Source organism: Tenrec ecaudatus, chromosome 17 (assembly GCF_050624435.1).
Source record: "Tenrec ecaudatus isolate mTenEca1 chromosome 17, mTenEca1.hap1, whole genome shotgun sequence".
Classification (NCBI taxonomy): domain Eukaryota; kingdom Metazoa; phylum Chordata; class Mammalia; order Afrosoricida; family Tenrecidae; genus Tenrec; species Tenrec ecaudatus.
In genome coordinates, this window is record NC_134546.1 from 57,947,510 (window position 1) to 59,059,629 (window position 1,112,120).

Sequence of the window (1,112,120 nt, forward strand, 5' to 3'; positions counted from 1 at the left end):
AACATGGAACCCTCACTGCCTGTCCATGAGGGTGATGCTGGGTCGGGGCTGTGACCTACATCCTGTGCACCAAGATCATGGGGAGAGCCTCTTCTGCACCTACGACACAACAATGGAAGGAGTCCCCGAGTGGGGCACAGTTCATAGGCTCAGCTGCTAGCCCAAATGAAAGGTTAGAGGTTCAAATCCAACCCGAGGTGCCTCAGAAGAAAGGCCTGGCTCTCTGCTTCCAGAAGGTGCCACAGTGTCAGCCAGACCCCCGCGAGCCCGTTGACTCGCCCACAAGCAGCATCCTCCCGTGAGGGATGCTGGGTGAGACACGGCACACAGAGGCGGACAAGGCTGACCTTCCAACCAGTTTATTGAATTTTCACAATAATAAAAATAAATTAGTCATACATAAAAATAGTTATCTTTTTATTTTTGCTGAAGAGCAAACAGACTGTATTCACTCATATAATTCACCCCCTGAAATAGTCATTTAACACGACAGTGAGGGTGGCGCAGCGGAGCTGATGGAGTGGGGGAAGGCTCCTTGCTCTCGGCCATGGGGGTCACAGGTCAACCCAGAGACCGGCCGCAGCAGTGCCCAGCGGGAACCCAGCAGGGCGGGCCGGACGGCAGCCCCTGCCTCGCCCACAGCACCCCCGCACCTCCACACAACCTTCTGCTGGTGATTCTGATAAAGGAGGTCAAACAAAGAGAGAAACAGCCCCTCCGGTTTCTTTCTCCAGGGACCTGGTGGTTGGTGCAGCAGGGATGTGCTTGTTGATGAACCGGAAGGTCTGAGGTTCAAACCCACCAGTGACTCCGCAGGAGGAAGACTGACTAGAAACTAGAAAACTAGAAACTAGAAAAACCCACAGCCACTGAGTCCATTCCAACGCCGGGCCATGCCCTGCAGGGCTTCTGAGGCGGCCAGGCTTCGTGGAGCAGCCAGCCTCAACGTATTCCCTTAGAGCAGGGGGTGGTTTTGAACCGCTGGCCTGATGGTTAGCAGTCCAAAGCTTACCTGGCATCCTCACCGGCGTACAACCTAGAAAACCATGTGGGCAGCCCTGCGCTGTTGGAATCGGCTTGATGGCATGTGCCAACGTTTCCTTCTCCCAGTGCCGAGGGGCGAGAAGAAAGCAGAGTGTTATGACAAATTCTACAATTTAAGATGGAGAAAGGTCGCCACTCAGGCGGGGCCGAGCCAGGCATTCTGGCAGGCTGGAAAGCCCCGGAAAAAATAATAATTAAAAAAGCCCTAATCATTTATATTGACCGCTCTTTAGTTACCATTCTAAGGAGTATCAGTAATACTAAATAACAGCAGCTGTGGGTTTAGGATAAGCCATCATTCTGTAGTGACATTCCAGGATTAGTATGATCAAATGCTTTTACAGAAAGGTGGATCACGCGTGTAAATAAATACCTATTAGTTTCCTTTACAACAAACGCCTTCTAAGAACAGAACGGTGTTCACGGACGGACTCATTCTGCCGCTAGAGTTCAGAATGCGTATTCCCTATAAACATCTTGTATTTACAACGAATAAAATAATAAGTTATAACAAAGTATATCCTTCTGAAGGGTAGGGAGCTGGGTAGGCACGGGACTGGAGTTCCTGTAGGTAATGAGATGCCTCCCTCACTGAGGCAGCGCTCCCCCCCTGTGGTCTCTGACACAGCATGATGGATGCTGCCCACTGGAACCAGGAACGTGGGACGGTTGGGGGCCCCTTCAGTCTGCAGGGAGAGAGAAGCCATGATCCTGAAGGAGCCCCGCAGTGCCCCTGGTGGCGGGCACCGTTAATGGGCTTGGTGGCTGTTGTGGCTTGACTTGGGTCCCCCCAAAGTGTGCACTTTGTGGGTGCTAACCCCCCTACCTGTGGTTGTGATTCCATTTGGGATTTTTCTTTTGTGGGGTGTGTGTTGGTGGAGCGGTATTTGCCGTGGGGTGTGTTTTAAGTCAATCCCTGGAGATGGAAAAAAATCAGATGAAGCTAACACACCCCAAGAAACAGAAGTCAAAGAGAGACGAAGACCTTTCCAGGGGCCACACCCAGAGTGGTCCTCCTCCTGGAGCCAGGCCCTGAATGTGGGCAGGAGCCTAGCCTCCTAACCCGTGAGAGAAGACACTTCTGCTGTGAGACACTTGTATTTTTGCGACAGCAGCGCCAAGGCACGGCGGCACCCTAGCAACCCCTGAAAGGTCTTTGGGTTTAACGTGGGCGCGAGTGGCTGGTGGAGGATTGTGGGCACCAGAGTGGCAGTGGTGCCTGCCATACATGGGGTTGACAAGGCTTGCAGCCGGCTTGACTGCCACTGGCTTTTGGTTTCAAAGTGTCCCTCAAAGCCCAAACCAAACTCAATGATGTCGAGTCGATGCTGACGCGTAATGACCCTATAGGACAGGGCAGAACTGCCCCTGTGTGTTTCTGAGACTCTGAAACTTTTTTTTTAATTTAAATTTTTATGTTTTTTAATCGACTGTGAATCTTTATGGGAGTGGAAAGCCTAATTTTTTCCCCTCGAGGGGCAGCTGGAAGTTTAGAACTGTTGACCAGGACTCCTCCAGGTACCCCTAAGTAGGGCAAATGATTAACACTCTTGGCTGCTAACGGGAAAGGTTGAACGTTTAAATCCACCAAGAGGCACCTCAGACAGCAGCCTGCTGATGTACTTCTGAAAAATCAGTGCCGTTAGACTCTACAAATCTGCTCTGACACACAGGGGAGATCCACGAGTTATAATGGGCACACGCTGAGCACGTTGAGAACCCCAAATCCAAGCCCACTGCCACCGACCTAGCCACCTTACGGAGCGTTTCGGAGCCCGGAGCTCTTTATGGGAGCAGGCAGCCTCCCTTTCTCCTGCTGGTGGGTTACAAGCCCCGGCTTCGGGTGTGCAGGCCAGCGCTTGGCCTTCAGGGGCTTCTTTGAAACGAAGTCAATGACACAGATGCAAGGAAGCAAAGAAAATAAAATCCAGTAACTAGGGGCCAGAGATGTGAGGCGAGGGGGTAGAGGGAGGGTGGAGACCAGGCTCCCGTGGGTTTGACCATCAGCTTGCCGGCAGCCACCATCGAGCCAGCTTGTTTTCAGGTGCACTGCCCTCCCCCCACCCCCTACCCCCACTCCACGGCTAGGCTTTGAATTAGTCTCTGGTGAGAGCGGGCAGTGGACTTGACGTCTCTGGTCTCTTTCTGCCCAGTCCTCATGGGGTCCCGGGCCTCTGCCAGCAGGGTTACGGGAGAACTGGGAGTGGTGGGGCTGCTTATGGGAGATGCTGGCCCAGGGACTCGAGGAAGAGAAGCTGGAAGAGCCAAGGTGGCAACCTGAGCGTGTAGACGTGGCTGCAGCTGTTTGTCTACTCACATAGTACATCTTCAGGTTCATGAGCTCATGGGAGAGACTCCAAGAATCTAGGCCTGGGTGGCTCAGTGGTGGAATTCTTGCCGTCCATGCAGGAGACCTGGGCTTGACTCCTGGCCAGTGAACCTCATGCACAGTGACCATTCACCCGTCATCGGAGGCTTGTGCCTTGCTAAGATGTCAAACAGGTTTAACTGGAGCTTCCCAACTCAGACAGACTAGGAAGAGAGGCCTGGTGATCAACTGCTGAAAAGCAGCCCCTGAAAACCAGTGGAGCACAATAATCTGATCTGAACCTGCTTATGGCCTTGGCCCAGGGCCATTCCACTGTGCCCGGGGGCACCATGAGCTGAGGGCCCACTCAGGGTCATTTGTGAGAATAATAAGACTTTCTTCACATGGGATAATGCCCAGGGACCACGACACTGAATAATACATTTCCCGTGAATGGGCAGTTTGTTTCACCTCTGTTGTTGCCAGGTGCTGTCAGGTGGGCTCATCAGCATGGCCGTTACAGAATGAGAAGGTCCCCAGTTCTGCTTCGTCCTCACAGGCGCTGCCTTGTCAGATCCCAGGGCTGTGGCCACCCTGTCGCACCACCACCTCGAGGGCTTCTTCCTCGTTTCCTGACCCTCTCCTTCACAAAGCACGGTGCGCTTCTCCAAGGACGGGTCTCTCCTCATAACATGTCCAAAATACGTGAGCGGCAGTCTCCCCATCTCTTCTCAGGTGCATCGGGGCTGCCTTTCTTCCAAGATGGATTTGCCTGCTCTTCTGGCGGCCCGTGAAGTATTCCCTACTCTTGGCCAACACCATAATGCGATGACATCGCTTCCTCGATCTTCCTCATTCCGTGTCCATCACCTGGCTTGGGTCAGGTGCCTTTTAGTCGTCTAGCCTTCAAAGTGATGTCTTGGCTTTAAAAGCTTTTGTTTTTTAAATGTTTAAATCCTGACAGAGTTGCCCAATGGAGTTCTTGCCTGCAGCTTCCACGGGTAAAAGAAACCCTTGACCACGTTAACATTTTCTTCACTGACTCTGTGCGGACTTGATCTTTATGCTGAGGTGCAATCCCCACTGAAGGCTGTTGTCTTTGATCTTGATCAGCGAGTGCTTCAAGCCCTCGTGTATATGAGGGGGCTGCACAAAGTTTGAGGAAAAATGGAACGGAAAGATAACAGAACAGCAAGGAAATGGAATCTCCCCACAAGCATTTACACATACATGGACACACACATATTGGGGAGGGGGGCTCCAAGAGTTCCTGGAGCAATCCCATTATCTTTCCATTCCATTTCCCTCAGACTCTGCAAAGCCCCATTGCATACAGGGCCACTGAGAGTCAGACTGCGCGGCAGTGGGTTTGATTTGGGGGGTTGTGTACATAAGGACACACACATCCAAAAAAGGTTCTTTGCCACCCAGTCGGTGCCAACTCCTGGTGACTCCAGAGGACAGGGGAGAGCTGCTCCTGTGAGGGTCTGAGACGGTCATGCCTTGTGAGAACAGAAAGCCTCACCTTCCTCCCATCTACATACATATGTGTGTGTAAAGATACTTATGGGTGTAAAGTATATAAAAATACATATATGTTTATATTTATTCTTTTAATGGATTTTTCAGCTGGCCCCCTTCTCAGTATGTCCTTCTGTCCTGAGACTTCTGGAACTAGAGTTGGTGAAGCGAATGACAGAAGGCTGTGCCGCTGTGCCCACAAGGGTCCGCCCGGCTCCTCTCAGGCAGCCGCATTCTAGGGGGGTGGGCAGGGCCCAAAGGGTGGTGATGGAGCAGACACAAGACCGTGAGCCACATGCAGAAATCAAAGTGGAAGGAGCAAAGGGGTTTCCTAGGTGGGTGGGCTTGGCTCCCCACTGGGCCACCCCTGGGAGAAGGCATGGGGGGCACAGTGCCTGGGATACATGGGTGCCTGGGCCAGAGGGACCCTGCTGTATCGAGGGAGGCAAAGATCCCGTGGGGCTGGGACAGAATTCCTGGCAATCACTTTGTTACAAGGCCCCGTGGCTTTGTGTCATGGGGCAGTTCCTTGAGGACGGAGCGTAACTCAACCTGAAGCAGGGCCTGTGATTTGGCTTGGTAACTCTGAGAAGGTGAAGTAGAACAAGCAGCTGAAGGCTGGGGAGGGGGATCGGACCACTCGGGGGACCCCAGAGTCAAAGAGCCGTCTCTCCTCCTCCCAGCCTCTGTGCACAGTGGACCAAGCCCCTGGGCAGGCTGCTGCTGGGTCCTGGTGGAGGGGCCATGGAGTGCAGGAGGGCAGTTCTCTGGACTTCTACTGTCGGGTGACTGGCTGGGGAACTCACTGAGCACACCTCAGGTGACCCCCTGGCAGAGCAGTGGCCTCTGTTAAGTTTGCTTCCTTGTCAGTAAAATGGGAGTCATGACTCACCCCTGCCTCTCTGGCTCTCCAGGCGCTGCTGCAGGGAACATGCCCCAGACCAAACTCACTGGCTAGGAATCCACGCTGACTCCTGCCGGGCAGAGAATTGCCCCTGGGGGCTTCCAGAACTGCAATACTTTAAGCAGTCGACAGTCTCATCTTGCTGGTGGTTTTGAACTGCTGACCTGGTGCTTAGGAGCTCAACTTCCACCCACTATGCCACCGGGGCTCGTTTTGGGGGAAAGCATAGAGGGGCTCCCAAACGTTTGTGGGGAAAATTGAATGAAAAGATAGTGGAATCTTTCCACCAAGGTTTTTTGAATACCCTTCGTAACACCTGCTGAACAATCAAGCACTGACCTGGCGGGACTAAGTCAAGGTGAGCTAGTCAGCCATCTGGCAGGGAAGCAGACCAGTCTTTGACAATGGAAGCAGGCATAGTGGGGCGGAGGTAACAGGGCTGCAAAGATCAGTGAGGCTCCGGGGTGGGGGCGCAGCCTAGGGCACGGTGCTGCTAGGGCCCCTGGAGGGTCGGCCAAGGAGGCAACGCCCCGCAGGTGATCCAAGGGCCACCGGGGCAGTGTGGCTGGGACTGCACGCCCCGCCCATTGCCTGGGTTTCCATGATCACCTCTTGGCGGCCGGCGCGAGGTCTCCCCGAGACAGCACATCAGTCCGTGGGGATGCCCGCAGGGCCAGCACTGGCCTTTGAGCAGCCCGTGTTGAGAGCTCCTAAGAGCCAGGGGTTACACTTTACTGAAGGCAGGGTGGTGGTGACTAGTGAGGCTTGGGGGTGTCCCGGGCCAGGCAGCGCCTGGTGGGGCCACGACGTGCCAGTGCTACTGCGCACAGCTCCGGGCAGGCACGGCGGGCGGCGCGGCGCTGCCCGGGGTTATCTGCCGCCCAGGTACCCCGGGTGCCTGTTGGCCACGCGAGTGCAGGAGGCACAGCAGGCGGTCTTGTAGTAGTTGTAGACGCACAGCCGCGCTTGGACCACCACGTTGCAGTTGTAGTACTTGTCCTGACAGTTTTCATCTGCAGCAGGAGAGAACAGAAGACTGAGCACAAGCCTGGCCTAAGGGCAAGAACAGGTGGTCGCGCGGCGCCTGTTCATCGCGCCTCGGCTGTTTGCTGCGTGTGCAACTGGTTCATGAGCTCGGCTGCTAACGGAAAGGAGGTTCGCGCCCACCCAGAGGTGCCGTGGAAGAAATGCCTGGCGATCGGCTTCTAGACACCAGCCACGGAGCGCAGTTCGACAACGACCCGCTTACTTGCTGCGAGTCAAAGACAAGTCAAGGCAACTGCCTTTCCACCTGCTTGGTGACCTGCGGGAGCCCTGGTTACGCACTGGGCTGCCACCCACAAGACCGCACCGAGGGCGAAAGACGGGGCTTTCTGCTCCGGTAAGCGCTTCCATTCTGGGAACCCCAGAGGGGCACACTCTCAGGAGTCGGTGAGAGTTCGATTCCTGTGCATGTTGTCGGGAGTCGATTCTGACTGTAGGGACTCCAGGTGGCACTTGAAGAGAAGCACCCTGTCAGGTTTGCTTGGCTATCATGTTTACTGAAGGAGACCACCCGGACTTGCCCCTGCTGCACTGATATTGAAGTGTGAACACCTTGTATCACCCAGGAGCCTTGAGTGCGGTGCTAGGAGCTTCCATTTAATTTGCTTTTAAAAATTCAAATGGGATTCAGTTTGGAAAATAATGCACACTTTAAGAAATGAGTAATTGATTATTGACATGCTGGAGTTTCCAGAGCTCACTGGGATGTCTCTGCCCCTGTCTTCTCACCTCCCCAGAGGGGCCAAGGCCTGCATTTGATGTTTGCCCTCCCCAGGCAGGCCTTGATGTCTGAAGTACACATGATCGTATCCCAAAGCTTCATAGCTCAATGTGCGATTTAAGCTTCCAAACAACAACAACCCTCCAGATGATACTGTGTATACTCCTCAGCAGCTTGCTCAACATTGAGTTTACATGATTCACCCCTGTCTGATGAATGCGCTAGGCAATTCACTTTCATTACCGAATAGGATCCCGTTTATAAACACGTTGCACAACTTATCCGTCAACATTCCCGTTGATAGACATTGTAAGTTGTTTCCAGTGCTCTTTTGCTATTGCAAACAATGCGCCTTTCTGATGGGTGTAAACATTGCTTCAGCTAACACAACATCGGCCAAGTCAACATTTTCACGTTACCATTCAGTGACACCGGTTACCAATTATGTTCCCCAGTCAGCGTCACTATCTGCTGCCAACTTTCCACCCCCGTAAACAGGAACGCAGCGTTTCCCAAACAACTCGCCCCGGCCTTCCTGCCTTGGCGACGACCATCCGATTCCATCCCTTCCTCTGCCTCCTAGAGGGGAACAATGCTGTTAACAACAACAGCCACATGCTTGCTTTCCTCCCCAAGTCTTTGTAAGCTAGCTACAGCTTGACCAGCGAGATCAGATTGCCCTTCCCAGCAGGGACAACTGACCTTTCTGTCAGTCTGAGAAGAATTCCCTCAGCCCACATGCTATCTTTTGTTGCTAACTGACTGCACCGGGCATTACCCCACAGGAGGCTGAGCACAGTGCCTGCATATTTGTCATTCAAGTTTTCTGTTCTTTGACTTTTCCTATCGTTGGTCTATTACCTCATTTTTTTACATTAAAAAAAAAAGAATCAGGGACATTTGTTGCATGGGGGAGGGGCGCTTCAAAAAGTTTGTGGAAAGATGGGATGAAAAGATAATGGGATGCTTCCACGAGCTGGGTGAAGCTCCCTCTCGCTTCCTTGGCTGGTTCCAGGTGTGAGCAGTCTGTGGTTTTTATGTCACCTGATGAACACCGGGCTTTCATTTTAGCGTAATCAACTTTGTGCTTGTCCCTTTGTGGTTTGGCCATTTCGTTTCTTGTTGAAACGATTTGGACCTACAGTGAAATAAACGAAGTCAGTAAGTATCTTTCCCCATATGTGCCTGCCAAGCTTTTAAAATGTGCTTTTCACTGCTGACTCCTATTCTGTCCGGAATTGGTAAGTGTATTGTGGTGAAAAGTAGGAATTCAGCTTTATGGTTCATTTTTTCCTATACTGATAAACAGCTGCTCCATCATCATTTGTCACGTGGTTCATCTCTGCCCCCGCTGCGTTCTCCACCATATTTGTGGGACGGTTTCCAGGCAGGCTATCTACGTTAGGCACTGCTTTCTCCTTCCCTTTGCAAAGACGTTGATATGTGGTCAGTCTCCCAACATCTTTCATCAGCACAATGGACTGAGCTGGCCTTGGATCTTTGCTGTCATTTTCATATGCAAACCAGAGTCCATGCTTCTAGGTCTGGCCGGTGCCTGTCTCTATCCCAAGCCCACACCACCTTCCTCCTGAACCAAAGCCTCTTTACACATGTACCGTCCCTGAAGGGACGGTGACAATGTACACCCCAGGTTGGTAAGAAAGGACCAGTAGGCCTGTGCTTACCTTGATTACTGGGTCATCAACACTCAGACTCCTGTCCAGAACACTCAAAGCATCCTTAGCTTTGACAGTTTTATTTTGAGGCAGTTCAAAGAATACCAAGGTTTTGCCTACATTTTCCACTTTGCTCATTGCTTGTCTTAACTGTGGTTTATATAATTGGATGTTACGCAGTTTCTCTACCCCCTACCATCTTGAAAAGGCACCATAAATTCAGCGGGAAAAAATAGGCTAAAAAAATTGCATCTCACCACATGAACAGGAAATCTCTGACAGATGCTTGCCAGAATATGGGCCCTGGTTGCAGCAGCCTCTCCTAACTTTGAAGGGCATACCAACTGCAAGGACCTGGCCATTTCTACTGTCTTTAATTACACCATCAGGGTGAGCCAAGTGGGTAACTTTTATGTATACAACTTAAAAAAAAGTTGTATTGGAATATAATGTGTGAAAAAGGTAATTGAAGTAACAATTTGGGATCCAGATTTAATTTACGTCTCAACTATGTGTACTGTTGCCAATGCAAATAAGCTAAGGGGAGTGGGTGCATTTGGCTTCATGAACCAGCCATCGTCATTTCCGTCTTCGGCCTCCTGAGAGGGCTTTTGCTTCTTATATTGATTTTCTTCTTATAAATCGAAACACCACCACCACCCAAAACCTAAAAACCCAGACAAATCAAGAGGCTTGTCTGTCTCTTCCTGTCTCACTGCTGTGGAGTGGATTCCGGTCCCCTCAGTAGGACGGAGTAGAATTGCTACCTGAGAGCTTCCAGGATGGTTACTCTTTGCAGAGCAGAGAGCCTCATCTTTTTGCCATGCAGTGGCTGGTGGGTTTGAACTCCCAATCTTCCAGTTAACACCCCCAAGGCTTACCCCACGCGCTTCCAGGGTTGCTTACATTCCAATATGGTGTGCTCAAATATTTGCTGACAATTGCCTCTCCTTTGTTCCCTTCCAACTTTGGCTACGATGTTTTAAAACAGAGAAACATGTCTTACTTGGTATGTTCTCATATACTGCATTCAGGCCTCTGGGTGTCTGGCTTACGATGTTGGTTGTCGATATAGCTCCCAACCGACCAAATCCATTGGCACTGAGTTGATTGCGGCTCACAGGAACCTTGTATAGAGTTTCTGAAGCTATCCATCTGTTTGGGAGCGACCTCATCTTTCGATAGAGGAGTGGTGGTGGGTTCGAACCCCTGACCTTGAGGTTGGTGGCTCAATACCTTGCCCCCAGCATCACCAGGGCTCCATATGCATATGTGTATGCATACATGTACACACATATTAAAACCCACTGCCAGCAAGTCAATTCTGACTCATAGCAACCCTATAGGACTGAGTAGAATGGATCCTTTGGTTTCTGCGACTGTAAATCTCGATAGGAACAGAAACCCTCATTTTTCTTCGGAGGAGCAGCTGGGGGATTTGAAGCCCTGACCTTGTAGTTAGCAGCCCAATACATAATGCACTATGTATCAGGGCACACTCAAGCACTCTTCAAATATCTGTCTGTACATTCATACTACCTACCTACCAACGTATACTATTTTAACAGCTTGGATTTCCACGTCAAGAGTCTAATTCATTAAGTGTGTATGTTTGTCTCTGGCATAAGGCAGGTCTTAGGCCCCCTTTCCCTCTTTAGAAACTTTATCAAATGCATCTGCAGTCATTGCAATACAATGGCAGCCCCTCCCCCCACCTATCTAAAATTGGACCTCTATCACGTGCAACTTGACGCTGAGTGCTGATGAGCGCGTTGGCATGTCTGCCCCTGCCTGCACCAGCACCCGATGGCTCTAGTTCTGGAGCCTCCTCTTGCTTCTCTCAGGGACCATCGAGTTGATTCCGACCCGTAGCATCCTCCTGTAAGAGTAAATTTGCGCCAGGGGGTGATCTTGGCTGTCATCTTTATAAACGGTGTTGAGGGTCAGGCATTGAGCTGCTCATGGAAAGATGGGTGGTTCAAACCCACCAGCCCCTCAATTGGGGGGGGGGGAGATGACACTATCTACCGAGTACAAGACTTGTAGTCCTGACTCTAGAAAATACTGATAGTCTCAGAAACCACACAGGGTCCTGGGGGTCAGACTAGACTTCACGGCAGTGGGTGTGGTCTGGTCATCTTCGTAAGGCAGATCACCAGACCTTTCTTCCGCTGGGCCGCTGAGTGGGTTTGCCCTGCTGACCACTGGCTGAGCAGCTGAGATGAACTTAACCCTGTGACCTACCAGGGCACCTTCTCCAGTCTTCTACATACGTCTAAAGAGAGGCTCAGGCGAGCTTCCCTCACAGGCCTTGTTGGGTCATCTTTGCCGGATTCGCTCCTTCCATCTAGAAGCGGTTGGTCTGTCTGTTCGCTCGCAGTCCCCTGTGTGTCCCACAGCCGGTTCTCTAGTGGGTCATTCTGGGACTCTGCTTTTGGCTTTGCTGACCTCGCTCCTGGGACGGGCTGCATCCCTCACGCTAATTCACCGCTGACTGCTGACACAGAGGCGGTGCTGGGTTAGAAACGACTTCTCATGCGAACAGCACAAAGGTAAAGAGGAGGCCACGGATGGAGAAGGCCGTGGAGGCCCTGGGTGGCCCAGCGCTCGACCATCAGCTGAGAGGTTGGTGGTTCGAAGACACCCAGAGGTGCCCGGGAAGGCAGGCTGGGGCATCTGCTTCTGAGCCGTCACAACGTTGATGACACCGTGGAGCACAGGCCTGCACTGTGCCCTGGGGGCTCTGGGAGCTCATCCCGGTGTGGGACAAAAGCCGATGGGCACATGCCTACATGTCCGTTGAGAGAACGATGAAGACAAGAGAGTAAGAGGGGTACAGGGACGCCGAAGCTTTCTCCTCAAGGGGCTCAGCACCTGGACTCTGGGGCCAAGCAGGGACCCCGGGGGCCCAAGCTACCTGTGAGATGCAGCGCTCACCACCGGACACGTCTGGTGTTGGCTCGGTTCATGTGGTGGGCGGCCTTGGGTCTTCTGACTGCTCTTCAGTCCGCTTCAGGGAGCGGGGGCTTCTTCATGGGAGAACCGCAGCTCCTCACTCTCAGCAGCGCCGCCCTCCAGGAACGGGGCCCTACTTCTCGGCTGCAGGTTGGGGTCTCCTGAATTGCAATGCCAAGGCTGCCTGCAGGCTCCACCCCTGGTGTAGCTGAGACCCTCCTGCTGCCATCTCCCCTCCACGGCCCGGGGGGCCAATTCGAGGCAGCGCTCCCTCTGGACACGGAGCCTCAGCGGCGCCCTCACATATCTGGATGGGCTGTTCAGCACCACCCCTGCCAATGCTTGGCTTTCTCGCCTCCTCTTGGCTCTGCTGATGCACTGTGGGGTCGGCATGGGGGGCAGGAGCAGCATCTCTGCCCCTGGTCGAGCCCCCACTGGTTGCAGCTCCAGTTCAAGGTTGAAGCATCACTACTTTAGCCTTCATGATGCTGGGCCTCTGAATGCACGATCCTTTCACTCATGTCACATTTCAGCCTGTCTCCATCAGGCCGTGTGGACGGTGATCCAAGCGCGGAGAGCCACCTTGAACGCGCACTGAGCTCCCGGACCGTATGCACGAGACCGCAGAGGGAGCTAGAAGGGTCTAGGGGTTCCACCCTGGACACCTGCACAGAGCTCAGGAGAGCCCAGACTTTTCTCCAAGAAAGAAATGCCTACTCACCAACTTCAGGGACGCAGTCCTGAGGGTTACAAGATTCTCTCTCTTCCGGCTTCAACTGAGGGTCACAGAGGTTACTTAGGGTCATGTCATCTGCCAGGCACCGAACTTCCCGGACCCGGAAGCCGCCCTGGCAGGTCTTCGAGCACTGTTGGCAGAAAAAAGGGAGTGTTAGAATTCCTGACAGTCCCTCAACTCAGCAAACTGGAGAGGACAAATCAGAAAACACCACACATGCCCCCAAAGGAGACAGAATGACACCCCTTTCCCCCCATCTACATATAACCCAGCTTCAAAAACTGTCAAATCAGGGCCAGGGGTGTCTGATAACCGACCTACTTTCATTTGTATTATTTTCAAGCACATCTAACTCTGATTTTCTTTCTTTCATACCGTTTCAGCTTGTATCTCTCAAAGATAAGTTGCACACACACACACACACACACACACACACACACACTATTATATCTTAAAGCAGCGGTTCTCAACCTGTGGGTCGCCCGATTCATAACGGTAGCAAAATGACAGTGATGAAGTAGCAACGAAAATAATTTTATGGTTGTGGGTCACCACCACATGAAGGGGTCACAGCAAGCATTTCAGGCTGCCACAGGCTCCCTTTAACGTCCAGTCCTAGAAAGGAGTTTTCTTAATGGTTCCAGGTTTTTTCAGCTTCTGACAAAAATCACTAGAGTTCAAATTTCAAATCCAAAGAGTTCCTTTTCTTCAATCTGTCAACAGGCTTAGGCAGGTGTCTTGGAATGCAAATAACCTGAGTACTCCAAAGCACTGGGTGGGGCTTATCCTTTCAGAGCCTTCTTTGCAGGCCTGTCCTAAACTCATTTAAAGATCAAATTAATGTCTTGAGGGTTAACAAGCTCTCTATTTTCATACTTCCAAATAATCATTTCTATAAATCCTCATATCCATAATAACAAGCAGAAGAAATCAGTATAAACAAAGTAGAATCAGACACTAAACTCAATTCTTAAAACAATCAAGTTCAATCCTTACTTAGTTTATCTGAATCCTTATCTAAACTATTCTATTGATACAAAATATAGGATAAGTTAGGCTTTGACAGCATCAAACCAGAGGCAGGCTTTCAGTCAACCATTTTGACCTGTCAGTATTTTTCACTGAGAAGCTCTGAGAAATTCAAGAGGCAATTTTGTCCCCTGAGCTGAAAATATACACCAATCACATTCATTTTTGCCATTTCATAGAGCAATAACCAAAGACAAAAAGCCAATAAACAAACAAACAAATTGATAAAACTTTAACTCCATATTCTCTCCAGAAAGCAACTAATAAACTGCATGGACATATCTGACCTTCAGCTAGCCAAAGAAGAAAAACTACCACGAAGGGCAGGTCAAACAAACATCTGCTTTCCATCTTCATGATTTGTTTTTCTAGGACCCTACTCTCAAGGTACCATCATGTTTTAGTCCAGGCAGACTACAGAAGCAAATCCAGGGAGACTCATGAGAAAGAACATGAGAAAGCGCTTATATAAAGAGTAATTGTACATTAAGAAAACATTCCAGCCAAGACCAGATCAAGCCCATAAGTCTGATACCAATCTATAAAGTCCTCTTCAGACTTATGAAACACATGCAATGATCCCGAAGGCAGGAAGACCACAGCCAGTGGGTAGTAAGTCTTTTGGATCCAGTGGTGGTGTAAGCATCTCAGCACTGGCAGGGTGTCTATGTTGCTCCTCCAGCTCAGGGCACTACCCTAGCTCCATATGTCTTGTCAGCTGCAGTGTCTCCCAGGGAATGAGCCTGTGTCCCGCCTCCAGTGAGCTATTTATTTCCTCAGCGCCTCCACATGAGATCATCAAGCTGCGATCTGATTGACAGGCTACACTCCACCCCTTCACTTGTGAAGTCTGAAATTGACAGCAGATTACGTAATTACCACAATCTACAATTCTGTTGTTTGCTCCCCTCGAGTGGGGTTATATATTATCATTGCTGTCAGTTCCCTTTCCCCCTCCTCTTCCTGTACCCTCAGGAAACCATTACTCCTGTTACTTTTTTTTGGTGGGGTGGGGGGCTGGTTTACCTACATTGACTTTCATGCATCGAACTATCTTAATGTTACCAATAATCATACACAAGCCCAATAAGGTTAATGAGGTAGAACTGAAACCATAATAGCCGGGGGAGGAAGTGTCAAAGAACTAGAGGATCATTATGTATTTCATCAGTGCTAAACTGCACCCTGGGTATATCATCCCTTAATTTTGGCCCTTCTGTGAGGGGCTCCCCAACAACTGTTGCTCTGTTTGAGCCCACTGTGTCGAGCATCTGGTTCTGGTCCTTTGGGAGGATCCTCTACTTGACCAAGCATGATGTATGTCCTCTTCTAGGGACTGGTCATTCCTGTTAACATGTTAACAGGAGATGAAGCCTGGCCATCCTCCCTTCTAGGGAGCCTTCTAGTCATTCTTCTCCAGAGACAGATGTGCTGGTTCTTCCAACAGGCCATGGTCCTCTCGGCAGTCTTTGCCAGCCCCACCCTTGACACGCATCTCTTTCTCCAGGCCCCAGCACTCACAGTCCAGCTTTCCCATGCGCCGAAGGCCAGCGAAGCTAGTGAGGCTCGTGACAAGCAGACATTCGTCTTCAGAGTGGCCTCTTGGTTTTGTAATACTTGAACGTGGCATTCCACAGCTTTAGCCAACAGATTATGTTGTTTGATTTCTTGGCTGCTGCTTCCGGGGGCTTGGAAGAGGATCCCAGTAAAACGACATTCTTGACAACTTCAGGACTGCCCTTTAGAAAGTTACGTGAAGTCATTAAATTGGAGGAAAACAAAAAAGCATTGTGGCTGAAGGACAGGCTAGCAACCTGTGGGAAGGGCTACAGGCTATTTCAATGGGTGACTTTAAATACTCATTTTTAGCCTTACATTTCATCTCAGACTCCAAAGAAGTGTTCCCTTATATCAACCGTCACAAAAGTCCACCGAGACCTAGAGAAGAAGTATTACTTAGAAAGCAGCGTATGTCTATGTTTGTGATATTTATTTCTAGATGGCAGGTTGACTGGTAATTGTGAAAGGTCTTTTGAAATTAATAACATTAGCAATACTCTCGCTTCAAACACCCGCACGACGCCCTCGATGGCTTGAGCTAGGTGTCCTCTAGAAGAAATCCCGGCTCCGGAAGGAATTCCAGAGTTCCACCCGCAGCCCGAGTACTGCAGGGCCCTCGCCTCCTCCTCGGCACTCTGCCACCTCAACCCTAGTTGTGGTGGGGAAAGCGGGGCAGAAGAAAGGCACAGAACCAGTGCCCAGTTGGGAACGTTCCCTGAGGGGCCTTTATTACTGACCGACAGCGGCCAGCAAACTACAGCCCGCGTAGGATTCTGAGCCACTCCCTGTTTTTGTAACTAACCTTTGCTTGGGCCACGGCCATTTCCACTCCTTACCCTGGTCGGGCTGCTGCCATGCCAGCGGGGCAGAGCTGTGTGGCTGTGGCTGAGCCGCACGGCCTGCAGTGTTCACGTGTTTACTGTCTGGAGCTTCAAAGGGAATGTTCCCGGCTAGGTAATGGCCATAATAAATAAATATCCAATAGGTAAGGCCCTTATGAAGTTCATCGAGCTGTATCAGCATCCTCTTGGGACCCGTGACATGGACTCATAAGGCCGATACCCGCCGTGCACACAAAACTACAGATGTTGGCACAATGGCTCAGTGCTCAGCTGCTAACCGAAAGGGCGGCTGTTCTAACTCACCCAGGGACTCCATGAGAGAAAGGCCCGGCCGTCCACTCCAGTAGAGGCTGTAGCCCTGAAAACCCCGGGGGACAATACTCTGTCATGTGGGGTCACTATGAGTGAGCATCAGCTTGGTGGCACACAGCTGCCGCCATCACCACCACCAGAAGATAAGGTCTTACAAACAAGGCAGCTAGCGATTTCTGGAACTTCTCCGGTGAGCGGAGTCCTTTCCAGCTGTCCCCGACCAGATGGCAAAGAGAAGGCAGCAATCTGTTCTCACATCCTCCAGGGCCAAGGTCAACAGCTGCTGCTGTCGTCAGGTCTGTCGTCAGGTGCTCCCCATGACCCCGTGTCCATGAGAAGGAAACCCCGGGCTGGCCGGCGCTGTCCTCACAGTGGTTCTGAGGTTTGAGCTGTGGTCACAGCCACTGTGTCCTTCCATCTTGCTGAGGAGCTTCCTCATTTTCACCACCCCTGCCCCTTCTCTGGGGACCGGTCTCTCCTGACAACATGTCCAGAGGACGTGAGACAGAGTCTCCCCATCCTTGCCTCTAAGGAGCATTCTGGCTGTACTTCTTCCAAGATAGGTTTGTTTCTTCTTGTGGCCGTCCGTGGGGCTTTCAACATTCGTCATCACTGACACACCAGGCAGTGTCCCGGAAGACGATGAAACAGCTTCCGAGCCCAGCACCTCCGGCTTCCCGCTGCTGCTGGTCCGCTGCTCACCTGAGTGGCTGCTACCTGTGCACCTCCTCTGCCTGGGAGCAGAGCTCTCCGTCTTTAAGCAACATTTCTTTATATGTGTCAGTCTCAGAAAGGCTTGACTCAGGACCCGGACTATCTCCAAGGATAAAAAGCAGACACGCCTCCCAGGCCCTGTCCTTCACACCTATCCCAAGGTGTGCTGGTCACAGAGGGTGGTGCCCTGAGGTGGCTTTCTGCTCTCGGCTTCAGGTTTCTTGAAAACCCACTCTTCTGTTTGAAAAAACATCATGGGACACTTTCCTCATTATTTATACCTGCTTCCACGTTTGAGCGATTACCTGTCTCCGTGGTTCTCTTTTGATTATGTGCCACCCTGTCCATTCCAAAAAAGATTTGAGCACTTAGAGACCCATAAACATTTTTTTTAAAGGAAGTGTGTTAGTCTGGGTAGACTAGAGAAACAAATCCATAGAAACTCATATGTATATAAGAGAGAGTTTTATATAAAAGGTAATTGTACATTAAGTATCCCAACCCAGTCCAGTCCAAGCCCATAAGTCCAACATTAGCCCATACATCTGACATCGATTTACAAAGTCCTCCTCAAATTCACAAAACACATGCAATGACATCGAATGCAGGAGGAAAGCCGAATCAGTGAACATGTAAGCATCTCAGCACTGGCAGGGTCTCCACACAGCTGCTCCAGCACCCAGTGCTGCATCGGGGTAAGTCCATGTGGCTTCTCCTCAGGGATTTCTCACAGGAAGTGAACCTTGCCAGCTGAAGCAGGGAACTGGCTAAGGCAGCCACAACTGGTCCAACCATCAGAAAGCAAGAGACCTGAGAACTGGAAGGACCAGGCTCACTGAGCCATTTTATCTCTCAGCCCTTCAATTAATCCCACATGTGTTTATTGGCCAGGTTGGCACACTAAACCTTAACTATCACAGGAAGGAAACTGGGCAAATAGAAAATAAAGGTAGGAAAAATAAAGTGAAGCCAAAGGTAACACAAGCACTCCCCAACCAATTTGTAAGGTATGAGAAGAGTCTCTCTTGGAGGGACACCATGACTTTGTCTCTGAGTTTTCTAGCAGCCAATGCAAAGAGGAAAGTAAGGGCCGTTCCATCATCCACAATGTCGACAGGATTAAGACAAGTCGAACACACACACACACACACACACACACACACACACACACTGACAGAACCCCCGGTCTTCAGCAGCGCCCCAAGTCTCTGCGGCCCTTAGCCCTCTGCAGTAGCATCCCTCAGAATGTGGATCTGCAGGCTCCTCATCGGAGATGCTCCTTCAAAACAAAAGGCTTCCTTTCCCACTCCAAAAGCAAATTCCTTAGCCAGACGGTGTCCCAAGTTGTTCCTTTGCCACAAGATCCCCAGCTGATTCTGGTGACCCACGGAAGCTTGAGGACCACTGCTTCCTGGCATCTACCCTCCTCCCACCGCCCCAAGCATCAGGCATCCTCAATCAAGCAGCCTGAGCCAGCGGCCCCGAAGATACCTAATGGAGGAGACTGCCATGGGTGTGGGCTCTGGGCAGGGCCCAGCGAGGCAGAGGCATGGGGCACACGCCACTTCCTCTCTGCCAAGAGCGCGGCGACTTACCATGCTCCACTCGGTGTGGAACCACGTGGCCCCACAAGACTTGAGGTGGCAGGATTGCTGGCTGGGGGGTCTCTCCAGGAAGGAGCATTCGTAGGAGTCCAGCACTTCAAAGGTGTCGGCATTCTTCCGGACACAGATCACCTCCCTCTGTTGGGTGCCGCTCCCACACTCGATGGAGCACTGGAGGACGAAGCAGGGAGAGCTGAGTGGGGTGGGGTGTGAAATAGAGACCCTCAGGGGGCTGTGCACGCGGATCCCACCACCGGGTGCTAGCGAGGCAGGACCCCAGGGAACCTGGGCAGGGCCGTTTGGGGAGGATCCCAGTCCTCCTAACAGCGTGGTCTCTGGAGGGGATCCCCTGCGCCCTCTGTGCTGAGAGGGAGATGGTTCCCCTGGGACCCCCTGTAGAAACACACCAGCCAGCTCATTTGGATGTTTCTGTCCTGTTGCCCTGAAAAATAATGAGCGAACCCTCTTGTCCAGGTGCTGGTCTCTTAGGGCAGTCCCTCCAGTGAATGATTACAGGACGAATGAATGATTATGCTTCCAGAGCCTGCACGCCGGTGGGGAGACGGTTCCTGTCATATTCATGGAATACCAACAGCTGAAGAAAAAGACCACATCCTCAAGGCCAGCCCTCCCGCTGACCATGAAGCCAACAGGAAACCTTTGACCTGGGTGGGAGACCCCAAACTGAGGCCCTCGATGCTAGTAAAGCGGCTTATTGAGGCCGAGTCTGGACTCCATCTTGACGTCTGCTAACTGATCTCACCTTCAGTGACCTTTATTCAGACACAAAGGCCTGTAACTAAGAAAATATTTCTAGATGTTGCTGAAGGGGCATTGAGTTCGTTTTAATGGTGGTCGAACTGTTTGGAGAGGGGTAGCAAGACTGGCTGTTCAACACAAACATGATAAACAATGACACTGAATTACACATGCAGAGGTTGTTGCACTGGTTGGGTACATTTTTGCCAAAATGGGAAAAAAAGGTCATGAATAACAATGAGTACGGGGATCAAGAAAATGCTGTGAAATTGAAGGCAGTAAAGATTGTAGAACACTTCTTGATATGGCTGAGCTACGGAATTACATGATAGATGGATGAAATGCCAACAAAAGTTTGAAAAAGAAAAAGAGAGAATGTGTTTCTCTTTCTGGTTGAGCCAAGAATGAAGGAAGCTATTCCTGTGTGGATCTTGACGTCATCAAGCCTAGCAGAAATTCCACCTCCAACGGGTACCTCACCAAGCTCCAACCACAGAGCTTGCACTGTGAGCTCTTATGTCCATCGCATAGATATGCCCCCTCCCTTGGGGGAGCATTTGGCTTGACTTCACGGACACAGACATGTCCCAGCCTGGGTGGCTTTCAAACCTGCGTAAATCGTTTCCACTCCCACAGAGTGTGCCCGGGTCACTGTTGGACAGAGCAGAGTCCAGTCCTGGTGGCCTGCTGGAGCTCAGGGAGGTCCCAGCCAATAATCACACGTGGGAGGTGTGAAGGATCATTTCGTCAACTTCTGGAACTATGTGCGCCCCTGTTGGCTCATAGAGGATCCTACTTAGTAGACAGTCTCACTCACTGCCATTGAGTTGATGCCAACACACCATGACCCCAGGCCGGGGTAGTTTCTGTGACGGCAACGTTAAGGGAGTAGACAGCCCCTCTTTCTCCCTGAGTAGGTAGTACCAAGTATTATTTAGTAGTAGTACCAAGTAGTATTTATCTGTAGTACCTAGTATTATTTAGTAGTGCCTAGTATTATTTAGTAGTAGGGCCCAGTATTATTTAGTAGTAGTACTGTGTGACATGTTCTGTGACTGTGGCTGTGGTTGTTCACATGTTTTTAATGTCATAAAAAATTAAAGCTGCCTTTTATATACTTTTATACACTTCAATGAGTCTGTACTTTATGAGTAGCAGATGACAATGTATATAATCAGAACTCTTCATGTTAGAATTTCTGTATGTAGGCCTATTATTATCAAGAAAAAATAGGGGAGGGTGGTGACTCCACTTACCTACACAAAGTACCCAAACCAGCGGACTGCAAATCCGTCATGTGGCGGCATTCTTCTGCCACTGCCATCAGCAGAATCTGCATCCATTCACGCCATAGTCGCAGACATGCAGAACGCAGCAGGACTTCTTCCCCCCCCCCCCCCACTTCCTTCTCTGTGAGTTTATTCATTGACTTGGTTGCTCCTGGGTCTTTGAAACCCTCTCCATCCACATCCAAGGCAACCAAACAACAGCAAAACCCAGACTCACAGTCACCAAGTCGATTCAGACTCACAGATTTGAGTGACCCTCTACAGTGGTTCTCAACCTTCATCATGCCGCGACCTTTTCATACAGTTCCTCATATTGTGGTGACCCCCAACCACAATATTTTTTTGTTTTTGTTTCTACTTATTTTTTTCTTGTTTCTACTTCATAACTGTCACTTTGTTACTGTTATGAATCAGGTAACCCCTGTGAAAGGTTTGTTCAACCCCCAAAGGGATCGCGACCCACAGGTTGAGAACCGCTGTTCAGGACAAGCTAGAACTGCCCCTATCAGTTTCAGAGACTCATGAGAGTAGTGAACCCCGTTTTTCTCCTGAGGAGTGGCTGGTGGTTTTGAACTGCTGACCTTGCGGTGAGCAACCCGACTTGTAACCCACTAAGGGGGAAATAAATGGAGAGTTGACAGAGAAGGAAAGAAATCTGAGATCCTTACAATGGGCAAATACATACAGAGTAAAGGTTAATGGTGGTCACCAGTGGCGGGGGCTGTGGGGAGGCAGAAGGCACTGGGAGTCTGGATTGTTTGGGAAGTATGGAGATTTTGTTTCTGGGGAGTGGACATTTGGCCAACGACACTGGTGGTGACTGCATCATGATGGATGTAACTGATCTCACAGATCTGAATACGTGGAAAATGTCGAATTGGCAAATGCGTTCTATTTCTGCAACAATAAAAAACTTAATAGAAACAATACCTTGGCAGAGTACCTAATGAATAAGCATTGGGCTGCTTTGGAATAGAACAAAGTTTCTGAGACTTGACACACTCCAAGGTAGGCTCAGGGTACCTGGGGGTTAGGAGAACATGCACATCTTCCTGTCACAGTGGAGTAGAGACTCTGAGGCCCAATGTCCCTGGCTCTGCTTCTCTCTGGATGGGGGTCTTGTTCTCTTGGACTGGTGTTCTCTATGCCTCAGCATGGCTGACCACTAACAGCTCCTGAGCCCACAACTTCCCAGGGAGTCTCTCCCCTTAAATTCACAGGAAAAGTCTGGACAGGCCTCTGGTTTAGCTGGGGTCACATGTCCATCTTTCGGACTGATCCCTGCAGTCAGGGTGGTGGTGTGTGTAGAATGCCAATTCTCATCCAAACCACATGGTTGGAAGGAACATTGGGTCAAGCCTTCTGGAGTCAGATAATGTTTTAGGCTTAAACATTATCGATAGATCAGCACGCTTTATTTCATTTTCTTTGGGACTCATGTCAAATTCCCAGGACAAGGACGTGCCAGCGGGATCCTTATAAATCCAGAAATCAAAACCTTGTCTACATTCACCCATCTCCTGACCCTTTTGGAAGCACAAAGGCCTCGTCCCTAATCGTAGCAGACACGTAGGCTGCCTTCTCCAGGGTTCCCACGGCTACAGCACTCCGAGCTGAGGTCGAAAGACAGCATGAGGCCAGTGAGCAAAAGAGACCCCGGATTCTGAGTCCTCAGTACAGGCACAGAGCCCCATAGCACTTGAGGGTCTTTCAGACCATGTTTGAAAACCACTGTATGGTAAGTGTTGTGCTGCTAGCTGCAAGGTTGCTGGTTCAAGCCCACCAGTCGATCCTCAGGAGAAAGTTGAGGCTAGCCGCTCCTACACAGACTGACAGCCTCAGAAATGCTATATAGGATTGCTATGAATCAGAATCGACCTGATGGTCATGGATGTAGCTTGTTTTGTTTTTGGTTTTTGCTTTGCAGGGGAGGCAAGAGAGACCTGAGCCACACTGGATCTCGGAGCCCAGCTCTGCTTCTCGTTGTTCTCTAACTTGGGGCAAGCCATTTAGCCTCTCTGCCCCTCAGTTTCCTCATCTGTAAAGTGAGCATAAGAATGCACCTCCTGGGTTTGTTCTGAAGTTTTCATGAGATACCAGTGGACTTAGGACATGGGCAACTTGAAACTAAAAAAACAAAACAAAACAAAACAAAAAGCCCACAAAAGCAAGCTCCAAACCCAATATGCTGCTGACCTTGCAGCGACTGGAGAGGACAGGGTCAAACTGCTCCTGTGAGTTTCTGAACCTGTGATTTTTTACGGGCGTAAAGGCTCCACCTTTCTCCCAAGGAGCGGCTGCTGGTTGTGAACTGCTGACCTTATGGTTAGCAGCCCAATGGATAACCACCACCAGGGCTCCTCCTCAGGCACAGGAAGTGCCTGCTAAGTATCAGTTCCCTTTGCTGCAGGCATTTGATGCCAACGGTTTCCATCTCAGTATCGATACGAAAACATGAGGGCCTTAAGCCCCAAGGAGATTTCAGAGGGGTGACGTCCTGGGCAATACCCAGAGCGATGTAGTGATGGTGTCCAGCCTTGGGTCCATGTCTCCCAACTTCAGCTCCGTGTTGCACCCTGGCTGCTCAGCCCAGGACACAGTCTCATTCTTTCTGCAGCGGGGAAGCCAGACCTTGGCCCAGCCTGTTCCTCTCCTGCCTCCACTTCTTTCAACATCTGCAGCACTTGCTAGAAAATAGCACTCTTCTCTTCGGAGAGAGGCGTGCAGGGGGCTGGACCACATGGCTTAGATTCACGGTGTGAGAATTCTGTGACGAGCTGATCTACTTTAGCAGAGGGCTCCTGCCATGCTTCAGTTCCCCAGTCTATGAGAGATGGATATTGGGTGTAACTGGTGTCCCATTGCAGTCACCCCTGAGCTTCCTGAGTGTAGGGCCTGTTTTCCTGCCAACAATGAGGCAGAAGTGTTGTTGGTTGCTGGCAAGTCTGTTCCTCTCATGAGGACCCTGTGCATGTCAGAGGGGAACAGCTTTCCAGGATTTTCCAGGCAGCGTGTCCACTGAGGGGCCCCTGGGTGGGACAGAACTGCCGGCCTTTTGGCTTCAGTACGTCAAACACGAGACCATTATTTCCCTTCTTCTCTCCTTTGTTAAAAAGAATAACCTTATTTATGTTATTTTAACGTTTGGCTTTATTTATTTACATAGGCATCACTAATGCTTTCCCCTTTGTGTGTGGAATATCACACATACGAAGGACATGTCTTCTTTGGAGCGCACAGCCCGTCTCACCAATCAGTGAGAGTACCCCATGAGAGCCCTCGGATCTGTGGTGCTTCTGCTGCTTCCCCCCCCCCCTCCCCCCCTCCGCACCCTCTGTCCCTCCCCTCCCACACCCGCTCCTGGCCTCACCAGAGCCTTTAAAGTCTTAACTTTTGGTACGAGAACCATTTTTATTTTGAAAAATCATGGTGCCATACAATGTTTGTCTTCATGAGATTGGCCAACTTGGTGGAGCATCATGTGCTCAACCTTCGTCCAGGTCTTAAGATGTTGGACAGACTCGTCCTTGTGGTTTAAGGATGCATAATCTTCCCTCGTGTGTGTGTGTGTGTGTGTGTGTGTGCGCACGCCAGTTAGCTCATGCATTCCTCTGCGGATGGGCTTTGTGATTGTTGCCATCTTTTGGCTGCTATGGAAATTGCTGCAATAAACATAGGTGTGCATACGTCCGCTCGTGTTTTGTCCTTTGTTTTCTTAGGAGATACACTAAGTAGAGCGATTGCAGGATCATAAGATACTTATATTTGCATCTGTTTAAGGAAGCTCCACCCCGAGTTTCCGTAGTGGCTGCACAATCCCACGCTCCCATCAGCGATGCATCAGCATTGCAGTCCCTCCACATCCTCTTCAGCATTTATTATTTTTTGAATTTTTCTAAGAGTGTTGGTGTGAGGTGGCATCTCACTGTTGTTTTAATTTGTATTTCTCTTAGGGCGGAGGACCGTGGACATTGCTTCGTATGATTGCTGGCTGCCGGCACGTCACCTTCAGACAATCTTTAGTAAATTGTCTTGGTTTCAATTTTGATCGGGCTTCTTGCATTTATCTTATCAGGTTTTATTAGATTTCTATAGGTTTTTGAAATTGGCCCTTTCTGTGATGTATCGTTGTCAACTATTTTTTCCCCAATCTGTGGGTTCTCTTTTCACTCCTTTGATGAAATCTTTTGATGTACATAAATGTCTTATTTTTAGAAGATACCGTCCTCTATTTTGTCTTCTGTAACATGGTATTTTTCATTATGTTGAGTCGTACATTTATGCCTGGTAGTAGGGCCCTTACGCTTGTCCCCAATTTCTTTGTTGTTGTTGATGGGTCTTTATGGTGATGGGGTTTATAACCAGGTCTTTGATCACCCTGAGTCTGTTTTTGTACATGGTGTGAGGCATGGGTCCTGTTTCACTCTTTCGCAGGTAGAGATACAATGTTTCCACCATGATTTATTGAAAAGACTATCTCTTCCCCACTTAATGTGTTTTAGTCCTTTATGGAAGGTCAGGTGTCTGCAGGTGCTGGATTGCAGTTTTGCATTCTCAATACGTCGGCTTACTTGTGTACCTTTGTACCAGCACCAGGCTGTTTTGATTACTGGGCTGTCATGGGGCTTGAAATCTGGGAGTGAAAGGCCTCCTACGCTGTTTTTGCGTTTTAATAGTGGTTTGTTTATCCCGAGTTTCTTTCTTTCCATATAAAGTTGGTGATTAGTTTTCCATTTCTTTGAAGACGTGTGCAGGGATTTGGATCAGAATTGCATTGAGTTTATAAAGTGCTTTTGGTCCTTTGGACCTATTCGTTTTATTAAGCACTTAACCATTTGTACCCGCCAGAGACTTTAAGAAGTACCCGGCATTCAACAGAACACGCCTGGAGAGAAGGGAACTCCTTCTAATGCCCCAAAGTCCTGCTTCCTTCTCTCGGTGTGCAGCATCTCATGAAAACTTCAGCACAGATTTGGGAGGTGTGTTCTTATCCTCATTTTCCAGATGAGGAAACGGAGGATCGGTGAAGGTAAATGCTTCGCCCCAGGTCAGAAAACTGATGAGAAGTAGAGCTGAGGTTGGTTGGTTACCACGTGTGTCCACCTCCATCTGATAGGAACCTTGGACTCACTTGAATGATTCTTGTATTTTCTTTACTTCCAGGTGGATCATAAAAGCATTAAGTGAAACTTGGAAAGCAATGATTTCCTGATGCTGTTTATATAACGTGTTCATATACGTTCATATCCTGCCGCCATGCACCATCTGGTTGTCCCTGCTGTTGCTACAGGATGGCTTCACACCCTACACGTTCTGCTCTCACTCCTGATGCTGTTGACAGAGATGTGTCCCCTCGGCTGGTTCTTCCTTCAACCCAAGTTCCCAGGGGCGGAGGGGCGGGGGGAGGGACTAGGTTATGGAAAACGAACATTTTAATGGTCCTTGGGCTTTCTGTTCAAAGGAGTTCAAATTGCTTTCCAAAGGGGCTGCATCGATGTATAAGGGAAAGGCAGGCATTCTTTTCCGGGTTCTGCAAAATTAAAACCAAACCAAACCTTTATCTTGTGGCTGCTGCTGAGGATGTACCCGGCAAAGCAGACACCGATCCAATAGTGTTTACATGTACAAGTCAGGGACTTCGATGACATCTTGGGGGGGTGCCACCCTCCCCACCCTCCTTTCCGGAGTTGTAACCTAGGTTCTCAGCCCGGAAGGTTCTTAGTTGCTCTTTCTACTTGCTATTCCAGTTTGATCCCCGGTAAAGAGCACAATGCTCAGGGCAGATCATTTTTGACAAGTGAAGCTAAATTTTTGTTCAGGTTTTTTAATATATATATTTTTAATAATTTTATTTAGGGGCTCATATAACTCTTATCACAATCCATACATACATCAATTGTGTAAAGCACATTTGTACATTCATTGCCCTCATCATTCTCAAAACATTTGCTTTCCACATAAGCCCCTGGTATCAGGTCCTCATTTTTCCCTCCCTCCCCACTACCCCCTTCTTCATGAACACTTGATAATTTATAAATTATTATTTTGTCATATCTTACTCTGTCTGATGACTCCCTTCACCCACTTTTCTGTTGTCCGTCCCCCAGGGAGGAGGTCACATGTAGATCCTTGTAATCAGTTTCCCTTTTCCAACCCATCCTCCTTCTACCCTCTCAGAATTGCCACTCTCACCACTGGTCCTGAAGGGATCATCCGCCCTGGATTCCCTGTGTTTCCAGTTCCTATCTGTACCAGTGTACATCCTCTGGTCTAGCCAGACTTGCAGTGTAGAATTGGGATCATAATAGCAGGGTGGGAGGAAGCCTTTAGGAACTAGAGGAAAGTGGTTTGTTTCATCGTTGCTACATCGCATCCTGGCAGGCTCGTCTCCTCTCCGAGATCCTTCTGCAAGGGGATCTCCAGTGGCTGACAAATGGGCTTTGGGTCTCCACTCCGCACTCCCCCTTCATTCACTATGATAAGATTTTTTGTTCTGATGATACCTCATACCTGATCCCTTCAACACCTCGTGATCACACAGGCTGGTGTGCTTCTTCCATGTGGGCTTTGTTGCTTCTCAACTAGATGGCCGCTTGTTTATCTTCCAGCCTTTAAGACCCCAGACACTATTTCTTTTGATAGCTGGGCACCATCAGCTTTCTTCACCACATTTGCTTATGCACCCACTTTTTCTTCAGAGATCGTATCAAGGAGGTAAGCACACAATGATATGATTTTTTATTCTTTGATGCCTGATAATTGATCCCTTCAGCACCTCATGATCATACAGGCTGGTGTGCTTCTTCCATGTGGGCTTTTTTGCTTCTGAGCTAGATGACATCTTGTTTACCTTCAAGCCTTTAAGATCCCAGACGATATATCTTTTGATAGCTGGGCACCATCAGCTTTCTTCACCAAATTTTTGTTCAGTTTTAAGAGGACTGCTGGGATTATTTTTGGTTCAAGGCTCAAGGATGATCCAGTGCAACAGGTTCATCTGCCCTTCTGAGCTCCAGACAAGGGAAAAAGACTCCCTAATGGTGCAGTGGAGAAAGCACTGGCGGCTTGACCCTCTCAGTCTGTCTACACAGAGACTCTGAGACCACTCTACTCGGGGAGTCCAAAGCGGCCGGAGGGCTAATGAGTACCTCGTTTCTACATTTAGGATTGTAACCCATTGTGAATTTGTTTTTGCATATGCTGTGAGGTATAGATGTGGTTTGCTTTTCGGTTTCATGGCCCTGGTGATTTGGACCCACAAGCTGCTCTGTGGGATAAAGAGGATGCTGCCGACTCCTATAAAGATTTAAAGGCTTGGAAACCCAAGGGGCCAGTTCTACTCTGTCCTGTAGGGTTGTATGAGTCAGAATGGACTTAGTGGCAGTGAGTTTGAGTTTTTTGGGGGGAGGGTTGTTGTTAACAATGTCGAGCTCTAGTCCATGTATCACTCTTTTCATAGGAATGTCTTCTTTGGTGAAATGTCTTTTCAGTTATTTCCTCTTCTAATGCTTGGGCCTTTTTGTGGTTAGGTTCTTGAAATGATGCCCATCTATCTATCTGACATGTAATATATTATAGTCAATCTATAATTATATATTATGTAATACATAATTATATATTGTATAAAATATAGTATATAAAATATATATTGTGTGTATGTGATTCGGTTTCTGAAAAGATTGTTGCATTGGGTAGCTTATCTTTTCATTCTTTTTGGTAAAGTCTGCTGATGAAGAGAACAATTTTAATCGAAAATCTTTTGATGCGCAAAAATTTTAAGAGGCCCTCGTTATTTATTTGTCTTTTGATGTGTGCGCTTTTATTGTGTTAGATGATCTAGTGCTGAAATCTAGGCTTGACCGTGTTGCCTCTCTTTGTTCTTCTAAGAGTTTTTTTTTCTTCTAAGAGCTTTATGTTTTTAGTTTGTGTATTTCAGTCTGTAATCCATTTTGAGTTCATTTTTTTTTCGTGTGTGGTGTGAGGCATGGATTCTGTTTAATTTCTCTTCGTGTGGAAATCCAATTTTTCCAGCACTGTTTATTGAAGAGACTCCACGGAATGTGCTAAGCACTCTGGTCACACATCAGTGACCAAAGACTGTGATTTTCCTTCTGGACTCCCAATTCTACCCCGTTCGTCTATGGTTCTTTGGCTACAGCGGCCCAGGCTTTTTTGATTTCTGTGGCTCTGTAGGATGTTTTAAAACCAGGAAGCTCTTTTCCCTTTCATTCTGGACTTCTTGCCGTCCCATACAGTGTTGGGGATTGGTTTTCAGTTTCTATAAGAAGGTACTGGGATTTTGATGAGGCCTGCATGGAACCTATAGACCCCTTTAGGTAATGTTGACCGCTTCACACTATTAATTTGGTGCAGGGTATATTCCCATTGATTTAAGTTTTCTTTAATCGCTGTTTGCCATGGTTGTCATTGTTAAACATCTCTGGGTAGAATTATTTGTAGGTGTTTTACTCTCTTAGATGTCTCCCAGTGGACAGGTTTCTCTAATTTCTCAACACCTTGTTCTCTTTTTCTCCAACTGACTTTGTTTATTGACCTTGGACTCTGCAGCTCTAGCAGAGCTAATAGCTCTAGCAGTTTGCTTGTGGCCTTTGGGATGTTTCTATATATAGGATCACATCTGCAAATATATGGATGACTTTCCTTTCCGGGTCTGTTTTGAAACCTACTTAAAAGAGGAGGGAAAATCTATACGGAGCCAGAGATCCTGACAATGTATAAAACAGGCTTGTCAGCCAGAACATCATGAGAGCTAAAGCCAAGGGACCGAGATGCCCAAGGCTGATGGTATTCATAACCGGGAAGTAAGAGGGAAGACCTTCTCCCACATTTATACAGAGGTGCCTGTTTCATTTTGGAACAGTGAGAAAAAATTAACGGATCAAATAAGCACTTATTGTAAAATCATTTGGAAGTATCTGCTCATATAATGAACATAATTAACTCTTTCTATTTCTGCGCCTACCACTGTCAAACAGTCACGAAACAGGTTTCATTAACAAGAGTGGCAGCTCTCAGGCTCAGGGTTGCGGTGAATTGGCATCGACGCGATGGCAGTGAGTTTGATTTGGGTGCTAAATACTTTATGCACACGATTTCATTTCACCTTCAAGCGATCTACTGGCATTTTATAGACAACAAGGAAACCATGCTGGACCACGAGGCTCGAGGGTTTGTTTTGTTCATCGATTGATACCCCAATAGTAGATGCTTAATAGAGGCTGCTGAGTGCACGAGGCCAAGAGGGATACATAGCCTCTTGCGGGCCCTGGTAGCCTGTGGTATTGCTAAGATTAAGACCTGGGATAGGACACCAGGCTCTGGTGACCCCTCTGAGAGACAGACAGACAGACAGACAGACAGAGAGACAGACAGATGCCACTCACCTGACTCCAGCTCCCAGCAAACCACTCCACCTTGCCAGTGCAGGGCCCATTGTCACAGGAGGTGGCCTCTGCGGGACGGTTGTTCCCACAGCCTTCCAGAGGCAGGCTGCCCACGTGGTTGGTCATGCACACCACGGAGCGAGTCCGCACTCCAGCCCCACACTCGGCTGAGCACTGCAAGACAGCAGGGGCCACGTCACTGGGGAGGCCCCAGCAGGTCCCAGATAACTTCCAAATAGGGCAGAGGATCACTCGACACCTCCTTTCTGACCAAGTCTCCCCCTAGACTTTCTGAAAGTCCCTGACATGTCTACCAGTCATTTCCCACCCCATTCCCATTATGGGGAGTCCCTGGGTGGTACCCATGCCTGGCTTCTCCTGGCTGAAGTCTACTCACAGGCACCTGAGAATAAAGGCCGGTGATCTCCTTCTGAGGAAGCAGCCACTGGAAAACCATATGGAACACGATTCTCCCGTGACACCCAGGTGTCACCATGAGTCATATCAGACTCAATAGCAATTGGTACTGGTAACGCTGGTATTGGGGGGGCCATTACGGCAGCCCCCCATGTGGGATTTTCTAGGTCAGTCTTAATTCCAAGTATCCTGACCCAGGGTGGTTATGAACACGCTTACATTTGTCCAACTGTCTATCCTGGCTTCCAAATTCATGGGCAGCCTTGTCTTAAGGGATAATGGAAGCCAATGGCAAACTCAGAAAGTTAATTTAGCCCCCACGATGCGATGCATCAGCAACTAAGAACTATGCAGGACACGGGCCTGGCCTCTTCATCTCCACAGTCAATCTTTATCTGAAAAAAGGGGCTTTTCAGAGCAGAGTCATCAAATTCTGTCTCGGGCAATGGTTCTCAACCTGTGGGTCGTGACCCCTTTGGGGGGGGGGGTCAAACGACCCTTTCACAGGGGTTGCCCGATTCATAACAGTAGCAAAATGACAGTGATGAAGTAGCCATGAAGATAATTTTATGGTTGGGAAGGGGGGGTCACCACCACATGAGGAAGGTTGAGAACCCCTGGTCTGGGGGTGGGAAGGAACTACCTGACAATCCACAGTGCTTCCGACATTAACACCAGTTGTTATTGGACAGCCTGTGACACACGTGTGACCGGGCAGGGCTGTCTGCACGGGAGTTTCAGCAGTCTGCCACCAGGTGTCCTTCCAAGTTTCATCCAGGTGGATGCCAACCTCTAACCTCTTGGTTGGCAGCTTAGCATTGTACCACTGCTGGAACCGCCCAGAACTGAATCCCACTCTTGTCTTTGGTAAAGTCTAGGTTAACAAGATGAGTGTTTGATGGTGATTCCACACCTGAGACTGGAGGGAGGCCAATCTACGGGCGAGGGCAACAGTAGGTGAGTGGTAAGCAGCAGGGACAGGGTGCATTCCCGCGACCCCATGAAAGGTGTGCGGTCTTTGCTGTAGTCTGTGGAGAACTGAAGAGAAGGGGCCTTTCCCACCCACTGCCACCTCTTGGAGCCCCCCAGTCCTCATGTAAGGACCCGCGGTTGACAATGATTCCTCTCTGGGTTGCTTATTCCAAATTCAGAAGCCAGGCGTCATGCCCGGTCCAGTGTGGGTGCCCCTGCTCCAGCCCAGTGGAATGGCCGTCCGTCCGTCTCCCCAGTCCCGGCTCCAGAGACCCGCTCACCCGCTCGCTCCAGTCGGTGAGGAACCAGCTCTTGGCACAGGGCCCCATGTCACAATTCTCGATGTCGTTGGGACGCAGCTTCATGTTGCATTCCTCATCGTCCACCACGTCCCCGATGTTGCTCACGCACTTCACGTCTCGGGTCCGCTGGCCCACGCCACAGGGCACCGAGCACTGAAACACAGCCAGCCTGCCTCAGGGGGCAGTTTTCGCTCCCAGGAAAGAGGGCTCACTGGACACGGGCACCTCGTCCTTTGTCCCCCCTCCTCACACAGGTGACTGTGGTACTGGGTCCCCGGCAGGGCTTGGAGCTGGCATGGGGAAGATCCGAAACTCAGGAAACCTCTCAACGCCTTTCACAAGCGCCTGTCTGAGTCTTACTTCCTCTGCTCCTCCGAGCCTCAGTTTGTCATCTTTAAAATGGGAGAGCAAGATGGAAAGGAGCCGGCTCAACCAGCAGCGGCTGCCTTTCTCCCCACAGACTCCAGAGGCAGGGAAGGCTCTGACACACGCCTCCCAGGGCCCACCTTGCAGTCGGCTGTGGGCAATGCCCATGAGCCTCCACTCTGCACAGCTGCTGCCCAGGAGAGCAAGGCTGCCCCTCACAGTGCAGGGACTAGGGGCAAGGCTTGGGCATCCTCGAATGTGCTTCCATTTACAAAAAAGGGAAAACATACCATTTCTTATTATATGATTCATAGCAAAGTACTCATGAATCCTTATCCACGTACGTTGGAACCCAAACCAAATGAAACCTGCTGCCTTTGAGTTGATTCTGATAGAGACTTCGTATAGGGGTTTCCGAGGCTGTACATCTCTGTCACTAGAGAGCCTCATCTCTCTCCCTCAGAGTGGCTGATGGATTTGAACCAATGACCTTGTGATGAGCAGCCAAATGCCTAGCCAACACACTGTCTGGGCTCCCCCCATGTTGGGACAGTGGTTGAAAGCCATGGGACGGGAGGGGATCTCAGTCATCTCTCTCAACTGGTATTTACTAGCCTCCCTTGGAGACTCTTTCTAACCTACTGATGTGAAGCTTAGCACTCAGCGAATGTAGCAATTTTGGGATAAGAACGGCTAAGAATGGGATGTGGGGATAAGATCCTGACTGATGCTTCAGTGAGAATTGTGACTGTCACACAAACTCCACTGGTCTCATCTTTCACACACGGGAATCTGTCTTTCTCAGAAAACCCTCGGACATCGAGCCTCACATGCCAGACATCCTGACAATGCACACATCCTGAAACTTGCTCTGAAGTAAGTTTGCCTGGAGGAGGGGGGCCTGGCAGAGAAACAGCATCCTGGTCAGTGAAAGGGGGTGGGGGCAGAGGAGGGAGTGATGCATGCGGCCGAGACTCACAAGGGGCTCCTGAGATGGGCTTTGAGGGCTGTGTAGGAGCTGACCAGAGGAGACCAGGGAGAAGGAACAGCAGTAACAAGGACAGGATAGTATGAAGGGTGTGGGCTGTTTGGAGAAGCAAGTCTGGGAGTGCAGGAAATTGTGAAATAAACATCCCTGGTGGGGTAGGGAGTGAGGGGGTGTGGTGGAGCCAGACAGGGAACCCCAGAGGTTATCTTCTCTTGTTGAGGTGGGCAACGGGAAGCACCCATGTGGCCAAGCTATGTTTTGGAGCAAGTAGCTCGAACTTTCACGCACCTACATGATCATGCACATTCACAGTCGAGTTACAGAGCAGAGTGCATCGGGGGTGGGCCCTGAGCTGCTGAACCCCCAAATGGGCTCCTTAGCGGAGGCTGCTGAGCTGTGGGCCACGCTTGAAAACCAGGGACAACAGCATGGCAAACGATGGGCCAGATGACTGTGTTGGGAGGGCAGAGCAATGGACACAAGCAAAACGGGGCTGCCCTGAACCCCAAGGCGGTGAGTTCAGGTCTCAGGGGGCGCTGGCGGGGTGTGGCAATGGGTGTGGGTGAGGGAGCCTGCATACCGAGGTCCAGTCGGTGCGGATCTGCCACTCGCTGCAGATCTTCAGCTGGCAGGTGCTGGTGGTCTCTGGCTTCTCCAGGTGCTGGCAGCGGTAGGGCTGCACCGTCAGGCTGCGGTTGGCATATACCTGGCGGCACAGGACCTGGCGGTGCTGCATGCCCAGGCCGCAGGTTTTGCTGCACTCAGACCATTCTCCGATGTCCCAGCTGGCTCAGGAAGGAGAGAGCAAGAGGGCAGGTTATCTCTGAGGAGCCGGGATCCTGCCAACGTGCGCAGAGCCATCAAACAGAGCACGGTCCCTCCCCAGTGCTTTGGCTCTTCAGGGAAAAGAACACAACAGGGTCCGTCCATGCTGACTGCTGATGAGGGGCCTGTCCAGGTGGTAGAATTATAGGGAGCGGGGAAGGTGCAAGTGATCATTCCCAGTTGGGAAACTACAACACACCCAATGACTCAACTGCTGGCCCCGTGGAACAGGAAGCAGTTGTAGACCAAAGAGCCCTTCCAGCATTCTGTAATTCTCATGAGCGACGTATGCATCCATTTCACACACCCTCCTTTGCAATAGTACTTGGTCACTCACAACAGGGGCACAGGGTCCCCGGTAGCTGGATCTGATGCCGAATGACTTGGGGGGGGTGATGCTTCGGTTCCTTTTCGGGCCCCTTCTCCTCTGTGCCGTTCAATAACCAACCCCAGGCCGCCTCTGCAAGCCTGCCCCCAACACCCCAGGCAGAGATGGTTCGGCTCCACCAGATTCTAATTCTCCGCCTGCCTTGTATTTCTTCCCAGGCGAACCGTCTACACTCTCATTTTACCGAAGGGGGCTTACTGGGAGTGGGCCGACCTGCTGAAGACCACCAGGGCCCATGCTCACCCCAGGTCACACAGCCTGCATTTTATGCAGAGACAAAGCACGGTGTTTCCCACGGAGGTGCCACTCGCTGCCATGGGGTCGATGCTGCCTCATCGCGACCCCATAGGGTGGAACTGCCCCTGTGGGCGTCTGAGACGGTCACTCTTTGCATAAGCGGAAAGCCGCCTCCTTCTCCGCGGAGCAGCTGGTGGTTTTGAACTGCTGGCCTGGAGGTTAGCAGCCCGACGAATAGCCCGCTACACCCCCAGGGCTCCCTCCCACCCAGGCTTGGACTGACCCAACGATTGGGTGAGGGAGGCAGGCAGGAAGGGCTAGGTGGAAGACAGGGTTTTTTTGAGTGTGCGGCTGCTCTGCATGACATTCCAAGCGTGGGCCCACGACGCTGCGCCAACTATGGGCTCTGGTTCAGAATAATGTGCCCGTATCGGTTCATCAGCTGTGCTGAATGGGTCCCAAGAAGACAGATGTTAATTACGGGAAAAACTATGCCAGGATAGAGGAGGTGGGGGGAGGGGCCTGAGTATCAAAGGTCTTTGTCTTTTATGTGCCATTTCCCCGCAAACCTAAAAGTGCTCAACACTGTCAGGTCTCTGACCAAAGATCCACGCAATCTCCCACTAAGGATGTTTTCATCAGCAAGGGGCGGCGGAAGCTTGGCCGCAGGGGACGTCCCCCCGAGAATGTGTCTTACAAGGCGGGGCACGGGAAGATGTTGCAGGGCTCCTCCTCAGGGGTGGGCTTCGTGCTGGGGTCACAGGAGCTGTCCGGGACCTCTTGATGAGAATTTCTGTTCACACAGCGAAAAATGGGGTACTGCGATCCTGCAATGACAAGGAGAGGGTCCCCAGAGCCGGTCGGCACATCTGAGCAACGGGCTGTCTGGGAGGACAGGCAGAGGGGGGACACAGGAGCTGCTGGCCTCCTTGAGCCACATGCTGGGGGAGCTGGGAAGGACTACAAGAGGGTAGGGAGCATCCCGACTCCCGCAACCTCCCTCTTTGATGAGCATGCTCACAGGGCCCACCCACGTCCACAGCTCAGCAGGTGAGCCCCAGCTTCTGTCCTCAGAGAGCTTGAACTCTACTGCAAGCGTGCTCTGAGCAAGACACAAACGATGCTCCCAACAATTTCAAGAGAACAAGGGGAGTCGGGGTGGTGGTGGTTGCAAGTCTCCAGGGGGTCAAGCTGGGCCCCATGGAAAGGTTTGGCTTGGGGAACTGAGTGAGCAAGCGTGTGTTTTGTGTGTGTGTGTGTGTGTTTTGGATGAAGGACCCAGCAGACTGGCTTGGGGGTGCCAGGCATGTGTATGGGACAGAGCCATCCAGCAAAGGTGAAACTGATGTGAGAAGCTTCCAGAAATGCTAGAAGAACAGCTGGTCTCCTTACCCCCTTCCACGTTCCTCTAATCAAGAAGGGATCAAAGATGTTTTAAGCATTTGCTTATATGTGGCACAGTGGATTATGTGCTGGGCTGCTAGCCTGGAGGTCAGTAGTTCAAAGCCACCAGCCCTGCCAGGGGATCAACACGAGGCTTTCTGCTCCTGTAAAGAGTTACAGTTTTGGAAACCCAAAAGGGCAGTTTTTACCCTGGCTTATGGGGTTGCTGTGAGTCAGAATTGGCCAAATGGCAGTACATTTGGTTGTGGAGTTTGGTCTGCTTCCCATGAGACCATGAGCTTCTCAGGGACAGAGCTAGTTCCTGTTCATCCCTGTAAGTAGTAAAAACCCACCCCATGGAGTCAGTTCATAACAACTCATAGCAACTCTATAGGACAGAGTAGAACCGCCTACCCAACAGGGTTTCCGAGGCTGAAGCTTATGGAAGCTGACTGCCCCATCTTCCTCCTGGGGGATTTGAACTGCTGACCTTCCAGTTAGTTAACCCACTGGGCCCTCAGGTTTCTTTCTCTCCAGTGTTACTCACTGCCATGGGGTCAATTCCCTATAGGATACAGTAGAACTGCCTCTGTGGGTTTCCGAAACTACAGATCTTTATGGAAGCAGCAAGCGGCTGATGGCTTTGAAGTGCTGACCCTGTGGTTAGAAGCTCAGTGTACAACCACTCTGTCTCCCGGGCTCGTCTTGTACAGGACCAGCAAGTGCTCAAACACGAGGACCATTGCGTGGATGGCACCGGACCAGGCAGTGTTTTCTACTGCCGTGCATTTGTCCACAGGGCCGCTGAGTCAAGATGAACTTGATGGCACCAGACAGCAAGTGGAAGCTTAAATCACAAGTGCCCCAGTTCAAAAACTATACACTAGTCTCACTGACTCAGCAAAGAGAATTATTAAGGAGAATTTTCAGTTCTTAATGAAATAAAAAGGTGACTCAACGCTAGCTTCCCTGTGCTGCCACCTGGTGGCAGCAATGATGTGTTAACTTTTATTTTTTAATAATTTTATTGGGAACTCTTAGAGCTCTTGGTCATAAATCAATTGTGTCAAGCAAATTTGCACATATGTTGCTATCATCCTTTCCAAAACATTTTCTTTCTACTTGAGCCCTTGGTACCAGCTCTTCATTTTTTCCCTCTTCCCCCTCTATGAACCTTTGATAAATTATAATTATTATTTTCATCTTACCACTGTCTCCCTTTACCCATGTTTCTGTTATCTGTAATCCTGTGTGTGTGTGTGTGTGTGGTGGGTTATGCATAGATCATTTCAATTGGTTCCCTCTTTTGCCCGGACCTCTCCCTGTCCTCATGGTAACTCTATTCCCATTACTGTTCCTGTGTTGAGAACTCTTATGCGTACCAGTACATGCTTCTGTCTAGCTGGATTTGTAAGGCAGAACTGGGGTCATGGTAGTGTGTGTGTGGGGGAAGCATTAAAGAACTAGGGGAATGTTGTATGTTTTGTCGGTGCTATACTGCACTCTGGCTAGCTCATCATTTTTTTCACCCTTCTGTGAGGCAATGCCCAATTGTCTACAGATGGGCTTCGGGTCTCCACTCCACCTCTCCCCCTCATTTGCATCATCACGATTGTTTGTTTGGGTCTTCTGATGTCTGATACCTGATCTCATTAACACCTCGTGATCACACAGGCTGGTGTGCTTCTTCCATGTGGGCTTTGTTGCTTCCCTGCTAGATGACCGCTTGTTTACTTTCAAGCCTTTAAGATTTCAGTCACTATATCTTTTAATAGCCAGGCACCATCAGGTTTCTTCACCACATTTGCTTATACACCCGCTTTGTCTTCAGCAATCGTGTTGGGAAGGTGAGCATCACAGAATGCCAGGTTATTAGAAAAAAGTGTTCTTGCATTGAGGGAGGACTTGAGTTAGAGGCCCAATGTCTGTCTGCTACCTTAATAGTTAACATAAATATATGTACACAGATATATGTCCCTATTACATATAAATATATTTACATAGGTACATGCCTTTATTTAGCTCTCTATAACTGTCCTTTGCCTCCTAGTTCTTTCCTCTGTGTCCTTTTACTTTCCTGTGGTCCTACCATCATGCTTGACCTTCATTCAGCCTTCAGTAATTTCTCTTGGCTACATTGCACTTGATGAAACCCCACCAGGCATTTTACGCCCTCATCACCATCGATTTTAGATCACTTATTGTTCCTTTGTCCCTGGGTTTGTTGGCTCCTCCCTTCCTTTCCCTGCTTGCCCCTCTGCCACGTCCCTCTGGAACCCCCGGGCCCATTGTTTTCTACTTGGGACTGCTTATCCTGCCTATCTTATACAGATAGATATGAAAAAAAGGCCTATAAACAGTTCCAGGTTTGTGTGTTGACCTTTATGAACATTTTCCAATCGCGTCTGATGAGGTCCCAAGTCCTGCCCCCAAAGTCTATTTTTGGGTTCCTCTGGGATGTCATTGCTTTGCTCCCCTTGCTGCTCTGTTGCTCTCCCTTCATTCATTCCCTCCCCCACCCCCCCGCCGGGGGTGGGTTGTAAGACCAGGCACAATTCTCTCACTATGTCGCCAATGTTGTTCCCCGGAGCACTATGGGTCAGTGAGGGGATGCCATGTCTCGTGTTGGAGTCGGCCCTACGGTCCTCTCTGTGTATTGACTGCTCCGAGCAGGAATATTGTCCTCAGGGGCTTTGCGGGCCAGGATGTGGGTCTCGTTCTCTCTCTTCTCCTCTCTTTCCTTCTTAGTTTGCACCCAACAGCAGACCCACCCCGCTCCCTAGCTGTATCTGCAGTGCTGTCTTCTGTAGTACATTTTTCTGGGGGGGGGGTTCCATGTAGCTGGGATTGTGGTGCCCCACAGTGGATGTTCATTTAGTGAGAAATGGAACTTCTATTCCAACCACCTGAAGAGTAAGAAGCTTGCTCTCTCTCTCTCTCTCTCTCCATCCCACAGTTCAGAGGGGAAACATACTACATAGTTGCCTTCCCTGTTAACATTTGTGTTTCCTGAACCTCCGACTTGCTACAATTTTCATGCTAACTCTAGGGACAACTTTTAACACAAACATCTAACGATCTCATTAGCCTTGAAAGCAAAACTGTCCCGGTGCTTCCTGAAGCAGAGCTCCTGGGGGGCACTGCGCGGAGAGCTAGTTCCTGGGAGAAACTCGACAGCTTGCAAGACCTTCCAGTTAGCAGCCCAGTGGTTAACTGCGGCCATCCTTTGTCCAAAGCAACTTTGTGGCAAACACTTACATGCAGCTGTAACTGGAAGCCGTCATTTTAAATGACATTCCAATGAAGCATCCTTATTAGCGGAGTCAAAAGCAGTGCTGAGGGTGGAAGGAAGGGTCCGCCAAGGCATCCCTGGAATTAAATCTTGTCCAGCTACATACATGGCTGCTTCCACGGAGAGGCTTTACAGGGAATCCAGCAAACGGTAAGCACACATGTTCACAGGGTGGCGTGCTGAGTTAGAAAGACGAATTAGCCTCAGCGCATGTGCGTGAGCTCCTTATCCAGCTGTTAGGGGTGAGGTGCAGATCCTAGAAGCGGCTTTCCCTCCCACACTGTGGGTCTCACTGTTCCACCTCCGAGTGTGGACCGGGAAGCCAAAGCCGCTAGTCTCTGGTCTCTTCCAGGCCCCAGCCTGTCCCGCCTTCCTCGACAACCCATTAAGCTGGCAACCAATCAGCTCAGACTGCTCCTGGAAACGGCCTCACAGTGCTCTGCTGGCATGACTTGAGTCTGGATACCCATCCACTCCATGTGTTCCTCCCGAACCTGTGACAGGCACGAGCTTCATAAGAGGGTGGGGCGGGACTCGACGTTCCATCCCCTTAGGTCAAGGGATAACAGGTCACCCTCTGGGTGCTCTGGCTTTGGCGAGGGGGACCCTGCTTGGGGCTGCTTTGGCCCATGGTCATTCCTTACTGCCCTCCACCCTTCCATGGCTTTACCGTGCCCCCGCCGGGGGCAGCCCTGCTGGAGAGCCAAGGAAATGACCACCAGGCTCCCTTTTGGATGGCGAGAAAACACCAGCACTCTCGTGACTGGCGCACTGGCGAGGGTTTCTGTCTTTCTTGGGGCAAGCCTAAATTTCAAAGGCGCAGGCCACTTAAAACGGCACCTAGGCATCGCTTCAGGGGCCAAACATGTGACTCAATTACGGGTCTAATCGGGAGCAGGCGAGCATGAGGCGGTGAGCTCATGTGCTGGCTCGGGCCCCAGGCAGGAGGGAAAGCCGGTCTGGGAGCGGGCACGTTGACAGCCGTGGCCGCAGGTGATGCTGGAGGAGAAGGATGCGGCAGGTAGTCGGTGGGAACACAGCGAGCCACACCGTGGGGATAAGACGAAGTCAGTGAGTTCAAGGAAGAGTGTAAAGGTCAGTGAGAGGTTATGGGGAAGAGAACAAAGAAGAACAAGAAAAAAAATGGGGAGTTCTAGCCTTGGAACTGCAGCAGTCAGCCCAGTCAAGGGATGAACTTGACCAGGTAGACGAGAGGTCTGGGCTGAGCATGGGTCACCACATGGTGACCATATGCTGAAGGCATCTCCAGAAAGGGACATCTGACCCCTTGAGGCTGGCTGCTCGGCTCCACTGAGGGCAGGGGTGGGAACCCCAACTCCTGGGCCGTCTACGGTTTGCAGAATCAGGACAGTCAACAAAGCAAAGCACCGGCAGCTATCACATTAGAAGTGAGCTCATGACACGTCTGACCGGCATGGCCCACGAATGATGTTACAAATATCCAAATGGCTCCCCACGCCCGACGTGGTCTGAGCTGTGACCAACCCTCAGGGGCATTGCTTTGGGCAGGAGAGCCACTGCTGTTCTCAGAGAGCTGGACTAGAGCCGGCCGGCGGGGGACTTCTTGGTCAAGGCACTTAGCAAGCCTGCCCACTTTGACCCCAGTTCGTCAGGGTCCACACTGCCCTGGGCACCTGGCACCCTGGGTGCCGGGAGCAAACGTTGAAGGAGTGAAGGAGGGGGCCCTTTGGGCTGCTGCCATTTGTCCATCTGGTTTATAACACGAGGGCGGGGGAGCAGGAAATGCATTGTTTTATTTCAGTCCTGCTTTGGCCTTAGTACGAGTGATGTTCCTCTAGGTAAACAGGGCAATGAAGACCTGCCATCGCAGGCATTTGAATGGGGCAGCTGCTCAGAGTGTGTGTGCACGCGCGTGTGCATGGGTGTGCGTGCACCTGTGGGTCCAGATATGTCAAAGGTCTAAAGTGGAGACTCCGGATGCTAAATTCCATAACTCACAATCTAAGTAACACACATATACACGTGCTCACACCTAATAATGCAAATGAGAAATACGATCCTAGGACAGTTAGCAAAACACTATGGAACGAACCTTCCTGTTTGAGTTCATTGACCCACCTTACACTGCTCCTGGAAGGTGGGTAATAAGAATCTATTTGAATATACAAGATCTACTGGGAATGTACAACACACACACACACACACACACACACACACACACACACACACACACCACCCTTACATCTTTCCCAGGAGCTCTTATATTCCCGGGTGAGAGAGTGGGGAGCATGTAGTCACCCATTTAGGAAACACGGGGTGGGGGCCTACCCGGTGCCCGTGGGAGGCCCTGTGGAGAGTGGGGAGCACACACTGCATAGGGACAGGTGCGTCAAGCGCGACGGTGCCAGACAGTGTCAAACTGCTGTGGCCACGTGTACCCGCAGGGGCAGGCCGAGGCTCTCCAGAGGCAGCGGGTCTGAAGCCACTGCTGAGCGTAAGCAAGAGCTTGCAGGCCAGGTAATGGAGAAAAGCACGGGAGGGTGTTTACAAACACTAACAAACAAACAAACAACCCCCCCAAAAAAAACCCCATAGTGTGAATTTCACAGATCAGGATGGAAGTGGGAGAAAAGAACTAAGCTTTTGGAATCAAGGGATATTTCTCCCATCACCCCCTTCCCCCTCCCCCCCCCCCACACCTGCCCTTCGTTTACATTGCTGTAACGGTTGCTGGGTAACCTCCAGTCAGTTTCAACCCATAAGCCACCCTGTGTACAAGAAAACAACACACTGCCCGTCCTGCGCCACCCTCACAGTGTCCTGTGCTGGAGCCCACGGTGGCAGCTGCAGGGTCAGTCTGCAGGGTCAGTCTGCAGGGTCAGTCAGTCCTCTACTTCAGGTCCCTCCTCGTCACCAAACATGATGTCCTTCTCCAGGGACGGGTCTCTCCTGACAACCTGTCTGAAGTGGGTAAGACGAAGTCTCCCCAATCTTTGCCTCTAAGGGGAACGCTGCCCATACGTCTTTCAAGGCGGCTTGGCTTGTCCTTTCAATATTCTTCTCCAGCACCACAATTCAAAGGCATTGATTCTTCTTAGGTCTTTCCTTATTCAATGACCAACTTTCACATGCACATGAGGAGAATACCAGGTGTACCTCAGTTCTCAAACTAATATCCTTGATTTTCTACACCCTCAAGAGGTGTCAAAGAGGTGCAGCAGATTTACCCAACTGAACAGGCCTTACGATCTCTTGACTGCTGCTTCCATGAGCATTGACTGTGGATCCAAGGAGGAAAAAATCCTTGACAACGTCCGCCTTTTCTCCAGTGACCTTGACGCTACCAACTGGTCCAGGTATGAGGATCTTGGTCTTCTTTACACTGAGCTGTAGTCCACACTGAAGGCTGCAGTCCTTGACCTTCATCAGCAAGGGCTTCAAGTCCTCCTCCCTTCCAGCCAGCAAGGTGGTGTCATCTGCAGATCACACAAACCCTCCTCCACTCCTGATGCCAAGTCTTTCTTCATACACTCCAGTTTCTGATTATTTGCTCAGCAGATGATTGGATAAGCATGGTGACAGGACATATATAACCGTGACACACATCTTTTCTGATTTTAATCCAGGCAGTATTCCTTTATTCTGCACATACAACTGCTTCTTGACTCATGTACAAGTTCCACATGAGCACAATCAAGTGTCCTGAAATTCCTATTTTTCTCAAGGTTATCCAGTTGAATGCCTTGGCTGGTATGAAATACGCAGAGCCCTGTTGCATGGCATCATGCATGGGGGAGTAGGTGGCCTCAGTGCAGTGGACAAGGGCTGCCTGGGTGGTGCAGACAGTAAAGTGCTTAGCGACTAACCAAGAGATGGTGGGTTCAAGTTCACCCAGAGGGACCTGGGAAGAAAGGCGACCCCCTATATCCTGTAGGTGGTCTGCTTCTGAGAGGTCGGGACACTGACCACCGCAGGACACAGTTCGAGGTGACACGCCTAGGGTCGCCATGTGTTGGAATGGCCCTCCAGGGCAGTGGTTTTGTGCTGTGAACACAGATCCGTGGGAGCATCATGGAGGGTGGCCTGACAAATGGCACCTGCTCTTGTCCTTGTCCCATCACATCCAGTCTGCAACATGCCGTGTCTCTGGACAGGGCTGGAATGACGGGCCCAGGGTGCCCCTGCACACGCACAATGGCAGCGAATCTCGGCCCCACCCGCGATGTAAATTCTGGGACAATTATCCTGCTTGAGTGCATCAAGGTCAGTGGACTTTCTGGACAATAAGGCTCTTTGGTCTTGAGTGTCTATGGGGATTATGCTTCATACGCTTACCTCCATCATGTCCACACTCAAGGACTTTGGCCTCCACATGTCATTACCTTGTGCTTTCTGCCTCTGTCAAGACTCAGTCTCTAGGCACCTAATGTCACAGAGCTCACAGAGCTTAGCAGAGAGCAGGGGCCCAGGTCCACATTCTGTGCACACCGTATTCAACACACACAATACAACCTCTGTAATCAGCAGCCCTGATTTCTGGAACCGGCAGAAGTCTCAGGCAGAAGGAAGTGCAACCCCTCAGCGGAATTCTAGCCCTCAACGCTACCCTCAGCAGTTTCTACGTCAAAGCTCTTAGGAAATGGTGATTTTTTTTTTTAGAAGCAACTTTGAAAGATTGTTTTTCCCCATGGGCTAATTATAGGAGCCCTAGTGGTGAAGTGGTCACATGCTGGGCTGCTAACCACAAGGTCAGCAGTTTGAAACCAGCAGACATCTCCAAGGGAGGTATTTTCTACTCCCATAAAGAGTTACGGTCTCAGAAACCCACCAGGACAGTTCTACCCTGTCCTATAGGGTCACCTCAAGCTGGCACTGACTCAATGGCAGTGAGTGAGAGAATTATGGCAGATGGAGTTTCCAAACTCTGTACCTTCAATTACAAGTCTCAAAAAACAAGCAACAACTCCAAGCCCACACTCTGGGGCATCACACCAATGAGGTTTCTCAGTGGAGCGAAACTCTGGGACGGCACAGCCTTCAGGTGTCTACAGTCCCTTCTCAGGAGGACCACTTAGCTCAGAGGCACAAACAGGACTTTACTGCGAACAGGATGCTGTCCCTACATGTTATTCTACAGCCTATGGGGGGGGATCCCTAACACCTAAGCACAGTGTGGTGGTCATGCAGATGGGCGAGCTCTCTGGGGAGCTGCGGGAAGGGCGTTGATAGGTGCCCACCCGCTCTCTGCTCTTGCAGGGAACCACGTCACCTGAGAGCATGTCCTTCTGGGGTCAGCCCACACCTGGGGACTGCGAGGTGGAGGCACAGAGCACTGGCCATTTTGGCTGGAGGAGGTACACTGTGCAGGGCGCCATCTGCTCCTCCCTGGCTCACTGCATGTGTCTGCCTGGTTCCTAATGTCCAACCTGTACCCTGAATTCCATCTGAGGCTAGTTGGTCTGGGTGGGCCTGACCCTCTGCTGTTTTAATTAGAAATTGAGGGTATTAACTTTTCGTGTCACCCACGAACCTTAGACATACCACACACCACAGCCATTGAGTTGATTGACTTACAGTGACCTGTAGTACAGAGTAGAACTGCCCCATGGAGTTTCTGAGATATTAAATCTTTATAGAGGCTGACTGCCACATTGCTCTCCCACAGAGCTGCTGGTGGGTTTGAACCCCAGGTCTTCTGATTAACAACTGGGTGTTTTAGTATTGTGCCATCAGGGCCCTTGGGCCATAGTCTCATAGCGACTCCAAGAATAAGACAAGACAAGACACTGCCTGGCCCTGCCCCATCCAGGGACAGGTCTCTCCGGAGACTGCCCACAGGTGCTCACTAAACAGGAAGGAGTGCCTAGCACCGAGAGGGAACAAAGGAGACTGGGGTCCCAGCCTGGCCTCTGTCGATTGGTGGCCCTGAGCACTGTGCACGCCACAGAGGAAGCCGGTCTTCCTCCTGCTGCCTCCGCAGCTGGGTGTGGAGCTCACCTGGGAGGACACGCGTGCTGAGACTCCTGAGGGGTGCAGGCATGTGGCCATTGTGCGGGAAGGGCGTTGGAACCGTGTTCAACAGAAGCAGCTCATGGAGGGTGAGAAATACCGATGATCCGGGGAGAACTCTGCAGTTACACTCATGTCCCCCAGGGGGGTGCAAGCAGCTAAGCCCCTACTAAGTAGAGTGGGCACCTGGGCCAGTCTGGGAAGTCTCCTGGAGGTGCTGGTGGAGGAGCCGGGGTGGGGGTGGGGTACAAGGCAAACAGATGGTGACGATGTAGAAAGGTGTTCAGGGGTTCCCGACAGTCTGGGCACGAGGAATGGCATGGGGGTGCAGGATGACACTGAGTATTTGGGTGTGGGATCAAGCAAAGTAGTGTTCCTAGAACCTAAATGGAGGGGCAGGGCCTTGTTGAAGCTCTGACTCTAGCTGACAGGGCCCCGAGAGCAGGGAAGGAGGCAGGTCTGCATCTCACGTGGTCCCTGGGAGAAATGAAGGTGAGGAGGATCCAGGCTCCACACGCTCTCAGACAGGTGAAGCTGGAGAGGGAGCTGTGTGGTGCGGCTGCTGAGATGGGGACAAGGGGACACAGGGACTCAGGGATCCAGGAGCAGGGCGTGCTTTTGCGGGGCAATAGAGCAGCGTTCACTTTGGCACATACTGCACCGGGGTATCTTTGAACTGACTGAGGCAACACAGACCGAGGCAGCGGTTGGGTCTGTGATTTGGATCTCATGGAGGAGATCAGGGCTGTGGTAGTTACATGATCTGGTATCAACTTGAGACTATTAAGAGTGAAGGGGTGGAGTTTAGCTTCTCAATCAGGTCACAGTTTGATGACCTTCTTTGGAAGTGCTACAGAGATAAATAGCTTTCTGGAGGCCAGATATAATCTCTGCCCCCTCCCTCCCCCCCCCCCCCCAGACATTCCTGTTGACAAGCCACATGGAGCTACGCTGATGGAGCCAGAGCCCTGGAGCTGGAGGAACCACGTGGAGACCCACACCAGTGCTGAGCTGCTTCTACTGTTAGGTAGCTTAGCCTAGGGAATTGGGAAGTCCATTTACGCATGCCCAGGAGAGCCAGCAAAGGACAAAGCTGGATTTTCCCGCCGGTGGGCGGAGATGGGCATTACACCTGGAGCAGCCCACCTGGGCCAAGTGACTGCAATTCAGCCAATGGGATCGACCACACCTCCCCCGGGAACCCTTAAAAAGGCAGGGACCGAGAGGGAGAGGGTCTTGCTTGGCTTGTCTGGTCGTCTTCCTGGGAGGAGAGAGATCCTTGCGTGACCCGGAGCAGTCTCTGCCAGGCCGCATGGTCAAAGGAATCCTATGGGTGCCGCGTAAAACCTGATGCTTCTTTGAACTCTCATTGAATTCACTTGGATCACGAGCCCGGCTTCGGCGTGAAATCTTTCTTGCATGGAGCCAAGAACTGAGGCTGAAATCTAGCCCGGAGAGAGAAACCTAACACTACCACCACTAGATCCACAAGACTTTCCACCCACTGGCCTGTGATCTTCGTGCATTCAGCGTCATTGTATGTGTTGTGTGAGTCTGAAGAGGAATTTATAGACTGGTATTGGACATATGGACAAATATTGGACTTGTGGACTTGATCTGGACTGGGCTGGAATGTTTTCCTATTATACCATTACTGTTTGATATAAGGCCCTTTCTTATACACATATGTGCGTCCGTGGACTTGTTAGCCTACCTAGACTAACACATGGGCCAAGAGCTGGGAGTTGAAATAATGAGACAAGAGGAGCTTTGTCCAAGGGGCAAACTGCTGAGAGATCAAGCCCATGATCCGAGGACAAACACCCCATGGGGTGCTGATTCGAGAGGCCCCAGAAAAACTAACGAACCAACCAACCAATCAAAGGCATTGAGCTGAGTGTGGCTCACGGTGAGATCACGTGCTACAGCCCAAGGCTTTGGAGGCCTGCAACTTAGCAGAAGCAGACTGCCACCCCTTTCTTCGGCAGACCGCTCAGCCAGCCAGCCAGCCAGCCTGCCTGTGACACACCGAAGGGCAGGGGAGGTCCGAGGGCTGAGAGTAGGTGCTTACAGAATTAGGTAGGGCTCCTGGGCTGGGGTTTTCTGGACTCAGGACTGGGGCTGAAGTGACAAATGTCAGAAGGTCCAGTGAGGCTGAGCCTGGGACTACCCGCTGGACTCAGCATCAGTGACTGGAGCGGTTCACGCCAAGGAATCGATTCTGACTCATACGGATCCAATAGAACCGCCCCTGTGGGATTCTGAGACTGGTACTCTTGGTGGGAGTAGAAAGCCTCCTCTCGGTGGTTTTGAGTGGCTTATCTTGAGGTTAGCAGCCCCAGGCTGGAGGGAATGGAAACTAGATTACAATGGGCTGGCAGGACCATCGGGCCACCGAGAGGGGGGGAGGCCCAGCCAGGCTCAGGGCCCCACCCAGCAGCTCACCTTTCCCGCAGGTTACTGAGCATTCCGTGGTCCCCAGCTGCTTCCAGTTGTGATCGCGGCCTCTCCGGGGGGGCAGTGGAGCTGGGGGCACCACGTTGTCTGGCCGGTGGGAGGCAAACCTATCGGGCTGCCTGACTGGAAAGGTCTGGGCCGATTCCACAGGGAATATTTCAGGTGCCTCCCCGCCCTGCACATCCTCCTTCTCCTCCTTCTTGTGTCTCTCGGCCTCTTCCCCGTCGGCCCGGCTCCGACCTTCTGGTAGCAGCTGGCCGTTGAAGGGCTCTCCTAGGGAGAAGCAAGCACAGAAGCAAGACCGTCGGACACGGAGTTCTAAAGAGGAAGCGTTTCAACATGGGGACCGGGAGACCGTTCCAATCTGCAGCAAACAAGGACACGTATGTAAAATAAACAGGCACCAGTTTCCAGGAGATTCAAAACCTTTTAAAGCCCATTTAATAGAAAGGATGATCCTCTTGGTGGGAGAAGTGGGCAAGAGAAAGGCAGCTCAGCTACCGGGCAGGCTCAGCATCACAGCGGGCCACACGCGGACAACAGCGACAGAGACTAAAACGTTTGAAACCTCCGAACTCCTCAGTCCCTTGCAGAAGGTGCGAGGAAATAGCCTCTCGCAGGTGTCCTTGTGAACTGTTCAAATGATTTTAAGGGATATGTGGGCTGCTAAGGTTAAGAGTCCAAGTCTAGCAGCTGCGCTGAGAGAGCACAGCTGACTTACTCCTCCACCGGGCCGTTCTACCCCCACCTACAGGGTTGCCGAGAGTGGAGGTGAAGCACTTGACCCCCAAACAGAGGGGCAGGGATCCAAACCCATCAGCCACTCCGTGAAAGACAAATGTGGCGATTGCAGCCTTGGGGACCCACGGGCAGCTCTGCTCTGTCCCTGGGGCTGCCATGGATTGGGATGGACCTCATGTCAATTGGTTTGGTGACTCTGGGTTTCCCACATTGTAAGTGCCACATATTTTGTCCTAGCAATTCTGCTCCTGGGACATTTATCTTACAGCTATGCTCATGCTTTTACTTAAAGCTTTCAGTATGAGGCTGACCACTGGAGCATTATTTATAAAAATAAAAAACCCGGGGAGGGACTTACATGTCCACCAGTGGTCTTGGTGAGGTTAGACTGGTCTATACATATGAATGGGATGTGACAGAAGTGGGTTTGTGAGAAGTGAAAGAAAAATCACAATTTGATTTGCACACACACACACACACACACACACACACATGATAGGAGCTTTTTTGAGATACTAATTTGTGTTTTATTCTTATCTTTGTTGTTCGTCCCGCCCTCCCCTGTCAGTCACAACAGCGAGACACACCCTTGGGTGGTCTTGCCTCCATTTTTTTGTTGGTGGGGATTGGGAGTCAATTCTGTGGAGGCAATTCTGACGCCTTGTGGCCCTGTGTGGCAGAGCTGGGCTGCCCCGGGGCTCTCTGGGGTGTCACCGCTACAGAATCTGGTGGTCAGTTCTTCCTCCCACCAAGCCACGGGTCGGTTCCAATGCTCACGTTGCGCGCTGACCTACTGTGCTACCAGAGGTCCACACACAAGACTCGTATACAGTATTCCAAAATGCCGAACTGCAAAAAACCCTAAAACCCCAACTCCTGCCATTGAGACCATGGCCCCTCACAGCGACTCCATAGGACAGGGTAGGACTGGCCTGTGACTTCCCAAGACCGCGACTCTGCACGAGAGCAGAAAGCCCTGCCTTTCTTTCTCTTGCGGAGCATCTGTGGTTTCGAACTGCGGACCTTGCAGTTAGCAGCCCAATGCACAACCACAGGTGACTAGCTCAAACGGGGCGAACAAACACTCTTCCCACTGGACGCTCAGACACATAGCAAAGTGCCCCTGGCTGTGAAATGTGGGGCTCTTCTTGGTTGACTGAGGGACAGAGGGCAGGTGCGCTAGGAGAGAGAGGGCTTGGGAGTAAGGCCGGGCTTTTACCTGGTCTCCTGTGAGGCGGCACCTGGGGGCTGATGGCATTGGTCCCCATGATGACATACTCGTAGTGGACTCCTGGGTTAGGCTGCTGGTGTATCATCTGTGGACACAAACAGAGGTTCATGTCAGTGCGGGCTGCACAGCTCGATCCTCTTTCCTGCTCCCTCCATGGCCATCCAGGCCACCCTGTGTGGGGCCAGAGGCTGGAAATCTTCGTGGGCGCAGAGAGCCTCATCCTTCTCCAGGTGGGTTGGGCCTCCGACTTGGCAGTCAGTGAGTCTAACACCTACCCGATAGCGCCACCAGGATACCTTGGGTGATCTCAGTGGCACGATTTATAGATAGTGGCACTATCTAGAAATGACCTCCGGGCGGTGCCTACATCGAATACGATTCAACCAGGGTGCACTAGAGCACTGATGAAACACACATCCTGCCTCTAGTTCCTGAATGCTTCCTCCCCCCACACCAGTTCTACCTTAAAAGTCTGGCTAGACCAGAGAACACACATTGGTACAGATAAGAATTCCTCAACACACGGAATTCAGGACCGATAAAACCCTCGGGAACAGTGGTGGGAGTAGTGATATCATGACGGTAGGGGGCTGGTGGGGGAGGGTTGCAGGAAGGGGGAGAAAGGGGGAACCCATCACAAGGTTAGATACATAGCCCCCCCCACCCCAGGGGAATGAATAACAGAAATGTGGGTAAAGAGAGACAACAGACAGTGAAATAACAACAATATAAAGGATTCATGAGGGTTGGAGGGTGGGGGAGGGAGGGGAAAAAAAGAGGAGCTGATACCAAGGGCTCAAGTAGAGAGACAATGTTTTGGATATGTTGATGGCAACATATGTACAAGTGTGCTTGATACAATTGAAATGATGGGTTGTTATAAGATTTGTAAGCGCTCCCCAATAAAATGATTAGCTAAAAAAAAGCCCTCCTCCTGACTTGTGACTCTGACTCAGTATGGTTTGCCCACAGCCCTCTCCCTTGTCAGCTCTCTGGGCCCTTCCCTGAACTCATCCAGACCCAAAGAGAGACGAAGCTAGAAAAATCTCCCTGGGCCACCGCCTCTCAGGAACCAATGAGAAAAACAAGGCAGCAGGCACGAAGCTGCAGAGGGCTCGGCAGGTCACTGAGCACTGCCCCAGACCAACAACACAACAACGCACACTCAGCTTGGCCCAGGCCAGTCCAGCCTCCCAACTGGCTATGAGGAGTCTCTGGGGGTAAAATTAGTGGTTGGAGGTTCGAGTCTGCCCAGAGGGGTGTTGGAAGAAAGGCCTGGCTACTACTTCAAAAAGCCATGCTGCCATCCTAGGCCCTGCCTTGTGAAATGGGGCGGACCTCATATAAATGACCCAAAGGCATAAGACCGTGGGCAGCTTACACCCCTGGAACCAGCACCAAGTCCACAGGGTTGGGGCATTCCTGGGGTATGCAGGGGTGTGACCTCAGACTCCTGCCGCCTACCCCTAAGTCCCTGATTCTCCTTTCACATAACCTGTTACTTGGTTGGTCTGAGGTTGGAAACCCTCCCTCTCCCCTCTCCCCCCTCCCTCAGCCTCTTAGCTCTTGCACTTGGCAACGTAGAGCAGAATCTCTTTACGAAATTATTGTTGGCTACCGTGTCCGAGACCACCCACAGTGGGCCTTTTATAACCCATGTGTTCCCTGGCTGCCATCAGAAATCTACCCAGGCCCGAACACCCACCGGGGCAACCTAGAAAAGGAACCTACACATAGATATCTGTATTTAGTTAACGCTAACCGGCTTCCTTCATAATTTCCAGCCCAGGAGCCCCTAAACCCAAGAGGAATCAGCGTGTTGCTCTCTAGGGGCAAAGCCATGACAGTGCAATGAATAATGTGCCCCAGAACCTGACACAGCACATGTCATGCTGCCGAGTGTGGCTCTGGGGATGGTAACAGTGTGCATATTTCAGAGCGAGCTCCTGCTTTTCCTATGAAAAGTTATTTTGAGCTTTTCGCTCCTGTCACCTTTTATTTCCCGATCCTTTAAGAAGACCGGCTGCTAGCGGTTTATTGTAAAAAGCAGGAGCATTTCTGGCCAACGTTGAGGCCACTTAATATTGGAGCTTCTGTCAAGGCAATCAAAGGTCTGTTTCTGCACGCAGCCCGGGGCTCCTAGTAATCTCCCGTGCTGTGAACTTGACAGGGTCAAGTTCTCGTTCCTTCGTTGGCTTTAAGAGAGTTCAAAGAGGACTGGGACTGTAAGCAGCCTTGTCTGGGTTTGGCATTGGCCTTCTTTTGTCATAAAAAGAAAACATGCCAAATTAGTGTTCGGGGGGAAGTGCCTCTGGGGGAGACGCAGTCCTCATGAAATCAAGGGTATGTTTTGCCTCTGATTTGCTTCAGCAAGTAAAATTGGTTTTACTGGGTCCATAAACTCTGAGGGTATGAAGCATCTGGTGGCGTTTAAGGTTCTGTGAGCTGGGGACCTGCAGGGTAACTGGTAAAGACCCACCCACGCATCTAAGGGGCACTTGGCAACCAGGCACTGGTGGCTCTCGGGATTTTATGAGCATGGTTTGTAGCTCATTTCTTCTAAGCACGGTCCCCATAAGCAGCCAGGTACAAAACGCAGGGGCCAGGCCAGAAGCATCCAAACTCACGTAGACATCCAAGATCTCATTGGTGGGACCTTCGGCCAAGAAGGATTCTCCGGCAGTGCTCGAAATCTCGTTGGGACGCTTGTAGGTAAACATGGTGCCTCCACCCTCATATTTTCCCGGCCGGTCAATCGCCCAGTTCCCGTTGATGATGGAGCGGCCGGAACGACTTCGCAAGGCTGTGGCAGAAAAAAAAGTGCGACAATTCCTTGGGTCCATCCTGATTGTCACCAAACATGGAAATAACCCCCTCCCCCCCCGACCAGCTGGCTCGTTCATGCATTTTTCTTCGTGGTCGACTATGTTCCAGGCACTGAACTAGGCATGGGGGTAGGACTAGACAGCTGGGCCACATCCCCTCCTGTGGAGTCACATGTTCAACCCACTCCCATGCCTCCCACCCCTGGAATTCAGCATTAAAACAAAGGGGCGAGGAAACGAATTTCTATTTTATACACCATTCTAATCTAGCTGAGAGGCTGCACACTGGCAGCCCATGAGCTGATTTTGGCCCAGAGATGAGCTTAGTTTGGCCTTCATGATGTTTTTAAAAATATAAGTGAGCCTGAATTTAAGAATTGGGAGATTTCACATTAAACTTCAGAGTTATAGCTTCTCTTCTAGAATGGACAGGCACGCTAGCGTTGGCTGTACATTCCCTCGAGGCAGCAGTCAGCTGGAGCTGAGGACTGTCCTTTATTTAAAAATTTAAATTTGACTTATTATGAATATTTTCTCTCCTTGACATATAACTAAGCGAAACAAGCATGCACAGGGCATCTTTAAGAAAATTCACGATAGCAAACATGCTTATATTTATAAACCAACCAAGTTGTTATTTCTAGATTACCCGATACCCCCTGCTGTTGAGGACTGCCCTTTCAGATGGAGCCTGCCTAGTCCAGTTTGCTCCAGTCCCCACCACTCCCTATTACTCCTCACCCCTCGAGTCTCTGTTTCCATGTATTCTCATGCATCATTACTGGTTTTCTCATATTTCAGTCTCACTGCCATCGAGTTGGGTCCAACTCACAGTGACCTTATAGGACAGGATGGAACTGCCCTGTGGGTTCGGCGTTGTAACTCTTTATGAGAGTTGACAGCCTCATCTTTCTCCCACAGAGCCGATGGTGGTTTTGAACTGCTGACCTTGTGGTTAGCAGCCCAGTGAGTAGCCCACTACTACAGAATAGGAAATGTCTTATAACTCCCTTTACTTCTAACTCTATAAACAACAACAACAACGATAAACCAAAAGGGCACGTGGGCTTCTTTGACCTGTGAGCCTCACTCACTTCTGGAACCTTCCCGGCTTCTCTGGGCATTTGAGGCTGTGACCTGTGTTAGATGTTTCCACACATGCCGTCAGAATTCATGTCCACAACGTTGCTGAGCAGTTGTAAGTATCCCCATTTTTCAGAGGGGAGGTCAGCGACATGAGGGGACATGTTCAGGTTCATCAAGCTGCTCAGGAGTGAGCTAAGAGAGGAGAAGAGGGGCGAGTGACCAGGCAGAAGGCTGGGGGGTGGGGGGGCGCGCAGGGGAAGCAAGGGCGGTCAGTATCTCGGGGCAGGCAGGTGGCCATTGAATCCTGGGGGTCTTGAAACCCACAGGCTCATGGGTGACCTGGTTGAGAAGACCTCTAATTTAGGGTCCATGTCGCACAGACACCCCATGGTTTCATAGGCATTTTCCACCCAGAATTCCCACATTGATTGTTGTGCAGCTTCTTACAGGGACTTTCGTACATCTGGGAACGAAATGAGAACAGCAGCAGGAACCTCCATTGGGTTTGACAGTGACGAATTCCTGTCTGATCACCTCACCTCTCCAACCTAAGACTACTCCTCTTTACGTTTTTAGTATGTGTCTCTAAAGGAAAGAGCCCCACCCCCACTTAGATCCAGTTCCAACAGTGTTGCTACAGTGGGTCTTTCTAGACACCAGGCCTCTTGAGGGAAAAGCGACCGGGAGGGGAGGAAGAGCCTCCTCCTGTCTGGATGGCTGGTTGCCATGACCACTGAGAAGCCACCGCAGGGGAGCTTTGATGCTTAATTACAAACCAGGTCATCTTATTGGGTGGAAAAGAAAGACCAAGGACAGAGATGGGGAAGAACATGTACAAACACATACGCTCACCTAAAAATTTGGTTGCTCGAAGGGGGAACCGATCACAGTGATCGGCATACAATCCCAGGGGGACGAACAACAGAAATGAAAAATACGACAATAAAAATAATTTATAAATTATCAAGGGTTCACGAGGGTGGGGGTGGGGATAAGAGGAGCTGATACCATGGGCTCAAGTAGAAAGAAAATGTTTTGTAATTGATGATGGCAACATATGTGGAAATGTGCTTGATACAATGGATGTATGGATTGTTTTAAGAGCTGTTAAGAGCCCCCAAATACAATGATTTATTAAAATAAAAAGAAAATGCTGTCTGCTTTCTACCAAAATCCATCCTTCTTGAGAATGTTCCCGGGGTGTCCACCTTTTCCTTGCTGTTCATTCATTCCTTGGCTGCCTCCACTCTGGCGTCTGCCTGCATCATTCCACTGAAACAATTCTCATGCGTGTCACCGAGATCGCCATGTTGCTAAATGCCATGGGCCTTTCGCAGGCCTCCTCTTGCAAAACGGCTCAGCAGCACTCGGTCCCACGGGCCGCTCCTTCCTGTTGGGAACGCTCTTCCACTGGCTGCTGGTCCACCCTATTTGGCTTGCTTTCTTCTGGCTCTCAGGCCGCCCAGCTCAGTCTTCCTTTCTGCCTCCCCTTCCTTCACCTGGCTGGTAAACATTAGTGTCCCATGACCGACTTCAGATATCATCCTCTTCCCACGGGCAAGTTCATCTGTGCCCATGGCTTCAAGTGCTACCCATCAGTGACTTCCATGTTTGTGTTTCCGGGCCAGTCTGGCCTCTGGCCCCAGACGTTCCTCATGAATTGCTTACTTAATGGGTCCACGTGGCCTTCTTATCTAAGACTGAGTTTCTCCTAGAGCTCTTCCAGTGTTTCTTATCCCAGTAAGTGGTACCAGCCTTGATGCCATCAGAAACCCAGGAATCACCCTGGACATCTCCTCCACGCCCTGTGCCCTACACCAAACCCAGCACCCAGGTCACGTTACCTCCTCCGTGTTTCTCCTCGCACCCGCTGCTGTGACCCAGGGGGAGGCGACCATCAGAGCTTACTTGGTATAATAAAAAATGAAGAAAAACCAAGCCACCCCCAGATGTCCAACCCCCCTGTAGTTCAGTGGACTCCGACTCCTGTACCATCCAGGAGGACATTTCCCTAGCCTGTCTCGGTGTCCTCCTGGCAGAAGCAGCTTGCCACTTCTCCCTCAGAGCCTCGGGGTGGGCTCGACCTGCCACCTTTTTGGTTAGAGAAGAATTGCAAGCCACTTATGCCATCTTCGGACCTTCGTCTGGACTCACTGGATCGCATTGGTCTCCCTGGGCCTTTTCTTTTCTGTAAGGTTTGATCGTTGCAGAAGGCAAACTTGATCCCTTCCTGAGGCTGAAAAGCCTTCAATTGCTTTCTTTGGTTCCAGGGACTCTGCACTCCTCAAACGTTACTGGGCTCATCTTGGGCCACTGTCCTTCTTCTCACTGTGTCACACCCCCCTCCCCTGTCCCCCCCCAAGCCCTGTGAGCTCATCGAACACACCATACTGCACCCACAATGCTATTCTCTTTGCCAGAAATTCTCTCTCAACCCAAATCTTATTTATCTTTGGGTGGCAACAGCCCCAGAGCAGTTCCCCCCCCCCCCCCCAGCCCTGCCTCCTTCATCAGATGTTGCCGGAGATGTAAGGTTGGCGTGAGTCTGCAGATTCACCCATAGGAGCACTGTCTGAGGACTGCTTCCCAGGACGTCGTAGGTGCCCAGACAGCAGAGGCCGGGTGCTTCGGCACCCTCACAGTTCCAGTGCCCCGCACAGCGCTCGTCACACAGTGAGGGCCCCGCAAACATTGGCTGAAGTAAACAATACGTGCCTGAGAAAGGCAAACCACTTGAAAGGCAAACAGGCAAAGGGGATAGGTAATTCACCGCAAGCCAAGTCCAAATAATCCACACGCAAAAGAAAAGGTGCGCAGGCTCACTTACAAGGCAAGAAACCCAAATCAAAAACAACCAAGCATATTTTGGACCCATCAGATTTGCAATCTATACATAGTCACTATTGACAGGGTACGCATGTAAATGGACCCCATTTGTTGATATTGTTAAAATGTTAACCGCTGACCCAAGCGTTCCACTTTGAGACAACCACTTGAGAGACAGGCTTCTTTAAATACACACAGGTGCTTGTAACAAGGACGTTCGCTGCAGAATGATTTTAGAGTACTGAAATGACCCAATGTCCATCGGTAGAAAATCCAAACCAAACTCACTCCCAGCCAGTGGATTCTCACTCCTGGCGACCCTATGGGACAGAGTAGAACTGCCTCTGTGGGCGTCTGAGACTGTAAACCTTCCCAGGCCCAGACAGCCTCATCTTTCTACTGGGGAGTAGCTGATGGGTTTGAACTCCTGATCTGTGGTCAGCAACTCCATGAAGAACGTACAATACCGCCAGGGCTCCCTGTCCGTCAGCAGAGGATTGATGACCAACTGTCCACACGATGGAATACTCTACGGCCCTAACAAGAATGTGAGCAGTCAATGTGGGTGTGGGAGGATCGCCACAGTACATTTTTAAGCGAAACAAATGCAGAACAGCGGGCTCGGTATGATCCCACCTTGCCTACTTTTGAATAAAAAGCACGCACACATATATCCCTGTATATGTGTGAATGCACAGGGGTGTGCGCTGTTGTTGGGTGAGATCAAGGTTCCGACCCATCGTGACCTGAGGCACAACAGCACAGAGCACTGCTCAGCCCCACAGCATCCTCACAATGGTTCCCAGGCTTGACCTCATGGATGCAACCACTGTGTCAGTTCATTTCACTGGGGGCCTTCCTCTTGTCCCCTTCAGAGATGCGTGTGAGTGGGTATATGTGTATGTGCATGCGTTTATAAAAACTGAAGGGTTAAATTCCATGATCTTTGAGCTCCATTTTCCCGCAAACATTTGGAAGGCCCCTCGTGTATAGAAATAAGCACCTATAGTTGGGTGTGTATACAAACACACGCACATACACACATACATATATACCTACTCACACACGAGTGTATGAGGAAACCCGGACTCATGCTTGACAGCTGGGTTTTATTTTGCTATTAGTTGTCAATATTCGGCATGCATTTATTTTTTGGCTTAAACGACTTCGGCCTGGCCCATCCAAATGCCTTTACAGAAAGGCAAATGAGTGTAAGAGCACACTCATTTAGAAAAGGCTTACGTTTCAGAGTCCCGCATCCCATACACATCTATTCCATCACCTTGTGCTCACTGTGGGTGACCCGCCACCTCCTCTCCCAACCAAGCGAAGAAGGTGGCTTTCGTGGAGCAGGCTGATTCCTATGTCTAGATCTTGGCTTCTTTGTTAGGCTCCTCTTAGCAACACAAAGCCCAAGCTTCTTCTTTCAGTAGCGACCCCATGTGAGGCAAACGGCTAACGGGCTTAGCTGCTGATTAAAGGGTAAGGAGGTTGGAGTCCACCTGGAGGTGCCTTGAAGGAAAGGCCTGGCGATCTAGTTCCAGCAGAGTAGCCACTGAACATACTATGGAAAATGATTCTCCTCTGACATGCACGGGAGCACCACATGTGATACCATATAGTATAATCAACTTACCATTAAAAAATTAATTAAGTAACAAAAATGTTTCTGCTGTTCTTAGACACTAGTGAGGGATGTCCTCCTGCCTGGCTGCTTTACCTTTTGGGGTCTAATTTGTGAGATGCCTTGCCAACTTGCATGGGGGCACCAACCCAACTGAGTCCCCAGACAGCTCAGCACACCTGCACACGCTACAAATGGCTTGCAGGGACTGTAACATGGTGCGATCTGGAAAATGGTATGGTGCTTCCTTGATCAGGCTGGAATAGAAATACCACATGATCCCGCGACCCGTGACTACAGGGAGGCACCTACAGGAACATGTGCACCCCCGTTCATTGCAGCTTTATTCACAAGAGGAAGTCGAAGGAACACCTGGTGAATGATAAATTATGGGACACACAGAACAGAACACTGGGCCATGTTAAAGAAGGAAGAGTCTGTCAACCATCTCGCCATGTGGATGGACTGAGGACATTAAGTGGAGTGAAATAAGTCTATCACAGAAGGATCGAATATTGTAAGAGTGCAGTGCTCTAGAAAGTGAAGGTGCCCATGGAGTGTGGGGGTGTTGATAGTGGCAGATGGGTTATGTATTGGGGTAACCACCAGCTGCTCCTCAGGAGAAAGCCAGGGGCTTCTACTCCTATAACCAGCTATAGCCCTGGAAACGCACAGGGGCAGATCTCCCCTCCCCTACGGGCACCCGATGAGTCGGCATTGACTTCATGGCAGGGAGTCAGGGATGGGAAGAGAGGGGAGGGAAGATCACGACCTAGATGATGGACACATCAACTTGGGTGAAGTCAATGGACACCAAGGGGATGATCAGCACAGCATCACTACAGAAGGAAACAAGGAGGCACACAAGAGTTACAGACAACAAAGGTAAGTGCTCCTGAACACACAACCCCACATAGCCAGTAGTAACAGGATAATCTATAAATAGATACATAGGCAGGCAGGCAAGATAGACAGGCAAAACCAACTGTATGCTCAAATAAAACAACAATTAGATACCACCTGACGCCCTCAAAGATAGCCCAATTAAAAAAATCAGAAAGCAACAAGTGTTGGAGGGGCTGTGGGGAGACAGGAACTCTCATCCACTGCTGATGGACTTGTATGTACAAGCACTATGGAAATCGATCTGGCGATATCTAAAACAGATGGAAATCGAGTTACCATATGACCCAGCAATCTCCCTACTGGAAATATACCCAGAAGAGGCAAGAAACAAACCAGACATCTGTGCTCCAATGTTCATTGAGGCACAGTTCACAACTGCAAGGAGCTGGAAGCAACCCAAATTTCCATCAACTGATGAGTGGATTAAAAAACTGTGGTATATACATACAATGGAGTATTACACATCACTAAAAAAGCAGTGATGAAAGTATGAAGCACATCGCCGCGTGGGAAGAACTGAAGGAAATTATGCTAAGTGGAGTAAGCCAAGCACAAAAGGACAACATGAGTCCACTGAGGTAAGCTCAAAAAAATGCAAAAGGGGCATAGGGGAAAACCTACTGTATACAAACATTCCTGGGGCGAGGACCAAGTAGTATGGCAGTGATCAGACCAAATCCAGGGATACATATGGCAGCCAACTAAAAAGAAATGGGGGAAAGGAAAAAAATAAAAAGGAAATGGGTAGCGGGGGAACAGGGAACTAACTCACCCAAGGGGAGGGTATTGTTTATATCTCCACAGGAAAAGCAGGACCAGAATTCAACCCGGTGCTCCAAGATGTGAATGCAACATTCTGGCATGGAGTAGGGAACCAGGGGAGAGGTCTGAGGGGCCGCCCCAATCCCAACTATGTTAACACCTGCCCCTCCCCCAGAAGAATTTATTTCAGAGGATGGCACTGAAGCTGCAGCTCAGGAAGAGAGACATGTCTGATCAGAGCACATGGGAGCAAATGAAGGGGGAGGGAGAGAGAGTGGAGCACATCCTGGCCCACCAGGCCTTGAGGATTATATTCCTGCTCAAAACAGCCAATCCACAGAGAAGACCATATGGCTGGTCCCACTATGAGACACAGAATCCCTCACTGATCCATAGCCCTACAGGGGACAACACTGGAGACACGGTGTGGAAATTGCGCCCGATCTGATCCCACCACACCGAAGCAAAACACTAAGGGTGCACAACAGAACACTAAGGGTGCACAGCAAGGGGAACAGAGCAACCAAGTCCCCAGGGAATACCAAAAATAGACTTTGGGGCAGGGTTTGGCACCCCATCAGACTCAACCAGAAAACACTCCTAAAGGCCAACAAACAGTCCTTCAACTAACTATAAGCGTTTCTCTTTTGATGTTGTTGTGTATTTTTTGCTTTGTTTCTTTTGTCATTGGCTTTTTGTTGTTGTTTTGTTTTCTTTTGTTGCTTGGTTTTACTCTGTCTTGCTTTTGTGCATGTTATTATCTCCGCAGGTCTGTCTAAATAAGATAGTCTGGATGAACACTCTGGAAGAGAAAACAATGGGACTGACAGTTCTGGGGGGGGCATGGGAGATGGGGAGGTGGGGGGAAAGGAAGTGGTGTTGACAAACCCAAGGACAAGGGAACAACAAGTGATCCAAATCAGGGGTGAGGAGGGTATAGGTAGGGCATGATCAAGGGTAATGTAACCCAGAGGAATTACTGAAACCCAAATGAAGGCTGAGCATGATAGTGGGGCAAGAGGAAAATAAAAGGAAATAGAGGAAAGAGTTAGAAGGCAAAGGGCATTTACAGAGGTCTAAATAAAGGCATACACATATGTAAATACATTTATATATGAGGATGGGGAAATAGATTTATGTGCATATATTTATAGATTTAGTATAAAGGTAGCAGATGGACATTGGGCCTCCACTCAAGTACTCCCTCAATGCAAGAATACTTTGTTCTATTAAACTGGAATTCCATGATGCTCACCTTCCCGACACGATTGCTGAAGACAAAGCAGGTGCACAAGCAAATGTGGTGAATAAAGCTGATGGAGCCCGGCTATCAAAATATACAGCATCTAGGGTTTTAAAAACTTGAAGGTAAACAAATGGCCATCTAGCTCAGAAGCTACCAAACCCACATGGAAGAAGCACACTAGCCTGTGTGATCATGAGGTGTTGAAGGGATCAGTTATTAGGCATCAAAGAACAAAAATCATATTATTGTGTGCTCATCTCCCTGATACGATCGCTGATGACAAATGGGTGCATAAGCAAATGTGGTGAAGAAAGCTGATTGTGCCCAGCTATCAAAAGATATAGCGTCTGGGGTCCTAAAGGCTTGAAGGTGAACAAGTGGCCATCTAGCTGAGAAGCAACAAAACCCACTTAGAAGAAGCACACCAGCCTGTGTGATCATGAAGTGCTGAAGGGATCAGTTATCAGGCATCAAAGAACAAAAAATCATATCATTGTGAATGAGGGGGAGTGTAGAGTGAGGACCCAAAGCCCATCTGTAGACAATTGGACATCCCATTACAGAAGGGTCTCGGGGAGGAGACAAGCCAGTCAGGGTGAAGTGTAGCAACGATTAAACATACAACTTTCCTCTAGTTCCTAAATGTTTCCTCCCCCCCACTCCCACTATCATGCTCCCAATTCTACCTTAAAAATCTGGCTAGACCAGAGGATGTACACTGGTACAGATAGGAAATGGAAACACCGGGAATCCAGGAGAGATGATCCCTTCAGGACCAGTGGTGAGAGTGGTGATACCAGGATGGTGAAGGGAGGGTGGGGTGGGAAGGGGGAACTGATTACAGGGATCTACATGTGACCTCCTGCCTGGGGACAGAGAACAGAAAAGTGGGTAAAGGGAGATGTTGGACAGTGCAAGATTTGATAAAATAATAATTTATAAATTATTAAGGGTTCATGAGGGAGGGGGTGCCAGGGAGTAAGGGGGGAAATGGGGAGCTGATGCCCGGGGGCTTAAGTGGAGAGCAACTGTTTTGAAAATGATGAGAGTAATGAATGTACAGATGTGTTTTATACAATTGATGTATGTATGATGATAAAAGTTGTATGAGCCCCCAATAAAATGACTTAAAAAACGTTAAAAAAAGAATTAAAAGTAAACAAGTAAAACGAACGTTTCACAAAACAACCTTAGAGGGCTCTGGGGTCTACATCTTCATTTTCACGGCCCTCCCAACGGAAACCTGGCACTTCCTTCTGTTGTGAATGCAAGTACTTTGCCAACGTAGCTTTAGCAACACTGTGATGTTGTCAGCACGCGAAGCCACGTGTGCAATTCATACAACACGACCGACGCTGCAGATACTTTGGCATGTTGTTAAGAAACTCATCACTGTTTTGAAATGACAAATTACTGAACTCGCCACCAGATCTCCTCTTTCAATATGTTAATACTACATTCACTTAAAAATACTTTGATTACTGTGTTTCAATATAGTTGGTTTTCTTTGTACTCTTCTACATTTCTTAAAGAAGAAAACCTTTTGATTGTGAAACAGGTAGGAATCTACACTTCGGATGACCAATTTTTATAATTAAAATTTTTGATTATTTCCTGTTATAATGAAGGAAAATTTATTTTTTCTTTTGTGGTTTACATTCTTTCTTTGAAAAGTTTTATTGGCACTCCATCCACATATAATATAATGTAATAGTTTAATCATTTCAAGAAGAGTTGTACAATCATTACCACAATCAAATTTGGAACTTTGTCTTCCTTGTACTCATTGTTATTCATGTAACTTTGTTAAAATTGTGGCAAAGATATACACAAGGAACCATTCTCCAATTCAACAACCTGCCCAGGTAAACTTCAGTGCCATTGATTATACTCTTCCTGTTGTGCAGCATTATGATGTCCTTTGCCAAGTTATTCCACCACCATTAATTCACATAAGCTCAATGCTCCCTAAGCAAAAACTCTTCCTCCTTCACCCATGGTGCTCATAGGCTGAGATGACCAACTTTAAATTCAGCAGCTTAAGAACGGATCAAGCGTCCCAGTAGCTTGCCCTGTCCCCTCCTTCGATTTCTCTTCTCCCTCTTGTAGACTAAGTACTGTCTTTCCCTTCACCCGAGTTAACACCTGTGGACCCTCTAGTCTATTGTTTCACCTCCTCAAGTGCCCCATGTAAGAAGCAAAATCTGTCTTTTGTAGTATGAAAAGCTTTGTCTTGGTTTTCCCTCTATCACAGGGATCGCATGCAATATTTATCCTTTTGCGATTGACCATGGTAATTTCACACAGCATAATGTTCTCCAGGTCCATCCCTGCCATAGGATGCTCCATCGCTTCTTCATGATTCTTTAGTGATTGGCATTCCATTTTATGGGCCTGAAAACTTCACTCTGAGGAAGAGTCAACAGATTGGCAAGGGGCCCGGGGTGAAAGGGTCCAAAGTGAAGAACCCGGATCTAGAGTTTGATGCGGTCTCAGAAATGGACTTGCATCATATGTGTGGCTGTCCTGTAAGACAAGCACGACACATACAATTGTTACTCTACAGACTGGGAAATAGCTCCAGGTCACAGACTATTACTATTATGCACAGTTCAAGACTTGAACTTTGATGACTGGCTTCCGTATTCTTCCCATTATACCATTGGTTCCCAGAGTGTGGTCAACTGGGAAGCTGATTAGACGTCTATATTTCTGTGGTCCACTCAAAGGTGGACTCAAGCAGTAACTGGGGAGAAGGGCAAGGGTCAAAGGTGGGCTCCATCAGAAACTCTGGGGTTAGGGGTTTTTTTTCTCACAAGACTTCAATGCAGGTTAACATTGGAGAATCCCTGTAATACACCTTTCATTACCTCTTATTAGTGAGTCCTGAGCCCTGGTGGTATAGTGGTTACTCATTGGGCTGCTAACCACAAGGCCAGCAGTTCAAAACCACCAGCCACTGTTCAGGAGAAAGATGAGCCTGTGTACTCGGTACAGAGTTAAAGCCTTGGAAACTCACATGGGCAGTTCTACTCTGCCCGATGGGGTCACTATGAGTCAGGACTAACTCAATGGCAGTGAGTCTGGTTTGGTTTGGATGAAGAAAGAGGCTCTGTCTGAGATGTGGGAGGAATGCTTTCCCGTCTCATATTCTAGCTTTGTCTGGACATCAAGGTAGAAGCTGAACAGAGAGAGGTGAAGAGACAAGTTCAGGGGGTTTGGGGTTTCATCTGACTACGAAGCTTCTAGTCATGCTCCCCCCAAATCCCCACCAATCTGAGAGCATTTATAACTCCCTGAGCTGACGGTCCCAGACACCCCTGCGATTCCGAGTGATCAGTAATCAATTCTAGAGGACACCTATCACCATGTGACTTTATACACAAAGCAAAAGTCATTGGGGGGTAGAACTGTGACAAATGGGGGGGGGGAGAGTGTCAAGGAGAATCTAATTCAACTCAACAAAAAACCCTGCTAAGCATTTACTATATGCAAGACACTGTGTTAGCCCACACATTGCATTGCTAAATCGGGGATGTGGTCTTTTCCATGTCCCACATGATTATACTTTCTACTCCTGTACAAAACTACAGAGCTGGAAACCCCCCTGGGGGGGCATTGCACTCTGTCCTGTAGGGTGGCTGTGAGTCAGAGTCCACTCAATGGCAGTGGGCTTGGTCTAACCCAAGGGCACTTCTACTTGGTTCTACAGGGCCACCGTGAGTCAGAGTCAATTTGAAGGCAGTGGGTTGGGTTGGGGTTTTACAAGAGCCCAGTGGGAGGAAGCTCCTGGAAGAGGTTGAAGTTCTGATGGAGCTGCTTTCTGAACACATGTGAACTTGGGATAATTAAGCTATTTCAATTGAGTTCATTTCACTGGCAGTCCCACTTAGAGTTGCTTTACAAAAGAACTTTAAAAAGTGTGCTCTGGTTTTCAATGGTGAATCTTTCAGAACAAGATGGATCAGCCTTTCTTCTAAGGCAATTCTTGGGTGGAATCAAATCTCCAACCTTCTGGTTTAGCAGCTGGGCCCATCGACCAATGCTGCCTCACAGAAGCTTCTTAAGTGGATAGCTTGAACGTTTACACTGCATTACTCTGTGTAACCAGTACCCAGAGTATTTCCAGCCTTCCAGAAGGTTCCGTCCTTTCCATTTCAGTTACAGCCCCAATCCCACCAGTAGCAAACGCTACTTGTATTCTGCCTTCTAATCCTATATCTTTGCCTGGTTTTGATCTTCATATAAATGGAATCATATAGTATACATTGTTTCATGTATATCCTGTTAGTCAATTTTGTGTCTGGGTGACTAGTCCACATGGGTGCACTGATGAACACTTGATAATTTATAAATTATTATTATTTTGTCATATCTTACACTGTCTGATGTCTTCACCCACTTCCCTATTGTCCATCCCCCCAAGGAGGAGGTTATATGTAGATCCTTGTAATCGGTTCCCCCTTTCCACCACACCTTCCCTCCACCCTCTGGTATCGCCACTGTCAGGACTGTTCCTGAAGAGGTCATCTGTCCTGGATTCCCTGTTTCCAGTGTACATCCTCTGGTCTAGTCAGATTTTTAAGGTAGAATTGGGATCATGATAGTGGGTGGGGAGAAAGTATTTAGGAACTAGAGGAAAGTTGTATGTTTCATTGTTGCTACACTTCACCCTGACTGGCTCGTCAACTCCCTGAGACCCTTCTGTAAGGGGATGTCCAGTTACCTACAGATGGGCTTTGGGTCCCCAATGTGCACTCTTCCTCATTTACAATGATTTTTTTGTTTTGGATGCCTGACACCTGATCCTTCAACACCTCATGCTCACACAGGCTGGTGTGCTTCTTCCATGTGGGCTTTGTTGCTTCTGAGCTAGATGGCCACTTGTTTACCTTCAAGCCTTTAAGACAAGGGGTCTTTATTAACCTTGAAATTCAGATAGGAAATTCTTGAAGACTTCTTACAGCCCTGCTTACATTTGGCTATTCCTGTTTAAGAATTCTAATCTCCAAGTGTCCTTCTGTTCTCCTGACTAAAGTAGTAGACACACACACAAGTGCACACACTTGTGCATGTGTGTTTGTGCTTCACACACATTTTCTTCTTAGGTAAATCGAGGCCAGTGTGATAAATGTCCAGATGCCGGTTCCTGTTAGGCAAATCCGCACACTTCTCACCCAGAGGGCATTTCCGTTTGGATTCAGGTTGGCATTTAAGGAGGTGGTCTCGGGTGCAAATGGCTGCTAACCAAAGACTGGAGGTTTGGGGTCAAAGCCCTGGAGATCTGCTTGTGAAAACATCGGCTATTGAGAACCCTATGGGGGCACGTCTCTACAGTGACCCACCTGGCATCAGTCAGCTTGAACATGGCAGCAACTGGCCAGGTAAAGACGATCAAGCTCATGACTGGGGGGCTTGGGGGTCCACTGCAGCACCTGGACTCAGGATGCTCATGTTGTGTGGAAGGTACGAGTGGGGGTACAGAGTTCAGAGAGGGGGTAGCATGTCAGCAGGGGTTTGAAGGGTGGGGAGCAGTGCACCAGGCAGAGGACAGAAGAAGCGAATCAGGATTAGGGACCGGCATGGGCCAAGGCAGAGTTTTGAGGGGGGGCACCCAAGAGGGACGGCAGATAGTGTAGGGTGATGGAGGCAGCCTTTGGGGGTACGGGAGGGGACCGAGTGCAGGATGTGAACTGAGAGCTCTGAGATATGAGGTTGGAAGGGGCTACTATGGGGAGACCAGGAAGGATTAATTGCATGATATTAATGGATTGAATTGAGTCTCCCTGCTCAAATACGTTATAAATGTTAAACCCCTATGCCTGTGGAAGTAATCCCATTTAAGAAAACAGTTTTCTTTGTTATGTTACTGCGGCTCTATCAGTGGAGGCATAGGAGCAAGAAAAGATCACAGCCAAGAAAACCCCACAAAACCCATTTCTACTTGGACCCAGGTGGAGGCACCGTGAGCCAGAAGCGACTTCATGGCACAAAGTAACAATCCCTCCCCTGGCAATCTGTCCATCTGGAGATAACCTCGGACTCTTCCTCACTGCCTTCCTCTCCCCAATCCTTAAAAACAAAACAAAATAACTGATCTCTCATAACTCAGATCCAACTGGTAGCAGTCACCCTTGACTTCCCCTTCCCCTTCCCTGGTAGCCAATCCCTCATCAGGGAACATGCCTATCATCTCCTCCTTAAAAACACTCTCTGTGCTGGCCCCTTCCCTGTCCCTTCACATCCACTGAGTCTATAAACCCTTGAGTCAACAGAAACCCACAGCGATGCACTACGTGGGTAATCTCCTCCCTAAAACACCAATGCTTCCTCCTCATAGAAGAATATCTCAGGTCACTTAGAAGAGACTATTATTTCAGAAGGCTCAAACTATTTTTTTGGGGGGGCTTGGCAGAAGTTGGCAATACATCTTTTTCTGGGGCGGGGGTGAAAGCGAGAGTGAGAGGCACAATCGATATCTACATTTGCGTTGTTTTCCAAATGGGCAGCAAAGCTAGTGGTCGCAAACTGACTCCTGCCTGATGACACCCTCGTTGTCACGGTGACTGACACATTACAGCAAGGAAGCCTTACCGAAATCTGGTCAACACACACACTGCCATGCTAGATGGTTGACATTCAAGCATGACATCAACAGAAACTTCTGAGATTCGGCACATGAGACCATGCCTCCTATGGGCTGAGAAGGCAATAGTTACAGAACAGGGGCAGTAACACAGGGAGAGAGGCTGGCAGAGGGGCACATCAGAGTGGAATGATTTCAATACAGCAACCACTGAATGCCCAAAGAGGACCTTAGGACTCACTCATTACCACCACCAGTTGCCATGGGGGTCAATCCAGACTCATCGTGACCCCTCCCCCCCATAAGCGTCTTGAGAGGACTCTGCTCCATAGGGTTTGCTATGGTTGAGTTTTCAGAAGGTGGATCACCAAGATGTTCTTCCAGGAGGCTGATGCCTGGTGAGCCCATGCTTTGCAGACGATAGGTGCCCCACAGGGTTTTCTTGGTTATACGCTTTATAGGAGGAGATGAAGCAGGCCAAGCCTTCATTCCACAGAACCGCCGAGCAGCTTCACATATCCAGCCTCTGGGTGGGTCGTGAAGTGCAGCTAGTGCCACCGCTGGTTCCAGATAAGCCAGTCATTTGACACAGAATGTAGCGAACCAAAAAGGGCCTGCAACGTGGAGATAGGTCCGGGGCTCAAGTAGAGAGAAAAATGTTCTGAAATGATGATGGCCGCATCGGGACAAGTTCCCTTGAGTAATTGATATATAGATTGTTATACTATCTGTCTGGGCTCCCAATAAAATGATCACTGAAAAAGACAGCGTAGAAAGACGCTGGAAACGCTTGGGTTCAAGACGTGGGCACAGTGGAGGCCCAGGGGAAAGAGCCCAGCTCAGACTGGACATGTGATGAGAGCCTGGGGGTGCACAGCAAACAGTGTGGACGCCTCTCTCCCTTGGTGGGAAACACCTGGGCGGCTCAGAGGAGGCGGCTCTCCTGCCTTACGTGTGACAGGCACCAAGACAATTAGCAGAAATAGACCTGTGTCTGGTCTCTGAGCCTCTGAGCCAAGTACACACAGGCCGATGTGCCCAGCTAATAAACAGTTGGGGTTCATGGTTGGCTCACCTCCATGCAGAATCTGATACTTTGATTCACCAAAGCTTTCCAAAGTTCCATCTGCAGAATGCAGAGTACAAATCCATTTCTGTGGAAGCCTTATTTCCTTTCTTTAAATCAGTGCTTTCCAAACCTGTGTTTTATGAAGTTCAAGATATTTTCATTAAGCTCGCTGGTTCCCAGAATTCTCCTCAGAGGGGTGTGGTAGTTACATACGCTGGTGCCAACTCACAACTATTAAGAGCGAAGGGGTGGAGTTTAGCCTGTCAATCAGGTTGTTGCGTGATGACTTCATTTAGAGGCGCTAAGGAGAGAAATAGCTCACTGGAGGTGGGACAGATGGACTCTCTGCTTTATATTCCTGATGACAAGACACATGGAACTACGCTAGAGATCTGGACCTGGAGGAGCCAGGTGGAGACTCATGCCAGTGCTGAGATGCTTAAACCGCCACTGGATCCACAAGACTTTCCACCCACTGGCCTGTGATATTCTGCATTCGGCGTCATTGCATGTGTTTTGTGAGTCTAATGAGGACTTTATAGATTAGTATTGTACATATGGGCTAATATCGGACTTGTGGGCTTGATCTGGACTGGGCTGGGATGTTTTCTTAATGTACGATTGCTCTTTGATATAAAGTTCTCTCTTGCACACGAGTGTCTATGAATTTGTTTCTCTAGTCCACTCAGACTAACACCTGGGTCATCGTGAACTGGGGTAGGGGGTAGGGTACGACATCTCCCTCTTTGTTTTAAATATTTAATAGACATTTCCTTAGACTGAGAGGCAGACCTCGGAGATCTCGCAGGCTCAGTTCCAGGGCGCTACCATAAAGCATGTATCGCGATGAAGTGAGTTTTCGGTTCCCAGAGCTGTGCTTACACTGCACTGTGGTCTAGTTAATAAGCAGCAGCGCGATGAAACAGCTTGAAGTATTGTGAGAATGACTAAGAGGTGACCCAGCGCCGCCCAGGGAGCACATGCGGCTGGAAAAGTGGCGTCAACAGACGTGCTCGAACCGTCAATTTGTAAAGAAGGCAGTGCCTGCGAAGTGTCATGAAGCAAAACGCACCGGAGCGAGGCGCGCCCGCACAGCAAGGCCAGAAGGTCCAGCTCAGAGCACTGCCCGACCTCTCCGGAGGGAGAGGAGGGACAAGAGGTGTGTCTACTGTTGTCAACCGTCCACAGCAGGCTGGAACCCCCCGGACTTCCACGGAGCAGCTTGATGACAGGGGGGCCTAGGTAGACCAAGGAGTGAGAGGATTTCATGAGTAAGGGGCTTCTGGGTTTGCCACTGATTTCGGTGGCCCTGCTCCAGGACCAGCCAGGCTCCGCACCAATGGGACCACGCCTGCCACGGGCCAGGGCTGCTACCCGAGGGCTGAGCACACGGGGCCCTCCCCCTGAATGCTGACGGAGAGCAGGGGGTGACTGAAGGGCCCCTTTGGAGAAAGTCCATCCAGTGCAAGGTTGAGCCACAAAACCAAAATCCAGGCCAGAGAGTGGCCACTCATTGGGCAAAGAATTCATAAATCGAATTCACAAGCCCTGCCTGTCAATCACGTGAGGTCGGAGCTCCTTGGGGTTCCTGACCTGACTGTGCCCTTGGAATTAACTATCTTTTCTGGAAACGGACAGCTTTCTAAAAGCAACATTTTGTTGTGTTTCCGGTGAGTGCTCACACTGCGGGTTAGGGGTCCCTTCCACAATTCCGACACAGGTTGCTCAACGGCGTCGGCTTAGGCGCTTCACACCCTGTCAACCTTCTCCGGATCTCTCTTCCGGTTGTTCAGTTCCCATTACTCCGGTTTTCCTGGCCTCTTGCATCTCATCTTGGTTGTCACGTAACTGTGAGCTGGTCCTGTCTCCTCCACGTGAGTTTTAAAGGAGCCCGGTATTTCTGGGGCGTTGTTAGGTGCCATTCAGTTGGTTCTGGCCCGTAGCAGCCCTGTGTACAGCAGCACGGACCCCTGCTCTGTGATCCTGGGCCATCCTCCGAATTGCTCTTACGTTTGAGCCCATTGCTGCAGCTACTGTATCAAGCCAGCCGGACAAGAGCCTTCCTCTCTGTATTTCTGGGTGCTGCTCATTAATCTTGGAGCCAATCGTCATTTAGCTAGAAGCTACCTTCGAGGTTAGCTTCCGTTCAAGGTCTGAAGAGGATCTCAGGCCATAGTTTTGGGGAGTCCTCCAATCACAAGCCATCAGTAGGTCTGCTTTTGTACAGAGGCATTTGAGGTTCTGTTCACATCCCTCCCCGCCCCCCAATCCCATCGGGGCTCATTTCTCGTGGCCTGGATGGCAATGGTTGGCAGTCGCAGCTGGCACCGCCTTAGGCCGATGAGGCTGTGCACCGTGTGGGCTGTGCTTGCCCAGTCTGACTACAAAACGAGTGGACTACTTTCTCCTTCGAATCTTTGGCTCCCTCTTTCTCTTTTGCCCTGTGGGAGCAGAGACCGAGACTCGGATCTTCAAAACCCCAGGCAGGACTCCTTAAACGTGGATGTAGAAACCAGCCTTACAAACCACATTAAGCCACTGATGGAGGTGTACCATGTGAGGAGGGTCCTCATCCTTCAAACCCAAAAACCCAAGCCCTTGAGGGGCTTGGTTACGTCTAGGAAGCATCTGTCATTAACGGGGCCCCGATGTGTTTGATCATATCTGTGGATCTATGTGTGCAGACAGTCACATCTATGCAGCGACAATCTTCCCTTCTGGCTAGCAATTCAGCGTGTCCCCCCCACTCCCCCACTTGCATGTCCTGGCTGCACTTTTAGAAGCGTCTCAGGGGGCCCTCATTGCAAATTCCCACTGCTGACATGACTTGTTGTTAGCTCCCACCTCCCCCAGCCCCCAGACACACACCCAAATAAAACAAACCACTGCCTGGTCCTGTGCTGTCCCCATGATCAGTTGTCCACCCGACCGTCAGATCCGTAGGGTTTTCTTTGACCGATTTTCCAAAACAGTACCGCGCCTTTCTTCCTCGTCTTAGTCTGGAAGCTCTGTGGCATCATCTCTCACTGCCATTGAGTCAATGCTGACTGACAGCGAGTCCTTGTGGGTTTCTGGGACTGTAAGTGTTTGTGGGAGTAGAAGGCCCAGTCTTTCTCCCTCAGAGATGCTGGTGGTTCCGAACTGCCGACCATGCTGATTGTAGCCCAGCACGAAACCACCACATGGCCAGGGCTCAGGTTGCATCACAGCCATATACAAACCTCCGCTGACAGATGCCAGGTGGCTGTGTTTCAGGGGCACTGGCTGGGAATTGAACCCGCGTCTCTCACACAGAAGAGGAGGATTTGATTACTTAACCAACTCTGCCTCCACGGACCCTCCTGCAGGTCTTAGTCTAACCTAAAAGCTACAAGAGACAATCAGTGGTACATGTGGGTGGGCAGTGGGGGCCATCTGTCCTAAGTGCCGGCAATAAGGAGGGGCATTGTCTGATGCACTGCTATTTCCAATAGATTCTGACCCACCGCGACTCAGACTGACAGAGCAGGACTGCCTCATGGGCTCTCCGAAGCAGAGCATCTTACTCCCAAGGAGAGGGTCGCAGCATTGAAACGGCTGGTCTTCTGGTTAGCACGCAGGCCCTTTACCACTGCACCCCAAGGGCTCTTTCGAATTGTCTGCAGAGGGCTTACAAAGAGCAATAAGGCAGACTACAAGCCTCCTCCTGTCTCTGGCATGTCATGGGGCCATACAGTGACAGACGTCCACCCTGACCTTCCACAGCCCGGGTCCTCTCAATGCCATTCTAAATCTTCAGGAAGTGCCTGCCTTTCCCCTAAAAATATCACATCAGGATCCTGGTGGTGTGGTGGTTACACATTGGGCTGTGAGCCGCATGGTCAGCAGTTCAAAACCACCAGCAGCTCCTCGGGAGAAAGACTGGGCTTTCTACTCCCATAAACAGTTACAGTCTCAGAAACCCACAGAGGGTCACTGTGAGTCAGTACTGATGGCAGGGAGTACGGTTTCACTTTAACCAGACTCAGGAGGGTTTCCACAACACTTCTGGAATGGGTAAGATGGAAGGAAACCTCACTACCTATGTTAGCAACAGTATGCTCCTAGAAGATGGCCTAACTTCTGTGGCAGGATTGAAAACTAGAAGGGACTGGTGTTTCAAAAGACTCCAATCATGTATTTTTGCAGGACATATCATGAGCGATTTCCCAGCACTGGAAACTCTCATGCTTGGGGGAGAAAAAGGGGCATGAAATTGTTTTCATTTGAAAGGCATTTGTTTGGGAAAATGAGGCTTTCTCCAAGCAAAATGTTAGCTTGCCTGGTTAGAAGTTAATCACAGTATTTATTGCTTAAAACCAGCTAGGAATTTTGGCTTCAATTCTTACAAGCCTATGATTCACGGGGAAATGACCTATTGGACTGAGGACCAGTGAGCTAAAGGTTGATCTGATAATGGCCTATTTCAAAAGGGCCTAAGAGATAAGAACAAAGACCCTTAGGGTATAAAAAAAATTTAACTTAAAAACAAAAATCCGAGAACATTATTATGGAGATAGGGGAATGTTTGTTATTGAGATTCACGCTACAGGAGAAAACAACTGAATAAAGAATAAAGAATAAAGCTGACTTGATGCCCAAATTAATAATGTCTCTGTTCTTTCGATATCTTTAATTTTCACATGTTGGTTTCATTAAAATGTTTGGAAGCTGAAGCCCAGGGAAAGTTGAGAAATGATGTGTTTGCTGTGTGGCTTAAGGGACACGAGGTTTGTTATTCTTAAAAGTGAACATTAGCCTGGTGGGCATCTCTCTTATACCCCTTCCTTAGGGCTGGGTACCACAGACTGATCTGTTTGGGTCTTTGGGCATCCCACTGGATTTCAGCTGCTTTCCAGGTGCACACTCGCTTGCTGCCTAACTTGACCCTTAGCTTTGAGTTTCTCCCAAAGGTGTGAGTGAGCCTTGATCTTTGCTTTCTCTCCTTCCTGTGTGACTGAAATCTTGCCTCTTGAGGCCTCAGCACATGCCCAGTCCTCCCACGTCAGCTCTGGAGATGTGAGTTCCCATGGGGACCAGGCCATTGTCTTCCACTTCATTCTTCCTGCACTTTCAGCATCGTGTCCATCCATAAGTTTTCTTTCATCCACCTCTGACCTCTTCTCTCCCTCTTCCTACCAGCTCCTCCCTGTCCTTCAAGCAACATGTCAGAGTCTACCCCACCCTTAAAAGAGAAGCGAGAATAAAAATACAAGCTACCTTGCCTCAGGCCTGGCACCCCTTCATCCCTCCCCTCTTCACCGTCAAGCTTCCTCCATAACGTTTACTCTGGCTGTCTTGCACCTGCAGAGGTCACGAGTCATGCTCATCAGTTGCCAGATCCAGCTGCCTCGATTCTCAGCATCACAATGTTGGGGCACCTTAACCCCTTTTGCTAGGATGGAGACCGCTTCCCCTTGAAGCGTTTTCATCTCCTGAGATCACGGCATTGCATCCCCGAGCTCTGCCTGTCCTGCTTAGCTACCGAGTGCTGCTAGAAATACCACGTGGGGGTGGCTGTAAAGAACAGGAGTTCATTTTCTCACAGCTTGGGAGGTTGGAAGTGCAAACCAGGGTCTTGGCCATGTCACTTTCTTTCCTATTGGTGGCCTTGGCATTCCACGGTGTGCCTAGCATCGTAGGTGGTCCTCATGCGGCCTCTCTCTTCCCTCGAATGCGTCTAGGTGTTCTGGTCATTTTATAATTCAGATATCACTGAGTTTGGGAGCCACCCTATACCATTGCCGCTCCAACCCATAACAGCCTAGTACACAACAGAACGAGACACTGCCTGGTCCTGTGCTAGTCTACGATTGCCCCTGTGTCTGAGTCCATGGATGAAGCCACTGTGTCAATCCATCTCATTGAGGATCTTCCTCTTTTTTGTTGCTCCTCTACTTTACCGAGCATGATGTCTTTCTCCAGGGACTGGTCTCTCCTGACAACATGGCCAAAGTATGTGACATGAAGTTTCACTAAGGAGCACTCTGGCCAGACTTCTTCCAAGACAGACTTGCTTGTTCTTCTGGCAGCCCATAGCACGTTCAATATTCTTCTCCAGCACCACAGTTCAAGCAAATCAATTAATCTCCAGTCTTCTATAGTCCATGTCCAACTTCCACATGCAAATGAGGCAACTGAAAATACTATGGCTTGGGTCAGGTGCACCTTAATCCTCAAAGTAACCTCGTTGCTTTTAAAAAAATCATTTTATTGGGGGCTCGTAGAACTCTTATCACAATCCATCCATCCATCCATTGTGTCAAGCACATTTGTACATTTGTTGCCATCATCATTTTCAAAACATTTGCTTTCTACTTGAGCCCTTGGTATCAGCTCCTCATTTTCCCCTCCCTCCCAGCCCCTACCCCATGAACCCTTGATAATTTATAGATTAACCTCATTGCTTTTCAACACTCTGAAGAGGTCTTGCGTAGCAGATTTTACCCGATGGAACATGTCTTTTGATCTCTTGACTGCTGCTTCCATGAGCAGTGGTTGTGGATCCCAGCAAGATGAAATTCTACACAACCTCAATCTTTGCTCCATTTATCATGATGCTACCCATTTGTCTACTTGTGAGGATTGTGGCCTTCTTTACATTGCGTTGTGATTCACACTGAAGCTGCAATCCTTGATCTTCATGAGCAAGGGCTTCAAGTCCTCACTTTCAGCAGGCAAGCTGTGTTAGCGGCATACCGCAGGTTGTTAGTAAAGCTTCCTCCAATCCTCCCGCCTCATTCTTCTTCATAGAATCCAGCTTCTCTGATTATTTGCTCAGTGTCCAGATTGAGTAGGTATGGTGAGAAGGTCCAGCCCACACGGCCACCTTTGAAAATTTTATACCATGCAGTATTATTCCTTTATTCTGTTTGCACACCTGCCTCCTGATCCAAGCACAGGTCCTGCACGCACACAATGAAGAGTTCTTCACTGATGTGATCTGGTTATTGTAGCCAAGGACATTTTTCCCAAATAAGGTCACATCTACATGTATAAGCATCAGGAATTCAACACAGATTTTTGTGGGCACATAATTCAATCTACAAAACTCTCTGATCCTGCCTCTTGCCATTTCAACCTCCTCTTCTCCAAAGGGTGCTGATGCTAACCGTCCTTGGTTGGCTTCCATTTCATCCCTTGGAAAATTCCAACCATCCTCTCTAAAGGGAAGATTCCTGGTATGGATTGAACTGCGTTCTCCAAAAGTGTGTGTTGTCAACCCTAACTTCTACACATGTGGCTATAATTCCATTTAGGAATGGGGTGCTTTGTTATATAATGAGACATGATTAGTGTGTGTGTGTGTGTGTGTGGTGTCTTGAGTCAATTTCTTTAGGGACATTAAAAAACATTAAATGCGAGCTAACCTTGGTGGCATAGTGAACTACCAGGGTCAGTAGTTCAAAATTCTCAGCCACTCCACTAGTGAAAGATGAGGCTTTCTACTCTCGTAAAGATTTACAGTCTTGGAAACCCACAGGACAGTTCTACTCTGACTACTTTGAGTAGTCACCGCATCTGAGTTAAGTTTGGGATGCTGCACCTGAGTTAAATTTAGAGCAAGCAGGATGTTGGGAGAGAGGACAACCCCCGAAGGGACAAGGAGCTTCCTCCAAAGACCATACAGAAAGGCAGTCTTTCCTTTGAGCCAGCACCAGCCATTTGGATTTCTAGTTTCTTACATTTATTGTGACAAAATACATTTTTGTTTGTTAAAGACACCCACGTGTGATGTTTCTTTTAGAGCAGCGCTAGGTCATGAAGACAGCACTCTCGTGTGTCTCTTCAGCACCAATCTCCTTTCTGAGCTCGGGGAACAGGGGCTCTATTTCCCACGCCCTCTGCATCTTCTCTTCTGTCGTTGGCACCAACCCCAGTGGAACATCTCTCACACCAAGCGCACATGTTCTGCCCCGTCGGCTTGCTCCTGTCCACAGGGTTGGGTGTGGATCTCTCCAGCTTTTCTGTTACCCCTGGAGTTGAATCAATTACAGAATCCTATCTTTCAAGTAGCCTGCAGGATCATTCCACCCGCGCAACCAGAACTTCCATGCCTCTAGGCGTCTACCTGAAGGGTGTGCTCTGTCTGGATGACCTCTTTCTTGTGTGGAGCTCACTGTAGTACAGAGAAGCTGCACTTACGTTAAGGTTTGGCTTTGAGACTGCCACGACCTCAGTGTCCTCATGTGCACAATAAGCTGATTTACACAGCTTTATGATTTTTTGAATGCATTTCCTTCTTATATTTGCCTGGGCCTAAGAAGTAGTTGCCTCTTCCTTTACAAGTGTTTTATTTTTTAAAAATTTATTTTTAATGTTCTCTTCCACCTCCCACATGAACTAGAATATTTGCCGTCCCTGAATAATGGGGAGAGGAGCCCCACTATGTAGCAGTTATGTGCTGGGCTGCTGTTCAATTACACAGTCAGCAGTTCAAAATCACTAGCTGCTCCATGGGACAAAGATGAGGCTTTCCACTCTCAAAGAGTTACAGTCTCAGAAATCCACAGGGAACAGTTGTGCCCTGTTTTCTAAGGTCGCTATGAGCTGGAATCGACTCAGTGGTAGTGAACTTTGGAATAAGATGTCTATTTCTTCCAGAGGAATTCATAACGATCATGTCTTATCTCCTCAGTTAAATAAATGGACTCCCAGCTCTTGGGGAACAGGCAAATATCTCGCTATTTTCCTTCTGTTTTAATCTCCCTGGTGTACTGCAGTGATTGAAGTGTGGGTCCCCCAACCCCCATCCAAATATGTACCTTCTTGGCTGAGCCATGATTCTCCGTGGTCTGGCAGTCATGTCATGATGTCCCGTGACAGTTAAATGATGATATTAACATCCCCATGTTGTGGGAATGTATTTAGCCAATCAGCTGTAAGGGGGCTAGGGCAGGCTGCAGAGCCTTACTCGAGAGATTGCAGGAGAACAAGGACCTGTTAGCACGAGGAAAGACGGGTCAGAGGCTGCACATGTCTTTGGTTCTGGAGGCCCTGTTCTGGGAACCTCCTAGACCCAGTGGAAGCTTGTTGCCAAGACACACGGAGATCACGAAGGAGTCTGCAGACAAGAAAGGCTTCCCTCCAGAGCCGACACAGAGAGACAGCTGTCCCCTAGACCTGGCACTTCGGACTTTGGCCTCCTAAACTGAGAGTATGGTTCTGTTTGCTCAAGCCACGTAGCTGTAGGGTGTCTATTATAGTGGCCATGGAAAACTAAGGTATGTAATAGTAAACTCAAACCAAACTCACTGCCCCTGAGAGGGTGCCAGCACTGAGGGACCCTATGTAGGGTGTCTGAGGCTGTTCAACTTCACAGGAGCAGAGAACCTCAACTTTCTCCCTCAGAGTGGTTGGTGGGTTTGAACCACTGTCCTTGAAGTTCACAGTCCAATACTGACCCGACAGTAGGCAACCATGAAATATATTGCTAGCTGGATGAATGACCCTAAGCTCCTTTCTCCGATGAAAAACTCACAATAACTGACTATAGAGACCAGAATATCTGCGGGCTGCCATCCTGACACGGGGCAGGCATAGCTCTCCTATTGTGAAAGCTGGAATATGAGTGGGTTTGTTTGGACTGTTGAATTAGTCTTGTTGTCGCCGCTGGGAGCTGCCATGGACCAAGTTCCCACTTGTGGCGTGGACCCTCTATAGGGTCCAATTTCAGACTGCTCAGTTGTGGGCGGTTTTGTTCAGAGCCACTGGCTGATTTTCAGAAGTAGAGCACCGGGTCCTAGTCCATCTTAGTCTAGAAGCTCAGCCAACATCCCTCCAGCATCATCAACACGCAGGCCTCCACTGACAGATGGGTGGTGGCTGCACTTGGTCATGGCCAAGAACTGACCCAAGGTCTCTTGCATGGAAGATGATGATGCTCCCACAATGGAACTAATGCTCCTGTTGCTGATTTAGAAGGATCTCTAAGACCTCCAGGCCACCTTACGGGGCATGTCAAGAGGCGAAGGGAGTTTTATCCACCTCTGTGGCTTTCAGGGACTCGTGTCTAGGGTAAAACGCACTCCCCAAAAAAGAGGACCTGATGCAGAGGGCTTAAGTGGAGAGCAAATGCTTTGAAAATGATGAGGGCAAAGAATGTACAGATGTGCTTTGTACAACTGATGTATGTATGGATTGTGATAAGAGTTGTGTGGGTCCCTAATAAAATGTTTAAAAACAAACAAACAAAAGAATAAATAAGCAAATAAATAAATAAATCAACAACAATGACAAAACGCACCCCCAGAGCAGTGGCCTGAGAGTACGGCAGATAACCAAGAAGGCCCTCTCACCCAGGCGTTGTTCTCCATCAACAATGTTGATGTATGAGGTCCGATCAATTCCAATGCATAGCAACCCTCGATGATAAGCTAGAAGTCCCCTGAAGGGTTTCCTAGGCTGAGATCTTTACAGGCAGAGACCACCCAACCTGGTGGGTTCCCACGGCCAGCCTAAGATTAGCAGCCGCTAATGGTGTCTAACCATCCCGCTCCCAGGGCTCCTTCCGGAGCAACGGAGATCAACGAACTGCCGCCCCAGGAATGTGGGTCTGGGTACCGCGGGTGGCTTAGTGTTTGCTAGCTGGCTGCGCAGTGAGGTGCTCCTACTGGCTCCCCTTTCTCACATAGGGCTCAGTTTGTCCTTTAATTAAAAACTGAGCAGGTGTTGGAAGGCTCCCCATTTGGGGGCTAGCTTGCCCTGGGCCTCATGACCTCGTCTGGCTCAGTTACCTTCCCAGGACACCCTTCTAGCCCATCCTGTTAGTCCCTTGACTGCCCTCCATGCCTCAGGACATCCTCACCCCCACCCTTCTGCTTTTCCTGCTCCAAAGTCTGCCCTCCCCCATACCCACTCGCCCCACCCCATGACTCTGGAGGTCATGGCTTTCGGTTTTCCTACCGCATCACTGGCACCAGAGGTGCCCAGGTGCGGCGGGGCCTGAGGGCAGGAGTGGGGAGTGCCAGAGGTCCTTGCTCTGGGTGTGCCCCTGCACCTTCCTGGGCTGCAGTTTCCCCTTCCTGAAAGGACAAAGACAGGCCTCTGAGGAGTGATGCTCAGCAGGCTTTGTGTTCTCTAGTCTCCATCCTTTGAACTTTCACCTCTAGGCATCATCAACAGCGCCATCACCCCCAACATGAGCTTCACCAAAACCTCCCAGAAGTTTGGGCAGTGGGCAGACAGTCGTGCCAAAACTGTCTATGGCCTGGTATTTGCCTCTGAGCAGCATCTGACCCAGGTAGGCCTGCTGGGAGGGGTGCAAAAGTCAGGGTGCGGCCTGGGGCGTCTCCTGGGTGAACCCGGGACTTCAGACAGTTCCACATGAGCATATGCATTTGGACCTGTTTGAAGGTCTTCCGGGTCCCTGGTGGCTCAGATGGCTTGTGCCTGATTAACTCTAATGGCAGAGTAGTTAAGTGACTGGCTGCTAACCCACCAGCAACTCAAACCCACCAGCAACTCTGTGGAAGAAAGACCTGGCTATCTGCTCCCTGGATTAGCATAGTGATTTACCAGGTGGACTGCTAACTGCAAGGTCAGCAGTTCGAACCCACCAGCTGCTCTGAGGGAGAAAGCTGAGGTTTTCCACCGTAAAGCTTTACAGTCTTGGAAACTCACAGGGGCAGTTCCACTCTGTCCTCAGGGTCACCCTAAGTTGGGAGCAACTCCATGGCAGTGAGGGTTTTTATCTGCTTCCTTAAAAACTTACAGCTTAGGGAAAAAACCCTATGAGGCAGTTCTACTCTGTCCTATAGGGTCGCTATGAGTCAGAACCAGGAGCTGGCACCCAGCAGCTCTAACTGGAATGTTTGAATCCACCCTTGGTGCCCCAGAAGATAGGTGTGGCAACTGCCATCCCATACATCCCCCTCAGAGCGACCCTTTAGGATGGAGTCAGCCGCTCCCCAGACTTTGCCAGCCCATGCACATCTTCATGGGAGCAGGCACTCATGGGTTTGCTCTGCTGACTTTGTGGTTAGCAGCCCAAAGTTTGACCTCCAGCGCCCCCAGGATGCCTTTTTAAAGATGCCAGCTAAGAACATAAGACAGAACAATTCTATTATGCCTTATGTGGGTCCGGCGTGAGACTGCATCCACTTGACGGCAATAGGTGTGGGGGCTTGCCTGGTGGAATCCCAGTTTTGTTGCCCACTTGCTCTGAGATTGGACACACCGTGCCCCTCTTTGGACCCCATCGATCAAATGAGTGCATGGGAGGGTAGGGGCTGTTTCCTCATCGCCACACTCCACCCCTGCGGCTATTTTTGTATTCCAGTTTTTTCCTAGAGCAGTTTTAAGTTTACAGAGCAATTGTACAGCGAGTACCAAACCCACGGCCGCTAAGTGAATGCAAACTCAGTGATCCTCAGAATATCCGCAACTCCTCTTAGTGGGTTTGAACTTCGGACCTTGAGATTGGCAGCCCAATGCTTGACCCACATGCCACCTTCACTCTGGATGTGGTAGTGGCTTTAAGAGTTGACCCCAGCTTCCAGCTCCTGGGCCCCTACCCTACTGAAGATCAGGCAACCATCTATCTACCCTCTTGACCTGGTGCTGGGGTCATAACCACTCACAGATTGCTTGCCTGGTGACTCAGGGCAGCACTGCCTGATTAGGAGTGATTGACTAAAATATTAAGATGGAGAACGGATGAAAGGACATCTGCTAATGGGCACAGGTCCCATCTCCCTGGTCATTTAACAGAAATGAACACATCGAAAGGGCATCATCGTTTTGCTTAGCCAATATACAAATGCTGGTCAAGGTCCACCAGCCTGTTCTCTCAGAGATCACCAGTGGGGCGGCAGCCCAGGCCATCAGTGGTCACAAAGACAGTAAGACTGTCCAGGAGCCCTGGTGGCCCCGTGAGTGAGAGCTCTGTCGCTAACTGACAGGCTGCGGGTCCAAGCAACCGGCCCAGAGACTCTGTGGGAGGAAGACCCCTTGATCTGTTTTGCATAGTCAATAAAACAGAGGTTATTGTCCTCGTTGCTACTGCGTTGGTCACGGCTCACAGCAACCCTACGCCCAACAGAACGACACACTGCCCACTTTTGTGCCGTCGTCACAATTGTCACTATGCTTGAGCTCATTTTTTTTAAACTTAAAGAGAACATTTATTAAGGGTTAAGCTGGGCAGGGACAAGGTAACTGTGGGGCCGTATCATTGGGATGAAGGCGACCACTCAACTGAGGACATCACGGTGTCCCAGGCTTGCTGAGATACAGAGCTCTTAAGAGGACACAGGAGATCTTCATGAAGCCATGGTTGGGGCCTCAATACAATCTAGGGACCCGTGGAACTCCCAAACCGGGATCAGGGGCCATGCTTGGGGCACATACTGTGTGTTAGACAGAGGAACTTACAATACTGGCCCAGGGGCTTCCCCGCGCCACTCAGGCCAAGACCCCTGATTGTTCAATCCTCAGTTCAGTGACCTCCACCAAGGACACACTCAGGTAAGCCCCGAGGTGAGGTGAGAATGTTCCTTCTTAGGCAGCTGGGGGTGGTGGAAGTTAACATTCCCAAGGTCACAGAGCTACCAAGGAGGTACCTGATCCCAAAGTTCCCTTCCTCCCGTGTGAAGGAAGAAGAGAGTAGCTGTCTTTCTCCTGGCTCCTGATGATATGTTGTGGACGCTGGTCCTAGACCTGGGGGCTGTGAGTCTCTAGTTGACTCGCAGAGAGAGAAATGAGCGGGAGGGCCAGGTGAGTGACTCTGAACTTCCCACTCCAGATCCTCCATAAATATCAGGGATCCAAATTCCCAAGGGTCCTAACAGTCAGCTGGGTCCTTCCGGCAGAAAGGAAAATCTGATCTTACCCACTGTAAATCTGACTACGGAGTTAGCAACATGCAGCCACGTAGTTCAAGCACAGCGCTCAGAAGCTAGTCTGCCTGAGTTCAAATCACTGCTTGACTATTTATCGACTCTGATTTTGGAAGACAGAGACTCAGCCAATTGACCGGGAGAGATTCATATCCATGGCCATTCCGAGGAAAGGTGATCCAACAGAATGTGGAAATGACTGAAGAATACCATTAATTCATATATAAACAGGATTTTGCCAAAGATAATTAAAAATGGTTGCAGCAGGACATGCACATGAAACTGCCCAAAATTTAAGTTGGAATCAGAAGAGAATATGGAACAAAGGAGATCACTGCAGATACCACATGGATCTTCCCTGCAAGTAGAGAACACCAGAAAGATGTTTATCTGGGTTTTATTGACTCTGCAAAAGCACTCGATTGTATCAGTTTAAGCAAATTACGGATAACATTGTCAAGAATGGCAATTTCAGAAGACTTCATTGTGAATCTGCAGAGTTTATTCAATATCTATGCTGAGCAAATAACCCGAGATGCCAGACGGCAGGAAGAAGGTAATGGCACCAGGATGGGAGGCAGAGTCATGGAGAACCTGTGAGATGCAGATGGCACAGTCTTGCTTATTGAAAGGAAGAGGACTTGCTGAGTTTGCTGCTGAAGATCAAAGACGGCAGTCTTCAGCTGGGCCGCAGCATAAAGAAAACACAGGCTTCACATCTGGATCGGGAAGCAACATCATGATCAATGAAGACGAGCTTGACGTAGGCAGGAACTTCACTTCACTTGGGTCCACAGCCATTGCTGATGAGAGCCGTGGCCAGGAAGTGCCGTGGCTGTAAGCAGACCGGCTGCGGCTGTACGAGAGCTGTCTCTTTACAGCGCGCACCAGCACAGATGCCACTTCTGAGCTTTACCTGACACATGACCTGCTATTTTCTTTCTTTTTGTTCCAATCGTTTTATTAGGGGCTCATACAGCTCTTATCACCATCCAGACATACATCCATTGTGTAAAGCGCATTTGTACATTCATTGCCCTCATCATTCTCAAAACATTTGCTCTCCACCTAAGCCCCTGGCATATTTTCAATCATCTCCTATGCATTCGAAATCTGGGCAATGCATAAGGGAGATCAAAGAAGCATCGATGGCTTTGTGTAATGGTGTTGGACAAGAATATGAAATATAGCACAGACTGCCAGAGAACAAACACATCTGTCTTGGAATAAGTGCAGCCAGAATGCTCCTTGGAAGCTTCTCACCTACTTTGGAAGTGTTATCAGGAATGACAAATCCCTGGAGAATGACATCATACTCGGAAAAGCAGAAGGTCAAAGCAAGCAGGAAGGCCGTCCATGAGCTGAATGGACACAGTGCCTGCAACAGTCGGCCCAAGCACAGCATCGTTTGTTCAAATGGCCCAGAGCCGGGCAGTGGTTCATTCTCTCCTATGTAGGGCCATTGTGAGTCAGAAACAACTTGGTGGCAGTGGACAACAACAACGATCGACTTGTCGAGGGGATTATAAGAGAGTATGTATATACTAGCACGACTCCGCGTAAGAAAACCGAAATTCACACAAGTGGCCCCATGGGTAACGTCATGCTAACTGGAGAAAAGGTTGTTGTCAAGGATTTTGTCTTGCTTGGATCCATAATCAGTACTCAGGGAAGCAGCAGTCAAGAGATCAAAAGACATGTTGCATCGGGTAGATCTGCTGCACAAGACCTCCTTAAAGGGTTGAGAAGCAAGGCTGTTACTTTGAGGACCGAGGTGTGCCTGGCCCACGCCATGGTATTTTCATGGCCTCACATGCATGTGAAAGTTGGACCCTGGAAAAGGAAGATGCAAGAGGAATGCGTGCATCTGAACTGCGGTGCTGGAGAAGAATATCGAAAGGACCACAGACTGCCAAAAGGACAAACCGACCTGGCTTTGGAAGACGTATGGCCAGCGTGCTCCTTAGAGGCAAGGCTTCTTCATCTCACATACTTTGGACATGTGGTCAGGAGGGATCAGTCCTTAGAGAAGGACATCATGCTTGGCAACGTAGAGGGGCAGCGACAAAGGGAAGACCCTCAAGGAGATGGGTGGACACAGTGGCGCAGCAATGGGCTCAGGCAGGGAAACAATTGTGAGGACGGCGCAGGACCGGGCAGGGTTTCGTTCTCCTGTGCAAAGGGTCGTTATGGGTTGGAGCCATCTTGATGGCACCTGACACCACCAACAAGCACAGTGGCTATTTTGTAATAAGTGCCCACTGTAGGCTGCATATTATTATCAAGGACCCCTGGTTGTGTAATAGCTCCACATTCGACTGCTAACTATGAAGTCAGCAGTTTGCAACCACCAGCTGCTCTGAGGGAGAAAGACGAGGCTTTCTACTTCCATAAAAAGTGCCCGTCTTGGAAACCCACAGAGGCAGTTCTAAACTGTGCTTTGAAACCGACTGTGGAAGAAGATGTGTCCTGTCACAAGCCACAGCTTTCAGAGAAAAACCAACCCATTGTTGCCAGGTCGAATCTAACTTACAGTAACCTTATGGAATGGAAGTAGAACTGCCCCATCCGGGTTCCAGGGCTGTACATCTTTAGGGAAGAAGTCTGCCACGTTTTTCTCCGGTGGAACTGCTGGTGGGTTCAATCGGTCCAGGGGAGCTTTAACCATGGCACCACCAGGGCTTTAGTGTATCCAGCAAAGGAACGGGGGAAGAGATGTCAGGAAGCATAATTGCAACAGGCAGACCTCATGATCTCTGTCATCCTTGAAACCTACTGCAGTGAAGTGGTTCAGAATAACGGGAACGTCAAAATTAGACTCACAGGTTCACTTACACCCCCCGGCTCCTGCATCAGTTTGCGTCTGGATGTTCTGGAACAGTCCTTTGTATCTATTAAAGCCCAGGTGCTTTTGTTGCCCCGCTGAGCATTTAGGTAACTTAGATGGCAAAGTGCTCCGATGGAGGCTCTGGTCACTTGAAGGAAGGAACACACCTGGGTAGCAAGTTGGTGTTTTCGGCGAATGTCCCAGCCAGCATTTTGTTGCTCCTTCTGGAGAGGTTCATATATTCTGGCCCAGCCACACCGCTGTTTTTGCTCACTTGAGGCTTGATCTTTGGGGGTCTTGAGCACCTTCCATGGAGGTGCTATGCCAAGACGTCATGTCTTTATTACCCTTGGGGAAGAGAGCGTTCAGCGAGAGGCTAACTGAGCCTACCAGCAATGGAACCCCCACGCGATGTTGGGCAGTGCTAGACAGGGGAGAGAGTGTCTGTCTCCTACACGTTAAAAAAGGTTGTGTGTGTGTGTGTGTGTGTGTAGGGAAGGGGAGGACTCTTCCCAGGACAGTGGAGGAGACAGAGGCCCGCTTGAAGCCATCATGAGTTGAGGGTCTACTTTGAGCCAGGTAGCCCATCAGGAACACATTGGCTGGGTGACTCTTTCATAAGACCCATTTCAGGGAGCAACAATTGCACTTAGAGACCTAAAGCACTTGGAGCCAGGCCATGCCGCTGGGAAAGGATAACACTGGGACCCTGCTCTGCCTGAGGCCGATGTCTGCTCTTCTACACGGTGCCCCTTCCTACCTAATCAGTTAATTCCTTAGCGGTCATGGTCTTCAGAAAGGTGGTGGTCAAGAATTGTAGAGAGGACCACAGTAGATATAGTTAGGTTAAAATGTATTATCTTGTTTTATCTCCCTTTTGATCACCCATTTGAAAGTTGTTTCAGTTTAAAAAAAAAGTTAAGGGGAAAATACACGTGGATTAAGCCTCTGCTGAGCTGGCACGCAGAGTGCATTTGGAAGAGGATTATGGTCGATGTAATTAGGTTAAAATGTAACACCTTATCACTTGCTCTCCCTTTGTAGCTATTTTTAAAAAACATTTTATTAGGGGCTCATACAACTCTTATCACAATCCATACATATACATACATCAATTGTATAAAGCACATCTGCACATTCCCTGCCCCAATCATTTTCAAAGCATTTGCTCTCCACTTAAGCCCTTTGCATCAGGTCCTCTTTTTTTCCTCTCCCTCGCCGCTCCCCCCCCCCTTTGTAGCTATTTTAAAGTTGTTCTAGCTTTTAATATTTTCTGCTTTCTCTTTGTGGTTTTTCTCTATCTTCTTTTGTTATTACTGTTAGTTTTTCTGTTGTAGTTGTTTCTTTGTTTTTGTTTGTTTATGAAATCTAGGATGGATGGATATACAGAGACAGTAACTGGGCTAATGGTTTCTAGGGGCATGGCAGGGGTGGGTTGGTGATGGTGGGAAGTGGGGGAGCTAATTTCAATGAGTACAAGAAGAAGAGTTCTAAAATGGTGGCAGTGATTAGACAATTCTTGGTATGAATAAACTATTGAAGTGTATGATATGTGGATTATGTGCCAGTAAACTGTTGGGAAAAAAAAAGAACGCTAGTTGGTAATAAAGGTAAGGGAGAGCCACGCAGTTCTACTTGCAATGACTGATAGTGGCCCTCAGAGCCCATGCTCCTTCCTCTCTGACCCCTCTCTCCCACCTGGCTCAGCAACCTTGTGCACGTCTGGACGTGGACACTGTGGCACCATCCACGGGACCGTAGCCTCGGGCCACAGAGACCCAGCTTCTCGGTGAAGGTTCCTGGTTTATGCTCAGGGATCCCAGAGAGGGACCTGCCACACTGGGACAACAGCTCCATGATGTTGTCTTCAAGAAAACGAGGCTCGTCTGGTCCTGTTGGGTGCTCTCCAGTGCGGTTCAGAGGGGAAAGATGAAGCTCTCTCTCTACTACTGTAACGGCTTAAAGGGTTGCTAGCAGTTGGATTAGACTCAATGGCAGTGAGGTGTCGTTTTTTTCGATTTCCACACAGAGAGACTGGATGTTGCATAATAGGCGTGCTCCACCCCTCCCTCCGCCCCCAGGGCTTTCTTCCTGAGTTTAGCAGCTGAGTGTTTAACTACTGGACCACCGAGTTCTTGCCGGCTCATGTAGACACATCCAAGTTCTTGCCGGCTCATATCGACACATGCAATTATCTCCCCACCACTACATTCTCACTGAATTCCTGGTTGCAAAGACAGGGGGCGAGGATGGCCCTACTGAAGGGATCATTCCAGCTGGCCTTGATGCTTAATTTAAGCAGCTTTTACTGCTTATAAAAATTACAACAAATAAGGAAATGTTTATTGGAGAAGGGCCCGAAGACTTATCCCATTTTCTGTCTCACCAGTGGGAAGCTCAAAGGAGCAGACTTAGGTTCAGTGTGGGGGACTTTTGAGCCATCAGGGAGCTGTTTGATGTTGGAGAGGCTGCCTCACGGCAAAGCCAGCTCTGTGTCTGTCTGTGTTGGGGCAGAAGGCAAAGGTGATGTCTATAGATCACTCCAGAAAGGATCCTGGACTCCGATGGGAAGCTGGAGGGCAGTCACATCTGTGAGGCGCTACCAGTCTACATTCTCATAACATCAGCAGGGAGGATGCCATTAGCCCTGTTTTATGGGTGGGGAGACCGAGGAGAGGCAAAGGGAACTGGACCAAGCCACACAGCGCATCAGCGGCAGAGCTTGGCTCCAATAAGAAAGTTGGAAGTTCAAGTCCTCTGAGCAGTGCCGTGGACTAGTGATCTGCTTCGGAAAAAGCAGCCATTGCAAAAGATCCAGAGCACAGTTCTACTTGGACAGGGAAAGGCCACTATCTGTCAGGATCTTTCTTGTAGGAGGCTGCAAGCTGGAAGGCCCCACAGGGCTTAGGGACAGAACTTTGAAGGAGTCCGGTAAGCAGCCTCGCTCTCCGGAAGACCCAGATGAATGTAGCTCTGGAGCATCTGTCCGGATTGGGAATGGAACTGGCAAAGTGAATGACCAAAAAAAAAGTCCCTTTCTTCTACCCTGTCCCCATTCCTGCCCCCGAGTTGGCAGAAGGTGATTATTCCAAGATGTTAATATTTGACTCTCAACAAACCCCCAAACAAACCTCATAGGCACTTTAATTGAGGGTCTTAAACAGGTAACTTAATAAAGGCGCGTTCTTTTGAATTATGAGGGTTTTTATTCCTTTTCCCTCCATTATTTCTGTCGTTAATCTCAACTGGGCTGGGATAGATTAATAAAGGGTTGGAAAAGTATTTACTACCTGGAAAGACTTTTTTTTTTACATATTAGCATTTTACTTTTTAGTTTTATGGATTGATTGCAATATGGACCCTTCTGCTAGAAAATTAGGACACGATTCAACATATGACCTCAGGATTACTCCATCCGGGTGTGTAAATGCACATTGTTAGGGAGACTCTGGGCCCCGGTGATGATTAATTCTGCACCAGCCCTGGTCCTCTGCGCCAGGAAAGATGCCCTTTGCAACCTTAAGGAACTATGGGGAAGTTCAAGGGGAACATGCTGGATGGGGCTTAAGACGGAATACTGGATTGTAAAGGCTTCCCACCAGCCAGTAAATCAAAATCATGTGCCAAGTGCGTTACTGTAGGCAGAACATCCAACTGTGAACTGGGGGAAATTATGAAGACATGGGAAAATATAGGTTGGCTCTTGAGGAGCTTTTAATATTGAAAGGGTAGGTAGAGGAAATTATTATGTAGCCTACATACAAACATATGTGAACAAAACAAGCATTTATAAGAAGCTATAATTGAACCCATAAGTATTCATGAAGCTGTAACTACAGGCCCAAATAGACTTAGCTTGAAACAGACTCTCAGTAAACACTGGATGAATGAATGAATAATCATAACCAGAGCAAGGCACTCTAATATTTTTGATGGATTGATAGCTCGGACAGATGTTCTGAGCGGTTTGTGTTTAGGACCGTGGCGGCATACTAGTGAAGGACGCAGCTGCTGGCTGGAAGGTCAGCCATTTGAAGCCACCCAAGCTCTTCCTGGTCAAGAAAGACCTGGTGATCCTCCGACCAAGAAACTGCAATGGGGCAGCTCGATGATGTCGCGTTGGTCACGACACAATGGAATCCAAGAGGGTGTGTTCTAGGCTGTATTCCTGCAGAGCTACTGAATGAGTTCACATGCTAACATTTCAGTTAGTGCCTGATATTTAAGTGTTGCATTAGTAGGACTCCTTGGCTGATGGCGATGACCTTGCTTTATGCTCAGAGTTGACATTGCAACCTTTCTCAGCTAAATGCTGGAAGGAGGAATGTAACAGGCCTGGCATGTGAGCTGTCCATTGCTCTGGTCACAGTTCATCTGCATGCCGGTCGACTTCCGTGAGATGTTCATAACTCTGAACCTAGCTTTCAGCCCTACCAATCATTCATCCAGAAAGCCAGTGGGCCCCAAATGACCTGTCGTCGATTTTTATTAATAAAGTTTTAGTTAGAAACCAATGGACTTTGGCTCTTTAACAATGGAGTTGAGTAATTGCAATAGAGATCCCATAGCTGGCAAAGCATAAAACATATATTATCTGTTTACTTTAGTTAATGCTAAAGATTAGTTGACAACCCTGGCTCTAAAGTAACACTGCTGGGATCTTCTCCTAACCCTACTGCTTCTTCCCCCCCAAGAAATGGAAACAATAGACATCGCTGCCATCACCACGCCCACCCCCACCCCCTCCTTCACTCTTCAGCATGCACACCCACAGAAATGGTTTCCCTCTCCAAAAACTCTGAGCTTAACAATAGGGCATCTGGGAGCAAATAGATCCCCTTTCCACTTCAAGTATTTTCTGTCTTGACAATTTCTACAGAAAGATGGACTAAGCACATGATGAAGGAAGGGTGTTCAGGCCGTCACAGAACAGAAGTGCGTGTGTACGGAAGGGCGGCTCTCCCTTTTGCTTGGTCCATCTTTGATTCAGGTTGTAGAGAGGAAAACAAATTTCCTACTTCTCCTGTGCACCCAAGTCCTTAATATTGTACAGACGACTGTCTCCAGCAGCCAATTAGAGATTACAACTGTGAATACTCATATGAGTAAAAGGTTTCATTTGAAAGAGAGATGAAAGTCAAGGTGGAAAGCTTCACACAGACGTTGATGAATTCAAGGATAAAAAACGATTTGCATTAAAATCTGAGTGTTGGTTCCGCCTTAGAGTAAACATTTTAAAAATACGGAATTCTAAGGAAGAACTACCTCATGCCTGGAGAAAGTGGTGGCATTTCCACGCACTTATGCAAGTGAACGCTGGGCAATGGATACGGAGGATGGACCAAGAGGGGATGCCTTTGAACGGTGGTGCTGGTGAAGTTGACCAGATGATGTCAGAAGAAGGAACAGATGTGTGTTGGAAGAAGTATAATCAACATTCTCCTTAGAATGAGGATGAAGAGTCTTTGTCTGATACGCTTGGGACAATTTCTGAGGAAGGACATGATGGTAAAGTGGAACACCACTCAAGTAGTGGCGACACCAATGGGCGTCACCGTAGCAGCCATTGTGAAGCAGTAGTAAAGAACTGCCTTTTGTACATAGGGTGGCTCTGAGTCAGATACAACTCAATGACTCCAAATAACACCAATAAAGAAGAAGAAAAAAGGAGAATAGTACAGTAAATCTACACCTGAAGAAGAAAATACAGCATGTTGTTATTATACATTAGGTGAGTTCTAGATGCATGCCTCTAAATACTACATTTGAACATTTCCATGAAAAGGGAGCATAAAAATTACAGATCCCATGTAACTCTTTGAAGATGAACCAGGAAAGATGATAGATTAATAATCATAGAAGGTTTAAAAATTATCAAAAAGATTTTCTTCCTTAAGGATTCTAGGGCCATCTGTTTCTTATTGGTGATTTTCCCTGGAAACTAAAGGAACAGCTAATTAGATCAGCTTTCCCAGAGCCTCTAAAAAATTGGGAAGTTGACCTAACCCAAGCCTCAGAGAGGCAGTACAAAATAAAATGACAGGCCAACCTCATTTATGAATATAAAACTTAAAAATACTAAGTACTGAGAAACGGCATTCAACAGAACATTAAAAGCATTACTGAGAAAGAGTAAGCATAGTGTATTCCAGGACCGCAAAGATGATTTAATTCTGGGAAATATTTGGGAGAAAAAAAATTAAACAGATGCCAGAATGGCATTTGAAACTCATCGTGGTAAAAAAATTTTTAAATTAAAGACAGGCTGACACAATGGAGGTGTGCATGGATTGTGATAAGAGTTGTACAAGCCCCCAATAAAATGATTAAATAAACTAAAGACACTATCTGAACCTGATAATAAATATGTAATCATGACTTCCTTTAAATATTTGTGGAACCTACATCCATCTTTCTAAATAATGAAAATTAGGGGCATTCACATTTACATAAACCAGAGACCAGTGGAGGATGTTGGCTGTTACTCATTGACCATTGCTTTAGAAATTCTGGTCAACATATAAATATCATGAAGATATAGATGCCTGGTGAGAAGGAAGTGGCAACATCACCATTATTTTTCTATGTGATATCACTAGAAAACCATAAGAATCCACTGAAAAATACTTATAATTTTAAGAAGTTCAACAAAGTGGCCAGAAGGAGACTAAGTATTTAAAAAACACCTACCTTGTCTATATACAGCTAAAAACAATTTTGAAGATAAAGTAGGAATATATTCCACTCTCCACCACTACAATAAAATCGACTAAGACCAATTCTTTTTTTTTTTCTTCTTTTACATTTTATTAGGGACTCCAACAACTCTTACCACAATCCATACATATACATACATCAATTGTATAAAGCACATCCATACATTCCCTGCCCCAATCATTCTCAAGGCATTTGCTCTCCACTTAAGCCCCTTGCATCAGGTCCTCTTTTTTTTCCCCTCCTCCCTCCCCCTTCCCCCCTCCCTCATATGCCCTTGGTAATTTATACATCGTTGTTTTGTCATATCTTGCCCTATCCGGAGTAAGACCAATTCTTACAAGAAATGGAGGACATCTACCTGGGAACTATGAACAGGTTATTGATAAGCCATTTGAAAAAATGGAGATGGGATGTTTTCATTAGGGTTTATAGATGTATAGATTTGGGCATAATTCAAGTTCAAAGCCAAGGTCAGCTCTTTGGAGAGGCTTTCCTAGATGACTTAACGCAGATGCTGCCCTCGTCGCTCTAGTCCATCCCATCGACTCTTCTGTCACCCTGTTTTAGGCTCTTCACGGCAGGTGGCTCCATCCGAAATGATCTTTTGGCTCTCGTGCCTACTGCTATCTGCCCTCTGAAGGGCAGGCATCACCAGGGCTGTGACTGAACCTTGATCATGGTGGCACGTCTAGAGCCCTGGCACATGCTAAGTGCGGCTTTAACTCACTCACATGGAAACACCTTTTTTTTTTTTGCTCAATGGTTTCAAAATTCATCTGGAATATAAACATGCTGGATTCTTTTTCTTTCTTTTTTTTAATTAAAAGATCATTTTATTGGGGGCTCTTACAGCTCTTATAACAATGCATACATCAATTGCATCGAGCATACTTATACATACGTTGCCATCATTCTTTTCTAGACATTTACTTTCTACTGAGCCCTGGGTATCAGCTCCTCTTTTTTCCCTCCCTCCCTCCCCTCCTACCCTCGTGACCCCTTGATAAATTATAAATTATTATTATTTTCCTATCTTACACTGACCACTGTTTCCCTTCCCCCATGGTTTCTGTTGTTCGTCCTCCTGGAGGGGTGTGTGTGTGTGTGTGTGTGTGTGTGTGTCTATGTGTCGATCACTGCGATTGGTTCCTGCTTCCTCCTCTCCTCTCCTCACCTTCTCCCTACCCTTTTGGTATCCCTACTCCCATCCCTGTTCTGGGATTCCGTGTGTTGTGAGGTCTTATCTCTTACCTGTACCTGTGCACAGGCTTTGGTTTAGCTTTGGGTTATTTTTCAAAGGAATCCTGAGGCCCATTGGTTAAGCACTTGGCCACCGATTGAAAGGTTGGTGGTTTGGAGCCACTAGCTGCTCTGTGGGAGAAAGCCCTGACAATAGACTTGTGTCAAGGTGACAAACTCTATGGGGCAGTTCTACTCACTCCCATGGGGTCAATAGGATTTGGGATCAATGGCATCCCAAACAACAGAGTAATTGAAAATATCATGAGCAAGAAGGATGAGGGGGAGATGTGACAACGCCAGATATTAAAGCATATAGTGGGTCCTTGGACACACGGGTGTGAGCTGTACCTGGCAATGCCTGGAGACATTAATCACCCCTGCACGCGCAGCTCTGCTCCCGTTGTGTCGCCAAGTAGAGCAGGCTCTCAAGCTCCTTGGGTGTTTTGTTGTGTGCAGTGTGATAATGTAAAGCTCAGATCACATACAACGTGCTCCTCCTGATCCCTGAAGTGCTCCCCAGAACCAGGGAAAAGCTATGGCCTTACGAGTGGAAGTTGAATTGCTTGATACATACCACAGATGGAAGCCTGCAGCGGCAGTGGCACCCCCACCCCCACCCCATGTCGAGATAAATGAACCCAGCATAAGGATCACTGTAATTAAAAAAATAATAATGAAATTTGAGCCGCCATCGATGCAACTGCACTCAGCCGCTGAACTCACTGCCATTGAGTTGATTCCGACTCAGAGCGGCTCTGGAGGACCGGGCAGAACTCCCCCTGTGGGTTTCTGAGACTGTGGAGCTGCCGGGGTTTCGAACCGCTGTCCAATGTGTAACCCATGACACCGCCAGGACACCATGCGGTACATCAGCAGGTGCAAACATGTGGTACCGTTTGTGAAATTTTTTTTAATCTCATAGGAAAATGTGTCTTTTATGTGGGTACAGTGTATATCCAGATGACACAAAGTATGATTTAATAGATGATTTTATCAATAAGGTCAACAGTGGCTAAGCTATTGGGGAGTCAAAATTCATACAGAGATTTTTGACAATGTTGGGGGTTGTCAGTGCCTCTGACCCTCACACTGCTCAAGAATCAACTATTTTTCAAAGTCACAATAATGAAAACAACACACGGAACAGGAACGATGAGATGGATCAGTGAACAGAGCAGTCCGAGGGTACGTTAGCCCATTCTAAACATTTTGATGTTAAACAGGTGAATTATTCAACAAAGTGGGCTGGAAACTTGGCTAAGCATAAGAGAAAACTAGAGATTCTCATTTATACCCTGATAAGTATCAAAAATGTTGACCACAAATTAAAAACCCCCCACAGATTTCGAGGAGTACATATTGTGTTTTTCCATTTACAGCAAATACAAACCAAGCAAGAAGTAACAGGCAAAGTGAAGCTATAGTGAACCTATGGTGCTAGATCAAGGGACTGTTAGCTTCTGGGGAGTTAGTGACAGAGAGGGCACCAGGGAGGGGCTACTGGAGTACTGACCAGAGCTCTGTGTCTTGAGTGGGTCATAGTTACACGGCTGTGTTAACCCTGTCTGATCTGTGCAGCAGTGCTCAGAGGCGCCAGGTTGGTGTAGTGACTTGTTGGGCTTCTGACCTTGCACTTACAAACCATCAGCTGCGCCGAGAGAGAACTATGGGGCTTTCTATTTCCATAAAGAGACACAGTCTCAGAAACTCACAGGGGGTTTTGCCCTGTCCCATAGGATCGCCATGAGTTGGCACCGAAGGGATGGCAGTGCGTCTGGGTCTGGCTTTCGTGCACTTTGGTTAAGTGCTGAGCTGCGAACTGCAGTGTGAGGAGTTCAAAGCCACGAGACCCTCTCCAGGAGAAAGAAGAACTGTCTCAGAAACCCTTTATGGCAGGGGTCCTCAAATGACGGCCAGCAGGCCACATGTGGCCCGCCCTGCCCCCCCCCATCCCCTGAGGACATTTATCCAGCCCGCCAAGTGTTTTTGTCCCATTTTTTTTACTTCAAAATAAGATATGTGCAGTGTGCATAGGAATTTGTTCATAGTGTTTTTTTTAACTATCGTCCGGCCCTCCAATGGTCTGAGGGACAGTGAACTGGCCCCCCTTAAAAAGTTTGAGGACCCCTGCTTTATGGGTCCATAGGAGTTGGAACCAACTCAATGGCAGTGGGCTTCGGTGCACTTTGGAACTGAGACTTTTCTTAGGTGTTTAATTCAATCAATAAAAATCTATAAAATAAATATGTCCCAGGTCATTTGACTCGAAAGCAGGCAACTCTGCTCTGTGATGAAAAGGTAAGCTTATTTCACTGCAGCCGATGAAGCAGGTCCACATAAGACCTAGTGCAGTGTGTCACATGGTGGGCTGCTCACCTCAAGGCACAGAGCTTGAGCCTCCCTGCCACTTGGTGGGAGGAAAATGAGGCTCTTTAAGGAGTTAACGCCTCGGAGCCCACAGGGGCACGTCAACTCTGTCCTATAGGGTTGCTTTGAGTCGGCATAGCCGTGCTACCCTGTTTCCCCAAAAATAAGACACTGTCTTATATTAATGTTTGCTCCCAAAGATGCGTTAGGTCTTATTTTCAGGGGATGCCTTATTTTTCCATGAAGAAGAATACGGTACACATTTATTGTTTTATTAAAAGAGACCTCACACTTCCTGTCTGCTCCGGCTGTGCTGCGGCCAACAGTGAGCTGCATGGCAGCACCCGCCGCTACGGTCCAGAGTCACGATAGCTTTTGGGGGGGGGCTTATTTTCAGGGAGGTCTTATTTTCGGGGATGCCTTATATTTCAGTGAGAGGCAAAACTGTGAGTAGGTCTTATTTTCGGGGGATGTCTTACTTTCGGGGAAACAGGGTAGCACAGACAACAGGATCTTTCCAGATCACAGCAAGAGGACGCAGCCTCTTTGGTTCCGTGCTGGATAGGAATCCTAACGAAGTGGTCCTGAAGTGAAGGCGAGAAGAGCCCACTTTAAACCTGACTTGAACGGTTACAACCTTGTCAGTTGGTCCTCCCTCTGATGCGCGTTGGACCCGATCTGATTTTCAACCTTTTCTGTAATTTTGGGGGGTTTTGTTTGTACATATTGGGGTTTATGTCGGATGTGTTATGTCACCCTTTTGAAGTTGTGCTGTATGTTTTTCGGTATATGCAACCCAGGATTGATGAAACGATAGAAAAAGCGAGTAAGGGTTTTGGGGGCGGGGGGTGGAGGGAGGGCGTCTACAGTGGTGGTGGGGGCAGGGGGGACACGGGAGTAAGTGTCAAGGAGTCCAGGGAGGAAAAGAATGTTTGGAAACTGCGTGTGGTAGCAATGGTACAGTCCTGCTTGATGGGATTGAACTATGGAATGATATGATGTATGTATTAACTCCCAATGAAAGAGCAAAACAAAAATGCTCAACAATCACCTTCTCCCATCTGCCAGCATTGATGAGGAAGGAACCTCCCTTCCAGAAGCAGGTTATAGTCTGTCTGAATTTAGAGGACAGTACCTGCCGCAGGGGACTAACACTCCCAAATCCAAACTCAGTGCCATCGAATACATTCTGACTCATTGTGACCCTCCTCCCTGTGGGTTTCAGGCGCTGTCAGTCTTTACAGGAGTAGAAAGCCTCATCTTTCGCCTGAGGAGCGGCTGGTGGTTTCTAACTCCCGGCCTTGCAATTAGAACCCATTGTGTAACCCACCTTACGAGTTGGGCTTCAATTTGTGAGGTCTGAAGTTCGAAACCACCAAGCGCTCCTTGGAAGAAAGATGGGCTTTCTACTCCTGTAAAAAGTTATAGTCTCACAATAGATGTATGTATGGGTTGTGAGAAGAGCTGCAGAGCCCCCAATAAAATGTTTTTAAAAAGAAAAAAAAGAGTTCTAGTCTTGGAAACCCACAAAGGCAGTCTACCCTGTCCTATAGGATCATTATGAGTCAGAATTGACTCGATGGTAGTAAGAGTTTGGTGTAACCCACCTCAGGTAGCTCAGGAGGGCCCAACAGCCCATCTTAGCATCTGGTCCTGATGCTTGAAACCAGACCACTGGTGTGGGTCCTATCACTTGCTTGAGTACCTGTTTCAATAGCATACTTGAGGCACGATTTCTCCAAGATGTCTTACCCTGTTTAAGAGTTACACACTCCTTTTAGAAGCCAATTTCAGAAGACATTTGCTAAGGTAGCTGGTGAATGTCCAGTGATTGACATAGACCTCCACCTTGGCCCATGGAGGGTTCTGAGACTGTAGGCTACGAGTCAAGTTGAGGTGGGTGGAGGTGGAGCAGTGTGGATGGGGCAAGAAGGTCTGCACAGGCTCAAGGGAGACGCTGTCTCTTTCTGGGGACCCGCTTTCTTTCTGCACCCCTGGCAAGTTCTTAGCACGGTGTCCTTGGGGGAAAGACAGCCTAAATTTGGACAGTGTGTCCACAAGGGGTTCACTGTGGGGTGCACAGGCATGTACTGATAAACTGCCACCAGGTAGGCTAAGTGCCAAACTGGGGAGATGGCCCAAGTCCCAGGAGAATCCAAAGGAAATGCCCACCCCCGCTCTGGATCTCCCTTTTCAGTGTCTCCCCTTTCCTGCTGCTGTCTGTGATGGGAAGGGTTCCAAATGGCAGGAAGACAGCCTATGGGAAGGTGTCTTAAGCTAGAACTTCTGTAACTGAGTTGCTAAGAGCCAAGTACCACACTGGCCACCAGGACAAATGGAGAGAAAGAGTCAAAGGAAACTGAAGGAAGGGTCTTGGGTTGAAAATGAATAATTCAATCGCACCTTAAATGAATCAACCGACAAAAAAAGGGCTCACTGCCATTGAGTCAGTGCTGACTGCATTGACTGCATAGGACAGGGGAGAATGCCCCTTGAGTTTCCACGACGGTAGGTAACTCTTTAAAGGAGTAGAAAGCCCCATCTTTCTCTTGATCAGTAGTTGTTGGTTTCGAGTGGCCGACCTTGTGGCTGGCAGCCTGATTTTATTGTTTAAACAGCACTCTGCAATAGGTGACCCCAAGCATGAGTCTTTGGGCCCACTGGCATCACAACACAAAGGCAGTGCTGTGTCCCCTCCTGTGGGGAGTCATGGCTGGTCTTAAAAGCCAGCGAGTGGCCATTTAAGATGCAATTGTTAGTATCTCCCATCCAGAGGAACGAAAAGTGGAGAAAAATCAAAGACTCCTAAGACAAATAGAGTCACGTAGCAGTGGAACCATCATCTCCACTAATCTCAGATGAGAAGAACTAGAGGGTAACCAGGGGCCATGATCAACTGCTCAGACAGGGACTGAACTGCTCAGCATGTCCTGGACAGAATGGGAGAAAAGTGTTAGAATCACAGTAAAAACCATAAAAAAGACCAAACATACTTTGGTACAGGCTGATGGAACCACTGAGACTGTGGCCTTGAAATCTGGAATTGGACTCGCCCCTGGGGACCATCTAGCAGTCAATCCATAGGTCCCAAAGAGAACAATAAAACTCATCAGGAGTGAACTTCCCAGAACAATTAAGCATACAAGACCCAAAGGGTCACGTTTTCTCCAAAACAAATCTCACAAGGGAGGAAGGGGACAGGAAGGCAGGCCGGATGGCTTGGGGGAACACAAGGAGCAAGCAGGAAATCTGCTGCTACATTGAGGGGATTGAAAGTAATGCCATGAAATGAAAGGTCCCTACGTTGTTGAATGGAAATGAATTTGGTTGGTAAAATTTCACCCCAACTACAATAAACAAACCCCAAACAACCAAAAAAGGGACCCGTAATACTTCAGCACCAAAAGGGATCTTAGTGATCACATAGAGAAAGACTTCTCAAATTTAGCACCGCCGACATTTGGGCTGAATAATTCTTTATTGGGGATTGGAGGATGCTTGGTAGCATCTCTGGTCTTTGTCCACTAGATCTATTTGTAGAACTGCCAGAATCTGTTCATCCAGTTTACCGAGGGCTCAAACGAGCCCAGTTGAAACCCACTGACACAGGGCAGTGGTCCTCTATCTTGACAGCACTAGCCATACTTGGGGGGCTGAAAACCCCCCTGATATCCAGCCTAGCCTCAGGCCAATTAAGTCCGGGTGTCTGGGCGTTGGAGCTAGGTGCTGGCTTATTTCAAAGCTCTTCCTGAGCAGCCAGAGTTTGAACCATTTAGTCTAAGAAGATAGGAAGGAACAGTTATTAAGCACCTCTGATAAGCTGCTTTACACGCTGTATCTCAAAGTCAACAGCCGTAGGTAATTGCCAACAGCTAGCCAAGGAGTGCGTGTATCTCCTAGTGTATTTGTTGGCTGCTTGCCTTTGGTGAAGAGTCTGTTCGCATCCTTTGCTCATTTTAAAATGTTGACTTTGTGGGTCTTTTTGTGGTTGAGATGAAGTTTTCTAAGAATTTTAGGGTCTAGACTTTTGTCTGATAGGTTTTTACATGCTCTATTGGAAGGAGTATACATTAGTACATCATGTCTTATCTTTCAAATTCTTCCACGGGCATTCCACTTGACATACAAAGTCTCCCCCTTGGAGTCTGTCTACCTTACAGCAGTATTTGGGTAACTACGAAAGGATATGTGCATAAGGATATTCCCTGAAACATTCCTTGTTAGCGAGGCTTTAAGTTTTCTCTACTAAGAAGTTTGCTGTTCTTCCAGAAATAATTTTCCCAGTTATTTATCCTGGGCTCCTCTTTCATGCTACAGGCTTTGAAAGATGTCTAGTGATCTTTGGATGTCCATACATATTATTCTCAGTTATCTATTGATGTTTCAGACAAAAGCAACGTGAATTCTGTCTGAGAACTCTGAATCCACGGGCCGTGCTAAGGACCAGGCGAAGCTCTAGGGGGTGTGAGAATGGGAGACGAGCCAGTAAGCGTCTCCTTTCCCCGTTCTGAGGAACCCTGGGGCAGTGTGGGTTATGTATTGGGGGGCTAACCACCGCGTCAGCCACGGGAATGGAGCCGCTGCTCAGCGGGAGAAGGACGGACCTTTCCAGCCTGGGAAACCCCCAGAGGCAGTTTTACGCTGTCCTTAGGGTCACTCTGAGTCTGAATTGTCTTGATGATGGTAGAGAGTTTGGGTTTGGAGTTTTCCCCAATTCCAGGATGAATTGTGAAGCGCAGCCTGTGACTTCCTTTACTGTCCTGGGTTGGCTAATATTATTCTCTCTGCTTTCTGTCTTCTAAATTTGCTCGAATCATTTACCCACCGATGGACTTGTACTATTTTCTTGGTGCCTATAGGATATATATGTATACACATAATACTACATATCACATATATTTAATTCCTTTAGCACGACTGCGATGGAATCTTGGGAGGAAGGGAAGAAAAGCTCATGTACTAGTCTGCTATGTGAGACCCAAACTCACAAGTACTTTTGGTAATAAATGCAAAACTGGCAATGATGTAAATATTGCCCAAAGGGATATGCTTAAATAAATGGTGTGACATCTAGTTGTGATTTAGGATTATGTCAACTAGACACTCCTGGCTAGGGGTGGAGTTAAACCTGGCAATCAAGTCACAGCCTGATGACCCCTCCTTGATGTCCTAAGCCTTTTGTGTAAGGGCAAGGTAAACAGAGACAGTCTCTCTGCCACTTAGTGTTCCTCCACACTGGGACCCGGTCTCTGCCTCCAGGGGTGGCCTCACGTGTGCTGCCTGACCCTGCGAATGGAGCCGTGCTGCCTTGCTATGTGGCCATCAACCTGGGATCCATGTAACTCTGCACTCACTGGCCTGTGGTCTCTCTGTTCCCCACTTCACCATTCCGCATCGCTGACCTGTAGCTATGGAAGCCTGACGAGGTGCTTACTATGGACAAGGGATTTGTCAGATGTAGGGATTTGAGCTGGACTGGGCTGGGCTGCCTGCTTGATATATGATTACTTCTTGATATGCAGCTCTGTCTTGTACATAGATGAGTCTCACTGGATTTATATAGATGAGTCTCACTAGACAATGAAGCCAACACATCCATTCCATGGACGTCTCTGCACTTGAAACCATCGTGCAGTAAGTCGGTCCATGTGTGCTGCAGTGGAAAGCCATCCATGGTATAGTACAAAACCAAAGGAAGCCAGTCAATTCAGTAAGTGCACAGATTCATATAAATTATATTTAATTAAACTAGAGATACATTTCAATGACTTTTTAATATTTGTATATGCACAAAGGTCTAGAGGACACACATTGAACAGTCAGTCCACCTTTGGAAACAGGAAGAAGGAATTTTATCTTTTCATTCTGTATCTTGTTCAAAATTTTTGTGGTATGGGGAATAAAAGAAATCTTTGGACATAATTATCATACTCACTGCCACTCAGTCGATTCCTTCTCATGGCGGCCCTATGGGTCAGAATAGAACTGCCATTGTGGGTCTTGAAGATTGTCCATCTTTATGGAAATAGAAAGTCTCATCTGTCTGCCTACACATATGCAAGGCATCACATTATTTAAACACCCCTCTCTTTCCCATAAAGAAAACAGCTTAACTAATAATGTAAATAAAGACTTGGAAATTATAGATGATCCAGGGTACCAGATCGTTTAAATGCTGTCCATTATAATTACTGTTAAAATTTTAAAGAAACATACACGTAAATGCTCAGGGATTGCTATTTTATTTTTAAAGGATATTAAACCCTTGAAAATCTCTTCCAAGTCTAAGCCTCGATGAGAATATAGCATCTTGGCAGGTAGGATAAGTCCTGTATAATCAATTTTTGCTCGGTATGCTTTTATGTCTGATCACTTAATGTTAAATAATAACAGCAGTAAGTTGAACTGACTGAACCAGGCCAAACATGAATATTTCAGCTGAAATAATTTTATAGTATTTTATTATTAAGAAAGAGGCTAGGAATATCACATGTCAATCATCTTCATAAAATTCAATTTAAACTATTTTTTCAAAATAGCAGAATTCAGAATAATTAAAAAAAACCCACAAACCCCCCTGAGGAGAATGCAGAGCCAACAATAAGATGAAGGGGTTCTGAATTCTCTTCCAGTAAATAACCAAAAAGATCTAGTTATCTGTATCCAACAAACAGTTTATATTTTGAAGCATGTAAACAAATAACCACCACAAACTGGAGCTCGGTTCTGCACTGGCGTTCAGTCTAAAACGGTATGAATAGATAATCCTCTCTCCTGAAATAACGCATACCACCGAGTTCCTCCCATCTAGCTCTACTCAGTGTTGTTGTGGTTAGGTGACATTAAGTTGGTTCCAAATCATAATGACCCTATCAAAAATGGAATGAAACACTGCCCGGTACCACGCTATCCTCACAGCTGTCCCTAGGTCTGAGCCCATTGTCGCAGCCGCTGTGTCAATCCATCTCATTAAGGGTCTTCTTCTTTTGTTTGCTGCTCCTTCCCCTGACCTAGCATGATGTCCTTCTCCAGGGACTGGTCCAACCTCACAACATGCCCGAACTATGTACGATGAAGTCTGGCCATCTGGTCTCTAAGGAATACCCTGGCCGTACTTCTTCCAAGAGAGATTGGTTTGTCCTTTGGGCAGTCCATTGATTCTTTTCCATCTTCTTTACTCAACATCCAACTTGCACATGCATCTGAGAGGATTGACAACACCGTGGCTTGGATCAGGTCCTCAAAGTAGCACCCTTGCTTTGATTGACCCTATGCAGCCTGCCACTTGATCTCTTGGCTGCTGCTTCCATGAGCACTGATGGTGGACCCATGCAAGATGAAATCCTCAATAACTGTAACCGTTTCTCTATTTACGTGACGTTACGTACATATGGGTCCGGTTGTCAGGGTCTTGGTCTTCTTCACATTGAGCTGAAATTTGCACGAGTACTCAAGGCTGTAGTCCTTGATCTTGATCGGCAAGTGCTTCATCAGCAAGTCCGCCTCACTCTCAGCAAGGTTGGCATTTGCAGATCTCAGGTCGTTCATAATCCTTCCTCCAAGCCCCATGCTCCATTCTTCTCCATATAATCCAGCTTCTCTGAGTAGTTGTTCAGCAAATAAGAAGCAGTAAGCTCTGTGAAGTAGCAAGTCAGTCTGTCCCCAGCTTGTGAGTAGGGCAGGGCAGGCTATGAACTTGGGCCTCTAGAGTCTAGCAGCAGAACGGGCTTGTGGACCCTTATACCAAATTAAGTCACTAAACTCAGTTAAGCTTGTTTGAGATATACATGCCTCACCTTTCTATTGCATGTTTATTTTAAAATTTCAGTGTTTTCATCATTAATCTACCATGAGGGGCAGTTCTACTCTGTCCTCTAGGGTCTCTATGAGTCAGGATTGGCTTGATGGAGTGAGTTTTTTTAAAACTCTATAATTCATAATTCTAAAAATTAGGTAATTTCAATTCCTTCCTGGAAGTAAATAGTCTAGTTTTTAACTGTGAAACTTCTTTGGAGATGAAAATATCATATATACATATGGCATGCATATACCATGGCATATGTATATGCATATGGTATATTACTATGGTACATCACAAGGAATGTCAAAAGAGTCATGAAAAATATCCATTGTCCATTCTTTTGAGGGCCCTGTGCATAGTGTGTCCATTGCTGCTGAGTGGATCTAACTCATGGGGATCCCATGTGCGCACAGTAGGCCTGCTCCATAGAGTGTTCAAAGCTTTCAGAAGCAGGTTACAAGGCTTGTCTTGTAAGACGCCTCAGGGTGGGTTCAAACCAACCATCTTTCAGCTAATAATTTTAAAAGGTTTATAAACTAAAGCGATTAACCTGTCTCACTAATGATACAAGCAAGTCTGTCTGCTTTGATGGTAATCTACTTTGCATTTTTACCAAAAGTCTAAGCCAGTTATTGGAAATACCAAGTGTGTCACAAAGAAAGGTTAATTTCAAATACATATAACCAAAGGTAATTTTGGAAAACAATAGGAAATCTGAAAAGAAAACTCTTCAACATTGCGAATTAAAAAGAAAAAACTATGATATAGATGGAATGATTTATTTCTTCCACACTGCCTATCCGGCAGAACCAACGTAAGAAAATGGCAGGATCCACTCTGGGTGCCAAGTTGCCTGTCTAGAGCACATAGCTCACCCAGTCGGAAACCACTGAAGAGGGACAACTTTTCCATTACTTGGAAAACTGAGAAGAAGCCACATATGTCTTTGAAAAATGCCCCAGTGATAGATAATGTGTAACAATGAAGTCATCAGTGGAGAGTAAAAAAAAAAGTGAGTGAGCTACATCTGCTCTCTGTGCATAAGTTTGAGTGGCCCCAGGGACAGAGCAGTCAGTGTACAGGCTTCATAGAGCAAGGGCTGGGCAGGATGAGGGAGCTGGGGACAAGAAAGAGAACAACCGTGAGCAGAGAAACACTATCCAAAGCGCCAAAGTAGACACTTGTTGTATGGTACAGGGCTTACATTTCACTAAAAGCAACTGGAGAAAGTGGAAAAAGGGGAGGAGAAGAGGGAAGGGGAGAGAGGGAGGGAGATGATGGGGAGGGGAAAGAAAAGAGGGAGAGGGAGAGAGAGGGAGGAGTGGATTAAGGAAGAGGAATGGAAAAGGAGGGAGGGAGATGATTTCCTTAGTAGCGGAAGCTCCTCTCGCTGTAGCTTATCTTTATTTCTGCTCTCCCGCCTTTTCCCACGTGATGCTACATCATATTGCTACAGATTTTATGACTTTCTCCTGCAACACCAATCTCTGAGCCTAGGAAGTTGAACTTGATGTTCCGATCACCCTCTCATTTCCTCTGGGTCCTTCCTTTCTTCCTCTGCTTGCCCTTCCTCTGCATCAGCGTGGGGATTTCTATTTCCAAAGAGCTTTTAGTAGTCTGACCAATTCCCCGGGACAAAGGAAAGGGAGCGAACATTTGTCAACCGCCCGGTAAATTCCCTGGTTCTTCCGGGTCCGGAACGCTCATTCTCCCATTCGATTCTCGTGCTGTGGTGCTGGTCAGTTCTGACTCACAGTGGCCCGTGTACAGCAGAATGAACCACTCTCTGGTGTTGCTTCCCGCGTCCTCCCCACGATGGTTAAGTTTGAGCCCATTGTGTCGCCACTGTGGCAATTCTTCTAGTGAAGGTCTTTCTCTTTTGCACGATTCTCTACCAAATATGATGTCTGTTTCCAGCGACTCGTCTGTCCTGTTAACACCCCCCTCCCTCTAAGGGGCATTCTGCCTGTACTTCTTACAAGACAGATTTGTTAGCTCTTTTCGCAGTCCATGGTCCTGCCGGCACTCTTCAAACTCAGCGACTCTTCCGCAGTCTTCCTGATTCAGTGTCCAACGTTCACCCACATACAAGGCTTGAGAACACCAGCACCACATGGAAGAAGCACACCAGCCTGTCTGACCACGAGGTGCAGAAGGGACCAGTTATCAGACATCAGAGAACTAAAAATCATATCAATGGGTGCCCACCTCCCTGATACGATCAATGAAGACAAATGTGTGCATGAGCAAATGTGGGAAAGAAAGCTGATGGTGCCCAGCTATCAAAAGATATAGCGTCTGGGGTGTTAAAGGCTCAAACATAAACAAGTGGCCATCTAGTTCAGAAGCAACAAAGCCCACATGGAAGAAACATACAAGCCTGTGTGACCACGAGCTGTCAAAGGGATCAGGTATCAAGCATCAAGGAACAAAAAATCATATCATTGTAAATGTGGGTGAGTGCAGAGTGGAGACTCAAAGCCCACTGGTAGCCAACCGGACACCCCTTGCTGAAGGGTTGTGGGAGGAGACACCCCCCCCCAATATCATGATCCCAATTCTACCTTACAAATCTGGCTAGACCAGAGGATATACATAGGTACAGATAGCAACTGGAAACACAGGGAATCCAAGACAGATGACTCCTTCAGGACCAGTGGTGAGAGTGGTGATACCTGGAGGGTGGAGAGAATGTGGGGTAGTAAGGGGGAACTGATTACAAGAATCTACGTATAGCCTCCTCCCTGGGGGATGGACAGCAGAGAAGAAGGTGGGTGGAGATGTCAGACAGTGTAACATATGACAAAATAATAATAATTTATGAATGATGAAAGGTTCATGAGGTAGGGGGGAGTGGGGAAGGAGGGGGAAAATGAGGAGCCGATATTAAGGGCTCAAGTAGAAGGCAAATGTTTTGAGAATGATGATGGCAACAAATGTACATATGTTCTTGACACAATGGATGTATGTATGGATTGTGATAAGAATTGTATGGGTCCCCAATAAAATGATTTAAAAAAAAGGGAATACCAGGGCTTGGGTCAAGCGCACCTTAGTCCACCAAGGGACATCTTTGTTCTCAATACTGTCGAGGTCTTGTGCAGCAGATTTGCCCAAAGCAACATGCTCTTTAATTTCTTCATGGCTGCTTGATTCTCAGGGCCACTTAGAAAGTCACCATTTGTATTCCCACGCTCCAGACGAAGACATGGAGGCTCTGAGAGCTGTTTCCATTCATCCATCAGAACACATCCACCCTGAGTATCAATTTCATTTTCAGAGGGACCAGCTTGAAGCTGTTTAGTGACGAGGACTTGCCACGAAAAACATACTGAAAATAACACGAAGCTAATAAAAAGTGGCCTTGTTTGCGGGGTGCATTTGAACACCATCACACCTCAAATAATCCTCAGAAGAACATTTCCAGGCTCCCAGGCAGGATTTTTATGGAGATGTGACCCCATAAGAAAGAACAAAGAAAGGAGGAAATACACAAAGTTTTTTGGGTTTTTTTGTACGATTGTAAATAACAGATAAACAACTCATTGGGAAACTCAGCTCGAGGCCATTTAAGTGGCTGTGGGGTTTGCTGGAGCAAATGTAACTGTTTTCTGCTTTCAGTGGGTTTTTCCCAGAGTCCCATCTGCCACCCCTTCCTCCTCTGGCCAATAAAACCAAATGAAGTTCATTTGGGCTGCATTTGCCGGGTGATCAGCAGAATACAGCACCCTTGGACCTGAAGATCACCTCTTTCAGGAACATGGGTTCAAAGTGGCCTTTCGACACCGATGATATTGTTCGCCATGATGGTAGCCACTGAAGCTGTCTGCAAGACACACACTGCTCACCCAGAGGCCCACTCCCTCGGGCAGCTGAGGCAGGAAAACGAGAAAGAGGACTTTTCTTTAGAGGACTAAGGAATGAAGGAAGGACCAGACAGGACCATTGGGTGTCCCTTGTCCCCGTAAACTCCAACAGAACAAAGATGGGCAGATCTACTGGCCCCTCCCATCTCAGAGAGAAACAATTAACCTGCTATTTCATAACCAAGGCATCTCTTTAAGAACAGAAACTCAAACAAACAAACAAACCAAAGGCAGGTCAATGTGTAGATGATAAAAAATATTTACTTGCAAGAAGGATATATATATATATATATCACAAACACATACATATATGTGTGTGTGATATATCTATCTATCTAAAACTTTTTCCATTGGTGACATTTCATCACTCATTTCAAGGGAGTGGGAAGGGAGTGACGGAGCAGCTGGTACTGCTGGTATACCCCAGTGGCACCTTCCCATGTCAAGGGACCTTGGGCCACTGCTGTGCCCATCTCACAATCCTGGAAGGAATAATTCACACAGAGGAGGCAGATAGTGTCCTCTGGAGAGTGACCAAACTTACCCAAATAGTTGTTGCTTTTGTGCATCTCGGTGATGTTGATTTTTGTGGCTCCCTGGGGGATCTCGACCACTCGGTGGTAGCCCAGGCTGGTGAGCGCGTGCTTGAACACACCGGACACCACCTGACAGCCAGTGTTATCGCCTCCGCACACCCCGCACTTGTCCACGACTTTGTCGGAGCCCAAGAAGTCGTCGCAGCCGATACTCTGCAGAGAGGGAAAACACACAAGACTCATGTAGCAAATGTCTGGAGCATCCTGGGGGGACGGAGGGCAGAGGGCATGCCTGATGACCTCTCGGCGGGACTTGAACCTCTGACCTTGCTCCTGCGGTCACTTAGCTCTCACAGATGGAAAAGTTCATGCTCTCAACAGATAATAACAGAGCGCCAACCCCAGCACAGCATGTTTCCCAGGGGCTCGTGAAATATACTTCAGAGGCGTAGGGCACGTAAGCCACAGCCATTGGGTTCATTCTCCCCGGGGGTTTCCCAGGCTGTCGATCTTTACTGGGGCAGCCAGTCTTATCTTTCCCTATTGGAGCAGCTGGTGGGTTTGAACTGCCAACCTTGCAGTTAGCAGTCCCATGTTTACCTAACAGCACCACCAGGGCTCCTTAGGCGTAGGGTAGGTGGGCTGTGCAAGTGATCTAAACCAGTTGGTATGGAGCCGACTCTGGCTCGTGGCAGCTCCTACGTGCCAGAGTAGAAAGAAAGCCACAGGGCTTTCAATGGCTGCTTTTCGGGAAGTCGATTCCCTGGCCTTTCTTCCAGACCCTGCCTGGGGAACTTGAATCTCCAGCGCGGCTGGTTAGCAGCCATCTGCTTAGCCATTTGTCCCACCCAGACACTCCGCAAGGAACAGTACACAAGACAAGTAAACAAGCAGAGTGCCTCGTGGGTGTAGTAAATGAGCATCGGATAGATAACACAGGGCGCAAGAATGGAGGTCGAACAGTGTGTTTACACAGGGTGGACAGGGAGCTGGTTCCTCACATCCATGCCTTGCTGGGCCCTGCTGAGTTTTCAAGTGGAGAATCTCTCGGAGTCATGCTTCTGTATTGACAATGGGTTTACGCTCATTACTCATTCTAGGTTTTTTGAAAAAGCTCTATCATCCCCTTCTTCAGTTCTGTTTCTGTTGGGATAATTCCAGTTGAATAAAGAAAAAGGGATTGATCTCTCTGGGATTCTTTTCCATTTCTGAAGCTGAGTCCACAGAGTGTAGGATCATGTTTCCTAAACCCCAAATGGAGATGCATGGCGTGAGCAGAGAGTTTTGCCGTGTTTTCAGCAGGGGCAGGGGCAGATGAAGGGAGTGGACTGCAGTTTAGACAGCGGAATCCTGGAATTACTGGATCATTGTAATGGGGTGGGTGGGACTAAGTCTTGCTATCAGAACGCCACTCTGAAACTTGAGACACGTTTTCAGAATCACAGACTGGTCTTGGAATTTTAAGAGCATGGCTCATGGGCAGAGTGGTCAGCCAACGATTCAAAGTCCACTTTTTGTTTTGTTAAACAGCCCTGTTCTGTTCAGGTGGGCCCTAGAGGTCACCTTCTACAGGCAGAGCTCCCACAGAGGGGGACCCCTTTCTCCTGCAGCCTCCCATTTGATTGACGTCTTTCTGTAAGCACTCCCCACCTACATTATTGCTTCCATATTCCCCAGTGCACATCAGTCCATCAGTCATAACTGGGCTTCCTTCACAAACAGCTTCTCTGTAAAACATTATTCCTGACCATCACAGAACGTCATCTCAATATGTTCATCCAATTAGCCTTTCAAAATGCCATGTTTGCTCCATCTTCCTCCTGCTTCACATATTCCTTGCCTCTGCCTCAAACACATTTTTCAGCAGAACAAGAAGGAAAATGTTTTCCCGTGCATGGCTTTCCCTTCTCCTCCGTGTTCGCCCTTCTTTGGAAACACAGTGATAAGAGGATTCAACTGCAGACAGAAGTAAGCAGAATGCAGAATTCATGTTCTTGCCGAGGCAAGAGTCAAACCAACCTAAGAAGTTACTCCTGATTGCTGCTTACAGGGCAGCAATGTGGGACAGAAACAATGGTCACCTCCCCGGCCTTGTCCATCTCACTCTCCTCTTCTTTCCTTTCCCATTACCCCTGGACTCAGGCTATGCCGGACTGAGCACTTTGTCAGGAAAACATTCCAGGGAAAAGGGAAAGTATTCTATGTTGATTTGTGTCTTCCAGACAGAGATTCAAGTCCTAACATTCGGTACTTGTGAATGTTACCGTATTTGGGAATCGAGTGTCTATAAATGTAATTGGTTCATTGACATGATGTGATACTGGCGTAGGGTAGGACCTCACCCGCCAGGATCTTTGTACTTTTAAGAAAAGGTGAGGAGACATGGAGGTAAAATGGATGGCATGCAACGACAGAGACGGAGATTGGTGTGATGTGCCTTGTATTAGTCTGGGTACTCTAGAGAAACAAATCCACAGAAATTCATGTATAAGAGAGTTTTATATAAAGGTTAAGTATGCATCAAGAAAACATCCCAACCTAGTGCTGCCCAAGCCCATAAGTCCAACATTAACCCATTGACCCATATGTCCAACACCCAGGGCTGCATCGGGGTAGGTCCATGTGGCTTCTCCTCAGGGATGTCTCACAGGAAGTGAGCCTTGCCAGCGGAAGCAGGGAACTGGCTAAGGCAGCTGCACCCTGATCCAACCATCACAAAGCAAGAGACCCGAGAACTCGAAAGGTGAGGCTCACTGAGCCATTTATCTCTCCGCCCTTCTATTAACTCCACATGTGTTTATCGGCCAGGTTGGCCCAATAGACTAACAACCTCACACCTGGAAATCAGGAGTGCCAAGGACTGTGCAAAACCACCAGCATTAAGGAAGAAGGCACGCAACAGGCTCTCCCTCACACCCCTTGAGAAGGAACCACCGATTTTGCGGACACCTTGGCTCTGGAGTCTTCGGAATTGTAAGAGAATAAATTCCTGTAGTTTTAAGCCACTCAGTTTGCGGTCCTTTGTTATAGCCCCCGTAAGAAGCAGCTAACAAATCCCCCCACACTCGTTGCCATTGAGCGGATTCAGACTCACAGTGCCTGTGTTGGGACCACGTCGGGTTTGGTTGCATGGGGGTTTCTAAGGCTGGAAGTAGACCATGAGGCCTCTCTTCCAAAGGTGTCTCTGGGTGTCTGGAACTGACAAACATTTGGCTCACAGCCAAGTGCTTGGTTGTTTTTCCACTATTCAGGGACTCGGGAAACATGACTACAAAGATGCAGAAAGGCCTGGAGATCCGAAAAGATGCAACATGTTCACAGAAGACCAGCAGACACACACAGTTGCTGGAGAGGGATGGAATGAACCCCCACAATCAACTGAATTTGTCAAGGGTCTTGTTTGTTAGGCTGAAGGATTTGATTTTATCCTAGGGCACCACCAACCAACAAAGGCCAGAAGAGAAGGTGGGGTATGCTCAGCTGTGTTTTTTTTCAATGATAACTTGTGCTTCACTATAGAGGGGTCCCAGGATGGGAACAACAAGCAGTCCAGTGAACGTTTCTTTCGCATACTGCGCATGTGTGTTGCTCTTATTCTTGGTGGTGTTAAAAATGAATGAGCGCTGCCGGAGAAGGCAGTCCTTGCATACATCCTCAGCCCCCGGCCCAGGTGGAATGACATCGTTACAAGGGAAGTACACAACCCTGCATAGCTCTAGACAACCACGGAGAGTCAGAACGTCATTTCCCGCTGTGAATCAGGCAGTATATTAAACACTCTGTGCAGTCTGGGGGCTGCCACACCAGATGTCCTGCATAGCACGGTTACCCCAAATGAATCTAGACATGTGGGGTGGGGTGAGGTTTGGAGTACTTCACTTCCTGCCCCCGCCAAGCAGTCCTAAGATTTGGGCGGCTGGCTTCAGTGGGGTTGTGGCCACCGGAACGGTGCCAAAGGCCGGAGTCAGTATTCTGCCTCTTCAGAGACCTCCCTGGAGTCTGAGTACCAAGCGAACCGTCCTTGGCAGCTGGGGGAAGGACTGGACCTGAATGGAGCATCTCTCTAATGGGTACCGGAGTCTCCAAGAGTCTGGGCTGCCCTGGAACTGGCCAAGCATCACATCCCAAAGGAAAGATAGTCCCCAAATGAAACCTGTGCAGGTGACGTACACTCAAGATCTGTGAGGCTGTGGGCACAGGCTGGGGTGAGGATCACTGGGTACAATGGGGTTGGGGGTGGGGGAGGTGAGGGAGAACAGCCAATTGGATTGGGTGTCCAGGTCCAGGGAGGCCATGGCTGAGGAGGTACCTCTAAACTAGGTCCAGGCCAAAGAAACAGCAAGTACAAAGGTCCTGAGACAGGGGTGACAGAAGACCCCTGTGACTGAGGCAAGGGGTACTGAGGGAACACAGTAGGATGCAGGGGGTTCCTGGGGTGGAGTGTGGTCTGAGGACCATCAGAGGGGACCGTTGGCTCTAAGCTGAGGAATGGCTGTCCCATATCAGGAAAAGGAATTCATTTATTCACTAAATAGTGATTGGGGCCAACTAAGTGTCAGGCATTGAAAATGCTCTGGTGAGCAGAACACATCTGGTCACGCCACTTGCCGTGCAGGGGTCAGGGCTCCGGGTGTTAGTAAAGAGTAAATAAATAATACATTAACATGCATACCACACTCCAACAATACATACATAAATAAGAAGTGGGGGAAAAACCCATGATAAAAAATAAATAAAATAACTACATTTCAATACCAATCGAGAGCGGCGGCGGAGGCTGTGACAGGCAAAATCATGGAACATGACGCCATCAGGAACACAGGCCGAGCTCTTCTGAGGAAGTGAGAGTGTCACCATTGACTGTCTATAAAACTTTTGTGCATTGTTTCAGCAGAAGTTTATTTTTTAAATAAAATATTCCCATAGCTATAACAACAAAACATTTCCAAAAGCCAAGCTTGTTGTTGGTGGAGGTACATAGCAACCTGGTGTACAAAGGACAAAATACTGCCTGGTCTCGGATCACCCTCACAATTGCTCTCTGTTTGAGCCAGTCAACGCAGCCACTGTGCCAATCCATCTTGTTGAAGGCCCCACTACTTTCTCGTTTTCAAGGCCCCACTACTTTACCAAGCATGAAGTCCTTCTCCCGGAATGGTCTCTCCTGATACTATGTTAAAGGCATGTGAGACGCAGTTTCACCATCTTTGCCTCGACGGAGCATTCTGGTGGCGCCTCCCAAACAGACTTGTTTGTCCTTTCGGCAGTCCACGGTACTTCAACATTCTTCGCCAACACCACACTTCAAACACACCAGTTCGTCTTCAGTCTCCCTGATTCCACCCCCAACGTTCACCTGCAGATGAGGCGATTGAAAATACCCTCGCCTGGGTCAGGAGCACTGGAGTTCTCCTAGTCACACCTTTGCTTTCCAACATTTTAAAGAGGTCTTGTGCAGCAGATTTACCCCATGCCCATGCCGTTTGACCTCTTGACAGATGTTTCCATGAGCATTGATTATGGATCCAAGCAAGATGAAGTCCTTGGCCACTGCAAGCGTTTCTCCATTTAAAGTGCTGTCACCTGCTGGTCTCGTTGTGAGGCCCAGCTTACTGTATCAACATAACTAGAAGCCTAGAGCTCGATGCCAATTTACTTTGTGAAGCTCTCGACGGACTCTGCTGTTAGGCAGGTGTCTAGTTTGAAAGACAAAACAACATGCTTCTGCCAAGCCTGACAGCCCCGGAAGACCACTGGGTCCGTGTCTACTTTGTCCTGTAGAGAAGCTGCAGAATTGGAGCTGACTTGATGACAGTCGCTTTGAACACATTTCGCTCATTTAATCTTGAGCAACCCGCGATATTTCTGGCAACTGGAGGCCACGGAGGCTTAGGGGAAAGGCGAGGGAACTTGTCCAAAGCAATGTTGTTCGTAGCAGGTAGCGCTGGGGTTTGAACATGTTCTGACTTACCACGCCTGCTGTTAGGCCCTGTGGGAAAAAACTGCCTCCATCAAGGATCAGAGGTCACCTTTACGGAAGGACTGAGTGACAGCAGGGAGGGAGGCACAAAAGCACACCCATGGACCGTGCTGTTGCAGAGGACTGGTGACTCCAGCGCTCTCTTACTTTACTGAGAGGGACCAATCCTATTGTGTCTTCCCCCTCCCGCCCCGGCTGGTTTAACACGGTACCTTCCATAAAGTTAATGAATAGATATTTCACCCGATCTTCCGATTACCTTGCTTTTGTTACAACTTTAAATTCGAAATAGTTCACCTCATAAGAAGCTGAGAGATTTTACAGTTTCCATGTAGCCTTCCCCCAGCTTCCCCTGAGGGTAATGACTTATCTAACCATAAACCCAAATTAACACAAACCAACGCAAACCAGTTGCCGCTAAGTCAACGCCGACTCACGACTCATCACATGCCAGAGTAGAACTACAACTGGGCCCCATTGGCTTTTCAGTGGCGGAGTTTTCAGATGTAGGTCTTCCTTCTGCTACATCACCACAGCATATTGCTAAAAGCCAGGGGACTTACATCGGTCGGATCCTTTTAAGTGGAGTGACCTTATTCACATGTAACCAGTTTTCATGTGTGCTCTTTTGGGGCGGGGCAAGGGGTGTGTGACCCGGTTCTGTGGGAGCCCAGTGGCATGGTGGCTATGCACTGGGCTGCTGACTGTGAGGTCAACAGTTCAAAGCCACCAGTCCATCCGCAGGAGAAAGAGGAAACTTTCTACTCCCACGAAGAGTTGCAGTCTCAGCAAGTCACAGGGAGCAGCTGTACCCCTGCCCTAGAATCTCACCACGTGTGAGTCAATGATCAGATGACAGCGGGAGAATAGAACTCTGAAATTTCATCCCATGTGCACATGGGTGGATTAATCATGCTACTCTGGAGATCTCCTCCAGACCATGGCTGTGTGATTGATTAAGTGGAACTGACGTCAGGTATCAGGAGGAGCAGTTTGGCACGATGGAACGAAGGTTGGCCTGGGAATCAGGAAGCTTGACGTCTAGTACTGCCTGGGGCCCTGACGTGCGGGGAGATGCTGGATGAGTGACTTTTCTAGGGAGCTGGCTCTGCTAACCTCGCCTCCATCATCCCCGAGCTCTCAGGGGACAGTGTCCAGCCAGGAATCTAGGTTGCATATCAGAATGCTGGTCAACGAAACTTCTGATGTGGGTACTGCGCAGTGCTGTCCCACGTCCCCCAATCCACCCACTACAGGGTCACCAAGGGACTCATGACATTTAGGATCAGTACTAGAGCTGGGCAGACTCGGATCTTGTGCTGGTTCTGCAGCCCAGTATATGAGCCCAGTGTCTTTGTGAACGGTTCTGGCCTCCGTGTGTTAACTGTGCATGGGGATATTGACAGTGTCTACCTCGCAGGACTGTCGTGAGGATTCTGGGAGGTAAGCATGACAGGTACTTAATTAACAAAACGCTGCAACAGGCTGTCCTCTCAGAAAAGGCTGGGTTTTGTTGCTGGTGTCTTCACATACTTGGTTTTTGGACGAGAGGTTGGTGGTTTGAATCCACCCAGAGGCCTCTTGCAAGTCAGACATGGTGATCTGCGTGGGTACGATCACAGCCTTGAACGCCCTGTGGAGTAGGGACTTGGTAACACGTGGGGTGGCCGTGTGTGGAAATGGAGAGCCAGTGACGGCCACCAGGGCCACACGGGGTTTCATCTGGAATCAATCCACGTTTCCGTAAATCCTACCATCGGCACAGAGCCCTGGGGGGCCGTGGTGCTGCGTTCAGCTTTCAGCAGTTGGAACCTATCAGTTGCTTCATGGTAGAAAGATGGGGGGATTTGCTTCTGTAACTATCACAGCTTTGGATACCCCCCGCCCCCACCCCACCCCCACCTCCAGCTCTACTCTGCCCCACATGGTCTTTGGGAGTCGGGCTCCACTTGATGGCAAGGAATCATGGGTCATCATATAGCCACCTGGCCCTTCCCCTCCTTCCACCACATTGTCCCTCAGCCACTCTCTTCTTCATTTGTCATGGCAACAAGAAGTGTGGAGAGTTAGACAAAGGTCAAGGTTCGCCTGTGTAGCCTCTCTTCAGTGCTTATTGCTACTGACGGCGTGAAAAGCGACAGAGGGGACATCTGCTCACTCGGTCTTTGTCTTTGCTCACCATGTACTGCAGCGCCAAGAGGCAGCTCTCGCTCACTGCTAGAACCAACAACCAGCTCGCCTTAGGAGCTGCCTGCTGATTTTTGCAACCTGTAGGAAAATGTTACTCGCTGAAAGCCATCACAGGAGAAATTGCTCAAGCATTACCTTCACTGGTGTGTCAAAATGAACCTAAATGAAATTTCCCGGGGGAAATGAGCAATCTGAATGACATAGTCGGGGGTGAATTTCATTGGGAGGAGGCCTCTGTCCATCATGGTGGGATGGGCTGGTGCCAGCCGCTCAGATAGCGGAGGCTCCGCTTCCCTGATGGGAAGCAGATGTGGCTGTGTGTGCAGTAAACACCCGAGATAAGGGTAACCTCAGCTGTGGGCATGAAGACACTGGCAGGTCTAAGTCTGCACCTTTAGAATCACCCTGTCACAGCTGTGTGGGAGAACGCTGTCATTCAAAAGATTAGTAGCAAACACCAATTTGCTTATGTCTCCGGGGAGCTCGTTTGTAGAAAGACAGATGGAAGCCAAAGCTTCTAGTCCCAACATTCTACTGAGAGAAATGCTTTGCATCTGCATACTGATCTCCCTCCAATTACTTAGGAATGCAGATCAATAACTCTTTCCTGGAGAGCAACTCAGCCAGCGATAATGTCTGACCCAGTGAGTCTCCTTCTAGGAATGTGTGCTAAGGACATCAATAAGAAACCGGATCATTCGTTTCTGAAGCGCGGAGCACGTCGCACTGTTATTAATAATAAAAAACTTGGAACTGTCCTCGGTGTCCAACACCGGGACACAGTTCAACAATACATGGAAATTCCCCAGGAAATACTGGATGGAGCGGATCCCAGGTGCTATTCTCTTTAAAGTCTTGTTGCACTTGACCATCCGACATGGGCCCTCACTGTCGATGTTCCCTAAGACAACCCTGCGTTTCGTGGTACAGCGTGGGGCATAACAAACTCTGGGCAACACTGGGATGAATGGGGATCCCAGGCTGCTTCACTGTGCTCGTGCTGAGCCTGCACATGGATCAAGGGACAGCCATTCAAACAGAACGAAGGGATAGGGTGGAGCTTAAACTTAGGAAATGCCTGCGTCATGGATGTAGCCTTTCACCACGCCGATTCAATCTGTAAGCTTAGCGAAGACTCTGAGAAGCAGGACCCATTGAAGAAGAACCGGGGGCCAGGGTTGGAGGAAGGCAGAGGACACACTTTGCTGGCTGATGGTGCGCTAGTCTGGGAGTGCTGGCTGCAGACCTCAGTCTGAATTTCAACGCGACGGAGAGAAAATGAAAATCCTCACACCTGGACCAATAAGCGACCGTGCGAAACAAAGAGTACCATGGTCAAGGGCCTCCTTCCACGTGGCGATGCAGACCACACCCATGGAAGCAGCAGTCAAGAAATCAGACACGGAGGGTACCACGGACAGCACATGAACGACTGCATTGGTCTCGGAAGAGGCGCAGCCAACATGTTCCTTCCTGGTGAAGATGCTAAGATTTTGCCTCATCTCTTTTGCACGTGTCATCTGGAGGGACTAGTCCCTAGCAGAGGATGTCATGCTTGGTAAAAGTGGAGGGCCATCGAAAAAGGAGGCCCTCCATGGGATGGGTTGGCGCAGTGGCTGCAACAATGGCCTTAAGCATAACAATTGTGAAGACGGCAGAGGGCCGGCACGTCAACTCAACGGGCCGTTGACAAGAAGCCAACCCTTACTGTGTGCCTGCAGTATTAGGGGAGACGCGAAGATCACTCACAGATGGTTCCTCTGGACGTCCGAAACCAGGGGTCAGAAAACTACAGCCCCTGCGCCGAATCTGGCCCATCACCTGTTTTTTAAGCAAAGTTGACAAAACCTTGGGAACACAGACTTGCCCATGTGTTTACTTAGTACAAAATGCTGCTTTCATGTGGCAGGGGCAAGGCTGACTAGTCACAACAGAGATAACAGGGTTGGCAAAGCCTGAAATACCTTCTGGCCTTTACAGAGACACAAAACTAAAACAAAACAAAACAGAAACAACCTGCCAAACCCCAGGCAACAACGCAAGGCTGACACAATGCAATGATTTCAATATGGCGTGGGAATGTTCAGGGGGAGGTGGGCCCAGAACCCGTGAAGCCCAAACTGAGGACATGGCTCAAGGAGATGCTTCCAAAGGCATTCCTAATGACTCTCACCTTGCAGCACCTGTCACACCTGCCCACTTGGGTTGTCTCAACATTACCAACTCTACAGCTCCAGCACAGTAGACTTCAACTTTTTTGGCTTTTTTTTTTTCAAAGCGAGAAAAGTACACTTTCCCAACCAAACTCATATAAAGCTTCACTGTAGAAAACTGCGAAAAAGCGAAATTGCTCTGGCTGAGGAGGAGCTGCCAGGCGTTGAACGCTCAGCTTCTCACCTTCCTGTCTGCGCTTCCTCCTGGCTCTAGGCCAAGGCGTTTCAGAGTCAGCACTAACGTCATTGTGAGCTGATGGTTTGCTGTTGTGAGGGTTGTTGTATTAGTCTGGGTACTTTAGAGAGTTTTATATAAAGGGTAAGTGCAAATCAAGAAAACATCTCCCAACCCAGTGCTGCCCAAGCCCACAAGTCCAACATTAACCCATCTGTCTAACACCAATCCACAAAGTCCTCCTCCATCTCACAAAACACACGCAATGATGTCGACTGCAGAAGGAAAGCCAAGTCAGTGAATGTGTAAGCATCTCAGCGCTGGCAGGGGTCTCCACACAGCTGCTCCAGCACCCAGGGCTGCATCGGGGTAGGTCCATGTGGCTTCTCCTTGGGGATGTCTTGCAGGAAGTGAGCCTTGCCAGCTGACGCGGGAAACTGGCTAAGGCAGCTGCACCCTGGTCCAACCATCAGAAAGCAAGAGACCTGAGAACTCGAAAGGCGAGGCTCACCGAGCCATTTATCTCTCCACCCTTCAATTAACTCCACATGTGTTTATCGGCCAGGTTGACACAATAAACTAATCGCCTCAGTTATCATATGTACTATAGGATATTTAGCAACATCCTGGCCTTTGTAGGCCTATTACTTCTGCTGTGACCCCTCAACCATGCCATGATAACATACAACCCCATGACCCACTGTGGTGAGTACATTCCAGGAGAACAGTTTCCATAGTCTGTAACCCTCAAGGAAGCAGACTGTCTCATCTTTCTCCCTTGAAGCTGCTGGTGGGTTCGAACCTCTGGTTTTTTTGGTTAGCAGCTCAATGCGTAGCCCACTATGCTTCAGGGCTCCTTCTTTCAAACATGGGCCCCACTAGATGCCAGCAGCACTTTCTTAGTCTACCCACTGTAGGGTGTGGAGCATCCTCCTCACGAGATGCCAGCAAGCCTCACTCAGCCGCGACAGCCCCAGGTAAGTCCAGAGGGTGTCAGCGGTCTCCTGAGGGAGTCAAACCCCTGCAGGTGGAGAGAGACTGCCGTGCTTTATTCCACTCTTCATTACGCCTAGCACACCAAGTAGTGGAGGGCAGTTTCCCAGAAAAAAATGGCAATTATTCTTCAACAGCGCAAAACATAAAAATAGTGGGAAGTTAAGAACAAAAAGAAACCAATAACAATGCAGTGGTAATTATTCCACAGAAGTGCAAAAACACCAAAAGCTAATGAGCAAAGAGGATGTAATTTTCCTGGTTTGAAACAAAGCTCTTCGTTGCCATCAAACTAAACCAGTCACCTCCTAGAATTCCCGAAGCCTCCGCTTGACTTAGCATGACCGGGTCTTACTGTCCTGGAAAGAGTACACTGCACAGCACAGGTACACGAATGGAAGAAAGAGCAGCTGGCTAAGAAATCACGAGATCAAAGTCACAGGCCCAATTTAGTCTCTGAGTTGGAGCATCTCTCAGGTCCCTTCTGGAACTAAATTGCTTCTGGGGCAAAAAAAAAAAAAAAGAAAAGGCTTTGCTTGTGTAGAACCCTGCCAGGCCGAAAGTCAGGGGGAGGGGGGGTTGTTTTACACAGACGAAATTAAATTGGAAACAGGAATCAATGGGAAACAAATTGACAATGTCATCCGTTTGGAGGAAGAAATGTTCTATGGGATAAAAGGTATTCTGGCTCCCATCATGAAGCGAATTGTGAAACTAGCGATCTGGTTTCAATCAAGCTGAAAGTTGCCACTTTTCAATACCTCATCCTGTTCCATTAGAGGATAGCACCTTACCCAGGGACTCGTCTGCTAGAGCATGTTGGCCCTCCGGTGGGATGAACTTGGATGAGACTCAACTGCAGCAGTGCTTACACATCCGAAGGAAGGAGGGCCAAGAGGGGTGCTCCACATGCTGTAAAAGAACTCCAAACTCAATGCCACGAGGACCATCTTGGGAGGATGGGGAGGGAGGGATTCCAACCGCTTAAGATGCGAACGCTGTCCTTCCTGGATCTTCGTCCCTGATAGATCGTGGCGTCGGGGTGGTGGCATGGAACACATGATGAACAGTACTTGATTATGAAAGTAAGGGATCCATATTTTGCATAGCATAGGAAAACTTTCTGGATGCCCACCTGCCTTTAACAGGGTCTCTGGTGGATTTTGATTAAGGAGAACATAATATTTCTGATCACATCTTTACAAGGCTTACGGAGAGGCCAGGGCGAGGAAAAGCCATGTGGGATGGGCTTGTTAGAGGCCGTGGGTTTGGGTGCTAAGGGCTGTGGATTAGGAGGTTTCCTGCAGAAAGGGTCAGAGAGACCCCGTCTACACGCCCTGGGGCCGAATTCTCAAAGCCAAGCCATCAGCTAAAAAGGCCCTAATGAGTTGGGTTGATGAATCCATTCCAGGATGAAGGCGACGTGCACGCTGGCCCAATAGATAGGACTTCTTAGTCATACATAGGTTGAGTTTACAGGTGTGAAGCATAACCACAACCAGAGACCCCCCCCACCCCCCGAGGTCTTTGGGTAAACCCTGTGACCAGTAGGCACGATGGAGATTCAAGCTTATGGTCTTTGCCATTTACTCGACACACAGTCGATCTGCAAACGTTCCCGTTTACTTTGTCTCTGTAAGATGCTGCCTTTGAGCTGGAACGTAGAAGCCTTCACAAAGGGCAATCACCTAAAAAATTGATCACGGGACAAGAAACAGCCTGTAGGAATGCTTGTTGAGAAACACAAGACGAAGGATGGAGTCAGGAAGACAGGCTGACCGCATATTTATTGTGCTCTAAGATGCATGCTTTTGTGATGTTAAGATATGATCTTGATTTCTCAAAATGCCTTTGTGCTGACTGTAAAAATGTGGGTGTGATAATCAGGAAACTCAGGAATGTCCAAGAAAGCACTGGCAAAGTCTCTGTACACGAATCGCAGTTTTGTGGGATAGATGTACTTTTTAGATACCACTGGGTGAACGGAGGAACGTCTGTGAGGATGGGTCTGGTGGGCAGGTGGGTGGGACACAAGGGTGAGAGAAAAGGCAGAGCAAGGTTGAGGAGGATGGGGAGGATGGCCTACTGGGATACCATTTACGATGCTTGGAGGACACATAGTAGATTGGAGATGGAAGGGACTTTGGGGACATCGAGTCACTGCTAGCTGATCATTACTCTAGGGGCAGCAGAACAAAACCCTGCCCAGTGCTGTCCCATCCTCGCCACCATTGCGATGTCTGAGCGCATTGTTACAGCCACTGTGTCAATCCATCTCCTTGAAGGTTGTAGTTTCTTTTGCTGACTGTCTACTTTATCAACCAAGATATCTTTTCCCCAGGGATTGGTCCCTCTTGTGCAAAGTATATGCGATGCAATCTCACCACGCTCGCTTCCAAGAAAGATCTGTTTGTTCTTCTGGCGGTCTATGGTATATTCAATAGTCTTTGCCAGCGCCATAATTCAAAGGCATTCGTCAGCGTTTTATCTTCCTTATTCACCGTCTAGCTTTCATATGCATATGAGGCAACTGAAAATATAGCTCAACTGCTGCTTCCATGACAGTTGATTGTGGAGCCAAGTAAAATGAAATCACAGACATCCATATTTACCACGATGTTGCTTACTGGTCCAGTTGTGAGGACTGTTGTTTTCTTTAGTTGAGGTGTAATCAAGACTGAAGGTTGCTGTCTATGATGTTCATCAGTAGTGCCTGGAGCTCTCTTCACATCCAGCAGTCAAGGTTGTGCTATTTGCATATGACAAGTTGCTCATGACCCTCCCTCTAATTCTGATGCTGTGTTTTCCAAAAAGTCCGGTTTCTCAGATTACTGGTTCAGCATCCAGGTGCAGTCAGTATGAGGGCAGGATACAACTCTGAAGCATACCACTCCTGATTTTAAACCGTGTAGGATCAACTGCTGTGGCTGAATGACCGCCTCCTGGTCCATCTACAGGTTCTGAGTGACGTGTTCTGCAAGTCCCGTTCTCTGCCAGAGTATCCGCCATTTGTTATTATTCACATGGGAGAATGCCTTTGCACAGCCAACAAAATATAAGTAAACATACAGCTGCAATTCTCCGCTGTCCGCCACGATCTAGCTGACACGAAGCAATGATATCACTTGTTCCACATCCTCTTCTGAATCCATCTTGAATTTTTGGCAGTTGCTTGTTGGTGTAATACTATAATCATTTCAAAATTACCTACAGCAAATTTGTACTTGCATGTGATATGAATAACATTTCCACATCCTTTTTTTTGTGGCTACAAATATGGATGTCTTTCTGTCAGTTGGCCAAGTAGCTGTCTTTCAATTTTTTTTTTTGCATAGATGAGTGAACACCTTCAGTGGTACATCTGTTGGATGAAGTATCTCAAAATAGTCCATCGATTCCCGAGGTCTTGTTTTTTTTCGCCAATGCCTTCAGGGCAGCTTGGACTTTTTCCTTCGATACTATTGGTTCTTGGTCAAAATCACCTCATTCTTTTTGTTTTAGTGACTGTGAATTCCTTCCACCTTAGTTTTGATGCTACTTGTGTCTCTCAATATTTTGTCTCTAGAAGCCTTAGATATTGCAGTCAGTCATGCGTTTTTTCCTTCAGTTCTGCCCAAATGAAAAACACTGAGTGTGTTCTTACTTTTTGGTTTTCAAGTTCCAGGTCTTGGTACATTTCATAATACTTTGTCTTCCTGACTTGCCTTTTTTGCAAGCTTTTTTCAGTTCCTTTGTTTCACCATTTCTTCCTTTTCCTTTCGCTACTCCATGTACAAGAGCAAGCTTTAGAGTCTCTTTTGATACATTTTGCCTTTTCTTTTTTTAAAATGACTTTTGTTTCCTTCATGTATGCTGTTCCTGATGTTATCCCACAACTCCTCTGGCACGTCATTAATGTTCAATGTGTCAAATCTACTCCCGAGATGGTTTCTAAACTCAAGTAGGATCTACTTTGGCTCTCACGGACTTGTCTTAATTTTTTGCAGCTTCAACTTGAACTTGCATAGGAGCGATTCATGGTCTGCTTTGCACTTGGCCCCCAGCCTTGTTTGACTGATGATTTTGAATTCCATGATACATTTGCACAGGTGTAGTTTGATTCCTGTATCCCTCATGCAGTGAAGTTCACATATATGCTCTTCACATGTTGTCGTTTATGCTGTTTACCAAACACATTTGCAATGAACAAGTTGCTTGTCTTACAAAATTCTATTTTTCAGCTACCGATTCTTCATTGTTTTTAACTTTTGCAACCTAACTACCAGCAGTTACCAATGAAGCTTGATTTCATGTTTGGTCGATTTCATAAGGTGATGGAAAAAACTTCCATTTCCATATCTTTGGTGTTAGTGGTTGGTGCATCAATTTGAGTAATAGGCAGATTAGCTGGATATTACCTATCACTTCTGCAGAGATTTCGAAATGCTCTTTTGGATGATGAATGTGGTATGATTCCTCTTTAATTTGTCATTGCAGGCAGAGAAGACCGCGGGGTTGTCCCCGGTAAAATGGCAATACCAGTCCCTTTCAGAACACTGAAACGACGGAGATCGAGCGTCATGAATCATTCCGGCAACTTCTATGTTTCCTACATTCATAGTCCTTATTGCACATTACAACTATGCATGGATGTTTCTAGCTGTCTCTTCTCATTTTAAGCCACGCCGTGTCAGTACATGAAGGCTCTGAGAGCTTTACTTCATTCATGTCATGACTACTTTGAGGAGGCAGCTCTTTGCTCACCTTATTTTGAATAATTCCCAACCGGAGAGGCTAATCATCTGACACTGTATCAGTGGCCCATTGCTATTCATAATATTTTCACTGGCCAATTTTGTCAGGTATCTGCCTTAGACACCTGTCTACCCTGAGTGACCCCTGCTGGCATTAGAAATACTAGTGGCATCGCTCACTGCCATTGAGTCAATACTGACTCCCAGTGACCCTATAGGACAGGGTAGAACTGTGAATTCCTGAGACTGTCACTCTTTAAGGGCGTAGAAAGCCTCTCTCTGCCACAGAGCAGCTGGTGGCTTCAAACTGCTGCCCTATCAGATCACAGCCCAACACATAACCACTCCACCATCTGCAGCATAGCTTCCCAAATCAGAGAAACGCGCGCGCGGCCACAATGTAACAATCCGACAGATGAGAGTGGCCGTGGAAGAGATGACATGTTGAATAGTGTGACAATGGTGGCAACATGGGGAGAGTGACGGAAATACTGCAGTGATCTCTGGAAGGAATGACCAATTGAACTGCAGACAGATACTCGACTGAGGGTAACAGAGTCAAGAAGACTACAAAGTACATGGCCTAGGAAGCTGTGAGACTGTAGTGTTGTCTGTTTCAGGGACAATGTTAACTAAAGGGCAGGCCTGTCACGGAGTCATCTTACCGAGAAAGTCTACTGTCACCAACCGAGAAGTTCATCAGTAGTTCATTCATTGAAGTGACTCACATTAATGGTCTCCTCTCTTTTACTGGGATGTTTCTTTAAACCCTTAATATTTTTCATTTTAGCTTTTGAAATAAGAATCTGATTTTTAAATTTTTAAAATCAAGGTTAATAGGTATTTAAAAAAATCTTCTTTTGCAGCCTTCAGTATGGATTACAACTCAATGTAAAACAAGCCAACCAACCCACCCCAAATCCTCACGAAGGAACCACCAGGTAACATATTGATAAATGGAGAGAAGATTGAAGTTGTCAAGACCTTAACGAAGCATTGAAAGACCTGGCCCAAGCCATGGTATTTTCAGTCACCTCACAGACATGTGAAAAGTGGACATGGAGCACGGCAGACTGAAGAAGAATGGATGCATTTGGATGACGGTGCTGATGAAGAATACTGTAAGTACCACAGATTGCCCAAAGAACAGACAGATGTACTGTACTGGCAAGAAGTGCAACCAGAATGCTCCTGAGAAGCCAGGATGGCAAGGCTTTGTGTTATGTCCTTTGGACGTGTTATCAGGAGAGACCATTCCCTGCAGAAGGGTATAATGCTTGGCAAAATAGCCAGGCATCAAAAAAGGGGAATGCCTTTGGCAAGATGGACTGACACTGCCTTGGTGGCATAAGCATAAGAACAACTGTGAGGGTGGTGCAGGCCTGGGCATGGTTTGTTCTATTGTACATGAGGTTGCTCTGAATCAGAACTGGCTCCTTGGCACCTAACAACAACAACAACAACAACAACAAATCCCTTTGCAATTCAATATGGACTAGCAGCACAGGCATCATCTGGGAGCTTGTTCTAATTGTACAATTGCCCAGAGTTACTGAAACCGAATCTGCATTTTTTAAAAATCATTGTACTGGGGGCTCACACACTTCTTATCACAATCCATCCATCTATCCATTGTGTCAAGCACATTTGTACATTGGTTACCATCATCATTCTCAGAACATTTGCTTTCTACTTGAGCCCTTAATATCAGCTCCTCATTTAACCCCCTTCCTCCCCACTTCCCCCTCCCTCATGAACCCTTGATAATTTATAAATTATTATTATTTTGTCATATCTTACACTGTCTGATGTCTCCCTTCATCTACTTTTCTGTTGTCCATCCCCCAGGGAGGAGGTTATATGTAGATCCTTGTAATCCCCCTTTCTACCCCACTTTCTCTCCACCCTCCCGGTATCGCCACTCTCACCACGGGTCCTGAAGGGATCATCTGTCCTGGATTCCCTGTGTTTCCAGTTCCTATCTGTACTAATGTACATCCTCTGGTCTAGCCAGATTTGTAAGGTAGAATTTGGATCATGATAGTGGGAGGAGGAAGCATTTAAGAAGTAGACGAAAGTTGTATGTTTCATCGTTGCTACCCTGCAATCTGACTGGCTCATCTCCTCCCCGCAAACCTTCAGTAAGGGGGTGTTCAGTAGCCTACAGATGGGCTTTGGGTCTCCACTCTGCACTCCCCCTCATTTACCAGAATCTGCATTTCACCAGGCCCTTTGGTGACTTTGAACACACTCAAGTTTAAGGAGCATTACTGTAGACCAGAGATTGGCAATTTTCTTCTGTAAAGAGCTGGGTGGTAGATACTTTAGACTTCGCAGGCCACAACTCTTGGACATGCCAATGGACAATAGGCAGATTGATGAGTGTGGTTGTTCTTATAAAACTTTATTCACATAACAAGTGGGGGACTGGATCTGACTCACATGCAGAATTTGGCCTGGCTGTTGTCTGCTGATTCTTGTCCTAGTTGACTCAGAGATGTTCTGAAGTGTGAGCCACGGGCTTTCTCTACATCAGTTGGTTCTAGCTGCCATGAGAATACTGTTATCCAGATTTGTAAGATAGGACTGGGGTCATGATAGTGGGGGCTGAGAGTGGGGGAGGAAGCATTAAAGAACTAGAGGAAGGTTGTATGCTTTGTTGGTGTTCTACTGCACCCTGACTGGCTAATCTCTTCCTTGTGGACCTTCTGACACGGGGTGTCCAATTGATTACTGATGGGCTTTGGGTCTCCACTCTGCTAGCCCCCTCATTCCCATTGATATGATTCTACCTTACAAATCTGGCTAGACCAGACACGTACATGGGTACAGCTAAGAGCTTACAACACAGGGAATCCAGAACAGGTAAACTCCTCAGGACCAATAAGGGGAGCAGTGATACAGAGGGAAGGGCAGCGGGGATGGATAAGGGGGAACTGATCACAATGATCGATGTATGGCCCCCCTCCCAGGGGGATGGACAACAGAAAAGTGGGTGAAAGTAGACAGCGGTTGGTGTAAGACATGAAAAAAAAAAGATAAATTATCAAGGGGACATGGGGGAGGGAAAGTGGGGGAGGGAGGGAAAAATGAGGAGCTGATACCAAGGGCTCAAGTAGAAAGAAAATGTTTTGGAAAAGATGATGACAACATATGTACAGATGTGCTTGACACAATGGATATATGTGTGGATTGTGATAAGAGCTGTAAAAGGCCCCAATAATAAAGAAAAAAAGAGAATGCAATCTCACCTCTGAAGGTCAGATCACTTCTCCACCTGTCAGGCGCTCTCTAACCCAATGAGTGGTATGCTCCGGGAATGGCTGAAGAAGAAAGGAAATATCCCAATATTTTTTGAGCCACAAGTCTTCGTCCTGGCCATGCTATGTCTTCTTTGTATGGCTGCAGACAAGGCACCCTGAGCATCTGGTTTCTTGTCTGCCCAACAGTGTAACTCACAGGTTTCACCTGACTTGGTGTTGTGTTGTGTTAGTTGCTACCGAGCCGGGCGCTGACTTGCCATGAGTCCACTGTAGAGAGTGATTGAAAAGCTAAAAGAGAGGGTTTAAGAAAGGGGTTGATAAGTCATGAAGCACCTGTTTTAGCTTTCTAGAGAGCAAGTATCTTTGAACCACAGAAACATCTCTCTCACAATTTTAAAGGTGAGAAGTCTGGATTCAGGATGTCAGGAGAGTAATTTTCTTTCCAAGTCTCTAGGACAGTGGTTCTCAACCTTCCTCATGCCTTGACCCTTTAATGCAGTTCCTCATGTGGTGGTGACCCCTACACCCATAAAATTATTTTCATTGCTACTTCATCATTGTCATTTTGCTACTGTTATGAATCGGGCGACCCCTGTGAAAGGGTCATTTGACCCCCAAAGGGGTCACGACCCACAGGTTGAGAAGCGCTGCTCTAGGAGGAGCTCTTTCCTCGTCTCTTCCAGCTTCTGGTAGAGCCCCAGGTATTCCTTGGCTTGTGACAGCATTGCCTCTGCCTCTGCCTTCAAAGTACTGCCTTGTCTACATGCCTATCTTCTCTTCCTGATCGGGCCAGCACTACCTTACTCTATCTAGCATGAGCTCATGTGAGCAACCTACCTCTTCCTGCAAAGACTGTTATTTCCAGAGAAGATCACATCCACAAATACTGGGGGTCTGAACAACAACCTATCTTTTGGGGAATACAATTCAACCCAGAGCAGCACCATACAACTCCGTATTGATCTGACTCAATTTGGGTAGCCCACACGAACCACCTACTATGCTGTAGGGTCTAGAGCTTGCCCGGGCACGACAGCCCCTTATCTCACTGCATCCTCTGTGGCAGGAGAGGAGAGATTCAGACACTGCCCAAGTTGGCTCCGTTGCAAAGTGGCATAGCTGCCACTGAGTCCCAGTTTTGTCGCTGTCAGGCAGATGAAACCCTGCCACGGCCAACACCCTTCTGGACACACAACTCCAGGAGTGAGCTGGGGATTTTGTGCTTTTCATGGGCTTCTTGAAAGCAAATTAGAAAACCATTCTTCCTTATTCTCAGGTGCAATCTGGAAGACTGAGGCTGCTGCAGTTTGGCAGATTTTGACGTTTTTTGGTCAATTTGTTCATCCTTTCTCAATCCAAAGGACACCCACGTGCCAACCCAGTCAGAACACACGGTCGCTCTTTTAGTTAAAAATGGAAAATATATCTTTATTGTTGGGTAGCTTTTCTCTGTGAGGCTTAGGGCAGGGCCGGGGTAGAGGCCAGACTAATGTACACAGACTCAGGGTCCTCAGAATCCCCATGCTGAACAGCGTGGCAGGCTTTAGGAGCCAAGGGTTTTGCTTCACAGATCAAGAAAGCAAGTCAGCAGGAGATGAAGTAATTTCTTAGAGAAAAGACTGGTAGAGAAAAGACGTCCTGTCTCAAGATTCCTTGTCACTCATTCTACTATTGTACCCTCATGTTTCTTATGAAGCTGGGTTTTCTTCTTCTTTCTCCTCCTCTTCTTCCTCCTCCTTCCTCTTCTTCTTCATATGTCCCCGTCACCCCATTAAAAAAAAACACCCTCTACCAGCTAGAATAGCCACTCATGTTAGAGAGCAAATTATCTGTGAAGTGTGGAACCCCTTTACAGTAAACACTTTGTCCTTGGGTAATGGTTCCTGAGCCTGATTCTTGAGGCCAATGAGTGGGTGCCTACTGGCCAAGAGGGATCCCCTGATGCCTGATGTTGACTAAACGTCAGGAAGCCATTGGGGGAGGCGCATAGAAAGGTCCTCCGGAGAGACACTGGCTCACTGGAACTTCTTGATTGGAAAGAGAGGACAGTCTGCTCCAAGGTACGTAAGTACACCCCAGCCCAGATGTTACATTGCCTTTATGTGTGTGTCCTTCCATCAGATTACTGGATCTAAGAGATAGAGAGGAGACTAGTAGCCCATGACCTGGTGGCTAGGATGGATGTGAAAGGGCTGCTTGGGGCATTTGGTGTTTGAACTGACCAGGGGCAGGAAGCTGAGATGTTGGGGCCTGCTGCCCTGGACTGATCACAACCTGATTGCTGTGTCTGGGTGCAAATACTTAGACAAGGTCTTTGAGTTTTGGGGAGTACAACCCTCATGTCTGAGGGTCAGCAGAAACGAAGGCAGCAATAGACAGCGGTGACTAGAGAGGGAACCGGGGTTGCTCTAAGCTTGGGGAAAGAGGAAAGAGTCAGAGAAGGGAGGGAGGAGAGAAGGGAGGAGGTGGAGGGCCAATGAGACCGTCTGTTGGAGGCTGACCTTGAATTAGAAATGTACTTGCTGTGATCTAGACCACTCCAGGGACAGCAGACTCTCCTGATCCTCCAGCTCCTGTTCCTACCTTCATGCTGTCTCATTCCCATCCCAGTGTCTATTCATCCAACTCAAGGCCCGTCTATATCACCGTCCTCCCCCAATCCTCCCCTAGTAGATCCTTAGGTCTAAATCTATTCACTGAAACAGCACCTGTTTTCTCATCTGCCTTCCCGGGACTGGACACTGTTACTTTCCTAAGCTGGGAAATGTTTGCGACTCAAGGAAAAAGCATCAAGTTCCACAGGAGATGTTCTTACCCAAACGACGAGCTTGCTCTTCGGGGCTAGAATGGCCCAGAAATTCAATAAGGATCATTTCTTCCCATTCTTTCTTCTAACTCAAGATGAATCCAATATGAATATTTATTTCACTAAGAAATAAAGACATCATGTTCCATACACGCTCAGCAGGAAGACATTTGGCTGGGATATTTAAACATGAAGCCTCCTTCATGCTTCCTTTGAAGGACGACTAAGAACAGGGTTATCTGTCAAACTCAATGCGCTCCCTAACAGTCCTTCAGGTGGCAGCCAGATGACTCATCCTCAGGCCTGCACAGAATTCCCTGGCTCATGCAACGTTAACTCCAAAGGTAGGGCACTAGCAGCGGCGCTGATGCCAACCCATGGCGGCTAAGCGGCTGCGCCGCAGCAGCGGTGCCAATGTATGTAAATATTTAAGGTCTGCACACCAGTTGGATAAACACTGAGCCTTCACCTTCTTCTTTCAACTCGGGATCCTATTCAGGCGTGTTTCACTCATGCTCCGCAGATGTGTAAGCCGCGGGAAGGCCAGCGCGGGGTTTCAGGTAATCGCTCCTGCATGTGGCTATGGAATTCAAACTCTCAAAGAGAGTGCTGTCAGCATGTCATTCCCTGGCCTCAAAATCCTTCCCAATGTCAGCTGTCACCACAACAAGCTGGTTATTTCCTCCCAGGCCGTATGCCTGGACTGGAGACCTTGACTCCAGGTGGGAAGAAGTGCCGAAGCTCAACCATCAGCTTTATCCCAGGTGTGGGGAGAACTGAGCAGAAAGGAGGGATTTTGAAAAGGATCCAGCAGTCTTATTATTTTTAGCATCCTTATGTGTCCCCCGCCCCCTGTAATTGTGGCGAAACTACACACAACAAAACACATGCCAATCCAACGACGTCCACATGTACAGTTCGGTCATGTGGATTACAGTCTGCATGCTGTTCAACCATTCTTTTTTTTGCCCCCAAAAGTTTTACTGGCACTGTCACATAGCAAACAAGCCAACAGGACAGCCATTCTTCTTCCGAATCATTCTACCATCATTAACATCCACTCAACGGCCCCTGAGCAAACACTTTGCCATGTCCTCTCTTTCCCACCCTGGGTACCTGCTAAGAATTTTCGGTTCCTATGAGGTTTCTTAAGGAGCCCTGGCGATGCTGTTGGTAAGCATTGGACTGCTGACTGCAAAGTCTGCTGTTCAAACCCATCAGCCATCCTTTGTGAGAAAGATGAGACCATCTGCTCTTACGAAGACTGGCATTGTGGGAACCCCATATAGGATTGCCATGACTTGGTATGGACACCATGGCCCTGGTTCTTATTTGCTTCCAGAGCCCTGGTGCCTTAGTAGTTCAGAAGGCTAACTGCAAAGGTTGGTGGTTCACGGTCACTAGCCGCTCTATAGGCAATGGTTTGTGGTACTCTGCTTCTGTAAAGATTCTGGCTCAGAGTGGGGGTACGGCAAGCTCTTGAGCGATCTGATCGGTTGTGTAAGTTTCTGAAGGCAAAATTGTTCATCTGAAATGTAAACTACTACTTAATTCATCACAAAAAGGGAAAACAAACAAAGCCTTGGAAAACCTATGGTTTCTATTCTGCCCTACAGGGTTACATTGAATCAGAATCAACTCACCAGCAACGGGTTTGGATTTTTGGCATACATTTGCTCATTTTACAGAAATGAGATCATACAGTATTTGTCCTTTGGTGACTAACTTAATTTGCTCAGCTTAATGTTTCCAAGATTCAACCAGGTTGTGGCATCCATTAGCCCTCATTTCCTTTTTATAGCTGAGCAGGGTCCATTCGGAGCCCTGATGGCACTGTGATCAGCAGTTCGAAACCACCAGCCACTCCATGGGAGAAAGATGAGGCTTTCTACTCCCATAAAGAGTTACAGTTTCAGAAACCTGTAGGGGTAGTTCTACCCTGTTGTATAAGAATTGTTGAGTTAGTTTATTGTGCCAACCTGGCTGACAAATACATGTGGGATAAATTGAAGGGCAGAGAGATAAATGGCTCCATGAGCCTCACCTTTTGAGTTCTCAGGTCTCTTGCTTTCTGATGGTTGGACCAGGGTGCAGCTGCCTTAGCCAGTTCCCTGCTTCAGCTGGGAGGGCTCACTTCCTCCAAGACATCCCTGAGGAGAAGCCACATGGACCTACCCCGATGCAGCCCTGGGTGCTGGAACAACCGTGTAGAGACCCCTGCCAGCTCTGAGAGTTTTACACATTCACTGACTTGGCTGTCCTCCTGCAGTCGGCATCATTGCGTGTGTTTTGTAAGATGGAGAACTTTGTGGATTGGTGTCGGACAAATGAGTTAATGTTGGACTTGTGGGCTTGGGCAGCACTGGGTTGGGATTTTTTCTTGATGAGCACTTACCCTTTATATAAAACTCTCTCTTATACATGAGTTTCTGTGGATTTGTTTCTCTAAAGTACCCAGACTAACACAATTGCTATGAGTCAGAATTGACCGGATGACAGTGATTTGGCATTTGGAGTAGTTCGTGATGAGTAAACACCACATGTTGTTTATCCAGCCATCTGTTGATAGATGGTTTTGGTTGCTTCTAAATTCTGACTATTATGAAATGAGCTGCAATGGCCAGGGAGGTGTACAGAGGCCAGCCTCTTAGCTCAGGAGCACCAAAAGAGAAGCAGGAGAAGGAAAGTGAGGTAGTTAGTTTATTGTGCCAACCTGGCCAATAAACACATGTGGGGTTAATTGAAGGGCAGAGAGATAAATGGCTCGGTGAGCCTCGCCTTTGGAGTTCTTGGGCCTCTTGTTCTCTGATGGTCGGACCAGGGTGCAGCTGCCTTAGCCAGTTCCCTGCTTCAGCTGGCAAGGCTCACTTCCTGCAAGACATCCCAAGGAGAAGCTGCATGAACCTACCCCGATGCAGCCCTGGGTGCTGGAGCAGCCGTGTGGAGACCCCTGGTATTTGTAGAGTATCAACTGGGGTGAAAGTGTTCCTTTTCTGCTTTAGTAGAAGCAGGAAAGAAGGAGGTTAAATAATTGGCCTGAGGCCACAGGGCCAACCAGCAAGATAGAGCTCAAGGCTACTGTTAGGTTCTGAGGAGTTAATTCTGATTCATAGCAACCCATGTCACAGAGAAGAATGGCCTCCTTGGATTCTCTAGGCTGCCCTCTTTATGGCCGAGGAGTCTTGGTGGTATAGTGGGTACATATTGGGCTGCTAACTGCAAGGTCTGCAGTTTGAAACCACCAGTCCCGTGTTGGGCAAAAGATGAGGTTTTATATTCCTGTAAGGATTTAGTCTCAGAAACTCACAGGGGCAGTTCTACTCTTGTCCTTAGCCTCGATGGCAGTGAGAAATCTTTATGGGAGGAGCCCTGGTGGCACTGTTGGGAAAGTGTTAGATTGCAAGCCTTAAGGTCCAAGGTTCAAACCCACTAGCTGCTCTGCAAGATAGTTAGGAGGCTATCTGCTCTCATAAAGATATACAGACTGGGAAGTTGGATCGAGGGTCATTGTGGGTCAGAATTGTTTGGATGGTAGTGAGTTCGTGATCTATGTAAGACCAGATCACCAGATCTTCGGTGGAGCCTCTGGGTGGGTTTTTACCAGGGTCTTTGAATGTATGTCTACCTGGTTCAAAAAAGGAAAGAGAAAAAGAAACAAGTACAGGGAGCTAAAGTGAAAGCCCAAGAGGTGAAGTTAAATATTGAGGCTGTGTTGGGATCGGACTGCTGGCGGTCAGCAGTTTGAGCCCATGAGCCCCATACCCAGGACAAAGATGAGGCTGTCTGTGCCCATAAAGATTTGAAGTCTCAGAAACCCCAAGGGGCAGCTCTACTCTGTCCTAGAGGGTCACACCGACCGCGAGTCAGGTTCAGTTTTGGTCAGGGGTGTGATGAAGGAGGTGAGCAGCAGACCCAAACAGGTGAGAAGCAGGAGCTAAGAAGAGCAGGAGGAGCAAGGCTGGAAGTGGAGGAGCTCTGACACACAGCGCCTCCCAAAGGAGGGGTGCAGCCTGAAGTAAGGCGGGTGGGAGCAGGTCAGAGGGAATGAAAACTGGGTGGCTTCCAAGTGACACTCTCTGATCTTTCACAGAAAGGAGTCATCCTAATAGCTAGTCTTTGCCTTCTCCTTGATGTTCACAGGAAGCGCCCAATTCCCAGAAGTTCTGAGCGCTTTGTTGGGCACTGTTTACCACGTGGTCCGAAGCCCTGGCACTCCACCTCCTGTGGACCATCTTCTCCCATTGCCACAGGGCATCTGGTGGATGTTTTACTCCACTGAGTTGCTTCCAGGGTGGGAGACTTTAACTTCTTTGGGAAAGCTTGTATTTCCTGGAGGGGCTCCCTCTTCCTTAGGCCTCCACAATGTTCTCCTTTCATGAGCAGAACAAGAACGGAAGACCGAGAGTTCCCGGCAGTCATTCCTCTGGGCTCACCCGAACTACCTTGGAAACGCTGGGAATCTCCTTTCTTGAGACTGAGCACATCAGATGGTTTGAAGGCTGTAAAAAATGGCTGCACCATTTCAATTAGTTCAATGATAAGATAATGGCCTGTGTCTTCTAAGGTAGAGAAATTTCTGGAGACTTTGAGCCAGGGAAAGATGACGAACCTAGAGCTGAACAGGTACTCCTGTAGAACATGGTAGAACACTGATTTTTGAGCTGTTAATGCCGCCTATAGGTTTCATGAATTCAACAAGTCGTTACTTCTGAGCTAAGGAGTACACTGGATTGCCGGAGAAAGTTAGCAGAAGTCTCTACTTGAACTGGGATTATTTAAAATGGAAAATCCCTATCCTCAAATAAATCGATAGGGGTGCTATCTGGTTAAGGCTGAGCTGCCAATCGCAGCTGGTAACTAGCAAACTGATTTATCAGGATGGCTGATGGCTGATCAGACCACGACGGCATCATCCGTGAGGATGATGCCTTCCTCCTTGCTGCCGGGCAAAGACAGGAGTCAGTTCACCAACAAATGGAATCAGGCTTGTTGCTTTAAGCAGGAATGTTGGGAACGGAATGCAAACCAGGATGGGATAGGGCAATGACCTTCCTGGTCATGGAGACAGAATTTGAGGTTTCCGGTAAACAGAATTTCCTTACAGTTAAAAACGTGTTAGTAAGAATTCGTCATGGTCCTTACTGTTGAAGACCACAGTTCTTTCTCTATTTTAACTAAACGCCAGGAAAATGGACGTTGTTCTATGGAACCCATTCCAACCATCGCCATCTTTGGGGGAGCAGGTCCCTAGGTCTTGCTCCCACTCCGCAGCCAGGTGGTTTCCAAGCACTAACCTTTAGGTTCTTACCCAAGGGTTCAACTGTTTGCACCACAAAAAATTAGATTCGAAACAATTCTATTTTCTAAGACATTGTTTATTCTTTTAAGAGCTCTGCTACCTCCATCTCTAGTGACAGGGAGCCAGCTCCCCACCTGCTAAGGATGCCCCCATTTTGTTCCTGAAAGGCTCGATTTTAACGTTCCTGCCTTCCGGCCACAGGAAACTACACTCCATGTGACTTCCACCAGTGCTCCGCATTCTGCCCTCCGGAGACCTTTGGACACCCATCTGTGCCGCTTTACTGAGCAGTTCTCTTTGGTTGCATGTATTCACCCTCAACACACCTTGTCCTCAATGGCAGGCCTGGCTGTCAGCATTAAGGGTGAAATTGCTCTGAGGAAAGTCAAGCCATAGATTTCCAGCCCCAACGCTACACGATTTGGAGCAACTTTACTGTAGTGCAAACATTAACATCTTTTTTAAAAAACTTCTTTTTAAAAAGATCTTATTATTTTGGTGTTTGCATTTCCTATTAAAACAGGAACTTAACAAAATAATCTTTTTATGAAACTTTTTATTCTGGCACAAAGTATTTGCCCGTTTGATTCTTTCATTTAAAAAGTGATGTAATACTATTTCAAAACAAACAAAATAAAACGAAACTCCCAGCCAAGGAGTCACTGCTGACTCCCAGCCACCCCCTAGGACAGAGCATCATTGTCCCTCTGAGTTTCCACGACTGTCACTCTTGATGGGAGCACAATATCAAGATTGATAAAATAAAATAAAAAAGTTAAAATGACTATTAGGTAGAAATAACACGGAGGTCATCAGAAATACTTGCTGTGGGAAGCACGCTTCCTGGACTGTCACCCCACTGCTCGCTCAGTGGCTGTGTTTTGGGGTGACTCTCTTATCAGTCGTAAATGAGAATAATAGTAATTGAAGAACAAAAGAAATGGACTGAGCACAGTGTCGACAACAGGGAAACCACTCGATGGAAGAGTCTGTGATCACAGGTTATTTTCAAAATCTACAACTTATCACGGGTTCATGAGGGAGGGGGAAATGAGGAGCTGAGATCCAGGGCGGAAGTCTAAAGAAAATGCTTCGGAAATGATGAAGGCAGCACACGTGCAAATGTGCTTGACACGTGGATGATTGTATAGATTGCGATAAAAGATGTCAGAGCCCCAATAAAAAGGATTTAATTAAAAATACCAGTTTGTGGTGGTTGTTAACAACAGTGTACAGGATGATCTTCGGCAGGAAGAAGAGAGAGATGCTGCCCTCCCTCCCCCCGCCAGCCATTCTGCATCACAGTGACAGTACTGGGCAGGGTAGCACTGTTCCATCGGGGTTCAAAGGCTGGAATCTTCATGGAAGTACACGCCCTCATCTTTCTCCCTCTCGGCACTTGGTGGGGTTGAACGGCCAATCTCTCGGTTAGCGGCCGATGCTTATAATCCACACCACCACCAGGGCTCATAGCACCGGCCTACAGACAGCTCCACAATGTGAAGGCTTTCTCAAGGAAGAGTGGCTAAGATGTCCTAACTACGGTCCCAGGAAACTTGTTGGGGGCAAAGATGGAGCTCACGGAGAAGGACCTATTCAGAAAGCAAAGTTATAGCGAACGCCGGCTTCCTAAGAGGGCAGTGGGGATCCGAGGCCAGAGTGTGTGTACAGTGCTTGGAACATACGGGCACTTGCAATCACAAGTGCCCTCGGTACCATTCACCGTCAGCAGACTAGCGATGCCGTCGGCTGTCTCATGGGGGGGGGGGTGTCCTCCTTGTAACTAGGACCATTGCCTCATGCCAGCCCGGTCCTGGGATATGTGACACGCTCCTGCTGTCAACTGGCTGCTGTCTGTCTACCTACAGAGACAGTGGGCCAAAATAAGACCCACTTTGCGAGGCCTGCGGCCCAGGCATCAAGCGGGCAGCCCTAGAGAAGGGGCTCGGAGACGACTTCATGGCAACAGCAGGATTTAGAAGGTGAGGAGACGGGTGCTTGCACGCCAATGAAAGAAAGACTTGTTTACAATGGAAGATTGTGATGCCAGTCTGCGTCAGTTCGCGACTTCTAATGAATCGCCAGCAAGATTTCCCATCTTTATCTATGTCACGCGGTCCTGCCTATTTTCGGTCTTTGAAGGTGTCTTTGGCCTCAGTGCGCACCGTGAAAATCAGCCAAGCAAGGGGGAATTTGAGACTGTTCCCGAGGAGCCCCTGTGCATCCGGCCACCAACCCCCCACCAGGCTTGCTAGGGCCAGCCCTCTCATTTCACCGGGCAAGACTGGAAAGTTGCCGTCATGACTGCTTTTCAGATATGCTCGATACCAATATGTTGGTGGCTAAGAAATAGTATACGTAATTTCTTTCTTTACCTGCTTCTACCAAATACAGTTGGTAATAAGTATGTTTATAAAAATCATACATTTTCCTACAAATGGAAGCTTTTTTTTGAATGAGGGGAAAAAAAGGGGGGAATCTGGATGTCTTGTGACGCTTCCCTGACTTGCCTCTTTCAGCAAACACTTAATTCGGAGCTCCCTCGACCATTCTGCTGGAGCTGGAGGAGGAGGAACCGGAGGGGGGGTGTTGGCAAAGCCACAGAAGAAAGATCACAGTCCATCATGGATTAACAACTGAAGAGTCAGTGGTTTAAAATATTTTATTTATAACAACATCATCTGACTTGTATTAAAGTGATGCCTAGATTCCTTGAGCAAGGAGTGGGCAAAACTGAACTGCAGTCTTCTCTGAGCTAGCGCATACCCCTAGCGCTTTCAAGTTAATCCCAACTCCCAGTGCCCCGTGGGACAGAGGCTGTGAATCTTTACGGACAGATGGACAGTGGGGGGTTGACTATTGACCTTGTGATTCACCATTCAATGCTTACCATTTGACACCACAAGGGCTCCGTAGCCCATATTAAGTGATACTAATTCTTCAAGGAAGTAAAATTCGGATGGCTATAATTGGACTTCCCATTCTAGTTCATAGAAACTAGAACCTTGTCAGACCCTTGAGGAGGAGAGTTTTGTCAGTTAGTGTATTTTGGTTCCCAAATGGATCATTATATTAAATGGGTCATTACATTAAACCAAAAATGACACCCTAATATGAGCATGTCAGTGCACGGGGCCTGGCCTGACTATCAGAAAAAAATAGCATCCGGGGTCTTCAAGCGTTGCCTTAAAACAAGCAGCCATCTAAGTGAGGCATCAGTTTAGTCCACATGGAAGAAGGCCAGCAGCCTGTGCGATCCAAGGATTATCAACAATACACCTCAAATCTGAAGGAGGCAACCATATCAGAGCTTGAATTGCGAACACCCAGTGTTCAGAAGGCTGGGAGGACAGTGCGAGCCTAAACCTTTGCCGGGTTTCCACGGGAGTAAGTGTGCAGGGGATGCCCTCTGACCACAGTCCAGGGTTGTGAATGGCCTTGCCCTCAGGGCATTGTAACGTTGATGATGACAGATGCGGTTGGATTAAAATGTAAACACCTCATCATTTGATCTCTTTTGGGACCCATTTTAAATTTGTTCCAGTTTTTTTTCATATTCTCCGCTTTCTTGTTGATAATGGGTTTTCTCTATTTTATTTTGTCATTGTTGCTGAACTTTTTTGTTTGTTTGCTTCTTGTTTCAAATCTTTTTCTGTATATGAAATCCAGGATATGTGAATCTATAGAGTCAGTAAATGGATGAACAGTTACCCCAATGACACAACCTGGCTTGCTGCATGTGTTAGTCTGGGTACTTTAGAGAAACAAATCTACAGAAACTCATGTCTAAGAGAGAGTTTTACATAAAGGTTAAATGTCCATCAAGAAAACATCCCAACCCAGTGCTGCCCAAGCCCACAAGTCCAACATTAACCCATTTGTCCGACACCAATCCACAAAGTCCTCCTCCATCTCACAAAACACACACTATGATGCCGACTGCAGGAGGAAAGCTGAGTCAGTGAGCATGTAAGCAGCTCAGCACTGGCAGGGGTCTCCACATGGCTGCTCCAGCACTCAGGGCTGCATCTGGGTAGGTCCATGCAGCTTCTCCTTGTGGATGTCTTTCAGGAAGTGAGCCTTGCCAGCTGAAGCAGGGAACTGGCTAAGGCAGCTGCACCCTGGTCCAACCATCAGAAAGCAAGAGACTCAAGAACTAGACAGGAAAAGGCTCACTGAACCATTTATCCCTCCGCCCTTCAATTAACCCCACATGTGTTTATCGGCAGGTTGGCACCATAAACTAACTACCTCGCTGCAAGTGAGGAAGACTTGAAGCATTTATTGATGAAGATCAAGGATGATAGCCTTCAGTATGGACAACAATTCAATGTAAAGGAACTAAAAATCTCCGTAACTGGACCAATTGGTAACATCATGATAAATGGAGAAAAGATAGAAGTTGCCAAGTATTGGGTCCACATCAACGCTCATGGAAGCAGCAGTCAAGAGATCAAAAGGTACATTGCATTAGGTAAATCGTCTGCACAGACCCCTTTAAAGTGTTGACAAGCGAGGCGGTTACTTTGAGGACTAAGATAAGCCTGACCCAAGCTATAGTATTTTCAATGGCCTCATAAGTATGTAAAAGTTGGGCATGGAATAAGGATGACTGGAGGAAAATGAGTGCATTTGAATGAGACTGCTGGTGAAGAATATTGAAAGAATCGTGGGTGGCCAAAGGAACACACAGCTCTGTCTTGGAAGACGTACAGCCAGAATGCTCCTTAGAGGCAAGGAGGCGAGACTTCACCTCACGCACTTTGGACATGTTGTCAGGAGAGACCAGTCCCCGGAGGAGAATATTGTTTTTGCGTGGTAAAGTGGAAGGGCAGAGAAACAGATGAAGGGCCTTGACGAGATGGATCGGCACAGTACCTGCAACAAAGGGCCCAAAGGATCAGAATGATTGGCACATAGGAAGCACCCAATAAGTACCAACTCCATTAGTGGTATGATTGCGATTCGTTTCAGTATCCCCTCCACCCCCACCCTCTGCTCTAAATCCCACCGCAAGAAGAGCTCTTCCCCGACAACTGGCCACCTTTGTTCAGTATGTTTTTGGTTCACGATTACTTAAAACATTGGATAAACCAGAAGATCATGTTTTCCAAGCAGTCCACAGCGCGTTTCCTTTGGAGAAAGAGAAGGATGTAAGGGACAACAGACTCGATTCTTTTCTGCTTCTCCCCACAGAGCCACGGTTAGAAATTGGTCTCCCCTCACCCCCTGCGCCTTTGACAGAGAATCATATCTTCAAGACTGTCTCCTCACACGATTCGTTTTCCCAGATAGATTTTCATTTTCTAGAGTGACTCAGAAGAAGTGTGTGTGTGTGTGTGTGTGTGTGTGTGTGTGTGTGTTGCCACTCAATAAATCTCCTACTTGGCAGAGTGTGGATGGTTTCTGTGAAAGGGCCTTTTTGTCCCCTTTTTGTCGAAGAAGCATTTTCATTAGCAGCCTGGACGTCAAGGTAAGTACCACCGGGACTCAAGGGTCACTTTGCTTTTTCTCCGACATCCAAAACATCTCCTGGAAACACAAGGTCCTGTATTCCCTGCAGTCCATTAACAGAAGGGGCAGCTGTGCAAGCTTCCACTCTGGCCTTCATTACGGGGCCCTGCACCAATGTGTCTAACACATATTTGCAGAGAAGAAGCCTTAAATAGTATCGAGTGTTTGCTACCATGAGGTGGCAGGGAAGTTTCTGACCATCCTAATGGGATCAGGCTTTTGTGTGTAAACAATGGCGAGCCAACCCCAACCCAGCTGAGAGCCATGAGAAGCGTTTTCATTCCTGGTGCTAAGGGAAAGGCTCTCTGAGAGCCACTAATAAGAACTGCAAAAAATGAACCTCCAGAGGGAGGCCTCTGTCCCAGCCAGGAGGTCCCCATGGGTGTCCGCTCATAGGTGTTGTTGGTCTTCCCCTTGAACTTCCTGCCACCCCCAGGCACCGGGGAGCATCATCTCCTTCAAGAAACCCCAGATGCTAGTTTTTCTTCAAGTCCCACCAGCCTTGCTTCAATGTGTTCTTCCCACGTCTTCCCAGGCACGAGCGGAATGATTCCCTGGGATGATGATGATGATGGTGATGATGGTGATGGTGGTGGTGGTGGTGGTGTGTATGAAGGATCCCATCTCCCAAATTGTAGGATTCTGGAGTGTGCCGCTGGACAAGCCACTGGGTTGTGGGCGTGTTCCTGTTGACCTACACACTGGGATGGCAGCCGGCAAGGACTCGAGAGTGTGGCTCACAGCCATTCCTAATTGCTGGTGGAGTGCCCTCTGGCTCACGGAGGTGCTGTGTGTCACAGAACACAATGCCGTCCACTCCTGCGCCAACATCAGGAGAGACAATGTTCTGTTGTGAGCCATGTGGTTTGCGTTGGCTCCCTGTCACACGGACATCACTAGCCCTTTCTTCCCAATCTGTTTCATCTGGAAGCGCTGCTGACACCTGTCCACCATGGGTGACCCTTCTGGAATTGGAACTGCCGGTGGCATCACGTCCAGGACCATGGCAAGCCCGACGGCACCATAAACTGACCGAGGAATGGCGGTCATTCATGTTAAGCACTTTCACGTTTAAATTCTGATCTAGAAGCTGGCAGTGTATACAGAAGACCCTGTGTTCTCAGAGGACGCATATAAACTGCCCGCTTCGCCATTGCAGCAGCCGACATGGGCCGGCTGAGAATGGCGGGCACTTGCGTGGCCCTAGTTAATCTGCATGACAGTCCACTGAGGTGGCTACTCTTAATCTTTCATTGCCAGATGACAAAGTACGAGTTTTCAAATGGGAGGGCAATCACGGCACTTTCCCTGAGGTCGATAGCTCATTAGCAGCAGAGGTAGGAGCAGCACCAGGCAGATCTGTTGTCAAATCCTACCTTTATCCATTGTGATACTCTGACTTTCCTCTCTGGTCCTTCACTTCCAACTGGTGGAGGGAATCGGACAAATATGCATACATAATTGCCAGCCTGCCAGAAATCAAACTAAGACACGCATCCTTCACTGCCACCGAGCCCATCCCCACTCATCAGGACCCTAGGACTGCCCCTGTGGGTTTCCAAATCTGTGTGAGGGTAGAAAGCCTCATCTTTCTCTGATGGAGTGGCTGGTAGTTTCAAACTGCTAACCTTGTGGGCAGCAGTCCGATGCATAACCAACCTGTACAAACAGCTGAGTCCCTTCCAGGGATCGATTTTTTTTTTGTACAAAGAAATATTATTCGTGCTTTGAAAGTCCTCATGCACCCCCCTCTGAGTCCTCTGCTCAGCCTCAGTGGTGGCGTTCTCGTGCGTGGGGCTGGTCATGCATAGACTCAACCGATTAGCAAAACTCCATAGGTGACTTCACAGTGAGAATGGGGCAAGGCGGCACACTTTCGGGGCCATACAGCAAAATATTTCTAGAACTATTTTCCTGTTGCAAATCAGCTCATGCCTGAGTTGGGGGTCGAGGCAGTTTATCCTTTAGTCACATCCCCTCGTTATGTCTATCTCCGCCCCGCCCCACCCTCCCACCAATGTCATCTTGCACACCTCATCCCCAAAGGCAAGCTGTCTGGTCAGTGACACACTAAGGAGACCTGTAACAATACCATTGTTTTAAACGAGATCTGTCATAGTCATCAGGATATTTGTTGTAGCTACAGGCTTATAGGAGAGCAAAAGGCACCTCCATTGCAATTTCCCCTGTCTCATGAATTAGCCGGTATCGCCAAGCCTCTGTGTCCTCGGGAGAAACCTTCACATGTAAGCTGTTTTCGTAGTCTTCTTATTAATATAAACACACCCAGCCCAACATGAGATGGAGCGATTAATCAGGACCAGGCCATGTTTCCAAATTACTTGCAGCACTGGCTGGGAAAACAAACCGATTTATATTTAAGCCGTAACAGGAAGAAAAATGTGCCGCCCTTCAACCCAAGACATATCAAGTATGGACAGGGGACTTCATTTGAGCAACACTTAATTAAAGTAACTTGAAAATATACAGACATTGAAAACACCACCAGGGGAAGCCAGTCAACACTTGCTGGTCGTGGGAAGGGTGGCCAAAGAAGTAGGCTCTGGGGAGGTGGCTTTTGAATTTCGTTTTGGCTAGAGACGACCCGGGGTCCTTCCATTAGAGGGACGCATGGCTCTCCTAACTTCGGAGACTGGTCAGTTGAGTGGCAGTGCAGGCCCACCTGCTGGCTGGGGGTGGGGTGGGGAAGGGGGTGGGGGTGACCAGCGACACAGAAGTTGGTTAGAGAACTATAGAGGCCCAGGCGAGAGATGATGAAAACTGGATTCAGGTCATGCCAACTGAGAGTGGGAGGAGGAGATTTCAAAAAGGCATTTCTGAAGACCAGAGAACAGGACTCTGGGATGTCTGGGTGTCAGGGACGACGAAGAAGAAATTATGGTAGCAGCTGAGATAGTAAGCTCTAGTGAGAACTGCACTCGTTGCTTTTCGTGGATGATCTCAATCAACTCTTCCATCTATGCTTTGGGATGCTTCTACCCAGTGTTCAGAAGGCAAAACTGCGGCCCAAAGAGGGGAAGAAACGTCTCAAAGATCTCTCAGCTTAGTCAGCCATGAGGTCAAGAATGGAACAGCACGTGGCTGTCTCTAAAACCTAGGCCCTTAACCACCCTATTATGATGGCAGAATTCAAAGCGATGATGACAGAGCCTGGAACCCAAACCCAGAAATCAGAAACGAAAGCATCTTATCACACTCCTTCTCCTTTTAGCATAGAACTCACGTATCACGGAAATCACTGGTGAGACACTACAAGACGCAGGCTCCGAGTGCTGAAGGGACTTACTTTCCTTCAGTTAACTGGAATCAATTGGTGATTAAGGTTTCGGGCTGCTTCCTGTCCTGGCCTATCGTTGCCTCTTTCCCTTTTCCTAAGGCCCCAAAGGCTCCATCTACTTTCCCTTTTTAAATGGTCAAGTTTGACCTCTTTTGGGTCCCTTCTCTCTCACAGTCTAGCTGAGAGATAGTCCCCAGTCTCCTTTGCTCGACTTCTGCTTCCCCTAAAAACAAGAGCCCATGTCTTCTTCAACGTAAGGGTTTTTCTATTAACCACTTAGGAGGACAAAATGTACACACAGAGAAACTTAGTAGGGTGGTTAGTTAGTTATCCTTGGTCTTTCTTTCTTTACCGACTGCCCGGCTCATGAAATTGAGGTGTCACCAGGCCCCTGCTCTCCTCTTCTTAAGAAAAAAGAAGTAAATATAAATCCTAGAGCTATAAAAGCCATCAGTGAGAAAAGAGGGACAAATTTAATGCCCCAATACAGGGCACAAACACACTATCAAGCATAAAGGAAAAAACACTTGGCAGAAGACAAATAGATGACTTGGACCTCCTAAAAATAAGACACTAAAAATAAGTGCATCAGAATGCTTCATCAGGACGATGGAGGGAACTCAGAGAAAAGGGGAAAGACTGGGGAAGGACACGTCGAACAAGGGACTAATCTCTACAGAAAACTGGAGCGCCTCTAGTGAAGAGAACAAATGATTCAACGAAAAGCTGGGCGAGTGGCACGCCCAGACAGTTCACAAAGAAGAACGCAGAGCGCCAACAACAACAACCGACAGCTAACGAAGGAACATGAATGGTCAGCAGCCATCTGAAAGATGCACATGGAAACAACCAGGGAAAACACCACCTTCCGCCAGCACCGACAGCAAGGTTAAAAGGCACACGGAAAATAACCAACAGTGAACAGGGTGTGAAGATCAGAGCCCCGATGCTCTGCTGGTGGGACGATAGACATGTGCAACCACTGTGGAAGGAGAAACAACTGGTGACAGACATCTCACTCAGCATCATGGGTTTGAGGCTCACCCATACAGCAGCGTGGATTAGGGCGTCAGCCCTTCGTATGGCTGAACAGTATTCCATTGCATCTATCCACCTCGCTAGCCAATGGGGTATCATTATATATAATATACATATAAGTATATGTTTATTAAAAATATCACTGCCATTGAGTTGATTCTGACTCATAGTAACCCCACATGACAGTATAGAATGGCCCCTGTGGGCTTCTAAGACTGTACATATTTATGAGAGTAGAAAGCCTATAATATTTCATTGCTTGCATATATAGATATATACAATGGGTTATTATTCAGTATATATATGGGGTACCCCCCCCCAACGGAATTGTGCTGGGTGAAGCAGAGCTTTCGTCATATGCATTTTTCCCCTCTAGATAATCAAGCAAATCCCTCTGAGTTAGTGCACCCAGTGGTGTCACTTGGGAAGGCTCTCTCTGTTCACAGTGAATGTTTTCATACAAGCAGTTCCATTCAAACCTTTTTGAGTTGTGTGTGTGTGTGTGTGTGTGTGTGTGAGAGAGAGAGAGAGAGAGAGAGAGAGAGAGAGAGAGAGAGAGAGAGAGAGAGAGAGAGAGAGAGAGAGAGAGATGGCCGATTTAAGAGAACAGAGAATGGCCGTGAAATTTTGCTTCCTGTTCAGGAAAAATGCCACAGAAACTGTTGTGATGTTGAACATAGCTTACAAGGACAGCGCTGTGGGAAAAACTCAAGTGCATGAGTGGTTTCTTGTTTCAAAAAAGGTGAAATGTCGATTGATGACAAACCTTGTTCTGGACATCCATCAACTTCCCAAACGGATGAAAATATCTGTCAACTCCTAGTGCATTTGGAGTTCGTTCAACCAGGTCAGACTGTTAATCAAGCTTTCTATTTAGAGATTCTGAAAAGATTGTGCAACAGTGTGCAACCAAAAAGGCCTGATTTGTTGCAGACGGGGGACTGGTTTTGCTACCACAACAATGCACCTGCTCACAAAGCCATCTCAGTGTGCAAGTTCTTTAAAAGAAATAATAATTTCATTGGGGGCTTGTACAACTCTTATCACAATCCATCCATCCATCCATCCATCCATCCATCCATCCATCCATCCATCCATCCATCCATCCATCGTGTCAAGCACATTTATACATTTGTTACCATCATCATTCTCAAAACATTTTCTTTCTACTTGAGCCCTTGGTATCAGCTCCTCGTTTTTTGCCCTCTCTCTCCCACTTTCCCTCCCTCACAACCCCTTGATAATTTATAAATTATTATTATTTTGTCATGTCTTACACTATCTGATGTCTCCCTTTACCCACTCTTCTGTTGTCCGTCCCCTAGGGAAGGGGTTATATGTAAATCATTGTGATCGGTTCCCCTTTTGTCCCCCCACCTTCCCCTTATCCTCCTGGTATTTCTACTGTCATTATTGGTGCTGAGGGGTTCACCTGTCCTGGATTCCCTGTGTTTCCATCCCTTATTTGCACCCATGTACATCGTCTGCTCTAGCTGGATTTCTAAGGTAGAATTGGGATCATGGTAGTGAGGTCTGGGGGTGGGCAGGAAGCATTAAAGAACTAGAGACAAGTGGTATGTTTTGTTGGTGCTATACTGCACCCTGACTGGCTCATCTCTTCCTTGTGACCCTTCTGTAAGGGGATGTCCAAATGTCTACAGGTGGGCTTTGTATCTCCACTCCACACTCCCCCTCATACACATTGATATGATTTTTTTGTTCTGGGTCTTTGATGCCTGATACTGATCCCATCGACACCTCGTGATCACACAGGCTGGTGTGCTTCTTCCATGAGGGTTTTGTTGCTTCTGAGCTAGATGGCTGCTTGTTTATCTTCAAGCCTTTAAGACCCCAGATGCTATATCTTTCGATAGCTGGTCCCCATCAGCTTTCTTCACCACATTTGCTTATTTTTGTCTTCAGTGATCTTTTTCAGGGAGGTGAGCATCACAGAATGCCGGGTTGTTAGAACAAAGTGTTCTCCCATTGAGGGAGTACTCGAGTTGAGGCCCAATGTCCGTCTGCTACCTTAATACTTAACATATAAATATATGTACATAGATCATGTCCCTATTGTTATATATAAAGATATTTACATATGTACATGCCTGTATTTAGACCTCTATAAATGTTATTTACCTCCTAGTTATTTTCTCTATTTCATTTTACTTTCCTCTTGTCCCACTATCATGAAAAACAAAACAAAAAACCCCAAACCCAGCATGCCTCTCCTGCCCCACACACCTTACTCACCTAACCTCATTCTGTGTGACTTCTTTTTGTTTCCATGAATGGAGAGCGACATGAAAGGACAGCGATTTGGCAATGGAGAAGAGGTGAAGAAAAAAAACCAAGGGAGCCATCCAAACAGATGAGTTTGAAAAATGTTTCCAAGAATGGAATCACAGATTTGCCAAATGTATTGAGTGTAATGGAAAGTACCTTGAAGGGGAAAAGATTGTTTTGTAAAAAAATTTAAATACATAGCTTTGAAAAAAACATCCGTGTTTATTTGGGGGGGGGTGCTCCCGTGTGTGTGTGCACGCGCGCGTGCGAAATCTATCCCAAATAAAACCCCTTCACTGTTGCCAATTCCAACTCATCGCGACCAGGTTTCAGAGGCAGCAAACCTTTGTGGCCTCATCTTTCTATTGCAGAATGATGGGTAGGTTCGAACTGTTGACCTCTTGACTAGCAGCCTGGCATGTAAACCACTGGGCCACCAGGACTCCTCTCTCTATACAGAACCTTTTGTTTGTGGATGGATACTGGTCTTCCACCCTTTGACTATTGTGAGTAATGCTGACATGGACACAGGTGTACCTGCTTCCAAGTCTTTTGATCTGCACCTAGGAGTGGGCTTGATGACTCACAGTGTCATTGTGTGCTTGGACTTTTTCAGGTACTGCCTAACTATGTTCTCCTTGCCTTTGATGTTCTCCCCTCTTTAGCCTTTGATGGAGGTCAAGACACAGCCCCTTCTTTCAGAGTTCGCTCTTGTTCAACCCTAACAGTTGCAAGTACCTAGGCTCACTTTGGAGTCTTAAAAACTACCGAGGACCAGGCGTGACCCCCAGAGTCTGACTTGACTTGGTCTGACACAGGCCTGCCTATGCTGGTCATTTCCCATTTCATGCTCTTAGGCAGTGAGGGTGGGCACCCATTCTCTGATGGAGGTCGCACAGGCCCTGCCTCAGAGGGCTCCTCTTCCAAGAGAAAGTGTCTCCACTGGGGGAGAGTTTTTCCTCCAGGGACAGTTGGAAATGGCCAGAGACCTTTTTGACCCTCGGTCACAGATGTGGAGGTGTGATACGGGCACCTAGTGGGTGGAGGCCACTCACTATTCTACAGAGCACACAGGACAGCCCCTACAGCTGTCACGGATCAGCGCTGCGCCAACCCTGAGCCACCCTGATCTAGTGGGACTGGAGAGCCACTCTGGGGTCTTCTGGGGGCCCTTTACTTCCTGGAGAGCCTAGACTACTGTCCCCTCTTTGGAAACGAAGCCACAAAGTCCCATTTGCCCTCTCACTGTGGGTGTCACGCCTGGGAAGGCGGCGAGCAGCCCTGTAGGGCCAGGCGCTGTGCTTGCGCACTATTCCACACGGTCATCCATGGGACACTCACACCTCTTTAATTATGTCAAGTTCTCAAGGAAAGCGTGACAGGGAACAAGCACGCCGAAATGGAGGGTAAAATATAAACAAATGTTCTGGCTGATGCGCCGCACATTTTTCAATCACAAAGTGTGTTTTCAGAGTGTTCTCTGCTCGGCCTAGGATGGCTCGAATTAAGGATCAAAGGCAGCTCCGTGATGAGGCGTGGAGTGGAACTCGGGCCCGATCTGACACCCCCTTCCCCTCCCTGGCAGCATCAATGTGCTCATCTGCTTGCTGAAGACCAGTGTTGGAATGGCATGCCTTGATTAAAGGAGGGTGGGTGTTTGCTAGTTTTCTTTTGGGGGTGGGACTGTGGAATGTTGGTTGATAGTGACAGATTGTAAGGAAACAGAGCAATAGTCAGCGTACAGGGACACAAGTTGGGGATTTGGAAAGTGTCAAGTGTTGGGAGGTGCAACTTGAGGCAGAGGAAGAGAGCCAGCCAACCGGGACTGGGGGCTCCTCTGAGGGCACACAGGGGGCCCAGCCAGGAGCCTCCCAAGGACACAGAGCTTCATGGGCAGGATGGGCAGGCAAATGAACTCCTGCGAGTGGAGGCTGCGGCCAGCATATTTTGAATGAGAAGGTAGCGGTGCAGGAAGACAGCTGGCACAGCTGCATACAGGACGGGGCGTAGGGAAGTGGGGGTTCAGGCTGGGTAAGGAGAAGACAAGCCTGCGATGGTTTAGGGACTCAGTGCAAAGTCCTGAGAATCCTTATCCTCTGGAGCCAAGCGTCTTCAATTTGAAAGTGCCCACGGATCGTCGCCTGGGGACCTTGCTAAGACGCAGACTCTGAGTCAGCAGCTCTAGGGCAGGGGCTGAGATGCTTCTCATTTCCAACACAGGTGACCCAGAGAGCTGGTTTTCTCAACTGGACCCACCCTTGGAGGAGTGAGGGAACCCCACGGGACAAGAGCAGGACTCTGCCCCATGAGGTTTTCGTGGCTGCAGCTTTTATGGAAGCAGACACCCAGGTCTTTCTCTCTCCGAGCTGCTCAGTACACTTGAACTGCCAACCTTCCCACTAGCAGCGCAGCATTCAACTATTGCATCACCAAGGCTCCTTGGCTCCAGAACCGGGGTCGGCAGATTACTCCTTCACAGGAGTTTGATTCATGGGTTTTCCCCGAATGAAGGCTGAACATGATGGTGGGACAAGAGGAAAGTAAAAGGGAATAGAGAAAAGAACTAGGAGGCAAAGGACATTGATAGAGGCCTAAATACAGGCATTTACATATGTAAATATATATATAACGAGGGGAACAGAACTATGTACTCATATCCATATGTTAAGAATTAAGGTTGCAGATGGACATTGGCCTCTACTCAAGTACTCCATCAACACAAGAAAACTCTGTTCTAACAATCCGGCATTCTGTGATGCTCACCTTCCCAACAAGATCGCTGAAGACAAAATGGGTGCATAAGAAATGTGGTGAAGAAAGCTGATGGTGCCTGGCTATCAAAAGATATAGCGTCTGGGGTCTTAAAGGCTTGAAGATAAACAAGCGACCATCTAGTTGAGAAGCAACAAAACCCACCTGGAAGAAGCACACAAGCCTGTGTGATCAGGAGGTGTCGATGGGATCAGGTATCAGGTATCTAAGACCCAGAACAAAATCATACCCAATGTGAATGGGGTGGGGTATGGAGTGGAGACCCAATGCCCATCTGCAGACATCCCCTCACAGGGAAGAGATGAACCAGTCAGGGTGCAGTATAGCACCAATGAAACACACAACTTTCCTTTAGTTCTTTGGTGCTTCCTTCACCCCACTATCATGACCTCAATTCTACCTTACAAATCAGATTAGATTGGAGAATGCACACTGCTACAGATAAGAGCCCCAAACACAAGGAATCCAGGACAGATAAACCCCTCAGGGCCAACAATGAGATTAGAAATACCAGGAGGATTAGAAGAGGCTGGGGGGAGAAAGGAGGAATCGATCACAAGAATCAATCTTTAACCCCCTCCAAGGGGGCGGATAACGGAAAAGTGGGTGAGGGGTGATGGAGGATGATGTAAGATACGGAAATAATAATCTATAACTTATCAAGGGTTCATGAGGGAGGACAGGTAGGGGAGGGAGGGGGAAGAAATGGGGAGCTGATATCAGGGGCTCAAGTGGGAAGATAATGCTTTGAACATGATGATGGCGGCATATGTGCAAATGTGCTTGACACACTGGATGAATGTATGGATTGTAATAAGAGATGTAGGAGCCCCCAATCAAAGTATTGATTTTTTAAAGGAGTGATTTTCACATCTTTGGAGCCCCAGGGTGCTTCAGGCAGTTAAGTGCTTGACGACTAATGGAAAGGTTGGCAGCGAGAGCCCACCCAGGGGCACCTTGGGGAGACTGCCTTGGGATTTGCTTCTAAAAGGTCCCCGGTTTGAAAACCCTGTGGACGACAGTTCTAGTCTACACACATGGGATGGTCAGGAGTCCGAATTAACAGCGGTAGTTTTGTTTGTTGCATTTTTAAAGGGATAGGAGATGGGGAGGGGGACATAGAGGATGAGAGGGAGGGAGAGAGCACGAAGAAGAGGAGGAGGAGGAAGAGGAGGAGGAGGAGGAAGAGGAGGAGGAGGAAGAGGAGGAGGAGGAAGAGGAGGAGGAAGAGGAGGAGGAAGAGGAGGAAGAGGAGGAAGAGGAGGAGGAGGAGGAAGAGGAGGAGGAAGAGGAAGAGGAGGAAGAGGAGGAAGAGGAGGAAGAGGAGGAGGAGAGAGAAGCCACATGTAACCCGCAAAGCTTACAGTATTTACTATCTGGACCCTTACAGGGAAAGATTGCCAACCCCTGCAGGAGCCACACCATCCAAATGGTAGTCACTGGCCCCATGGGGCTTTCTGAGTTAAAATTAATAAACCACAATGTTCATTTCATTTCCTTATGCTACTGCAATGAATTCTGGTGTACAAGTATCTCTGAGTCCCTGTTGAGCATCACTTGCTGACAGCTCAAGAGTGCACTCTCAACAGCAGGGTGCCGGGCACTGGTCCTGGTACACAAGGCACGGATGGTTCTGGCCCTCACAAACAAATAAAGAATCAGGACAAAGGTGGAGACGCGAACCCAACTCATAAAGACCCTGGCAGTTAGAGTAGAATGCTCCGTACGGTTTCCAAAATGACCCATCTTTACAGAGGAGACGGCCACACACCTTTCTCTGAGTTTCAACCACCAACATTTCCGTTAACAAGGAGTGCTTAACCACTGCACCACCAGGCCTCCTTCGCCAGTGATCAGAGTTACGAAGACATGAACATGTCGGGAGATAGTGAAGAATGCTTGGGGAGCTTGCATTCGCTTGCACAATCAGGAAAGGTGACATGTGAGACATGCAGAAAGCTAGAAGCAGCCATCCCGGTGAGGACTATGGAGCCGGCATCCAAGAAGAGGGACCACTGGGAAGGCTCTCGGCGTCCCTGTGCTCTTCTGTCTGAAAGCAGGCTCGATGGTGCTTGGTGCAACATGGCTCAGGCCTTCTCCCCACCCTGTCTGCTCCCCATCGGACTGGGACAGGGTCTAGAGAACTGAAGGCCATTGTCCAATTGCTGGCTGACTGGGCAGAGGGAGCAGGGCCATTACACCGTGGGTTCAGGGCACTTCTGTCCATGCATTAGGTTTCTGGCAGCGCCACGGCATTGTTTATTCATATTGAGCCAACCTGGTGACAGATTGGACGTAGAGGGTGATGGAGCGAGAAAATCAGGGGGGGTTCAAGAGCTTGGGCCAAGAACACTGTAAGTTAGATATGTAACCAATCCCCCATGAGGCCTGTTTGCTTTAGACTCTGTCGTCTAGATTCTAAAAGTGCCTTGTTTATCTTTGCATCTCAAGTGCCTGGAACAGTCTCCAGCTCTCTGTAGGCACTCAATAAATATTAATTGAAGGACGAGGTGACTGACCATATTTCTGTCAATGCCAAGCACTGTTCTCTCCATTTCCAGGGATGCCTGGCTGGTGCCTCGGAAGGACAGGCAGCAGCTGTGAGTCAAGATAGGGGCTCCCCAATGCACTTGGACATCGGTTCTCAGTCCTCTCGTATGGAGAATGGCATCATCCGGTTCAGAATCCAGATCATCAACCCCCTTCACACTCATTGTGGTTTGTAGATTAGAAGCATCAGCATCAACTGGGAGCTGGCTGCAAATACAGAATCCTAGGTGCCATCTCAGAGCTTCTGAATAGGATACTATTCAGAATAAATATGATACTATTTATTCTGCTGTTGAGAGCCCATGTGTTTCAGAACATACACCAAGCCAGGAGTTTCTATATGTACAATTTCATGACTGATGACATTCCTCTAGTTGTGGAAAACCTTCTCACCTTCCTTGTCTGAGAGGGGAGCCCAGGTGGCAGAGTGGCTGATGTGTCACGCTGCAACCCCCAAGGTCAGCAGTTTGAACCACCACTTACTCTGCAGGAGAAAGACGAGGCTTTCTACTCTGGGAAAGAGTTACAGTCCCAGAAACCCACAGGGCCAGTTCTAGCTTCTTTCCTATAGGGGGTGCTGTGAGTCAGAACGGACTTAGCAGCAGTGTGTTTCTTTTCTTTTTGCCCTGAGATGGTCCTACACCACTAGCATAAACTCACTGCCCACGAAGCCTCCTATCTAATCTTTCCAGCCAGTGTCCATTTGATTCTGGATGGAGAAGTCGCAAAAGAGCCTACGGATCAAGGCGGGCATCGTTTACTGGTTAAGCAAAACGATGGCTGAGTTTCAAGAAGGATTCAGGAAGTATTTTGGGTTTCGGGTTTAAAGGTTCTCTTAGGGTAGAGTCGCAGGGATTTATTCAGCCTTCATGGTTTCAAAGAGGTCTGGAGTCTATGAGAACGTGAAATTCTACTCTGCATTTTCCTCCCATTGATAAGGTTTCTGTGCAATCGTTGATCAAAACGTTCAGTCGTGGTAGCTGGGACCCACCCCTTCTTGCGGTCTCCTCTTCCTTCCTCTGTGGCGCCAGGTGGACAGAGACCAAGTGTTGTGCCTGAGCTGACACCTGCAAGCTCCCAGGAACAATCCACTGAAGTAGGAGGTAGAACAGAAGCACGCACATGTTATGGGGCCAGGTAACTGCATGGCCCGTGAGACCGTGGCATGAACGCTCCAAACCACGGAACCAACTATGGTGAGGCGTTTGGTTGTCCCTAAGCAGCACGAGTAGCACTCTCTTCACCGCCCACCTGCCTTGCTATAACCATCTACCACCACACAGTGTTTGCCAATTCAACATTTTTATAGATGTATACTTTATTGCTATCCGTCACAACGCTGGCTGGATAACTGTATCCTTAGCATCACCATGAACCCCTTGAATTTCTGCCTTGACCTCAGGAGCTGCTACACTTGAAAACTCCACATCAATAAACTCCTCCCCTGGTGGACTCGTGGATTGAATGGAACAATCTCTGTTCACTTTGAGACAGAATCCGCTTTCTCTCACCCTCTTGTGCAACACAGGACAAAAAGAAGGCCTCCAACCCTCTTTGTACGTCGACTCTTTAACTATAAGACAGCAGCTCTCTGCCTCTCACTACCATTCTCAGTCCAGTTTTCTTTATGGACAACCCTGCTGCAATAGGCAGTCCTCATCCGAGTAGATTTCTGGACCTTGCAGAACCTTGTCAAGCTCCTCTGAAGGCATGCTATGGGCTGTTTTATACTCACAGGTCCTTCTACAAGCGAAACGTGCCCCTTATCTAACTTAGAGCCTGGGGAATGGCTTGAGCTTCGTAAGCTCAGAATCTCACAGACAAGTTGCTCCGGGAGCACTGGCCCTTGGCTACCTGGGGAAGGTGACCAAGGCAATGAATGGACCAAGGCAAGTCAACACCAGAAGTGCAAACTACTGGCCTAGTCACGTTAGAGAAGCTCAGAGCTATTCTATGACACGCATCCATCAGCACCCGCGGCTGCCCAGGTGATTCAGACTCATGATGACCCCGGGTGGGTGCGAGCAGAACTGGGCCCCATGGGGTTGTCAGTGGCTGATTTCTTGGAAGTAAATTCTCATGACTCCTTTTTTTGAAGGGTTTCAAGCAGATTGTATACTTGGGAAAACACACACACACACACACACACACACACCCCTCTTTTATGCAAGGTCGAAGAGAGGAGTCCCTGCAGTGCTATGGTTCAGAGCGTGGCTGCTGAGACAGAGGCCAGAGGTCAGAATCCACCAGTGTCTCGCTGGTGACAGACGTGGCTGTGTGCTCCGGGAAAGATGAGCGCCTCGTTGGTTTAGTTGTACGTTAACGTGCCTACTTGGTGACTTTCAGAGAGCCGGGTGCAGGGGAGACTGGTGGCGGTGGTGGGATCCTTTGGAAACAGCGGTGGATGGTGGTGGAAAACCATAAGGGATGCCATCCCTGTCAGTGAACCCATTGCACGGAAAAATGCCAAGTGGGCAGATATGTTCTTATCTGTATTTTTGCCACATCAAAAATCCAAACCAAGCAATTAAAAAGGACTCCTGGATCCCACTCTAGCCACTACCAATCAATTTTCAGGGGGGTTGATATGCATTTTCTCTCCCCCCCTCTCTCTCTGTGTACAATATTGGCTAAGATGATCTAGTGGTATAGTAGAATGCTCCCTAGGTGTTTGGGTACACAGCTCCCCTCTGCAGACCAGCCTACTGGAGTCTTTCAGACGTACTTGAGGACGACCACATGACACCATATGAGCTGAATTCCTGGCCAATGACAACAGTTCATGGTCTTGCTTTAGTCTGAAGCAAGAAATCCAGACTAGGCTTAGGCATCATAAACGAAGAGGGCAGGTGTGAAAACAGTATTGGATTTACACATTAACACCAAAAGGGTCCAAACACAGTGTTTCAATTAAGCCACACACCAAATGCTGTCCACATCAATCATTTTCATCAAGATCTATGGCCATCACGCCGCTGCAAAGAAAGGTACTGACAGATTGATTGGATGTCTCCTGCCCTCGAGAAGTACTTTTAAAGGAAGGCTGTCCCCGCAAATGTGGCTTAAGGTGAGCAGCTATGGAACAGTAGCTAATGTGACCCCATCGCAGTGTCTGATGCTTTGTTGTAGTGGATGCTGCAGAGTGCTGGCCACATCCCCTGGGGGTTGGAGCCTCTTGCCCCAGCTGTCGGGAGTGTTGGCTGCTGGGAACTCACAGCTGAGTCCCTCTCTGGGACCTGTCATCAGAGGAGAGAAGCTGCTTTGCTAAAAAGGTCACACTCTACCCCCCGGGGAATCCAGCACCCGCCGGCTGATTAATGAAGTGGTATGAGATCCCACCCCCTGCCCCCATTGGGACAAATCTGAGTGCTCATTGCACCTCCAGAGCTCCCTGTGGGATCAGCTGACGCCTCCACTGCACCTGCCCATTCCTGTATCTGTTCCCTGCATAGGCAGCATTCCTAAGAGTTTTCCTTAATGAGCTTCTGTGAGCGTCCATGGACCACACAAGGGGGATTCTGCAGGCCAAATATCCTGGGAAGAACCAGAGTACCTGATGGAGCAGTGACTTGGCTCTGGAAAAAATACACCCAACACCTGACTCCATGGTATCAAACTTATCCCATCTGTCACAGAGTAGGTGTGACTTCCTGCTCTCCCTGCATGCGTCCTTGCATGTGCACACCAGGAATGTACACCCACATCCCATACGGCCCAGCCTGACGGCTACCTGGTGACTCCCGTGTCTCTGTACATCTCAGGAATCTTGGTGCTAATCTTTTCTGTATGTCTGTAACTTCTGTAAGTCCCATAACAGAAGCTAGCTCGACTTGCCTTTTTCTTGTCTCTTATTTCGGAATCTGACCTGTGACAGCCCCTCGGAGTTATTCCTGCTGCTGGCCCAGCAGATTCAGCTACCTCTTGTGCTCAGATCTAAATGCCTGCTTCTTGGGGAATCCCAATTTATGATATGTGTCATTAATTCAGGGCTCGTTTCACTATGGTAAAACGGACTCGCCGGCTAGATTTTAAACTCTTCCGGTAAAATCCTGGGCTTGAGCTACTTGAAGATGCCACAACCCAGAACGCAGTGTGAAGCAAACTCGATAATGACTGTTTTTCATTATTAACTTCCAACTTTCCTTAAGTCCTTCCTTTAGGGTGTGGGTTCAGGTACCAGATGACGTAGGCCTGTGTCCTGGCTCTACCAGTTACTTAGGCGAGATCGTTTAACTTGGCGAAGTCTCAGTTTCTCCATCTGCGAAATGGGATGAGTAACAGTACTAACTTCATAAGGTGGTTGCGATGATGAAAGGATATAGCCCATGCAAAGCAGTCACTGCGATGCCTGCCACACAGTAAGAATTCAGTAAGTGATTGTTACTGCTATGGCTGTTCGTTCTCCTGGCACCACTCTGAGGAGCACAGGCATCGCCTTACTCTGTCATTATCCTTAGCTGCTCGCTGGGGGTTTCCATGGCTGTTTTTTCAGTAGTCTCCCATGAATTCTTACTGAGATGCCCGGGGGTGGATTTGAACTGCCAACCTTTCAGTTTTGGTTGAGCACTTCATGGTTTGTGCCACCCAAGGGATCCCCTCAATTATTACAGTAGAAACTGGTCCTCCTGCATTTCAGTGTTTCCTTCCCTATTACTTCCTCCCCACTCCGCCCAAGGCTAATAAATTCATTTTATTAAATGATGTATCCTTTTCATTAAATCACCTCGTCCCTCATAATTCTTCAGGGACCCCTGATTACCAAGACCTTTATAAAGACTCTTCTTCATTGCCTTGGCCCATTGCTGGGCAGTTCTGCCCTTTTATCTTGGTCAATCCCAATGATGCCCACCCGAAAGCAGATGGTTAGGCTCTATCACTGAATCTTCCCCTCAATCTAAGTCCAGAGATGCTTTGGGCCTACACCTTCCTCACCCCAACTTTCTCCCACATTCCAATCCTGTCTGACCAAATGTGTCCCTACCTCAGGCTCATAATTGAGCCAGAGATCTCCCTTGAGAAGCTCCCCAGAAGACTTTTCTAGAAAAGTTGCTACTTTGAGTGTCTCCATCGATCTTTGGGTGCTTTCATATTAAAACTTACAAAAGGATGGTGGTAAAAAATAGAGTGAACCACTGAAGAAGAAAAGAAAAAGATTCAGGAAAAGAAAAATAGCGAATACACTCATAAATAATACACAAGACCCACTTCTGGGCTGTGATGAGGGAGAAGGCCATGTGGAATTTGTCTAAAAGGACTCAACTGGCCCCCAGATTTGGGGATTGATGCCTCTGAGTTATTTTTACCCGTAAAGATTCCATCTCATGAGTAATAGTTGGGATGTGGTATCAACCGCCAACAGTTCACAAATTCTTTCAAAAATCTCCTAGCAGAAAAAGTTTAATTAAGCCTGACAGAAACAATCTAACAGCTTTCATAAGTAATTGCTATTACCAAAAATAGGACCAACTTATAAACTGCATGATTTCAGAAATGATGAATCAATAAAAATGTGTACAGAAACAGTTTCTTGATTAATTCCTTCAGACTAACAAATGCATGGCACATACGATAAAGTGAGATTTCTACTGTCAATTCGGGAAACCAAGAAATCAAACCCAGCCTTCGAATAGGGCCTTTCGGATAACTGATCCCAGGTCTTGGCATCACGAACTGCTTTCTACGCAACTCTTCCAAGATCAACTGCACCACACCTCTGGCTCTTTTTTTGTGGGGAAAGTCAGGTTCAAAACTGCCTCAATTCTCAGCCATGCAAACAGCCCCAGTGAGATGTATTATAGATAAAGTGTGTCATAATCAACACAGCCCTTGATAAGTCAAGCGAAAAATCACTCATAAGTAGCTCATTGCTTCTTTTTCTGCATACAGGCTACTATACAGCAATAGAAACAAATGGCATTTGTTTATTCCTAACACAGTATCATTCTTTATTAATAAGGTAAGAACAAGGGAGGTGCACGTCTCTAGGGTGTGGGTGATGTATATTTTTGTTTTTGTTATATGGCACTGTGTGCATAGCCCATGGTTTTTGAATGTCTTACAAGAAACTGAAGGACCTTCTAAGTCATCAGTAAATAGGAAACTATCCACATTATATTTTTAGTATCCAAGCATATTTTACTATTAAAATCAGATAATCAATGTGTCGTAGATATAGTAGCTCTCAGCTCATCAGGATACTCAATAGCTGATCATACCAATGGAAATGTATCTGTGGTTACTGAATAGCTACAATATTACTCTGTCACTTCCATAAACCACTTTCTATGTTTAAAACAATCTTCTATGGGTATGGAATGAGTGCAAAAAGCAACTAACCAGATAACAGTACAGAGAGACCTTCAGGGCCATCCAAACCCACTTGTCCTCTAAGAGAATCCTCCTACCAGAGACTGCATATTTTCTATGTTAATCTTCTCCACCGGTGTCACAAGAACTGAAGTTACAAAGACCATGCACACTCATTTCTGGCCAGGTTTCCAAGGGAGTTTTCAATTTTTTTTTCTGTAGAAGATGTTAGGTTTTATTTTTATATTACATACTGACTGGGCGGCAGTGGGTTATTAGCCGAACTTCTCATGGTTTTATTATATATTGTATTTCCTAAAAACCAAAATGCCAAACCCATTGCCTTAAGTCAATTCTGTCTCCCAGGGACCCCAGAGGACACAGTGGAACTGCTTCATTGGATTTCCAAGGCAGTCAGTCTTTGTGGAAGCGGGCTGCCATTGCTACCCACCCGAGGCCAGGAGGCTCTGACCCCTCCTTTTGTATTTCACAGCAATGTACATGACCGTCAGTGGTAAGATACAACCTGACTTCCTAGATGTTAACATTAGAGGGGGAAAAACTGCATTAATGAGACCCAGTAGCTGTGGTGCTTAGTCATACATGCAAGGACATAGCTCAAGAACAAGAAATCTTAAACATGTAGAATATTACAGAAATGGACCCTAGACCTCATCTCGCCCAATACTGTCTGTTCCTATTTTTAAAAGGGTGAAATCTAAGGCCAAAGAGAGAATTTTCCCCAAATGACACACACATAGGAAGTAATGGAGGTGGAGATTGGAAAAGAGCTGATGAACTCCCAACAGGAAACCTGACCTGTTAGCTGGTGGTTAAGCTTTCTACTGCTGCACCCACCCGGAGGCTAAGCGATGTTCCACTAATAGCCATGGTCCTTAAAGCACTGGATCAGAGCTGGAGCAGGTTGAAGTTGAGGGGATGGTGTGGGCCAAGAGAAGACTGTATCTATCCACCAGAGCCTTCGCTTTTGAGGGCCTGAACCAGGACACACACATACTGCATGGGTCTAACTGTGCTATTTGGTACCATGCTCATCAAGGGGCTCACTTTAGATGAGCTACTTGGCTCAAAGAAGATGTGGCTCCAGACTCTCTTTTAGCGCCACGCTCTCCTTCAGGAAGAGGCAAAGGGCATGGATGGGTACAACGCAGGCAAGACTTGACTGTATTGCTCAGTCCAAAGCTGGCCCAATATACTTTTTCTATATGAAGGTATCATGCACGAAACACAAGTCTTTATACATCCGCCTTCTGCGTTTTGTGTCAAGGGTCATCAAAGGGAAATCAGAACAAGGCTTTGTGGTATTGACGATACGTCAGACACTGTAGTAAGTGCAGCACGTTACCACATTTCCCACATATAACCCGCCCCCACTCTCCAGGGGACTGCCAAAAGGTTGTGGGACAATTTCATTATCACTTGGTTCCATTTCCCCATACATTATAAACATAAAAAGTATGCATATGTATAATGTGCCTACGCATTGTAGGAAACTAACAGGTGAGGGAATTGCATGGTGGGCAAAACAGAAAAACAAACAAACAGAAGAAAACAAAAAACCCAAAGAATAAAATGTGTGTCATTTATGTCAAATACCTTAGTTATCTTGTGGAATTCTTAGCAACCCGAGAAGAGAGGCATTCTCAAAAAATCCAAACTCACTGTCATCGAGTCTTTCTACTCCTTATGGCGAGTAGAAAGCCTCGTCTTGCTCTTGTGGAGTGGTGGGCAGTTTTGAACGACTGCCCTTTGGGTTAGCAGTCCAACGTGCAGCCCGCTCTACCCCCAGAGCTCCTGTGGTGGGCATCACTAGCCTCGGTTCTCAGGTGAGAAAATAGAAGACCAGAGATCTTTAAGTCGCAGCCTCCGTACAAGGGCAACGGCAGGGTACTTTCTTCTTTAGACTACATTCTAGGGTGCCATATGGGTTTCTGAAGAGATGCAGGTAAATCTTAACCCTTAGACTGCTTATTCTTGATAGAGAAGATGCTGACCAGATAAGAACGAAATGAAGCTCCTATTTAAATGATCTCAGACTCTGAACCGGCTCTCAGTCAGAATTTCTAATCACGTGGCAACCTGGATCGGCTAGTGTCCTCCCACCATTTGTGTCCCTCTGGAACCAACCTCAGAACCCACCTTATTGGAGCGGGAATCTTTGCAGATAGAACTGGTTAAGGTGAGGTCTGGGTGACCACTGCATGCGTGTGGGCCCGGTATCCAATGACTGATGTCTTCATAAGAAGATCATGGGAAGACAAAGAAACACAGAGATGCAAGTCCTCCCTCAATGCAAGAACACTTTGTTCTATTAAACTGGTATTCCATGATGCTCACCTTCCCAACAGGATTACTGAAGACAAAGCAGCTGCATAAGCAAATGTGGTGAAGAAAGCTGATGGTGTCCGGCTATCAAAAGATGTAGTATCTGGGGTCTTTAAGGCGTGAAGGTAAACACACGGCCATATAGCTGAGAAGCAATAAAGCCCACGTGGAGGACGCACATCAGGCTATGTAATCACGAGGTGTCAAAGGGATCAGGTATCAGGCATCGAAGAACAAAAATTAAATCATTGTGAATGAGGGGGAGTGCAGAGTGGGGACCCAAGACCCATCTATAGGCAACTGGATATCCCCTTCCAGAAGGGTCTCAGGGAGGAGATGAGCCAGTCAAGGTGCAGTGTAGCAACAATGAAACATACAACGTTTCTCTAGACCCTAAATGCTTCCTTCCTACCCCCCCCACTATCATGATCCCAATTCTACCTTACAAATCTGGCCAGATCAGAGGATGTACACTGATACTGGTAAGAACTGGAAACACAGGGAATCCAGGGTGGATGATCCCTTCAGGACCAGTGCTGAGAGAGGCAATACTGGGTGGGTGGAGGGAGGGGGGAGAGAGGATAGGGTGGAAGGGGAAACCAATTGGAAGGACCCGTGCATAACCTCCTCCCTGGGGAATGGACAACAGAAAAGTGGGTGAAGGGAGACATCGGACAGTATAAGATATGAAAAAATAATAATTTATAAATTATCCAGGGTTCATGAGGGAGGAGATAATAAGGAGGGAGGGGGAAAAATGAGGAGTTGATACCAAGGGCTCAGTAGAAGGCAACTTTTTTGAGAATGATGATGGCAACAAATGTACAAATGTGCTTGACTTAATGGAGGTATGTAGGGATTGTGATAAGAGTTGTACAAACCCCCAGTAAAATGATTAAATATTAAAAAAGGAAAAGAGGCACAGAGATGGAGAGAAGAAGGCTATGTGAGAACAGAGGGAGAGGTTGAAGCGATGCAGCTGCAAGGGTGGGAACCAATCACGACAAACTAGGAGCGAGGCAAAAAACGGGGTCTTCCTTAGAACCTTCAGAGAGTGCAGACCCTGCTGAGAGCCTGATGGCAAACCTACTACCCTCCACAACGTAGTCAGAATAAACTTGGGCTATTTTAAGCCACCACGTTTGTGGCATGTTGTGACAGAACCCCCAGGAAACTAATCCAATGGTAACAAAATACATTGGAAACACTAAGCAAGTTGGAAACATAAACAGCATCACACAGACCGCCCTCCAGGCATAGCTAACTATTCCTACATATTAAATAAAGTTCTACCTGATGTAGCAGGAGGTTTGTACTCATTGCTAGCATGTCCGGTTTGGGGCTCCAGAGTGAATATAATTTATGAGGAGAGGTACACCTGAGTCACAAGTACCAAGAGCAAAGATCCATGCAAACTCCCATGTCTATCGTCACCAAGTGGGATCACAGATTTGTGCCGGGCAGGTAGAATATGACCAGGATGTAAGTCAATAAACAACAAGCAATTCTGGAGTCTTAGGGACAGGCTCAGGAGAACGAGAGGGCTTTCGACTCCTATAAAGGGTCATAGTTTCAGAAACCCACTGGGGCTGCCCTGTAGGATCACGATGAGCAAGAATGGACTCAACGGCAGCTATGGAGAGCCAGACTGATAAGAGAGAAAGGATAAATTGGTTAGAACATCGCTCTCCTGGTTATCCATTTTATTCGTAGACCGGGCCCTTGACTTGTCCCCTCCAAAATCAACTCCCGCAACTCTGCTGATTTTGAATACAAATCCTCCTGGATTCTCCACAGTGCATCTACCTTTCTGGCTGAAATCTTGGTCTGGCCTGTATTTGCAATTTGTAGAACCCGCAAAGACGCCGCAAGACGCCAGAATGAACACTCCACCACAGTGTGCAGGCACCATTCACTTGTCAGTGAAAACTTGAGTATTGCCAGGATGCCAACAGGTCTGACGGGTGCTTCCAGGTGAAAGCTAAGAGGAAAGGTCTTGCGCTCTACTTCTACAGTCCAGCCCTGGAGCTCCGGATCACAACGGCACCATCCACAACTGATCAAGGGGGCAGCACAGGACTGCGCAGCGATTTGCTCAGTCTTGTAGTGGTCGCCACGGTGCGGAGGGCAACGTCAAGCATGAACAGACAGCAGCTAACAAGAACCCCCCCGATTAAATTCTTACCACTAAGACCATTTTCTTTTATAAAGGAAGTGCCATTATGGATATGGACACAATTAAGGCCCCCTGGGTCCTTTCCCATCTCTCCCCCTTCCCCAGAGGCCATCTCTGAAGTTGGGGTGCAGCCCCCTCAACTCAACTTACATGTTCTGTATTTTATTTTAAACATTCCAGAATGGTAACACATTTTTAGTAGCTGTCTTTCTTCACGCCGTTACTCTGAGGGCCATCCATGTCGACACATGTGCATCTAGTTGATTCATTCTAACCGCTCGTAAGTGTGCACATGTGGAGAGCTTCGCCAGAGTACACACCTAGAAGTGGGACTGGGGGGTTTATGGTGTGCACATTTCCCATTTTACTAGAAAGGGCCCCTGTGCTTAAGGTACACTTACCAACTCGTGCTGTTTCAACCCCCCGATACAACTTTACCTCCAACACCACTGGCTATGCGAGGAGCTTGAGGAAAACTTAACTAGAGGAAAAATATGAGCATCATAATTTTCTTCAAAAGACCACTTTGGGCACATCTTGGTTTGAGATCTTTCCATGACTGAACGTGTTTCCAAGCTCTGGGCTAGGACCAGGGATGGAAAATACGGGCCCTTGTTGTTCTGAGGTGTGCGTTGATTGTTTGGGGTCTGTGAACACCAGTCCATGCCAGCCGGGCAAGGATTGGTAAATGGCTCCTTTGAGGAAAACGATAAACAGAAATAAAGAAATACCAGAGTAACTGGAAAATTGTTTTCATAATTCAATTTTGTTTTACATAACCTTGCTCCCCAAATGTTAGCAATTTAGCTGCAAGAGCTGTTAGTGTTATTGAAGCGCCATTAAACGTTGCACAGAGACGGGTCAGCAGAACTCGCGAATCGAGAAACTCTTTTATGACCATTGTTTCACCTCTGGGGGTGGCTGGTTGCATTTTGTTCCAGAACCCAAGGCCCCCGAGGCAATAACATCTGTATTTTTAAGACCAGCTTTGTGCCACACCTGCATATCAATTCCCCCTTTTTTTTTTCGACTTCTGCCTCCAAACCAAAGCCAGATGTTTGGCTACAAATTTGGTTTCCAGGGTTCGGCCGAGTATGAAAAGGGTTGCAAGACGTCACTGGTCCCACCGAACCTTTCCAAGTGATGTTAGTGGAGTCCCAGGAACGTTTGCAAGATCAAACTTCTTGGGGGAAAGGAGATGAGAGACAGAGAAAGCACAGGTGATGAGGAGTGACTGACAAAACTGGAAGGCGAATCTCCATGGTGACCCCGACCACCACAAGTCTAACTAAAATGTTCCAAGAAAGACATATGATAATTAATTCCATGCACTTCCCCATTGATTTATTTTCAGATTGTACCTAATCCTTTGCTTCAAAGGTAAAAAGCGCCTCTTAAACACCTGAAGGACAAGAGAGTAAGATTCTTGTCCTAGAACCAACTGAAGGACAAGAATGGAAGATGGGGCACTTGAAGAATTCGATGGAAAAAGAGCTCAAATTGGCGTTCTGTTAGTAGATCTATCACTGTCAGCTTCAGTTGACATGTGCCATGATATCACATGATTCCATGTGAATCAATTCCCTTGCTTATAAATTATGTTCCAGGAATTACAGACTGGTCCCTCCCTGGTGACAGGTAGGAAGTCATGTTCAACTAATGGCTAACACCTGCGGTAGGAGGACATTCCAATTCTTCTTAAAGAGCAAAACGAACAGGTTTATTGAGAAATACATACAATTAGAAACGAAGAGACACCGAGCCAAGAACATGAAAATGAGTGTTCTAACATTCGTGGGGTGAAGTGAGATTTTATACAGAAAGGTGTGCAGGGGGGCATCTAAGCACAAGCATGGTGCCAGCTCAAATGTTTTAAGATTAGCCAAATCTATATTCTAACCGATTTCCTGGACCCAAGCAAGCGAATGATTTTCTGCATCCTCTGCCTCCGTATGCTTCCTGGGGCATGCTGTGGAAGCGCTCTCCCAAGAGCAATCTGGCAAACAGCTCCTGCCAAGCATGTCTGCATAAACCCTAGCCGTGGCTCCTCCTTTGTTTGCTGGGGGTGACTCAAGCTTTACACGAAGCTACATGTTGCAGGGCTGTCAATCATAGGTTCTCTTCCGACGAGGGCAGGGAAGATGATTTAGGATAAACCAATTTTGAAGGGGTTTTTTTTCCCCTCCAAAGGAGCTTCGCTGCAGCTCTAGGCCAGTCATTTTCAAACCTACCAAGCACCCAAGTTTTGGGGTGCCTTCACACAATGTCTTGAATTCTTATGACCATGTATGGGCTGCTGGACACACATGATCCAGAATGTGGGGTGAGTGAAACCTCCAGGGATCTTTGCCACACAGGGGCCCTAGTGTGGAAAGGTTTCTTGTTAGAATGAATCCTGTCCGTGTCGAATTCAATGGGGCATCGTGGCTCTCTGAGGAGTTGAAGACCACTAAGCCCAGCCTCTTATCCAATGCAGACATCTCACCTACGGCTTTCCTGAACCGGATGCTATCCACCCTCTGATGGAACATCTCCAATGTTTTGTTTTGTATCTCCATCAGACACAGTTCTTATTTCCTAGAAAATTCTTCCTTCCCGTGGGTTGAAACTGGGCTATTACCTTTACCCATCGATCCCAGCTGAGCTCCTATTTGCCAAAGCACTGAAGGTGGCATTCTTGTCTCCTTCTGCCCACTCCCATCTGTGCTTGTCCTGGTGAAACCATGCCGGTTCTCTCAGCGGTGCTCCTTGATAGAAACTCTAGATAACAGCAGTCCTGGTTACTCTCCTTTGGGCGTATTTTAGTTTATCAGAGGACATCTTAAGACAAGCTGTTCAGAATGGACTAGAACGTGTGTGGTCGTACCAGCAAAACACAGAGGGCTATCTATGATCGCCCAGGAGCCTACATTTCACAGATCATTGTAATCTATGATTTCATCCACTTTTAAACTATCTTCCCCATACTGTTGGCTTTTATGGAAGATCAACTCTCATCTCAAGGTCATTTCCAGATGAAATGCTGATTTTTAAAATATGAGAATTTATTCTGGGTTAGTTCCCCGCAACCCCCACCCACCCAACACCATCATTTAAAGGCATTATCACAAAGCTTAGCTATCTGTGCTGTTTTTGATGGCTGTTGAGTTGAGTTCAACACAGTAACTCCATGTGACAAAGTAGACCTGTCCCATAGGGTTTCCTAGGCTGTAATCTTCATGGAACCAATCACCAGGTCTTTACCCACAAAGCTTCTGAGTGGCTTCAAACGCCCAGTCTTTCCAGAGCAGCCAAGTGCCTGTTTGCTAGGGTTCTTAGATACCCGATGCTGTTGTTGTTTTTGTTGTTAGGTACCATCAAGTCAGTTCTGATTCCTAATGAGCCTATGTACAAAAGGATGCTATCCCCACAAACATGACCATATTCGAGCCCATTGTTGCAACAACTGTGTCAATGCATGCTTTTCCCCGGCTGTCTATTTTACCAAGCATGATGGCTTTCTTTAGGGGCTGGTCCTTCTTGATGACGTGTCCAAAGTATGTGAGATAAACTCCTACCATCCTCATGTGCAAGGAGGTTTCTGCCTGTACTTTTTTCAAGACAGATTTGTCATTCTTCTGGCAGCCCATGATACATTCAATAGTCTTTTCCAAAACCATCATTCAACTGCATCCACTCTTGCTTGAGCTCTTTCTTCCCTGTCCAGCTTTCACATGCATATGAGGTCATTGAAAATACCGTGGCTCGGGTCAGGTGCAACTTGGGGGTCAAAGTGATATCTCTGCTTTTGAATATTTTAACAAGGGTTTGTGCAGATGATTTGCCCAGTGCAATATGTCATTTGATTTCTTGGCTGCGGCTTCCATTATTGTTCATTTTGGATCCAAGTAAAATAAATTCTTTGACAACTTCAATGATGTCTTTATCATGATGTTATCTATTGCTCCACTTGTGAGGATTTTTGTTTTCTTTAAGTTGAGATGTATTCCATACTGATCTTCATTGGGAAGTGTCTCAAGTCCTGCTTTGCTTTCAGCAAGCCAAGTTGTCATCTGCATATTATTAGTTATTAATGAGCCTTCCTCCAATCCCGACGCTGCATTCTTCTTCATACAGCTCAGCTTCTCAGATGATTTGTTCATTGCACAGCTTGAATGAGTGTAGGGAAAGGATCCAACCCTGACCCACACCTGTCCTGATTTTAAACCATGTGGAAGCCCCCCCCCCCGCCCATTCTGTTCCAGTGTTCTGGACTTCCTACTCTTTGCAGTGTTACCTATAATTTGTTATCAAGCACAGTAGAATGCCTTTATATCATCAACAAAACATAGGTAAACATCTTTCTGGTATTCTCTGCCTTCGGCCAGGATCCATCTAACATCGGCAGTGATATCCCTCAATCCACATCTTCTCTGAATCCACCTTTATTTTTTTAACAGTTCCTGGTTCATGTACTGCTGCAGCCATTTTTTGGGGAGTTCTATTCAGCAACATTTTACATATGTGATATTAATGACGGTGTTCAATAATTGTCACATTCAATAGGATTGCCTTTTGTTGGAATGGACACAAATATGGGTCTCTCCCATTCAGTTGACCAGGCAGCTGTCTTCTGAATCTCTCGGTGTAAATGAATGAGCAAGTCCAACTGTTGAATTCTTGAAATGGGTGCTCTGCTCATTCTTGGAGCCTTGCTGTTTTTGCCAATGCCTTCAGTGCAGCTTGGGTTTCTTTGCTCAGCACCATTGATTCTTGACCATATAGGACTAACTCCTAAAATGATGGGCTACGCACAAATTCTTAGCTCACTCTAGTTCCCCAATGTTATCCCCTTTTCACTTTGAAAATGTGGACATCTGTCCATCGCTACCCTTTGGCCTCTCATTAAGGGGCACATTTCTTTTGCGTATCTGTTCTGAACCAGACACTCCATTGGAAATGGAGACTGCAATGGGGAGTGAGATGCAGTCTCTGTCCCCAAAGAGCCCCATCCTGTGGGGAGAGCTCCCAGAGTGAAGAGCAGGTCACAGCAGCTCAGGAACAGGTGGCTGTCAGGATCCGCAGTCGCCCACACTGAAAGTGCACTTACTCCTGCAGCCTCCATTTCCCCACGATGGTGTCCAGCGAGTGGTTCTGAGATCAACTGGCACACAGATGGCATTGGCTGGAAGCACAAACTCATGTCAAGTGCATGGCAACTCCATCGTCTCACATACCCAGGGCTGCAGTCTGCCTGGTTGTTCTCAGCCGTCCTCATGTCAAGAGGAATTCCCACCAAAGAAAAAGCAACATCCATGGAAAAACAGCCCTTTGCCGACCCAGTTCTTGGGACCCTGTGAGTTGGCGTGGCCTTTCACTCTTCCTCTTTGCTCCAAAGGATGATGAAGACATGATTGGTTGTTGTTAGCTGCTAGGAAGATCAGCTATTTGAGATATCGGATCTTTGAACAACATTTTTGGGGCACCCATGATGCTGAAAATTTGGTGAGGTCAAGATGTTCGCTGAAAATGGAAAATGTCTCACCCCATGAGATCCTAAGGTCCCGAGCTATCGTATTAAGGGCAATTCTACAGTCTTTGGCCATCAAGTTCGGCACGCTCATCACAGGTTCTTTCTCCATCCATCCAGGCTGATGGACTTCCCTTTCTTGGCTTCTCTTTGAGGTGAGACAGCCCTCACCTTTCGTACAGGTATGATTCATCGACAAACGGTCGTCCCCTGTTGGCTAGCCTTTTCCAGAAATCTGTGCTACAGCTTCAATGATTTGAAAAGATGTCTACTTGAATTTTGTAAAAACAAAACAAAACAAATTGATACGAACACTGAACTCCACCCCCCACCACACACAGCATAAAAAGTATTATATTGTATAAAAGCATCATAACATGACTCAGACAAGTGTATTACTGAGATTTGGGGAAGTTGATTTCTGGGGGTTTCTTCCTAGTCTATGTGAGTCTGGAAATTCCTCTGAAACCTGCCTTACCAGAGGTAACCTTGCTGGGATTTGAGATCCCACTGGCTTAGCTTCTAGCATCAAAACAATGCATCAGTCCCCACAGGATGACAAACCGATAGACAGGTGGTGGCTAAAAGTACTCACATTCCTACATCTGAATTTAGGGGAAAGATGGCTTCCAGTCCTTGGGAGCCATCTTTCCCCTTGAAGTCTCTGACCTGGGGACCCTGTTTACCTTTCCTGAACGCAGAGAATTCGTGCATTGCCGTAATCTCATGTTCACTTTCCATTTCCATTTAAAAAGGGAACCCTGAACAAGGCCAAGGGCAGAGTGGAGAGCTATAAAACACCGGACAATTGTTTGCATTTGCAAAACTCAATCCGAACAAGTTCATCGATCTTTAAGGTAAGGCGATCCAAGCCACTCTGAGGGCCAGCCTTTTTCTGGTGGTATTTTTGGAAAGCCAGCAGCGGTTTGGTATGGAGGGTGGGGTCTTCCTACCCGCCCACCCAGGCACTGCACCACAGGCCGCCTCTGCTGCTAGGGAGACACACGGAGAGGGAAGCTCAGAGCCCAGTGGCAGCCCAGCTTCAGCCTGGCAAATGTGAACCCCTGGAGGCTCACTGTAGGAGTTCACTTCCCCTCTCTAGCTGTTGCCTCCCTCCACTTTCGAGGGAGGAGACAGTCTCCCAGTTCCCCTGCCTCTAGCTGTTGTGCTTTTCAAATATTACATTTCTTCCCTTCCGCTCACAATGTTCCCACTTCTTTGAAACCTCCCACTACAACGCTAAACAAACTTTAACTGTGCGTTCCACTGAGCATTTCTGGACGTAAGGATATACTTTAAGAAACTGCTTCTTACAAATTTCGGGTTGAGTATGTCCGTCCACCAAGTGCTGCTGTGGGGCGAGGTCTTGGTCTGCTAATTGAAAGGTTGGTGGTTCACATCCACCAGGTGCTCTGCGGGAGAATGATAGGGCTGCCTGCTTTGGTGAAGAGATACAGTCTTAGAAAACCTGTACAGGTTTGCTGTAAGTCAAGGTCAATCCCATAGCAGAGGGTTTGGGTGTTTCCCCCAAGTCAGTGATGCTCAAAAATCTAGCACAGGGTTGAGTCTGAGGTCAAGCAGGGTATGAGCACCTCTGGTGTAGGCTTACCAGATCATTCACCAGAAAACAGCCATCACCATTGCAGATGGAGCGTCCTAATACAATGCGTACATGCATATGTGGGGGCTTCCAAAAGATCTTAGAAAAATGACATGAAAAGACACTGGAATTATTTACGTGAACTTTTTAGAAGCCCCCTCATATTTCAGATCATAAAAACACACAGATCTAAAAAGAGAAGACTCTGAGCCACCAACTTCTCAGCCGGTAGTTGAGCACTTAAAGGTTTCCGCCACCCGGGGCCCCTTTACTACGCTCAAACAGGAATCAAACCCGTCTGAAACTGCCTCATGAGACGCAACTGTAGGCTTGCTTCCAAAAGACCACGGCCTTGAAAACTCTACGGAGCGGTTCTACTGGGCGCACAAGGGCTCACCGCGGGTTGGGGCTGACTTGAGAGAGCACCTCACAACGACAAGATGAGGATTTACAAAATCAAAGCCAAAGGCACTGCCATCGAGTCAATACCAACCCATGGCAACCCCATGTGTTAGAAAGCAGAATGGCTAACATAGGGCTTTCTTGCCAAGGATCTTTACTAGGTATGGAATAACCCGGTGGACAAGTGGGGAGATGTATTTGACCAGAACATGAAGGGGGGGAAAAAATCCTTTACAGACGTGTCCTCGTGTTTCCTAATTTCCAACACAGCCATGATGTCACAGGAGGACAAGGGAAGAGGTCAGTCAGAGATAACCATGATCTGTTCAGTTGACTTGAGAAATTCATAAAACCATTCAGAAAGGAAAAAAAAACATCCAGAGAAATCAATATGTCCAAAGGAGGCAACAAGCTCACTTTGCTTATTTGGTTATCCCTGACCACATTCCAGAGGCTCTGAGGTGGGACAAGTATGTAGTCGCAGGCACATCCATGGATTTCATGTGGACGATGAAGACTGGATGGGCCCACTCCAGGGCTACATGTGAGAAACAAAAGAACTCACTATCCTGTCAGTGAGGACAGAAGAATTCTCTAGAAAGACCTAGAAAATAAAGTTGTACAAATGGTAATTTTCTTAGGATGTGGTCATTAGGCAGTTACCGGTGTCGGGAGTACAGCGGTGGAATCCATGCTGGGACTTGCAATGGATAAAGTAAATGGCGGTAAGGACAGGAAGGAGATGGTCCAAATCCTTCCTAAACACGATTGGGAAGACGTGTTTGGTTTGGAGCAGATTGAAAGATCTTTAACCAAAGCAGGGCTGGTGGGTTTTGAAAAAGATATGATAGGATACCTTGTTGCTTGGTGGCAGCAAGTGGGTACAGACGCATGGTGACCGGATATAGAACAGAATGAAACATGCCCGGTCCTGGGCCATCCTCAAAATGGTTGCTATGTCTGAGGCCATTGCTGCAGTCACTGGGTCAGTCTATCTTCTTGAGGTCTTCCTCTTTTGCGCTGACCTCTAAATTACCAAGCATGAGGTGCCTCCCCAGGGACTGGTCTTTTTTTGATACCATGTCCAAAGCACGTGAGGCCAGGCTCACCACCCTCACTTCTTTTTTTTAAATTTAAATTGTATTTTATTGGGGGCTCTTACAGCTCTTATCACAATCCATACATATATCCATCTTGTCAAACACATCTGTACATGTGTTGCCATCATCTTTTTCAAAACATTTTCTTTCTACTTGAGCCCTTGGCATCAGCTCCTCTTCTCCCCCCTCCCCCACCCTCCCTTCCCCATGCCCCACTAACAGTCTGTACATTTTTTTTCATGTGTAGCACCAACTGCTGTCCCATTTAACCCACCTTTCTGCTGCCCGCCCTCCCCCCAGGGATGGGGGCCACACGTTGATCATTGTGATCGGTTGCTCCCCACTCTACCCCTACCCTTACCCTCCTAATAGTGCAGCTTCCCTTGTTGGTCCTGAGAGTTTATCTGTTCTGGATGCCCTGTATTTCGAGCTATTATCTGAAACATTGGTAAGACAGAATTGAGGTCATGGTAGCGGTTGGGGGGGGGTAGCTCTAAAGAACTAGAGGAAGGTTGTGGGTTTCATCAGTGCTCTACTGCACCCTGAATAGCTCTTCTCTTCCTTGTGGTTGTTCTGACAGGGGATGTCCAATTGACTACTGATGGGCTTTGGGTCTCCACTCTGCCCTCCGCCTCATTCCCACTGATATGCTTTTTGTTTGTTTTGTTTTGTGTCTTTGAGGCCTGATACCTGATCCCATCGCCACCTCATAATCACACAGGTTGGTGTGCTTCTTCCATGTGGGCTGTGTTGCTTCTGAGCTAGATGGCTGCTTGTTTATCTTCAAGCCTTTAAAACCCAAGATGCTATATCTTTTGATAGCCGGGCACCATCCACTTTCTTCACTACATTTGCTTATGCACCCACTTTGTGTGTCAGGGAAGATGAACATCAGAGTGCCATGTTAGTAGAACAAATTGTCCTTGTATTGGGGGAATACTTGAGTGGAGGTCCAATGTCCATCTGCTACCATAATACTTTATAAATAAATATATGTACATAGCTCTATTCCCCTGCATCCTCACTTCTAAGGAACATTCTGGCAGGACTTCTTCTAGCACAGATTTTTTCATTCGCTGGCAGTCCACAGGACTTTCAATACTCTAATTCAAATACATCCCTTTCTTCTGCAGTTTTTGAAATTCACTGTCCAGTTTTCACATGCATATGAGGTGGTTAAAAATACGATAGCTTGAGTCAGGCACCCCTTAGCCCTCAAAGTCCTTTCTCACAAACACGTTGAAGAGGTCTGATGCAGCTGGAATACCCTCGCTGATCTCGTGACTGCTGCTTTCATGAACATGGGTGATAGATTTGAGCAAGACCTTGACAACTTCGATCTTTTCTCCACTTATCATGATGGTGTCTACTTGTCTAGTCGTGACAACTTTGCTTTCTTTGGGGCAGGGGGAACACGTAGTTCGATACCACCATTCTGATGCCGTCCCAACAACAGTTTCAGGATCTGCAGGTGGCTCCTATAGTTAATGTTACAATACATATTTCTTGAATTATGAGGAGGGGGAAAGGGTCACTTATTCAGGAAATTTCTGACCTGGTCTAGAGGCAGCAAACTCCCATTCAGACCATCGATGGGTATCAATTACTCATATGCAAAGCCCAGCCGAGCTATATACCCACCTCAAAGCAAAGGAGGCATATTGGTCAGCTGAGATTTGGCCAAATTTCAACACAACCTTCCACCTAATCAGGGCTGGTTTATTTGGTACATTGGTTCTGCATGTAGTTAGCAGTTTAGATGGACGATATCCTGTGTGTGGAAAGGGAAACCTTTCACAGCGTAATTGATGTGGATTTATAAACAGGCTGAGGAGGATGTGGTTGGACCAGCTTTGCGTGGTAGATGTGGGGAGTTATGAAAACAAGAAGACCTATCTAAGGAGGTTTGGAGGGAGAGACTGTAATTCCTTTTCTATACATGGCTCCATATATATTTTCTGGCCAGAGATAAACTCTCCTCACATTGTCAAAAGTAAGAAAAGACAATGAATACTACCAACAAGTCACATTCCTATTTAGATTTTAATTCTCCAGATCAATAGTTTATAGAGCTTTTCTGAAATACAGAATTTTAAAAGATGTTAAAATGAGGAAAACAATGGATTCATGAATAGCAAGTTTATGGTTAAAACCCTCACCCATGAAGTGGGAGGTTGATTGTTTGAGCCCACTAGCCCCTCTTAGGGGAAAAGAGGAGGCTGTCTGCTTCCATAAAGACTTTCAGCCCTGGAAACCCAATGGGAGAGTTCTACACTGTCCTATGGGGTCTCTCGGGGTCAGCATCTACTCAACAGCATTGGAGTTAGTTTTCCATCAGATTTCCTTACAGGGTATCTTCCAGTCTTTCTATGCCAGTAACCATGTGAGCTCCAAGAGGGACAGGCAACGTACAGCATTTCTCACCTTTATTTGCATATGAAGCCTTTCTTGGGAATGTCCTGAGAGGACATTCCTCACCTTTATTCGCATCCTTCAAGTTCCAACAAGAATGTCTTCTCCCCCAAGGCTCCTCTGAGCTCCATAGGCTGGGTTCATCCTGGTCTCTCCTCCGAATGAATCACTCATCTGCCATTTCCACAGGATTACTTGCTAGTGGTCTGTGTCTCCTTTGGCAGACTGTGAGCTTAGCACACAGCAGGAGCTCAGAGAGCGTTCACTGATGACCAAGGAGCACAGGTGCACTTCCGCTGTGGAAGGGCTGCTGCAGGTGAGCTTGCATCATCAGTAAGAAGAGGTAGGATGGGAAGCGTAGCAGTAAAACAGAAAAGGCCGCTCTACAGTTCTTTAAGAAAAATGCCAGTACTTCACTTTTCCATGAAGCATAACCTGTGTTAATCTGTGCCTCAAATTGATTCTCTTCGTAACCCTGTAGGACACAGTAGACCTGCCCCGGACGGTGCCCAAGGCTGTAAACCTTATGGAAGCAGATTGCCTCATCTTTCCCCCAAGGAGCAGCAGGTGGTTTTGAACTGCAGACCTTTTGGGTGATAGACGAACACTTATTCTTTGCATTGCCAGGGCTCCTTAGCAAGAAACCGGTACTCCCCTAATGTCCAACCCAGGAAAAAAGCCCAACAATACTAGGAAATTAAGAGTGGAAGAATACAGAAGGGAAGCTTGATTACTACTCTTTTTTAACTGGCTACTTCTGTTGCTTTTACTGTATTTCCTGGTGGTAAAAGTGGGAGAGTGGCATAATTGAGGCGTGGCTCAAGTGTATTGACTATAAGCTTATGGTTTTTAAATCCTACATCATCGTGATTCAACAGGTATACAACAGCACTTTGAAAACTGCCAAGGCTTCTTCAAACAGTTGACTGCTAAGAGCAGAAGCCAACTCTTGTTCATTTATATAACCCTCCGCATACCCTTGTCTTCACATATGTACACACAAACATGTATGCACTTATACCAACACCTACATACACACATGGGGCTGTGTGTCATATAGACACAAGTTAACTCAACGGGTGTGTTAGTCACCTAATCTGGTGTCAATTTAAGAATTAAGAGTGTAGGGGTGGAGTCTAGGCCATCAATCTGGAGAGAGCCAATGAGACTTCTGTGTGAACATGGCCTTCTCCTGAGAATTCTGGGAAATCTGGTACTTCCTCCTTGGAGGTGAAAGACCTCTCTCTCTCTCTCTCTCTCTCTCTGGCACTTCCTGGGAGACATTGCAGAACACAATTCACATGGATGTAACCAGACCTTGGAAGCCGGAGAAGCAACAGAGAGACCCTGCCAGAGCTGAGCTGCTTACAACGCCACTGGATCCAAAGACTTTCTACCCACTGGCTTATGATCATCCTGCATTTGGCTTCATTGCATGTGTTTCGTGAGTCTGAGGAGGACTTTATAGATTGGTATCAGACATATGGGCTAATATCAGACTTATGGCTTTGGACTGGACTGGGTTGGGATGTTTTCTCAATGTTCAATTGCTCTTGTATATAAACCTCTCCCTTATATACTTATGCGTGCTTATGAATTTGTTTCTCTCATCTACCCAGACTGACACAACGGGGTCACTTCTCTACAGCCACAGCCCCGTGGGTGTCACTTCCCCTTCTTCTCTCCACTCTCCACCTCTCTCTAACTGAGGCTCCATGGGGAGTGTCTATGAGAGGAATCTTCCCGTACGTCTGCAAAGAGGTTTAAAGAGGGGGATTTTATACAGCACTGATTTGAGAGCCTATTAAATGTGTGAGTACATTAACAGTGAAACACACACACACACACACACACACACACACACACAATCACCCAAGCTTATACTTGATCATTTAGGGCAAAGAGACTTCAAAAAGTTCATGGCTCCAAAAAAATCTCATTATGATTTATTTTCCTTAGGTTTCCTATGAAAGTTTTTCCTTTATTTAAATGGGTTTTTAAATGATGAATTAGGTGGGGGTGTTGTATTTCAGGCCATCAATTCTGTCTTCACCCCCACCCTGTATTCTATGCCACCCACTCATTGGCCCTGATTTCTCTTATTCCTCTATCTTTTAATTCCATTTCCATGAACTTCCTCCTCATATTAGTAAATTACTGAAACCCGAAGGACCGGGATACTGGTTAACAGTAAGTGGAAGAGCAGCCCCAGCGTTACCTCCCTGCGGAAGCAGAACAGACTGTTTTTCCGTTTGATTCTTGCTTCCATAGTTCTGTTGGGAGAGCAATCAACTCTGCCCTGAGTAGTTCCAGGGCCTTCCTAAAAGTCCTAAGGATCATGGTGGGTCTCTACAGGGCATCCATCCTTGGGGAACAATGGGATGCGCTCTCCGAATGGCAGGGCCAGTGAACAGAAACAGTGATGGCTAATTTTATGTGTTAATGTGGCTAGGCTTGGGTGCGCCATTGTTTGTTCAAACACAGGTCTAGATATTGCTCTGAAGGTATTTACCAAGTGGTAAAAATTTAAATATGCTGACCTTAAGTCACGCAGATTTCTCTATAATGTGGGTGGACCCTATTTAATCAGTTGAAGACCTTGAGAGAGAAAAATAAAGAAAGAAAAATGAAAGTTTTCTGAGGGACAGGAATTCTGCTTCAGGATTCTATACCCACATCCCGCTGAAGCCTGTCACCTGATCTATGGATTTTGAACTTTCCCTGGTGGTATTGTGGGCTACAGGTTAGCCTGCTAACTGCAAGGTCAGCAGTTTGAAACCACCAGTCTCTCTGCAGGAGAAAACTGAGGCTTTCTACTCCCATAAAGATGGACATTCTTGGACATTCACAGGGACAGTTCTCCGCCCTAGCAGATTCAGAGTTGACTTGACGGCAGTAGGGTTTCTGAGTCTCTGTAACTGGGTGAGCCAAATTCTTCAGGATAGTTCACACACTCCGTATGCACACCTGCGTGGCGTGGTTCAGTCAGCCTTGCTTCATCCTAACCCCATGCAAAAAAGGATTTGAATCATTGTGAAACAAAAGGTGCTCACTGGCTGATTTTCAGATGTGGATTGCCAACCCATTCTTCCTAGGCCACGTTAGCCTGGGAGGTCCCCTGACACCTGTTCAGCATCCTGGCAATGTGCAAATCCCCACTGTGGGACAGGTGGTCACACAAGAAGCACATTGAGTGGGAAGGGGGGAAAGATAGCACTGAACCACTACTACAATATACCTATGCAATACATGAATAACATATTACTATACTATTCTATGTAATAGTTCAGTGGTGGTATTACACACACATGCATACTTGCATACAGACACATATATGAGTTTGTGGAAAAATTCCATTATCTTTTAGTTCCATCTGGATGCTTCCTCCCCCCAACTACCATGATCCGAATTCTACCTTGCAGGGCTGGATAGGACAGAGGCTGTACACTGGTACATATGAGGGCTGGAGGTACAGGGAATCCAGGGTGGATGATACCTTCAGGACCAAGGGTGTGAGGGACGATGCTGGGAGAGTGGAGGGTGAGTGGGTTGGAAAGGGGGAACTGATTACAAGGATCCACATGTGACCTCTTCCCTGGGAGAGGGACAGCAGAGCAGTGGGGAAGGGAGACTCCGGATAGGGCAAGATATGACAAAATAACAATGTATAAATTACCAAGGGCACATGAGGGAGGGGGGAAAGGGGAGGGAGGGGAAAAAAAAAGAGGACCTGATGCAAGGGGCTTAAGTGGAGAGCAAATGCCTTGAGAATGATTGGGGCAGGGAATGTATGGATGTGCTTTATACAATTGATGTATGTATATGTATGGATTGTGATAAGAGTTGTATGAGTCCCTAATAAAATGTAAAAAAAGAAAAGAGGAGAAAAAAATGATTAGGGCAAAGACTGTACAGATGTGCTTTATACAATTGATGTATGTATATGTATGAACTGTGATAAGAATTGTATGAGCTCCAATAAATTGTTTAAAAAAAAAGAAAACTACTCATACGTATATGTATACACACATATGCACATGTATAATCACACATATACATGCATAAGGGTAACAAAAAAGTATGGCTACAAGATCACAGAAATCTTTATTACAAAGTAAAAATGTGAAGCAATTATTTCATGACCTATCATTACTTCTGAAAGGAGTGTCTCCTTCTCTTGGACCCTTCCTTGAGGAATTCTGTGCTCTCTGATTTATACCATGTCAAAATGGCTGTTTGGGTTTCCTCGAACGACTCACATATATTCCTTTAAAATGTGCTTTGAGTGTGGGGAATACAATATAATGTGAAGGAGCAAATTCAAGATTGTAGAGTGGATGCACAAGGTTTTCCAAGGAAATTCTCCTAGGGCAGGCCCGGCTACTTGGGAAGGATGGGCAGGTACTTGTCATGATTGGGGGAAAATTTTTTTTGGCACAACTTTTCTGGTCTTTTGTCCAATGCAATATTCAACTTAAAACTTCTTCCTAAAAATCCCCATGATCACCTACCTAAGTCTTTCAAGAGCATCTATCAAGGTGACATATTTGGAATCCCCCTAAATAGTCCTCATGACCTCTGAGTCGACCTCTCTGCTTTCAATTTCACTGGCCCAGAAGATCCCATCAGAAGTCAATTTTTATAAGTTAGTTTTTCAGCATATACATTCATACAACTGGCTTGTTAAGAAGAGCCGAACAATCATCAACAATCAATTTCTAAATATTTTCTTCTTGTACCCATTATGGTTAGCTCCCCATTTCCCCTAACCTCCCCTGTCATGGTCCTAGGTAATTATTAATCAACTGCTGTCTCTATAGATGAATCTATCCTAGATTTCATGTGCAGAAAATCATACCAAACACAAATAGGAAGCAAGGAACCAATCAAACAAAGAACCCCAACAACAATGGCTGGCAATCTTGGAGAAAGCAACAGAACCAGCAGTTCTGGGGGTGGAGGTATCTTGTGGGAGGAGAAGTGGGGAAGAGGGGCAGTGAACAAACAAGGTCATGGACAGGGGAACAACTAGGGATCTAAAATTGATGGCGAGGATTGCGTTGAGTTCCTGGTGGTGGCGGAGCACCTGTAATCTAACCATGAGGAATTACTGAGAGTCAAACAAAGGGTGAACATGATAGTGGGACAGAAAGCAGATAAAAGGAAATCTAGGAAAGAACTAGGAAGCAAAATTATTTATAGAGGTATAAACATAGAGGTGTGCATATATAAATTTATTAATGCATAAAATTGGGGTATTGGCCTATGTACATATATTTATATGGCAATACACTGAGAGAGTGGACAGGCTCTGGGCATCTATTTAAGTATTCCCTCAACACAAGAATACTTTGTCCTAATAACGTGGCACTGGGTGATGCCCATTCTCCCAACACGATCACTGAAGACAAACTGGGTACATAAACAAATGTGGTGAAGATAGTAGATGATGCCCGACTATTAAAAGATATAGCTTCTGGGATCCTAAAAGCTTGAAGCCAAACAAGGGGCCATCTAACAGGGAAGCAACAAAGCTCACATGGAAGAAGCACATCAGTCTGTACATTCACATGGTGTCAAGGGGAACAGGCATTAGAAGTTCAAAGATAAACAACCTCATCGAGGTAAAGGCATGGATAATTGGACATTCCCGTGTGGAGGGGTTACATGGAGGAGAAATGCATCCAGGGGGAAATTGATTGCAAAGAAAACACAAACCACTCCTCTTGTTCTTTAATCCTTCCTCCTTCCATGATTATGATTTCAGTCCTATCTCACAATTCCTGCTAGACTGGTGTACAGACTGTGGCACATGTGAGAGCCCCCTCAGAATCAGTAATGGGAGCAATGATGCCAGGAGGCTAGGGGAAGGGAAGGAGGAAAAGGGGGGAGAGGGGGAATGGATAGCAATGACAATGATCCCCCCTTGAGGGGATGAATACCAGGGTAGTAGATGAAGGAACAGAATGGGTGGTATAAGATATGTACAAATAACAATACATAAGACACTAAGGGTTCGCAGGGGTGGCAGGGTGGGGAAGGGAGGGAGAAAAAAGAGTAGCTGATATCATAAGGCTCCAGAAGAAAGATAATGTTTAGAAATTTGGTGACTCTAACAATTGTACATGTCTACGTGATATAATGGATACATGGATTGTTATAATATATGGAAGAGTCCCCAAATAAAATGATTTATGAACAAATAAAACTAAACTGAACAAAAAAACACAATGACTGGCAAAACAGAAAAACCTCAATTGAAAACAAAACAGAAGCACTAAAAACGGAAGCAACTTTAGAAGCTGTCAAAGGGAGATCGAATGATAAGGTATTTTGATTTGGGCTTTTTTCGTGGGGCAGGGGGAGACACCCTAATGCGACTCGGGAAAGCATCCCTGGGAGAACCTGTCTGTTTCTAGAGATGTGTGTAAACACGTTTTGTTAGGAATCGATCCGTGCGTGTAAACTGGAGCCTTTGCAGCAGTATTTTTTGACTGCCCTTCTTCTTATTGGCTCCGCCTCTCTGGATAGATGGGAACCAGGGTTAAGAAAGAAACCAAGGAGAGAGATGGGAGAGGGCAGAAAGGCAGAGTCTGGAGTGGAAAGAACACAGTCCTTGGCCAAAGTGCCACTCGAGGTCTCTGCCTCTGTCACATACTCGAATTTCCTTCAAGACGTGTGAGAAACTGTCAACAAGATGGGGTGCTCCTCCATTTAATACCCATGTGCCCCTGCTCTTCTCTCTGTGAGGGAAGGAATGGGCACGACCCACTGCTGCGGAGGAATTATTCAAAGCTGTTTGCCAACAGCTTTCACCTCTTTATTGTTGCTGACAGCCTTAGAGACTCTGCCAGGGAGCCTGCCTTTAATTTGCGTTGCTTATAAAGGAGCCTCAGGGATTTCACTTTCTCTATTGACTGTGGATCCAAGCAGGACAACAATCTTGACAACTTCCACCTTTCCTCCATTTAGTATGGGATTACCTATTGGTCCAGGTGTGAGGATTCTGGCCTTCTTCACAATGAGTTGTAGTCCTCACGGAAGGCTGCAGTCCTCGATCTTCATCAGCAAGTGCTTCAAGATCTCCTTGCAAGATCAGCAAGCAAGGTTGTGTCATCTGCAGATCTCAGGTTGTTAACAAGCCTTCCTCCAATCCTGACGCCACACTCTTCATCCTCAGCTTCTCCGAGAGGATCCAACACTGGTGCGCACATTTTCTGATTTTAAGCCACGCAGTATTCCCTGGGTCCTTCTTGTGTTAGCACAACGACCTCTCGATCCACATACAAGTTCCCAACAAACACAATGAAGTGTTCTGGGATTTCCATTCTTCTCAAGTTTATCCATAGTTGGTTCTGATCCACACGGTCGCATGCCTTGGCATAGTCAATAAAACACAAGTAAACGTCTCTCTGGCACTCTCTGCTTTGAAGCAAGATCCATCTGACATCAACAATGACATCCTTTGTTCCATGTCCTCTCCTGAATCCAGCTGGAACCGGCAGCAGTCAAGAGATCAGATGAGTTGCATTAGGTAAACTGACTACCCCAAACCACTTTAGAGGACGGAAAAGCAAGAATGTTAATTTGAGGACTAAGGTACGCCGGGCCCAAGCCATGGTATTTTCAATACCATATGCATGCTGAAAGTTGGACATTGAATAAAGAAGAATCAATGCATTTGAATTACAGTGCTGGAGATGAATATTCCAAGTATCACAGACTGCTAAAAGGACAAATTGATCTGTCTTGGAAGAAGTACTGATAGAGTGCCCCTTAAGGCAAGGATGGAAAGACTTCATCTTACATATTTTAGGCTTGCCAGGAAAGACTGGTCCCGGGAGAGGGGCATCATGTTTGGTAAAATGGAAGGGAAGTGAATCAGCAGGCCCTCAAGGAGATGGATTGACATGTTGGCTTCTGCAATGGGCTCAAGCATAGGAATAATTTTGAGCATGGCACAGGACCAGGCAGTGTTTCATCTGTTGTGCATAAGGTCGCTATGGGTCGGAACTGACCACCTAACAAGTGACTGGCATACAGTAGGCACTCAACAAATGGTAGCTATGCTTGTTTTTTTCTTACACTCCTTCCGTCCGATGGAGCACAAGTGAGTGTCTTGGCCTCTTCTAGAGCAAGCACTCCAAGTGCACCGATCAGATGGCTAATCTGGCCATAAAGAGCTCAGGTGGTGCGGTGGTGAAGCACTCAGCTGCTCATGGAAAAGTTGGTAGTTCCCACACCCAACACCTCAGCAGTTCCCAGAGAGAAAAGGGCTTGTAATCTGTTCCTGTAAAGCAGAGGTCTTCAACCTGTGGGTTGCGACCCTTTTTGGGGAGGGGGGTGTCTAATGACCCTTTCACAGGGGTTGCCCAATTCATAACAGTAGCAAAATGACAGTGATGAAGTAGCAACGAAAATAATGTTATGGTTGGGAGGGTCACCACCACATGAGGAACTGTATGAAAGGGTCGCGGCATGAGGAAGGTGGAGAACCATTGCCAAGAAAATCCGCTGGGACAGTTCTCTTATGGCCGGTCAGGTCGCTGTGTGTTGGAATGGAGTCATGGCACGCAACAACACAGAGCCCAAGCAGCATCAGGAGGTGACTCTGCACCTGGCCTTAGGACAGGGGAAATGGAAGAGACAGAGGATTCCCAGGGCTGGGGCAGATCTGAGAACAGATGTATTTCATCCTTGGTGAAATGACCTCTTCTACAACTCTTCCCATTACTGCAGTGGGTCACATCCTTATTGACCAGCTTGTGCACAATCATATCTGAGGAGGCTTCAGAAAGTGTAAGGAAAACCCATCTATTATCTTTTAATTTCATTTCTCCATGAATTTCTGAAGGCCTCGCATATCTAGGTATTTATATATACACTTAAATATGTGTAACACGTATGTTACACATATGCTTATTAGTGTTAATAACCTGGATTGTGCTTTTGGTGCACCCCCCCCCTCTCCCCATGCCATGCAATAAGTCTTAAGTTCAGAAATGCCTTTAAGAACAACGGTGTTCAGCCACTGTTCAGAACAAGAAGTCTTGGTGGTGTCAACGGTTATGGGCTAACTGAAAAGTTGGCAGTTTGAATTCACCCAGTTTCTCTGTCAGGGAATGAAATGGGGTCATCTGCTCCCATAAAGATCACAGCCTAGAAACCCAATGGGGGTCATTCTGTTTGTCACCGAGGGTTGCTATGAATCAGAATAAACTTCATGGCGCCCAACAAGGAAGAAGAAGGCGAAGGGAAAACTTCATGTCATGATGGATGTCAAGCCTCCAGTGGGTTCATGGCATGTCCAGAGAGGAATTGATGTAAAATGCTGGCTGTTGAAATCGAGATGGGACGGAAGGACTTTTTTTGAAAGCCATTTGGCAGGAGGTTATGAAGAGACTTCAAATGCTCATGACCTGTGATCCTGCCATTTCAGTGATGGGCACCCATCTTAAAGGCATAATCCCAAACACGGCCCAAGGTTTAAAGAAACAAAGACGCTGATCAGAGCTGTGTTTATATTTTCACAAAATTGGAAACCACCCAAGGGCTCAGCACTAGGAGAGAGGTTAAGGAAACTACTGAACATTCATATGATGGAAGATTCTAGGTTGCTTCACCTAATGTTTACAAAGCATTTTTAATAGTCTGGTAAAGTATCTTTATAATGCTGAGGTGATGAGATTATTTTTAATACTTTTATTGTGGGCTCTTACATCTCTTATTACAATCCATATGTTCCTCCAGTGTGTCAAGCACCTTTGCACATATGCCGCCATCATCATTTTCAAAGCCTTCTCTTCACACTTGAGCCCCTGATATCAGCTACCCATTTCTTCCCCCTCCCTCCCCATCCCCCTCCCTAGCGAACACTTGATTAAGTTATAGATTATTATTTCCATATCTTACATTGTCCTCCATCATCCCTCACCCATTATTCATTCCCCTGGGAGGGGGTTCTAAATCCATCTGTTTGATTTCCCCTTTCTCCCCCCACTATCCCCTAATCCTACTGCTATCTCTAATCTCATTGTTGTCCCTGAGGAGTTCATCTATCCTGGATTCCTGTGTTGCGGGCTCTTGTCTGTAGCAGTGAGCATGCTCTGGTCTAATCCGATTTGTAAGGTGGAATTGAGGTCATGACAGTGGGGTGAAGAAAGGACCAAAGAACTAGAGGAAAGTTGTGTGTTTCATTGGTGCTATCCTGTACCCTGACTGACTCATCTCTTCCCGGAGACCCCTCTGTGAGGGGATGTCCAGTTGTCTACAGATGGGCATTGGGTCTTCAATCCATGCCCCACCCATAATTCACTTTGGGTATGGTTTTGCTCTGGGTCTTAGATTCCTGATACCCGATCCCATTGACACCTTGTGATCACACAGGCTGATGTGCTTCTTCCATGTGGGCTTTGTTGCTTCTGAGCTAGATGGCCGCTTGTTTTATCTTCAAGGCTTGAAGACCCCAGACGCTATATCTTTTGATAGCCAGGCCCCATCAGCTTTCTTCACCACATTTCTTGTGCACCCATTTTGTCTTCAGCGATCTATTGTGTCAGGAAGATGAGCATCACAGAATGCCGGATTGTTAGAACAAAGTGTTCTTGCATTAAGGGAGTACTTGAGTACACCTTCCTTACCATTGACTCCTCAGTGCTAGGCACAAAGCTTGGCTCTTGAGGGGTCAGTCAAATGAATGCGGGTCTGAGAACTACCAATGCAGCACTGTTGCTTACCACAGTTCCTTCTCAATGTCCTGGTCATTTACAAATGCCACTCATCTTTGTGTTTGCTTCTTCTTGCAGGTGAGCCATCTGCTTGGGACCATCTCCATGGATCACTTATCCCCAAGATGGCTAAGCTGCTGGTCCCTAAACATTGGAAGCGCCTACAACTTGCTGTGGTCAATGAAACATGATCTCCAATGCCACTTCCCCAGTAGGGAATCTTGAATACACATTTAGCCATCTTGGCTCTCTGGTTGGTTGTTTTTGTTATTTCTTTGTTTAGCCACTTATCAATATTTCCATGTGCATACCCTTATAAATTTCCAAATAAAACTTTCTACTGTTGTTGTTAGGTGCCATAGAATCAATCTTGACTCAGTGTCCCATGTGTCAGAGTAGGGCTGTTCCACAGAGTTTTCCAGGCTGTACTCTTTCAGGCAGCAAATTATGGTAGCAGCTCTTTGCTTATCTGCCAACCTTCCGGTTAGCAACTGAGCACTTACCCGCTGCACCACCATGGATCCTAAATATGTCCTGTTGTCTTAGAATCGCTTCTCTTCGCCTGCAGAACCATTTTTGCTGGGGCCCTGCTCGACTGTTGGTTGTCTCTACAGCTCCACCATCTCCTTTCTTTCCTCCTAATTCATCCCCCACAGCCAAGCTGTCCTCTAGCCCTGCTTTGCTCTCCCCGTTGGAATTGTTTTCTGATTCCATCTCCCAACTTTAAGGGCAACCACATTACAACAGCCTTTTGAAATCCGTTATTCCTGGGAGGTCCCATTCCTCTGAGCTGTCTAAGCCTGTCTGCATGCTGGGGTTCTTGCCCCCACATTGCATCCACCCTGCCGCAGAAGCTGAAGTGACAGGGAATACAGAATGAGTTATCGCACCACAGAAAAATGCTCTCACCCCTAAAAGGAGTCCGATTCTCGTAACAGAAACCAGCATTGTTTCTGTGGTCCCTGCCCAGATACCGTATAAAGTATTTCAGAAGAGGTTTTTTGGAGAAATTCCCTTTGTCTTTTTGCTTCCCACAAGGACCAAGGAGAGTGCTTGAGAACTGGGAAAAGTGAGAAAGACAGAGACTCCATTTTGCCCTCAGCCACTAGAGCTACTTCCTGGGCCAAGGTCACAACTGACTTCCATGTTGCTAAATCCAATGGCCCATTTTGAGTCTTCGTCCTACCTGACCTACTAGGATGTCTATCACTGCTAATCACTTCTTCCTTGAAATACTTTCTTCCATTGGCTTCTGGCCACCACACTGTCCTGGCTTACCTCTGTGTTCTCCGGTTGCTGCTTCTCAGTCTTATTTGCTAAACTCCCCACATCCTTGACTTCAAATATAGTAGTGCCTCAGGACTCAGTTCTTTGACCGTCTGCTCTAGCTACACTTAACCACTACCATAGGTAGCTTCCAAATCCATTGTGACTCATGGCAACCCCGCATGTGTCAGAGTAGGAGTACACCCCATGGGGTTCCAATGCCGGGTATTTCCAGTGTCGGTCCCTAAGTTTTTCTTCTTAGGTGCCTCAGGTAGGCTTGAATCGCAGACCTTCCATTTAAGAGGTGAGCACATTAACCATTTGCACCACGCTGTGGTTCCCATCTATACTTCCTCACTGGGTAAGCTCATCTCACCAGTCTTCTGTCTTGGGGTTCAAGATCCTATGTCCATCTCAAGCTTGAGTCTCTCCTTGAATCTCGAAGTTCTTGACCCACAGGATCTCCCATATCTCTCTCTAGTTTCCCACAAGGCATACCACACTTCATTCAAAATGCAGGGCCTGACCCTTCCATTTCAAATCTGTCCTCCCAGAGGCTCCCCAGCTCACCTCTCGGCTCCTCCATCCTTCTAATTGTTCACATCCCAAATTCTGAAGCCATCTGTGTTAGTCTGGGTAGACGAGAGAAACAAATGGATAGAAACTTGGATGTGCATAATAAATAATTTTATATACAAGAGCAGTCAAATATTGAGAAAGCATCCCGACCCAGTCTGGTCCAAGCCAATAATTTGAGATTAGCCCCTATGTCCAATATCAATCTATAAAGTCCTCTTCAGACTCATGAAACCCATTCACTGATGCCGAATGCAGGATGATCACAGGCCAGCTGGTAGAAAGTCTTTGGATCCAGTGGCATTGTAAGCATCTCAGCGCTGGCTGGGGTCTTTACGTGGCTTCTCTAGTACCCAGGTCTGCATCAGGGTAGGTCCATGTGGCTTCTCCTCAGAGCTGCCTCTCAGGAAGTGAGCAGAGAGAGAGAGAAGTGTCTCCTGCCTCCAAGGAGGAAAATAATGGACTTCCCAGATTTCTCAAGAGAAGGCCTTGCCCACACAGAGGCCTCATTGGCTGTGACCTGATTGACAGAGTAGATAGACCCCACCCCTTCAATCTTAATCCACTTGAGTTCCAAATCGATACCAGATGATGTAACTACCATGGCCATCCTGTCCTCATCTCTTTCTTCTACATCCACAGCCAATAACTCCCGCCATTCTTCCTGCAAACGACATCTAAGTTGCAGATTCTGCCCCCACCTCCACTGCGACGTTCCTCAGCTCTCATCTGGATTTGTCCACTCCTTGGCATCCTTTCTTCTGTTTGACTCCACGTCGTCTATTCTCCACACACCAGTCAGAGCGATTCACGCTGTCGGGTCAACACCCTCCAGTGGCTGTCATTTTAATTTGTGTAAAAGCCCAGGTCTTCAAATGACTTTTGAGAAACCATAACGTTTCTCCCCCAAACCAAGATACACAAGAATCAAATAATTATGCCGGGACCACAGGTATAAAGTGGGTTTGTCCCAGGCAAACAGGATACTTATTTATTCTTCCCGTAATTTTCTGCACGAGCTAGGAACCTCCTAAACTTTCTGACATCATCTCCTTTTCTCCTCTTAGTCTGGTCCAGCCACACTAGCCAAATGGCCGTTTCTTAAACATTCCAGACACGCATGCTTCTCAGGGCTTTGGGCTTGCCATGCCCTCTACCCTTTCTCCACATTGCTCACTTCCTTTAGATCTCTCAACCAAGCCACCCTCCCTGAGAGGACGTCCCTGACCATTGGCCTTCAAACTGAGAATTCCTGCTTCCTCATCCCGTGCATTTCATATCGGCCTTTCTTTTTCTCCACAGTGTTTTTTGTGCGATCATTTCTAAAGACAGTCCATTGGGTACAATGTTCTAGGTTGACAGACTTTTTTTTTTCTTTCAGCACCTTGAAGCTCTCATTTGGCTTGTATACAATTGACATTTCATGCACTGGAAACAGTCAATAATTGGCATTGAATGAGTTATTCCCATTTTCCAACCTGGACTTGCCAGAGCTTTTCTGGAGTCCCCTCGGTTTGAAAGACTCATCAAGGGTTCATGAGGGAGGGAGGAGCATGGAGGGAGAGGAAAAAATGAGGAGCTGATACCAAGGGCTCAAGTGGAAAACAAATGTTTTGAGAATGATGAGGGCAACAAATGTACAAATGCGCTTGACACAATGGATGTATGTATGGATTATGATGAGTAGTATGAGCCTCCCGCCAAAATGATTTTTTAAAATTAAATTAAAAAAAGGAAAGAAGCATCATCTAATTTGATGCAGAGAATCTGCATGGGTGGGATGTCACATCTTTCATCCAAATAGTCCAGGCCTTCCGGATAATTTCTCTTGAACCCACTCTGTCATTCACCCAAATCTATCTCTTGGCTTTGAGTGTATCTGATGTGAAATCTGAATTTGCACGGGCAAATCTGCCATGGGGAGGGCTTGCTATGAGACAGTGTGTCCATAGGAGAATGAAACATGTCATCAGAGTGGTCCGGAAACCACAGAGTGCTATGAGAAGTCATTTGATCCCCTGTGTCTTCACGCTTCACTAGCTCTTGAATCAGGCCCCGCCTTCGCAGCGGAAGGAAGGAAAGAGTACGCTTGTTGGTAGTGAGGGCTTGGGCAAGAAGTTAGCAAGACTCTTGACACTTCCCTTGTATCACCTCAAACTCCCTAGGTCCCAAATGTATTCCATCACCTCTCGTCACACGAGGCTCATTTTCTATCTTAGATCTACCCTTACCACCTTCCTGACTCTACTTCTCCAGGATGACAAACCTGGAGTTAAAAATGAATTAAACTTGGGAGTATTTAATAACGCTTCCTTATTTTTATGTGTGGTCAAGGCAAGGTTCTTTCTTCTCAACCTTGTCCAAATCCATCCTCCTGCTCCATTTTCACCACCCAAGCTTTGGACTACAGCCTACTTCACTGAGGCCTGGATGGCCATAGCTGGGCTCCCTGACTCTATTCCATTTCCACACAAATCCACTCATACACTGCCAGAAGTGGATTCCAGGAGTACCAGTCATCTCTCTAGTACATGGTGGTAGTTACATGATCTGTTGTCACTTTGAGAGGATTAAGAGTGAAGGGGTGGAGCTTAGTCTGTCAATAAGGCCATAGCTTGATGTCCTTATTTGGAGGTGCTAAGGAGATAAATAGCTCACTGGAGGCAGGTTGTAGGCTCACTCCCTGGGAGATGTTGCAGCTGACAAGACACATGGAGCTAGGCTAGTTCCCTGAGCTGAAGAAGCCACAGGGAGACTCCTGCCAGTGCTGAGATGCTTACAATGCCAATGGATCCACAAGGCTTCCCATACACTGGCTTGTGATCTTCCTGCATTCAGCATCATTTCATGTGTTTCGTGAGTCTGAAGAGGACTTTATAGATTGTTGTTGGACATATGGGCTAATGTCGGACTTATGGACTTGATCTGGACTGGGCTGTGATGTTTTCTCAATATTCAATTGCTCTTTTATATAAAGCTCTTTCTTATACACAAGTCTCCCTGGGTTTGTTTCTCTATTCTACCCGGACTGAGACATACACCATTCCCCACTGAACCAAATTAAAATCCCCCTGCCAAAGGCATGTCCATCTCTCTATTGTGGCCCCTCCTCTTTCCCTTCAGCAGTTCCTACTTGTCACAGTTACCAGTGTAAGCCTTGAAAAGTCTTCCTGTTCACTAGACTAGTTAACTATGGCAGGCTGAGCCTCTGAAGCCAGTATTCTAGCATTCTCATGCTGACTGTGGGAGGGGTCCAGAGTTGGTCTCATGATCTTCAAAGTCAGTATACTGTGTTGTATTTCTGACTCAAAACTTTATTATGTGTCTCAGGTCCCACTTGGTTCAACACTGTGTCTGTTAGGGAGCATCAATGGTTTTACAAAAAAAGTGTATATTTTCTTCTTGGCCAGAACTTTGCAGTTGACCTCATGGCTATGCCCCACTTAGCTTTGAAACTCCCAGAGATGGCATACTATAAGGGAGTGAGCATGAGCTTTGGGTTCAAATCCCAGTTTGCCTATATACCACGGCTTTATGGCATTCAGAATGTCCCTTAATCCTTTGGAGTCTCAATTATTTACACAAACACACACACGTGCACACGCCAGACCCCTTGCTGTCCAGTTGATCCCAATTCCCAGCGACCCTAGAGGGCAGAGCAGGACTGCCCCCATAGGGTTTTGAAAGTTGAAAATCTTTCTGGAAGCAGATATCATGTCATTGTCTCAGAGAGTAGCTGGTGGGTTTGAACCACCAACCTTTTGGTTAGCATTTAAATACTTACCACTTGCACTGCCAGGGCTCCATTGAGGACAGAGATTCCAGGGCATTTTTGTTAATCCCCAAAGAACCCTCACCTGCATTAGAAGTCACTCCCCACCCCCTCTACTCTTGGTCCTTGGCAACCACTTGTCTATGTTCTTGCTGACGAATTTTCCTGCATTCAGTTTAAATTACCTGTAAAACATAATGCTGATTGTAAAAAGATGGCGGCAGTGGTAGAGGGACTCTTTTGTAAAACACCTAGCTCACCACCACTTGAGATCTAAGAGGCCTTTAATCAATGAGGATGACAGCATATGGATGGATGCTTTCTTTGGGACTTCAGGTCTCCTACCGTCACTCTCGTAGCCCCAGACAACCCATGTTCTTCATCACTATCCTCTCAGCTCTTGTCTGTCTCCTACAGCCGTGCTTCCCCAAAGCCTGCCTTTAAGATTTGGCCCCAATCCCACTTCCTACATGTGTGACGTCTGTTGGTCACGCGGCTTGCTTAAGCCATTCTGAAGATTAAAAAAATAAAATCAAAACCACGACTTCAGGCTAATCAAATTCACGCTCATTCTAGATTTCACCTTGATCTATATATACATACCTTGTGATACACACACACACACACACACACATAGGTCTGTGTGTGCATACACAGCTGCTTTTTCATGATAAAGAGAAAGAGTGCGATCCTATTTTCAGGAGAGGTCCCTGAACCTACAAGCAAACGTCCGCATGGATTCTCCCACTATTCCTGCCCTTCCCGAGCTACGTAGCCTCAGCTGCTGTGAACTGGCATAGTAGTGGTGCCAGATGGTGAACTCGTCTCCCTCCCTAATGACCCACAGCTCCTTTCTCTACAGAAAGGACTCCAAGCATCTACCCTAAAACTCAACAAGGTAGACCTCGCTGAGGGTCTGTTTAGAGTGTGTCCGCACCTTCCCCACCTGGACACTGTCGCCTGCAAGCTGGCTGTGAACTGCTAGAGAAGAGCTCTGCTAGAGTCAACACCCCACTTGTATTCCTGCACACCCCATAGCTCGGTTCTCTGACATCAACAGGATATTGACCGACCTAGGAGCCAATTAAGGGTAGTGTGCCCCTACTTCCAGTGGGCACTGAGGACTGCTGATCCCCTCCCCCCAAAAGACAAATAATCCACTCATAAGATGGGCCAAGGATGTGAAAAGATATTTCATCAGAGAGGACAAAGCAAGCAGCTAGCAAACAACTGAAAAGATGCTCAGTGCCATTAGCCATCAAAGAGACATAAATCAAAGCCACAGTGAGGTACCAGCTCCTCCCCATGAGGATGGTGAGCCCAGCGGTGCTGCTGGAAACCCTCTGGAGGGTCGCTGTCAGTCTGGACCGACTTGATGGCAATAGATTTGGAGGATGGTTAAGATTAAAAAAATAAATAAAAACAACAGAAAACAGAAAATACCAAATGCTGGTGAGAATGTGGGGAAACAGGATCCCTGATCTGGTACTGGTAAGAATGCAAATTGGTACCGCCACTGTGGAAACCAGTGTGGCAGCTACTCACAACCCCCTCCCCCCCACCAATAGAGTTACCATATGGCCCAGTGGTTCTCTGCAAAAGACGTGAACGCAAAGACTCAAAACCAGACTTGCGCATCAACCTTCACTGCAGCACTATTCGCAAAACAAAGGCGGAAATACCCCAAATGCTCATCATCTGGTGAAGGGAGAAACAAAATATGTTCTATCCATGCAGTGCAATACTACTCCACCAGTCAGAGAAATGAAGTCTGGATACATGTTACAACACACCCGGGGCTGGAAGATGTCCCACTGAGTAAAACAGGTCAATCACAAAGGGACACGGATTAACTATAAAGGTGAGCAATGGCTCCTGTATGGTACTCGCCCTCATGGGAAATCATGGGTGCCCTAGTAAAGTGTGGCGAGGAAAGTAATGGTGCCCAGCTATCACCGGGCAAATGCACACTTCTGCAGGATGTGATTGAACTATGGAAAGATATTATATTATCTCATGAATTTCCAACTAACAATACATTTTAAAAAAATGAAAAGAGAGACTATACTAAAGGGAAAAAAAGCATAACCATCTTATTGAGGAATCAGCTAAGTCCACACAGAAGAAGCGCGCCAGCCTGTGCGATCCAAGTTGCGGATCATAAGATCCACACGTGGAGAATGGAATGGGACCAGAGGCTGAGTTCTAAACCCCTAGATTGTGCAAAGCTATGGAGAACAGTAATAGCCCATAATCTGTTTGTAGTGTTCCTGGGAGGGGTGGGTTTCTGAAGGCAGTAGCTGGATTGAGAATTGCTTGCTTCGGTGCATGGAAAGGGAGAGTGTGGGAAATGGAGAATCAATATAAACAGGTGGAAGAAGGGAGAAAAGATCCCAAAGTTGATTGTGACAATGATAGCATAACCCTTCTTGATATTGAATTGCACGTTAATTATAGCTTATTAAAATAAAAAATTATAAAGCAGTCTGACAAATAGCAACCCAATAAAAAGAACGAAAAGAAGAAGAAATAGCAACTATAAAGAGAGCAGCGTTTACTAATGGGTACCAGGAGAAGGAGGGAGGGCAGGTGAGGGGATTAACAATGAAAAACAGTATTAATTAAACGTAGGATTAATTATTTTAATTGGGTCCAGTCAGTTTTACAGCTGTATAGATTTGAATTCAACAAATTCAAAGCAAAAGTTGTGTCAACAAACAAGTATCCAAGAGTGGCTGCTGAGGCTGCTTACATTCGATGGGATTTGGTTTTTTAGTTGGGAGGTGGAGGTTATGGCTTCATGGAACCTTCTAGTTAACTGGCCTAACAATGTGTTTGGGCTTCTGTTCTCCTCCTTGTTCACTGCATAGTGCCTGGGGTCTTGAATGCTTACACGGGTCATCAAGGCATCAATCAACAACTGGTTTCAATTCCCCTGCAGCAACAGGGAACAAGGAGAGCCAAGACCAGGAGGAAGATGTGGGAAGTGTGGCTCACTGTCCCCTGTGCCTTGAGATCAAAAGACCGAGCGCCTGGCAACTAGTGAATATTGTGATCAAAGATTCCATACAAAAATCCTGATCCAAAAGGGGGATTGCAGAATAGAAGTTCAAGTTCTCCTAGACTCTAACCTTTCCAGACCTATGGGGTTAGATAGGCCCTTGAAACTATGACATTAAAACATTATTAAAAGATAGTATTAAAAAAAGATAGTATTTGCACCAATGAAACACACAATATTCCTCTGGTTCTTTGAGGCTTCCTCAATCCTCAGTATCATGACTCCAGTCTGCCTTTCAGTTCTGGCTAGACCAGAACACGTACACTGGTACAGGTAAGAGCTCATGCCACACGGAATCCAGGTCAGATAACTAACCCCCACAGGAACAGAAATGGAAGTAGTGATACCAGGTGGGTAGGGGAAAGGTGAGGGGAGGAGGGGAAGAAGGGGAAACTGATCACAATGATTGAAGCATAATTCCCCCAACCACCCCCCACCCTCCACCAGGGGGATGAACAACAGAAACGTGGGTGAAGGGAGACAGTGGTCGGTGTAAGATGTGAAAACAATAATAATGTATAATTTATCAAGGGGTCACAAGGGTGGGAGGTGGGATGCAGAGGAAAAAGAGGAGCTGATACCAAGGGCTCAAGTAGAAAGTAAATGTTTAGAACATGAGAGTGGCAAAATATAGACAAATATGTTTGATCCAACCGATGTAATGTTATAAGGGCTGTAAGAGCCCCAAATGAAATGATTTAAAATAAATAAATATATTTTTAAAAGGTAATCTTTCCACCTCAAACCAAAAATAACTTCTGGGGTCATCTTAAAACTGAAGAATGGTTTCCCTTAATTAGTTTAAATGTCTGCCTGGAGTATGACGCCCATTCAAGAACGAGCTATAAGGAATCAAATTGATAACAGCAACTCAAAAGGTTGCCCAAGAACCTTCGGGCAGCAGGAGTTTACGTTGACGAGGGAGGGGCAGCTCAGAAAAAGAGTGTGTGAACGATTGCCCCACTCCCAGTACGCGATTGGCGTCATTCAAGGGTCTGTGTAGAAACTTCTGAATTGGCATACGTTTTCCCGTGGACATCATCAGCAACGATAGAATAAATCAATAACGTTTTGGAAGAAGAAGAACAAAAGACCCTAGCCTCTTGGGAGTTTATTTGGGCTTGGAAACCATCTTAATGAGTTTGACATTTTTATTAGGCTCCATTTCTTCCATCAACGCCTGCTGTAATTATCATCATTTATAAAATAGCCAATAGGCAAAGGCTTGGCAGGCCCATGACTGCCTTGCAAAGTGCAGCAGCCTAGGAATGCTCATGTGGTTTTTACATGATCTTTTCTTGGAGGCACTATGGAGGCTACATGGCAATTCCCGGAGCTGGCTTAAGAGCCTATATCCTGCAATTGCCTTCCTTCCTTCCTTCCTTCCTTCCTTCCTTCCTTCCTTCCTTCCTTCCTCCCTTCGTACCTTCCTTTCTTTCTTTTTTATATGTTAGAAAGTCACTTTAATGTAATCAGAGATCACAGTGGGAAACAAGAAAGTTTCAAACTGTTAGACAGCAGGGACTAAATCTTGCTACTTCCGAATCTTCATCTGTATCAGTGTTTGAAAATTTGATACTTATAAATATTCTCTAAATTAATGAAATTAGATATGGTTGCACATTAAAAAAAATCAATTCAATGGGGGCTCGTACAACTTTTATGACAATTCATACATACATCCGTTGTGTCAAGCACATTTGTACATTTGTTGCCTTAATCGTTCTCAAAACATTTGCTTTCTACTTGAGCCCTTGATATCAGCTCCTCATTTTTACCCTTCCTTCCTCGGTCCCCCGCCCTCATGAACCCTTGATAATTTATAAATTATTATTATTTTTTCATATCTTACACTGTCCAATGTCTCTCTTCACCCACTTTTCTGTTGTCCATCCCCCAGGGAAAAGGTTATATGTAGATCCTTGTAATCAGTTCCCCCTTCCACCCAACCCTGCTCCACCCTCCCAGTATCACCACTCACACCGCCTGGATTCCCTGTGTCCCCTGTTCTTATCTGTACCAGTGTACATCCTCTGGTCTAGCCAGATTTGTAAGGCAGAATTGGGATCATGATAGTGGGGAGGGGGAGGAGGAGGAAGCATTTAAGAACTAGAGGAAAGTTGTATGTTTCATCGTTGCTACCCTGCAACCTGACTGGCTCGTCTCCTCCCTGTGACTCTAAAAATTCATATCATTGTGAATGAGGGGGAGAGTAGAGTGGAGACCCAAAGCCCATCTGTAGGCACCTGGACATCCCCTTGCAATGGTCTTTCTAGTGGTTCCTTGGGTGCCCTGGTGGTGCAATGGTTAAGCCCTCCGCTGCTACCCAAAAGGTTGGCTGGTGGACCCCAGCCAACCACTCTGCAGAACAATCTGGTTATTTGCTCTCTGAACAAAACTCTGCCCAAGGCATTCCTTTGAGGTAGCTCTCAGCTGTCACCTGGTGTCACGATGAATGGGAATGGACTAGACACCAAGAAGCTGCTGAATGTTTCCATTAGAGGCTGATTTTAAAAAGAAACAGGTCTCCCACTCTTCCCTGTAGGGAAGCAAGAGAAAGGGCTGCTTCTCCAAACAGCAGCGGTCATCACTAATGTTGTTGGGGAGGGCTTCAAAATTTGGCAGAAAAATAGAATGAAAAGGCCATGGCACCACACCAAGCCAAAACGCTAAGGGTGTGCAACAGAGCAGCAAGTCCCTGGGGGAATACAAAAAATAGACTTTGGGGCCAGGGCATGGCACCTCATTTGACTCTCCTGGAAAATACTCCTAAAGGTCAACGAACAGACCTGAAACTATAGGCTTTTCTATTTTTGTCTTTGTTTTTCTGTATTGTTGTTGTTGCTTTGTTTTGCTGTCTTGTTTTTTACTTATTGTTGTCTCTGAATGTCTTCTAGATAAGATAGGCTGGATAAACAATTCAGAGGAGAAAACAAAGGGACCAATGGTTGGGGGGAGGGGGCATGAAAGAGGAGGAAGCGGGGAATGGAAGGGGGTTGTCAATCACCCAGGGTCAAGGAAACAACAAGTGATCTAAAATTGATGGTGAGGAGGGTATAGAATGCCTGGTGAGTCTTGATCAAGGGCAATGTAACCAAGGAGAATTACAGAAACTTGAATGAAGGCCAAACATGATAGTGGGACAAGAGGAAAGCAAAGGGAAATAGAGGAAAGAACTAGGAGGCAAAGGATATTTATAGAGGTGTAAATGCAGGCATGTAAATAATATTTATATAAATATATTTATATAAATATAAATATATTTACATATAATGATAGAGACATATATTTATATGTTAAGTATTAAGGTAGCAGATGGACATTGGGCCTCTAATGAAGTACTCCCTCAACACAAGAATGCTTTGATCTAATAACCTGGCATTCTGTGATGCTCACCTTCACAACACAATCGCTGAAGACAAAGTGGGTACATAAGCAAATGTGGTGAAGAAAGCTGATGGTGCCCAGGAATCAAAGGATGCAGCGTCTGGGGTCTTGAAAACAAACAAGTGGCATCTAGCTGAGAAGCAACAAAGTCCACATGGAAGAAGCACACCAGCCCATGTGTTCATGAGGCATCGATGTTACCAGGAATCAGTCATCAAAGACCCAGAACAACAACAACAAAATCATATCATTGTGAATGAGGGGGGGGGGGTGCAGAGTGGAGACCCAAAGTCGATCTGTAGACAATTGAATATCTCCTTACAGAAGGGTCTCAGGGAGGAGATGAGCCAGTCAAGGTGCAGCATAGCATTGTTGAAACATACAACTTTCCTCTTGTTCTTTAATGCTTCCCTCCTTCCATCATGACCCCAGTTCTACCTTACAAATCCGGCTAGACCAGAGCATGTACACGGGTACAGATAAGAGCTGGAAACACAGGAAATCCAGGACAGATAAACCCCTCAGAACCAATATTGAGAGAAGTGATACCAGGAGGGTAGGAGGAAGGTGGGGGAAGAAAGAGGGTACTGATCACAATGATCTATATATAACCCCCTCCCAGAGGGCTGGACAACAGAAAAGTGGGTGAAGGGAGACATCGGTCAGTGTAAGACATGACAAAATAATAATTTATAAATTATCAAGGGCTCATGAGGGAAGGAGGAAAATAATGAGGAGCTAATACCAAGGACTCAAGTAGAGAAAAAATATTTTGAAAAAGATGATGGCAACATATGTACAAATGTGCCTGACATAATGGATGTATGTATGGATTGTGATAAGAGCTGTAAGAGCCCCCAATAAAATGATTAAAAAAGAAAAAAATTATTGGTGATACTAAATGGTTTTCAAATTTTAATTTAATGAACAATAGCTATAATTTTGTAATGTACAAAATTTTACCCATGTTTCTAATTGCTCTCTTAAAATTAACAAATAAGAATAGACTTACTGGACAAATTGAAAAAGAAAAGACAATGAATGGAATTTTTTTGGTTGTTCCTTAAATTTTTGACCTCTTCTAGTAATCTTACTTTAGCATAATGGATTAGGCAATAGTTTGTACTCTACAGTCAGATAGATCTGGGCTCAAATGTGGATACTGGGCAAGTCATTGCGTCTCACCAAACTCATGTTTGCTTATCTTTCAAATGTTCATCCTTTAATACAGGGGAGGAATGGAAATAGGGCATGCAATGTACTCAATGCTGTGTTTAGAATGTAGCGAATGATGGCCATTATTACTGTATTAAGTCATAAACATCGCCCTCATCATCATTATCATCAGACAATGCATTCATGAGTCAGTTGTGGGGTTGGAGAAAATGGTTGTCCCATCATATATATGTATATACACACATATACAAAGATATAAATATATATACACTACACATACCCACAGACACACAAACACCATTTTTTTATGTATGGGAGAAAAATGGAGCTTTCTACTCCAGTAAAGAAGTACAGTCTTGGAAACTCACAGGGGCAGTTCTACCTTGTCCTAGAGGATTGTTAGGAGTTGGTATCGACAATGGTAGTGAGTTTTCTTTGTTTGCTGTATATGTAAGGCACTGTACTGGGCACTATGGGAATTACAATGATTAAGAAGATATTCTCAATTAACAAATTAATTAATTCTTAATTCTGCCCTTAAGGATCTTACAGAAGAGTACTTGTCTTAGTCTGGGTACATTAGAGAAACAAATCCACAAAAACTCATATGTATAAAGGAGTTTTATATAAAGGGTAAGTGCACATCAAGAAAACCTCCAAATCCAGGGCTGCTCAAGCCCCCAAGTCCAACACCAATCCACAAAGTCCTCCTCCATCGCACAAAACACACACAATGAAGCCAACTACAGGAGGAAAGCCGAGTCAGTGAGTGTGTAAGCATCTCACTGCTGGCAGGGGTCTCCACACAGCTGCTCCAGCACCCAGGGCCACATAGGGGTAGGTCCATGTGGCTTCTCCTCAGGGATGTCTTGCAGGAAGTGAGTCTTCCCAGCTGAAGCAGGGAACTGGCTAAGGCAGCTGCATCCTGGTCTGACCTTCAGAGAGCAAGAGACTCAAGAACTAGAAAGGCGAGGCTCCCCATCCATTTATCTCCCTGCCCTTCAATTAACCCCACATGTTTTATCTGCCAGGTCGGCACAATAAACAACTTAATGTTTATGCATGTATTAAGATAAGATAAGGAAAGAAATTAAATGAAGTCCAAAAGAAGAGTAAACAAAGTCCCATGGGAACTCAGGAGAAATGTGTAGGAAAGTGGAATTGAGGAAAGCCTTCCTGGGAAGAAGCTCTTGGGCCAATCAATACTCAGATATGAGCAGGGAAAGACTGGGAAGGTAGATACTCCAGGGGGAGGACACAGGCTTGACACCCAGCCAGAGCTTTCTTTCTCTGGGAGAGTCATGTCTAACGCAAGATGCTGTCTAATCCACCGTGTAGACTGCAGCTAATTGGTGGCATTTTCTCAAGACCACATTGCTATAGCATCATAATTGCTGTTTTAGTTTTTAAAATGCTTTCGTTGCTAAAATCAGCTGCTCTGGAAGTGAAATGAAATCGGCTTTCACCAGATGGACTGACTCATCAGGGAAAGATGACACCAGCAGGGCCAGGGTGCATCAGAATTTGAGACGAGAGAGCCCACAGGGACACAGAGAACCCAAGTGCCGCTCGGTGAGAAGATTTGTGGCTTTGCAGTTGAAAGGGACTTCCCAGACTGCGGTCCATTGTGGGGAAAACACTGGGGCTGTATGTAGCTCGCAGTCTTTACTGCACAAAGCAACCTCCACACACAATGAGAGGAGACCAGCCTTGAATGCACCTACATTCTTCAGCATCAGTGGCTAGTCTGTCTCGGCCACTGAAAGGCACACGTAATAGTTCTTAGTTTAGAAAACACTCTTCAAGATGAACAGGTTTTATGAAGAGAATGGAGCAGATTGGCCAGGGGAATGCACACCACCAGGTTGATGGGCTGTCAGGATTCTGCAGGGGGATTTGGGTAGAGTTTCCGGTTGAAGGGCCTACACCACCGTATAAATGGCCAGAGGCTGGCTAGAACGGTGCACCGGTTGCATGAGCCTCAAATTTAGAAGCAAAAAGAAACATTATAAACTATATGGATAGGACTTGGCAGAGTAGGCAGGGCCTCCATTCCTGTCAGCTGTACATGTGACAAGGTGAATGACTAGACTGGCAGAAAATAGGCCCCACCTGTGACATCAACCACAAGATTGAGACCTTCCCCAGGATGAGCGTTGAGTTATTGCCTTGGATGGAAGAAACAGGGGACCGGGAAAAAATGGCAACTCGATAGGACTCACCCGGCTGGAGCTCCTGCTGCCAGACCAGTGTGAGAGGCCTGGAAAGGATTCAGCAAGGGCAAGGTAACTGAGAGAAATTACTGAAACCCAAATGAAGGCTGAGCATGATAGTGGAACAAGAGGAAAGTAAAAGGAAATAGAGGAAAGAACTAGGTGACAAAGGGTATTTATGGATGTCTAAATGTTGGAATGTACATATGTAAATATATTTATATAAGGTGTGGAGAAATCTATGTGCATCTATTTATAGTTTTAGTATTAAGGCAGCAGATGGACATTGGGCCTCCACTCAAACACTTACTCAATGCAAGAACATGTTGTTCTATTAAATTGGCATTCTAGGATGCACACCTTCCCCACACGATAGCTGAAGGAAAATGTGTACATAGGCAAATGTGGTGAAGAAAGCCGATGGTGCCCGGCTATCAAAAGATATAGTGTCTGCGGAGTTAAAGACTTGAAGATAAATAAGTGGCCATCTAGTTCAGAAGCAACAAAGCCCACATGGAAGAAACACACCAGCCTGTGTGACCAGGAGCTGTCAAAGAGATCAGGTATCAAGCATCAAGGAACAAAAAATCATATCATTGTAAATGTGGGTGAGTGCAGAATGGAGACTCAAAGCCCATCGGTAGCCAATCGGACACCCCCTTAATGAAGGGTTGTGGGGAGGAGATGAGCCAATCAGAGTGCAGGGTAGCAACAATGAAACATGTAACTTTCCTCTAGTCCTTAAATGCTTCCTCCCCCCAGTATTATGATCCCAGTTCTACCTTACAAATCTGGCTAGATCAGAGGATGTACAGTGGTACAAGATAGCAACTGGAAACAGGGAATCCGGGATGGATCACTCCTTCAGGACTAATGGTGAGAGTGGCAATGCCTGGAGGGTGGAAGGAATGTGGGGTAGAAAGGGGGAACTGATTACAAGAATCTACGTATAGCCTCCTCCCTGGGGGAGGGACAGCAGAGAAGAGGGCAGGGGGAGACATTGGACAGTGTAACATATGACAAAATAATAAATTATGAATGATGAAGGGTTCATGAGGTGGGGGTGTGTGGAGGGAGGGGGAAAATGATCAGCCGATATTAAGGGTTCAAGTAGAAGGCAAATGTTTTGAGAATGATGATGGCAACAAATGTACATATGTGCTCGAAACAATGGCTGTATGTATGGATTGTGATAAGAATTGTATGATCCCCCAATAAAATGATTTTAAAAAAAGAAACCACAGCAAATCAATCAATCAATCAAATACTTAACTCACAGGGACAGAGGGGTTGCACGCAAAAGAAATAGAAAATATGGCCATGATCTCAAAGTCTATACGATTTAATTTGGGAGACAAAATTGACACACATAAAATCCTTGGATCCAGTATCATTTAGGGTCTTAAAGCAGTCCTAACTGTAACTCTGAGGACCCCCAGTGGTATGATGGGCTGTTTACCAGGTGGCTGGCAGTTTAAATCCACTAGCTGCTCCTGTGGGGCAAAGATGAGGCTGTCAAGATTTATCTGGGAAATCTTAAAGAAGCAGTTCTACACTAGCCTACAGGGCTGCTATGAAGTGGAATCAACTCAAAGGCAATGGGGAAACCCTGTACAAAAGACCTGCTGGTCCAAAGGTTCAGGGCTTGGCTACTAACTGAAAGGTAAAGAGCTTGAAGCCACCAGCTTTGTAAGAGAACTCACTGCCATTGAGTTGACAGTGACACACAGAGACCTTACCCGATAGGGTAGAACTCTCTCTAAGGGTTTCTGAGACTGTAACTCTTTACAGGAATAGAGAACCATAGAGTGGCTGGTGGTTTAGAAGTGCTGACCCTGTAGTTAGCAGCCCAATGCAAAATCACTACACCACCAGCATTCCTATTTGGAGGAGAAAGACCAGGAGACCTGTTCCAGTAAAGACTACAGCCAAAAACAAAACAAAACAAACAAACAAACAAACCAAAATAAACCCACTATGCGGGAAGTTCTGCTGTTATATGGTGTTGCTACGAGATGGAATCAACTGAATGGCATACAACATCAGCAAGCAAACCCTGTATGATATTCATTCTAGGTTTTAAAACAACATCTGGCTCTTTCAGAAGCAGGATTTCCCCCTGGATCTTGCCTGAATTAAGTGTCTGGAAGGGGACTGGAATGAAAAGCAGCATTCAAGAGAAAGGGTTTACAGTGTAGCGAATGCGCATTTAAGAATTTTAAGAGATGTGTGCTTTCACTTGGGGGTTAATTATAGAAACACTGCTATGAACATTCACCTGTGCCATCTTGAAGACTATCCTCAACTCAAACAACAATGACACGGATTGCATAGATGCACCTGTGTGATCTGAGATACAGACCTGTGCGGCCGACTGGTTCTTGCCTCCAGACACTATAATCAATCAAGAGAGTTGTACAATCATCACCACATTGTCTGCATTCCTATACTCATCATCAAACACAATTTTGATTACAGTTAGCACTCCTGATTTCCCGACTCTAAATGGGAGAGGCCAGCTCAAACCTCTCCTCAACCTTCAGTCAAATACTGGCCTCTATATGAATCTCTAATTCCATGATTACATTGGTCCAGTTGTGAAGATTTTTGTTTTCTTTATATTGGCGTATAATCCACACTGGAGATTGTCCAGGTCTTCCAAATTTCTTGGCATAGTACATGCAAAAGTTGGACAATGGAGGAAGGAATACTTATGAATTGACGTATTTGAATTACGCTGTTGGAAAGAATATTGACTATACCACGGACTTCCAGGAGAATGAACACCGGTCTTGGAAGACTTACGGGCAGATACTCTTTGGAAGTGAGGATGGTGACACGGTCGTTCATGCACTTTGGATATGCTATCAGGAATGAGTCTCTGATGAAGAACATCATGGTTGAGGAAAGTAGGTCCGTGAAAAAAAGGAAGAACTTCAGCTAGATGGATTGGCACAGTGGCTGCGACAAAAGGCTCAACCATGTAACAATTGTAAGGATGGCACAGGGCCAGGTCAGGCTCTGTTCTGTTGTGCAGAGGGTCCCTATGTGTTGAAACCATTACAATAACACTTAACAACGATAACAGCAATACGATCTCTCTCTTGTGGGTCTTCTTCCTCGACTTGGTCTGTACTAAGTCACATAGCTCTCTCCCTGGGTGATTTAAATGGTTCATACTTTGGCTGGGAACTGAAAGGCTGGCAGTTCAAGTCCACCCAGAAGGACCTTGGATGAGAGGCCTCCTGATCTACTTCTAAGTTATGGATTAGAAGACAAGTGTTAACATGAGTGAAAGGGAAAGCAATCTATAAGGAGAAGGAGGTTAAGACAAAATGACAGAGGCAAGGGAAGACCTGGAAGGATTGCAAGCGATATCGGGAAAAGGCAAAGATTGGTGCATACGCAATCACCCAAAAGTGGTGATCTATGGTTAGACGCATGGACACACTTGGAGGTTCAGAAGGTATAGGATGGAGAGTGGGAGGATCCCCATAAATACACAAGGTCTGACAGTGGATATCTGTACATGTAGCTGTGTATTTGCTACAAATATATCCATGGAGGTGGCACAGCATACAGGGGGCAAAGTTAGGAAACCTACTTAGACATAACCAAACACCTAGAGGGAATAAGTCAAGGAAGCTGGGGTGCAGTACCCTAGCCTCAAGGTACACACAGGTTAATTAACAAAACATAGTTCACACAGACTGCTCTCCAGTCTACTTTTCTGAGTATTGATTGGGGTCTTCAAAGTTGATGAAGAGCCAACAAAGCTCTTACCCCATCTGGAGAAAACAAAAAGTGAGGAAAATTTAAAAAAGCATGGAAATAATCAGTCCAATGGACAATGGGCCACACAAGTGTCATTCTCTACAACTGTAACACCCGAAGAACTAGATGGTACCTGGCTAGCATTACCACCTTCTTTGAAAAGGATCAAATTAGAAGGTCCCAGAGAGAGTGGAAGAAAAATGTGGATCAGAGCTCACAATCATCAGAGACCAGGTTGGTAGAGAATGGACGAACCCCCCAAACTACGCTCTTGGCCATCCTTCAGATCAAGAACTGAAATAAAAATGAGCAACCATTTAAGATCAAGAGGCAGCACTTACCCAAGGGCAGAGGGTTATGATAGAAGTAGGAACGGAAACAGGAAACAAAGGGAGGAAGTGGAGATGGAAACAGAAGAGTTGAAACAAAATGTGCATACATTCTGGAATGTAAAACTGACGAATTGCTCTATCACCCTTCACCTAACTTACATTAAAAAGTTAAACCAAACCAAACCAAACAAACAAATCCAAAACCCAGCCATTGAATATCCTATGTGGTTCAAGTCCACTTAAGTCAGAGTAGTTTTCGAACAAGGGCTGATGATCAGCTTCTGGGAATAACCAGCCACTGATAACTTGAAGGGACCACATGCCACTCTAAGATGAAATACCTGGATCTCAATGAGTGAGAATTCACTCAATGACATCTGCTTTTCTCCTGCAGCCTGGGACTACCGCTGAAAGCCAAAGGAGCACTTTGTCCTGGTTGTTCCTGGAGCCCCGCCTGGATTGACCCGAACAAGTACGTACTAGATGCCCGAGGTAAGAACTTATTACTCTTTTTGGGCTGACAGGCATATTCTTCTAGGAGATGACTACATAGTCCTGGGGGCTCAAAAGCCTGGCATGGGGAGAGACGTTTTCCCACCCAAGGGAGGCCATGGACGGAAGAGTACCTTCTCATGTGGGACATCAGATTTGCTGAAAACCCTCCGTGTATCTCCCAATTACTCAGAAGGAAACTATGCAAGATGGAAAGTCACCAAAGCTCAGTGGTTTAACCAGGGATTCCATTCTTTCTGTTTTTTTAAAAATGTGCAATCCGGTGGCATTAACTACATTCACATTAACAACATGGTGCCCCGTCACCACTGTTTATTCTCAAAGCTTTGTAATTACTCTAAGCCGAAACTCGGACAATCAGGAGTCTGTCTCATGTTCCTCCCAGTGAGGTAGAAAGGTTGTTTTCTCTGTAAACTTATGTTTGGCGAAATGCTTTCTCTTGAAAAATCTGATTATTCTTCGGATGACTCCTTGTTAAGCTCTTTATAGTGTGAAGAGAAAGTTGGCAGGAGAAGTCCGTATTCAGAAGTGGAGGAGAACTGCGCATAGAGAGTAGATAGGGGTATGTAATCTACTTAGCAACTCTGTGCACAGTTGCAAAATACATACCAGATGCTGAAGAGGGCAACATTCACTGCAGGCAGCCTGCTTCTTCGTGAGCTGCCTGCTTGAGAAAGGAGGTGCCCAGCAGCACCAAGAACACATATCCAGGAATTTGAGAAATTTGATGCTATAATTTAGAAGAGTATTCTATGTTCCATGCTGCCCCCCCCAAAACAACAACAACAACAACAACAAACAAGATGAAAAGAACAATCTTGTTGGAACAGCAAGAAAGGGAACTACTTCAAAGCTAGACTTCCAATTGCAAGTGAAAATTTTGGGCTGAAAGAAAAAAGTGCAGTTCAGTCAACTATTTGCATTTAGCGATAGTTTGCCTCATTCACTCCAATTCCCTAACACTGGTGGCTTCAATGTTCCTGGGTTGCTTGCCTTTCCCCCCCAATCCCCTCTCTGGCTGTAAATGTTCAACAACAGCATTCTAAATCATGGGGGCTGGGGTCACCCCAGAGCCTACACATGGTAACCTTTCCACTCTCCTATGCTTCTTCTCGGCCTTATCAGGGCATCGTCCCCAAATAGGAGCCTGTATAGAAGAATAAACAATAAGAAGGTCCACCGTGCAGAAGAATATGGAAACACATCATGGTTCCATCATCCCCTCAGTGCATAGAGGATCCATACTGATTGGTGTTGAGCTGTGTCCCATCAGTTGTCAATGGCTGATTTTCCTGAAATCGATTCCCAGGGCTTTCCTCACAGGTGCTTCTGGGTAGACTTGAGCATCTAATCTTTCAATCAGTAGCCAAGGCTATTGTGTAAGTCTGGGTACTTTAGAGAAACAAATCCACAGAAACTCATATATAAGAGAGAGATTTATATAAAGGGTAAGTGCGCATCAAGAAAATATCCCAACCCAGTGCTGTCCAAGCCCACAAGTCCAATATTAACCCATTAACCCATATGTCCAACACCAATCCACAAAGTCCTCCTCCATCTCACAAAACAGACACTATGATGCCAACTGTAGGAGGAAAGCCGAGTCAGTGAATGTGTAAGCATCTCAGCGCTGGCAGGGGTCTCCACATGGCTGTTCCAGCACCCAGGGCTGCATCGGGGTAGGTCCATGTGGCCTCTTCTCAGGGATGTCTTGCAGGAAGTGAACCTTGCCAGCTGAAGCAGGGAAGTGGCTAAGGCAGCTGCATCCTGATCTGACCATCAGAAAGCAAGAGACCCCAGAACTAGAAAGGTGAGGCTCACTGAGTCATTTATCCCTCTGCCCTTCAATTAACCCCACATGTGTTTATTGGCCAGGTTGGCACAATAAATTAACTCAGCTATTAATAGTTTATATCATCCTAGGGTTGTCCCATCATGAACAGGTTGTCCAAATTGACTCTAAAGAGTTCTGAACATGAAAGTGTCAACTTAGTCTTCTTTAACCTCAGGAAACTTTAGACTTCAGAGTCCCACCTAGTGTGTTGAGCTGGAGTGATTAGATCAAACTTGACATTTTAGTTTGTCTGCATGGACCCAAGTCTCAGACTGATTCTATGAACACTCTGTAGGGCAACTCACAGTTCATGAAATGCACAAATCCTGGCAATGAGCTCTCGCAGCCACTTGTGGAAGATGTACACTTGATACATTTTATTGGGTTCAAGAAACAGATGTCCTGGAATGTGGGACCAGTTAATGATTTTTTTTTCTCTAATAAAGCCATCGGACCTCTTGCACCAGGCACAGCCCCTGAACTGCAGGTGACCCTTCCCCTGGTGCCTTTGTTGCTCTCCTTTGTTGCACTACAGCCTACTGTAGTGGTTCTCAACCTGTGGGTCGCGACCCCTTTGGGGATGAATGACCTTTTCACAGGGGTTGCCCTATTCATAACAGTAGCAAAATGACAGTGATGAAGCAGCAATGATAATAACTTGGGGGGGCTACCATCCCATGAGGAACTGTATGAAAGGGTCGTGGCATGAGGAAGGTGGAGAACCCCTGGCCTACTGCATCACTGGTTCCTTCCCCTTCCCCAATTCCTTCCCGTTCCTTCTCTGGAGCAGTAAGTTCCAAAGCTCCTGTTCGAAGTGTGATAACTGGGATGGTCAGCACCGATGTGACGAATAGCGTCATCAGACTTGGATGTAACACACCTGAAGACGGAAATCCCATGATTGGCTGGTGACTGTGATAACCACTGGCCCGGCGTTGGAATAAGGACCCCAGAAGAAGTGCAGTGGTTCTGTCCTGAGTGTGTCAACAAGAAGAAAGATAAAAAGCACAAAAAGAGGAAACACTGAGCACCCTGATGGCCTCATGGGGCCGGAACCTCCGGGTCAGGCCAGGGCTGCCTGAGGGAGTTGGTCCAATTCCGCCATCAATATCGACCATCAGGTTCTGATGGGAAATGCCTTGGGAAGACTGGGAGGCAGAACACACTCCTCACTTTGAATTTTGCACCCCCTGCAGCAGACTGGCTCTGCTAGGCCAGGGGTAGTGGACTGAAGAAAACCTCAAGATGAAGTAGGGCATTAGGGACTGCCACGTCTCCATTGTTCTCTTGCCAGAGATAAGTATTATTAATAATTGGGGGGGAAAGAGCTGTTGGATACCCATCTCCTTTTTGTACTTGGAGAAAAGAGAGCAATGCCGTAGGGACGCTATGCCTTTTTCCTGTGAGCCTACGCCCAGGAGGATGGCATTTGTGGCCAGCCACTCTCCCCGCAAACCAGACAGCAAAGCAGACACAGTCCCTGTGTCCCCTCTCAGCACAGACACAGCGAGTTCTCGGGAGACGAGCTTTTCATAAAGGGTAAACGAACACTCCTAAGAAACGAACACTTTAAGGAAATGCTGTTGGGATTTAAAGCACAAAACAAACACAGCAAAAAACCAAAAGAAGTTTGTTAGGAAAAATAGGCACAGGCAGACGGCAGTTAATGAAATTTGTCGAGACTGCATTTTTTTAAAACAAATGGAAGGTTTGTGGCAACCCTACATCGAGCAAGTCTGTGAATACCAATTTTTCCAACAGTCTAAATACACTTTGTATCTCTGTCACATTCCGGTAATTCTTACAGTATTTCAGACTGGTACACAGTGCTGCAACTGCACGCTTAATCACTGCAGCATGGTAGAAACACACTTTTATATGCACTGGGAAACCGGAATATTTGTGCGCTTCACTTTATTGCGACATCCCTTCCCTCCCCCACCAAGGTACGTGGTGGGTGGGTACTGAACTCGCAACATCTCTGAGGTATGCCTGCAGTCGTGAGACTGGGCAGAAGGATTCATGTCTTGACTTTGAGGGACAGGAGAAGCTAAAATAGTTACCAAAAGAGCTGTGCTGCCAAGGTTAATTGATATCACATGATTCACCAAGACAATGTTCTAAATCACGGGTCCTCAAATTATGGCCCGTGGGCCACATGCGGCCCGCTGAGAGCATTTATCTGGCCCGTTGGGTGTTTTTTTTTACTTCAAAATAAGATATGTGCAGTGTGCACAGGAATTTGTTCATAGTTTTTTTTAAACTGAGGGACAGTGAACTGGCCCCCTGTTTAAAAGGTTTGGGGACCCCTGTTCTAAATCCTACTTTGGTGAGTAGCAGTTGGGGTCTTAAAAGCCTATTCAAGTGGCCATTGAACTTGCGACTCTTGGTCTCTTCCTATCTAGAGCACAAAAATAGTGAAGAAGACTCATGGAAACAACTAGAACCCATGAGCTGATGGGTCAGGTGAACCTCACTTTCTATGCCCCTGAAACCAGAAGAACAAGACGGACCCCGCTACCACTACTGACTCTCCTGAAAGGAATCAATCACATAGAAGGAACTGAAGAGAGAAGAAGAAAATGTGGAACAAAACTCAAAATTATATATAAAAAAGATAACCAGGCTTATTAGTCACACAGAGACCAATAGGCCCCCAAAGACTATGACCTGTAATTACCCATCAGCCTCGGACAGAACGCACCCTAATGGGAGGTACAAGTTCCTTAGAATGATCAAGCACTTGAGATCAAAAGCCAGCATTAGCCCCAGAACAACGTTCAGAAGGCAGTAAGGGTTAAGAAAGAAACAGGCAACACAGGGAGGTAGTGGGGTATATGAAGTTACACTGTAGGGACTGTAATCAATGATATGAAACAAAATGTGTGGGAACGGTTGCTTGGAAACCAGATGGGCCTCACCCAGTTGACAATAACAAGACTTTTGAAAAGCTGTTTCATCTCTGCCAGTGACAGCAATGTGTGAAGTCATGTACAGACATGCTCAAATCTTTCCCGCCACTTATGGTGACTTTGGGCATTTCCTAGCCTCTTCAGGCCTAGCTTTTGTGGAATGAGTAGCATTGTCCCTACTAAATTTCAATGGTGGCTGTTGAACTTTAAGGTGATTGCAGTAGGGAAGGGTGGGTGGGGTGGGTGGGTGGGGCAGGGGGAGTGTTCTGATTCTACAATGGGGAGTGTCTCCCACTGAATTGCTTTCCGTCTTAAATGCACTGCAGGGCTTTTTGGAAGTGCATACACCAGGAAAGGGTGCGAATTGCTTCCTCTGGGCTAGTACTTTTCAAATTTCGCTTTTAGAACTTTTCAAAGCTCTAATGATATTGCTTCTTAAAACAAATCTCTTAAGAGTTGAGCTTCAAGCCTTGGTTCTGACTGACTGCATCCTCCCAGGTGGCAACTCCTCTGCACTGACAGACAGCGCTTCCTGCCCAGTGCACCTTCCCACGGTCACTACAGTCCCTTCAAAGAAGTATCACCGCACAGCTGCCAATCCCCGCCTGGTGAAAGAGAGCACCCCTGGCATTTGGGCAGAGTAACAACACTATACCTGATGGCCCAAACTTGTCCTTTCTGTTTTGCCAGTCACTCCCTCTGTGTCTCAGTTCCTGCCCCAGGATGGTCTGACTGCCAAATGCTTCCACTTTCCACACCCAGCTCAGATGTAACCCTTTCAGAGAGGGCGTCTCCAAAACCCTCCCCCTCAAGGGAGCGTTGGCTACTCGCTTATCTCCATTTGCAAAGTCTTTGTCTCATGTATAAAACAGTTTGTTTGCCTCTCTCTGTCTGTCTCTCTCTCTCTCTCTCTCATGCATGCGTCCAGGCCAAGATCACGTCTTGTTTTCCTTGATGTTCCCGTGCACAGCCAAGCACACTGTAGGAAGTGAGTTTGGGTGTTGGGTAAACAGAGGCAGGAGTAAAAGTGATGTCACTTTCTAAGGTGCCTGCCAACACCGGGGAAGCCATGGAGACTCCAGGGAGGAGGCTGCTGGTCTTACTAGTTTTGCCTGGGAAAGCTCTTGGGTTTCAATTCGCTTCTTCTTACTGTGATGGTCTAAGTGTGGTCGTTAGAGTTTATGCCAACTTGACGGCATTGTCCAGGCGTGGAGTCCAACCTGTGGTCTCCCATAAAAAAGGTCACATCCTCAAGGACGCATCTCCGAGCTAGGTAACACCACATGAGGAACTGTATTAAAGGGTCGCGGCATTAGGAAGTTGAGGACCACTGCTTCGACATAAAGGAGAGTGTTTATCCAAGGAAAATATTCAGAAGGGTTAGGGAAGAAGGAAAACAGGAAACACAGGGCAGAAGTGGGACACGTGGCGTTCTGTTGAGGGGAGCGTATTCAGGAGATGAAATCAAATGGGTCTGAGTGGTTGAATGCCAAGCTCATGCTCGGCTCCACATACCTTTATCACGTCACAATGTAGTTTTTAAAAAGTAAATGAAAACAAACATAAAATGAGGCAATATTGACCCCTACCTCCAAGGGCTGTTGAGACTATCACATGAGATGGTTTTCATTAAAACCCAACAAAGTGCCTCGCACCCACAGGGCCCACAAACATCTTTTTTTTCTTCTTGTCTTACAATGTTTCAACCGTGAAACCACTTCTGAACAATCCCATTCACAATGACTTGCCTGCTTCTTGTCACACACCCTTCCCTTGTTTGCTAGTTTGGGAATAGGGAGGCGGTCTGGGTTCGCAACACTTTTTGGCTAAGGAAAACATCTGGGCCTGGTCTAAACATCTCTCCCACAAAGGGGCTGACTGCAAGCATTCTTGCAGAAGGTCAAACTGGGGCGCTCTCCCTTAGCAGCTAAGCGTTGGCATCCCCTGATGCATCTCTAGCATGAACCCACCGTGGGTTCACTCTCGATGTTTAGTGTCCAATGCCGTCGGTCACAAGTGGAACATAGCTCATGCCTAAGGTGGAAGTCCAGGTGGTGATCTGCTCCCGCATGCTGTCTCGGAGATGGGAGCAAGCCGAGAGGATGGTCACAACAGTGTTCTTGCTTTGTGAGAATGAAAAGCCAGCTCCACAGTAAAAATGTGAGCAGGTGTCTGTCACATGCATTCCGGAAGAACAAAAGCAGATGTAAAAGCCAGTGCTTTGGTTGGGACTAAAGGTAGCCCAGTCCTGCTTTGAAGAGCCTGTCAAACCATGCACAGACCAGATTCACTCCTAGACAACCACACATTACTGTCTTTCGACAAGCCATTTAATTTCTCTGAACTTCAGTTTTCTGAGGTTATGATCATAAAACATGGCCCTGCTTAGTTTGTGACACTGTAACAGCAGCATGTCTGGAACGGTGTGTTTCTGTTTTGAAAATTAAACCAAACTCACTGGCATGGAGTGGATTCTGACTCAAAGTGATGCTACAGGACAGGGGAGAACTGCCCCCTGGGGATTTCTGAGATTAGAAATCCTGACAAGAGTAGAAAGCCTCATCTTTCTCTGTGGAGCAGTTGGTGGTTTTGAACTGCTAACCTTTTGGTTGGTAGGCCAATGTGTAGCCTACTATGGGACTAAGGTTCTTTTCTATGCCTCATACAAAATACAGGAAGCCTCTGGGTTAGGAGTGTCTGACTTATAATTTTCACACATAGGTCATAGCAATGAGTACAGGAAGGAAGAAGATGTTTGTCCTAAAACTGATTGTGATGAAGATAGTAAAACTCTTCTTGATGTGGTTGAACAGTTGAAGTGTATGAAATGTGAATTATACGCCAATATAATGGTTTAAAAATAATAGTTCCTAATAATAAGCAGGCATTGCTTCTCAGTGTGATTCAAACTATTACTATTATTATTATTGCCTTATAATGTTAAAGATGTTTTGGCATACTGGAAATGTTTCTTTAATTTCTTTAGGCATAAGAAGCTATTTTATATATTGTATGCAAATTCTCTGCATTACAAATGGGTTTCTTTCCTTAATCTGCCTTTCCATCGAAGTTGTACATAACTCAGAACAGAAAGATATGGTTTGTATCTCACATCAGTTAGTGGAATGTTAGGTGCCATATAAGCCAAGTATTTCGCTAAATGATGCTAGGTGTGAACCAGACCTAACTGTTATGATTTTTGTACAAATTCGGCAGAAGACAGACTTACCAGACTTCACTTCCCTTGGACCCACAATCAACACCCACAGAAGCAGCAGTCAAGAATGCGAATGACATTGCATCAGGCAGTGTTCAAGGGCAAAGACCTCTGTGCAGTGTTCAAGGGCAAAGACGTCCCTTTGAGGGTTAAGGTGCACCTGACCCAAGTCTTGTGAGAAAGACTGAAGGAGAACTGATTCCTTGATAAGTGGTATTGGCCAAGAATACTGAAAGTACCCTGGGCAGCTGGAGAACAAAAACATCTGTCTCTGAGGAAACACACCCAGAATGGTCCCAGAAACAAGGATGAGGAGACTCAGTCTCAGACCATTCCACAGAGAAGAATGACATAAGTGGTAAATTAAAGGTCCGGAGACAAAAGGAAAGCCCTCAATGTGATGGACTGACACCCAGGCTGCAAGCACAGCGTGATTGTGGGGATGGTCCAAGGCCCTGTCGTATTTCATTCTGGAGTTTGCAGGGTCACTATGAGTCAGAATGGACTCAATGGTACCGAACAACAACAACAAAATTCGATTCACCGACTGGCGATACAAACCGTACCCAATTGTTCTGATATAGGCACAACTTTGACGTAAAGATAGACTTAGTAATGGAACTCATTTGCAATAGAAAGAATGCCTGTATTATTATGACGGATATAATACCATATATACTCCAGTATAAGCCGACCCATATAGCAGCCGAGGCACCTAATTTTTCCACAAAAACTGCATAAAAACGTGCTGAAAAACTCAACTTATACACGAGTGTATACGGTATATATGATTGTATAAGAATGACCTAGTTTTCTGGGTCTTCTAGAAGATACAATGTCGCAAATCCGTCTCTGTCTAGCATTGGCCCACGATTATCCTGCAATTCCGCTCTAAACAAATGCTTTACAGACTGTCTTAAGCTTTCACACCAATACAGGGAAGGGTGTCCCAGGCACCTGAGTTCCCATCACCCAGATTTGTTTTAAAACAACAGGTGTGACCGGAAGCTCTTTTTTCACGATTGCAGCGTCTCCTCTCCTTCATCAGAGGCAACCACGATGGTTAGTGTGAATGTTATCATGCTCATGCATGTTTATACTTTTACTAACATGGACATAAGTGCCCTGGTTAAGCACTTGGCTGCCAACTAAGAGGTTGATGGGTTGAGCCCATCCAGGGACTCCGAGGGATAAAGAGCTGGCGATCTACTCCAGTAAAGATTGTCATCTAGCCAAGCATGACAGTGGGACAAGAGGAAAGTAAAAGGAAACAGGGGAAAGAACCAGGAGGCAAAGGACATTAATAGAAGTCTAAATACAGGCATGTACGAATAGAATTATGTACATATATGTATATGTTAAGTATTAAGGTAGCAGACAGACATTGAGTCTCTACTCAAGTACTCCCTCAACATAAGAACACTTTGTTCTAACAATCCGGCATTCTGTGATGCTCACCTTCCCTGACACAATCACCGAAGACAAAGCGGGTACATAAGCAAATGTGGTGAAGAAAGCTGATGGTGCCTAGCTATCAAAAGATATAGTGTCTGGGGTCTTAAAGGCTTGATGATAAATAAGCGGCCATCTAGCTGAGAAGCAACAAAGCCCACATGAAAGAAGCTCACCAGCCTGTGTCATCTTGAGGTGTCCATGGGATCAGGTATCAGGCATCTAAGACCCTTGCATTCTCCTGAGGATGGATCTTGAGGGCGCTTCCAAGTGACTGGGGATTATAAACAGCAGAGCTAGCAATGTGTGCATTTCTGGCTCTTGGTATACACAGGCAAGAGTTTCTCTGGGCAGTATGTAAATGTTTTTCCACTGTGCCCACAGTAGTAAGATATTTTAGGGTTGGTAAAACTGAAAAGAGAAAATCAGGAAAGAGGAAATATATCACTTTCAAGGGTCAACAAAGTTGCTCTGGTTGAGTGCCTCATCTGAACTTGAGGCCACGGGCAGTCAAGGCAAGAAAAGTAACATGATGAATTATCTTAAGTTTTGTTATGTGCAAGAAGGGAAAAAGTTAGGCTCATCACATTAGAAATGATCTTAGAAACTTCCTTCTGTGAAGCAGGGGTTCCCAAACTACGGCCCGCGGGCCATGTTTGGCCTGCCGAGGACATTTATCCGGCCCGCCAGGTGTTTTCCCTTTTGTTTTTTACTTCAAAATAAGATATGTGCAGTGTGCATAGGAATTTGTTCATAGTTTTTTTAAAAACTATAGTCCGACCCTCCAACGGGTCTGAGGGACAGTGAACTGGCCCCCTGTTTAAAAAGTTTGAGGACCCCTGTTTTAGGGTCTGCTGTGCACTATAATAGAGATTGTCCCTCATAATGCTATTTAAATAAAGGCAGAAGTAGTTTTCCTTTCATTTGAAAACAGGTTTTAGTTCATTTTTAATTGGTAAGAGCTGGACTGAAAATGATAGGGACATGTTTTCCGTTAAGGACCTGATGGAGCTGATGCATCCAATTGTCTGGAGCAGGATTACACGAAATATTGTGTGTTAAAAGATATTTTAACACCAACCAAAAAGGGACATAATCTCGGAATAAAAGATAAATCTTTAAGATGAATAACTAGGCTCCATACAAACCCCTCTCTAAACCAAAACAACTAATCTCATTCCCCGCCAAGTCAATCGGACTCAGAGTGAGCCTGTAGGGCAGAGCAGAGTTGCCCCTCGTGGCAGCTGTAACTTTTTACTGGAGTTAAAGAAAGCCTTGTCTTTTGCCCTTGGAGCTGCTGCTGGTTTTAAACCGCTGCCTTTTTGGTTAGCAGCCCAACGCACGATCACTTCGCCAGCAGGGCTCTACCGTGGCCTTACTTTTCCAAGTTTGCTCATTGCCAGTGACAGTTACTTCAAGGAGGGTTTGGGAACTTGTAGACTGTAAGCGCCTTGCAGGCAGGGGCTGGCCCACACCCACAGGGATGCCACGCCCTGAACATTCTTGTCCCATTGTAAACACGTACACAGCCAATCGTATATAAAAGAAACCCGTGTTACTCATCTTCGAGGGAGGGAACACTGATTAACGTTTCCTCCGGTTCACTCTCAAGGGGCCCTACAGCAAAATCCATCTTAGAGAAGATAATGAGGGAGCGTCATCTAGTGGGAAGACGGGATACTGCAGGCTTCCCAAAAGGACTCTTCCGAAAGGTACTAAGTCTACAGAAGGGCCACAGCGCTATTGTCTAGGTGTACAGGGTCCACCCATCTGGCTCAGTCAGAAGGTATTTTGGGGATCTCTAGAGAAATGGGTTGACTTGATTAGCCTCAGGCAATCAAAACAGTAAATGACAAAACCAGCTGCCTTTGTTTAAGTCTCACTCTGTGTTCATGACCTTGGCAATGTGGCTTTCTTTGCAGCCCTCCAATCAAGAGATGGGGTCTACATGCCCAGAAGGCGGAGCACATCTCTGCTAATGGACATTGCCACATGAGCAAGCCGGGGCTTGCTCGGTGGGAAGACAAGTACTGTGTGGTCCATCACCCTAGTTACCCTGGCGGGTAGCCAGCCAACTGTCAGACGTGTGAATTAGGCTATCGTAGATCAGCCAGCTGCTGGGCAACCATCTCCATAGGAATGAGCCCAGCTGAGACCAGTCAAGCTTGGCCAAGACTGGGCAGTGGTACTGGGCTTGTCGACTGGAGGATAGTCATAAATTGTGTTTTTTAATCCCCTTTCCTACTTACATTGTATCAGTCACCATGTCTAGGCGATTTCCTCTCAGCTTCCAACTTCTCTTTTGTCCACCTGTTCTTCTCTGTCAGTGCGATGGCCTCTAGTCCATCACTTTCCACCTGGGACTTGAGGCTCCGAGAGCTATAGAACCTCCCAGGCCACACGATGAATAAGCCTGGTCGCAGGGATTCAATCCCAAGTGTGACAGCCTCTTTAACTGTCCTCCGTAGCCATGTTGGCATACTTGGTTGGTGAAAGGAGACACAGAGGTCAGTTTTGGGTGCTATGGGCACATAGGAGAGCGAGGCAGCTTCCCCTACAGCTGCATGGTCCTGGATGTGTTGCTTATTAATGTTTACAAACCATATTTTGCTCATCTCCCAAAGCAGATGATAGTAATAGCTACTAACAAGCTTCCACACGAGAAAGCTCTTTGGCATGGGAGGACCCTCGGGCATGTTTGCTATTGTGCAGGCACACAGTAAGTTCTCCAACAATGGTGGGTACCTATATAAAGCCTAAGGCACAGGCTGGAACTAAGAGCTACAACTCTCCTTCAGAACCGGCCACAGCAGGGTCAGACTGGTCACTGTGTGTCTACTGGGTGCAAAGGCACTGAGGGTACAGCACTGAGCTCCGGAGTTTCTGCATTACTCTCTGGAAGACCGAGACTCTGGTTTCTCCACTTAAAACCTATCTGGACTGCAGAAATTGGCCCTGACCTCTCTAAAAGTCCTCTGAGGAGCAGTTTGGTAAAGGACTAAATGTCCTTCTTTATTCAGCAGGCATTTGATTAGTCACCTCGCTTGTTCTAGACACTCTAGTAGGTGCTGGGAAATGGGATGGAAATCAAAGGTAACTCAGGTGACACAATTAGTATTGAGTTACTAAGTGAAATCACAACTAGCGAGGCAGCAGGAAATCAATCAGAGCGTATATTGACATTTCTTATGGCTTATAATCCTCCTGAAACAGTTGATTCATACCCCATGCCTCCAGCAACACAGAGAATATGAATGGAAGACATTGTAGGAAGGGAAATTAGATTATCCTATTCCCTCAAGAGTAATTAATTTATACAGTGGATTTGAGGAAATATTTTTACATGAAAACAGTACAGTGTTTAACTTAATTCACAGGTGGCATTTGGGAGAAAAAGGGGACCATTGAACAGAGCCAAATTATGTAATTCACAAAGCAGAGATTAAAGTCTCGAAAGGTCTAGAAACATTTTCACTGGTCCGTTGGTTCCTGAATCCCAAGTGTCATTTCAAAAGCCACAGTCTAGTGTTTGCTCATGATGTTAAAACAACAACAACAACAACAACAGCAAATAGTCTATTAGGGTAAGTGGCTTTAAAATCAGCAAATCTTGTCCGGGGCATCTTCATTGTCTTTCTAATATGCCTTGTTCCTTCATGTCTTTGGTGTCGTGGTATTATTTAATACAGCCCTTCTAGCCATTGTCCTTGCAACTCCCACCCAATCAATGGGCGGGACCATGCAAACTTGGTGCAGAGGGCCCTAATGAGGGGATTGGTCAGTTTATATTCACCCCACTGGGTTTAAAATGAGCCATCTCAGAAGCAGGAATAGGGGATCTCACTAGCACCAAGAAGGAGGAGTCAGACATGGAATTTGCTCTCTGGACCCTGAGATGCCTGAAGCGGGGCCATCTCACTGCAGGGGACAGCTGTGGCACCCGTAAAGTGGAAGAAGCATGACAGACGACAGGCAGCAGCAGCACCTAGAGCCAGAGAATGAGACCGAGTGACCAGGGGAGCTGAAGGCCTTGGTGCAGGTCTCCTTGCAGCCTGGGGTACTCAAGCCCTTAATTGGGGGAGCCAAGTCGGCTGCTCCATGGGGTCAGAACGGAGTGCTTCTGAGTCAAGGCTTAGGGAGGGTGCAGTGTCCTTTGGGTACTTATTAGCGGCATTCAAAGAGCTATGTGTCATTGGCCTGAGCTGGGCAAACGAGCTGACAGGCCACGGGCCAGAGAGAAGCCTGCTTGAAGGCAGGTGAAGAAGAATCCCTCCTAGCTGGAAGAACTGTGTCCTGAGTGTTTCCGATCCTGAGTTGCAATCTGTTAACTTCCCTAGTAAACTCCAGCTGGTGAGTGCGGTCTGTGAGTTCGGTGTGGTTACTGCAGTGAGTGGTGGAAGTCAGCGGAGAAAGACGGGGTGCCCTGGGAGCCACAGTGGGTGTCATGATTGGCAGAGACATGTGGAGGGTGGAGGCATGTCTGAACGCTGTCTGCCTCATAGGAATTGGCCTTGAGTGGATGAGTTTGATTCTCCTTCCCCCTTGTGAGGTTAGAGGAGGTCCGATGTGCTTTTCACACCGTTTTTACAGAGTCTTACTGACACTTCCCCTCATGGTTTCCTGCCTGGATTCGCAGCATGTGTCAGGCAGGACTGTTGGAAGCTCTGCGTTAGTATGAAACAAAAGTCATCTTCTCTGGGCCCGAGCAGCATTGAATCCTCAATCATGAATTCTCCTTAGAACACCCCCCCCTTCCCCAAGTCTGTTGTCCCCTCTGTCATGCCCCAGTGACTTTTCTAGAATCTGGTGAGCTCAGACCTTTGTGTTTTCCTTGGTGGCTTGGTACCGGTCTTTGGGATGAGGCTGCCCTACACCTCCGTGGAGCATGGAAATCATCTAGGGCTGTGTTTCTGCAGACCTCTCCAATCACAGAGCCTGCCATGCCTGTAGGGGCGTCCTAACCACAGGCCAGAACAAACTGCAGCATACACCTGGTCATGCTGGGGTCTGTATCTTATCTTATTTGCCTTTCCTCTTCATCTGCCTTGACCAACTTTCCTGCCTCCCTATTGCTTTGTCTTCCAAGAAGTAGCTCAAACCGGTACACCACTGTGCCATGTAGCAGTATTCACAATTGACCAAAGTTAGAACTACTCACATTTCCAACAGCAGATGAATGAGTAAACCCAATGTGGTGCACATACACGCAACGGACTCATCTCCAGCCAGAGAGAGAAATGGACACAGAGCCTCTATGCGTTAACCGACTCCGCAGCATCAAATGACAACGACAAAAGAGAAGTGATGTTCTGATACATGCTGTGACCTGGCCATACCTTGGAAACATGACACTTAGTGACATATATTCTAGAAGCAACTTCTAGAAGAACGACTACTGCACCCCATTTCTCTCAGCTCTCTAGACTAAGCAGATGCATAGAGACAAACATTTCTTAGTGGCTGCCCAGGTCTGGGGGGAGAGGGGTTGGGGAATTATTGTTTAAGACAGCGGTTCTCAACCTTCCTTGTGCTGCAACCCTTGAATACAGTCCCTCATGTGGTGGTGACTCCCCAACCATAACATGATTTTCGTTGCTACTTCATCACTGCAATTTTGCTACTGTTATGCATCGGGTGACCCCTGTGAAAGGATCGTTTGACCCCCAAAGGGGTGGTGACCCACGGGTTGAGAACCGCTGGTTTAAGGGGCACTGAGTTTCTGTCTGGGGGTACTGAAGGGGTACTGGAGACAGATAGTGGTAGTCGCTGTACAACATGATGATTATAGTTAATGTCACTAAATTATATACTTAAATGTCAAATATCTTGTCCTATAGATCTCATCATTATAAACTTTTAAAAAAGGAAAGCAAAGACTGGGGACATGGGGGCTGGTGAGGATGCGGCATGTGGTATGGAGTACGCTCAAGGGTCAGCCCTTGGCAGGAGGCTTTCCCTCTGTTCCCAACCGCACATCACCTGGCAGACTTAAGACAACAAAATATCCAGAACTCGGACGGGACAGTGCTGGTTCTGTGGTAGAATTCTCGCCTGCTATGGGGAAACTCAGCTCTGATTCTGCCCAGTGCACTTCACAGGCTGCCACCGCCCCCCTGCCAGTGGAGGCTTAAGTGTTGTCTCGTTCTGGGGAGCATCCAGACTAAGACAGACTAGGAAGGAAGGAAGGCCTGATATTCTTCTAAAACTCAGACAGTGGAAACCCAGCCGGTTGCAATGGTTCATTTCCTCATGCACAGGATCCACATGAATCAGGGGCCAGCTGGACAGTGGCTGCTAACAAGAACAAGATTCGACTGAACTCAACTTTTCATGACCGGACAGGCCCTTGCAGACGTGGCTACACCACAAGGGGATGGCACCTGATATTAGGTGATCCCATTAGTAGACATGTGACGAGCCAGTGCCCCTCCATCTGTCTTTTGTTTCCTAATGCCCGGGGACCAGCTCAGTGACAGCATGCGCTCAGTCCTCTGTAAGTGGCTCCATCCAGTGACTGCCACCCTAAAGGCAGGTGCAAGGAAAGAGGTGGACACAATCCACAAGTCTGGGGCCAAGGCTACCGGTCAAGGGATGCGACTCACTCACACAATTGAATTTTCTGCTGGTAACTACTGAGGTTTTGAAGAGTACTTCATGATATGGGAAAATTGCACACTACATAATAGTGCTCTCGGTCCCCCAACTGCAAGTTCACATAAACTTCAAGGGCTGATGGTAAATAAATAACACACAAATATACTTTTACAAATCCAAAAACATCAACAGAGATTAGCTTGGTGTGGTGGGCTTTCATTTTCTTCCATCTATTTTTTCCCCTGAATTTCTCTTGTCAACCTCCTATGCCCCTTTTCTCTCCATGAGCATACATGGTTTGGGGATCAAACCAACGAACAAACTTTAGGATGGAGAGCAGTTTAGGATTGTCAGAGACCTGAAGCAAATGAAAAATGTCAACCTCCTCATTGGCTGGAAGAATGAAATCTAACTATGAGACAAAGGGTAAAGGCAAATTGCTAGATGTCCCCTTAGCTACTGAGCTAAGCTGTGGTGTGGTCCATCTCGCCACCAGACCCTCCCATCATCCCCAAGGAAGGTAGAGCCTCACAGAGGTGCTGCATCAGCTGGTGTAGAAGATCAGAATGCAGGGGAAGCGCTACTTTGTCGGCTAAAACGGAAACTTCTGATAGATTCTACTGAGGCTTTTATAGCTCCATTATGGGATGGGATTTAAATCTCATTCAGCTACTTCACCCGCTGCGGGCCTCAGAGGAGAATCCTACCTCCAAATAAGTCCTCGAAATGTGTTTTTGGAGGCAAAACGCAGACAGTTAAAACATTTAAAAAAGGCATCCCAGACATTCGGGGATTTGGTGAGGCAACCTTGCTTTAATGCTCTCAGGACATGCAAATCGCATTTTGAAATATAAGCCCTGGGATCGCTTGCTCCATTAAATGAGGAATTTTTTGGGATTTGCTAAACATTTCGGTTTTATTCAAGACAGAAGCGTTCAGGGCTGCCAGAAACAAACCTGGAGCTGAAGTCCTCGGACAGGGCTTGTCTATGGGGCTCACAGGAAACTCCCACGCAGCTCCCCAACCTCCAGGGAAGCCCCTCCACCCCAGATGCTGCCAACTTGCAAGAACCTGAGGCATGTGGACGAATCTAAGATGTGTATGTGAGCTCTTTAGTCTAGAAGGAGGTTAAAAGTGTGTGTGTGTGTGTGTGTGAGAGAGAGAGAGAGAGAGAGAGAGAGAGAGAGAGAGAGAGAAGAAAGAGGAGGAGGAGGAGGAGGAGGAGGAGAGGAAGGAGGAGAAGGAGGAGGGAGAAGGAGGAGGGAGGAGGAGGAGGGAGAAGGAGGAGGAAAAAGGAGGAGGAGGAAGAAGGAGGAGGAGCAGGGAGGAGGAGGAGGAGGAGGAGGAGGAGGAGGAGGAGGAAGAAGAAGAAGAAGAAGAAGAAGAAGAAGAAGAAGAAGAAGAAGAAGAAGAAGAAGAAGAAGAAGAAGAAGAAGAGGAGGAGGAGGAGGAGAGGCAGGCTACTTTTGCTCTGACTCTCCCTCAGAAGAGTTTGAGAAAGATCATCCTTTGGCAATAACAAAAGGTGTTATGTTATTAGTTGCTAATGTCACAGTCATCCCTGCAGGATTCTGCTGCCTCTCAGAGTTCCTTCTGGCTTCTCTTAGCCTTTAAGCTGCAGCCCACCCCGGGGACCCCAAGCAAGCTGGGCCCATGGGGAAGGTCAAACCACACACAAGGTTCAGCCCTGCCATCCTGCAGAACAACTGCTAATGTGAACATGACCAGGAGTGTCGTCTGGGAAGTCGCCAGGAGCTGCAGAAATCCCGAAACTGCATGCTGGCCCAGCCGGAAGGAATCTGCCCGTCAATTCACCCAACAGCCTTATTGCTCAGTCGAAGTCCGCGGGATGAGCCCAGAGCCACAGACAGGCAGTGCACGGCAAGCCTAGGGGTCGACACCTCGGCCTCACGCAGCCCAAGAGTCTAGAGCCAAATCCAGACAGCTCTCCCTGCAGGAGGTCGTGTAAGACGTACACCTGGAAGTCTGGATGCATGATGTGGGTTCTCCGGTTGCTCCCTACATGGCCCTTCCTTCCTCACGCAGCAGCTGTGCTTACCCGGCCGAAAGAGCAAAGTCGTTGTCATTGTATACATCCTATTCTTTGTACATAAAGCAGCTGTATGTGATGAGGTAGGAGGTTAGGGGTTCTGCTGCCAAGATTATGTGGCACGTTTTTGGACCAAAAACCCGAAAACAACCCCCGCCCCCAACTCCCTGCTATCTGGCGAGTTCTGACTCATAGCAATCCTATAGGACAGAATCGAAATGCCCCTTTGGGTTTCTGAGGCTGTAACTTAAAGGTTCCCACATTCAGTTGACCTATCATCCTGTTCAGAAAAAAAATTAGCATGCTCTGACAATGAAAAACTTTTGTACTATATTCCCCAATGCAGGATAAAGTGTAGGCATCTGCTCTTGCAGCTCCTATCCCGCTCCGCCCCCGCGGGGTTGTTCCAGCGCCTCCCAGGGGGAGGTATCATCTATTTCATGAGATGTTCCTATAAATCTTTACAGAGCAAAAAGTTTATCTCTCTCCCGTGGATTGGCTGCTGGGTTCAACCTGCTGCCCTTGTGATTCTCAGTCCCACGGGTTACCCACTGCATGACAGGGCTCCGAGCTTTGGGGCCGTGGCTGGCATGTAAGCTGTATTTAAGAGTCCAGGTGGCATAGTGCTTAAGCGCTCAGCCGCTAACCAAAAGGTTGGCAGTTCGAATCCAGCAGCCAATCCACAGGAGCAAGATAGGTGGCGCTCTGCTTCCGTAAACCTTTACCGCCGTGGAAACCCTGAGGGGCAGTTAGAGTCTGTGTGATAGGTGTGCTGAGAAGCAGGACTGACGTGATGGCCATGGGTGTAGCACCCTGAGGCAAGTGACTGTCATCTTATATTTCCTCTATATAGTCCCCCCAAATGCTCACATCCGTACCCTGCCCAAAATGAACTAGTTTAAGCATTTTTTTGACCTACAAATTCTCTATTTAGTCGTCGTTCCTTCCCCCCTGGGGCTGCTGCTGTCTTTCCGTGCAGTTGGGTCGATCTGACTCAGGGCACCCCCTTGGGTGAAACACTGCGGGGTCTGTGGTACCCTCACAATTTGTTGTTGCTGGAGCCCATGGCTGCAGCCACTGTGTCAATCCCTCTCATTGAGGGACGAGTCGAACACCAGACCCATCCCCAGCAAGACCTAAGGACAGGATTAATGACACCCGTCTGATTTCCCCATTCCGTTTATTGCTCCGAGCCTGCCTTCTCCCTGACTTCGTTTCCCACCCATGTGTGTTATCTTGTATACTATGTTCAAGATAAGAGTCTGTGTGCGGAGCTAACAGTTAAGGTCTTGATGACTGGCTCGAAAGTTGACGGCTGGAACCCACTGAGAGCTGCCCAGCAGACGGGCTGGTGATGTGCTTCTGAAAGGTGTCAGGCTGGCACACCCGATGGGGTAGTTGTATTCTACACATGGGCCACCGTGGGTCAGCATCGACTCCGTGACAGCCAACAGGACATTCAGTGCACGGCTTTTAAGGTTGGGTCACATCCTTTTTAGAATGAACGAGTCTTGATAATATCTAAGCATTGTTGATTACGGGCCAAGATAAACCAAACTCGATGACAACTCATCGCAGCCCCAAAGGCAAGGCAGAACTGTCCTTGTTGGGTTCCGAGACTGTAACTCTTTACAGGAGTGGAAAGTGTAGGCTTTTCTCCCTTGGAGAAGCCTGGGGTTTTGAACCGCTCACCTGGCGGATAGCCGCCCAATGTATAACCCGCTGTGCCACCAGAACTCCTACAAGCCAAGATACAAGAGAGAAAACACACAAGTAAAGCTTTCCCCTCTCATCCTTCCCTCTTCCCTTTCTCTTTCTAAGCTGTGGCACCTGGCTTAACATTTTCCTTGAAACATGAAGCCAAATGTCCCCAGGCCTTTGACCAGCATAGGAAGCAACAGGCACCATACATTTATCACTACCAGGCACCAGTTTACCATAGGTACTCCCAGGAAAAGATCCATTAAAAAAAGGTTTTATTGGCATATACTTTCACATATCATTCAAAAAGTGTGTGTGTGTGTGTAGGAAGGGGTTATGATGAAAAAAATCAGAAGACAAGAAGAACTTATCCAATGGTTTCCCTGGGTAAAAGTAATATATGCTCAAAGAAAACCTGTCATGTACTGTAATGACAAAAAAGAAATTCAATAAAAACCATACCGATTAGAGAGGGAAAAAGGGTTACGTTTTCCTGTGATTAAAAGGACTGCGAGCTGAAGTCTGTTAGTACTTCTCCTTTGTTTATTTTTTCTCCTGTTTTCCATTATTATCAAAATAGAGAATCCTGACTCAACAAAACAGGGGCTTATGGGATCCCACTTGGCCTTCAGGGACCCCTGTTCCTGTCACCCACGTGAGGCAGGCGTTTCCATGACAGCATCGCTGGGATGCTGGACATCCTGTTTCTGCTGCCACTTTACAAACACATGTACTTCCCTTTATCTGCAGGTCTCTACTGACTCAATGCAAACAGGGCGCACAGCAAGAACGGGGCGTTTCCTCGGGCAGTCAGGAAAGGCATTCAGAAACCAGGGAGTCCTGTGCCCACCCCCCAAAAAATCCTTAGGAAAAGCAAGAGGAGAGTCGGCAATGTGGCAGGTCCCTGTTGGGGCTCTTCTCACTTGCTAACTTGTTTTTCTATGTATTTGCATCCAACCTATCCCAATGAAAGCATATGAGGGCGCCACAGTGGTGCTGTGGCTTAGCTGTTGGACTGCTAAGAACAAGGTCAGTGGTGCAAACCCACCAGCTTCTCTGGGAAGAAAGATGAGGCTATATACCCCTATAAAGATTTACCGCCCCAGAAAAAGGCTGCCAGAGTCACTATGAGTCGGCAGTGGCTGAGTGGTTGTGGGTTTGGTTTTTTGGTGAAAGGCATATACACCAATGGAATAAAAATAACTGTACAAAGAAATTGGGGCAGAAGAGAAATAAGAGAAGGGAAAACAAGGGTAGGGTTGGGACAGGTGTTATGTACATCTGTTTCAAGCATCAAGTCCCAAACTCACTTGGCTTACTACCTCATCAGAAAAAACAAAGACCTAGCCCCTACCCCATGTGCAATGAAAAGCTTTTGTCTTCTAGCCCATCATCCAGGATAAAGTGTAGGCATCTGCTTTTGAACACCCCCCACCCCTACCCCCACCCCACCTGGATTGTTCCTGTGCCCCCAGGTGGTGGTACCACCCACATTAGGAAACACTGCTTTCAGGTCTTACTCAATAGCTCACTCAAAAAACTCACTGCCGTTGAGTCAATTCTGAGTGATAGTAACCCCACAGGGCAGGGTAGAACTGTCCCTGTGGATTTCTCAGGCTATACCTGCTCATGAGAGTAGACAGCCTCATCTTTCTCCAGTAGGGAAGCTGGTGGTTTTGAACTGATGACCTTGTGGTTTGCAGCCCCACTTGTGCCAGCAGGGCTCTTAAGAGTTGGGGAATGAAGGGGACAAAGCCATCATCGCCATCAGAGGGGAGGATTATGCTACAGAAACTCTCAGCAAACAATGGCATCATTCTGCTGGAGGCAGGAATAAAGAAGTGCCCCAGTGCCACCCTGGAACCAGTTACTGTCAGCATGTCAGCATCTCCCCGGTTTATCTAAATTGGGGATGTCGCTGTTGTTACGTGCCATTGAGTCCGTGCTAACTCACAGTGACTGTACAACAGAATCCTCACACTCTGCTCCATTTGAGCCCTTTGTTGCAGCTACTGTGTCCATCATCTCAATGAGGGTCTCCCTCTTTTCCCCTGACCCTCTACTTGACCAAAGGTGCCGTGATGGCACAGTGGGTATGTATTGGACTGCTAACCGAAAGGTTAGCAGTTCAAAAACCACCCAAAACCGCTTCATGGGAGAAGACAAAGTGTTACAGTCTCAGGAAATCAAAGGGGCAGTTCTTCCCTGTCCTGTAGGGTCGCTCTGAGCCGGCATCCACTAGATGGCAGTGAGTTTTGTGTTTTGCTTCTACTTTACCAAGCAGGATGTCCTTCCACAGGGAAGGGTCTTTCCTGATAACCGATCCGAAGCACATGAGACGAAGTCTCACTATCCTCGCTCCTAAGGTGCATTCAAGCCATACTTCTTCCAAGACACATCTGTTTATTCTTCGGCAGCCCACTGTATGCTCAATATGCTCGGCCAACACTAGCAATCAAGTGTACCTATTCTTCTCCGGTCTTCATTTTTCGTTGTCCAGCTTCACAGGTACACAGGTGACTGAAAACCCCAATGGCTTTAGTCCGGCACACCTTAGTCCTCAAATGACATATTGGCATGTGAAGAGTTTTACAAAAGCTTTAGTTGCAAAGAAAAAACGAAAAGCCAAAAACATGAGCGAATGGCTCCTCTCCTCCAGGGCTCTCCTGGGGAATAAAGGTGAATGTCTAATCCTTGGGCACTGAAGCGAGCTTAGGAAACCGAGGTGTAGCAATCCGATGTCAGCTTAAGGTGACGCCTGGGTGCTGCTGCCCACAGACTTCCCCACCCTCCAAACAGTGGGTGTGTGTATGCCTAGTTCACAATGGGTTTGCATTTTTATTTGATTAAATCCTTGCAAAGAGAAACATACACACACATAGCATTCAAATCATACACTGCTACAGAATAATAGTGCCTTCAGGGTAATTGAATTCACTACTCTGGAACCATTCTTGGATGTCAGCAAAAGAAATTTCTAAAACAAAACCAAATGAGATGCTTTGCTCGGTACCTTCAGTATGAGTTGTGACCTTACCGGGCTGGTCTCCCTCTTAGAGCTCAGGTTTTCCATAACCCAAATCAAAGAGAACTGGGTGAGATGCATTGGGTCTGTACAGTTCTGGGACACCTTCCCCTCCTGCTCCCACCCCGGGGACTCAGAGGAAGGGGTCCTCTGTGTGGCCACCGTTAGTCACTTCATCCGCTATTGCTGCGTTTGTGTTCTGAGCAGAGCGCCTCCAAGCTGCTTCGAGCAGCTAACTCCTAAGGACTCGCCCCTCTTCCCTTGTCAATAAATTACAGGGATGCTTTTCCTCTGCTTTCTTCCCTTGTAATTTATGTCCTGTGGTTTCAGAGGCACCGTCGGGGCTCAAGAAAGTCTGCCTGTTACTCCCGTCTCAAGTTCAATGGTTGTTTGCGATGAAACTTACAAGAGCCGCTCAAAAAGAAATCAAAGAGACAATGTCTTCCCTAGCCCTTCCCACACGTTCTCCAAGACCCACCTCAACCTCTGTCGCCCCTGAGAAACTCTAGCCTGTCAACATCGTTTCCTTTTCTAAATCATGTCAACCAACGGTCTCTCTGTGTTCCGTGTAATTAGCAATTTGCTATGTACTTTGCTGCATCACATGATCGAGTCGTGGGCTACGCTGGTGTAGACCATATCACATTTCCCTGACGTGGTCAACAGGCTGAGCTCTAGAATCAGACGGCTGGCTTCCAAACCCTGTTCTGCTCCCGAGACCGCGAACCTCAAGCCATCTCAAGTGGCCGTGGCTGTGTGTTATGTAATGGGCCGCTGTGATTTTTTTTTTTAACAAGGATCCCTCGTGGCACAGTGGTTAAACACTCGGCTGTTGACAGTCAGGTGGGTGATTCAAGTCTCCTCGTCATTCCATGGGAAAGATGCAGCAGTCTACCCTTGTAAAGATTCCAGCCCGGGCACCTCATGGGACAGTACAACACGGTCCCTATGAGTCAAAACAGACTTAATGGCCACACTCTGGGGAACGCGGTGATTTTCACTTGGCCAGTATCCCTTTCTCTGTGTTACTCACATTGAGGCAGGTTGAACCCACTACCCAGTTCCAGGCTTGGGCCTGGGGCTGGGACTCGACTGGCCAATCTGTTTACCTCTTTCCCTGGCTGCAGCGATTGGCTCAGGGAGAAGCCTGTCGGCCCAGTAAGAGCTGGCTCTGGGAACTTGCTCAACCTGCAGTCATACGCCTTCTTCCGGGACTAGACATTCCAAAAGGCAGAAATAGCTAAGTTGCGGCGGAAAAATTTGTTGCCCAAACTCATTTGGGAGCAAAAGGAGACCTACATGATATGACACGACAGATAATCCACATACCAACCAAACCTACTGCCATCAAGTTGATTCCAACTCATAGCAAACCTGGGGGCTTCAGAGACTCAACCGTCAGAAGCGCTGACAGCTGTTCTTTCTCTCGACAACTAACTGGTGGGTCTGGACCACCAAGCTTGCAGTTAGCTGACCAACGCTATATAATATACGCACCGAATTATACTTCTAATCTCCAAAAGTAGTTCGTATTCTGAAACACACCTGGGCCCCAAGGTTTTGTTTTTTTTAAAGCAGAGGTGAGATTCAAATAATTTAACAACTGGTTCACAGTCCAAATGACAATTTTTAGTATAAAAAAAAAACAATATACTGAGAGGTAGTTTATTATTTCAGATAGTTAATACTTAATCAAGAACAAAAAAGGAGGTTCACAAAATTAGATTATGTTTCAAGAAAGAGTTTTAAATGATTAGTGAAAAACTTATTTTAGACATTTCCCTATTGCTCCTTGATTGGCAACCTCACTTTCAATATCCTTAGTTTTCTTTTTTTACATTTTATTAGGGACTCATACAACTCTTATCACAATCCATACATCTACATACATCAATTGTATAAAGCACATCCATACATTCCCTGCCCCAATCATTCTCAAAGCATTTGCTCTCCACTTAAGCCCTTTGCATCAGGTCCTCCTTTTTTTCCCCCTCCCTCCCCGCTCCCCATTCCCTCATGTGCCCTTGGTAATTTATTCATTGTTATTTTGTCATATCTTGCCCTATCTGGAGTCTCCCTTCCCCCCCTTCTCTGCCGTCCATCCCCCAGGGAGGAGGTCACATGTGGATCCTTGTAATCAGTTCCCCCTTTCCAACCCACTCACCCTCTACTCTCCCAGCATCGTCCCTCACACCCTTGGTCCTAAAGGTATCGTCCACCCTGGATTCCCTGTGCCTCCAGCCCTCATATGCACCAGTGTACAGCCTCTGTCCTATCCAGCCCTGCAAGGTAGAATTCGGATCATGGTAGTTGGGGGGAGGAAGCATCCAGGATCTGGGGGAAAGCTGTGTTCTTCATCGGTACTACCTCGCACTCTCATTGACCCATCTCCTCTCCTGAACCCCTCTGTGAGGGGATCTCCATTGGCGACACTTGGGCCTTGGGTCAGTTTTCGTCCGAGCATCACCAGCTAGGAGCATCATCTTAAACCATCTTTGTACGGTAGGATAGGATCCCATTCCTTTAGACGATGGTCACTGTGTTTGGCAGATTAGAAACAGGTGACTTCTCTTCTCTGGACATCTTACAGTAATTGCTCTGACAATATCTCAGCGCTCTGAGCACTTCCTGGAATTGCGCAGCTCATTCAGAATATCTTGTGGGCATTTGGAGGGAAACAAATGACAGTATGTCACCCTCCGTCGTGTGGCACTTTTCCTTCTTTACGTGTTTACGGAAGCAACACACGCAAGGGAATAAGCATGTAGTTCATCAAGCGCATAACTGATTTTATGAAATGAATAGACAAATAGTACAAGCATAGTTCCGTCTAAATTTTCATACCTATGCACTGAAAGAGCTTCACTACAGGTGCTTAGAATATGCTGTTGCTCAGATGAATGGTAAAGAAGAGGAAGGAATCTAAACTTGTGATTTCCACACCGGCGGGGGAGGGGGGCAGCCACCCACCTTACAGAGAACCTTCATCACAAGTGCCATTTTAACAACCGGTTCGTTAAATTCAACAAAAAATTAGGTATCGATTCCGCCGAACCTGTTTGGACCAGCTGAAGCCCATCACTGGTTCTAAACCTCCTGACCCCATGGTATCAAGTGAGTCTTTGCTACCTGTAGTCTCAGAGTTACATTTCTGCACTGATTTTACCAGTGAGGTGCTGTTTCGTACCCACCAGGGGCTCCCAGCATTCATGGTGTGATGGCTCAATAACCACGTGCCGCGAGAACACGCCCGTGCTATGTACTCAGTGCTCTGTATCTCAGAAGATAGTTTGCCAGCCTCTAGGAGACCAGATGTTCCTTGGTGAAGCCACAAGGAGAAACCAAGGAGGGCACTCTGAGACCAGATGATGATGAGTCAGGCATCCTGGAAGTGGTAGCACATGATGGGCAGGGAGAGGGAGATGTGTTATAAAGGGACTCAGCGCCTTAGCCGAGCCCTGATGAATCATAGGTTCCCACTTTTCTGCTCCTGTTTTTGGGGATAAGGAAACAAGACAAAATTCTGGGCAATGAAAACAGGAAGACAGACGAAAAACGGATGTGCTTAAATTATAGTGTTGGTGAAAAAATAGTGAACATTCCATGAACAAGTACAACCAAAATGCTCCTTAGAAGCAAGGACGGTGAGACTTCAGCTTGCTTCCTTTGGATACCTCACCAAGACCAATCGCCAGAAGAGGTAGCACGGTTGGTAAGGTAGAGAGTTAACGAAAACGAAGGGAACTGTCCATTAGATGGATTGACCCGGCAGTGGCAACGATGGATCCAAACATACCAGTGATGGTGCAGATAGCACGGTACCAGGCGATGATTTATTCTGTCAGACCTAAGGTGGACATGAGTTGGGGTCCACCCAGTAGCATCTGATAATTCCAACAAGTTCTGTGATGTCCTGATTAGGTTCACTGATACATGTTCATCACTTACAATGGTATCTGGCACACAGTAGGTCCTTCATACATAATATGTTGAATAGTGATCAGAGAAGTCTCAGACTCAGATGGTGGATGCCTACATCTAACCATCACTCTAGGGAATGCATACTTGGGGAATCAACTCTGTACAGTTCTCTTACAAAAGATTTGAACCCATTGAATGTATCTGGTTTAATGCTGTTTCCATAAAGATTTAAGGCGACACTTTCCTGCAAGTACCCCCAGCTTTGCTCGCTCAAAGGCCCCAGACACCACAAGTAGGCCCAGTCAAGATTAGGTTGCTCCGACTTCATCCATTCTCCAACTCCGGCTTGTACCACCGTGCAGTCTTAGGCAAGCCACCTAACCGCTGAAAGATTCATTTTCCTCACAAGTAGAATTAGTGGGTTGGACCAGATGATCTCTAAAGTTCCTTCCCAAATGATTCCAAGAGGCTGGAATTCAGTACTTCACACTCCTTCTCAGTTCCAGGGAAGACAGAGTGCTGGTGCTGTCTACATCGGCGTGCCGGGTCCACCATGTAGTGGAGAAACTCCGTGACCTCCAGCCCTTGTCTTCACCCTCCGGAAGGGGTGGCCAGCTTCTACTTGGCTCCTTTTCCGTTCTTTGCTGTCCGCTCCTTTCTTCCGGGTTTAAGGCATGCCGCACATTTTCTTCCCCTGTCTCTCTCACTTGGAACCTATGACGCCATCCTATTTGGTTAAGGGATTGGGGACCACAAATTGGATTCTTGACGATAAGCCTTCCCTCTCTCGTTTCTCCACAGTAGCTCCACGGACTCTCATGAATGTTCCCACGACTCCAAGTTCCACCCTTTATTTCCTCCCGTTCCTCTTACTTCACATTCCTTTCCAGTTTGAACAACACCCTGTGTTATAGATTTGTGTCTCCCAAAAGTATATGTGGAAGTCCTGACCCCAGGCACTTGAGGACTTACTAGAGTGGGGTGGGTCCTAAACCTCATTCAGCCTTAATGATGTCATATAAGAAGGGCAGAATCGACACAGAGACTTGCACACGGGGGAAATATCATGTGAAGGCAGAGAAAGATGCACCTATAAGCCCAACAATGCCAACAATTGCAGGCAGGTATCACAAGCCGAAAGAGACCAGGGTGATGTTTTGCATTTGGACTTCTAACCTTCAGAACTGCGAGAATGTAAATTTCTGTTCTTGAAGGCCATTTCTCCATCCTTCTATCCCCTTTTCTGACACCAACCACCCTCCCCCCCCCACCCCCATGGCACACAACTTCTCTGCTGGGTTCAGTAAATTCATTTTCATAGCAGCCAGGAACTCACAGACAATACGCTCAATTATTTGGGTTTATTAGGGAAACCAACGGGTTGCAAAATCATAAGGATGCCTTTGTCTGCAGTCCTTTGTCTCACGGCCATGCTGTAAGGCACAGCTCTCTGATCCTCAGCCTCTCAGCCATGTGGTCTCTTGGCCTCTGCCTCCATGGGCCACCAGGAAATCCACCCACTGTTTTGCCTCATGGTCTCTGTGCAGCCCCTGTGCTCTGACTCATGGTTCCAAGAGGACTTTTCTGCTGTCTCAGGGTCTATGTGCCGCAGCCTCTGCCATGTCAGACAGCAACCTTTCATCCGCTCTGCTGGTGGCTCTTTTTTCTTGATGGTCACGAGTCTCTCTCTTTTCCTGCTTTGGAGACAGTTCATTTATATACCCACTGGCATGGCAGAACCGACCAATTCCCTTGATCGGTGTTCCACACACCCCACTGGCATGGTTCTGGTTCAATCATTTCGTCTTGGGAGTTACCAAGACCTGGACAGTAGAGCTATAAGTAAGTACTTTCACTTTATCGCAAGAAGTCATTTTTTTTATGAGCAAGGTTAGCTGTTGTTATCCATGAAGCATTTTCTGTGTTTATGGAACATACACTAATCGCTCAGATTCTCTGATGTGGATGTCACCCTGTTCATTTTACAGATAATAAGGAAATAGTGCTTCGAGCCCCTCAGCCTGCCTAGACACGAATGGAGAGAGAGGACTGTAGATTGAAGCTCAAGCCTGGTGAATCTCAAGCCCATGGGGCTCTCCTGCTATCCTAACACATTAATGCCATTCTCTTGCTCACTCGATGTGTAGATAGTGACCACGCTAAGATTCGTAGAATTTTAAGGTTGGAACTCACTTCAGGTTTTGTTGTACGAACGTCTAGTCAAACATAACAAATACAAGCGCATACCCAGAAGAAAGGAATGATACAGTTACACGGAAGAATGCACACACATGAAGCACATCTCTATTTATAATACAAATGTAAAATATATCTTTACAAGTTTCCATGGAACATTTGTAGAAATGGATATCTCTGGCCACCATGAATGCCTCAGTTTTGTTGTTAAGGTCGAAGCTGTGTTGTGTACAGCCTGTTCCCGAACCATCTTGCACGCATTATTTCCCACTATGCGAAACCGATGCTCTAGCCAAAGCGACAAGAAATATGATTATTTGCTATTCTTTAAACGCACCCTTAACGTTCCCACTTTAATACTTTTCTTTATTCACGCCATTCCTGTGACTTAGAACACCGGCATGAGATGTCTATGAAATTCCTAATCATTCTTCCATCCCATCACGGCTGCTACTTCCTACAGAGGATGGTTTTTACTCCTCACAAAGGATGCCACCTGTCTCAGTAGAGTAGTAGCTACACGAGGCTTGACTAACCTACTTGTTGGGGTCGACCTTTCAGAGGACATGGGGGAGCTGGCCACCTCCTCAATTCTGCAGCACTTAGCATCGAACCCGCTACACCAAAGGATCCCACGCTGATTCGGCCTATATTACTCAGTGTCACCCTGGCAAATTAAAGACTCGTGTCCTATACCCTGTAAGTCAGGATGAAGTGTAGGTACCTCCTTTTGCAGTCCCTCTCCTCCCTGCCCCGACCCCTCCAGGGAACGGTATTGCCCACTTTGGGACACACTCCAGATGTCCAAACTCACGCTGTCTAGTCAGTTCTGCCTCTCAGTGATCCTATAGGACAAACCGGAACTGCTCCTGGGGGTTTCTGAACCTGCAACTTTTTAAGGGGAATAGAAAGCCTCTTCTTTCTCCTGTGGAGTGACTGGTGGTTTCAAACTGCTGACCTTGTGGATTGCAGCCCAATGCATAGCTACTACGCTACCGGGACTCCTGTGGGAAACACTACTATACACAAAATAGCCTTCAATACATACTTGTTGAATAATAGTTGAGAGTTGCTGTGTGTATGTGTGTGTGTGTGTGTGTGTGTGTGTGTGTGTATGCGCAACTTGATGCATTGTCGTCACGGGAAAAAATTGTAGATACACAGAACTCAAGACACGTAATACAAACCGCTTGGTCTTTTACACCAATTATCTGCTTTGTTCTTTACATATGCCTGAGTTGAACTGTCGGCATTCTTTCTGTCGGTTCATAGTAACTGTCTAAGCAAAAGTAAATAAATTTACATAACTTCCTGAATCAGCGAACTCATTTTTCAAAGGTAAAAATTTAGGTTAAAAGGCATGGGTTAGGACAAAGACTAATCTAGTACGCATACCAACAGCATACTAGAAGAAAAGAGAAACGAAAAAGAACAGGCGTGGGAGCATTAGCTTCCAGATTGAGCCATATTTCTATTTATAAACGATGTGATGTTCTAGTCAGGCCCTCACTCGTTTCTTGGTGAGCAAGCTTTTGAAGAAGTGGAAAAATAATGCATTTTGAACCCCTCAGGGTATGCCGATCACAAATAACCACTTTTCCCCAATAATTGAACTGCGTGTTTCACACCACCAGCTGTTACAGAAGAAAGGCAGTGTGCCTAAGGGATGCTCAGAAGAGCTCCTTACGTTGGCATGATCTTTGTGGTTTACAGAAGTCACGCACTGACATCCTTGAACTCGGTGCCTTAGAGGTCACAGAGGCAAATACAGTCACTCTTCCCATACACCGAGACACAAAGGTCATGGAGGCAAATATGGTCATTCTTCCCGTGCACCGAGACACAAAGGTCCTAACGCGTTATGAGGCGACATGGCGAGTGTTAGCTGGGCTCCCTCGAGTTTAAAGAGAGCTCACGGCTAGGTCTTTCTCCCAAGGTTCCTCTGGACTCAAACTTCTAACCTTTCAGTTAGCAGGTGACCACCTTCACCATCTGTCCACCCCAAGACTCCCTGACCTAAGCCTGCCCCAAGCCATGATATCTTCAGTAGCCTCCAATGCACATGAAGTTGGACATTGACTATAGAAAACAGAAGCATAGTGGATGCATTTGAAGTTTCGTGGCAAGAAGCGTCTTGGAGAGGACCGTGGACTGTTAAGAGGACACACGATCTGTTCTGGGCAAAGTAAAGGCCAGATTGCTTCTTACAAGCAAAGATGGTGAGGCTTTGTCTTACATACTTTGGACATGTGGTCAGGAGAGACCGGTCCCTGGACTCTCCTGACGAAGGACATCCTGCTTGGTGAAGTGGAGGGGAAGCAGAGGACAGGAAGACCTTCAAGGGGCTAGAGAGACACAGTGGCTGTGGTCGTGGACTCAAGCCCAGGCATGATGGTGAGGACGACGCAGGACGCGGCGGTGTTTCATTCTGTTATGCAGAAGGTCGCCGTGAGTCGGAACTGGCTCGATGGCACCTAACAGCCCAAACTACAACACTTCCTAATAAATGACCTGCTCCATAAATGCTCGTTGGGAGGGAAAAAAAGAGGAGAAAAGAAGGCAGGATTCAAATATATCTCACAAAAAGGGTCAAGACTGAGCAATGGTATTTGTCTTTCTCCTTTCTCCCCAAATTCCATCCAAATGGCAGAAAAGATGCATCTGTCATAACAATAAGGAGGAAATGAGAAAGGATACCATCATCAGACAAAAACATATTCAGGAATTTCTGGATATTACATAGTTTATATTGGCAACAACCAAATAAAAATCACAGCCCAGAAAACCACCGCAACAGACGAGGGCAGAAATGGAAGATTCCAGACTCAGGAAGCGCAGGCCCCGCGAGAAAGGTCTCTGCACGAGTGGACATTGACATTACTGAGGTCCGCCATGGCCTCTCCTCACAGGCCAACAGAGCAGCTGTGGGAGATTTCAGCGTGTCTCTCTCAAATGGTGACAGATGATGCACAGACACTGATAGAGATATAGAAGATCTGGACAGCTCAATCTATCCATCTATAATCTTGATTTAATAGATATATACCAGATACATATTATCACCAACACCCCTCCCAAACAAACCAGAAAACAGCAATAACCAAACCCAGCACCTAATCCAGAGTGAACATTTTCCTCGAGGTATTTGGAATGTTGACAAAGGCAGTCCATTTAGTACGTCAACAATTAAAAAAATCAATATCACAGATACACTCTTTGACTACAAACCAATGAAGTTAAATTAATCATGTAGCATGACTTTATGACTGCTTTCCAAAAACCCTCAAGAAAATGCTAATTTATATGTTGTTTAAATGGTTTCAAAGTATACTGAAAGTTGAGAAAATTTAAATTTATCCTACAAGGCGCATAAAACTCTGGTCTAGAACAATAAAAGGTAACTATGACACAATAGTACTTATTTTCAGAAACTCAAACTGAAATATAAGAGTAAGCCAGAAGCTGATGGTGCCCACATATCAAAAGCTATAGTGTAGCCAGTCAGGGTGCAGTGTAGCAACGATGAAACATACAAGTTTCCTCTAGTTCCTAAATGCTTCCTCCCCCAACTATCATGATCCCAATTCTACCTTACAAATCTGGCTAGACCAGAGGATGTACACTAGTACAGATAGGAACTGGAAACACAGGGAATCCAGGATGGATGATCCCTTCAGGACCACTGGTGAGAGTGGTGATTCCAGGAGGATGGTGGGAGGGTAGGGTGGAAAGGGGGGACCGATTACAAGGATCTACATGTGACCTCCTCCCTGGGGGATGGACAACAGAGAAGTGGGTGAGGGCAGACGTCAGACAGTGTAAGATATGACAAAATAATTATTTATAAATTATCAACGGTTCATGAGGGAGTGGGGAGCGGGGAGAGAGGGGGAAAATGAGGAACTGATGCCAGGGGCTTACGTGGAGAGCAAATGTTTTGAGAATGATGAGGGTAACGAACGGACATATGGATTGTGATAAGTGCTGTATGAGCCCCCAATTAAATGATTAAAAAAAATAAGTCAGAAAGTGTTGCTATTTGGATTTCAGGTGATTCACGTGGGGTTCATTTCCAAATGAACAACCATCCCCAAATCGCTGGGTTCATTCCAAACAACATGTGTTTAAACGAGTTTCTGTGGCCAAACAAGTTCTTGCAGGAGTATACCTGCCTTAGTCTTGTTTGGGTGCCTTAAACATTTTCTGGTAAAACCTATGACTTCCAAGGGGCCCTGCTGGGACGGTTAAATTCAAGACAGAGGAGTAGGTTCAGGGGGATCTTCCAAGGAGATCTTTGTAGATGTGCTCAGCGTTCACAGGATGATCATGAGGTGGCATAGTACAAAGAAGTATTGTTATGAAGGATGATTAAGAAAGCTGAACACTGCACTGGTGAGAAAAAAGGCCGGAGAGTTTTGCTGAGAAACCTTTTCCCCCAATGATAATGCACCTGGTCAGAGAAAATGGTGCTGGGCAAGCTTACCATACACACTGTGTGTGTGTGTGTGTGTGTGTGTGTGTCCTGATCCTGCCCCCTTCAACTTTCTTTTCATTCCTCAAACTCAACGCAGCTTGATTCAAATCTCTCTTTAAAAAAATAATTTTATTGGGGGCTCATACAACTCTTATCACAATCCATCCATCCATCCATTGTCTAAAGCGCATTTGTACATTCGTTACCCTCATCATTCTCAAAACATTTGCTCTCCACCTAAGCCCCTGGTGTCAGGTCCTCAATTCGAATCTCTTGAGGATGCTCAAACTGATGTTTCGACATGGTATTTATCAAACAGACTGCAGGATATATGAGAGATGGAGACATCATGGTCAGGGAGAAGCTATAACTTCAAGTCAGAAACAATGGCTTCACATTTTGAGATTTGATGTTTAGTAAAGGGTGCTATGGTTTGGTAGCAATACTTTTTAACAAACCAGATCCAGTAGCAAATTTAATGTGTAAGTCACCGTTCAGAAAGACAATTCTGAGAGTGCTGAAATAGTGCCATGATAAGAAGACTATTGGTATAATACACACGATAAGTGTAGATTTAGGAGAAAACTCATGCGACCATCTTGTTGAAGGGAAAAATAAAATCAACAACCATTTCTGATTTTAAGAAAGCTTTGAAGGGAGCTGATAACCTGATAAATTTATCTCGCTGAAACATCTGGCAGGCATTAGAGTTAAGGATGAAATATGAGAAACATTCCAATTTCAGTCTGGAAGAAAAGAATGTTCGTTTTCATTGCTCGGATTCAACCCCGTATTCTGGAATTCCTAGGAGTCGCAATAAAACAAGAGGTCGAAACAAGATGGGTAGGCAATCAACACAAAGAGGCAAAACTGTCATTATTTGTTAGTTGCGGGCACAGATTCACATAAACTCCCAGACAACCCCCACCCGCCTGATGTCCATACATGTAAAGAATAGGTCCAGATGGACGGACACCCACCTTTAAGTTTCATTTATTATTGGGGAGAGGATTGAGGAGCAAGTGAGGATGAAGATGAGCTTTGGCTTTTTTCTGCTTTGCATTGCTATAGTGATTGAGTCTGTTTCTGCAGGAACATCAGGTTTCCTCACCTGAACTATAACTTAAAGTGTCAAGAGTCATATGGCCAGAAGGAGCAGAACCAAGGTGCACATCCAAGCCTGGCACCACATTCAAAAGTCTGGGTTAGTGGTAGGGAGTAGGTGGAGCACACAACAAACGAAGCCCCTGAGCAGAGTGCACAGTCTATCCTTAAAGCAAGGTGACTGACCCTTTATCTCTCTCAGCCACAAAGAGCACTCTTGAGGTCCTTATGAATGGCTGGCCCCTCTTTCCCTGTGGAGATAGAAACAATACCCTCCCCTTTCAATCCAGACTTCGACCCAGTGCTCCAAGATGTGAACGCAGCATGCCAGTGTAGAGGAGGGAACCAGTGGAGAGGACTGGGGGGGCGGCCCCAGTTCCAAATACTAAGTGGACACTTGGCCCTCCCCCCAGAAGAAGTTATTTCAAAAGACGGCATTGAATTTGCCGCTCCAGGAGAGGGACATAATCAGAGCACAGGGGAGCAGATGAAGGGGGAGGAGGACAGAGTGGAGCACAGCCTGGCCCACCAGACCTTGAGGATGATGACCCTAATTAGAGCAGCAAGTCCACAGAGAGGACCACATGGCCGGCCCCACCATGAGACATGATGCCCCCCACTGACCCATAGCTCTACAGGGGACAACATTGGAGACACAGTGTAGTAACTGCACCCGATCTGATCCTGCCACACCAAGGGAAAACACTAAGTGGGTGCAACAGAACAGCAAGGGAATGAAGCGGCGAGGTCCCCAGGGAATGCTGAAGGTGGACTTTGGGGCCAGGGCGTGGTGCCCCAACAGACTGGACTGGAAAACACCCCTAAAGGCCAGCAAACGACCCTTGAATTAACTACAAGCTTTTCTTTGTTTGTTTTTTTTTCATTGGTTTGTTGTTTTGTTGTATATTGTTGCTTGGTTTTGCTCTGTCTTGTTTTTGTGCGTGTTATTATCTCCACAGGTCTGTCTAAGTAAGATAGGCTGTATGAACAATCTGGAGGAGAAAACATCGGGACCAACAGTTCCGGGGGGACATGGGAGACGGGGAGGTGGGGGGAAAGGTAGTGGTGTTAACAAACCCAGGGACAAGAGAACAACAAGTGATCCAAATTGGTGGTGAGGAGTGGGTGGGAGGCCTGGTAGGGCATGATCAAGGGTAATGTGACAAAAAGGAATTGCCGAAACCCTGCTGGGGACTAAGCATGATAGTGGGGCAGGAGGAAAGTCAAGGGAAATAGAGGAAAGAGCTGGGAGGCAAAAGGCATTTATAGAGGTCTAGATAAAGACATGTATATATGCAAATATATTTATATGAGGATGGGGAAATAGATCTATGTGCATCTACTTATAGGTTTAGTATTAAGGTAGCAGAAGGACATTGGGCCTCCACTCAATTACTCCCTCAATGCAAGAATACTTTCTTCTATTAAATTGGCATTCTATGATGCTCATCTTCCTGACACAACTGCTGAAGACAAAGCGGGTGAATAAGCAAATGTGGTGGAGAAAGCTGATGGTGCCCGGCTATCAAAATATATAGCATCTGGGGTCTTAAAGGCTTGAAAGTAAACAAGTGGCCATCTAGCTCAGAAGCAACAAAGCCCACATGGAAGAAGCATAACAGCCTATGTGATCATGGGGTGTTGAAGGGATCAGTTATCAGGCATCAAAGAACAAAAAATTATAACATTGTGTGCTCACTTCCATGATATGATCGCTGAAGACAAAGCGGGTGAATAAGCAAATGTGGTGAAGAAAGCTGATGGTGCCCGGCTATCAAAAGAGATCGTGTCTGGGGTCTTAAAGGTTTGAAGGTAAACAAGTGGCCATCTAGCTGAGAAGCAACAAGGCCCACATGGAAGAAGCACAGCAGCCTGTGCGATCATGAGGTGTTGAAGAGATCAGGTATCAGGCATCATCAGAACAAAAAGTCTTACCATAGTGAATGAGGGGGGCAGTGCGGAGTGGAGACCCAAAGTTCATTTGTCGGCCATTGGCGATCCCCTTGCAGAGGGGTCTTGGGGAGGAGATGAGCTAGACAGGGTGTGATGTAGCAATGATGAAAAATTCAACTTTCCTCTAGTTCCTAAATGCTTCCTCTCCCTGCACTATCATGATCCCAATTCTACCTTGCAAGTCTGGCTGGACCAGAGGATGTACACTGGTACAGATAGGAACCAGAAACACATGGAATTCAGGGTGGATGATCCCTTCAGGACCAGTGGTGTGAGTGGCGATACTGGGAGTGTAAAGGGAGAGTGGGTTGGAAAGGGGGAACTGATTACAAGGATCTATGTGTGATCTCCTCCCTGGGGGACGGACAACAGAAAAGTGGGTGACATCTGACAGGGAAATATATGACAAAATAATAATTTATAAATTATTAAGGGCTCATGAGGGAGGGGAGAACGCGGAGGGTGGGTAAAAATGAGGAGCTGATGCCAGGCGCTTAAGTAGAGAGCAAATGTTTTGAGAATTATGAGGGTAACGAATGTACAAATAAGCTTTACACAATTGATGTATGTATGGAATGTGGTAAGAGTTGTATGACCCCCTAATAAAACGATTAAAAAAAAAGAATGACTGACTTTGAGCAAAACCCATCAAAAAATAATGCTATGTTCATTATCTAATTCTATTTTCTCCTTGGGAATGAATTCCAATAGTCTATACATGAGAAGATGTTGTACAAGGAGGCCGACCAAAATGCCCTATCATAAACAGACAACCTCAAGATTGTAGAGAAGGGATTTCTGGGAATTTCAAAAGTGGTCCCCTGAATCCTCTTGATGGCGAGGCCTGCTGGCACATTGCCTCTGCTGATGGAACTGTGACGTGCTGTTTCCAGAAAATGCCACGCTCTTCTCGCTCCTCTAGGTCTGTGGCTGCTTCCCCTCTACCTGGTAGGTCCTCCTCTTGCCCCACTTCAAACGGCTCCCCGTCTGTGCAGAAGAGCGAGCACAGCAGGCCTGGAGCGCTGTCCCTAGGAAGGTCAGCTTACAAGGTTGGCCCTTGCTGACATCTGGGAACCTGGATTTCGGGAAGGTTCCTTTTTGTCCCAGATGCCATGAGAGTGGCCCGCTGTGCCTACAGGATGTTTTATGCTGAACACCTGCTTCCTTTCTGGGAGTCTGGAATGCGGGTGTGTGCTAGGTAAAGGTGTCCAGGTGGCCACGCTCCATAAAAACCCTGGGAACTAAGATTATAATGAGCTTCCCTGGGAGACAAAATTCCACAAGTCCTATTATGGGGAAGGAACGAAGCACCTCGTGTGTGGGTCCACTGGGACACGCCTCTGGCAGCACTGCACCCAATCATGGGCGTGGCACCCTTTCATCGGAATACGTCACAGCTGCTGGAAAGACTGTCTGCACAAGCCTCTGAGGGAACTGTCAGACCTGAGGGTGGTCTTGGGGACTCTCCACCCATCATCCTTCAGGTCTCCATGCAATGAGGGCCTGGTTTGGGGAGCTTGGCCCAAGAAGCTAAGGAGGTCTGTACATGTTATTGCAGGTAATTCTCCCAACCACCCTTTAAAGTCGCTATGGCTGTAACCGTCATTTTGCAAAGGGACAAAAATGAGTCATGAATATTCAATGAGCAAATAAGTGCCCAGAGCATCATTTCCGTCCTAAAGGAAACCCTTCCCTGAGCGCATGTCCTTCAGTGTTAGGGAAGGCATCCTTCCCGGGCTAGCCTTCGGAGTTGTGGTTGTTAACACGTATACATGCTACCCCCACATGTGCTATGAACGACCGCTGAGGACGTCACCTGTGATCCTACTTCTTTCCACTGTTACTACATGACTGCTTTTATCATGCGTCTCGTCATGATTTTGTCCCAGATAAAGCGCGCTTACTCCACGGACTCCCAAAAGGACCAAAGCTCACGAGCAAGACCGAAGTCTCTCCCCTCTCCTCAATGTTCCTCTCCCCTTTTCCTTGGACATCCTTCTAGAGAAGGCGTGTACACATATGAGGGGGTTCGCAGAGCCGGTGGAAATCAGAATAAAAAGATAATGGGACGTTTCCACGAACGGTTTGCAGGCTCCTAGTAAGGGAACACGGCTGGCTGACATGGTGGCATTTGATACACTCTCTTCCTACACTTGCTTTTCTCACCCAGCAGCGGCCCCTGGTGCCCGTTCCACACCAGGACACTCAACACTGCACATGCTGTGCAGTACGCATATCAGGGCCCCATTCATTTGGAACACCTGGGGACCACGGTCATCGGTGCGTGTCAGATGAAAGACGCGAAATGGCTCACAGAGCACTTTGCACACTCAGAGTCCATCCGTGTGATAAACTCGGGGCACACAGAAGTGGGGTACACACATTGCCTTTAAAAATTTTCTAACCTTCTCTGCCAGTGAATTAACACACCCTAACATTCACCTCTTTTAAGCGTACAATTCGGTGCAACCATTCCTGATATCCACTTCTGAAACAGTCCCGTCACTCCCCAGAGAAACCCCATACCATCAATCGTTGAGACACATACTCCTGAATTTAATGAGTTCTGCCAATACATTTAACTTCTAGCCAAATGAAAGAGCCCCCGCCCTTTGGCCCAGCTTTCGACCTTGAGCAAAGTACATTTCACTACCGTGAACAGACCTTGTCAATTTTGGGGAACCTTTCCTTCCTCTCCCCACTCACCTTAGTATCTCAAGGTCTTAACTGAGGCCGTTAAGTCCAAGTACAGGGAGAAATTGACTCTCTCTCTCTCTCTCCTCTGCTGCATCCTGCAAAGAAGCTGGATCATGGCCCTCAAGGTCTTAACTGAGACTAAGTCCAAGTACAGGGGGAAATATCTCTCTCTCTCTCTCTCTCTCTCTCTCTCTCTCTCTCTCTCTCTCTCTCTCTCTCTCTCTCTCTCTCTCTCTCTCTCTGCAGCATCCTGCAAAGAAACTGGCTCCTGGCCCTCTCCCTGCCCTGACAAATGTATCAAACCCCCGGCCGGCCAGACTCTTCCACCCTCAGAGGTGGCTTGCAGTGTGCTCTCCTGCAGTGATCGTATTTGAATCACGGACCTCAAAGCTGTTCCTGCGGTCTTGGCGGCCCAGGTGTAATGCTCCTGCGCCCTGAAAATAAAAGCAGGCCTAGCCCTCCCCTGCACTGAAACCACACCAGGCTGTTCTGTCCTGGGGAGGACAGTGCCTGGTGCCAAGAGGGCCAGCCGCAGGACACCAGGGGAGGCTTGCTCCGCCTCGCCCCCTCCTCGTACCACCTGCCAGACCCTGTTTATCTGGAAGGACTTCAACTCCACACGAAGTGGCTCCACGACCTGCTCCCCAGGTTTTGCGGCTTGGCTCGCAGCCCCATGCTGAGACCCCAGCCAGCCCAGCACCACAAGGGGACGAGAGGAACAACTCTTTCTCCTCCTGCCTGCCTTTCCCGCCTGTATTTTTTATGAACGTCCAAAGGAAAGACAATTAAAACCTGCAGGAAAGCCGGCTGGCAGAGCAAAGGAAAGTCTCAGTGACGTTGGGACGTCGCTGCATGTTTATGAGTGAGTTTTGTAAGAAACACAGCAATAAAAAAGAAGCGCTTATAAAGGCACGCCACATTCTTCAAAGCTCTATATAAATCCCCCTCCCGCCCCAGGAGTCGGGAAGTGTGTGTGTGTGTGTGTGTGTGTGTGTGTGTGTGCACGCGTAGCCCATTCATCTTCATCTTTTCATTCTCAACAAGGAGCAAAGGCATCCGAATTGTATGCTTTCTTAGAACACAAAGCTACACACATGCAGACAGACAACACCTGTGCATACCCACCGGGGGCCTCAAAAAGGCTCATAGAAAGGTGGAATGGAAGGAAGGTGGAATTTCCCCCAGCAACTTTTAGAAGCCCCCTTGTCTCCATAAAGACAGAGACAACACATAAACACACACGCGCACACACACAACACAGAACACGCGCATACGCAGACAGTACATACACATATATAATAGCTATACAGGCAGATACACATAAACTCGGCCACACTGTGGAAGAAAGGAAGGGAGGCAGGCAGTAAGGGAGGAAGGAAGGAAGGAAGGAAGGCAGTAAGGGAGGAAGGGAAGGAGGGAGGGATGGAAGGGAAAGGGGAAACAACTGGGAAAGAAAGACCAGCTGAGGAAGGGCGACAGAAGAGGGAGGGCGCACAAAGCTCTCTAGCATGGCCGAATAGAACCAAGAAGCCGAGCCAGGCTCCCGCACTTCGGAAGGAAGGAGGGGGATGTCTGCCTTATCAAGCGCACGCGCCAAGTTCAAAGCCAGAAGCGCTGCTGCCTTCTTCTCAAGAGTGTCGTCCGAACAGCATCAAGGTTTGGGTGATCCAGTGTAATCCCCTTTCATTTTTCATCCGCTTTGCAGATTGTAAAGTGAGCCAGAGCCCGCTGCTCGCCCCTCTCCGCGTGTGACACGGGGCTTGGGGCGCACACATTCCAGAGTGGCTGTCCCCGGGAGCCAGCTGTGCGCAGGTAACTGAAGCCTGCCCTTAGTCTGGCCGTTAATAAGAGTAATTGGCACACCACTTGAGGGGCTACTGGGGCGCTGTGATTTACTCTGGATGGGGGTCTCCCCAGACCATATGTGCATGCAGCGATGATAGAAATATTTTCCATATGAGCTCTCCTCTAACACGCCTAAGTGCTCCAGGCTGAGCGAGGCAGGCCCATTTGTCATTTACTTTGCACAGTAAAAAAATCAACAGGAAAGTTGGGAACTTCGGCTACAACTAGAGGGCAATGGTCTGCTTTCAGCTCCCAGCATCAAGAACCCATTCAGTCCCCCGGGCGTCCATTCAAAACCAGAATCCTACCCCCTCTCACCCGTCCCACCATCCCCAGGCCCAAAGGACTCAGGTAATGAAAAGGACCTGGGTAATGAAAAGGCTCAAAGCATAAAACAAATGGCCCGTTGCTGCCCACCTGGGGCCCCGGGTCTATTTTGAGCAGAGTAACAACCCCACTGAAACCACAGCCGGCTGGAAGCGAGCTCACTTCAATTTGCTAAGAAAAGGGAAAGTGGTTGCATTAGGCTGTCGGAGTGGCTCATCCCTGACAGGGCTAACAAAAGGCAAGGACATGCGGCCCCTTGGGGAGAGACACTTTTCATTTGGCTTTTCAAAGAGGCAGCTGGGTCTGGGGGAAGGCTGTCTCTCCACTTCTCTGGCATCAATCTCCCGGCCTTCTCATCGGGGCAGTCAGAGATAAGGAGCAGTCCCATTTGTTGCAGGCTTATGTGCAGGTGCCGGCGAGGCTCCTGAGCACTTGCTGCTTCTCAGACTGGATCCCCATCTCTTCTATTGTCTCCAAGAGGTACCTATGAAGTTCAAACATGCTTCCAGCCAAAGTACTAGCTAAACTAATCGGAGCAAGTGGGCCTCCTTAAACAACACCTTCTTTCTTATGCCCACATCTGAGGCACACCTCTAGCCCCATTAGGCACCACCGTCCCCTTCAGACGCAACCCCCACCCCAACACCCCACTCTGCACGCACATCAAAGCAATGAAGGAGACAAATAGGGTTGCCAAGGCAGGAAAGAAAAAAAAAAACCCAAGTCTTCTAGCATGCACTTTCTGTAGGCAGCGCTGGAGAAACATTCCCAGAGGTAACGACAGGTCCTACTGGAATCTGACATGCCCACTGCTGCCTTTCTTTAGCAACACCAGAAGAAACCTGCCTGCTCCGGGCATCTGTCACCCAGGACACGCCTGGCTCCCCAGTATGGGAATTGCACCGACACCTGAGATTGAGAGCTTAGAAATCACCAGATTCTGAAAGTCTTCAACAGCCAAGGCTAAACACAAATACAAAACATTACGCCTCTTCACACACCAGAGCAAGTCATTCGCTGGACCCTCTTGGTAAATGGAAGAGGAAATCGAATGCTGACAAAAACACAACTTCTGACAAGATATTTTATTTGGCTTACCTCTCCCCCAGGTCTCGCTAACACTGCTGTTTGAACGTGGAGCAATGTTAATATCAGGTAGCTGACAAACATTATTACCCAAAGTTAGAACTAGCCTGGAAGAGAACTCCGGCTGCCAACTGCTAACAGCTAGCAGATGCACTTGGGTCTCGGGATTCCAGCCCCGGGGTTCCGCTAGGCACCGCGCTCGGTCCCTCCGCTCTCTCCCTGCACTGCCCGGTGCTGCGGGCTGAGCCTCAGCTCTGAAGAGAACTGGTAAGCTGATCTCTTCATGTAATAACTTCTCCCAGCTGGGGGAGGGGACAGGAGCCAGCTGGGAGCTGGGGGGGCTGCCTTTAACAGAAAGCAGAAAGGGGAGGGACAGAAATGATCAATGTGGAGCTCTGCATCTGGTCTCATTCATGAAACGGGCTCCAAGGTAAGCGCTCGCCGTGTGTGTGTGTGTGTGTGTGTGTGTGTGTGTGTGTGTGTGTGTCTCCACAACACAGGCAGGCAGGGGACAGGTCGGGACCTTACTAGGGTTTTTTTTTCAGGATCTGCTGCTGCTGAGCTGTGTGAGCCCAGGCAAGTTGTCAGCCCTCTCTGGGTCTTGATTTCCTCTCCAGTTGGGCTGGTGGCCTCCGAGCTGTCTTTGAGCTTTCATTTGGGGGGTACAGACATGGAGGCAGTGACAGGTTGCGTGAGCAAAGGCAGACTCAAAGGGGGAGAGAAGTCCCACGCGTGCTGTGTGCTTACACACAGATCGTGTGCACATGGATTGATGGGAAGTAGGGATGTTGCTACATCCTTGTCTCGGTGCCTCCATGGACACCTGCGTCTGGCCCTGGATTCGAGGCTTTGTTCCTGCAGACAACACAAACCCAAACAGCTAGGCTGGGACGGGGGAAGCCCAAACTAAAGTCATTGCCACTGACTCCCTGTGACTCTCTAGGGCAGGGCAGAATTGCCTTTATGGAGTTCTTAGTCTGTAATTCGTCACCATAGGAGAGAGCCTCATCTTTCTCAGATGGAGCTGCTGTTGGTTTTGAACTGACCACTGATGTGGTTAGCAGCCCATCCGGTAAACTGTTACCCCTCCCTAATACCCCCAACCCCCCGTGCTCACTGGGTTACACTATGGGCGGAGCTGGCCCAATGTACTGAAAAGCAGTCTGGTTTTGAAGAACTAAGAGCTACCTCCAGGCAGAATCATGTGGACCCCCAACGTGAGATCTGGAGGCCTGGGGAAGAGGTGGAGGGCCACCTCTTGCTCAAGCCCACCCGAGACACCACCTAAGCAGTCACCTCTTCCTGTGCAATAGCAGGGACCATAGTTTCCCAAGTGCTAGGCAGGAGGGACTTTCTATTCCAACGAAGAACGAGAACCTGGGAAATTCGCCCTGTCGGCATTGACTCGATGGTGTGAGTGAGCCACCTCCTAGACGAAGCAAGAGGAGCCATTCCAAAGTTAGTGGTGGTCACCAGAAGACAGGGTGACCTTGCGGTGCAGTGCAATCAGCCCCCCAGAGTCCTGCAATCAAGCAGCCCTCGGTTCACACCCCAGTTCTGCTCCCAACTCGCTGTGGGTCAGCGACACGGGACACTGGTGAGCCCCAGTGACCCTGTGTGTGCAATGGGGAGGAGCTATCCTTCAGGAATTCACACAATGCGCACTAACAACATGGGCTTTCTCTTTAATCTGAAATCAACATCAGCACTCGGTCCCAGAAAAGCAACTAATAACCCCTGGAGAAGAATCAGAATGTAGACATTTTCCGGCATTCGTGAGGAAACTTGAAACTTTAGTGACTTTATCATGTGCAGCCTTCCCAGAAAGATGGTTATCACCAACCATACGATGACTTACTGGGGGGGGAGCTTCTGAGTGGGCTTGGAGAACTGCGTTGCGCTGGGCTGCTAGGAAAATGGGTGATTCTAACCCACCAGCAGCTCCCCGGGACACAGATGAAGCTTTCTGTTCCCTAAGGAGTTACATTCACATAGAACATAGGCTCCCTATATTTGGAATTGACTCGATGGCAGTGTAAGGTGACCAGACGTCCAGATTTTTAACAATTTTTCCCGCATCCCGTGGCATTTTTAAAAAGTCCCGATTTTTTTTAAAAGAATGCACAACAAGCTCGGGTATACGGTTTTCGGCTGCCATCTGGGTATTTCGCCAGGATATGAGTTTTATCAGTGGTGTCCTGCTTTATCAACGTTAAAATCTGGTCAGCTAAGTAGGGCGATGGGCATTGAACTTACAACCCTCTTGGGGTAAGTTTTAAGAAGATGTGAGAGAAAGAAGGTGAGATAGTTAAAGTTTATTGTGCCAACCTGGCCGATAAACACATGTGGGGTTAAGTGAAGGGCGGAGGGATAAATGGCTCGGTGAGCCTCACCTTTCTAGTTCTCGGGTCTCTTGCTTTCTGATGGTCGGAGCAGGTACAGCTGCCTTAGCCAGTTCCCTGCTTCAACTGGCAAGGCTCTCTTCCTGCAAGACATCCCTGAGGAGAAGCCACACGGACCTACCCCGATGCAGCCCTGGGTGTTGGAACACCCGTGTGGGGACCCCTGGCAGCGCTGAGATGCTTGTATGCTCACTGACTCGGCTTTCCTCCTGCAGTCGGCATCATTGCGTTTGTTTTGTGAGATGGAGGCGGACTTTGTGGATTGGTGTCAGACACATGGGTCAATGGGTTAATGTTGGACTTGTGGGCTTGGGCAGCACTGGGTTGGGATGTGTTCTTGATGTGCACTAAACCTTTATATAAAACTCTCTCTTACACACGAGTTTCTGTGGATTTGTTTCTCTAATGTACCCAGACTAGCACAGAGGTAAGAAGATAATATCACTAGATGGAGAAAAATGAACCAAACTCCCTACCATCAAGCTGATTCCGACTCACAGTGACCATAAAAGACAGGGTAGAACTGCCCCGGTGGGCTTCTCAGACTTAAACTCTTCATGGGAGTGGAAAGCCCCAGCTCTCTCCCATGAAACCGCTGGTGGTTTTCAATTACTGACCTTGTGGTTAGCAACCCATTCGCTACTAGGGATACTAGTTAGAGAAAAGTAGGTATTAATTTCTTCTTTCCTCTTTCCTTCTCCCCTCTTCCTCTATTCTACACCTTCCTCCCGCCCCCCCACTGAGCCCCTGACCCTTGTGTTTTTAGACTTATTTAGCACTGGGCCTATTCCACTGAGCAGGGCACCATCATCTACCCAATGACGACAGACATTCAGGAATAATCTAAGAAGGCCAAAGTTCTTATTTAATTCAGAGCTCGGCAAACCCTTTCTGTAAAGGGTCAGATAGAAAATATTTTCAGCCACATGGGCTCTGTCCCAAAAATGGAACTAGTCCCTTGTTGACAAAGGCCAGTCCTGTCGTGGTTTTGTGAGCTGTCCTCAAGTTGACCCCCTGGCTCATGGCAACGCCATGCATGATGGAGCACAACACTACCTGGGCCACCGCACTGCCTTTCCTGGGACCAACAAGAGCACATAGGATGTTTGGCTGCTTTACACAAGTTGATCACCAAGGCGTTTATTCCCCTGAAGGAAGCCAAAGGCAACCCATAAATAAACGTGTTTCAATAAAACTTTATTTGCCCCCAAACAGGCAGCAGGTCAGATTTGGCTCAGAGGCTGTGATTTTCCGAGTGTTGGTTTCTACTCACTCGTCACACACTTCGGTCTGACTGTGGACCATTCTGCTCCACCGAAAGGCCTCTGGAAAGGTGGTTCATGGCCCCTGTGTCACGAAGACAAAGGATACTTTCCCAGTGTTCATTTTAACTGACCTCGCTGCAGTCTTGGCACAAATGACCTTGCCCTTCCCGTTGACCCACCCCCCTCTTTCAGAGTCCCGAACACTACGTTCTAGGGCAGCGGTTCTCAACCTGTGGGTCACGACCCCTTGGGGGGTGGTCAACCGACCCTTTCACAGGGGTCACCTAAGACCATCGGAAAACATATTTCCGATGATTTTAGTAACCAAGACAGCGCTCCTCTATCCATCTCCAGGCGGGTCCGGACACATGCAGATATGCCCACTGATGAGCACCCGGCGTGAAGAGGGTGATCTATGCATGCTACACCATGCTTCAGGACAAAATGTCATTGATTAGTCATGAGAAATAAACATTTCACAATATAGAATGACCTTGTTTTTGTGATTCATCACTGTGCTTTAGTGATGCTCACTTTGCAGCAATGAAACGACATCCTGCCTATCAGATAGCTTCATGACGATTCACAACAGGAGCAAGATGACCGCGATGAAGTAGCAACGACAATAATGTTACGGTTGGGGTCGCGGCGACATGAGGGCCCGTCTGCAAGGGTGGCGGCACGAGGGAGGTGGAGAACCACTGCTCTGGGAAGGCGCTCCAGGAGACTGATCGATACAACGGCTGCAGCAGTGGGTCAACCTCAGCAACAACTGCGAGGATGGTGCAGGCGTGCCACGGCTCGTTGGTGGTGCACAGCATCACGATGGGTCGGACTGGACTCAATGGCACCGAGCAGTAACTCCCCGTTTCCTCTGTCTCAGCCGGATAGCCTTCTTTAGAGTATTCCTGTGAGGCCAGCATCATCCTTAGCAGTTTATAGGTAGTGTCTTAGGTAGCACCACAACAGCCCGATGAGATCCAATAGCTCACTCCCAGTCACCCAGTGAAGGGATGGCAAAGCCAACCTTTGGCCCCAGAAGCCTGTGTCCAGAGCCCAGCTCCTTACCACTGCACTGCTGCTACTTCGCTGGACAGACTTTGGACTCTGCCAAAGAAGCCCAGCTTCTCACTGCCTGTGCTTGAGGTCCTGTCCTTTCTCTATCCTTTCTCCTGGGGCCCTCTCGTCATTCCACTGGCTCAGGCACACTTCACCTGTTAGCCGTCCTTCCACACTTAGCTATATGAGGGCCTATCCAGTTATTGAATTGGTACCTGTCCCATTTTCTTTATTATTCATAATTTGTATTTTATTTTTCAGTTATTATTATTTTATCCTTACCACCTTATTTTGATTTTTAAAGATTGTTTGGATGCACAGTGATAAAAACTAATACAAGGGTTTATAGGGGATGTAGGGATCTGGGGGCTCATGGGAGGGAAAGGGGATTTGGGGAGTAAATAATGAAATGGGATGGGGAGGGAGCACCAGAAGTGATTGTCATTGCACAACTCATTTAAAACATTAACTTTAACCTTGGTTTCTTTGTTTTTTTTTCCCCTAAAATTGATGTGGTAATAATTGTACAATTCTTCTTGGTATGATTGAACTACTGAATTGTATGATATGTGAATTATGTGCTAATAAGACTGTTGGAAAAAACAAAACAGGTCAGTGGTTCGAGCCGTCATCAGCTCCACTGGAGAAAGACCTGGTTCTCTGCCTCCTTCAGGATTAGAGTTGAGGAAACCCCTGGGAGGGGTGCTTTTCAGTCTCCCCACCAAACTGAGGGCAACGACTCTCTCCTCAACCTGTAAGAACCTCCAGTGCAATGCAGTAGCAGTTACATCTTCTGCCAGCTTGCGAAGGAGGGGGGGGGATGTCTAGCCTGTCTATCAAGTCACAGCTTGATGATCTCATTTGGAAGTGCAACATAGATAAATAGCTCACTGGAGGCCAGACACACTTTTTTCAGCTAGGCATTCCTGCTGACAAGCCACATGGAGTTATGCTGATGTAGCCTGAGTCCTGGAGCTGGAGGAGCCACGTGGAAACCCACACCGGTGCTGAGATGGTTCCACTACCACTGGATCCACAAGACTTTCCACCCCCTCACCTGTAATCTTCCTGCATTTGGTGTCATTGCGGGTATTGTGCGAGTCCATATGGGCTAATATTGGACTTATGGACTTGATCTGGACAGGATTGGGATGCTTTCTTAATGTACAATTGCTCTTTGATATAAATTTCTCTGTTACACACATATGAGTGTCTCTGGATTTGTTTCTCTAGTCTACCCAGAGTAATGCAAATTCTTCTCACTGGTTATGAAGGTAAACCATTAACGGAGAACATGCCCCTTCATGCCTCTGTGTTCTTACACATGAGGAACTTGATGCAAAAGATAGTCTCCTATGTGGTTTCCATCTACTTTATGATGGTAGGCGAGGTCTTTAGTTGTGAATGTTAAATGTTCCACCAGCCACTGCTCTGAAGTCAATTCCTACTCCTCATTACTCTGGAGGACAGAGTAGAACTTCCCCACAGGGTTAGGCTGTAAGTCTTTTCATTAAAAAAAATAGTTTTATGGCCATACACATCACATATCATACAAGTAAATCATTCAATCACATGAAGATTTGTGCAACCATTTCCAAAATCAATTTCAGAACATTTTCTTCTCATATACATTGTTGTTACCACCCCATTTCCCCACCAAACCTCCCCTGCCAGGCCCCTAGGTAATTATTGTATTTATTTATTTCTCCAGTTCCACAAGGATTATTTGTATAATTCGGTGTCATTGATTACACACTTTATACTGTATGGGCACTCTGATACCCTTTTCAAGTTAATCTACTACCACTGACATACGAGTACCCCAAAACACCAGAATTCCCATCACCCCCCTTCAAGCTATACATTCAACTATTTTTCTTCCTTCCTTCCTTCCTTCCTTCCTTCCTTCCTTCCTTCCTTCCTTCCTTCCTTCCTTCCTTTTACAAAACAATCTACCACCTTCAAAGTACTCTCCATGACACTTAATGCATTTGTCAAATCTGTGATTCCATTCATGAAAACATTTTTCAAACTCTTCTGTTTGGATGGCTGACAGCACCTCCCTCATTTTATTTTCCTTCACCTCTTCTACATCGTCAAATCACTGTCCTTTCGTGTCATCTTCATCCGTGGACAAAAAGAAGTCACACAGAGAGAGGCCAGGTGAGTACGGTGCATGGGACAAGAAAGGCATTCTGGTTTTTTTGCCCCAAACCAGTGCATTGAGATGGCTGCATGAGCAGGTGCATTGTTGTGTGGTGGCAAAACCAGTCCCCGGTCTGCCACAAATCAGGCCTTTTTTGTCCCATACTCTTGCGCGATCTTTTCAGAACCTCTAAACAGAACACTTGATTAACAGTCTGACCTGGTGGAATGAACTGCAAATGCACTAGGAGTTTACATTTTCATCAGTTCTGCAAGTTGACAGATGTCCAGAATCAGGTTTGTCATCAATCAACATGTCACCTTTTTCAAAACAAGAAAACCACTCATACACTTGAGTTCTCCCCATAGCATTATCCTTGTAAGCTGTGTACAACATCACAACAGTTTCTGAGGGATCTTTCCCAAGCAGGAAACAAAATTCCACAGTAGCACGTGGTTCTCTTCAATTGACCATCACAAAAAGGAGGTGCAAGTGAAACTGCTTTTACAAAAAAAAATCACTGTGATCAGAGAGAACCTTCTCAGGCTTAGATGCACTAACTCAGAGCAAATTGCCTGATGCTTGCCAAGTGGGAAAAATGGGTACTACACAAACTCTGCTGCTCAAAGCCCCCTTACATGACAACCTTTCCCCTTCACCTAAGATAACCAATGGTCAAGTTTTCTTTCTTTCTTTCTTTCTTTCTTTCTTTCTTTCTTTCTTTCTTTCTTTCTTTCTTTCTTTCCTTTTTCTTTCCTTCCATGGTTTGCCTGACATAGTATTCACATATCACACACTTCCATGGTTTAATTGCTTTTATAATGAGTTGTGTAATCTCAATCAGTTCTAGTGCTCCCCCACCCAAGGCTGTGAATCTTTACAGAAGAAGAATGCCTCCTCTTTCTTCCACGTACTGTCTGGGAGGTTCAAACTGCTGACCTTTCAGCTAGCAGCTGAGAGCTTATGAAAAAAATTGTTGGCTACCAGAGGTTGGGAGGGCGTGTAAATGACTGCCTAGAGGGTAGACAAGTATTAACCAGGATGAAGGAGAAGACAATATCCAGTAAGAGGGGAAGGCCAGCAAAAAATGATGGATACATGAGCGGACATGAGAGGAGCACAAGAATTAAATACAGATTAAAAGTGGCAGAGGTCACTAGTGTTCTATAGACAGTCCTGCAGCGCTGGTGATCTACAGGTAGACACATGGATAGATATGCAGGCTTAACAGGTATGGAAGGAAGAGTAGGAACATACTCACGGAGACACACACACACAGTTCACATATATAAATTTAACAGAGGATATTTGTATTTGTGGATCTTCCTTGGCTACAAATATATCCATGAATGTGGTGGGGCACACAGGAAGCCTGGGGCTCAGGACCATGGTTTTGGGAGAAACCGAGGTCAATCTGCGTAACATAGCCCATGAAGACAATTTTGGTGAGTAGCAGCTAGGGTCTCCAAACCTCATTGAGTGGCCATTGAAGATGGGATGATTGGTCTCTACCAGTTCAGAGAAGAGTGAAGAAAATCTGAGATAAGTTAATGGACTAATGGATCACAGGAACCTCAGTCTCCATGGCTCAGAGCCCAGATGAACTAGCTGGTGCCCAGCTGTCCCCTGCAGATGGCCCTGAAAAGGATCACACTAAAAGATCCTTGATAGAGCAGGAGAAAAACGTGGAACAAAATCGAAAGTCACAAAACAGAACTGAGTTGGCTGGTTGGATAGAGGCTGGTTGAATTCCTGAGACAATGACCTTTAGTTACCTTTCAGATCTGGGAATGAACTCACCCTCACTGCTCGATTTTCAGCCCAACAATACACAGGTATACAAGGGAAACAACCACTGAAGGGCAGCATTTATCCCCATGAAGTCCTGAAGCACTGGGAAAGGAGGAGGAAGGAAACACAGGGAGGACGTGGGATGATTGATGTTCCATTGTAGGCATTGCAATCAATGAGGTGAAACAAACTGAGTATGGATTGTTGAATGGAAAATTGATCTACTCTGTAAACCTTCACCCAAGTCACAATAAAAACATTTTTTAATTGGGATAATAAATATCTGAAGCATATTTCTTAGAAAGTATAGTTATACATTCTGTCTTAATAACAAGGAAGAGTACATTCATAGCAGATATTCTCTTAAAAGCACGCCCCCCCCCTTGCATAGAATGCTTGCCCTTTTATGAAGGAAGTAGTAAGGAGTGGCATTCTTTACTGAGGTATTTACTTTCCAGCAAAACTGTTTAAAATTATGGTTGTTTTAAAAAATAAGCTTGCACTGTGAGGAATAGGTGAGAAATGTCTTGGTCTAGAAGTCTGCTGACTATCTCGTCAGGGATCTGGCCTGGCAAGACAAAGGAAGCAGGTGTTAGCAATTATCTCTCCTTTGTGAGAACGAGGGATGCAGAGAGCAATCAGGGGCTCTCGGCTGTATTTCTAGCACTTGTACTCCAACATACACACACACATACATACACACACACAAACACACACACACACACACACACACGAAGATCATGAGAACCTGCGGTAAAGGAAGTTCTGGCCCTGGGTCTCGGAGTGTGGTCACTGGATCAACATCATCTCAGAATTTCTTAGAGTGAAAGAGCTGGGAGGCAAAGGGCATTTATAGAGGTCTAGATAAAGACATGTACATATGCAAATATATTTATATATGAGGATGGGGAAATCAATCTATGTGCATATATTTACAGGTTTAGTATTAAGGCAGCAGAAGGACATTGGGCCTCCACTCAAGTATTCCCTCAATGTAAGAAACTTTGTTCTATTAAACTGGCATCCCATGATGCTCACCTTCCGGACACAACCGCTGAAGACAAAGCGAGTGAATAAGCAAATGTGGTGAAGAAAGCTGATGGTGCCCGGCTATCAAAAGATATTGCATTTGGGGGTCTTAAAGGCTTGAAGGTAAACAAGTGGCCATCTAGCTCAGAAGCAACAAATCCCACATGGAAGAAGCACGTCAACCTGTGTGATCACGAGGTGTTAAAGGGATCAGTTATCAGGCATCAAAGAACAAAAAAATCATATCATTGTGTGCTCATCTCCATGATAAGATAGCTGAAGACAAATGGGTGCATAAGCAAATGTGGCGAAGAAAGCTGATGGTGTCCGGCTATCAAAAGATATAGCATCTGGGGTCTTAAAAGGCTTGAAGGTAAACAATCATGATCCCAATTCTACCTTGCAAGAGCAGAGGATGTACACTAGTACAGATAGGAGCTGGAAACACAGGGCATCCAAGGCGGATGATCCCTTCAGGACCAGTGGTGTGAGTGGCGATACTGGGAGGGTAAAGGGAGAGTGGGTTGGAACGGGGGAACCGATTACAAGGATCTACATGTGACCTCCTCCCTGGGGGATGGACAACAGAAAAGTGGGTGAAGGGAGATGTTGGACAGGGCAAGATATGACAAAATAATAATTTATAAGTTATCAAGGGTTCATGAGGGAGGGGGGAACCGGGAGGGAGGGGAAAAATGAGGAGCTGATGCCAGGGGCTTAGGTAGAGAGCAAATGTTTTGAGAATAATGAGGGCGATGAATGTACAAATGTGCTTTACACAATTGATGTATGTATGGATTGTGATAAGAGTTGTATGAGCCCCTAATAAAATGATTAAAAACTAAGTTAATTTAAGAAATAAATAAAAATAAAAGACAAATTCCTTTATAAAAAAAGACTGTAAATAGTTGGGCCTCAGCCAACAGTTGGTGGTGCCAATGGACCCAGTGTCACTGTCGAAGCCAAGCCCAGGAAATCTGCTTCCATGAAGGTCAGAACTCCAACAGCACACACCCAATGGAATAGTTCTATGCAGAAGCAGCCGGCTTGCTGAGCCTCTGGAATCCTCTCCGTGGCATGGGTTTGGTACCCAAGGGTCCCTGACACAGAAACTCTGGGGAAGTGGACCTGTCAATCTCGTGTTCTAACAAGCCCTCCAGGTGACCCTGCCCCCTGCTGGCACTGATACCCACTCCTCGAAGCGATCCTTCCCCGCCCAGTGAACTTTAATTCAAATTGCCCAAGTATAACATAGTATTTTAAACGCACATTTCCGTATAAAATGGATCTGTTGGATAATAAAAGAGAATAAAGCTCTAATAATAAAAAATGGAGCAACAAAAATGCCAGTATAGGAACAGACAGATCATATACTCAACTAATTAAACATGTATAAAGATATAGGGTACGATGGATGAGTCACTTCAAATCAGCAATAAAAAAGATGGAACAGGATTGGGAAGAATGGCCAACTACTTGGGAAGTAAATTCATTTATATCCCTAATTTATACCATATGCCAAAAGAAATTGCAAGTGGATCGAAGACTTTAATGCAAACACTAGGAGTATGAAAGCAGTGTTAAAAATGTTAATATTTTTACATTACTGGCGTAGGGAGGGACGATTGTGCATATAGATCTAACAAAAGCAGACATCATAAAAGATTTATAGGTCTGCCTATATATATGAATTTTTTTGCAAATCAAAACCGGCACTAACAAGATGGAAAGTATAGTAGAACATGTACTTCCTTTATTCACAATATACTTATTCAGGACTTAGCATATGCTGGGGAGCCCAGATGGTACAGTGGCTAAAGGATTAACTCCTGATGGAGAGGTCAGTGGTTTGGCCGCATGAGGCGCTCCATGGGAGACAGACCTGGCACTCCAGTCCCTTCACGATGGACAGCCTTGGAAACCCGCTGTGCTGTTCCACCCTGACCTATCAAGTCGCCTTGGGCAGAGGGTTTGGTCTGGTTATTGCACGCCAGGCCCTGAGGACCTGGTGGGCCTCGAAAGCAGACTCCATGCCTTTCTAGAGCCTTCTGTCTGTTGTTGGAAGCCAACATGAATGGAAACGAATTGCAATGTGAAACGTGGTGAGAAGCCGAGACAAGAGGTGTGTCGTTGGGAGGGAGCACCGCTTGGGCAGAAGAGCAAGAGCAGCCTTCGCGAGTATGTGAGAGGAAACAGGTATGGGTGAACAGAGAGGGTGTGAGCTTGTGGAAGTGTCAGACAGGGCTGGGAACAGAGCCAGGGGTCAGGACGAGGACGTCTATCTCTTTCCTCACGTGTATCCATTCTGAGATCATGGGCAGCAGTTAGGTGGAACCAGATTCGGATTTTGAAAAGGCCACTCTACTGTATGGAGAAAGGGCTGGAGGGAGGCAAGCAGGGACGCTGGGAGACCTGATGGAAAATTATGGAAGCAACCAAATAAGAGGGGATATGGATTGGAACTTAGATAGTAGGCAAAGAAGTGGACAGTTTCAAACCACAACCATGACAGAAAAGAATGCGTGTTAATCGTACGTAAAACCCCAACCAAAAAAGGGAAGGAATTTTAATAAGGAAAGTTTATGAATATTGTCTAACCGTAGATGAGTTACTAAATTCCCTACTGAAAATTTCCAAACAAATGAATAAAAAAGAAAAGAAACTCTATGCAAATATTTAGAAAGAAATTCTAGCCCTGGCAATATCATTTATTGATATTTTGATGTTATATTGTTTAAGACAAAAGCAGACAACATTAACGAAAGAAGAGTAATCGTCTCAGCAAAGAAGTAAGTGCTGGGACAAGAATAAAGTCGCCTTCCTACTCTCCACCGCACACAAACATTAACACAGAATGGATCGGGGACTCCGGTGGACAGGAAAATGGGCCTCCAGAGATGTCTTTGGATTAGCACTGAACACATCAAAGGGGACTTATGGAGGTTGATGGAATGACAACTGTGAGTTAGCTGGCTTCAAAAAACACTGGGATTAGTGTGGCCGGTCTTGGTAGGTCCACTGTCATCACAAGTACCCAAATGTCGAAGGAGATCAAAAAGGAGGCTGGAGTAATGAGCTGACAGGAGAACTCAGTCTCCACCGTTGACTTGGAAGAAAGAAGAGGCCCGCAAATCAAGGAATGTGGGCAGCCTCCAAACCAAAAACCAACCAAACAAAAAATTCACTGTGATCGAGTCAATCCTGACTCATAGTGACCCTACAGGACAGAGCAGAATTGCCTGTTTCACTCTTGACCGGAGTAGAATGTCTTCTCTTTCTCCCACGGAGCCGCTGACTGGTGGTTTCCAAAGGCTGACCTTTTGGTTAGCAGCCCAAGACAGAGCACACACAGTATGTCACCAGGGTGCCCCCAGCTCACAGGGGCCTCATGCCTCCATCTTCTCAGGTGCCCAACTCACAGGAAGCTGGGGGCAGAGGGCTTTTCCAGTGCCAGTCTTTCTCCTCCTCCGAGGCTGGTGGTTTCAAACTGCTGACCTTTCGGTGACCAGCCAGCTATGGGCAGCCTCCGGGAGGTGAAAAGACAAGGGAATGGATCTTCCCTTAGGCTCCCCACAAGGTGTGCAGACCTGATCAACCTTAGCCCAGCGAGAGGCATTTCAAATGTGTGACCTCCAGAGCTGTAAGATACTACATTTGGGTTGCTGTAGGTCTCTCGGTTGATGCTACCATGTTACAGCAACCAGAGGACACCAATACGGAGACCCAAATGTAAGAACTAGAACAGTAAATAATTTTAGAATGTGTACAATTATAACCAAAAGATATCCGTATAAAAGCACAATTCGCTCTCTCTCTCTTCCTCCCTCTCTCTCTTAAGCACAATACTCTCACGGAGGAACATAGGAGTAGCACTTCATGACCTTGGGGTAGGGGATGGTTTCTCAGGGGAGACACCAAAAGCACATGCAAGGAAAACACAAACACATGCGTGAGATGACAACACCCAACTAACAAATGAATGATGTCATCATACGCACAAAAGGCTACCCACAGAATGGGAGATAGTACCTGTCAGTCCTGTCTGATAGGGATATGTGCATGGACTATACAGAGGACTCATAGCATAATAATACGAAATCGATAAGCCCAAGTAAAAAATGGGCAAATGGTTCACACAGGCATTTTCCCAAAGAAGGTATGCAAATGGCCAGTAAGCACATGCAACGGAGTGTGCCACCCTTAGTTGTTAGAAAAATGCATACGCACGAGGAGGACTGTAACAGCGAAGAGAGGCACTAACGAGTGCTGGCGAAGACAGGGGAAGATCGGAGCCCTTCCACACGGCTGGCGGGAATGTGAGATGGTGCCTAGCACCTCCCCCTAAGACAAGCAAACAGAGCAGTCCAAGCACCGAACAACAACAAAAACACAACTCTCTTTTGGGTAAACATTGAAGGTGGTATCACATCATGTCGTAAAACCTTCAGTTGTTATTTTCTATTTTTTCCAAAACAGTACCAGAAAAGTAAATATAGTAAGAAAAGAACAAAATTATTTTCTATTAGGGAACCCGCCCCACCCCCCCACACAAAACCATGAAAATGAAAAAGCCCTTGAGCAGGCAGTGCATAAATGAAGAAACACAGATGGCAAAGCAAATACAGGAAAAAACCAATAGAATCTACCTAAGAACCAAACCGGTGGCACTACGGTTTAGACGTTGGACTGCTATCCACAAGGTTACCAATGTGAATCCACCCCTGGCTCCTAGGGATAGAGATGAGGCTGTCTGCTCCTGTAACAATGTGTAGTCTCAGAAACCCAGAGCTGGTAGTTCTACTGTGGTAGATCTACAATCATTTGTCAATGTGAGGACTAAGAGTGTAGGGGTGGAGTCTAACTTGTCAATCAGATCATAGCCAATGAGCCCTCTGTGTGGGCATGGCCTTCTCCTGAGAATTCTGGGAAATCTGGCACTTCCTCCTTGGAGGTGGGAGACACTTCTCTCTCTGCTCACACCCCAAGAGATATAGCAGCTGACAGGACACATGGACCTACCCTGGAGAGCCATGCAGAGACCCCTGCTAGCGCTGAGATGTTTCCAATGACACTGGATCCAAATATTTCCTACCCACTGGCCAGTGATCTTCTACATTCAGCGTCATTGCATGTGTTTCGTGAGTCTGAAGAGGACTTTATAGATTGGTATCGGACATATGGGCTAATATTGGACTTATGGACTTGATCTGAACTGGACTGGGATATTTTCACAAATTTCAATTGCTCTTGTCTATAAATCTCTTTCTTACACACATGTGTGTACGTGGATTTATTTCTCTAGTCGGCCCAGACTAACACATCTACTTTGTCCTATAGGGTGGCTATGATTTGGAATCAACTCGATGGCAGTGGGTTTGGTTTGGAGAGAAGCCCAGAAGGAGCTCTGGTGATGTAATGGGCAAGCACTCATCTACTAACCCCAAGGTTGGTGGTTCAAACCCACCAACTACTCTCTGCAAGAGAGAAAAGACTTGTTGATCTCCCGCTGTAAAGATTACAGCCTAGGACACTAGGATGCCTGTCACAAAGTGTCACCAAGAGCGGATTACAGCCTAGGGCACCAGGATGTCCGCCACCACACCATCACGAGCTGGGATTAGCACTGACCGCACACAACAGTGACATCAATCAGCCAAGTACAAAATCAAGCAGGATGCAATTTTCCCCTAATCCCTGGAAAATTACTTTGATATATGCCATGTATACCCCTTATTGGCAAAGGTTTAGGGATGTAGATGGTCTGAGCAGGTGAAGATGTACAAGCCCTTTTAAGAACCAGGCTTTTTCGGGTGAATAAGCAAATGTGGTGAAGAAAACTGATGGTGCCCGGCTATCAAAAGATATAGCGTCTGGGGTCTTAAAGGCTTGAGAGTAAACAAACGGCCATCTAGCTCAGAAGCAACAAAGCCCACATGGAAGAAGCACACCAGCCTGTATGATCACGAGGTGTTGAAGGGATCAGTTATCAGGCATCAAAGAACAAAAAATCCTATCATTGGGTGCACACCTCCATAAGATCGCTGAAGACAAATGGGTGCATAAGCAAATGTGACAAAGAAAGCTGATGGTGCCCGGCTATCAAAAGATATAGCGTCTGGGGTCTCAAAGGCTTGAAGGTAAACAAGCGGCCATCTAGCTGAGAAGCAACAAATCCCACATGGAAGAAGCACACCAGCCTGTATGATCACGAGGTGTTGAAGGGATCAGGTATAAGGCATAATCAGAACAAAAAAAAAATCTCACCATAGTGAATGGGGTGGGGGAGTGCAGAGTAGAGATCCAAAGCCCATTTGTCGGCCACTGGAGATCCCCTTGCAGAGGGGTCTAGGGGAGGAGACGAGCCAGTCAGGGTGCGATGTAGAAACGATGAAAAATACAACTTTCCTCTAGTTCCTAAATGCTTCCTTCCCTCCCACCCCCCATTACTATCATGATCCCAATTCTACCTTGCAAGTCTGACTAGACCAGAGGATGTACACTGGTACAGATAGGAACTGGAAACACAGGGAATCCAGGACGGATGATCCCTTCAGGACCAGTGGTGTGAGTGGCGATACTGAGAGGGTAGAGGAAGAGTGGGTTGGAACGAGTGAACCGATTACAAGGATCTACATGTGACTTCCTCCCTGGGGACGGACAACATAAAAGTGGGCGAAGTGAGACCTCTGACAGGGAAATATATGACAAAATAATAATTTATAAATTATCGAGGGCTCATGAGGGAGGGGGAAGGGAGAAGGGGGCGAAAAATGAGGAACTTATGCCAGGGGCTTAAGTGGAGAGCAAATGTTTTGAGAATGATGAGGGCAATGAATGTACAGATGTGCTTTGTACAATTGATGTATGTATGGATTGTGATAAGAGTTGTATGAGCCCTTAATAAAATGATTAAAAAAAAAAGAACCAGGCTTTTCAAACTTCATTGTGTACAGAAGTTCCTGGAGAGTCTTGTTGCAATGCAGAGTCTGGGGCAGGGCCTAGGAGTCTGCATTTTAATAACCTCCAGAGCTGCTGCTGCCACTTCTGGGGTCACCGTACAGTCGCAAGGCTTGCTGCAGCGTCCTCACCAAGACACAGGACTTACAACTGTTCCAGGTGCAGAAATAAGGCGCAACAGGTGAATTTCACAGAAGAGGCTTTCATATCAGTGTTTACACTAGTGCAAAATTGTAAACGAGGTTAGTGTGTTCTCAAAACAGCCTAGCAAATAATAAGCCTTACTGTATTTGTAGACTGTCATTTAATTATGTAAAATAATATGGTGTAATATTTACTAGCACAGATTGGTAATTTGCTGTTATGTGGTGGGGGGGGGGTGGGGTGGCGGAGTTACAAAAGAAGGTTGAGAGCGGATAAAACCATTTTCACGAAGAGAAAAAGGATTCGAAGACTATTCTCCAGCGTGGTCATGCTGGTGGCTTCTGTAGGTGATTTTTCATTTCCTCCTGTTTGCTAGGCTGTATTTTCCAGTCTTCTCACGGTCCATACAGACTTGAAGCTTTTGGAATAAGCACAAAGAAAGGAGTTTTCTGAATTATCTGGTTCAGATGACGGCCTTTGCCTCCGGGGTCAGACAGCTCGGTAAAAAGATCAAAAGCTCCATCTACAGATTCTTTTCTGAAACTGCAGACATCGGATCCCAAACCCACTGCCACCCAGTTGCGTCCGGTGGCCAGTGAGCCCGCAGGACAGGACAGACTCACGAGGGTTTTCAAGGGTACATCGTTGTGAGGGCAGACAGCCTCATCTTTCCTGCTGGTTGGAACTGCCATCCTCCCGGGGAGCAGCCCGATGCTTAACTCACCTGCCGCCAGGGCCCATGATTCACACTGGAAAATGCATCCCCGTGGGGGGTGCCTGGTTCAGGAAAACTAACTTTCCCAGGATCGAGGGCATCAGTTCTTGGTAATCGGGTGCTTGACAACTCTCATCGGGAAGGCGGAGAACACGGTTCCCGAGGGAAACCCCAGCTCATCCAGGTCCTCGCAAGGGTCGTGAACATCACCTCTCTTCTCGTGTTCACTTTGCTCAGGGAAATAATCATTTTTCTGCTTTTGATTTTATCTATTTCTTTAAAAAAAAACCCGGAAAGGAAAAGAACCCAGCTTGACAAGTGTTACAGGTTTGGTGTCGTCAATGGGACCCTGTGGTAGGAGAGTTTCCCAAGTGGGTGGTGGATGAAGCACTACATCAGGCCCCTCGGTGCGAGCTCAGTGTTAGCTTAATCTCGCCACTGAGGAAGGTCAGTGTCGCCTGATGTCACTACTCTCTTCCTGCCTCGGTTTCTCAGGGGACAAGGCTATGGAATAAGCATCAACGTTTCCTCTAAATGTTGCTTGGGCTCTTTGGGCTGTCGTTTCTTGGTGGTAAAATTCACCGGACAGAAAACATTCTGACTGGCTTGAAAGTACGAGTCAGTAGCACTGAGTGCATTCACAACCTTGTGTGACTAGTGCTAGTCTAGCTCCCAAACGGGCACCAGTGCAGATTAAGTTGTGGCGAAGGCACTTGTTCAATGCTCCCTAAGGCTCACACAGCTGACATGGAAGTGAGACCAAGGACCAAACACAAGCCTCTGCCTCTGTAGCCTGGACGCTTCGCCACATGCAAGAGTCTCTTTGTAATGCACCTGAGATGTATTCATTTCTCTTCAATTCTCCTGCCGCCAGCCTAGACTAAGCCACTAGCTGGCGGTCTTAGGAGGCAACAATCCAGCCGTTTACATGGTCCCTAGGAGTGCTGAGAGAGTTGTGGGCCAAGCATCAGGTTCCTAACACCAATGTTGGTGGTTCAAATCCACCAGCTGCTCCCTGGGAGAGAGAGGTGGCTGTTTGCTCCTGTAAAGATTTACTGTCTCAGAAACCCTATAGAGAAGCCCTACTCTGGTCTATGAATTGGCTCTATGGCAGTAGGAATAAGCGGTCTCCAGGTTTTCCACCCTTGCCCACCTCTGATACAACTTCCACTTCTTAGGCAGCACATCTTCAGACAAAAGTTGGACGCATACCACTCCTTGACTACCTTCAACGGTTTCTACTGTCCTTAGGATATATTCACAGGGTCTTAGCCAAGGCTTTGGGTGCCTAGGGACACCACTGACTCTCCCTCTGGTCTCTCTCTAGACCTACTTGCCTTCCTGCCTCCACCATTCATGCTCATCCTTCCGGTGCCTGTCACCCCCTCTCCCTTCCTTTGTCCAGCCAGGGAGACGGCTTGTTCTTCAGGTCTCCATTGAAATCACACTTTCCCAGAGTGGCCTTCTGATCACACAACTCAGTTAGCCCTCCTGCCCCTACTCCCTGGTTCCCACTTCATTCCCCTCAATGTACACTGGGCCTCTCCGTCTAGGCCCGTCATCACTTACAGCTACGATTTCTCACGTGTGAACAAACGCCTCCGGGAGACCAGGAAGCCCATGAAGGCAGAGCCAAGTGTGTTTTGCCCAGGGGCCTGGCACACAGTAGGTGTCGATCCATATTTATTAGGTAAACAGATGACTGAGTGAAGGCAAACACTGCCCTAATCCAAAAGTATAAATCTCATAAGTGTGAAATTTATACGTATGTATGTCTGCAGGGGTGTCTAATGCAGAGAGGGAGACTGAATGATTTTAAGGCCCGGGGCTCACATGATTCTAGAGGCTGAAAAATTACACATCTGCTGGCAAAGTGGAAACAAAGGCAAGATTTCTATATTTTGTCTGGGGCCAAAGTCCTCCTTTGGGTTCCCTTAGTTTTTTGCTCTTCCAGCCTCTGAGGATAGGCTGAGGTCCACCCCCAGTATCGAGGGTACTCTCCTTGCCTTAATGCCAACGCGCTGTGGATGATCACTGCATGTAGGAAGTACTGCCCTAGCAAAGTCTGGGGTAGTGTTTGACCAAGTAGTTGGGCACCATAAGACTCTCACTGTAATTGAGTTGATTCCGACTCACAGTGACCCCATAGGACATGGTAGAACTGGCCCTGTGGGTTTCTACTCCTTACAGTAGCAGAAAGCTTTATCTTTCTCCTGCAGAGAGGCTGGTGGTTTCGAACTACTGATCTTGTGGCTAGCAGCCCAATACATAACCCACCATACCCTAGCTATATTGACACGTAAAGCTAAACAGCTCAAGCATGGGACACGTACCCTTCATTGCATTTGTGTGATTGACGGAGCTGATGGCTGGGGAATGTGACATTCCCAGTGCCCTTTGCTGAATAAGACACAAGAGTGTCTAGACTAGTTTAACAAAATGGCAATCCAAAATAAGCCTGTTCATTTCTCCCATCTTGACTGAGTTCTCTTTCCCACCCAATACCTGAGAGTAGGGTGCTTTAATCTAATTGGAAATACAATAACAGTAGCTAATCACTCAGCCCTGCTTTCATCTGAAGCTGTTAGGCAGAAACTCAAATGGTTGTCTTGCTGACTGAAAGCCTCTTTCTGCATTTCTCATTCTATCTATCTATCTATCTATCTATCTATCTATCTATCTATCTATCTATCTATCTATCTATCAAGTCTAGCTAGTGATAGATATCTATGTTTCAGGAGAAAAATGGAGCTTTCTACTCCCATAAAGAGTTAACAGTCTTGGAAATCCACAGGGGAAGTTCTACCCTGTTGTATAGGGTCGCTATTAGTCCAGTACCCTCCAATACACTTAATATATTTGAAAAATCTGCTATTCCATTCTTGGAAACATTTTTTAAGCTCATTTGTTTGTGATGGCTGACAGCACCTCCCTAGTTTTTCTTCACCTCTTCCACAACATCAAATTGCTGTCCTTTCATGTTCCTCTTCATTCGAGGAAACAAAAATAAGTTGCACAGAGTGAGGTCGGGCGAGTAAGGTGCATGGGGCAAGAGAGGCATGCTGGTTTTTTTGCCCATAACGGGTACACTGAGATGGCTACATGAGCAAGTGCACTGTTGTGGTGGCAAAACCAGTCCCCTGCCTGCCACAAATCAGGCCTTTTGGTCCCACATTGTTGCACAATCTTTTCAGAACCTTTAAATAGAAATCTTGATTAACAGTCTGACCCGGTAGACTGAACTCCAGATGTACGATCCTCTTCACAACAAACAAACATCTTGATCTTTGGTTTCACTTTATGAGCCTTTTGGGGGAAAGATGATGGTGCCTTCCATTGGCTTGACTGATGCTTGCTTTCAGGGTCATAAGAAGAGTCCTACGTCTTGCCACCAGCAATAACCTTGGGAAAGATGTCTGGGTCCCTTCAAAGCTGTTCTTTCAAAGCGTGGTATGTGTCCAGTTGATGCTCTTTTTGCTGGTCAGACAGAACCTGAGGCATAAATTTCGCAGAGATCCTGCTCATTCCCAAAGCTCCCGTTAAAATTCACTGAACCACGCTCCAAGAGAGTGCAGATAACTTGCCCCTTTCTTCAATGGCATGGCGTCATTGGTCTTGGAGAACAAGTGCATGGATTTTTGTCCTTTCAGGAAGTTGACAGTCATCCAGAATGAGGTTTTTCATTAATCAACATTTCACCTTTTTTGAAACGAGAAAATCATGAATACACGAGTTTTTCCCATAGTGGTGTCCTTGTAAACTGTGTTCAATGTCACTACAGTTTCTGTACCATGTTTCCTGAGCAGGAAACAACATTTCACAGCTGCATGCTGTTTTCTTAAATCAGCTTTCAAAAAAAACGAGGTTCAAGAGAAACTGCTTTTATGAAAAAATTCACAGTGAGTAGAGAGAATCTTCCTAGGCAACGCCACTGGCTGCACTAACTTAGAGTGAGTTGTTCAATGCTTGATGGATGCTGGATGCTTATTTACCTAGCGGGAAGAATGCACACTATGAAAGCTCCACCTGGAGGAGCTGTTTTCCGGTTTTGTGTGTGTGTGTGTGTGTGTGTGTAATAGACCATGCAGTAAGTTTTGACGTCATTATAAAGTTGGTTTCCCGTAGGAACAAAATCTAAAATGGTGTTGCCATGGTCACATGCTGTTATAAGAGGGACCACAGCTGTCTTTCAGTGTGCTGTGCGGTGTGGCTTCTGTGTTGCTGGAAGCTGTGCCACTGGCATGTCACATACCAGCAAGGCCACTCACAGTGGAGAGGTTTCAGTGGAGCTTCCAGACGAGGCCAGTTTAGCAGAAAGACCCAGCAATCTACTTTCAATCCAATAGCTAGTCAAACGTGATGGCTCACCACAGCACTTGGTCTGATATGCTATTAGAAGATGAGTCCCTTAGGTTGGACCGGAACCAGGCAACTCCAGCAAGCCAGTGATCATGCAGATGGCACAAGACCAGACAGCGGTTTGTTCTCCTGTACACGGGGCCACCATGAGTTGGAGGTGACTCAATGGCATCTAACAACAGCATGGCAAGGAGAACATTTTTAAAGCTTACCTCCTGTTTCATTCACTGCGTCAGTTCAGGTAATACTAGAGGGAACCACAATAGCTTAGCACAGCAGAAGCTCAGTTCTTGCTTTGGTAAAGTCCAAATGGTGGGTTGCTTTGCTCTTCAGGGCCTCGTAGGGACTCAGGCTGCCACAGACTCTGCCTGCATCAACCATGGGCTTCTAAGGGCGCCCCGAGCATTGATACATGACTGGCAGAGTGGGAGGGGAGAAGATGGAGGATGACCAGGACTGGCCTACCTGGGGGCCCCAGGAGAAAATGACACACGCTTAGCAGCTAACCAATCTCTGCCACAGCACCAGGAGACCTGGTGGCACAACAGGTTAAGCACTGGACTGCTAATTTCAGGGTTGGTAGTTCAAACCCACCAGCTGCTTTGAGAGAGAAGGATGAGTCTGGCTGTTCCCATGACGACAAACAGTGTCAGGAACCCTGTGGAGCAGTTCCACTCAGGCCTACTGGGTTGCTATGAGCTGGGATCAAGTCAACACCAGTGGGTGTGGCCACAGCCTTCAAGGTGCTCTGAAGGGGAGAACACACCACTGTTGCCTGTAGTATACGTATAAATGTGTGCGTGTGCATGCGTGTGTGTGTGTGTGTGCTCATAATAAGGTGTTCACACACTCATCTCTGCCGGCAGAAACATCTGCTATACTAAGATTTTTTACCATGACCCTGCTTCATCTAGATTTAGACGAGAAACGCGATGAACTCATTCGAGAAGCATTTATCATCATCCCCATCACCCTGAGATCACCCTGGCGCTGTGATTTCAGAAACAGAAGTTGCAGTCCAGGAGGGAACTCACATTACGGGGTGCACAGAGACACGACAATGGACATTTTTAAAGTACCGGGGCTGTGCCAAGCGCTTGGCAGACATGATCTTATGCAATCGCCTCAACGATAGAAGGAAGTTTGGCATTTCCACTGTGCAGGTGAAAAGACTGAGGCTCACAGCAGTACGGTATGGTCAAGGTCGCAGTGGTTTTAAGAGGAGGACTCCTGCTCTGGGTGCAATCCACGCCCGAGTTCTTTCCACCACACCACTGCTTCCCACGAGGGAAGGGTGACCTCTGGAGTTGTCATGATGGAAGCTCCTGGCATTCGTAAGGGCTGGACGTTCAGAGGAAGGAGCCCACTCATAGCCTACCACATACATAACTGCACCCGAGCTTAAATTCTAAAGCCGTTGTGTAGACGGCTTCAGTCCACAGCAGGTGCCCTGACACCATTTGAGACTTGACAGACGTGTAGAAGCCATTTGACTTCTTTATGTTACTTTTCCAGGGCTTGCTGGTTAGTAAGCCAACAGCGTGGCTATGCGAGGGAGACCAGGCGTGGCTAAGAATTAGAATGGACTCAGTGACAGAGGGGGGTGTGTGTGCATGTGTGTGTGTGTGTGAGAGAGAGAGAGAGAGAGACTCTGTGTGTGTGTGAGAGAGAGAGAGAGACTGTGTGTGTGTGTGTGTGTGTGTGTGTGTGAGAGAGAGAGAGACTCTGTGTGTGTGTGTGTGTGTGTGTGTGTGTGTGTGTGTGTGTGTGTTCGCTTGGCATCTCAGACAGCACAGGGAGAGATATTTTGCCTTCAGGAAGAATGTGGTTGAAAGAATGCAGCAAACCCTGGGAAGGGCAGTTTCCCCTCGGGTTTATGCAAAGGACTAGGCTATTTGCCTGGGTGTGTCTTTCTGACACAATTTCCCTGGGCGTGTGGCTTACCAAAAATGATCGATCAGGCCAATGTTAACTGTGTTAAAAGTTTGGGTTCCAGTGACGATGAGCCCCAGTCCCACAATCATGATACCAAACCCCAAACATCATGTACGCAGCCAGGTGATCAAAGCTCAAGGGCCAAGCCTGGAGCCTCTGAACTCTGTAGCTATGGAGGTGATGTCCCAATCACGGTCCAGTCTCATTTCTGTAGCTCCACCTGTGGCAGTGATGAATGGACTCACCGCCAGCCCTGACCTTGTCAGTAATGAATAGCAGGGCTGTGATTCATCAGTCTATGAACTTCTGGGATGGGTGTACGCTGATGGTCTTCCTCATCCAGATGACTGGATTTTCTTTGCCCGTTTAGAGCTTAATACACGGGTCCCCACGGCACATGCACGAGTCTGGAGTGTTTCCCCAGCACCATACCCACAATGCTCAGAGCCAGCACGGAGCAAGGCTGGCCTTGACTCCTTATCGCCCATCTTGACAAGGTAGGGGTGAAAGGATGAAGGGGAATTTCCAAGTTAGCCGCCCTGATTTTCCACTTGTTGTTCCTTGCATAGTGCCTTTGGGAAGCTGGGTGTTTCCCTGAGAGCAAGAGTGTTTGAGGTAAGGTGCAGGTTTACTTAAGGCAATCTTCCGAGGCTTGCACCCAAAACATACATAGCAAATTAGTATGAGCTCAAACATGGCTAAAAATCAACAAAATTAGAACACCACCAATTAAGAAACACAGCAAAAGTTGAAGAGAATCTTGAAGAATAGGAAATACTGCCTATGAAATGTGTCTGTGTGTGCGTCACAGCCTGAAAGACTGTGAATCATAGACCACCGGTGTTCAGCCTTTTAATGTGTATCTCTATAGAGCACTTTCAAACTTTAGCTGTACATTTGAAGAGCCTTAAAATATTGAATACACAGATTGGAGACTAAAGCTCATCTGTAGGCAACTGTACATCCCCTTACAGAAGGGTCTCGGGGAGGAGATGAGCCAGTCAGGGTGCAGTGTAGCAACGATGAAACATACTACTTTCCTCTAGTTCTTAAATGTACCCTCCATTACTATCATGATCCCAATTCTACCTTACAAATCCAGGTAGACCAGAGCATGTACAATGGTACAAATAGGAACTGGAAATACAGGGAATACAGGACAGATAAACCCCTCAGAACCAATAATGAGAGTAGAGATAACAGGAGGGTAAGGGAAAGGGGTGGAGAGGGGTGGAGGACATGGGAATCGATCACAATGATCAACATATAACCCCCTTCCTGGAGGACGGACAACAGAAAAGTAGGTGAAGGGAGACGTTGGACAGTGTATGACATGCAAACATAATAATAATTTATAAATTATCAAGGGTTCATGAGGGAGGGTGGGGAGGGAGGGGAAAAACGAGGAGCTGATCCCAAGGGCTCAAGTAGAAAGAAAATGTTTTGAGAATGATGATGGCAACACACATACAAATGCGTTTGACACAATGGATGGATGGATGGATTATCATACGAGTTGTACGAGCTGGTTATGGTCAGGATTCACTTAGTCCTGAAAGTGACATCTTTGATCTGTAACATGCTGAAGACATCGCGTGCAGCAGATTGCTCAATGCACTCTGCCATTCGTCATCTGCTTTCTGCTCCATGATCACTGGCTGTGGAGCCAAGCAAGATGAAATCTTGGACCACTTCAATCTCTTCTCCATCAGTCATGATGTTGTCTCTTGGTTCACTTGTGACGATTTGGGTCATCTTTATCCTACTTTACACTGAGTTGTAATCCATCCTGAAGGCTCCAATCCTTGGTCTTCATTAGACCAATTCACTTCATGTCAATTCACTTTCAGCAAACAAGACTGCGTCAACTGGGAATTGCAGGTCAATGAGCCTCCCTCCAATCCGGATGCCACATTCTTCTTCATATAGTCCAGCTTCTTGGACGACCTGCTCAGCACACAGATTCAATAAGGAAGATGAAAGGGTACGACCCCAATGTACACCTTGGCTGAGTTTAAACCACTCAGAATTCCTGTGTTCTGTTCGAACATCTGCCTCTTGCTCCATGTACAGCTTCAACATGAGCGCAATGAAGCATTCTGGAATTCCCATTCTTCTCAGAGCTGCTCATCCTTGGTTTTAGTCCACACAGTTGAGCGACTTGGCGCAGTCAATAAAACACAAGTAAACAGTCTGACGGTATTCCCTAATTTGAACCCAGCTCCTTCTCATGTCAGCAATAACGTCCCTCATGTCACGTCCTCTTCTGCTGCAACCTTTGTTGATTTCCTGCTGCAACCTTTGTTGACTGATCTTCAAGAGAAGTTCACTTGGACATGCTATTAATGACACTGTTTGATAATTTCTGCATTCAAGGGTCCGCAAATATCTAGGTCAGCCAACCTTCGATGAGCTGGACACTAGCATGACAGTCTCAGGCTCTTATCACAATCCATCCATTGTGTCAAACACATTTGTACATTCATTGTCCTCATCATTCTCAAAACATTTGCTCTTCACCTAAGCCCCTGGCATCAGCTCATTTTCCCCTCCCTTCCTGCTCCCCCCTCCCTCATGAGCCCTTGATAATTTATAAATTATTATTTTGTCACATCTTGCCCTGTCCAATGTCTCGCTTCACCCACTTTTCTGTTGTGCATTCCCCAGGGAGAAGGTCACATGTAGATCCTTATAATCAGTTCCCCATTTCCAACCCACCTTCTCTCTTACCCTCTCAATATCGCCACTCACACCACTGGTTCTGAAGGGATCATTCTCCCCGGTTTCCCTGTGTTTCCAGTTCCTATATGTACCAATATACATCCTCTGGTCTAGCCAGATTTTAAAGGTAGAATTGGGATCATGATAGTAGGGGGTGGGCGGGGGAGGAAGCATTTAGGAACTAGAGGAAAGTTGTATTTTTCATCGTTGCTACATCGCACCCTGACTGGCTCATCTCCTCCCCAAGACCCTTCTGTAAGGGGATGTCCAGTGGCCTACAAATGGGTTTTGGATCTCCACTGTGCACTCCCTACCTCCCTTCACTATGGTAAGATTTTTTGTTCTGATGATGCCTGATACCTGATCCCTTCGACACCTCATGATCACACAGGCTGGTGTGCCCGGGCAGGGAGTCATTCTGCTAGGCATAGAGTCGCCACGAGCTGGAGGTGACTTGAAAGCAGCAAACAAGGTCAACCAGAGGTGAGGACCCATGTTGAGAGCACAAGCAAGGAACATTCTCCAACCTCCTCACAGCCACCCCACTCCTCACTTGGGGTCCTCCATGGGAGGGGCACGTCGACTGCATTCAGGAGAGGAGAGGTGTTTGCATGTTTCAATACCTGGCCACTTTCCCCTCGTGCCGACATGACGGGATGCTGTGCTTCTTGCCCTGGGACCCAGTGGACCGAGCCTCCTGTGGGTCCACCTTCCATGATCTGCTCGGTCTAGCACATCACCCGACAGTCACTGTGACAGCACCCAGTCCGGGGTGAAGCAAAACTGGAAAAGTCAATTTAGCATCCACATCAAAAACTGGCAGAAAAGCCCGAGTGCCCCTGCCAGGACATAACCTACCCCTGGCTCCGGGGATTTGTGCCACCTCATTTGAGATGTGTCCAATACAAGTCACCACATTTGCACAAGGGAGAGATCAAGCTCCCTTTCACAAATACCGTCTTTCATCCAAGCCATTAACACGCCAAGAGAGAGCCACCGCATGTTTCCAACCTGGCACTGAAGAAACGATTCCTTTGAGACACGCAACACACACCCAACTTAAAAAAAAAAAAAAAAGGCACCTAAGCTCAACTTCCTAAGAGCAAAACACCACTGCCGAGGACAGCTGTGTTTCTCTTGACTCAGCCGACCTCTCAGGGACTGTCTCCTAACAAGAAAGGGGCTTCTTAAAACTATGCTCCCTGTGCCAGTGATGGGAGATTTAAGGGAGGAAAGACTGACAGGCTCACAGAGAGCTTCGCGGGGAGCCTGAAAGCTGGCTGCAAGTTTGCAGCAAAGGGCATTCCTTTAAACCTCGGCTCATTTCTCTCAGGAAACCAGGAAGTCAAGCCCATAAACTCTGATGTTAGTGGTCCTTGAAGTTGGCAACGAACCAGAACCCAATGAAACTCAGTGGAAATAAATAGCAGTTAATGGTGGCCTTGTCCCTGGTAGGTCTCAGGGCGCTGCAAGGGATTTGCAACTGGCTGCTTGAGGTTGGTGGTTTGAATCCGCTCCGAGGTGAAGGGCTAGAGATTTGTTTCTGAGAAGATTCCGCAAAAACAAACACTGCTATCAAGTCGATTCTGACTCATAGCAACCTTACAGGCCAGAGTGGAACTACCTTTTGGGGTTGATGAGGCTAAATCCTTAGGGAACCAAAACCCTCACCTTTCTTTCTCAGAGGAGCTGGTGGTTTTGAACGGCTGATCTCGTAGATAGCAGCCCAATGCGTAGTCCACTAGGGCAGCCATTGCAGACTCCATGTAGCACTCCATGCGGTCACTATGGGTCAGGCTGCACTGGGTTTGGTCTTTCGTTCTGTTCATTTATAGGTGGAAGGGGCTGGGCTGGCACAGTGGTCAAGTGCTCCGCTTCCAACGAAAAGGCAGGCAGTGATTCAAACCAACAGGAACCAGAGGTGGTTGGGCCTGTCTCCCTAGATATTATTGTTGTGGTTAGTGGCGTGGAGCATATATAGAGGCCTTGTGCTTGACGGAAAACCGAACGCCCATGATCCCATTCAGTTCTCATGCTGTTGTTGGTGTCAGGTGTCATTTCTGATTCACAGTGACCCGTGTAGAACAGCACGAAACACCGTCTGGTGCCGCGTCCTCCCCACAATGGCTATGTTTAGCCCGTTGCTGTAGCCACGTGGCAATGCCTCTCATCCAGGGGCCTCGTCTCTGTCAAAGGCCCTCGCTACTTTACCAAGCACGATGTCCTTTTTCAGGGACAGGAGCCTCCTGATGGCGACATGTCCAAAATATATGAGATGAAGTGTCACCACGCTCACGTCTCAAGAGCATCCTGGCTATACGTCTTCCAAGAGCGAGCGATGTGTTCTTCTGGTGGTGCTCGGTCCTTTGAATATTCTCTGTCGAGAGCATAATTCAAAACGACGGCAGCCTTTGCAGTTCTGTGGGGAAGTTCCACTCTGTCCTATAGGGCCGCTATGAGTGGTTAGAAAGCACTCACTAACAATGGGTTGGTGTTATTTTTCTTTTTCTTACATGGGGGAAATTCAGACACTTCGAATGAACTAGTGATAGGTCCGTGCAAATGCTTTAAAATAGGATGATTTACTCAGTAGCAGCAATGGAGTTGAGTAGGGTTCCCATTTCCTTAGTGCAGTCAGTTCCGCCGCTATGTCCTGGGTGTCTGCAGTGTGAGAGGTGGCCCCGTGCTCCGTGCTACATTGAGGAGACCTTTGAGGGGCCTAGTCGAGAGGAGGGTGGAGAGGGCAGTGGCCGTGATGCTAAGGATTCTGTGGTCAAGCTGCAGCCCACCAGATTTCTTCTGTGGAGCTTGGACCCTGGGGTTCTACTGCAGTTCAGAGACCAGGGACATCTATCGCCCGCCTTCCCCCAGATCCCAACTAACTCTGACTTTCCAGGATGATGTAGGCCCCGGCTGCACTGGCTGGCTCCTGCTTCCTCACAGTTGGAATGGTGTACCCAGAGACTGGGGTGACGGTAGTCAGTTATTTCTAACGCACTACTTGGGAAACATCCAACTCATAAACACGCTCTTTGCATGGAGTTCTTTCTGCATGGTAAATCTGGAGAACGGGCTCTCGACCTCATGGCTCGAGTCAACCTAACCGTGGGCACCTTACAATCACCCCCTGCCCCGACGGCTCTGTTCCGATGCCTGACTCCACCACCAGCGGCAGGTTTCTATCAGGAAGTCTTGCCAAGGTCTGGAGTCCCAAACATGGATTATCACACCCATAGTCCAGTGATGGTGAGCGTCAGCTTTCATATCACACTGCCTGAAGCCCTGGGTGTCCCTGGTAAGTGACTTAACCTCTCAGTGCTTCATGCATCTCCTGTGTGAAATTCAATGATGGAGAGTACTGTCGTGAGAATTAAGTGAGGTGTTGAATGTAAAACACTTGGTGCTCAGTACATTCCAGCAGCTTATTATTATTACTGTAAAATTGATATCTCTATTTCTGTCATTGGTGCCAACTAATCTTTTCGATAAGTCCAAATCCCAAACTCTCTGCCATCGAGTCGATCCTGACTATTAGACTCTAGAGGACAGGGTAGAACTGCCCCTGAGGGTTTCCAAGACTGTAACTCTTTAAGGAGTAGAAAGTCTCATCTTTTCCCCGAGGAGTGCCTGGTGGTTTCGAACTGATAACCCTGTGGGTAGCCGCCCAACATGTAACCCAGTGGACCACCAGGGTTCCTTTTAGATAAGGCAAGGATGCTGAAGATGGACAGGTCTGGGGTTTCTGCAGACGGTGGAGAGCTGCTGCTTTGAATTGGCCTCTTTTGATACATGCAAAGGGGAGAGAAGATGGAAAAGGCAGGTCTCTGAGCGAGATAAGGTAAAAAGGGCTCTGTCCATCCTGCCCTCGCTGTGCTCATGGTTATTTCGTTGTTGTCAGGCACTGGTAAGTCTGTCCCCGACTAATGGTGACTGTCGAACCAGGGGATCAAATGGGGCCCAGTGCAGGCCACTCCCTTGATGAGTTATGAATGGGACCTTTGTGATCCACAGAGTTTTTCATTGGATGATCTTCGGAAATAGATCACCAAGCCTTTCTTCCTGCTCGACCTTAGTCCGGAAGAGCTGCTGAAACCTGTCTGGCATCATAGCATCACCCAAGCTTCCAGTGAGAGAAAGTGGCGGCCGTGCAGGAAGGAGGTGCATCCGTCGGGGATCTAACCCAGGTCTCCAGCATGGGAGGCGTGACTTGTTGAGCGCGCAGGTCATTTTTCAGCGCTCTCCGGCACTCAGCCTGCACAAGGCTTGTCTTTCTTCTCCAGGCAGACAAGCAGTCGGCCCATCAATCAGAGTTGACGTGCCAGGTGAAATGAACTTGCTACACCTCCTCTATAGAGAGCGAGTGGCTGCAGTGGAGGGGAGGGGTCGGAGGAGGAAGACCACCCCCTGGAGGACTGCCCACCAACAGTGGAAGTCAAGAAGGGGTCGTGTAAGCCTGCAGGGGTTCCTGCCAACTTCCAGGTGTCTGTGACTCTCCTGGCTGCTGGCAGGGTTCGCAGGAAACAGGGCTGGCCAGTAGAAAACTGCCCCCCCGCCACCGCTTGCGTTGCTTCCACTGTTTCCTCTGGACCCCCACTGCCCTGCTCTTCTCCCCTCTGTCTTGTCTCAGTGGTGGGGGCAGTAACCCACTGTTTCCCGGAGACCTCGTCAGGAACCTTTGTTGTTTGAGGTAATCCAGGTGAGGCAGGTTTGTGCTTTAAAACGTGGGGTAAAGGTGATCCATCAGAAAACACCTGTAGTGAGTGACCATGGACATCAGCTTAAGGGAAGCTTAGAAGAGTCCTGTCTCTGGAACCACCCCCGCCCCCACCATCAACCACACACACATATAATAAACTCAAACCAAACTCACCGCTCTGGGGTCCATTAATGTCTGAGACGATAACTCTTTACAAGAGTGGAAAGGCTTGTCCTCCTGAGGAGCGGCTCATGGTCTCAAATGGCCGACCTTGTGGTTAGCAGCATAGTATGAAACCACACCGCCACCAGGGCTCCTGTAAAACCTATTGATATTCCAAAATCCAGGAGTCTACAGCACTGATTTTAGGGGGAAACATGTCTTACTGTCAACTTTAAATTTCCTTTTTTTTTTCTTATTGATTACTCCAATTAGTTACTGAGTCCTAGCAAATTCTTTTGTGCAATATCTATTGGTCCCGTCTGCTCCACTCTACTCTCGTGGCCTCCCCCTGGTCCAGTTCACGTCCTCAGACCTGGACTGAGGCCCGAGCAGACCAGTGAGCCAGTGTCTTGTGCCATCCTCCTCCCTGGTACATGAGTATCTTTGTAGTGGGTTGAATGGTGGTCCGGTTGAATGGTGGTCCCCCAATATGTATACCCACATTATAATGCCCAGACCTGTGGATGTCATCTTTCTTGGAGAGTCTGCGCAGATGCAACCAAGTTAAGGTTCTCAAAAAGAGATGGCTCGGTATTAGGTGTGTGAGGCATACATCCAATTACAAGAGTCCTTATGCTGGGCACTCTAAGGAGAGACACAGAGAGAGGAGGCCACGTCGATACAGAGGCAGTGATGCACAGAGCCACCAGAAGCTGGAAGATGGAATTCCCCCTCGAGCCTTCAGAGGGGGCACATCCCTGCCAACACCTTCACTTTGAACTTCTGCCTTATTGATTAAAGAAGGGATTTCTTACTCTACTGTTGTTTAAGCTACCTGGTTTTCGGGGATGTGCTATGGGAATTGGTAAGGAGGTCTGGTGACACAATGGTTAAGCACTCAGCTGTGAGCCAAAAATTCAGGGGTTGAACCCACCAGGGACTTCACAGGAGTAAAGACCTGGTGATCTGTCCAGAAACGATTCCACCCTAGGAAACCCCAAGGTGGGCAAGAATGGGCATTCCAGAGCATTTCCTTGTGTTCCCCCAAAACCTGCCCGTGGATCCAGAGGCAGTTCTGTGAACACAAGGGAATGCTGCATGGTTTAAGATCCGGAAAGGTGTGCGATCAGGTTGTATCCTCTCACCATACTTACTCCATCTGCATGCTGAGCAAATAATTAGAGAAGCTGGATTACAGGAAGAAGAATGAGGCATCAGGATGGGAGAGCAGCGTATTAACAACCTGAGATGTGCAGATGACACTACCTGGCTTGTCAAAAGCAAGGAGGCCTTGAAGCACTTGCAGATGAAGATCAAAGTATGGATCACAACTCAATGTAAAGAAGACAAACATCCTCACAACACTGGGTAAGTAACATTCTGAGAAATGGAGGAATTCAATGTATAGGTTCCAGGAGGCATGAAAGTAGATGAGGATTCTGGGTTTGCTTGGCTACTTCTCTGTGCATTTCCTTCTCACACATTCATTTAGTGGAACAACAATATTTACTGGCCACATACTAAGTGACAATCACCGTACCCAGAACTGGTCCATATTTAAGCATGAAATTCTGAATATATCTCCCCCTGTGAATGAGCAAAGTGTCCACTTTCCCAAACACTAAGCCTTGAGTTATATGAACTTCTCGTTGCCCATAAATCCTGGAGCTACCTTATGCCATCCCCTAGTCTCACTCCTTTAAAAAAAAAAAAACCCTCCCTGTTTCCCATAGGTGTACTATGTATGTTCTGGACAGAAGAAACAGACAATAGGACAATTTTGCGTTGGCTTCTACTAAGGCCCTGTTGAAGACGTTAGGCTGTCAACTGAAAGGCTAGTGTTTCAAACTCACCAGTCGGCCTGTGGGGCAAAGATGAGGCTCTCTGCTTTCATAAAATTGATAGTCTCTGAAACCCTGGTGGAGGGTCATCAGGAGGAGAAGTGACTTGAGTCTCCTACAGCTTGTTGGCTGATCTGAATAAACACTAGTTATCAATGACAAGAGTAGTCAAAGGGCATTTAAAACCGAAAAGCCACGCTCACTGCCATCAAGTCGATCTGAAGGGGTTTAAAGACACCAACAAAACGTACATGGAACACACAAGATGTCATGTCAGACAAAAATGGGTGCTATGACGGAAATGCTAAATGTTCAAGCCTTTGCTCTCCATCGTCTACCTAGGTGATCCTCTACCTGATTGCCCACCTTTCCTGTGTTCCATAAGTCCATCTTATCTTGTAATTTCCTCTTCTATGAAAGGAATTTTTAAATTAGAAAAATATGAAGAGTAAAGTATTTGTCAATTCAATATTTCTCAGATGTTCAATTCAACAAAACACCCATCATTTTGAACGACCATCATCTTCTGCTCAATAAGCTCAGGAAAAAAGTCCAAAACAATGTCCTACCCTTGCCTCTCATTCTCACCATTCCATCTTGAAGCAGAGGTGGCATGATCTACACATTCGCATCAGGAGTAGGAGGAGCACATTCTTGTAATAAGAGGAGTAACCGTGTGCCAGCGATGGAAGATATGTAAGTTATGTGAAAGTGCATAAGGTAGGTACCAGACCCTGAATTTTCAAAGAATTTGTAAAACAAAGAGCCACACACTGGCCTCCCAAACAGATGGCTATGCTGGAACCATAGTACTTTTTGCAATTATGCCTTCAAACAACGAGACCTTGAGAACAGGGGACCCGTCTTTTGATGTCTGGGATCTGGAACACAGTAGCTGCTCAAGACACTTGAAAAAAGAAAGAACAAATGTCTATTAGTAATCTGGCAGGTTTCTCTAAAGAGCTCACAGGAATGTTTCAAGACAACAAAATCTGGTCCACTAGATGAGTCACAAAAAAGAAAGAAAGAAAGAAAGAAAGAAAGAAAGAAAGAAAGAAAGAAAGAAAGAAAGAAAGAAAGAAAGAAAAGCATTGCAGGGCGATGAATTAGGATACTTTCAGAAGGAAGGGCCAAGTTCAACCTGAGAGGCCATCTCCTGCTACATGTCGGTTGGTCGAGAAATTCACGCACCAGCCACGTGGTGCCATTGTCCTGGCAGTCTTGGTATTTCAAGTTGGAGGGACATAAACCCCCATCAAACTCACGGTCATTGAGTCAATTCCAAATCACAGTGACCCTGTAGGGCAGGGTAGACCTGCCCCCGTGGGTTTCTGAGGCTGTCACTCCTTATAGGAGTAGCAAACCTCATCTCTCTTGCACAGAGTGACTGGAGGCTTCCAACCAGTGACCTTGCAGACCCCAGCCCAACATGGAAACACGACGCTACCAGGGCTCCTTAGCTGCTGCTATTCCTTGTCATCAAGTCCATTGCAACTCACAGCAAGCCTGAAGGAGAGTAGAACTTCTCCAACAGGCTTTCTTGGCTGTACCTTAATGGAAGCAGATGGTCAGACTTTTTCTTCGTGGCTCTGCTGAGTGGGTTTGAACGGAGAGCAAGTCAGTTGGATGTTGAGTGCGAACCATTTGGTTCACCTGGGAACCTTAAAAAGAGCCTGGTGGTGCTGTGGGCTTGGGGTTAGGCTGCTCACTGTAAGGTCAGTGGTTCAAACTCACCAGTGGCTCCACTGGAGAGAGATGGGGTTATTTGCTCTTATAAAGAGCTTAGAAACATGACATAATAGTGTTGCGATAAGTCAGCATCGACTTGATGAAGAACGGACTTGGTTTGGTTGAGGACCTTAAGATATACAGTAGGAACTGCTTAATAAGTGTTATCTATTAATGTAATAAAAATAGATACATAATAAATTATAAAATAACAGATACACACTTACGAAGCAAGTGTCAAGCTTATGAAGTGCTACCTACTATTGCGTGTCATCTACTAAGTTTTATATATAAGCTTAATCAGTGTTATCTATTATTACAATAATAATATTACAAATATAACATTATACATATTTATACAAACATAACTAAAATATGATTTTGTTCAAATGAGACTTACATTGGACTCATCGCCACAGAATCATTAGGAAGGTTGAGAACCACTGCCTTAGAAGGATGGAGTCAACTGCCCCTCTGGGCTTCTTCACAGGAACACAAACCCTCATCTCTTCCCTGCGGGGAAACTGGTGGGTTTGTCAAAGTGCTGACTTAGCAGTTAGTGGCCCAACCGCTAACCCACAGCACCTTTGCTTATGTTCGAGCCTTCCCGAAATAGGTACCTATGAGCATTCTCGGAACCTAATTGTGGTGGGACACAAGAGCTCAGTGCACGGACCTGTTTGGATGAAATGGCTTTTTCCAGAAGCTGCCCCAGGAAGCATCTGAGCAAGGTGGAGGTGGCTGGGCCCCCTGTGTTCCACCCACAACATGGGTGCTGCAGGAAAGAGCAGAGGCATGGGGGATCCTTGGGTCAGGAACCTTCTCCTAGTGTCTGTCAGGGACTGTTTACTCACCCCCCCCCCGCCCCCGATGTCGCCTCTGTCCTCTGGATGTCATCTCCAGACTGGGCCCCACCTCCTTCACTGAGACGACTCTCCAGCCCTCTCTGACCACTCCCTGCCGCTGCAGATCAGCCCTGCACAGCTGCAAGTTTCTGAAGTCAGTGTCCCGATTTCCTATGAAAACGGGTTGATATGGCTTAGGAAAAGAACTTGGTTTCGAACCCGAAAGGTTGACAGTTCAAACCCACAAATTGCTCTGAGGGAAACAGATGTAGCAGTTTATTTCCATAAAGACGACAGGCAGGGACAGCGGCTGCTCTGTCTCTATGAGCCGGGATCGACTTGAAAGCCACAGACATGGTTTAGAGCCTGGGGACCCCTCCTTGGATCTTGAGCATTGTGGAGTCTAGAAGTAGAGTAAGTCGTCTTTCCTCCTCCGTGGTGTTTTCCAAAGCATCTCCGTCCTTCTTAAAAAAAACTCTTGCCTTTCTCAAGTTCCTGCTCTTCGGTTCCTTCCCCTTCCTGTATTGCCCCTGGGCACTGTAGACCCCAAGAAAGAGCGTGATCTTTCAAACAGTCCCTTCAGATCCTAGACTCTTCTGCTTAGAACCCTTCGGTTCTAATATTTATATATCAAGCAAACATCTCAGCCCAGTCTAGAGCAAGTCCATAAGTCGGATACTAGTCCATAAATCCCCCCAAATAAAAAAAGTTAGAACTCTTAAGACATCCGGAATGAAATCCAACCCTTCCCCCATGCCTGACCTGACTACATGGCAGAGATGGGCTTCCTGCTGCTTCTGAAACACAGGCCGCTTGCTCTCCCGCCAGGACCTTTGCACGGCTGTTTTCTCTACCTGCAACACCTGGATCATGGAGTCTGCATCCCATTCAGGTCTGAGTTCTACGCCATCTCTTCCGAAAAGCCTTCTGTCTTGGTTTCCTAGCCCATTGTGTTGAAATGCTCTACTAGATGATGGCTTTAAGAGCCAGCAATTCTTATTATTTTTGCATTCTGGAGGCTAAAAGTCCAAGTCAGTGTCCGGCCAGGTCAAGTCTTTCCTCGTTGGTAGCCCTGGCCACTCCTTAGTTCCCTGGTTTGTCAAGGAGCCTCACAAGGTATTTGTCTTTCCTGGTATGCTCTTCCTTATCTGTGAGTTTATGCTGTTCTTTACAGAACTCAGAAGTGATTAGGTTTGGGATCCACTCGACACTGGTATGACCTCAACTGATTGGCAGGCTAAATCATATTCGACTGTACAATGGAAAGGTGATTACATGACAGTAGGTTACATTACATCCACAGATATAGGGACTAGGATTCCGATACTGGTTTTTGGCATTTCAATACAGTTCAATCCCTAATACTTTCCAGGAGTCACAACAAAACAGCCTACATGTGGTAGTTACATAATTTGATGCCAACCTCCAGCTATATCATAGTGTAGGGGTGCTATTCAACCTATTGATCAGGTCACAGCCTGATGGCGACTCCTTGCAGGTGTGACTTTCTCCTAGGGTGGGTCCTGGGAACCTTCCCCCGCTCTCTGCCTGTGTGTTCCTGCTAGTGGACCACTCTGAGATCTGCCAGAGTCCCGTGATACTTCTACCACCATTGGATCCACATGACTTTGCACCCACCAGCCTGTGATATTTCTGCATCCTGCATCATTGCATGTGGCTGTGTGAATCTTAAGAGGGATTTATGGATTAGTATCAGACATATGGCCTTGATCTAGGCTGGGCTGAGATGTTTGCTTGATACATAAATATTTCTTGATAAAAAGCTCCCTCTTACACATATATGAGGGTCACTGGATTTGTTTCTCCAGTCAACCTGGCCTCACACCCTACATTCACCATCCCTTTATTGTACTACTCTTAGATCTTCTGAAATGGGCCCGCTTTGATTTCTTAACTTACTGCTTTTCTGGTTTTCCTGCTTCTAGGATATTAAGTGAGCCCCATAAGATCAGGGGTGTGGTCTTTATTGTTCACTGAGGAATTTCCTGAGCCTAGGATGGTGCCACCAATAGCCATTCGTCAAATAAACAAACAATACTGTCGGCTAAAGGAGACAAAGCTGGGTTTGAATCCAGATCTGTCACTTGCTAGTTATGTGACTCTGGGTAAGTTATTTAACCTCTCAGACTTAAATTCTTTGCAGTAAACTAAAGGGTTGGGGAGAGTCACATCGTCAGGGTTGTGGTGAGGTTGAATGAGGCTATGTCTCTCACACCTAACACACTACTTGGCTAATAATACCAGGCATGCAGTAAGAGGACAGCCTACACCTTAAACTCTAGTTGAGGTTCAAGTGACTTAAAATTGGATCCATTTCACTTTTCTGGGGGCGGGGTAGCACAGAGCTGGGTCGAAAGCAGGTCTCAGTCATCCCCACCCAAGTAGGGACTTTGAGTTTTGGCTCAAAGCCTCCCTTTGTCCCAGAATGAGACCATATCACCACATCACCTTCTTGAGAATAATCAATCCCACATTGGAGTATTTAAAACGGACAGATGAAGGATTCCAAGCACTCATAACTTCTTGTATAAATTAACAAGAGGAATGAATTTTCCACTGCCTAATTTCAGCGCATTTTGAATGGAAAAAAGGTAACACGTCTTTCCCCCACTTTTTTTTCTTTCTTAACTGCAAGACATAAGGGAAGCCGTCCACTTTGTCCCCCTAAGGAAGAGTCTGTTTTGTGCAACTAGAAACGCAGCTCTGTTCCCCAGAGCATTCTGCCTGCGTTTCTGAGAGCTCTCGGGTCCACGTCTCCTGCACTTTCCCAATTCAAGTTTTTGGATAATTAAAATAAGGAGAAGGGGTGTGTGTGTCTGGCCTGTTCTATTCTTCAACACCTACTGCCAACAGATGAATCATACATACGCATGTGAAGTACTTCCCTCCCTCTGGGGAGCCCACCCCCACCCCCTGAATATTTTCAAGTGCCAGCAGGGCTTTTAAAAATGAAATTAAAAAATTTTAACAGAAGTAGCACCACACCTTTTAGGCCAATCCAGCTATTAGCCCCGTGGTCAATGAAGACAACCAAAGATCCAAGGGAGATCTGGGCCCTGCTCCCTGGGCCTGTAGAGAAGAACCATCGGAGGGTCCCACTTGGAATGGCGGACTGAAATGGAAAGTAGGCAAAAGCAAGCCATTTGATGTGCTTACACCCCTGAGGGCGGGAAGGGTTTGAGTCGGGAACAGTTCTATCTAACTCACTGCCACCAAGTTGATTCTGTCTTACAGCGACCCTATAGGGCAGAGGAGGTCTGCCCTTTGGTGTTCTGGAGGTGGTAAATCTTTACGGAGGCAGATATACTCATTTCCGTGCCCTCCCTCCCCCCCCCCCCCACCACAGAGCAACTGATGACCTTGGACTGCCGCTGATGTTGTGGACTGAAACCCAACGTGTAAAGCAATACGCCATCAGGGCACATTAAGATCAGAACACCAGGGGGATGTCCAGTGGGCATCTGAATACCCCCTTTAGGAACTTATTGCCATTGGGTCAATTCCAACTGTGTTATAGCTGAGAGTGTCCTTTTGGTCTGAAATAACTCTCTCTCTCTGCCATTGAGTCAATGCCAACTCACAGTGACCCTTTCAGACAGGGTAGAACTGCCCCTGTGAATTTCTGAGACAGTAACTGCTGATAAGAGTAGAAAGCCCAGTCTTTCTCCCTTTGAGCAGCTGGTGATTTCAAACTGCTGACCTTGCAGATCACAGTCCAACATGTAACTACTGTGTCACTCCTGAAATAACTCTAGCTGGAGACTAATGTACAGAACACCCAAGCACTCTATAACTTTGACTTAATGAGCTTTCTGCTTGGGCCAGGTGTCCCAGCGGTACAGTGGTAAAGACCGTGACCTTGGCAATCTCTCGGGCAGTGCTCTGCGGTCCGCTAGGGTTGCTATGAGTAGGAGAAATGTCAAATGAATGTAGAAAGCCAAGAGGGAAAGGATTGAGGGCAAGAATAACACCGAGGCTAGAAGGCAAAGCCTTGGGGGAGGAGAAGGACCGTGAAATAAGATTACACCAGACAGGAAAAGGAGAGAAATGGACCGAGAAAGAAAGGAGGGAACGGGCTTAGAAGCATCAAAGAGAGAGAAGGTTTCAGGGTGGGGAACCTTTTTTTTCTGCTAAGGTCCATTTGGATTTTTATCACATCACTCCGTGTGCCATACACAATGATCCATTTAAAAATGAGCCTGCTGTGTTTGGTCAGCATTTCATGGCCTCCCCCCCTCTAATGGGATGGCTGGAACTGCTTCTCTTTGGTAAGGCATGTGATGTCAACTGCTATTGACAGTTGCTTAAGCCTTATAAGATGGTCCCCAGTCCTAGATGGTCCCCAGTCCTAGCATATTGAAGTCAGCTCATTAATCAAGTTCAAATGCTTCTATCTTGCCTTCTACCTACTTGGACAATGACCTTTGGAATAAACTGTTTCACATTTCCCCCTAAATTAATTACTATCCACACTTCTTTTTAATAATCCTATAACATATCAGTTCGTTGTTAGTGTTAGGTGCTGTCAAGTCAGTTTCAACACATAGTGACCCTATAACACAAGGAAGCATCCTCACAATTGTTCTTATGTTTGAGCCCACTGTTGCAGCCACTGCATCAATCCATCTTGTCTAGGGCTGAGTTTGAGCTAATCAACGTAGTCACATGACCAACTGTTAGGTAGATCTGTCCAATAGGGTGGCCATACTGGCTACTGCAATTGGAATGTGACTAATTCAATTGAGGAACTGAGTTTTAAATTAAATTTTAATTAATTACCCAGAGTACTGTAGGTATGAAGGGGCTTCAGAAATTCATGGGAACATGCCATATTTCAATCCCATTTTTCCGCAGATATTTTGAGGTCCTTTTGTCTATCCAAAGTAGTGAAAAGTGAGGTATGTTACACAGTGTTAATAAATCTTTTCAAAGATTGACAGCTATGTAATCAGCTTACAGTATATCAGAAAGCTATAGCTAGTATATCAAACTGGTGATTATATCAATGCGCTATTGTTTACAATGAGAAAACAACGAAGCAAGCATATTTCTTTACAGACAGACATGACATAAACGGTACTGCAAGTGGTACCTGCCTCAACAAGGCCAAGTGTAAAGATGGTTTGTACAGGGTTCTCATCTGGGAAATCCGAAACAAGACTGTGTTTTCCAAATGGATTGCAGGCAGTTCCCAGACTTACGACCTATCCAAATTACTACAACATGCACTTACAATCATTCAAGGGTTTTTTGTGTGTGTGATTTCTCTAATTTTAGAGAATGTATTAAGGTGTATCTGTCAGTTTCTAGGCTATGTTTCCAACTACCAAAGACAAATAAAGATCAGATTGGTGACGATACTGGTAATAAAATGTAATAATGAAAAATTAAAAATGAATACAATGCAGTTGTCAGAAGAGAACCCCATCGACAATCAGAGACCACCGGCATAATGCAACAAGCCATCAAGTGATTTGTTAACAGAGGCTTCAGGAGTTAGAATGAAGAGCTGTCTTTTCGATTGTTGGCCTAGAAGAGATGATTTTTTTTTTTAACGGTTGGAGGTGTAAGGCTATAAAAATCTGCCCAGAAAGCACAGGTTGAGGTGATTTCCAGCCAAACACTTGGGCTGTTGTAGAGACAGATGAGTCACTCACCAGCAACACGCCAGCTTGCCCAGTAAATAAGGGCAAATGGGGCAGAGACCTCCCCAGGGCTAGCATGTGGAGTAAATAAGGCTCGTTCCCCAGGGCTGGCATGTGGAGTAAACAAGGCTCGCTAATGCGGACGACAAACTGCAAAACACCAAAGACACACGCGTCTCTATTCAACGCCCTCATTATTTTCTTTAGCTTCACCTCCTCCTCCAGCACACCACCTGGATCCCATTTGAGTGGGTCACAGGTCTTTTATTAAGAGCACTAACCAATTGCTAAGCTTTTGGACAACCTGTTTGCTGTGGTAGAATGACCAGAGTGTTTCCACTTGGCCCCGACCCCTTCCGCGGCCCAGGATGAATACCCAATTAGGAACCCGGGGGTCTCTGACCACAGGTCTGATTTGGGTAATGAGTGTAGCATGGAACATCTTTTAAGAAGGGTAATTCCCAGGGAGGAATCTGCTGATCCTCTGAAAATGATGCTCAAGGTTTTGCCACTGTGCCCTGAAAAACAGCCAAGGCAAAAATTAACACCCACTTTCCGGTAATGGGAGCAATTCCTGGGAAAGCCACTTCCGTAAAACCCGAGGCAACCTGGAAGAGTCCGGGAGCCAAGACATAATTTATGACCTCACAAAGAACACAGAATTCGGATCCAGCAGCTAACTAGCTGCTGGGGTTTCTCCTTTCCCACACAAGCGGCATTTTAAAGAACTGACACTTGCCATTGTGAGCCTCGCTTTTGAGAGGAGTGATTTAGATAAGGGAAGATTTATAGGATGCCAGGGCTCAAGACGATGGCGAGACTGGGTTCTCTTCAATTCCTTCATCTTAGAGGTGGAGACATTGAGGCCCAAGTAAGTCGCTTGCACCGGATCACATAGCTATAGACGGTGATGCGCTGCCCTGAATCAGGACATGGGTTTACTTCTCTTTCTAGCTTTGCAACATCTTGCTACTGAATCCAAACATCCGTCAGAATATCACATTAACATTTTAAAAGGAAAGCTTCCCATTTCACACTGCAGCATCCTAAAGAGGCCGAGGCGCTGCATGGGAGATAGAGCTAGACAAATAACAAAACCACGTTGTAGCCCCAAGAGCTGATGCTTCTATAAAAGAGGCAGTAACTACCACCAGGGCCCACGTTCCAGTCCACGTGTTAAGGTGAGACTGGATACACGTTCATTCACTGTTGCTAAAAGTGCAAATTGCCAAAACTATTCGGAGAAGAAAGTTCGGCAACATGCATCAAATGCCTTATAAAGGTCCAATCCCTTTGACCTACCATTTCTGCTTCTAGAAACGTTGCCCAGAGGGAAATAAATAGATAAGTGAGCAAAGAGGTATGTGTGCCCTCCGATGAGCCTGATGAACACTAGAATTGGCAACTGCTGATGGAAGCCGTGCAGCCAGTTGTTCGGTGCCAGTGAATCAGTTCCAGTTCATTCTATTTACAGTCGAATGCAAACCGTCCCGTCCTGCACCCCCTTCACCTTGTTGCTAGCCCATGGTTGCAGCCACTGTGTCAATCCATTGCTGAGGGCCTCCCTTTATGTCCCCTCTGCTCTACTTTACCAAGCAGGAGGACCTCCTCCAGGGATTGCTCTCTCCTGACACCAGGTCCAAAGTCCAGGAGCTGAAGTCCTGCCATCCTTGACTCTACAAAGCATTCTGGCTGGATTTCTTCCCAGACAGACGGGCTTGTTCTTCACCAGAACCACCATCCCAAGGCATCCGTTCTTCTTGAGTCTTGCTTACTCAAGGTCCAGCATTCACATGTACATATGAGGTGACTGAGAATACCACAGCTTGGGTCAGGCCCACTTGGGTCTTCAAGTACTTTCAAGAGGTCTTGTGCAGCAGATTGACCCAATGCTGCTTCTATGAACACTGATTGTAGATCCAAGCAAGATGATGAAATATTGGACTACTTCAATCTTGTTTCTACTTTTTATGACATTACCTATTGGTTCAGGTGTGAGGATTTGGGTCTTCTTTACATTGAGTTGTCATTCATACTGAAGGCTGCAGTCTTTGATCTTCATCAGCAAGCACTTCAAGTCCTCCGCGCTTTCATCAAGCAAGGTTGAGCCATCTGGATGTCCAAGGTTCATAAGCCTTCCTGCAACCTCATCTGGACTTTGCAGGATTGGGACTATGGTAGTTACATAATCTGGTGTCAATAATCCAGTGAGAGGATTAAGAGTGAAGGGGTGGAGTCTAGTCTGTCAATTGGGTGATAGCCAATGAGGCCTGTGTGTGGGCATGGCCTTTTTCTGAGAATTCTGGGAAATCCTTATTTTCCTCCTTGGAGGTAGGAGACAGACTCTCTCTTTCTTCTCACTTGCTGGGAGACATCCCTGAGGAGAAGTCACATGGACCTACCCTGATACAGCCCTGGGTGCTAGAGGAGCCACGTGGAGACCCCTGCCAGCGCTGAGATGCTTCTATCACCACTGGATCCAAAGACTTTCTACCCACTGGCCTGTGATCACCCTGCATTCAACGTCATTGCATGCGTTTCGTGAGTCTGAAGAGGACTTTATAGATCAGTATCGGGCATATGGGCTAATATCAGACTTATGGATTTGATCTGGACAGGGCTGGGATATTCTCTCAACCGCTCTTAAATATAAACCTCTTTCTTATATACATTTGAGTCTCTATGCATTTGTTTCTCTAGTCTACTCAGACTAACCCAGGAACCCACTCCTCCAACCAATGGCCTCTTCTTGGAAATCCGAAGGCAAGGAGAAGGAATTCAGTCTTCCCCACCTCTCTCCCTTGTCTGGATTTTATACAAGGCTCTGTGAGGTTGTGCCAGGTAGGCAGGGCTGGGAGTATTAGGGAGCTAGGAATGACTTGGAATGTATTAGGGGCATTAATGGGTTTAGATAAAAAATAAAGTATGTCACATGGAAAAAATGATGTGCAATATGTTTTCTTGCAAGATGATAGCTGGCAGTAGCACAAACCAAACCAAACCCAATAAACCCTGGAAACCACTTAAATGCCCAACAGCAGCAGTCTGATGAAAGGACTTTGGGCATGGTCATTCTGGGAATATTATGCACTCAGGAGACCGTGTCCTCGGTTTATGGACACTAGCAAAGAGAAATGTTCACGACACGTTTATAAAAAGCACATTATTAAAACACAAAAGCACATTACACACAACAAACCTAGCATGACCCTGTTTTCCTTATGAGAAAGTATTCTTATTGACTGGCAGCTAATAGAACACATGAGAGATGTTCATCGGATCTCAGGGTCATTGTAGGTTAAAAATGTTTCTCTTTTGATATATTTCCAAATTTCTGAAATTAGTTGTTTTGATGATATTCTAAGAGAAGATGTTTTTAAAGTCTTAAAAATGCAAAGACTTACTATTCATTACTCAAGATGGATCGCCTCAAAAGAATAACCTTAATATCTCCTCCATGGGCAGGTTCCAAGACTCTGCTGGTGATCCTTATCTCCGCCCCAGCATCTGTCAACCCCCCTAATTACTCCTGCAGGTGGCTTCCGTGGAAATGGCTCTTTCCATCCATGTAAGAGCCTCATGCCCCTTCTGTCTCTGCTTCCCTCCGCCGCTCCGCCCTTCCTCGTGAGCTGAGCGAGTGTGACATAGACAAAGGGACTTTGCTTCGACATCCATTGGCCTGAGTTCCAGAAAGGGCCCTGAGATTACTTGCTGCCAAACTTCAAGCAAGTCTCCTCGCTTCTCTGACGCCACAGCTCCTTTTGTACAATTAGACGTTATACAGAATAAAATGCACAACTTCTAGGCGGACAGTTTGTGAGCTTTGGGCAAACCTTCACACTCATGTATCAACTCTCCCAACGAAAATACAGAATATTTTCCCAGCAAGCTCCCCCTCTGTCCCTTCCAGTCAAGTGCCCCAAACTGAGGCCTCCCCTTTCTGATTTTTATCATGACAATGTAGTTCCATCCGTCCTCAAACGTCACCTAAGTGGAATCCTATGGACGAAATCCTTTGTATTTGTGTCCTGTTGCTCATCATGAAGTTTCAAGGGGCCACAAGGGTGGGGAAGAGGAGGGAGACAAAAGAGGAGCTGATCCCAAGGGCTCAATGGAAAGTAAAGGTCTAGAAAAGCATGATGGAATCTATGTACGGATATGTCTGATACAATTGATGGATGGATTGTAGCAAGGGTTGGAAGAGTCCCCCATAAAATGGTCTTTTAAAAAATAATCAAGTATCAAGATTCAGTCATGACGTTCCATGTTGCTGAATATACTCAGTACATCAATATGTCACAATTGGTTTATCTAATTCTCGATGGGAAAATGATGGGGGATTGCTTCCAGTTTGGTACTATGTTGAGTAAAATCTCTATTAATACTCATGTTCAAGTTCTTTTCTTTTTCCTTCAAAGATGTGTGTGTGTGTGTGTAGGTTTTCGTGACTCTTCTGTAAACATCAGACGAGAGATGGTTCATGTCAAGAGAAAGTTCCCACCGGCTCTCCAAAGTGGCCGTGTCCCTTCACAGTCTCTCCCCCCGACCCCCCAGCAAAGGGCGAGGGTGCGGCTGCTCCCTCCCTCGCCAATGACTGGTATTGCCAGTGAAATGGCACTGCGTGAGGTCTTCATGTGCATTTTCCTGTCCCTTCATGATTTTTCAACATATTTTGGTCATTACAGGCCGCTCAAGCCCATTTGATTGGCATTGCTAGTCTTCTTATGACTGAAATTAGAAGTTGGGGATTTATTCTGGAAGTCTTTTATCCTGTGAGGGGGTTTTAAGGTTGTCTTTCCTGTGTGCCGCAAATCTTCAGCAACAGGAGTAAAGTAGATAATGCTTTGACGGCTCAGCTCAATTACAGAGCAATAAAAAACAAGCTCTGATCCATTCATATGGTGGGATTTTATGCATCAATGAAAAACAGTGATAGGTCTCTTCAACGCCTTAAGACATGGACAAAACGAGAGAACAAGATGCCTGGCAAACTCAGTCAATCTTACTAAGGTAAACACTTGATATCACCCTTGTTATAAAAAAAATGAAGAAGAACTGTGTTTAATACACCAATAGACAAGACTTGGATGGCTGTGAAGAGGCCAGGGCAGATGTGGAACAGAGATATGGGAGTAATTGGGGGCTGGAATGACAAAAAATGGAGGGTTTAACATGAAAATTTTTTTTTAATGATTGTTTCCATGGGGGTGGGGGGGTACCCTCCAGATTCCTTACCTCTCAGATAGAAATGTTGGTCTGAATGGTTAAAGAAAAAAAAAATGCCATGACAGCTGGTGACACTTTGAGAGTGCCTTTTAAAAAAAAGATAGACATCACAACCCTGCCAGTGTCAGAAACGGAAGGGGGGCAGAAAGCTGTGCAAGGACGGCAGCTCTTCAATGCACAATGCTCAGCTCAGCCTCGCCTTCCAGAATAGTCCAGGGGGTGGGGGATCCTGGAATTTGGATCCATGCTTTTTCTCAGAACCCTAACTGCTTTCCTTGTTCCTGGCACCCTGAGTGTTACGGATTGGATTGTGCCCTCAAAACATCCATGTGGCGAAGCCTAATCTCTGTACCACTGGGAATGAGAGTCTCGTTGGTGTAGGATGTGTCTGGAGTTAATCCCTTACATGAGATAAAAAGAGTAGATTAGGTGAGCGGAGGTGGGAGAAGACGCATGCCAAACCACACGAAGATCATCAAGGAGACGGGTCCTTCTCCCAGTGCCAACACAGAGAGCAAACCTTTCTACAGAGCCAACACCCTCAGTTCAGACTCCTAAGTCATGAGCAAAGATATTTGTTTGGGAGAGTCACCCCTTGTGGTATTTCGAGATAGCAAAGACACTGAGTTTGAGCTTTCTGTAACCAAGATCTATGATTTTGTTTTGTTTTTGTCCTGTGTGGTTTTTTGTTGATCTTGAATTCCATCCTTGGTGAATTCGAAGATTCTCACCTGGCCACCTGGCTCTGACTCATAATCTCTTGCGTTGATGGAAAGAGCCAAGAAGTGCTCCCCCTCTGGATGGTTGATGCGCCCTCAGGTTCTGTCCTGGGTCCAGTTTGTTCTGCTCTTGGCATGGCCCTGCTTGGCCAGGATCCACCAGACTAGGTTCCTCAGTCCCTGCCCTGGCACTGAGGTGGCCTGGTGTTTGGTGGGATATGCTGTAGATTCTGTTTCCTAGGCTAACCTGTTAGCTTGCCTTTAGCATTTAAAATCTGTATTGATTGGCTTCCTGTCACCTTTCCCTATTTAATTATTGGTGTGTGGCTTCAGAATAAATTTTCCAACAGAAAATGGGATTTACATTTCCTCTCTTATATGGAAAGATCATTGGGGAAAAAATCCTAAGGAGTTGATAGTTCAATACTATTCCACTAAGTCTGATAACGAGGAGAAAGAAGCCAGGTCCGTGTAATTTTTTTACACCTCCATATGTTAATTAATTTGTTCACACAGTATTTATTCATCACCTGCTAAATGTGAGGCGCCGCTCTTGGAATTGGTAAAATAAACAAGACTTGGACCCTAAGCGTTACACTAAAGGGCTCACTGATCAGTGAGGAAAGTTGACAGGCAAAATACTTTCCTTAAAGCACACCAAACATGAGTTCATTTGAATTCACAGCGATCCTATAGGCCAGAGTAGAACTGCTCTAGAGCAGGGGTCCTCAAACTTTTTAAACAGGGGCCAGTTCACTGTCCTTCAGACCTGTTGGAGGGCTGGACTACAGTTAAAAAAAACAAAACAACAAAACAACTATGAACAAATTCCTATGCACACTGCACACAGCTGATTTTGAAGTAAAAAACCAAAACAGGGCAAAAACACCTGGCGGGCCGGATAAATGTCCTCGGCGGACCGCATGTGGCCCAGGGGCTGTAGTTTGAGGACCCCGATCTAGAGAGTTTCCAAGACAGCAAACTTGGCAGAAGCAGACAGCTATGTCTTTCTCCCATAGATAGGTTCAAACAGTTGACCTTTTGATTCAGTGTTTAATGACTGAGTGTTTAGATTATCTTTTAATTCCACTTTTCCACAAACTTTTAAAATTCCTTCATATACAAAACATCTATCATTTTAGTCTTTAGTCTTTTGTAAGGGTGCACTGCAGTGTCGTTAATTGTATTTATAGTTGCCACATTCGATCACGCCAAAAGCAGCACGATTATCCACTTCCAAAAATTTTCCATCATCTCAAAAAAAACCTCAGTTCTCCTGAAGCAGTAAGTCTCCATTTCTCCCTACCCCCACTTCCTGGGAATCATTAATAAACTTTTTCTCTCTTGCCTATTCTGTCTCGGCATTTTGATATTTCTCTGAAAATTAGAAGCATTTAAGTCACTAAAATGCAACGTTGATCCTGGAATTTTTGGTGCCTCCGTGAGAAAGGGCTTTAGGGAATATTCTTCTGTAATAGGAGGGAGGCGAAGGGCGTGTGCTGGCTCATGCCACAATTACTGACAGAAACCATGTCCCAAGGAAGGAGAAGCCCTGGCTTGGAACTGGCCCAGGAAGGGGAAGTCTTTTCTATGTCCAATGTGGTAAGAAACGGCTCGATATCATCACCTCACGTGTCAGCTTCTTTCTTGGGTCACAGAAGTAAAGACAGAGTGACTTCCTCATTAAATTTGCTACTGTCAAGTCAATCCTGACTCTTCTCAACCCCTTAGGACAGAGAACTGCTCTATTGGGTTTGCAAGGTTGTAATCTTTACAGGTGCAATCTGCCACTCTTTTTCCCTGTGGAGCATCTGCTGGGTCTGAACCACCAACCTGACCCTGACAGCTGAGCAAATTAACTGCCCCGTCCCCCATGGCTCCTGTAGACTGCACAGTGAGGGCTAAGTCCTGAAGAAGCACTTAAAATGGGACTTGACCTTTTCTTCTAAAATTGCAAGCTAGATCTTCACACAGTGTGAACAAACAAGGGGAAAAGAGCAGCCAATCATCAACTCAACTCAACTAATCTCACCTCATCTCATCTTACCTCACCTCACCTCATCTTACCTCACCTCACCTCACCTCACCTCATCTCACCTCACCTCATCTTACCTCACCTCACCTCATCTCATCTTACCTCACCTCATCTCATCTTACCTCACCTCACTCACCTCATCTCACCTCACCTCACCTCACCTCACCTCATCTCATCTCACCTCATATCACCTCATCTCATCTCATCTCACCTCATCACATCTTACCTCACCTCATCTCATCTCACCTCACCTCATCTCACCTCACCTCACCTCACCTCAGTTCATCTCACCTCACCTCACCTCATCTCATCTCATCTTACCTCACCTCACCTCACCTCACCTCAGCTCATCTCACCTCACCTCATCTCACCTCATCACATCTTACCTCACCTCATCTCACCTCACCTCATCTCATCTTACCTCACCTCACCTCACCTCAGTTCATCTCACCTCACCTCACCTCACCTCATCTCATCTCATCTTACCTCACCTCACCTCACCTCAGTTCATCTCACCTCACCTCACCTCATCTCACCTCACCTCACCTCATCTCATCTCACCTCACCTCACCTCACCTCATCTCATCTCATCTCACCTCACCTCACCTCATCTCACCTCATCACATCTTACCTCACCTCATCTCATCTCACCTCACCTCACCTCACCTCAGTTCATTTCACCTCACCTCACCTCACCTCACCTCATCTCATCTCATCTCACCTCACCTCACCTCACCTCACCTCATCTCACCTCACCTCACCTCATCTCATCTCACCTCACCTCACCTCACCTCACCTCATCTCACCTCACCTCATCTCATCTTACCTCACCTCACCTCACCTCAGCTCAGCTCATCTCACCTCACCTCATCTCACCTCACCTCACCTCACCTCAGCTCAGCTCAGCTCATCTCACCTCACCTCATCTCATCTCATCTCATCTCATCTTACCTCACCTCACCTCACCTCATCTCATCTCATCTCACCTCACCTCACCTCACCTCATCTCACCTCACCTCACCTCACCTCACCTCACCTCATCTCACCTCATCTAATCTCATCTCATCTCATCTCATCTCATCTTACCTCACCTCACCTCACCTCACCTCACCTCACCTCATCTCATCTCATCTCATCTCATCTCACCTCACCTCACCTCATCTTACCTCACCTCACCTCAATTCAACTCAACTCTTTGCCATTGAGTCGACTCCTAGCAATCCTATAGGACTGGGTAGAACTGTGGATTATTGAGACTGTAACTCTTTAGAAGTGTAGACAGCCTCATCTTTCTCCCATATGGCTGCTGTGGATTTGAATCATAGACCTTATGCATAACCCACTGTGCTACCAAGGCTCCTTAAGCAACCATCAGGGATATGCAAAAACAACAACAACAACAACAACAAAACACAGCCACAGGATGGCTAGCAGGAAAAAGTCAGAAAATAAGTGTGGGTGAAGATGTGGAGGGTCCTCATAGAGGTGCGCAGAGCCCTGGTGAAGTGGTGGTTATGAGTTTGCAACGTGGTTTGCAAGCAGAAAGGTCAGCGGTTCAAAACCACCAGCTGCTCTGAGGGAGAAAACCAGACTGTCTACTCCCATTGACTGTTAGTCTCTGAAATTTATAGGGGGCAGTTCTAACCTGGCATACAGGGTCACTGTGAGTTGGCATCGGTTTGCAGGCACTGGGTTTTATTTTGCTTTGTCATTTCCTGGTGGGAACATACAACGATGTAGCTGCTGTAAAAAGCAATTGGCGTCTCTTTAGATGGTTACACAGAGAATTAAGTGATGACCCAGCAACTTCATTCCTAGGCATATAGCCAAGAGAACTGAAAACACATACACACTCAATTTTATCATGAATATTCATAAAAGCATTACTCACAGTAAACAAAAGTATAAACATCCCATATGTTCATCATCTGATGAATGGATGAACAAAATGTAATTCATACATACAATGGAATATTATTGGACATACAAAGGAAAGAAAAGCTGATACATGCTATAACATGGGACATGGGAACCTTGAAAACATCATACTAAGTGAAAGAAGCCAGTTGTACAATTCCATATAGATAGGAAATACTCCAAATAGGAAAATCTGTAGAGCCATAGAGTCAATTACGTATTGTGGTTGTTAGGATCCATCTAGTCAGTTCTGACCCATAGTGACCTTATGCACGACAGAACGGAACACTGCCTGGTCGTACCTCATCGTCACGATTTTCCTATCCTTGGGCCTATTGCTGTAGACGTGGTGCAATCGATCTCATTGAGGGCCTCCCTCTCTGGGGCTGCCTCTTTTCTTTACCAATCAAGATGTCCAACTCCAGGGACCAGTCTCTCCTGGCAATATGCCCAAAGTATGCAAGACAGAGTCTTGCCATCCTTGCCTCTAAGGAACACTCTGGCCATACTTCTTCCCAGACAGGTTGGTTTGTTCTTTTAGCAGTCCATGACACTTTCAATATTCGCCTCCAGCACCACAATTCAAGTACATTTCTTCTCCTTCAGTCTTCTTTATTCAATGTCCAACTTCCGCATGCATATGAGGTCACTGAAAATACCATGGCTTGAGTCAGGCACACCTTCGTCCTCAAAGTACCATCCCTGCGTTTCAATACTCTAAAGAGGCCGTGTGCAGTCAGCAGATTTACCTAATACAACCTGTCTTTTGGTCTCTTGACTGCTGTTTCCATAAATGTTGATTCCGGACCCAAGCATGACCCAAGCCTTGGCAACGTCAACCTTTTCTTCATTTTGCAGGATGTGCCGGTCCAGATGTGAGCATTTTGATCTTCTTTCCATTGAGTTGTAATCCACACTGAAGGCTGCCATTCTTGATCTTCATCAGCAAGTGCTTCAGCCCGCCACCTTGCTGAATGCAAGGAAGGTTGGGTCATCTGCATAGCTAAGGTGTTTGATGGGTCCTGATGACCCATTCTTCTTCATACAATTCAGGTTCTCTGATTTGCTCACAGATTGAATTGTATGGTGAGAGAATACAACCCTGATGCACACCTTTCTTGATTTAAACCTGCAGTGTCCTTTGTTCTGTCCCCACATCTGCTGTCTGATCCATGTGCAAGTTTCAAATGAGCCCAATCAAATGTATTGGAATTCCTATTCATCTCAAGGTTATACTTAATTTGTTATGATCCATGAAGTCCAATGACTTGGCATGGTCAATAAAACACAATTAAACATCTTTCTGATAGTCTCTGCTTTCTGCCAAGATCCACCGGACATCAACAATGATATCCTGCATTCCAAGTCCTCGTCTGAATCCTGCCCGAACCTCTGGCAGCTCCCTGCACTGTACTGCAGCAATGTACTGCTGCAACTGTTGTTGGATCATCTTCAGTAAAATTTTACTTGCATATTATATCGATGATATTGTTCTATAATTTCAGCATTCTGTTGGGTCGCTTTTCTCTGGAATGAGTAAAAATATGGCTCTCTTCCAGTCAATTGGCCAAGTAGCTGTCTTCTAAATTTCCTGGCATAGATGAGTGAGTGCTTCCAGGGCTTCATCATCTAGTTGAAATATTTTAATTGGAATTCCACCGATTCCTGGAGCCTTGTTTTTGACTGCTTTTAGGGAAGTTTGAACTTCTTCCTTCAGCACCATTGACCGGCTCTTGCTCATATGCTACCTTTTGACCCGGGAGAATGACAATTAGTTCTTTTTGGTGGGGCAACTCTGTACCCTTTCCATCTTCTCCCCACCCCCCCTTTTTAGGGGAGAGCGTGAACGCAGTCCCCCACTACCACAAATTACGCCGTCGAGTTTCCCACATTTGGGGAAATCGCAGGGGTCAGCACATCCCGAGTGCAATGGATGAGCCTCGCCCTGGGAAATCCACCTTCGTGATCATGGTGTCTCCCCTGCCAGGTAGGTGTTCTTTCCACTTCTTTGGATGCTTGCTGCACCATTCAGTATTTTGCCCACCGAAGCTTTCACTTCTGCAACTTGAGGCTTACATTTTTTCTTGAGTTCTTTCAGTTTAAGATATGTTGAATGCGTTCTTCCCTTTTGGTTTTCTAACTCTACATCTGTGCATATTTAATGATAATATTTGGCCTTGTCTTCTCAAGCTGCCCTTTGAAATGTTTGATTCAGCTCGTTGATTTCTTCATTGCTTCCATTTGCTTAAGTTACTGTAGGGTTCAGACCAGGTTTCAAAGTCTCTTCTGACATCCACTTTGATCTCCCCCCCCCCCCCCCGTCTTTATAATGATCTTTTTGCTTGCTTTGTGAATAAGGTCACCCACAGCCCATCGGGTCTTCTGTCATTAGTGTTCAAGGTGTCAAATCTACTCTTGAGGTGTTTTCGAAATTCAGGTGGGACAAACTCAAGGTTGTATTTTGGCTTTTGTGCCCTTGTTTTCGTTTTCTTCAGCTTAACCCTGAACTTACGAATGAGCAATTGATAGCCTGTTCCACAATCCGCCCCTGGCCTGGTTTTAGCTGCTGCGTGCAGTGGCTGTGGTTGTTGCCCAGTAATTAGTTGGGGGAGGGGAGAAATGGGGAGTGGCCGTTAATGAAGGTGAGCTTTCTGTTTGGGGTGATGAAAACGTTCTAAAGTTGATGGCAGTGATGTTTGTACAGTCTGGGGAACATACCAGAACCACTGACTCAGATACTTTGTATAGTACGTGAATTACATCTCCACAACGCAGAAGTTAGAATACAGTAAGACACGTCAGAATACAGAAAGCAGCAGGGACCAGACATTGAAGCCGATTAGGAAGAGGGATACTATTGCTGACGCCAGACGGACCTTGGCCCAAAGTGGAGCATGGCGGAGCGATCTTCACCTGTGTGACTCCACACAGCCATTTGCCTGTGTGGCTCTAACAGATGATAGATGGCATTATGAAGAAGGAGAGCTCCAGAACACTCAACCGAGCTCAAGTATGTCCTAGCCCTGGGCCCAGAGGCAGTGACACGTGCAAAACAAAGGGGCAGTGCGGGGTTCAAAAGTAGAAAAGGCATGTGGCTAAATGTCATTCTTTTCACCTGAAATAGTCTACATGTGTGCTGACCACGCAATCCGAAAAGACAGACTGTGAAGAAGAAAGTGGCAGCAGGGTTCTCGGAAGACACATCGAGAACTTGCTACATGCAGACGACATGACCATGATCCCTTGCCGCGTGTCCTTAAGAACGTCAAAGACTAGACTTCAGTATGGACTACACCCGGACATGAAGACATGTGAAAGTCCTCACAACCGGATAAGCAACAGGGTTATAAGGGAAGACAATACTGAATTTGTCAAGGTTTTCATTCGACTTGGATCGGTAATCAATGTCTACAGAAGCAGCAGTCAAGAAATCAAACAACCCATCACACTGGGCCAGTCTGCTACAAGAGACCTCTAGATAGTTTTAAAAAACAAAGAAGTCGTTTTGATGACTAAGGTACAACTGACGCAAGTCTCAGCGTTTTGTTTTGTTTGGGAAACGAAAGGAGAAGAGATGGATGCATTTGAATCACGGTGTTGGCAAGTGATGGTTCATACGCTATTGACTGCCCGGAGAACGGAGAAGCCAGTCTTAGAAGAAGTCCAACCAGAATTCTCCCTCGGCAAAAAACTTCACCCGAGTTATTTTGGACCTGTTACCAGAAAAGAGAAATTGCTAGACAAGGAGAACATATTGAATAAAGCAGAAATGAGAAGAGATGAAAATCCCCAATGAGCTGGGTTGACCCAAGAGCCTCCGCAGTGAACTCCGACATGCCCGCCATCATACAGATTGGCACCTTTGGGGCGGCGTTTGTTCTGCTAGCTCTACAGGAGATGGATGTGAGTTGGACCTGATGCTGCATCCGTGAACATCATCAACGAGACAGTCCTGGGATTTGCCACTGTCCAGATGAGGAGAGAGTCAGACGAAGATCAGAGACATCCTTGTAATGTAGTGTGCTTGTATGTGTTTTGGGGGTCTGTGGATCACTGCGGTGACTTTTCCCAACACCAAACTCAGCGCCATCAAGTCGATTCAGACTCAGAGGGACACTATAGAGCAGAGTTGAGCTGTCCTGATGGGTTCGGGGACCATACATGGGGGTCGAAAGTCTCATCTTTCTCCCACGGAGTGGTTGGTGGTTTCAAAGTACTGACCTTGTGGTCAGCCGCCAAGTGCATAGCCCACTGTACCATCAGGGCTCTGCCCAATGTGCTGATCACAGACACAGGTGGCTATTTAGATATAAATTCATTTGAAATGAAATACAATGTAAGGATCTAGTTCTTCGCTGACCCCAGCCACATCTCAAGTGTCTAACAGCAACACGTAAAGCTTGGTTGCCACACGGAGCAGATGAGGAATATTTCCATCATTGTGGGAAAGTTCTCCTTTGACAGCACTGTTCAGTATGGTCATGTGGCTGCTGTGGGTTCAGTAATTTGCTACCAATCCCTTTTTGCTGTGGAGAGCTGGGAGATAGAAGCACTCTTTTAAGTGTTGCTGCAGTTAAGAATCTGTGTCTGCCACGGGCAAAGAACTGGGCCCCATGCAGAACAGAGCCGCTGGCCTCTTCCTGGAAGATGCGCTGCTCGCTACAAGAGCAGGCGCTCTGTCCTGCTGACACCCTGGATGCTCCTCCGTTCTCACAAAAGAAACAGAAAGAAGGAGGAGAAGAAAAATAAAGCAGGAGAAGAATTCCAGTATTGTTTTCATGATACAGATGGAATAAGAAACAGTTGCTTAATGTTCCGAGCTGCAGGATTGAGCCCGAGGGGAATGGGAGGGAAGATAAATCAATATTTAGTAGTCGTCCTTAATCCTACGTTAAATATTAGCTTAAACTCAAAAACTCGTGGTTTTTGTGACAGCCCCGCCTTCGGCCCTCATTTCACGGGTCTTGGAGAGAAGTCATCCTTTCAGAAGCGCCGGGAAATAGCTGGACCATGTCCGCATTCGACTGTCATGCTGAATCGTGATTGTAAGTGTGGGGGTCTTGCACAAACACTGCCTGCCCGAGATGCTCTGTCTCCGTGGCACAGAACCACACATCTCCGTGGCCGTCAGCTGGCACCACGAACCAAGATGGCGGGTGAGCAAGATTAAGGGTGATTTGCCCGAGGCCTTGTGTGCTGAAGTGGGAGGAAGGGGTGTCTCTGATTTCACCGATTTACATTCACCCTCACAACTTCAGAGGAATTGGCAGTTGCTTCTCGACCTACATAAATACAGTTGGAACACACTTGGGCGGAGGATTTGCCATCTGTTCAGTTTGCCCAGCCACACCCAGGCCTTCTTCGCCCCTGGGAACACAACGAGGCTCAGCCTGCTGAGAGGCCAGAGAAGAAAGAGCCCAATAGGGCGTGTGCAGCCAAAAGCCACACACACACACACACACACACACACACACACACACACACACACACACACACCAGTACCTCCCATTGTCGAGATGGTCACAGAGAACAGATTACTCCACGTTGCATATTAGAATCCCTCTGTGTGCATTGCCCTGCCCCTGGGTCTCTAAGTAAAGCTACTTTATAAACATGGACTGAACAATCCCCCCACCCAACATCTTCTCTGTGGGGAGCGTGTATTAAATGCTAGGCTTTCCTTATCATCTGTAGAGCTACGCCCTGAGAGGTGACATAACTTGCCTTAAATCACAGGGAGCCGGGAGGAGCCCAGGTGCACTGGCATCTGAACCCCTTTGTGAAGGCTCACGATGATTGTATGGACGATTAAAAGAAATACAATCATTACACAAAGGATCTGGGAAGTTAAGCAGTTATTTAATCAAAGTTTCTGAAATGATGGATGGTTGGCAGGATCAAAGACGCCATGTGACAAAATTAAAGCAAAAGCCAACATGAAAGTATTAGGCCATGGGGTTGGGGTGGTGGTTGGGTTTTCCCACGTTTTAATGCTTTTGTGACAACACATCCAACAAATATTTGTAATGAAAGTCAATCTTACTCTGTTTGGGCTGGTAGGAGGAAGGAAAAATGACATCGAAATGCATGTGTTCACTGTATTGAGGACACCCAGGCTTTGAAAAGCCTCCCGATCCCCTTCCTCTTTATTCCCAACTTTAGTTACAGAAACAGTGCTAAGCTCAAGGTCGGCGGCTCAGACCCACCAGCTGCTGCAGGAGAGAAAGACACGGCTGTAAAGATGTACAGTCTCGGGGACCCTGTATCGGGTCAGAATGAACTTGATGGTAGTGGGTTTTAGTCATTGAAACCAAAGGCCAAGCGGGAGCCAACAGAAATGTTTGTTGAGCACCAAAGTTTCTGAAATGATTTTTGCTTGACGGGATCCACACGCAGTCCCAAGGAGCATAAGGCTGCTCCCATCTTCCTCCGTGTGCTTCTTGCCTACCACGAAGTGGTGCTATTTCCAGCTGCCTGTCTTTACCAACAAGAGGAACCCAACCAGAATTTAAATGGTTTCACTTAACTAAGTAAACCAGTTGGGTAGCATGACAGACAAATCTTCCAAGTAGATAACAGATGGGAAGCTTTTCCTAGGGAAAGTAGTTCAGACTAATAAAATTGACTACTTTCTTAAGGACAACAAGGCAGTACATTTGAACTTGTCAGTTAATTTCCTATCACATGGTTTCAAACTATAAAGGAGACAGGATGGTATCTGATGTGGTGAAAACCTCTGGTACAATATCTCAGGTTTGAGACAAACACAATCTGATTTGACCTCTAGCTCTGCCCATTATCAGTTGCTTAATGGTTAATCAAGATGCTATATGTCTTCTTTGCTCAATTGCCACCACGTAGTCGACGTGGAATAATTATTGGGTTGAGTGGTTAATTTTACCCCACTTGCAAACTAGTTTAACTCATTATTGATTCATGGAAGCTGGGGCCTGGGACGGAGACAAAAGACATCAAAACTCACAACACAGCAAACAGCATGAGCACCGCATTTAAATGGGTTCCCATTGCCTCCCACCCCCCGGACACACACCAATAGGGGCTCCATGAGAGGGGTCCAGCTAGATGATGTGCTGGTTTGTGACACAGTTAAGGAAGACGCAGCTTGGGGAATGCTCTGTTTCTATAAGAAGCGAAAAGCAAGGCCGGTTTTGGTCCTGGTGCTGAATTTAATTTTCAAGGTTGCTCACTGAAAGCCCACACTTGGTAATGGTTGGGTAAAAGGAAGGCCGGCCTTTATTCCAAGAGTACTGGCTAGACATGGAGAGACACGAGAGACACATGAAGGGTTGTCTCCTCGACATGAAATGATGTGATTGAAGTACGAGGGGGTACCCCCCAAAACTGATGCTCATTTGTTTTTTGATGTGACGGAGGTAGTGTATGTGGAGTTGGTTCCACCAGGACAGTCTGTTAATTAAGCTTTCTATTTAGAGGTTCTGATAACACTGCATAACAGTGTGCAATAAAAAGGCCTGATTTGTGGCAGACGGGGCACTGGTTTTGCCATCCTGACAATGCACCTGCTCACGCAGCCATCCCAGTGAGCCAGTTTTGGGCAAAAAGCCAGCATGGCTCTTGTCCCACATATCTTACTCATCTGACCTCACTCCATGCAAGTTCTTTTTGTTTCCTCAAATGCACAGGGACATGAAAGGACAGTGATTTGATGACGTAGTAGAGGTGAGGTTGAAAGAACGAGGGAGGTGCTGTCAGCCATCCAAACAGATGAGTTTGAAAAAGGTTTCCAAGAATGGAATCACAGATATGACAAAATGTATTAAGTGCACTGGAGAGTACTTTGAAGGTGATGAGGTTGCTTTGTAAAATAAATAAATAAATACGTAGCTTGAAAAAAATCCATTTTGGGGGGCGGTGCCCCCTCTCATGTCCCTTACTGCCTACGACATGGTCCACAAAAACAACACTTTCTTCTTCTCCTTCCCCTGCTCCTGCTCCTCCTCCCTCCCTCTCTCAGAAAGGGAACAGCATTTCATGGTTTCACCACTCCCACTCGTCGCTCAAGGACGATTCAACATGTTTGAGCTGGAAGACATGTTGGAAATTGGAAATTTTAAGGCTGTGAAATTTTCTGAAATTATTAAGCACTCCACGTGTTTTCCCATGTTGTTGTTGGTGGTGGTGGTTACCCTTGAGTCGCTTCCAATAAAAGGAAACATCACCTGGTCCCACGGCACCCGCCTCGCTGTTGTTTTTACGTGTAAGAGTTGGCAGCAACCACCGTGTCAACCCATCTTGCCCAGCAGGGCATTTCTCTCTTGCTGCCCCTCTGCTTTACCCAGCAGGATGCCCGTTTGCATAGAATTAAGAAAAATGGGAATTAAGAAAAGTGCTTCATTTCCTGTTGAGGAAAGAAGCAGAATACAAAATGGTATTTAAGATATGAAATGACACATTAAAAAAAATCAAACCTGCTGTGGTTGAGTCCACGCTGATTCTCAGTGACTTGGTAGCATGTGCATCCAACATGCATCGGCATATGAGTGACATCTATGTTCTACAGTCTACAGGGAGCCGTTATTTCACTTGTTTACTGCTCCTGTCCAGCCCCTTCACTTCCCAGGTGAGAAAACCAAGGCAGTCTTACAGGGGGAATCATTTATTTAGGAAGCATTTGATTTCCATTGTGGGGATGGAAAGCCTGACCATGATATTGGTGATGGGGTCACAATCTGATTGATGTCACCGGTGTCACAGATGTTGAACTGGCACCCGCCATGTTACCTGTATTCTTATGACACCAGTAGTGAGATAAAGCTCTTCAACCGTGCTTCGAGTTCCATGGGAAAGGCAGGGCACAGGGCTTCCTGAAGCTGTGGTAGACCAGGTGACTTCATAGTCCAACATCAAGGACAAGTTCTTCTCCCATCACGAGGGGTACAGACAGAGACTAGCAATTTTTGTCTTTGGCTTCATGGAGCTGAGCATCCGGAGAAAGGGCAGAGACAATACAAATGGGGTGGGTGACTGCAAGGGATTCCATGACTCCTCTGCTCCCCACCTCTAAAGGCTGAGACAATGGGCCAAACAGTGACCCCTGCTAAGGACACACCAGAGTGGGAGGTCTGATTGTGGATGAATGACAGACACACAGGCAGGTACAGGCCCTTCAATATCAACTCCTGAAAACCTTGTGTTCTGCAGAATCATGCCCTAGTAATAGTGGCATGTGCTTTTTTTTTGGGGGGGGGAAGGGGAATGAAGGCCCAATCACTGGGAACCCATGAAATGTGTAATCAGATGCCAGTGAGGCAGTAACTGTTTCTTTGGGATGTAACATGACAGTCCAAGCATGTAACATGGATTGCTGGCTTCGGTGCAAAGACCAGAGAGCGGAAGCACTGCGTCCAAGAGATGGTGCAGAGGCCGGGTGCTCAGTCTGCAGGGAAACCATCTAAGGGTACAGGAGGAAGTGTAGTCGGCTCAGCAGCACCCACAGGGACTGAGGGAGCCCCACCTACTGCCCTTTCTTAATTTTCTTAAAACAGATCTGAACAGGCTCCTGCCTATGTCCCGCAGGACCATGCGTGGCTAGCTACTAGAGAGTCGTTTCAGGGCGATCCCACGGACAACGGAACCAGATTCTGCTGAGCCAGAAGGCTTTTGTTGGCTGGTTTCTCAAAAGCTAGTGGCCAGGCCTTTCTTCTTAGTCTGTCTCTGTTGAACCGTTGAGCCTCAAAGCAACACACGAGGCTTCACTGACAGTCGAGTGGTGGTTTCACTGGAAGTGCACCCAGTGGGGATTGAACCTGGGTGCCCCGCATGGAAGGCAAGAATTCTACCACAGAGCCCCCGTTGCCTTCTGTGCAACTCCTTCCTTGAGCATTTTCCCTGTCTCACTTGAGCTTCTAATTCTACTGATGCCTGTCAGGTTTCCCCTGACCCCCTCCTCAAAGTCAAAGATGAATCAACCTCATTTCCGTAGAATGTGGACACAATTCTTCTTTTGACTGGTCATTTATGAATCGCCCAAGGCCACAGCAACAGGCCAGCTGAGCCTGGGACACAAACCCCAAAGAACCAGCAGAGCATCCAGCCACAGCAGAGAGAGGGCCTTTCAGGTCACCCAAGAGGAATCCAAACCAACCAAACTCGCTGCCATGGAGGGGTTGCTGACTCACAGTGACCCTGCATCTAGGACAGGTTAGAACTGCCCCCGAGTTTCTGACACTGGGACTGTTTACAGGAGTATAAAGCCCCATCTTTCTTCTGCGTAGCGGCTGGTGGTTTTGAACTGCCGACCTTCTAGATCACATCCAGACGTGTAACCACTGCTTCACCGGGGTTCAATTCTAGCAAGTGAAAGAAAACGTGCAGGGTGGCCTGGCGGGCCTGGGTCACAGTCAGGAAACAGCCACGGCTGATTCTTTTCCTCCCGCACGTCAAAACACCACTTTATCCATCGAATTAAGCAAAAAGGGATTCCACAGACTTTTTCAAATGGGCCGTTTGCGTCGCAAAACAAACAACCGAAGCTTCTGCTCTTACAAAGAAAACAACAGGCCCGTTTTCGAGCCTTCTGGGTAGTGCTCGGAGCACGTCATGAGGCTTGAGCTGAAAGCGATGAATCACTTGGGCGCTGCCAGACGCTTCACGCACTTTCAGACTGGCAGCCCTTCCCGCCTGCGAGATCAGATAACTGTGTTCTTTGGCCCGCCACTGAGATGTCCCTTACCTGCTTGGCAGTTTATTTTTCCAGCTATGGGCCTCCTCCCCTACAAACTGGAACCACGGACATTTCCTCCACTTTCCCACCACGTTTATGTTAAACTCGAACCCTCTCGATGTTTAAACGGCTGCATTCCGACCACCACGTTTCCATTTTTGCTCTTGCTATTTTAATCACAGCATTTGCCCCTGTTTGACTTGGCTGTCTCACTTTGCGCGGCCGTGTTTCTCGCGTCTTGCTCTTTTGCCGAATCTAATGTTGCATTTCAGCATTTTCACTTCCCTACTCAGCCCTCCCAAAAAGCCCGCTCATGGCAGTCTCTTTCCAGGAGTCCTCAAACTTTGGCCTGCGGGCCACATGCGGCCCGCCGAGGACATTATCGAGCCCACCAGGTGTTTTTGCCCCATTTGTTTTTCTACTTCAAAATCAGATATGTGCAGTGTGCATAGGAATTTGTTCATAGCTTTTTGATTTTAAACTATAGTTCAGCCCTCCAATGGGTCTGAGGGACAGTGAACTGGCCCCCTGTTACAAAAGTTTGAGGACCCCCTGCTTTTTTTTCAGACAGTGCTTGAGGGAGATACTCAACAAAGATCTGTACAGGGAGAGATGGCTGGTACTAAAGAGGAAGGGGGTGTTTGTGTGAACAAGGTCAATCAAACTCCAGAGTCCTGGGAACCAGTGAGAAGAACCTCGGCCCCACGTGGCATGAGCCTCCAGGACGGCAGGCAGGCTGCAAGAATGGCAACATGCTGGCCACAGGGCGGTGAGAAATGTGGTTTAAAATCAGTACCCCAGGTGGTCATCACCAGTGGTGTCGCGTGGGGGTCATTTACCTCCTAATACAACGAAAAGGATATTGCATACACCTCTATGATCTTCTTCCCCAAAGCCCTATAGCCCCTCTAAGCCAAAGGCCACAGCAACATGGCAGCTGAGCCGGGACACTGACCCCAAGGAACCAGCAGAGCATCCAGCCACAGCAGAGAGAGGGCCTCTCAGGTCACCCAAGAGGACCTGAATGAGAGCATCCTTAGATCAAGCCAACTCATTCTGAGAAATACGCTATAAACCATCTGGCCGTGCTCCTCAGAACTATCAAGGTCATGCAGAGTTATCAAGGTCATGCAAAGTAAACTGTCCAGGTCGTGAAAAGCAAACACCAAAGAGCTGTCCCAGACCAAAGGAGACGCAGCAGCTAAATGTAGCGTGGTGGCCTTGTATGGACCCTGGAACAGACAAGGGCCTTACTGGAAACACTGGTGAAATCCGAGTAAAGGCCTGGAGTTGAGCTGGAAGCTATATACAGACGTTGCCATCTCTATTTTGACAAACGGACCTTGGTGAATAATGTAAGATGTTAATGTTCTGGAAAACTGACACTGGGTGAGGGATAGACAGGCAATGTTCTGCACAGTCTTTGCAACTTTTCTATGACACAAAATCATTCCAAAATAAAGTTTATTTAAAAAAATGAATCCAGCGAGTCAGTTATTCTCAAACTCCTTGCACTTGTGGTTTTGACCACTGGCTCGCCAGAAAGGGAAAACAAAATGAAAACACAAACTTTTCTCTATCTCCTACAATTATCTGCATGACTTCAGTTTTTACCTTTTTAAAAGAGCTTCCTCGAAGGGCACTTGATTCGATGAAGACCCCCATGCATTAGCCTTTTGGCAGCTCTTTACAGCAGAGTGAGCACCCTCACTTTTAATCCTCATGGCCTTCGGGATCCTGCATACATCCATGTCTTCTCCCAGGAAGGCATTCAGAGAAACACATCCTGAGCCCTAGCCTACTCGATGTGGGTCATAACAAACCAGGGGTAACATGGGCAGAACGGGGATTCTTTAGAACCCTGCATTGTGCTCAGGCGTAACTGGTACGTAGACAAAGAGGTAATCATTGGGACAGAATTAAGGGATGCTGATTGGTTTAAATGGTTTTTTTAAAGGGGTGTGTCAGGGTTGTGTTCTTTCACTACACTTAATCTATGCGCCAAACCCCAAACCGTGCTCACTGCCGGGGAGCCAATCCCGACTCATGGCAATTGGTGCACTAAAGAAAGAATCAGAGAAGATGAACTTTATTAAGAAGAACTCGGATTCAAGATTGGAGGAAGGCTCATTAACACGTTGGATATGCAGATGCCACAGCCTTGGAGGCTGCCCACTAGGAGTCCTGGAAGCAGGTGCCTATGAAGATGGAGGGCTGCAGCCTTCAGTCTGCGTTCCAAGTCAAGGTGGAGAAAACAGCATTCCTCACAACCGGACCAATGCGCAATCGTGACAAATGGAGAAAAGAGGAACGCTGTCTAGGGATTTTATTTTACTTGGAGAATGCGGTCAAGACCCATGGAAGCAGCCGTCAAGAAGTCGGTGTGTTGCATTGGGCAAATCTGCTGCATAAGACCTCTTTAAATGATGAAGAAAAATGATCTCACTTGGAGGTCTAAGGTGTGCTTGACCCAAACCCTTATTCTATCTATCCAAACCAAACCAAACCCATTGTCGTTGACTCTATTCGAACGCACTGTGACCCTGATAAGAGAGGATAAGAACTCATAGGGTTGCCAGGGGTAACAGAAGCAGAACTGCCACACTGTTCTCCCCAGGAGCAGCTGATGGGTTCCAACTGCTGACCTTCCAGTTTAGTGCCTAAGGGCTTCACCACTGTGCTCCAGGGCTCCTTAATGGAGCCGATTCTTACCATCTGTAGAGCATCTTACCTTTACTGAATATGCAGATAATGGTTGGATTTGTTACTCTTCTTTTTTCTTTTATTAAAAAAATTTTTTAATTGGGGGCTCTTACAGCTCTTATCACAATCCATACATAGATCCATGTGTCAAGCACATCTGTACATATGTTACCATCATCCTTTCCAGAACATTTTCTTTCTACTTGAGTCCTTCCTATCAGCTCCTCATTTCTTCCCTCCCTCCCCCATGAACCCTTGATAATTTATAATTTTTTTCATGTCTTACATCGACCGCTGCCTCCCTTCCCCCTTTTCTGTTGTCCGTCCCTCTGGGTGGGGATCCATCATTGTGATCAGTTCCCCATTAGTTTCGCTTCTCCCTTTATTGGTCCTGAGGGGTTTATCTGTACTGTATTCCCTATGTTGAGAGCTCTTAGCTGTACCAGTGTACATGTTCTGCTCTAGCCAGATATGTAAGGGGTCATGATAGTGTGTGTGTGTGTGTGTGTGTGTGTGTATGTGTAAGCATTAAAGAACCAGAAGAAAGTTGTATGTTATGTCTGTGCTATATTGCACCTGGACCGGCTCATCTCTTACTTGTGGCCCTTCTAACAGGGGATGTCCAACTGTCTACTGATGGGTTTTGGGTGTCCACTCTGTCATCCCCCTCATTTACATCTATATGATTTTGTTTTGTTTTGGGTCTTTGGTGCCTGATACCTGATTCCATCGACATCTCATGATCGCACAGGCTGGTGTGCTTCCATGTGGGCTTTGTTGCTTCTCAACAAGCCTTTAAGACCCCAGATGTTATGTCCTTTGCTAGCCTGACATCATCAGCTTTCTTCACCACATTTGCTTATGCACACATTTTGTCTTCAGCGATCATGTCGGAGAAGGTGAGCATCACACAGTGCCAGGTAGAACAAAGTGTGAGTGCATTGAGGGAGTACTTGAGTGGAGGCCCAATGTCCATCTGCTGCCGTAATACTTTATAAATAATATGTACATAGATCTATTCCCCTATCATGATATATAAAGTATTTACATATGCACCTGGCTGTATTTAGACCTCTATAAATGCCTTTTGCCTCCTAGTTCTTTACTCTATTTCCTTTTACTTTCCTCCGGTCCCACTATCATGTTCAGCCTTCATTTGGGTTTTAGTAATTCCTCTCGGTTACATTGTCCTTGATGAAGCCCCCCAAGCATCCTATGCCCTCCTCCTCATCAACTTTAGATCCCTTATTGTTCCCTTGTCCCTGGGTGTGTTGGCACGCCCATTCCTTTCCCCCACCCCTCCCTCTCCCCTGTGTCCCTCCGGAGCCACCAGTCCCATTGTTCTCTCCTCCGTATTGTTCATCCCGCCTATCTTGTCCAGATTGACATGCAGAGACAACAACATGCCAAAAACAGAGCAAAGCGCAACATAGCAACAAAAGGAAACGAAACAACTAAAACAAAAAACAGAATAAACAACCTTCAACTGCTATGGCTCTCCACGCATTTCCCTTCCCACTGCTTTACTTATGTTTGGGTTCCGCGCCAAGCCCCCGAGTTTCCTTATTTCTAAGCATGCAGCGTGGTTCATTGCTGTAATAGTTAATTTCAAGTGGGAAGCTTTTTAATACATTGTCAAATTGTTCAAACCGCCTTCATCCGCGCGGATAAAGAACGGTGCACCTGCTCCTCCATGAGCCCTGCTGACTTAGCCATTGCTGTCTACCACACACATTCCCAGAAAGCCACCTAACACCCTTTCCGTTCATTTCCCCACCCTGATGTTTGATCATTGTTACATTTTGCTTTTCAAATCAGGGTGAAATTTGCCTCATGTACGATGAACCATCTTAAAGGTGTATAAGCCGGGGTGCCTTCGTCAAGCTGTGTGCAACTGCTACTTAGCTCTGGGGTGAAAATCCACACTCGCATGGTGATGAACTTCAATTCTCCTAGTTAACTTTGGAAATGTATTTTAACATTTTTTTTGTGGACCAACTTTGTCCTACAGAAAGGCATCCTGGAACAGCTGTAATGCCCCACACTCACGATCTTGCTCGACTCGTGCTCCGTTCCTTCCAGTGACTATATCGACTCTCACGGCCAGGCTACTTATTTCTGTACAGTGGGGCTCTAATTAAGGTGCAGTTCCCACAAATATTCCAGATTTTTATGAAAATATTTCTCTATGAGATCAGTATCGTGGATTAGTTTTACTTTATTCCTGAAATCAATCAATGTCAAAGGCCTCATTCTCAGTTTTATATTTAAACATGTTCCACATTCCTGGGCAGATCTTAAACACAGTTAAATAGGTATGATCTCTGCATGATGTGTTCCCACTGTGGCCATTGAAGGTATGCCACAAGTACGAAGTAAAGGGGGCTGAGATGGGAGGAAGAAGACACCGTGACACTGATGCACAGAATGGGCCCGAGGGGTCCCCAGGGTGGTGGGGAAAAGTTCCCTGAATTTTCACACTCAAATCTTCCATCACATGCTAGCTGTTCGAAGGAGATTCACAAGAGTTAATGGATTACATAGAGGGTGCTGATTGTTCCATCAACTCAGCCTCCTCTTGTTGAAATGCCCTTTCCAAAGCATCATTAATAATGACCTTGGCATCCCTTAGCCCTGGAATGTAGAGAGCCAATAGCTCATGTTGGAGCAGTTGAAAAGCCAAATTGGTGGGGGTGGGGGGTGGTAAAAGAGAGAGAGTGAAAATGAGAGAGAGAGAGAGAGAGAGACTGATGGAAAGAGAAAGAAGGAGGAGGAGTAGGAAGAGGAGGAAGAGGGAGAGGAGGAAGTAAGAATGAGTAGACGGCAGGAGAATTGGAAGTCAAACAAGCCCACTTGGGCAACCTCAAACTCTCATGCAGGAGGTGCGTGACCTCTAATCACAGAAGTTGTCAAAGGTTTCCGTTTCTTTACTGCAAAATAACGATACCAACACTTACCTCATCAGTTAGTACTGAGGGGTTTGAAACACTGAACTCCCTTACTATGTGTTCATTGTTCTCACTTCCTTCCTACTTCCTCCATGGAAGAAAAGGAAGGGAAAGAAAATCCAAAGGCTTTGGTGAGTTTTCAAAAGCAGCTTTTATCATCAACAACAATCTTATCTGAGGGAGTTTCCAAAAGTACAATGACAATAGATTACACCGATATAAAATAAATTATACCGATATAACACACATTCCTGGATTTGGTAATGAGATGGCCAAAATCCTGTGGTGAGATTAACCTGGCCACCTTGGCTAGAAACCGAGTCTGAGAGCCCAATTATGGTGGTTACTGCCAAGTCCAGGAACCAGGGGTGGTGGCAGGCAGAGGGGCAGGGGAGGGGGGATGACTACAGAGAAACCCTAAAGAAGAAGCATGCTAGGAAAGGCAACAATGGAGTGTTTATTAAATACACACACACACACACGCACACCAGAGAGACAATAACATACTGCTCTCCAATGACGGTCACTAAGCTAGGACCAGCATCCCATCATAATTCGGGTGGAAAAGTATAAACTACTCTGAAGCACACTGAACGTACTTGTCCACAGCAGGAAGGTTTTGCGGGGCTTGGATTCCACTGAGTGCTCAAATGATACCATTTTAATTAGGCGAGCAGTAATCAGCTTGCTCCAGAAGAATGCGCTCTCTCCTTCGAAAGCATGATGGATTACAGTGCTATACAGCTTATTTCCTTGGACAGAGTGCTAAAACTTAATATCGTTTTGAGCAATCTAATCCAACAGCAGGGTTTCCATGTGTTAAAAATTACTTAATCATTAAATTCAAGTGAGTATTAGATTTCTATCACCAAGCCACATTGGTTGGCTCCATGCCCCAGTGAAGACAAATACCTAAATTATTACGATGGGCCAGTCAACACCCCGTTCTCCCCAGTTAAAGAGTTGAATTGCTTTTAAATATAATTTTAATCCAAACATGTTTTAATTCCTCACTTTGAAAATTCCATCTTAATTGCCAAGTACACAGGGTTGATGATCCTGAAGCACCATTCTCCCTTATTCACCAGACATGGAATCCTTTTATTTTTAAACAATGCGATTAAAAATCCATCATGTCATTTCAACAAATGAAAACACTTTAGGGCCCTATGGTTATGTCCCAAGACTGGCAAAGATATATGTTGATAAACAGGAAGCAAAAAAAAGCCAACAGAGGCTTGGAAGACTGGTACAACCCAGTGAAGGGTGCTTGGTTATTTATACCAGGGAAAATTAGTCTTAAGAGTTTAACTGTAGAAAGAAGATAAAAGAAGAATCGGTGCAACGAACCCTGGCCATGCCATGGACCACGGGAGAGGACACAAAGAAGGCTCCGAAGAAATGCAGCCAGCACCCCTGGGAGGGATGGCGCGAGCCTGGGCTCACTTACTACTCCAAATCGGCCACCAGGCAAGAGCAGCTGTGAGCATAAGGCACTGTGCTTTGCAGAGGGCTAGCAGACATGAGAGGACCCTGTGGTAGCTACATAATCTGCTGTCAATTTGAGACTTAAGAGTGAAGGGGTGGAGCCTAGCCCACAGCTTGATGACCTCATTTGGAGGTGCCATAGCGAAAAATAGCTCATCGGAGACGGGACACACGCTCACTTCCTGTGGGACATGCTTTCTGACAAGACACATGGAGCTACACTAGGGCCCTGGAGCTGAAAGAGCCACATGGAGACCACTGCCAGCACTGAGATGCTTCTATTGCCACTGGATCCGCAAGACTTCCCACCCACTGACCTGTGATCTTCCTGCATTCAGCGTCATTGCATGTGTTGTGTGAGTCTGGAGAGGACTTTAAAGATTGGCATCAGCATTATGGGCTAATATTGGACTTATGGACTTGATCTGGAATGGGCTGGGGTGTTTTCTCAATATTCATGTGCTCTTGTATATAAACCTCTTTCTTATACACATACACACACAAAGAGTTTAACTGCATTGTAACAAAAATATTTGCAGTCTTCAAGAAATTGAGGCATTTCTTTAGCTAAAAAAAGAGAGAGAGTTTAGGTGTATCACTATATAAAGAATTCCTTGAACAAGGAAGCAAAGTGGTAAACACTACAAATACACATTACTTGGTTTTGTGGGTGAATCTATTTCTACAGACAGTGACAGTATAGGACTGGGCTCCAACTCTGTAATCGATTTATCCCTAACAGTTTTATTGGCATACAATTCACATATACAACTCAATAGTTCAGTCGCCTCAAGAAGAGCTGTACAATCACCACCACAATCCATTTCAAAGCATCCTCTTCATTCCTGTGCTCATCGTGATTAGCTCCCCATCCCCCCCAAAGGCTGTGGTGTGCAAGCAAGCAGACAGTCACATCTCCCTGCAGTGGAGCAGCTGCTGGGGTCAAACCAGAGACCTCTGGGTAGTTCTGTAATGAGGTGGTCATTCTTCATCTTGTCATCGGATGTGATCAGCTTCCAAGAGGTGTGGGTTTGTAGACATAAACCCCCCCCAAACACAAAAACCCCACACTCACTGCCATTGAGTCTATTCTGACTCACTGTGACCCGATATAGAGAAATCCATAAATGTTCATACATATAATCTGCCCATGCATCCTTCCACTTCTCCATCTTAACAGAACATTAGGAAAACCACTCACACTTCCTGATACACACTCCTGATTCAGAGGGGTAGCATTTCAGGGGTGACGGCTTATGCACCTGCTTTGTCTTCAGTGATTGTGTCGGGAAGGTGAGCATCATAGAATGCCAGTTTAATAGAACAAAGTATTCTTGCATTGAGGAAGTACTTGAGTGGAGGCCCACTGTCTACGTGCTATCTTAATACTAAACCTATAAATATATTCACATAGCTCTATTTCCCCATCTTCATATATAAATATATTTACATATGTACATGCCTTAATTTTGACCTCTATAAATGCCTTTTTGCCTCCTACCTCTTTTCTCTATTTCCTTTGACTTTCTTCTTGTCCCACTATCATGATCAGTCTTTATTTGGATTTCAGTAATTCTTGGTAACATTACCATTGATCACACCCTACCAGGCCTCCTACACCCTCCTCACCACCGATTTGAATCACTTGTTGTTCCCTTGTCCCTGGGTTTGTTAACACCACTACCTCTACCCCCACCTCCCCCTCTCCCATGTCCCCCCGGAACTGTCAGTCTCATTGTTTTCTCCTCCAGATTGTAATCCTTAATGTATTAGCTCACCCCAACAACCTTCTACCACACATCAGGTTCTAATATGAGAAATGTCTTTTGTTCTAGGACGAGGTCACATCAAGATGAGAAAGTGTCACACATACTGCCATTGTCACGGCAATCCTAGAGGACAGAGAGCTGCTCCTTTGGGGTTCCAAGACTTTCTAAATGTTTAGGGGAGGGCACAGACAGCCTCATCATTCTCCCATGAATCGACTGGTGAGTTCAAACCTGTGACCTGGCGGTTGGCAGCACCATGCACATACAGCCCACTGCACATTAGCTCAGGAAAGTACAGGTGTAACTCTGCATCCCTAAGGTATCAGTTCAACCTGGGCCAGTAACAGCTCAGAGTCACACAGAACATGTGATAGCCAAATTCATCTGTCACTTAAGAAATCAAAGGATGGTACTTAGCTAACCCATCTCTTCCTTGCAGGTATATCTGAGCTGGTGGTTTGCTGCATAAGGAGGATGGTTGTGAGCCCCAGCCCTTCCTGCTGGGTCCCAAGAGAAGGTGGCTTGGACCAGAATACGTTTTCAGTTCCAGAGCCCGAAGTTCAAATGAGCCTCTCTATTGACTATGGTACTCTGCCCTATCGGGTTTCTAAGAGTTAGAATTAACTTGCTGGCAGGGAGTGAGTGCCTGTAGGTGGTGAAAATGGCTAACTCCAAGGTCCACCAGAGGTACCTTGGAAGAAAGACCTAGTGATCTTCTGAAGAGTGAGCCACTGAAAATGAGGCCCACAGTTCCCCTGGGACACACTGGATGACAGTCGATGCAACAACCCCTGGCTTTAGGGATTTTACCAAGGCTTAAAGAAGATGCACATTTGCTTCACTCTCCTTTCCCCCATCCTGCTGCTTGGAATGTCCAGCCACTTGGGGACTCTGAGGCCACATGAATGAGCTCCACAGGCTCACGGAGACCCATTTAGAGACCTCATGGAGAAACTGAAAACAAGATGGGCAGAGTACTTGGGAGAACCCCCAGGGGCTGGAAAGATGTGTTTGTGAAATATTATATTTACTTGGACATGAAGCTTTTGGGTTTCCCCTCTCTAGCCCACAGAGGAGGATTCTAAATCAAAAATCCTCGACTACTCTGAAGACAATAACACCGACCTCACTATAATTCGTGATGGCCTCTACAGGCGTCGGTTTTCATGACTAAACAGAATGTAAGCACGTCTTGTTTGATGGGTTGGGTGTCCCCTGAAGACGGGAGAGAGATGGAAAGCAAGTTTCCTCTTCTCCCCTATCATATTTCTAACAAAGAAAAACGGCACTTTTTAGTATTTTACTTTGGCCTAGAGTGTTATTTTTGAGGGAGACTGGATTTCGGAGATCCTAAGTGAATCACAACAAGACATTCAAAGTCCATGCCTCAAAGGGGGCAAACGTGTAGTCTGGTTGATGTTGGCTTGGGACCGTCTTAGTCTCAGATCTTTGCCTTTAAGGGCAGGGCTAGGAGGGATCCCAGCAGTAGGAGAGAGGCGCTCTGATGTTGCAGTCTTAAAAACACCCAATTATTCAAGCACCCAGTAAGAGAAACAAGGTGGTGTTGTTGGTAGGTGTCAACTTGAATCGTTAGCAGTTTCTACTCTGGCAAAACTGGTGACTTAGGTCACTTGCACCATTTACTCACCCTGTGTTCCGGAGGGCAATAAATTGTTCACCTTTCCTCGGCCACCCTCCCTCCTCTCGACCAGCACTGGGCCTTGGCCAGGTCAGCTGTATCAATACTTTGGGAGGTGATTGGACTATTAAGCAGGGAGTCAGTAGAAGCCTTTCTACCAGCACTTCATCAAGGCACATAAATCACTTCTTCCGCCCTGAAAGAGAAACATGTGCCCAAAATATGCCGATTTACAAAATGTTTTCATATCTTTAGGGTATTTTATCGCTCCTGTTTCCTGTGACATAAATAGCACATAACCCTGACCCTGGGGTTATTTTATTTTTAAAATAACCAGCTGTGAAATTTCACTTGCACTGGCATACAAATCAAGAGCTTAAAATAATACATCCCGACGTAGAGTGTCTTCTGTCCTTGGGTGATGGGGCTGCCTTTGGTTTGGTAAAGCCACGCTTCTTCCTGGACCCAAACCGAACTTCAAAAAGAAAAACATCAGGTTTGCAAGTGGGCAAAGATCCAAACAATATGGCGCGTGGTGTTCATGGTGCTGATGGTCTTTCGGGGGAGAAAGCAGAAGCAGAAGCCGGAGAGATAACCTTGTGAAACACCTACTGAAACCAACCAGTTGCCCTCCAGTCAGTGCCCATGTGTGGTGGCTTCACAGATGTAAAGACAGAACTGCTCTTATGGAGTTTTGGAAGTAGAGTGCCTGGCCTTTCTTCTGAGGCACCTCTGAGTAGACTTGAACCTCCAACTTTCGATTAGCAGCCCAGCACGTTAACTGTTTGTACCACCCCAAACCAAAGCCAAGCTCACTGTCGGCACTACCACATAGAGACCCTATATTTAGGTCTGGTAGAAGTGCCCCTTTGAGTATCTGAGACTGCAGCTCTTTACAGGAGTATAAAGCCCCAAATTTGCTCCCGAGGAGTGGCTAGTGGTTTTGAACTGCTGACTTTGCTGTTAGCGGTCCAACACACAACCACTATATCACCAGGGCCATTGAGCACTTGAAATGTTTGTAAGCTATGAAACTGTTTCATTGGGAGTCTGTGTTGTCTTGGATTTGAGATGAAACTGGAGGTTCACAATGACTTGGGACCACTAACATTTAGAGCACAAGGCTTCCTGGTGTGGCTAGCTCCAGCCCAAGTTCAGGTGAAGCTATCAAAAATCCCCGCCTCCTCAACGCAGTGTCACGGGTGGGGGGGTGTCAGTGTCATGCTTAGCAGAGGCTGCTGGGTGTGTCACAGCTAAAGAGCCCCCCTCTGTGCCACAAATCCCTCACCCTGCACGTGAGGCATGGTGAAAGGCACGCTGGCTCCACTTTTGTGTGTACATGCCAACTGTGAGCCTCCCTCAGACATTTTTACTCCTGGTAACACAAGCAGCCTTGCTGCGTTTCAGGCAGGAGAAACAACCAGGCGGCCCAGAAAGATCTTGCAGCCTCCTCCAAGCCAAGATCCCCACCTGGCTTCGTAAAACTTGATTTGGAAAGTTTCATGGCTGGTAAGAGGGTTTTTTCTTGATTTTGTGTTTTGGGCGACTTTTTGCATATTACAGCAATCAATCCCTTTCGGCAGCTCTTGCCATGGTTTCCGAGAAACATTGGAAAGGCCCATCACGGAGGGCAAAGGGTGCCAAAGTGGCATGCTGCAGGGACAATGTCGGTCACACTCCATCGGTTCCTGCTACTAGGTGCCAGGAGCCTGGCACCAATTGAGGGGCTTACGCGGGAACAACGGTGAGCTTTTCCACGTGGAGGCAGATCCCGGGGTAACTTTGGACCCGAGGAAAACGGGAAAGAGGAGTCTTGCTTCTTCTCCTACCAGTGCCTTTCTGCAATCTTCTTCTCTCGGTTTCAGGGAAATGAACCCAGATGCCTAACTTTGAAAAAAGTTTTGCTTCCCCTTACAAATATTACTTTCAGGGCATCCTTTCAAAACAAGCGCTGAGACCTTAAGAACAGCCATGTTGCTTTAGACGAATGGTACACCATCCACTCTAGCTACGGACGCTGCAAACCATCACCGTTCTGAGAAGGCACCAAGCTGTTTGCATCCAAAGCCTCGAGTTTCTAACAGTCTTAACATCGAACCATGCCTCACAGATCGCCAAGAACAAACAGTCCACGAGGAGTGTGTAGGAAGACCGGGAACAGGCAATTCAAAACAAAAATGGAAGCAGCAATTATGAAAAATGTCCCATGCGTGTAGTAATCAAAGGCAGGCAAGCAGAAATAAGAGGTCAGTCTTCAACTTCCATTTGCAATGGTTCAAATTTCAAATATGTATATATGGTTCTATATATATATATATGGTTCCACATATATATGGTATATATAGCATATATGTTATAACTACTCAACTCTGCCACTGTAGCAAGAAGACAGTCATAGAAAATATATCAACCAATGGGCATGGCTGCATTCCAATAAAACTTTATTTACAAAAACACACACAGGCTGAGCTTAACCATGGACTATGGTTTGCCAACCCTTAAAGTTCAAGAGTACTTATTTAGAATGAGCAAAGAAATGGTAATAAATGAAAAACATAAGTCAACAAAATTCTACACATATGGCCCAAATCCAGAGAAATATGAGAATGCTGCAGAGTTCTCAGAAAAAAATCTATTATCATTTAATCCATTTTTTTTGTAGACAATTACAGCACGATCTTATATTTGTAACATTAAACTAATGCTGACCCATCTCTACAATGCCCATCTGGGGGAAGGATGGAGCTTTTATCCCTGTCAAGAGTTACAGGCTCTGAAGCCCACAGGGGCAGTTCTATCCTGTCCCAGGGGGTTCGCGTGAGTCGGAGGGGACTTGATGGCAGTGAGTTTGGATAATACCCATCTAGCACCTCATGTCTATTACATCCTACCTCTAAAACCACATATCTTTATGATGCTACACCTTTATCATTTCCTGCTTATAATATCTCACTTACTGGGGGCTCTTGCAGCTCTTATAACCATACGTATATACATACATCGTGTCGAGCACACGTGTACATTTGGTGCTATCATCATTTTCAAAGCATTTTCTTCCTACTTTCCCCTCTGTTCCCCACCCTCCCTCCCTCACGAACCCTTGATAATTTATAAATTGTTATTATTTGTTCATGTCTTACACTCACCAATGTCTCCCTTCACCCACTTTTCCATTGTCCATCCCCCAGGGAAGGGGGTTATATGTAGGTCCTTGTGATTGGATCCCCCTTTCAGCCCCCATCTTCCCCTTACCCTCTTGGTTACTACTCTCATTGTTGGTCCTGCGGGGTTTATCTGTCCTGGATTCCCTATGTTCCCAGCTGTGATCTGTACCCGTGTACATGCCCTAGTCTAGCCTGAATTGTAAGGTAGAATTGGGATCATGATAGTGGGGTGGGGTTGGAAGCATTAAAGAACTAGAGGAAAGTTGTCTGAATATTTCACTTCTATCATGCTTTTGTTATTTTTGTTTTAACTGAATGCTCGTTGATCCTCTCCACGTTGTCATGTGTGCAACAGAATAAGACTCGGTCTGGTGCTGCACCATCTTCCCACGCCTGCCTACGTTTGAGCCCATTGCTGCAGTCAGCATGCCGATCCTTCCCATTGAGGCGTTTCTTCTTTTCTCTGTCCCTCTACTTGACCAAGCCTTCGGTCCTTCTCTTGGGACTGGTCCTTCCTGAAAGCATAGTCCAAGGAAGTGACACCTCCTGAGAGGACAGTCATACCTAACATTCAAGAACTCGGGCAATCTTGTTCCCAGGAGCTTTACTGAGAACACTGATAGACAATGAACTGTGACTGACTGAGACATGACTGTGGAAATGAGGACAAATCGACTTGGAAGAGCTTTGAATCCACTTCAGGATAAAGCAGAGCCTCTCATAAATGGGGGTATATATTTTTTAAAAAATCAACAAACTGAAATGAAATGATGAGAAAATAATTAATAAGAATAAAAGCAGATAATTAAAAACAAACCCCAGACTTACTGCCGATGAGTTGATGCCGACTCACAGTGAAGCTACGGGGCAGAGGAGAACTGCCCCCGTGGATTTCCCAGGTTGTAAATCTTTACAGAAGTACAACTCCCTCATCTTTTTTCCCACCGAGCAACTGGTGGTTTCAAACTGCTGACGTTCTGCCAAAGGTGTAACTCACTGTGCCACCAGGGCTCCAAGAAGCAGATATTAGTGGGTCAGAAAATATGAAGGAGTAGAACAAATCGAATTAAAAGCTAGCTAACTTAATCAGGAAGAAAGGGAAGGAAGAGTAAATAAGCAAAGAATGAAATGTTATGAAGGGAAGAACAACAAAATTCAAATAAACTAAAAAAGGGTTAGAAAAGACTATTTTTGCTAAACTCAGCAAATACATGTGAGCACTTGGATGAGTGAGCAGTTTTCTAAGAAAATCTAATTTACCTAAGGAGAAATTCTAAGCCGGCCAATTTCCGTGGGGAATGAAAATGAGGAGCGCTGACACAGAGAAGGACCCTGACAAAGAAGTACTAGATCTAGCAGGTTTCAAGCTATGAAGTCCATTAGGTTTCTGTCTAGCCTCAGTGAACTGCTAGTCCCAGTATTATTTTGTCAAGTGTACAACACAATAGAGTGAAACGCCCAAGTCTTCTGATGTGAGCAATATAAAGGTGCAACAAATATCTTAAAAGTAAAGCTACAGACCATCTCCTATTACTAGAGATGCATAATGTTAAATAAAATATTGACAAGCAGGAGCCAGCACATTGTATCCTAATCAAATGAATTCTATGCTAGGAAGATAGGGGTGGTTAACATGGGTGAAGGGAGACAGCAGATGGTGTCAGAGATGAAAGTAGTAATAATTTCTAAATTACCAAGGGTTCATGAGGGTGGGAGGGTGGGAGAAGGAGGAAATAAACAAGGAGCCGACACCAAAGGACTCAAGAAGACAAGAACATGTTTTGAAAAGTATGATGGCAACACAGGTACAAAAGGGTGGGACACCATGGATAGATGGATGGGTTGGGATAAGAGCTGTCAGAGCCCCCAATAAAATGATCTATTAAAATTAACAAAAAAGAAAGAAGTGGTTAAATATGAGATGCACGGCTAACATTGACCATTGACCATGCTAAGTTTAAAGAGAAAAAGTGTAACTCAATACATTTCTTTAATGAAAATGCTCAATGATATAAGAATGCTTCCTTGATATGAGAAAACTAAGTCTACACCTGCACAAAGTTACATTGTGGCCAATAAAGAAAACCCAAAGAGGAGCTGACCCCAAGGGCTCAATGGAAAGTACATGTCTAGAAAAGAACGATGGAATAGATGTAGGAATATGTCGGATACAATGCATGTATGGATTGTAACAAGAATTGTAAGACACCCCCCCCCCAATAAAATGATTTTAAAAAAAGAAAACCAAGAAGTATCTTCACTCAGGAATGAGGCAAAGACTTCACTCGCATTTAATTTGTGGGAGAAGTACTGGCCAAAAACAATTAGAGAATAAAAAGTAACTAAATGGTTACAAATGAGGATGAGGAGGGAGTCATCACAGCCTACGGATGATAAGGGTTATATGTTTCAGACATCCAGCAGGAAAAGCAACTGCAGACGACTGAAATCATGCAAGAATTTAGGAGCATCATACAGTCCAAAACTTATACAAAATTTCAGATAATAACCAGTTGGAAGACCTGATGGAAGAAGCATTAAGTCCCATTTCTAAAAGCAATAAAAAGGATAGAATACAAATATATACATATATATTTAAGACTTGTGAAAATCGCTTATAAAAACCTGTATTTCTGAAGGCCCCGAAGAGCACTTGAACAAATGGAAACCCAGGGAAGGTTCTTGTTAAAGAAGACAAGTATCAATATTTTTGTGTACATTGAACATGATCCTACTAAAAAAGCAACGGCTTTTCTCCCTTTACAACTAAATAAAGACTGACGGGCAATGTTCTGTGCTGGACATCCGGACAATTGTGAGCAAAAGAGAAACAAGCGCCGTTCACTGTGATAGTACAAGTGTGTGTCAACTTGGCTGGGGGCCAGGATTCTCCGTAATTTGTCAGGCAAAACCCAGTAAACCCCCCACGATGCTATCTCCCAGTGTGTGTGGCACGCTCCCAATATAAATGGACACGGTGGACAAGCTTGCTCACTTTTCTCTCGGTCTGAATTCTGCATCTGGCTCATCGACTTCCAGTTCTTTGGACTTGAGCCAGTGGCTGACCTTGGGTTAACTTATTTCTACAGTCAGAGACGGCCATCTGATTGGTTAATTTTGAGGTTGTCAGTCCCTGCAGCTATGTGTGTCAGAAGATGTCCAGTGTGATATCTGACCCATGAACGTGGAACTTGCTTAGCTCTACAACTGGGCTAGCCCTTTCCTTGAGATAAACTTCTCTCTGTGTGTATACAGATTTATATACACACATATATAGACACGCGTCTCTCTCTATGCATACACGTATACACACATAAACGTATATGTGTGTATGCATATGTGTGTACATAGGTCTATTCATGTATGTATATACCCATACATACACACATACATAGATAGATATGTATACTGATGGGTGGTGGCTAAGCATGTGCTGTTCTGGTTAGGAACTGAAACGTGTACATGGAACATGAGAATTCTACATTCTCACTTCCACTGAGCAGGGGGGCTGAAACCTCGTCTCCAGGGTGTGGATGATATTTTTGCTAAGCAAAGAAGCAGAGAAAAAGTCACTTAGGTCAGTGCTTAACAAAGAAAAAGAAAAAGCAACAGACACCTTGCCTGGTTACAATGAGCTGAGTTGATGCAAAACCTCATCTTCCTTCCTGAAACCCATCGATGAGCCAAATACAGTACACCAACGCAAACCACAAAGCCAAATTCAGAAGGCAACAGGGGTCAGCGATAGAGAGGACACGCAGTCAGAAGGTCGTGCCGGCATAAAGGTAAATGTCACACAGTGGCATCACACCCTGCTCAATGCTGCAAGCGCGAGCTTTCAATGCAGCCTGACACCCACCGACGACATTACCGCAACCCGCCTACCACCCACCAACGAAACGAGCTGCACAGAGCTCGACACTAGGAACGACTGCCTGTGAGTTCCCGGGGGAGGCAAATGGTTCACACGCTCAGTTGCTCACCAGGAGGTTGGCAGTTCAACTCCATCCAGGGGTGCCTTGAAAGAAAACCATTGCAATCTATTTCCAAATATTCAGTCAATCAAAACCTTCGATAGGAAGAGCTATCAGGGGTTCAGAAAGACACAACCAAATCGATGTGAAGGGGCGTGGATGCAATAGAAACCCCAAATCCGCCGGCAAGATAAATGGGCATCCCCTCTCACAAGTGCCCCACAGAGCGGATGCCAAATGCAGGAGGAAGTATGGCACTGATGAACCACTACTTCTTCTTCTTTAAAAAAAAATTTAATTAATGAATTTATCTTTGTTGTTAAAAATATGCATAGTAATGGATACACCAATACAACATGTACAACTCTGTGACGTTGATTACATTCTTTGAGTGGTACATTTTTCATCTTCCTTTTCTAAGTTGTTTTTTCTCAATTAACATAAATTCACTCTCAATAGATGAGTTGAAACAAACTGTGTATGATCTTTTGAATGTACACATGATGACCCGCTCTGCAAACCTCCACCTAATTCACAAGAGTTTAACTATTTATCTATGTATATATCTATCTACCCATTCCTCTCTAACATTACTGGCAAAATTTTTAACGTACTTTTTAAAAGAACAGTTTCAGATTTATAGAGAAATTAAGATGATAGTAAAAAGAGTTTCTATATTTGTTACACCCATTTTTTTATTGTTAATGTTTTACATTGGTAGTATTTGTTAAAGTATGACTACTACTTCTTTAAGATTCCCTCTCCTTCCTATTGTGGTCTTTATTTGTTTTACCTCATTAATCAGGTTAGATTTGCATGTGTTCATTTGCATATTTAAGATCGCCCAATATAAGGAAGTCAAGATAGATGACCCTTCAGTGAGAGAGACAGGAGTACTAGTACTAGTACCCTGAGGGTACAGGAAGATAGAGGGGTCGGGGAGGGGAGCTGATAGCACTGATGAGTGTATAACCTCACCAGATGGGACTGACCAACTGAATTGTAAGTGAATGGATATATTGAAATGTGTAAGAAATGTCAATAAAAATAATATTTTTTTAAAAAGAACCTTATAGGGCAAGTTTTACTCAGATACACATGAGGGCACTATTGGTTGAAGTCCACTTAGCGAGGGAGCCCTGGTGGTGTAGTGTTACACACTGGGCTGCTCCCTGCAAGGTCAGTAGTTCAAAACCATCAGCTGCTCGTCAGGAGAAAGATGGGGCTTTCTGCCCCTGGAAAGAGAGTTCCAGTCTCCGAAACCCGTAAGGGCACTGCCACCCTGTCCTGTAGAGTTCCTCTGAGTCTACACGGATGCGATGGCAGTGAGTCTGGTTTTCAATTACTGTCTTCAAAGTCTTTCCACAAGAACTCCTCTTGAATCCAGGGCACAGGGGTCTCTCACGGAAAAGGATTCTGGGTGAAGGAAGCTCACAGTCCAAGACCGTTCAGCATGGGAGAGGTTACTCACAGGAGACAGTGACCGTACCCACATGGAACAAAAGAATTCACACCCGGGAAATTCAGCTAAGAGCCATCTGGAAGAGACTTTTCAGCAACAAATTCTAAGCTAGTTACAGAGAAAGAGGAAGGGATGAGACAAAACACCACCACCAGGAGTGAAAGCCTGGCATCGGTTAGGAGACAGTGGTTTCAGGGAAGGTCGGGAGGAGGTGAGGGATCCCTGCATGCCATACGCAGGAGTGGAAACTCGAAATGCAAGTGCGAGAATGATCCCTTATTGAGAGCTAATCATGTTCCAGGTGCCATCCTGACACGAACTATCTCCTGTAACTCAGACAGACACTACCCTTCGGGATAACAGAATCATTGTTCCTTTCCTATGAGTCTTACCACACTTCCTCAAGGTCACTGAACTAAGTGGTGGAACTGAAACAGTAAAAAGGGAAAACTGTAGCTAACCAAAGAAGGAAGATGTAAAGCCCAGGACTTCTTATCAACCCAGGCATCCCTGGGTGGCACAAGCGGTTAAGCTCTGGAGGTTGGCAGTTCAAACCCATCCGGGGGCTCCTAGGAAGACAGACCAGGCAATAAGCATCGGAAAGGTGGCAGCATTGAAACTTCTAGAGGCAGCTCTCCTCGGCAAACGCGGCATCTCCAAGGTTGCAATAACTCAATGGCAACTAACAAAAACATTATCTCCCAGGAGATGGCAGGAGAATAAATGATGCTTTTTTTTTTTTTAAGGAAAAAGTACATCACTTCAGTCCTGACTCTGAGCACGATTTTGAAGTGGAGAGGGTGTTCAAGGCTAAATGTAATGTAACTAGAAACTATGAATATATCCCCAAACTGAAATCACCTCTCACTCATGCAATTATTTTAGCAGGAGAGGAAATAATGACCTGACTTCAATTTGTCCAGTGAGCACGGTCTAAAAAAAGGATATTTGCCACGAGTCATTACTGCGACCGGGAAAGGGGACATTCCTGGTTAGGAACATTTGTGATCACAAAGTGGTGTTTCATGATGTAATTATTTCCACAGCCTGGAAACGGAACTTGCCATTGAGCTCAGTGGGGACTGAGCTTGACCACAAGACAAACGCCAGGCACTGTGGGTACATATGGCCATGCACTTTCTGGGAAGAACATTAACATGGCCATTAAGATAGAGGTGCCCTCCCTGGAGAGACACAGTTTAATTCTGGCCTTGAGCGGGTTCTACAGGTTGGGGTCCACCATGCCACAGAAGGAAGGAGCAGGGTCTAGGATCGCCAGGACACTGTTCCCAAAGTCCCTTTTCCTCCACCTTCTTTCTGCCCAGAGGGCAAGCGTGAGCGGTTTTCTCCTAATGATCTCAAAAGACTTTAAAGAAGCATTTGCCATTAGTTCCTCTTCTACCAGGGAAGCACACATTAATCAGTGATGCAGAATTGGATGGAGGAATGACGGGCTGAAAAATCTCCCTACAGGGCTTTTAGTTCAACCTTCTGAAGCCAGAGGTAAGGCTCCAGAGGCCTGGGGATGGGAGCCTCTGAGAACTCTATCATGTCGATGATAATCAGCTGAATAACATCAGCAATCCATAGACAAACATTGAGCCAATGGGGTTTAGAAAAAGCCAACATTAACGAGGGTAGCCGGACTGCGCTCTTTCTTCCAAACCTTGAAACATTTTTATCTTATGTGATAACGGTGCTGCCCTAACAGAAGCATGCTTAACACATTTCTTTGCTCACCGTTTAAGAGGCTCGCAGTTCACATTCCAGGTGCAGGGTCTGGGAAGGCTTTCTCTCTGTGTCGGCTCAGAGGGATGGTTCTTTTCCCTGACAATCTTCATGTGGCATCTCCACTCCCTTCATCTCTTTATCATCGCAAAAGAGATTGACTCAAGATATCCCCTACAGGACTCCTAAGCCACCAGCATACCAAAGACAGCCTATTTCCAGATGGGATTATAACCATAGCTATGAAGGGTAGGGTTAACCAAACATCTTTATTATGAGGACACGATTGAATCCACAACAGCTAACTTCTAGAAGAGCTGGGACAGTTGAATGGGGAAATGGGAGTATTTGAAGACACAGATTGGTTTAAAGGTTTAAGGTCACCAGACCAGGGAGCAATAGTCAGGAGGAGAAGATAGGATTCTATCCAGTCTGGTTCTGAGAAGATCGGGAAATGTAAGTGAATGTGCCTAGAATGCAGATTCTATCGGGCCACCTCTTTTATCTGAAACCCATGTTGGTGTTGGGTGCAGCTGAGTAGATTTTGATTCACAAGACCCTGTGACAGCGCAGAAAGGTTCCATCGAGTTTTCTTGGCTGTAATCTTTATGGAAGGAGAGATCTGCTATTTCCTTGTGAATAGAGCGTACAGATTGGAGAAACCACAAACAATAAAAAGGCTGACAAGAGGCTACCAAGAATAAAGAAGTAAACAACAAAATAGGAACTGGCCAGAATCCCAGACTGCGATAGTCTATTGTGCCAGCCTGGCCGATAAACATAAGTAGGATTAAATGAAGGGCAGAGGGATAAATGGCTCGGTGAGCCTCGCCTTGCTTGTTCTGTGCTTCAGTTTAAAGGGGAACACTACCTGCGGGATGCCTAGCCTGTGAACTGTGTCGCTGTAAGCTGAGGTCCCTTTAAGCCCACATAATTGGAATGTTCATCTCTGGAGCTGGGGACCGACAGTTGGGGACCTGCCTTACTGTTTGCTGGCTGGTTATATATAACCCAGCTCTCTCTACAGAAGGGGACTGGCAACTGGCGGCTCTCAAGCCTTAAAGGACTGCTAGTGTCTCACTGCTTTATAATTTAACTGTTAATTTCTTGTATTATCTATCTGTATATAATTTAACGGTTCATTTCTTGTATTATATATCTATCTTTATAAATATACATATAATTACTAGCAATCTGGTTTGTCTCTCTAGAGAACCCTGTCCAACACAGAGACTATCAGATTAAACCACACTTGAGGTGGCCCACCCCTTATTGGACTGAACACTCACAACCACACCTGTGGCTACACCCCTAAACTGTATCAGAATCCAGTCAAAGCCCAGAGGGGAGAGCTCCTGGCCACTGCAACGGAGCAGAGAACTCCCTCTCTCCTCGCTCTTGCTGGTGGGTCTTGCCTGTTTCTTCCTAACTTGCTATTGATATGTGTAAATACCCATTGGCGCAAACTGGTTAAAAGACTGGCTCCTACAATGTGTTATTCTTATGAAAGAACAGGGTCTAGTCGCTGCACAAAGCTTAGAGACTGAAAGGTCGCTGCCCTGGTGCATCCACTGACTGGTTCCTAAGCTCTAATCTTTGGAACTATTATCAGGTGCTCAAGGCACCTTGGCAACAATCACTGCCTGAGTTTAAACTGCCAACCTTTCTGTAAGCAGTCAACTGCTTAAGCATTGTGCCACCAGGGCTCCTTCAGAACCCCAGAATATATATCTACGCACACACACATACACACACACACACACACACACACACACACACACATATATATATATATAAAATTTTATATATAATTTTTTTGTTGTGTTTTTGGTGAAGTTTTCCTTAGTAGTTTCAGTTTCTATTCAACAATTCCATTTTTACACAGATTGTTCGGGGACTCTGGTTTACATTCTTCATAATCTGCGAGCATTCTTATTATTTCTCTTCTGGTGGTTCCATTTTCATAAATTTCATTTCCCTGCCCCTGACCGTCTTATCTTTATTTTAAAGTAATTGGTCTCATATGGATGACTTTGTGAATGAGCGCAATGGTGCTAACTTGGCTGAGCCTGTAAGACTATATGGATGGAGTGGAACCGCTCATGCAGGTCCCAGTTTGATGATGTCTTCTTGGGATGTGGGCTATTTGATATCTATCTATAAGGAGATGCTGTGGAAAACAGATTTTCTCTCTTCTCCTTCCTGCTGGCATGGATCCCGCACCTGGTTTCCTGGGATGTGGCCTGCCACATTTCCTGACTTAGATCCATTCAACTGTTTCCACATCCGTTTAACTGTCTCCCCACCTCCTGCTTCCTTGTGCTGATCCTCAGGCAGCTACACGTGCCGGGAAGGCCTCCAACTTAAAGCCATGGCCCTGAGTCAGACTGGGCTGGCCTACTGCTGGGTGTGTGGACTGCTTTCTTGATATAAACTTCTTTCTTTGTAAAACAAACAGCTTTATTGTGATACAGTTAACATATCACACAATTCATCAGTTCAATACATCACCACAGTCAACTTTGGGACATTTTATTCCCTCTTGTACCCATTGTTGTTGACTCCTCAGTTTCCCCAATGTGCCCTTCTGTGTTCCCACAGAATTATTGATCCAGCGGCTGTCTTCGTAGACCCACCCACCCTAACTTCCATATGCAGAAATTTCTTGCTGGTTATAATCTTTCTTATGTATATGAGGGGGTGCCTCCCCCCAAAACCAGATTTTTTTCTCTCAAAGCTATGTATTTAAATCTTTTTAACAAAACAACCCTACCACCTTGAAAGTACTCTCCATTACACTCAATACATTTGTCAAATCTGTGAATCCATTCTTGGAAACATTTTTCAGACTCATCTGTTTGGATGGCTGACAGCACCTCCCTCGTGGTTTTTTTTTCACCTCTTCTACATCATCAAATCACTGTCCTCTCATGTCCCTCTTCATTCACAGAAACAAAAAGAAGTCACAGAGTGAGGACAGGTGAGTGAGGTGCAGGGGGGAGGGCAAGAGAGGCGTGTGTTTTTCCCCCAAAACTGGTGTATTGAGATGGCTGCGTGAGTAGGTACATGGTTGTGGTGGCAAAACCACCACAATCTGATCTGCCACGAATCAGACTGTTTTTGTCACACACTGTTATGCAATCTTTTCCCGAACCTCTAAATAGAAATCTTGGTTAACAGTCTGACCTGGTGGAACGAACTTCAAATGCATGATCCCCCTCACATCACATCCGGGTTTTTTTTGGGGGGGGGTACCCCCTGGTCTATGTGTCCTGGTTCTGCTTCTCTAGAAAACCTAGTCTAAACACCTAGTCTCTATTTTGGGAGACAGTTTGTTATTTAGCCAAAAGGCATCATCACAAGCTAGCTTTAATGTAAGGTTTAGAGATGATCTCAGGGCAATGGTCTCGGACTCCGTTTCAGCTGCTCATCCCTCTTGCTCTTGAGTGGATTCGGGCTCAGAGTGACCACGTAGGACAGAGAATGATTACTTCATGGGCTTCCAGGCCTGTGGCCCTTTCAGAAGGAAACCGCCCTGTCTTACTCTGGTGGTGTCAGGTGTGGATTTGAACCACTAGCCTTTGGGTTAGCAACTGAGCACTTACCCAGTGTGCTACCAGAGTTCTTTCCATCACCCATAACCCCTTTTCAATGAGAATGCTGCTAAATGCTTTGGAGGGCACCTTGATCCCAGGTGTTGCTCCCCTGTGCTGTCTCACTCCCTAGTGAATTCCCAGTGGGGTTACAAACAAACCACCACCACTCCGAGTCTTAGAATCCTCACTTGCAAATTGGGGCTAGTAAATTCGCAGCTTCCTCAGCCTCCCAGAGTGGAGAGGAGTGTTACATGACACAAGGGATTCCTTAAGGGATGATGCAGAGAAGGGAAGGCTTGTGACACTGATGATGTTACCCTTGGGTTTCCTGATTGAAGCGAAAATAAGCTTCCCACCTCTGGATAATCAAGACCAGTTGCTATTGAGTCGACTCCCAATCCTGGCAGCCCCACGTGAGTCAGAGCAGAACTGAGCTACACCTGGTCTTCAAGGAATGATCTTTTGGAAGTAAATCAACGGGTCTTTTGTTCAAGTTGCTTCCGGGGATGCTTGGGCCTCGAGTCTTTTAGTTTATAGTTATACGCCGAGTCTTGGTTTCCTGACTTGCAAACTGGGGCTAATCAACTCAGAGTTCCCCCAGCCTCAGAGAGGGGAGCAGAGGGATCCCTTACGGGAAGATTCGGAGAAGAGAGGATTAGGATGTTGATGATGTTTAGTTTATAGAGGAGCATGTTACGTGCTTGCACCACCCAGGGACCCCTGGTTAGAACAAATCAGACTTGAAAGTCAGGCTCTGTGCTGTCTCAGGTGTGCACTACACCTTTCTTCTGAGATGCCTCTGGGTGCAATGGGACCTTCCAACTTTTGGTTAGCAGATGAGTGGGCGTGCTCACCATTGGACCAACCAGGGACTTCGTTTCTCAATTACTGCAGTCTGCTGCTGGGGGAAATTCAAGGGCATATTTGAGCAATGCATGCAGGATGGGCAGTTTATTAAAGCTTTGTTTTAGATGTGTGTTTTCTGAATTGCAGTATAAACTCCAAGTTTTACCATGAATTGTGGTTTCATACAACTAAAAGCCATTGCCCTAGAAAACAAGCAAGCAAGCAAACAAAAATAGTGCATGTGTAATCTTGGGTAAAATATATAATCTTCCTCAGCCTCAGTTTTCTCACATTTAAATGTGGAATAATACTGGTACCTATCTCATTGGAAATGAAATTTAGGAAGTGACCCATGGTTAGTTTAATCGTCTGAGGTTACTCAAGGAAACACCAACATGTGGGCCCTTCTGAAAGCTAATTGAGAAACATAGAGAAATTCTCTATAGATGTGCTTTATGATTAAACTATGCCGGTGAAGTCAATAAAACCTAGCAGACAGAAATTTCCAGCTAGAACCATGAGTATTTTGTAGGAAAAGTCCCCAAATGTTTCCTTTGAGGATCATTTCTCTGCCTCCATGTAGACTTCAACCCCTGAGAAAGCCCCAGTTAAGAGAAATTGTGATGCTGTTGTGTCCTCATTTGTTCCCCGCTCCCATAGTCATTGCAGTCTCACTAAATGATTGGGTGGGACCATGCAAATATGGTGCATGAACTCTCCTGTGAGGATTGGTCGGTTTTGCAAGGTTTAAAATGAACCATCTCAGAAGCAGGAACAGGGAGATCTCACTGCCATTGAAAAAGCAGAGTCCAAAGTGGAGTGGGTCCCTTGGACCCTGAGATTCCTGAGCGCTGGACCTCTCAAACCAAGAGACAGAACTGTGACACAGGAAACGTGGTGGAAAAGCAGTGACATGGTGACACAGAAAGGTATGTTTCCTGATCCGGAGGAATGAAGAAGTCGCTGCCTTTGGGCACGAGGCTTAGGGAGCAGGTTGCCTCTGGGCACTTACTCGGGGAGCGATATGTGCTAACCAACAGCAAGAGAGCTGAGCACCTTTGGGCTGGAGCTTATGGAAGAGAAGTAAGTATTCTTTGTGTATGTATTGGCAGTTCTAGAAGAGTTTTATAATATTGCCTTTGGAAAGAGGCCTTAGGGTTTAGAGGCAGAGGACCAGAGAGGTGTGTATATGGGCACAGCTGAGAAGAGGGGCTCCTGATCGAAGAACTGTATCCTAGCATTTATGATCCTGAATTGTGACCTGTTAACTTTCCTAATCAACCTGGCAATTTTGAGTGTTTATTGTCTGTGAGTTCTGTGTGGCCACTGGAAGGGTGGGTCAAATCTAACAGAGAAGGAGAATGTGCCTTGGTAAAGAAGATTAGATGACAGAGGCATGTCTGAACTCTGTCTCGCAGGAATGGGCCCTGAGCTGATAAGTGTGATTCTCCTTCCCTCTTGTGAATTCCGAGGAGGGCAGGCTCTAGATCATACCACACCACATTTCCACTAACATACACTATAGTAACCGGTGCCACAACAATACTTAGGTGCTTGGCTACTAATAAAAAAGTTGGTGTTCAGTTTGTTCTAACAATCCGGCACTCTTAGATGCTCACCTTGCCGACACGATCTCTGAAGACAAAGCGGGTACAAAAGCAAATGTGAAGAAAGCTGATGGTGCCCGGCTATCAAAAGCTATAGCGTCTGGGGTCTTAAAGGCTTGAAGATAAACAAGCAGCCATCTAGCTCAGAAGCCACAAAGCTCACATGGAAGAAGCACACCAGCCTGTGTGATCATGAGGTATCAATGAGATCAGGTATCAAGCATCAAAGACCCATCTTTCAAACTTATGAGCAAGAGCTAAGAGCACCACTGAGAGTTTTCTGGTTGTTTGCAGCATTAGTGTGGCAATAGTTGACTGATGCGCATAATTAATATACATCATTAAAGTTACTTAGGAACGTGTGGAACATAGGATAAGAGAGTTTTAAAGCGTCACGGACAATAATGGCATGGGTGTACTACCTTGAAGGCGAATGTGTAACGCAGACCACGGTTTACAAGAAGGACCTTTTGAAGCACAGAGCCATGACTGGGCCACATTGAGAAGAGACACACCTTCCTGGTGGCTTTTCCTTCAGAGAAGCTAGGAGCCAGCCAGAGGAAACTGCTCTGAGAGTAAGCCAAGGCTGGGCTCAACCCACAGGGGCCCTGCACACAGAGCAAAGCTGTCTCCTCAGGTATCCCTGGCTTCAATTTTGACAGGGGTAGTCAAAGTTATCGAGTCTTCTTTGCTGCTGGGGTAGAACGGCTGGCCTTTCCATTAGCAGTCAAGAGCCACACCACCGTGTCCCTAGGCCTCCTTATTAAGCCCTCTTTAAGGTGGACGATAAAGCAAGAATATGATATTCTCCCCTTCCATGTTTTTATTACCGAGCACACACATACAGAATTTGTAGAAAGGTATCAAGTAGAGGCACACAACGTTTTTTGGTAGCGTGGTTTGCTGGACACCTCTGAGAGAAGTCCAGTTGTGGGCAGGAAGAACTGCTGTTCTAAGTCACCCACCCTTCATTCACTGCCATCGAGTCTCTTCTGCCGACTCTTAGAGGCCTGAAGGCCAGGGTCGAACTGCCCCTGTGGGCTTCTGAGACTTTGAACTCTTCATGGGAGTGGACAGCTTGATCATCAACATGTATGGCGGTGGCGGTTGTTTGCCATCAAGCCAACTCCTTTGCAGAGCAACCTTCCAGACGGAGTCGAACTGCCCATAGGGTTTCCTAGGCTGCCAACCTGATGGGAACAGACCACCATGTCTCTGCCCAACGAACGGCTGATGCTTTCAAACTCCCGACCTTTCTTTCAGCTAGCCGCCAAGTATTGAACCTCTGTGCCCACCAGGCACCTTCAGCAAGTAAGGCACCCTGTGGCTCTAATGTGCCTATACACACAATGTACCCATACACACAATCTTTATTTAACATATAATGAACCAAAACATTAGGGGCTGTCTTTTGATCATAGGAGGTCCGTAGTGGCCATATGCATGTCACAGGGGACACGAGCCATATGGGCCTTTCCCCACACACGGGGCAGTATGGCAGAGTGTCTGACACCAGTCTTCCCTCTGCTTCCCTCACAGCTCATTAGGAAGAGGGACTATTTGCTGGTGACCAGAGATGAAAGGTTCTATCACCTCTCTGTAAGCGAATAGGTCTTTAATGGTCCCGAAACCACAGGTCTGCTTCGTGTCCCGCCAATGAAACAACTATGACCCTTGACACCAGAGACTGCACAGCTGTCCAGGCAAACAGAAGAGCCCACGGGGACGAAAAGTAGAGCTCGCCTCCCCCACCGCCAAGCCGTGTCTGAGGATCCCTGGGTGATGGTTCGTCTTTGTCCGATGTTTCCAATGACTCTCCTGTTACCCGAATGAAATGTCAGATGGGCCCTTGTTGTCCAGTTTGCATTGACTGACATTAACATTCTCGATGTCCATCTGTCCTGTCCTGAACGTGTCCACAGCTCCTGTCTCTGATGCCAAATCGTAGTCCTTTCAATCGGGTAAGCGTGCTCATCCCTGACATTAATGATATTCTTCTTATTAGTGCCTATCATTTCCTAATCGTGTTCCTGGATTTCTGGTTTTAGGAGCACCCCAGGACAAACTGCCAAGAGTCGGGGGCAGGAAAGAGTGTCCCTTTAAGTGCTGGAAATGGTCCATCTGAAACCTATAAAGGCCTTTCATGAACTCAGAGAAGATGTAAACAGCCCAGCGTGGGGATGAAATCAACTGGGCTACTTTTGTGTGCTAGTAGGGATCTAGTTTAATGTCTGAAATATCACTTAGTCTTCAGCGGCTGGAATCTTATTAACTAGCTCTGTCGCTCTGTCTTGTGAGCTGTGGAATTAATTGCAGCGCACAGTGACCCCCCCCCCCAGGAGGGAGTCGAACTGCCCCGGAGAGTTTCTTAGGTGGTCCTCTTTCCAGCAGCGGGCTCCTTGCTGGGCACACCTTCCTCCTGAGGAGAAGCTGGCCGGTGCACACTGCCAGCCCGGAGGTTAGGAGCCCGCGCTACACCCGCATGGCTCCTGTTTCTGTTCTTTAGGACAAGATCCAAGCACCAGAGTTTGTCTTGATGGCCGGTGGCGTCTGACCCAGAATCACCGAGTCCTCCCCAAGTTTCAGTTCTTTTTCAAAATGCAAGCCCTCCGTTTCCATTCTGATTGTAAATGACCACGCGGGAGTTAAACAAAGGCAACAGCTACGTTCAGAACTTCGATAGTGAGGAGATTTATAGATTTATTGGGAGTCACTATGAATGCTTGCTGTATTTCCCCCAGACTTTCTCTGCGGGCAGTGAACACACCCGTGCGTATAAATGCATTATGAGAACAAACGGGTTATGCATATATTGTAACACTTTTTCCCTCTTAATACATTTTAGGCACTATATCTGTCCACATACATAGATCTCCATCATTATGAAGGGCGTCCTGGTGGTACAGCAGTTAAGCGCTTGGCTGCTGTGTTAGGCCGGGGTGACCAGAGAAACAAATCCAGTTACACTTATTGCGAATGAGCAGCACTCTGTCCCAGGTCGGCAGGTGGTTCCACCAGGCTGAGTCTCCGAGGTGCCCTCCAGCAACCCAGCAGCACAGGGCCAGAGCTCTCTTTCTTGGGGCCTGGAACTATTTGATCCAGGTTGACAGCTCGGCTGGGCCCTATACCACCTAACCTGGGCTTGAGAGTAAGCTGGATGGGTGTTTGTGATTACGTTTTCAAGCAGCTGAGCCACACTCTCCAGTGCAGTCTTCCCGAGAGTGGGAAATACAAAAGAGAAGCAGGTCTGGCTGGGGAGGCTGGAGCCTGAGCAGGGAAGCTGAGGGAGGATGGGAGATGGGGGGTGGGGGAGAGGCAGGCAGGGGTGAGGGGCGGCGATTCTTCAGGATGAAGGTGGTGATAGCCACACGGGGCAAAGGAGAGTGAAAATAGAAGAGGCTGGGAGCACAGAGCGAAGGCGAAGACTTGCTTGAGATGAAAAGGAAGCGCTAGTTTCTATTTCTTTCTCCATAGCCTCCGGCCCGAGGCTCCCAGTGTGGCCTGCACATCCCGAAGCTGACACTTGTCACTTTAAGGTGTCCGTTGTTAGCCCCTGGCTTCCATCCTCCAAGAGCAAGCTGCCTCCAGAGTGGGCAAAGCCATTCCTCACCCATCTGAAGGCCGCACCTGCACTTTCGTTGTTTGGGGGGGAGAGGGGGGCGCCTCCTCTGGCAACATGCTGCCCGAGGCACTAGCTTCCTCTTTCTGTTCTCAGTGACATTCACCTTCACCCAAAGGAGGAGGCCGGGCTCTCTAGGAGGCAGCCTGCCACACTCTGAAAACAGCTTGTCTGGTGGGCTCCAGGCCTGGCCCCGAAGGGCAGGGAGCACCGCCTCTTCTCCATGGGCAACGCCTGGGCTCTGTTGTCTGAACGGTCCTTTGTGTGAACCACGGTCTGGAGCACAAATGATTTGCATGTTTATCTGGAGGAACTGTGAAAAACAGCCCTATGCTAGGGCCCCAATTTGCACATGCTGGATGGGGGAGGGAGATATACAGCCTAAAGACCTGTGAGTTGGGATGTCCTAGGGAGGAAGTGATGAGAAAGAACCTGCTGAAATATGGATGCCGGCCGTGGGGAGGAAGTTCTAAACCTGCCTGGTCTTACAAGGAAGGAACCAAAGGTATAGCGAGCCCCGTCCCTTTCCCCCACTTCCTGTCCTTGTACCAAGGGTCCCGATACTCGGACATAATCCATCCGGGGGAGCATCCAGGTGCATCTGGAGAAGCAAGAAAGTATCCGAGAGGCTGCAGGGAGCTTGTGGCACGTGCCACAGTCACGGTCAAGAAGAGAGGAGGATGCTGGGCGCTGTATGCGCCCATGTCTGTAAAAACAATGCAGACTGCTTCTGCACGAACTCAAGAGGCTGCCTCTGCCTGGTTGCGAGGGGAGGGGGTGTGACACTGGTGGACAAAGCCATGGAGGAGGTCAGAGGCCAGTGCACAGGCCTGCCGACAAGAACCACATGAGGAGGAAGAGTTGACATCGAGAGACTGTTCAACAGGGCCTGGCACCAGCTAAGGAGCGGGTAGGCTGCCGGTGGGGTACCTTCACCCACAACCTCATTGGCTGTGGTTCTCAGGCCTGGATGCATATTTGAATCCTCTAGGGAACTTTGGAAAGACAAAAATGACAAGATAGGCCCCTCCCCACCCCCAGATGCTCCAACTTAATTGGTTGGTGGAATGGTTAAGGGACGTACACACACTTAGCCGTTAAATGAAAGATCAGCCCTCTGGACCCAGCAGGCATCTTGCAAGAGAAAGATGTGCCGTCTGTTTGCATAAAGATCACAGGCTTAGCAACCTGGTGGAGCAGGTCTCCTCCGTCCTATCTGGTCACTACCGGTCAACTCAATAACATAGCATCCGTTTGTTCATTGTGTTTGGGGCTGGGGGGCCATGAAGATGAGGAGGCAGGAGTGGAGCATAGAGGGCCCATGCTTCTGTGTTGTACTAGTCGCTCCTTTTTTTTGTTTTTATATAATTTAATGTTAAAGCATATTTTGAATGCCATTTAATTCACCGAGAGTACATTCCGTGATTTTTTTTAAGTAAATTGACCAAATTAAGTCACCCTCATAGTACACATAAAATATTTAGAGCACTGCCATGGTCCTGCTGTGGTTCCTCATGTCCGTTAACTGTTAGTCCCTGTTCTTCCCCAGCCCACCCCACAAGCTTGCTACCTACTCCCTGTCTCCATGGCGACCCTGTGTTCCAGAGCAGACCTGCACACAGCAGAGTCCTCCGAGGCCACCATCCTTCCAGACACGGATTGCCAGGGCCCTGCCCCAAGGAACCTGCCCATCATTTCACCCTCGTGAGCCTCATTCTATCGCTATAGATTTGCTGTTTAATAGCCCCAAACCAAACACATGGCTATTGAGTCGAATCCGACTCATGGTGGCCCCAGAAGGACAGGACAGACCTGTAGCTGTGAGTTCCTGAGGTTGTAATTCTTTACAAGAATACAAAGTAGACAGAGAGTAGAAAGCCTCAACATTCTCCCAAGGAGCGGCTAGTGGTTTTGAATTGCTAACCTTCTGGTAAGCAGCCCAACATGTAACCATGTTGCCACACAGGGACATGCAATAGATGGTCTCCTACACATGGCCCTTTTCACCTAGCTTAATATGCTAGTTACTTTCTAGTGAGGGCCTTCCACCAATGGCCAGCAGCAGACACTGGGTCCGTCCATGTTCACAGACTTTCCTGGCTCTTCACTACTCCAGGCTTCCATGTCCATCCCTTTTAGCAGCTCCCCCCAAGCCATCCCCCAACCGGAGGGCAGGGTCCTTGATACCACTATCCACTCCAAGGTCAGCACAGTGGATGGGGATGCTCCTGCCTCTCCCCTTGAAGAGCTGGGCACAGTGGTGAAGCTGGCATTGTTGCAATGTCACGTGTGTGCCTGGTAGTAGAAGGGAGGTGTTTACTATGATGAGAGCAAATAAAAAATACTTCATCTACGGGGTGGTATTTGGTGGACCTAAGCCTCTGAAATGAGGACCACGCTGACCAGTAATCCAGCCCTCAAAATCCTAGCTAGGGCGTGGCTGGGAGAAAAGGCTGTGGCTCTTAAAATGATCTCGGATGAGCCCCAAAGAGACAGAGATTCCCAAAGCTGGACGCCAATCCAAAGAAAACCGGCTGCCATTGAGTTGACCCCAACTCCAGGGGACCTCATGGCATTGGAATGCCAATTGCCTTTGGAAGTAGATTTTGAGAACTTCCTTTCAGGATGCTTCTGACTTCCACTGCCACCAAGTCAATTAGCACTCTCAGGGACCTCGTAGGGCAGAGGAGACTGCTCCTTTGGGCTTTTGAGATGGTACATCTTGACAGGCGCAGACTGCCTCCTCTTTCTTCTAAGAAGCGGCTGGTGGATTGGAACCATTGACCTAGTGGCTAGCCGCCCAATGCTGAACACCTAGTGCTACTAGGGCTCCTTAAGGTACCTTTAGCTGCAATAAACCTCCATTTTTTAATTAGTAGCTGAGAGTGTTAACTGCTTATATCACCCAGGGACTTCAAAGTTAGAAATACTCAATAAAACTTGGGGAGAACATTGGGTAATGTTAGGCAGCACTAAAAACCTTAAAATGCACCATTCCAAACCAGGCTTCCCAGCGAAAATATCTGCAACGGCCCAAGTCTTCTCCCGGCCAACATTATAGAAAGCAAGCCACACTGCCCCCGTGTCCGTTTCAAAGGTTCCAGGTCCTCCCAAAGAGGCTTTCTAAAATTAGAATGTATCATTTACAACTCACGCAGTTTTGATTAAGATGACATGTGCTTTATGAGAATAACATGCAGCCAGCCTCCTGCGAAATGACCTCTCAAAGTCAAGCTCCCATTTCCACACAGGTCAGCAAGCAGCACTTCCAAATACGCATGCGTCCTCCAGAGGGAAGGGAAACTCCCCAGGGAGGGCCATTCTACGCTGCCTGCTGTGGAGCTTGGCCCATTAGGGACGCCAAGCCCCTGACCATGAAGAGCAGCAGAGAAACCTCTATCTGGGGGAGTTCTGACTGGAGCAGGAAGACAGGCTTCCAGGGTGGTGTGCACCTTGTTGAAGTGAGTTCCAGGCAGATGGGCCTTTCATAGGTGCTCGGCTTAATTAGCTGAGAATGGATTCACTCCGGATGCTGGATGGTAACTGAGGATAAACACAAGGACAGTTTCCTCTCCCGTGGATGCCACGTTGTGGTGACCTCGTGTGTGTCAGGGTTTTCGAGGGCTGGCTTTTCAGAATTAGATTGCCAGGCTTTTCTTTGGCGTTGACTCTGCCTATATCTGAACCACTGGCCTCTTGGCTATCTTTAACGATTACTGCACAGTGACAAAAAGCAGGTCATGTTTATTGACACATACATAAGCCAGGCAACATGCTAATAAGCACCTAATCATGATATGCTTATAAACACGTGATCTTGGCAACAATCTTATCCCCAAACCAACTCACTGCCATAGAGTTGTTGCTAGCTCATAGTGACCCTATAGAACAGGGCAGAGCTGCCCGCATGAATTTCTGAGGTTGGAACTCTCTATGAGAGTAGAAAGCCCCAACGTTCTCCCAAGGAGCGGCTAGTGGTTTCAAACCACAGACTTTGCGGATCGCAGCCCAATCCCACCAGGGCTCCTTTGTAAAACAAACAAACAAACAAACAAACAACAACAAACAAGCAAAGGAAAAGCAACTGCCCCGAGGTCCCTTCTGACTCATAGCCACCCTCTAGGGCAGAGTAGAACTGCCCCTTTGGGTTTTGAGGCTATAAATATTTGTGGGAGCAGAAAGCCTGGTCTCTCTCTCTGGAAGGAGCTGGTGGTATATGAACTGCTAACATTGCAGTTAGCAGTCTAACCCCCTACTCCCTACACTACCGGAGCTCCTTCTGTAAGGTGGGTGCTTTTAACTTTATCCTTCTCTGTAAAATGGGAGCAATAATAGTATCAGCATTGAAGACTAGTATAATAAAGATATTACTTCTTTCTCTATCCTATAGGACAGTGACTAACAGTATCCTTTAGCGTAGACACAATTATTAATCCACACATTTTATGGAGAAGGATGAAAGGACTTGCTTGAGGCCACCTGGTTGAAAGTGCCCAGAGATGGGATCCAGTCCCACAGTCCCTCTGAACCACTCACTACACAGACGGCCTCTCACAATCAATACTGGTTGAGTTCTCCTATTTATCCCATTTGATTGATCATGCCAGTTCTCTAAGGAAGGTTTTATTTTCCCTGCAGACAAGGAAACTGAAGAATAGTTCAAGTGAATTGTCTAAGGTCAGATAGCTAGGATTTGGCTGAGTCAGGATTTGAACCTGGGATGCCTGAGCAGAAAAATCCTTGCCTTAGCCCAGCGCTTCTCAACCTTCCTCATGCCACGACCCTCTCATACAGTTCCTCATGTTGTGGAGACCCCCAACCATAAAATTATTTTCACTGCTACTTTATTTATAACTGTAATTTTGCTACTGTTATGAATTGTAATGTAAATATCTGATATGCAGGATGTATTTTCATGGTTACAAATTGAACATAATTAAAGTATAGTGATTAATCACAAAACAACATGTAATTATATATTGTTTTCCGATGGTTTTAGGTGAGCCCTGTGAAAGGGTCGTTTGACCCCCAGGTTGAGAACTGCTGCCCTAGCCAGTTGCCCATACTGCTTGTCCTTCACACTGCAAAGGTCAATATGCGCTTGAGCAATGAAGTTCCCGCCCAGAGAGGGAGAACCAGCAGACACCACAGGATCTCACTATGCTTTCTCAGCTAGATGGCTGCCTGGTTATCTTCAAGCCTTTAAGACCCCAGATGCTATATCTTTTGGTAGCCGGGCACCATCATCTTTCTTCACCACATTTGCTTGTGCACCCGTTATCTTCAGCGATCATGCCAGGAAGGCGAGCATCTCAGACTGCCGAATTGTTAGAACAAAGTGTTCTTGTGTTGAGGTAGTACTTGAGTAGGGGGCCCACTGTCTATCTGTTTCCTTAATACTAAACCTATAAATATATGTACATAGATCTATTCCCTCGCATCATATATAAATATACTTCCATCTGTATATGCCTGTATTTAGATCTCTATAACTGCCCTTTGCTTCCTAGTTCTTTCCTCTATTTCTTTGTACTTTCTTCTTGTCCCACTATCATGTTCAGCATTCATTTGGGTTTCAGGAATTCCTCTCAGTTACATTGCCCTTGATCCAGTCCTGCCAGACCTCTTACACCCTCCTTGCCATTGATTTTTGATCACTTGTTGTTCCTGTGTTCCTGGGTTTGTTAACACCCACTTCCTTTCCCCCATCTTCCCCTCTCCCATGTCCCCCTGAAACTGTTATCTCATTTTTCTCTCTTCTGGCTTGTTTATCCCACCTGTCCCTTCCAGGTAGGCATGCAGCAATAACAATATGTACCATCACAAGACTGAGTGCAACAAAGCAACAATAGAAATTAAAACAATAGCTACAACATGGAAGAAGCACACCAGCCTACCCCAACACAATTGCTGAAGACAAAGTGGGTGCAAATGCAATGCAGTGAAGACAGCTGATGGTGCCCCACTGTCAACAGATATAGAATCTGGTGTCCTAGAGGTTGGAAGATAAACAAGGGGCCATCTAACTGAGAAACAACAAAGCCCACATGGAAGAAGCACACCAGCCTGTGAGATCCCAAGGCGTCAAAGGGACCAGGTATCAGGCATCAAAGACCAACAAATAAAAATCATAGCATTGTGAATGAGGGGGAGGTGCCGAGTGGGGACCTAAGGCCCATATGTGGAGACGAGCCAGTCAGGGTGCAGTGTAGCAATGATGAAACATACAATTTTCCTCAGTTCTTGAATGCTTCCTTTCCCCCACTATCATGATCCCACTTCTACCTTACAAACCTTGCTGAACCAGAGGATGTACACTGGTACAGATAGGAACTGGAAACACAGGGAATCCAGGACAGATGAAACTCCCAGGACCAGTTGTGAGAGTGGCACTACCAGGAGGGTGGAGGGAAGGTGATGGAGAAAGGGGGAACAGATTACAAGGATCTACATATAACCTCCTCCCTGGGGGACAGACAGTGGAGAAGTGGGTGAAGGGAGATGTCGGACGGTATAAGATTTGACAAAATAATTATAATTTATAAATTATCAATGGTTCATGGGGGAGGCAGAGGGAAAATGAGGAGCTGATACCAAGGGCTCAAGTAGAAAGCAAATGTTTTCAGAATGATGAGGGAAACAAATGTGCAAAAGTGCTTGACACAATGGATGTATGTATGGATTGTGATAAGAGTTGTATGAGCCCTCAATGAAATGATTTTTAAAAAACTATTTCATTGGGCATATCACCTCACAACTGGGCCTCGAGGTGTCTCTTGGGGTACACTGAGGGTCTATAGCCTATTTGGGTCTGACATGGTTTCCCCGGTCTACATCACCTCCTCTGTCCTTTGTTCCCTTCCTCTCCCTCATGCTTACGGCGAAGAAAGAAAGAAAAGGAGGAAGAGGAAGACATGTCCTTTGGGAAGCTGGAGGGAAAGGCGGCCCCCTGGTCCCCTGCAGGGATTCCATCCTTGGTCCCACTCTCGTTCATGCCCTAGTCAAGGGCATGGTCATGTCTTCCCCCACGGAAGTGCCAACAATAGGCATCCTCCTATTGCTCACTGTTTTAAAGCAAGTACAGAGTGACCCAAAGCATTTTTTACAGCCGCCTCCCCCCGCTTCCCCCACTGGCCCCCTCTCTATGGATACCATCCCATTTACAAATAAGAAAGCAACAAAGCAAGTTATGGGAAATAGGCCATTTGGATGAAGCTTGTCCCGACAGGGGAGATGGATGCTGAGAAAGTAACGGATGATGTTGGATTTATCTGTAGGTAGCTGAGGTTGCAAGGGTAAAGAGTCTGGGCACATACAAATCTTATATTTCAATACATGTCACCCAGATGTTAAAGAATGAGTCCAGTTGCCTTGGGGCTCATTAAATCTGAAGCCTAGGAGGCAGGCTGAGGAGGGAAATAAAGCATAAATCTATCATGTAGCGGCACAATGTAGAAAGGATTTGAAATCCCCCTAAAGGTAGCAAGAACAGCTTTTAAATCCTGCCTTTTCTCTGCCCCTGCCTACCTCTCACAGCCACCCTAATTAACTGCAGCACAAAGTGTCAAACTATAGAACGTCAGCCAAGATGCAGCAGGAGCCTGGGCTGCTGAGTTCAAGGGGGTTCATTTGTTTACTGCTATTATGTAATGACAGAGTCGGTCACACTGAACATCCTGTGGGAGACCCCATGCCAATTAATAATAATTTTTAAAAACCCTTGCTTTCTTCAAAGTGAAAAGCAAGGAGAGGTGCATACCTTTGGGAATGTAGAAACAGGCTTGCTTACTACAGGCCTTCAGGCTTTCAAAGCTAAGGTTTCCTGGCATTTAAGGCAAGAGTGGGCCCTTTGAAGCTCTCTCAAGCCACTCGCCCACCAAGAAAAAAAGTAACTTGGCGGAGGGGGGCCACACACAAGTAAAGACATGATTGAATTTGGAGAGCATTAGGTGTTCCGTTGTCACTTGCTTGGTAGGGACTATACACTGATGTCAAACGTGTATGTTCACGTTCCCCAATTAGGACAATCTAACTGGATATTCTACTCATAAATGGTCTACAAAGCAAGAGTTGGGTTGCAGGCAACACAACTCAATTCACTACCACACAGGGAACCTATAGGACAGGGTAGATCTGCCCTTATAGGTTTCTAAGACTATAACTGTTTATGAGAGTGGAAAGCCTCATCTTTCTCCCTTGGAGGAGCTGGTGGTTTTGAACTGCTGACCTTGTGGTGAGGAGCCCAGCACATAACCACGATGCCACCAAGGCAATACTGTTACGTTGAACCATAGCCCAGTGTAGTGAGTGTTTTTTGGCTGAATCCCATGACTACCGCACATAAGGAGTATACCTTCTCTCCATTAACAGGTAACTCACGATACTCGGTGGTATGAAGTGTATGATGGGTGCCCAGTATTTCCATCTACCTGCCCATTGCCTCTCTAATCTTTCACAGGAAGGCTCTTCCACAAAGAGTCCAGGGTAGGGCAGGACAGTGTGCATCTTCCCTGCAGTGGCGGATCCCATGGAAGCCATCTCTAAGGGGAAACCAGGTCTGAGCCAAGTTGGATTGTCCAAACCAAGTGTCTAAATTTACAACCTAGACAGAATGTGCAAGTCAGGAGTGTGGTTAGGTGCTGCCACATGGAATCCAGGTCTGGCAGGAGGAAAACAAGCCTCATTCTGTGCCGTCCTAACGATTGTTGTTCTGTTTGAGTCCATTGTTGAAACCATGGAGTCAAGTCAGGGTAGAGAGCCAAACAGGTAGAGGACTCATAGCTCCCAGGGATGAAGGGCAAAGACTACAGCCTTTAGCAGTATCAATTACACCTGAAGGAGAAAAAATTCCCAAAGCCCTACACAACAGAACCAATAAGCATGATCACAAGAAAAGAAGGTAACATTGAAGTTGTCAGTGATTTTATTCTACTTGGATCACTAAACTCAAAAAGTCACTGCCTTGGTGGCTTAGTGGTTACGAATTGGGCTGAGATCCGCAAGGTCAGCAGTTCAAAACCATCAGCTGCTCCTGGGAAAAAAGACAGAGCTTTCTGCTCTCAGAAACAGTAAGTAGTTACAGTCGTGGACACTCACAGGATAGGTCTACTGTGCCCCATAGGGTCACAATGAGTCGGCATTTACTCGATGGCCGTGAACCCATGGACTCAGCAGACAAGAAGTCAAACAACATACTGCACTGGACAAATCTGCTGAGAATGATCTTGCCAAAGTTTTAAAAGGCAAAGATGTCATGTTGATGACAGAGGGACACCTGACGCAAGTCATGGTTTTTTCACTCGCTTCTTATGTACGCAACTTCCAGAAATATCACAGAGAGAAAAGACTCGATGCAGTCAAACTGTGGTGTGGACTTAGAATATCGACCAACAGGGTGCACTTCCAGAGGAAGGAGCGAATCAGCGTTCGAAGGAAGACAGCCAAAATGTTCCTGAGAAGCAAAGATGGTGACCCTTTGCGGCGCTGGTGAAGAATATTGGGAGTACCGTGGACTTCTGTAAGAGCAACCGGAGCTGTCTTGGAAGAAGTACAGCCAGAGCGCCCCTCAGAAGCAAGGATGGCGAGACTTTGCCTTCCTTACTTTGGACATGTTGTCAAGAGAGACCAACCATTGGTAAAGTAGAAGGGCAGGGAAGAGGAGGAAGGCCGGCAAGGAAATGGATCTATGCAGGAGCTGCGGCAGGGGGCTCAAGCATCGGTACAGTTGTGAGGATGGTGCAGGATCGTGCGTTGTTCCATTCAGTCATGCAGAGGGCCGATGGGGGTCAGGACTGACTCTATGGTGCCTAACCAGCAAAAACAACTGGAGACACTTCATCAGGAAAGACCAGTCGCTAGACAAAGGACATCATGTTTGGTAAAGCGGTGGGTCAGGGAAAATGAGACAAATCCTCAGGGAGGTGAACTGGTGTAATGGCTGCAACAGCGGACTCACACAAACCAAGAGATCAGATGGCCCAGGACCAGGCCACGGTTCCTTCTGTTATGATACACGAGGGCTCCACGTGTCAAAGCTGGCCCAGCATCAGTGAACAACCACGATGTGTGAGGATGGGGATGCGGTGGGGGCAGGCACAAGTTTGATGGAGTTCCTAAGGTGAGTCAAGCTGACCAGGGTGGCTTGGGACAGATTCGCGCTGCAGCTTGGACAGTTGTGCAGGTACAATAAAAGGTAGTGGCGTTCCATGGGTATCTCTTGCACTGGAGTTGTCACCCACATTACGTCCTCAGATATTTGGCAGTGTGAATTATAAAAATCTGAAAGGAGAAGCGTGATAGAGCAGATGGGTGAAGTCAAACGAGGATAGTGGGATGACCCCAATTCGGTTTGAGTCATTGTGAGAAGACCTACGAGAAATGAGGTCTTCCTCGGGTCTAAAATGGCGTGCAAAGGGCTTGGCTCTGGGTCTTCTCGGTGAACAGACGCATCTTCATGACACTGTCAGTTTCTCAGCCTGACCCAGGAGTATAGCATTCAGAGAAGTCAAGCCAAGGACAGAACACCATTTCCAGTTTTCTTACATCCCCTTTCGTCCTCTGGAACAAGATATGGGGCACTACCAAGGACACCTGTCAAATATCAAGGACCCAGACGCACGGATGGATCCAGGCATTTGGCAAAGTCTCTCAGGAAATGCTCGTGGACAAGATGGAGACATGGTGACAGTATAATTCGGGTGATTCAAAGAGTGCTGATGACAGGGGGAAGGGAGGTGTCTCGTGGCCGGCCGAGTGGCCGTGTTGCTCTTCCTAACCTACTCCTCATTACGATGAGTGACTTAGCTACAAAGACAGATGGGAGACGATCAAAACTGCAGCTGGGCACAAAGCTGGGAGGATGAACTAATCTGATGCTATCACAGGATTTGAGAGCTAGAGAATATCAAAATCACGTCAGTGGATTGGAACGATGGGCATGGGTCAATGAGATGGAATTAGAGCGAGATAAATGCGCACGCTTTGATTTCCGTTCAAAAAAATCTATTGCGTGAACACAAGACTGGGATGACCCAAACCGATGCTTTGACTGGTAGTTTTAGTTGTAATTTTAGTTGCTCGCGGCCAAAAATAAGGCAAGAGTTTGAATGACTGCTACCAGAGCCAATGTAGTCCTGGGTTACATCGGTAGAAACCTAACAGCAAAATGGACTGGAAGACACAGTCTTACTCTGGCCCGCTCAGACATCGGGCACTGAAGACATACTTGTCCAGGGGACTGGGTATCGCCTTTTCAGATGGACCTTGAACCTAAGATGATAAGGGATCTGGAGACTGTTCTCAGAAGAGAAGGCTGAACAAACATGGAATGTTTAGCCTGGAAAAAGCTAAGAAGACCCACAGGAGAGCTGCTTTCAAAGATGTGAAGGCATTTCGCATTGGGTTTGCTCCAGGGTGGGCAGGGGTGTTGGGGAGAGGAGAAAAGTAAGGGTTGGTAGTCAAAGGATACACAGAGATAGAACTTAACTGACGTTGAAAATGAGCACTGTTCCAACAATCAAAGGTAGTAGCAGCAGTGAGTTGGTGTTTCTTTCTTTCTTTCCCTTATTGGAAATATTTACGCAGATGTGGAATGACAATCACGGCATTTTGTGTGTTTCTGATTCTATACCTGCACACGTCAGGAGCTGGCCTGGAGGGCCGTGCAGACCCCTCGCAACCGCAAGGCTGTAAGAGAGATGAGTCTTTGGTCCCTCTGGTCCCGTTCCCGCTGCTCCGAGTAAATTTCCAAGTGGGTTGGCTGCCAACACACAGAGCGTCCTGCCAGGCGGTCTTGGCCATGGATTTCAAAGCAGTTGCTAACAAAAGAACCTGGCCTGCGCGCCAGCATGGCAGCTCGTGAATGGCGACTTTGTGAGAGGTGGCTCCATTTTGATTTGTTTGTTTCATTTTCCTCAGTGCAAACACCGGGAAAGAAAAGAAACTTGACAACACCCATATGGCCTCAACCCGGGGAGAAGAAAACCCTGTTTGGCAATGGCGATCAAAAGTGCACTCCCAACCCGAGTCTTCTGCACTGTATTCTGGTTTCTAACACATCCCATCAGAGCCCCGAGGGCTCAGAATCTACTAGACAGCCGTGGGTTGGGTTTTATACAGGACAGGGGGAGAAAAACCTGGTGATCGACTTCTACAAGGTGATCTACTTCTACAAGACAGTCACCGAAAGCCCTGTGGATCACAGCGCCCGAGTCACACCCGATTCTGGAATGGTGCAGGACCAGGCACTGTTTCGTTCCACTGTGCACGAGCCATCCTGAGCCAAAGATCGATGCAACAGCAGCTGGACACGGTGGCAGAATATCAAGGGACACCTCTTTTAAGAGGACCAGATATAATATTGATACTGTTTAGTACTCCTATCCAATACTAATAGAACCTACTGACCCCAAGAAATAGAAGGGTCGCTGCTGTGGGGACCAGCCTGGATGAACTGGGGGCACAGGAAGCCATTCAGAAGGCACGAAGCTGGCCTTGCAGGGTTCCGTTCCTTGTACGATGAGTGATCGGGAAAGCATTTCAGGCAAAGGGAACTCTAGCTGCTTCCAGTCGTAGCTAGCTTGGTGTCAGTGGCCAGGCGCCAGCATCGTACACTGATCTTAAGGTTAAACACTACAGCTACCTCACCTGGGCTCAAGTAGGGAGCATTTGTCATTGTCACAAGGTAGCCCTTTTCTATTTTCCCTAGCAAGAGGCAGCCAATAACCGAGTGAGAGAAAGGCCAGAACTCAGACCCAAGGTCAATACTGAAAAGTATCTGATGACTTTCTACGGTGCAGGATAAATCAGCGCCCACGGAGTCAAGGGCATTACTGTCAGCTGCTAATGTGAGCTCAGGACTCATAAACCAGGCCACACGTCCACAGTGTGCAAATGCATCCACATGCCATCCTGTCCTGCTGGCCGGCAGAGGCATAATTAATACAATGTGGAATGGACACCGGCCCATTAATTTAGGGGGAAATCAGCATGGTACTCGAGCGCCTTTTAATATATCATTTCAATCTACTCCTGGGGTTATCTGGGGCCAATGGCATGCTTTAAAAATATATGAGCGGCTTGTATTTCAGCGCCCCCCCCCTACTTATCTACCTATATATTTTTGTGGCTGCTGCCAGGTGATTTATTTCTTCGATGAGCATGAGTAGGCAGAACAATTGGTCTAGCACTTCAGCCTCTTCGGGACTCCCTCGGGGATTCTCAAGGAAGGAATCTGCCATCGGTACCACCGGCTATGGCGATCATGGACTGCAGAGAGGACAGCTCTAGAGACACATGAGAGGAGGCCACAGAAATCCTGGTGGAGAGACATCAGCGAGGCTCGGCGCTTGGGTGGCCACAGGCAGAAAGGGCCCTCTCCCTCTGGGGTGCAAAAGGGAGGGATGAGCACAGTGGAAGATGAGCTTAGGTGGGGGGAGCTTGATATGGAGTAGGTGGACTTTCAGAGAGAACATTATCCCAAACAGTAAAGTTTACTGGCCCATGATGTTGTGTTGCTACATGCCATCCAGTTCACTTTCACTCACAGTGACCCCAGTTGGGTGGCCCCGTCGAGTTTTCAAGGCCATCACCTTTCCACAGGCAGACTGTCAAGTCTCTCTCCCGCGAAACCATCAAGTGGGTTCAAGTGCTTCAACATTCACCTCGCCAGAATTCACTAGTGGGCCTACACGCTTCGGTTCAGAGCTGCCCACCATGACCTAACGCTTCATAAGACCCAGGCGCTCTTCTGAAATAGCAGTGGTTATTCTCTCTTGCTGCCGATCAGCTAGCGGTGCTGGGCTTAAACAGGGGGTATTTATCATTGTCCGACCTAGCCCTCTCCCATTTTCACAAAAGAGACAATCCCCCGCCCAGTGAGCCATAAATCAGACCGTAGACTCAAGGTCAATACTGAAAAGTATGTAATTTTTGTGTAAGTAGGGGGATTATGGTAGATTCCACACCCCCTTTGGGTGTGTGTGTGTCCCTTTGAGATTTTTAAATGAAAAAGTAATAGAAAAAACTAAATCCTGCTTCAAATCTTCTGTTTTCTTGTTTGTTTGTTTCAAGAGATGCAACTGCTTGAAGCAAACTTGCAGAAGAAATTGTTTCATCTTCCCTGCACTAGGCCAGCACTTGGGTTCTGGTGGGTCACCAGCCAGAGCCTATTGATGGGTCAGACAAGACGATGAAAACCGGCCATGAATTCACACTCAGTCCACAGGAGCCCATGCATGCGGAGTCAGGAATGCAGAGAGGTACTCTCTAAAGGATACCTTTCAGTTCTTCCAAGTACAAATCACCAACTCTTTTCAATAAGAGTTTTAGCGAAAAAGATCATCTTGGACACGAACTTCTGTATAATGACAAGTTCCTACAGACAAAGTGTCAACTGAACGGCCAGCAAAATTACAGCATTTGTGACTGGGCTCTCTTAGTAGCTCATCACTCGGTGTCATTGTAAATGAATAACAGGTTCAAGTCTCCTGGTGTGTTAATCAGCTGCTTTAACAGTCAGCACAGAAAGCAAAAGGTTGCCGAAATCTCACAGCACAAGAACATAAAAGCCTGGGGTGGTTTTGCCATTAATGTCTGAAGATGAACAGAAATGATTCTATCCCCGGGATTCCTCTTTTAGAAAGCTCTGGGATGTCTCCATGCTTTCAGACATGGCACCGTCAGTTAACATTGGTCTTGAGCTCTGCAGTCCAGAGAGGATGGCTGGCACCCTATCTTGTTTGAGCTTAATGAAGAACAACCCTGAGAGGTTGAGTATTACCATGTGAGGCAACATGCATTACCATGTGAGGCAACAGGTGCGAAGAAGTCAACTAGCATCTACTGAATGCCTACCAGGTATTCCGAAGATTTCTAAGTTGCACACGCTGAGCTCAACTGCTAATGAAAAGGTGGGCAGTCCAAACTGGCATACAGCAACCTGGTAGCACAGCGCCTTGACTACGCAACTGCTAACTGAAAGGAGAGAGGTTCAAATCCAGCAGGGGGCTCCCTCGGTGGAAGAAAAGACTGAGTGATTTGTAAAGAGACCAGCCAGTACATCGGCACAGAACCTTGGCCAATGGCTGACTGCCTCAGTTTTTTTATCTGTAAAATTCGGCTCATACTTGGATCTACCCAATCAAGAGGGTCTGTGGTTGCTGGTAGGGGCTTTCAGAGTCGGTTCTGACCCACAGCGATTCTATGCACAGCAGGAGGTAACACCGCATGATCCACAATGGTTCCAAAGCCTGACCACTGATGCAGCCACTGTGTCAATCCATCCTGAGAAGAGTCTTCCTCTCTTTTGGCCGCCCCTCCTGTCTTTATCAAACGTGGCGTCCTTCTCCCAGGACCAGTTTCTCTTGCCAACATGTCCAAAGTATGTGAAACGATAGCTTTCCATCCTTGCTTCTAAGGAACACTCTGGCCTTACTTCTTCTGAAACAGGTCAGTTTGTCCTTTTCGCAGTTGATGGTACTTTCAATATTCTTATCCAGGACCACACTTCAAATATATCTATTCTTCTACAGTCTTCCTTATTCAATATCCAGCTTTCATATGTATACGATGCAACTGAGAATACCCTGGCTTGGGTCAGGCTCACCTTACTCCTCAAAGTAACATCCTTGCTCTTCAATACTCTGAAGAGGTCATATGCAGCAGATTCACCCAATGTCACACGTCTCTTGACTGCTGCTTCCACGAGCATTGATTGTGGATCCAAGCAAGACAAAATCCTGGACAACTCCAACCTTTCCTCCGTTTAAGGTGATGCTACCTATTGATCCAGTTGCGAGGATTTTGATCTTCCTTACATTGAGTTATAAGCCATACTGAAGGCTGCAATCCTTGATCTTCATCAGCATGTACTTCAATTCCTCCTCACGTCCAGCCAGCAAGGTGTGTAATCTGCATTGCTACAAAGCCTTCCTCCAACCCTGATGCCACACTCTTCTTCATATAATCCAGTTTCTCTGAGGACTTGCTCAGCACAACATACAGATTGAACAAGTATGGTGAAAGGATACAACTCTGATTCTAAACCCTGCATTAGGTCCTTGTTCTGTCCACACCACTGCTCGTGATCCATGTACACGTCTGAATGAACACAATGAAGTGTTCTGGAAGCCCCGCTCTTCTCAAGGTGCTCCACAGGTTTTTTATGGTCCACACAGTGAATGCCTTGGCACAGTCAATGAAACACAAATAAACATCTTTCTGGCATTCTCTGCTTTCAGCCAAGACCCATCTGACATCAACAATGCTGTCTTTTGTTCCATGTCCTCTTCCAGAATCCAGTTAGAATTTCTGGACGCTCCCTGCTAATGTACTAAGATAGTTTGGGGGTTGGATGAGATGATCAGGAATATGCTCAGTCAAACACCTCGCTTCTGACCACTCTCCAAGCAATCATGTTACTCCTTTTTAGTTTCTGTCTCACATCCATGCAGTTCCTTTTCCTGTCGGCAAAATAAACAACAACAACAAAATCCCTCCGAAGTGGAGGAATTATGCAGCTAAAAGAAATGCCTAAGATCGGTTTTTCAAATCTGAGGAGAAAACGAATATACCGGATGGAAGCCACACCAACTCCCAAACCAAATCCATTCTGAGTCACAGGAGCTCTCCGGGGCCCAGGGGCCAGCCCCTGTGGGTCTCCAAGCCTAGACACCTTTACAGACACAGCTGCCGCCTCGTTCTTCTGTGGAGCAACTGATTGATTCAGACCACCGGGCTTTTAGTTACCAGCTGAACAGCTTATACGAATCAATGCTTATAGGAACAGGATGCTCAGAGGAATAATTTCTAGGAATCGGATGCCTCACAGGGGCATTTTAAAGGTATTTGCCTAAGGAATCCAAGCGTCAGTCACAAGCGGAAAAGACCCTAAGACCAAGTTATCAAAGAGCGTAGCCGTTCATGTGAACCAGCGGCCATGGAGTGACTTCCAACGTCTGGCTACCCCAGGGGGGTCAGGGTAGAACTCTACTCCACAGATTTCCAGTCCTTTCTTCCACACTACCTCTGCGTGGGCTTGAACCTTCAACCTTTGGGGTCAGCAGCGGAGTACACTTAACTGTTTGTATCCCCAGGGGTTCCCCTTGCACTCAGATAAGCAAACCTGACCTAGTTGACAAAAGGCAGCTGAGAGTCCAAAGGTCAGCGGGTCAACTGGGCTGAGCTTGACCCTGGAGTCTCTGGCAGGCTCAGAAAGAAAGGAAGGTGAGCTCAGCCACAGGAGTCAGAAGTCCTCTGCTCTGTAGGCCCGAGAGACAATAAGACTTGAGAGGACTGTCGGGAAATGTGCTGCCTGGCAACTCTGTCGTTGGCACCTCCCACCTCGCTTTCAGCATCTACTTGTGTCGAATTTCTTCCCACTCTCTAAATGTTCCTATTTCCCCCTGCCTCTCAGCCCATATGGGGTTCATCTGGAATGGATTAGATCCACAGCCTTGCTTTCAAACTATGTGTCACATCACCGGCGAGAACAGTATTTTATGGCAGGCCAATTCCTTAGGTCAATGGAGTGACCCCCTCATGCTGGGCATTGATTGGGCTGATGGTATGTGGCCCCACCTGAAGGGGCAGCTACCCTGGAGGGTGGAGTGATGGTTGATTGTTCCATGAGGGGTTTCTCCCATCCATGAAGTAGCAAGATCAAGGGGTAGCTGGTGGAGATGGGGAACACTGGCACCACCACATTCACCCTCAGCCTCCCCAAAACCATGTTAACATATGATTAGCCAGCCAGTAGATTCTGATTCACAGAGACTCCATATGCATCATAGTAGAAATGCGCTCCATAGAATGGGCACGGCTGAGTTTTTGAGAAGTAGATCCATCTCCAAGCCTTTATTCCCAAGGGACTCTGAGCAGACGTGAGCCAATCGGTGGGGTAACTGCATCACCCAAGACCTCTCCACTTCAACATACAGCCTAAGTGAAACACAGTACGTGTTTCAAGGAAACAGCAACAAGACAGGCTTTTGAACACTAGCTTCCACGCAGCCTGCTGAGCCCAATCTCTGCTCCCATAGTCTTTCCTGGGCTGCCAATGCATCAACTATAAAAGCCTCCCGACCTGGGCCATTGTAGGGAATAGGGAGGCAGCAAAGGCTGAGTTTCTCCTAGCCCTCATCTCTCCCTCTCTGTGGACCTCCAGCAAGCACGCAGGGCCAGGAGAGATGCCTGAGCCCAGAACAACCAGTTAGAAATGTCCTGATGGTAGAATAGCAAGGTCTAAAGACAAGGGGCTAATGCCACAGTTTGTCCTGCGGTGGTAGCCTGCATGGTGCTGTGAAACTGGAAGCTATGTTGCCTGTATTTCAAACAACAGCAAAGCCACTCACGGTGATCAGTGAAGCTTCTAGACTAAGGGCAGATTGGCCAGAAGAAAGACTAGACTGTCCACTCCTGAGGAATTAGCCACGGATGGCAGCAGAACTTACGAATGGCAGAACTTTGTCAGATAAAGTGCTGGAAAAGTGAAAGGCATTCCATACTATGGGGAAGAACTGCCTCCTTTGGGTTGGATATGGCCAAGCTTCTGGAACTTTCCTTTGCTGATGGGTCACAACTCAAAATGAGACGAAACCGTTGCCAATCCAAATGTGGAATGCACAAAGTATGAATCTAGAAAAAATTTGAAGCCATGAAGGATGAAATAGAATGCATAAAGATAGATTTCCTACTCATTAGTGACCGGAAATAGACTGGTATTGACCATTCTAAATTGGACATTGAATGGTTTGCTGTGCTGGGAAGGACAAGTTCAAGAGTTGTGGCATCACACGCATCATCATAAGCATAACAACTAATGCAACTGTTCTTCAAATTAACACACCGACAACCAAAGTCAGTGCCGACGAAATCGAAGAATTTCATCAGCGTCCTCAGTCTGAAATAGATCCAGCATGTGCTCAAGCTGCATGGCTAGTTACTGGTTATTGGAATCCCAAAGTTGGAAGCAAAGAGGTAGAAGTAGTAGTTGGAAAATACGGCCTTGGTGATGGAAACAAAGCTGGAGATGGCATTGCGGGGTTTTGTAAGACCGGCAACTTCTTCATGACAAAATGCCTTTTGCTAGTCACATAAGTGCCAATTACACATGTGGATTTCACCAGCTGGAATGTACAAGAGTAAAACTGACTATATTCGGGAGGGAAAAGACATTGGAGAGGCTGAGTATTAGCAATCAAAAAAAGGCCAGGAGCTGACTGTGCAACAAACCATCAATTGCTCCTATGAACATTCAGGTGGTATCTGGAAAAAATTAAAACAAGTGACAAGAGCCAAGACAAGACCTTGAGCTCATCCCAACTAACATTGAGACTATCTCAAGAACAGATTTGACGCATTCAGCATCGATGACCAAAGACCAGATGCATTGTGGGGTGACCTCAAGAATTTTAACAAAGTAAGAGTCCATTTTTAAAAAATAGGAAAAAAGAAAAGATCAAAGGGGATGTCAGAAGAGACTCTTAAACTTGCTTTTGAATACAGAGTAGCTAAAGCACATGGAAGAAATGATGAAGTACAAGGACAGAGCAGACAATTTCAAAGGGCAGCTCAGCTTGAGGCCACAGTAAACACAGTCTTCTAATGAACAGTGCAAAGACCTAGAGCAAGAAGAGGGCAGAAAGGACGAATGCACTCAGCATAGCTCAAGCTGAAATAACTGAAGGAAAAATTCAAGCGTCAAGATGCAATATCAAAGGTTCTACGGGCAAGATGTTGAATGATGCAGGAAGCTTCAAATTAAGATGAGATGAGTACATGCAGTTCCCGTGCCAAAAGAACTGACTGACATTCAACCATGTCAAGAGATGTCACAGGACCAAGACCCAATGACACCGAAGGAAGAAACACACACTATACTGACGACATCAGTGAAAACCAAGGCTCCAGGAACTGGCAGATCACCGACTGAGAATAGTTCAATAAACTGATGTAGAGCTGGAGGCACACACCAGTTAGTGTCAAAAAGTTGAGCGACCTGGCCAGTTGACTGGAAGAGATCCGTATTTGTGCCCACTTCAAAGAAGGCGAAAGTGAACAGGAAGATGATAAAATAGTAGCCTTACTATCGCATGCAAGTAAAGTTTGCTGAAGATGATTCAGCCACGGTTGTAGCAGTATGTCAACAGGGGACTTCAAGAAAGTCATGCTGGACGGAGACGAGGACATGGCAGGAGGGTCATCACTGCTGATGTGAGATTGGTTTGGGCCGAAAGCAGAGAGTGCCAGAGAGACGCTTACTTGTATGTCATCGACTAGGTGAGGGCATTTGGCCATGTGGATCACAGCAAACTCTGGGGAATGCTGTGAAGAATGGGAATTCTAGAACACTCCTCCACGGTCCAGTAGGAATTCCAGAACACCTAATTTCAGTTGATCCAACTGAGCAAGGGGACACTGCATGGGTTCAAATCAGGAAAGGTGTGCATCTGGGTTCTATCCTCTCACCAACCTATGTAATCTGTATCCTGAGCAAATAATTTCAGAAGCTGGACTATATGAAAAAGAAGGGGGCATTTGGATGGAGAAGGCTGATGAACAATTTGTGATATGCAGGTGGCTTCGCCCAAGAGGATTTGAAGCACTTATTGATTAAGATCAAAGACTATATAGCCTTCAGTATGGATTAGAATTCAGTGTACATGCAGAATACAAAAATCCTCACCACTTGACTAATGGGCAGCATGATGATAAATGGAAACAAAGAATGAAGTTGTCAACGATTTCCTTTTAGTTGGCTCCACAAAGACACTGAAGGAGATATCCATCAAGAAACCAAGTGAGGCATTGCTTTGGGGACATGTGTCGCACAAGGTCTATCAAGTATTGAAGAACAAAGGTGTCACTTTGGGACTAAGAGGCACCTGACCCAAGCCATGTGATTTCTAATCGCCTCACGTGCATGTGACATTTGAACAACGAAGAAGGAAGACTGCATTTGAATGGCCAGAGGATATTGGAAGTCCACGGACAGCCAGAAGAACAGACACGTGTTGAAAGAAGTACAGTTAGAATGTTCCCTGGAGATGAAGAAGGCAAGACTTTGGCTGGCATCTCTGGGGCATCGTGCTTGGTAAAGTAGAGAGTTAGTGGACACAAGGCAGGTCCCCTAGGAAATGGGCTGAGAGCGCCAGGGCTGCCACACAGGCTTCGCACTGGTGGCTGGGAGGATGGTGCAGGACCAGGCTGTGTTTCATTTTGTTGTACGTAGGGTACGATGCATTGTCACCAACTCCCTGGCACCGAACAACAGGGAGCCCCCAGAACTCTCAAACCAACGCAGAGACGATTCATACTGACACCAGTTATTGTGAGGTGCTGGTGAATCTATTTCAACTCATGTGACCATGTAGACCTTTCCCATGGGAGCTAATCAGCTATACCCTGGACCAAGGGCTTCTCCCAAGAAGCTGCTGGGTGGGATCGAACCATCGACTTTTGGTTAGCAGTTGAGCGCTTCACCATCGAGCTCCCAGGGCTTCGTAAAGGAGTCTCAAAAGCTTTGGAACGAGAGAGAAGGCACTTACTTCTCCTGTCCTTACCCGCACCACTGAGCCGTGACACTCTTATTGATTCAGTCAATTTAACGCGGCTCAGTAACACATTCATGTGCATTTTGGTAGTCTCTGGAATGACCCTGGGGTCACGGAGAAGAAGGGTGGGAGGGGCAGGCACAAGAGAGGAGAACTGGGTTGCTTAGATCACACAGAGAAAGCAATCCTTTCAATTACCTCCCCGACCACTTAGAATGCATTTTAACGGGCAGTGCTGCTCCCTGGACAGTTTCTCTTTGAACTTCCAGACTCCCCTTTCATTGCAAGTTACCATAACACGAACCACATTTCCTTTCTCTTTCTCTCTCTCCCTCTTGTTTGCTTAAAAGGCATTAACTATAAATGAGTGCATCTTAAGAACAAGGTGCCACCGCCGGGCCTCAGTCTTCTCAGGTCCAGGAGTTCCAGGCAGGGAGAGGGGCCAGACCAGCCCTGGCTTTGCCAGTCCAGCTCCAAGACCCAACCCAGGGATGATCCCACCCTCCTTTCCAAGACTATTCAGTTACAACAATGTACAGAAACAGCCTTGTTTGAACCAAGCTCTTTTTTCTAATTTCTCTCAGCTACTTTGCTGTTGCTCCAACACCTCCAGGATCTTTACATCCTCCTCATTTTACTTCCTTACTTGTTCCCCTGTCTATGGCGGTGTTTGCTCACTGCTCGCTTCCCCTGCCCGCCCCCCACCCCCCACCCCCCAGAATTGTCAGTCCTGTTGCTTTCTCCCTGGGCTTGCTTCCCATGTCCATCATATATTGGTAGGCAAAACAACAGTAACAGAGACAAAACAAAAAGAAAACAAAAGATTGAATAAAAAGAAGAAAAACAGAAAGGGGGAACCTATTTCAAGAACCTGCATTTGACCTCCTCCCTGGGGGACAGACAACAGAAAAGTGGGGGAAGGGAGACATGGGACAGAGCAAGATATGACAAAATAATAATTTATAAATTATCAGGGGTTCATGAGGGAGGGGCAAGTGGGGAGGGAGAGGAAGATGTGGCCAGCAGTCAGTCCACTTCTGTAAAGATGACCGCCTGAGAGACCCTCTGAGGGCAGTTCAAGGCCATCCTATAGGATCACCATGAGTTGGAATTAACTCCACGGCACACAGCGTCTTCGGTTCAAAACCATCAGCCTCTCCAAGGGAGAAAGGGCTTTCTACTTCAGTAAAGTTACGGTCTGAGAAACTCATGGGGTTGGTGTGGGCCTGTCCTGTGGGGTCACGATGAGTCAGCATCCCTGGATAGCAGTGAGTTTGGTTGGTTGTCAGCAGGTGGCTGTGACGGCCCGTAGCCCAGGAAGGCAATGGTCACCACAGTGATCTTTTCCTTTACCTGCCTGTACATGAGCGCTCCCTCAGAGAATCCCAGCGACAATGCACACCCGCATCTCTCCATGTCTCATACCAAGCCTCCATGGCTCAAAAAGGCAGGCAGCTGTGGGCGTAGTGTAGCTCAGCTTGGTTTTCTAAGACACCCAAGCTCATAGATGTCATTCGATGTCAAGTTTTAAGAAGGTGACGCGGGTTATTCACATAAAACAGCTACTACTGTGTCCATTCCAACTCACAGCGAGTCTACAGGGTGGGACAGAGCTGCCCCGACAGGCTTTCAAGAGGATAAATCTTTATGGGGAGACAGCCTTGCCTTTCTTCCTTGGGAGTGGCTGGTGGGTTTCAACTGCTTACCTTGAGGTTAGTAGGGCACAGGACAAACCATTTCACCTCTGTTAGCACCTATGAGTCGCCATGACTTGGTATCAACTGGACAACAACAGGTTAGAGTTTCTTGTTGTTGTTTTTAAATGCCACTACCTGATATATTGGTCATTTGTGGTAGGCACAGGCGTCCTGGTCGTGCAGAAGGCTTATGTACCAAGCTAGTGACCACAGTGTCATTGGTGTTTTAAACGTAGCAGCCACTCTGTGGGAGCAAGACGAGACTGATTTGTCAGAATTCCATACTTTAAGGAGATGAGAAAATGTTTTGTTTTAAATTCTGATAAGGGGTTGACCTAGATGCAAACTTTTTAAACAGGGGGCCAGTTCACTGTCCCTCAGACCCATTGGAGGGCCAGACTGTAGTTTAAAAAAAAAAACTATGAACAAATTCCTATGCACACTGAACATATCTTATTTTGAATTAAAAAAACAAATGGGGCAAAAACACACAGCGGGGTGGATAAATGTCCTCTGCAGGCCGCATGTGGCCCACGGGCCATAGTTTGAGGACCTCTGGCCTAGAGACTCATCCATGCTGGAGGCTCAACACTGATCCTGTGCTGTCGAGGGAGCGGGGGCCAAGCTAGAACCTTGGGACACAAGGGAGCAGGCAGAAAGCCCTTCAAGGGCTGGGAGAAGAGCAGAGAGGAGGCGGAAGGAGAAGAGTTTCAAGTGTAGAACTCACCCAGTCCAGAGCAGAAAGAGGAGGTGGGGGCAGGCAGAAACCTCTCAAAAGCTTTGGCCCCCACACAGCTGAGGGGAGTTGTGTTCTCCTTCCCAAATGGAAGTCTGTATTTCTAAATTCTTATTTTAGAAGTTGGATTTTGATGGATTTTACTGTAAACAGTAACAGATTTTATTGTTATTTCTGCCCAGCCCTTTCTACAGCTCAGATTGGGAAATGCCTGTGCAGAATGGGGAGAGCTGATGGCCATCCCTGGTCATTGTGGCTTCCACGTCTTTGGGTTGGCGGCAGTAAGAACAGCTAACTGGTTTCGAGCAGTGTGTCAGGGAGCACACTAAGTGGTTTACGTAGAATTGAGAAGATGACTGTCTTCACTCTGTGCAGCGGTTGCCGTATCCATCTGAGCCACAGACAGACTCACCAACCTGTCCAAGGTCACACAGGAGTTAGAGGGCAGAATCTATCGAGGCTGGAACCCGCCTGCCTCAACACTCTGTACTGCCACCTAGCAGCCACGTTCACGGCACTACCGAACTCCGGTCAGTGCGTAGAACAAGAGTTTGCGTTTGGCACGAGTGGTGCTGAATGAGAATCTCTGTGTGGGCTTGGCTAGATGAAGATTTTAAGAACCGCAACCTAAGTTACGAACTCGACCCTTCTTCATGCCCGCCTTCTCCATGAGTGGGTCTCCACTCTGAACCCTCGTCTCTGTGGTGGCGATCTCAGACGCGTGGCCAATCCAGAGAGGTACTTTGGGGCCTTCTGGGGCAGCGTGGATGCTGCCCACAGGTAAGATTCGCCAATCTGTTTCCTGGCTCGCCTGCTGTGCCTACTTTGCCCTGGATGTGAAGGAGAACGAACAGAAGGCAAGAGGGTTTCTAATTAACTATGAAATGTGTTTATAGCCAGTCCCCCGTTTTCAGCACCTCTCCTATGACCCATCCACTCACCCAGCCATGCCTGAGAGCCGCTGATATTTAACTTTTCACCACCTTGGTTCAAGAGCCTGTCAATTTCTACCAGGCAGGCTTTAGTAACTTCAGTCAGCGAGCGAGTCAACCAACCAATGCAGGAGTGCCATCTAGGTGTGAGTGGAGGTAATGACAGGCCATGGTGGGCAAAGGTCATTTTTTGGGGGGGTACTTTCCTACCATCTTTCCTGAAGTTGGTGCAGAGAAAGCGTGGTAGGTGACACTAAAAACCAAACTCAAACTCACTGCCATCGAGTCAACACTGACTCATAATGACCCTATAATGCAGAGAACACCAGCCCCTATGAGGATCCTAAACTGTAACTACTTACGGGAGTAGAAAGTCCCATCTTTCTCCCTCAGAGCTGCTGGGGGTTTCGAACTGCCAACCTTTAGGATGGTAGCCCAATGCTTAACCACTAGGCCACCAGGGCCACTTAGGAGCTTGTTTAATGGCTCCAGGCAGGCCATGCTGCTGTTTGAGGGTACAAGTCCATTTCAGCCCTAGCAAATTATGCCAAACAGTATATCTCTTTTTGAAGACTTTTCTGGCGTCGGGCTATAAATAAGAAATTAAAGAGAAAACAAATTTCTATTACAGAAGACAAGATGCAGTGAAATCACTAACTACTCCAGCGAGCTGAAGGAGACAGACTTGACATAAGGACGGGCAGTTTCCAAGGCAGTCCCTGGTGCGAGGTTTCTGATTAAACTTGGGCAAGTGGCATCGCTCTGGGCCTCATGTTATCTGCGCACTGTTTTCAATGAGGATGTCGGACAACACGAGATGAGCCATTGCAGGGGGCCTGCCTTCTGGAAGCCCTGTCCTACAATTCCAGCTCGCTGTGGCCTGGGCCCAGGGTGCAAACCCTGGTGTGAGTCAGTGCCAAGGTGAGTATTGACTTCAATTTGGCTTCGGACCTTCCTGAGTGGGTTCATTCCTTTATGCCTCACCTGACCGTCCAACACACTCACAGATCTCCTACAAGTCACACTTAAGACACTCCTGCTGCTTCCGCTGGACTGTATGTCTGCATCAGCGGCCTTGCCCCATGGTGGCCATCCTGAGAAGAGAAGGGGGGGGGGCGAGCCTGAGGGGACCACGCAGAGTCTGACAAAATGGAATGATGAAGGGAACTAGTGACCTGGATGACATCACGAAACTACCGAGTTTACCTCGAAGCCACCAAGTCTCTGTTGTGCGGCTTCAAGAATCTTCTAAGTGGCTTTGGGGTTGGATTTTCTGTGACCCGTGGCCACAGGCATCCTATTACACAGGCGTTGCAGGTATCCAGAACCACCACGTCCACGGCCTGGTCAAGGGACACAAAATGAGACATTGCCGTCTACATGGAATGTATGTGGGAGAGAGGTGGCCACTCTCTCTGGGATGAGGAATACCAGTGTTCATTACGAGTATGTGATGTCTATGCAGTACAGTCTTGCCTAGTAGACAGCTATTTTTCAAGAGTTTTTTTTTTGGGGGGGGGGGGTGGAAAGCGGCATTCCAGGCAGGGCATTAAAGACAGACAATGTCCAGAGGCGTAACAAGGAGAGAGGCTCAGCCCACTGGGAGAGCTTATGTTGTTTGGGATGGCTAGGAGGTGCGCGTTAAGAAGGTGAGGTAGGAGAGGACTAGATCAGAAAGTGCACTGCACACCCTACTAGGGAGCTTAGACTTTAGCTTGTGGACATCGAGGAGAGGAGGGGGGTAGGTGCACAAAGTGGGAGAAAAACTACCCTGATTGGCATTTTAGACGAATTCCTGTGGGAGCAAAGTGAGAGCTGAGTGGAAAGAAAGTAAGAGGGAAAAGGGCAAGCAGACCGGCCGAGAGACTCCGTGTTGGTCCATTAAGCAACGACTGAACCCATGGTGTGGAGAAGGCAAAGATGGGGCAGACACGAGAGATTTTGAAATATGGAATGGACATAACTTGGCTGGGAGATGAGGATGAGGAAGACACGGGGGTCGAGTGAGTAGACGTGCTTATCACACCATCTGGGCTATCAAGAGGAGGAGCCAGACAGGAAGTGCTGTGTGACACCAGGTGAGGATGGACAGGAGTGAGTGAGTCTGGGGCTCCCGAGCGAGGCCAGAGCCCCAGAGGACGTTCATTCTCCGGGTAACTTTCTGTCTTCTGTCCAAGAGTTGAATTTATAAATTCAAAAAATAACAATAACAAGATTAGGACTTTTAACCGTGGGCAGTGAAGAGCGTATCAATTTAGGATTCTTCTGATGGATTCGCTGCGTGAGACTTTCCATTTAATTGCTTTGCATTTCTGAGTTACACAATCTTACAATTGGAAAGAGAATTTTGAGGGGATCTTGTCCAAACTTACACTCAATTCAAACATTTTGGTCCAGTTGATCCTCTGTCCACACTCTGAATATTGATCTGCCTGCCTGCCCGGTACCCCTCTGTCTAAGACTCAGTTACCAGGCACAGGACAAGACAAAGGAAAAATTGCTACTCTGGGATGAAGGATCTGATGGAGCACACTGACTATACCATGACCGTCAGAAGCAGGCCGTGCGACCTGAATGCTCCCTAGAAGCAAGGATGGCGAGCTCCGTCTAACAGACTGTGGACACGTTAGCAGGAGGAACCGGTCCCTGGAGAAGAACACCATGCTTAGAAAATTACAGGATCATGGGAGTAAAGAAGACCTTCCTTGAGATAGGTTGGCACAGTGGCTGCCAAAATGGGCAACAACGTTTGTGAGGCCAGTGCAGGGCTGGGCAGTGTCTCCGTCTGTTGTGTACAGGGCTGCAGAGAGCCTGAATGGATTCAACAACTCCTAACAACAAGGTGCGCCCTGTCACACAAAAAAGGGCACCCCCAGGTCAAAAAGTCCTATTTCTCAGGGTTTTCTTCTATACGTTGGCAAAAGGTCTAACACCTCAGAAAGTCCCTCCTCTGTCTCAGGTGCTGGCAGGTGCTGTAGCGTCGATTGTGACTCACAGCCACCCTCTGTGACAGCGTGGAGCTGCCTTATAGACTGTCATCTTTCTGGGAGCACAGGGCCAGGTCCTCCTTCCAAGGGCGGATTTGAACTGCCACCTCTCAGTTAGGAGCCAAGCGAATTGCTAATGGCACCTTAGCTAAATGCCGGCTAACAGATTTCCAGTTGAGAAACAGCCCTTACACGCTTCAGAAAGGCACACAACAGAAAGATGTCTTTGCTTCTAGGATTTGCCCGAGGCTCTTCCTTCTAAAGAAGCAAATAAAAAAGAAACATTTGTAGAGCATTTTCTTTGCGGCTTTGATTTTGAAATGACACGTCCCCTTGGAGCTTTGATTCCATCTAGAACTTAACAGTTTAAGCAGCACCTGATGAAGAATGGGACAGGGCACAGCTTCGTATATGGCCCTTTCAAAAGCACCCAAACAAAACCAATTTCACTGCCATCGAGTTGACGCCAATCCATAGTGACCCTACAGGACGGGGAGGAGCTGCCATCCCCCCCCACCCACCCACTCCCGTCGGTTTCCAGGACTGTCACGGTCTGTGAGGACACTTTCTCCTGAGAACCGACAAGTGTTCTAAATGCCGGCCTTGTGGCCAACGGCCCGATGTGCATCACTGTGGTCACAGGGCTCCTTTCAAAAAGTTGGGCGAATTCTTTTTTTTTTAAGTCGTGTGGGTCTTAAAGACTTGAAGGTAAATAAGCAGCCACTTAGCTCAGAGGTAACAAAGCTCACATGGAAGAAGCACACCAGCCTGCGTGATCACGAGGTGTCGAAAGGATCAGGTATCAGACATCAAAGAAGAAAAAAAATCATATCATTGTGTGCTCACCTTCCCGACACAATCACTGAAGACAAATGGTTGCATAAACAAATGAGGCAAAGAAAGCTGTTGGTGCCTGGCTATCAAAAGATATAGCATTTGGGGTTTCAGAGGCCATCTAGCTGAGAAGCAACAAAGCCACATGGACGAAGCACACCATCCTGTGTGATTATGAGGTGTTGAAGGGACCAAGTATCAGGCATCAAAGAACAAAAAATCATGTCATTGAGAATGAAGGGTAGTGCAGAGTGGGGACCCAAAGCCCATCTGTAGGCAACTGGACATCCCCTTATAGAAGGGTCGCCAGGAGGAGACAAGCCAGTCAGGGTGCAGTGTAGCAACAATGAAACATACAACTTTCCTCTAGTTCTTAAATGCTTCCTCTAGCTATCATGATCCCAATTCTATCTTACAAATCCAGCTAGATCACAGGATGTACACTGGTACAGATAGGAACTGGAAATACAGCGAATCCAGGACAGATGATCCCTTCAGGACCAGTGGTGAGAATGGCGATACAGGGAGGATGGAAGGAAGGTGGAGTAGAAAGGGGGAACTGGTTACAGGGATCTACATGTGGCATCCTCCCTGGGGAACAGACAACAGAAAAGTGAGTGAAGGGAGACATCGGACAGTGTAAGACATGACGAAATAAAAATTTATAAATTATCAAGGGTTCCTGAGGGAGGAGAGAGCAGGGCGGGAGGGGAAAATGAAGAGCTGATGTCAAGAACTCAAGCAGAAAGAAAATGTTTTGAGAATGATGGTGGCAACAAATGGACAAATGTGCTTGACACAATGGCTGGCTGGATGGATTGTGATAAAAGTTGTACGAGTCCCCAATAAAATGATTTAAAAATGAAATTTTAAAAAGTGGTGTGGGCTGATGCTGTTCCCAAAATGTCCAGCAGGGGGACATGGAAGTAACAACATCGTATTTAAGATCTTGGTTGTTATTTTTGCCCCTAATCTGAACATATATTTTCAAAGACGGTGTCTGTGCTTCCTCTTCAAAACGCCAGTGATATCCCTCCTCTCTCTAAAGTTTGGACTGAAGCATGGCCTCAGAAGCAACACTGGGAGCGGTGCTCGCGTGAGCATGCATTAAACAACCCAAAATAAACCCAGCGGTCAGTTCTGACCTCATAGTGACCCTTTACCGCAGGCATCCTCAAACCATGCCATGGTCAAGGAGCCTTGGTGGCACAGCGGGTTAGGCAGTTGGTTGCTACCCAAACAGCTAGTGACTGGAAGTCTCTCTAAGCCCTCGGGAGAAGGGCCTGGCGACTTGCTTCCCTGCAGACGAGTCAGAATCCGAGTCAGTGAGCTCATTCACTTCCCTGTCAATATTGCCGACAATGCGATGGGAGCGAGGCTCATTCCTCACCGGGGGCCAGGCTTCCAAGCCGACTGTCCTGCAGGTGTGGGCATATCGGTTAATGGGATCGAATGTTAGGGGCGATAAAGGGTTCCTTGATGAGACGGGCATCATGGTGGCCCACCTGGAGCCAGGCGCAACCGCATCCTTAGTGGGAGCACGGGCCACTGCTGGGGTAGACCATTTTCGTCTACCACTAGGAGCCCGGCTCGGGCAGCCACATGCAGACGTGTTTCCAAGGCTGCATGATGGGGTTTAGCTGTTATCTTCTCCGGTGTTAACGAGGCTCTAGTTTTGTGATCCTTGCTACCAGCTAAATGTAGGGCTATGTTTTTACTGTTATCTTGCAAACAGAGTCAGATCTGCACGAGCGCCGCCAGCGTGCATTTCCTGCAGCCGGCGCATTTTCTGCAGCCATCGTAAGAGGGGTTTTGGTTGGTTCTCCTGGGGAATCTACAGAGTCAACGGAATTGACTGAGTAGCACTGGCCATGAACTGACAGCCAGTGTCATTGGATCCTTTCTGTATTGTGAAACGGGAAATGCACGACACTGCACATGACAGCTGGTTTTCTGATAAGAAACGTGAAAACAGAACAGAATTTTGATCTAATTGATAATTTTATGGTTTTTTAAAAAAGAATTAATGAGCATGAACACGGGAATAGTGACTGCTTGAATATTATATTTACTTGTATTCCTTCAGTACATCAAGATTCTTGTATCGATTATTTCTGTACATCTATATTCTTGTATATTTTAGAGAATAAAATAGATGTGAGTTGTATTAAAGAAAAGAAAAAGATGGCTACCCTGTGGGCAACTCTGCTTTGCCATGTGGGGTTGCTGTGAGTTGAAGTCAGCACAGTAGCATGTTAACAATAGCAAGCATGTAATGACAAGAAGATCTCAGGCACAGGGCATGTGGGGACCCAGAATAAGGAGGAGTGCTGTCCCTGGACCCAGTTCTGCTTCCCTGAGAGGAGGCCCGGGGGAGGAAACAGGAGGAGAAGGATCTCTAGGCAGAGGCACCAGCACGTGCAAAGGCAAGGAGCAGTCCCAGAGGGGTGTGCCTAAGGGCAGCAGGGAGCTTGTGTGTCCTGTCTCCTCCCTTTGATAGCGGCAGTGGCGAAGGGTTATTCGTGGTTTATTGGGTGGTGGCAGGTGCTTCCCTGAGCCTCTGAAACGCACCTTTTCATCGACGCCTCACCACGCTGCAAGGTCAGCACCATTGCCATTCCTGCTTTCCATGCTGTCATCAGCTGCTGTGCAGTCCACCCCCAACTCCTGCCAACTTCCATGGCTGGTCTTTCAGACAGAGTGCCAGGCCTTTCTTCCAGGGCACTTCTGGGTAGATTTGAACCACAAACCTCCTGGTGAGTAGCCAATCATTTAACCACGTGTGCGACTCAGGGGCTCTTTTGCTTTTCAGAAAAAAACAAAACAAACCAATACTAAGCCCACTGCCAAGGAGTTGACTTTGACGTACAGCAGGGCTCCCACTGCTGCCAATCCTTCTGGACCCGGCGAGCCTCGTTTTCTCCCGCAGAGCGGCTGATGAGTTCGAATCTCTGACCTTGTGATGAGCAGGCCAACACTTAGCTGCCTCTGCCACCAGGGATCCTTTGCTTGTTAAGAAACCCTCCCTGAACACCAACCGACTGCCATCAAGCCAGTTCTGACTCACAGTGACCCTGGAGGCCACATGGGAACTGACCCTGCGGGTTTCCACGGCTGTGATTCTTTACCGGGACAGAAAGCCTCATCTTTCCCCTGCGGAGCAGCTTGGAGGTTTGAACTGCCCCTCTTGGGGCCGCCCACAGCCAGACTTGTCTCCGACTCCACCACCCAGGCTCCTTTAAGAAAGACCCGTTCATCTCACAACTGAGCACTAGATGGCACTATCAACCAGTTCTAGAAAACATCCCCTCGCTTTCCAGCGAAGGCACCAGGGAAACCTTACCACCGAGAAGCATTAAAGTCTCATGTTCACATATTTTATAAGAGCTGAAGCATTGCAGTAGGACACAGACTTCCACTTATAAAACACTGGACGGTCCTTTGTCTCACTCCGAAGGAAGTAAAAAAATCTATCCGAAAAATTCTAGCAGACACACAAGTTGTTTCCCCCATAAAACTACTAGCAAGATACATCAGGTACCATCGAAACACGAAGTGCTATGTTCTCTTTACATTGACACCCATCGATGCAAATATTTATATCTACACACACACACACACACACACACACACACACGCGGATAACGTACTTGAACCTCCTGCTTATGGGTGAAGGGTTTATACTGGGCTTTTGGAACAGGACTGGAATCCCCACAGTTACAGACATGCACAGAAATTCTGATATTCCTGAAAACCTCATCACCGCTCCCCCAGGGCAGGTGAACACATATCGAGGTTCTGCAGAATCAGCTCTGAGAAAATAAGGCAGAGATCCGGAAATCACATGTTGGACTCTAAGCTCTCTGAATATCCATGATGGTCTTCGGGCCTTTTACATGACAATCCTATGTGGATGGGCCTGGTGGCGCAGTGGCTATGAATGCGTGGCCAAGCAGCCAGTTAGAAACCACCAGTAGCTCAGAGGGAGAAAGATGGGGCTTTCTACTCCCGTAAGGAGTGACAGGCTCAGAAACCCACAGGGGTAGCTCTACTCTGTCCTCTGGGCATTGACTGCATACCGTGAGTTTGGGTTGGTTTGGCAGGTAGGGCAAAGCTTTTTTCTCCTGGCACCCACTCAGGGTTTGCTTAGGGGATCAGCCCCAGAATGCTACCATTACTAATAATTACTGATGCTTTGCCGAGAACTTGAAAAAAAAAAAGAAATTTTAAGTGGAAAAAATAGCAAATGTCAAGCCAGGAGAAGATGGGTTGAAAAACCTTCTGAAAGTTGATATGGATTTGATGCCAATAAAATGCGATTTGATGCCAGTAAAAATCCTGCCTCTTTCCTGAAGGAATGAAGTGGAGAAGGAGGGCCTCACGGGGCGGCTGCCCACAGGGGCAGGGACTTTGAGTACGTTCCTGTCAAATCAACTCTGGCTGGTTTTCAAAGTACTGCCTGCCAGCGCGTTAGGTTTCTATGTTTTTTCATAACTCTTCCGATTCCTCCTTTTCCTCCTCCTTTGCCTCCCAGTCCTGCATGAGACCTCGATCTGGTCTCCTGCTGGTTTCATCGAGGACGCTTGTCATGATTCCAAATCTAAAACAAACCCATTGCCACTGAGGCCAGTCCATGAGCCCAGTCCACCGAGTCCAGTCCACCGATTCCAGTCCACCCAGTCCAATCCACCGAGTCCAGTCCGACTCAGAACAACCCAGGGCAGGGCTTTGAAGACTGTCCTTCTTTTCAGTGCCAGCCAACCTCATCTGTCTCCTTTGCCCCAGCTGGTCACTTGAACTACTGATCTTGTGGTTAGCAGCCGGACGCCCACCCCCAGGGTACCCTCTCGAAGATAACGTCTGCCAAGTTGTTCCGACCATTCACGGAGGGCTCATTTTCAAATCAAGGAGAAACATTCTAAAATATGGAGTCCTGCTAAGACCCTCAAACATGACAACTTTCCAAGTAATAAACACAGAAAGGTTTCCATTCGAAGCTTCTGAGTGCCTTAGTCTGAAGGGAAGTACTGCCTTCTCTTTCCTAACTTTAAATGCCAGGCTGTTTTATTTATCTTTCAAAATGTATGGTCTGGCATTCGTGCGTGAGTAGACCTGCAGACGAATGGGTCGGAATGGAAAGTCTAGAAATAAATAAATGCATGGATACATAAGAGGGAGTGCCAAAAGAAGCAGGAGAGACGGCCTGGTCGGATGGGTGACGGTACACTGTGAAGGCACACCTCACACCACGTGCATGTACCTGTAAATGCCAAGTAGATGCGTGTAAAATGGGAATGTTTACAAGCAAGATCCTGAAAGGGGAGAATGTTTTATAGTCTCCTAAGATACAAATTCCAGAATGATAAAAGAGAGTCTTGCTGAAGTCACCATTTAAAATCTTTACAACAGCTGTGTGACAAAAAATAAACAAATATCCAGGGTGAAAGGACTAAGTCCAAGCGCTGTCTGAAGTACAGAGGGGTCCGGGGGCGGGGAGTTTAAAATAAAATAACTTTGAGATCTCTATCATAAAGACGTAATCTCTTGGTTGTAAAAAGAGCTGCTATAAATTATGGTAAAGATCATCAAAGCCATAGAAGAGTGTACAAATAATAGAAAATGACAGATCATACAGGAGGACATGTTGCAGGGCTGGGAGGAGGGCGGGGCTGGAGGCATGGGGCCCACAATCCAGGGCAACATCCTGCCTGATGCCCCTCCATGTGCCCAGGCCCTTCTCTCGCCATCCCCGTCCCCAGAGTTCTCCACCCCTTGCCCTGAAGATAAATGCGAGTGAAGACTACAAGAGATACTGGAGATTTTGTTTTTGCTTTGTTTTTCCTTCTCGGTTATCAGATTGGCAAAAACCCCTAAATAGATTGATACGCCCTCCTAAGTCACTGAGGGGGAGAGCGGTTGGCTCCCAGCACTCTGAAGAGCAGCTTGGCGCTGTCTGTTCAAATCACAAATCCGTACGTACACATTACTCACTTCTGAGGACTGTGAAATGACCCACAGATGAGGACCTTCATCCCAGCAGCGCTGATCATGGTCAAGTACAGAACCCAACTGACCCCGGGTTGGCAGTTCAACAAACTACAGCTCTAAAGGGTATTAATAGTCTTTTACTCTAGAAACTAATATGGATAATTCTCCAAGACGCAAGGTACAGAGCAGTGGGTATAACATGGTGTCATGTGTGTTGAAAGTCAGGGGGGAGCTATATCTATGAAGTTGCTTACAGTGTCATACACCACCTCCTTTAAAAGCAGAAAACCAAACCAACTGCCACCCAGTCAACGGCGACGCACAGAGACTAGAACTGCTCCCTGGGGCTTTCAGAGCTCGAACCTTTGGGAAGCAGCTGGCCAACCAAGCCTTTCTCATAAGGCACCTCTGGGTGGACTCGAACTGCCAGCCTTTGCTTTAGTAGTCAACCACCCAGCAACACAGATACAGACACTCTCTGCTTTACAGCCTAACAAGGGTTGGTGAATCGGGGGCCTGCGGGACTCAAGGGCTCATGCTTCTTGATGTTCCAGACGTATGAAGGTACCATTGATACCGAAACAGCCAGGAGAGAATGTTCCGTTGCATCTAGCACTAGGGGCCGGCGTGGACTCCATGGCGGTAGGTTTGGATGATTGGGGGCATGTATTCCGAAGATGCCCTGGTGGTGCCGTCAGTCGCTGTCGGACCGCTAAGCAAACAGCAGGCCGTGTGAGCCCATCAGCCTCTCACTCTTTGGGAGAAAGACGACAGCCTTGAAGCGCCAATCGAGCAGTTCCACTCTGTCCTACAAAGCCGACGTGAGTTGGAATCAACTGGGCACCAAAGGTTTCTTAGGGTTTATCCCATTCCATTCAAATGCCTGCCCCAAAGGGTGTGGGTTGTTTTTTATCAACTTCATATTCTTTTCATCATGTCGTTCGCCCCTGAATTTGAAGCTCGGCATGGATTACACTGATCTTTTCCCTGGTTTGCTCTCCAGTGCCTTGCCCAGGGGATGGCAGCGAGGAACCAGGATCATTCGCAGAATGAACAATTACTAACACTACTTAGGTAGTGAATTCATAATTATAGCAGCATGCATTCATTAACCAACCCAGTAGGCTTTTTTGTTAGGCAGCAAAACGAGTGACGGAAATAAGAGACACAATAGGTCATTGAAAAGAATTAAAACACGAAGTTTCTGCTGATGAGTTCAAGAGGCCTGGGAGCTGCAGAGAGGGCTCGTGTTAATATGCAGCTAACCCTATTCTTCATGTTTTCAGGAGAGGTGCCTTCACAACCAGTTTCTAACTCGTTCGTCCATTGGCGGTTTTTTTTGGCGGGGAGAACTTCTCTTGAATTTTTTTCATGTGCTTAGCCCTGAAGAACACACATGTGCATGCTATTCAGTCTCTCAGTCTTCAGTTCACACACATAGCAAAACACCTGTAAGGTCAAGTGATAGGCATTTCAGTGTCACAAGCAGAAATTACGTCTACAACGCGCTGGTGTGGGACTCCCAGAGGAAGAGGTGACACATTTCAGAGGGAGAGTGTCCCTTGGGCTTGAAATTCAAGCATATTAAAAAACCTTTTACCCCTTTTCAAGGTCGAATCGGGCAAATAAATGTCTGGCAAGTGAACGTGTGTGACTCATCATGACCCCCTTGGGCAGGGACGAGCTGCTCTGTGGGGTTCTGAGACTGTGACTCTATGGGAGCAAAGCCTCCTCTTTGTCCCACGGAGCAGTGGGGTGGTTTTGCCCATCTGACCTTGAAGTTAGCAGCCCAGCGAACTTGAGGGCAATGAGTGAGCTTCCGTGAGTCTCTGGGTTCCTTCAGTAAATGATCTTCGTCTCCGTAAAGTCCAACGCAAGAGCAGCGAGGAGCCCTGGTGACATCGTGGGTTATGCCCTTGGCTGCTGACGGCCAGGTCAAGGCGGGCTGTCCAGGCGAGGCCATGCCGTTGGAGCAGAGATTGACCATTGGAATCCACTCAAGGGCAGCCCATTTGGACAGCACCAACAGAAGCAACTGGAGCGAAATGGGCAGATAAATGAACAGGGTCTAGGTTGTTTGGTTCAGGAGAACACAATCCTCCCCCCACCCCGCTTCCATCGAGTCAACGCCACCCTTGGCGACAGGGAAGGGCTGTTCCTGTGAGTTGCTGAGACGGTGATGCTGACGGTGATGGGAGTCAATGTCAGCAATGGTTCCTGTGTGCTGTAGCATCAGTCTACTCAGACTCACTGGACCCCATGGGGCAGAGTGGACTTGCCGCATCTTCCTCCCAAGATCAGCTGCTGGGTTTGAACCTCTGACCTCTTAATTAGTAGCGAGGGCTCCCGACAGAAATTCCAAACCCAAACCAAGCTCACTGCCATCGAGCGACTTCTGACTGACAGCAGTTCTGCAGGGCAGAGTCGAAGGGCCCCGTTGGGTTTCTGAGCCTGCCCCCTCTTTCTCTTGCACACAGGTGGTGGCTCCCAACGGTGGATCTTGCTGTGATCAGGGGAACATGGACCCCATCACACTCCCGAGGTTCCTTAGTGAGAGGCCTGAAAAATCCATGCACACACACCACCACATTCCCATCCGTCCCCATACATGGTGCCTCCCTCTCCTCCTCCATTATGTCATCCGTCCCGAGTCAGGGCAATGTGTTGGATCAGAGCTCATCTTGGAACATTTGGAAACACTGACCATACATTTATTGGATACATACGAAACTGTTAGCTGTGGTGTCCCCCTTGAAGCCAAGTGGGGTCCCAGCTGGAATAGGCACTGTCAAAGCCCACAGTGAGTGTGGGTGGAGGGTGTGTGGCCAGCAAGACACCCTGTGCGGAGGTGGCCACTGACCGGGGGACGTAAATGGGGGGAGGGGGAGGAGCCTCAACACAAAGCACCATGGGAACATCCACCCCCACCCTGTCTTAGGTTCCATCATCTTCAGTTCTGAAGGGGCTCCAACATTCACAATGACCCAGAGAAGGGCCAAGACCAGGGCGAAAGGGGCCTGGGGCGGTACCAAGAATTCTCTTGGGCCTCCAAGGCCTCCGGTTCTGGGGATTTGCCCCAGGCCTGCATCTCCTTGTTGGATCTGAACTGAAGGGACATCCTGAGCCCAGCATGACACAGTCCCACGCTGGCTTCAAGGCTGATTTTATTTGCCCAAATCCAGCAGATGGAATCAACAAGCTCCTTAATTCATTCACACATTGACTTTAAGCACCTACTCAAATAGTGGGCCTTCTGCTGGGAGCACAGGCTTGGAACGGCTCCCAGTATCCGCCGGGTGGCTGGGGGTGGGGTGAGGGGGGGTCGTGAGGGAAAGAAATGCGTCCTTAGAGTGAAGTGAGGACAGAAGCACAGACAGTGCCCAGAGGGGCCCGTGGGGGGCGCCCTCAGCAGCAGTGACGCTTGACTAAGCCCGCCAACTGCACAGGCAGAGGGACAGCCCCCCAGGTGGACAGAGCACCAGGTGTGTTCCTAGAGGCCTGTAGGCTGGCCCGCTGGGTCCCAGAGCAGCCTGTTCCAGCACAGTCTGTAAGGACGGTGCCTGGGGATGCCACCCAGGAGTCAAAGGATTATGAGCCTGGACTTTCCGACAGGCCACAGGGAGCCACAGATGGATTTTCCACAAAAAAGAGGCAAGCCCTGATTTGCATTTTGGGAAGTCAGTCTGTGTTTTAGAAAGAGGCATTTGTCCATGTGGATGTCAGAGAGACTAAAGGCAGAAGAGGGGAGAGAACGTTAAAGGGTATAGGGTCCTCCCAGCATATACAAGCCAGGTCTAGTCTATTGAAAAACTCAGCTGGAGAGGCCCAGTTTTATATTTTGTAGAGTTTTTAAAAATTATTTTTAAATTATTTTATTGGGGGCTCATACAGCACTTATCACAACCCATACATCCATCATGTCAAGCACATTTGTATATTTGTTGCCCAAATAATTTTCTAAACATTTCTTTCTACTTGAGCCCTTGGTAGCAAGCAGCTCATTTTCCCCCTCCCTTCGTCACCCTCCTTCCCTCCCAAACCCTTGATAATTTTTAAATTATTATTTTTTTACGTCTTACACTGACCATTGTCTCCCACTTTTCTATTGTTACGTCTTACACTGAGCGATGTCACCCCTTTTCCTGTTGTCCATCCCCCAGGAAGGGGTCTATGTAGATCACTGTGATCCTTTCATCCTTTCTCTCCCCACCTCCCCCTCCCCCTCCTGGTATGGCTACTCTCATTATTGGTCCTGCGGGGTTTATCTGTCCTGGATTCCCTGTGTTTCCAGCTCTTATCTGTTCCTGTGTACATGCTCTGGTCTAGCTGGATTTGTAAGGTAGAATTGGGGTCATGATAGTGGGGGGTGAGGGTGGGGATGGAGGAAGCATCAAAGAAGTATCAGCAAATTCGACAGTTGTCTCAGCCACAAGCATCGGAAACAGGGACACCACAGTGAACAGCCGGGCTTCTGATCCGAATACACAGCGCGTGATCATTGATCCTTTGAAAGTCACAAAGGAAACCGAACCTCGGCCTGAGAAGCAAACGGACTTCTGATGATTTAAAGTGAAGTCCTACAGAGCCTCCAGAGCGTCCACAAAGAGGAACGCGCAGTATATAAATACCGAGGAGGGAAGGCAAAGGGGCCCTCTCACATCACAATCCTCACGAACCGGGGAGTATGTGTCCCCCAGCCTTTGACAGGCATCATCTGCAGACTGGCATGCATGCTGGCTGATTTTCGTCCATGGGTTAAGGATCCACTTCATGTCCTTTTCGGCGTCTGGTTCTTTATCAGACCAGCAGCTAAGTGACACCTGTGTGCAGCATCACGCAAACCTGCCCTCCTCCACCAGGGCAACGACCCCAGCAGGGAGCATCTCTCATCTTTCAAATTGTGGCACCTCTCGGATTTTCCCCTGGGATCCATTTGTGAACTGTAGGGTCCCTGGAGCATCCCAAGACACCTTGCCACTGCACGGGTGTCAACAGCAGCATCGCCTGGGATCTTGTTAGACATGCAGACCCGAATTCAGAGCCGATCCAGGCCTGTAGCAACCCTGCAGGACAGAGGGGAGCTGCCCTGGTGGGGTTCCCAAGGCTGCCAATCTTGGATGGAAATGAGCTGCCACACCCATTTCCTCTCAAGGAGCCCTTTGGTGTGTTGAACCACGGATCTTCTAGTTAGCAGCCGAGCAATTCAGTGCTGTGCCACCAGGCCTCCTCAGCCCCACCCCAGATCTCCTGAGTCAGAGCGCAATGCACAAGATCTCCCCCACCCCAAGTGTTCCAAATCAATGCTCGAGGGCGGCGCTTCACAAGATAACCAGAATTCCACAGATCTAACCTAGAAACCAAACCAGAACAGGTATTTGCATACAAGAGACCATGTTTTTATTACTAATAGTCAATGCCGGGATGCTCCGGTGAAGGTCAGACCCAGTCCTTGTATTGCTTCTTCACTACAGCACAACACGTGGGTACCATCTGCCTCAGTCTGAGTGATGATGTCCAGATGCAGAGGAAGCATGTCACGTGGTTAGTAACCAGTCATGTGGTCAGTAAATGGATGCAGTGGGGATTGAACCTAAGCGGTCTGATTTCACAGAAACCTTGAGAAACCATTACACTACCCTCCTTCTCCCAGCAGCATTCACTTGGGATCAGAAAGAAAATGCCAGGTGGTGGTACGGTCGGTCCTCCAGTTCTGGCTCTGTGGCATTCAGAAGCAGAGACCATGTGTACTTGGAGACCACCAAGTTCTACCTGAATTCCCTGGGGCATGATAGAGTTATCCCACTGTTAATCAAAACACTAGAAATATAGCATCATTTTAAGATTCAGTTGTTGGAAATCCAAAGTGTGACAGCCATATCCTTGGCAGTCAAAATCCCCTTGAAGCTGAATCTTCTAACTCAGGGAGGTGGTAAGCAAAGCTATTAAGGTAGGGAGCCAGGCAGGAAGCATCCTCCCTTATGATAAGCAGTGGAGCACGGGATGGGGGTCTTTTAATTCCCAGAGAAATGTAGGTATAGATCATTGCTTCCTCTGATCCCTGCAAAGCCTGCTTTGTGCTACATTGGTTGAGGGACTGCTTCTTGTCATCATGGAAAGTGCTGCTTTTTACCACACAGTTTGGGGTATTTGCCTTGCTTGCTTTTCATTGCATGTTTGAAACCGTTTGGAGGAAGCAAGCCCCACTGTTTGCTTCCGTCTCAAGTTTGCACAATAAACTTAAGTGTTTACCAAACCACCCTGGTCTCTGCTTTGGCTGAAACAGTGACAGGCAGTTCTAGACCCTTCTGCATGGCAACGGTACTACTGAGAACACTGAGGCTCAGAGGCAGGGGACGGGCAGCCCGCTGGTTTCCCCCCAAGGGCTGGAGCCTTGGAGGGCAGAAGAGGCCTGTGGTGCCCACGAACTTCCCACCGGACCCTCATCGTCTTTTCTGAGGTGTCCTACTTCTTCCGGGGCCATGCTCTTTCAAAAGACATCACACAGGTCTGCTATCTAATGACAGCTTTCTCCTTTCATCCTTAATTTTGACCCAAACTCTGAGCATATGCACCCTGCTGTCCTAAGTTATTGCCTATCCTATTTAAAACCTCCTCATTAAAAAGAAGCAGAAATCAGGCAGGGGAGGTGCTTATAAATCACACTTCAATAGCCTTAAAACTAAGCACTATGCCACATACAGTCCAAGTAGAACAGGACCTTGTAGATGGTATCGCCAAGCAGCTCTACTTTGATGAGAATCGGTCCTGCGATCTGCTAAGTACGAAGGAAGATAGAATCTTAGCCTTGGCCCTGAAGAGTCATTTGCCTGCAAAAATCTTAGCTCCATGCATAGACTGACCGAATCCAGGCCTACAGTTTCCTGGGACTGTGGAACTTGTGCCGTCTCACAGGGCAGGCCTGTTTTGAACCCAGTGGTCTTCTCTGACAGTGTTCAGCATCCCACAAGGATCTCTGAAGTCCAGCCTGTTTGCAGACTGCAGGGTGGGAGCTTCTGGAACAGACTTCAGACGCCCAAAGGGGTTGAAGGCTCTTCCTGTTGAAAGCATAACTTCTGCTATAAAAGGCAATTCACAGCTTTTGGTTGGAAGCCTGCCCCATCTGGTCGGAAGCAAGATACACTGGGCCATCCCCTTCGATGGCACCCTCACAACCACATTCATGTCTGGCTGCGGCGGCAACGCCCTTTTCAAAGCCTCCAGCTCAGAGGTACACAGCAACTCCAGAGGGAATGAGGAAACATCGCCGTCTGTCTTTGGACACATAGGTGTCCACATCAACCACTCGGTGTCTGAGATGCCGAGGGGAACATGACTGCTTCCGGAGATGACAATTCAAAACCAGAACAACAATCAGATCTGCTCACATCACCACCTTGGACCACAGAGGTGCCCATGGGGGGTGGGGGTGGGGAGGGAGGCAGCAGCCCACTCCTGGGCCAGCAAACAAAGCGGCCAGTAGGCACAGACCAAACATCTCAAGAACTGCCTCCAGACACCCGGGTCTAGAGACACTTACCTTGCACTGCCCAGACACGCAGATGGCCGTGCCGTTCAGGTCACAGGGAGTGCCGTCAATGACCGTCTCAGCTTGACGCACGTAGAAGCGGTAACCCATGGCCTGGCAGTTCAACTCACACTTCCGATTGCCCTTTACTAGAAAAACGAGCAAACAAGCAAAAGGCGAGTTAGAAGAGAGGCTGACTCTCAGCTACCGAATCCATCGGTAGACTCCTCTATCTGCTTTCATGAGTCCAAGGTCATATTACATAGAATTAATGGATTATTTTTAACGCAGTGTCTCCTTCTTGCACCGTGCGCACATGCTATGGGGAAGGAAGTATTTGCCATGTTAACTTTTGCTTTTGAGCCTGTACAATTCAGTGTCCTTGTCCCGCTAATTATGGTGTTCAACCATCACCGTTATCGATTTCCAAATCACTCTTCCAACAGCAAGAGTGAAGGCACTTTCAAGCAAGATAGGTTTCCTTATCCAAGGAAGACAGGTGGGCTGATACGCACTGATTTAGCCACCACCACAAGACAACAAAACTGTTGTGTTTTCAAAGGCAGACTGACGCTATGCTCAGCCATGCACAATGTGTTCTGGGGTCTTGCCTTGGTCTAAAAATCTGGTGACAGGATTGGATAGAACCGCCTTTTCCCTACACAACACAGAATAGCTCCGTTCCCCCGATGTGGCTGTCTGACGGCCACAGCAATGAACTGCTTTCTTTTCCAAAGCCACAGAGAAGAGTTCATAGGCAATAACACGCGGCCTCAGGGATCACACCATTCAGAAGGGACAGACGGGTCTATGTACCGCAGCTCCATCTGGGAAGTCAAGAGACCGGGTTGATTAGCGTTGGCTGCCCAAGAGAGATAAGAAGTGATCTCGGAAACCTATGGTTCCCAAAGATGGAAGCAGTCTTGAGGATGATCTAGAGCCAGATTATCATCACTTTACTGGTAAAAAAGCAACGGGCCAGTGGAAGGAAGTGACCCTTGGTGTCAAAAGTAGTCTCATCTCATTTAGCAAGACCTTGCGCTCTCCCTTCCAAGTCAAATTAGAGACTGTGGCAGTTACATAACCTCCTGTCCACTAGAACGAAGGGGTGGAGTCTAGCCTGTTAATCGGGTCGCAGCTTGACAACCTCATTTGGAGGGGAGATGGAGATAAATAGCTCATTAGAGGCCAGACCCAGTCTCTCTGCCTTCCCTTTCCTGCTGTTGAGAGACTCAGAGAGCTGCAGGAGACCCGTGCCAGCGTTGAGATGCTTCCACTGCCACAAGACTTTCTACACTGGCCTGTGATCTTCCTGCATTCAGCACCATTGCATGTGTTGCATGAGTCTAAAGAGGAGTCTATGGATTAGTATCGGACATATGGGCTAATAGCGGACTTATGGACTTGACCTAGACCAGGCTGGGATGTTTTCTCAATATACAATTGCTCTTTGATATAACGCTCTCTCTTATACATATATGAACATGACTGGATTTGTTTCTCTAATCAACCCGGACTAACACAGAGACTGTCCAACTCATTGCATCACCCCCCAAAAAAGAACCCCATTTTATTGTGATCTAATAAAGACATCATATTGTTCTACAGTTCAAGCACATCATGCAATACTGTACAGTTGCTATCACACTCAGGTTCAAAACATTCTCTTCGTTCTGGAACTCTTGACCTCAGCAACCGTTTACACTCCCCTCCCTTCAGAAACCCTTTCTCTACTTGCTGTCTCTAAAGGTTCACCAATCCTGGGTTTCATATACTGAAACACAGAAAACAAAAATTCAAGAGGTTCACCCCCACCATGACAAATACATCTGAGATAAACCCCAATATGAAAATGACAACAACAACAACTACTAAAAATGTTGAAAACCAGATCAGACCCAATGTGCATCAGGGTGGGTACCAACGGACCTGGTTTGAACCATTTAAGTCAGGTCTATCATTTTGATCTATAGTCATCTCCGCAATGCACTCTGTTTGCTAACCTGTTTCTTCTGATCCCTATAGTATGGATAGAGGGAATCACTGGAGGCTTATTACCTATGTAGAGCTCACAAATGTATTTTGGGTTTCCACTGTCATCCATAGCTTTCTGCAAACCAGAATCTCACAAGTTTGGGCTCTGATAGTATTCCCTCTTTCAGCTTTGATTATATGATCAGCTTTGATAGGATATGCAATCCTTCAGTGTGCTTCCTCCATGTGGACTTCACTGACAGCTCACTGTTTGTTTGGAAACAGGTCTTTAAGATCTAAGACACTAATTTATCCAATTGTTGGGCACCATCTAATGTCTTCACCACCCATTGCGATAGCACTGTATTCTCTCCACTCCCTTCTTGAGGGAGAGTATCAAGCAGGGCCATGATATAAAAACTAATTGTTCTTAAATAGGAGCTAGGATTTAGTGAATGCCTGAAACCTATTCGTGGGTCTAGGATTTTTTAAAATCTGCTTTTGGCTCCCTTTAGAAACCTCTTTGTTAATTTATGGTAGAGTCTAATTGATCATCTCCCTGGGGCATACAGCTCTTCCATGGCTTCCTAAGTAATACAAGTGTCAGTGTAAGGCAGCGTGCCTAGGGGGAAGGGATTTTGGATTTTCACTTCTTTAGGCTTCCTACAAGGCGTCCTGGTGGCATAAGGGTTACAAATTGGGCTGCTAACTAAAAGATCGATAGTTCAAAACCACCAGCAGAGTTTTGGGAGAGAGATGAGACTTTCTGCTCCCATAAAGAGTTACAGTCCTGAACCCCATAGAGATATTTCTTCTCTGTTCTATAGGGCACTGACTTGGCAGTGAATTTAGTTTGTTTTCTTGGGCTCCAGCACGTTTCCTACCATTGCAGATAGGTCCTCCCTCACTTCAGGTAAGGAAATCAGAGAAGTTCTGCACTGTAAATAGACGAGCTATTCTTGGAGAATGGGTAACATCTGGGCGTAGTTTCCGCATCCATTCAAACTTCACAAGTTCACTCCAAGTTTAGCATGGAAGCCCTCATTTCCCAGGCTCAAGTTCCACTTTTTGGTAGAATATATGATCTCCCTGTTCAAGAAAAGCAGCCTCATAAACGCAGCTCATAAAACTTGGACGTGCCGGGGTGCTCACCCAACACATGCTGATGAGTGAAGTGTAAATGAATTAGAAACACGTGGATTTAATGTTAGGGGTGTGTGTGCCAGGGTTCAATTAAACAAGAAGGTGTTTGCTGAAAGCAGAGTGGTGGGCGTGGAATTTGCAGCCTTGGATCGGAAGGAGGGGAGGCAGGGCCGTGCCTTGGGAGGCCAGCCGACGGCATTGTCTCTCGGTGGCACACTGTCGGCTCACAACAAAGGATCTGCCTGCCCTTGGACGCCGAACTCTGGACTAGACTCCGGTGATTACTATGTAAATGGCTTTCCCCCAGACGGCATTTTCCAGGACAAAGTTGTGGAAAATAAGATGAGGAGACTGCTTTTAAGAGCCAGAGCCTTCTCTGGAATTAAAAGAACAAAAACCAAAACATACACCACACAAACCCAACGAAAATCACACACACACATATCTATGTGTGTGTGTACATATATGTGTGTGTGCATGTGTGTGTGTGTCTAAATATATATGGATCCATCTATTTAGTGAAAATCAAGAGCAGAGGGGCAAGACTGCTTAATTCTAACTTTTCCTGTTCGGAAGGGGAAATTGTTTCAGGGGCATTCCATTATTAATGCTTAAGTGCAAAAACACCCATCTTATCAACTGTCTGATGTGCCTGAGCTTCCAGCCCACATTGCCACCGTGCAATATAAGCTTTAAAAGTTCACGCACGGAGTTCTACTAAAGTTAGTTTAACTGGAAGGCTTAATAGGTTTGGGCATTTGGATTAGAAACAGTAACCCAATGTTACTATTTTAAGAATCCCTCATATTATTGGCTCAAAGCTGCCGGCACGGTAAGCTGTCGTCGCTAGCATTGCTTAGACTTCAATCAGGTGCGGACTGGTAAGGCTCTGATGAATGGTCCTCCAACTTAGGGTGTGCACCAGAACCATCTGGAAGTCGTGTTCAGACACGGATTTTTGGAGCCTACCCTGAGATAATGAACGATCGCTAGCTCGAGAAGAACAGGGATTCCAGAAGACGTCACTGTACTCGTGGGAACCTATACACGGATCAAGAACAAAACCAGGGGACGATTTTAAAACGAGAAAGGTATGTGCCTAGGTTGCATCCTCTCACCATACTTATTCAGTCTGTATGCTAAATAGATGGATCCATATATATTTAGACACACACGCGCACACACACATATGTACACACACACATATAGATATGTGTGTATGTGATTTTTGTTGGGTTTGTGTGGTGTATGTTTTGGTTTTTGTTCTTTTAATTCCAGAGAAGGCTCTGGCTCTTAAAAGCAAAAAATTTTAAAAATCTGGATTATATAAAGAGGAACAGGGCATGTGGTTTGGAGGAAGGCTTATTAACAAGCCATGGAATGCAGATCACCTGACCTTGCTTGCTGAAAGTGAGGAGGGCTTGACGTACTTGCTAATGAAGATCAAGGAATGCAGCCTTATATATGGATTACAACTTAAAGAAAACCCCAAGTCTCACAACTAGACCAATAGGTAGCATCAAGCTAAATTGAGAAAAAAATAAAATTGTCAAATATTTTATTTTGCTTGGATCCACAATCAGTGCTCATGGAAGCATCCGTCAAAAGATCAAAAGGTACATTGCATTAGGCAAATCTTCAACACAAGGCCTTTAAAGTGTCGAAAGGCAAGGATGTTATTTGAGTACTAAGGTGGGTCTTCACCAAGCCATGGCTTTTTTAATTACCTCATATGCGTGTGATAGTTGGATACTGAGTAAGGAAGACCAAAGAAGAACCGATGCATTTGAATCGCGGTGAAGTGTGCTGAAAGTACCTGGATTTCCAAAAGGACAAACACATCTGTCTTGGAAGAAGTATAGCCAGATGCTCCTTCGAGGCAAGGATGAGGAAATCTTGCCTCATGTACGTTGGGCATATTAGCAGGAGAGACCAGTCGCTGGGAAAAGCACACCATTCTTGGTAGAGTCGAGAGGCCGTCAAAAAGATGAAGTTTCTTGACGAGATGGATCGACATAGTGGCTGCAACAATGGGTTCAAATAGAACAATCACGAAGATGATGCCGACTGCGCGGCATTTCCTCCTGTGGTGCATAGGGCTGCTCTGGGTCGGAACGGACTTGACAGCGCCTCACGGCAACTCCAAAACTGTCTGAGTCTGTAGGTCTGGAGTGGAGCCTGAGGGACAACATTTCTAACAAGCTGGTGCTGATGTTGATTTTTCCCAGGGGCTGCATTTTGAAAACCACTGGACCAGGTGATGCTCTTAGCAGAGGATGGGGAAAAGCGACCTACCCAGAAGCCAGAATACTGGGCCTGTATTGACAAAGCTGATGTTCTAAAAGAGGGCTCACTTGCTCTTCTTACTAGCCTGCTAACGAAACAAAAGGTAGTTTTTGTTTTGTTTTGTTTTTTTTGTGCATGCAAGTCAGCCACTCAAGACTAGCCTTCCCCGGGCTTGCCAAGAGGAAGCTGCTTTCTGGGGTGTCTGCTATGGTCTTTACTGTGCAAAACACAGAGGGGAAAAGGAAATTCTCTTTCCTTAGCATCTGCATTTGGATTTAATCATTTTCATTTTCAGTGACTACTTCTTATGGAAGGAGCCCATGGTACAATGTCCATGCACTTGGCTACCAAGTGAGCAGGTCATACCTACCCAGAGGCTCTGTGGAAGAAAGACTGACAATCTGCTCCACTTAGAAAGCAAATGCTTTGAGAATGAGGAGGGCAACCAATGCACAAATGTGCTTGACACAATGGATGTATGTATGGATTGCAATAAGAGTTGTACAAGCAAGCCCCAAATAAAATGATTTACATAATTTAAAAAAGACTACAGCTTTCCCATTTTCTGCAATTCTGATCTTAGCCGACAAAGGACCTCCAAAGGCTTGTGAATATGTTCCATTATCATTCCCTCTCACGGTGGAGTTGTGGTTACGCATTGGGCTGCTAACTTCTTGGTCGGCAGTTGGAAACTGGGAGAAAGATGGGATTTTCTACTCTCGTAAACAGTTACAATCTCAGCAACCCACAGGGCCAATTCTGCCCTGTCCTGTATGGTCACTATGAATCACCACTGATTTGATGTCAGTAAGGTTTGTGTGTTGGGCTTTTTTTTTTGGGGGGGGGTGGTGTCATTCATGTATGTATATATGTGTGTCTATGTGTATATGAGTATGAATGTACTTACATAAATGTGTATATTGTAGTACGTATATGTGTGTCTTTATGTTTGTGTAATATTCATGTATGCACATATATGCACTCAATTTCCAAAATTCAGCTTGAAAAATCCTATGCAGCACAGTTCTACTCTGATACAAGTGGGGAATTAATGTGATAGCACTTAGAATGTCTTTATCTTTATTTCTATCTATCTATCTATCTATCTATCTATCTATCTATCTATCTATCTATCTATCTATCTATCTATCTATCTATCTATCTCCCTATCGCGCTCTCTTACCCTAAAGGAGATGGAGGATGAATGTGGCTACAACCGTGGGCTCAAGCACGGGAACAGTCTGTGTGTTGCTCAGTGTTGCATCGATGGCGCCTCCCAACACGACAACATGTACGCACACACACACACATACACACACACACACACACATGCATCTTCATGTAGAAGCCATCCCTGGTGGCACAGTGGTTAGAGTATTCAGCTGCTAAGCAACAGATCAACGGTTCAAGCCTAGCAGCTATCTTGACAGAGAAAGATGAGGCACTCTGCTTCCACAGAAATCTGCGGCCTTGGCAACCCCATGGGGCAGTTCTACTCTGTCCTAGAGGGTCACTGGGTGAGAACTGATTCAATGGCAACGAAGCTTTTAAAAATCTATTCCCGTGTATAAATACGTACACACGGTATATGTGTATCCGTAAATGTACAAGTGTAAATACATATATCTTCCAGAGTCTGCTGGTAACAAGCTCAAACCCATAAACAATGACATGAACCACCTGTGAAGAGGTGGGAAAACTGATTACATGAATGCGTGGGCAGATGAATCAAAGTCACATGCTAGAAAACCAAGCCCTGGTTTCATCAAAAACCATCTCTTTTACACACCTAAGAATGGACACGGTGAGAAACTGGAAATAGAAGGTTTGACGGCAAGAGGAAGGTTCAGTGGCTCAGGAAAAGAGTTTTTGAAACTATGAAATATAACTCAGAATTCAAGGTAAAGTGGCATGAAATAATACTTGACTAACTGACTGACGGACTAACTAACTTTAAGACCATCTCAACTTTTGAGAGCAGCCCAGAAACAAGGAAGTGGGGAATTGCCTGTGTTTTACTCCACGTTTCTGTGCTGGGCCACTATGTTCGGATAATTCTCAGTACCTGGGGAGGCAGCAGCACCTCATCGAGTATTTCTTGACTTCATGCCCATGGCCACCTTCTCCATGTATTCCTTCACAACCTCTCAAGGGGCCCTCTGGCTTCTAGCACTGCCTTTCTATTTGTCCCCTCACCCACCACCCCACATTTTCACTTTCTTCAGAATGTGCTCATCAGCGCTTCGAATCCTGTGATGGTTAGGCTTTTGTGTCAACTTGGCCAGTTTGTCCGTTTAAGATCTAGTAATCCCCCAGGATGAGGTCTAGCATAATGTGATCACCTCCACAATGAGGTCGGCTATGAGCAGCCAATCAAAGAACGTTTCCTCGAGGGTGTGGCCGGCTGCCAATATAAATGTACGCCGTGGAAAAGGTTGCTTGCTTTTTTTCAGGTCTGGATCAGGGATCTGACTTACCAGCTTCTGGTTCTTTGGATTTGGGCCAACTTCCTGCTGCATTACCTGCCAGTCTTGAGAGCTGTCAGCAGCCTGTCATTTGACCTGCCAATCTTGGATTCCACAACCACAAGGCTGTAGGCCTCCTGCCAATCTTGGGTTAATCAGCCCCTGTAGCTATGTGAGTCAGATGAAGCCTCCAGCCTCACATCTGACCCACAAACTCAGAACTTGTCAAGACTTTGGACTTGTGTGTGTTCCAATTGTGCGATCCATTTCCTTGCTATAAACCTTTCTCTGCATATACCTACACAATCTTCACTGGATTTACTGCTCCAGGGAATCTAGCCAAAGCCAAATGGATTTCAAAGATAGTGCTCTTTACAATTGGGTCTTAATCTAACTCTGTACTCAGGTGCTCTGTTCACTCTCCTAGGAATACCCCACCAGACCATGAGTATTCTGGCCTCTGTGGCCCTCTTCCTTGTGTACAAAACCTTTGATAGGCCAACGTGCCACCACAAGCTCCACCATCATCATTGAACTACAGCTCTGTCACCCTGGAAACCTTTCATCTGTCATTGATTCAAGACGAGTGCCAGGTGCTGTGATGAGCCCAGGGGACTCTAAGGGAGGCAAGAGAGAGATGATCTCTTTTGATGAGATCAAACTCAAAATACAAAAATGAAAACAGCTGTATAAATTGCAGACTGTGAAAGGAAAGTCTCCCCAAGGAGTAGCTAATAGAGCAATTAACTCAGTGCTGGGTATCAAGAAAGGCTTTATTGGGAAGTGACTTTTGAACTAGTATCTAAAGGAGGAGCAGGAGTTAGCTCAGTGAGGAAGCGGGTGGGGAGGAAGCATCCCCAGTGTGGTAGCTGGATAATTTTATCTCAACTAGAAATTCCTGGCTAAGGGTGGAGTCAAATCTATCAATCAAGCGGTAGCTTGATACACCTCTGTGGGGGTGTGGCCTTGCATATGAAAGTAAGGAACTCTGGGAACAGCCTTCTCTCTCTCTCCCTCTCCCTCTCCCTCTCCCTCTCCCTCTCCCTCTCCCTCTCCCTCTCCCTCTCCCTCTCCCTCTCCCTCTCCCTCTCCCTCTCCCTCTCCCTCTCCCTCTCCCTCTCCCTCTCCCTCTCCCTCTCTCTCCTCCTCCTCCTCCCTCCCTCCCTCTCTCTCCCTCCCTCTCCCTCTCTCCCCTCCCCCCCTCCCCCCCTCCCCCCCTCCATTGCCTTCCTACTTGCTGGGACTCTGCTGCTGACCCTGAGGGCTGTCAGTGCCCGGCCATGTTTCCACAGACTTTGAATCCATGTGACACTACACACTCCAGCCTGTGAGAGTTGGGCTTCCCAATGTGAGTCTGAAGAGGGACTTGTGGACTAGCATCAGACATACGGACTTGAGTTGGACTGGGCTGGGATGCCTTGTTGATACATAATTACTTCTTGATATAAAGCTCTTTCTTATACATAGATGAATGGCCTGGATTTGCATCTCTAGGCACCCTGGCCTAACATGCCAAGCATTGATACCAGCTTGGGTACTGGCCTTGTGGCAGGAGGAGGCAGCTGAAGATCAGACAGCAAGGCAGGGCATGGAGTTGGGTGACCCTGGGCACATATCCCTTCTTTAAGTGCCTCATTTTCATTATTTTTGTGGGTTATGGTTACCAGATAAATATAAGATGACCACTTGCCTATGAATTTCAGATACACAACGAATCATTTTTGAGTGTAAGAGGAGCGACACTTGGTGACACAGTGAGTTAACCACATGGCCAGCAGTTTGCGCTCACCAGTTTCTCTGTGGGAGAAAGATGAGGCTTTCTGTTCCTATAAAGAATTGCAGTCTCAGAAACCCACATGGGCAGCTGGAGTTGACTTGATGGCGGTGAGTTTCTGGTATGGCTCATGCAATATTTGGGATATTTGTAATGTGAGCCACACGTATACGGAATACTTTAAGAAATGTCTTGTATGCATGGCATTCAAATTTTAGTGGGTATCCTGAATTTTTATTTGTGAAGTCTGGCTAATAGACTGGATGAAGAGAGAGAGAGAGAGAGAGAGAGAGAGAGAGAGAGAGAGAGAGATATGGATAGATAGTTTCATACATACACACTTATCAACTGTATTCTTTATCACAATGGAACTTACTACTTAACTTGCTGATATTTTTCCACCTCAGTGGTTAACTTCAGTCAGAGAACTATCAGACTGAAGGAGTCTTTATTTTCAAAAAATTTATGGAGCTACAATTAACATATCATACAATTCAATCGTTCAATCAAATCGAGAATGATTGTGCAAACTTTGCCACAATCAACCTTGGAATCCTTTTCTCCTTCATGTACCCATTGATGTTGGGTGCCCACATCCCCCTCTCCCCTTCCATGCCCCAGGCAACCATCCATATCCAGCCCTCTCTTCATAAATCTACCTATCCTGGTTTCCCTGTACAGACACACATACAGAACAAGAGTAACCCATAAACAAAGATGAGCAACCATGATCCTATAAAGCAGAGAAAGAACTTCAAACTAAGGAAAAGCAGAAAATATTAGAATTTTAGAGTGAATTCACATCAATCCAGAGGGAGAACAAATCACAAGGTGTCCTAGTCCATAAAATCTACTTCCCAATGCTCTTTGTCAGGCTTTAGGGCTGTGAACGGTCCTAGTCTATGTGCATTGGGGATTCGCCATAGACCTTAACCGTGCCTCGACCCTCCGAGTCAGAAAGCGTCCTTTGAGAAGGGAAGCAGTTGGGTCCCCCTTCTCTCTTCACAGACAAGAATGGCAGGCCCAGAAAGAGACCGTGTGCTGCTCAGAGTCATAGAGATGCCTCTTTCCTACTTCCCTGCTGGGGCTAAGACAGTGCGGAGCACATTAAAAGACAGCTTACTCAATTGCTCAATTGAAGGAACAAGCTCATTTACATGTCTGTGTACAGAGAGGGTGAACAGACACAATCCCAGACACCCAGGATCTTTCACAACAAAACAAACAGCAAGCCAGACCAGAGTGGGAGTCATTTCACATGCACAAACACGGGGCCAGACACAAAGGGCACCAGCAACGAGCTGCTCTGACCCGTTGGGCTCCAGTCTTTTCCTGGAGAGTCTACAAGAGCCCGAGAACCAAGCCTCTCTTTCCCGGTAGCTTGAGTTTATTCCTGACCGACTGGGCCAGTGTGCAAAGTGGCCATTTGGGTCCTGAGATGGAAACTGTGACCCCAGTGGGCTTGTTCGGCCAGCCTAATTTGCCCCCGTCAGACCCAAGCTATTTGCTAAGAGACTGTTGTCCTCAGTCCCTCCCTCTCTGTAGGCAGAACACGTTCTGCCCCAATCTGAGCATCCACCAGGAGGACAAGGCAGGGGAGGCCCCTCGACAACAGGAAAGCAACCCCTCCCCATTCAATGTGGACTGAATGCAGTGGGGGATCATCCCCCACCCCACCCAGCAAGCCTGGCTTTCACGCCTTCATGGGACTTTAAAAGACGCCAATCCATCCTCATCACAAGCAAATGCATGCATTTCACATCCCCAAATACAAGCACGGGCTGGACATGAGAAGTGGAGGCTCCCTTGCAGCGACGTGACAAGGGGAAGCCAGCGGCCCAGGCCTCTCTCCAAGGCGGCCCAGGGCCAAACAAAGGCCCGCGTGAGCTCATTGTGCTGAGCCCAGGTTTGGTGGTGTTTGCAGGGAAAGGATGGGCAAAGACAAAAAGGAGCAACAGAGGACGTGTACAGAGGAGGCATGACAGGCAGCCCTCTACTTGACTGTGGTACAACTTGGATGGTGGCCACTGAGTTAAATGAGATATAACCTTCCTCTCAGTCTGAGAACCAGAGTCGGTTTATAGAGCTCGCTGCTGCCAACAGTGTTACTCCTAACCAAGGGCCTTTGAAGTTCATTCCAACCAACCAACCACCCAACCAACCAGCCAGCCAACCAGCCAGTTCCCTATCAAGTTGACTATAACTCACGGCACCCTCCATGTGCCAGAGTAGCTCTGTGATCCACTGGGTTTCATGCAGCTGATTTTTTGGGAATTAAATCATCAAGCCTTTCTTCCAAAGTACCTTGGGGTGGACTAGAACTTCAAACCTTTCTGTTGGCAGCTGAGTGCGTTCACTATATGCATTCACCAGGACTCCCGAAGTCCACTGGACCCTCTGGCGCTGGGTCCATTCTCACTCACGGTGACCTTGCGTGTGGAGAGCAGAAGTGCGTTCCATGTGGCTGTAAATAAAGGCTACATATTTTGGGGGGAAGCAGATGGCCAGGACTTACTTTTGAGGCACTCCCGGGTGGGTTTGAACAGATAACTTTCTGGCTTAATACCTTGCACCCTTAGGGTCCATTAAGACGCCCAAAATGAAAGTATATTCAAAGACAGGCATTAGGAAGGTTGCTAGTTATGCATTAAGTAAAATGCCCCTGGCCTCCCCCCCAAAAAAGAAAGAAAAATGACCTAGCATCTGAGAATCTACTAAAATGTGTAACGGAAAAAGAGCATGGCGTCTGCACCCTCTACCCCGCACGGAGAGGGTGTCACCAGGCACGACCACTTCACGCCTGAGTCCCTTGATTCTCTTAGCTGTTTAAAATCTGCTTATTGCTAAGGATCAACTCCGAGAAGGCTTTATAAGCCCAGGCACTCCATAAACGCAAGCTTCCTGTCTCCTCCCCTGAAGCCAGGTGCCAGGGAAGTGGTGGAATGTCTGCCTTTGGGAGCTTTGTAAGGATCGCAGACTTCGCAAATGCCACAAGCCCTTGGTAGCCAAAAGATGAGCTAGCTGGTTGTTAGGACAATTATGCTTCTGCTCTTCAGTAGTTAATTGATATCTGGGCCTTCCCAGAATCCTCCTGTCCTTGTAACGCCCTTTGCTAATTGCAGCAGAAGCACAGCCAAGTTCAATTAAGCCTGGAGAGGGGGCAGTGAGAACTCGTCCACAGTTTGGCTGCACTTCAGGGCTCCTGGCGGCTGGATAGCCAAACGCTGGGAGCACTGTTCAGTATCTCATGATTCAATTTTCTCTCTCTCTCTCTGGTTCTTGCGCACACCTGCAAGTTTCATTAAGCTACTGGGGCCGTAGAGAGGGATGGTTTCAATCTCCGGGCTTTCTACCACCTCCTGCGTTTCTTCTGCCGTTGGGCGTTTCGAGGGGAGGCGGCATGCCGCGCTTCTTTTTTGACGCAACCAAAGTACCTACCAAACATGCCCGTTCGGCCCACATGGAAAGTGTGTGTCGGTAGACCTGGGGGCCTGGAGGGAGTCCGTCCCGCCCCGTGTCACCCCTGCACGTGGCCAGGGAACACTGGGAATACTGGCTCCTCTCCTCGTCTCCGTGCCTCGGTCACGTCATGTTGGAGCCCTGCTTTCCCGTGGAGAGGGTGAACCGTTCACCAGCTGCCGTGGGGTCGATCCTGACTCCTGGGGCCCCATCTGTGTCAGAAAGCACCCGTGCTCCGCAGGGTCTGCAGCCCCTGGGGTCTGGGAGGTGGGTTGCCTGGCCTTTTCTCAGAGGTGCTCTGGAAGGACTCAGACTTCCAGCTTCTCAGAGAGCAGGGGGATAGGAGACCCACTTAGGTAACTGTTATTACCTAAGAAACCAACCAACCCACCTGGGCTGGGGACCAGGGCCCTAGAGCAGGAGAGAATTCTCTGAGATGAAAGGATGCGATACTTCTGACGCAGTAATCCGACAGAGCCCCTCCCCTCTGCTCCTGCCTCAAAAATCAAACAAACTCGGTGCCATCGAGTTGATGCCAACTTAGGGCAAGCCTATAAGGCAGTGTAGACCTATCCTTGTGGGTTTCTGAGACGGGAACTCTTTACAGAAGTAGAAACTATGGTCCTTCTCGCACCCAGCAGCTGATGGTTTCAAACTGCTAACCTTGAGGTTAGCGGCCCTATTCATAACTACTATACCACCAGGGTTCCTCCCCTCCCACGACCTCTGGGTCAAATACTTCCCAGGGCAGAACTCTGACAAATGGGCAAGCACACCCTTAGATCAAGGACACTCAATGTCTTTTGCCTGTGGATTTAGAATGCTGGAGGTCAGAGGTCAGCTACAAGACAGAGCAGATACAGAGGAAGGCAGGGACACAAGATCCAAAATTGGGGGGTTTTTTTTAAGTCAAATTTCTCCATAACTTTCTCTGTAGTCCAGACCTCTGGCAATCGCCTCACCTATATGTCTAAGTCTTCTCTAGTCCCCTCGCCAATTTTCCTCTCCAGCCAAAGAAACAAAACAAGCAAACAGATTCATGTCTATGGAGTTGATTTCAACTCATAGGGACACGACAGGGCGGAGGAGAACTGCCCCAGTGGGCTTCTAAGGCTATCGTCGCTACAGATGCGCTACACTGTCGCATCTTTCTCCCGCGGGGTAGAAGATGGATTTGAACCACTGGCCTTTAGTTAGCAGCCAAGTACTGAATCACTGGGCTCCCAGGTCACCTCACTAGAAATAGTCACATGAAAATTAAACTAGACCACAGAACAGGCCAACCAGAGCCGCTGGTGTCAAGTCAATTCCAAGTCTCAGCAACTCTATGGGGCTCGTCCCGGGAAGCAGACGAGCAACTGGCATGCAAGTGGTCTGCAGTCCACGGTCCAGCTCCCACTAGGCTAATCCCATTGGGATTTCGATAATACAAATAGAGAGACAAATATGAGAATTTCTTGATTTGTATCTTTTTGCCTCAAAATGTAGGAGCTACTTAAGATGCATTGTTCATTTGGGGTTTATTATTTTGCCCTTAATAAATGGGATCGATACACCAGAACCCATGCAAGTGTCCCAAAGCCTGTTTTACACACACACACACACACACACACACTTCCAAAGGATCAAATTAAATACTCTAATGTAAGTCACCTTGGAAGTAAAATTCCAGTAGTCACATGATCTCTTTACAGGCCATTGCCCTATGGGACCTCGTGTTAGGATTTCTATTCTTCCCTCTTCGTTTGGAGTTGGACATAGCAAGGCAGTTCTCAATCTATGGTTCGTGACCCCTTTGGGGGTCGAACAACCCTTTCACAGGAGTCGCTCAATTCATAACAGTAGCAAATGACAGTGATGAAGTAGCAACGAAAATAACTTTATGGTTTGGGAGGTCACCACCACATGAGCAACTGTATGAAAGGGTCGTGGCATGAGGAAGGTTGAGAACCGCTGGCCTAGAGAAAACCGAACTGGAAGTTTGCCCTAGGAAGATAGACCATGCAGGCCGCCTTTGGCAACGTGGGTAATACTGACTCCAAGAGAGTGGTGTGCACGGGTTACTGTGCCCCACAGACGGGTTCCATGGGCCTGGCCATCACGGAACCAGCATGCTCTCAGACAGTGGGACCTCATAGGGCCTCCATGTAGGTTTGGGGGATATGAACGAATCACCCAATGGCGAAGGGTATGAGCTCCACAGCTGCATGGCAGGCATTTAAGAAGCCCCGGAGAATGCTTTTCTCCATCCACACTCCCCTTTCAGTCAGCACACCTGTGCTGAAGCTCCACAGTTCCAACAATACAATCCAACTCTAGCCTGGTGCCAGGGAGCCCGGTTGGCATGGTGGGTTATGACTTGCACTGCCAACCACAAGGTCAGCAGTTCAAAACTACCAGCTCCTCCAAGAGAGAAAGAGAGGGTGTTTTCTGCTCCCGTAAAGGTTTGTAGAAACCAAAGAAGTTTTGATTTGTCCTATTAGGTCACTATGAATCAGAATTGACTTGATGTCGATAGGGGGTGAGGGGACTGGTGCAGCTTGAGCCTCGAGGATCATGTTCCCCTGAATAGCTTCCTCCCTGTCCCCTCATGTGGACCAACGTCACATCCCTCTAAGCACCACGACCTCAGCTTTGGGGAAAAATAGCGGTGCCCCTCATTTATAGAGTTGGAGAAATTGAGGCCCCCACTCCCACCCCTGCCGCCGGCTCTGGGCCCTGGAATCTATCCCATAAACAGAGGCTTCCTTCTGGAAAATTCACTTCCGGAGTTGTTCATCCTTCCTTAGCATTGATTTCTCCCCAGACACTGAGCCCAATGAATGTGGCCCTCCCCCAGTGCATCCTCTGCAGTCCAGAGCCTTTGTCCTGAACTGAGCAAACAGAGGCCTTGTGAGGCTACCAGGGGGCTGACTGATGCCCCTGGCTGCTCTCAGGAGAATGACCAGAAGTGACTCTGTGCCCTGAAGAAAGCCACCAAGAAGTGAGACCTCAAGAGTTGACCAAGGGTGAGTTGACCAAGGCCAGACGGGAGATATCAGGCTGGAGCTGGGGCACCGTGGCTGAAATCCAAGTTTTGGGTTGGCTCCATCTTCGTGCAGCAAGCAACTGGGGAAGATGGTAGAGATCTCTGAGTTTGAGGAGACGCTTAGGTGGTCATGTGCTACAACATCCTGGCGACTGCGCACCACGACCTCATGGGAAGTACTGGAGGTCCAAAGCGCTTCTAGAACCCAGTCTATGGAGGAATTAGAGCCTGAAATTGAGGAGCAGGACAGGGCGCTGGTGAGGCTTCAGATGCACTTTGATTACACCCACTATGTGGTCAATGCCTGAGACTCTCACAGGGCACCACACCACTGCCACCACCAGGAAGACCACGAAGATGATGGCATTGGACATCTTCAGGACCATGAGCAAGTGGCTAAAAGAGATAGGCAGCATGTCCCGGGAGCTCCGCAACCCCCCCCCCCACACACACACCCACCCACACATAGTGCACCTGCTCCTACACTTTACCCAAGACCTGCCAGACATCCGGGCAGAGGTGAAGACAAAGGGTACCAGAGGCAATCTAGATTGAAGGTGGCAAGCCTGGGTCCAATAAATACGTGCCTGGCGAGCTTGCTGCCCGGTCTGCTCAGCTCATCGCAGATCCCTGTGAGTTTCTGCGGGCAAACGCCCTGCCCTTTCTGCCTCCGCCACAGTCCTTGCCAGACCAGGACATACTAAAGAGCCAGAGGACTCTGTACTTTCCCACATTTGTTTATGCACCCATTTTTTTCTTCAGTGACCGTGTCAGGGAAGGTGAACATCACAGAGGGCCTTGTTAGCAGAACAAACTGTTCTTGCATTGGGGGAATACTTGAGTGGAGGCCCCATGTCCATCTACTGCTGTAATACATATATATGTATGTATATATATATATATATGTATGTATATATATATATATATATTCCCGTCATTGTATATAAATGCATTTACATATAACCATGCCTGTAGTTAGACCTCTATAAATGTCCTGTGCCTCCCAGTCCTTGCCTCTATTTCATTTTACTTTCCTCCCGTCCCACTATCATGTTTGGACTTCATTTGGGTTTGGGTAATTTCTCTCGACTACACTGCCCTTGATTGAGCCCCACCCCCACCCCACCCCCAAGCATCCTATGCCCTCCTCACCATCAATTTTAGATCACGTAGTCTTCCCTTGTCCTTGGGTTTGTTGGCACCCCCTATCTTTCCCCCAAACTCCCCCTCTCCCGGATCCCTCCCTCCAGAACCATCGGTCCCATTGTTCTCTCCTCCAGATTGTTTGTCTCGCCTATCTTGTCCAGATAGACATGCGTAGACAACAATACGCCCCAAAACAAAGCAGAGCAAAACATTAAAAAGGGTGCCATATAGCACTGATGAAACACACAACCTTCCTCTGGTTCTTTAATGCTTCCTCACCCCCCACTACCATGACCCCAATTCTATCTTACAAATCTGGCTAGACCAGAACATGTATAACCAGTACAGATAAGAGCTCACAACACGTGGAATCCAGAGCAGATAAACCCCTCCAGACCAATAAGGGGAGCAGTGATACTAGGAGGGTAAGGGTTGGGGAAGGGGGGTCAAGGGGAACTGACCACAGTGATCAATGTATGGTCCCCTCCCAGAGGGATGAACAGCAGGAAAGTGGGTGAAATGAAACAGCCGTCAGTGTAAGACATAATAAACAAAATTATAAATTATCAAGGGGGCATGGGGAAGCGGGAACAATTAGGAGCTGATGCCAGGGGCTCAAGTAGAAAGACAATGTTTTGGAAAAGATGATGACAATATATGTACAGATGTGTTTGGCACAGTGGATACATTATGGATTGTGATAAGACCTATAAGAGCCCCCAATAAAGTGATTTGGGGGGGAAAAGTCAGAGGAGGAACAAAAGCAAATTGATGGCCTATTTTTAAACAAATTCAAGGGCCAATTTATGTGAAGGGAAGTAAGATAAGTTCTTGTATATCCTGAGTGCAGATTTGATTTGGAGAGAGAGATATAGAGAGAGAGAGAGAGATTGAGAATAAACCACAGAAACAGTTAGCTGGTCAAGGAAAAATAACAAATACCTCTCTTTCTCCTAGGAGAGATGAAATAACTCTGGATTGAGGGGATATAAAGGAAGAAAAATGGAGAAGACCCAGCCATCCTGGCTGGCAGGCAGCAAGAGGTCTCCTGGCCAAGGAAGGCAACCTGTGCTTGAACCAAGAGCAATATGGAAAGGGGCTTCTGGGTGGAGAAGACAATCTGTTAGATGTTTCTACTACACAGTGCTGACCAGGAGTCTGTGCTACATGCCGAGAATCCCCTCACCAGGCCATAATATTGGATACTGACCCATTACTGAATATAGATTACTACTCTGCTTTCTCTCTCTTCTTTAAAATCAAATGCATAATGCTAGCAAGTTGAGTGGAAGTAAGACTCATACAATAAGGTTAGCAAAATAAGGGTGGGATCAGGAGCCCTGCTATCTCAATGGTGAAGTGCATGGTTGTTAGTTCAAACCCACCCAGCGGCTCTGCTAGAGAAAGGCCTGAGCAGACCATTCTGGTAAAGATGACAAGCTAGAAAAACCCTGTGGAGCCTCCGTCACATGGGGTCACCATGCATTGGAATCAATGCTGTGGGCACGTAGCAACACAACCACAAAGGCAGGTAACGGAGCCACTAGAACATGGGCCAGGGAAGAAAATCCTACCACATGGGGCCAATAAGTTCAGGGTAGGGATGGGATTGCCTGTCCCTGTGTCCACCCCAGCTAGAGACCTCGATGACTCAAGAAACTCCTAAGCCTATTCTGTACATGCAAGACAGTAGGAAACGGAGGAATTGCTACCTCCAAATGGCTTCAAGATGTAGTGAAAATCAAGCAGGTTGGCTGCCTTAAAGTATGTGGCCAAAAAACAAACTTTGCAACCATCCCGGGAAATGGTGAGCAGGTTTTGAAATGAACACCGGACCTCAAACAAAGTGACAAAAGAGTCCAGGTCTCAGGGGAAACAAGTGACCTCTACATTTCTCCAGGGGGAAATCTCGAGTCTCAGGCTCCACTGTTTATCTAAATGGCCTTGCTCGCCTCCTTCCTGAGTTAGAACCGCCCTGCTGATGGAGCTTAAAAGGGATTTTTAATGCCGGGGGAGCTGTTACATTTTGGATTGTCAACAAATCAATCTAAAATCTCGTTCTATTTCTAGCATTTTGAATAACAGTGGGCTGACTCCTTCCCCCTCTGTATCAAAGTAGCATTCTCTTACTGCTCCGTGGACAACACGCTGGGGAAACAAGGCAAGCATCAGGGATGGATTCTAAGATCCAAAGCATAGAATATGTTATATTTCCTTAAAGGATCTTTGCGTGAATTTTGTGTTCTTTTGCCCCGCGTCATCAGAAGAAAGAAACAAGTGGCAGGGAAGAAACGAGTTCTAAGAAGCCATCCCCTTTCCACCTAAGATGAACACTATGGCTGACGGACGCTGCTCTAGGCCCCTGAGCTGACTCTTACGGACGCTGCTCTAGGCCCCTGAGCTGACTCTCCGGTTGGGGGGTACCACCATGTTGGGAGAGAATTGCCAAAGGGCAGCATCTCAAGCAGATCTGAAAATGCTTCTCTAACACCTGAGATCACCTAGACAACGCCCTTGTCAAAAAGACCCCTTTCCATAGCCCCTGCCCATTTTCTAAAATGTTAATGAGTTAGGCCTAGCAGCTAGCTAAGAGGGTCTAGCTATTCAGTGCTTCAAATAGGGGCCAAAGAAACATCCTGCTCAAGTCCTCCGAAGGGGGGGGGGGGTGGTGGTGAAGAAAAGCGCAGGCAAGCTTTGAAAACAACCTGACCTCCAGCCCAAGGCTACAGCTGGATTCTAGAGACCAGGAGAAAAGGCAACAAAAACCTAAGCAAGCCAAAGCCCAACAAAAACTCCTGCCTGGAAAACTTGACTCTTCCAGCAGCATTGTGATGCAAATGACATGCGCACAGAAGGCTAACAGAAAGCACTTTTTCTGCCTAAGGTTTCACAACATGCCACTTAGAGAAAACGAATGGTTTTCACCGGGTTCCTCCCAAACAGGGACATGGCTAGCTAGAGCTGCCTTCATTTCAAAACCGGAAACCTAGGATGGGGCTGAATTCTCTTTTTAAAAAGCGCCGTTTATCAAGTTTGCCAGTCTGCATATTTTAGAGGTCCAATCGGAATCCACTTGATGGCAGCGAGAATGAGCTTCTCTCCTGGAAGTAACCAGCCAGCCATCCTCATCCTGTCCTGGGAAGTCTGGGGCGGGGCCACCTGTCAATCATCTCTTTCACGTGGTAACATCTCCATCTGATGGACATTTAGATGTCTGCGCTCATGGCAGATCATGTTCAGTTTTATTATAAGCCCCGATCAGTCGCCCCCTTCTTACATGCCTCTGCTTCCTCCCCACACCTTGTTGTTAGCGCCAAATTGAGTCAGTTCAGACTCATCGTGACCCTGTACGCAAGAGAACAAAACACTGCCCAGGCCAGCACCGTCCTCTCAATTGTTCTTCTGTTTGAGTCCCTGGAGGCAGACACTGTGCCAATCCATCTGGTCAAAGGTCTTCGTCTTGTTCACTGCCCTACTACTTTACCCAGCAGGATGTCCTTCTCCGGGGACTGGTCTCTCCTGACAACATGTCCAAAGTACGTGAGATGAGTCTCACCCTCCTGGCCTCGAAGGAGCGGTTTGGCTGCCCTTCTTCCGAGACAGCCTTGTCTGTTCTTCTGGCTGTCCCTGGTGCTCCTGATCTCCCTGCCAGCACCATCATTCAAATGCACCCCTTCTTCTCCGGGCTTCCTTATTCCCTTTCCAATGTTGCTATGCGAATAAAGATCCAGGATTGCAGCCTTCAGGGTGGATGACAACTTACTGTACAGAAGATCCTAATCCTCACACCTGGACCAATAGGTAATATCAGGATAAATGGAGGAAAGATTAGAGTTGTCAAGGATTTAGTCTGGCTTGGATACACAATCAATGCGCATGGAAGCAGCAGCCAAGAGATCAAGTAATATACCGCATTGGGTAACCCTGCTGCACAAGACCATCCCGTATACACCACCTTTTACGTAAAACCTTCTCCTCCACCCCTTATTTATGATGCCCCAACAGCCATTAACCTTATGATATGTGCTGCCCATCAGACCCAGAGGAGCCATGATCCACCAGTCGCTCTGTACCAGCTGCCCTTCCAGTTGCTGCCAGGTGATTCTAACCGGAGCCAACGCTCCATGTGTCCGAACAGGGCTGTGCTTCCTCAGCTGGGTTCCAGGTGCATGTTGGCAGCCCTTTCTTCTGTGGCAACTCTGGGCAGACCACCCCTTCAACCTCTTAGATAGCCACGAGTTGCAAGAGCCTCCCCCCACCCATGCCTCCTTCAATGGGTTGCAACCCTTCACTAAATGTGCATGTTGCTTCCTGGGGAGGCCGGGGGTGCTTGCTCCCCTTGAGCTGAGACCCCTTTGAACTAGGGTTTTGTTAGGTAGCTAGAATCAGGGACCAGGGGGTGTCCCTCCCAGGCCTTCTCAGGCTCCCTAAAGGAGGCTGGGAAGAACACAAGTGACCATTAGACACCTTTGAAGACCACCAAACTGAACATGCTCAAATTCAAGCCCCCAGCCAGGTGGGAGGTATACCTAGGCCCGGGGATGTGGGGTGAGGGCCATGACATCACCCAGGTGAGCTTAACCCAGTCAATGGAGTCAACCAATACTATCACGCATGCCTCCCCAGACAGAGGCTTGAGGTAGCCTGGCTGTGTGTGGGGGGGGGGGTGGTCTCCCTTTACCCTGCTCCTGGTCAGAGGCCGGGCACAGGCCCCGCTCTGGGTCTGCTTGGGGCCCACAGCCTCTCTCTCACCCCTCTTGCTCTCTGTGCCCCTATTTTGCCACACTCTCTCTGGTTCTCAGTCTACCCGTGGGAGAGCTCTTTCCCACGTGGTTGTTCATGCCCAGCCGTGACCTTCCGCAAGGCTTCTTGGGATGTTTCCGGTCTAGCCGGTCCCCTTTGAGACTATAACACCCTGTCCTTCCCTTCATAAAAGCCCATTTGGGTTACAAAATGGGCTTCGGCGTGAATTCTTTCACCGTGCGGAGCCCAGAACCGAGGTCTTATCCACTCGAGAAACCTTGCCGTTTAAGCTGCTCACACCACACGTTCCTTTATTTGGCTGGGTCAATGTTTAAACCATGGAATACTTTGATTGCTACAGTGACCCAAACCGCAAACATCTGAGCAACAGGTGGTGCGGCTTGCCCGTTCTCTTGTGCAGTATATCCAACGCGGGCACTTTCCCCCTGTAGGCTGGTGTCCCACCTTGACTGACCACCTCTCAGTGAACAAACTCAAAATCTCAAACTCACTGCCACGGAGTTGATTCTGACTCCAAGAGACCCTGCATATAGGACAGGGGAGAGCTGCCCCTGGGGGCTCTGAGATTGTAATTCTTTACGGGAGGACAAAGACTCATCTTTCTTCCTAGGAGCACCTGGTGGTTTCCAACTGCTGACCTTGTGGTGAGCAGCCCCACATATAGCCCATTACGCCACCAGAGAAGAGTGAACAATGCAGGGCAATACAAGCATACAGGATACGGAGCCTTCCCTCAACGAACAGACCAGACCGTCTTCTCTGTCATTTGTTTCCTTATTACCGCCTAAAGCCTGAAACATTCATTTCCTCTTCTTCCTTTGGGTTTTGTTTTACATCCTGGCAATGCTTTCTTAAAAAAAATTAAAATGCAATGCTACTTGCAAATCATCTCCCTGGCATTAAACTTACAGCGTGCCCCAACAACCCTGGTGGCATTGTCGGAGAAGCATGAAACTGTTAACAGACAAGTTGACGGTTCAACCCCCCAGCTGTTCTGTGGGAGAAAGAGGAGATGACTGACTCCCATACAGATGAACAGCCTTGGAAACCCTAGAAAGGGTTGATTCCCTGGCTGTGAACTCGGGACACAATAATTCTCTCTATAATTTCAGGCCGATGCGTGTGACACACAGACACCCCCCATCTGTTGGTGGAGGCTTGTGCGTTGCTAAGATGCTGACTAGGTTTCAGCAGAGCTTCCAGAAGGAGTCAGACTAGGCAGGAAGGCCTGATAACGCACTTCTGAAAATCAGCCAGTGGAAATGCAATGGATCTGATCCACAACTGATCGTGGGCATGGGACAGAGCCAGCAGCGCTTCGTTCTACTGTGCACCGGTCACCGTGAGTTGAGGGCTGACTCAATTGCAGCAGACAGCTTCGACATAACCATTCTATAGTCGAGAGGTTCAGGGGGAGAGGCTGGCAAGGAATGAGAACTATGTTATGTCGCCCCTGCTTGGGAGGTACTGGTGGGGGGCAAATGAGGCATTAGAACACCTGACCAAGAAAGTAATAGGTAAGTCCAGGAGAGCTAGAACCCTCCTCCCTCTTGCCAGAAGAGAACGCAGAATTGTGGAGGGGGTGTAGCCCGGGTGGGCCGGTCCTTGTTCTTCATAGTCAGGAGCTAGCATGGCCCCTGAGATGGAGAAACAGATCAGCTAATGACAAGTCCCCCTTCCTTTCTCTTTCTCACCAACCTGACTCCAGAGCAGAGGCCTTAAAATGCTTTTGATCTCAACAAAGGGCTCAGAACAAGTTACCTTCCTATGCCTAGCAGGAAGAAGGAGGTGACTCAGAGCAATAAAAGATGCATTACAAAGACTGTTTCAATGGTGGTTAATATTTAAGCGTATCCCATTGAAACCAAAGGCGGACTGTGGTTGATATTTAAGCATATCCCACTGAAACCAAAGGCGGACTGGAGCAGAGCAATAGTTTGGCGCACCAGGTTCCCTGGCTGCCAGCACTGTGTATAGATCATTGCTGTGGGTGGTGTCCCCTGCCTGTCTGAGAGCCTACCTCCAGGAGGATGGAGACACTTGCCTTTCTCACTCTTGTAGCTGAGGCAAAGGTCTTCTCACATGACAGGTGGTGGATAGGTATTTGGTGGATTGGAATGGATGAACAGAGCTCATTTCTAATGGCCCCACCCAGACACTAGGCAGACACTCGCCAAACACTCGCCAGACACTAGGCAGACACTAGGCAGACACTAGGCAGACACTAGGCAGACACTAGGCAGACACTAGGCAGACACTAGGCAGACACTAGGCAGACACTAGGCAGACACTCGCCAAAGCCCTGGCCCCTCATTCTCCTGGGGCCAGGTGAGTGCACACCACCCACCCAGTGCTTTTACAACAAGGAGGGAAAGGGCGTGCCTTCCTCTACAAGGGTCAGTCACTATGAAGTTATTTGTGTTAGTCTGGGTACTTTAGAAAAACAAATCCACAGAAACTCATGTAGAAGAGAGTTCTATGTAAGGGTTAAGTGCGCATCAAGAAAACATCCCAACCCAGTGCTGCCCAAGCCCACAAGTCCAACATTAACCCATTAACCCATAGGCCCAACACAAGTCCACAAAGTCCTCCTCCATCTCACAAAACAGACACAATGATGCCAACTGGAGCAGGAAAGCCGAGTCAGTGAATGTGTAAGCATCTCAGCACTGGCAGAGGTCTCCACACGGCTGCTCCAGCACCCAGGGCTGCATCGGGGTAGGTCCATGCGGCTTCTCCTTGGGGATGTCTTTCAGGAAGTGAGCCTTGTCAGCTAAACCAGGGAACTAGCCAAGGCAGCTTCACCCTGGTGTGACCATCACAAAGCAAGAGACCCAAAAACTAGAGACGAGGCTCACAGAGCCATTTATCTCTCCGTCCTTCAATTAACCCCACATGTGTTTATTGGCCAGGTTGGCACAATAAACTAACTCAAAACACCCCTTGCCAACCTGGCACCTGTACATAATTCTTTAGCTTCACATTTGCAATTAAGTAACACTTACACCTTAATCCTATAATCCTGTGAATATGTCCCCCCACCTATGAAAGTTTGTAAGCCAACCACTTCATGCCTTTATCCCCCGATTTTGAGTATCCAATTTATATGCTGCCCACTTAGATCAACCCAGTTCTCTGCGAAGAAAATCATATTTTTTGACATGAAGAGTCTTAATTCCAGTTGGAACCTTGTAAAGTCTGCAGCCATAAGCAAAGTCAAATCTGGATAGGCCATCCATAAAGTCAGCAACAATATGCACCAGTTCACAGGCTCAACAATCTCCAGCTGGTCGGGTTCTGGTCAACTCAATATGGGCTACCTCACTCAGCCTCCAGAGGTTGCCCATTGGTCACCTTGCCTTTAGACCATGGGCTCTCACCAAAACTCAACAAGCTTAGCCCCCTTGTGCGAGGTCATGAACCTTAGATCAGTCAACCCGCTCTCATCTTTTTTTCCTTTTAAACCAGGTCCACAGGTGTCAGTGGCCAAACTCAACCCGTTTCTTTATTGCTGCATTTCTCCCACTTCCACTCAACAAGCAGATCCAGGTGGTCCCCTAGCAAGCATTTCAGCCTGTTCACAGGCTCCCTTTAACATTCAGTCCCAGAGAGGAGTTTTCTTCATGGTTCCAGATTTTTTCAATCTTATGACAAAGTCTACTGGTTCCTAAGTCCTCCACAGCACTGGGTGGGGACATATATTTTCAAAGCTTTCTTTGTAGGCATGGCCTCAACCCATCTAAAGATCAAATTTTAATAGCTGAAAGCAAGTGGGCTTATAAACTTTCTATTTTCCTACTTCCCATTTTCCCAGAAAACAACCAAGTAAACAGTGTGGCTTCATCTGACCTCTGGCTAGAAGAAGAAAAATCACCATAAGGGAGAGGTCAAATAAACATCTACTCTCCATCTTATGATTTGTTTCTCCAGTATCCCACTCCCAAGGTACCATGTGTTAGTCTGGGTACTTTAGAGAAACAAATCCACAGAAACTCATGTATAAGAGAGAGTTCCATATAAAGGTTAAATGCGCATCAAGAAAACATCCTAATCCAGTGCTGTCCAGGCCCACAAGTCCAACATTAACCCATTAAATGTTCAACATCAATCCACAAAGTCCTCCTCCATCTCACAAAACAGAGGCAATGATGCCAACTGCAGAAGGAAAGCTGAGTCAGTGAATGTGTAAACATTTCAGCACTGGCAGGGGTCTCCACAGGGCTACTCCAGCTCCCAGGGCTACATCAGGGTAGGTCCATGTGGCTTCTCCTTGGGAATGTCTTGCAGGAAATAAGCCTTGCCAGCTGAAGCAGGGAACTGGCTAAGGCAGCTGCACCCTGGTCTGACCATCAGAAAGCAAGAGACCTGAGAACTGGAAAGGCAAGACTCAGTGAGCCATTTATTCCTCTGTCCTTCAATTAACCCCACATGTGCTTATCGGTCAGGTTGGCACCATAAACTAACTACCTCAACATCCCCACTGGGGTCTTCTGTTATCACTTCAACAACACACTCCATCACTCACCTCCAGCCTCTCAACGGCCTTCCTCATCTGTCTCCCCTAATGAACTCCCTTCTCTGTGCCTGGTCTGCCGTCGTTGCAGTTGCTTAGCTTGCCAACAGGGTCCTCGTTGACTGACCCCTGCTCCTCAGGCCCTGCTTGCCATCAGCCATCCAGTCTGGCAACCCCCTCCCGCCGAGCCTCCAGCACCTCCATCCTTAATTGCAGAGCCGAGCCTCTCCTGGCTGGACCGCTGCAGCAGCTTCCTCCTTTCTCCCTCCCTTGCGTATCATGCTGCCAGGTCAGCACTCTGGCAGCATCAGTTTGAAGCAGGGCCACTTGCTTCAACTCAGAACCTTTCAGGGGGGAACCATATGGCAGAAGTCCAAGCTCCTGAGCTGGTCTGATTTTGTCAGCCTGTCAACCCAACCTGCCACTACACGAGTCTCTCCATCCAGCCCGATGGGTCTTTGTGTGGAAATCAACCATCTGTCCACATGCTGGCCTCTCTGTCGCTTTTTATAGGAGTCCTACCACCTGGAATCCCATCCTTGGACAAGGGGGCATGCTAAGGAGGCAGTCCAAACTAGAAGTTTGTGAATCCTCACCAGCCGGGCGTGGGGGAAGCGTTGGCAAATCGGAGCAAGGGATAGCATCTATTTTTTCTGAGAAGGTGCATCAGATGGTACATGCAAAGACAGATGGAAAGCCACCTGACACGGCTACAGTGGGAGAGGAAGGTAATGGACACAAGGCTTTGGTGTGAGGTCATCAACCAAGACCCAGATGGATGGCGATAGTCAGTACTGAGGACACCCGGTGCTAAGTGCTGAAGGTTAGTTGAATGAGGCAAGGAAGCAGAGATGGGAGAAGAGAGACATCAGGCGACCTGAAGATCACCTAAAAGTAGAAGCTCCGCCAAGCAAGGAGCATTCTCCAGAGACGCCTCCCTTACAGTCAGCCTCCTGAGTTTGGACTGCTTAGCAGCCTATGAATCTGTGAGGACTACATTTCTAGCTCTTAAAGTGTCCCACTGATGGCATTTTATTATCATGGCGCTAGATCACTTAAGACAGCACTTGGTACTGGAAGAATGGGGTTCTGCTGGAAGGGATGCTGCAAATGTGGAAGCAGTTTTAGACATAGGTAATGAGAAGGGACAGGAAACGTTTTCCAGTGCCTGATCGTCAAAGCCCGAGGAGCCCCGGTGGCAGAGCGGGCTGCACACGGAATTGCTAACCACAAGCTCAGAGGTTTGAACCCACCGGCTGCTCTACAAGACAAAGACGAGGCTGTCTATCCTGTGAAGATCTAACGTCCCAGGACCCTCCAGGGGTAGTTGCATTCTGCCCAAGGGGGCCATTATGAGTCAGAATCGGCTTGGTGGTTTTAAATTTTATGGAATAGTGTCAGCCTAGACGGCCTTGAGGAGACTTGGTAAAATTACGGACATTGAATAAATCCTACTGAGGGCTCAGAGGGAAGGGAGAAAGAGTCATAAAGGAAGTCTCTCTGGTCTTAGAAATACATGTGGTGCCAGCCACAGAATGCGGCTAGAAAGATTGACTTTCAAAGTGCGTCTGGTGAGATTAAAAAAAAATCATTTTATTGGGGGCTCGTACAATTCTTATCACAATCCATCCATGCATCCATCCATTGTGTCCAACACATTTGTACATTTGTTGCCATCATCATTCTCCAAACATTTGCTTTCTACTTGAGCCCTTTGCTATCAGCTCCTCATTTTCCCCCTCCCTCCCTGCTTCCCCTCCTTCATGAACCCTTAATAATTTATATAAATTATTATAATTTATAAATAAACCAATCTCCCTTCACCCACTTTTCTATTGTCCTTCCACCAGGGAGGGGGTTATATGTAGATGCTTGAAATTGGTTACCCCTTTCTACCCCACCTTCCCTACATCCTACTGGTATCGCCATTCTCACCAGTGGTCCTGAGGGGTTCATCTGTCCTGGATTCCCTGTGTTTCCAGTTCCTACCTGTACCTGTGCACATCCTCTGGTCTAGCCAGATTTGTATTGTAGAATTGGGATCATGATAGTGGAGGGGGTGAGGAGGGAGCATTAAGAACTAGAGGAAAGTTGTATGTGAGATTTTAAAAGAAAACAAGGCACATGTCTTTGGACAATGGGAGAGTAGCGCGGCAAAAAACTTATCTGAATCACGTTCAAGTCCTTGGCAGAAAGTACCACTTTTAATTGCTGAACTTGGATAACTGGCTGAGTCAAAATCGTAAAGGGTCCCCGTGGCTTCTCCCGGCTGCTTACAGTACAAGGCAAGAGGAAGGGGGTGGACTTCAAAAGGAACTGTGAAAGGCTGAAAGAGATTGGAAACATTCTGTTGCGCAAACTAAGTTCCCTTGTCCTAGAATTCTCCCCAAGGGTGTTTCCGTACAACCTTTTAAAGAAGAGATGATGTTTGTCATCGATGGCTCCACCTCTGCCACCACCCCCACAGCCACCACTGCCACACCCCCCCCACCACCACCACCATCAGCTTAGACAGAAGAAGACAGAGAAAGAACAAAGGGGAAAAACTACAGCTGTCTCTTGGAACACTGTAGGCAGGGAAGGAGCTGCAGGAGCCACATCGGTAGGCCTTGGAGTGGTTCAGAGGTCAGCGGGATGATGGGAAGGTGTACAGGAAGCAGGATCTTCTCCATCACCCAGGGCAGAACCACAGCCCCTGGGTCTCAAAAGGTTTCAGAGTTGGATCTCAAAGAACTCCATTCAGGAGAGCAGGACTGCCACTAAGTTGTGCCAGGAAGATGAGGGCACCACCCATCTTCCTCATGCCCTTGGGGCAGAAGAAAGGCTCCTGCCCGGCCCAGGCGAGTTCTCATTCATAGGGACTAGGAGAATGAGGTCTCCTGAAGCCAAGGGAACAGAAATGCTATCCCAGCAGGCCTGGAAGGGGGAGCTGTGCCCAGAGCCACGGGGCTTCCATCTAGAACTCACAAGGCATGACAGTAAGACCGAGTCTAGAGGGCAGGATTATTGCCCAGACGGTCTCAGAGAACCGAGGAGTCCTTCCAAGCTTTGAAAGCCAAGTAGTGTTCTGCTGGGTTTTGTGAAGGGCTGTGCTTGATGCCCATTATTTCTCCTTTCCCCCCATTTTCTCCCATTCGCAATGGAAACGCCTTGTAGCTCATTCTGCCATTGCACGTTGGAAACAAATGACTTCTAGTCTCGGTGTCCCAGGTTGACCTATGCAAAGGAATTTCGCTCCAGGATGAAATATGCCTGCAGATCTCACCCAATATTTGATGTAGATGAGATGTCACTCTTGGAGTTGCCGATGTGATGGTGTGGGGGTGTTTTGCATGTGAGAAGGGCATGCGTTTTGGTGGCCAAAGAGTGGCATGTTATGGAATGAGCTGTGCCCTTCCTGACCTCTATGTCCATGGTATGCTCCCATTTGGAAATGTGTCATATTTAAATTCATGAGACAGGCTTATTGTCGGTGTAGCTTGAGCCAATCTCTCTTGAGATAGGCAGACCAGAAAAAGCAGAAGCCCAAAGCAAGAACCTCATGGTCACAGGGTCAATTCCCACTCAGAGTGACCCTGTAGGGCAGAGTCGAAATGCCCCTGTGGGCTTCCAAGGTTCATCTTTCTCCTGAGGATCCACTGGGAAGGTCGAACAGATGCCCTTGTAGTTAGCAACCTAATGCTTACTCCACTATGCCATTGGGGAGTCTACTGAGCAACAAGAGACTCAAAGCAAGCCAGCAAACAGAGGTGGCGTCGCGAGAGAGCCAAGCCCTGTGGGCAAGTCCAAAGAGACAAGGACCTTCTTCCAGAGCCAACTGAGAGACAAAGCCTTTCCCTCGAGCCAGCACCCTGGAGTCAGACTTCTAGCCTCCTAAACGGTAAAACAGAAATGTCTGCTTGTTACAGCCACTTACGTATGGTATTTCTGTTAGGGCAGCACTAGGTGACTATGACAGTCGGACTCAAGCCCAGGTCTCTTACCACGCAACCACTCATGAACCCAGCCAAAATACTTCATGTACACCCCCCCCCCCACATCTGTCAGTGGAGAATTGTGAGTTGCTATGACACTGAATAGATTTCAAAGGAGCATCCAGGCTGAGCTAGACCAGGAAGAAAGGCCTGGCAACTGACTTCCAAAGCTCGGCCAGTGAAAATGCTCTACGGTGCCCAATGATCTGAGATGCCCAGATCTGGAGAGATGGTGTCGGATCGGGGAAGTCTTCCCTTCTGTCGTGGACGAGTGGGGACCTCCTTGACAGTGTACATGGATATTTTTATTCATTCAAGAAATGTACACATGTCCTCTAACTCTGGATTTCTATGTGTATTTAGGAAGGAGCAAGAAGGTAGAAAGAGTCTTGTGTACAGCCGTGGGTTCGGCAGAAATGGACTGTAAGAGACGACAGTCAGCCCTGCCTCCATCTGGAATGTTCGCTTACACCCCTGTCTGCAGACGATGATGAATGGTGTATGGTTCTAACCACTGCATCCCCTCCCAGGCCGGGCCACAATCTGTGAAGAGTCTCCTGCGTGAGTAATAGCTGTGTTTAGCAAATGGTCCTCCCGTTTATAAACTGCACTTGGGCGTTCTCTGCTGCCTGCATTTCAAGTGATTAGGCTGAGCTCATGCCTGCGCCGAACCTCTTTCTTAGAATTCCAAGTTTAAGGGTCAGGGCTATTGCTCACCCTCAAATTTCATTCCACGCTGCAGCATCTGAGGAAGCTGGAGGGAGGCCCGGAGCTCTGATGAGGTCAAGGCAGATCTTTCTAGTTAATGCATTAGAAGAACATGGGTCCTTTGCCCAGAATCATGGCTTTCAGATCTGGACATTTCAGCAAACATTTCCTTATCACATCACCTTTCTGCTGTCACCAGCTGACGACACATAGCTGGAATCTGGTGAGCCATGGTGCACTTTAGGTGAGATAAGAAAAAGCAAGTGCCCGTGCCTTCTTCATGTTTCTAATCCATCTGTCATGGATTCAACTGTGACTCCCCTCAAAATACATGTGATGATGGAACAATCTCCCCACAGAGGGGCCGCAGGGAAGGGAGGAGTCAACCAGGGTGCAAGAAAGCATCGGTGAACACATTATATTCCTTTGGTTCCTTGAGGCTTCTTCACCCCCCACTACCATGCCCCAGTGCTGCTTCTCAATTCAGACTAGACCGGAACATGTACACGGGTATAGATAAGAGATGTGAACTCACAGCACACAGAATCCAGGAACAGGAGCAGGAATAGTGATACCAGAGGGGTAAGGGGAAGAGGGCGAGTGGAAGGGAGAAAGGGGGAACAGATCGCAATGATCGATACATAACTATACATTTCTCTCCAGGGAGAAGAACAACAGAAAACACAGGGGAGAGGAGACAGCAGTTGGTGTAAGATATGAAAATATTAACAATGTACAATCAATCAAGGGGTTATGAGGGTGGGGTGGGGGAAGAGGAGCTGATAGGAAGGGCTCAATAGAAAGTAAATGTTTAGAAAAGAATGAAGCAACATGTACAAATTCACCAGATGCAAGCAATGTATGGATTGTGACAAGAGGTTTAAGAGTCCTCAATAAAATGAAAAATAAAAAGATACATGTAACAGCTTGAATGGGCCATGATTCCCAATACCATGAGGTTGTCCTCCATGGTGTGATATGATGTAAGTATCTTCCATTTTGTGATATGTTATAAATCCTACCCTCTATATGTTAATGAGGTAAGATTGGGGTGCATTCTATCTGGAGCCACCACCTTGCAAGAGGGTGTGACTCAAGTTCATTCTTCACCACGCTTATTCCAGTACTCAAGTTCTGCCTTTTCTCGGGTCGCTGCCTCCTTTTACTCATGCTTTCAGAAGAGATAAAAGGAGAGATGCCAGGGGTCCTTGTGCTGAGAACCTCCTTGACCCAGGAGATGACTGATGCCAAGTGATCGCCAAGGAAGCTGGGTGCATAGATGTACAAAGAGACAAAGACCTTCCCCCAGAGTCTACTGAAAGCGAAAACCACCTGCTAGAACTGGTGCCTTGAATTCAGACTTCTAGTCTCCCAAACTGTTAGAGACTAGATCTCTGTTACGCCCACCACTTGCAGTATTGCTGCCAAAGCAGCTGAAATAACTAAGAAACCACCTTTGACTCTACAAGAGCCCTGGCAGCATAGTGTGCTACACACTAAGGTGCTAACACAAGGCCAGCGGTTCAAAACCATTGGTCACTCTGTGGGGAAAAGGTGAGGCAGCCTGCTCGCGTAAAGATTTCAAGTCTCAGAAATCCCAACAGGGCAGTTCCACTCTGTCCTAAGAGCTGGCTATCAGTCAGAATCCATTCAATGGCAGTGGGTTTGGGTTTTTAAGTCTCCCTCCGCCAAAGCTAGCACAGTGCCTGGGACATACTGGCGGCTCAACAGCTGGAAAATGCACGAAGCTCCTCAGGCTATCGGTGCTGCAATGCACTGGAAATGAAGTCAGTGAGCCAAGTGATTTACAAAGAAGTTTAGTCTTTTCATTTGTGTCTGGGTAGTGAACGTGGTTTGAGCTCCACTACCAACTTGAAAGGATGGTGGTTCGAACCCGTGCACTGGCCCTGGGAGAAAAGCCAGACAATCTGTTTCCATAAAAACAACAGCTTAGAAAACCACTCTGCAATGCATGGAGTTGTCATGCATCAATCAATGTGACTATTGGTTGGTTGGTTGGTTGGTTGGTTGGTTGGCTTTCCCCTTCGGAGGGCTTCAGCACACAGGTCCGCATCATCATTGGAGAGCACACACAACACCCAGTCCAGGTGTAGCTGTTCCAGATGCTTCGTCGATCATCCCTGGTCTACCCTCTGACCTAGTTTGTCACTGAATTTGGTCCAACGCTTGTGAGGAGAGGGTTACCCCAGTGATTTTCCAACTGATTGCAATTGGAATATGCAGCGCTAGCATATTTTTTTACGATGATCTTTCATTCCCGGGGTCTAGCGTGCAGCATTCTGGCATGTGCAATGGTTCCTCCCAAAAATGTTCACTCGAGTAGATATGCCCACTTCCGTGGACTGTCCGTGACCCCCAGGAAGGAAAGCCAGAGGCCCACTGCACAGACAACAGACTGTCAGAAGCAGCATGGACCCTGAGAACATCTGCCTGGACCCCAGGGGCAAGGGAGTGGCAGAGCTGGGCCAAGATCTCGGGTCCCTGCCTCACCATCCGGAGTTGGAAAGCCTTAGCCCCACATCTGATGGAGCCTCCTGCCCGCCTGGGGAATGACAAAAACATAGCTGGGTTTCAGGGATGGTGGCATCTTCTATTTTGACCTTAACTATAAAAACGCCATCATCAAATTGATTCTGACTCTTGTTGACCCCACAGGTTGCACAATATGACTCTGCGTCATAGGATTTCAAAGGCTGTGACCTTTTAGAAGGAAATTTCCAGGCCTTTCTCCCTAGGCACCTCTGGGTGGGTTTTAATCTCCCACCCACCCCTTCCTTAGTCGTTGAGTGCTGAGCCACCCAAGGACTCCACCCAAGGACCCCTATTTTGGTCCTCAGCACCTTGAGCATATGTTTGAGTTGTCAGGGCTCCCTGTGTGTGAGATGCCAAGTTTGGTGTCCTGAAAGCCTGAGTTAATAGGAAGCCACAGACTCTGTCCAAGCAGAGACGCTGGCTTATACTCTCTTCAAATCCCCACAGCTCTTCTTAGCTGGTGTTGAGTCAGTCCCTGACTTACGGCAGGCAGTCCCACACCCAACAGAATGCAAGGCTGCCTGGTCCTGGCCAATCCCCGTAATCCGTTGTAGATGGAACTATTGTCACGCACAGGGTCCCACTGGCTGGCAGCCAGATGGAGACCACCACGTCTCTTCCTAGCCAATCTTAGTTTGGACGCTCCCTTGGAACCAGTTCAGCCTCATCGCAACACACGCGCCCCACTGACAGATGAGTGACAGTTCTATGTGAGGGGACTGGCCAGCAGTCGAACCCGTGTCTCCTGCATAGAAAGAAGGTAAGAAGTGTACATGGAACCAGCACAGCCCATGATATACCAGAGAGCACGAATTCAGATCACTCAGGCATTAGGCCACACAGCAAACCTTACTACCTTCTCAAGGTTAGAACTCATTCAGAGCTGTAGTTCTTTGTGATGGGGGTTGGAGGGGTGTGGGGGGGGGAGAAGCAATGAACTAGATATTAATAACGGGATAATCATTTTTATGGCTCCCTTTAGAAATAACAGACATTTTAAAGAGGAAATAAAAAACGGAAACTGTGAACTTTTCAAGAGGAATTGTTTCCAACCCGGACCCTAACACTATTTGAATGCTCTTGGATACATTCGACAATCTCTCAATGACCTCTTATTAAGGATTCAGAGAAATAACAATTCAAAGAAATTCAAAGTAACACAGGGAAGGCTCCATTTGGGAGAGACCACCGAAAGAAACCCTTCAAAGTTGATGGGCAAAAACTCATCACACGATTCTTGGATCCTTTACTCATGTTGACAAGAAAATGAGGCTAGGGAAATGGCGTTTGACTGAGACTCTCTTTGGAGAAAGCGCTGTGGGTTATTTCTCCCTCCCAAGGAGACGGGTGGGGAGGGGCTCCTTCACCAAGTAAAAAGACAGGGGTTCAAAGTGATGGTAGGTTTGTTGGGTCACCCTGCAATTAAGGGGACGTGGAGTGCTGGGTCTAATCCTGGGCTGGAAGATCTAAGAGACCAGATGCTGGAATGCCAGGGGCGAAGGAGTGGTGTCTACATGCTGTTCTACTAAGTTTGTCAGGGCCAATGATTTGCGAGGGCTTCATGTAGACAGATTGGGGCATATAAAGAAAGAGAGTCCTTCTGGGTCTATTTTCAATCCTGCCAAGGAGGATTCCATGGAAGGGTGATAGAGCCTGAACCAGGAGCTGAGGGAAGACTATCCAATCAGAAGAGCATGCCATGTGTGTGTTAACTGAAACCCCAAACAAAAGTCACTGCAATTGGGTCAACACTGACTCACAGAGGCCCCTCGGGGTTTCTGAGACTATAACTGTTTATGGAATTGAAAGCCCTGTCTGTCTTCCTTGGAGCTGCTGGTGGTCTCAAACTGCCAACCATGAGGCTCACAGCCCTCTGCATACACATGACACCACCAGGGTACCTATGGATGTTTTAGGGGATATATGATCCATGGTTCTCGGTAAGGACCTCTGAGAGACCACCAACAGCTCCCGAGAGAAGGAGTTGGCTCTGGAGATCTTCTGGGCCCACAGAAGGAAGTGATTTGGGAAAAGACTCTCCTGCCACCTTAGCTTCTTCCATGCCCTGCTGCAGGTGCCCACAGCCTTAGTGGCCAATACGAGGGGCTCAAAACTCACTAGAGTCCAACTCTTAGGGGCCCCCTAGGACTGGGTAGAACTATCGCTGTAGGTTTCCAAAACTGTAATTCTTCACAGGAGTAGAAAGCTTCATCTAGTGGAGAGGGCTGGTGGTTCTGAACTACTGACATTGTGGTTATCAGCCAGTGAGTACCTACTCTGGCCCCAGGATTCCTTAATATGAGTGAGGACACATAAAAAGGGGAGGGAGTCAGTATGCAGTGTAGCAACAATGAAACATACAAGTTTCCTCTAATTCTTAAATGCTTCCCTCCCCCGCCCCCCCATCATGATTCCCATGCTACCTTACAAATCGGACTAGACCAGAGGATGTACACTGGTAACACAGGGAATCCAGGATGGATGAACCCTTCAGGACCAGTGGTGAGAGTAGCGATGCTGGAGGGTGGAGGGAAGGCGGGGTAGAAAGCTTCAATATGTCCTCCATTTATCATGGTACTGCTGATGGTCCAGCTGTGAGACTTTATTTTCTTTATGTTTCCGTGTTGCCAATCCATACAATGTAAGCCAAGTAGCCTTTGTTTGAAGTTCTGTTTACTCTCAGCAAGCAAGGCTGGCTGTCTCATTGACAAAGTTGTCTTAACTGAGCTATTTTATAACTCGGTGAGTTGCAACAAAGAGATGGTGACACAGATGAACTTTGTAGAATGAGATGCAAATGATCTGTCCCCTCCAGAGAGGACATCTTTATCTCTACAGAAGATCCCTGTCAGCCCGCCTCCTGGTCAACCAGTGTATGCATTGGCTCCTTTGAGTCACCTGGAGCATCTTACTGGTGCCCTCATTCGTGGATGCGCTTAACGACATATTCATTTTCCATTTGAACGAGTCATGCTCTCACCGTCACTCAGTGAAGTGGTCTCCAATCAGCGTGTCCTTCACTAAGCTAAACACTCCCTGTGTTCACTCCTGTCCTTTTTCTCTGTATCCCCCTCCCCAGGCACAACAAGCACTCATGCACGTGTACACATGCCAGGAAATCAGCCTCTTCCAAAAAACCAGGAAAGAGACAACTGATCTGTCTTGGAAGAAGCATGGCCAGAGTGCTCTTTCGAGGTCAGGAACGCTCTCGTTCATCTTACATATGTTGGACGTGTTGCCAGGAGAGACCAGTCCTGATCCTGAAGGCCGTCATGCTTGGTAAAGTCGGGGGGTGAATGAGAGGAAGGTCCTCAAGGAGACGGACTGACACCGTAGCTGCAACAATGGGCTCAGGCGTACTCTGTTTCTCCAAAAATAAGACAGTGTCGTATATTAATTTTTGTTCCCAAAGATGCGCTAGGTCTTATTTTCAAGGGACGTCTTATTTTTCCATGAAGAAGAATACGGTACACATTTATTGTTCATTGTTTTATTAACAGAGACTGCACTCTTCCTGTCTGCTCTGGCTGCACTGCGGCAAACAGTGAGCTGTGCAGCGGTGCCCGCTGCTACAGTCCAGAGTTACAGTAGTTTCAGGGGGCCTTATTTTCGGGGAGGTCTTATTTTCAGGCGGATGCCTTATATTTCAGCAAGAGTCAAAACTGCAAGTAGGTCTTATTTTGGGGGATGTCTTATTTTCGGAGAAACAGGGTAGGACCGATTGTGAGGCTGGCGCAGGACAGGGCAGTGTGTTGTTCTGTTGCTATGTCTCTGAACAGACTTGATGACATCTAACAACAACAACAACAACAGAAGGGGTATACAATGTTCAATTAGACCCAGGGTTAGGAAACTATGGCCTATAGGCCAAATAGAACTTACCATCTATTTCTGTAAAAAAAAAAAAAAAAGCTTATTGGAACATGACCATATCCATTCATTTATGACACAGTCAAGTAGTTGTGACAGGGACAATGTGGCCCGAAAAGCCCAAATGTGGTACGGTGGTGTCCTCTACAGGAAGCGTTTGCAGGCTCTTGGATTCGCCACCATCCTTTTGCTCAACAGATTTTGCAGGCTTGGGAAGACGGGCAGAAGGGGCACGGAGAGACGAATGCAAGAAGGTGAGTCAGACAAAGTGGGTGAGCCGGTGTGGAGGAGAGGCAATGGAACTCAGTGCCGAGCAAGGCTGAAAAGTGCACCAAAATAGAATACCAGTGCCATGCCAAGGAAGGGACAGTTCAGAAATGAATCTGTCCACTTATGCACTCAGTGCGCTCTGTGTTTCATTGCAAAATGCTCGGCCATCCCGACGCTGGTGCACACCGTGAAGGGCTCGACGGACGTGGCGGCCGCGCCACAGGTTAGTGTTTGCTGTATGTCCCTAGTTTCATTTTCACCCTATCTAAATCAGGCAAATTAGACTCGGGTCCCATCGGGTGGGAGGGGGTGTAGAACACTTACCCGCTCTTGATTCTGAAAAGTGCCCGCTGGTAATGGCTTATTCGTTTCATACCTTGCTTTTGTTTCATTTTCATGGTTAAAAATGAAATGATTTGTTATGGTTCGAGATTCAAAACATACCCAAGAGTAAACACCAATGTATCTTCTTCCCGTTTCTGTGCCCTGGCCTTGCCTTCTGGTGGGTGCTATGCAGCCGGGGAGGAGGTTGTTCCTCTCCATGCCAAGGCGCCCCTACAGGAAGTGGCTGCAGAGAACCAGATGAACTTGACCAGCCATAATGGTTAAAGGGCATTTGCAAATTCAGGTCTTTGAGACAGGAAGGCAGTACACCTGGGTGGGCCCAATCTGGGTCAGGTGGGCTTAATTCAGCCAACGGGGTGGACCACGCCTTCAGCTGACGGTCCTAAAAAGGCTGGAACCAGGAGACTCCCCCCTTTTTTCTAAGCTGCTCCTCCGAGGTCCACAGGGCTGGGCCTCATTCTCTCTCTCCCGGCTTGTGTTCAGTTTACTGTAACTCCTGAAACTTCTTCCATCCTTTATAATAACTCACTTGGATCACAAACTAGGCTTCGGCATGAATTTTTCTCATGCAAAGCCGAGAATCCAGGTGTTTCTCATTGGAGGAATCAAACAATATCACACATTTGTCATGTTTCCTTCATTTCACTCATATTCAAGTACAAACGAGGGGGCTTCAAAGTTTGTGGGAAGTATGTATGGATTGTGATAAGAGTTTTATGAGCCCCTAATAAAATGATATTTTTTTAAAGTTTGTGGGAAAATGGGATTAAAAGGTAGTAGATTTGCCCCACCAATTTTGTTCTCTTATGGGACCATGTGCAAAATTCCATTAAAATTATCTTAAAACATCCATCTATTCTATTCATCGGTATACATTTTAAGAGGAGGAACTGGACGTAATTAAATTAATTCATCTATAAGAGGGCTTTAAAAAGTTCCTGGAGAAATTTCAATAGCTTTCCATTCCATTTTTCCACACACTTTTTGAAGCCCACTCCCCCAACCCCCACATCCCATATTAGCTTCCCACCTGAGGAAGACAGTTTATAAGTGTTTGCTGGCCTGAGACCCTATCAAAAATCAACCACATGATTTTGAATATGCCCCCTTGAGTTTGGTTTCTTCCTCTTTAAAACGAGTTGGTGAAACTAGACGACTTCTAAAGGCCATATTGGAGTTGGGTATTATGCACAAACCATTGAAAGGAGGATGCATTTGATGAAAGTACACTAGCAAAATGCACAACGGACTCAGCCCTGGGAGAGAATTAGCACCTAACCAGGAGACTATTGTATGGAACTGAAAATTGAAGCACAACACAACGGGGCCTTGAAACTTGGCAGGAGTAGAAGAGAATGGCGAAGAGGGGGAAATAGACACAGTGGTTGCAGCGAGAGTAGAGAAAGACGGCCACTATTGATTCCATCCTGGAGTTGGCCAGGACTTTCGTCTGGCTTGCCTCCACAATCAATGCTCCTAGAAGCAGCAGTCAAGAGATCCAAAGACACGGTGCATCAGTTAAATCTGCTGCACAAGAGCTCTTTATTGAATATTGAAAGCCAAGGATGTTCCTTTGAGGTCTACGATGCTCCTGACCCACGCCAGGCTATTTTCCATTGCTTCCTATGCATGGGAAGTTGGGCACTGACTGAATGAGGAAGACTGAAGAAGAACTGATCCATCTGAATGTGCTGCTGCTGAAGAATATGGAAAGAACCATAGACTGCTAAAGGGACAAACCGACCTGTCTGGGAAGAAGTACAGCCAGAACGCTCCTTAGAAGCAAGGATGGAAAGACGTCATCTTACACACTTTGGACATGTTGTGTGCTGGTCTGGGCTACTTAGAGAAACAAATCCACAGAAACTTGTGTATAAGAGAGAGTTTTATATAAAGGGTAAGTGCACATCAAGAAAACAAACCAACCCAGTGTTGCCCAAGCCCACAAGTCCAACATTAACCCATATGTTCGACACCAATACACAAAGTCCTCCATCTCACAAAACAGACGCAATGATGCCGACTGGAGCAGGAAAGCCAAGTCAGTGAATGTGTAAGCATCTCAGCACTGGCAGGAGTCTCCACAGGCTGCTCCAGCACCCAGGGCTGCATCGGGTAGGTCCACGCAGCTTCTCCTTGGGGATGTCTTGCAGGAAGTGAGCCTTGTCAGCTGAAGCAGGGAACTGGTTAAGGCAGCTGCACCCTGGTCCGACCATCACAAAGCAAGAGACCCAAGAACTAGAAAGGTGAGGCTCACCGAGTCATTTATCTCTCCGCCCTTCTATTAACCCCACATGTGTGTAATCGGCCAGGTTGGCACCATAAACTAACTGCCTCATGTTGTCAGGAGAGACCAGTTCCTGAGGAAGGAAACTGTGTTTGGTAAAGTGGAGGGCAATGACAAAGAGGAAGCTCCTTCACTTGATGGACTGACATAGTGACTGTAGCCATGGACCCAGGCATAGGCACCGTTGTGAGGGTGACACAAGACCGACAGTGTTCTGTTTTGTTTGATCCCAGGGTCACTGGGATCAGAAGTGACTTGATAGCGCTTAACAGCAACTGGCAGCTTGACTACACTGGGACTGCCAAGCTGTAAAGGAAGGCCAATCCAGTCACAGGGGGAGGACGTGGTCAAGAGAGATCCACAATCAGACACCAGCTCTTCGGACCATCCTAGTCCAGGGACCAGAGGACTGACTGAAGAAGCCCTCGGATGATGCCAGCACTTCCGTCCCCATCGACGATGGCAGCGGAGTGACCGAGCAAGAGATACCCAGCAAGAGATACCCAGCTGATTCCAGTCGGTCCTCAGAACCAAGAGAGATAACACCAAACTCTCACTTTACATCACCACGCTTTGGGGTGGTTTGGTACACATAACAGGAAGTCAAACATGTATCAGCGGACACACGATAACAGAATTGCAAGTATAGAAGATGGATTCTCATAGATTTTTTTTAAATCCAGGGAATAGACTGGTTTCAAACTGCTAACTCTGAGGCTAGCGGTCCGACGCATAACCCACCACCCTACCAGGGATCTGAAACAGCTCCTGAGCATTCTTGGGACAATAAAGAGGTTTCACTGTTAGGGCATCCCTGATGTGAGAAGTCCCCTTTGAGAACCATCAAGAGTAAGGTGACCAGATTTAAACATCGGTAAAGCAGGACACCAGCGGGACACCATTGATAAAACTCATATCCTGGTGAAATAGCCACGTGGCAGCCGAAAAACTGTATACCCTAGCTTGTCGTGCATTCGCTCCAAAAATCGGGACTTTTTAAAAACTCTGCGGGACGTGGGAAAAATTGTTAGAAATTGGGACTGTCCCGCATTCAAGAGAGACTAGGGGCAGAATTCAAGCAACAGGTCAGAGGTCACCAAGTCAGGAGGTGTGGCAGACACCTTGTGAGGGTCTCTGGCCAAAACTGACTGAGCCGTTCAGAGCTGGAACCACAGAACTAGGGAGAGAGCAGGAGGAGCGAACTAGAGAATGCGAATGGGCATCTGCCCACCCCCCCCCCCATGCCAGAGGCAGCCCGCTTTCACTCCACCATCACGTCCGAAGTCTCAGAACCTGGCCTAGGCCAGCGAGAACGCTTTCTCCCTGCTGTGCGAACTGGTAGTGTGATGGGGAACAGGAAAAACCTCAACCCCGATGATTTTACCAAGGGACATCACTCAATTATTCTCACATGGCAGAAAGGGAAAATCCATTTCTCGCCACATTTCATTTTCTCACTCCCTTCCCTTTATCCCTCCCCAATCGCAGTCTCCGCATCGCATCTGGAATGTGAGTCTGAAGTGCAGGGCCCTGCCTGGGCCGGAAAGGACTCCCGTGGTGGATTCTGCCAAGACACTTAATACAGCCCCCACCCTTATTAAAACTGCGAGCAGGAGAGTGGAGCACCCAGGGGAGGGAGGGAGAGAGAGAGAGAGAGAGAGAGAGAGAGAGAGAGAGAGAGAGAGAGAGAGAGAGAGAGAGAGAGAGAGAGAGAGAGAGAGAGAGAGAGAGAGAGACGCTCCACACAGCTAGACTGATGCCTCAAATACTTTTCCCCAAATCTAGCAGCCATGGTCCCAGCCCACGCCCTCTCTAGATGCCAGGCTTTGGGGATCCCACGGGATGACTTGCTGAAAGGCACATTGAAGACCATGTCAGTTCCCAAGCAGTAGCCAAGGAAACGCATGCCTTCAGGCTCAGCCATGCCTGTGCTGGGCGCCAAAACAGGAGACAACCACACCGCCGTGCCTGAGTCCAGAGTCCCTGCAACACAGATGTCATGCCACCAACTGCCTGCCCACACAGCATCCACCCAGTGGGGGAACTGGGGCCAAGGCGAGCAGATGGCGGGGGTAGGGGTGGGGGCTGGAAAGGAAGGCAGTTCTTTTTTGTTTTCTCCACCTGCTGGGCAGCCTCAGGCTCCCTGGGTGACTCAGGTGGGTCCGCTCCAGACGATTAGCAGAAAGTCTGGCAGTTGAAACCCCTCCGAGGCACCACCAGCAGCAGCAGCCTCACAGTGAGAAGCAAGGGACAGACTCTGGGAGGGCGGTGGTGCTTGGCCCACGTGTCAACTCCTGGGCACCTCCTACGTCCTGACATGCATTTCGTTTGTATCCCCATTTGCTGTTAACTGTTAGCTTTCGGATTTGGGGTGGGGGTGGGGGGTGAGAAAACTGGGCTGCAGCCCCTCCCTGCTGCCCCCTAGGCTGGACCAGACAACTACCCAACCTGCTAGTTCTTGATGGCTTTGTGACGTCCCAAGAAAGCCAACAGTGCTGCCATCAAGTCCACTCTGGCTCCCAGGGGGTCTGGAAGACAGAGCAGAGCCAGCTCAGGTGCTTTTCCGGGGCTGCACATCTTTCTGGGAGCAGACAGCTTCATCTTTCTGCCAAGGAGCGCCTGGTGCGTTTGAACCACCGACCTCGCAGTTGGCACTGGACTCACTGCGACAGTAGTTGGACGTGCTACAGTGCATGGAGTATGGGGCTGCTATCCACAAGGTGGGGGGTACAAACCCACCAGTCATTAACATAGGAAAAAGACGGGGCTGCCTGCTCACATAGAGATGCAGAGGTTCTACCCTGTCTGAAAGACTTGCTATGAATCAGAAGGGAATCGAGGGTTTGAGTGAAGCAGCTAAGAATTTGGGGGAGTTGAGGGCAAAGGGCGTGAGAGCAGTTTTGGGTTCCTCAGAGCTGGAATAGTGGGGCAGCCCCTCTTCGGCCTACGACATGGCTGCGGAGTTCCAGGGAGCAGATGCATTGTCCTACAGGAGGAAGGCGCCTGTCCTCAGCCTCCTCAGCCCCAGATTGCGTTACAAACACGTCCCTGTCACTAGGACACACCCTCCCGACCTCTCCTCCTTTGCCTGATGCCATTCATTTTCATTCCTTCCTCCATGCTCCTGTTCCACCAGTCCACAGCATCGTACTAAGCACCCACTCTGGAGGAAGGATCGAAGAACCTGGGTGGCCTATGGGTGACGCATCAGGCTGCTAACATACGGGCAGGAGTTCAAATCCCCCCAGCTGCTCCACAGGAGGAAGAGGAAGGGCTCGGCTCACGTACAAAGTGACAGTCTTGGAAACCCACGGGGGCAGTCCAATGCGCCCTATCGGGTCGCTATGAGTCGGAATTGACTCGCTGGCAGTGAGTTTGAGTGTTTTTTTTTGGGGGGGGGGGCAGGAGGGATGTATGATGGAAGGAGCGTTGATGGCGCAGGGATGAAAAAGATGAGGTTCTCACTCCTGTAGAGGGTCAGAGCCATGGAAACCCTCACAGGGTGGCTATGGGCCCGAACTGACCTGATGGCAGTAGACGGAATGCTCTCATCTTCTCTCCTGCCCACCTTGCCCTGGGAAGGCTGAGGGCCTCTGAAGTAGCTCTCTGCTGACACTGCTCCTCAGCCTCGGTGGAAAAGGATTTCACAATCACCCCATACGCCCTAAATCACTTACCAGCTGACTAAACGGTCAGTGGTCATGAGGGACCTAGAGGGCAGGCTGGGTGACCTACTTCCTAAAGCTCAGCCATTGAGAACCTGACTCTGAAAACACTTGGGGTTCACCAGGAGGGGTGGGGGCTGAAATTGGCTTGGTTTTCTTGTTAGGGTTCATTTAGGACAAATGGATTCTAAATCTCTGTCTTGACACAATGAAACAATTTCTTCAAGCTGGACCCTGGCCCTGCTGGCCGAAGCTTAGTCAAGCAACACCATCCTCTAAGGGGGTGGGGGGGGTGTCCTTGCTGTCCACAAACTCGGGTCTCCACGGCCCAGGCATGGATTCCCAGAGACAGAATCCCAGCTGCAGCGGGGCTGGGCCAACTGCTGGTCCCTACCTGCCACCGCCCAGGAGTCCAGGGCCAACTTCATTACCCCATGCTCCTTCACCTCCTCCTGCGGCCCCGCTGGACAGCACATCACCCAAGGAGAGCCCTTGCTGGCCTCAGAGGAAACCACCCCAAGACCAGACAGGGGAATGTACCACCACTCACTGTCACCAAGTCAATTCTGACTCACTGTGACCCCTGGGGCAGGGCAGACCTATGCCTGTGGCTTCTGAGACTGTAACTCTTTATGGGAGTTGAAAGCCTCCTCTTGCTCCCCTGGATTGGCTGGTGGTTTCAAACAGCTAACCCCCGATGCCCCCAGGAGTCTTCCTTGAGGTCCACTCTCCAGATACCTCTAATAGGAGGGTGTGTTATTCTGGGTACTTTAGAGAAACACATCCACAGAAACTCATGTATAAGAGAGAATTTTATATAAAGGTCAAGTGCACATCAAGAAAAAACACCAACCTAGTGCTGCCCAAGCCCATAAGCCCACATTAGCCCATATGTCCGACACCAATCCACAAAGTCCTCCTCCATCTCACAAAACACACACTATGATGCCAACTGCAGGAGGAAAGCTGAATCAGTGAATGTATAAGCATCTCAGCACTGGCAGGGGTCTCCACACGGCTGCTCCAGCATCCAGGGCTGCATCGGGATAGGTCCATGTGGCTTCTCCTCGGGGATGTCTTGCAGGCAGGAAGTGAGACTTGTTAGCTGAAGCAGGGAACTGGCTAAGGCAGCTGCATCCAAGTCCGATCATCACAAATCAAGAGAACCGAGAACTAGAAAGGTGAGGCTCACCAAGCCATTTATCCCTCTGCCCTTCAATTAACCCCACATGTGTTTATCGGCCAGGTTGGGATATTAAACTTTAACTGCCTCAGAGGGTGAGTATGTGCACACAAGAACTTGAAAGAGGCAAGTTTCAAACTAGCTAGAGGAAAGGGCTCAATGCTCAGCGAGTCAGTGCCTTCGGAAGCCAATGTCACATCCAGAAGATCTGCCCTCCTTGGTGCACTGGGTGCCCAAAGGCCAGGATTGCCACCCACCTTATTCTGTACGATGCATGGCTGAGCAGTCTGTGCAGTACAGGAACACCGTGATGTGAAACCGGATCTGAAGTGCACGGAAGTCCTCATATGGAGAGCTCTTACGGTGACAAACATGTCGCACAGATGAAAGATGCTAGCACAAAGCCTGGTTGATGGTTGGTACCCAGTATGTGTTCTGTGTGTTTTACAGAACGTTTGTAAACTCCCATCACACGACAACAGGATTCCCTTTAAAAAGGGCGGGGGAAATCCCCTGATGCCATGCATGCATCCATTCACCAGACCTGGGCCCAGCCACCATCCAGGCAAAAGACATGCAAAGAATAACAAGACATACTCTGTAGAAGGTGACATTTTACTGGGGAGACAAGAGGAATGGGCTCAACAAAAGTGTTCATTAAAAAAAGTGAGATTTATTACTTTGGTTCGGATTGGTGTAAGGCCTATTCTCAGGCTGGAGGGAACTTTCCAGATCATCTGGTCTCATCTCCATCTCTCAAACCTAGAGGGTCATAGTCCTGTCAGGGTCACACTGCAGGCCTATATGGTGTCTGCTGGCTCTCTTAGACTTGTGAGCCATGGCAGAAGTAGAAACAATGTTACATCTGAAGTCCAAGGGGAGACCTCATGGACCAAGTTCAGTGGCATCAACACCCTTGAAAGACATGGACTGGCATCCAGCAAATTTATGTTCCCCGACCCGTGAGTTTGCCATGCGTCGTGCCTTGAATGCTGCTACGATCGACGCTGTGCCACCTGCAAGTCCAATGCCAACAGGGTGACCCACAGTGGACAGGTTTCAGCGGAGCTTCCAGACCAAGAAGACTAGGAAGAAATGCCTGGCAACCTACTTCCCAAAACCAGCCGATGTACACCTTAAGGATCACAGCAGCATTTGGTCCGACGCGGTTGCTTTGCACCAGCTGCAGGGGCGTCGTTGAAGGAGTAGTGGGTCAACAAGACTGAGGAAACTCCTGCCTGGGAGGGAGAGGGACTGACACGGCAGCCCCAACAGTGGTGGCAAGCGTGCTGGTAGTCTTGGGGGTGGTGCCAGACTGGGCAGTGCTCAGATCTGTTGCATCTCCAGTTGCCATATACTGGATATGACCTGGCAGCAGCTGTCTACCTGTGAGTCTATTCTGAATTCAGCAAGCAGGCGTCTTCATCAGCCAATCAAATACTTCCAGAGTCACACATTGGAGGCATGGCTCCTGGGATAAAAATGAAAACGCTAGATGGGGCTTCTCAGTCCCAGTTTAACTCGGTGGTCTCACGTCACTCTGGCCACTCTCAGCTTGACACTCCCCTGCCTTGGCTCCCCTCCTGGCTCCCCAACCTGCCTCCTTGGCCTCTTTCTCAGCCTCCTTCACTGGCTCCGTTTCTCAATTCCATCTTGGTTACTGCTGCTCTCCAGGGCACCGTCCTCCGTTGCTTTCCCACTCCCGTCACCGGGCAACCTCATCCGTGTGAATGTTATCGCCTCTCCCCCATATCAGAGGAATGAAGTGCGGAGTTACAGAGAAAGGCAACAAGGGGAGAAGACAAGATTTGAATCCAGGTCTGAGCCTCAGGCCTTTGCCTTCCATGCAAAGAAGTTGGGATTTACTAATCACCCGCACAAAAGAGAAGTAATGGGAACATTAGACTCAGGACCGCGGAGTTGTCCGACTCAGAGGGCCCTTATGTAATGTTCTGGGAACTCTAAGTCATTATGGGAGTAGATCACCTCCCCTTTCTCTGGATGAGCGGCTGGTGGATTTGAACCATTAATCTTGCAGTTGGCCCACAGCACACCAGGACCCCTACTACACACTATAGGTAAAATATAATTTAAAAAAATGATTGGGGGCTCTTACAGCTCTTATCACAATCCACACCTAGATCCATTGTGTCAAATGCATCTGTACATATGCTGCCATCATCTTTTCAAAAACATTTTCCTTCTCCTTGAGCCCCTAGCACCAGCTCCTCATTTTTCACCCTCCTTCTCCCATGCCCTCTTGATAATTTATAACCTTTTTTTCATGGCTTACACTGACGACTTCCCCATCTCACTCACTTTTCTGCTGTCTGTCCCCCTGGGATGGGGCCATGCGTAGCTCACTGTGATTTGTTCTCCCTTACTCCCCCATTCCTTGTAGCGCTGCTCCCCTTATTGGTCCTGAGGGGTTTGTCTCTTCTGATGTCCTGCGTTGTAAGCTCTTAGCTGTACCAGTGTACATGTTCTGGTAAATTTTATTTTTTTCCCCAACATTTGGAGGACAAACAGGTCCTTTTGAGAATTGTTTAAAGGCATGGGCCATTCAGCCAACTGGAAACTGCTTGGGGGTGTAGTTTAAGAAACCCCAACACCTCCAAACTCACTTCCATTGAGCCTATCCTGACTCACAGCAACGCTACAAGACAGGGCAGAACTGCCCCTGTGGGCAACCAAGGTTGTAACTGTTTACAGGAGTAGAGAGCCTCATCTTTCTTTCAAGGAGTGGCTGGTAGTTTGGAACATTTGACCTTGCACTCAGCAGCCCCATACCACTTAACCACTATGCCACCAGAGCTCCCTGTAGGTGAAGCAGTACAGAGAAGGTCTGGATACAGTTTAAAAGGTTTTCTAAGCCTACTTCAGGAGCCCTAGTGGCACAATGGTTAAAGTGTTTGGCCACTAGCTGAAAAGTCAGAAGTTCAAACCCACCAGCCACGCTGTGGGAGAGAGATGTGGCAGACTGCTTCTGTACAGATTTACCCCCTTCAAAACTCTTCAGGACCTTTCTACTCTGTCCCACAGGGTCACTATGAGTCAGAATCTACTTGCTCTCAGTGGGTTTGGTTGGGTCCCCTCAGATTTTAAAACTATAAAGACATAGAAAACACACACTCTGGGGTCTTTTGTGGTCAGATGTTTTCTACATGGTTTGTACTAATATGGGTTCTTTATTATCAACAATGGCATTAGACTCAAACCAAACAATGATGTTGAATCGCATAGAGATTTAATTGTATACACACACACCACCACCACCACCACCAGTCTTCTAGAAATGATGACCCTGGAGGAGAATCCACCCACTGCCTAGAGACATTTCTGACTCACGGGGGATCCTGGGCGTGTCAGAATAGAACTGAGCTCAAGGGGGTGTCGATGCCTGAGTTTTTCAGAAGTAGACCACCAGGCCTTTCTTCTGAGGAGCCCCTGGATGGACTTGAACCTTCTAAATGCTGAGTCAACAGCCAAATACATCAGCCATTTAGATCCCCCAGGAACTCCAGAAAGGAGATTGCTTCTGCTGAAAGGTCACCTGTCTGCTATCATCAGAAGAGTCTGACCAGGTTACTGTGCTTGCTAAATGAAAGAGCACATATCCAGGGTACCTGGGACTAGCTGGTAGGTGAGCTGATGGCTTAATGAACGTTATTTACGGTAGCAGGGCCCTCCTCTCCTGTTCTTCCCACCCAACCTCAAGACAAGTCACATAAACTTTCCAGTGTCTGAAGTCTTACGAAGGTGGCATAGTGGTTGTGCATTGGGCTGTGATCCACAAGGTCAGCAGTTTGAAACGACCAGCCACGTCTTGGGAGAAAGGTGGGACTTTCTACTCCAGGAAAGAACTACCGTCTCTTGGAAACCCCCGGGGACAGTTCTCCCCTGTCCTGTGGGGTCTCTGTGAGTCGACATTGTCTCAATGGCAGTTGGTGTGGGGTTTCTTGGAGGGGTGGGGAGGTGTTCACAATTGCTGCTCCCTCCTGCTAGAAAGCCCTCCCTCAATTACGTCCACATGGAAAATTCTACCAAGGCCCAACCTAAGTGTTCCTCGACGTTCTCCCTCCCCAACACACGGTCAGAATGTATTTTTGTTTTTCTCTGGGCTCGTAAAACCCTGTTTCAATGCCCTTCTGACACTGCTACATGCTTTCCCTTTCCTCAAATGCTGCAGAGCTTCTGCATACCCAGCAGACCTCATGTGGCTGTGAACTGCCAAGGAGTTGATCCTAGACAGGCAGTGAGCTTGCGCAATGGGATCACACTGTGGGATTCACTGAGTTTTCACTGAGTAACTCTGGGACATAGACCTCCCGTTTGTTTCCTCCTCGTCTGCCTTGGTCTTGAAGTTCTGCTGAGATCTGTTCAGCGTCACGGCAGCAGGCAAGCCCCCCACTGGTAAAAACGGGTGTCAGCGGTGAACGGGGTACAGTGGCAGGAGCCCCGTCTGGGGCTTCCTCGGGGAAGGTGAGAGTTCTCCCTCCAAACTCAACTCTATCAGCTTAATTCGACGCTGTCACTCACACACTATTTCCCAGTGTTCCCAAAAGCTCTCCAAAGGTGCAAAGACACCCTAACTTTACCTGTTTTCCAAAGACCTGTGGGTTTCAACCCCATGACCCTGCGGACCCAGCCGTGTCTGCGAGTCCATGACGGGGCTGTGACTGTGTTAAATGTCCTACGATCTATCTCTGTACGAAGTCGCCGCCAAGGGAAAGAAACACATCTGCTCCTCCCAAAGAAGGCCTGGCAGCCATCAGGTCTCTGGATAAACGCAGGCTCCGTGTCTGAAGCCAGAAGTTTACCTTGTGGACCCATCATCCGACCTAAACCTGGCGGGGACTGTGTGGAACAGAAAATAGTCACACCCGCAGTGATGGTGCTGGGGGCCGCAGCTTTCTAAATGCACATTCAACATGTTCCAGTTGGGGGGGGGGGTGAAGAGAGAGAACAGGAGAGCTTTAACTTTGTTGGAATCAAGAGCCTGCCAACAGTCAATGGACGTCCCGTTTTCTTCGTCTTCTCTTGTTTCATCGACAGGCCCCCTTTGGATGAACAAGAGGACCAAAGTGCAAAGTTCAGGGTTGTCATTTATTATTAGAAGAGACTCGTCTGGGTTGGCCGCACAAATGTACTGGAACATGTTCAGAAGAACCAGGGTTGGCAGCCCTCCGTGGACAAGCCAGTGAGTGAAAGTAGTGAATTTCCTACATGCAGACCATAATAAGCAGGTGACCATGATTTGATAATCGACTTCTGATTCCATAAGGCCCCCTCAAAGGGGCCGGGGAGACAGAAGCAAGTATCCCCAGCTGGGAGACACCCTGCAGACAACAAACTAGCTGGCTTCCTTGTTGTTTCCAGTTGAGTCTGGTGGAAGATACAAACCGTCACACGAAGCAAACTCGTCGCCACCCAGTGGGCGCTGACTCAGAGACTGCACGCACCTGTCTCCACAGCGGTCTCAATGGGTGGGTGTTTTTCACCCTTTGAAGGAGAGCGCTAGGCTGGTCTTCCAAGGTTCAAGTCTGGGTGGACTTGAACTACCAACCCTGTGGCTAGGATCTGAACTTGCTGTTTGTGTCACCCAGGGACCCCTGCTTAGGAGAGAAGCCAGGAAACCCCTAGAGAAGGGGTGTCAAACTGGCAGCCCGTGGGCTGCATGCGGCCCCCGAGGTAATTTTTTGTGACCTGCAATGCTCTGAAATAAAATGAAAATAGAAAACAATTGTTACAAAGAAAAGAGCGCTCAGGGGAGATCGAGGCAATCCCATACACACAATTCCCTCCTTAACCCTGTAACTATTAAAGAGGATTATACACGTGGCCCAGAGCCTTTCCTGGGGGCCTGTGGACTTGTATCAACGCACTGACTCAGTTCCGGCGACGTTTGGAAGCAATAAGTCTGCCACTCTCAGTGTCACGTAATGTAAACAGATCCCAATAGCGAAAAGGTTAGAAAGAGCAGTCTGGGTTGTGCTGCTATGAATCATACTTAGCGACAGCGCTAGTCAACAGTGTTAGAGGGAAGCCATTGTGTGAGCAACTATTTTCGTCCATGAACTGAAATAAAACGGCATACAGATCAAGATCAACTGATAAACATCCATCTGCCTTAATGAAGACGATCTGTTCTCAGTCTTTGAATGCAGATATTGGACAATTAGTAGGAGGAAAGCGCTGGCAAGTTTCGGGTAAGAAAAATAATCATTTTAGTTTTAGAAATACATTAAAAAAAATAAATGTTTAAATAAAAGCAGTCATATAGTATTTTAATTACCCTATCCATATTTCCGAATCCTCACTTCAAAATATAAATTTAACAAATCTGTAAATGTAATGTGGCCCGCGTGAATCTTGCCTGCTGCACCAAATGGCCCGAGTGTGACCCCCTGTCGGAGAGGAACAAGCCTAGGGAAGACGGCAGAAATACGGCGGCCCAGGGCAGGCGTCCTCCGCACGTATAAGGGCAGGAGAAAGCGCACACGGGAAGCTTCCGTGGTCATTTTGCAGTAGTATGGCACGTGCTCAGTGTCTGTACAGTGAAGGAACCGAAGAACAGATGTCGGGGAGGAGCAGCGTCTCTCATAGAATCCATGCAGCTCCACAGGGTCAATCAGGACCCACAGCACATGTCTTCCCCTTGTGTTCGCTGTTGTAATCCACGTGATTCCCACTCGTGATGACACTGCACGTTACCACGTCTCACTCTCTGGGGGTGGCTGGTGGGTTGAAACTGGACATATTTTGTTTTCAGCTGAGCGTTTAATGGCTGAGCCAACCAAGGCTCCTTTGATAGGCTCTCTCTTTTAAAAGGATCCCTTTGGTAACGACACACGTATATGTAGTGTGGGTATTATTACAGCGGGGAACTCAGAAAGCTCAGCTGAGCTCGGCGCTCAGGGAGTAGCCTGGCCCTGCCCCTCACTAACTGTGTTTGTTGAGTCTGTACTCTGCCAAGGACAGACTTGAGCCAGGTGATGTCTGCAGTCTCCTGTAACACTAGTGTCCTGGGATGTATTAGCAGGCAGAGGCCATTTACCAACTAAGTGTAAATGAATGTCTACTTTCCCCCTTGCCTGATACAGCAGGCCCACCGATGGCCTCAGGGTGCTCTGCCCTCCCCTCCTCCCCCACCTTCACTGATGTTTGTCTTTCTCTTGGTTCCGTCTGTGAGTCTGCCAAGGCCTCCACTTTCCTTCCCGGCTCTCTTCCATCATTGCCTCCTACAGCCACAGAGTCAACACATTTTTTCCCTCCAAAATAAATAAACAAATAAAATCAACAAGCTGAGATATTCAGATGGAATTGCAAGGAATTCCATGTAGTCCAAGGTAGAGCATAGTTGAACGACTCACACTAGGCTATTCAAAACATATTACAGTTCCCTTTGATATGACTGAATGATTCAACTATGTGCATTAGGTGCCAATTAAAACATATTACAAAGCTACAGTAATCAAGACAGTGTGGTACTGGCCTCAGGACAGACATTTAAATCAAGCTCACTGTCCTGGAATCAATCCTGACTCATAGCCACCCAATAGGACAGAACTGCCCTGTGGGTTTCTGAGGCTGTAACTCTTCATAGGAATAGAAAGCCTCAGCCTGTCTGCTGAGGAGCAGCTGGTGGTTTCAAACTGCCAATCTTGCAGTTAGCAACTGAGTGTGTAATCCGTGGAATGGAGATGAGAGTCAGATCGGTGCCCTTGGTGACCATTCTTTCTAGGGGGTGTCTCCACGATTTTCCCTCTTTGACTAATGGTGTGACCCTCTGGTTAAGAGATTCCGACTGTATGCCTCAGTAGACAGACCCAGGCATATGAATATAAAAAGTCAGAGACTAGCAGACATGGCTCTTCAAACCCACCATCAAGAATGTCTAAGTTTTTACCCCAATCTTGTGCGAAATGATTCAAAACCACCTCATTCCAGTTCTGTTCTCTAAGATTGCTCCCCAGCAATTTTTCTTTTAAATGAAACAGTTTCTAGTGAGGACCTTTCACCCGGTGAGAACTCAGAACACCCCCCATCTTTCCTTGGGGCTCCTGCTCGCCTTCTTGAATCCCTCCCCCCCATGGACTCTGCCTCAGCGTGCTCTGTCAAGGATAAGAAACGCTCTGAAAAAACAAAGTCACAACCTTCAGATAGCAGAAAGAAGTATTTCTTATAGGGACTCAAACACAAAGCAGAAAACAAAACAAAACCAAATGAAGCCTGCCATCATCTGGCTGATTCTGACTCAGAGTAACCTTACAGGACAGAGCTGAACTGTCTGGGTTAGAAGCCACCAGCCACTCTGAGGGAGAAGAAGAGGTACGGCCTGTAAGAGGTACGGCCTCAGAAACCCGCCGGGGAGGTTTGGCTCTGTCCTGTAGGGCCTCTATGAGTGGGAATCCACTATGCGTGGGAATCCTCTATGAGTGGGAATCCACTATGAGTGGGAATCCACTATGAGTGTGAATCCACCCGATGGTGGTGAGCGGTTTTGGTGGGAACCATGCCAGAAGGCTTTGTAAATTTTCGTGGAAGCATCATTTTCTGCAGAACGGCTGGTGCATCCAATCCCCTAAGCTTTGGGTTGTCAGTCCAACACTTAATCTGCTGCACCACCAGGGCTCCTTAAAAAGAGGTGTGTGATTGCAGCTGCCCTTCCTTGTTACAATGAACAAGTGGTGCTGTTGGGGAAGCGCTGGACTGGGAACCTCAAGGTTTGTGGTTCAAACCCACAAGCCACTCTGTGGAAGAAAGAGGCAGCTGCCTTCTCCCTTAGAGATCAGCCTCAGAAACCTTACAGAGGGTCATGGTGAGTAAGAATCTATTCAGCCATGGGTTTGTCTCCATAATATCCTTGAAATGGCCACCTGTTTGAAATGGAAGACATTCAACTTGAGACTGATGTCCAGTGCTGTGCTGGGCGTTTAATTCTAAGGGGTGGGGGGGAATGAAAATGACAGTCACAAAATGTTAACAGAGTTTCTTGGCACCTTTATGTGACAGGGACGCAAGGGAAGGTCACTCAGCCGGTCAGGGGCAGCCCCAGACCCAGGATTCACGGCTCCTGCTTCCCAGCTAAGCTGCTCCACAGCCCTGCTCGGCAAGGAAAAACTGAGTTATAGGGTACTGGGCTCCCCACCAAGAGTGCGCGCTCCAGACAGAGGTGCCAGAAAGCAACGTTAACCAGACACCAGGAGCCTGTCACGTACGTGCCAGAGAGGAGGACTCTGAGATAGAGGCAGTGAGTGAATGTGGTCAAACTCAGGAACAAAACGGAGCCAGGCTGACAAGAACGAGGCTTTGGGTCACTGTTTCGGGCCTCCCGGCTCAGTTCTTTTCTTCCTCTTGTCGGGGCTCTGTGGTTTCCACCCTTGCAAAGCTGGGGCGCTTTCTCGCCAGCTGGGCAGGGGCACACAGTCTGAAGGTACCAGGGTGAAATATGGACAGAAATTTCATTATCACGCAACTCCAGCTTTATAAATAACAGCATGTTAGTGCTTCCATCAACCGACGTGCATTCCCTTAAAACGAATGGGCTGTAAACCGCTTCTTCCGACAAACAGAGAACACGGGTCGTTACCCGCCTCGCTCTGCCTCCCTTCCAAGACCAGCAGAGTATGGACCCCATATCTCGGGGCCCACCCTGATTCCGCACCTTACAGACAGAGCCCCTACTGCTGCGAAGTGAGGAACCTCCATCTCATTCCAAACGCAGGCCTGCGGAAAGTGCCTCATTGCATTTCTGTGGCACAAGCCAAAGCCCGGGTCTTGGCTGTTGGGGGCGTAAAACATGTTTTGACTCATGGTAGCCCCACTGGAGGAGTCGAACTGCCTCATCGGTTTTCATCAGTCATGTGTCGGGGACACGATCACCAAGTCTTTCACCCATGGAGCCCTGAGAAGCTACTAGGTGGATTTGAACCCCGTGTGGCCCGCTTTTACCTGCAAGAAAGCCAATGAGTGCTGAGAAGCTGGGGATGCTGCCTCTCAGGGAAGCACGGGGGCCTACGACCGAGGCGCTGGGCTCTGGGCTCGTTGGCAGGTCCTAGCAGGCAGGGGCAATGGGAGCTGCCCAGAGCCTGTCAGGAGAGCTGTCAGGAGGCTTGTGAACAGAAGAACGAAGGGGGACGAGGTGGCGTTTGAGAGGTGAACAGGTTCATGCAGTTCTGTCTTTTTCAGGGAGCAGAAACATGCCCCTTTGAAGGAAGCAGGAAAGAACTAGGCAAGAAAGAGCCAATCCTAAACATAAACACATAACAATCAAGAAAGGCAATGTGGTTTTGGGGTGCTCTTCTGAACTGGGGATAGCTGTATTCAATCTTGTCCTCTGTTCACAGTTTAAAACCACCAGCTGATCCTCGGCCGAAAGACGGAGCTTTCTACTCCCATAGAGAGTTACCGGCTCAGAAACCCACAGGGGCAGGTTTGCCCTGTCCTCCATGGTCGCTATGAGTCAGTCTCGACTCAATGGCAGTGAGTTTTGAAAGAGAGTAGCTTTGTTTTAAATGTTTTGTTTGTGCTGAAAGCGTCCAGATAAGTTAAGTAACGTGTCCACGATCTCATTGCTAAGAACACCTAGCGGAGGGTTTGAAGGCAGGGCGGCATCATTCCCGGCATCCTGGCACCTCCCTGCGGCCACGTGGGAACAGTGGAGACACAAGGTTATGCACTTGATCTGCTAACGGCAAAGAGCTACACTCAACCCTCCAGCTTCTCCGTGGAAAAAGGAGCCAGAGATTTGCTCGGGCCACAGATTTCCGCCTGGGACACCCTGAGGACAGCTGTCCTTTGTCCTTCTAGGGACGCTATGAGCAAGCACTGCCTGGACCAAGCACCGGACAGTAGTAGCCATGCTGCAGGATCCTGGAGGGGCAGGGGGACTGGAGGACACAGAATGGATCATTCAGAACATTCCGAAAAAGAGCCGATGCCTCAATTCCAGAGGGGCAGCGACAGAATGAAACATGCCTGTAAGTCTGAGAACCAACAAAGTGAACTGAATGCCATCGAGCCGATTCCCGGGATAGCAACTCTTTACGGAAAGAAAGGGAGCACCTGGTGGTCTCGACCTGCTGACCTTGAGGTTGGCAGCCCAACACAGAACCCACTACACCATCAGGGAAGCGGTGAACTTTATGGCAAAAAGGTGAGCGCCTTCCTGTTCCAGTCAAAAGTGCAGTTCCCCTGCAGAGGAGCGCAGCCGGTGGCTCTGCACTCACCCCGCAGACTCACTCCTGTCATGCCCCTGTTGCGGTGGCTCCTCTCCAGAAGGGGACGGGTGGTACTCTCTGTATGGAGTCCAGTGTGAACAGGCCCAGTCATCCTACATAGGCCAACATGGCTTTTGAAAATAGCCAACTGTCCTTTCGCACCCGCTGTGGACAAAAAGGTGGTTCTGGGAAGCATCCTTCTTAATTATCATTTTAAACGGCCATTGTCATTAGGTCTGACTCTCACCTAGAAAATATGCCCTATACAACTGCGTTCCGCTCGGCTCCGATCTCAGTAAGAGCTAAGCTATGACCAGTTTCCTGGCAGGGATGGCTCTCGGGGGCTCTCTGATGAAAGACTTATCTGGATACACACACAGTCGTGGGCAGGTGTCCGGGGGTAAAGACAAAGGACAACTGGCGGCTGCTGACACGTGAGCGATTCAGTCTCCGAGGTCCAGATCCACTGTTCAATGTGTGGTTGGCAGGGCAACACCCCATCAACCAAACCTCCTCTAAGGCTCGCCACGGAGGAATCGCCCTGCACCAACATTGCGAGGTGACTCTCGGGCACAGCCAAGTTTTAAACGCGCTCGTGTAGACCAGGAGGCCCTGTGGCTCAGGCCTGAGAATCGAGGAACTGAAGCGAATACTTGGAATTGTGGTTTCCAAGAATTACCCCAAAAAGCAGCATTTCGGCGGCTCAGCCAAGCAGGTGTGTTTCATGGTTCTCAGTTTGTCACTGCTGCCACGGGGCTGTTGCTGGCTTCCATCCAGTCAGTCCTGGCGCACGGCCCCCAGAGATGCAGCGGCACTAAGTGCTGTCCACTCCCCTGCCCTCCTTGTCACCGCTGTGTGGTTGGAGTCCCTGTCAGAGGTACCGTGACCTGGCAAGCTCCCCTCCCACCCTGGGCCGGGCACTGTGCTGCTATGATACACAGGGGGCTTATGGTTCACTTTCAAAATAGGATCAGAGGCCTTCCTGCCTAGTCTGTCTGCGGCGGAGGCACTGCTGAAGCCTCCCCTGTCAGTGAATCTCTGAGATACTCTCAGTAACGTTTTCAGCTTCCTGGCAACAGAGCAACACGGCATGGCAACACTGTAGCAAGCCGACAGGTGAGTGGGTGGTTCTGGTCCAAGGTTTCCCAAGACCGAGACCACCACAGCTCCCCATATGCTGTTCTATCTGCAGACTATAGAGCAGGGGTTATCTGGCGCCAGGGCGTTGGGAACGAGTCTTTTGGGGTGAGAGCAGTGAATAGGCTAGCAATATGTGCCCATATTTTAATGATGTATGATTACCTGGAAGCAGGTAACCAGCACAAAGGACGGCCATTGGATGGTCCTAAGGGTTGTCTGTAGAACACAAAGTTAAGCTGAAGTCAGAACAAGGGACAGTCAGGGAAGGGTTGGTATCCAATCAGAAAAAAAGAAAGAGAGAAAATAGAGAATGGAAGGAAGAAGTGTCGAATGGCGCTTCCCAACCGAACTGTTTTACACATACATTGCCCAGTAGGGTAACCACCAGTAATACGTATCTATTGAGCACCTAAAATATAGCTAGCACAGGTGGGAGATCACGTTTTCAATTTAACAAAATCTAAAGAGGCGCATGTGACTATTAGCTATCCTAGTCTTCAAGAACGCTGTCCGGGAGCACCAGTCTCTGAGTCTGCATCAGGCCAGCAGATGCCTGTTAAGAAAAGGGGTGTCAAAGGACAATAATGGAGCCCATCGGGTAAGGCAGGAGGGCCTGAACATGTAGCTGTGGGCACACAGGAAATGGAAGTCTTGCTACTATTCAAAGGACCGAGCGAGGGAGACATCTGCGTGGTGGTGGTCTAGACTCTAAATCCTAGGGATTTCAAGAGGGCTCTCCTGTTCATGGGAGGGCAGTCTATAGAAAACAGCAATAATGGTGGCAATGGGTGGCCCTAACAGTTTGCTCTCGACTACTAACTGCAAGGTTGGTGGTTCAAATCTGCCCAGTGGTACCACAGGAGAAAGGCCTGGCAATCGATCAATCGATGTCCATGAGGTTTACAGTCATCAGAAGCCCTACACAGTTCATCTCTGCAACACATGGGGGTAGCGATGGGTTGAGGGGTGGCAATGAAAACTTGATTACATCCAGGATGAGGAAGCAATGAAGTAAATGCATAAAGGAGAGTAGGAGCCAAGTTTCTTACTGTGAGAAAAGAGATGTCTATATGAAAAAGGAGAACGCAAGAATAAATTGTATAATGTTGGATTGGAATTAGAGATGAGCATGAACTCAGATTTACTACCTAGGTACAAATATGTCTACACACATTAATATACATGTACATGAGTATACACACACGCAAACATATTGTCTCTGTCTCTTGAGAGGATCAACAATAACCCAGGAGCGATAAGCACATGTACAACATGGTTTCTAAAATATCCTCCACTGAAAGGTAGCAGGGATCCAAGGAGAAGTGGTACATTGCAGGCTGGAGCTAGAAAGGTACAATGTCGGCTGGAAGCACCTTGGATGGCCACAAAAAGAGGAAATGCTGAAAGAATGTGCGGTCTTGTCAAGAATGGCGAAGGGCTCATGTGTAAGGCACTCCCTGAAACCAAATAGAGGACAGGTTGCTCAAAATAGACAACACTACGAATACATCAATATTTGTTGAGTAAAAGAGAAACCTGTGAGTCTATGCTGAAGTCAATGAATAAGTGAATGGGCAAATCAACCACAGCTACCACCTAACAGGCAGCAGTGGGAACATGCCAAGCACTCCTGTGAGATTCCTGCTCTCAATGCCAAGCTCTAATCTAATCACGAGCTTCATCAGACAGACCCAAAGGGCAGGACACTCGACGCACCAAACTGGACTGCCAAGTCCCAGAATGTCAAGGTCAGGAAAGTGAAGGCAGGACTGGGCAGCTGCTCCAGATTGGAGGAGATTGAGGAGTGAGGAATACTAAACAGAATGTACGGTTCTGAACTAGATGTTTGTTACAAGAATGGCACTGGGACAACTGTAGGAACTTGAAGGGAATATGAAGACCAAATGGTGGGGATGTGTTGGTATGAATCTCCTGATTCAATGGCTGCGCTGTGGTTATACAGGGAAATGTCTTCGCTCATAGGAAGTACGGTATGTGAGGGCGGTGATCCATCACATCAGCAACCTGCTGTCACACGGCTCACAAAATAACCAAGCATGCTTGATGATTGTGTTTGCAATTTTTCTATAGTCTTGGGATTGTTCCGGAGTAAAATAGTAAAATTTAAATGCACGTGTATATCTATTTTTGGAAAATGTGTACATCAACCACGACTGAAAAGATGAAGAAATGGAAGATGTTTACCATTTTGCCATCTGAAATTGATCAACTACGCAATCCAACACATTTATAGTTATTGGAGATTGGAATGCGAAAGTTCGAAATGAAAGAAAGGATTGGTAATTAGAAAGCATGGCTTTGGTCTCAAATAAAGCTAGAACTCATCAGATAGAATAGACAGGAATAAAATCATCTACCTCCTTGGAAATAGGCTACCTATTGCTCAAATGAAAGTTCAAGTTGAAGCTGAAGAAAATGGAAACAATTCGATGAGAACCAAAGTACAATCTCAGATATATCCATCTAATTTCAGAGACCATCTCAAGAAAAGATCTGACACATCAAACACTCATGACCCAAAACCAGATGAGTTGTGAGATGACATGAAAAACATCACACACAAAGAGCGAAGACGTCATTAAAAAGACAGGAAACAAAGATAAGACTAAAATAGATGTCGGAAGACACTGAACATACTGTTGAACATAGAGCGGCTCAATCAAATGGATGGAATGATGAAGTAAGAGAGTGGAACAGAAAACTTCAAGGAATATGGTTGGAGAAAGCAAAGTATTAGAACAAGAGTTGTAAAGATGTGAAGTTAGAAACCAAGGGAGGAAGAAAAAAAAAAGCCCAAAACAAAAACAAAGCTCAGCATTTCTCAAGATGGAGGAAGTGAGGCAGAAACCATGCCCTGAGTTGAAATATTGTAAGACTCTTTGGGGAAAATATTCAAGGGTGCAGAAAGCATTAAGAGAAGATGGCAGCAATAAACAGAGTCATGTGCTCAAAATAACTAGTTAACAATGTCAAGAGGCAACATATGATCAGGAATCCTTGGGATTGAAGAAATAAGTTCAAGCTATACTGAAGGCATGAGCCGGAAACAAGCCTCCAGGAATCGATGGAAACCAAATAACGTGTTTCAATAGCCGACATAGCACTGAGGGCGGTCACTGGTCTATGTTAAGAAGTTTGAAAGAAAGGGCTAGGTCAAACAACTGGACAAAAATTCCTATCTGTGCTCATCCAAGGAAAGGCGACCTACATATAATTAATATCACATTCAAGTAAAATTGTTCTGAAGACAATTTTGAAAGTGTTACAGCAGTCTATCCCCAGGGACCTGTCAGAAATTCAAGGTGGATTCGGCTGAGGACGTGGAAGGAGGGCTAACACGGCTCTCCCAGGGGATGGCACTTGAGCAGAGAGGACCACGAATACGTGCGTTTGTAGGTAAGTACGTATGCAGTGACATTTAACTGTGAGAATCATACCCAATCAGGGGCCATGGGGACCCCCGATGGGGACCCCCGAACACTTACTTGTGCTCATGGTGGAATCTCTACTCAGACCAAGAGGCAGTTATTCCAACAGCACAAGTAGGTACCGGAGAGTTTAAAATCAGGAAAGATGTTCCTCAAGGTTGTATTCCTTCACCATAATTATTCAATACGTTCGCTGAAGAAATAATGTGAAGAACTATAGGAAGAAGAATGAGACACGGGAATTGGACGGAGACTCATCACCAAGCAGCAATATGCAGATGCCACAGTTGAGCTCCAGCAGAGCAGAGAGGTTGAGGCACGTGCTGCTGACGATCAAAGGCTCCTCCCTTCAGTATGGATTACAAGTCAACGTAAAGAAAAGCCAACCCCTCAGAGCCGGCTGATAAGCAACATGGTGATATAAAGAGCAAAGACTGGATTAAAAAGGTAAAGTGCACTCCTGGGCTCTAGGAGTTCAGCATGCCCTTTTCCTCAGGGCTGCGCCTCAGGTACCACAGCCCGGCCCTATCAGCTGCCCTCAGCCAGCTGCTGGGGTCTAGCACCTCCTTTGGTCCAAGATTGGAACTGCTAGCACTTGAGATGCCTTCCAAGTTGGCACGTTGTTCTTCGGCTACAACTCCCCGCTCTTCTCCATCAGTTTTCACTTCACCTCTCTCTCTCTCTCTCTCTCTCTCTCTCTCTCTCTCTCTCTCTCTCTCTCTCTCTCACACACACACACACACACACACACACACACACACACACACACACACACACACACACAAAGAGCGAGAACCAAAGTATATGGCACAAAACAAGAAATCACACAAGTAATTACAGCAAATACCACAAACTGTAGCTACACTAAGACAATTATCAAAATAACGATGATCACCCCCCCTCCCGCAAACCCCCCTCCCTGGGGCTCCCCACGTGAGGACATCCTTCAGATGCTTGGCTGGCATCCGGCGGTCACAGCTAAAGGGCATCTCTCTCCCACCTCTGCGGTGCCTGAGAAATGGATGTCGACTCCGCACCACTTTCACCTTTCTTCCCACGGCCTCCAAGTTCCTGGGGCGGGGGTGGGGGTGGGGCGGGCAGTGGGGAGGCCACATGTGTTAGGCGGCCCTGGTACGTACCAGCACAGTCACCAGTCTTTCTGAATGTTTACACTCCGGGCTGGTGCTTCCATGGCTTCTCTGCGTATAAAGCCCCCCTTCCTTTTGGCACCAGGAGAAACACGTACGCCATGTACTGTTTTCACTAACTTGGCACTTCTAGGGAGAAACAGCTGAAGCTGGGCTGGCAGCACAGTGTTGGGTGTCATGGCAGGTGTAACATACAGGAGTTGAGGCGTTGGGAGACACGGGTCAGGGGGCTTACACGTCTTAGAAAAGGCTGTCAGCTCTTCTCTATAAACGGATGTGACCCAAACCAAAGTCAAACTCGCTGCCATCGAGTCCCTTCTGACGCGCGGTGACCCTCGGGGACAGGGTAGGACGGCCCAGTGGGGTTCCGAGACGGTAGCTCTTTCCCGGAGCCGAGGGTCTCATTTGTCACCTGCAGAGCAGCTTGCGGTTTCAAACTGCCACCATGAGAAACAGTGGCATTGGCTGCAACCACGGAGTGTGCACAGCTGCCACTTTGCCGCCCAGGCAGTGGACAGAGCAGGGGATCCTGAAGGACCTTTCCAATGTTTTCATTTTGATAATATATATAATAATTTATTATAGTCAGATATATAATTTTCCGTTTCAACAGTTTTAAGTGTACGCTTAATTCAGTGGCATGACTGAAAATAACCAAGTTGAGCATCTCTCATTGCTATCTCCCAAACTTTTCATGCCCCCCCAAACGGTATCACATAATGACGTGTCTTTCCACCCTCCTGATAGCTTCTAACCTGCTTTGCCCTCATGCCTTTGCCTATTTCTTGATATTTCATATAAGGGGGAAATCATACAATATCTATCATGTTGCATCTGACATGTCACTCAGCACGATGTTTTCAAAGTCCATGCGTGTGGTGACGTGGCCAGGACCTCCTTTCTCATTATGACGAGTAACACCCTCCTCCTGGCTGCCCGGCTCTGGCCTCCGCTCTGACCAGGCCAAACGGGAGATTTCCGTTTTCTCGAGGCCTGCGCTGGTCATTTGCGTTGGAAAGCCTTTTCCACCTCGTCCACCTTCCCATTTCCTTCTTGCGGCAGCTGTTAAATGCCTTCAGGTTCGTTCTGCCTCACAGTGAGTCTAGGCACAACGGAACCAAAGGCCACCCCCAGTACCATCCTCATAATCGTTCTTGTGTTTGCGCCCCGGTGTCAATCCGTCTTGTGGAGTCTTCCTATTTTTCTCCCCTGACCCTCTACTTTATCAAGCTTGATGTCTCTTCCAGGGACTGGTCTCTGCTGAGAACATGTCCACGGTATGTGAGATGACATCTCGCACTCCTCACTTCAGAAGGGTGAAATACTCTGGCTGTCCTTCCCAGAAGGGTTTCCTCCTTCTGGCTGCCGCGGCCCACAGACTATTCTTCACCAAGGCCATCGGTCAAAGGCATCCGTGCTTCCGTGGTCCTCCTTCCTCGTTCTCTTACCTCCCACCACGGGTGTGCTACCACGAGAGGAGGCTGGAGATTGAAGGTGCCCTTTCTCCCACGAATCTCGGCTTTCAGTCGCAGATGCACTAGACCCAAACGATCAGATGTGCATTAGAACAAGCGCCGAAACACGGTCCTGACGTGCCGAAGGTGTGTCCATTCCTCATTCCTCGTCAACTGCCTTCGACCCTCCCTGTCTGTCTGTCAAGACACCGTAAAAGGAGAAACCAGAGCTGACAGAACCTCACCGTGAGCAGAAGGGCCTATTAATTTATACCAGCTCACATTCGAACGTCTCTGAGAGCAAAAGGGGGTGGAAAGGCCGCTCCAGAGGAAAGGGATGAAGTCACGTGTAAGCACACTCTGTTTGCAGATCCCGGGCAAGCTGAGGGAGGTCAGGCACTGCCCAGGGATGCCAAGGGATGCCAAGGGATGCCAAGGCTGTAGGGTTGGCTCCAGGTCACCCAGTGAAGTGGGGAAACTCCGGGACCCAAAGCTCAGAGTTCTGGCACTTTAATGTTGAAAACTCTATTTGAACCTAGGTCTTAGAGAGACGAGGAGGTAGGAATTAGTGGGCACAGGGCAGACAGACAGGTGTGTGTCCGTGCATGCATGCGTGTGTATGCGTGTGTAGGCTCAACAACACAACAAGGAACAGAATTATGACGGAACGCCCTTCTAGATACACTGTGTGCTTCACACCTCGTGTTCTAGTAAATCTTTATAATCCACCAGGGAGGTTACTGGCAGTATTCAGAGGGTGGGAGAATTTGCTCCCAACCTCGCTAGAGTCTATCAGTAAATGCGTGTCCAGATTAGAGCCCCTTTAGACCATCAAAGTGGTCAGTCTGCCCATGTCACACTGCATTTAGGAATCACCTTTCTGACGCTCAGGTCTTTCTACAATGTCTCCTGGGTGTCTTGCCCTCTGCCAGGCCATGTGGGGGCACCCAAGAGCCCTTCTGATGTGTGCCCCCACAGCCTTCTCACCCCCTACCCCCGCCCCAACCCCTGGGCTGGTTCCTTGCCCCAGGCAGAATTCAGGAGGGTCTCTCACCTACATTGGCCTGGAAATTTTCTTGCTCTTTATTAGATCAGACCAGTTGGTCCAGTTTTAATTTAGAGCAATGTTTTGCACCTAACTAGTTGATCCTAGAGGGTTTGCTCACAGGGCAAGTATTTGTGGTTCTTCTCTTGGGCAACCCACTCTAAGTCAACAACCCTCTCTAAGTCAACAACCCACTCTAAGTTTGCCCTCTAGGGCAGCCTTCCTCCTAGCTGTCTTGGGCTCCACTGCCCCTCACTTCCACCTCTGCTCAGGTCAGTCTACCTGGCTCTGCTCTAGTCAAAACTAGAACCTTGTGAATCGCAGCCCAACACATAACCACTACGCCACCAGACCAGGACTCCCTGCACTCGTCAGCTCTAGGAGAATTCAGGGTCCACCTGAACTCCAGGGCTGCCACTAGTTAGTTGTCTGTCTGGGTCTCCAAGCCAGAGCCACTGCAGACTCCACCTCAGCACTCCCATGACCCTACTGCCGCCTCCACTTCAGCACTCCTATCTCCCTAGGCTCTCTGTTGAGCTGGGCAATGACCATTTTTAGCCTTTTTCAAGGGTTCTCAGTGGTGAAAAGACGGAAGCAACCTGATGTTACTCCTCCCAAATCCACATCCACGTTCATAAGTCCCTTCAGGATAGCCTCTCTCCTTCCTCTCTTCACTCCTGCCTCTGCTCACATGCGCGTGCACGCGCGCGCGCGCACACACACACGCTGATTGATTTAGCCTAAGGTCTGGAAGAGCTTAGCAGAAAACACTAGGCTTTCAAGCTAATGGGAGTCCCGGGTGGTACAAAGGGTGAACAGGCCGGCTGCTAACCCAAGGGTTGAAAGTTCAAATCTGGCCACAGGCAACTTGGGAGACAGGCCCGGTGGCTTTCCCGAATCAGCTATTGGGAACCCTATGGTGCATCCAAACCCACACCACAAATTCACTGCCATCGAGCTGCTTCCAATTCACAGTGACCCCAGAAGGCAGGGCGGAACTGGCCCGGTGCCTTTCCAAGGCTATACATATTGACAGGAGTTGAAAGCCTCCTCTTTCTCCTTCACGGACATCCAGACAATTGGTTTCAAGCCAACGGCACCCACACAAATGTGCCCTGGTTGACCTTAACAAGCAGCACTCCCCACTGATGAACGTGTGAGTCTCGTTCATGCTGACAAGCTTGACAGGCTGTGTGGCAGATTTCCTAACCGAAAAATTAGCTACCACTACCGACTGCTCGTAAAGGGATCACAGAAGGCTCTGGGCAGAGGCGGAGAAAACATGGACCCAAACTCAAAATCCTCAGAAAGACCAGGCAGAGACTGGGGTCACCTCTAAAACGACGAGGATGAGGCCCCTTTCAGGTCTGGTACTAAATTCACGCCCATCTCTCAACTTTCAGTCAAATAATAGACGTGCCTATAAGGGCCGGGGTGGTGGAGTAGAACATGGGTTGCAGTCTGCAAGGCCAGCATTTCAACATCACCGGCTGTTTCTGCAGAGAAATTTGGAGCGTCCTACTCCCATAAAGAGCTGCAGTCTCCGAAACACACAAGGGCAATCCTACGCTGACCTATAGAATCCGCTCCATGTCAATTAATTGAATTGAGTTGAATTGATAAAACGCGATCAATTAACATCAAGGAGGTACACATGCCTCCAAACAATCAACCATTTGAGATCAGAGGGGCAGCCTCAGCCCAGAGACAAAGCTTGGAAAGCAGAAAGGAATATGGGTGGGGGGGGCGTGGTTGTGGTGGTGGTGGGTGGGGTGTGTGTTGCCTAAGAGAAGGGCCAAGGAAGGAAGAGGACTGGACAAGGGAACCACAGGCCGGAAGTGGAATGACTGGTGTTTCATTGTGGGCCTGCACTTGGTGGCTTGAAACGAAATGTGTATGGATTAGCGACTGGAAAACTTATTGACTCTCTGAGCCTTCAACCAAATCACAACAACAAAATACTTACCTTGTTTTGTTTTTTTAATCCATTTTTGCCTGGGAAACTATCTTTGAGTAAAGAGGAAGAAGTTATGAATGACGGAATATTGTGCGGAACAGAAATGATGCATTGTTTGATTTGGGTCTCTAGGCACATCTTGCAGAAATTTAATATCTTATGTCTTTTAAAACCTTTAATTCGCAGAGAGCTGCTTCTTTGTACCTGGGGTGCTTCCAAAGACAGGTGAAAGGTGGGGTGCAGGGAATGACTGGAGGCAACAGTCTCTCCAAATGCACCCCACAACTTAAAGACAGACAACACTGCCTAAATGACCACTTGCAGTTTTCCCCTTAAACCTTGAAACGGCAAATTACATAACCCCTTGCTTTAACTTCTTGTTCATTAGAGATGAGCTTTTCAGTAAATTCTCAAAAACTTGTCCTTGAATTTCTTGTAGGTTTAAATGAAGACAAAGCCTCCTATTTCCCTTTTAATCATTTTATTGGGGCTCATACAACTCTTATCACAATCCATACATACATCCATTGTGTGAAGCACATTTGTACATTTGTTGCTATCATCATTCTCAAAACTTTTGCTTTCTGCTTGAGCCCTTGGTATCAGCTCATTTTTCCCCCTCCCTCCCCGCTCCCCTCTCCCTCATGAGTCCTTGATAATTTATAAATTATTATTATTTTGTCATATTTTACACTGTCCGATGTCTCCTTTCACCCACTTTTTTGTTGTCTGTCCCCCAGGGAGGAGGTTATATGTAGATCCTTGTGATCAGTTCCCCCTTTCCACCCCACCCTCCCTCCACCCTCCTGATATCACCACTCTCAGCACTGGTCCTGGAGGGATCACCTGAGGAGCATGACAATATTTATGAAATATTCCTTTCCACGTGTCATGAGAACCTCACCACTCAGCTCAAGGTCATGGCATTTATTTTTATTTTTGAAAGCTGAGAAACAGTTGCCTTGTGTGTGTTGTGTGTGTGTGTTACAATGGTTGGTGGGACAGGTATGACAGCTGTCTCTTTATTTCCTACCCTTGCTATTGACAGGTGTCAAGTCAATTTCCACTAGAGCACCCTCATGTACCACAGTTGAACTCCCCCACGGGGATTTTGTGACTGTAAGCCTGTGGAAGGTCACTCGGCACATCACGCAGGGTGAAGTGGCTCCGTTCAAACGACCAACCGTGGGGTTATTAGCTGAGAACTTAGTAAATCTCTACCCCTCATGGATTAAAATATGAAAGACCATGCACCGACGTATCTCCTCCTTCACATGAGCTGGTTCTTCTTTGATTTTGCTCTGCAGCGGTCCAGCGCTTCAGGTTTGGCCCTCCACATCACTCCTCTACAGCCCATCCCCATTGCCTTTGCAGAAAAAGTCTAACCTCAAGTGGGAAACAATCTCCCACATCTGCTTGGTGCTTTGATTTTGCTGGCTTATTTTGCACAGTGCAATGCTGCAGGAAGCTCCCTACAGATGCGGCGGCCCTCCATCTCTGACCTCTTGTTAAAAGACAAACAGCCAGAAACCAGGAAGATGACTGAGACGATACACAGCTGTTGGGGACTCAGCTGCTTGGCAGAAAGGCAACATCACACTCATCTTCACCAGCAGGGCGGGGAGGAGGTGGGGGAGTCCTGAGGTTCTCTTGTTTATTAAGACCAGGGAACACTTACCTTCCCAACTGGACCCAAGCCCAAAGCAGACATTGCTAATCAATCTCTGCATTCTTCCCCACCCTGAGTCTGAAACTGGCCTCCGAACTCTTCTCAAAAAGAGCATCCAGTGGAACTTTCTGGCACCAGATTAAATCTACTCGCCACCCTGGAAATGCAGTTTCCAGAGGATAGGATTATGAAAGGAAAACAGAAAAATCCATGTGTTGTGGGAAGTGTGGGAGGTTCTGAGTTCAATTCTTACACACACAGTGGGACGTTCTGGTTCGTAGAATGACCCTTTCTGAACCCAACCAGTGTGATTTAGGCCCAGAGCCGTCACCAGAAAGATGAAGAAGACACTGCTGGTGACCCTTTACTGAGTGTGAGCTGTGTGCTGCGCGCTCACACTTAATGGCTCATGTAATTAGTAAAAGATGATCCCAGCCTCAGCCCTCACATCCAACTGGCTTCACAGAGGGAGTGAGCAAAAGTCACACAAGGCAGCTGCATGCCAAAAGTGCGCTCGGCCTCCCAGGCCCCGGGCAACATTAATTTTCCTTGGGAGGAAGGCCTTTCTGAGACCCAGCACAGACCTGGCCCATCTGCTCCAGTCTGTCACTTGGCCACATTCATTTTCTGAGCACGCGGCTTCGGAAAGAAGCGGGCTGGGGGACGTAGCGCCCCTGTGCCTCAAGCAGACAGCACTGTTACCCCAAAAGACATGCATTTTCCTCCCTCCATGTACCGTGCCTGCAGACAGTTCTGGGCGCTGTCAGGGCCACGGATCCAGCCAGCGACTGCTCCAGATGCGGCCGAAGGCTTGGTGTCAGAGAGGAAGCTGCTTTGTTTCTGAGCTGGAGTGAGACACTGGCCTGCTAATCCCCTTGCTCTGAGGGGCCATCACTTGGCTATCACCCTGACTAGGCCAAGCCATGGTTATGTGCCCCCCTCCGGGGTGAGAGCGTGGTACCAGCTGGCCCAGAACTGGTGCTCGGCCGCTGTTGGTGGGTGCCTCTGAGTCTGGATCACCGAAGGGAATGTTGCCCAGCCTGGTGCCAGTTCCATTCACGTTTGAGCTCATGGTGGAGGCTCCCATGGGTTCTGCACGCGGGTGCTCATCCCTTAGCACAGTAGCAACTCTTAGGAGCCACATGGCTTTGCTGATGAACTTTTTAGAAGCAGGCAGCCAGGTGTGTCTTAGTTTAAGAACGTCACTGAAACCCGCCCAGCACAGCTGACCCTGCTGGTAACATCTACAGCAAACCATCACAGTACAACAGGCTGGCAGATGGGCAGTAGATTGGTTCCTTTGGGCTACGGTAAAAAGTACCACAAGATGGGCGGCTTAAAAGGACAGAAGTTTATTCTTTCTCAGTTCTGGAGGCTGAGAGGCCAAAATCAAAGTGTCAGCCAGGCCGTGCTTCCTCAGCCATCAAGGAGAGGGCTCTCTGCTGCCTCTTCCAGCCCTAGGGTCCTCCTTGGCTTATACATACTCACTCACTGCCATCAACTCGATTCTGCTAGTGATCTTCGAGGCCTGAGCAGAACTAGCTACCCCAGTGGGTCTCCAAGGCCGTCGGCCCAGCAGGCAGTGTCACCGTTCTCCCACAGAGAGGCTGGAGAGTCGACTGCTGACCCTTGACGTCAGCAACCCAACCGGTCTCTCCCTATGCCACCAGAACTCCTTGGCTTGTCTACTAGCACTGGGAGCAAATGGGTTTGGTCGCCTGTTCAGTCAGTGCCCAGGAAGTGTGCCAAGGGCACGCAGACGCCCCACGAGCTGCCTGCGCTCCTCTGTGCACCACTCGGTTAGGGCAATGGCGATGCTTCCCTCTCTCGTGGAGAGAGGGTCTCAGCAACATCAAGGGGAGGCTCCAAGGCGAGGGCTTGTCAAGGCCGCCTTTCACTCCCTTTCCTCGTTTGCAAAGAGCAGAGACTCCTCCCCAAGCGTCCCCATGATCTGTCATGAAGACAAATGATCCCCATGAACGTGGTTTGGACAATCCGGTGGAAAATGCCGGCGTTGGGTCTCCGTGGACGACTGCTCTGGCGCTTGACAGACTGCTCGGCGTGGACCTTATCGCACTGTCCTCCATCACGCGGCTTCGAAAGCTTTAAAACAGCCATCCTCGCAATATTTCCATCGACCAAACTCAGCTGAAACAACGGGCTGGCTGGGAGGTGGTGAGTTTTCCTGAGGGCAGAGGTTGGGTCTTACTCATCTCGGAATTCCACATATTTGGCAGACGAGAAATGTGAGCTAAGGATAATGGACCGGAGCGAAGGAGAGGGGAAGAAGCACTCGAAGCTTCGTGTAGCCTCATCTTGTCGAATAAAGTCCACCGTGCATGGTGAGCCCTGGTGGCACCGCGGTTAAGCACTCAGCTGCAACCCGGAAGGGGAGTAGTTCAAACCTGCTCACGGAAGAAAGGCCTAGAGATCCGCTCCCATATACATATTTTTACAAATTACCACTCGGCACGACCAACAACGACAATGAAAGCAACACTCCCAGCTGCCAGCGGAGAGGCTGATGGGTTGAATCCACCAGAGGTCCTCGGAGAAAGATCTAGATTTAATGTCCCCCCTGCCTGTCCCCCACCAAAACCATGCCACTGAACACTCTGCAGCGCATAGTTCTCCTCTGACACACCTGGGGCTACCATGAATTACAACCGACTGCATGGCCACAGTCGTTTGGGTGGACTTGACTTTGTTTAGTTGTAAGGCAGGGGAAGGTCTCCCACTGGCTCAGTGCCACCTTGGAAGAGAAGCACTCAGTGACAATGTTAGCTCTCTGGAAAGGAACATGGCGTCCAGGAAAGGGGGACACACGCGGGGACGTCACAGGACCCCTCCCTGGCAGCCACAACTGCTGGTACCCTTGATCTGGCTGATTCCTGGGAAAATGTACATGCCCAACTCCGATGCCATGAGGAGCTTCCTCTAATACCACCGCCACCTGCACTGTACCAGCTGCCGGCCACGCGGATCCACACGTCCTGTCCACAATTACAGACGCCAGAAAGGCACGGCTCCTGGCCAAGGAAAACACAAGCTCGGCCTCATCAGAGCGCGCTGGGGATGAGCGAGGGCCTGTCAGATGTGTCCACACATCAGGAATGAGCAAGAGTGACAGGGAGCAGCTGTCCCCAGTCTGCACTCCCACGGTGTGCTCACGGTGGCCAGCGCAGCACCAAGCAGGCATGCCTGATCTGAGTGGGGCCTCGGTGCGTCCCTCTAGACCAGTGGTTCTCAACCTTCCTAAGACCTTTAATACAGTTCTCATGTTGTGGTGACAACCCCCGGCCCCACTGTAAAATTATTTTGTTACTTCATACCTGCAATTTTGCTACTGTTATGAATCGGGAAGCCCCTGTGAAAGGGTCGTTCGACACCCCCTCAAAGGGGTCGCGACCCATAGGTTGAGAACTGCTGCTGAGAGTCCACAGGAAGGAAGCTCAGGCTAGCGTTGGGTCACAGCCCCATTTCTGGAGCCGGAAGGCACAGTTCAAAGGTCGTTCTCTCCCCATCTCCTTGGGGGCAATGGCAAAAGGAGCTGTCATTTTCACCTAGGCAAGCCCCAGCGCCCACTAGGACATAGTTTGGCCATGCTGTCAGGCGAGCCCAGTCCCCGGAGAAGGACAGCGTGGGTAGCAAAGCAGCGGGAGAGTGAAAACGAGGTGGACTGACATAACGAGACGGACTGACACGATGCTGCCACCGGGCTCAAGCACAGGGGCAATTGTGAGGATGGTGCGGGGCAGGGTAGCGCTTCATGCTACACGCATAGGGTCGCTATGGGTCGGGGCTGACTCAACGGCACAAGGAGCCCTGGCGGTGCAGCGATTACATGCTTGGCTGCTAACCGAAAGGTTGGTGGTTCTAATCTACCCAACAAGAGGAGAAGATGTGGCAATCTGCTCCTACAACATTACAGCGTAGGAAGCCCTACGGGGCATTTTTGCTCTGTCATCTGGGCTTGATGAGAGGCAGCACTGGCTCAATGTCACAGAAGAACAAGGCAGGGGCACACAGCCGAACCTGAGCGAGCTCATCTGGACACCATGCTGACAGGACTCAGCTGGCAATCGGTGCATTCATCATTCAACTATTTATATCAAGGGCTTTCTGTGAGCCAGGCAGAATTCCCCTGTGGTAAGCACTGCATGGGCATAGCGGGTCTTCTTCCCTGCGGGGTTGGCAACCCCTAGATTACACTCTGATGGCAATTGGAGCCCCAAATGTGCAAGCCACAGGACTTCAAAACCAGTTTCCATGGAGTCAGTTAACTGCACACGGTACTCCCTCGGTGGGTCAGTCAAGTTCCCAAGGGCAGATTTTTTCGGAATTGGGGCACTAGGCCTTTCTTTTGCACCAGCCTTGATGTAAGGTATCAGTGGGCGTGCTAACCGTTTGCACAAGTCCTTAAGCTGGGGCTCCAAACCCGGGCTGGCTGCCTTCCAACTTTGTGACGTCACTTCCAGGGCACTCCGCTTCCCTGGGCCCAGGGGAGGATTCAGTGAAGGCAGAGATTCAAAAGGCCTTCGTGCAGGGCACCTTCCTTTCTCAGGCCTCAGAACGCCCAGCTTGGCATTCTTCTCTCCATAGTCCACAGGTGAGTGTGTCTCTAGATCTGTGTAGCCCTGCACATACACACCATCTTTCAAAAAAGACTTAGCTCTCTCTAGGTGTCTTTTTGGGTAATTATATCGCCATATATTTATCAGAACTTAGGAAAAGTAGATTATAGCAACATGCCTGATTGCTCTGTTCTCTAAAATGGGCATAATGTGGAAACCTCCCTTAAAATTCCAATTGTTTGGTTTTTTGTGTGTGGTAGAAATTTTTTTTTCAGTTTGAACTCTTTTTGTTAAAAAAATAATTTTAATTGGGGGCTCTTACAGCTCTGATAACAACCCATCCATCAATTGTATCAAAACACATTGGCACATATGTTGCCATCATCCTTTTCAAAACATTGTCTTTCTGCTTGAGTCATTAGTATTAGCCCCCCCCCCACCTCCCGCCCACCCTCCTCCCACCTACATGGACCCCTGATAAATGATACATTGTTATTATTTCCATATCTTACACCATCCACTGTCTCCCTTCCCCCACATTTCTCTTGTTCATCTCCCTGGCAGTGAGTGTGTGTGTGTGTGAATACGTTGATCATTGTAGACAGTTCCCCACCTTCCCTACTACCTTCATGGTACCACTACTCCCATTACTGTTCCTGAGGGGTTTATCTGTCCTCAATACCATGTGTTGAGAGCTCTTATCTGTACTAGTATACATGCTCTGGTCTAGCTAGATTTGTAAGATAGAACTGGGGTCATGATAGTGGCGGGGAGGAAGCATTAAAGAACTGGTAGCAGATGGGCATTGGGGCTCTACTCAAGTACTCCCTCAATGCAAGAACACTTTGTTCTAATAACCTGGCATTCCATGATGCTCACCCTCCCAACACGATCGCGGAAGACAAATGGGTGCATAAGCAAATGTGGTAAAGAAAGGTGGTGGTGCCGGGCTATCAACAGATATAGCATCTGGGGTCTTAAAGACTAGAAGTTAAACAAGCAGCCATCTAGCGCAGAAGCAACAAGGCACCTATGGAAGAAGCATACCTGTATGATCATGAGGTGTCGATGGGATCAGCTATCAGGCATCAAGCATCAAAAGAGTCCCAAACAAACAAATATATTGATGCAAATGATGGGGGTTGGAGAGGAGACCCAGAACCTATCTGTAGACAATGGGACATCCCCTCCCAGAAGGGTCACAAGGAAGGGATGAGGGAGCCAGGGTGCAGCCTAGCACTGGTGGAACACACAACATTCCTCTTTACAGCTTTTAAAGAACTCTCCAACCTCACGGCCACTCTGCAGTGCTGGCGTGTCACTGACCAAGGACCCCAGCTGAACAGCAATCACCATTTGCGTTTGAATGGGGTCTACCATCCCATTGGCTGCTCCCAGGGACAACATGGATGGAAGCCAGCAGGGGCTCTGAGCAAGTCTATTCCCCTGCTACCCAGGACTCAGTCTCCCGCAAGCTGCTCCTTACCCTGATGGCCTTGCTGAAGCCCCACCTTGCTGATCGTGGCCTCACCACTCATCCTTCCCTTCCTCTCTCCACTTCCATCAGCCCCTCGTCACCTCTGACCACCCTCCTTGCTTGCCTGCTCCTCTTTTGGTTCTTTCACAGGTGTGTCTTCTGATAAAGTTCTGCTAGCAGCCTGGCGATGCAGTGCATCTGATGCACACGGTCAGCAGTGTGAAGCCACCAGTCGCTCTATGGGAGATGCCGTGGGCTTTCTCCTCCTGTAAATAGTCTCGGAAGCCCACAGTGGTTGCTATGAGTCGGCAACGAGTAGACTGGATGGCATTGAGTTTGATCTGTTTGCTTGTTTTCGGAGGTCTGTTTGGAGTTCCGGTAACTCTGTGAGCTAAGCACTGCATTGCTGAGGAGAACAATGAGGTTGTCTGCTCCTGTCAAGATTTACAGTCTTGGGAACTGTGAGGAATAGCTCTACTTGGTCCAAGATCAGGTTCCCGTGAGTCAGAATGGACTCAGTAGAAGTGGGTTTGGTTTGGAGGTCTGCTTTATATAAGACGCCGGTGAACAGAACAGTATTCTCTCTGCATTAGACATGGCGAAGCTGAAGCTCAGGTTCAAGGAACTAGCCCAGTGTCACACCAAGTTGCTGCTGTCACAGATAATGGTGACATTTTATGTGTCAGAGAACTGTGTTCCATAGGGATTTTAATGGCTGGTTTTGGAGAAGTAGATCACCTGGCCTTTCTTGCAAGGCACCCCTGAACAACGTGAACCTCTAACCCAGGGGTCCTCAACTTCTTAAACAGGGGGCCAGTTCACTGTCCCTCAGACCCGTTGGAGGGCTGGACTATAGTGTAAACCAAAAGTATGAACAAATTCCTATGCGCACGGCACATATCTTATTTTGAAGTAAAAAAACAAATGGGGCAAAAACACCCGGTGGGCCGGATAAATGTCCTCGACGGGCTGTAGTTTGAGGACCCCTGCCTAACCTTTCATTCATCAATTGAGCACCACCCCAGGGCTTCCAGTCTCAGACTAAAAAAGAGAAATCCCCAAACGCACTGCCATCAAGTCAATGGTGACTCGTGGACTGCGACTCTATGGGAGTAGACAGCCCGATGGCTCTCCTTTAGGTTGGCTGGTGGTTTCGAACTAATGATCTTGCATAACTACGATGCCACCACCCATGAGGTGCGAGAAGAGCCTGTTTGGTTCAATATCAGTTCACTGTAGATCTCACCCCCACAGGCCTTCCCTGCCCTCCACAAATATCCTTGGGGTGGGGGTGGAGGGTAGGACCTAAAGTATCTTTTGTGATGTTCGCACCTTATCCCAGGGACCCCACACCTGCTTATGCCAGGTTGACAATGACACCCCTCTTCTACCCTCACACTTTGTCAGAGCGATCCTGATCCCCCCCTGGAGCAAGCCCCCAGAGCTGGCCCCACCCCTCGCTGCCTGTAGTGCCCAGCAGGTTTTTCATTTAATAAGTACCTTTGGAGACACCATTTCATAAAAGTTAATCCACTCCGTGCTGAGCCAGCTGGGGTGGATTGCTCCGAGTCTCCCCTAAATGCACTGCTCAGATGCACGTCTCCGCAGAGCCATCTGGCTGCAGGAGACCTTGCTGGCTTCAGATGAAGCCAAGCCTTTGGGATTCCACATCTGCATGTCCTGGGCCTGGCCCAGGCTGAGATTTCAGAGGCACCTTCACAGAGCCAGGAGCCCAAGGCGGGTTGGCCACCCCTCCACCACCATCGTGGGCCAAACCTGCTCCTTTTCATACCTAGGTGGCTGGAGGAGACGCCCAGACACCAACTCAGGAAAACCTATCAGCATGGTCTCAATGATTGTAGCAGAAAAATGCAGGGGGAGACATACAGCTTTGTGTGCAAAGTTCTCAAAAGGACCTGCGGGACAGAGCCCAGGGGGCTCGCAGGTGGGAGAGTGCATAAGCAGAGTTGTCCACCCTACGTGCCTATGGACGGGCCGGCGTCTTCTGCCTCCCTAGCGGTCTGTAGCCTGGCAGCCTATTTCTGGTTGACGTTCCTTGCTAGCCTAGCCTCTCTCTCTCTTTCTTGGCAGCCAGTCTGACTATGGGCCAGTGACAGCATGCTAGCAGAGACAGAGAAGGGGACAGAGACGGGAGGGCGTCCACTGGTCAGAAAGAACAGAGCGCAGGTCTGTCCCGTCCCGCGGGGCCCCAGCAGAGTCGAGTGGGCAGGAAGGAATGGGCTAACTGTTGTGGTGGGCTCTGCGGTGTGCCAGGCACCGTGCTGAGAGAGCTGCACTCATGATGTCATCTAATCCTTATGGCAACGCTCGCAAGTTGACACTGTTATTCTTTCCACTGTGCAGATGAAGGTTCCGAAGGTCAGAAAGATTTTGCAACATTCCCCAAACTCACATTCATCATTGTTGCACCTAGAGTTTAACTGAATCCGTCTAATTTCAGCTCTTACTCGTCACCACAATGTGCGATCCCTTGTGTTTATTGAGTGCCTACTAGTGTGTCTTAATTAGAGGTGTGTGTGTGTGTGTGTGTGTGTGTGTGTGTGTGTGCGCACACAGGAACCTTGGTGGCCGTCATAGGGTCGGCAATTCAGGAGAAAATATGAGTCTCTCTGCTTTTATAAAGATGTAGAGACTTGGACTCTGTGACGTCATTCTCCTCTGCCCTATAGGCTCATTGTGAGTCAGAATCAACTCTACACAGTGGGTTTTGTTTATCAGTTTGTTTTGGGGGGAGGTTGCAAATAGTGACATGCTAGCAAAAGGCTGGTAATTCAAATCAACCCTGAGGCACAGAAGAAGAAAGGCCTGGTGATCTACAGCTGAAAGGTGACAACCTTGAGAAGACCAGGGAGCAGCCCCCCACCCCCACCCCCAACACATCAGCACGACTGGAGGGCAACTGACAATGCGGTCCCTAGTATTTTAATTCCACAGCTCCATCTAATTCTGACAACAGCGAAGCGCTGTCAACTCCATTTTTGCGGCTTGGAAGCGGGGACTCAGAAAGATTAACTTAACCTTTCGAAGTTATACAGCCAGCACGTGGGTGAGCTGCGGTTAAAACCATGCCTAAGTGGTTCCTTCTCACCGATGTGCCCAGGGCAGCCACAGCCTTTCCTTGTCTGGCCTGGGCAGGCATGGTGGGGCTGGCCGTAAAGCTGAACACCGGTGGTGCTCGATCTGACGGGGCCCCAGGGCCCATCACACAGAATGTGTTCTTTCCCCTTCACAGCTCCAACAGCTGTTCAGTTTCACAAGGAACATCTGTGGGAGTTATTACATAATCACCTGTCAATTTGAAGATATGAAGAGTGAAGGGGGCGGAGAATAGTCTGCTATGGGCGTGGCCTTCTCATGAGGATTCTGGGAACTTCCTCTCTCTCAACTCTGCCATCAGAAGAGGCACACCTCTCTCTCTCTCTCTCTCTCTCTCTCTCTCTCTCTCTCTCTCTCTCTCTCTCTCTGCTTCATTATCCTGCTGCTGCTGAGACACTCAGAGAGCTGGAGGAGCCACATGGAAACTCAAACCAGTGCAGCGATTCTTCCACCGATACTGGATCCACAAGAGTTCTCACCCATCGGCCTGCAAGCTTCCTGCATTCCGCATCATTGCATGTGCTGTGTGCGTCTAAAGAGGAATGTATGGACTAGAATGGGACTTATGGGATAATATCGGACTTATGGACTTGATTCGATCTGGACTGGGCTGCGATATTTTCTTAATCAAAGAGTCATTACTCTTCGATATAAAGCTCTTTCTTAGGGGGAACAGATTACAAGGATCTGCATATAACCTTCTCTTTGGCGGATGGACAGCGGAGAAATGGGTGTGAAGGGCAACGTCGGACAGTGTAAGATATGACAAAACAATAATAATTTATAAGTTATCAAGGGTTAATGGGGGAGGGGAGCAAAATGAGGAGCTGATACCTAGGGCTCAAGCATAAAGCAAATGTTTTGAGAATGATGGGGGGAAACAAATGTACAAAAGTGTTTGACATAATGGATGGATGGATGGATTGTGGTGAGTTGTTCGAGCCCCCAATAAAGTGATTTTTTTAAAAAGAAAAATTAACACACACACACAAATAAAGCTCTTTCTTATACATAGATGATTATCTTAGGATTTGTTCTCTAGTCAACCTGGATGGACACAGCATCCCAGGGCTCAGAGAGGTGGGGGCACCCAAGTGATACACCAGGCAGGACTGGGTTAGTAAGACAGCATGGCCTCTCACCAGGGGCTCCACTGACTGCATCTTCCCATTACCACTCAATGAAAAAGCACCTTCTTAATTGTAGCCCTAGTCTAAGAACAGTTCGTTCTAATGACATAGCCCTGTTCAATACCTACTCCCACAAAGTGATCGCTGAAGATAAAGGTGTGGGTATTTAAGTGTGGTGAAGAAAGCAGATGGTGCCTGGCTATTAGAAAGAATATTGTCTGGGGTCTTAAAGGCTTGTCTTAAACCTAAATGAGGCAGCAGCTAAGTCCACACGAAGAAGTGCACAAGCATGTGTGACCCAAGAACTGTAAATGATCAAATCTAAACCCAGAGGAGGGAATGGTAGCAGAGCTTAAATTCTGAACACCCGGGTAACAGAGGCTGCAGGTGACAGCGAAAGTCCCAAACCCATGTGCAGGGCTCCCCGTAAGGATTAAACTTCAGGTGGAACCCCTCTGACGACAGACCAGCGATGGGACAGGCCTTGTTACCAGGCAGAGGACACTGCAGGGCTGAGGGTTGCAGTTGTGACATCTTCTCATTGATCTTCCTCTTGACTCAATGTATATGTGCTCCAGTTTTGAATATCTCTTGACTTGTTATTGAATGAGCTTTTTCTTGGTCTCATTGAGTCATTGTTGTTAGGCCGTTTGTTTGTATTCTTGATTTTGTATGAGTCCCTGAAACTCGGATGAGATAAACCTAGAGACAACAACTGGGCCACGAGATTCAAAGGGGCACCACCGGCGAGGCTGGCAGGAAATGGGGAGCTAACCATGGCAAGTACACGGGAGAAGACATGTCCTGGAACTGCTTGTGGTGATGTTTGCACAATTTTCATGAATATGGTTGCACTATTGCGATAGACGATATGTGGTTTGTCTATAAAATTGCTAAAAGTAAACATTAAACATATATATATGTATATGTGTATATATATCTATATCTATATCTGTATATGTGTATATATATATATATATATATATATATATATATATATATATATATATATATATATATATATATATATATATATATATATATATATATATATATATATATATATATATATATATATATGCCTTCGGATAAGCTGGGAAGGAGGCCTCAAAAGAAGTGTCCGGGATTCAATCTAAATAGGACCTCTGAGCATCTTTTCCTAAAACTGAAGGGTGGTGTGGTCCAGCCACCTCTCCCTCCATCTTGAATTTTCCACAGGCCAGAGCCTCCCCCGGGTCTGCCACAGACTTCCCAGGAAATGGCCCAGGCCTTTCAAGTCTGCGATACTCCAGCCCAGGCCTGACCTCACATTGAGCCCGGCCCTCTCCCTGTCGCCAGGCAGCCAGTGCCTTGTTTTTCCTTCCCCGATGATGGATACAACCTGTCAGGAAAGCTGGGCATATTTTTAGCTCCTAACGGATTTTTATCTAAATTTAACTCTGGGCCCCAGCCCCAGCGGAGCTACGCTCAGAGTGCAGCCAACGTCTTTAGGAGGACACATCATGACAGAGGCTGGGTATTTCTCAGACACCCTGGCTTCGCTGGAAGGTAAAGGAGGCCCAACAGCTCTTCAGGAATGGGATTGTGACCCGCGGTACTGGAGTCAACGGATTTCTGAGCAGGAAGAAACCTTGGACATTCGGCGACACCCTCACTTTGGAGATGAGGAAACTGGTCTGGTTTGGTTGTACCAGGCCACGCTGCTTCTAGGAGACAGCGTCCATGGGTCTGTTTGGAAACTGCGCCGGGCGCCGGCTATTAGGTTACACTGGAGATTTATTGACATGGTACTTGATGGTGTACATCATACAGGGGCTTCAAAGAAAGGGAAATGGAAGGAACAGAGGATGGAGACTTTCCCACAGAGTTTTGAAGCCACCTCACACGATGAAAGCCTCTTTATCCTCGAGCTGAGTGAGATACTTAAGGTTGATTGTGCCAACCTGGTCGATAAACACATGTGGGATTAATTGACGGGCAGAGAGAGAGAAATGGCTCAGCGAGCCTTGTCTTTCTGTTACCTTAGCTGGCAAGGTTCAGACACCCCTGGACAAAAGCCACATGGACTTACCCTGTTGCGGCCTTGGGTGCTGGAGAAGCTATGTGGAGACCCCTGTCAGCGCTGAGGTGCTGACACCGCCCCTGGATTCAAAGACTTTCTACCCACTGGCCTGGGATCCTCCTGTATTTGGCGTTGTTGTGAGTGTTTTGTGAGTTTGAGGACTTTGAAGATCAGTGGCAGGCATGTGGGCTAAGTCGGACTTATGGGCTTGGACTGGATGGGGTTGGGATGCTTTCTGAGTGTACACTGACCCTTTAAATGAAACTCTCTCTTATACATATGAGTGTCTGGATGTGTTTCCCTGGTTTAGCCAGACTGACTGATGTTTGTTGAGCCCAGATCTGCACTAGGCAGCTACAGTGAGTGCTCTCCGATCCACCTGTTCTCCCCTGCTAGAACGCCCGTTCCTTGAACCAGTTCTGTTTGCTATTCCTTCTCCAGTGCCTGCGCTAGGGCCTGGCACACTGTGGGCATGTAATCCCTGGAACGGACGCACAGGGCAAATGAGTAACTACAAGGGACAGTACCATCCAGCCTGAGTGTCCCTTCCTGTGTTAAAGTGAGGCTTGGGAGGGAAGAAAGAAGTCGCATGCAAAACAGAACAATCTTCTCACCAACGTGTGCCTTCATCAATCTTGAAATCTCACTGTTGTGCTCTTTTAAAAAAATAATTTATTTTCATCGTCTCACGTATCCATGGCAGAACGTACCCGAATCCAAAGCTTTCTACACGTAGAGCAGTGACACGGGCTGCGGCCTTCAATCTGTGAGCTCTCCCGCCCTCTCGCTCTGAGTTCTCCCTCCCTGTTATCATGAGCTCACGCTTCCATGTGGCTGTGGCAAATTGGAACCTTTCTAGATATATTTTTTAAACCAGTTTTTATTGATCTAAAATTATGTGTTTCTTTAAGGGGTTCCAATGCTCACTGCAGATTCAATTCGTCTTTAGTAAAAATAGATGGACGTGGGTTTGGGTTGCTGTTCTGGCTTTTGCACGATTTCACAGGAGAAGGTGGGCAGAGAGTCCCAACACGGCCACTATCACCCCCAGAAGGGGCTGACTCCTAACGCTGAAGATGGAACTAAAAAGGAAAAGTGATGGAAAGAAGAGAAATCAGCGCCAAAGTGCAGTGACCCGGGCCACTGGTAACAGAGGGGTCACGGAATCACCGCTGCAGGTGGAGGGGCTGGCCGGGAGGCCTCTCCCATCAGCCTGGGCTTCGGGGATTGCTCAGCATCAGATTCCCGTAGGCTTTGATAGAAGAAGGCCCACAGCCAACCCGTGATGCGGGAGGCAGCGTGGCTTCTCTTTGCGCTCCCACCTCACTCCAGTATCATGATAACGAAAGACGCTGGTCACAGCGGCATTGATCTGAATGGAGAAATCAACTGTATTTCACAGACAGAACTGAATTGACTGAGAGGTTCCGAGGCACAAATGGTCTTGGGAGTCCCAAGCCCCACATTGTTACATTTCTTTTCATGAGAGAATCACTCAATTTCTATAATTGAAAAAACAAACAAACAAACCACAACATTGGAGTAGATGCTGACTCAGAGAGATTCCTGTGGGTTTCCGAGACTGTAACTGTTTACGGACGTAGAATGTCTTTGTCCCTTAGAGGTTCTGGTGGTTTCAAACTGCTGACCCTGAGGATCGCAGCCCAAGGCATAACTATAACACCACCAGGACTCCTATCTACGTGAAAAATTGTATTTATGGATATTTGAAGGCACATGATAAGGGTAGGGCAGAACTGAGAAAAAGAATCAGGATTAAAAACAAGAAAAGGAATTTAAATCCAAATACAGCTTTATTTATAGAATTTCCATTAAATGCCTAACACTGTGCTATAAAGAATGTTTGGAGGGAGAACGGACACAAGAGACTAGGGATAAAAGGAGAGATTAGAATAAATGTAAAAGAATTCTTAACTTTATAGAGTTTTAACTTGCTGCAGAAATATGATGAACACCAGGAGACACTGGTTTATAAAATATTGTAAACACATAAAAGCACTAGAGAGTTGGTTTTATACATGACATGTCTTATAAAGTCCCAGGAAAAGATGTTCTAGGTGGGTCAGGCCAGTCAAGAAGGGCTTCCTGGGGGAGGTGACCGGAAGTTGGTGGGAAAAGATGGGCAGGAACTATTTAAAGCCATGTGGGTGGCAGTACCAGGTAAGTCCCTTCAACACCACACTATTTCCCCAGAGTTGCAAGAAGAGGTTACAATAAACAGCCAAAAGACCCACACGGCCACTGAGTGGATTCCGACTCACAGAGGCGCTGCAGGACAGAGCAGGAAAGCCAGAGACTGTGAATCGTTTCAGAAGCAGGCTGCCACATCTCTCTGCCAAACTGCCAGCCCAAAGTTAGCCATCCAGATCCCTAATGCACTGAGCCACCAGGGATCCTTCGCAGAAAGAAGGTTATGGAGTAAAGAGAGTGGCCTATTGGCATGCTTCAACTGTGTGTTGTGTATCCCTGTCCTGAACAACAATCTCAGAAAACCCAAAGACCAGTTATACTCTGCCCTACAGGGAATCGGCTTAACTACAGTGGGTTTGGCTACCCGCCACCCCATTAACAAAATTAACCCTACCAGCTATCAGAGGAGCAGGTCCTGGGCCCATTTCCAAGGTGGACAATCAAGCCTTGCAGACTCAAGGACCAGCTGATGAGAAGCAGAATCTGCATGGGGTTCTGGGTCCTTCAGCCTCCCCACCTCTGCTCTTTCTACTCTGTGTCATTGCTGAATCAGTTCCATGGGATACAAAAAGAAATGAATGCTTTCTTTCCCTAGAACTGCAACAAAACAAGAATACAGCACCAGACTTAGAGGAACATTACCGGTACATGGCTTGGCTTTGCCATCACCTTTCCAGTAGTCCTCCTCCTCATCTGTACTGATTGAATTATAGGCCTCTAAAATTCCTGGCTCTTGCATGTGTGGATGTTTTCTTTTGTTATGTTAATGAGACCTGTAGAGGCTAGATCCTAAACTAAATCACTTCTTCGTTATAACAAGACCAAAATGAACATATACCAAGAAGACATATATATAGAGAGAAGACAGACAGACACCAAGGGGTCACAGGGAACACTAAGGATTGCTCAAATGTGCAGCTGACCCTTGAAACTTAGAGAGCGGCTCACAGAAGGAACCTGTATGACTCAGTTCCTAATGTAGATTTTATGCCCCCGGCACTGTGAGAAAATAGGTGTCTCTTCTTCAAAGTCACCCATTTCTCATTGTGTTTCTCTTAGAGCTTCACTAGAGAACTACAACAGTCATCACTCTCATTGCCGCTACCACACCACCATCACCATCATCACCACTGAGCACCATCGTTATCATCCCCACCTCTACCACTGCCACCACCATCACCATCGTCACCATCAACACCACCACCATCATCCCCACACCTAACACTGCCATCACCGTCAGTACCACCATCACCACTACCACCATCCCTATCCTAAACACGTCTACCACTGCCATCTCCGCAACCATCACCGTCACTGTCATCGCTATCATCCACACTTCCACTCTGCCGCCACCACCACCACCATCTGCACCATCACCACTGTATTGGTCTGGGTACTTTAAAGAAGCAAATCCACAGAAACTCATATGTATAAGAGAGCGTTTTATATAAAGGGCAAGTGCACATCAAGAAAACACCCCAACCCAGTGCTGCCCAAGCCCACAAGTCCAACATGAACCCATTAAGCCATATGTCCGACACCAATCTACAAAGTCCTCCTCCATCTCACAAATTATACACCATGATGCCGACTGCAGGAGGAAAGCCAAATAAGTGAATGTATATGCATCTCAGCGCTGGCAGGGGTCTCCAGCACCCAGGGCTGCATCGGGGTAGGTCCATGTGGCTTCTCCTCAGGGATGTCTTGCAGAAAGTGAGCCTTGCCAGCTGAAGCAGGGAACTGGCTAAGGCAGCTGCACCCTGCTCCGACCATCAGAAGTCAAGAGACCCAAGAACTCGAAAGGTGAGGCTCACCAAGCCATTTATTCCTCTGCCCTTCAATTAACCCCACATGTGTTTATCGGCAAGGTTGGCACAATAAATTAACACAACCACCACCATCACGACTATTGTTGCCGTTGTTGCCAGCATCATTTACTGCTTATCGTGTGCCCACTCTCTACCACGCACCCATGTCAAGTGCCTGGCATGCACTTACTAACTGAATCCTCATAACCACCCTGTAAGGTATATACCACTTATTAGCTCCACTTTGTAGCTCCACTTTGTAGACTTAGAGCAGCTAACTCACTTGCCCCAGGTCACATCAATGGCTGAGCCAGCATTCAAACTGAGTCTCTCTGTCCCACGCCATCCGCTTCATGCTGTACCCAACTGACTGGATTCTAGCCTGGCAGCTCTGCAGAGCAGTTACGTGAAATTATTAAGCAGATGTTCTCGCTCTACTAGAATAGAATGCAGCATTTATGACAAAGTATGACAAAGGCGGAAATTGTTAGAGGTTTTGCCATAATGTATTTTACATGCAGATCATTAGAATTACTCATGGGTGAGAGGGGGAGAAAAAGTTCCCAGAAAAATTGTTTTCTTTGTGGTTTTGATGTCATTATAAACCTGCAGTGTTCCTTAGGCAAACTATCCGGAGCTGCTAGAGATTAGGCTTGGTTGGTTGGGTTGTTTAATTAATGTCATAATCAGAAATTAGTTGAGCTCGCAGATGTCATTCCCTCTGGCTGCCTGCTCTCTGACTTGGGTTTGATATTTCAACAGCTGAGCCCCAACCACAAAAAGTCTTGGGGGAAAAATCGCGGTGAGGTCAATATTGCCATCCCATTTTACAGGTGTGGCAATTGAACTTGGCAGTGTCCAAGGATCAAGAAATCTCATGCCCAAACTTGGACTTCAAGGAGGGCAGGGGCCTGTGATCGAACCCGCCTTTGAACCCTTAATCTCTCACCCGTCTCCTTCCTTCTATTGAGGAGCTAGTTCTGCACACAAACAAAATCGGCGCCTCAGTCAACTCTCCATCACCAGTCAATATGGGAACTTAGGGATGGCTGAACAGAGGGAGGAAGTGAACACTGGTGGTCTTGGAATCAAAGAAAAAGTGGGAGCTGGCAATGAAGGTGCATGGTAGGCATCTGATACCTTATGGATCAGGGCAACACTTGTGTACTTGTATGAGGTGTTCTGATGTTTTCTATCAAAGGCAAAAATGAGGCCTTGAGACAAGGCACATTTTTTGTAATAGGAGGTGATTATATAAATTATGATACACCCACTCAATGAAACACCAAGAAGCTATATAAGATGTTGCTACAACACATGAATTCTCAAAAATCTCAAAACCCAACCCAATCACCACCGTAAAGTCCATTTGGACTCATAGCCGCTCTATCTAGGTTTTCCGTGGCTGTACATTTTTATGGAAGTAGATGGTCTCAGCTTCCTCCCTGGGAGCAGTTGGTGGGCTTGAACCACTGACATTGGGGTTACCAGCCTAACACTGGCCTGACAGCACCACCAGGGCTCCTTCCACATTCTCAAAGAGGGTGAACGTTAGTTCTTGGGAGGTTACAAACAACACCAAACACCCAACGCTTAGATAATACAGTTATTTGTTAACTTGTAGAGGCAGTGGTTAAAAGACTCCACTGCAAAGAGAATGGTTGGCAGTTTGAGCCCACAGGCAGCTCTGCAGGAGAGAGCTGCGGCTGCGTGTTTCTATGAAGACTGCAACCCTGGAAACCCTTATCATCTTACAAGACTCGGGGGGGGGGGGGCAGGAATCCAATGGCAATCAGCTAAAGGACAGAATATAGAAATAGATCTACACTGTAGCTACAGTATTGGCATTTCATGGCAGCATCAGAAAGCTCCTTCACCCAAGCCTAACTCCATGAGTCACTTCTGACCCATAGTGTCTACAGGTAGATTTTTTGCGGCCATAACTCTGCACCAGCACTGTGGGGTTGGAAGCACCAACTTCGGCAATCCATTGCTGACCCCACAGCACAATCAGAGAGCCTTAAAAGGCTCATCAGGGCAGGCAATAAAGAAAAGAAGGCTGCAAATAGTGCTGGTGTAAAATCATTAATGATGATAAACATCAAAGGTACAGAGACACCTTAGAAAAACAGGTTGGTACCCATACATATAAACAGAGTGATTGAGTTATATCAACAGGAACAAGACCCTGTAATTTTTAGTAGTAGTCTTTGAGGTATGACGTTACAGAGTATTTGTATTTCCTTCTCCTTTACCTGTCTTTTCTAAAGTTCCTATAATAAATATATGCCATAGGTGAGGAAGGACTGTGTGTATGTTTCCTTTTCTCCTCCCACTTCCCTCCATTTCCTCCCCACTCCACTAAGAAACCTCTGCCCCTCAACCATCAAAGTACGTTTCTTTGCATATGAAAATCTTAAAAATGTTCCCCCTTTTATAACAGTGGTCTCATACACTATGTATCTTTCTGTGGTCGACTAACTTCATTCATTATAATATCACCCAAATGCATCTGTGTCACATAATGTTAGGCAGTTTCATCACCCTTCTGTAGCAGTGTGGAGCGCCCCATTGTCTGTCCGTATCAAGGCTTATTTAGCCATCCTTCCATCCATGGGCAGTTAGCTTGTCCCCCTTTCCTTGTGACTGTGAATAGTGCTGAGGTGTACATGGGTGTGCATACATCGGCTCGCGTTTTGCTTCTTACTTCTCTAGGGTGGATCTCGATTGGATAGATTGTTGGGTCTCATGGAGACCTATCCCCATTTGTTTGAAGGAGCGCCATACTTACATGTGTTTCTAGGAGTCAGCTTCTTGTGCTGATCTTGTGTTAGCTTCAAGAGACTAGCACAGCTGGGGAGCAGCCCCTGGATTTTGCTATTTCACCCCTTTTCTTTCTTCCTGTTAGCCAGTTTTCGCCTGCCACCTCAGGATATTATAAACATCTGCTATGACACCCAAAGTTCAGGATGACCAGCCCCACGCCCATCCTAGCCTGATGCTCTGGAGCCAGAGGGAACCAGAAAGAACTGAATGGACTTTTCTAACTGGTCCACTTCCCATCCCACCCCTGCTGGGTTCTTCCTCCCTCACTGGCTCTCTGAGTAACACAACATTCTTTCAACTGGGTCCCTGGGACTTGGCTGATTCTCTTTCTAAGCTACCACTATTTGTCAATGCCTTATGCATCCTGTCCCTGCAGGGCTGGTGACAAGCAATCATGGGGTCTCCTTGTCCTCTTCAGTATCTCTAATTCTTCATATACCCCCTCCCTACTGCCCACCCCCATGGTCAGCACCTTCATTGTTCACACTCTTGTGTAGTCTCAGAGATAACGGCAGAATGGTTAAGCTAACTGTCTTAGTCTGGGTACTTTAGAGAAACAAATCCACAGAAACTCATGGATAAGAGAGAGTTTTATATAAAGGTTAAGTGAGCCTTGCCAGCTGAAGCAGGGAACTGGCTAAGGCAGCTGCAACCTGGTCTGACCATCACAAAGCAAGAGACCCGAGAACTAGAAAGGCGAAGCTCACTAAGTCATCTAGCCCTCCACCCTTCAATTAATCCCACATGTGTGTAATTGGCCAGGTTGGCACAATAAACTAGCTAAATCAGTAACAATGTAAGACTTCTGAGAACAGGTCACAAAAGGCATTACGTCTTCCACATGGCCACTTGGGCTGCTTTCTTTGGGAAAGCCATATCAGGAGGATGCTCCAGCAGTACTGTGGACAGGCCCATACGGAGAGTAGCTGAGACCTGCTGCCAGTTGTCAGTATCAGCAGCCAAGCAAGTGGGCCACTCTGGACATGCGTCCTCCAGCTCCAGTCAGGCGTCCAGAGGACTGCAGTCTTGGTCAACGTCTGACCGCAGTCCCCAAAGATACCTGGAGCCAGAGCCACTAGGGCAAGTCCCTGCTGCATTTCTGATCCCCAGAAACTTTGTGAAGTAGTTCATACATATTTATCTGGGATGGTTTTTGGCGCACAGCAGTAGACAAAGAGTACATTGTGTTTTATCATTTTAATACCCAATGCTAAGTGAAACAAGGAGCCCTTTTGGGCCCATTGTTTAAGCACTCAGTTGCTAATTGAAAGGTTAGAGCACTTGATGCATGAAAGCCAAGATAGATAACCCTTCTAAAACTGTAACGGGGGTAATGATTCCCTAAGGTAACGGGAAGAGGTTGTGGAGGGGAGAAAGGTGAGCTGATAGCAGTGAGGACTGACTAATCCCACTGGAGGGGAATGAATTACAGAATTTCAGGTGAACTGATATGTGGAATGGTGGGAATTATGGCTAATAATAATAATAAATAACAATAAGGGTTCCTGGAGAATTGGGTGGGGGAGGGAAGGGATAAGGGGAGCTGGTAACAAAGCGTTCCAGAAGAAAATGTATTGAAATTGATGGTGGTAGCATTTGTAAAATTATGCTTGATTTAATTGAAATATGGACCGCTACAATATCTGTTTAAGAGCTCCCAATAAAATGATTCATTTTAAGAAAATAAATAAAAAGCAAGGTTAGCTGTTCAGATGTTCCCAGCAGTTCCATGAAAGAAAGACCTTTGATCTGCTTCTCGAAGGATGACTGGTCAGAAAACTTTATGGGGCAGTTCTTCCCTGTCTTAGAGGTCACTGTCAGTTGCAGTCACTCTTTGATGGCACCCCATACTAACCACGTGCAACAGAGAGGAGGGCAAAGTCAGCATCGCAGGAAACCAGAGACCCAACGAGTGAGTTAGATGGGCCTGTTCTTTGGACAAAATTTTCCCATCTTCGCTATGATGGAGGCCTATGGTGTGCTGTGGCTACAAGATGGGCTGTGATCCGAATAGGTTGGCAGTTCAAAACCAGCAGCTGGTCCAAGGGAGTAGGACTGGGCTTTCTCCTTTCATAAGCAGTTACAGTCTCAGAAACCCACAGGGGGTCACTATGAGTTGGCCATTGACTGCAGGGCAGCGAGTTTGGTTGTTGGTTCAGTGGTTCTGGTATCCAAACATCCTCCAGGAAAGGTGAGTTCATCCAATTAACCCACCGACAAGTTCATTTTCCCAAGTGATTTAGGTCCAAATCAGGCAGACTAGGGGGGCATTTCTGGAAGTTCCTAAAATGGAATGATCCCATCCGGACCTAATTCCACAATGCTATGTGACCCGCAATGGAATTTTAAAACCATTACTAGGTGCACTTTATTGATTGATTGATTTAAAACTTCCTTATTATGAGTCAGGTGAAGGTTTACAAAACAGATCATAATTTTACATCCATCAGTTCAAACGCATTTCGAGTCATCTCATCCACGGTGACCCTCTCAATGCTTTATCCTTTATCCCACTACCTCCTTGTGTTCCTGCTTCTAGTCCTCCTCCCTTCCTAAGCCTCTCAGCTTTGTTCTTGGGGAAATGCTGCCCTTTTCAGCTGGAATGTACCCCTGGGGTGAATTCAGTTCCAGACCTGAAGAGGAGAGGTCCTTGTCTTGGGATCCCATCAGTTTCTATGTAACAAGTAAGCCTGGTCTCTGATGATTTTGAGTTTTGTTCCATATTTTCCTCCATTCTATCCAGGACCTTCTCATGTGACCCTTTTCAGAGCAGCTGGTAGTGGGTAATGGGCATCGGGTCTTCTGGTCTCTGACTTGTGGCGATTGGTGTGCTTGCAGGCTCCATTAAACTAATTGTTTGCACGTGTCTTTTGAGTTCCATCATGTTCTTTCCTCTGGAGAGTGAGGGATCAGTAGGTGTGCCTTGGATGGCACCGCATAAGCTTTTAAGACCTCCGCCGCTACTTACCCATTAGGATGGAGAACACTGTTTGTGTGAACAATGTTAGACTAACTGACCTTGATGCCCTCTGGAATGAGGGTTCTAATCACGCAGGTCCAGCTACCCCTTCCTTCCAGGTGTTTGCTTATGTCTAAGAAGTTTCCATGGCTTTGTCCTCTGTACGCTCCAACTGGGTACATTTTTATGCTCTCCAAACTTGCTTTCAACTTAATTTGATCCATATTAAAAATTTTTTTAAAATCTGTTACTATTGAACTCGGTTCAAAATTTGCCCTTTGGTTCTAATAGCCTTTGATTGTTATTAATATCTACAGTTGTTGACTCTGGCAATTGTTGACTTTTAGTTATTTTAACTGCTTTTCAGGGTTTCAAGAACGTAACTTCTGTGACCTATATTAAATTGATTATAATATTTTAAGATTCTTTTAAATGCTGCGCACATTAGCCCACTTGTTGTTTTGGTAGGTCGTAAGTTGTTTCAGCTGGGTTTTAGTGAAATATTTTAACTTTTCAAAATTATCATGTTATATTATACATTTTAAGAATGTGATTACATTGTTTCAGTGCTTTCCAAATCATAAGTACATTTCATATTTTAATAACATACTTAATTCCATTCTGTTCTTAAAATATGATTTCAAGATAGTAAGAGGACAGTAAAAACTATTTTGTGAGACTACCTGAAGTCTATGCAAACTGTATTTTTAGTGCAAAAGATCTAATGAAATGGACACACAAAGAATGAGATGATCTTGACCCTGGCCCTGGTTCTCTCTGTCAAATAACTGTCGCATCACCCCTTCAAACCTCAGTGTTCTCATCTTCAAAATGCAGTAATACATTCTCCACCCGACTTCCGGAAGGGACGGGGTGACTGTTAGCACAGCCATCCCAATGTTCAGAAGTTCACCACCTCCCCGACCACACGCCTATCTAGTTATTCAACATTTTAATTTAAATTTATTTTCAAATTGAATTTCATTTTACCATGGCATGTGGAAAACCCATATCAGTTTCCATCAATAAAAGGTCACGGTAAAATAAATGCAAAAGAAAAAAAAATAAAATAAATGCAAAAGAAAGCAAAGTAATGTTATTAAATTCTAGCTACGTATTAGCTAGAGTTAAGAAGGCTGGCTCAGGCTAAAGAATTATTAAAGGCAAAACAAGCACCCACTTGAAAATGTATCTTGATCTATTTTGAATCTTAGTAACACCAGAGACCTATCAGAAGGAGGCAACAATCTGTGATACCAGGACGGTGGATCTTGTTGAAAGATGGGGCCACTGCAAAGATGGCAAACACCTTTGGGAGTGTTTCTGTCTAGACTAACTGACAATCTTTACCACATTACAAATATAAACCCAACCCAACCCACTGCCATCGAGTGAATCCTGACTCATGGCGATGATCCAAGAGGACAGCACAGAACTGCCTGCCGCCCACTGAGGGTGTCCAAGCCTGTTAAGTCTTTATGGGTGTAGGAAGCCTTATCTTTATCTCCCAAGGTGGCTAGTGGTTTTGAACTGCTGACCTTGTGGTTAGCAGCCCAATGTGTAACCACTGTTGAACCAGGGCTCAAATATATAAGCATTTTATGATTCTCAGTTTATACTTAATATAAGGTATTATCCCAAGAGATAATGAAACGGGCTCTGTGAAATTACCATATATACTTATATATAAGCTGAGTTTTTCAGCAGAAAAAATATGCTGAAAAACGGGTTTGACTTATACACGGGTCAGTGGTACCCCAGTGAGGTGTAACATCTCGCAGGTGATTGCCATTCCACCTCTGTTCATTCAAAGCCCCGCTGACACTGCAGGGCTTTGAATGTTTGTTTACTCACATCTAACCAATCAGAGCCCTCCTATGACGTGGATGGCTCCAATTCTCAGAAGCACCCGTAGTGATTCACTTATGCCGGCAGCTGAACTGGTAAGCATGTGTCTGTGGCTGCGCTCCGTCTCTCCTCTCTGGTCTCTGTGTTAATTCACATCCTGCATTTCCCACCCTAGGCTTGTACTCGAGTCAGTCAGTTTTTCTGGTTTCCCAGGTAATAATTAGGTACCTCGACTTATACTCAGGTCAGCTTATATTCGAGTATATACGGTAAGTGAATTCTTCAGTCACAAGCCAAAGCCACTTGCTCTGGCCTGAATGTTCTCACAACTTCCTGCAACCCGCCCCCCATAACCTACTGTGACTCACATTCACCTGTGGCATCTTCTGATTCTTCTCCCATTAACCAGGGCATCCTTTCTTCTGTTCTAAGATTCACGGATCTTATTTATTTCCTACAAGGGTTTGACCCCAATGCCTTTCACACCCAATGGAAAGGTTCTGATGTGGTGCTGACCTCTTTGAGGATTGTTCTGATTGCTGATGGGCTGATACTAGACTTAGGGACGGGTCCTTGGCTCTGGTTTTCATTGAGTAAAAGTACAGTAGTAACTCATTATCTTGCCTCATCGATATCTCTCAGAGGTCGAACTCTGAATGCCTCCCAAGAGCTTTGGCCTTTCCCATTATGGCACTTACTCCAGAAGTTTTCGTCTTTGACTAGGAACCTTGTGACCAAAAGACTTTTAGTGACACCTTCCACTTAAGATTCCATATTTCTAAAGAGCCAAGGAATAAAAGGTCCAAGTAGAAAGAACATGGAACCAACTCTTTTCTAAACTACACCCTGCCTTATCTCTATTGCACTACCTGACTCTCCGTCTCTCTCCCACCCCCAGCTCCCCATCCTTCATTCTGCCAGCCATCTAAATGGATTGTGTCTTGTTCCATGTTTACTCTGGAGAGTCAATTGTCATGAGTCTCTCTCTATCCCCTCCCCCAAATTTACTACTTTAGCTCTTTGCTCATGGTATGCTTTCTAGAAAAGATCTAGGATCGTATCTTCATCAACTGCCCTCATAGATGACCCCCAACATGTTGTTGCTAGTTGCCATTCAGTGAGCACTAATTCATGGCAACCTTCTGTAACCCGGGTTACCTAATCCTATGTATCATCATTATGCTCATTGGTATATTTCAGTCCAGTATTGGGGCTGTTTTGCCTATCCATCTAATTGAAGGATTCTTTCATTTACATTGACCCTCTATTTTACCATAGTATTAATAGCATTTGATGTCCTCTGATGACGTGTCCAGAGTGAGCCCAAAGTCTTGCCACCCTCACTTCTAAGGAACACCCCCATTGTATTTCTTCAAAGACATTTACGTCCAATCTTGAGGTCGTCTATGATCTATACATTCTTCAGCAGCACCGTAATTTGGATGCATCAAATTTTCACTCTGCCCTTTTCCCTGTTTAGATTTCACATTGCAATTAAACCAAAGTTTGGGTCAGATCTTCCTCAGCTATCAAATCTTTGCTTTTTAAAACCTGAACAGGTCTTTTGCAGCACATTTTTTCCCAAAGCGATTTGTCATTTGGTTCATTAATTGCGGTTTCAACAATGATTGTTGATCCAAGTAGACAAAATCATTAACAATTTCCAATTGCTTTCCTCCTTTTATTATAAGGTTGTTTACTGGCTCATTTATGAGTATTTTCATTTTTATTTCAAATCCAAGAGTAATCCACACTGAAGGCTGCAGGCTCTGACCTTCTTCAATAAGTGCGTCAGGCTGTCTTCATTTTTGGCAACGAAAGCTCGTCACTGGCAGTTATGACTGAGTCTTCCTTGGATTCTTCTTTATAAGGTTCACCTTCTCACCTTCTTTTCCCGGCATGCAGTATATAGGTAAGGTTAAGGATATAAACACCCTGCCGTACCCTGACTCCCTTCTCCCTCCATGTAGTCCCCCACAGTCACCAGCCAGTCATCACTGGGCACAAGTACCCTTCTTGTGGGTACCTAGATGCTGGCTGCAATCCTTCCTTTCTTTATAATCACAATAACGAAGAACAGAAAAGCCACGAACACTTTACTGAGCACAGATATTTTGCTGAGACCCGGATTGGGATAGGTCCTATGACTTTCTCCAGGTTTACAGGTGAGGAAACGAAAGCTTGAAGAGCCTACGTCATTTGTCAAACATCCTAATACCAGGTTGTGACTCTAGTGTTTGAAATCAGATCACTGTCAAGCCTCAACTGCCTTGCAGCGATTGCGACAGCAACTTCGCCCTTGGAATCTTGAGGAAAAATGCACTTTGCCAGAGTCCATTTTGTCAACTCTCAAGAAAGTTTAGATACGTACATAGGAAACAAACATCATTTTTCCTTGTCTGGCTAGACCTCACCTCAATGGCAAATATAGTTAGAGGTTAAGAAAGTGGGGGATTAGTCACTTCCACACCAACTATTGTAGAAATCAAATGCCAAGTCCAAAAATAGTTCCTCCGCAGTGTGTTCAGACTGTTCTTATACAAAACAAACACTTAGGCAATCTAATCTGGCCAAGCATTTAGATCCCACCCAATCTTTTCAAACTTCGGGGTTTGCCAATGCTAGGAGGGGCCTTGGGAGGAAGCTCCCATGGCTCATTCTGCATCCTGTGAAAATATGAATTTCAGTGTTGGCAGTGGTTTATTAAGCTCCACTGATAACTACAAAGTGCAATCTTGGGGGGTACTTGCTCGGCATAGGTTCTCCCAGAACAGGCAGAAAGTAGACCTGATCAGAGGTTCCCCAGATTTCAGCCCTGACATCAGTGAACCTGTCTTCTAGAACTCCACTGAAATGCTTGGAACAAAAAATATCAGCCAGATCCAGCTGCCTTCTGTAGACCTTGCATGTTCCAAGCCCAGTGAGGCTCACTACTCAGAGCCTCAGACTAAAGAACTTCCATTCCTTCAGTTTGGAAGCCTGATGGGCTCTCATCCCTAGGAGCAAAAATCTAGGTCAGAGTATAGTGCAATGAGCCAGCCCAACATCCAGGTATCTGTAGGGTCACAGTTCTGGGTCACTCATTCTCAGCAAAACGAGACCTGTGTTTACCTACACCTTCCTCAAAAGTCAAAGTGCCCTCTATAACACCTTGGGACATCTTGGGCTTCCCTATTCACTTACTCTTATTTGCCTTTCCCTCCTGTCTTCCTCCATTTTCTTCTCTCCTTCCTATCCACACCTCCTCTCTTTCTACTTTCTATAGACCCAGGCTCTGTGTTAGGTCTAGGGAAATAGTGAGAGTAAAACAAATGGCTTTGCTCTCGTTTGGGACCTGAATGAAGAGGTCCACATCTCATCAGTTGCTCACCAAGTCCGCTTAGTCTCCTTCCTGAGCATATAGCTATACTCCCTTCCCCAGGATCTCTTACAACCAGATGCAGCCAGATGATTGACATCTGGACAATGGACTGTGAGTAGAGGTGGTGTTCCTACCTCTACTGTCCCCTACCTCCAGATCTGGCTGATGAACGCCCCCACCCCCCTGCCCCAGCTCCATAAGCGTTGTCTCTTCATGGCATACAGTCCTACATCAGAGACGCACTGGTGCCTACAAGGACCAAAGGGACAGTAGGCCCACGATGCCAATCCATCTTGTTGAGGATCTTCCCTTTTTTCACTGCTCTCCTACTTTACCATGTCTGATGCCCTTCTCCACGGACTGAGCTCTCCTGATGGTCAGATGGTATGAGATAGAATCTCCCAATCCTTGCTTCTAAAGAGCATTCTGGTTATACTTCTCCCAAGGCTCGTTTGTTCATGGGAATTTCAATATTCTTTGTTCAAAGGCATCAATTCCTCTTTGGTCTTCCTGATTCACTGTCCAACTTTCACACGCACATGAACATGACCCAGTTGAAAAGACCATGGCTTTGGGTCAGTTGCATCTCAGTCCTCCAAGTGACATCCTGGCTGTTTCAACGCTTTCAAAGAGTTCTGTGCAGCAGGCATGTCCAATCCAATATGTTCTTTGATTTCATCTCTGTGCATCTTTGACAACTTCAATTTTTAAAATCAATTTATTATGACATTGCCTATTAGTCCTGTTTTGATTTTTTAACATTGAGTTGTAATCCATATTGAAGACTGCAGTCCTTGATCTTCATTAACAAGTGCTTCAAGTCCTCCTCACTCTCAATAAGCCAGGCTGATATGTCATCCGTATATTAAAGGTTGTTCTTAAGGCTTTCTCTAATCCTAAGGTCAAATTCTTCTTCATACAATTCAGTTTCTCAGAATATGTGCTCAATATACAATTTGAATAAATATGTTTAAAGAATAGAACCCAGATACACACCTTTCCTGGTTTTAAACCACCCAGAGTTCCCTTGTTCTGCTTTGAAAATCTATCACCCACATTGACCCTATACTTCACCAAACATGATGTCTCCTCTCCAGGAATTGATCTCTGGGGACATGCCTAAAACAAGCTAATTGGACAGTGCTCTGTGGGGATCCATGAGGATTTCTTTGGCTGATTTTCAGGAGGAGATCACCCTGCAGGTATCTGATAGACCAGTGGAAAAGTTTCCTGCATTACAGGAATACTGAAGCTAGAACAGACAATACACAGGCGGTGGATTTGCTCAACAGCTACTCAGTAATGTCCCAACTTTACCTCCAATGCACTACATTTAAAACTAAACCCATCTTTTCCAAACAAATTTTCAATCAATAAGCATGCTTCTCCTGCCTCCAACCCAAGAGGAGACATCAGGTGACCCTGGTGGGACCTCTATCATCTGCTCTGCGATTTTGAACTTAGAAGTTCCTCACCCCTGCCTTCTCCCCCTGCACACCTCTAGCAAGGGCACATGCCTGATGAAGTTTTGCTTCATGATTTCTCGTGCACCAAAATTTTAACCTTGACTTCTAGTTTGAAGGTCATTCCTCCATTCCCTTCAAGGACAACTATGGCAATCTGTGATGGCTGTTTATGCTGGCTGGTAGATTCCACACTCAAACCATGTAACCAGAAAACATTTTTTGAAATATAATTGGATACAGTTTCATTCCCTGAGTCCCTGTTGCCCTCCCTCCCGCCCCCCTGCCTGCTCCACGCCCCATCCCTTGAAACTGAAGCATCTACAGCTTCCCAGGGAGGACAGGGACAGCCTTGGACAAAGAAGCCATTGCTAAGCCTTCAAGCTTAAAATAGCATTTTGGAAGGGCCTGGTCTGAAGGTTTGTCTGGAGACCAAGGCTTCCAGTAACAACAGTCAGGCTTTGTGAAACAGAAAATAAAATTCTATTTGTGGGCACGAGGGGGCCGGCCTGGGAGGACTGACCGCAGAGTGGAGCCACTCAGAGGATATGCGGTCAGAGCAGAGGAGGTCGTGCTTCATTTCCTACTTGGAACTCTTGGAGGAGGCCACCTTGCAGGGTGTCGTGTGTGCACAAGAAGTGGCAGCCGTGGAGCCGAAAAAGCAGCGTGGCATGTAGGCAAGAGCTTTGGCTGTGTCGCCCTGCTGCTGCACAGACGGATGAGGGTGAGTCCGCTGTCCAAGCATGGTTCATCAGATCAGTGGGAGTTAGAGATCTAGGTTTGACCTAAGAGGGGCACAGAGAACATGAACTTGACGCCAAGGCAGGGTCTGTCATCACCCGCACAGTCAGAGGCACCTCAAAGGCCAGGTGAATCCAGCTGTGTCCGTCAAAGAAGAGGCAGCGAGTCCAAAGCTGAACTGGCCAACCAGGACCCAGAGGGCAGGATGTGCTCCTGGTCCCACTGCCACAGGGACACCAACCTAGTCCCAGAAGTCCTCCAGGATGTGTGTGTGTGTGTGTGTGTGTGTGTGTGCTCATGCATGCATTGAGGGGTAGGGGTGGGGGATGCGTGTAGGGGTGCTAGCCTTCTGAATTGAATGAGACTTGGCCTCTGGATTGAATGAGCATGATCCTGAATCTCTTCAGTACTTATTCCCCCCAAAAGATGGTTGCTATAAACAGGGCAGAAGAGTACCATGAAAATATGTTTTTATGCGGCCATCTTTGAAACTAAGCACTTATAAGCTGTGTTTGGTTATTTAAAAAAAATCGAAAAATGGACATTTCTGCCCATCCGACTCTGTTATGTAAAATTGACATGCCCCACAAAGAGCAAAGTCACTACTCAAGAGAACTATAAACCTGTAACAGAGTACACAGCAACCGCGTAGTGGTGAGCTTTGGCAACAACCGAGATCCAGTAAGATTATACTGGAGCTGGAAGCACAACTCTGTACTTTTAAAAAAATAATTAAAATTGAATAATCCTTATGCTAATTGATCAGAATCAATACTGCCAACCCTCAATGTTGTGAGCAGGAGTCGCTCCAGCCTAAAGTAAACAAAAGCAAAAAAGTTCAAGCTATTCTTCCATCCTTTTCTCAATATGCTATCAGTACCCTTCCCTCCATAGCTCTATGTACTCTCCAACCCTTCCCAAGAGCTGTGCTCGTATGGCTAAAGTGTGTCTTTCAAACGCCTCAAGAAACATTTGTATTTCAAAGAGTAGCATTCTCTAAAAACTGGAGTACATCAACAGAAATTCAAGCTGCATTCAGAAGAAGGCTTGAAATGAGGGATACCGTTGCCGATGTCAAATAGGTCCTGGCAGAAAGCAGAAAATATAAGAAAGATTGCTACTTGCATTTTATTGGCTCTGCCAAGACATTTGACTGTGTGGATCATAATGGATTGTGGATCAGACTGAAGCATGGGAGTTACATAACACACACTTGTGCTCATGCAGAACTTGTACAGAGATCAAGAGGCAGTCATTCAAACAGAGCAAGTGCATACTAGAAGTGTAAAATCAGGAGAGAGGCGCATCGGGGCCGAATCTTGTCACCATACTCATTCCATCTGTACGCTGAGCAAACCATCCAAGAAGCTGCACTATTATGAAGGAGAACGCAGTATCTGGACTGGAGGAAAACTCACTACCAGCCTGGAACAAACCCATGATCCAACCTTTGCTGGCTGAAAGCAAGGAACCCTTGGCAGCAATTCCTGTTGTGGATTGAAGACTGCAGCCATCAGACCGGATTGCCCCTCACCACAAAGAAAACCAAAAATCTTCCCAACTGGAGCAACAAGCAACATCATAAGGAAGAGGAAAAGTTGGAAGCAGTCGAGGACTGGATTTTGGTGGATCCACAGTTAAACACCCAGGGAAGTAGTGGTCAAGTAGTCAAACAATGTATTGTGCTATGTACATCTGCAAGCCTATTTAAAGTTTAAAGGCCAAGATGTCCCTTTCAGGACTAAGATGCTCGCGGCCCAAGCCATGGATTTTAATCACCTCAGACACATGTGAAAACTCGATGATGAATAAAGGAAGCTGATGAAGAATGGATGCTGAAACAACAAAGCCCACGTGGAAGAAGCACACCAGCCTGTGAGATCACAGGGCATCTGAAGAGATCAGGTCTCAGGCATCAAAGACCAAAAAAATCATAGCATTGTGAATGAGAGGGAGTGCAGAGTGGGGACCCAGGCTTCATCTGTAGATAACTGGTCATCCCCTTGCAGAAGGGTCGCAGGGAGGAGATGAGCCAGTCACGGTGCAGTGTAGCAATGATGAAACATACAATTTTCCTCTAGTTTCTAAATGCCTCCCCCCACCCACTATCATGATCCCAATTCTACCTTACAAATCCGCCTAGACCAGAGGATGTACACTGGTACAGATAGGAACTGGAGACACAAGGAATCCAGGACAGACGAACCCTTCTGGACCAGTGCTGAGAGTGGCAATTCTGGGAGGGTGGAGGAAAGGGAGGGTAGAAAGGGGGAACTGATTACATATAACCTCCTCCCTGGGGGATGGACAGCAGAGAAGTGGGTGAAGGGAGACGTCAGATGGTGTAAGCTATGACAAAATAATAATTTATAAATTATCAGGAGTTCATGGGGGAGGGGGAGGGGGAGAGAGGGGAAAACATGAGGAGCTGATACCAGGGGCTCAAGTAGAAAGCAAATGTTTTAAGAATGATGAGGGAAACAAATGTACAAAAGTGCTTGACACAGTGGATGTATGCGTGGATTGTGATAAGGGCTGTACGAGCCCCCAATAAAATGATTTAATTAAAAAAAGAATTAATACTGTTGGCAAAGAATATAGACTATCCCATAGACTTCCAGAAAATAAACAAATCTATCTTGGAGGAAAAGTACAATCAGATTGCTCCTTGAAGTGTGGATGGCGAGATTTGGTCTCACATATGTGAGACATGGTATCCAGGGAGACCTGACCCTGGGGAAGGACATCATTCTTGGAAAGGTAGAGGGTGGGTAAGAAAGAGGAAGACCAACATGAAGGATGTCCAGAGGGCTTGCAACCATGGGATCCCCATCACGGTCATGAAGATGGAGCAGACTGGACAGGGCTTCGTCTTTTGTACACGGGCTCCCTGTGACTCAGGACTGACTCTGTACCACACAACCGTTGTGCCAAAAGCCGTGGAAAATTTCAAATTTTTAAGGAAGTTTATATTTCGAGTCCCTCCAAACAAGTGCATCTCCACGATGAAAGCCCCCGTCGGCCTGATCGTCTGCCTCGGGGCCTTGGGACTCATTTAAATGATGGCGTCCATAGGCTTCGATGATAGAAATCTGTACTGGGATGTTCTGATGAAGTCCCCATTCCAGGAGAGGCAATACAGATAAAGAAAGAGCCAGACAGGAAGTCATGGCTTGGGGAAGGCGTGGAAGTCAAAGAGCTGCTGTCAGTGTTGATCTCTGCCCAGGTGGGAGGAAGCTCTAGGCAGACCACAAGCCTGCTTGGGACAGAGGTATAACTGGGATCAGTCTAAACATCAAAACGGACACGATGCTCCTAAAAAATTCACTTGTTGCCATGGAGGCTGTGCCGACTCATGGCGGCCCTCTGAGACAGAACAGAACGGCCCCTGTGGGTTTCTGAGACTGTCACTCTTGATGGGAGTAGAAAGGCCCCTCTTCTTCCCACAGAGTGGCCGGTAGTTTCGAAATGCTGGCCTTGCGATTAGTTGCCCAACACATAATAACTGTGTCAACAGAGCGCTCCCTGATGCTCCTCAGAAAGGCTTAACACCCATCTCCCCCAAACACAGACGAGTTCCTCCACCCCACAGCAGCTTAAGGGCGATGCAAAAGTCCGGACAGGGTTACTGCTGATGGCTGCCCAGCTTGATGAGCCCAGGATCACGGAATTGTACATGCGAAGACTGTAGAAATGGCAAATGCCATAGTGAATGAGCAGGGGAGTGCGGAGTGGAGACCCGAAGCCCATCTGTAGGCCACTGGACATCCCCTGACAGAAGGGTCTCATGGAGGAGACAAGCCAGTCAGGGTGCAGTGTAGCAACAATGAAAAATACAACTCTCCTCTAGTTCCTAAATGTTTCCTCCCCTCTCCCCCACTATCATGATCCCAATTCTACCTTACAAATCTGGCTAGACCAGAGGATGCACACTGGTACAGATAGGAACTGGAAACACAGGGAATCCAGGGCAGATGATCCCTTCAGGTCCAGTGGCGAGAGTGGCAATACTGGGAGGGTGGAGGGAGGGTGGGTTGGAAAGGGGGAATTGATTACAAAGATCTGCATGTGACCACCTCCCTGGGGGATGGACAACAGAAAAGTGGGTGAAGGGAGAAGTCAGACAGGGAAAGATATGATAAAATAATAAGTTATAAATTATTAAGGGATCATGAGGGAGCGGGGAGTGGGAGGGAGGGGAAAAAATGAGGACCTGATGCCAGGGGCTTAGGTGGAGAGCAAATGTTTTGAGAATGATGAGGGCAATGATTGTACAAATGTGCTTTACACAATTGATGTGTGTATGGATTGTGATAAGAGTTGTATGAGCCCCTAATAAAATGATTTTTTAAAAAAGACATGGCAAATGTCTTGTGACCTATGTACTTACCACCACAAACAAAGGACTTTTCAGGAGGACATTTTTGAAAGAAATGGAAGGAATCCATATTCGTATGCTGAACTGAATTTGCATCGTTCAACCAGTCACTGCTCCGGATGAAGATAAGATGCATTACATACGCCATCAAGCGGTGGAGATAAGGGAGTCACTAGACAGAGATGCTTACTTGCTCACAGAGCTTCCGTGCAGGTAAGCGACACACCAACTCCATGGTGGCCGTGATGAGACTGAAGAAATGAACAGGGTACCATGCTAAGGAAGTAGTGGGGTGTGATGGTGGAAACCTCTCCAAAGTGACCGTGGAAGTGACACATGTATGACAAGGAGGGGACCCTAGGGAAGTCAGATGTCACATCATCGAAGAAGCTGAAGGTCTTGCTGGGGGGTGGAAAAGTGGGCCCGCCCGGCTGCGGGGCAGGGGGCAAAGAGAGCACAGTATGAGGCGGAGGCAACTGATCTTGTGCGACGTAGGTGGGGCCTGACGAGAACCAAACACTCCGGATTTTCTCCCAGGTGGAGCTGGAAGGCAGTGTAAGGCAGGCCACAAACGATGACTGCCGGTCATGCTGTGTGGGTGCTGGGGAGAGGCTGGCAAACGGGAAGGCAAGAAGGGCCATGGCAGGGTGTTTGCAGCAGCCAGGCGGGGTGTGCACCCACTAGGCTGGTCACACAGGGGCAGTGTGATCACGGCCCAGATAGGATGCAGGGGGTGGGGTCAGGGGCAAGCCGAGAAGGCAGGGCCTGGGGATGCACGGAACAGAACAGAGGACGGAAAGACTGGTCCCCAGGAGGACTCCCTAAGCGTTTAAACTGAACAACTGGACGATGGTGGTGCCGTTTGCCGAGATGAAGACGCATCTTCCGCTGTGACACTCACGTATGAGACACACTAAAGAAAAGGACACCACTCCATCGGCATTCGAGGCTAGAGTCCTCGTTTCTCAAGGTGGGGCTAGACAGCGCGAGTGCGTGGGCAGTAAGAAAGCACGTTGGAACAAGACCATGCAAACCCCAGGACCAGACGAAGAAGGGCAAGGAGCGCAGCACTTTTCTAATTACAGTGAACAGGTTTTGGAAGAAGTTGGATTCCAGGAGGTACTCAAATGAAGGATGTGCCAGAGAATGCTGGCTGTCTTCCAGAGCCCGTTATTTTCCATAATAATCGAATTTTTGAGCTGAGCTAATGGCTACGCGCTCCCCAGACGGCAATTGCTGGCCTCCCTTGCAGCTATGGGGTGGCCACTGGCCCTATTTCTAGACAAAGAGATGTAAGTGGCAGTGTCCTGTGACAACCTTCTGGAAACTTACACTTCAAAGCAGAGCGCCTGCCCCCGTGTCCCTTGCTGTCTCTTCTCCATCCTGCTTCCTGAAATGGAAATGTGAAGCCTGCGGCTCTAAGTGATGCATCAAATCTAAGAATTAGGGCCAAACCCTCTGGATGGAAGAGTGATGAGCTGGAAGACCTCCGGCTCCCAAGGGCATGTGGGGCAAGGCTGTCGTTCCTGCCGCAGGCAATCCTACTCCGAACTTTCACGTAAGAAAGATGTCAACCTCTATCTTGTTTTGAGTCACTTTCAGTTGAATCTCTGGTAGTTCAGTCTTTTCAGTCTCAGTTGTTCTCCTGAGCTCCCAAGAGGCAAAGATGGCAAGACTTACGTCTCACAGACTTCGGACATGTTGTCAGGAGAGATCAGTCCCTGGAGAAGGACGTCGTGTCTGGGAAAATGGAGGGGCGGTGAACAGGAGGAAGGCCCTTGATGGGATAGATCGACACCGTGGCTGTGTCTCTGGGCCCAGGCCTAGGCACGATTGTGAGGAAGGCGCAGGACCGTGCAGTGTTTCGTTGTGTTGTGCACAGGTTGAAGCCGACTCGATGGCACCTAACAGCAACCTAAGCCGAGACAATAGGTGAGAAACGACTGCCACACGGTACTGAACACCAGGGCACCATTTTTGAAACAACTTCATCAGTTAATAATAACTGATCTAACGGATCTCTCCTTATCACCCTATGGTATAAGACATTTACAAAGCATACGTTGATTTCTTGAAATGAACAATGTGAGAGAGAGAGGGTACATAAATTTGTAAAAGTAGAACAACTTGGATTACAAGGGGACATGGATTTATTTCCACCAGGGCTCTAAGAAGGAACCCTGGTGGTGAAGTGGACTAAGGGCTGAGCTGCCAACTGAAAGGTCAGTGGTTTGAATCCACATGCTATTCTGTGAGATAAAGATGAGGCAGCCTACTTCCATAAAAGAGTTACAGCCTTCAAAACATTAGGAGGAGGGGGCAATTCTATAAGGTGGCTTTAAGTGGTAGGCTTCTAAATATCATTGCTTGAAAACCATTGCTCTAAATCAGGAGTCCTCAAATTTTTAAAACGGGGGGGCCAGTTCACTGTCCCTCAGACCATTGGAGGGTCGGACTATAGTTTTAAAAAAAACTATGAACAAATTCCTATGGGCCCGGGATGAGTCAGCTGCTAAGCAGGACAGGCAGCGGTGGCAAAACCACCCGGCGGGCTGGATAAATATCCTCGGCGGGCCGCATGTGGCCCACAGGCCGTAGTTTGAAGACCCCTGCTCTAAATGATGGCAATGCTTGCAGTATCCAAGCAATGTTTTTTCTGTGGTCTGGCAACTAAGATTCTTGTTCACGGCTGACAACATTATGAGTATCTAACTTTGGTACAGCTTATAGTTTTGCCTATTATACTAAATATTCAAACGCAAGAAGCCAAACTTAGTCACTGAGTTGATTCCAACTCATAGCAACCAAGAAGGGCAGGATAGAATTGCCCCTCTGGATTTCCAAGACAGTAACTCTTTATGGGAGTAGAAAGCCTCATCTTTCTCCCTGCAAGCAACTGATGGCTTCAAACTGTTGACCTTGCAGACAGCAAGCCAACACACAACCACTAAGTCATCAAGGTTCCTAAGGTCTATACAGTGGTTCATAAAAACAAACACACACTACTCTGTGACATGCATCAAGACACTGTTACTAATATTATCCCTGTACTATTATGTTAAAGACATTTTTGTAATCTTGCTAATGCATAGAAAGGTATGTCACCTTCTGTATACTTAGGCAAACATTTGACTAACTGATGTTTGCTATGAACCACACCTAACTACTCTGCCTTATAGACCAATTCAACTTAAAGGCAGACTTAGGAACAGAGCCTGTTCATAATCTGGGGACCGTCAGTATTACTCAGGTGTCTAAGTAAAGATGATTTTCAATGGACTGACACCCACCCCACCCCCCAGCTGCATAGGTGGTAAGTCATCAATGCTGGGTGTCTACCTGGGTGTATGTGTGGTAGAGCAGACAGCAAAGAGCACTGGGGTTCCTCTAGATAGCCTGTGTTCTCTGTAAAATGGTCAGCATGGGGCACATTATCTGTCAATCATAACTTCTTTGTATAAAATAAAGGAAAAATAACCCCACGCATGTATGAACAATTGATTTTCAACCGGAGTGTCAAGAACATTCAACGAGGAAGGAACGTATCTTTTCAACACATGGTGTCACGAAAAAGGGACAGCACATGGAGAAGAATGAAGTTGGACCACTACCTCACTATTTACAAAAATAAACTCAAAATAGATCAATAACCTAAATATAAGATATCAAACATTGGATTTCTCAGAAGAAAACATAGGGGTAAATCTCCCATGACCTCCTGTGAACCAAAACATTTTAGATGTAATAGCCTACATACAAGCAACAACAAAAACAAGTAAATTGGATTTTGTCAAGATTAAAACCTTTTGTACAACCGGCAGACGAGTAGAAGAGTGAAAGATCAGCCCGTAGAAGGAGAACAATATCTGCAGATCATCGATCCGACAGGGTCTAGCATCCAGCACCCCGAACATAGCGAGAACGCTCACCACTCGACAACGACAAAAGACTTTTAAGTAGACTTGAAGTGACATGGTTTTCCAAGGCAGATGGCCAAATAACACATGCAAAGATGTTCCACATTATCAGCACATGGGGAAGGAGCTGTAACTCCAAACCACCGTGAAACACCACTTCAAACTACGAGGATGACGATAATTAAAAATAAATAAACACAATAACAAGGCTTGGTAGGGATGTGGAGAAAATGTAACCCTCAAATACTGTTACTGGAAATGGTACAACCACCACACTAGAAAATCCGCCGGCAGTTCCTGAAAGGCTAAACAGAATCCACAAGGCCCACCACTTCCACTTGTAAGGATATATATGGTTGCCTGTATACTCAAGGGAATTGAAAACTGTGTACACACACACACACACACACACAATGTTCATAGCAGCATCTGGTGAAGTTCACCAAGATTGTTATTGTTATTAAAAGAATGTATTTGCAATGAAGAAGTCATTGATCTTTGCCGTCTACCATGCGATCTCAACTTCATTTCCGTCACCAATGCCATAATTTCCAAGTACCGATCCTTCCTCTTTGTTTCCACTTGCCATATTCCAATCACCAATAACTATTGGTACATCTTGATAGCATGCCTGACAAATTTTAGAATGAATAGGCTGGTAGAATTCTTCAGGTTTTTCATCACTAGCTTTAGAGGTTGGCGTGTAAATTTGAATAAGACTCATATTAGCAAGTCTTCCTTGTAGGCATAGAGATATTATTCAGTCACAGACAGCAGTGTCAGTCCCAGCATGGACATATACACATGTGTCTTAGTAATAAGCCTGTGTGATTGTTTAATTTGAAGTGGCCAACTACCCATCAATTTCAGTTCACTAATGTCTAGAAGATCAGTATGCATTCTATTTCATTTTTGACAACTTCCAAATATTTTAGGCTCAAACTTCATACAGTCCACATTCTTATTACTAACAGATATTTGGAGTTGTTTCTTTTCATTTTGCATCATACACTGCAAGTGAATGAACATCTGAAAGCTTTACTCCATTCACATCATTGAGGCAGACTACCTTGAGTCTACTCCATTCACGTCATTGAGGCAGACTCTACCTGAAGTCTACTCCATTCACATCATTGAGGCAGACTCTGAGTCTACTCCATTCACACCATTGAGTCAGACTCTACCTGAGTCTACTCCTCACATCATTGAGGCAGACTCTACCTGAGTCTACTCCATTCACGTCATTGAGACAGACTCTACCTGGAGTCTACTCCATTCACATCATTGAGGCAGACTACCTTGAGTCTACTCCATTCACGTCATTGAGGCAGACTCTACCTGGATTCTACTCCATTCACGTCATTGAGGCAGACTCTACCTGGAGTCTACTCCATTCACATCATTGAGGCAGACTCTGAGTCTACTCCATTCGTGTCATTGAGGCAGACTCTTCCTTGAGTCTACTCCATTCACATCATTGAGGCAGACTCTGAGTCTACTCCATTCACACCATTGAGTCAGACTCTACCTGAGTCTACTCCTCACATCATTGAGGCAGACTCTACCTGAGTCTACTCCATTCACGTCATTGAGACAGACTCTACCTGGAGTCTACTCCATTCACATCATTGAGGCAGACTACCTTGAGTCTACTCCATTCACGTCATTGAGGCAGACTCTACCTGGATTCTACTCCATTCACGTCATTGAGGCAGACTCTACCTGGAGTCTACTCCATTCACATCATTGAGGCAGACTCTGAGTTTACTCCATTCACATCACTGAGGCAGACTCTACCCGAGTCTGCTCCATTCACATCATTGCGGCAGACTCTACCTGGAGTCTACTCCATTAATATAATTGCAGCAGACTATACCTGGAGTCTACTCCATTCACATAATTGTGGCAGACTCTACCTTGAGGAGGCAGCTCTTCTCCAGTCATAGTTTACCTGCCTTCCAACCCGAGGGCCTCATCTTCGGCACCAGGACAGACCAAGCCGCTGTTACTCATAGGCTTTCAGTGACTTTTTAAAAAAGATCATTTTATTTGGGGCTCTTACAGCTTTTATAAAAATCCATATATCAACTGTATCAAGCATATTGTACATCTGTTGCCATCATCACTTTCTAAACATTTACTTCCTATTTGAGCCCTTGGTACCAGCAACTCTTTTTCCCCTTCCTTCCCCCACTCTTTCACCCTCATGAACCCTTGGTTAATTATAAATTATTATTATTTTCTATCCTGAATTTGTTGTGTCGAGAGCTCTAATCTGTACCAGTACTAGCCAGATTTGTAAGGCAGAATTGGCGTCATGAAAGTGGGGTGGGGTGGGGGAGGGAGGAAGTATTAAAGAACTAGAGCAATATTGCATGTTTCATTAGTACTATACTGCACCCTGGCTGTTTTTTTCCTTCCTTGTGACCCTTCTGTGAGGGGATGTCCAGTTGTCTACAGATGGGTTTTGGGTCTCCACTTCACATCCCCTCATTTGCATTGATATGGTGGTTTATTTGGGGTCTTCTGATGCCTGACACCTGATCCTGTCAATACTTCATGATCACACAGGCTGATGTGCTTCTTCCATGTGGGCTTTGTTGCTTCTGAGCTAGATGTCCGCTTGTTTATCTTCAAGCCTTTAAGACCCCAGACGCTATACCTTTTTTATAGCCGGGCAGCAGCATCTTTCTTCACCACATTTGCTTATGCACCCATTTTGTCTTCAGTGATTGTGTCAGAAAGGTGAGCATCACAGAATGCCAGGTTATTAGAACAAAGTGTTCTTGCATTGAGGGAGTACTTGAGTAGAGGCCCAATGTCCGTCTGCTACCTTAATATTTATAATATAAATATATGTATCTATAGATAGACCTATATCCCTATTGTTATATACAAAAATGATCTAAAATGGCAAGGAAGGTATAGAATGCCTGGTGGGGGGCTTGATCAAGTGCAATGTAGCCAAGAGGAATTACTGAGAGCCAAATGAAGGTTGAACATGATAGTGGGACAGAAGCAAAGTAAAAGGAAATAGAGGAACAAACTAGGAGGCAAAGAGCATTTATAGAGGTTTAAATACTGTGACTAATTCTGATTCCTTCTTCCTAGCCTGTTCTTAATCTGAAAGGGTTGATGAAACCTATTCACCTTGGGTGACCTTGCTGGCATTTGAAACACAGGTGGCATAGCTTCCTAGCTTCCATCCCTACAATAACACACCAGCCACCACAGTAGAACGAGCTCACAGAGGACTGATGGATCAGGGCTGTTAGGAGGTTAAGATTGAGATGACATATTTGAAGGGCCTAGCAAAAGGTCTGGCACAGACAAGAAGCATCGGTATATATTAGTTCTGTTCCTCTCTCATTCCTTGTCTTTAAGTCATGAAGTTTCTTATAGTTCTGTCTAGAGAAGGGCAGAGGTCAGCATTTTCACATTTCCCCGAGTACTGGGAAGGCGGCCACTGCAGCTGTCACCCATGGGAGTAGATGGCAGCTTGCTCGACTCCAGAATCCAAAGAACCTGGGAATTAAGCAGTGAGTCTAAAATGCGAAAGGATGCATTTAGAGCTGGCCCTGGGCACTGCAAACAGTTTGTCCACTACTGAGGGACTGGATGTTGGAACTCACCCAGGAGTGCTGCAAAAGAAAAGCCTGCCCACCTGCTTCCACAAGATCAAGTCCAAACCTATCACCATCAAGTCAGTTCAGAGTCCCAGCCATCCTATGGGGCAGAGTGCAGCTGCTCCTTAGGGCTTTGAGACTATTCAGCATCGTGGGAAGAGACAGACTCATCCATCTCCTACAGAGCAGCCGGTGGATTTGAACCACCAACTCTGTGGTTTGCAGATCGATGCTTAACCAACTGCACCGTCAGAGCACCTTTCATAAGATCAGAGCCATTGAAAGCCCTATGGAACACAGGTCTATGGTGAACCACTTGTCTTAGTCATGACCCAGAACGGGTTTGAGGGCACCAGATTTAGGGGTGTGTGTCTGTGTGAAGAGAGTGTGCCTTTCCCAGCAGGGCAGACCCCTCGGCTAGTGACACTGAAGAGCATGTTTGTGCTGATCAATAGTTTTCTCTCTGCTCATCCACATCGCCTGGGCAACGTAACTCTGTCCCTAGGTAACCTTGTTAATAAGGGTATGAGCGTGTCCTAGGAGCCAGAGAATTTATAATAAAAACCTCATTCAGTTGCACAACATCATGACCATAACCAATGGCTCTGAAATGTTCACGTAAAAAATGCTGAATTGACTAATGTTTTGTTACATATTCTTTTTTTAAAATCATTTTATTGGGGGCTCGTACAATTCTTATCACAGTCCATACGTACATCCATTGTGTCAAGCACATATGTACATTTGTTGCCATCATCATTCTCAAAACAGTTGCCTTCTACTTGAGCCCTTAATATCTGCTACTCATTTCCCCTCTCTCCCCACTCCCCCTACCTCATGAACCCTTCATCATTTATATATTATTATTATTTTGTCATATATTACACTGTCCGACATCTCCCCCTACCCTCTTCTCTACTGTCCCTCCCCCAGGGAGGAAGCTTATATGTAGATTCCTGTAATCAGTTCCTCCTTTCTACCCCACATTCTCTTCACCCTCCAGGCATCACCACTCTCATCACTGGTTCTGAAGGAGTCATCTGTCCTGGATTCCCTGTGTTTCCAGTTGCTATCTGTACCAATGTATATCCTCTGGTCTAGCCAGATTTGCAAGGTAGAATTGGGATCATGATAGTGGCGGGGGTGGGTGGGGAGGAAGTATTTAAGAACTAGAGGAAAGTTATATGTTTCATCGTTGCTACCCTGCACCCTGACTGGTTCATCTCCTCCCCACAACCCCTAAGCAAGGGGTGTCCAGTTGGCTACCATTGGGCTTTGAGTCTCCACTCTGCACTCACCCACATTTTCAATGATATGATTTTTTGTTCCTTGATGCTTGATACCTGATCCCTTCGACAGCTTGTGGTCACACAGGCTGGTGTGCTTCTTCCATGTGGGCTTTGTTGCTTCTGAGCTAGATGGCCACTTGTTTATCTTCGAGCCTTTAAGACCCTCGATGCTATATCTTTTGATAGCCAGGCACCATCAGCTTTCTTCACCACATTTGCTTATGCACATGTTTGGCTTCATTGATGTCTGGTAACTGGTCCCTTCTGCACCTTGTGGTCAGACAGGCTCGTTTGTTTCTTCCATGTGGGCTTTGATGCTTCTCAGCTAGATGGCCAGTTGTTTATCTTCAAGCTTTTAAGACCCCAGATGCCATATCTTTTGATAGCTGGGCACCAGTTACATATTCTTGATACCACAATCAAACAATAAAACCAACAAGTCCCCAAAAAGAAATCACAATTGTAAAAAATCTCCTGTTCATTTACTCAGCAACTAAGAATTAACCGATAAAGAATATGAGCTCAGAGGCAGTGTAACTTTGAAGGTCACAACCATTCAAGGGCAGAGTCAAGAGGAACCTGTATGCAGCCAGCTCCAAACTCACATTAACCACCAAGGCCCGCTGCCTTCCAGTGGCTATAAATTCCATCATCTCACATGGTGGGGGCTGGGGTGGGGGTTACTGCAGCCAGTTCCTGGGGGGTGGTCTTGGAAGACAGCTCCCCCACATCAAGACCTGGTGTTTGACAAAAATTGCGCATGTCTCCATCTCTGCATCCTCTCTCCTTAACACAGCAGACTTCAGGGGGGGAGGGGGGTGGCTCCTCACCAACTCAAGTAGGTCCCTCAAAGGACTGGTAACATCTTGGGTTGGAATTTGCCCTTTGATGGGGGTGTTGAGAAGAGGAAGAGAGAAGGTTTTGTTGCATGTTGGTAGATGATTGACCAGGTGATTTCCATTTTCCTATTGTCCATCAGCTCTGCGTCATGGAGAAAAGTCTCCCACATGCTGAGGGTTTCCCCCAGAATCTTTATCAGACAACACTTACCCCGTCTTTCAGCAGCAGCAGCAGAGTGCTGGAGGGAGAGGCAGAAGAATATGCGGAACACCACCGGCTATTCATGGCCGAGAGGTGTGACAAACAAGCCTCCCAAGTGTGTTTGCTACCCGGGCCAAGGAGGGAAAATCATCTTTATTGGAAACATGCATTTGATAGCATCTGCAACCATTTAGCACGCATATTTATTTCATAACAACATGAGATCATGATGCCAAGATGATTAATGAGCTTTAACATTCTAGCACTCTTTTTGCATACATCTACAAATCGGCTGGGGAGATTAATGATCTGAGATGGGGTAAATGTGCGCGCTGGTTCCTTATTTTCAGCGGGGATCTCTTAGATGGGATGTATTGTTATCGTTGACAAGGTTGGAGACCATCGCAAACCCCACTAGACGCTTTCCAAACTAGCAGCACTGAATTATAGGAAAATAAATTCATTAAAAATATATAATACGCTTGTGTTTTCCCAATGGAAGATCTTGAAATAATCCTTAGACAGGGGGAGGAACAAGGAAAGAGGAGAGGGAATTTGAGCTGAAACTTCGGTGAAGAGGCTGAAAAAAAAAGCAACGTTAAACACATTTTTAAGGCTGTAGGATGATACTCCCTGTTGTAACTAACTACACAGGGCTAACTAAGGAATGCTATTGTCCATGCAGCACACTTCAGACGAAGGGACATCCCCCTGAACGCCACTTAGGAGAGTTGATGATGAACAGTTAAGGCACCATCCAACCTCTGAGAGAAACACGAGCCTCCTTACATTTCCACTCCCCTTCACCCCCCACCCCCCAAGCTTGTTGAGGAGTCACAGACAGTCATGGCCAAATGGGCCACAGAGTCTGACATGCTTCACTGACAGCTCTTGGCCTTGGCCGGGAACCCTGCTTTTGATTTGCCTCTTGAGGTGCGCTCAATGCCTGAGTGGTTTCTGGGCTGAGGTGGACACCTTGGGAGACATGCTATGAGTAACACAGCCAGGTGTGGGCAACTTGGACCAGTTAAAGCCTCAATGCTCTTCCCTGGGGACTGCTTCTTGCCAAACGATCCTAAAGGCCATGGCTAGGGGAGACCAGGCTAAAGGAATGGCATGGAGTGGGAGCATAAGATCCAGGTAAGCCCAAAGTCAAGACGCCTAGTGGTGTCTCTAGGTAAACATTCCTTGTCGTAGCCACACCTGAATTCCAGCATCAGAGGACAACCCACCTAGAAGAGCAGTACAATTGTCCTGGCCTAAAACACTTCTGTTGGAATCCGTTACATGACGTGTCACCAACAGGGACAACTTTACATGCAAGACTTCAGTGAAGGAGTCTCAATAGTCAGATGGAAGATTCTAGAATAACATAGTCAAATTCCGAGGATCAATTTCTAACAGGCCACAGGGGTAGCTATTTCGTGAAAAACAAAAGCGAACGAGTAGAAACTTCATCTTGACTATACAGGCTCCACTGCTGAATTGCCGTCTATGCATCTCACATTCATGAACTGGCTCAGCCACGCGGCTCCTCCCTCACCTTAGAGCCCATTTATCAATGGCCTCATCAAAGCAGGCCACAATGACTCCCCAGGCGAAGCTTTCCCCTTCCTGCCCTCATCGTTGGCACAGACTTGGCTCTGGACTTGCGAAGACCTCATGCCGACAAGAATGAGACGCTGCTCAGTCCCCCGCCACCTTCATGAAGATCGGCATGTGTGAGCCCATGACTGGCATGTGTGAGCTGCAGCACATGTGTTCATTCATTTTACATGGGCCTCCCTTGTCTTGACAGACCCTCTACTTTATCAGCCATGGCGTCCTTTTCAAGGGACTGGTCCTTCTGATAATGTGTCGAAAGTGAACAGGCCAACGTCTCCTCACCTGCTCTGCTACCGAGGTTTCTGACTGCAGGTCTCCTCCAGCTGAGTTCCTGCCCCTAAAACTCTCCAAACTGAGTCTGAGGAGCTCAGTCTGAAGCCTTGGCCACTTCCTTGCTGAGAAAGAAGGGGATGGATACGCACATGGGACCCCGGAACATGATAATCAAGAAGGTAAACTCTGGACAGTACGTGTTTTATTCAAAACAATCTTTGTCCTAATGGATGACCGTGGATTATTCAAAACAATCTTTGTCTTAATGGATGACCGTGGATTATTCAAAATAATCTTTGTCTTGATGGAAGACCAGGGAAATGTCACAGTCTTAAGACTCTTTTCTCTTAATTGTCAAAACATCCTTTCTTTCATAGAAGGTTGTTCTGAAATGTTTTTATTTTTTAGGCAAAAAGTGCTTACTGGCAACACAAGGGGGAGAGTTCTACTCCCATCATGTGGGAAAGCCATCCCTGACATTCGGTCACATTGTTGCTGTGGCTAGAGGCCATCGAGTCGCTTCTGACCCACAGAAACCTTATGCCAGCGGTTCTCAACCTGGGGGTCATGACCCCCCAACGACCCTTTCACAGGGGTAGCCTGATTCATAACAGTAGCAAAATGACAGTGATGAAATAGCAGCGAAAATAATATTATGATGGGGGTGGTCACCATCACATGAGGGACTCCATTCAAGGGTCGTGCATGGCAGGAGGAAGACTGGGAACTGCTGCTTATGCACAACATATGGTCATACACAGGATTTAATTTTCTAATAAAAAACTAGGATTATACTACATATGCTGCTGTTTAACCTGTCTTTCCATACTCAATAAGGAAATATAAACAGATTTAAGGCCAAAGAGAGATCTAGATTATAATTTTTCATGGCTACCTGTTCTATCCCATAAATGGGTCATAATTTCATTTGTAATCTCCCACTGAAGGAAGCTCCGTCGTTTGTAATCCATACGTTCTCCTCTGAGAAGAAATTGAACACAAGGGCAAGTAAAAAGGATTGCTAAAAATCACGAAAACCTTCCTGAACACAAATATCAAAATATCAAGCTCCTGTTTCCCAACATAAATGCAAACCAGGCCTGTACACCTCTTGTCTGGAAAACAGCTTTCACTGTAAATTAGGTGAGGACTTATGTTTAAGATCATCAACTTTGTATTCAACAGTTTAAACCACTCAGCAACCCCCCTAAGAGCACATCCCTCACCCACTCCCTGATTTCTCTCCTTCCTCTTAGGACCTACTACTCTCCAGTTGGCCAGGTTGACACTTGTCAACACACTACCCCATTGCTCTATCTTCCCTCCCTGGCTCCCACCCCTAGAAATCCCCACAGTCTGTTCCTTTTGCTAGGAAAGTTTTTTTCATATCTATTTTTCTTATAATGGTGGTCTCAGATACTATTTTTCCCTTTGTGACTGGCTAATTTCATTCCGTATAATGTTCTAAAACAATATGGAACGATGCAGGCATTTGCGTGTCTTCCTTGTGCAGGGCCGTGAGCATCTTTTCAGTACCATTACGATTTTAGCAAATGTGCAGCAAAGTCTCTACCCATTTTTATCGTAAAATTGGCTTTAGTGTTTACAGCTCTACTGACATATAATTCATGTAGCATGCAATTCAATGGTTTAGATATATTAAAGCAGGGGTCCTCAAACTTTTTAGGGGGCCAGTTCACTGTCCCTCAGACCACTGGAGGGCCGGACTATAGTTTAAAAAAACAAACAAACAACTATGAACAAATTCCTATGCACACTGCAGATATCTTATTTTGAAGTAAAAAAAAAAAACCAGGGCAAAAACACATGTGGCCCGCGAGCCATAGTTTGAGGACCCCTGTATTAAAGAGTTTTACAATAATCACTTTACCTATTCTTATACCTCATTACCCCTACAGCCTTCCCTGACATAACTTGAAGGAGCTAGTAACCTGGTTACTGTCTCTACAGATAGATCTGTCCTCTCATACAAAAAAAAAAAAAATCATACTAAAAATCTCCAACAGCAACAACAAAATAAAACACAGTACACTTCAATCCAAGAGAAAGCAGAAGGTGATGGAACGAGAACAAATTAAAAATGGGCCCAAGGGGAAAGCAAATGGCAATATTAAATGTTCACCTCCCTGTAGCTGCAGGACTCCATTTCCTTCCAGGTGGAGTTCTTGTCTCTCAGGCCCTGCTCTTTCATCGGTGCCACACCAACGGTGGCATCCTCAAGGGATGCACCGTGAGGGCCTTTCAAAAGGCCTCTGAGTTTGAGGAACAAAAGAACTCCGAAAGGGCCAGAGAAGGGCTCCAGGGTAGTCGGGGTACGGTTTTACTGAAAAATCACCATCAAACAGCCCCTGCTAACCACAAACAAGTAAGTGGGAACATGGGCATGATGGGAGAAAATCTCTTGGGTGCCACGTTCCTAAGCGTTTTCTCATCGGTGTATTTTTCAACCTTCTTAACACTTCTGAGTAAGTCTCTCTGACTGCCCTGGGTCCTGTGAGAAGCTCCATCAAGATTATGCCTCTTGGTCTTTAAAAGCTTGAGCAGCCCTCAGAGGTACCACTACTGGCCTCTCCCGTCAGCAGAACAAAGGGGGACAATGGAAGACACATGGAAACAATTCTTCCACTTGGCCAATGGACCCAGCAAACACCATTCTCCACCCCTCTCAGGGCCTAAGCACCACACAGTGCCCCTACCGTGCCTGGTGGCTCTGAGAAGGGTCCCATTAGAAGGTCCTAAATAGAGTGAGAAAAATGGGAACAAAACTCAAAATCATTAGAGATCAGGCTTACTGGCTGCATAGACACAACCTGAGCTTCCCAAGGCTTATACGCCGAATTACCCTTCAGATTTGGAATTGAACTCATCCCAGGATACAACAATCAACCCGTTTAACACCAAAAGGGCATCATTTACCTACAGACTAAATTCAGAGGGTTAGGAAAGACGGAGGAGGAGTGGAAACAGGAAACAGCGGAGGAAGAGGGATGTGTGGTCTTGCATCGGGGGAATTGTAATGGATGAGTTGAAGCACATGCGCATGAATTATTGAATGTAAGACGGATGATCTCTGTTTAAGTCTTTACCTAATTTATAATAAAAGATAACTAAAAAAAGAAGATTATCCCTATAGAATCCCCACCCCCAAACAGGTACGACCTCTTTGTCTTGAATCTAACTGGCCCAATAGATTTCCTTGGAAGCCACTCTTTGGATTAGACTTTTTTTAAAAAACAACAACAAACAAACACCTGGGGCGACTAAGACAAGTATATTTCTAGGAGAATCTGTCTGCAGCCATGTACTGTGCGAAGAGAAATGTTTAAAAATGCTTTACTGGGAATAAATCCATGCCTGTATGATGAGAAACTGACTTACCCTCCCCTCTCCCTCTCTGTGCTACCTAGAGACTTCCACCTGTGATTTTTTATTCAAATGTGGTTGGTTTTGTTACATGCTGGCTGTCGAGTTCAGGCCAACTCATAGCCACTGCATGTGCAACAGGAGGAGGCTAAGTGCACAGGGTTAGGCAGGGCTAGGACCGCCCGGTCCTGCCCCGTCTTCACAAGCGCTGTTTGTTGGAACCCATTGCTGCAGTCACTGTGTCAATCTATCCAGTGGAGAGTCTTTATCTTTTTCCCTCACCTTCTTCTTTACCAAACACGATGTGCTCTTCCCAACACCAGTCTTTCCTGACGGCTTGTCAAATTACATGCAATGAAGTCTCCCTCTTTGAAGGAGTACTCTATTCCACCTACATGTCTCCCAAGGTATGTTAGTTTGCTATGAGACGCGACTCTGCTTAATTTGATACTATTTGAATTTCAATCTGTCTCTGTCGATTCAAATGATATTTATTTAGTTTACTTAATTAATTACTTTATTTATTTAATCAGATCAATCTCTTTGGGGTGTAGCAAAAAGATCCTCCTGGCTGCTGATTTCAGAAGCTGGGATTTGGTTCATCAGAGAGCAGATGTTCATCAAGAACACGCTGATGCTTTCTTTCACCTGGCCGGCACAATCCACTTATTTTATTATCTGGCTTGTAACTTCTTCATCGGGAACTCCATCGAGTTCTTGTATGCTGTCCCACTGCCAGGCACTAAAAGAAGAATTTAGATCAGGCAAAGCACTAAAAAAGAATACATCTGGAATCTAGATTCTTATTGGTACCGAAAAAGAACACATCTGGTATCTAGACTCTATAAGGTTTTACTCTTACACTTTCATCTTCATGGATGAGTTCTTGGTATTGATGGGCATTAGGGCTTTGAACGCAGAACTTCCTCAGATACACGCTGAAGGATTTGATACATTTCTATGGCTACAGCATCCGGTTCACAAAACTCAACCAAGCCACTCATTTGTAGTCAGCATTAATGAAAGCACCCCAAGTTCCCCGCTGTCTCTGTGTGGCTCAGAAGCTCTCGTCCCATAACGAGTGCTTACAAGGGTTCTCTGTTAATCTGGTATGCTGTGTTTTGACGGGTGGGAGTAAGGGTGAGTTGAAGAACACATAGGAAGGCTGTATCCTGGAGGACACAGAGATTAAAATAATTTTTTAAGACAAAACTGAGTTTAACCTGAACCCCAAACCAAGACCATCAAGTTACTTGGACTCCCTGTGTAAGAGTTTCCGGGGCTCTGACTCTTCATGGGAGCAGACCACCTCATATTTCTCCCAAGGAGAGGCTGGTGGGGGTTAAACCACCGACCACGGGCTAGTGGTTGGTCCAATGCTTACCTGTCAGCCCCACAGAGCTACTGGTGCTGATAGTGGGAGTGGAAAAAAGTAAAGGGTATGTGACACCAAAGCTCAAACAAAAGAAAAAGTAGACAACTTGGACCTCATCAAAATGTGAAAAGAGTCACATAAACCCTTGGACCACATACCCAAGGTCAGTGAGCGAAACTGACTGGCCTCTCCTTGGGAGACAGAGAAGGCTGTCCAGTTATGAACAAATAATGAACACATCAGTATTGGAAGAAGTACCCCCAGAAGACTCCTTAGAAGTGAGGATATGTTATGGGGGTTGGAGGGCAGCCCCGTAGAAGGACATCAGTTACTTGATGGAGGGTTAACTAAAGCAGAACTTTGCAACCAGATGGGTTGATTCAGTGGCTGCAACAATAGGCTCAGACACAACAGCGAGTGTAAGGATGGGCCCGAACTGGGCAGTGTCCGGTCTTCTGGTACAGAGCACCCTGTCCGGTCCTCTGGTACAGAGCACAGAATGCACCGCAGGTCTGGAACAACAGCTGCTCTGTCTGTCTTTATATGGTATCTAATCTCTGACTTCTCTGAATAATTGTTGACATGACTGGAAACTGGATCGCTTAATTGGTGAATAGCAGGAAACAGAAAATCACTCTTCAAAAGAAAAGCAAAAGAAAGAAAGAACATTCTCAGCGGGCAGTGTAAAACATGAAAAAAAAGGATAAATTATCAAGGGTTCATAAGGGAGGGAGGGTGGGGGAGGGGGGAAATGAGCTGATACCAGGGCCTCAAGTAGAAAGAAAATGTTTTGAAAACGATGGAAACAAGGAGTTGATGCTAGGGGCTTAGGTGGAGAGCAAATGTTTTGAGAATGATGAGGGTAATGAATGCACAAATGTGCTTTACACAATTGATGTATGTATGGATTGTGATAAGAGTTGTATGAATCCCTAATAAAATGATAAAAATTGATTAATTAAATTATATATTTTTAAAAGAAATAAAATGATGGAAACGTATGCTTGACACCATAGATGTGCGTATGGATTGTGACAAGAGCTGTCAGAGGCCCCCATAAAATAATTTTTTTACAAACAAAGTAAGAAAATATTCTGCGCATCAAAAGACACTCTCATGAAAGTGAAAAGGCATCCAACAGAATGCAAGCACAGATTTTCAGACATATATCTGGTAAAGGTTTCCTATGCAGAATATATGACTCGACAGCCCAAAGATAAACTATCAAATTTAACAATGGACCATGGGCTTGAATGGCTCTCTCTCCAAAGGAGGGATACACACTGGGAAATGAAACCACGGACAGTGGTTTTATGCCATTAGTCACGGGAGAGATGCAAACCCCAAGCAGCACTGGGCACAGCATCCCCCCCTTGAGATGGCTAGTCTCAGGAAAACAGAAGCCACTGGGGGTTGCAAAGGACGTGGGGGGATTAAAACCTCCATCCAGGGGTGGCAGGGATACCAAAATGGCCCTATCATTGTGGAAACCAATTGGACTATTCTTCAAAGAGTTCAACATAAGATTACTACAGAGCCCAGCACGTCCACCCCTGGGTACACAGTTAAAAATTGCTGAAAGCAGGAAGTCAAACAGGTACTTGCATCCCCAGTCCACATTGTTCCTTTCAGCATGTAAAGTTGAGCCAGGCTGGCTTCCTGGGGTGGGAGATGGGAACAGAGGTCAGCAATAAATGGGCATGAGAGATATTACCGGGATGATGAATGTGTTCTACCATAGATTCGTGGGTTGGTTGCACGACTTTTTTTAATGCACTAAAACCCACTGAATTGTCTACTTGGGAAGAGGGAATTACATGACTGGTCAAATGTGCCTCCATGAAGTCCTTTGTCAATAAAAGCTCCGCAGGTGGCTCTGATACACCCATAGACTTGGGGACCCCCGAATCCTAGTACACTTATCTCCCTACAGGGAGAGGGAAAAACTGAAGCACTGATGTCAAGGGTTCAAGCAGAATGCAAATGTTTTGAAAAGGATGATGGCAACCTATGGATAAATGTGCTTGACACAATGGATGTATGGATTGTGATAAGAGTTGGACGAGCCCCCAATAACATGATTTTTTTTAAAAAAAAGGAAACTGGAAGCCAGGCAGGGAAATGATTCACCCAGGGTCGCAGGGTGAGTGCATCCACAGCCAGAACCCCTCCGATCGGTCTTGAGCCAAAGGAAACGGAGGGATGGGCGATGACCTGGTGAATGAGCCAGAGGGTTTAGCCAACCCCAATGAGTCAATCCCCACTAACGCCTTTCCCCATTTGAAGAGCAGGAAGTTCCCTTGTTTTGCATCCATAGAACAGGAAAGGGGCTCAGGAAGCAGCTGTGGGGCAGGAGATGGGCTACAGATTGGGAGCCTGGAGCCCCGAGCTTCCACCCTCGCCCTGAGAATTCATGGTGTCGCTGGGCAAGTCATTTCACTTCCTTGACTTTGATCTTGTTCTTCTGTAAGTGGAACTGATCACTTCATCCTCCCAGGAATGCCGGGGGCCTCATAAGGAAGATGTTGACTAATCCAGGAAAGAGATGAGTCCAGATGCCTTCCTTCCTGCCTTATCTGAAGCCGCAAATGTCCAGGCCAACCTGCTGATCGGCACGCTACAGCCAGAGCATCCCTTCCAGCCACTAGGCATTCTCATGTGTACCTTTCCCTAGTCCCTGACCCAGTCACCACTGTCCCTGCCCAATCCTGTTCCCAGCCCCAGCCTGATCCAAGGCTTGTAGGGGTCTTCTGGAAAGGCGGGCACAAGGTTGTATTCCTTTTCAGATTAGAGATTCCTCAGATTGGGAATAATACAGATCTGAAAACTAACAACCTTCCGAGTGGCCACTGATGCATCAAGCCCTGGTCTGAGTGTGGTACTGTTACAAGCTCAAGAGAATGCACAACATCCTGTAATATATCTCCGTAGAACATCTTTGCCAAGGGAAAGAAATCTGTCTTCCATCGAAGCGGAATGCTTGGTAATTGTTTGGGCCTTGGATAAACTCAGGCTATACGTTTGTGGCCAGCTGTTTACATTGTGGACTAATCACACCACTCTGATGGATGTGAAGCCGGACTGTGGGACAGGAAGGGAGCTACAGAGATGGAGCGGTGACATCAACACTCCCAGGGAGACATGCCACCCATGTCGGGCCAGGGGACCACTTCGTCCAAGAAACAAACACCAGTATCTCCTGAATTGGACTCATCTACATTTTAGCTGGGTGTTGAATGTTTAGCCAATGACCCTGTGCGATCAAATAAGAAGGTCAGGGAGTGAAAGGAGAAGGTATGAAGGGAATTCCTCCACTTGGGCTACGTTTGTTTGCTCTGCGACATCCAAGAAGCAGCTGATGTCTTTGAGGAACCGCTGGGTTGCATTCACCAGTTGGCTCTTGGTAGCTGCACTAGACAGTGACTGGCGGGCATTCTTTTTATGCAAGGGCACTGTGGACAGACAAAAAGACAAAAGAAACAGAAGCTTGCTGCTCATGACAGAAAGTGGGCTTGGGCCAAGAGAGGGAGCGGACGCGTAACTCGGGAGGATTTTGTTCAGAGAGGTGTTAAAGACTTGTTGAAAACATAATGTCAAGCAGCAGCACGGGGAAAATGCGAACAGAAGGGGTGTGTGCACAGTGGAACAGGGCTGCAGCAGGAAACCTATGAAGACACACAAAGCGTGGAAGGATAAATAATAAATACAGGAGTAGCCAGTGCACAGGTCAGCAGAGCAAATATCCCTCGCCCTGGGATTCAATGATGGCTTCCCACCAAACCCAAACCAACGCTCCTGAGTGGATGCCAATGCTCCCGAGTGGATGCCAATGCTCCTGAGTGGACGCCAGCGGCGAGCCACCCATCAGACGGGGCAGCACTGCCCCCACGAGGGCTCAGGCGCAGGCAGTCTCCTCTCTCACCTACGGCACAGCTGGTGGCTTCCCTGGGCTGAATGCTTAATCCACCGCGCCACTATCTTTGATGGCTTCGGAACCCCAGGAATAGCCCCAGGTAGCTGCCGAGAGGAGCTGGCTCCAGGAGGCTTTCCCTCGGTGTCCACATCCAGTTCCAGGTGGAGTGCCTTCCTACCTCGGTCTCTTTGTCCTCCCCGCCCCCCACTCAGATGTCAGTAAAGAAATTCCAAACCACAAGGAGAAAGAAAGGTGAGGCAAGACATCAGCAAACAAAGTATTTTAGCAACCTTGGCTATGAAGGAAAGCAGACCCGCAGTTGTGGTGGGACCTGTCACAAACGTACCCTACACAGTGGAACAAAGCTCCATCCTTGGACACAGTCCTTTGATGACAAGCGGAGGTAAGGTACGAGCTGGGAAACAAGCTAGCAGACCCTGCAGGTCCCATTGTCCACTCAGTGCAGCCAGATGGCTGGTGCGCACTGACCCCTCTCTCCAAGCAGACAGGAGCTTCGCTTTCTGGAGAGAGTGGAGAGAAAGAGGGGCTACAGCCTCAGGGTTCCCAGAATGCACGTGTCCACCTCTGCAGGCAAGAGATGAGAGGATTCTTCTCTGGACAAACGGAATGTCCTCAGAACAAAGACATCCCTATGCTGACATATTGGGATGGGGCTTCAACACAAAGGCCAGATCAAAACCTGCTCCCCCTTGAAGAAAGCGCCCCAGCCAGCGACCTGTTCCAGAGACAGGGGTGGGGATGGGGTTCTCAACCTGCTTCTCAGTACCTCACTCTCAAATACAAACCCAGGATGAAGGCCAGCAGACCCTCCTGAGGGAAGTCTCTGTTATGAAAAGCAGAGTCACAGCTAGCCTGACTCAAGGAGGGAGGGCGAGAGGGATGCAGAGAAAGCAAGAACTTAAAAACAAACAAACACATTATCGCACTCTTAGCAAATAACTAAAGAGAGTACATCTATCCAAAAGAACACTAGCATTAAACGAGAATAAGAAAGTTCTTGGAAATCATCTGATCACATAGATGATATAGTCCAACCTAAAAAACAGACCGGCACAGCCCCCAGAATGTAAACCCCAAAGTCAAAAGAAAGAAACGTGGTAGAGAAAAGACGAGAAGAGACTCAATCTACATGGAGAGATTACAGGCAGGGAAGTGAGGCCAGGTTGGGGGTGGAATGTTTAAGAGTACAAAATCCACAAAGAAAAGACGTTCCAGATATTAAAAACAAACCCCTGAGAAACTTGAGGGAACAACCCAAGTACAAGTTTCTACCCCAAAGGGTTCATTGTAAAATATGTATAGGGTATAATGCACAGACAAAATCCCCTCACAAGGCCACCGGCAAAACACCCCATTGTCAAGCATGGGTTCAGCACAGGCTAAGAGAAGAGCCGCCCAGCTTCCCAGGGGAAGAGGCAGGTTACAAAGCACGGAGAGTCCAAATGGCGTTGGTCTTCTCCCAAGAAGTCTGAAAGACAATGATCCAATGCGTTCCACATTCTGAGAGGCAAATGACTTCCAACACAGGTATCTGAAACTAGCTTAACAACAAATCATATGTGGGGTAGAACAAACGTATTTTTTAGATATCCAACAACTAAAAAGAAAATGTTTCCCTTGTCCCTTTTCTTTGAAAATTACTGGACGCTGTGTTTCAGGGAAGCAAGAGAAAACCCCACAGCAGTAAATACAAGATGTGAATACAGAGTTCTCATGTTGCTAGATGGGAGGAGCTGGGTGGTGAACTGACGGGAGAAGAGAGATCACTTTTAAATGGCAGCCAGAGGCAACGGAGCAAGGAGAATCAGAATGGCTTGGGAGAAAGAGAAGTCTCTCTTCTCCTGTGAAGAGTCCCCCTTGGAACCCCACAGGGGCACTTCTATCCTGCCCGGTAGGGTCACCGTGAGTCAGAACCCACTCACTGGCAGTGAGTTGGGTGTTGGCTTTTGGTCTTTTCACAAAGCCATCCGATGTGTCTGAGACTTGGAAAAATTGAGAGATGTCAAACAGATATATTGAATATTTAGACGGTATATACTGATATATTGAATTATTTAGACTGAAGTAAATAGCATTTTTCATTGCCATAAAAATGCAATCCATGACTGCTTTAACGTTCTCTTACACTTGTATGGGAAGAATATAGAAAGGGGAGTGAGACCAGGTGGACGTGGAGGTTGGTCTCTGAGGGCAAAACCCACAATTAGTTTAGAAGTCAATAAGGAATATGCCCGACAGTTGTCAAAAGGCGGTAAATCTTAAAAAAAACAAAACAACAACAACAAGAAAACACACGCAAAAAACAACCTAGCTCAGGAAGTCAAAGAGAGTTGCTTCTGTGGAGTGGAGGGCGGGGTTCTGTTTTTCATTATAAGCCTTGTCCAACGATTCAATTTTTAAATTACATGCATGTGCTCATAAATGAAAGTTAATTTTAGAAAGGAAAAAGAAAGGAAACCAGATTTTCAAGACGGATCAATTAGGATGTGATTAGGTTAAACATAAATTGATAGGAGCGGGCACAGAACATGAGGACAAGGTTACTTACTTGCAAGCAGCCGCATTTCATACAGTTGCGCATTTATGGGTTATAAGGAAAACACGGAGCTAACTAGTTTATATGTAATGACCCGAATATACATTTATATACCTTAAGTATTTAATAAATAAGCGCCAGTGGATAATGTATAAGGCGGCCAGCTTCCTCTTGGCATCAAAAAAAAAAAGTTTTCAAGTGTCAGGTGTCTGAGCTTAAAAGAGCAGCCCACTAAGTCGATAGTGTGGATGACCCAAAGAGGCATAAACAGGATGAATAGGGAAAGCCAAAATGTAAATGACCTACAAATGAAAGCTTGTGACTTTGAATTAAATTTTCAAAAGTGCCATCTTAAAAAAAATATTTTAGGAGCGGATATTAAGGGCTCAAGTAGAAGGCAAATGTTTTGAGAATGATGATGGCAACAAATGTACATACGTGCTTGACACAACGGATGAATGGATGGATTGTGATAAGAATTGTACGAGCCCCCAATAAAATAATTCTTAAAGCCCCCTCACCCCCAACATTTTAGTGTCCTATTGGTGTGTGTGTGTGTTGTGTGTGTCTGTGATTAGACTGTATGGCCCATAACAAAGTATGAGCAGCCTTGAGAAAAACGGGCATCTCAGAATACTTGGGCTCATGTGGGTGTGTGCACAGATACAGAACAAGGAATTGCGCTGTGGTCTAAAATCAAGAAAGATGTGTGTGGGGCCGTATCCTCTCACCAGACATATACAATTGGTGTGCTGAGAAGATAATCAGAGAAGTCGGATTACATGATTGAAGGTACCGGAAGTCAGAATCGGGTGGAGGAAGGTTTTTTAATCGCCTGCGCTATTCAGATGACCCAACCTTGCTTGCTGTGAGGAGGACTTGAGGCCCTTGCTGAAGGCCAAGGATCGCAGCCTTCAGGACGGATTACAACTCAATGTCAAGAAGACCCTAATCCTCACGACCGGACCAACACATAGCCTCTTCATATACAGAGAAAAGATTAAAGTTGTCAAAGATTTCATCGTGCTTGGACCCACAATCGCACCTCATAGAAGCAGGAGTCAAGAGATCAAATGACTCACTGCATCGGTAACTGTGGCAGAAGACCTCTTTACGGTGCTGAAAACCAAGGAGGAAACTTTAAGGACCATGTGGTGCCTGAGCCAAGCCATGGTATTTTTCATTGCCTCGTAGGCATATAAACGTTTACCGTTGCATAAGGAAGCCAAAGATGCATTGATGCCTTTGAATTATGCCGGTGAGGATTCCTGAAAGTATCACGAACTGTCAAGAGACCAAAGACTTCTGTCTTGGAAGACGTACAGCCAGCGTGTTCCTAGGAGAGTTCATCTCATGTACGTTGGACAAGTTGTCGGGACAGACCAGTCCCTGGAAAAGGACATCATGCTTGGTCAAGAAGAGGGGCAGCGACAAAGAGGAAGCCCCCGTACAAGAAGGGCTGACAGAGTGCCCGCAGCAATGGCTCAAATATAAGAACACGGGTAAGGATGGCCCAGGACCAGGGCGTGTTTCGTTCTGTTCTATATTGGGTGGCGATTAGTCAGGACCGACTTGATGGCACCCAACAACTACAGTGCTCTATTGGGAGAAATATGAGGCTGTCTAGTTCTGTAAGGATGTAAAGTCCCAGAAGCCCAGAGGGGTAGCCGTCCTCTTTCCGAGAGAGTCACTAACAGAGAGAGCAGACTTGGTGATAGTGAGATTGGGATTCGGCTTCACTGTTATGTCAAAGGCACCTGGTGGTGTAGTGGGTAACAGAGAAGCCAACCGTCAACTCAGCAGTTCAAACCCACCAGCAACTCCAAGGGAGAAAGATGAGGCTGGAAGGACTTTTATCCTCATACGCCCTATAGAGGGTCACTGTGAGCGAGGAAGGATTCAGTGGTGCCTTTGGTGTTGGTGACAGCTATAAAAAAGGAGACCCGGCCTGTGTGATCACGAAGTGTCTAAGGGATCAGGTAACAGGCACCAAGGACTAAAAAAATCAAATCATTGTGAATGAGAGGGAGTACAGATTGGGGGCCCAACACCTATCTGTAAGGCAACTGGACAGCCCCTTATTGAAGAGTCATGGGTAGGAGCCGGGCCAGTCAGACAACTATGAAACATACAACTTTCCTCTCATTCCTAAATGCTTCCCCCAACCCCTGACTATCATGATCCAATTCTACCTTACAAATCTGGCTAGACCAGAGGATTTACACTGGTACAGAGATGAACTGGAAACACAGGGAATCCAGGACAGATGATCCCTTCAGTACCAGTGCTGAGAGTGGCGATACTGGGAGGGTGGAGAGAAGTCGGATCACTACAAGTCAACATCCACTTGATGGAAATGGGTAAACTCCTTCAAGTCTTGGTAGCACAATGGATTAAGCAGTGGGTGGGCAAGGGTAAGGCTGGTGGCTGGAGTCAACCAGAGGCAGTCCACTTTTGTAAAGACTCAAGTCCCCAAACACCTCCGGGGTAGTTCCATTATGTCTAATAGAGACCAGTCGCTACCAAAACACATCACGCTTCCTAAGGTCGAGGGGCAGCAAAAAAGAGGCAGGTCCTCAGGGGATGGATGGACACAGTGGCTGTAACCAGGGGCTTCAACATAAGAACAATTGTGAGGATGGCGCAGGACCCGGGGGTTTCCTTCTGCTGGACACAGGGTCGCTACAAGTTGGAACTGACTCGACAGTGCCTAACGAAACGTCTCCACACCAGTGGGCAACCCAATCCTCACAGCCCTTGAGGGATGTGAATGGTTAACCCAGTCAGTTCTTAACCAAAAGACTGGAGCCGCAAGTCCACCAAGAAGTGCCTCCGAGGAAAGTACTGGCGGTCTACTTCTGGAAAAAGAGTCCCAGAACACCTTCCGGGCACCCTTGCTACGTGGACACACATGGATTCACTGCGAGTTGGTGTGACTCCATGGCAACTGATTGCTGAAATGTTCTTGGGGGTCCAATGTGCATTTGCTTTGGGGAAAGTTGGGCGAGGAGGTGCTAAGTACATGGAGGGGCATTCTTCCACCGCTCTGGTCACTGGTGCTACTACCTCATTCTGAACCCACAGGCAGGAGGAAATCAACCAGCTGAAAAAATAAGAAAGTGAATTTCCATCACTCCTCCCTTGCCAAAGGGAAGCTAGAGACATGTCCTGCGGTACAGGAAAGGATGAATCCAAAGCAAGAGCTAAGAAAGTGTCAGAGAGCACTAGGAAGGCAGTGTATAACTAGACTCTATGATTCTATAGGTGCCCTGGTGGTGTGGTGGGTTCTGCTTTGGGAAGCTAACTGCCAAGTCAGCAGTTCCAACCCTGTAGGCACTCTGAGGGAGAAAGATGAGGCTTTCTACTTCCATAAAGAGTTTGTCTTGGAAACCCCAGGGGACAGTTCTACTCTGTCCCACAGGGTCGTTATGAGTTGGAATCCACTCATTGGCAGTGGGTCGAGTCGAGCTGATGATTCTATGTCCTTAGGTTTTATGTCAACTTGGATCTGTATGAACGTGTAGGGGTGGAGTCCCACCAATCCATCAGGTCACAGCCTGCTGATGCCTCCTGAGAGGTGTGGTCTTTTTATAAGAGAGACAATGGGGACCCCTCCCTTCTCTCTCTGCCCCTTCACATGCCTGCTTGCTGGGACTCTTTGCCTGTCTCCATGTGGGTCGCCTGACCTTGAGACATGCCGCTGCCCTGCCATGTTTCCACCAGAACTTGGAAACACTTTGTACCAACCAGCCTGTGGTCTCCCTGCATCCTGCTTCCACGTTCTCCGACATCAGCCTTCTGCTATGTGAGTCTGAAGAGGACTCTGGATATCGTGGGCCCCATGCATGTGAGTTGGACTGTGCTGGGATAGCCTTCCGGATAGAAAATGACTTAATGTAAATTTATTTCTTACACACAGATGACCATCGCTGATTCTGTTTCTCTAGACAACCCAGCCTGACATAGTCTTCAAAACAGATAATTGTTTCTCCGTTTTCTGGGGCAAATAGACATAGGTCACTGGGTAGTTAACCATAGTTAAAACACCGGCATGTTCACTGGCGTGCTCAGTCCTCATAACCGTCGCCTCATTGTTCCTTAAATTTGGGTTTCAAAAGACAACTCACGAGGCTATGAATGAGTCAGCAAGAGGGAGAAAGGTCTGGCACTGCGATGGCATGGATGGCCCCTCCTGCTGAGCGAAGCACCTCAGTCGCATAAGACAAATACTGGATGGCCCCATTAATATGAAAGCCCTCGAATAGGAAAATACATGGAGATGAGCATTGATTCCATGGTTATCAGGGAATGACAGTGGGAAGAGGCAAGGGGAGTTTTGCTTCAGGGTTTCCGTTTAGAAAACCTGGGACCTCACCCATGGTACTGGCTGCACAGCACGGCGAATGTAATGAACCAATGGATCATACACTGAACCATGGCTATAAGGGCAGGCGCTGTTGTTGTCTGTATTTGACCACAGTCAGTTTTGTTGTTGTTGTTGTCTGGTTGAGAGATCTAGCTAGAGACAGGACTGCACATGGGCATGGCCTAGAAATCTATCTGAGTCAGAATTCCCTGAGGCAGATCTACTACTGTCTCTGGGAGCAAGGGCAACAGCGAGCCGAGGGAAGGAAGAAGACTGTGTGATGGGTGTTTCCAAGCTGACGCCAACTGGGGATCATATTCTCAGAGCCATTCCACCACGGATATGCCTGTCCATGGAAGATGAAGGGAAATGCAAAGCATCCCCCAAGTCCTACCTCCCACCAGTTGGAGGCGCTCTCTCTCTCTGACTCCAGCATGCACATAGCTGTCCCTGAAGATGTGGGCGTCTCAAGCCTCCGAGTTAACAAGGAGGCTCTGGGGTAAGAAGCCAGGAGTTGATGGGTTGGAATTAGAAAAGTGCTCTCCTGCTGTCTCCACAGGGTCCAGGGGAGCACGGCTCTGGCAGCGGCTGCATCATGGTAAGTGACTGAGACTCCAGAGTTAAGGTCCAGTCCAGAGGAGCGGAGGTGGCACATAAGAGATGTCTTACGCGTGTCTAGCTCAAGATCCAAACCTAATTCAAAATTCTGACAACACCTAACAAGACTGCATTTCTGGCAACACCTAATTTTTTAACTCTGAAAGAGAGAGTTCATTTCATTCTTTTTAAAAAGCATCAGTAGAGGTCTCTGTTAATGCAGGAGTGTGAATATAATAGTATTTACCATTTTTGTCTATTACTCTTGTAATTTTATATTTCTCCAGGTGTCTTCCGTCGTCTTGACTCTATTGTGCTGACCCTCCCTACGAGCATAGTCCCGACCCGTCACCCAAGGTAGTACATGTCTCTAGCTGGCGATTTCCCTTCTCTTTCCCTCGTGCCCCTGGTAGCCATCAAAGCACGTTTCTCTGTGTAAACCTTTTCTTAATGCCCTGTCATAGTGGGATACTCATACACACGTGGCCTTTGGGGATTCGCTTATTTCATTCAGCACCATGACCTCCGTGTTATGAGGTGTTTTGCAGATTCATTATCTTTCTTTAACGTTGTTTTGTGGCCCATGGTGTGTTTGCCATAAGTTTGTTTACACATTCATTCCCGGATCGGCACTTAGGCTGCTTCCACTCTGTGCTATTGTGCATAATGCTGCAACGAAGCGGAGCATGCCTTTATCTCTTGACATCACAACCCTTGTTTCTCTAGGATCTAAACCGACCAATGGGATTGCTAGGTCATATGGTATTTCTACAATAGCACCAGTCGCGAACACTGGTCTACATAGGCGAGGGCAACCGAACAGATGTGGGAAGGCTAGTGAAACTATACCTGTGAGTCTATATGGCTCTGGCAGAGGTGATTTCTCTGTATATATTTGTACGTACTGTGATTATATCCAGCAGAGGCAAACCTTATGAAAACTTCTTAGCCATAACCACATACGCCAAGGGAATGAGGTATTGGGTTTGAGAGCTAAGGATTCTAGACTTGGGTGACATCCTAACTTGGTGAATGAGTAGTGACTGGGATCTTAAAAGCTTGTGAGTGGCTATATGCGAAGAAATCCAAAGGACAGGAAATTCTGGGTGACACAAGAGCTTGGCTGCTAAGCGAAAGGCTGGAGGTTCAAATTCACCCAGAAGCACATCCGAAGAAAAGCTTGGTCATCTCCTTCTGCCACAACTCTGCTACGGAGAACCTTTGCAGTCCACTCCGTCTCAGACACAGAATGCCCTTGACTTTGAGGGACTGGAGAAGAACTGCGAGCCTTTGCAGGATGGCTTCCAGCTGTAGTTTCCAGAGAGGAGAAGGCCTGGCCCCATGCCCCTAGCAGGTCAATGGAAGCTCCCCTGGGCCTCAGTGTCCTCATCTGTGCCACAAGGGGAGTTAATCAGATGGTCCCTGGGGTGGTTTTCAGTTCCTGCCCCCACATTTTCACTTCATGAGTCCTCCGAGCGAATGATTATCCATGTTTGCCAAAGAAAATAGACAGGAATTCCAAACCGATGCTTCCTCATTGTTGACCAGAGGCTCTCTTTCCAAAGGGGTTCAAAATGACAGGATAAGAAAGTTTCAGATCGGTCTTTATCTCTTTCCACATTGTTTACGGTGTGCTTTTCAGTGACCGCCAAGCAAACAGTTAAGTGGGCTGTAAAGCCACCGCCCTCCCGCCCCCACCGAAATATTTTCTACGTATCAGTGGATGTCAGTCAGGACATCTGCAGTATGAAAAACCACCTTATCCGGTATGAGGCGGATCCTGGTTCCCAAATGTGGAATGGAATCAGTTCTTTCCCAAACGGGTTTTCCCTCCCAAGTTGATTGTAAGCCCTCAGCCATAAACACCATTCTTTTTAAACATAAAAGGATTACAAACTCCTACTTCCACTGAACATCTCCTAACATGGTGTATCAATCCAGCGGAAGGGCTGCCCTCGAGGCCAGCGGCTCAGCACATCAAAAGCCAAGAGGAAGCACTTGAACCATGCAAGTCTTTCCCCTTGGCTTTGCACTGCATAGCGGGCCTCGACTCTTGTGTGGCAGAGGAGCTGTCTTTTTTCCAAAGACACGCGAGATGATTTTCAGCAAGTTAGGTCTGCCTCGATAAAAGAGATTTTAAAAGCCTATATCTGATGTTAAACCCTTTATTTACCTAAGAACTTTTCCCGGGAATGTTTTCCTATTTCTCTTTACCGTGTGAAGGGTGAGTGGGTATTTTTGTTTGTTTGTTTGCTTATTTTAGTAATGTTTAGAACTGCTTTGGATACAAACCATCCACATTTTAAAATCTATTCATGTATATCAAAGAGAATTGTAAGCGCATTATTACCCCATAATGCTTATTATAGCTATAGCAATGGGTAAAAACTTAGGTTTGTACGCTTACATAAGAACACCATGGGATAATAAGCATATTGTTTTTAGTTTTTCTTGGACATTGTTATGACTTCTGTAACTAGTAAAGATTAACATAGTATTCTGCGAAATGGTGAATTTTCTCCCATTCCTTTCTGGAAACACATGTATCTGACGTTGCTGTATTCAGTCACCAAAAAACGTTATTCCTGTACTTCCCCTGCACTCTGTTTTTTGTGTGGATTTTCCCCCCATTTTCTTTGGTACATTTTCTAGGCAGTCACTCTTTGTGTTTCTAATTGATTTGGACGTTAAGTCTAGCATCATGCTTCGTGAAGAAGAGAATACATGCCCCTGGGAATATTGGTCCCTTCCTAGAAACCGACAGCTTGACGCATGAACTTTAAGCGATCCAAAGTATGAAAGACAGGACGCATGACCCAAAGTCATCTGGAATCAGCAGAATCTCTGTGCAATACAGATATAGTACCAACCAAACCCCAAACCCAAACTCCCTGCCGTCGAGTCAGTGCTGACTTACAGCGACCCTCAGTGGGTTTCCAAGCCTGTAACTGCTTGCAGGAGAAGAAAGCCCCGTCTTTCTCCCAAGGAGCTATTGGTAGTTTTGAACGGTCAACCATGCATCTCCCAGCCCAACGCATAACCGCAAAGCATCTTTGTAACAATCAAAACAACACTCATAATAGTGTGACCTTCAAACCCAACTGGTATGAAGTTGGGCAGACTTAATATATGCCTAGAATGCACAGACCAAAAGAAGATCTTTACTATAACCGAGGTGCAGTTGGGGCTGCGCCTGGCGTGTGTGTGTGTGTGTGTGTGTGTGTGTGTGTGTGTGTGAGAGAGAGAGAGAGAGAGAGAGAGAGGGAGAGAGAGAGAGAGAGAGAGAGAGAGAGAGAGAGAGAGAGAGAGAGAGAGAGAGAAACCTGAGCATTAGCTTTTGAAAAAGAAACAACAATCTTGTAATGACATCTATGAAGTTGTTTTTTAGGTGCCGCTGAATTAGTTCCAACCCACAACGACCCCGTGCACAACAGCGAACACTGCCTGGCCCTGCACCATCCTCACAGTGGCTCCTGCTCCTGAGCCCATGGGTAAAGCCATGGTGCCAAGTCATCTCCCTGCTGGCTTTTCTCTTTTACTCTGCCCCTCTCCTCTCCAGGGACTGGTCTTTCCTGGCAACATGTCCGGAGTATGTTAAGACGAATTCACTTAAGATGGAACCATGAACATTTTTTATAGTGAACAATTTTCAGTGAAGAGAATGATTTAGATGTGGAGCAATACTATGAAGACCCCAATCTGTGAAGTTCTAGGTTTGCTTGAAGCCTTCTTCGAGGTCAGTTCCAGAAACCCCTTAGAAGGAGAAACGCAGTTGAGGAAACACTTGGTGAAGTCCTGATAAGTTGACATAGATTCTTCTGGTTTGGATGAAGGAAAGACAGCCAAGTTAAAAAGCAACAGAACCACCCAACAACACGTTCTAGAGCATGACAGACACATAAGAACAACTCAGAGTTCAGGAACATTCCAGACAGGTATTAACAATTGGTTGATTTACTGGGCTTTGCACATGTTATATTCCCAATGGTGTGGTTTGTGAAGGCTGCCTCATGTGCAAAATCCTTACCTGTACTACATATGGTCTCACAAGGTCCGATGCACCCTCCCCCATCCATAGTCGGAACGGTGCTGGAACTTGGAACGTGTGGAGACGACCGGCTAGCCCTGAGAAGGGCGGCCTGACTGGAGATTGGGAAAGGGACCCACGCCTATGGGAGCCCCCACTCAGAACTAAACACAAAGAGGGAAAGGACTAAAACCAGAAAGTGGGTGGCCACTGGACCCTTTAAGAACACTGCCATTACGAAAGTCTTGCTCTGCTACTGACTTAAAAACTGGTTTTCCGTGGACGGTCATGGCTAATGTGCTTCAGTGTGCTATTGAATAATAATGAGCTTAAAGTTGGTCTTCTTAATGGAGGGAAAAGGTTCTCAAAAAATATGAGTACGCAGAATTATTTTGTTATTCACAAGTTGACTTGTTTAGGAATATTCTTTGCCGAACACGCTGAACCGTGCTGCCTATCCCAATTAAGTTTCTACACGGACTCACATCCAGAGGCAACACCCACGATAGTCTGCACTGCAGGGGGCTGGGGAGCCCCTACTACATGGAAAGCACCGTTCTTGGTAAGAAGGCCTATCTTCCAAGGTGCCTAGGTTTGAACCTTCAATCTTTAGTGAGGAGTCTAGTGTAAACCATTGTACTATCCAGGGATTCTACACTAAATGCTGGCGTCTGCCATGTGGGAAGGTGCCCAAAACGTTGCGATAAAGAAGTTACACCTTCAATTCCTAGTGACAGAAATGTCAGCAAATCTTCTTGCTGAGGGATATTGACAATCATATGAAGCAGGATCCTCTCTGTGAGCTAGCCATGATTGGGGCTCAATGAAACAGACACTAACAATAGCAGCAACAACTATGTTCTCCAATGTAACACCACAGAAGACAGGAAGCTGAGGGGATTCAGAACCTATTATTATAAATCAGGATACCCTTTAATCAACCCAATTTTTAAAATTTTAAATCATTTTATTGGGGACTCATACAACTCTGATCACAATCCATATATCCATCCATTGTGTCAAGCACATTTGTACGTGCGTTGCCCTCATCATTCTCAAAACATTTGCTTTCTACTTGAGGCCTTGGTATCAGCTCCTCATTTTTACCCTCCCTCCCTGTTCCCCCCTCACTCATGAACCCTTGATAATTTATAAAATATTATTTTGTCATATCTTACACTATCTGACGTCTCCCTTCACCCACTTTTCTGTTGTCTGTCTCCCAAGGAGGAGGTTATATGTAGATCCTTGCAGTTGGTTCTCCCTCTCTACTCAACCCTCCCTCCACCCTCCCGGTATCGCCACTCTCACCACTGATCCTGAGGGCTTATCTGTCCTGGATTGCCTGTGTTTACAGTTCCTGTCTGTACCAGTGTACCTCCTCTGGTCTAGCTGGATTTGTAAAGTAGAATTGGGATCATGATAGTGGGGGGAGGGTGGGGAGAAGCATTTAAGAACTAGAGGAAAGTTGTATGTTTCATTGTTGCTACACTGCACCCTGACTGGCTCATCATTTCCTCCCTGTGACCCTTCTGTAAGGGGATGTCCTAGTTGCCTACAGATGGGTCTTAGGTCACCAATCTGCACCCCACCCCCATTCACAATGATTTGATTTTTTGTTCTTTGATGCCTGGTACTTGATTGCATTGACACCTCGTGATCTCACAGGCTGCTGTGCTTCTTCCATGTGGGCTTTGTTGCTTCTGAGCTAGATGGACACTTGTTTACCTTCAAGCCTTTAAGACCCCAGATGCCATATCTTTTGATAGCCGGGCACCATCAGCTTTCTTCGCCACATTTGCTTATGCACCCCTTTGTCTTCAGTGATCGTATTAAGGAGGTGAGCACTCAAATGATATGATTTTTTGTTCTTTGATGCCTGATACTTGATTGCATTGACATCTCGTGATCGCACAGGCTGGTGTGCTTCTTCCATGTGGGCTTTGTTGCTTCTGAGCTAGATGGTTGCTTGTTTACCTTCAAGCCTTTAAGGACTATCAGCCCTAATTTTTTTCTTAAGATCAAAAAACTACATCTCACTTTCCCCCTCAAACTCACTGTCATCCCGTTGATGCTGACACATAGTGACCCTGTAAGACAAGGCAGAACTGCCCCTACGTGTTTCCCAGTCTGTAACTCTTCACAAGAGTAGGAAGCGCTGTCCTTCTGGGAAGTGACTGATTGCAATCTATTGACCTGGTGTTACCCAGTGTGTACCACTATGCCACAGAATTTTTCACTTTTTCCTAAGATGGCAAAAAAAATCCAGCCAAACTCACTGCCACCTAGTCGATTCTGACTCTAGGCAACCCCCTTGGACAGAGAACTGCTTCTGTGGGTTTTGGAGACTGTGACACTTTATTTTTAATTTTAATAAATCACTTATTGGGGGATCTTACAGCTCTCACAACAAACCTTACATCCATTGCATCAACCACATTTGTGCATATGTTGCCATCAGTCTTTCAAAACATTTTTTCTACTCAAGCCCTTGGTATCAGCCCCTCATTTTTTTCATTCCCCCCACCCCCCATGAATCCTTGACAAATTATAAATTATTATTTTCATATCTTACACCATCTGCTGCCTCCCTTCACCCATATTTCTGTTGTTCATCACCCTGGGGGTGGGATGGGTTATACATCAATCACTGTGAGTGGTTCTCTCTTTCTTCCCACACCTTCTTGTAATAGCCGAACACCATCAGCTTTCTTCACATTTTCTTATACACCCATTTTTGTCTTCAGTGATTGTGTTGGGAAGGTGAGCATCACAGAAAGCCAAGTTATTAGAACAAAGCATTCCTGTGTTGAGGGAACACTGGAGTGGAGGCCCAATGTCCATCTGCTACCTTAATACTTAACATATAAAAATATGTACATAGATCTATTTCCCTATTGTTATATAGAAATATATTTACGTATGTACATGCCTGTATTTATATCTCTGTAAATGTCCTTTGCCTCCTAGTTCTTTCCTCTATTTCCTTTTACTTTCCTCTTGCCCCAGTATCATGTTTGACCTTCCTTTGGCTCTCAGTAATTCCTCTCCCCTACATTGCACTTCATCAAACACACCAGGCATTCTATGCGCTCCTCACCATCGATTCTAGATCTCTTGTTGTTCCTTTGTCCCTGGGTTTGTTGACTGTGACACTTTAAAGGAGCAGAAAGCCCCATATTTCTCTGGCAGAGTCAGCTGGTGGTTTTGAACTGCTGACCTTGTGGGTAGCAGCCCAACACATAACCCACTATACCCCCAGGACCCCTTCTGGATGGTAAGTAGTAGAAAATATATATTTCTATTAGAATACTCATGTCTAACTTGTTATGGATCATGAAAACTCCACACGTAGCCTCTTGTTGACATGGCGGGTTCTTCAGTGGGCTGCTAACGACAAGCTGAGCGTTTCACCACTACCAGCTGTTTGAAGAGAGAAAGCTGAAGCCTTGCTCATCTGCAAAGATTTACAGCCTCAGAAACCCACGGGGGTGATGCTTACGTTTACGTTAGGTAGTTATGAGTCGACTTCAACTCGATGGCTGTGAGTGTGGTTTGGTTATATAGACTGTCCAGCATTTGTAAGACTGAGAGAATCTTTCCAGAATTCTCATTCATCTGCTCTGGATGACCTGACCAGACCAAACCAACTCACTGCCATCAAGGTGATGCTGACTCATAGCAACCCTATAGGGCATGTAGAACTGCCCCTGTGAGTTTCTGAGACTTCTTTACAGCGGGGGGGGGGGGGGTGTTTCTAGTGTCTTTGGCCTGGTGGCAGAAAAAAATGGGTTGGTCATTTAAGAGAACAGGACAGAGAACAAGAACCTTGGAACTAAATGAATGTGCCTCTCTATGTACCAGCCCACGAGACTGGTGCTTCGAAAGCAGCACGCCTTCCCCGCCAACACAGCAATGCAGACCATTTTAAGTGCCACCTCTGGGTATTCAGCTATGTAGAAATCTTAATTAAAAAGTAAAACAAAATCCTCTCTAGGTAATAACAATCTTTGTAATGAATTAAAGCTACTTAGTAGCTATTAGATCTAGCTCATCTTAAAAAGTTGCTCACCTTCTCTGAACTTAGACTGAACTTACGACTAATTAGGGTACCTTTGCTTAGAAGAAGTCCTCATGATATAGTGGGTTAATTGGTTGTACTACAAACTACAAGGTCAGCCATTCAAATCTACCCGCCGCTCTTTAGGAGAAAAATGAGATGGTCTGATCCCATATGGATTTATAACCTCAGAAATCCTAAGGAGCAGTTCCATTCTGTCCTGCAAGGCTGTTATAACTGTCTTAATGACCTTCAATGTACCTCGGGTGCAGTGCTTTGGAACTAGTTGGTGTTGATTCTGATTCATAGTGACCACACCTGACAGAGAAGAACTGCCTCTGGGGCTTTGCAGACAGTAATCTCTATGGGAGCAGATAGCCAGGTCTTTCCTCCCACGAAACTGCAGGGTGAGTCTGAAGGGCCAGTTCTTGACTGGGAGCCAGTCAGGTGCTTAATCATTGTGCTACTGTACTTTGAGGCTCAAAAAACCCAAACAGCAAACTCACTGCTGCTGAGTTGATTCCAACGCATCCCAACCTTGGGGGGGTGGGGAGGCTAGAGAACTCTGAGTGCTTGTAATTACACACACACACACACACACACACACACACACACACACACACACACACACACACCAAAGTCAGGTGCTTAATCATTGTGCTACTGTACTTTGAGGCTCAAAAAACCCAAACAGCAAACTCACTGCTGCTGAGTTGATTCCAACGCATCCCAACCTTGGGGGGGTGGGGAGGCTAGAGAACTCTGAGTGCTTGTAATTACACACACACACACACACACACACACACACACACACACACACCAAAGTCACTGCCATGGAGTTGATGCTGACTCATAGCGACCCCAAAGGGCAGGAAAAGACTGCCCCTGTAGGTTTTGAAGACTGTAACTCGTTATGGGAGTAGAAAGCCTCATCCTGCCATTGTAATTAGGAGCCCGGGCAGGAAAGAATACAGAAGCTGAATCGGGAGAAGACTAGTAAGAAGAAAGAACTCAGAGGCCAAGGCTTCCTCCATCTGGTCAGTGCTGAGTCGGGGCCTGAGCCTGGGGGAGATTTGGATAAAGGAAAGGGAAGTTGAGGACATTCTAGGAGGGAGTCAGGAGGTGAGCAAGGGAATGGCCATGTGCCGGATTAGAGTGGAATGCGGTGCGGTGGGTTAGTCCTTGGTGCTAGACCACGTGGCCCTTTCAAAGCAAGGGGCAGAGCTGGCATGTGGTATCAGAGCAAAGGCACCACTGGGCAAGCAAGGGGATGTAGGGGTGCAACAATAGCCATGCCAGCCTAACATTGAACGCCTTTCCCTGTACTTTTACTTCCTTCTTATGCTGTAGTACAGAGAGATGGGGATCTCACAGAAATCAGTGCACCTATAAAGCACTTTTCATCCAAGCACCAGACAAAACCGTTTCAGATACTGCTGGACACCAGGAGCTGAAGTTAAATGCCAAATATTTCCTCATTTTGGAGAAGGTACAACAGTCCAAATACCAAACCAAAATCAAGGGGTGGAGAATTAAAAAAACACGCCTTTTGTTATAAAAGACACGTCTACTTGAGTTAACTGATCTCATCTTTGGGAGCAATAAGATAGTGGCAAATATTTATTGGGAACATATGAGGCTGCATGGTGCATGAATTATTTCATTCCATCTACTTTGTGAAGTAGTTAGAACTCTCATGCCATTGAACAGATGGGGAATCTGAGGCCTATACTCCTGGAGCAGGAAGTCACTACAAATATGATTTTTTTTAAATATCATTTTATTGGGTGCTCATACAACTCTTATCACAATCCATCCATTGTATCAAGCACATTTGTTGCCATCATCATCCTCAAAGTGTTTTCTTTCTATTTGAGCCCTTGGCATCAGCTCCTCATTTCCCCCCGCACTCCCTCCTCCACTAAACCTTGTAGAATCGGGATTGTAAAGGCTGCTCAACGTGTCTTCCTGACCCAAATGGCAGTGAGTATGATGGCAACTAGACTTTGCCATTAAACTACTTTGAGAATTAGAGTCGCCCTTAATTAAAAATTTCAGGTGATGAAATAAATAAATTTGTGGTTACTGAACACAAACTTTTCCTATGCATCCATTTATTTGTCCAAATGGAGAAATGATTATTCTATAATTTTCTAATGCTGTGAAAAGAGGACTCCGTCTAACATACTTCATATTATCCTGAGACAGCCATAGCCACTGGGTTTCTGTGAAGCCATATCCCAGGGATATTTACTAACGGACTTCTCTCGGGGCAGTATACAGTCACTCTTTAATAAAATGAAACACTGTTTTGCAATCTGAATACTCATTCCGTAATCTATCTGTTTTGTAAATCTGGATTTACAGCAGACTCTTTGACATTCCTGAGGGATTCATCCGGAACCTTCTTGAATTCCCAGATCCTCAAATACAAAAATGTTTATAGAGGCTCCCAGCTTTCTCGAGAATCACATTTCCATGGAGAGTCGTGTGTGTTTCCTGTTCATAGCCTCACACTACACACTACAAGCTAACCATACTTCAGAATTTCACTACAGGTCTGTCTCTTACCTGAGGGCCACTTTTCAGAAAAATCTTGATTTTTTTTCCCTTTACATTAGTAGCATTGTTGCAAATGCTGAAAGAACAGAGAGAGCAGCAAAGCTCAGTGACCCTGTCCAGACTCTTGGACTTTTCAGATGCAAACCTGTGTGCCAAGAAACACAGAACTCTCTAGACAACTCACAAGGAGTCGCAAGCCTGCCATTCAAATCAATGGACACCAAGCGTCTAAACATATTTATTAAGCTTATTTGGGCCAGGGCCCAAATCATAGAAACTTAAAGAGAAACTCTGTTGTCCTTTCTAACCCCAGAGTAGAGGAGTCCACCGAGCTTTGCAGTGATGAGGCAGGCCTGAAAGTTCAATTGTAAAACCAATGGCCAAGCAGTGACAGAGACTCATGTGCTGGTTCAAAATATCTACCATCTGTTCAGTTGGAATTGCCTTCAGCACTGGAGTCTAGTGATAGTTGGCACTTGTAGAACCCAGTAGATGGTCCAGGCACTGTCTGAACCCCCGGAATCTCTGGGTTTGGGATGATCAAAGCAGCATGAGCCATGAAAGGAGAGAAAGAGAAGAGACAGACATATAGAGAGGGAGCAAGAAAGAAATGAAGACGAAAGATGCGACAGGAGAGAGGCCGAGAGGCAGGGAAAGAATGACGAACTGCAGGAGCAATAAAGGTGATTTGGCCGACGGAGGGGAAAACAGAACAAGAAAGGCATTATCATCTCGGAATGCACAGCGTACACATCTCACAACACTCTTGGGGAAAAAATGCCACCGCCAACTTTTCAGGTGATTTATTTATTTATGCGCCTTCTTGTTCCAAAGAGGTTCTGCAGCAGCTTGCTGCCAGGTTCATTTTCCTGCAGCATAGCTCTGATCATGTTACTCTCCTGCTGAAAAACACCACCCGCTCCGCACTGCCGATCAAAGTCACAGTTCCTTAGCCTCCTATTCAAGGCCCTCCGTTATCTGTCTCCCAATTTGCAGCCCAGCTTTCCCCTCCACCTCTTCCCTCTACACATCCTTCACTCCAGCCACATGATAGCCACCCTCTGTATCTTTCTGCCCAGGCGGCTTTGCTTGTGCTGTTGCCTCTGTGCCTCCCCACGCCCATCTCCACAGACCCAACACTACTCACCTTCCCCCCCGAGGCTCAATTATTAATATTGGGGCTGATCACATTTATACATGTGCTCTCGAGCCATCTTCTCATGAGGGCTTTACACCAGAAGGGAGTCATATTTCTTAGCTTTCCAGATGAGAAACAGTGGTCCCAGGGGGCTGGGGTTTATTCCCGCTGGGGCTGAGTCCTCTACCCAATGGTCTTCTTCCCCCCTGCCCCCCAAGGGTATCTCTGATGCAGAACACCCCCAAATGGGGCATGCTGGATGCTGGTGATGGTGTTACATCCTGAAGGCACTCAATGGCACATGTGAAAACCTTACCCTGGCCAATGCAGGGCTGTATTTGTTAATAATAAACACAAACAAAGGTGGCTGCATGAATCGATGCCACCATGCTGGGGCAATCCTTTCTACGGTGGGGGGTGGGGAGGAAGAATTCACCTTTCCAGCTCCGGTGCACTTGTCCAGTCTTGAGTCACAGTTTCACTTGGCAGCCCCCTGGGAGCCCTTGCCAAGGTTCCTGGAGACAGGACAGGGCACCTGTTGATGCAGAAGGGCACAGGTCCCAGAGGCCGAGGCTGGGGGCACATACCTCAGAGGCCCCCTGGGCACTCCCTGCCCAGAGATGCATCCAGAACCTGCACAGGAGACTGACAACCATGGTAAGCGCCTCGGATCCAGCTGGCTCCTTCACCTCCTGTGCCCGTGCCAAAGGCTTTTTGAAAGGTGCCATTTATCAGCAAGGGTGGGAGAGCAGGTTGCTAAAGCTGTTTCTACAACCTCCAAAGCCGGCTTAAACAAACAGGGCAACTGGGTGCAGGACAAGGCGCAGCAACTGATTGATGGGGGTCTATTAAGCACGCAGAGCCGCCAACAGCTATGTGCTCCCTGGATGAAGGCCAAGGTGCTTACACGATGAGCGGTGATGTAACTGTAAGTACCCATGGAATCCGGGCAAGCACACATCTGATATGCTGCCCCTTTCCAATTTTTGGCATCACGGAGTTGCATAAATAGCCGGAACGCAGGATCCGTCCCCTCCATCTCCCTCCCTTTTCCTAATGATGGGCAGTCGTAAGGACCACAGTTGCAGCTCATCTCAGAAGAGCTACTCACAGGCTCCAAGTTTCGTGTCCCCAGCCCCTACCCCTACCCCGACACTCCCCCCCCCGCCCCCGCCCCCAGCCAAAAGCTCTACCGTCCTGTTTTAAGGCTGACTTGTATTTAAGGAATGGCTAAATTGAAAATCAACATCATTTGCTGGAGCAGGATTTCAAAAGAGACCTGCTTCCAGGGATTAACCCAAATTTTAAACCACTCTATTAAAAAAAAAAAAAAGAAGAAGAAAAGAAAAAAGGCAAGCCTTTTCAATCCCTGGACAAAACTCAACTCGGCCCAATATCTCGTGGCTCACTTGGACAAAATTCAAAGCAGAAATTAAGTTAGCAAACGTGTGGAATCTGGGGTTGCCCTGCCAGCCTCTTGCTCCTACTCCACTGTGGACTTGTCTTCATCAAGCTCGTGATGAGGCTTGTTCCCCTCGCTCTTCTGACCCCCACAATCCCCGACTCCACCCCTTGTAGCAAAAACCCAACCCACTGCCCTCAGATCCTTCCTACGAATAGTGCCCCCTACAGGGCAAGCGGAACTGTTCCAGGGGATTTCCAGTGATGTCATCCTTCAGGAATGGCTTGTGGCTTGTGGCTTCCACCACGGACATTTGGTTAGCACCTGAGCTAACCCACCTGCTCCACCAGGCTTCCTTCTTCCTCTCTAAACTTGGCCTCTTTTAGTGTCTCCTGGTCGTCACCCCTCCCCCTGACCCATGAGAGCTCACAGCACGCCACAGCAAGGCTCAGAAGGAAAAGGTCAGGTACTGACTACACTATGGTCCTTAGTTACTCATTAGCCATCTTGATTGACTAAGAACAGTCTTCAGAACAGCTGGTCAGTTGTAAATCACTTCCATTTAAAAAAAATATCTGCTTCTAGCAGGCATCAGGCCACTATCCAAAAGGTCGGCGGTTCAAACCCACCAGCCTCTCCGAGGGAGAAAGATGAGCCACTTTGCTCCAGTGAAGATTTACAATCTTGGAAACCCTGTATAGGATGGAACCAGCTCGATGTTCTTGGGTTTGGGCCTGCATTCGGCAGTGTTTAGTAAGGTACTACATACTAGAGTTATAGTAAGACACTAGAATTCATACAGGGCCTTGGTCTACTCGACTTCTGATTATGTACATACTTGTTTTTGTTTACAAAACAACCCTATCACCTTCAATGTACTCTTCATTACACTTAATTTGTTTGTCAAATCTGTGATTCCATTCGTGGAAACATTTTTCCAACTCATCTGTCTGGATGGCTGACAGCACCTCCCTTGTTTTTTTCTTCACCTCTTCTATATCTTCAAATCCCTGTCCTTTCATGTCCCTCTTCATCCGCAGAAACAAAACAAAGTTGCATGGAGTGAGGTCAGGTGAGTAAGGTGCATGGGGCAAGCAAAGCATGCTGTTTATTGCCAACAACTGGCACACTGAGCTGGCTGCGTGAACAGGTGCACTGTCGTGGTGGCAAAACCAGTCCACGCCACCACCTCCTGCCCAGGCTGCCACAAATCAGGCCTTGTTTGTTGCACCCTGTTATACAATCTTTTCGGAATCTTTAAATCAGTGGTTCTCAACCTTCATAATGCTGTGACCCCTTAATACAATTCCTCATGTTGTGATGGGAAATAAAATTATTTCAGTTTCTACTTCATAACTGTAATTTTGCTACTGTTATGAATCGAGCAACCCCTGTGAAAACCACTGCTCTAAGTAGAAAGCTTGATTAACAGTCAGACATCGTGGAACAAACTCCAAATGCACTCTCGCCCTCATATCAACAAAAACAAACAAATGAGCATTGTCTTGATCTTGGATTTCATTTGATGAGTTTTTTGGGGGGTGAGGTGACGATGGTGTCTTCCACTGGCTTGATTGAAGTTTGCTTTCAGGGTCCTAAGAATAGCACCACGCTTGTCACCACCTTGGGAAATACGTTTGGGTCCCTTCTGAGCTGTTCTTTCAGAGCACGGCATGTTTCCCCTCGATGTTCTTTTTGCTCGTCAGTCAGAACCTGAGGCACAAATTTCACAGTGACCCCTCTCATTCCTGAATTTTCCGTTAACATTCACAGAATCGAGCTCCAAGATAGTGCAGACAACTTCCCCATCTCTTCAATGGTCCGCCGCCGTCGTCAATCTCTGAGCACAAGTGCATGAATTTCATTGACATTTTTGTCCATTCAGGAAGGTGACAGATGTCCAGAATGAGGTTTGTCATCAACTGACATTTCACCTTTTTTGAAACGAGGAAACCACCTGTACACGTGAGTTTTCCCATAGCACTGTCCTTGAAAGCTCTGTTCAACATCACAACAGATTGAGGCATTTTTCCCGAACAGGAAACAAATTTCATAGCCAGACACTGTTCTCTCAAAGCAGCCATCACAAAAAAATGAGGTTTGAGAAAAACTACTTTTAAGAAAAACTTTACTGTGAACAGAGAGAACCTTCCCTGGTGATGCCACTAGGTGCAGTAACTCAGAGTAAGTTGCTGGATGCTCACCTGGCAGTGGGGGGCGGGAGGCAAGAATGCATACTATGAAAGCTTTGCCCAGCAGAACCATTTTTCCATTTTTGGGGGGGTACCCCCTCATATAACCCAACATGCATTTGCCAGCAAAAATAACGTGGTTTCCTTACATGGGTCCTGGTGGGGGCTGGAAAGGATGCTGCATCTTTTAAGACATTCAGATTCCCTCATTGTGGACAACTCGACCACATTCACTTTGAAAATTGCAGACAGAGGCATGTAAGTAGAGGGGCTGATTGCACATAAACTCACCACACAGAATTAAAAATATTAACCAGTATCTTACAAATTGTAATAGAGCAAAAAGAAAAAAAGTCTGATGGGTCAAAAGGAACACAAATGAGTACAAAGCAATCAGACACAGACAGAGCAACTGCCCCCGAAGCCCTGCAGACCGTGGGGTTCTAGAAGCATAGGGGCCGGTCACAGGGTACATGATGCTCACATTCCATCAAGCGGTCAGCTTGAAGGAGACCCATTTTCATAACTTTTGCCGTCAGGTGAGTGAAACGTACGCCTACATTGTTGCAGAGTAATGGCGACGATTGTTATTGTTGCGTGCTGTCCAGTCAACCCCGACTCACAGCCACCCTACAGGACAGAGTAGAACTGCCCCATCGGGTTTCCCAAGCCGCCATCTTTATGGCAGGAGAGCCCAGGTCTTTGGGCCTATAGGCTGCTGCCTGGTTCTAACCCCAGACTCTTCTGTTAGTAGCTGAGTACTTACCCCTGTGCCACCAGGGCCTGCTGACAATGACACCAAACCAAATCCACTGCCCTTGAGTACACAGCGGCCCCACAGAGGGTTTCCAAGGCCATACAGCTTTCTAGGAGCAGTGAGCAGCTTTCTCGAATGGAACGACTGGTGGGCTTAAACCACAGACCTTAGGGTTAGCAGCCCACAGCTTGTTTTTCGGCATCACCAGAGCACCCCTGACCATGACATTGGGAGGCACTGCCATCACGGGGATGCCAGCTCATAACCACCCTGTGGTGATTATATAATGTGTTGTCAATTTGAGACTTAGGAGTGAAGGGGTGGAGTCTGGCCTGTTAGGTGACAACTTGATGACCTCATTTGGAGGTGCTAAGGAGATAAATAGCTCGCTGGAGGCCAGACCCATGCTCGGTCCCTGTGAGACATTCTTGTTGACGAGCCACATGGAGACAGGCTGATGGTAGCCAGAGCCTCGGAGTTGGAGAAGCCATGTGGAGACCCATGCCAGCACTGAGATGGTTACAACGCCACTGGATCCACAAGACTTTCCACCCACTGGCCTGTGATTGTCCTGCATTCGGCATCATCGCATGTGTTTCGTGAGTCTGAAGAGGAATTTATAGATTGGTATCAGACATACGGGCTAATACTGGACTTGTGGACTTGTTCTGGACTGGGCTGGGGTGTTTTCTTACTGTACAATTACTCTTTGATGTAAAACTCTCTCTTGTGTACATATGAGTCTGCCTAGATTTGTTTCTCTAGTCTACCTGGACTAACACACACCCTATAGGACAAGGGAAAACTGTCCCCTTTCCGTTTCTGAGGCTGTTTGTCTTCATGGGAGTAGAAAGTCTTGTCTTTCTCCAGAGGAGAGGCTGGTGGTTTTGAACTGCAACCTTCCAGGTCTCAGTCCAAAGCATGACTGTTACAGCACCAGGCACCTGACCATGACAACAGGTGTCACTCCTTAAGGCATCGCTGTTACTAACTCATAAGTGTTGCCAAGAAACGAAAACCAAACCGCTTGCCATCAAGTCACCTGCTGCTCGTGGTTACTTGGGCGACAGAGCAGAGCTGCCCTAGAGGAACGTCTTCACTTTACAGAAACCGATAGCACACCGTTCTTCCACAGCACTTCTTTGTGGGTTTAAAGAACCAACCTTTAGATTCGGAGTTGAGTGAAAATTGCTTGCACTGCAAGGTTAGTAATGCTAATGCCATTTAATAGCAGAGAAGATGGAAAACATCTTATTTACAAGATAAAGCTCACAGCTAGATCGTGCAGTGCTCAGTACAAAACAAAACACCAAGCGCACTGCCATAGAACCGATTCTAACTCATGGCGACCCTAAAGGAAAGGGTGGAACTGTCCCCGGTGACTTTCTGAGACTGTAACTCTTATGGGAGAACAAGCCCTGTCTTCTCCCTTGGAGCGGAGGGTGGTTTCAAACTGCCGACCTTCCAGATTGCAGCCCAAAGCATAACCACTCCACCACCGTAGTCCCTGTTGTTCAGTACAGCAGGTAAACATTTCTGTGCCCGTATAGGAGGACTGGGCCGTGGTAAGGGAGAGGTAATTGTTTTTGGTCTTACCAAGAACTCCATTTACTGGCCCCTCTCCACTTCTGCATGTGTATCTGGCAGCCTAACAAAGAGTGAATGGGAACGAATCGACAAACGACACACTGCTCTGAAACCTGCTACAACACTGGATGAAGCTTGCAGACATTGTGCTACGTGCAACAAGCCCGACACCCAAGGGCACCCCGTGTGCAAGCGTGCTTCCAAAGGTCAGTCAGAAAATGCCGCCACTGGGGCTCCCAGTCCCACATGGACAGGTTTATCCCAACTAACACATGTTTAAACATGACTCCACGATCAGAGAGCGCTGCACACGAGTCCGCCCCATCACACATACCCTTATCTTCGTCAAACACAAGCCCTTCAAAGCAATGGCTTGCCAGGGGCTCTGCTGGGCAGGGTCAAACTCAAGGCCGAGTGGCAACCTCTGAAAATGAAGGGCCTCGTCGTTCTAACGATTCACAATGGGAAGTGGTGGTCGATTTTCGTGAAGGACCCAGGATAATCGCCGAGGGCGGGGGAGGTCAGGAGGGGGCAGTGTTTAAGAACATACAAAAGCGGACGGGTGACAGAACACCTAAGAAATCTGCTCCAAGGATTTTCCAGCCCTGGTCCTTCTGGGAGGCAGCAAGGGCTGCCAGATTACAATTCCATGGCCAGGCTTTACCCTATTCGCCCCGCAGCCCTGATCTTGCCCCTTCCCACTTCCTTTTGCTCCCAAGACCCAAAGAACTTTCCAGAGGAACAGCGTGTGTGCCCTCGAGGTGCCCCAACCCCTGTTTGACGAGGCGCCAATCAAAGGGCACAGGATGAATCCAGGAGGGTGAGAACATCGGTGTCAGAAGTGTGTAGACTGGTGCATATGGGGGCTGGAGGCACAGGGAATCCAGGGTGGAGGATACCTTCAGGACCAAGGGTGTGAGGGGCGATGCTGGGAGAGTGGAGGGTGAGTGGGTTGGAAATGGGGAACTGATTACAGGGATCCACATGTGACCTCCTCCCTGGGAGATGGACGGCAGAGAAGGGGGGAAGGGAGACTCCGGATAGGGCAAGATATGACAAAATAACTATGTATAAATTACCAAGGGCACATGAGGGAGGGGTGAGCGGGAAGGGAGGGGGAAAAAAAGAGGACCTGATGCAAAGGGCTTAAGTGGAGAGCAAATGCTATGAGAATGATTCGGGCAGGGAATGTGCGGATGTGCTTTATACAATTGATGTATGTATAAGTATGGATTGTGGTAAGAGTTGTATGAGCCCCTAATAAAATGTAAAAAAAGAAAAGAGAAAGAAAAAAAAAGAAAATGATTAGGGCAAAGAATGTACAGATGTGCTTTATATAATTGATGTATGTATATGTATGGATTGTGGTAAGAGTTGTATGAGCCCCTAATAAAATGTTTAAAAAAAGAAAAAGAAGTGTGTAGACTGGCCTGGGGGATATGCTGTGAAATGAGCGAGGTCTTCCCGTTTGGATATTTCTGTTTAGCACAGCTTTCTATGATATGTCTGTAGTGCTACCTTTTGACGCGCGCGTGTGTGTGCGTTTACCAAGTGTTTGGGTTAAAGAGAACGCGTATCATGAATCACTGGTGAAGTCTCCATTTACAGAGGAGAACAGGTGTGACAATGACACGCGGATACCCAGGAAATGCTGACAAATACGCTACGTGGGCCAGGCTGAAAGTAGCTGGCTTTGGAAGGAGACGAGTTAGATGCAGACACTGGTCACGGCCTCCGTGCTGCACGCTTTGCTGCAGCGGACACAGCCTCGGAGACCGAGCGGCCATGTGCCAAAGCAGACGGGAGCCCAGTGAACACTGAGCCAACGGGTGGTCCCACTTTAGGAACACCCCCTTGGTTTGGGTCCTCCATCTCTGCAGAGAGACACTGAGAGAACACTTGCTTTAGAGAACTCGCCTCAGAAACCGGGCCTCACAGTTTAGCCCGCTTACTGTCTCTGCTTCGGAAATAACTTTCAGCTACTGACGGTTCGGTTTGTATTTCTACTTCAAATGTTAACACGTTGTCGACGTGTCTTACCAGGACATGTGTTTGTCATACTTGGTTGTCATTTCCCCCGATTATTGGACTGGGAAGGCCCAAGCTTTATGGAAGCACCTGTAATTCTTGGGAAACTTGGTGAATCCCTTAAAGAGTCTCACCCCGTTCGCTAAAGAATCGAGGCCCATTTCAAAAGTGTGTGCATCCGCAAAGTTAATTGGCACCTCCGTGAGCACAGTTTGAAAGATCTCAATACTCTAAGTAGAAATACCTAAGCAGCAGCCAATGGGCTGCCTTTTCCCCTTCCCACACCCGTGGAAGACATCACTAATCGATTCCAGGCACACTCAGAGCTAGCACAGGCAAGGGAGACCTGCCTGCTACACCTACAGGACTAATTGTAACTCTGGCGGGAGCAGCCTCGGTGAAAGCAGTGTGTTCGGCAGGAATGGTGACTGACGTGACAACTTGGGGTGACAAGACGGCTGCGTTCAAACATCTCTCCCTGGAGTTTAGCTCCATCGGGCTGGGAAGGGCCAGCAGGTGGTCATCCCCGGGGAAAACGACAGAGACCCCATAAGAATGCACTGCGGCCGATTCGTAGCAATACAAGGTCAGCGGTAGAACAGCATGCATGTGCACGCCACGCTGTCCTCCTCGACTGGCCCACAGACACATTACAAGCTTTCACTTTAACCCTTTGTGTGCCGTTTCCTTGGCCTACCGGTTAGTCTCAACTGAGACATCTAAGAAAATGGAGGCTGACGGGGATGGCTGCTTGTAAGAGCTCTGGCCGGGGTGGGGGGAGCGGCAAAGACGTTGTAGATGGCAGCGAATTTCGGCAATAAGTAGGCCAAGGAGTAGGGTACACTGATCATTTAAATATAACTTGCCTATGCATTGGTCCCTTCCAAACTTAAACCCAGAAGCCTTAACTCTCAACTCTTGGTGCTGATTTCATACGAATTTCAGCTGATTTAATACGAAAATCAGCTCTCTTGGTGATTTCATACAAATTTCTCTATGTCCGTGGTAGGCGCCACCAAACATGTCCACGGCTCCTTCAAGACATGTACAGTCAGGTGACCTCTGCTCACAGGGTGACAGAACTGCGCTACAAGAGATTAAGGCCAAGTCCCAGGATTTCCTGGAAAAGTCTTAGTCGTCTTGATGTAAAAACACATTTGTTTGTTTTTAAAGGAAATGAATCAGGGCAGGGCTTGGTTGCAGAGAGTGAGAAATTCTTTTGCAGCCCCTGAGGCAACTCTGAGGCGAAGGACTGCTCTCAGCTCAGCAGTCTGTGCTTAAGTAATGCCTTCTTAATCTGTCCTTCTGTCTCCAAGATCCAGGAAGACCATCCAACCCCCTGGGTTTCAGCCTGCATGGTAGGGTAAGGACACCAGGTGGTACACAGGGTTAAGCGAACCCAGAGGCACTGGAAGGAAAGCCTGGTGGTCTGCCTCCATGAAATCACACCCTCGAAACCCAATGGGGCGGTGCTGCTGTCCGTGGAAGGTCAGCTCCAGTCAGCCTCGATTCAATGGCAACTGCTTTGTTGTTGCTGCTGCGGCTATCTATTGGTAGTTACACCTGACCTTGCTCATTCCAACAGGTGTGAACGACAACAACAGCAAAGAACTCACTGTCACCAAGTCAGCGCCGACTCCTGGTGACCACACAGGACAGGGCAGAACGGCCCCCTGTGAGTTTCTGAGAATGTAACGCTTTATGGGAATAGAGAGACCTGTCTTCTTCTCCAGGAGTGGCTGGTGGCTTCGAACTGCTGGCCTTATAACTGGCAGCCAAGGTGTAACTGTGATGCCACCAGGGCTCCTCAGCCAGCGTGAACAGAGGGAGGCAAGGACTCTAGAAGGCTGAGCTGCTTGGAAGAGAGAAATGATAGGACTGGGTCTCATTAATTAATATTTCTGTAACAGCCTTAAATTCTACCTGTGGGTGACAAATCCGTAGAAGAAAGCATATGTACTAATCTGCTTCTTAGATGTTGAAATGGATCTTGAGGTTTTGGGGGACTAATTACCTAGAATGATATTGGTTCAAGTGACGGGACAGGAATCCCTTGTATAAGGATCATGTCTACTTTCTAGAATAGCCTTGGTTTGGGTTTAGAAGACCCTTGGCCAGGAGCCATTTGCTCCTCAGACAGCCTTTCCTTTTGCAAATCGGCAATTTCCAGTTAAAACAACAAACCTAAAAATGAGTGTCCTGACTGCCCTGTCCCCACCTTCTCCTCACTCTTCAACAAGCAAGAGAAACCAAGTATGGAGATCATAGTGAGGCATGCCCTAGGTGTACTTCCGGCATTAGCATCCTCGTAGTGGGCAGGACCGCTAACCCAGTACCTTGCGTTCTAAACACTGTGGGGAAGGGTCCAGAACTCTTACTGATCCCTGGATTTCTCCTTGAGGTCACCTCCCTTAAATGTGTTACTGACACCTCAGAACCTCAACTTCGCTCCTGTACACCTGTGCACGTGTGCAGATGCACACGGGTCGATCTGAATTGCACCAGCCGGATGTTGAGAAATAGAGGGGCCTGACACGGTCCTATGTCCATTCACAAATAAGGAGCTCTACAGAGGAGCCCGGGGACCAAGTGTTTTCTAGTTGGGCTAAGATCCTCAAGGTCAGCAATTAGAAACCCCCAGCTGCTGCTTGAGAGAAGGATGAAGCTTCCTACTCCTGTAATGAGTCAAAAACTCAAGGGGAAACTCAAAGGGAGAGTTCCAGCCCGTCCTATCAGGTTTGGTTTGATTGGGTTGATAAGGAGCCCTTGTGGAATAGTGGGCTCCCCAGTGGGCGGCTAACTGCAAGGTCAAGCCCGCCTGCTGCTCCACGGGAGACAGAGGAGACCTTGTGTCACGGTAAAGATTCACAGCGTCAGAAATCCACAAGGGCCCTTATATTCTGTCCTAGAGGGTTGTCATGAGTCCATAGGGACACGGTGGCAGTGCATTTTGGTTTGGGTTTTTATATGTAGAAATCTTCAGGAACACAAGCACAGCAAACAAGACTGATACATGTACCCTATCCTTCACATTCCTTAAAGGGAGGGGAGCTCACTGCGATTGGACATGCGCTTCTGTTGTGGACCCCTGTTGGGGCCCCTTCTCCCTTTTTAGGACTGCACCTGGGTTTCCTGACAGGGAAGGGCCTCTCCTTGCTTGGGTGGGACCTTGTTGGGCTGTCAATCAAAGTGGCCCAGTCTCCCAGCCCCAGAGATAAGCACATTACCTAAACCCAGCGAATCAGACACTTGTTCCCAGGACTTTGATTCTTGGGTGGGGACACCTGTTGGAGCATAGCCGTGGTAGCAGCACCGGCCTAAAGACAATGTCAGTTCTGTCCACCTCGACCCCCACACCTCCCCCAATTTCTCTCCTTCGCCAAGTCTGGCTCTCACTTCCTGTTGATTTCTGAACTTCTGGGAGGGGGGGGGCTGCCAATAAAATCCTTCTGTCTTTAGGTGCACCAGGTGCACCAGAATTGGTTTGTGTTACCATCCCCTCGTGGTGCAACGGGTAAGAGCTTGGCTGCTAACCAAAAGATGGGTGGTTTGAACCCGCCAGCCACTCCATTGGGGGAAGATGTGGCAGCGTGCGGAACGCGTTAGGATGACAGCCTTGGGAACCCTGTAAGGCAGCGCTGCTGTGTCCCGTAGGGGCGGTGGGAGTTGGAATCAACTTGCCGGCACTGAACGTAACTGATAGAGATGAGATGGGCCACTTCTTTTCTCAGATTCTGGACCTCTCTGGGGACACCTAGCTCCGACAAAGTTCTATGATTCTAGACACGGTAACAGGCACATTACTTCATTCCGACTGAAATCTTGTTCCTTCATGGCAATAAATAAATAAAAAAGAATCCTTATGCAGCAAAACAAGCCCGTAACTACGGAAAGGAAGGAAACTAGCCAGCCTTGTTGACGTTCAACTATGGGGAAAAACTTATTTTAAAACCTCAATGCCACCTAGCCCATTCTGCCGACTGTCGGACCCATGCAAGGTTTCTGAAGCAATGAGCCTTTACAGGAGCGGAAAGCCTCAACTCTATCCTGAGGAGTGGCTGGTGGGTTCGAACCTCCAACTTGGTGGTTAGCAGTCCAATGCTTAACTAACAAATCTAGCTGTCCCTTTCAGGAATTAGAGAAAGAAAGAAACCAACAAACAGAGAGGAGGGAAAGAATCATTGGTCTTGTGAGGTAGACAATAGACAACCAAAATGCACATCTAACAAGCATAGCAATCGTGGAATATTAGCATCACTCCACAAGGTTCTGATTTGTCCTTTTCCAGCTAATCCTCCGGGAGCTCCCACCCCTCCCCCTGCCCGACACCCCACAGAAGACCTGTTCTAGGTCTTCGTACCAATGGGATCAGACAGATGTCCTCTTGTATCTGCTGTATGTTGCTCAGATGCTCCCAGGCTGTTCCATGGATCTGCACCGTGTTCTTTTCACGGTTGAGCAATATTCCATTGTCTGAAGGTCCCACACCTTTCTGCATTCCGTTCCCTGTTGATGGGTATCTGCTCTTTTCCCAGTTCAGGGCTCTGATGAATGAGGTGGCTGGAATCATTCTTACTCAAATCTTTCTTTTTTCTTTCTTGCATGGACGTATGCTTGTGTCCCTTCCTCTTGAATAGGGGATTTTTATTCAGCAGTGAAGCAGCAGCTTGCTACAATAATTGGGGAAAAAAGCAACTGCACACTTTCTCCAGGAGGGACAATAAAACACCTGTTTTATTTTCCCATCTCTTCTTCTCCAACAGCATAGGTCCAGAGATACCGTGCTGTGAACCCTTCACCCTCTCTTGACAACTTTCACTCCCTTTGCCTACGATGTCCTCATTTCTCTGCCACCTTCTCTCTGTTCCCCGCCTCAGCTGTGTGCCTTCTCCACGACACTCTGGATCAGGCTGTTGAGAGATCTGGCAGACTCCATGGGCAATCTCTTCCATGGTTTTGCACTCTTGCTACCAACAGTCCACTCGGCTCTTTATTCTCTCCTTTCTCCTTGACTTTGAAAGCATCCAGCAGCGCCGACTGCCTATCCTTTAGTGCACTCTCCTTGCTTCCATAGCCCATGATTAGCTAGACTTTGGGGTTTAAACATGGCTCTCTCAATACCTGGGCAACCCAAGGGAAGACATTTCATTGTTCTCTGCCCCTGTGTCCTCTCTAAAAAGAGGGTCACAGTAGCGGCAGTGTCAGGATTCAATGAGCTAGAACTTCAAACTGTCCCTGGTACTTAGTGGCGTGTTCAAACCCATTTCTTATTACGATGACCTGATCTGAGCACCCTTTCCGTTTGCACAGCCGTGTCACTGGGAACTTAGCAAACCAGGTGTACACGCTGGGGAACCACACAGTTGATCTCAACTCAGGCCGACTCCACAGGACAGAGAGGAACTGTGGACTCAAGTTTCCTCAGCTGTAATCTTCAGGAAAGAAGATCACCAGGCCTTTTTCTGGAAGACCATGGGGTGGGTTTGAACCCCGAGTCTTCTGATTTGCAGCCAAGGACCCTTGATACCACTGGGACTCCTTTTAGAAACCAAAACAAGCTTATTCAAGTGTGAGAGGATAGAAGAGCTTATGATGCCTTGTTGCCCTCCCACTTCCTCAGACCATCTTCTCTCAGTCTCCTTCATGGTCGGTCCTCACTCCCCGGCAGCTACAAAGCTCATTTCTTGGTCCTCTATCCATCTGATTCTACACTTTTCTGAAGGTCGTCTCTGCCTTTGTGGCTTCAGTGATCACAAATACAGGTCTACAACCCCAAATGCTCCCTACATTTCAGAAACTCACATCCCCAATAGACCGCTGGCCATCTTGATAGCCAAAGGTTCCACCATTCATTCGCACTCAGCATGTGGAAACCAAGCGTATGGTTCTGCTTTCTCAAACAGGTGTCTCCTGGGCTTTGCTTTGTCTGTAATGACACACTCCTCCCCACAGCAACCTTGGCCTGGCCTCACCAGGTAACAAGGTCCCTGGACCTGGAGTCAGCAAAATAGTTGGAATTCTAGACATGGGTAAGAGGGTGTCCAGGACGGAGCTTATGTCCGGCATTTCAATCACATCACCAATGAAGCAGAAATGACTTCCCATTCCCCATCAACCTGCACTGGCCATTATGACAGGTTTAGAATAACTGTACACTGTTCACAACCACCAGCCACTCCATGGGGGCAAGATTCAGCTAGCTGTCTGCTTCTGTAAGGATTTAGTCTCAGAACCCCTGTGCAGGGACACTGTGAGTCAGCATCAATGCCAGGCCAGTGAAGGGTGCAGAAGAGGCCAGAAGGAGACATGAGAGTCCCATGGGTCCATGAGTAAAGTGAGGGTGGCCTTCCTGGTCCAGGGGTAGGATTCTCCCCTTCCAGGCAGGAGACCCAGGTCTGCTTTCTGGGCAATGGACCTCATGTGTGTGCCGTCACCACCAGTCTGACAGTGGGACCGTGTGTGTTACAGTGGCACTGATCAGGTCCCCGTGGAGCTAACTGACTGGGAAGACCCAGGACTGGTGACGATTGACTTCTGAAAACCAGCCACTAAAAACCTGATCGATCCCCACAGTCCAATGCACAGCCGATCGTGGGGATGGCGCAGGACGGGATAGCCTTGTGTTCCATTGTGCATGTCATCGTGATGTTCGGAATGACTTGACAGCAGTCAACAGCAATGAGTGAGGCCACGGCCTGAAGCCATGGGAATGCAGATGGGGGGCAGGGGGGGCAGCAGCACTCTCTCCGAAGCCTTCCACCACAAGGCCTCACAGATTGGAGGATACTGCTTGTGGCTATAATGGACGAGCCCTGCTGCATGGCCAAACAGGTGTCTGTGCCAAGGTTAGGCTAGCAGAAGAATCAACAGTGCACCTGTGCAACAGAGTGCCAACATTCCATCTCAGCCTTCCCATCCCCTGCCTGCCTCCCCCGCAAAAAAATCCAAGCTTTCATCAAGGGGGATACATTGATCCCAGTGGCTCAGGGCCTGTGACTAGTAGGGGCTGCGTGGCACCTTTCATATTCCCTGGAATCAAATGGACAATTTCTTACAAGTAGTACAAGAAAAGTCCCCTGCAGTTACAAGGACAGCATCCCAGGGAATTCCCTCTGAGGTCCTGCCTTTGGTAATCATTAGGGCTGATCAGATATTCCATCTTGCTTCCTTCTGAGGCCAGCCTGGGGTCGCAGCTCTTTGTTCTCCTTGGAAGAAAAGTGTGATGCGTGACTTGTGTTGGCCAATGAGGTGTGAGGGGCAGATGCCCTGGGGATTACTGGTGACAGGAACGTTAAGAAGCAGCACATGATTTGATGCCTCGGTGGAGGCATGCGTTGGGATGGCATGTCTATCAGCCTGAGCCACCAGCTGGGCAGAATATAAATGGCTGTGGTGTCCGGGCATTAGAACGGGGGTTACTTGTTACTTCGGTATAAGCCAGTCACTTTTGACGATGGCTCTGTTCCTGTCTCCAGTTGGCAATGTCCAATTTCTGATTCAGCCTAACCCTTCGAGTCCCCCTTTAGGTGCCACTGCCGAGTCGGTAATGACCGAGCTAGCTAGGCCCCGGCGCGGTGGGGGCTTGGGCAGCAGGTGCCATTTCCCCTGGTGCCAGCACCTAAGCAAGAGTCTTCCGCTTCAGCTGGGCCATTCACTTTTGCACCGGCTGCCATGAAGTTGCTCACACCTCCCGGAGCTCTCACGTGTATCAGAGCAGAGCTCGGCTCCCTGGGCTTCTCAATGGCTGAGGTCTCAGGTCTTCTTCCCAATTGCCTCCAGGTGAACTCAACCGTCCCCCCTCTGGTTAGTAGTTGAACACGTTAATGAGAACATACTACCCAGCGACTCCGTCCTAGCGTGAGCGACCCGATCATTCATGGCCCGGATTCATCCAGCTGTGGTAGTGGCCCAGATGGCAGTAACAGGCCTTAGCCATCACGGTCCTGGATAAACAGGGATACACGGCCACCCTGTTTGTTTCTCGCTGCATTTTACAATAACGAGGCTGGGCCAGGAGGAAAATACCCAGAGGCATTATTCAAAGCTAGGTCACCCAATCCAGGAAATGCGAGTTGAGGCCTAAGAAGAACCATCTGGCCAATGAAGGTGTTTGTCAGAGAGCGTATCTGCTTTTACTATTCTATGTGGCATGGACTGGGGAGTGCAGCTGTCTCCCTAAGTGGGCACATGCGAATGGCCAGAAAACTCCAAACAAAGCCAAGAGGCCCATGCAAGCTCCAGCCGTGAAGGATGAACACCCATAGCAACGGTCGCAGGGTCCGCCTCCTGCTGGGTCAATCTGGGAGTCATTTAGGAAGAAGGAGGTCACAATCGAGAAAACACCATTAGCAGGGGTGGGCTTTGGGTGGGGTGGGGGTGGGGTGAGGGTGGGGGCTGGACGACATATTTAAACAAAGCCCATGTAGAGGCAACCCCAGTGACCTGGCTCCTCCTCTCCTTCTAGGCATGTGCGACATGTGAATGTCAGTGAAAACATTTCAAAGAATGCTGTGCTTTCTACATAAAGGAATACATTATCAAAGAGCATTTGGTTTATCTAATCTGCTGCTGCTATGCAATTTCCTTTACTTTGGAAAACTCCAGGATTTTAATTAGCTCATTAAAAATCTCAGTGCCTAATGATCAAGAAGCATGCAGATACGAATTTTTTTGTAGCAGAATCTGCTATCAGTCTATTCCAGCTTCCTGACCTCCACCCTGACCTCTTCCTCATGTGATATGGGTTCCCCACCAAGGGCTTTGCCACGTGATCTGAGCAAGCTCCAGGTACCCCATTCCCCATCTGTCCGAGGAGGCATATGAACCAGACAGGACCTCTGTGGTGCTCTGTTGAGATCGACACAGGCAATAGGTGAAAGAGAATCTCCCCCACCAGGATTGAGAGCCACATAAACTTCCAGCCTGCCTGAAAACAAGGCAAGCAGAACCACGACATGGAGAAACGCAGAGAAAGGCAGGGCCCTAACGTTGCTTGGAATGCAGCCATTTCTGAAGGTAATTCAACTTCTTGGACTTCCCAGCAATAGGACCAAAACTACATCTTGTTAAAATGCATTCAAGGTGAATTTCTGTCATTTACAACCAAGAATCTTATTGTAACTAATATGGCCACCAACGAAGATAGCAGTATAATGTGAATTCAAATATCAAACTCCAAACCAAACCCCCTGCCATTTAGCAATTCAGGCCTGCAGTGACCCCATAGGGCAAAGGAAAACTGCCCCATTGGATTTCTGAAGATGCAAATCGATATGGGAACCGAAAGTCTCACCCTGTCCCTCCAAGCGGCTAGTGGACTCGAACTACTGACCTTGCAATGAACAGCCCAATGCATACGCCTCTTTGTTACCAGGGCTCCCGAGTTTCCCAAAATTGGGGGAGACACGAAAGGGTGAGGTACATATAAAGAAGACTGGCTATGCTCCACCGATCATCTTTCCTGCTTAGCCAGGCGAGTTCTTCACAATTGTGGGCTCCTGGGACCCCTTGGAGAGGAGAATTAAAAGTGGGATTTTCCTCCCCGGAGATAAACACACAGACAAAACCTTCTCATTTCAGAGCAGACAGCGAACACTTCTCCACAAACCCCCACGAGCCCCGCAAAGCTTCTACTTTCCACAGTGTGGCTTCCCCTGACATTGACTCAGGAATGAAATCAGCACAAGACAGTCCCTTCAGAGCCTGCCCCAAACGACAGCGCCCTCCACTCTGGGTTGTGCCCCAAGGCAGCTCTCTCAACCATGGTCCTGGGTTGGGGGAACTCCCTGGTCCAGCTGGCCAGGCAGAGTTCTTCTGCTGGGTGCTGAAGACAGCTGGACGCTTCACTTTCCCGCCAACGCAGCTGCGACAGAATGCCCCTGAGACATCTGGCTTGGCCTGTCAACCCTCCAGGGGCCCCTGCTCTGTGATGGAACGAGCGAACACTTCTCAGTCACGAAGCCATGTGACCATCGGGGCTGCTACAGAGACAAGTGACTCCAGCCCCCAGAGCAGGCCCGACAAACTCTGACATCTTCTGTCCTTTCAGAACAGCAGAGACCGAGGTTCCCTCCTACGCTTGCTCCCGAGGGCCACGCCTGCCTAGAATCTTCATCTTCGGAACCAGCCTGTCAGGTTCCCGACACTTGAGAGCCATGCGGCCTGCACAGCCTCGTCATGCCAGAGGGAAACTCCACCCCTACTCACTGAGCAGGACCTTACTTTGAAAGCTCTTGCTCCACCTGGTCCTCAAGCTCAGCTGGTCCCGTTCAGCCCAGCCATGTCAGAGGTTGCTCATTTCTCTCGATGCTTCAGCCACCTGACGCCATGCCGGGGACGGGCCAGGTGAACACCGTAGCTCTGTTACCTTTAGGATGGACCGACCCCCTTCCCTGTGACCATGCTTGCTTCTCAGGAGCACATCAATTGCTCCTGCACCAACCGGAAGCAACGGGGTTAGAGAAGAGACTAAGCATTGCTCTGGACAGAGAGCCGAGTTGAGTCTTACCTTCCGCGAATGGTTCCCACTCATAAAAGCGTCCCATGAACGGCTTGGTGTTATAGGATGCACACTGCACCTCTCGGATACTTCGGCTGCTTTCTGGACAAGCCTAATAAAAATGGAACATGCCATTAGCAACCCAGAGCATTCTGTGACCCCAGAAAACCTCTCCGACTTTCGATACCAGTGCTCCGGTGGTGCCCATGGTTAATTCACACAGCTAGCTCAGCAAATAATTTATGGTCCAAGCCCACCCTGAGGCAGCTCAGAACCAAGGCCTGGCTCCCTAGGACCCTCGCGTCAAGCCACTGAGCTACCCTGCCGAGGGCGTTCTACTCTGACACGCCCGAGGCTGCCGGGAGTCAGGGTTAACTTGACAGTAATGGGTTTGTTTGATGATATTTCGGTTTTCATTCTCTACCTGAACCAAGGGTTCTAAAACTCGTCCAATCATATATCTGTCTGATTTCTGTTCATGCCATGCCCTTTCTTCGGAATAACACTCATGGGAAAGACATGCCAATTTTTAGCAGGTGCCAGGCAGTTTGAAACATTCTGCGCATATAATTTATTTAACCCCCAGGAGAAATGATGAGGTAAATATTAGTCTTGATCGTTTTCAGATGAGGAAACGGAGGCATGGAAGAGCCACACAAGTGCTCAGTACAGAACCAGAGGAAGGCACGTGTGGGCAGGCCTTACACACAGCTAACCTGTGGTGCCCCTCTTCTGCCTACAGATGCATTTGAATGGGGCATGTGAATTGTGTGTTTGTGGGTGTGCATGTGTGTGTGTCTTGGCTATCTTTTCCAATGCCACTAGACTCGTGATGAAATGTAAAAGGGGCACTTGCTACATTAGCAGACTAAGATGAACTGGGTTACACATTGTTTAGTGGACGTGGGGCACTAATACATTTTCTGTATCCTACAGTTTTCATAAAAAGAATAACTTGCATATTCTACACCAGGAAAATGAGCATCGTTGTTTCAGCAACTGGGGTAAAATGATGTTGATATCCCACCTTGATCTGTCTGTTACTCCCATCGCCATGGGTGCCTTGTAACCGATGCTATAATTACAAACGAACAAAGGAGCAAGATGGAGTGGGGCATCCTGCCCTACAAACCCGCTCGATCGACAAATTTAAAAATGAAACTTGCTGGATACATAAATGAAAGCTTTGGTCTTGGATAAATATCACTCCTTCCAGCATTACTGTATGTCTTCCCTATCTGAGCATTAGACTAAATTATCACCCCTGTCGGCATTGTAGTAAATGGTTGCTAGACTGCATCTGTGTGGACATGCAACATGTTTTCAACCGGAAGTCACATACATTACTATTAACACCACACTCAGGACAGAGCTCCGCACACAAATGCTATGCAGCACAGCTAAAAAGTAACTTGACTGAATTCATTGCCATGGTCGGCTGATCCAAGATCCCTCACACCGGCCCCAGGCTGCTTACCAGGACATGCACCAGAGCCCGCCCTTCGGTTTGTCCCAAGGCCAAGAGCACTGCTGGCTCTCTGAGCCAGAGCTGCTGGGTCCGCTGCATGGGTATACAAGGTGGTTCTCAAGATGGACCAGTGGCCTGGCATCGATTAATCTAGAACCACCTTGCCTCGCAGCTGTTCTTGTTGGACCCACTTACAGGCCGCGTGAATGCAGCAAGCGTTAGACATGACAGCCCTTCCCCAGCTTATTAGAAAGAAACAAGGTCTTCCCACAAGATTTACAAAGAGAAGGCGTTTCAGTTATACAGTAGGGAAAGATGTCAACACGGGTGCTGAGGTGGTAGGAGCCTTGTAGCTTAAACTTTACACGTGGGCACCTATGTGCCGTACCTGGTTGTCGGCTGGCACATTCTCCTGCACTGGACTTGATACCAGTTTCATTTAGTGCTTTGTCAGTTCGTGTGCACTATGAGGCTCCTCTGCTTGCCCTCTCTGGGTCTGTATTTGAATAACTGGCGCCTCTCTATTTTGATGCCCTAACTCCGGGCAGCCTTGCCTAGTGGAGTCTCAAAAGTTAGCACCATCTAGGCAGAAACCTGAGTCATTGGCGGCACCTGGCCATCTCTCTGGGTCTTCCCATCCTTCCAGAATCCACCATCTAAAGGAGGAGTTCCCAACAACTACTGTGCACCCCCCAAAAAATATCACTCAGGGATCTTGTTGGAAATATTCCAGGATCCCACTTCCAAAGATCACTATTCAGTAGATCTGGGATGAGAGCCAGGAATCTGCAGTTTGTCAAATGGTGCAGGTACTTCTGATTCTAAATATCCGCGCCCCCGCCCCCTCTGATTTCTTTCTTTCTTATTGATAAGGCGTAATCGTGAGCAAAGCCTGAAGTAGAACAGGAAGATCAGACTCTAATTCAAAATGACCAAAGCACTTTCCAGCTTTCTTCCATTAGGCTACAATTGGTTGCAAAGTATGTGCGTGTGTGTGCATGTGTGCGTGTGTGTGCATGCGCGTGTGCATGCGCGCATGTGTGCATGCGTGTGCATGCGTGTGTGCGTGTGCATGCGCGTGTGCGTGCGTGTGTGTGCATGCGTGTGCATGTGCATGCATGTGTGCATGCGTGTGCGTGTGCATGCATGTGTGTGTGTGTGTGAATAAGCAGAAGAGGAGACCCGTCTCCTTAAAACCTGAAGGCACCCTGTGAAACCACGACTCCGACAGCCCACGGTCCTCAGGGGTTGTAAAGAAATCTGCTGTCAGGTGTGTCAGAAACATGCAGTCTCCTGGAGGCTGAGGGAACGGAGGCAGCAATGAAACCAGGTGGAAGGGAAAACAACATCTGCTGGATAAAGGAGAGTCGGGGGAAGCTGCTGGTATGAACACCCAGGGCGGACACAACCCCGCCCCGGTTCCAGCCAAATCTTACGCAGCCAAGAGTCGCATGGAGCAGAACATGATGGAAACCAGTGGGAGGAAATTTGCTGGTGGGTCGACAGGGTGGGCTGAGCTCTGACAATCAGTGAGAAGCTGACAGACCAGGAAGGCCACCTGCAAGGGCTCTGGAAGCTAAGCTGCTGGCGGCTCCAAAGCCAGAATCACAGAGGCTTCCAGAACCATCAGCTGACTTCATGAAGGACTCCAGGATACCGTGCTATTTTACAACCCTCTGGCTAGGAGTCAGAATCTACTCAATGGCAATGGATTTGGCTTGGGAGGGGATGAGGGGGGCTGAGGGGGAGCTTGGGCCAAAGTTCAATTTAGATGTGATTGGTTAGATGAAATGGGAGAAGGTCTCATGCTGGGAGTAGTTGCCAGGCCTGACTTTGCTTAAAAAAAAAATACAGATTCTCGGGCCTCACTCCTGCGGGAGCGTGGAGCTGAGTGCTTAAGCTGGTCCCCGGGCGACTCTGATGCAGCTGGCCGGACCTCAGTCTGCACAGCGGCCTCTAGGGTTGCACGTGAGCATCAGCTCATTCCAAACTACTTAACGAGAATCACCGGATATTTGAGAAGGAAATCCAACTCAACCCTATGGTTTTACAGATGAGGAGACTAAGAGCCAACGAAAGGGCACACATAGCCAGTAGTCTCATGTAGAGTCAGAATTGAGAGCCCTGACCATTCAACCCCTCTGTATCATTCCACCTGCCCCATAATCAGAAACTAGAGAGATCACTGCTGGGCTTCATGATTCTGTCCTCAAAGCAGACCACAACAAGTGGACTGAATGTCCTGTTTCTCTAATAACCCTACACCTAGGAAGTACAACGAGAATCAGTGGCTGTTGTCTTGCCTTCCATATAGAAGGCATGGGATCAAGTCTAAGTCAATGGACCTCAGAGCTACCGCTCACTGGTCAGTGGCGGCTAGGATGTTCCCAGGATGCTAAGCTGCCAGACTAAGCCAGGGAAAGGAGTTGAAACGCATCATCTACTTCTGAAAGCCAGTCAGTGCAAACACCATGGATCACCATGGTTCTGTCCCCAACTGATCACGAGGAGGCATGGCACAGGACCAGACAATGTTTCATTCTACTGTACACCAGACTGTTATGGTCTTATGGCGTTCTTGATCGTTTTTAAAAAAATACTTTATTGTGTTCGGGGTAAAAGTCTACAGAGCAATGGAGGTCCCCATTCAGCAGTTTTTATACAGATTGTTCAGGGCCCTGGGTTTACATTCCTTACAATGTGTGAACACTCGTTACTTTTTCCCTAGTTGTACCATTTGCATGATCTAGCTGCCACCTCCCCAACCACCATCACCCTGCTTCTGACCTTTGTTTTAAAGTAACTGTTGACTCGTTTCATGCAGATAATTATTTAAAGTAGCACAATACTAATAGATGGTAGTCTTCATTTTGTGGGGAAATCTGTTATTTAGTTATACTATGACCTCAGTGGCTACTTTGGGCTCAAGGCTTCAAGATTATGGCAGGGAAATCGTTTCAGGGAGTTTGCCAGCCTCAACTGGTCCAGAAGTCTGTTTGTTTGTCTCTTTGTTCGTCTGATTTCCCCACCCCGACCCCACACAAACTTCTTTCAGTGTCAGCTCTTGTGGGACTTCTCAAAAACCAATAGTGATAGCCAGGTACCATCTAGTACTGGTCTCAGGCTCGGGTGTGTTTTATTTATTTACACTGTCATTTGAGTGCCAATTTATAAGATAAATTTGCTTTCCACTGAACAATTCATAGACAGTTCATTTCCTGGCATTGATGGCAATGCCCACGGTGTGACAGCATTCTTCCCTAGGTTGACCCTTTCCTCCCTCCTTTCCTCACCATTCCCATCTTCCGAGCTCTATCCCTGGGTGAACGCTCGAGAGCTGGCCTGGTGCAATGTTCGAAGGGGTGCATATTTCCCCGGTGTGGCTGTTCCCCCATGCTGTTCCCCTCATGAGCCTGCCTATTCTTTGGCTGACAGTTGAGCGACAAGGGTGCGGTCAGTTCCAGTGCTGAGAGTGACTAAAGGGACAGTTCCCATCAAACCAGTACGCTTGGTCATTCTTATACGTTTGAGCTTTGTTCCATGTTTCAATCCCACTTTATCCGGGTCCCTCTACTGAGATACCACCCACAGCAGTCAGCAGTGGGAACCAGGCCCTGGATAGCGCTTCTGATCTCAGAGAGGTGGAGGCTGTTGAGGTTTGAATGGTCCATTCATACTTTGGACCAAAGCTTCCATGTGTCCTTGAGCATCCTCACAGTGGTAGTTATATAATTTCATGTGAACTTGAAGATATATACAAGGGCAAGGGTGGAGTTGAGCCTGTCAATCATGTCACAGTCTAAGGGGGACTCCTTGTGGGTATGGCCTTCTCATAAGGAGGGTCCTGAAACCTTTCCCTCCCCACCCCCATTGACACACACTCTGCCTTGACCTTCCTGCTGACGAGCCACTCTAGGACCTGCCAGAGCCCTGCGATGTGTCTACTGCCATTGGATGCACGTGACTTTGCACCCACCAGCCTGTGATCTCCCTGCATTCTGCATCATTACATGTGGCTGTGCGAGTCTGAAGAGGGACTTGTGAACTAGTATCGGACTTATGGACTTTATCTGGACTGAGCTGGGATGTTTTCTCGATATATATAATTACTACTTGATAGAAAGTTCTTTCTTACACAATATGAGGGCCTGGATTTTTTCTCTAGTCAACTCGACTTAACATACTCACTCTTCTTCCCTCCAGGAGGGTAGAGACCAATCGTAGCACCTTAATTCATCATTTGTAAGTTTTTAAGACCCTGGTCACTATTCACCAAAGTAGAACATTGTCTTTGAGGCTATACTATGCCCACTGACCTGGCTGCCCTCTGGATATGTCTTCATACCTCAGACACACCTGGCGCTCTCACTTAAATGCACATGCATCTTCTAATCAATCTAGACACTCATGGTGGGGCATTCAGAGCACCCTGTCCCTCAGTCACCTACAAGTTCTTTGAAATTGACAATGGTCCACTTCCCTTCTGTGGCAGGTGCCTTAACGTGGTATCAGACCTACAGTTAGGATTCAGGTGCCGAGAAAGCAAATTCATCTACAATTTCCAGGAGGCAGCTGAGCCTAGGTTGACTGTGGTACATGCGGATTACCACAAGAGGTAACAAGGTGTCCTGGTAGGAATCACAGGCTGCCAGGCCAGCTGCCGGTTGGAGGTAAGTGTACCACTTCCTGGGGTGGTGAGGACCTGGTCAGAGCAACGGGAGGCTCAGCACACCTGGACGTGGTAGAGGCTTATTAAGAGCCATGTGTGGCTCACGTGAAGAGAGCGCCGGCGGGGGTGATGCTGCTGCTGATTGGGTTAAGCAACCTCAGGAGTTGAAATGCCAGAAATTCTACCGTGCGACTCAGGTAGGTTAGCACATGTCATCTTCCCAATGACCCAAAAGGTAAGCAGATGAAGAAACTGAGGCCCAGAAAGGCAAAGTGACTTGTTCAAGACCACAGGGGCAACACTTTTGGTCCCCAAACCCAAGCTAGTTGCCACTGTGCTGTGGTGTCCTGAAGTTCATTGGTGCTGGACTCTCAGATGGGCAGGACCCTCACTCCTTCCTGCCTAATGTCAGGAGAGATCCTAGAGGTCAAGGTCAGATTTGCCCTCTCCCCCCAACAAACAGCAACCACAAAACTCCCCAAACTCACTGCCATCAAGTCAATGCCAACTTGTGACCCGACAGAACAGGTTAGAGCTGCCCCTGAATTTCTGAGACTGTAACTGTTAATGGAGTAGAAAGCCCCGTCTTTCTCCCAAGGAGTGGCTGGTGGTTTCAAACTGCTGACTTGCCGTTAACATCCCAACACGTAACCACTACACCACCAGGACTGGAACTGGATAAAGGACCCAGCTGAAAGGGGTTGGAAGCAGTGGTGTGAAGCTGAAAGTCAATCAGAGTCTAGGAAATTCTTTTTCATGTCTCTTGTGATATTTTAAATGGGTTATTTCCTGATGCTCCAGATGAGTTGGCCCTCACCTTGCCTCTACGGTTTGGCTTTGGGGTCGTTTTTCTGCAGACTCTTTCTGTGGACACAGATTCTTGGTTTTGTCAGCTCGGAAAAGCGGAGACGTGGGAAAAAACCATGTAGACAGAGATCACACTCATTCAGAATGGAGTCACCAAGGCCGTAGCTTTATAGCTAAATAGCACCCCTAGGAGACAACTCTCTGCAAATGACTACTTTCCACCCAAAGGAGAGGGGGATGTTTCCAAGAGACTCTTTTGGGAAGAGGGATAAAGATTCCTTTGAACGGAATGTGTCAAATTCCTATAAAGCCATATGGGCTGTATCCAAGGTCCCATTGAGACAATTGCTTGGAGATACTGGGAGTCATCAGGAGGATTTTGGAAACAGGCTATGTTTCTGTGTGACTCTGGTTTACCTGAGGTGACAATTCACTTCAGGGCTCAATGGATCACAGGAGGAGGAGGAACATGACCATAGAGGAAGGGAATATGACCTTGAAGTCGGTCTGGGTCAGGCACGCATTCTTAGCCTCGCCGTGGCTCTGGATTCAATCAAAAGACTAGCTGCCATAACAACATGCAACACACTTAACATCACCACAGTGAAGATATCTGAAAATAGAAATCCAGGGAATGCCCCTGCACTGCCACGAGAAAGTCACTGTGTGACCTTGGGAAAGGCATTTGCTTTCTGTAAACCTCAGTCACCACAGCAATGGCAACTCCTACCCCACCTCTGAGATTTCCATGAGGACCCAATTAGAAATACCTTAAGGTTCCTAGCTTGTAGCAGTGTCAGTAAATGTTGGTCTAAACTGGAAGCGAAGTAGACACACACAACGAACTCAGCAGTTCTAGAAGCTGTAAGCACCTGAAACATAGGCGCTCAGAGCAAACATCCTCTTTCTTCCTCTTGCCATGGGCCATTGGCTTGGTTTTCTAGTTGTAGAGCAATGTAACTCCAGGTCAAAGGTTCTTATCGGTTATTCAAACCATTTTTTAAAATGTGTTTTATGTCTCCTAAACTCTGGACCTCCATCTATCTTCAATCTGCCCCATGTGGTAGCCTGCATGTTCCTGTGAGGCGGGAGGCTCTGCCACGGTATTTCCAGTACCAGTAGGGCGACCCGTGGTGGACGAGTCCTAGTGGAGGCCCAGAGTAAGACACCTGAGGAAGAGAGTCCTGTCAATCTCCTTCTGAAGTTGTGTCAAATGAAAGCCTTACAGAACACAGTGGAACACGAGCCCTCTCAGTTGCAAACTGATGAAGATGACACAGGATGGGTGATGTGTCATTGTGACTGACACGAGATTACCATCACCACCAACAAGTGAGAACTAGCAACCTCCTGCCACTCCCATCCCATCTCCAGAGAGAGACATGGAATCGTTTGATGCAAAAGGATTGAGCCAAAACTTGTCGCGTTTTAAACCATGACGTTTTCTTAATCCTCAGACACGTCTTTTCTTTTCCCATCTGTGTTAGACAGGGTTCTCTAGAGAGATAAAACCAGATTGCTAATGATTTTATACAGATAGATAGCTATATAACACAAGAAAGGAACAGTTAAATTATATAAAGAGATAAATATATAAGAAATGAACAGTTAAATTATAAAACAGTACAAATGGCTCAGTGCAACTCACTCCCGTGAGAGAGTTGTGAGACACTGGCAGTCCTTCAAGTCTTGAGGGTCACCAGGTAGTCCTCTGTAGAGAGAATTCCGGCTATCCCGGCACAAGCAGCAAACAGCAAGGCAAGTCACCAACCGTCAGCCAGGTCACCAACAGTCAGTCCCCAGCTCAAGAGATGTACATTCCAATTGTGTGGAGAAGCAGGTCTTGAAGGAACCTCAAATTACAGTGACACAGTCCACAGGTTAGGTGTCCCACAGGTAGTGTAGTTTGCAAATTGAGGCACAGAACAAGTAAGGCAGCCTCACACTGGTCCGATGATCAAAGAGTGAGAGACAAGAAAGGCGAGGCTCACTGAGCCATTTATCTCTCCGCCCTTCAATTAATTCTACATGTGCTTATCGGCCAGGCTGGCACAATAAACTAGCTACCTCACCATCAAAGAGAAGTTCATAAAGTTTTCCTGGAGAAGAGTATTTCCTTCTCATTTGGTATACACATCCAAGTCCCAAAGGATTTCCAGGGGACTAAACCCAACCATTCACCCAGGAGAATCCGGTATTTTGCACACAAGCCAGTGCAAATGATGAGCCTTTTTATTTTTCTTTCTAGTTTTAGATGATTGGTTTAATCTCTTGATCTGGTACAGAAAGGTAAGCATTGGGCTGTTAACTATATGGCTGGCTGTTCAATCCTATCAGCTACTCCACAGGCTGCTCTCATAATGATTTATGATCTCAGAAACTCCGTGGATTGGTTCTACTCTGTCCTCTAGAGGCACAATGAATTAGAATCAACTCAACACCATTGAGTTTCGCTGGGGTTTTATCTAAAAGGAAGGAAGGATCTCTGGTGATACTTGTTGGCTAACCAATAGGTCCGTGACATGACTCAAGCACCACGCCCACCCCCACCCCACCACCCGCCACCACTGCCCGGTGCTCTGAGAGAGAAGAGACTAGCAATTAGCTCCTGTAAATATTCCAGCCTAGAACACCATGAGAGAAAGATAAGGCTTTCTACTCTTGAAAACAGTGACAGTCTCCGGACCCCACAGGGGTAGTTCTACCCTGTCCCATCGGTTCACTAGGAGTCAGATCGACCCAAAGGCAGTGACTTTGTTTGTTGAGGGAAGCCTATTGGCAGTTCTACTCTGTCTCATAGCTCACTGTGAGTTGGAATTATTTAACAGCACATAACAACTATATATATATATAAAGTTTTTGCTCTTGTCATGTTTACTAATGTTCTATGAATCAAACAAGCCACGTGGTCACAGTCAAATTCAAGGGTGTGGGTGCGGGGACATACTCTTGTCATCAAGGAGGGGGAATAGGGGGAATATTCATGGAGCAATGGTCTAATCGACCATAGGCATGTTCTTCTTTACTAGTTAACTTAGCTCATCCATAACACTTAACCTGACGGGGTCGTCTTTGCAACTAGATTTTCAATTTGTTGTTATCAAAGTGGAACCAAAGAACTATGATTCCCAGCTTCCTTGACCCATGTGAAGTCCAGTCCTGCTTCTTACATCCCCTCAAAAGACGTTGTAAGCATCTAATCCCCTTTATTAAATACCTTGTATGGTTTCTTTTCCTTTAACTCAGTTTTGACAAATATACCCAATGTGCAAACATTCACCCAGTTCCTGCTCTTGGATGACTTCAGTAATGCTCCTGTGACTAGCAATCGAGAGGGAAAGGGACAGCAGAAGAGCCATGGTCTTCACCGCTCATGGTGACAGGGTTTATGAGTCTGAAGTGGGTACACTTCTACTTGATTCTGTCATCAAAGCACTCTAAACAGTAGACACGTGTTGTTGTCAGCTGCTGTCCTGTCAAGAAAAAGGAGGGTGACCCTTGAAGAGATGGATTGAGACAGTGGCGGCAACAATAAACTCAAACATAACAACTGTGGGATGGGCAGGACCAGGTGGTGTTTCATTCTGTGGTCCTTGGGCTCACTATGAGGCATCTGAAAGATGGTCTATCAAACCCCCACGTCCACCCCGATAGGCAGAAAATATTTGGTAAACGTGTAAATGTACTAAAACTTCTGAAACTCCTCTCCCAGCAAGCACAGATTCCTCATAGCTTCTTTATATCTATCATACTAATAAGACTACCTGCCTTCCCCTCTGCACCTGCTACACCCGGGCATGCAGGATCACTCAGGCAAACACAGGCTGCAGCCCTACAGTGTGCCAGCCACTGGGGCGAGTGCCCGAGACACAGCGAATGGTCCATCACAGTCATGACCTTAGTGACCTCACAGGCCAACGTGGGAAACGGCCAGATGCAAAGCCTCATCAGGACACAGGAGGAAGTTAGAGACCTGTTTGTAAAGCAAACACTGATCCTTTCTTATGTCCACAGAGCAAGGATTCCTAATATTGAGAGATCAAGAAAATAAAGAATTGTCAGCCTCTGCCAGCAAGCCACAAATAGAAATGAAAATGAAAACCGGGGCTACTAGAAATCTGATGAGTGGGCGGCAAGGCTGTCGTTTCTTTACCTTTCAGAGTGAGGAGTCAGCGGAGTCTGAAGGTGATGTTCCAAGAGACAGAGGTACTAGCACTTTATGTAACTCTAGATTAACTCCAAGAGCTGGAAGTTTACAATGATGGCCTGTACTTACATCTTGGAAGGGACACTGGGATCTATTCCTTGCCATTACTGCTGTAGATCCTACTATGTGCGTGTATTGCTTTTAGTAATCAACTCTGACCGATTCCCGTTATTATAACTACCTGGTGCTTTAAAGAAAGGCAATGTAACCCATTTCAGGTATAAAAACTAATCTAGACTAGTGATCAGACCAACTAGTCACTGCCCTTTATGAACTCAGATGTTAACTCGGTTATTTCCCAACTCCTCTGACCTTAAGCATACCCGCTGGGCCTAATGTCTAACAGGAAGCTAAGGTACAAGATTGTAAGACACTTGGAAGAAGGGGATTATTTTCTTTTGCTTGAAGAAAGCTGTTTCTTTTAGGTTTACTTATTTTCATGTAAATGAAAGCATCTTATAAATTTTATCTTATGAAGGTGGCGTAGTGCTTAAGATTGGGCTGCTAATCACCAGGCCAAGAGTTCAAAACCACCAGCCTCTCCAAGGGAGAAAGATGAGGCTGTCTATGCTCGGAAAGTAGTTCAGTCTTGGGAACCCAGAGGGGCAGTTCGACCCTGTCCTACGGGGTTGCTATGAATTGGCATCAACTCAAAGGCAATGAGTATCTACAGTCACAAACCAGATAGAGGTGTGTGCATGCATGTATATGTATGTATATACAAGGGGGATTCAAAAAGTTCATGGAAGATTTCCATGATCTTGTCATTCCGTTTCTCGATGAACTTTTGAGGCCCAGTTGTGCATGTTGTTGCTGTGTGCGGTAAAGAGTGTGCTGCTCGCCACTGGAGGCCAGCGTAGACATTCCCCGTAGTGTTTTCCTACTTGCAATCTTTACGGAACCTGATCTTCGGTCTTCTTCCTGGAGTGGAGCTTCAGGGTGGATCTGAACTGTCGGTCTTTCAGTCGACAGCCCAGTGTGTAACCACTGCACCATCGGGGCTCCTCTGATCCTCCTAAAATCTCAGAACGCTTTGCTGTCTAGTCGCTTTCGGCTCCGAGCCAACCTAGAGCACAGAGTGGAATGCCTTAGAAGAATTCCAAGGTTTCCAGAAGCTGACTGCCCAGCGTCCTCCAGGCGAACGCTGATGGGTCTGAACCAGGGCCCTCTAGGTTAGAGCTGATGCTTAACCACTGAGCCACCAGGCGCTTTATGAGTATCTATGGAAACAACCACGGCTATATTAAGAAAAGTCCAAGAAGAAATTTTTCTATTGTATTTCCAGGTCTTGTCCTACAAGGACAGGAAGATGAATGCAGCCAAAGGACCTAGTGCCTAGACCAGGAGGTTTGTGATAAGTCCTTGATAAGAGGCACTTCCTGGGAGCCTCCTGGTAGATAGCCTGTCCATCGGTAACTGGCCCCCTGTAGTGAGCAGGCCTCCCAAATTGACGGACGTCTCTGATTTCTCACCTGGTCCGTTGGCTAAGTTTCTACTTAAAACTGCAGTCAGGGAGCATGCCGGCTCTTCTTTTCGCCCATCATCAGAGATGATCTGAGGTCAAATGAGATGTAAATTAGAGCAGATGCTTTGCTAAGTTTGAGACCCGTCCACCTTCCCTTTACTCTCACTCAACAACGCCACCAAAACCCCACAGTGCAAAAGCAAGTTCTACTCTAGGGAAATTCACTGGAGGGTCCCTGACACCAGAACTCAGCACGCCGGTGTATGCTGAAAGCTGCTTTCAATGCCAGTGTCTTTTCTTCCATTGTGGTAAGTGCACTGGGTCTCGATTCAGGTTCGCGCCTCCTCTGGCAACACAGAACCTTAACAACTCAAAAGCTTGTTCCTCCACCCCATCCCCTAACTGCCTGATTCAAACTTCCCTTCTCCCGAAGGAGCCAGAGGGCAAGACTCCTTTCCAGGGAAAAGAGGCTGACATCCTAGAGTGCTTCAGAGAAGAAAGGGGGAGAGAGGGACACATGGGCCCCTAAGACAGAGCGCATCAGGGCTGGTAAATAGGTTAAGCAAAGAATCCCAGTAGAAATGGATTTTTATTTTAACCGCATTCCCTCAGGCACCAGAGAGATGGAGGTTTGGCTTTCTTCTCCACCTCTTTTCCCGTCTACAAAAGCATCAACTCTTTTACTAGCCAGTCCTGGGGACAGAAATATTCTCAAATGTAAAACCTTTTCACAAAGAAGAACTGTAACTATTTGTCCATTTCCCTGAGTACTTATTATTGGTAGCCATGGCTCGGAAAGTGAAGCACTATAGATCAGCTACAGAGACCCATCCCCCTCCCCCTTCTCTTGCTACGCCATCTCCTGCCGAAGACCCACTTGCTGGCAAAGCCATTACACCTTGGAAAAACATCTGATCCCACTGGTTGGTCCCTGAGGGCCTCTTCTCTGTCCTGCTCCTCTACACCAACCGCCCACCTCCTCGTTCCTCCGTCCATGAGACAGAGCTGCCACCCAGTGCACTGTGGGCCCTGGCAATCATACGTACAATGGAGCCAACCCCCTGCTCTGGGCCCTGCCCACTTCCTGCAAGTCCCTCCCTTCGCCACAATTCACCCGCAAAGCCCCGGGAAGACTTCGATGAGTCTTCCCAAGTGAACTTCAACTACTCAGAGATTTCTAAGGGTCCATGCAGCATCCTTAGTGGTCCCCTGGGTCTACACAGGTGTTGCCTACTTATGAGTCTCTCTCTTCCTCAGGGCAAGAGCTTCGCCCCTTCTCAGTGGCCCCAGTGAAGAACCGAATGTCTAACCCCACTCAAGTCAACATCCGTGTCGTGCTTACGGACTCCTGGCAAGAACGCACAATCACGATAGCTTAACAGTCACAGAGCCAGCGAGTTGACATGAAATCTTCCCCAGAGACCTACACGCCAGCTAATCTTATGCAAGTCAGTCCTCCTTGGGCCTCTGCTTACCAACACATAAAAGCCATGCACAATGCTACAACATGCCGATGGTGACGCTACAGCTCAAAACGACCCTAGATTTGATCACTCGAGTGGAGGTGTTACCTTAACTTGTTCATGCGCGTTGTAGCTAAGGGTGAGGGTGGGTAGGGTTTGTGGTGGCAGGAAACCGCTCTTATCTTTAAAGTTTACACTAGAAATCATGAGCACCGCATTGATGATCGATTTGGAAACATATCTTAGAGGATATCTTGCATAAATCCACTGATCCTAAAGAGTCTTTCAAACAGAATAATGGGATATGAAGCCACATGGTTGGTGTTAGGGAGATATCTTTTCGCCACACTTAGTCAAGACAATGAACAAATCACAGAGCGGCTGGACTATATGAAGAAGGACAGGACATGAGGATGGAGGGAGACGCTTTAGCAACCTGCCATATGCACCTTGTTTTCTGGAAGCAGAGAGGACTTCAAGCCCTAACTGGTGAAGGTCAAAAACTATAGCCTTCATTAAGGCTATATTTTACTTCAATGTAACAGCTTCAACCAAAATCCTCATCACTGGACCAATAGACAACATTATTATAAGCAGAGAAAAAAATACGTTGTCAGGGATTTCATTGTACTTGGATCCACCATCAATGCACATGGAAGCAGCAGTCAAGAGACCGGATGACTTGTTGCACTGGGAAAATCTGATGCAAAGGCCTCTCTAAAGCATTAAAGGCAAAGAAGTCACTCTGAGGACTATGGCGTGCCTGACCGCAGCCGGGATATATTCAATGACCTCAAACACATGAGAAAGCTGGACCACGCATAAGGAAGACTGAAGACAACTCCAGGCCTTAGAACTATGGTGCCGGTGAGGGGCATGGATGACACACGGAGGCCAGAAGAACAGATCAGTCTGTTTTGGAAGAAGCGCAACCAGAATGCTCCCTACAGGTGTGGATGGTGAGAATGCCTCACAGGTTTGGGGTACACTATCAGGAGGGACCAGCCAGCCCCAGTCCCAAGAACATCAGTTCTTGGTAAAGGAAGGTCAGAGTGAAAAACAAACAGATGGCCTTCAAGGAGATGGAGGTAAACTGTGGCTTCTACAACGAGCTCCGGCGTACCACGGGCTGCGAGGACGGCGCAGGACCTGCTGTGCATACACCCTCTATGAATCAGACCCGAGCCCACAGCAGCTGTCACAAAAGGCACCCTCGAATGCTTAGAATTCCTTTCCTCATTGAGATTCCAGGACCAAGTGTAATGACTTAAACAAACAAACGAAAAAAATCAAACTCACTGACTCACACATTTGGACTCTTCTCTCGCTGGACCAGGACTATGCTGATAAAGGGACTAAGTAGACCGATGGGACATTATTCTCATTTATGGATGCCCTCATATACATTTCCCCAAAACTTAGGACCCCACCCCTGACACTCATTACCATCTATCTCCTGAGTCCTCTACTATTGGGGCAAAAAGGGAGTCGCCACTGAGGATTTGGGGTGGAATGGGCTGAACACTTCATTTGAGGTGAAGTTCTAAAGCCAGTGGCTATTTCCAATCTGCCTACATCACGATATCTTTTTCTTCTCCCCCAAAATTCAGTAACCAAGAGCTCCTGACATTTTAACCATTGTAGAGACCACAGGAATAACCTGCATTCCCTTAATAGGTTAGTAAGATTTTTCACAGTATTATCCCTCACCTTTCTCCTATTTGAGTAGGAAGAGTTGCATAATTTGGGGATTTATGTCTTCAATTCATGCTGGATATTGGGGAAGCTATTCGCATGTCTCTACATGACAAGGGATGCTAAGAGGCTGGAGCACCTGAGTCCAGGTAGGGAATGTGCAGTACAAAGTTAGCACAGCAGGTTGGCGAGTGCTGGCCATAGAAAGGCCTGATTGTTGCTTCTTGTTGACAAGCCACATGGAGACAGGCTGATGGCTGCCAGAACCTCGGGGCTGGAGAAGCCACGTGAAGACCCCTGCCGGCACTGAGATGCTTACACTGCTACTGGATCCACAAGACCTTCCACCCACTGGCCTGTGATCGTCCTGCATTCAGCGTCCTTTCATGTGTTTTGTGAGTCTGAAGAGGGCTTTATAGATGGTTTCAGATATAGGGGCTAATATCGGACTTGTGGACTTGATTTGGAGTGGGCTGGATGAATATTCAACGGCGCTTGTACATAAAGCTCTTTCTTATCCACCAGAAAAGAAAAAAGAAAGAAAGAAAGACCTGATTGTAAGGTTTTTCCTTGCTGGTGTCTGAGTACGTGGATTTCAAGAGGGCTGCTACCTTACCTAAACGGTACAACCCATATGGTTTTTGCTGAACACCTACTTTCTTTCTGAGAAGCTGGAGTTTTGAGATAGATCAGGCAGAAGGTGCTTCCCTGACCAGTCCTTGATTAAAAACAAACCAACAGGGACACCAAGTTTATCAGGAACTTCCCTGGTGGGCCACATCTCCCACGCACTACGACAATTGATTCCTGGAGAAATTAACTTCATCCTGTGTGACACCTTGAACGAGGGACTCTTGGAAGCTGGTACCTGGTTTCACATGGACTTCGTTCCCTGTACCTGTTCCCTGTGTTACGCTTTCTTTGCATCCGTTCCCGATAATAAATCAGAGCTGTGAGTAGGGTTACCTGCTGAATTCTACCAAATGTTCTTTCAGCAAATCATTGAGCCTGGGGTGGCCTTGGGGACCCCCAACGTGGAGAGTTATGAATAGTTCACAAGTGTGGCCCAAGTTACAAGACGCCATGGGCTTATAAGAGGATATACAGTCATGGAGCCTCTGAGGAATGTCATTTTGAAATCAAGACAAATGGAATGTGGACTTGTGGCGACCGGCACACTGGGGAGGACACTGCACGAAACGGTCTAGTGAAGAGGAGGAAATTAAACCTGTACAATCCTTTGTCAACATTGACTTCTCTGGCTTGGATTTGAGACTTTGTTTGGTCTACTTCCAATACACTGGCAGGTGCCATGAATTCGCCAGACTTCTCTAAGATTCTTTGCAATTCAATCTCCTGGGGGTGCCGTTGCCCCAGCACCCAGAAAAATCACAGCTCCTACTTGAGGAGAGTCACCTCTGCCGTCAGTAACCTTACACCAATCCCAGGGCCACTGAGTCCAGTCACAGTGAGACCCTGGTGATGCTGGCCTGGCCACATCAGTGATTGACAATTGCAGGTTAAATTAAAGAAACACTAAGTCGATCCCAGCTCTACGGAGATGGCAAATGCCCGTTCTCTCTTCTCTTCTCTTCTCTTTATAGTCTTCAAAATTAAGAGACCTATTAGTCCATGTAAGAATTTGTTCTACGTTGGAAATAAATTGAATCCTTTGTCAAAACACAGCAGTGAATATTCACGATCAGGGACCAGGCGATTCCTTACGCTGATGCACGGCCTGTTTCCCTGACATGCCCACTTCTTAGCATCACACCTTTGATCCTCAGACTCCACCAAGGACATGGGTAAGACTTTTCTCACTTACCTTCCGTGAAACCTAGTGTGCAGAAGACAAGCAGGGATGGTCGATACGACGGGCTGGCTGACCGATGAGTAAAGACTCTAGAAAAATGACTACTTTCTAACAATGAATACGTTTCTAAACTCTGCCAGTGGATGAACACGTTAAAAAGCCATTCAGGCATTTAGAAGAATTATTAAGACCACAAATTAAGTCATCTCTATGGACTCTGTAGCAGGAAATATATTTTTAATGAGGAAATTGAAGCTAATATATAACAGCTGTCCCATTTCCCAGTAACTGAGCATTCGGGCAGGTTAAATTATTAATGAAAAATGTAGCAACTCAGAAATTTAACCTTTAAACACTCTCTCATTCCTTTCTCCTGTATATACAGTCTTGAAGCTGGTAGCTAACACACGTGCGCCACATGCACACACATGTGGTCATCTTTGGAATTTTCTATTGATCATTTTCTCTGTCACTCATTCACGGTGGATTCCTTAGCATGTTATAACCTCCCTTGAAAACTGGGGAAAGGAGAGAATGGTGAGTTCACAGGGTTGAAGACAAGATTAACTTAAATATAAGCAAAGGGCAAAACCAGGCCCTGGTTGTTGTGTATTTTCAATAATGACAACTATTGTTTAAACCATGAAGATTTAATAAGTAAATAGTTATGGCACTAATAGCCAAAGTGGGCATTCAGACTACATGCCCAAGGCCAAGTTGTTGTTGTAGGGGCCATCGTGTTGATTCCAACTCATAGCAAGCCCACACACCGCAGAACAAAACATAACCCCGTCCTGCACCATCTTCTCAATTGTTACAGTTGAGCCCGTTCGTTGCTGCAGCCACTGTGTCAATGTGTCTGGTGGAGGGCCTTCTTTTTGGTTGTCCTTCCATGTTACCTTCTCCAGGGATTGGTCTCACCTGACAACACATGTCCAAAGTATGAGATAAAATTCTCACCATCCTTGCCTCTAAGGCGCATTCTGGCTCACCTCCCAATACCAATCTGTTTGTTCTTTTTGAGTCCTTGGTACTTTTAATCGACTTCTCCAAGGTCATAGTACAAATGCATCAATTTTTATTTCGTTTTCCTTATTCAAAGTCTAACTTTCACATGCATTTGAGGCGGACGGAAATACCATGGCTTGGGTCAGGTGCACCTTAGTCTCCAAACTAAGATCCTTGCTTTTCAATACTTTAAAGAGGTCTTGGGCAGCAGACTTACCCAACGTAACACAGACCCTGCTGCTTCCAGGAGCCTAGACTGTGGCTCCAAGTAGGAGGAAATTCTTGACAATGTCAATCTTCTCCCCTTTCTTATGTTGTTACCCATTGGCCCAGTTGGAAGGATTTGGACCTTATTTACATAAAGTCATAATCCACACTGAAGGCTGCAATCCTTGACCTTCAACAGCAAATGCTCAAGTCCTCCTTACTTTAGTGACCAAGGTTGTGTCATCTGCATATCACGGGATGTTATCAGCCTTCCCCCAATCCTGATGCTGAGTTCTTTTCATATGATCCAGTTTCCCTAATTATTGTTCAGCATACCGACTAAGTATGGCGAGAGAACAGGTCCCTGTCACACAACGTTCCTGATTTTAAACCATGCAGTGCGTCCTCATTTGGTTCACACAACTCCCTCTTGGTCCATGTGCAGGTCCTTAATGAATACAATGCAGTGTTCTGGAACTCCAATTCTTCTCATGACTGTCCAGAGTTTGTTATGATCCACACAGTTGAATGCCTTGGCATAGTCAATAAAACACAGGTAAATGCCTTTCTGGTACGCTCTCCTTCCATCCAAGCTCCATCTCATATCAACAGCAATCTCCCTGGTTCCAAGTCCTCTTCTGAATCCAGCCGGGACCTCTGTCATTGTGGTGCTGTAACCTTTGTTGGCTCATCATCAGAGAAATTTTACTTGCATGTGGTATCAATTATATTGTATAATTTGCGCATTCTGTCGGGTCGCCTTCCTTTGGAATGGGTACAAGTAGGGATCTTTTCCAGTCAGTTTGCCAAGTAGGAGTCTTCCAAAATTTTTGGCTTAGACGATGGAGTTCTCCTGCGCTTAATCAGTGAGTTGAAACATTTCACTTGGTATTCCATCAGTTCCTGGAGCCTTGTTTTTAGCTCATATTAATGCTTTCTCAGCGTGGATTTCTTCCTTCAGCACCATTGGTTCTTGCTTTGGGGATGGTTGGATGCCAACTGTTCTTTGTGGCACAGTGACTCTGTGCATCCCTCCCATCTTCTTTGGCCGATCCCGGCATCATCCACTTGTTTGCCCATAGAACCTTTCAGAATGGCAATGGGAGGCTCGAATTCTTTTCTTGAGTTCTTTCAATTCAAGATTTGCCGAACATGGTCTTCCTCCAGGTTGCTGGCTAGAAAATAAGCCCTCCCAATTCAGACATCTAGAATCATGGAGATAAGAGGACCCCTGACACCATCACCCAGAAGAAACATTTAAACCTAAAATTAAAATTACCTTTTGACTTCATCTTTGAGCCAAATAATAGTTTCGTCAACTTAGAAAGGAATGCTCGTGCTAAGCATGTGATTCTTTAAAAATTGTTTTTGTTGTGAATTAGGTGGAGCTTTACATATCAGTTCATCTTTCTTGTGTTCTACAACTTTAAGAATGTATCAGCCCTCCCATTAGCTTGACCTGATCTTTCTTTATTCCTGCTTCCCTTTTATCAGGTAATCTCTCCTCCTTCATCAAGCTGCAGAGCCTGGTGGTACCGTGGGTACATACTAAGTTGTGAATGACAAGATCTGCCATTGGAAGCATCAGCTGCTCCCTGGGAGGAAGATGAGGCTTTCTTCTACTCCCATAAAAAGTGACAGTCTCAGAAAGCCACATGGGCAGTTGTACCCTGTCCTATCAGGCTGCCATGAGTTGAAATCAACTCAATGGCAGTGAATTTGTTTCCCTGTTGACGCCTGTTTACCTTCTCCCCTATTCCTTCCTCTCCCCTTCCTTCCCTTGCCATCTCTGGTAACCATCACAGTGTGTTTCCATTGAAGCACTATACTCCCTCCAAGAATCAGCTACAGGTGATCAAGTGGACAGCCGCAATTAGAAAGGACTGATAAGCAGTGAGCTTGTGTTAATGACGAGGTTGGAGTGTGGGAAAGGTTGTCAAGAGAGGTGGCATAACTTGCAGAATATAAGCAAGGTCACTGAATGACTGTCACATGCGGAAAGTCCATGCTTTGTCAGGCAAGCTTTAAACAAAAACTTTACAAAAGAGACAGAATTCCTGCCCAGGGACCTCCAGGCATCCCAACTGTCCCAGATCCCCTCTAAGACATCTAGTCTTCTTGACAATCCAACGCCTAACGGGCTTACGCTTGCGCAGCTGAGTGCTTCCAGGAACCACGTGGTTGCACCTGTGCCAACCAAGACCCCACAACTCCTGCTCTCTTGGACTGGTTACCTAAACCAGTCATACCGAACCCGACTTAGAGACCTGTGAGCAGAAAACCACATCATGCTGACACGGGTCATTACCATTTGGAGTTACCTTTGTTAGGCAACCACGGGTAACTATAAGAATGAAGAAAACATTCTAAACCGGGTGGTGGTGATGATTGTACAACTCCTCTTGACGTAACTGAACTGCAGAGTTGTATGATCTGTGAGTTAGATGCCAATACAACGGTTTCAAAAACAGATGACCCATACATAATCCAATAAACAATGCCTAAGTTAATATTACCAATAACTTTCCAGAAAAAGGAAACCATAGGGGAAAGGCATGAGAAAAACAGAAGGGAAGAGAAAGAGGTGCACTAGCATCCCCCCAATCCCCCCTGAATCATGTCTTCTGCAGTCTCCAGGACTCCCTGCGAACCCACAGAAAGTGGGCACAGACGCAGTTTGAGGGGGCCGGCACAGGGTGCCAGGTACTCACATTGGTGTTACACATCTTGTACTGCCTGTAGGCCCCGATGCAGGAGATCGCCGTAGAGCGAGCAGGCTGGGAGAAGATCTGGGTGGCCCTGCGGGATCCCGCTCCACGATTGCTGTTCATTTCTGAGCCATGGAAGAGACTCGGGGCTGCAGGGAAGGCTTGGTCATTGGTCAAAGGCAGCTGGTACATAGAGGCCTCTGAGGCTTGCAGTCCAGAGATAGGGCCATTGTCACTTTGGTAGAGAGTGCCATGTTGGGGGGGCCGGCTGGCCGGGGAACCATAGCCACGTCTGGAACCAGATGTGCCCTGATACCTGGACCGTCGGGGTGAAGGCCTCTGTCGCCGAAGCCTCTGCGGCAGATGTCCAGTGTCTGTCTGCAGCGGTAAGATGTACGGGGCCTTGCCATAGCCGTACTTGCCAGGGCCAATGGGGCCTCGGGTCCTGCTCCTAAAGAGAAGGAAAGGAGAGGGAAAGAGTCACGGGCCTTCTCGTGCGAACCCCAAAGCCCTGGTGCTGGCAGAGGGGAGTGGGTAGACATGGAAGCTGGAGAGAGTGCTTGTGTTGCCAGAGAGAGTTGTAAGAAGGGAATTCTAGTAGAGGGGAGCATCACAGACCAAGGCACAGTGGCCAGAAAGTGGGGTGACGCTGGGCATCAACACTGGGTGAACAGAAGGGGATAGGAGACATGGGAAAGGTCACAAAAACAGTGTGACGGAAGAAGGTTTCAGTCGTTAGTCTGAGGGATGGAAAGTCCAGGTGGTGATGCTCTCTGGAAGGAGTGAAGTAAGTCATCTAACTCCGACTGACTTGTGAAATGACCGAACTGGATGAAATGACTGCCAAGGTCGCCCCAGCTCTCACAGTATATGCTTCCATAATAATTAATTCTACCTTGATGTAAAATTGGAAATGTGCCCAAGGGTTTCCATGGGATGGCCCCATTAAAATAGCAATCAAGGTGAGACATTGATTTTTGCCCTTGCGAGGAAATTCTTTCTTCACTCTACATAACGACTGAGAATAAATTTTAACAGACCACAAGGTAATTATTAACATCTTTATCTCTAATTGCACCTTCATTCTTAGCTGATAGGATTGAGAATTAAATCACGGTGCAGTGTTTATTTTGCCTGTAGGCATTTCTCGATTAATTTTGGCAACACTCGGGACTCTGTTAATAATCGGGGATCCAGCATGCTGCTTTGAGATGCAATTAATACATTAGTCTTTATATATATATATATAACTTGGATGTAATTTGCCTTTTTCCTTCTTGTGGCAGGCCAGGTAAAATGAATGACATCATGCGAAACTGAAGGAAAGTGTGTGTGTGTGTGTGTGTGTGTGTGTGTGTGTGTGTGTGCAGAACTGAACACCTACCCACATTTCTAACCTCACAGTAAGTGCTGAGTGAAGACCCCCAGCTGAAGGAAACAGAGGAATGATGATATTCAACAGTGCTCCTCAAACGTGAATGTAAGATCTCAAACCACCTGGGGATCTGCTTCCAATGCAGACGTGGCTTCAGGCGGTCTGGGGCAGGGGTAGAGATGCTGCCTTCACAGGTTCCCAGATGATGCTGATGCTGTTGGTCCACAGACTAACCATTCTGAAGAACAAAGTCATAGAATAGAATGCTTCCTCCCTCCCCCACTATCATGATCCCAATTCCACCTTGCAAGTCTGGCTAGACCAGAGGATGTACACTGGTACAGATAGGAAGTTGGAACACAGGGAATCCAGGACAGATGATCCCTTCAGGACCAGTGGTGAGAGTGGCAATACCAGGAAGGTGGGGTAGAAAGGGGGAACCGATTACAAGGATCTACATATAACCCCCTCCCTGGGGGATGGACAACAGAAAAGTGGGTTAAGGGAAATGTTGGACAGTGTAAGGTATGACAAAATAATAATAATTTATAAATTATCAAGGGTTCATGAGGGAAGGGGGAGCAGGGAGGGAGGGGGAAAATGAGGAGCTGATATCAAGGGCTCAAGTAGAAAGCAAATGTTTTGAGAATGATGATGGCAACAAATGTACAACTGTGCTTGACACATGGATAGATGTATGGATTGTGTAAGAGATGTAAGAGCCCCCAATAAAATGATTTTTATAAAAGAATAGAATGGAAACTCAAAAAAAAAAGATAAACATTCTGTGCAATGAAAAGGAGTGATTTCTTTTTGAGGAGAGATAATTTTAAAAAGAAACTCTCAGTGTGGCATATACAAGAGGTTTCCCACATATTCATGGAAAATATGAAGTATGAAAAAAATGCATGGATTTGAAAGCATCTTTGGAATAACAAAATGAACTCGAACTAATTTATTATGGTATGTCTGCACAAGATTTCATTTGAGGCACTAATACAGCCAGGGCATCAGTTTGAAAAGTATCCCTAACAGCCACATGAACAAGAACAAACGTCAAATTGATTGTGAGTCTTGGGTGAAAAACGGTGAAATTATTGGTGCTTTGCAACAAGCTTGAGAAAAATGAGCAGTTTTCACAAGGATAACTTGCTGTAAGAAGGGGCAATATGATACTAAAGACAAAGCCTGAAGAGGCAGAGCATCTACCTTATTTTGCAAGGAGACAATTAACTTGGTTGAGGTCCTAATAGAAGATTATCAACAGCAGAAAGTGCAGTCAACGTCAGTCATCTCATGGTACTTCTGACATATGAAGGGACTTCAACAAGTTCATGGACAACGTGTACTACGGAAACACTATGTATGGATTTCAAAATTATTTTGCACCCAAAGAAGCCGATACTATTGTTACAACATGCCTGAATAGGATCTAGTTTGAGGCAGGGGGCAGGGGCAAGCTCTCACCATGCTCAAGAAAGAACAGCCATGAGTGGAGCATGTTCTTTGGACCACTGATGTCCTTGTGTGTTGGGCCTCTTTGATCCAGTGACAAAATCTAAGATATCAGAGGGGCGACAAGGACGTGACAGCAGCAGAACCAAGAGCAAAAACACAAGACAGAGTGGTAGGTTTCCCAGACCACTGAGCTAATAAATCTGGATTGCCATCCTTTGCAGAGTAGGGTGCCTCCAGGCACTTAATTACAGACCTATGTTTGCTGACCCATGGAGACAGAGCTCATTACCTTCTAACTGAGGCATATGGTGGAATGGATTGCCCTCTGGGAATTTATCGGCAGTGCTAAAGAGCTCTGTAAAACATTGCTTGAGGAGGCAGAGGCCAAGGGGCCAAGTGGCTGGGAGACTTGCCTTGGGGCAAGGCATTGAAGTGGCTGTCTTAAAATCGATATGTGTCCTGAACATTTCTGATCCTACATGATAACATTATATCTTCCCTAATAAACCCACACTTGTGAGTTTGGTCTGTGGGTTGCATGTGGCCATTGTAATGAATTGCCAAACCTATCTGAACAAAAAGTGTCACGGGAGGGACTGTCATTGTCAGAGTTTGTAAGAAAGGTTGGAAGGTGGAGGCATGTCTGACCTCCTTTACATACGACTCTCTCAGGCTGATGGGGAGTTTGATTCGTACAAAGTCAGATGAGGTCGGATGCCACCTCCACATAATTTTTCACAATTGCTTTAAAAAGTATCTTGACCTTAATAGAGCTTATGTGGAAAAATAAAGTTTATATATTTTTAAATATTTATCTTTTAATCCCATTTTCACACAAACTTTCCCCAGTCTCCTTGCATAAAAGACACACCCAAACTGGGAGTGGGGATAGCACTGTTATTCAGAGAGCTCCGATGTTAGGAGATGGGCTGGATTTTAGCCATGCAGAGCCCGCAAGCTAGAGGAGGAACAGGTACTGGTTGATGATCTGTCTAAGCATCTCTTCAGAGACTGCCCATCACCTTTGGCAGGGGGTGTGTGTCATGCTTACAAAGGAGCTTAAAGAAGTTCATGGAAAAGTGGAATTGAGGGATAATGAAATTCTTCCATGAACTGTTTGAGGCCCCCCACTCCCCTCTTGTTTCCTTGGGTGAGGCTCTGCCAGAATGAAAGAAGCCGTCAAATCGCATTGAAACAGCAACCTCCCCGGGAAGATGACAGCTCCCAGAGTAATGACCAGTTCCTTCCCATTAGCAGTCTTAGGAGAAAGGACATCAGGCAGGGTGTGGTGATGAGAGATGCTGATTCCCAAGTACTTGGAATACTTGGGGAAGTGGCAGATTCAATCCCACTGAGTCGGGAGAACCTGCGTTTCACAGGGACTACTCGTGATGGTTTGGAATCCATCTGGCTATTTGCAGGGACCAGTATGGAACTGAAATGAACCCCCTCCCCCCGGGGGGGTAGTTTCTGCATTGGGCTGCTAACCGCAAAGTCAATGGTTTGAAACCATCAGCTGCTCCCATGGAGAAAGATGAGGCGTTCTGATTCTGTAAAGATTTACAGTCTTGGAAGCCTACAGGGGGAGTTGTGCTCTGTCCTATGAGGTTGCTATGAGTCAAAATTGACTTGATGGCAGTGTTTGATTTCGGTTACACAGAACTGGCTGGAGCTGTGAGGTGGCTAAAGAGCACAGATGTGGCCTCGGAGATCCTTATAGTTAGTTACCTCTTACACAGACGCACGCGGTAAGTGTCAGGAGAGGAGGGCAGGCTGTTTAGTTGACTCCTTCCCTTAGTCCCCCCCTAGCCCTCCATAGCCCATCTCTGATGGTTTCCATGGACTGGTGCTTCAGGTTCCTTAGAATCATCGTTCTGTCCACATTCTGAAATACAGACCTCAAGAAAGTAAATGGGAAAACCATGTTTTGGAGACGGATGAAGCTGCAGACTGCCATGTTGATCTCTGAAGCCACGTGTTCTAGGCTTGGATTCCAGTTCTGCCACTCTGTCATTCTGAACCTTTGGGTAAGGTATGCTACCTTCATGTCCCTCAATTGATGCAAACAGAACCCCGATTCGGGTGGGGAAAATGAGGCACCTGAGGTGCCGCATTTAGGAAGCATTTAACCTCTGTGTTTGTACAAGTGCTGGTGGAAACTGCAAACAGGTGAGCGCTCCATTAACTTCTTGCTGTATGCATCTGATTTCTCTCGCCCTTCTCAGTTATACGAAAAGATGGTTCTATTACCTTCCCTATAGTTGTTGTCAAGATTAAATAAATTAATAGGAACAGAGACCTTAACCAATCGCAAGCACGGCGTGCATTTTATACAAGTACTTGCTTTTAGAATAAGAAAGGAAAAGAAAGTTTACCAGCTCTACAAATTTTGGCCAACGACGTGCCCCCGGTTGTCTTCGGTAGAAAATGCGAGGATGACCACTTCGCACCCATGAGAGAGCTATCCTAAAAGGTGGATAATGGCCAGTGTGGGTGAGGACGTGGAGCATCTGCACTGCGAGGGAGACTAAACTGGTGGCGCTCACTGGGAAGGAGGGTGGCCGGTCATCAAAAGCTCCCTTGCAGGGTGTCACAGAACCCAGCAATCTGCTCCTAGGGACACACATGCCCAAGATAACAGAGAGCACTCACACGGAAAGCTTGTTCAGGGGTTTTAGCCGCCTTCTTCATCACAGCCCAAAAAATAGAAAGACCTCAAATGCCTCTCCGTGATTACATAACTAAAAGATGGTATCTAAATATATATGTGTGTGTGTAGCTATATGATGGACATAAAGAGGAGTGAAGTATTAATAGCTATCCCAGCATGGTTGAACCTTCAAAACAGTATGCCAAATTAAGGAAGCCACCCCAAAGTCCACATATTTTATGATCCCATCTCTGTTATCAAGCTGAGTAGGGAAATCTATCGAGATGGAGAGCAGCCGGGTGGTTGACGAAGGAGGTTATGGGGAGTGATTGTGAACAGGTATGGTGAGAATGTTCTGAAATTAGGGGGTGGTGCTGGCTGCCCACCCTGGCAAATGCATTACCAATCACTGAGCTGTATGCGCTAAAGTGATCCGTGTCATGTATGTGAATTAGACAGTCTTAAAGCAGCTGTATGTTTCGATGAAAGCATGACGTTTTTTCTTAATGAGTGCCTGAATAATTACCATCCTACTTACTTAGAAAGATGTTGGGAAAATCAAGTTGAGCTTCCCTAAGAGGGAAACTCATTTCAAAACCTAAAAATAGTTACGGTGTTCCATCACATTGCAACAGCAATGACCAAATCTCTATTGAGTTCTTTCTGTGAGTCTGATGCGTGAGGTTCTACTTGATCACGTTTCCGGGCCTGCAACATAAGTAACAGCACAGCCTCCCTCCTTACTGAGTGAGAGCCAACAGCGAGAGCGGGGCAGCAAGCGCTCTGGCATTGGTTCTAATCCCACTGCTTGCACTGAGTTATTGTAAGCAGCTGAGAAAACGCTGCTCTTGAGATAAAGATGACAGAAAATAGCATTCGTGGGAAGGGCAATAAGCACTTTTTTTTTTTCTGGAAACATACTGGCTACCATCCAGAAGAGCTCGTTATGCGTGACAGTGTCCACCTTTCTGACTGATCGGTGTGCTGTCCACCACGCTCTTGCCTCTTCTGCACACCACCATACTGACATCACCCCTCACCTATCAGCACTAACACTCATAGTTCTATTTCCTGCCCAGAGCTCGTCCCCTGACCACCAGACCTATATACCAAACCTAAGAATTTAAATGCAAATAATGTAGGCATTTTATTGAAATGCAGTTTCTGATTGAGTTAAGTCAGGGTGGGGCTTCTGATCCTGCTTTTAAACAAGCTCTCGGTGGTGTTGTGTTAGGGTCAGAGTTGACTTGGGCTCCGCAGGAATTTCGATGCCTAATCCCCACCGCACCCCCAGTGCATTTATTTATGCTGTAAGCTGTCATCTTTATTATTTCTTCTCTTCCACTGTGTGAGGGTTTGTTTAACTGGTCTTGTTCTAATTGTTGCAGTTAATGTGTTCAGATGTTTAATTATCTCTTCCTTTTTGATGTGTGCACTTACTGCTTTATAAATTGTCCTCTCAGTACTGCTTTTGCTGTATTTCAAGATTTTGATATGTTGCATTTTTGTTCTCATTCGTTTTGAGGAATTTCTTCATCGTGCTCTTTATTTCTTCAGATACCCAGTGGTTTTAAGTAAAATGTTGTTCAGTTTCCATATAATTGATTGTTTTGTGGTTGATGGGCCCTTGGTTGATTTCTAATTTGATAGCATTGGGATCTGAAAGCATGGTTTGTAGTATCTTCATATTGCCTAACATATGATCTGTTCTGGTGTACATTCCATGTGCTCTAGAAAAAAATGCAACTTGTGCTTTTGTTGGTTGAGTGTTCTGTATATGATCACATTGATGAATTATGTCATTTGATTCTTCTGTGTCTTTGTTGATTTTCTTCCTCGTTGATCTGTCTTGGCTCAAAAGTGATGTACTGAAGTCTCCTAGGATTCGTGTATTATGGTCTATGTGGCTCTTCAATTCTATAAAAGTTTGACTAACGTATTTTTAAGGTCTTTCGTGAGTGCTGAGATGTTTACTGTGGTGAAGTCTTCTTGTTCATTATTATAGCATCATTATAGCATGACCTTCTTTGTCTCTCATGGTTTTTACTTTGATGTCAGAATTGTCAGAAATTAATATTGCTAATCCTGCTTCCTTTTTACTACCATTAGGCTTGATACAGTTTTTTTTTCAATACTTTGATTTTCAGCCTGGCAAATCATGCAGTGTTTGTCCTGTGGAGCTGCGAGGTGAGTTCTAACTGCCTGCTGACCATTCAGGGTTCTCCAAGGACTTAACCCCGGACTGTCCAGGCTCTGTGACAAAGTATGTGCCCAATAATGAACTATTGAAGGAATTCAATGCACAGTGAAGAGGTCAAACTACTATTGTCCAAGGGACAGATAGAATCATCTTTCTATTACATCTGTTAAATTTAGGATACTCGAAACATAATATTTTCTGAAACAGTGGCTATACTACTGTAGTGAGAGTGAGAAGGTTTTCTACTCCCATAAATAGTTGCAGTCTAGAAACTCACAGGACTCATTCTACTCTGTTTTCTAGGGTTGCCGAGAGTCAGCATGAACTTGATGGAAGTGGGTTTGGTCTGGCAGACTGTTGTCCGGTCACTGAGACACGGAGAACAAAACATCTCTCTTTACGTAGGAGGGAGGGGCCACCTCTACTGGGCGATGTCATGCCTGAAGAAGAAACAGGAATGGGAGGCAGAACCCAGTGGAGGCTAATATTCAGCCTTTCTTCTCACAAAGAAGAAAAAATAAGGTCAGGGGAAGTCAGTGATGCCCATTAGAGCCAAAAGCCACCAGGGTGTCAGCAGCCTGCAGCTGGAAGAGACTAGTTTCTTGTACAGAAGAGAACAGATATAATGAGGGGCCTACCTTCCAGAAGCCAGCCTGTGTTTCTTAAATTGTACATGCTTATTTCCCTTTCGTTCCTCCATGCCTCCCAGTCGAGTTTCTGTGAGAGGCCCAGCCTCTGATCTACCACACGTGGGCCATGGCATTCAACTGAGCAGCAGCCTCTGTGTTTGGCTGGTGGGGCCACAGGAGGCAGAGCCCATGTGCCCAGAGCAAAGGGGAGCTGACATTGGGGCCAAGTAAGAGTCTTCTTGCGCTGCTCAAGAAGTTGTGGGTTTACCGTAGTAAAGAGCTCCTGCCATCGATAACAGCGCAACAGTGGAAGGGGACCCAGGATTCATGGAAGAACGTGGAGTGGCTCACAAGACTCACGGCTGCCTGGGGGAAATGAAGAGATCATCCAAGCAGCTCCACTTGGGACCAGGCTTTGCGGTCCTTAGCCAATACATTTCTGCCCCTTAGCACCCCTTGCTCTCTTGACACCGCTCTTCCAGAATGATGTTGAAGACTTCAGCCCCAGAGAGAGAAGACCCAGAGATTAGCATGCGAAGCTAGGTGATTGCTGCAGAATTTGGAAAACTAGCTTTCTGTGTCGAGAGACAGAGTTTGGGGCAGGGCGGGGTAAAGGGTTTCGACTCTCGAGTAAGAATGTGTGAGAACACAGCACGCCTCTTCCCGAGCTTCAGGAAATTAAGAAGGGGCGCGTGGGCAGGCAAGAAGGCAGCTAAGAAGCTCCAGAGGTGTGATGGTGTTGTCATCAGCTGCTAACTGAAAGATGGGTGGTTCAAAGCCACCAGTCAGTCTTCAGGAAAAGGCAGAGGCAGTTTGCAGTAACGACTGACAGCTTTGGAAACATCATGGGGCAGCTCTACTGGGTCCCGCGGCACCGCAACGAGCAGTAGCAGGTGGGCCGGGCTGCAAATGGATTAACTAAAGCGTACGGAGCCTTTGTGACACAGGCCTATGCATTTGGCTGCTAACTAAAAGGCAGCAGTTTGAATCTCCCAGTGGCACTGCAGGGCGGAGGAAAAAACTGGTGATCTGCTTCTATAAAGATTAGAGCCTTCCGAAGGATTAAGCCCCCTGGGGCAGTTCTAGCTCATCACAAAGGGGTTACTAGAGTGGACTCTGACTAGAAGTCACTGCCCACCTTCCCCATCTGGGAGAAGAGGAGAAGGAAAAAGATGGAGTGGGGGAGAGTGGGGGAGAGCTAAGCTTGAATTCTGGCTGGACGCTGTTTAAAGTGAAGTATCTGAGTTCCCTGAATGAGCACGGCTTTCCTGCAGCGCAGCAGAAACAGAGGTTTATGAATGAAGACAAGTTTCGTTACAGAACAATAAATCACGTTTTGCATATCTGTGTTGTGACTGTAAATTACAAGCATGAAACGCAACCTAACTAAACACACACACACACACACACATGCTCAGTGCCATCAAGTCTGTGCCACCTAAGAGCAGCGACCCTATAGGGCAGAGAACTACCCCTGTGCATTTCTGAGACTGAAACTTTTCATGAGAGTTGAAGGCCCATCTTTCTCCTGAAACAACCTAAGCATCCTTAAATAGAAAAATAAACACCAAACTGCTATTCTCAAATCAATTCAGATCATGGCATTCCTATAGGACTGAATAGAACCACCCTATAGAGTTTCCAGGCTTGCAAACTTCACGGAACTTTACAACTCATAACCTGTCCTGCCTTATCTTCTCCTGCAGGGCAGCTGCTGAGTTCGAACTGCTAATGAATGACTAAGTCAGTCAGCAGAGCCCTGTAGCCACTGTGCTACAAAACTCCTTAACCAAGAGAACCAAGAAGTAGTTAAATCACACTCAAGCAAGCACACAACTGAGCACAGTACCAGAGAGTCCGTTCAGACTCCTAGCACCCGACCACAGAACCAAACTCACTGCCGTGGAGTCAACACCAGCTCATAGGACCAAGTCATATGCTCCCTTGGCAGATTGCAGACTTGACAGGAGCAAGCCGCCCCTCTGCCTTCCAAGTTCAGCTGTGTCCCACACAGATACTGGAGCACTGTGAAACTGGACTCTTGGAAGAAGACTGAGCATTAGGACTGGAGGAAGGCTCACTAACAACCTGTGTGACATGCAGATGACACAACCTTCTATTTTAAAACACTGATGACGCGCCTCTGCATAGAAAATAAAGTTCTAAGTAAAATCCAAATGAATCTGTAGACCTATATGTCAGGCAGGGTTCTCTAGAGGAACAAAACCATGAAGACCTATGTGTGAGGCAGGGTTCTCTAGAGGAACAAAACCATCAGCATTTCTCATCTGTGGCTCAACAAAGGACACCTCTCTGGATCACTTCAACTTAAAACAAACTCATGGCCATCGAGCCCATTCTGGCTAATAGCAACCCTACCGGGCAGAGTAAAACTTCCCTGGTTCCTGAGGTGGTAACGCTTTACGGGAGTAGAACATCTCAGCTTTCTCCCTCAAGGCGGCTGGTGGTTTTGAACTGCTGACATTGTGGTTAGCATCCCAATGAGTAACCTGCTACATCCAAGGGCTCCTTTTAGGATGACTTAGTAGAGAAGAAAAGCTCCTGCGTTTCAATAACCAAGATGTCAAGGCCACCCCATGTATCTGGGTGGGAAATGAAGTGACCTGGGAAAATGAAAAGTCAGTTGACCCTGGCCCCACCACTCACCTGTCACTTTGTTGTACTCCTGTACCCCATAGCTAGCAGGTGGCTATGGCACCAGAAGCTATGCCATCGGTGTTTCAAATACAGGCAGGGGCACCTATGACAGCCAGGATTCGACAGCGCCTCCAGACTAGGACAGACTACAAAGAAAGGCCTGACAACCTGCTTCTGAACATTAGCCAATGGACTGAAAACCCCAAGGATCACAACAGAATAGCGGCCAACACTGTGCTAGAAGGTGAGCTCCCGACATTGGACAACATTACACTAGCCACAAGAATGGACAACAATCATGAAACAGTGCAGGACAGGGAAACGTGTTGGTCTGCTACAAAGAAGGTCGTTATGAGTTGGAACCAACTCTGTGGCAATTAGCAAGGCACTAGGCGCACAGGTGGTGGTTGTTACGGGCTTTCCAGCTGCTGCTGACTCACGTGACTCTACGTACAACCTCACGTGACCCTACGTTCACAACCGCACAAAACCCTTCTCGGTCCTGTGCCGTGCTCACCGTCCTATGCCCAAGCCCAGTGTTGCAGCCGCCGTGCCAACCCATCATGTCAACTCTTCCCCCTTTGTGCTACCTCTCTACTTTACCAAGCATGATGCCCTTGTCCAGGGACTGGTCTCTCCTGACAGTAAGTCCGAAGTATGTCATGAGACGAGGTCTCACCATCCTTGCGTCGACAGAGCATGATTGCTGGACTTCTTTGAGGCAGATTTGTTTGTTCTTTGGGAAGTCCTTCAATATTCTTCACCAGCACTATCGTTCAAAGCCATGGGCACATGAAGGGTTCTGGAACGCCGCTCTTCTCAAGGACGGCATATTCGGTTATGAGCGGCACAGCTGAATAGCGTTACATAGTCAATAAAACATGAGGAACCCCTTTCCGGTATTCTTGATTTTCAGCCAAGATCCACTGGACATTAGCAATGATGCCCCTTGTTCCACATTCTCGCCTGTCTCAGGCCTGAACCTCTGGCAGCTCCCTGTCAGAGAAGTCATTAGATTGAAACGCTTCTATAACGTGATTGCCAGCTTTGTTTCTCTCCCAGGCCATCATTTCCAACTACTTTTCCTTCGTCTTTGTTGCTCGCTTTTGCATTTCCATATCTCCAACATCAATTCTAATGGCATGTTTGATCAATTTCAGATTGAATACATAGGTAAAATTCTTCAACATTTGTATCACCAGCTTTAGTAATTGTTGCATAAATCTTAATAATGGTGTGTTGACTGAATTCGTTTATATTCAGATAGATACTATCCTACTTCAGACAGCTTGTACTTCAAGACGGATCTTGAAATGTCCTTTTATACAATGCCTGTGACCCCATTTCTCTTGGATCTGTTGTTATTGGTATAGAAAACCATAGGACTGTCTGGTTCCAAAGAGCCACCACCAGACCATCTCAGCTCACAAATGCCAAGGAAATCAATCTTTATGCATCCCATTGCATTTTTTCATGACTTCCAATTTTCCTAGATTCATACTTTGTACACTCCCAGTTCTAATTACTGATGGGTGTTGGTATTTCTTTTCATTCAGAGCCGCCTAGAAATCTCTAAAATCCCAGAATATGGGGGAGGAAAACTAAAAGGCGGCAGAGGGGCAGCAACTGAGGGCTAGAAAGAGGTGTGAGCACCGAGGAATCAGATGCTAGACATCAAGCTGTACTAACGGGAGCATGCAACCCAGCTAACACTGGAGAGAGCACCAGCTCCATCTCCCCCTGCTCCACCTGCCAAAGGGAGGAAGGACAGCATCTGTTAAGTTCAAAGAAGCTGCGAGCTTCGGGTTGACTGCAGATGTCTTCTTAGAAGTTCCGCAGAGGAAGCTGCCGTCAGGGCTGCCGCCGGCAATACATTCTCTGGTGTGTACAGAAGAGAAGATGCAACGTATTGACCTCTCAGGGCGACCAGAATTAAGATAATGAAAGAAAGCCTTCCTGGTTGCCTGCTGCGCACACACTGTCACGTTCTTGGGCTGGTTGGGCCGGATCTGCTGCTGCTGCTTCCCGGGACATAATAAAGTCTGCATCCCAAGAGTCAGCTGACAGGTTTGCTCTGAGCCCCGGGAGCAGAAAGATCCCTTTGGGGGTAAACATGTGGGTGGAAGGAACAAAGGCGCAGAGGGCAGTAAGGAATGTGTTCTGAGAAAGGCAAAGGAAAGAGGTTTTTATCCAAGTGGCTTCAGGAATACTAAGAGGAGCCTGTGTGCTCTGGTGACACAATTAAGAGCTCAGCTTGTAACTGACAGGTCGGTGGTTCAAATACACCCAGCAGTTCCAACGGAGAAAGACCCGACTATCTGCTTCTGTGAAGATGACAGTTTAGGAACCAGAGGCGGTCATTCTGCTCGGTCCCATCTCCACTTCCATGCAACCGCCCCAAGTTCAAGTCTTAACCGATGTACCTCATGCACAGCCACTTGTCTGTAGGTGCAGCCATGCATGTGATGACAGTGCAGTGGCTTTCAACAGAGGCCTGACAATCTACTTCAGAAAACCAGTCAATGAAACCCCAAACAGAGCAGAAGAGAGGATGGCTTCATTTTATTTTGTGCCAGGCAGACTGCCCCAAATTGAGGAGGGCACAGGCTCCCCTGGGACAGAGAAGGTAGCATGGGGTGGTAGAAAAAGCCTAGGGATCCCCCCAGACAGCCCCGGTCGGTCCCTGATGACCTGTGATCATGGAACATCTTTCTACAGCTCTTAATGCCAGTGTTAAGGAGGGATAAGACCCCCGGTGACGCCAAGTTAAGCAAGCTTTTACAACCCGAATGGTCGGTGCTTCAAACTCACCTGGTGGGCTCCAGGGCAGACTGGCCTAGAAATCGGCTTCTGTCAAGATTACAGCTATAAAAACCCTGGGGAGCAATCCTATGATGTCACATGGGGCGCTTGGTGTCGAAAATCGAATGGTCAACCCTGAACCCCAATCAAAGCAGCAATGCCAAATGATCTGTGACTGCAGGTCCCATGAAATAATGCAGGTGACGTGCCTCACACAGGGCTTGGGCCTCAGCAGACACCTCTGAATGGTGGTTACTGTGACAGAGCCCTGGCCCCAGAGGAGACGGACACACAGCCTCTGGCCTTGACAGGTGAAGTTCACCAAAGAGGCGCCCAGCCAAATACGGGCCTGAGCAGTACAGAGATGGCTTTGCATGGCGGAGGGGGAAAATCAAACAGTAATGCATTCATGCCTGAGAAGAGCTCTCTTGAGAGCCAGAGTTGTTGCTAGGGTGGGTTGTAATCCGAACCTGAACTCGATAGGGGCTTAGGAGGAAGCAAATGCAATTACCGTGTGGCATGGTACCTGGCCAGAGCAGGTGCTCAGCAAGCACAAGCTCATAACCCAGCTCCCCTGAGGATTCCCAAACAGTCCCCCCAATCTTGGAGGTTGACCCCCAGGAGCTGGAAGGAAGCTGAAGTGCTCCTTTCTCTCCAAGTCCTGCTGGTCAGGCCTATACCTTCCAAGACGATTCGTGGGGCAACGAGCATTGCTTGAGCATCTTTTATACAAGAGGCCCCAGGAGGAAGAAAAGGCCTTCCTCCCACAGCCTGCTGGTTGTCTGTCCCACGTGGGATTTTCACACCAGGTGCTAAGACGCCCACCTCATTTTTTCACGTGTCAAGCACAACAATGCATAGGTTCCTTCCTTGCAGTAGAGGAAGTCATTTGGGTGCCAATCTGGTGCCCTCCCTCAATTACTTGAAGGGAAGGGGGATGTGTTCTAAGATCTTAGTTAACCCCCATCCCCACCCCCTGAATATTTCTCCTGCCGTGCTGGAGACCCAGGTCTCGCTCTCAGTCAGTGCACTGCGTGCGGAGCCACCCGCCAGTGGCTTGTGGGTGGGTGGCTATGATGATGAACAGGTGTCAATGGAGCTTCCAGAATACCACAGATTAAGATAAAAGGCCGGGCCATCTACTTCCAAAAGCCAGCCCCCGGAGACGCCAATGGACCACAACTAGCTAATGGATGACTCATGAGGACTGGGAAGTGCTACATTCTGTCATCACGGGGCTGACTTGGTGGCAGCTAACAACAAAAACCACCACCTACACGAATGATTTCAGTATTCCAAGGTCTCCAACCCACTGCCATCAAGTTGACTCCAACCCAGAGCAAATCTATAGGATGGAGTAGAACTACTCCTGAGAGGTTCCATGGAGAGGTTGGGGGTAGGGAGGGAGTGCAGAGGGGGAGGTGAATTGCTAGCTGCAGTTAGCATCCCAATGCCAAGTCCACCAAGCCTCCAAGGCTCCTTGCCTTTCAAGGTAGCAACCGTTTGTTGTACGCTTGCCAAACAAGTGCCTGCTGCAGTGACCCCACTGAACGGTTGCTGCAAACAACCAACTTTTCTGTTTTCTGCATGAGGAAGCTGAGTGTCATGGGCTTCAAAGCCAGCTCCCCAAGCCATACATGTGTGTGCACGGATATGATTGCAACGTGGACAAATGTTACTGAAGGGATGGCTGGCAAACTCTGAAACAGCTGCAGAGCTGCCACCTAGTACCGTTTGTAAATACCAGAGGGGGTGTCACCGAGCATCACAGGTTTGGACAGGGAGTTTATTAGGAAACAAGGGTGGAAATTACTTTAAAATTACTTTAAAATCCACCAAGGAAATGCTTCCACCAGTGAGCTTCCACGATGAGCTACGTTCCAGTGACCAAGGGAAAAGGAAATGTTTCCAGCTGTTGATAGTCCCAATGGACCATATGTTTTTTTATGTGAGACATGAGGGAATAAAGCAAACATCATGTGCCTGGGGGTCAAACCAGGAAGCAGCAGAATGCTGCAGGGCAAAGCCTGGGCTGGGTATGAGAGGATGTAGCCAGTGGGTGGAGGGAGGCAGGAATGCAGCCAGTGAGTAGAGGGAGGGTCCTGGAGGCAGACCCTCTGTTCCAACTTCCTATTCCACTTCCTCCTAGCTCTGTGACCCATGACTTATCAGCTCATCTCTCTAAGCTCCAGATACTGAATGCCTAAGGCCCAGCAGATGTGGCTCTGACTCTGAGACCCAACCCACTGCTATTCCAACTCCTAAGACCTACAAGATGGAGTAGAAATGGCCCCCTCATCCAGGGCTTCTAAGTCAGCCTGCTTTATGGAAGCAGATTCCCTGTCTTCCTCCTGTGGCATCACTCCTGGGTTTGAACCACGAATCTTTTGATTAACAGCCAAGCATGTAATCACTGGGTTATGAGGTTCCACTTCAATAAGCGTTTACATGCCCACTGCCATCGAGCAGATTTTGGTGCATCATAACCCTCTAGGACAGAGAGAACTTGCTCCTTAGGCTTTCTGAGACTGTAAATGTGTAAGGGGGCAGAGAGCCTCATCTTTCTTCCGAGGAGCAGCTGATGGGTTTGAACCACCGACCTTGTGGTTAAAGCATGACACTTAACCCATTGTGTCACATAGTGCATCCTCAGAAAATCTACTTGTTTTATCACTAGAGTTGATCCCAAAGAATGACATGGCCAAGAAAGGGTCTTTGGGCCGATCAGAAGGTAAGGGTTCTATAAAGCCCTTAGAGGGGCTGTCAGCACTATTTTTAGGAGAACCACATAAGGAAGACATGTGTAACATAGGTCAGTCACAGAAATGGTCCCGGAACTGCCTTACATATCAGTAAACTGTATCCAAGCTGTAGACACAGGGCCAGTGGAAACTGTAGGGGCTTCGGGCTCAGGCAACCCTGAACAGGAAACCCAGCTCTGTGCCTTACTGAGCTGGGCCCCTCACTCACTGCTATAGAGTTCAATACTGACTCGGAGTGACCCCCTGTGGGTTCCTGAGACTGTAACTGTTTACAGGAGTAGAAAGCCCAGTCTGTCTCCTGAGGAGCTGCTGGCGGTTCTGAACGGCTGACCATGCAGATCAAAGTCCAACATGTAATCACTATACCACCAGGGCAACATGGACCTGCCTCCTAGGGCCTCCTTTATCTCCCAAGTCCCCAGCTTTAAAATGCCGGCTGCTTGAGGGACCAACTCAGACATGCAAACGATAATGCCGTCATTACCAGGAATGGACCAACCCGGGCACAGGCAGGATAGGCAAAGGCAAAGGCAGCCTCGCCTCCAGAAGCTCGTGCCGGGGAACTTCCCACCCCTTTCATCCTTATATATGACGGCATCATGGCCGAGCCTGCTTGCCTGGCACCAGGCAAGTCAAAGCCCTGGGTGTCCCAGAGGCAAAGCTGGCAATCCCCCTTCTTGGGCCCACATCTTGTTGGCAGCTTTTCCCAATGCCCCATCATATCTTCCTTCTGCGAGCGGAGTTATGAATGGCGTGGAGGGGGTTCAATGCCACGTTCTGAGGGCAGATGCGATCTTCATTCAGATAACTAATGAAATACTTCTGACACTTCAGGAAATGCCACCGGACCTGACCAAGGGCTGCGAGCAGAAGTACACAAGTTGCAATCTGGCTCCAATCTTTCCGAACCTACAGGCAGAAATGCTCAGACAGGCGGACCCGGCTCTGCTACACGACTCGCTACTGAAAAGCAAGGGGGAAGGAGGTTTTCGACTTAGAAACCAAACCATGTCGAAACACCCCTTCTCTGGTGAGCATCGACAGGTCAAATGATCCGTGCACTGAGTGGACTTTCTGCTTCCGACGGCAAAGAAACAAAATTTGCCCTGCAGGAAGAAAGCACCAGAGACCAAGTGCAAGGGATGGGATACACACTGCAAACAGATGTACCTGCTCTCTCTGCTAACGGCCCAGATGTCCATAGAGGTGCTCCCCACAAGGCCTGAGCGCTCCATGCCCTGGACCATGGGGTTTCAGGGTCCCCAGATGTAACAAGACTCCCTAGGTAGAGGTCATGTGGTTTCGTGACGTTTAATTAACAGAGAGTTTCCTTATCCAGAATCCCAAAGAGGCCACCGCCGCTCCAGGAGCTCGCCAGACAGTTACCAATAGCGAAATGCAGAGACGCCAAGTCGGTGGACAGGGAAGGTGGGGCTGAAGAAAACAAATGAGCCCTGTCCACAGCCAGGGACAGTTCCCCAGGGAGGGGGGAATGGAGGGATGGGGCCTACCATCTAGACCTGGCCTTGTCTGTCCTCACTCAGAACTAATGAACTTCGACAAGTAAAATGTGCACAGACTTGCACACGTACACACACACACTGCACTCATACACAGGTACACACGCACATATACACACGCACATCCATACACATGCACACATTTACATGCACGGAGCCACACACTCATAAGCATATAATACCCATGCATACACATGCACACATTTACATGCAGGCAAACACATACACACGTACATGTGTACGGGCATAAGCATACATGCACTTTCACCTGCCTACAACCACACACACTCAGAAACAGGCACAATTCTGTGCACACACATCCAGAAGTTCAAACACACCCATTCAAAATCACAAACAATTCCGCACACACACATGCACAGACTCGTACCCTTACCCAAGTGCACACGACCCATGTTCAAACACACGTGCGTATGCACATTCCCAAGTTAGCAGCATGTGCACACAGACTCAAACACATGTAAATGCACACACTCCTGCATACACCTATGTGTAGACACACACCAAGCCCCAAAATGATGAGGACTTACCGTGGCCCTCCAGGACAGAGTAGAACTGCCCTTGTGGATTTCTGAGACGTTAACGCTTTATGGAAGTAGCAAACCTCCTCTTTCTCCTGGGGAGGGGACAGCGGACTCCAATTGCTCACCTTGTGTGGGTAGTGGCCCGATGTGCAACCGCTACGTCACCAGGACTCCCTGTGAGGGTACCTGCACGCACACACACACACACACACACACACACACGTGGAAATTACAGAGGGGCAAGGGACTCTACACTCAATAATAACAAAGTCACCAGCCTGTATTGATTTTGAACAGTATCATTTTCAAAAGATTTGTCCAGTGTTTGCCTCATTTGACTTTCTTACCAGGTTTGTACAGGAGAATGAGATCATGTAATTATCACATTTTGTAGAGCACATTATATGATTCCCGTAGGTCATTCGGGTCGGTAAGAAATGGGGTCTATGGACTCCCAGCCAGGATTTTCTCTAAGGTCAGAAAGGCAAACACTTCTAATAGAGATGGGCTGATGTCCAGAGGAAGACCAAGAGAAGAAGTCAGACATGTGAGGACACTTTTAAGAGCGTGTTATGAGGTCCAAGTCCGAACAGAGGGATGGGGAGGGTGGATGCATCTTGAACAAAAAAGCCAGCACATTCCAGAAGTGTCTGGAAGCTGTGTGTTCCAGTCACCATCTTCTGTTTCCATGACACCACATGACAGAAATGATGGTGGGAACTTGTACGGCAGCAACCAGGCATCAGCAACCCAGCAACACAGAGCAAGAGGCTCTGATGAACAGGCCTGGGCCCTTTACTTTATAAATAGGGGAATGAAGGCCCCAAGAAATGACACGACTTTTCTAGGATCAAAGCATTACAGGCAGAGCTACCAAGGGAACCCTGGACAATGGGCTTTGAATAGAGAGCTGTATCAAGTGGCCTCAGATAGCTGCTTCTTTGACTTCCCTTTTTTAAATCATTTTATTAGGGGCTCATACAACTCTTATCACAATCCATACATACATCAATTGTGTAAAGCACATTTGTACATTCATTGTCCTCATCATTCTCAAAACATTTGCTCTCCACTTAAGCCCCTGGCATCAGCCCATTTTTTACATTCCCTCCCCACTCTCCCTCCCTCATGGACCCTTGATAATTTATTATTTTGTCATATATTTCCCTGTCGGACGTCTCCCTTCACCCCCTTTTCTGTTGTCCGTCCCCCAGGGAGGAAGTCACATGTAGATCCTTGTAATCAGTTCCCACTTTCCAACTCACCCTCCCTCCACCCTCCCAGTATTGCCACTCACACCACTAGTCCTGAAGGGATCATCTGCCCTGGATTCCCTGGATTTCCAGTTCCTATCTGTACCAGTGTACAAACTCTGGTCTAGCCAGACTTGCAAGGTAGACTTGGGATCATGATAGTTGGTGGGAGGGGGGGGGCGGGGGAGGAAGCATTTAGGTACTAGAAGAAAGTCGTAATTCTCATCGTTGCTACATCACACCCTGACTGGCTCATCTCCTCCCCGAGACCCTTCTGTAAGGGGATGTCCAGTGGCCTACAAATGGGATTTGGGTCTCCACTCCATACTCCCCCCCCCCCCCGCCCCATTCACTGTGGTAAGAATTTTTGTTCTGATGATGCCTTATACCTGATCCCTTGGACACCTCGTATTCACACCAGCTGGTGTGCTTCTTCCATGTGGGCTTTGTTGCTTCTGAGATAGACCGCCGCTTGTTTACCTTCAAACCTTTAAGACCCCAGATGCTATATCTTTTGCTAGCCAGGCACCATCAGCTATCTTCGCCACAATTGCTTTTGCACCCATTTGTCATCAGCCAGCGATCACATCATGGAGGTGAGCACATGGTCGGCCGTCACCCTGATTACTAGTGCGTCCTGAAAGGACACTTTAAAGGGTGGTGGGGAAAGCACACTCACCCACCCCTCCTTTCTTCTTCTTAGCTTCCTTTGGGGAAATAGTTTTGCTAAATTCCTCACGGACACCAACCAGACATGCAACAGGGAAGAGTGGTGAGAAGTCCTGCTAGCAAAGAAACGGTTTCATTACTTGGAATTCTAGAGTTCAAGTACAGTTACAGTGGGATGAAGACTGACCCCAGTCCTAGTGGCAAAGTGGTTACACGTTGGGCTGCTCACTGAAAGCTCAGCAGTGGGAAGTCACCATCTGCTCTGAAGAAGAAAGACAAAGCTTTCTATTTCAGCAGAGTTACAGTCTTGGAAACTCACAGGGGAAGTCCGACCCCCCAAGCCATAGGCTCACTAGGATTTGGAACTGTCATGATGGCAGTGAGTTTGTTGTATTTGAAAAAGGTTTAGTCCACAACCCAGAACCTTGTAAGGCAAGAGTGTCTCTCTGCAGAGGTGATAAAATTAAGGATCTTGAGAGGGTCATTGCTCGGGATTACCTGGGTGGCCCAATGCTACCACAAGTGGCCTTGTAAGAGAGAAGCAGGGGATCGGAGATAGCTGGAAGCAAGAGGCTGCGAGGAAGGGGCCACAAGCCAGGGAATGCAGGCAGCCTCTAGTCTAGAAGGCAAGATGTGCAAGAAATAGAGTCTCCTATGAAGCACCCAGAAGGAAGTGTCTAGAAGCCTTCCTGCTGCCACCTTGACTTGACACTTCTGAATTGTGGAAGTCAAGGCAAGTGAATTTGTGTTGAAAGTCACTAAAAGTGTGTGTCACAACAGCAAGACAAAATTAAACACCACCATCAGTTACCCTGGCTTCTTAAGGTTTTCAGAGATGGGTCAGCTCAGTCAAACATTCTGAAACGGAGCAACGGAGAGACTCAGGCTGAGTGTACACAGAGCACACAATTATGCCTCAAAACAGCAAAGAGTTGGCCATCTGTGATTACAGGGATTGTCTTTCTCAAAGAATAGCAATTTCACTCTCCTTAGGAATGCTTAGAAGGTCCTCCCTGGCCAGGAGCCCATGGACTTCCCCAGTCCCCCCTGGACACTTGTGCACACGCAGCCCGAGTTCCAGCCAAATCAGACCAGGCACGGCTGTCTAAACGTGACACACTTGCGCGGCCTGCAGGTCTCCACCCCAACCCCACCCCAGCTTTGGCACTTTCCCCAAGCTTAGACTCTGGCGATTCCCATTGCGCAAAGTTCAATGGCCCAAAATACAATGGACTGTGTTGGGGTAAACGCTGGAGGATTTCACTGTCTATCTCAAAAGGAGAGGGGTCAATTCATCCAGTTTGGCTTAATGAGTGAGCGCTACGTCTAACTTTGAACAAGGCTTTCCAAGTACATGCAGGAGAAAGACGGGGCTCTCAACTCCCATAAAGAGCTACAGACTCAGAAACTCACAGGGGCCGTTCTACCCTTTCCTGTGGGGTCACAAGGAGGCAGCAGGCTTCGATGGCAGTGGGTTTTGAACGAGAAGTGCCCGTGGGAAAGGCAGAGGAGACGCACAGTCCTGGTTCTGTTGGCTGTCGGGTCGGTGCCCACTGCTTTCCTTCCCAGTGACTTCGAGACAATCACTCTCCGAACCCCTACTTGTCCCCGAGTGGGACAGATGAGATGAAGTGCCCTGCATGTAGCGCGCCCGAAGCTGGGCCTGGCGCAGGGAGGCAACAGCCACACTAGAAGTCACTTTCACTGTTGCTAGCTGCTATCAAGTCAGACCCGATGCATGGCCACCTGGCGGATGACAGAAGCATTGTCTGTCCCGTCCCATTGGCGTGCTGGGTCCAGGTGTCCTGCCTGGGGGGTCAATCTATCTCCCAGAGAGTCTTTGTACCATTGGCCTTCTACTGTACCAGCGACGAGCCACCTCTATGAAGTGCTTACAAGGTGTCTCACACTCCACTGAGCATTTTGTGCACGCAGCACCCAATGAGGTGGGTGCCTTATCATCCCCACGAGGGCTGGAGTAAGCAGAGCCAGTAAGATCCAACTAGTGCATGGCGGAACTGGGCTGAGAACTCGGCCTGTCAGCTCTGGACGCTGAATCTGTCACTACTGTGTCTTGCAGTCACCAGCCCCTCAGGACGTGTTCAATCCCATTCGGCCCTCCCTTGAAGGTCTGGCGAATAGACGGAAAAAGTGGCAAATGAAACTTCAAAAAACTCATCATGGAAACTGACCATGAACTGCACCTTGAGATGAAGGTCTACCCCGTGTGGCACCCTCTGCACGGACCACCCCCAACAGGAACTCTCGCCACGTCTCTGGCAGGTTCTTGTAGGTAGGGCCCACCTTCCTCACCCCTTCCTACACTCCAGCCATTGGCCAGAGGGTCTGTGGTTTCCACAGCCGTGACTCTGAGGCCCCAGGCTCCTACAAGTGTTTGCGAAGCCCCCGGCAGTGGGGATGACTGCCCTCTACCAGGAAAATCTCGGCAGTCAAGCCACTGCCCCTCCCATTCTCCAGGTCTTGCCTGGTTAACTGAAGAGTCTAACGTGGCCTGTGAAGGTCAGGAAGACCCAGGGAAAGAATATCTGCCCATTAGCAGACTCCTGGGTCACCAAAGAGTTGAAGAAGTTCTGGGCAGCTGTTCTTTAAGTAGGGGAGTGCTGTTTGCACCTCCTGCCTTGCCTGAAGTCAAGTTAAAAATTAGCCGACATTGACAGCAGGCTTCTGTCAGGAGCCCTGGAGGCATAGTGATTACACATTGGGCTGCAATCCACAAGGGCAGCAGTTCAAATCCACCAGCCAGTCCTTGGGAGAAAGATGAGGCTTAGTCTGAGCAACTCACAGGAGCGATTCTACCCTGTCCTACAGGGTCACCATGAGTCGGAATTGACTCCGTGGCAGGGGAGTTTGGTGGATGGATGAACCGTGATAAGACTTGAATGAGCTCCCAATATACTGAGCAAAAAAAGAGAAAGTTGGAAATTCAATTAGGAAGATGAAAGAAGAGGTGATGTGTTATAATTATGGCATCAGTGAAGACTACAGAAATTAGCAGGGACTGTCAAAAGCACAAGCAAATCCGCCTTGGAAGAAGTAACGTCAGAATGCTCCTTAGAGACCAGGATGGCAAGACTTTGTCTTACACACCTCAGACACGTCGTCAAGGGACACCAGTCCCCAGAGAAGGGCATCCTGCTTGGTTGTGTGGGGGGTGAGGGGGAGAGGAAGGCCTTCAACAAGGAGAACTGATGAGTGGCTGGCTGCCACGATGTGCTCACACACAGGAACAATTGCGAGGCTGGCAGAGGACCGGGCAGTGTTTGGTTCTGTTGTGATAGGGTCGCTGTGAGTCAGACCCGACTTGACAGCACTTAATAAGAACAACAGAGACTACGTATTTGGGCTCTGAGGCACAGGAAACGTTCTCTGTGTGCTACTTTTGCTAGGAGGGTTGGAAATGGGAAGAAACTCCTCTTGGTTTGGGTGTTGCCCAGAGGTAATCAGAGTACGCTCTCTAGTTTACTCTCCTTGTTATCTGCCGTCGAGTCTGTTCTGGCTCACGGTTAGCCCACATACAATAGAGTAAGTGTCATCTCCAGTGTTTTCATTTGTTGTTTTTTTTCTAGGAGAAGAAGGAGGAAGAGGAGGAGGAAGAGAAGAGAAGCGGAGGAGAAGGGGAGGAGGAGGGGAGGAGGAGGGGAGGAGGAGAGAAGGTGGAGGAGAGGAGGAGGAGGAAAGGAGAAGGAGGAGGAGGAGGAGGAGGAAGAGAAGAGAAGGTAGAGGAGAGGAGGAGGAGGAAAGGAGAAGGAGGAGGAGGAGGAAGAGAAGAGAAGGTAGAGGAGAGGAGGAGGAGAAGGAGAAGGAGGAGGAGAGGAGGAGGAGGAGGAGGAGGAAGGAAGGAGGAGGAGGAGGAAGGGAGGAGGAGGAGGAAGAGGAGGAGGAGGAGGAGAAGGATACAGGCCTTTCTTCCTAGCCTGTCTTAGTCTGGACGCCTCACTGATACCTACTGAGTGTCACAGTAACATGGGTAGATCAGGAATGCTGCCTGGTCTCCCTCGTCTCACTCACCTGCTCCCACAGAGTCTATCCCGACTCATAGCAACCCTACAGGACAGAGTGGAACCGCCCCTGTGGGTTTCCAAGACCAGAACTATTACAGGATTAGAAAGCCTCCTCTTTCTCCCACAGAGGGGCTGGCGGTTTCAAACTGCTCACCTTGCAGTTAGCAGCCCAGCGTGCAACCACTACCCCACTCATGGAAGGTGATAATTCAACTCTTAACTGTCAGTACTGGCCCCTCCAGTCTGCAGAAATCTATCACCCAGGAACCGAGGCAGGAGAGTGTCCTACTGAGAAGGGGCTTCACTTTCAAAAGTGTGACTTGCACCCTCTGCCCCTGTCTGCTAGCCTTGGAAAGGCACCATACTGAAGGGGTTCAGTCTGCAGGCTTGACAAGGAAATTACATAACAGGACCCCATATCCCTCCTTCATGCCAACCTGGAAGGTGGAATCCCCATGATGACAAGGGTGGGGAGGCTTCCTTGTGGCACTGTGGGCTAGCTGACGAACTGCTAACTTCAAGATCTGTGTTCAATCCACCAGCTGCTCCGTGGAAGAAAGATTTCTGTTCCCATTAAGATATACAGTTTCAGAAACCCTATATATAATCACTACGAGTGAGAAAATAAAAAATCCCCAGAGTATAGTGGTTACACATTGGGGTGCTAACCGCAAGGTTCGCAGTTCAAAACCACCAGCTGCTCTGTGGGAGAAAGATGAGGCTTTATGCTCCCATAAAGAGTTACAGCCTCAGAAATTCACATGGGCAGTTCGACCTTGACATACAGGGTCACTATGAGTCAGCATCAACTCGACAGCATGATTGAGAGTGAGGAGTCAGAAATGGCTCAATGGCAGTGGGTTAAGTTATAGTTTTATTTTATTTTGTTTTGTTTTTTACCCTGGGTGGAGGACCAGAGGCAGGGATCCTAGATCCTGGGACTTGAGCATGCAGGGGTTGTGTTGCCCAGAGTCCTGCCCTCCTGGACGAGATCTTAGTCCGGCCCCAGATCTTGTGTTAGCCCCAGTCTGGTCCCGCCTGACCAATTTGAGTTCAAATTGGAACTCTTTAGAATCCAGTCAATGCCAGTCTTTATTTACACTCCGAGTGGGAGTTCTAGCTACAATTTCTTAAGCACTTGCTTAGGTCAGGCATACGAATGCATAATTTTGTTTAATTATTCAGTATGTGATGGGCAGTAGTCCTCGGATTTAAAAGATGGAGTCTCTGAGATTCTGAGTTCAGTAGCTCCCCTAAAGTCACAGGGCTGGGAAAGTAACAGGACCACAGCTGGAGCCTCTGACGCTGGTTGTCTCGCCTAATCCTCCCACGTTTCCCTTGGCCACAAAGGCCAAACTCGTGGTTTTGTAGGTGGAAGGGGGCCAGAAGTCACATTTTGCTTGGCTTGCCCTGTGTTTAAAATTTGAGAAATTAGTTGCCAATTATTTTTAAATTGGGAGATTTTACAATAAAAATCTCAATGTTCAGTTTCTCTTGGAAAATGGGCAAGCTTGGCACGGCTGGGCCCCCATTTCCACACGGCAACAGCTGGCAGAGCTGAGTAGCAGCAGCCCCCTCAGCCAAAGAGGCTCCCCTGGGATCACCAGGCTCCACCCACCCTCATCACACAATTACACTGTCTGCTCAGGCCTTGTGGCCGACAGGACCAGTCACCCTACCTTGGTCTCCCACTCTTCCCGAGTCCCCTCCAGCCCACTTTCCTTGATTCTCAAATGCCAGCAGGAAGCTTACCTGACCAACCCCAAGCAGTGACCATCTGGGCATGTAGCCTCCGCCCCACGGCATAAAAGCCCAACCTTTCATGAACAGAGTCAAATAGTGTGAGGCCGTCGCGTAACAACTGCGCAGCCAAGACACAGACAGCCCAATGGGCACCTCAAATGTAGCCAGGTACCAAACAGAGTGCATTCTCAGCCCAGCTCTCCCTCCAACAATCCCTACCCGCCATATCATCATCAGAGACCCCCCCCCATTTGCTGAGGAAGAACACTTATTTGGTAATGCATACACTACATATGAGGGCGTGTGCCAAACATGTGGTGGGAAAATTCTATTCTTTTAATTTCACTTTCCCGTGAACCTTCCTAAAGCTACCCCTTATACAGGCTGCAGAGTGAACACACAGGCACGCGTGTTTGTGTGCATGTGTGTGTGCGCATGTGTGCGTCTGCTCAGAAAGTTATGTTTTCAGATAATAATATTGCTAACAAACCGGAACAAACTCTTTAATAGACATTTATCCCAAACATTAGGAACCCTGGTGTCAAGCAAGCAGTGGTCTGCTAACGGAAAGGTCAGCAGTTCAACCCCACCAGCTCCTCCATGGGACAGAGATGAGGCAGTCTACTCCCATGAAGATGTACACTCTTGGAAACTCTATGGAGAGCGTCTACAGCGATGGTCCTCAACCTGTGGGTCGCGACCCCCTTTGAAGGGAATCGAATGACCCTTCCGCAAGGGTCCCGCGATTCATAACTGGCAAAATGACAGTGAGGAAGTAGCAACGACCATAATGTTATGGTTGGGGGGTCACCACCACATGAGGAACTGTATGAAAGGGTCACGGCATGAGGAAGGTGAAGAACCACTGCTCTGTAGGCTCCCTAAGAGAGAGAGAGAGAGTCCTTATTTGCCTTTTGCAGCACCTGGGAGCTCCCTTCCAACATATAGCATGCTCTTGATTTGCTCTTCCACGGAGCTTTTGCCAGTTCTCTGTCATAGGTGCTCTTAGTCATACAACCCACCCACCCATTCACACAGCAGGAGACAGGGACACGGACATCAAATGACAAGAACAGAGGGTGGGGGACACTGATGAGGAAACAGGCAGATGTAAGAAATCCTGTGGAATTGGTCTCTGGAGACAGCAAGGAAAACCAGGCAGAAAGGGAGGGATGTGAGGGAGGAGCCAAATTTGGAGATAAGAAGTGATGTCAAAGAGGGTTTGGGGAAATGTGTCACCTTGCAAACCGCCTCCCACCCGCAGAGTCCTTGGGAGACCTTCAATAAAAACTGACATAATTTGTAAGGCTTTCAGAGTGAGGGCTGCAGAGAGAGAGAGAGAGAGAGAGAGAGAGAGAGAGAGAGAGAGAGAGAGAGAGAGAGAGAGAGAGAGAGAGAGAGAGAGAATGGGAGGTTTGATACAGAAACAAGAAATTTTCAGATAGCTTGCAGCTAAGTAAACTCCATTTGTTCATTAATCAAATCAAACCATTGAGTCAATTTTTACTCATAGTGACCCTCATATAGGGTCTCTGAGACCAAATCTTTACAAGATCCTCAACTTTCTCCCACGGACCAGCTGGTGGGTTTCAGCCACTGACCTTGAGGTTATCAGTCCAGCCTCTAGCGAACAGTGGCACTGAGACAGGTCCCATCCTACTTGCTCTGCACAGTCCCCGAGGCGCACTGCTTGTCCTTTCTTAGCACACACTGTGTTTCTTGATTCCATCTTCTACTCTTTTGAATCCCTTTGATGTCTAGTAAGGGGCCTGGTGACTCAGTAGCTGAGTACTCAGAAACTCATGGAAAGGTCAGCAGTTTGAACCCAGCAGCTACTCCACAGGAGAAAGATGAGGCAGTCTGGTTTGGCAGAGATGATAGCCGTAGAAACCATAGGGGGAGTTCTACTTTGTTCTAGTGCAGTGGTTCTCCACCTTCCTAATGCCCTGACCCTTTCAGACAGTTCCTCGTGTGGTGGTGACCTCCCAACCATAAAATTATTTTCATTGCTACTTTATCACTGTCATTTTGCTACTGTTATGAATCATCATGTAAATATCTGCTATGCAGGATGTATTTTCATTGTTACAAAGTAAACATAATTAAAGCATAGTAATTAATCACAAAATGATATGTACTTATATATTGTGAAATACTTCTAATGGCAAATCAATGAAATTTTTTTTGTCTTGAAGCATGGTGTAGCATGGGTAACAATCTTCACACCGGGTACTCATATGTGGGCGTATCTGCATGTGGACGGACACAGGCAGAGGAGCAGTGTCTTGGTTCCGAAGACCATCGGAAAGATATGTTTTCTGATGGTCTTAGGTGACCCCTGTGAAAAGGTTGTTCGACCCCCAAAAGGGTCGAGACCCACAGGTTGAGAACCGCTGTTCTATAGGATCACTATGAATCAGAATCAACTTGATGCCAATGGATTTGATTTGGTTTGGGTGGTGCCTGGAAGTTGACACAAGAATTTCTCTAGTTAGGGAGCTGCCCGTAGCAAGGGAGAGATGCAGTTAACGTCCACAGACCCACAGCACAGCTTCCATTTTCAAATCCCATCCAAGAGAGAGTCCAAGTCCCAAGCAGCTTTATTGGCTGTGATAGTTACATAATCTGTTGTCAATTTGGGAGTTGAAAGGATTAAGAGTGAAGGGTTGGAATCTAGTCTGTCAATTGGGTCATAGCCAATGAGGCTTCTGAGCATTCTGGGAACTCCTGTATTTCCTCCTTGGATGTCAAAGACACTTCTCTCTCTCTGCTCACTCCCTGAGAGACGCTCTACTGACAAGACACACAGCACTATTTCCTGGGAGCTGGAGAAGCCACATGGACCTACCCTGATGCAACCAGACCTCTGGAGCCAGAGAAACCACGTAGAGACCACTGCCAGCGCTGAGATGCTTACAATGCCATTGGATCCATGAGACTTCCAACCCACTGGCCTGTGATCCTCTTGCCTTTGGCATCATTGCATGTGTTTCATGAATCTGAAGAGGACTTTATAGATTGGTATTGGACATATGAGCTAATATTGGACTTATGGACTTGATCTGGACTTGGCTGGGACATTTTCTCAATAGTCAATTGCTCTTGTATATAAACCTCTTTCCTATCCACATGAGTGTCTATGAATTTGTGTCTCTAGTCTACCTGGACTAACACACCCACTGTACATGGGCAGCCTCATCAATAAAGATTACTATGTCAGTGAAAAGACTGTCCGGCTAGACACAGCCAGACCTATATTTGAATACCTGGCTTCAGAACTGGGTCATCTTGAGCAGGTCATGTCCTCTGTTTCCCCTGCTGTGAAATGGAAAACACACTGTCCATCTCAGAGTCATAAGTACGCTAATATGTGATAATGCACCTGAGATAGCATGGGCTCCAAAATGGCGGCCCGCATCCCCGTAGGTACTGTGTCCTACTTCACCATCATTTAACGAGCACCAAGTTGTGGTGGTTTTGTGCTGTTTCATCTGATTCTGAGTCCAGTGTGTGTCTTTTGCAACTCTCTTCGAACATGGTTCTCAAAGGCACAGACTTAATAGCATCGTTTAGAACAGTGGTTCTCAACCTCCCTAATACTGTGACCCTGTAATACAGCTCCTGGTGGTGTGCTGATACCCCACCCCAACCATAACATTATTTTTGTTGCTATATCATAACTTTAATTTTGCTACTGTTATGACATTGGGTGACCCCTGTGAAAAGGTCGTTCAACCACTGAAGGGGTTGAGACCCACAGGTTGAGAACCACTGGTTTAGAAGGACACCACTTGCCACATGCCACAGACCAATGAATGAGGATCGAGCAGATGAGGGAGCTGGGAGGGCCGGGCAGCTCTGTCCTCTCGCTGCCCCACGCCCTGCAGGGAATTCTGTTTGTGTGCCCACCAAAGTCTGATAACACCACTAAAACTCAATTCAAACTCACTGCCATCGAGTCGAGGCCGACTCACTGTGACCCTACAGAACAGGGCAGAACTACCGTGGTGAGTTTCTGAGACTATTACTCTTTTTTGTTGTTGTTGTTAATTTAACATTTTATTAAGGGCTCATACAACTCTTATCACAATCCATACATACATCAATTGTGTAAAGCACATTTGTACATTCATTGCCCTCATCATTCTCAAAACATTTGCTCTCCACCTAAGCCCCTGATATCAGCTCCTCGTTATTTCCCCTCCTTCCCCGTTCCTCCCTCCCTCATGAATCCTTGATAATTTATAAATTATTATTTTGTCATATCTTGCCCTGTCCGACGTCTCCCTTCACCCACTTTTCTGTTGTCCACCCCCCAGGGAGGAGGTCACATGTAGATCCTTGTAATCGGTTCCCCCTTTCCAATCCACCCTCCCTCCACACTCCCAGTATCGGTACTCATACCACTGGTCCTGAAGGGATCATCCATCCTGGATTCCCTGTGATTCCAGTTCCTATCTGTACCAGTGCACATCCTCTGGTCTAGCCAGATTTGTAAGGTGGAATTGGGATCATAATAGTGGGGGGTGGGGAGGAAGCATTTAGGAGCTAGAGGAAAGTTGTATGTTTCATCGTTGCTACATCGCACCCTGACTGGCTCATCTCCTCCCTGAGACTCTTCTGTACGGTGATGTCCAATGGCCTACAAATAGGCTTTGGGTCTCCACTCTGCACTTCCCCATCATTCACAATGGCATGATTTTTTGTTCTGATAATGCCTGATACTTGATCCCTTGAGACCATTACTCTTTATGAGAGTAGAAGACTTCATCTCTCTCCCACGGAATGGTGGCTGGTAGTTTTGAACTACTGACTTTTCCAGGAGCAGCCCAACCAATAACTGCTACATGACCACGACTCCAGTAAGACAACTGGGCAACAGGATTCCCATAGTCTTTCCCAGGTAACCTTGAGGCTTCAAAGAGGCCCTTCTAGATCAGTGGCTTGGCTGCCTAAGAATCCCATAGGTATCTCAAGATGACAGCCAGAGGTCCTGAATATACAGTCAAGCCTCATTATGTGTGGATTTCATATTTACAAATCTGCACACTCACTAAAATCAGGACTGCCACCCTTAAAATCAGGACTCTGGGGCTTCCGCAGTCTTTCACGGGCATGCACAGAGAAAAGCAAATATAAATAAGTAAATAAAACAAACCATGTTGAGTTGCCCAACAACAAATTTCATGTCCCCGTGGAATTGCAAACAGAGCCATCAAGAAAGAGAATCATGACCGAAATGGTTTCTTGTTGGTCTGGGACGCAGCCTGGGTGTCAAGATCTGTACAAGATGCCCATGGGTCGGCCACGGTTGGGAAGCACGACTCCATTTGGATTTAGGCCCCAGCCCCAGGTTTTGCCAGCAAGGCCTCGGAGAATTCTAGAAGAACAGCTGCAAACAGAGCCTCCACCTCAGACTGATTTCACAGAAAGGGCTCTTCTGTTTAAAGCAAAAAACTCCAAAATAGCTAAGTCTGAAAACAGCTGCTCTGGCCCATTAGGCTCTCCAGGCCCCACATCTTGGCTTTTTATTCACCCTTGTGTCTCCCAGGGGCTTGCAAGGTCCTACGTGCTTAACAAATATTGATTAGAAGGTTACATAGTGGGGGGCTTTTATCTGTTATCTGGCTCCAAGGGAGTCTTCGGTTCCCTTGCTATTTCTTAAACATTGAAGGCCGAGTACCTCAGCCTCAGACCTGAACTGGTGAGGGGAGCCGGCCGGCGGCAAGCCTCCCGAGAACGCAACAGACCCATCTCCCCAGGGGTCCTGTCCACAAGGCCCATTTCTAGCCACTGAGAAATATAAGCAAACGTTCCCTTCGCCAGCAGGGAAAAACACGGCATTTGTCAGCAGCGCAGGCCCCCCAGACTAATACTATTTGGATAGTTTCTACTGAAGCTGTCAGATTACAAGAGCATGATAAAAACGTGTAGAAACTTCACAGTAAACAGTAAGCGCTGGCCCCAGGTCAATAATGTAGAAGAAGCAGAAAAGCTTCCGGCTGCCAAAACATACGGGGCTGGAATGGCTGCAGCACAGGCCCGGAGCCAACCAGGAGGAGAGAGCGAGCTTGGACCCGGGGTGGCTGTCCTAGGTTCTGTCACACAGGCCCCAGATGGTCCCCGCCCTCCACCATTCCCCCATAGGCGGTGGCTGAAAGGGGCTGGAGGCTGCTGAAAGCCGGATAAGGCATCGCCTTCCAACTCCAGCTTCTTCCCTGGCTGTCTGGGTTGGCATTTAAGCTCTTAGTGCCCCTGAGTCTTCAGATTGCTCTAAGGACCAGATTTATCAGGTCCCTAGAGCCACGACAGCTGGGGTTCAAGTCCCAACTTGTCGATGTGTAGCCTTGGGCAAGTCACTCTACTTTTGTGGGTTTCTGAGCTATCGCTTCTAAAATGAGGCTGTTATTGTTTTCATGGAGTTCTAACTCACAGCAACAGAGGGGTAACAGAATGAAGCACTGCTCGGTCTAATGAAAAACCTCGTTGCCACTGAGTCTAGGGTAGTTATATAATCTGTTGTCAATCTGAGACTATTACAAGTGAAGGGGTGGGGTTTAACCTGCCAATCAGGTTGCGGCTTGATGACCTCATTTGGAGCCGCTAGGTTGATGAATAGCTGCTGGCGGCGGCGGGACACGTGCACACTCCTTACTGACAACAAGCCTGATGGAGCTAGCTGATGCACCCTGGAGCTGGAGGAGTCACGTGGAGACCCCTGCCAGCACTGAGATGCTTCCACCACCACTGGATCCACAAGACTTTCCACCCACTGGCCTGTGATCTTCCTGCGTTCACAATCATTGTATGCGTTGCGTGAGTCTGAAGAGGACTTTATAGATTGCTTTCAGACATATGAGCTAACATCGGACTTAGGGACTTGATCTGGCCTGGGCTGGAATGGTTTCTCAATAGTCAATTGCTCTTATATATAAAGCTCTTTCTTACACACATACGAGTGTCTGTGAATTTGTTTCTCTCTCTACCAGACTAACACAGAGCCCATTCCAACTCGTGGAGACCATAGAGAACAAGGTAGAACTGCCCCTGTGGGTTTCCAAAGCTGTAAAAGTTTATGGGAGGAAAAAGTTTTGTCTTTCTGCAGCAGAGGGGCTGATGGGTTTGCATGACGAGACGTGCAGCTAGCAGCGCACCGTGCAGCCCCTGCGCCACCAGGACTCATCACCCAGCCTACCTTGCTCTCTCTTCTCTCACTGCTATCCGGTCCCTCCCAGCTCGAGCAACCCACCCTACAGAACAGGATAGACTCGCCCCTGTGGGTTTCCAAGAACGAAACCGTTAAAAAAAATTAACAGTGTGTATATTCCTTTTTAATGCATTTTAAACAGTTTTATTAGCACTTCATCCACATGACATGCAGTTCAATTATTAAATCATATCAAGAAGATCTGTACAATTGTCACAACATCCAATGCTGGAAGACATGCTTCTTTCTTGTACTCACTGTTATGCACATAATATTTTTAATGGTGGAAAATATATACGCAAACATGTTTTCCATCTCAACAGCTTCTGCATGTCTAATTCAGTGCCAGTGATGATACGCTTTATGTGGTACGGCCATTGTTGTTATTCTTTTGCAAATTAATCCACAACCTGAAACATAAACTCAGTGCCCCTTAAGCAAAAACTCTTTCTCTTTCACCCATGGTGGCCATCGATCACGTTTGGTCTCTTCTCTTTGTCAGAGGTTTTCTTGATATAGTAGTCACATATTCTGGTTTGTGAAGCACAGAAGGAGTGGCTACACAGAGACAAAAACTGATGCCCTGATTTATCAGGGATGTGGAAGGGGAGTAGGGGTCGGGACGATGAGGGGATTTGGGAAGCAATGCATCCGGGAGAGGGGAGGGGGCACTAGGACTGACTGTGACGATCCATATACAATTCTTTTAAAAAGTGATTTACCCATCAAAGTATATGGTACGTGGACATCAATAGCAAGGCTAACTTTTTAAGGGAGGTGAGACCTCTTCTTCCTCCTGCAGAGTGGTTAGTGGTTCCGAACTGCTGACCTTGCAGTTAGCATAGGTTATGTGGTGCCATTTAGAGTGGTTCCGCTGGTAGGCTGCTCACCGCAAGGTCAGCAGTTGGAAACCACCAGTAGCTCTGTGGGAGAAAGAGGACGCTTTCTACTCCTGTAAATAGTAACAGTCTCAGAAACCCAGAGGGGCAGTCCTACCCTGTTTTCAGGGTCACTATGAATCAGAAGTGACTTGATAGCAGTGCATTCGGTTTATTTCATTGGGTTGTCAATGTAAAGTGTTCAGGAAGAATGCCGACAATGGAGGACTTTTTCTTTTTTCATTATATTGGGGGCTCATACAGCTCTAATCACAATCCATCCATCCATCCATCCATCCATCCATTGTGTCAAGCACACGTGTACCTATGTTGCCACCATCATTTTCAAAACATTTTCTTTCTACTTGAGCCCTTGGTATCAGCTCATTTGTCCGCCCCTTCCCCTCCCTCCCTCCCTCATGATCTCTTAATAATTTATAAATCACTATTTTTTTTCATGTCTTACACCAACCGCTGTCTCCCTTCACTCACTTCTCTGCTGTCTGTCCCTCTGGGAGGGGGTTATATATAGATCATTGTGATCGATTCCCCCTTTCTACCCCACCTTCCCCTTATCCTCCTGGTATCACTAATCTCATTATTGTAATGAGAGGTTTATCTGTCTTGGATTCCTTCTGTTGCAAGTTCTTATCTGCACCCGTGTACATGCTCTGATCCAGCCAGATTTGGAAGGTAGAATTGGGGTCATGATAGTGGGTGGAGGAAGCATTGAAGAACTAGAGGAAAACTGTCTGTTTTGTCGGTGCTATACTGCACCCTGACTGGTTCGTCTCTTCCTTGTGACTCCTCTGCAAGGGGATGTCCAATTGTCCACAGATGAGCCCTGGGTCTCCACTCCGCCCTCCCCTCATTCACTTTGATATGATTTTTTGCTTTGGGTCCTTGATGCCTGATACCTGATCCATCGACACCTCATGATCACACAGGCTGGTGTGCTTCTTCCATGTGGGCTTTGTTGCATCTTAGCTAGATGGCCGTTTGTTTATCTTCAAGCTTTTAAGACCCCAGACGTTATATCTTTTGATAGCTGGGCACCATCAGCTTTCTTCACCACATTTGTTTATGCATCCATTTTGTCTTCAGCAATAGTGTCAGGGAAAGTGAGCATCACAGAATGCTGGGTTATTAGAACAAAGTGTTCTTACATTGAGGGAGTACTTGAGTGGAGGTCCAATGTCTGTCTGCTGCCTTAATACTTAACAAATAAATCCACGTACATAGATCTATTTCCCCATCATTATATATAAATGTATTTACATATGTACATGCCTGTATTTTACCTGTATATATGTCCTTTGCCTATGGAGTACTTTTTGTTGTTGATAAATTCCATCCAGTATAGTCCCAACTCATAGCGAGTCTGCGTGACAGACCAGAATGGCTCATAGGGTTTTCTAGGCTACAATCTTCATGGAAGCAGATAACCAGGTCGTTCTCACGCAGAGCTGCCGAGTAAATTCTGTGTTAGAGTATAAAGTCTGGGCACTAGGTTTGGGAACAGGCTACTGTTTGCCTTGAGAGCCCTGTATGCATTGCCTCCATTGAAATCTTTCTGACTATTGTTGAGCAACGTGCAAAGCTTTGCCCTTGGGCAGAATGTGTTTGAAAGTACACAGATTGCCACTGTTCCCCCAGCCAGCCCAGGGAGGGGCAGCCTAGCCCTGGATGGGATTTAGGAAACTGGGGTCTGCATAGCCATGAGCCATACTCTGTGGTCTCAACTGGAGGGCCCTGACTCAATCCTATGTGGTTTGCTATTGGCAGTAGTCTTGGTGTTCAATTATGGTCCCTTCCCTGCTTCCATAGTCCCGTCTGTAACTGTGATGGACTGGCCTGCTGACAATCGTGGTTTTGTGACTGAGGTAGTTAGTTTATTGTGCCAGCCTGGCCGATAAACACATGTGGAATTAATTGAAGGGTAGAGAGATAAATGGCTCAGTGAGCCTTGCCTTTCTTGCCTCTTTTTTTTAAAAGTTATTTTCCCTTTATTCTTTTTTTAAAAAAACATTTTGTTAGGGGCTCATACAACTCATCACAATCCATACATATACATACATCAATTGTGTAAAGCACATCTGTACATTCCCTGCCCTAATCATTTTCAAAGCATTTGCTCTCCACTTAAGCCCTTCGTATCAGGTCCTCTTTTTTTTTTCTCCTCCCTCCCCACTCCCCCCTCCCTCATGATCCCTTGATAATTTATAGATTATTATTTTGTCATATCTTGCCCTATCCGGCGTCTCACTTCACCCCCTTCTCCGTCGTCAGTGCCCCAGGGAGGAGGTCACATGCAGATCCCTGCAATCAGTTCCCCCCCTCCAAACCACTCACCCTCCACCCTCCCAGCATCGCCCCTCACCCTCCGGTTCTGAAGGTATCATCCACCCTGGATTCCCTGTGCCTCCAGCTCCTATATGCACCAGTGTACAACTTCTGCTCCATCCAGAAATGCAAGGTAGAATTCGGATCATGGTAGTTGGGGGGGGGGGGGGGGGCTGCCTTGCTTGTTCTTTGCCTCAATTTGCAAGTTACACTACCTGTGGGACACCTAACCCATGGACTGTGTCACTGTAATCTGAGGTTCCGCCAAGACCTGCTTTGCCACACAATTAGAATTTACATCTCTTGAGCTGGGGACTTTCAGACCCTGTCACCTGGCTGACTGTTGGTGACCTGCCTTGCTGTTTGCTGCCTGTGCCAGGATAGCCTGAATTGCTCTATAGAGGACTGCCCGGAGGCCCTCAAGACTTGAAGGACTGCCAGTGTCTCACAACTGTCTCACGGGAGTGAATTGCACTGAGCCATTTGTACTGCTTTATAATTTAACCGTTTATTTCTTGTGTTATATATCTATCTATCTGGATAGATAGATAGATAAAATCATTAGCAATCTGGTTTTGTCTCTCTAGAGAACCCTGTCTAACACAGTGACCATGTGCTTTCTTCTCCATAGTTTATTAAAGCGACCGAGTTCCTGTGAATTCTTGGACACCATTAAGACTTCATGGTGATGAGCTCCTTCGCCTGGATTATTTGTCTTTTTCTTATTCGAGGCTCAACACATGCATCTCTATAAACTACATTTACATTTGGGTGTCTCTTTTCTGACCTGAAATAGTCCAGAGAGTCAACCTTTGGGTTAGCAGGCTGGCGTACTTGACTGCTGCACCACAGGGTTCCATCAATCAATCGACCTCAAGTTGGCTGCTATTTGAAAGGTTGGAGGTTCAAATCCATACAGAGGCACCTCAGAAGAAAGGCCTGGCGGCCTACTTGTAAAAATAAGGTATGGGTCAGAATTGTCTTGGTGGAAACTGCCTTTTAAAAATAACGATGATTATAAATTTGCACGCCTTACTCTAACACGTTCATGTGGGGCTGGTCATATGAGACTTTATATATCTAAATGCTGAAAGCAGCGTGCTCCCTCAGACTACAAAGAAGAAACAGGGACTTGTCCAAGGCTACATTCAGTAAGACTTGATATCAGGCCTGTTTCCTTTTTCTTTATAACTCTGTTGTGGACTGAAGGAAGGACCATCCCCACAATGGACCATCACTTATCCCACTTCCTCCCTGTGTTTCCTGTGCCCATTCTTCCTTCTTCCCTAACCCTTCTGGACTCTGTCCTTGGGTGACTGCTGCCCTGTGATCACAAATGCTGGGTTATTCTAATCTAAGGCGTGCTTACCTCGCTGGTTTGCTGTTCACCTTATAGACCTGTCTATTGTTTAGCCTCCAATTGAGCCCGCAGTAGAGGGATGAGGACTCGGGGGAGGGATGGGGGGGTCAGTTCCAAGTCCGAAGGGTCACAATCTCTTTTCTAGCATCCTTAGCTCAAATCTGTCTTGGAAGAAGTATAGCCAGAGTGAGGCAAGGAGGATGAGACTTCATCTCATACACTTAGGGCACTGTAAGGAGAGACCAGTCCCTGGAAAAGGACACTGCGCTTGAAGAAGGAGCAGGCCAGTGTAAAAGAGGAAGTATCAAACCTAAGAACAATTCACTGTCAGGATGGCGCAGGACCAGAGAGAGTTTCATTCCGGTGTACACGGGGTCTCCATGAGTTGGAACCGACTGGACAGAACCTAACAACATCATCTCAAATTCCTGCAAGCCAAGGCCAAGGATTGATGTCCTGGTGGCAGAGTGGTTATGCTTTCGGCTGTTAACTGCAAGATCGGCAGTTCGAAACCACCAGGCTCTCCATGGGAGAAAGACTGGGTTTTCTACTCCCATGAACAGTTTACCATCTCAGAAGCCCACAGGAGGTTGCTGTGGGTCAGCACTGACTCCATGGCACTGAAAGTGAGAAGGCCAAGGGCAGGGGTCCTGGTTACGTGATGGTTAACCCACTGGGCTGCTAATCACAAGGTCAGCAGTTCAAAACCACCAGGATGTCCGAGGGAGAGAAATTGGGCTCTCTACTCCAGTCAGGACAGTCTGGGAAACCCACAGGAGCAGTTCCACCCTGCCCTAAGGGGCCCTGTGAGTGAGTGAATGGGTGGGTGCGTGAGGGCGTGGAGACCCACCCAGGATCTATCTTTGCCCCCTGCATCAGGAAGAACAGGAATTCAGGCCTTCTGCAGCCTTGCACCCCGGATCTTCCAGATCTCCCTAAAGACACCTAAGGGCTTCCTCGGAATTAGCTGGGCTCCGAGGGTTCTTCAGAAGCAGAGTAGGGTAAGAGTGGCCTCCACCCTTTAAATGAGTCTAAAATAAATCACCAGATGAAAGGAGATGTGTGCAGACAAGAGCTTCTTCCGACGCTGCAGAAACAACGCATGGGCCACGCAGTCTGTGGCGCAGAACAGAGTCGCGCATCTTGAACAAGTGCAGGAACGGGCGGGGGTGGGGGGCAGTGGTAGGGCGATCAGGGTCAGGGGTTGGCATACCTTCTTTCTGCTGTGGGGTCACGGCCCCCCGCCTGAGGGTGCCTGCTGCCACGCAACAGGGCGGGGTCCTGGCGGTCTGTGTTGGCACCAGCGAGGGCATGGGGCTCTTCGCGGCTCCGATGCAGCGGCACAGACGTGCGCAAGGCAGACACGACATGGCCGGCGAAGGCGCGTGCGGGGACAATGGGCCGCGGCTGGCCTTGCTCGCGGTAAGAGCCAGGCAGACAGGGTCGGGTCTGCTCCATCACGCCACCGCTGCAGCTTCGAGAGCAAGCTGACCAGGGTCCCCAGGAGCCCCACACTCCCGGGGAGCCACCACCATCCTCCAGGGCGCCCTCGGACGCCGCCATCCGCTGCGGGACCTGCGGAGACAGAGGCTGATTAGCGCAGAGCCACAGAGCCTCGGGTGCCCTGTGAGTAGGCATTGGGCAGGGCCCACTTACCTAGTTGTCCTAAGTAACCACATTGCTCCTTTTACAATCAAAAGAGGGTAATCTCCATCTTTTGATCAACATAGCTATGAAGTATCATTTGTGTGTATTCATTCATTCATTCCAAAGGCTTACTTAAGTCATGATCTGGTCCATGATTTGGGTGTTACTGCTTGGGGGGGGCCCAGGAACAACCCCTTAACCTTGACCCTCGTCCTTGGGCCTCCAGTCTGAGGAACTGAATTTTCTTATATTGCCCAGGTGGCCAGGCTGCCCCGTTTCTTCCTGCAGTAACTGGGGATAGGAGCAGACTTACAGTCCTGGCTCTAGAGCCAAGTGGCCTGGGGTCACATCCTGCCATAGCTTCTGGTCATATGACCTGAACAATTGTTGAATTTGTCTGAGCTTCAGTGGCCCCTGCACAGTGGCAGATCCTACTTCATAAACCAATTGTCCCGAGTGGCCCTGGTGGCAGAGTACAGTGGCCTGCAGTTAGAAACCACCAGCTGTGTTCTAGAGGGGAGGCCTGCTGCTCCCCGGACAGAGTTACAGGCTCAGAAGCCCACAGGGGCAGTTGTCCTCTGTCCTACAGGGTCACTGCGAGTCAGAAGGAACTCAGTGCCGGTGAGTTTGGGGGTTCGGGGATGTGTGTCAGATAAAACAGCGTTATGGTCCAATAGCTCATTTTTCTAAAGTAGATCACCAGACTTTTCTTCCAAGGCACCTCTGGGTGGGCTGGAGCCCACCTCCCCTCTTCTTTTGGTCAGCAGCTCTGGTAGTTACATAATTTCGTGTCAACAGCCGGATGGTGCCTCCTTGTGGGTGTGGCCTTCTCAGGAGGATTCTGGGAACTTCCTCTCCTTCTGGCTGGAGGAGGGCTGCACACTGTCTGCTTCACCTTCCTATTGAAGAGCCACTCCGAGGCACACTGATGCGTCCACCCGCCACCACTGGATCTATGACTTTGTACCCACTGGCCTGCAATCTTCCTGCATTCTGCATCATTGTGTGTGGTGGCTGGAGAGGGCTTTATGGACTAATAATGGACTTTTGGGCTAATATTGAACATAGGGCCTTGATCTGGACTGTGCTGGGCTGTGTTCTTAATATACCATTGTTCTGTGATATAAAGCTCTTTCTTATACATATATGAGTGTCCCTAGATTTGTTTTTCTAGTCAACCTGGGCTAACACAGCAGCCTAGTATGTTAACCATTTTCACCAACAGGGACTCTTCAGAGGGTTGTAACCAGATTTAAATTGGACCATAGCAGTGTATACCAGCAAACAGGTCCCTAAGTCTGTATTTCATGCTAGCAATCACCTTGTACACATGTGAAAGCTGGACAGTGAATGCGGAAGGCCAGAGAAAGAAGAGTGGATGCGTGTAAATATGATAAATGTGAATGTTGGCAAAGAATACTGCCGATGCCATGGACTGCCAGAGAATGAATGAATCGGTCTTGGACGAAGTCCAGCCAGGGTGCTCTTTAGAAGCAAGGACGGCAAGACCTCGTCTCGCAAATGTTGACCATGTCATCAGGAGGGCCCAGACTTTGGAGAACAGCATCCTGCCTGACATAGCGGAGAGTCAACATGCAAAGGAAGACCCTCAGAGATGGATTGGCGCAGTGGCTGCAGCGCTGGGCTCAGTCATGGCGACAATGGTGAAGATGGTGCTCCCTCCTCCCTCCTGGTGCACGAGGGCCATTGCGGGTCAGGAACGACTTCTAGCATCAACAGCAAGGACCACTTTGCTGCTTGCATGGGGAGTCAGAAGAGGAGAAACCTGACAGAAGCCGGAAAGATCTGTCCATAAGGTCAGGCCATTAACCCATTCATCTGGTTGGTTATTTCACACCGAGATCCTAGTGACCCTCGAGGACAGAGCAGCAGGGCTGTCCCACAGGGTTTCCAAGGCTGTCATTTCACCGACCACTCGATCGTGCACCAGAGGAGCAGCTGATGGGTTTCAATCCCACACCTTGGAGTAGGGAGCACAGCACTGAAGCACTGTGTCACCAGGACCCCTTAGGAGCTACTAAGGGCCCCAATATGCCAGCCAGGGTGCTAAGATCAAGCGCACCACTGTTCCTGTGTTGTGCAGACTTGCTCTGAGCACATGCTACATGCCAGCACTGAGCCAGGGCTTCGAAGAGAGGAGAAAAGCAATCTAGGCCCAGCCTTCCTCCCAAGGATGAGCTAGCACCATGGCCCGAGACCAGCCGCTGAAGATCTCCGTGCAAGTGAAGATCTTCCCTGGTGACGAAGTTGCCCATGCCATGTGGCACAGAGATGGGAAGGAAATGGGAGTATTGGAAAGAGCTGCCACCCTGCTAGATTACATGAAAGTGAGTGACAAAACTAAGACGACCTGGCTGCACCGGATGAAGAGGGAACCTGTGGCAGATGTGCCTGAGGAAAAGAACTCAGTGAGGTCTTGCCTCTCGGGCAGCGTTCTTGCCTCTAGGCCACCATCAGGACACATGGCTCATTCAATTCGTGTAGACCACCATTCTTGGACTAGAGCACAACCTTTTCTAGGGGACCTGTGTGGCCTACCTTGGGTTTCTGGGGGGGTTAGGGAGTAAATGGAAGACACAATGCCTGAATGAGCTGAGGGAACTCAGAGAACAAGCACGTGTTTCTCCAGCAGGTTCGAGGCCCCACCAAGCTGAGATCAGTGTCAGTGTAGAGCTGGGTGCCAGACCGCTAAGGAAGCCACATCTGCAGAACCAAAGGTGATGTCAGGTGGCATAAGGAGTAACCAGCAAGAGTAAGACAGAGGCATGTGTGAGAGGGACTCTGGGGGATTGCCAGTGGCCATGACAGGAGGCCTGATGCCTGACCGTGCACTGAGGGAAACCCAGTGGATGGGAAACTCTGGGTTCTGACTCGGTCCCTGTGTGCACCAAGAAGGACACACGTCCCGGTCCTGCACCATCCGCACAAGGGAGCCCATTGTTAGAAACCCTAGCCGGCAGTAAGAACCTTCGCTCATCCCTGTGACATTTGGAGACCAAGAGAGAAGGCCTTTTCCCTGCACACACACACACACGCACGCACGCACACACACACGCACACGCACACACACATGCACACACACAGAGGTACACCTTACAGCTCTCCCCACGCACTCCTGCCTGCACCACACATCCAGCCCAGAAGGCTGGTGCTGTCTTGCCCAATTCACAGTAAAGAAACGGAGGGCCTGAGCTCTTAGGGAACAGCATGCCTTGCCCATGGTGTCTGTCAGGACCTTGGGACGGTGGGGGTGGGGTGGGGGGGGGTACACAAGACTAACACTGAGGGCTCCAGACTCCTAGTGTCCTTTCCCCCATGGCAGCATGTGGCCTTGCTGCTTTGGTCACTGGGGCAACAGAAAGATAAAATGAGTAGATATCATTCCACTGCAATGGTTGTCCTAGGAGGCTGATTAGGATGCACAAATAGCAGCTGAAATGAGATTCTGGCACATGGTGGGGGTGGAGTGGGGTGGGGGGAGGAAGATTCAGTTATCCGCTACCTTCTGATTTCACATTAGCACAAGGAACCGAGGCACTGTCTAGAAGGCTTGGATTAGGCATGCCGCTCCACTCAAAATCTACTTCCTAGAACTAACCCCACTCTAATTTAGTTTCCTGTTGCCAAATTGGGGGGAGGGTCCCTGGAGGGAGAGAACACGAAACCCCATTCCACCCTATTCTATTCAATGAGAATTTTCTCATTTATAGTTGAATGATGTTGAGTGAGTTGAAATTCCATCTGAGTCCCCATGGTGGGAATCTAACCGCATGTGCCAGAATCTTATTTTTATAGCACATAGCCAGAAACAGAGAGGAAAGAAAACAAAAAGGAAGCCGGGGAGAGGGGGGAGGGGTCATAGAAAAAGAAAGGAAGAAGACAGCAAAGCGGGAAGAAACGAGGGCCTCCCTCCACCCCTCCCCGCCCTCCTCACGGCCCTGTTTTCTCACAAACCGGGGCCTTTCTGCAAGGCAAGATGGGAAAACTTTCAAGTGCCTGAGACACAATACAGGCAGTCCCTGGGTTAGAAACCACTCCTAAGTGAGTCTTTAAGTTAGATTTGTAAGTTAAGTCAGAACAGGTGCATGGGGTTCTTATTTAGTCGTCTTTTCATTCAAGAAAATGCTGGGAGCCGTTTCCATGATTTAAAAGCTGCACAGTGCAGCAAGTGAAAGTGGGTGTAATGAGGAATCTGCTGAGAGCAGGTGATTGGTTGAATCATTTCAACGGGGAGGCGGGAGATTTACAGAACATTCAGGGACAACTACGAGTTGTCAGTAATCCGGACCTGCTGTATTTCTTTCTTTCTTTTTTTTTTTGAGATTTGCACAAGTACATTAGTTTAATAACAGTTGGATTTTAAATGGTAACATTTTAAATTCATGTTATACACATAATTTCTACTAAAACATTTAAAAGCTCATTTTGACATATTAAATGTTCATACGTAGAATTTGGTTTACTGAAATTATATTTTCTGATAGATACACCTTAAAATTTTGAAATTCCATATGAACTTTGAAAGTAGAGTTTATAAACAGTTATTCTTTCTCTCTTTTTTTCTCATCATTTTTTGGGGGGCTTGTACAACTCTTATCACAGTCCACCCATCCATCCATTGTGTCAAGCACATTTGTACATTTGTTGCCATCATCATTCTCAAAACATTTGCTTTCTGCTTGAGCCCTTGGTATCAGCTCCTCATTTTCCCCCCTCCCACCCCACCCACCCCCTTCCCTGGAGTCCCAGGACTTCGGTATCCGGTGACAAACAGCCAGTCCAAGGCCATCGAATAGCGTCTACCTCACAGCAACCTGATGGGACAGAGCAGAACTGCCCCCAGGGTTCCGGCGGCTGTAATCTTCCCAGGAGGAGATGGCCACCTCTTTCCCCCAGGAATGGCTGGTGGGTTCAACAAGTGACCTTTCCGTTAGCAGCAAGTGTCTAACGCACACCTCCAGGGCTCCCAAACCCTAAGTCACAGTGAGGAGCAAACCCAAGTCCATTGCTGACACGCAAAGCAAGAGACTTGCCACCTGCCCGACACGCCCTTTCCCCCACACGGCCCACCCCACCCCCAAGAAGACCAAACTAGAAGGTCCCAGGGGGTTCTAAATGCTTCCAAACCTGCTGGGTGGGCTTTGTGGGTAAGGCGTTCCAACGGATAATAAGAGAAGGAGGCAACAGGCATGAATGGAAAGTTCACAGCAAAAGGACAGCCCCTGAAAACGTGCCAACAGCACGCAGAAGCAAATAATTGCAAAATAAAATACATGTTGCCACCGAGCAGCCTGCAAGTCAGAGCGACTCTGGAGGGGCAGGGGAGAGCTGCCCCCTCTCCTCCCACAGAGCAGCCCTTTCCACTCGCATTGGACGCTTTAGTGGAGGCACCACCAGGAATCCTTATTCAACAATAGAAGCCCCCTTCTACCCAGGAGATTAAAGTGTCACAGTTAGAAAGTTGATACCAACACGGTAAGGATGCTCCCTGGTGATGGAAGCTTAAATCTGGGACGATTGTTTGGGCAGGGAACATTGCAATACTGATCACAGTTTTAAATGCATGTCTCTTTTACTGCAGGGATGCAGCTTTTAGAAATGTGTCCGAGATCCACAGCATCAGTCACCGCCATCGAGTCGACTCTGACTCATGGAGACCCGAGAGGACAGGGTAGAACTGCCTGGCTGGCTGTCTAAGACTAAACCTTCGTAGGAGCAAATGGACGTTTGGGGCTTGTTTTATTGGGCTTCCAGGATAATATTGTAGTGTGTGTGTGTATGTGTGTGTGCGTGCATTTGATTTTTAGCACGTGAATGTTTGTGGAGGAGGAATAAAAGATCAGAAGTCATGTCTGACAGGTAGAGGCGCTATCACAGGGCTTCTGAGGCAGTCGGTCGCTAGGGAGCAGATCGCCTCATCTTTGGACCTGCTGAGCTTGCGGTGAGCGGCCCACCATGTACCCGCTACACCACAAGGACTCCTGGGGAAAGCGCCCGATATGTTAATAACAGTTATCTTTGCACAATAATAGCTTTCGCCCTTTGCTTTCCATTTCTCAAAATTTCCTAATTTCTATAGTGATTATTTTACAGCAGAAAATACAGAGGAAATGATGTTGAGCCTTGTTGGTGCAATGGTTCCGTTCCCAGCGGTACTATTGAACTGGATCCTCCCACGAACCCACTGAAGAAGATACTGCCATCCTCCCTTTCCCAGAGCTCTGAGAATCACTTAAAAAGAATCGCTTGCAGAGTGAGTAAAACTCCTGCTAGTCCATCAGCCTAAAGGCACCTCTGTTGGAGATTTCCAATCACATGTGGAGTGCCTTTCAAGGGGCCTCAAACTCCCTACTGTGCGTGGCCAGCTTGACAATCAGCCTCCTGACGAGATCGCTGAACATACTGGGTGCTTTAGCAAATGTGGTGAAGAAATGTGACGGTGTCTGGCTATCAGAACAAAAAATACCTGGGGTCTTAAAGGCTTGTCCTCAAACAAGCAGCCATCTCAGTGAGGCATCAACTAAGTGTGCAAGGAAGAAGCGCACCAGCCTGTGTGATGCAAGGATTGTAAACAATAAAATCCGGATCCAAAGGAGGGAAAGATACCTGTGTTAGGCAGGGTTGACGAGAGAAACAAGTCCAGTGATACTCATTAATGTGTAAGACAGAGCTTTATATCTAAAAGTAGTTGTATATCAAGAAAACATCCCAGCCCAGCAAGCTCAAGTCCATTAACTCCAATACTAGTGCATAATCAATGCAGAAAGCAGGAAGATCACAGGCCAGTGGGTGCAAAGTCTTGTCGATCCAATGGGCGGAGATTCATCTCCAGGGCTCTGGCAGGTCTCAGGGTGTCCTGCCAGCCAGAAGGTGAAGGCAGAGAGAGAGGGAGAGGTTCCCAGGGCCTTCCTTATAAGAAGGCCACGCCCACAAGGAGGCACCATCAGGCTCCACCACTACACTTTCATGTACCTTCAAGGTGACATGAAATTATGCGACTACCACAGAATCAGAGCTTGAACTGTGCACACCTTTGCAGAAGCCCCAGATCCATTTGCAGCATGCACACATGGATGAAACCTACAGTGAAGGCCCTCTGCCCACAGGTGAGGGATGCGGACAGCTGTTAGCTGACAGAGCACTGTAAAGCTGATTATAGCAGAAGCAGTTAGGTTAAAATGTAACATCGTATCATTTAGTCCCCTTTCTGACCCATTTGAAAGTTGTTTCGGTTCAAAAAAAGAGAGAGAAGGGCAAATACATGTGGATTGAGCCTCGGTGAATCCCCTCCGACCATAGATCAGCGCTGTGAACAGCCTCGCTATCATGTGGCTATCGTAAAGTGGATTATTGCAGATACAGTCAGGTTAAAATTTAACACTTGATCATTTGATCTCCCTTTTGACTCATTTTGAAGTTCTAGTTTCTAATATTTTCTGCTTCCTTTTCAACTGAGGTTATTCTAGGGTTTGCTTTTTTACTGTCATTAGGGTTTTTGTTTTTTCAAATGTGTTTCTGTCTATGAATCCAAGCCAGGTAAATTTATAGAGGCAGTAACTGGAGTAGTGGTTCCTTGGGCGTGTGGCAGGGAAGCTCGGGGGGATGGGAAAGGTAATAAGAAGAGGGAAGAAAATGTTCTAAAATTGATTATGGTGATGAGTGTACCACTCTCTGAACCACTGAATGGAATGATTTGTGAATTACATGCCAATAAAACTGTTACATTAAAAAACTGTATGGTGCACATGTGAAAACATGGATAAAATCTGAGTGATCATTTTTAAATGACTTTGTATCAACAGATTGGTGAGTTCTAAGAGAGTTTTGAGTCCTCTTATTAAAAAGATCAGAAAAAGAAAACTCATCAAACACAGCAAAAGAAATTTTACATCACAGACTACTATATGCTGCGGAAGAAGTTCATATTCGATGGTTTCGATCTTGTATGAAGGAAGTAAGATCGGTGATGGCAAGAAGAGAAAAGAGAGACTGGGAGGTGATACAAGAAGAGGTGACAAAAACAGCCTTCATCTGCTCAAACTGCTTTAATACAACCCGACATCTCATGTCACAAGACTCGTGTCCAGATTATTGCTTCTCCTTTGCAGAGCCAGTTACGGAAGACAGTGTGGTCTAGTGGATGACGCACAGGCTTTACAAAACACGGAGACAAAATAATGCCACTCTGGGGGCACCGCAGGGGGAATAAAAGGGGATCTCTAAAGAAAGACTCCAGCACACGACCAGGGAACCGGCAGGCGCATAAAGAATTCCTTCACGTCCTTTTGTTGTTCGGAACATTTGTTGCAGTTAAAACTCATAACTTGTAAGAACCCGTTTTGACTATGGAATGAAGGTTGGCTCACTCCAGATTGGGCTCTTGACACTCTACCAGGAGTTTTAAGAAGGAGGGGGGGGGGGTCTAGTTATGAGAGAGTAACAGGAGCGATTTCAAAGTTGCAGGATTTCAAAGCCACACTATCCCCCTCCCCACAGGTATTAGGATGCGCCCTGCTTGGGACGAGGCTGTCACTGTGTGGGACCGTAGTGACTTACCTGTTATTAAGCTGCCGAAAGCTATATCACAAGTATTCCAAAGACCAGCAGGATCACCGATGAGGGACAGGTATCAAGGGAGTTTCCAGCCTAAGATAGATGCGGAAGAAGGTCCTGCAACGTTCTTCTCTAAACTCACCCAAGGAAAGCCCGCTGGCGCACAGCAGAACACTGTCCCACAGAGCCCTGGAGGGTGAGCTCCCTATGTGGGAAGGTAGTCGAAACCACAGCGCCACCAACAATGGACTCACACGTGGGCTTGGCCATACCAACGACCCTGGCGGTGAGGCAGAACCAGGCCACTTTCCATTCTGTCGCAAGCAGGGCACCAGGAGTCAGGTCCACCTCAACAGCCGCTGACCACCAGCAGCCGCACGGGCAGGGCACGAGCCAAGAGGAGGGGGAAAGGGAAGCTGTTCATCAAGGTAACTCAGGTCAGCTGTGTAAAAGTAGAGGTTGTGACAGAACCAAGGGAAAATAGAAATCTGTCCCACCTGCATGCTGCCCCCTAAGAGTTGTGTGTTCAGAGCTAGATGCTGCGACTGACAGCAGTTTGGAGTTGATTCTACGGAATCACTGCTTCTTATATAGGGATGGGTAGGTCTGTGGGTACAAGGCAGCCTGGGATGGTTGCCCTTTCCTGGGGCCTTTAGGGAAATTACTCCCTCCTTCCCTGAATAAAGTATGGCAGGGATACACACACACACACACACACACACACACAGAGAGAGAGAGAGAGAGAGAGACAGAGAGAGCGCCAAGGCTAGGATAGGCATTGTAGGTCATTATTTGAAGATTCCTTTCCTGAAATCTGCACCTCAATCAACAAGAATTAAGTCACATGAACTCTGGCACAGAACATGGAAGCGAGGGAGCAGCTATTGGGCTGGCCAGAGGCTGGGAGGCCTTGGCTAGAGTCTCCGGGGGAAGAGAATCAAGATGTGGTGGTGTCCTGTGGAGGGCCAGCCCAACAGGAACGAAGGTGTCCACGATCTAGATGGAGCTGGGTGGGTGGATGGATGGGTGGCAGGGACTGACAGCAGATGAGCCAGGAGCAGAGCTGGGAATGGAAGCAGAGTGATTGTGATTGTAACTAGGTTTGATTTCCTAACAATCCCCCTTTGCATGGGGCTACACACATACCATCTAAATCAACGGATGGTCAAATCAACGCCGGTTGAATGACTCAACACAATATCATAATCCTGAGCCGTCCACAGCAATATGGAAATAGACTCGTAACATAATATTAAGTGAAAAATGCCAAATACAAACTTGTAACTCTCCCATAATTATAAGAATGTAAAAATCCTGTAGGCATATGAACAAACTGGATGAGGACATGGAAAAATGGAAGCATATGATCTGTTACTGAAGCTGGACCCAGGATACGTTTTTCTTGTAATTAAAAAAATAAAAAAATTTTCAGTCATGGTTACAATATTGGTTGCTCAATAAATTAAAATAAATGGGTTAAATGGAGAAAAATCCAGAACAGACTGTGGTGGTAGGAGACACGCCGTAACCCAAGAGCTGGTGGAAGTCCTCATTGCAGAAAGCCCTGGGCATTTCAGCTCACCGCCAGTAAAGCCGTAACTAGGAACAGCTCTGGATGTTTTCAATGTATTTGGTTTCGGTACTAATGTGAAATCATGTCAGATTTCACTGGTTTCTAATTTTCTTCCTACACAATTAAACCGAGCATCTGTTCCTCATAGAAAACGAGTCCCAGGCAAAGTCTGAACCTCTAAAGTCTCCTTGTCGGAGAGACTGGAAAAAAGGAGGGTTGGTCTTAGCAGCACAACCTCGACAACACCCTAAAGCAAACATTATAAACATACACCTTGGAGCCCGGGCCCAGAGAGCAACGTTCTGGAGAGGAAGGCAAGTGAAATCAGGGACATGTGGCCAGCAGTAAAATCCAGACCTTTGCTCCCTGGGACCCCTGTGTGGGAGGAGTCCTGGGGATGTGGTTCACCTTGATCAAGACACTACAGAGTCCCAAACACAAACCAGATCTTAGTGAAAGACCACCACAATCGCTCTTGACTTTGACCCAACACACTCAGCAAAGGGTCTCACGTCTGCCTCTCAGCAGATGCACAGGGAACACCAGGATGTCAGCACTTAATGGAAGACTGGAGGGAACCATACTCAATCCGGACCAAGAGATCAGCCAGAGAACAGGCCTGGGCCCCACAGTTTTCTTGTCTTGGATCATGATCGGAGCAGATGGCCACGTCTCCCTCTAGCAGAGATGATGGGTTAAGTTCTAACCACCAACCATTTTGTTGAGAGAGGAAGGCCTCGTACCACCAGGGCTCCTCTAACCTAGCAAAGATCAGAATTTCCCAAAGAGTCATTTATAGCCAACCATGCTTCAGACAGTTCACGGGGAAATGGGATTAAGAGGTAACGGGCCCTTCCTCTGGACGTTGTGAAGCACCACATCGACATGACTTCGACAAGGGTATTTCAGCCATGGTTGCAAGGATGCTTTTGAGCAAAGCCACAACAAAGGGAGGGTGGCGGCCAAGGGAGCGAAGGAGCAAGAAGAAGCAGGATGGAAGCAGAGCTTCAGAAAGGAAAAAAGACATTCACACTTGGCCACTGGCAACCTAAGCAGGTGTGAGTTCAGCTGCCCTGCAAATCCCTACTCTGTCCAATGCCTTGAGGCTCTCCCTTATAACACGTTCCCACTGGAGCATCCCTATTCTCAGTGATGTCAGATACATGCAACTACTGTATTTTTTCCAGGTAATCTATATGTATCACTTACCTACTCCGAGCCAGACACTAGAGAACAACACAGCCCGACCCTTGTCCTCCTTCTAGTCCCTGAGTCTGACGCTGTTTCTCCAAGGTGAAATCCATGGAGTATGTCAACCCACATGTATTTGAGCGCAGACACCTGGCCCCTGGCAAGGAGCCCTGGTGACATGGTGCCTTAAGTGCTGGGTTCCTAACTGAAAGATGGCCGTTTATAACCCACCAGCCGGCAAGAGGAAGGTGTGGCAACATGCTTCCCTAAAGAGTTACAGCCTCGGAAACGTCAGGAGTCCTGCAGGGTTCCTAAACGGGGATCACCTTGATGGCACTGTGGGGTCTGGTTTTTGTCTGTTACTCTTTTGGGTGGTGGTGGTGCTGGAGGGGGCGGGTGAGGGGTTTGGCCACTTGGTGGGTTTGTTTGTTTTTCACTAAGCCTTTATTTCCTTGTTTCACCAATCGAGCTGGTTGGGTTGGTTGCTTTTTAGTGGCTATTCAGAGACCCAAGCCTGTATCTTCATCGATAACTGGGGGTCTTCCCTGGCTTCCATCTTCACCAGGGTTGACTCAGCAGAAATGGGAGCAGTCATGGCAGCGGCCACGGGGACACTAGCCACAAATGCAGATCTGTGGATCAGTCGAAAAGGCATTGATTGACCTTTTCAGCCACACGAAGGTGCACCCCGTCTTCGCAAAGCCAGAAACTGCTTGTATCCACTCCGGATGGAATGAAATGTGGAGCCAACAGTCGGGTCCCCATCTGCAGAGATGCAATGACCACTCTGCAGACACCCCATGGAAGTAAGAACAAAGAGTTTGCCCAGGGATGCCAGCCACCTCTGGTTGTAGATGTCACCATTGTCAAACACCCGTTAGATGGAGAAGGTTAGTATGTTTAGCAAGTGTCTTCGTTGGCTCCCACATTGTCTCCGATCTTGATCAGCTTCGCCCACTCAAGATTTCAAAGGTGCCTCTTGAGATCCTCCTGGTAATGCTCAAAGCCTGAAAAAAAAAAGGGTCTTCTCAGACCCCAGACCCGTATCCCGGGCTGGCACAGTAGTAGCCTCCCGTGGGGCAGTCTGAAGACATATGCTGGCAACACTGCAGCTACTATCCAGGAAGTAGAGTAGAGACTTCCTGCCTTCCAGATGAGACTCCTGGGCTCTGTTTCTACTCAAAGCATCTCAGCACAACCATCATGTCTGTGTTGATGGAGGCATGTGTGTTGCTAGGTAGCTGAACAGATTTCAGTAGCGTTTCCAGATGAAGGGATGCCAGGAAGGCTTGGTGAGCTGCTTCCAAAACACTCGGGCAGCAAAAACCCTGCAGATCACAATAGTCTGATCCCCTTAGGTCCCGAGTCTCCTTGAATGAGAGCCACCTGGACGGTAGCTAACAGCAACAAGTAACACCCAACCTAAGGGTACGGGGCCTAGGAATCTGCATTTTGAAGAAGCTCCCCAAGGTGGTCTGAATGCATCCTCTTGTTTAAGAATCACAGCCTCGGGGACCCTGGGTGAGAGTCAAAGAGGAAACTCCTCCATTGAATGAACCCTCCAGCCTCTGAATCTGCACCACAGGCTGCAACTCCTGGGCTCCCCAAAGACTTCCTGCCACATTATCTAATTGCCCTCAAACCTCTGCTTCCTGCCCTACCCTCCTACCTTCGGCCTGGGTCACTCAGACTGAGGTCAACATCAGAAAGAGAAAACATGCACCCAGTAATACTTGCCCAAGGAGGTCTCTAGGCGAGGCAGAGGCCATTTGAAAAGTCTCTCTTGTTAAAGAGGGGTCCCGTGGAGAGGTGGTAGCCCAGGAGGCATCCTGAGTTTCCTTTACAGGTGATGGGTGGGGAATTGGAAGCGTGAGTCATGATGGTTGTACAACATGAGGAACATAGTCGGTTGAAATAGAAAATATTTTATTATATCGAGATCTCACCACCATTTAAAAAAGAAAGAATGAATGAAAGAGAAAGGTTTGGTTGGAATAGTTGCTGGATCGAGATGAGAGAAGGAGGCAGGGAAGACTCGTGGAAAACCCAGGCACCCTGTGTTCTGCTCCCAAGTCTGCTGTTTTTCACATCTTGATTTGGGGCGAGTTGGTCCGTGGCGCTGTGCCTCAGTTTCCATATCAGTAAAAGGAGCCTGTGGGGCTTGACGAGGGGGCGCGTGCTTCCAGGCAAACATGCTCTGGTTTTTCCTAGAGGCGTGCTTGCATTCCTTGCCACTTTTTGATCTGCTTCAAGGACCACAATAGAGGGAGGCAACCCCAGTTCGTGCCCAGGGAGCTTCCTGCCAGCAGAGAGTAGGCTCCAAGCACACCCGATATTCCCTCAATGGAGCGGGAAGAAGGCCCAGATGCGTTTCCACAATATTCAAAGGCATGGCCCAGCCAAAATGAGGGAAGGAGGTAAATATTTGAATGTGATCTGCATAATCGGAAACACTCCCCCTCCTGAAATTGACCTGACTCTTTCATCACCAGCCACATGGAAATCATATTCGGTTAAAAGGAGGAAATAGCACGGAGCCTGTGCCTGGGTACCAAGCCCGCCCTGGGCTGCTGCGCAGTTACTTGACAAACAGAAGCAGATGTGTCTTTGTGCTGGGCCTGGGTGCACGCCTTGGTTCCCTGGCTAGGCCACTTGGCCCCAGGCTCCCCACGGCCACGGTTTATCTGCAACCCCAGCCAACCAAGACCATCGAAATAATGAGTCCTACATCCCTTTATGGAAGGGTCGCGGGAAGAGACTAGCCAGTCAGGGTGCAGTGTAGCACCGATGAAACATACAACTTGCCTCTACTTCCTAAATGCTTCCTCCCCACCCACTATCATGATCCCACTTCTACCTTGCAAGTCTGGCTAGACCAAAGGATGTACATTGTTACAGATAGGAAATGGAAACACGGGGAATCCAGGACAGATGATCCCTTCAGGACCAGTTGTGAGGGAGGCTATACCTGGAGGGTGGAGGGAGGGTGGGTTGGAAAGGGGGAACTGATTACAAGGATCTACATGTGACCTCCCCGGGGGGCGGACAACAGAAAAGTGGGGGAAGGGAGACGTTGGACAGTGTAAGATATGACAAAATAATAAGTTATAAATTATCAAGGGTTTATGATAGACAGGGAGGGAGGGGTAAAATGAGGAGCTGATATGTGGAGAGCAAATGTTTTGAGAATGATGAGGGTAACTAATGTACAAACGTGCTTTATACAATGGATGGATGTATGGATGGTAATAAAAGTTGTATATGCCCCCAATAAAATGATTTAAAAATAATGAGTCCTAGTCTCCATAAACAGGAAGCCCTGGTAGTGTAGTGGGTTCCCCATTGGGCTACTAACGACAAGGTTAGAAGTTCAAACCCACCAGCTGCTCCACAAGAGAGAGATGAGGCTTTCCACTGCTGTGAAGATGTATAGTCTAGGAAACCCACAGGGGCAGTGCTGCCCTGCCCTGCCCTGCCCGATAGGCTTGCTTTGAGTGAGAATTTACTCAGTGGCAGTGAGATTCAAAAACAGGGCTGGTTTCTGGATCCATGAGCTGATTTTGGGAATAGCAACTTTCTAGACAAGGATGCCGTCTGATGATTTGGTCGGCTGCATCTAGTCCAATCTGCAGCACTCCCCCGAAGTAAGCACCAGAGAGCAGGTGCCTATTGACACTCCGCCAATTACAGCTCATAGCAACTCCACAGGAAAAGTAGAACTGCCCCACAGCATTGGTTTATAGAAGCAGACTGCCGCGCATTTTGCCTTCAGTCGGTGGGTTTGAACGCATGGCTTTTCAGTCAGTAGGTCAATGCTTCACCTACCTCCCCGCCAGGGCTCCTGGCAGGAAAAACTACCTACTCAAACGCGTTTGTCTGGAAAGGGTCATCAGTAAGTGCAGAGTAGAGCACACAGTAGGTGTGCAACAAACGTCTGCTGAATGGAGATGAGCCCCTATCTGGATTCCCTGCCTCCATCTCTCACTTGTCCACTCCGGCCTCGCCAGGCCCCCAAAGCTGTCCTCTTGAAATCTACTCCTCCTTGGTTTCTCTCTCCAAAGGTAAAATCCAAACTTACTCAAGGTCATGACACTCTGAACCTTCCATACGTTGGCTGTGTCCTTATTTTGTAGCTTCTCTGTCCTCTAAGTTCCCCCCCCCCAAACCCCCCCCCACGGCCATGAGGTAGGGCTCACCCTCTCCCCTTCGCCTTGATCATGGTTGTTAACTCAGCCTAATGTTCCCGTCTTTCTTCTGTGCCCACAAGTACCTCCTCAGCTCCTAAGACCTTTGCCATCCAGGCCCACTGTCTCGTTTCCAAGCTTCAGGGTCACAATGCGCATTCCTCCCGGGAACACTGACCGCCTGTAGAGACGACTGTCTCCTGAACAACACTGTGGGCGTCCCAGGGCAGGGATTATGTCTATCTGTGTGTTCCACCCACTGTCTCTAAGGGCGCCTCATACAGCCTGCCATCTGGCAGGCCTTCAGGAAGCATGGGATGGGTGGATGAATGAACACATGGGTGAATGAATGGCAAAATTACAATCGCTTGATTGCCTGCCCACTGGCTTTATGAAATGCCCCAAATCTCCTCTCCCTCGAGCTGCATGTCTCATGGCTATTCAGCCACCTGGCTGATCCTCGGTGACGCCTCTACCATCTTCCTCTCACTCCCTGCCTCAATGACAAGAGGGTGACAAGGCAGATGGCAACTCTGCCATCTCTTCAAAGCAATGCCTTCTGGATTTTGCCTTTGCCTTGACAATCCCCTCCTGGTAGAGCCATTCCACCCCGACTTCCAGCACACTTCAATGTCCTCATTCTCCCCTGCCCCCCACTTCAGCCAAGCTCTTCACGACCTTCTCCTCTCTCTGCCCCTCACATGGGACGGCTTCACTTTAGCTTACCCAAGTCTTCTTTCAGGGAAATACACAGCATCAGCAATGACCTTCATGTTGACATTTCCCGCATCAATGAGAAGCTCCAAACTGGCGCCCAAGCTCCAGACTTATCATATTCCTTGCAGCCAATTAGATAGATCTACCAGCATGACTTACCGGCTTTTCCATTTACATTCCATAGCTCACCTCACCAGGACATGAACTCCTGGGCCATCTACTCACTTCTCAATCACGTTCAAAGCTTTCATCCAGAAGTGATTCCATCCTCAGGCTAAGAAACATCTCAGAAACAGCTGGCTGCTGGCCCTTTTGCTCCAGTCCACATGGCCCGTAGTGCGGTCAAGACCTCACGCCCATTGGTGCTGCCCGGTCTTCCCATGCAATGTCTCTCCTTTCCAGAATCAGATTCTAAACAGTCACATGCCCTCAGTCCCATGTTTACTCCCCTGGGTTCTTCTGTCTCCAGGACTGATTCCAGCTCAATCCCCACAGTCTTCCTCTGTCTGGTCTCTACTCAGCCCTTCCGATATGAGTACAGTGGCCATGAGCCCACTGGAGAGCAACTAGACAGCAGCACTAAGGCAGAGTGTTTAAAATGCGGCCTAATCAGATGTCTTCTTTACTGCCTCTCACTCCGCTTCCTGCTAACGAGTTACAGATGGCTGGACACTTTTCTGACCTCTACTGGGTGGGGTCTCTCCAGATTGGACCCTGCGTGGCATCTCGCATTCCTCACTCTTCCAAGGACTCAAACATTTACAAGTCTTTTCTCACCAACATGGAGTTGATCAAGAGGGAATACAACATGATTCTGCAAATAAACGGTCACTCAGGTTATCTAGAATAGATGTACACTAATTTTTGTTTCTAGCTCATCTTCAGGTGCAAGTCCTCCATCGAACTTTTAAAACTGTGATTTAAGTTGCAGACCACCAAGAATAGAACCAAGATTCTAGGGACCTAGAGAGTCTCAGCTTAGAAAAGACTATTTTAATTTTCTTTCAGCACAGATAAGGTTGAGAGTCAGGATTTCAGGCAGAATCAGGTGGACTGATTCCAGACACTTCGCACTCCCCCGCGGTGCTTTGTTCTCGCCGACACTGTGAGGCACAAACCCTGCACATGAAAGGGTCTGATATACCGTGAAGTCCTATGCTCTTGTTAGCATGGGGGTTGGTTACTATTATTTACGAGTATAAATGTGAAAGAAAAATGCTTTAGAAAAGCGGCTGGCATATTTTAGGAAATGCCCTATCATAGTACAAGGCCTCTTCAAGGAGATAATAATTCATCATCAATTCTTCCTACATGCAGTCCTCCAGTACTGCTGTCACAGGAATGCCACAAGTGGGTGACATTAACAAGCAGAAAAGGATTCTCCCACAGTTCACAGGCCTGGAAGTCCCAATTCAGGGTACCAGCTCCAGGAGAGGTCTCCCTCTGACAGAAGGTCCTTATCTCCTTTCAACATCTGCGGGCCTGGTATCCCTGGGAGATCCCACGTGTCCAGGCATTCATCTTTCTCTGAGTCTAAACAAGCTTCTAAGAACAGGGCCCTGGGTCCAAAGGATGTGCTCTACGCCAGCTCTTCTTTCTTGGTGGTGCTGAGGCCCCTTTGATCTCTGCTTTCTTGTTAAACTCTTTTATATCTCAAAGGAGCCTGACAGCAGACTCACTCTGATCCTGTGTATCGCGTCCTGCCTATGAACATAATCGACTCTAACCCTGCCTCATTAACATTATGGTCCACGCCATTGCCCGTAAGTTCATTGTGATTCATAGAGGCCCCAAAGAGCAGAGCACAATTGTTCTTCATGTTGACAACACAAAATCTTTACAGAAGCAGACAGCCTCATCTTTCCCGCATGGAGCAGCTGGTGGGTTTGAACCACTGACCCTATAGCTCACTCCCCACAGCTTAACCCACAGGACCACTAGGGACCGTTCATTAGCATCACAGAGGTTATGATGTACAACACCAGGGATAGTGACACTGAATCATACAAGGGAATATACTTACATAATAATGAGAAGATCCTGAGCTAGCCAAGTTGACATATATTTCACATATATTGAGGCATAATTCAATCTACAACTCCATATACGAAGTGGTTTCCAAAAAGTGGATGTAAAAATAAAATGAAAAGATAACAGGATTCTTCTATGAACTTCCTAAAGCCTCCACTCTTTAAAAATACCAGGTTATAATGCAAATCAAGTACAGCAGAGCCTTTACAGGATGCGATCTTGGCAGGAAAGGAAAGTTCAAAGTAGTTCCCGCCAAAGCAAGGGGAAAGACTGCACCTGTCAGAGCCAGAACACTTCTGAGACCTGGAAAAAACCACAGAGGTCCCGTCATGTGACAGCTCTCACGGGTTTTGGTGTATGACTCAAGTAGAGAAGCGCGGACGTGGTTCACCTGACCCGTGGCCGCAGGTGAGTAACACAGCTGGACCTCTCCCACAGAAAGGACCCTGGAGATCAGTGAGCAGGAAACCCTCTGCTCACTTGGGAGTGCTGCTAAGCAGGCATCCTGGAAGAGGTACAACCATTTGGCATGCCCACAAATTTACCCACAGTTCCAAAACAGCCGCTAAAGCCCCTAATTAGCCTTTCAAGGCCCCCTAATAATTTTCAATCTAATACATTTAACATTCTGTAACATCTATCTCCCCATGTTGATGTATCGCTGTATTGCCTTGGGCAAATCTACTGCACAGAAACCTCATTAAGCGTCCCAAAGCAAAGATGGCATCTTGAGGGCTCAGGTGCGCCTGACCCAAGCCACGGTATGTTCAGTGGCCTCATAGCCATGCGAAAGCTGGACAATGAATAGGGAGGATTGGAGAAGAGCGGATACCTTTGAATGATGGGCCAGGTCACGAATCCGGAATGGACCCCAGGCTGCCAGAAGAACCAACACGCGTGTGGTGGAAGGAGAACTATGGACACGCTCACAAGCAAGGATGGTGAGACTTCATCTCGTGTGCTTTGGGTGTTACAGCAGAAGGGACCAGCCTTTGGAGAAAGGCATCTCTCTTGGTAAAGTCGTAGTCAGCCAACAGGGGAAGATGTTCAGTGAGATGGCTTAGCCCAGAGGCTACAACAAGGGCTTCCAGCGGAGCTATGATGAGGAGGATGGGCAGGACCAGACTGCTTTTCCTTCTGTTGAACACAGGGTCGATCTGAGTTGGCGCCAACTCAACGGCACCTCACATCAACATTTAAATCATATTTCTTGGATCCTTATAGAAAGATAGGCACTTAATATTTAGTACGGATCTGCCACTATGGACTGACACAGTGGGCAAGCAGAAGAGCGAGCGGGAGAACGTGCCACGACCGGGCTGTGCTTGGTTCTGCTCTGCTCAGGGTCGCTGAGTTGGAAGTGGTGCAACAGCACTGAACAATGAACCACAAGCCCCACGACGCCCCAGGGATTCTACTCTCACAATTCATTTCACCGTCAGTGATGCGTCCTCTGACAAATCAGACTTTAACTCAAATAGAGCATCTCTTCAAAGAAGGCTTCCATTGCCACGCCCTCTAAAGTGGTGGGTGCACACACACACACACACATCATCATCACTAGCATGGTACCCTGTTTTACTGTCCTCAGACAACAGTAGTGATGACTCTTACTGTACTATAGTCTTATAGCAACTCTTAAAGTTCTTCTTTGTTTATTCTGTTCACTTTCCGTGGAACATAAGCGGGGCCTTGTCTGTCTTTTCACCCTAACTCCCAGCATCTGTAATAGAGCCTGGGACATAGGAGGTGCTCACGGTGACTGAATGAGTCAACCTCAGATCGACTGCTCTAGAATTCAAGAGGCACCAACAATCCATGCTTCTAGAACAAAGCCTGCTAAAGGGCACCCAAGGGTACCAGACATCCCTGAGTATGATGCATGGCATCTTCCCAAGCTTTCAATTTCCCTCGGGGGTTTGAAAAAGAAAGGCTGCTGAGGAGAATGCTTTGAATATTTTCCTGCTGGTGGGTAATCATGGGGCTGCTTAACTACAAGGTCCGTGGTTCAAACCCAGCAGTCAGCTGAGGGAGAACAACGAGGCTGCCTGCTCCCACAAAGATTATAGCCAGAGAAACCCTATGCGGGGTCACTATGATCTAACGAGACCTGATGGCAGCGGGTCTGATTCTGCTGTTGTTACCTAAACATTCTTTTAAAATGAAAACAATCAGTTATATTGGGGGATAGAATGGCACATTTCCATGAGGGATTAATTAAAACAGTAGATGCCAGGGGGGTGTGAGTCTTTCAGTAGGCCGTGCCGGGCTTCCCCACAGGCTCTGTGTACACATGTGCCGTGTTTACCTTTTGGGCTGGTGGAGATAGTGGAGAAGCCCCACACCTCACTGGACATCACCCCAGCGTGGTGAAGCTGAAAATGACCTGGCCGAGAGGACACGTAGCCAAGGGATAACATGCCCACAGCGAGAGTTACGGTTTTGTGTCAAGTTGGGTGAGCCAGGATTCTCCGTGATTGACAGTTTAGACAGAGTACACCCCCCACCCCCATGCTGAGGTACAACCTAGTGTCATCCCCCCATGGTGAGATCTGCTATGAGTTACCCAATCCACCAAAAGACACTTCCTCAGGTTGGGGCCTGTTTTGCATAGAAGTGGATGCTGTGGGAAAGCTTGCTTGCTTTTTGCTGAGTCTGGATTCTGTGTCTGGCTCATCATCCAATCGCTGATTCTTTGGAGTTGATCCACTGGCCTGCCGGATTGTCTGCCTCTGCTGGGAGGAGTCAGTCGCTTGCCATTTTACCGAAAGGCCTGGGATTCACCCCTCTCGGCAGCCAGAAGCCTGGTATCTGACTGCCCATCTTGGGTTCACCAGCGCCTGCAGCTCTGTGAGCCCAAAGGAGCATTCACTCTGAGTTCTGACCCACAGACTTGGAACTCGCCCACTGCTATACAGTGAGAACCATTTCCTCTGTGTGTGTGTGGGTGAGACATACGTGTTTACACATATGCATATATACACACTCACACAGCTACATACCTGTACACATATGTAGATATATTCACAAACACACATAAGCCTCGCTGGTTTTGCTTCCAGAGAACCCATGTGAAGACACATGGTCTTCAAGTCCACAAGCATCTTCCTATAGAGAGACAGTCAGGAGGAGCTAAGGCACCGAACCCGTGGCTCTCAAGTGAGTTCCACTCATAGCAGCAGCCCTACAGGACTCCATAGGGCGCCCACGGTGTTAAACTTTATGGAAACCGACGGCCACTTCTTTCTCCCAAGGAACCCCGGTGGGTTCAGACCACACACCATTCAGTGAGCAGATGAGAGCTTAACCACTGCACCACCAGGGCGAAAGCACGAAGGTGCTTGAAAGTAGAACGTGTTACCACGGGCTGCAAAGCCCCCTTGGCCAAATAGTCCCAAACGGAGCAGATTCATCTTTCTGGGATGGCTGAGGGGTGGTCTTGCCTGGACGAGCAAGTCTCTGGGAATGATTTCCATCTCCAGAGCTCGATGGTCCAGACCACCAGCAACAGCCAAACTGGGAGCGCCGACGCTGTTTCTGTAACAGTCAAAGGGGCCTCTCTTAAAAGCTCTCGCTGGATCTGAACCTTCCTTCCCCAGAGGTGCACAGAAAACGTGATGCAGCCCTCCTGAGCAAGGGGCAGAGCACTCCAGCAGCGCCGTCCCACCAAGTGGCTGGCAGGTGAACAGGGGCCGCTGTCTGCTGGTACTGAGGCAGGCCATGTGCCTGGCAGAATGGGGGCCCCGTTCGGCAGCACTCACAGACTTCCCCAAACAGTCCAAGTCTGTCTGGCTCTGGTCCAAGATCCCTCGCAGAGCCAACGGCTTACAGCCCATTAAAAAGCCGGTGCAAATGCAAACACTCTCCCTTAGACAAGGAAGAAACGAGAACCACGTCTTGGGACCCGGCGAGCAGTTGTTGAAACGAGACTAGGAGCTGGGCTCCCTGAAGAGGAAATATCACTGAATTAAAAACCACAACTATTTCCAATGCTCACAGCCGATTACATGGGAGACTGGAGGTATCCCCAGAGGAGCCCCGAGGGCAGGCTGATTCTGCCACGTCCCGGGACCTACTGGTTTGGGGAAACCAGAGGCAGCTTGGGATTTTAGAGCAGGCTGAGACCCACTCTGTTTCATGATAAGGATATGACATTATACATACTACACAGACTAAATATAGAAAGGCACATAATTTATACCCCAAACTCTGAGATTGGCATTATCTTTTCTATTGAGAGATGATAAATTATAGTAGATAGAAACATACATACAGGCATACCAAAGGCTTCGAGATGTGCATAGGAAAATTCCATGATTTTTCAATCCCATTTTTCCAGGAATTTTTTGAAGTTCCCTTGTACATCCATGCCTCCAGTCAGTGATGACGCATGACACTCGTGTACAGCAGAATGAAGTGTTGTCAGGTCCTACGTCAACCTCACAATCGAACTAGGCCCCACGGTCACCATCATGCCAACCCGGGTCACCACTGGGTCCCCCCTCTCCCGCCGAGCCGACACTCTGCTTCACCAGCCCCGAGGGCCGCCTCACTCCTAAGGCCGTGTCCTGCCATGCTCTCTTCTGATCCACCACATCTTCACTTGCTAATTTGGGGGCGTAGATGCCAGGCTTTTCTTCTCAGTCTGCTTCAGCCCAGAAGCCCCCCTGGCACTTGCCCACCCTGGATGGCATCTGAAACCCCGGTGGCACAGCTTCCAGCATCGCAACAACACTCAACACACCACATACGACAAGCTGATCAATGGATGGATCTGTTCAGTCAGCATGCCAGGCGCCGAGGAGGCCACAGCTCTTAGGGAGAGGAAGCCCCCCTTGGAAACTCTCCATCCTCTGGGCTTCACTTCCAGGCCACAGAGTCCTCCACCACTTTCCTCCACAACCACCTGTGCATGTTGGCCATGGCTTTGGGCTTAAAGAAGATAGAAGATTCCACTTAAGTTCAAGGCCAAGTCATAGAAGACACATTAGCTCCCACAGAACTCTTACCTTGGAAGTCATTAGCCACCGAGCCAGACATGTGAAATGTTTTCACACACTGTTGTGGCATACGTCTTTCTACTGTGATTTGGTAGAATGGGATGGATTCAGAAAGCATGCCCACAGCCTGGGTTGCCTGATAGGCAGTGCTCATGAGAGCCCAGGGAGAGCCAGTCTGGTGCACATGGAGAAATTTCTGGTTCCTCAGCCTGGCCCAGCTCTGAGTGGGGTGGCTGGCCACCAGCATGGCGCCTCCTTCTTCCGCGGGTGTGGGCGTCTGTGAGCGGACCAGCACTGGGTTCTGATTTTCTGCTTCCCCCGTCTCCCACATCTTATTTCAATCTTGTACTTTATTCATTAAAAAAAAAACAAAAACGGACTGTGGTGACAATCGTCCGTGAATGTTACCAGCATATGCTTGTGGCCGTTACAAACACTCTATTAATTAAACCCTTACAGAAACACACACACAACATTTTGTTTTTACAGGTATAAAACTGCCTAACACTTAACCCTTCCCTCCCCTTGTAATAATGTACAGCCTTAATCTCTCAGGAATGTAGCTGGTCATTTGAATGAGGCACAGAGCATGTGTGTGTGCTTTCTACTGGAGTTCTGGGGATTGCATGGGCTGCTTTCGGGTGCTTCTGAACCCGAGGTCATCAAAGCAGCCAGGGACATGGCTAACATTATTCATGAGGGGGCCTGTATGGCCAGCACACCAGGTTCCCAAGGCTCTCCCCAAGCCCCACTCCCCCTACCCCATCCCATCAACTTGACTAACAAAGTCAGGGGGGCTATGGCCCAGTCCATCTGGAACAACAGGGGCTCAGCAGGCAGGAGACTGATGTGAGGAGTGAGGAGTTTCCTGGCTGAGGGAGCAGCCAGGGAAATAAAAGAGAAGCTTGCTGGGCCCAGGAATGCGGGAGGAGCTCTGGGAAATGCCTTCCCATCACTCCCAGCAGGAGCCGCCTCTGCAACTCAGGCCTGAAGGAGAAACTGCAAAAGGCTCCAGAGGACTGGGACCAACCTGCTGCTGCTGCTGCTGCTTCCAGGGCAGTGGCTGTCAACCAGGGGTGAGGTGGCCCCGGCCCAGGGGACAGTAGACGGTGTCTGGAGACATCTTTCGTCCAGGTGGAGTAAGAGTTCAACTGGCCTCCAGTGGTTAATAAAACCAGGGGTGTGCTCAACACCCCACAAAGCACAGTGACTGGAATGATCTGTCCCAACCAATCAGAGCTGAGGCTAAGCACCCTTGTTGGGTAAGCCAGGGACAGTCTTGTCCTCAGTAGGACTCCATTTGTCGTATGCAGAGAAGAGAGAAAAGCCAAGGAAGCCAGACTAGCAACCCCAGCAGAAGGGGACAGCAGAAGCCATTCTTCATGCCAGAGCATCACTGTCTTAACTGAGCAGAGGGAGGAGCAGACCTCAAGTTAGAGGGAGCAAAGGGCTCCAGGGCAAACGTCTACAAGGAATGGGAAGGAGGAGCCCCACGCACAGGGTAAGGGCCATGGGTGGTATTCCTGCCTCACACATGCCTGTAAAAGAGTCAATTCCTAGTGCTTCTCCAGTGGGTACAGATATGGGGTATTTCTACATAAGGTCACTAATAAAACTCCCCATCATGGAATGGGGCACCTAGTGAATCTACAAGAGGACCATCGCATGCCAGCGGAGTAGAGAGAATGCGGTTGTGGTGAGCTACCTTCCACGCAATGAGGAAGAGGCCACTCCTAGTCCCTCAGGCTTCTCTGAGTCTGACAGGAGGAGCCCAGAGACCATCCTTCAGCTTCTCGTTGGTCATGTGAATTCTAAGTGAAACCCACCTTAAAGCAAGCAAACAACAACAACCATAATAAACCACATTCAAAGCAGTTACCTTGAAGTAAATTCTAATTCCTGGTGACCTAGTGCATAGCCCTGTGGGTCTGGGCCCCACAGGTGAAGGACTGTGGAAGTGCATCACCAGGATTTTCTTCCAAGGGCCTTCTAGGTGGATTTGAACTTCTGCCCTTGAACTTAGCCAGGAGGTTAACTGTTCACACCGCCAAGAGACACCATAGTCAACCTCTGTGGTAATTACATAATCTGCTGTCAATTTGAGACTTAAGAGTGAAGGGGTGGAGTTTGGCGCCTGTCAATCAGGTCACAATTCGATGACCTCATTTGGAGGCGCTACGACGGAGATAAATAGCTCGTTGGAGACGGATACATGCTCGCTGCCTGGGAGACATTCCTGTTGACAAGACACATGGAGCTAAACTAGAGCCCTGGACCAGGAGAAGCCATGTGGAGACCCATGCCAGCGCTGAGATGCTTCCACCGCTGGATCCACAAGACTTTCCACCCACTGGCCTGTGATCTCCCAGCATTCAGCATCATTGCATGTGTTTCTCGAATTGGAAGAGGAATTTAGAGATTGGTATCAGACATATGGGCTAATATCGGACTTATGGACTTGATCTGGACTGGGCTGGGACGCTTTCTCAATTTTCAACTGCTCTTGTATATAAAGCTCTTTCGTATACACATAGGCGTGTCTATGAATTTGTTTCTCTAGTCTACCCAGACTAACACAGCCTCCCACCATGAAATGGCAGCTACCATGCTGCATCAACTCCCAGAAGCACCTGTGGAGACAAATATTATCATGCCCATTTTGTGGATGGCGAAACTGAAGTCCTCTAGTCTACGTGGAAGAGCCCCATTTCAAGCCAGGGCTGTTTCTAGGTCTCCTGAGACTTTCAAGGGCAGAGATCTGTCTTTTCATCCATCATGTAAAACAAAAAGAGCCAAACATAGCCAACGGCCCCTGCCCTCAAGGTGAATCTGGTCCACAGCAGCCCCAGAGGACCAAGCAGAACAGTTTCCCAGGATTTCCACTGCTGTAAATCTTTATGGAAGCAGACTGGCTCATCTCTCTCCAGTGGGACTGGTGCGTTCAAAGCACGTATCAAAGCTTCATCGGTGGCACCCCTGGGCTCCTGGCCAGTTGTGTAGAAGCTACTTAATAAATGTAGGCCCCTTTCCTTGTTTGAGCTTTCCCTCAGAAGGGACTAGGTTAAGACCCAGCTGGCTGAGTTGAACAAGTCCTTCCATGCTCATGCAGAAGAACCTTGATTTCCGTCGTGTAACCAACTCTTCCACCAGCTTCTGCCAAGTGCCCCATGGAGGCCACGTTACTCCTTGCCTCTCTAACCTCTTCTTCTGTCACGGTCCTCCTTATTGCTCCCAGTGTCTTCCCTAACAGAAAACGTTCTGTTCTTTGCCCAGTGCCTGCTCTTTCCTGCCCAGTTTTGCCAACACTTCCTAAGATGCCATCAGCTCTAGAATGGGAACTAGAGATTGTGGCTGCCAATGGCTGGGTAGCATTTCTGCCACCATGTTGATTGTCCCCTATCTGAAATTCACCTCAATCCCTTCTCACTTCCTCCCTTAAAATCAGCGCCTCCCTCTGATGCCACAGATGGAATCAATCTCCTAATCAATCTCTAATACTCAAAACCAGAGCCATCCCCGCCCCCCCCCCCCCAACTTCAGCCTCCTTCCTGTCTCCAATCTGGTCAGCTACCGAGTCTTCTTGTTTCTTGCAATGCTCTTTCCTATCTGACCCTTCTTTTCAGTTTGACTCGAACCCCCTTATGTTGGACTCAAGTTCACAGTGAACAACCTCACCCACTCCAGGTGGGCTTTGAATGCGGACAGGCCTGGGTTTGCATAGCTGGCTCTGCCACTTGAAAAATCAGTGGCTTAAGGTGGGCTATTCAGCATGGATGAATCTAAGTTTCTTTTTTGGTCAAGCATACTCATCTGGCAGGATTGCTGAGTAAAACAGAAGTCGTATGTATACATAGTGTCTAGCACCTAAAGATGCATAGTAATGGATCCCTATCTAAGGAGCCATCAAGTCTCTGACAGTGATTGGGGGCTACCTAGGGCGCAATCCTACTGGGTTCTATAGCACCACTTTCTTCCCCATTGCCATCTACCCTGCATACACCTCCAGAGCAGCCTTCCTGCCAGCAGCACCTTCTTTAATGGCACTCCCTTGGTTCAAAGGCTTGAGTGAATGCCCAGTGACCAGAGACAAAATCAATCTTTCCCAGCTCAGTATTAAGGCCTCCACAGTTAGGACCTAACCCCTTTCCTAACTGTGCTGGCCACTGCCCCTCCCTGATACTTCCTGAACTCAACCTAAACACAAATCCCTTCTACACCGTCTAAATGTCTACGCTAGGAGCTGTTAGAAAGCCTGGCTAATCTACCACCTTCCCACTACATCATTCTAGTCCAGTGGTTCTCAACCTGTGGGTCGCAACCCATTTGGGGGTCAAACAACCCTTTCACAGGAGTCGCTTAAGACCATCAGAAAACACCTATTTCCAATGGCCTTAGGAACCGAGACACCGCTCCTCTATACGTCTCCAGGCACGTCCGCCTACATGTAGATATGCCCACACAGGAGTACGCATGACATCATCGCACCAACCCCATCATATACACCCTGTACAAATACAGGTGTATGTGACAGGGATGGCGCCATAATGTACTTATGGGAACCAGTCACATATGTGTAGAGAGCAGCTACTGTGTAGAAAGCAGCTGCTGTGTTGAAAGCAGCTACTCTGTTAAAAGCAATTACTGTGCTGAAAGCAGTAGTATTGGAGGTAAAAACAACACTTCGTGGATTATAAATAATTACTGGGTAAATGTAAAATCGTGTACTATAAAATGATCAACTACTGCAAAAAATCTGTACCATGGGAATTTGATCTAGATGCTGATTGATCTTTTTATATTCAGCTGTGGTTGATGTGAATACTGCCCCTTGTGATAGTAACAAGTATGTAAAATAAACAACACAGATGGTAAATCAAAGGAAACTTGAATGAACTACATTGACTGAATTGTATTATTAAAGCTACTGTTATGTATTATTTTCATTAGCAAACCATGCCATGACAGTGGATATGTACAGAATGTTAAGAAAATATAGTGAAGATATTTTACAGTATGGTTTTACCTCACTAATTGCAGCAGGAATTGAGAAACCACAATGTGTTATTTGTTGTGAAATTCTATCAGCCGAATCTATGAAGCGGAACAAACTAAAACACCATTTTGATAGCAAGCATCTGAGCTTTGCCGGCAAGGATACCAACTATTTTAGAAGCAAACCTGAAAGACTCAAGAATGCCAGACTTGACCCTGGTGGCAAGTACCACAAACAAAACGTAGCAGCTGTTGAAGCTTCATATTTGGTGGCGCTCAAAACGGCCAGAGCTATGAAACCTCACTCCATTGCTGAGGATTCACTGTTGCCAGTGACCAAAGACATTGTTCCAATCAATGATGGGAGACGAATTTGTTATGAAATCGAGTGCAATTTCCTTATCTAACAACACTGTCTGCAGAAGAATAGAAGACATGTCTGCTGATATTCTTGATCAGGTAATGCAGGGAATTAAATCTGCTCCACTTCCAGTTTGATGAATCTCCAGACCTTGCAGACTGTTCGCAGTGACTGGTTTACGTGAGGTACATGAATGATGGCGACCCTTAAGATGTTGCTTTTTTGCAAACCTCTTGCAACGACAACTACTACACGTGATGTATTTGACACAGTTGGTTCATTTCTGAATGAGCATTAGATCTCTTGGGAAAAGGTATGTGGTGTTTGCACAGATGGTGCTCTAGCTATGATAGGATGTTGATCTGGATTTCGACGTTTGGTACTGAACGAGTCACCAAAAGTCATCAGAACTCACTGTCTGATTCATCAGCAATTATTAGCAACGAAGACGCTGCCACAAGAGTTACAAGAAATAATGAAAAGTGTCATAAGCTCTGTCAATTTTGTAAAGGTGAGCACTTTAAACAGTTGACTGTTTTCACAACTGTGCAATGAGTTGGATGCGCCAAATAATGCTCTGCTATTTCACTCTGAAGTGAGATGGTTGTCGAGAGGAAATATTTTAAAATGTGTTTCTGAGCTTCGTGATGAACTCAAACACTTTTTAATCAGAAAGCAAGACCGCAGTTCGAAGCGCTCTACATCGATAAAAGTGAACTGCAGAAAACAGCTTACTTGGTTGACACCTTTGCCATCTTGAATGAGTTAAATTTATCACTGCAAGGACCAAATGAAACATGCCTCGATTTGTCTGAAAAGATCTGATCATTCCAAATGAAACTTCAGCTTTGGAAAAAAAAAAAAAGGATGAAAATAAAATTTACATGGTGCCTACCTTATCTGCATTCTTTGAGGAACATGACATTGAACCAGACAAAAGGATTACGATGATAATTTCTGTGAAAGAACACCTACACATGCTTGCAGATGAAATTTCATCATATTTTCCAAATCTAACTGACATCCCATTAGCACTTGCCAGAATCCCATTCACAGTCAAAGTTGAAGATGGTCCTGTCTCATTGAAGATGTTCATTGAACTTATTAACAGCGATGAGGCAAGAACTGATTTCTCCACAATGCCAGTTACAAAATTCTGGATCATGTGTTTGCAGTCATATCCTGTTCTGTCTGAGACTGTGTTGCGCCTTCTTTTTCCATTTCCATATCTTTTTGAAACGGGGTTGTTTTTCAGCATGTTGGTTCTCAAGTTTAAATACAGAAGCAGTCTTGTTGTGGAAAATGATCTTCATTGTGCTCTTGCAAACACTGCCCTGCGAATTTCTGATCTCGTGAGAAAGAAGCTATCTGGTACCTTCTCACTGGCATTGGCTTTTTACGCAAACTGTCACAAACTGTAGCAATGTAGTTTACTGTTGTCATATTAAGACTGTTACCCATGATACACCATGCTTCAAGACAAATTTTCATTTATTTGTCATTAGAAATAAATATTTCACAATTTAAAGTTACATATTGTTTTGTGATTAATTACTATGCTTTTGCTTTAATGATTTTCAATTTGTACCAATGAAAATACATCCTGCATAGCAGATATCTACAATATGATTCATAACAGTGGCAAAGTTAAAGTGATGAAGTAATAATGAAAATAAGTTTATGGTTGGGGGTCACCACCACATGAGGAACTATATGAAAGGGTTACGGCATTAGGAAGGTTGAGAACCAATACTCTAGTCAACAAGACCCAATGTCCAAAGGCAGAAAGCTGTGTGTGCACATCCTTTCAGGCACTAATGGGATCCCCAAACCAAGTCCAGCTTTGGCAATGGGAGTGGCAGGATCAAGAAAGTTTGGGGTGAGGGTTGGGGGGAGCTCTAAACAAGACCTTCCATCATGGATTCTGTGGGAGAATGAGGGACAAAGAAGAAGCAGGCCCAACATTCTTGGGCCAAATATCACACAGGATGAAGGTCACAAGGTAAATTGTACCCTTATATTCTGACAGGTGCCCAGAGGGCCTACAGCCATTTTTCTGGACTCCCTGGGCAGGCTGTACTGATGAGTAGCAGCTGCTACAGCTGGTAGCTGAGCCAGAGGAAGTAACTTGCACTCTGCATTATGGAAAGACCACCTGAGCTGTGGACAGGTGAGGGTACCACTCTGCTCATTATCTAAAGAGAAGAAAGGACAGGGACACAGACTGCACTGCCATGTCCTTAGCAGCCCTGGGAGCTCCTGCCATTAGGTAACGATGATTCAGTGACACGGGCTGCTCTGGACTGCACCGTGGCCCTTAAAAAGACCTGGACAAGCCCTGACCCCTGAATCTGTGACTGCGACCTTTTCAGGAGTGAGCATATTCCCTTTCGTTATCAGTTAAATAAAGAAAAGAGTCAGATGGGAGCCATGTAGGTCCCAATCCTAATCCTTGCTGAGTCCATTTCAAAAAAGGGAGTAGAAATGACACAAATCAGGGCCACACAGAGGGGGCAGGTGCCAGGTGAAAATGTATCTACAAGGAATGGCAAGGATTGTCAGCGTCACTAGAAATGAGGAGACATGGCGCATTCCTTTCTCACAGCCTTCGGAAGGGCAAAAGCCTGACCAAACTGCTAGCCCCTAGAACTGGAGCAGAAAGCTTCTGTCCCTTAAAGACTCCCTCCCCCCTTGGGGCATTTTATTACCGAGCACTATAGGACTAGGACACCAGACTAGGCTCATGGTCCAGAAGAACCTAGAAACCCCAATCATTCTGAATGGTCCCCATTGCCCCTCAATAGCCCCATGGCCACCAGTCCATGCACTGTGTTCATCCGTGATGAGTGCTTTCAGATGCTGTTGGTCAAATCTGCTTCATGATGTATTCATCTGGGTAGACTAGAGAAAGAAATCCATAGAAACGCATACGTGTATAAGAGAGAGTTTTATATAAAGGGTAATTGTACATTAAGACAGCATCCCAAAGTCCAAGCCCCTAAGTAATTACTAGCCCATATGTCTGATACCAATCTATAAAGCCCTCTTCAGACTCACGAAACACATGCAATGACGCCAAACGCAGGACAATCACAGGCCGGTGGGTAGACAGTCTTTGGATCCAGTGGCGTTGTAAGCATCTCAGCTTTGGCAGGGGTTTCTACGTGGCTTCTCCAGCATCAGAGGGCTGGTTGCATCAGGGTAGGTCCATGTGGCTTCTCCAGCTCAGGGCACTAGGTAGTTCCATATGTCTTGCCAGCTGCAATGTCTCCCAGGGGGTGAGACTTGTCAGTAGAGTGTCTCTCAGGGAGTGGGCCAAGAGAAAGAAGTGTCTCCTACCTCCAAGGAGGCAAAATACTGGATTTCCCAGAATTCTCAGGAGAAGGTCATGCCCACACAGAGGCCTCATTGGCTATGACCCGATTGACAGACTAGACTCCACCCCTTCACTCTTAAACCTGTCAAATTCCAAATTGACACCAGATGTCACTGCCTCAACGACACCCCTGCATGTATCTGAGCAAACCTACGCTCCATGGGATGTTCAGTGGCTGAGTTTGTGGAAGTCGAGAAAAGGGTTTCTTCCAACGCTTCTCTGGGTGGTCTTGAACTTCCAACCTTTCAGTTAGGAAGCAGTCAAGTGAATTAACAGTTTTCATCACCCCAACAACAAGCAAACCCACTGCCCTCAGGTTGAATCTGACTCACGGCAACCCTATAGGATGCAGTAGAACTTCTCCTTCGGGCTTCTGAGGCTGTAAATCTTCATGGAAACATATTGCCTCATCTCTCTCCTCTGAGCTGCTGGTGGGTGTGAACACCCAACTCTGCTGTTAGCAGCCCTACATGTAACCCACTAAGCCACCAGGATGACATAGACTCCATCATTCTCTAAATAGGGTCTAACCGTCAGGATAGGTACTGTATCTCACACGCTACTCTCTCTCCTCTCGTTCCTAGATCACTTCCTTGTAGCCAGTGGATCTTCAACTCAGTGCTTCTTCATTTGGCCTTCACACTCTTGCCAAGACCAAGGTCCTTGCACTGAACAATGTAGAAGGATGTCAGTGTGGGAGTGAGATTTTACACCATATTGAACCTGTGTGATGCGAAGGGGTGGAGTCCAACCTACCAATCAGAACACAGTCTGGTGATGCCTTCTTTGGGGTGTGACTCATTTATATGAGAAACCTGGGGACTTCTCTCTCTCTCTCTCTCTCTCTCTCTCTCTCTCTCTCTCTCTCTCTCTCTCTCTCTCCTTTGTCCCCTGCTTGCTTGGATTCTGTGTCCACCTCCGGAGGTGGCCCCATGTGGGCCACTGACACTGCACTGGAGTCGGGGCCCCCTGCCATGTTCCCAATGCCCTTGGATCCAGGCGACTCCGCACCCACTGGCCTGAGATCACCCTGCTTCTCTCTTGACCTTTCTGTGCCACCGACCTGTAACTCCCCAAGTCTGGAGAAGGCTCCGGCTAACGTCTGACTCATGGACTTGACTTGGACTGGGTTGGGAGGTCTTCTTGTTAGAAAGTTCTTTCTTACGCACCTACAAGGATCGCTGGTTTTGTTTCTCTGGAGAACCCAGCAGAACACAGTAAGTCTTACTCAAGACGCTCGGGGCTATTCTGTGAAGGTGCTCTGACCCCCACGCAGGCCCCTGCACAACCAGAATCACGTGCTAGATTCGTTTTCCATCCTTCACGGGAATCCTTTTTTTCCCCTCAGTTTCTGTTTTTAAAGTTTTGAGTACAATGGAGCCTTGGCTGTGCACCAGGGAGGTTTCAGAGAGAAACGAGAGGGGGACCTCCCCAGCCCAGCCTGGCTGCAAGAGGCTGACTGCACAGGAAGACCAGTGATTCTAGTGGTGTGAGGAGCGGGACTCCAGCAGGATTCGTGGCGTGCCTGTTTGGGATCCGGAGCTGGACCAGCACTTGGAATTCCAGCATCAGTGCACCCTCAAATGGGTTCTCCACTCAGTGTCTTCTGGGAAGGACTGGGTGTCCACAGTCAGACAGGACCACCTCAAGCTAATTTAGCCTTTTGCTAAATGGGCCAGGGTGGAATTGGGTCTGCAGTTGGAGACAAACTTTCTACAGAACGTTCTTAAGCACGTATACAGAACTGAGGAGTCCCTGAGTGGTGTCCGTGGTTAACCTGCCCAAATGCTAACTTTAAAGCTGGTGGTTCGTGTCCACCCAGAGGCACCTGTCAGCAAGGCTGGGTGACTGACTTCTATTGCCAATCCTGTGGAGCGCAGTTCTCCTCTGACACATCTGGGACCGCCAGGAGCCCAAATCAACTCAGCAGTAACTGATTAGGAGGACAATACTGATATCCTTGAAAATGGGTGCCAGCAGGAAAGTCACATTAAGACTAACAAAGGGAATTTAAAACCAAGGACATCTCACACACACACACACACAAATTAGTTTGGCTTTTAGATGGCTTGGCAGGGTCAAGAAAACTCTTTCTACAAGAAGTGTCATAGTCCTTTGGGCAATGGAGGTCCCAAAAAGTGGACCAAAAATATAGAGGAAGGAAAGGGTGATACAATTTGGGGACTCAGGATTGAATGGATTCAATGGAGCACAGCCTTACATGGGCACCTCAGGAGATAAGATGGCAAACGTAGATGAAGACAGATTTAGAGACAGCATGTGTACCAAGCAGAGGCCTTGGTTCTTTCTTCTCAAGAGGCAGCCACTGAGGGCTGGGAGCCGTAGGATCACAATGGAGCATGGGGGCCCAGAGTTGAGTTGGGATTTCTATTTCTGATTAGTTTGATGATCTTGGAAAGGTTACTCACAAGTAAAAGGAGGACAATAATGGTGTCAACGGAATGACACCACCGCCTGTTCGTAAGTCTGTCATGCAGCGGTAGCTTAAATGTTGCTTTGAGGCTGGAAGCTCTGCCACCCGTATCTCCAAAAACCAGTAGGGTTATCCATAGTGGGCGAGTTTCCGTGGAGCTTCCCGACCGTGGAAGCCCAGGGATCTATGGATCACCACAAAATATGACCCAACTGGGCTCCAACATGCCAATGACAGAGGAAGGAGGTGATGCAGGACCGGAAACACTGCTGTGCATTAAATGCAGGGTCAGCACGGGTCGAGGCCAAGCCAACAGCAGCTGACAACCGCAACAACTGATCCATGAGGTTCCTGAAGTTTCTGATGAGACAGGAAATGTGCCTTGATTAGCCCCGAGTCTGGCATGCAGCAAACAATAAGCATGAGGGAGAGGAGAGAGGGCGTACTGGAAACAGGACTCCAAGGGTAATGAATATTAGGATTGAGGCATGAGAGATGAGAAATTGGATGGTGGCTCATGAAAAGGCTATCACCAAACCCAAACCCAACTCATTGCCACTGAGTCAAGGCCAACTCTTAGCCACTCTCATCGGGAAGGGGAGAACTGCCTCTGTGGGTTTCCAAGACTCTCTCCCATGAGTGACTTGTGGTTTCGAACTACTGACCATATAGTTAGCAGCCCAATGCATAACCACTGCTCCACCAGGGTTATCACCAAACAAAAAGCCAAACTCAGTACCAACAAATCAATGCTGACTCAATAGAGACTCCCTATAGGTCTCTGAGACTGTAACTGTTCACGGGAAAGTCCCATGGAGCTGCTGGTGGTTTCAAACTGCTGACCATGTGGATCGCAGCTAACTCATAACCACTACACCAGCATGAGCTCTAGGGTTATCACAGTAGCCCCCAAATAAGGCAAAGGCAAGAATGACTGTAGATGGGTTGAATTGTGTCACTCCCAAAAAGATAAATCCAAATTCTAATTCTCAGTCACCTTCTTTGGAAATAGGGTCTTCGTAGATGTAATGAAGTTCAAGATCTTGAAATGAGATCATAAACTGTCCCTAAATCCAAGGGCTTCGGTTATTGTCATTAGCTTCTTATTTTAAAAGGAGGAGAGAAAGAGAAGGTGTGGGAAGAGGAGCTAAAAGACATGCACAGAGAAGACAGATGGTCATGTGAAGATGATGGCAGAGACTGGAGTGAGGCAGCCACAACCCTGGGAGCCCCAGATGCCACCGGTAGCTGGAAAAAGCAAGGCAGGATCCACCCTAAGGTTTGTGGAGAGATGAGGATCCTGCCAACACTTTGATTGTGGGTTACTTCTTGCCCGGGTACTACCAGGGGGTAGATTTCAGTTGTTTCTAGAGTCACCCAATCTGTCACTTAGCGAACTGACACTAATGCTGTTCGAACACTCAAAATGTCAAAGAGGTCGGACGGTACGTGGCCACGTGTTGCCGTGGCCCTAGGAAACGAGTACAATAGCAATGTGCATGGCTTCGGGAAAGAAAGGCAGACCAAACATGGTCAGGACTGGGTCATAAAGCTTAACTCAGCTGAGAATGTATGCCTCGCAAGCTAGGCAAGACCGTGGCACTTAGAATTGAGACAGAGAAGGCCAGGGACAAGGCCCATTTGATGGACAAAGATGACATGTCGTTTATAGATGCAGTTAGGAGACTGACTTTGGGACACACACGAGGTCAACCCCAGGAATCTGGTTAAAAGATCCCAAGGGAATGAAAGTGTGAGCAGGAATGTGCCTTTTGACAAAGAGTAACCCCTGGCTGGAGAGGTGGGGGGGCGGGGTGCTCCCATTTCAGGGGCAGAAGGCAAGGAGGTTAGTAAAAGAACAGAGAACACAGAAGACTGGGAGAAGATGGTGAACAGAGACGAACGTTTCAGGCAGAACGAAGAGAATGACAAGCGGTGCCGAGTGGGGCCCTGGAGACGTCCCAAAGGGAAGAAGCACGGGAGGGGAAAGCAAGCGGTGACAGCCAGAGACCCCGACCCTGCGAGGCCCGGCGGCTGAGAGCCAAGGCATCTGTCTCTGGAAATGTTTCCTCGGCTTGAAATGCTGCCCCCTGCACCCCCTTCCCCAAATCACAGAGGACAAAGTGCCTGGCGAGGGGGACTGACAGCGGTTGACGATGCCGCTCAGCTCCTCAGACGATTCCGGTGCAGCGCGGCCACCCAATCCCGCCTCTGGCAAGGGGACTCGGGCCCAACAATGGGTGTCACTGGGCCTTCTGTTCATTTCCCTCTTTACTTGGCTCGGCAGGAAAGGAAGGAATTGCACAGAAAAGGGTGGGGAGACAAGAGTTTCCCTGCAAGGGGACTGTGCAGGGAAAAGCCAGGGGTCCCCGAAGCTTCTAGCTCATTCAGCCTCCACAAAGCCTGATACCTCTGGCCAGTGGTTCCCAGCCCTGATATATGGTACAGTCACATGGAGCTGATATGCTAATAAAGTTGGATTTCCCCTCCAGCCACGCTGATTCTGTGCCACACAAGGATCTGAACATGTGTGTGTATATATATATATATATATATATATATATATATATATATATATATATATATATATATGTATATACATACACAGATTTTTTCACACAAAGCATTGGTATATATTTTATTATCAATATTATTCTGATGATAATCTACACAACCGAACATACATCCATTCACAACCTCTACCAGTGCACTTCAATGGCGTTGGTGACATACTGCACAAAGTGTCACTAGTCTCATCATCTCTACCCATCTTTTAACATCCTGATTAATTTAGACTCTGCTCCAGAAAGTTCTCCCCTGGGCTTTCCATGAGCTGTTGTCTGTTGGAGCCCAGATGGAGAATTCTGCAGGAGAGAGCTGTGTGCAAAAAACCATCATTGTTAAGTGAGCTAAACTATTGCTTTGTTCATGGGAGAGGATGAGTTCAAGGTTGAAACAGTGTTTCTGGGCACTAGATTCAAGGTCCTCCCAGGTTCAATGGATCCAGGAAGTCTGGTTTCCACAGGAACCTGAAGATCTGCCCCTTTATTTTCTTCTTCTTGATTAGGATACAGCTAATGGGTCCTTGGTCACAACCGTAAGTAATGTAGCTAGACACCATCCATTTCTTCTGGTCTCATGGTCGTTCAAAGGGTCAGTCAGACCTGAAAGACCATTTCCTTCTCTGGTTCCTCAGAAAAGTAGGTGAAGGGAGATGCCAGGCAGTGTAAGATAAGATAAAATAATAATTTATAAATTATTAAGTGTTCATGAGGGAGTGGGGAACAGGGCGGGAAGGGGAAGGAAAAAAGGAAAATGAGGAATTGATTCCAGGAACCCAAGCGGAAGGCGAACTTTGAGAATGATGAGGGCAACAAATGTATAAGTGTGCTTTACACAATTGATTTATGTATGGATTGTGATAAGAGTTGTATGAGCCCCCAATAAAATGATTTTAAAAAAAAGAAATGCAAAGTCACAGGCCCCTCTGGAATTAGAAACTCTGGGGGTGGGGCCCCAGCCTTGGTGGTTTAGCAGCCCTCCAGGCGATCCTGCTGCATGCCAAAGGGACAGGGAGCTTTGTTTAAAAAACTCAGATGTGAAGCCATGGAGAAGACAACAAATCCTCTTTAGCCATGGAAGTAGGTTCCGGCTCATGGTGACCCCGTGTACTCAGAGTAGAACTGTGCCCACAGAATTTTCTTGGATAGAATCCTACAGAAGTAGATACGCCAGGCCTTTACTTAGAGGCACCACTGGCTGGATTTGAAATTCCAGCCTTTGATTGGTAGCTGAGCGCAAACCATTTGCATTGCCCAGGGAAGCTCCACCTCCCCAAACTCACTGCCATCCCGTCCATTCCTATGACTGGCAACCCCGTAGGTCAGGTCGAACTGCCCCTGTGGGTTTCCGGAACTGTAACTCTTTACGAGAGTAGAAAACCTCCTCTTTAATCTAAGTAGCGTCTGGTAGTTTCAAACTGCTGACCTTGAGGTTAGCAGCCCAACACGTAACCACTACACTGCCTGAGTTTCCAAAACGCATTCTCTGGAGGAAGATCCCAGGAATATATTTGTTGCCCAAAGGAGGCTAGTGCAGAGGCAGGCTTGGCCACCACCATTCTGCTCTCTGCCCGACCTCCCATTTCCTTCATAGCAGAAGAGGAAACAGTCAATTCCTAAGACCCGCTTGGGGGTCACTATCTGAGGACATGCTCACGAACCTCCTGGCTGGGTTGTCTTCAGCGGCTCTTGAAGTCTCTCTGAAGCACCATCTGTAAAATGGGCAAGCTCTGGTCTCACAGGATTGGGGGGCTGCTGTGTCAACGAAGTGAGAGAATTGGGCACCCATGTCGGGCAAACCAAACTCCAAAGTCACTGCCATCAAGTGGCATAGTGCTCACACGTGGGGCTGCCACCCGCCAGGTCTGCAGTTCAAAACCACCAGCCACTCCTCATAAACAGCTAGTCTTGGGACCGCACAGGGGCAGTGTTACCCACTCCTACAGGGAATGGCCACGTACCAAAGTACACATCCGCTGCCACTGAATCGATTCTAACTCAGGGCCACCTTAGCAGGATTTTCGAGGCTGAAAATCGTTACAGACGTGGATAGCTGGTGGGTGTGCACCCCCAATCTTGCAGTTAGCAGCCCAACAGTTAACCAACAGCGACACTGGGGCGCTTTGGGGGCTATGATCGGACACTCTCACGATGGTTTCAGCTAAAGAGAAAACAGAAGGGAAGAAGAAATAGGCAGGAGGCAAAAAGAAGGCGATTCGCTGCACATGTTGAGTCTTCGAGCCTTCGCACTGGCTCCAGGGAGTCAAGCCACACTTCTAGCCAGGTAATCAATCACCCACTTCAACCCCAGGAAACACCCACCCATCAGCTAGTCATCCTCTGGAACCTCCTACAGGGACTACACAACCTGCTTCTGTAAACACACCCTCTTCTCTTTTTCCCCCTTGTCAAAAGTCACACTGAAATAATTACTCTAATTGGCTCGCAACAACAAGCTCACATTGACTCTCAGCTAGAGGCTCCCGCTTCGTGGAAGCCAAGGCACTGGGACATTCATTTGCCTTGTCCCATCATGTGGGAGGATTGTAAATTCTCCCAGGGAGTCGTGGAGGACATGGGGGTCTGGGAGGCTGACTGGCATGACGGGTGAGGGCACAGTGCTTGCAGCCAGCCTCTGGGGGTTGTATGCATCCCATCCCTGCAATTTGCAGTTGCTGCCCATCCCACACCATCACACATCCTACTTTTGGTACACCTCCTGCCACAATTCCTAAGGTTTCCTTCAGCCTTCAGAGTCAAGTACAAGTCCCCCATCTGCGGTCCGAATCTCTAGAATCTCTTCCTTCTGCCTCCCTAAGTACCTCTCTCAGCTCTTCCTAAGAATTTGCCATCGATGTGGCTTCTAGTGGTGCAGTGGTCAAGTACGTGGCTGCTAACCCAGAGACGTGTGGTTCAAACCCACCAGCCACTCCAAGAGAGAAAGTTGAGGCAGCCTGGTCCATAAAGATGATAGACTAGGGAATTCTGTGGGGGCAGTTCTACGCTGACTTATAGTCCACCAGGACTATATGTGGCCCCTGAGAAACCCTGTGCACATACCTCTCCTCATATCCCTCCCACAATGGAACCTGGACCACCTTCTCCACGTGGGAGGGGGTGTCATTCTCGTGCAAGACCTTGGCCTGCATCCAATCTCCATGTCAACCCTGATCACCAGGCCACACCAGTCCTCCTCCAAGCATCTCTCCTTCTCTGCCTCCAAATCCCCACCTTGATTTAAGGTGTGTCATGTAGGCCCCTTCTGGCCTATAAGCATCCAACAGGCATGAGTTACTGTTGATCGCCGTCGGGCCTGGCTCACAGGGACATTATGTAAGACAGAACAAATGTCATCTTCATGCCACTGTTGTGCCTGTTGTGTCAGCCCGTCTCAGGGAGGGCTTCCCTTTTTGCACGGACTCTCTAACTTGTCCAGCCACGATGGCCTTTTTTTGTAATTGCTCTTTCCTGATGAAGTGTCCAACGTGAATAAGCCAAAGCTTCTAGTTAACATTCTGGTTGCTATTTCTTCTAAGCCTAACCTGTCCATTCTTCTAGCATCCGTGGTATATTCTGTATTCCTCACCAACACCACAGACTGAACCCTAAAATGCACCCGTCCTTCTCTGTCTTCCTTTTGCATCGATGTGTATTTGCAGACATATGAGGTGAGCGGAAGGTAAGGTGACCATGTGCTCACTGCCATTGAACCCCTCCCGACTCACAGCACCCCCAAAGCGGACTTCTGGGGCTGTCCATCTTTATGGGAGCGGACAGCCTTATCTTTTTTTGTCCCACAGAACAGCCAGTGGGTTTGAACCTCGGACCATCTGGGGAGCAGACCAATGCCTCACCCACCGCGCCACCAAGACTATGTGGCGTGACCATATAACTCATCCTTAAAATTGCATCACTCTGAAGAGTGGAGGCACTCATAATAACAATGTCAGCGGAACAGGCATAAACAAGGAGTGTTCCAGACCAAACAGGATGTCGCTAACCCTCAGAGTCTCATTTGAGTGGACTGGGTTGCTACCCCAAGATCATCCGTTCAAAAGTACCAGCTGCTCCTCAAGAGAAAGACAAGGCTTTCCACGTCCGTAAAGCGTGACGGTCTTAAGCACATTTGTGCATTCATTGCCCTCGTCATTCTCAAAACATTTGCTCTCCACCCAAGCCCCTGGTATCAGCTCCTCATTTTTCCCCTCCTTCCCTGCTCCCCCCTCCCTCATGAGCCCTTGATAATTTGTAAATTATTATTTAGCCATATCTTACACTGTCCAACATCTCCCTTCCCCCACTTTTCTGTTGTCCATCCCCCAGGGAAGAGGTCTCATGCAGATCTTTGTAATCAGTCCCCCCTTTCCAACTCACCCTCCCTCCACCTCCCAGTATCGCTGCTCATACCACTGATGTATGGATTGTGATAAGAGTTGAATGAGCCCCTAATAAAACAATCAACCCCCCCCCCCCCCCGCCAAAAAAAAACCCAGAAAGAGTGACAGTCTTGGAAACCCCTGGGGGCAGTTCTACCCAGTCCCATGGGGTCACAATGAGTCAGAATCGACTTGATGGCAGTGAGTTTGGGTTTGTTTTAGCTACATTCTTATCAGCACCTGAGCCTTATAGACACAAGTTGATACAAGGAAACGGGAGGAGGGGGGCTAACCCAGGTCTTGGTGGAGGTCTAGGGGGTTTAATCGGGTCGGGCTGTGTAGGGCAGACGAGGGCTAGAACAGCTCACAGTTATGAATAGAAACGAGTAAGTGACATACCGCTTTTATTTCCTTCTCTATAGATATGCAAATGCAACCACAGGCCAATGTAAGGTTGGGACAAGCCTTGCATGAGAAATGTGGTCTGCATAGTTTAATACAATCTCATATCTGCTCATGGCCAGCTAAGCATCTGTCTCTCATTCCACAGCCACCGTCCTTTCAAAGTCACAGCGTTGGGATGTAAGTTTCTCTAAGAGAATGAGCCTGGGTCCAAAGCCTAGGGCGCAGCAGCACTGGGGACACCCATTTCTCCTCCTTCGCCACCAAGCAGCCAGGCGGGAGGCGGTGTCTGTGGCGCCCAAGGGTAAGACAATGGACAAGTCAATCAGCCCAGATCACCCTGCACCAGGGAGGACGGGCACCTGACAGCCAGGCCGGTCACCGAGTGGGCAGGGACAAAGGCACAGGGTAACCGGGCTGCATGGAGAATGCGATTCTCATGGATCCTTTGGAGGAGTCCCATTGTTTTTGCTCTGTTTTCCAGAAAGTCCTGAGTGGAGAAGAAAGGATGTGGAGGGAGGGAGGGCCTTGAGTATTAGAGGATTTCAATGGCATCCTTGCCCTCTCCGACTCAAGGTGGAGGACCAGCCCTTGCAAAGGAGAAGCCGCTGGGGAAGGCACGGCCCAGAGGCTCGGGGCTTTTCTATCCCACTGCACCCTCGACCCCGGGCCCCTGCTGAAAAGGCTGCTTTTGCACTCAGCCTGGCCCATGCAGGGAACACATTCCATCCCATTTCGCTCTCATCTGTACCCACCCGCTGGGAACTGAAATTGCATGGAGCGGGACGGCTTCGCTAGCACAGTTAACATCTGCCAGCGCTACGCATCAATGATGCCGAGTTAATAAAGGAATCGTGAAAGGCGGGACTACTTATGTATTCCGTGCCACTTGCCAAGGAGTTTAAAGGCTTTATTTGATGTAAAATTAGTCATCTCAATGCCTTGCCATAACCGGTATCCCCAATTTTACAGTTCATACTGTCCCAGACTCTGTGGTAGGCGCTGGGGAGATGTATTTGAACTAGACCTAGACTGTGCTTCCAGGGCCTCCCTGAGGACAAAGAGAATGTCACAAAGATTGAGTGGCTTTTGCAAGGCCCTGGGAGTCCAGCTTGGAAGACTGAGCACTCAGTACCCCAGAGGATCCTGCCAGGTCTGCCAACTCGACCTGAGACTCCCAGCTGGTGTTCCACCAAGTCTAAGTTCACAGTCACGTTTGCAACAACTTCCAGGCTGCCTTGTTCCCCCCAATCCTGTGGGAGGATGACAAGTTCGTGGCCCTTGTCACAGAGGAGCACCTGAATGGGGTGAGAAAGCAAGGACTGCTCTTGGAGCAAAACTGGTTCATCCATTGGGATCACGGGAGGCTGGGCAGCCCTGGGCGCGCCAGCTCCACTGCCTCCGGGGGCAGAAGATCATCTTATCCGGGGCTTCTGTGCCCTTGCATTTCCTGTTTCCTCCGCCAAATGTCACTACCCCGGCCTCCTTCCCCCTGGTTCTACAGCTATTTTCTACGTCCTAACAGTTGTAAATATCGATATTCGCAATATAGTTGTTTCTAACACATTTATTATACAGATGTTTACAAGAGAGATGTATATTACATTATCAATATTTACACAAATGTATGTTTACAAGATAGAGAGCTACAATAATTAAAATAGACACACGCACACACATATATCACACAACATTTGCAATTGAACACTTAGCATCAGTCTGATTCAGTGGCGCCACCTGCATTAACTGCATTGGGTATCCATCACCCCAGTGTCCACCGCTGAGTTTCCCATCACCATAAACAGGTACCCAATGCTTCCTAAGCAGTGACTCCCCTCTCTTCTCCTCCCTCTGGCGCCTGGTCACCACCAGTCAACCTTGGTCTTTACACATTTCTTCCTTGGGTTTGTAACGTTCCGCTTAGGGGCCTTCTCTTTGAGCCTTACCTTCCTCATCCGTCCTCCAGGGAGAAAACAGTTTCTAGCTCATAGCATGGCAGAGGGGACGGAAAACTACACAGCGTGCCAAAAGCACGGTGCCGGGCGTCTAAGGGGTGCTCCACACACGTCGGCAGTGACGTCATCCCAGGCACTCTCCCCTGTGATCACAAACTCCCAGGGGCCAGGCTTCGGCCGCAGTTGTTGAATTTTGTCTCCGGTTCTGGGAAGGGCCAGTGTGGCACCATCGTGTGTCCAGTGACTTACACAGGGCCTGGCACACTGTGCGTGCTTGGTCAACCTCCTACATTAAGGTGACCAGATTTGAACCTTGGTCAAGCGGGACACCAGCGGGACACCATTGATAAAATTCATAACCTGGCGAAATAGCCACATGGCAGCCGAAAACCGTATACCCTAGCTTGTCGTGCATTCTTTCCAAAAATTGGGACTATTTAAAAACACCTTGGGTCTTGGGAAAAATTGTTAAACAGCGGGACATCTGATTGGATGTGCGGAATAAAGTCAGCCTGAGCCTTACCCCTCCTCCCGTGCGTCTGGGCATCTCTGTGGTACATCTTCCTTGTGGCAGGCGCAGAAGGGGAGCACCGAGAGAGGCTATTTTCTGCGCTCCCCAGAAACACTCTCAAAGATGCGACGATCATTCTCTTGTACGTTGACATTTTATGACCTTTCTACAGACGCTGGTGTCTTATAAAACTAAAAGGACAAGGCTCTCAAAGCCAAGGGCCTTCAAACATGGTGGGAAATGAAAGCAGATCCATGTGGCCTCGGAAAAAGGGTACTCAGATGGCCAATGAGAAAGCAGGTAATCTCTGGATGTATGCATCAGATCATCACCTGTTAGCATAAACTACCTGAGGCACAGGAGAAAAGAGCCACCACACCATCCATTGGCTAACATATTTTCAATAATATTCAACAGAATGAAAATCAAATGAAGTCCCTGTAGATTAAGTATTACCCTTCCCCACTATAAGCTCCTGATATTTGGAGATCTGTGCCTGGTGCTGAATTGAAGGTATATTAAAAAGGGGTCGCTTATTGTTTATAGAACTAACCGAATGAAGAAGTTGTCCTGAAGAGAAATGTAGACACTAGGAAACCTGGTGACAGCAAGAGGGGCCCTGGTGGCATAGTCAGTGGTTCAAGCCCACTAGCCGCTCTGCACGAGACAAATGCATCAGCCAGCTTCTGTAAAGATCACACCCTTAGATGCAGTCTATCCTGGAGCAGAGGTTCTCAGCCTTCTCATGCCGCAACCCCTTAATATGGTTCCTCGTGTTGTGGTGACCTCCCATCCATAACGCTATTTCCGTTACTACTTCATCACTGTCATTTTGCAACTGCTATGAATCGGGCGACCCCTGTGAAAAGGTTGTTCGACCCCCAAAGAGGTCGCAACACACGGGTTGAGAACCTCTGTCCTACAGGGGCATCACGAGTTAAAGTCGACTCGCAACAGTGATGTCAGCCAGGCAAACTCTTGGGCCCTAAGGCTTAGCTCAAAAGCTTTAATCCAATTTAAAAGGTTGGCTGACTCCATAGGTGAGCCGTGCCAGTCACAGAAGCTCGCTGTCAGCCCAGTACCAGGAAGGACAGAGTGCCGTGTCAGGACAAGGAGAGCCAAGAAATCTGAGTGGGGGACTGGGTGGGCGTCAGCCACAACATAATTACCATGAAAACAAAACAAAACAAAATCACTCCCACCGCATTTTAGGTCACGGGTGAGGCTAATGATGGACAGCTTGTGCCTGATGGAAGATGGGATCTAGCAGCTTAAACCCAAGGAGAACACAACTAGAGGGCCCTCCAGGGCATGCAGCTGCTTCCTAGGGCCCACAGGAGATGGGATGCTGGAGCAGACATGAGGACAGGCATGCCCAGAGTGAAGGGCTTCATTCAGAGTGAGACACGTGCGTGTGAATCCTGCTTCAGTCACTTCATAGTTGTCGTCCTGATGTCTCAGGTGAGGAGTCCTACTTTAGAGGCTGAGTGACAAGTGTGAGACCTGGCGCACAGTCAAATTTCTCTCAATGTTAGCATCGCCGCTCCCCACTTAGGGAAGGACCCAGGGTCACAGCACTACGGTTTCACATATTCATATCTGCCCATAGGTGTGACCTCAGGACTTTTGCTTTTTCTCCATAACAAATAGTACATTCCTTCCGCCAGAAAAAGCTGGTACAGTTGACTTCAAGGAGACCCAGAAGTGCGCTGAGAAGACTGCCTAGGTCCCCCTTCCTGGAGAAGACCAAGAGGGAGAAGGACACTTTCCAGAGGAGCCCCTCCGACTAACCACTGCGGTCCAGTTGATTGGGGCTCATAGCAACAGCTGAAGCTAGACATCTTGACGGGAGCAAACGGCCTCGTCTTTCTCTTGTGGCAGAGAAGGTGGGTTTGAACCACCAGCCTTGCAGTTAGCAGTTCAGCACTTACAAACAGGGTCCCCAGGACTCCTCCTAAGGGAACCCGAATAGTAACAGTAGAGATGTTGTGGGGGGAAAGTTTTTTGTTGGTTCTTCGAAAAGGTAAGCAACAATAGCATGCTGAGGAGGTGATTGAAAATAACGTGGCTTGGCTTAATCACACTCTAGTGCTCCAAATGATATTTCTGCCCTTGAGCGCTTCAAAGTTGTCTTTTGATTTCTTGACTAGGGTGTCCATGGGCATTGAGCAGAGAATCAAAGCAAATGAAATCCTTAACAGCAATAAGATTTTCTCCCTTGACCACTGAGGTAGTTTATTGTGCCAACCTGGCCGATAAATACATGTAGGGTTAGTTGAAGGACGGAGGCATAAATGGGTCAGTGAGCCTTGCCTTTCTAGTTCTCGGGTCTCTAGCTTTCTGATGGTCGGACCAGGATGCAGCTGCCTTAGCCAGTTTCCTGATTCAGCTGGCAAGGCTCACTTCCTGCAAGACATCCCTGAGAGGAAGCCACATGGACCTACCCTGCTGCAGCCCTGGGTGCTGGAGCAGCCGTGTGGAGAACCCTGCCAGTGCTGAGATGTTTACACATTCACTGATTCGGCTTTCCTCCTGCAGTTGGCATCATTGCATCTGTTTTGTGAGATGGAGGAGGACTTTGTGGATTGGTGTTGGACATATGGGTTAATGTTGAACATGTGGGCTTGGGCAGCACTGGGTTGGGATGTTTTCTTGATGCGCACTTACCCTTTATAGGAAACTCTCTCTTATACATGAGTTTCTGTGGATTTGTTTCTCTAAAGTACCCAGACTAGCACAACCATGTTACTCACTTGTCCAGTTGTGAGAATTTTTCTTTGTGCTGAGATGGGGTCCGTGTTGAAAGATATTGTGTTTGGTTTTCATTGGTGAGTGGCTTCAAGTCCTCTGTGTGTTCAGTAAGCAAGGTTCTGTCATTTGCATAGGATAGGTTGTTAATGAGTCTTCCTCCAATCTTGATGCCACATTCGTCTTCATACACAGATTTTCAGATTAATTGTTCCCCATTTAGATGAAATAAGTGTGGCAAAAGGACTCAACCTAGACATATACCTTTCCTGATTTTAATCCAGGCAGTATCCCCTTTTTCTACTTGAGCATCTGCCTCTTGGTCCACGAACTGGTTCTACATGAGCATCTCAAATTCAAACTCAAGTCCACTGCCCTTGGTTCGACTCTGACTGAAAGTGATGCTGGAGGACAGATGAAAATGACCCCTGTTGATTTTCAAGACTGCAAATCTTTTTTTTTTATCGTTTTATTAGGGGCTCATACAACTCTTATCACAATTCATACATACATCAATTGTATAAAGCACATTTGTACATTCATTGCCCTCATCATTCTCAAAACATTTGCTCTCCACTTAAGCCCCTGGCATCAGGTTCTTATTTTTCCCCTCCCTCCCTACTCCCCTCATCCCTTATGAACCCTTGATAATTTATAAATTATTATTTTGTCATATGTCTCCCTTCACCCACTTTTCTGTTGTCCATCCCTGAAGGAGGAGATTACATGTAGATCCTTGTAATCAGTTCCCCCTTTCCAACCCACCTTCCCAGCATTGCCACCCTCCCGGTATCAACACTCACACCACTGGTCCTAAAGGAATCATCCGTCCCGGATTCCCTATGTTTCCTGTTCCTATCTGTACCACTGTACATCCTCTGGGCTAGCTAGACTTGCAAGGTAGAATTGGGATCATCATAGTGGTGGGGGGTGGGGGAGAAGCGTTTAGGAACTAGAGAAAAGTTGTATTTTTCATCATTCCTACATTGCACCCTGACTGGCTTGTTTCTTCCACAAGACCCTTCTGTAAGGGGATGTCCAGTGGCCTACAAATGGGCTTTGGGTCTCCACTCTGCACTCCCCCTCTCCCCCGTCCATTCACTATGGTAAGATTTTTTTGTTCTGATGATGCCTGATACCTGATCCCTTCGACATCTCATGATCACACAGGCTGATGTGCTTCTTCCATGTGGGCTTTTTTGCTTCTGAGCTAGATGGCCGCTTGCTTTCCTTCAAACCTTTAAGTCCCCAGATGCTATATCTTTCGATAGCTGGGCACCATCAGCTTTCTTTGCCACATTTGCTTATGTACCCATTTGTCTTCAGGGATCATATCAGGGAGGTGAGCACACAATGATAATGATTTTTTGTTCTGTGATGCCTGATAACTGATCCCTTCAGCACCTCGTGATCACACAGGCTGGTGTGTTTCTTCTATGTTAGACTGCACATCTTTACAGGAGAAGAAAGCCTCATGGAATGGCCGTTGGATTCAAAGTTTGCAATGACCCACCTACACAGCCAGTGCATGTTTTTCTTAGGTAACATCAAATCAGCTCCAACTCAGTGATCTAAAGAAAGGTCATCTGCTCCCGTGTGATCCTCACAAATGTTCTTCTGTTTGAGCCTATCGTTGCAGCCACTGTGTCAATCATCTTGTTGAGGGCCTTCCTCTTTTTCATTGTCCCTCTACTTCACCAAGCAGGATGACCCTGGCCAAGGACTGGTCTCTCCTGGACAACGAGTCCAAGGGACGTGAGATGAAGTCTCACCAGCCTTGCTCCTAAGGAGCATTTTGGCTGTACTTCTTCCAAGCCAGATTTGTTTGTTCTTTTGGAAGTCCCTGGTGCTTTTAATATTCTTTGCCAGCACCATAATTCAAATACATCAACTCTGCTTCAGTCTTCCTTACTCAATATCCAACTTTCACGTGCATATGGGATAATGGAAACTACCATGACTTGAGTCAGGTGCACCTCAGTCTTTAAAGAAACCTCCTTGTTCTCCAACACATTAAAGAGGTCTTGTGCCACAAATTTACATGTGTCCTGTTATTTGATCTCTGGACTGTTGCTTCCCTGAGCACTGATGGTGGATCCAGGCAAGATGAAATCCTGACCACGTCAACCTTTTTTCCACTCATGATGTTCCTACTGGGCCAGTTGCAAAGATTTTGGTCTTCTGTACATTGAGTTGTGTTCCATACTGAAGACTGCAGTCCTTGACCTTCATGAGCAAATGCTTCAAGTCCTCCTCACTGTCAGCAGGCAGAGTTGTGTCATCTACATATTGAAGGTTGTTCATAAGCCTTCCCCCCAGTCCTGATGCTACAGTCTTCTTTATAGAAGTTTCTCGGATGATCTGCTCAGCATACAGACAGAACAAGCATGATCAAACTTGTTCTGACTCCAAAAGTAGCTAAGGCAAATGGAAGAAACGATGAAAACCAAAGAGCTGAACAGAACATTTCAAAGGGCAGCTAGAGAAGACACAGTATTATAATGAAATACTTACAAAGCCTGGCAGTCGGAAACCAAAAGGGAACACATCAGCAGATCTTAAACTGAAAGAACTAGAGGAAAAAATTCAAGTTTCAAGTTGCAACACTGAAATATTCTATGGGCAAAATATGGAATGATTCAGAAAGCATCTAAATAAGATGGAAGCAGTACACAATCACTGTACCAAAAAGAACTAGTCAGCATTCACCCACTGCAAGAGGTACCATATGAGCAAGAACCAACAGTACTGAGCGAGCAAGTCTAGTGCACTGGAAGTCTTAGCCAAACACAAGGCTCCAGGAAGTGATGGAACACCGATTGCAATGTTCCAACAAGCTGATGAAGCACTGGGAGCACTCACTCACTATGGCAAGACATTTGGAAGACAGCTACTTGACCAACTACCTGGAAGAGAACCATGGTTATACCCAGCCCAAAGAAAGGTGACTCAACAGAACACACAACGTAAAGAACAATATCTTTGATATCACATGCAAATAAAATTTTGCTGATGAGCATCTAATAACAGCTGCAGCAGGACATTGACCAGGCTCTGCCAGAGGTCCAGGTCGGATTCAGAGAGAATCTGGACCAACGGATGTCACTGCTGATGTCAGACAGATCTTGGCTCAAGCCAGAAAGATGTAAATTGCATTGTATTGACTATGCAAAGGTATTCGAATGCATGGGTCACAGGAAACTATGGATGGCTTTCAGAAACATGGGAATTCCAGAACACTTCATTGTGCTCCTGAGGAACCTGTATGAGATAGTTTATTGTGCCAGCCTGGCCGAAAAACACAAGTGGGATTAATTGAAGGGCAGAGATAAATGATTCAGTGAGTCTCACCTTTCTTGTCTCTCTCTCTTTGATCATCGGACCAGTGTGCAGCTGCCTTGCTTGTTCTGTTCCTCAATTTAAAGGACACCCTACCTGTGGGACGCCTAGCCTGTGGACTGTGTCGCTGTAAGTTGAGGTCCCTTTAAGACCACAGGAATGAAATGTACATCTCCGGAGCTGAGGACTGACAGTTGGTGACCTGCCTTGCTGTTTGCTGCCTGTGCTGGGATAGCCTAGCTCTCTCTCTCTCTACAGAGGACTACCTGACGGTCCTCAAGACTTGAAGGACTGCCAGTGTCTCACAACTCTCACGGGAGTGAGTTGCACTGAACCATTTGTACTGCTTTATAATTTAACTGTTCATTTTTTGTGTTATATATCTATCTGTATAAATATATATCTATATATTTATCAGGAATCTGGTTTTATCTCTCTAGAGAACCCTGTCTAATACACTGTACATGGATCAAGACGCACTTGTGTGACAAAGCAAGGGAATGCCGCATGGTTTAACCTCAGGAAACGGATGTGCCAGGGATGCATCCTCTCCACCAGGGCATAGGGTCTAGCAATTCCATTCTTAGGTGTACACACAAAAGAATTGAAATCAGAACACAAACAGACACTTGTACACCAATATTCATTGTAGTACTATTCACAATAGCCCAAAGATGGAAGCAGTCTCAATGTTCACTAACAGATGAATAAATTGACCTATCCATACAATTCAGTGGTACTGTCACAAAGACAAATGAAGTTCTGGTACGAGCTACAATATGCTCACCCTTGGGAACCTTATACTCAGTGAGGTAAGTCAAGTCACCAGAGGACAAACAGCACACGATTCCACTTACATAAACTATCTCAATAGGCATGTTCATCAATGACTATCAAAGGTAGACAGGAGAGAAGGGAAGGGAGAATCGTGACTTAAGGGGCACTGAGATTCCGTGAAGTTGATATTAAAATCTGGAAGTAGGAAATGAACGACAGGTTAAAAAAGAATTAATCTCATTGACTTGTGAAGAACATTGAAGTGGCAAGTGTTCTGTTAGATCTATATTTACTAAACAAAAATTTAAATGGAAAAAAAATGGCTCCATGGTTTCCAACTTGTGGTTTAAGAGGCAAATGCACCGAAGTCTTCCCGAACAATCCCCGGGAGAAGAAAGAGGACAGCATGGACCCAGGGCCTCCCTGGCCAGCAGAGTGGACCACAGTGCTGTCTCTGTCAGGGGATTGACCACCTTGGATCAGTCATGCTCAACCCGGGGCAATGTCCCTACCCAAGGGGCATTTAGCAATGTCCGTAGACCATTTGGATTTACTGTCACACTGCGCGGAAGTTTGTGTGCACTAGGAGGAATCCGACTGACCGGAGTGGGCAGAGACCAGTGATGCTGTTAAGTACTCTACTTAACACGTGGAGGCCTAGGATCCACCGTCAAGCATCATTCAGCCCTAAGGGTCAATAGTGCCCAAACTGAGAAACTCTGGTCCCAGATAAGGTTATGCCCCTGACAACAGAAAGGGGGCGCCTTGAGAAGAAGATTCGGTGGCCCAGCATCGTGTGCAGAGCTGGCATTATCACCACTGCCACCACACTAAGTGTTCACCATGGACCAAGCATCATTTGAGACCCTTCACACAGGATGCTCATAATCTCAAAACAACCTCTGGGATGGTCTTACGATGATTCAGTTGACAGATGAGAAAGTCAAGGCCCAGAGAAATAAATGATTGGACCCCAGGTCCGGAATGAGTAAGAAGCAGAACTAAGCTATAAACCACGTGGTCTTGACTTGAGAACCATCCTCACACCGTAGGCACGTGATACATGTCTGATGAGTTCTGGGTGGAACAATGAGTGGATACGGCCATCAGTGGAACCAGGAAGCAAACATTTAAGAAACCATATAACCTGTTGCCGTGGACCCCATTGCGATTCACAGAGACCCGACAGGACAGAGCAGAACTGGGCTGTCGGTTCCCAAGACTGTCGTCTTTAATAAAACAGACAGTGACATCGTTCTCGCAAGGAGGGCTAGTGCGTCAGAACACAGAAACAATACAAAGAAACAAAAAGCGCATTGATTTCTCCACTGTGTCTCCAAAATAGGCCGAGGACAAGCATCCCTAGTGAGGAAGGTGGATAAATGGGATGTGAGGCTCCACTTGCCAGAGTGCTCCATGATCACGAAGCAGGTAACATCAGCATGACCACAGGTCGACCACTAGCGCACAGACAGGCACAGTGATGCTGAGACTGGGCTGTGGTTCATTTTCTTTTCCAAAGAACCACCATTTGTGGCCGAAAGTGATATTTTTTTCTATCTGTCAAAACTTTGTTTTAACTGTAATCTAGCCTGGAAACATGAAATAGTGAGGGAATTTAGAAGTTATTTTTAAAAAAACACTTTTTATGGTTTGGTTTTGTGTGTTTAAGTGTGGGAGGGAATGGAAATGTTGAGAAAAATAAAGTACATAAAATACTCATTTTTCTTAGAACCATTTATAGTCCCAAAGTCACTGTGTTAGGATGGGAACACACATCAGAAAGAAAAAAATTGCTGCTCAGTATAACTTGGCTTGCTTATAGCAAGATCACATTTGAGAGATGGGTAGTAGAGTTTTGTGTCTTCAGACATGAGGAACAAGCTTATAATGTATTTATGGTGAAATATTGTTACAAATGGAGCTACAAACGCCCAAGGGAAGGAATTTATCAACTTGGAGAGTGCATATTTCTGTAAAGCAGGCAAAATACTTAGAACATTAGAAATATCGTGCTATAAAAAAAACCAACAAAGTGGTGGGTTTGTTTTTGTTTGTTTCGTTGGTTGGTTGTGTATTTTGGGCCTTGGACTTGTCTCAAACAGATTCTTTTAATAAATCATGGCAGAGGGTCCAACAGAGGAGCCATCCACAGTCATGTATGTAATTTTTGTCATACAAACACGTGGGATGGTTCTCCTAAGCTTATTGCCAATGAATGCTCCCTCTGCTACCATCTCACACACTGTGAAAATATGAGACCCAAGTTCTTCTAGGGCTTTCTTATTTCATTCCTAGACTTGAATAGGAATATGAGGGAGGCAAGGTTTCCCAAAGGAAGTCAGAGGCCAGCCTGCCGGGTTGGACATAGAAGGTGGAGACTTTCTGCTCTTCATGGAGCGAGGTGTGGGAACCAGGCCAGGACCTGACTCTTTCTCCAGCGAGAAGACCTAGTAGATACAATGACGCCAAGATCAAAGGTCAACTCAAGTGTTAAAAAAAAAAAAAAGACCGAAGCAGCAGCCCTTGGCCATGGTTATGAAAGCCGGGGGGCGGGAGCCAACAAGAAAACCCTGGTCTGGACAGAGTTGTTAGTCCACATTCTTCTTGTTCAGCTCCGAGCGCAGGTAAGGAGCGCACGCAGAGAAGCTCGGAATCCCACAGTGGACCCCGGGCCTAAAAGAAGGAACGGGGCCAAGATGCCGGGGCCAAGATGCCAGGGCCACCCCATTGTTTCCAAATGAACTGCCTGAAGATGTCCTCTTTTCTGCTTCATTTATAATAGAAGAAAAGTCCATTTTTCTGTCATTGGATTTGAATCCAAGCGATTTGGCACAGCATGAATCAGTGGACATTGAAAATTCTCCCCAATTCTTAATGTGGTTTTTTTAAACTTGAATTTCTTCAAGTTAAGTGAAAATGCTCTTAATTTTTCAGAAGCAGTCCGTTATAGTCATCCCGCCAGAAACAGAAGGCTTGACAAACAGCAGCTGGAAGAGAGACAATGGCTGATTTAGGATCAGCTTCCCCTTCTCTAAGGGGTCTGGGCCTGGACATCCGGAATAAGAGCTCTCAAAGAGCAGCTTTGCTTCTTGGTAACTCTCACACTGCCCCCCCCCCTGAGACTTTCCTTTCCATCTCAGCGCTGTGTGTCTGAGTGACAACATGGTCTTCTTTCTCCTGTTCTTTATTACGATGCGACCTGAGCACACAACTTGATCACTTCTCACATTTTTAAAAATCCAAGTTCCCACCAGCTGGATCAAGGCTTGCTTCATGGCTCCTTCTAGCCAGTGCCTACCCGCTCCAGTCCTCCATCTGCCACCGCCATACCCTCTGCTCTGCAGGCAACTCTGACTCATGCCGACCCATGCGTGTCAGGGGACAACTGGACTAGGCTGGGTTGTTCAATGGCTGTGGTCGTTCTGAGTTAGCTCGCCAGACTTTTCTTCTAAGAGATCTCTGGGTGGACTCCAACCTTTCAATTAGCAGTTGACTATGACAGCCATTTGCACTACGTCGGGTCTACTCCCCAACACCCCTGCAAACCAAGCCCATCGGTATAGAAGTCATTCAACCTCATGGAACCCATCGAGGCCAGAGTAGAAGGCCTACGGGGTTTCCAGGAGCCCGGGCAGGGGACTCACCACAAGGTCAACAGCATGAAACCTGGCCCTCCCAGAAGAAAGACGAGGTTTTCTGCTCCCATAGAGATGTATAGTCTCAGAAACCCACAGAGGCCCTGTCATATAGGGTGGCTATGATTCAGAATCGACTCCATAGCAGTGAGTCTGGTTTGGCATTTACAGAACTCCCTATGTTGTCATTTTTATAAGGGCAGATCACCAGGTCTTTGAACCACCTGTCTTAGCAGCCGAACCTTTAACTATTGTATTGCTACCATCTCCGTAAACCAAATCTATTGTTGATTCCAACTCGTAGTGGCTCTGTAGGACAGAGTAGAACTGCCCCAATGATTTTTCAAGGCTGTAATTTTTTCAGGAGCATATTATCCTACCTTTCTTCCAGAGAAAAGCTGGGGAGTTCAAATCATCAACTTTTAATTAGCAGCCAGGTGTTTAACCCTTGTGCTATGAAGGACTCTCTCTCTTCTAACTCCCATCCACCTTACCCACTGCCATTGAGTCCATTCTGACTCGGTCGCCCTGTCTAGGATTTCCGAGATTGTACACTTTCAAGAAGACGTAAGAGGATATTTTGTATTTAAGCTTTATAGATGCTCTCAGGACAATAGTTTCAAGGGTTCAAACAGGCGCCATGGCACCAGAAGATAAGAAGTTCGTGAATATTTGACATTCTCTACATTTCCCACCTTTTGATCAAGGATTTCCCTATAGAGTCCTTGATCAAAATGTTCAGTCGTGGTACTAGACTACTTTTGTAAAAATTCAGTTGTCCACCTGGGTCTATTTCAGCAGTCTGTGCTGGTCCATTGATTTACTTATTAGTCCACCTCTATGCTCACAGCATATCTTGATTTGCTCCAACTTTATAATAATATAAATTTCCTGTTGTCTGAGTTGTACAATTTTATTCTCTTTTAAGAAACACATTTTAACTATTCTAATTCCTCTGCATTTCTATAAAGATTTTAAAATCAGTTTGTCAATTTCTGTACAACATGAAGTAAATCAAACTCTGTTGACAATTTGATGGATTGTGTTCAATCTATAGATAAACTTAGAGAGAATAGATAACTTAATAGTATTATGATTCTTGATCCATGCGCCTGCTATAACTCTCACTTTATTTGATTTATCTTGATTTCTCTTACCAATGTTTTGTAGTTATAAATAGACATCAAAAATTTATGGGAAAATTCCATTATCTTTCATTTCCAATAGCTTTCTATTCCATTTTCCGTGAACACTTTGAAGACCCTAGCACAAGTCTTTTAAATCCTTTATCAGATTTATCCCAATAATTTAATTTTTTTTGTATTTTAAGAAAGGCCTGGCTCTAGCCAGGCCGGCGCTGCTGCTGTGCCCCACACTGTAGTATTTAGAAGTTAACTAACAGTGACCATACAATAAAGTGATGATTATTAGATGTTCAAAAATGGGCATGATTGCTTTAGTTTTTTAATTGTGGTGAAATATGCACAACAAAACATGTAGCAATTCAGCAATTTCTCCATGTGTTAATGACACTGATTTCATTCTTCATGTGTGCAACTGTGGGGCAGGTCAGCTGCTCACAGGCATCCTCCCAGAGGGCCATCAATTGCCAGACTGCAGTGGGTCCCACTCCCTGCTGTTAAGGACAATGGGCACCTGCAGCCATCTATTTGGTTCCTGTAGGTGGGGTTTATGCCCTATTGATAATGGTTCCTATGGAGATCCAGAGAACAGGTCAAAGTTAAGCTGCCACCCTAAATCTAGGATCCGCCCATCTTGTCACATGCATACCCCCAATCCCTCCTTTTCCTATTGTGTGTATGTCCCTAGACTGTCCCCCTCTCATCACTGTATAACCTATAGTGCAACCCCTCCTTGTGAAGTATGTCTTTACCTGTAATTAGTGTGCTTGCATGTGCCCCCAAAGGTATATAAACCTGGGTTACAATAGAGGCCTCTCTGGCTGGTCTTCACCCTCCCCCTCACTCTCGGCTCCCCATCCCCCGCCCTCACTCCCCTATTCCCTTTCCCCTTGTCCTCCCTCCCTCTCCACGTGGACCACCAAGTGGGGCTGAGGTGAGCATGCTCCTATGAACTGTGTGTGATCCCATTATTGCAATATCTCTTCCATCTCTCATGCTCTCGATGACTTTAATATAATATTTATATATCTCAACCGTACAATTGTACTTACTGAACCCGTGATTAGTGGTGGGGGGCTGGCACCCCCCAATTCATACCACATGCTACCATGATCATGAGAGTATTCTTTTTCATGTAGATTTTCTAGATCAGTGTATAGGAAATATAAATGGGTCCTGGCATATTGATCTAGGATCCAACAGCCTAGCTAACCTCATGCTTGTTTTAGTAGTTTTTAAATAGATTCCATCAGATTGTCTGCAGCCAATTATGCTGTCCATGGATAAGGCAACTTTACTTCTTCCTCTCCAATCTGTGCACATTTTGTTGTTGTTGTTGCTTGAGCTCATGGATTAGAACCTCCAATCCAATAGAATATTGAGTCGACATGGTGGGAACCGAGACTCTGGTCTTTTTCTTGGGCTTACTGAGAAAGTATTCAGTCTCACCATTAATATGATGGTATCCGTAGTTCTTTAATAGTTGGTCAGGTTAAAACAAGTTTTGCCTTTATAGCTATTTAGTGTTGCGAATTTACCCCCAAATAATCCTTTAGTACCATCTCTCAATTTATGAGACTGGATTTCAAGCAGTTCAAAGTACTGCGTCCTCTTTTGATTTCTTCCTTTAACTTGGAGGTTATGTAGTTCTGCGTCCTCTCATCTCCATGTATCCTTCGGATATGGATTTTTATGTTATTTCATTGTGGCCAGGGGACAAACTATTTATGAAATGAACTCTGTGAAATATACTAAGACTTGTTCTAGGACCCAAACATGCTCCGTGGTTATGAAAAGAATCTGTGTTCCCATGATGTTGGGGCCAGACCTGCCGTGCCTTAGGTGTGGCTCTACGCCCACGTTGAATATGTTCTACACAATCAAGCCTTCTAGACCCTCATTCATTTTCTATGTGCTTTATAAATAGTAGGAAGGAGTATTGAACTCTCTGACCACAATGTTGGATTTGTCTGTTTCTCCTTGCAGTTACACCAGCTTTGCTTCACTAATTTGCATCTCTATTATTAGATGTGGGTGCGTTGAGGAGTCCTATGTCCTGATGGAGAATTAACAACTCCATCGTAAGGAAATGGCCTTCTTCATCCTGGGGAATATCCTTCTCTATTTAATACTAATATAGCTCCCTAGTTCTCTTTCTTAAAAAAAATAATGTATGGTGGGAAACCTGAATTGCTCTAGGCTCAAATATTTCTTGATTGTTCCGCAACAGAAATTTCTTCTCTGGCTTTTAAAATATTGCTGGTTGTCTTTTCATTCTTATTGTTTTTTTACCTTTATATTATTATTAATAATACTGTTCATACCACTTTCTATATGTACCTCAATGTCCCCTAGGCAGAAAGTCCCCCTTCCTCCTCTGTCCGCACCCTGGCTGTTGCTAGGTGACCTGCTGTCAGTTCTCACTCATTGCCGCCCTAAGTACAACCGAACAGAACACTGTCCCATCCAGCACCATCCTCACAAAGCATTGCCAAGTTTGAGCCCAGGGTCGAGGCATCTTCTTGAGGGCCCTGCTTTGTTTTGCTGACTCTCTAACGTACCAAACCTGGTGATGCTCATTTCCAGTAACCAGTCCCTCCCGATGGTGTTATGTCTGAAGTCTGTGAGCTAAAGTCTCGCCATCCTCTCTTCCAAGGAGCATCCTCACTGCACTTCGTCCAGCACAGATTTATTCATGCTTCTGATAATCCAACTATGTTTAGGCTTCATCAACATCCTAATTCAAAAGTGTCCGTCCCTCTCCCATCACCCCTTTTCATGGTCGACCTTTGGATGCAATGAGGCAACTGTAAACATCATGGTTGTGTCAGGCATACCTTAGTCCTCAAAGTGACAGATTTGCCTTTGAGAACCTTAAGAGTTCAATGCTACAGGTTTGTCCCCTGCAACAATTCACTCCAAATTCATTGCCACGGAGTCAGTTCCTATTCTCAGTGGTCCCACAGGACAGGTCAGAACTGCCCTTCTGGGACTGTACCTCTTTACAGGAGTAGAAAGCCTCATTTTTCTCCCTCAGAGTGGTTAATGGTTTCTCGCCGTTAGCAGCCCAACTCGTAACCAACCATATGCCACAATGCAATATTCTGGCAATATTTGATTGGCAAATATTCTGCAATATTTGATGTCCTGACTGCTGCTTCCCTGGACATTGATTGTGGGTCCGAGGAAAATCAAATCCTTGACAGCTTCGATCTTTGCACCATTTCTTGTGATGTTGCTTACTGGTCCACTTGTGTGGATTTTTGTTTTCTCTGTGCTGAAGTGTAATCCGTCCTGAGGGCTGCAGTCTGGCTTTCATTAGTAAATGCTTCAAAGTCCTCTTCGATCTCAGCAAGCAAGGTCAGGTGTTATCTGCATGTCGAAGGTTGTTCATGAATCTTCCTCCAGTCCTGAAGCTTAGTTCTTCATCTAGTCCGGGGTCTCAGATGATTTGTTCGGCATGTAGATTGAGTAAGTACAATGAAAACGTAAATCCTGCCACACACCCTTCCTGGATTGTAAGCATGCAGGGTTCCCTTGTTCTGCTGGAACAGCGGCTTCCTGGTTCATGTGCGTGTTCCGCATGAGCGCAATGAAGGGTTCTGGAATTCCCATTATTTACAAGGCTGTCCGTAATTTATTATGACCCACAGAGTTGAATGTCTTTGCATCGTCAATGAAGTACAATTACACATCCTTCTGGCATTCTCTGCTTCCGGCCGAGATCCATCTGATAACAGCAATGAAGGCCCTCGTTCCACATCCTCTTCTGACCTTGCGTTGCGTTCCTGGCAGCTCCCTGTTGGCGTGCGGTTGCAACCATTCTGCAATTGTGTTGTGATCTTTCTCGGGACTCGGCCCAAGCACGGCTCTTTTCCAGCAGGCTGGCCACCTCATTGTCTTCCACATTTCTTGGCACAGGTGAGGGCGCACCTTCAGCACCGCGTCCATGTGTTGAAACACTTCCACTGGCATTTCATCAGCCCTCGGCGCCTTGTTGCTTGACAATGCCTCCGGTGCCCCTTGAAGGAATTCCTTTGAGGCCATCAGTCCTTGATCAGAGAGCACTTCTTGAAATGGTTACATGGTCACATGCTGACCACTACTTTTTAGTACAGTGGCTCTTTGTACTCCTTCCATCTTCTTCGGATACTTCCTGCTTTGTTCAATAGTTTGCCTAATTACAAACATAGCACTGCCGTTGTGGCCCCCATAGGGGCCGAGTAGGGTGACTCTGGAGGGTTTCAGCCACAGAAGCATTCCATAGCTCAACGTGCAGCTGGGTTTTTTCCAGACCTTGCAACTTAAGAAATGCGTGTTATTCCCTTTGAGTTTAGAACTCCAAGTCTTTACCCATTTCACTGTGCGAGTTTCCTTTATCTGCTCGGGCTGCCCTTGGGATTCTGTTACGTTCTTTAAGCTCATCATGTGTGCCTTTGATTTAGTTATTCTACAAGAGCGAGTCTCGCCGTCTGTCCTGGCATTCATTTTCATCCTTTCTGTCTTTTACATGACCTTCTGCTTTCGTCACGTATGATGCTCTTCATGTCAGCCAACCTCTTGTCTGGTCTTCTGTCATGAATGCTCCGTGGGTCAAATCTACTCTTGAGATGGTCTCCACCTTCACCCGGAATACACGCAAGGCCCTCGTCGTTAACCTGTGTTCATTTTCTTCAGCTTTGATTTGAGTTTGAACCATATGAGCACTTGATAGTCTGCTCCATAATCAGCCCCTGGACTTGCTCCGACTGATGATGTTAAGCTTCTTCATAGTCTCTTTCCACTTACTGTCTCCCCGCCACAGAGTCAATGCTGACGCAGAAAGCCCCTCTCTCTCCCTTGGAGTGCCTAGTGGCTTTGAACTGCTGACCTTGAGGATTGTGGCCCAACACACAACCACTACCCCACCAGGGTTCTTCCTCTGCCACCAGGTCTCTTTGCACAAATGGAGGCTATTTGATTCCTGTGCATTCCATCGAGCGATGTCCACATGGATGGTCACTGTGTATGTGGTAGAAAACAAATATTTGCAATGAAGAAGTCATTGGTCTTACAAAATTCTATTCTGCGATCTCTAACATTAGACCATATTTTCCAACTTTCACATTGCAATCACCAGTAATGGACAATGCATCTGAATGGTGTGTTTTATTGATTTCAGACTTCCGAAGCTGGGAAAAATATTCCACTGCCGCACACTTTACACTAGTTGTGGTTGAGTCCATTTCAATAATAGTTGTATTAACTGGGCTTCCCTGTAGATGTGTGAATATTATCCCATCACCGACAGCATTGTGCTGTAGGATAGACAGTCACGTCTGACCTTGGAAGCTAAGCAGGGTGAGGCCAGGTTAGTACTTGGATGGGAGGGCAGATTTTGAAATGCTTTTTGACAATGAACGCAATGCTGTTTCTCTCCAATTTGTCTATGTCAGCATAGATCACATGGTTCACGGATTCAAAATGGACAATACCAGTTGTGGTAGTTACATAGTCTCCTGTCAACTCGAGGGTATTAGGAGTGAAGCCTATCAATCAGGTTAGAGTTTGATGACCTCATTTGGAGGTGCAACGGAGATAAATAGCTCACTGGAGGCCGGGCCCGTTCTCTCTCTGCCTTCCCTTTCCTGCTGAGGAGACCCACACAGGAGCTGGAGGAGCACATGGAGATGCTTCCACCACCACTGGATCCACAAGACTTTCTATCCCCCGGCCTGTGATCTTCCTGTATTTGGCATTATTGAATGTACTGTGTGAGTCTGAAGAGGAATTCATGGACTAGTATTGGACATATGGGCTAATATCAAACTTATGGACTTGATCTGAACTGGTCTGGGGTGTTTTATTGATGCACAACTGCTTTTGGATATAAAGTTCTCTCTTACACATATATGAATGTCTCTGGATTTGTTTCTCTAGTCAACCCAGACTAACATGCCAGTCCATTTCAGCTCACTCATACCTACAATATCCAATGTGTTCCATTTCATTTTTTTTACTTTAAACTTTCCTAGGTTCATATTTCAGGCATTGTAATGATTAACGGAGGGTTGCAGCTGCTTCTTGTCCTTTTGAGTCATGCCACGTCAGTCAAGGAAGGTCCTGAGAGCGCCGATCCATTCAGCTCATTCCAGTTGACTCTCCTTTGAGACAGAAGCTCTGCTCCAATTGTATTTGGAGGACCTGCCAACCTGAGAAGCCCTTTTCCTGGTACTCTCTGCGACAATGTCCGGGTGCTGTGCTGAAGGTTTACGGAGGTTACACTTTCAGAAAGCGTCCACCTCTTCCTTATATCCGGTCTGCCCTGAGTCTGGAAGCGCCGCTGGAATCTGTCCGCCAGGGACGGCCCTGCCTGGATTTGAATCCTAGTAGCACAGCCTGCATGAGCCAGACGCAGTGGGACAGACCGCACTACAAGCCGGGGAGGCTTGCCTCACCACAGGCACACACTGGCTTTACGGCATACACTGAGCAGTTCGCCAAGTGCCTCTGCCATTGTAACCCCCCACCAGCAATGCACGCGACTCCCTGCTGCTCCGCCTTGCTGACACTTGGTTGCACCAACAGCTGCTGCCATTTTAGCCATTTCAGTCGTGTCAAGTTGACATTTTTGATTTCTATTTCTATAGGGAGTGACGGCCAAATACCTACTGGCCACTTGGATATCCTCTTGCATGAAGTGCCTGCTTGCCTAATAAAATAGTGTGTTCAATTTAAAACTAGATGGTTCCTCTTTTACTCAGCGATTCATACATTCACAGGAGCTCTTTATATGTTCTGCACATGAACTTTTGTCAAGCATAATGTCGGCTCTTCTCTGTATCGATGGCTTATTTTACCCTTTCTTATAGGGTCACCGTGAGTCATAAGCAAACTGACAGCAACTAATGGCAATAGAATAAGTTCTCAGTTTTAATGTAGTCCAATCCATCCATCTCTTCTTGTATGGGTAAGATTTTTCTGTGTCTTGTTTAAGAAGCCTCTGCCTCCCCAAAGCATGAAGATAATTCATGTGTTTTCTTACTAATGGTTCCTCCTTCTTAAATACTGTAGCAGTGGTGTGCTAAAACTTCACTCTTCCCCTTCTAGAGCATTTTGCTTCAACATCCCACTGCCTTGGGTTGTCAAGAGGCCATCAGAAGTCATGACTGCACATCCTCCTGCAGTCCTGGAGGGCTCTCCACCCATCACAAGGGCCCCAGCCGCTCTCACTGTGATTGGCTTATCAGTTAGCAAAACCAATATTTCCTTTCTCCCTTATTTCACTCTTGAGAGTCTCCGTTCTCTTTGTTTGAAAGTTCCCATAAATAGCAGGTTGGAGAGTGGTTCTTTCGGCTACTAAGGTTTTTTTTATTTCCTCCTTTTGGTTTGTTACCGTTCTGAAAAATGATCTGCGATACGCACTCCGATTTTTTCGTCATTATAAAGTAGCCCCATTTGAACAGAGCGGTTGTAAGCAAAGTGCACATAGGTGTGTTTTTTCCATTCCAGGCTGGAGCGTGCCACGCGCCCTCCTGCATAGACTATGGAGACCATCCGCAGGGTGGCCCGTGCTTCTAGGCAGCCAGCCGAACAGTTTCATTAATGTCGCATCGTTTTTTACGGCCAACATATTCCTCTTGCTAATAACATATTGTGTACATCAAAGTCTTGGTCCACTTTTTTTCCTGCTCTTGGTCTCATCTCGTGTGCAAACCCTCCCTCCCTCCCTCCCTCCCCCCACCGAACTTCGGTTAATGGAATCGTTTTCCAGGGGTCATTAGATAATTATTAACAACAGAGGTCCAGCAGCCCCGTCGGATGCCCACGTTACAGGAGAAAAGAGGAGGCTTCCTGAACAGAAATATCTGGGAGGCGCTGCTGTCCGCTCCTCACCACGGTCCTTTTGTCCCTCACAGCCTTTGCAGAAAGGGGTCCAGTCACCCGCGCAGTGTTTAGAAATGCATATTTTACTTGACAGCATTTACAAATTATGTCTTTGCCTCAGAATAACTTACTGGAGGAATGCTTCCATATGCTGAAGTCGTCGGACATGCCGTTATAATGAGAAAGGAACAACAACCAAGAAGGGGGGTCTTTTGGCATCTAGTTTTCCTGTACGTACTCTGTCACAATACGCAATTACAAATTAGTAACGCTGTCCCTGAAGAATTTACCATCAATGATTTTCTAATTCTTCCTGCCGCTCGAGGCTCCAGATTGGGGCTGTGGGTTCTGCCATGAAACAATGGGTTAGCGGGAACGCGAGGATGATTTATCTACGTAATGAAAACAATTTGCTTCAGTGACAATAATTCTAATATTTTAAGGAAGACATGTCCTCCACCCCACCCCCCCACCCCCAAGCCCTTTGTGTTCCTCAAGATTCCAGGAGCGATAGAGTTCAGCTTCCAATTCCATAACAAATAGCCTTGCAGTTAACCCTTCCCTGTCCTGAGTGCTGCTGAACCGTGTGCGGCAGAACCTCAAGGCTGAGAGAGACTGTAAGTTTGAAAAGCATGGCGCCGTACGGCCAACACTCGGTCAGTAAAAATGCTTTGGCTCGCAGGCCTGATCCAGACCCGGTCACAGAGATGGCACAGGGTCAGGCCCTGTTTTGTGTTGCTCTCTTGTCCACGGGGAGGACATGGTTTGGGGACAAACTCGCCAATGGCATCCAGACTTCGGAGCAGATTTGGGTAAACAACAGTCCATGAAACAAATCCAGCGTCCCAGTTGCTCTGTAAATAAATCACTGCAATGCAGCGACCCTGATGTGTGCATACATTGGTTCCAGTGACGATTGCATGAAGTCCCTGTGACTGCCAGAGCGGGAGAGCGCCCAGAGCCTGATATAACCAAACCAAACTCACTGCCACACAGTCAATGCGGACCGACAGCAAGGCTCTAGGGCAGAGTAGAACCGCCCCTGTGCGTTTCCAAGACAGTAACTCTTCATGGCAGTAGAAAGCCTCATCTTGCGCCCATGGAGCGGCTGGTGGTTTCGAACTGCTGACCTCTTGGATATGTGACCACCGTATAACCCACTACATGACCAGGACTCCTAAACACCATGTAGTCTCCATCAATGGCAGTGGGTTCGGGGTTTTAGAAGAACATCTGATTAGTGGAGAAATGGGGGGAGGAAGTGTCTTTCTATCTCATACCTCCTCCTAGTTTGACTGTGAGGTATCATATAACCACAATGTGATATAGTTGTTTTTAAGTCTTTTAAACCAACACTCTGAAGTAACGCATAAACCGTATTTGTGGTTGCTGTTGTTTTTCCCAATTTGTGGCAGAGACCAAGACAGCTCTGAAACCCACGTTCATGGGGCTAACGTCCAAGTGGAGGCCACGGCAGTGTCCGTTTATATTCGGTCCCCAAAACACTGTGTCGGACTCGATCCACAGGCCTTCAGGGAATTCGACTACTCAGATGAGCGATGGTCTCATGAGAGCTCGAGGAGTGCTTCTAACACCCTTCACGGAAATGGCCTGTCCAATCTGCCTGAGGGCATCCCTCTTCTCCCATCTTGCAGGGAAACGTGGACGCCACGGCTGCTGCTTCCGCTGGCAGGCGTCTGAGATGCCGCGGGACGGCAGGCGCAGCCTGAAAATCTCTGGTCGAGCAGCAACAAGGAGACATTCACCATTGCTGAAGAAAGCACTGGTTTTGGTTTTTCCTCTTGGATGAGTTCAAGGACCTTAACAGTCCGAGTGCGCATCCTTACTCTCCTTGAGGACTATTCTCAAAGGCATGTCTTTCAAAAGAAAACAAAGTGTGCGTGCATGATTTGGGGGAGGAGCGGGGAATGAACTCTATCTCAAACTGCCCCTATCTCATCTCATCGTTGGGCTGTGAGGTACCATACCCCCAAATGTGATATTCTGGTTTTCAATCTTTTAAATAACACCTTGAAGTGAACTTATTTTTTTAATTTTTTAAAGAAATTAAGAATGGTGACGATAATACCTATTGGAGGAACTTTAGTTCATGTTATGTGTATGTATCTTATATACATACATATATACATCATATGTATGTATCCTTCAGGCTAACTTTTGAAAAATGAAGGGAAACAGCAGAAAATGAAAGAAGGGCATTTATGTGATACTTTCAGCTATGATGGTTCGTGCAACCAGAAGAACAAAAAATAAAAAACACCTGCCCTTGGCCAGCTGTTCCATCCATCCATCCATCCATCCATCCATCCATCCATCCATCCATCCATCCATCCATGTAGTCTGTCAATAACTATTTTATTGACATGCGGCCTGTCTTCAGGAGCTGGGAATGTGGCAGCGAACTGGCTAGTCGGATGCCTGCATTCATGAAGCTAACATCCTACATCCTAGTGGAGGCTACAGCACAGTGTCGGTTTCTAGTTGCCCCCCCCAAAAAAAAATTATGTCGCAACATAATACACAAGCCTAAAGGAAATCCCACCAATCAGAAGAGCTGCAGTCTCATCAGAAGCCAAGGAGTGCTTCTCAAACCTGCCAGACATCAGCCAACCTCCTTTCTCCACCTTCTTCTCTCCTGGGCTTCCCCTTCCAGACTCTCTCGGAGAAAAGACCCCACAAACTCATTCACACTCCAGCCTCGGGGACAAATGGCCGACAACATTCCTCTCAGAGAAGTAGACATCTCCGTGCAGGGAGACAGGAGGAGTTCCTTCGTAGCTGAGAGGCATGTATTGACAGCTCTCAGAGTTTCTCGAGTCAGACCACCCATCTATCCATTCCTAAGAGCACAGGAGCGAGCAGCAGCTCTGGCGAAGGACAGCATGCGGCTGGTGGAGACAGCAGTGTGGAGTCGGTTCGTTTACTACGGAACACGCAGAGCCGGAAGGAAACACGCTGGACACTGTCCACATAGGCTGTGTCTACCCTTCGCCACTCAAGTCTCATGGCCCAGTCTCTTTGGGGACTGAGCAGGGTTTCTTCGATCTTCTAGGTTCACCGGCAGGAGAGAAAGAGCTTAATTCCCAGCTCCCTCCATGCTGAGTCCCTGTACCAGACGACAGTTCCTAGAAGGGAATCCTCTTCACTGCTATAACCACAGCTGTAGCTGCGGCGCTCTCTCTCTCTCTCTCTCTCTCTCTCTCTCTCTCTCTCTCTCTCTCTCTCTCTCTCTCTCTCATCTTCCCTCTCCTTGCTCCCTGACAGGATATAGCAACGGATGCCCCCTATTCCAGGGTGGTTTCTTTCAGCTCTGCCCACTCCATGGTACTTCACTGGCCTCTTAAGCTGTCTCACTCAGCATGACACAAGCTGTGAAGCCAGAGGCCAGCTCCAGTGCCAACTCTACATTTAACGAACTACATCTGGGGCCTCTGGGAAGCACTCTAGGAAGAGAATGTCCCCTTAAACCCAGCAGGTGACTCATCTCCAAATAGGAAAAAACTCAGGCTACTGACCAGCGTCACTCCAGCCCCCCCCCCCCCCCCCGTGCATCCCACCCTCCTGCACACTGGGAGAGCCTTCGGAGGGAGGTGGCTTACCTTTCTGTGGTCAGTGGACGGCTGTGGGCAGACCAGCTGGACTCCAAGCAGCAGAAGGGTACCCAGAACCCTGAGAAGGAAAAAGAGGCTGGGCTGTGAGGATGCTCGAGGCAGTGGCATGCCCACGGTGTGACGCAACACCTCCACGTCATCATGAGAAGGGAGAGAACAGCTTCGCTTCGGCCCTGGGATGTGACCATCAAAGTGCAGAGGACCACCCTGCTCCCCTGGGGGGAAACACAGTGTTCAGGGAAGCATCCAGTTGGCCAGTCTGCATGGGCCGATCTAAGGTTGATCCTGGCTTCACTGTGAACCAGCGGGGCTTCTAGCTCAGGACATTGAACCTCTTTGAACCTAAGTCTCCTCCTTTGTAAAGTAGGGAGCGTAAAGAAGCTAGTTGCAAGGTCTGAGGGAGGGCTGGGTAGGGGAGTGTGCCATGCCTGACCCAGAGTGTGTGTGATCCTGCTGGAGCCGCTGAGATGGATGCAAAAGTGGGAGTCCTGAGCTCACCCAGGGGCGCACCCCTCCTTACACCCTGGGTTTTCCTCGCGAGCTTTCCTCCACCTGCTGTTATTATAGATGCTCTCCAAGGGTGGGATTGGCTGGGTGACGCCCATCATCACCAGCCCGATGCTGGCTTGTCATCAAATAAACGGACAGTATAGACTTAGGGGCTGATTGGCCCCGAGACAGCAGGGTGTGCAGAAGAAAGTGTGAAGCTGTAGATTCAGACACAGCTAAGCTTGAATCCCAGCTGCACCATTCCCACCTCAGGGATCTTGAATAAGTCCATTTCTCTGAGCTGCCAATTTCTCATCTAGTGTAAGGATCACTAGACACGACAGAGCCGAAAGCAGCCAGCATCATTAATCAGGAGAAAGAAGAGTACAACTGGTCAACTAGTGGGCAGAAAAGTTGCCCCCTGTGCCTTCCGGGGATGAGGGGAGAGGGGCTCAGAAGAGAGCAGAGTGGGCAAAGAAGTCTGCTGTCCCTGATTCTGCTCACGGCCCCCTTCAGTCAGAGGAGAGGCTGCTCCATGGAGTTTCTAAGACGGGAAGCCTTTACGGGAGCAGACTGCCTCATCTTTCCCCTGGGGAGTGGCTGGTGGGCTCGAACCACTCACCGGTCAGTTAGCAGCCCAACACTTAGCCGACAGTGCACCGAGGTCACTGGGGACCCCGCCTCCCCTACTTTTATCCTTTCCGGGTCCAGCATGGCTTCGAACCCAAGCACATGTAAATTACGACTCGGGAGTCCACACACCTTGGTCGCGTGTCCTTGGGCTTTGTCACCTTTCCTCTCTGCACCTCAATTTCCTCGGCTATAAAATGGGGACCTTGACACCTCCCTAGCCAACCACACATGATCTGTCTACCAATATAAATCATTTGCAGTGTGTTCTGGCACTGTCTATCAGTATCAAAGGAAGAAAGGTTGGGTGTGGTTTTGTTACCCCCCCCCAAAAAAAAACAACAACAACAACAATGCAGCTCTGTAAATGCTGGGCCTTTCAGTCCCTCGGCTCCCGGCAACAAGGAGCCATCAGGAGCAGTTTCGCATCCTCCCTGATCCTGATCTAGACTGAGCAGCCACAGAGCTCAGAGGGCGCGAACAGGAAGGGAAGGAGGAATTAGGGGACAGGGACTGGAGGTCTCAGGGAAAAGGGTCCCAGGCTGCCTGGCCACTTCTTTCCAGAGATTTCTATAGTGGATTCCCTCCCTGTCTCTGGGCCTCTGCTCAAAACTCCTTTCTCCACAAGGCCCCCCTGACCCTGTAGGAAGCAACATCTACTCCCCAGGCCACTGCCACGGATTCTGTCCCTAGTCATGAGACAGTGCATGTGTCAGAACAGCCCTGTGCCCTGCAGGGCTTTCACTGGCTAATTTCTAGGAAGCAAATTCCCAGGCTTCTCTTCTGATGAACCTTGAACTTCCAATGTCTTGGTTAGCAGTCAAGCTCGTTAATCCATGCACCACTCAGAGACTCCACTTCCTCTCCCCTCTCCTAGCAACCCTAGTTTATAAACACTATATATATAATGACAATCTCATATATGGTGGCATAGGACTTATACATTGCGATGCTATCCACAAGAGCGGTAGTTCAAAACCACCAGCCGCTCAGTGGGAGAAAGATGAGGCTTTCTATTCCCATAAAGAGTTAGAGTGTCAGAAACTCACAGATGCAGTGCTACCTTGTTCTACAGGGTCGTATGAGTCAGAATCGACTTAGAGGCAGTGAGTACCAAGTTTTGATCTCATGTATTCTTTTTATTTGTTTAAATGGTCTCCCTCCCCCCAGGAGAACGTCAGCTCCAGGAGAGTGGGGCGTTTTTGATTGCTGTGTCACTACTTTCTCTCCCAGCATCTAGTAGGGGGCCTGTGTAACTTAACTCGCCACACTAATGAATGCCGCTGCTTCATCCTTAACAAGCGATGGAGCTTCAAGGTAAGGGGAGCCAGGGTAAAATACCACATTCGAAAGTGCCCAAAGTCACTGGGGGAGAACCTTTGAAAGTTCTTTTAGAAAGAATCTCTAAAGTCAGTTGTGCTTTTGAAATTTCCATGTGGCCATTCAGATGTCGCCCCCCCAAAAAAAAAATCCATTCCAACTGGATTCACACAAGGTACGACAGCAGTGTGTTGGCGCCTCTCGTTGCAAAATACAGCGCACGGTCCATTTGGACGTTCAAACACTTCTTTTTCTTATCCAGCAGAACCTCGTGAAGCGAAAATGCCCAGGGATGCCCAATAAAATCCCTTTTGGAATAAAACCATACTTATTAAATGGACTCAGCCCTGAGTGGAATAGAAGGAATCCCCCAGAGGGTAATTATTCTCTGGGCTGCAGCACCCCCAGCCAGAGCGGTATCGAGTCCCAGGGCCCACAGGAGACCCAGCCAAGGGCTGGAAGGGTCTCACCCCTGCTCGCAGGACTGGGTTGGAAGACTCCCCACCTGCTCACACATACCTAGGTAATTGGTAGACTGTAGCCGTGCCCATGCCTCTTCAAACACCGACCCTCTAGCCTAGAAGCCCCTGGCTTCTGCCTCCGGACCCAATCTGAAATGACCGTTTGGGGAGCATGTGTGTGTCTGTGCGCGCGCAAGGCCCGTGTGTTATTTCACTTTGATAGTTTGCTTTGGCAAACCGCTCCCAGCTTGCAGCACTTTGACATATTGGAGGCTACCAGGGCCTTTGGCAAACAAATCCCAGTCCCCTCCAGGCGGTGGGGATGCCACATTCCTACCAAGACTTTCCGATTCACTTTGTAACCGACCCAACCCAAAGTCACACCCCAAACGAGAGCGGGGTAGGTAGGTTATGCCATTTCCGCGGGACTGCTGGGGAGCTGCAGTATTCCACCGCCTTATTTCTGCGTGGAGAAAATCACGCTCATCGAGTCAGGGCAAGATCCACATTTTGGACCACTGGGTACCAGTTTCTGTACTTGCCTTGGCCAACCCCCGCCCCTGCCATCCCGGCTGCCGCCCAGATCCCCAAGCCCAGTGCGGGTGGGATCATGTCTCAGCCACCGTGCGCATCAGATTACCTTCACTCGCTCGGCACCACTTGAGCAGATGCAGTAACCGAACAAGGAAACAGCAAAATGCAGCTTCTATTGCTTTTCTTCTTCTGGTAACACAGCCCAAGAGATGTTTGGGGGAGCAACCTGATCACTAATAAAACCGTATGGAACTTAGCAAAGGAGAACCCGTACCAAAGCGTTGAGCTGAAATTCCCACCGCCTGCACCCCGGGGACCCCACATGTCAACTCAGCATACGTGTTCCTGTGTTCAGCTCTGTCCTTAAGCCGCAAGGAAGGCAGAGGGGTCAAAAACACATCGGCCAGCAAAGACTAAACGCAGGCTGCTGACCTCGGCCCTTAGAGGTGCCACTTCCCTCACCCTCCGCCACTGGGCTCGCCCGTGGAGGCCTTTAATATACCAATCTTTCAGGTGGTGAACAGGGACAGAGAGAAGCACAGCCATTCCTGGACGGGCGTGCGCACCTGCTAAACAGCAAATTCCAGTGGCAAATCCCAGTGGTCATGCCCTCAAGCTGGACTCTAAGGACACAATTTTACAAACCAACCAAAAGCACCCCAAACAACCCCACCATCATCACATCAAGTGTGGTGCACAGGACTGCTCCTTAGGGCGCGTGAAGCGTCACCAGCAAGGAGCTGACTGCCTCGTCTTTCCCCTGCGACGGTGGGTTTGCACCCAGTCAGCCGTGTCCAGAGCCTAATCCGCAGCACTACCAGGACTCCCTTTTGCAAACCAAGCATCTGCCACCTGATCGCCTGCGTTTCCTTTCGCAGGTCTCCAATGCTGGCATATGAGGTCCGGGCTAAACACATCTGCTTTATTTTCCTTCGTGGCTTGCGAAAATAATCAGAGAATGAATGGGTTAAGTAAAGCCTCATTTACCCAGTTCCACTGGAGGAGAGTCTAAATTTCAAAATCATCCACACTCACCCTTTACATTTCGAACTTAAAACAAATACAAATATGAAAGCGCTCCCCTGCCTTCTTACCCAGCTGGTGCTGAAAGCAAGTCCCCTCCCGCCCGGGGTTCTGAATCACCTGGGTGAGCACCAGAAGGTGGTGGTCCCTGTAGCACAAGGACTGCTTTGCCCCTGGGCTCTGGGGTCCAAGAAGCCTGGAGCTTTGTGAATCCAGCTACCTGCAAGCTCCTTCCCTACCATGGGCTCTGCAAGCCTGCCTCTATCGGGGAGTCTGCTCCCCTGAACCTGGATCTCTCCAGGTCTGGGAAGAAAATCAAATTGCAGCCAAACCGACAGCCATCAGACTCTGGGAACAGGCCTACCTGGCTTTTGCAGAGTAAGATATTTCCACTTAAGAACATGGACTCAAGGACACCTAACTGCAGGTTAGTTTTTATTGCTTATTTCCAGGTTCTCAACCCTTGGAGCCATGTGCCTTAGAAAGGCAGGTTTCTGGGAAAGCAAGGTGTCCGCTCAGGGCACAGCTAACAACAAGGCACCCTTTGGTGTGTTCCCTTTCTTGAGAATACATTTTCTAATACATTTTTGTAGTGACCAGAAAAAGCAGTCGTTTTTGCCAGGGCTAATGAATAGCTCATGAATAACAACAGAATGGAAGGACAGAATGAAGTGGAGGGGAAAGGAGAACGGGGGGGGGGGGGGGGGGGAGAAGAGGTAAAGGAGATAGAAGGAGGGGAGCGAAGGGGGAGAAATGCCAGTTGCTAATGGTAGTGCTGTGGGTTAGCCGTGGGGCTGCTAAAGTCTGGGTCAGCGGTTCAAGCCTACCAGCTGCTCTGAGAAGACAGGTGAGGCTGTCTGCTCCTGTAAAGATTTACAGCCTTGGGAACCCCACAGAGTGTTACTATGAGTCAGAATCCACTCAATCGCTCAAAATCTCACTGCCATCAAGTCAGTTCTGATCCGTGGTCCCCCTTTAGGGCAGAGGAAAACTGCCTCTGTGAGGTCCCAAGATCGTAACACTTTATAGGAGTAGAAAGCTTCGTCTTTCTCCTACAACGTGGCTGGTGGTTTTGAACTGTTGACCTTGCAGGTAGCAGCTACGACGTCATCAGGATAGACTCAATGGCAGTGGGTCCGTGCAGATCCCAGCCTCGGAAGTCCTATGGGGCAATTACGTTCTGTCCTCTAGGATCACTATGAGCGGATCCCCGGATGGCACCCCACAACAATCAACCCTGTGAAGTGCTGCGGGGACAGTGCTCTCTCTCTTCAATCGTGTGTCCTCGGAGCGTATCCCCGAATTTTCCGCAGGAAGACAGGGAAGAAAATCATCCCCAAAGGAAAGAGGATTATCTCTTGGAGCTATGGGTCTAGGCCCTGGGGGCCAATGTTAACCCACGGCACACACTTGGGTATTTACAGAAGTGGCCGTTGGCTTACCCAGTGATCACACCTCGACTCCAGTGACCTCTAGTTTGGTACAGAGTGTTCTAACGAAGCCCACAGAATGCCAAGGACAGGACCAGGTGTGGGACGGTGCCAGGCACAAAGAAAAATCAATTCTGTCTGAATGCTTGCCAGCACTCTATAGGCAGTGGTTGGCCAGGGCAGTCCTCCAAAACCAGTTTCACTTCCTTCTAGCCACTGTGCGCTTGGCTGCTCACAGAAAGGCAGGCGGTTCAAACCCGCCCGGCAGTTCTGTGTGAGAAGGATGCGGCTGCCTGCTTCCCTGAAAACAAGTCAGGTTTGGGAACCCTATGAGGCCGCTCTACTCTGTTCTCTTTACAGCCAATTGTTGCCCTTCCCTTTCTCATGCCACAAATATTCCAGTTACACCCAAACCCAAGGAAAACAGCAGAAAGGGGCAGCTGTTGGTTACAGCTACTACACACACGAGTAAGCTGAATGCTTTCCAAAAAGACTCAGTCAAGCCAAACAGCCGACCAAAATTTAAAAAAAAAAAAAAGCTAGCCAATTTGGTGTGGATGAGACCTGTACATGACGAGAGACAAACCTAGTAACGATCCAGAGTGATGCTGCGCTGACGGTTTTGCAAACATCTCCAAGCTCTTCAAAGGTCTTCAACCCCACTTTCAAAGGCACCGGAATGGAAACCTCAGAGGAGGCTCCGGGGTGTGGTTGATGCGAGAAGGCCCGTCAGGATTTCGAACTCAAAGGACAGCTCTTGGCCCCACATCAAGAAGCTTCACATGTGTTCCATATTAAAATTAAACTGTTAAAGGTGGGGGTCTATCATTCGTATGATCTCCTGGCTTAACCAACTCACCATCCTGATCAGGGAAGATGAAGGATCCTATCCTATTTCCTTGGCCTACAAGGCAATGATCAATCAATTCAGTCGACATGCAACAAAGAGTCATTACACATCACCTGGGCAGACTAGCCCAACAAATGCAAGATCTGCCCTGACTCATTAATACGATGCCAATTTAACCCTTCCAGTCCAGGTCCAATCATTAGGTCAGGTCTCTTCCTCCTCCTCCTTTTTCTCACCCCCTTTAGCCCCCTTTCCTGATCCCTGGCACAGAGATGGGAGTCCTTGGGTCACCTGTGTGACGCTGAATTCACTCAACTGCTAACGGAAAGATTGGTGGGTCAAGTCCACGCAGAGGCACCAGATCTATCTTGACACACGGAGTCGCCAAGGGTTGGGATCAACTCCATGGCAACCGGTTTGGTGTTTGTCTGGCGTAGGGACCCTGACTGGCCTGAAGACCCTCCTCGGTTATCATGCGTATTTCTGCACCAGTGCATGCCTGGATTCCCACTCAGCTTTCATGCCTCAGGTGCAAGATGGGCATCCTCTCTCCTGCACATGCAAACATGTTTTCCTGACCCACTTCTCCCGTCCTTCCTGCATCCGGGGTCTTTCTCAGTTGTACCAAAGTAAAGCCACTTTTCTCGCTCTCGTTTGTTCAATCCCATTTCACTGGCATTTCGTAGCCAAGTAGCTGACAGGTCTTAAGTTCGATTCCTCTGCTGACGCGCATGATCGAGGCAAAGAAAAGCGTTAAGTTGCAGGAGACTGAAACCAGGCGCTTGACCTAAGTCCATCAACCTGCAAAATCTTTAAAATGATCCAGAAGCCTCCTTCATGAGATCTATGAAAATCACTCTCGGACGCTGTAATCTCCCTAATTGGGCCTGCGTTTCCTCAAAAGCGGCTATTCCATATCACCGAATCCATTTTATTTCCCACTATAACTACTTGTTTGGCATTTTCAATAGTTTTGTTTTCTTCCACCTTTTCATTGCGAACATAAAACACGTCAGCTTCACTCGAGTCCCACACGAGGTGGAGGTGGAGGCGGTGCCCTGGCCACGCAGGCTGGACCCGGAGAGATGTAGCCGCTCAGCCCCGGTAGGTGGACATCATCATTTATTATGCTGCTTCTGGGGAGAACACGGTGCTTCCTCCCACTCCATGAACACACAAACCACAAGCTATGTAACTTCTGCCTATAGAGATATTACAGATACACAATGTGGCTCAAGCCTTTAAAAAATATGAGGGGGGACTTCAAAGAAGTCTGTGGAAGAAGGGCACAGAACGATAGCGGAGTTTTTCCAAAAATCTTAAGGAGCCCCCTCATATAAACACTTCTGTATCATTTGCGGCTGTTTCCTCTCTAACTTGAAACAGATCCCAAACATTCCTAAATCTACCCTTGGGCCACCCTTTTGCCCTAGATCTTCACGGCATCCCAGGGCTGAGCCCAGGTTCAAGGGTAAGCCCCTAACCAGCTCCGCTGAGAGAGTCTTAGAGCCTCTTCTGCTAAAGAGCTTATCTGGGATGCTTTTAATTACTGCAGACTTAAGCAGAGCAGAGATATGCTTAATACCCCAGGGGCTTCCATGTTTCTGTCTGTGACGCAGAAGCTGGTTTTCTGTGTTTTCAGTGGCCTGAGAAGGGATTTGGAAACAAAATCTCTGGGTGTCAGAATTGTGAATGCCCGTAAACGCCTTTCCCGCTAGGAAGCATCCTTAGGAGCTCACTTCTAATTGTAACCTGTCCTCTCGGCGGGGTTCAGATGAGACTGAAAATAGACGAGATAACAGCGAGTTTAACTGGTTCTCTATAAGTAAAGAAATCCCTCAGCATATCCAATCGATCTCAATGCATTTGGTTTCTTTGATAAATAGGTATTTTCAAACTTACATTGTTGTATGTTTCTCATCTACCAACGTTGGCGAAGACCCTCTATTCTTAAAAGAAACCATTAATTCCTTCTCTCGGAACATGTTCCCAAGCATCTAAACAAGGGACACACTAAGTTTTGTTTTTCAGGTTGTTATATTTGCATGGCACTGAAAAAAAATCAATTAAAACAGGCAGTCCTTGGCCGGTGCAGGTAGAACAGTGGTTCTCAACCTTCCTCATGCCGCGACCCTTTCATACAGTTCCTCATGTGGTGGTGACCCCCAAATAAAATTATTTTTGTTGCTACTTCATCACTGTCATTTTGCTGCTGTTATGAATTGGGCGACCCCTGTGAAAGGGCCGTTCAACCCCCAAAGGGGTCATGGCCCACAGGTTGAGAACCGCTGGGTTAGTCATCAGTAATGTACTTAAAAAACAAAAACCATTCACTGCCATTGAGTCAATTCTGACTCATGGTGACCATAGAGGGCAGTGTAGAACAGCCCTGTGGGATTCTTTTTTTTTTTGGGGGGGGGCGTTAATACATATAACTTACCATAATTCAAAAAAAACATACCATAGTTCAATCCCGTCAAGCAGTATTTTTTAAAAATCATTTTACTGGAGGCTCATACAACTCTTATCACAATCCATCCATCCATCCATTATGTGAAGCACATTTGTACATTTGTTACCATCATCATTCTCAAAACATTTGCTTTCTACTTGAGCCCCTGGTATCAGCTCCTCATTTTTCCCCTCTCTCCCCGCATCTCTCTCACGAACCCTTAATAATTTATAAGTTATTATTACTTTTGTCATTTCTTACACTGTCTGACGTCTCCCTTCACCCACTTTTCTCTTGTCCATCCCCCAGGGAGGGGGTTATATGTAGATCCTTATAATCAGCTCCCCTTTCCACCCCACCTTCCCCTTCCCCTCCTGGTATCACCACTCTCACCACTGGTCCTGAAAGAATCATCTGTCCTGGATTCCGTGTGTGTCCAGTTCCTATCTGTACTAGTGTACATCCCCTGGTTTAGCCAGATTTGTAAGGTAGAATTGGGATGATGAGAGTGGGGGGTAGGGAGGCATTAAAGAACGAGAGGCAAGTTGTATGTTTCATCATTGCTACACTGCACTCTGAATGGCTCGTCTACTCCAAGCCACCCTTCTATAAGGGGCTGTACAGTTGTCTACAGATAGGCTTTGGGTCTCCACCCCACACTCTCCCTCCTTCACAATGATAGGATTTTTGATTCTTTATGGCAGTAGAAAGCCTCATCTCGCTCCTTCAGAGCAGCTAGTAGTTTCAAACTGCTGACCTCGTGGTTAGCAGCCCAGCCAACTCTGCAGACGACACTTCTACTCTGACATGCACGGAGTTGTCATGATCTCGAATTAACTCTATGACAACTGTTAATAATAATACAGATGAATTATTGGAGAACTCGTTCATGAAGAGGGATCCCTGGGGGCATAGTGCTTACACACTGGCTGCTAACCACCAGGCCGGCAGAAGCGGGCCTGTTACAAAGACTTGCAGTCTCAGAAACCCACAAGAGCATTCTATAGGGTTGCTAAGAGTTGGAGTTAACTCAATGGCAATGGATTTGATTTTATTGGTATTGTTTTGAGTTTATGAAGAAGAAAACTGGATGGAATGATCCCCCTAAGCACCCATCCTCACGGCTCACACCCTCCATCATCCCAGATGCCTCTGGGACCAAGACCCTGCTATGCAATAAAGGTGGAGACCTATCTAGACTTCTAAAGAACCCGACCCCCCAGGGTAGCCCAGCCACCCAGTTTTCCAGTGACTCCCACCCCGTGAGTTTCAAATCTACAGGCAATGTCTCTGAAACAATGTGCAGCTTGGAGCTGAACCCATCAGCCTCCCTCTAGGGAAGAGGGTGGCCGGACCACACAACATGCTCAAATCAGTAAATGTTTACAGAGACATGAGTTTCAATTTTAGAACCCTCTCCCGAGAAATCCCCTTCCTGTGCAGCCTGGGTGGCCCCATATTTGAAGATCCTCAGATTCCTCATAGAACCTTTCTGGAAGCAGCCAGACTCACACCTGTCAATCACAGGCTGGGCGCACCTCTGTCATGCCCTTGTCCTTTCTTGTCTAGTTCAAAACCCGACTCTGATCTTCACCTCTCTGCTCCCCAGACACAGAGCCGCCTGCTCCAATTTATGACGCTCCCAAGTGGCCCAGGGCTCCAGGCATATTTCTCCCTAACCTATAGTGCAGTGGTTACCAGTTGACCTGCCAACCACAAGGTCAGCAGTTCAACACCACCAGCTGCTCTGTGGGAGGACAGGGATTTTTTCTACTCCAGTAAAGAATCTCAGAAAGACTCACGGGCAGTTCTGCCATGTCCTACAGGGTCGCTATGAGTTGGCAGGGACTCAATGGCAGTGAGTTTGGTTTATAGTTTTACGGTGACATTTTCGAGCTTCCGCAAATGGGGTGCAAATTTCGTATCTAAAAATATCTCTTCAACTCTTTTTAAAACTATGGTTTTAAAACACGTACAGATGCTAACGTCTGTTAACACTGGAAGAAGCCACCACACGCTAAGCTGGCTTCCCGACAAACAATCATTGGCCAGATTTCGCACAGGCCTGACTGGAGCTTCCCCTACCTTCTTTGACTCATCAGGCACACACGTGAATATGTCACTGAGGGTGAGGGCTTGGATCACGCATGCCTGCACATGTCTACTCACGTAAAATCACACAAGCAACTACACAAGAAAGCTCACGCACATGCCTTACACTCAGTTAAATAAATGCCAGGCGTGGGCCCAAGAGCACGTGCTTGGCAAATGGTCCAGGTATGGTGACGCTACCACATGAGGCAGCACCATGATAACACATTACAGAGCACCTGACTTGTCACTGGAGATTCTAGGCACTTGGGGCTACCCTGGAGTCATGAAAACAACAACCATAACAAAACCCTACAGGATATTCTTAGCTGATTCTACCTTCTTGACGATTCAACTTTTCAACAAAGATAAAGCAATAAAAACTTAATCAAAATCCTCCCTTCTCCTCTCTCCAGCTTTTGAATCACATTACCTAAAGACTATTCTATGATTGCAGGATGAACTGCATCGAAGAACCGCTACCATTGACAACTGGGTACCCATACGGACTGACTGCACTGACACCACACGAACAAACACATCTAGCTACAGAGGCTGCCCTAGGAGCTCTCAAGCATAAATCCTCATTCTGGTGTTGGTCAGACCCGGTTCATTGTTCTCATAATGGTGGTGATGGCCGTGCCACAGCCTGGTGAGTGGAATGGTGTGGTGATTACATGTGGGACTGCTAACTCCAAGGCCAGCAGCTCGAAACCACCAGCAGCCCTGAGGGAGGAAGATGAGAATTTTTATGTCTATAATGAGTGATAGTCTTGGAAACCCACAGGGGCCGTTCTACTCTGTCCTGTACGGTCACTATGAGTCAGCATCTGTCCTGTAGGGTCACTATGAGTCAGCATCCACTCAAAGACAGTGTGCTGGGTTTTTTGGAGATGTACACATAAAAATGGTTGGAGAGCCAAATGCTTTGGTATATATATTATACTACATAAATAAATAAATTTATGTGATAAAATACTGTCACTCTGTCTCTATGTATTATGATTTTACATAGGATTTTGATTGGGAAAAAATATTTGTCGAAGAGCCTGTCAACTTTAACACTAAAAGCTCAAAAAAAATCACCTCTGTCACACAAACTACAGTTCAAGTACGTAGAGTCCTGATCCCAACTCTGCAGGTCAAGGCATGTGGTGGCCAAGACTTCAGATGGAGGAGCATGGCAGTTCTGACCCACACACTAGGGGCAGCAGTGCAGTGGTGGTTCCACACCAGAGATCTGGGTTCAATTCCCACCAATGTACTTCAAGCAGCGCTACCACGCTCCTGTGGAGAATTGTGTGTTCTTAGGTAGCTAAATAAGGAGCTTCCAGGATATAACAGAGTGGGAAAGCCTGGCGAGCCACTTCTTAAAATTAGCCATGACATCTCTACGGGACACGATGATCCAACCCACAACCAGTGAGGGGAGGGGCCATGGCCTGAGCATAAGCATTGCCTGTGGGGCCACTGCGAGGGACTCAGGGATCAACTTGACAACAACTAACACCCCCCACTCGCTTCCGTCAAACTGCTGATCAAATTGAAAATAGCAGTGAAACATCACTGGCATTTTCAGCAAAAGAAGCCAGAGAGTTTGCAAAAAGGACAAGACCAGTTCAATTAAGTCAGAATCTGTGGAGTTAGAGGACAATCTCTCTCTTATTTCGTGGGTAATCTATGTGCGGCCATGGTAAATATCCACTAATCTAATCGCACTTTTACTTCAGAAACTTGCCTGAGGCCTAGAGAAAGTCTCCCACCAAGCTGTGGGGCAAAGACTGGCACCCAGGCGTGTGGGACTCAGACCAAGCACCTCCCACCTCAGGGTCCACCTTTTCCAGAGGGCTCCAAGGACAGCAATCTGCTACCCACGTGGATACACGATGCCAAAGACAGGTAACCACTGAAGGCGGGCTGGTGTAAGAAAAACCAAATTCCAAAGTTCCCAGTCTCCTCTTTTCTGGTTTCCAAGTTCTCCACTCACCTGAGAGACGCCATGGAACGAGAGCCCGTGATGCTGGCAGTTCCGGAAGCAGCCAGGGCCCCTCTGAGAGGAGCTGGGATCTCTGCAGACCCGAGTGGTGCTCAGCTCCTACAGAGAGAACCACAGGGTAATCTTCAGCATTATTGACTCAGGAAGGTTCTAGACACTGAAGAAACATGGGTAGTTCCCCTGGGAGCCTACGTGGGCCAACGAAACCAGAAATGGGCAAAGGGAAGACATTTACTTGCGGTCACTCGGCTCACGCAGTTAAAGTGTGGGTAGGTCTGAATCGAGGTCACACATTATGGAACACCTGGCAGTGGCTCGGGGTCAGATCAACAGAAGAGGTGTAGTCACCTTTCAATCTGAGGGTTCCCTCCGGTTCTGAGCTAATGGTGGAGAGGCATTCGGCAAATGGATGTTAGAAAGGCAGCTCCATCGATCGTAGGCTACTTGACCACAGAGTGGTTTCGCCTGTCTGGGTCTTTGTTTCTCCAGTCATGCCAAGCCAAGCCAAACCACCACCATCAAGTCCATTCTGATGAACAGTGACTCTATATACGGCTTCCCAGGGAAGCAGGCTCCTTCATCATTCTTCTGTGGGGCCGCTAGTGGGTTTGAACTGCCTACCACGCGGTTATCAATCCAACATTCACTCGACCACGCTCCCAGGGCTCTCATACCAAAGCCACACTCACTGCCGCTGAGTTGACGCTGACTCACAGTGGCCCCAGCGAACTGCTCCTGTGGGCTTCCAAGACTGTCACTCTTCACGAGAGTAGAAAGCCCTGTCTTCCTTTCGAGGGGCGACTGGTGGCTTCAAACTGCTCTACTTCCCAGTGGCAGCCTAACATGTAACCACTGCACCACCTGATACAGCGAGGGTTAAAACACTGCTTCACAACGCAAAGGAATCAAGTCGTGCTACCACAAGGATGCAGCATGGAAACGTCACGCCGAGTAAAAGAAACCAGACACAAGAGACCATATGCTGTCTGATCTGTTTCCAGGAAATGTCCAGAACAGACCAATCTATAGAGACAAACAGATCAGTGGTCGCCAGGGGCCGGGCGTGGGCCTTGGTGGCATAGTTGGGTTGCTAAACACAAGGTCAGCAGTTTGAAACCACCAGCCGCTCCTTCAGAGAAAGGAAGCTTTCTACTTCCATCGTGATGTATCGCACCTTGGAACCCAAAAGGGCATTTGGACTCTGTCCTCTGAGGTCACTGGTCAGAACTGACTTGATGGCAGTTGCAAGGGACTAGAAGTCAGCAGGGGTGAGTGAGGGAATCGGGGGCAGTGGTTCTCAACCTTCCTAACACCACGACCCTCTCATACAGTTCCTCATGTGGCAGTGACCCCCACCCATAACATCATTTTTGTTGCTACTTCATCACTGTCATTTTGCTACTGTGATGAATCAGATGACCCCTGTGAAAGAGTCGTTCGACCCACAAAGGGGTCACAACCGACAGACTGAGAACCGCTGCTCCAGGGTTTCTTTCTGGGGTGACCTAATGTTTTCACCTCGGACCGTGGTGATGCCTGCACAATCTTGCAAAGGTACCAAACACCCTTGGCATGATTACAATGTGTAGGACGTGGCTGAAGAGTCCACGAGGTTGCTTTAAAACAGGCTGCCTGAAGAAACGCGACGGCAGGGTGACAGTGACGTGAAGCGTAAATGAGATGCCATGTGACCCGCTGAAGTCTGTCCCAGTGGCTCAGCCGATGGCCGTTCTGATGGCACCCATGGAAGAGGAGGCCAGGCAACACCTGAAGTGGGTTGTTGCTGTCTGGTGCCACTGGTGCCCATTTCAACTCATTGCAACTCCATGTGACACAATGGAAAAGCCGCACAGAATTTCCCGGGCTGTAATCTTTCCTGGAGCAGATTGCCAGGCCTTTCTCCCTCCGAACTGTTAGATGAATCCCACCAGTCAACCTTTCGGTTAACAGACAAGCACTCACCCATCGCCTTCCCAGGGCAATGTGTTCTTGCAGGCCAAAGATGCCACTACTTGGGAGCCCTCAGTAAGCAGAATTGCCCGACAATATCAAGGAAGCCCACAGTTTCAAGGGCTGGCTATAAGCAGTCACTGAAAGGCCTCATATGGGAGGGCTGGTTGGATGACAATGGAATTCTGGTAGAAAACAGACCTGACCTAGCCCCCCCTCTCCCCCTCCCCGCCCCCAGTCTCATCACAGGGAAAGACAACTAAAGCAAGCCAGGTTTCAAGGTGTGCCCTGGGATTCACACCAATAAAGGCAGAGTTTGCCCAAATCACTGGTTTCTACATTCTTCCCCAGGACTCGATGTTCTTCTTACTAGGAAGTGAGAGTGATAAACGACCAGGAATTATGAAAAGGCCTAATTCAGGAGAATCAGAAGAATACAGTTGCGGGAAGGGGGAACAAACAAAAGGAAACAGTTGCCACCAACCCTTTCTGAGGGTTAGTAAGAAAGTAAATCCTCTTAACTGTAATCACTCCTAATTAGCCATCAGCGACTAATGAAATTACCATGGTACTGGAGACCCTGCAAGGCTTGGCTCTCCGCCAGAAGTTAGACAGAGCCCCTAGGAAGACAGCCAACAAGTGCAAATTGGAACAGTTATAACTCTTCCCGAACCCAGGCGTGGTCTTCTTGCTCTTGGCTGGGGCGCAGGTATGCGCGGAGCCGGTGAATTTAACTTGGGAGTCAGATGGAGCCTTTGCCAGACTCCTGATAATGATCCCTGTCTATTGACTCAGAATGTACCCTGCTCAGGTCCTGGAGCTGCTATGGGAGCCAAGAGGAGGCTCAGACGACGCAAGCCTCTTCTCTGCAAGTAAAAAACAACTGCAAACAAACCAACCCACTATCACCAAGTCACTTCCTACTGATTGTCACTGTAGAACAGAGTCTCTGTTCTCTGCCCCTTCTGGTTTCCCGAGGCTGTAAATCTCTACAGAAGCAGGCCGGCATGTCGTTCCCCCAGGGAGGAGCGGGTAGGTTTGAACCACCAACTAGTCCGTTGGAATTCTAATGCTCCATCACTGTGTCACCATCTAGGAAGTTCAGGGGGAAGAACATCGTTTTTCAGAATAATAAAAGGAACAAGTGTTACCTGCAAGGCCTTAGCTACCAGGAGCCCTGGTGGCGTAGTGGTGGTGACAAGTTGGGACTGCTATTTGCAAAGTCAGCAGTTTGAACCCACCAGCCCCTCCGAGGGTGAGAGATGAGGCTTTCTACTCCTGTAAAATGTAAAACCCTTAGGGGCAGTTCTACTCTGTCCTACAGGGTCACTGAGAGTATCGGCTCAATGACAGTGAATTTGGTTTTGTGCTATAAGATCTTAATTACAGAGCAAGTTGGTTCAAAAGAAAAGAGGTCTTGACCATGGCCAGGAAGGTGAGGCTCAGACCCTTTTACCTGAGCAGTCTACAAAATGACACACCAGTGTCCTTGGTAAGAATCAGAGTGCCCGGCCACGTGCAAGGCCGGTTTCTTCATTTATGCGCTGGGTGAGTTGGAGCCATTAGCCTTTTTGTTTTTCCATGCCCTCTACTTTGAAGGGTACACTGCTGTTCTTAACTACCTCGGTGAATGTGAGCATGCAGCATCCACGGAGGCTGCACATGACCTAGGGAGCCACGGTGGCACATGGCTTACATACTGACCACCTGTTAACCACAAGTCAGCAGCTCAAATCCACCAGGTGCTCCACGGGAGAAAGATGCGGCTTTCGGCATCCATAAAGGTTTTCCTCCTCGGAAACCCAGGGGCAGTTCTGCTTTGCGTATAGCATCGCTGGGAGTCCGAGTTTACTGGATCCCTGTAGGTAGTGGTTACCTTCTTCAGAACCAGAGTGCTGGACACACACAGGGGGGTGGCCCCAGCCCTCAAGAACCGATGCTCACAGACAACAGGTAGTCCCCAGCTGATGACAGGGTTCTATCCCAGTGACTGTCCAGTTCTAACGGAAAACTAATACTTACGTTTTCCTTTTTTTTTTTTTAAGTTTTCATTATTGCCTTTGTTATCAGTACGTTTGTAAATCCGGCTTTCACCCGTCTTGGACAGTTGGAAACGTGACATGACCTTGCCTGTATGGTGGCGCCGGCAAGTTGGGCGCTCCCATGTCGCGTGTGGTACGAATCACTAACGAGAAGACGCAGACAGCGGTGAGTGGTCATAAGGACAGTGGGCAGAAACTCAAGTACATCAGAAGTCAGAGACTTCCTGTTAATACTTCAAGCACACTAAACCATGAACAAAGAGAAACATGTCCTTGGTCCAGCAGATTCTGCCTCACGGGACCCTCTGGGAAACAGAACAGGACGGCGCGCCCTACGATCCAGGGGCTGCCATTGTGGGGAAGCAGGCCACCTGGCCATTCTTCTGAGGTGCCTGTAGGTAGGCCCAACCCTCAGCCTTCGGGCTGGCAACAGAGCGTGTGGACATCTGCACCACACCAAAACGAGACCCACTGCCATCAGGCCCAAATCACAGTGACCGTCCACGGGGTCTCTGAGGCTTTCTACATTTTCACCAGAACACGCAGCCTCGTTTTCCTCCCACAGCACCAAATATGGGTTGGAACCGCAACCACACAGAGTCCGCAGAATGAGAGTGAGAACCATGAAAGAACAGCCCAGTGAACCTCAGAAAGTACCATATATCCTCGAGTATAACCCGGCCCGCATATCAGCCAAGGCACCGCATTTTACCACAAAAACTCTACTTAAAATACCCAAGGGAAGGGTATTGTTTATATCTCCCCAGGGAAAGAGGGACCAACTTTAACCCAGTGCTCCAAGATGTGAATGCAACATGTCGGCATGAAGTAGGGAACCAGTGGAGAGGACTGGGGGGCTGGCAACAACCCCAACTGCTACGTGGACACTTGCTCCTCCCCCCAAAAGAATTTATTTCAAAGGATGGCATTGAATCTGCAGCTCCAGGAGAGGGACATATGTGATCGGAGCACATGGGTGCAGATGAAGGGGGAGGAGGAGAGAGTGGAGCACAGCCTGGCCCACCAGGCTGTGAGGACAATGTTCCCAATTAGAGCAGACAGTCCACAGAGAGGACCACATGGCCGGCCCCACTATGGGACATGATGTCCCTCACTGACCCATAGCCTTACAGGGGACAACACCTGAGACACAGTCTGGGAATTGTACTTGATTTGATCCTGCCACACCGAGGCAAAACACTAAGGGGATGCAACAGAACAGCAAGGGAATAGAGCAGTGAGGTCCCCAGGGAATGCTGAAGGTGGACTTTGGGGCCAGGGCGTGGTGTCCCAACAGACTGGACTGGAAAACACTCCTAAAGGCCAACAAACAGTCCTTGAACTAACTATGAGCTTTTCTTTCTTGTTGTTTTTGTCATTTGGTTTGTTGTTGTTTTGTTGTATATTGTTGCTTGGTTTTGCTCTGTCTTGCTTTTGTACATGTTATTATCTCTGCAGGTCTGTCTAAATAAGATCGGCTGGATGAACAATCTGGAGGAGAAAACAACGGGACCAACAGTTCTGGGGGGACATGGAAGAGGAGGAGGTGGGGGGAAAGGTAGTGGTGTTAAGAAACTCAGGGACAAGGGACAACAAGTTATCCAAATTGGTGGTGAGGAGGGTGTGGGAAGCCTGGTAGGACATGATCAAGGGTAATGTAACTGAGTGGAATTGCTGAAACTCTGGTGGGGACTGAGCATGATAGTGGGACAGGAGGAAAGTCAAAGGAAATAGAGGAAAGAACTGGGAGGCAAAGGGCATTTATAGAGGTCTAGATAAAGACGTGTACATAGGAAAATACATTTATACATAAGGATGGGGAAATAGATCTATGTGCATATGTTTATAGGTTTAGTATTAAGGTAGCATATGGACATTGGACCTCCACTCAAGTACTCCCTCAGTGCAAGAATACTTTCTTCTATGAAATTGGCATTCTATGATGCTCACCTTCCCAAAACAATCCCTGAAGACAAAGCGGATGAATAAGTAAATGTGGTGAAGAAAGCTGATGGTGCCTCGCTATCAAAAGATACAGCGTCTGGGGTCTTAAAGACTTGAAGGTAAACAAGCGGCCATCTAGCTCAGAAGAAACAAAGTCTACATGGAGGAAGCACACCAACCAGTGTGATCACAAAGTGTCGAAGGGAACAGGTATCAGGCATCATTAGAACAAAAAAACAATCTTACCATAGTGAATGGGAGGGGGGAGTCGGAGTGGAGACCCAAAGCCCATTTGTAGGCCACTGGACACCCCCTTACAGAAGGGTCTCAGGGAGGAGATGAGCCAGTCAGGGTGCGATGTAGCAATAATGAAAAATACAACTTTCCTCTAGTTCCTAAATGCTTCTCCCCGCCCACCCGCTCCCCACGCTTTCCCCCAGTATCATGATCCCAATTCTACCTTGCACGCCTGGCGAGACCAGAGGATGTACATTGGTACAGATAGGAACTGGAAACACAGGGAATCCAGGGCGGATGATCCCTTCAGGACCAGTGCTGAGAGGTGATGCTGGGAGGGTGGGCTGGAAAGGGGGAATCTACATGTGACCTCCTCCTTGGGGGACGGACAAAGGAAAAGTGGGTGAAGGGAGACGTCGGACAGGGCAAGATATGACAAAATAATAATTTATAAATTATTAAGAGTTCATGAGGAAGCGGGGAGTGGGGAGGGAGGGGAAAAATGAGGACCTGATGCCAGGGGCTTAAGTGGAGAGTAAATGTTTTGAGAATGATGAGGGCAGTGAATGTACAAATGTGCTTTACACAATTGATGTATTATGGATTGTGATAGGAGTTGTATGAGCCCCTAATAAAATGATTAAAAAGAAAAAAATGTGCTGAAAAGCCTCAGCTTATACACAAGTATATACGGTATACTGGCTAGGGGTTGGAGAAGGCTTCTCTGAGGATGTGATGCTTTTGCCGGGGCCTTGGCAGTGAGTAGGAGCCAGGTGAAGGGGGAGCTGCAAGGGGACAGGGAGCAGGACCGTGGGTATAAAGGGCCACGGTGGGCCCTGTGAGGCCTGTGTGGAGAACCGGAGGGAAATCGTGTAGTGAGAACACAACAAACAGAAGGCTGCCTGGGAAGAGCTGACCCTGTATTTGAGGTAAAAGCCCCAGAATGTGTCGCTGAATGGTCGAGGAGATCAGCCAAGGCAGGAGAGGTGGCAGCGGTGACTCCCTCCAGAGGTCTCCAGGGTGGAGGTAACAAAACATGTTACTGTGGCTGTCTTTGCTTTGGTCACCAACAGGAAGGGCAATGTTAAGGGAAAGGAGGCAGGCAGAAGAGTGGAAACAGTGGGATATGCCAGAGCGGGAGAAGATGTTGACAGGAGAACACCTGCAGTTAGGGAGCCCGTTTGAGAACAGACTCACAGTGCCTGCTGAGCACCACACACCTCCTCCTGTGTGCGCTACGCCCGCCTTCAGCTACTCGCTCAGAATTGAAGGAAGCAACCATGATTAACCTGTCATTGTGAAAGATGGTCTTTTCCATCTTTATCTCCTCCCCTTGAATGTCATGTTTTGGGCGTATGTTTTAAACAGTCACATACTACAATGATAAGTGAATAAACAAGAACCCCACACACATCGGGGTTGTACACTCATTCTTTACTGATGTGGGTGGGGTGCAATCACACATCCGGGATGCCATAGTCTCCTATGGTCCTAGGCTAACTTCCGCACAGGTCTGATGAATCGCGTTGTATCTCATCCTAGGGTTGATGAGATTGTTCTGGGAGTAGCACGAGCTTGGCCATTTCCTCATTGTTTCCTTGCGTTTCCACAACTAAATCAGGCCCACTTTCCAAACTGGGGTCATGACCCACTTGTGTATCATGAAATTAACTGTGGGTTGTAAACAGTATTTCTTAAAGTGAAATTGAAAAGAAAAAAAACCAGAAGACAAAATACCAGTATTTACCACTCGGAGTAAAAGTAAATATCTCCTTCTGTGAGTCAAATTAGAAAGTTGGAAAGCCTTGTCGCAGTGAAAAGCCAGACGGCTGTACAGCAGGGGTTCTCAACCGTCCTCATGCCACGACCCTGGCATACAGTTCCTCCTGTGGCGGGGACCCCCACCATAACATGTTTTACTTTGCTACTTCATCACTGTCATTTTGCTACTGCTTTGAATCGGGTGACCCCGTGAAAGGGTCGTTTGACCCCAAAAGGGATTGTGACCCACAGGTTGAGAACCGTTGCTGTAGAGGATTTTTAACTGTAATTTGGGGGTGAGGGTGGGGTGAATTGTAAAGAGAGGCAAACCCGTGTCATACAAGCCCCTGAGAAGTGACACCAGGGCAATATTTATGAAATGTCAATAAAGGTTCACTGTGGGTGCTGGAGTCGGGAGAGGCCTGCTGACATCGAGGTGTCCTGAAAATATATTCGGCAAGAGTGGACTGAGTAAACATACCATCGGTGGGGCTGAGTCTGCCTTTTGAGGTTTGCTTCTGTTGATTTATCACCTTTCTTGACAGTGAACAACAACAGAACGATCTAACACTCTAGTTTCTGTTGGAACAGATGTTCCCTGGGATGGAGGCCGCGTTCTCTCAGTTCCACAGAGCTCCTGGATGGCTGAAGAAGTCACCTGATTTGGCTCAAGCCAGAGGTGTGGTCCCCACACACTAGGAAGAGGCAGGAGGCCCCATCACTCAGGAGAGGGGGAACAAACAGAGAGCCACAGTGGACTTAACCCTGGGCAGAGACTAGCTCTCCAGATGCCAAAGGTGCCACTGTACCCTGAACAGCTATGCTATGCTGCTGCCCATGCCCACATGCCTATAACTACATATCTCCCCTGATTCTCCTCACAGGCTGGCCAGCACCACAGGAAGAAGCAACCTGACTTCAGCTTATACTATACGAAGGAAGGACCTGCTCAGACTCTGCTGCCAGGTTCAGAGGGGCCACCTCATGACCCCATGCCAAGCTCCCACATCCACTCTGCCCACTGGAATTCCCACTCTGTAACACACCCACCCAAACAAAAGCTCTCACCCGCACAAGAAGGAGGACCAGAACTATTCAAAGGAGATCGTTCCAAACCTAAAGTTCAGCTCCCAATAAAATATGGAAGCACAAAGCCTCAGAGTCTGCCTGTTCTGAAAGCCATCATCTAACATCATGACCGATGGAGCATCCACAGTGGGCCTGATCTGTCCTGTCTCCATCAACCTCATTGGCATATTCTCCTGCCCCAGCCGCCAATCACACAGCTTTCTCTACAGAGCAACTTGATCGTTATTGGCAGTACCACTCTGCACCCTTGCCTTGTACCTGCCCATGCCCCAAAGTACCACAATGTTCACCCCAGCGTCAGGATGTGTCCAACTCACCGTTGTCCTCCATGATCAGGCCAGTGGAAGAGGAGCCAGGAGTGGACTCATTCAGCACATCTACGGGACGCGCACCCTGTTCGTTAATACAGCGATGCTGAGGCCACGCCGCAAGTCCAGGGTAAGTAAGGCTCAGACTCACTCCTCTTTTCACTGTTAGCCTCGCTTCCTCCCACCCGGAAAGAACACAAACGGGATGCTCCTCATAAGCAAGGATTGCAAGACGGCGGCTCACTTCCTTTGGTCCCATCACCAGGAAAGACCATTCACTGGAGAATGACATCACGGTTGGTCACATAGAAGGTAAGCAAAGAAGTATAAGCCACCCTCAACAAGACAGAATGTCAAATCACTACCACATGAAGCCCAATGTACCAATGGTCATAGAGCAGCCACAAGAGTGGGCACTATGCCATACCGTTCTATATAAGGGGGACGTGAGTCTGAGCTGAGCAGACAACCGCAGCCTCCCACTTAGCGAAGAATCTTGCGCAGCTAGAAGCTCAATCAATAAGTGAGTGAATGGATGCTGCCCTAAGGGACTGGTCTACCTCACATAGTCACTGGGTGATGAATGGTTTCAGGACAACAGAGGTTTCAGAACGATGTCACCTGGAGTGGAGAGAACCAAGACAAGCCATTTGATAACCATTTTTCACCCAAATGATAATGAGGCTGAGGATGCTACTAAGCACTTACTAAATGGTCACTGTTTATTCAGATGGCATTCTAAGTGCTTTACATACATGAACTCATTTCATGCACACAAACACCCGATGAAAAAGGTCCTGCTGGGAAACTGAGGTACTGAGAAATTAAGTCAACTTCTCTAGGTAGAAGGTAGAAGGCTCGGGATGTGAACCGCCAGCCAGAGCATGTGCACTGAAGCCTCTGCATACAAAAGAGAGTTGTCTGAGACCATAAAAACATGCTGACTGTCTGGTGCTGGTCCAGGTCTTTATTTATTAAGGGGCCATCTCGAATGCTAGTTTAGAGATGACAGGACTTTCTAGGGCCCCAAATAAATGCTACATTGAGTCCTTAAGTCCAACATCCCAGAGCAGCCACCATCTCGTCCAAGCACTAGTACCAGTCCCCCCACCTAGTCAAAGGTGGAATAATCCAGTCTCCAGCTAATGCACGTCTGTGTCTATTAAAGTAGACTTCACATGAGATACTAAAGACAAGAAGGCAAGATTCCTGCCCTTGAGAATCTTATGCTCTTACGGAGGCAAGACAACATCCTTCCAGAAAGACACCTCACAATGGCAATGGTAAATGGTCTTCGACTACACGGCCATTGAATAGTAGAGATCAAAAGCCACCCCTCAAACTTCAAGGAAATAAATATCACAATGAGCTTTTATTGCTAATACATAAAATCCCTGCAGCTGGCATCCCAGTGACAGGAAATGAATACCTGGATGGAGGAGCGAGTTTGGGAAAGATGATTAAATACACGGTAAAGCTTCTTAGTGGAGTCTTCAAAAACAAGTCCAAGAGACTCATGCTTCGGAAATGAGCAAACCTTCGCATGGAGAAAGCATACAGTGCCCGACAGAGGGCAGAAGACCAAGCAGCCCACAAGGCCCACAGAACCAAACAGCAAACAGGAGAAAAAGCTGGAGGAGACAGTCCAATGACAGTCTGAAATACTGCTCAGGTCCAGGAGAAGAGGCAGTGTCCCACAAACACCCACAACTAGGGAGACAAGATGGATTTTGGAGACAGAGCTTTGGCCAGAGATGGTGGCTGCCAAGAAGGGCAGTCAGGCAGCTAGAGGCACCAAAAGGGACGACCTTACTTTTGTCAAGGTGCCTTTCCTGCTTAAAATGCAACCATCACAGGACGTGGGAACAGCAAAGAAGAAGCTGTCATTCACAATATGGCGGGAAAGTTCGCCAGCCAACAGTGGAACCACAGGGCACAGCCTAGAAGTTCACAAGAGGGGAGCAGCCACCTGGTCCAACTACTATTCGCCTCGTTGGCCTCACGCTGGATGGGGAGCTTCCCAAAGGCTTTGTGGTTAGCGGCCCTCACTCGGTCCCCGCACCAGGTGATTCTATGCAGAACAGATCATCGGACTGTTGTAACCCACAGGGCGTCCATTGACTGGAGTTTTTGGAAATAGATTGAGAGGCCTTCCCTCCTTGCCCTGTTAGGATAGAAGCGCTGCTCAAACCTGTTGACCATCTGAGCAACACCTGCGATGACAGATGGCTGGTGTTTGCATGTGGAAGGCGACTAGTCTACAGCCCAGCACCCCACTGCTCACAGGCCAGGGATGGATCTGACTCGCTTTTACCAATTCCCTATAATAAGGCACACGGCCTGGAACTCAGTGGACATGTGATAAAAATGTCATGCGTGGATGAGCAAACAAATGGATGGTGAGTGGCTGCGCCTCTGATATGCCATGCCTGGCTTCTCTGCACGCTGCTGGTGGTGCTCGGGAAATGTTGGCACTGCCCAAGGGGCAGGGGTGCTAAATCAGAATGAATGCATCCCCACAAAGGGTCCCGCCCTCCCAAGCCCTCTGGTGGCAGTCTTCAATCATCACGGTGCTTTAGGGTAATCCTGCCCAAAGTATTCAGGGAAGCTGACCTTGGGAGCCCCTAGCCAGGTCAAACTTCCAGCCTCTTCCAGGTGCCCTAAGGACAGACAGCGATATGTCTCCCAACATGCCCTTGGCTCACCATCTTTTCTCCCATGCCACAGCCCCCATCCCTTTGACCTGTCGGCCTCAGATTCAGACGCAGAACTCACGCCTCCTCATCGAACACCCTATTGCAGACGGCTAGCTTACCCAAAGCAAGGTGACAACCCACAGAATTTGAAAACCCTGCACGGCAGCTCAGAAGAAAACCCAGGACAGCTGGTCCCGAGACCCACTGCAGAGTGCCTTGCTTCTGCATCGTCACCTGGAGAAACCAGGCCTTCCGCATCCTCACCTGGAGAAACCAGGTCATCCGTGCAGTTACCGATTTCCATGCAGATTGCATCATTTTTGTGGTCACGAATGTTGATGTGGTTTATATATGTTTACGGTCCTAAAAACTATTGCCCAGGTAACCAAGGACAACATCCAAGGGCAGAAATATCAGGCAGGCAAAATATTTGCCATTTGTTCCTACATCTGTACAAAGCTGATTTTTCCCCATGTTTGGGTGGCCAGGGGCCCACAGATCAAAAGGGGGAGTGGGGACCTTTAGAGTATGCGCAGTTGCTCATCTCCAAATAGTATCTCCGTAGTTGCTTAATTCATAGCACTTGGCAAACTTAGTTAAAAAAATATTTTTTAACTTCTCTGTAAATCTCCTAGGGAGGATTTATGATACCAAGCCCATCTAGCAATTGTCACATTATCATTATGATACATTGTCATTATAAAGGACCTCTCCCTCCAAGACTTACTTTTTATATTGTAGTACCAAGAACAAGGTCAACGGTTCAAAGCCACCAGCCACTCTGAGTGAGAAAGACGAGGCTTTCGACTCCTGTAAAGATTTACAGTCTCGGAAACCCACAGGAGCGCTTCTACCCTGTCCTAGAAGGTGGCCATGAGCCAGAACCAACTAGATGGCAGTGAGCCGAGACCACGCTTGTTAAAGTAGAGGGGTCACTGGGAGAAGGAAACCCCTCAGCAAGATAGATGGGCACAGCGGCAGCAACAAAGAGCTCAGATGCACGAATGACTGAGGGCGGTGCAGGGCTGGGCGCTGGTCTCTTCTGCTGCCCACTGGGTCGCTGTGAATTGGGACTGGCGCTGTGGCACCTGATTATGACCACACAGCCTTGAGGCCTCGCTGAAGTGGACCGACACAGTGGCTGCAACGATGGACTCAAACATAGGAGCCATCGTGAAGAAGGAAAGAGCCGGGCAGCATTTCATTCTACTGTACACAGAGTGGCAACACGCCTAACAACAACAAGAACAACAAATCTTGGGGGAGCAATGGTGAAGTGTTCAGCTGCTAACCAAAAGATCGGCGGTTCAAACCCACCAACCACGCCGCAGGAGGGAAATTCCTGGTAATCTGGTCCTGTAAAAATGGCAGCGTAGGAAACCCTACCCTAAGGGCAATCAGGTCTCCTGTGTCACAAGGGATTACTTTGAGTGGGCGTTGACTTGTAGGCAGCTTAGTCCCTTCCACAGCCCCCAGGGCACAGTGGGTGTCCTGTGGAGACAGGAAGAACTTCACACTCAATAGCAACAAACTCACTGTCACTGAGTCAACGCAGGCTGGAACTGTTTACAGAAGCACAAAGCCCAGTCTTTTCTCACGGAGCTGCTGGTGGTTTTGAACCACCAACTGTGTGGATCGCAGCCCAATGCGTCACCACGACACCACCAAGGCTTCCTGAGCAATAAAGGCCACTGTCATTTTGGGAGGTTTCAGCGCACCATGACCCTGACGTTCAAAGCACTGGCACCCAGCAAAAACGTGGACTGCAACTTGACTCTTCTGGGTGGTCACTGTCCAGCTCCAGCCTCATGATGACCCTGCACAACAGAAATAAAGCTGCCCGATCCTGCCCCCACGCCTGCTCCAGTGTGCCACAGACCAGGCTTCCACGGGCTGATTTTCGAAGGAGATCCTTGGGCCTTTCTTCCTAGTCTGTGCCAGTATGGCAATTCCATGAAAACCTAGTCGGTGTCAGAGTGACATGCCAGCTGCCACTGACAGCCAAGTGGTGACTGCCAGAGAGGTGTGCTTTCTGGACATCATCATAAGTCTCCCAACGGGAAGGCAAGGATGGTTCTACGGCTTGAGTTGTCGGCTTTGATCCACAGTGGGTTCTAGCCCCTGGTGACCTTGGGCACCCGAGAATGAAATTACTGCCTGATCTTGCACCATTTTCACCCGTATTCCTCTGCTTGTGGCCATTGTTGCAGTCACGGGGTCAATCCATCTCACGGAGGGCTTTCCTTTATTCTCTGCCCCTGCACTTTACCAACCACGATGTCTGTCCCTCAGGGACTGGTCTCTCCGGACAACATGGACGACGTCCATGAGATGAAGTCTTTCCATCTTGGCCTCTAAGGAGTACCCGGATGTCTGTACTTCTTCCGGGGCAGATTTGTTTGTCCCTTTGGCAGTCCGTGGTCTTCAGTATTAATTGCCAGCCCCACAATTCATAGGCAGCAACTCTTCTTCGGGCTTTCTTACTGAATGTCCAATTTTCACGTGCATCTGAGGCAAGGGGAAATAGCATGGCGTGGATCAGGGGAACCTTGGTCCTCAAAGTAATATCCTTGGTTTTCAATCCTCTAAAGAGGTTTTGTACAGGAGATTTCCCCAACGCAGCTCCTCTTTTGATCTCTTGACTACTGCTCCCCTGAGCATGGATTGTGGATCCAAGCAAGACAAGGTCCTTGACAACGTCAGTCATTTCTGTTTATCATGAGGCTACCTCTTGGTCCAGTTCGGAAGATTTTGGTCTTCTTTCCATCGAGGGGTAGTCCATACGAAATGCTGTGATCCTTGACCTTCATCAGCAAGTGTTGCAGGTCCCCCACACTTTCAGCAAGCAAGGGTGCTGCGTATCACAGGTTGTTATGAGCCTTCCTCCAATCCTGATGTCACATTCTTCTTCATATCGCCCTGCTTCCGTATAACAGATCATGGTTCCTGACATCAACACCAACGACAACATTGCCTGCCTCACTCCTAAAGCCCCCAACATACTAAGAGCTGTGATGGGCTCCTTAAAATCAAAGACACCTAGTCAGCGACATTACAACCCTCCTCCCAGCTCAGGCTCAGCCTCTCCCCGGCATCCTCGGCCAAGATCAGTTTATAATCCCTGGGTTGTAATGCTCGAAGGGAAAGAGCTCAGACTACCACAGCTGAGCTCTGCGGGGGAACTGCGGCTTTCTGATGCTCTGCCCAGACCTTTTCCAAAGTGATGCTCCTTCTCCTTCCAAGTGCAGTCTTCGTTTGCCTTGGCAAAAGGCAGGTGGCGATGGGACAGAAGGCAGCTTTGGCTCCGGCTCAGGCGCCCTCTCAGTCCTTCTTCCCTTCCTTCGGGGCTCGTGCCCCCTTGCAAACACATCTGGGCGCACGCATACAGATGTGCACACAAGGAGATATAACAAGAGCAGGGTGGTGTGTCACTCCCATTGGATGCCCCTGGCTTAAAGTGACCCCACGTGCAACAGAAAAAATTGCTGCCCAGCCCTGTGCCTTCCCCAGGGTAGACTGTGGACGGGACTGGGGGGCCCCATAGAGTTTCCATTGGATAGTTTGTTAATGCAGCTCACCAGGCCTTACTTCCTAGCCCATCTTAGTCTAGAAGCTTTGCTGAAATCTCTACAGCATCATAGCAATGTGCAGGTCTCTAAGGGCGGAAGTTCGTGGTTCGTGAGGTGCACTGGCCAGGAATCAAACCTAGATCCCCTGCGTGGAAGACAAGCACTCTGGCCCTGAACCACCAACATCCCCATTCACACTAGGAAAACCTCAGCGACCACATGTACCACCGTAACCACGAAACAGAGCCAGGTGAATCAGCAGGGTGATTAAAAAAGAAAGAGATACATAATGAAGATGATTAACTTTCAGAAGAATTCTATCTGTAATAGGACTACGTTTATTAAGCAAAAGTCTAGAACTGCGAAACACATAAAGAGGCAAGCCATAATGATTCACGAGCTCACAATCCGAGTTAACTTCCAGCAAACCTTTCAGCGTTTGCCTTTTAGTCTTTCTCTATGCGTAAGGCTCGCAGCTCTTAAGTGTCTATTTTACATACAGCGTTTTTATAAAAACAGAATCATGGACAGTTGTAGTTCCTATTGTTCAACTTAAATTACAGCATTTCATTAAGAATATGCAAAAAAGGTTTTTAATCGCTATATACTCCTTCACCTTACAAACTTCCGTTTGTTGTTGTGGAGACCCTGCAGCCAGTCTCGACTCAAGAGTGGCTTCACACTGCAGAGCGGAACACTGCCCAGTCCTGTACCATCTTCACAGTGATAGCCGCTTGAGCTCACTGTTGGGTTGTTTTGTTTTCTTTTGTTTTATAAATCACTTTACTGGGGCTCTTACAGCTCTTACAACAATCCCTACATCAATTATAGCAAGCACATTTGTACCTATGTTGCCATCACCCTTTTCAAAACCTTTTTTTTTCTACTTGAGCCCTTGGTGTCAGCTCCCCCTTTTTTTTCCCTCTCACTCCCTCGTGAGCCCTTGATAAATTACAAATTATTATTATTTTTACATCTTACACCATCCGCTGTCCCCCTTCACCCACCTTTCTCGGGGAGGGGGGCAGATTATACATCAATCATTGCGACAGGTGAGCTCATTTCTTAAAGATCTTCCTCGTCTTCATTGACCCTCTACTTTACCAGGCATAAAGTTCTTTTCTGGGGACTGGTCTCTCCTAATAACGTGTCCAACGTACGTGGGGAAGAAAGTTTCAACATCCACACTTGGAAGGAGCATCCTGGATGTGTTTGTTCTTTAGGTGGGCCGTGGTGCGCTCAGAATTCTTCACCCGCAGCCTCATTCCAAGGCATTAATTTCTCAAGAATTGAAGACCATTTTTATTCCTTTATTCATTGGCCAACTTTCACATCTACCTTAATGTGAGAAACATCTTGTTCAAATATCTTCAACTGATTCTGGGCTTAGTTTCTTAGAAATTAGAAATTCAAAGTTCAGTCCCTGAGCCAAAAGTTATGACTAATTAAAGTCATGGGAATAATTTTCCAAAAGAGTACACCAAGATAAAATCTCCTAAGTGATGGGTCAAATAGCCATACTTCCCAATGTGGGATAGAATCATTTTTGTTAATTTCATAGGCGATGAGTACAATCACGGGGTTTTTGCTCTATTTGCTCAATTCACAGTCACACAGAACTAGTGTCCTCTCATCTAGCAGAGGGATGGGAAGCATCCAACCCACAGGTAGTACGTTGTCGTCAGTTGCACCTGTCAGCAGCCCAATGCACAATCGAATGCCACACGGCCAGTCCTGCATTGTCCTCACAATTGTTCTTATGTTTTAGTCCATTGTTGGCACTGAGTCAATCCATCTTATCAAGGGCCTTCCTCTTCTTCGCTGCCCCTCCCCTTGATGTCCTTCTCCAGGAACTGGTCTCTCCTACTAACATGTCCAAAGGGCAGGAGACACAATCTCGCCATCCTTGCCTCTCAGGAGCTTTCTGGCTGAATTTCTTCCAAGAGATGGGATTGTTCTCTTGGCAGTCAATCCATGCTCCTTTCGAAATACCAAGGCCTGGTTCAGGTGCACCTTAGTCCTCAAAGTAACATCCCTGTGTTTCAGCCCTTAAAAGAGGTCCGTGCAGCAGATGTCCGTAAGGCGATGTGTCTCTTGATCTCGTGACTGCTGCTTCTATGAGCACTGGTTGTGGATCCAAGCAGGACCCAATCCTTGGCACGTTTAACCTTTTCTCTCTGTATCAAGATGTTACCTATTGGTCCGGTTGTGAGGACTGGTGGCGCTTGCGGGCTTTTTGGCTGGCTTTCTTCACACTGAGTTGTAATCCATACTAAGAACCGAAATCCTTGCTCTCCGTCAGCAAGTGCTTCAAGCGCCCTCCTCACTGTCAGCAAGCGAGGCTTGTCTTCCGTATATGTCAGGTTGTTAGTAATCCTGAGACCACAATCTTCTTCATCGATGCCAGCTTCTCTCATCTTTCCCTCAGCACACAGGTGAAATAAGTACGGTGAGAGAATACAACCCTGCCGTACACCTTTCCAGAGTTTAAAATCTTGCAGCATGTCCCTGTTCTGTTCATACAACTGCCCCTTGATCCATGTATAAGTCCCTTGGGAGCACAGTTCCGTACTCTGGAACTTGGTTCTTCTCCAAGCACAGAAGGGCTACAAAATCATCAATGTCATCTAACATCACACCGCTCCCCCAAAAGAAGCTGTTCCCGCCATCCTAATAGGAGTAGAGCAATTAAATTTTACTCTAGTGTGGCCTGTGATTTGTGTTATAAATATCCAAATGGCCCTTGGCAGAAAAAGCCACCCCTGATCTAGTGCCTCCACCATTACCTTGGAATTTTATTTGGATTTTTTCCCCTCCCAGCAAGCGAATAAAGAAAGAGATAGCGCAGAAGTGTGAGCTGGTGGTCTCACAGAGACGACTTAAGTCACTTCTCCTCAGATTCCATTATGCAGTTCCATTATATGGCCGTACCTAACTGCAAAGGAATCTGAGAAATGTGCTCCAGCTATATTCCCAGAAGGAAAAACAGAAACTTCTGGCACAATAGAGAAAAGCGGTAAGAGCTTTCCATGTTTAATAAAATTGAAGCCACTTCTCATTTTAACAGTCACATGTGCAATCTTTTGTGTGACATTGTCACCATCTCTTTTGCACATTTTTCCTATGGGTCTCATAATAGTTTGGATTGATTTTTAAGAGCTCTTTCTATATTATGGATGTTTCTCTTTCTTAAGTGTCTCATTTGATGTCCTTATATCCAGTTTTTCTCAGGTGACATCATCAGTTCACAAAGCGCACACGCACACACAACTATGGGGAAATTATAATCCAACTCCCTGATTTCTAAAATTTTCATAATCATGACATACAAAAGAATAAACAGATACTCACAGAAATAAGCTAGTTAGTATTATGGCTAGCTAGAGGCAAAACTGGGATGGGAAATTTTAAAAATTGATGTGTATTCAGAGTATAGTAAATAACGAGTGGTGCTAAATACTTTGTAATCATTATTTTAAGTAATTCTGAAAGCAAACAAATTATATTCGAACAAGGAAACAGTGCCACCACATTGATAATGAGCTGAAGTGTCCCCATGGGGCGGACCAGAACTGCTCTTTGGGTTTCTGAGACGTTCCATCAGGTGCAAGCAGCTTCATCTTGCTCGCGCAGAGCCGCTGGTGGGCTGGAGCCACTGACCTTGCAGGGAGCTGCTCAATGTGCAACTCACGAGGCCACCAGGGGTTCTACGATACAGGTCCTCCCATTTTACACGGAAGGAAACTGAGGCTGGCAGCAGTATAGCAATGTGCCCAGGCTCCTACTACAGCAAGCCCACCTGAATTTTGGATGTTTGGTTTTTCCTTAAAGCAACAAAACAGTGCTGTTGATTCCAACTCACGGTGACCTGGCGTGTTGGCATAGAAGGATGCTGCCACGAATTTTCAGTGGCTGAATTTCAGACGTCGACCTGCAAGTCTTTCTTCGGAGGTACCTCTGGTCAGACTCCAACCATTCAGTTAGCAGCCACGGACATTAACCGTTTGCACAGCCTGGAGAGAGACTCTGGGGGGTCCTTAGCACCCCATTAGGCTGCTGTGCAGGTCTCGCACACACGCATCAAACAGACACTTCCAAGAGAGTTGCTGGGCTCCCGTGGACCGGGTGCACAGCATGCAAGAAGCAGCCAGGGGCCCGGCTGGGGAGAGGCTGTGCATGACGTGGAGCTCTGTTCATTGTCCTGGCCTGTGGTCCAGGGCACCTTCTCACTGCCCAACGCATGTGCCCATGCAGCTTGGCGTGGCTCTGCCACCATCAACCAGCCGGCCACACACGTTCTTGCCCTTGTTCTTTCTGAACATCGCAGGAAGGGATCTGCTCCCTCCTGCTTTGCTCTTGGGGTTTCCGTCCGCAGGGACATTTACGCCACATCATTATTTGTACAGGGCAGAAACCTATGCAGTGACTTGTTGCAAGCTCTGCTGGGCAGTGGATGACGGAATGCTCTAGACTGCCTTATGAAGAAGGCAGAAACGTGACAGATGAGTCCGATTCCTTGACCTCCTCCTGTGACGAGCCAGTAGAGGTAAAGTGAAGTTGGGCACCGTGATTAAAAGACTATAAAACCGCAAAACAGACAGTTATCACATGAATTTGGGGGGGTGGGGCGGTGATTCAAGCAACCAAGATCAGCAAGACACAAGAGTCAAGGTCAACCAGAGGACAAAGAGGACAGAAAGAGGGGCGGGGAGCACAACTGGGTTTAGGAAGACTAAAGGCATCCCCAGACCCTGTTTCTTGAATCCCAGTATCCATGAAAGTGACACACATCCATGAAAGTGACACACACTCTTCCTCTCGCTTCTGTCTGCGATTGGCTCTCCCTGTGACACGCACCAGGACAGTGCAAAATGCCAGCTATCCACCAGCTCCCATGAACAGGCTGGGTGCTCCAGGTCAGTACTGACACGCTAAACCCTCTCATTGTTCTCTCACAGTAAAGTCTCCAACCCGCAGCATCTCAAAGTCTCTCTTCTCATTCCGTCTGCTTTCCTGTCTTTCCAGTTCCACGCACTGGCCCCCTTCACCACCCCGACACACACACACACACACACACACACACACACAGTGGTGGTTGAGTGAGAGACTCCCCATCTTCCATGCAAGAGACCGGGGTGAATTTCTGGCGCATGCACCTCCCCACATAGCTGCACCCATCTGTCAGTAGAGGCTTGCAGGCTACTACGAGGCTGAACTAGTTTGGGTGGGGCTTCCAACCGAAGGCCAGCGATTTACGTGTGCAAATCAGTCTTGAAAACCAGATGGACCACCAAGGTCTGAGGTGCGACCGGCCCACTGGAAGCATTTCGAGCAGTTCTGCACGGGGCTGCCCTGAATCCGAACCAGCTAGGTGGCAGGCTGACAACTAAGAGGATTGGACCAGACTGTGGATTTGCTTTTGTGGTTCGGTTCAGAGTTCTCCAGCTTTCTGGTCTCTTGGACTTCCGTGGCTCCTCGTTCAGGGTCTCATACTCAGGAGATCCCAGCGGATGGGACAGAGACATCGGGTTGCTAGGGGTCAGAGCCGCCTGTGGCACCTAACACCACCAACAACAACTAAAGACAGGGTGAAGGTCCCCGGGTGGAGTGAATGGTTGATGTTCCCCTGCTCACCGAAAGGTTGATGGGTCAAACCCATGCTGGGGCAGCTTGAAAGAAAAGTGCAGGTTATCTGTAGGACTCCCCTAAGATGCCAGCCAGGAAATCCCATGGCATAGCTCTCCCTGGCCACCCACAAGGGCCACCGTGAATCAGAGCTGACTCGTGGAGACTAACAACAAGCACAAAAGAGCAAAGAGTTCACAAAACATCAGCGTCCCTGAAACCCAGCTCCATTTTTTGTCGTTCCCCAGGCGGGCAGGAGGTTCCTTCCGGGCCCGTCAAATGTGGGGCTGAGGTTTTCCGTCAGCTTCTAAAACAACTCCGGGTGGTGAGGCAGGGACCCAAGATCTTGGCCCAGCTCTGCCACTCCCTTGCCCCTGGGGTCCAGGCAGATGTTCTCAGGATCCACCCTGCCTCTGACAGTCTGTTGTCTGTGCAGTGGGCCTCTCGGGCTCTCCTTCCTGAAGGTCACGGACAGTCCACGGAGGTGGGCGTGCCCACTGTACATGACCACTTTCTCATCCTAAACGTGGAGCTGATTCCCCTCTCTCCGCTTCAGTCTGTCCAGCCGACGCTTCCACACACCTCTTCAGCCCGTCCCTCCCTGGGCCACCCCATCCCCGCCCGTCCTGGTCCCTGAATGCCCCGTGCCCATGGGCTTCTTCCGCCTCAGCTGTGCTCACTGCCATCCACAGGCCCACCCTTCCCCCGCCTGCTGAGGCACAGCCAGAGGGAATCCCACCCTCAGAACTTGGCCTTGACTCGGCCGCGCCACCCAGCAGCGAACAGCAGGCTGCCAGCACGCCTCCTTCGGCCGCATCTGCCCATTGTAGGCACCCAGGGTCCCCGTGTTCATATCGCCTCGAAGCCCAGCACGTAAATGCTTGACGAACACAACTGCCGCATGGGCCTGGAGAGCAAACAGTCTGCCAAAGGTCAAAGGACCGACTCATGATTTCTGCAACCAAACATGCAAATGTTTATTGTTTTGCTCAAGTGTGCTGATGCCGCTGTGGGAGGGACAGCATCAGTCTGAGATCTAGCCGTCCTCGCTTTTAAGGCGCTGTGGTGGCGTTGTGAGTCAGACAGTGGGCGGCTAGGCCCAAGGGCGGTGCAGAAGGATGAATCTGCCTGCTTTCTGACACCCTGCAGTCACTCTGGATCGGACTGGCCTCAGTGGCCGGGGTCTGAGGTTGAGGCACTTGTCTGATCAGTGCACACCGCTCAGAGCTCTGGAGAGAAGGCTCCTCACCATAAATTCATTGGCTGACTTGTTTGAAAACACAGAGCGTCACAGTGGAGTGGGCCTTTGGAAACCACCTAGCCTAGCCCTGCTCATTTCGGCATGGAGGAAGGGGAACCCAGAGGCAGAGTATGGATTGCTGGCAAAGTCAGGCCTAGACACCAGCACCCTGGGCCCTGTATCCTGTGGCCAGTAAGCCCATACCGGCAGAAGGAAGGCGGCCCCCTCCTAGCACGGTAGTGAAAATCTCGAGCCAACAGGGTAGCGCCTGCCGGCCCTCACATCCTGCAGACCCCGGGTCAGAAGACACACGTGGCCGTGGGCAGCGGCTCTCTCAACAACACAAACACACGCCTGCTCAAGGCAGCCATCAGGCCAACACACACAAGGCAAAGCACGCTCTCCAGCCAAGAACCACAGAATCACGGTCACCTTCGGGGATGGTGGTCTTCCATCTGGAGAGGATCCTGCTTTTCCTACCGTTGGAATCCCTGCAAACCCAGATGCACCTAGGAACTGTGGAATGCCGAGCAGCCAGTGGGCCGGGCGCCCCCCTCCTGGCCAGAGAGCTGGATCTGCACCCAACTGGAGGCACCACCCCCCCCCTCCCTGAGCCAGCCGGGGCCTCTCATCCAGCCCCAGCCCCCATCCGGTGATGCTTGCTCTCTGGCAAACAAAAGCGGGTGACCCCGGGAGGGGAGCCTCTGCTTTTTAAACGGCCTTTGTTTTTGTTTCCAGTTTTAAAGGTTAGTGACTTGATTGCGTGTGGAAAGAAGCAGACAGTTTCAAAGAGGCTCCGCGTGTTTGGGAGCCGACCAAACACACAGAGCCTGTGAGTGGGCAGGCAAGCAAGGGGAGGGAAGAGGAAAACACAAGTTGATTCAGCGTCCACCAAGAGCCGAGCCAGACAAGCCTCGCTGCTCCTTCCATGCCCTCCCCAAGGCTGAAAAAGCACGAACCCCACCAGAGCTCCCAAGCCCTGCCCTTAGGCCATGACGCAGTGGGTTAGGAACCAGGTCGGGTGATACAGAAGAATCAACAGTTGGATAGACCAAGATTTGAATCATGACATTGAATGATAAAGCTGGTACAGACTGAATTGTTTAATTACACCCCTTCCCCAAAAGATGTATTACATCCAGTACTGTGGATGCACTCCTCTTTCAAGGTAAGCAAACACACACAAAACTCACTGCCACGGAGTCAAATCTGACTCACAGAAACCTCACAGGACAGGAGAGAATGGCCCCTGTGAGTTTCCGAGACGGTAACTCTTTAAGGGAATGGAAAGCCCCATCTTGTTCCCAAGGGGCTGGCTGGTTGTTTCGAACTGCTGACCTTGAAGCTACCAGACTAATGGGTAATCACTATGCCACCGGGGCTCCTCCACTCAAGAAAAGCAGGGCTTTGAGCTGATAGGCACAAAAGCAAAGAAGCAGAGATGGGGAAGACGGATGGCAGGACACATGAAGTTCACCTGAGAACCCTGGGTAGAAGCTGAAAAAAGACAGACCCTCCCCAACAAGCAGAGAGAGGGAGAGAGAGAATGGAGTCACGGACCTGAATTCGAACTTCTGATCTCCTAAACTTTGAGAAAACTGATTTATGGTCCCTAAAATCACTTGCATGTAGTTATTTCTGACCTAGCGGCACTAAGGAACTAAGAAGAAGAGTGGCACAGTGGTAAATCACTCAGCAGCTACCAGCAAGGTCAGTGGTTCGAACCCACTAATCTCTCCGCAGGAGAAGGAATGTTACCGTTGGCTTCCATGAAGATTTGCAACCTCAGAAACCTTGCCAGGGAGTTCTATTGTTTTCTATGGCTGTTAAGAGTCAGGATTGACACAACAGCAATGGATCCGAAGTTCCCAGATAGAGTTAGAGAAAACTATAGAACAGAACTCAAAATCATAAACCAAACAAGGCTTCCTGGTTGGATGGAGATTGGGGGGAGCCCCAGGACGATGGCCCTTAGTCACCCTTCAGATCTGGACCTGAACTCACTCCTGTGGAAGAATAAGCAGCCATTGAGCATCTTAAGGGCAACATTTACCCAACAACAGAGTGCACAGGGTTAGGAAAGAAGAAGAGATGGAAATGGGAAATACGGGGAATACGTGATGGTGGGTGGAGGGGATTGCAATGGATGAGTTGAATCAGGATGTGCATGAAACCCCTGAATATAAAATGCCCTACTCTGTACACTTGCACCTAATTCATGATAGAAAGTTGAAGAGGGAGCCTTCCTCTGAAGCTGGTGTCCTGAATGCCTACAGACTTCCAGCCTCGCCTCTTGAATTGTGAGACAATACAACTTGTTGGTGGCATCTCGGTTGCCATGGCACTAGGACATGAAGACGGAGGACTGCATCACACTCTAGACCATCTTGTTGTCACCATGGAGAAGGCTTCGCTACCTGTTGAAGGTGGAAGAGCAGAACTATTGACCAGATAACCCTCCTCTGGAATTGTCTGTTCCAAACTTGTTATGTGAGTTTAAAAAACATGTTACTAAAACAAAACAAAGATAATAACAATATCCATAGTGGTTCAATAATGATGTCCAAATTTTAAAATAACTTGCTTTGGTAGTTAGATGATTTTATGGCAATTAGACCCTACTGGCTAGGGATAGGATCAGATCTGTCCATCAGGTCACAGCCTGATCCTGTCTCCTTGGGGGCATGGCTTTCTCATACAGAAGACCGGAGAACCTCCTCCTCCGTGGTTCCTCCTCCGCCTTCCTGCTTGCTGGGGCTGGGTCACTGACCCTGAAGATGGCTGGAACCCAGCCAGATTTCCACTGACCTTGGATCCACATGACTTGGCACCCATGGGCCTGTGATCTCCATGCATTCTGCATCATTGGTTGTGGCTGCGTGAGTCTGAAGAGGGACTTAGGGACTGGTGTCAGACTGGTGGGCTTCAGCTGGACTGGGCTGGGGTGCTTTCTAGACATATAATTAATTCTTGATACAAAGCTCTTTCTTGTAGATGAGTGTATTTGGATTTATTTCTCTAGTCAACCAGGCCTAACACACATGCCTTACTTTTTCTTTTTAATTCATTAGACTAACTACTTTAAAAGATCTCCTGGCGGCACAGTGGTTTACCTATCGGGCGGCTAACTGGCACGTCAGCAGCTCAAATCCACCAGCCACTCTGCAGGAGAAAGAGGAGGCTTTCTGATCTCATAAAAATGTACAGTCAAAAGTACATTTGTGTACACATATGCCTACATAATGTAGTTACCTATGTGTCCACGTTGGCAACCCCCCAGCCTGGTAGCTACCCATAACGTTTCCATACGTCATGTGGGAGAAGCTATCGTTTTATGCACGCTGGAACATCCAGGCATGATTTTGGTGACTATAGGAATATTTAAACACTCAGTCTTCTTGGGAATTTTTTTAATATGACAGTCACCTACATCAAAGAACAGCAATTCTGGGCCCTCGCATCAAATCCGGTCCATACTGGTCTTTGTTACGTGTCTTCAATGGCTGAATAAAAACCAAAAGAAGCGTCTATCATGAGAGGTGGGAACTGTATGCAGTGCAAAATGCAGTGCCCACAAAGTTCTCCGGAAACGCAACCACACCCATTCACTGAAGCATTGTCTGTGGCTGCTTGCCTGCTCCAAACCATGCCTTTGGCAAAGCCAGCGGCATCTGCAAGGAGAAAGGAGGCCGACCCCTCCCTGAGCTAGAAGACGGCATGTCTGAGGTGGTGCTGGTGCCAGATGAAAACACACAGGACACATGTGGTCCCATCCACCACCAGCAGCTTCTCCCCAAAGCTGGGGGGGAGGGGTGTTATGTTAGACAGGGTTCTCTAGAGAAACAAAACCAGGACGCTAATAATTTTATGTATATTTATACAGATAGATAGATAACATAAGAAATAAAGTTAATTAATTGATACAGTAGTACAAATGGCTCAGTGCAACTCACTTCGTGAGACAGCTAATACACTGGCAGTCCTTCAAGTCCTGAGGGCCGCTGGGTAGTCCTCCGTGGAGCAATTCAGGATATCCGGTCACAGGCAGCAAACAGCAAGCAGGTCACCAACCGTCAGCCAGATGACAGGGTCCAACAGTCCCCAGCACAAGAGACATATATTCCAATAGTGTGGCGAAGCAGGTCTTGAAGGAACCTCAAGTTATAGGAACACAGTCCACAGGTTAGGTGTCCCACAGGTAGTGTCGCTTGCAAATTGAGGCACAGAACAAACAAGGCAGCCACACAATGGTCCGATGATCAGAGAGCAAGAGGCAAGAAAGGCATAGCACGCCGAGCCATTTATCTCTCTGCCCTCAATTAATCTCACATGTGTTCACTGGTCATGTTGGCACAGTAAACCTACCTATCACAGGTGTGCTAGAACTCCACTGAGAAAGTCAAACCTCCATCGTGAGAAACCATATGGGCTACCGACAGGTAGTTCACTGTACATGGTTACAGACAATTCTGACATCAGGAAAGTCAGGTGTGTTAGTCTGGGTAGACTAGAGAAAGAACTTCATAGACACTCATGTATATAAGAAAGAGGTTTATGTACAAGAGCAATTGACTATTGAGAAAACATCCCAGCCAAGGCCAGATCAAGGCCATACGTACAATATTAGCTCATATGTCATATACCAATCTACAGAGCCCTCTTCAAACTCACGAAACACATGCAATGATGCCGAATGCAGGAGGATCACAGGCCAGTGGGTTGGAAGTCTCATGGATCCAATGGCACTGTAAGCATCTCAGCGCTGGCAGGGGTTTCTATGTGGCTTCTCTGGCTCCAGAGGTCTGGTTGCATCAGGGTAGGTCTATGTGGCTTCTCCAGCTCCCAGGGCGTAATGCCATGTGTCTTGTCAGTAGACATCATCTCAGGGAGTGAGTCTTAAGTCTTGTCAGTAGAGCGTCTCTCAGACAGTGAGCCAAGAGAGAGAAGTGTCTCCCGCCTCCAAGGAGGAAATACAGGAGCTCCCAGAATCCTCAGGAGAAGGCCATGCCCACAGAGAGGCCTCATTGGTTATATCTTGATAGACAGACCAGACTCCACCCCTTCGCTCATAATCCTCTCAGATTGACAGATTACCACACCAGCGTTCCAGCAAAACTGCATTCTGAGAAAGTACAGCACGCATGCGCACACTTCACCTTTACTCTACAGGGGAACAAAATAGCCTGGATTATGTGAGATCCGTTTTCTCTGAGATCATCAGGAATGCCATGCTCCCATAAAACACAACAGGCTGCTACAGCCCGTCTTCTTCCTCCAACGTCCTTTCTTCCTGTGGGGATGCCCACCTCCACACGTCTCTTTCATGACCACCAATCTGAGCCTCACGTCCCTCTGATGGGCCCCCAGCCCCTTACTACACATAAGGTTTATCACCTCCAGCATCTTCTCCGCCTTGCCCTCCAAGGCAAAAAAAAAAATCTTTATCTAGACGCGCAGAGTAGATCTTTCTTTATTTCCCCATGGGAATGAACACACACTGTACAGAGACTCCTCCTCCTCAAATCTCGGTGACGCTGATGAAGGTTGTCATTCCAATTCTCTCAGTGAGGACACTGAGGTTCCAAGAGGCTCAACCGCACAGAGAATGGTAGACACAGAACTCCAAGGTAGCCTGCTTCACTCCGCCTGGGGCCACGCATAGCAGGGGCTCAGGAAGTATTTACTGAAGTTTTACACAATTAGCAAACCAGGCAGCACCCTACCTGTTAGTTTCCCATGCATGCTATGTGCCTTATGTGGGTGTGTGTTATTTCCACAGGCACATTACATGTGAAAAATATGGTACTGGATGAATGGATGAATGAATGAATGCACGACAATGCCCATACTCACTGCCAGTGAGACTATGCCAACTCATAACGACTGTATAGGACAGGGTAGAACTGCCCCCTGGAAGTGCCCAAGACTGTAACTCATTATGGGAGTTGAGAGCCCCATCTTTCTCCTGCAGAGGAGCTAGTGGTTTCGAACTGCTGACCTTGTTAGCAGTCCAAATAGCCACCACCCACCCCCAAGGCTCCTACAGACCATGAAACTGTTAGTGTAACTCTCCACGGACTGAGAGAACCCTGAATGGAGCTCCGAGGGTCTCCTGGGTTTCTCCCGGTGCTGAGGAGAGAGGAGTGGAGAAAATCAAAAGACGTATGGAAGCAATTAGCCTAATGGACTAATAGACCACAAGCATCAGTCTCCACAACCCTGAGACCAGAAGAACTACAACTACCACTGCCAAGTGCTCTGAAAAGGATCACACCAGAACGTCTCAGATGGAGGGGTAGGAAATCGTGAAGCATAAAAGAAATCAGGCTTCGTGGCTGGATGCGACTGGTGACCATCCCCCAAACCACGGCCCTTGGTCACCCTTCAGGTCTGGACCGTACCTTACCCCTGCGGTAGAATAAGCAAGCAGGTCAGATCGAAAGGGCGGCCCCGCGGCCAACCACGGAGTTCAGAGGGCTCAGAAAGCAGGAAGAACGGTGACAGGAAATGCAGGGAGCACAGACGGGGAATAAGTGATGGGACCTTGAGGGATTGCGTGAATGAGCTGGAACAAAATGGATAGGAATGGTTGACCACAGAACCGGCCATCTGCTCCATAACGTTCGCCTAATTCACGATAAAAGTTGCTTTCTTTTAGAAATAATGGTCATTTCTCGGGTGGGGAAATGATGGGTGATTTCTTAACTTTCTGCCCTATGTTTTCCTGCATTTCCTAACCTTTCTGTAACCAATATGTGTTACTGCTGTGATGGAATGGGAAAACCAATAGATATTCTACTTAAAAACCTTAAAGTTACGAACAATTCCACATCATGAGATGCCATGCTAGAGTTCCCCTGGAGCTCAAAGCAAGGCAGTTGGCTGTGTAGCAGTTCAAAGGGACCCCAAGTTTGTGCGAATAAACCACAGGGCTTTCAATGACTGATCTTTCCATGTAGGTTACCAGGCCTTTCTTCTGGGGTGCCTCAAGGAGGACTCTGAAGAGCATCCAGGGACTCCAACGATATCGGCCCAACAGCCAAATCTAAAAGACTGTAGCAAGGATATCTCCAGCCCCCTCTAGGCCACTTCTTCCAGGCAACAGTATATGACACAACCCCACCTCTCTAGGACTTTGCCATTGGTCTGAGTCAAGGGCAGCTCAAGCAGGAAGCCTGGAAGAAACAAGCTGGCCTTCGATGCTGCTCCGAGTCATAGGAAAACCCAGCCAAGCTTCTCCCCTCCTCCAGGTGCAGGCAAAGGCACTCTCTCACCTGAAAACAATCCCCTACTTTACAGGGCTTTCACATTCATTTGCCCCAAAGAAAATACACCCCCGGAACTGAGTGGAAGTCTCCGGGGGGTTTCTGAGGCGGTAGCTCTTTACAGGAGCAGAGAGCCTCTTCTTTCTCCACTTGGGATTTCAAACTGCAGTCCTGTGGTTAGCAACCCAGCTGGTAACCCACTGCGCCACCAGGGCATACACCCACAGGGTGGCAGGGGGTGGGAGAGAGTCCTTTGAACAATCTGTTCTGAGATTGTTACTCCATCCTTTCTCGCTGAGCAAAATAGTCACTCTTCCTTCTTATTTTTTTAAAGTAGGCCACACAGTCATGAAAAGGAATGAAACATGGACACACGCTTCCCCGCAGATAAACCTTGGAAACACTCTTCTTCATGAAAGAAGGGAGGCCCATCCCACGTGACTCCGTTTAGAGCAAAGGCCCAGAATGGGCAAAGGTATCGAGACAGAAACTAGATGAGCGGGCTCTAGGATGGTAAGCTAGGTGGTACAGTGGTTACTCATTGGACTGCAATCCGTATGGTCGTGAGTTCAAAGCAACCAGCAGCTCCTTGGGACAAAGACTGGGCTTTCTACTCCTGTAAACAGTCACAGTCTCAGAAACCCACAGGGGGGTCTCTATGAGTCAGCAATGAGCTCGGTTGGCTTTTTGGAGGATGGTAAAGTTGTGGAGCAAAGGAGCAACTTCTAAGGAGCATAGTGTTCCTTTTGAGGGTGATGGAAATTTTCTGCTATTAGGTAGTGGTAATAGTTACACAATTTGGACTATTTACTTTAAAATAGAAAATTATGAAAGGTGAATTAAATCCCAATTTTAAAACCTTAGATGGGTTCCAATTAGACTTTTCTTCAGTGAGACATGCACTGGCTCCTTAGTTTTTCGAGAGCACATATTTTAATCGGATGACTTGGAAATCAAACACCACTTTGATACCTACTTGCTCTGTGAGCCTGGACAAGCGCCTTAACCTCCGTTTCTACAGCCTCATTTTTCTAATCTGTAAATAAGACAGATTGACACAGTGACTCCAACAATGGGGTCAAGCATAAGAACAATTGTCAGGGCGACACAGGACCGGGCACAGTGTTTTGTTCTGTGGTACATGGGTCGCAATGAATCGGAACCAACTCGATGGCACCTAATATCAACAGAATAGCAATAATATTGGCTAGCTCACATGCACCGCTATGGAGATTGCCTGAATACAGGCAGGCACCACTACCTGACCTGGAGATTTCTAAATGGCAGCTCCTACCCCTTAGCTAGCCAGAAGATCCTTTTAACTTCACGCAGACTGAAATCCTGGGTCTGTTAAAACATCATTGAAGTCAAGCAGGCCCTGGGTACTTGTTTATCCCGGAAAAGACACTACCCAAGCCACACTCACTGCCATGGCGTCAATTCCAGCACATTGTGATCCTATAGGATGGGGTATAACTGTCCCAGTGGGTTTCTGAGACAATAACGCTTTATGGAAGTAGACAGCCACACCTTTGCCCCGAAGAGTGGCTGGTGGCTTCAAACTTCTGACCCTGCAGGGCTGCATCCTATCAAGAGAGTTCAAACCCTGAACACATAGCTTCTCCCAGGGCTCACCTATTAACCAGCAAGAACCACCCCCAACCCTCCTGCACAGCCTCTAAGGCCTGGTACCCACTGAGAGTTGCTGGCAACCAGGTTGCTGTTGTTGTTGCTGTTGTTAGGTGTTGCGGAGTAAATTTCAACTCATACTAACCCCATGTGGCACAGTAGAACTACGCTAGTTTTTAAGGTTGTTCTGGGCTGTAATCTTTATGGACTTCCCTGTATTGAAAGTACCTTGGCTTTCCAGAAGAACAAACAAATCTGTCTTTGGAGAAAGTATATGATCAAGGTTCCAGAGACTGATGGAATGCCAACTGAAATGTTTTTGATACGCCGATGAAGTACTGGAAGCACTCACTAGTCTGTGCCAAGAAATCCGAAAGACTGTTTGGAAGAGGCCCATCTTTGTACCCAATCCAAAGGTGTCCCAACACAGTGTGGAAATTACCAAATACTGGCATCAATATCCCATGCAAGTAAAATGTTGCTGAAAATAATTTTTAAACGGCGGTAGCAGTACATTAACACGGAGCTGTGAGAAGCCCCCAACTGGCTCAGAAGAAGGCATGGAACAAGGAATACCAGTGTTGAGATCAGAGAGATCTTGGCTGAAAGCAGAGAATACCAATAAGATGTTTACTTGTGTTTTATTGACTATGCAAAGACATTGGACTATGTGGTTGCTAAGAAGCTGAAGGTAACTTTGAGAACAGGAATTCCAGAACACCGCATTGAGTTCATGGGGAACTCTCCCATTGACCAAGGGCAGTAGTTGGAACGGAACCGGGGAATTCTGCATGGTTAAAAAGCAGGAAAAGCATGCTTGGGTTGTAATCCTTGCACCAGACTCATTCAACTTGCAGGCTGAACAAATAACTCTTGAAGCTGACGTACATGAAGAAGAATGCAGTGTCCGGATGGCAGGAAGGCTCATCAACAACCGCAATAAGCAGATGCCACAATATTTATTGCTGACATCGAGGAGGATTTGAGGCGCTTGCTGATGAGAATCAGTGACTCCTTTCAGTATGAATTCTATGACACTGTACCGAAAATAGAAATCCTCACACATGGGCCAGTAAGTGACATCATGATAAACGGAGAAGAGATGGAAGTAGTCAATGCCTTCATCTTCCTTGGATCCACAAGCAAAGCTCACTGAAGCAGAAGTCACACATCAAATGACGCACCAAGGTGCTGCACATGATGTGTTTCAAGTGTTAAAGAGAAAAGGTGGCCCTTTGAGGACTAAATTCCTCCTGGCCTAAGCCTTGGAATTTTCCTTGTGACATCTGGAAAACGAATAAGGAAAACTGAAGAACCGATGCCTGTCAATTATGGTGTCAACAGAGAATCTTGAAGAAACAAGCAAAGGTCTTTGAAGGTAACAGTAGGAATGCTCCCTAGAAGTGAGGATTTCTAGGTTCGTCTTACATCATTTGGACATGTTATCTAGAAGGGCATCATGCCTGGAGGGTCAGCAAAAAAAGAGAAGTAAGCCGTCAATGAGATGGACTGACCCAGTGGCTGTGAACAATGGGCTCAAATGTAACAACTGTGTGGATGTGACAGGACCAACCACAGTGTTCCTTTCTGCTTTCCATAGGGTCACTCTGAGTCAGAACGAACTGGATGGCACTTAACAACAGCAGCAGCAAGTATTGGATTGCTAACCACAAGGACGGCAGTTCAAACCCCACTAGACATTCCGAGGACAAAGATGAGGCTAGACGCTCCCATAAAGGGTCCCTAGTTGAAATTTCTCCAGAGTTCATTTCTCTAGTCGGTTGCTGGGTAGGGTGGCATAACCAATCTTTGGCTTAGTTTGGTCCAGCACCTAACTCTTGGGGTTCCTTATCAACCATCAGTATTGCTGACATTAGTTTGCAAGCAAAGATGAAGCATGGCAGCTCAGAGAAAGGAGGAAAGGGGCAGGGCTGGGATTGGCATGCAGATCAGCCTAGCTTCGATGCTCTGGCAGGCGGCTGCCTGCTCCACTCTTAGTCACTTTGCTTGGACTGTCAGGTCACTGCAAGGGGAACAATAGGTAGAGCTGGTGCTGAATTGGCCTGAGCCCTAGAGGACCAGGCAGAGCTCACTGCCCCGCCCCGCCCTTCAGAGGTTGGCTTCAATCAAGGGGGCGGGGGCAAGGGCAAGGGGCGGGGCAGTGTAATCAAAAGGGCAGCTGGAGGCCAGGAAGTCAGCTGCAAAGGGAGGGGTAAACAGGCACCTAGAATTCAAGGCATGTAAAGGTCAGGGGTCAGCAAAGTAAGATCAATCAAGGAGTAAGTCAAGTAACTCAAATCAAGTTGCCCGCTGTGGCTGCTTCCATCACCACCACTCCACCACCCCACCCCCCAGGAACAGAAGCTGCTTCTAGCTTTGAAACTCAGGGCAATAGGTGAGAGACCAAGTGATGTCTCACATGCCTAGAACCTGGTTGATGCATTTTACATTCTCACCAGGGCACAAATCAGCCCAGTATTCGGAGGGAAACGCTGCACGGAATAGGTTCAGTAACCTATCCAAGATCTCCCAGGCTGGTGAAGCCAAGGTTTGAACTTAGGGAACTAACCCTGTGATGGACAGTGCCCAGCCAGCGCCAGCCCAGCGTCCTCCTCTATCTTCTTTGGCAACACAAAAAGCCACAGGTGCTGCGTCTCCGTGGGGGGCGGGCGGGCATGTCTGTTTAGCCGCTATAATTTTATAACTTGCTCAGGTGATCAGATTTCCAAGAAGGAAGCAGGTAAAGCCGCCTCCGGGAAGTCTGTTTGTCACTTTCCACAGGAAGTTAATCCTCTTCTTTCTCCCAACTGATTGCACCCCCAAGACCAACAGTTAAGTCAAAGCCCAGGCCCCATCCCCTGGACTGCCACCCTGCAGTGGTCACATGGCTGCATCCCGGCCATAAATCAAAGGCTTGGGAGCTCCCCTTTCATCGGATGCTGGCAGATAATTTCCCTGCTGGGGCTCAGGGGCCCTGGCCTAAAGGGTTAACTTCTCATTTCCTTTTGTCTTTCAAGCTTTAATCCCCATCCTGAGCTGGGTACATTCCAAGCCCACCTGGAGCAGGTCATAACTAGCCCCAAGCCCCCGTTGGCCCTTCATTTCCCCTGGCAAGAGATTAGATGGGGCGCCCATTAATCACTCATTACCTCGGACCTCACTGCTGGCCAGGTCGTGGGCAGCTGGCCACCCGGACAGGAGGGTGGGGCTGACCCACCCGCTGCCCAGTACCACCCTCCTAGGACAAGACAGGGTAGCATAGGCCTGGCTCACTGCCCTGGGGCCACGCCTAAGAGCAGAGGGGCTGAGGAGGGACAGGCCAGGGGGCCCACTTCAGCAACCAGAAAAGACTATGCATCCAATGTTCCATTAGAAGAAAAAAAAAGGATTTAAGAAGGAAAAGAGAATAATCGAAAGAGACCACTCTCCCAGAATAACAAACCAGCAATTTAGGAGGCTGCTGCCAACCTGCTTCTTGGTTCTAACCTGGGGGAATGTAGCCGGTCAGCATCGGCTCCAGGACAGTGTACTAAGCTGGGTTGAAAGGCGATCGTGGGCCAGGAAGTGGAGAGAGGCGGGGATGCAGAATAGATAATACAGTCTTCTTAGGACTGAACAGCTGTGCGTGTGTTTGTTTGCTGGGTTTGCATATAAAGTTGCACTAGTCACCGCTTCAGGCACAAACCTCCTGGATCAGAGGGGAGTTGAATTTTCTTTTCCCCCGTAACCAACTCAGGGTGATCCCGACACCTGGTTCCCCAGTGTAAGTCTCCAAGCACTGTGCACAGAGTGCACAAGAGCAATGAGGTAAGCACTACGTTTGAGTGCTTACTATATTCCAGGCCTTTGGATCATAGGCTAATCCCTAAGCATCGGTCCCCACACCAGCCCTCGAAGCTTTGGTTACCCACCACTTGTTATATGAGGAAACTGAGGCTGGGAGGGGAAGGGAGCCAAAGTAAAGGTTTGATGGATGTCTAATCTGTTCATGGCCAGGCCTCACTCAGGTCCCCATGTCTGAAGGGGAGGAGTGCTGGGGATAGCATGGCCTGCCCTAAGGGCATTCCTGCCCATTTCTCAAGAAGCCTTGGTGGTGTAATGGGTTACCAGTTGGGCTACTAACCACAAGATCGGTGGTTCAAATTCACCAGCCCCTCCACAGGAGAACAATGAGGCTTTCTGCTCCTGTAACGATTTATAGCCTTGGAAACCCACAAGGGAGGGCAGTTCTACTGTGCCGTACAAGGTCACTGTGCGTTGGAATGTACTTGATGGTAGTAAGATGGTTTGGAGCCTATTTCTCACCCCTGGCATCCTAGCCAAACCAGCTGCCAAGCAAGAGTGGGCTCCGACGCCTAGTAACCCAATGGCGAATCGAGGTAGATGGTGCTCCACAGTGTTTCTAATGGCCAATCTGTGGGATGGGATCACCAAGCCTTTCTGCGGAGGTGACTCTGGGTAGACCCAAATCTCCAACCTGTTGGTAGCAGCTGAGCCTATCAACGATATGCACCAACCCCAAACTTCGCTGACAACTTGAGGCTCCCTGAATCTACCCACCTGCTTCCTTCTCCTTCAGCACTTGCTCTGCCCTAGGAAGGGATTCTGGGAGTGCCCAGGGAGGGCATGCAGGGTTTACATGTCTTCGATCGAGAGATGCTCTCAGGAATGACCAAAAGAGAATGCTCCCCAGATCTTGGGCCACTACTCCCACAGGCCTCGCCCTGGATTAGAAGGCAGGGCCACCTGTTAGATGGCTACTGGTCACCGGGACCCCACTTCCAAGGCAGCCTAGCACTGACCTTCAACTCAAGTGTGCAGCCTGTGCACAATGCCCAGTCCCAGGCCCTCCCTTCAGCCTGGAATTTGTATTATTTTCCACAAAATCCTGTGGGTAATTCTGCTTCTCAGGCCTCAAAGACAAGCTTTTCTGGGGCTCGTGGTACAGGGGAGGAAGCCCCAGGCTTAGAAAGTGGGGCTGCTAAGAGCTGGGTTCAAGACCTAAGTTGTTGGCTTCAGGAACCAGCACACAGTAAGCCTTGAGCTCCTTCTTCCTGACGTCCAGATGACAACACGCTGGCAGGGAGAATGAATGAGAAACAGCGATCCGGAGCGCCAAGCCTGGAATCCAGCAGGGCTCACGACAGGCTACTGGGACGAGGTCATTAACAGGGCCAGCGAGACCAGGGCCAAAAGCAAGTTTTGAAGGGTGCGGTAGGGGGTGTCCCCACATCAGCACACGTCCTGGAGAGGGGAGTAGTGACGGGGGGTGGGTGAGGTGGAGGGGTGGGGTGGGGGTCCTGAAAGATGTCAAGCAAAAGCTGAGACTCCATCCAGACCGAGTCTGGGTCATTGTAAGCACCCCCCACCCACTGCCCCTGGCATAACATTCGAAAAGCAAACTCACTGCCATCAAGTCGATTCTGACTCACAGTGACTCTATAGTTCTGAGTAGAACTGCCCTGGTGGGTTTCTGAGCCTATAATCTTTACAGGAACAAAAATCTTCAAGCTTCTCTCACAGAGAGGCTGGTGGGTTCAAACTGCTGACCTTGTGGTTAGCAGCCCAACTTCTAACCCACTACTCCACCAGAACTCCTTAGCATAGCAAACCTACTCCATTACTTTCCCCAGAGGACATTTGAGAAATGCACACAAAACCTACATCTCTGCAAATATATAAATAAACACAATTTGCACTTTAAAAAGTAAAGTAAGAAGCTCACTGCCGTCAAGCAGTTCCAGCTCATCGGGACCCTATAAAAGGTTTCCGAGGCTATAAATCATTCAGGAGCAGACAGCTTCATCTTTCTCTGTGGAGATGCTGCTGATGGATTTGAACAGCGGACCTTGTGGTGAGCAGTCCAACCCATAACCCCTGATGCCACCAGAGCTCCTGTCATGAGCAATTTTAAAAGAGGAGAAAGCTCACTGCCGTTGAGTCCATTCTGACTGGGAAACGAGGAGGCAGTGGGGACAAGTGAACACGAGGGCACACTCAATCACAGGACACTGCCAAGCTCGCCAGGGCTGCTGTCATGCCCATCCCTGTGCCACATGACCTGGGAGCAGCCCAAGGGGAAATCCAGAAGGATACCCTGCAGAAACCTCAGCTGGCAAGACGAGGTTTGCCCACTGTAACATGTCCAGGCTAACCCCACAGTCGGTGCGAAACTGCAGGGTGATGGGTGTGGGCCGGAAGGGCTAGGACACCCTTCAAGCTGGCAAACTTTCCATGGGTAGACACAGTTGGGGGGAGGACAAGACCATCAAGAGAAGGGGTGAGTGGACTGAGAGGTGTCAGGCAAGGAATGTTGGGCAGGTCCTAGATCAATGAAACAGATACAACTGCTGTTTTAAGAGCCCAGAGGAAGAATGACTTTGGCTCAGCCACATGTTCCCAGCACTTTCACATCTCTGCTCAGGGTCTTCTCTGCCCACACTCCCTCCTCCCACGCCCCCCCCCATCCCCTCGACCCCCTCCTTGAGCTCCAGAGTCCCACGGCGTTGCTAGCACCATCCAAGAAGAACAAGTCTCCTCATTCCCGTCTCCTGGACACTTAGCACCTCCCTCTTTACAGGTGAACAGTGATTTTTTCACTTGCTTTTCTCCCAAATGTCAAGTTACCATCTCACTCTCCTGTCAGCTTCTTGAGGCCGGGGGTCGTCTTATTCATAGTCTAAGCCCCAGCGCATAATCACAGGCCCTGGCACACAGCAGTTGCTCCAAATGCTCAGGTCCACAGGACAAACTGAAGTAGAGTGGAATGCAGGGAGCCATCTCCAGTCCTTGAGAGGCATGATGTGATGGAATCAGAATGTGAGGAATATCTGCCTGTCAGCATGACAGAAGATGGATGTAAATGCACAAAGCAACATGTGGCGAAGAGTCAATGAGGGGCAATAAGTAATTTGGATGAGGTTTAAGGTGGGGACACAGGAGCCAGAGACTGGGAATAACTCGCTGCGTTACTGATTTTCAGATGAATATCTCTATGTATACAGCGGGCAGGGATAGAGGTTCTGGGGCTACCCAAGAAATTGAGTTCCCAGCAACCCGGAGAGAAGTGAAGCCATAGACAAAACAGGGGGTGGGGGGAGCCAAGGAAGAACAGTGCAATACACCCCCCTCTCTCCCTAGGAGCTTCCTAATAAACAGACTCCATTCCAGGTGCTCCCATGGGTGATGGAGTCCAAATGCTCCTTAGGGCTTCCTTGGCTGTAATATTTATATAGGCCAAATCCCAGGCCTTTCTTCCATGGGTGGATTTGAACCAACAACCTTTAGGTTAATGCTGACACCACCCAGAGCCCTCACTAGGACAACGGATTATAATGCCAACAAGCAATTCTAAATCAAAGACTTCTGAGTCAAAATCTCTAATCTTGCTTTTACTTACAAATTCTGGGCTGTACTTTTTTTTTTCTTTTCCTAACATCCAGTTAAAAGCAGAGCAGAGGAGATTGGCATAAAGATAAGACCATACTTAAGATAAAATTACTGGTGCCCTGCCCAGTGCTGGACATGCAGAAGACCTGGGGCGCCAGCCCTCCCAACAAGAAAGCCGTCAATCAACTTGCACATTCCGTGTGGGCTCCAGTATTCTGATCACCCGCATTTATACCACAGGCCAAGACCTCTGGGAAATCCCTGCTCCTGGCCTGCAAAGGTTTATAGGAAAGTCCCCGGGCTCCCATCTGCTTCCTTGCATTAACTTAAAGGCCAGGGTTTTATTTTCTAAACTATGGTGCCAACACAAAACTAAAGGAATCGAGTAAAGCCGTATGTAAATTATAATTTTACAATGTTTGTTTCTTTGCATGCTTAGACCTATGAGGCCCTACTGAGCCCACCACCACCACCACCTCCTAAAGCCGAAGACGTAAATAAACAGGTTGAACAAGTTGTGTGAACTTCGAAAATCATTGAACTTTTCTGTGGGTGCCTTCACGTCGTCAAATGAGGTTTGGACAAGATGACTCCTGAATTTCTTCTGGGGTTTTTAGATCTCTCACTTCCACTTTCATCAGGCACCCAAGAATTGCTTCAGCTACCCATATCCCTGGCTTCAGAATGACACTTTACTGCCTGGAAGTCCCAAGGATTGTTAAGGATTCTTCCTTAATCTTGATACCACATTCTTCTCCATGTAATCTTGTGTCTCTGATTGTTTGCTAGGTATACAGATTGAATTCGGCGCCCTGGTGGCGTCATAGTTACATGTTAGGCTATTAACCACGAGGCTAGCAGTTCAAAACCACCAGCCAGCTCCACAGGAGAAAACACAAGGCTTTCTAGTCCTGTAAAGAGTTACAGTCTGGGAAACCAACAGGGGCAGTTCTACCCTGTCCTATAGGGTCACTGTGAGTCAGAATGGACTCAATGGCAGTGAATTTGTTGTTTTGTTTTGTGTGTTTTTAAATGGAATACACACAGAGAGATTGAATAAGTATGGGGAAAGGATACAGCCCTAAAGAATAGCTTTCCTGATTTAGAACCACATAGGGACTCTGGTGGCCCAGTGGTTACACAGTGGACTGCTAACTGCAAGGTCAGCAGTTCAAAACCACCAGTAGCTCCTACTCCTGTAAAAGGTTACCCGAGACTTCAGGTTAACAGACAGCTGCCTTTTCAGCAATTCAGAGGGGCAGGTCTACCTGTCCCATAGCCTCAACCGGAGTCTGCATCCACCCAGTGGCAGTGAGTTTCGTCTTGGTTTTAAGGCGCTCTGGTGGCATCATGGGATACATATTGGACTGCTAAGTACAAGTTCGGCAGTTAGAAACCGTCAGCCGCTCCGCAGGAGAAAGATGAGGCTTTCTATTCCCGAAAAGATTTAGGGCCTTGGAAACCCATAGGGGCATTTCTACTATATTCTATAGGGTCTCTATGAGTTGGAATGGGCAGTGAATTGGGGTTTTTGTTTTTAACTTGCTGCACGCTTGGGGATCTCCAGGGAGAGACAGGAAGAGACGCAAGCACGCACCTTTAATTGAGAGTACTGGCAGCTGTGGGCGCGGTGCTCGGTACCGGCTGCTTAGATAACTCGCCAGACCTACTGACTGGGCTGCGAGGGCCTCAGAACACACTGAAATCCCCTTCCCCAGTCAGGGCTAAAGAAAGTTATTTCAAAGAAGAAAACGAAGCACATGACGTGCAGACCGCTACATCTCCAAGATGCGCTAAGGGGCTGCAGGTAGGCGCGCTGCGAGTGGGCAGCGTCCGGCCGGGAGCCAGCAGCCTTCCACCCCAGAGTCCAGGGCGCCGGGAGGCTGACGCTGGGCAGAGACGGACGCTCGACTTTGGAGAAAAACGGCGTGGCCGTGACCCCGGCCGGGGCTCCATGCGCCGCCCCAGATTCGACCCGAGTCCACGCGGCGGGGGTGCGGGGCCCACGGGGGAGCGCGAGGACGGCCGCGCCGGAGTGTCGCCGGGCTGGGCTGCAGAGGTGGGGCGCGCGCCGAGTGAGGGTGGAGGCCAGGCCGGGGCCAGACCCCCCAGGGGGACGTGGACGAGAGCCGGTACCCACCGTCCACATGGGCTGGGCGCGCGCCCTGGCTGCCCAGCCCGGAGCAGGCGCCCCCCGCGCGCCTCGGGCACACCCCCTGCGCCCCGCGCCCGCCCGCCCGCCGTCCAGCGGAGCCCCAGAGGCGCGGCGCGCGGCGGGCTGTGCTCACCTGGCGGTCGGCGTCACGGAGGAGCCGGCGGGCGCCTAGCCTCCGCCCCGCGTGGTTCCGGGCACCGGGCAGCCCCGAGCGCCGCCGCATGGACGGCCGCCGCCGCCGTCCTGCGCCCGCCCGCCTGCCCGCGCGCGCACCGGCTCCGCTCCTCCGGGCTCCTCGTCGGGCCGCGCTGGGCAGCAGCGGCTCGGGCGCGCACGGAGAGCTGGGCTCGGAGTTCGCGATCCGGACGCCCGGGTTCCCGCTCCCCGCGCCCCTCCTCCTGCCCCCCTCGCGGCCCCCCGCTGTCAGCGCGGCCGCCCCGACCGCCCCCTGGCGGTCGCCGCGGGAAGGGCCGCCCCCTATTTCACCTCTGGACTCCAGCCGGGATGGACAGGACTGCTCCCTGGGTGCCATGTGAAGAGCCTTCTAGAGAGAGGCGATGGGGGCGGGAGGAAGGGGACTCTGATGGGGAGAGGGGCCCAGGATAGGACCCTGGCGGGCAGCCGAGCAGGCTGCGCCCCCAGGGTGGACGATCCTGCATTCCACAGGACTCAGGGCCCCACTGGCGGATAGTCACTGCAGGATTGAGAAGCAGCAGCGACATGGGCACCCTTGTGTTTTGGAACCCTGGTGGTGTAGTGGTTATGCAGATAACTGCAAGGTCAAAACCACCAGCCGTTCTGTGGGAGGAAGACGGGGCTTTCTACTCCCATAAAGAGTTACAGTCTTGGAAATCCACCGGGGGCAGTTTCACCCTGTCCTATGGGGTCACTATGAGTTGACATGACTCGATGGCAGTGAGTTTGGGGCTCCTTAGTTTATGCTGCAACCGAACAGGTCTGAGGTTGAAGCAGGAATGTTGTACCAAGGCAGAGAAGCCAGTGACTTAAGGGTGGCAGAAAAGGACACATGCCCCCAGTCACATCCACTACCCTTCCTTGAACGCAAATGCAGGAGCCTGAGGATGCTCACAGCGTGAGGAGAGAGAAACCCCACTCCCTGGCAGACTGAGCAATTTAGCCTTTATTCTGGTCTTACCCACTGCTAGCACCTTGATCCTGACACACGGCGACCCTGGCCTCCTCCCTAGGGTCTCTGAGGCTGTGAATCTTGACAGGAACCTATCTTTCTTTCAGAGTGTCTGCGGAGTTCAAACTGCTGCCCTTGAGGTAAGCAGCCCAATGCTTCACCCCCTGCACCACTATAACTCCCAGTTCTGGTCTTATTCATGGTAGTGTTGTATTAAAAGACATTTCTTGCTGCTGTCAATGATTAGTCACAGCAAACTGCGATCTTTATATCTAACGGCCTCTTTTTACTCAGGGGAAATTTTGTTTCGAAAAGGACTTGACCCAAGTTATGCAGGAAATTTCCTAGAGCCCAGCTTCTTGACTCCCACATTCTTTACACGCAAACCCAAGTGTTTAAGAGCTCTTAGGAAATCGAATGACTGTGAGAACGGGCCTTCACTCGCCCAGTAGAGGGACCTTATGCATTTGAAGAGTGCCCAGACCCAGGTAACCTGCTGACCTCTTGTTGCCTTCACACTGATTCTGACCCTTGGCAAGAGTAAAGAACTACTTTATAGGCTTTCCAGGATTGTGAATCTTTACAGAAGGCTGGTGGGTTTGAACCACTGACCTAACAACTGCGCCACCAGAGGTTTCTTCCAGCCACAGATGGTGTCCCTACATCTGCGTCAGCCTGTTTGTTCCTCACCGCCGCCTTCAGGAGTTGTTTGGAAAGCCCGTGCAGGTGCTCGCTCACCTGTGACAAGGACGGTGGTGGCAGTACACCAGCTCCCTGCCTTAGGGCCAGGGCGTACCACGGTGGGTACAGTGTGCTTTGTGGAAACTGAATGGAGAGCAATTGGGGAACATCGCCCCTGGGGAGGAAATCTAACAAAAGGGAAGATGGCAACCCAAGAGATTAGACACAAAGAAAGAGAACCAGTGTTGCCTTTGCCAGTTACTGGCCAGGAGCCTGGGCCGAGCTAGTTCTGACTGATCCAAAGCACCTCAGATAGGATGGGATAACACTTGATCAAACAGATGTTGATTAGAGACACCTGGTGTGAATGGACTTCAGCAACTCCGGAGTGTCACATGCCACATGGATCCAGGTGAAGCAGATGTAGCTGCCAATGGTGGGGAAGGCGCTGGGGTGGGTGCTGCAGCCTTTCAATGTCCATGGGGGCGCCATGGGTCAGAGACACCAACAAACTACCAGCTGCCACCAAATAAAAACTCATTGCCATTCTAGACTGGATTCTGACTTAGAGCGACTCTAGAGAGGGTAGAATGGCCCTTGGGGGGTTCTGAGGCTGTAACTCAGGAGTAAAAAGCTTCCACTTTCTCCCCCAGGGTCGCTGGTGGCTGGCTGCCCAGTATGTAGCCCGTAACCCCAGCAGGGCCCGCTCCAGGAAGGTCTGACCAGTTGAAGCCATTCGGAACGAATGAGCCTTTTTCAAACTGGATTGGTTACTGATTCATTTAAGAGACATGTATTCTGTACCAAGTTTAGCCTTGGCGCAAAGGAGATAAAGGTGAAATGCAGAAAACCCTGCCTGCCTCAAAGAAGCTCACAGTAAGGTCAAGAAGATGAAAAAAGTCTCATCAGAAAACCAGATGAGCCATGCTGACTAACTGAGGAGCCCTGGTGGCATAGTGGGTGGCAAGCGTCAAAGTCAGCAGTTGTTAACCCCTCACCCCGCCCTCCATCACCACCACCAGCGCACCATGGCAGGCTTTCCACTCCTGTGAAGTCTCAGTCTCAGAAGCCTACAGAAGCGATTCTGCTCGGGCCCATGAGTCAGAACTGACTTCGTGGCACTGTTTGCTTTGTTAAAGCTGAGAGATGTGTGGCAGTATCTGGATACTTGTTGGAACGATTCCTATGTCGATGGTGTCTGGGACGACTTCCTGTAGCATGTTCTCTTGTCAGGAGGGGTGAGATGGAAACAAGGCTCTGGAGCAAATAATATGAAGTGGTTCTCTTTTTAGAACTTTTTTATTTTGAGTTGATTTTAGGCCTATGGACAGATTGCAGGAGTAGCACATTCTTTTATATTGTTTACCCCTCTTCCCTTAATGCTTAATACCTTTTATAACGGAAGGAAACGAATTACGGATCAAATTGATCCAGTGGAGTCCCTGTGGGTGCAAATGGTTAACACAACTGTTCATTGAAAAGTCAAAGTGACAGGTTCCCCCAGAGGTACATAGATAGGCACAAAGGCTTGGGCATCTACTCCCCCAAAATCAGCCATTGGAAATCCTACGGAGCACCATTCTATTCTGAGAGACATGGGGTTCCCATGAGTCAGAAAAGACTTCAACACAACTACCCTTAAGAATTCAGTCCGATTCACATCAAACCTGATCTAATTGTTTTCTCCATCCTTTGTTTACATATCACAGAACCTTCTCTTTGAAGTCAAGATATACTATGCAGTGTCGCTTCAAACAGAAGTACTTACATTATGTATATGCCTCAAGTTGTTTGGGGCTCAGAATGACCCTACAGGACAGAGTAGAGATAGCTAGGGTGTGAGCCTTTATAGAAAGAAGTAGCATGCCAGAGTATTCTCCCACAGAGCAACGGGTGGGCTTGAACAACCAACCTTTTGATCAACATTTGAGAACTGCATCACCCCCAGAGCTCCCCATGTATGACCCTCAAAGAATATTTATGGTATCAGCAACAGCAACCTTGTAACATTTTAGAATTGTTACTTTTCTATTTTTATCCAAGCTGCTATGTAACCTGAGTCAATTGCCAGGGTTTGCTTCCCACATATAAGAGTTATATCCAAAAAAGACTCAAAAAAATCACTGTCATCAAGTCATTCCTAGCTAATAGCAACCCTATAGGGCAGGGCAGAACATCCCCAGTGGGTTTCTGCAACTGTAACTCTTTATGAGAATAGAAAGCCTCGTCTTTCTCCTGTGGAACAGCTGGTGGTCTTGAACTGCTGACCTTGCAGTTAGCAGCCAAACACATAACCACTATGTCACCAGGGCTCAGAGAGCAAAATAGAGGAGGTTCTTTAGGTCACAATCAGGACAGTGGTGATCTGGCCCAGGCCTCTCGGGACCATCTCTTTACAGCATCTTGGAGAGCAGGCTGTTAGTCATTGTTCTGCACATCTGTAGTGAGGAGGAGTTCACTATCTCATAAAGTACCTCGTCCTGCTAGGGGCTCTCTGTTAGAAAGTGCCTTCAATGTCCACCTGAAACTTACTCGCCTGTGACCACCACCCACTGACCCTAGAGGGAGTTCCCACAATAACAACAAAAAATTAAAATCCTCATCCCTCACCAGGTGACAACTCTGCCTAAACAGGGCGTTCCTACTTTACACCTGTGTTGAAGCACAATTAACCAATAGCAACCCCAGGACTCTGTTGACCCCCAATGGGGTGGGTGATAAAAGTGCTGGGTCACCCTATGGGAGGCTTCTGTCACTGCACCTCACTATGTCATTGTGGTAGACTGGGTTATTCAGAGGGGGAAAAACAGTGAGACTCGTCTATACATAAGAAATAGCTATATATCAAGAAGGCATTCTGGCCCGAACCAACTCAAGTCTATAAATCTGCTGCTAGTCTGTCAGTCCCTCTTCAGACTCATGTACCTATAGGCCAGTGAACTAGGAAGCAGAAAGGTCACAGGCCATTGGGTGCAGACAGTCACATGGATCCAAAGTTGGTGGAAAACGACAGGGTGCCAGCAGCTCTCAGGGTCAGGGGGCCACCTCTGGAGGCAGGCAGGCTTCCAACAGGTGGGAAGGCAGAGCGGCAGAGAGGAGGGGGTGGGGGGCAATTCCCAGAGTCCCTCACTCTCGGACAAAAGGCCACACCCCCAAAGAAGTATCTAGCTACCGCGTGATTGACAGATTTAGCTCCACCCCTGGCCATGCGTCTATGCTTGATGGAAACTCAACCAACTACCATAGTCACCCTCTACCTAGGGTGACGTTTTTCAGAGTTCAAGCATTCCTCTGTGATGTCCTGCCGGGGGCACAGTGTCTGCCAATGGCCAGCAAGCAGACCACCCCCAAAGCCCACCCCACCCCCGCAAACGTTTGAGCGGAAGAATGGCATCCTGCCAAGAATAACTTCCCAGGGTCCCGGAGTATATGAGCTACCAAACCAAAGTCGCTGTTGTGGAGTGGATTCTGACTCATAGCAACCCTGCTCAAGGTGCAGCACAAGTGCCCTGATTTGTTTCCAAGGCTGTGAGCCTCCTCTTTTCCCTGAGGAGGGCCTGGTGGCTTCGAACTGCTGACCTTGTGGTTAGTAGCGTGACATGTAACCATTACACCACGAGGACTCCTCATACGGCGCTAGAACAAGAGCAAATTGTGAAGACACTAAATGGATTGTATAATTAGTATCATACAAAATGCCTGCAAAATGTCTCTGTTTCGAACGAGACTAGATCGCACTGTGTCTCTTGACCCCAAAGAGAATATGCAATGCATTTAAACAAAGTGGGACCAAAGCCCTGTGACCCCACATTTGCAGTGGGTCCGAGTGAGCCCTCCAGAGCCCCCGCTGGGTCGGTTGAACTCATTTTGACCAAGCACCCCTGTACTTCGTTGGGAAAAAAATCATCTGAGTAAAACAGACCATTCACTTTCGTCAGTAAGCACTAGGGTCACCTGAGAGGGTATCAATTCTCCCCTGTTTTCCACATGCCTTTGACCTTGAATCCTTATGCTAGCAGAGTTATGTTTGAGGGTAAACCCCAAAAAACTAAACTCACAGCCAGAGAATCAATACTGACTTCTAGGGACCCGATAGGGCAGGGGATACCTGCCCTGTGGATTTCTGAGATCAGATCTCTTTATGAGAATAGAAAGCCTCATCTCACACCGGAGGAGCAGCTGGTGGTTTCAAACCGCTGACCTTGCCGTTAGCGGCTCAACTGCAACCAGAGGTGGTGCGCCACTCGGAAAAGGAAACAACCAGCATCCTCCCCTGCTTTGTTAGCTATCCACGAGAAAGGGGATAGAGACCTGCCTCCAGGCTCCTAACTTGAGGCTCCAGGAAAGGCAGGCAGACGGGGGCAGGCAAGGCACCTTGCGCAACGATTCTCCTTTTCTCAGCACTCAGCTGCTAACAGAAGGGCTGACGGCTTCAACCACCCAGCAGCTCGGCAGAAAGAAGGCCTGATGACCTGCTTCCAAGGAAGTTCCGGTAGGGCCGGCCTTCTCTGTCTCGCGGGATCACTATGAGTAGCAATCAACTCCAAGACGCCTGCCTGCAAACTAACAGTCTGTAAAGCCAAGGTAAGCATGGGCTCAACTACCAACAGTCAGCAAGTCGGGACCAAAATCAAAAACACTTGGAGAACCAGTGAACGTTTCGCGGGTGTTGAAAGCTCGCTAAAGATAACTAGTTAAAGTTATCTATTAGCAAAACCTTCTTTCTGACCTTCCCTCCCTAATCCAGTTGGTGCTCTTCCTCCTCCGGGGATCCTGAATCCCCAGGGCCCTGGCGGAAGCTGACACCCCAGGTGACCTGGAACCCACAGGCCTCCCCAGCACGCAAGAGACTCTGATGTCATCAACCACATGGCTCCCCCTGGTTGCCACTGTGAGCTCTCCCATCAAGTGGCAGGAAGCCTGCAGGTCATCTAGTTCACATTCCCTTTCAGGTCTCACTCCATTCTCACCCCCATGTCTGGCCAGGGGAGATAGGAGACTTCATGTTACCTGGTACAAGGCAACTTTTGGAATCCCAGACATGCAGGTTATTTCCCTTGAGCCCCTCTTGCTAGTCATAATACTTGTGGGAGAGGCTTCGCTCCAGTGTGAAGCTGCCACTCTCCAGGGGGAGTGGAGCTGAGCCAGAAAGAAGATGGAGCTGGTGGCCCCCAGACCCACAGGTATCCCTTTCTCTGCCTGCTCACGATGAACGCAGTGGAGACAATTGGTCTCCACAGAGCAAATGGCTAACACGAGGGGTCATTCATCCGTTGTGCGTTCAAGCTGGCTGTGGACAATGCCAAGAGTAAACCTAGGTGCACACGGGCAGCATGGAAGAGACCAGTCGAGACAAAAGGAAGCTCACTTGCAAAGCAGACTCAGAGAAAGAGAGGTGGGAAGTGGGACAGGTCAGGTAGGCTGGGCTCCGATGTACAGAGCCTTTGGTGGTGGTGTTACCTGCTGTGTGAGGCCAAGTTGACCAGAGAAGCAAATCCAGTGACACTCATATGTGTAAGAAAGTGCATTGTATCAAAAAGTATTTAAATATCAGGAATGCATCCCAGCCCAGTCCAACTCAAATCCAATACTAGTCCATCCGTCCCTCTTCAGACTCACACAGCCACATGCAATGATGCAGAATGCAGGCAGATCACGGGCCGGTGGTTGAAAAGTCCTGTGCATCCAATGGTGGTGGATGCATCATAGGGTCCCACAGTGGCTCGGCAGCTGGAAGGTGAAGGCAGGGGGGTGGGTTCCCCGGTCCCTCTTTCTGAAATGACCACACCCACAGGAGTCAACATCAGGCTATGATCTGATTGATTAGATAAAATCCACTCCTACATTTTTATCTCTTCAAGTTGACATGAAATGATGTAACTACGATACTTGCCTTCTAGTTCATTTTGTCTCATGGTGACCCCTCCCCCTCCCCACTTGCCACTATGTGTGCAGAGTAGGACTGCCCCATGGGGTTGTCAGGGTTGAGGCCTTTCAAAAGCAGGTTGTCAGGCCTTTCTTCCAAGGCACCTGGAGGGTTCTATCTGCCAATCTCATGGCTGGTAGTCAGTCAAGTGTTTAATATTCAGGCCACTTCTACCTTGGAGGCCTGGGCAACAACTGCCTCACAATGACAAAGGCACCGGCACATTCCATCAGATCAACCACTAGCTGAAGCAGTATCCAAGAGCCCCTACCACCCTAGATGCTGCCTTTGGGGGAGACACAGGGTCTGAGAGTCAAGGCAGTAAGGAGCTTGAGGTCCTGTCTAAGCATACGGCTGCAGAAGGAGATCGTGTTTCATGCACTGGGAGGTCCAACCCATGCCAAGCTGCTGGCTCTCGGGGATGCTCCCCCTGAGGCCATGGCCCTCGGTGGGGCACATTATCAGATGGGCAAGAGGATTTCAGCAGAGGTTGACGTGACTAAATCCGTGCATTTCCACTGGAAGGAAAAGAAACGCTCTTAGGTCATTTTTATTAAAAAGTAACACAAACACATCATTCCACAAATTCTTTATTAAGGAGAACTAAATAAATTAAAAATTAAAAAGCATCTATCATTCTAAAGGAATGCCCTGTGCCTGCTTCCTCGTGTTTCCTGGGAAACTCTTAAGGTTTTGTCCTTCACCCACTGTACACGCCACTGCCTGGTACTTCTCGGGACCAGGGCTGCAGTCGCCAAGACAACTGGCAGACGGGTCTAAAGGTCTTAGCATAGGAAACAGGTTCTCCGTTTGAAGCTAATCAGCTTACATTATACCCGAAACGGCTGTCACTTTGGCCTCATTGGCAATTTTCCCTCATTAGTAGCCAGCTTTCCTGTTAATGAATTCATGTTTATGAAGTCTCGGGGCTCCTGCATATCCAGTGAATACTGGATCCAGCTGGCTTGCGTGTAAGGTAAGCGTAGCGCCAGTCACAAAGTCACATGGTCTTTCAAGTTCTCTGCTTATTCTTGCGTGGCTCACCTTTATGTTGCCCCTGGACAATGCACCCTCACTGTGGCACGTTACTGTCCAGCTTTTCACGGGCCCTACTTTTTTGTTCTTTTGGTTTTGGGTTGTTTGTTTGTTTGTTTGTTTTTTTACTTTTTTTGTTTTTAACCAACATCTGTCTGTCCATTTGTTGTGCTGTGTTGGTTCGTGTGTTTCTATGGTGGTGCTAGAAGGTATGCCACCAGTATTGCAAATACCAACAGGATCACTTGTGGTGGGCGGATTTCAACAGAGCTTCCAGACTAATACAGACTAGGAAGAAAGGTCTGGTGATCTCATTCTGAAAATTAGCCAATGAAAATCCACTGTTTGGGTCACAATGGAACCTCAGCCAACTTCCTTGCTTTGGCCATCTGGTTAGTAAGGACTAGTCACTGGATGAGGGCACCACGTTTTTGGTGAAGTGGAGGGGGTGGGAGCCATTGAAGCGGGCTGGCCCAAAAGCAACAACGCTGCCCTTCTAATCTCAGGTGACTGCTCATTCTAAGGTATGCCCAGCTCACTAAAGTCCTCTTACACATCTATTATTTGGCTGAAAATTAAACCAGGGAGGCGCATTTCCCAGCCCTCAAGGGTCACTAAGGGTTATTTTCAAGAGTTCCAGCAGTCTCCATCTGACCTGTAAGTTTGGTCTCTCTTCAAGTTTTGAATTTAAATTTTGTTCCATATTTGTCTCCCACTCTATCCAGGCCCTTGTAACTTGATCAGCCTCAAAGTAGTTGGTAGTGATACCTGGGCACCATCCAGTTCTGGTCTCAGGGTCATGAGATTGGTGCTCCTATGGCCCCTGGTCCATCAGACTAGCTCTTTCCATGTGGCTCCAGTTTTCATCTCTCCTCTTTCTTCCAGACAGGGAGAGACCAGCAGTTGTACCTTAGATGGCCACCGGGAAGCTTTTCAGACCCCCGTTACTACCTGCCAAAATGGGATACAGAACATTGTCTTGATGGATCAGGTGATGCCAGTTGACCTTGGCCGCCTACCTCACACCATCTTTTGAAGATTCTCCCAGGCCTCAGATCTATGGCTCTCCCAGAAGCTGCTGAACTATGGGGCTCATTTTGGGCCCATCTGGGAAACGATGACATACACAGAGAAGTATGCGACTCTGTTTTTGTTTTTTAATTTCAAGCTGCATTTGAAGTTGCCTCTTTGATCCTCTGTAATGCAGAGGATTACTACACAACTCCCATGCCACACCAAGGCTTAATGAGAAGACTCCCACGGTCCGGGCCTGGAGTCACTAAGACGTCCTGACACAGTTGCTTGTGTTCATTTATTCAGTTTGGACAAGAGAGCCCCTGTGTGAAGGCGCCTGCAACTCTTGAGCTCAGCTCAGTGGAAGACCACAGGTTCCAGAACCAGAGCCAGTATATCCGGTGCTTTCAGGGATCTGTTTTTCTGTCAGACATGTGTCTGGTTCTGGGTATCTGATGCAGCAGCGGGTCCTTAGACGTGGCTGCAAGGAGCGTGCCTCCTTTTTTCTGGAGTTTCCCTTGACCCTGATCGCGACATTGAATGACCTCCGGTGTTGGATGACAGACAGATTTTATCTCGGTTGCCAATTTCAATTTCCAACGGATTGTGCTGTCTGCCTTGGGCTCCCTGGAGCAAAGGACTGCGAGGTGGTGGCTGATTCGGTGAGAACAGCGCGCTGACCAGTTGGTGCTGTGTACTTGATCTGTCCCTGTGGTCTGGCTGGCTGTACTGCCATGCTTCCGTTGTCATGGGAACATTCCCAAGAATGAATGAAGGGTATGCGAGCAAGCAGAGAACAAACATGAGCAAGAACAAGCGTGTAGCTTAAGATGCACACTTTCCCCGCCCTAGTCCTAGGGGTGGAAAATATCACACAGCGGGAGAGAAATCAAACCACCCTGACATGTGACCAGATATGTAGTAGAGGTCAAGGGTCAACCAAAAGGTCTTTTCTTCTTCTTTCTCTCGCTCTTTTTCTCTCTCTCTTTCTCTTTAGATCTCTTTTAAGAAACAGCTCATTGCACGAAGAGAGAAAAGAAACACTTTGTCACACACTTAGATTTCATTGGGAGCCAACTCCTGTCGACTTCTGAAGTCCCCTTGAAGCTAATAAGAACCCTCTCCTGGATAGGGTTCCGTGTACAGGTTTTATACTTAAATACCTGTGCAGGCTTTACATTTAGACGCTGTGCTCTGCTCTTTACTAGCTGCATGGGGGAAGTGCCTTCATAAAGGGTCCGTTTTCTAACTGTAGAGATGAAACTGCTGAAGGAATGGCTCACGAGTCATTATAGGGGTTCCTGTCTCCCCTGTAGACACAGGAGAGGATTGAACACCCCTCTGCTCTTGCGGCGGAAGGTGGTCTTGTGACTTCCTTTGGCTGGTAAAGCTTCTTGGAATGGTCAAAGAGATGCTTTCAGGCTCCGTTTCTTCTCTCCCCACTGCTGCTGGGATTGGAGAATTCAAGGTCTTGCTTTTTTTTTTTTTTTTGCTTCAGTCTCTAGGTATCTGTGATGAACAAGTGCCCCTGCAATCTCATTGGACCTGTAGTTGGAGCGAGTGAAAGAGAGAGAGAAAATGTTGGTTGCGTTAAGACTTGTGATTGGTTGTTACTGTAGACTTTGGCAGATACTGTTGTCACAATGAAACGTGATGACGTTTTTAAATGTCATTTTGCACTGGGAAAGTATCAGGGGAAATTTCTTATCACTCTACAAAGACGTGTATGGCTAGAAAGACCAAATTAAGGAGTGCTTTCTTAGGTCAGAGAGGCCACAGAAGGCTTGATATTTCCTCTCAGATTATTTGTCTCACTCAGAAGCCACATTCAGGGAATGCTTGAAAAATCTCCCCCAGCAGGTCTGCCAGGGTACGTACTTAATTCTACCCTTGCCTTTGAAAAACCTCTGGCTGAAGCGCCAATTACTGTTCTGGAAGGGACGAGGTTACCCCGTTCTGAAGGAGCCCTTCTGGTCCAGTGGTTAAGTGTTTGTCTGCTAACCTAAAGGCTTTGGGTTCCAGCCCACCCATCAGCTCTGGGAGGAAAAGGCCTGGTGACCTGCTGCCATCAAGATTACAACCAAGCAACCCCTAGGGAGCAGCTCTGCCCTATCACATGGCAGGTCTACGAGTCAAAGTCAACAACAACTAGGGGCGAAGTGAAGCCTTGCGGTGGTAGAGAGGGCACAGTGCTGGGGCTTGGGGGACCCCGAAGAGTGGAAATACAGAACCGAGGCCTGCGTTGTGGTGGAAAGTCCTTGACAAGGAAGGTTAAACCCATCCCTACACCTGAGCTCTTGAGTCATTCTTCCCTCCCCCTTGGTCAGGGTACTTACTACACACGCTACCTTCCCCTAGCAAATGTCCTCCTCCTACTTGATTGACAGGAGCCCCGGTGATGCAGTGGCCGTGTGTTGTGCTGCGAGTTGGGAGGTCAGCAGTTTGAAACACAGCCCCTCTAAGGGAGAAAGACAGGGATTTCTATAAAGAGTTACAGTCTTGGAAACTCACGGGGGCAGTTCTGTCCTGTCCTATGGGGTCTCTATGAGTCGGCACTGACTCGATGGCTGTGAATTTGGATTTGCTTTCTAACCACTGAGAGCCATCCTGCATGCCACCCGCATCTGGTTCCAGACTCGTGATCTGTATAATTTGGCAGACTCATCAAGTGCGATGTGCTATTAAAAGAACGCATGACCTCTCATCCCACCCTGCCATGTGCTCCATGCTCCATCTATGGTTAAAGGGCAACTCTCATCTCAAGAACTCAGGCTCAGCATCACAAGAGTTCCTGTGACCCGCTTGGGACATTCTTTCTCCCCATTATTATGGAAGGGGAGGAGGCTAACAAGAAGAGTCACTTCAGAGTATTGTAGACGACTGGGCGGTGACGCGGTGCTGGTGAGAACTCTTTCTTTTCAGAATTTGTCTTTGGGGAAAATGCCTCTAATTGTAGACCCAGGACTAAAATGAACTTCCGGGCTCACGCCCTAGCTACGCCTGTGTGAATCTGATGCCGTGCGGTGTACAACAGGCTTTGAAGATTGAGCCCCGGGGTAAACCACGATCAGGGTTCAAGGTTGGCCACGTGCGGCACACACAGGATGAATCTGACCCACATTGCACCTTGAAAACAGAACTGATATGAGAATGACTGACAGAGCGACAGACTGGGACTTACATCCAGAATATAATTTGGTCAATTGCTGGCTTTAAATAAATAACTAAATAAATTTTTCTTAGGATTTAAAGCAGACCCAGCATTTCATAGAATACTATTCAAAACATCCAGGATATCATCCAAAAGTGATTTGGCATTTGAAGAAGCCTGACCTTCTTGACTGACAAGAGACAATCCCCAGAAACCAACCCTGAGAAGACATAGATAGTAGAGTGGTCAGACCAAAAAAAAAAAAAATTAAAGCCATGTTCCAAGAAGTAAGAACAAGCACTTTTGAAACAAATGGAAAGAAAGTATTGGGGCGCAGTGGTGGGGTGGGGGGTGGGTAGGTACATAAAGATGAAGCCAAGTAAACCAAGAAGTGTATGAACCAGAATAAAAGCATTCAATGAATGGAAATGCACTTAAAGAGAAATCAACAGGAATGCTAATCCGAACAATGGGGGGGGGGGGGCGGGGGTTGAAAAATAATAACAAGCGTATCAGGGAACTGTGGGAAAATCTCTTCCCTTTCCGTCTATGATTTCCAGAACAGGAATATTAGAGTCATGAGTGGGGAAAGGCACTTGACAAAAAAAATCCTGGAAACGTTGATCACATTCAGCAGGTCAGAAATATACTGATTGGCTGTGCCGCACGCCTGCGCGATCTCTCCACCGGGCGTTCGGCAACAAGCAGCGTCAGTTTTCTATCAAAATAAGCAAGGATGGAGGCGGATCCAGTGCGCTTGTGCTGACAGATGTAAGCTGCAGACAGTGGGGAGCTGAAGGCTGGAGAGACGAGAGGATGTGGCTGCTAGCCGGAGATGCGGAGCAGGCTGGAGACTTGGAGCAGAGGTCCAGTCGTCTCTTGGCTGTGGCTACCCAGCTGAGTCCGTTTCTGAGGACATCCTCAGCTGATGGCAATAAGGTGATCGGACTGTCCGCCCTTGCCCTTACATCCCTTTGCAAGCCCAGGCATCAGGAGTACAGCCCTGAGGGTAGGGGACCGGGGTGGGGGCTGGGGTGTCTGCATGGGTGACTGTATAACCCCACTCAAGGGGAGTGAACAACAGAATTGTATGTGAAGGGAGATAGTGGATGGTGTGAGATATGACAAAAACAAACAAAGAATTAAATCAATAAGGGTTCCTGGGGCTGGGGGGAATAGGGTGGGCTGGGGAGGGAGGGAATAAAGGGGAGCTGATATCAAGGAGTATAAGAAGAAAGAGTTTTAAAACTGATTGTGGTAGCAATGCAATAGCACAATACTGCGTGATGTGATACAACAATGGAAGTTTATGTAAGAGTTCCCAATAAAAATATTTTAAAAAAAAACAATGTACAGATTGAAGAAACTCAGTAAACCCACGCAGGATAAATTCAAAGAAATCTACACACAGACACTTCCGAATCGAACTGTCAAAACTAAAGGCAAAATATCCCTAAAGCAGCCATAGACAATGGTGCATTTCACATAGGAGAACCATGATTCAATTGACTGCGGGTTTCCCATCAGAGACCAGGGAGCAAAGTAAGCAAAACAAAATAAAATGTTTAAGTGCTGGGAGGAAAGAATTGTCAACCCAGAATTCTACATCAAGGGACAATGTCCTCCAGGAATGAACTTGAAATACAGATATTCTTAGATAAAGGAAAGTTACGAGGCTGGCTCTAAAATAAATATGTACAGACATTCCTCAGATTAAAGAGAAATTATATCAGAGGGAAATGTGCAACAATAGTAGGAGAAAGAGACAGAAATATTTTGGAAAAATTTACATTAATATAAGGGAATTTAAGTTACTTAGGTTTAACTAGATCCACGGCGGCAGGGCATCTCGAAGATTCTGTCCATAACTTGGGTCTCATCTGAAGGCTTGACTGGGCAGGAAGGTCAGTGCCAAGACCACCACGTAGTTGTTAGGATTGTATTCCCTTCTGGGCTGTCGGGACTGAGGCTCTCTGGCATGAGCTGTCTGCCCTCAACCCCTTGTCATGTGAGCCTGGTCAAAAGGATGAGCTGCTGCATTCATAAGCCCAGCAGGAGATGGAGTACTTTAGGAGAATCCATTAGCAGGAAGGAAGTCACGGTCTCAGGTAACATAATCAAGGAAGTGACATCCACAGGCTGGAAGCAATGTTAGGACCTGCCCACACTTTAACAGGAGTAGCGATTAAGCAAGGATATAAATTTAAAAGACAGGGGCCTTGGGGAACCAATTTAGAGCCGATCCGCCTGTTCTACCACTTAAAAGACAGAGACTGTAGGAATTCTTATTTTTAAAAGAGCAGATGCATTATAGGTATGTTCAAAGTAAAAAGATGTAAAAAGGACGAACCACTACTCAAAAGAAGGTAATTTTAGTATCTGACAAACTAGACTTCAGAACAAGGGGAATTTCCAAGGGTAAATAGAATTATTACCTAACGATCAAAGTGTCCATTCACAAAGAAGGCACAGTAATCCCAAAAGTGTATATCTAAAGGGGCTTCAAGAGGTTGCTGGGAAAGTTCCATAACCTTCTCATTCCTTCCCCCGTGTGCCTATCAAAGCCCGCTCATGCCTCATAACGAAGGTCAGAATCCAAGAAGTAAAAACTGACAGAATTAAATGGGAAACTGGTAGATGCACAATTATGGTTGAGGATCTCAGCACTCCGGTCTCAATCATTGATCGTACAAATAGAAAATCACAAGTATACAGGAGAACTAAATAAGTCCATCAGCCAGCTGAGGTTAATCAGCATTTATAGATGGGCCCAGGGAAAAGCAGAAAATACACATTCTTTTTAAAGACACATGAAATACTCATCAAGATGATCCATATCCTGGGTCATAAAGCCAACCATAAGGAAGTTAAAGAATTAAAATCATGCCAAGCATGTTCTCAATCCATAATGAAATTAAGCTAGAAGCTAATGACAGAAAGGTAATTGAACATCTCTGTACACTTGAAAATGAAACAACACCTCTAAATAATTTATGGGGAGAAAGTCATAAGAGATTAAAGAACTGAATAGAAATCAAAGTACAGCATCTCAAAATTAATAGGCTGCTGCTAAAGCAGTGCTTGGAAGTAAAAGTTGCACGTGAAATATTCGTATTTAAAGAGAAGGAAGGTCTCAGATTAATACCTTAAGAAACTAGAAGAAGACGACTCTAAAGAAGCAAAAGGAAGGAAATAATTAAAAAATCAGAACAGAAATTAAAGACAGAAATAAAATTGAAGACAAAAACAAAAAATAAGGTCTATCAAACCAAAAATCAATCCTTTGTAAAGAGGGCAAGATTAGCAAACCTCTAGCAATTCTGACCAAGAAAAACAAGTATCAGAAATGAAGTGGACATCACTACAGACCCTGCAGAGTTAACAGGATCCCAAAGGGAAAACAAACCATGCCACACACAGAAATGTGACAGCTTAATTGAGACGAATTAATTTCTCAAAAGTACCAACGGTTGCAATTTAGTGATATGAAACAGGTATTTGAAGTAGCCTTATGACTATGAAGAAAATCGAATCCATAATTTAAACTCCCTAAGAAGATATCTCCAGTTTCACTGGAGAATTCTACCAAATATTTAACCCCAAGTTTGCACAATCTCTTCCAGGAAATATAATGGGAGAGAATAGTTCTCAACTCACTTTAGGAGGCCGAGATTACTTTGATACCAGAATCAGACAAAAATAGGATAAGAAACGAAAATTACAGTTCAGTACCCCAATGGACTCCAGCAATCTAGCACTGTGAAAGGGGTAAAATATACCATGACTGAATGAGGCTTGCATGAATTCTATTTTATTCTTGCACAAGCCTCGATTAATATTCAAATGTCAACTAATATGATCCACCATATCAATAAACAAAAGAAAATTGCATTGCTCAGAGAAATCGATGTGGAAAATAGCCATAAAAAATTAAATATCCATTTATGATAAGACAAACCAAAAACATTTAGGCAACTAAAAATAGAAAGTAATTTCCTTAACTTGGTAAAAGCAATCTATAATCAACATTCACGGAAGCAACGGTCAAGAAATCAAAGACAAATTACATTGGCCAAGACCAAGGCCAAGACTGCTCCAGAAGGACCTGGTTATTGTGTTGGAGCAAAGGCATCGCCTCGAGGATTAAAGTGCATCTGACTCACACACTGGAATTTTCGGTTGCTTCATATGCATACCCAAGCTGGATAATGAAGAAGGACCAGTGAAGACTAACCGATGTTTTGATGTACTCGAACTAGGGTGTTGGCAAGGAATGCTGAAAATGCCATGAACTGCCAGACAAACAAACAACTTTGCCTTAGAGGTACTAGAGCCAGAAAGCTTCTTAGAAGTCAGGATGATGACACTTTGCCTCATGTACTTTTGTCATGTTATCAGGAGGGACCAGTCACAGGAAAAGAATCCCATGCTTGGTAAAGAGGTAGGTGTGTTAGTCTGGGTTGACTGGAGAAACAGATCCAAAGGCACTCATTTGTGTTCTAAGAGCTTTATATCGAAGAGCAATTGTGTATTAAGAAAACATCCCAGGCCAGTCCAGATCATAAGTCCAATATTAGCTCATTTGTCTGATACTAGTCTATACATCCCTCTTCAGACTGTCACAGCACATGCAATGGTGCCGAATGCAGGAAAATCACAGGCTGGTGGGTGTAAAGTCTTATGGATCCAATGCCGGTGGCAGCATCTCAGCACTGTTTCCTCCGGCTCTCTGAGTGTGGCTTCTCAACAGGAAGATGAAGCAGAAAAAAGAATGTGGCCCACCTCTCCTAACGGCAGAATCAAGAGAGAGGAAGTTCCCAGAATCCTCAGAAGAAGGCCATGCCCACAGAGAAGCATCATTGGCTATGACCTGATTGAAAGGCTGGACTCTACCCCTTCACTCATACCTTCAAGCTGCCACGAGTTCTGTAACTACCACGCTAGGTCCTCTACAAGACAGGCTGCCACAGGGCTGCAACAATAGCCTCAAACATTGCAATGTTTCTGAGGATGATGCCGGACTGGACAGTGTTCTGTTCTATTGTACACAGGGTCTCAATAGTTGGAACTGACTTGAAGTAGCCTAACAACAACTATACACCTACAGCTACTCCGTACTTACAGAGCCCTGGGAGGACAATTATGCATGTGGTGGCTAAGCAAATTTACCAACTGCACTGCAGGGGACGTGTGCGGCCTTCTGCTTCCATAGAGATGACAGCCTTGCTAACCCTGCGGGCCAGTTCTACTCGAGCCTACTCATTCTTGTTGGTGGAAGATTGAGTGTTTCTCCCCAAGATCAGCAACAAATCATGGATACCCACAATCACTACTCCTATTCCATGCCATATCAGAAATCTGAGCCCATTCAAGAAGTTCAGAAGACAGAGAAACAGACAGGGAAAAAACTAGGTGCAGGAAGCAAGATGATGTAGACAATCCATGGAATCTACAAGAAATCTCCTATAATCAATGTTAGTTCAGCCAGGATGCAAAGTCAATACATAAAAAGCCGATTTGTTTATTCTAGCAATGAACTATTGGAAATTAGGGATTAAATTAAAGGATTAAATTAAAACAAAAACACCTCCACCAACAACAAAACCAAGTAATGATCTGTGTGCAGATAAGGATCAGAGCAAGCTGATGGTCAGTGTCCCCCTAAGTCCTTGCCATTTTGCTTATCGAGATCTATCCTACCGAGCGAGCGTATGTGCTCTAGGAGAATTGAACCAAGATGTGTCCTTGTAGCACTGGGGTTTAAAATACTGAAAAAAAGAGTAGAAATAGTGTTAATGCCTGTCAATAGAGTTAAAGCAGCTGTGAAAAAAACAAAATGAACTAGGACAATGTGTAAAAGCATGAAAAGAGGTATGTCCCACACTAGAAAGTATGTCTTTCAGAAATGGGAGGATAGAGTATGAAATTGGGAAAGAGTCTCTGTAAATGAGGCAGCTTCAGTTCTAGCTGGAATGTGGCTTCCTTGATAAATACAAAAGTAAAAACAACAACAAAAATCACTACCCCTGAGTCGATTCTAACCCCTAGAACAGAAGAGAACTGCTTCTGTAGGTGTCCGAGTGTGTAAATCTTCACAGAAGCAGAGAGCCTCATCTTCCTCCCTCAGAGCAACTGACATTAAGTGATGACATAATGTTAGGCTTTTGTTCATCTAAGAGGTGGCCCTGTGGGCCTGTGCTGCGGGCTTGTAAGGGGTCTGGGTTTAAAATATGAAAAGCCTGATATTTTCCAATTCAGTATTACTGGTTGTATTATGACTCAGCTTGTATTCTCCCAAGTCTCTATGGCTTTTCTGTCGACTCGTGCCCTGGTTTCATATTCGGATCAGTACGTGTGATGACACAGTCATTTCAGTGCCTGCTGACCCCTCAAACAAGTGTTGAATTCCAGGTTTGCATCAACCAGGCGACCTCCAGTCAAATCCAGGTGTCGAACGTCCCCGTGTCAGAATTAGGAGTGAGTTTAGAAATTCCATGAAACCAAGAGGAGAAAGGCGTTTTTACGGGAAAATCCAATTCTGATTATGGAAGGGCAATTTAATAATTCATCTCATTGGTGTGTTTTCCTTAGAATCAGCACAGGAGGGAGACAGGGCCTCCCAGAACCGGAGAACTAGCTTCTCTTGGAAAACGTGTGGTCCTGGTTCCTCATGGAAAACTGGCCTGTGTTGAAGGAAAAAGACCTTCCCCCACAAAAACACTATTGTGGAAAAGTCAGTGTCTAGGCCACGTGGCTCAGTCCACCCCACAGACGAGGAGACCTCACTGCCGGGCAGTTGGGGTTTTTGTTTTTGCTTTTTTGATAGAGAACCTGTTGCCCCAATTTGATTAAAACGCAGAGAAGTCAGCAGTGCAAGAAACCATTTAAGTGCGACAAGTAACTTTACCTATCAACTAATGCATGTTAGATCTCTCCCTCTCGCGAGAGACAGACCTCGGTCCGTGACTTCGCGAGAGGAGGAATTCACCACCGAAGCCTGGTTTGTGATCCACTTGAGTTTTATGAAAGTCAGAAGTGGTTTCGGGTGCTCCAGTAAATGGAACACAAGCCACACAGAGTGCGCAGGGCCCGGTTGGCGGGACACGCTGAACTGTGTGTCAGAGCCCCTGGGAGAGAGAGCACCAGAGCAAAACCTCCGGCTTTTCAGGGGCCCTTTGGGAGGCGTGGTCTCCGATACTGGTCGACCCCATTGGCTGAATCAAATTCACCTGGCCCAAATGGGCCAATCCAGGCGTCATGCCCACCTAGGTGTACCACCCCTTCCTGACTCAACCTCACACGAACACTACAGATTGTGTGCTGAATCAGTGAAAAGCTTGCTTTGGGTTTTTAAAATAAATACCTTTCATTGATACATAAAAGAAAAATGCAAATTACTAAACATTACTGACGTCATCTAAACCTATGGCCATAGAGTCAATTCCAACTCTCAATGACCTGATACAGTGTTTCTGAGGCTGTAAATCTTGATGAGAGACGATGGTCTCCTTTTTCTCCCTTGGAATGGCCAATGGGTTTGAACCACTAACCTTGTGATTACCTGATGGCGCCACCAGGGAGCCTTGCATAATGCCATCTGTAAGGTATCAATATCCTTTTGTTTCCATAAATAGTAGTATAATGTAGGGGCCTGGTGACTCTGGGGGACAAACATGGAGCTGCGAATGGAAGGGCCATTGGGCAAACCCAGCCGCCACTCCTCAGGAGAACGACGACGTTATCTATTCCCATAAAAAGCAGTTCTAGGAAGTAGTTCTACTTTTCCAAATTAACTTCAAGGTTGTGGGTTTGGGTAGTGCAAACAGTTATTGTGTTTGGCTGCTAATCTCGAAGGACCGGAGGTTCAAGTCCACTCTGAAGGCCTGGAGAGCTACTGCTGAAAACTCAGCCATTGAACGCCCTCCGGAACACAGTTCTACTCTGACCCAGCAACATCTACTTTAAGCCCTCTGGCCATGCTGCTAGATTGCTCTGGTTTAAACTGGTCAGGACTGGTTTGAATTAGCAAGGATCAAGCTAGTAAAGTTAGAGCTGGTTTCATCCGGTCTGAACCGACTGACTGAGGACTTTACTGAAAAGAATTGTAGAGCCTGTTTGCTCTGCTAGTAATAATTCATACTGTTTTCTCCTAATATGAAGCAATGTTGTCTGGCTGAATCGAGTTTTAACCTCTGAACTGATAGTAACCAGCAACAACAAGTCAGAACCAACCTTATCTGGCCTCAATCAGCACCAATTTCTGGGAATCTGATTTGTCCCACGGTGCAACCATCTTATCCTGTGTGAGTTACCTTTATCCACTGTGATCCGGGATGCTTTGGTGGTAACCCATATAGAACCAGTTTAGACTGGTTTCAAGCACCTTGGAATCAGTTTGCTACTTTGAGAAATTAAAATCTGACCTTCAGAAGGGACTTTAGCCAGGCGGACCCTACTGTGAACCACACTAAGCCAGATGAATTGATGAGAACTCCCCCGCCTTGTGTGCATATCCAAAGGTTTGTATGGTAGACAGCGTGGTTACTCAAGTTTAGGATGTCAGGGAGGGAAAACAGACAAACGATCCCATTCCTACTGAGTCATTCCAACGAGTAGTTGGCTCTCTTTGGGAGTAGGTTGCCATCTCTTTTCTTTGGAGTGGTTGGTGAATTCGAACTACTGATCTTTTGGTTAGGAGCCAAGCCCTTAACCCCCGCACCAGCAAAGCCCTTGGGAAAGGGGGAGAGGAAGAGGATGATACTGCATTTAGGCTCTTCAAAGTACAGGTTGCAAGAGAGCCTCCAATGGGGAGAGGACCCAGGACAGATGGGGTAGTTTGGGGGAGGAAAAAAAAGAAGAGATACAGATATATTGCTAAGAAACCGTGCGTGTGGTGGAAAGGGGGCTGTGTTACGTGAATGTAGTCATGGTTAGGCAAAGAGCCCTGGGGGGAAAACAGTGAAGCACTCAGCAGATAACTGAAATGTTTCACACCCAGCCAGTGGCTCCGAGGGAGAAAGGCCTGGCGATGTTGAAGACAACAGCCACAAAAGCCCTCTGGGGAAGTTTTACTCTATCACACAGGATGGCTGTGTGCCAACGTCAACCCAGGGCACCTACCAACAACAATCTCCAGTGGCGGAGCAGCTCCTACTGCCACCAGGAAAGAAATAATGCAAGTGACTTTGTTTAAGCAGGTCAGGTCACTGATTTCATTCCTTCGGCAATCTCTCCGTTTCCCAGCAGTGACTAGGTAATGGAGCACGTGCACATTCTTGTCCTACCAGCACCACAGTGTCCCTGGGCGGGGCACAAGGCCAGCGCACTCAGCTGCTACCCAAAGGACTGACGGTTCCAGTCCACCCACAGGCACCAAGGAAGGAAGGCCTGCTTTCGAGACATCAGTGGCTGAAAGATGCATGGAGCACAGTTCTGTGCTGACTCGCCTGGGGTCACCGCGTGGCGTCTCCATCACGCCTGCCCTGTCCCCACGAAGACAGGCGCAGCTGGGAGAAAGGCGAGGGACCTTTGCCAGCCAGACCAAGGGAGACAGGTTGCAAGATTCCATGCTGGCTCCCTCCACGGGGACCTTCTCAAACACTGTCGCATTCCTGCTCCAGACTTCACAGGCCGATGGCTCTTTGGGACTGTAGCCAAGTCCGAAAGGTCAGGCAAATCATTCTCAGCCTCTTCAATGGAGGCGGCCCGGAGGTTAGAGTGGTCGGATGTCTTTGTGTGTCTAGGATCATCCTGACTTACAGCTGATAGGTTTCCCAGCGTCGCTATTAGGGCTGTCTCTTTTCCCTCAAAAAACTCCTGTTTGGGCAACTAACGATCTCATCGCCTGACCTAAAGGCCTGTTCCATCCCCTTCCCCCCTCTGCCTTCCCTCTGTCTTCTCTTTCTCAGATGATTGCTAAGAGTTGGAATCAGCTGGGCAGCCTTTCGGGTTACACTCTCAAATTCTTCCTCTTTAGAAAGAAGGCGTCAATCTTCCTCTCCATAACCGCCCCGCCCCAAGTCCCCATCTTTATTACCCTCTGGGATAATTAAAACAAGACCCTCTCTGGGTCAATCGCGCGGCCTGCGTCTCATCCCCCTCCCCTGCCATCCACAACGGTGCCACCTGACCATTTGCTGAGCCCCGTCTCACACTTAAAAAAAAAAAAAAAGATAGGAAATCTTTGTTCCCACGTCGGAAAATAAAAGGGTATGTGCACTTGTTGCCAGAGTTCCTCTGGAAGCCATCCAGGAGTCGTTCCAAGAAATGCTGTTTCCAGGTGTGTGTTTCTTTAAGGAAACTGTGCCGCCAAGTCGGAACGCTGCCCTGAGTGCCACTGGCTGTGGGCGTTGCTAGGGCACACCAGTCTTATTATGGAATAGCAAAGGAGGGAGTCATGGGAAAGGCAACATGAACGGGCAGGGTGCACACTCCGCTGCGCCCAGAAAGCAGGTAGCTGACGCCTCTGCTGAGCAGAGGCCCTAAGAGGCTGCAGCAAGTGCAAGTTGAACTGAGACATGTTTGATCCCGGAGGCCAGAGCAAGCCCGTGTTTCCCCTGGTCTCCAGGGGTTCCACTCAAGCCTGTTTGCTCCAGCCTCAGCCCAGGGAGTCTTGTGGTTCCTGCCTTCTCTGGGAGCCTGAGAAACTTGACCACGTGGGGGTGGGGGTGCCCCAGGGGAGGCAGGCCAGGAGCTGTGGTCACTAGATGCACAGGGAGCATGCTCTGCTGATGGGCATCTCGGAGTGACACCTGGGATTGGGTCGTAAGGCTCCTGGTGCCATGTGGGGGAACCCTAACTTTTCTTTCTTTATGTCCCCCCTTGGTAATGTTTATTCACTCGTCAATAATTTATTACAGTACGAATGAGCCCTCGCCATGTGCCTGAAACTATTGAAGGCGGCCCTTGTCTTTCAGAAGCTTGTCATGCATCAGGTAAGACACACCTGTATGCAAACGTATAAATATCCCAGGAGAGATAGGTGCTCAATGCTAAGGAAGCATAGAATCGAGAGTGACTCACTGTTGGACAGAGGAAAGAGGGCTTTAAGCTGGCAGTGACACTGGAGCTTTTGGGGAGGACTTTTCTAGGCAGTGCAGGGGACCATGGCACAGCCTTCCCGCGACCTCCACACATGGAATGACAAACACACACCTCTCTCATACTGCAAGACAAGCAAAGGGCAGGATGATTTCTCCAGCCTTGAGACACTGCCTCAACCAACATGATGAAGGCAGGAATGAGAGGCCAAGCAGGGAGAGACCAGGGGTCCTCTGGGTATCTTCCACAGTAGTCAAGCCAATTGACTGTGAGTCAGTCTTGTGCTTCTTTAACTAATAACAAAATGGACCGAGGGAACCTGTCTGCTGACCTACTCTCCGAGGAGTTGTTAACCCCAATTTCTCCTTCCTGAGTCAGAGCTGATTGGTGGATACGACTAAAGGTCTCTGGTGATGGGCTGTTTGTTTGGGGGTTTTCTTCTTCTTTTTAATCATTTTTATTGGGGCCTCTTACCGCTCTTATAACAATGCAAACAGACATCCATGTGTCCAGCACATTTGTAAATATGTTGCCACCATCATTTTCGAAACATTTTCTTTCTACTTGAGTCCTTGGTATCAGCTCATTTCCCCCCCTCCCCCATCCTCCCTCCCTTATGAACCCTTGATAATTTATATATATATATATAAAATCATGTTTTACATTGCTGTCTCCCTTCACCCACTTTTCTGTTGTCCATCCCCATGGGAGGGGGTTATATGTAGATCATTGTGATCGGTTCCCCCTTTCTCTCCCCATGTTACCCTCCTGGTATTGCTGCTCTCATTATTGGTCCTGAGGGGTTTATCTGTCCTGGATTTCCTATGTTGAGAGTTCTTATCTGTACCAGTGTACACGCTCTGGTCTAGCTGGATTTATAAGGTAGAATTGGGGTCATGATAGTTGGGGGAGGGGGAGGATACATTAAGAACTAGAGGAACCTTGTATGTTTCCTCAGTGTTGTACTACACCCTGACTGGCTCATCTCTTCCTTGTGACCCTTCTGTAAGGGGATGTCCAATTGTCTACAGATGGGCTTGGGTCTCCAATCTGCCTTCTCCCTCATTCACATTGATATAATTTTTGAGGGGGTCTTTGATGCCTGATCCCACTGACACTTCATGATCACACAGGCTGATGTGCTTCTTCCATGTAGGCTTTGTTGCTTCTCAGCTAGATGGCTGTTTGTTTATCTTTGAGCCTTTAAGACCTCAGATGCTATATCTTTTAATAGCCAGGCACCATCAGCTTTCTTCAACACATTTGCTTATGCACCCATTTTGTCTTCTGCAATCGTGTCAGGAAGGTGAGCATCATGGAATGCCAGGTTAACAGAACAAAGTGCTCTCGTGTTGAGGGAGTACTTGAATAGAGGCCTAATGTCCATCTACTACCTTAATACTTAACATATAAATATATGCACATAGATCTATTTCCCTATCATTATATATAAATATATTTACATATGTACATACCTGTAATTAGACTTCTATAAATGTCCTTTGCCTCCCAGTTCTTTCCTCTATTTTCTTTTACTTTCCTCTAGTCCCACTATCATGTTTGGCCCTCATTCGGGTTTCAGTAATTCCTCTCAGCTACATTTCTTGCGATTAAGCCCCACCAGACATCCTATACCCTCCTCACCATCGATTTTAGATCATTTGTTGTTCCCTTGTCCCTGGGTTTGTTGGCACCCCTGTTCCTTTCCCCCGCCTCCCCCTCTCATAAGCCACACTGACCAAACAACAACAACAACAACAACAAGTTTAAGGCACTGTGTTGGGATATGAGTCATCCTAGGAAAGAGACCTGATCTGCGTGGGACACTCACTAAGTGGCAGGTGTGCGTGTCGGAGCAGACCGGCTCCACAGGGGATCCCATGGTTGCATTTTCAGAAGGCGATCTCCAGGCCTGTCCTGTGAGGCTCCTCTGCGTGGACTTGAACCTCCAGTCTTCCGGTGAGTATTATGAATGCATTTACCATGTGCGTCACCCAGAGACAATCTGGTGTCATCCTTGACCACAGCCCCTCGAGGTATAAGTGGAATAGGACCTTGAAGCAATCAAGGGCTTTCCTTTAAAAAAAAAAATTCCTCAAAAGCTATTATGCTGGGAAAGGCATACAGCCGCCTCGGTCAATATTTGGTCTTCAGAGAAAACCCACCTGCAGGTGGGGGAAGTGTTTGAGAAGGTCACCCTCCAGTGCTGAGAACTGGGCTTGTTTGATGGCTTTGATTCACTAATTAGGCATGCTCTCAGAATCACGTATGAGGCCTACCGTGTTAGAGCGCAGACTCTCAGAAGGAACAGATTGTGCTTGGGTTACTGTGTGGTTTCCACGCTCACTTTTTCAGTACTCAGTCAGCAGCACGTGGCAGGGCAAGTACCAATAGGCCTCACTGCACACTCTCCTTAGAGAATCGCGGATTCTCCAGATGGTAAAGGAGGCGGTCTTCGCACCACGCTCCCTTAAAGCCTTCTGATGGAAACTCAGCCCCCGGCCCCCAAACACCTCTGACAAGGTGACATTTGAAGATAACGATAAGGAAAATCTCCCACATAGAAAACAAACGGAGTTATAGTCTATTCGTCATGTAGTACTTCCTACAGTGATCAGTGGGTGGTGGGGGTGGTGTGGGGGTCCTATGTTCATGTTTAACTGGTAATGCTGGCAGACTACTCAAGAGCCTTGATAATCAGCTTATTAGTCACAGAGGGCCAGGAGCATGTATGCAATGGGTCCCCAGTCTGCACCTGAGGAGACCTCTAACAATGCAGGAAGCTCCACACTGGTCAACAGTCCTCAATAGTCCCTGGACTCTGTTCTCTGCTCCGTGGGCAACAAGCATTCACCCTGAAAGTCCTTGAGGTTAAATGCACTCACTCTTGTCCCTGTCCATTAGAAACTTCCTGGCGACCTGTGAACTTAGAATGGGGTTCATGGACACTGGACAACACACATGAACTAAAGCCTTCTGTTACCCCAGTAGTAATAGGAGCTCATGGCGGCCCGAGAGGGCAGGTAGAACTGCCCCCTGAGGATTTCTAAGACTGTAACTCTTTACAGGAGTAGAAAGCCCCACCTTTCTCCTGAGCAGCAGCTGGTGGTCTCAAACTGCTGACCTTTCGGTTAGCAGCCCAATGCATAACCACCTTGCCACCAAGGTGCCAATGGCAGTGAGTTCGAGGACAAATAGAAGACAAAGCAAAACAGACAGTAACAAAGGTTGGCAGGAATGTGGAGAGGCTGGAACCGGCATACACTGTGGGTGGGTGGGACTGTAGACTGTATAACCCTGTAGAGCATGATAATGCACTTTCTCAGAACTGGGAATTGCAAATGCCATGTGATCCAATAATCCCACTACTAGTTATATACACCATACAAAAGCAAGCCATGACAAATCCTCAATAGCAGAAATATAAGGCTATTGCTCTCTCGGCTCTGAGGACAGCCATTCCCCTTACCTGCCCCAGGCACGGGTGTGAGGTTACTCCTCCTACGTACCCAGGGACCTTTAGGGTTAGGGTACAGCCCACTTTGTTACATATGTGGTTACCTGTAATTAGGGGGGGGCTTTCACACACCCCTCCCCCACCCCCGTGTATATAAGCTTTGTGTGCGGACCTGGCTCCTGAAGTCGTGCGGTCCCGGAGGGGAGCACTTGCATGCCTTATCTTGGCTGATGTCGTTTCGATTTTACTCCTCAAATACACAGCCACCCCTTAGGCCCATTAGATTGTGGGGGCTGGTACCCCACAAAGATGTATTAGGGTGACACGAAAAAAAAAGCCCAGCAAAAGGACAAGCGCTCACACAAGCACATGCTCCCCCACCTCCTTCAATAGTATCCCCCAGTTGGGGTACTCCGGACTTTCATCCCAGCTCAACCTGGGGCAGAGCGAGGTTTTCCCCAGAAGATTTCCCCAATATTCTGTGATGTAGGAACTCAGCCACCCAGAAACCAGCCCTGAGTCTGCGTCAACACAATAGGAAACACTCCGTACTCCCAGACCCCGGGAAATGCTCATCCCCAGGCCCATTCCACACAGTAACGACTTTGCCCTGCTTATTTTTCTTTTCTCTTTTTGCAAAGGAATATGAGTTCAGGGAAAGCGTGAGGGGAGATCGACCCTCTTGTGCCAACCTCAATCAGTCTATTCCTGGGAGCCTGGCTTGGGTGCCCTTTCACATCCAGAACATTATCCCCATAGAAATCCCCCTTCTGGTTTTAAAAATATATATCTCAGTATCCCATATTTAGAATCTGGGCTGTCGGGGCGGGGTGAGGGGGCGTTTCAGGACAAACTACTTCACACGGACCTGTAGAAACAGTTGCCCGCACTTTCTGTGCCCCATGAGCTCAGCTTCGTGCCATCCTCCTGCAATGCAGACTGGCCAGCCAGGGCAGAGGGAGTTGGAGAGGAGTGGGCGGGTCTGCACTGCCTTCCTTTCATCCAGACAGGAAGGGCCTGGGCTGGAATATGTGAGTGGGACCTTCAGAACTCGGCATGGAAAGTCAGTGCTCCAACCCCCATAAGGTAAGGACTGAGCATATTTGTAAGTGAGATGTTGAAATCATTTTTCCACTCCGTTTCCCTCTACCCTGCCCTCAGAAAGGCACGGGATATTTTTAGCAGAAAAAATAAATGCTCCATAAAAAATGAACATAAAAATACCATAAAGGGGGACAGGCCATCCTCCCACCAGTTTCCAAGAGATCCCTGGAGTGACCGTTACATTAAATATGCTTTGAAGCCAGCCCTGGAGAAATGGGTAGGCACCAGCCAGAACTGGCTTAAAGGGGGTTGAAAAGGGAATAAGACACACACACCCCAAAAAAACCCAACAGTCCCAATGACCCCAGGCCTAACGAAGAGGAGTGAGCCCTCTGGGAGCGCCTTTTGTGACCTTGCGGTCACTGTGTTTGCCAAACTCAATGACCTTCCCTCTCTGCTCACGCCCGGAGCATACAATGGTCGCAGACACATTCTTTCTGTTCTTGATCTCTGGGGCTTCTGGAACATTCCCTGCTGCTCTTCCTCCAGCTCTTCCTCGGGCGGCTCTCGTCAAAATTGGAGCCTCTGATTTTTCGTCCCACATCTATCCATCTCCTCATCCTCCCCATTCTAGGAAAAGAAACGGTTCTTCCCGTTTCTCAGGCCCAAACCTGAGAGTCCTCTGTGGCGTCTTGCTTCCACACAGCACACCTGCAGCCTCTCCGTGGTCCTGTTGGTTCAGCGTCCCCCAAACGCTGACCACTGACCATCCCTGACCACTCCCACGGCTTCCACCATCGTCCTTCAAGCCGCCGTCATCTCTCACCCAAGTCATCACCATGGCCTCTCACCCTCTCCCCTGTGCCACCTTGACCACTTTCCAGCCATTAACTCCCAACACAGTAATAAGACTGCCTTTGTTAAAATAACAGGCAGGTGACGTCATTCCCTGCTCCATGTTTTCCCGAAGCTTTTCATCCCCCACAGAGGAGACACCAAAGCTTTTAGGATGGATGTCAAAGCCCACGCAGGCTAGCCCCAGCCTTGTCTCTTCTCTTCCGAACCCAAATCCTATTTGGGTAGAGTCATTTTTGCCTCTTGGTGACCCCGGACGTCTGTCCCAAGTGGTTTCCAAGGCTGTCATCTTTAAGGAAGGAAGGAGACGGACTCCTTTTTGTCCTGTGGAGCGAGTGGCTGATGAGTTCAGGACACCAACCATCCAGTTAGCAGCCACGTGCCTTCCCACAATGCACCGGGGGCTGCGGCTTCTCTTCCTGCCTAGCCCCCTATTCACTCTGTCTCAGCCTCCGGGCCCCATGCTGCTTCTCACCCTGACTGCGTACACCGCACCCCAGAACCTTTGCACTGGCCTACCCTCTGACCAACACATCGGTCTGAGAAGTACAGCCAGAGGAGCTCCTTAGAGACGAGGATGGTCAGATTCAGGCACTTGGGACGTGTTTTCAGGAGAGGGTGTGCTTGGTAAAGTGGAGAGGCAGCCCAAGAAAAAAGGAGGACGTTCATGGATTGACCCAGTGGTGGCAACAGTGGATTTGAGCATAAGAACAATTGTGTAGGCCGTGCAGGTGGGGCGGTGTGTGGTTTTGCTTACCCAGGGTCTCTCTCAGCTGGAGCCCACTCTCCAGCTCCTAACAACAAGCCCCTTTGTCGGGACTGTGTGCCCCCCCCCCCACTGTCTTCAAAGATCCTTCTCTCACTTCCTTCGGGTGTGGATGCAAATCCTGCTTCTTGGCGACTCCATCTAGATCTTCAGTCTCCTGGGCCTTTTATTCCTGCCCCTAGCCCCGTCACCACCAACTAACAGAGTGCTTTGTCTTTGTGAAGATTTAATAGTGTTATCAACATATCACTGACGTATCATACAATGACAGAGTTTAGGCACATTAAGAAGAGTTGTGCGATCAGCAGCACAATCCATTTGAGAAGAGTTTCTTCTTTCTTGCCCTCATTATTGGATCCCTGTTTCCCACCCCTTCCCAGCCTCCCCTGCCATCATCCCAAGAAACGATTCATCCAGTTACTGTCTTTATAGATTTACCTATCTTGCACTTCATAGAAAGTGAAACATGCAAAGGCGAAACAAAAATCAGCAACAGGACCAAAATAAAACAGGGAAGCCTGCCTCCCCTCTCCCACGTGGAATGTAAGCACCAGTTTTGTCCCTTTGAGCTTTCCTTTTGTGTTGTGGTGCAGCTGCCTCGGGAATGCACTCCACAGCCCCTCCTGAACCCCCCTGCTCGGAATGCTGACACGATTACTTGTCCCATCTCCCAACTCATGAGAGCTATTTTGGCTCCGACCATGTCTGAGTCTCTGACATCTAACCAGACACTCAATTCTGTTGTTTGCTTCCGCCAGCTTGTTTCTTTTGTGTGGATGATCCGGGCTGTGACAGGCAGGCAGTCTCTGGGGAAGCCCTGGAAGCCAGCCCCATCATCTCAGGGTGATGCAGGGTAGCGCTGGGGGTCTACTTCCCTATCTGTCCCCCACTGCCATCAAGTCGATTCCGGCTCCTTGTGAGCCTACAGGACAGAGCAGACCCGCCCACTGTGGGTTTCCAAGCCTGTAAATCTTTATGGAAGCAGAGAGCCTCCTCTATCTTCCCAGAAGCAGCTGGTGGTTTCAAACTGGTTTCGGTTCGCAGCCTAGCATGCAGTCCATCACACCAGCTGGGCATCAGCCCGTCTATAAAGTGGGGACCCTCACAGCCACTGGGAGGAAGAGATGAGGCGCGCCGTCTATAGTACTTCACTCTGTACCATCCGCCATGCCTCCGGTCCTTGCCAGTCTTGTGATGGGCTTTCTCCTTCAGCCCCGTCACCAAGCACCTTCCCTTGCTTCATTCTGGTGACTTCTGTCTCAAAAATCTCCAGGTTCCCTTGGGAACCTGGCCAGTCTGCAAGAGGACTCTTGGTAAGAGCGGCTCTGTAAACGCTTCTGTGCCGATGAGACCGCCGGCCAGCCCCCCACTCTTGTGCACCATTCCTGCGCTGTGTTCTCAGATCCACGGGGAGACTCTCAATGCCACAGGCTCCTCCTGCTCTCGGAGCCGTTGTGAATGCAACGCCCTGAGCCTGCCTAGGATGCTCCTTCGTCTCTCTCTTCACCCTCCTCATGTTTCATAAGCTCACACCCTCAGGACCCTGAGGGAGGCCCCCCTTTGGACTCACTCCCCTAGGTGGGATCTGCGCCTTTCCATGGGACCCACACCCCATCTGGCGCGGATGAAGGTGAATGCATTAGCTCACCTCCCTCCCATCCCCCCCTCCCCATCTCCCTCTCAGCTCCAGCGATGAAACCATCTAGGCCTTGAGCCCTGATGGGTGGGCGGGGACAGTGCCGTATGCATCCCCCTGCCTAATGCAGTATTTGGCACATGGTAAAGGTGGAATAAATGCTTTCACAATAAATGACTGGGGTGCAAGGGAAAGAGAAGATGGGTCAATCAATGAGGAAGACATGTGGCGCTTCATGCCTCCTCTGCCAGGCTCTCCTCTCTCCTCCACCCCCCTGCACACAGTTGCTTCCCCCCTGCCCCCCCCCCAAGCCCGGCCTCACCTTCCCCAGAGGCTCCCCTTCCCGTGGGATGCCATGGTTCCCCAAGCAAAGGCCCTGGAATGGGTGCCAGACTTCAGATAAGCGGTTCCCAAAATGTGCTTCTTGCCTAAGGCTTTTGCATTTGCATGTTTCCACCCACCCTCCACCTTCCCCTCCCCGCCCAGAGCACTGGTAACTCAGGATTCAGGGAGTGTTCGCCTCGCAGGAACAGGCAACTTTCCAGTAGGGTCTGAGAGTCTACCAGCTGCGTGCTGAATCTCAACCATCCAAAAGGCCACTCATTTTCCAGAAGCTTAAGGCTAACTGTGTTCCCAGCCCCTGACCCCAGTGCCATGGCGATGTAGCCATTCACAGGCAGAAAGGGCAAAAGGGCAAAGTCAAGGTTACCTAGTAGTGGTGGAGTTCAGTGGCCTCGGTGGCCCGTTGTGTTAGAATAGATGCCTTGGTAAGTGGTTCAGAGGCTGGGATTTCAGCAGCTGATGGCCAGGTTTGGCTTTCAAGGCACCTCTGGGTGGATTGAACTGCTAACCTTTAGGTTTGCATGACTCACGGGCTCCAACGTTAGTAAGGGTGCTTGCCTTGAAAAGCAGCTGAAACTGGAAAAACCCAGAGGCTGGGTGTGAAGGGCAGGGCTGGGAACTTCTGGCCTCCACCTCCTGGCTCAATTTTCTTCCAAGCTTTGGCAAACACCACAAACTGTGGTTGCATTAAGCAAAGAACGATACTTATCGGTCAAACGCCACCCCGTCTATAAATCACCCAGCGCCAACTGGAAGCATTTTGTAGGGTCATATCTGCCAATATATTGTCCTACTCTATCTCAGAATCAACTTCTGCATTCCTATATTTCTAGTCAAACTTTCTGGTTTGTTTCCCCATTAAAAAAATTTTTTTTCTGTAATGCCTGTGAATTTTCTAGAATCTGTGCTAAGTTTTAGGGGATGGTTGTTGCTTTTCACTCTTGTTTAGTATTATTGACAGAACTCTAAAAGTCACGGGATGTCAGAGTTGAAAGATCCCTTGGGATCATCTGGTCTAAACCCCTCAGTTTATGGGGTGAAGGAAACTGTCAGGGGTGGTTTTAACTTTGAATTTTATGAGGGCCTATTTGTGTGGACAATATGATTGATGACTCTGTTTCCTGAGACTGAAGATTTGCAAGAGTATATACATATATATACACTCACGTATGTGTATGTGTGTGTGTGTGAGTGTGTAAAATGAGTGTTCTTCTGGATGGTGGGGAGAGTAGGGTAACTGCTTTTACAAGGTAACATCTCTCGCAGGTTCAAGTCAACCACAGATGGGACAGGGGTCAGAATGGCCATGTGACTCACTCATTGCCATCAAGGTGATTCTGGCTCATGGAGACCTGAGGGATAGGGTAGAACTGCCCCTGGGGGATCCTGAAAATCTTTACAGGAGTAGACGGCTCCATCTTGCTCCTCAGGAACAGCGGGTGGTTTTGAACTGCTCTTGAGCTTGTGGTTGGCAGCCCAAGGCCAAGCTCACTCTGCCACCAGGGTTGATTCTTGGGAGAGCCACAGGCAGTGGCTACTCCCCTTCTTAGAGATTTAGAAGAATCTCTGAAGCAGTAAGGTCCCCAGCAGTCAGCAGCACCCACTACTCACAAGAGGGGTTTCTCTTAGGGACTGTGACCAGTTGGGTTTATTTGGATCTTCTGCCACACACTATAGCTGTCCACACCTTTTACTGAGTGGGGCTTGAATGTGGACAGGGAAGGTTCCCCCGGCAGTGAAGCAGTGCTTGGTTTCAAAGCAGCATGCACCTTAGACTGCAGGGTATGGGACTGGGAGGATGAAACTGGAGTCATTGTGGGAAGCAAAAGAAACCCTGTTTGTACACAGTTGGTTTCATGTGAATGCTAGCTGGCTGGAAGCGACGGCCCGCAGCTCCAGAAGCACTCTTGCAAAGAGCTGTGAGGTTGTGAACCAAGTGGGAAGAAATGGTCGATTGGTGATGCCTGCATCGGGTATAGGATGGAGGCGGGACAGCATGCATAGTCTTTCCCTTCTTCCTCTCTTTTTAAAATGTAATTTTATTTATGGCTTAGTGGTTAAGCAACGGGCTGCTAACTGCAAGGTCGGCAGATCTAAACCAGCGTCCGCTCCTCAGGGGTGGCGGGACGGAGCTTTCTACTCCCATAAAGAGTTCCAGTCTTGAAAGCCCACAGGGCCAGTTCTAATCTGTCCTGTAGGGTCACCAGGAGTTGGCATCAATTCCATGGCAGCAAGTTTGACTTTTGATGGAAGAATTATATGAATCGAGTTTAAGAAGACAAATCGTGCTTCCACGGTTTTTAATGTAAAACAGCAGTCTCCTTTCCAATCTTGTCAAAAGGGCCCCTCACCTCAGAAAAGAAGCCATGTTAACAATAAGCTTTGGTTAGAAAGTGCTGTGGAAATATTAAAATAACTATCTTTGAGAGTAAAAATAAGAAGCGATTGGCACTAGGTCAATTGTATAGAAAATAAGCTATGAGCTAATCTTTGTAATGTATTCAGAACGGCACTGGCAAGGGGGGCGGGTGGGTAAAGGGTGAGTGGTAAGCCTAGCCATTCACCTCGGCAAAGCCTAAATGACCATTTAATGATCAGCTAGGGCAATCCTTCAGTGTTGGCAGTCCAACACTGGTGGTGTCAGTCCTAAGGACAGGTGGGCTGGAGCACCTGTCTATGGTCTCAGCGCCAGTGAGAAAACCACAGGGATAAAGCAGATGGACCAGACAGTAGGTGGGCCCATCAGTCAGAGCGGGTCTGGGAAGGGCTAGTCACGTGACTCCCTGCATCCTCGGAGGTGGAATCCCCCCAGCGCGCATGCCCAGGAGTGTGTGGCTGTCCCTGAGGGGGGATGACGCGCACGCTCTGGCTTCTCGGGTTAGTCCCTTCACTGTCTCTCGAAGAGCCCACGTTCTACGTGCAGCTGAAGCGCCCTTGCACACAGCACGCTTCAGGTGTCATCTCTGCTGATGCCTGGCCTAACCAAAAGGTACCAGGCTTTTTCCCATAGTACCTTTCAGCAGTTTTCTCATTGTCGGGCTTGCATGTAGGTCTGTGATCCATTCTGAGTTAATTTTATTATAGGGCGTAATGTATGGTTTGAGTTTTGTGTTTGAAAAGATGTCTTTTCCCCCCTCTCCGTTGAATGGTCTTTTGACTGTTTCCAAAACTAACTTCTGTGTCTACTCACTGCCATTGAGTCAATCCTAACCCTAAGTTCAGGTGTCCAGGGGACAGCAGTAAGTGGGTTTGAACCCGTGGACAGGCACAAGCCTTGATTATTCCGATCAACCTGGGTAGGGACTTAGCAATTTTTTTGATCCTGTTAGAGAGCAATTGGCTTTATGGATTTTCTGTTGCACTATGAGGTTTGGATTTTCTAAAATCTTAAGGCAAAAGATGATTTGAGCTTTTTCTCTCTTTATAGCATAAGCCGTTAGGGCATTCGCTCTGCTAAGCACTTCTTTCCCACCACCCTACAAAGTTTGATTAGTTGTGTTTTCTTTAATTTTGTTCAGTTGGAAATACTTTCTAGTTTCACTTTTGATTTCTTCTGTCATCTATGCATTATTTAGAAGTGTGTTGTTTGGTTTCCAACTATTTGGGGGTGGGGGAGAATGTTCTGGGTATCTTCTGTTATTGATCTTTGATTTATTTCCTTTATACGCAGAGGATACACTTTGGATAAGTTGAATTGGTTTCAGTTTATTGGGACTTGTTTGACGTCTCAAGATATTATCTATCTTGAAAATATTCCCTGTGCTCTTGAAAAGAATGTATATTGGGATTTTGCTGGGTGGAGTGGTCTAGATATGTTGACAGCTAGATTTATAGTCTACAATTTATTTGTCAAACGCCTTAGTGTCCCTACTGATTTTCTACTGTCTCCCACAGGACCTTATTCCTCTCGTATTACTGTTTTTAAAAATTCATTAAATAGTTTTATGAATACAGCTTTTTGTTTCTTATTTGGTTGTTTATGAGTTATAATGCTTTGCTCCATACATACTCTTTGTTTGAGGGTTTATGGTAAACAGGTTTAGCTATGGGGTCAGCCTCCACATAATATGATAGTAATAGTATGATGTCAGGAGCCCTGGTGGTGTAGTCGGTTATGTATGGAGCTGTGAACTGCTAAGTCAGCACTTCAAATCCACCAGTTGCTCTGAGGTAGAAAGATGAGGATTTCTACTCCTGTAAAGATTTATGACCTCTGAAACCCACAGGGACAGTTCTATCCTGTCTTGTCGGGTTTGCTAGACCTGGTTGACTAGAGAAACAAACCCAGGCACACTCATATCTGCATAAGAAAGAGCTTCATCTCAAGACTAATTGTATATGAAGAAAACATCCCAGCCCAGTCCAGATCACATCCATATGTCCGATATTAGCCCATGAGTCTGACACTAGTCCATAAATTCCTCTTAAGAGGCTTGCAACACATGAAACGATGCAAAATGCAGGAGGGTCACAGACCAGTGGGTGCAAAGTCTTGTGGATCCGATGATGGTGGAAGCATCTCAGCGCTGGCATGGGTCTCCATGTGGCTCCTCCAGCTTTCTGAGTGTGGCGCCTCAACAGGAAGGTGAAGCAGAGAGAGAGAGAGAGAGAGAGAGAGAGAGAGAGAGAGAGAGAGAGAGAGAGAGAGAGAGAGAGAAACCTGCTTCCAGTGAGCATTTCTCTTGGTCAACCTCCAATCAAGCTGTGAGCTGATTGACAGGCTAAACTCTACTTCACTCTTAATACCCTCAAGTTGACATGCGATTATGTAACTCCCACATAGGGTCCATATGAGTTAGAACTTACTTGATGGCAGATAGTGTTTTAGTATTACATCTAGAAGCTTTTCACTATGTATACACATCTTAGTATACACCACCTACCCACCCACCCACACTAGTTGGTGGATCCTCTACCTTACTTCCTCCAAGACAGATGTTTGCTCTTCTGGCAGTCCAGAGTACTTTCAATATTCTTTGCCAGCACCACCTTGCAAAGGCATCGCCTTTTCTGCGGCCTTCCTTTTTCATTGGCCAGCTTTCACATGCCTGTAATGCGATGAAAAGTAACCTGGCTTGAGATAGGCATCCCTGAGTCCTCAGAGTGGTGTCTTTTCTCTTTAATACTGAAGAGAGACCCTCGGTGGCAGATTTGCCCTCTGCAGATTTGTCCTTTGATTTCCTGACTGCTGCTTCCTGGAACATTGACTGCAGATCCAAGTAAATGAAAACTTGACAACTTGAACCTCTTCTCCATGTCTCCTGATGGTGCTCACTGGTCCAATCGTGAGCCTCCCACACACTGGTGCTCAGAATGTAAGCCTTCATACTAGGTCGGGAATGTAGTTGAGATTGCAGCAGATTACTGCAGGAATCGGCTGTCTACTTCCTTTCTTGCACAACTGGTTTTCAGAAGGAATGCCAATGGGCTTTTTGAGGTCTCATGCGTCCTTTGCACAGATTACACAAAGCTCAGCCAATCAGCAAAAAAATGTCTGTCAGTTCCTGACCCTTCTGTATTTGGGCTCTTCCCTCCTTCCAGCCCATCCAGGCACATCGCGGTTTCCCCTGTCTGCTGGCCACTTCTAGCTGCTGTTAGCCACAATTCACTCCACCATTTGTGGTTTTATAAGGTGCCCGATAACTTATTTGAAGAAAGGTTAAATTAGCATCTTAAAAATAGTAAAATTAACTGGGAAGCTTTGCTCTTGGTAGTTCCCTTGAGTAAGATAAATCAATGTTTCACAATATATTTTTCCATTTTTTTCTCTAATGAACTCAGCCCCCCATGATGTTGATCCTACAGATCTATGGCATCTCTTCTTAAGGACAACCATCATGATCTCTAAGGTGTTTCTTTTTCTTTTTCCTCCTTCCCCTAAGCAAATTGATAATGACCAATTGGGGATTGATTGATAAGATAGGAAATTATGTATTTCTTGAAATTTCATAAAGTTTTTTTTCTCCCCTTTGGGCTACAGATTTTTGAGAAAAAAGAAAACTTCGATGGCAATTGTATTGGTTGCTGGTGTTGTTCGGTGCCATGGAGGCGGTTCCGGCCCATAGCAGCCGTCTGCTGGAGCAAAGGAAGCGCTTCACGGTCGTCCTCCACCTTCGCTCTTGTTCCTCTGCTTGAGCCCATTGTTGCAACCACTGTGTCGATTCATCTTGCTAAGGCCCTCCCTCCTTTATGCTACCCCCTCTACTTTACCAAGCACGAGGGCTTTCTCCTGACAACATGGCCACAGTCTCTATAGAGCAAGCAGGCCGTTCTTCTTCCAAGACAGATTTTTCTTTGTGCTTTTGAAATCTGGTACTTTGGCTGTTCTTCCATAATACCACACGTCAAACGCATCTATTCTTCTTCAGTCTTCCTTATTCAGTGTCCAGTGAGGCCATTGGAAACCCCATGGCGTGGGTCAGGCACACTGTGGTCATCAAAGTAACATCTTTGCTTTTCAATACGCTAAAGAAATCTTGTACAGCAAATTTATGCATGCAACCCGTCTTGATCTCTCGATTGCTGCTTCCATGAGATTTGATTGTGAATCCAGACAAGATAAAGTTCTCCCCAACTTTGATATTTTCTTTTTTTTTATTTTCTTTTTTTGTGTGTGTGTGTGTGAGTGAGTGAGAGAGTGAGTGAGTGTGAGTGAGTGAGGGAGTGAGTGAGAGTGAGTGAGTGAGAGAGTGAGAGAGTGAGTGAGAGTGAGAGAGTGAGAGAGTGAGTGAGTGAGAGAGTGAGAGAGTGAGAGTGAGTGAGAGAGTGAGTGAGAGTGAGAGAGTGAGTGAGTGAGAGAGTGAGAGAGTGAGTGAGAGTGAGAGAGTGAGTGAGTGAGAGAGTGAGAGAGTGAGTGAGAGTGAGAGAGTGAGTGAGAGTGAGTGAGAGAGTGAGTGAGAGTGAGTGAGTGAGTGAGAGAGTGAGAAAGTGAGTGAGAGAGTGAGAGAGTGAGTGAGAGTGAGTGAGAGAGTGAGTGAGAGTGAGAGAGTGAGTGAGTGAGAGAGTGAGAGAGTGAGTGAGAGTGAGTGAGAGAGTCAATATTTTCTTGATTATCCCGATGTTACCGATTGGTCCATTTGTGACGATTTGAGTCTTCTGGGCATGGAATTGTAGTCCACACTGAAGGCTGAAATGCTCGCGCTGCGTCATCCAGTGCTTGAGGCCCTCCTGACTCTTAGCTAGCAAGGTGGTGCCGTCTGCACATCACAGGCCGCTATGAAGCTTTTCCCCACTCCTGATGCTGCATTCTTCATATGATCCAGCTTCTCGGACGATTTGCCCAGCAAACAGATTGAATACGTTTGGTGAGAGGACACAACGCGGATGCACACCTTTCATGGTTTTAAAACAGGTACTACCCGCTAGTTCTGTTTGCACAACTGCCTCTTGATCCAAATACTAGTTCCTCAGGAGCACAACGAAGTATTCTGGAATCGGAATCCCCATTCTTCTCAAGGTTCCACGGTTTGTCATATTCTACACAGTCAAATGCCTGGGCACGGTCAATAAAACCCAAGTAAATGTCTCTCTGGCTTTCTCTGCCTTGATTTCTGATAAATGTATTTAGATTATAAATTTCCCTTTAATACAGCTTTAGTTATATTAATTTTTGTTCAAAATGCTTTGGATTTATCCATAAATTTTGTTTTAAAATCCCTTCATTCTATGGTTGCATCACATTTTCATGACTCTTTGAGGGTGCTGTTGGGTAAGGGTTGGTCTACTAACCACAAGGTCAGTGGTTCATAACAACCAGCTGCTCCTGGGGAGAAAAATGAGGTTGTGTGCTCCCCAAACCCTCTGCAGGGTTAATATAATTTGGAATCAACTCTGTGGCAGTGGGTTTTGTTTTGGGGTTTGGTATTCTATATCCAAGCTTAGGGGCCTTTAAAATGTTCTCTATTTTTTTTTGAAACTTATCGTTGTAATTTGGGTGAAAGCAAATTGGTTTTCCAGCCAACGGTTCATAAACGTTTTGTTTCACGACATTGATCGCAGTTCCCACCATGTGATTGCACTCATCCACATTCCCCCCTGTGCTTTCCGTTTCCATCACCTTTTCTACCCGTTCCAGCCTCCAGAGGTTTCCCCGTGGGCAACAGCTGCTTTTCTTCTGTACTCTGGAATGTTCTACGAAGTGCACACCTCCCTGGAATGATGGTTCATCTTATAGGCCCTGTCTGTTGTTCGGCAGACAGGTGGCCCAAGGGGATGTGTTCCATTCCAGGCTTTTAAGGACCCTGCCTCAGGGCTGCCACCAATCTCTATCAGGCTTGTAAACTTGACTTGTAAAAATATAGAATTTTGAGTTTTGTTCCACATTTTCTTCCGCTCTGCCCAGTCTTTCCTATTGGGATTCCTTCCAGAGCAGTTGCCAGTGGCAGCTGGGCACCCTCGAGTCCCCCCGCTCCACCCCCCACCCCACGGTCGTGGAACTCCATGCGTCCGCTGGGCTCCAAACTGTTTCCACCTGCCCTGCAGTTCTTCACTCCTCCTGGCTCCAGATGGGAACAGACCAGTGGTTACACCTTCGAGGACCTTCACAAGCTTAAAAAGTTATTTTCCAGTAGTTTGAATGGTCTGGGACCTTACCCTCTCTGCAAGCTAACGAGGTGCCCTGTCACCATTCCGCACATGCTGGCAGATGACAGGAGTCTCCTGGGTCAGAGATAAGGACTTTACTGCTTCAAGTTCTCATTGGGCCCCTTGTCTCACTGGTCGCACCAGCGTGACACACAGGTAGACTCAGGACGGTGCTCCCCGTGCAGAGGGTTAGGTTGACGGCTCAGAAAGTGCCGAATTTAAGACATCAACATCTTTTGTAAGGGGGCTTGAAGCCAACCTACCCAAACATTGCCCTGGAGGGAGATATTATATTCATTTTATTGGGCAGCAAACGACCTCTCTCCAGTCTGGGAAGGAGACACCATCTCTGTTTTCCCAGACTGTTCCCATTGTCAATATCCTTGTGTGGTAGTTACATAATCTGGTGTCAATTTGAGGATTAAGATTGTAGGGGTGGAGTTTAGCCTGTCGATCAGATATAGCCAGTGAGCCTTCTGTGTGGGCTGAGGATTCTGGGAACTCCTGTATTTCCTCCTTGGAGGCGAGAGACACACTCTCTCTAGACTGAAGCTCTGAGAGACATTGCAGCTGACAAGACACATGGAGCTATACTGGTACCCCGAGTGGGAGCAGCCACGTGGAGACCCCTGGCAGTGCTGAGATGCTTCCAACCACTGGATCCACAAGATTTCCCACCCACTGGCCTGTGATCTTCCTGCATTCAGTGTCATTGCATGTGTTTTGTGAGTCTGAAGAGGACTTTATAGATTGGTATTGAACATATGGGCTAATATTGGACTTATGGACTTGATCTGGACCGGGCTGAGAAATTCTCTTAATGTGCAAGGATTCCCTCTATAAAGCTCTTTTTATACACATATGAGCATGTCTACGAATGTGCTTTTCTAGTCTACCCAGACTAACAGCCCTTCGTACAATATGGCCCGGGATTCAGTCTGCTCAGAAGCTATGCGGAAACACAAGAGACTCGTGGGGAATGGCCTCCCAACAGTTACTTATTTTGATTATAATTTCACTGTGCTCCAAAGACATTGTCTGTATGGTGTTTGTCTTTCGGACTGTTTATGGAGAAGGATGGAGAAGGTTATCCAGAAGGAGAGCACCACCCCTGTCCACCATCCCCATTCTCAGACCCGCCCTCAACTTCGAGGAATACTTCTAACATTTTGGAGGAAGGATCTCACAGCTCAGGTTTCTTAACTTTCTCCTCATGAACTAGAAACCTGTACTTTTTTAATGCTCAAATTATTGAACCTCTATATCTAAGGTGTAAATATTTCAACAATGAGTTATTTTTATTATTTAAGCCAATCATAGTTTGATTAAGTTGTAGATGTTCTAAGGTGCAATTATAAATCATTATGACTGAATATCTTGAAGAAAAATATCATAAAGAATTCACAAATGTAATGACTTACAAAGCTTATTATCTCACTTATACTTGAACCTATTCTAAAGCCTCAGAACAATGGGCTTATTCATCTCTTTGATAATTTATGTGCTTGTTTTATACCTTCCTAGGGGATATTGGTATACTTATTTTAATACCATCCTAGGGCTTTTGGGTAATATATTTTTATTTCTTCCCAGGGGTGGGGTAATATTACCAGACACCAAAGAAAAAGTCTGCGTGCTCTGACCAGTGAAGGCAGTGAGGACTGGATTGCTGGCGGATGTGCTTTCAGACTGGGCTCAGGTCTTATTCTCTGATGCTCCCACAACGGGATGTCTTCATGCTCACCTTCCCTTAGGTGTTGTAGTTATTCTACAATCTGGAATCTTCTTTCAGGAAGCTGTGCACGTTTTAAACTCTCACTTTGCCAGGATCCAAAGAGTCAGTGGCCTACTAGTATGACATATGACCTGGCCTGTTACCTTTCAGAGAAATTATGTATTCCTTACTGGTGTTTTATTAAATCAGTAGGGTCATCTAGTAGTTTCATTTCCTGTAAGATGAGGACTTGAGTTCAGGGAATATGTATTTTCTTCTTAGGACATTTTGAAAAACTCTGCTGGAAGGTAGGATTGATTGCTAATCCCAAATAGGTATTAGATCTTTCTACCTAAATTATGAGCAACACCTGGTAGGAGCCCTCCCTGTTTTGGGCGTCGTTCCTGTTTCATCCTAGATTATTGATTGACTTGTTTCCAAAATGTTATTGTTTGCTCTGAAACAAACATGGGCACATCTGTTTGTATATTTTAACAAAGGAGCATTTACTGTTGCGAACAGTCTCTTCGACACGTGAAAAGAAAAGATGTCATTTTCAGGACGAAGGTGCACCTCATCCAAGTCATGGAATTTCCTTTTTCTCCCCACAAACTTTTCATTGCGAATTAGGCAGAGGTTTTAAATGTCAGATCATCATTTTTGCACTCAACAACTTAAGCAACGTATCAAACACATCCCCAAAAAGGATTGCTCCTGTTTCCGATCTCCTCTCGTAATAAATGATCTTCTTCACCTGTCTACTCCGTTTTCCATCCAGCCTACTGCTCCCTTTCCCTGCTGTTCCCTCCCACCTCTCGTAACCAGCTGAGTGTCTTTCTTGTGGTATGAAAAAATGTTCTTGATTTTTTTTTATAACAGGAGTCTCATACAATGTTAGTCCTTTTGTGTTTGTCTAGTTTTGCTCTCAGCATAATATTCTCCAAATCCTTCCATGTCATGAAATGCTTCACAGTTTTATTCTCTTTAAGGATGCATAGTATTCCTGTATGTGTAAGTATCAACATTTATTTACCCATCCTCCCAGTGTGTCAGTCTGGGTGGACTAGAGAAACAAATCCAGAGACACTCATATGTGTACAAGGAAGAGCTTTATATACAAGAGCAATTGACTATTGAGCAAACACTCCAGCCCAGTACAGATCAAGTCCATAAGTCTGATATTAGCCCATTTGTTCAATACCAATCTATAAAGTCCTCTTCAGACTTATGTAACACATACAATGATGTCCAATGCAGGGAGATCCCAGGCCAATGGGTGGGAAGTCTTGTGGATCCAGTGGGGTTGTAAGCATCTCATTGCTGGCAGGAGTCTCCACGTGGCTTCTCTGGCTCCGAGGTCTGGCTCCATCAGCCTCTCTCCATGCGTCTTCTCCACAGGATTGTCTGCCAGGGAGTGAGTATGTGACTCGTCTCCAGCGAGCTATTTATCTCCTTAGCGCTTCCAAATGAGCTCATCCAGCTACCACCTGATTGACAGGCTAGACCCCACCCTTTCACTCTGAATCCTCAAATTGACACCAGAGTCTGTAACTACCACATCCAACGATAGGCATTTGGTCGGTTTCATCTTCTTCCTATTGTGACTAGTGTTGTCCTTGAATAAATGCCACAGGAGAAGAGGAAGACAGGAAGCAAAGGCTCGTCAGAAAGCAACTTGGGTCCTCTCAATAAATCCTACGCCTGGGTTTCCTCCTTCTTATATTTTTAACTGGTTCTCAGAAGGTATTTGTCCACAGCTGGGCTCACTATTACCAATTGAAGTGGCTATCGGAATCACTTTGTAATCGTTGTACATCCAGTCAAATGTACTCTGAAATGCTTATGTAACACATGTAACTCAACTGTCGCTCCCAGAACCACAGGAATGATTCAATAGAAGAAATACACTGTCCAGGAGAAAGGGATTTCACACGTTGCATTAGTTGTTCTTTTAGAACACCAAACCGTTCCTGTAATGTGATCCTGTTTACAGTCTTACACCCTCCCCATTTAAAATTCACTCACCCTGCAGACGCGTCCCTTCGACACAGCAGGGAAAGAGAAATGACCTGCTGATCCTAAAGCTCCAGGACACCTGATAGTGATATAATTACAAATTCTAGCCGAAAAAAGTGACTTCAATGTGGAGACGATCTAAGGGGCAATTGTATTACAAACCCCTCAGATTCGAAGTGTTTAGCTCAGCTAACCTGACTGACCCATTTCCGGTTTAAAGTCAATTTTACTTTCGACTCAATTTTTACCTAAAATGACTTCGACTTTGACCCACAGCTATATTACCGTACAACTTCAATCACTCTTAGTGAGTAAGAGTGGAAGTCAGGACTGTGATTAGTGCAGTTTGAAAACTGCATCAAAGATATCCATCAAGAGTGATTTCCCAGATTACAGTCCCAAATCAAATTGTTGACAGTAAGAAAGAGAGAGGTCCTGTGACTACCATACACTCATCTTCCCGAGTCAGCAAAATTCTCTCCCAGCTGAGGGGGTGGACCTGCCATGCCCCAAGGTCCCGTGGCAATGTGACCAATGCCCAAAGTCCCTCTCAAGTTAGAGCATTATTGTACCCAGCTCTATGATCCCCGGTTCAATAGCTCTTCCTCATTAAACCTTTTTGATTTCCATTGAGTCTGAAACTTGTGTTGTACCAGATTCTCAACTCAATATCTATTACAGAACTCTTAGACTGAGGCCTAAAACCACTGTGGTTTTTACGTATGGATTCATGCGCAGCACATTGATAAGCACATTGATCTTTCATGAAAGATATTAAAAATCTGCTGCTTTTCAATAGGAAATGGATTTCTCTTTTTGGTGGCTAGAGGTAAAGTGAAGACTAAAACAGTAAAGGGATCTTCACAGTGTAATAGCTACAGGTTTTCTAATTTCTAGACGTTCTGGACTAATAAGAACATTAGTGCCGAATATTTTACTTGAATAGAAAGTGGAATTCCTCTGTGTATTGACATTGTTGGATGCGGCGCTACACTGCGGGCGTTCAGCGTAGAGAGCGGTAACTCTGACATGTACCTACAGGCTGGTTTTTGGTTCGTGGTTGTGTTAAAGGTATGTTGCACAGCAGTGAATCCCATGTTGGCAATCTATGTGGTTTGTAGGAGGGAAAGATATTCAATGGCATTCCTTTCCACGTAAAGATTGGGCTATAAAAATTCTTTAAGACTCTTTTGTGAACCATGATATGAATCATAAGACAGGCATTCAGATAGTATTGATTGGATAGGCTATTGACTATGTTTACAGAGGGGGAAAAAACCCTGTTATTATGTCAGGAAAAGAGATTCCCTCCTATTCTATTCACACAGTGAAGATTGGTGAGCTGTATAATCTTGGTCATGAAAAAACAAGGTAATTATTCAAATTAAATCATTGGATATATAAGTAAAATAATTTAAATTAAGTCACATATAAAAAATTAAGATTCAGAAATTTTGAGGTGAATAGATGCATATATTCAGTTATATATTAATGGTACATATACTAATTCACATATTAATTTTAAAAGCTAAGGTAGCTATATTAATATTGGAAAACATATTAAGGCAGCAATAATTTCTAGAGAAAAAAGGAAAGTCACCTCAAATGTCATCTCACCAACTTCAATTCAATAGGACAAGATATCAGCTTGAATTTCTATGTACAAAATGATATGGCCTTAACTGCATAGAGATAAAACAATAGAAGCAATTAATAACTCTACAATCCAACTGCAATATTATATATATTTCAATAATTGATAGAATAAACAAAGAATAAGATAAATAAACTGAGCAAAATACCTAACAATTTTCATCTCAGATATAGATGAACCTCCACTCCAAATTTGTTTTGGATATCATAGCAAACAACCATAACAACCACTAGAAAATATGTCACACCCCAAGAAAACATGAAATCATTTCTTATTCACATACTGAGGCTTTCTGGGAACAACAAAGTATGCTTCCAAAGTGGCTGGGAATGCAGCCACTTCTGCTTTGATGGCTGCTGGGAGGGTCTTAAGAGGTTTGAGTTCCATTGATAAGCAAAACCGGTAAGCTATGTGCATATAAAATCAATAAATAAATAGACAAATAAATAATCAAAAGCCAAAGCTTGAAAACAAACACACAAACTCAACGGCATCATGGAGTCTGTTCTGACCCCCCGCAGTCTCTGCAGGGTTCTGCAGGCCGGGGCAGCCTCGTCGCTTGCGTGCAGAGATAGATCTTGGCTGAAAGCAGAGAGCACGATCCAGATGCTTCCTTCTGTTTTATCCACGATGCAGTGGCATTGGACCCCGGAGATCACAATAGTCCCTGAACGCGAGAGCGGGAATTCCACAGCACTCTGTTGTCCTGTGCGCTGAGCACGAGGCACAAAGGGATTTTAACCTCATGGCAGGTATCCCTTTGTGCCTTTGGACTAAAGGAAGAAGGCAGTGACAGGATTAGAGAAAGCCTTCTGAACGGCCTGCAATGTACAGATGACACACGTTGTTTGCCGAAAGCAAAGACGCATGTTTGCTGAAGCACTTGCTAATGAAGACCAAACACTCCAGCCTTCGGGAGGAATTACAATTCAATGTCAGGAAAACAGAAATCCACATAACTGGATCAATAGTATCACAATCAGAGGAGAACAGGTTGAAGGTGTCACGGACTTCTCTTGGCCTTGGGTCCACAACCCATGCTCTGGCAGCAGCAGTCAGGAAATCAAACAGGAAGTCATTGGACGAATCTGCTGCACCAGGACCTCTTTCAAGTGTGGACGAGCAGGGTGCCATTCTGAAGGCTAAGGTGTGCCCGAAGCAGGCCGCGGTATCAACAGTTGCCTCAAATGCATGTGAAAGTCGGGCAATGAATACGAGAAACCAAAGAACACGGAGTACCACGGGCTGCCGGAAGAACAAATAAATCTGATTGGGAGGAAGTACAGCCAGCATGCTCCTTAGAAGCCCGAATCGTGAGCCTTCATTTCATGTACTTGGACATATTATCAGGACGAATCAGTCTCTGGTAAAGGGCATCGTGCTTGGTAAAGCTGAGGGTCAGAAGAAGAAAAAAAAGACACCCTCCCCTCCCCAAGGAGATGGCTTGGTACAGTGGCTCAAACATAGCAACTGCTGTGAGGTCGGGGCAGGGCCGGGCGATGTGAGGGTGGCGATGAACACGAACCAACATCGTAACCCCAAATCAACAGCCTCTAGGAGTTTACATGGCTCACAGCATTACTTTAATAAGAACCACGGTCCTGAATGGAAAAATGGAATCTAGAGAGCTTCTAGAAGAGAGCCGAGGAGCATGTCTTTGAAAATTTAAGGCGGACAGTATTATTTTAGAAAGGCCACAAAGAAGCACTTTCCATTAATAAAGAATTGATGAATTGGACTTTCTCATAATTCAAACCAAAAACTTGATTCAGAACAATGCACAAAGATCCATAAGAAAATGACAAGGTTTTAAAATAAGCAATAGAAGAAAATGTATAATTCACCAAAGGAGATAAAAATGACCAAAAATTACATGAAGATATCAACCTTCCCAGATGTGTTAGACAGGGTTCTCTGGAGAAACAAAACCAGAATGCTAATAATTTTATATAATCTGTATAAATAGATATATTAACGTAAGAAAGAGTTAATTAAATTATCAAGCAATGCAAATTGCTAAGTGCAACTCACTCCCATCAGAGTTGTGAGACTCTGGCAGTCCTTCAAGTCTTGAGGGCCGCCGGGTAGCCCTCTGTAGAACAATTCAGGCTATCCGGGCACAGGCAGCTAACAGCAAGGCAGCTCACCAACAGTCAGCCTGATGACAGGGTCTGACACTCCCCAGTTCAAGGGATGTAAATTCCAATAGTGTGGCAAAGCAGGTCTTGAAGGAACCTCAAATTACAGCGACACAGTCCACGGGTTAGGTGTCCCACAGGGAGTGTAGCTTGCAAATCGAGACACAGAACAAGCAAGGCAGCGGCACACTGGTCCGACGATCAAAAAGCAAGAGGCAAGAAAGGCGAGGCTCGCTGAGCCATTTATCTCTCCGCCCTTCAATTAATCCCACATGTGTTTATCAGACAGGTTGGCACATTAAACTACCTCAAAAGACATCAGAGAAAACCAGATTAAAGCAACAAGATGTCTGGGAAAGCCACACTAGAATACAGAAATTAAAAAGGCTGTCAACATGAAGCATAGACAAATATGTAGAGCAATTAGAACTCTGTATACATGGCTGGAGGGGCCGATGGCTCCCAAATTTTAAAAATCTAGCTCAGCCCGGATGCCCTTCCTCAGCCCCTGACTCAGACAGCCGCACCTGGTCCCTGGATTTCTATCAGCATTCTCAGAGTCAGCAAGTCTGTGATGGACTCCTGACCCTTCCTGACACTTGCCCCATTCACAGCTTGCTCCCATCTCAGTGCCTGGAGCGCCATCTTTTCAGCTGACTGGCCCCCACACCTTGGAATGATCGTGAGCGCCAGTCTCTCCTCTTCAACAACCAATTTATTAGGAATTCTTTGGCTCCATTGTGAAGACACACCCAAGAACCAGCCATTGGCTGCCACCCCGGCTGCTCCCATCTTACTCCGATCGCTGTGATGAGTGTCCTCACTTCTATGCTTGCTTTGACTCCATCCCCCAGTTGATCCCCTAAGTACATGCGATTCGTATGACTCCATCCAATGAAGAAAGATGTGGTAACAGGTTTGAGGCAGGCTTCTTACCAGCCTGCGAGATGCAGATGGCACATCTGCTTGCTGAACGTGTGGAGGACTTGAAGCACTTGCTAATGAAGGTCAAGGGCTGCAGCTTACAGTGTGGATTACAACTCAATGTAAAGAAAACCCACATTCTCACAATTGACCACTAGGGGGCATCATGATAAGTGGAGAAAAGATTGAAGTTGTCAAGGATTAGGTCTGGCTTGGATCCATAATCAATCCTCATGGAAGCAGCAGTCGAGAGATCAAAAGGTGCGTTGCAGTTGCATTGGGTAATCCTGCTCCACATGGAAGTGTTGAAATGCAAGGCGTGGCTCGGAAGACGCAGTGTGCCTGACCTAAGCCAGGGTGTTTTCAATCACCTCTGAGGCCTGTGAAAGCTGGATGTTGAATGAGGAAGACCAAATAAAGAGGCATGCATTTGAATTACGGGGCTGGTGAAGACGATTCAAAGTACCATGGACTGACCAAGGAACAAACAGATCTGTCTTGGAAGAAGGACACCCAGAATACTTTTGAGAGGCAAGAGTGGTGAGACTTCATCTCGTGTACTTTGGGCACATTAAACGGAGAGACCAGTCCCTGGAGAAGGACATCATGCTTCCTACAGTGGAGGGGAAGCCAGAAAGAGAGAACTCCTCAGTGAACTTTACTGACACGGGGGCTGCAGCAAGGGACTCAAACACAACAATTGCGACGACGGCGCAGGACTCGGTGGTGTTTCGTACTGTTGTGCATGGGGTTGCTGTGGGTGGAATCGACTCAATGGCTCCTAAAAGCTACAACCACAATGATGCCATGTTATGCACATGCGCCCTCAAACAATACATCACACTGTGCATGTGCTCTTAAAGAGATTTTATATTCGTAGTTACAGTGTACATGATGGATACTACATATACATGCAGCAATCTACATTGAAATCCTGCAGTGCGATTGATAGGCCTATCGGAGACACGCTCATCTTTTATTTTGTGTGAAGTTGCTGTTCTGTATCTCAGCACAATAGCAAAACTGGGAAGCTGATTAGGAAAAGACCCGTGGGCACTAACATTTCATCCAGGTGCCGGATCCTTGTCCTGTGTTCACTATTCCCAGACTGGAATGTTCTTGGGTGAGTTATTTAACCTCTCCCTGCCTCAGTTTTCTAGTGGGTATAAGTATCATACTGTGATGATGGGGTTTTGTATCAACTTGACGGGGCCAGGATTCTCGGTGGTTTGGCAGTTAAGACATAAAGATTTGTGATGTGATCTCACAGAATGTGTTCATTTCCATGATAAGTTCTGCTACGAAGATCCAATCGTTTGACAGGATATTTCTTTGAGGGGTGGTCTGCTTCCAATATAGGGGGGCACTGTGGAAAAGCTTGTTTGCTTCTCAGCAGGTGAGTCTGGATCCGGCATCTGGCTCATCCCCCAGCCCGCTGCGCTTTGACTCAGGCCAGTGGCCTGCTGTATTGCCAGTCAGTCCCGGGAATCATCATCAGCTCACCATAGTTCCTACCAACCTTGGAGTCCTTTTTTCTACTGCCAGAAGCCAGCCATCTGACCTGCCGATCTTGGGATTAACAGCCCCTGGAGTTTTGCAAGTCAAGGGAAGCATCCAGCCTGACACCTGACCCCCAGACATGTACCTTGCCATCCTCTGTAACTGTGTGAGTCGTGTCTTTGATATAATTCTCTCTATATATAGTACTAATGAGCAAAACATGTCACTTTGGGGACTAAGGTCCTCTTGATCCAAGCCATGGTATTTTCAATGGCCTCATAGCTTGTGAAAGCTTGGCCATTTAAAAGGCTGCAAACGAATTAATTCCTTTGAATTATGATGCTGGTGGCGACTACTGGAAGTACCATGGAGTGCAAAGAGGACAAACAAATCTATCTTAGATGTACAGCCAGAGTGCTTCTTAGAAGCAAGGACGGGGCGATTTCTCTCCTACTTTGGATGTGCTATCAAGAAAGACCAGTCCCTGGGGAAGGGCTTCACGCTTGGTGAAGGAGAGGATCAGCAAAAATAGGCAGACCCTCAAGGAGACGATTGGGAGGGTGGCTCAACCAACCACGGTCCGGGCCTAGGCCGTGATTTGGTCTGTTGTACGTGAGGTCGCTATGAAGATGAGCCGAGTGGACGGTGCGTGGCCACAATGTATATACATGCAAACACGCCACTGCTTTTACTTCTCCAGAGAACACAGCCTAAGACACATACCCAGTCTACAGCCCTTGGGGATTAAATGAGACAACGCATGTAAAGGGGGTTAGAACATTGGGGACACTGCTCAATAAATATTATTACTATCTCTATGATTGCACCATGGAGGAGAGTAACTTCCCAGAGTATTCCTGGACTAGAGCCAGCGCAGAATAAAGCTGCCCCCGCTCACATGTCAGACTTCATGCCTGGGACTTCAGTGCAGTGAGGCCCGGGCAGTGGGAACATGCCAGGAGCATCCTCAGAGCCAGTGAAACCAGCCTCGAGTCGAATGGTCCACTGACCCATCGAGATGCTGCACCATCACGCTGAGCGGGCGCTGGGTTGACAAGAGACATTCTTATTTTGAGCTAACTACCATTTTTCTTTTCTGCTTGAGATTCCTTTCAAAAACCAACAATAAAAATACCCAAAATGTTACCCTTCAGCACTCACGAGCCAGACGAGTCTCCGACTATCAGGTGTACATTTCTTCTCCTTCCTTCAATCCTAAGAAACCTGGGCAGGCCCAAGTAGAGAAGGCAGGGCGTTTCAGGAATCACCATGCACAAGCCAGGAACCCTGCTTGACCCCAGACCCAGAAGGTCCTAATCCCTTTGCCCTTTATCTGCAGATTATCCTCATCGGAGAACTCAGCCAGGAGCCCTGGCGCCATGGTGGTTATGCAGTTGGACTGTGATCCTCAAGGCCAGCAGTTTGAAACCACCAGTCTACTCTGGGAAAATTGGAGAAAGAGCTACAGTCTCAGAATCCCACAAGGGGTCTCTATGAGTCAGCATTGACTCGATGACAGTGAGAATGAGGGGTTCACTAAAGGGAGCCCGAGCGGTGTAGTGGTCACGTGTTGGGCTGTTCATCACAAGGTCAGCAGTTTGAAACCACCAGCCGCTCCGTGGGAGAAAGATAGGGCTTTCTACTCCTGTAAAACGTTACAGTCTCAGAAACCCACAGAGGCAGTTCTACTCTGCGAGTAGAGTTGACTTCGACTCAGTGGCAGTGAGAGTTTGAAGAACTCAGCGAGCAAAATGGGCGGGGAGGAGGAGCGCTGCAGCTCGTGGGAACTTGAAGCGTAGAACACAAGACATTGGAAACTTGCGATCAGGTAAGATCAGGAGTCAAGAGGTGGAAATCAATGTAGGATGATGGGGACAGACGAGGGAACTCAGGTACAAAGAAATGAAGAGAACACAGGACCAAAACTGGGGCGTAAGGAGGTTTGGCTGCATGCACAAAAGCCCTGAGCAAGCTGGCTGACCTAGGAGTTCCTTAGATTCTCCCAGAATGGCCGAGGAGGGCTGGGATCGCATGAGGATCAAGTTCCCTCTGTAGCGAGGTTGGGAGTTAGGGGGCAGACCATATAGAGGAAGAAACTGGCGGGCCATTTATCAGCTAAGCATTTAACAAGCTTCGCTTTTTACAGAGGATTTTTGTTTCAAGCCTTGAAATCGCATGACATTTGTCCTGCTGAGCTTTGGATTTATTTCGGACCGGAGACACCTTCTTTCCGTCTAATTCCTCCCTTGTAGGATCAGAAAGTCAGCCCTCGGCCTGCACCACTGTTGTATTTTGGTGGCAACTTGGGTCACCCACACCTGATGTGGAAGTCACGCTGTTTTAAATGTAAGAGTCCATGCTCACGTGGGCGGGGGCTTTAGTGTGTGCTGGAATGGGGTGAAAGTATTTTGCACGTGGGAAGGACATGACTTTGGGGGTCAAAGGGCAGGACTTTTATGGATTGCGATGTGCTTCCCAACAAGATCTGCTGCAGCCTGAAGCCCAGCATCTGTGACTGTGACCTTGTTTGTAACTCAAGACGTTAGAGATGCTATCGGTTTACACAGGCCCTAGCAGTGTAAGGTGGGTCCGAATCCCAGCTGAGTGGTCTTCTCCTAACACACTTGAAACGACAGAGACAGACCAACACACCGAGGAAAGACAGACATGCGTTGCACGCACATACCAAGAAATGTCTGAGACTCCCAGAAGCCCAGGGAGCCAAGAATCTTCCCTCTGAGCTCTCAGGAAGAACTCAACCCTGCTGTCACCCTGAATTCAGAACACTGAGGAAATAAATTTATTCTGAGAAGCTGGCCTGTTGGTGGCGTTTTGTTTTGCCAGCTCTAGGAAATGAGTAGATTTGGGGTTGCTTACACTTGTGAAGCCTAGGGTACGCAAAGAGCCTTCCGCCACATCCGGAGGAAATCCAAGTTGCTGTGCGAGTCTTTCAATTCGCCAGAAGCTCAAGGAGAAGCTGGTTGGGGTTCTCCTCCCAACACCCCCCTCGAGAGGGTATCTCCTTTCTGTACCACGCAGGGCTTCTCGTGGCTTCCATCCCCGCTCAGTTGTTTCCATCACAGAACATGCATTTTAAGAAGGCCAGAAGGTACCTTCTTCAAGGTTATGTACCTAGGAAGATACAGAGAGGAGAATCACCTGGTGTAGAACTGATTCAGCACATGGGGGGTGGGGGAGGGGTGGAAAGACAAGTTCTCCAGGGGGTCAAGCCAGAACAAACTGGTTCAAAGCCCTGATATCAAAGAAGGTAGAACCCTCCTGCACCCCACCCCCACCCCCAGGCCCCGCAGAGAGCTCACCCTCCAGATGAGAGATGGAGGAGCCATGTATTTGAAGTGAGACAAGGAGCCCAGAGCAACACTCAGCTCGTCCTGTCCTGGGCATAAACCCCGTGGCTCAGTCTGTTTCCAAAGAAGGACGAGAGTTGTGCGGAGTCGGTGTCTGCGGTGTGGGAAGCCACACGGCGAATGCCTTGCATGCACTGTCTCATTTATTCCCCATCTGGGTCATAGGAGGAAACAGGTTCAAACGAGCCCAAGCTGGTAAACTGGTTGCTTCAATACCATCACCTGGAGGTCCCAAATCTATTTGCATGTCCACACGAAGATTCAGCCTCCTGGAATTCTCTGTGAGCACAGTCCAGGCATGGAAACAGACAGCACTGTAACGTCAATTATGACTGATGTAGATAGGATAAAGTTTCGTGCCTCATCTTTTTGCCTAATTTTAAAGTTTTCCATTTTTACTCATTTCTTTCTCTTCAAATGAGGGTTTTCTAGTCGTTGTGTGTCTGCCTCCTGTTTGTGTTTTATGTGAGTTTCTGTACAGGAAGCCCAGGACGGTAGACGACGTGTAGAGACTGTCACTGGATTAACGGTGACCCAGGGGCATGGCAGAGGAGGGGGGAAATGGGCAGCTAGCAACAATGAGTAGAAGAAAATGTTCTTAAATGGACTGCGCTAATGATGCCACAATTCTTCTTAATGTGATTGAACATTGAACTTGTGTATGTAGGGGCGCTGGGCCAACTCGTGACCCCAGGATGGTGTGACGTAACAGGCTGAGGTCTCAAACATGAGGCTGCCCTGCAAGACCCGAGCACTCGCCCCTCTTTGGGGGCAGTGGGCAGTCTCTTCAGGAGGTGGCTCTTACAGCCTGTCCACTGCCTTCCAAGCAGCTCGGTGTATTTGGCTGTCTTCTAACGTCTAAGATGATTTCCCCCCATCCTGGTGTTCTTGCTACCGTCATAGCTGCTGGGAAAGAGCCGACGGAATTGGACAAGTCCTCATCAGTGCCCAGAAAGATCACTTTTCTGAAATGGTATCGTCTCTAGTTAGGGCGATGGACTCCCCCTGCCCCCCCACACCCTCCCCAGCATGCACTGGATCAAAACTCGGCTTGCATCTCGCTTGCTCCTTTGATCTTCATGAGGAATGGAGACATTGGACGTGAGGTTTGTGTGTACTTCGGGGCACACGCACATTGTCTAGAGTGGCTCGCAGCAGGGGAGACCCCTTTCTGCTGTCTGAAGCAGACTGCTGATATCTGGGCGCCCGGGCACCAGCCATCAGCGCTCCGCACGCAGGTTCTTCTTGTGCCAGCTTGACTCAGCGCCCCACGTTACCCTACGCAACCCCCAGGGTTTCTGTGGGGCCCTGAGACTGTGTTCCCAGAGCACGAGGGGAGCCTCTGCTCCACAAGTGGACAGCCAAGACCCCGCCCAAGCAGGGTACAGTGACGGGGACCGCTCCGACGGCACGGATGAGGCACACACTTGTTGTCAAATACTAATTTATTAATAACTTTACTCTTGACTCATAAAAAAGAACCTAGTCTGGCTTTGAAATCATGACAGAAAATGTAAAAAGCAAATATCTGACAATTATCAGCTGAAGGTAGGTAGGAGCCACTCATGCAGAGGCTGCGTGCTGTGGGCTGGCGTTGGGGGCCGTGAGCGCAAGCAGCTAACTCAGGAGACCCACTCCTCTCCTCTCTACAGCCACCTGCCCCCAAAGGCCCGGCAGGCCCTTCTTTCGCCACTGAGATGGGGCCAGCCTGCTGGCCGGCCAGCCATTATCTCCGGCACGAGTGACAAGGACAGCAGGCGGTGCGCTCTGATGCTCGTCCGAGCAGCGTGCAGGAGGGTGGCGGTGGCCTTGCTTCTGCGTGCCTACTCTACATATTGTCAACCTTCGGAGAAAAGAAAATCAACCTGCTAGGCCCCGCGGGGCCTGCAGGGCCGGTTCTATTTGTGGTCGGCGAGCTGCTGGAGGCAGAGCTTCATGTAGGCGTTCTTGTTGCGGATCTCCATCACGGCGTCCCGAACAAGCTCGATGAACATCTGCGGCCAAAGCTTCTGCAGCGCCTCGTGCTTCATGTTCACTTCCATGGCTTCCTTCACCAGGTCTTCTATGTACATCTTGCAGAATTTCTTTTTCTCCTTTATCTCCTGTCGGAAAAAGAAAATGTCACCGTCAGGGCCGGGGCTACTAGGGGGGGACCGAGAGCCACTCAGATGGCCTGCCCTGACCCCTTGTCCTCTGCCAAGCCCTCTCCTGCCAACACACTCCCGACAGGGAGCAGTCTCACGGTCTAGGGGCTCAGCGGGTGACATGTCCGAATGGCAGCAGGCTCAAGCCCACCAGCCGCCCCAGGAGAGGAAGAGGAGGCTGAAGGATCTGCAGTCTCAGCAACCCACAGCGGCAGTGCTCCTCTGACCCGCAGCGCTGCCACGCGTCAGAATCGACTGTGTTTTACTTCACAGCCTGCATCTACTTCCACCGCACAGCTCTGCCTTCTGCGTCGGGAATGCGGCTTCCTAAGGACCACTTCCACCTTAGCAGACACTGCGTCCTCAGTTTGGGTCTTTCAGCTCATGCCTGGCTCTCACCCATAGATGACCATTTTACTCGGTAGCAGGTCAGTTAATATCCACATACATGTCTTACACATACATACTTTAAATGCTCTGAATTCACTATTATAGGACAGAGTCAGTGGTGGGATTCAACCGATTCCCACCAGTTTGGCAGAACCAACCTAACTTTTTGTTGACTTTGGTGAAGCACTTGTTAAAATCACACTTGCAATCAGGGTTCTCTCTAAAGCGGGTGGCTGGGCAGCCGCCCAATGTGGAAATCACAAATTTACATTCCTTACTCTTCTTATTGGTTCATTCATTGTGTAAAATTCATTATACTTTTGATGAAACGCTACCTTCTTGTTCCCTCGTGCTTGTTATTTCAGTGAACACACACATAAAGGGAAGAAGTGTCAAACACCCAGAGGGCAGCTGCCTGCCATTCGTTTCGGCCACCATCCGGTGTTTATTACTGAGTAACGACTCATTCAATATTTATTATTGGATGACGTAGCTATTCAATATGTATGTGGGGTACCCATTCCTTTGAGAAATGCTTGTCATAATACACACAACAGAAAGATCAATGGAATGGATCTAGTCATCAGATTTGTAAAGTAAGTAATTCACAGCAATGAGGAAGGAAAAAAATATCAAGGATACATTTAGCTCCCAGGAAAAAGATTTATTTCAACTTCCAATGCATATCAAAACTCCAAAATAATTTCAAGATGAGCTAAAGGGTTGAATTTACAATATCAATAAAGAGTGTGTTAACTGCAAGCTTAGGAAGGTTTGTAATAGCAAGTAGCATGCTTACACTAAAAAGCTAAATACATAGGATTATTTTGATAGCTCTTTGGTTACCTGGTATGTGAATGTGTTTAAACTCAGCAACTGTATGACACATATTTGTTTCATCACATATTAATTTTGACTCAAAAGAGAAACGTGGCATCAAACAGCAAAGTGAGCTCTGGTCGCGGTATGCTGTGCGTGCAGGGTGGATTAGGAAGATCTGTACGAATGTGTGCGCTTGACTGGCTGCCCGCCTGTCGGTCGACGTGCACGCTCGCAGATGTTGTTACTGCCACTACAACTGCAGGTTGCACACGCACTGGTGTTCACATTCATTCTCTTTGCCTCTGGTGCGCTTCCCAGTGGTCATGTGGTGCTGTCGTCCCCTTAGTCTGTTTCCTCCACACCTGTCATTATGCGTCTGGAAATGATGAGTCATTAACTTTCTCGAAGTGGCCTCGTGGTTATGTGTTGGGTTGCTAACCATAGGTCAGTAGTTTGAAGCCACCAGCCTGCTCCTCAGGAGGAAAGACAGGGCTTTCTACTCCCATAAAGAGTTCCCATCTCAGAAACTCACGGGTACAGTTCTACCCTGTCCTACAGGGTTGCTCGCGGTCAGCATAACTCGATGGCAGGGAGTGAGTGTCCACCCTGCCTGTCCCTCCATCCCTATTACCCGTCAAAGAATGTTTCTCTCCACAAGTAAACCTGTCCTTGACTTCTTACAATGATGGCGTCATACAACATTCGTGCTTCATGATTGGTTGATTTCTCTCAGCATAATGACATCATTTATTTTGAAATAAACCAAAAGTTTATTTATCATTTTGAACTGGATTGATTGTTTGGAAATGAACAAGCATTAAGCGACTGTCTGCCGGCTGGAGACTGGAAGCAGAGCTCTGTGACAAAATAAGTAGCCTCGTTGTGTAGCACAACATTAACTCTAGGACCCCAGGTTTTGAGTATATGGATATTTATTGTAAAATTCTTTCAACATCACTGTTTGTTTACAATTTAATGAAAAAGTTGGCAAAAGCATACAGAAAACTATTGGAAACAAATACACTGGAGTGTTAAGACTGTCTTTGGGTCATGAAACTATGATTGTTTCCCCCATTTTCACCTCTTAAAGATTTTTTAATGATTTTTTAAGGCAACACAATATAGTAATCATACATGATTAATTAATTTACATTAACAACAAGTTCCAAGTATCCCCCTTTCTCTATAAAGAGGTATATTTTGGAAATTTTCTTAGGACATGTAACTTTGGTCTAAATAATCAGTTACCATTCAAGGTCCACATGTTTGATATGATGTGCTAACATCATGTGTTGACCTATAATAAAAATATGTACAGAATTTGATAGCTTATAAAAAAACAAATGGTTCCAGCTGTCTACTTCTCAGATTAACCCAAGTTCCTGAACTCTGAAATGCAACTGAGGACTTAGTGGTGAAGAAGTAAGCCTGCTGATGAAGACACAGCTACCTGCCCCTCTCAACACTCAGTGTACCTGGCCTAACCAGAGGCAGGGAGAAGGATAGGTGTGAATCATTGGGGGACAGTAAACAAAAAAAAAGCAACACTGTACAGTGAGCAAAGCAATTCTTACCAGCAGAGGGAAACAATATATTCAGAGAATGTTTCTAAGTTCCCTAAGACAGGATTTGGAACAACGTAAAATTAAAACCACAGAATGTTCAAGTGTTAAGACTAAAAAAAATTCATAATCTAGAGACAAAAAGTAAATGAAATAATTTGCAGTGATGTGTAATGTTAAATACTTGAACACAAATTAAAATAAACTTCAGAAGTGGCATTGCGCAATTGCTGTTGCTGTACATTTTCATGCTATGGTTTCGTCCATCCGATCCTTGTAAACATGTTGATACAGCTTTGTATTTGCAATAAATACCCCTAATTTTGTAACTGTGCTTGATAGCTTTTATACCTCATCCGTCCTCTCTCCTCCAAGCTAATTACTCCTTCTGCCCCAGGACGACTCACTCTGCCCATCCAGCAGGGCCTGTGAAGAGCACGTGCTTGTTACTTTTCTTGCCCTGACCCGTCACAGAATTGGTGTGCTTTGTATAACGCTTTTTCTGTTCTCAAATGCTTTCACCTGCTTGTTTTTTTTACTCCTACAATGTTACTGTGGGATTCACAAAGCAAGCATTTCATAAATTCGACCCTGATGAGAGGAACTCTAGACCAGACTATCTACGCTGACTGCACCGTAGCATTGTGATGGTGGCTTGGAAAAATGGAGGTCACAGGGAGGTTTGGGTGTAGAATACTTTAACCAGCGCTTGCACCGGGCCTTACTCCCCACCTGCACCTGGTAATGCTCCAGACTTTCTCAGGGTTAGACTCCGCCAACTACATACTTTCCGACAGACAACTCCTAGCTCGTCTTCCCAGTTGCTGCAGTCGCGTTATATCTGAACGGCTTGCACTGGACAAATAAGCTGGAGAAACGAGTCAGTAAGGGCTGACGAGGTGTTTAGCCAGAACACAGAATCAGTGTGCAAAGAGGAGAGAGTCTTTTGCGTTAGGGTGGCCAAGAAGGCTTCTGGGAAGCCACGCCCTAACTCGTGAAAGAGTCCAAGGTCAAGAGCCAGAAGCCTGAGTTGCAGGGGTGGCTGGCCAATAGCTCACCATCGGACCACGGGGACTCGACCCGGATGTCCAGCTTTCCTCGTCTGCATGACAGGACTTGAGTGCTGGCAGCCTCTTTTCGCGCTCTGGCTCATTGCTCATATCCAACACTGCGTTACGGCTGAATCCGGGGACTGGGTGACAGCTAGCATGCAACTCACTCGCACTCCCTGCCATCAGTCGGGGCTACTGCATGCCACCCTCTCGGACAGGGCAGAACTGCCCCTGTGGGGTCGGAGACGGCGACTCTTCAGAGGAGTAGGAATTCCCCATCTTCCTCCCAAGGAGCAGCTAGCGTGCTGAACCGCAGACCCTCCAGACTGCAGTCACGAGCCACGGGGCTCGCAGCAAGCCACAGAATGTGACTTACACAGCGCAGTGGCTGCGAACCCCCATTTGGGAGGCCTCAACCTCAACTAACTGCCACAAGGCAGGACAGTCAGAAGAGGGGCTGAGTACTTTGTGCCCACGCGGCTTAAATAGTGTTACAGAGGCAAAAGGCATGTGACTGTGGGAGAAAGACTGGGTTGTGAGACGAGAGAGTGACGAAGAGATGCGGCCAAAGCTCTCAGATCATAAAAGGTAAGTTTTTCCCAGAAAAACTATGGTTTCTGATTGTTAGTCCGATATACTTCCAAAATATGCATGTGCATTCTGGTTCTCTGCAGTTGTCCCTCTCGCAGTGGCCCTGTAGCACAGAGTCGCGGGGCCTGTGGGGTTTACAGCGCGTGCATCTTTACAACAGCCGCAGGCCATCGCTTTCTCTAGGGCAGGCTGCTGGGTAGCAGCCCAGTGCTTAACTGCTGTTAATGAACCACAGCTTTATCAGAATACTTCCTCTCTGGTAAGGCACTTTGTCCTTATCTTTTTACTCTGCTAAATAGTTAATCCCGTGCTATGTCGTATAAATTTTAGGATCCGCTGGTGGGAATTGCAGAAATAACCTGTCCAAATCTTTATTACAACTGCTTTCTAGTTATGGATTGATTTAGTTATGGATTGATTTATGCACATAAACTATTTAGTTCTTCTTTATTGTCTTTCAGTAAAGTTTCACAATTTTCTCCATAATGCTTATTCAAATTTTACTATTGATTTCTACATAGCCTTTGTTGTCATGGTGAATGGTCTCTTCTTTGTAAAACTGATATTTGAAGAGGCAGTACAACCTATGGTGGGTTCTTGGTTCTTTTTCTTGCTGATTTCTAAAAGCTCTTTTTACTCTAAGGAGATTAGTTGAGAACTGTTTTTTTCCATTTGCCTTTGGTTACTTCATTTTCCTGAAGAGCTCCCTCATCTCAAGGCTATTCTTGATTTTCCAGGACTTCTTCTATTCTCTTTCTTTTTAAAAAAATCACTTTATTGGGGCTCGTACAGCTCTTATCACAATCCATACATAAGATTGTGTCAAGCACATTTGTACATTTGCTGCCCTCATCGTTCTCAAAACATTTGCTCTCTACTTGAGCCCTTGGTATCAGCTCCTCATTTATTCCCCTCCCTCCCCACCCCTCCCTCATGAACTCTTGATAATTTATAAATTATGCTTATATTTTCTTTTTAATCTTTAACTATACAATCCATTTAGAATTTATCCTGATGTAAGAATATTATTTCTAAATGCATTTCCCTCGCTTTCTCAATGATACCCATATCAGTTATTGACTCGTTTTGAGATTCTTCACTTTATATAATAAATTCTCTTTTGTATTTGGATATATACAGAGCTTTTACCATCCTATTCCGTGAGGCCATGTCTCCATGACCGCACTGCGTTAATGAATGAGCCTTCACATGTGTTTTGGGGTCTAGCATGTAGCCTCCTCTCCCTGTGTTCAGCGTTTTTGTAACTGCTTTTGCTTATTTCCTGATGGATCTGTGGGACCAACTTACTGAAAAATGGCTCCAATGAAAAATGGTGGTTTGCTTTTATTATTGTTCTCGTGTGACACTGACTCCTGGTGACCCATGTGGCGGAGCAGCACCGCGCCACCAGGCTTCCGGGTTGTCCCCTCTGTAGTGGCAGATCGCCAGCCCTGCTCTGCCTCAGCGGTGCTGGGTGGACTGCAATAGATCACTTTGTCATGATCAGTAGCGCACAAACATATTAAAATTTTAATTAATGAAGGTAACAATGGACAGCTTTTGGTGCAGAGTCTTCCTCTCTCACATGGTAGGTTTTCCATTTGTACAAATCTCTTTTGTGCTTCATTACCCATATAACACACAGACGTTATAACAGTACAAATGGTGCATTGCATTTTAATACCGGGAAGCAAAAAGATCATGGCGTTTTTATATTATCTATTTGTTTTCTTCACATTGATCTTACTCACTTCTTAATTACTTTATTACTCAGCATTCTCTCTCTCTCTTCATACGTTGCTGTTGTAATTTGGGTCTTTTCTTCCATTAAATATTCCTCCTGGTTGTTATTTTTATAGAGAGAAGCTATTGATTTCTAATTCATTAGTAAACTCTCTTATAGGTTTTATAGTTTCTCAGTTATTTCTCTTAGGTTTCTGATAATATTGTCCACAAATAGAAATTACTGACACTCTTCTTTACACTTTACCTCTAAAATCTTTCTCTTCTATAACTGTATTGGCCGAATAGATAAAAAATGATAGTAATACTGAACTTCCTTGTCTTGCTCCTGACTTCAATGATCTATTACTTTAAGCTTTAAGGCTTAAAACAACACTTATTTACTATTTCAGATGTTTCATATCAGAAGTCTAGGCATGGGTCAGCCGGGTCTTGTGCTCAGGACTTCAGTTAAAATCTTGGGCAACCCAACTTCCTGAAGCTCAGAGTCCTCTTCCAATCTCATAGGGTTCTGGGGAGAGTTCAGTTCCTTGTGATTGTAAGTCTGAGGTCCGAGGTCCTGGCTGACTGTTGGCCACGGCTCCGCTCAGACCTGAGAGGCCTCTTGCTGATCCTCTCACAAACACAGCAGAAGACCGACCCTTCTCAGGGAAAGCGTGGCCCTGGTTTAAAGAACTTGCCTTGTCAGTGTTTCCCTTTGTTATCAACTCAAAATCAACCGAACCTTAGTTACATCCGCCAAGTCCCTTACCCTTGGCACATTTCATGGGTGACACAAAGGTGTCCCACACTCTGGGAATCATGGGGCTCACTTTAGTTATAATTTTACTTACCACAAATGGCAAAATTCTTGGGGGGGTTTTCCATTAAGCAAAATGATTAATATCCTATTCCCATCTACCCTACTGATTGATTTAAAAATATTAAGAATAGACACTGAGTTGTATAAAGCTCTCTTCCAGGTCCGTCTCCCCTCCCCCCACCTTAGATCGAGTCATATAATAATATTCACGACCATGGAATCTTCCTTGCATTCCTAGCATAAACCGTACTTGGTCACATTCTGTATGATTCACGTAATGTTCCCCTGTATTCTGCGGGATGACAATTCATTGAGTATTTTTGCTCCACTGTTTTACAAATCTAGTCTAGCTTTTCTTTTTCTGTGAAATCCTTTGGAATTCCAAAGGTTTGGGAGTCAACATTATGCTTGAAAGTTTTTGTTTTTCGGTTCTCTTGAACAATTGAAAAAGCCCTGGAATGACCAATTCCTTAAAGATATGCACTGTACCTGAAGTGAAGAAAACAAAAATTCTCAAACCTAGATTGAAAACCAACATGATAAAGAAGAAAATTTGGAATTTTAGAATCAGCAAGCAATGTCTGTGGAAACAGAAACCAAACGATGTGTTACATTGGGTAGGTCAAGCTACAAATGACTTCTCACGAGTTTTAATGTCACATTTGGTACTAAGGTGAAACTGGCCTGAGCCATGGGCTTTCCAATCACGTCATATGCATGTGAGAACTGGACCGTAAAGAAGGAGAACTGAAGAAGAATGTACACATGGAAATTTGATGACGAGGAATATCAATGCCAGAGGCCAAACATAGCAGTCTTAGAGCACATACAACCAGACTGATCCTGAACAGTGCAGACGGTGAGAAGCTGGCTCCTTGACCATGAACGGGTCATCGAAAAAGACCAGTCACTAGGAAAGGAACACAAGCAGCGATGAGGAAACGCCTCAGTGAGGTGATCTGACCCAACCTGACCCCTTGTGTCTGGATTTGCTGTTTCTCCTCTACTCTCGTCATCTTTTCGTTTCTATCTTATCCCTGTGTCGATGCCAATCTTCCACATTAGAATGCAAGATCCCTACGGGCAGGAACCAGATCTTCTCAAAGCTCTAGGATAGTTGTGTTTGGTGTGTGATAGATGCTTACAATGATGTTCTCATAAGGGACCCATGGATACAGCGAGGACTAAAGAGAGGCTTGTCTCTTTCCTACGGAAGGTGGTAAATGATGTGTCATTAGAGATCAGTAAATGACAATTATTAGGAGGCAGGTGTCAGCTTCATATGGGTAAGTATTTCTTTGCTCACTGCTGGAATTGCTCAATGATGACCAGCCACCTCACCAGACAGTGACCCTCTTGTAGGAAGAGAATTTAGAGCAGAAGCTTAACATCTTTAGCACACTATAAAAACCTTTCTGCCCTGGGTTTTCAAGGTGTGATCCTGATAGACCTTGGAGTTGCAAAAATATACTTGAGAATTGAGGTTGGGGTGGAGGAAAAGAGGAAAAGGACAAGCAAATAAAGCTCTGAGCCTCCATCTTCACTGTGTAACGACATGCTAGTACCATTTGAATAAAGAGCTCCCCAGATGTTTTTTAAAAATCTGGAAAACTACTTTCTTGGACATTTTGGTTCTAAATTATATATAACCGATGAGAGGATAACTATGTATTTTCAAGTAGTGACTTACACGTAGGTCACAAATGCTCAACGAATGCTATTGGCCATCTCAACTCTGTTGCTGAGGGACCTGTGTCTGCTCTCCGTGAGGACTATCAGGAAGACACTGCATGCTTTCATCTTTGTAGCGCCAAGGGCACCGTGGCATTGGGTTACCATAAGCATCTGAGCACGCACAGAGGGAAGGAAGAAGGGGTTCCGATATCTCGGGCTAAGTAGCTGTATTGGGAACGAAACAGGTCAATGGTTTGTGACATAGCTCAGAACCAAAGAGTCAATGCTGCAGGAGACCGGAAGAAGTGATCGCAAACACCCAGGGTACAAGGACCAAGAACTAAATGGAGGCGATGTTGCGCTCTCTGCCAGTTTGGCCAGGGCTGGCTAGAGCCCCACAGTAAGTTTATCTCCATTTGTTCTTCTTTTTAAAAGTCTTCTTTTTATTGTGGTGCACACTAACAGCTAATGCCAAACACGAAGATTTCATGAACGTCTGCATTCTGACATGATCAAACGCGTAATCAGGATGCATCAACGAGGAGTGGTGGTTGCGATGAAAAAACTGGAAACAAAGAACCAGCAGCTACAAAATGTGGCCGTGGTCATAGAAAGCATGCCGGATGTTGCATGATCGAGCTTTTTAAGATTAATGACTGACTCATTGCAAATGCCCTTTTCAACAGCGTAAATGATCACTGTACGTATGGACTTCGAATGCTAGGACACACAGGAATCAAATCAACTACATCTGTGGGAAGAGATAGTGGAAAAACTCATTATCTTCAGTCAGAACAAGGAAGAACAGATCACCAATTTCTCACATGCAAGTTCAAGTTGAAGCTGAAAAAATTAAAGCAAGTCAACACTGAGAGCCAAATTAGGAACCAAAGCAAAACCAGGAGAGCCAAAGTACAAACTTGTATATATCACTCTGACTTTAGAAACCTTCTCAAGAACACACCAGGCACATTGCACACTGAAGAACAGATGAGATAAGGGATCACATCAAGGACATCACACATAGAGAAAGCAATAGATCATGAAAAAGATAGAAAAGACCAAAAGCAATCTCAGAAGAGAGTCTGAATCTTGAAGAGGAACTAAAGAAAATGGAACCATTTTATGATCTCAAGTCTACCTTACAAATGCAGCTGGACTAGAGTTATGTACACTGGTACAGATAGGAATTGGAACCCAGGGAACCCAGGACAAATGATCCCTTCAGGACCAGTGCTGAGAGTGGCGATATCAGGAGGGTAGTGGGAGGGTGGGGTGGAAAGGGGGAACCGATTACAAGAATCTACATGTAACCGCTTCTCTGGAGATCAGAAAACAGAAAAGTGGGTCAAAGGAAGTGTTGGACAGTATAAGATATGACAAAATAATAATGACTTGTAAATTATCAAGGGTTCGTGAAGGAGGGCGAAGTGGGGAGGGAGGGAGGGGGAAAATGAGCTGATGCCAGGGGCTCAAGTGGAAAGCAGATGTTTTGAGAATGATGAGGGCAACAAATGTGTTTGACATAATGGATGGCTGTGTGGATTGTGATAAGCGTTGTACAAGGTCCCAATAAAATGATTTAAAAAATAAATAAAACAAATGGAAGGAAGATAAAGTAAAAGAGCTAAGCATATTTCAAAGGGAAGCTTGACAAGGCAAAAGAAAGTACTGCAATAAAATGTGGAGAGGCCTGGAGTTAGAAAATCAACAGGAACGAATACCCGCAGCATCTTTCGCAGTTAAATACTGAAGTGAAAAATGCACATCTTGATTTTAAATACTGAAGGACTCCATGAGCAAAATGGTAAATGCCACAGGAAACACCAAAACGGCATGGGAGGAATACCCAGAGCCTCTGCTCCAAACCATTCCATCACTGCAGGAAGTCTCCATGGTCCAGAGCACCTGTGTCTAAGGAAGAAGTACAGGCAGGCGGCACTGGTGAAAAACGAGGCTCCCGGAACTGATAGATGTGCACTTTACCCAATGGAAGTGCTCCTCGTGTCTGAGACAGCTACTTGGTCTTTGAACTTAGGGACCCATGTTAGTTCCCCTTCCAAAGAAAGGTATCCATCAGGTTACAGAAATTATATAACAATATCACTAATTTCACACATAAGTAAGTTTCTGCTGAAGATAATTTAAAAGTGGTTAAGAGTACATTGACAAGGAACAGTGAGGATTTCGAAGCAGATTCAGAAGAGGATGTAAAATGAGGGACATCATTGGATATCATTACTAACATCAGATGGGTCTTGTATGAAAATAGAGAAAACCAGAAAGATGTTTCCTGCGTTTTAGTGATTAAACAAAGGCTTTTGACTGTGGATCAGAAGAAATTATGGAAAATACTGTTAAGAATGGACCAATGCTGTCTGAATAGGACAGGCTGGATGAACTATCTGGATGAAAAACAACGGGACCGACAGTTCCGGGGGGACTTGGGGTGGGGGGATAGGGGGCGGGGTAAGGAAGTGGTGTTAACAAACCCAGGGACAAGGGAAAAACATGGGACCCCAAATGGTAGAGAAGGGGGAGTGGCAGGCCTGGTGGGAAATGATCAAGGGTAAGGTTGCTTAGAGAAGAGGTATACTCTAGCCCAGGTGGCGATGAAGCATGGTAGTAGGGCAGGAGGAAGGTCAAGGGAGATGGAGGAAAGAGCTAGGAGTCAAAGGGCATTCATGGAGGTCTAGACAAAGACATGTACATGCAAATATATATAGGAAGATGGGGAAATAGATCTATGTGTCTATATTTATAGGTCAAGTATTAAGGTGGCGGAAGGACCTTGGGCCTCTACTCAAACACTCCCTCAATGCATGAATACCTTCTTTTATTAAATTGGAACTCTATGATGCTCACTCTCCCAACACAATGGCTGGAGCCAAAGTGGGTGAACAAGTAAATGTGGTGAAGAAAGCTGATGGTGCCCGGCTATCAAAAGAGATAGTGACTGGGGTCTTAAAGGCTTGAAGATAAACAAGCGGCCATCTAGCTCAGAAGCAACAAAGTCCACATGGAAGAACACACCAGCCTGTGTGATCGAGGGGTCCCAAAGGGATCAGTTACCAGGCATCAAAGAACAAAAAATCATATCATTGACTGCACACCTCCATGATAGGATCGCTGAAGACAAATGGGTGCATAAGCAAATGTGGTGAAGAAAGCTGATAGTGCCCGGCTATCAAAAGAGGTAGTGTCTGGGGTCTTAAAGGCTTGAAGGTGAACAAGCGGCCATCTAGCTCAGAAGCAAATAAGCCCACATGGAAGAAGCACACCGGCCAGTGCGATCACGAGGTGCCCAAGGGACCAGGTATAAGGCATCATGCAAAAAAAAAAAGATATGTGTATATGTATATATGTATGTGTATATATGTATATATATATCATATTAAATGAAGGGGGAAGTGCAGAGTGGAGACCCAAGGCCCAAGTGTCAGCCAATGGAGATCCCCTCATAGAGGGGTTTAGGAGAGGAGATGGGTTAATTAGGGTGTGAGGTAGTATCGATGAAGAACACAGACTTTCCCCCAGATCCTGGATGCTTCCTCCCCCCAACTACCATGATCCGAATTCTACCTTGCAGGGCTGGATAGGACAGAGGCTGTACACTGGTACATATGAGGGTTGGAGGTACAGGGAATCCAGGGTGGATGATACCTTCAGGACCAAGGGTGTGAGGGACGAAGCTGGGAGAGTGGAGGGTGAGTGGGTTGGAAAGGGGGAACTGATTACAAGGATCCACATGTGACCTCTTCCCTGGGAGAGGGACAGCAGAGAAGGGGGGAAGGGAGACTCCAGATAGGGCAAGATATGACAAAATAACGATGTATAAATTACCAAGGGCATATGAGGGAGGGGGGAATGGGGAGGGAGTGGGGGGGAAAAAGAGGACCTGATGCAAGGGGCTTAAGTGGAGAGCAAATGCCTTGAGAATGATTGGGGCAGGGAATGTATGGATGTGCTTTGTACAATTGATGTATGTATATGTATGGATTGTGGTAAGAGTTGTTTGAGTCCCTAATAAAATGTAAAAGAAGAAAAGAGAAAAAAATGATTAGGGCAAAGACTGTACAGATGTGCTTTATACAATTGCTGTATGTATATGTATGAACTGTGAAAAGAATTGTATCAGCCCCAATAAATTGTTAAAATAAAAAAAAATTTAAAAAAAAAGAATGGACCAATGTACAGAAGGGACTAGTTATCAGACATGAAAGAACTAAAAATCATATCAATGGGTGCCCACCTCCCTGATACGATCAATGAAGACAAACGTGAGCATAAGTAAATGTGGTGAAGAAAGCTGATGGTGCCCGGCTATCAAAAGATATAGCGTCTGGGGTCTTAAAGGCTCGAAGTTAAACAAGTGGCCATCTAGCTCAGAAGCAACAAAGCCCACATGGAAGAAACACACCAGCCTGTGTGACCATGAGTTGTCGAAGGGATCAGGTATCAAGCATCAAGGAACAAAAAATCATATTGAAAATGTGGGTGAGTGTAGAGTGGAGATTCAAAGCCCATTGACAGCCAACTGGACACCCCCTACTGAAGGGTTGTGGGGAGGAGATGAACCAGGCAGGGTGCCAGGTAGCAGCGATGAAACATATAACTTTCCTCTAGTTCTTAAATACCTCCCCCCCCACTATTATGATCCCAATTCTCCCTTACAAATCTGGCTACACCAGAGGATGTACATAGGTACAGAGAGCAACTGGAAACACGGGGAATCCAGGACAGATGACTCCTTCAGGACCAGTGGTGAGAGTATGTGGGGTAGAAAGGGGGAACTTGATTACAAGAATCTACGTATAGCCTCCTCCCTGGGGGAGGGACAGCAGAGAAGGTGGGGGGAGACATCGGACAGTATAATATATGACAAAATAATCATAATTTATGAATGATGAAAGGTTCATGAGGTAGGGGGGAGTGGGGAGGGAGGGGGGAAATGAGCAACAGATATTAAGGGCTCAAGTAGAAGGTAAATGTTTTGAGAATGATGATGGCAATAAATGTACATATGTTCTTGACATAATGGATGTATGTATGGATTGGGATAAGAATTGTACGAGACCCCAATAAAATGATTAAATTTTAAAAATGGACCAATGAAGAACCTGTACAACATAGACAAGATGTAGTTGTTTGAAAAGAACAAAAGGATTCTAGACCAAGTCAGAGAAAAAGCCTTTGATTCAATTCTGATTCACAGTGATCCAACAGGGCCCCGTGGGCTTCTGAGACTGTACATGTCATAGGAGTAGAAAGATCCATCTTTCCCCCACGAGGCTTCTGGTGGTTTCAAACTGCTGACCTGGTGGGGAGCAGCCCTGTGCCAGGAGGGCTCCTGACATGGTTTGCAATCAGGAAAGGGGTGTGTCGGGGTTATAGCCTTTCCGCATGCTTATTCAATCTGTGTGCCCAGCACACCTGAGAAACTAGACTCTCTGAAGGAGAATGTGCTATGAGGGTTAGGAAAGCGTCATGATGAATCCTGCTTGATGAGAGTAAAGAGGATGTGAAGCATGTAAACACAACTCAAAATAACCAGAGAAAAAAATCCCACAACTGGGCCAGGAAGTAACGTCACAATAAAGGGAGGCCACGTTGAAGTTGTTAGCGGTTTCATTTTATTGGTAACCACAGTTAACACCCATGGAGACCATCGATCAAATGACGCATGGCATTAGGCAATTGCAAAAGACCGCTTTCAAGTGTGCAAAACAAAGAGGTGTTATTGAGGACTCATGTGCCTGCCCCAAACTATGGTATTTTCAATTGCCTCATGGATATTCAAAATCTGGAGAATGAAGAAGGAAGGCCAGAGGAGAACTGATGCCTTTGAATTAGGGTGAAGGAGAGAAAGTGTCTGTACTATGAACTTCAAGAAGAATAGACAAATCTCCTCAAAAGAGGGACAGCCAGACGGATCCCTATACATGAGGACGCCAGGGCTCCGTTGTTTTATGTACTTTGGACAGTTTATCAGGAGAGACGGGGCCCTGCAGCAGGACATCATGTTTGGTGGAGACTCAGCGGAAAAAAGGCAGCCTTGGACGCGGCTGCCACCGAGGGCTCAACCACAGCAATGCTGGTGCCCTGTGTCGGACACGGCAGTGCTGGCTTGTGTTGTACACAGCTTTGCTCGAAGGCAGACCTGACCGATGACGCCCCGCAGCAACCATAGACGGGTACCATGGCATGGGAAATATCTACAGGCGTCATTGGCGTTAATTACGTTCATCACATTGTTCGGCCCTCATCATTTACCCTTTTTCTTAATTCAGATAAATCAGGACCTTTGGCTTGAACTTTTGGTATGGATTTGTTTTGAACAAATTTCGGGTGAAACAAAGACACTGGAACAATGATCTCTTCTTTTACCTGTGCCCTCTACTTCTTTGTCATGTCTTGAGGCTTACTGTCCCCATCTTTGTATACATGGCTGAGTCACAGTCTAGAATAACAAAAGTTACCATAAATGACCAAAGAAGAAAGATGCAAAAGTTAACAGTAGGTTTACCTCCAGCTTTTCATGATAAAACTCTCTTGTGGTATAATTCAGCGTAGCGCGATTCGTGTTTTCTCCTGTAGGTCTTTTACTGTCATTATTTTCCTCAATGACGACGCCTGGTTTCTTCCCTTTGGTTTCTAGGAGATACCGGAATTGCTTCTTCCTACGGAAAAGAGAGAGAGAGATTTAGAGAATGACATACCAAAGTTGTTAAAATGTCTTTTTTTCCTATGAACTTGAGATTATTATTTCAGTTCAGCTCATTACCTCTGCCTTTCTACTAATTAGGTCACTCAGTCTAATTCCTTTGTTTCATAATTACTATGAACATGAAGACGTCTCCAACATTTCTAATGTAGGAAAATATTACATTGAAAAAAATCAATCTATTGACCAGTACACAAAACAACTCAATTAGCCTTACCCACAAAACCTATGCTAGGGGGCCTCTTGAAAACCACACAAGCTAGGTCTTCAGCGCATTGTGTGGCTGAGCAATGTTATTCCAAGCTGGAAAATGGAAACGGACACAAGTTTACATTTTGGCAAAACCAAAATAAACTCCAAACAGAAAATCTCTAACTATTAGTATCTATCAAATAAGGACCTTGTAGGTGATCACTGATGAAAGAGGAACCTTGTGTGGTGACGCAGAGGGACACAAATAGCCAGAAATCAGTGGACTGCAAGGTGTCCACCCATTAGGCCGTCTCTAGGTGCACTGACACAACTACTGCACTTTGAACCATGAACTGATGATAAAGGGCAGTAGAGGAATACATTTGACCTTTTTAAAAGTTATTTTTTCTGATTTAAAAGCTTAATGCAATCATTTTGGAATTTGGAGAGTACAAACTTTGAAAAGTATACAGAAATAGATAAAAATCTAATTTTTAAATAAAACATTTAAAGCTCATAAATCTACTGGATTATTTGTCTTATTTACTTATTTATTTATTTCCAGGATCTATTTTTATCTGTATTTTTATAAGATCCCAGATTATAGTAAATATATAATTTTATAAAATGTTTTCAATTATAGCATGCAAGTTTTCTATGCAATTAATAATTATAATGCATGAATAAAATTAATATAGTTATTGAGATAGTTTATTGTGCCAGCCTGGTTGATAAACACATGTGGGATTAATTGAAGGGAGGAGAGATAAAATGGCTCAGTGAGCCTCGCCTTTCTTGTCTCTCGCTCTTTGATCATCGGATCAGTGTGCGGCTGCCTTGCTTGTTCTGTGCCTCGATTTGCAAGCTACACTACCTGTGGGATATCTAACCTGTGAACTGTGTCATAAGACTTGCCTCGCCAGAGAATTGGAATGTATATCTCTAGAGCTGGGAACTGACAGTTGGTGACCTGCCTTGCTGTTTGCTGCCTGTGCTGGGATAGCCTAGCTGTCTCTAAGGAGAACTACCTGGCGGCCCTCAAGACTTGAAGGACTGCCAGTGTCTCACAACTCTCAGGGGAGTGAGTTGCACTGAGCCATTTGTACTGCTTTATAATTTCTTGTATTATCTGTCTGTATATAATTTAACAGTTCATTTCTTGTGTTATGTATCTATCTTTATATATATATATAATTATCAGCAATCTGGTTTTATCTCTCTAGAGAACCCTGTCTAACACAGTTATAGAGCACACTTGGCCACCTCCATGCCCTTTCCTGGGAATTTGCTGCTGCTGCTGTTTGATGCTGTCAAGTCCGTCTTGACTCACAGCAGCTTTATGAACGACAGAAGGAAACGCTGCCAGTCCTGGGCCATTCCCACAGTGACTATGTTTGAGCCCCTTGTTGTAGCGACATCTCGTCGACACTCTCTCTTTTCCCCTGCCCTTCCACTCACTGTACTAAGCATGAGGTCCTTCTCCAGGAAGTGCTCTCTCTCTTGATAGCAAGTCAAAGTATGTGAGATGAGGTCTCACCACCCTTGCTTCTAAGGCGCATTCTGGCTGTACTTACCAGAGAGATTTGCTTTTTCTTTTGGCAGTTCATGGTACTTTTGATATTCATTGGCAGCACCATAATCCAAATTCTTCACTAGAGAGCTGATACTAACTAAAGTTAGTATACTTTTAGCATTTTTAAAAATGAGTGGCTGTGACAGTTAAGGTTTTGTGTCAACATGGCTAGGTCAGGATTCTTAGTGGTTTATCAGTGAACACCTATAGTCTTCCATGACCTGACTTAACACAATGCCATCGTAGCCAATCAGCTGTAAGCCTCTATAATGGGGTAACATTAGGTTGGAACGCAACACCCTTACTCAGCTCACAGCCCTGATGGAATTACTTGCCTTGGGAGTATGACTTGCATCCAATGTCAGTGGATGCTGTGGGAAAGCTTGTTTGCTTTTTCTGCATCTGGATCCTGCATCTGGCTTATGGAACTCTGATTCTTTGCATCTGAACCTGCCATGTTTTCTGCCGATACTGCAAGCTGTCATTTGACCTGCAGACTTCGAATTCATCTGCCTCTGCAGCCTGTGGTCTTCCTGCAGATGATCTCCCCCACAGCACAGTGATGTGAATCAAACGAGGCCTCCAACCCAGCATTTGACCCATGGGCTTGGAACATGCCTGGGTTTGGACCTGCCCACTTGTACACCTCTGTGAGCCATTTTCTTCCTATCTATTTATCTCTACATATACATATATAAGGGTTATTGGTTGAGTTTCTACAGGAAATTCAGCTTAGCATAGTAACATATAAACCTTTATTTGCAATTATGTTCTTTTTTGATTTTTAAGTTATTAAAACAGTACACAGATACATCTTGTAACACCTTTGTTAGCATTTTAAATAACCAACATTTCATTCATCCCATTTTCAACTTCACTATTTCTTCCACTTTCTTCAAGATTATTTTACTGTTATTTTTCTAGCCCTAACCCACTACACCCCAGGACGACTTGGGTGGCTTCAGCCAGAGTGAATCTTACCTATTCCTGGATCATAACTAATCCATTGTCCTTGACTTTTCTCCCTCCGTACATACCCACACTCTTCTCTGTCAATAGAGTCTGTCAAGTACACTTTCAAAGTTTTTTTTTCCATTTTTCCCTTTTTTATTGTCACTGCCTTGTTTCAAGCCTTCAGAATCCCAGTCTTCAGTGTCTGTTTGCTAAAATAGAAGCTTTCTAAACAGTAATCTAATCAGATCATTTGCACTTTAGAAAGTACAAGTTTTCATTCTGATTTTGTGCGCATTACACAGCTCTTCAAAATCAGACTGTAATCAGGCTTTCTACCTCATTTCCAATGTCTGCTCACATCATTCCATGTTTCAGTTATACTGAACTACTTAAAATTCCCGGTGCCTCTGAAGATCTCTCCCCCACTTGAAAGACTCCTGCTCGCCCCTGACTGTTATAGTTAAGTTTTATGTCAACTTGGATAGACCAGGTTTCTCTCATGATATGATGTCACATATTTTTGGATCTTCTGGGAAGCAGTCAAGCAGTTGTAGGGAGATCTATTCTGGTCACACCCGTGATACAATTGAGGCTGGTTTTAGTCAGGAGGTGGCTGACTCTTAGTATGAATTGACAGTGTGTGGAAGTTAGCTCACTTCTGATGGATTAGGATCCCACATCTGGTTAGCTGACCTCCTGTTATATATAGTCTCTTGATCTCAAGAGCCATCAGCGAAGTGCTGACACTGGATTCATTCTGCCTATCTCAGTTTCCTTTAGCTCAACATGCACCAGCCTGGGGGCTTCCTGCTTCATCATGCTGCTTCCTGTTCCTCAGTCCCTGCAGCCACGGCAGTCAGGAGAAACCGTCACCTTCTCTCTGCCCCGTGGACTAGATTCAGGCTGGATTTACCTACTTCTAGATCTGTGTGAGTCATTTCTCAATAGAATTCTCTTTCTATATACATACACAGACAAGTGTCAACAGGATTATTTGCTTCTCTAGAGTCCAGTCTAACACGCTAACTAGCTAGACATCACCTTGGTGACGCCTTTCCTGGGGTTCCCCTGAAACATAGAGGTACTCTCTCCTCGTCGCTCCCACTCCTCTCCTGCAGCATCGGAAACACCGGCACGTGTTTTGCCCATCTTATTAGATTACAAGGCACACGGAAACAATGCCTTACATACCCATTCTTTGAATAATGACAGCTACAAAATCAATTGGGGATAAATGCTCATGGGATGAGTAAATGGCATGGTTAAGGAGTATGTAGACTTTGTTACCTTTTTTAGTACGATAGGAATTTTATTAAAACTACAAAAGTGAAAGGTTACCTGGCATCACCCAGAATTGAAATCGTGCGGTACTGGGGTAGTTCAGAAGATGCCACGTGAGCCAGGATTCCAAAGAGCCTCTCAGCCATTATCATATCATTCTGCGTCACCTAGAGGCACACCAAGGGGGAGAAGACAATGCCGTTCACAACACAGAAGAGGGGGTGGGGGAAGTTTGCCTAGCTTGAATGTAATCGATGTTCATGAATTTTCAATGTAGACATTATTGAATTGGTATATGTTTTACAGTGTATATTCTCAACAACAGTAAAACAAATACAAATGACATTGTTTTTCAGCGTCATATAACTAACAGAATTTCAAAGAAAGGCCAAGATTAAGTATTTCCAACGTCCACTTGAGAGGAAGGCTGGCAGTAAAAATATTGGTAATGTTCTTTCCTCTGAGCTTCACTAGGAGGAAGGGTTGTGAATGTGGGGGCCATAACGCTGCAGGGTGAGTGGGGGGTGATGAGTTAGCTCGGACTGAGAAGCTGTTTTTCCTGAGACTTGAACTTGAGGTACCGTGCATTCCTAATGACTTATTTTTTCAGGAGCCTTACTGTTTCTGTGAGCCTGATTCTCTGGGGGCAGCACCCTCCATCACGAAGACTCATCGTAATGACGCGTCAAAGGTAAGTATCCAAGGTGTTGTTCAGACCTTGCTGCCCTAAGGAAAATGTTTTCACTTCCTGAGAGGTGAAACTCTCACTGGATGACAAAGGATATTCTTGTTCTTCCTAGAATTCTTTTATTTAATTGACTGCAGTCTTTCCCCTGCATGGATCAACTTGTCACAGGTATACCTGGCAAGAGTTCATTTCTGTGTTAACTGAGAAAGTACTAAAAGCTGAAAGCTTGACTTGGATTAATATCTGGGGATATTTTAAATATATATATAAAAGAGTTGCCTGAACTTTATTTTATTTTTCTTTCTTTCTTTTTTAAAATATCATTTATGTGGGGGCTCTTACCACAATCCATACATACATCAATTGTATCAAGCATATTTGTACATATGTTGCCATCATCATTTTCTAAACATTTACTTTCTATTTGAGCTCTTGGTATCAGCAACTCTTTTTTACCTTCCCCCTCCCCCCTCCCCCCTTGTGACCCCTTGACAAATTATAAATTATTTTTGTGTTCATATCTGATTGTTTGCACTGTAAATGCTGTTGGTTGATCTTATAGTTTAATTTTTCTCGGCCAATGCCATTTGAGTTGCTAGAGGACATTTGGTAATGTCAGAAGTATGTCGGGGCTATTACGACTTCATTCACGGAGAGGGGTGTGACTGGTACCTAGTGGGGATTGCCTAGGGATGTTGTGAAACGCCCTACCATTCACGAGACAACGGGCCTCACTCTCCAACAAAGCAATAAATGACCTAAGCTGTCGGGAGAGCTGAGGGTGACAAAACCTAATATAGTGACGGTTTGAGTTTTCTAATTAATTAGCAACACTACCTATTATATACTTCACAGATATTTTCTTTAAAATGAACCCATAATTCACCAATCCTGTGTGCACATGAGTCAGTGCCTATTAACCTTCACAGTTTATGAAATACTATTCCCTCACCTCTGGCCCACCGCTAAGCTAGCTTTCGGTCCAATATAGTCCCCTGGTGGTCAATACAAGCTATGACTCCATATTTTGCTGATTCTCATAATGCAATTTAATTCTACCTCGAGCAAATCACTGTCTCTCCCACAAAGAAAGGAAGAAATGTAGAGTAGCATCACTACATTGAAAATGGGCGAGAAATAAGATAAGCAGGTGTGTACTTCAGGGCTGTGACTCCGGTGAGGAATAGCCCTGGAATGACCCTTTTCAGAGGAGCCTCGGGGTGCAGGGATGGAGCAAAAGGTCAGCAGTTTGAGCCCAGCAGCTGCTCCGTATGAAAAGAGGGGCAGTCTCCTACTGCCAAAGCCACAGCCTTGACAACCTGATTGGGCAGTTGTTCTCTAACCTAGAAGACTGCTATGAGTTGGATTATTCTCAGAAATTTACATTTAAAAAATTATACTGGTTCTTTTCATTATGCCCCTACTGTATGTAATGAAACGTTACCATTTCGTCATTTTAAAACGTTCTATAAAACGGGCATTGTTCTTTAATGGTCCATGTCTGAGTAAACACAGTACTTAGTGTTGATCTGGCTAACGGTTTGGGGTGACTCACCATAGTTGAAACAAGGTCCCCCTGCTATCCCAGGAAACCCTTGGAAACTCTTAGGATTCATCACCAGGTCCTTCTTAGGACTCAGACCTCTCTGGGGCGGTACTAAGAGATCAAGACTTCACCAAATCGGTTGAGAACCGCCTGGAAATGAAGTCATCGGAAGGCTCTAGGTTTGCCCCACTTCAACAAATTGCTGCTACTGGGGTCCTGGGCCTGTCACTGTGGAAACAACTTCATACACACTCCCACAGGTTGTCCAAGAAACCTCCAGTATCCCAATCCCCTGCTTGGATTTTAAGTTCTAGGCCAGAGGCGACAGGAGCCATGTTGGTCTGGTAGGTGACAGGTTGGGCTCACAGCCGGAAAGGCTAGCAGTTCGAACTCACCAGCTGCTCCACAGGAGAAAGATGAGGCTTCTGCTCCTATAGGATATCTAGTCTTGAAAGCCCTGTGTAAGGTAACTGTGAGAGGGCATGGACTCCATGGCAGCAGGTTTGGTTTGTGCGGGTTTCGTGTTCAGAGGTACCTGTTTGTCATCCGTTGCAGGGACACAGAGCTGCTCTCACTTCTGTGCTGACCAAGTTTATAGATCATCTTACACCAAGGAGGCCTTACGGAATTCACGAGAATACAATCATACTAGTAACATGTTCAGTGTCACTGGACTGATTTTGACTCCTAGTGACCCACGGGGCAGAGGAACACATCTTAGATGTCACAACATTTAAAATATTTTTTTTTTCAGAAATTCCACTGCAAATATTTAAACTCACAACCATTTTTACTGGGCAGTGCCCTTAGGACTTAGCTCACCTCCGTTCCATTTATTTTCTGCATACTGAAATGGCTCAACCTAAACAGTACATAGTATTTCCAGAGTGTGAAGCTGACAACTGGATTTCCTTGAGGATCGATTGTCAACTGGTCGATGCGACGGAGTTGCGCGAGTGCATTAAACTGCTGCAGCATGACAAGATTTGTTTCCTTGAACTTAAGGTGCTGTGATCATAAAACACACAGTTAGTCAGGTCTCTTAAAACAGTCGCACTACAGCTTCACAGATCATGCCCCCAGTTCATCTATTACCTTGAGGATTAAGTAATATAATATGCTTTTTAATGAGATTAAATTACCTGAATATACTAATCCTAAACTATATAACACTAATGTCTCAATTGACCCAATATTGTAACTAAGGTGATTTCTCTACTGTAAAGAATGCTTTCTCGCTTACTAACAAAGATTCTTTACATTGATATACATATCCAATAATTCAGATTCTTGCAGGCATTACAAAGATTCTATTGGCTTTACTTTGACATTAATCCAACAAAGAAAAGACAGATAATTCTGAAAACAGGGCTCTCAGTGCTTCTGGAGTGAACTAGTTAGCCATTGGCAATGGGGTCTTGCCAACTACTCTGTAGACCAGTGAAAGGGGTTAAAGGAAAACTAGGTCCCTAAACTTCAAGTACTAGCACAGTTTTCTACAGGTGACTTTGGATTCTCTCCTCCACATACTGTTCTCCACTTCGACCGCTCTTCTGTAGGAAGGTGACAGTGGCAACACAAAACAAAACACCATAAAGGAGCGGTGAGAACACCTTGTTGGCTAAGCGAGGACAACCCAGCTATAATGCAAACACAGGACGGCCCATTACAGGGCCAGAGTCTCTTCCCTGCGGGCTGCTATCTACTACAAAGTGCGTAATTGGAGAAGGCTGACTTCTCCACGGTACTTTAATTAGCTACTAACATTCTTCTAAATGTGTTAAGGGATTATTGTAGAAGCTGGATGATAAATGCGCATGTCCCACCGGTGTCAGGTACAGCAATGCATACATATTAGAGGGTCATATGAGGTCCTGCTCAATGTTTTATAAGGTAGGAATAGATCATTTGAGTAAATTTATATTATCCTTGCTACTCCATAAAAAAATTGCTTTGAAAGAGAAAATTTCCATTATTAATTGAAACTGGAAGGCCATTTATGAATACTAATTTAAATCCCAGCTCCACAAAACCTACGCCAAAACTTAGCCTCCCTGCCAGACAGAACTGCATAAATGGAAGTTAGAACACACGAGTCATGACTGAGAGCAATTCACATCTACTACTAGGAGGAAATGTTTACCAGAGAATTAGGAAACTTAATCTTCAGTTTGGGAAGCACTTGGACAATTTCATCGAACTCTATGAAAGTGAAGGAGACCGTGGTGACCATTCCGGCTGTTTGAACACTCCAGTTCCGATCCAGAGATTCCAGGGCTCCTGAGCCGTAGAGGGAAAGGGTGTCCCCGTCCACCTCCACAAGGTGTGCGTCCATGACAGATAAGCCTTGTACAGCATTGAGGAGCCCTGGGTCTGCAGACCTGGAACACCAAAGGCAAACTTTACACGAAAGGCTCATAAGCTTTTACTTCCAAAAGCAAATACCGAAGGCAAAAGACCTGTCAAAAAAGCTCTCTGAAAGGTTGGTTCAATTTTTAAATTTTTATTTCAATAATGAAACCCGGATCACCAAGACTGATTTTCAACAAAACATATGGAGGAGCTATATCCCTGTAATATTTATTTTAATGCAAAGAGTGACCAAACCAAACCCCACTAGTAAACACACAGTATTCTTTCAATGAATCTATATTTTATTTAGTTTTGAAACAATCCACTCAATATATCATGGGTATCTTTTTGTGTCTATATAAGTAAGTTTTCCTAATCTATGAAGTAATCCATTGTCCAGATGAAAAAATGTATTTTTAATATTAAGAACACATATTAATATTACTTGTAAAACATCTAGAAAAAAACATGGAATTGTTAGTAATAGTTTCTCTCACAGAGATTGGGTTGAAGGGGACATTTTGACTCTGTATATTTTAATACCCCATTGTTTGTTTGAAATTTTTCAAGTATATACTATAATATAATCATTGAAAATATCCTGCAAATTTTGAAATAAATTATTTTTAAATCCATTATCTACTTGATTTTGCATATACAAAAATACTTTTATGTATTTCATTGATTGAGGCAGTTGTTATTTCCAAAGTAAGACATATTTTCTCTATGAGTCTGTCTAATAAATGATAATTATACAAAAATTATGCTATAATCTTAGAATTATAATTAAAAATAATTTAATAAAACATAAGTTTATAATTAGTTTTAATAAAATAATTATTTTATAATTATAAAATAATAACAGGGTTCTGGGCCCTAGTAATTGGTTTTTCCCAATGTGTACTGAGTTAATGAAGTATTAAAGATATTTAGAAGTTTCATAATGCTGATGTTGGAGATCCGACAAATAAGCCACCTCCTTGTTGGTTTATTACACGTTGTTTTGTGTCTTTATTTCCAGTGCACAGGTTAAACTGTGGCACATTTGTCTGTAAAATAGCAAGTTGGATCATAGGATCAGTCTACTTGAAGTGAACATGCAACCAAGAAAATACAAAAAGACTTGATTTCTGCCAGTCTAGTGTTTCAGATAATAATAATTATATGGCATTATTCTAGCATTCAATGTGTATGAGTAAATGAACAATCCCATATATTCTTTTTTTAAAAACATTTAATTAGAGGCTCATACAACTCTTATCACAATCCATACATATACATACATAAATTGTATAAAGCACATCTGTACATTCTTTGACTTCATCATTTTCAAAGCATTTGCTCTCCACTTAAGCCCTTTGCATCAGGTCCTCTTTTTTCGCCCTCCCTCCCAGCTCTCCCTGCCTCATGAGCCTTTGATAATTTATAGATTATTATTTTGTCATATTTTGCCCCCTATCCAGCGTCTCCCTTCATCCCCTTCTCTGTTGTCCATCCCCCAGGGAGGAGGTCACATGTAGATCCTTGTAATCTGTTCCCCCTTTCCAACCCACTCACCCTCTACTCTCCCAGTATCACCCCTCACACCCCTGGTCCTGAAGGTATCATCCACCCTGGAGTCCCTGTGCATCCAGCTCCCATATGCACCAGTGTACAACCTCTGCCCTATCCAGTCTTGCAAGGTAGAATTTGGATCATGGTAGTTGGGGGGGAGGAAGCATCCAGGATCTGGGGGAAAGCTATATTCTTCTTCGGTGCTACATCGCACCCTGACTGACTCATTTCCTCCCCTAGACTCCTCTATGAGGGGATCACCAGTGGCCGACAAATGGGCTTTGGGTCTCCACTCTGCACTTCCCCCTTCATTCACTATGGTATTTTTTTTTTTTTGATAATGCCTTATACCTGGTTCCTTTGGCACCTCGTGACCACACAGACTGGTGTGTTCTTCCATGTGGGCTTTGTTGCTTCTGAGCAAGATGGCTGCTTGTTCACCTTCAAGCCTTTAAGACCCCAGACACTATCTCTTTTGATAGCCGGGCACCATCAGCTTTCTTTGCCACATTTGCTTATGCACCCGTTTGTCCCCGGCGATCGTATCATGGAGGTATGCAGCCAATGATATGATTTTTTGTTCTTTGATGCCTGATAACTGATCCCTTTGGGACCACGTGATCACACGGGCTGGTGTGTTTTTCCATGTGGGCTTTGTTGCTTCTGAGCTAGATGGCCGCTTGTTTATCTTCAAGCATTTAAAGCCCCAGACACAATCTCTTTTCATAGCCGGGCACCATCAGCTTTCTTCACCACATTTACTTGTTCATCGCTTTGGCTTCAGCAGTTGTGTCAGGAGGGTGAGCATCATAGAATGCCAATTTAATAGAAGAAAGTATTCATGCATTGAGGGAGTGCTTGAGTAGAGGCCCAAGGTCCTTCCGCCACCTTAATACTAAATCTATAAATATAGACACATAGATCTATTTCCCCATCCTCATATATATATTTGCATGTACATGTCTTTATCTAGACCTCTATAAATGCCCTTTGCCTCCTAGCTCTTTCCTCCATTTCCCTTGACTTTCCTCCTGCCCCACTATCATGCTCCGTCTGGGTTACAGCTGGATTACAGCTATACCTCTTCTTTACATTACCTTACCCTTGATCATTCCCTACAAGGCCCATGTGTTCTTATATCAGAACTATTCTATATATTCTTATAAAGTTAAAGGCTGATTGCAGAACAAAAATAAAATGAAAATTAAGAGTTCCATGTTGTGTAAAAGTTTGTGCTAGGTTGAGCTAGGTAGAGTATATAACCATTTCGGGAACGAGAGGAGTGGGAGTTAACATTTCACTACTACCAAAATAAATAAATCTTTGAAAACGGGATATACCCGATATAGAATTTAGCACATAGTACTTGTTTACCTGTCTCTCTCTCTCTGAACATTGTGACCTCTGTACATTCATTATAGTGGATTTAATATCTAGCAAAGCTCCTCTCGCAAATGCTCTGTTCAATATACGTATCTTGGCAAAAGTAATGGAGTGTGACCATTAAGAAGCTTTTAATGAGACTCTCTTGAGTCCTAAGGAACATACACTAATCTTGAGGTGTGACTGAGCAAAAGGATAGAATTGGTGACACGGACAAGAGTAATAGTGACGTCTACCCAGGTAAGGAAAACAATGACGAAGTAAGATAAAAGGGAAAAGAATAAGCCAGTTGATTTTAAATACCAGTTGTCACCATAGACAACAAATAAAAGTCACTTTAATGTAAAACTTATGGGGAATCAGAACCTAAAATATGAATAAGATCTTTGGGAAGTGGTGCTACTCTATGTAGTATATTCAGAAGTTCCTTGTTTTACTCTCCATATAATTAAAAGTTTAGGAATATTAACTCAAAAATTTAAAAATGTAGACTATGAAACCAGTAACCAGTTAATTCCACCTCAGGGCAACTCCATGTATGTCAGAGCAGAGCTGTGCTCCACACAGGCTTTCCATGGCTCTCACTTGGGAGGAGATCACCAGACCTTTCTTCTGAGGTACCTCTAGGTGGACTCAATCTTTTGGTTTGTAGCCATGTTTGTTCATGGGATTCCACAATCAGAGAGAGATTATTTTATGTAGCAGTATCAAGAAAACTGTTGGAGAAATAATCACCAAGCCCAGACCAACAAACAAACAAACAACAACCAGGGACATGTTTACAAAACAAAGTAGAAATGATTCTAATGTGAACAGTCAGGATGAACATATGGATCACAGGGTGCCGAGCTATAACTGAGCTCATTTGTTCTCAGAGTTCCACACTGTGTTTGACTTTGTGTGCTATATTGGTATTGTTTTCAACAATACCTTTAAAACAAAATCATACCCAAGCCATTTTCAGTTATAGTTCTTTCTGTATGAAGCTTTAATTAAAAAAAAATAATTTTGGGGGGCTCATACAACACATATCAATCTATCCATCCATCCATTGTGTCAAGCACATTTGTACATTTGTTGCCATCATCATTCTCATGAAGATTTAATTTCAGCTACAAAATCAAACCAGCGCTTATAAAACTCTGATCCTGTGGAAAAGTACGCTTACTTTCCATATAAAATGATGTCAAGAACTTTCTAAATAATGCTTAACCTCCACCGCCCACCCCAATCAAAAATCAAACCAAACTCACTGCCAATGAATTCAGCGATGGCTTTACATCCGTCGCCTAAAGTGACCCTTTACGATAGAGAACTGCTCCTATGGGTTCCTGAGGCTACAAATCTTTACAGCAGCAGAAATCCTCATCTGTTTCCCAAGGAGATGCTGGTGGGCTCGAACTGCTGACCTTGTGGGCTAGCAGCCCAACATATAACCCAACACCGCACCAGGGCTCCTACTCTCCCCAACCAAGTGGGGGAAAAGACATACACACAACCTGTTGCCCTTGAGCAGAGATTGACTCAGACTGCCATCTCCCAGTGGCCAACAGGACAGAGTTGACCCAGTGACCCAGTGCTGCACTGTTCTCACAATCATTCCTATGCATGAGTCCATTGGGGCAGCTGCTGTGTCGATCCATTTTATTAAAGGTTTTTCTCTGTTTCGTTGGCCCTCTGCTTGAGCAAGCATGGTGTCCTTTTCCAGGGACTGGTCTCTCCTGAGAACACGTACACGGTATGTGAGAGACCGGTACTTCCTCGAAGACATATTTGTTCATTCTCTTGGAAGTCGGTGAGAAAAGGACTTTCAGGATTCTTTCCCAAGACCATAATTAAATGTAACAATTCTTCTTAGGTCTTTCTTATTCATCTTCCAGCTTTCACATGCATGAGACCATTGAAAATACTTGACGTGGGCCAGGCACACCTAAGTCCTCTGGGTAAATTTTTTCTTTAACATTTTAAATAAGTATTATGCAGCAGGTTTTCCCAATGCAATATGTACTTTAATTTTTTGACTGATGCCTCCATGAGCATTGATTGAGGATCTAAGTAAAATGAAATCCTTGACAACTTCGTCTTTTCTCCACTTACCCTGCATTCTGCATCATTGCATGTGGCTGTGTTGAGTCTGAAGAAGGATTTATGGGCTAGTATCAGACTTATGGAGTAATAAAAAACTCAAGGAAACTCTCGTTAAAGAAAACAATGAGGGTGAGACACAAGGTGCAAAGTTCAATAGCATTCATTCATTACAGTAGAACTATGTCAACAAACTAAATAATGTCTTTAAAAGCTAAAAAGGTACGAAGTGGCAAAGATTTGATAGCTTTAAGTTGTTTATTATTGGGTAACCTTTAAAGCATGAGATATGGACTTGATCTGGACTGGGCTGGTATGTTTTCTTGATAAACAATTTCCACATATACTTGAGTATAAACCGAGTTTTCAGCACATTTTAAACGCAGTTTTTGTGGTAAAATTAGGTGCCGTGGCTGATATGCGGGTCGGCTTACACTCTCGTACATACGGTACTTTTTCATATCATCATCTTTCCTATACACAACTGAGTGTCTCTGGATTTGTTTTTCTAGTTGACTCAGCCTAACACAGGAAGGATGCCCTCTTGTCCTGTGGACAGGTTCTACATGAGCACAATGAAGTGCTCTGGGATGCCCATTCGTAATAACGCTCTCCGGAGTTTCTTAGGATCCATGCAATTGAAGGCCTTTGCAAAGCCAATACAACACAAGCAAACATCTTTCTGGCATTCCCTGATTTCAGTAATGACCATCTGATTCTAACATGATACTCCTTCTTGTGTATGCTTTCCTGAACGCAACTTGAATTTCTGGCCGCTACTGTTAAAATGTATTGCTACAACCATTTTCAGTTATATTCAGCAAAATTTTATTTGCATATGACATTAATAATATTGTTCAATAGTTTCTACATTCTGTTGGGTCACATTTCTTTGGAATGAGCACCAATATGGATCCCTTCCAATTGGTTGGCCAAGTGGCTGTCTTCCAAATTTGTTGACACACACTAGTGCGTGGATCCAGTACTGTATCAGTTTGCAACCTTTGAAACATTTCCATTGGTTGTCAACCCATTCCTGAAGCCTGGATGGCATCCTGGGTTCCACACTGGACTGCTAATCACAAGGTCAGCAGTTTGAAACAACCATAGCACCTTGGGAGAAGGAAAGGGCTTTCTACTAATGGAAAAAGATAGAGTTTTGGAAACCCACGGGGGCAGGTCTACCTGTCCTGTAGGGTCACCATCAGTTGGAATTGGCTTGATAGTAGTGAGTTTGGTTTGGAGTTCCGTGCAGCTTAGCCTTTTTTCTTCAATACCATTGGTTCTTTGTCACACATAGCCTCTTGAAATGGTTGAATTTCAACCAGGTTTGGGGTGTTTTTGTACAGTGACTCTGCATTAGTAAATTATTTTGCCTATAGAATACTACATAGGCCACATCAAAAGGTTCTGAGTTGGAAAATCCAGTAAGTGAACCAGACATCACCTTAAGCACTGCCATGTCCCTTTAGACTTAAAGCCGTAACTCCCTCGTGAGAGCAGAGGATTGGAAGTCGTCAGACTTGGGTTCAAATCTCCTGCTTTTGAAGTTGTCCAAAACTAGGCAACTTAAAACTACCAAATCTTTGCACCTTTATATTTTCTTAGCTTGTAAAGACATTATTTAGTTTTGCAGACATAATTCTGCTGTGATGAATGAATGTTATTGAACTTTTCGCCTGTGTCTAACCCTCATTGTTTTCTTTAACGAGTTTACTTGAGTTTTTTAGTATGTGTAATATTCCAAATATTTTAGTCTAAAAAGCTCCCATATATGAATAATCCCCTTCTATCAATATATTTTAAATTCTATACCATTGACTAGTTCAATGATACTATTAATAGAGTGATGAGTCCTGGTGGCACAGTGGTTATGCATTGGGCTGCTAACTGCAAGGTCAGCAGCTCGAAAGCATCAGTCATTCTACAGAAGGGTAGAATTTCTAGTCCTGTAAAGAATTACAGTCTTGGTAACTCACAAGAGCAGTTCTAGCCTGTCCTATAGGGCCGCTATGAGTTGGCATCAATTTGATGGCAGTGGGAGTTAAGTATTATGAAAATAACCAAGGAGGTTATACTTGTATTATCTCTCAAAAATATGATAATGCTGCCACAGAAGTGGAAGAGGGATATTTATAAAACTTGAGAACATTAATGGATTTTGAGCTTACATGTAACTGTAAGCCCTAACATAAGGACAATCCGTTCTTATCACAGGGCCCTGCTCCATACTTATCCCTATGAAGAGATCACTGAAAATATAACTGCTATAACAACATATGATGAAGAAATGAGATGGTGCTCAGGTATCAGAAAAACTAGCATCTGGAGTCTTAAACGCTTGTCATAAAACAAGCAGTCATCTAAGTGAAGTGTCAGCTAAGTCTTTACGGCAGAAGCACAGCAGTGTATGTGATCTAAGGATTGTAAATAGTAAAATCAAATATCAGAGGAGGGAATTATTTTAGAGCTTAGATTCTGAGCACGTAGATTGCAGAAGGCTATGGATAACTTTGATGAGCCCACCTCCATCCGCGGAGTCCCCGTAAGGTTAAGCCTCCATGGGATGTCCTCAAGCCATTGACCAGGGATGCGAAAAGTCATATAGCGTGCGTCAGACAGTGAATTCATGCGGATATAGTTAGGCTTTAATGTCTTAGCATTTGCTTTCCCTTTGGCCCATTTTTAACTTGTTCTAGTTTTTATTTTTTTAATTTATTCTGGAATGGGATTGTTTGTGTGCTGTATTTTGTTATTGTTGTTGTGGGTTTTTTTTTTTTTTTTGAGGAGAAACAGGACCGTTTAATCAGTAGAGTCAAGAGTCATTTGTTCTTGATTACAGAGCTCAATATGCAAATTACATTCCCCTCTTGGTACAATCATTTCCAGGAAACCCTATCTGCCAGCCAGCAAGCAACTGCCCCCTCCTCAGTCTCGCAAGGTCGTGCAGACCCTCTCTGATCCATGGCTGGGAAATGGGGTCTGAGTTCACGGAGCTGATAGGTTTTCGTGGACACGGCACATTCTGTATCATAGATCATGAGTTTGTGTTGCCTGACTGGGCTGTGATATCCCAAAGGCACTGGAGAGCCTGGCAGTGTCTCTGGGTCCCCAACATACTCTAGACATCATATTCAGAAACGGAGAAGGTTTGCTAAGTCTGTGCTGGCCTGGGGTCATTTGAGTGAAATGCTGACTCTCTTGCTCTCTCATTCTGTGGGCGGAGGGTGAACAACACAGGGAGGGCGATGCCGTTTGCTCACCTAGGTTTTCAGCTTTCAGGATCACGGATGCACTACTTCTTCGAAGTGGAGGTCTTTGGCCATGAGTTCCTCTTCCACATCATCCAGTGCCCACTGGTGATCCGTCAGCTCCAGAGCTTCCCACTCTGTCTTGAAAGCCTTGTTGGTGTCCGCGGGCATGGCCATGGCTGCGCCGGTCATCTGCTCCTGCGTCATTCGGGACTGGTCTGCAGCGTTATCCTGGCCCAGGATCAGAGAGTAAATACTCCGAAGCCCAAACACATTGAGGAAGTACCAGGATGCAGAACTCACCCAAGATGCATCTAATGTAAGACGTTCGATCCCCTGCTGGAGCATGGGTTTAAAACGCAGGGTCAGTGGGAATGGGACCTTGGCTGTGACGAATCCCAAGAATGTCATGTTGATCCAGCCCCTGATCAGGATCATCGGGAGGACATTGGTTACATTCCCCTTCATCATGTCTGTGAGCATCGTGGGATCCATCATAGGAGAGGGGAACTACCTTCCTTTTAGTTTTTTTGAAAAATCCATCCTCTGGGTTGTTGAAGTAATATTTTCATGTCAAGAAGGACTGTTTGGGAATGTATTTTCCATTTTCCCTGAGGACTCTGCTTCAAATGAGGACTTGACTGTCTGACACTTGTTCCTGGGTGAGCTTCTTGTCGCTCTGCAGCAGGATGGACACGTAGTGGCGGATCATGCCCATGAAAAATGTGATGATCACGATGGTCAGGACCACCCAGAGGCGGATGTTGGAGTCAAGCAGCAGCTCCAGGCCCGCCATCTTCACCAAACCGCCGTTCCCTACCGAGAGTGGGCGGACTGCGCCTCCCCGTGCTGCGGAGGTCCTCACGGAGCTCACCTCCCGCCCTGGGGCCGGTTCTCAGTCTGGCTGGCCCGGGACTCCGCGGCGGCTCAGGCCTGCGTTAGTCTGGCCTCTGTTGTGGGTTTTTTAATAAGGTATTCACATTAGGAAAATCTATGGAGACAGTAACTAGATTAATAATGTCCTAGGATTATGGCAGGAGACCTTGAGGGGAAATGGGAGATGATGAGTACAAAAATGAAGAAAATGATCTAAAACAGATTGTGGTGATAATTGCACAATTGTTTTTAACACATTAAAACCACTGAAGTATAAAAATTAAAAAAATATTATTTTTCCATCTCAAAAACCAAAATCACTGCCATCAATCAATTCTGACTAACAGCAACCCTCTGAGGCAGAGTGGCACTGCTCCGGTGGGTTTCTGAAATGGTAACTCTTTATGGCTGCAGAAAGCCTGGCCTTTTCCTTGTAGAGCAGCTGGTGGTTCTGAACTACTGATCTTGGGGTTAGCAGTCCAATGTTATAACCCGAGCTTGAACTTCCTGAGGCCTTTCAACTTGAGATACACTGAGTGGATTCTTTCCTTTTTTTTTTTCAGGGTTGTTATGAGGGCCAGAAATGATATTCTAAACCTTGCTTCATAGTTGGCTCAATTCATTTTTATAGATAAACGATTGGAATATAGGCTTACCCTATGTTTCAGAGAAAATAAAACTAGAATTCAGTGACGTGTTGATTATAGGGAATGAAGGGAAGGGAGGAGTCAAGAGCTACTCAGACTTCCAAGTGGTGACGGGGTCATCTGGTCGAGTTCTCTACCTCCATCTACTTTAAACTCTGCTCTTTTAATAAAGTAATAACTTTCTTTCTGTGGACTGTCTCATATTTCTCTCATGAATGCCAGTAGATCCCCAAGAATATCCCCAACCCAAATGCTAATTATATAACAAGGGAGGGAAAGTACGATGTCAAAGGGGGCATCCCCTCAAGGTTTTTTAATTAGTGGTCAATTCCAAGTGCAATTATTCCTTTATATGAGAATGAATCAGAAAAGTACTCTATGTCTTCTCAATTAGTGATGGCTGGAAGAATGGCAGGGTGATTAACTGAAAGCAATAAAACAATGAGTCACTAGAGACTCGGCTCCATGGAGAACAGACTCAAGGACAATATTTCAAAGGAGTATGCACTTTCCCCTCCCCTTCGGGCTTTCTATAACAGGCTAGAATAGAAAGGCTTAAATATTTTGGAAGATTCTTTTCCCAATAAATAAGTCGTGCTGATTCCTATAATAAGTTACTTTGTGAGTTTCTAGAACAACATTCAGGGTGTGGAAGTTCATTTTATGCACACTCTATTTTATTACAGCCGCGTTGGCTACAACACCACAGCATTCACGGACAGGAAATGACCAGAAGCAACCAGGTTCGCTGCACGCATCCAAGGTGAGCAAAGAAAACAGTGCTTTCTCATTTCTGGCCAAGGGAAAGACAACTCCACTATGTCGTTTTACTTTAGATCTGCGCTGAGTAATGAATTATACCACAGTCTGGTTGTATTTATTCTTTTATGTGCCTAGACTTTTTCGTGGACATTTGTTTCCTGGCACTTAGTTACACACCCACAAGCTAAAGGCCACAGCGATTGTGATACAGAATTAGCCACTTTGTTGGCATTATGAAATAGGACAGCGTATGAACAGGACTGGTAACACTGGAAAACCATAGGTAGTGATGCAAAAACAAATCAGAAGTCCAAGGAAGCGACTGTGAGTAGCTTTCTCCCTTCAGGAGGAGCCAGGCTTACAGTATCGCAGGCAGATGAACTGTAAGTATAGACTTCCAGACAACGGAGTAATACAATTTCTAATACTGAAAACGGAACTTTCAGCTAAAGATAGCAGATAAACTAAGTGCATGTTTCACTTAGTAATTAGAAAGTCATAAACTTTTAACAATGGCAGGCCCAATAGAAGACGATCAACAGCAGCAAGAGATTCGTTGGGCAAAGTTCGGGAAGAGGAAAGCGAAGAGCGTGGGCTGCTGAGGAAGAGGGGAGGAAGCAGAGCTGAAGGCGGGCACTACAGTCAAGAACACACACGGCCGTCAACCTGCCCAGCACATCTCTGCAGAGGAAAAGACAGTGGACAGAACAGCAGCTGGAAGGGCGAAGTGGCACTGAACACAGAGGCATTCATAGGACACCTGTCAAGGGAGCCAACCACTTACTGCTTGCACTGCCAACAATAGCAATTGGGCCCGGCGCGCTGCAGATCTGTGGGCGAAGCAGGGGACATTCAGTAAACCAGGCTACGGCAATGGGTTATTCTGATGGGTGTGGGACCAGACCTTGATCTCAAACACAAAAAAAGCAATTCCAGTGTAGTAAGGCAAAAGCTCTAAGCCTGAAGAAGACAAAATGGGAAAATATTTTTATGACCTCACGGCAGTAAAGAACTTTCCCCCATTTAAACACTATCTAAATGGGAAAACCACAAAGAAAAAAGTTTCACATTTTGGACTCTTCAGCATATACATGGTGTTTAAAATCCACCCCATGGTTCAAATCATTTAGGGGTGTTTCAGAGAGGACCCAAGACCATAAGCTGAAGAACCCTAATATTTAGAGGTCGAGAAGATGGGATTCGAGTGTTTTTGAAAGGAACATATATAAGGGGGCAAAAACTAAATAATTTGATGTAAAACAGCAATTCAGTATATCTTTGATATAAAGAAGCTAACTTCTAGAAGCTACCAACTGACAAAGCACAAAAGGCTTAATGGTTACAAAACACACTCACTGCCACTGGGCCGATTCCAACTCAAGGCGACCCACTAGAAAGCAGCAGAACTGTTTCATCATCCACAGGGGGGCAGACAGCCTCACCTTTTCCCTGGGGAGAAGGTGGTGGGTTTGAACCGCAGACCTTGCAGTTAGCAGCTCCAGTGTTTAACTCACTGCACCAACAGAAAGGAAATGATACTAATCTTGACATATGGACACAGCGTTGGTTGAAGGTGCAGTGTAACAAGTGGGAGGAGTGCAGAGAAGAGCAGGTGCACCCTCCAGTGTCCAGACTTACGCTCACAGAGGAAGGACCAAGACAGAGATGTTCGATCACACATTGTAGAGGCTCAATCAAAGAAATTCTGACAGATTCTCTTAAAAAGAGAGGTGAGTGAGCTGAATAAAAAAATAATCCAAACCTGCTGCTATAAAGTTGATTCTAAGTAGCAGTGACCCAATAAGACAGAGTGGAGACTCCTCAAAGCTGTGGTCCGTACACAGCTGTCTCCCACGGGGTGGCTGGTAGGTTCAAAACACTGACCTCTACTTTAGTCGCTGGCTGTTCAGCTACTGTACCAGTAGGGCTCTGAACCCTCTCCTGCCAAGAATATCTACATTATATAAATCAAGAAATAGCAGGATATACATTTAGGAGTTTTGTAGAAAGAGCACCAAACCAAAGCACACTCACTGCCATCGTGTCCATTCGGACACATGACTGGAAAGAACCGCCCCAGTGGGTTTCTGAGCCTGAAAGCCTCATCTTTCTCCCAAGGAGTCACGGTTGGCTTCAAACTGCTAACCCCATGGTTAGCAGCCCAACGCATAATCCACTAGACCACCAGGACTCCTGGCACAGTACACTGAAATTCAAAACAAAACAAAAGAATAACCAGGGAAGTAAAAGGGAGCCTGGGTCACTGCAGTTTGAAGAAAGACGTTACAGAACAGAGCCTTGAAATGAGGCGTGCACCACACCAACTGGTGCTGGAGGTCAAGTACAATAAGGACTGCAAGTTCCAAGAGGCAATTGGGGTCTAAGGCTAATAGACCCTCCCTGTCTCAGACAAATCTGAGGTATAATAGGCTGCTTTTAAAGAACCATTCTACTTTTCAAATTTATAGAAATCAGACAGCCACAGGCTCAAGTAAAGAAAAAACCCACCCCACTCCCCACACCCTGAAGCAAACCAGCTGCTGGCTGTCAATGCAAGTCCAGCTCCTGGTGGCCACAGGCCATAGCAGAACTGCACCCCAGGTTTTCTCCAGGAGCTGACCACCACCCCTGTCCTTTGAACTGGCTCGTGGCTTTGAACCTTTTGGGTCACAGCTGTCTGCTTTATCCTCTGAGCCACCAGGGCTCCTCTCCATACACACTAGCAGGTATAAGCAATGGGTTTGACATCGTAGTCTCCACTAGTGCTCATTGTCCCTAAGGCTTTGTGCTTTCTGGCTTCTTATTAAAGTCTTCAGTGGCTCCCGGGCGTTAGATCACTAAAAAGGGTCTTCAAGGCACTTTGAACTTCGATTGGGAGAAAGTACATCTTTTGCCAGAAACCGTGGTTCCTTTTCCTAATGCCTTATTACCGCTCTCTCCATTCTCTCTATGGAGTCTGCACATTGCTTTTCTCCCTGATCCACAACGTGCACCTTGTTTCAAAGCCTCTGACTTCATGCAACTCCTTACAAAACGCCCGGGACTCTTGGCCCTCACCTGAGCGCCTGCTTACCTTGAGACCATGAAAGGGAGAGCTGTCATTTTAGATTACTTCACAAGGTCGCAAGACTTGACACAAGACTCTTTAGGAGTTCAAGATGTCAGGAAAGTTCATTGTAGTCTGGAATCCATCTTTCAGAGAGAGTTTTGCCAGGTAACAGAGCCACTTACTAAAGACACGCCTGTCTCACTGTAGTTGCCAATCCTGGCAAAACCTGAACGGTGAGTGGTCCTGCAGCAAATGCATATGAGGCACAGCGGAGATGAAGAGGCAGCAGGTTGGGGTTTTTTTTGGTGGGGGGGGAGGTGGGAGGGTGCTGATTTACTACCTAGCCCCACTGTGATCTATGGTAACCTCAATGCGCACAATCACAGCTTCAACGAACCTTCTCTCCTCTGATGACTTCACCCCACTCATCTCCAACAACCCGTCCCCCTGACCACACAGGGGACTCCACTTAGTGGAGTACATTTCTAAAGGTGGGTTTTCCATCTTTCTAACCCTTCGGAGCTCTTCAATTCACACTAAGTAGGAACATCCGTTACAACATCCTCAAAGCACATTTCTTTTTGGTATTCCTTGAGTTTGGGGGTGGGGCTGGGGGTGGGGGCGGGGCAAAAAAGTGGGAAGGGACAAGATTTGACTGAAGGCATATGGGTGCTCAAGGACATCCTTTGGGGTAGCACTTGCTACCTTTGAACGAACGAGCAAGCGCATTGTTAGGATGGAAAAGAATCCCTCAGCACATATTCCCTGCCTTTTCCGCACCAACGCAGTTTCCACTTTTCTTAAGATTGTTTCATACTAAGCCCCCGTGATTGCCCTGTGCCAAGAGAATCTGACAGGATGGCCCCTTTGGAGTCCCCCAAACAGCTGCCATAACTTTCTGAGCTGACCTCTCTGCCTAGAATTACAGATTCCCCTGGAAGCCACTCTTTGACTGGACCCTAACGTGACTAAGGCAAGTGTATTACTGAGAGAACTTCTCTACAGCCATGTAGAGAAGCTATGTGTGTGTGTGCGCGCATACATGTGTGTACAGTATATATTCTGTAACTATTTATGCATGCCTTACGCGCTTCTCCTAATATGCTTCCTTGAGAGGAAAAGAAATGAGTGGAGTAATAGAGTCCACTCAGATTTGCTCATAAATTCAGTGATATGTATTATTTGACTCATGTATCATGGAAGAAAAGAGGCTGTCAGCCACTGGAAGAGACAGCTCGCTGTACAACACACCTGAAGTAATCATTCACATTTGATAATGAATTGCTGAATCCTAAACATTAAGGAGCAGGTTCTGTGTCGGCTGTTGAATACATCACAGAGTATCTGATTGATCGTCTTTCTTACTAGTGTGAAGACAGATGTGACGTAGCCAATCCTCCACTAGAGAGTTAGTTCCAATGTGGTGAGTGCTATGAAGGAAAGGCCGGCGCACTGAGAAAGGAAAGGGCTATCTCATCTACTCCAGTCTCTGGCGCCAGGGAAGGTTTTCAAGAGGATGTGAGCCTGAAATGAAGATGTCTGGGAGGGAGGTGGAGTTCACGAGGGTAGAGAAGCGATGTCAGAGAAAAATAAAATGGTTTCTATAAGCAAGGTTTAAGCAAAGAAGCCACTGAAAAAATAAACGAGGACGTAGATGATGCTGCAGAGCCAGCATCAGGGGTCCCTGGTGTGAGGATCAAAGGCTCACGGTGGGCAGAGGCTTCACGCATGAGAAAGGGGTCGTCAGCAAGCTGCTGCTCGGTACATGCATGTTGCTCTGAAGTACAACCAAAATGAAACTACCACTATCACAGTTTCATTTGTAACATTTTAAAAGATATTATTCTGCTAATAATGATTTCATTTGTTCATAAAAATGTATTTATGGCTGTTGAATAATTTTTTAATGGCTGTGAGGGCAGGGTTGGCTCTTCCATCTCAGGAGTTTGCAGACCCCTGCACTAGACTAAGTATGCTAGATTTTTTTTCCCTTTGAACACAGGAAAGTATTTTTGTTTGTTTGTTTGTTTTGAGGAGAATATCATGGTGTTCAGATTTACATTTTCAGTTTGTCCATTTCAAGCCCTAACTTAAACTTCTCCATGGAGCAAGTTTCCTTAAAATTGATTCAATTCTTTACAAGAAAACGACGTTTAAAAAATAATCCCATGTCCAAGTCCCAAAGCCACTACTTGCTGTCGGAAGAGACCCCACTGCGCGCACTCACACATACCCCGTCTCCTCCGGCAAGGCCGAGCTGGGGCTCCCATCCACCTGACAGGGCTCCTGAGAAGGGGAGTCAAGGCCTTTTCGGTCTTGACCTGTAGGGCTGTTTGCTACTCGGTTTTGTTGCAAGTCCCACTTTCGAGCTACGTTGTTAATGGTTAACCGTTTCTTCTCCTATGGAAAAAAAAAAGTCAATTGTGACATGAGTTCCGTAACGCAATTTTGTGGTAGAAAAGAGTGCCTAAGCAGCACATCGTGTGTATTTTCACATCATTAGTTTGAAAGCAGCTCCCAAATATGCATCCTACAATAAAACATAGGAGAGCTGGACCCCGTGCATTCAACTACTGAAACAGTGGTCTAAAATCCTGAAAGACCGAAAAGATACAGGAAAAATAATTGTTGGGACACAGGAAAATCCACTATCTGCAATTTAAATTTGACAGGTATTGAAAGACTTGTTAAACTGTCGATTCTGATTCCGTACATCAGGGGGTCAAATTAGAATGAACTGCTCTAAACCCTGCTTCAGATTCACTCAGATGTCGTGGGGGGCTTGTCTAAAGGCAGATTCTGAGTTTGCATCTCTAACAGCCTCCTCGGAGGGGCTGACGCTGCTCGTCCAAGGTCCACAGGTGGAAAGAGGGCCATTGACTCAGCATTCCACACCAAGGAAACCGACTGGCGCCGGTCCGTTCAGACTCACAGCGACCCCGCCATCAGGGTGTCCAAAGGTGTCAGTCTTCATGAATCAGCCTCACCTTCTCCCCTGCTCAATTTTCTCCCCAAAACAAAGTTAAAAAAAAAAAAAAAGGCCGATCTAGTGAAAGTAACTGTCATAGTTGAAATGTTTCTACTCCATTTCCTAAGGAAGCAAAGGAGAAAATAATCTGTACCCAGGGGAGGGAGCCATCACCCAAAGTCAGCGGTTCAAAATGGCGTGTCATCTAGATGTCACTGCCACTCAATTGCCTCCTTGCGAAGAGCACAGGTCTCTAAAGGACAATCAGCAGGGTACGTCATTCCCCTGCTTATTCTGGGGCCAGGGAAGGCTCTCTCTGACGACCCCCTGCCTATCGCGTCGGTGTCGACTCCCAGAGACCCTACCGAGCAGAGCAGAATGGCCCTTTGGGCCTTGAGCGGCTGTTTCCCAAGGTGGCCGTGACTGCCCTCTGGGCATGGGTTGTAATACAAAAGTTTCCACTCGCCACATGTGCCAAGTAATTTTTATTTTCTCAAAAGGGGGTGGTATGCCAAAACAGTTTGAGAACGTATGCTGTAAATCTTCACCAGAGTAGAAAGCCTCATCTTTCTTCCTGGGAATTGGTGGTGGTTTTTATGCATTTGAAAAATGTTAGTTACGAATTTGTCAAACTTCCCCAAAAGGTCAATGGCAACAAGCAGCTGGATTGGGTCGATAAGGCAGTATTTTCCGCTGGTAGGTGGTGCAGTGTGGTTTGGCCCTTACTACAGGCTCTACTGATACTGGCAGCCTTGCAGCTAACTCATCAATGGAGTCTCTTTGCTCATCCTTTCTTTCCACTCTCCAGGGCGCATACAAGTGTGCTCTGGAGCTCTGGAGCTCTATTGAATTCATTTCTAAATATTGTATTTATTGACTCATCCAGTCATTGAGTTATTCATCTGGGAGCAACAGCTGCTTGATAGGAAGAACTGCTTTTTAAAAACAAATCAATTTTTAAAAAGCCAATAGCATGATCTGGCCATGGGAAATCTTATTCCTATAAATTTAAAAAGTCCCTCCTCCAGCTAGATTTCCCAGAAACAAGGGAATTGGGGCAACCCTGGTTGCACGGGAGCATAATTCCAGGGCACGACATCAACATCCCCTTGGCCGAATCAATGACAAGTTAGAGCCGGCAGGGAGGGGCTGATATAGCTAATCAGTGGGGTCTGGGATTAGAGAGAAAATATGGGAGAAGTCAGGCAGTTAGCAGCAACAGCATGAAATGGACTTGTAGCATAATGCCTAACAGTTCTAATTACTTTGTAAGTGGGACTGATCTGAGAGCGCTAGGGTCCAAGTGTGTTGTTTGTTTCTTTCTTTACTTCTCTTGTATTAACCTAGGAATACTTTTCATAGAGGAAAATACACAGATTAAAAAAAGGCACAGTTGAATCAGCTTTAAAAAAGGTAATATGCTTGTATTCTTCACATCTCTGGTAGGCAAAAAGCAGTTCATTATCCCAGAAAATTCCCTTGTTTCCTAAGTTTGTATGTACAACTTTTGATTCCTACCAGTCAATTTAAAAAATCCATTTTCATAGTAAAAGGAAAAGCATTTATACAAGACAGAGACAAGTAATGGTAACCCATCAAGATAATATCTTCCTTTTATAACAGAATAGGAAACATAAAAAAAGCGGTAAGCTTCAAACCCAACGCACTGAGCCCTCGGCACCGAGTCGGCGACAACCGAGAGCAGCCCTCTGCAAGGGCTCCAGAGCTGTGATCTTCGCAGAAGCAGCCCGCCGCCTGTTCTGTCAGTGCGGCCGATGGTTCTGAACTGCTGACTTTATGGTTGCCAACACAAGACATACCCCGTAAGTTTTAAGAGGCCTTTATCTGTCATACTTTGTGATGTCAATATGTAATATTAAAAACAAAACAACTACTTTTCTGTAAGGAAAGTAGTACCTGATAGACTAAATCATTTAAACCCAATTCAAAATACAGTTTAAACCCCTAAGTGCTTCAACAGCTCTACTAGCATCTCTTTATTAGACGAGCTAGTGAGAAAAAGTGGGATTCCCAACGCTACCATTAAAGGCGCCATTGCTGCACAGCGCACTAGGAAATCCAGGCGGGCGATGCCGCTCTGCTGCGTGGCTTCCACGGCCGAGGAGAAGCGCCACGGTCCCTGAGACGCCACACCAGAATGGGGAAAGCCAGTGTCCCTTCTGCTGACGTTTCTTTTGAGCTCCCCCTTGGAACATGTCTCGCTTTGCGTGTGTTCCATATGTGCATTCTATTTTACATCAGAATGTATTTATAGGTCGTAACAAAAGTTCCCGGGAAGCTTGTGGACCAGTAAACCCAGTCTCCTGTTGGCATGACAAGAATGAGCGTGCGCCGGTGCACAGGCATGTGGGATCAGAGACCCACCTTAAGCAGGGATTGCTTATGGCTTTCCCGCTTCTTCTCTTCCTCCTTTTTGGCTACAGCACATGCCATGCGCCTTTCTTCTTCCTATGGGAGAAAACAGGAAAGATTACCAAGTGTTCAACCATTTTTCATGCTCAGCAGCTTGATCCTGAAAGTCTCTTTTCCTTCTTGAGAGGCATACTCGTGCTCAAAGAGAACATGTCCTCAAAGGAAAAATCGCCGGGTTGTCCGGCCTCCGTGTTTCCCCCTTCCTTCCGAGTCCGAGAGACACAACACAACTGCATCCTTAGCTCTGTTCCTGACTACAGGTAAGAGGAGCCAAGCGGAAAAGGAAGAAGAGACTACAAAGGGGTACGTTTGCAATCATTTTTCTTGGAATTCCCCACTTCAGCAAGCAAGGCTGTGACATCTGCATACAAAGGTCGTTCAAACCCTTTCTCCGGTCTTGATGCCGTGTGCTTGCTCATGTAGCCCCGCGTCTCGGACGATGGGCTCAGCACACAGACTGCCTAAGGATGGTGCGAGGGGCAGCCCTGACATGCACCATTGGAACCGGTCATCTGAGAAACAAGGAAACAGATGTTACTGTGGGGGTCGCAGAGCGTGTCACAACCAGGACCAGCACTAGAGCGCCTATCTTCTGAGAAGTGTGATCCGTGGTATTTTTAATAACAAATATACATTGAAATTTCTTTCATTTATTTTATAGGGATGAAAGAGGGGAGGTCAGATTTCAGGACTAATCTGCTGTGTGGTTTGGCTGCTTCAAAAGCAATGGGATTGTATTATGATTTGAGAGGAATTTAAAGCGTCTTTTACAATATAGGAAATAATTATTCTTAATTTTAAAAGAAATAACAGAGGCAATGAAGAGCAATAAACTCAGGAATTCAGAGTTTTAATTTCTTTCTTCACAAAAATGGCTGGTATAATAATTATATTAAATTCATGTATTTAGTAGATATTGATTTGGTACCTAAGGAGTACCAAATTTGTTCTTTTTCAGAACAAATCTTTTAAAAGAGCAAAATGTACTGATATGCAATTGTTGACTTATCTATAAAAAGTGAACTAGAAACATATTGGTTATTTAAAGAGCCAATTTCAAGCAGTACTGGAAGCTGTATGGATCACGTACTGCACATACTTAAGAGATGATTTCACCAGATTTTAAAAAAGAATTTGGGCTTGTATTAAAGGCAGCAGAGCTTTAGAAGGAAAGTTAAATGCTGGAAAACTGGATCTACGCCACATCGATTCAAATATTGAATGTTCTAAGGAATTTATATATCTGATGGCTATCTTTCAGTCTAAATAATGATAGAGTAACTAAACTTATAAACAAAAACAAGTCCTCCAATTGTGAAGATGGGTTATAACTCTGCTGGTCAGAAACAAAAACTATGCAATTCTGGCATCTCCATGATAATACTCCAACTTCTGAGCTACAAACCATATCCTTGATGTAGCAAAATAAAGGGATTTACTGATTTAAAAATCGCTAAGGTGCCTTACTGCAATTTGGCAACAAGGACCCAATATATAAATGATTGTAAGTTAATTAAGCAGTACAGTGATTTAATAGGGGTGTGCTAACCTAGTTTATTCTCCGTTAACAGAGGTTTAAAAGCGCTAAAGCAGTGCACATAATATGTGAAATTCATGTTCCAAAATAAATAATAGCAGTCCTAATCTAGGCAGAAATTTATTATACGAGACCTCTTAAGAAAATCAAATGCAATACAGGGTTTAACTATGTGCCTCTGAAGAGACAAAAAGGCACTGCTGGCCTGAAATATATCAAATATAAAAGAAGATTTAAAATCACAGAACTTTTTCTAGCAAAGAGGGTCAATATTTTTTACTCAAGCCATCTTTTTTCACCCCCTACAGGCAAGTTTTACTTTTTCAAGGCCAAGTTTGGTTCCAAGTCAAGACTAGAGCTCTGTCCAATCTGGCTGTAACGGACCACGGGCTATTAGCTGCTAACCACGGAGGCTGCGGGTAGGAGGGGTTGGACAGGCTCCGTTTTGCTGCTGGAACCACCTCAAAACTCATGCTGGCTGGCGATAAGAAAAGTTCATGCCTCATTCAAAGAGCACTGCAGAACAGGGCAGCTGTTCTCGCATAGGGCGGGCGGGGTGGGGGCGGCACTAAGCATTCTAGGGGCCTTAATCTCATGGCAATTTCAATTCCCCAAATGACCAGCACAAAGGGAAGCAGGTTAAGTCCCGGTGTTGACATAAACGGACTGCATGGAAATGATATTTATCACTTCTACTCATATTTCATTGGCTACAGCAAATTGTATGACCACACCTAACTTAAAAGAGAGGAAACTGCCATCGTCCCATATGTCCAAACAGGAAGGGAGCCAGAAAAAAATGATGAGTATTACTAGTGAATCCCACAAGAGGAAACTCACTTCCACCAGAGAGAGCGTCTTCATTTTCAGGTAGCAACTTGTACACACGTTCATATTGAGCCACCTGAATGTGCATTTGAGCATCATAATGCTGCCTAAGGAATAAAAAGGAGCCAAGTTCCACCTCCCAGAACTTTCTATACAGTGATCCTTAAAAATGTGATTATTCTCTCTCTCGCTCTCTCTTTCTTGCACAGGTATGAAAATACTTGAGGACAGCTGTAATCTTGTCATTGTGTCTTCTCTGTCGTATATTAATCATGGTAGTGTCTCTGGAAATACTCGAGAGATCGTCCTCTATAGTGAATAATTGAGTTGTACTCCGATCACTAGAGAAGAAGAAAAGAATAGAGACTGCACTCTCCCTTTCTCTGAGCCCTCTGTTTACATAAATGAAACCACCACTGGACCGACAGTGTGTGTAGAACGGTGGCTGTGTGTTGCTGCAAGGCTGGAAGCTATGCCACTGGAATTTCAAATACAAACAAGATCGTGTATGGTAGACAGGTTACCATGGAGCCCCCAGACCAAAGCAGACTAGGCAAAAAGCAGCGAGATTAGCCACTGGAAACTATAGACAGCAGCAGAACACTGTCTCAGGTTGGGAGTCGCTCAGTATAGGATGGGGGAAGAGCTGTCTCCTCAACGTAAACATCAGCCTGAACCAAATCCACTGGCCTGCAGTTGATTTCAAATCAAAGTGACCCTGAATGGGCAGTCGAACTGCTCCCTAGGGTATCCAAGGCTAGGGGACTTTATGGAGGCGGGCAATCTCATCTTTCTTCTGGGGAAAGGCTGGTGGGTTTGAACCATGATATTTTGGTTAGCTGCCCACTGCTTTCCCCACTGTACCATCATGGCTCTTATCAAGGTAGAGTTGACTTTGACTCCATGGATGAAGCAAAGCTTTTCAAGAACTTCATTTGCTGATGTGGCATGACTCAAAATGAGAAGCAATAGCAAACATCTACTCATGATTGGATAGTGGAATTTAAGAAGGGGCAGTCTCTGAAGGAGGACATTATTCTTAGTAGAGGGTTATTGACAATGAGAAAGATGCTCAACAAGATAGACTGATAGACTGACCGACATAGTGGCTCAAACATAATGACAATGGTGAGAAAAGTGCAGGGCGGGCAATGCCCTGGTCTGTCATCCCTGGGGTTACAATAAGTGGTCACTGCCCTGAAGTCACCTCACAATATCAGCATAAGTCAATCCTATCTGAGATGACAGTGGCATCTACTAAGCACATCTCACAATGGACTCTGACTGAGCTTATCAACTGAAATGCAAGCCTTTCCCACACGTGCTGCTGTGTCCCATTCCTATAACCCTGTACTGTGCTGAGACGTTTGTTTATTGTTATAAAGTCAAGGACTGTCAACTTAACTACTTTTTAAAAATCTTTCTAGACTAGAGATTGACAAACGGCCTTCTACAAAGGGCTAGATAGTCAATAGCTTCTGTAGGACAAAGATGGTTTCTGCACTTTTCTTTTGTATATAAGGCTTTAATTATCGCATTTTTATGTAATGTTCTAATGCTTTAACAATATAAAACCATGTTTCGTTTGGCGGCTGCACAAAAACAAGACTCAAGGAAGATTTGGCCTGTGGGTTATACTTTGCCAATCTCGATGCAAGTTGATTAAACTATTTGGGGATTCTGATTTGTTCAACCAGTATGTTAGGATCTAAATCTCTGACTTCTGTCATTTGTGGACTTTATCAGAATAACATCTCATCTGCTCATTAATTCAGATGCCTGAGGAAAAGGCATCCTGGCATGCCAGGATAGCTTTCTCAATAAACTGGCATGAATCCATTGACTAGGATTCTGCAGGCATGCTTTATCACAAATCTACTTAAGCATGTTGCCATGCCACTTACTCAAAATGGAACTGCGACGCCTCTGTCAAATGTGTTTCATAACTATCCACGTGGTACTGGTCTTGAGGACCCCTCTGGGAAGGTCTGGTTATCATATCTCAAATAGGAAATTGATTTTCGCTGGCATGAATTGTTTTTAGTGAACACCTGCTGCCGCCTAGTGATCAATTCCTGAAGTACTCGCAAACCATCTTTTAGTAATCGTTCATAACTGTCTCGAAGCTACTGTTATAATTTGTGATCTTTGTATTCTTTCCTTCTATGACTGAAAAAAAATCCCCGAGTCCATCACCTTGCCCTTCAGCCACTCTCTCCTACTGTCCCTTTTCTTCAGAATAACTTTTAATGGCGGAGCGATTTAATTGCCAAGTTCATTCAGTGCTCTAGATATCAAAAGATTGGCAATCTACAGCCCCCAAGCCAAATCTCAACCGTGAGCTCTTTTTGTAAGTAACACTGTCTTGGAACAGAGCTGTGCAGATTCATTTCAGGGATTGTACACGGCCTCTTTCATGCGACAAGGGCAGTGGGAGACCGTGGCCTTGAGAGTCTGAAAGAAATACTTACTTACTCTCAGGTCCTTCACAGAAACAGCCCATCATGCCTTGCTCCACTCAGGCCCGGATTCAAGTTTACTCACCTGGTTTAGGCTTCACTGTCCATCTTATTAACATTTATTTTACGCTTTACAGACTGTAAGCCATTCTTTTTAATAAAGATAATGAAAGCAAGAGATGAGGTAATTAGAGATGATGTCATATTATCTCTGTCATTCCTCTGGGAACAGATCCCAGAATCTCCTATCCTGACCTATTTCCCTGCCTCTAATCTCCTGGCCCACCACATCTCCCATGCATTCTCCAGGAGAAATTGATTAAACTATCTTAAGCTATTCAGGGCTACCTATACATCCAAGACAAAAAGCTATGCTCTTCCTTATGACATAAACGCCCTTCGGTTCAGGCATCCACCCAGAGTGCCCACTGTCCCACCCACACACACTCAGTGCTTACCCACACGGAACAACTGCCACTTCTACAGAGCTGCTCTGCTCACAGCACTCGCACGATACCACTGCCTCGGCCTTTGCCCCTCTCTAAGTCTCACGTTAATGGCACCTTTCCCATTTCTCTGGTAGGCTTAGGTGGGCTTGGTTTCTTTGCTATCATTTTGCCAAAGAGATGTGAAGGAGGCTTCAAAATATTCCTGGAAAAATCCCATTATCTCTAAATTCCATTTTTTCATGAATGTTTTCAAGAACCCTTAACACACACACACACACACACACACACTCAAGCATGTATACACATAGTCTCATCCATCCATCTTCTATCTGTTTTTGTGATTCTGCATATAGTTGGGGTGCACGCTTGCCTCTGCTCTCGGCTGCAAGGAACTTGAGGGAAAGAAGTGTGATTTTATCATTTCTAATGTTTAGTATAAATCCTAGCACAAAATTCCTAAACTTTCTCAGTTCAAGGTGCCTGAGGATGCCCTAAGAAATTTTTCACAGTACCCCTAGACCAAAAGGAACATTTAACAACTATCTATTAAGTAGATGGGTACAAACAACTTCGTAAGGATGATGTTCTAATCAATTAGTAGTCATTTGAAAAAATAATATGTATGAATTGAAAGAAGCTCTTTTACAGCGCTATTACATAATCACAAATCCACATTAAAGGACCATGTCCACCTGTGGGGCGCTGCACAAGTTCTCCAAAGTTAGCGTCGACTGGGGCTTCCCACACTGAGTGTTCTGCGACGATGTTGGCATACTGTTTACTTTTTATCACAAAAATCCTGGAGAACCCAGAGTCACAAAGATGGAATGCCACAGAAATGAAGGTCACATGGACTTGGAAAGGCGAATACCTTGGGTTGGCAGTCTTCTGGGTGTTTCATGAATATCAAATACCCCTGCGTCCCTCAAAAGGAGAAATGTTCCGCCCTGGCCCTGTGAGTTCTCGGCAGCTCCCAAAGTCTCTCGGCATATAGTTTGGGAATGGTAGCTCTAGTGCATAGCTTATTAAATTATTTATATAAGTTTATTGTGCTATTTATCCCAGTGAGAATATGTATATGGTCAATATTCAGAAAAGCTTCATCCCCATATCATTGTTATGGAGGAAGAATACTTATAGACAGATGTTCGTGCACTTCTTTGCCAGATGCCACGTGGACCGTACAGTACTGTTAGCAGATACTCATCTTTGCCACTGCAGCACCAAAGCTGCCACGGGCAATGCACCAAAGCTGCCACGGGCAATGCACCAAAGCTGCCATGGGTAATACACCAAAGCTGCCACGGGCAATGCACCAAAGCTGCCATGGGTAATACACCAAAGCTGCCATGGGTAATACACCAAAGAGGTATGTACGACGAATGGGCATGGCTGTATTCCAATGCAACCTCATTTGCAAAAATAAGTGGGATTGTTGTTTGCCATCTCTTGTTAAGAGAAAGCCTTTTAGAAGTTAGAGGCTTTCCAAACCAAAGTTATTACAAAGTTGTAAACAAATGGCAAGACTAAATACTACCTTAAGTACCCAGAGAAAAATATAATTAGAATGGTAGAAAAATGATTCTAAATTTTCCCATCCAAGGGATGTGCAGGATATACACGAGAAAAGCTACGAAGCTTTATTAGAGCTCTGAAAAGAAGACCTAAGTAAATAGATAGACCTACCACATCCCTTTATGGGACTAGGACGCTTCTCATTGCTCCTTTGGACTGGCTGGTGCTCCCGAATTGCTGACCTTGTGGTGAGCAACTCAACTTGTAACCACAGTGCCACCAGGCCTCCTTCATGTGACATTCAAAATATTAAATAGTCACATACTTTTAAAGAACAGTGAATAAGTACTGGTCCTTCCAAAAATCTATTAAATCACACTGACAATAGTCCTATCATCATGAATCTTATGTTCAGAGATGAACTATAAACAAGGACATGCTATAAAATCATGTTAGATAGGAATGAATGACATGAAAACTGAGAAGGAAAAATGTTTTACGTGGGTTGTGAGAAAAGTCTTCTTCTATCCAAAGATATAGCATCTGGGGTCTTAAAGGCTTGAAGTTCAACAAGCAGGCATCTAGAAGGGAAGCAAATAAGCCCACATGGAAGAAGCACACTAGCCTATGTGATCATGAGGTGTCGACGGGATCAGGTATCAAAGATCCAAAACAAACAATTATATTGATGGAAAGAGGGGTGTTGGAATGGAGACCCAAAGCCCATCTGTAGACAATTGTACATCTCCCCACAGAATGGTCACAAGGAAGGGATGATTCAACCAGGGTGCAATATAGCACCGAGGAAACACGCAAGATTCACCCTCACCGCCACTACCATGACCCAGTTCTTCCTTACAAATAAGAGCTCTTGACACATGGAATTTAGGACAGATAAAATTCTCAGGAACAATAGTGAGAGTAGCAATATCATGAGAGTAGGAGGATGATGGGGGCAAGGGGTAATGGGGGAGAAAGGGAGAACCCATCACAAGGTTGAATACATAGGCCCCCAGGGGGACAAATAACAGAAATGTGGATAAAAGGAGACAATGGACAGTGTAAGATACAAAATAACAATAATGATATATAATTGATCAATGACTCATGAGGGTGGGAAGGTGGAGGGAGGGAGGGGAAAACAAGAGCTGATAACAAGGGCTCAAGTAGAAAGAAAATGTTTTGGAAATGTTGATGGCAACAAATGTACAAGTGTGCTTGATACAATTGAATGATGGATTGTTATAAGATTAGTAAGACACCCCCCCAATAAAATGATTAAGAAAAAGAAAAGGCTTCTTTCCAGAGGTAGCGTTGAAGCAGAGAGCTGAAGGAATTAGGAGAGTGAATCATGGCGATAGCTGAGAGACCAAGGAAGAACATTAAGGAATAAGTTGAGATTATATACCACATAAATATATCTCACAAAGAGAAGGTTCAGAGAAAGATTCTAGAACTCCAAAAGAGAAAACCCAATCTATGGAAATATACTGGTAGTTAGTGCCGGGGAGGAAACAGGAGCAGTGTTCGTGGTGAGTGGGTTGGAAAGGGGGAACCGATTACAAGGATCTACATGTGACCTCCTCCCTGGGGGACAGACAACAGAGAAGGGGGTGAAGGGAGACACCAGATAGGGCAAGATATGACAAAATAATAATTTAGAAATTATCAAGGGCTCATAAGGGAGGGGGGAGCAGGGAGGGAGGGGGAAAAAGAGGACCTGATGCAAAGGGCTTAAGTGGAGAGCAAATGCTTTGAAAATGATTAGGGCAAAGAATGTACAGAAGTGCTTTATACAATTGATGTATGTATATGTATGGATTGTGATAAGAGTTGTATGAGTCCCTAATAAAATGTTAAAAAAAAAAAAAGAAAAAGCCTTCTGGGTGCTTATCATGTTCTGCTTTTGATCTGAGTACTGGTTAGAAGCATGTTCATTTAGTGAAAATTCACCATACTACATACTAAATAATTGCATTACATATACTTCAAATGAAAAGTTGACATACAAAATGGAAATAAACTTTATATTTGCTTTTAATATATGATGTCAAATTTTCTATTCTCTGAAATGCTCTATTTAATTCTATACCATTCTGTAGCAGATGGACATTGGGCCTCCACTCAAATAGTCCCTCAATGCAAGAACACTTTGTTCTATTAAACTGGCATTCCATGATGTTTGCCTTCCCGACACGATCGCTGAAGACAAAGCAGGTGCAGAAGCAAATGCGGTGAAGAAATCTGACAGTGCCCTGCTATCAAAAGATATAGCGCCTGGGGTCTTAAAGGCTTGAAGGCAAACAAGCGGCCATCTAGCTCAGAAGCAACAAAGCCCACATGGAAGAAGCACACCAGCCTGTGTGAGCATGAGGTATTGAAAGGATGAGGTATCAGGCATCAAAGAACAAAAGATATATCATTGTGAATGAGAGGGAGTACAGAGAGGAGACCCAAAGCCTATTTGTAGGCAACTGGGGATCCCCTTACAGAAGGGTTGTGGAGAGGAGATGAGCCAGTCAGGATGCAGTGTAGCAAGATCTTCCTAGTTCCTAAATGCTTCCCCATCCCCGCCACTATTATGATCCCAATTCTACCTTACAAATCTGGCTAGACCAGAGGATGTACACTGGTACAGATAGGAACTGGAAGCACAGGGAATCCAGGATGGATGATCCCTTCGAGACAGGTGGTGAGAGTGGCTATACGGGGAGGTTGGAGGGAGGGTGAGGTAGAGACGGGGAACCAATTACAAGGATCTACATATAACCTCCTCCCTGGGGGATGGCCAACAGGAAAGTGGGTGAAGGGAGACGTTGGACAGTGTAAGATATGACAAAATAATAATTTATAAATTATCAAGAAGGGGAGAGTGGGGTCGGAGGGAGGAAATTGAGGAGCTGATGCCAGGGGCTTGCGTGGAGAGCAAATGTTCTGAGAATGATGGTAACGAATGTACAGATGTGCTTTATACAATTGATGTATGTATGGATTGTGGTAAGAGTTTTATGAGCCCCCAATAAAATGATTTAAAAAATTCTATACCATTTTCGTATTGATTATATTATGGAAACATGATGGTATCTTCAAATATAGGAGAAGCAGAACCCCACTTTGTTCTCTACCTGACGATTGTTTTGTTTAACTTGTTGGAGTCTTAGTAGTTAGTCTAGAGGGGAGGGTTTGCTTCTTAGAAGCCGTAGTGCTCCTTAAAAATAAAGATGGCAAGCGGTGGTCTCCTTGGACATGCTATTGGGAGAGACCAATCGCTGGGACAGGACATCGTGCTTGCTCAAGTAGAAAGGCAGGGAAATGAGGAGGTCCTTGATGAGATGGACGACAGAGGGGCTGCAGCAGTGGGCTCTAGCGGGACAACAATTGTGAGGTCGGCATCGGACCGGCAGGTTTCATTCTGCTGTACATCGAACCAGCCAGGCTGCTGGGCCTCGGAACCTGAAGGCACCACCGCCACCACCACCACCACCGCCAACAACAACAGCAACAATCTTCACCCATTAAACAGCAGGAAACGATTCTACTGTCCACCTCAGATAAGGTAATTACAATACTTAATATAATGCTTACTAAATGTCAACCAATTTAGTTAATTATCTAGGTTGAGTGAGCGACAACAGAACTTTGAGTAACAAGACATTAATCTTTCCGACCTATAATTTCTTCAGTCTGATTTTATTTGATGGTGGCTTCCTTTTGATCTGATCAAATTAATAACTTAAATGACATTTGATTAAAGGGCAAATATTTTTAGATTTAATAGTTCTCATTAATAATGAAAGATTCACATGAAAGGAATACTTATGAATCCTTCCAGTTAATGCCTCACTTAGCTCCAGGAATACTAAACTAAACTAACTGAAGATGGATGTCAGCTTTTAGCAAGGATTGTCAAGCTTAGAATTAAAGGTCTTAAAAATAGGAAACAAAATTAAATTGTACATCATGTTGACTGATCACAATATGCTTGGACTTGCTGTGCACAAGGGGAGGAAGGAGCTTGCGGGAATCTACTTCAAGCATTGTTCCTTAATCTTTCTTCATTGTAGTCAAGCAGCCTCGAGGGGAGTGAGAAGGGCACTCCTTCAGGGGAGATGCTGGGCTTGGTATTAATACGCAGATGAGGTGAGCAGGGTCGCACTGGTTTGGTCTGTCAAAATCCAAGCAGGCTGAAAAGGATGTCCACACAGAGACTCGCCTAACAGAAGGATGGGCCTCAGCAGGATAGGGGGAGCACCTGCGAGGGGGGTTAGGGTAGAGTGGAGTCAGAATGTATGGAAAGGAAACGGAATGTCCCATGAAAGAGCATGGTTTTGCGCAAGAGGCGTTAGATCACTTAGTGTAGAAGAGGTGTTACATCCAGGATGCTGGGTCAGAAGTGAGCACACCAAGGGTAACAGAGCCAGTTTCCAAAGATAGAAATAAAACACTGAGACTGGATATATGGGTGAGAACTCAGATATAAACATTGATGTATGTGTATAACTTCATAGGTATTTATAGTCCCTATTGCTTTTTAATGGGAAGACTTTTAAGCAGCAAAGCCCAGTACAATGAGCAGATCTAATCCTGCCTCTGCTTCTAAATACCATTCTCCAGTAAAAGACACCAAAGCTCTTTGGCAAAATGGTCCATTTTAAAATTGTTCATCTTGGGGCATCTTATGATAAAAAGCATGAGAGGTCTTAGGAATGATGGAGATATGTCAAAAGGATAGAGGCGTGCATTTGAAGTGGCTCCTCTGGCCAAACTGTGGATAACCGAAGCGCCCCAATAAAAAGGATACTAGTGGATTATCATATACTGAATTAAAGGGAAAAGGATGAGTCATGCGGACATGCATGAATGAATGTCCTTCTGAGGAACAGAATTACAAATGGAAAAGAGAACTTCACACAGAGAAGCCTAGCACATACCACGTTAATCAAGGTGAACATACTCGCTAAAATCCAGAAACATTTCAAACAAAGAATGTGCACTTGGACTCCGCAATCCACACGAGGGAAACAAGACAACACGGAAGGCGCTTTGGTCAGGTTCTCACCGTGATTCGCTTCATGTCTAGCTGGCGCAGCTGCATCATATTCTGAAGGATAGTGTGTTTGTACCATGACTCTTGAGCTATTGGGTTGCCATCAAAAGTGATGTCTGAGAGGGAAGTAGACTCAGCAAGGCAGGAAACATTTTCAAAACTGCAGGAAAGATGAAAAAACACTGGATTATTCTGAGGCCTTCAAATAGTATTTTCATTTTAAAACTATGCTTTAAAATATATATATATATATATATATATATATATATATATATATATACAGACTAGCCTTAGGTTTGCATAAAATTTCAGAAGCTAATATAGAGATTTCACATATACTCTACAGTGATTTCCTCCTATTACAAGCATCTTGCACTTTATGATATCTTTGTCAACATTAATGAATCAATACTTAATTATAACTAAAGTCCATACTTCATTCAGATTTTGTTAGCTTTTACTTTATGGGGTTGTTTTGTTTTGCTTTCCTGTTTCAGGCTCCTATTAGCGTTCCTTGATTTTCACTTGGACAGTTTTGAGGAAAATTCCAAAAGTATTTTATAGGACATCTTTTGTTATTTTAAAAATAATTTTATTGGGGGCTCATACATCCATCCATTGTATCATGTACATTTGTATATTTGTTGCCATCATCAATTTCAAAACATTTTCTTTCTACTTGATCCCTTGGTATCAGTTCCTTCCTCCATCCCTCACAAACCCTTGATAATTTATAAATTGTTATTATTTTTTCATGTCTTACACTGACTGATGTCTCCCTTTACCCACTTTTCTATTGTTTGTCCTCCAGGGAGGAGGTTATATGTGGATGATTGTGATCGATTCCTCGTTTCTCCCCCCACCTTCCCCTTCCCCTCCTTGTATCTCTACTCTCATTGTTGGTACTGAGGGATTTATCTGTCCTGGATTCCCTGTGTTTCCAGCTACTATCTGTACCCATGTACATGCTCTGGTCTAGCTGGATTTATAAGGTAGAATTGGGGTCATGATAGTAGGTGGGTGGGAGGAAGCACTAAAGAACTAGAGGAAAGTTATATGTTTCATCAGTGCTATACTATACCCTGACTGGCTCATCTCTTCCTTCCCCTTCTGTAAGGGGATGTCCAATTGTCTACAGATTGGCTTTGTGTCTCCACTCTGCAACCCCCTCATTCACACTGATATGATCTTTTATTCTGGGTCTTTGATGCCTGATACCTGATCCCATCGACACCTCATGAAACACAGGCTGGTGTGCTTCCCCTATGTGAATTTTGTTGCTTCTCAGCTAGGTGGCTGCTTGCTTGTCTTCAAGCCATTAAGATCCAGACGATCTATCTCTTGAGAGCCGGGCACCATCCACTTTCTTCACCACTTTTGCTTATGCACTTGCTTTGTCTTCAGCAATCGTGTGGGGAAGGTGAGCATCACAGAATGCCGGATTATTAGAACAAAGTGTTCTTGTGATGAGGGGGTACTTGAGTAGAGACCCAATGCCTGTCTGCTATCTGGATACTAAACATATAGATGTATGTACATAGACCTATTTCCTTATCATTATATATAAACATATTTATATATGTACATGCCTGTATTTAGATCTCTATAAATGCCCTTTGCCTCCTAGTTTTTGCCTCTATTTCTTTTTACTTTCCTTTTGTCCCACTATCATGTTCGGCCTTCATTAGGGTTTCAGTAATTCTTCTTGGTTACATTGCCCTTGATCAAGTCCTACCAGGCATCCTAGGCCCTTCCCCCATCGATTTTAGATTACTTGTTGTTCCCCTTCCCCTGAGTTTGGTAACCGCCACTTCCTTTCCCCGCCTCCCTTCTCCCATGTCCCCTTGGAAACTGTCGGTCCTGTTGTTTTCTTCTCCAGATTGTTTATCCCACCTATCTTATCTAGATAGACATGCAGAGACAATAATAAGCACAAAAACAAGGCAGTTTTCCTTGTAATTAAACATGGGCTAAGGCATATATGATTAGTGTAACTATCACTGCTTGCCCACCGTACTGGGTAGTATTTGTTAGATTTCTCCAATGCAAAATTACCCCCAACCACCCCTTATCCATTCTCAACTTTTAGGAAGGAAGTTACTAGGGGGAAGAGGAAAGCATGCCCTCAGCTCCTCCTTGAGGGCAGTGTTCACCTACATTATCTAGAATTATTCTTCCAGGAGATTTGCCTTTCCCCCTTTTTTATATATTCAATCGATTAAACATGTCAAGTCATGGATTCATGATTGTTCGGAACATAATCCAATACTATTTTATTTTGTTGTTCAAATTATTCCAGATTTGGCCATTGGACATTCTTTTTAGTTTATTTGAATGCACCTGTAACATTTCTCTATCGATGCATTTTTTTCTTTTGGTAGTTTGTTTAGCATTTCCTAGATTTCTGGAACCACAGATGTTCTAGACTCACATTTTTCTGTTTTCTGTATGAGTTTTTAAGTTAATGATTTCCTAAGGGGCCTCTGTTCCTTTTATTGGAGAGTGTTATTAGTAATCAAGATCCAAGTGCTCGATTACTTTTGGTTCCTGGGGTATTACTTTTAGGCCCTTCTCAGCTGACCCAGCAAGGAATTATATGTGTATATACTAACATGTAAATACACACTTCTATAAATATTTCTTTATGTAGTCATTTGTATTTTTTTATTAAGCTAAACATAGGTTTATAAACTAAACCACAATGATGTTTCCAATTCTGCTCCATCACCAAGGTGATCAGCACATCCTCCTTCCCTTCCGTATTTGTAAATTCCAGTTCAACATGAAGACATCTAGGTCCCATCGGCTGCCAAACACTGTATAGTGGTATCAGAATTGTCCATCCATACTCTCCTGGGAAATAACTTCCTCCAGTAGAATACAGTGATGGCGCATAATTTTTTTTGGTTTTATCGTCTTCCAGACTCATTTCTAATGCTATATGGGTCAATATCTTATGACCCTGCCCCTTTCAGCAAAATTGTTTCAGGAAACTGAAATATGATTAGATTCTCTTGTCACCGTGTGCAATCCTTTTTAGAATCCTCCAGACTCTTAAGTGGGGTTTAAAAGTTGCATACATTAAGGCTTACAGTACTCTTTGTGCTAAAAATTCTATGGTACTGGACAAGTGCTTAGTATCACGTACCCACCATTAAAATATCATCAGAGTTTAACTGCCCTAAGCAAGCCCATGTGCCTTATTTGGTCAACCATCTCCCTTAGCCCCAAGACCCCTGACAACCACTGGATGCTTTTATCTGAGGGCACTTCTGAATAAGCATTCACGGGCAGATTTTGTGTGGACATGATTTTCACTCAATTGGCTGAACGCCTATTGTCTCCAATTTTGGGTGAGTAACATGCTATCTTAATTACTATCATTTTATAATAAGTCATCACTTAGGGTAGTGAGAGTTCTTTAACTGGGTTCTTCTTCAATACTGTGTTTGCTATTCCAGGTATTAGTCATTTCAAATAAAGTTTGGCAATATCTGGTCAAGAGCTTGGTTGTATTTTGATTAGGATTTTCTTTCTTTTTTAATTTAAATTTTATTTCATTGGGGGCTCTCACAGCTCTTATCACAATCCATACATATATCCATTTGCCAGACACATCTGTACATATGTTGCCTTCATCTTTTTCAAAACATTTTCTTTCTACTTGAGCCCCTGGCATCAGCTCCTCATCCCGCCCCACTTCTCCCACCCTTCCTCCTCCATGCCCCCTTGATAATTTATAAATTATTCTTTCTTTCCATGTCTTACACCGACTGCTGTCTCATTTCACCCATTTTTCTGCTGTCCATTTCCATGGGATGGGAATCATACATTGATCATGGTGATCGATTTCCCCTTACTTCCCTCCTCTGTTTATTTTCCTTCTTGCCTTTCTAATAGCGCTGCTCCCCTGATTGGTTCTGAGGGGATTTTCATTCTTGAAAGAAGGGACTGATGACCTTTCTCTTTCCAGAGCAGCAGGTACAGCTCATTTTAAATTGGAATAATTTTCATTCCGTGACTCAAATAACTAATGTTAACACTTAGGGCTAAAACTTTATTTAAGGAAGCACTGTATTGAATATTCTTTGTTCATAGGACATAGAATATTTATGGTTTAGCAAACAAAAACCTACCAGCTAAAAATTTAAGGCTGATGCAAAGTTTGTAACAAGAATACATTTAACTATGTTTGTACTGCCATAAGATTTATCTTTACGAACCTAAAAGGTAAGCCTCAGGATTTGCACGAGTCTCTTGATTTTTGACACATAAAGTTAATAAATACAGAAAGACATTTTTCAAAGACTAGAATGTTCTTGAAGTATTGTGGATGTCCTCAGGTAGCTTCCAAGTCACAGCAACCTGAGCACACCGCCCAGAACTGCGCCATGCTCACAGCGTTCTTCTGTTGGACACCACTGTCGCAGCCACTGTGCCAACCCATCTGGCTAACGGCCTTCCTGTTTCCAGCTGACCCTCTACTTTAACAAATATGACGGCTTTCTCCAGAAACCAGTCCATGGGGATATGTCATCGGAAGACACTGGTGACAAAAATCTTGTCAGCCTCTCTCCTACTGACTGTGCTTGTTTGTTCTTCTGGCCATCCGTGGTACTTCCAAAATTCTTCCCCAACATCAGGATTCAAATGTATCAATTCTCCTGCACTCTTCCTTATTCACTGGCCAGCTTCCATGTGCTTACAGCGTGCTTGAAAAGACCCTGGCATGAGTCAGGTGCCCCCCAGTCCTTGTCTTGTGCAGCAGATTTACCCAATGTGGTAAATGGTTTGATTTCTTGACTGCTGCTTCCAATTGCTATTGACGGTGAATGCAAGAAAGATGAAATCCTTGACAACTTCACTCTGTTCTCCATTATGACACTGTCTATTGAGTCAGTTGTGAGTAGTTTTGTTTTCTTAACATTGACTAGTAATCTACACTGAAGACTGTAGTCTTTGATGCTTACCAGAAAGTGCTCAAGTCCTCCTTGTTTTCAGCAAACAAGGTTAGGTCACGTTCATGTTGTAATGTGTTCTTCCAACCCAGACGCCCTGTTTTCTTTACATAGTCCAGCTTCACGGATTATTTGAAATCTCAGCACACAGACTGGATGAGTAAATGGTGAAGGGGTCCAACCCTTTCCCAATTGTACGCCATGCAGTAGCCCCTTGTTCTGTTAGCCTGACTGCCAAGGCTTGTTCTATGTACAGGTTCCACATGAGCACACTGAAATATTCTGGAATTCTCATTCTTCTCAAGGCTATCCATAATTTTTTATCATCCACATAGTCAAATATATTTGTATGGTCAATAGAACACAAGTAAGTATCTGTCTGGCATTCTCTGCTTTCAGCCAAGATCCATCTGACCTCAGCAATGATACCCTTTTTCTACATCTCCTTTTGAATCCAGCTGGAATCTCTGGCAGCTCCTGATTGACCCAGTGCTACACCATTTTTCAGTTACCTGCAGCCCACTTTTACTTGCATGTGATATTAATGATGCTGTTGTTGTAGGTACCATTGAGTGGGTGCTGATTCACAGAACTCCATATAGAATAGAAGGAAACACTACCTGGTCCAGTGCCATCCTCACAATTAATGACATTGATAGATAATATCTACTGGGCCGTCTTTCTTTGGGATGGGCGTAAATATGGCTCTCTTCCAGTAGATTAGTGAGTGTTTCCAGTGCTGCGCCAGTTTGTTGAAACACTTCCATTGGAATTCCATCAGTTTCTTGTGCTTCACCCAGGCCTTCAGCAGAGCGTGAATTCCCTTCAACACGATCGGTTCTTGATCATATGCCCACCTCTTCAAACAACTGCATGTTGGCCAATTCTTTTTGGGACAGTGATCATCTTTTGATATTTCCTGCAACTTTCAATATTTTGCCCATATGATCCTTCAATATTTCAACTCAAGGCTTGAGTTTTCCTCCACTTCTTTCAGCTTGAGAAATGTTCAGCAGGTCCTTTTTTGGCAAAGCTTTCAAGACCTTCATTTGCTGATGGGACACAATTCAAAATGAGAAGACACCACTGCAAATACCCAGTAATAACCAGAACATGGAATGTATGAAGTGTGGCTCCACGGATACTGGAAATCCTCAAAAACTATATGGAACTCATAATGATCCCAGCACTGGTAGTGACCACTTTGAATCAGGCAACTATATGGTTCACCATGCCCAGATCGACAAATTCAAGAGTAATGGTGTCCTGTTTGTCATTAAAAAGAACATTTCAAGGTCTATCTTGAAGTACAATGTTTTATGTAAGAGGATAATAGCTATACTCCTACAAGTTAATACAACTATTATTCAAATTTTTAGACCAACCACTAAAGCCACTGATAGAGAATTTGAAGAAATCTCCCAACTTTTGAGGTCTAAAATTGATCAAACAAGCACTCAGTATAGATTGATAATTACTAGTAATTGGAATGCAAGAGGTGAAAACAAAGATAGGTAGATGCAAAAGATGGTCTTGGTGGTCCGGAGTCTATCCCAGCTGAGAGTAGACAACATCTCAAGAACATACTTGGCACATTGAATGTGAATGACTGAAAATCAGATGCCTTGAGGGAAGAAGAAAGCAGCCATTGAAGTGTAAGAGAGACCCAAGTGGATGTCAGAAGGGATCCTGCTCTTGAATGCAGAGTAGCTGAAGTGAATGGGAGTCTTGCTGAGATAAAAGAACTAAACAGAATATTTCAACGGCAGCACAAAACGACTAAGATCAAGATTATAATGTCACATGCACCTCCGTCTCCACGAACTGGAATCAAGGTGACAGAGACATGTGTGTGTCTCTGTGTACATATAAATGAGGGGGCTATCAAAAGTTCATGGAAAACTTCCATTATCTTTCAGTTCCATATTTCCATAAATTTTTGAAGCCCCCAAAAAGTGTGTGCATGTGCATATTTGAAAGATCACACTTTTATCTATGACGTTTCCTTTATATGAAGGAATGCATTACAGTTGTGGCCAGGAGCTATTAGAGCATATTTCAAAAAGTATTTTATTACCCCTTCCTTCAATTCCCATAAGATAGGTTCATTAATTTCAAACGAGATACGAGCTAGTGTGAGGGGCAGAGGTGAAAAAGCCAGTAGACAACGGATCTGAAAAGAATTAAATTGTGCCTTCTGTGCTGCTGCTCCTGCTCTGAACCTTTCTTCCCGACCTGCCCCACTGCACCGCCGGCCAGATGGCTCACAAGCAAATATACTATTCGGAAAAATACTTCGATGAACATTATGAGTACCGGCACGTCATGTTACCCAGAGAACTTTCCAAACAAGTACCCAAAACCCATCTAATGTCTGAAGAGGAGTGGAGGAGACTTGGTGTTCAACAAAGTCTAGGCTGGGTACATTACATGACTCATGAGCCAGAACCACATATTCTTCTCTTTAGACGACCGCTTCCAAAAGAGCAACCAACTAAAATGAAGATTATTTAGGGATTTTGAATGAAATCTTCTTCAAGTTTAATGCTTATGTGTATATATGGTGTAGTATTCAGTGAATACTTGAAAAATGTACAAATCATCTGTTCACACCTGTGCACGAGCTGTATTCTTCACAGCAACAAATCTCAGTTAAATGTAACTGCAAATAGATTACTATAAGGTGTTTAAGACATAACTTCCTTAGTTATTTTGAGTATAAGTAAATTGCCTGTTGGATATTTACCTTGTTACTTTAGTTTATAATACAGTTTCTGTGTTTCATTTGTTTTTAAAAAAAGAATTAAATTGTAACTTTCTTGAGAGCTGGAGATGTGCTGGACCTCTTCCACCAAGACTAGACACAGTCGTTAGCATGTAGCCCATATACAATAAAGTATTGATGAATGACTGGATCTGATTGAAAATATTCCAAAGGCTTAGCCTTGATTTTTTTAAATTGATAAGTAAAATTTCTAATGCTAATGTTGGAATACATATTTGAAAGACAACATTAAAAAATCATGATGACTTGGTATCTATCACTAGTCAGGTAGATGCACGAAAAATATGGAAATAAAGTGTCCAGAAGCACAGAGAAGCTATCAAACCTCATTGTGTTGTAGGTAGATTCTAATCTTATTACAATTTTCTTATTTGTTATTTATTTAAAGGCTAGGCTACAGAGAGACGACAGTCTGTTTCTTATTGCTAAGTACAATTTTCAACTAAAGGGACTGTGTGAGTCCCTTCACCTCTGAAGCAGTCCTTAGGGGGATGAAATTAATCTCATAATTACCAAGTAGGTGCTGTTGCAAAAATAAACAATATCTTCCTTGAATTCAAGTATAAAATCCTTTTGTTGGTAGAGAAGAAAACAGTGTGCCCAGTGAATGCAGTCATGATAAACACTCCCAGGGTCTGAAAGATCTACAATACTTATCTGATTTACAGCTGTGCTTCAGGACAACAAAACAGAGGCACTAGAATGGGGGATTTGTGCAATCACTGGCAACCACTCCCAAGCCAGCTGTTGGTTCTAACACCAGGCTGGGGTTTTATTAAAGTGAAAAACAAACCCACACTCGATCCAGAAGAGTCCTCGCCAAATTTCATTTCCATCTGCAAGGCATCTGACCAATAACCATGCCATACATTCCTAGAGATGCACTGAAAAAGTACATATGATACTAAAGGCATCCTCCAGCCAAATAAAACAATGCTCTTTCAGTAGACATACAGGATAATGAAGGGTTATATACTATCTAACCAAAGAAAATCAGAATCAGATGGTTTCAAACACAAAACTGGAAATAGAACAGTGAGTAGAACCGTCTCTCCTCCCACTCATTTGTGCATCTCGTCAGAGCACATGAGTGGGACAGCTTAGGTCCAACGGCTGACACTTAATTCATAATCCAACTTTAATCTTTTTCCAGATTACTCATACGTTTGTTCTCCTGCTAGTCGTCTCCTCCCGGTGCCACATCTGCTTCCTATCTGGGAGAGAACGATCTGTCCCTATTGACCAAAATCATATCTCAGAAGGAAAACCGTGTGGACCATTGTATGCTTATTTAGTACAATACAGGGAAATAAATACAATTTCCATGTATACACATATGTGATATATAGGTCATGTAAATCAAAGGGATATACATATATACAAACACATACGCATCACTTACACTCATGCCTAACACTGAATGGATGCCGACTCATAGCAACCTTGTAGGACAGGGTAGAACTGCCTGTGTGAGTTTCTGAGACTGTATCTCTTTACAGGGGTATAAAGTCCCAATTTTCTTCCATAAACAATTATATAACAATCTCCAAATATGTCAAATTCCTCCAATTAGAAAATTTTCTTCTGAAAGTAAATTGTTAGGTGCCATCAGATTTTTTTTTTTTTGGTCCGCAATCTAAAATAGTCTTAACAGAAAGTTCACTTGTATTAAATTGATTAATGGGAACATTACGGAAGTGACATGTTTTCCAGACGGAAATGAAATGGAGCGGCAGAATAAATCATCACGTTTGATCACAGGGATGGAAATGTGCCCAGGCGACTACTATGAAATAGCTAGGAAGATCTATAAAGTCATATATGATCATGATTAGAAAAACTGATAAGTTAGCGCATAGAGGTAATAATGTACTATATATGTAAGGCACCATTAAAGAAATAAGCATGGAATGCAGAGCTTTGCTTTCCCAATAGAATGATGTACTGAGCTGCAGACTGCGGTTCCTGCTCAAAACAACTAAAAGTGAAGCACAAAGTATATATTTTAAGTATATTCACAAATGTTATCTATGACTTGATAAAAATGTGGAACACTTCCTTTGTTGTTCTGTTTGACTTTTCCTGGTTTTTGCACTTATTAATGTCTCTGCATGTCTCTCTAGATAAGTTAGATGGGATAAATAATTTGGAGATGAAAAGAACAGGACCAATGGTTCCGGGAGGATACGGGAGAAGGGGGGGTGGGAGAAAGGAAGGGTGGGGAGGAGCCAAGGGAACAACAAATGAACTATAATCAATGGAAGGAAAGTCTTAGGATGCCTAGTGGGGCTTAATCAAGGGCAGTGTAGCAGCAAGGAATTAATAAACCTGAATGAAGGCCAAACATGATGGGAGAAGAGGAAGGTAAAAGGAAATAGAGGAAAGAACCAGAAGGCAAAGGACATTTATAGAGTCCTAAATACAGGCATGGACATAAGTAAATATGTATATATATAATGAGAGGGGGATAGAACTATGTACTCATATTTACATGTTGAGAATCAAGGTTGCAGATGGACATTGGGCCTCAACTTGAGGACTTCCTTAACACAAGAACACTTTGTTCTAACAATCCAGCATTCTGTGATGTTCACCTTCCCAACATGATCACTAAAGACAAAATGGGTGCACAAGAAAATGTGGTAAAGAAAGCTGATGGTGCCTGGCTATCAAGATATAGCGTATGGGGTCTTAAAGGCTTGGAGATAAACAAGTAGCCATCTAGCTAAGAAGCAACAAAACCGACATAGAAGAAGCACACCAGCCTATGTGATGATGAGGTGTCGATGGGATCAAGTATCAGACATCTAAGACCCAGAACAAAACCATACCCAAGGTGAAAGAGGGGTTGGGTACATGGAGTGGAGACTCAAGGTCCATCTGTAGACAGTTGGATGTCTCCTCACAGAGGGGTCACAGGAAAGGGATGAGCCGGTCAGTGTGCAGTGTAGCACCAATGAAATACACAACTTTCCTCTAGTTCGTTGGTGCTTCCTTCACCCCATTATCATGACCCCAATTCTACCTTACAAATTGGATTAGACCAGGACATGCACACTGCTGCAGATAAGAACCTGCAACACAGGGAATTGGCAATATACCAATTGAGATGCTTCAACCAATGAATGTCTTATTCATCAATGAAAACACTTACTCATCAATGTCAAGAAATTTGAAAGAGAGACATATTGTCAAGTGACTGGAAGAGATCAATATTTATGTTCAGTGCAAAAAAGACCATCAAGCAGAATTCATAAATTTTCAAACAATATAATCAGTATCATATGAGAGCAAAATCTTGCTGAGGGTAATTTAAAAAATGTTTTCAAGCAAGCAGCTATCTAAGTGAAGCATCAAATATCAGTAGGAAATTGCCAGAAGTTCCAGCTGTATTCCGAAGAGCATATAGAACAGGGGTTATTCTTGTTGGTGTCAGATGAATGCAGAGACTATCCAATAGAATTCTAGTGACTAAAGCAATGGACATAAACCACCAAGGATGCACAGTTGTTGTAGACTGCCAGAGAAACAAAAGAAAGAAAAGGACATCTAAACGGGAAGGTATGCTATGGAGGGAAAGCAATGTGTCAGTCTTGGCCACCCCAGTGTCACCGTAATTTAAAGTAACGAATGCCTATTTTGGGCCAGAATTTGTAGTCCAATCTAAAAGAGCTAGTAGGCACACTTTATGCCCACAAGGTGTGCTCGTAGAATAATTAAGAAGCCAAGATTTAAACTAGTACACTTGAGACATGTATAATAGAGCTAGAATTTGTTTGAAAATAATGAGAGTAACTTCTGCTTACGTGGGTGGCTTAGAGAAAATAGATTCAGTACAGATATGGGGTCATCAAGTTACATGAGGGAATTTGCCTTCATTTCAGTCAAGTAAACGTGGTCACTGGTTGCAGAACATAAGGGCTCAGATTTGAGGAGAGTGAGTGGCAACAGAAAGAAGTACTTGTAAAGAAACAGCGTGAAGTCTGATGATGCAATTTTAACCATCCAAGTGCATAGTTTTGCACTTTCATCAAAAGAGAGCTGATAATAATATTGATTGTGTTACTCAATTGCAGGTTGTAATCCTACTAGCTTTTCCCAGTGATCCATTTTATAGCAACAAAAAGCTAGAAAGACAACATACCTTAGATCTCGATGGTCCTAAGACTAAAGGTAATTTGTTAGATACAGTGATGCTCTTGAGATGTTAATCTCTAACACTGAAACCAAATTCAAGATTACAGAACAATTTTAATAAGCCCGAAGACATGTTTCCACTATTACGAAACTGAAATGTGAAGGCAAGTTAAGCTCTTCACATATACAGTGGAAAATAAAAAAGATCCTTTGGACTCTGACAATGTGAAAGAAGAACTCTAAAAGGCACGTCTATTTTAGCCAGTGTCATGGACTGAATTGTGTCCTCCACAAAATATGTGTCAACTTGGCGGGACCATGCTTCACAGTGGCTTGGCAGTTATGTATTGATGTAGTGTGACATGGTGGGTGTGATGTGATAAGCCAATTAGAGGATTAAGGGTGGGATGCCCCTCCTCTGGCTCTGTCACAGTCCTGACCTGATGTAAGGGAGTTTCTCTGGGATGTGGCCGGTAACACCTGTTAGCTTATAAAAATAAACAAACAAACCCTTACTCCCATAGGGTAGATTCTGACTCATAGCAACCCTGTGGAAACTGCATTTTATGAGAGAAAGAGGAATACCAAGTAAGGAGAAAGAAGGATCTTTTCCACCCCGGGGAAGAAGAGCCAGACCCCTGTCCTGACATCCTCCCAGAACCAGGGGAAGCTTGACGACAGATACTTTCTCCCAGAGCGCTTTCCTCTAAGCAGGCACTCTGAATCTCAACTACCAGCCTCTAAAGGTATGATAGAATAAATCCCTGTTTGTTAAGGTATTTCTATTATAGCAACGCTAAATGATCGAGCCGGCCAGACAGAATGATCATCAGGAAAAGCTCAGTGTAGAGCCAGTATCAGTAAATACAGCGCCACGTCCAGTAAGATTATGTCATATCTTCAAATACTCATTGTGGTACAGGCAGTCCTCAGGTTATGAATCAGTTCCAATCCTAAATCTGTCCTTAAGTTGAATTTATGTCTTAGTTGAGACAGGGAAGGTTCCTACCTAGTGTGGGTTATTCAGATACTTGGCCTGGTCTACGGTGAACCTTTCTATGCAGAGAAAACATTACATAGACAGTTTCTAGATATACTAAAACATCTTTAACATAATTAAACTTTATAGGGCTCCAAATTGCAATTTGGTCCTAAGTTGGACTCCATAAACCTGGGACTGCCCTGTACTTTGGACTTTCCAAACGATTTCTAATGTGATGGCATAATGCAGCCCTGCGACGTCTATCTTCATATGCGCACAAACCGTTCTGACAAGGCTCACTTGAGACACTTGTCAAGTCACGAGAACAGTCCCACGAACAGCATACTTATTCAGGAACCACAGGGATCGCCTCTGAACTGAGTGCCTTCCTTTGATGACACTCTTCAGTACCTCACACTCCTTCATTCACATGGAAACTGACAAGCTTTATACATCCATGTTCTCAAGTCATAAATACCTCCAACAACATGGGCACACTTGCATAGCTGAGTTTTAATTTCATATTATAATCTGGTCGTGATCGACCACCTTTAGGAAAGGAGTAGTTAACAGAACAAAATGTATTATAACTTTATTTTAATTAAAATAGGGAAAAGAAGTTTAAAGAGTTCTATATATAAAAAGCACTGTAATTATTAAAGATAGAGAGATTTACTGAATTTTTGTCCTGTAGGAAATTATATTCTAGTAGGATATATAGAGATATACTTCAAAAGGTTTATGGAAAAAATTCTAATTCCATTTTCCCATAAAATACACACACACACACACGAAGTAGAGGCACCCACATCATCCAAAAATACAAATAAAGATGAACAAAAAGTGACACAAAACCAATTCCTGTACCATAACTAAGAGATATAGAATGATCAAGATAGAATTATCTCTAATAGAAATATAAACACTCAATCCAAGCAAGTAATCAGTTGAATGCATTTGCTTACACTTCCATGGATCACAAGGGCAGTATGAAAAACTAAAGCATAACAAAAAGCATAGAAGACAAAAACAAGAACTAGAAGTGGGTCCCAAGACCAGTAAAAAATTGCCACCAGAAAAAGTCTACCCTATGGGCAAAAATACTGAGCGCTTCAGTGGATAAGAGCATGAATTACATTGAAGGGACGTAAAGAAAGCAATGCATTCAAAGGAGATGTCTTCAAAAGGCAATGCTTTTGAGAAGCTAGAAAGGAAGGCAGCTCTTTGTAGATTAAATGGTGAAGGAAAATAGAGGCTTGCAAGAAAAAGGAGAGAACCGCCCCAGCTCCGCCCCAAGTTAAAAATTAAAAAGAGGACACACAACACTCCCCCCAAAATATCAGAAAGCTCTAGAAATTGAAACTAAAGAAAGTACTATCTGAACCTAATGCAACAAAGCTAGAATTTAACACATCTTAAATAACCATGAGACCTTTCCATCTGAAAATGTAAAACTTGTACTAAACTACACAGATAAGAACTAGAGTCTTTTAAAAAATAAGGAAAATGAAAGACTGTTTCCTGGAAACTATAGGATACATAAAAAGTAGTGGTCAAAAGAACAGTCTTAGCTCTGAATACCCCAGAAGCAAACATGAAAGAGTGGAAACGAATAAAATTCTCAATGAAATAAAGCTACGGGCGGAAAAGCAGACACAGGACACAGAGGAAACAATCAAAACAAAATTTTAAATTAATGGTGTACAGATTCAAGGAGTCCAGGAAGGAAAAGAATGCTTGGAGACTGATGTGCCTGCAATGGTACCACTCTGCTCTATGTGCCTGAACTATGGAATGATATGACACATGCATTAACTCCCACCTAATAATTATTATTTTGGTACAAAGGGGGGGGAGTAGATTTAATCCATAAAGCAAAATCCTGTTCTTTTGAAAAATGTATGAACCAGTAACTAAATGTAACCATGAGAAAAAAGAAACAAATATGCAAGGAGGAAATATCCACCAACAGAAGGGTTCCGAGTCACAGGAAATTACTGCTTGAAAGTCTACACCTAGAAAATATCTAAGGGAAACGCAGTTTAGTTTACCGAAACGGCATCTGACCCCACTAGATAAAGAAAGCATCATCAAATTGATTTGTGTAGAAAAAGAAAGTTAAGAGGGCACTATTCCCTTAAACACACAGAAAGAAAGGGAAAAACACAAACACAACACCCAAAAGGCCTCATTGTCCTAATCCTTCAGAAATTAAATCCTGCCCATGTTTTATAAATTGTTCCAGTGCATTGCAAATGAAGGAAAATGTGCTAATGCTTCATGTGAAGTACATATAACACGGACACCTAAACTTGATTTAAATAAATGTTTTGACCAAAAAAATGGACAGATAAATGATGTTGCAAAGTCCCCAGGGAATACCAAAAATAGACTTTGGGGCCAGGGCTTGGTACCCCATCAGACTTGACTGGAAAACACTCCTAAAGGCCAACAAACAGTCTTTGAACTAAATACAGACTTTTCTTTTTTGATGTTGTTGTTTTTGTCTTTTTTTTTTTTTTTTGGTTCGCTGTTGCTTTGTTTTGCTCTGTCTTGTTTTTGTGCATGTTATTAATCTCTCCACGTCTGTCTAAATAAGATAGGCTGGATGAATAATCTAGAGGAGAAAACAACGGGACCAACGGTTCCGGGGGGACATGGGAGAAGGGGAGGTAGGGGGAAAGGAAGTGGTGTTAACAAACTCAGGGACAAGGGAACAGCAAGTGAATCAAATCGGTGGTGAAGAGGGTGTAGGAGGCCTGGTAGGGTGTGATCAAGGGTAATGTAACAAGAGGAATTACTGAAACCCAAATGAAGGCTGAACATAATGGGACACAGGGAAAGTAAAAGGAAATAGAGGAAAGAACTACTAGGTAAAGGGCATTTATAGAAGTCTAGATAGAGACATGTACATACATAAATACATCTATATATGAGGATGGGAAAATAGATCTATGTGTACATATTTATATGTTTAGTATTAAGGTAGCAGATGGACATTGGCCCTCCACTCAAGTACTCCCTCAATGCAAGAATACTTTGTTCTATAAACCTGGCATTCCATGATGCTCACCTTCCTGACATGATTGCTGAAAACAAAGCGGGTGCATAAGCAAATGTGGTGAAGAAAGCTGACGGTGCCCAGCTATCAAAAGATATAGCGTCTGGGGTCTTAAAGGCTTGAAGGTAAACAAACAGCCATCTAGCTGAGAAGCTACAAAGCCCACATGGAAGAAGCACACCGGCCTGTGTGATCACAAGGTGTCGAAGGGATCAGTTATCAGGTATCAAAGAACAAAAAATCTTATCATCGTGTGCTCACCTTCACGGTATGATCACTGAGGACAAATGGGTGCATAAGCAAATGTGATGAAGAAAGCTGATGGTGCCTGGCTGGGGTTTTAAAGGCTTGAAGGTAAACAAGCAGACATCTAGCTCAGAAGCAACAAAGTCCACATGGAAGAAGCACACCAGCCTGTGTGATCATGAGGTGTCAAAGGGATCAGGTATCAGGCTCAAAGAACAGAAAAATCAAATCATTGTGAATGAGGCGGAGTGCAGAGTGGGGACCCAAGACCCATCTGTAGGCAACAAGACATCCCCTTACAGAAGGGTCGTGGGAAGGAGATGAGCCAGTCAGGGTGCAGTGTAGCAACAATGAAACATACAACTTTCCTCTAGTTCCTAACCCTACCCCCAATACCGTGTTCCCAGTTCTATCTTACAAATCTGGCTAGACCAGAGGATGTACACTGGTACAAATAGCAACTGGAAACACAGGGAATCCAGGACAGATGAGCCCTTCAGGACCAGTGTTGAGCGTGGCAATACCAGGATGGTGGGTGTGGTGGAAAGGGGAAACCAATTACAAGGATCTACATATACCTTCCTCCCTGGGGCACAGACAACAGAAAAGTGGGGGAAGGGAGACATCAGACAGTGTAAGATATGACAAAATAATAATAATTTGTAAATTATCAATGGTTCATGAGAGAGGGGTGAGCAGGGAGGGAGCGGAAAAATGAGGAGCTGATACCAAGAGTTCAAGCAGGAAGCAAATTTTTGAGAATGATGATGGCAACAAATGTACAAATGTGCTTGATACAATGGATGTATGTATGGATTGCGGTAAGAGTTGTATGAGTCCCCAATAAAATGATTTTTTAAAATAATTAATAATTTTTAAAACAAGAAAAGGAAAGAAAGAAGAAAACATTCTAAAATTGGCTGTGGCGATGATCGCACAACTCTTTTTATGACTGAGCTATTGAATTGTATGATATGTGAATTCTATGCAAATAGAAAAATTGTTAACAAGTAAATAAAATCAATCCTAGCGAGCAAAAAAAACATTGTTGCAAATGTTTTAGATAAATTATTCACAAGTAGAATGCAATACTACTTTAAGAAAATGACACACTTTGGCCAAGTGGCCTTTTTCAAGAAATGTACAATTCATTGAATATTGGCAAACCCATTAACATACAATATTAATAGATTGAGGGAATCAAGCATATAAGTATCTCTACAAGAAGAAAAACCCACTGCCATCAAATCCCACTCATAGCAACCCTGTATAGAGGGTGTCCACAACACAAATCTTCATAGGAGCAGAGAGCCTCACCTTTCTCCTGTAGAACAGTGGTGGTTTCGAACTGCTGGCCCGTGGTTAAAAGCCCAGTGTTTGACCCCCAACACTGCCAGAGGTCCAATTATCTCTCTATATGCTGAAAATTCCTTTTAAAAACCCGAAATATTTGAGAAAGCAGAACTTAATAAGCACTTTCTTAATATAATGAGAGATAAAAGCCTTAAATCTAGCCATCTTATTTAAAATGGAAACATTAAAAGGATGTCCTCTTAAGGATGGGGAACAAGGCAGGTACCTATTTGGCTGTTTGCTGCTGCTGAAAGGCTATGTGTGCAGAGTGGAACTGCTTCACAAGGTTCTTAAGGCTGCGGCCTTGACCACTGCACTGTTGAGTATTTGCTGCTATTAAATATTTCACTGCAAGTGGTGGCCGTGCAATTAAATACGAGATAACAGCCAGGCTTTCTGTCTAGAAATCCAGGGCAGGTAAAGTATAGAGACAGTAACTGGCTGATTAACAACCTAGGGACACATCAGGAGAGATTGGAGGAGATGGGGAGCTAACAATATGAGTGTGAGGAGAAAATGTGCGGAACTTGATTGTGTTGACGATTAAACAACTCTTCTTAATATGATTAAATGATGAAACTGTATGTTATATGAAGCATATGTCAATAAAGTGATTTTTAATTGAAAAAGAAATATAACCACCTTTATTTGTAGAAGATCATAGTATAGTAAAAATCTATAGAGCTGGACTGGCTTAATACAGTAAACTATACGTGGTCACTGAGCACGTAAAATGTGGATCGTGGGACTGGGGAACCAGATATTTAATTTGCAGTGTTACATGTGGCTGAAAGGGATAACATGCTTGGTATCATAGAGGGTCAGTGAAAATCAGAAGCCCCTGACAAGGTGGATTAGCACAGTGGCGGCAACAATGGGTCCACACATAGCAAGTCCTGAGGGCGGTGCAGGACACAGTGGCGTTTCGTTCTGCTGCACACAGAGTCACTATGCATCGGAACCAGCTCAAAGGCGCCCAACAACAACAATACGTGGCCAGGAACAGAGTAGGAATAGAATGTTTCCCTTAAAACAGAGAGTTCTATTGGATGGTATAGCCCTATGAAGTCAATGATAAAACTGTCAATTTGAGGATTAAGAGTGTAGGGGTGAAAAAAGAAAACAGTGTAGGGGTGGAGTGGAGTTTAGCCTGTCAATCTGGAGATAGCCAACGAGACCTGTGTGTGGACATGGCCTTCTCCTGAGAATTCCTCCTTGGAGGCGGGGGACAGTCTCACACGCAGCTTGACTCCCTGAGATGATGCTCTACTGACAAGACACATGGAGCTAAGCCCTGGGATCTGGAGAAGCCACATGGACCTACCCTGATGCAATCAGACCTCTGGTTCCAGGGAAGCCACGTAGGGACCCCTGCCAGCACTGAGATGCTTACAACGCCACTGGATCTAAAGACTTTCTACCCACTGACATGTGATCATCCTGCATTCGGCATCATTGCATGTGTTTCATGAGTTTGACGAAGACTTTATAGATTGGTATTTGACAAATGGGCTAATATCAGACGTATGAGCTTGGACTGGACTTAGTTAGGATGTTTCTTAATGTACAATTTCCCTTTATATAAAACTCTATTATACACATATTAGTTTCAATGGATTTGGTTCTATAGTCTACCCAGACTAAAATTAATACAAAAATCATACAAGCAATAATCTGTTATAGGGCACACAGGGGGAAAACCAAGAAGAGATAAAATATTTAGGAACCAACATAAGAAATGCACAAAAAACAATGAAGTTAAACACACACACACACACACACACGCACACATACACACACACACACACATACACACACACACACTCACACACACACACTCACACACACGCACACACACACACACACACACACACACACACCAAACCTCCTGAAATTACAGAAGACTTAAATACCCGGAAATGCATCACTCGCTCTTCGACAGAATGTCTTATCATCAAGAAGAGATCAGCTCTCTCAAAATGAACCTGTAATGTAATCTAATCCAATGCAAATGCCAACAAACTTCTTGTTTGGAGTCAGACTAGTTGGCACTAAATCTTATATGCAAAACCAAGCAAATATAGAGAGCCTGGACAACATGGAAAAATAAAAATAAAGATGCAAATTTAAAGTAGCACCACCCCATACTAAAACAGAATTATTTCAAGCATTCTGATACTAGTGCATACATAGAAACATACCAATAAGCTAAAAAGAATTTCAAGTCCCAAAGCAGACCTAGGTAGACAGGTACATATGGTAATTTAGCATAAGATAAAAGTAGCATCTCAAATCATGAAGTCAAAGGAGGACTTACAATAAATGGTCTGGGACAAATGGGTAGGCATTTGAACAAATTAAGTCAGCTACAGAAGAATAAAGCTAAGTGGTATCGGAATCTATACCTGAAAATTAAAATCATACAACTACTAGAAAGAAATGAGGCAGGTCTATCTAGATAAGATAGGCTGGATAAATAATCTAGAGGAGAAAACAACAGGACCGATGGTTCCGGGGGTACATGGAAGAGGGGGAGGTGGGGGAAAGAAAGTGGTGTTAACCAACCCAGGGACAAGGGAACAACAAGTGATCCAAAATCGGTGGTAAGAAGGGTGTAAGAGGTCTGGTAGGGATTGATTAAGGGCAATGTAACTGAGTGGAATTACTGAAACCCACATGAAGGCTGAGCATGATAGTGGGACAAGAGGAAATTAAAAGGAAACAGAGGAAAGAACTAGGAGGCAAAGAGCATTTATAGAGGTCTAAATACAGGAATGTACATATGTAAATATATATATATATGAGATGATGGGGAAATATGTCTATGTGCATATATTCATAGGTTTAGTATTACGGTAGCAGATTGACTTTGGGCCGCTACTCAAGTACTCCCTCAATGCAAGAGCACTCTGTTCTATTAAACTGGCATTCCATGATGCTCACCTTCCTGACACAATCAATGAAGACAAATGTGTGCATAAGCAAACGTGGTGAAGAAAGCTGATGGTTCCTGGTTATCAAAAGATATAGTGTCTGGGGTCTTAAAGGCTTGAAGGTAAACAAGCGGCCATCTAGCTCAGAAGCAACAAAGCCCACATGGAAGAAGCACACCGGCCTGTGTGATCACAAGGTGTCGAAGGGATCAGGTATCAGGCATCAAAGAACAAAAAATCAAATCATTGTGAACGAGGTGGTGGTGCAGATTGGGGACCCAAAGCCCATCTGTAGGCAACCAGACATCCCCTTACAGAAGGGTCACAGGAAGGAGATGAGCCAGTCAGGGTGCAGTGTAGCAACGATGAAACATACAACGTTCCTCTAGTTCTTTAATGCTTCCTCCCCTCTCCCCCACTATCATGATCCCAATTCTACCTTACAAATCTGGCTATCCCAGAGGATGTACATTGGTACAGATAGGAACTTGAAATACAGGGAATCCAGGGCAGATGGTCCCTTCAGGACCAGTGCTGAGAGTGGCGATGCTAGGAGGGTGGAGGGAAAGTGGGGTAGAAAGGGGGAACCGGTTACAGGGATCTATATGTGGTCTCCTCCCTGGGGAACAGACAACAAAAAAGTGGGGGAAGGGAGATGTCAGACAGTGTAAGGTATGATAAAATAATAATAATTTATAAATTATCAAGGGTTCATGAGGGAGGGGGAACCAGAGAGGGAGGGGAAGAAATGAGGAGCTGATACCAAGGGCTCAAGTAGAAGGCAAATGTTTTGAGAATGATGATGGCAACAAATGTACAAATGTGCTTCACATACAATGGCTGTACATGTGGATTGTGATAAGAGTTGTAAAAGCCCCCAATAAAACGATTTAAAAACAGAAATGAGGATGCAGGTCTGTATTGCATATAGGTCTTAGATGATATGTACACAAAGGGACTAAGAAAAGATAAACCAGCAATGAATAAGATTGCTTATCTACAGACTGGATGGAAGAGAAAGTAAAAATGTGGTCAAATGGGTAAAGGCATGTGTATGTGGGGCGGGGGAGGTGTTGACATCTCTTTGGGTGACATCTTTTTTGTACAGTTAGACTTTTAGAACCACATTAATATTTAAAAACTAGTTGTCAGAGTTGATTCTGACTCATGGTCATTCCGTGTGTGTCAGAGTGTTTCCATGGCTGGCATTTTGTAATGGAATTACCAGCCTTCCTTTTCTTGCTGTGCTTCTGAGTCACTGGAATTGACAGCCTTTCCATTAGCGGCCAAGCATGTTAGCCATTTACCCCCCACTCCCCAAGGCTCCATGTTAATATTACACATATAAAAAAAATAAACATATCAAATCGGCAAGTTTGAAAGGGAACCAAAAAATGGAATAGAGGTTTTGACTAGAAACCTTTAGTTTAAAGATCGTTTAAATAAAGGTTTTGACTAGATACCTTTAAAGATAAACCATAGTGGAAACAAATCCTAAAACCCGATGAGTAGCCCATTCCACGCACTCCCATAGAAGTATAGGTTAGAAATGCTGAAACTAGATTCTTTTTTTTTTTTAACAATTTATTAGGGGCTCATACAACTCTTATCACAATCCATGCATATACATACATCAATTGTATAAAGCACATCCACACATTCCCTGCCCCAATCATTCTCAAAGCATTTGCTCTCCACTTAAGCCCTTTGCATCAGGTCCTCTTTTTTTCCCCCTCCCTCCCTGCTCCCCCCTCCCTCATGTGCCCTTTGTAATTTATACATCGTTATTTTGTCATATCTTGCCCTATCCGGAGAAACTAGATGCTTTACACTCAAGGACTGGGCAAATAATTAAATTCATTGTGTGTTGAGAGTCAGTGTTAACGAAGGTAATTATGAACTATGAAAGGATAAGTAAGAGCTATATATAATTCCTAAGAGCTAAAAGTACTAAAACAAAAAAGCGAAAAACAAATATATTTCTGTCGAGTTGATTCCAACTTCCAGAGACCGCACAGGGCAGAGCAGAACTGCCGCGTTAGTTGTCCCAGGCTGCCACGTTCTCCTGCCAGGGCGGGTTCCTTCCACTGCTGGCTCTTTGGTTATTGGTTGAGTGCTTTAATTACTGTGCCACCAAGACTCCTAAAAAGTAATTATGCCTTGCAGTGGTTGTGTTGGGCTGCAATCCACTTGGTTGACAGTTCAAAACCACCAGCAGCTCCTTGGGAGGAAGACTGGGCTTTCTACTCCCATGAACAGTTACAGTCTCAGAAGCCCTCAGAGGTTCATTAGCAGGCACCTCCACTCGATGGTCGTGAGCAGTGGTAATAAGCACAAATGTACTTCAACAGAGAGGTTACACTCACAGGGCTACAACTCCAAAGACGCCTGCCTTAGTGGCAGAAAGAAGGACACTGGGTTTGGTATGTAAGTTGTATCAAAGTACAATGAAGAGAAGCCAGACGTGTGCAAAGGAATGTGTGTGCTTACCTTTAACGGGTTAATGAATTCTGTCTGAGAAAGGAGAGAAGAACCATGCTGTGGGAGAAGAACCTTCTCTGTTATGTAGGTCAGGCAGGCAGATGGCATTGTGGGGGGCGGGGGGACTGGGAGTAGAAGATAGACACACACACACACACGCACACACACACAGGAGTGAGTTACCTGACTGAAGAGAAAGTCACTGTAAATGTATAATAATCCTATGTTCGTGTGTTCTCTCTCTCTCTCTCTCTCTCTCTCTCCTCTTTCAAATGAGTCTGTTTCTGGGATAAGGGGTCTCACTGTCATCATCCTGAATAGGTAGTGGTCAGTTTTCCAATTCTTCTTCCGGGATCAAGGTGGGTCAAAAATGCAGTTCAGCAGAGAGGTAAGAGGAAGTAGATTTTAGCTTCGTATCTAAAGCTGTTTTGCCATTTGGAACTTCATTTGCCTGGTTCCTATACCTTCAACTGCTTCAAAACTTAAGGGAGAAGAGAAGGGGTCTGATTATCACTTTTTCAAACATTGCAAGTCAGAAGCTCCTATAGAAATAATATAACCCTATAAATTTGTTCTTAGATCATTTAATATCATTCATACATTACATGGGTTTTTCCATCACGAATATGAAAACATTTTCTTTTATGAATGGCATGATCCTTGTGTTAGTCTTGGTACATTAGAGAAACAAATTCAGAGAAACTCATATGTATAAGAGAGAGTTTTATATAAAAGGTAAGGGCACATCAAGAAAACATCCCAACCTAGTGCTGCCCAAGCCCACAAGTCCAACATTAGCCCATATGTCCTACACCAATACACAAAGTCCTCCTCCGTCTCACAAAACACACACAATGATGCCAACTGCAGGAAGAAAGCCGAGTCAGTGAATGTGTAAACATGTCAGCACTGGCAGGGTTCTCCACACGGCTGCTCCAGCACCCAGGGCTGCATCGGGGTAGGATCATGTGGCTTCTCCTCAGGGATGTCTTGGAGGAAGTGAGCCTCGCCAGGTGAAGCAGGGAACTGGTTAAGGAAGCTGCACCCTGGTCCGACCATCAGAAAACAAGAGACTCGAGAACTCAAAAGGCAAGGCTCACCAAGCCATTTATCTCTCCACCCGTCAATTAACCCCACATGTGTTTATCAGCCAGGTTGGCACAACAAACTTTAACTATCTCAATCCTGTAATCTCAGAAATGCACTTAAGAAATGACTATACATATGCATACATTAGACATGCATATGAAGAAATCTCCCAATCATTTAATCCTATGTGTTTGTTAGTAGTCCTTCTTTATTTCGACTTATAACAAACTAAGTGCTTTATTGTAGAGTTTTCCATTAGCCAAAATGTTCTGGCTTAGTTAGTTCTTCAACTTCTTCAGTTAAGGTTGCCCATTGGTCTATTGCCATCAAAGGGATCCCCCTCACAGCGAGCTCACAGGGCAGAGGGTTTGTGAAGCCCTGCCCCACAGGGTTTGTGAAGTTGTAATCTTTACAGGGCCAGACTGCCATGCCACACCTTCCTCTTGCAGAAAGGCTGTTAAGTTCAAACGACTGACTTTTCCATCAGCAGCTGGCTATTTAACTAGTAGACCACCAGGGCTCCTTTTGGTAACGTTTCTCTCATTACCATGGAGTGGGTGCCAACTTTAGTAAAGATTAGACCAGGGGTCCTCAAACTATGGCCCGCAGGCCACATGGTGCCCACCGAAGACATTATCCGGCCCACCGGGTGTTTTTGGTGCCGCTGCCTGTCCTGTTTAGCAGCCGACTCGTGCAGTGTGCATAGGAATTTGTTCATAGTCTTTTTTTAAACTACAGTCTGACCCTCCAATGGTCTGAGGGACAGTGAACTGGCCCCCTGTTTTAAAAGTTAAGGACCCCTGGAATAAGCTATAATAATAGTTTTTTAATAAATTTCAACAGGGAAGTAAATTAATAAAGTAAATTAATAAAGACAAAGCCTGGAGCTTTCTAGACAAACAAATGGAAGCTAAAGTGAAGTTTAAAGAATATTAACACATGTTTTGCCAATTTCTAAACTGTTTATCTTAACTACCAGGACACCTTTTAACAATATTGGACAGCTAACAATTCAGGTTTAAATCAAAACACTGGCTCTTGGAATCCTGTATTGTTGATCGACAGTGGATCTATATCCTTGATGTACTGGACAAATAAGTGGAAATATGATATATAGTATGTGTGTATTTGTATGTATATATGTATGCATGTGTGTATATATATGTTACATATATATATATAATCATAACAATTTGAAAATCTGGTAGAAGGAACTTCCAATTTGGGTCATGATGAACTAACAGGTAGCAGACTTCCTCTCCGTATGAACAACTATGAAATGGAGCGCAATATAAGAAACAGCATTGACAAGCAGGAAGCCTATGGCACTGGTCCATGAGGAAACAGAAGCACCTGGAGTGAACTCTGTAATCACCTTGGCCTTCTACCTTGGGGGCTCTTTGCAGACTACAGCACAGGGGGGAGGAGCCCAACCAGAGAACTGCAGCCTCCCTGGATGGATGAAACCGAAGTCAGATGTTAGGTCTCCTGAGAGAACTGGTATCTGGAGGGAAGGATACTAAGGAGGAGGGCGAGAATTCCAGAACTCTCCATTGAAGTTTCAGTCTTTGGCTGAAGATCAGGATGCGTATGCGCATGTTGAGACTCCATGAAGTCTATCAGAGTACAACCATTTGAGGGGCTATGAGATGAGAAGGCATCTATCGACCACGTGGAGCTAGAAAGCAGTGGAGGTCCAGCCAACAGAGGAAGGGACTTTCTGAACACTCGGGTTGAAGTAAGGAGGCCTATTCTTTTCATGTTTCTGCAGCTCTGAGTTTCCCAAGAAACTAGCAAACAAACAAAAATGGTTCCTGGGCGGCTATCAAAAGATATAGCACCTGGGGTCTTAAAGGCTTGAAGGTAAACAAGCAGCCATCTAGCTCAGATGCAACAAAGCCCACGTGGAAGAAGCACACCAGCCTGTGCGATCACAAGGTGTCGAAGGGATCAGTTATCAGGCATCAAAGAACAAAAAAATCATATCATAGTGAATGAGGGGGAGTACAAGGTGGAGACCCAAAGCCCATCTATAGGCAACTGGATATACCCTTACAGAATGGTAGCTGGGAGGAGATGAGCCAGTCAGGGTGCAATGTAGCAACGATGAAACATACAACTTTCCTCTAGTTCCTAAATGCTTCCTCCCCCTCCAATATCATGATCCCAATTCTACCTTGCAAATCTGGCTATCCCAGAGGATACACACTGGTACAGATAGGAACTGGAAACACAGGGAATCCAGGACAGATGATCCCTTCATGACCAGTGTTGAGAGTGGCAATACCAGGAGGGTGGGATGGAAAGGGGGAACTGATTACAAGGATCTACATATAACCTCCTCCTTGGGGGGCAGGCAACAGAAAAGTGGGTGAATGGAGACGTTGGACAGTGTAAGATATGACAAAATAATAATTTATAAATTATCAAGGCTTCATGAGGGAGGGGGAGCAGGAAGGGAGGGGGAAAATGAGGAGCTGATGCCAGGGTCTTAAGTAGAAAGCAAATGCTTTGAGAATGATGAGGGCAATGAATGCAATGAATGTACAGATGTGCTTTACACAATTGATGTATGTATGGATTGTGATAAGAATTGTATAAGTCCCTACTAACATGATTTTAGAAAAATGGTACCTGGATAAGAATGATTTGGAAAGACAGATGCTACTAAAGGAATAAGGAGATTTACCTTCTATTACATTTCAAAGGGGAAAGAATTGGGGGAGAGTCATTTGTATGCATTCCAAAATGTAAAAGACCAAAGGACCATCCCTCTCCTTCTCCAGATGCCCATCTTTCTCCTGCTCTGCAATCAATTTCTATATAAGGGTTAAGACTCTTAAACCTAGTGTTCCTCTTAAGCGTGTAGATAATGCCTACTCATGACATTGGCCAGTGATGAAGAATGGGACATGAAGAACTAATGCAAGAAATTCTTCAGGCACTTAACCTGTGTTTACACAGGTCTGGAGTAAATAAATAAATAAATAAATAAATACACACTGAAAACGTATTGTTCTAGTCCTAGAATGAAGATCACGCTAGGTGTGTTCTAAAGGCCCACTGCTATCAAGTGGGTTCAGACACTTGGAGACCCAACAGAGCAGAATGACACTGTCCCATAGGGTTCCCAAGACTGTAAATCTTTACAGAAGCAGAATGTCTCATCTTTTCCCCACTGAACACCAGGGAGTTTGAACTGCCAACCTTTCCATCAGCAGTACAACACTTTACCCACTGTGCCACTAGGGCTCCTCCCTGCCTTAAAGCAGCCTCAAAGTACGTTTCAGCAGCATCCGCTTCATTCTCCGGGAGGCTAACTGTCAGAGCGTAACTCAATCAACTTTAAGGCAACAAAACCCAGACTCTCAAGAACATCACATTCAGAATGTCCAAAATGCAGTTAAAAAAAATCACAAGAGAAAGAGCAGAAGCATGTGACATATGAAAGGGAAGTGGAAAAGTCGCTAGAGAAGGTCTCAGAGATGACACAGATCAGTGCTTCCAAAAATAGGTGATACCGGAACAATGGGGGGGGGGGAGGCATGGGCTGCAGAAACAGATTCTCTTCACTTTATCCTGGATTATGGCCTATCAGACCAACATTTTTAATGGCCAGGGAAGGGGGTACTGATTAATTTTAGTTCTGAAAAGGTGGGCCAAATGAGTTTGACAATCTGTGACCCAGACATTAAAAGTGATAAAGAACTTCAAAACTGTTACTATAGATATGAAACTACGGTAGACCTTTCTGCTCGAATGGAACGCTATCTTAGCTGGGTTTCAGAGTGATTTGGGAACTTTCTGAAACAAGTTCAAACTTTTCTCCAAGAAGCATCTTTGAATCAACTAAAATACTTTAAAAGTGCCCCCACTGAAATATTAAACTACTGAATAGAGTCTTGGGCTGGAAGATGTTATCAATAATCTAACTCAACCATCTTAATTTGATTTCTTAAGTTGGTTTACTTATTTAGGTTTATATCCTCAAAGACAACCATGAACCATCAGCTGCCAACGGAATCCTCAGTCAGTCAACTAAATAAGATAATGTTTTCATAGGGCTGTTAATTGCTATCTATGGATGGATGACAGTGGAAGCCCAAATTTCACCTGCAGGACCCGTACTTGAGATTAGGCCTCCGGTGAATCCCCTCTGACCATCGTAGAGGGATGTGATACCCTTGTTATCTTACAGAGAACATTGTAAAGTCGACCATGGTAGACGCAGTTAGGTTCAACTGTACTCTCCTATCATTCGATCTCCTTTGACCCATTTTAAAGTTGTTTGTGCTAAAAATCGAAGAAGTGAAGAGGTCATGCACATGGATGAAGCGTGTGCTGAATCCCCTCTGCCCACAGACCAGGGAGCTGAACAGCCGTGCTACCATGCAGAGTGCATTGGAGAGTGAGTCACTAAAGGAACAGGCAGGCTAACACTTAACACCTTATCATCTGATCTCCCTTTGACTCATTTTAAATTTGTTCTTTTTAATATTGCCTGCTTTCTTTTTGATTAAATGTTCTCTGTTTTACTTTGTTCTTGTTGTTTTTTCTTTTTGTGAATGTCTTTCTGTAGCTGTAATCCAGGAGAGGGAATCTCTAGAGAGAGTAACGGCATTCATGGTTCCTTGGGGTATGGCAGCGGAGGTTTGGGGAAAATAGGGAGCTAATAATCATGAGTACAAGAACAGAGAAAATGTCCAAAAGTTGATTGTGGTGATGGCTGTACAACTCTTCTTAATATGACTAAATTGTTGAATTGTAAGATTTGTGGAATATATGCAAATAAAACTGTTTTAAATAAAAAGATATCTATGGATACTGAAAATCATTAGCTTTAAATTTGGACTTTATTTCTTCATTAATCCAAACACAAGATACGTATTATAGATAACAAAATAAGCTAAACATGAGCTAAATGGTCAGATAATAAAAGCAAATATTTATAATAGTCTCAGGAACGCTGGTGGCACTGTTGGCTAAGCTTTGGGCTACTAACTGCAGGGTCAATGGTTCAAACCCACCAGGTGCTCCTCGGGCGGAAGAGGAGGCTGTCAGCTTCCATAAAGATGTAGACTGTCGACCCTACAAAGGCTTGCTATGAGTTGGAACCAACTCCATAGCAGTGAATCGTTTTGCTTTTGTTTTCTGGTGGCACTGTGGGTGAAGTGTTGGGCTAGTAACCAAAGGGTTGGCAGTCAGAACGGACCAGCTGCTCCAAGGGAGAAAGAGGAGGCAGGCTGCTTTCATAAAGATTTACGGCCTCGGAAACACCACACAGCAATTCTGGTCTGTCCTTCAGGGTCACTCTGAGTCAGGACAGACAATAGCAGTGGGTTTCTAAGAAGCATGTAGCTGTGAGGGAGAGAATAAATGATTCTCCTTGCTTGTGGTGTGACTTCAGTCACCCAGGACGACCAAAGCTTCCTTCAGTGGGTCACACAGGAGAGTGATCTGCAGGTACAAGTGTACAGTTGAGCTTTGACAGCATTGACTTTTAGCTGGCTTTGGTTTTTTTTCTGGATTAACAGACTAGTTTGTTCAGTGTTCTCATTATTTACCTTTGCTTTAAATATTTATGTTCATATATTTGTCATTTTTATTAGGAACTACTTCAAGTCTTTTTGGAAGCATTTGTATTCTACAGTAAAAGCTTAGCACTAGAGGGAGTGCTATATACCTTAAGTTTGTTTCAAAATAAATTTTGGATTTAATCTAGTTATACCTGCAGTTGGTATCTGAGCTTACACATACTTCATACACCTTTACTTTATGCACCAAAAGTAAAGAAAATAATATAGCACATACTAATTTCAATTTACCATATTAGTTCATTTTTTAACCTATCAACAATTATTCAATATAATACTTAATCAAAATAATTCTATCACTAACAGCCCTTCTTCTTTTCATGTACTGAAAAATAACTTTTTGCAACTTTTAGAAATTTCACATTAGCAAAACCCAAAAACTCCTTTGGGACACATCATGGTTTTAAAAGTATAATCTGACTGCCAAGAATAGCTACCAGGCTCTGGACTCTGTAGACGTGAGTGTGAAACTAGAATGAGACAAGGTGTGCCAACAGCCTGCTTCTGAGGCCAGAGTTTAAATATAGTTCAAGAATCTTTTTTTTTAGAAAAGTGCTTATGTATACACACAAAGAAAATATCTCCACACTGCTAAAACCTTATGGTCCCAAGGGGTATCTGGATATCTTCATGGGAGGTTGAAACCGTGCATGTATTTTTAGGTTGGTAGAGAAGGTACAGGTGGTGGAATCCTTCAACTGACTAAGAAGGCCCACTGAAGAAAGGTACTCTTGGAACTAGAAAATAATTTCTGTATTGGAAAGACTAATCGCTACATGTTATAAAAGAGGAGCTGAAGAGCAGATGGGGTAGTACATTCTCCTTCATTATGTCATTTTAAACAGCACGGAGGATTTGTGTGTACTTTTACACCTACCAAATTACCAAAGGCTTTACATGACTGAAGATGCTACTAGGGCAAAAAGCTCCCAAACAAACTCGCTGCCCTCACATGACTATCTGTCAACTCCTGACAACCCTCTAGGGCAGAGTTTTGTCCCTGTGAGATTCCAAGACTGTGACTCCTCATGGGAGCAGAAAGTCCTGCCTTTCTCCTACACAGAGGCTGGTGGTTTTGAACGGGGGACCTCGTGCTTAGCAGCCCAACTTGTAACCATGACACCACCAGGACTCTTTTTAGTAAGAAAGAAAATAATACTATAGAGTATGTCATAATAATCAAGTCCATGTCCTTCAATGTTTCTCTTCTCTGTCTCTCTTTTGGGGGTAATAACGCATAAGGAGAAACAGAAACACCCATGAGGACCCCCAGGGGCGTCTCTGCCTATGCCTTTTTTCCCTTTCTTTCTCTTCCACCATCTACCTCTCTTGACCTATAGATTCTGGCTCTTCAGTAAGCTACAATGCTTGCAAGATCAGTCGTCAGCAATAGTGTTCTAGTGGTTCCTGAGACCTCACACATGGGTGTGAAAAACCCATTCCCAACAAAGAGTTGAAGTTCAAGGTGAAAATTGCTGTCTAAGCAAGTACCATAAAGCTACACATGCAGTTTCCCACCATCGAAGGAAAACCCTGACACTGCTTCAGTTGAGCAGTCTCTGGTTTTAAAGTGCTCTCTGATGCCTATCAGAATTGAGCATTTAATCTCTCTGTGTATTGCTCAAACAATTTTCTCCTGATGCTAAGTTCTATATGAGACTCACAGCTATCCTACGGAACAGAATAGAACGACCTTGTAGTTTCAGAGACTAAATCTTTATGGGAGTAGAAAGCCTCATCTTTCTTCTGGGAGAAGCTGGTGTTTCGAACTGCTGTCCTTATGGTTAGCCGCCAGTGAATAACCTATTACAGTACTAAAGCAAACCTCACTGCCATTGAGTCAATGCTGACCCATAGTGACCCCTCTGGGGGTTTCCAAGATAGTAACTGTTCATGAAAGTAGAAAGCCCAGCTTTTCTCCCATGGAGTTGCTGATGGTTTTGAACTACTGACATTGAGGATTGTAGCCCAACTCAGAGACACTACGCCACCAGGACTCATCAATTCTATATACAATTTAGCAAATAAGAGGATGCAAGCAAATTATATTTTTTCTACTTTAAAAGGTTAGCTTGAAGCATAATATTTATAGACTTGGTAATTGTATAAAATACTATAAAATGGATAAAGCACTCAAAGAAATTGATTTTCTAATGGTCATGTCTCTATGGAAATGCTAATAAATCAATCTTCCAAGTTCAAAGTGATATTGTTTTAATAGCAGTAATTCTAATTCCCTCATGTCAAAACAAAACCTGCAGTGTCTTCAATAATACAAATAATGCTAATACTTGCCTTTATATATTCAGTAACCTACATGGTATGATAGAAGAAACATGTCTGAAACTAACTTAAATCAAAAGTGATTTTAACTTACAAAAATAAAACCTTAATTAGAGGAAATTAGTTAAAACTGTACGATCCTTTTATACTAGGATACAAAGTATTATGAACTTGGCGCAGCCACGCAGCAAACAAAAAGAAAATGAAGCTGGTCCATCTTGAACATTTTCTCATTGTATAGATTCAAAAATAACTTCTGCTTTTGGTCTTTAAAAAGAAAAAAGTATTATAAGAAATATGGCCTACAATAGGATGGCATATAAACTATCCTGGTAGAGTTCTAGGACTTATATAAAAACAATTTCAACACAATCATTATGTCAACTCTGAGCTTGGTTAAACAAATGTATCTTGCATGAAGGGCTGTTTCTGAAATGGTTCAATGAATCTGCTATTAGTTGTGGATATACCTTCTAATTTGTCTTCTCTAAGAAAATTCAAAAGTTGAACCTAGAGTTTTCAGTCAAGTAAGTTAGACTAGAGTTTAAACCAAGGGGTTGAAACACAGGCTGTCTGCTCCTGCAACGATTTGGAAAGCCTCGGAAGCTGGATATTGATTTGGTCACTTCGAGTAGGCCAGTGGCAGTGGGTCTGGTTTCGGTTTTGCTTGGCGTACAATGAAGACTTACAAAGGGGTGAAACAACAGCAAAGGGGGGAAGCTTTCTCATGTAACTAGTTTGATAACTTGTTTTTGTGGCTAGGCATCCACAGGTGGCACAGTGGTTAAGTCCTCAGCTGCTAACCAGTCCTCTGTAGGAGAAAGCTGTAGCAGTCTGCTTCAATGAGGATGTACAGTCAAGGTGCAGGACAGCACTGATGAGGCACATGACTATCCTCTAGCTCTTTAATATTTCCTCCTCTGACTACTATGATCTTAGTTTTACTCATTAATCTGTTGACCTGCATATATGTTCATTTGTACAATTAAGACTGTTCAATGTATGAAATCTAAGATAGAGAAACCCGTCAGAAACAGTAATGAGTAATAATTCCCTGAGGATATGGGAAGAGCGCGGGGAAGGGGGAACTGACAGCAGTGATGACGGTATAACCCCACTCAGGGAATGAATAACAGAATTGTGGGTGAATGGTCACATTGGAGAGTGTAAGATATGGCAAAGGGGGGATATATAATATAGTTAATATAACATATTTAATATAATATTAAGGGTTCCTGGGGGTAGGGCAGGAGAGGGGGTAAAAGGGAGCTGACCTCAAAGTGTTCAAGAAGAAATAAAATGTTTTGAAACTAATGGTGGCAGCAATTGTACAATCATTCTTGATCTAATTGAATTATGGGTTGTTATAATATCTATAAGAGCTTCCAATAAAATGATTTTTTAAATGTTTACACCAATAATTTTTTGAAAAGATGTACAGCCTTGAGACACCCTATGGGACATTTCTACTCTGTTCTATGGGGTTCATTATGAATTGGAATCAGTTTGATGGCAGTGGGTTTGCTTGGTTTGGGTTTGTGTGGGTCCCCTGCATGCCATGCCTTAGAAAGATACAACTGAATATTTTTCTAATGCTGAATCACGTGTCCGCTATTAGATCAGCACCTCAAGAGAGTGGAGTAGCTAACTGGGCACTGACCATGAAACTTCCTCAGCAAATATGGAAGGACTTCTTTAACACTTTTTAGTGGGCAATTAGATAAGCTTTCTCAATAGTTGTTTTCCTGTGTTTCAGCCTGCTAGTAAGAAGTGTTTGAGAGGGAGAGGGGGACGGGGAGGGAGGGGGAAATGAGGAGCTGATGCCAGGGGCTCAAGTGGAAAGCAGGTGTTTTGAGAATGATGATGGCAACAAATGTGCAAATGTGCTGGACACAATGGGTGGATGTATGTATTGTGATAAGCGTTTTATGAGCCCCCAATGATTAAAAAAAGAAAGAAAGAAGTGTTTCAGCCTATTGGATGTGCGTTAACTGGAGCCACAAAGGCATCCTGAGAGTCTGATGGATACGGAAAGCAGCTAAGGAAAACGAATTTCTTTCAAGCCAGAATGGCATAAGCAACAGTTCTAAGCTGGAAGGTGTGAGAGCAAAAGTGCGCAGCTCAACTACAAGGGCACTTGGTGTAACAACCCTGGCTCACAAGGAGCCTCCATCAATTCTGAAGTCAGGCAATCCCCTCCTTCAAGACAAATGAGTCCTACAGGAGACAACAAGGGGAAGTCTGAGCCCCTCTCTGGTGATGTCTAGCTCAAGACCACTGGCAGGAAACGACTGCTGGAAAGGTGAAGTATGAGTCAGGGTCAGTAAAACGATGAAACCATCCAGAGGAGGACTTCGCCAGCAGACAGCTGGTGAAGGCGATCTTGCCCTCCTGCCCTGATGCGGGGTCCCCACGCAGCATTTGCCTGATATTTGCCTGTTGTGGTCACTTTGTGTTTTGAGTGTCTTTCAATCTAGGAAGGTGACCTTGTGATGCACTCACCTGCCAACCAAAGGGTTGGTGGTTTGATTCCACCAGCTCTCCATGGGAGAAAGAGGTAGCAATCTACTTTGGGAAAGATTTGCCATGCTAGGCATCCTAGGAGGGCACCTCTATTCTGTCCTTCGGGGTCACTATGAGTTGGAATCACTCTGTGACAGTTGGTTTCTAACATAGAGGGCTTGTCTTCCAGCATTACATCAGACAACATTCTGTTGTTATCCGTAGGTCTTTTTAAACAGCTAACACTGGGAAACAGATCTCCAGGCCTTTCTTCTTAGTCTGTCTTAGTCTGGAAGCTCTGCTGAAATCTGTCCCCCAAACACTCTCCTGGGACTTGAAATACTGAAGGCACATCCTCCAGCATCCTAGCAAGATCGAAATCACCACAACACCATAGACAGCAAATCGTGAAGTTCCGTGAAGACACTACAACCACTACACGAGGTGGTTAGAGATTACTGCCTCAAAAGTAAAAGAGAGTCCCCACCCCTAGCCAGTCCTGGGGCTTTGGGGCTCGGCTCAAGGGCAGTCGCTCTGGGACATGGGGGTACAGTGAATGGTATGACCTTTTGCCTGGGCATGCCTACACAGTAGGGTATGCTGGGCCCCTCTAGGGTTTCCCGTATGGGCTCCAATAAATTTCTTCCCTTTTTCTTTAAAAAAAAAAAGTCAAAAAAGAAGACCTAGTTTAAGATTCTCTGTGACATAGTCCAAATAGCAATGTTATACACAGAGAAGGAAGGAGGCACAAGAGGTCCATTCTGGCAGGGAGGAGCATTTTAGTACTGGCATTGTTTAGAATTGCCAGTGCACTGTGTTCATAAAAAAGAAAAACTGTTTTTAATAATCAGTGTTATTATTGATTAAAAATTCCCTATAAGCAATGCAGTTTTAGTGCCTGTACCTTGGGGCAGACTGTACTAAGTACCACAGCCTTGGTATATTATTGCATACTGCAAAGTGTTACTTTCTGTAGTTTTTTCTTGTATCTAAAGATCCTTCCTGCCAAATAAACAGATTGACCTGGAAGTCTAAAGCAACTTTGAGAAAACTTTGATTGCTTAAAGCTCTAAAACCTACATGCTACGTGCTAAACCTCATGTAAGTGGCCAGGAGTGACGTAAAAGAAGACCCACCAGAACATGTTCTTAGACCACATGGGAACATCTTTTGATTTGAGAGCATACATTCTTCCTGGGGAACGTTTTGGATACAACAGTAATATGTTTACTGGTTCATCTACGCCAGCCTCTCGATGCTGGAAAGCCAGTAATGACCCAGTGGATATAGTCATGTGTCTTTGTCAACTACACACCCTAGCAGGGGGAGAGCAATCACTGTACAGCGGAAGTAAGGAAGCTATGCAAACACGTAGGAAGGACAACTCATATTGTCAAGCTTGGAAATCAAGTAATTTTCAAACTCATTAAAGCAGACCCATAGCAAGAGGTATGTTTACATTACAAGCCAGTTTACACATACCTGTAGTAAAATACCACAGAAATTCAAAAGTGCATGCATGTGTACATATACATAAAACTGGAAAAAATCCATGAGACCATATTTGCCCTTAATAATATATGACAAACTCTAATGTTGTTGATCCCATTTTTATTTTCCTGGTCTTGAGCCACCAAATTGATTTTTGAACACTTGTATGAGTATTTTTTTCTTTTTAATCCTTTCATAGGGAGCCGTACAAATAATCCCTAATTCAATTAGGTCAAGCCTTATTGTACAGTTGCTACCACCATCAGTGTTCAAACATTTTCTTTCTTCTTGAACTCCTTGATATCAGCTCCCCTCCCCCACCCCCAGAAGTCCTTATTGTTATTATTATATATGATTTATTTATTTGCCATATCGCACCACATCCAATAAATCCATTCACCTGTTATCCTGTTGTCTGCTCCCCTTGAGCGGGGTTATACAATCATCCTTGCTGTTGGCTCCCTCTCCTCACACTTCCCATATCCTCAGGGAGACATTACTCCCATGACTGTTTCTGAAAGGTTATCTATCCATGCTTCAATGCATTGAACAATCTTAATTATACAAATGAACCTGCACAGGTCTAACAAAATTAATGAGGTAAAACAAAAACCAAAATAATAAGGGGAAGAAATATTAAAGAACTAGAGGATAGATATGTGGCTCATTAATGTTATACTGCACCCTGGATTTTATCATGCCTGTGCTAGTTACATAATCTGGTGTCAATTTGAGGATTCAGAGTGAAGGGGTGGAGTCTGACCTGTCAGTCAGGTAGCCTGGCAGTCAGGAGGTGGGACACATGCTTACTCCCTGCGAGACATCCCTGTGAAGAAGACACATGGAGAGAGTCTGATGGAGAAGCCACAGGGAGACCCCTGCCAGCGCTGATATGCTCACAACGCCACTGGATCCACAATACTTCCCACCACTGGTCTGTGATCTTCCTGCATTCGGCGTCATTCTATATGTTTCATGAGCCTGAAAACGACTTTATAGATTGATATCAGAAATATGGGCTAATATCGGACTTAAGGACTTGATGTGGACTTGGTTGGGATGTTTTCTCAATATTCAACTGCTCTTATATATAAAGCTTTCTTATACATAGATGAGTATCTATGGGCAGCAGTTCTCAACCCATGGGTCATGACCCCTTTGGGGGTCAAATGACCCTTTCACAGGGGTTGCCCAATTCATAACAGTAGCAAAATTACAGTGATGAAGTAGCAACGAAAATAATTTCATGATGGGGGGTCACCACAACATGAACTGTATTAAAGGGTCGCGGCATTAAGAAGGTTGAGAACCACTGTCTATGGATTTATTTCTCTGGTCTACCCAGACTAACACAATGCCTTTTGTGTGTACCTTCCGTGAGGGCCTGTCCAATTGTCTTACAGGTGGGCTTGGGGTCTCTACATTGTCAGTGCCTCTTCCACGCTTCCTGTCAAGCAATCCATTTGATTGCTTGTTTGTGAACTTCTGAAATCTATCCCTGTAGACACCTCATGATCACACAGACTGGGTGTGCTTCCCCCATGTGGGCTTTGTTGCTTCCCTGTTAGATGGGCCCTTGATTAACTACAAGTCTTTAAGACCTCAGACACTATATTTCTTAATGACCAGACATCATCAGCTTTCTTCACCACATTTGCTTATGCACCCATTTGTCTTCAGCAATTGTGTTGGGAAGGTGGGTATCATACATTGCTACATTATTAAAACAAAGCATTCTTGTATACAGGTAAGATTTAAGTAGAGTCCCTTGCTTCCTTGTTGTATTTGCATACATATACAGGCATAGAAAAACACACCTATCTTCATATATGTATTTATATATGTACATATCTATGTACCTATATATATATGTAATTTTTACTTTCTTCTTTCCTCTCCTTTTTTCCCCTCCTGCCCCACTATCATGTCTACCCATCGATCAACTCTCAGTAATCCTTCTTGGATGCATTTTGATCGCTCAAACATGACCAAGAATGCTACACCCTCCTCATCGTCAATTTTAGAACTCGCTCCTTGCTATTCCACTATCTCTGTCAATTCTGGCTCAGCACTCACCTCCACTGCCTATTTCCTCTCATGCCCCCCTGAACCACCAGTCCTGTAGCTGTCTCCTTGCGATTGCTTATCCTGCCTATCTCGATTGTTAGACAATGAGAGAGAGAGAGAGAGAGAATATAAATAGTTCCAAGTCTAACTGGTATCTTGACCCAGAGTAGATGAATATCTCTCTGTTAAAATATGAGCAGAACTTGTTATAATCCCCTTTCCTTTCAGGGATCCATACCTGGCCCCACTTGCCTAACAGCATGCATAACCTATTAGTCCTCAGCAGCATTCTTATCCCAAATGTGAGCATCCTACAAGTCCCATTGCTTTTCCTGCAGTCAGGGATGGAGCAGACTAGTGTCCCCCTTCTACCCCTTTCAGTGTGACCCCCTTATGAGTAACCCCCAACCAGTTCAGATGAGGTGCCAAGCACTGCCCCCCCCAAGTCAGAAGTCTACAATCAGGATTCCTCCGGGACCCTGTGGCTTTGCCCCATTGCTGGTCTGTTGCACTCCCCACTCTTGGTTTGCCCCCCTGTGGGCAGTTTAGATTGGCCCCTCTCCCTGAACTGTACCTTCAGGCTGTCATGTGCAGCACTAGCGTCTAGGGAGGTGACATCATGTCTCAGGCTGAGGCTGACCCTGTAGTCCTTTCTGTAAATGAGCTGTTCCAGCAAGAACACCGCCCTCAGGGATAGGTGCACTGGAATGAGGTCTGCGCTTTTTCTCCCATTCCTGGGAGCTATAAACAATACCTTCCCCTTGGTTGGATTAGTGCCATGGCCCCCCAGTGTTGTCCTTTTGGTTTCCCCCCACCCTTCTGTAGGCCTTAAAGGCATATGAAGGGGTGTGTGAGGGGGTGGGAAGGGGTGTGTCTTCCAGCACAGGTGCTATCGCTATCATTTTTTGGTTCGTTTGATGAGGTGTGCATCATTGGGTTTGGTACGGCTCATGCCATCCTATCTGGTCCTGAGCCCAGGAATTATGTGTTATGTGCATTTACCCTTGTTACCATTCTACTTTTTGAACTTACCTCAGTGGACTAACATTGTACTTGACCTTTCGTGCTTGACTAATTTCACTCAGCATGATATCCTCCAACTCTTTCCAGGAGATGAGGTGTTTCATTGTTTCATGATGTCTTTTAGGGATGCATAGTATTCCATTGTATGTATATACCAGAGATTTTTAATCCATCGTCTACTGATGGAAATTGAGGCTGTTTCCAACTCTTTGCGATTGTGAATTGCATAACAATGAACACTGGAGAGCAGCTTTCTGGCTGTGGTCTGTTTCTTATTTCATCTGGGTATATGTCCAACAGTGGAATTGCTGGATCATAAGGTAACTCGATTTCCATCTGTTTTAGGTATTGCCAGATCGCTTCCCACCGTGGTTGTACATATCTACAAGACCACCTGCAGTGAATGAGAGTTCCTATCTCATCACACCCCATCCAACATTTGTTGCTTTCTTTTTTTTTTTAATTGACCTATTTTTTGTGGATGTTAGGTGACATCTCGTGGCTTTTTAATTTGCATTTCCCAGATGGCTATTGATCAGGAACATTTTCTTATATGCTTATTTTCCATTTGAGTTTCCTCCTTTGTGAACCTTTGGTTCAAGTTTATTGCCCACCCCCTCAGTGGACTATTTGTTTTTTGCCTGTTGTAGGCTTGTAGGATTCTGTAGATTTTAGTAATCAGCCCTGATTGTCTGATATGTCATTACTAAATATCTTTTCCCAGTCTGTGGGTTCTCTTATTACTTTCTTGATGAAGTCTTTCGATGTACACAAATGTTTTATCTTTAGTATATCTCACTCCTCTATTTTCTTCTGGGTGTGAATCTTCCTTGTTTTTATAACCCATGTATTGCCTGTGCTAAAGTTCTTAACTTTTTCCCAATTTTCGCATTGATGATCCTGATAGGTTGGGGTTTTACCTCAAGGTCTGTGATCCACTTTGAATTTGTTCTTGTGCAAGCAATGTGGTAAGGGTCTTGCTTCAATCTTCTGCAGGGCGATATTCAGTTTTCCAGCACCATTTGTTAAAAATGGCATCTGCTTCCCATTTTATATTTTTTGACCCTTTCAATTATCAGTTGTCTGCATGTTACTATTTTTATTTCTGGATTTTCAATTCTTATCCACTGGTCCTAGTATTTGTCATTATACCAGTACCATGTTGTTTTGACAACTGTGTCTGTATAGTAAGTTTTAAACTCGGGTTGTGCGGGCCTACCCACTATAATCTTCATCTTTAGGAGTTCTTTGCAAATTCTGGACTTCTTCCCTTTCCATATGAAGTTGGCAGTCAGTTTTTCCATTTCTTTGAAGAAAGATGCTGGTATTTGTAGCAGGATTGCATTGAATCTATATGGTGGCTTAGGTAGATTGACATCTTTACAATATTGAATCTTCTGATTCAGGAACATGAACTATTCTTCCATTTGTAAAGGTCCCTTTTGGTTTCTTGTAATAGTGTTTTATAGTTTTCCTCATATGGATCTTTCGGGGGTTTTTTGTTAAGCATATCCCTAGTTATTTCCATTTATGCTCGGCTATTGTGAAGGGTACAACCAGAGTGGTCTCTTTTTCTGTAATCTCATCTGCTGTATATAGCAACAACCAACTTTCTGGCATAGTGATCAGAGAAGGAAGTCTGAGTGATCTTTATATGTTTGAATTTACTCAAGCTTGACTTGTGTCCCAACATGTGGTCTATTTTCAAATACATGCCATGTGCACTTGAGAAGAATGTGAATTTGTTTCCTGTTGGGTGGAGAGCTTTGTGTATATTGTATATATCAGGTCGAGTTGTCTGGTTGTAGAGTTTAGTTCTGTAGCCTACTTGTTGAGCTTCTTTCCACCATCTGCCTTTCTCATAGAGTGATGTATTGAAATCTCCTATTATGATTTTTAATCCTGTGATTTCTTTTTGCAACTTTTAAAAGAATTGATTGATGAATTTCAGGGGTTTCTTGTTGGGCACTTACATATTTATTATGCTCACTGGCTCTCAGTCTACTAATTACTTAAGCATTATATAGTACTTAGCCTTATCTATTGTACCTTGAGATCAACTTTGTCAGAGATTAGGATTGCTACTTCTGCTTTTTTTAAATTGTCATTAGCTTGGTATACTTTTCTTTAGCCTTGAAATGTGTCTCTTGTAGACAACAGAATTATGGGTTTGTTTCCTAATCCAGTCTGCTGGCCTTTGTCTTTTGATGGGTAAATTCAGAACACTGACTTTCAGAGTTATTTATTACCTCTATCTGTGGAATCTTTGCTGTCATCTCTTATCTTTTGTGTTAGATATTTTCCTACCCCAATCCTTAGCAGTGTGTTGTATATGTGTTGGGACATTTATTCTTGCCTTCCTTTCACTGTTGGGTCAATTATGACTTGGGTGTCGCTTTCAGGGTGTTGACTTCCAGAGAGTGTTATGCCATGCAGTCGTCTCAATGTTGGTACTCTGTGGATGTTGGTTTTCTGTCAAAAGTGAGTTGTACACAATTTTTTTTAGTGCTGGGTTTTTTTTCTTTTATTTTTGCAAGTTCTCTAAATTTTTCTTTGTCCAGAGAAACTCTCACATCTCTATGTCAATGGATAGTTTGACGGAATAGAAGATTCTTGGCATACCGCTATTCTCCTTCAAATTTCGGAAGATGCTACTCCACCGTCTCCTCTTCTTCATGATTTCTGCAGATAAGTCTGAGCATATTCTTATCTGATTACCCTTATACGTAAACTGCATTATTTTCCTCTGGCCACCCTTATGATTTTCTCATTTTCATTAAAGTTGGATAATTTAACCATATGCATTAGTGTGTTCTTCTTGGGGTTCAGTCTCATTGCTGTCCTTTCACTTCCTGGATGGTTGTATGATTCTGCTTTATTAAATTGGGGAAGTTTTCTTTGAGGATTCCCCTCGCTATTTTGGCTGTTGATGTCTTCATTATGTCTTGTTCTGGTGTCCCAGTGATTAGAGTATTATTCCTCTTTAGAGCATCACTCATTGTTCTCAGGTTTCTTCAGCTTCTTTATCTTATTTTATTGCTTTCCAAGATGGTTGAATTCTGCTAGGCTATCTTTGAGGTTGATGATACAGTTCTCAGCTTCTTCCACCAAGTTGGAGAGGTCTCTTACAGCATCCATTGGTTCTGATGCATTGCTCCTTAACTCTTGTGTTTCCTTTGGCATGTTGACTCTATCCTCTATGATTTCATCCTTTTTCTGTATTGATTCCCTCATGTCCTGTCTGACTGTAAGCAGAATCATGAAGACTTCTTTTTGTAGAGGTTCAAAGTCTACTTCTTCTATGTATATCACGAGGTTCAGGCCCTCCTCGGATATTCCAATTTGTTTCTCTTGCAGCTGAGGGGGCCTCTCATGCAGCATTGGCAGGTGGTCGTGGGAAGTAAGTGTGGTGCTAGGCAGGCCGACTGCATGGGGACCTTCCTGCGCTGTGTTGCCAGGGAAACGTGGATGCCATGGTGCCCAGAGTCTGCAGGCACTGTGATGCCTGGTGTCTGCACTGTGCTGTGGTGCCCAGGGTCCACGCAGTGCAGGTGGTGCAGGCTGGGGTGGCTGGGCACCAGGTCACTAACCCCAGCAGCTCCGTGCTGCATATTGGGGAGGGGGGTGTGAGGGGCATGGAGGATCAATGCCACAGGGAAGGTTGGCCAACAGGCCAAGCAAATCCCTTCAGAGTCATGAGGCCCAATTCCATGCCCCAGACCACCCACTCAGCCTCCATGTCCCTAAACCAGCACCCACCGAAGCACTCCCAACGTGGCCCCCTTACCTTCGGCACTATCTTCCCTGGATGTCTCAGTAGTCTTGTATTGACATAAAGTTTGAAAAACACAGACCAGTGGAATTTCTAAGTCACTTGCTAAAGATAAAAATTCCTGAGCCCCACCTAAAATTAATAAGTCACAAACGATGGAAAATGGGCCAGAAAGCTGCATTTTGGCAAGGCCTGCTATGCATTTCATAACAGAAGCCCTGGTGTCATTTAATCTAAGACCTGCAAGACGATTCGGCCTGAGAGGAGAGTAAACATGTTATTAGCAGGGTACATGGAATTCACAATGACTGAGTGGACAGCAGGAAGCATGAAATGGTCAAGACGCCAAAGGGAGCTTAGTGAAACAAGAAGAGCAGAGGACATTTCAGGAAAGAAAGACGTAGAGGAAGGTAGCAGGCTCTTCAAGCTCCCTCTTCCACCCCAGGAACCACACATGAGGCCAACAGTCCTAAACTGATATTTGATTTTGTCTAGTATTTGACTTTGCCTCTCCCAGTGACAGTTCGAGAAGCAATAGCACCACTCCTGACTAGCCCGTCAAGGCACAACAATCAGACAGCCCCTCTTTCTGCTTGCGATGTTAAAGGAGCCATAGTGGCACAGCGTGTTGCTCACAGGGCTGCTAACTGCAAGGTCAACCAGTCACTCCTCAAGAGAAAGACGAGGTTTTTTTACTCCCATAATGAGTTACAGTCTCCTGGCCCATGAAGCCTCAAGGACGACATTCCTGCTTGGAGCAGCCAGTGCACAGTGAGGGCTGTAGGGCTGGGCCCAGCACAGGACATGACTTCCCCTCAATGACCCACAGGGTTATGGGGGACAAAACTGGAGACATGGTGTGGAAAGTGTGTCTGGTCCAATCCCCCTTAAAACAAAGTAAATCATGAAGGGAGCACAACAGAGCACTGTGTGATACTCAACTTCTGAACACAATCGCTGAAGACAAAACAGGTACATAAGCAAATGTGGTGGAAAATGCTGATGGTGGCCAGCTATGAAAAGATATAGCATCTGGGGTTTTAAGAGCTTGAAGTTAAACAAGTGGCCATCTAGCAGGGAAGCAACAATGCTCACATAGAAGAAGCACACCAGCCTGTGTGATCATGAAGTGTCGACGGGATCAGGTATCAGAAGATCAAAAACAAATATACCAATGTGAAGTAAAGGGGTCAAAGTGGAGACCCAGAGTTCATCTAGAGACAGTTGGATATTCTCTCATGGAAAGGTCACACAAAAGGGACAATTCATCCAGGGTGCAGTATGGTACCAATAAAACACAGACTATTCCTCAAGTTCTTTAATGCCTCCTCTCCCACTACCATGACTCTAGTTCTACCTCACAGATGCTGCTAGATCAGAATATGTATATTTGTACAGAGAAGTGCTTTTGATGCATGGAATCCAGGACAGATAACCCCCTTAGAAATAGTAATGGGAGTTGGCCTTGCAGGAGACAGCACCAGAGACACAGTGTGGGAATTGAGCCCGAACTCATCCTGCCAAACTGAGGCAAAGCACTGGGGGAGTGCAGTGGAACAGCAAGGGAATGGAGTGGCAAGGTTCCCAGGGAATGCTGAAGGTGGGCTTTGGGGCCAGGGCATGGTGCCCAACAGACTGGACTGGAAAACACTCCGAAAGGCCAGCAAATGATCCTTGAACTAACTACAAGCTTTTCTTTCTTGTGTTTTGTTTTGTTCTTTGTCAGTGGTTTATTGTTGTTTTGTTGTATGTTGTTGCTTGGTTTTGCTCTGTCTTGTTTTTGTGCATGTTATTATCTATGCAGGTCTGTCTAAATAAGATATGCTGGATGAACAATCTGGAGGAGAAAACAACGGGACCGACAGTTCTGGAAGGACATGGGATAGTGGGAGGTGGGGAGAAAGGAAGTCGTGTTAACAAACCCAGGGACAAGGGAACAACAAGTGATCCAAACTGGTGGTGAGGTGGGTGTGGGAGACCTGGTAGGGCATGATTAAGGTTAATGTAACAAAGAGGTATTGCTGACTGAACGTGATAGTGGGACAGTAGGAAAGTCAAGGGAAATAGAGGTAAGAGCTGGGAGGGCATTTATGGAGGTCTAGACAAAGACATGTACATATGCAATTATATATGTGAGGATGGGGAAATAGATCTATGTGCCTATATTTATAGGTTTAGTATTAAGGTTTAGTATTAAGGTAGCAGAAGGACATTGGGCCTCGACTCAAGTACTCCCTCAATGCAAGAATACTTTCTTCTATTAAATTGGCATTCTATGATGCTCACCTTCCCGACACAACTTCGGAAGACAAAGTGGGTGCATAAGCAAATATGGTGAAGAAAGCTGATGGTGCACAGCTATCAAAAGATATAACACGTGGCATCTTAAAAGCTTGAGGGTAAATAAGCAGCCATCTAGCTCAGAAACAACAAAGCCCGCATGGAAGAATACAACAGCCTGTGTGATCACGAGGTGCTAAAGGAATCAGTTATTAGGCATCATAGAACAAAAAATCATACCATTGGGTGCACACCTCTATGATACAATCGCTTAGGACAAATGGGTGCATAAGTGAATGTGGCGAAGAAAGCTGATGGTGCCCAGCTATCAAAAGGTATAGTGTCTGGGGTCTTAAAGGCTTGCAGGTAAACAAGCAGCCATCTAGCTCAAAAGCAACAAAGCCCACATGGAAGAAGCACACCAGCCTGTACGATCACGAGGTGTCGAAGGGATCAGGTATAAGGCATCATCAGAACAACAACAACAACAAATTATCATAGTGAATGAGGGGGGTAGTGCAGAGTGGAGACCCAAAGTCCATTTGTTGGCCACTGGCGATCCCCTTGCAGAGGGATCTAGGGGAGGAGACGAGCCAGTCAAGGTGCGATGTAGCAATGATGAAAAATACAACTTTCCTCTAGTTCCTAAATGCTTCCTCTACGCCCCCTCCACCTGCCCCACTATCATGATGCGAATTCTACTTTGCAAGTCTGGCTAGATCAGAGGATGTACACTGGTACAGATAGGAACTGGAAACACAGGGAATCCAGGGTGGATGATATCTTCAGGACCAATGATGTGAGTGGTGATACTGGGAGGGTAGAGGGAGGGTGGGTTGCTAAGAGGGAACTGATTACAAGGCTCTACATGTGACCTCCTCCCTGGGGTACAGACAACAGAAAAGTGGGTGAAGGGAGACATCAGACAGGGCAAGATATGACAAAATAGTAATTTATAAATTATCAAGGGCTTATGAGGGAAGGGAGAGGAGGGGAATAATGAGCTGATGCCAGGGGCTTAGGTGGAGAGCAAATGTTTTTAGAATGATGAGGGCAATGAATGTTCAGATGTACTTTACACAATGGATATATGTATGGATTGTGATAAGAATTGTATGAACCCCTAATAAAATGATTAAAAAAACCAAATAGCAATGGGAGTATTATCACCATGAGGGTGCAGGGGGAGAGGCACGAAAAGGGAACTGCTAACAACGATGGACATACCCTCCAGTGAGCGGGATGAATCACAGAAATGTGAGTGAAAGAATACAGTGGACGGCGTAAGGTCTGAACATTATAATATAGAATTTATTAAAAGGTCATGAGGGTGGGAGTATGGGGGAAGGCGGGAAAAAAGAGGAGCTATCAAAGGGTTCAAATAGAAAGACAATGCTTTGAAATGATGATGGCAACATGTATACAAGTTCACTTGATATAATTGATTTATGAATTGTTATAATATCTGTAAGAGTCCCCAATAAAATGTTTTTTTTTTTTTAAGTGACAGTCTTGGAAAGCCACAGGGGCAGCACTGCCTTACAGAGCTGCAATGAGTCTGAATCGACTTGATGGCAGGCAGCAAGTGGCACTATTGGGCAAGCCCGGGATCATTAACCACCAAGTGGGCGGTTCAAGCCCACCGGCCTTGTGCAGAAGACAGATTAAGCTGTGTACTCCAGAAAAGACTTACAGCCTCAAAAGCCCATCAGTGCTGAACTGACTCGAGGAGTTGAACTGACTCAATGGCATTTATCCAGTTTAAAAAGGGGGACTTGTTAAAAATGTTCCACACCAAAGAATGAAAGAAGAGAGAGACTGAAGAGAAGAATGAATTATAAACTAATCCTGTAATAAAGCAGCGAGCTCACCGGAAAGGGTTGAAACTGATGGAACACTCCAGGTTTTGCCTGTGGGTCATAAACTAGATTATGGGGGTAATAATTTCTAAAACTTTATTTTGGGGGAGGCAGGGTTAGGGATAATGTTGCATCAAATAGTTATGTCTGAATTAGTCATTCTCATATGGGGGTGGCAGTGCAGTGATCCCCAAATATAGCACTGAATGGCACAGTAAGCTCCTCTGAAGAGAATTAAAAAAATAATAATAAAATACAGATCCTGAGCCTGGTCCCAAATCCACTGGAGCAGATTACCCAGCAGTGAATCAGAGGCTGTATTTTTAAAGCTTCCAAGGTTTTTTTGGTTTTGTTTTGTTTTGGGTTTTTTTTTTTTTGGTGTGTGCGTATGTGTGTAGCCTCTTTAGAAAAAAACACTCAAAAAGGGGCCAGCTGTGAGCATGCCTGTTGAGTCCATGGTCTTCCCTCTCCGTCCTCCCCAATGCTCTATGAAGTGACTGGACATGAAACTATGGAAATACCCACAGCAGAACTGGAAACTGGGAACAGTTCCATGAGCAGACCAGAGCACTAAGGAATTTTAGGAAGATACAAAGCAGATGGAATCAGTAAAACCCCAAATCGCTGAAGAACCTGACATGAGCAGGGTCATTACAGTGTAAAGGAAGTGTTGCCAGAGGCACCTGATACCATTTCCTAGAGTGCTGGGAGATGTGGATCAGTTTTCTAGCTCAGAAAGATGTAGTAACAGTTTTTTTCCTGCTCTTTCCATGGGTGGTCAACTTCCATATAGTTCTCGGTTTGAAAATATTAAGACGGGTAGTGTTCTCGGTGAGTTTGGGTGGCTAAGATGAGTAAGGGGCCCCAGTTCCCAAAAGACAAGCTGCCTGGACAGTAACTAAACCTGTTGCCATGAGTCAGTTCTAACTTACTTAGGATGGCCCTGTTGGACAGTAGAGCCGTCCCATAGGGTGTCCAAGGCTGTAAATCTTATGGAAGCAGACTGCTTGGAGCTAGCTCGCCACCATAGGCTTAACTACTGTGCCACCACTATCCCTTCCTTGACTGCATCCTATAGGAAAACCCAATTGGGTAAAGATCTGCCTTGCTCCAAATTTCCCATCAACACAGACAGATTCTGTACTCAGAATCTGCATTCATGGTGATTTTTAACTTACGGTGAAGAAACAAATCTAAACTGTCCATCGCGAATGATAAAAAGAAAGAAACAAGGGTATTCAGTGCTTTGTTCAGCTTAAGAACAAACACAAATACTAGCACCTCCAACAAAAGTAAATAATGTGCTTGACAAACCTTAAAATGATGAGATCTAATACTTTTGAGATGCCTGAATATATCTTATCCACAAAACAAGAATAAACAACTAAGTACTATATACACTCAAACTACTTGGAAACTAGGTGAGATAGTTTATTGAGCCACCCTGGCCAATAAACACAGGTGGGATTAATTGAAGGGCGGAGAGATAAGTGGCTTGGTGAGCCTCGTCTTTCTTGTCTCTCGCTCTTTAATCATTGGACCAGTGTGCAGCTGCCTTGCTTGTTCTGTGCCTCAATTTAAAGGGCACCCTACCTGTGGGACGCCTAGCCTGTGGACTGTGTTGCTGTAAGTTGAGGTCCCTTTAAGACCACACGAATGAAATTTACATCTCCAGAGCTGAGGACAGGCAGCTGGTGACCTGCCTTGCTGTTTGCTGCCTGTGCTGGGATAGCCTAGCTCTCTCTCCCTACAGAGGACTATCCGACGGCCCTCAAGACTTGAAGGACTTGCCAGTGTCTCACAACTCTCTCACGGGAGTGAGTCGCACTGAGCCATTTGTACTGCTTTATAATTTAACTGTTCATTTCTTGTATTATATAGCTATCTGTTTATAATTGAACTGTTCATTTCTTGTGTTATATATCTATCTTTATATCTATCTATCTATCTATCTATATATATTTATCAGCAATCTGGTTTTATCTCTCTAGAGAACCCTGTCTAACACACTAGGATTATGAATGCCAAGAGAAATAAAATAATGGAGAATACATAGGGCTGAAGAGGGAATAAGATATAACTATCACCTTAGGTCATCTAATTAGTCACTGCATATTTCTCTTGAGGTTACAATCACAGGGCTTTGGTGTGGACCCCTTGGGTACTCCATGGCTTACAGGAGGGTCGAAGATTAGTGGGGGCAGAGGTGGATAGGAGAGGGTCGGATTTGCATTGAGCTTGCCAAATCTACTTTGCCCATCTTGTTCCCCTACCTGGAATGTCCAACCATCCATCATTAAGACCTACTTTGCACTTAGAGCTCAGCTCTGGAACCATCATCCTCTGGGAAGGGCTTCCTTGACATCCCTTTCCCAGGCTGTGCTCTGCTAATATCTTTACATATACCACCACTAACTTTAAACACATTGGCCTGTAAGTACTTATTTGGGCTCTGTCTTCCTCATTAGACTCTGAATGCTCTGAAGGGTATTCAACAGGAGCACTAGTTCTGTTTCGATATATAGAAATGGATATATGTTATCCATTTTCTAAATATATCTTGCATGTCTGTTGATGGAACTAAATGCATTGTTCTACTGTCTCTAGGAAAACATACAAAAAAGGTTCTAACCACTAAGTCAACCAGATGGTCAACTCATTATGAAATCTAGGTACATAGTCGTCATCACAGGGTGATGTTAGACTTCACAGGGTGTCATCACAGTTTAGAACTTTCTGAACAGCCACAGGGCACCTTAGAGTTAGGCACAGAGATAAACAGATCACTAAGAACCCAACAATTTGGTTGAAACTTATGAAGCTGTACTATGTAACAATCAACAGACTTTGTCCCACCAACATGGGTGGATATATATATATATATATATAGCTGAATGTTTTCATTTGCAGGATGTCAGCAGAAGGTTTCCCAAAGGGAGCTCTGAAAGTACTTTCAACCTTATCCTGCTGCTTCATAAGTCCGATGCTCCAGAGAGGCTCATGAACTACATACTGAAGCAACTCCACGGTGTCAGTCCCACGGCAAGAAATGATTGCAATCAGTACCGACCACCTGAAATCCCAGCAAGTTGAGATGTTTGTGGCTTTACTACAGTTCACATCATCATTTTTATGACCTGTTCCTGTGACTTTCCCCCTCTTAGACCCAATATATTCTGTATCTCTTGGGCCACTTGATTCAATAGGGCAGAAAAAGTACTTAGCCTCAAAAGCAGATCAGCTGGAAACACGAGAGGAGACTAAATGGACTCAATGAGAGTGTTTATGGGGCTCAACAGAATAAAAATCTTGAGATAGTTGATTTGCTTTATCTCAATTTCTTGAGCAATTATGCTTTTAAAATAAAATTATATAGACAACCCCTGTATAAAATTCTATATTGAATTATAATTAAATATTAAATTAAATCAAATTATTAAATTAATTTAAAGAAACAAACTTTAAAAAATATTTAAATTAATATATATACACACACATATATATTTGCTCACCCAGCAAAAGAAAGACATGATTAATAGAAGTACTATATATATCTAAAGTATATATATACATATCTATATATTAATAAAAAGTATTAGATATAGTATTTCTATTAATCCTATCTTTCTTTTGCTGGGTGAGTGAAACTTCTTTTCACACTGGGGAGAAAATGTCCTCAACACAAGTACAAAGCCATGTCCCCTATGGAGCCGTGAGTTCAGAAGCTCGGGATCCTGGGGGCTGGCTGATGGACAGAATAGCCTTTACAGGGGCAGTCCCCAGGTCTGTGTAAACGCCAGAACTGAAGCCTGACATGTAACCTGTAGTGACATATACCAATCCCTATAAAGTCAATGGTATTAAATACTCTATGTATATGCAATGGTTAATAATAAATAGGTGCTACCTTTGAGGCTTGAATCAAGGCAGTATTATTACTCTATTAATATGTTATGGATGTTTGGAAGTAATTAATTCCTATTAATGTTTCCACGCATGGAAAGATACACTATGTCCCCTAAGACAAACATTTGACAAACTGACTTTGGAAACAAACTGTACCAAGCTGTTGTAATTCCCCCGTACAAATTCCATTTGCAGACAGATTCTGGAATTACTTGTCCATAAAACAGGGGTTGTCTACTCTAGTCTATAGCGCTCTCTGAATCATTCCCCATAAACAGGATGAGAAATAAGACAAGTATCCCGTTTCTATCATAAAAGCTAGTGTTTCACACATGAGATATGCTAATGAGCATTAACAGTCTTTAGGCAGAAATGTCTGAAGGAAAAGTGGTAAGTCTTCTAGTGTCGTTGGAAAGAAACCTATCCTTCCTCTACAAGATGCGCAGCTGGACCACTGCCCTCCAACATAAACCAGGAAACACATGAAAAGCTTTCAGGGAACTTCTGATATTTTCTAACTACAGGGGAAAAAAAGAGAGTATTTTCTTTGAAATGATGCCTCTAGGTAAAGCTCACCATCTGGATATAATCTCTTTTTCAGAGAAATACTACAGGGAGATGGGGTTAATACTTAAAGGCTGATAGAGGATGGGAAATATGCAAACAGGAAAAACACAAAAACTAGGTTGGTTTTAGTAATCAGAAGCCTTGACCCCGAGTATAAGAAGAGCTAGGCTGTAAACTCTGGGTATACTTAACTGCATTCTTATGGTCTCATAAAAACTGGTTTAAGGGACAGTTTTGAAAGTGAAAGCAAGAATTTAGAAGTAGTTCCAAAGCCTCCTTAGAACCACAGGGGTGGGGGGAGGGGAAGAGTAGGGTCCCTTGCATGTGGAAGTCGGACTGCCTGGCTCAGCCACAGCTCTGCAATCTTCCACATGGACACTGACGGGGACATTGCCACCACAGAAAGGGTAACGTACTTTAAACTCCGCGAAGCAAAATGAATCTACAGATTCGAATGCCATGTCCTCACAGCATTACAGAAGGACGCTGAGTTAGAGGGTGGCTGTGAACTAATTAGCAAGTGGCATGGTGGCGAATATAGCCCTCTGGATTAAAATAACTTAGTAGCGAGGCACATTTTATATGAAAATCTATGAAAGAGGGTCTAATTGAACAGACTAGCGCAGTAACGTCAAACAAAGGACTGCAAACTGGACGGTGACACCCTCCTGTACAGGCGTCTGAGAGAAGGGCAACCCGCGAGCACAATTAAATCAAAAGCACAGGCTAGCCTCATTGCATCATTCTGATTCACCCACGAGCCTGGTCTCCCACCAACAACTTTGTCCTAATACGGTCCTGTCGTTTGCCAATTTAAAATGTTCCACGTCAATACCGCTCACCCAGCATTTCGAGTTCAATTTAGAAGCCACACAATCAAGTTATAAAGACAGGACAGGCCACTTACCTAGAGATATTGTTAAAGCTGAGAAAGAGACGTTGGAGGCAGGGCAGGTTATCCACATCTCTCTAGAAGGAAACAGAAAGCAAAAATAGATCAGCCGAAAGGAAAAAAAGGTAGCGGAGTCTTCATGCTCAGCTGATGAAATACAGCTTTGTGGCTTCTGTTTCACTGAAGCCTTGCGACAGCATTGATTTCTACCGGGCGCGAAGCTTCACTCTGCTCCACTGCAGTCTCTCTGGGAGGGTTTCAGGGCATCCGCAGCACCAGCTGCACCACTCCGGAGGTAAGAAGCGCGGAGGGAACACGGCGAGATGCTGCCGCTAGCCTCTTTAAGCATGCTTTTGGGAAAGAAGCCAAGATGCTTCTTCAGCATTTCAACTGTAGCCCAGAGATAGGAGGACCAAACAAGTCACTTTGAAAAGAAGACCGTTCAAAAGATTTCTGTTTTACATTTATGTAATTAGCTTTCCGAACAGGAGTGAGAATCTCAAAGCCATTTATTTCACTGTTCTCAAACCCTTGCCATCTACTCCTCAGTTACAAATGAACTGATAGATACCTACTACGGTGTTCCCCTGCCCCCTCCCTCATAACACTAACAGTGGACCAGAGTCCCTGGGTGCCACTTAAGGGCACTGTGTGGGCAATTTCTAATCTAAGCTATTATCAAGAGGTCCTTGCAAACCTGGTCAGGAACGGGAGAAAAATGTAAAGCAAAATTCACAATCACAAAAAAAGACAGGACTTATCAGTCTAATAAAGACTGGTGGAATCCCCAGGACTGAGGCCCTTTGTGTTAGTCTAGGTACATTAGAGAAACAAATCCACAGAAAACATCCCAACCCCGTGCTGCCCAAGCCCACAAGTCCAACATTAACCCATATGTCCAACACCAATCCACAAAGTCCTCCTCCATCTCACAACACACACTATGATGCCGACTGCAGGAGGAAAGCTGAATCAGTGAACATGTAAACATCTCAGCACTAGCAGGGGTCTCTACACGGCTGCTCCAGCACCTAGGGCTAGATCGGGGGAAGTCCATGTGGCTTTTCCTTGGGGATGTCTTGCAGGAAATGAGCCTTGCCAGGGAAATGGCTAAGGCAGCTGCACCCTGGTCCCGACCATCAGAAAGCAAGAGACCTGAGACCTCAAAGGGCAAGGCTCACCCAGCCATTTACCTCCCCACCCTTCAACTAACCCCACCTGTGTTTATAGGCCAGGTAAACACAATAAACTGCCCTCACCGTTAGATAATCTTTGAGCCTGGCACTGAATGCACCCCAAGGGGGATCACCCTACAGCCAAACAACAGACAGGCCAATAGCGTGGAGCCTTGTGAGGAACATTTAAGGGAGCATTTGCTGCAAAACAAAGCTCACAGGCAGGAAGGGACAAGAAAGAAGGTGGAGTGGATACTGGGAAACCAGGAAGGAAGCAGGAAGAGGGCTGTCCCATCTATGCTACAAAACACAATGGTTATGAATTGTGGAAATAGAAACTAAATGCTCCATAAACTTTCATCCAAACCCCAATCCCCCAAACTCCATCAACCAGGTTCTTGCAACTGGAAATCTGCCCCAATTTATTTAGGTTCAGCACCCCAAAGTGAACCACTGCTGCCTTAGCAAACATTGAAATGCCTAAAGCTACTTAATTTCAGAAAAAGACATAAACCTTCTGGAAAGCACATATTGTATGTTGGAATAACAGAATCATAACAGGAAGTTTAATAATTATTCTATCTACAACCTCATTATTCTCATGAGAAAAAGTGATTAGTCTAGGTGGTCCCAGGGGCAGGGGAAGTGAAGGGGTTGGGAATTTCCCAGGATTCAACTGTCCTGGAGGCTAAGAGAGGGCAAGATCCCAGTTATCCTGACTTTCAGTGTTCTGCTTTTAAAATATAACACACTGCCGCCTTTCCTTTAACCCTATAATGCCTGCATTTTTAATTTCAGGGGAAATTTTTTTTTGTTTTTATTCTTTACTTTCATAGTTATCAGTATATATTAATATATACATTTTAATTAAGTGTTATGAAATTGTGACTCTCAGTATTATAGGGATAAAATACCTTTCCTTTTTAAAGGCAATTCAATTTATATGTATATACATATATATGTAAATAAAGATATTTTATATCTTATTGTGGTCAATATTTAAACATACAGCAACATTCATATTACTGTTTCCATAGGCCATCATTTCTTCCTCTCTTTTCAAATGAGCATTTCCAAGCCCACATTGCTTTAAAATAGACATGCTCAGCTTTTCTAAAAGTTGTCCATTAATTTATTTTAAAATATTATTATATAAAAGAAATGTTCAAGCAACAGAGTCATGGTGGAGCCACTTCTTCCAAGTTTGGGCCAGAAGTCTTGCACAGGAGCAGGGGACCCGGCACCCTCCAACCTCTTCTCAGTGCCTCATGGTCCAAGCAGTTCAAAAGGAATGCTTTTGCCCATGAGCAACACACTGGCTTCGCATACCAATTCATGTGACATTACCTACCACGGTCAGATCCATTCCCCAAAGACTGTTCCCCAGTTAGAAGGCAGTGATTTTGAGAACTTTTCAACCTGCTCAAGTAAGAGGACGATGGAAAACAGCCACCTTCCCTCCGCAGATAGCAGGCTCATCTCGCTGGCTATCGTGCTCAGATATTGCCAGATATGAATGGGGCCAGGGCTCATTTATTCCAGAAACCTACTTCTTTTTTCTTCTGTTTTGTTTTGTTTGCCCCAGCAGAAATGAAAGCTGGTTTCTCATCTACTCTCAAGCAATATGAAGTCACAGCAGAATTGAAAGCTCCCTCTGTACTCTTTGGGATCCCTTCAACCAAATTCTCCCCACCCACTTCAGACATTTCTGGGCAAAAGCAGAAATGCTGCTGCCAGCGCTCTGGGAGCCCACTCCCCTTGCAGTGAAGCCGGCTTGAAACGATCACACTGAGCTCTCGGAGAACCCACCACGGCCTTCAGAGACTGCACCTACTTTCATGACACAACTACTTCTGCATTAAGATCCAACTTCATGGTTGGCTCTCATTGTAAGAAAAAAATTAACATGTATCCAGCTTCATTATAGAGACTAATATTCATGAAACAAAACTTCAGCCAAACACCTGATTCTAAAATTATGAACTGTGCTACCCCCAATGAAATGCTTTGACTTCCTCTCAAAAGATCTTCACAGCACCACGCTGCATGAACTACACATCAATTAAACTGTTACAATGAAACGATACACTCAGGCCTGCTTGAACAACTGAAAATCACAAGTTTTCCAGAACTTTAGAAATTAAAATACAAACATTATTGTTGCTCCAAATTTCATACCTGTATGAAAAATTGTAATTTAACTTTTCTAACGTTTCTGAGGGATGCTTTTGTTAGGACACTCTAGCACTATACCAGACAAAAGAAAACATATTCATCCTATCAATTACCTATGTATAACTGTTTTTTTAACAGGGGCAAAAAACCCCAAGCTCGTTTAAAGCTACCAGGGGATGGGTCCTCTAATACGGGAGAGTGAACCAAAGAAGGAGGTGATTCAAGACCAGGAAGTGGGATTCACCATCCTGGTCATCCAGGTCATCCAGGGGAACAATACCACAGAGAGCACCTGGGCAGCAGGCTTCCGGAAACCAGACACACGGGCTATTTCCAAGGAGAGATTACCTGATGTCTGTGCCCCCTCAGAGAAGAATTTTAGAGTTCTGTGGGCAAGTTTGGCTTGTTGATTAATGATCGTTAGACCCACCTATTGTCACTGAGTCCATTCAGACTCTGAAGGACCCTGGACAGTGTCACCCAAACTGCCAGCCTTCACTGCAGCAGACCTCTTCATCTTTCTTCCTCGGAGAGGTGGGGGTGGCAATGCCAACGTCATGGTCAGCAGCCCAATGCCCACCCTACAGTTCCACCAGGGCCCTTTAAGAGCCACAAAAAGTTAGAGGGAATGCTCAGTTAATGGGGAAAGTGAGTGACTACTCCCAGGGAAAACAAAGTTTAATAGCATGGCCCAAGCCTCATTTTGAAGACCTTCCCTACAGCTCCAGCAACCCTAATCGATTATAGCATACATTCATTTTTTATTTTTTAATTTAAATCATTCATGTTGTCCAATGGCATTAAGACAGGCAAGATAACAAATCCTGACAATAAAAACAACAGAACAAATGGTTCCAGGAGGACAAGGGAGAGGAGGAGATGCGGGGGAAAGGCCGGGGAGCCAACAAACCCAGGGACAAGGGAACAACAAGAGATCTAAAACCGATGATGAGGAGGACCTAGACTGCCTGGTGGGGTTACATCAAGTGCAATGTAGCCCAGAGGAAGTACAGCGAGCCGAATGAAGGTGATAGTAGGACAGGAGGAAACAGAGGCAAAGAACTGGGCAAAAGAACTAGGAGGCAAAGACATTTATAGAGGTATAAACACAGGCATGTACACATGTAAATATATTAATATAACAATAGGATATAAGTCTATGCACATATATTTATAGGTTAAGTATCAAGGTAGCAGACAGACATTAAACCTTTACTCAAGTCCTCCTTCAACACAAGAACACTTTGTTCTAATAGCCTGGCATTCGGTGTTGCTCACTTTTCTGAAGACAAAATGGGTGCATAAGCTAATGTGATGAACAAAGCTGATGGTGCCTGGCTATTAAAATATATTGCATCTGGGGTCTTAAAGGCTTGAAGTTAAACAAGTGGCCATCTAGCTGGGAAGCAACAAAGCCCACATGGAAGAAGCACACCAACCCGTGTGATCACAAGGTATCGATGGATCAGTTAGTTATCAGGCATCAGAAGACCCCAAACAAATAAACATTTCGATGTGAACAAGGGGGATTGAAGTAGAAACCTAAAGCCCATCTGTGGACAATTGGACATCCCCTCCCTGTTACAACAAAGGGAAGAGCCAGCCAGGGTGCAGCATAACTCCGATGAAACACACAACATTCCCCTAGTTCTTTAATACTTCCTCAACTCCCACTATCATGACCCCAGTTCTACCTTACAAATCTGACTGGAGCACAACATGTTCAGTGGTACCGATAAGAGCTCTTGACACACAGAATCCAGGACAGCTACACCCCTCAGGACCAATAATGAGATAGTGACACCATGAGGGTAGGAGGAAGGTGAGGGAAGAATGAGGAGGAAGGAGGAACTGATTGCAATGATTGACGTACAACACCCTCCCTGGTGTGTGTGTGTGTGTGTGTGTGTACAAGAGAAACATGGGTGAAGGGAGAAAGCGGATGGTGTAAAATATGAAAATAAAAATAATTTATAACTAATCAAGGGTTACAAGGATGGAATGGTGGGGGAGAGAAGGGAAAATAGAGAAGCTGATGCCAAGGGCTTAAGTAGAAAGAAAATGTTTTGGAAATGATGGTGACATATTACAAATGTGCTTTATACAATTGAGGTAAGGAATATTATAAGACCTGCACGAGCCCCCAGTAAAATTATTTATTTAAATTTTTTAATGTAAATTGCTCCATTTTCCATCCCAGACAATGAATAGTAAGTAGTATGTATTTAATACTTCTTGAATCTTACAATTAGTTCTTCCATCATGGCCATGCTGGATACTCACCTTCATGGAATGATCACTGAAGATAAGGGTACTACAACAAAGTGTGGTGAAGAAAGTAGATGGTGTCCAGGTATCAATCAGAATAGTGTCTGGGGTCTTAAAGGCTTGTATTCAAACAAGCGGCCATCTGAGAGAGGAGTCAACTGACTCCACACATAAGAAGCACACCAGGCTTGTGTGACCCAAAGATGAAATTACAAAATTCAAATATGGTGAAAAGTATCAGAGCTAGAATTATGAAGACCCAACATGGAAGGCTGTGGAGGACAGTGAAAGACCAACACCCATCTGCAACATCCACTGCCCCTCCTGGGGCTCAGAGCCGAGGGCCCTGGGATCTTAGACAAAGACCAGCAATTCTGAATGAGGTTGCCAAGGGACGGTCTGAAGTCCACACCACTGTAGGCACACTCTAGCCAAGGGCAAGAGGCCCAAACGACCTTATTATCAGGCAGAGACCACTGTCAAATCAAACGCAGGGCTTGGCCAGTTGACCTCCCTAAAGGCACGATCTGAAATTGTTCTAGGCAAAAGCATCTCTTAGATTGGTGGTTCTCAACCTGTGGGTTGCGATCCCTTTGGGGGTCGATCAACCCTTTCACAGGGATCGCCTAAGACCATCAAAAAACACATAAATCTTTCACAATATATAATTACATATTGCTTTGTGATTAATCACTATGATTTAGTTGTGTTTAATTATGTTCAATTTGTAACAATGAAAAAACATACCGCATATCACATATTTACATTACAATTCATAACAGTAGCAAAATTACAGTTATAAAGTAGCAACAAAATAATGTTATGGTTGAGGGTCACCACAACATGAACTATATTAAAGGGTCGGGGCATTAGGAGGGCTGAGAACCACTGTCTTAATTGTTCCATGACAGAAACTTCTTCCCTGGCTTCTTGAAAGTTGATGGGAGTCTTCTCTCTCTCACACATTGTTTCTATTTTTGTCTTTATACTGATAAGACCTGACCCTTACCACCTTAGTTCAAATTGTTTTTCATTGTTTTCTGTTGGTTTTCCCAACAGGGAGGCAGAGGAGGAGTGATGTACAATGGTGTTACAGGGAATGCAGAGGTGGAGGATGGATAGGGAAGGAAAGGGGATTGGGGGAGTGGATAATGAGGGAGGGAGGGGAGGGAACACGAGCGCTGATCCTGATTGCATAACTCATACTGAAGGGGACTTAACCATGGCACAGCAGATGCTCTAAGACAGGCGTGGTGGGGATAGTACAATTCTCCTTGATATGATTGAATGGATGAACTACTCAATTGTATGATAACTACAGTATGTGCCAATAAAACTGCTGGAAATAAAAACCATTGTAATTTTTTAAGCTGATAATATCCACCTTACATATAATTAATCTCAATCAAGTGTTTACATTGGTAGATAACATTAAGCCAGACCCACAAGAAAAATACCCTGAAAAGTACCCTCTAAGAGTTCTGGTGGTGTAATGGGCTGGGCAAGGTGAGCAGTTCACATCCATCTACCAGCCACTCCACGGGGCCAAGATGAGGCACCCTGCTCCAAAGCCCTGACTCTAGCCTGTGAATTGATTCAACCGCACTCGGGTTGGTCTGGGGCAGGGGGTATTTGTTGTGTTGTTGCTGTTATTTTGCCCTAAAACCGTGACAAAGACTCTGTTTAAGGGCAGTGTGCTTTTCCTCGCCAGTCGGTAAAAATCTCACCTTTGCTTGATCAGCGGGCTTGTTTTGGTACTATTTGGGGAGAGTCAGTGTGTGACAATCTGTTTCTCTGAAATGATGATATAATTATTTTTTAATGAAGGGAAAAGGAGGTGGAGGCTAAGGATAAGAAATTAAATCCCTCATTCTCTTTTGAGAAAAACTCAGCATATCATATCTATTTGGTTGTCAAACATGAAACACTCCCAACCTTTTCTTTTCTGGAGGCAACTATTTCACAGGTAGAAAATCTCTTCCCAAGGAACCACACTGCTAACATGCCCAAGATGAGAAAAGGAGATATGTAAAACACATGCAAATCGGACATGTTTATACCTTAGGAATTCTGTTCATGGTCTTCATCACATTGAACAAAACACGGTTGTGAGAATCTCATTCAAAACACTTTTTGAAGTAAGATTCAAAACCATTTTTCTCTTTGAAAACAATAATAAGAATAAAGAAAAACCAAGAATAAATGTAATCAAATGGCATACTACGAAGTTATGGAGAGGATTATAATTTTTTTTTTGCCATCATCATTTTCTTTTTTTATTATAATAATTATAATTTATATTTTAAAATTAATAAATCTTTTTATTGGGGCTCATAAAGCTGTTATCACACTCCGTACATACATTAATTGAGCAAAGCACCCTTATACATTAGTTGCACTCGTCATTCTCATAATTCACCTTCCACTTGGGTTCTTGGAATCATCTGTTTCTCTTTTTTCCCCCCTCCCCCTCCCTCCATGCACCCCTGTTCCCCCTGGTCCCTTGATAGTTTATAAATAATTATTATATCTTATCTTACACTCCCCGGCATCTCCCTCACCCGCCTCCCCATTGCCCATGTCCCAGAGAGGAGGTTATACATAGATCTCCAAGATCGGTTCTCCCTTTCTTTTTTTTTTTTAATGAATAAATCTTTTTATTGGGACTCATACAACTCTTATCACAATCCATACATACATCAATTGAGCAAAGCACCCTTATACATTCGTTGACCTCGTCCTTCTCAAAATTCGCCTTCCACTTGGGTTCCTGGAATCAGCTCGGTTTCCTTTTTTTTCCTCCTGCTCCCTCTCTGCTCCCCCCTTCCCTCTGTACCCTTAATAGTTTATAAATCATTATTTTATCTTATCTTTTTTTTTCTTCTTTTACATTTTATTAGGGACTCCAACAACTCTTACCACAATCCATACATATACATACATCAATTGTACAAAGCACACCCATACACTCCCTGTCCCAATCACTCTCAAGGCATTTGCTCTTCACCTAAGCCCCTTGCATCAGGTCCTCCTTTTTCCCCCCCCCTCCCTCCCTTTTCCCCCCTCCCTCCCTTTTCCCCCCTCCCTCATATGCCCTTGGTAATTTATACCTCGTTATTTTGTCATATCTTGCCCTATTCGGGGTCTCCCTTCCCCCCTTCTCTGCTGTCCCTCTCCCAGGGAAGAGGTCACATGTGGCTCCTTGTAATCAGTTCCCCCTTTCCAACCCACTCACCCTCCACTCTCCCAGCATCGTCCCTCACGCCCTTGGTCCTGGAGGTATCATCCACCCTGGATTCCCTGTATCTCCAACCCTCCTATGTACCAGTGTACAGCCTCTGTCCTATCCAGCCCTGCAAGGTAGAATTCGGATCATGGTAGTTGGGGGGAGGAAGCATCCAGGATCTGGGGGAAAGCTGTGTTCTTCATCGATACTACCTCACACCCTAATTAACCCATCTCCTCTCCTAAGCCCCTCTATGAGGGGATCTCCATTGGCTGACACTTGGGCCTTGGGTCTCCACTCTGCACTTCCCCCTTCATTTAATATAATATATATATACACATACATATATACATATACACATAAATACACATACATACACACACTTATAACTTTTTTTTTTTTGCATGATGCCTTATATCTGGTCCCTTGGGCACCTCGTGATCGCACTGGCCGGTGTGCTTCTTCCATGTGGGCTTATTTGTTTCTGAGCGAGATGGCCGCTTGTTCACCTTCAAGCCTTTAAGACCCCAGACACTATCTCTTTTGATAGCCGGGCACCATCAGCTTTCTTCACCACATTTGTTTATGCACCCATTTGTCTTCAGCGATCCTATCATGGAGGTGTGCAGTCAATGATATGATTTTTTGTTCTTTGATGCCTGGTAACTGATCCCTTTGGGACCACTCGATCACACAGGCTGGTGTGTTCTTCCATGTGGACTTTGTTGCTTCTGAGCTAGATGGCCGCTTGTTTATCTTCAAGCCTTTAAGACCCCAGTCACTATCTCTTTTGATAGCCGGGCACCATCAGCTTTCTTCACCACATTTACTTGTTCACCCATGTTGGCTCCAGCTGTTGTGTCGGGAGAGTGAGCATCATAGAGTTCCAATTTAATAAAAGAAGGTATTCATGCATAGAGGGAGTGTTTGAGTAGAGGCCCAAGGTCCTTCTGCCACCTTAATACTTGACCTATAAATATAGACACAAAGATCTATTTCCCCAACCTCCTATATATATTTGCATGTACATGTCTTTGTCTAGACCTCCATGAATGCCCTTTGACTCCTAGCTCTTTCCTCCATCTCCCTTGACCTTCCTCCTGCCCTACTACCATGCTTCATTGCCACCTGGGCTAGAGTATACCTCTTCTCTAAGCAACCTTACCCTTGATCATTTCCCACCAGGCCTGCCACTCCCCCTTCTCTACCCTTTGGGGTCCCATGTTTTTCCCTTGTCCCTGGGTTTGTTAACACCACTTCCTTACCCCCCCCTACCCCCCACCCCAAGTCCCCCCGGAACTGTCGGTCCCGTTGTTTTTCATCCAGATAGTTCATCCAGCCTGTCCTATGGATTATAATTTTTTAATAAAGAACAACTTGTCCTTGAAAACCAGGCTTGCCCTACTGAACACATACACTGTTCTTCATATCCTACACTTCAAAAGAACCGAATGACTCCTCCGTCTGACCCTGTGTGCAAAATCTATTCCCAGAACTATTTTTAGAGCAAGTCCCCCATAGAAGAGAGAGGCACGAGGAAGAAGAGAGGTGAAGTCACGGCGTTCTGGCAGGCATCACGCAGAACAAAGATGCCTGGACAAAGCCGCATCTACTCTCATTTGGTTAGCTAGTCTACCATACCACACACAAAAAAAATTTTTTAAGTAAAACTATCACATAAAGGTGATTATTTTAATTCTGAGAACTGGAGATGGATTTATTAATGAAGCACTGACCATGTTTTAAAGATATAACAAAGAAAGAGTCCTCTGCCCCCAAATAAAATGGATCTAAAATCCCAAGTCAATACCTTCCTGCTGACTGACTCTGACTCCTCCCAGAGCCCTGTGATGACTTTGCACGCACCAGCCTGTGATCTTCCTGCAGTCTGCATCACTGCTTGTGGCGCGTGAGTCTGATGAGGGACTCATAGACCAGTACTCAACTTATGGACTATTACTTGACTTATGGACTTGAGTTGGACTGGGATGTTTTCTTGATATAGAGCTCTTTCTTACACATTAAAAAACAAGCAACCAAACAAACAAACAAAACATAACTCTGGACCAAAGAGACCCCAGTCTGTTTAACCTGGGAGAGTTAGACTGAATGGAAAACTTCACAGCTAGGAGGAAATGGAGAAAAAGTCTCGAGTTCTCTCACTTGAATTTGTAGTTTAAATTTAAATCACATAGACGACCTAGGAAATCCCTCATAAAAAGTGGCTCCAGGTATTGACACCCCTCAGACTGCTGGGAAAGTACCTGGAAAGATTGTGACTCAACTCAGGCTGCACAGTGCTCTGGTAAAGCCAGAGTCAACCTGTAAAGTCACCACAAACAACCTCAGGCTGCAAATGCAGAAACACTAAAAAAGTAAGAAAATACTGGGTAGAAAAATATTGAAAATCACCAGAAAAATAAAAGAATTAACACAAGAGAAAATGACATAAAGCAAATTAAAATATGTAATAATTTTTAAAACCTGAGCATTTAAAATAAAACAAAACTATGTGTAGCTTTTAGAAACAAAATAAAAAATATGTTCAGTATTAAAAATTCAAAACCTGAACTAAGAGGTATATTAGATAAAAATGATGAATAGTTAACTTTGCAGAAGAGAAAAATAATAATGATGGAAATTGTGAATGCGTGATAAACAAAGAAAGAATAGATAAGATAAAAGGACAGAACACTACATTTACTGCATGTCTGAGGAGTAGAAAGGAAAAATAAAAAGGTGCAATAGTTGAAAATAAAAACACTCCATGTGTTCCTGTTATTAATGAATGATACAAATCTGTAGTTTTGGAAAATCCAAATATTAAATACATAGTTCATCAAATATAAGATGCCATCTTATAATTATTACATGCAGCACTTGGAAAAAAGGAATTGACATATAATAAGTTACAACTTAAAGTTTTATATCAATATGACTGAAAGAGTTCTTTTTAATTTACTTAGCCATAACCATGTATTTTTAAATATAACTGTTAAGCATACACAAATATTAAATTAAGCAAAATAAATTTATTAAACAAAGCTAATCTCAGAATATCTACTTGTTATAAAAGTAGAGTAGGTAGGCAATGTGAATTTTGACATCACGATAGACAAACAGATGGACTAGGGCAGAATGTCCAAAAAATAGCCCCAAATTCCAACAAGGGCACCAATGCCATTCAATTTGAAAAGGAATGATCTTTTCCAGCAGTAGTACCAGAGTAAACAGATACCCCTGTGTGGGAATAATGATCCCTGACCCTACCTCACCTCATACATAAAGTTAAAGAGGGGGTACTGGTCAGAAAGGTGAAATCTATAAACCTTCTGGAAGGAAAAAGAAGCAAACATATTCATGATCATGGGACAGGTAAAGATTACTTAGTCAGGACACAAGACATATTATCAATTAAAGAAAACAAATGGAGAAACTATGCTTCATTCCAAACCTCATCAAAATACTCAAGAGAGCAGAAAAGCAAATGGTGGAGAAAATGCACTCAATATAAATGTCCAACAAAGAGCCTGAATTAAGGAAAAATGACTTATTACAACTCAATGACAAACTCTGTTTTATAAAAGTGAGCAAATTACCTTCCCGATATGATCACTGAAGACAAAATGGGTGGATAAGCAAATGTGGTGAAGAAAGTTGATGGTGCCCAGCTATCAAAGGATATAGTCTGAAGTCTTAAAGGCTTGAAGATAAACAAGCGGCCATCTAGCCGAGGAGCAGCAAAGCCCACATGAAAGAATCACACCAGCCTGTGTGATCATGAGGTGGTAATGGGATCAGGTATCAGGCATCAGAGAACAAAAAATCATATCGATTTGAATGAGGGGGAGGGCAGAGTGGAGACCCAAAGCCCATCTGTAGATAATTGGACATCCCCCTATAGAAGGGTCACGGGGAGGAGACCAGCCAATCAGGGTGCAGTATAGCACCAACAAACCATACAATTTTCCTCTAGTTCTTTAATGCATCCCCCCCCCTGAGTATCATAACCTGTTCCACCTTACAAATATGGCTAGACTAGAGCATGCACACAGTATAGATAGGAGGTCACAACACAGGGAATCCAGGACAGTTAACCCCTCAGGACCTGCAATGAGAGCAGTGATACCAGGAGAGTCAGGGGGAGGGTAAGGTGCGGGGAGAGAGGGGGAACCTATTATAATGATCTACGTATAACCCCCACCTAGGGGGATAGAAAAATGGGTGAAGGGAGAAATCGGTCAGTGTAAGACATGAAATAATAATAACTTATAAATTATCAAGGGTCTATGAGGGAGGGATGGTGGGGGCGGGGTGGTGGTGGAAATGTGTTGATACCAAGGGCTCAAGTAAGAAAATGTCTTAAAAATGATGATGGCAACATATATACAAATGTGCTTGACACAATGGATGGATGGATGGATTATGATAAGAGTTGCAGGAGCCCCCAAGAAAATGATTTCTAAAATAAAATTAATTAATTTAAAAGTGAGCAAAAGAACTGAATGGAGAGAGACTTCATAAGTGAGACAGCAGTTGCTAATAAGCAGCTCCTCAAAATGGCGCTCAACATCAGAGCCATGGAAACTACACATGCAAGCGCAATGGCAGCCACAGGACCGCCAATACGACAACGATGCCGGCTCCCGAACGCTGGCGGGACGTGAAGCAAGGCACGGTAAGAGGGCACAACCACTCGGCGTTTCTAATCCTGTTGAACATTCCTCTCCCCAGTATCTCAGGAATGACATGGCTATCTATTTACCAAAGAGAAATGTGGGCATTGTTCACCAAAATTAAAAAATAAATAAAAGATTACAAGATTAAACACGGCAGCTTTACATATAAAAGCCAAAAATTGGAAATAACCAAGATAGCCATGAACAGAGGAATGAGTAAGTAAATTATTCCATGTAATGGAATAAAACAGCATTGGAAAAGCAAACTACTAGTTCATGCAACAACATGTATGAATCTCATAACATTCTGTTAAGTAAAAAAAACTAACAAAAAGTGTAGGCTCTTTGATTACATTTACATAGAGTTCAATAATAGATAAAACTTGCCTATAGGGGTAGAAGCTAGATCCCCTGGGGCAGCAAAAGTAGAAAGAAGCACAGGAAATGTTTTAGTGTGATAGAAGCAGCTCATATGTTCTGGATGAAAACTACATAAATGTACGCCTACATTAAAAATTAAAAATAATTGCACTATACAGTTAGGATGTGTATATTTTATTGGATCGACATTATATATCAATAACAAATAGGTGTGGAGGGGTCTTCACATATAGAGATCAGTTTCTGACCCACTTATTACTAATCAATATCCATGTGTTTTACACCATATTGTTTTTGGTGCTATTAAGAACATTGATGTGGGGATTACACATCATAACATAACATATCATAAATGTGTGGTTCATTATTGCCTGGAGGAAGGTCTTCCAAGCTACTGATATCCATTCTAGATGTTTTGATGTTGATAAGAAAAAAAAATCATCAGCATGAATTATTGCAACCAATCACTTGTTGCTTTGAGATTTTCTTCATCTACTCACACATATTTGCATAATTTCTCCTATTCTAGTTGAACTGCTTGGAATGTGGTAGGCAGTATACCTCAATCACATGATACAGAACAGCTTCACTCATATATGGGAATTTTTCCTTTTAAAATATTTTCTTGTTAATGAGCAAGAAAATGTAGCTTTTTAGTCATTCCTCTAATGAAAAGTATTTGTTTTGCTAAAAGTAAATTTATGTCCTTGTGGAACATTTTTCCACATCTTTCTGAATACAGAGTAATGTTCATTTCAGGGTCAAGTCACAGTGTAATGTTTTTGACATTTTAAAGAGTGATTAAACTCAAAACATGTTAACACCAACAATTGAAATGACAATAGAGCAAAGATCTACATTCAAGTTCACAAATATTTAAACAATGAAATTGGTGCTACCTGTCCAATAGTGATTTTAAGATGCCAAAGATGGTAAGACAAATATACATATTAGCTACTAAAAAAAACCAAAAAAAACACGTGTATTTCAACTTCATGAAACATAACTGTTTCACATCTAACATAGCATAATGAATCTGAAGGACTTCAAGGAGAAATCTCAAAAGTAACCAGAGGAAGGGAAATATTTCCTACAAAAAATAGTAGATATTCCAATGACAACACTAGAGACCTAAGGACAATGGAATATGATCTTCAAACCCCTAGGAATAATCACTATCCCCAGCACTGGCACAGAATCAAACCATTAGACATGTTTAGACAAATGGAAACCGAGAGAGCTCCCTCCTATAAGACTCTAAATGATAAACTTGGTGAAGAAGGGAAAACTGAGATGCAGAAAGTAGCGATGAATGTCAAATATTGTAAACCTAAACAAGCAAGTGGGTAATCTAAATAAGCATCGGCTGAAAACAACAATGATTGAATCATGTAATCTTATAGGTGACAAAGATAAAAACAAAATACCAGGCAACAAAAACACATAAACTGGGAGGGGCTTTACTTCATTAAATGATTCTGGGTCTATTTGAGAGGAGGGGAGAGAAGTGAACTAACTTTATAATTTAAACCAGTGCATATTTAAAGTGGTAAGAGTGCCCAAACCAAAATAAGGTACAAAGAAGAAAGGTGGGTGGGGGAGGGAAGCATGGAAAAAACAGTATAAATGAAAAATATGGAAAAACTTATTTAAATATATCAGCTATGAGCTTTAGTACAGTAGACTACAGTATCTGGTTAAAAAACAGATTCTCAGATTTTACATTACAAAAGAAGGTACACTTTTTTTAAAAGAAAGGTTTTAAAGGGCCAAAAATATTGGTTATGATGCACTGAAAATAATTCAGCAACCTCTGTGATATTATTACCAAAGGTATATGACCAAAATCTAATCATAAGGAATCATTATAAGACAAGCCAAAATTGAGGAACAGTCTACAAAATAATAGGCCAAAGTTTTGAAATAAAAAAGAAGACGCCAGAATGCCTTCAGTTTATCATAAAAACCAAACTCCCGGTAGCTGAGTCAATTCTAATTCCTAACGACCCTACACAAGAGAGGAACTGGACCATGGGGCTTCTGAGGTTGTAAACGTTTAAGGTAACAGACTCGAATCATTCTCCCAGGAAGGGACTAGTAGGTTCAAACTGCCAACCTCTTGGTTAGCAACCCAATGTCTAAGCCACTGGACACCCACGGCTCTCCTTCCAGATTAAAAGGGTCACAGAATCACTGAGGGCACTGCCCGAAGCTATCATTTTCTTTTGCTACAAGGGCATTAGTGGAACAACTGGCAAACTCTGAATGAGGACTACAGACGAGATCATTGTGTTCTATCAATGTTGACGTATGGCTTTGATCATTTGGTCATTGGTGTCAGAGAAAAGTGCTCAGCCTCAGGAAATATACACTCAGTCTACAGAGTCTTTAACTTATTCTTAAATGGTTCAGAAAAGTCACTATCTTAGGATGGGTGGAGATAAAGAAAGAAGAGGAGAAATGCAAGAGAGAGAGAGAGAGAGAGAGAGGGATAAAGTAAATGCTATCCTTTAGGGAACCTGAGTGGAAGATACTGGAAATTCTTTACACGATTATTATAACTTTACACATTATGTCAAAAACTTTAAAGAAGGTTAAGGTATATAAAAGGCATATCAAGGAGAAAAATAAAACATAAGATTAAATAAATGTTACAGCAAGGAACATTACTAGCTACTTGATAAATCCCAACCATGCACCATAGTGTCTGATACTCAAGACCTGCTCATAAAATACTGGCTGCATACCCAAAAGCCAAGAAGCAATAAGCAAACCAAACCAACTCATGGCCATCGTGCGAGAGGAGCAGAATTGCCTCTGGGGATTTCCAGGACAACTTTTCATAGGAGGAAAGACCTCGTTTTTCTCCCACAAAGCAACTGGTATTTTCAAACTGCTGACCTTGCAGTTAGCAGCCAAAGTGTTACTCATTATACCACTAGAGCTCCCCCACTTCCTAAATTTAATATAGAGTTAATAAATAATGATAAAAGGAACACTTTATCAAAATGATACACCAAATTTAAACTTATGTACTCCTAGATACCACTTCAGAAGTCAAACCACATGCCAGGAAAATATATTAACAATAAATATTGGCTACAGACTAATCAACAGGACAAACCTCAATAAATTTCAAAGAATCCATGAACATGATCTACATTCATTAACCACAATTCAATTAAGCTGGAAAAGACTGACCAAAAAACTTTAAAAATCCATACATTTAAAAATGTTAAACATACTTTTAACACAGGTCAAAAATAACACGAAACTGAGAAAATACTTAGAATGAAGTGATGATAAAGTACACTTTAAATATGTCTGAACTATTGAGTTGTATGATGTGTGAATTATATGCCAATGAAGCTGTCAACAAAATACACTTTGAGACTGGTAGAAAGAAGATGAAGTGGTTCATGGCCTGAATGCTTATGTTAGCATGTTAAAAAGAGTGAAAACTAAAGTATTAGGTTTCTAACGAAAATTTTTTAGAAAAAAAAAAGAGAAAATGAACAATAACATCATAATTTTTAAGATATGAAAGGTCAAAAGCTGGTCCTCTGTAACTTGGTGAACTAGGCGAATCAAGAAACCATATACAAACTACAGAGGGACTAGCTGCGAGTGGGCAGAGGTGGCTGCGGGGTGAAACTTGGATGACAGGAAACCACGGTACACTAAAAGCACCACTCCTATTAGCTCAGTACTTGAAAACTCCCGATGATTTTACAGATCCATCCTAGCGAATCGTCAAAGAACAGTTACCTGTATCTCATATAGGTTCAGATCTACACAAATGGGGGAAAAACAGAAAATCAGAGAATACCCAAACATCCCCACTTATCTCAGGGATCACAACCGCCCCAGCCCATTATGGCGCCCTGGAGTGGGTTCCAACTCCCAGCAGCCCATACAGAGTCCCCATGCTGCCACGCTACAGGCACAGATGTTCCCCTCAGGGCAGCTGGTGGGTTTGAACTGCCGACTTCGCAGTTAGTATCCTAAATGTTACCCAACAATCACAAGGGCTCCTTTTTATCAGACCCATGTGACATTAATGCCAGAAAAGAACAATAAAAAGAAGAGAAATTACAGATTAATCTCACTCACTAACATGCTGCTATGTTCCCATCAGAGTAACCCGATGTAAAACAAAATCAAACAGTGCCCGTCCTGCCCTCATCAGACTTTTTTTTAAATCATTTTATTGGGGGCTCGTACAATTCTTATCACAATCCATCCATCCATCCATTGTGTCAAGAGCATATGTACATTTGTTGCCATCATCAATCTGCTTGAGCCCTTAATATCTGCTGCTCATCTTTCCCCTTCCTCCCCACTCCCCCCACCTCAAGAACCCTTCATCATTCATATATTATTATTATTTTGTCATATAGCACACTGTCTGACATCTCCCCCTGCCCTCTTCTGTGCTGTCCCTCCCCCAGGGAGGAGGCTATGCATATATTCCTGTAATCAGTTCCCCCTTTCTACCCTACATTCTCTCTACCCTCCAGGCATCGCCACTCTCATCACTGGTCCTGGAGGAGTCATCTGTCCTGGATTCCCTGTGTTTCCAGTTGCCATCTGTACCATCTGTGGCTAATTCTTCAAAAGTGGTCAAGTCTCTTCCTTATCCCGTCTGTCTTTAAGCTCTGCTGAAATCCAACCACCGTAGGCTTGAATACTGGTGGCACTTGAAATACTGGTGACAGTTTCCAGCATCACAACAACACACAGGCATAACAAACTGACAGACAAGTGGTTGCTTACTAACACAGATGCAAATAATATTTTTTAAATTAGCAAAAATAAACCAGGAATATATATGAAATATAGCCCATAACATACAAAATGAACAACAATGCTAGATAAGTAGTAAGTACTTATCATTACAAATATCTTTTAATACAATTTCCAAAATTAATAGACTACAGAATCCACATGATAATTTGAGTTGTAGAAAATGTATTTAATAAAATTCAACACCCACTCATAACAAAAATTCTAAGTAAACTAAAAAGAGAATATAATTTCCTCAGGGTGAAAAACGCCATCTTGAAAAGCAATATCTGGTAATGCAGTTCCTATAAAATCAGAAATCAGACAAGGATACCTGCTTTGACTTTACTGTTCAACCTTGTACTAGAGGTTCATCGAAATTAGAGAAGTCTAACAAGTCAGTCAAACAAGAAGAAACAATAAAACTATAAAAAGTATTGGAGATAGGAGAAAGGGGGAACTGATCACAATTACCTACCTATAACCCCCTTCCAGAGGGATGGACAACAGACAAGGGGGTGGGGGAGATACTGGACAGTGAAAGACATGAAAAAATAATAACTTGTAAATTATCAAGGGTTCATCAGGGGTGGGCGGAGGGGAAGGGAGGGAAAATGAGGAGTTGATACTAAGGGGTCAAAGAAAATGCTTTGAAATTGATGATGGCATCATATGTACAAATATGCTTGAGACAATGGATAAATGTATGGATTGTGATAACAGTTGTATGAGCCCCCAATAAAATGATTTTTTTAAAGAGAGATAAATAAAATAAACAGTATTATCATTAAAAAAAGGTCTTGGAGGACCTGCCATTATTTGCAAAAAACAAGTAACTATATAGAAAACCCATATAGACTATATAGAAACCCAAGACAATCTAAATGCATACTATTAGAAATATTATGTGTCCAGAGCAAGATTGCTATATGCAAGAACAACAAACAAAACCATATACTAGCAACAGTAAGAAAATTATTCTTGTATACACACATATACACATATAATTACAATAGGAACAAAAATATGTAAGATATCTGAGAAGAAATCTAGCAACAGGTATTTATATATATAATCATTTTTGAAACCATGTCCATGATCTGAAGAGTCAATGTCATAAAAACATGAATTATCTTCAAATTCAAAGAAATTCGATCAAAAAGCTCAACAGGGTTTTTTCACGAAAGTTAGCATGCTATTTCTAGAATGTATACACACACAAAAAAAGCAGGTGATTTTTAAAATATGGAAGAAGGAAGGAAGGAAAAGACAAGGAACGTCTGGACTTCATCTTACCCTCATGCATCACTTTCGTGGAAAGTGGCAATGGGTGACACCAGGACAGAGTGACATAGGAACACAAATGAATTTGGCAGAGACAGAAACTAGAGCAGCCAGTTAAGTAAAAATATGGAGCCTTCGTTTACTAAAGGGAGCTCTTGCCAAGAGGGGTCCGAGGGGCGTACAGAGCAATCGCTTTACAGTGACAGTGCTGAGACAACTGGCTGTCTGTAGATGGGAAAATGAAACTGGGTTGCAACTTCACACCATAGGCCAAAAGCAATAATGGACGATGAAATGCCTTAATGTAAAAAGCAGCTGAACTCTTTCAGACAATTAGTAAAATAGATTTATGTTCTTAGTCAACAGGAAAGACTTTTTCAAATAAAAGCAGAAACTATTGATTCTTTTTACCTCTGTTCCTGGAAAGACAGAAAGAAGAAAGAAATACTACAGATTAATAGTGGAAAGAAAAAAAAAGTTTTAAAATGAGCAAAGGATGGGGCCATTTACAGAAGAGGGAATATCAGTATAAAAATAATATTTTCACGAGCCCCAATAAAATTATTTAAAAATAAAAATAATATTTTCATAATTTCAATGTATTAGTATAAATATGAGGGGGCTACCAAACATTCATGGGGAAAAAAAGAATGAAAAGTTAATGAAATTTTCCCACAAACCTTAGGAAGTCCCTTCATTTGTACATAATAACTGGGTTTCATTGTAAATTTTCTTATTGTAGATTGTGTACCAAAATAAAAGTCCTAAAACTACTTGCTTGGAGAAACTGTTAAACACAAAAGAGCAAGTACAAAAATGTTATTCATGCTATCTTATAATGATAAAAAACGTGAAGTAGTATGACTGCTTGTGAATAAAAGAATATTTCATTGTAATACACAGTGTAATACTGTGTAACAGTGACAGTTAATGAGCTAGGGCTATAGGTGTCAACATGGATACATCTCAAAGCATAATGTCAAAAATAAGGGCAGTAGAAACCACTCCTATGATGTTTGAAAGCATGCAGGACAATGACTGCATATTGTTGAGGGATGCAAACATACTGTCTGTGGGGACAGACACGGAACTCTAGGGGGTTACACCAACCGGACTCAGAATTAGGGTTACTTATGCAAAAGAGACGGGGGATGGACGGGGGGATGTAAGGAAGAATCTCTGGTCATGTTTGAGAATTTTTACTTGAGTAGTGGGCATTAAATGTTGGTGATATTATTTCTATTGTTTGGGGGGTGTCTGGAATCCCCTCTTTTTTAAGGGGAAAGGCATCATATAAATTACATTACATCCCTGGGGTGAGGTCCAGCTACTATGGCAGGGGCCAAATCCAATCCAGGGATACATATGGCAGCCAACTAAATAGGAGTGGGAAGGAAAGAGAGGGGGGAAGACATGGGTGGGGTAGGGGGGAGCAGGGCACTAACCCACCCAAGGGGAGAGTATTGTTATCTCCACAGGAGAGGGAGAGACCTGGCTTCAACTTAATGCCCCAAGACGTGAATACAACATACTAGCATGATCCAGGGAACCAATAGAGAGGTCTGCGAGGCTTACCCCAATCAACTCTGTGAACCCTCCCACCCCCGCCTCAGAAGAATGCACTTCAGAGGACAGCACTGGGGCTACAGGTTGGTGAAAGGGGCGAGTCTGATTAGAGCACATGGGAGAAACGAAAAGGGATGGAGAGGGAGGAGAGGACATCCTGGCCCACCAAGCCCCGAGGACGATATTCCTGCTTGGAGAAGACAAGACACAGAGGGAACCATAGGGCTGGCCCCACTATAGACCTTCACTGAACCATAGTGCCGCAGGGGATAACACTGGAGACAGTGCGGGAATTGTGCACAATCTGACCCCATCATGCTGGGGCGAAACACTAAGGGCATGCAACAGAGCAGCAAAGCGAACACAGTGATGAAATCCCTGGGGAATACCAAAAATAGACTTTGGAGACAGAGTGTGGCACCCCATCAGACTCTACTGGAAAACACTCCTAAAGGCCAACAAACAGACCTTGAACTACTTACAGGCTTTTCCAATTTTCTTTTTAGGCTTTTCCATTTTTGTCAGTGGTTTTCTTTTTGTTGTTTGTTATTATTGTTGTTATTGTTTTGTTGGCCTTGACTTCCTTTATTGTTTTGTTTGACTTTGCCTGGTTTTTGTGCTTATTAATGTAGCTGTCAATCTAGATAAGATAGGCACGATAAATAATTCAGAGATGAAAAGAATGGGAATAATGGTTCTGGAAGAATACAGGAGAAGGGAAGTGGGAGAAAGGAAGGTGGGGGTAACCAACCCAGGGACAAGGGAACAACAAGTGAACTAAAATCAATGGAGAAAAGGGCATAGGATGCCTAGTGGGGCTTAATCAAGGGCAATGTAGCAGCAAGGAATTACTAAGCCCAAATGAAGGCTGAACATGATGGTGGGACAAGAGGAAAGTGAAAGGAAATAGAGGAAAGAACCAGCAGGCAAAGGGCATTTATAGAGGTCTAAATACAGGCATGTACATATGTAAATATATATATATATATATATATATATATATATATATATATATATATATATATATATATATAAAACGAGAGGGGAACATAACTATGTACTCATATCTATATGTTAAGAGTTATGTTTGTAGATGGACACTGGGTCTCCACTCAAGTACTCCCTCAACACAAGAACACTTTGTTCTAACAATCTGGCATTCTGTGATGCTCACCTTCCCAAGACCGATCACTGAAGGCAAAATGGGTGCTAAGCAAATGTGGTGAAGAAAGCTGATAATGCCTGGCTATCAAAAGATATAGCGTCTGGGGTCTTAAAAGGCTTGAAGATAAACAATCAGCCATCTAAATGAGAAACAACAAAGTCCACATGGAAGAAGCACACCAGCCTGTGTGATGATGAGGTTGTCAATGGGATCGGGTATCAGGCATCTAAGACCCAGAACAAAATCATACCAAATGTGAATTGGGGGTGGAAGGATATGGAGTGGAGACCCAAAACCCATCTGTAGACAATTGGACATCCCCTCACAGAGGGGTCACAGGGGAGAGATGAACCAGTCAAGGTGCAGTACAGCACTGGCGAAACACACAACTTTCCTCTAGTTCTTTGGTGTTTCCTTCATCCCACTATCATGACCTCAATTCTACTTTTCAAATTGGATTAGATCAGAACATGCACACTGCTACAGATAAGAGCCTGCAACACAGGGAGTCCAGGATAGATAGACCCCTCAGGGTCAACAATGAGAGTAGAGATACCAGGAGGGTTAGGGGAAGGTAGTGGGGAGAAAGGAGAAATCAACCACAAGGATCAACCTATGACACCCAACCTATGACACCCTCGAACAATGGAAAAATGGGTGAGGGGTGATGGAGGATGATGTAGGATATGAAAATAATAATCTATAACTTATCGAGTGCTGGTGAGGGAAAATGTGGAAGGGAGGGGGAGGAAATGGGGAGCTGATGTCAGGGGCTCAAGTGGGAAGAGAAATGAGGATGGCAGCATAGTGCAAATGTGCTTGACACGCTGGAGGAATGTATGGATTGTGATGAAAGATCTGAGTCCCCAAAAAAGTATTTAATAAAAAAATTACAATGATAGTTGGTGTGAAATTGATTTTTAAAAATTTCCAAGGAAAGGGTTAGCAACTTTAACTGCAACCTATCAATTAGCCCATCCATCACTTTTCCATATCAAAAGCCCTTGGAGCAGAAGGTTTCTGTATGGAATGGTCAAGTAGGCAATGCACTTGATTCACTTGCTTCTGAAGAGTCAGTGGCTGTGCCAATAAAATGTACTAAAATGAATAATTCTGTGGAATTGCTAAAAACAGGAGAGATATAACTAGCAGATCAAAAACTAACATATTTCATGAAGCTTAGAAACGATGAGATCTTACAAGAGATAACGCTAAAGTGGAGAAAAGTGCAGCTCAGAACTGCCCAGAGAAACACTGCACTGGCCAAGGCAGCACGTCTTTCTGACAGGATGCCAGGGCACTCCATGCTTAGAGGCAGAAAAAAACAAAGAACAGGCTTGGACTGTGATTAACTATGGTTAATCAAGTAGGTGTGTAATTAAAGGGTTGTCTACTCAACAGCTATTCCTGGTACACCCACAAGTCCACCCCACTCCCACACAATACCCAACATTGTCTGTACACACACACACACACACACACACACACACACACACGTGCAGAGCAGCTGGCAGGAAGAAACCGTCAGCTGGAACCTCGGGGTCTGATCTGTAAACTGGAGGATGATTTATCTAAGGGCTATGGAGAGTGCAGGAGCTTTACCTGTAGAGAGGGTTTAATAACTGATGCAACAGAAACCGAGGGGAAAGGAGAGGCAGTTCCACCAAGCACAAAAGAAACTAATGTCCTTCCAGCCCCCAAAAGTAAAATCTACTTTACTTTGGCAATTACAGAGTGACCCTGCTTTTGCCCTACCACTTGCCCCAGAGGGAAGTCTGCCTTTGTGTGGGATTCAAAAAGTTATACAAATCTAGTGATCAATTATCTCCTTCTAGGGAGAGTCTCCACCATGCAGCTGTTATAGGGCTGCTAACCACAAGGTCAGCAGTTCAAAACTACCAGACACTCCTTGGAAGAAAGACTTTCTACTCCTGTACACAGTTACCGTCTCGGAAACCCACAGGGGCACTTCTACCGTGCCCTATAGTGGTAAACCACTCAATAGTAAATCGCTGGTTTTACTCCTAGTAAGCCAGTAGTGGTTTGCATGATGCTGTAAATCTGGAAGCTATGCAGCGGGTATTTCAAATACCAGCGGCTTCACCCAAGGTGAACGTACTTCAGCAGAGCTTCCAGATTAGAAAGACAGAATAGGCTATAAAGTGATGTGGAATTACCACTGGAAACTTTATGAGTAGCAGAACATCGTATGACACAGTGCCAGGCTGGAAAGGACTCAAAATATGACTGGGCAGTGCTGCCTCTTCAAAGTAGGATCAGCTTAATGGCATGGGTGGAGCACAGCTTTCAGGCCCGTCACTGGCTGATGGAGCATGCCTTAAAAAAAAAGCAGAGAGAGCGAATACACTGCTACAAACAACTATTAAAAACTGGAACGTGAAATGTATATTGTATGAATCTAGGAAAATTGGAAGTGGCTAAAAATGAAATAGAAACCATAAAAAATTGATCTCCTAAGCATTAGAGAACTGAAATGGACTGGTACTGGCTATCTTGAGCCAGATAATAATATGGTTTACTATGCTGGGAATTAAAAATTCAAAAGGAATGGCATGAAATCCATTGTCAGAAACGAACATTTCAAGATCTTTTTTCCAACAGTTTCGTCGGCATACAACTCACCTGCCATACAAGTCAATAGTTCACTCGCGTTAGGAAGAGCTATGCAGCCATCTTCACAGTCCGTTTCAGAACGTTTGCCTCATGCTTGTACTCATCGTGATTAGCTCCCCATTTCTCCCCAACCTCCCCTGCCCCAAGGAAACGTTAACCAACCAGTTACTGTCTCTACAGATTTACCTCTCCTGGATTTCACATACAGAAAACATTAAAAAGCAAACAAACTAAGCGAGGAAGAATAACAAAGTAAAACAGATAAAACCTCAATCAAAAAGAAAGCAGAAAAATTAAAAACTAAAATAAATTTAAATAGATTCACAATCTATCTTGAAGTACACTGCTGTCTAAGGCCAATATCTATACACCTACCAGGAAGACCAGTTAATACAACTATACTTCAAATTTACATCCCTACCACTAAAGCTAGTGATAAAGAAATTGAAGACTTCTACTAACTTTTAAGTATGAAACTGACCAAACATACAGTCAATTCATGATATGAAAGTTGGAGGGAAAAAGAGGAAGGATCACTGGTTGGAAACGATGGCCTTGGAAATGGAAATGAAGCTGGAGATTGTGTGATAGAATTTTGCAATGGTAAAAATTTCTCCATGGTCAATACTGTTTTTCAACAACATAAGCATTGACTATACATACAGACCTCCCCAGATGGAATACGCAAGAGTCAGACTGACTGCATTTGCGGAAGAAATTCCACAAGAGCTCCGTGTCGCCGGTGAAAACAGAGCAGGGCCTGACTATGGATTGCTAATATGTACGTCCAGGTTGAAGCGGGGGAAATGAAAACAAGTCCACAGAGGTCAAAATACAGTCTTCTGCTGTATCGGGTTGGATGCATTCAACACTAGTGATCAGAGGACTTGTGAGATGACATCGAAAACACCCCTCACGAAGAAAGCAGAAGTCATTCAAAAGCCCAATGTCAGCAGAGACTGAAACTTGCTCTTAAATTTAGAGAAGCCAAAGTTAATGGAAGAAATGAAGTAAAAGAGCTGAACAGGAAATTCCAAAGTGCAGTTTAAGAAAACCAAATAAAATATTATAATAAAATGTGCAAAATCCTCAAGCAATGGTTTTAAACCTGGGGGTTGAATGACCCTCACAGGGGTCGCCTAAGACCATGGGAAAACACATATTTCCAATGATCTTAGGAACCGAGACATGGCTCCTCTGTCCATTTCCAGGCAGGTCCGCCCACATGCAGATACGCCCACAGAGGAGTACCCGGCATGAAGAATGTTACCCATGCTACACCATGCTTCAAGACAAAATTTCATTTATTCGTCATTAGAAATAATATTTCACAATATATAATTACATATTGTTTTGTGATTAATTACTATGCTTTAATTATGTTCAATTTGTAACAATTAAAATACATCCTACATATCAGATATTTTACATAACGATTCAAAACAGTAGTAAAAGTGCAGTTATGAAGTAGCAAGGAAAAAAATTTATGGTTGGGGGTCAGCACCACCTGAGGGACTGTATGAAAGGGTTGCAGTGTGAGAAAGGTTGAGAACCGCTGTCCTAGAGTTAGAAAGTAAAATATATATGTAGTCAAGTATTCAGCTGCAATATTGAAGAACTCTGTGAGCAAATATCGATTGATGTAGGAAGAGTCTGAAGATGATAAAAGGAATGCACAGTCACTGTACCAACAAGAATGGTCAAAACTCAGACATCCCAAGAGGAAGCAAAAGATCAAGAATTGGTGATATTGAAGGGAAAAGTCCAAGTTCTCCTGAAGGCATTAGTTAAAAGCAAGGCTCCGGGAATTGACCCGACATCAAATGAAATATTTAAGGACTGATTCAGCACTGGAAGCACTCATTAGTCACTGGCAAGAAATTTGAGAGACAAGCACCTCGTCAACCTACTGGAAGAGATCCATATTTGTGACCATTCCAAATAAAGGTGATCTAATACAGAAATTGATAAGCATCCATCAATAACACGTGCAAGTAAAATTCTGCTAAAGATAACTTGAAAAGGGCTGCAGCAGTACATTAACAGAGAGCTGCCAGAACTTCACGCAGGATTCGGAAGAACATGTGGGATGAGGGATAGCACTGCTGAGTCAGATGGATGTGGGCCAAACGTAGAAAATGCCAGAACAATATTTACCTGGGTTTTATTGACTGTGCAAAGGCACTTCACTGCACGGATCGTAACAGACTATGGGTAATGTTGAGAAGAACCAGAGCTCCAGAAAATGTCACTGTTCTTACGGGGAACCTGTACTTGGACCAAGAGGCGGTGGTTCAAACAGAACCAGGATGGTTTAAATTCAGGAAAAGTGCACACTGGCGTTGTGTCCTTTCTCTATCCTTATTCACCACATGCTGAGCAAACCATCTGAGGAGCTGGACTATCTGAAGAAGGCTGTGCCTTCCGGACTGGAAGAAGGTGCATTGCTTGCTGAAAGAGAGGTGGCTTTACACAGTTGGTGATAAATCCAGACTGCAACTTTGGGTGTGAATTGCCACTCAATGCAGAGAAACAAGTCTTTACATGATCACATCGACCTATAAAGAACATCATGATCCACAGAGAAAAGATTGAAGTTGTCCAGGATTTCATTTTACTTGAAACCACAATTAATATTCATGAGGGCAGCAGACAAGAAATCAACCTATGTATTGCATAGTACACATCTGCATTACAATACCTCTTTAAAGTGTTAAAGAGGGTAGATGTCCATTTGAAGACTAAGGTTTAAGTAACCCAAATCCAGGGTACCTCCAGTGGGTTCATATGCAAGTGAAGGCTTTCCAATGAATAAGAACGACCAGAGCAAGTAACCCAGCATTTAAAAGACACTACTTGTGAAGAATACTGGAAGTACAATGGACAGTCAGAAGAACAAGCAGATCAAGCTAGAATGCCCCACGGAATCAAGGGTGGGATGACTGCCTCGGGTACTTCAGACATCTTATCACGGAAGAGCAGCCCCTGGAAAAGAACATCGTGCTTGACAAAATAGGAGATCCGCAAAAAGAGGAACCCTTAAGAAAACGGACTGACGTAGTGACTGGGTATGGGCTAGAACGTAACCACTGTGATAAGGCGCAGGGCTGGGCACTGTTTCATTCTGTCGTGTGCAGGGCACTGGGAGGGGGAACTGGACCTGATGGCACCGAACAACAAGGAAGATCACAATCCGTACAAACATCCATTGTGTAGAGCACATTTGTACACTTGTTGCCATCATCGTTGTGAAAACATTTGTTTTCTGCTTGAGCCCTTGGTATCAGCTAATTTTCCCCTCCCTCCCAGCCCCCTCCCTCATGAACCCTTGATCATTTATAATTATTATTCTGTCATATCTTACATTGTCTGATGTCTCCCTTCCCCATTTTTCTGTGTTCTGTGCCCCAGGGCGGGGGTTATATGTAGATCCTTGTCATCGGTTTCCCCCTTTCTACCCCACCTTCCCTCCACCCTCCTGGTATCACTATTCTCATCACTGGTCCTGAGGGGTTCATCTACCCTGGAATGCCTGTGTTTCCACTTCCTATCTGTACCAGTGTACATCCTCTGGTCTAGCCAGATTTGTAAGGTAGAATTGGGATCATGATTGTGGGGGGAGGAAGCATTTAAGAACTAGAAGAAAGTTGTATGTTTCACCGTTGCTAACCTGCACTCTGACTGGCTTATTTCCTCCCCGAGACCCTTCTGTAAGAGGATGTCCAGTTGCCTACAGATGGGTGTTGGGTCCCTAATCAGCACTCCCTCTCATTCACAATGATTTGATTTGATTTTGTTCTTTGATGCCTGATACCTGATCCCATCGACACCTCATGATCACGCAGGATGGTGTGCTTCTTCCATGTGGGCTTTGTTGTTTCTCAGTTAGATGGCCACTTGTTTATCTTCAAGCCTTTAAGATCCCAGATGCTATATCTTTTGATAGCCAGGCACCATCAGCTTTCTTCACCACATTTGCTTATGCACCCATTTGTCTTCAACAATCATGTGAGGAAGGGGAGCATCATAGAATGCCAAAGTGTTCTTGCACTGAGGGAGTACTTGAGTAGAGATGTAATATCCTTCTGCTTAATAATAAACCTATAAATATTTGCACATAGATCTATTTACCCATCAGCATACATATATACATGCCTGTATTTAGCTCTCTATAAATGCCCTTTGCCTCCTAGTTCTTTTCTCTATTGCGTTTTACTTTCCTCTTGTCCCACTATCATGCTCAGCCTTCATTTGGGTTTCAGTAATTCCTCTCAGTTGAATTGCCCTTGATCAAGTCCTCTTACACCCTCCTCGCCACCAATTTTGGATCACTTGTTGTTTCCTTGTCCCTGGGTTTGTTAACACCACTTCCTTTTCCCTCCCTTCCCCAAAGAAAGATCTTATGGTTAAAAAAGCTTACTCAACTGTGCAGAAGACCCATGCCATATCAGTATCATCCTTTGTGTAAGACACTGAGGAAAATCAAAAGCAGGGGAAAAAATAGTAAATTCTAAAATTGATTGTGGTGATGACTTTACAACTCTTTTTATAAACCATTTTAAACCATTGAATTATATGATACATAAATTATATGTCAATTACATTGTTAAAATTGTAAAAGAGAAAAAGATAGTAAAAAGAATAATACCTGCCCTAGAGAAGAGAACATTAATAAAAACTGTGTTTTCGTATTTGAAAATCTTCTGGATCTTCTAAAAAGGGACTATTTTGAAAAAGGAATAAGCAAGAGTTGAATTACAGGTGATTGTGAGCTTTTCTTTATTCTTATATGTATACTCGCACTTTCCTAGGATACATATGCATGGTATTTATGATTAAATTCTTAATTTTTAGGAATTAATAAAATGTATTTCTCAGAAAACACTTACTGTGGCCTAAGCTACAATAGCAATGATTCAGCATAATGCTCAATGAGAAACTGAGTAAGCATTTCCTGGATATGCATTAGGCACTTTCCAAATGAAAGTCCAAATACAGATAGGAACATGCTTACACCAGCCTGTAGACTTCCAGTTCCCTCTCTACTGAAGCTTTTTCAGCTCTTGCCAGATTCAGAGGATAGACTGCGTCAGTCCCTGGTTACTCAGCAACATAACAGATAAACCCAATCCAGATTTCTTTTAAATCAAACAGATTAGTTCCAATGCTTAAATCCAGGTGAGGAGGGGTAGGTGAGGAGGGTTTAAGAAGGCCTGGGAATAAATCTCTCTTTTAAAAAAAATCATTTTATTGGGGGCTCGTACAACTCTTATCACTATCCATCCATCCATCGTGTCAAGCACATTTGTACATATGTTGCCATCATCATTTTCAAAATATTTTCTTTCTACTTGAGCCCTTGGTATCAGTTTCTCATTTTTTTTCCTCTCTCCCTCATGAATACTTGATAATTTACAATTTTTTTTTCATGTCTTACACTGACCTGTGTCTCCTTCATCCACTTTTCTGTTGTCCATCCACCTGGGAGGGAGTTATATGTAGATCATTGTGATCAGTAACTCCTTTGTCCCCCGACCTTCCCCTTCCCCTTCTGGTATTGATACTTTCATTATTGGTCCTGAGGGATTTATCTGTCCTAGATCCCCTGTGTTTCTAACTCTTATCTGTAACATGTACATGCTCTGGTCTAGCCGGATTTGTTAGGCAGAAATGGGGTCATGATAGTGGAGGAAGGAAGCATTAAAGAACTAGAGACAAGTTGTATGTTTTATCGATGCTATACTACACCCTGACTGGTTCATCTCTTCCTTGTGACCCTTCTGTAACGGGGTGCCCAATTGTCTACAGATGGGCTTTGGGTCTTCACTCTGCCCTCCCCCTCATTCACATTGATATGATTTTTTATTCTGGGACTTAGATGCCTGATACCTGATCCCATAGATGCCTCATGATCACACAGGCTGGTGTGCTTCTTCCATGTGGGTTTTGTTGCTTATAAATCTATCTCTTAAAAAAAGCTTCTGGATGGGCACAGGGGAAAATGTACACATCACACAGTTCCCAGACTGAGGACCAGACACTCTGTCAAGAGCTAGACTAAACACAATGATGCATATGTCATCGAAACAAAGAAAGAAAGAAAGAAAGAAAGAAAGAAAGAAAGAAAGAAAGAAAGAAAGAAGATGCAGATAGCACCTGTGCTGAAAGACATCACTCCCCCACCTCCCATATGTCTTTACGGCCCACAGGGGGCGGGGAGAAGAAAGAAGTTGGCAGTGGGGGAACAGGAGGCTAATCCACTGAAGGGGAGGATATTGTCTATGTCTCCACCTGAAAGGGCTGTGAGAATAAATCTCATTCCAGTATGCCATGCCGGGAGGGTGAGGTTCCTGCTCAGAGCAGCCCCAACACTGAGAGGAGAGCAGGGCTTGCCTCAGCTCCAGACTTGACGTCCCCTCCCTAGACAACAGCACTACAGAGGACAGCACTGAAGACACGGTTTGGGGAGTGCAGGCAGTCTGACCCGCCCACACGGTGCAAACCAAGAGGGGAGTGTAACAGACCAGCAATAGGAGCAGGCCACAAAGTCTCTGAAGAAGCTCGTCGTAGACTTCTGACCCTGAGAACAGTGCATGGCACCTCATCGGAAATGGTGGGAGGAGATTCACAAGGGGACTGCACGGAAGCCTAAAGGTGTAGCGGGGTGGGGCACTCCACCGCTCCATACCTGACTGCAGGAAGAGCAGTGGGTTTTACAGAAGGCATGCCCCATGGGCATGAGTGCTGAGGACTAAAGGGCATAAGGGAAGTTAGGTAAGCGGTTCTTGGGAAAGGGATCTATGAAAGGGGAGGGGATTGGATCAATGGATTATAACAGGGACTGCTCGCTATTTAACAGAGGGATACTCATCAACTCTGGGTCAGGACAACAGCTGACTTGGAGCTACTTGTGTGGTCTTTCTCTCTTCTCTTTTGGTGTCTATGTATATAAGACAGTCATGATAAGCAATCTTAAGGAACACCAACTCGACGAGAAGATTTGGGGATGGGTGGGTGGGGGCCATGGGAAAGGAGGAGGTGTGGGGAGGGGAGTGAGGAGTAATAATGACAGGGGAATAGAAAGGGATATAAAATTGACTGGGAGAAAGGTGTAGCATTCTGGATCAGTTTTGATCACCTGAAATGTATCTGAGAAGAATAACTGAGAGGTGAACAATAGGTAAACATAATAGTGGGGCAGGAGGAAACAAAAAAAACTAGAAAGTAATAATCATATATATAGGTGTATATAAAAATAGGTGTATTAGTAGATAGACAGATAGATATACACCCACAATAAGAAAGCAGATGGACTTTGAGCCTCTACTTAAATCTTACCTAAGTACAAGAATGGTTTGCTATAATAATGTGGCACTGTTTGATAATGACCCTCCCTACAAGATCGCTGAAGACAAAAGGGTGCATAAGCAAATGTGGTGAAGAAAGCTGATGGTGCCCAGCTATTAAAAGTGTCTGGGGTCTTAAAGGTTTGTAATTAAACAAGTGACCATCTAGCAGGGAAGCAACAAAACCCACATGGAAGAAGCACACCAGCCTGAGTGATCATGAGTTGTTGATGGGAATAGGTATCAGAAGTTAAAAATCAAGCAATGGATGTGAAGAAGCTAGACAAAGTTGAGATCCAAAACCCACCTATACAATAATTGGACAGTCCCTCACAGAAGGGCCATACAGGAGGGAAGATATATCCAGGGTTTAGTATAGCACTGATGAAACACATAACTATCCTCTACTTCTTTAATATTTCCTCTTATTTTTATGGTCACAGTTTTACCTCATTAAGCTTGTGTGACAGCTACATAATCTCCTGTCAACTTGTGAAAGGGTGGAGTCTAGCCTGTCAAACAGGTCGCAGCTTGATGACCTCATTTGGAGGCTCAAGGAGAGAAATAGCTCACTGAAGGCCAGACCCACAGAGACTGTCTGCTTTGTCTTCCTGCGGACAAACACATGGAGCTACTCTAGAGCCCGGGAGCTGAAGGAGCCACATGGAGACCCCTGCCAGTGTTGAGATGCTTCCACCGTCACTGGATCAACAAGACTTTCCACCCACTGGACAGTGATCTTCCAGTATTCCGCGTCATTGCATGTGTTGCATGAATCTGAAGAGGAATTTATAGATTGGTATTGGACATGTGGGCTAGTATCAGACTTATGTACTTGATCTGGACTGGCTGGAATGTTTTATCAATATACAACTGCTCTTTTAAATAAAGTTCTCTATTACACACATATAAGTGTCTATGAATTTGTTTCTCTAGTCAACCCAGACTAACACAGCTTGTTAGACCTGCAAATATTCATTTGTATAATGAAGATCGTTTGATGCATGGAATCCAAGATAGATAAACCCATCAGAAATAGTAATGCAAACAACAATTCTCTGGGGGTATGGGAAAAGGGGGGGTTGGAGAACTCATAGCAAAGATGACTGTATAACCCCTCTCAAGGGAAATGAATAACAGAGTTGTAGGGGAATGGATAGTGGATGGTGTAAGATGTGGCAACAACAATAATAATAACTATTTATAATATAAGAATAAGGGTTCCCAGGAGGTAGGGTAGGGAGGGAGGGGATTAAGGGGAGCTGATATCAAATAGTTCAAGAAGAAAGAAACTGTTTTGAAAATGGTGGTGGCAGTAATTGTACAATTATGCTTGATCTAATTAAATTATGGATTGTTATAATATCTGTAAGAGCTCCCAATATAACAATTTTTAAAAATATTTCTGAAATGACCCCAACCTCCTCCTGGAAGATGTATTACCTGGCTCAATTTTCCTGGGAAATTTTCAAAATGCAACCAATCTGTATAATAAAGCCAACAGATAAGGCACAGCCTGTTCCCATTTTTTCAAGGGTACTACTTACAGTATATTAAGTCCTTTCATGAAGAACTCATTGTTTTTGAAAGAGTTAAGATTTAAATTGTACCTTTAGAAATACTTAAATGGCATCTAGAGAGAATATAATGCAAAATCTTCAATATTTTGAACAAAGGAAATGTGTTAAATAAATAATGTTTTTAAGACTCTCTAGAAGTCTTCTTTTAATGTATGCATATACTTTTTTTCCAAGAGCATTTTATTAGGAGCTAATACAGGTACCATACCAGTCAATCACATCAAGCAGTATTGTACAATTAGTACCACAATCGTCTTCAAAACATTTTCTTCCTTCTTAAACTCCTTGCTATCAGCTCCTCTTTATTCCTCCCCTCACCAGCCCCCTCCACCTTCCCCACCATACCCCAGGAGCCCTTATTTTGATTGTTGTCTCTATAATCCATCCTGGGGTTCACATACTGAAACACAGAAAAACACATAACAACGATTCAAGATGACTACCCACGAGACAAAATACGTCAGAGAGAAACAGAAAAATACGTCAGAGATAAATAGAAAAAAAGCAAAACAATGAAACACCGCCACACAGACAATATTGAGAACCAGAGCAGGCCCATAGTGTATCAGAGGGCGAAGGTTCAAGTGACAAGATCTGAACAGTTCAAGTCAGGTTTATTGTTTTGATCTCCTAGAGTAAGGTGACCAGATGTCCCGCTTTTGGCGGGACAGTCCAGTTTTTAACAATTTTTCCCAAGACCCGAGGTGTTTTTAAATAGTCCCAATTTTGGGAAAGAATGCACAACAAGCTAGGGTATACTGTTTTGGGCTGCCATGTGGCTCTTTTGCCAGGATATGAGTTTTATCAATGGTGTCCCGCTGGTGTCCCGCTTGACCGATGTGGAAATCTGGTCACTTAGTATAGTAGTCATCTCTCTGGTACTCTTGCTTGGTAACTAGTCTATTCACATCTCATTTATGATTAGAGGAGATCACTGGAGGCCTATTTCCTGCATGTGTCTCACAAATGTGTCTTGGGCTCCTACTGTCACCTGTAGCCTTTGGAAAACCAGAATCTCACAATTTAAGTTTTGATACTCTTAGCTTTGGATTATATCATTTACAAACCTTATGTCACAGATGTTGGTGAGCCTCTTCCATGTACTTAGTGGACATGTCACTTACAAGGCAGCTTGTTGACTTCTGGGAAGATGGCCTACCAGGGGACCCGCATACTCGGAGAGCTCTTTCCAACAAGGCGGGTTTGGTGTCCAGGTAGCCAAGTGGTAGGAGTCTGGTGAGTGAAATATCCCCGGGACAGCACCCCATCCCCACCCCACGCATTTGTCCAGAGCCGGGCCTCCGTGATCCAGGATCGGATTCGTGGGACATCTCGCGTCAGTAGGCTGCCACGACCGCAGCCGCGACTAGCTATAACCCCATTCCATCCCCAGACTGGGACCCGCGCCCAGAGTCGCTTGGTTGCTCTGCCGAGACACACGCAGCAGTGGCGGGAACCCCAACAGCAGCTGCCCACTCACGGACCCCACTAGGAGAGAAGCCTCCCTTTCCCGCGGTTCCCCTCTCCCCACGTGGCAGCGATCTGCCCTTGGGCCTGCGTCCCTTCCTCCATTCAAACATGGCCCGGGTAACTGATCTGCAGGCCACCGGGGGCTGCCTGGTGACCCCCACCGGAGACCAGGCACCCCCATTGCTGCCTGGCCTGGGACCTCTCCACCGGCACCCCGTTTGCCTGGCCGGCCGCCCGCCCCCATCAGCTTAGCTCCCGCTCCACTCCCAACACGGGAACATGTGCCATGCACTTCATGCTGGTGCGGCCTGCAGCCGGAGCCCATCCCGTTTCTATCCCTGACACTGCGTTTCCGCCGCCGGGGCCACTTCAAACTGGCCTGCGTGACCGCGGAGACCCTTACCCGCCGCCCGCAGCGCTAAACCTGGCGGCCGCGGGGCGCCCCATCCAGCGCTGACAGCCCCGGGTGTAACAGTGGGCACTCCTGCCTACTGGGAGCGCGAGCGGCAGGGCTTTGCGCCCTGCCGGAGCGACTTTGCCCTGCCCGGTGCGCGGCAGGGATGCCAGCAGCCAGAGGCTCCGAGCTCTGAGCCTGCCGCGGTGTATTCCTCCCAGGGTGGAGGGCAGGCGCCATTGCCCGCTGTTTCTCGCTAAAGCCCCTGTTGGCCGAACCGGCTCGAACCACGTCGCCGAGGAGCCTGCGCCGCTGACAGGTTCAAGTGATAAAAGCCCACCTGCTAGAGAGCCTCGGACGCGGCTTTGCGGGTCCCCAGTGCCAGCTTCTAAGCCTGCCCCAGCCCTTCCCAGCCGGCATAGGAGGCGGGCGCTGCGGCCTGTGCCTCTCTCAGCACCCCTTGCGGCCCCAGCCTTTCCAGGTCAGTGCAGGAAGCTCGCCCTTGTGGTGCTTCTCCCGCCTGTGTAGCCTCTGCCACAGGCTCAACTCTACAGGCCTGCAGGGACCTGGGAGGCTTGCTGATCTGAAGAGCATTCCCCCCACCCCCCCATAGCCCGGATCTGGAGCCCACATCAGCACCACGTCCCATGAGCAGCGAGGCCTCGCCCACCTCCGCCTTCTGTTAGGCATCGCTAGAACTTAGAGGGAAAAGAAGGAGGGAAAAATTAACTATATTTCATCTAGTGCTGGTTTTCCACTTTCTTCTTTTACTTTATGTGTTTTCTTCTATCTTCCTCATTTTTCATTATTACTATTACTTCTCTTATGCCCCTTTTCTATAGGTTTTCCTTCTACCCATTTTTTTCTCCTACCACTTTCACTATCATCACTTTTTCTCTCCTCTTTACAGCTTCTCCTTTCTCTCCATTTTTGTCTTTTTCCTCCAAAAATGTTTTTAAAATTATTTTGTAATTTTTAACTTTAAAATTTTTCTTTTTTATTACTAAACAACAAAAAAAGTGCTGCTAAGGGTACCCTGACAGACCAGGTCAAAGCAGCCTGGGGGTACCGATTGAGGCTCCAGTCCCCACTTCAGTCACTGAAACATCTCACCACTGCTGGTCACTAAGATGTCAGGGAACTCTGCCTACACAAAAATCTGACCTATCCTTATAGTAGGTCATAGGCAATCGCCTGAAAGAATCCTTAACAGTAACATAGATAAGGTTCCCCTGGCCTCCCAGAAACATGGGGCTTATGAGAGGATCAAGGTAAAATCAACAGATGACATCACTCCCAACAAAAAACAAAAACAGAGTCAAAACATAGTAGCAAAGTTAACATCTCTCATAGAAGAAACAGAAACAGATCTGCTACAGAAGGAAATCTTCAGCAGTCTGCTCACAGTAATACAGGAGCTGAGGGAAGCAACCCAGAATAAGGATGCAATTTTAGAGGAGATGAAGTCCACAATAGAGAGGATAGGTCCACAATAGAGGGGATGAAGTCCACCCACCAAAGGGAACTGCAGGAGCTAACAGAGGTACCAGAAGCCACACACAAGGTCACAGAATTTATGATTAGGCTTGAGGAGGCAGAGAACTGTATCAGTGATCTCGAGGACACTCAAACAGACCTAAGCAAACGAGAAAGAGAGTCATATAGGAAAATTAAAGAAACAGAAGATAGCCTGAGATGAATGACAGATGCTATGAAGAGGAATGATATTCGAATAATCGGTCTACCAGAGCACAACACAACACACAAATCGACAGCCAAGATAGCAAAGGAATTTCTGAAAGAAAACTTTCCCACCCTAACAAGTGAAAACCTGGTACTCATACAGGAAGCAGAAAGGACGCCAGCTAGACTAGACCACAAGAAGAACAAGCCAAGTCACGTAATAGTAAAAATATCCAACTTCGAGGAAAAAGAGAAAATTTTATGAGCAGCAAGAGAAAGGAAGACAGTCACATAAAAAGGAGCACAGGTAAGAATATGCTCAGACGTATCAGCAGATACCATGAAGAGGTAGAGAGAATGGAGCAACATTTTCCAAAAGCTGAAAGAAAAAAAAAACGCCTCCCCCAGAATCCTGTACCCTGCCAAGTTATCCATTAAGAGAGATAGTGAGATAATGGTCTTCCAGGACAAGGAAAGACTCAAAGAATATTCTGCAAGACATCAGACCCTGCAGAAGATAGTGGCTGACTCACTATGGCCAGAGGATCAACCTCCACCAAGAACAAACAGGAGACCACCATATAGTCCATCTCCATCTAGAAGCCAACATGGTAGCAACAATTACCAGGACAACAGAGCCTCAGATGGAAAAGAAGACAAGATAGAAACTCTCCACTCAATCACAGCATACTGATATGAAGTGAGATAGGTAAAAACCCAAAACAAAAAACAGGGTATGACAACTATGAATCCACAGATAGTGATAAGGCTTGAGGACTGGCTCAGAAAACATAATCCATCAATCTGTTGCCTGCAAGAGACACATCTTAAGTGCACAGACAAGAATATGCTAAGAAAGGGTTGGCAGAAAGTTTACCAATCAAATTGTAACTCAAAAAAGTCAGGGGTGGCTATCTTAATCTTCGACAAAATGAACCTCAAGATCCAAACCATAAAAAGAGACAAAGAGGGACACTACATTGTAGGGAACTGCATGTCCCTCAGCCTTGGATCAAAGCCATATACAACCTTCATGTATTTACTCTCGGTTTCCTGTCATATAAATTGTGCCCAGTGGTCATCCTGCCTTTGTTTCACCTACGGTCATTAGTTACTTGACCTTTGCTAGGATTGGTGCTCAACTGCTAGCAGCTGCTACGCTCATTGGACAACACACACCTGGCGGCACTTCCGCCAGGTACCCGGTATGCCTCATTAGCAATGCGGAACTGTTTGAGCACAATTGCCCACCATTTATTCCTTATTTGGTAGGTGCGTGACTATTGCCTACCCCAGCTATACCTTATTTCCATATGATGTAATGGTGCCCGCCCTTCGCTGGCTATTTAAGCCTCTGCTCTCAGCTCAATAAATGAGACTTGATCAGAGTCCTGTCTTGTCTCCATTCTCCGTGTCTCTTGCCCATCTTCATTCCCAGTCCCTCTTTCAGGTACCCACGCTGTTAATGACCCGCAGGACAGGTCACTACATAATGCTCAAAGGTTCAGTAAACCAAGAGGCACTTAGCATATTGAATATTTATGCTCCTAATAATGGTGTGGCGAATTTTGTCAAACTATTAAAAAGATGAAAAAATAAATCATGGACTCAACAATCATAGTAGGTGACTTTAAAACTCAGCTATCAGACAAAGAGAGATCACTGGGAAAGAAGCTCAGCAAACAGGCCATAGAACTAAACAATGTAATTAGGCAGCAGGGCCTGATAGATATTTATAGAACTTTCCATCCAAGTGCAAAGGATTTCACATTCTTCTCAAGTCCACATGGATCTTTTTCAATAGACCACATGCTGGGACACAAGTCCAACCTGAGTAAATTCAAACACATAGAGATTATCCAGACATCTTTCTCAGATCACCATGCCATAAAGCTGGATATTAATAAGAGGATGTCCAGAAAAGCAAGGGCAACCAATTGGAAGATGAACAACGATCTCCTGCGACATGAATGATTACAGGCCCAGATTAGAGATGATTTTAGGAAGTTTCTAGAAACTAACGAGAACGAGACTACAATGTATTAAAACTTATGGGACACTGTGAAGGCAGTTATCAGAGGTAGCTTGATATCATTAAATGCATATATGAAAAAAGAAGAGAGGTGTATGACAGATACGTTAACACAAAACCACCAACAACTAGAACAGAGTCAGCAGAACAACCCCTCCAATAGCAAGAGAAAAAAAATCAAGGCAGAGTTAAACCAGTGTGAAGACAAGAGAACAATGCAAAAGAAAAATGCAGCTAAATGCTGGTTCTACAAAAGAATTAACAAAATTGACAGTCCTCTGGCAAAGCTTACCATGGATAGAAAGGAGTAAACATCAATAGCCAGGATGAGGGATGAAACAGGGGCAGTAACAACAGAGCCCAATGAGATTAAAAGGACAGTCACAAAGTACTATTAAGGTCTGTATTCTAATGAATTCAGAAACATGGAAGACATGGATAGATTTTTGGAAAAACAGTCTCTCCCTAGATTATCTCAGACAGAGATCAAGAACCTCAACAAACCCATAACGAAAGAATAAATAGAGAGGGCCATCAAGAGCCTACCAACAAAAAAAGCCCAGAGCCAGATGGCTTCACAGCAGAATTCTACCAAGCATTCAGGGAAGAGTTGACACCAATCCTCCACAAAGTATTCCATAACATAGATGAGGAGGGTAAGTTCCCAAACTCATTTTACGAAGCCAGCACTACTTTGATTCCCAAACCGGGCAAAGACCCCACAGGTATAGAGAATTACAGACCAATATCTCTAATGAACATAGATGCAAAAATCCTTAGCAAAATATTTGCCAATAGAATATAAAAGTATATGAAACATATCATCCACCACGACCAGGTAGGATTCATCCCAAGGATGCAGGGATGGTTTAACATCCAAAAATTGATCAATATTATACACCACATCAAGAAGAAAAAGGATAAAAACCATATGATAATATCCATAGATGCAGTAAAAGCATTTGACAACATCCAATACCCATTCCTAATCAAGACACCCATGAAGATAGGATTGGAAGGTAAGTTCCTCAAGTTGATACAAGCTATCTATGAAAGACCAATGGCCAACATCATAGTCAATGGAGAAAAGACAAAAACAATCCCACTGAAAAAGGGTACAAGATAAGGATGCCCCTTGTCCCCACCTCTATTCAATATCATTTTGGAGGTGCTGGCTAACAACATAAGACAGCGAAAAAAACATCAAAGGGATCCAAGTGGGAGAGGAGGAGGTGAAACTATTGGTATTTGCAGACGACATGATCCTGTACATTGAAAACCCCAAAAGCTCCACAGCTGGAGTACTTACAGCGATAAGAGGAATATGGAAGAGTGGCAGGATACAAGATCAATAAACAGAAGTTGGTAGGTTTTCTTTATACATCGGAAAGGACCATGGAAGAGGGGATTAAGAAGGAAGTACCATTCACAGTAGCTAAGAACAAACTAAAATACATAGGAATGTATTTAACAAAAAATACTAAAGACCTATACAAGGAAAACTATAAGACTATTACAGGAAACCAAAAGTGATCTCCACAAATGGAACATCCCCTGCTCGTGGATTGGAAGGCTTAACATAGTAAAGATGACAATCCAACCTAAAGCACTTTACAAGTTCAATGCTATAACAATTCAAATACCTTCAACCTTCTTCAAAGAATCAGAAAAACTGAGCACCAATTTCATATGGAGAGGGAAGAAACCCAGGATTCGCAGAGAACTCTTCAAGAAGGACACAGTTGGAGGACTCGCCTTACCCGATTTTAATGCCTATTTCACAGCTACAGTGGTCAAAACAGCATGGTACTGGCACAACAACAGACACTCAGACCAGTGGAAAAGAATAGAAAGCCCATGAATAAAACCATCAGCATATAGACAACTGATTTTCAACAAGGGTCCCAAAACCATCAAGTGGGAAGCGGATGCCCTTTCTAACAAGTGGTGTTGGAAAAAATGGATATCCACATGTAGAAAGATCAAACAAGAAAAACTCAAGGTAGATCACAGACCTAGAAGTTAAACCCCAAACCATCAGGACCATCAAGGAGGGAATTGGGACTAACCTCAGAGTACTGGCCCAGGGAGCACATAGGCTCACTGCAATAGGGAAGGGTATACCCACAGGTGAACTGGAAATCAACAAATGGGAATTAATAAGAATAAAGCACCTGTGCATCCCGAAAGACTTCACCAAGAGGGTGACAAGACAACCCACAGACTGGGACAGGATTTTTAGTAATGACACATTGGACAAAGGGCTCATTACTAAAGTCTACAACACCATCATGACCTGCAAAAAGAGGAAAACAGTTAACCCCCTAAGGAAGTGGGCAAAGAATTGAAAAGAACTTTCACTAGGGAGGAGACCCATATGGCCAACAAACACATGAGAAAGTGTTCCAGGTCATTAGCCATAAGAGAAATGCAAATCAAAACAACCACGAGATACCACCTAACCCCCCTGAGGCGAGTCCAGATCAGCATCTCTAATCCTAGATATTGTCATCTGTTCCTTCTTTTCCTTTGTCAAGTTTGCTAGCAGTTTGTCAATTTTGTTGATTTTTTTCCCACAGATTTTGTTTTCAAGCTCATTTATTTCTACAATTTTAATTATTTTTCTTTTGTGGTTGGAGGGTTTATGCTGTTGACTTGTTCTAATTGTTGGAGGATTCATGTTAAAGTGTTGAACATGATTTTTTTTTAATGTGCATTAACTGCTATAAACTGACCTCTGATATGTCCCATAGGTCCCATAGGTTATGTCCCATAGGTTCTGGTATGCTGTGTTATCATTTTCGCTTGTTTCTAGGAACTTCTTAATTTCATCTCTTGTTTGGGAAAAAAAAATCCCAGTCTTTTTGAGTAGTGCTTTGTTGAGTCTCCAAGTGTTGTCTTTTTTTTTAATTCTTTGTAATATCGATTTACAGTTTTATGGCACTATAATCTGAGGAAATGACTTGAATGTTTTTTATGTGCTTGAGATAGTTAAGGTTTATTGTGTCAACCTGGCTGATAAACACATGTGGGGTTAATTGAAGGGCAGAAAGAAAAATGGCTCAAAGAGCCTCACCTTTCTAGTTCTCGGGTTTCTTGCTCTCTGATGGTCAGACTAGGGTGCAGTTGTCTTAGCCAGTTCCCTGCTTCAGCTGGCAAGGCTCACTTCTTGTGAGACATCCCTGAGAAGAAGCCACATAGACCTACCCTGATGCAGTCCTGGGTGCTGGAGCAGCCACATGGAGAACCCTGCCAGCGCTGAGATGCTTAGACACTCATTGATTCGGCTTTCTTCCTGCAGTCAATGTCATTGCATGTTTTGTGAGATCGAGGAGGACTTTGTAGATTGGTGTTGAACATATGGGCTAATGTTGAACTTAAGGGATATGGATTTGTTTCCCTAGTTTACCCAGACTAACACAGTGCTTGAATTTGTTAAGGCTTGTTTTATGGCCTAGCATGTGGTCTATTAGAGAAGAATATGTATTTTTTTTGCTGTTGTTGGAGAACTCTAAATATCTAAGAGGTCAAGTTGTTCGATTGTGCTGTTTAGCTCTTCAGTTTCTTTACTGAGTTTCTTTCCTGTTGATCCATCCATCTTTCATTGAGATGGAGTACTGAAGTCTTCTATGATTATTGTCAATTTGGTGATTTTTCTTTTCATCACTTTGAGAATCTGACTGATGTATTTGAAACGTGTTACATTAGGCACATATATGTTTATTATGGTTACTTATTTTTGTTGTATTGATCTTTTGAGCAGTATGTATTGCCCATTCTTGTTTCTCATTATATCGCATACTTAGAAGTCTATTTTGTCAGAGATTAACATTGCCACTCCTGCTTTTTTCTTTTTTTTAATTGCCATTAGCTTGGAATTTTTTCACTATCATTTGACTCGCAGGCGATTTTTGCCTGCGGTTTGAGATATGTCTCTGGAAGGCAGCAGATTGATGGATCTTAGTTCCTAATCCAATCTACTACTCTATGTCTTTTGATTCTGCATTTTGTCTGCTGACATTCCGTGTTATTTACTGTAAATGTAGGTTAGTTGCTGTCATATCATGCTATTTGTGGTCAGTATTTTTCTTCCGCTGGGGGGCCATGGGGGAATTTATTCATGTCTTCATTTCTCCTCTAGATCTGTGTTGTCTGGGTACTGTGTTCGGTGCGTTGACCCTGTGGTGGTCCCATGGTTGAATGCTGTAGTTGTTGATTTTCTGACCATAAAGATCTGGATAATATTTTTGTGTGATGTTGGTTTTGTTTTTACAAATTCTCTAAAAATGTCCTTGTTTGAGAAAACTTTTTTCTCCTTCATATTTGACTTATAGCTTTGCTGGATATAGGATTCTTGGTTGGCAATTTTTATCTTTCAAATTTCAGTATATGTTGCTCCATGTTCTTTCATGCATGGTCTCTGCAGAGGTCTGAGCTTATTAACTGTTTACTGTTGTGACTGTTTTTTTTCTCTCTAGCTGCTCCCAGGATTCTCCTTTTATTTGAAGTTGGACAATTTGATTATTATACGCCTATATATAGTGTTGTGGTTGTTGTTGTTTTTTGGGGGGGGTGGTTAATCTATTTTTCTATTCTCTCTGCTTCTTGGTTGGTTTTCATCTCCTCCTTTGTGACACAGGAAATCTATGAATTCCTTACTATATTATCTGTATACTTATTTCTTCATGGTCTGGTCTCCCCATGAGATGTGTATTGTTTATCTTCATGGTGTCCCACATCATCCTCAGGCGTTCATCAGATTATTTTGCTCTTTTTGTTTGTTTTTCTAGATTACTGAAGTCTGCATGGTTGTTGTGTTAGTCCAGGTTGACTAGAGAAACAAATTCATAGACACTCATATGGGTACAGCAAAGAGCTTTATATACAAGACCAAATGAATATTGAGAAAATATCCCAGCTGAGTCCAGATCAAGCCCTTAAGTCCGATATTAGCTTATATGTCCAATACCAATCTATTAAGTCCTCTTCAGACTCAGGAAACACATGCAATGACACTGAAAGCAAGATCACAGGCCAGTGGATGGAAAGTCTTGTGGATCCAGTGACATTGTAAGCATCTCAGTGCTGACAAGGGTCTCCATGTGGCTCCTCCAGTTCTCTGGGCTCTGGCTATATCAGGGTAGCTTCATGTGGCTTCTCGTCAGATATGTCTTGCAGAAAGCTATTTATCTCAAAGAAGGAATCAACCTTGACTGATATGCTAGACTCCACCTCTTCACTGTTAATCCCCTCAAATTGACAACAGATTATGTAACTACCACCATTGTCTTCGAGTTCGCTGATTCAAATTCCTTTTCTTCCATTCTATTGCTCAGTTTTTGTACCAAGTTTTTTTTTAATTTTTTATTTCTACTAACTCATTGCTTTGTTTCTGAGTTTATTTGGGGAGTGAGATTTTTTGTTTTGTTTTGAAATCATTTTATTGGGGACTCGTCCAACTCTTATCACAATCCATACATACATTGTGGCAAGCACATTTGTACATTTATTGCCCTCATCATTCTCAAAACATTTGCTTTCTACTTGAGCCCTTGGTATCAGCTCCTAATTTTCCCTTCACTCTTCCCCCTCCCTCATGAACCCTTGGTAATTTATAAATTATTATTATTTTGTCATTTCTTACACAGTCTGACATCTCCCTTCACCTACTTTTCTGTTGTCCATTCCCCAGGGAGGGGGTTATATATAGATTCTTGTAATCAGTTCCCCCTTTCTACCCTACCTTCTCTCCATCCTCCCGATATCACCACTCTCACCACTGATTCTGAAGGGTTCATATGTCTTGGATTCCATTTCAAATTCCTATATGGGCCAGTGTACATCCTCTGGTCTAGCTAGATTTGTAAGATAGAACTGGGAGCATGATAGTGGGGGGGAGGAAGCATTAAAGAACTAGAGGAAAGTTGTATGTTTCATCGTTGCTACACTGTACCCTGACTGGCTCATCTCCTCTCCACAACCCTTCTGTAGGGGATGTCCAGTTGCCTAGAGATGAGCTTTGGGTCCCTACTCCACACTCCCCCTCAGGAAGTGAGGTTTTTAGTATCTTAACTTTTCCACTGTTTTCCAGATTGATTCTCAGATATATTCTATGGCCCCAAACATCATTCGCCTGTATTCTCTTTCTGGCAGTTCAAAGTATTCTTTTCGGTGTATTCCATTGGGTTTGGGTAATCTTTAGTCGCTGACTTTTGTTTCTCTTGACTTTGTGTGGCATCTGCTGTTGACTGTTGTTTGTGGGCAGAGTGGTCCACCTGCAGATGGTGCACAGGGTGCTGTGTTGGGGTGGTGATGCTGTTGTTGGTTCTTTGGTTAGAGGAGGAAGATCAGATAGGAGTTGGAAATTGTGTTTTGTAGAGATGAAGGACTGATAAGAGTTGGGTGGTTAGCACAAATAGGAAATAGGGACATGAGAATAGGATTTAAGTGATGGTATTAATCAGAGGAATTCTCTGGTTAAATGTAATGATTTTTGATAAATTGGAAGAGGAAATTTTAAGAGGAGTGCTGGTACTTGTTAGATTACGTTAAAGTGTCATTGAGGAGCGAGGAGCGGGGTTGCGGTAGGTGGGGAGTATATTAAGTAATCTACTGGAGTCACTTATTGACCAGTATATAATTAAGGTAAGTGTAGGGAATCTAGGTTACTGTGTTTATAGCAAAGGGCCATTGCTTTGGCAGCACGCCACTTCCCTGTTCTCAAGGAGGACTGTCCTAGGTATACTGTGGAGCACTATTGGGATTTTGCATCGTGCTGTACTATCTGCTCTGCATGCCAGTGTCCCAGAGTGGAACTAGGCTATAGGGGTAGAGGACCAGGGTGAAGGGGACTTCTAATCCAGTCAAGGTTGTACGGAGGAAGTAAGTCCAAGCATTGGCAAGTGGTGGACCTGGGGTAGGAGGAGTCACTGAGCCATACTGGAATACCAAGTTTGGGGTTCTCTAGTAGAGAAAGAATTTCGTGTGCTTTGGTTTTTTTCTTCTTTTAACAAAAGGAAAAGATCAAAAATACTCTGGAAAACCCAGAGAGTTCAAGTTTTGCTTCTGGATTGCCAGGGTGGGTCCCTGGTCCGGTTAGCTGGGAGTCTCTCTGGTGGCCATGAGCGCCAAACTCCTGCAAGGAGGAGTGGTGGGTCGCATAATAGCTTGAAACTGTGGAGGTTCTGCTCAGCCTGCCGAGCTCCAGCCTCTGTGTAGGGCTCTGAGGTCAGAGATGGATGGGAGCTGAGGGCTTTAGGTGACATGGGGGATCTAATGGTGAAGGAAGTCTGAAGAGGAAGATTCCCTCACACTGGTGGGTGGCTGGTCTTACTAGAGGGGACTGCAATTGCTTGCCACTGTGCCAAGCTCCGCCGCATTCTCCTCTGGTGAAAGAGCATGGAGGGAAATTCAAAATATTCTTGGAGTGCCAAGACTTCAAGTCACGTGTCTGATTTCCCAGAATTCGCTTCCATACCTGGTGGTCTCTGTCTTGGGCAGGGAGAGTCTAGGCAGAGGAGTCTATCTGGGTGCCATCTTCCTGGGGTCTCTTCTGTCTATCTCACTGGCAGTCTCATAGCATGTACTGTAACATACAGCCCAGAGAGTTGTATGTCTAACGCTCCTCATATATGCACAAGTACACAATTCCTGTGTAGCAAGTATTGATGGGCAAAACCGTACATTTAACCAAGTGTGTCTTCAGAGTTCCAGACGTGTTTCTACAGGCTTGCCACCATGATGCCAATCCTTCTCTTTCCACTCACGTTCTAGTTCGCTAGCATCTTTATCAGTTGTGCAAACAGAACAAGGGAATACGGCTCAGTTTAATATCAGGAATGCTGTTAAGTCAGGGCTGTATCCTCTCGCCATATCTGTTTGATCTGTATGCTGAGAAATCATCAGAAGCTGGTTTATAGGAAGAAGATTGCAACATCAGATTTGGAGGAAGGCTTATTAACATCCTGCCGTAAGCAGATGACACAACCTTTCTTGCTGAAAGGGAGGAGACCTTGAAGCATATGTTGATGAAGATAAGGATTCTAGCCTTCAGTATGGATTAGAACACAGTATAAAGAAGACCCAAATCCTCACAAGTGGACCACTAGGTAGCATCATGATCAATGGAGAAAAGGTTGAAGTTGTCAAGGATTTTGTCTTACTGGGATCCATGCTCATGGAAGCAGTAGACATATTGCAGGAGGTAAATCTTCTGCACATGACCTCCTTAGAGTATTGACGAGCAAGGATGTTTCCTTGTGAACTAAGGTACACCTCACCCAAGCCATGGTATTCTCTACCGTGACTCATACACTGGTTTCTCATGCTATTCATCATATGCATGTGAAAGTTGGACATTTAAGGAAAAACACAGAAGAATAGATGCATTTGAATCACGGTGCTGGAGAAGAACATTGAAAATACCATGGCTTTCTAGACAGACAGATCTCTATTGGAAGTGAGGCTAGAGTGCTCCTTAGAGGCAAGAATGGCAAGCCTTTGTCTTACGTACTTTGGACATATTGTCTGGAGAGACCTGTTCCTGCGGAAGGACGTCATGTTTGTAAAGCAGAGGGGTGGTGAAGAAGAGGAAGGCCTTCTATGAGACGGACTGACACAGTGGCTGCATCAATGGGCTCGGCCACAGAACAATTGTGAGGACGGCACAGGACTATGCAGTTTCCTTCTGTTGGGAATAGGGTTGCTATGGATCACGGCTTACTTGATGGCACCTAGCAGCAACAACAACAACATCTTGATCCAGAAAGAATATGAGAAAGATGTTTACTTGTGTTTTATTGACTATTCAGAAGGCATTCAACTATGATTTCTAAAAAACTATGGATAACCTTAAGAAGAATGGGAATTCCAGGATATTCACTGTGCTCGTGTGGACATTGTACATGGATCTAGAAGCAGTTGTGAAAACATAACAAGAGAATATTGCATGATTTAAAATCAGAAAAGGTATGTATCAGGGTTGTATCCTCTCACCGCACATTTCAAGTTATACGCTGAGTACATAATCTGAGAAACTGGATTATGTGAAGAACACAGTATTAGGATTGGAGGAAGGTTTATTAACAACCTGAAAAATGCAGATGACATAACCTTGCTTGCTGAAAGGGAGGAGGACTTGAAGCACTTGCTGACGAAGAGCCAGCACTAACTAGAGCTTTCCATATGGTACAACTCAGTGTAAAGAAGACAAAATGCTCACAACTAGACTAGTAAATAATATCATCATAAGTAGATAAATGATTCAAATTGTCAAAGGTTTCATCTTTCTTGGATCCACATCAATGCTCATGGAAGCAGGAGTCAAAAGACAAAGGACAAGTTGCAGGGGTAAATCTGCTGCACAAGATCTCTTTAATGTACTGCAAAGGAGGGAGGTTACTTCGAGGACTAAGATGTGCCTGACCCAAGCTATGCTGTTTTCAATGGCCTCAGATGCATATGAAATTGGACATTGAATAAGGAAGACTGAAGAAGAATCCGTGCATTTTGCCTTTTTACTTATGTTGCTGACAAAGAATTCTGTAAGTATCATGTACTGCCCAAAAAACAAACAAATCTGTCTTGTAAGAAGTATAATTAGAACACTCTTTAGAGGTTAGGATGTTTATCCAGCAGTTCAAATTCACCAACTGGTCCCTAAGAGAAAGACGAGACTGTCTGCTGCTATAACGATGTAGGATCATGGAAACCCTGAATGAGGTCTCTATGAGTGGCATCAACTCAAGATCAAAAGGTATCACACTTATACCTTCATAGTCAGAAAGGCGAAAACCTTATCTTAGAAAGAACTGCAGGCAGAGAGCTAAAGTGATTCACCCAAAGCTACATCGTTTAAGAAAGGAAGAGCTAAGGCCAGGCTCTCATGCTTTATAAAATGCGTACTCTGTATCAAGCCGGCTCTTAAACACTGCGAAAGAGCTGATACTTACGTGTGCCTCCCTTACACTCAAGAACCCGTGGCGTGGTTTGTTATATACCGGGCTGCTAGCCACGAGTTTAGCAGTTCAAAGCCACTCGTAAGTTTGCAGAAGGAAGAGGAAACTTTCTGCTTTCTGCTCCTGTAAAGTCCCAGAGACCCAGGAGCAGTTCCGCTCTGCCCTGGTGGTGACTATGAATTGGCACTGACTCAATGGCGGTGGGGTGGGCTGGTTTTGGGTCACAACCCTCAATCTCCCCTGTGCCTTTTCCATTTTGGTGTAACACTTCCTCAGCTTTTAGCATTCTCTGAATTGAAAGCACAGCTATAATGTGTTTGGTTTGATACTATTCTGATTTGAGAAATACTAAGGTCCTTTGTATTGGTTTGAAGGACCGTGGTGATGCAGCAGGTTAAGCATTGGGCTGCTGCACAAAAGGTTGGTAGGTTGGTGACTAAAGCCCACCAGCCAATCTGTGAGAGCAAGACGAGGCAATCTAGCTTCATAAAGATTTCCAGCTTTGGGAAATCATACTGGAGCAATTCTACTCTGTCCCATAGGGCTTGAAGTGCTTTTTATTTTCAAGGACAAGTGGTAAATTCAAAACACTGAAAAGAATGATGTCAATACATGAATCCGACGGTGCAACTATATCTTGCATGCTTATTTTTCATAAAGCTAAATATGAACAAAAGCCAGAGCATTTGTTTCATTTCCTTACAATCAAAACCAGAAAGTACATATTAATTCCATTTCAATACTCACCACAAAAGTGATTTGATTGTGTCGCAGGTTAAGCTCAGTTAATGACTCCAGTCCATTCAGATTATCAACATGCCCTAAAAGGTTCCTGGCAAGGTTCAGAACTCTCAAATCACACAAATGACTGACATTCTCGATGTGGGTGATCTGTCAGAAAATGAGGAAGGAGCGCTTAGCGGGCATAAATCTCAGCTATGCATGTTATAAAAAACCCTGAAAACAATATGTTTACAGTTCATTGGCCATTTTAAAAACCTATTCCCCACATTTTAGGGTGTAGACCATATGATATTATCTAACTTATGAAAATTAACTGCAGGAGCTTTTTGGTAATTTTTTAATGTGACCATGGTAAATGAGGTAAATTCTGTAAAATATTCCGGGATTCTCTCATTTGGGCTCATCTAAGTACCCAGCGCCATGCTACGCCCACCAGAGCTACAAAAATATACCCAGTACCTGCCAAGTAGAAATGATGAGTCAAAAACCTAACCTGTTCTTCTAAGCAGTTTTTCAAATAGTCCAGGAAATTTAACATTATAAAAGTTTTGAGGATCATATTTATGTTGAGTTATTTAAGAGTTATTCTACCAATTCACTGAAACTTCTAAGGTATTACAGTTTCATATAGAAATTTTAGTAATTCCTCTGCAGTAAATGATAACTAAATTTTATAATTCTCATAGTTATAGCAATTTTGTCTCATATGTTTTTCTTATTTAAAAAGGCATGTAGTGTGGATTGTGTTGGGGCTGCTAACCATAAGATCAGCAGTTCAAACCTACTAGTTGCCCTGCGGAAGAAAGATGAGGCTGCATGATCTTGGAAAGATGTATGGCCTCATCAGCCCTAGGATCATTCTGCTCTGTTCTGTAGGGTCCCATCAGTTCTATTCTGCCTTGTAGCGTTAACTTTGAATTGACTTAATGGCAGTGGGTTGGTAGTGAGTAAGGGGTTGTTTTCTTTCTTTGCTTTTTTGTTTTAATGAAAATAATAAAGGGGCTACAATACCTGATTCCCATGGAGATCCAAGACATCTAAGCTTTTTAGATTCTCCAGATTTGATATTTTTCTAATTCTGAAAATTGGAATGAGCAGAATAAGCAGATTAGAAACATGACTTTACCTGTAAATCAAAAGAGGCTAAGGTGTACCTCACTTTACATGATGCTCATCAACCTTTTAAACGAATACACCTCCCATGTCTTCACTGAAGTGTTCAAGATGTAGTCCCCTTGTGTGGAAAATATCCCAATGAGCTTAAAGCTGAAGTGCCCTAGAGAAGAAGCAGAGACCTGCTTTTCCAGTCATGGATTTGGAAGTCAATGGACTTCCGTTCATATCTCTTGGTTTTGAGATTTCCCAATAATTGTCAACTTAAGACTACCATATACTTGCTTTTTTTCATACTTTCTTTGCTTTCTGTGACTGTCTTAGTAATGCAGAAATAGTTTTGCCTTCATAAATGAGTGTGATTGAAATTTTGCTTTGTGTCTAACCCTTGTTGCTTTCTTAAACAGTGTTCAGTTACTTAGATTTTTAATCTATACAAGTGAACGTCACATGTATTTTAGTCCAAAAGACTTTATTTGTATATGTATGTATTTTTTTCTTTCAATGTTACTTTAAAATCTATAACATTGGCTAGATTAACCATACTACTATTAGAATTACCAATTGCCTCATAGAGGTCATTTAGATTACCTCAGAACAAACTAATTATGCTGCCTCTAAAGTAGACCAGGAAGACAGACGGGCACACACACACGCACACACACACTTTAGATATACAAATGAACTTTGAGGTCACACTTAATCATAAACCTTAATCTAAGAACCATCACTTCTTATGATGTGGCCGTGCTCAATACTTAGGCTCATGAAATGATCACTGAAGATATGAGTGCTATAGAAAAGTGAGAGAAAGAAATCAGTGGCACCTGGGTATCAGAAAAAAAAGCATTCGAGGTCTTAAAGATTTGTTTAGAACAAGCAGAGATCTAAGTGAGGTGTCAACTAAGTCCACATGCAAGGAGCACACCAGCCTTTGTGATCCAAGGATTGTAAATAATAAAATCCAAGATCAGAGGAGGGAATTTTATGAGAGCTTAAATTCTGAGCACCCAGTTTACAGAAGGCTATGGATGAAAGAACCCCAAATCCATTGCAGACTTCCCATGTGGATTAAACCTCCACTGAACTCCCTCAGACCATGGATTAGGAATGTGAATAATCTTCCTTTCAAACAGTGTATTGAAAAGTACATTACTGCAGATATAACTACATTAAAATTAACCATATAATGATTTGTTTTTCCCTTGTGACACATTTTTAATTTGCTCTCATTTCTATTATCTTCTGACTTCTAATGGATTGAGGATTTTCTGTGGTTTATTTTGTTGTTGTTGGGGTTTTTGTGTGATTTTCTGTCTATGAAATCTAGACTAGGTCATCCATAGAGGCAGTAACTGGATTTGTAGTTCCTTAAAGTTAGTGAAGGTGAGGGTTAATGGGGAGCTAATAGCAATGGGTAAGAGTGTAGAAATTGATATAAAATTGGTTGCTGTGATGACTGCACAACTCTTTCAAAAATAGTTAAACCATTATATTGTACGCTATGTGAATTATACACCAATAAAATACTTTTGATAAAGAGCAAACACACATTGGCGAAACACCAAGGGCATGCAACAGAGCAGCAAAGGGAGCAAAGGCTTGAATATAAACAAACGCCCATCTAGCTGAGAAGCAACAAAGTCCACATGGCAGAAGCACACCAGCCTGTGTGATCATGAGGTGTCGATGGGATCAGGTATCAGGCATCAAAGACCCAGAACAAAAAATCATATCGATGTGAATGAGGGGGAGGGAGTAGAGACCCAATGCCCATCTGTAGACAATTGGACATCCCCTTGCAGAAGGGTCACAAGGAAGAGATGAGCCAGTCAGGGTGAAGTACACCACTGATGAAGCATACAACTTGCCTCTAGTTCTTTAATACTTCCTCTCAACCCCACTATCATACCCCAGTATGGCTAGACCAGTGCATGTACACCGGTACAGATAAGAGCTCACCAACACAGGGAATCAAGGACAGATAAACCCCTCAGGACCAATAATGAGAGTTGCAATACCAGGAGGGTAAGGGGAAGAAGGTAGGGGGAGAAGGGGGGAACCGACCACAATGATCTCCATATAATCCCCTCCCAGGGGAATGAACAACAGAAAAGTGGGTGAAGGAAGGCAGGAGTCAGTGTAAGACATAAAAAAAAAAAAAAGGAACAATTCTATCAATATTATTAGAAGCTAGTTCTTTGAAATAACAACCAACCACTAGCCAAAATAACAAAGGTAAAGAATGAGAACATGAAAATAATTGAAATGAGATAGGTGATAATACAGCAGAACCAACAGATGGTTTAACATGAGCAAATCAATGTAATTCATGACCTAAACAAAACAAAGGAAAATAATCATATGATCACCTCTACCCATGCAGAAAAGGTATTTTATAAAACACCCTTTCCAAATAAAAACGCTCAGTAAAATAGGACTAGAAGGTAAGTTCCTAACAACAGGTGCTATCAGGTGGTGCTATCAGGAAAACACTGGACTGCTAACCTCAAGTTAGCAGTTCAAACCCACAAGTTCCTCAGCCAGGGAAAGATGAGGCTTTCTGGTCTTATAAAAAATCGCCACCTCAAAAACCCTAGAGAGCAGATGGATTCTGGCCTATGGAGCTGCTGTAAATTAGGATCCGCCAACGGCAGTGGGCTTGGTGTTTAATTTATACAAAACAATCAGCCAACATTATCCTCAGTGGAGAGAATGAAAGCTATCCCCTTAAGACTGGGATCCAGGAAAGGATGCTCTCTATCACCACTGTTACCCACTATTGTACTTGAAGTGTTAGCTACATCAGTAAAACAAGAAAGGAAAATTAAAGGCATATAAAGTAGTATGGTAGGAGTAAAACGACCCCTATTTGCAAATGGTGTGATACTATACAGAGATAATCACAAAGTTTGCACAAGAAAGTTACTGGAACAAAAATAGAATTCAAATAAGTGCAGGGTCCAAGATCAACACACAAACATGGGATTGCTTTACATTGTTGGGCTGCTAACCACAAGGTCAACCGTTCAAAACCACCAGGAGCTCCGTGGGGAAAATAGGAGACTTTCTACTTCTCTAAGACACTAGTCACGGAAACAACAAGGACAGATCTACTCTGTCCTACAGGGTCACTATGAGTTGAAACTGACTCATTGACTATGAGTTTGCTTGTTTAGCTTAACAAAGAGAACTGAGCGGGGACTCCAGAAAGGAATAGCATTTACAATGGTCTCCAAAAGAGAAAACTAAAAAACTCACTGCCAGTGAATCAGTTCTGATGCCCAGTGAGCCTATTAGTAAGACAGAGTAGAACTGGCCCTGTGGGTTTCCAGGATTGAAAATCTTTATGCCTCCTCATTTTCCAATGGAATGTCAGGTGGTTTTAAATTGTTGACCATGTGTCAGCCAACCGAATCTAACTGCAATATAACAGACTTACTACGAAGAAAATTACAAAACACCATTACACTTTAAAGAGATTTGTGTAGCACATTTGTCTGGTGCAATAGGTTGTATTACTGACACCATGAGTACTGATTGTGGGCCCAAGTAAAATGAAATCTGACTTCAATCTTTTCTCGTGATGTGATCTTTTGGTCCAGTCTTTATATTCAGTTGTAATACATACTGAAGGTTGTAGTCGTTGATCTTCATCAGTAGGTGCTTCAAGTGCTCTTCCCTTCAGGCAGCAAGGCAATGTGTCATCTGCACTTGGCAAGTTGTTACGGACCTCCTCTAACCCTGATGCTGCAGTCTTCTTCGTATCATCCAGCTTCTTAGAATATTTGCTCAGCAGACAGATTGGATACATACAGGGGAAAAAAATAAAACCTCGATGCAAACTTTTCCTGGTTTTCACTCATGCGCTATCCCCTCACTCTGCTCGAATGGCTGGCTCCCTCTTGGTGTATGCACAGTTCCACATGAGCACACTGCGGTGTTGGGGAATCCCCGTTCTTCCTAATGGTATCTATAGGTGGTTGTGATCCACACAGTAAACTGACTTTGCCTAAGTCACCATCTTTGTGGCATTCTCTGCTTTCAGCCAAGCTCCATCTGGCATCGGCAACGACATCCTTCCCTGGTTCCCATTCTCTTCTGAACCCAGCTTGAATTTCCGGCAGCCTCGTGTCAATATACAGCTGATTTTTAACATTATCTTCAGCAAATTTACTTGAATTTTGAGATTATCTCCAGCAAATGAGTAGTTTGATAATTTCTACATTCTGTTGGTCCTGGTTAAAATGGGTTATAAACATAGACCCAAATTCAAATAAAACAAAATCAAAAGGACCAGACTTATTGGTCTGGAAGGTACTGCAGGAACCCCTGAGACTATCATCTGAGCGCACCTTTGAACTTTAAAGTGAAGTCACTCCAAAAGACCACTTTTCAGCTAATTAACAGGCTGGCCTGTAAAGGGAGCAGTAAGAGCCGGACCAGAGGATGTACACTGGTACAGATAGGAACCGGAAATACAGGGAATCCAGACAGACGATCCCTTCAGGACCAGTGATGAGAGTGGCGATACCTGGAGGGTGAAGGGAGGGTGGGGTAGAAAGGAGGAACCGATTACAAGAATCTACATATAGCCCCCTCCCTGGGGGATGGACAGCAGAAAAGTGGGTGAAGGGAGACAACGGACAGTGTAAGATATGACAAAATAATAATTTATGAATTATGAAGGGTTCATGAGGGAGGGGGAAGGCGGGTGGGAGGGGAAAAGTGAGGAGCTGATACCAAGGGCTCAAACAGAAAGCAAATGTTTTGAGAATGATGATGGCAACGAATGTACAAATGTGCTTAACACAATGGATGGATGGATGGTGATAAGAATTATACAAGCCCCCGATAAAATGATAAAAAGAAAAAGAATGTGCTCCTAAAACAACTAACTGTGAGAATAAAGGCAACCTCTGCTCAAAACTAAAGAGGAGGAGGAAGGGACCGGGAAACTGGGCAAACGTAAATGGGGGCGGGAGGGGGAAGTGTTAGTCCACTGCAACCAATATCACAGGACAATTTGTGTATGAATGAATGATAGGGAAACTAAGTTGCTAGGTAAACATCCACCTACAGCACAAATGAAGTTCCAGAAAAGTGAAAAAGCGCAATTCGACTTCCAAGATTTATGCTAACCCACCTGAGCATATGACCTACATGCTTTACCTTGCTCCAACGGCTCTCAACTACCTTGTTATTGCTGTGGCTGCAGCTGCTGCTGTTGGCGTCACCGTCGCAGCAAGCCTGTGTCCAGAGAACTCAACACTGCCCTGTCCTGCGCCTTCCTTGTGGTTGTTCTTGTTTGACCCCATCCGTGCAGTCACTGCGTCAACCCATCTTGTCAAAGGTCTTCCTCTTTGTCTCTGCCCCCGGGCTTACCACGACTGATGTCCTTCTGTAGGCACTGGTCCCTCCTGACATGTCCATAATACGAGAGCCTATTGGTTCTTTTGTCAATACTCGTTGAAAGCGCTACGATTCCAAGGCCTGGATTCTTGTGCCGTCTGCCTTTTATTTCATCCGCATCAAAGGCAACTGAAATACCTTGGCTTGGTTCAGGCACACATTCGTCCTCAAAGGAATGTCCTTGCTTTTCGATACTTTTTGGTGAGAGCTTATGCCGCAGATTTACCATTTGATATTCAGCTGTTTGATCTCTGTCTGCTGCTTCCGTGAACACTGATTGTGGATCCAAGCAACGCAAAATCCCTGACAACGGCAAGCTTTTCTTCATCTGTCATGCCGTCCCCGATCGGTCCAGGTGTGACTCGGTCTTCTTTACAGTGAGTGTAATCCACACTGAAGGCTGCAATCCTTGATCTTTGACTGCAAATGCTTCAAGTCCTCCTCACTTGCAGCAAGCAAGCTTGTATCGTCCGCAGAGCGAAGGCTGTTCATACGCCTCAACTAACTGGCGGATGACTTTTTCTCCAGTATAATCTCCAAGTTTATTCTGCCTCCGGGTTTTACTGCTCTTTTTTTTGGCCTTCTTTTTCTTCCCACTGAATCTTCAGAAGGGTCAAGCTTCCCTATTATTCTGGTCTCCCCTTAATTATCTTCCCAAAATAGGTCTTTCTAGAAGACCCTAAGATAACTTTCCTTTCCTGCTCCCTATCCTATCTTTCTTTATTCTGTTTACACTGGAGCCTGATCGCTAGATGCCCTGGTGTCCGTTCCAACGCAAAGCAGTTCCCTGCATTTAAAGCTTCACACTGCCTGGTTCAAGCTCATTACTGCAGCTGCTACACCAATCCATCCTGTTGAGAGTCTTGCACTTTTTCACTGACTCTCAACTTTACCAATGAGAGCTTTGGTAGTGCAGTAGTTACGCTACCAACTTCATGGTCAGCAGTTCAAAACCCCCGGCTACTCCTCAGGAGGAAACCAGGCTTTCTAGTCCCATGCAGAGTTACAGACTCAGAATCCATGTTCCATAGGGTCACGATGAGTCAGAGTCGACTTTATGGCAGGGAATTTGGTTTGGGTTATTTATATTAAGGAGTCCTGGTGCTGCTGCAGGGTAGGCATTCAGCTACTAACCACAAGGTCAGCAGTTCTAAGGCACCACTCTGTGGTGAAAAAGTTGAGGTGCTCCTATAAAGATTTATAGTCTTAGAAACCTTATTTGGGTCTCTATGAGTCAGAACTGATTCAAAGGCACTGGGTTAGGGTTTTTGTTTGGGGGCTTGGAAATCTGTATTATTTATGTATTTCTTTCTTTATGATCTCTCTCTCTCTCCAAGCCAAAATTTGAGTTTTTAGGAGGGCAGAAACTGAAGACATTTTCTCTCTGCATTTCCCGGCATCCAAAACAATGTCTGCCACTGAGTCAGCACCCAATAAATATTTAATGAATGAATGCGAAAATAACTTGAGTGGATGAGTTTAACATACAAGGGCATTTAACAGTATTATATAACAAGCGTTATTTTAGAAATCACCTAAATGTTTTCTACTGAACTTACTTCATTTATGACATGCTTTAATATATATTTGGAACTTTAGTTTTACTATCTTGTTAGACGCTTTAATTTTGCATTTAAAAACACGTGTGAATTGACGTATGTATATGTATGGATTGTGATAAGAGTTGTATGAGCCCCTAATAAAATGTAAAAAAGAGAAAGAGGAGAAAAAAAAGAAAATGATTAGGGAAAAAAAAACACGTGTGAATATATCTCTAAATGGCCCTCTTAAGTACACTAACAGCTACCACCTGAAACTCATTGCCTGCCTCAGTCTTAAGTTCTATGCCTAGCTTACCTGTCTAAATCCCTCACCCTGCTTCCAACTGGATTTTTCTCACACACAACAAAGTAAGACAAAACAAAAGCATGTCCCTTTTCTTGTTCTCCCTCCAACAGACAGATCCCACTTTCCCCTACTACTACCCACACTAAGGGAAGAGAAAAATGGGATAAAAGCGCAGTCCTGTCATCCATCCATCTTTCTTACCATCTATCACTGGTTCTACTGTCTTTGCTCCCTGCCTCAACCTTCCCAAATGTTTCCAGAATTATCACACCTCAAAATGTCTTATCTACGCTTATCACCCTGCAACCATATTTCAGACTCAACCTTCCTGAATCCCCATCAGCCATCTTACACCACTGCCAGACCCCAAATGACAACACCACAAAGCAATCCAATCCAATTTGATTTCTAAAAATATTTACAGTACACCCACCATGCATCAGCACAGACTGCCTGTGTTTCTTCCTCTCTCCCTGATGACCTCAACCTCCTCATCAGGCTCCTCTCACACCAACACCTGGCAGAGGCTGCTCTTGCCCTCGGCCACTCCTGGACATCCGCAGTCGCTTCACCTCAATCCTCGCACCGTCCTGGACTCGGCGCACTCTTCCATGACCTTCCCCAGAGCCACGCAGTTCACACTATCACACTTCTCAAATTTCACGAAAACCAAAGTAACAGCCAACCCAGATCGAAAAACAGACAACACTTTCCACATCGTTTTTATTCTGTATTGTGCTTTGTTCTTGAAGCACCGAGAAGAGTAGGGAGGAAACACAAAATGCTAATACTATGGCTTTAGGAAAAGCCATGCCTTCCAACATCAGGCTGATCTCAGAGCCAGCATAGTAAGCTTTTGTTCAATTGTTTTTATTGTCACAAAATACACATGACATCAATTTGCCCTTTTAAGCATTTTTCAGTGTGAAACAGGTTTCTGGGTGATTCTGTTGCAGTTGGGACCACATTTCAGGAACTATCACCCTAGTTGTATGTCAACCTCAAGCCCCTTCTCCTGAGAGCTTTAAGAGGGTGAATTCACCTAAGAAACGACTAGAGCCGATTCAAAGGGAATTAAACAAGCCTCTGTGGACAATGGTTTGGCAGTTTCTCAAAATCAGAGATTCAGTCTAATGATGAAGAGAAAATTCATCCTAACAGTTGTTGTTGTTGTTGTTAGGTACCTTCAAGTTGGTTCCTGGAACTGAAAGAAACGCTGCTCACAACTGCTCTTATGTTTGAACCCATTATGGCAGCCACTGAGGGCCGTCCTCTTTGTCACTGCCCCTCCACTTTACCAAGCACGATGTCCATCTCCAGGGGCCGGCCTCTCTTAACAACATATCCAAAGTCCAGGAGATGAAATCTCACCATTCATGCTTCTCAGGAGCTGTCTGGCTGTACTTCATCCAGGATAACTCTGTTTGTTCTTTTGGCAGTCCATGGTACTGTCAATATTCTTCACCAGCACCACAATGAAAATGGGTTGATTCTTCTGTGGTCTTCTTTATTCAATATCCAGCTTTCACATGTATATTAGGCAAATGAAAATAGCATGGCTTGGTGGTCTTGTGCAGTAGATTTACCCAATGATATGCATCATTTGATCTTTTCACTGCTGCTTCCATGAGCATTGACAATGGATCCAAACAAAACAAAATCCTTGACAAATTCAATTTTTTTCTCCATTTATCATGATGCTACCTATTGATAACCAGTTGTGAGGATTTTGATTTTCTTGACATTGAGTTGTCATCCATACTGAAGTGTGCGATCCTTGAGCTTCACCAGTAAGTGCTTCAGGCCCTCCTCCTCACTTTCAGCAAGCAAGGCTGTGTCATCTGCATATTGTAGGTTGTTAATAAGCCTTCATCAAATCCTAATGCCGCATCCTTCTTCACGTAATCTAGCTTCTCTGATGATTTGCTCAGTATACAGACTGAATAAGTACAGTCAGAAGATTCCATCTTGATGCACGCCTCTCCTGATTTTGAACCATACAATATTCCCTTGTTTTGTTCATATAACTGCCTCTCAATCCACTGTGTGTCATTTTGTCATACTGTGAAGACTTGCGTGCTGCCGTGATGTTGGAAGCTATGTCACTGGTATTTCAAATATCAGCAGGGTGACCCCAAGTGCATAATAACAGTGCAATAGCTAAAAATGAAAGCAATGTAAATATAGGACAGATACGAAAATATTCTCATATATGACTGAGATTTATAAATACGTATAACCATAGAGCAGTGGTTCTCAACCTGTGGGTCCCAACCCCTTTGGGGGTTGAATGACCCATTCACAGGGGTCGCCCAATTAATAACAGTAGCAAAATGACAGTTATGAAGTAACAACAAAAATAATTTTATGGTTGGGGGTCACCACAACATGAGGAACTGTATTAAAGGGTCGTGGCATGAGGAAGGTTGAGAATTACTGGACAACAGGGAATATTATGGAGCCCTTAAAAATGACATTTTCAAAGAACATGGGAAACGTACAGTATAGAAGAGAAAAGCACACAGTATAAAAACAAATCTTGTAAGATCGTGATATATAAGCACAGAAGAAAAAGAACTAAAAACAAACTACCCCAAACTTGGGAATAAGCAGAGAGATGACTGCATGCTCTTTCAGCGTCACAAAAGAACGCTGTCAGTCAGTGCACCGCCCTAGGAGGCGTTTGACAACTACTGACTAGCGCCCAGACCCTGGAAGTTATAGACTAACTTGTTGAAAACTGGTAAGAGCTCCTCAGAAGTTTTGTTAGGTGGAAATATTCTGTCCAGAATGATAACCCCAGGGTTATTGTTTTTCTGCCTGGAAAGGCATGAACCCATTACTCTAGCATTTAAAAAAAACTTTTTTCTCTGACTTCTCTGAGTCTCCTTTAAACCTGAGTTGGCATCCTGTCGGCCCCCTCATCAGTGAATTGATAAAAAAAAAAACTTTCAGCTGTGGCCACTATCTATCTGTCTGAGAAATATATTTTTAATGGTTTGAAATGTAGGAAGTGAGGACAAGAGAGATCATCTCAGCCCAAGGCTCTCTCTTCTGGAGCATCCGTATCTGTCTCTATCTGAGACTCTGAGCATCATTAAGGTCCTTCCATCACAAAAACCATCTGATCTGCTTAAACGCCTCTTCCCACAGAATCCCACCGGGGACTCTTCTCTGGTATAACTCCCACCTAGTGTGACCTCAAACATTCTCTTAGCTTTGACATGTCGAGGCTCTCACTTCAGATTCTCATTGCCCAAGTGAAAAGGAAGGGAAAGTGGCACACTGCTTATTCATGGAAATCCAACCACTCAGTGTCTTGCTGTCTTGTTCTTACAAATTGCCTTTGCTGTGGAGTCTTTCCATCATATCCCCCAGCCACCTGAAATGATGTAAAAGTGATCAAATTCTAAAGAATTCAGAAGCACCTGAAAGCATCAATTGACCTAGGAGTCTTCTGGGTAGATGGAGAATTGATGTAATAAAATTTCAGAATCCTAGTCTAGTCCGAAAGAGTTGTGGATTTTTGTTAATAAGAACGTGATGTGATCATGATGTGTGGAAGGGATCAGATATGAGGCATCATCAGAACAAAAAATCTTACCATAATGAATGAGGGCGGGAGTGCGGAGTGGAGACCCAAAGCCCATTTGTAGGCCACTGGATATCCCCTTACAGAAGGGTCTCAGGGAGATGAGCCAGTCAGGGTGCGATGTAGCAATGATGAAAAATACAACTTTCCTCTAGTTCCTAAATGCTCCCTCCCCGCCCCCACCACTATCATGATCCCAATTCTACCTTGCAAGTCTGGCTAGACCAAAGGATGTACACTGGTACAGATAGGAACTGGAAACACAGAGAATATAGGGCAGATGAACCCTTCAGGACCAGTGGTGAGAGTGGCGATACCAGGAGGGTCGAGGGAGGGTGGGTTGGAAAGGGGGAACCTATTACAAGGATCTACATGTGACCTCCTCCCTGGGGGAAGGACAACAGAAAAGTGGGTGAAGGGAAACGTCTGACAGGGCAAGATATGACAAAATAATAATATAAATTATCAAGGGTTCATGAGGGAGGGGGAGTGGGGAGGGAGGAGGAAAAATGAGGATCTGATGCCAGGGGCTTAAGTGGAGAGCAAATGTTTTGGGACCAATAAGGACAGTAAATGTACAAATGTGCTTTACACAATTGATGAATGTATGTATGGTGATAAGAGTTGTATGAGCCCCTAATAAAACAATTAAAAAGAAGAAGAATGTGAGCTGAAAGATTAAAATAAAATTTGTTCTCCCCTTGAACAGAAACGGAACTAGAAAAAGACTAGGCTCCCAACAGACTCAAGGGATGTCTCTGAGGGCCACATTAGGCTACTGCTACCAGGAGAAGGGCACCAGGACAGCCCTGTGCACGTTCAGGCTTCCAGGTATCAGAGATAAACCCTTACACGTAAGGGGAAACATAAAGGAGGCAAAGGGAAAGGAATAGGGAACCCCAGGGTCTGGAAGAGACTTCTTTATCTGCCCCTGGGAAATCGGGAGAAAGGACCGTGAGGTTCTAGTCATTAACCTGCCATCAAGAGGCGCCAGGAGATCTCCATGAAGGGAAGCAGAAAGTATCCAAGGTAGGGAGTCAGAGTGGCAGAGAGGTTGCCCGTTCCTTGGTAACAGTGTTAATTTCACACACAGGAGCAGACCGTGCCGGGACTCTCTCTAGTATTTGAACAGAAAGCTCTGTGGGGTGCCCAAACCTAGAAGGGCACGGATATCCTGAGCTGCATGGTGTGCGGTCACAGAGGGGGCTAAAAGATGATACCGTGCTGGGCTCCACCAGCAGGGGGCGAGAAGTCATCCCAGACACACCCAGGTGCCCAAACCCCAGGTGAGCGGTCCTCTCTCCAGCATGCTATGGCCAGGTTGCCTCAAGCGCGACCTCTGGACAGATTTGGCTCAGACCCTGACCAGCACAAAGCCAACCCAGCCAGAAAGCACTTGGCAGGTTTGTTTGCCTTTTACAGATACTTTAGAAACACACAATTAGGGAGAAGGTGGAACGTTATCTCTAGCTACATTTCCTTTTGACTCAAGATTACTAACAGTCCTAAAACCGTTTAAAAATGATTTGTTTTAAGTGAATTACATAAAATATGACCTTAAATAAGGTCAGATGGACTGGTGTGGTCAAGGCATGAAAGGTTTTTTAAATGGTCAGAGGCTATTCTTAGAAGCCCGCAGAGTTGAAAGGTAGGAAGAGGAGGAGAAAGTAGAGAAGGGATTTAAGGTGGCGGGAACCCTAGGTATATGGAGGGACTCCTGGACAGCGTGTTGGCAAGACAGGTGTAAAAGTCTCCCCAGAACACAGCTCCTCACTCAGGGGCCAAAAGGAGGGTCTGGATTGCTCAAAAACAGGTGTCAACACCACCACTTGTCTGTCAGTGTGCCCCACTGCAGCGGTTTGCACATGGCTGCAGGGCTGGAAGCGCTGCCACCAGTATGACAGGTACCAGCAGGGTTACCCATGATGAACAGGTTTATTGGAGCTTCCAGAACAAGACAGGCTAGGAAGAAGGACTGTCAATTGAAAGCTTTCAACAAACTGACGCAGCACTGGAAACATTGGCTAGTCTAGGCTAAGACAGGTGAAAGGCAGCGACCTGACCTACCGATGAGAAGAGATGCACGGTGCCCATTCCCAAAGAGGTGCCCCAAGAGCATGCAGAAATTAAACGTGACCGCGAATAGCACAGACAAGTACACGTCTATGATGCTCAACAGCAGAATCAGTTACAAATGATTGGAGCAATACATCTACAGGGAGAGCCTGCAAATCCCAGCTGCATTCAGAAGAGCACGTGGAATGAGGGATAGAATTGCCAAACTGACGGAGCGTGGCTTAAAGCAAAGACTACCAGAAACATGGACATTAATGTTTTACTGCCTATGGGAAGGCACGCAACCGAGATCACCATGAACTGTGGAGAACCATGAGGAAAACGAAGATGCCCCAATACGTCACAGCACCCCTGCGGAAACGGCGCTGAGACCCCGAGGCAGGCTGGGGACAGGAGAAAGGGACACTACTGGCAGTCCGCAATCAGGATGCTGTGCGTCGGCGCTGTGTCTTTCCCCATCCTTGCTCAGCCTGTATCCTGAGCAAATCACCGGAGAAGCGGACGGTATGAAAAAGAAGGCAGCAGGAAGACTGGAGGAAGATGCACGATGCAGATGCCACAGCCTTGCTGGCTGGACGCGCGGAGGACTTGAAGCCCTTGCTGATGAAGATCAAAGCCGGCAGCCTCCAGTGTGGATTAGAACTCACCGTGTAGCAAACAAAAATGATTGCGACTGAACCAACCGACAACATCATGGTAAATGGAGAAAAGATTGAAGCTATTGAGTATTTCATTTTACTTAGACCAAGCAATGCTCCTGAAAGCAGCGGTTGAGAAAGAAGATGAGGCACTGCATTGGGAAATTTTATTTACACAAGACCTCTTTAAAGCGCGGGGGAACAAATGTGGCACTTGTGAATGAACTGTGTGGCTGTACTACACACTCAGAGGTGGGGCTGTGGGTTCGCATAGGGCTGCTAATCGCAAAGTCTGCCCCTGTAACCAGGTGCTTCCGATCGTGGACATTTTATAAAGCGGCAGGCACGTTGTGAGTCGGAATGGAACGGATGATAGCGGAGGTTGTTCTTTTTTTGTTTGTTACAATTGAGCATTATAAGGAGTTAGGGATATGTATTCAGGAAGCAATGGTAAACGCACATTGAAACTGTCATCTGAATATAAATTCAAGAGTCGATTTAATAATCAGCCAGAAAACATGGAGTGTCTATGCATAGCCATGTGCTGAGAAGAATTACAAGTGCAACACACAAGCCAAAGTGCACACAAACCTAAAATAGGAGCGAAGAAAGCGAAGGTAGGGGGAGCGTCCACTGCTCCCTTCCACGTCATGCTGGTACAGGAGATAATGAAACAAATCGGTGCTATCTGGTTTGACCGCCTGGTAGAGTCTTAGAGACATATGACAGCAGTATCTTAATTCACTCGGATAACTTTTGCAAACCTGTATTCTCTTGCTTTCCCAAGTACCGCACATTTCTGAGCTGCCGTTTCACTGCAAAGCTCAACATGCGTCGAATTATCCCATCAGGCTACCCACAAAAGCTGCTCCACAAAGGTTACCTGTTCTTCCCCAACAGAAGGACACGGAGCGATCTCAGCGTGGAAAGTCCACTAATTTCTTCAATCTGATTATCATACAAATCCAAGAAGATTAGCCTCTGCAGATTAGAAATATTCTGGATCCGAGTGATGAAATTGTGTTGAAAGTTCAGCAAACGAAGATGCTCTTCCCCATCGATGATTGGACATACTGTGAGCTTTTGCCTGGGTGGAAAACAGTAAACAAATTAAAAGGGTTCTTTTGGGGGTAGCCTGCTTCCTCCTACAAACATTGTTTTTAGTAACATTTTGATCCCACACGGCTTGCAGAAAACGGGGAGTACCGCCAGCTCCAGCACCGGTTCCTGTGGACTGGTTCGGTGAACTACATACTAGGAGGGGGCCTGGTGGAGCTGTGGGTCAGGCACTGGGTGGCGGGAATAAAGAGGGCTGGGTCTTGGAAATCAGTCATGGGAAAGCCAAGTAACAAAGGTTACACTAAAATTAAACTGCAGCACCTATCATGTTAATATCCTCTTATATCAATTATTTCACACCAAACTGACTTTTAACATCGGAAAAAACTCAAAGGAGTTGCCTTCTACAGTAGAAGTTTATATAGTTGGAAAAACCATGTCAAATATGAGAGAAAAATCCTTGGCATCAATCCGATGGTTACTCAGGTTGCTCGGGCTTTCTGGCAAAAGCTGCCTAAAAGGATCTCTCAGGGATAACAGGGCCACAGACTACTGGGGTAGATGTCTTAGGAAGAACAATGCAGCCATGTATGTAATTCGCTTTGATGGAGACACTGTCATCGTGAAATCCATTGTGTTGAAGTCCTTTCTGAACATTTTTTCGGGAGCTTAGATTTTAAATATGTATTGATGCATTTAACAAAAGCTTTGAACTTCGCAAAACATTCAACTACAAGGTAAGATAAAGCTCTACCAACACGTGCCCTTCAAACCAAACTCATTGCCATCCGATCAATTCTAGCTCACAGTGGCCCTGTAAGAGAGTGAGCATCTGAGCGCACCCCAGGACCCTGACCCCCCACACCACCGAGACACTTCCCATGTGCTACTTAGTATTTAGGACTCATTTCATGCATTTAATGACACTTCCACAGCTGGCTCTTCTGCTTTATAAAGTATTAATGTTTAGTATGTCCATTCAAATTTATACATTTTTGCATCAGCTTAGCAAAAACCTTAAGTTGTCTCAATAGTGATACCTACTGAGATCACCAAAATTCTAGTTCATCTAACTCTTGAGACCGGAAAAGAATTAATAGCTGACACTATGCCCCCTTACGTCAGCTGCTAAAACTTGAAATAAACTCACTTTCCAAGATTTCTTATGCAGTGGCTAAGTTTCAACATCACGCCTCACTTGTATATTCCTTAACCCCAAGCGTCCCTGCTACTCCATCAAAACAAAGATCCAAACCAATGACCCAGGGTCCTCGAGAGGAATTCATGTTCACTGTACCCATGAAAGCTCCTGTCGCATTACTCAGGCGGCTACTGGATTAAGCGCTTGCCTCTGCATTCCCTTCTCGATGCTGATAGGTTGCCTTCCTATCCTCCAGGCCTACCCTAGCTTCCGGAACAGTCAGAGACTAGCTCTCCCAAGCAATCTTCCTCAGGGCTGGATTCTACTCTCTTCTGTAAGCTTCCTGGCTAAGAGGCTGCACAGTGCAGCAGATCTGACTTTGAAAATCACTAGCCTTTACCCTCTGACTCTCAGATCAGAATCCTTGTGTTCCTTGCTTCTAGGCCAACTCTCTTGCCTGGCCCTGCTGGCCCTGCTCAAATCATGCCTATGTATGAAAACTTTGTGATCCTGCCATTGGCGGAGCCGGTTCCCTTGGTCTCTTGGGTTCTTCCTAATCAAAGTTCATTTCTCTACCTCAGAGACCTGTACTGCCACGAGCCTATCTTTGCAATTACCGGAATGACACCCGAGGATATAACAGAAGAACCTAACTTGTTATGCCCAATCTTACAAGTACTGACCCCTGTTAGTGTCGATTAACATAAAACTGAAGGGTGAAGGTCCTAGTCTTGGCTGGACATTTTTTAAAAATCATTTTATTGGGGGCTCTTATAGCTCTTATCACAATTCACATATACATCCATTGTGTCAAGCACATTTCTACATATGTTGCCATCATCCACTTCAAAACATTTTCTTTCTACTTGAGCCCTTAGTATCAGCTCATTTCCCTCTTCTCCCACCCTTTCTCCCTCATGATCCCTTGATAATTTATAAGTTATTGTTCCTTTCATGTCTTACACTGACTGTTGTCTCCCTTTACCCACTTTTTGCGTTGTCCATTCCCCTGGAGGGGGTTATATGTAGATCATTGTGATCGTTTCCTCCTTTCTCCCCCCCACCACCCCCTCACCCTCCTGGTATCGCTACTCTAATTACAGTTCCTGAGGGGTTTATCTGTCCTGGATTCCCTGTGTTGCGAGCTCTTATCTGTACCAGTGTACATGCTCTGGTCTATCCGGATTTGTAAGCTAGAATTGCTGGCATGATAGTCAGGGGTAGGAAGCATTAAAGAAATAGGAAAGGTGTGTGGTCAGTGCTATACTGCACCCTGAGTAGCTCATCTCTTCCTTCTGACCCTTCTATAAGGAGATGTCCAATTGTCTACAGATGGGCTTTGGGTCTCCACTCTGCCCTCCCCCTCATTCACATCGATACCATTTTTTTTTGTTTTGTTTTGTGTCTTTGTTGCCTGATACCTGATCCCATTGACACTTCGTGATCACATGGGTAGGTGTGCTTCTTCCAGGGTGGGCTTTGTTGCTTCTCAGCTAGATGGCCACTTGTTTATCTTCAAGCCTTTAAGACCCCAGATACTATATCATTTGATAGCCGGGCACCATCAGCTTTTTCACCACATTTGCTTATGTGCTCGCTTTGTCTTCAGCGATTGTGTCAGGGAAAGTGAGCATCACAGAATGCTGGATTATTAGAACAAAGTGTTCTTGAATTGAGGGTGTACTTGTGTGGAGGCCGAATGACTGGACTTCTAAAGACCGAGATAAAAATAACCACAAAAATCCCTCAAAACATTAAAATATCATGAAAGTTATAAATATTCGGAAGCATTGGAATTTCACACGCCAATGACACCACAGAGATACCAAGAGAGATACTGCCTTCAAGTGTCACTTTGCCTCAAAACAACACACTACAGCCTCTTGACTTTCCCCCAACTACAAAGACGGTCCATGATCTTGGTGTCAGGTGTGTCCCACTAAGCTAAACGCATGCCTAGCAGAGATGTTTTCTTTAGTGGTTAAACAACTAAAATAGTGGCTAGGACACTTCATCCAACATTCTACTCCTGGCATTTTCCTAGCTGTAAAGATGGGATTATGTCTTAAATATATTCATTCATTCATTCATTCAAAGGTTTTGATTGTGAGGCTCTGTTCTAAATGGCGGCGATATAGACTGAGTAAAAATCCCAGGGCTCGTGAAGCTCAGACTGAGAGACAGGCAATAATCACGATACTTTAAACGCTTAATGTTAAAAGCGTGCTAGGCGCCAAGAAGCAAAGAAAGCCAGGAAGAGCGCTGGGGACATTCAGGGTGGAGGAGTTTACAGTTTGGGCGAGGGTAGCTGGGGAAGGTCAACTGAGATGGTGACAGCTGAGTAGAGTGAGCCCACAGGTGCGTGGCAGGTTCCCAATCCAGCAGCGGGAGTAGAGTCTTGAAAGTATGGCTGGTGTATGTGAGGAGCAGCAGGGCTGGGGCAGCGTGCGTGACAGGGCATGGAGGAGGAGGTGAGGCATGTGAGGTAACAGAGACCTAGAGCCCAGGAGGCCTATGTGAAGACTCTAAAGTTTGTTTGTTTGTTTGTTTGTTTTCATATCCTGAAATCCATTTTCATCAATGTCATGGTTTAGAATTGCATAGTACTCTTGGCACCCTGGTGGTGATCGATGAGCCCACCGGCCTCTCCCTGGGAGAAAGACGAGGCTGTCTGCTCCTGTAGAGCTCCAAAGCCTTGGCAACCCCATCGAGGGTCATTACGAGTCCAAGTGGACTCAGTGGCAGTGGGTTCAGTTGGGATCACACTCTTGGCACGGCGGTGAAAGAACTGGGGTGCTAGCAAAAGGACAGCATTTGAACCCCCGACTGCTCTGTGGGACAAAGATGTGGCAGACTGTTTCTGAAAAGATTTACTGCCTTGGACACAGTGGGGTCGTTCTACTCTGTCCTACAGCATGGGGATGAGCAGAATTCAGCTCCATGGCAGTGGGTTGATAGTGCTCTTGGGGAATACAGTCAAGATCATTTACATTATGTAGATAGGAAGTTCCTTGGCACACGTCTGTCAGAATGAACAAAAAGCATTAGTGACATTGAGTGTACCTGGCTATTAGGTAGCCAGGACATTAGCAGGAGGGCCGTTTGCACCTCTCAAACTTTATTTATAGCATGCCTGTTATCTATTCCAAAAAATAAGACAAAATAGATTGTTCTCACCTTTCTAGGGTCAACCTGTCTGAGTAAAGACTTTTCTCTTCAGAAGAACGTTGGAGAATAGGAAATGATGACATTGATGAGCTCACCAAACTAATATGATCACCTAGTGAAAATGACACACACATTACTTGATTAAGAAAAACCCTTCAAACCTTGAAACTAGAGTCACCTTAGATGGGGGGAATCCTGGTACCCACAAGTCTCTCTCCTAGAAGGGTTAGTGTCCTGTTGGGGCCACAGAGTCAAGTCCAACTCATGGAGAACCTGTGTGTGTCTCTGGTCTACATCTTGGAAATTAGTTATGAATTTGAGCTTGTGGCTTTCCTCCTCAATCATAAATGAGGTGCTCTCTGTGTGTCAGATAATGTTCCCTCGCCTCATGGATTGCTGGAAGCACACAACAACTCCGGTCCTATCTCTACCCCTTAGACGTCTGACTGATGCTAACATTTTAGCTCCCTGATAACTGAGATGATAGCCCCTTATTACCAGAAACATTGGGGCCAGCACTATGACAGCCCTGCCGGATTCGGGGCTTGGAAGGTGTCTGAATCATGGAAGAATCTCCAAATGCTGATAAGGAGCCCATGGCAGTTTTCATTTCCAGACCACAGAGTTCTGTCACGTTTGTTGTGGATGAGATGCATGACGACTTATTACGAGGCGAAGGACTTATTACTCTTCCATCTCCTTCAAAATATCAAAAAGTTTATCACAAAGCTAGATAATACATGATTTTGCTACAGGAAATACACAGAAAGGAGCTTGGGATAACAGGTATAACCTGGTGTTATCACTTGTTCTTTGTATATTCGGCTACTATTGGGAGAGAATATTACAAAGAGATGAAAAGTAGATGCCAATTAAGCAAGTATACTTGCAGTTAGAGTCTACTGGGCATAACAAGAGACTCCGGGCTGGAGGGTCGATAGGGTCCCTATGGAATGGTGGGTGGAGAGTGTCCCTACTAGTAAGTAGCTTTCAACTTAGTGGGCAGACAAATACATTTCAAACTAAAAAGCTATCAAGCCTAAAAACAGACTATTTGCACATGAGGTAAAATAAAAAAGAATACTTATCTAAAAATCTGTACATACGTGTATCTAGTTGTTTTTCACTTACTGAAGATCAGAGGCATTTGGGGGGAGATAAATATTAAAATATATTCTAAAGATCTAGAAGAATACACAATGACCAAGAAGAAATGCTGGAAAGTATCAGAAATGAAATCAGACTGGAGGGTCACTAAAAAAGGAAACAGCTGGGTTATTGGAGACAATCTTGTCTATCTTCCTCTACTATATAGGGAAAATCAGCTGAAATCAGCAACTAATGTTAAAATACTTGAAAAGCAGTAAGAAAGAACCTAAAATTCCCAGAGAATCCTGGTAATAAAATGACCAATAACATGAAGAGATGAAAACCAAACCTAGGAATCCAACATATCCCTTGGGGATGTCATCAGACAGTATGACAATGCCTTGGGATCAAAATCCATACAGATGGCAGTAAAGACCAGGGAAGTAGGGATCCTTGGTCCTTGAGGAAACTATCTCAAGCCTCGCTTCTTGAACAAAATAATCATTGCTTACATGCCACCTCTGTGAATTCATGCTATAGCAATACTGATATCAAGATAGTGAAGTTCTAGAGTACAAACATTCAGAAGAAACATGTCTGGTAATGGAACTAGTCCAGTGACACACAGGCTGATAGCAGAATATCCAAACAACTAGGATTCTATAAACTGATTTGCAAATCCTGAATCAGATGGTTTGAAACAGCTAAAACAAGTAGATAAAAAGTAGTTAAAGGATTAATGGAGCAAGGTGGTCAGTTAGAGATGATTAAACAAAAATATGCCAAACAATAGACAATCGAGAATTTTCTTGTTAGCATCAGAGTCAGGTTTTATGAACCATTTTTAAAGGCTTTAGGCCAACCCTCAATTTAAGGGACAAATGTAGACTTTATAAGACTTGGGATACAGAAGTAATAATCAGATTATATTTCAGTTCTGCCCAGTCAAACAAGGAATGCTATCTTTACACTTTTTGGTTCATAACCACTAGAAGCATGATCGGTCTACTATCACTATCAGTCTGATATATACCTTACCAAAAAAAGCAAGGGATAAAAATGAGACAGTAGAAAGACCTTAAAATACATAAACAGGAACCTCTAAAAGTCAAGGTGATCATGGGACCTGGGGCAAGATGAGACATTTCACACATAAGTGAAACGTTTCTTCTGTTATTGACATTTTTCATATCACTAATTAACTTACCAGCTGTTCACACCTTGCCTTTCCAGATAAATTTATAAGTTCTTTGAGAGGTGGACCTCATTTTCTATTATTTGTACTCTTATTAGAAACTAAATCCAATAGGCAATTGGTAGATTGAGTGTTCCGTTTACTAACAGATAATTGGAAATCTACTTTATATACCACTTATGTTAAAAAAAGAATATAATCAATTCTTTAATAGAAGAATGCAAAATTAATTTTTTCATAATTATGTTCTCAAAGATCCCACAGGGGTAACATTTCATAAGAATGTGCACTGTACTGCACTGCACCCGTGAGTGGGGGAATGGGTAAACAGATGGATAGATACACAGGTAGCAAAGTAGATGAATCAATAGATAAGTGGACGGATGGATGAATGATGAAATATATTCCATATATGTTTGTCCATTCAACGTTGTCTTTGAGATCATTTTGCTAACCAAAATCCTGGTTGTAGATTTTCTAATGATTTGTGATTTGTCATGATTTCAATTATCAATCACCATCTGTCACTCTCTACACACATGTTCTAAAATTCTTCTTTTTTGTAACCTCATTCACATTGAACAGATGGGCAAACTAAAACCGGACCATTGAAGTCACTAAAGAAACCCTCAGGCTCTGTCTGTAAAAGGGGAGTAGAGTCGAACGGGGTCTAACTGGAAGATTCCCAATTAGAATCGAACCCCCTAAAATTTTAATTAAGAAATGTAGTCCATTAAAATCTATTTAACTGAGAGTTTATTATATAGTAGGTGTTCTGGTAGCCTAATGTTATGCATTGGCTACTAATTGCAAGGTCAGCAGTTTGAAACCACCTGCCAATTCTCAAGAGAAAATATGGGACTTTCTACTCCTTAAAGAGAATGATTGGGGCAGGGAATGTATGGATGTGCTTTATACAATTGATGTATGTATATGTATGGATTGTGATAAGAGTTGTATGAGTCCCTAATAAAATGTAAAAAAAGAAAAGAGGAGAAAAAAATGATTAGGGCAAAGACTGTACAGATGTGCTTTATACAATTGATGTATGTATATGTATGAACTGTGATAAGAATTGTATGAGCCCCAATAAATTGTTAAAAAAAAAGAAAAGAAAATATAGCACAAAATAAAAAAAGAAAATAGTGTAGAAGATGGGAACTACATCATCTTGGTCAGGAGTTTGGTGAGACGGGGTGTCAACAAGCACTAATAAAATAATTTGATGACTATCAAAAAAAAAAAAGAGTTACAGTCTCGGAAACACACAGGGGCAGTTCTACCCTGCTGTAAGGGGTCTTTCTGAGTCAGCATTGACTCGATGCCAGTAGGTTTGATTTGGAATGTCTGGCTTTACAAAACCTCAAGGAGAAAGGTTCTATTTCTGAATATTATTTTTAAAATGTTTAATCACATATCAAGTTTTAGACTAATCAATCTAACAAAAATAACAAGTTTCTTTAAAAAATATTTGGCAAAATATACATAACCAAAAGTTTGTCATCTTAGGCATTTTTAAGTGTACAATTCAGCGATATAAATTCTGTTCACAAGTGTCTTTTGATGGCGAGTAGTACTGGTTAATTTAGGCTGATGGGCTATTAAAGTCTCTTAATGAATTTTGAAAAACAAGAAAGATAACAGTGGGCTGAAATGGATTCTAGTGATGGTATTTGGATGCAGTTATTTAGACAGAAGTCCTTCACCTTAAGTAATAAAGTGCTACTTCTAATTTCTTCCCCATTTTGTATTTTTGAAGGCTGAATCATGAGTACACAAGCCAGGGCGGGAGTGGCGGGGCCTTCTTTGCATGAACTCTGCAACTCAGGGACTCTGGAGGGGCACCTTCGGGAAACTACCAGGTGGACACTAACCAAACCAGGCTCACTGCCCTCAAGTCGCGTCTGACTCACAGTGACCCAGTGAGACTGTCCACAGCATTACATTTGTAAGGAAGCAGACTGGCACCTACTTCTGCTGAAAGGTTAATATTTCCACCATGAATTTCTGGGTGCAGCCAAGTGCTTTAACCACTGTGTCACCAGGGGCACTCAATACGTTTAAGACTTATCAAATGTATGTTGCAGAAAAATATCTTTAAAATGTTTTCATGACAAGTTCATTAGGGTAGTTTTTCCCTGAGAGGGTTCATCTGTCACTCCCTCACTCCGTCCATCCAGTCGATTCTGACTCATAGCAACCCTATAGAGCTGCCCCTGTGGGTTTCCACGATTGTAACTATTCACCAGAGTAGAAAACCGCACCTTTCTCCTGAGGGGTAGCTGGCAGATTTGAACGTCTGACCTTATGGTTGGCAACACAATCACCAGATCATTATTTACATTTATGTTGATATTCATTTCTGACTTTAAGTACTCAAAATTCAATGACTCATGCCATTTGCTCACTGGAAAATAGTTTGTAATACTTTGCCATTAGATAAATTTACTTAGCCAGCAACACCATATGTAGCCACTACCTCACCAGGTCACTATTTATATATATGATGTTATGCATTTCTGACTTTCAATTCTCAAAATTAAACATCTCATACTATTTCCTCACTGGGAAATAGCTTGGAATACTTCACCATTAAATAAATGTCCTGGGCCACTTACCACAAATCTGTATACTAACTCCCTACTCTAACATAAGAGAAGAGTGGGGAAAGTATTTTAGACTCATCACTTGGAAAACCTTTTTGTAAAAGATCACTAACAGAAATGTGAGCCCAAGCATAAAATCCCTGGTTGAGAATTGCAGGTTCCAATTTGTAGTTACGTGATAACATGCATCTGACCCAAAGCACACACTCCATAAAGATGTATTGTCCTGAACCTAGGGAAGCAAGAGAGATGCTTCCTGCACGGTGGAACTTCAGTTAGACTGTTATTATATGTGCAGGGATTAGGAAAGAGAGAAAGAGTCAACAGATGAGATTGGCTCAGCAGGAATTTCAAGACATAACCAAGGGGGAACTAATCAACATTCAAAACAACCATCCATGCATGCACTAATGAGAAGAGCAAGCGGTCTTTTCAAATAAACTCCTAGAAGGTAAAGATAATCTGTATGTAAGGATTTTAAATTGCTGAACACTAGCTTATTACAGATAGTTAATAGTTGGTAGCAACAAACCATGATTACAACATGCTGCAGGAAATCCCCCGTTGAAGAATGTGTTACATTAATATAACAGGATCATATAAGGTAGTAGCTCAATATGGTACACGAACCACGTCCATAAATGCGCCTTTCCAAATATCACCCAAGACCATTAACATCAGAATAGGGAAGGCCAAAAGGGAAAACTAATCATCTCTATTTATAGAAAGATTTTGTATGATGCGTGTTAAAATATAAGGCCTCATATATAAAGTATCTCTAATTCCATACCAGAGAAAGGGAGATTCCTTCTTTTTCTACTCCTCGCCTTTCTTCTCATTGCTTCCTTATGTCTTAAAGAAATGTGTTCTCATACTCTTACCCTCATTAATAGCCATTTTTTCTTAATTCTCATATATGATTTGGAACATTCTTTTCCCATTTTCTAGTCTATAGCACACCCTAAGCCAAAGTAGCAACAGCTTTCTCTGTACTGAAAATAATCTAGTCGAAGTATATGTACACCAACTCTGGTCTAAACAATAGGTCATATATTCCTTAGCCAACCTAACAACCAATGAACCACTTCCTTTTTAATTCAAGTTTGTTCAGAGCAGTGATTGAATATTATGAAACAATCAATAGGAGTCAAAGAAGAAAAGGCATGTCTGAACTCTAAGGAGACACAATACCTTGCCTACTTGAATAGTTTCTTTCAAGGTCATGTTGTAGGAGTCGGCCAGGAAATGTTGATGTTTCTTTATTTAGCCTGAATTCAACCTATTTAAAAAATTTAAGAAGATAGTTTTGGAGAAAATGTTAACAATAAATAATGAAGATGCTGACATAACATACAATAACTGAGACAGACATCATACATGAACCCTAAAAACATTCTGCTAAAAAAAAATTCTGCTAAGTAGAAGCAGCCAGGTGCAATCGGCTCCATACAGGAGACTTCAAAAGTTCCTAGAAAAATGACACTATCTTTTCATTCCATTTTTCAAGGAATATTTGAAGCCTCCTTGTATTGCATGATTCCATTTATATGAAATGTCCATAATAGGCAAATCCCTTGAGACAGAATGCAGATCTGTGGTCTCCAGCTTCTGGGGAAGCAGGAGCGTAGGGAGTAATTACTTAACAGGCATAGGGATTCTCTTGGGGGTGATACCGTTCTGGAACTAACTAAAGAGAGGTGCAAAATATTGTGCATGTACTTAATGCAGCTGAACTGGACGCCTTAAAATGACTAAGAAGATCATTTTAGTTATATGCATTGTACTACGCACAAAACAAAATTGGAGTCAGTTTCATAGTCAGATGAAAGCATGCTCCAGTCTGAGACACATCCTATTCTCTCATTCTGAAAACAATCAGTAAAACACTCATTATCTCCAAGAAACAAAAATATACAATGAAAAATAAGCGCTATTGAAAAAAGCACTCTCTTTTGATCATTAGAATTCCTTCAAGTGTCCAATTATAACAATGAAATTGCATATTTTAACTTTACAAGAAGGGTCTCCATTACTTTATATAAGTATAAGATGAGAAAATTGAGAAAAGCAGGTAAGTCTAGTAAACACATATACACAAACCCCTATTTATTTTTAAAGAATTATGATGTTCCAGATTCATCCATGCTATGAAATATTACAGTCGTATTTGCATCATATCCTTGTGAGTTGCATAAACTAAAGGTATTTTTGTAGAACATAGGTCTGCATAACAAAAAGTGAATGGTTTAGAAAGAATTTGGATGAAGTGCACAACTCCTAGTAACACATTGTAATGGAAGACTTAATGGAGATCAATTAGCAAAGCTTTGGGGGGAAATCTATTATGTCCGATTATAATAAAAATATTTCAATTAATTTAACTAATGGATGCATTTTCAAATGTCTGATCATTTCAAATGCAGCCATGAGGTAATAAATTACTATCGGCCTAATGAGGTCCTTCAATCTACCGTCCTCAGGCACTCTTGCCCTGATCCAAATCATGTTATCCATAAACTTCACTTTAAAGTTTCTCCAGTGACTTTTAGTTAACAACTTTTTAAGAAACAATTGATTGGTGATGGTTGGAGGTATTCAACTCAGAGAAGAAAAAAATTGTGCTGGGTTTTGAGTCACAGTGGTGTAGGAACTATGTGTGCTCAGGTTAAAGAGAAGGGGAAGAAACTAATGATGTACATTTCAAAAGCTCAAAAGACAAAGGCCAGAAATTCTGAGATGCTAGAAATATTGTGGGCAAATTATCTGGGAAAGAAAATCTCATGTTCATATCTTCCCTTCTTAATAACATTAAGCCATATATATGTGTATATATCTCATGTTCATATCTTCACTTCTAAATAACATTAAGCCATATACATATATATTCACCTATTGTTTCTCCCTGATTCTAAGTGATGAGTGTACATATATTCCCCTAGATCACCACATTTTATCCATTGTACGATGCTTTTTAATAGTAAGGCATACAACCAATTTATCCTCTACTATGAAAAAACTATTCCAACGAAATTATGATGCAGCATCAATTGTAAGAAGGACCTTGGTCTCAAAAATGTTGAAATGTCAAAAAACTTAAGTCTTGGAATTGAGACAATACAATTAAGTTTTTAAAAGAGGGTTAATTTTAGTGTTATGTCAGTGGAAAATAATAATTGGCTTGACATTGGAAGGCGGAATAAATATAATTAAAATCCCTAGTTCAGACTTTACTTTGTAAATCATGCTGTCTAGGTAAAAAACAACTTATCTTCAATTCAAATATAAATGTGCTAAATCTTACTTTGTTTTTTTCAGGAAGCGATGATGTCTGAATAACCAGATGAAGCCCACAATTCACCTGAAATTTAGAAATTAAACCATAATAAAAATCTGTTCTCAATTTAAAGATACAGCTATAGATATGCACATGAATACACAAAAACACACGGGAGCCCTGTTGCGTAGTGTTTAAGGCGTTTGACTGTTAACTTAAAGGACAATGGTTCCAGCGGCAGCCAGCTTCCATACAGAGTACAGTCTGTAAGTGGAGTTCTACTCTATCCCACAGGGCTGATATAAATCAGAATAGATTGAAGGGTTGAGCTTTGTACACACACACACACACACACACACACACCATAAAGCAACATGAAGATACAACAAAATCTTACATAGAACAGATGTTTTAGGGGAGGTTTGTATTTTTTTTCATTTTCTTGCTTCTGGCAAATTAACAGGTTCTGAAATTTTGCTGAAAAGAGTAAAACCACAACTAAACATTAAAAAAAGGCTTCACTCCGGCACATTTTCCAAAATGGCAGCAATGTCATCCTTTGAATTCCAGTCTTTCCCCACTTGACACTTCTGGTCTATTTGAAGATCTCAAGGGTGAAGGAGGTGGTAGTAGTTGTCAATTATCCATTCTTTTCCCAATGTACCGATTAAAAGAATTTACTGATTAATACATTTAAATGGACCTGAGCCTTTCACAGGGGACCAACTCCACCTTCTGGGTGCCCCAGATCCGGGACAAGATTTTGAAAACCCATCCAATCATACCCCCAAAGCGCCTTGGTCTAATCCAGGAACCTCAAGTCTTGGCCAGACAATAGCTTGGGCAGACCCAGGGGTCCATGCCCCATCACCTAGACAAAGATGCCAGCCTGGGGACACGAATGGGAGGGAAGAGAAAGCAGAAGCCCAACCTACGTTGTTCGCAGCCCGGCCAGAAACAGAGCGATATTTCCCAGGAATCATCGTGGGAGACCGTTCAGAATCAGTTAGATCTGTCTACGAGGTGACGCGACAGCGGAGACTCAAAAGAGACCAAAAGGGGTCATCTCCCAGGCAACCCGGTCCAGGGTTACCATGGAAACGACCACTTCCGGTCTGGTCCTCGCCCACATCCGCAGGCCGTCGCGGTCGTCGTAGCCGCTCGTTGGGTTCGTAGGTGGCCCCTGCGCCATCGCTTCCTCGTTCTGCTCCCCCGGGCTCCTCGAAATAAGGTGAGGCGTGCGGGGAAAAGAGAGGATGGAGCGGAGACGGGGTGCGGGGTGGGCGCGCACCTCGGTAGCTATGACAACCGCCACTTCCGGTCCGTCCTTTATCCGGGCCCTTCGGAGCGCAGCCAGCGCGAAATTTGTATCCTTCGGCATCGGGACACTTGCTTTCGAAAGAGCCGCGGGCTGGGGGAGCCGGGTGCCTCCTGCTCGGGACCCGGTTCGGCGCTTCCGGGACCGGAGCTCCGGGAAGAACGCGGGCCGCAGCCCCTGGACGGTGACGCGGAGCGGGAGCGGTGTGCGGAGGCCCCGGAGACCGGGCTTCCCCGAGACCGGGGTGAAAAAAACAAACAAACCCAGGTTAACCAGGTCGTCGGCCACCTCAGGCTCAGCCTCCTGTGCGCTCCTCCGAGCTGGGAAGAAGGCTTTGGCTACGCAGGTAACGTAAGCACTAGTCAGAGGGTCGTTGAAAGACTAGGTCTGGGCCTCACCTCCGGGTTTTCTATTTTCTCATCTGTCAGGCTGAGAGGGTGCTCTCCAACATCTTACTTAGCATGACCACTGGCTTTGGGGGACCCAGTCTATTCCTTCCACCTACTTCTCTGGGAAAACACGCAGCTTTGTTCCTGCCGTGAAGTTATTCGATAGGTAGATTTTCATGGCAGCAAATCCCAACGAATGCAGTTCTTGAAATCGTATTTACATAGTACATTAGCTTGAGAAACATCAACTGTACACGTCAAAAATGGAGAAAGGAAATTTGCTGAGCTACTGATGAAGCTGGGCTGGCAAATAGCCTACTTTTCCCACCCCTAAGCTTCCCCATGGCTGCCTCCCACTGCCTTTAAATTAATTGTTCCGCGTGAACTGAATTGCCCCATCTTTCCCTCTTCTGCCTACTTTTCTATTCTTTCTAAGGATTGCTTTCTCTCATTGTGCAGCAGGTCACTTCCCATCTTAAACACACACACACCAAACCAGTCGAATTAGAGAAAGCAGGCTTTATTGGGGAGAAAAACCCAGCCTGAGCGAAGTCCCACGAGGTTCACAGTGTCCAGGCCAAGGGAGTCCTGCCCCAGCCTACAGGGGTGGTGCTTATATGGCCAGGGAACATGTGACTGGGCTGTCTTGAGTCCATATAAGGTAATGTAGTCAGGGATTGGGAGATACAGGTATGTCCAGGTTTCTGGAATATAAGGCGTTTTCCTGGTTCCGGGTGTATTTGTGCCAGGTGCAGAGCAGTGGGCCAAGAACAAAGCAGGCACTGAGACAGACGGCTGTGCCAGGTGCATAGTGGTGGATCGAGAATAAAGCGGGCCATTAGCCAGCTCTGGTCAGCTCCGCAGGTGTGTGTGGGGGATTCAAGTCACTTGCTGCTAGAAGCCGGCCTGGTATTGATCCGGCTATACAAAACTTTCATCTCCATTTGTTGTAGTGGTTGCTGGGTGCCATAGTGTAATTTCCACCCATGAGACCCTGTGTGTAACTGCCCGGGCCTGTGCCATCCCCACCATTATTCTTTGCAGCCACAGTGTCCATCGTGTTGACACAGCCCCTCTGCCAAGCATGACGTCTTTCTCTAGTGACTGGTCTCTCCTGACAACATGTCCAAAGACTTGAGACAAAGTCTTACCTCTAAGGAGCATTTTGGTTGTACTTCTTCCACCACACCACAAATCTGTTTGTTCTCTCTCTTTTTACTATTATTATTATTATTAAAAGATCATTTTATTGGGGGCTCTTACAAGAGATGTTTGTTCTTTTGGCAATCCCTGCTATTTTCAGTATTCACCAGCACCACATCCCAATGCATCAAATTGTCTTTATTCAGTGTCCAACTTTCACATGCATATGAGGCAATGGAAAATACCATGGCTTGGGGTAGGCACACTTAGTCCTCAAAGTAACCTTCCTTTCAACACTGTAGTAATAGCTGTTAATTGGATTTAAAAGATGTTCCTTTAGGAAAATGGGAATTCAAATGACTGACACCTAACTTATTTTGGCTTTGAAAATATAAAGAAATCAATAGACTCTTATAACTGAAAGACACTTTAGAGCTCGCCTAGTCCAAACCCACATTTGGTTTTTGCATGAAGAAGCCACTTTGGGAGATGAATAATGTCCCCAAAGGTCTATACCCCTTGCTGTAGGTCTACTTGCCAGTTCATTTATTACTTGCCACACTCCTCTACCAACCTGCTTCCTATATTGGGGTGGGTGCTTTTATAATAGCATCCTGCAATTGTTAGCACACACAAAATGAAATTATTAATCGAGGTCACTGTCCCAGTGACGAGTATACCAGTCATGCTGACTTTGGGTCTTAAATGTAGTATTCTGTATCCTTCCAGCAAGCCTCTGCTCAATTGTACGGTGTCTGTAGTGTGGCATTATGTCCCCACTCATTGCCCACAATCACCCACAAAGTTATTTGTACTTCCAGGATCTACTCAAGCACCTTGTCCTCATGAGCCCTAATAACACATTCCCGTTTCTCCCACGGCGGGAGCACTTGCCGCAGGGGCATGCAGGGATTTCATCATTTGTTAGGCGGTCACATGTCACACGTTGGAATGTAAGATCCATGACAGCAGCACGATCCAGTGTGTTACCTTAGTGCCCCCAATCCTGAGAACAATATTTTATAGGTGTAAGGATGAAATGATTACAAGAACATTGTTTGTTGTTGGAATAGAGTTTTCCATTCTCTCCTACTACTCATTCTCATTGAGCTACAGACAGCTGCCTCTCCTTTGAGCCGTCCACTATCCATACCGACTCACAGTAGCTACGCACCTCAGTAGATCGTTGTAAATAGGCCAAAGGTGGTGCTGAGTGATGTACTGGGCTGGTGAGGGAGAAAAATGAGGCTGCCTACTCCCATAGGACTGACAGTCCCAGAAACCCTGGATAGGGTTGCTATGAGTCGGAATCGCCTCGATGGCAGTGTGATATAAAGAGATAAATGTAGGCAGTAAGAATAGCAAATACTAAGCCACACATACCCCTACCCAATTTTCCTTTGCATAATTATAGCACTATTCAAAATTGAGAGCCAAAGAGCCAGATGAGTGAACACAGCAATTTCAAAAAATATATAATAAAGGTGAGAAACAAATCCCAAATTGACACCAAGCCCACTCCATTAATAAGTCTCAAATTCCATATTACATTAATAGACCAATATACTTGCAGAGTTATTACAAAATCATACGGGAGTTCTCTAAAGAATCACTTAAAAGTATATAAAGTAAAAATAAATGTGTGTTGAGTTGATGGCATACTTTTAGTCTCATTGGAATTGGTAACCCCAATAACATTGCAAAGCTTGCTTGTGCCACTTCAAACTGCTCCCATTCAAACCTATCCTTTCCCGTGCCAGGACGAACTGACTAAAGGTCAAATGTTTAGTTCTCCACCATTACTGCGGACCTGTCGCAGACAGCGCTGAGTGCTCACTGCCAGGGAGTTGATTCTAACTCACAGAGACCCTGGAGGTCAGGCCCCCCTGGTCCCTGGGGGTTTCTGAGATTGTAACTCTTGAAAGGAATAGACCCCGCCTCTCGCCCATGGTGCGATCTGTAGACAAATTTAAATATGAATGTTCCTTGGTTTGGGGGGAACTTGAAAAAAGACCAGGGGTGGCTGCCTCCAAGGAAGGAAGGGGATGCTAAAGACTCATGTTCTTACATATTTTGTCACATGTACCTGTAACTATTATTTTCCCAGAACTATTCATTTTACATCCTTAAAAAAATCTAACTGTATTTCAATAAGTATGTTATTGAAGTATGGCAAATATACAGAAAAATCCACAAATCTTATAGACATATTTTTTCACATCATTTTATTGGGGGCTCATACAACTCTTATCACAATCCATACATACATCCATTGTGTCAAATACATTTATACATTTGTTTCCATCATCCTTGAAACATTTTCTTTCTACTTGAGCCCTTGGTATCAGCTCCTCATGTTTCCCCTCCCTCACAAACCCTTGATAATTTATAAATTATTTTATTATTCCATGTATTACACTGGCCGATGTCTCCACCCACACAGACAGATTTTTTGCTACCACTAAATGAACTGATTTTTATAACCTTCATCCAGATTAAAAAGGTGAGACAATCATTACTGGTGCATCAGAAACCCCTCTTATCAACCCGGTCCCCAACTCCTCTCTCCCTGAAAAGATAATTAAGTTTGATTTCTTCCTTTTCGTTTGTCTTATTTTTTAAAAGAAGGACGAGTGTCACTGTTGGCTAAGTGTTAGACTGCCAACCACAAGGTCAGCAGTTCAAACCCACCAGCTGCTTCACCAGTAAAAGATGAGGCTTTCTACTCCTGTAAAGATGTATATATAACCTTGGGAACCCTCTATCAGTGTGGAATCAATAAGGTTGGATAGGGTGTTATTATTTTTCAGACCCTGTGAAAGTGGAATCACACTACAATCATCTTTTGCTCAGCATATTTTTGAGTTTCATGATGTTGCTGCATAGAGCAATAGTTGGTTTTTACTGTATGACTCTACTGAATTTATCTGTCCTAAATTCAAGGGCCCTGGTGGCACAGTAGTTAAAATGTTTGCCTGCTAACCAAAAGGTCTAAAGTTCAAACCTACTAGCCGCTTTGCAAGAAAAAGATATGATGGTCTATTCCGTAAGTATTAAGAGCCTTGGAAACCCTCTGGGATAATTGTGCTCTGTCTTTTTGGGAATTATGAGTTGGAATCAACTATAGGCAGGTTCTGAGTTCTACATTTGGATGGTTCACTTTGGGAGACATTATAGGGAATGCTGGTATGCACATTCTCCCATGTGTCTGTTGGTTCTCCTGTGCACACATTTCTGATGCCATGTAACTAGAATCACTGGGCTTAGGTGGGGCTATATCAAACCTTATAAATAATGAGTTACCTAAAAATAGCTGTAATAATTTGTACTTTACCAGCACAATATGAACATGTACTTTGCCCTACATCCTTGCCAACACTTGGAAATGTAAGTCATATTTGAGCTCTTCTGTAGAGTGTGTCCTGTTGATGCCGTGCTTATACGTTGGGCAGTGCTTATATGTGGTCGGCAGTTTGAAACCAACAGCAGTTCCGAGGGATGAAGACTGGGCTTTCTGCTCTTGTGAACAGTGACAGTCTTGGAAACCCAAGGGAGGGAGGGGGTCCCTCTTATGCAGTGGCAGTGAGTTTGGTCTTGAGGTTGGCAGGGTGTACACGTATCATTTTACCTTGCATGTCCCTGACTCCTAATGAAACATCTTTTTAAACATTCACTGGACACTTGGCGGCCTCTCTCTGGTGTTGTACCCAAACCTCCGCCGTTGAGTTGATTCTAACTCGTAGCTGTCCCTGAGGATGACTTAGACTGGAAATCTTTGTGGGATAGCCTCATCTTTCTACCACGGAGTCGCTCGTGCTTGATCCAGCTGGTGGGTTTGAACTTGCAGTTAGCATTCCCACACGTAGCCTACCGCGCCATGACTGACATGCCTGTTTAATCTCGCCCATTTTTCTGTTGGAATTCCTCCATTCTCCCTGTTTATTTAGTATTCCTAATAAATTCTGGCTTCAAGTCCTTGGTCAGTTAACTGTGTTTCATTTATCTGCTCCTAATGTGGTGTCCCTTTTCACCCTGATAGTGTCTTGATGAACTGCCACCTTGTTTATGTATAATGTTTAATTATTCTACTATGTCATTTTCTAGGTACTTTGTTCTTTTAACCTTTTACATTTAAATCAACAACTCATTCACAATTGATTTTTGTATATGTTATGTGATAGGGGGCAAGTTTTATTTTCCTCTCCCATGGAGATACCCTATTGACATATTGTCCTTTTTAGAGAGCACTACTACTTTTTCACTGCCCTGCAGTGTCAACTTCATCAAAAATCAAGTATACATGTATGCATAGCTCTGTTTCTTTACTTTCTATTGTGTTTTATTTATCTGTTAGTCCTAATCACAAGAGCTTCTATTAAGAATTAGTATGTAATAGTCTAACCTATTTTGTTCATCTTCATGGACATTTTGCCAATTTTGACCCTTTGATTTTTCACGTACATTTTAGAATCAGTTTTCACTTATAAGAAGTTATTTACTAGTGTTTTAAGGAGCCCTAGTGACATAGTCACACATTGGGCTGCTAACCACAAGGTCAGCAGTTCAAATCATCAGCCAGCTCTGAGAGACAAAGACTAGACTTTTTACTCCAGTAAAGAAGTTTTTTATATATGTACACACACACAGTCTTGGAAACCCAAAGGGGCACTTCTACACGATCCTTGGGGGTCACTATGAGTTGGAATGACAGTGAATTTTGTTTCCTATTTTACTAGCATTTTGATTGACTCGTTTGAATTTATAAATGTGGAAAGAAATGGTATATTGGCAATGACTCCTCCAATTTGTCAACTGTAACCTCTTCATTTGTTTATGTTCTTAATGATGATCAATTTGAAATAGTCTATTTTAATTCTCTGGAAGTTTTGTGAATAAGCATTATAACTTGATGGACTGTCGTGCATCATTGAACTTGGTAATAAGTTTTTGTGAAATTTACTGGTAAAGCTATGTAGTCCTAGAGTTTCCTTGTAGGACAATTTCTAGTGGTAGATTCAATTTCCTTAACCCCTCCCACCCCAAATTATCCAGAGGCTTTTATGTATTTGTTTCTATTTGTATCCATTAAAAAACAAACATTTTCAAAAAATGTATCTATTTCATCTAAATTTTAAGTATATGAATATAAAATCATTCTTCATAATCTTTTAGTTTTTTTAAGATTCTGTGTACCTGTGGGAATTTTGGCAAGCCATGGAAACAGTCATTAGATGAGTGACTTATTGGGCGTTTGGCAGAAGAGGCTGGGGGCGGGCGTGTAAGAAGCCACCAACAATGAGCACAAGAAAGAAGAAATGTTCTAAAATGTATTGTGATGATTGTACCATTTTTCTTGATACGATTGAACTAATGAATTGTATGATATGTGAATTATATGCCAATAAAACTATTAAAATATTTTATTAGTCCACTTTATTGATTTGTATTACTCCTTTTAAATAACCAACTTTAACTATTTTGACTTCTCTGGTATTTTTTGTTTCTATAGTTTAGCTATAGTTTGCTTAAACAAACTATAGTTTGCATAACAAAATTAGTAGTTTAACTACAGTTTATTTCTATAGTGTTAAATGGCAAATGGCAAGGTTGGCAGTTCAAACCCACCAGCTGTTCCATAGGAGAAAGATGAGGCTTCTGTTCTCATGCTTTATCGGGTTGCTATGAATCAGAATGGGCTCTATGGCAGTTGGTTTGGTTTTCTGTTTCCTTCTACTTTGAAAAGAAATGTACTGTTCTGTAAGGGATCATACCATTTGTTTCCATAATTTTCATGGTGACTAGTAGATAGCACAGTAAGTTTAAGATTTTTACTTCCCAAATATAGAATTGAGCTGAGTCATGCTAACAGAAGCAAAACTGACTCCAGAGATTAAGATATGTCGACATATTTTATAGAATACTTTGTGCATTATGCTAATCATTTTAGTATTAAATGATTATTTTAAGTTTAAATGAACCAAGTCACTTGGCTTGCAATTAGACTGTCTAGAATTGGTTCCCTCACTGCCATTGTTGATGGCAACTCACAGAGACCCTGTAGGACAGAGTAGAACTGCCCTGTTGGTTTCGAAGTCTGCAGCTCTGTCGGGGGCAGAGAGCCTCGTCTTTCTTCTGTGGGGTTGGCTAATGGTTTCAAACTGCGGACTGTGCAGTGAACCAACCAACTCATAACTCACCATACTACCAGGGATCCTCTGTGTGTAATAGCAATGAACAGTTAGGGAAATGAAGGAAACTGCAATACTATTTATGGAAATACAAAGGACCTAGAATAAGCAGGTGTTGGAGACAGGGTTACACACTGAACTGTAATAGGTAAGGTCAGCAGTTTGAAAGCACCAGTCGCTCCAAGAGAGAGAGGTGGGGTGTCTACTCCTGTTACCAGTTCCAGTCTTGTAAATTCACAGGAGCAGTCCTGCCCGATCCAGTAGGGTCACCGTGAGTCCGCACGGACTCGGTGGCAATGATTTGGGATTTTTGGTTTGGTTAGAGAGATAAGACTAACTGAAATGCTCCATTGCTGGGCAAATGTAAAATCTTATAACGGCTTTGGAAAAGTCTGGCTAGCCTTTAGTAAGTTAAACATAACCCATACTTTTCCACCCAGCCTTATTCCACTCCTTGACATTTTCCTAAAAGAAATGAAAATATATGAAGGTTCTGTAACTTATTGCTACTAAATTTTCACTTCGAACATTGTCTGCCCTTGTCTGTCCCTAAGACCTCCCCAGGGGAACAATCTATGGTCAGTATCAGAAAGAGACACCGTAAGGGAATTGGCTGCCTTTTGGGTGGGGTGGACAAGAGAGTCCGGTTGCTCTTAAAGTCAGGTCACCTCTGGACTCTTAGTGTGCAGCCAGGCGCAAGTAGGAGACAACCAGGTAGATTCCAGGGGAAGAGGTTGGCTCAGAAGGTGATAGTGACCGTGTTTTGTGATGACAAAGGGTAGTACTGATAGAGTTCCCTGAAGGACACTGAACAATCACAGGGGCTTGTGGTGAAAAACTTCTAAGAAAATGGAAAGCTACATTAATGAGAAAAAGGCCAGAAAAGGTGTGCTGAGTCATTTTCCCCCCATCACAACAGTGTACCTACTCATTCTTGGAGGGCAACAGGAACTGTTTCATGAAACTTTCATCACGAAACTTTACCCACCACCCACCCAAAGCCCTTATCCTGCCCATTCACTCTTCCTGTGTTTCCCAAATACAGCGAACATTTGAAAGTAATATGATTTGGGTCTGGAGGATTCTAAAAACTGCTGTGCTGACATAGTGTCAATTGCAGAGCGTGCAATTCCCCAGAGAAGGGAGAGCGAGTTAGAAGCACTCCTTTCAGAAATGCATCGATTGAGGAGAACCGTCAAGAAATGATAGATTCATGTTTTGATATTTTTATTTCACAAAGGTGTCAGTGATTGTTCTGTAGCAAGACTTTTTGACTTATTCTTGCATGTCTACTTAGACTTTAAGGTGTATAAGACCAGAACGTGACATCCATCCAAATGTCCATCCACAAGTAAGTAAATTGTATGTCCAAACAACAAAATTTTCTCTGCCATAAAACAGAAGAAACATCACATGGAAGAATTTTTTAAAATACTACATTGAGTGAGAAAATGAAGGTTTATTCTAAATTGTCATTTGTATTACATTCTATTGTTAGCTGCCATCCAGGTGGCCCCTAACTCGTACTTCATGTGTTACAGAGTAGAACTGCCCCACAGGGCTTTCTCTATTTTAATCTTTATGAAAGCAGTTCACCTGGCCTTACTTACGCAGAAACACAGTTTGGGTTTGATCTGCCAACCTCCAGGTTAGGAGCAACTTGTAAGCTGTTTTCACTACCCAGGCTCCTTGTGAAATTCTAGAAAATCCAAATCTAATTCATGACAGAAAATATCAGCTTAGGGTTAGGCAGAGTAACACTTCCCGCAAAGGGGCACATCAAAATATTGGGGGCAGAGGAGCAGGGAGTAATTAGAAATGTTTTTAAAAGACGTTTCATTGGGAGTTAACACAGCTATATCATTGCATAGCTCAGTCACATCAAGCAGTGTTGTACAATTGCTGCCACAATCCGTTTCATTCTGAAGCTAGCAGGCAATAGACTTGGTTTGAGCAGGTGAAAGACTGGGCAAGAGTGAGGGAGACAGCCCTGAGTGGCATACTGTGTCATTAGCAGCCACAGGCTGGAGTTTGGAGTCCACTGAGAGGCACCTAGGAAGAAAGAGAGGCCAATCGACTAAAACTCTGCCCGCTCTTGGCCGGGTGACCCATGGGAATACATGTGGAAGCTGGCCCTTGCCTTCAGGGACTGGAGCGCCCTTTTCTCTGATGCACACAAGGTCGCCGCGAATGAGAGCCAGCTCAAGGGCTGGGGAGAGAAAAACGGAAGAGATTCTGAGATTTTGGTTGGACGTGGTGACTGATTTAGACCCTAGGTTTGTGAAGAAGAAGCATGTAAACAATTGAGTTTTCAAGCCTGGATAACTGAAAATGACAGTGTCATCAGGAATAAGGAAATAAAGAGCCAATTTGGGGAGGAAAATTAATCAAGTGACTAAAAACTCATCCCAGTCCTATTCTTAACCTTTTTTTTAAAGTTTTACTGGCCATTTACATATCATTATAATCCAGTAGTTCCGCCATATCTAGAACAGTTGTATAATCGTCACCACAACCCATTTGAGAGCATTTTCTTTTTCCTTGTACTCACGGTTATTCGTGCACTTTCCCCCCCGATTTTGGCCCAAAATGGACACAACAAAGCATTGTCCAATTCAACACTTCTTCATACACAATTCAGTGCCATCGATTTTCCTCTCTGTGTCCCCTTACGCTTTCTCCAGACTGGGTGTAACATCCTTAAAGGGCCATGACAGCTCTGGCTGTCAGGTTGATTCTGATCACAGGGACCCTGTAGGGTGTCCACCGTGGTCCGCCGTTGCAGGAGCTGCTGCCTCTTTTTTCCATGAATGCAACCTTTAGGTTCACAGCTCCACATCCGTGACTGTCCCACCAGGCTCCTTTCACGACGTCACTGCTTACCACCAATGCAAGTGGCGCTTAGTCCGTCTGTCCTGGCATTTGTCACCTTCTGTTGCAAATGACTGCCCCCCACTGGACCCTGTGAAACCTGAAGGTAAGGACTGTCTCTCGTTATTACTCATTTGTAGTATTGTCATGTGCTAGGCACTGTTCTCACTCTCTTAAGAATTTTGCACAGAGTCAGTGCTTCTAAGGATTTGCTAAATGACTAGGGAAAGTTGCATTTGGGAAGCTAATGGAAGCCGGAGTCCACGGGTTTCTCAGAGAATCCGAGTTCACGGAGATGGAGTCAGGGGAGGCATTGGCATCTAAGTGATGGTTGAAAGCATGATAAAAGACGCTTGAAGGAGAGTTTATAAGCCCTCTGTGGGTGGCACTTAGCATCTTCATTACGTACCTGACAAGATTGTTCCAGAATGAGAGGCGGGAGAGACAGAAACAGCATCGAAGTCTGCATTACCTGTTAATTGAATTAGCCACTTCTGAATATTCAGGCGTTAATGCTGCAGATAGATAATGGACTAAAAGAAGCCCTGTCTGGCATTTGATGCTTGCGTCTTCCCTTTCTGAGTCAAGAAGGAAAAGGCAGTGGCATTTAGGAAAGGGGGAGAGATGTTTCCAAGGAAACAACGAATTCCTGGAGGAGCCTTTTTGGCCCGCTCATCCCTGATGAAGTTTGAATTAGGTTCTATCCCATCTCAGCTTTGGGGGTTTTGACAAGCTACTTTACACCACTGGACCCAAATCCCCTCATCTGCAACGCCGTGCTTTCAGTCCCCACGTGAGGTGTTTGTGGAGATAAAAGAACCACAGTTTGCAAACCCCTCAAAATAACGCCTGTTTAGTCCTCCATGACACTTAGCTTGAGGCTGCAAAGTATGGCAGGCAAGAGTATGCACATCGTTGTTTGTGCTTGGGCTGGAAGTCTGGGTCCACTGCTCACTGGGCAGGTGATTTTAGAGTCCCATGCCTCATTTCCTCATCTAGCAAATAGGGTTGTAACTGTTACCTCAACTATAGGTTTGTTGTGAAACTTTTACTGAATATAAAGCACTTGGAACCGCGCCTGACATGTAGTCAATCCAGGTTAGGTGTTGCCTGTTATAACCACCGACCCCAGATATCTTGGTTCTGAAGACCCAGTTGTTCTCCCTGTAGTTCCCTATCTCCATCAGTCTTAATAGGACATTGCATGTTTTCTACTCAGTTCACCAGGTGCCACTAGATGGAGCTGCTGAGCTGAAGCGCCTGTGAACAGCTGGGCGGCCACGCCACAGATCTGAAAATGAAAAGAGGCTTTAGGAATTATTTAGTCCACCTTTTTGGATCTTACAGATGAAGACACTGAAGGTCTGAAAGGTGATCTTATGTAATCCATGCCACCACAAGGCGTTATTCTGGTTCCTAGTGTCTGAGCAACCACTTGCCCCATTTCTGCAGGCTCACCACAACTCTTCATTAGAAATGGTTAAGAAGCTAGATGCGCGTGCAGATCCCACTGAGGAAAATTCTCTGACGTCCTTTGACCAAACTCGAAGGAATCTGTGAGCTCCACAAAGCTGGTCTGACTGCAGTCATCCACTGCCACACAGTGCCTGGCACAGAGAAGCTCAGTTAGTATTTGATGAATAAGGCACAAGGGTTTTTGTTTTTGTGTTTTTATAAAACTCTAGACACTTCAAATTTGTTCTTGGGCTCCCTAAAGGGCATCCTCCTAATGTAACCTCATTCCCTTCATGTGAATGTCCATGAAGGGACGTCCATTCCTGGCTTTTCTGCAACTATTAGAATAGAACGGAACTTTAGAAAACCCATCCAGTCTGACCTCTTCATTTTACTAACGAGAAAATTAAAAGGGGTCATTTGCCCAGGGTCACATAACTGATTCATTACAGAGCTGAGATTTGGCTCTTCTCTATTTCATCATAAAATAAAATAAAAACCACAAGTTCAAGAGACTCTTTTAAGACACTATCAAATGTCTCCCATTTGCCCTTTTAATGTTCCCCAACCTTTCTTCTAGGTCATATTCTCCAACTTAATATTAATTTTGATCATTTCCTTCTGCCCCTTAGTGAATTCACACCCTGATCCCAGTTCAGGCATCTGATCTACCCACCCATCCACTCTTGCCTTTGAGAAGCAAAAGTAAGTCCTCTTTCTCAATGGAACCAGCAAGGATGGGTTTGCGAATATTCATGAAGGCGGTCTCTGCTTGGCTATTTTTAGGAAAGTAGGATCCCAGAAAACTAGACATTTCCAGAAGTGTCTCAACTTAGAGTTCTATTCAGAACCTCTGTCAAAAGTTCTGGTGGGCAAGATTGTTACCATGTCTCACTGATGATCAGAAGGAGTTTGACGGAGGCTTCCTTCACGTGGAGACACGTGGGTTTGGGGCCTTCACTATTGCCCATAGCCTTCTATAAAAGGGTGCCCAGATTTTAGCTCTAACATACACCAAATAGAGGGTTCCCTAATTGGGCCAAACAGCACTGGGGTATTGTTTTGCTAGTATCATCCAAGAAAACCAAGAGTTTCTGTGGTTAAAGAACTGTATTCCTGATATTCCAACACTCTCTTGTTTTAGGGTAAAAATGAGACCCAATCTCAAATATAATGTAAGGAGACCACATATTGACTCTTAAAAGGGACAGAGACACAGGCACATCATGCAGATGAGGGAGGCCATTAGCATGAGGTCATGCTGGCATCTGAGGATTCACAGAATGCTAGTTAAATAGGGCCTGAACCAAAGTAAACTGTCACCAATTCGTGATTGGTGACACACGAATGTATCACAGTGACAAGTGGGACTAAAAAAGCCAGAATAGTACTGTTATTGCGACACCTACATTATATTAGACAGAAGCACTTACTTGATTGGCCCAGGACCTTCCAACAATATTGTAGTCATGGCATAGCCACTAGGGCATGACTCATGATGATGTAACCCCCATACCATCCCCAGTATGGTGATCTCCATCAAGGACACACCTAACAAGCCCCTAAGAGAGAGACTGCCCCTTCCTGGGTTGGCTGGAGAGAAGTAGAGGTCATTCATCTTCCAGTGCCCTCTGTCTGAGGGCAAGACTACCTGCATCTTTGGTTAATGATCAGAAGGGATTCCATGGAGGCTTAATCCACATGGGGACTCTGCAAATGGATTTTGAGCTTTCACTGTTACCTATAGCCTTCTGCCTGTGGGATGCTTAGAATTGAAGCTCTGATACACTCTACAGTTCACGGCCCTGTTAGCTCATGTCCTTTGCAGCCTCAAAGTATTTTCTATGATCCAGTTGTGGTGTTGTTATGAATCGATTCCATGGACTCATAGAAACTCTGTGTACAACAGAATGAAACACTACTTGGTTGTGTGTCATCCTCACTCTTGTTATGTTTGAGCCCATCGTTGAAACCACTGTGTCAATCCATCTCATCGAAGATCTTCCTCTTTCTCACTGACCCTTTACTTTACCAAGCACGATGCCCTTTTCCAGGACCTAATCTCCTGATAACGTGTCCAAAGTAGATGAGATAAAGGCTCACCATCCCACTTCTCAAGAGCAGTCTGGTGGTGCTTCTTCCCAGACAGACGTGATTGCTCTTCAGACAGGCCATGGTACTTACAGTACTCTTCAGCAATTCCATAAATTTGTGTGCATCAATTCTTCTACAATTCTCCTTTGTTGATGTCTAACTTCCACATGCATATAAGATGGTTGAAAATAGCAAGACTTGGATCAGGTGCAAATGGCTGTGTAGTACACCACTCCCACCAACAGGTGAAATCTATTTCTCCACTCTCTAAATCTGGGTTGACCATGTGGCTGGCATTGGCTAGTGGTATATTAGCAAAGATGGTACAAGTGGAAGCTTGAAAAGTGATTTGAGCATTCAGTTTGCTTTCCTTCTGTGTGTGGAACCTGGGACCAACGTGTGATGAGCCCAGGTGGTTTGATAGAGGATGAGAAGCCATCTGATGAAGAACTGATGGTCAGCTAGACTCTAGCCAAGAGCCTTCTGACTGCTAGGTGTGTGAAAGAAGCCGTCTTAACCATTGTCATGCCAGCACAAGCAAGCCCAGCAAGCAGCCCCATTTCATCTGAGCCTGGATCCAGGGACATCTCAGCCAGTCACAGAGTAAGGTAAAAAATGTGTTTTGAGCCATTAAACTGTGTGGCAGTTCATCTTTCATCAAACATTATCTGATAGAACAGTGGTAAAGACCCCTCAAGAAAAGTTGATTACTATTTCCCTGTTCTCTGCTCTTGGTAATCTTCATCCTCCGACTCTAATACCATAATGGCTTCAGACTGTTTGACTATGTGTGATGTTTTCCTTGCATGACAGAGTAAAAGTGTATCAAATTGGAGTCACTGCAGAGTTAGATGGCCTCAGTTTAGCAATCTGTTTTTTGCTAAAAAAAAAAAAAAATAGACTCACTTCCATTGAATTGGTTCCAACTCATAGTGACCCTATAAGACAGGATAGAACTGCCCCTGTGGGTTTTCAAGACTAACTCTTTGAGGGAGTGGAAAGCCCCATCTTTCTCCTGCAGAGCAGCTGGTGGTTTCAAACTGCTGACCTTGCCATTAGCAGCCCAATAGGTAACCACTACGCCACAGTTATAACCCAGTTTCAGCCAGGTCCTTTTCTCTGTGTGACAGATCCCCCCTCTGTGGTAGATCTGAATCAGGCTTCTTAGTGAATAAAGCATTTATTCTGTTAATAGAACTTCCCTGATGTAAATTAACTCTTTCTTAAGTGTCAATTAATTTTTCCTTCTTTACATTTTATTCATTCTTTTCGAACAAATGCATTTTTGGAATCCCTGAAATGTATAACATGGCAGTGTCCATGACTTCTAACACTGGGTCTCAAAGTGGACTCCTCAATAAGTTACTTCTATGTACTTGGAATCGCCTAGGTTCATATCCTAGCTCCCCACCCTAATCAATCAATCAATAAAGTCACTACTATGGAGTCAATTCCAACTGCCCCTATGTATAGAGTTTCTGAGAGTGTAAGCTTTCCCGGCAGCAGACAGCTTTGGCTTCCTTGCACAGAGCAGCTGGTGGGTTTCCACTAGAAGCCTTGAAGTTCACAGCCCAGGCCTAACCCACAGAGCCATTGGGCTCCTCCTGATGGAACCATCCTAGCACCAACATGAGCAATGTTGGTTTGGTTTGGTTTGGTTTTCATTTTTCCAATAAACTGATGATAAAACTAATCATGACAGAATCGGTCCCTGCTCTGACACATCTTTATGAATTTTCATCTAAAAAGCCTAAACTTCAATTCCAAATACACTTTCATTAGAATTTGACTCCCGGGGGCCAGAGAATGAATGATGACCTTGAGATGGTTGAAAATTTCATCAAAAGCTTTTTCCAAATAGGCCCGTCGTAAATCATGGCATCCTTTGATGGTGACACAACCTCACGTGAGGCTGAAGCGTCATTAGAAAACTGTACTGCATTTACTTACATTTCTAAAAATGATGAACCACAGTTGGGCTACCGGGATGTTGCAGCAGCATTTGTATGAGCGTGGGCTGCTTTGCAGCAATCCCTCCTGATTCAATTTGGTCATGACTCACTCATTCCAATCTCCCTGTCCAGAAATCAGTAGGCAAAACCATGCTCTATAGCGTTTTTCCTTCGTCAGTCTTTTCTGTTGGAATGGTCAGAGTGTTGCTAGGGAAATTACAGAGCTTAGCTCTGTAGAAGAAGAGAATTTTTCGTGAATGACTTCCAAATTTAAATTGTTCATTAAACCAAAGAAACTCTGTTTCCGGAGTCAGAGCGTCAGAAAGACGAGGTCCTAGTGGTGGGGAATTTCTGTGACCTTTAACATCCAGTAATAGTACAAGAAGCATCAAAAGAACATGGAAGAAGTAACAGAATCCACACTGGTCAACATTCCGCCATTTCAGCAGACAGCACATGATCAAGAACCGATGACACTGGAGGAAGAAATTCAACTTGCACCGAAGGCCTAGGCAAAAAGCACGGCTCTATGAATTGACAGGATACCAGTTGAGAGAGGTCAACAAGCGAGGGCAGTGCTGAAAGCAGTCACTCATCTCTGTCAAGACATTGGGAAGACAGCTGCCTATGCCTAGTGTGTGTGTGACTTTAAATTAGGAAAGATGTGTATCAAGATTGTGTCTTTTCAACATCCTTATTCAATCTGTGTGGTAGTTATATAATCTGATGTCAATTGGGACTTGAGAGGATTAAGAGCGAAAGGTGGAGTCTAGTCTGTCAATCAGATCATAGCCAATGAGGCCTCTGTGTGGGTATGACTTTCCCCTGAGAATTCTGGGAAATCTGGTTTTTTTTCTCCTTGGAGGCAGGAGAGACTCTCTGCTCACTCCCTGGGAGACATTGCAGCCAGCCAGACACATGGAATTACCTAGTGCCCTGAGCTGGAGAAGCCACAAGGACCTCCCCTGATGCAAGCAGACCTCTGATGCTGGAGAAGCCACATAGACTCCCCTGCCAGCACTGAGATGCTTACAATGCCACTGCATCCAAAGACTTTCTACACACTGGCCTGTGATAGTCCTGCATTCAATGCCATTGCATGTGTTTGTGAGTTTAAAGTGGACTTTATAGATTGGTATTGGACATAGGAGCTAATGTTGGACTTAGGGGCTTGGACTGGACTGAGTTGGGATGTTCTCTTAATGTACAATTACCCTTTATATAAAACTCTGTCTTATACACATATGAGTTTCTGTGGATTTGTTTCTCTAGTCTATTCAGACTAACACAATCTGTGTGCCAAAGGTAATCCGAGAAGCTGAACTATATGGAGAACATGAATTGAAGGAAGACTCATGAACAACCTGCGATATGCAGAAGAAACGACTTTGCTTGCTGAATGTGAAGAAGACTTGAAGCATATGCTGATAAAGTTCAAAGACTTCAGCAAGAATTACACCTCAGTATGTAATAACCAAAAATCCTCAGAACTGGACCAATACACAACATCATGAAAAATGGTGAAAAGACTGAAATTATCAAGAATTTTATTTTATTGGGTTTCACAATCAATGGAAATAGCAGTAAAGAAAGGAGATGATGTATTGCATTAAGCAAATCATCTGCAAATATTTATTTAACACGTTAAATCTCCAAGATGTCACCTTGAGAACTAATGTGCACCTGCCTCTAACCATGCTATTTTCATTTGTCCCATAGGCATGCAAAAACTGGACAATGAATATGTGAGGCTGAAGAAGAATTGGTGCCTTTGAATTATGATGCTGGACAAGAATATTAAATATATCATCACTACCAAAAGAATGAACAAATCTGTCTTGGAAGACATATAGCCAGAATGCTCCTTAGAAGCAAGGATAGTGAGACTTCATGTCACATACTTTGGACATATTTTCCAGGAGAGACTATTGCCTAGAAAAAGACATGGTAAAGTAGAGGGACGGGCAAAGAGAAATGCCTTCAGTGAGATGGATTGACACTGTGGCTACAACAATAGCAATAGTTATGAAGAGGGCATAGGACTGGCCAGTGTTTTGTTCTGTTGTACACAGGACCACTGAATAGTAGCCACCTCAACAGTAACTAACAACGAAGCCCACTCCCGTTGGAAAACATAATCTCATTCTCTGAAAACTCCGTGAATTTACTTCATGTTAAATTTATAGATCTAGCTATTGCTCAATTGGATCTTCTTAAATACTGTAGATCATAATGCACTACACCCTGATCTATTTTTTATAGATCAAGGCAGACTTCAACAGATTCGGGGTTACTTTATTTTCTCAAGACCGTACAGACCTGCTCCCAGGAGAATACATCAATTGGAAGTGCCATCAATTGAAAAGCAGTTTAGAATTCAACTGGAATGGACTCTACATTGCCCTCTTTGCTAACCCCTGTACAGCCAAGCTTTAAGAAATGAAACCTTGGATTCTTTATCCAAATTAAAAATAACCTTCCTTCCTTCCTGGGAGAAGAGTCTCACTAAAAATTTAAAACGGACTATTCGTTGAATTGGGAGCCCCTAGAGATTATGCCTTAGGCTGCTAACTGCAAGGTCAACAGTTCAAAACCATCAGCTGCTCTGCCAGAGGAAAGTGAGGCTTTCTACTTCCTAAGAATTTAGTCCTGAAACCCCCAGGGGCAGTTCTACTGTGTCCTACGGGGTCACTATGAGTCGCAATCAACTAGACGGCAGAGGGCTTGGTTTGAGTGTTCGTTGAGTTAAAAATAACAACTGTGGCTTTTAAAAATGAATTTATTTTCTAAATTCTATCATGGTTCTTCATTTCTATTTTCTCTGCTACAAATGCTTCTTTGAACCTTGGCTGATAGTTAAGCTCCACTGTTGGAGCTGGCAGACCATGCCTATTTCTAGTTAGACAGGACTTGGGGGACATCTCCTGGCAAAGAGAAGACTACATACATCTCAATGTACTGATTCAAGAATTTCAAGAGCCAGGTCTCCTGAGTGACCCTACCGTAACACACTCAGTCACTCAATGGCCTGTACCACATTGTCATTGAACAAAGGGCACAATGGTGCCTCTTCTCTAAGTAGCACTCAGGGTTTCACCTTGACGATCGCTCATTATGGATTTAAAACATCCCCTCAAGAACTATTAAACAGCACTTCCCAGATTAGAGGTCCCTGTCGACAAGTATGGAATGCTTTCACTTGGCTGATGCCCCAAGTGAGGGAGTGAAATAAAACAGCTCCTCTCTGTTGGAAGCCAGCCAACCATAGCAAGCCGCATGACTCAAAGGCTACCAGAAGCCAGCAGAGGCATGGAGGGGCTTCAAGATTCTGATTGGACAGCTATTTTTCTTCAAGCTTCCAGTTGGTTTACCACTGATCTGTTGTGACAACCAGGTATTTATTGGTTAGCCTAAAGCATTCTGAGTCTGTGGCTCCAAACTTTGGCTTCCACCTGGATACACCAGCATATGTATGTGATTGAACTTGATTCAAGGTCAAATAGTAACTAATTTGCCTCTTCTGATTAATATTTTCTTAAGAGCTTAATGGTCCAGATCTGTGTTCCTTTAGTCTGATCAGTTCATTTCTATTTCAATATCCCAAAAGCAGACCTGCTGGAAAACAGCCTTACTGGGAATTTAAAACTGACTATCTGTTAAGTTTAAAACAACCATGTATCAGACCAAATACATATAAGCACTCTGCATATACATTGACACAATTAGGTCCCAAAGACAAAGTTTGGAAAGCATATGGAATATGTTGAATTTATGACTAATTACACCTACGTCTCAATGATCAACTATCTTGAAATTGAACATTTCCTGATCACAACAAGAAGAAATCTACTGTCTGACTATTGTGAATATTAATAAGGTGGGATCCATGGTGCCAGTGGCTGCCAAGCATCCTCTACTCAAGGAGGGTCTTCAGGAAGTTGTGTTGTGCTGCCCTGCGCTCTTCATTCCCTTCTGACAGTAGAGGTGCAGCATTCCGCACTATGTGGGACTGGCCTCCTTGGTGGCCATGGCCTCTGGTAGCTGTGCAGGAAGCACTGAGCCAATAGATGCCCGATGTGAGTTTCCAGCTCTTAGGGCAGCGGTTCTCAACCTGTGGGTCATGACCCCTTTGGGGGTCGAACGACCCTTTCACAAGGGTCGCCCGATTCATAACAGTAGCAAAGTGACAGTGATGAAGTAGCAAAAAAAATTGTATGGTTGGGGACGTCACTACAACATGAGGAACCTTATGAAACAGTGTTGGCATGAGGAAGGTTGAGAACTACTGTCTTAAGTGGTCTGAAGGCTTTGCAGCACAAACGTGTAGGTGTGAAGGGCAGAAATAAAGAGGCACATTGCTTGGAAGAAAAGAGTGTTGAGTCGAATGACAGCCTAATGTGAGCCTAAAAGGGCCTGACGCCTCTGCCTTGCTGGAGCTGAATGTGTAGCTTCATGCTGGCGACTCACCAGATCTGGAGAGCAGAGCCAGCCCTGGGATCAGGAACCAACGGTCTTGTAGAGATAAGGATGGAGCCTTGGAGACAGCTCCTGAGAGAAGCCCTGATTCAGCTTAGGAAGGAAGTTAAAAAGGTGAGGACATCGTGGGGCCCTCCAGGAACACAGCCCAACTTCCCCCAACTCGATCTCTCCACCTCGTCCACAGAGGAATAATCAACAACTGGGCTAGTCAGAGTGAGAAACACAGCCGAAAAATCTTCACTTTCACTGTTTCTATGGTCATGTTTTATTTGGGGGAAAAAATCAGACCAATAGATGGTCTGATAACAGAAAAAGCAGTAATTTCACACAGTAAGCTGGTTGTTAGAACTTGCACAAATAAGGGAGGATAGGGTGTATATTCAAAGTGGTTTGAATTATTCTGACCCCAAGAAATGAATACTGACAATCTATGATGAGAAAGGTAAAAGCCCGTTATCTCCTTACTGCTACACAAGGAGGCACCACTATGAAAGCAGATTGTTCTGTGTGTTTTCCTGATAAATGTGCTTGCGATAAATGGCAGTGGGGGGCCATATCGGACCTTCTCTAGCTTCCCTGTTGCCACCACAGAGGTCAGATTTGCCTCCACACTTCACCCTTCTTTGCCTAGTAGGACACCAACCATTCCTCCCGTGCTACGCCCCATCCACGCCAGGCTCAAGAAGTCAATGTAGTGGCCACTCAGAACTCACAACAGTACTCCTGGTCTAGGGAGTTTCATAGGGAAGTAAACAGTAAAGATCCAGTCACTGGTCTCCTCAGTCAGCAGCTCTGTCGCTTTCGGGTGCTTAGTCTCTCAGTCACGAGGTTCCACTCTGTCCCACAGTTCCATAGTCTCCGACTAGAGAGGGAGACAGTCCCCTCTAGAGTCTGCACTGTTTGTCTGAGCTCCTGTGCCACCGTCTATGGGGTGCATCTGGTCTCCAGGCTTCCGCCACTTGAGACAGAGATCTTGTATGTGCTCTTAGAAGGTTGCTAGGGTGTCTCACTTCTCTACTGCCGAAAAAGGTGACTCATCCTTACAGCCATGGGGGTGGTGGTAATGAAAATTGGCTAATCCCTCTATTAGGATTACACACATTCTGTTTGCATAGTCCCACTCCATCATTGGGTGGCTATTACAGAGACTTTGGCAGAAGAACCATATTAAAACATTTCACCCTACCAGAGTGCTCACTCCAACATACTAACACTCATTGTATTTCCTATATGCAACACATGATGTCAATTCTCAACAATCCTGAATTTTAAATAACTGATTTAATTCTCGGGTGGATTAAGAAGAAAATATTAAATTTCCTTGACATGTTTCTATTCATCTTTGTATCTGTCTTTATCATTAAAAATCTTTTTCAATTGATTATTATATTTCTATTAAATGTTGTAAGCCAAAATCTACTCACCCTGCAGAAAAATAAGCTAATGCTAATCACTGGTGCTTTTCAACAAAAAATTGCATGTAATTTTTAACTTTTAATATACAGGTGTTGGTTCATTTCTTTCTGATTGGCATTAGAGTGCCTCAAACGTGGCCTCAGCCTTCCACTAATTAAACCCAGAGATGACCCGCCCTGAAAATGAGGCATAGTAGCATGGCAAGGTGAAGGAAATAAATGTGAAGTAAAATTACATGGAAATAAGACAAACATCAACAAGAGGTAAAAGACCCTACAGAAGGAAGGTGGAGGTTAGATCAAAACTGAATCATCAAGACCTAGTGGAGGTCTGATCAAAATGGAGAAGGGTGACCCTGGAAGCTAAAACCAAAATAAAGTCACTTATGCCAGGGTGTAAAACTGTATGGGAACAGATAGCCTTGTCTTTCTCCTGTGGAGAATCTACTGTATTTGAACCATCAACATTGCCGTTAATGATACAGTATGGACTTCCCAACTTTCTCACCATAGATCCTGTTTGTCTCGGTATGTGGTATATAGAGACGCTATATATATACTTTTATATACTTTAAAAAAACATCTAGATATACTAAATATCTTTAACATAATGATACAGTAATGATAATTTGTTGTTGCACATCCAAAAGTAGTACTTATATATTATTATAAACCATTGTGTGTTCCTTGAATTTTTAATATAATAAGCTTTGGACAATTCTTGCTCTTTAACTCCTGCCTTCCAAATCCACAGAGCCTGGCTATCTAGAAGCCTGCTCTGCAGGCATGGACCCCTCAAGACTAGCATCACTTAGCTTCTTAGCCAAATATAACTCTGACGAAGAAAGAGTTTTCCCGGGATATTGGGATGAGTAGCCCAAACAGACTTCCTTCCCTTGCTTTGTTCCCTGACCTCAGGTGCGACACTCATTCTCCTTGTGTGCTGGCCAGCTTGTACATGGGATATTTGAAAACTCAATATTATTTTTTTTTAATTTCTTTTTCCCCCTCCCCCTTCAATATTATTATTTTAACATTGTTTCAGCGCTTAGGAAGTCACTCAACACCATTAATTAATTATTTAGCCATTAAAGCTCCCGGCTGTCATTTTAATGATGTTTTCCTGTTCATAAAAGCAATACATACATGTTCACTGTCAGACATGAAGAAAGAATAAAGATTTATGACTAAATTTTTAAATACAATTGCAAAGAGGAGAAACCCATTCAACTTAGGAGATTAATGGAAGCATAATAGGGACTACAACATTGCAGTTTAATATTGAAGAACTTTCTCGTGCTTGTTTTTTGAGGCGAATATGTGTGTGTGTACGCGTGTGCATGTGTGTGCGCTTTTCTGCATGGCTTAGCTGACAAACCTGTATCGTGCTAAAAGAACAGCAAATCTACAGCAACCTCCTCTGTTCACACGAGCTCAGCTGGCCACGGACCCAAGTCTACAAACACTGCAAGCATCTAACCACTCTCTGGGTGTAATCGTTTAATTTTGTGAGATCCACCTGGAGTCCAGTGTTCATGTAGTGCCCAAACTCCTAGACCTGGAAAAGGAGAATCACCTGGTGTAAATATGGCTCCTTATGATTCTCCTTTGGTTTTTGGTTTTTGTCTTAGAAGAAGTTATAAGTGGAGACAAATTATTTTAGCAGAGTAGGGAAGAAATAACTAGTATCTACCTAGAGTACAAATATGGTATTACCCAGAAATAAGCAGTATTAGTTAGCATTGGGTGTATTTCCTTAGTTCTATTTGATCTCGGATTTTCATTTAATAATATATCACAAGTATTTCCTCTTATCATTAAGATGTTTTCCCTAAGAGCGTTTGTGATGGTACGGGTCTATTGGATCCAAAACTCTGGGAATGGGCGCCAGCAGTCTGAGTTTTCTCAAGGCCATTTGGTGATTCTGTTGCATGCTCCAGTTTAAGGACTATCCATTGAAAGCCCTGGAGAATTATTTCTAAGTCCTTTCAAATATTTCCTTCCTTTTTTACCTGAATACCTTCCTCTAGGCCCTGAATATTATAAAGGGACCATGTGCTGTGACATAAAAAATACAAAAACTCACTTCATTGCGTCAGAGTGACCCTATAAGTCGGAGGAGAGCTGCCCCTGTAGGTTACTGGGACTTTAAGTCTTTAGGAGAGTAGAAAGCCTCACTCTCCCCCCTAAGGAGCATCTCCTGGTGTGGCAGTCACCTAATCTGGTGTCAATTTAAGGATTCAAAGTGTAGGGGTGAAGTCTACGCTGTCAATCTGGAGATAGCCAATGAGACTTCTGTGTGGTCATGGCCTCCTGAGAATTCTGGGAAATCTGGTACTTCCTTCTTGGAGGTGGAAGACACCTCTCTCTATGCTACTCCCTAGGAGACGTTACAGAGACAAGCCACATGGATGCAACCAGACCTCAGAAGCCGGAAAAGCCACAGAGAGACCCCTGCCAGCGCTGAGATGCTTACACTACCACTGGACCCAAAGACTTTCTACCCACTGGCCTGTGATTGTCCTGCATTCAGCATTCATTTCTGTATCACATAGCCCAAATATGACCCTGGATGGGACGTTTTAGTTACCCCAGATGGTTCCTGGTTACGCAAGAATAGAAAACAGGACATGTTTTCCTGGCTGAATGAAAACACAATGTAAGTTTTCTTTTGCAGCTGTGGTCGGAGATGGCAAAACCGAATCGCCTGGCCATTCTCCAGACTACTGGCAGTCCCTCCCCCCGCAGTGAAGGACAATCAAGCCAAAGAGAGGGGGAAACACAACACTTTCAAGTTCACAGCTAATCCAGGAAATGAAATTTGGAGGGCATCTGGGATCTGTCACAACAGAGGTGACAGTGGGGAGGAGTTCACTGCACCCCCACCAGCCCCTCTAGATTAGATGAGGTAATTCAGAGTGCTCTGAGCGGCATCACCCCAATACTCATGTCTAAAGCATGTATCTACAAAACAGGTCAGAAAATACGCAAGGAAAAATATCTCTCCAGTATCCTTCACAGTGCCCTCCACCGAGTACTGTGGCCACGGCCGTGTTTCTCACCTGGATTTAATCTTGGCCTCACTTTTGAGGTTGCTTTTTAGGCCTCAGTCCCATGGCATTTCAGAAGAATGCAATTTGGTGTAGTGGGAAAGCCGTAGCCAGACAGCTGAGGGATTAATCTTAATGTTCTGTCCCGCCCTGACCATTTACCCTCTGCTGTCCGTAATGACCATCCAGCTGATTCCAATGTTTGGCAAGCCCTGCTCTGCAGAGGGGAGCTGCCCCACCGCGTTTTTAAGACCGTGACTTTGTGGGAAGCAGAATGCGAGGCCTGTCGTCTAAGGAATATATTGTGGGAGTTTTAGAAAATGCAGATAAATAAGAAGTGGACACGGCTTGTAAATCCTTAGTGCAGATTGAAATGTGCCCCTTAAAATAGATGCTGTGTGGGCGAGGCGTTGGACTGGTAACCACAAGGCCGACAGCACCATCCCACCGGCTGCCTCAAAAGAGAAACAGGAGACCAACCGCTCCTTAGAAAAATTTTCCAGGCCTGGAAACTATAGCGTCGCGCTGAGTCAGAATCTACTCCCTGACAGTGCGTTTCAAAAAGTTCTTATTCTTTCTGTAGTGATAATCCCATTTGGAGATATGTTGTCCTTGTTATATTAATGAGGAAGGGCTTATTTAGGATGTGTTTTGAGTCAACTTTTACAAAAATGTCATAGGAGCAGATTAGCCGAGCAGAGATGGGGGTGGGGGAGACACAAGGACACCTGGAACTCTCCAAGGAACCAGGAAATAGAAGCCGAAGAGATACGGACCTTCGCGCAGAGCCAACCGATTTCCTTGAGATCTCTGAGCTTGGAATTCTAGTCTATATTAGAGCTTAAATTCATCGCTTCTCGGCCTTTTGGCTAAGATCAAGTATAGAGCTTAAATTCTGAGCACCAGATTTTCAGATGGCTCTGGATAACGGAAAGCCCAAAATCTATTTGTACACAAGCCTCCATTGAATTCCTTCTGACCATTAACTGGAGATGGGAGCAGAGTGCATTGGAATGTGGTTTACCCCTGGCCAGCCCAGGGAGGGGCAGTATCCTGTAGGGACCTGCTTGAGTGTGTCCTTGATGGAGACATTGATACTGGAGTCCTAGAATCATGAATCATACCCTGACTGCATGGGTCCAAAGGCCCTGGACCAATCTTGTAAGCTCTTCTGTGTAACATAATGTATGTGTGACGATCGTGGTCCTGTTCCAGCTTCTATGGTCCCACATGTAGCTGTGATGTATTGATCTGCTGCCAATCATGCTTTTGTGATACATTCCTCTGTCCTCTCTAAGCCTCTGAATCTCAGCAAACCCTGGGATGCCATCGTGATCCCATACTAAGCGTCTCCCTCTGCTGGATAATGTGCATTTGTCCTACTTGAGACGTAGTAAATGTTCTCCTCTTACTGTTTGAGGTCTGGCATCTCCTTTGTACCCTAAAAAAATCTCCTAACGTAAATTTGTCAAAGTCATCTGCCTGTGGTATTTCTGTTATGGCAGAGATAACTAACGTACCCCTTACTCCCACTCCTCAAAGAAGACTACCCCAAATCACCATGTGTAATTTCCCTACTGTGACTAAGCATATATTTCCCAGCATTCTACTGGAACTGCTGCATGGATTAAATAAAGTTATGTACCTAATACAGAGGACTTGCTCCATAAAAGTTCATCTACTCCATCTCCTTTAGACCACCTTGGGGTCTTCTCAGTAATTCACTCCCAAAGTCAGTGAAAGGGATAAATAAAAACACACTGTTGCCCTGATGATGTCGTGGTTACACATTGAGCTTCTCACTGTGAGGTTAGCAGTTCAAAACCACCAGCCACACCATGGGAGAAATATCAGGTGTTCTAGTCTGGTAAAAAGCTAGTCTTGGAAAGCCACACAGGCAGTTCTGCTCTGCTCTGTAGGGCGTCCATGGGTCAGAATTGACTTGATGGATGTGCCCTTCTTTATTTTTGTTATTGTTGTTTCGTTCAGAAGACAACAAACTGCTCCAGAATCTCCAAGTTCCTTCACAGCGAAGACATTGTTTCTCTTTTCCCCGGAAAGTTCTAATCTCCGATCATTCTTTGACACTCCATGGCGCCCTCACACCATTTCCTCTGGGAATGCTGCCACAAAGACAGCCCTCCGCAAGTCAGCCTGGGCCCCAGTGGGCTGTGCCTCTGGAGAGTGAGAAAAGAGCCAGACGAACCCACTGCACTCCACGTTCCCAAGCTCAGCCTCCAACTGAACTCCCTACAAGCAGCTATCCCAGCCACGGTAAACCTCTCACCAGTCTCCAGCCGAGAAGTCTTCCGCAGGCCGGATTTGAGCTGGTGCTGCCCTCAAGCTCAGGCAAGATCCAGAACTCCCCCATGCTTCACCTGCTTCTCAGAGCCCAGCCCCTTATTCTTGCCTTTCAGAAACCAATTCTTTAGTGAGACTTGAAGTTCAGATCTGGAGAACAGGGAGAGGACTGAGTGGAATTGTGGTTTTAATTTTTACCTCATTGGATTGAATTTTCTGCAAGTGGGGCTGATTGTCTTGGGGCCGTGGTATATGGGTCAGTGCTGCTTAGACTATGGGCTAGATGTCTCCAGATTCTAAAATATTTCCTTTTATATATACTTCTAACACCAGCCAGCACCAAGGACTTTGAAGCCAAGTCTGAATCGGGTCTTGAAACTCATTTGAATTCCCCAAATCTCATCTGTAAGACTAGGACAGTTTCATAGGGTGCTGGTTAGAATGACCATGTGAAGTACAGAGTTAGGCCGGGCTGGCTAGAAAAACAAATCCAGGGACTCTATGTGAGAGAAAGAGTGATATATCAAGAGGTCATTATATATCAAGAAAACATCCAGTCCAACTCAAGTCCACATGTCCAGTACCAGTCCCTAGGTCCAAGACTAGTCCCTAAGTCCCTCGGCCGACTCCCGAAACCACATGCACTGATGCAGAATGCAGGAACATCACTGGCCCATGGTGCCAAATCCCGTGAATCCAATGGCGGTGGCGCTGGCACCTCTCTGAGTGACCTGATAGCAGGAAGGTGAAGGTGCAGGGAGGGGAGGGGGAGATTCCCAGGACTCTCCTTCCGAGAAGGTCACGCCCACAAGGAGGCACCATCAGGCTGTGACCTGAGTGCCAGGCTAGAGTCCACCCCTACCCTGCAAGTTGACAAAATTATGTAACTACCACAGGTACTATATACCTAATAAAGTTATCTACTTAGGGCTATGGAAATTGCCAACCAGGGCTGCAGTCTTACTGTTTAAATATTTTTAGCTCATAAATTTAAGGCCATATTCTGCTTTAGCAACTGAATATTATAATTCCTGGGCATCATTTAACCATCCCTTCACTCAGTGAGTACTTAGTAAATACTCGACATGTGTCAGGATTCTGGGCGCATGGTGGAACTTAGAGTAATGAGAAAGATGTACATGGACCCTGCCTTTGTTAGCTAGTGAGGGGAACATGGATAGTCAAGCAAGGACCAAAATATGCTAGACCTTCCAACCAGCCAAAGGAAATGACCCACTCCCGCATGCCCCAGGAGCCCCGGATCCAGTTCCTTCCCCATCAACACCTGTGCCTCATCCTTTCACCTCAACACCTGTGCCTCATGCTTCAAAACGGCAAGAGATTTTACTCTGGACTACAAATTACAAGTCATTCTGATTAGGCATCAGATTCGTTCTGCAAATGGGATGCCTATGAAAGAGAAGACAAGAATTTGTGATCCTGTTACCTGTGCTCATGCCACCTGCTCTGTCTCTCCCACTCATGGCATTAATACATGATCCTAATGCACACATACACACACACACACACATACACCACCTCCCTGATCTACTCTCTAGTATTTATGGCTATTCCCTGGGAGGGCTCATACATGTTCAAATACAAGTCTAGCTGATCATCATCTGGTGTCTACAGGTCATCTCTACTGCTCTAGCCACGGGCTTTTCTGTGCTCGACAATCCCCTGTCTACCAGGCACCAGTGTCTTGTGTTGGCTGTGGAGGAGGAGGAAGAGTGTAGGAAGTGCCAAAGCTCTGAGCTGTTGGGCTGTGATGTGGCAGAGAATGCCACATTTTCTGAGTGTGCTCCATTAGCAAGGGCCAGAGTAATATTTGTTTGGGCCAAATAGGTTCTAAGGGCTATCGGGCAACAGTTCTTTTCATGTATCACACCCTAGCTTCCCATGGTACTCAGGTAGACAGCCACAGGGTGGATATTGGAGTTAGGTCATGGGGCTTTGGCCCAGAGACAAACTTGCCCAACACTAAGCCGTCCTCATAAGCAGCCCTCCTTTCTGACAATGGAGGCTTTGTTGGTGGGTCCAGCTGGTGGTGCCTGGCTCCCACTTTGCAGAGATGACTGCTCTCCTGGAAGGGGCTCTGATTCCTAAAGCACTGATTTCTGAGGCTGCAGCTGCTTCTCTGAGTATGACAGTCCCATCTGATCTCAGAAGACACTTTCACTGGGGACACACCTTTTTCTGATTCTCCTTCTAGGACAGGATGTGGGAGGTAGGCACAGTGTCATTGTTGCTTCTCCATCCCTGAACGGAGGCACGGGCCTGCCATGCAGGAAGTAGTCAATTGAGTTTGCTGAAAGGTCATCCCCTATTCAAGGCTACTGGTCACTAAGCTTAGGCCTGAATGACAGCCATTTGGGATTTTTAGTGCCCGCTTCCAGAGATCTGAGTCATTGGATCTGCGATGAGGACCCAGGACTCTAAATTCTACGAATCCTCCAGGTAATTCTGGTGAATACTGGTGAGTCTCATGATGTGTCGTCCTGTAGGATCTTTGTGAGAATTTGAATAGGCATTCCTGGCTCCTGGCTTATTCCAAGTCCAGAACCAGGTGGGCAGAGCTCGCTTGTGCTGTGTACAACCTGCACGACGGTGTGTATCCTCCTGGTCTGAAGCCTGCTCCTTCTAAGACATGGTACACCTGTCCTTGAGCAATGGACCCTTGAGTCATCTGATGTCTCACATGGAGCCCTGGTGTACACAGTCCATTACATGTTGGACTGTTAACTATAAAGTCAGCAGATTGAAGCCCCCCGTTGAGTTCCCAGGGAGAAAGATGCGGCTTTCTACTCCCATTGGGGTTTGAAGGCTGGATGGCAGTGAGTTGATCGTTGAGGAAACTCTAGGAAGACTCTGAGGTTGGCGTGTGCTCCTTACTTGCACAAGGACTTCAGGGTGAGCCAGTCCCAGAACCTCCAGGGAAAGAGAAGCTCAAGGTCTTTCTCACCGAGAAGCTCTGCGCCTTTGCTGGCTGTGTTGGTGTCACTTGGGGAATTTTGAGAGATGCTGTTGTCTGAGGCTTACCTCAGGATGGAATATTATCAGGCGTGTATACAGTCTAAGCATGATAAATATAGAAAGTTCATAAAGTGATTCTAGTGGACAGCAGAGCCATAGGCTCTGTGGCCAGGTGTATAAGAAGTCTTGACTGCAATGTGTTTTCCTAGAGATAGAAGGACCAGGGATGCGCTTGCCCTTTGACTGGGGTTTACCACCGAGTGTCTTGCACGGTTGGCCTAGCCTCCTGCATCTTTGTTCTTCAATTGTCCTGCAAATAAGAGAATGGCTTCTCTTTGTTTGGGCTTTCTTGGCTCCTTTCTGCCCATCATCTTTAACCCTGTGATCACCGTCCAATCTCCTAGCCCTAGCCCCTTTGAGTCCCCACCCCATTAAAATTAATCTATTTTTTATGTGTCAGACTCCTCATATTAGGGAAACAAGTAGATAAGCCACTGTTCTCTAAGGCGTAAATGACAGGTAAACAAATATTCTCTCGCTCTCTCTCCGAAGTATATGCCCAGACACCTTAATAATATACTCCCAACGAAATCGCTATAACAACTAGGTGTTCATTTGAAATGGTGGGTCCCAAACTTGGGATGTAATTTTTTTTCTTCTGTTTTTGAGTATCTCAAATTTCCGAGTGGAAGACATTGACAAGGGTCTTTGGGGACCCTCCCCTGTTTTTATCACTTACACCGAAGGCTAACCTTCCACTGCTAAGGCTGCTGATACTGTTCTTGTTAAGTGGTCAGAAGAAGGAACATGGCCGTCCTTGTTGGTGGGTATGTTTTGACTCATGGTCACTCCATGTGTCATAGAGGGAGACCATTCCACAGCGAGAGCAGCTGTTTCCTTGGCTGTCCTCTGAGCAGATGAACTTCTCTAGGTCTTATTCTTTCATGTCTGCCTGGGTGAGTTCTAACCACCAACCTCAAAGTTGAGTGCAAGCCATTTGCATCACCTAAGGACTTTAGAACCAGGAGCCCTTGGGGTTTCGTGATTGTGCATTGGACTGCCAACTGGGATGGCAGCAATTCGAAATCCCTAGCCCCTTCAAGGGAGAAGGATGAGGCTGTTTATTATTATAAAGAGTTATAGTTCCAAAACCCATAAGGGCAGTTCTGCCCTGCCCTATAAGGTCATATGAGTCTGAATTTTTTTAAAGGACCTTAGAAGAAGAACAGGAAGAATCTAATTCTCCCACTAGAGCTTGAGCCTCTGGCGAGAGGCCACCTGTTATTCCTTTCTGTGTGCTGAGTCATCCCTACCACAGAATCTGCAGACTTTTGCTATACAACAAATGCCTTCCACTTTGGTAAATTTTTAAAAATTACAATTCAGTAGCAGTGTACTGAAATGCTACTCTGCCCTGGCTCCTGAACAGGTACTGCCATATGTTATCATATTTCATCTTGGAAAATTGGCATGTACCGTATTAGTTAGGATATGGACTAGTGTAGGAAGCATCTGGCTGATCAAGGTGTTTACTAATGGGTGACTATTTAATCCCCTGCACCTCTGTGTCTCTGCAGACAAGAGCGTTCCAAAATGACTGCTGTTTGTGACTTTGCTGCTAAAAGCATTGAGGGATAACTCAGTTATTTAAGATCTCTTTGAGGCTCTCTTGAATCTTGCATATCCCTGTGATTGTCCTTGAACCTAGTGCTTTTATTATTCTAAAGTTAAGAAACTGTGACTAGTTAAGTAACATTTGCATAGATCAGAGTTTAGGAATGTTTAAGTTCTTTGATGTTTGTTTTGTAACCAATTCCCTTGTGTAAGAAGAGTATATAAACCAAGCTTCAAATATACTGGAGACTTCAGTCCATCAGATTGGAGTCCTCCCGATCCCATGCTTTGTACATAGCTCTTTCTTTTCCTATCATCCGCACGCCTCAGTTGGAACCCAGCTTGATGCGGGATAGCTGGTCTAATCCCCCGCAGACTAGGCTGTATTACAAAGGTATCTCAAAATATACTGTTAGGCAGGTGTGAGTTACCTTCCCGCATAATGGTCCAGTTGCCATTCTTAGCACAAGGCTTCCGTCCTTGGATCTAACGTGGCTGCATCGAGCAATGGGAAGAGGAAACAGATCAGGGAACACAGATGCGTTTCTAGAAGCACAACCGAGAAGTCAAGTCAGAGAAAGCACGTTGGCTCAGATATTCATGATTATACTTAGCCTCGTGGCTATAGGAGTACTCCTATGTAAGGTAGTCTGGATGTGCCCCTTGGTCTTGATTTCCTAGGCCTGCCGTAACAAACTGCCACGCAATAGGTGACTCTCCAGACAGAAACGTATTTCTTTCACAGTCCTGAGGGTTAGAAGCCGACTTCAGTGTACCCACAAAGTTATACTCTCTCTGCCGCGCTAGGGGAAGGTCTCCCCGTGTCTATTTCAACTTGGGTGGGACGGGCCATTTCTTGGTGGTCCTTTGCCTGCAGGTAGTTCTCCCATGTTTCCCTGTCCCTGTGTGAGACTGTCTGCACGGCTGTCCTCTCCTGTGGGACCTCAGTCATGTAGGATTAGAACCCACCTTAACTTCACATTAGCCTGACGGGTCACATCGCCAAAGTAAAGTCCTACTCCCCCAAACCAGGTCACAGTCACAGGTCCAGGAGTTGGAATTTCAGCATCATGTCTTGGGAGGACACATCCACTTTATGAGACCATCTCAAACTGGGTAGTGATATTATTAAACGATGAGGAAAGGATATGGATGGGAATGGCCCGTAAGATAGCTCATAGTTATGGATAGACATCCTGATTCTTATTAAGGTTAGAAATGAGATATGGAAACATGCTTCGCACTTGCCTAGAAAGGTCCTCTGTTCTGTCAGTGCATTCAGAATTAAGGCTTTGTAGCCAGTGTAAGAAGGGGCCCTTGGTGCAGTGGTTATGAGTTGGCCTTCCATCTGTAAGGTCAGAAGTTCAAAACCACCAGTGCTTCATGGGAGAAAAACAGAGCTTTCTATTTCAAAAAATAAAAAAGAGCTACAGTTTCAGAAACTCACAGGGGCAGTTCTACCCGGTCCTATAGGGTCAACATGAGTTGGCATGACCCAATAGCAATGTGTTTGTTTTGTTTTGTTGAGACAGAGTGAGACTCAGTATGTTCAGAATTAAATTAGCTCTGAAAGGATACCTCAGCTTCGAAGAGGTTGGCATCTAGACAAAAACCATCCATTTCTTAATTTGCAGTAAAAAAACATAGCCGGGAACTGAAACAATAAACAGAGCCGGGGACTGAAACATGCATGTAAGCTATTCAGACCTGCTGCGGAGGTACTTGGTATCACTGACAGTGTACAAGCTAATACAAAGCAGAGCAGGCAGTCTGTGAGGTGCTGGGCTAGACCTTGAATCTGACCTATCAAACAATCAACTTTGACCTATGCCCCTAACTTAGTGAGTAGGGAACCTTTGAGCCATTTTACAGGCAAGAAGGTTGATTTCATAGAGAGATTTCCTAGCTAAGAAGCGGTGAAGCCGGTGCTCAAGTCAGGCCTATTTAACACCAAAATGTGGGTTTTTTAGTACACCACGTGACTTACGTGGAAGCGTTCCTAGTAAATGTGGAGGCTTCCGTGGTCATGTTTCCACTGCTGTGCCTCTGCAGTGGTGTCACCGAAGCGGGCAGGGGCTTAGTGTTCGTGAACCTACAGGTGCCACTGCCAGGGTGGCTGTCTATGAAATTCTTGTGTAATGTTTCAGAAGAAATGGATTATTTGGGGGAAAAATTCCTGTAGCTGGTTCTCCCAACAAAAATATTTCTTGTATGTCTAGCTTGCGTGTATTCCTATACCGACATGGGGAAAACTCTATGCTAATCTACCTTCTGAACTTTCTAAGGTGCTCCTGTCAGAGGTGCCATTCTTACCCACTTACAGTGATGCTTCAAGTCACCTGGTTTCCTCCGCCCTGGCTGTACATACCCCGTTGTTTTCATGGCTGCCAGTTTGAGGAGGTGCCTGGTGGCACAGTGGGCTAAGCACTGGGGTGCCCACCATAAGGTCACAAATCCACCCACCATTGTGTCAGAGGACGATAAGACCATCTGCCCCTGTAAAGAATTACAGTCTCGGAAACCCTAAGGGCCAGCTCGACTCAGTCTTACAGACAGGGTTGGTGTATGTAAGTTGCTAAAGACTCGATGGCAGTGGGTTCAGTTGAATTGGGATGGCATTTTTTTCTATTTTTGTTTGTTTTTTAATTCCTTTACTTGGGGGCTCGTACAACTTTTATCACAATCCATGCATCCGTCCATTGTGAAAAGCACATCTGTACATTTGTTACCATCATCATTCTCAACACATTTTCTTTCTACTTGAGCCCTTGGTATCAGCTCCTCATGTTTCCCCTCCCTCCTTCACCCTTCCTCCTTCCCTCACAAACCCTTGGTAATTTATAAATTATTATTATTTTTCCATGTCTTACACTGTCTGATGTCTCCTTTCACTATCCCCCAGGGAGGGAGTTATATGTACATCATTGTGATCGGTTCCCCCTTTCTCCCCACCTTCCCTTTCCCCTCCTGGTATCTCTACTCTCATTATTGGTCCTGAGGGGTTTATCTGTCCTGGATTCCCTGTGTTTCCAGTTCTGTTCTGTACAAGTGTACATCCTCTGGTCTGCTGGATTTATAAGGTAGAATTGGGATCATGATAGTCGGAGGAGGGGGGAAGAGGAGGAAGCATTAAAGAACTAGAGGCAAGTTGTATGTGTCATCATTGCTAAACTGCACCCTGACTGGCTTGTCTTCTCCCTGAGACCCTTCTGTAAGGGAATGTCCTGTTGCCTACAGATGGACTTTGGGTCTCTACTCCACACTCCCTCTCATTCACAATGATAGGATTTTTTGTTCTTTGATGCCTGATACTTGATCCTTTCAACACCTTGTGATCATACAGGCTGGTGTGCTTCTTCCCTGTGGGCTTTGTTGCTTCTGAGCTAGATGGCCGCTTGTTTACCTTCAAGCCTTTAAAACCCCAGACACTATATCTTTTGATAACCAGGCACCATCAGCTTTCTTCACCACATTTGCTTATGCACCCATTTTATCTTCAGCAATAGTGTCAGGAAGATGAGCATCATGGGATGCCAGTTTAATAAAACCAAGTATTCTTGCATTGAGGGAGTACTTGAGTAGAGGCCCAATGTCCATCTGCTACCTTAATAGTAAACCTATAAATATATGCACATAGATCTATTTCCCCATCATCATATATAAATATATTTACATAGGTACATGTCTATATTTAGACCTCTATAAATGCCCTTTGCCTCCTAATCCCCTCCTCTATTTCCTTTTACTTTCCTCTTGTCCCACTATTATGTTCAGCCTTCATTTGGCTTTCAGTAATTCCTCTCAGTTACATCGCCCTTGGTCAAGCCCTACCATGCCTCCTACACCCTTCTCGCCACTGATTTGGATCACTTGTTATTCCCTTGTCCCTGGGTTTGTTAACACCTACTTTCTTTCCCCCGCCTCCCACTCTCCCATGTCCCCCTGGAACTGTGGGTCCCATTGTTTTCTCCTCCTGATTGTTTATCCTGTCTATCTTATCTAGATAGAACTGCAGAGATAATAATATGAATAATAAACAAGACAGAGCAAAACAAACCAACAAAAGGAAACAAAACAAAAAACAATGACCAAAAAAAGCCTGTAAATAGTTCAAGGTCGTTTGTTGACCTTTAGGAGTGTTTTCCGGTAGAGTCTGATGGGGTGCCACACCCTGGCCCCAAAGTCTAATTTTGGTATTCCCTGGGGACTTTGTTCTCCTTGCACACCCTTAGGGGATGGCGTTTGTATAGTTGCTGACTTTGTCACATTTTCTAGTATTTTGGCTCCAGTATTATGCTAATTAGCAGCCACTGTGTCAGTTCATCTCCCTGAGGGGTTTGTAATAGGTGAGTTGAAATAACATAAATATGACTTATAATGTGTATGAGTCAAAATAAATTAAAATGGCTGAATGTAAATCACAAAATGTGTATGAAGTGTTGCATGTAAACTGATCACCTGATCAGTATACCTTCAACTAATTCCCAATACAAAAGTTTCTACAAATAAAAACGATGGAAAGATCAGCTAAAACAAGCCAACAAAAACCAAAGGCCTCTCAGGGTGGAATGTGTGTGTCCATCTCACCTCCTCCCATCCCTATCCCTTATCAATGCATACCCTTTGGTTTTCTCCTCAAGAGTTATGGGAAAAACAATTTCTCATTTCAAGTTTACTATGCCAATGGGGCATCAGGATTCCAGGGAAAGGGCAGCTTGCCAGCTCCAGGCTGAGGTCATGTGTTTGTTACCGAGACTTTGCCAGCTGTCCCGCTTGATGATGCAAACTGCCTGAAATGATGCTCCCGTCGGGCGTGGGCAGCACTGGCCTCATCCCGGCCACAGCTCCGTGAGGGCAGGAGCTGGACAGCAGAAGGGGGCCTGTACTTATCCTTCCTCCAAAACGCTCCATGAGAACACATATTAACTCTTAGGTAACCGGACCCTGCTTCCAAACAAGATCACATTCACAGGGATCAGGGCTTAGGACTTCAACAGATCTTTGGAGGGAGACATAATTAAATCCATAATAATCAGGTCTACTACATACAAACATATTTGGATCTAAGGGCATATGTATCCAATGAACTTTTTCAAAACTCACACCCACCCACTGGTTTCACTAGAGAAAGATCTGACCATCTGCTAGTGTACAGATTACAGCCTAGATATAAAAAAAAATAAGATTACAGCCTAGAAAACTCTGTTGGGCAACCCCACTTTGTCACATGGGATTGTTATCCATTGAAATTGCCTCAGTGACATCTAACACCCACCACCGCCACTCAGTAAAACACATGGATTGACCACGCTCATCATCTCCCAGCACTTAACCTGCAGGGGTCTAAGAAACTATATTTTCAGGATAGTCCCTAGGGAACCCTTACGGCCAGGCACTTGGAAACCATAAAGACAAGGTGCATGAGAAGTCGTTGCATGTAGGGAGAAGTCTTAGCGTGTAGGGAGGAGAGTCCCCACTGCCTGTTTCGCACAAGGTGCTTTCCACGAGCCGGTGCTTACTGCGTTGTAAAATTCAGGAACTGAAGTTAGCAGGGTAGGAGGTGTAGAGGCAACTGTGAATCGCTCTTCCTCAGTTGTATGGCAGTGGCGGGGGAAGAGTGGCCAAGTCCTCACCCCTCTGCAGCCTTGGAGGAAGGCATGGTTCATTTGGAACAAGCTCCCCTCCTCTCGGGGCCTCTTCCTCTTGGATCCCTGAGACACAGGACTGTGCGCTGGTCTGATCAGAAACAACAGGAGCATCAAGGGGCTCTCTCATGTGTCACTCACTCTAAGACCTGTTCTTTCAAAACAGGGATCACACATGCACACACAAGGTGGTGACACACGGACTGTAGCCAGACCTTGTAAAAGAGTGTTGTCCTCGCCGGGCGGACTAGGGGTCTCTCCTGGCCCCAACCAGGCAAACAGGGGCCCATGCATGCTATTTCTTTATTTTGGACACGATTCTCCAAGGAACACCATTCACAGGGGTTGCCTGATTCATAACAGTAGCAAAATGACAGTGATGGAATAGCAACTTCAAGTAGCAAATAATTTTATGGTTGGGGGGGGGTCACCACCACATGAGGAATTGTCTTAAAGGGCCACGTCATTAGGAAGGTTGAGAACCACTGCAATAGGTTATAGCCTAAGGAGCCCTAGTGGTGGAGTGGTTACTAGTTGGGCCGCAGTCCTCAAGGCTGGCAGTTCAAAACCACCTGTAGCTAGATTGGACTTTCTGCTCCTATGATAGTCTCAGAAACTCACTATATGTCAGCACTGACTCCATGGCAGTGAGTTTGTTTATATATATATAAGTTATAGCCTAGGGAAACTTACGGGATAGCCCTACTCTGCCCTAAAGGGTCACTCACTATGAGTGTGGTAGTTACCTAATCTGGTGTCAATTTAGGACTTGAGAGGATTAAGTGGACTCTAGTCTGTCAATCAGCTCATAGACAATGAGGCTTCTATGTGGGCATGGTCTTCTCCTTAGGATTCTGGGAACTCGGATATTTCCTCCTTAGACGCAAGAAACACTTGTCTCTGGAGACTCTCTACTGACAAGGCTCAAGACTCATTCCCTGAGAGACGCTCTCCTGACAAGACACATGGCACTACGCTGATAGACCTCATGCCGGGGGAACTGGAAGAGCCTCGTGGAGACCCCTGCCAGCACTGAGATGCTTGTACCGCCACTGGATCCACAAGACTTCCCACCCATTGCCCTGTGATTGCCCTGCATTTGGTGTCATTGCATGTGTTCTGTGAGTCTGAAGAGGACTTTACAGATTGGTATCAGACATATGGGCTAATAGCAGACTTAGGGACTTGATCTGGACTGGGCTGGGATGCTTTCTCAATATTCAATTGCTCTTGGATCTAAACCTGTTTCTTATAGATGTATGAGTCTCCATGAATTTCTCTACTCTTCCCAGGCTGACACAATGAGTCAGAATAGGTCCGGGTAGCAACCAAGGCAGTGCACCCCGGAGCTCTATGATAGGGTACCCTGGTCGTCATTGGTTACTGATGGATGACAGTTGGAACCTGCGCAAAGGCTCCATGGGAAAAATGCAATGACTTGCACCTGTAGTTTTCACAGCCAAGAACCCCGATGGCGAAGTTCTACCCTGTCACGTGGGGTGGCTATGTGTTGGAAACGACTTGAAGTCACCAGCAACATCACCACGCCTGCCACTAATTTTTGGTTCACATTCCGGAGGCTGAAATGAAATCGAGTTGCTATTCATTGTGAAAACCCGGCTTTAGAAAACCTGGGTTTTAGAACATAGTGGCATCTCGGTCGTTTCCTTTATTTGTTAACACACATCTGAGCGCCTACTGTGTGCAGGGCACGATGAAAGAGGCGCCCGAGCCTTCGCCAGCCTCAACAAGAGAGGGAGGGCCTGCTGAAAGCCACGTTGCCAAATCAGGTTCTGTTTCAGATGGGCCTGGGAACTCGCATTTCTAACATGCCCATGACGCTGGTCCCCAGGAGCAAGTCCCCAGCCTCCTAGCCCAGCCGTCTAGGGCTCTTGGACCAAAGAGATCCAAGGTAGAGACCTGTCATCTTGGCAGGTCAGCAGGGGAGGCATCAGGAGGCAGAGGCGCCTTTAGACAGTTCCTTTAGAGTCTGGTGGCGTAGCGGGTAACAAGGGGACTGCTAACCGGGAGGTCAGTCTTTGAAACCCCCAGCAGCTTGGTGGGAGAGCGAAGAGACTTTGTGCAGTAACAGACTCGGAAACCCACCGGGGCACTTCTATCCTGTCCCACGGAGCCCCTCCGAATCGGAATCAGCTCGGTGGCAGTGAGTTGTTTTGTCGGTTATCTTGAGAGTCTAACCCGCAGTCACCCCGCAAACTGCCAGCAACCCCGAAGGCGTGCCCTGCCCTTCTAAAGACTGAGAGGAGGGGCCGCGGGAAGGAGCCGGCCCCCGACGAAGGCAGCGGAGGGTGGACAGGCTCGGGGTTCGCGGGCGCCCTCCCCGGCAGGCCTCCACGGAGGAGGCGCCGACCGCGTGCGCCCCGAGCCAAGCCCCGCCTGCGCTGGCGGCCGGCGGCGGGAGGTCCGGGCGGCGGCGGCGCGAGGCGGGGCTCCACGACCCCCGTCCTCCCCGGGCCCCGCGTCGGAGTCGCCACCCGGATCGGCCTCGAGGCGCAGCCCCAGGCGGCGGGCGAGCCATGGCCCAGCGGGGCGAGGAGGCTGGGTCCAGGCCCGAGAGCGCGGTGCAGATCCGCGTCGCCATCCAGGAGGCCGAGGACGTGGAGGAGCCGGAGGAGGAGGAGGACGGCGCGGAGGCGCGGGGCGCCGGGGACCCCGCGCGCTATCTCAGCCCCGGGTGGGGCAGCGCCAGCGAGGAGGAGGCCGGCCGCGGGCACAGGTAGGCGCGGCGCGGCGCGGGCCCGGAGAAGGTGGGCTGGGAGGAGAGGGGCGCCGGGGCGCGGCCTCGGATCCCCGCGCCCCCACGGAGCGAGTTCGGAGAGCTGATGGTCCTCAACAGCTCGGCGGGCAGAGGGGGCTCAGGGGAGTCCCTCGCCGGGAAACAGCCTCGGGAGGCGTCCGAGTGGGTCAGGACCAGCCTTTGGCAGTGGCCGGGCCCTGTTTGCAGTTTGGTCACGGGACCCAGGCTCCCAAGGCCAATGGCGGGACTCCGAGAGGCCTGGATGTAGGGTGCCCTGGCATCCAAGAGGAAGCCTTTGCTGGGACATCTTCGTTGCTCTCACACGGAGAGCGCACCCAGAAGCTGTACGACGCGGGTCCAGCCCAGCCCAGTGTTCACCCCTGAGGCTGGGACGCCGCACTGTGGGGGGGTGGGTGGGGAGGAAGGTCCCTGTCACTATCCATCACCCGTCTGTTCATCTGTCCAAATGGCTTCGCTAACACTGCTAACACTTGCTGATGGGGAGCCCAGCAGGAGAGATTTTTATGGTGCAGTGAAGGCTTGCGATTCAGGGCTGGCTGCTTGCATCCCCTGACCAACACCCACTCACACTTCATCCCAAATCCAGGAATCCCCATTTTCAAACGGCCTTCCCCACCTGACATCTATGCCTGCCTCTTCACCGTTTTCTTGCCTTGGGGTTGGGCTTCTTAGTGATGGGGGTCTGGAGCTTGTATGATCCCTTGCTACCCGTGGCCCTGGGCCTCTGCGCTTTGTCATCAGCATAGGTTGTTGTCCATTAATGCCATGATCCTTCTACACTGTGATTTTGTTCCTGCTGTAGAAACGAGAAAGCTTAAGGGATAAGCGTAGCCAACGACAGAACTTGCAGGTTCTAGGAAATGCCAACAGGCATTTATAAGAGCCCTCTCTCTCTCTCAGGATTCTGTGCACACGATTCTAGCTGTCACGATTCTGTAGGCTAACTTCCTGGCAGGCCTGGATTTACTTTACTGGCAGACACTCAACTCAAGGATACAAGGATGCGGGGGACTCGAGCCATTCTTCGTCACTGGGTAGCCCTTCCCTAGTGGTCTTTGGGGCCCAAAGATGCCGGGAAATCCAGTGGGGACAGGGCTATTTGAGTTGGACAGCCCAGCCCAACAGTTGAGCATTGGCAAGCTGGGCCACAGTGCACGACACAGTAAATCGCAGTAAAAGCCGCTCTCGGAACGCTGTGGAGCCTGACTCACCCATTCATTCAGCTCTGTGTGAAGGAGCCCTAGTCACTGACCTTGAGTAGCTCACAGTTTTGAGGGGAAGGTGGCCACCTAGTCAGATACTTCCAGGTCATGGTAAAATAGCCCCTAGTGGAGTATCCCTCTGACTTTATTTGCCTGTCATTGTGGTAAACAGTGGTCTCGTGTCCTGGAAGCTGTTTGGAGGTGGAGCCATGACCGCTATGCTGTCAACGCCCACTCTTATAAACAGAATAGAGCTGCTCGATAGGGCTCCCTCCGCTGGGATCTTTACTGACACAGATTGCCACGCTTTCCGCTATGGAGAGGCTGGTAGTGGATTTGAACTGCCAGCCTTTTGATGACAGACAGTCGCTTAACCACTGCATCACCATGGCTCCTTTTTGTACCATTATCAGATACTAAATAACTAAACTTATGGCCATCAAGTCGATGCTGACTCTTTGTGGCCCTAGAGGACAGGGTTGGACTGCCCCTGTGAGTTTCTGAGACTGTGGCTTTTGACAGGAGTAGAAAGCCCTGCCTTTCTCCTGCAGAGTGGCTGGTGGTTTCAAACCGCTGGCCTTGCAGTTAGCCGCCCACTGGGAAACCACTATGCCACCAGGGCTCCGGAACTAGAGGACTCTGATTTCTTGGGCCCAGGAAGATCCTGATGCTCCATCCCGGTGGGCCACTTGCCCTTGCCCTTCACCTGTTCCTTTTCAGAGATGTTCTCTCCCAGCTCCAACCGCTGGAGTCCTGTGGAATGTTCCTGCTTTGCACTGGCACGGAGGTGACCCCAGGGGGCGCTTCATCATGGCAGAGCTGGCAGAGCCCAGCTGGCAGGGATTCAGAGCACCAGGACCCCCAGCCAAGAGTGGGACCCGTCGTGCCTCTTACTGGGCCCAGGCTGGCTCAGCAGCAGTAACTGTCCTCTGTGGGCATTTCATGGCTGTGGGAACCTACAAAAGAAAGTCCCCCTCGCTAAAGCTGGCAGAGATAGAGCATCTACTCACACTATTTTCTAAAGTCACCACTGTCAACATTTTCTGCTACAGTGACACTACCTTCTTCCAGCTCCCTCCGCACAGGACATTGTAGTTGCAGGCTTGTGCACACCCCTCTGGAGATCCCTCTGATGGATTGATGGATTTCCCAAACAAACTCCATTGCCATCTAGTGGATTCGGTGCCCTGTGAATTCAAAAACTACAGAAGGATTTAATTGCTCCATGGGTGTAGCACAGACTCTTTCAAAACAAAACAAACAAACCTGGCAGAAGCCTTTAGTAAACCCGAACGTGAAGCTTTTGCTTCCCAACAAATCGACCTCATAGCCCTCACGGCTTCTGAAGGCAGAGCGGCTTTCTTCCTAACCCACAGGCAATCGGTTGCTTTTTTATTGACACCACATCAAGCACTCACATTGTTTTCTTTCGAAATGTTCTGAGGTCGCAGGCTCGCCCAATAAGTGTCTCGGACTAGCTCTCACCGCCCTCCAGGAACGAGCAGGTACATCATCACGGTGGGGGCAGGGAATGACCTTGGTGCAAGTGTTCCTGGCCTTTTTAATCACCAAGGTGGCTTTTCTGTTTCCTAAAGAGTTTCTAGTACATCCTCATGATTATCCTGCCTCCTTCATGAAAACCTACCTAAACTCAACCCCATGGGGACCCCCAAGTGCCCCCCATAACCTTTGAGCTGGCCTCTCTGCTGAGCTGGCCTCTCTGTAGCACAGACTCTTAGGTGCTAACCTTCTAGCTGAACGATGAATGGTTTGAACCTGCCCACAGGTGCCTTGGACAACAGGCCTGGTCACCTGCTTCTGAAAGCCGGGTGGGGTCCTTCTGCCCTGGACAGACAGGGGTGCCATAGGTCAGGATCGACCAAGGGCAACTTCCAAAAACCGTCGGGCTGAGAGCCTTTCTTCTGAGGTGCCGTGACAAACCCCAAACCACACTTGTTCCCATCAAGTCCCTTCTGATTCATGGCCACCCTGTCGTGAGCCGTCCAGCGCAAACCAGTCAGCTCTGGAAACTTTGCTGCCTCGTCCCTGTCACCCACATCCCCACCTTAAAGCTCTGTTGTTTCATGGGAAATCTGTGTTCTGTGAGTTCAGGGGCTTTCCTGCCACATTCTTCCTGTATTCTTATGGTCCAACACAATACCCAGTACTTGGTAAGAACTCTGTAACAGCTACTGACTGAATTCATGGCTCTCCTTGCACTTACTCCGCTATGTTGAACTCCTGGCCTGTGTCTCTTCCACGAGACAGTGAGATCCTTGAAGACACACACTTTCCTGACACCCCTTTGTCCCCACTCCTGCTCTTTACTAAAATCTGGTAAAGTTTTCCAAGAGCCCACTGTGGGTAAAGTGCAGAGATAAGGGTAAAGGGAAATGGAGCCTAAAGTAAAACGAATCTAATCTGAACCCAGGTCAGCCAGTGTAGTTGTGCCAGATGCCTCAGGTTTGGGGGGTTGCTTACACATCTCCCAGTTTGATCAAACCACTGATGGTATGCACTCACATAAGAGGAACTTCCATAAGGACTTTAGTTAAACAGTATGGGACTTTATGTTATCACCTATAGAATTCTCTTTAAGTTCAAGCTCCTTTTTATTCATAGATTTTCCAATCACTAGTATATAGGGTCGCTATGAGTCGGCACTGACTTGCTGGCAGCAAGCTCGTGTTTGGGGAATACATGTGGTAAGGGCCCCTGTGGTGCTATGGGATAAGCACTGGGCTGCTAACCACAAGGTTGGCAGTTCAAATCCACCAGCCACTCTGTAGGGGAAAGATGAGGCTGTCTTCTCTCATAAATACAAAACCAAACTGACTGCCATCAAGTACATTCCACCTCATAGTGACCCTACAGGACGGAGAAGCACTGCTCTTGTGGTTTTCCTAGCCCGTAACTGTTTATAGGAGTGAAAGGTGTTAGCTTCCTCCCAAGGAGCAGCCGGAGGATTCAAACTGACGATGCTGTGGTTAGCAAGGCAACACGTAGCCCACTGTGCCACCAGGGCCCCTCCAGAAAGAGCTCGTCCAACCTTGGAAACTAGAGAGTAGCTGTATTCTGCCTGGAGGATAGGATCTCTAGGGGTTGGAATGGCCTTGGTGGCAATGGGCTTGGTTTGGTTGGACTTGGTTCAGGTACTCCAATGGAGACACACTTTCATTTCAAGACTGGGCATGTGATCGCACTCCTAAATGGGCCAAAGTACCATAGCCTGAAATGGCCCGAGGTTGGTGTGTGACCTTCCCTACTTTCCCCAGGGAGAAGGAAAATCGCTTTCATCAGCTTCAGCTACATCAGGCTGATTCCTGTGAGACTAAGGTCACACCTCCCTCCACTCTCCAACCATCCCTCCCGAGGCACGCTCTGCTTTTCCGAAGGGCTTGATAATGCCTGGCAATGGCTGCACAGAACTCACAGAAAATGCTCTTGGCTTCTTCTTTTCTCTCTCTTTTTTAGGGATGTAGCAGGCTGTAATCCAGGTGAGAAATGTTCAGGAGGCAGATGCAGTTGCTCTATCAGGACAGTGTCTTTACTTCCATGTTGTAGACAGGCCTCTGTTTGTCTCTCGGTTCCTTGACTTGGCCTCTGCCCTGCTCAGGCAACATTACAGAGCTGTGCTAGGGCTGACAATAAATGCCCCAAAGGGCGTGCTGCCCTGCTGAAAACCTCGGCTTCAGGGCACTCTGCTCCAACCTTGTGGGCCAGCAAACTCAGCTCCTCCGATTGAGTGCCCAGAGCTTCCCATTCCTCAAGCCAGACTCCAATTCAAAAGCATTCAGCTGTCCATCCTGTGTGGGCTGGGAAATCGACTCCTCCCGCTGGCTCCTGATTCTTCTGCTGCTTCTCCTCTGGGGTCAAAGCTGTCTTCTAGATCAAGGAAGGTCAGTGAGCAGTGGAATTGGAGTCCAAAGGAGACACTCCACATCTGCCTCTTCTACTTTGTTGATAGTAAGATCCCCTCTTCCTGCTTCAGAGATTAGCTGGTTTTATATCCAGCAGGACGGTATTCATCCACTCTGCCAGTAGTCATTTAGAATTGAATCATATAATTCATTCAGTATCTTCCTCCCAGCCTCTTACCCATACTCATTAGTAAAATGAAGGCTATTTGGTGGAAGTAACAAAGACTATTGCTAGAAGCGTTACATTAAATAATTCACTGCATTGCAAGGACACTGACCCATCAGATCCCATCCATCCAAATAAGACAGTGCCCAAGCCTAAGGTTTTTATCGTGGGTCTAGTATCACCACATGTGGCTACTTTGATCCTCCCCGTAAGAATACACATTCATGAGGAATACAAATAATTCTCTCTTTTTTGTTCCTCTGAGTTGAGGAGGGATGGTTTGATTGACCTAATCAAGTCAATCCTCTGTCAAAGAATTATTGTAAATATAATACCAACATTATCAAAGCACATGGATCTTTTACTTGCCAAAATCAAGCGTCTTGTACTTGGTATATTAGTTGCAGAGAGGTTTCTAGAAACTCTAGGAAATTTAGAAACTGAAACGCATGTGGAAAACCTTCAGAAGGGTTCCATGCAATATCTTTCTTGTAATCTTGTTATCTGGGTCAGATGGACATGGAATCTGAGCATGAACTGGCCTCTGCCACGTGGCTTGCTCAGGTCTCAGCATGGCTCCCACGGCTTGCCAAAAGGAAGGTGAAGCAGAGAGAGAGAGATGGTCCACCTCTAGGTCGAAAGAGAGGAGGGTCCCAGGATGCTCATGAAACGGCCATGCCCACAAGGAGGCTTTATCAGCCTGTGACCTCATTAACAGGCTAGACTCCACCCCTAGATCTATTTATCAAGTTGACATGAAATTAAATAACTACCACAGATGCCATTGACTTACATGTACAATCATTTAAAGGTGATTGTTAACATTGATAGTAGCAAATTGTACTATGAGTTTGTATAAGAGAGAAGCCACTGGGTTGACTTTTCATGCATAGATGGTAGAGAGGGACTAGCAATCCAGATTTTGATTAAGTTACAGTCACTGACTACTTATTGACATAGTTTAGTGGAGTTTAGTATACTCACTGCCACTGAGTCGATGCTGACTCATAGCAACCATAGAAGACAAGGTAGAAGTGCCCCTGTGAGTTTCCGAGACTAACTTTTTGTGAAAGTAGAAAGCCCATTCTTTCTCCCATGGAGGGGCTGGTGGATTTGAACTGCTGATCTTTCAGTTAGTAACCCAACATATAAGCACTATGCCCCAGGATTCCTGGGGATTAACATAAGTAGTGAGAAAAAACTGGAGGACAGCTGCATAATGAAGTAAAGATTCTCTAAAGTAAACAGCAAAGCAAGTAATAGGAAAACACCAGCTGCAATAAAATAAGTTCCTTCGCTATGCAGGAGAGAATCATGTTTCAACAGGGGAGAAGTCTGCAGGGATGAAGCAAAGGTCATAATAAATACAAAGAGTTGAGATCTATCAAACAAAGCTCAGAGATTCCTGCAGGTGGTGTGTTTGTGTTCCACTCTGGGACCAGCTGCCTATCTCAGATATCATCTGCTTCTGGCCACTTGGACATTTCAAGATGATCTTCAGATTTCCAGAAGGTTGACAGGTCCATGACTGAGTCTTACCCTCTTTTCGTTAAGACAAATGACTCGTTATAACTACCTGCAGTTTAGCAGCAGAGACATTAGTTAGGAGGACCAAGTGGAGTTCTCTTCCATAACACTCAAGGGTATCCTTTAATTGATGCCTCTCAATATACATAATTGCCTCCTCCCCCCAAACAGGCAAATTTTAATATCTAAGTTGTTTGTGTTAAGAAAACCTCCCTAATTACTGAGGGAAAAATAACTTTGAGAATATTGAATTTAAGATTAAGAATATTTCAGTCATCCCGGTTAAACAATATTAGAACCAGCATAAGCAGAAAATAATGGAGGACCATGGATCTCTTGGTGATTGCATCATGTGGGGCAAATTTTGGGGGTCCAGCTGGGGTTGGTCTTAAATTTAAAAGCACCAGAGGAAGGACTTTGGTCTAAGATAGATTCGAACTCTCAGAAAGTATGGTCTATTGGATTTTTATTGTACTGTGAGTTCTTTCCACAAGGCCAGAAGATTGATGATGATGCTGAGAACAATGGAATCGCTGAAAAATATAGGAAATTGAGCATATTTCTTAAAATACCTGTTCACGCAAATCACCTCCTCTGTTGATACAGAAAATTTGAGAGTTGAATGAAACTAAGTTGCCCGTCAAGCATAGATCCAAAAGACAGGGAGAATTTCCCAGGCAAGACCTTGGAATACTTTCCTGGGGACGATGAGGGCAAATGGGGCAAGGAGATTTGCCACGGTTGGCAGCTTCAGAGAATTGTCCCCAGTACTATTTGCTTAACATTCCAAGCATCTTAGCTAGTCCTGAGTGAGTGCCTTCACGAAGGCCCACATTGTAGGAGTATGTCATCAAATTTGGGAGGACAGACTTTTGCCTGGGCCCTGTCCATAATTGTGAAAACATCCTGCATGTGAAAACTTGTTAAATTTTTCCGTTTCAACCATGGTTGGTGTTTGAAAAGCCTCGATTTGTCTTATCTGAGTCAGGATAGAAAGTGCCCTGTTTCCCTGAAAATAAGACAGTGTCATATTAAATTTTGCTCCCAAAGATGTGCTAGGTCTTATTTTCAGGGGATATCCTATTTTTCCATGAAGAAGAATATGGTACACATTTATTGTTGAACAAAGAAAAGGGAAATTTATTACCATGGTACGGTAGTAGTTGTCATCACAAACCAGCATAACCAGACAATCTGTGAATCCTACAGTATCAAGAATTTGTTGTTACTACCATTATTTCTGTGTACAACAATCTATGGTACATTTACTCATTTATTCAGTGACAGTCATGTCATCATCTTCTGGAACAGCAGCATAACAATCCACACCCTTATTTTCGGGGGGAATCCTTATATATCAGCGAGAGGCAAAACTGTAAGTAGGTCTTATTTTCAGGGGATGTCTTACTTTTGGAGAGACAGGATAGTTGTTGGTGGTAGTGGAATGAAAGGATTCCCTTCTCTGTTAAAAGAGGAATGATTCTGGAGGCTGCTTGTTCGATCGAACAGCAAGGGGCGCTTTGATTTCCCTCCAGTCTCTGTTTGGTAAACCCACATTTTAACAGTAACCGTCTTCTCAGAGGACAGGAGCAAAGTATCTGAAGGGTCTGCCAGTAGAGTTGCCTTTTTCCCAATCATTCCAGTGAACATTAGGAATCCTCTCCATTTTCATAACATGGAAAAATCATGCCCAGTTCCAAAACAGTACATAGAATTTATTCAAATAACTATGGACTATCCTGAGGTGAGTCTAGAGATTCTGTTAAGAACAAGCAGTTCAGCTTGTTGATCACAGGGAGCCTGGCAATGGCATATCCAGCCTGATAAGGAGAGCTAGTAGGTCCAGGTTTCAATAAAAGCCACCTACAAACAAAATCCAGTCAGGATTAGCTAAAGAGGTTTGTTTCCTTTAGCTGTTTCAGAGATGTCAGACGTTGTTTAATTCAGTCCAGACAGTTATGCAGAGGGTGAATTTCAGTTTCAGAATGTAAGCCAGCCCCAGAATGACTTAAGATTCAATGTGTTCAGAGAAATTCAAGTGTGGCAGACACAGCTTGCGCACATGTGCATCTAAATTTTTCCCAGAACTATAGCAACAGTGCCTTCTACCAACTTGACAGTGGCAGTAACTACTTGGAGATCAGGAGGGTACTGTCTGACTACAAGGTCAAGCTGAATTAAGGCTACAGTAGACAATATGAGCATCCATGAATTTGTTTCTCTAGTCTACCCAACTAACACATATGGCTTGCTGATCTTCTGATACAATTTGAAAAGAATCAGATAGAGAGCCTTTCAAGTATTTATACGGGGGTTGGGCTAACAAAGAGAAACTATGAATCTGTGCTCTACAATAGCTACAACGCTCTGAAAAAAAAATCACGTAATTGTTTCTTAGTCTCCGGCATAGAAAAAGAGAGAGAAATTACCTTCTTTCCTTTGAGGTCAATAGAAACATTTTCTGTAGAAATTACATGGCGTAAGGCTTTAACAGAAGATTGATACAATTGTAGTTTTTCTTTAGAAACTTTGTTACCCAGAGACAGTGTTGTCAGAAATATAAGAAGGCAGAGAAGGGCACAGAAGAGAGAAAGCAAAGGAGAGAGAGAGAGAGAGAGAGAGAGAGAGAGAGAGAGAGAGAGAGAGAGAGAGAGAGAGAGAGAGAGAGAGAGAGACAAGCCAATGGCATAGCCACAGTGGAATAGGTGGAACAGAAATGTGACGACAGTGCAGCTCCTTGTTTTGTTTAGTTAACTTTGAATTAGTATCCTTCAGGGAAGCAATTTTGCTTTCACAATGTCTCTTAGAAGCTTCCAGTTACCAGTGAAAATAGGCCTCCCATTGATTTTTTTTTTTTAGTTGGGAGCCTTTCTTATCAAACTTATCTGTAGAATAGCTAATGTAAATTAACCAAAAGAACCCCAAAGTAGCCATATATTTCCCATACTGCCTTTGTTAAGGTTAGGCCAAAAAGATGAGAACACGCATGTAATAGGACCGTAGCGTTTACTCACGTAGTGGACCAGAGTCCCAGACAATCTTGGCATTGCTCTGAGACACAGAATTCCCCAAAGTTTTTAGAACAGTAAAGAACTGAGGATCAAAGCTTCTGGTTCCCCAAAACTAAATTTAGCATATACATTTTGAGGTTCCTAGACTGTAGCCAAATAAATTGACAGGGATTTTTAAAGAGTCTTGCAAAACAAACAGAATTCCAATAAAATAGAAAGTAACAACACAAAGCAAGTGGTGCTGGAATTCAAAAAGGTTATTTACTTAACCAACTCCTGAGCGTTCCCAGAAAGGAGAGCCCTAAATGGCTCCTCTGATGCTGGAATCTTAAAGACTTGGATTCAAAAAAGTGAGATGTCAACTAAGTCCTCATGGAAGAAGTACACCAGTGTGTGTGATCCAAGGATTGTAAATAAAATAATCCGAATCTGAAGAAGGGAATGGTATCTGAGTTTAAGAAGGCTTGCAGAAGGCTATTGATGACAACGGGAACCAAAATCCATTTGCAGGGTCCACACACGGATTAAGGCTCCAGTGAATCCCCTCTGACCATAGTTAAGTTATCAGAGAACATTGTAAAATTGATATGGCAGATGAAGTTGGGTTAAAATGCAATACCGTATCATTTGATCTCCCTTTTGACCCATTTAAAAATTGTTTCAGTTTTTAATATTTTCTGCTTTAAAAAATCATTTTATTGGGGGCTCATACAACTCTTATCAAAATTCATACATACATCCATTGTGTCAGACGGGTTTGTACATTTGTTGCCATCATCATTCTCAAAACATTTTCTTTCTACTTGAGCCCTTGGTGTCAGCTCCTCATTTCCCCCCCTCTCTCCCCCACCCTCTGTCCCTCATGAACCCTTGATAATTTATCAAATTTTTTTCATGTCTTACCCTGGCCCATGTCTCCCCTCACCCACTTTTCTGTTGTCTGTCCCCCAGGGAGGGGGTTATATGTAGATCATTGTGATCAGTTCCCCCTTTGTCCCCTACCTTCCCCTTACCCTCCTGGTATCTCTACTCTCATTATTGGTCCTGAGGGGTTTATCTGTCCTGGATTCCCTGAGTTTCCAGCTCTGTTCCGTACCAGTGTACATCTTCTGGTCTAGCCGGATGTGTAAGGTAGAATTGGGATCATGATAGTGATGGTGAGGAAGCATTAAAGAACTAGAGGAAAGTTGTTTGTTTCATTGGTGCTATACTGCACCCTGACTGGCTCGTCTCCTTCCCCAGACCCTTCTGTAAGGGGATGTCCAGTTGCCTAAAGATGGGCTTTGGGTCTCCACGCCACACTCCCCCTTGTTCACAATGATTTTTTGTTGTTGTTGTTCTTTGATGCCTGATACCTGATCCTATCAACACCTCCTGATCACACAGACTGGTATGCTTCTTCCATGTGGGCTTGGTTGCTAGAGGGGCAGGGTGTGAAGAAAGTGGTGTTAACAAACCCAGGGACAAGGGAACAACAAGTGATCCAAAATTGATGGCAAGAAGGTTGTAGGAGGCCTGGTAGGACTTGATTAAGGGAAATGTAACTGAGAGGTATTTTCAGGTTTTTTAATTGATTTTTTTCTGTTATTTTTCCCCTGTTTATTTGTCCTTGTTGTTGAGATTTTCTTTTGGTTAGTTTGTTTGCTTGTTTGCTTCCTGCTTGTTTTTTATACGATTTTCTGTGTGTAAAATCCCTGAGCGGTACATCTATAGAGACCGTAACTGTATCGATAATTGTCTAGGGGCCTGGCAGGGGAGATTAAGGGGAAACGGGAAGCCAATAAAATGAGTATGAGAAGAACATCCACTGAAGTTGATTGTGGTGGTGCTTGCACAGCTCTTAATAGGAACAGTTAAATTGTATGATATGTAAATTACATGCCAATAAGACTTTTTTTTTAAATAAAACCACTGGAGTAATCTTACTAGGATTGCTATGAGTTGGAATCTATTTGACAGCAATGGGCTTCAAAAAATAATGCGTTGATATTCCAGACCTACAAAGCAGATGTCTTGTTGGAAGTCTCACACTTTGGATGGGTCTGAATTTTTTGCTCATAGCATCATTTAACTTGCTACTTCGTAATGCATTTTCTGGAAAGTGGACGTTAGAACTAAGGCGTGCTTAAGTTCATATTAGACATTTGGTGAGAATGTTTCACCGGCAGAGCGATGTTTACCTTGCATCTCATCTGGAGACATCAAGGTAGGCCACAGAGTTAAAAGTAAGTGAGTGAAATGATTTATTAAAAAAAAAAGTAAGCGAGTGAAGTTGATCTCTCCATCGTAAAGTCATATCTTTCCTTTTGCAATTAACATGCAAAATGTGGACTTCTTGTGAATATTATTTTTGCAACAACCTATCTATTGGGCAGGAGAAAGATGTGGCTTTCTACTCCATTAAAGGGAAAAAATTACAGTCTTGGAAACTCCGGGGGCAGTTTTACTCTGACCTCTTATGAGTTGAATCATCTCAGCGGCAGTGAGTGGAGAATTCAGACAACTCACTACCTTCAAGTCAATTCCGATCTATAGTGATGCTACAGGACAGAGTAGAACTGCCCCTGTGGATTTCCGAGACTGTAAATCTTTATGGGAGTAGAAAGTCTCAACTTCCTCCTGCAGAGCAGCTGGTGGTTTCGAACTGCTGACCTTGAGGTTAGCAGCCCAACGTGTAACCCACTATGCCACCAGAATTCCCTTTTCAATGGACAGAGCTAGGAAATATATTTAAAAAAATAAATTCAGATCAGTAATTCCCATTTCAAAATTAAAATTGCAGGGTTTTTGCTTTACTTTAAAAACATTTTGCAAAAAAAAAAAAAGAAGTACATGAGTGAAAAAAACCATTTTGCAATTCAAATCACAATTCTTAATATTAGTATGTATGTTTGCTTTAAGTTGTGATGTGTAGAAATGATTCAAAGAGCTAATACGAAATAGTAATAAAAAGATTGGAAAAGCAAACAAACTACCATCGAGTCAATTCTGATTCATAGCAATCCTATGTAGGGTTTCCAAGCCTATAAATCTGTAGGGGAACAGAAGACCTCATCGTTTTAAGTTTTGAACTCCTGCCTTTGTACTCAGCGGTCCAGTGCCCAGCCCACTGTGCCACCAAGTCTCCTTACTAAGTAGTGATTAATAAAACTTCTCAGTGAGTAAACCTGCATTTCACTGAACAAATACAAAGAGCTAGCTTTCTTTTTGCCCATGGTTTTTCAGGGACATTACACAGGCCCTGCTCTGGATGGTGATCATGAAATTAAAATCTCAGTTTATTAATGTCTATAGTGTACCAGACTTAGAACTAAGTGCTTTATATATGAGGGGTACCCCAACCCCCAACCCCAAAATGGAAAAAGCTCTGCTAGACAGAGCTTTAACAGTATGCATTTTTTCTACTAGATTAGCCTCAAGCACCTCGTCCTAAGTTAGTCCATCCAGTGGTGTCACCTGGGAAGGTTCTCTGTGGTCACACAGAATTTTTTGGTAAAAGCAGTTTCTCTTGAACCTTATCTTTTGTGATAGACGATTGAAAACAATAGCACGTGGCTGTGAAAATTTGTTTCCTGCTTGGGGAAAAGTGCCGCAGAAACTGTTGTGATGTTGAACACAGTTTACAAGGAGAGTGCTTTGGATAAACTCAAATGTACGAGTGGTTTTCTCATTGCAAAAAAGGTGAAACATCTGTTCATCAATAAACGCTCTGCAAACCTTGTTGTGGATGTCAAAAATGTCAACAAAATTAGTGCACTTGTGCTCAAAGACTGATGATGAATCATCGACGAGATGGGGAAGTTACCTGGACTCTCTGAGAGCTCAGTTCAGCGAATTTTAACAAAAGATTTGGGAATGAGAAGGGTCGCTGCATACTTGGTGCCTCAACTTCTGACCGACCAGGAAACAGAGCGTCAAGTGGAAACATGCCGTGCTTTCAAAGGACTGCTCGGAAGTGACCCAGACTTTTTCCCCAAGGTGGTGACAAGACATGGTGCTATTCTTAGGACCCCAAAAGGAAACATCAATCAAGCCAGTGGAAGACGCCATCGTCACCTCGTTCAAAAAAAGCTCATCACGTGAAATCAAAGATCAAGATGATGCTCGGTTGTTTATTTTGATGTGATGGGGATAGTGCTTTGGGAGTTTGTTCCATCAGGCCAGTCTGTTAATTAATCTTTCTGTTTACTGGTTCTGAAAAGATTGCATCACAGTGTGATTTTTTAAAAAAGGCCTGATTTGTGACTGATGGGGGATGGTTTTGCCACTCTGACAACGCACCTGCTCACGCAGCCATCTCAGTGCACCCGTTTTTGGCAAAAAACAGCATGCCTCTGTCGCCCCACACCCCTTACTCACCTGACCTCACTCCATGCAACTTCTTTTTATTTCTTTGAATGAAGAGGGAAGAAAGGGCAGAGATTTGACGACTTAAAAGAGGTGAACAAAAAAATGAGGGAGGTGCTGCCAAGCCATCCGGATGAGTTTGAAAAATGTTTCCACAAATGGAATCGCAGATTTGACAAATGAATTAAGTGTAATGGAGGGTTCTTTGAAGGTGATAAGGTTGTTTTGTACAACATATATAGCTTTGGAGAAAAAAAATTCTGGCTTTTTTGGGGGTATCTCTCATTGATTATCTCCACAGCACAAACCGTTATTTAGATGTGTAGAGAGATTCCCTGGGAAATATGGCAGAGGACAGGGTTAGAGATGAAGGTCATGATCTGTGTAAATATTACGGAAGAAACCATGGCCTTGAACCCTAGGGGGCAGTTCTACTCTGTCCTACAGGGTTGCTGTCAGTTGGTATCGACTCAATGACCGTGGGTTGGGAGTGGCATCCAAAATGTAGCTGTTTCCAAAGTCGGGAACGTATCTGCATGTGTCTTCAATCTCTCTCTACGAAGAACTTTATCTTTTAAAATTTGTCCTTGTGGACTTCCGCTTCATGATCAGTCTGGTTGCCTTTCTTGACCCATTGCAGGTTCTTCCCTGTTTTCTACGTGTGAGTCCAAAGAAACTGCACGGGTAAAACGGAACACTATTGTTTGTCACAAATATTTTCTCCTTTGTGTTCAATATGCTTCATGTTTCCACACACCATTTTGCTGGAATTGGGGGCCACAGCTTTGTAGTAGACCTTATGGAAGAATAAAGGTTATGTCCAAGAACTGTCTCCTGGGCTGAAAGGCATGTGAATGGCTCTTTACTCCCCACATTTTAGTTTGGTATCATTTGATTTGTCACTGGGTTCTGTCTCACACAACACTGGCTCCTTTGATATCTAGGTTTTATAATGAATTGCAGTGGCCACACAGACAAAGCTCACAATTTTAAAGTTTATTAAGGAAGTCAACAGGTTACGATGCAGGAGAGAAGTGCCCAGGATAGAGTTCTTCAGTCGGGATATGTTTTTAAAAATTCTTTCAGGACTGTTCATAAATGCCCAAAGGGTGCCACTGCATTGTAAGCTTCAACTAGAAAGCATTCAGCTCAAGCTCCATGGCTCAGCCACCCAGCCCCCCAAATTGAGTGTCCAGAGGCACCCTACTCCAGTAAGCCCCAACCTGAAGGCACTCAACTTCACTTGTATGGGTCAACTAGCCCAGCTCCCCCAATGAAGTGCCCAGAGGCACCCCACTCCACAAGCTAGTCTTCTGCCTCAAAGCACCTTGATTTACTTGCTGTGTGGACTGGGAAGTCCACCACTCTGTCTTACACCCTGGCTCCTGGTTCTGCAGTCTGCTGCTGTAGCTCCCCCGCCACCTTTCAGACGTCAGGGCGACATCTTCTGGATCAAGGAGGCTCACTGCCCAGGGATCTTGGGGTCCAGAGGACATGCTTCATACCTGGCTCTTACTGGTAGTAAGAGCCTCCTCCTGCTTTTCAATGGGCTTATTTTCTACACAACAGGATGGTAATTCCGTGAATTCTGTCAGTGTCTTCCCCCCATCTTACTCAGACCCGTACAGTACAAGGTCATTTGATGTGACTTAACAGAGACTTTGATTAGAAGAGCCACATTAAATATTTCACTGTCACTGCCCTTGGCTTCAAATTAGAAAAACATGTGGAAGTTTGACACTGCACACGTGTTTAGGCACCAGCTCAAAAAGATTGTGAGGCTGTCGATCTGGGGTGATGGGGATCGTGCCATCGAGTTGATTTCAGCTCAGAGCATCCATGCGTCTAACAAAGCAGATCTACTCCATAGGCTGTCCACGGCTGTAAACTTAATGGGAGCGTCTGCCAAGCCTTTTATTCTGTGTCACTGCTGCTGGGTTCAAAGCACCGACCTTCTGGTTAGGAGCAGAGCAGTCGACCATTGCCCCCAGAGCGCCTCACATATCCGGGGTGGGACTCCCAGATTAGTGCTGTGATATCGAGGATGGCCATTTTTCAAGGGAGCAAATGTTATTTAGAAATGCATTTTCCTAAATCTTGAATAGCAAAGATATAAAGGCATACTTAGGAAAATGGTGTTCTCTTAGACATAACTATCTTAGTTACTTTTAATACGGACTCTTATAGAATGATAAAACTGAGCAATTCAGAGAGTGAGGTTGTTAGGTTCTTTGAGGAGGGGATGTGTTAAAACAATTCTTGATGAGTGTATTCAAATCAATAAAGAGCATTAAAAATAATGTTTGAGTTACTAACAGATACCTATTTTCAACATTTTTTTTAAGTAGTTGATCTTTCGGGGATGATTCCATACTATATTTTAATATTGACAATCCAGTGCAAAGGCTAAAACAAATAACAGACTATAATTTTGATTGATGTTTGTTTATCAAATTTCATCAATAGCATCTTTAAGGGCTTTTAAAACCAGGGCAGTCTCATTATCCTGGTATACTTGGCAGACCATGTGAGTACAGAAAATGTTTTCAGAGTTTTAAACTGGGACAGCAGTGGTAAGCATCTGGGATATAAATATATATAACGCAACTATTGAAAATCTTCCCAGGTGTCATGAAGCATATTAATTTTAGAATGTCATGCACAAAAGAAGGGTCTTGCCATCAAGAACAGAAAAGTAGCATTTCCTGGGTTCAGACTACAATTTACAATAAACCTGGCCTTTGATGTGACATTAAGTAAACTCTACTTCAGGGTGTGGGGGCATACGGACCTGAGGAAAGCTTTATACAACAAAAGCCCTGTGTTTTGTCTTTGTTTGTTTAGTAAGTGGCTCATCGGGATTCTTATGTTTCATCTAATCATCTAAGAAAAAGTAACTCCCGCTCTTCTTTCATTTCCCATCCTTAATTGAATTGAGATGGTAGGATCTGGCCGATGTTTGGATCTCTTCTGAACGTCATTTCAAGCGGAGGCAAAAGGGTTGGAGAACTGTTTGCAGCGGTGCTGTGACAAGAGTTACCTTCAGAAATGGTGACCCGATCCTCAAGACAGGTAGCTGTGAAGATGTCCTGTTCCACAACAAAGCCTGTCCTCTGGGCATGAAGTACAAAGCACTCATCTTTTCTGGCTGCTGTCACGCTTTGCGCAGAATCCCAGTAGCAGACGGTTGATCCGTTACATCGACACCAGCACGGTTGCCCGAACAAAGCGCTACAGCTACTTGCTAAAGCTACTTGCTGCTCGATGATGTCCGCACCTCTTGGTCCATGCTGTTTCCATTAAAAGAGCCTTCATTACATCAGACACAATTGGGGAGGAGCAACAACATCTCTCTGTTTTTCAATGTAGCAATTGGTGAACACTTTCAATTTATGGGGGACTGATCTCCTGTGGCTTATCCCTGACATTTACAGACCCTTCTCCCATGTCAGATTTCAGTCATTGTGCCAATACCATGTCCCCAGCATCACCATGATTTCAGAATCTGTCACCGCTCCAGCTGCAATCGCTAACTCGATCACTCCCATCTTTTTCTTCCTTCCTGGATTGTTATACACGCACATCTTTTTAACCCCTTCATTTGCTGCCTCGGCCACTTCAAACACAAGTGATGCCTCCCTGACGCTCCCATCTACTGTTGGAGCATAGCCATTATAAACGGGTCCCTGCCTTCTCACACACTACCAGGCACGAAGATGGTACCATAAGCACCTGGTCTACCCTTATAAATAGCAGATGAAATCAGGGAGTTGGCCTGGTACTCGCATAGCTCATGTTCCACCACAATGATTTGCTTATCTGGACTCATTACATTTAAGCGCTGCTTGGCATAGAGGTGTGGTAGTTAAATAATCTGTTGTCAATTTGAGAGGCTTATGAGTGAAGGGGTGGAGTCTAGCCTGTCAATCATTGTATAGCTAATAAGGCCTCTGTGTGGGCATGGCCTTCCCCTAAGGATTCTGGGAATCCCTGTATTTCCTCCTTGGAGGCAGGAGACACACTCACTCTCTCTTGACTCACTCCCTGAGAGATGCTCTACTGACAAGACACCTGGTGCTACACTGATAACGCCTGAGCCCTGGGAGCTGGAGAAACCACGTGGAGCCCCCTGCCAGTGCTGAGATACTTACAACGCCACTAGATCCACAGACTTCCCACCCACTGGTCTGTGATTGTCTTGCATTTGACATCATTGCATGTGTTTCGTGAGTCTGAGAAGGAATTTATAGATTGGTATCAGACATATGGGCTAATAACCGACTTATGGACTTGATCTGGACTGGGCTGGGATGTTTTCTCAATATTCAATTGCTCTTATAGATAAAGCTCTTTCTTATACACACATGAGTGTATGTGAATTTGTTTCTCTAGTCCACCCAGACTAACACACTAGGTAAGTAGAAAGTTCATCAAACATGAAAATATCAGCTTTCTGTCCACCAGGAACAGTACAAGCAAATCTCGGCAAGTCTTCTCCTGGAAGAGCTTCAACATTTCGTTCTTTCAGCTCGGTTAAGTCAATCTGTTGCCAGACATTCACTTGTGTTATTACGTCATCCTTTGGGCCCCAAATAGATCCCACTGTCCCCTTGAAGCCTTGAGAATCTGGTCCACATACTGAGGTTTCTTAATGTCTTATAGTATCTTGGAGGGGAAAATTGCAATTCAGATACTCAAAAGTAAGTCCAAATTTCTTGCTAATCAGGTGGATCATCATACTCACCAAGGTTTGGGTTTTGCTTTCCTGCTAAGAAAATGTAAAGTAGTTCACTTTCCAATACTATTAGTTTGAACTAATCACCTGGATGAGGACTAGACACCCTGTGAAGTTTGTAGGCACTGGCACAATATTGATGTGTTGTTTCTTTTTGCCAAGTTGCTTGGGAAATTGACAAATGATAAAGTGCCAAGGGGGAAATTTCTTAATACAAACTCTTCAACCGGTACGAAGAGTTTCAGGAATGTGGGCTATTTTGGCTTGGGATACATGCAGATTGTCCCCATTAGAGCTACAGGGCAACTCTTTTTCACACTACAAGGTCAGCAGTTCCACACCACCAGCTGCTCCTGGGGAGAAAGATGGGGCTTTCTACTCCTGTAAAGAGTTACAGTCCCAGAAACCAAAGGGGAGTTCTACCCTGTCCTAAAGGGGATGAGTCAGAATTGACTCCATGGCAGTGAGTTGGTTGGTCAACATTTCTTAGGCTTACACTTGTCATGGTTGACAATAGCAAGACCTCCAGCTAAAATGGCGGTGCCCAGTGCCAAGGCCAAGATAATTCTGGATGAACTATTAATAGTACCTGAGGGAGACAAAATGAGGACAGTGGGGTGGAGGAGAGAAAAGAGATGGAGACCTGAGTTTATTAGATAGGGCGGTAGAGAGGTGGGGGTGCAGGGGAAAGGAGGGATAGAAGAAGCCTTTGAGGTTCTGGACCAGAGTACATAAACCTGGGAGAGGGGCAAAGAGGAAAGCGGGTGATGAGGCAGTTTGGGAGGGAAGAGACATGCTAAACAGGACAGCTGTAATTGACAAGAAGTCCCCAGTCCTTATATTGAAAGCAGCATGTATGCATCTATGTATGTCTAAATGTAGACGGTCTTTCCTGTGCACAGGGTATTAGGCCAACGAGAAAAGAGTACAGCACGCTTTCAGACAGGTAACAGGCTTTCACCTCACCCTTTGGAGACACCCCGCTTCCACGGACAGCCCTCTCATCCTGGGAGGCGTCTTCCTAGTGCAAAAAGTTCCCTCTGCCCTTACGTTGGGATTTTGCACCGTCTTCTCTTCCATTTGTATGGGCTCTCAGGCTACCTGCCTGTCTGCCCACCGGGTACAAATGCCCGATGCAGAATCATCCCACACACATGGTGTGACTGTGGGAAAGGTTGGTCACACTCAGGTCATGTCTTGATAATCTCGGGTTTCAGTCCTACTTGGGGTCAGTCTCAAAGAAGGTGGTGAATTCCATTTTGCACATATTGAATTTGCAGCCGTATCAGAGGAACCAAGTGGAGCGGTCTGACAGGCCAGGCCAGAGAAATTGTGTTGGGTTGAGGGGAGACAGATTTGGACTGCATGCGTTCCTGAGGAGGGTCAAGAAGAGGGAGAAGTCTGTTCAGGTGGCGCAGCTGGTGGACATGGACTTCGATTAGACGGGTGTCAGTGGATAGGGTTGGGTTTCCAGACTCCGTAGCAAGGTTCCAACATAATGCAGAATGTGCTGTGTGAGCTGGCTTGGGAAACCAGAGACTTGAGTTTGAATGCTAGATCTGCCTCTTCTGAGTGAACTAGTGAATTGACAAATCCTCCTGGGGGCTACCTAAAGAGAGAAGAAAGAATATCTGAAAGGGGAGTCTAGTGGGGGTGGGGGGATCAGAAAAGAGCAAAATCGTGCAAGTTCAGGGGAGAACACGGGTAAGCCACTGCATCGGATCCTGCAGTGTCAGAAGGGTGAAGGTGGAGGAAGGGGACCAGGAAAGGGCAGCTGAGTTCCTTGGTAACAGCTGGAGATGGAGAGCAAACCTGGGGAGGAAGGGGCACAGGGGAGCCGAGGGTGAGTCTTTTGGAATGAGCTGCTTCTCTGTAAGTCTGAGTTGGCATGACTTGGGCATGGCCGAGCCGGAGCGGAGCAGCAGGCTCTAGGATAGAGGGCGGGGTGATCACACACCCTGCCCCATCCCCTGCCAGTTATGGACATCCTCAGGCGTCCTCGGGGTGCACTGGGCTGCCAATGGCAAGGCCGCCGGCTTCTCCAGGGGAGAAAGGTGAGACTCCCTGCCCATGTAGAGACTTACAGTCTTGGCAACCCACACAGGCAGTTCTTCCCTGCCCTAGAGGGTTGCTTTAAGGCCCCGGCAAGTCAGAACCAATCCACTCAGTGGCAGTGAGTTTGGACCTTTGGTTTTATCAGCTGGATTCAGTGCACTATGCATTTGTAGTTATTTTGTCTGGTATCTCTGACCTATCTTTTAAAACAACTATGTAGGCAATGAACATTTTCTCATAAAGTGGGAAAAAAATTGTTCGGTCCGTCTTGGATCTCGCTTTTCATTCCACTGATTGTCCCGCTAACATTTTCCCTCCGGGCATGGTTCAGGCGAGAACCCAGAGTCAAATTCCCTGCTGTCACGCTGATTCTGACTCACAGTGGTCCTCCAGGACTAAGGAGCACTGCCCCCTAAGGCAGTAAATCTTGACAGACACACCCGGCCTCTTCTCGCTCCCACAGAGAAACTGGTTGATTCAAACTACTGATGTTTCAGCTAACAGCCCAGCCCTTCCCCCACCACACCATGAAGGCTCCTTTTCAGGGACAAACACATTCCAAAACCAAACTCAGTGCCATCGAGGTGATTCTAACTCATAGGGACCCGACAGGACCCGGTAGAACTGCCCCTGTGCATTTCCAAGGCTGTGAAACTTTATGGGAGTAGAAAGTCTCACCGTTCTCCCACTGAACGGCTGGTGGTGTCGAACTGCTGACCTTGTGGTTAGCAGCCCAGTGTGTAAACCCGCCCGGGCTCTTTTCATGACAGAGCACCACATAAGTCAATATTGGTAGATGCTATTTGTCTTCTAACGAGCCTCTACATGCGTTTAAATCCCAAGCTCAGGTGTTCTTACCTGATTGGAAAGAAGAACGGGGAGCCCAGGTCAGGTGTGACCGAGTGTCTTCCCGTTCCAGCAGCGCCACCACAAGCGGGGCCGAGAACGATCGGGAGGAGCTGGACCAGGAGTGGAAGCCCCCAGAGAAGGAGTTGATCAGGAAGCTGGTGGAGCAGATCGAATTCTACTTCTCCGATGAAAACCTGGAGAAGGACGCCTTCCTGCTGAAGCACGTGCGGAGGAACAAGCTGGGATACGTGAGCGTCAAGCTACTCACGTCTTTCAAAAAGGTGAGGCTCTGGTCCCAGAAGTGGCTTCCAGGATGTCCAGGTGTGGCGGGGCTGTGGTTCTAAACTGTCTGTTTATTCGTTTGTTTTGGTAATCCATCAAGACCTGTTGACTAGAGGGTTTTTAAAAATTCTCTGAGGCCTGAAAAAAATAAAAAAAGAAAGAAAGAAAAATGAACCAGAGAAGGACTTTGGACTTGTGCCCCCAATAGCCTTCCTTGTTAGTCAAGGGGTCCCTGGGGATTGGGATGAGTCTCAGCTGGAAATGGCATGACTTGTCCTTGGTAAAATTCCCACAGTCTTGCCCGGTAAGTGAGTAGCTAGATGTTCTGCCAGGGTGAGGCCCTCAGTGGCCTTGACCGAGCCCTCTCAGGCCTCGCCTGATGTGAAAGCCAAGATGTTCATGCGCTGAGTTGCATAAAGAAGGCAGGGAAAAGCCGGCAGGAATCTTGGAGATGAGCCTTCTTTGAGGCGTCCCATCTGTGTCTGACGGCGACACTCTCATCTCAGAGATGGAGCTTTGGAATAGACAGGTGTATCGGGGAATGGGAGTCTTTGTGGTGTGGTGCTTACCCATTGGGCTGTGATCCACATGGTAGGCTGTTCAAACCCCTCCCCCCCAGAAGCGTCTTGGAAGAAAGACTGGACTTTCTACTCCCGTAAACAGTGAGAGACTCAGAAACCTACAGGGGCTCGCTGTGGGTTGGCCTCAACTCGATGGCAGTGAGCTTGACTTTGGGTTTATCAGAGGAATGGTAACAGGAGGGAGGTATGTACCCCTTCATATAACCAACCATCGGAGAGCAGAAGGGCAGCGTGTTCCCAAGGCCGAAGTTCAGAAGGCAGGAGGCGTGGAAACAGGAAACCCCGGGAGGGGGTACGGGGATTGAAGTCACTGGCATGAAACAAAAGGTGCGTTCCGCATGGACTGGGAAACGGATTTGCTCAGTGAAGCTTCGTCTAATTCTCAACACGTCAAATAAATCAATGAGGTCGAGTTAGGGGCTAGTTAAGATTCCTGCTGGCCGGAGGATGGACTATTTGACCCTGATCCAGCATTGAGGTTGTGAACGCCTTGCTTCTCAGAGTCGGGTGTCAGGACTCCACTTCTCCCTCAGGGCAAAGGTGTTTGCCGGGTGGGAAGGCACCGCCTGCCTCTTGCAGAGCAGAATGGTGCTGGGTGGGCCACGGGCCACTTGCCTGTGCACTTTGTTAGAGTCCTGGAGACGAGCTGGTCTCCTCAGAGTGCGTCTCACTTGTAGGTTCTGCCCTCTCCTGTGGCCTGCTTTCTTGATTATTGATCGAGCACCTTCTCTGTGTAATACAGGATGCCCTGGAAAAACTCCCATCTACTAAAGGCTGAGGTCCTTGAAGGGCCACAGGACAATCATGGCTAGTACTACCAAGCATGGGAAGAGAAAACTCTGCGGGAACTAGTTGTGCACATCAACCTGGAGAATTGAGAGGCCCAGATGGTACATCCCTGGTACCATAGATGTTAGGTGTTGAGCTGCTAACCAGAAAGTCCACAGTTTGAACCAACACGCAGTTCCTTGCAAGGAAGACAGGCTTTCTACTCCCACAAAGAGTTGCAGTCTCAGAAACCCCCAAGAGCGGTTCCCTCCTATCCTCTAGGGTTGCTATGAGTTGGTATTGACTTGATGGCAGTTGTTTGTTGGTTTGCTGGTGCTGTGGGTTATGCATTGGTCTGCTAACTGCAAGGTCAGCAGTTGGACTCCACAAGAGGCTTTCTGTTCCTGTAACTATTGACCACCAGCAACTCAAGGGGGCAGTTAGTTCTACCCTGTCCCATAGGGTCACTATGAATAGGAGCTGACTCAGCGTGTTTGGTTTAGTTTTGGGTTTCCCAATAGTAGTAACATTTAAATAAGCTCTGGGAGGGTGATTAGAAGTTTCAAGGACACGTCCAGAAAGCAGTGAGCTAACCCTCACAGAAAACGTCTCTGTGGAGGAACTCACAATGCAGCAGCCAGTTGGAGTCACCCCGTTAGCCCTCTGTGTGAGGGCGCTTCAGAAAGTCCATGGGGAAACGGGATAAAAAGAGAGTGGGATGACATACGAAAATTATAATTTATCAAAGGATCAGGAGGGTGGGAGGGAGGGAAAAAAGACGGGCTGATACCAAGGGCCCAAGTAGAAGGAAAATGTTTTGAAATGATGATGGCAGTATATGTACAGATGTGCTCGATACAGTTGATTTGTGGATTGTTATAAGAGCTGCAAGAGCCTCCAATAAAATGATTTAGATAGATAGATAGATAAGGGGGTGTTTCCTTCCATGAACTTTTTGAAGCTTCTCGTATATTCCTTTCTTCCCTCCCAGGACCCCTGAAACTCAGCCTACTTTCCTTTCCTTTCCACGGCACTGTGGATTGGTTTGGGACATTTCTTGCCCTCTGTGTGCAGTCCCTGGATAGCATCAATGGTTAAGGGCTTGATGAAGGGGGTGTCTGAACAGCTCTTGTACAAAGGGTTCCGCAGCTTCAAACACCAGCCGCTCCTTGGGATAAAAGACTAGGCTTTCTACTCCATTCAAGGATTACAGGCTCAGAAAACCACAGGGGCGGTTCTGCCTGTGCTGTGGGGGTCGCTGTGAGTCCGAACTGACCCAATGGCAGTGAGTTTGTTGTTGTTTTGTAGAAATTGCACAAGGACAAGCCTTCCTGATTTCTTGGTCGAGGGTCCTGGACGCAGGCTGGGAATGCCCAGCAGTAGGCAGGATCTCCCAGCGGGCCTCCTTCGGGCTCGGAGGGATGCGTGGTCCTTGTGGGAGCCTGCTTCTCTCGTGATTGGACGTGGTGTCCTGGCGGCTTCTCAGAGCGAGGCAGGCACCTCCTCTTCGCAGTCACTCCTTCCTCAGGCCTCAGCCCATGAGATAGTGTCTCCTCTTTTCCCGAGGGATCCTGCCTTGGCAGGTAGCTTTTTGGAGAAGGCTCCCCCATGTCTCACCTGCAGAGAGCTGTTCTCAGGATATCCCAGTCTTAAAGTGTCTTTCCCCCTTTCTGGCTCCTTCTTGTCTCTGACCACCTGAAATCCAACCCTTTAACCAGAGTCCCGGTTTAAGCTGCAAGTGCCGCACCCACCAGCCCTCTGAGTCTGTAAGCAGGTGATTTAGTAGTCTCACGCCCGAAGCCGGAGGCTAGAGTGGACAGGGCTTTCTGTCTGGGAGCCCGTGTTCTCCTCCTCACTGGCCTCTAGTAGGGCCTCCCTTCTTGGCCGTCGATGCTTGCAGAAAGATGGAATTTTCTACTCTCAGAAAGGGTTGCCCTTTGGGAAACTCACGGGGGCAGTTCTGCCGTGCCCTACAGGGTCGCTGTGAGCCTGCATCGACCTGATGGCAGTGAGTTTGTTTTTGTTTTGTCCATTGAATGAGCCCTCCCCTGTGGGGCTCCCTTAAGTTCCTGCTTCAGGCTCAGGGGCAGCCCGCACGCGCGGCTTCTCTCCTGGCCTCTTCCCAAGACGACTCAGGGAGATTTTGCCATTCCTGGCCCTGGATTCCCGCCCTGTCTAGCAACTCTCTTTCTGTGGAATGACTCATTCTCCTGGTGTGCCCCTCACAGCACAGGGGCCTCTAGAAAATGACTCTCTCACGGTATAAAGATAGTCTTCATCGACGGCAGCCTTGCCGTTCCCCGGGCCCACTACGGACAGAGGGGGAGGTGGTTATCTCATCCTTCGCCATGAGGCCGGAGTTGGATTTAACTCCAAGCTGAAATCATCCACTTTACTCTCATGAATGTGTGACTGCAGAAGCACAACTACAGAGAAACAGTTGACGGTCAAACCCTGGAGTCCTATCAACGGTAACCATTCAGATGGCAATGGGCGACCGCATAGGATACGTGTTGAATGCTCGCTATGAGCTTGCTGTTGGCCTAAGGTGTACACACACGTACACACACACACACACACACACACACACCAAACCAACCCTGTTGCTGCTGAGTCCGTTCTGACTCCTCGTGACCCCAGGTGTGTCAGAGTAGAACCATGCTCCATCGGGTCTTCAATGGCTGTCATCTCATAGAAGTAGATCACCAGGCTTTTCCTCCGCTGTGCAGCTGGGTGGTTTCAACCCGACGACCTTTCAGTTAAGAGCCAAGAGCAACCCGTTTGCCCCACGCACGGACCTCCACACATACCCTGTGGTGCCTTGCCCTCAAGGAGATTCACACTCATGGCGGTGGGCCCCAGGTGTGCAGCGTCGAATAGCTCCATTGCACTTCCAGGCTTGTTTTCAGAGTGGCCCCTCGGTGGGTTCAAATCATCTCCCTTTGTGCTAGGAGCCCAGGGTTCGACTGTTTGCACCACCCAGGGATTTTTATACACATATACACACGTCTGTCGTTACTCATGTGATCTTCATAGGTGGGAACTACTCACTGCTTCATTTCACTTCCCAGCTCTTATAGCTCCGTTGAGATGGTCTTTGGGTGTATTTATACCCCATACCCTCGCTCCAGAGTCCAGAGGATTAACCTGCAAACTTCCCGAGCAGAACATCTCCATTGTCATGGAAAGTTCTGTTGGACAGCTCTGTTCTCTCCGCGTGGCTCCCTTGGAAGTTCATGTACTAGATTTGGGAGCTCTGACATGCATGTGCCCAGTATGATTCTGGACTCGGGTGTTACAGTGATCCCGGAGGGAGGGGGAGTCTAGGCTAAAAGGAGATGACCAGGAACTTGAGGTACCATTTCTGATGTGCTCTGTGTCCTCAGGTGAAGCACCTTACACGAGACTGGAGAACTACAGCCTATGCCTTGAAGTATTCCGTGACTCTTGAGTTGAATGAAGATCGCCGGAAGGTGAGGAGGACCACCCCTGTCCCCCTCTTCCCCAATGAGAACCTTCCCAGCAAGATGCTTCTGCTCTACGACCTCTACCTGTCCCCTCAGCTGTGGGCACTGGCCACCCCGCAGCCGAATGGAAGGGTGCAGGAGAAGGTGATGGAGCACTTGCTCCAGCTCTTTGGGGGCTTTGGCATTATATCCTCAGTGCGGATCCTCAAACCTGGGAGAGAGCTGCCCCCCGACATCCGGAGAATCAGCAGCCGGTACAGCCAGGTGGGGACCCAAGAGTGCGCCATTGTGGAGTTTGAGGAGGTGGAGGCGGCCATCAAAGCGCATGAGCACATGATCTCAGAATCCCAGGGCAAAGAGAGCATGAAAGCCGTCCTGATTGGCATGAAGCCCCCCAAGAAGAAGCCACCCAAGGACAAGAACCACGAGGACGAGCCCGCCGTGAGCATCCACCTGAGCAAGTCCCTAAACAAGAGGGTCGAAGAGCTTCAATACATGGGTGACGAGTCATCTGCCAATAGCTCCTCTGAGCCCGAAAGCAATCCCACGTCGCCCATGGCCGGCCGGCGGCACGTGGCCAGCAACAAGCTCAGCCCTTCCGGCCACCAGAATCTCTTTCTGAGCCCGAACGCCTCCCCTTGCACGAGTCCCTGGAGCAGCCCCTTGGCTCAACGCAAAGGCGTTTCCAGAAAATCTCCCCTGGCCGAGGAAGGGAGACTCAACTCAAGCACCAGCCCTGAGATCTTCCGCAAGTGCTTGGATTACTCCTCCGACAGCAGCGCCACGCCGTCGGGCAGCCCCTGGGTCCGACGGCGCCGACGGGCGGAGATGGAGACGCAGGAGAAGAGTCCTGGCGCCAGCCCTTTGCTCTCCCGGAAGATGCAGACTGCAGACGGGCTGCCGGTGGGGGTGCTGAGGTGGCCCCGGGGCCCTGACCACACCAGAGGGTTTCACGGTGGACACGAGAGGAGCAGGGCTTGTCCGTAAGAAAGACCTTCCATTTTTCCTATCTGCCCCGTGGAAAGCCAGCTTCGTTTTCAAGGCCCTGACAAATCCCTGGCATGACTTAGAATGTATCGCAGTCCCCCCCACCCGAAAGGTTTTGTATATGCGTAGACCTCCTAATGTATATATTTGTAATGTATATAAATTGTCCAGTATGTGGTGGTATGAAGCTTGTCTTCTAGTTCAAAACACCCTTTCGTCCCTGCATGGCTGTTACATGTGATGATGCCTGAGGTGGGTGAGAGGCGAGGCTCTGAAGGACTGACTGTAGGGCCGGAGGAAGGTGTTTTCCTGGGGACAGAGTCCCCCCACCCCACCCCCAATGACTGAGCTCTCCTCAGCAGGCCATGCCAGGGCTCCCTGATTGTCCAGGGCGGTTCTATTGTACCACGGCAGCTAGTGAAGCTGACAGTCTGGTGTCTTATGGGATCCCATGTATGTTTCTTGTCACGTGAATAAAGAATGAAACACCCAGGGGAAGGGCTGACTCGGAGGCCACAGACTCGGCCTCCCCGCGGGCTATTGCCGTCAGACAAGGCCGTGTGCAGTATGATGTGAGGTTCTCTGCGGGACCCCCGAGCAGCCCCAGCTCGATTCTTGGAGCTCTGGGCAGACTGGAAGGTCTGCAGAGTTTGTGTAGCCCCTAGAGCGCTGCCTCTGTCATCACAGTGACGCCCTCAGAGCAAAGGGGGCTCGGGACAGAGCAGGAGGCCTCCTCAGCCTCCATCCCAGACCCAAGTCAGACACTCTGGGAGGGGAACCCAGAACGCGTATTTTAACCAGCCGTCGGGGTGATCCTGGCTTGTGCCAGAGGTCCTTGGAGACATCTGGTGTAGAAAGATGTGGACCTGCAAGACAAACTTGTTTGACTCTCACCTCCTTCCATCTTGTGACCTTTGACCAGTCGTGTGGCCATGGGAATGTTACTTCAGCCCATCAGCCCGGTGAGAGGATCGTTCCCTGTGAAATGCTGTGCTGTGTGGCCAGGCTCTGGGGCACAGTTGGGCTGTCCAGGAGGGCAGTTCCTGTCCCTCCTCATTTGGGGTATTGATCATGATCACCTGGCACAGCACACCCACTGATGTTGACTCCAGGGCTGACTAATCCACTCACTATTGAGGCAGGTCACGCTCAGCGCTACTCGCTGATAACAATCAGTTATTCGATACCATGGACTATTCCTAGGGCTTTTCATGAACCATCTCCTTTAATCCAACAAGCAACCGAGACCGGTCCAACTAGTACCTCTGTCTTAGACCAGAAAGAACAGAGACATTCAATGGGTAGCAGACTTCTCTGAGGCTTAATGCCTAGATGGATGGAGCTGGGTTTGTACCTGGGGGTCTGACTCAGGAGACCGTACGCACTTCATGCTCCTCAGCGTTTCTGCACTTCACCATTTACGGTAAGTAACAACTGCAATAGGAGCTAGTATGTATTCAGCCCCTCCTCTGGGTTGTGAAGTTTGCCCTACCTGGTATTTCCTTTGTCCTTTCAGGATACCTAGAAGACACTGCTAGTTTTGCACACGGATCCTGAGACAGGCTAATCAGATTCACCCGAAGCAGTGGCAAAGTGGGAAAGAAAGTGCACAGGCAGTCCCTGGGTTTAGCACGTCTGACTTGCATATGACGCATGGTCATGAATCGATATAGCCTCAATATAACTTTTATATTAAAAATCGGAGGGACATACATTGGTTCCCAAGAGCCATTGTACTGCCTCGGACATTAGCTATTACTCTGATGGGCATCAAAACATTCCTATTATTATCACTTTGTTATTATGCTGAAGGTGTTGTAGTATATCTTGAAATGTTTGATTTTTTAAAATGTGTACCAAAGTACATTCTAATGCCTGTACTTAGAGCAACATTCAACTAATTTGACACTAGACTCAAACAGTTCCTAGTTTTTCTGATGGAGCTGCAAATTCTACTTCAAGACTGGTTTAAAGGTGGGACTCGTTCGCCAGTCAGGGATCGCCTGTCTTTTGAAACACACAGCTCTCTGCAAGTTGCTGTGCTTGCTGAGCACCCTAGAGTCGGTTCTGACTCAGAGTGACCCTGTGCACAACCTACCAAAACACGCAATCAAGTGACCGCTGAATTGGACTTAAAAATGGCAAAGTGTGTGTGTGTGTGTGTGTTTCCCGCATTCAAACCAGTTACCATGAGCCTGTGACCCCTGGAAGCCCCGTGTGTTTCAGAGTAGAACTTGACCCATGGGGGCTACGGGGGCTCTAGCCCTTCAGAAGTAGATTACCAAGTCTGCCCAGAGGTGCCTCTGGGTGCATTTGAACCATGAACCTTTCAGTGAGTAGCCAAGTGCTTAATTGCTTGTGCCACCCAGGGACTCCTCTTGATCTGACCACAATTCTAAATAGGCTGCCTTTCTCACCAGACTCACCCCTGGATGTTCTGATTTGATTGGCTCTGGGGTCAGGCCTGCCCATGAGTATTCTAAAAAGCTGTGTAGGTGATGCTGGTGGGCCGGCAGCGTTGACCAGCTTTGGTCTACTGGATTGACGACAGGATTCGGAGCCCTGGACATGTAGGGGTTACAATGTGGGCTGCTATCCTCGGGGTCCACTGTGTGATCCCACCAGCCACTCCTCAGAAGGAAGACAAGGCTTTCTGCCCCCCAGAAACGGTTATCTCAAAACCCACAGGGTTTTGCCCTATAGGCTCGCTATGAATGTGAATGCACTCAATGACAGTGACTTTTAAAGAGACATCCACTTCTTCCTCCTCCTCCAAGGCATGGTCTCTTGTAGTCTCTGTGCAGAGCTTAAACCCCGCCCCCAGCCCCCAAGGTGCCACTCGTCCTGAGTGCCTTGCTGGGGAGCCAAAGCTGGCCCGTGATCTTCCTGTTTATCAGCACAGAAGGCCTTTCGTGAATGGCTTGACTGGAAAAAACAGCCAAGAGTATTTTCACAGGCATGTCAGTGTTTTTAATGAAAACCAGCTCCCTCTCCACATGGGGCTGTGAGGCCCACTGGACGGCCTCCACTAGAGATGCGGGCAGAACATGCAAATTCTCCGTACATCCCCTGGCATGTCCCCTCCCCTCCACCACACCTGCTCTCATCTCAGCCAGGGACATCCGCATCATCCGGGCCACCCAGACTGGAAGCAGGAGAGTGTGCCGCAGGCGACAGATGCTCGCTCAGGAGGTAGGCTGTCTGGGTCCAGAAATGATTCTGCCACTGCCTCATCGTGTAACCTTCTGCAAACGGCTGAACGTCTCTGCCTTGGCTTCTTCTCCCATGGAGGAGCCTCTGCCTGGTAAGATAAACACCCACAGAAGGCGAGCCTGTCCGACTTCCTCTGCTCCCTATTCAACCAGCCTTTCAGAGCTGCTTATTCTGGCTCTTGCCTGTCTCTTACATGGTTACTTCATCCCCTAAGGCCCCCTCCCCTCTCTGCCGTTAATCCACCCCACATCATGCAGCCGAACTCATCGTACCCAAAGAGTCTGGTCATGTCGTTAGCCCTTACATTAAAGGGAGAGAGAATAAAAAGTGCCTGATTGTCTCTTGCCTGCGCGTAGTGAGGAGTGAGGGCTAAACTGTCCCCTATCCTCTGTCGTGCAGTGCATGTCTCAAGGCAGGGTCTCTGAGCTGGAGCTCTGGGTCCACAGCCCCCGGGATGACTTCCTGAGCTGGCGGTCCAGCTGCGCGTCCCAACCACGTGCCCGGGACTGTGTGTCCTTCACTGTTGCATCATTCCAGGGCGGGGCCGGGTTGCAAAGGGCTCTGTGGTTTCTGCCGCGTTGAGACTGCAACATGTGAGGGAGGACTCTCGCTTGTTTTTAAATTCTTTCCGCTACAGTGTGTACTAGCTTTTTCTAGTAGGTTATTTTTCTCCACAGACTCCTTTTAAAAAAAAATCATTTTACTGGGGGCTCGTACAACTCTTACCACAATCCATCCATCCATTGTGTCAAGCACATTTGTACATTTTTTGCCATCATCATTTTCAAAACATTTTCTTTCTACTTGAGCCCTTGGTATCAGCTCGTCGTTTTGCCCCTCCCTCCCCCTCCTTTGATAACTCATAAATCATTATTTTTCATGTCTTTCACTGACCAGTGTCTCCCTTCACCCACTTTTCTGTTATCTATCCCCCTGGGAGGGGGTTATATGTAGATCATTATGATCAGTTTCCCCTTTCTCCCCCAATTTTCCCCTTACCCTTCTGGTATCACTACTCTCAATATTGGTCCTGAGGAGTTTATCTGTCCTGGATTCCCTGTGTTTCCGGCTCTTATCTTTTACCCATGTACATGCTCTTATCTAGCTAGATTTGTAAGGTAGAATTGGGATCATGATAGTGGGGGGAGGAGGGGAGGAAGCATTTAGGAACGAGAAGAAAGTTGTATGTTTCATCATTGCTACCCTGGACCCTGACTGGCTCATCTCCTCCCTGAGACCCTTCTATAAGGGGATGTCCAGTTGCCTACAAATGGGACAGGGAATGTCCTTGTCTTATTCCCAACATTGGACCGGGTCCTTGGTGAATGCTCATTCTGTGAACAGGAAAATCGCCCTGTAGGGTACAACCCTGTACTGCAGCCTTCTGAAACATGCCTGTGTGGGATATAAAAGTGAGACCCCCTAAATCACAGATCTAATTTAAGGAGAACATTTATTAAGTCTTCCCTCGGACAAAGACAGATCATCTGCACTCCTTAGGGGAGTGGAAACAACCTACTTTTTAATGCATTCTGTCTGAGGGCAAGACCGCTGACATTCCTGGGTAATCAGCCAAACAAGCTCACTGTCAGTGAGTTGATTCCCAACTCCTTGTGAGTCTATAGTGCAGAGCAGAACTGCTCCTTTGGGTTTCTGAAACTTTACATCTTTACGGAAGTAGACAACTTTCCTCTGCATGGTGGCTGGTGGGCTGGAATCACTGACCTTGTGGTTAGCAGTTCAATGCATAACCCTTCCTGGCTCACAGAAGGAACACGTGGAGGTTTAATCCATGTGGAGAATGGATTTGGGACTTTCCGTGACCGTGGCCTTCTGCAACCTTAGTGCTCTAAATTGGAGTGCCAATGCCTGCCCCCAGTGAGAGGCTTGTGACTGGGTCAGCCCTGCGCGATCTGGAGACTGGATCTCAGCAGACACTCTTAGTGCGTGGGGTTGCAAGACGCAAGCGAGGGGATGGTACATACCGCCTGCAGATGAATCAAGCTGTTTTCACTCGAACCATTTTCTCCAAGAGCAACTAATTAGTTTGGATTCAGCTGCTGGGTAAACAGACCAAGACTAGAGAAATACTCCATTCAATCCTGCAAGCACTGCTGAGCCATTGCTGATAAACGCAGCAGTGGACTCCCGGGGGCGCTTTGGATGCTGAGTGATCTCTGCCTCCATGTAACAGGACGGTGGAGAGAGTTCAGACCTGCCTTCCCAGAGCTGGAGTCCTTGTTACCTGCCTTTAAAGAACAGTTTCAGAAGACCCATTTTGGGGGACTGTTCAGAGCTGTCTGTAGTCCAGGAACCAAATCCCTCCCATTGCTTTGCTCCCCTGTTGCCCCCTAGTGTCTGAACTGGTACATGGCATTGTTGATTCGGCCCAAAGCAACTCTGTCGGATGTACCACTGCTTCCCTGAAGATTGGCAGCCTTGGAAACCGTCCATCGGCCGGAAGCCCCACGGGGCAGTTCCACACTGCTCATTAGGGTCGCCATGAGTCGACAGCAGTGGGTTTGGAATCTTTGCCGGAGCCAACCACGAGTGTTCGTTTGAGGATTGTCTCCCCCAAACCGAACCAAACTCACTATCATCGAGTTGGCACCCACTCATCGTGGCCCCTATAGGACAGGGCAGAACTGCCCCCGTGGGTCTTCGAGACTGAAGCGCTTTATTTTTTATTTATTTTTAATTAATAGATCTTTTTATTGGGGCTCATACAACTCTTATCACAATCCATACATACATCGATTGAGCAAAGCACCCTTATACATTCGTTGCCCTTGTCATTCTCAAAATTCACCTTCCACTTGGGTTCCTGGAATCAGCTAGGTTTCCTTTTCCCCCCTCCCCCTCCCTCCCCGCTCCCCCCTTCCTCCTGCTCCCTTAATACTTTATAAATAATTATTTTATCTTATCTTACACTGCCCGGGGTCTCCTCTCACCCACCTTCCCATTGACCATCTCCCAGAGAGGAGGTTACACATAGATCTCCAAGATTGGTTCTCCCTTTCTACACCCCCTTCCCTCCTGGTGTCGCCACTCCCACTGCTGGTGTTGAGGGGTTCATCCATCTTAGATTCCAGATCCCTACTGCACCGCTGTACATCCTCTGGTATAACCAGGTCCGCAAGGTAGAATTGGGGTCATGATAATTGGGAGGGGAGGAAGCGTTCAGGAACTAGAGGAAGGTTTTGAGTTTCATTGTTGCTACACTGAACCCTGAGTGACTCATCTCCTCCCCACTACCCCTCTGCAAGAGATGTCCAGCTGTCAACAGATGGGCATTGGGTCCCCATCACGCACTCCCCCTCATTCATGGTGATGTGATTCCCCACCCTCCTGCCTTTGTTGTTTGAGACCTGGTCTCCTCTGCCCTTCACGATCACCCATGTTGGTGTGCTGCTTCCGTGTGGGCTTTGTTGCTTCTGGCCTAGATGGCCGCTTGTTTGCTTTCAAGCCTTTAAGTCCCCAGATGCTATATCTCTCAGTAGCTGGGCACCATCAGCCTTCTTCACACACTTGCTTATGCACACCTTTGTCTTCAGCATTTATGTGAGGAAGGTGATCACACAATGATTGTTTTTGTTCCTTGGTGTCTGCTACCTGGTCCATTCAACATCTTATATTCGCTTCGCTTAGGCTGTGTGCTTCTTCTCTTTGGGCTTTGTTGCTTCTGAGCTAGATGGCCACTTGTTTGCCTTCAAGCCTTTAAGACCCCAGACGTGAAGCACTTTATGAGAGTAGAAAGCCTTGTCCTTATCCCAAGAGGACCGGTTAGTGGGCTCAAACCATTAGCACTACACAGGGTTCCGGCAGACACTCAGGTGGTTAGGGAATAAGAAAGAGTCTAGGTAGCAGTATTAATCTCCGAGAAAACAGACTTCCAGGCAAACAACATACTAGCGATAAGAGCGGGCACTACATAATGATCAAGGAAACATCGCCCCCGGAGGACATAATTATAATAAACATATATGCACGCAATGAAAGACGCTCGAAATAACATCAAGAAAGAGTCTAGTTTCAATCCAGAGTCCCTGGGCAGGGCAAGCGGTTAGCACACTCAGGTACCGATGGAAACATTGTGTGTTTGAGTCCACCCAGAGGTGCCCCAAAGACAAGGCCGGTGATCTACTTCCCCCAAAATCAGTCTCTGAAGACGGTCTGGAGCACAGGCCCCCCTCTGACGTGAATCAGAATTGCCTGGGAGGTAAATGTTTAATTCCAGCATGGTCATCAGGATGGGACCACTCCCATGTCTCTAAGCTTCGGTCCCTAATCTATAAAACAGTGAGGACAATGTCTACAACATAGAGCCCTTGTGCGGGTGAGAGGGGGCCTCCATGGGAAGCACTTACCACCATCCAAGTTCAGGAATTGCCCCAAACCATTACTTATATTGCCAATCCCCATCTCAGGCCCAAACTCATCCTATGAGAGAAAGGGCGGGAAAGGCCAGAGCTAGGTGTTTCTGCATCGTTCCTCGATGGATTTTCAACCATGGCTCTCAACACATCGCAGAGTGTCTGGCACAAGGCAGGAGCTCAGATAATATTTGTTGATGAGGTACATGACACGATGTTATTTTCCTGGCCTCCCAAATCTTTAACTGTCTAACAGCCGGTCAGCAAAACCGAGGAGGGTGTTCACAGCGGCTGCAACCATGGGCTTCCACAAAGCAAAGGTGGAGAGGACGGCGCAGGCGCGGACAGCGTTTTGTTCAGTTGGACTTGGATGGGGTCGCTGGGAGTGGAACCCACTTGACAGCACCTACCAGCAATAACCATGCATGAGGACCCCGTGGTGGCACTGAGGGCAAATGCCTTGCTTCTAACGGAAAAGTCAGTAGTTCGATCCTACCAGCCACTCCATAGGAGTAAGACGTGTGGTCTGTTTCCCCAAAGGTAACACTGTTGGCAACCCTTTGGGAGCAAGTCAATGCTGAATTGCTGGGTCGCGATGAGTCCGAATGGACTAGGTAGCTATGGGTTTGTTGGTGTCTTTTTAAAAAATTAGTGAATTATCACTAATTAAAGAGAAAAAATATCATACTTTGGAGAAGTCCAAATAGTTGAGACATCTAATTGGCCGGGAAGGAGGAACCAGCGGTGTTTCTAAAATACGGTTCTGGGTGTAGCGAATGGCTTTGCAGGTGGAGAGAATTGCTTTGTCTGGCCGACTCAGAGGTACAGGGACAGGCTCCCGGCATGCAATCTCTTTGATTGTCAGTCTCAGAATAAACAAACGTGGTGTCCGTCTCGCGACTTCTCAAAGGTTCTGCAGCACAGGGTGATGCCTTCTGGACCGCAGATGTGTGTTCCCTTGCCAGCTCCCTCACCATTTACAGCTCAGGCCCTGTTACTATAAACACGTCCCCAGGAGGCCCAGGCAAGTCTGGGCACCTCCAGAAGCTACCTGCCACGTATGCCAGCCCCAATCCTCACGGACAAACGCAGCTCAGCCATGAAGAACAGAGCATCATGGGTAAAGCCAGCGCCTCTGCATGCAGGGAACCCTGGGAGAGGAGTGTAGTCAGGATTGTTGGGAGTCTCAGGAGTGGCTTCTGACGTGGCGTTGCCTTTGATGACCGCTGAAGAGAAGATGCTTGAGAGTTGGCAAGATGTGTTTACTCACAAGACCCCCAAGTCTTGGTTGACAAAAGGCTGTAGAGACCCTCAGTCCATACAGAAAGAGATTTCAGCCTGAGGTCTGAACTCATTGGCTCCTCCTCCTTTGCTCTCTCATTCCCGGGGCCCCTGGGAGGCTTCTGCGCCTCTCTCCGGCTTTGTCCTCCCTCCTCAAACCTGGCCACCTTGGTTACAGGTTACTCCCTCCTCAATGAAAGGGTCCAAGTTGCCCTTGTTGGAGTCACTTAGCGTCAGGACCGGAGCCAAACTCCGGGACTCCATTCAATGGAACCTTTTCAATAGACTCCAGTGGAGACACTTCGGCCCATGCAGTCCAAAACGCCTGTGAATGTCCTGTCAACAAAGGGCAGGATTCCGACTCTGAAATTTAACTCCCTGTCCCCACAAACAGCAACTACTCTCCTTTAAACAAACAAGAAAAGGACAAAACTTAAAAGATTTCTAATGAAACTCACCTCCAACCAGCATCGGAAAAAATCCACACAAGACCATTGGGTTGTGAATTCCCTAAGGGCCATGTAAGAAGCCTTTCGGGCATTCTGATGACTGGGATCGAAGAGAGCTCCCTGGAAAACCCAAGGCAAAACCCCGACCTGATCCCTGTCTGGATCCGTTTCCTCGTGTGCAAACTCTCAGGGTAGAGTGTGAGGCCTGCAGATCGCTGTGCCAGGGAAATATTCTGCGCACCCTCTCTGATTGTGCTTCTGGTCTTAGGTCTCTTTGCGACCTATGTGCAGAGAGCCAGCAGGTCCCCAGGACTCAGATCTTTGAAAAGGCCCTCCTTGAATGTCTTTGATGCTCCCCGGAATGAAGTTACTTCGCTCGCTCGCTCACTCACTCACTCACTCACTCACTCACTCACTCACTCACTCACTCACTCACCTTTCTCTTTCTCTCTTGCCTCTGCAATGAAGGCTCAGATGGTATAACCCAAAGAGCAAGTCCCCCTTCCTCTCTGGGCTGCATGGTCACGGACCCCTGACCCCTCGGAGCTCTTTCCTCTTCCTGGAGGCTCTGGCTTGTGGGGGCCACCACTCAGGTCAACACAGGGAGGCTGCCTCCTACACAGTGGTCTGTATGCGGCCAGAGATGGTCCGTGTATGTCTTTTCTCCTGACATTATCACACGAAAGCGGATCGTTCCATCAGACGTCATTCCACGTTGGAAAAAGTAAAGGAACTTTACAATGTATAGGAGAAAGACTTTAAAATGGCCACGGATCCACCTTTGCTCATGCTCAAGGGGGAGCATGCCCCAAAGCTGGGGTGTTTCACAGACTGGCCCTCTGTAAGAGGGTGCTCTCCAATTCCTAACTTTGATCCCTTGACCTCATATTGGTCCCCCTTTCAAACTCATCACCTAAGAGGTCCATCTCCCTGTGTTTGGGCACTTCCACCTACAGGGACTGGTCCATCAAGCAAGGGTCTCCCACTCCACCCAGCTTCTCAGAAGGCTCGGCAAATGATCTGAGAGGAGCTTGACCTCTCCAAGTCCCTCTGAGCCAGGTAAGCTAGGGGGAGCAGACTCCATATCCGGCCTTCTTTGCTGTGTCCCCACCTGTGTGAATCGGACAGGCTTCCTTATCCCTCCCGATATCCACGAGATACTAGTCGGTGCACATATCCCTCCCCCAGCGGCAACCATTCATTCCGAGAAATTGTATCGACCAGTGGTCATTGAGTTGCTTCTGAATCCCCTTGACCCATGTATGTCAGATTACAACTGTGTTCCCTAGGGTTTTCAATGCTGGTTTTTCACAAGGAGATCACCAGGACTTTACTCAGTGGTGCCTATGGATGTACTTGAATCTCCCAACCTTTCTAGTAGCAGCTGAGCAGGTCATTGTCTGTCCCATCCAGGGGTCATGGAGACAGTTGCTAATTACTGTCCATTGATTCTGACTCACATGCTACAGAGTAGAATTGAACCATAGGATTTGGGGGCAGGGGGGACTGTTATCCTTAAACTCATCCCCAGGTCTGCTTTCTGTAATTCCACTCAGTGAGTTCAAAATACAAATTTTTGGGTGAGCAGTTGAGCACATTTAGATGAACTTTAAACCCTAGTGTAGTCATTATACATTAGGCTTCTAATGGCAAGGTCAGCAGTTCAAAACCACCAGCTAGCTGCTCCGTGGGAGAAGGATGGGGCTTTCTACTCCCATAAACAATTGGACACCCATGTGGGCAGGTCTACCCTGTCCTATAGGATCCCTGTGCGTCACTATAGACTCAATGGCAATATGTGTGTGTTTGTGTTTTTCTTTTAGCCCTTTAGGAGAAAAATAAAATTAACTACCCCCCCTCTTCAATTGTTGTTACTTCCAAAGGCATCCCCTTGAAACTTTCTTTTATATTTTACACCAGAATGTTTTCCTTCGTTCAACGCGTCACCCATTTCAATTTCAAACTCTGCTCCCTGAGACGGTTTCAGAAAAGCAGTCTATTGGCAATACACCTTTGAGGCGTGGTTTAGAGAGTTCCCTAAGGCCCCCTGGATACTTGGCATGAACTCTGACAATATTCAGTGAACCTGGCCATGCTGGTCCTGGGCTCTTCACTCCCTAGGGCGAGGAGCAGGGAGAGGAGTGTGTTGACTAAGTCATCCTTCCACTGACAACAGGAAGGAGAAAGGATGATGTCTGGCCAGTTACAATTTGTTTCTCATCCTGACTGCACATTAGGGTCACTGGGAAAACTTTACAAGTGCTAGTTAGTGCCTCACCTTTGAGCTTTTAAATGGGGAACTGGGTGCACAGCCTGGGGACCGGGGGTTTTAAATGCCCACAGGTGATGCTGGTGTGCATCTAGGGTGGGAAGCACCCATGTGTAGGAACGGGAAGTTGCTGGCTTTGGAAAAGTCACATTTCGTTGCACCTGAAATGAGCTCTGCAGCTCCAGGTAAGCTCTCCCACCAGGCTCCTGTCAGCACCCGAGAGTCTAGGTCAATCCTCCCGCGGCGGGAGGAGCAGGAACACGGGCTGCTTACAACGCAGTTGCTGGTGAGGGTGTGGGCTGGCAGGGACCCCTGTCCCAGGGGGAGGTCCCCACCCTGTGGGCAGACCCATCTTTGTAATGTGTAGAGAGTATTACAGCCACCCTACGACGTCTGATACAAAGTGGGTCTTAACATACTATACCTATGAAACTAATAAACATGTCCCCAGCTATCATCAACACGTAGTAGGTGATACATTGCTCTGCTAACCGAAAGGTCAGCAGTTCGAACTCAACCAGCTTCTCCTTGGGAGTAAGATGAGGCTTCTGCTCTCATAAAGATTCACAATCTCAGAAACCCACAGGGGGCAATACCCCTGTCCTATAGGGTAGCTACCAGTGAGCTTAGGTTTTTTTTGGGGGGGGGTATTTTTGTTTCGAACACTCTAATTGTCATATAATTCACATTTCATACAATCCAACAGTTCCGTCATATTTAGGAGAGGTGTACAATTATCACCACAGTTAGTGTTGGAACATTTTCTCCTTTCTGGTATTCTTGTATTCATTGTCAACTCCCCATTTCCCCCCAACCTCCCCTGCCGTACCCCAAGAAACCATTGATGTAATTACGGAGCATAAACAGTTCTAGTAACCTAAAGGATGGCAGTCCAAACCCACCAGCACTGCCTCAGGGGAAAGATGTGGCTGTCTGCTTCTATAAAGATTTAACCCCAAGCCAAACCCAACTGCCATCGAGTTGATCCTGACTCCTTGTGGCCTTATTAACTATTTCTGAGACTAAACTTTCATGGGATCAGCCACCCCTACTCTCCTCCACTGAGCACCTGATGGGCTGATCCGCTAACCACTCAATCAGCAGCCCAACGACTAACTCTCCGTGCCACTAGGGATCCCTTTACAACGTCCACCTGGCCCAACAGGGTCTCTGAGTGGCAATTGACTCCAAATGAATGTAATCAGTCAACACAGTTACCTTCTTCCACCACGAGAGGGCAGCATATGTAGGCTTCAAGTGACAAAATGATAGGGCTGAATACTTCAATCTGGAGATGTAGCACAGGTGTTTGCTTTTATCCTTTCAGATGACTAGATGGACAAAAGTCTAAATGGTTAATAGAAAGCGGTGGACGTCGATGCTTGTGGCGTTTGGGGAGGACAGTTGTTGCTGACTCAGCAACGCTATAGGGCAGGCTAGAATTGCCCCTTTGGGTTCTGAGAACTCACCTTTCACATGAGCAGAAAGCCTCATCTTTCTCCCAAGGACCAGCTGGTTTTGAACTGCTGACTGGGCAGCTAGGTAGCAGCCCAATGCGTAACCCAGTACATATACCTGGTCTCCTAGAAGGACAAGTGGTCTTAATTTAGTTGCTCAGCCAAAATTCCTTCTTTAGAAAACACATCGCCGTGGCCCATAGCTCTCCACCCACATGGGGAGTTGCCTGCAAACTGCCTGATGGAAACCCAGACACAGCCTGTTGTGCCTCAATTAATAAACTCTCCAGAGGCTGGCCTTGGTTCCGGGGAGGTGGGTGATTTGAAGGGTCTCTGGGTTGGGTCCCAGGAGAGGAGGCCGAGGGTCTTGGCAAGCCCCAGTTTGGGGTGGGCAGTTCAAGCTCTCAACAAGCCGGTATGCAGGCCTTCTAGCGCTAGTATGTCAGAGGCCAGACACCCCAGAGAACAGGAGGCTCCCCCTGGCCTTGGCTGTGTGCTGCTTCTGGGGTACTGGGCACCGAGAGATTAGTCCTAGCCAGAGGCAGAAGGGCCCACCCGGCTATCTGCTCCCATAGTCCCCAAGCGTGTGTACAAGTCCCTCACTTGGGCTGAGCGAGGGAGGAATGAGGCCACACAGGGAGTGGGGAGTGGGGTGGGACTGCCATTGGGGAGTGGGGAGTGGGGCGGGGTGTCAAGACATGCCACAGCAAGCCACACGGACCATTCCACAGAGAACACTTCAAGGTCAAGAGACGGTGCTACTTTCAGGGTTGACCTGGTCACTGCCTGTGTTAGTCTGGGTACTTTAGAGAAGCAAATCCACAGAAACTCATATGTATAAGAGAGAGTTTTATATAAAGGGTAAATGTACATCCAGAAAACATCCCAACCCAGTGCTGCCCAAGCCCACAAGTCCAACATTAACCCATATGTCTGACACCAATACACCAAGTCCTCCTCCATCACACAAAACAGACGCAATGATGCCAACTGCAGGAGGAAAGCCGAGTCAGTGAATGTGTAAACATCTCAACGCTGGCAGGGGTCTTCACACGGCTGCTCCAGCACCCAGGGCTGCATCGAGGTAGGTTCAGGCGGCTTCTCCTCAGGGACATCCTGCAGGAAGTGAGCCTTGCCAGCTGAAGCAGGGAACTGGCTAAGGCAGCTGCACCCTGGTCCAACCATCACAAAGCAAGAGACCCGAAAACTAGAAAGGTAAGGTTCACCGAGCCATTTATCTCTCCACCCTTCAATTAACCCCACATGTGTTTATCAGCCAGGTTGGTGCAATAAACTTTAACTATATCGCTGCCCAAATCCCATTCCAGCTTGCTTTATCGGTGGAAATGCCATCAAAACGCTCTCTCGAATGCAAGCCCCTGCAGCCCAGCTGCCTGGTTCAACCTTGGAGACCCCTGGAAGTTTGCTTCACGGATGCCCTGTCGTTCTCACGGGTGGATATGCTGGTCTGTCGCACTGGGTGCTGCAGGAAGGGAAATCTGAGCGGCCCTTTGGTGGGTCTCTGGAGGATCTCCCCCCAACCCATCCCCACAATGGCTGCCTCCCCACCATGCAGCAGCTCCCATGTTGCTGCAGCAGAAGGGCCCGAGTTCTCAGAGAAGACGGACAGTGTTGGGCGTAAAAGCCTTCAATGGTCCAGCCTCCCTCCCCCAGCCGATTTGTGGCTGCTTCTGCCTTCCATCCTCCCCCATCAATGGAGAATGGGTGTCCGCTGCCAGGGGGTCGTTTCTTCACTTGCACCCTCACTTCCAGAGCCCTCCACCCACTCCTAGATTTCCTCTCCGAATTTGCTTCTCCAATCTCTCCCCTCCCCTCCTTCAGCCACAGCCCACCCCCCTTCCCCCACTTGTGCACATCCTCACCAAACAGGAGGAAACCAAGCCTTTCATACCCCCATGTACAATCGGCAGAGCACGCTCCCACCAACCTCACAATGATGACCGCCGCAGGGAGACCCTCTCTGGCTGGGTGGGCAGGTGAAACAGGCCTCCAAGGCGGGCGGCTGCACGGAAACGCACCAGCACACCTCTGCTCAGCCCCTGACTGGCGGCTTCAGACCGCTGGCCATCATGGGTGGCGGCCAGGTGCTTAACCCCGGTGCCTCCAGTGCGCCTAGCCTGCCCAAGCCCCTGCCCCTGCCCCGCAGGCCTAACTGCTTAGCTTCAGATGCGGAGCAGGTGTAGAGCCCCGTCTCTCCGTGCCCCGTGGGGGCGCTGTCGAGCACACGGGATGATGACCCTGAACAGGGCTGTTGGGCCCTCCGAGCTGGCATTGCAGGCATCTGCAGGCTGCGCGGCGGCAGAGGGTGAGCGCCTGCGTGACACCTAGGTTGCCCCAAGCCTCCCCCACCCGCCCAATCGCTCCTTCCAACTCCAAGACCAGCGCTAGATTGAAATTGAGCCAGGCAAGAAGCCTGAGCTTTTTAAAGGGTGGAACAGGGTGGGGATGGAGGTTTGGACAAGCTGCAGCAGCGGAAATAGACTCGGGCCTGGAGGTGGACGGGCTCCAAGTTGAGGTCAAAGAGTAGGCAGCTCAGTGGGGGGCGAGGTCCCTATGGCCTATTCTCCAATTTTCCTGATCATTACATCCTCTGAGTCTTGTGTTTTGCATACATCCCTGCACGTCATCTAATCAGGTCCTGCATGGAGTGTACCTCGTTATCTCATCTCAAAGAAGAGGGTTACTTTCAGGACTAAGATGCATGTGAAAGTTGGACATTGAATAAGAAAGCCCGAAGAAGAATCCATGCGTTTGAATTGTGCGGGGGAAGAATATTGACAGTACCATGGACCGACCAAAGAACAAGCAAGTCTGTCTTGCAAGAAGTACGGCCACAGGGATCCATAGAGGCAAGGATGGCTGCGCTTTGTCTTACATACCAGAGACAGGGTGTCCGGAGAGACTCGTTCCCGAGGAAGGACATCATGCTTGGTAGAGGGGCACAGAGAAGAGGGAGCCCCTCAACGAGGTGGGTTGACCCGGTGCCCCCAACAATGGGCTCACGCAGAAGAGCAATTGTGAGCATAGCAGTGCTCCATTCTGTTGTGTGTGGGGTCGCTATGAGTCAGAACCAACTAAATGGCACCCAACACCAACAACACAGAAGAAGATATTGAGGTTTAGAGAAGTTGGCCATTGGTCGGGTCTCTGTAGCTAGCAGAGCCAGAGTGTCCCTTAGAGGTGAGGATGGCAAGACTTCGCCTCACCAGTGTTGGATATGTTATCAGGTGGGACAAGTCCCTGATGGAGACATCGTGCTTGGTGAAGACCCTCAAGAAGCTCGACTGACGCAGTGGATGCGGTGATGGGCTTAGGCCAGCAGCAGTTGTGCGGGTGGCAGAGGAAGGGGCCGAATTTCAGTCTTTTGTACACAGCGCCATAAGAGTGAGAAACGGACTCAGTGCCACCAAACAACATCTATGTGTTGCCAGTGAGCAATGGGACTAGGATTTGAACGTAGACCATTTGGCTCCGTTTCCTGTTGCTTCAATGCCTCCATAACTGTAGCAAGTATGAGTGTATTCCAACACACCCAGGAGCTAGAGAAGTTGTGTTAGTTATTTGGCCAGCAAGATGGGTGGCATCGGCTATTGTTAAGTGTCCCCTGCTATAGCTATTTCCCCTAAAAAACAGAGGCAACACTTACATGCGAAATATTCACGGGGAGAAGGAGAGGAGGGATTCATCCATAGCCATGGCAGTGAGAGCAAGGGGCCTCAAGGCAGAGAAATGAAAGCCCCACCTCGGAGGAAACAGCAGTATAGTGCTGCCATACAGGATGTCTCTGGGGAGGCCACATGGAGCATCTTGGAACAATGGAGCGGCCTCTTCTCATGCTCAAGTCCCTCACTAGCAAAATTCTCCCCAAGGGGCATTAACTCCTTGTACTTCTTGGTTTGGTGCTGGGCCCTTTAGGCAGCTCTGCGGCCCAGCCGCCATGAGCCTGGGTCTGTGTGGTAGTTCCATAATCTGGTGTCAATTTGAGAGGATTAAAAATGAAGGGGTGGAATCTAGCAGAGGCGCTAAGGAGATAAATAGCTCACTGGAGTCCGGATACATGCTCATTGCAAGAGAAACATTCTTGTTCACAAGTCCTATGGAGACTGATGGCCATCAGAGCCTCGGACCTGAAGGAACCACATGGAGGCCCCTGACAGTGCTGAGATGCTTACAATGCCACTGGATCCACAAGACTTCCCACTCCCTGGCCTGTGGTCTTCCTGAATTCGGCGTCATTGCGTGCATTTCTTGAGTCTGAAGAGAACTTTATAGATTGGTGTCAGACATATGGATTCATGGACTTGATCTGGACTGGGCTGGGATGCTTTCTCCATATTCAACTGCACTCGTATACAAAGCTCTTTCCCCTACATATATGAGTGTCTCTGAATTTGTTTCTCTAGTCTACCCAGACTTACACAGTCAGAGAGGATGTGGATGTCAGAACCGTGGCCGCTCCTTCCCGTCACAATGGCTATGATGAAGAGCAGGCCCACCCCAGCACCGTCCCCAGGTGTGTTAGGAACAGCCTGCTGGGATGACAGCGGCAGAAAGGGCTCTCCACTGAGCAAGCAGGTCAGGCTGAGGCAAGTGGACACAAACAAACTGAGTCTGCATGTCTACCAAAACCAAGTCCCAATTTGTTAGCAAGGCGCTTCATGGATGGGGCAGGGGTGGTGGTGGAGACTCAGTCGATCACTCCAAAGTAGTCGCTATTCTGTACTCTCTCCTCCGTTCATTGCCACCATTGTCATGAAACTCTTACCTGTGGATGACAAAACAGGGGCCTCCCTAATTGGGCACAACCCTGTGCCCTCTGGGTTTGCCTGGCAGGACAATGTTTTGGTGCAAATTGGAAAAAAATATCCTTTCTTCCTGGTCATTGCTTATGCCAGGGTGCACAGCTGGATTTTGGTCCGTCCCTTGGGCACCCATGCATGTGGCACTGCCAAGCCCATTAACTCTCAGGTGGGAAAGCAGGCTTCCACATTTGGATTTAGCTCCTCTGCCACCTACTTCGTGGGAGAAAGACAAGGCTTTCTATTCCTGTAAAGAGTTACCGTTTCAGAAACCCACAGGGGCAGTTCTACCTTGTCCTCAAGGGTCATTATGAGTTGGAATTGGTTCCATGGCTGTGAGTTGAGTTGAGTTGAGTGAACCCCCTTCTTCACCCCTACGGGTTGTTGGGCAGCATCAGGGCCACAACCCCACCCCCATCCCATGTACAAAAGTTGTTTTGAAAATTTCCAGTGTTTCTGGTGCTGACTCCTGTTCTGCCCCATTTCCTTATGTGAGACCACAAGCTTTCCCGCTCCCATCCCTGCGCCCGGAATCAGCCTCTGGCGTCTATGTCCGTGACCTCAGTGGGAGCTCCCTGCCTGCTGATTTCCTGGTTTTTTTTTGTTCTTCCCTCCTCTGCTTGTTTTCTCAACTGTGTTGTTTTTTGGCCGTTTATGGTTCTCCTCTCCCAACCCGCCCTGACCAAGCACAACTTGTATTTTTTGTGATTATTTTAAACCAACGTTTAGACAGAGAGGTGTTATCTTTTTGTTTTTTGTTTTTTCCCCATTTGAGGGACTAGCGCTGTTTGCGCCTTCTCCACCCTCATTATCTCCCTCTCCATTTTCCGTGTTTTATTTTCCAAGAGAGAATTCTCGTGTTCCATGGTTTAGAAGAAACACAAGTGGTTTCTTCAGGCACCACATAAAAGGGAGAGCCAAGTCCCACGATATAGACATCCTAGTAGATCTTCTCTCATTAGCAGATCCCTCAGCAGCCTGGTTCTGTAGCGGTTCCATGTTGGGCTGGTAACCATGAGGTCAGGGGTTTGAAACCACCAGCTGCTCCTTCAGAGAAAGAAGGGGCTTTCTACTCCTGTAAAGAGTTACAGTCTCAGAAACCGATAGGGGCAGTTCCACCCTGTCCTATAGGGTCATTATGAATCGGCATCAACCTGATGGCCGTGCGTTTGATGTTGTTGTTTTTAATAGTAGGCCGATGGAAAGAGGTCTGCCCAGCTCCCCCACCTTTGCTCTCTAAACTTTAAACGGACTCTCTGATTAAAAATCACCCTTAGATTTCTATTTCTTCCAAGATCCAGTCCAAACTCCTTAGCATGGCTCAGAATGGCCTCCAAATGAAGGCCCAATGTAGCATGCTGACTTTAGCTCACCGGTACCTCATCTGGGTGTATCCCCACCCTCCACTCCATCACTCGCCCTGGCCCCTGGATTCCGGCCACACTGAACTTCTCTCTCCTGGGAACACTGCGCTCCCGCGTGCCGCCTTATTTCCGCGTCTCTGTTCTTTTGCCAGGAGCCCTGGTGGTGCTGTGGTTTGGCTCTGGGCTTCGAACCACCAGCAGCTCCGGGGGAGAACCACTTTCTACTCCGGCCAACAGTTCCAGTCTGGGAAAGCCACACGGTCACCGTGAGCCCATGCCGGGGGGATCCTCGGCCAGGAAGCCCTGTCTCTTGTTCTGCCTCCAGAACTTGTCCTCGCCCTTCAAGCCTTCCCTTGACTTTTAGCTGTTTGCAGATGCCTGGGCCCATGTCACAACTCCGGCCACCATGCTTCTGGATGATTTGGACTGCTACTGCATCCTGACCAGCCCAGGATGCCCCCACGCACAAAACGATGGACCGTTGTGATCCATACGATTTCCTCTTTCCTTTTCTCCTTTTGACTACCTATTTATTTATTAACGGGATTTAAATTATAAGTGGGTTAGGGGGGGGGTTACATTCCAGATCATCAATTTGGTATTCAACAGTTTAAACTATCATCAATCTCCTCCAAGAGTATCCCCTTCGCCTGCCCCTTGGTTTCTCCTCTCCCTCCTGTGGGCTACTAGTGGCCACGTCACCCCAGTGAACTAATGCCCACCCACAGGCTAGCTCACTGCTTGGTCATCCCTCCTTTGTCCTCTCCCACTTGGGAATCCCATCAGATTTTCATTGGCTGTTTTTTCCGAAGTAGATGGCCAGGTCTTTCTTCCTAGTCTGTCTTTGGAAGCGCCACCGAAAACTGCTTAGCATCATAGTGAGACGAAAGCCTCCATTGACAGACGCATGGCGGCTGTACTTGAGGTAGGTGCATTGCTTGAGAACTGAATGCAGGTCTCCAGCCCGTAAGGTAACAATCTGACCACAGAACCACCATTGCTGTTGGATTAGTCGCAAGCATGTACATGCACTTGCGTGACGTGTTTATCTTTGGGAGAGAGGAATGGCTTTCTGGATCACTTTGTGGACATGCAGGAGCTGGTACGTGCAATGTGGTGTATGTGGTGTGTCTAGAAGTGTTTTGCTGAACCTAGTATGGATGTATGACTATCTCTCTGGGGCCTGAGGGGCAAGGACCCTGTGGGAAGGTGTGAAGGGACAAGGCTGGCTCTCCCAGGAGAGGTCCTGGCTTCTTGACCAGGAAACTATAACCTGGGAACGGTGGGAAAGGAAGCTCTCAGGTCTGTCAGGCCATGCTTTCCCGAAGACAGTCTGTGAGCCAGCTGCATCCGCATCGTCTGGGGGAGGGGATGGCATTGACAATGCAGATTCCTGCGCCTCACCAAGTTTTCTCAATCCAACGCTAGAGGAGGAGGCAAACCCCAGGAATCTGCATAAAGTACAAAGAGACTCTTCTGCACCAGTGTTTGAGAGCCGCTGATTCTGGTGCTTTGGGAGCTGCCATTTTTGCCACGGAAAGGGCGCATGTCAAGGTCATGGGTTGTCAAACCTCCAGACAATTGAACGTAGTGGTTGCTCTTCAGCCTCATTTGTCTGGTCTCGTAGGGGCATCAGGCCCGGTTGAGCAGCTCTTGTCTTGAACTCCTCCACTCTCTAACCCACTCAACATTCATTTCCACACCTCCTAGCTTGCTCTCCTCCTCCTCCTCCTCCTCCTCCTCCTCCTCCTCCTCCTCCTCCTTCTTCTTCTTCGGAGCATTGGTGGCGTAGTGGTTGTGTGTTGGGCTACTAACCACAAGGTCAGCCTTTTGAACCTACCAGCTACTCCTTCAGAGAAAGATGAGGCTTCTACCCCCATAGAGTTAAGGTCTAAGAAACCCACCAAGGCAGATCTGCTCTGTCCTGTAGGGGTCGCTGTGGGTCAGTTTCGACTCAGCAGTGGGTTTGGTTTTCTGGTTTAGCTCACTCTTCTTCTTCCAATGCCCCTTGTTTCCCACATTTTCCCCCCAGGTCCTGATCCTGCCCTTGATATTTCACACCAGACTGGCTTCCACTACTATATGGCCGCCCTGATGGTGGTGACACTGATGTTTCCAGCCTAGAAGTTACACTCAATCTGTGTCCTATACACACGACTCTACTGGAGTGCTCTGCTTGGATGATCTTCCTATTTTTAATGTCTTTGCGGGAAACACGTACCTAGACATTAATCTAGACACCGGGGAGTCACCTTCACCCTGCCACTTACTTGCTGTGTTACCTTGGCCTCCGTTTCCAGACACGGTGGCAGCACGTACCTCGTTGGACTGTGAGGACTAAATGAGTTCATATACAAAGTTCTTGGAACAGTGTCTGACATTCTGGAAGTGCTCAAAAATCCTAGCTGATCATAATACCGGTGTCGACACTAAGGATCGCAGTTAACTATCATTTTAGTTATTCGGGCTCCTCCATCTGCACACCCACAAGACAGTCAATGAGCCTATTCTTTTTTTGTAACAATCTCTTCTTCTTGGACATCTGCATCATCTCGATCATCGCTGTTCTGCCTGCTTTCAGAGCATCTCCATCTCTTGCTGGAACTAACCTAGAGTTGGTCTCCCACCTCACTCCTGGCTCCTTGCTCACTTTGGACACTCATTAAAGGCAGGGTACGTGCCTGCTCCTCTTTGTAGCCAAAGCACCAACTAAGCTCGCCTTCACTGAATAAATGTAGTGATGGATAGATGACTGGGTGGATGGACAGACAAAAATCAATGTCTTATGGAGAAATCATCAAAGAATTTAAGAGATCTTGTAAAGCAGTCTGGTAATGGTCAATTGGGAACTTCTAACAACAAATGTAAATTTGATGTCATCAATTGGAAAATAAAATGCAGAAAATGAGGAAGATAAAGAAGAATGAACAAATCACTCCAATCATGCAAGTGTAAGAGAAAGATATGTAGAATGTCTCCCTGTCTAACCATTGGTTTAAAATAATCCCCAGAATAAATTCCTGGACTCCCAAGGAGCTATTTCTGAACAAGAGAAGGGGCAATGGTCTAGTCGATGATAGGAATGTGCCTAAGGAAGCCTGCCTCCCAGCGGAAACAGGGGCTGCAGAGAGCTAGCAGAGGAATCAATGTCTGCAGGTGGTCGGGTTGCCTCCAGTTCTTCTCAAGAGAGATGCTGGTGTGAGGTCCGGGATTTTCCCACAGCTGGGGCGGAGAGGGTTTGTGGGGCCTTCCTAACTCATGTGAAGCATTCCCTTAGAAACTTCCCACTCTCTTTCTTTTCACTGCTTCCTCTTTGTGGGACCTAGACTTTCTGAGGACTTGTTTAGTCTGGAGAGCAGATAAGCCGAGTCCCTGGACATCCTCATTTTGTTGTGTCCTGAGAATGCTGTGAGTGTGCTTCCTGTTCCCAAGAACCTGATCCTCTCTGGATCCACCATGCACCCTGAATTTCTGGGCCTGTGCAGGATCCCAGGTGGTGTAGTGCTGAGCTGCTAAATGAGAAGTTGACAGTTTGAAACCAGCAGCCACTCTGAGGGGAAAAGAGGAGGTTTTCTACTCCTGTAAGAGAGTCACAGTTTCAGAAACCCACCAGGACAACCTTACCCTCTCCTACAGGGTCACCATGAGTCAGAATTAACTTGATGGCAGTGAGGGTTTTTTGTTTGTTTGTTGGTTGGTTGGTTGGTTGGTTATTTTTCAGTTTATGCAACTGATGGCCAGGTCTGTGACCATCTCGAGTCCACTCGTGTGCTACACCAGGCAGGAGAGTGGCTAACCGGAGTCCCAAAGAGCGGCCTCCTCACTTGCCTCACCGTGTCCTCTAGTTACCTCAATACAGTCTAGTTGAGTCCATCCCAGGAATTCTACCTCTACCACCACTGTCCCTGAGAGATATGACCCCACTAGAAAATCCCCTTCCCAAATAGCCCAGCTAACCTTCATCGGGAACACGGGTGTAAAATATATAATAAATGTATACATGACCACTACTCCCATCCTTGTCTTTGTGAATATTAATAAGGAATTTACTTGGCCTTCAAGTTTTTCTCAATGCAGCCCTCTTGTGGGACAACAATCACAGTTGGTAGATAAAAATTCCTTTCACTTAAAAAAAAAAGATGTGTTAGTACCTACTATATCAGTACTAAAATCGATGGCTTCAAACAGAAATTTTATTTGTTCATGAGTCCCTAGGTCATCAGTTTGTGCTTGGCTCAGCAGGGTAATGCTTCTGCTGATTTTCCCTGACTGCAGACATCTCCTCGGTGGCTTGATGCGGACTCGACCATGTCATCTTTCAGGTGGTCGGTTGCAGCTGGCGGTTAACTGGATCATGCATCTCAGCAGGTCCAAGGCTGAGATCTTGTAAATCCCACCAGTTGGGATCTTGTAAATCCCACTAAATGATTGGGAAGGACTGTGTAAGTAAGGTGTTCATTGGACCACCAAGGTGATTGGACCGCTAATAATGCAAATAAGGTTTCTGACACCCATGTGGGGTGGGAGTATGCAAATCAGGCTGATGGAATTGGTCAGTTTTGCCATTCCTAAAATGAGCCATCTCAGAGCCCCCTCTGGGAAGAGCGGCATGCTCAGAGATGGGAAGAGGGGAGACCTCACCACCACCCCAAAGGAAGAGTCTGAAGTGGATTACATCCTTTAGACCCAGCGTCCCTAAGAAATTCCTTGACCTTGGAGACAGAGCGCTGTAACATGGGATGTTGAGAAGGGGCAGAGAAACCGCAGCCACAGAACCGGGAGACTGGTGTGTAGGTCAGCATGGCGGGCTTCCCAGCGCCTGGGGCCAGGTCACTACAGTGAGTGTACTGACCCAAGGAGGAAAACAAGTTGAGAGCCTTCGGGCAGAAGGTGTCCTGGCAAAGCTGAGTGGCTGGCTCTAGGCATTTGTTGATGGAGCTAGTCTGGTTGACCTACATTGTAAGAGAGCTAAACACTTTCAGGTCAAAGCTTCCTGGGGTTGTGGGGTGCTACTGAACACTTATTGGTGAAACCAAAGAGCTTTGTTACACTTGGCTGAGCAAGTTTCCCATGTGTGTCATGAGTGGTATATGGGAGGACGCATATACACAGGGCAGAGGCCACAGAGCTGAGAGGCTGAAGACCAGAGAAGCGAAGATGAGGCTGTCCTGACCAAAGAATTGTACCCTGTGTGTTCCTGCACCTGAATTGTAACCTGTTACTTCCCTGGTAAACTTCATAGCTGTAACTGTGTGTGGCCACTGCAATGAACTACTGAGTTCAGCAAATCGAGAGGGCCCTGGGAGGGAGGACTGCGGTCAGAATTAGTCAAAAGTTTAGAGACAGATGGTATGCTTGACCTCCATGTCATAGCGATACACTATGGACAGGTGATCTTAATTCTCCTTCCTCCTGTTAAAGCTAGAAGTGGTCAGCCCATCATGCTTGCAGAAGGTCAAGCCTGGCATCTTCACGTGCCATACATGATCCTGTAAGTCCCTTCTTGGATCACATTGCTAAGGGTCAATTGACCACAGCAGGTCATGTGATCAAGGCCAGAGTTCACTTGGGAAGCACAGGGGTCTGGAGTCAGAGAGGTGTGATTGCCTGAGAGCCCTCGCTATAGGCGTCTCGCGCAGAGGGCAGGGTGTTGCAGCTCCTAGAATCTTACTGCGTGTCTGTGGTGAGCAGCCCCAAGCTTGCACTCACCATACAATGGTGGAGGAACTGGCAAGACCTTTGAAGGCCAGAAAGACGGTGACTCTATGGAGAAGAAGGGGAGCAATGAGTAGTGTCTGAATCATTGAGAATGAAATGTTGCAATGCTTTGCACATGACACACCACACCACCCAAACAGTGTGTCCTCCCATTTTACACTCGTAAAGCACATGGGAAATGAACGCTCCTTGCAAATAACAGGCTACCTACACCCTCTGCCATCGAGAAGATTCTGACTCATAGAGATGCTCCAGGGCAGAGTAGAACTGCTCCTTGTGGATTTCCAAGACCAAATCTTTACGAGCCCACACAGTCTCATCTTTCTCCGTCGGAGCTGCTGGGGGTTTTGAACCACCGACTTTGCTCTTGGCAGCCCAACACTTACCCCACTGGGCTATTCAGGCTACTTAAAAACAACTATACGATATGGGAATTTGTGTCCACTCCAGCATATGTGTGTGTGCTTGTGTGTATCAGCGTGTGTCTGGGTGTGTATGTGTGTGTGTCTGTCTTAGAAGGAAGAAACTTTGACTCATATTCAGATAATTTTTTCCATTCCCCATTTCACATGAATTTGTGCAGCTTGCTTGAATGAGTGACTCTATTGCTCTCCATTGTGATAAGTGTCCCTAAAAAGCTTTTCTGCAGACTGTAAAACATTCCAAACAATCGCATAAGTGTATTCCTCAAGACCACAAAGAGCTACTTGAGTTGTTGTTTTTTTAGCTTCAGAAGCCTGGCCAGCTCTGCAGGGCCCAGGCTTGCGAACTCTCATCACACCCCCCTCCCTGAATTCCTGCCACCCACAGCTGCTCCAGTCCCCAGCGAAAGTTCAGGGGTCAAATACTTATGCTCCAAACAGCTCTTAGCAATGATGGCAGAGAGACAACTCCACTTATTAAAACATCCCTGCCGCTCTTGATTCCTCTTCTCAAAGCACATCCATATCCTTTCTCCAATTCGAACCCCGAACCCCCTCTGAGACTTTGAGCTGGGGAGGGCATGGAAAAGATAATAGGGAAACTGAGGCCCAGAGGAAGGAAGTGACTTCCTTAGGGAGAGGTAAGGCTGGGAGCAGAACACTGGCTTCCTGACTCCAGGTCTTGGGCTGGGCCTGTAGGCTACATTGGGTCGTCCTCCCCTGCAGTAAATCCCTTCTGAGACTTCCTGCACCCGCTCCTTACAGTTCCCCTAAAAGCCACTTGAAGCTTGCTTTGCTTTGTGCTTGCAAGGGAACAACAGCGAACGTGTCCCTAGCGGCGGCTCCTCAAGCTTCTCTTTCCAGAAGAAGCTGAGTATTCTTTGAAGCCCCACCTGGCTACCCTGCCTGCCGCCTCCAGACAACGCGTGCTGCAGAGAAAAACTGAAATTAACAGTGAGAGAAGGCTCGAGACGGAAACGCCACCGCCCGTGAGCAGAATGCAGCTGGAGGAAGTCCGGCTCCTCCAGCCCATCCTTCCCACGAGGGCGGATTTGCAGTGTGGGAATCCATTTGAAGAATCTCGTCGAACTCTCTGGAGAGTTAGAAGTGGTGCGGATGCCAGCCCTTGTCCATGGAAGTCATAACCGTCTTGCTGGTTGGGAATGGAGGTGACCTTGGGTCCCTTTCAGCATAACCCTGGGGGCGGCCACTGCTACTTGATTAGGCTTGTGTGCTGCATGAAGTCTACGTATCAACTCCAGCAGACAAGAGGATGAAGCCCCTGGGGACTCATGGGGTACCTGCTCTGACGGAGACATGAAACCTGCCAGGGCCCAGGCTCTCAACGGGTCATAGTCACCTGTCAACAAGGGCGGGTCCCTTTAGCCAGGTGCTTGAAGAGCTTTGTTAACAGCGCCGGAGGGTCAAAGTCACCTTGGAAATTCTCACGGCGTGAACAGAGGATTGGCCCTGGCAACCCATGGGAAAGGGTCAAAAGACTGCAAGGAGGGCAGAGTCACAAAGGGGTGCGATGAACCATGCTCTGACGCAAAGCAAATGGGCGAGGAGAAGGTGGACCGGCTGCACCCGCCAGGACTGCAGAGTCTGGATGGGCCGGGAGCCTGTCAGAGGGATGGAGAAACAGGCCCAGGCAGGAGAGCCGCTTCCTCCAGGCCGGATGGCCAAGCATTGGCAGAGCTGGAAGCCAACCTCCTCACTCCCAGGCCCTGCTCTTTCTGCATCACCACCTCCCCCTTTCTTCTGCATGACCCCGTCTCTCTCCTCACATCCTTTGTTGGTCCCCTGACTCCACCTGACAAGACCACCCGCCTGCCTGAAAAAGGCCAAACCAAAAGCACTGCCAGAGAAAGCCTACAGGGAAAACAGAGCTCATTCTGTGGGTTTCCAAGACGGAACCTCTTTCCAGGAATAGAAAGCCTTGCCTCATCTTTCTCCTGGGGAATGGCTGGTGGTTTTAAACCAGTGACCTTTTGCCTGGTAGCCCAGTGCATAACCACTATGCCACTGTGCTAGCTCTATCGTCAATTTTCAATTTGAGGATTAAGAGTATAGGGGTGGAGTCTAGCATGTTAATCAGATCGTGGCCAATGAGGCCTCTGTGTGGGCCTGGCCTTCTCCTGAGGATTCTGGGAAATACTGTATTCCTTCTTGGAGGCCGGAGACACTATGCCTCTCAGTTCGCGCCCTTAGAGACTCTCTACTGGCAAGGCTGACTCCCTGGGAGACATTGCAGCTGACAAGACACGTGGAATTACCCCACTGCCCTAAGCCGGACAAGCCACATGGATGCAACCTGACCTCCGAAGCCAGAGAAGCCACATGGAGACCCCTGCCAGCGCTGAGATGCTTACAACACCACTGGACCCAAAGACTTCCTACCCACTAGCTTGTAATCATGCTGCGTTTGGCTTCATTGCATGTGTTTCCTGAGTCTGAAGAGGACTTTATAGATTGGTATCAGACATATGGGCTAATATCAGACTTATGGCCTTGGACTGGACTGGCTCAATGCTCAATTCCTCTTGTATATAAACCTCTTTCTCATACAGATATGCATGTCCATGGATTTGTTTCTCTGGTCTACCCAGACTGACACCGCCACCAAGGCTCCTAGACTTTCAAATAATGACAATTCGTGTTTCAGTTCTAAGGCACCTGGACTGTTCTCCAAATACCCCCAAGGAACAGATGGCAACTGAGAAGCAGGCATTGTCACCATGGCACAGGAGAGTCTTATAGCATATCAAAAGACAATGACCCACGGCCAGCAGAAAAGAAAGTCCAGACAGGCTAAAACAAACAAAAAACCAAAAAACAAAAGCAGTTGCTATCAAGATGTGAACTCACACTGACCTCATCTTTGTTGGAGTCTAACTGTTCCGCAGCATTGTCAAGTCTGTGATCATGGGGAAGCAGATTAACAGGTGAGACTTCTGTGCTGCCTTTGTGTGGATTCGAACAGCCAAACTTTCAGGTTGTAATCAAACATTCAACTATGCCCCCAGATGTTCTCTCTCTCTCTCTGTAAATAGTTGACTCGGAAGAGATCTCAATGCTCTCACAGGGTTTTAATAATAACACAAGAAACAAACTCACTGTCATAGAATTGATTCTGACTCATGGCGATATGGGACAAGGCAACCCTGCCCCCGTGGGTTTCTGAGACCAGAATGCTTTACAGGCATAGAAAGCCTCGACCTTCTCCAGAGGAGCGGCTGAGGGTTTCAAACTGCTGATCTTGTGGCCAGCAGCTCCACTCATCATCACTAGGCCCCCAGGGCTCCTGCCCCTGCTTCTAACAGGGATTGCTTAAAGGAGCTGGGATTGTGGCTCGTCTAACACGCCTTCCTTTTCTCTGTCTGTGCTGTCTCTTCGCTTTCTGTTTAACAATGTGCGCTGATGCTTTTTAAACAAGAACAGGCCCTCAAAGAAATGTTATCCTGAAACCAAGGGGTTAACAACGATCCCCGAAATTCAATCATGCTGCAAGCAGCGGGAGAGGAGAAAGCATCCTCCCTCGGGAGCAGGGGTGGGCGGAAGGGAGCAGTTCTCTGGGGTGGATGATGGGGGGGCAGCCTCTTCCAGGAGCCTTTGCGCGCCACGAATGCCCCCCCCCACCTCAGCCTACGCTCTTACTCTTCAGACATCACTTGAAAGGAATGTCCATCTAACCACCAGGCCTGCGTGAAGAATCCGACTCAAACTCCATTTGCACAGAATCCCAGCCAAAGGGTCATTTCAAATCATCCCCGAGGGCCCACCAGGTTCCCTGCGGGGCCTGACCCTCTGATTGGGTCCACAAAGCCCAGGCAGCAGTCCTCTGTGACTCAGCTCTCCTGGGTAGGGACAGTCTCCGGACTTCCCCCCTGGAGGTGCCTCTGGGGTGGCTGAGAGGACACCATCTCAGTGCCAGAGAACCAGGACGGTGCTCGCTGCCTCCCCCCTCCCTCACAGAGCCAGCCAGCCTGACCTCGCCCTGTGGATGGATTCTAGAATGTTTCTTCTTCTCCACATTCTCCCCACCCAGCCTGGGCCCACGTGTGGGGGTCCTCCACGCTGTCCTCCTTTTCTGTGTAAAGTCCCTTGGGGCCTCGTTGACCCCAGTGAGCTGTTTACACTGGGTTCCAGGCCCAGCTGTGCAGTGTGGACCAGAGACGATGTAGCAGGACACGGGGAGAGAAGGCAATAGCAACACCATCGCGAACGCTAATAAGAAAAGAGGCGAGGGGAGCAAGATGGTATGACAGACGGGGGAAAGGGTTTCCGTTCTTACATGGGTTCCCACAGCCCCACCGACCAAGAGAGATCTGCACGCCGCCCACCCACCCTGCCACCTGGAGCGTTCCCGCCACCTTAACTCCTCGGCCTGTGGCGTTGAAGCTCTCCCTGGAATGCAGTCAGAGAGCCCTGAGGTTTGTTTCTAGAAGATTCTCTCTGATCTCAAAGCCTACGGTCTTGATGGCATTCTGTCTCTGTCTAAGCTCACGAGCGTGCAGAAGCCAACAACAGTGCTGCCACTGGCTCCCAGGGGTCTCTGCACCGTGAAGGGTGCATCGTGGTCTCAGTATCTCCTAGACTTGGGCTCCTGCACACACTAGCCCCTCAATACCCTCTTGCTGACTCATTTCTAGCAACCCTACTCCCTGGCTGCACATTTCTGCCCGCATCTCAAGAGGAGGCCAATCCATCCACCCCCTTTCTCATGCCCAGTGGACCTGCCTGCTCTCTGAAACTGTGGGGCTGGTTCTGCTCATATCTGCCCCAGGGGAAGGCTTTCCTGACCCTTTCCATCACTCCCTACCCCCTTCCCTGCAGGTGCCCACCCAGTTCTGGGCACAGGTCTCTACCTTACACTTACCACTCTAAGTCATCATTAGTTCTCTAAGTTGGTAAGGCGAGGGCAACATCTTTAATGCCAGTGTGTCACCATCAGCTTTTTGCCTTCTTTTTTCTTTGTTGTTAAATATATATATATTTGCATTAATACATATACCAAATCATTCCATAGCTCAATCACATCCAGCATGATTGTACATTCAGTTTCCAAACATTCTTTTTCTATATGGACCCCTTGCCACCAACACCTCTTCACCCTACCACCACCTCTGTGTTCCCCACCGCCCCCTCAACCCTTTATTGACTCTATAGGTTCGTCAGTCTGGTTTTCATACCCCCAAAACAAAACAAAACCATACGCTGCAACTTCAAGAGGGTGACCCCCTACCCCAATGACATAACACTCCCGAGATACCTCCTAATATGTCCAATCAAAACCCCAACAAAACGATCCAGCCCCCAAATACATAAGATTCTAGAAACCAGACCAGGTCCAGCATGCATCTCTAAGGGGTGTCTGCTGACAAGTTGTAACTGTTCAAGTCAGGCATCTGCCTTTGACCTTCCATACTCAGCTCACCCCTGCATTCTGCTGCGTGACCGCTTCTCTCCTGTGCTTCCATTGTTAGATCCTGTAAAGTTGTACCAATGAATCCGGGAGAGGAGGAGCAATAAAAGGGAGGTGATGCCAAGGTGCCCAGGGAGAAACAGGATGTTTGGGAACTGGTTATGGAGGCAGTGGTACAGTTCTGCTTGATGAGATTGAACGCTGCAACGACATGACATTTGGGTTAATTCCCAAGTCAGAATTAATTGAAAGACCAACCAACCAACAAACATAGATCCATGAACAGTTTGGGGGCTCACACTAAATCCCAGCTCCCCCTTAAGAACAATTAGTTCTTACGTCATGGCCCTGCTCCGTTCTGGAATGTGGAGGAGACGGGTGCTATAGCAAACTGCGGTGAAGAAATGAGATGGTGTCCGGCTATCAGATAAAATAACGTCTGGGGTCTTCAAGGCTTGTCCGCAAGCCAGCAGTCATCTAAGTGAGATGTCAACTAAGTCCACATGGAAGAAGCACACTGTCATCAGTCACCGAAGGATTGTGAAGCATATTATCCAGAACCGAAGGAAGGGATTAGTACCAGAGCCTGAAGTCTGAGAACCTGGTTTGCCGTCTTCTGAAACGTGCATTTGGATCCATCCGAATGCAGTTGTGCGGGGACAGTGAGGAGACAGCCGAAAGGAATTGGTTGGCACTGGAGACGTGACTGAGTAATGCCTGACTGTGAACGGAGCAGTGACTTGAGTTACCTGCTCTCTGCAATAGATTCGTGCCTGCTCACAGAGGGGAAAACCACAAAGACACGTGGCTGGGCAGAAGACGTGTCTCTCTTAGGAAAAAAATGGGGATCCTCTGTTCCCAGGGTGAGAAAAGTCTCTGGGAGCAGTCCACCCCAAAGGACTTTTCTTAAGGGGCCATCCTAGTCCTTGCTCATTCAACATCGTTTATCAAGCCTCTACTAAATGCCAAGCCCATGTTCTGCGCCAAATGGAAAATGGAAGCACCGGTGAACCAGGTTGTCCAAGGAGCACCCCCCCCCCCTACTTCCTGGTAGCTCGAGAAGGAGCTCCCTCCTTTCTTTAGCAAATAGCTTTATTGACATGTAATTCACACATCATACACTTCCACAATTTGTTGTATTAAAGAGTTGCATAATCAGCACTACTATCAGTTCCAGAACATTTTTTCTCTTTTGAATTTATTCATTATTAGCTCCCCATGTCCCTCTTAATATTCCCAATAAGCCACCAAACCAGTACCTGTCTCTCTAGTTTTACCTATCCTGGATTTCACAGACTGTACAACAAACCAAAAGAAAACAAGAAAGCCCAACAACTAACAAAACAAGCCAGAGAGAGAAGAAAAACATCAGGAAGTATTAAAAACGAGAACAAATGTCCAAGGGGTGAAAAAGGAGATCGTGTTACATTTTCACCTAATTGCATCTGCAATAATTAAGTTTACACTGCTCTCTGTCTGATAGTGAGGCTGTTCACCTCCCTCAACTCCGGCGAGGGATTCATCAGAGGCCTCATCCACGGAGGCGCTCTGTGAGTGGATTGTGGGCTTCCACTGTCGTCCATAGTCCTCTGCAAACCACGTGCTCACAATTCAAGCTCGGGTACCATTCCCTCCTTCACATTTGGCTTTTATATTTATCACCGCGGGATCACACGGGCTGGTGTGCTTCTTCCATATGAACGCCTCACTTAGACGGCTGCTTGTTTGAAGACAGACCTTTAGGACCCCAGATGCTATTCTTTCTGATAGCTGGGCACCATCTAGTTTCTTCACCACACCTTGCTAGAGCACCCATTGCTTCAGTGATCTCTTCATGAGGGTGAGCATCAGGAAGAGCCAGATCAACAGGGCTGTTTTTTCTTAGACTGGGGCTAGAGTTAAATGCTAGCCCCCAATGCATCCACATATCTATGGTTTAGCTATATCTCTGGTGAACTTTAGGAGCCCCACTATCCTTCTATGCAAAGGGTACGGGGTGATTTGATTGGCAGTGCCATTAATTTTATCCAGTGGCATAGAATTTAATACACTGCTGAGAAAAAGAAGTTATATGCATTATATCAATCAGCAAGAGCTCCACTCTCACTGTGGATGTGGGATGTTTGAGATGAAGGGAACAAGGCGCGAGTGCTCTCTGGGTTTTACCCAGCTGTTCTGCACCTTAAGCTCTGAGAGCGGAATCCTTAGCACCAGGAGCTGGTCAGTCTTCGGAGCTGCAGAGGGAGGTGGTGACAAGCCATTGCGCTGAGTTGGTTCCTAGTCTTGACGGCCTCCTGCCGATGGTGCACGGACTAGCCATTTATGGGAACAAGTGAGTCTTCACCTCCCGGCCTCAGGACAAGCATGTAGCAACAGCTGACGGAGACGTGTGGAAGTGACTTTGCCCTTCAACTGCACAATCCAGCTTTGCTACCGGAGACTTCTTAAGCAGCTGCTCCTTTGGGTTCTTATCCTCCCTCCTGTGCCCTTCCTGTCACCTGTAGTCTAAATTTAGTGACCAGGACTGTAGAGCACCTTCCGCTTGGCGCACTCTGGCAGGCCCTTAGGACACATACTAGGGAGCATGTGCGCACACTGTGTCATCAAGGTCATCTCGGGGCAAGGAGCTGCGGTGTGAGTCATGCCTGCTGGCTTTTCTCTCGCTGTGGATTTTCTTCTTCAATTCTTCCTTCGACTATATAGATAACAGTGCTCATGGAGGAAACTTGGGAGAGGTAGAAAATAAGCGGCATCCCTTGCTAATCTTTTCACCGGGAATCACTACTTTATATTTGAATGATGTCTTGTACTACGATCATAATGAAAGCAGACTGATGAGAAATTAGAACCACATGAGCCAGGAAGAGCCCTCGTGTCCAGAAATGCCAATGTTAATATTTGGGGATTTCTTTTCTTCTGAATAATTTTTCTACTGTGTGCCTTGTTGAACTCACACCATGCAATCGACTTTGTATCACGCCTGTCATTTTATCGAAGCAGCAATCTCTTCATTTGTCTTTCAAACTCTTTGTTCACACCACTTACTAACACAGTATGGCCTCAGGGTAATAGGTTGATGCCGTTGTGAGGCGCCTCAGAGTGGGGTCCGACGGTCAGTGGTCCCCATGCACGCAGAAGGAACCACTGCGCAGTCCAGCGTCATTCTCACCATTGCTGACCTATCTGGTCCCGCTTTTGCAGCCACTGTCTCAATCCATCTCATCAAGCTTCTGCTTCTTGCTCTAGCCCTTGGTTTTATCAAGAACATTGTCTTTTTCCCAGCACTGAACACTCCCAGCATTCCCCGCATACATGAGGCAGCCTCAGCATCTTCTCCACCGAGGACCGTTCTGGCTGTACTTCCATTCCGGCCATTCACTGTTCTGGCAGTCCACGATACTGTCGATGTTCTTCTACAACATCATCATTCAAAGGCATCAGTTCTTCTTTGATCTTTCTTATTCAGTGTCTAGCTTTCACATGCATAGGAGGCGGGGTTGGTTATGAATTGGGCTGCTAGCCGCAGGGTCAGCAGTTCAAAACAACCAGCTGCTCCAGGTGAAAAAGATGAGGCTTTCTACTCCTGTAACGAGTTAGAGTCTTGAAAACCCACAGCAGAAGTGCTACCCTGTCCGGTAGGGTCTTGATGAATCAGAATGGACTTGATGGCTATGTTTGCTTTCGGGTTTGGGGTCATTTCAATTTTATGTAACCTGGATTACTTCAATCTGTTGCAATTATAAATGATTCAATTATGAAAATCTTTATTTCTCGAAACCACCAGTCAATCTGGCAGGAGAAAGATGAAGCTTTCTACTCCCATAGCGTCACCCTCTCATGGGGGCAGTTCTACCCTGTCCTATAGGGTTGTTGTGGGTTGGAAATAACTCGATAGTCACAAATTTATTTCTAGAAATAGAATTACACAATAAATGGCTCTAAATATTTTTAAAATTTTGTGACCCTTCATTTCACACTATTTTCCAGAAGTGTCTGGTCAGCTTGCATGCTCTAGTCCTTACAGTGAAGGGGCATGACTAGGCAGCATTTGAAGTGAGTAAAACAGGTTCAAAGAAATTAAGTCAGGTTCCATGGTTAATGATCATCTAAGGGAAGAGGTCAGAAAGGCAGGGCGTGAAGTTTCACCTTTAGCAAAGAGAGAAAAAGCGTTCACGAAGGATTATGGGAAGATGTGGGCTCCTAATGAAATCCTGGATGAAGCACTGGGCTGCTCACCACCAGGTCACTGGTTGAAGCCCACCAGCTACTCCGTGGGAGAAAGAGGAGGCTTTCTGCTCTCATAGAAATGCAAAGTCTGGGAAATCGCAAGGGCCAGCTCTATTTGAAGCAGGAGTCAACTAGACAGCAGTGGGATTTTAATGGGAATGAGGAGCATTGGTGACTCGGCAGGTTCGATGCTTAGCTGCTCAGAGAGAGAGAGAGAGAGAGAGCAGTCTGCTTCTGTAGGGATGACAGCCTTGGAAACTGTCTGCACCAGGAGTTGTGATCAACTCAACAGTTGTGGAATTGGGAATGAAGACCTCTTGGATCTTCTTCCAGATCAAATGGGGGAAATTATCTCCCTTTGTTCCTCTGCTTTCCTCCCTGAGCAGCTCCTCCTGTGATCTGCTACAACACGGAGCTACAAGGTGACACCAGGCCGCTCTTGGGAAGACAGGCAGCTTTGTGTACCGCCCCCATGTGTGGCAGACACGGCAGTAAGAAGAGGCCTTGGAATCTTTAGTCTAAGTCAGTGGTTCTCGCCCTTTCATACAGCTCCTCATGTGGTGGTGACCCCCAACCATACAATTATTTTTGTTGCGACTTCATAACTAATTTTGCTACTGTTGAATTGTCAGGTAAATATCTGATAGGCAGGATGTATTTTCAGCGTTACAAATTGAACATAATTAAAGCATAGTGCTGAATCACAAAAATGATATGTAATTATATATTGTGAGATATTTATTGCTAATGACAAATAAATGAAAGTTTTTCTTGAAGCATGGTATTGCCTGGGTAAGTCTTCATGCCAGTTACTCGTATGTGGGCGGATCTACATGGGCAGATCAGCCTGGAAATGGATAGAGCAGCAGTGTCTTGTTCTTAATACCATTGGAAAGATGGTTTCCAGTGGTTTTAGGAGACTCCTGTGAAAGGTTCATTCGACCCCCAATGGGGTCGCGACCCACAGGTTGAGAACCACTGGTCTAATTGTTCATTTTTTTTCGAAGGAAAGTTTTAAAATGAAAGCAATTGCCCACGAGGGGAATCATAACTAGTTTGTGGCAGACCTGGGACTGGGCTGCATGTGTCCATTCACATTCGATGACCAATAAAGACCACCGGCCTTCTTCAAAGACACCATCCTTGATGAGAATGTAAAATGGTGCAATGACTATGGAAAACACTTTCTTGGAAAACAAGAAATAGAAATACGAGATGATTCAGCAATCCCATTCCTAGGCACAGGGGCTTCAAAAAGTTTGTGGCAAAATTGTATTATCTTTTAGTTCCATTTTGAAGCTCCTGCGTGTATCCACCGCTTATAGGAAGAAATGCATATGCTAACACACTGAGTCCATTGCTGCGTTATTCACAATCACAGTAACCTTCAGCAGATGAATGGATAAGCAGATGGTGGCTTATACTCACGCTGTTCAGGAATAACGGAGAAGCCACAAAAACCTCACACGGCATGGATGTGTTTGGAGGACATCATATTGAGTAAAATAAGTCAATCACCAGAGGCCAAATATTGTATGAGGCAACTGTAAAAAAAGAGTTTTACACATAGGGGAAAAAATTTGATGGTTACTAGGGATGGAATAAGGAGACGAGAAACATTCTTAAGTAGCTAGAAGGCACATGATAATACTGGTGAGGGGAAAGGCAATACACAGTGTGGGGGAAATCGGCACCACATGCCCAGGTCAAAGCAACTACAGTAACTACTGTGACATAGATAATCCTCCAAACATATGCATTAACAGAAATGATTTATGAATGGGAATGTAGGGAGATAGGTCTGCTGGAAAGGTATGTAAGGAAGCACATCCACCTACAGACACAGCTTTGATTGTGGCTCTTTCTACATCCATAATCGTGGTGCTGCAGCATTTGCTGTAGACAGCAGAGCACGCAAAGGGCCAAGACATGGAAACTGAGACGTAACAAAACACCTCATGGGATGACGTGCCCAGGCCTGAAGGCAAGGACCACAGACTCAAGGACATCTACACCAGTTGTCAGAATATTGTTTGTCAAGAAAATGTTCCATGTCCTACTTTGGTCTCAAAAGCTTGAGAGTGACCCTCTAAAATAGGTCTCTTCCCATGCAGAACAAGGGAGAGTGACCAAAACCAAAGACTCGAGGGAACAATTAGTCCAAAGGACTACAGGAGAACATGAAACACAACGTAGACAGGAAGAACAGTAGAACTAGATGGTGCCCGACTAATCCTACTGACCACTCTAACTGGGATTACTACAAAGGGTCCACACAGAGCAGGGGGCAAAAGGTAAAGCAAAAAGTGTAATTCACAGAAATGACCACATTTACTGGTCTGGCAGAGACTGAATGGACCACTGAGATCATCGCCTTAAGACGCACTCCTGACTTGAAGCTGAAATCCTTCCAGAGACCTCTTTTCAGTCAATAGACCAGCTCATAAGTAAGCAATAGCATCTGAGATGAACATGCTCTTTATGGAGCAGTCGGTTGTGTGAGACCCAACATCAAAGACGAGAAGATAGAAGGGGATAGTGAATTTGAACAAAGGGAATCCAAGGACATGAAGAGAGTGCCCGCATCCTAAGGGAATGCACCCACATCAGGTACAAACTACCGAACGGGACACTAATTTGTTCTGTGAACTTTCACCTACACATGGAAAAATAAAGGCACAAGCATTGTGCACACTATTTCTTAGATTCATGTTTGCCTTCGTAAGTTATAGGATGGCCGATTCGCACATTGTCTACAGTGGTCAAGAAGCATTTAAACAGCTGATAAAATAGTTTTGTGCTGGTGTGCTAGACTGGATTGCATCTTATATCTTTGCTTATTTTTTGGATGCTCTTAAAGGAAGGTATTAACCTGAGGTCTCCATCCACCCGTCCTCCAATCCATCAATGACCCTTTTCACTCTGGAAGAATCTTGACTTGTCAGGGAAGGAATTGAAGCATGTAAAGAGGAATGTTGTGACCTTTCTCCTCCCTATACAGTGAAGCCCTTGAAATGGGGTGAATCTCAGACATGGCTAAAGATTTGGGGAAAATGACTAGGTAGTTCTTGAAATCCTTGCTATTAAAAACCCAATTATCATTCAAAGCTGAGTTCTAGTCCCATCTCTTCCAGGAAAAACAATCTTTTGAGCTGCCTAGCCTAAAATGTTTACTCCTTTTTGAAATCTCTGTTGCATATACCAGTGGCTTGAACAACCTTATTGAAGTATCACTATTGACTTCAAAAATGTCCACAGAACCCACATATCAACACTCGTTCTTTGAGCACTGATCAATGATCCAAGGGTTGTAGGAATTCCTAGTGGTTAACATGTTTTGCTGATCACAATACACATAGAACAATTAGTATAGGTAACTTGGGAGATATCTGAGTCATCTTACCCATATAAGAATTTGTGATGCTGAGTATATCCCAGAGGTTTCAAGAAGTCCACTGGCCTGGGACATTTATTTGTGATGAATCACAAGCCTAGGGATATACCTTGAATTGCCGCTTAATCCCTCAGTTTGGAATACCTTCCTCAATTAGATAGAATCCTGAAGGGTAGCGACTTCCACTTGCAAATTTTTGTATGTCCACAATGCTACCAGACCAAAGACCATTCATTGAGTACTAACCCAGGGCGGGACCCCTTTGAGCAATGTAAGACCTAGTTCCTGCCCTCAGGACCTCACAGTCCAGTTACAGACATGTGGAAAATGCCCTTGAGTAACAACTTAATGGCCAGATCTTCAGTGGACAAGAAGTTAGAGGATTAATTGTGAAATTAGTTATATGAGGGTGGTACCCCCCCCCCCACAAACTGGAATTATTATTATCATTTTGCCTCAAACCTATGTATTTAAATTCTTTACAAAACAACTGTATCACTTTCAAAGTACTCTCCATTACACTTAATACATTTGTCCAATCTGTGATTCCATTCTTGGAACCACTTTTCAAACTCATCTGTTTGAATGACTGACAGCATCTCCCTCGTTTTTTTTCTTCACCTTTTCTACATCGTCAAATCACTGTCCTTTCATGTCCCTCTGCATTTGCGGAAACATAAAGAAGTCGCACAGAGAGATATTAGATGAGTCAGTTGTGTGGGGCAAGAGAGGCATGCTGGTTTGGTTTGGTTTTGTTGCCCCAAACTGGCACACTGAGGTGGCTGCTTGAGCAGATACATGGTCGTGGTGGTAAAACCAGTCCTCTGTCTGCCACAAATCAAGCCTTTTTTTGGTCCCACACTGTTACTCAATCTTTTCAGAACCTCTAAATAGAAAGCTTGATTAATAGTCTGACATGGTGGAATGAACTCCAAATGCACTAGTCCCCTCACATCAAATAAACAAATGAGCATCGGTTTGGTGGGGGGTGGGGTACCCACTCATATAGATATCCAATACTATGAAAGCACACCAAAACATTAAGAATGTGCAGCTGAACTAGACAACTTTGTAGAAGAGAAATTTGAGCATGGATGGTCTGTGGGCCCCGGTTGTGCATTGAGCATTGGGCTGTGAGCCGCATGGTCAGCAGTTTAAAATCACCAGCAGCTCCATGGGAGAAATATTGGGGTTCCTCCTCTTGTCAAGAGTGATGATCTCAGAACCCCGCAGGGGTTCGCTGTGAGTCAGCATGGACAGTGGCAGTGAGTAGAGCTGTCGCAGATGGTTAAGAATCAGCCTCTTCTTTCAGCCTTGGAAAGTTTTGAAGAAAAGCACATTTGGTCATTTTGCTCATGTTGTCGTTGACAAGTGCCATTAGGTTGATTGTCATCTCCTAGGGACCTGATGTGACAGAATAAGGTTGCCCCCAGAGACTTTTTCAGACTGTAATCATTCTGGGAGTAATTCACCAGGTCTTTTCTCCCTCAAGAAGATTGATGGGTTCAAACAACCAACGTTTCAGTGAACAGCCAGTCAAGTACCACCAGGCCTTCTGTGTCACTCCCACGAATCGAGACCAAACCGATCCCAACACACAGCGATCCAATAGGGCAGGGCAGACTGTCCCACGGGGCTCCTGCGGCTCGGACTCTTTGCAGAGCAGAAGCAGGCCCCATATCTCTCCCTTATGTCTGGCTGCGGGGTTCAACCATGTACCTTTGGGTTGGCATCCGAGCACTTAAAACACTGAACCCCCGGCGCTCCTGTTTTGCTCACAGAGTGGAGCAACACACGCTCTTGAACAACAATTACTATAAAGTCTGTGTGTACTGCTCCTCTTATAGGAGTAAATTTCCTGAAGGTTCCCTGTTTCCCCCAAAATAAGACAGTGTCATATTAATTTTTGTTCCCAAAGATGCACTAGGTCTTATTTTCAGGTGATGTCTTATTTTTCCATGAAGGTGAATACGGTACACACGTATTGTTGAACAAAAAGAGAGGAAATGTATTACCTGTATACGGTACGGTAGTAGTTGTCATCACAAACCAGCATAACCAGACAATCTGTGAATCCTACAGTATCAAGAATTTCTTGTTACGACCATTATTTCCATGTACAACAATCTATGGTACATTTACTCATTTATTCAATGACAGTCATGTCCTCATCTTCTGGAACATCGTCATAACGATCCACACCCTTATTTTCAGGGAGGTCTTATTTTGGGGGGATGTCTTACTTTCAGGGAAACAGGGTAGCAATGGATAAAGAGAAGAGAGAGTGGTCTATTTCCTTCCAGGCGGTCCTGGGGGTGGGAAACAGAAGCTGCTGAGGTTGAACAACTTATTTCATAGATGAGGGGAGTTAAGTGTCTGGTCCAGAATCATGCAAGCCGTTCGTATGAGAGCTGGGATTTTCGCCCCAGGAGCTCCACTTCAGAGGTAGCATTCTTCCCACTCTATCTTGTGACCTCTAGTACACACCCCTCCCTTTTCACAACTTGTCGAAACAATTTGCTTAAAGGAAATTTGTTTGGGGGGAGCCAGTCCCACCATCTTCTGATTCTAATCCGTATGATAGGCAGGCCTTTCTTCTGTTGCTATCTAAACCTGGAGGCCCGGGGTGGTGCCCCACTGACCACTGGAACCATCAGCCCTGGAAAATACACTGGAACACGGGTGTGTTTTGTTAGGTTTCAGCTTCCGCTCCTGCTTCATCATGCTGAAAGCATTCACCCAGCAGAAGCACTGTTGGAAATCGAAGGGACTTTCACGAGGAAAAGGGCAGTTTCAGGTATTCACAGGAAATCCCAGAAGCCAAGAACAGGAAGCCCCAAAAGGGTGGGAGCTCGGGGCCCCAGGGCCCAGGTGGTGCATGTGCGCCCCCGCCCTCCGACCTGCAAGAGGGAACCCAGACAAGAGAGGAGTCCGGGGCATGGCCTTCCTGCCGCATGCTTTTATCTCCTCCTCCTCCAGCTGGTTGAAATCTGATTTCGTTGGCTGAGTTTAAGCGCACCTGGGTGATAGCATGTGACTGGGACCTAGCACTGGGTGTGGGCCCAGGTCGGATTTTCCCATAGGTGTCTAGGTGGTGTGCCGGGTTTCTCAGCAGCCCCTTTATTGTGGCATGGACAGCTGCTTTGAGTTTAGCACACGCATTAGGGAAGGCAACTCCCTCTGACCCCAATCTAGTGACCTGTCCTTCCCCAGTGAATGTGTCTGGACCTCAATCTTTGTGGGTTCTGGGAGACAACCGCCTCTGGCTACTTCCTGCTGTTAATGGACACGAAGTGGGGCTTTGGGTCCATACCCTTCCTGCTCCATTGGTAAGGGATGCCAGCCACTTAGGGGCCCGTGGTGGATGGAGCGGGAAGTGATCCAGGCATTGGTGCCCCTGGGGATGACAAACTTGGCTCAGTGTCCCTAGTAATCGGAAAACTTTTGGAAGAAACACAACAGGTGAACAGCTGAGGTAAGGTCATGCACGAGCTATGGGAGGGCAGTGCCATGGAAGTGTGGGTTCGACCCACACTGGGGGACTTCAAAGGAAATCTCAGGCGGTATTAACCCTGGATTGACCGGCAGAGCCTGAATGTTGCCTTTAAACACGGGAATGGTGCCACAGTGTTCACTAGCTTGAAGACGGCTGTGCGTTTCAGGATGGTGTTCTGCAGAGCATCTATCTGTCTCAGGGTGCTGATGAAACACCATCGTAAGGCCATCTAATGGGTCACACGTGTACTTACCGTGCTCCATTTGATCTGAGTTGGGTTGGTTCCACTGCAACGACTTCCATAGTTTTACCTGGGAATGGTGGAGGCACACATTTGGTCCTGGAACTTCAAAGGCAGTGGGGGTAGAGAGAATTACTGGGGCAGGACCCTTCCAGACTGACTGGAGCTGGGAATTGGGGACCATTCCTTTCAAGTTTTTATAAGAACTGGGTTTCCAAGAAGGCACAAGGGGGTTAGCTTTTCCTTCCTTTGGGCTCGGATGAACCCATATTGATGGGAAGCCTCTTGGCACTGGGCTACTCCCATGGCACATTGCCGTATTAGAGTAGGGAGGGGGAGTGTGCTATGCTTTGGCCAGGATTCCCATCACCTAGAATGTGCTGGGGCCAGAAGGAGTTGCAGGAGAATGCGAGTTTTTGCTTCATCAGCATCTGCAGGTCAAAGCTAGACGTAAGCCGGCCATTATTACCGCCAGTTATGAGTGGCATTTCCAAGGGGATCAGGGGTCAGGGTCACGTGACCCATCAGGACCTTTGAAGGGGACCACCATCTAATGGGTAGTCTTACCAAGACCGTCGAAGGGGACCACAGGCTATGAGTCTCACTAGAAGCTTTGAAAGGGCTGGGGGGCTGTCTAACGGCTCAATCTGAATGCAGTTACTCTAGGGAAATCGCAATCCTTGTCTGTGTAGAGGCAGGAGGCACAGCTGTGTTTAAAAAACCTCTTGAGAGGTCTTGGAAATGACTGGATCAGCAATTGTTTAATGGTTTTACTTTCAAATGCCTTGTGCTAAAGCTTGGCAAAAGGGAAGACGAACAGGAACACAAAGACCAAACACCAAAATCCGAGCAGCGCCAAAGTCAAGAGAAGTAGGCATCCCCTTGAACCTGGCTTATCTGTAAACTAGAGGAAGGATGCTTGGGGAAACCGGAAAGGGATGGGGGAACAAACTGGAGCAGACCAGGGGAAGGACCAGTCGGGACCCATGGGAAACTGGAAGTCCATCCCCCGGGACACATGGTTGGATCCGTGAATGGAGCAAGAGACCCATCTTGAGATGCCCTCTTGGCAATGAGTCTGGAGAGGGGCACCTATTCAGCCATCCTTCAAAATAGTGGAGAAGTCAGGGGGCAGTGGGTGCCCTGCGGAGAGGCCGGCAGATGAAAACGCACAGGGAACAACAGTTTGGAAGTTACAAGAAAGGTAGCAACATGGAGTGAATTGTGCCAGCAGGGAATGGCCAGGTGGAAGGGTGCCCTCGGGGTGCCCTCGGCAATGAGTGCCCAGCAGGGCCTGCAGGTGACAGTCTTCCTGGGGCATCACCGGACAGGAGGCTTTGGGAGGCACTGAGAGTGAAACATGGAGGCAGGAATTGCACAGGAGAGCAGGGAGGCAGACCCGTGGGGGGCTGGGTAAAGGGTTTCACCAGGCATCATGTCAGAGCACACGGTTACCGACATATCTATGTGGCCCCGGGAAGCAACTCCAAAGGGCAGGGTTGAATGGTCCGTCTTGCAGCTATGTTTGAGAGTAGAAAACTCCACCTCCCTCCCACGAAGGCTAGTGGTTTCAAACGGCAAACCTTGCAGTTTAAGCCCGACACTTGGAAAGCTAGAGCCAACTGCCAGAGCGCCTCCGCTTCGACCCACCTGGTGAGAGCAGAAGTCCACAATGAAGGGGGCACAGAGTGAGACAGTGAGGAAGAGACTCGTGCCTGGCTCTGGGGACAGAAAGTTTTGTCCCGAGCCTGCTTACCTCAAAGGTGGAGTCCAGAGGTTTTCTCTGAGTCATGGTACCAAATACGTTAGGCTTCTGGAGTGGCTTATCTCGTTTTTTGCTTCTCAGCCTTAAAAGCATTCACGTGGCAGAAGCAATTTTGTAATGCAAGTGACTTTTACAAGGGGAAGAGAAGTCTCAGGTATGACAGTCTCAAAAGTCCGCACTATCTTGGGAAAGCGTGCAAGGCCGCGTGGTGGGGGCCGGGGGTAGTTCGAGACTGGAAATGGCCGTTTGAGGAGAGCGTGGAAAAACACGTGAAGGAATACTGGTGTGACATTGGCAGACGGGAACTGCAACTGAGAGCTTCAGACCTTTGTCCAAAGTCTTCCTCTAGCCCTACGCCCTCCTAATGTCCTTTAATAGTTTCTCATGTTGTGGCGACCCCACAACCCTCAGATTATTTTCATTGTTACTTCATCACTGTCATTTTGCTACTGTTATGAATTGGGTGAGCCTTGCGAAAGGGTCGTTCAATCCCCAAAGGGGTCCCGACCCACAGCTTGAAAACTGCTGTTCTGATCCATTTATCCTTCTCCATGAAAGTTCTCAATTTCGGTGCCCAACATACACAATCATCTGTATGCTTTATATAAGGCTTTCATGAAAGTTGCCAGATATTTCCCAGATCCAAGCAAATAAGATGGGCGGTAAAGTTGTCACGTGGCTTTGAGGATCAAATAAATTTGGTGCAGGCATCTGAATCCACGCTAGAAAATCATTGCCTATGACATGCCAGCATTAACTAATCCAAAAGAGAGGTGGGTCTCCACTGCTAGGGGATGCATCAAGGAGAGCAGGACTTTCAATGTCCAATCTGGTGAGAGCAAGTAACCCGGAAGAGATGCAAGCGTGAAGGTCATCTCAGATTATACTGCGTTAATCAGAAGAATGACAGAAAATGTGATAGAAGTTCACAGGAGGGAAAAATGGTCCATAGGTAAACTGACAAAGGCAGTATCTGCAATGGCACCTGGATAGGAGAAGAACATTTAGCACTGAGAAGATGCTGTATAGAAAGGGAGAAGGGAATAGGCCAAGACGTAATGGCTACAGAATGAGAGACCGAGCTACCTGGTCCCTTGGTGACCAATGTGCTAGCTAGCCTTAGGTTTCACGGAGTTAGTCAGTCTCCAGCAGATGTGGAGCGAAGGCAGGGTAGATGCCAAGGTAAGCAGCATACCTGACTTTGAAGACTCACTGGATCTCCTAAGGTCCACGTAAAGAGAACCTTATATATTCTAAGAAATTCTCCATCACAACCCATATTGGTGAGTTGAGAGTTGGGTTGTCTAGAAGATTTGCTACTATAACATTCAACTTCTGGTGAATGAAAGTATTAAAACACCAAGAGAGAAGTTATGGATTTCCCAAATCACCAATTATGTGCACACAATCTCGCTGCATGGTGGTGGTGGGAGGTGGGGCTCAGGATTATTTGCTTTCTTATGAATGAAGACTGAGGTGTGGCTGGGAGGGATCTGATTGGCTGATGGGGCTGTGTTCTATAGGCTGCTGACTTCTGTCAGTATCACTTTCACTTAATGTTGACATTTGGTCTCCTGGACCCTATAGTTTGCTGCCTTCCTTCCTCCATCTCTTGCTGGCCTGCACCTCTATACCTGTCCCTAAAGGTTATCGTTCCTTAAGGCTCGTCCTCTTGTACCACTCAACCCACTTCTTGGGTTCATTTTCATGTACAGACACTTGCACATTTTCTTTTTTTCTTTGGAGTTTTTTCTTTTTTAAAAAAAATCTTTTTATTGGGGCTCATAAGGCTCTTATCACAGTCTGTACATACATCAATTGAGCAAAGCACCCTTATACATTTGTTGCACTCGTCATTCTCATAATTCACCTTCCACTTGGGTTCCTGGAATCAGCTCGGTTTCCCTTTTTCCTCCCTCCCCCTCCCTCCCCACTCCCCCCTGGTCCCTTGATAGTTTATAAATAATTATTATATCTTATCTTACACTCCCCGGTGTCTCCCCTCACGTGCCTCCCCATTGCCCATCTCCCAGAGAGGAGGTTACACATAGATCTCCGAGATCGGTTCTCCCTTTCTACACCCCCTTCCCTCCCGGTGTCGCCACTCCCACCGCCACTTGCACATTTTCATCTTCAGCTTCTGATCTAAATATCATCCTTGCTGTTGGAGATCTCCATGTATATAACACGCAGGCAATGCTAGCTCAACATACCCCCAATATAACGAGCTGTCTTATTCCCACAGACCTGTCCTGGCTCCTATGGAAAGCGGTATCTCCCACCCAGGTCCAACCTGGAAGCCTTCCTTCCCCTCATCACATTCAATGCAGTCACCAAATCTTTGATTATCTAAAAATCTCTGAACTGACATCACTTCTTAGTCTGCATGCCATGTCCTCTTCCCTAGAGTCTGATGGCCTCTTACCTGGTTTTTAATCATGTAAATATTTTATGAAAAAAAAAGAAGAAGGATACTGCCAGCTCTAGGTTGAGAGAGTGACCCTCCAGTTTGGTTTCAGTTTGCTTTTGCCAAGGGTGTAAGTGGTGTGACATAAAAATTTAATCTTAATATCTTGGCTGTGAGATGCCTCAAGCCCGCAGGTGGTATAGCTTCAAAGCCCAACCCATGGGTGGCCAGGTGTGGGATTAAGCATCCTTAAGGGAGACTTCTTCTCCCCATCTCAAGCCTGGGCTGACCCTGACCCACTGCCCTGCAGGTCTCTTTGCTGATGAATGAATATAGTTCCTGGTACCTCCCGTCCAGAAAGACCTATCTTGATGAAGGCTTTTCATCCCCAGCTTCCTGCCTTGTATGGTCCATGGTGGTGAATCCAGTCCCTAGGGTCCGACTCCGGACTTGATTTCCTCTTTATTTTTGTTACTGTTAGGCTCTGTTGAATTGCTACCAAATCACAATCACAGAACACAACAGAACAAAGCACTGCCAGGCCCAGCCCCACCCTCGCGACTGTTGTTAGGTGTGAGCCCTTTGTTGCAGCCACCATGTCAACCTAGCTCCTTGAGGATCTTCCTCTTGGCTCTATGACCACCTTCTTTCCAAGCATGATGTCTTTCTCCAGAGATTGCGACTTCCTGATAACACGTCGCCCTATATAAAACAAGGTCTCATCAGCTTCACTTCGAAGGAGCATTCTGTACATCTTCCAAGTACAGAGTGCTGTATTTGTTCGTTCTGGCAGTCCATAGTGGCTTCAATATCTCGGTCCATACCACAGTTCACACGCATCGATTCTCCTGTGGTTGTCCTTATTCCTTGCCTAGTTTTCACATGCAGATGAGGTGATTGAAAATACCAAGTCTTGGGTCAGATGCACTTCAGTTCTCAAAGTGATATATTTGTTCTACAACAATTTATAGAGGTTTCTTGTATCAGATTTGCCCAACACGATATGCTTTTCTTTGTTTTTAGGTCCTGTGAGTTGCCTTAACTTTTTTAGGAGCTTCACTATGCATTGGAAGTCATCATCCTCTTCTCTTTTTCGTTATGTGCCTTAGGCATGAGACAGCTGTGGCCACGATCTAGGCATCAAACTGGGATGAACAAAGGGCTGCCAGTCTGCTCCGCCCCTGACTGAGATAAGAGCACCACCACCAATCAGGTGTCTCTTTGCCCATAGCCAGGGGCTGAAAGTCATCATTCTCTTTGACATCTATAGCCGTTCACTTGGTGTTGTGTCTTCCAATGAGTCGACCTTCCACTCAGGGCAATCCCATGAAATGCTGTGTGGTCTTGTGCCACCCCGTGACTGGTTGTGGGTCAGACGGTTGTGATCCACACAGTTTTCTTTGGCTGACTTTCAGAAGTCGATCGCCAGCCTTTCCTTCCTACTTCAACTTGTCCGTCATCATAGGTACACTTACGCCTCATGGCCCTAGGGGTGGCAGCTATTCATGAGGCGTGTTGTCCCGAAGATGCAGCCAGGTGTCCAGGCTGGGAGATGAGGGCTCTGCCACTGGTACTCCGTTGACGTGGACATCTTTCCTCCAAGGACCTTCTCATAGGAAATGGAAGCGGTGAGAACGTTAAGAATAGATGTAGTCATTTCATCTAGTAACATTTCCAAAGGTCTGTTTTCAAAATGCTCTCTTCGCGATATGAGTACCAATTGGGGGCATTTGTTTTCTTTGTTAAAATAGCACATTTACCTTAAAGTGAGGTGCCCAGTTAGCAGTACGGGGTGGTTTTCTCAAGCATATTTGCTTGGTGCATACTATATCCCATCACCGTAAGAGCTGGTACAATTAGGAAATGTATACTTATGCAAAATAAACAGAAGCTCAACTTTTGGTGGGATTTTTGAGCACTCCCATGGTCCTGCTTCATCTGGAAACAAAGTAGTGTCAACATCCTATGTTTAAGCATCTTTCTTTCATAAAATTAGTCACCCTGATGCTGTCCTCTAGCACAGAATTTGCAATATATGGTAGACCCTGAAATCAAACAAGCAGCGTCTACATGAGACTCAGGCAACTAGAATGCAAAGGAAGTCACTGGGGTTAGTGTACACATTAGGTATTCATAAAGCCTAATTAATTCCTTATATTTAGGACAAAAAGGGAAGAAATAGAGATGGATGTTCCCCACATTCCTCTGAGGGACTGTCACCTCACTTTGCAGACCACAGCTTTAAAGGAGGGGGCTCTGGAGAAGAGTTGAAGAAAGTTTATCAAGGTGGGAGGAGTATCAGAGAAGGTTCCTGTGTCCCAGGAACCTGGGCAGCAGAGCTCTCTGGAAGGAGGGTGTGGTCAAGGCCTTGAAGTGCATGCTGGGTAACCGGAGGATGTGAGCACGGGCACAGGAATGTGCACACTGAGGAAGGCGGGCGGAGCGGAAGTGCACCTGCCTGAAGGCACTTGTGGCGTCAGCGGAAGATGCACCTGCATGGGAGGCGATGGAATGGGTGGAGACAGGCTTTGAGAAAGCTTCTCTTGTACTTTCTGAGACTTCCTTCTGTTGGCACCTGCATTTCTTCTGCTGCCTGCTGGTTGTATTAAACGTCTCTACTGTGATCTCCCTAGATTTTCTTGTGATACACATCTGGGTTCCCAGCACTCCACCTACACAATTCCTACTTCCTTCTCCATCCCCCACCCCCACTTCCCACAGGGCCAAAGTCTCTCCATCTGGGAGGACTGACTGACAGTCTACTACACAGTGTCATTACCGGGGCCCTGTTTAGAAAGGCTAATTATGTTGCTGTATCTCTGTGTAATGGAATAGTAAGCGACTGATGGAAACACTAATATTGTAAAATTAAAACATCAGATGTGCTTAGGATATATATATATATATAATTATATATAATTGCATATGCATAGGGCATCCCTGTTAGGTTAACCACCCCTATAAGAGTGAAAAATCAACTAGTTAAAGATGTTGTCTTTGAATGTATCGAGGTCAAACAGTCTATTAATGGAGCGAAGGGAAAGGGAGACCCGGTGCTTAGGGAATACTGAGTTTCTGTTAAGAGTGATGGGGAAATTTGGAAATAGTCAAGGGTGATGGTTGAAACAAAGAAACGAATACCCTGCCAACCCCTTGATTTTAGCTTAGAGAGACCCATGTTGGGCTTCTAACAAATAGATCTTTTAGAAATCTATTGTTTTAAATCAGTGAGCTTACCATTATTTGTTGCAGCAGCAGCAGCAGCAAGTGAATGCCTTGAGTCACCTCTGAGCACCTGAAGTTGAATAAAACAGGTCACTGCCCTTAAGAAGCTCACGGGGAGCTGGGGGAAAGAGTCAGGGAAATCTCGTTATGAAAGCGCTAAGACTGAGATGTGGACATGGAGCTATGGACATAAATTTTATTTGGCGACATGCCGCTAATCTCGCCCATTTTAGAAAAACATCTTTTGATATTATTATTTTCTAATATTATTTTCTAATATATTTTTATATTATTATTTTCTTCACCAGCTACTGCCCCGTTTCCTCACGCCTCTTTGCCCCAGAGGTACCTGAGGGAATTGTGTATTCTGAGGCATCCAGCTCCCCTCCTTCCATTTTCTCTTATTGTCACTAGGATCATCCTGTGCACCATCAACACTACTTCCATCTGGCCATCAGAGACGTCCATGAGGCTAAATCCACTGGTAATTTTCAGTCCTTGCTTCCATTTAGTCCTCACCTCTATTTAGCAGCATTTTAAAAAATATATCATTTTATTGGGCTCTTATACTTCTTACAACAACACATGCATCAATTGTATCAAGCACATTTGTACATATGTTGCCATCATCTTTTCAAAACATTTTCTTTCTCCTTCAGACCTTGGTATCAGCTCCTCTTTTCCCCTCCCTCCCCCTCCCATTATGAATCCTGGACAAATTATAATTATTATGTTCATACCTTACATCACCGGCTGTCTCCCTTCACCCACGTTTCTGTTGTTCTTCCCCCTTGACTGGGAGGAAGGAGGGTTGTATGTCAATCATTGTGATCGGTTCCCCCCCTCCCCCCCACCTTCCCCTATCCCTCCTGGTATTGCTACTCCCATTGTGCTTCCTGAGGGGTTTAGCTGTCCTGGATTCCGTGTGTCAAGAGCTCTTATCTGTTCCAGTGTACATGGTGTGGTCTAGCTGGATGTGTAAATTAGAACTGGGGTCATGATAGTGGAGGGGAGGACGCATTAAAGAACTAGAGGAATGTTGTGTGTATCATTGGTGCTATCCTGCACTGTGACTGGCTCATCCCTTCCTTGTGACCCTTCTGTGAGGGAATGTGCAATTGTCTACAAATGGGCTTTGGGTTACTTAGCAGCATTGTTATAGCTGACCATCCCCTCCTTGATACACTCCTTCCACTGGCTTACAGGTCTCCAGACTCATGCCGTGCCTCTTTCTTCACTGTGCACCTCTCATGGTTAACTTCTCGGATGCTCAATTGAAAGGCTGTAGGATGGAACCCATCAGTCACTCCCTAACAGGAATATTAGACAAATTGCCTGCATAAAGATTAAATAAAACTCAAAGACCAAAACTCACTGCCATAGTGTGTTAGTCTGGGTGGACTAGAGAAACAAATTCATAGACACTCATATGTGTATAGGAAAGAGCTTTATAGACAAGAGCCATTGCATATTAAGAAAACATCCCAGTCCAGTCCAAATCAAGTCCATAAGTCCGATATTAGCCCATATGTCCATCTATAAAGTCCTCTTCTGACTCACGACACACATGCAATGACACCGAATGCAGGAAGATCACAGGCCAGGGAGTGCAAAGTCCCGTGGATCTAGTGGTGGTGGAAGCATCTCAGCTCTGGCAGGGGTCTCCATGTGGCTCCTCCAGGTCCCAGGACATGGGGTCTATCAGTATAGTGCCATGTGCCTTGTCAGTAGAGCATCTCCCAGGGAGTAAGAGAGAGAGAGAGAGAGAGAGAGAGAGAGAGAGAGAGAGAGAGAGAGAGAGAGAGAGAGAGAGAGAGAGAGAGAGAGAGAGTCTCTTGAAACCAAGGAGGAAATCCAGGAATTCCCAGAATTCTCAAGAGAAGACCATGCCCACACAGAGGTCTCATTGGCTATGACCTGATTGACAGACTAGACTCCACCCCTTCAGTCTTAATCCTCTCGAGTCCCAAATTGACACCAGATTATGTACCACACATAGGGTCAATGCCAACCAGATAACAACGTTGAAAACCCTATGGGTAAGTTCTGCTCTGTCCTATAGGGTTGCTATATGTTGAAATTGACTTGATGGTAATGGGTTTGGCTTGGTTTTTGGTATTTTCTCATAGCCTCTTAACCCCAGAACTCAGTCACTGGTCCTAATTTCTCTCTTTTTCTTGTCCTGGTGAGTTCATGCTGGCACTTAACACTTTGTGTGGGTGTCTAGACGTTCTAGGAATGAGAGAAGACATAAAAGGTCAATGGTGGCCTCAATGAAAAGGGGGACCTCATACAAAGGCTCCACGGAGGTGAAGGAATTAGTCCCGTGAATATTAGAGGGAGGAGCAGGGACGTTTGTTCTTTGAGAACAATGGTGATTCTAAGAACCCCGATCAGGGCCTGCCCTGAATGTCAGGTTGTTCTTGAGTTGTCAGTGAGTCAGTGGTGACCCATAGTGACCCTGTGAACAATAGTATGAAACACTGTCCAGTCCTGGGTGATCCCCACAGACGTCGCCATGTTCGAGCCCATGGTGAAGCTACTGTGTCAGTCCATCTCATCAGGGGTCTTCTTCTTTGTCACGCCTTCTCGACCTAGAATGAGGACCTTCTGTGGACATTGTTCCCTCCTGGTGACATGTCCTCAGGCCATGGGATGAAGTCTTAGCACCCTCACTTCTAAGGTACTATGGCTGTACCTTTACTAAGTAAATATTAAATAAACGAATGCATGAATTTTCTCAGTCAATAATTCATATCGCTGAATTCTTCTCTTTGCAACTCTGCTGCTTGGCTTTTGGTCTAGAACGTCAATTTTAGACAACATTGACTAGAGTTTTTTGGGGGGTGCTGAAAGGACCTAGTCATAGTTCTTACATAGCCAGGAACAAAGACATTTTTAAAAAAGAATCTAGTGGACAGTTCTGAACGAAAATGTGAGGCCACCCTGGAATCTTGTTTCCACCCTAATTCTAAACCACACCTGTTCTGACATGACTCAGAAACAAACTGGAAAGACATCATTCTCAGAGTTCACGTCACAACCACCCATACCTTCATAAATGCCCAACTCTGGGGAGCATTTCTATTTTTAAAGCTGAAACCAGAAGGTCCATAAACCCTTTGAGTAAGAGAGTGTTAAGTTAAGCCTCTGTGTGTACATTGGCATAAAGAAAGCTCCGTCACTTTAATTATCCAATAAATGATTGAAGATCTAGCAGGCACCTGCTTGGGTAAGCAGAGTAACTACTGCTTCCAAGCACAGACCTGGAATCATACAGACAAGTTGAAAGACAGGAAATGACCTCATTGGGAATTGCTAGATCGAGTGTTTATCTTTGCAAAACACCTGGTGATATCTTATTCCCTTAATCTTTTCCTGTTTAGGACAATGAAAGAAAATGCCAACAAGATGCAAGATTTTCTACCCCACCTAACCATACCCCTAATATCAGAAATGCATTACAATCAGGATATAATTCATGCCTGCAATTTCCTCTTCATGTTATCTCCTGAGCTAGAGGAGGGGTATGAAATCTCAGCCAATGAAGCGCTGAGTTCCAAAGCTGTCTTTTGCTAGTCATGCCCATGGGCATGCGTGGTCTGCCATACCAGAAGGCATCATGTCCGTGTGGTCCAGTGCAACGCTTGAAGCTACAGAGCTGACATCTCCCTTTCTAAGAAGTTTTACAATCTGGTTGATGTCACGTCGATGCTGAAGCTAACCATCGTGGGAGTGTTTATGCCATGCACACTGGCAACTACATGAAGCCAGGGCTTTCCTCCTAGAAAGGCAGCTGTTTAAAATATTTACCAACATGAGTCTATACCCCAACAAACTTCGTCATATCGGACTCTCTGTCTAAACAATAACAATTTTGAAAGTGAATCATTGACAGCTCCAAGTCATTTTGTGAAAGCTTTGGATTTACGTTTCCTTTTCTTTATGTGCAAATGATTCATAAACATAATCTCATTTTAAAATATCATTTTATTGGGGGCTCATGCAACTCTTATCACAATCCATCCATCCATCCATTGTGTCAAGCACATTTGTTGCCAGCATCATTTTCAAAACATTTTCTTTCTTCTTAAGCCCTTGGTATCAGCTTCTAATTCTCCCCTCCCTCCCTCTTTAATGAACCCTTGATAATTTATAGATTGTTATTATTTTTTCATGTCTTACACTGACGGGTGTCTCCCTTTACCTACTTTTCTGTTGTACATCTCCCTAGGAGGGGGTTGGATCATTGTGATTGGTTCTCCCTTCTTCCCCCACCACTACCTTCCCCTTACCCTCTTGGTATGGTTACTCTCAATATCAGTCCTGAGGGGTTTATCTTTCCTGGATTCCCTATGTTTCCAGTTCTATCTGTGTCCATGTACATGCTCTGGTCTAGCCAGATTTGTAAGGTAGAATTGGGGTCATGATAGTGGGTGGGGAGGAAACGTTAAAGAACTAGAGGAAAGTTGGCAAGGAGGGTATAGTAGGTCTGGTAGGGTTTGATCAAGGGCAATGTAATCGAGAGCAATTACTGAAACCTAAATGAAGGCTGAACATGATAGTGAGACAAGAGGAAAGTAAAAGGAAATAGAGGAAAGAACTAGGAGACAAAGGGCATTTATAGAGGTCTAAATACAGGCATGTACATATGTAAATATATGTATATATGACACTGGGGAAATAGATCTATGTATATATATATTTATAGGTTTAGAATTAAGGTAGCAGAAGAACATTGGGCCTCTCCTCAATTACTCCCTCAATGCAAGAACACTTTGTTCTATTAACCTGGCATTCCATGATACTCACCTTTCTGACACAGTCACTGAAGACAAAACGGGTGCATTAGTAAATGTGGTGAAGAAAGCTGATGGTGCTAAGCTATCAAAAGGTATCGTGCCTGGGGTCTTAAAGGCTTGTAGGTAAACAAACTAGCTGAGAAGCAACAAAGCTCATATGGAAGAAGCACACCAGCCTGTGTGATCATGAGGTGTCAAAGGGATCAGGTATCAGGCATCAAAGAACAAAAAAATCTTATCATTGTGAATGAGGGGGAGTGGGAACCCAAAGCCCATCTGTAGGCAACTGGACATCCCCTTACATAAGGGTCACGGGGAGGAGACAAGCCAGTCAGGGTGCAGAATAGCACTGATGAAACATAATCTCATATTATGTCTTGGTTTTACACACAAGTCCATTCAGAGTTACTTGACCTGATTAGTAATTGCTAACTCTCTGTCCTTTCTCTCTCATGCACCACTGTCTGATCACTAATATTGACATAATTTAGCCTTTGAAAGCTTCAGCTTCATCATCTATAAACCTGGAATATTAAAAGTAATAATACTTATGTGAATATATGAATACTCAGTACGTCTATTTACTCAAGCATGCACTTGATCATAGTGATGACCCCAGACTGGGCAATGCTTAATTCTGCAGCCCCTGGGGCCATCATGAATCCAAGCTGTCTTGGTGGCACCGAGCAGTAACCACCACCTTTGAAAAGCCATCCTCTTCTAGCTGCTAGGTTCCTGTACTCTGGCTTTCAGCCTACTCTCTTCCATCTATCTCAGTTTCCATTGTTGGCACCTTCTCCGGGGCTTGATCTCTGAACATTGCATTGCTCAATCTTGGCCCTTAGTCTTCTTCTATAGTAGACCTCATCTGGCCCCATGGCTTTGGCTGCCATGAGTGAGAATTGGCTAAAAGGCAACTGAGCCTTATTTGCCTCTGACTTCCAAACCCGTGTCTCCAGTTTCACGGTACACTGAGTTTCACTTTTGACATTTAGCCACCGACTTCATCTGCTCACACTTGCATGCTCAGTGGGTTCCTCGGACTAGCATGACCATCACAGCACTTTCAAAACACTGTGTCCTTCCACCTTCACCCCTCAGTACATGCCCATCCTACAGGTGTCCAATCTCGCAATCCCTTTATCCACTTCGCCAGCTAGTCAGCTTTGCCTCCTGAATATATCATAATTGTATTCAGGTTCTTTGACTTCCCCTCTTGTTCATTTCTCTCCCCAGCAGTAGAAAGACACCCCCCTCCCCAGTATATAAACAAGATCATGTCATTTCCTACTTTATAACCTTAATCAGATTCCTATTTAAAAACATTCCAAAGTCCTCACTTTCACCCAGAAAGCTCTACTTGCTCTTGTGCCCAACCGACTTCTCCATTTCCCCCTTGCTAGTTGTCAATATACTCAGCCTTCAATATGCATCTGCAACTTCCCAAGCGTGGACAACCAATCAATAGCATCCATCTATCTCCCCGTTCCATTTTCAAATATTTTATTCTTTCTTGCTTCTTTGTATACCACTGCATGAAATTATCTTGATCGTGTGTTTGTCCATTTACATTGCCCCCTTCCTCCCCAACTCTTGGTAGCATTGAGCTCCATGAGGGCAGGCCCTCGGTCTTAGTCCCTTTGATTTCCTCAGCACTGTCTCACGCATCAATTATAATTAGCCAACAAATGTATGTATCAAGACAATTTAAGGAGGCGGGCCTTGACCCTGTTCTTTCCACCACTGCTTGACTGCTTCCCCCAAGATCCCATTGTGGGGTTGACCACATCGTGCAACATCATATCGTGGAGAGTCCTGGCCCACCCAACTTGACATAAAAGCTACCACAGACACCCAACAGAGTTCTAGGGAGCAACATAATAAACGCAGTTGCCCCACTCATTTGTCAGGACATTGTACTGTGGTGGCTTGAGCGATGCTGTGACATTGGGAGCTATGCTGCTATATTCCAAAGACCAGTAGGGTCGCTCATGGTTGTCAGGTTTCAGGGGGCACTTCCCAGACTAGGAACAGACTAGAAAGAAAGAGGAGGCAGTTCACGTCCAGACAAGTAGCTACGGAAGACCCTGTGGATATTCATAGAGCATTGTCTGAAAAAGTGACAGAAGATGAGCCCTTTCGGTTGGAAGATCCTCAAAATATACCCAGGGAAGAGCTGCCTCTTCAAGGCCAAGTCCACCTTAATGATGTGCGCGGAGCAAGTTTCAGACCTTTATTTGCTGATGGGAAGAAAAAGCTGTAAAGCTTTAAAGCTTGATGATCATAAAAAAAAAAAAAGCTGTAAAGCTTGATGATCATAACGCGGAAGGTAGGAAGTGTGAATCTAGGAAATTTGGAAGCCATCAAGAATGAAATGAATTGCAAAAAGATCAATACCTTAGGCATTAGAGGGCTGAAATGTCCTAGCAATGGCTGCTTTGAATCACACAGGCTGCTTTGAATCACACAGTCCCACGGTTTACTGTGCCCAAAGTGACAAATTCAAGAACGCATTTGTTGTCAAAAGAACATTTCAAGATTTATCTTGAAGTATGATATTGTTGTGATCCGATAATATCCATATGCCTACAAGGAAGACCAGTTAATGAGCCTATTATTCCAATTTTCACACTAAACACTAAAGCTAATGATGAAGAATTTGAAGAATTTCATAGCTCATTTTCAGTCTGAGTTTGATCCAAATTCAGTCAAGAGGCACGGATATGCACTGGTGATTGAAATGTGAAAGTTGGAAACAAAGAAGGATTGATAGTTGGAAAATGTGATCTTGGTAATAGAAATAATTCTGGAGAAAACATGATAAAATTATAGAAGACCAACTTCTTCACTGCAAATACATTTTTTTTCCAACAACAATTCCTTGACAGATAGAGCACTCAATTGAGTAGCTATCGGCGGATGGAGAAACTAAGTATTATCAGACAAGGTAAGGTCTGGGACCAACTAAGAAACACTAACAATTGTTCATCTTTAAATTCAGATTAAAGCTGCCTAAAAACAACTTGACAAGAGACACATTGTCCACACTCCACCTGAATTTAGAGACCCTCTCAACAACAGATTTGATGCAGTGAACACTAATGGCTGAAGACCAGTAGAATGTTGCTGACGATAATTCAGGAATAGTTCCAGCAGCACGAGTGGAAGATGCCAGAAATCCAAGCTGGATTCAAAAGAGGACCTAGAATCTAGGTCCTAGATGAAGGGCTCTCATTGCAGATGTATATCAGAAAGACGCTTAGTTTTTTTTAATTGACTGTACAAACGATGAATAACATTGAACACAGTAGGAATTCCAGAACACTTGATTGTGTTTATGTGGAACCTGTACACAGACCAAAGGCAGTCATTTGAACAGGATATTGTTTAAAATAAAAAAGGTGTGGGGTAGGGTTGTATCCTTTTATCAAATGTATTCCATCTGTACGTTGAGCAAATAATTCGAGAAACTGGATGAGATGAAGAATGTGACATCAGAATTGAAGGAAAGCACCTGCGATCTGCAGATTACACAACATTCTTTGCTGGAAGCCAAGGGGACGCAAAGCACGTCCTGAGCAAGAAAGATCAGAGTGCAGCCTTCAGTATGGATTACAGCTCAGTATAAAGAAAGCAAAACGCTTCATGAGTGGACCAACAGCCAACATCATGATAAATGGAGAGAGTATTAAAGTTGTCCTGGATTTAATTTTATTTGGACCTATGGTCCTGGAAGCCGCCCACCAATCAGAACATATCATCTTTGGGGAAATCTACCGGGCACGACCTCTTTGAAGAACTAAATAAGCGGTCACTTTTTGAACTGAGGTGTGCATTTTTAAAATTTTTAATCACCTCAAATACACGTGAAAGCTGGAAAATGAAAAGAGAAGGCCACGGAAGCATTTATGCATTTGAATTAGCGTGTTGGGCAGGGATATTGAAGATACAATGGACTGCCAGCTGAACACACAAACCTGTCTTGGAAGAGATAGGCCAGAATGTCTCTTGGAGGTGAGGCTGGGGAGACCTTGTCTCGCCTACTTTGGACATGTTATCAGGAGAGACCAGTCACTGGAAAAAGATAACAGTGAATAGAGGGTCCGCCTCAAAGAGGAAGCTCCTTGACCAGATGGATTGACAGTGGCCATGGACTAAACTATCACAATTGAGAGGATGCGTAGGCCCAGGCGGCATTTCATTCGGTGATACACAAGATCCCCACGAGTCAGAACGGATTCCATGACACGTTACGACAGCAACACAGACCCAGTTGAGGTGTGTGTGTACTACTCATTGTCCTTTATATGAAGCAACGCCCACGTGTGAAATTTAGTTTAGAACACAGCACCAAAAATTTTTTACCTCCATTGAGAAGTTGCTCTACTTGTTCCTTTTCCAGTCTTAAAAGTGTCTTTGAGTTGTCTAGGATTTTTATTTTGCTTTCACTATTTAAAAAAAACCAACAAAACCAAACTCATTGCTATTTAGTCTCTTTCAACTCATAACAACCCTGTAGGACAGGGTAGAACTCCCTCTGTGGAGTCCGAGACTGTAGGAAGCTGAAAATCAAACTCAATGGCAGCCACAGCAGTTGCTCTTACAAACAAACAAACAAACAACAACAACAACAAACTCACTGCCATCGATTCGGCTAGACCTCATCGGGACCCTGTAGGGTAGGGCAGAGCTACCGCTGTGGGTTTCCAAGACGGTGACTCTTTAAACAGGAATCGAAAGTGTCATCTTTATTGTGTTGCTCCCGTAAAGAGTTACAGTCTGAGAAACCCACCCGGGCAATTCGGTCCTGAAGGATCGTTAGGAGTGGATCTGGACGCTCTAGCCGGGAGAGTTGCTCTATCAGTGAACATGATCCCGGCTCCCTTCCTCAGATTTATTCCCGATTTGTTGTCGGAAGTGCGGCAGTGACAGCAGCTACACATCATTCCCTGTCTTTGTGGAGACGAGAGTAATGGGAGAAAAGCATGCCCTGCGCTAGGATGAAGAGCGAGCCACCTGTCAGCGACTGTGGGGGCTTCCAGGTTTTAAGAGTTTATGTGGCAGGTTGAGCAACCTGTATTGTTAAGATTTGTTCTGATTCGTATTTGGGGATTCCAATTTAATGAGAAACAACTTTCCTATAGGAGCCCAACCCCTTGGGTGCCAGGGTTTTTAGGCTTATTAGCACGTGTTGGGTTGAGGAATACCACCTGGTTATGAGCTAAAACAAGTTGTGGTGTCTTGAGCGTTTACTGCGTCTCAGTGGTAGAAGACACACACCTTTACGTTAACTGTAAATGCTAGGCCTGAGCAGATGTATGGGACACACCCTTCCAAAGTTCAAAGGAAAGGCTCCTAACTATAATCCAAGGAGCCTTGACGGCCTTGTGGTTGCTTGTGGGCTTAAGGATGGGTTTTGAAGTTTACAGAACATAATACATGTGTGCTTCTCCCTAACCCCCCACCCCAACCATACAACAAAACCCCATCCAGTCTGCCATCTCCTTTAGTCTGATGCATAGCAAGGACACATTATATGTAACATGTTTGAAGTCCAGAATGTATGGATATTTTAATCTATTGACTATTTTATATATTTGCTTGTGGCAAAAGCATTCATAAGACACAACAACAAAAAACAAACAAATTCACTGCCACTGAGTTAGAGATCCTTTAGGACCCAGTAGAACTTCTCTTATGGGTTCTGAAGCTGTTACACCTTTCCGGGAGGATAAAGCCTCTTCTTTCTTTCAGAGAGTGCCTGGTGGTTTCAAACTGCTGATCTGGCAGGTTGCAGCTCATCTTGTAACCTACTATGCCAGCAGAGCGCCTAAAAAAACAACAATAGGAAATGTATGTGAGACAGTTAAAGTTCATTGTGCCAACCTGGCTGATAAACACATGAGGGGTTAATTGAAGGGCAGAGGGATAAATGGCTCTGTGAGCCTCGCCTTTCTAGTTCTCCGGTCTCTTGCTTTCTGATGGTCGGACCAGGGTGCACCTGCCTTAGCAGTTCCCTGCTTCAGTTTGCAAGGCTGACTTCCTGCAAGACATCCCCAAGGAGAAGCCACATGGACCTACCCCGATGCAACCCTGGGTGCTGGAGCAGCCATGTGGAGACCCCTGCCAGCGCTGAGATGCTTACACGTTCACTGACTCGGCTTTCCTCCTGCAGTCGGCGTCATTGCGTGTGTTTTGTGAGATGGAGGAGAACTTTGTGGATTGGTGTCGGACATATGAGCTAATGTTGGACTGTGGGCTTGGGCAGCACTGGGTTGGGATGTTTTCTTGATGTGCACTTACCCTTTATCTAAAACTCTCTCTTATACATATGAGTTTCTGTGGATTTGCTTCTCTAATGTACCCAGACTAACATTATGTAATAATACTCATTGTTATTTAATATCTTGATACTTGAACTACATAAATATCAGTGATATAGTCCATGAGGGCATAAAAGTGGGCAATTTCTTTGACCACTGAAAGTACGCTTGTAAAATAGCCCTGGGGCCATATACAATGTGGAATCATGCCATCCCATATAAATAATTATATTTATTTATTTAATCTCTCTCAATAAGCATTATAGGTAAGTAACTATTATTTGGCAATTGGACAAAATTGCATTTTAATTTTTTAATGACAACCTAAGCCTAGGTGCAAACAGTGTTTAGGAGAGGATATGCAGAAACATTTCCCACAAAATTATTTTCTCTAAGGAAGCAAAAGTCAGAGATGTTTGGTGACCAAATACAAGAAGAAGAAGATAAATACTGTATGATATTGTTCAAGTGACTGGATTTTAACCTTCATATGATTAACTTTTAATAGCACACATGTATACTCACATTGACATGGGTCTAGTATTTAATGTAAAAATCAGGAAAGAGAAAGGTGTATTTTTTTTAAAGATGTTCTATAAAGAATTTCAAAGAACTCTCTTTGGATATTTTAAAGATGGTCTAGTACTAAAACTTGATTCCCCAACAAAGTCATTGTTGAGCATCCATCATACAGCTGGGGCCATAGTCCAAGTTCATATATTTTCCTTTTGAAATCTGCAGCTAAGACAGCAGAAGAGATGGTTTAGTGTGCGCATACTACATTCAGTCGCAACTGAGAGTAGAATTAGTTCAGAATGTCATTGGACCCAAATGAATTGATTTGGTAGGAACAACGTGGACCTCTCGGGTATTTCTGGGGATCAAAATGTATGTAATAATATCCATTATTTTGTAATATCTCGATCGATGGGAGCTCCTGATCAACTGGACAGAAGCTCTGCACATAGCATGCCTGACACAATTTGTTCCCGGGTCCCACTCTCTAGCACTCTGTATCCTGCTGCTCTGGCCCTTGGGCGCGCTAGCATTGCTCCAGACGTCTGCTTTCCCTTGCTGCTTTTAAAAAGCACCTCAGCCTGCCTCCTGCCTATGCGCTGCTCTCAGGGCTCGGCGACTTCTCACAAGATAGTGTGTCCAGGCCAACAGAACTGGTACTTGTCTGTGAACGCGACAGTGATCTTGGTTTACTCTGTTAGAAAGAATCAAAACACAATTTGAACATGAGGTTTATTCTGAGTCAATGGCCCACTGTCATTGAGGGAATTCCGGCTCATGGGGGGTTTGGATTCATTTGGACCCTTGGGTTTCTGAAGCTGTAAATCTTTAACGGAGTGGACAGCCTCATCTTTCTCCCTCAGAGTGTCTGGTGGGTGCAAGCTGCTGTCCCTGTGATTAGCAGGCCCCAGAGGAACAAAGGACAAAGGGCCGATGGGAGAAAGAGCAAACTGCCTTAGACGCTAGGTACACAGAGCGGATAAGAGGCTGCAGACAGAGATCAACTATTGGCGAATCTTATCACGATTGATTGAACTAGGCACTTTTTTTTTGCTGAGCGTTTCTGGCACCAGGTCACAAATTTGTCTCTGGTTTCCCACCCGGCCCTCTCTTTTGAAATTTGGCAAGCCAGGGTTCCAACAGGAAAAAAAAAAAAAAAAAGCAACTTTGGGTGAGAGAATACCTGAAAGCAGGATTTATTTTGATAGGGGATGTCTTTAGCATGAATATCCAGTGTGAGTTCAGAAAATCTCCCAAACAAACAAAGATCTGCGATCCCTCTCTTTCACATGCTGTGTGTGTGTGTGTGTGTGTGTGTGTGTGTGTGTTTAAAATGAGGATGAGTACTCGAGTCTGACATGAGTAGCTAGCGGTATTGGACCAGTCACATAACAATTACAATTGTCCAATCAGGAGTATTTATTGACTACCTAGCTGAAAGTTTAAAGCATCCCTGGTTATAGGTTGGATTGTGTCCCCCGGGAAATACGTGTTATACATCCTCAACCCTGGTGGCTCGGTGTTGGACTGCTAATCAGGAGGTCAGGAGTCTGAATCCACCCATTGCTCCGAGGGAGGAAAGATCTGCCCGCGAGTTGCAGCCCAGATGCCAGTAAGCACCAACGGCAGGCCTGTGGCGACGATCTCGTTTGAGACTGGGCTGTCTGTTACGTTCATGGAACAGTCTTGGCGTCGGGTGTATTTTAAGTTCATCTCTTTTGAGATATCAAAGATGGAACAAGCAACTGAGAAGCAGGGTAGGGGACGATGGATGCCAGACCACATGGAGGTTGCCAACAACCAAGTCACAAGGGCCTCTCTCATAAGCCCACACACTGAATTCAGACTTCTCACCTCCTAACTGGGAGAGAATGCGTGTATCTGTGTCAGACTCACGCGCAGGTGGTATGTTTGTCATAGCAGCACTGCATAACGACCAAAAGGAGGCCTTGGGGAGAGGGGGTTGCAAGTGAGCTGCTAATGGCAAGGTCAGAAGTTTGAAGCCATCAGCCGCTCTGCAGGAGAAGGTTGAGGCTTTGGGCTTCTGTGAAGACTTACAGTTTGGGAAACCCGTGGGGGGCAGCTCTGCTTTGTCCTGTAGGGTTGCTCTGAGTTGGAACCGGCGACACGGCAGTGAGTTTGGTTTCCTTTGGTGGTGGTGGTATGTGTGTGTGTGTGGGGGTGGGGGGGTGGTGGTAACTAAGATATCCCGGACATCAGGAAGGGGGAAAGGTATAAGCACAAGTAACACTATGATTTGATTTAATCAACGGAGATCTAATTTATTTGCTGTATTTTCATTTCAAGGGCGAGACACTTTTCTGTGCAACTTGTTCAGCAGAGCTAAAATCTTGGAAGCCTGTGTGCCCATTATTTGCACATACCTGGGCATCCCAGCTAAGCTAAAATAAAGTCCAAGGTCCCGAAAGTTTACCGTGGAGTAAGATGGTTGCTGATCCCTGAACCAAGTGCCTGGCATTGATCGGAATTATAGGATGGGTAGTCTGTTGTAGATGAGGCCATCAAGAGCTTCTGCCTTTGAACTCCATGCACAAGGGCCATTACTCATCTCATTAAAGAAAAGCCAAGGGTATTTATGGAGCTTGTGTGCAATTAAGACGGGAGAACAAAGGTTACTTTTTCCGCAAACGAAACAGAGTGGGTTTTCTTGATTTTAAATCAGAATAGAAGAAATAATGGTGGGCACTGTTCCAGGGGAAGAAGAGCCCCCAAATTCAAACATATGTTTTAGAGACTCCTTAATGAAGCGGTAAACAGGACAAAGGGAATGCAAAGGCAGTGGCAAACCACCCAGATGAGGGAGACCATCAGTACAAGGCCAGAATGGGGCCACAGACTTCACACACACGCCACTAAATTACAAAGCAGGAAATCCAAGGGTGTTCCGCACACAATCCTGACCGGCAGCAGATCAATCATCACAGGCCCAGGTGGGATTATGGAAGAACGAAGGGGACCATGACTGGGATACCTGCATATTGTGGAGTAGAAAAATGTACAAAATCGGTTCAGGGCACTCTAACCAATTAGAGGTGCAGGAATGACTCAAGATCCCGGGCCCTGGTACCCCAGTTCCCATAAAGGGCTTGCCTAGGTAAGTCCCCGAGGGTGAAACTACCCTGTGCTGAACTGGCCAGATAGCGCAGCAAATGCACACTGCCTGAGGGCGAAGTTGTTCACTGCTGGCCAATGGTCGGAAAGAACTCAATGGAGGCTCAATCTTCGTTGAGGCGCAAAATGGACGTAAGGCTCCCAGTGTAAACCGTGGCAAATTTAGCCCTCAGAAATTAAGCTGCAATACAGTTTTGGACTGTGGTATACTTAGCGAATGGCCGTCTGGAAATGTCAAGGAAGAAAGAGAAAGGAGAAAGAAGAAGAGAGGATGCGAGAGAGAGAGAGAGAGAAAGAGAGAGAGAGAGAGAGACACCCTAAAATAAAGTTGTTTCAATATTGATTTCAATGCAAGACACCTGAGTGGGAGTGTTCTGTAGGGTTTTCTCAGCTGTAATTTTTATGAATGGAGTCGTGGTGGGGCAGGGAGTGCTTGACTGCTAATTGGAAGGTTGGCAGTTTGAGCCCACCCGCCTCTTTGCAGGAGAAAAGATCTGATGATAGGCTCCTCCACAGAGGACAACCTAGAAACCCCAGGGGGCAATTCTACTCTGTCCATTGGGTCACTATGAGATGGAATCGACTCAACAGCAATGGGTTCTCAGTTGAATCTTTATGGACACAGGTTTCCAGGCCTTTCTGCCACAGTGTCCCAAGGTGGGTTTGAATCACCAATTTGGGGTTAACAGTTTTGTATAAACTGTGCTAGGCAGAGATCTCAAGATTGCTATGGTGTTGGAGGCTGTGAGAGATCTTTGCGTGACGCTGAGCAGTTTCCGCCAGGCTGCATGGTCGGGAGGAGTCCTATGGGTGCTGTGTAAAACCTGAAACTTCTAACTCTCATAAAACTCACTTGGATCATGAACCAGGGTTCGGTGTGAATTCCAAGGACTGAGGTACAACTCTATCTCCAGAGAGATCTAACATTAAGTGGTACCGTGATTCGGATATCTAAGGTAAAAGCCGGATCCAAGAGCTCCCCTCCCTCCCATCCTGGTCTCACTGGTTTCGGGCACTTTCCGGACTTTTTTTTCACCTCACCACCCTCAGAAGACTGTGGATAGCTGGAATGGAGCCAGGCTGAATTGCTCCAGCAACATCTGGGAGATGGATGGCTCCCTGAAACGACCCATGAAAACATTAGTAATGTCTTGCCGTACCCCTCTCATCCTTTTGGTGTCCAGGATCTGTCTGCCTCTCTGTGCTTGCATTCCTGGGAGCATGCATGTCTTCCCCAGGCTGGATTCCTGGGAGGGGGCTGGGATGCTGTGGGCTGCAGGCCATTCCCCAAACCTCTTTGCATCTCAATTGCCTGTTTTGTGCTCTGGCCCGGTGGCTGGCCCCATGCTGGTTTTCCTCTAGGCCCCAAGCTGCTGCCGCCATTTTCCGAACCATGTGAGTCTCAGCGCCCTGGCAGCATGGTGCCACTTGGTGTCCGCCATTTTGGCTATGGATCAACGGAGTACGTGACCCTGCCAAGATGGCGCCCACTGCTCCAACCACGTGGAGGGGCGGTGCCTAGATAGCCAGCCCCTCCTCTGGTCCTGGAGTCAAATGTTCCCCTTTCACCCCCATTCCCTTTTAGCTTGGTCTTTCAAACAAGCTGCTTTGGTGTTCTACCTGTGTGGGTTTGTTGCTTGATACCGGTTGGTTTTTCATTGCCAGGCCTAGGCCAAAGGCATTCGGAAGCCAAGCCAGAGTAACTGTTAACTCTCGCCTTCCAGTGACGCTGCCTCTGGCACTTTCTGGGACAGCTCTTAATACAGCTCCACCGCCAGGATGCTCCAGCCAGAAATTCCGACTCTTTAAAGGTTCCCGAGCTGCCGGATAGACGTCCCTTCCCTTCAGAGATTTGAGAGTCTGCTCCTGCCAGCAGGCGTCTTTGAAGGCCGTGGGGCACACCACACAGCGGCCCTCATAGCTTGTGATCTAGAAAACAGTCAGACCAAAATGTCGCGACTGGTCTCCGACCCCTCCCTTGGGCGGGGGCACCTGCCTAAGGCCTCAGATTCACGACACTCCAGATGTAGGTGCTGAATCTGCGGTTATTTGACCTGGAGGCATCAAGCTCTCAATAACCTTCGTGTTGTTTGCTTTCTAGATAGGACATACCGGCTCGATACCCAGGAATTGCCCCTCGGATGCATCCTGTTCAATTTGGAAAGATTTTATTCGGAAAATCTGGACAAACAGAAGCTGATTACTCTTTGCAATTCTATTTGGCCGCAGTATGTTTTAGAGGAAGGGGAGTCGTGGCCAGTCAACGGTGCACTTTTCCTTCCAACCTTGCAACAGCTAGAGCATTTTTGTGGAACGATGGAGAAGTGGTGAGAGATGCCGTATATTAGAGCCAAGATCTTTATTCCCAGTGCACTCAGGACTTCCTGAGGGACCCTGGACTAGAGGGCATCTATTACCCCAACCCTGAAACAGCCCAGAGTATTCTACCTGTAGTAGAGGCAGCAGGGGAATTTGGTCCCCAGGCAATTTACAAGCCTTTTGCTCTGAACTCAAGCAAATTAAAAATGACTCGGGCAGGTACTCTAACAAACCCGAACAGCACATAGAACACTTCCAGCACCTCCCCCGAGCCTGTGATCTAACCTGGGAAGATGTCATGGTTATACTGGGACAGACTATGGCAGATTTTGAGAAAGAGCGGGTGCTCAAAGGTGCTAGGAAGTTTTCAGAGGAGTTACATGTGATAAATGAAAACTATCCTGTAGGGGAAACTGCTGTATCTTTAACAGACCCTGTTTGGAGTCATAGTGAGCCTAAGGACAAGTGGGCATGGGAACATTTCCTGGTGTACATCACGAGCGGACTAAAGTCAGGCAGGCAAAAGACCATTAATAATTCCAAGGTGACAGCGATTCACCAGGGACCTACCGAGTCTCCTGTAAGCTTCATAGAGGGGCTAAAGGAAGCCCTAAAGAATCATACTGCTTACATATTGACTCCTATGAGGGGCAAGTCTTGGTCAGGGACAAGTTTCTCACACAGGCCGCACAGGACATTCACAAGAAACTCCAAAAACTAGTGCAAAAGACTGAAGGAGCTACCCTGGAGGAGATGGTCATTTGTGCTAACACGGCCTTTTACAATAGGGAGCAGGAAGGGGAGGTTCGAGCCCGGGAGAAGGATATTAGGCATGCTCAAGTACTAGCTGCACTCGATAACTGATGCCTGTCGAATGCCTCCCAGGTTTCTCAGACCTTTGAACCAGGTACCAAGTGCTACATTTGCCGGTGACCGGGGCACTGGGCTAGGAACTACCCTAACCAGAACAAGCCTCCTCAGACGCCATGTGTCCATTGCAAGCAGACTGGCCACTGGGCTGGCCTCTGTCCTAAGGCCCAAAACCTGGAGGGGAGGCATCCACAGGCCAACTGGCAGCTGGTAATGGAGGAGGAGGATTGAAGGCACCTGGTCCGGACGGTCCAGCAGCAAAAGATAACTGTTACTGGTCTGGAACCTAGGGTGAGCATCGATGTGGCAGGAAGGTCAGTGAACTTCCTTTTAAATACTGGGGCCACCTCTGTCCTTATTTCCTTCCCTGGACCCTTGGCACCCCGCACCTGCTCCATCCTGGGAGTGTCAGGAAAACCTGCAGTTAAACATTTTACTGAACCTCTCAGATGTCTTTGGAATAACTTCTATTTTTTTCTCACAGCTTCCTAGTGATCCCTGAATGTCCAGCTCCACTCCTAGGCAGAGACCTACTGTCCAAGTTGCACACCTGCATAGTCATCAGGCCTCATCCTCATCCCTCTACAGCTTTCCAATTGTTCCTCACAGTGGAGAAACCTCAGATTCCCCCACAGGAACTGTGGGAACAGATGAATACTCCTATGAGCCACTGGACGGTCTCAGGATGATATTTCATTGCTACCCCAGGTCAGATGAGGGCTACACGATGATTCTACCTCAGACCCCTCACAGGCTTTAGGCCAGTGAATGCCTTCACCCCGTTCCTGTATTTCTAGTGACCAAACTCTCATGCCTGTTATTTTCAAGATTTCTATTAATTTCCTGTGACACTAACCTAACTTCAAGGGCACTGCCACCTTACGGACATCCCATCCCCGCACTAGTCTGCCTAACAAATTGACATCTCTAGAAGCTTTTGTGCTGAACAGCTCAAAAGACTTTCCTGAGGGTCTTTGGGAGCCTTTTCCTCTCCCTACCTCCACTCTAGTTTTCTATGTCATTGGAGAGCTTGCTGGAAATGCAGATTGTTTTAAAATTAGCACCAAAGATGACCTATTAATTTTTTTCAAAAGCTTAATTACACAACCTCTTTTAGTTTGGGATGTGGCAAGAGAAGTGGGCGTGCGAATTGCTTCAGGTCTCTCATTCCTGGGGCTACCAGATGTCTTCTGAGTGGGGTGCCCTGCCTGTGACCCCACGGTCACAGCTGGCTCTGCCAGCTCTCAATTCTGGCACCTTCCATGGAGAGAACAGCGGATGTTCTGTTCCCTCCAAGGAATTATTGCTTGGGCATCTTGGCAGGGTTCCCTGGGACTCCCATGAGTGACACGGGAGATCTGGAAATGAAGAGAGAGGTTACCTGGCATGGCATTTTTCCCATGAAGCTGGCCTGGTAGGAAAGCTTTCTCTTGGAAGAGTAATCATTTTCTCTGGACAGTTTAGACTTTGTGTATTAATTCTATTCTCACGCTCCACCATAGGAGGCTCCTCATCTCCACCCCCCCCCCTGTTATCACCATCATTACAGAGTTATCAGTGAGCCCCTGATGACTGTGTTCCTGCCTAAATGTCTCCAGGGCACCCTCTCCCTCTACCAGGTTCCTTCTCACCTACGTGCATGCTGACGCTGTGCCCAACTATGGGTGGCCTCCTGACAAGAAACCGTATCTCCTAGTCTTCTTCTCTCCCCCAAATATCCCTCACTGCTGTCATCCTATTACTGTTTACAAAGTAGATATGCTCTAACGGAACCACATACGTTGACTTTCTTTCCTAGCACATTTTGACAGTAGGGGACAAGACACAATGGTAGTAAGAAGACCATCTTTTCCCTTTTGTATTACTTGAGATTTCTTTGTGTGTGTGTGTGTGTATATACATATATATATTTTTTACAAAATACTCATAACTGTAACAATAGGTAACATCATGATCAATGGAGAAAAGATTGAAATTGCCAAGGATTTTTGTCTTTCTTGGATCCACAATCAATGTTCATGGAAGATCAAAAGCACACTGCTTTGGGTAAATCTGTGACTGCACAGGACCTCATTAGAATATTGACAAACAAGACTGCTACTTTGAGGTAGCATTGACTAAGGTGCACCTGACCCAAGCCATGGTATTTTCAATTGCCTCCTATGCGTGTGAAAGCTGGACATTGAATAAGGAAAACTGAAGAAAGATCCATGCACTTGAGCCGTGGTGCGGGTAAAGAACATGGAAAGTACCGTGGACTGCCAAAAGGACAAACTGTTTTGGAGAGAGCACAGCCAGGGTGCCCCTTAGAGGAAACGATGGGGACACTTTGTCTTACATTCTTCGGACATGTAATCAGAAGAAACCCGCCCCTGGAGAAGGACATCATGCTTGGTAACGTAGAGGAGCAACAAAAAAGAGGAAGGCTCTCGACATGATGGGTGGACACCGTGCCTGCACCAAAGCCCAAGCATAGGACAAGTGTGAAAATGGCAGGGGACCGGGCAGTGTTCTGTTCTGTCGTGCATGGGGTTGCTATGGGACGCAACCAACTGAATGGCACTTAATGAGCACAACATAACCTTACAAACCTACTTGCCTACCCTGTTTCCCCGAAAATAAGACAGTGTTTTATATTAATTTTTGCTCCCAAAGATGCGCTAGGTCTTATTTTCAGGGGTTGTCTTATTTTTCCATGAGGAAGAATACGGCACACATTTATTGTTTTATTGCTTTATTAAAAGAGACCTCGCACTTCCTGTCTGCTCTGGCTGGACTGCGGCCAACAGTGAGCTGCGTGGTTGTGCCCGCCGCTACGGTCCAGAGTCCAGAGTTAAGGTAGCTTCGGGGTCCTTAATTTCGGGAGGTCTTATTTTCGCAGGGGATGCCTTATATTTCAGTGAGAGGCAATACTGTAAGTAGGTCTTATTTTCAGGGGATGTCTTACTTTCGGGGAAACATGGTGGTTGTAAAAATGCACACACATACCCCCCTGGTTTTGTAGATGGCAAGAAGAAAGAAAACAACAGGAACAAAACATTTCATATCACTTCAGAATGATGTCAAGCACAAGTTCACCGTTGATAGGGGCCTTTTGCCCCTGAAGGAAGAGAAAAAGAAACAGTGATAAAAGTTGATCAAACAAAACCAGACCTTTTGGGCTGAATGCTAACAATAGTGACTTTCCTTCAGCTCGGGGCTTGCAGATCAAGATCTAAAAAAAGCCAAAATCGACTGCAGATTCAAGTCCGTGTTATGTATCTAGCTGCTCTCCAGTTGGAATCAGCAGACATCAGCTATCAGGTTTCTATCCAGACTGGAAAAATCCATAAAGCCCGCTGGACACAGACACCATGGGGACATCATGCAGACAGTTCATAAAAATAACTTGCCCAACATAGTTGGAACCTGATGCAAGCTGTACTTGTGGCGGTTTCCTTTGCTCTAGCCAGTAAGCGCTGAAAAGAGGCCAGCCCCCAGGACTTTGGTAACATGTGTGCTACAGACATGTAGTGCCACAGACGTGCTGCGATTAATGACCACCCGGCGGCACTCAGTGCTGCGGTGAGGCAGTCAGTGTTTGAGCCTCAGCCACGGCATTTGTAGGCGAATGCCTACCGACGGACATGCCATTGAGGGTGGCCACAGCTGATCTCTCTCGGTTCCCTATTGCCACGAGGCAGGGGTCAGATTTGCCTCCACCCTCCATCCTTCTGTGCCCTATACTCTGATGCCAATCGGTCTTCCCACGGCACTCTGCTTCTATGCTGGGCTCAATAATCTGTTGCAGTGGTCACACACAACTGACAGACAACACTCACAATGAAGGGAGCTTATTAGAGAAGATGAGGAGCCTTGGAGACACAGTGGGTTATGCCTTGGGCTGCTAACCATAAGGTCAGCAGTTTGAAACCACCGGAGGACCTGCAGGAGAAAGACGAAACTTCCTACTCCCGTAAAGATTTAAAGTCTTGAAAATCCATCGGGGCAGTTCTGTGTCTTTCCCACCTTTATGGGAGTAGGAAGCCCCTAAGAGTCTCCTTGATGGTGGGGAGGTTGTTTCTTTTGGTTTGGTATTAGAGGAGTTACCACAAGCCAGGATTAGTACACAGCAAGGATATAGTCACTGGTCTATAACAGCACCTTTCCTCAGCCAGCAGCCAAGACTCTCTCTTGTCCTCAGTCTCTCAGCCACGTGCTCCCTTGGCCTCTGTGGGCCAGGACGCCAACCCACTGCTCTGTCTCATAGTCTCGGTGCGGCTACTCTGTCATGTCTCCTTGTTTGGGCCTTTCGTGCTTCTCAAATCCGTTCCATTCGATGGTCCTGAGATTCCTGTGTCTGAGATGACTCTCCTACGCAGAGGAATGGCTTTGATGGAGGCATGCTTCCTGTTTTGTAACAGAAATGCCCCCAAGGAAAGAAAGGGTGTAACTTGTTCACACCCTCTACTGAAGCCCACAGCTATCAGGTGGATTCTGACTCAGAGCGACCCCAAAGGACAGAGTAGAACGCAGAGTAGACGGCCTCTGTGGGTTTCTAAGACGGTACCTCTTTACAGGAGTATAAAGCCTCATCGCTCGCCCCGTGGTTAGCACCCCAACGTGTGGCACACTATGCCACCAGGACTTAACCCCTCCTGAACCCTGTCCATTAGTATAGCAGAGAACTCCTTCCAAAATGGGCTTGTGGCCACAGCCAGAGAGTTCAGAATGAGAATACAGCACATACGGAATTATGGCTAGAAGGGCCATATTGACTATGTCTCAATGGATGCTCAGAACCAATAAGCCAAGTGAGGTACAAATATTTGACAGTTCCTCAGGCCTAAATCATCCCAGGTGAGTCTCAATCCTATGTCGCATAACACATGGAATCAATGACCATTATTCACTATAATAAATGTATAGAATACATCAATAGAATTCATAAATAGTTACTGAGAAATAGTTGTTGAACACCTATTACAATGAAGGAGTCCTGGTGGTGATCTAGGTTAAGTTTTTGGCTACTAACTAAAAGGTTGGTAGTTCAAACCCATATGGCATTTCACAAGAAAAAAAATGAGGTTCCCTGACCTATAAAGATTTATGGTCTAGGGAAGACTCTGTAGGACCCTATGAGTTGGAATCCACCTAATGGAAGTGGGGTTGTTGTTGTGTGTTTCTCTGATGACATAATAAAAATTTTAGGGCATTCAAATAAACCTACAAACATACAAGATTGCTTTGAAAGTTTGTGGATTTATGGAACTAGTCCACTATTTTTGAATTCCATTTGCCATGAACTCTTTGAGTCACTGGGATAACTTGCTGCACCCGACCTCTTCAACCTGTTGGAGAGCAAGGGTGTCATTTTGAGGACTAAGGTGTGCCTGCCTCAAGCCCTGATACTTTCAATAGCCTCATAGGCATGTGATAGTTGGACAACGAATACGGAAGACTGAAGAAGAACTGACAGAATTAAATTAGGGCGCTGGCAAAGAATATTGAGAGCACTGGGAACTGCCCGAAGAACAAACACATCGGTTCGGAAAGTACAGCCAAATACTCCTTTAGCAGCAAGGATGGTGGAGTTTGTCGCATGTGGTTCGGCCATATGATCAGGAGAGACCAGGCTCATTGCCATCCTATCAAATTCCTGGAAGTGGATATTGTACCTGGTAAAGTAGAAGGTCATTGAAAAAGAGGAAGACCATCAAGATGATGGATTGAGCATAACAGGCTCATACACGGGCTCAGATCTGGGCGGTGTTTCATTCTGCTGCAATAACTTTAACTCTGCAGGAGCAACGAGGCCAGAGAGTAATTGACCAGCCCCCAAACCAAAGCACCAAACCCACTGCTGTCCTGGAGTCCATGAAAACTCAAAGTGACCCCATAGAACAGAGGAGACTGTAAATCTTTATGGGAGTGGAAAGACTCATCTTTCCCCTGTGGAACAACTGGGGGTTTCAAACTGCTGAGCTTGGGGTTAGCTGTCCAACAGGTGCCCCAATACACCACCAAGGACCATTTGCCACCTGCAGATTCTAAGAAGAGCTAGCAAGACTGGCTGGCTAACGACCTTGAGGAAAAGGGAGGAGTCAAAGAAAACTTCCGTCCATAGAACGAGTCAAGAGAAAAGGTGATACTTTTTCTCAAGTGCTTATTTGCTTTTTGATAAAGATTTGCAGTCTTTACATGCTGTCTCTCCAAGAAAGTTTTCTAATCTTTCCGACAGACTAAAATGTTGAGTTGTTCTAAGGAAACGCTAAAGAAAGCCACTGACCTTTCAGACAAAACGAGCCTTTTGTGAGAAACATGGACTGTTTGTTTTTTTCAAATGGGTGCATGCTTGAGCAAACATTTTGCTGGGAAAAATTAACTCGAGGGAAGACTTTATTTTTTAAGATTCTGTATTACTGAGTTTGGGGTGAATGCTTATAAAGTAGGTTCTCATTTGACAATTTCTACACAAATTGTCCAGGGACATTAGCTACATTCATCATAAGGTGTCAACAACTTCTTTGTGTTCAGGTGGCCCTTTTC

The 1,112,120-nt window shown here is 46.5% G+C and overlaps 3 protein-coding genes, 3 non-coding genes and 4 pseudogenes across 10 annotated transcripts; 2 read left to right on the forward strand and 8 right to left on the reverse strand.

The window, feature by feature from the left end:
- Positions 1 to 343: 343 nt before the first annotated feature.
- On the reverse strand, positions 344 to 726,957 carry THSD4 (thrombospondin type 1 domain containing 4). 2 transcript variants are annotated; one of them, XM_075535168.1, is made up of 18 exons: positions 726,713 to 726,957; positions 685,672 to 685,779; positions 672,393 to 672,462; positions 604,591 to 604,952; positions 565,310 to 565,757; positions 543,806 to 543,908; positions 383,169 to 383,305; positions 108,163 to 108,367; positions 52,640 to 52,815; positions 50,001 to 50,097; positions 48,029 to 48,313; positions 35,615 to 35,744; positions 34,048 to 34,252; positions 32,093 to 32,266; positions 30,423 to 30,596; positions 18,962 to 19,141; positions 12,895 to 13,039; positions 344 to 6,790 (listed from the first exon to the last, which is right to left on the reverse strand). In XM_075535168.1, exons 2-18 carry the CDS (start codon positions 685,683 to 685,685, stop codon positions 6,648 to 6,650), a joined length of 3,048 nt encoding a protein of 1,015 aa, XP_075391283.1. In that variant the 5' UTR covers positions 685,686 to 685,779; positions 726,713 to 726,957; the 3' UTR covers positions 344 to 6,647. The 2 variants fall into 2 exon arrangements, with proteins under 2 accessions (XP_075391283.1, XP_075391284.1); XM_075535169.1 differs by lacking the exons at positions 383,169 to 383,305; positions 543,806 to 543,908; positions 565,310 to 565,757; ... (2 more) ...; positions 685,672 to 685,779; positions 726,713 to 726,957 and adding an exon at positions 248,313 to 248,511.
- On the reverse strand, positions 301,490 to 301,653 carry LOC142431140 (U1 spliceosomal RNA). Its single transcript, XR_012780704.1, has one exon. It is a non-coding gene; the product is annotated as a U1 spliceosomal RNA (small nuclear RNA).
- Positions 498,822 to 498,926, reverse strand: LOC142431159 (U6 spliceosomal RNA). The gene has a single exon (XR_012780717.1). It is a non-coding gene; the product is annotated as a U6 spliceosomal RNA (small nuclear RNA).
- A 55,046-nt stretch (positions 726,958 to 782,003) lies between the features above and the next one.
- LRRC49 (leucine rich repeat containing 49) lies at positions 782,004 to 969,753 on the reverse strand. 3 transcript variants are annotated; one of them, XM_075535511.1, is made up of 17 exons: positions 969,454 to 969,753; positions 968,546 to 968,602; positions 966,436 to 966,523; positions 960,853 to 961,053; positions 960,364 to 960,466; positions 955,870 to 956,073; positions 941,319 to 941,385; positions 940,311 to 940,454; positions 889,780 to 889,841; positions 837,516 to 837,663; positions 825,621 to 825,704; positions 822,501 to 822,667; positions 806,452 to 806,689; positions 805,131 to 805,316; positions 802,132 to 802,241; positions 797,877 to 798,030; positions 782,004 to 782,672 (listed from the first exon to the last, which is right to left on the reverse strand). In XM_075535511.1, the coding sequence occupies exons 1-17, from the start codon at positions 969,499 to 969,501 to the stop codon at positions 782,469 to 782,471; spliced, it is 2,265 nt and encodes a 754-aa protein (XP_075391626.1). In that variant the 5' UTR covers positions 969,502 to 969,753; the 3' UTR covers positions 782,004 to 782,468. The 3 variants fall into 3 exon arrangements, with proteins under 3 accessions (XP_075391626.1, XP_075391627.1, XP_075391628.1); XM_075535512.1 differs by lacking the exon at positions 960,853 to 961,053 and having other exon boundaries at positions 969,454 to 969,745; XM_075535513.1 differs by lacking the exons at positions 940,311 to 940,454; positions 941,319 to 941,385; positions 955,870 to 956,073; ... (3 more) ...; positions 968,546 to 968,602; positions 969,454 to 969,753 and adding an exon at positions 889,975 to 890,101.
- On the reverse strand, positions 814,759 to 815,744 carry LOC142430726 (ER membrane protein complex subunit 3 pseudogene; annotated as a pseudogene).
- On the forward strand, positions 844,721 to 844,975 carry LOC142430984 (cyclin-dependent kinases regulatory subunit 2 pseudogene; annotated as a pseudogene).
- A 39,993-nt stretch (positions 969,754 to 1,009,746) lies between the features above and the next one.
- On the forward strand, positions 1,009,747 to 1,038,638 carry LARP6 (La ribonucleoprotein 6, translational regulator). 2 transcript variants are annotated; one of them, XM_075535371.1, is made up of 3 exons: positions 1,009,747 to 1,010,145; positions 1,032,073 to 1,032,280; positions 1,037,017 to 1,038,638. In XM_075535371.1, the coding sequence occupies exons 1-3, from the start codon at positions 1,009,946 to 1,009,948 to the stop codon at positions 1,038,082 to 1,038,084; spliced, it is 1,476 nt and encodes a 491-aa protein (XP_075391486.1). In that variant the 5' UTR covers positions 1,009,747 to 1,009,945; the 3' UTR covers positions 1,038,085 to 1,038,638. The 2 variants fall into 2 exon arrangements, with proteins under 2 accessions (XP_075391486.1, XP_075391485.1); XM_075535370.1 differs by having other exon boundaries at positions 1,009,749 to 1,010,145; positions 1,032,070 to 1,032,280.
- On the reverse strand, positions 1,027,236 to 1,028,219 carry LOC142430985 (ATP-binding cassette sub-family E member 1 pseudogene; annotated as a pseudogene).
- Positions 1,028,748 to 1,030,353, reverse strand: LOC142430986 (ATP-binding cassette sub-family E member 1 pseudogene; annotated as a pseudogene).
- Positions 1,038,639 to 1,085,501: 46,863 nt separating the features above from the next.
- Positions 1,085,502 to 1,085,645, reverse strand: LOC142431235 (small nucleolar RNA SNORA48). Its single transcript, XR_012780773.1, has one exon. It is a non-coding gene; the product is annotated as a small nucleolar RNA SNORA48 (small nucleolar RNA).
- Positions 1,085,646 to 1,112,120: the final 26,475 nt, after the last annotated feature.

Coding starts and splice junctions, on each gene's coding strand:
- THSD4 (XM_075535168.1), bottom strand. Junction 543,909..565,309: donor ACAAGATGTGTAACACCAAT/GTGAGTACCTGG, acceptor CATTTTTATTAG/GCTTGTCCAGAAAGCAGCCG. Junction 34,253..35,614: donor ATCTTCCCGTGCCCCGCCTT/GTAAGACACATT, acceptor TTCCTGAGCCAG/CTGGGACATCGGAGAATGGT.
- LRRC49 (XM_075535511.1), bottom strand. CDS start 969,501: ATGATTCCTGGGAAATATCGCTCTGTTTCTGGCCGGGCTGCGAACAAC. Junction 966,524..968,545: donor CGCTTCCTGAAAAAAACAAA/GTAAGATTTAGC, acceptor TTTTTTAAATAG/GTTGAATTCAGGCTAAATAA. Junction 806,690..822,500: donor GCCTTGCCGGAGGAGACGGG/GTATGTGTGAGT, acceptor TTGGTGTTCCAG/GTCTGCAGACCCAGGGCTCC.
- LARP6 (XM_075535370.1), top strand. CDS start 1,009,946: ATGGCCCAGCGGGGCGAGGAGGCTGGGTCCAGGCCCGAGAGCGCGGTG. Junction 1,010,146..1,032,069: donor GAGGCCGGCCGCGGGCACAG/GTAGGCGCGGCG, acceptor TTCCCGTTCCAG/CAGCGCCACCACAAGCGGGG. Junction 1,032,281..1,037,016: donor TACTCACGTCTTTCAAAAAG/GTGAGGCTCTGG, acceptor CTGTGTCCTCAG/GTGAAGCACCTTACACGAGA.